Here is a 976,540-nt window from a genome sequence, read left to right as displayed (position 1 = left end):
TGATGAAAGTGAAAGAGGAGAGTGAAAATGTTGGCTTAAATCTCAACATTCAGAAAACTAAGATCATGGCATCCGGTCCCATTACTTCATGGCAAATAGATGGGGAGACAGTGGAAATAGTGGCTGACTTTATTTTTAGGGGCTCCAAAATCACTGCAGATGATGGCTGCAGCCATAAAATTAAAAGACGCTTACTCCTTGGAAGAAAATTTATGACCAACCTAGACAGCATATTAAAAAGCAGAGATGTTACTTTGCCAATAAAGGTCCATTGAGTCAATGCTATGGTTTTTCCAGTGGTCATGTATGGATGGGAGAGTTGGACTATAAAGAAAGCTGAGTACCAAAGAATTGATGATTTTGAATGTGGTGTTGGAGAAGACTCTTGAGAGTCCCTTGGATTGCAAGGAGATCTAATCAGTCCATCCAAAAGGAAATCAGTCCTGAGTATTCATTGGAAGGACTGATACTGAAGCTGAAACTCCAATACTTTGGTCACCTGATGCAAAGAATTGACTCATTGGAAAAGACCCTGGTGCTGGGAAAGATTGAAGGCAGGAGGAAAAGGGAATGACAGAGGATGAGATGGGTGGATAGCATCACCAACTTAATGGACATGAGTTTGGGTAAACTCCAGGAGTTGATGATGGACAGGGAGGCCTAGTGTGCTGCAGTCCCTGGGGTCACAAAGAGTCGGACACGACTGAGTGACTGAACTGAACTGAACTGAACTGCTCAGGGAGGCCTGGATTTTAAGGTCAGCAGTCACCTCCTCTCTAAGTACCGCCCCTTAGCCAAGCTGTAACGCCAGTCAAGGCTGCCCTGTGTTACTGCTCGGCCTTTTATGGTGGTAACTTCTGGAAGGGGTACCCTGTGTCCCTGTGTACTGTCTTTGGGCTACGAGAGTCTCTTCCCCTATCCTCAGTTCTGCTCTCACATATGATTCACATGGAATAATCGGAGAGGAAAACATTTGTTTTTGCCTGAAGAAGTGGATACATTTGGTCCTGGACATGTCACTTCAGTGTATACTGGCTGAAGTGACATGCCCAGGACCAAGAGTGGGGCATGTCATGGGGCATAGGATGGATACAGGGTCAGAAAACCACAGAGACTTGCCCCCAAGGGACTTCAGAAAACCAGGGTGCAGAGGCACTCTCTCTATCCAGTAGGATGAGGATCTAAGTCAGAGGACCACCCCCTGACAAGCTGCTCAGTGTATGTCCCCTGATAAAGCTGCTACCTGTTAAGAGATGATCGCTCAGCGACTTCTGAGACCTGACTTCCTGGAGAGCCTGAATGGTGGTGTCTCCCTTTGACCTTGATGCCCTTAAAGTTCCCCTCCACTTAACTACACTTCAGACAGGTTTCTTCCTGACCATCTTGAAGGTCCATGACTTCCCTTTCCATAGAACACTTACTTTAGAAGACTTTCATCATAAATTCTTTCTCTGCTCTCTTGAACTGTAGATCACCTCCCAGCTTATCACTAGTATTACCACCCAGAAATTCTTTCTCAAGGACCTGAGAGCCATCCCTTTGACATGTGATCATCAAGGAAGACCATGCCCTAGCTCTCTGGGAGGTAGAAGCCTAACTTCAATGAGTGCCAGTTAGCAAACACAGATGGCTCATCACATCAGCTAACATCCCCCAACACCCAGACTCCTCTAGTACCGTTGACCCTTGAACAGCAAGAGTTTGAACTGTGGGGTTCTGTTTATACCTGGAGCTCTGGCCATCCATCTCCATTTGAAGCAGGAAGGAGGTAGAAGTAGATGGCAAAAGTTCTCTTGGTAACATGGCCCAGTGAATCTCATTTATATCCTAATAGTCAGGGTTTACCATCTGACCACCTCCCAGCTTCACAGGAAGCTAGGTAGTTTGAAGGAGGTAGAAGTAGATGGCAAAAGTTCTCTTGGTAACATGGCTCAGTGAATCTCATTTATATCCTAATAGTCAGGGCTTACCATCTGACCACCTCCCAGCTTCACAGGAAGCTAGGTAGTTTTTCTAAGTTAAGCACAATAATGTCACAAGTAAAATCAAAATTGTGTTCATAAGAAATAAGGAAACTAATATTATAAAGCCAACTAACAGTTTCATATGCAAACCTTAGCAGGGGACTCTGTATACAGTAAATGGAGGTATCTAAAACGAGTCATTAAGTGACTCTGCATCATCAGGTCCTGATGGTTTTACCTCATTTGTCCTTTTGAATTAACTATTCCATAATAGCTCACTATTGCCCAACCCAGATCTCATTAGGTCTCACCTGAGTGTCCGCACTGGTTCTTCTGACTCCAGCATCATTTCTCTAGAGTTCACACACCTGCCCAAATAAACTATATAAAACAGTCAAGTCAAGCTGTTTCATCCCTCAGGAAGGGTGAATCACTGCTCATCTCAACCTCCAGGTATAATTCATACCATCTCTGCCCGGCGACTTTGCAATAACTCCCACCAAGGCAGCAGTTTCTCCTCTCTCTTGATGATTTTGTGCTTGGCCACAGGACTTGCTTTGCTAATGGAAAGGGGGTGCCCCTGAGAGTGTATCGCTTCTCCGGTGAGAACTCACCCGCCTGTACTTTCACAGTTTAGGTGGAAAGAGCTAACCTTGGATGGCTGCTGTTGCTTCAGTCTGGGCCCCACACAGAGTCACCCTGCAGCCAGGCGCCCCTCCTCTTGTAGACTCAGATCTGTGTGCAAGAATGTGTGATTGTTAGTAAGCCACGGCGTTTGGGGTATCTTTACTGTGCAGCATGAATGCAATAGGAGATACAACTCTCTTGCGGACATCCCTTCAGTGGCACCTCATTCTCTTTCCACAGGGCAGAGCCACGTTCCTTAGCAGAGCACAGAGGGCTGGCCCAGTCTGGCCTTGGCCCGCCTTGCCTCGTATTTCATACTTATCCAGTGCCAAACTGCCCATCGCCCCCTATGGGCGCTTTCCATACCTCTGTGCCCCACTGATGCTCTTCTCTCAGTGCGTCTCCTGCCTTTCTCCCTGAACAACTCACACTGATTTTTCCCATGGGCACCAGCTTCTCCAGGTCCCTGGCATCAGCCCACACTCTTCAGTGGAAGCAGGAGTGAGTATCCCATCTCACCTCCAGTGCGTACCATAGCTCAGTCCTTGAAACAGAGTATCAACTACAGAATAGTATAGGTAGAGACTCAGACTAACCCAGCTCGATCCTAGTAGAAAGTTTAGCTCCAGCCAGAGTTTAATATTCTATCTTTCATATTGTCTCCAAACCCCACAGACTCCCATCATCCCCTACAGATTCCCTCAGGACCACGGGAGATGCTTGCTATTGAGGACGTTGCTGAATATATTCCACAATGCATTGTCATGACACTGCATCCTCATCCATGAGACTTCTTGGCAACTCATTAGTTTTAATCTTATGGAGACTGAATTATGCAACTGGTAAGCATTCTTCTTTGCACTGGCTGCTGGGAAGTCAGATCCAAATTTGTGGCCCACATTCAGCTACTTCAACAAGACTTAAGGAATATAGTCTGTTGACTAATTCTGACTTCTGTCATTTTTTTTTTCTTTACTTTCAAATTCCCTTCTCCAAATTTCCAAATTTATTTTTTACCTTGTTCTGTATGTTTGTTTGTATATTGTCAGATACATACATCTGTAAACATACACACTTTTTTAAAAAAGGAACAAAAGGGAAAGAGAGGTCTTTTCTTTAGTCATAGACCCTATATGTTTCGTCTCCCATTTACTTTGATGTCTTTTCCCTCTGTCAGCCCTAAACTCTGTCAACAAGGCCTGCTTCCTACTTAAAGTCAGCACTTAATAAAGGAGGGAAACAAGGAGAGAACAAGCCTCCTAGAAGCTTTTGTTCAGAATTTTTTATCCCCTTGGTTTGGAATGTCTCTTCCTTTTGAAAATATTAATTACTGTTTGGCATTTGCTATTATAGAAGTCAAAGGAGTGCTTTGCAGTTTAGAAAACTTTTCAGATTTTTCAAAATTGTTTAAAGGTATGATATTATGGTGCTCAAATGCTGCAAGATGCTCTCAGGTGACAGGTTTATTCACTGATGATGCCAGAGTAAGTAGTGATACTGCATCAACAAGGCTGAGGCTTATCTCATTGTATGTGTGCTGTGTCAAGTAACACAAGCAGCCACTGAAACATCCTATCTTGCTCCCCCAAGGGCCCGTTTCCCAGGCAACATTTCAAAGCTCGATAGAAGTACATCAGACTTTAGCTTTGGTGTCTAATTCTGCATCCAGATCCAGAGAACATGGCTTTGTGTGGAGCTAAGAAACAGCTGAGATTCCCAGCTCTGGTTAGAAACCTCCGAGGGTGGTGGATATTATTGATGGTTGACTCCAAAACATGTTTCTGCCTCAAGCCAATGCGGAAGTGCTTTGCCTTGATCCAGCCCCACAAACAGGACATTTAGGAGCTTGCTGGTTTTTATTGTACTTTGTTCTGCCAAGTACTGAGGCAGAAACTTCCAGGCAAGTGTTAATGTCACTTCCAGAAGCACCCAAGGGAGAGAGGTTCAGTCAACCTGATCGTCAGTGTTGGGATCCCCAGTGTCTCCGGGCTCATGGGAACAGCAGCCCTGCCCCTCACATGCAGTCTCACGGCTGCACCGTGGGGGGGATGAGGCGTGCATCTCAGGGAAGAAAGTGAGAGCAGAGGGTACCTCCGGAGCCCCTATTTTCTGTTGTTTGTAAAGGAAACAGTCATACCCGTTCATGGTCATCCCTGGACCTTTAATGCTGTTGCCACTGTTAACCCTCCTCCCGTCTTTACTCCACAGATTCCCGGCTTTGATTGCATATTAGAATGACCAGGGCTTCTCCCTAAAGATTTTTGATTTGATAAGTCTGGGGTACAGCATACACATTGGTGGTGTTTTTTTTTTTTATAACTCCTCACATGATTCTGTCGTGTAGCCATTTGAAAATTACTGTTAGATGGTGTAGATGGACTAGAAATACAGTACAAACCACAAATACAAGTCACAAATGAAAATGTAAAACTCCTAGTTGTTTAGTCCCTAAGTCATGTCTGCCTCTTTGTGACCCCATGGACTGTAGCCCACCAGGCTCCTTTGTCCATGGGATTCTCGAGGCAAGAATACTGGAGTGGGTTGTCATTTCCTTCTCCAGGGAATATTCCTGACCCAGGGATCGAATCCATGTCTCCTGCATTGGCAGGCAGGTTCTTTACCACTAAACCACTGGGGAAACCTGCAAAGTTTCTAGTAGTTTCTTTTTAAAGTAAAAATAAACAGGTTGATACTAATTTTAATAATAGATATCATTTACCCTAATGTATCCAAAATGTTAGTTCAGTGTGTAATCAACATAAAAATTATGAATGAGATTCTTTGCATTTTTGTAGTAACCTTTCAAGATCTCACATGAGCTTTATGCTTACAGCACATCTCAATTCAGACAAGCCACATTTCAAGTGCTCAATATCCACATGTGACTAGTGGCTTCCAAATTAGACAGCACAGATGTATTCCATTTGGAGGTGGGGGGAGAAGGGAAAGAAAGAGACTGAATAATGTGGTGGACTGAATAATAAGGCCCTCAAAGATATCCTGTACTAATCCCTGAAACCTATGAATGTTACCTTACATGGTAGTAACAGACTGCAGATATGATTGCATTAAGAATCTTGAGATAGGTCAAGCTTATCCCAGTGGGTCCTGCATGCAACCACATATATCCTTATAGAAGGGACATAGGCAGAATTCCCCAACAGGGGAGGAGGGCTATGTAACCACAGTGACTGGGATTGGAATGATGGGGCTGCAAATAAAGGAATGCTGGCGGCCACTAGAATCTGGAGGAGTCGAGAAACAGTCTCTCCCGAGAGCCTCTGGAGGAAACACAGCCCTTCCAACACTTTGATTTCAGCTGCTTAAGACTCATTTCAGATTCCTGGCCTTCTGTGAGAGAATAAATTTCTATTATTTAAAGATGCTAAATCTGTGGCCACAGTAGGAACTAATATGACATGATACCAGTTATAACAGAGCACTTCCTTTTTATCTGTAATATTGTAGTCATCACAGCCTGTCTTCTTTTATAGCTAGTTGAATACCTATTGATATTTTCTTTTTGAGGCAGGGATATGCATACTCATTGATGAACCCTCACCACACTCAGCCAGTAAGGTGGGTGCCGTAGGCATCAGCAAAGGTTGTTCAGATGCACCTGAAGTGCTGTCTCCAGGGTGCCCAGATTGTGTGTGCTCTGGAAAAGCATGAAAGGAAGGCTGCCTCCAAGGGAGATCTCTATCTGATGGAGCAACAACAGATCACAAACATCTAGACATTCACTTGGTCCATTGTAACACCTGCCTGCCCTAGTCTCTTGAAGTGTCTTTGAGAAGCAGTAACCCCAGGAGTAGAGAAAAGGAAGAAAGTGCTAGAAGCAGGAACTGCCTACCAGGTCTGACCTGTGACACAAACTCCAGCAGAACTAGCCCACCCCGGCCTGTCCCAGGGCAGACCCACCCCCACGAGACCAGGAATTTTTTGTCTCTTTGCTCAGCTGCCTGAAATAGACATAGTTAAGAGTCTCACAGGTGAAAATACCTTTTCACATGTCTGCTCAATAAGATAGCTTTCCTCCTAACATGGAGATCAGCTGCTCTGAGGGTGTGTAAGTTTGATTAGGAAGTCTGCTCTTAGGCAGCAGGACAGTCTCCTGGCAGCATCAGTACCACCTGGATGTTGCTTATCATGCCCCCATATAATTTAAAATGATAAATGACAGAGCAAAAATTGAAGTACACGCTGTCCTTCAGAACAGAAGCTTCCAAACTGCTGTGGGCACACTGCACTGGAGAACTCTCATGGGCGAGTACACGGTCTTACTGAATCCACGATGGGACCAGGCGTTTGATTGCCTTTTATATGTGAGTAGTCCAAGGCTCAGGCCAGACTCTCATAGTTAACAGAGTATCATCCGGATGATAGTCTTCATCCAAAGAAAACAGGAGGAGTTTGAAGAGTCTGCAGGTGACTCTCTGGGCCCCAACCTTCCATACAGCCTTCAAAGAATGGCATGGGGTCTTCAGTGGTGCACTGAGTCCCGGGTGTTCAGAAATAGCAGTAGAGCAAGCATAGGATGAGAACAGCCTCTGAAGGTGACATAAAAGGGGTTCTTATGCCTTTGCCACTGGGAAAGAAAACCTAATTGCAGAATATTTTGCAAGGAAGGGAGTTGTAACATTTTTTTGTCTTTTGGTTTGTCTGGTAGCATCTACAGAAGTTGCTAAAGCAGGCTCTTTCCCACAGGGATATTTGCAAAGGATGCTGTCTGCCTCAGCACCACTGTGCTGTTACTAATCCCTGCCCCTTCATGTTGCAGCCTTAATTTCACTGCCCCAGAGATACCATCACTAATCAGGTCATTGGAAGGACCTACTCCTTCATCATGGGTTCATCACCTTATTAGTTTCCTTTATAACACTTTTCATTTGAAATTGTTTCTATTTTGTTTGTTTACTTTCCATTTTTAGCTGGGAAAGGCATATAAGGAGGAAGTATGTTTGTGTTGTGCCTGAGTCATGGTATCTATTCGGAAACTCTTTTTTAGTAACTAGATAAATTGCAGATGTTTAATATTTGCTTATCTACACAGCAAGCCCCTAATCACTCTATGCTTTATAACAGTACAAATCCCCCCAACACTGCAAGGCTGATAGAGTTAGTCTGGGGTGAGGTCCTGGAAATGTATATTCTAAGGCTGCTCCTTGCTAACCCTAATGTGATCAGTCAATGGAACAGCACGCAGGACCCCGTGCCTGCCTCCTCGCACAATTTGTATTTGTTCTCTTTGCAGTGAGAGACATGGCAACAACCTAATTCACACACCCACTTTTGGATCTTGGGGATGTCTGAGTGTATCTTGTGACTCCTATTTGCATATGTAACTTTGTCTAGCCACAAGAAGGCATAAAAATTCAGGGCTAATGTTACCTCCTATACACCATGAGTTAATGCTCCCCAGTAAGAAGGAGAGACAAAGAGCACCAACATGGTAGGAATTGGGGGGAATATTCAGGGCAGCTAAAGAACTCCACTTTCTGGAAAATGTATCCCAAGTTCCTTGGAGCCTCAAAGTGACATACATCTTTTGGGGGTTTGCAAAAGAACCAAAAGGTAGACCACCTAAGGATGGCCACGTGAACCCTATGCAGATTTGAGTGATTGGAGATCAATAATAAATACTCTTTTAGCAATAGATGGGGAATGAGGCTGGAAATGGCAGTGACAGGGAGCAGAGTCCACAGCCACACAGTAGTAACATCAAAAGGAAAAAAAAAAAAAAAGAATTGAGTACCTGAGAAATTAACATCACTCTGGACCTTTACTCTTCGTGGTGTGGTCCGAGGACCAGCAGCATGGTCTTCACCAAAGACCTTGCTAGAAATTCAGAATTGCTGCCCCCCACTCTGGAAGTACTGAATGGGAATCTGCCTTTAGACAAGCTCTCCAGGCAATTTATAAGAACTTCAGAGTTTGAGAAGGGCTGGATTCTTGGCCTATAACTTTAGCCTCCTAGAATGATGTGTGACTATGAAGATCACAAAACTTTAGAAGATGGTGTAGGAATCTGTTATTAATGCTCCTAAATACACTGTGTCATTCTTCATAGGGGTCTTTCCGGAGTTGGAGGTGTGGCGTGTGTTGCTTTAATCTGCATTAAATGACCCAGAGGGAAGGTTACATAAAAGTACAAGAAATCATGAAACCAATTTAGACAGCATCTGAAAACAAAGCGAAAGCAAAACGTGGGTTCTCTGGTTCACTGACTTCCATCTGCTCCCTGGGGCACAAGAAACTCTTAACAGTGTGGTAATATCATTGCCACTCTTTCTCTGCCCGCTGGGGATGGGCACCAACAATAATTCTTACTCTGAGGCCGATATGTCAGATTCTGCAAACATGGCCTCACATCCACTCTCTCTCTTTTGTGGTGACCTGTATGACACCCCAGTGCCCTGACTGCCTATGTCTTGAGGGTTTTTTAAAAATAAATTGTTAAGCAAACAGGCCTGAGATGTATGTGTGTGCACATTTGTGCACACATGTGAGCATGTGTTTGTGTATGTGTGGATTCTTGCCTTTACAGCAACTAGAGAGACTATGGACAGTGAGAGTAGAAAACGTGATTAAAATATATAATTATAATCCAAATAAGCATGGTTATTTTCTCAAAAACTTAAAAAATCTGCACCAGCCAGGATCTCCTATTTGTTCTTTGATGAAACCATGCTCCTACTTATCATATTCTACTTTTCCTAAGAAATAAATGTTTCTACAGGCATATATTTTTAAATTTAGTGTGACTCTTAGCATAGATATAAGGTGTTCAATAAACAGTAGCTGTTAGTTTAATTACTGTAGTATCCAAGAATGACAATTGCACATACTGTGAATGTTTAAATCTCCACTGATTATCTGAACATTAACTTTGAATATTTTAGCATCCAAATCTCATCACCTTTGCTATGAGACAAAGTTCCAATTCTACAATAAAATTTTCAAAGTGTAATTTCTTTCCTGAGATACAAGTTTAATAATCTTATATTGTGATGTATATTAGAATTCATAATCTCTCTGAACCCTCAAAAATTATACAAAAGTTTCTGAAACCAAGGAGAGAAAAGAAGTGAAATGCGTCGAAAGAGCATGTTAAGATTCTAAGCATTCTGTCAGGCCTGTGAGGAAGCCTAGAAAGAATCCAGGAGTCCAGACAGCAATTTGACTAGAGAAAAAGCCTGACCCCTAAAAGCCACCTTGCCACAGGGACATCCCTTTGCAGCTCTGTTACCACACATTTAAAATGAGAATAAAACAAGCATTCATTGTCCTTCCCTGTATTAAAGCAGAGAAAGGAACATGTTTTGAAAAGTGCACACTGCCACACCAAAATGCAGCTTGACTATTTTGTGTGGATAGCACTTATCCCCCGTTTGCTGTATCTCTTTCCAGTCAGCAAAGGTGTTCTCAGGGTTTACTGCTAATGCTGCAGAGGGACTAAAACCTTTAATTGCTTCCATCCCTCTGGAGCTATAAGAATCATCCAGAATATTTATATTCTCATGCTGCGACTAGGAACTTTAAACCCCAGTCAAACTCTAGGCTACACAGCGGAGGAGGTAGACATGGTTTTTCAAATTATACTCATCAGCCCCCTTTCCACTTCTCCACACCCAGTGCCAGAACCTTCATTAGTCCATATGGAAATTTTCTGTGAATTAGTGCATATATATATATATATACATGGGGGGTGTGAAATAAGGAAGTTATAGACACTGAGAAGTCCCAAGATCTGCAGCTGGCAAGCTGGAGACTCAGGAGAGCTGATGGTCTCATTCCAATCTAAATTCATGGTCTGAGAACCAGGAAAGCCGATAGTATAGGTTTCAGTCTGAGTGAAGTCCAAAGTCAGAAGAAGACAGATGTCCCAGCTCAAAAGCAGGCAGAGAGGAAATTTTCCCTTATTCCACCTTTTGTTCTATTCAGGTGTCCAGTGGATTGGATGAGGGCCACTCGTGTTGGCAAGGGCCATCTGCTTGACTGAATCTACCTATTCAGATGTTAATTTCATCCAGAAGCACTCATCCAGACACAGGTAGAATCATGTGTGACCAAATATCTGGGTACACTGTGGCCAAGTCAGGTTGACACCTAAAATTAAGTAAGGTGCATGGTGGACTACAGGCCACATTCCAGCCCCCATCTGCCCGCTAGCTGGGCACAACAGTGTAGAACACAGTCTACGCAAGCACAGGCAGGGACCTGCCCACCGTTTTAACAACTGCTCTAAGAAATGGCCTCCTCTTCTCCAAGTTCAGGAACTTTATAGTGGCTTCCTCAATCCCACCATGTTTCTGGACTGATCATGGTTTAGACTCAGGCCCCTAAGAAGGTACCTCATTTTAGGAGTTGTTCTGATGAAGCCTCTTTTTATGTTAATTTGTATTATTAAGTTTTTACTTATTTATTTGGCAGCACCTGGTCTTGGTTGTGGCGCACAGGATCTTCAGTCTTTAGTTGTGGCATGTGAACTCTTAGTTGCAATATGTGGGATCTAGTTCCCTAACCAGGGATCAAACCCAGGCCCCCTGCACTGGGAGCGCAGAGTCTTAGCCACTGGACCAACACGGAAGTCCCAAAGACTCCTTTTAATTTTTACTAGGGCTACCCAGACAAGAATCTGAGTTACGTGACTTATGTAGGTCAAGGGTACGATGCTGAACCCCTCCTTTCAGTGGGAGAAGCACAGCTTTTCCCTGGACTGGCAGGTTTATGTGACATATTCAATCTCCCCTCAGAAATTGAAGAACAGAGAAAATAAAAAAATTTAAAAAAAACAGGAAGAGGACAAAAACCAAAATGAGTCTACAAAGTAAGGACTCATGTAATTGAACAGGGAAATAAATAGAAAAAACAGCTGCCAAAGCATTCAATGAGCACTGAGTCTCAGAAATGGCATTTGTGCAGAATGGTAGCATACAGAATGACTCACTATTTACCAGTCACACACAAGGTGCTGTCAAGTTCAACACTGTGAGACAATTAGGAATGGAAAGTGTGATGCCAGGAGAGTAGTGGTGTAGGGCTGGCATCAGAAAACACACAAAACCTACCTTTATCACAACCCTAACAGATAGGAGGGTGGTGTGCAAAATTCCCCCACCCAAGGTTCACACATTCAGAATATAAATGTTTCATAAGCAAAGGTTGCAATAAATGGTAGTTTCAAGTGAGGTTTTTTAAAAAATGGTTTAGATGTTGTTAGCTAAAAAATATAAACAACTAGGGAAAACTGGGGAATATAGTTCTTGCTGTGGTGATAGGTTTAGAAACCAAACATGACTCTGATGTGAAAATGCAATTTTTTATGCTGGAAGAATAAGCATAAATTAGTTTGCCTTAAAATACACTTTCATGGTTCATCCCTGAGATCTGAAAACCTGGAAAGGGGTCTCAAACCCAAGGAGGCAGAAGCTTAGAGGGTGGGGTTTTTAGGTGATTTTTCTCCCACAGAGTGTGAAATTCTGGCCTTCTGCCTGCCATGTGAAGATACATTTATAGCCTAGCCTTGTAAAAACTCAGATTAGTCATCATGAGTGAACCTCAGTTCCAGGTCAGCCTGCCCACTAGAAACCAAGGACTAGGCTTCCCCATACCCTTCACAATTGAATCTCCACTCAGAGAACCTGGACCTCAACCTCCTAGGGAAGAAGCATCATCATCTATGTCAGTCTGTGCACCTCCTTGCCAGCATAGCCTGGTGCACTCTCCTTCCAGCAACAGTTGTATGTTCAGTGGTTATCAGCCTAATTCATCCAAACCTGACCTCCTTAGAGTCTTCCAAAACTTATCTCCCTGCAGCCTTCCCCATCTTAGCAAACGATCACTGCATCCTCCCAGTTACACAGACCAAAACCATGGAGTCATCCTTGACTTTCTCTCTCACACCCTCAATCTAATCATCTGTAATTCTGTTGCTCTACCTTCAAACTATATTCAGAATTTGACTGCTTCACACCTCTTGTGAGGTTGTCGCCCTAACCCAAGCCACTACCATCCTTTGCCTGGATTATTGCTGTAGACTCCTATTTATTGCCTCTTCCTTTGTCACCCTGGTTCTGTTCTCAACTGAGGTTAATGTAAGTCAGATCATGTCATTCCAATATGCAAAACTCTACAGTGTCCCCTACCATGAGAGTTGAAGTCCTTAAAAGGACCTAGAAGGCCTTGCACATCTGTTCTCTCTTCCCTCCAGTTGGTATGTCTGTGACTGTTCTCCTTATTCACTCTGCTTCAGCCACATTGACTTTGTCTGCTTCCTTTAACACACCATAGCCAACCTCATGTTAGGACCTTTTCATGTGCTTGTCCTTCTGTTCATAATACTCCTGTCTCAACTGCCTCTCACCCCCTCACTGCCTTGAAGCTTTTGGGTCTCAACTGAAACATCTCCATCAAAGCTTCCCTGGCCTCATTATTTAAAATGTAACCCCATTCTTCACCACTTCCAAACTCCTCCCAATGAGGGTTGGCAGAGGAGGAGGAGGGTGGTCTGTCTCCATATAGCATCAGGGTCCAAGGCTGTTTAATATTGTTGTCCTGTAAGCTGCACAGTCTGGAACATGCGACCTCCTAGGTTCCAGAGAAGGGAAGAGAGAGCTCAGAGGTGGCGCACTGGCCATTATGTGCCTGGACATAGAAATGGCACATGTCATTTTGATGTATATTTCATTAGCCAAAGGGCCAATGCCAAAGGGCCAGGAAGTGTAGCAGTACTCTAAGTGCTCAGGAAGGAAAGGAGGGAAAGACACGGGTGGATTCTACACCATGAACTGCAAGCCGTTTCCCTGGGAATCCCTCAAAGCCTGAGCAGTAGGGATCCTTGCCTCTCCGTTTTATTGCTCTAAGATTCAGCATAGATTGATTCCTTTTCACTCATCCATTCAACAAATAGTCTTTGAGTGTCTCCTACGTGCCAGGCATTGTGGGTGATGCTGAAGATACAAGACAAGGGGTAGTGTTGTATTCCTGGCTGTGGTACCCATGGGAAAGTGTGATAGGCACAGCACAGTACATGACACCAGCTGCCCGCACCCGAAGTCAATGATGTGATGCACATGCTCCCTGGACAGATGTGCAGGATGGATACAACAGTCTTAACCAGGAGTGTTGATGTTCCAAAGGGGTGCTATCAATGTAAGCTTTCCTGAAAGTTCTTGCAGTCTTCTCAGAAACTAATAAATCTACCTTAGACATATGTAGCCACATAACGAACCATGATCTCCTTTATTCAAGAAATAACATGTAAATGTTCATATGATCTTCCCAGAATGATGAATTAATCACAAACATTTATTCTTCTTTGGACTTCACGTCTTCACCATAGAATTTTTTGCAGCAAACTAGAAACAGAAATCTGAACATGCTCACAAGGGTAGAATTTTTTTAATTGCTAATAGTGGAAAATGTAAGATATATGATATTTATGAATACAATTTATGTAAATTAAAAATGCATATACTCAAAACCACAAAACACTATATTCTTCAAGGAAATGTGTATATCAAATATATGTGTGTGTTAAACACACTAGAATGGCACTTATGGAAGAGAAGAGAAATGAAGTGGGGATCAGGATGAAAGAAGAGGAAATAAACAAGAGGGCTTCCAGGCATGGGGCATAGTAATAACATGCCATCAGCTGAGGAATACGATTAACTTGCCAAATATAAAAATTGACTTTCCAAATTCTGTTTCTTTTCTGACGAGGCACTCTGAGAATATTTGTTGAATTGATTAATGAAAAGGTATCAATCTAAAATTAGTATTTAGAGCAATGAGACAGACTGACAGTGCTTCCTTCTGTACTTATATATTCTGATCTAAGCTCAGAGTTAGGCCTATATGTAGATAAAAATAATATATCGTACTATCAGACCTTTTTCTTTTGAATTGACAAGCGTAAAAAGTTGTAACACACCTGGTTAGCCAGGGTGTAGGGAAAACAGCACTTTCAAGTTACTGTTAAGAATGTAAAATGGGGGCTCCCCTGGTGGCTCAGCAGTAAAGGATCCACCTGCCAATGCAGGAAACATGGATCTGATCTCTGATCTGGGAAGATCCCACATGCTGTGGAACAACTAGGCCCGCCCATGCTCCACAACTATTGAGCCCGTGCTCTAGAGCCCAGGAGCTGCAACTACTGCTCTGAAACAAGAGGGGTCATTACAGTGAGAAACCACACCTCACAACAGACTGTACCCCTTGCTCACTGCAACTAGAGAAAAGCCCGTGCAGCAGTGAAGACCCAGCATAGCATTAAAAAATGTGTAAAATGGCACATCTTTCTGAGAAACAATATTTACTAAAAATCCAAAAAATATTTATAGTCTTTCACCAAAAACTTCCACTTTAAGACTCCATCATAATAAAAATAATCTAGGTACAATCATATTTATATAAAATTACTTTGAGGCAATGTTACTTGCAACAACATAATTGCAAATAATGTAAATATTCAGAAACCAGTTCAGTTCAGTCACTCAGTCATGTCCGACTGCGACCCCATGGATCACAGCACACCAGGCCTCCCTGTCCATCACCAACACCTGGAGTTTACTCAAACTCATGTCCATTGAGTCGGTGATGCCATACAACCATCTCATCCTCTGTTGTCCCCTCTCCTCCTGCCTTCAATCTTTCCCAGGATCAGAGTCTTTTCAAATGAGTTAGTTCTTCACATCAGGTGGCCAAAGTATTGGAGTTTCAGCTTTAACGTCAGTCCTTCCAGTGAACACTCAGGACTGATCTCCTTTAGGATGGACTGGTTGGATCTCCTTGCAGTCCAAGGAACTCTCAAGAGTCTTCTCCAACACCACAGTTCAAAAGCATCAATTCTTTGGCGCTCAGCTTTCTTTATAGTCCAAATCTCACATCCATACATGCCTACTGGAAAAACCATAACTTTGACTGAATGGACCTTTGTTGGCAAAGTAATGTCTCTGCTTTTTAATATGCTATCTATATTGATCATAATTTTTCCTCCAAGGAGTAAGCATCTTTTAATTTCATGGCTGCAGTCACCATCTGCAGTGATTTTGGAGCTCCTCAAAATAAAGTCTGACACTGTTTCCACTGTTTCCCCATCTATTTGCCATGAAATGATGGGACTAGATACCATCATTAGTTTTCTGAATGTTGAGCTTTAAGCCAACTTTTTCACTCTCCTCTTTCACTTTCATCAAGAGGCTCTTTAGTTCTTCTTCACTTTCTGTCATAAGGGTGGTGTCATCTGCATATCTGAGGTTATTGGTATTTCTCCCAGCAATCTTGATTCCAGTTTATGCTTCATCCAGCCCAGCATTTCTCATGATGTACTCTGCATATAAGTTAAATAAGCAGGGTGACAATATACAGCCTTGATATACTCCTTTTCCTATTTGGAACCAGTCTGTTGTTCCATGTCCAGTTCTAACTGTTGCTTCCTGACCTGCATATATGTTTCTCATGAGGCAGCTCAAGTGGTCTGGTAGTCCCATCTCTTTCAGAATTTTCCACAGTTTGTGGTGATCCACACAGTCAAAGGCTTTGGCATAGTCAATAAAGCAGAAATAGATGTTTTTCTGGAACTCTCTTGCTCTTTGATTCAGAAACAGAGGACTGTTTAAATAAATTTTGATATAGCTACATGATGGAATTATATTTAATATGCAGTGATATAAGAATATGTTTATAATTTATTAATAAGTAAATATAGCAGTCTAAAATATATCACATAATTCCAATTTTAAAAACAGGAAGACTGTATATTAAAATAATATTAGCTATCTCTGCATTAATAATATATTAATTCAATGAGTACTGAGTGGTGGAATTATGTAAGATTCTTATATTCTTTGTTCTGATCTATAGAGGATATTGTTTTAGTTGGAAAAATACTATAATAACAAACATAAGTGTATATATCAGATTATAATTTCTCCTGTTATACTGTCTCAAATGCATGAAAAAAGATGATCATTTACATCTTAATTTCTTAAAATGAAACACTTCCCTGTGTACAGAATTTTCAAATCTTTGTCACATTTCAAACATTATTCAGTCATACTTAGATGTGTCACCTTGAGCCACTACATCATTCCCATGTTAATAATTAAAGACAGTCATTTTGAGATAAGAATATGGATAAAAAAATATTCCCTGGAATTTTCTAGACCTTAACCAAGAATTCATTGAAACATTTTTTGAAGCTTTTGTTTCTGATTAAAATCAAGAGAATCCTTTTTATCACCAACATGAGTGTTCTTACAGTTAAATCATGTCAAGACAAAAGATAAATGACAAAGCATTATGACCCATTTGAAGCTAAGAGTTCTATTAAAACCCAGGTCAGCTTTTCTTTAATAACAAAGAATAAATGTTATTTAATACTTTTACTCTGAAATATAAAATCATGGAAGGGTGGAGAGATAAGCAAGGGCTGGATGGAGTCAAAATTCAAACACTGATATATTTTCTATTCCTCTATATGTAATTGCTATCTGTATTGTCTTATCACTTTAATAAATAAATCTTCTTGGGGGAGGGGGATAATTAAAAAACACATACATGAAAACAAAACTAACCTGGATCAAGATTTAAATTTCAGAGACCAAATGTTAAATCACATTTTTTAATTCCACTGTAATGAGTACACCTGTAAAAACAAACATGGTATTTTTAGTCTGTTAAGCACAAAAAACTAAAGAAAATGGGGGAAAAAAATAGACCAGCCAGGTATGACTTAAATCCTGTTTGAATTCACAGTAAAGGTAACAAATAGATTCAAGGGACTAGATCTAGTAAACAGTGTGCCTGAAGAACTATGGACAGAGGTCTGTAATATTGTACAGGAGCTAGCGAACCAAATCATCTCAAAGAAAAAGAAAAGCAAGAAGACAAAGTGGTTATCTGAGGAGGCTTTACAAATAGTGGAAGAACAAAAAGAAATAAAAAGCAAGGGAGAGAGGGAAAGTTACACACAGTTAAATGAAGGGTTCCAAAAAATAGCTAGAAGAAACAAGAAGGCCTTCTTCAATGACAATGCTTAATAATAGAAGAAAACAGCAAAAGGGGAAAGATTAGAGATCCCTTCAGGAAAATTGGAAACATCAAGGGAGCATTCTGCCCAAAGATGGGCACAATAAAAGATAAAAATGGCAGAGACCTAGTAGACACTGAAGAGATCAAGAAGAGATGGAAGGAATACACAGAAGAACTGTTTAAAAAGATCTTAATGAAACAAATTACTACAATGGTGTAGTTAGTCCCCCAGAGCCAGACATTCTGGATTGTGAAGTCAAGTGGGGCTTAAGAAGCACCGCTGTTAATAAAGCTAGTGGATGCAATGAAATTCCAGCAGAACTATTCATATCCTTAAAGGAGGATGCCATCAAGGTTTTGCATTCATTATGTCAGCAAATCTGGATGGCCCAGCAGTGGCCACAGGACTGGAAAAGATCAACTCTCATCCCAATTCCCAAGAAGGGTAGTACCAAAGAATGTGCAATCAGACAATTGCACTCATCTCCCATGCTAGTAAGGTCATGTTTAAATCTTGCATGCTAGCCTTCAGCATTATGCAAACCAAGAACTTCCAGATGTCCAAGTTGGGTTTAGAAAAGGAAGAGGAACTAGAGATCAAATTGCCAATATTCACTGGATTATAGAGAAAGCAAGAGAATCAGAAAAACATCTACCTCTGTTTCATTAGCTACATTAAAACCTTTGACTGTGGGGATCATGACAAACTGTGGAAAGCTCTTAGAGAGATGGGAATACCAGACCATCTTACCTGTCTCTTGAGAAACCTGCATGTGGGTCAAGAATTAACAGTTAGAACCCTGTATGGAACAAATGATTGATTCAAGATTGAGAAAGGAGTACGACAGGGTTGTCTGCTGTCACCCTGTTTGTTTAATCTATCTGCTGAGCACATCATGAGAAATGACAGGCTGGATGAGTTACAAGCTGGAATCAAGATAGACAGGAGAAACATCAACAACCTCAGATATGCAGATGATAGCACTCTAATGGCAGAAAGCAAGGAGGAACTAAAGAGCCTCTTGATGAGGGTGAAGGAGGAGGGTGAAAGAGCCGGCTTAAGATTAAACATTAAAAAATCTAAGATCATGGCATCCAGCCACATTACTGCATGGCAAATAGAAGGGGGAAAGGTGGAAGTAGTGACAGATTTCCTCTTCTTGGGCTCCAAAATCAGTGCAGACGGTGACTGCAGCCATGAAACCAGAAGACGATTGCTTCTTGGCAGGAAAGTGATGACAAACCTAGACAGTGTGTTGAAAAGCAGAGACATTACTCTGCAGACAAAGTTCCATATAGTCAAGGCTATGGTCTTCCCAGTGGTCATGTATGGATGTGAGAGCTGGACCATAAAGAAGGCAAAACGCCGGAGAACTGATGACTTCGAATTGTGGTGCTGGAGAAGACTCCTAAAAGTCTCTTGGACAGCAAGGAGATCAAACCAGTCAATCTTAAGGGATATAAACCCTGAATATTCACTGGAAGGACTGATGCTGAAGCTGAGGCTCCAGTATTTTGGTCATCTGGTGCAAACAAACGACTCACTAGAAAAGTCCCTGATGCTGGGAAAGATTGAGGGCAGATGGAGAAGAGGGCATCAGAGGATGAGATATCTGGATGGCATGACTGATGCAATGAACATGAACTTGGGCAAACGTCAGGAGATGGTGAGGAACAAAGAGGCCTGGTGTGCTGCAGTCCACAGGGTCGCAGAGAGCCAGTGAAGAACAACAGCACATACCAATACAAAGATTGAGTCTTGGTAATTACAGGAAGGGTGCCATATTCCAAGGCAAAATGTTTACAGTTAGCATCATCTGATGGATAGTATCTTTTTTTAATGGTTAGTTACTATTTTAGAATGTCACTAAGATTTAGAAAAGTGTATGAGTTTTTGTTAAGTGTACATTTGTAAACCTGTCTGCCACCTGTTACTTTGAACTACTGGCTTCTTTGATATAATTTTTAAACTGCATTATGTAAATGTCTTAAGTTATTATGAACAACCCATAAGATCAGATGTGTTTAAAACTCATAAATGTGGCTACCATGAAAACCATTAATTAAGAAATCAATTTTGATGTCTTGCTTTTTTAAAAATGATAATCCTGGCTAGATAGCTAACTCCTATGATATACCATCCTCCAAACAGGAGATATAAATCTATACTATACTGCTAAGGACTGAATGTATTCTCCCAAAATTCATATGCTGAAGCCCTAGGCACCCCATTCCACATGGCTGTATTTAGAAATGAGGCCTTTAAGGAAGTAATTAAGGCTAAATGAGGTTATAAAGCCAGGGCCCTGATCCCACAGGGCCTTATCACTCTTCCCTAGAGAACACAGAAAAGAGATCATGTAGAAAGAGACTCACAGACTTAGAAAACAAACTTATTTCAGGAGTTTAGAATTGAAATGTACATAGTGCTATATTTAAAATGGATAACCAACAAGGACCTACTGTATAGCCCAGGGAACTCTGCTCAATGTTATGTAACAACCTAATTGGGAAAAGAAATTGAAAAAGAATAGACACATGTATCTGTAAACTGAATCACTTTGCAGTAGACCTGAAACTAACACCACATTTTTAATCAACCACATGTGCGTGCATGTGTGCTAAGTTGCTTCAGTCATATCCAGCTCCTTGCGATCCTATGGACTGTAGCCCACCAGGATCCTCTGTCCATGGAATTCTCCAGGCAAGAATACTGGAGTGAGTTGCCATGCCCTCTTCCAGGGGATCTTCCTGATCCAATGATCGAACCTGCATCTCTTATGTCTTCTGCATTGGCAGGCAGGTTCTTTATCACTGGCACCACCTAATACCATGGAGTAGGTGATTCATACAACAGAAATTTATTTTCTCATAGTCTTGGAGGCTTAGAAGTCCATGATGAAGTTTTGGGCCAGTTCAGTGCCTGTGAGAGCTCTTTCTTATGAATGACTGACTTTTATACACCCATGACCTCTTTTTTAAAAAATATTTTCTAACCTCCAGGACTGTGAGAAATAAATTTCTGTTGTGTGAGCCACCCAGTCTATGGTATTTTGTGATGGAAAGCCCAACCAGATTATTACATAATTATTTCAGGTAATTTATGTATTTGTTTGGTACTTAAATATAAGTTATTGACGGACTGGATTCTACTAATTACAAGCTTTTTTACTATCTGCACTTCAATTCATTCTGCAAATTGGGGGTTATGAATGTGTGGCATCTGTGCCACCATTTTCTGAAAGAGAAAGTCACTCAGTCCTGTCTGACTCTTTGTGACCCCTTGGACCATAGCCTGCCAGGCTCCTCTGTCCAAGGAATTCTCCAGGCCAGAGTATTCAAGTGGCTAGTCATTCCCTTCTCCAGGGGATCATCCCAACCCAGGGATTGAACTCAGGTCTCTTGCATTGCAGGCAGTTTCTTTACCATCTGAGCCACCAGGGAAGCCCATTCTCTACTCCTAAATGAAATGGTAGATATTGCTAATTAATCATGGTATTATTTCCTCCTGAATCTAAAGCAGACTTTATAATCCTTATCAGCAATCCAAGCAGCCTTCATCAGTTAACGAACTAGACATTTAAGGTGAAATCTATCCATCATTCATGGGGTAGACATAAGCACGTTGAGTACTGATATTATCTTATTTCTTCCTTATAACTTATAACCCTTCATGTGATAGAAGCTCAGTAAATACTTATTGAATTAAATAAATTGTATCCTGAATATAAACCTTCTATAAAGAAAGATCCCTATACAAGACCTCTGGGCCTTGAGTCAAGATAAGCTCTACACGAATGCGGGAGAAATAGAGCATCATGTGTACTTTTAACTTTGACTGAATTTTCATCAAGTATGAATAATGAGTCATAATGAGGATCATAAGAATAATTCATAACAATAATACATAATTCATACTAATGAATGGTGCATTATGCATCATTATATGCAAAGTTCAAAGCTGGAAGATACAAGGACATGAAGGAGTAGAAAGCTCAGCTTTGTGCCTTGAAGAACTTCCCATCAAGTTGAGATCTTAGACTTTACACATGAACATCTAACTCACAATATGAACAGAATGTGACAAAGGCAACTGCCAAGTGAATGGTTTTGACAGTAGAAGCACCAGTGTTCAGAGGGAGGGAAAGATGGTTTCAGGTTCCCCAAACAGGTGCCTACTCTCTACAATGCTCCACCCTATGATATGCAAAGCAGATGGAGAGGAATGACTTTCTTCTTTCTTGAGCAGCCTGGGAGATGCTCTGTGTCCTCCCTTTGATGACTCAGTAAAGTCTTGTCATCCTGATTTACGATGTTTGAACTTTCAACAGCAAATCACAGCAACAAATAAGATGTGAGGCTTCAAACCCACCTTTGGGGCCAAAATTCTAACAAATTGGTTCATTTCTTATTCTAAGGCAGTTATTTCTTAGGGCTACATGTAACTTACTAAGTAGAGTGAAAGTGAAAGTAGCTCAGTCATGTCTGACTCTTTGCGACCCCATGGACTAAACAGTCCATAGAATTCTCCAGGCCAGAATACTGGAGTGGATAGCTAGCTGTTCCCTTTTCCAGGGAATCTTCCAGGTCTCCAGCATTGCAGGCGGATTCTTTACCAGCTGAGCCACAAGGGAAGACCGAGTTAAGTAAGGAAAGCAGCATTTAAAATTTCAACTAAGAACAAATTTGGCCTTCCTGGACTAGTGGTAGTGAAACACCACTATCCTCAAAATTAGCAAGAGAATAGCCTCTCACCCAACACATGGTGAGCTGTAGGCAAGTATGTATTAAAACTATTAGCATTTGATTACAGCGAAACTCTAAATTGTTCTGAGTCTGATGATTTTCTGTTTAAGTGGAAACTAGATGAAGAAGGGAACGCATCATTTCCCATGCATGAGCATTCAAAATACTCTTTAAAGACCCTGAAACTTGTACCAAGTGGCGGCCAGAATTTTTAGAGCAGTTCACTCTAGTAGAATCTAAGAATCATGTCCCAGATTACATTTTCCCTGGCAGTCATCCAGTTTATTTATAGAATTCGATAAAAGAAATAGTCCCAGGCTCCATGCTGGGTGCCATAAACAGGCATCCCCTGTTCTCCTCTAAATTAAAAAAAAAAAAAAAAGCAACAAAAACAAAACAAAAAACCGGGAGAATCTTGTTTTCAAGACGTAGAACCACATCCTCCCACCCACGACCTTTTACCTTTAACCCCACTTCCCTAGGACATCTGGATCTCAGGATAAGAGGAACATGGAATCTGGTTGACAGAGCTACATATTTTTAAGATTAAGGGTTAAAATTACCTCATGCTTAAGAGCTGGCAATTGGTAGAGCTTTCTGTGCTTACTAGAGGAAAGTTTTGTGTCACCAAATGAATCATTTTCTCCAGCTGTAAACAAATAATTGAAATAGCACAAAAGACAGAAATACTGAGAAAGGGGACAAAGAGGGGTGAAGGCGGCCACCCTTATTCTTGTTTTTGAGAAGGTAAATGGGCAGAGAACTCTTCCTGGTCTTACCTCTCCCAGACCAACTGTGAAAGAGGGGGAGAAGGGGGGCTGGCAAGAGCGTGCCTCTCCACCTGCTCTCCCTCTCATCACCTGCTCAGTTGTAGAAATCATCGTGTAAGTGGTTTCCTGGCTCTTCTCAAGAGAGAGATCCCCAAAGGAATCCCCAACAAGTGATGAGTTATTTGGCTGGAATCCCAGGATAAGAGGGAAGAAGGAAAAGAAGAGGAAGAAAATCAACATTGTTGAGCTCCTAGTTAATGATAGGCATGTTTAATCTACTTAATTCTAGCAATCAGATATGAGATACTGGATTCAGATGAGACCTAGATTTGAATCCCAACGCTGTCACTTACTAGCTATATAACTAAACCTATCTGAAAGTCCGTAGTCTTGTCTGTAAAGTGGGGTTGCTAATAACACTCTTCTAGGCTTATGGAGATGATCAGGTGAGGTCAAGCATGTGTACTACTTATTGTAATAAATGATAGCAACAACTTATCAAAAATGAGCTCTGCTCTACACGTGAAATATATGACTCCGAGGTTTTGGTAACTTTCCTTCCAAGTGACACCCAAAAGACAGCATATTTCCTCCTGAGATGATGCCTGACTAGTTCTAAATGTTATACAAGTATCTGCATGTCTTTAAAAGGCACGCACATTCTATACATTCAGGAGTTACTTGGTAAAACCCCTTCATAATAATGTGAAACAAAGACCTTTGAAAGTGAGCGTGAGATTGTTTGTGCACATCAGTGCCTGCCCCAGGCCATCCTAGTGGTCAGAGTGAGAACCCAGCTAGTCGAGGGCTCCATGGAGCTCCTTCCGGACAGACCAGGCTCTTCTGTTACCCTCCTCTACCCCTCTGTTGGGTGGGTTCCCTCGCACTTCCTTCCTCAAACTTCAGCCACAGCACCCCTGCCCCACTCCTTCTGATGTGGTTTTTACTCATGTATATTGTGATAGAAACAGAATTCCCACCAAATATTACTTTCTCTCATATATTCCCTGACCCCCTTAAAGCTACAGGGCCATCTGACTAGTTCTAACCAATAAAATGTGTCCAGAAATGACATATATCACTGTTGCACTGCGGAAGTGAAAAGCCCATGTCAGATTCTCCAGTCTTATTTCTCCTGTTGTGGGGCATAAAGTCTGCATGACACAAATGATGCAGAGAATAAAACAGCAGAAACTTGGTTAGCTTGGGTCCCTGAGTAACTGGGTGGGACAGATCATCACACTCTACCACACTGGATACCTTGTATAAGATATCAACTTTCATTTTATTAAAACACTGACTTGGGGCTGTGTGTAATTATAGCACAATTTATCATACTCTAATTTATACAAAATGCAATTCCTGCCTGTAAATTAGACATGAATCTTTTATTCTTGGCTACCTCTCCATGATTCCCATGTTGGTTCTCATTTTGCCTTTTTGATCCTAGTATGCTTTGCAGCAAGTGTAGAACCCGAAGTTCTACTCACCTCCCAGGATAAAATATCTGAATTCCTTCTTCCCCCTTTTACCCTAAATCCTACCTCAACCCACGTTGGTCAGGAGCTGACCCAGCTGGAGATTAAGTCACCAGAATACAGAATGGAACGGGGAGTTTCCAGGTGAAGCAGAGTCACGAGAGCAAGGGAGGTGAAAGAACTGAAACTGAGAGATTAGATGGGGGCTTCAGAAGTCAGAGTCTTGGATCCAAATGCTTCAGGATGGGAAGATAAGGCCAAGGGAAAAGTGAGTCATGATCGAAGTTTGGATGGTCCTGGACACTTCCCTCTAGCTCTGGTTGGTGTACCTCTACTGAATAGGCAGGTGAGTTTTCTGGGGTCAAGAATCCAGCCCAATCCTTGTTGGCGTCAAGGATCAGGTGCCTACCAGAACAGAAGCACCTACCAATCAGCTGTGCTAGGTGGTCTGTTAAATTCTGTTATCCATGCTAATACACTGGGAAGCATGATTTATTCCATGCATCTTGATGCAGGGTCCCTCTTTCTCTCCTAAAGCAGCAATTCATACATATCTTACTAGTGGGCTCCAACCTAACATGCTTAATAACTTGCTTCCTATTCTAAAAGCTTACAATCTTATTCACTTGCATAATGCAATTTCCCCAGAATAAGCACAGAGCCTAATTGAAGAACTTAATGACTAATTTCTCAAGCCAAACAAGATGTTCACATTACCTTTTGACATTCAAGTTTGTGACCAGATTATCTGATTTGGCTATGAAAGCAATAATCACACCTTACACCCCAAATAACATTAAAAACCAATGTGCAATGGAAAAGTTAATTAAGATTATGAAATATTAATTATCCTTTTTTATCTCTTCATTTAAAAAATCCATTCTTCCTTCATTTGCTCTATATTCAAAGCTGAACTGTAGATGATGTATCTCTGAATTTACAAGGTTATACCCAGTGATATTTACAAGATAAATCTTCGTATCACACACTGAATATTTGATGAGAAGCAGCACACTGCCCAGTATCTCCTCTATTATTGATACTCCTCATATTTGGAGAAACTGTAAATCTTTGCATATAGACCAAATTAAGTTTGCGATTAAATGAAAAGTCAAAAAAAAAAATCCATCTACTTCAGGCCTCCAGATATAGTGAGAGGAAATGATGCTATCAATGAACTTTCTAAAATGATCCAGTCTAAACCAAGTCAAATGCTTTTACCAGGAAGGAACACTGAGTTCCCTTGTAGAATGGCTCCCTGGCGGCTCAGACGGTAAAGAATCTGTCTTCAATGCAGGATACCCCGGTTCAATCCCTAGGTTGGGAAGATACCCTGGAAAAGAGAATGGCTACCCACTCCAGTATTCTGGCCTGGAGAATACTATGGACAGAGGAGCCTGGCAGGCTACAGTCCATGGGGTTACAGAGCCAGACACAGCTAAGCGACTTTCATTCACTCACTCCCACATCACTAAATTCCACTTGACTATACTTAAGAACAGATTTCATTCTTCAGTTCTTTTGCCTTTTTCACTTTGTGCATATAGGACCTCATATATTGTATCTTATTCACCTTTCGCCAATGTAATAATCCCCATGTGCCTGCTAACGCTGAAGAAAGCAAGAGTTCATGAAAATATGTGCATTTAAAAACCTGAAATTCTAAGCTATTTTCAAATACTAAACCCCTTTCTTTTATCCAAAGTTGGTGGTACTCAACCTATGAAGGTAGTATCAATTTAACTTTTGTTATGCTTTTCAGACCACATTAAAGTCTTATTTGGTGTTCTTCTCATGTTGGTCAGTATATTACTAAACAGACAAACCAAGATAAAATGGAGTAGCTTACCAGAGACACATACCCTGACCTAGATTTTACAATTGTCATAGATCTCTTGTGAGAAACTTCTGAGGCTTCTGTCCCAAGATGGGAAGTGTGGAGCACCCCAGAACCAGTTAAAGCTGCCAAAATCGTGAAAGGAAGTATGACCGACCCATTGGCCAGGGTACCAGAGCTGGCATCATCACCCCTCCCCCACCTCTGTATTCCAGAGACTTCTTGTAACAGCCTGAGAGAGCTCCTCTGTCACTGAGAGCATACTTGCTACCCTTAGAGCAGGCAAGAGTGCTGAAGAGTTAGAGTCTTCAGGAGAAGCCTCCAACCAATGACTCACAGGTCTGTCTCCGCAGAAACAGTCCATGAGTCTGGCTTTTTGCTAGGAGGGAGACTTCATTCTCTTGGTTCTCCTTCAAGTGGCCCCAGCTCATTGGTCCATCTTTATTGTCCACCACAGTCACAATCTGACAAATAAAACTTCACTGAACTTGGCTTCTGCTTTTTTGCCTCTGTCTTTTAGACTAAGTGTCCCTCCTCTCCTCAGTTTTCTACCTACTGAAATCTTGCATACACTTTAAGACTTATTGAAGATGCCACCTCCTCTTGAAGCCTACCTTTATTGACCCCAGCTAAAATTAACCCTTGCCTCTTTAACTATTAATACAATAGAGATTTTATAGCTCCCTTAGCATTTATGCATTACTTCTTCCAATACTTATTGGTAAACTCATCTTATTTTCATGCATTAGGTCAAGAGGTTGGCCTATATAATTTCTAAATATTCTTACAGTAATTCTCTATTTTGTAACATCTGTAATTTTGTAACTAATATCAACTGTTCACAAACTTAGGGTACATATCTTTTTATTTTTAGAATGGCTATTTCACTACCTCTTATCCTTTTTTTTTCACTAGATTTATTAAGATATAATTGATATATAATATTGTATAAGTTTAAGGTGCAGAATGTTGATTTGATACACTTATATATTGAAAAAAACCACAGTAGTGTTAACTAACACCTCCATCACCTTGCATAATTACTGTGCTTTTTTAGGGGGTGAGAAAATTTAAGATTTACTCTTTTACCAAGCTTCAAGTATACAGCAGAGTGTTATTAGCTATAAGCACCATGTTATATATTAGATTCCTATTGTCAAGAGTTTAGTATATCTTTCTTCCTTGAGATTTCCCCTATCCTTGAACTGCTCAATAATTCTAGGGAGGCACTGTCCAACAGACCTTTCTGCCAGGATGCTTCTCACACGTGATTATTGAACACTTGAAATGTAGTTTGTGCAAATGAAGACCTGAACTTTTCATTCCATTTAATTTTAATTAATTTAGATTAAAATTTAAATAGCCACATGCAGCTAGTGACTACCATATTGTTTAATATAGTTCTGAAAGCTTCCATAGTCCCAAAACATTTACTCCAACCTCTGCACCAAGTTGAGTATCACTGGGTTCAGTAACCATAATAGCTGATGTTCGTCCCACCAAATGTTGTTGCTTATAGAAGTTCAGTGCTACACTGCTTGCTCACAGTCACTGGTCCACTTCTTTGAAGAGGAGGTGACAGAACCCTGTTGTTTCTACTGCAACTCTTTGGGAACATGATCTCACTCCCTTGCACTAACCTTGGCCAAACTGCCCATGCCTGGACTCAGACCCTTTTCATCCATTTATCCCTCCTTAGCTTGCTATTGTTAGGGCAATGAAAAGTGATTTCTCATCACAAGATCACTCCAAGTGTTCAAATGATCTATACCCTCAGGGTCAGTCCCTATCTAAAATTTGGCAGGTCTTGAGGTTAATTCTTAGACACTAGAGGACAGTGGTGACTTCACTGTTTTACTCAAAGCAAACAAAATGGACTACTGTTTCTATGGTGTGATTTCAGGACATTGTTATAATGCTGTGTCCCATTCCCTACCATAAAACTTTGTAAATTGGCCAGTGAAACTAGCTTAAGCAAATAGGAAATGTGTTGGCAGGACTCTAGGGTAGCTCAGAGAATCAGAGAGAGCTTGCCTCCCAGGCTCTTAGCAGGACAGCAAGGGCAGTGCTGAGTATCTTAGAGGAGAACAGATTGCTCATCACCCGGGCTTCCCCAACCCCAGGCACTCCTCATCCTCTGTCTGCAGACAGTCTCTGTCACCAGCTGTGAACATGGCACCGCAGCTGTGTTAGGGGAAGCGCGCTGACTGAAGCCCCCCTGCTGGCCAGGCACTATAGCAACCATTTGCATGAGTTGTTTTATGATAGGAGGTCCTGCTAAGGAACACAGAACTAATAAGCCTCCACCAACCAGAAGAGTTCGGCAAAGGTCAAAAGGAGACACCACATGTCCAGCCACCTCCCAGAATTCTTCTCTCTGGCATCCATCTTGGCCGAACAAGGCGTGCACCACCAGGAAGGACTCTCAGTCAGAATGATTGGCTAAAGACAACCCGGAAACTAATCCCATCACCATAAAACCTGAGACTGCGAGCCATGTGACAGAGCAGTTCTCCTGGGTTCCCCTACCCTCCTGCTCTGCACCCAGGAGCCCTTTCCCAATAAAGTCTCTTGCTTTGTCAGCACAGGCATCTCCTCGGACAATTCATTTCCAAGTGCTAGACAAGAGCCCAGTTTAGGGCCCTGGAAGGGGTCCCCCTTCCTGCAACAGCTGCAAACTTGCATCCTTGTGGTTCTGTCATCAGAGAGGGCAGCTGCCATTTAAGAACTCACAAGGAAGAACTCAGGGGGTATGTCTGGATCCATCACCGTGGTCTGGGAACTAGGCACATGTAAAATGATGACAGTCCTCTTTTAGACTACATGACCAGGGACGGAGGGGAGAGGAGGAGCTTTCCTCAAAAGAAGGGGGCAAGACATGACCACTGGAAAAATTTTTGTGGTCAGCTACCTCACTATGAGTATGGGGCACAGGGAGGACCAAGAACAAGCCTTTGAGGAAAAGAGGGGTGAGTGTTTGCAAAACGATCGCCACAGCAAGTCCCACTGTGCCAGACTACCATCATAACAGGTACAGGAGGCCTGGTGTCAGCCAAGCCATGGCCTTCTCCTACTCAACTCCAGTTTTGTAATCCTAGGGCTACGCTGAAGAGCATGGGGGAAGTGCCTCCAGTTTGCCAAACTCTCCCTTAAAATCCCTCAGTATGGAACTTTTCTGTAAGAAGCACGCTGCCATCTGAAGCAGAGCTAAGCCTCTGTCAGCTTCAGGGTATTTCTCGGGCACACTGTGCTTCTTTCATTTAACAAACACGTTGTCTAGGATTTGAATAATAATAAATGTAAAATGTATCAATGATGGATGACAATATATTTTAAGACACAAATATGCTAAAACTAAGGATGATCCCAAAATGGGAAATCTACCCTAGGGGACAGTCGTCTTGGCTGGAGAAATCACACTCCAATTCACAGTATTCACTGAATAGAGCCCAAGGCATTCCTGACCTTTCTGGCCCCTACAATGGTTTACCACATTCACTCAAATGCAAATATGTGCCTGCAAAGAAAATAAAACTTTCAAAGTCCTTTGGAGAAAAGAGCCTTTTCAGCTGGATCTGCACCTTCCAGAAGCTGCTCTTTTAAGGAGAAGGGGCAGTCCTCTTGTGGGCCACATCAGATAAATCACCCCAGCCTTCTAACAAAGCAATCCCATACATAGACTGCTCACAGCCTGTATGAGCCTTGAATATCATTGCCAACTGCCAGTCTTATGGATATTTCCAGACTGCATGCATGCTAAATCACTTCGGTCTGACTCTTTGCAATGCTATGGACCATAGCCCACCAGTCTCCTCTATCCATGGGACTCTCCAGGCAAGAATACTGGAGTGAGTTGCCATGCCCTCCTCCAGAGGATCTTCCCAACCCAGGAATCGATCTCAAATCTCTTATGTCTCCCGCTCTGGCAGGCGGATTTTTTAGCCACTAGTGCCACCTGGGGCGCCCAGACTGGCCAAATCCAATTTTAAAATGTGGTATAAACTGTGTAAAAATGAAAAGCAAATGCATCATCTCTCTCCGAAATCAGCTTCTCTTCCTGACTTCCATGTAGTTGTCAATGAAAATACTATTCTCTCTATAGCCCAGGCTTTGGACCCCACCTCCTGATACCTTCTCTCTCAGTCCCTGCATGTAGTCACAAAGCCTAGCAGTTCTTCATCCTTGTTTTTTCCTAGCCCATCCTTTGTGCTCCTGCCCCCTGGCACAGCTCTAGTACCATTTGGGCTGAGAGCCAAATCTGGCCCACCACCTGTTTTGGGGAAATAAAACTTTACTGGAACACAGTCATCCTCACATTTCCACATTATCTGGCTGCTTTCATGCTATAATACCAAAGCTGAAGGGTTGAGACAAAGACTGTTGCCTCTCAAAGCCTGAAATATTTACTATGAGGCCCTCAACAGGAAATATTTGCCAACTTCTTGCTCCTCTATATTATTGCAACAGGTCTGCTAAGTCACTTCAGTCATGTCCGACTCTGTGCGACCCCATAGACGGCAGCCCACCAGGCTCCCCTGTCCCTGGGATTCTCCAGGCAAGAACACTGGAGTGGGTTGCCATTTCCTTCTCCAGCGCCTGAAAATGAAAAGTGAAAGTGAAGTCACTTAGTCATGTCTGACTCTTAGCGACCCTGTGGACTGCAGCCCACCAGGCTCCTCTGTCCATGGGATTTTCCAGGCAAGAGTACTGGAGTGGGGTGCCATTGCCTTCTCCAGCAACAGGTCTACCCCACTCTAATTTCTTTCCTGTCCTTTCTACTTTTTCAAGTGTCCCCTAACCAATATCCTGTACTCAACGACTGATGGATTTTATCTCTCTCAGACACACACACACACACACACACTCTGTTTAAAACTTGTAAAAGAGCTTCTCATTACCCTTAGAACAATTCCCAATTCTATGTTCTACACGAGTGTGTGTGGCTTACCTCTCCTACTTGCCTCCCCACTCCATACTCCAAGTCCACTGGCTGTTCTGTTGTCTTCCAGCATCAAGTTCTTCCTGTTCCAGGGCGTTTGCACCTGCTGCTCCCCTTGAGTGGAACCCTCTTTCACATCCACTTTCATCTGAACCACAGCTCTCATCCTTCAGGTCTCTGCATCAATGTCAACGCCCCAGAAATGAGTTCACTCTTCCTGGTGAAGCTTTCTCTCACTCTGATCTCTCCTACACTTCTAGTAGCCTCTCCTTTTCATCCATGGAGAGAAATTAAGCATGTATTTGTTTGCTTATTGTATGGATATTAGCCCATCTCACTGATCATAATGAGCTCCATAAGGCCAATGATTATGTCCATTTTACTTATCATTCCATATCCAGCAGCTGCCAAATCATATTTTTTTATGACTGGATGACCTTCTGTTTATTCTCAAATACTATTCTCTCTTTGGCCTGGTACACTCTGGTTCTTTTCCATTTTCCAGTCCTAGTTGGATGCCTCACTCCAGATGAACTGAGATAACCAGCGTTTCCCACATACACCCTTTATCACTTTCCTCATCCTTCTCCTCCACTGCCTTCTCAATCATTTTTGCTTAGGAAAATCTTTCTCTTCCAGGCTTAATTCAAGCAATTATCTTAGGATACTGTGTAATAATTAAAATAGTTTGAATAATATAAAATCAAAGGCGTATTTCATAAGGATGCTTACTGAAACAATCTTTAATATAGTTTCATACTCTCATGCCAAAGTATACAATTCAACAAAAGAAGCTCTCTGTGGAAAGTCTATGATGAATTCCTGATTCTCTGATAGGCTTCATTTAGGGACAAATTTTAGAGTGTAGATGAATGACTCACATAACCTTCAGGTTGTTTTCCATTAATATTTTTTCTCTCAGCTTCAGTTTGGAAAGTAATCGAGTACTAATGAGTACTGACAGGTACCTTTACTCTGTTTCAGTTAAACTGAGCTGGGGAATAGAATTGACAACTTTGTGTGAAATCTGAGGATCCTGACTGAGACTCATGCCAAAGAACAAAGAAGGCTAACTCACATCCAGTGATAATTTGGTGATAACAAAGTGCACCCTTATGTCAGCCTTGATAAGGTGCTATACTAAGGATATGGCAACCTGTCTACTGAACATTTTTAACTCATCATCATAATATTTTACCATCTGCATAAAAGAGAATGCTTCAGGGTCTATTGCCTATTGTCTACATTCAGCTTTTTAGAAGAGATAGCAAATTATCCCCCCAAAAGTTAAAAAGGAGTGAGGCTACAACACATTTCTGTTGTGAGTATTCTTGTCCCCTCCCTTGTTTCACACATAAAGAGTATAGCTTTCTGTTGCTATTGCTTCTGGACTGTTTACTCATAGTGACCTTATTTTTGGCAAGAATCCAAAGCATTTCTTTTATGTTGCTGCAAATCGACAGCTTTCTGTTACATAAGCAGCTGTAATTGTAGGATTCAAGTATAGGGATGTATACACGAATATGCTGTTGCTAAGTCGCTTCAGTTGTGTCCGACTCTGTGCGACCCCATAGATGGCAGCCCACCCGGCTCCCCCATCCCTGGGATTCTCCAGGCAAGAATACTGGAGTGGGTTGCCATTTCCTTCTCCAATGCCTGAAAGTGAAAAGTGAAAGTGAAGTTGCTCGGTCATGTCTGACTCTTCGCGACCCCATGGACTGCAGCCTACCAGGCTCCTCCATCCACTGGATTTTCCAGGCAAGAGTACTGGAGTGGGGTGCCCTTGCCTTCTCCGATGCACAAATATATGCATACCCAAATTTTATGCACACCCACATTTTGTTCTCCCTCATAGTTTCTTTACGTCAATTGTGAATTTCATAGGTGTAGACTCCATGGCTTTATTCAAGCCATTTATGACTCCCACAATAGCGTCAGCATGCCTGCAGTCTCTTCCAGTGAGATTCACTATGAATCAGTGCCCTAATCGGTGCCTCAACAAGGTCTTTGCCTTCACATCCAGTCCTTTGACATGAAAACATTAGACAAATAATATTGAGCTCCTACTGTGTAGCAGGCATCTTGCTGGGGACTAAAGTTTCAGCAATTTAAAAAGAGAATATTTCTGACCTCCGTTACTAATGGAAGCTTATAAGTGGGCCATAAGCGTTTTCCTTTGGGATGATTTTGTTTGCTGCCTCCTGTACAATATTATGGACCTCTGTCCATAGTTCTTCAGGCACTCTGTTTACTAGATCTAATCCCTTGAATCTATTTGTCACTTCCACTGTATGTTCAGCTGGAAAAGACTCTTGAGATCCCTTGGAAAGCAAGGAGATCAAACCAGCCAATCTTAAAGGGAATCAACCCTGAATACTTTTTGGAAGTACTGGTGCTGAAACTGAAGCTCCAATACTTTGGCCACCTGATGTGAACAGCTGACTCACCAGAAAAAAAAAAACCCTGATGCTGGGAAAGATCAAAGGCAGAAGGAGAAGAGTATGACAGAGGATGAGATGTTGGATGGCATCACTGATTCAATGGATAAGAACTTGGGCAAACTCCAGGAGATGTTGCGGGACAGGGAAGGCTGGCATGCTACAGTCCATTGGGTCGGGAAGAGTTGGACATGACATAGCTACTGAACAATAACAAAAGTCACATTTATAAACATAAATAAACATAAATAAATAACATTTATATACATAAGTAACATTCTTATTGAATCAGCCACTATTTTAAGCGCTTTAACTGTATTGTGTCATTTGATCTTAAAAAAAAACCAAAAATCCCTAAGGAAGGTGATATTATCTATTATTTAAACAGAAGAAAACTGACATTTAAAGAGATTAAGTAATATGCCCAAAGGCACTCCTCTAGAAAGTGGTAGAGGCAGGATTCAAGCCCAGATGCTTCAAAGCTGAAACATTTAACGCTCTTGCTATTTAAGACACCATGTTTGGCCATGCAGTTTGTGCACACTCAGTTCAGTACAGCCTATACAATCCCATACAGCAGCCTGAAGCACACCACCATACTTCCTTGCACTATCCTTTTCTACTGTCCAAGACAAAAATAAACACAAAGATGAAGGGAAATAAAATGGACAAATTCTTAGGAAGACATAAAATACTGAAACCAACAAAAAGAAATAGAAAATCTGAATAGACATAAGGAGATAGAGTCAGTAATTTTTAAATCGTCTACAAAAAGTTCTAAGCCCAATTGTCTTTACTGATAAATTCTACAAAACCTTTGTAGAAGAAAACTAACATGGCATAAAATTTCCAAAGAAGAAGAGAGGACACTTCCAACTCATTCTTTGACACCAAAAGCACAAGCTATAAAAGTGAAAAATAAAATGATTGCAAAGGGCACCATCAAGAAAGTAAAAACATAACCACATAATGGGAAAATATTTGGAAATTAAATAACTGATAAGGAAACTAGTGAGCATAATATAAAAAATCCCTTATAACTCGATAATAAAAAGACAACCCATACTTAGGAGTATATCTACCTAAAGAAACAAAAGGCCTATAGATAGAAAACTATAAAACACTGATGAAAGAAATCAAAGAGGACACAAACAGATGGAGAAATATACCGTGTTCGTGGATTGGAAGAATCAATATTGTGAAAATGAGTATACTCCCCAAAGCAATCTATAGATTCAATGCAATCCCTATCAAGCTACCAATGGTATTTTTCACAGAACTAGAACAAATAATTTCACAATTTGTATGGAAATACAAAAAACCTCGAATAGCCAAAATCATCTTCAGAAAGAAGAATGGAACTGGAGGAATCAACCTGCCTGAGTTCAGACTATACTACAAAGCCACAATCATCAAGACAGTATGGTACTGGCACAAAGACAGAAATATAGATCAATGGAACAGAATAGAAAGCCCAGAGATAAATCCATGAACCTATGGACACCTTATCTTTGACAAAGGAGGCAAGGATATACAATGGAAAAAAGACAACCTCTTTAACAAGTGGTGCTGGGAAAACTGGTCAACCACCTGTAAAAGAATGAAACTAGAACACTTTCTAACACCATACACAAAAATGAACTCAAAATGGATTAAAGAACTAAATGTAAGACCAGAAACTATAAAACTCCTAGAGGAGAACATGGGCAAAACACTCTCTGACATAAATCACAGCAAGATCCTCTATGACCCACATCCCAGAATATTAGAAACAAAAGCAAAAATAAACAAATGAGACCTAATGAAACTTAAAAGCTTTTGCACAATAAAGGAAACTATAAGCAAGGTGAAAAGACAGCCCTCAGATTGGGAGAAAATAATAGCAAATGAAGCAACAGACAACGGATTAATCTCAAAAATATACAAGCAACTCCTGAAGCTCAATCCAGAAAAATAAATGACCCAATCAAAAAATGGGCCAAAGAACTAAACAGACATTTCTCCAAAGAAGACATACAGATGGCGACCAAACACATGAAAAGATGCTCAACATCACTCATTATCAGAGAAATGCAAATCAAAACCACAATGAGGTACCATTACACACCAGTCAGGATGGCTGCTATCCAAAAGTCTACAAGCAATAAATGCTGGAGAGGGTGTGGAGAAAAGGGAACCCTCTTACACTGTTGGTGGGAATGCAAATTAGTACAGCTGCTATGGAGAACAGTGTGGAGATTTCTTTAAAAAACTGGAAATAGAATGCCATATGACCCAGCAATCCCACTTCTGGGCATACACACCAAGGAAACCAGATCTGAAAGAGACACGTGCACCCCATTGTTCATCACAGCACTGTTTATAATAGCCAGGACATGGAAGCAACCTAGATGCCCATCAGCAGACGAATGGATAAGGAAGCTGTGGTACATATACACCATGGAATATTACTCAGCCATTTAAAAGAATTCATTTGAATCAGTTCTAATGAGATGGATGAAACTGGAGCCCATTATACAGAGTGAAGTAAGCCAAAAAGATAAAGACCATTACAGTATACTAACACACATATATAGAATTTAGAAAGATGGTAATGATAACCCTATATGCAAAACAGAAAAAGAGACACAGATGTACAGAACAGACTTTTGGACTCTGTGGGAGAAGGCGAGGGTGGGATGTTTCAAGAGAACAGCATCTAAACATGTATATTATCTAGGGTGAAACAGATCACCAGCCCAGGTTGGATGCATGAGACAAGTGCTTGGGCCTGGTGCACTGGGAAGACCCAGGGGGATCGGCTGGAGAGGGAGGTGGGAGGGGGAATCAGAATGGGGAATACAAGTAAATCCATGGCTGATTCATGTCAATGTATGACAAAAACTACTACAATATTGTAAAGTAATTAGCCTCCAACTAATAAAAATAAATGGAAAAACAAAACAAAACAACAACAAAAAAAAAGACAACCCAATTTTAAAATGGTCAAAGGATTTGAAAAGACATTTCTCCAAAGAAGATATGCCTGAACAGGCAACAGGCATATGAAAAGGTGTTCAACATCATTATTCACAGAGAAATACAAATCAAAACCACAAAGAGATATGACCTCACACCCACTAGGATGGCTATAATAATAAAGACAATAACAACTGCTGATGAGGACGTGGGGTATTTTTTACCCTCATACATTGTGGGAATATAAAATAGTGCAGCCAATTTGGAAAACAGTCTGGCAGTTTCTCAAAGATTAAATATAGAGTTAACTCAGCAATTCCAGTCCTAATTATACACGCAAGAAAAATGAAAGCATACATCTACACACAAACACAGTATTATCCATAATGGCCAGAAAGTAGAAATAACCCAAAAGTTCACCAAGTGATAAATGTATAGATACAACATGGTATATCCTGATGTTGTAATGTTATTTGTTAATACAAAGAAATGAAGTATTGATACATGCTACAACATGGATGAACATTTTAAATATTTTGCTAAAAGGATCAAGGTCTCCCCTATGGCAGGCATATTCTTTACTATCTGAGGGTAGTACCCTATCTATAGGGTAGCCTATCCCTTCTCCAGGGGATCTTCCCGACCCAGGAATTGAACCAACTGAGCTACCAGGGAAGCCCTAAGTTAATGAAGCCAGCCACAAAGGGCCATATATTATATGATTTCACTACATGAAATGCCCAAATTGTAGCTTAGATGGTAAAGAATCTGCCTGCAATGCAGAAGACCTGGGTTTGATTCCTGGCTCAGAATGATCCCCTGGAGAAGGGAATGGCTACCTACTTCAGTATTCTTATCTGGAGAATCCCATGGACAGCGGAACCTGGTGAGCTACAGTCCATGGGGTCACAAAGACTCAGATACGACTGAGTGACTAAAACTTTCATAGTGACAGAAAGTAGACTTGTGATTGCCTAAGGCTGGTGGGATTGAGGGGAAAATAGGCAGTGATTGCCAACAGGTACAGGTTTCTTTTGGGTTTGAAATATTCTAAAATATTCTACATACTTGGACAAAAATATACGAAAATTGATGGTGGTAATGGTTGCACAACTCTGAATATACTAAAAAAAATTGAATTGTACGCTTTAAATGGGTGAATTGTAAAATCTGTGAATTATAATTTAATAGAGTTGTTACTAAAAATTGATGTAGAAAGAGTGGGATGGAGGGAGAAAAGAATGGGGGGGGCAAAATTCTCTTTAAATATGGAACATTAAGTAACATTCACTTCTCTCTCTCCAAATGCCAACAAAATACTGAGAAAAAAAATTTTTTTAAGGCATAATCTCTTTTTTAAAAGACATGACAAATAATATGGGAGAAAAGACTACAGCCAAGGGGAGATGTCAACACAATTTTGAATGCTGGAAAAGTAGATGCATGAGTGTCATCCCAACATAGCAGACTCAAAAAAGCTGAAAACCAAGCTTAAATGGAAAGACAAGATGGAATATTTGCTTGCCAGAAAGCACCAGAAAGTCTCAGAAACTGAATGCATTGGTTACTTCTGAAGACCATGCTATGGGATGAGGCTGATAATAGGAGTGTTGGTTGAAAGTTTACGTAAGGAGGCATTAAGTTCCCTTCCTACACCCATGTAATTAGGCAACACACATCCATCACCACCTCTATGCCCTCCCTGACTCCGCTGCTGCAACGGGAGAAAGACAGGTGGTTTTCCTTTTGCATAGGAAGTGGGTTTCAGACTCTAGGTTCAGGACTTGGGCTCTGGACTCAGAGACCCAAGACATGGATGAAGGAGGATTGAGATGATCAACTAAAAACAGGGGAATGTAATCAAATGCATGGAAAAATAAAGTATAAGAATCTCACATAAAGTAAAACAAAGTGACAAAAAGATGGGAAATAAGAGAGAATATAACATTGGAGGATTAATCCAGATGGTCAAACATTAAGATTATAAGAGTTCTAAGCATGGGTGGGTGAAAAATGAGATCAGGAAAAAAATGGAAGGAAAATTATTTTTAAAAAATAATGCAAGAAATTGTTCTAGAACTTGAATATGCTTCTAAATAGAAAGGATGTGTCAGGTATCCTGCAGAATGCCCATCATTGCAAAATTTCATAATACTAGAATTCTAGAAGAGTGCTTTCTTCAAATTTCTAAGGGAAATTCTGTCCAAGACAGATTTCTATACTTAACAAAATGACTGGTCAAGTGTGAGGGTAGAATGTAGAGCAAGGAAGAAGAATCATGCTATCCACGAGATCAGGATTCAACACAGGAGAGAAACAAAATTCCCAGAATGATGGTGAAGGGAAGCCTCTGGGTAACAGCTGGGCTGCAGGCCTAAAGAACAGTTGGAGCAGATGGAAAAAAAGGGTAGGAGAATTTTGAAAGGCTTATCTCCAAGGGAAGGGAGGGCAAGACATTACTTGAAGTGATGACCTTAGAGAAAGAAGGGCTCAGCCTTCAGGAGTTTAGGGGTGAGCTAAAAAGATAAGAAAAACAGAGCAACTTAATAGCTCTAGAGCAAATGAAAGGTACTATAAGAAAAGAAGAGTAAGTTTAGAGGTTGTTGTTGTACAGTCACTAAGTCATGTCTGACTCTTTGCGACCCCATGGATTGCGGCATGCCAAGCTTCCCTGTCCTTCACTATCTGGTGGTATCTGCTCAAACTCACATCCATTGAGTCGATGATGCCATCCAACCATCTCATCCTCTGTCACCCTCTTCTCCTCCTGCCCTCAATCTTTCCCAGCATCAGGGTCTTTTCCAATAAGTCAGTTCGCATCAGGTGGACAAAATACTGGAGATTCAACATCAGTCCTTCCAATGAATATTCAGGACTGATTTCCTTTAGGATTGACTGGTCTGATCTCCTTGCAGATTTGGAGATACATAGTTATAATTTTGGGGTCCTTCCAAGATACCTGGTAAATCACTTTTCCTCCTCCTCACCTAAGTTTTGAATATTTTGATAAATAAAACTAAGGAATTCAGGGGAAAGATAAAATACCACTTTTATTCTTTATGATAAAAGTTGATTTGGCTAAAGTAGTTTAGTTGGGAGAGCCAAATGGACTGAACCCCAGATTGGGCATATTTTCTCACCCAGCAAGGGCAGTGCTCCAGGGAGTGCTTGTTCCCTGGTAATGAACAGTTTCCAGGGGGGCAGAAGGAAAAATAACTGATCCAAATTAACCAACCAAATCAAGCTAGTCCTTCTCCCTTAGAGAGTAGGAAATGAATAACTGCATTGGGCAGAGAGAACAGAGAAATCCCACCTCAAGGAAGAAAAAGAGAACTGCAATAGCTGGTATGAAAATGAAAAGCCGAGATATGATAGAACGTGTTAAAAGGCCGTGAGTAGCCAAAGGAGAGGAGCAACCCCACGTCCAAGGAGTGGCGGCCGCGCAGACACAGGAGGCCGAGAGGAGCTGCTTCATGCTCAAGGTCAGGAGGGGCAAGAGAAGACTGCACATGGACATCACCAGATGGTCAACACTGAAATCAGACTGATTATATTCTCTGCAGCCAAAGACGGAGAAACTCTATACAGTCAGCAAAAACAAGACCGGGAGCTGACTGTGGCTCAGATCATGAACTCCTTATTGCCAAATTCAGACTGAAATTGAAGAAAGTAGGGAAAACCACTAGACCATTCAGGTATGACCTAAATCAATCCCTTATGATTATACAGTGGAAGTGAGAAATAGATTTAAGGGACTAGATCTGATAGAGTGACTGATGAACTATGGACAGAGGTTCATGACATCGTACAAGAGACAGGGATCAAGACCATCCCCAAGGAAAAGAAATGCAAAAAGGCAAAATGGCTGTCTGAGGAGGCCTTACAAAATAGCTGTGAAAAGAAAAGAAGTGAAAAGCAAAGGAGAAAAGGAAAGATATTCCCATTTGAATGCAGAGTTCCAAAGAATAGCAAGGAGAGATAAGAAAGCCTTCCTCAGTGGTCAGTGCAAAGAAATAGAGGAAAACAACAGAATGGGAAAGACTAGAGATCTCTTCAAGAAAATTAGAGATACCAAGGGAAAATTTCATGCAAAGATGGGTTCGATAAAGGAGAGAAGTGGTATGGACCTAACAGAAGCAGAATATATTAAGAAGAGGTGGCAAGAATACACAGAAGAACTGTACAAAAAAGATCTTCATGACCCAGATAATCACGATGGTGTGATCACTCACCTAGAGCCAGACATCCTGGAATGGGAAGTCTAGTGGGCCTTAGAAAGAGCATCACTATGAACAAAGCTAGTGGAGGTGATGGAATTCCAATTGACCTATTTCAAATCCTGAAAGATGATGCTGTGAAAGTGCTGCACTCAATATGCCAGCAAATTTGAAAAACTCAGCAGTGTTCACAGGACTGGAAAATGTCAGCTTTCATCCCAATCCCAAAGAAAGGCAATGCCAAAGAATGCTCAAACTACCACACAACTGCACTCATCTCACACGCTAGTAAAGTAATGCTCAAAATTCTCCAAACTAAGCTTCAGCAATACGTGAACCGTGAACTTCCAGATGTTCAAACTGGTTTTAGAAAAGGCAGAGGAACAGAGATCAAATTGCCAACATCTGCTGGATCATCAAAAAAGCAAGAGAGTTCCAGAAAAACATCAATTTCTGCTTTATTGACTATGCCAAAGCCTTTGACTGTGTGGATCACAATAAATTGTGGAAAATTCTGAAAGAGATGGGAATACCAGACTACCTGACCTGCCTCTTGAGAAACCTATATGCAGGTCAGGAAGCAACAGATAGAACTGGACATGGAACAACAGACTGGCTCCAAATAGTAAAAGGAGTATGTCAAGGCTGTATATTGTCACCCTGCTTATTTAACTTATATGGAGAGTACATCATGAGAAACGCTGGGCTGGAAGAAGCACAAGCTGGAGTCAAGATTGCCGGGAGAAATATTAGTAACCTCAGATATGCAGATGACTCCACCCTTATGGCAGAAAGTGAAGAGGAACTAAAAAACCTCTTGAAAGTGAAAGAGGAGAGTGAAAAAGTTGGCTTAAAGCTCAACATTCAGAAAACTAAGATCATGGCATCCGGTCCCATCACTTTATGGCAAATAAATGGGGAAACAGTGGAAACAGTGTCAGACTTTATTTTCTTGTGCTCCAAAATCACTGCAGATGGTGACTGCAGCCATGAAATTAAAAGACGCTTACTCCTTGGAAGGAAAGTTATGAGCAACCTAGACAGCATATTAAAAAGCAGAGACATTACTTTGCCAACAAAGGTTCGTCTGGTAAAGGCTATGGTTTTTCCAGTGGTCATGTATGGATGTGAGAGTTGGACTGTGAAGAAAGCTGAGCACCGAAGAATTGATGCTTTTGAACTGTGGTGTTGGAGAAGACTCTTGAGAGTCCCTTGGACTGCAAGGAGATCCAACCAGTTCATCCTAAAGGAGATCAGTCCTGGGTGTTCATTGGAAGGACTGATGCTGAAGCTGAAACTCCAATACTTTGGCCACCTCATGCAAAGAGTTGACTCATTGGAAAAGACCCTGATGCTGGGAGGGATTGAGGGCAGGAGGAGAAGGGGACGACAGAGGATGAGATGGCTGGATGGCATCACCGACTCGATGGACATGAGTTTGAGTAAACTCCGGGAGTTGTTGATGGACAGGGAGGCCTGGTGTGCTGTGATTCATGGGGTCACAAAGAGTTGGACACAACGGAGCGACTGAACTGAACTGAACTGAAGTAGCCAAAGAAATAGGTGAAAACAGCTCTAAGAGTAGAATGTGGCAGCCTTGGAGGAAGGGCTGGGTGAAGAGATGCAGAGCAGAGAACTCTTACTCTTTCAACATGGACTTGTCTGTAATGCTGTTGACCTTTAAGATTTTGGGTTAGGTTGGATCAATGAAATTGTCAATACTTGACTATGTATGACCTTAAAATGGCCATCCCATGTACATGAGCATATGTTTGCATAGTTCAACCTAAAATTTTAACAGAAATTCAATTTTAGAAATTTTCTAATGGAAGGCAAAGGAATGTGATCCTTGGAGAACTTTCTCTGCCCCTCTTTCTCTGGTTTGTGTGCTTTTCCCTGTAACCCCCTCACCCCCATTGATGTACCTATGTGTGTGGTTCTACAGCATTGTCATCATCTGACCCTGTCTCCTCTACACTGGTTGTGACTATTTTGAGAGGATGACTCTTTTTATAAGGGAACCCACACAACAGCAAGCCCAAAGCAGCCACAGTATTTTCTAAATGACATAACCTGTGTTAACAACCTTCATTGGGTCTTGGATCCAAAGCTTCCTTTCCCAGGTGTTTATAATACCTGGGAAATAACTCCTTATAATAACTCCTTATATCTCCTTTATAATAACTCCTTATGGCTTCTTGACCTTCTGGCTAAGATCAAGTGCAGTATGTTCTTAACAATTTAATATAATAACCCCTTAGTAGACTATCATAGGATTTTTCACAGAATCTTCATCAAACTCACTACTTGTAATTTGTAGAATCTACTATAGTCTTTTTCTTAAGGAAAAAAAAATTTTTTTTTTTGTTTTAACAGAAACCTGATCTAGGCTTCCCAGGTTGCTCACAGGAAGAACCCATCTTGCCAAAGCAGGAGACACAGGGGATCTTCCCTGGGTCAGGAAGATCCCCTGGAGGAGGAAATGGCAACCCACTCCAATAGTCTTGCCTGGACAATACCATGGACAGACGAGCCTGGTGGGGTATAGTCCATGGCGTCGCAAAGAATCAGATGTGACTGAGCAAGCACACACACATTTTTCCATTCAGCTTCTCACTACAGTCCATGTTACATATTTGGAAGTTCTCTCAACAGTTGGAGTGATGTGTGTGCACCAGGAGACCTGACCTCCTTTAGGTGCTCTGGAGGCCAAATAACGGAGCGGTTTAGCTCTCAGACTCAGATGGCCAGGGTATAATTTATGTTCCTTCCCTTCCCCTAATTACATGAAACGTAAATAGTTTCACCTTCATAAGTTTATGGTTTCTAATATCTAACCGAGATAGTGCCTAAAACCACAGAGTTATTGTACAAATTCAATGAGATAATACAGGAAGCATTCAGATATGTCACTGATAACTCTCTAACATGGGTTTCCTCCAGTCTGGACTGCTATTTCCCTTTCATTAATGTATGTTCTACAATTTTCAATCCAAAGATCATTCTTTGTTTCCAAAATAATGGTGAAAAAAGAAGGAAAAGCTCTGATTTTTTTTTAAATTATTGGTCTGCACACAAGCAAAACTCCAGCTAACAGGCCCATTTCCCACCTCTGCCTTGTGGAGTTACTCTGAACCTAATTTATGGGGTTTGTTGCCCTGAACATTCCTTACTAGCTCATGGGGACTGAAGTCTCTACAACATTGTTCCCACAGGGCTTGCCTCTCACCCCTGGCTCCAAGTGCTCACTTCCCTCTACAAGTATACTTCTGAAATGACAACTCATCAGAGAGCTCCAGTGTAGCCACCCTGGTTTTTCTAAGCACCCATTTTTACCTCTCACTGGGTGTCCGCATTTGTGCAGATGAAGTACCATGGCTCTGAGAGCTTCTCATCTCTCCAGGTACCTGCTTTTCTCTGAATTCCAGGACCCAGGGACTCAGCCTCACTCAGGTCCAGCTTTCCTCCTGGCTCTCACTGCCTCAGCGAGTCTCACTCACCACTACCCTCTCTTGGCTAGAATTAGATTTCAAGCAGTGATTTTACTACTTACTTTCTAAGTAAGCTGGGAAGTAATAGGTAATCAGAAAAACCCTATTTGTGTGAAGGTGTTTGGGGAAACTTACAGTACAAATGAGTAAGTACCGGTTTTCACTCAAAGAAGCAACTCTAATTCTGAGACTTTCTGACAGCCTATTTAGCCAGCAAAGGAGAGAATGTTTGGTGCCCTGGATAAGTTCTTGGCATCCTTTAAGTCATGATCTTTACCCAAATGGCCACTTCCTCTAAATGAGAACCATCTTGGTGATGAGATGAGAAGATGCAGGTGCTCTGCCATCATCCCTTTCCTCGGAGCCTCTGTTTCTCAGCTGTAACATGAAGGTGCTGAAATGGGTGATCCCAAAGGTCTTATCACTATGAAAGTCTGGGGATTTTAAGTAGACTGGGGTTTAATAGACTGAGGATTTTTCCTGATAGCTAATGTTTGACCTAATCAGACAGTAAAAACTCTGCTTGCAATGCAGGAAACCTGGGTTTGATCCCTGGCTTGGGAAGATCCCCTGGAGAAGGAAATGGCAATCCACTCTAGTACTCTTGCCTGGAAAATCACGTGGACAGAGGAGTCTGGCGGGCCACAGTCCATGGGGTTGCAAAGAGTTGGACATGACTGAGCGACTAACTCTTTCACTTACTTTAAAGAAAATATTATGTCAAGGAAGCATATTAGATTTCCGTATCAAGTAATACATAAACATCCCATCTCTTTCCATATTTCCTTTTATATAGTCATCAAGTTCTCTTTTTCTAAGTATTCATTCTTTTGCACTGAGGCCCTCTGTTTTTCAGGCCAAGCCTGTTTTGCATCTATTGTTCTATTTCCCCAGTAGATGGCAGCCAGTCACAACTTTCAATTACCTTCTGCCTACAAACACAGGGCAGACAATCCAGAAAATAAATGCAGAGTGAAGAGAATGGGGTCGGGGGGAGGGCATTTGTTTATCAAACACAGATAAATAAAAATAAATTTATATTAAGCATGCACCCAAAATATTTATTGAGTTTTCTAAAATTTAAACTAATTAGTTTCTACATACTAATATAAATTATGTCATAAACTAGAGTGTTTGATAGACATTTCAGAATGCTGTATGTTAGAATTGAGTGCAACCCTTCAGAATTATGAAGCTATGGGTTTATGGTTGAGCCAAGTGATGCTGTCACATTGCTATTTTTAAAACATTTAGAAAACCATTTTCTGAAGGATACTCCCAGGATCAGTTTCTAGCCTACATGAGAAAAACAGTCTGAATGCCCCCTTTTTGACAATCCTTCCCCAATAGCATCATCTTCCTTGATAATCCTTAAATTTAAGAGCTGTTTTTAATCCCCTTGGAAAAGTTATTTCGAAATATTTCACACTCAATGAAGTTTGACCATCGACTTTTAATTATTTTGGAAAGAAGAGCACTGAGCATCTTACTACCACATTTTCAGTCCATGTGCTCTGTCTCCCAGCTGGCTGATTTGGCCTTGGTGGGTAGAGCATGGTCCATATTGTAGGAGGGTTTATTCTGGAACTCTGGCAAGCAAAGAAGCCAGATGGAAAAGGCCCCTAGAATTGTGAAACATGAACCTTACAAATCTAGATTTACCTTCTGAGAAATTTAAGATGGTGAGCAAAGATCTCTCCAGCCTGGAGAGAACCAGTTCCTGCTTCAAGCCTGGCAGTGGATTAGGAACCCCAGTGCCATCAGCATAGGCCTTACCAGGACTGGTCTTGCTGCCCTTAGCCTACATGCAGAGCTCCTAAAAAGGACCAGCTACTTGATACCCTTGGAGCCAGAACCATACATAGTCCTTATCTGAAAGTGGAGTGAAAGTGAAAGTTGCTCAGTCTTTGCGAGCCCATAAACTATAGCCCGCCAGGATCCTCTGTCCATGGAATTCTCCAGGCTAGAATACTGGAGTGGGTAGCTGTTCCCTTCTCCAGGGGATCTTCCCAACCCAGGGATCAAACCCAGGTATCCCTCACTGCAGGCGGATTCTTTACCATCTGAGTCCTTATCTGAAGGCATGCCTATTTCCCTACTGGAAGAAAAGCCCTGCCCTGAACTATTTCTCTGTGAATCCATCCCTGGCTCTTTCAACATGGCCAGCCCATGCTGAAAGTGCACAGGCATGTGTGCGTGCTAAGTCACCTTGAATTGTGTCTGACTATTTGCAACCCTAGGGACCACAGCCCGCCAGGCTCCTCTGTCTATGGAATTCTCCAGGCAAGAATACCGGAGTGGGTTGCCTTGCCCTTCTCCAGGGGATCTTCCCAACCCAGGGATCAAAGACAAGCCTGTTACGTCTCCTGCATTGGCAGGTGGGTCCTTTACCACTAGTGCCACCTGGGAAGCCAGAAAGTTCACAAGATGCACAAACACTATCATCCAGCCCAACCAATAGCCCCCACCTCAGACATCACTGACCTGTCCTATCTCCTCATATCTCCTCAGGTATTGTGTTCCCTGACCTTTACATTCCAACTCCCAAAGTCTGCCTGGAGCTCTGCTTACCACGGGCCCCTTCTTTCCCCGCCACTGTCAGCTTCTGTAACTCTCTGGGTTTGGGTTTCCCCAGGTATGAGGTGGGTTCCTCTCCACCCATCCTCGGCCTATGAGCTCCCTATTCTCTGAGAGGAGAAAGGATCCATACCTGGCTCTGATGCCCTCATTTCTCACCACTGAGATCTTAGAGGATAGGGAACATCAACACCTCAGTGGATTATACTCTGAAACCACTGGGTTGAGTTAACACTAAAGGTTGATTGCATGATCTTCTAGACCTCTCGTGACATGAGCAATTATGTTTCCTAGTTGCTTAATCTAGTTTGATTCAAGTTTTCACTAATTGGCTCCTTCAACTCGCTCTGGTGGTTGAAGCCTCACCCACAGGCCACCATGAGATTCACAGCTCTGAAACTCTGCAGGTTTATAGGCGCAGTTTCATGGCTTCCTACAGATGTGAGGATACTCACTGCAGCTAAATGGTGGGAGAACTAGGCCATCTGACTCCCAGGTTAGGTTTCCTTGGGAAAACCTTCACTGACTCTGAATTGCTCTCATTTAAACCTTCAGTGTGTTTTTTCCACAGCCTGAAAATCCTCTGCTATAGGAACTTACAGGTTTGTATAACAATGACAATTCTATCAACATCTTATAACTCTATAGTAATAATCCTAATATTTATTATTTACTATGTGTTTGCCCCTGGTCTTAGCACTCTTCTTTTATTATTTAATAATGTAAACAACTCTAGGGGTTGGTATTATTATTAGCCCCATTTTTAAGAAGAAAAGATTGTCATATAAGCCACAAACCAGAGAGAAAAACAAATATTCCTTTTTCAGATTCATCCACACAAGGTTGTGACTCAAATGAGCTGTTTGGTCCATAAAGAGGCCTCAGGTTTAGCAATGGCCCAGGAAGTTCTTTTGGCAGGAACTACAGAGCCCAAATGAAGAGAAACTAAAGAGCCTCTTGATGAATGTGAAAGGGGAGAGTGAAAAATCTGGTTTAAAACTCAACATTCAAAAAACTAAGATCATGGCATCAGGTTCCACTACTTCATAGCAAAGAGATGGGGAAAAAATGGAAACAGTGGCAGATTTCATTTTCTTGGGCTCCAAAATCACTACAGATGGTGACTGCAGCCACAATATTAAAAGATGCTTGCTCCTTGGAAGAAAAGCCATGACAAATTTAGAGAGCATATTAAAAAGCAGAGACATCACTTTGCCAACAAAAGTCTGTATAGTCAAAGCTATGGTTTTTTCAGTAGTCATGTATGGATGTGTGAGTTGGACCATGAAGAAGGCTGAGCACCGAAGAATTGATGCCTTTGAACTGTGGTGCTATAGAAGACTCTTGAGAGTCCCTTGGACTGCAAGGAGATCAGAGCAATCAATCCTAAGGGAAATCAACACTAAATATTCCCTGGAAGGACTAACGTCGAAGTTGAAGCTCCAATACTTTGTCCAACCTGTTGCGAAGAGTCAACTCATTGGAGAAGACCCTGATGCCGGGAAAGATTGAGGGCAGGAGAAGAAGGAGCTACAGAGGATGCATGCAATGGTTAGATGGCATCACCAACTCAATGGACATGAGTTTAAGCAAACTCCAGGAGATAATAAAAGACAGGAAAGCCGAGAATGCTACAGTTCATGGAGACACAAAGAGTAGGACAGGGCCTAGTGACTGAACAACAACCAAGCCCAAGGGGAGGTACTTGGCCCATGGGGACACTATCACCAAACTGTTCTCAGAGATTTCAAACCAGGACTTTTAGGAGTGACCTTACATGGGTAAGGTTAGCTTCCAAACAGGCTTTGGAACACAGAAGAGAAAGGATCTAAGAATCATATGACATCTGAAATGGGCCTTGTACTGAGGGGTTCCCAGTATATGGAACTTTCAATGCAGATACCAGGAAGATTCCAGGAAAACCAGGAAGAATCACTCTATCTTTCAAAGAAATCCAGCTCTACTTTAATACTACCAGAGACTCCAGGGGCCTCCTGTCTTCCCTCAAAGTTCACAAGACTCCTAATTTCATTGGCTTCCATTTCCCTCCAACACTCAAACAGGGATAGGTCTATATATCAAATTCCATGTCACCTGTTGATGGGTTTCCTAGCTGGTCTTAGTACAAAGGATGAAAATCTCTTGCTTCTTGTCAACAGTAATAAACCTGTGGAACTTATTACCACCACCACACCCCCCTCCACCAACCAAAATAGAACTGGAATAACTTTTTTTTTTAAGTTTGGATACAAAGGAGCTCAGAACATGCTACTACTACAAAATACAGCACTTTGGCATATTGATTATTCTGAGTTAAAGGTTTTGAAAAAGTGTAGATGCAAGAAAGATTCTCTAATCTTTCTTTTTATTCCTGAAAGAAGGAGATAAAATTCCCATGTGAAAGTTGCCCTCCATGTACAAGCAGGAAGATACATTCTAGGGAGTCAGGAATAACTCTCATTTTCCTTTATATTTTGGTTAATTTTCCACAATAGCCACATTTTGTTCAACTTGGAATATAGCACTTAGGCCTAGGCACCACTTTGGATCTTCTTTGTTCTTGTAAGGGCTATGTACATATTAAATATAAATAAAATTTGTATGTTTTTCCCCTGTTAATCTGTCTTATATCAGTCCCAGCTAGAGACCCTAGAAGGGTGGAGGAAAATTTTACCTTCCCCACAAATGAACTAATGAAATTCAGATCTCTAAAGGATTAGAAACATAAAGATGGGTGAAGGAAGGAAGTGATGTCACCCTATGAAAGTCTCACAGGCCTCTATTAGCCAATAAAATTGTAGCCCTGTGGACCGTAGATCTGAGTTAGTATAACAATTATTGTATTCAGCAATTATTACGGGTGTTCGGGGAGAAAACGATGAACAAATAACCCTGACTAACATAAATATATGACTGAAACAGTTCAAAAAAAGAAAACCAATTAGTTATAGCCAAGTGATTTTTTTTAATCCTTTCTTCCATTTTTGCCAAATTTAAAATACAAGGATCAAGAAGAAAGATCATTCCAGTTTACGATTTTCTTATCTTCTTCTGGTACCTTGTCAGACTTCAAATGGCACATCTTCCTGAGGTTCAGTTCAGTTCAGTTCAGTCGCTCAGTCGTATCCGGCTCTTTGCAACCTCATGAATCGCAGCACATCAGGCCTCCCTGTCCATCACCAACTCCCAGAGTTTCCTCAAACTCATGTCCATCAGGTCGGTGATGCCATCCAGCCATCTCATCCTCTGCTGTTAGGTAGGCACAAAAAGTTCTGTCGGATAAGGGACTCACCAAGGATTTGCCTCCTGCTGAGCCAGGACTGGTCATTTAGTAAAGCCTACCACCCAAGTCTCACCCAGCTGCAGTTTCAGACAGTTGCCCTAACCATACTCAAATCCATCCTCCAGCTGCTGAGTTCTGGCTTTGAACTCTGTTTTTAGTCCCCGCCTTTAGCCCCTACAGACATGATACTTAAACCTCTTCCATCATCAGGATTTTAGCTTCAAGACTTTGGCTTGTTCTTTGGGTTCCTGGGATCCTCCACGGGCTTTGATAGGAAATCACAGCCCTAGCCTTGGCCTTGACCCCTCAAAACCTAATCTACTCTCCAGTTACTTAGCTGGGCAACACTGGCCTCTCCTATATGGAGTCAGGCCTGAGATTCAGACAACCTAGAATTTGGTACAAACTCTTTAACCCCATGGGCCTCTGTATTTCCAGATTAAAATAGAGGCAATCCCTGCACTTTTCCCCCTCTTAGGCAACTGGGGACTCCTCAGAACAACTTCATAAACCCATGAGGAAGACTGTTAGGATTCTAAGAACATCATTCTACCCAACATTGCCCTTGACCACATTTAAAAATAGGCCCAATGATTTCCAACTTAAAAAACAAACAAACAAACAAACAAAAATGAAAAACAAAAAACAGATAAGCAAAGCAATCAGAAGGATTTAGGTAAATACTTTGAACAGTTAAAGAAAGGTACTGTCTAAAAGTGATTCCCAATCTATTTGTATTCACATTTCCAGCCTAGAACCAATAAGTAGTGTAACATTAGGAAACCACCAATAAACCTCATTTAGTATAATAAAATGATAGTCATCATCTTTACTCCAAAAGAGAAGACATAGGTAGTGGAGACATTACTGCCTAGCAGATTGCTAAACAGGATTAGTAGAAATCATCCAGGCAATTCCAGTTTTCTAATATCAGTGAAACAATGTCCTTACTCAGCAGTTTCTCCAGAAGCATCTGAGTCAGACTCTCAGTATCGTAGAGGTCTGGTTTTTTAATATTGCTTGAGTTCTCGGGTTCAGAAATATGCTACCTGGTGGAAAGTGTCCTCATCCAAGCAATGAGGTGAACTTTCAGATGAAATACCCTTTGTGTCCTCCAGTGCCTCTTTCATTTGTTCTGTCTCCCTTACATCTCTCTGGGATAAAATTCATTCCATCTTTTAAATAAAATACATCTGCTGAATCCTGCCCCAAAGAAACTTGCACTGTCCTATTTATTTTAATCGCCCTGGGATCTACTAATGAACACCGACAAGCAGAGATTAAACAGGAATCCTCCTCCTAGAAAAGCTGTGCTTTATCCACTAAATACATGTGAATTTATGATGATCTTGCCTCACCTTGTGCCCAATGACTAATCAAGTTTGAGACAGTGGCTGTCAAATGCTGGGAAAGGAATGATTTATGTGAAGGATATTTTTGGTCTCTGATATACCCAGCTTCAGAGGGAATGAAAGAAGGCATTACTGTATCAGGATTGTGATGACCGGCAGTTTCTAACAATGGAATTGCCTTCTTACAATGAGCTAGTCTATTAACTGAAAGCATTACTTCCATTTTTGCTTTCACATCCTGCTCCTGTACAGGTTTGCATTTACATTTGTACATTTTGTATTTGTAGATTTGTATTTACACTTGTAAATACAGATTTGTGTTTACATTTATTTCAGCTGCAACATTTATTCTGTTGCCAGTTATCCTTCCCTGAGATCTTATTGAAGCTGGGAACCATGGAAATAAGTGATAATCTCAGTAAAGAACCAGCTACTGGGCCCAGCAGATGATGTGGATTGTACCAGCTTGCCCCCCTCTCAGAAACAGCAACTCAGGAACATTATGGTCATCGCTGGAGGAAACCCATCCCCTGTCTATCCCATTCTTCTCACTTGGTACTGTAAATGATGGTAGGTGAATAGAAATTTCAGGCTGATGTGTGTGAACCGGGTTTACAATACTGCCTTTTTAGAAAAAAAGGCAGGAGGGGGGATGGGGGAGAGTTGAGTAGGGGAGGCGGGACTGATTTTTAATTGTTTTAATATACCCAAGATGTGTAATTCAGAACTAAAATTATGTCAACCTGTAAGCCTTAGAAATCCCAATAACTTGCTTAATGTTGGCGACTACATATTGGCTTATTTTATCACAGAGATAATTTAATCAACTAGCCAGATCTGAAAGACTGGCATGGATCACAGTGTAAAAAGACTTCTGACTTTTTGTGACCTTGTTTCACTGGATCTTCTGCTACCCCTGGGAGGAGTTGTCTCTCATGGATCTAAGAATCACCATTTTCTATCTCCTCCAAGTTCTGATGCTCTTATGCTATCAATTCTGCCCCAGGCAGCTGACAGAGTACCCTCTAGCCATCCACTCTCCAGTTCCTCAGATGGGCCCCACGCACACATCTCACCATTTCCTACCCTATCTTACTTGTAGACCCAAACATTGACTCCTATAAGTAGATTTTTCTGATAACTTGTTAAATGGATCCTCAGTGATATATTTGGAAATGGAGGCAAAATTCTATCAAGTGTTTAGATTCCCTAGGAGTGAGGAATTCAAAGAGTAGATATTCACATCTCAAGGTAACAGGCGGAAATTGTTTTCATTTTGCCCCCCTCCTCTCACGTTCTACTCCTCCTATCTCCCATCAGGTATCCAGGGCCCTCAAGCTGCCTCCACAGCTCCGCAGCCTCTCTCAATACTGTTTGCTTCCCCATGAAAAGCCCTATTCTTTTCTCTTACCCCAACAACCCTGCTCAAAACATCCACCAGCGAGAATCACAGTGATTAGGCTGTGACACTCAGCTATAACAGGTAAATTTAACACAAAGGGAATTCACATAGATAGGAAGCTCCAGGGCAAATGAATTCCAGGAATAGCTGGATCCAGGGGTTTAGACACTGTTTTCAGAAATCTATCTCCATTGCTCAGCAATTCCTTTTTGGTCTTAACTTCATTTTAAGGTGCTTCCTCCCTGTGTTATAACAAACGGCACTGCCGGCACTCTGTATTTACCTCATCCTTACAGCTAGTGTTCTCAGTAATCCCAATAAAAATCCCAAATTGGGCTCTGCTTGGCCGAGCTTAATTATGTATTATCCCTGAACTATTAACCAAGGTCAAGTGGATTGTATTCTAATTAGTCATCCTGGGGTCACATACCCACCTGAAAGAACTTGTAGTGGGCTCCCCACTGGAAATAGGGGTTTTGTTACCATAAGGAGATAGGTCAAGAGGCAAACTTAGGAAAATACAACTATAGCTATGCTAACAGCCCACTGATGAAATGGATTCATTGAATTAGATTAAGTTAATACTAATTAACATTCCTCAGCCCAGATAAACAGGCCTACAATGGAGAAATCTCCTCCATTAATAACAGGCTAGTAGGAATCAGGGTCTTCTAGAACCATTCTAATCATTTTTCCTGCAATAGGCTATTTGCTGCAGCCATATCTAACTCCCTCAAAAGGGAATTAGAAGTGCAATATGTGGAGTATTCATACTGAAATTGGCCTACTTGGGATCATTGTCTAAAGCAAAAATATTCAAATTTGTTTTTAAGCACCAGGATTTCTTCAAATAAAATTATATGTAAAATTCCAATATATAAAATAGATGAACACGAGCTGCTCCATTTATAGCTAAGAGTTGCAGGTGATGAAGAGGCAGAGGGGCAGACAGTTTCCCTGGGATGTGATATGGGGGCCCAGCCCTCTACCACTTGTTGTCCCAGGGAGGTACATCCTTGGAACCCCTGGGGTTCCTGAGAGAACAATTTGAAAATGATATTTTGGACACCAGTCTTTTGATTATGAATGGGCTCAGGGGGTAAAGAATCTGCCTGCAATGCAGGAGACCTGGGTTTCCTGGGTCAGAAAGATCCCCTGGAGAAGGGAAAGGCTACCCACTCTAGTATTCTGACCTGGAGAATTCCATGGGCTGTATAGTCCATGGGGTTGCAAAGAGTCAGACATGACTGAGTGACTTTCACTAACTAAGCCAGTAAAGAATTCACCTGCCAATGCAGGAGACCCGGGTTTAATCCCTGAATTAGGAAGATCACCTAGAGAGGGAAATGGCAACCCACTCCAGTATTCTTGCCTGGTGACTCCCATGGACAGAGGAACCCGGGGTCATAAAGTGTCGGACACGACTTAGCAACTAAACAACAATTTAGTTTTCTTACCATAACTAACTGTAAAGGAGATCATTTAAAATAAGTAAATAGTAAAATAATAATATATTAAGACACTTATGTTGAAATAACAGTCACCCAAAAGAAAATATCCTACATCACAACCTGAAATTAAATTAATATTTCAGTTTATCTGTGTCAATGTGCTAGGCATTGTCTATATAAATGTTCAATCTTTAATTATTTATAGTATTATTCAACTTTATATTATCATTATACTATGTATATTTTTCCTTCTCCTCTCTCTTCTCCCCCATCACTAAGTAATCACCATTGACAGCCTACTTTTCTATATTTGCATATATTTCTTTAAGCTTGCACAATCATACATAGACATAATCTACACATCTATGGGGAAAAGTAGTTTTTCTTTGGTTTACAAATAGAAAATTAGAATATGTTAGATACTTTGTTACACCTTACATTTCTCCTTATAGAATTCTTTGTAGAAATCCCTTTTGCTCAACTAGTGTAGACCTAACTCATTCTTTAGTATGTGCTGATTCATGGTATTGACATGCAAAAATTTATTCAACTGTTTCCTACCAATAGGTGTTCAGGTTGCTTCTACCTTTTTTACTTTTTGTTTTTATAACATTTTTTATTTATTTTTTTGTGCTTTACTATTACAAACAATGGAGCAATCAAATATGTATGTACATATATCCTTAGCTATCAGTGATTTATTCCCAGATATGAGATAGGTCAAAAGATATGCATATTTTAAAATCTGACATTACTGATTGCTTTTTTTAAGCAGTATTTTAACTCACATTTTCACAGTGATTTAAAATGTTTTTTCTCCATATGCTCACTATCATGTTATCATTATTTTTTTATTTTTTTAAATTAAGACAGTATTGGCAGAATTGTGCCTTAGTTGCGGCACACGGGATCCTTCACTGCAACATGCAGGCTTCTCTAGTTGTGACACGCAAACTTAGTTGCCCTGTGGGATCAAATCAGCTTCCCCTGCATTGCAAGGCAGATTCTTAACCACTGGACTGATAGGAAAGTCTCTGTCATCATTTTTAAGTCTGTATATTTTACACAATTCTTTATAACAGGTATCTTTATAATGGGCACAAATGGTTTTCCATTGTTATTATTTATTGGCATTACCTTTACTGTTAGTAATGTTGAGCATCCTTTTGCTGAGATGGTAGTTTTCATTTCTTCTTCTGTGGATTCCTAATTCATATCCTTTGCCAATGCTACTATTGGGTTGTCTCTTTTTTCAGCCACTTCATGGAAGTATGATTGACATACAAAAAGCTGTAGATAGTTATAATATACACATGATGTGTTTGGAGATAAGTATCCCAAACCCATGAAACTATCATTACAATCAATACCATAAACTTAGCTATCACCTCCAAAGCTTCCTCCTACCTGCTTTGTTGTTTTTTCTTTTTTTGTTTCTTTTGTAGTAAGAGCATTTAACATAAGATCTATCTTCTTAGCAAAAATTTAAATATACAATACAGTATTTTAAATCATATACCCTGTTATATAGTAGACCTCTAGAATTTATCTTTATGACTAAAACTTTGTACCCTTTAGCCAACACCTCCTCTTAACCCTCCCTCTACTAAGCACCTGCCTACCACCATGCTGTTCTCTGCTTCTATGAGAATGACTGTTTTAGATATGAGATTGTGCAGGATTTGTCTTCTGTATCTGGCTTGTTTCGCTTAGCATCACTTTAGATCCATCTCTGTTGTTGCAAATGGCAAATTTTCCTTCTTTTCATGATTGAATAGTATTCCATTGTATGTATGTGCCACATATCTTTATCCATTCATCCTCAAAGGACATTTAAATTGCTTTCATATCTTGGCTATTGTGAGTAAAGCTGCAACTGCCATGGGACTGCAGCTATCTCTTTGAAATTCATATTTCAATTCTTACAGCTATATATCCAGAAATGGGGGTTGCTGAATCAAACAGTGGTTCTATTTCTAATTTTTTAAAAAAATATCCATATTGTTTCCCACAGTGGCTTCATCAATTCACATTTCCACCAACAGTTTACATGGGCTCTTTTTTCTTTACATCCTTGCCAGCATTGTTGTTCTTTCTTTTCTTTATCTTTGGATATTCAGGGCCTTTTGTGGTTTCAAATGAGTTTTAAGGTTTTTTTCTTATTTATGTTAAAAAATGCCACCATGATTTTTATAGAAATATCATTAAATCTATAGTTTACTTTAAGAAATAGGGACATTTTAACAGTTAATACTTCCAATTCATGAACACAATATATCCTGCCCTTCATTTGTGTCTTTTAAATTTGTGTCTTTTAAATTTTCTTTTGTCAACGCTTCATAATCTTTAGTCTATAAGCCTTTCACCTTTTTCATTAAGTTTATTCCTAAGTATTTTATTATTTTGATGCTATTGTAATCAGAACTTCTTTCTTAATTTCCTTTTCAGAGAGATGATTATTATAGAAATGGACCTTGATTTTTGTATGTTGATTTTTTATCCTATGACTTTACCAGATTCACTTACTAGTTGTAACATTTGTGTGTGTGTGTGTGTAGTTGTTAGAGTTTTCAAATATAAGATCAAATCATCTGCAAACAGAGATAGTTTTACTTCTTCCTTTACAATTTGGGATGCCCTTGGTTTTGCCTGATTGCTCTAGCTAGAAATACTAATACTATGCTGAGCAATGAGAATGGGCATTCCTGCTTTGTTCTGGGAAAGGGAAAGCTTTCAACTTTTTACCATTGAGTGTGATGTCAGCCACTTTAAAATAGCCTTTAATGCGTGTTGAAGTAAATTCCTTCTATAATTCCTAATTTGTTAACAGTTTTTATCATGAAATGGTATGTAATTTTGTCAAACCCTTTTTCTGCATCTGTTGAGATAACATGTAGTTTTTATCCTTTATCTGTTAATGTGGTGTATCATATTGATATGTTGAACCATATCCATATTCCAGGGATAAATCCTATTTGATTATGGTTTATGATTCCTTAATGTGTTGTTGTTTCAGTTTACTAGTATTTTGTTGAGGATTTTTACATCTACGTTCATTAAGACTATGGTATTTTTTGGAGGTGTCTTTGTCTGGCTTTGATATCAGGGTGATGTTGACCTGATAGAATGAGTTTGGAAGTATTTCCTCTTTTTTTTGAAAGAGTTTAAGAAAGATTCTTCTTTAAATGTTTGGCAGAATTTACCCACGAAATCATCTAATCCTAGACATTTCTGTGTTGTGAGCTTTGTTTTTATTACTCTTTCAATCTCATTTCTAAAATTTGTGTGTGTTTTCTATTTCTTCTTGATTCTGTTTTGATAGATTGTAAGTTTCTAAGAATTTCTCCATTTCGTCTGGGTTGTCTAATATTTTCGCACTTAACTGTTTATATTGTTCCTAAATATCTGTGGAATCAATTATAATGTCTTTTATTTCACTTTTTATTTGAGTCTTCTTTTTTCTTAGTTAACTAAAGGCTTTTCAATTTTGTTTATTTTTTCAAAGAAACATTGTTTTGTCATTTTAACATTTTTTCTATTATCTATATCACTTATGTCTGCTCTGATCTTTATTATTTCTTTAGATACTCTTAGGTTTAATTTTTTCAAGTTCCTTGAGATGCAAAGTTAGATGATGTATTTGAGATGAACCTTCTATTTTAATGTAGACAAATGTATACATTTATATATATAGACAAATGTATACATTTGTATACATTTGTATATGTAGACATTTATATAATGTATAACAACAAAATGCCTTTGTTGTTATAATCTTCCCTCTTAGCATTGCTTTTCTTGCATTCTATAAGTTGTTGCTTTTTTCCTATTGAAGTATAGTTGATTTATAACACTGCATTAGTTTTAGGTGTATAGCATAGTGATTCAGTATTTTTATAGTTTATCCTCCATTTTAAGTTATTATATGATAATGGCTATAATTCCTGTGCTATACAATACACCCTTGTTGCTTATCTATTTTACACATAGTAGTTTGTATCACCTAAGGCTTTGCCCCTGACTTGTCCCTCCCTCCCTTTCCTCTCCCCACTGGTAACCACTAGTTTGTGTTCTATATTTCTGAATCTGTTTCTCTTTTGCTACACACAGTCATTTTGAAATATATACAGTTGGTTTTTTTAAAAAAAATTCTTTCATTATTTATCTGTATTCTCTTGTAGTTCACTGAATTTCTTTAAGGTGATTATTTTTTTAATTTTTTGCCAAGCAGTTTTTGAGTTTCTATTTCTTTCCAGTCCATTACTGTAGCTTTACTATTTTTATGATGTCATGTTATCTGAGTCTTTGTGATCCTTATATTTCTGCATTGCTGTCTGTACATTTGAAGAAACAGTCACTTCTTCTAGTCTTGAAAGACTGGTTTCAGATAAAGACTTTCACTAGTCAGCCTAGCCAGAGAGTCTAGGCTGGTTAGCTGGCAGGGTTTTGGACCATCTGGTGGTGTCTGTAGGTGACTTTACTCTTGGCACCCATGAGTGAGGCCATCACATCCCTGGACAAGTGGGACTAGAGCCAGATCATGGGGCTGCCTCCATATCTGCACTCAGGTCCACACTTGGTGGGCCTGCTCCTGGGACCATTAGCCCACCTTCTCAAGTCAGCTTTCCTCAATATTGGACTCCACTAGGGTGTCACAGCCTCCTACCTGGATCCTTAAGCTCCTGACAGAGGCACGTTCGTCCATGAATGGTTGCCAAATTCGTGTTTCTATGGGGAACAAGGACTGAAGACAAGGCCTCCTATTCTGCCATCTTGCTAACGTTTCCATTTCTTTCCAGTCCATTACTGTAGCTTTACTAATTTCCTTTTATGATGTCATGTTCTCCAGGCAACAATACTGGAGTGGGTTGCCATATCCTTTTCCAGGGGATCTTCCTGACCCAGGGATCAAGCCCAGGTCACCTGCTTGGCAGCTGGACTCTATCACTGAGCCATCTTTCTGACTTTTGTCAAGATATAATTATCATGCTGCACCAGATGGCTCAGTGGTAAAGGATCCACCTGCCAAGCAGGAAACATGGGTATGATCCTTGGTTTGGGAAGGTCCCCTGGAGAAGGAAATGGCAGCACACTCCAATATTTTTGCCTGGGAAATCCCATGGACAGAGGAGCCTGGAGGGGTATAGTCCATGGGCTCTCAAAGAATTGGATATAACTGAGCAACTAAACAATGATAATTGTATAAGTGTAAGATGTACAGCATTATGATTTGAATTATGTACATCATGAAATGATTATCACAGTAAATTTAGTGAACAGCCAGTATGTCATATAGTTATGAAATTAAAAAAATAGGAAAGACAATTTTTTATGATAAGAAATGTTAGGCTTTACTCTCTTAACTTCATATATATTTATTATGTGGTACTTATTCATCTTATAAGTTCCTAGTCCTGGGACTTCCCTGATGGTCCAGTGGTTAAGAATCCACCTGCCTATGATGGGGACAGTGTTCAGTTCCCGATCTAGGAAGATCCCACACACTGCGGGGCACTTAAGCCTGGGCGCTGCGGCTGCTGAACCCACATGCAGCAACTGCTGAAGCCTGAGTGCCTAGAGCCTGTGCTCCAAGCCAGAGAGGCCGCTGCAGTGAGAAGCCCACACACCGCAAGGAGGAGCCCCTGCTCGCAGCAACTAGAGAAATACCTGGTGCAGAAAAAAAAAAAAAAAAAACTCTAGTATTTATTTATGTTACAGCTGAAAGTTCCTATCTTTTGACTGCCTTCATCCTACATCTCCCTCCCCCTCTCTTCACCTCTGATAATCACAAATCTGATCTCTCTTTTTTTTTTCCTAAGAGTTGTTTCGTATGTTTATTTTTGAAGTATAATTGACAGACCACACTATGTTAGTTGCTATAATGTTAGTTCATTATAGGTTTCTATACATTTCAAAATGACCATCACAAGTCTAATTATTATATGTCACCATATAGAAACTTTACTTATTGACATATCCCCCACGCTATACATTTCATAGCCATAACTCGTTTATTTTGCAACTAGAAGTTTGTACCTCTTAATCTCTCTCATCTATTTCTTTCCTCCCCCAGTTTCCTTTCTTCTGTCAACCACCTCTTTGTTCTCTGCTTCTGTAACTGTTTCTCTTTTGTTACATATGCTCATTAGTTTTGATTTTAAATTCCACATATAAGTGAAATCATACAGCATTTGTCTTTCTCCAACTAACTTCACTTAGCATAATACCCTCTAGGTCCATTCATGCTGTCTTTTTAAAGTCCATTCTGTAGGGTTGCTTTTACATTACATATATATTTTTTTTTTTCTGTACGGTTTTATTTGACTCAAGACTTTATTTACACATCAAAAAAGGATGGATGAGATCAGATACAGTATAAAATGAACTACTTGAACTGTGTACTGCTTATTAAATAATTAAAAACTCAAAATTAGTAAACTAAAGACCATACTATAGTGTGGTTCAGGACTATTGACTCTTAACGGGAAGGGTGCTGATCCATTCTTAAGCACTGCTGAGCGGTAGATAGGTCATTGTCCTAGAACTGATTTCTGGAGACCTGTGCTCATTTCATGCCTCTGCCTCAGGCAGGTACTTTCATCTTTTTCTCAGGAATCAGAGAAAACATGTGAGGAAAAGCTCAGAGAAACTTTGTGACCCAAGGTCCTGCATCAGTAAACTTAGAGGCAATTTGGCTGAGAGCTGGGGCACAGAAAAAGAGAAAACTGAACAATCTTGTTCATCATACAGAAAATGAATGTTCCAGCAAGTCATCAATCTTTCCACAGACATTTTAAGAGACTTTCCAGTAAGTGGAGACATACAGTTGAAACATTCCCTGGAAGCTCAGAAAAATTATTGTCCTTTTTGTCCCCATGTTGTTAAATAATTATTATGTACCAGGTCTCGACCTCAGCCTTTAATTTTTCACCTTACTAATTCTTCTAACAGCCTTGTGAGTTAACAATTATCATATCAACTCAACTGAGAAACTGAGTCTTGGAAAGTTCAAGTTACTTTCCCAGAGTCACACAGTTGGGGATGTAAGTGGTAAAGCTAAATTCTAACCCAGGTCTGCTTATTCTCAAGCCAGTCTTCTTACCTCTATACCATATAAACTCAGAACCTAGGATAGAAAAGTAATTGAAAAGAGCTGACACAAAGTGTCTAATATGAGCCTACCTATTTAAAAACATAAACACATGATTAAGTGAGTGAAAGGGAATATATGAAAGCATTAATAAACTATCCATCTAGGTTGATGAGACTATCATAAATATGCTAATATTAGCTAAAATCTAAGTGCTTACTATATGCCAGGCACATTGCTATGGTTATTATATCATTAATTCATTATCTTATTAAATCCTCATGACAACTATTTGAGGCAGATATGATTATTTTTCTCACTTTACAGAAAAGGAAATGGTAAGTGACTTGCCCAAAGTCACATAGCTTGTGAGTTCTGGGCTCAAACTCAATCTCCTAAGATGTTGCTCTTAACAATATACTGGCAACTGTCACTAATAGTGGACATATGTTTATTTTTTAATCAGATCAAAAAAAACCCACTAAAGATTAAAATGAAATCAGATCTGGAACCAACTTTTATTCAGTGCATGGTTATTCAGCAAGACATGGGAGCTTCCTAGGCTTGGTCCGTTATTAAACCTAAAGGTTAACCTGGGCTGCAAGGCCATTCAGCCTTACCCTGGTCAAGTGCCTACAGGACATGCAACCCTACAGTCACTTTCTCCAGCTGGCACAAACCCTCCTTCACGGTGGCTCAGCTCATGCCCTCTCTGGGAAGGGACACTTGCTAGATGATCTGCTTCAGAACCAGGGTTGTATCACAGAGATCTAACAGCTGTTGGTTTGACCTGCACTTTCTGTGTTTCCAGGCTCTGATGTCTGCCTCCCCTCCATCCCTCTTTTGCTACCAAGTCTCTGGGTCACCTAAAGACAGAACCTACACAGACCACTTGTAGGTAGCCTTAGAAGGATGGACTACAAAGTCCACAAATCATAGACACAGCTTGCAAAATGGTCAGAAAAGAAGGCAAAGTTGCCACTGTAATTTCTCCTTGACCAGCTAGTCAGCTCCTGCCCTCTGAACTGGGGACTGGACTCTGACTGATGTGCCAGCACCGACTGGCTCAGTTGATTTCCCTGGTAATGTGTCTGCTCCAACGGCAGGCAGCTGGGAAGTGTTCCCCAGTACTGCCTCCCCCGTGGCTTGAGCCTTGGCCATAGCAGTCCTCGTGTCTTCAGTTGAACCTTGAGCTAGTGTTGCCTCCCTGACACATTCAATGCTGTCCTTCAAGCTAAGCAACTCAGAGGCCTGAACTTCTGCATCTAAAGGTGGGTGGGGCTGACACCCATGCCGCCAGCCACTCTGTCACCCAGCTCACAACTGCTCCTGACCTGTGGCTTCCTTCTCATGAGAACTGGTCACACTGATCCACCTGGAGCCCCGGTGTGGAGTTCAGGTGTCAGAGGTGGTTGGTCCAGAGCAAGTCTGTGTGAATTCATAGCCTCCTGAGACTCTGATATGTAGTGACTACGGACTCTCTGCAGCTTTTCTCAGGCCGCAGAGTATTACAGCAACTCTCAGTTTTCTTTACAGTAGTGTCCTTTGAGAGGCTGATAATATGTTCCAAGGGGTGGGGGCAGTGTCTGTTATTAAATGAGTTTTCCAAACTCATTACCTCCACTACCTTTATTGGAGATAGTTCACAGTTCGCATTAGAATATCCAAGGATCTGTGACATCCTACCACAAAGAAACCTACTTACATAGGCTGCACCCAGTGTTCCCAGACTTACTTATAAAGCCACAGTTTACCCTTTTGTCCCCCAGAATACCTAAGGAACCCACATTGGACACTGATGTTTTAATGAACACAGCTTGGAAATTTCAGTGGCTTGAAAATGAGTACATGAGGGTAATCATCTAGTTATGCCTCAGTCAGGTTACACAAGCCTCTTCACCTCTCTAGGCCTCAATTTCTTCATCTTTAAAATGGGGCTTTTTGTTGTTGTGTTAGTTACTCAGTCATGCCCAACTCTTTGTGACTCCACGGACTATAGCTCGCCAGGCTCCTCTGTCCATGGAATTTTCCAGGCAAGAATACTGGAGTGGATTGCATTCCCTCCTCCAGGAGATCTTCCTGACCCAGGGATTGAACCCAGGTCTCCTGTGTTGCAGGTGGATTCTTTACAGTCTGAGCCACCAGGAAGCCCATAAAATGGGGTTTAGATTAAGAGTAGTTTGAAACTAATCCCGAGGGAAATTTAAAGAATCTATGGACATACCTTAGGAGCTACCTACCTCAAGGGATGAAGTAGAAGAGAGGTCGGCCTGGAGAGAGTCCTCCAGACCCCTTCCTCCCCACTCTTGGCATAGCTCTGTTGAAAGTTGTTTTGTGTATAATGAAGTGAGCTTATCAGAGAATCTTTAGAAATGCCTTTTGGGAGAGAAGGCAGTGGGGAAGGGACAGACGAAGGGAGGTAGGGTGGGAGGATATAGATTACTGTCTTGTTCCCCTGGTTCCTATATTTCTGCCTCACTCTCCCAGTTTGGACATTGGTTTACCAGCCCCCTCAATTTCTCTGCCATTCAAAGGCTGGATATGACATGGTCAGACACCCCTGTTACCACCAGCAAACCTCTGTTTCTCAAGATGAGGCATACAGAATGGTCATATGCTTATTAAAATGCAGATTCCTGAGCTCTACCTCAGACCTATTGAATCAGAATAAGGGGAGAGCAGAACCTAAGAATCTGCATTTTAACCCCAATTGATTGGTAGAGATTCTGAAGTTTCAGACCCACTGCCAACATCTTGGGAGCTGGTAAGTTTCCATCATGCTAGGCATCGGATCCCCTCCCTCCTGACGAGGGTTACTCCCCTGGCAGGTGCTAGAACTCAGCAACACTCCCACTACAAATGCACCGCGTGGGCCCCAGGTGCATCCCATAAGCCTGGCCAGGGGACACTGAACAGGGGGCCGGGGAATAAAGGTCCAAAATGGGTCGTTAGAAAAAGAAAGTCTGATAAATACATTACTATATATAAAATAACTAATAAGAACTTGCTGTGCAGTATAGGGATCTCTACTCAATACTCTGTAACAGCCTACATGGGAAAATAATCTACAAGAGAGTGGATACATGTGTATGTACAGCAGAATCACTTTGCTGTACCCCTGAAACTAACACAACATTGTAAATAAGTTATACTCCAATAATTTTTTTTTAAAAAGTCTAGAACGCATATAGGAAGTTAAACGATTGTCAAAAACAGGGCTGGCACTGAAGAAGTAAAAAGCAAGCTATGGAAGGTCTGCATGGCCAAAATGAAGGAGAACACCGAGCTGAATCCCAGAGACACAGATCAACGCCCAGCTGGGATTTGTTCTGTCTTTTTAAATTTTTTGTTCTGACTATGCATTTGTGTATTACCAGCTTACGTTTACAGGAGCAGGACAAATCTGTTGAAGAGATGGCAGGAATAAGAAAGAATCACTTTCCTCCCTCCTTCCATTGAATCCTGGCCCTGCTGCTCAAACACTCTGTAGGTTGCTACTGCTGCTAAGTCACTTCAGTCGTGTCCGACTCTGTGCGACCCCATAGACAGAAGCCCACCAGGCTCCCCCATCCCTGGATTCTCCAGGCAAGAACACTGGAGTGGGTTGCCATTTCCTTCTCCAATGCATGAAAGTGAAAAGTGAAAGTGAAGTCGCTCAGTCGTGTCCGACTCTTAGCGATCCCATGGACTGCAGCCCACCAGGCTCCTCCGTCCATGGGATTTTCCAGGCAAGAGTACTGGAGTGGGGTACCATTGCCTCTCCACTCCATAGGTTAGGTACTTGCAAAACTAAGGGTCAGTAAGCTTAGGTAAAGGGCTGGTGAGTGTCCTCATCTGCGCTGGAGATAATGACAGTGCCTGCAACATTAAGGCCATTATGACGAGTCAATAAAGAAATGACTCGGCAGGCCTTAGCACTGGACTCCATACACATTAAATTTTTATTATACGCCTCAGGTTTCCAACAAGGCCTTTACAAATTCTTACAGTAGACAAAGTTCAAAACCTTCCTAGATGGTCAGAAGTTATTGAATTGGTCAGCAGCTACTGAATTGAATTTTGCAAGTAATGAAATACGGAAACTCGGGTTTCTGGTATAAATTGAGGTGAACATGGATTTGAAAGCGATGTAGGTGCCTTTCATACTAGTTCACATACAATTGAGACAGACAAGCGGTTTCTTATTTGTTCTAGGGGAATTGTAACAGAGTAAAACAACCAATAGCACAAATCAACCAATTTTCCTCATAAGCAGGGGAAAAAAACACCGAGTTCCAGGAAGAATACTGGAAGGTACAAACAGGCATCAAAGTTCTGACACGGCACTCACCCTTCCTCAACAGGAATACGCGTCTTTAACTGCTCTCCTCACTCCTGACTTCTTGTCCTGTCAAAGCTCCTTTGCTTTCTGGATCGTGGTTCTAAAAGCTTGATGTACCTCAGAATCACCTGGAGGGTTTGTTAAAACAGAGATTTCTGGGCTTACCCACAGCGTTTCTGATCCAGGGAGTCCTGGACAGGACCTGAGAATTCGCATCTTCACAAGTTCCCAGGGAGGCTCCTGACTGAGTCCTCATTTTAAATGGCACATACTTAATTCCATCCCTTAGGAGTCACTCAACCTGTTTATGCCTCAGGTGCTGCATCTATAAACTGGGGATAAGAACATCTACCTCACTGGGTTCTTGTGAGGATTAAATTAGTTACTCCTCAAAGAGTGCTTAGAACACTTTCTATAACTGTTAAGCCCTCCGTAAATGTGGGCCTTAGTCCAGAGAGAGAGCTGCAGTAAGGAAGCACTCTACTAGTACAATCCTCTTGCTCTATGCAACTCAAATGGTCCCACAAAACAAGCCTCTTTCTCCTTGTGCTCATCACATCAAGCTAAATTAAAAATAACCACACCTAAAATTTATTGAGTACTCACTATGTATTAGGAATGCTAAGCAATTTACATATATTCTTTCTGTCACCTTCACAACAATCCTGGGAGATGGGACTAAAACCCCACTTGTGCAAATAAGGAGAATGAGGCTGTAGGAGCACCTAAATATCTTAAGTATCTTGTGTTGTCTCACAGCCTCTAAGTGGCAAGACTGGGATCTGAACCCCCAAACCCGTGAATGCAAAACCCATGCCCTTCACCAGCCCAGATGAAACAAGTAGGTTTCATTGTCCATCATCTCATCTGCTAAGAGCTGCCTGGGGCACAGGATTCTGAGGCATAAATATCCTGACTTAAGAGGAAGGATTGCTAGAATTGATTAGACATGTCTAGCTGCCATGCAGGCTCGTGGGGGTGGGGAGGAAGCAAAAACATAGACCAGATATTTGCTGCCCCTGCACTTTGCTATGGCAACACAGATGGTGGTAAAGGTTTCCTAATTTTATTGAAGATTATATTTAAATACACACAAATCAGGTGAATGCGCTCAGGAGTTGCTAATGATTTCAGATCTGCAGTCCGGCTCCCCTGCCCACTGTAATTTAGTTCACATGGTATTTCAGTGCATCTCAACAAAGGCAAATAGTTTTTGACTAAACCTCATCTGTAGACGATCCAGAACCATTGTTCTTTGGTTTTATCCAGCAGGGATATGGTGCTTGAAAATTGTCATTAGACTATCTGATGTGATGGATAGATATTCTAGCAAGCTCTTGGATAGTATTCAAGGACTTAAATGGGAAAGAAATATTCTGTTTCAGGTAAAACACAAAAAACCCCCAAAGCTTTAGCCTCCTGAAGCTGACTCCTATTGGTGTTAAGATATTTTCCAATTCCCTTAAGCCCAGGATTCTCAAATTTCAATACATGGGAAAACTGACATCAGGAAGTTTGTTACAAAGAAGATCGCTAGTTCCCTGCCTAGGAGATTCTAATCCAGAGGGTCAGGAATGCAGAGCAGTTGCATGGCAAATAGGTACCACAGGTCCTAGGACAAGACCTGGGAAGCCTTGTCTTAGAGGACAAGGGACAATCCTGCCTGCCTACAGAGGACCATGGGCCAAGGAGGGGAACCCCTGACTTCAGTTTTGATTTCTGACCGTTCTAGCACAGCTGTCCCTTGGTTTGTAGATGTGCCATCACTCACTGGAGAAGGAGAAAAGAAAAATCACCCTCATGGAGCCCTTATGTGACAAGTGCAGATCCACATTAGCTGCTTCACATACAATTCCTTCTTCTATCATCTGCACTAACACAGTCCAAACCCAAATTTGATTAATAAATTCTCATTTTACCATAAAATCAGATATCTCCATCCCTTATATCTCAGTTCCAGTTACTATGTTTTTTAAGGCTAAAGTTCATATTTGTAAGCAATATTGAGCCTGAAAAAGGTGTTGGATATCTACAGTGAGCAAAGCACTATGTTGAGCACCATAAAGAAATCATTAAAAATCAGCTTGGGTTGAATACTAGGGTTCTTGTCATTAAAGAAGTATTCATTTCGATATTTTTGGATGGTTTCTATTCTGTTTGTCAGATTTAAAACTCTTCTTGCCTTTAGAAATGGAGAAGTAGAAAAACAGGATTGTCATTTCTTAATAAAGAGTTACTCGGTTTTAACAGACGTGGTTTAAACAAGATTATGATCCCAATTTCCTTTTGTTTATATGCACATTCATTTTGGCTGGGTTTCCCTGAGAAATCCCTGCCTAGACGGTGGAAGGTGTTGGTCTAAAATTCAAAATTTCCAGAGAAAAATCTATAAAGCACACGTGAGCAAAAAGAAACAAGGGATGTATGTAAAAGACAAAGACAGCACAATGATCAGTAACCAGGAAGTGCTTGCCCGGTGTCTGTCGTTCCTGGACTGTGTCTGTCGTGGCTAGACACGGCGTGTTTGTTTGATATTGTTGTAAATAGTAACAATGAGGACTTGGACTGTGCTAAAAGCCCAAACTTAATAACACAAGAAAAAAGCACTCAGAAAGCTATCTTAATTGACTCAGTTCTGATGGTTTCTGGATAGGCTATGCTCAGATGTAAAACCACCATGCTCATAGATGATTGAGCTGTAGTTCATTAAGAAATGCTTGAAGGGTGATGAGAAAGGAGAAAATGAGAACTCATTGGGAGAAATTTTTTTTTAACACTATTTGTCTTCATGACACCAAGGAGAAGCACAAGGAGATTCAGCAGCTGCATTTAGTTTGTGATGACCTTTCACCTCCGTTGATCTCTGACCCGGCTGTTTCAATCACACAGATGCAGCAGCTCGACAAGGAGATGTTTAAGGAGACAGTTTTCCTTTGTAGTGCAGTGGGAGGAAAAGAAGTTGAGAAGAATATCTCTCCAGCAAAACAAATTGCTTCTGTGCTTTAGCTGACAAAGGGTTAACAGACCATCAGGCCCAGTTTCTGCTCAGCAGTTTAATTGCTGCAGGCCAGGAAATATTGGAGGGAGAGAGGGCTGTTACTGGGGACCTCATTTTTCAAAGACCTGTCAGAAAGCTAGGCCACTGCCTGAGTTTGATATGCAAACCAGGAATTGGGTCTCTCTCCCAAATTCAAATGACTCAGGTCCTCTGAACTTGCCCCTCAGCAGGAATTCTCTAGGTATTGGCCTCCAGGGTCCTTTTTATCTGTTAACAGATCCGTTTCCCCAGAGAGGCACACCAGACAGAGAGTGTGAGGGTGTGTGTGTTTGTGTGTATGTGACTTTAAAGCAGAGTTCCTAAGGTTTAGGATGCTTCAGAACTACCTGGAGGATTTGTTAAAACAGATAGTAGTCAGCCCACACTTCTATATCTGTTTCAGCAGATCCGGGGGTGTGGGGCAGAAATCTGTATCTCTAGTAATTCTGAGGTATGCTGTTGCTGCTGGTCTTGAGAACTCTTTGTGAGAAACAGTGTTCTAAAATACACTTTCCACTATCTTCTTTCTGCCATAATAACTACACTTATACACACACACCCCAAGATAATAAATGTTACATATTATAAGTTATAAAAATGCCAATATTATCATTAATAATAATAGCTACTTTGAGTATGCACTGTGTGCCAGTGCTATTAATTCTCCAAGGCAGATATTATTGCCCATTTTTACCAATTAAGGCCTGACCCAGCCCAAATCCAACTCCTAAACCCATGATTTTAACTTCTTTAACACATATCTAGCAAGCAATAAAACAATGAGTTAAAATTAACCAACATGCACATATTTTTAATCAATGTAATTTCTATATGCTAATAACAAACATGGGTTTCCCTGGTGACTCAGCGCCTGCCAATGCAGAGATGCAGCTTCAATCTGTAAGTCAGAAAGATGCCCTGGAAGAGGAAATGGCAACCCACTCCAGCATTCTTGTTAGAGAATCCCACGGACAGAGAAGCCTGGAGAACTACAACTCAGGGACTAAACAACAACAATAACAACATATCTGTACTTACTCTAAATGGAAGACTATAAACTTCCATATATCACTTAGAGCTAAAAAAAAAAAAAAAGGAATATGCAAAGAATATTGCGAAATCAACCAGGCAACAAATGCGTACGGAGTTCTTCCGGAACTTGAGGACCACAGGACAAGCCAGCTTCCTGATTCAATGGACCTGAAACAAGCAGGGAATAGCCTAAGATTAGTGTAAATGTTGAACATAAGGGTTGCGAGATTTTTTTTTCCTGCCTTGACAAACAGTAGTAAGTGCAAAAGATAACATGGCACCCTAGCAATGTCTTAGAGCAGTGGTTCTCAAGCTTTACCCAGTGTCAGTCTCCCGGAGGGCTTGTTGAAACTCATACAACTGCCTTCCACTTTCAGATTTAACAGGACTTGGAGGCCCAAGAATTTGCATTGCTAACAATTTCTCAAGTGATGCCAAAGTTGCAGGTCCAGGGACCACACTATAAAAAATACTGTTTTAAATGAGGCTTCCTGGATTCTGATCCAACTTTTAGGCATGGATTCAGCAGACACTGCTGGAGTGACTTCCATGTGTAACGCTTCTTTCTAGGTCTGAGAATAACGCTGTAAGCCAAACAGACAAAAATCTCTGCCCTCACTGGGCTATCTAGGAAGGACAACTGACAGGAAATAATAAATTCAAAATGTAACAGGTGATTTGAAAAATGGGCAGATAGAGGACTCTTAGTGTGTTCACCTCTCTGAGGAGATAATATCCATCAGAACAAGCCAGTGTAAGCATCTTGGTGAAGAGAGTTCCAAAGAGGAAGTGCAAAGGCCCTGAGACAGAAATGTGCTCAAAGAAAAAAAGTGAATTCGAAGAAAATTAAGGAGACTAGTGGCAGAAGGGTGTGTGCAAGAGGAGAGTGGTAGATGAAATTCAGATTTAACAGGAATCTACTTTCTAATAAACACCAAGGCTCATAAATGACTTCTCAGATGCAATTTATTACTTCTAAAGCTCATCCAACTTTTTCAGTTTCTCATCAACACTATTTTGGTGTGAGATTTGAGAATAGACATGTCCCCTGGGGCAGAAAACAAAGAATACATCCTCATAGGAAAGGTTTATTAGGCATGCCCGGAGACAGAGCTTTGCATGATTTTTATTGAAAAAAATCATTTCTCTCTCCTAAACAAGAGCCTGAGTCAAGCTTACATATTGAATGTGCAAATGGAGGAAAGAATTGAATCCAAAGAGGAAAGAGAAGCTCTTGGTGACAGACAAGATATGGAGGGCAAAAGAGGGAAAGAATGGATATGCATGGCTATGAATGAGGATTTAGAGAAGGAAAGGAATTTACACAAGGATGACAACGAGTCTGTCTCTGTGAATCTAGTGGAAGTGTGTGTGTATGTGTGTGCACGCGTGCGCGCACGTGTTTGTGTGTGCGTGTGTGTACATACACACTCTGAGAAGCAGGGGAGATACTAAGACTCGGAGAAAAGGTCATGGCTGAACACAAACAGATGACAAATGAAACCCCCTAATTAAATACTTTACCTGAAGCAGTGAGCGTGGAGGGTGGAGAACAGAAGGCGGTGACTCAGCCCTGGTGGGAAGAGATGACCATGGGAGGAAGAAGAGACACAGAATCAACAGCAGAGTACCAAAAACTCACAACAGCCCACCCGCCTATTACCCTAAATTACTGTTTCTGACAGAACTGCAGCAAACACAAATCGGGCAAAGGCCAGTTCTTCTGTCCTTCAAGCATGTGGCTTTGTAAAAGGGAGCTCACATTACGGAAAACACTTTATCCCATAAATAAGTCAGACTCAATTATTTTATATCAAAACAATATCTTGGCTTTTAACGAGCACAACTGCCAATACACAGAGTCACGCATTATGAATTACTATTTGCTCCTTCCTACACTTTCTAATTTCCTGCTAAGGAGACAGGGCTGAATGGGGTCATTAATCTGAATTAGAAATACTGTGACCTGCTCTGCACTTTGCTTGCTAACACTGTGATGGAGCTGAATCTGTGGGGGGGTTTACTTTCCATTCAGTTCTGAGGAAGAGGTGGAACAGAGAGATGGAGGGAAATTCTGAGTGAGTTGTAACTTTTAAGCCCTTTTAAATTCCATATACAATTTGGGCATCTCACTATGGGGCTTTGAAATCATTGCTGTCATTTCAATGCTTTTACTGGAAATGGCATCAAATGACAAACTTCATTCAGCTTTTGTCTGGGTTCTAGAAGGCTCACCTATACAGCCTAAAATAATATGCTGACTTTATTAGAAAAGGGGAAATGTATGTATTTTGCTGGCTGAACTGATGTAACGCAATGGATGATTCACTGGCTCTGCTGTGGAGGGAAGGATCTAAATGAGGTAGTGGCACCTGCAAGGCCTTTGGCTCCATAAGTCTCTCCCACAACTGCCTACTTACTTCAGAGGAAATACAGTGAATGGCCCCTCAAAAAACATAATGGCAAAACCATTGTTGACAGCTTTCAGATAGTTATTTCACTTGTAATAACTACTTGCTGGGTGGGCTGGGAAAAGACACCGAGAGAAGACCCAAGTCTTTTCATTTATCTTCTTATTTAAATCTGGCAAGAATTTTGATGGAATTACCGGGGCTAATGGGAGTTGGGAATTCTCTTCAGAGCTACACACGCCTTGTTCTGTTGAGGCACCTGGAAGAGAGGCACAGGTTATACCAGATACCTAGCGCAGCAACCTGTGGTCGAAAGATGCCCTTCTTGACCTACCCAACCTAGCTCTACCCACTAACTGGTCACAGCCCTTGCTGTTAACAGTACTACAAAGGGAATTCATTAGAAATAGAGTGGGCTTGCAAAGGGTTGGATGGATTCCCAGCAGGTAGGTCTGTTGGGCTTCCCTGGTGGTTCAGATGGTAAAGAATCTGTCTACAATGCAGGAGACCTGGGTTTGGTCTCTGGGTTGGGAAGATCCTCTGGAGAAGGGAATGGCAACCCACTCCAGTATTCTTGCTTGAAAAATTCCATGGACAGAGGAGCCTGGTGGGCTACAGTCCATGGGGTCGCAGAGAGTCGGACATGATTGAGTGACTAACACACACACACACACACCTGTTAGGGTGTGTCTGGAGGTGCAGGCCCAGCCTTCTGAGGTCAACAAGAATGGCTGCACCCCCTCAAGTCACTGCTGGATGTCTCTCCCAGACTCCAAATACAGAACTGAAGGGACTGCAGCTTGAGCTAAGAGTTATTCATTTGTCCCTGTTAATCACTGGGTCCCACCACCCCACTCCAAACTCCCTGGAAGCTGGGAGGATGGGAGCCTCACATTTTCTTTACAGTTTTTGCATGAAAAACATTCCCTTTCTGACTCATCCCCTGACCCCACTCCGCCTCCCGTGGTCCTGGATGGTAGGTCCCTGAAATAGGCCCATCAGCAGCTTCACCCTGACCCTCTTGAGCTGGCCAGCATTCTACTGCCCACTCCACATACCCCACCTCCTCCTGAGAGACCAGAGGTGACTGCAGCCAACTTGCTTTGGAGACTTGGGCTTTGGGGGTTTGTTGTGGTTATTGTTGTTTAGTCGCTCAGTCATATCTAACTCTTGGATCCCATGGACTGTAGCCTGCCAGGCTCCTCTGTTCATGGGATTTCCCAGGCAAGAATAGTGGAGTGGGTTGCCATTTCCTTCTCCACAGGATCTTCCTGACCCAGGGATCAAACCCGCATCTCCTACTGGTCTCTTGAATTGCAGGCAGATTCTTTACCACCAGGCCACCTTGCTCTAGGGCTATGGAAAACTTGAGTAATTTTCTGTGGTCACAACCCCAGGGTCCCCAGTCAGTGTAATTACAAGTCAATCACTTCCCTTCCAATTCTGGTTTCTCTTCCCTGTGGGCAGGTAAAATCACTTCCATGGCTCCCTTCTCCCCGCAATAGGACATTTGTACAGGCCATTTACCTCACATCACATGAATCTTCTCAACTGAATGTTATTTGGGGGTTTGCACTTATTTATTGAACTCAGAGAGTGGAAGGCCTGTCATCCATCTCACCTCCCTCTACAGCCTAGGGCAGTCTTTTCTTTCCCTAAGTGTGAGTGCCAGGCAGACAATCCGTGGATGAAGAAACCACCCTAACACAACCTGCAACCCTCAGTCCCCTACAGCATGACTTGGAGATGCCCCCAGCGTGTACTGAAGCCAGAGGAAGCAATATGCTCTCCACATGGAGCCATGGAGGGCAGGACAGGACAAGAGGAGGCTTTATGTGCACTGGGAAATGTGAGGGAGAACCCCTTCCAAACAGGTCCAGGCCTCCCTCACTACATTAACTAGGGGGAAGAAAGAGAAAGAGAGTGGCAGAAAGGGAGGGCGAGAGAGAAAAGAAAGGAAGGAGGGGAAGAAAGGAGAGAGGGAGGGAAAGAAAGGACAAGAAAGAAAGAAAAGAAATGCCTTCTTGAGTCAGGTAAAGCAGTTCCCAGGTAGTTAGATGGTAAAGAACCGGCCTGCCAATTCAAGAGATTCAGGAAACCCGGTTTCAATCTCTGGGTCAGGAAGATTCCCCTGGAGGAGGAAATGAAAACCCACTCCAATATTCTTGCCTGAAAGTCCCAAGGACAAAGGAGCCTGGTGGGCTACACTCACCATGAGCCCATGGCATCACAAAGAGTCGGGCACAACTGAGCATGCACATATTTATGAGTCAGTTGTGTGGAGCCAGAATCCAGGGGGCTTGGGCAAGTGTCCCTAGAACAGCTCCTAACTGCCCTTCCCCTCTCTGCTTATCAACAATCCCACTAAACAACCCCACAGAAGGTGTCTGTGTTAAAGATTTTCATGAGGTAGGAGTTCTGCTTTGGCCTAAACCAACCCACAGAGCCCAGACCCGGGGAAGCTCTATGCCTGACATGCCTCACCATCTTTGAAATCTTAAAATTCCCTGAGTGATATGCATTTCCAAGGTTCCAGGTTTGTAGTTTCCTTTTTCTGAGAGCATAGATTTTGCAGTCAAACTTGGAGCCAGATTCACTGTCCATTCTTGCCCCAACAGCACATACTTCAGAAGCCTTGTTGCATTTTTAATTATGTCATTTAGCCGCTGTCAGCATTTCCACAATCATTTCTTATGCTCCTTCCCCCAGCATTTTTGAACATAGCAGCAATTCCCCACAGAGGATGTCAATATAGTAGCATAAAGTGGAAAGAGAGTGTGGTCATGGAGTCGGTGGGACCTGAATTCAGATCTCAAGTCAGCAACTTAGTAGCTTCATGGCCTTGGGCAAGTTACCAACCTTTGATTCCAGTGTCTTCATGAAGAAAACAGGGGTGATAATGGCACCTACCTCCTGGAATAGTTGTGAGGATTAAATAAAATAATGACCAAAAACACCTTGGGTCAAGAGCAGCACTGCCCAGTAAGTGTATACTGTGAGCTATGCAATCAATTTTAAATTTTGTAGTAGCTTCATTTTTAAAAAGGGAAGACAGTTGAACTTAATATTATCTATTATAAACAGCATTAATATAAAATATATAAACGAGGTATCTTTAAATCCTTATCATACTAAATCTTTGAAATCTTATATGTATTTTATATATCTCAGTGCAGACTAGCCACATGCCAAGGGCTTGCGTGTCGTGGCTACAATATGTTTCTCTGCCACCGATTAGTTTCACACCAGATTCCCACTAAGGCCCAGTTCAAAAGAATGGGGTGGGCTATGCATGAGGATGTTGGGCGGGGCCAACACACTTCTTCAGAGATGTGGAAGGAAAGGAGCAGCTGCAAGGGAAGATTAAGCTCAGCTGCGCTCCCATCGATCAATAAATCAGTTCATCTTTATCGAGCTCCTCCGCCTGTACATGCTCATTAGCCAGCATGGACCCAAGAGTTGCAGCTCTGAGTCTGGGATTGGTGGGGGAGGAGAGGGCCTCTGGTCAAAATATTTGCACCTCACAAACTTCAGTGGCATCCCCATAGGGTCATTAGCTAGTTCATGCTAAGGTGTTAATGACTTATCAGCTTTCATTCTTTCTAAAGGGACTCTAGCCCAGGGAGTGATCCTCGGTAGGGATCACCGAAAAGGGTAAATGATGGAGAAGTAAATACTAAAGGCAAGTTTTGCCATTTTCCCTAAGGTTTGGGACGTGAATATTAATTAGGGTCAGGACAGAAGGTAGGAGCAAGGTCCTGGTGACAGTACTGCTTTCATTGCCTCGCTCATCCCCTCACCGAATGTGACCTTCAGCTGGTCAATTAGACTCTCAAGCCTCTGCTCCCTGACCAGTACAATGGGAATGTCCACCAAGTAAAGTGGGGAGGATAAAGCACTAGCGAAGTTCTCAGCTTAAAACAAAACAAAAACATGGCGGTTACTTCTATTCATATTGAATTAAACCAAGACTGATAAGACTACAACCTTGGAAAAAGGGGCTGGCTAGTGGATCTTCCTTGGCCTTCCCCTTCCTGTCATCCAGGCCTCATTTGCTGGTCTTTTACAACACTGCCACTTGCAAAACTGTCCAAACTTTTTGATATCCATCCCCTTTCATTTATGTATCCTCTTTAGCTTACTTCTTAATTGCTGAGTCTTGTTAAGTTTATTGCTCTAAAATCTGAAATATCAAAGGGAGCCTCCCCAGCCCAGTGTTCTGGGACTTGGTGACCAAATGGCATTTTCTTTTTCCCTCTGGTTCATAATTTTACAGATTTTGCCTGTGTCTTGTCTCAGGCTTTTCCCTCTGCAGAGCCTGCAGTGTGTCTTTACGCCATAGTCTTGCCTGCTTCCCATTCTCCACTCATTCTTTTAACAGACATTTATTGGATTCCCTCTAAGTGCTGTTAAGAAGGGCAGGACCACAAAGATGGTCCCTTTCCTCATAGTCATTACCTACTAATAGGGAAAGACAAACAAGAAATAAATAAGCAAATGAATAAAATAATTTCAGTGTACTGAAATATAAATAAGTGTGATAGAGAAAAGAAATAAGAGGTGGAGATGAAGACTACTAGATAAAAGGTTGTCCACCTGAGGGAAGAGGTCCTCAGGTGGGGAAGAGGCTAGAGTGAGACCCTGAGAAATTGACTAGGATGAACATGATTAGGGTGGCTACAACCTCATGAGCTTGGGGGACTTGGAAAATCAGTGAGGGTGAAGGGACTGGCTGGAGCCAGATCACCAAGAGCTTTGTAGTCCATCATAAGGAGCCTGAACTTTACTTTAAATTTGGTGAGAAGTTGTTGAAAGGTTTTAACCATGGAAGTAACATAATCTTATGTGTGCTTTGCAAGATTAGCTTTGCCATCAAGTGGAACATGGGTTAAGTTTGAGAAGAAAACATTGTAAATTTGGAGACTGCTGTCTTAATCTCGAGGAGAGATGGTGGTCAGGACCAGTGGAAAAAAGTAGATTGATTCTGAGCACATTTACAAACACAAGAGAGGGCAAGAGAAGAGACTGGGGCATCTTTTATCCTGTGGTTACATCCCTAGGGGGTCCAGGTTCCACAGTGATTTTTCTCAGTGAGTCGATTCAGGAATCATGAGCTATCAGAGAAGAGAAACATTACTTATGATATCCAGGTTTTTCTAGCTTTTATATTTCTCCCATTTTAACTGAAAGGATGCTGCATTGTTTTCCTCTTCTTGTGTGTATAGAATTGACTTCTAGACAAGGTTTAACAAAATTTAAATTTTGAATTTGTAAAATATTTCCAGAGGGTAGTCATTTATAAAGAAGATGATAGTGAACAAGTACTTCAAGCAAAAATCACTACACTATTAAACATTTTGCATACTGTTGTAATGTTTTCCATATAAAGTTAACAAAAATTTGCTAGCTATTTACCTGCCCTCAGCCTAAGGAGAATCAGAGCCGCCAGCATATGCCACACCAGCAACTTTTTTTCTGTTTTAAACTGCACTAGGGTGCTTGAATTTGCATGCTAAAGTAAATGAAACAATTTGATTATATTTGCTCAAACAGCCCATTACTGTGTATCATTTCAGAAGACCACAAAATTTAGCACATGTAATCGAAATGGATTGCCTCCTTCTAACTGTGAGAGCATTGAGGAGAAACCATAAAAACACTGGGTACTGTGATAAATTGAGTTCTCGAAAATAAGACTGGTTAATTTTCTTACCAATTATCTTGCCATTACTTGAATACAGTTTAAATACAAGTGTTAAGTCTTTGAATCTTCTCTATGAATATTTCAGTGTTTCCGTTAGAAGGATTTAACTCTGCATTTATATGTTCATATCTAATCTTCTAAGCCAATTAGATTTCTTTTAGCTTTTGATGCCAAAAGAAGTATTGTTGGATGTGGTATGTTGCTTACTCTATATAAGGAAGATTTCCAGCATGTGACAACTTAAGTTTTAATACAGAAGTTTCTAATGTATCCATTTTCTGGTCAACATACTAACAAAAATGTGTTTTAAAGGAAAGTTTCTTAATCTATCTCTATGGGAGTACTTGTGCTTAAGCAAGCCAGCAAGCTAAAATTAGAAATGTTCTCTGACAACAAAAAGCACACAAACTCTACAAGAGGCCTGGGAATTGACCAGAGTGGGAACACAAGATGAGTCATGATGTGGAAACACTTGGCCTCCTGTCCGCTTTCTGTACAGATGTTCATGTTCACCTTTCTGGGGGCACAAATCCCTTCTGTTCTCCTGGTTTCTATCTGAGGTTTTGGTTGAAAGTGAAAGTGAAAGTCGCTCAGTCCTGTGATCTTAACCTTCTAAGTCCTCAGTCTTTGTGATCCCATGGACTACAGTCCATGGAATTCTCCAGGCCAGAACTCTGGAGTGGGTAGTATTTCCCTTCTCCAGGGGATCTTCCCAACCCAAGGATCGAACTCAGGTCTCCCTCATTGCAGGTGGATTCTTTACCAGCTCAGCCACCAGGGAAGCCCAAGAATACTGGAGTGGGGAGCCTATCCCTTCTCCAGCAGATCTGCCCGACCCAGGAATAGAACCCAGGGGTCTCCTGCGTTGCAGGTGGATTCTATACCAACTGAGTTTTCAGGAGGTTTTGGTTAGGAACTCATAATCTAAATGTTCAGGTGTCTCCACATAATTCTGGGCTTTTTGTTTCAATTTAATCGAGAGTTTTTTTTCACCATCAGAAAAGTAAGATGCATACTGTTCACAAAACAAATACACACAAAAAAAAACCTTAAAGAAATATGTCTCAAAGAACTGTTCTCGCAAATGCTTCTTGACACAGAACACCTTAACAAGAATACCAATCCAATATCAGGCCAAAGATAAAATGATAAAGCAAGGATGTCATGAGAAAGAAAACTGAAGACCTCTGGAAACAAATTGAAAAACTGAAGTAGTATCATGAAAGAGATAAATAAATTAGAAAAGCCAGTAGCAGAATAAGTGCCACTGATAATTAAATTCATACCATAGAATAAAGGCTTAAGATAATTAGGATACATGCATGTATACAAAGATTTTTTAAAGCAGTGAGGAAAAAGACAATTGATATAAAAGACATAGGATAACTGATATTCTTGAGAAAACTTCATATATGGAGTAGTTACATATTAAAAATTATACTATAGGAAAATTTATCTGAATCAATGGAAATTTTAAAAAATTATCTATAGTTGGGCACTTCCCTAGAAGTTCAGTGGCTAAGACTGCGCACCCAGTGTAGGTGGCCCGTGTTTAACCCTGATCAGGGAACTAGGTCCCAACATGCTGCAATGAAGAGTTCGAATGCTGAAATTTAAGATTATGCATGCCACAACTAAGACCCAGTTCAGCCAATAAATAAATAAATACTTTAAAAAATTATCTATAGTTGGAAAGAGGATGTGATCTGAGAAAACTAATACAGGAGTCTACACCAAGGCAGATTCTAGTTAATTTCCTAAATTTCAGGAATAAAACAATTTCAGGCATCTGGACAGAAAGAGCAAATAACATGCAAGGAATTAAAATCAGGCTGCCTTAGAGCAATCAATGCCGTAAGACAATGAAACCACAATTCTGAGGTGAAAATAGCATGATTCTAAAATGTTATATCCAAAATGGCAATCAAGCATAAAAGTATTACGAGCCATAAAAGGACTAAGAAAAGCAGTCTACCCACGAGCCTATCTGAGAAAAACTCAATAATGAAAAACCTGCCAATTTACTTTTAGTCAAAATTTAAAGCTTAGAGAAAAAGAGTTTTTTTAAAAACGGCTAATGATGACCAGTCAATTCATTTAAATATTAAACATATGCAAATTGAAGTTACAGAATAAACCCAAACTAGGTGACAGTAATAACAAAAACATATAAAAATTAAAGGCTAAGAGCAGAGAGATGTGAAGATAGATGATAGTATTACGGCCTTATTCTATCACAGCAGAGAATAAATGTAAAATGTTGAAAATTTAAACATGTAACTTTAAAAATCTTGATTCCAATTTCAATATTTTTCATGTTTTCTTAACTTTAGACAAACTTTTTATGAAATAAAAGAGGAAACATGAGTTGAGATGAAGAAATAGACATGTGAAATTCAGTAGCTCCTCTAGTCTTACTTCTAAGTTCAACTAATATTAAATGTAATGCTTTTTATTTCAAAATAACATTTATAATTTTATAAATATAATGATAAACTACTTTTATTTTTAATAAGACTGAAAGCAGATAAGTCAGATGTTAACAATGGCTCATTTTGAGTGATAGATTATTATAATTTCATCTTTGCTCTTTCCTTTAATTTTTTAAATTAAAAAAAAATTGAAGCACAAATTAGAACTGGACCAGCAGTATATAATAAGAGTTTTTCTCAGATTCTCCCCATTCTAGATAGATTTTTGAAGAATTTTTATCTTAGACTTTCCCTGGTGGTCCAGTGGTTAAGAACCCATGATTCCACTGCAAGGGGCATGGGTTTGATCCCTGTTCAGAGAAGTAAGATCCCATATGCCCCACAGTGTGGAAAAAAAAAAAAAGAATTTTTATCTTAAGCTACTGGGAAACTTACGTAGCTATTTATCTACTACCTATACATATATTTGGGCTTCCCCCATGGCTCAGTGGTAAAGAATCTGCCTGCCAATGGAGGAGACTTGCAGGAGACAAGGGTTTTATCTCTGGGTCAGAAAGATCTCCTGGAGGAGATGGCAACCCACTCCAGTATTCTTGACTGGAAAATTCCATGGACAGAGGAACTTGGTGGGCTAGAGTCCATGGGGTCACAAAGACTCGACTGAGTGTCTGAGCACACACCTGGTGATGGTGGCTTAGTCACTAAAGTCGTGTCTGACTCTTGAGACCCATGGACTGTAGCCAGCCAGGCTCCATGGGATTCTCCAGGCAAGAATACTGAAGAGGGTTGCCATTTCCTTCTCCAGGGGATCTTCCCAACCTGGGAATCGAACCTGGGTCTCCTGCGTTGCAGGCAGATTTTTCACCAACTGAGCTACAAGGGAAGCCCTGAGTAGACACATATTTACGCATATATTATAGTATATATGCATGTTTGTATAAATGTTTTTACTGCTGGAAAGAGAAATAAGTAGCCCTTCCATTTTTTTCATTCTATGTCTACCCCTCTAGCTCTCCCCTCATTAAACCCTGGCTCTCTCTTTCTTTGCTTGTTCAGTAGACTGAAGGAGGCACAGCCTGGTGTCATGAAAAGGTATGTTTCCTGACTCCTCACTTAGCCGCAAGTGAGGGGCTTCTCTTTCCAGGCCTCACTGCTTCATCTATAACACATAATCTCCTGCCTGATGATAGGACTTCAATAAATAACTGAGCAGACACTTGGGTTGGAGCTGAGGAACATGGAAGAGGCCTGAGCCCTAAACAACCAGAGCAGTGTTCCCAGTGGGGCTACCTTTCCAACCAGCCTTCAGGAGGACTGTGGGCAGGGAAGGGTAACTGGTTCATGGCTGGACCAAGATGTTCACCCTTGTCAGATGAAGGCCAATGACATAAACATACTGGTTAGTTGTTTTACTCTTTAAACTTTCCTGTTCTTTTTCACAGACTGTAGGAGGGGGAAGGTGGGAGGAAATGGTACAGGAAGCAAGAGAACATACCCCATAAGTTCATTAGTATGCAAGGAAAAGAGAACTGACGGAGGGACAAAGGTACAAAGCAGCTGTGTGACAGCCCTTTCTATAACATATTTGTGTAGCTTGAGACCTCACACCTGCACCTTCCCTGACCCTCATGACAACAGAAAGTTAAGGAGAAGTAGCATGACCATGGTCGCTTCTTTACACACCACATCAAGGATTTCCCGTCATTAGACTAGTGAATGGGAAGATCATTTTCCCCAAAAGAGGATGCTCTTTCTAGTACCATGGTCTTTCAGATATAAAACCCTCAAAAAAAAAAAAAAAAAAAAAAAAACTATCACAGTCCTAAGTTCTTTTACCAAATAAACAAAGCAGAGAACCTGAAGAAAAACAGAAAAGGGTCAAAAAAAAAAAAGCTCTCCAACTTTCCCAGTCCTATGAAAGGAAATCTCTTACTCCTAATTTGCCCTGGACCTTCTCTGATGACAGCATTCCACCCAAATGCCTGAGCCTCTGCCCAGGCCATGCACAAGGCTCAGCTAGCGCCCTGCAGAGAGAAAGCGGAGTATTGTGTGTGGGAGGCTGCATGTGCCACACAAGAACTTGCTCATGAGGACCTTAGTCCCCAGATCCTTTCATGACTTCATTGATCTGCTTACAGCCTTGTGGGTGCTGCACAATTACTCTTATATTTAAAGAAAAGAATAGTTTTTAGAAAATATTGATACGCTATATATTTCTGAGCCCCTGGGAGACTGCAGTTCTGTCCTTTCAAGCATCCCTTTTGCACAGACTCCAGTGGCTTATTTCCTCACTTACCTTCATTAATGTAATTTTTGGTAGTTTGAATGGAGATTGCAATTAATAATAGTTCACATTTCTTGAGCACTTACAGGCCCTGTGAGAAGAAGGTTGTTGGCATTATCTCAGTTAACAGAATTACAATTTTGGTATTTTAGATGATGGAACTGAGGATCAGAAAGGTTAACTCTTTCTGACCACATAGCTTCTATGTAACAAGCATTAGATCCAAGCTCTGGTCCAGCTGATTCCAGAGCAGTATTCTCCACCACTAGTCTAGCAACCGACGTACTCTGTCGGGTTAGCACCACAGCTGACGAGCACAAAGAATCTCTGTTGAGTGCCTGAATAACCGATTTAGAATAAACAAGGGAAAGCTTTATGGTAGCATGGCATTATGGCTAAAAGTTTGGACTCTGGTGTCAACAAGCCTCAAGTGCAAATCCCAGCTCTGACATCTAGAACCTGACAATATACTGGAGACTCAGCTTCCCTGGTGAAACAGGAAAGCATGACAGCATTAGCATCACAGCATTTTAATGATTAAATGCAATACCTAAAGTAAGCTTAGCTTGACTGTTGTGTTGCAGAAACTCAAGAATGTTACTACTATTCGTATTAAGCTGAAATAGAAGAAACTAGTCCTTCCTGTCCACTTCCATTAGCAACTTAATTGGAGTACAACTAATAAAAGTTTACAAATTTTAAAACTATTGGCTAAACAAATCAACCACCTGGAGATCCCATCTTCTTTAACATTTTAATATTAAAAAGATCCCATCTTTTTTAAACATTTTAATATTTACCTGAAAACAACAATGCAAAGACTGTCCAAGGTAAATTGACCAACTATTATTTATGAAGCATCTAATATTTGCAAAGCATTTCAACATACACCAGCAGGTATAAATTTAAGAGGCTGCCCTCAAAGAGTTTTCAGACCTTGTTATATAAACAGAATGATATGTACATGCTAAGTCACTTCAGTCATGTCAGACTGAAGTCAAGTCATGTCAGTCTTTGGACCCTATGGGCTATAGCCCGCCAGGTTTCTCTGTCCATGGGATTCTCCAGGCAAGAATACTGGAGTGAGTTGCCATGCCCTCCTCCAGGGGATCTTCCAACCTAGGGATCAATCCTGCATATCCTGCAACTACTACATAGTAGGCAGATTCTTTACCACTGACCTACCAGGGAAGCCCAAAATAGAATGATACCTAATCACAATAACAACACAGGAGATAATCCAATATAGGTGACTTTACAGTGCAGTATGTGATTAATCCCTCAGCTAGTAAAGAATCCATCTGCAATGAAGGAGATCCCGGTTCGATTCCTGGGTCAGGAAGATCTGCTGGAGAAGGGATAGACTACCTACTCAGTATTCTGGGGCTTCCCTGGTGACTCAGTAGGTAAAGAATCCGCCTGCAATACGGGAGCCGTGGGTTCAAATCCCTGGGTTGGAAAGATCCCTGGAGAAGGGAATGGCTACCCACTCCAGAGTTCTGGCCTGGAGAATTTCATAGACTGTTCCATAGGGTGGCAAGGAGTTGGACATGATTGAGCAACTTTCACTCTCAGTTTCACTAGAAGGGTGGAGTAGTGACACTCTTAGCACAAAGTAAAGCCTTACGAGGCAGAGAAGTTGTGTAGGGTAAGACAGAAAGAAAGAATTTAAGAAAAGGGCAAAGACAGTGGAAAAGAAAGCACAGTACCTGGTGGTGCAGAGCTGGGGAGGAAAGGGAGAAGGGGAAAGGCAGTTGGCATGTAAGTAACTGTAAAGGGGGTATGTGTGGTCTTGGTGGAGTAGGACAAAAGTAAATAAGCAAGTTCTCCCACCCCTTCAGCTCTTTACTCATGGAGAAAGCTAAAGAGTAGGGAAAACATTAAAGCTTTATCAAAAAGGGAAATTCCTAAAATAACCTTCTTTAGGCAATCTCTGCAGCACTGTCTCTTGGAGAAGTTATAGGGTGATGATCGTTCACCATCTTAAATCTGCTCTGAATTTGGAACCCATCAAAAGAACTAAGATACAAAACTCAAGTAGTCAAAATACAGTATCAGTTCATGTATACATGTGTGTGTATATATATATATATATATATATATATATATATATACACTCACACATATATATGTCTCTAAAGTTTTAGAGTACAGTAAATAACAACTATAAAAACACTTTACCTTCTGCATTTTCCCTAGGAATTTATTATTGAGATTTTGAGACAGTCTGGGACCTGGGACCTTTGCTTCAGTGCTTGTACTTGGACAAATGTCTCCTCAAACAATGAAATACAAAGAAATTACAAGGGACTAAAAATAGCTGTGCATGTGCAGTTGAGGCAAATTATGGACAAGAAGATAAAATAAAACCAAAAACTCACCTGGCACTTCTAAAGAGCTGAGAGCAAAAGCAGGGTACTGCTCATGGCCCCTGAACAGAACACCACCAAAGGGGAGGACAAACCACCTAAGCCACTTCTCCAGCCTGACCCCTGAGCCCGCCCCTACCCTCACCCCATGTAAGCAATCAGCTCACCCCCACCTTGAGTAAGCAAGCAAGGGAACCTGTGACGTATTCTTGTTCCTGCATGCTGTAGCTGCTGCTGCTGCTGCTAAATTGCTTCAGTCGTGTCCGACTCTGTGCGACCCCATAGACGGCAGCCCACCAGGCTTCCCCATCCCTGGAATTCTCCAGGCAAGAACACTGGAGTGGGTTGCCGTTTTCTTCTCCAATGCATGCATGCATGCTAAGTCACTTCAGTTGTGTCCGACTCTGTGTGACCCCATAGACGGCAGCCCACCAGGTTTCCCCGTCCCTGGGATTCTCCAGGCAAGAACACTGGAGTGGGTTGCCATTTCCTTCTCCCATGCATGAAAGTGAAAAGTGAAAGTGAAGTCGCTCAGTCATGTCTGACTTGTAGCGACCCCAAGAACTGCAGCCCACCAGGCTCCTCCGTCCATGGGATTGTCCAGGCAAGAGGACTGGAGTGGGGTGCCATTGCCTTCTCCCATGCTGTAGCAGGGACCCCAATAAATCCTTGCCTGAATTTCTTGTCTGGCCTTTTATCAATTTCTATTGATTAAGGAAGCCAAGAACCCCGGCCAGTAACAGTTTTCTTTGTATCTATTAGTAACTTTTAAAATACCCTTCTGTGTTTTGAGAGCATTGGATCCATTTCTGCTGTTATGAATAAGCATCATAATATCACTTTCTGGGAAAACCAAAGTAAGTAGCATTTCAAGGGCCATTTTGTATGCCTCGGATGTTGTAGACTTGAACATTTTGAACTTACAAGGATACAACATAATTTTTATACTTTATAAAGATTGATTCCGGCTTCCCAGGTGGTGCTAGTTGTAAAGAACCTGCCAGCCAACACATGAGACGTAAGAAACATGGGTTCAATCCCTGGGTAGGGAAGATCTCCTGGAGGAGGACATGGCAATCCACTTCAGTATTCTTGCCTCGAGAATCCCATGGACAGAGGAGTCTTGCCAGCTACAGTCCATAGGGTTACACAGAGTCAGACACAACTGAAGCAGCTTAGCACACACACATGCAAAGATTGATTGGAAAATAAATCATGATGTATTTGAATACTGATAGTATTTGAAGATTCAGAGAAGGCAATGGCAACCCACTCCAGTACTCTTGCCTGGAAAATCCCATGGACAGAGGAGCCTGGTAGGCTGCAGTCCATGGGGTCTCGAAGAGTCGGACACGACTGAGAGACTTCACTTTCACTTTTCACTTTCATGCATTGGAGAAGGAAATGGCAACCCACTCCAGTGTTCTTGCCTGGAGAATCCCAGGGATGGGGGAGCCTGGTGGGCTGCTGACTATGGGATCACACAGAGTCGGACACGACTGAAGCGACTTAGCAGCAGTAGCAGCAGCAGTATTTGAAGATTAGTTTCTAAACTTGAACCAGAAGTTCAAATATCCCTCCCAAAGAACTATAAGAAATGAAAGTTGTCAGTGGAAGCAAGTATATTAATTGTTTTGTTTTTGTTTAGATTTTGTGATGGAAGGCCTGAGAATGTGACTAATTTCAAAAGCTTATGCATTTCTCTTTTCTTTTTCTTTCCTTCTCCCAATCCAATTTGAAATGCCAGTGTCTTAATTACCTTAGGCAAGTGTGGATCTGATGAAAGCAAATGGTATTAAAATAACTGGCTCACAGCCCCAAATACTTCAACATGCATTTATATTAGAAAGATGCACTCTTTCACTCAAATGACTTTGATGTATGGAACATGGGTCGCTGGGCTTAAAGCAAAGTTCTCTCGCAGTCTAGACTGCAGTAGATTCTTCTAGTCACAGATCCTCTAGGAACAATGACTCATTCTTTATAATGTTCCAGTTGCTCAGGTCAGTGCCAGGGCTGGCTAAGGAAGAAGGGACAACAATGCCCCTTTAGGTACAGGCAGTGCAACCTGAAGCCTGGGAAGCAGTGGGAATTTCACATGGTCTGACTCAGGAGAGCTTGAAGCCTCCAAACACAACCTGAGGTATTCAAGCATTTCAGGTGACATTCAGCTATCAAATAAATCACCCATCTTCGAAAAAGGGTAATGATCTAGTATCCAATATCCAGTTGACCTCGGTCTCTAGGTATCCTCAAGAATTCACAGAAGATCATATCCCTGAGTTGGTGAACTCAACATTAGTACTGACATTCCAACTGTGATATTACAGAAAGAACATTCAGGTTCTACACACACATGCACACACACACATACACACACACACGGCAAAACTTCAGGCTAGTTCTTTTTCCCTCAGATAGCCTTTTTCTGCTGGGTAGACCCAATTTCTCTGATGTTACAAACATTATCACCCTAAATCAAACTCCTCCAGCCACATGCATTCTTATCCTCTCTCAAGTAGAGGACATAGTCATCATCTCCCCTAAGTTTTCTCAAACTAAACTCTTTTTTCTTTCCAATATTACCAGATTTTTTTTTTTTACAAATTATCCCCCACATAATTATCCCACCAACTGATTCTGAGCTCCAAAGGCAAGGACTCCAATTAGACAAAATTTTAAACAAAGCACTGCTGCTGCTGCTAAGTCACTTCAGCCGTGTCCGACTCTGTGCAACCCCATAGACAGCAGCCCACCAGGCTTCTCTACCCCTGGGATTCTCCAGGCAAGAACACTGGAGTGGGTTGCCATTTCCTTCTCTTCCTTTGCTAATGTCATGGGAACACTAAAATATGGACTGTTCATCTTCCTAAGCCCTTGTTGGGCACAGATATCCTCAGTCCTGCAGGGTCCAAGTCACTAGTGAAGACCCTTGACGGTATCTTGTGGACTTAAGCGCACAAGCAGCCCAAAAGCAAATAAACCCAACTTTTCCCAGAAAAGGAATATCAAGGAAGTACAATGTACCTGATACTCAAAGGAAACCATCTGACTATTGAGACAAAGCACTAAAACAATATAAAAATAGGGATGTTATTTTGGTATTAAATTGCTGGTATGCTAAATTAATCAACCTCATTGAGAGGTTAACAGACTGCACCAGTCCTTTCTTTTTCCTTTCAAATGCCCCTGGGCTTTACAGCAATTCTCCGGGCCAGCAGTTCAGTCTCTCCTGGGAACTTGTTGAAACACAAATACCTGGTCTCATCTCAGACCCACAGGATAAGAACCTCTGAGACATGGCCCCAGCAATATAAGTCTTAAGGAGCCCTCCAGGGGGTTCTGAGGCCCACTAATGTTCGAAAAGCACTGCTTTAAGGCACTTTTCAAGCTTTCCCCCTCTTCTCTTCATGCTACAGCTAACTCCATCAGTTGACAGTCCTCTTCCCTAACCAAAACTAGGTACTTTCTACTCTTTGGGGAACTCTGGGACCTACAGGTGAGAAATAATAAAAAGGTTTATATTCAGGGCACAGGGCACTGGGTTGTTGTTCAGTTGCTCAGTCATCTCTGACTCTTTGCAATCCCATGGACTGCAGCATGCCAGGCTTCCCTGTCCTTCACTATCTCCTGGAGCTTGCTCAAACTCATGTCCATTGAATTGGTGATGCCATCTAACCATCTTATCCTCTGTCATCCCCTTCTCCTCCTGCTTCAATCTATCCCAGCATCAGGGTCTTTCCCAATAAGTCGGCTCCTCACATCAGGTGGCCAAAGTATTGGAGCTTCAGTTTCAGCATCAGTCCATCCAGTAAACATTTGGAGCTGATTTCCTTCAAGGCACTGGGAACAGGTTTTTATTCCTTTTTATGGATTTTATATATATATATATATATATATACACACACACACACAAAAAAGAATAGGCTCTAAGACTATAATAACAAGTCTCACACCATAGCTTTTGAAGATAAAATATAGATTAGCTTAGACTGATCACAAATATATGATTTTAATAAGTTAAATAATCATTATTTAACTCCTGTTTGGATACCAGGTGAACAAGTGACCCTTGACATTGACTTTAGCATATCTACCACCATGACACAACTAATTAAAATTGCACAATTTTATAAATTCATTTTTTCTTCCAAATATTATTTGAATAGTTAAGAATCTGATCAGTTAACCCTATATGCAAAACAGAAAAAGAGACTCAGATGTACAGAACAGACTTGTGGACTCTGGGGGAGAAGGAGAGGGTGGGATGTTTCAAGAGAACAGCATCGAAACATGTATATCATATAGGGTGAAACAGATCACCAGCCCAGGTTGGATGCATAAGACAAGTGCTCGGGCCTGGTGCACTGGGAAGACCCAGAGGGATCGGGTGGAGAGGGAGGTGGGAGGGGGGACCGGGATGGGGAATACATGTAAATCCATGGCTAATTCATTTCAGTGTATGACAAAAACCACTGCAATGTTGTAAAGTAATTAGCCTCCAACTAATAAAAATAAATGAAAAAAAAAAAGAATCTGATCAGTAAACTCTGTTTCAGGCACGCGTGTGTGCTAAGTCGCTTCAGTTGTGTCCGACTCTTTGAGACTCTATGGACTGTAGGCCACCAGGCTCCTTTGTCTGTGGGATTCTCCATGCAAGAATTCTGGAGTGGGTTGCCATGCCCTCCTCCTCCTGACCCAGGGACCGGACCCGTGTTTCTTTTGTCTCCTACATTGGCAGGCAGATTCTTTACCACTAGCACCACCTGGGAAGCCCAAAGTCTGTTTTACTTACTGTCATTCCCTTCCCTGTACCTTTCCATACCTTGTTTCTGACTTGTGACCAAATCTCTCAGCCAGCAAACTGTCTGATGCCCGCAAACACCAGCAAACACAGAAAGTCCACAATGTTGTCCAATGGTAAAGAAAGGCCAAGTGTAAAAGACGATGAAAACAGAATTAAGAGAGGATGAGGAAAATTCAAACTCTGGAAGGTGAGGAAGAATAAGACAGAGTTCAAAGAAAATCATGAGCCTTCTGCAAGGAAATCTGGGTCCAGATGTAGCCCTTAAACTCAATGAACTGAATTAGCATCATCGCTTAATTGAGCTGAAGACAAGCCTACCTGCCAAAAACTCTGTTCCAAGGCAACTTATAATCATGAGCAAATTGAGACTCTAGATGCTAACAGGTTTCCTTCCCTCTATTTCTCACCTTCCAGGTAACTCATTTTTTTCCAATATATTTTTGAGAATTCTTTTGGCCATTTTCATATAGCGATATTGTTCTATGGGGTCATAACCAAATTTTCTATGAGTGCTTTGAAAGAAAAGGGGCTTGTCCAAAAGGAGGTGTTTGGATTGATTTGGAGAACTTGGACACATAACTGTAATGTTTTGGTCTGGGTGATGACTGAAGAAATCATTTTCTCTGGCACAACAAATGGAGCTTTTCTACCTTTACTGGTTATGGTTTTCAAATGCCAATTGTACATTCAGTTCAGTCGCTCAGTCGTGTCTGACTCTTTGTGACCCCATGGACTGCAGCATGCCAGGCTTCCCTGTCCATCACCAACTCCCAGAGCCTACTCAAACTCATGTCCATCATGTCGGTGATGCCATTGTACATTAGGTAGATAAAAACTAGGCTGATGAACTCTTTATTCTCTTGTGACAAAAAAGAGTATTCTTAATAAAAACCGCAAGTTTTAAAATGTCATGTACTGGGAATACTACATCCTAATAATATAAGATTATGAAACAAACAGTGCATCAAAGTTCCCTACTTCTTTCTTTGTCCTTTCCCAATCTTCCAAATATATATGTTTTTAAAAACTTTCATATTTGTTTTTACCCCCATATAGACCTGAAATGATTCAAGTGTACCTGGTCCATACTCTCCTCTATCCCTCCAAAAGCATAAATGTTGAGAGGAGTTTCCATTAACTTCAGGATGTCAACTTTTGGTCTTCAGTGTTGCAGTATTGCATAGGTGATCCCAAATATGTGTCTCTGATAGAAGAGAAAAGTGGTAGAGAAACACTGCTAGAAGAGTACCCAGTATAAACACAAAGCCAAACAAATCTCTTAATTTCCTCTTTTACTTGACAAGTAAACATTTTACAAAGACAAAAATTATCGTTCCCTTGGATGACATTGGCAAGCTACATATTTAGGGAAGTATGCATTTGTATGACATGTGGTTAGAGGTTAATCAATATTTCATTCCTTTTATGACAAATAAATGCTCACATAGGCCATTTGGTTTTTCTTTGGCATTTTATTAATTATATTATAATAATTTATTCCACAAATATTTAAGTGCTGACTACAGTCCCTGTTACATAGTGGGTACTTAATAGCTCTTTATTGATGCAGAGAATATTTCTTGAGAACTTGCTATAAGCAGACTCAGTACTAAGTTCCCTGGCTGAGATGATTCATAGGCAGACATGGGAATATTTTGCTATCAGAGCTCTGAGTCTATGAATATGAAATCATTTGCAAACCAAGTGAATCTGGCCTCTTCCTTCTTCTCCCCTTAGTCATTCCCACCACTGCTAATGAGACAAGTAATCTAAAAGCTTAAGTAACATGCCTGTAAATCCATCTCTAAGGCTCTGCTCAACAATGTGGCCTCCCTTAGGCCCACTGCAGGAAAACATGCACCATTTGAAACCTGAACCATCCACTGCCATAGAAAAGCACATGAATCAAATGCCCACATTAAAGTCTGATGCTCACTGGCTCACTATTTGTAGTAACTTCAATAAGTGGGATCTCGTTACTTTGCGAAAAAGAAGATACTCATCAAAAGCTACCACCCAGACAGCTCTTGCACTGCTAGGGAGCTTAGAGAGTAAAGTAATCCTACTGCCCTCAGAGTTCTCCTCACGTGGGGGCCTTCCTAACACTCCCACCCCTCTTCTTCAGCAAGAAATCCCTTTGTTCTTTGAGACTACCTCTGCAATTTGAAGAACTCTCCGTGATACAAATGATCACTTTCTACTAAAATTGTTAGTGTGCATGCTTTTTAAGAACAGGCACTCTGGCTGTTCACTTTTAAAACCTTAATACCTACCATTGGTGGTGTTGAATAAATGGTTTTCAAGCAGATTTTCTTTGCTCTTAATGAGTCAGTAAACAAATATCATTCAGCCAGATCCTGAAAGCCATATAAACATTAGAAATATCTATTTAATCTGCTGTGTGTGCACCTAACAGACCTAAAAGTTTCTTGCCATAGTTCATCAGTATATGCAAAACCAAGAAAATACTTTGATTAATTTATTAATGTAAAACTACATACGTTTTGAACAATTGTGATGTCGATGTCATTCAGCTAAAAATGAATGGCAAAGAGAGACTAGAATCCTGTATCCCTGCTTCCTGCTTGGTACTTGGTTTACCAGTTCATGATCTGGATTCTGCTTATTAAAGTTCCATTTCTTGAGCAGTTCATGGAAAGTTCTGTGGAAGGCTCTGGCAGTTGAATTGGATTTAGAAAGAGGGATAAAACCCCTACCAGATGCTCTCTTTTTCTTCCCTGGAGGTGTAAACACTGGTCAGAAGGCTGTCTTAGTGCAGGGAATAAGAAAAGGAAGAAATGATGGAAATCTATATAATATGCAGCTGATGAGATATAACGAGCCCCTGTAGGACAGTCTTAAGGTTGTAATTGAGGGCTGCTCCCTGGTCAGATTGTCTGAAATACATGAACTCCAGAATAGAGCTGTTGGGCCTGCCCTGATCAGAACTGATGTCCCTGACATGGACTTGGAATGTGCATAGCCCATGACCTTAGGGCTTCCCTTTCAGCTCAGCTAGTCAAGAATCTGTCTGCAATACGGGAGACCTGGATTCAATCCCTGGGTTGGGAAGATTCCCTGGAGAAAGAAAAGGCTATCCACTTCAGTATTCTGGCCTGGAAAATTCTGTGGAGCATACAGTCCATGGGGTCACAAAGAGTCAGATACAACTGAGTGACTTTCACTTTCGCTTTAGGAAAAAGTGGGGAAAGGCAACACTTCCTGAAGCTTTCAGCAGGTGGTGCTTCATCCAATAACTCATCAAACCTCCACTGAGCATGTACTAAATACCAAGGAAGGAGCTGGGTACTGCGGCTGCCAAGATGAATGAAAGAATCCCTCCCTGCTCTCAAGATGCTCACATCTCTGATGTCTCCCACCAGGAACTCTTCAGGGGGCCTAAAATATGCCCCCCAACACACACACTTGCCTACTAAATTTATAGGAAACAGGAGTGTCTCTGTCACAACTAAGTATTGGCACCCTGAACCCCCTCTGTCTCATGATTAACACCATTTAGGCTTCTCCATATGTCTTGTCCTATGTCCTTCCTCAAAACAAAAGGCTACTGTGATCAAATTCTGTGAAGGTTTATGGATTATACCAAATGCAAAGGTCAAAATGGACACTGCTTCAGAGCACAAGAGGATTTGAAGAGTAGAAGTGCGTAGGGACGAGAAAGGGCAAATTAATTCCCTTATCAAACCTTCCTTCTCTGAATGAAAGGGATACATTCTCACATAACTGAGAGTTATCGCTTCTCTTCAGGTACCAATCTGTGATTCTAGAAGTACTCACAATTAGCACGATGTTTTCAATAATTGTAGATATAGGTTGAATATTTTACGAGGTTAAGTATTTCATAACACTCTCAAATTTATCTTTTCATAGATCTGGATATAACATGGGCTTCCCTGGTGGATCAGTGGTAAAGAATCTACCTGCCAACGCAGGAGACATCAGTTTAATCCCTTGTCCAGGAAGATACCCTGGAAAAAGAAATGGCAACCTACTCCAGTATTCTTGACTAGAAATCCCATGGACAGAGGAGTCTGGAGGGCTACAGTCCATGGGATCGCTAAGAGTTGAACATGACTTAGTGACTGAAAAGTAAAAATATAATAAATATGAAGAATAATACAAATTCTTTATGCTGACAACCAGATGAACTTTCAACATTAGAACTGTCCAACAGTTTTATATTCATGCTGTGCTGTGCTTAGTCGCTTTCAGTCGTGTCCGACTCTTTGCAACCCTATGGACTGTAGCCTGCCCAGCTCCTCTATCCATGGGACTCTCCAGGCAAGCATACAGGAATGGGTTGCCATGCTCTCCTCCAGGGGATAGTCCCAAACCAGGGATTGAATCTGCATCTCTTACATCTCCTGCATTGACAGGCAAGTTCTTTACCACTAGCGCCACCTGGGAAGCCCTTTACATTCATCAGTTCAGTTCAGTTCAGTTGCTCAGTTATGTCTGACCCTTTGCGACCCCATAAATCGCAGCACGCCAGGCCTCCCTGTCCATCACCAACTCCCGGAGTTTACTCAAACTCATGTCCATCGAGTCAGTGATGCCATCCAGCCATCTCATCCTCTTTCGTCCCCTTCTCCTCCTGCCCCCAATCCCTCCCAGTCTCAGGGTCTTTTCCAATGAGTCAACTCTTCGCATGAGGTAGCCAAAGTACTGGAGTTTCAGCTTCAGCATCTGTCCGTCCAATGAACACCCAGGACTGATCTCCTTTAGGATGGACTGGTTGGATCTCCTTGCAGTCCAAGGGACTCTCAAGAGTCTTCTCCAACACCACAGTTCAAAAGCATCAATTTTTCGGGGCTCAGTTTCTTCACAGTTCAACTCTCACATCCATACATGACCCCTGGAAAAACCATAGCCTTGACCAGATGGACCTTTGTTGGCAAAGTAATGTCTCTGCTTTTTAATATGCTCTCTAGGTTGGTCATAACTTTCCTTCCAAGGAGTAAGCGTCTTTTAATTTCATGGCTGCAGTCACCATCTGCAGTGATTTTGGAGCCCAAAAAAATAAAGTCTGACCCTGTTTCCACTGTCTCCCCATCTATTTCCCATGAGGTGATGGGACCAGATGCCATGATCTTAGTTTTCTGAATGTTAAGCTTTAAGCCAACTTTTTTTTTTCCATTTATTTTTATTAGTTGGGGGCTAAATACTTTACAATATTGTAGTGGTTTTTGCCATACATTGACATGAATCAGCCAAGCTTTAAGCCAACTTTTTCACTCTCCTCTTTCACTTTCATCAAGAGGCTTTTTAGTTCCTCTTCACTCTCTGCAATAAGGGTGGTGTCATCTGCATATCTGAGGTTATTGATATTTCTCCTGGCAATCTTGATTCCAGCTTGTGCTTCTTCCAGTCCAGCATTTCTCATGATGTACTAAAATAGTCAAATCTTAAAAATAAATTTTAAATACTGGCTTTATTTAAAAATTATTTTTGTTGTTGTTTTTCAGTTGTTAAATCATGTCCAACTGTTTGCAACTTCATGAACTGTAGCACACCAGGCTCCTCCATCCAGGAATTTTTCCAGGCAAGCACACTGGAGTGGGTTGCTATTTCCTTCTCCAGGGGATCTTTTGAGATCAGGGATTGAACCCATGTCACCTGCATTGGCAGGAGGATGCTTTACCACTGAGCCTCCAGGGAAACCCTTAAAAATTATTAGAGTCATTAATTATAATTTGTATTTTACCCCTTAATTTTGATAAATCTTGAATATTTTAAGATAAATGTAACTTAAAGCTTATATGATAAACAATTTTAATTTTAAAAATGTTTCCATTTACTCTATATTTTTCCAAAATATAATTAAATTGTATACTTTTGATAGTATATGTACAAATACTCTATTTTTATTGCCAGTTTTCTGTTTTATAAATACATGGCATCGCTCACATTAGTTTTATTTTGTCATTATGGAGGTATAGCTGTCAAAGTGAAAAAAAAAGAATATATTTCATTTAGCAGTTCGTTAGCTTGATTTGGAACTTTTATATCCGTAGACATATGGTTTGTGGGCCTTCATCTGTCCTCTTATCTCAGGTGCTAAAATGTTAGGGGTGGCCAGTGTATGAGTTACTAAAAATTAACGTAAAATGAATGAAGTCCGAAGGTAAGACAGCAGTAGAAAAATAAACCTCTTCAATTTTCTTAAAGTGAGACTTTTTTTCCCCTTGAACAGTCTAAGTCTCAGGTGGAATCCCACAGGTGCACAAGGCCAGGGACATTCCCAGTGCTTCTGACTGGGGCCAGTATCAGAGAAAGACCGATTTGGTTTTGCCAAATGTTCCTGGGATGACTGCTCTGTTTGGATGAATGTAGTATGTACCTCGGAGAAGGCAATGGCACCCCATTCCAGTACTCTTGCCTGGAAAATCCCATGGACAGAGGAGCCTGGTAGATTTTTGTCCACGGGGTCGCTAAGAGTCAGACACAACTTCACTTTCACTTTCACTTTTCACTTTCATGCACTGGAGAAGGAAATGGCAACCCACTCCAGTGTTCTTGCCTTGAGAATCCCAGGGACGGGGAGCCTGGTGGGCTGCCGTCTATGGGGTCGCACAGAGTCAGACACGACTGAAGCGACTTAGCAGCAGCAGCAGCAGCAGTATGTACCTGTATCTAAGGGCTCCATAATGTGCAAAGAATACAAAAGTAACAAAGGGACTTTTCAGATTTGGGGGCCCTGCCCGTAACTGCCATGTCCTGATTAGAATGGGACTAGAAAGTGATCAGCCCTGCAAATACCCTGCTTGGTCACAACTGGATGATCTCTGTGGGTCTGAGTCATTGCAGTGTGTTCTCAGTGGTCTAGAAAGGCTATAGTAAAATAGGATTATTCTAGCTTTAGTTTTCACGGGTGGCTCAGATAGTAAAGACTCTGCCTGCAACGCAGTAGACCTGGGTTCAGTCCCTGGATCATGAAGATCACCTGAAGAAGGAAATGGCAATCCACTCCAGTATATTTGCCTGGAGAATCCCATGGACAGAGGAGACTGGTGTCCTGAGACAGTCCATGGGGTTGCAAAGAGTGGGACACAACTGAGCAACTAACACTCACACAGTGAGCATCCTTGGAGAGGTATGCACTAATCTGTCATTTATACATTAATGTCTTACCCTTTCTTTACCTTCTGTGAAATTTTGTATATGTTTATGTTTTTTGACTTTAGTCACTCTCCTTAAACAAGCTTACTGTTGAATTTTTACCTTATTCCTCATAAAAGTCTGGTAGATTTTCTCTCTGGCAATTTTTACGCAGTTGTTTTGAAACTGGCTAAAATTTCTCTCATTTGATAATGGAGTTGCCTGTGTCTTCACACTTTAAACACCTTTCACATTCTAGAATAAGGTCCTGTACTATCAGGTACCCATTGATCTTAAGAAAATTTAAATAAACAAAATTTGAAGAGAATGACAGCATAAGCAAGAAGGGAACCTGTTTAAATAGCACAGGCACGCCTCCCCCAACAGTATCACCAAATTACCCCATACAGAGACAGCATGCTTAAGTGAGCCAGCGCGGGAAGCTTTGAGTCTGCCATGTCCTGTGCACTGAATATGACTTCAGTATTTAAAGACATATCTTTTTCAAACATTATCCCTAAATGCAAGCCAATTACATGTGAGACTCAACTGCAGGTATAGCATTCTGTCCCAAAGTATGAGGAAAAAACTTTTGAAGACAGTGTGTTTGTCTCCAAAGTGCTGACCTTCTTAGTGATTTGACTAGGTACCATTCTCACCTTATAAACCAACTTTAGAAGTGAAGCTTTAGGTAAGCTATGAATTACAGTTTTACGTTTAGCCCCAGGTAGCGCTAACGGTAAAGAACCCACCTGCCAATGCAGGAGATATAAGAGACTCGGATTGGATCCCTGGGTAGGGAAGATCCCCTGGAGAAGGACATGGCAACCCACTCCAGTATGCTTGCCTGGAGAATTCCATGGACAGAGGAGCCTGGCTGGCTACAAGTCCATGGGGTTGCACCAAGTCAGACATGACTCATGCAACTTAGCACACACGCACGCACCTGCCTATAGGTTCTTAGTGAATAACATCTAGCTTGATTCATCCTTTGAATCCCCTACAGCCCCAAAACAGACAAACTGCTTTGAATGAATGAACAAAAAATAAATATCCATGTATTGAAAAGTGTGTCTCTCGGGGGGCCTCTGTAATCCATGTAATGAAGGGGTCCCCAAGTGGCTGATCCATATTGATACTAGATGCATCTAAGACACAGAGTTTCTTAAAGAGTGGTCACCAGGCCACCTGCTTCAGAGTTAGATATATTAATATTTGGAAGCAAATGCACAGGCCCTATCCCACACCTCTCAATTCAGCATCTCTGGGAGAGAGGCCACAGAGCCTGCATCTCCTCAGACTCTCCAGGTGAGCATGCACTTCAAAATTAGAGCATCAGTGTCCTGGTGGTTCTCAGTAGTTATCTATGCCTTAGAATTGCCTGGGGAGATTTTGTTAACTTAAAAATACCTGACTCAGCCCAGACTGAAAAATCAGAATCTCTGGGATGGGCGTGGCCATCAGCATGTCTTTAAAGCTCCTCAGTCAAAAGGAGAACCTGAGCAGGGACAGCTGAGAACCACTGCATTAGCCAGATGTCTTTTTAGCTCACTCACAATCCGCTATATCAGCTACGTTCAGTGGGCACCAGGAAAGAACTGAAGAAACCCAAGCAAAACAAAAAAAGACAAACGTCAGGATCTATGGAAAAGCTGAAATCTGGTCAAACTGACTCATCACAGTCAGAATGAGTGGCTCTAACCAAGCCAGTAAAAGAGCATCATTGGATGGAGGCATCAAAGGGAAGCTCTTTGCTACTTTACGTGTTGCCTACTATTAATTAAATGGAATTCCTGTCACTATTCCTAGGACTGACTCATGGCATCCCTCTTTGGAATTAGAGGAGGATAAGTTAATCCCATGTTTTAAAGAACTAATACTTGACTGTCTTTCCCATTCTGTTGTTTTCCTCTGTTTCAATAGAAATAGACATCTCTTCAAGAAAATTAGAAATACCAAGGGAACTTTTCATGCAAAGATGGGCTCAATAAAGGACAGAAATATATGGACCTAACAGAAGCAGACGATATTAAGAAGAGGTGGCAAGAATACACAGAAGAACTATACAAAAAAAAAGATCTATATGACCCAGATAATCATGATGGTGCAGTCACTCACCTAGAGACAGACATCCTGGAATGCAAAGTCAAGTGGGCCTCAGGAAGCGTCACTACAAACAAAGCTAGTAGAGGTGATGGAATTCCAGTTGAGATACTTCAAATCTTAAAAGATGATGCTGTGAAAGTGCTGCACTCTATATGCCAGCAAATTTGGAAAACTCGGCAGTGGCCACAGGACTGGAAAAGGTTAGTTTTCATTCCAATCCCAAAGAAAGGCAATGCCAAAGAAGGTTCAAACTACCGCACAATTGCACTCATCTCACACACTAGCAAATTAATGCTCAAAATTCTCCAAGCCAGGCTTTAACAGTACGTGAACCATGAACTTCCAGATGTTCAGCTGGTTTTAGAAAAGGCAGAGGAACCAGAGATCAAATTGGCAACATCTGCTGGATCATTGAAAAAGCAAGAGAGTTCCAGAAAAACATCTACTTCTTCTTTATTGACTATGCCAAAGCCTTTGTGTGGATCATCACAAACTGTGGAAAATTCTTAAAGAGATGGGAATACCAGACCACCTCACCTGCCTCCTGAGAAATCTGTATGCAGGTCAGGAAGCAACAGTTAGAACTGGACATGAAATAACAGACTAGTTCCAAATTGGGAAAGGAGTATGTCAAGGCTGTATATTGTCACCGTGCTTATTTAACTTATATGCAGAGTACATCATGAGAAATGCTGGACTGGATGAAGCACAAACTGGAATCAAGATTTCTGGGAGAAATATCAATAACCTCAGATATGCAGATGACACCACCCTTATGGCAAAAAGCGAAGAAGAGCTAAAGAGCTTCTTGATGAAAGTGAAAGAAAAGAGTGAAAAAGTTGGCTTAAAACTCAACATTCAGTAAACTAAGATCATGGTATCCAGTCCCATCACTTCATGACAAACAGATGGAGAAACATTGGCAACGGTGACAGGCTTTATTTTGGGGGCTTCAAAATCACTGCAGATGGTGACTGCAGCCATGAAATTAAAAGATGCTTGCTCCTAGGAAGAGAAGTTATGACCAACCTAGACGGCATATTAAAAAACAGACACTACTTTGCCAACAAAGGTCCATCTAGTCAAAGCTATGGTTTTTCCAGTGCTCATGTATGGATGTGAGAGTTGGACTGTAAAGAAAGCTGAGCACCAAAGAATTGATGCTTTTGAACTGTGGTATTGGAGAAGACTCTTGAGGGTCCCTTGGACTGCAAGGAGATCCAACCAGTCCATTCTAAAGGAAATCAGTCCTGAATATTCATTGGAAGGACTGATGCTGAAGATGAAACTCTAATACTTTGGCCACCTGATGTGAAGAACTGACTCATTGGAAAATACCCTGATGCTGGGAAAGATTGAAGGCAGGAGAAGGGGATGTCAGAGGATGAGATGGTTGGATGGCATCACCACCTAAACAGACATGAGTTTGAGTAAACTCTAGGAGTTGGTGATAGACAGGGAGGCCTGTCATACTGCAGTTCATGGGGTTGCAAAGAGTTGGACATGACTGAGCAACTGAACTGAACTGATTTGACTGTCTCTGAAAGAAATCATGTCTATTTTGCATATATTGTTTATAAAAATACTGTATGTATCATTTCTTATAAATGATAAGAAGTTATAAACTTCCCAATAGTTATGTACTATAATCAGCAAAAGTATTATTGTCTCCACTTGAGAAACAGTAAATCTGGGTGGAAAAAGCTACAAAGTAGCTTGTCCAGGGTCATTTATTTAGTAAGAACCAAAACATAACCCAAGTCTTCTGAGCCAAATCCATTTTTTTCTCACTCCATTCAAGTTCATCAATACTATCTTTCCTCTAAAAAAAAGAAAAACATTCACATTACATGGATTACCTGTCTGCATCTCTCTTGTGATACTTATTACTTTTTGCTTTATATTGTATAATTATTTACAGAGCTAGATCTCTCTTATTATTCTAGTTAAAGAGGAATGGTATATGTTTGATTCATCTTTACATTGCCTACAATGTCTATCTCTGAAAAATGGTGGGTAGTTAATAAAAATTTCTTGGATACTTAGATTAAAATAATATATGTTTAAATTTTCAAACTGTATATCTTCAACCTGAGAGCAAAAATAATTCTGCTAATCACCATCTTAAAGATGAATGGTATATGAGATGACACTAATGGATAAAACAGAAGAGACAAAGGCACTGCACACAGTAGAATAGGAGGCACAAGAGAAGCCCTAATAAAGGTAGGAGCTCTTACACTATGAAAAGACCCCCAGACCTAGGGACCTGGAAGGGAGCAGACAGTAATACAGCTGACTGAAGAATCTGTGGTCTCACTTTTGAATGGTGCATGGTGAAGAAGGCTTATGCTTCTGATGTCAACAACAACAAAAAAATTAAATGAATGTAGTAATTCCAGGAAAATAAAATGCTGTACAAAAACCATGGCAAAAATAGAAAATATGATAACAAGAAACTTATTGAGTCTAAAAAAAAAGAATCTTGAAATTGGAACTTGATGTATTCTACTTCAAGCAGACTTGATGTAAGAACATAAATTACATCTCCTCTACATTTACACTCTGGGTCTACAATGAATAAAACTGAGCAATATCATAATATTGTAACTAATTTTTATTTCTACTTGGTTTTTAGGATCAATATAAAGATGAAGCATAAAAGACAATTAATAAGTTATCATTCAGGATGAAAATGCTTTAAAGCTTGGAAATGTAAAAATAAGGGTGGAATTGACCAACAGTAGGTGTTGGAGGTGAGGAGGAGAGGTAGGAGAAAGTTTAGAAGTGACCGGCTCCACCACATCTTATACCATGGGAAGTTACCCAGTATGTCTGATGGTGACGGAACAAGAAAATAAAAGCCAAACATATATAGCAAATAGGAGGGCCAAAAGCAAAAAAAAAAAAAAAAAAAAAAAAGGAGGAAGTACAAGGCAAAAGGAAGAGGGGTGGTAGATGTGAGATGAAATTAGCCATTTTTCACAACAAGACAAGAAGTTAAAAGAGAAGCTTGAACTTATATGCCAAGAAGTAGATATTTACAGTTCTATAGAAAATAGATATTTAGAGCTATAGTGATAACCATTGACAGAGTTTTAAAAGCAGAAAATATCATGGGTAGTAGCCTTTTGGGAATAGGGCTTTAGATAATGAAAGGAGACACACTTTTCATCTGGCACTGTTAGCTTTTTATCAGATTTTCTTTTTCCATTGAGGATGTACTTTTAAAGTTCTCATTAGTACACTGAAATATAACATCCCAAGTTTTCCACCTTTCAATGTTCTAACCATCAACAAGGCAATGACTCCATACAATGATCAAAACTTGACAACAGGTTAAATTTCCATGGTCTTCAAGTCTAAAGTCAGTAACCAACTCACTGAAACTCTCTGTCTGAAATATTACCTTCTGGACTGTAGAAGCAGATACTTCTGAACTGTCTCCAACTGTCTGCTTGTTTTTCCTGCTAGGAACACCAGTTTTCTATGAATGTGATCTTACAACCAAACATCATAAATCTCTTAATATGTCTCTTTAGTAAGTTGTGTTGGTTAAGTCCAGGGATGCCTCACTTCTGAACTACTGGAAAAAAGAAGGTTGCCAGAACTGAAATCCTAACAGTAAGACATTTCAGCTTTGAGCTCTGTCCTATACTGTGCTTAGTCACTCAGTTGTGTCCGACTCTTTGCGACCCCATGGACCGTAGCCCACCAGGTTCCTCTGTCCATGGGATTCTCTAGGCAAGAATACTGGAGTGGGTTGCCATGCCCTCCCCCAGGGGATCTTCCCAACCTGGGATAGAACCCTGGTCTCCCACATCGCAGGCAGGTTCTTCGCTCTAAGCCACCAGGGAAGCCCGTGAGCTCCAGCAGAGTGTGTTGATTACACTTCTAGAGCTCTTGAAATCTTTAGAAACTTCTGGATCCCAATGACAGGATGGAAACAGTGGTCATTAAATCCTGGAAATATTTCCTCTGTCTACTTTAAATGCCAAAGCCAAATCCTAGACCAGAGGATGTAATTTAATGCCGTGCAACCTGCTTTTGGAAGACGCAAAGTCACCATACTTTTCCTCCACATTCCAGCTTCATCCCGCCTCTAAGCATACCCCTAACTTTTCTTGACCTTGCTCAGTTTAACATACCTCTTATATCACCTCACTTTGCTCAGTTGAACATGTCTTGGCATCACTTATCTTATTTGGTTTAACACAGGATGTAATACTGACAGAAGAACAAAATGGAAGCTGAAATGATCAAAACTTAAAAGATGAGATATTTGGGTTTGACATTGATTTTTAAAAAGGACAAAGATTTTAAGATTCTAATACAAACCCATTGTAGGGTTTCAAGTTAAAAAATTTGAGTAAGTTGGGTAAGGTCACACAGCTTGCAAATAGTAGAATCTAGCCCAGAATTGTTTTTTTTAAACCAAGCAGGATTAGGCATAAGGAGAGAAGATAATCCTCAAACCTGTAAGTCTACAACAAACTTAATGAACATCACCTGACCTGAAAATTGATGATGGTACAAACTTTTTTCCTACATATTGGCAAATTTCTATAATGGTTTAGTCTAAGACTTGAGGGGATACTTAAATTCAGGGATTAGGCATAAGGAGAGAAGATAATCCTCAAACCTCAAACGATGGAAACATGTTAAGAAGAACATGTTACAAACGTTAAAAAGAAGAACATGACTATATATGTTTGTCACTTCTGTCAGAGGTGCTCAAACCTAGCACATTGTAAAACTCTGAATAGTTTTGTGTTTTTTTTAAATAAAACACAATTTCTTAAGTTGGAATTCTATCATACAAAACCTATACCGAGTCTTCAGAAATTACCAAAATTGTCAGAACTACTCAAGCTACCCCAGAAAGAAGAAGAAAGTGCTGCAATATAAATATCAACTTGTCATTTAGAGTTCTGGAGAGTAAAATCATGGGAATCAAATGACTTGGTAACCTAAGTCCTCTAACTTAACACTGCTGCTGCTGCTGCTAAGTCGCTTCAGTCGTGTCCGACTCTGTGCAACCCCATAGACGGCAGCCCACCAGGCTCCCCTGTCCCTGGGATTCTCCAGGCAAGAACACTGGAGTGGGTTGCCATTATCCTTCTTTAAATCCAGTTTCTTCAGGGATCATTACTGTCCGTAGACTAGAAATACTTTCTTTTAAAAGGACAGTCTAGTAAGAGACCTATGTGTAATTTGTATAAACTTAACATATGATCTAGGAGATAGGCGGAAAAGGGAGGATGAATCTGGGGCAAATAACTATTTGCATTTTTTAAATGCATATATCCTCATCTCAGCAAAAATACATACACCAAATTTCATATAAATTTTGATTTAAATGTGAAGAGTTACATTGTTTGTTTCAAACCTACAGAAAAAAATAAAGGTAAATTTTTACCTGATCTCTGATTAGGGAAAGATTATTTAAGTTTAATGCAATGAAAGTAATGGCAGAGGAAAATATCAAAGATATAGCTATCAAAAATTTTAAAGCATGCATATATTTTAAAGCATCAAAAGCAAAAATTCAGGGGGAAAACTTCAGGTTTAAAAAGAAGTTAAACAAATTGCTTAGGTAGGAATGTTTTGGTTGAGGGGTTGAGTATCCATTCACATGACTTCTTGTGAAAAATGCACAGATTCCTGTGGGGAATCTAGCTGGAATGAAGTACAAGGAGTAGAGCTGACCTCAAAGGAACAGGAAAATGATTGAGCAGTTCCTCTCTCCTGTCTCCATCTCTCCGTCCACGTAGTCTTCCTCCAGCCCTCCACATGTCCCCTCTACTCTCTTCTGAAGGGAACTATGCCTTTTCCTCCTTTATAACTTCAGTTTGCATGTGGTTTTAACTGACCTTGATGCCAAATTTGGCTTCAGAACCCAGTACCATTGTACTGACTCAGTCTTTCAGTGCATTCCCAAATTTCTGGGAGGAAAATATCATAAACCCAACTTGGCCAGGTATCTATACATAGTTCTGCCAGCTATGGCTAGTGGACAAAAGCGTGTCCCATTGACATGGACCTTGTGAGACCTACGTGTTTCCCAGCAGCTCTGGGCACAAGGTGATGGTTTAAAGACAGGGACAGGGAATCAGCAGGCCCCAAACACAGCTACTTCACAGTTGATGGTACTGTGATGGAGATAATAAGTAAGAAAACCCTAGTGAAAAGTTTCATAGTCAAAATTCTCTTCAATATGTGAATAACAAAAACATGGCTATGCAAGCAGTACAAGGATCACTTTTAGTTTTTCTGATTTGTTATACTAGTTTGTTCTTTCCAAAGTTTCCATTACAAATATGCATCATTCTAATAATTAGGAGAGATAAAAGATGAAAAGCCGAAAATGTTGGAAACTAAGTGCCATGTATTCAATTTAGGTTGGATTCTCAGGCCACTTTTGCTGACTGACATGTCCCAACTTTCAATCCCACCACTGCCCTCCACATTCACTACTACACTCCAGACACAGAGACAGACACTTCCCTGAAGACTGACCCACACTCATCAACTGTGCCATTCTTGCGGTCAATTAGAAAATTCTTCCAAGTTTTCTCTGCCTAGTGAAAGCTCCTCCTCCCTCAAGGAATGGATGAAACAGTGAGCCTTCCACAACTGCCACTGTCCCACCAAAACTCCTTCTAACCTGTCTTTTAGCCCTGAGTTTGTAGCTCTACTAGAATCCTCATCCCAACTGTGTTTTCATCAGCTGTACACGTCTCTACTCTCCTAGATACACTTGCAATTTCTCTTGAATGCTACTTCAGCAGCACTAACACAGGACATAAGCAAGAGTAGTTTCTTAATGAATATCTTGCTGAATAAATGTTGGAAGTTTAAGGAATTATTTCTGTATCTGGGTCAGAGACTGCAGATTGTTCTCATTCCAAAAAATTTTTTACTAAGAAAAAGTACAAGATGTTTGTGACACACTAGGGGAAAAAAAAAAAAAACATTTATTTTAGAGCCGAGCAGACAAGTTTTGAATCCTATCTGTTACTCACTAGTTGCGTAAACTATTAAATTTTTCTGAGCTTCAGTTTCCTCATCTTTAAAGTCAGATTGACAACACCTTTCATGCAGAATTTATTCAAGGATTAAAGGTGAAATGCATAAAATGGCTGGTGTATAGTAGGGGTTTAATAATGTTAGCCATTATTTACATAGGATTTATTAACTTGGTTGACGAAATAGGTAGAAAATACTCAGAAAGTTGTGTACTCATGGAAAATGCATAATATTTTAATTATATTTCAAAACATTAAGAAAGATTTCATTTCTAAAAATAATCAGTGTATTTATAAATGTCCAGAAAAACCAGTACTTATAGAATGTACAGGCTGGAAAATTTTATGTGAAATTATAAAAATATTAAGATTTACCACAGCTATCTGATTTTAGCATTCAACCCTCCATTTCAGTTGATGGTAATCTTTTTCTGCTGAAAGGCCATTAATCCATTAAAGCACATTATTTTAAACAAACCTCAGGCTGTCAAACTGCTATTGCAGTGTTCTGGTAAGTGGGGTCAGATTTTTTCTTTATTATTAGCTATGACAAATGTAAAACACAATGGGCTACTTATCCATAAAAACATTATAAGGTGAAAGAACAAGCCAGGCCATAGAAGGCAGAGAAATTCCTCTCCAGGTCCGGTGTATGATGTGCTGAGGAGAGTCACAAAATAAGAAACTCTGGCTCTGGCTCAAATGGAATCCTCCCAAAAGCATGGTTGTGAGGGGCCAGCACTTGCTATGGGTACACATGAGCGGAAATAAGAGTGGGCCATGGAGTCAGCTTGGTTGTGTGCTAAACTTTATGTTTTATTATATTTATGTATATTTAAAATACATATTTATTGAGCACCCACTGTATGGAAGACCCCACATGTGGGGATGGGGGTGGGCAGGTAAAGACAAAGGTGTATCATGCCCCTAGTGGAGTATCCACTCTACCAGGGAAGCATGGACAAACCCACAAACAACTCCAACACCAGGTCATGCAGGATACGTGTCACAATAGGTGTATCTTAAGTGCCCTGCAAATATTATATGGTTTCAAAGGACTCTTGGCATCTTAAAGATTATCGTATAAAAAAAGGGTTCAGAACACTTGAAAGTGAGTTGCTCAGTAATGTCCGACTCTGTGCGACCCCATTGACTCTACAGTTCATGGAATTCTCCAGGCCAGAATACTGGAGTGGTAGCCTATCTCTTCTCCAACAGATCTTCTCAACCCAGGAATCAAACTGGGGTCTCCTGCATTGCAGGCAGATTCTTACCAACTAGAATGCTTACTAAAAAGCTATTCAGTAACAAGCACAGTAGTTTTAGGATTCGATTAGTAAGATTTTTACAGCAAATGCTTCCTGAAACCTATACATGCAGTAAATATTTTCCCCCTACAAAGTAGGTGCATTTAAGGGGCTCTGCAATTACGCCAAAAATGCTATTCACTACTTTGTCTATATTAGTGATTTTTTAATTATAATAGTTACATAACTCCGCTCCTTGGGGTCTTTACTCTTGCCATGTGCTGTGCTTAGTCACTCAGTTGTGTCCAACTCTTTGGGAAGCCATGGACTGCAGCCCACCAGGCTCCTCTGTCCATGGGGATTCTCCAGGCAAGAATACTGGAGAGGGTTGCCATGCCCTTCTCCAGGGGATCTTCCCAACCCAGGGATCAAACCCAGTCTCCTGCATTGCAGGCAGATTCTTTACCATCTGAGCCACCAGGAAGCCCCTTACTCTTGCCATTCCTTCCCCTTAAAGATCTCCCCTAGATTTCCCATGTCCTGCTCCCTCATCCATTCAGGTCTCTGCTCAAATGCCATCTTCTTCAGTTCAGTCAGTCAGTTCAGTTGCTCATTCACGTCCAACCCTGTGTGACCATTTGTGACCCCATGGCCTGCAGCACGTCAGGCCTCCCTATCCATCACCAACTCCCAGAGTTTACTCAAATTCATGCCCATTGAGTTGGTGATGCCATCCAAGCATCTCATCCTCTGTCATCCCCTTCTCTTCTTGCCTTCAATCTTTCCCAGTATCAGGGTCTTTTCTAATGAGTCAGTTCTTCGCATCAAGTGGCCAAAGTATTGGAGTTTCAGCTTCAGCATCAGTCCTTCTAATGAATATTCAGGACTGATTTCCTTTAGGACTGATTAGAGACACTTATTCTCCCATCCCATCACCCCCCCTCCTCTCTGTTTTATTTATTTTTCTGTGGTATATATTATCACTTGACATTTTATTATATATTTGTTTATTTTTCTGTCTCCCATTGCTGAAAGTCAAGAGTACTTCTGCCTAGTTCATTATTATATCCTAATACATAGAATATTACCTGCACCTTATAAACATTTATAACATTATAACATTTGTTCAGTGAGTAAAAAAGAAAATGAAAGAATGGACACTAGATTCCTTTGAATATTTTAAAAAGTGACTGAATTATCATCTAATGGATATGAATTCAAATTTTTGAATTGGCCAAATTCACTTAGCACTTTCTAGTTAATAAGACGAGTGGATGAAGCTGAAGTCATTCACTCATTCACAAATAAAGATCAAGGGCAACTGTGTGCCAGACAATGTTCTAGGTACTAAATTATCCAGTTGGTCCCAAATGAAATGTGACTACTGAGTAAGATGATGGACTTTAGTATGTAATGGTAAACTAAGTCTGAAGATTCCAAAGATACCTCTCACAATAGCATGACAACTGAAACAGAAGCAAAGCTTTTAAAAATGACCACTCGTGACTTGGATGTGGAGGTTCTTGCACATTTGTTTTGAAAAGACAAGTTTCATTCATGATTTCACTAAAATAGGTTCTCTTAGATGCCCATAGTGGGTCTTGTGGAGGTAGGAGGGGTTGTAGTGAGGTTTTCTCTAAATTATTCAGGACACCCCAATATATAACAGTCTCACCTTCCACAGCTATTTGTGGGTGGAAAATGCATAAGCTGGCAACCTGAAGTATACGCGTTTGTGGGGAGTGTTCACTGGTATAGGGAAAATTATTTTAGATGTAAGTAAAACTCCTAAAGACATGCATTCAAATACTGCAAACAAATATATTTTGAGATTTTTTTCCCACCTCAGAGTCCAGAATAGAAATTACTTGGTATGTAATCTGGGTTTATAATAGGGTCCTTTAGAACCAGGGTATCTAAATACAATTTTTCTGGTGTTAAAATGGTGATATTCACTTCAAGGCAAATAGATTGGAATGAAAAGGAAACAGTGGCAGATTTTATTTTCTTGGGCTCCAAAATCACTGTGGATGGTAACTGTAGCCATGAAATTTAAAGACACTTGCTCCATTGAAGAAAAGCTATCACACAAAGCTAGACAGCATATATATATATATATTGGTTTTCTTTTCTTTTTTTTTTCCATTTATTTTTATTAGTTGGAGGCTCATTACTTTACAATATTGTAGTGGGTTTTGTCATACATTGACATGAATCAGCCATGGATTTACATGTATTCCCCATCCCGATCCCCCCCTCCCACCTCCCTCTCCACCCGATTCCTCTGGGTCTTCCCAGTGCAGCAGCCCCGAGCACTTGTCTCATGCATCCAGCCTGGGCTGGTGATCTGTTTCACCCTAGATAATACACATGTTTCGATGCTGTTCTCTCGAAACATCCCACCCTCGCCTTCTCCCACAGAGTCCAAAATTCTGTTCTGTACATCCGTGTCTCTTTTTCTGTTTTGCATATCGGGTTATCGTTACCATCTTTCTAAATTCCATATATATGCGTTAGTATACTGTATTGGTCTTTATCTTTCTGGCTTACTTCACTCTATATGATGGGCTCCAGTTTCATCCATCTCACTAGAACTGATTCAAATGAATTCTTTTTAATGGCTGAGTAATATTCTGTGGCGTATATACCACAGCTTCCTTATCCATTTGTCTGCTGGTGGGCATCTAGGTTGCTTACATGTCCTGGCTATTATAAAGTGACCCAGCATCCCACTTCTGGGCATACACACCGAGGAAACCAGATCTGAAAGAGACACATGCACCCCAGTGTTCATCACAGCACTGTTTATAATAGACAGCATATTAAAAAGCAGAGACATCACTTTGCCGACAAAGGTCTGCATAGTCAAAGCTATGGTTTTTCCAGTAGTCGTGTACAGATGTGAGAGTTGGACCATAAAGAAGGCTGAGCGCCAAAGAACTGATGCTTTCAAACTGTGGTGCTGGAGAATATTCTTGAGAGTCCCTTGGACTGTAAGGAGATCATGCCAGTCAATTCTAAAGGAAATCAATCCTGAATATTCATTGGAAGTACTGATGCTGAAGCTGAAGCTCCAATACTTTGTCCACCCGATGCAAAGAGTTGACTCACTGAAAAAGACCCTGATGAGCGCAGGAGAAGAAGGGTAGCGACAGAGGATGAGATGGTTGGATGCTATCACCAACTCAATGGACATGACTTTGAGCAAACTCAGGGAGATAGTGAAGGACAGGGAAACCTGGCATGCTGCAGTTTCTGTGGTTGCAGAGTCAGACACGACTGAGTGACTGAACAACAACAAAGCACTTGTCTACATCTAAGTGCTGGAAAGTTCTAATCTATTGTATATGCATTATATTCTATAGCCTAAACAAGTCAGCATTTATCAATAAAATACTGTAAGTCAGAAAGAGAAAAACATGTTAATTATGTGGAATCTAGAAAAATGGTATGGATGAATCTATTTGCAAAATAGAAATAGAAACACAGACGTAGAGAATAAGCATATGGACACCAAGGGGGGAAGGGTAGGTGGGATAAAGTGGGGGATTAAGATTGATATATGTATATATACTATTGATAATACATATGAAATAGATAATGAGAACCTACTGTGGGGTTCAGAAAACTCAGTGCTCTGTGGTGACCTAAATGGGAAGGAAATCCAAAAAAAGAGAGAATATACGGATACGTATGGCAGATTCGCATTACTGTACAGCAGAAAATAACACAACATTGTAAAGCAACTATGCTCCTATAAAAGTTTAAAAAAGAAAGAAATTGTGATGTGCCAGATTTTGTTTTGCCTTTCTCCAAACAACTATCTTTGAGGGGCCTTCCTTCTCAGCAAAAATTTGTGTTTAGGAAAAATTTTTCCCAAAGCTCTACAGGTAGCCTTCTGGTAGGAACTGTTTCTGGTGTCTCCCCCCTGCTTCAATAGCCCTTTGAGCACAACAGATTCTAGAGTTGGATGTCCAAATTAAAATCGTTAAATCCATGTGGGTGCAAGACCAATACAGCTGTGGCTTCTGTCAACTCTTCAATAAAATATTAGATGTGCGTCTATTGTATGGGAGCTGTCCACAGTCCCTTGTTCAGCTGGCAGGGGTTAAAGGGTATGTAGATTACTTGGCCAGCTGTTTGGTAATTGTCACAGTCAGTTACTTGGTAACCCATAGAATAGCATTCTCTCGAGGTAGAGGCTTTGTTGCTAAGCAATAAATTCAGGTAAAATAACTGTTTCCTGGCTCTTATCGGTCAGGTTTATAACACAGGTTATAGGTTGGATTCTCTCCCCAACACCTCTTTTGTTTATCTATCCAAGCCATGAAGTACATACTGATAACTTGGACAGCTCTTGATTTTGGGGACTTGTCTGCTGCTGACACAGGCTGGAGACCAAATAAATGACTGGGGAGCAGGCTTTATTGGGGCATAATCTTACATTTCCACTATCATAATGCACCTTCTGGCTCTGTGTTTTGGGACTGGTCAATCTATCAGTCAGATGGACACAAAGAAGACCAAAAGCAATGACAGGGATTTAATGGAAAGGAAGGAGAATGTATGCCTGATGATGGTTTGTCTACATTATTATCAACTCTATAATTATCATCAACATTATTATTTGTTACATCTTGAAATAGCTCCTTGCCTTCAATACTTGCATAAATGCTTTTTAAGTAAATAACACTGTGTTACAGAGACCAAGAACACTGGGAAGGAAGGGACTCAAGCAGGAAAACATGAACTCAGTTCCTGTGCATGTGTCCTAAGTCGCTGAGTTGTATTCCACTCTTTGCAACCCTATGAAGTGCAGCCCGCCAGGCTCCTCCGGCCATGGGATTCTCCAGGCAAGAATACTGGAATGGGTTGCCATTTCCTTCTCCAGGGGATCTTTCTGAATCAGGGATCGAATCTGTGCCTCCTGTGTCTCCTGCATTTCAGGTGGATTCTTTAGTCACTGGGGAAGCACTCAGTTCCTATAGGACAAGTTTAAACCAGCTTCCTCCTTTAAGGGGCTGACTGCAAACAAGTTAGTCAATCCACTTCACGACTATACTTTTTCCTAGTTCGAATTTTTTGTAAAGATCAGGAAATGATGTTACAAACGAATATTCACTCACTAATTTTTTAGTGTCACCTGGCAGTGTTTGATTAGAAGAGAATTAAGAGTCGTATTTTGGTTCTCTTCAAAAAGTCTATAAATAACATGTTGGCAAGGATGTAGAGAAGAGTTCCCTTGTACACTATTGGTAGGAATGTATATTGGTATAGCCACTGTGGAACACAGTATGAGGATTCTTCAAAAACTAAAAATAGAACTACCATCTGACCCAGCAATTCCATTCCTAGGCCTATCTCAAAAAAAACTAAAAGTATTACTTTGAAAAGGTACATACACCTCAATCTTCATAGCGGCATTATTTATAATTGCCAAAACAAAGAAATAACCTAAGTGTCTATCAGAGATGAATGGGTAAAGAAGATGTGCCCCTCCACACACTCACACTGGAATACTACTCAACCATAAAAAATAAAGTCTGCCATTTGCAACAACATGAATGGGCTTGGAGAACATCATGCTAAGTGAAATAAGTCAGATGGAGAAAGATAAATATTGTATGATATCTCTTATATGTGGAATCTAAAAAATACAATCTAGTGAATATAACCAAAAGAAGCAGACAGATATAGAGAACAAGCTAATGGTAACCAGTGGGGTGGGGAAAGGCTATACAGAGGTTGGGAGGTGGGAAGTACAAACTATTGGTGTAAAATAGGCTAACGGATGCATTGCACAGCATGGGAAATATACCCAATATTTTCTAATAACTTTAAATGGAATATAATCTATAAAAATATTGCATCATCATGTTGTACACCTGAGACTAAGGTGTACAACATATGATTTACAATGTAATATTGTAAATAAACTATAATTTTAAAAAAAGAAAGGACAAAATAAACTTTTTAATAATAATAATTTTTTTAAAAAAGAAAACCTGTGAATTCAACTGAGCATACCTGCCATTTGTCATGGACAGTCACTATTGCTCAGCAGTGTTTGAACGCTGCCTGGGATTCCCATTTGCTGGGGCCTGCCCCTGTCACTTCTTTGGGTGAGCCTCGTCTTAGGCAAACCCCATCCAGGAATGTCCAGGACTACCCTAACAGGTAATTTAATAGGTAAACACTTTCATATCTAAAAGTTAAATTCATGTTCAAAAGGGCTCATGCGCACACACACACACAAATTCCTTCTAATGGTAATAATCTCCACTAGCAGATTTAAATGTTTCCTTTTTTTTTTTTCATGGTGACTCAAAGTATACCCATAAGGTAAAAAAACTGTGGAATGTAACATGCTTCAGGGCCAGCACAGAAGCCATTTCCTGGTCATAACCTCTCTCAAAAGACTCCCAGCTGGAATCTAGGGGCCTCAGCCAGCCAGCCTGGCCATCTCTGCTCCCTTACAGGAGCAGGGGTTAAGAGCAGCAGGAGTCTGAAACCTGATTCCCCAGTTTAGTAACTGGTCAGCCTCAGGCAATTCACTTGACCTCTCTCCACCGCAATTTCCTCATCTTTAAAATGGGCATAAAATAAGATTATTTAGAAACAGGATTGTTGTGAAAATTATATGACAATGCATTTAAACCCCTCACTACGTGATAATCCTTAGTTTTGATTAGTTATCTCTCCATTTGGGTCCATAGGGTCTCAAATTGTCATAAAGTGCATAGGCAAGGCTCTGTGCTGGTCACTTAAATCTTGTTACAGCTAATGAGGATAAAAGGGTATTAATGGCCTAATGTAGTTATATGACTTTTCTAGAGAAACAACCTATAGAGAATACAAAAGAGAGACACAGCCAAAGCCTCATCAAGGGAGAGACGGAAGGGACCCGCCTCTGCTGGGCAGCAGCCTGGACATGGAGTGTTTACTGGGTGAGGTCCTTGTGCTGGGTTACAGCACCAGCATATATCTTGGAAGCCTCCCCTCGTTCCAGTAAACCCTGGTCCCCAAGAAGTGTTCAATAAACATTTGTTCAAGTTGTTGGATTGGGAAAGGTTGAGAGAGAGAAAAAAAGTCAGGTTCAAAGCATTTCCTATCACTTTTGTTATCTTCTTGTCTGTTTCCCTTTTAAATCTAAAGGTCCTTTGTGGACACTTTCACCATGCAGGTAGGTAGAGAGGCATCTTACTCTCCTTAGAGAGACTGCTGAGAGAACACACATCTAAATTGGAGTTCAAAATAATAACAGCCACATAAACGAAACAATACAACAAAACCTTAATTTGGACAAAATTCCAGGCAGGCCTCCCTCCTTCCACATCTTCATTCAAAGAGGTTCTCTTGAAATGGCAAGTTAGATAAACCAGTACTTCTATGCAAAAAGAGATGTTCAGAGTCCTTCAATAAAAGGAACTTCACAATAAGAAGAAAGAGCTACGTTATTATGTGCACAGAAGGGCCACACACCTAGATGGGCTGCCCCAGCTCCCACGGACACGTCCCTTGCGGCTTTGCTCCACAGCATCTTCTGTTGGGCAGACCCCATCATAAACATGAACCAAGCACCAAGGGCCACAACGTCAACTGACATACACAAAGAGCAAAAAGAAATCCCCAGCACGGCTTCTGTGAGGGCAGAGGAGAAATCCCGAGGTAACCTCTGAGGTTACTGACAGCTTAACTTAATAGACTCTTTCTATTGTGCAGAGTAAATATTTTGGGTTAGGAGAAATTCTTCTAAACCTTAAAAGTAAGTTAAAGAAGCCCTTACTACTTCTCATCTGAAATTTGTGCATGGTATGTTTGTTAGTTGATGGCTCTAAGTGAAATCCAAAAGAAAATTTCCTGTCACCTGTGGAGCATGCTGAATTGTGTGTTCCTAAGCTTCAACCTTTGTTAGCTTGATAATCAAATGTCATATAAGTTTCAACATTGAAATTGGGCTTTTTACAGTCATTTCACACCTTATACTTTCTCTGTAACCTTCTGATAATGATTTCCTCGTTGAAACAACCTCTTGTTTGTTGGAATGATCCTTTGGATCAGATAACCTCATAAAGAAGTCATTTTGATATTTCAGAAATAAAAGCCCTTTGGACTGAGTCCAAGAGTCACTATCACTTTAAAACAAATTAGTTTTTGTGACAAGTCACATATTAAGAGTCTTGGGTGTTTTAACTTAGGTTCTGAAGAACACTCTATCTCTGTTACTCAAATGTCAGAATCCTAAACTAAGACCAATTCACTTTTTTGGCTCTGTCCTGTCTCTAGTATGAAAAGACACAATATTTTGACAGCTGAGGCACATTCTATATTTATACTTCACACAAACAAGGTACCCTTGCACATTTTATTACCACACAAAATAAACCTTGAAAAACATCTTCCTATTCCATACATGTCACTTGGCCATGAGGCATTATTCTTGTCTCCTTATTCTTATTGTTAGAACAAGTTGTATTTTAACTAAACTTTCTTTTTTTCCTGGTTTAACAGTGATTCATTAGATGTCTTCTTGCCCTGCACAATGAGAGAGCATCTCCCTTTCTGTATGCCGCTCCTAATTCCTGCACCCAGAGCTCTTCACAACCAGGAACAATTTTTTTTTTTTTAATTTTGAGACAGAGTATACTGGAAGAACATGCAAACAGATAGGAAAGGGCCTTCCCCAAAGTATGCTCTTTTTGGAACACATTTATTGTTAGGATGGTACAAACCTGCCTGATAATTTTTTATCTAGACTGAACTCCAGTGAGGATTTTGTTTTATTTGGTTTGGTCTGTCTTTTTTTTTATTATTATTCTTTTTCTTTTTCTGTCTCACAAAAACCAAGTGTTCTCCAGCAATGAGGCAACGGAAAAAATCAATACTTGCCATGTACCATGTAACCAATAGAATAAGGGGAATGATTTATGTATGGATGGATGCAGCCTGAATCAGCTGGGGCCTCGCACAGAGAGCCAGAAAGAGAGAGAGGGAGAGACAGAAAGAGAGAGAGAGAGAACAGAGGGAGGTGGGGGGAGATCTGAACTGCGGTGATTATTTGTACAGTGTGGCCAGATTTTTTTTTTTTTCCTGCAGCAATAATCCCCTTCTCCAGCACTGCAGGACAGAGGGAAAGCCTGCAATCTGTGGACTATATGATAGCTCAGCTCTCCCTCCTTTCCTCATAGTCCCGATGCCTTATTCATACTAAGGTACAGTGAGAAGGGAAAGATGATGTATGATGGCCTTCAGCCCTTCAACCTTCCAGTCAACTCCACCCTAAGAAAGGCTAGTGATGGGTCGACAAGCACTAGTTGACAGAGAGTCAAATTATCAACAGGATTAAAAAAAAAAAAATGTTCCAGCACCGCTTTCCAAGAAGACCAGCAAGAAGGGCTTACAGAGAAGAACTGCTCTACACTCCAGGAGTTTCTGCTGGAAATATAGTTTGGTTAACTGGAAATCCAGGGTGCCGCAGCATTTAAAGGTATTTAATCTTGAAGGTAACTTTTAGGGTAACTGATACTGTTGCTCAAGGCTTAGCTATTAACTGTACTTATGTGCTTGTGGTGTGAAGGTGCAAATACACGGCACCAAATTCAGCGACTTCCCAGATGGATACATGGTACTATTGTATATGGAACTCTGGTGGTTGGGACTTTCAGCTGGGTTAATAATTTGCTTTAGAATGATATAATATATAGTTTAAAATGACATGCTTTATTAAAATTCTACTCCCTGCTTCAAACTCAGGATGAACCATGTAAGACTTTGTTAAAGGCATATATGACCATTTCTTGGGAATATCTTTGTTTTTTGAGATGCATTTAAATAGATCAAAATGTGTTTTTGTGAGTTACTTTCCTTCTACATTGTGCTTGAAACTATGGAGAGCTTAACAGCATTATATTTCTATCAGTCTGTTGAAAAAGGCTGAATTATGTCCTTTTATAAGGAACATTGATGCCATATAATTTTTAACAATGTTTTTTGCATCCTTTAACTCAAATCCAGTGTAAAAATCACAATTAGGCAACCCCCTATATTTATATACAATCCATTACACTGCACATAATACTTGGAAAGATATTTTAAATACTGAACAGAGCAGAATAATGTAATGCCATTAATGTATGCTTAATTTGGAGCTGGTAATATTAACACCCATATACCGTTAAAATTGACTTTTCCCCTCTTCAGTTGAAAGTATCCATTCAACCCCAAATTATTGTAAACTCTGCACACAAAATGTCATGGTGTTTGTTTAAAATATGTATGTTCTCTAAAAATTATCTTAAACTCTCATAACAAAACTCCATGTTGTTTTTTAAATGTGTATATTCAAAGTGCATTGAATGGCAATTTTCAGAATTTTTCCATGTATATTTGATATCTAATTTTTTATTTCATTTATTGCATATTTAACCTTTTGTTTCTGGAATATTGAATTTAGTCCCTCATTTACACTGCATAGCCTGTACATTTATTTAGTAGTTGTATGCATACATAGGATTAAGAATTGTAAGCAAAGAGTTGATAACTAAAAAAATACATAGGACTATTCTCTGTAGTCCTCATCTTTTAAATGACTCTTCATACTTGAATATCATTTTTATGGCTGATATTGAAGAGCAGTTAAGTTGAAGCACTATTAGTTATAAACTAATAAATACTCTCATGTCTTCATTTAAATACCTTGTCATTGAGAAATCTGATTTACCCCGATCTTTGCAAAATTATTCTGGGAAGATTTTCATGTAAATTAAATAAATACATATGATGTCTTTCCTTTAAACAAAATTAGAGCAATAAAAATGTACTCTACAAGTAAATGATATATAGTAAAATAGCTTTCAGTAATTTTAATATAGAAGTGATTACCCAAATCAGCAGAAACTACACATAATCACTCTGAATGGAGGAGACCGAGACTGAGCGAATATCTGCTGCTTTCCCCTAAGGACAGATGAGACTTAATGTTTACATTTTGATCTGTATCATCACTCTCTATTTCACTCTTCTATTGGCCCAAACAGGTAAAACAACAGAAACTCCTTACCATCTTCACATTTGGTTCCACTGCCTCAGTCAAGCCATCCAGCTGCAGGTTAATAAACAGAAAATCTGGAGATGGTCCAAATATAGTAAGGACCTTGAAGACCAAGCTCAATGCTGCAGGTACCACAGCCAGAAGAAATATACTAGTGCCCTACAAGCAGGTATGGGCTCCCCCCAAAACTAAAGGAGGTGGGAATGAAGAAGCACGATCACAAGAAAGGTGCTGCTGAACTATAAGGTAAGCACAAGCAAGACTGTGTTGCAGGTTTATTTTTAGAGATGTGTTGCTGCCACTTAAGAAAAACTGTTATCTATAGCAAAGAAAAAGATTAAAAGTCTGCCAAAGGCCACAGAGTTTGTTTAACCAGTCTAGCCACGTCTACTATATTATTTGAGATGGGCCTAACAGCCCCGGGTACCTGGAGTGTCAGCAAATGGAGAATTCTGGCCCTAACAATAGGAGGAACACACAGAATGAGTGATAAACTAACTGCAGGCAGGAGATAAGTAAACAGGAAGCTCAAGAATTGAATTTCATTGTTAGTTAACAGAGTGCCAACAGCATTCTTTTGTTTTAAAAGTTTATGTGTATTAAACATAACTCTCCAAGTTCTAATGAAAACTGAATAAGGCTTCTCTCCAATATGAGATTAATCTCCTATAAATATCTGGAGTTAAAATGCATAAATGAAATTCATGTTGCCATCTCATGCCATAACCAAAAAAAAGCAGATCTCATTGTGAAAGGGGTCTTCAGTAAACACCTGCTACAGTTTTCTCTCCTTTATTGGTGGTTAGAATTTCACTGATGAAATACCCATTAAAAAGAAAATCAATATCTGAGCTTAACCGCCTGCTTTGTTTTAGTACCTCAAATTATTTTTAAAACTGATTAACATAAATAACTCACTATTTAGGAAATACAACAAATGAGTGTTTCACATTGCTATTCTAGCATCTACAAAGAAAAAGGAAAATAAAAGAGGTAATATCCAATTCTTATCTACTTAACAATGCACTAATCTACTTAATAAAAATAAATGAAAAAACTAATAAAAATCTCCACATTTTTGCTTTCTAAAAGTCTGATTTAATCCTTGTATTAACATAAAATAAAAATGAAAAATAAATGAAAATATTCTAATGTGAAAAATCAATATTATTGCTTCTAAATAAGTCTGATAATACCTGAGAGATAATTCACAGGCTCTTCTTAAAAGAACTGTCTCTGACTCACTTGGCTTCTTTTTCCTTCAATTAGCCCATATCAGCCAGAGTGTCTTGGGCTCGTCTAGTTTAATCTGAACATAATTGGGTGGCAAGTTTCTATTTTCTAATCTAAATGAATTCACCTTAAAAACACATAGAAGTTAGAGTCTATTTAACACAAAGGTTAAGTAAGGATGACAAAATGAGACACTGCAATTCTGTTCACTGATATAGTATTAAATATGATCTCCTATATCTTCCAGACCTTGCTCAGGCATAGAAGTACAGGCAACATCAGATGAACATATTCAAAGACAGATGCCCAAATCTGCACTTCAACCAATTTTTCTGGTAGTGTGAGGTTTTGAAGCCCTCATCCTGACTGTTTGCATTTGCATCTGTGTAAGTTATGTGAACATGTAGATCCTCTCAGAAAACTGTCTAGTTCTAGCCACAACTTGTGGTTTTACTGTATGGGTTGCTTCATTCATTCGAGCAGAATTTTCCTCTTGTAAGATCTAAATGAGAGCACATCCTCCTGACTCTCCAGGGAATAATCCAAAAGATGGGAGGTTTTTAATAAAACCATTAATTGTGATAAATTTCTGATTTTTGCTCCTTCGTCCAGGGCTATTTCCATGGCAACATCCTCTCATCCTATTGTTGGGCTGTTCTTCATTCACACAGCAGGTTAAGCCCAGGGCAGTGAGGGCAGGCCGATGGTCAGCCTTTATTTTCTCTGGCCCTTCAACAAAGGTTAGTTGAGGTCACCAGAAGTCAAAGGGTAATTACTTTTCCTCCGCAGGGTTAAAGGTACATAGATTGCTATTGGGACCACTGTATGGATGACCTTCAGCTTTTAATGCTCAATCTTCTTTTCTTTCATCAGAGTGAATAAGAATGATAGAACGGTGGTGATGCACCCCCATGCCTGAAACTCAGAATAGAAAGCCAAACATCTTTTTATTTTGTAAAGCTACTATTAGCATAATATACTCTTGGAATCAATTGGAAAACCCAATGCATAAAAGGTTTCCTATCTCTTAAATAGGAAAGCAAAACAAAACAAAACAAAAACCTCTGGCAGAAAATTGCAGCTGTTCACTGGTTTCCTTATTTACTTAATTTGATATTCATAATTTCCCAGCCTTCAGTAATTTTCCTGAAGGTGTGTTCTTTAAGGATGAGAAGTAAATGGAAGCTTTCCTCTTTCCATGAAGCATCTGGAGCTCAATTTTTCCCCCTCAAACACCAATTGTGACTTTGTCTCTCTAAACTGACTAAGAGTAAGTCAGACTGAAATGAATTTTCTCTTTACTTCTCTATTCTCAAATAAAGACAGTCTCTAAATCAATTTGAAGGGCTATGGGGGAAGATCTTTCGAAAATGATTAATTAACATAGTTTGCCCACTTATTTGAAGAGTCACTTTGAGATTTTGGCTTGTTGTTTCAATCTGGAATTTTTGTTAAAATGATTATTATCATTTTGGGGGCTCCAAAAACAGAGCCAGCCACCAACCTGCTGGGTGCATTTGCCCTGGTTCTACCAACAGGCAAAGGTACTTTTGGTTCCCTGGACAAGATGGCTCTGCTAATGGTTCATCTCAACAGACCACAGAAGGGAGCCTGAGCCCCTTCATAGGGTCAGGCTAAGATCACCTGAAAGAGTCACTTGACCCATCTGTAGCCCTAACCAGGGGTAACCATCCCCCAGGTCTCATCACCTTTGTCCAAGGACTAGCCTTGATAAAAGAGCGCAGAGAGATCTGAGAATAGACACCCCCACTCCCAGTTTAAGAGGGAAGTAGAAATACTGTTTCTGTCTGTTTCTCAGATTCACCCTCCTATGACCTGAGAGTAACCAGCCGCTTCATACCCTGTAGTTCTCTGTCTCTTCTGTCAGCACTGGGCTAACTGCCTCTCCAGCCCCTCCTTCACACTCTTCATATTGAGTCATCCTGCTCAGGAGCTCCCTAGGAACCTCCAGACCCATCTCCGGCGGGTGCCACCCTGGTTGCTTCATCAGCTGATCCCTCCATTTGACCTCCTCCCCTTGGCCACTCTACCTTAGTTAAGCAGCCTGTAGACTCTCGCTGGCGACTCTACCCTCCCTGGGCTTACGCCATCCTTTTACGCTTTTCCCTTTCTCTCTTCAGTTCCTGCTTCTTTGAAACACTGGCTTAAAATTTAATTCCTTCAGGAATTCCTCCATATTTTATCCCCTGCTACAACTAAATAAATACATTAAAAATATTATATATATTATATATAACATATCATACACATAATTATATAATTAAGCCATAGAAAATGCATCTAAATATCAAATCTTATTAAATAGCAACTTTTAAAAACCAAAAGCCTTAAATCACCATCATTTACAATTACATGAGTCTCTTACAACACTACTGTTTTACATGAGACAGTTTATCATCATAGTTGCCGTATTTATCTTGGCAAGTTCTATTTTTTTCACTTTATTTTCTATTGTCCTTTCTACATCTCTACAAAGTCCTGTCACTCTGGAGAGTGAAACACTTTGGTATTATATCACAATCTCCCCAAATAACCTCCTTATTGTCAAAGAGCATAACTGAAATCTGCTATTATTAATTGATGGTTAAGTGGATAACAGAAAGTAAAACCAAGTATAACCACACCCAAGGATATTTTATTTTAGAAGGGACTCCTGAAGTCCTCAAAACCCATAGAACATAGTTCTGCATGTGGAATGGTCAGCAGTAGAGATAATATTTGGTAAAGGAGATAGAAAACCTAAGGAAGCATGCATCAGGACCTGGCATGTGACCTGCAAGCCTGTAACCAGATGAAAGAAGGGAGGGGAGTATCCAACACTGCCCACACTGACAGCACTGCCTGTGCTTACAGCAGTGCCCCTCACTGGTAAAGAAACTGCTCTTTACTCAGTTACAGACCAAAGCCAAAAGGACCAGCTATGTTCTCTGGTCAGGGCTCCCTGACCAGGAGCATTTAATGCATCTTAAACTGGGAACTCCTAAAGCTGGCTCTAGGCAGGTTAGCGGGTTAGCTCAAAGAAATGTTAGGGAGAATGATGGCTTCACACAAGATAAACTTTAGGAAAGTTACTCTTTCCCTTTCTGCATCATTTCTCTCCTTTCTCATTCCTTCTGCATCATCCCCAGATGCCTCAGATCCCCAGAGTCCCAACTCACATGGGGGTTTTAACATCAGTAGGCCATATTTTCCCCAGATCTGTTAAGAAAGATACCTGGGTGGAATATTTAGCCATAAACAAGGCATCTCTAATGATGACATTTCAGGCATTTTGAGTTTTGATGAGGGAGATATGTAGCAGTATCACCTTCTGAGATGCTACCAGGTAACCCTTTGAGTATTCTCTGGACCAGTGACAAATTGAAAGCACCTGGGACACGTTAGATCAAATCTTCCAGTAACACAACAAATCACTCACTTTTACCCATTCCAAAATAGATGTGAACATTCTCCCTCTTTAGGCAATATTTTTAAAACCTCTTTTATTTTTTCTTGAAATACAGAGCTACTGGGTTCTCTGTCTTATAGTGGGCATCTCTCTTTCCCACTTTGTAGAGAAAGTGTTACTAAAAGGTTAAACTTAGAGGATCGTTCACAGTCACAATCAGTTCTTCCTCATGTGCCAGAAATAGATGTGACTTGTCATCTCCTCTTATTGGTATCTTCTGATGTGGGATGTAAGGATGACAGAACCTGCTGCAGAACCTGCTGCAGAAATGTCTCTAGCAGTTGAGTAGTAACAGAGAGTGATAGGAAAGTGCCACAGTCCAGGGCATCACCCTCAGTGCCAAATGAGTGATGAGTGCTCTGAGGTTCAGCACTGACTGCCTGGCATCTCAGGGTGATGTGCTGTCCTAAAGCTTGGAGCACTGCCAGAGCTGACATGAGATGGAATCTGGGGAAAAGACTGTAACACAGTGCTACTCAAATTGTAATATGATAAGAAGCACAGATTTCTGGATCTCACTTCTTGAGAAACTGATTCAGTAGGCCCCCAGATCTGCATTTCTAATAAGATGCCAGGTGATAAAGATGCTCTCCAGCTGCGGCCCCACCTGGAGGGGTACTGAGGTAGATTTCCCTCCTCAGGATTTCACTCCTTGTACCTCTAAAATGTACCACCACCTTTCCACTAGGCAAAGGGTTTCTCACTTGTTCATAAATGCTTATGATTTCTAGACACACTTTCATCTTCCTGTTCTCTGCTCTGGTGCTCACTTCATTTTGACAAAGCCTTCTAGTTTGTATGGATTCTATGGGTCCTTAAGAATAGCACTTTTCTTATTTTATTTGACTACAAGTCAGCTCCAGTTTCCTGCTATTAAGGAGGAAAATATCTTGCCCTTCACGATCATCCTCTATAACCAGAGAAGCTCTATCCACAAATTCCAAATCCTCAGCTCTCTGCCAGCACTTAGGTGGTCTTTCACCTCTCTGATCTTAGGTAAGCTAAGAGACTGCCAAGACATACAAGTAGACATAATCCCTTTCCCAGGAAGCTTGCACTGTTGGGTGACTATTTAGTCTAGTGGTGAAGTGCATGGGCCCAAGTGCCAGAGAGACAGGTTCAGGGCCCAACTATATGCCTTTTTTAAGCTGTGACCTCAGACAAATAACAGCCTTTCTAAGCCTCAATTTGGGTTGCCTGGTGGCTCAGACAGTAAAAAATCCACCTGCAATGTGGGAGACCTGGTTTCAATCCCTGAGTTGGGAAGATCCCCTGGAGGAGGGCATAGCAACCCACTCCAGTATTCTTGCCTGGGGAATCCCCATGGGCAGAGGAGCCTGGCGGGCTACAGTCTATGGAGTCTCAAAGAGTCGGACATGACTGGGTGACTAAGCACAGCAAGCTTCAATTTACTTTTCTGCAAAGTGGGAATAATATAATAATCCATACATACCACATAGAGTTTTGATAATATTTGAATAATATAATGCATGTAAAGAACTTAGACACAGTGCCTGGAACACAGGTGCCTGGAATGGAATCCTGAGTGGTCCACAAATGTGAGTGGGATGCTGACTGTCTAGGAGCTGGCCTCACCTACATTCTAGCGTGCTATCATACTGTTCCTTGGCACAGACAGGCAGGACAGGGATTCACCTCTCCCAGGCCCTGGAGCCCTGGGCCAGCTGTCTTTCCTGAGCCTCCAGGGAACAGAAGAGGATGGAAGGCCCCACTGGGCCCCTTTATAGGTGTGCACTGTTATCACACCCTCTCTGTGGCTGACCTCCTTGTCCAGCCAGGGTCCCCTATGCAGGCTGCCAGGGGGTGCTTCCCTGCCCTTTAATTATTTCCTAGCACCCCCCAGCCTCCTAACATCTCTCCCCTCAGGTGGTCAAGCATGTTGCAGGTCGATGCTCATTATGTGCAAGACATTTTCCTGGTTATGATTCCCCTTTTGTGGATTCAGGGGTACATAAACTGAGGTCTGAGAAGTCTGGAGGCTCCTCCGAAGGACCAGGAAGGAGCCCCTCATTGCTTTGTGTGTGAATCCCTGACCTGGGTAGAAACAACAGAAAACAAATGTCTCTAGTAGACAACAGTGAGGCTGCATAAGCAGAACTTCTCTCTGCTGTCAAAAGCTAAACAATAATTTGTTCCATGTCAATTTAGTGGATGGCTAGCGAGTACCCTAGATGCTGTGCTGGAATACAAGTATGGAGAAATGTAAACTCTGCTCTCAAGGCAACAGGTTACAATTTATTTCTTCCTACAGCCAAGGGAGAACTTTGCATGATTTTCATCCAGTGTGCAAAAAGACCCAGTCCAGCAAGTGTGAGGTAAATGCCTCAGGAGAATGAGACAAGGCAGACATGGGGGTACATTTGGTGTGAATAGCTCTCAGAGAATTTATCCAATTTAATCTACATGTAAGGACACATTTTCCACAGTTCTTTCTGAGAGGCTCTTCCTTCTCCCTGAAGATATCTGACTTTCTCCCACCTGATACCTGAGAGATTTTGAAGATTTTTCTTCATTTTAAAATGTTCATCAGAAGCAAATCCTGCAGACTGAATAAACAGAAGACAGTAAACATGTTCTAGTCCTGGCTCAGCTGCGGAGCAAATGAATGCCTGGAGCAAGTCACTTCACTTCTCCAGACCTCAGTATCCTTATCTGCAAAAGCGAGCCCATTGAACTAACTGTACCAGTGCACACAGCATCATCTGTGTGCAGACCCTCAGGTCACTTCACACATGCACCAACTCCTCACAACAACTCTGTGAGATAGGGAACGTTTTTTCATCACCACTTTACAGACGAGGAAACTGAGGCATGGGGTGGTTAAAATAATCTTGCTCAAAATCAGGTAACTGAGAAGCAGAGATGAGATTTGGACACGTTCAATCTGTTTCCAGCATCTGTACTCTTTATTAGTTGGAGACTAATTACTTTACAATATTGTAGTGGGTTTTGTCATACATTGACATAAATCAGCCATGGATTTACATGCGCATCTGTACTCTTAATCTCTATGATGGTCTGCCTTTCAGCAGATGAGGAGAACTAGACAGTACTAAAGTCCCGTCTAATGTTTACATTCAATTGATCTATGAGTTTAAAATGACTCCTAAAGGCTCAGATTCTGCATTTGCTCAGGCCAATGGAGCAAACAGCTCATGAAAAAAAAGTTAATTTATTAATCAAAACTACCAGTTCATATTACATTAGAAATAAAAATTTTCAAAGTGCTTTCATAAATATTCCTCTTAGATCCTAATTGGATCTTGACATAGAGAAGGCAATAGCACCATCCATGAGGCCAGGAAAAGGAAGTCCAGAGAGGTCAGGACTTGATTATGGTACCCAAGAAAACCAGGGGAGGAGTGCTACTGCCTTAGCATAATCAGGGGCCTCCATTCAACCTGCATCACACATTTCCTCTAGGACTTCATCTTGGATTCAGAGAGACCCACTGAATTCTGAGTAGTACAGAGAAAAGAGAGCCTGTCTCTCTGAAACTCTCCCCCATGGCCATTCAGTGTTGGGTCTCTCACACAGATACCAAGATGTTTGGGCCTGCAATCAAGGGGGTGCACTCACACAACCCTGCAGAATTGAGATGCATGTGGTGTTGCTGCAGAGTAAGCTGTTCTGACCTTGAATTCCACGCCAGGCCTTCTAAAGAGCTGTCTAAGCTTGAAGCCCCTGCTACCTCCGCTCTTCCTTCCTCCACATTTACAAGGTAGCTCTGCCCTCCGCAGAGGACACTGTGCTCTCAAATGTCACATCTAACTTCCTAGTCCAAGAAGCAGCTGCTTGTTCCCTTAACACACCTGGTGTTTTCCCAGTGACAAGCTTTGCTCACCTCCACCCTCCCCCTGGAACATGCTTCCCACCATCTTGCCTTTAAACACTTTCCTTGTTTGCAGGCCTACCTCACATGTCACTTCTGCAGGGAGCTTCTCCTAGCCCTTCCAGTCTCGTGTAATCTATTCTTCTTTGGTCATCCATTCTTGTATGCTCTTATGACATGCTCAAATTCTGCTTTTTTGTCGCAGCTGGGTTTATACTTTCTTATCTTCGTTACACTCAGACTGCTTTTTACTTCCTGGCAATGTTGGCAGTAGTGTCTGGCACTTGATAAATATCTGCTTGACCACTCTCTCATTCTGTAGAATGATTCACTCTGCAAAAATATATGGCAAAGAAGAACGATCATTAGATTCTAATGTCATTTCCAAATTTTACTGATTGCTTTTTTTGTTATTTCCTGACTGACAGAGCTCAGCCTCAGAGGTGAGAGCTTTCAAAAAACTTCCAGGTAGGCTGTATCCAAAGAGGTTTCTGGATGTGAACGTGTCAGCCCAAGACTCTGTTAACTGGACCTTCAGCTGCTCAAGGTCTACACTGCACAGCTGCAGTTTTACTCCAGAAACAGAGGACCAGAAATGATGTAACCAAAGGAACCAGATTAGGAAAATGTCCTCGGTCTTCCGGGGCACTTAGTTTTCACTGAGACTCTTTGTACTTACAGAGGGAGAAGGTGGGACCAAGGAAAGAGCAGCTAGTGGGTTCCTTCACCATTTCCCACCTCTCCACCCCCAACCATAGTAACACAATAGAGAAGAGGGATGGTTATTTAGAATGCTGACGTTTACAAAGAGTTTAAGTTTAAATTGTTCTGGTGAAAAAGAAAAACCTTAGTCCTCTCCTCTAAACACAGTAAAACCGGCCAGCATAAAAATGCTCCCAAGATTTTCAAGTCTTTCAGAGTTGCTCATCACAATTAACTCTATATATGCTATTCTACATAGTAGTGCATAACTCTGCAACTAGTATTTGACTAGTTTTTCAGCCCCTGTCTCCTGGAGCTGGAGAACTAGAACCAGAGAATAACATGTAAGGGCCAATACTTTGGGGATTAGGCTTCTCCCTCTGCCCACATCGAGGCAAACTTGGGGTCCCTGTGGGACTTAGACACCATGAACCAGCATATGGGTATCCAGAGTCTACTTGATCAAATCAAGTGCTTTGGAAAGTTTGAGAAAAAAGGCAAAAGGACCCAATTTCTTCCCCACAAAGCCATGTGTCTTAATCTTTTTTTTTTTTTTTCATTATATCCCCTCTAATCGATCTTCTTAGTTTTTTTCCTAACTGCATCTCCTTGACATCTTAATGCCACTGATACACTGCTGATCTGTATACCATGGCCCTTAGGAGGCGACAAGCCACTGTAATGCCTCAGATTTCTGTATCCTTCAAACACTGATCCCTCCCACTGGATGGGATACCCATCCCCTTAAGAATGCAAGTCACAGACCTGCCCCCAAGAGTAAAGAAGCAACTGGAAACTTGCCAGGCATCACTCCTGGCATTTATTTTTCATCTTTTTCTCTCACTTTCCTTCAGACTCAGTATGTGCCTTGCAGGCACAGAGCTAGTAGGTGACTCGAGGTGACTGGGGAACTGCTCTTTGGAATGTCATGGCAACATGAAAGCATCAGAGCAGAGAGACTGACAACAAATCTGGAGCAATGGTGTGTTTCACTCAGTGCAATCTTAGGTTCCACGGTAACAAGTGTTGTACTAATAACTACAAGACATAGATTAATGGGGAAACTTTTTGCAACAAACTTATCCAAAGAATAGCATTACAGAGTTTAGAAATTGGTTATTCCACCCCCTCCCCCACTCTTTTACTAGCAAAAGGGTGTGAAATTGGATTTTTCCTTCTGGCTAATTCATTTTTCCAACATTATAATTAACTTGAAAAATAGACTTCAACTTCTGCACCTTCCCTTTTGCCTACACACTTTACAGGCACAACATAATGATTCTAGTTATTAGCTCACTTTAGGCCAAAAATAAGAAGCCTAACAATACATTAACATTTCCATTATCAATCAGAAAACTGCAGGTCAGCTCCTTGAATGATATGTTGCTCAGCATATTAAAATCCCTGATCTCAGCAAAAATGTATAAATACTTTTACTCCTGAAATTATGGTTTAAGAGAGACATGTAGCGGAGTAAATGGAAGATGAGGAGGATAATCAATTTAGATTGGTCTAAATGGAAGAGCAATGGATTGCTTTTTTTTTTTCCTTTATCTAATACAGAAATTGAATGCCTATGGTACCCATTTTCATATTCATTTGATACTCATTTTAGTATCAAAGAGGTGGCAATGAGCAATTTATCAAAAATAAACTTCTCAGCCGTTGGTTTTGTGCTTGCACTTAACCATCTGGTCAATACACATCACCCTGGTAGAGCGCCAATGGATGTTTACCAACTGATATCACTAAACGAGGTTATTCTCCTCTCACCTGGGCACCAGAACACCTGACTATTCTGTCTGAAGCCAGGGCCAACTCTGTGTAACTGCAGATTACACAGTTTATTACTAACTTTCTCCTAAACATTTGTTACTGCCAACGTTTTGAGATCCCAGTAGTGTTTCCAGGTGAATCTCCTCTGTAACATTATCTTTCTCCATTGCTGCTGCTGTTTAGTTGCTTAGTTGTGTCCAAGTGTTTGTGACCCCATGGTCTGTAGCCCACCAGGCTCCTCTGTCCATGGGATTTCCCAGGCTAGAGTACTGGAGTGGGTTGCCATTTCCTTCTCCAGGAGATCTTCTCCACCAAGCAATTGAACCTAGGTCTCTTGTTTGGCAGGTGGACTCTCTACCACTGAGCCAGCTGGGAAGCCCCTTAAAAAAGGGTCTACATTAAAAAAAAAAAATCTTTTAAAAAATAAGTGATTGTCCTCACCTGTGCAGAAGTGTATTTGCAACTAAATTTTTGATGACATCAATATACTCACTAAACATACTCATCTTTATTAAATATCTACTATTAAATATATTCAGCAATTAAGCATCTACTAAATAGTTCTAAGACACAAAGCTACAAAAGACATGGCCTTGCTATCAAAGAACTTAAAATCTGGTAGAGATGCCAAGATCCACAGATTCCCCAAATTCTATTTGATTTAAAAAAATTTCAATAAGTTGAACATACAGAGGTAAGGAAACCTTCATACTTGAGTTGAATGATGACTTAATTGTCATAACTTGAACAGTATAAAAAAGCCAACTTGCATATATCCCTTGAAAGTTTCTTTCCTTCCCAGGTACCATAGTGACTAAAATTCTACTATAGTTTAGAAATTCATTCCTTTAGGTTAATTTCCTTCCAGTACCAGTGAGCTATTATTTAGACTTTTCCTAGGTATTTTTAAGTACTGGTGTTTTAGATATAAGAACTGCTTAAATAAATTACCACAATAGATTACCTTTATTTTTTTCTGGTGATCTCACTTAAGATGAAAATGCCCTTAGATGACTTAACATGTTGTCATGTTACTTATCAGATCACTTTCCACTATAAGAAACAGGACCTCAGCCCTATGAAGGCACTGGGAAATTTGTGCAAAGGATAATTAAAAGGGAGACGATATACATGAAAGGAGGGATCCTACAAAATAAGCTCCTTACGACCTATCAAGACTAACAGTCTATAAGAAGTTAATGTTTCCAAGAAAATCAAGCCTCAGAAACTAAGAGAAAGGTGGTCTTCTTAGTTACCCCCACACTTTCTTGAAATCAGAGTCAATAGTCACATTGAATGGGATGATGGTGATAAAGGGAAAAGAGAAAAAAGTGATTTCCCATAAATTCTGCGTTATTGATGACTGACCACACAGAAGCTAATATCCACAACAATAATGAGCACTTATAAACTCATGCATTAAAGCACTATCCCGTTCTAATGCAAAAAAAAAAAAAAAAAAAAAACCCTCTGTTAAGATTTTTAATGCCTTGATCATAGAAAGAACCACATGAAATTATTGACAAAGCCTGAAGCAAAACGTAAGGTACTAAAATCATAACATTGTTGTAGGGAATTCAACAGCATTATTATTCATTAATAAACACTAAACACCATATCAAAGCAGCAGATTTCAATAAACCTTTTTCAACTGACATTGCATGTAAATAGGACTTGGTTAAATGACAATAATAATTTGCCAATCCAGCGACAGCTATTAATAATAAGTCTGACCCAAACCTTAGCAATACATATTTTGTTTTCTATTTTATGTATTTACATATATTTGACTTACTACATGTTATAATACATAATCTTCTTTCTGAGATTATTTTTCTATTTTTTTCTTGGTGTATGTGTGTTTAGTTCTATGAATCTTTGTCACATGTAAAAATTTATTTCCCCAGATGGCTCAGTGATAAAGAATCAACCTGCAATGCAGGAGACTCACGAGACAAGGGTTCGATCCCTGGGTCAGGAAGATCTCCTGGAGAAGGAAACGGCAACCCACTCCAGTGTTCTTGCCTGGAGAATCCCATGGACAGAGGAGTCTGGTGGGGTTATGGTCCATGGTGTCACAAAAAGTCAGACATGACTTAGCAACTAAACAGCAACAAAACATTTGGATAACTAGCACCACAATCAAGATCTGGAAATGATTCATCACCACAAAGCGTTCTCTTTATAGTCACCCTGTTCCTAATACCTGGCAACCACTGATCTTGTGTCTATTTCTATAGTGTTGTCAGTTTGAAAGTATTATATAAATGGAATAATACAGGATGATTTTTGTTTGAAGATTCATCTATTTTTAAAGTACATATATGGCTCATACACACACACACACACACACACACACACACACACACACAATCACATACCTATGTTTACTTTGTATAACCTTGCTTCAAATTTTGTAAGAGTGTTTTTTAATTCGACATGATGCAATCTATAACAAGACATTAGAGACAGCCCTTCAGGGTGGACTGAAGGGTGAATCATCCCAGGACAAAGAATAGAGCCTTGTGCTCTTCCAAAGGCTCAATCGTCCTGAGAGCTGGATTCTATGATGAAGTGCCAAAGCACGTAATACAGGAGTATTCGGAGCAAATCTCCATAGCCTAGAGCTCTGTCTTTGGAAGGTTTCACTGGAGAGAATGCACTAGAGGAAAAAGGAAAAAGCAAAGCTTTGCTTTCCAAGTGCAGTGTCCATCCTGCCTTCACTCAGATTTTCTAGCAACACAAAAGCCCCATGAGTGATTTTGCTGAACGAGGTAAAGATAAAGAGTTAATGACTTCTAACCAGGCCATAAATTAACCTATTTTTTACAAATCTGAAGGAAGAGGTGCTCAGAAGGACTAATGAACACACACATCTAAAAATAACTCCCATTTAATTAACTGCACACTACACAGTCGCTCTAATTAAAACTGCTGGCTGGGCTGAGAACTATCAGTTCCCCTATCTTTCCATGCTTCTCACCTTAGGCTCCCTTAAACACTGAAATTATTTGAACTTTATGGGGAAATAGCAGGCAGGTAGCCTAGGAGAATGATGCCAGAGGGAGAAATTAATTTCATTTTAAGCAAGAAAGCCATCAATAGACTGGAAATCAAGCTATGCAGAAGGTCAGGATGAGAAAGGAGGGACCAGTGATGAAGCCGGAGTGGCAAAATCTCTAGTTCCAAGCAATTTCCTCAAATGGTCTGTGCAGCAGGGAGGTCACCTGACACAGGAAGTATCCTCCTCCACCTTTGAGAAGCCAAGCACAGCCCACCTGGAGGAAGAATAGAGCAGGAAACTGTCCAAAATGGAAGAGTTTAGAAAGCCTACCCTAAATAACAGCAACAGTTAACATTTACTGAGGGCTTATTTTGTGCCAGGAATGGCACCAACTGCACTAACACACATTACCTCATATAATACAACAAAGCAGTTTATAGATACAAAACTGAGACTTAGGAAAGTTATCTTGCTTGCCCAAAGTACAGAGCAAGTCAGTGGAGGAGCTGGGAAATAGATCCTGGCAGATTGAGACCCCCAGTACTTCCTTACTAAACGGGGACCGTTCCTACTTCCAGGACTTCTGTGACAACTCAAGAGGGCCTGGCATTTCCTAGGGGCTTAAGGGTTTCCCTTCAGATCTCTCCTAAAGACCTATGTCAGACCCTAGAGAAACCAACCAATGAATTTTGTTCCCTTTGAGTAAGACTTGGCATCTGTAACAGTACTCAAAAACAAACAAACACAGGTAGTATATATTACATGCAGACTATGTCCCAGAAAACTTCTACCAGCTTTGAAAAAGGAAAAATGGAACAATAAACTTATATGCTCTAAGGATAATTCCACTCTCTGAAAGCTAAAATATTAAAAGATACACCTCTTCTTTTAGACCTGGTATTTGATATCTTTCCTACATTTGACACATGATCTTGAAGTTTCCAGCCTAAACATCAGTGAGTGGCTGAATCAACCTGACAAGTATTACAATGAGTAACTTCAAACCTTAAATATCAGCATTAGCATTTTCATTATCTCCATAACAATCTAAATGGAAAAAATCAAAGTTAGACAAAGATTTATACATCACTCAAATACTGATATAAGAAAATACAGTGATAAAGTTTAAACTGGCAGTATATTGGCTTGAAATATTTATCATCTTAATTCACCACGAAAAATGCAGTTCATGTATACTGACTTTTAATATACAGGGAACATGGGAAAGTTGTATATTTCATTAATTCACTCTACCAATTACTACCTTTGAGTAAGGTAGTAAATGACTATAGGAATCAGGTAGGAATGCAAATAATAAAGCAGGCTAGGTATAAGACTCTAGGGATGAGTAGAGACTGTGGCAAACTTGGGTAGCACCTACCTGTCTGAAGAGAACAGCTGGTCGCTGCCATTAGGAAGGGTAGGCCCAAAGACACATACTATTTCTGACTTGTATGTGAAATTTCCTAATTGTTAAAACTCAGTAACTGCAGTAACTAATGATTTTTTTTCCAAAAAATTAAACACTGTACCAGCTAAAGAAAGTACTTCTTAGGCTAGATCCAACCTGTAGAACAGAATCCTACTTCCTCTAAGTGAAAAGTATGTAAGGATAAATTTTGATTGGTTGAAAAGGAAGAAAAGGGTTTAGGGAGTAAGAACCTGGATTGGGCAGAGAGGTTGGTGCAAGAGACCTAGGAGTGTGATCCCCCCCTAACTTCAAACCTCTCTAAAAAAGAGCAGAGGAGGCAGGAGTAGAAGGTAAAAAAAAAAAAACAAAGGCTGATGACAACCACAGCAGACAATGTTTCTGGGCATCATTATGTCCAGCTCCATGCTATGTGCTTTACAGGGATTATCATACACTTAATCCTGACAACAAAATCAAGTGGTTATTATTATTTCCCCCACTTTTCAGATAAGGAAACTGAGGGTTAGAGACATTAAGTAACTTGCCCAAGGTCATAAAATTGGTAAAAGGCAGAACTCACATTGAAAAGCCAGGACTGTCTAATTCCAGTGGCTGAGCTCTCAACCACTATCCAGTGTTGTCTCTCTTGCTGGGCTTGAAATGAGGGCAGAAGATAGAAGAATAAGTCCTGCTGAAATGTTGCATGTACTCAACCTTCCAGGAGCTGAAAAATCTACAGAGAGAGCTAAGGAAGCCCATGTTCCCTGTTCTGGACCATGGTATTTCATGAGTGGCAAAGTGAGATGGTGATGAGAGCAGTGTACCAATATACCCACATCCATTTGCTCTCCACTGCCATTTCTGAACTGTGTGACACAGGCTGGGTCACTGGAGCTCTCTGAAGCTCTCTAGGATTTCATTCTTCATCTGTATAATGAGAACAATACTGTTCTAGCTGCTGAAGAAGGAAGGTCCAAGAAGTTCTCAAAGACCATCCTAAGACTAATGCCAGCATTGCCCACTTTTGCATCATCCTTCTGGTACTCTTTAATGCCCCAGAGAGTTCAATGCAATGTGCTGATTCTCAGGTTCCTACAGATCCCAACACATTCAAGAGCTCATATCCCAATCAGTAATCACCTCTGATCTGTAAGTTTCAGATTTGCCTGTTTTTAACCAGAGGAATGGTAGACAATTCTACAGAGAATGTAAAATTCCCCCAAAGCTATGATCCCTAACTTAAAAGATAAAGGTGAAGGTGGTTCAGATGGTAAAGAATCTGCCTGCAGTGTGGGAGACCAGGGTTTGATCCCTGGGTTGGGAAGATCCCTGGAGAAGGGAATAGTTACCCACTCTAGTATTCTTGCCTGGACAATTCCTTGGACAGAGGAGCCTGACAGGCTACAGTCCATGAGGTCGCAAAATTTTGGACACAACTGAGCAACTAACACTTTTTCATTCTTTTCAACCAGAGGAATGGTTAGAAAATTCTACAGAAAACATAAAATTCTAAGGTCCATGACCCCTAACCTAAAGATAAAGTGAAAGTGAAAGTCTCTCAGTCATGTCCGACTCTTTGTGACCTCATGGACTATACAGTCCATGGAATTTTCCAGGTCAGAATACTGGAGTGGGTAGCCATTCCGCTTCTCCAGTGGATCTTCCCAACCCAGAGATCGAACCCAGGTCTCCCACATTGCAGGCAGATTCTTTACCAGCAGAGCCACCAGAGAAGCCCAACCTAAAGATAAAGGTGAATGATAAAGACATGAGCATAAAATTGATTTTAAAAAATTATTAACATTTTTTTTGTTAACACACCAACTCACACCAAAATGTATACTTACTCAGTCTCTCTTGAGGTAAGGAAATGAGATTTTCAGAGAAATCACTCTTAAAACTTCACAACTAAAAACCTCTATGGTAATCAAGTACAGTGACAAACCTGAGTATCCAAAAGTAGTAGAATCTTAATAAGTATATGCTGATGGTGCTTAGGATAACTAGCTCTAAAGTTTAATTACTATTAATATGCATGCATGCATGTTCAGTCACTAAGTCGTGTCTGACTCTTTGTGACTTCATGGACTGTAGCCCACCAGGCTCCTTTGTCCATGGAATTCTCCAGGGAATAATACTGGCATGGGTTGCCATTTCCTCCTCCAGGGGGTCTTCAGGCCCAGAGATGGAACCAATGTCTCCTGCATCTCTTGCATTGCATGCAGATTCTTTACCACTGAGGCATCTCACCTGGGAAGCCCCAATATTAACATAGCAGGTTGCATTTAACCTTGATTTGAGTGAAAGCTGTTAAGGGAAATTAGAGAAGCTGCTATGGAAGGACCCACCCTAGTCCATCTATACTGTTTTGCATTTGAAAACTCCCCCATGCTGCTGGCACCTCCCTCTAGCCACAAGATTATAAAGTGAGATTGTGCTGCTGAGTTTAGGAATGGATTTCTTTGACTTTCACCTTTTGAAATTCTGGCTTATTCAACAGCACCAGTAGTTTTTGATAACCAAATGTATTCAGTGCTGAAATTTAAAATCTGACTTTGTCTTGGATTCTTCAACAAACTTATTGAGAAGAAAAAAAGAGAAAGGGGAAGGGAAACCTATATTTTAAGAAAAAAACTTTCATAAACATATCAGGTTACAATGTAGAAGCCTTATTTCCATACTAATCTCAATAAATTATCATCTTGAAAAATTATGAGATAAGGAAATTTAAATATTGCCTGAATGTTTAATATTATTAAGGAACTATTGTTAATTTTTAAATGGAATAATCATATTGTGCTTATGTTTTTAAAATAATGTTTTAGAGATACATGCCACAATATTTATGGATTTAGCAATATAATATCTGAGATTTGCTTCAGAATAGTCCCCCAAGAGAAGAAATGGGTGGGACTGGTTTAAATATAGCAAATTTGGACGTGAGTTGAAAATTGGTAAAGTGAGGCAGTAGTAAGTGGTAGTTCTTTACATTATTCTCTCTCTTTTGTATATGTTTTAATTTTTCCATAGTAAAAGAAGAAGAAAAAAAAGAAACAGTGCAGGTATCAATTTTTGCCATTTGAAAGAAACATCTGGGAGTGGGAAATTCTTATAAAAGGGATGCTCATACATTCCAGTTAACCCACGGCTGATTTCAGTAATCGAAGAATATGTTCATTTTTTCCTAAAAGTGACTTTAAGGTACAGATTGTCCCTTTGAGCAGCCAACCTCCTACTTATCTGACCCACAGATATTCTTCCAGTGGCCTCTGTGCTTCTCCACCTGAAGGCTGATCTGAAGGCAGAGTAAGTTCATGTCTTAAAAAAATCAACTTTATTATTCATATTTTTTCAACCAAACCTATTTCCTTATTCCTTATCATAGTACTACAAGCACTATTTCCATCAGTAGCTCTAAACCATAAACCTAATAGTTATTTTCAGTGTCTCCTTCTCCCTCCTGCTCACACCCACTTGTCATGTCCAGTCAACTCTAGATCAGAAAAGGCACAGCAGCAATGAACTGGCCTGTGCTCTGAGAGATGCAGAACTGAAGGAGAAGACAAAGGTCCTGGTCAGCTATTTGCATCTAAACAGCTCAGGGAAGTGTATTCAGCTGTAAGGACAGGTACCCACAGGGAAAAGCAGTAGTGATGAGAAACCTGCCAATTTGAGTGAGAGTACTGCTAACCTCTCTGAGGGCCCTGATACTCTAAGAGCACGTTGGGTATAGCTCCCCATCTACAGGGAACTCAAAGCACATGATGATAGTTTGAATTGCTCAGAGAGAAACAAAAAAATAAAAAAATAACCTATCCCAAAATAGGACTCAGCCACAACCTGAAGATTATAAATAGAAGAAGGAGAAATGCTGAGTTGTTCTAATGGCAAAAGGAAACATTGATAAAAATTAAAATAGCAAGAATAATAGTCAGAACTTAACTGCTGTCTACAAATAGCATTTGAATCTATGTGCCAATGATACCCACAATTCATCTCCAGAAGTCAAACTTGGAGCCAAATGAGCAAAAGAAAACAAATGACATTTGACAGGAAAGACACTTTCCACACATTTAATTTTGCATAAGGAATGTAAATTTCCCAAGGATATGACCCAAAGCATTAAGCCAGTCCATATATTGTTCTAATCAATTAAGGCTTCCTGCATCAGCACTTTTGGAGTACAAACAAATAAAGCCAATATGTTGTTTAATCAGGAGAAAAATATTCATACAGATTAGTATATTTCCCCTATTTTTTAAGTTATATTTCTTGAAAAAATAGAGAATAACCTGAGAATCTCTGTAAGTGAAAAGGATAAGTTATCATTAAATTATACCCATTTGAAAGGAAGAAATGCCTAGATACTACTTAGTGCTTGTCTTGGGGCTTTTTAACATTTTGAGATTTTAAAATGTGGGTTTCCATATGTGAGAGATATCATTTAGAATTTTCCAAGACAAAAAAAAAAAAAAAAACCAAATGGAGCCTTTAAAAATTTCCTGGTACCTATTGCCTTAGATTTATCAAAATTACAAAATGTACATTTTATGGGCTTCCCAGTGGCTCAGTGGTAAAGAATCCACCTGCCAATGCAGGAGACACAGGTGTGGGTTCGATTCTTGAGTTGAAAAGATCCCCTGGAAGAGGAAATGGCAACCCACTCCAGTATTCTTGCCTGAAAAATCCCATGGACAGAGGAGCCAGGTGGGCTACAATCCATGAGGTCACAAGCAGTCGGACATGACTGAGCAGGCATGCATGTACACTTTATAGCTGGGATGAGCTTAGAGGAAAGCTGTTCCATCCTTTTCAACCTCCCTTTGAAAATGTAGCAACCTCTGTGGTAGGATCTTTATTAGTACAGAAAATAATAGTAATCAAACATTTATTGAATACTTATTTACTATGTGCCAGGTGGTATGCAAAGCTCTTTATATACTTTATCTCATTATATTCTCACTAAATCCTATTAGATTATCACAATTACTAACTCCATTTCACAGATGGTAGGACTGAGACTACTAATCAGTGGACACTCAGTGGACTCCTTAGGTAGACACGAGATTTTAAGAGCAATAAATAAATGCCCCTACACAAAATCTTCAGAAAATTACTTTATTCCTTAATGGAACAATAACTTTCAAGTTTCCACCTCTGATATCCTCAGAAAGTATCATCATGAGGAACAAAGTTTACATTCAAATATTTCCCCAAAAAACTTCAATTATATTACCCTCAGATTTATTCAGTATCTTCTTCAGTGTTTAGGTCATTTCACTGTTCTTAGACTTCCCAGAATATAAAGATAGAAATCCAGGTAATGTTTAAAGGGTCTACTGTGTGCTATGGGAAATCATGAAAGACTATCTTTCATATTCTGCAGATGTAAACCCAGAGCAAAGATACAAATAGCTGGTAAGCTTGTGACTGGGATTTAGATATGGGTCTTCTAATTCCTAAAGGAGGGTAAGCGACTGGACTCAGGCTTGCAACTGTGGGGAAGAAGAATTATTTCACAACAAAAATAAATTGAAACAAAGAGCCAAACTAAAGAAAGCTTATTGAAGGGTTTTAATTATTTATCCAATTCCTGGATCTGCATAGCAGTACATAGAGTGTTGTCCTACTCCCAAGCTTCTTTTGACAATTTCAACATGGATCACATGGGAAGTAAATTTTAAGTTGATAGCCCCAAGTTCTTGCTTTCTGCAACAAGCCCTCTTATATCCATATAGATCATCATCAGGAGACATTAAAAATAGGACCTCAGATTTACACAAAGATAAAAGGGAAATGGAAAAGCATACTTACCAGGAACAATCACAAATACAATGATTATTTTTCATCTGGGACTGTGCCCAATACTATCATCATGAACTTGCAACTCAACCAATGAAGTCAGTAATGCTAGGTGACCTACTGTTGACATTTGCCAGCAAATGAATTCAGAATTCTGCTATTCTAATAGGAGCAGCAACGAATACTTGAAAATGCATAGCATGAGTATATTCACTACCATCTTCTCATTCTGAAACCCCTGAATTGATCTTCCATTTTCAGAAAGTATCCCTGAACCCCAAATACTAGATAAACCACACAACGTAGATCAATAGATTTTTCAAGTGCAATAATTGTTTCTCTCTGGGAGATTCCCATCAGTCCCACAAGGACGGACACTCTGATTGACCTCAAGGAACACAGCAGATGTGGTTAAGCTGTGTGTGCTTCCGACCTTATCAGAAGAAAACCAGGCCTTGAAAATCACAGAGGAACACCATGGGTATGTGTATGTTGGCTATGGGAAACCAAACAGCTGGTCAAGCATATACTGTCTTTAAAAGCCAACCTAACCAAAGAAGGCAGACTACAGGAAGGGAAATTAGAAAAAAAGAAATGTGTGCATTAACAATATTTCTTTATGTTTAAAAACATTGCCAGGAAATAATAAAATGAATGGAAACAGATGAGGTATGCTGTAAGCATTCAGATTTCTTAATGTACTAGTTAGCAGAAAAGATTTTCTACATAAAATCCTGATGGCCCACTTGCTTAAGCTCCTGGTGACAGAGAAGTTTGCTGTTACTTTGAACACTACATTTCTTATTCAGCTACAGCCAAATAAGATGGCAGGAAGAGGGTGCACAACCAGCAAAGCTGACTTTTCATTTTTAAGGAGGGAGGAAGGGGAATCTAGGAGACACTCAAGGAAGTCTTGACTTCGAAATGGGAAGAGTTTTTAGCTCCACTAAACCACTACCCAATGCTAATAAGGCCAGACTGGGGCAAATGCAATCCCTGGTTCCCTACCAGGAACCAGAACAAGAAATGGAGCTTATTGTTACTACAGAAGAATTACAAGCAGCTGCACCCTGACATCTCTGAGGAAGCAGCATGTGATCCTGGGCAAAGCACAATGGTGAGAGCTCATGAAGCAGGTTTTTACAATTTCAGGTTAAAATTATTCCAACTCTGCAGCAAAACCAATGCACTAGTGAACAAACAGAATGGGTGCAGAGACGTGAAAGTAAGCCCTGCTCTATGTGCCAGGAGAGAACCTAAAGGAAGCCCAGAGGTGCCTTCTAAGGACTCACAGCAGATGTTGCCTAACAGAAAATTTAAAACTTCAACATCCCTCTTATAAACTCCTCAGAAATCAGTTCAAGATCTATAATAATTTTCATTCATTCATTCATTCAGCTAGTGTTTAAGACAGGCCTACTATGTGTCAAGTACTGTACTAGGTACTAGAGATATAAGAACAAATGAGACAAGGATCCTTCCCTTTGGAGCTCACAGCTCAACAGAGCGGAAAACCGTGGCAGTAATTCACTACATTCCAGTGTACTGGGTAGACGGTGGTTAAAGAAAGAGTTAAGGTGATGGAATTGAAGAGTGGGTAGATGAAAAAGCAAAGGTCAGGAGATGGAAAGGGGTGATCCTGACACCTTCAGGTAGCTACAAAGAGTTAATTTAAACTCTATTAAACTCTGATTTTGGATACCTCTAAGTAAACGATGCACATTCCCCAACGAGCCCAGAACACACCACTCCCTGTTGCCTAACACTGGGCCAGAGGATCACATTTATGTTACCTGGCTAGCCTCTGGCTCCACTGGCATTTGAGTGTATGATTCCTGAGTTAGGTCAAGACCAGGGACATACTACCTACTCCTACAGGTCGATTGCTAACATGTGAGGAGTTTTTGACTGTCAAAATAATTGGGAGGTGCTACTAGAAGTTGTGACCCAGGAACTGGAATGTTCCACATCCTGCAATGCCTGGGACTTTGCTCCCAAAGAAGACACGCCTATCCCAAACACCCATCTTTGAGAGACCTTGGGCCAGATCGTGTCATGCTATAACATTTGCACTTTAATAATCATTGCCAGGCTCTACTTGAATTATTAACTTTTCTAAGTGACTGACAGTAAGAAAACACACACAAACACACAAAGAAAAGAATTCCACATAGAATCTTTGTTTATAATTGATGCTGAGAAAGAGACATTTGAAAGAAAGGCAATATTTTCTTCCCTGAACTAGTAGCAGTATCTGGCTTCATAACAAAGAGAGTCTTTGTAAAACCAAGATGTTCCTTCCCAGTGTGACTTCATACCAGCACTCTCATTAGAGAAGCCAAAAGGAAAGCTAACCAAAACCATTTTAGAGAGGTTAGCTTTCACATGTGAGATTTCTGGCATCACCCTCCTTTTTTTAAAATGTAAATTTATTTATTTTAATTGGAGGCTAATTACTTTACAATATTGTAGTGGTTTTGCATACATTGACATGAATCCACCACTGGTGTACATGTGTTCCCCATCCTGAACCCCTCTCCCACCTCCCCATCACCCTCCTTTTGATGGTAGCAAATGTTGTACTGGGGATGAGGGGTTACCATTGGACAAATACATCAGAACGATGTTGTGGAAACACTTCTGGTTAACCACACAGGACACAGACCACAATGGGGACGGTTCAGAGCCACTAAAGTTGACTCTCACTATTTCTATGGTCTTTCTCCCAGTGCAAATTCCAAGAAAAGTGTTAGTTGCTGAGTTGTGTCCAACTCTTTGAGACCCATGGACCATAGCCTGCCAGGCTCCTCTGTCCATGGAATTCTCCAGGCAAGAACACTGGAGTGGGTAGCCATTCCCTTACCCAGGGGATCTCCCTGACTCAGGGATCAAAGCCAGGTCTCCTGCATTGCAGGCAGATTCTCTACTGTCCGAGCCACCAGGGGGACCCAAATTTCAGGGAAATTATGATTGTAATACTGCATGCAACTTCCAGGAGTGTGTAGAAAAGGACGGATGATGTGCATCCTGAAATTCCAAGGCAAGCTGTGAATACTTTATACAGACTTCCCAACTCTACAGAAAGTGATGAGGGAAGGTCTGCTCCCCCAGGGATGATCCTAGGCAGTGACTGCCGAGGAGTATAGTCTTTGTGAAATGCATGAAACCAGACAACAATTCTGTGACCAAACCATTGTTTTGCTTTTTCAGCAGGTTAAATAGGCAGGGAAATGAGACAGAAATGGGTCTTCACATACCTGTAATCATTAAAGAGCTGCAAGGGGGAATTTTTAAGTTGCAATGGTACAAGTTTTCCACTAGGATTTCTGACTAAAGCATAAAATCACTACTGCTGTGTATCATCCCCTGCTACCTTCACTATCAATATTTTGAAAATTTGTTGTTATTCAGTTGTGTCCAACACTTTGCAACCCCATGGACTGTAGCCCACCAGGCTCCTCTGTCCATGGAATTTCCCACACAAAAATACTGGATATGGTTGCCATTTCCTCTTCCAGGGCATCTTCCCAGACCAGGGACTGAACCTGCGTCTCCCGCAGGTAGATTCTTTACTTACCACTAAGACACCAGGGAAGCTCTTTCAAAATCTAGCCCATTCTTAATGCTTTCCCTGCCCCCTCCCTGCCCCCCCCCCCCCCCACCCACCGGCTCTTATTCCCACTCTCATTAGTCTTGCTTCTGCTACTGGGAGGATTCGCATACTACATTCACTAAGGAGACAACTTGCAGCCCAGCGGCCCCTTTCATTCTCACTGTACCTGATGCTTTGTTTTTTTTCAAATTCATTCATTCATGTAGGGTTTATTGAGATACCACTAGATGTAGGCATTATTTCATACCTGGGTGAAAACAGCAATGGACAAGACAGGCAAGGTTCCAGCTCTCATGGAACTTAGAGTCTAATGAGGTGGAAGGGAGATAAAGAACAGGATCTAATCAACTAGCAAAAAATCTACAAAGACAGTCAGACAGGGTACTAGGCTAGAGATTGACAAAGGAGGAGGCTATGAAAGATAAAGGAGCTTCTGGGTACTGGGGCCAGATAACCTGAATTCATATCCTGGCTCTGCCACTAATTAGCCATGTGATCTTAGAGTTGTGTCACTTCTTTGCCCCAATTTCCTGGCCTATGAAATGAAAATAGTAACACTACATGTCTTAGGGGGTTTTCTTGAGGGTTAATGAATTAGTAAGTGCTTTCTAAAGTGCATAGAACAGTGCCTGCCATTAATTGAGAGCTCAGTAACTGTTAACTACTGATTCATTACTTATATTACTATTCTAATTATTATATTGGGTGGCGAAAAAAGGCCCATCTGAGGAGGTGGCATCTGAGCTAAAACCTAAATTATGAGTAGAAACTAGCAGGAAAGATTCGGGGGAAGATCATTCCAGGCTAAAGGAAAACTAAGTTGGAGAATAGCTTGAGAAGTTCCCAGGAAAAGTAGAAAGGATAGTGTGATGGGAACATGGTAGATGATGGGAAAAGTGAGGAGAAATGAAGTCAAAAGTGGTAAGCAGGGCTAAGTCTAGTGGGGCCTTATAAGTCAGAGAATGCCTCTCTGTTTTGCCAGGAACTGAAAAATTTGCCCATCCACATGGACTGTGGTCCTCATAGAGGCAACCAATAACAGAACATAATCAGCAGCATTCAAGTAGAGCTTTGTGTCTTACTGACAATCACAAAATGTTAGACAGGTGGTCAAAGGACTTGATGTGATCCTTACTGGTTAAGTAACAAAAGTGACTTAACTTGTATATATTTGTTTCACAATCTGCAAAATAAAATAGATTGAATTATATGATCTCTAAATTTCTGTCTAATCTGTGATTTTACATCTCCTTTCTTGACTTCCCACTAGATATGAAAACAGATCTAGGCTGGTAGAGGTATTGCATACTTTGTAGAAAGTCTTGTTCTGTCTTTACTTATCCTACTAATGGGTCTGTTGATTAGGACATATTAACCTTCTCAAGCTATATTATTATATGAAAGTAAAAATAACAACCAAACTCTGCCTCCTCTAAAACTGTGATTTTGCAAGAAAATCTTATCTTCTGACAAGAGATCCCAACCCAGAGGCTTCTCACTCCTTCCTGTGTGAGATTAATAGCAAACACCTTGTCATAAACATTTTTTGAAAGGTCAGAGATGGCAACAATTTTGCTAAGGAGGTAAATAGTCAAATAAAGCACTGCCTTAGTAATTCCATGGAGAAGGCAATGGCAACCCACTCCAGTGTTCTTGCCTGGAGAATCCCAGGGACAGCGGAGCCTGGTGGGCTGCCGTCTAAGGGGTCTCACAGAGTCGGACACGACTGAAGAGACTTAGCAGCAGCAGCAGCAGTAATTCCAGGGCTTCAAAAAATTGCATAAGTCTGATCAATAATGAAGCACTCAAAAGGGATTGTGGGATAAAGGGCGGTCCTTTTGAGGTGTTAAAAACTTGCCTAAGTCATTTTTTTCCCTGACACATTTTGCATCGCAGCCAACACTGGAAACTTAACAGTAGATTCATACCTACAATGTTAGAAAAATAATATTCTGACTATGAAGCAAAAGATTATTCTAGGTTAAAGAAGTAAATACTAGTAGGAATAAGGAGTTTTGCAAAAGTCAAGGTAAGAACATTTTCCCTCTGCAATAAATCAACTATGATTATTAAGCTCAAATTTTGAATGTCATTTTAGGTTGTTTGTATTATTGACATTTAATCTTTATCCTAGCACAAACTACAGGAGTTCAAAGGAAACTAACTTATTCCTAAAATGTATATGTTTGTATTTTAGATGTACCTTAGAAATAATATGTTTTATTCATATGTTCTTATCTATTGCTCTTAAGAGTAAATTTAACATTTTGTCCTTTGAAGAAATAGGTTTCTCTTTCTGAAATTTTCATTGTAAATATTAATTTTTTAATGAAAGCATTTTCAGTCCTTATGGCAGAATTCACATTTCTGGCAAAAGTATTTTATCATTTAAACTGCATTATACATTATCTATTATCTGCTCATACTAAGAAAATTCTATCGTTTGTTGTGGCCAGTCACTTAGTCCAGTCTGACTCTTTGCGACCCCATGGACTGTAGCCTGCCAGGCTCTTCTGTCCATGGAATTTTCCAGGCAAGAACACTGGAGTGGGTTTCCATTTCCTTCTCCACTATTGTCTGTTAGTGTTGACTAAACAATCAATAGAATCTAAATGAAATCAGAATAAACTGAAACAAATAAGCAGGTTGAAATTCAGAGAAAATTGAGACCATGTTCACTTTCAAAGTGTTGCCTTTATGAGAACTTGTTTCTGCCTAAAAGATCTAATTTATCTTTTTTAAGGCCATCAAAGTTAATAATGGATGACATGTCTTATAGCTTCAGTGATGCAGAAACTTGTCGATAACACAGAGAATTTAGAAACCAATTCATCAATTCATAATTTTTAATTGGACCATGGATGTTTAATTTTAAGTCATTAGACTCTGCAGTAACAAAACCCTACAAATAGAGAGCTAATTAATACAGAAATGGGTAACTGTCCCCCTTTCTCTTCAATGGACAACTCAGAATTTCTGTTCTGCCTCATAACAGGTGGTGGTACTTTTCACTTTGAGTCCTTTTGGGGGCAGTGGGGCTAAGGTGTGTGGAATGGGAGAAAGTAAAGTAAAAAAAAAAAAAGAAGAATAGGGTCTATATGTAATACATATTATTATATGTATAGTTATATAATTATAGGCCTACATGAAGATTGCCTGGATAAAGGCATGGCAACCCACTCCAGTATTCTTGCCTGGAGAGTCCCTTGAACAGAGAAGCCTGGCGGGCTACAGTCCATGGGGTCACAAAGAGTCCGACACGACTGAGCAACTAACCGCAGCACAGCACATATATAAGTTTATATCATTGTACATGTATAGTTATGAAATATTTATACTTGTATTTCTACATTTAACATTTTTATATATCTCTTTATATTCTGTTATACATGTGTATATGTTACAGATACCTCTCTCCCAATACCTACAATGAATCCAATATGCTCTGGGCAAACAGGAAGGAATGCAGCTTTCCCTTCTTTCCTTATTCAGAGAGGAGCTAGGGTGATTAAAGGATTTCTCCACATCTCAGTTTTGCAGGTACTGGTAATGTTGCACCACTGCCCACATGTTTGCATATAGATATTCTATTGTTTATTGGATGTCCACACTGGAAGGGATCTTAGTGATTATCTGGTGTACCTCACCCACTTCATAACTGGGATACCAGAGGCTCCGGGACATTGAGAGACCTGTCCAAAGGCACACAGCCCATTAGAGACAGTCTGTCAGCTTCCTGACTCCCACACCCAGCATCAGTCCACTCCAGCAAGCTTCTCTAGTCTCCCCTGCCCAAGAGAACACATCTTCTGACATTCACAATAGAGAAATTAATGAGTCTGCAAGTTAAAGATTCTTTTTAAACAAATTGGTTCATTATTATTTAATTGAGAAGGCTTCAGAGCAATAAAGGGCTTGCTTACCAAAACTAGATAAGCAGCTCATGCAACACTGAGCTTGAAAAATGCTGAAACTGTCACAAGTCAATAAGGGTTGCCTTTCTGTTTGATAAATGCCACCCAATAGCTTCAGAAGTATCAGAAACTAATGGTGTCCCAGCACTCTGTAGGCATACATTAATGGGATCAGGAGCATAAAATATAAACAATAATGTACATATTGATTGTTCCAGACACTTGAAGCCCAACAAACATTTGAAAGGTCAGTCATTTTACTTGCATCAGATTACAGATAAGTCATTTGCTTAAAGCTGGAAACTTGGCTCTCCATGTACATTTTGCTTATGACCTATAAACTAAGTCAGCCATACCTCTTTTAGCTTCCTTAGGTTGTCTAGCATGAAAAATAGTCCATAAGTGCCTAACTCCATAAAGCGTATACAAATAAGTGACAACATACACATTGCCAGGAAGGCTATTGTGTGGGAGAAATATATTCGGTAGGCTGAATAAATAGCAAGAAACAGCATTTTATTCTGACAGAATGTATTGAAAGTTTTCTGTAAGTCAATTGCTATATGAGCTTACAAATGAGTATGTATGCTTTCAGGATTTTTCAAGAATGCACAAGATGAGGAAGTACAATGTCATAATTACTTTTACATAAAAACTAAAATTTGGTTTGACCAGTTCACACTAGAGTTCACCACCCCCCCAGTCCCGCCTTTTTTTGGGCAATGAAGGATTTATTCCTTCATTTTAAAATTTTAGAATTTTAAAATTTGAATGTTGTGTGGATATCCATGTAGCAGAGATGTCCCTTTACTGGCACTTTCTCACCCAAAGGTAACTTCCTCCAGCGTCAGGCTTTTATCTAGCAGGCCCTCTGGTCCTCTATGTCTGGATAAACTGGATGGTAGAAGACAGTGCCCAATCCCACAGTCCCAGTTCCTTCCCTGAAGTGATAGGTCCGTCTTTAGAGTCAATATCCCACTGTTGACTTTAAAAAAATGGCAAGAGGTACTTTGAAAGAATGAAAGAAAGACTTGTGATTTATGCCCCCTTTAGAAGCAGAGGCAAGACTTGGAAGTATGCCACCTCCCCTTTAACAAAGCCTCCAATTATCCTAATCTTGGAGAGCTCCTTCATTCTCTGCTAAGGAAGATTGTCAGGGTAAGGAAGAAGCTCCCAGTGAATAGAGGGATTGGGTGGTGGTGGGGGAGGGGGCAAACCTGGACATTGTCCTCTATAAGAGGACTTGCAAAATTACTAGAATTTCCTCTGAAAGAAGATAGTTCTCTATTTGTGAAACAGTGAAAATATGCCTGCCTTTAGGCTGACAGTTTTAATCCGAATTATTTTCATCTCTTTCTTTTGAGTTAGATGTCCAGATTTCCTTTTTCTGAATTTTGCATTATATAGATCTTTTACACTGATCTGTCCATAATTCTACAATAGCCAAAACCAGCCATTTTGGAAATCAGATTTCCTTACTCATGGATCATACTAGTTTTAAAAACACTTTTTAAACTCATATGATACTCATTAGTAACTGATAGCCAGTATAAAATTACATTTTTAAGTTATATTAAAAGACTTTAATTCTGATAATACAGTAGAATTTAAAATCTCAAAGGAAAATAATGGTGATTTATTTGGTAGCCAAATGACCCTGATTTTAATGTCAAAGACATCATTTTATAGTTTTCTAATAATTATTCATAGAAGATAATATTTTATTTTCAAATATATATAAAACCTTAAGTGAACCAAAGGAATTAATAAATATCAGTTTACCCAAAACTCAATTATTTAGTTGATCAAGAAGGGAAGAACATTTCAAAGACAGACCTCTTGCTTCATGCTTTAGGCAGATTCACTGTGAATGCAGTTCCTAGATGTAAATTGTGTTCCATTAAATAAAATAAATAAGTTTGGATTGCTGATTTTTCCTGCTATTTAGATTTGAAAAGTTTCCAAAAACCTAAATAGCTCTGACATCTTTTATCACAATCAAAGCTCAGTTAAGTCAATCATATTAATATTTGAGTGAAGAAAATTCAGGGCCTAAACAGTGATTACACTTCTGATAAATAAGTTATATTCTGAAATCCAGGCTGTAACTTCATTTTGTTTCATCTAAACTTCATTTAAAACTACTAGGATGGAGGATGTTCATGAAAAAGAAAGCAGTCTTTAAGTGTAAACACTATCTCTTGGCATACCAAAATTGTATCTTTTAGTAAGTTCATGTTTAATTACATAAAATCTGCTGGTTAAGCATCCCCTGAAAAGTATTTCTCTCTATTTCAAAAACAATTTTCAACATTTTAAATTTTAAACTGAGACATTTTTAAATGATCAATGAAAAAGAAGAAAAACTTTTAATTTGAGACAAAAGAATACTACTTCCCCACTGCTTACAATAAATACAAAAAATGATGAAAGTTGTGTCTTTATTATATCAAAAACTATTCACACACCCAAAATGCAGGCTTATAAAACAGTTATATAGTTAATAATTATCAAGACAGAGCCACTCGCACTATCAACTTGAGGTAACTGCGCAGTTCTACCAAGGAGGTCTTCAGAGCAAAAATAAAAGTACATGTATCATATTCTATTGTGGAATCTTCCTTAAAAGATACACTGATCTTTCAAAGTTCAGGTCTAAGACACAGACTATTTTTCCTCCAATCCCAGCCCAGGATTCCTTCTTCTTGATCACGTAGCATGCAACTCTCTGGGCAAGAACTGCACAGGGCCCGAGGGCCATGTACCTCCAAGTACTGCTCATTACATTTCAGTTTTAGAAAAATTAAACTTGGCTATCTATGTCACATGAATTTCAAAGGACCATTCTCTGCCACAGTACCTAAACTCAAAGGACTTCCTCTTGACATGAGGCTCATGGTGATGTGAAAAGGGAAATGAGAGTCCCTACTGGGATTCTGAACATCCTCACATTTGTGAGGCCAACTGCCACACTCCGGGCTTTTCTTGTTTCCTGACAAGGCTTGTTCCAGCACTCTCCTGGGAAGCTTTTGACAGTGATTGCAAACAACAGAAGCCAGCAGGGATGTGTAAGAACAGGTGCTGGAGCCTCCAGGGGCAGCCTGCATGCAGAGAAAGGGCCTCTGCAGAGCAGCGCTGGGACATCCCACTTTGGAGGTGCCCTCTTGCCCTCAGTCATTGCAGGATCTTGCTTCTTTTCATGTAGCAGATGCTTGGAAAGATTTGTAACAATGCTTTATGCTTCCAAGTTGGTGCTGGCAGATTTTCTTGATCAGCTTTTAAGGGAAGTTTGGTGAAATCTCCAACAATATAAAACAAGGATGGAAAAGGTCATTTCATGGCTTTATGATCAGGTAAGGAAATGATGAATGAAAGAATGAAAGGCTAGGACTTTCCCTATTACTCCATTATTTCAGGTTATTGCTTTATGCTTCCTACCATACCTCAGGAAAGGGGACATTCCTAGGTTCAAGGGATAGGGGCTCGCCAGCATTCAAGAAGAAACAGCAGATAACATCTTCCACAAACCAGTTCAGTTCAGTCCCTTAGTCTTGTCCAACTCTTTACGACCCCATGGACTGCAGCACGCCAAGCCTCCCTATCCATCACCAACTCCCAGAGCTTGCTCAAACTCATGTCCATCAAGTCGGTGATGCCATCCAACCATCTCATCCTTTGTCACCCCTTCTCCTCCAGCCTTCAGTCTTGCCCAGCATCAGGGTCTTTTCCAATGAGTCCATTCTTCACATCATGTGGCCAAAGTGTTGGAGTTTCAGCTTCCACAAATAGGTGCGGAATATTCACATACTATATAGCCTAGTAGACCCCACTTCAGGAGCATCTGGCTAGCTACTATTAATCCTTACTCTTTTCACTTATTGAAACTGCTCCATGAGCAGGGTGCTCTGTACCATGGGAACAATCATCTGTGTGAATGAATGACCACTTGGAGTGGCTGCTATCGCCAGCTTCTCAAGGTGGGACCCATGTGGGCCATGGCCCCAGCAGCATTAGGCATTGCCTGGGAGCTTGTAGGAAATGTAAAACTCCCAGGCTACCTCAGACCTATTAAAACAGAATTTAACAGAATTCCCAGATGATTCACATACAGATTCAAGTCTGAGACATACTGTACTACAGCTTCTTAGGGCAGCTCAGTGTTCAGGTTCCAGAGCAAGACACTACCCTACACCAGAGCTTTGATTAGCATTGCTCCAGGAGCACCTGCATGCATTATCTAAGCCTCAGACTCCCCAGAGAACAGGGGCAAAAACCAGTGGATCCATGGTGCAGTCGGGAGGCCAAAGTCAACCAATACATGACTGGGGGACAGGACTTGAACTCCGAACTTCCAAATTCTAGACTTCATTTTGTTTTCAAGATTTTGGATCATTTTTGTTATCATTATTCTAAATTCTTTTTCAGGTAGATTCCCTATCTCCTCCTCTTTTGTTTGGCTTGGTGGACATTTTTCATGTTCCTTTACCTGCTGGGTACTTCTCTGCCTTTTCATCTTATTTAGATTGCTGTGTTTGGGGTGACCTTTCTGTATTCTGGTAGTCTGTGGTTCCTTTTTATTGTGGAGGTTTCTCCCAGTGGGTGGGGTTGGACGATTGGCTTGTCAAGGTTTCCTGGTTAGGGAAACTTGCATCGGTGTTCTGGTGGGTGGAGGTGGGAGGGGGATTCAGGATGGGGAATACATGTAAATCCATGGCTGATTCATGTCACTATATGGCAAAAACCACTACAATATTGTAAAGTAATTAGCCTCAAACTAATAAAAATAAAGGAAAAAAAGAAAATTAGACTTCAGCCTTCTTGCTGCTTCAACTGGTCCCTAAGGAATGACTAGCTCTTTCACATCTGAGCCTTGAGAATTTTTTTCCCATTGGCATCATTGGTATAGTAGGAAGAGGACGCCAAATCTTGGTTCTGTCATTGCTCATCCTCATGATCTTCAATAAATCATTTCTTTAAAAAAAAAAAAAGATTGGAAGCCCAACAAAACAGGGCATTTCTAAAATAAAATTAATAAAATAAAAATTAAAAATTAGCATGCTGATTTAGCAATAAATAGCAAATATTACAAAATTTTCAAGTTCTAATTTTTGAAATGTATCCTAAGAAAATATTCTCAAAGAAGAAAATGTTATAGGTATCAAAATGGTTGCTAGATTATTATTTATGATAGAAAAATACTGAAAGCAACCAAAATACACTATGATCAGGATATAGCTAATTATGGGACATTTATTCATTTATATTCACCAAGGCTTGGCAGTAATATGAAAAATTCTGGTAAAATGTCAAGAGAAAAAGCAGGTTATAAAATTGCGATACATGATGATTCCAACTAAGTATAGATAGGTACACTTCTAGGAAAAAAAATAAGGAAAATATTTATATTTTATAAATATATTTTATAAAATATATAAGGAAATATGTGAAAGTTATCATACTCTAAGTATAAACAGGATATAGATGATAATTTTCCAAAATTTTAGTAGTTATTAAATTGTTTTTATTATTTCTTTAAAAGAAAATAAATATTATGAAAAGGAAATGAAAACAAATATAGTAACCACAAGCCCTCAAACAGTTACTATGAAAGTGAAAGTGAAAGTCGTCTGTCATGTCCAGTTCTTTGCAACCCCATGGAATTTGCAGTCCATGGAATTCTCCAGGCCAGAATACTAGAGTGAGAAGTCTTTCCCTTCTCCAGGGGACCTTCACAACCCAGGTTTCCCGCATTGCAGGTGGATTCTTTACCAGCTGAGCCACAAGGAAAGCCCAAGAATATTGGAATGGGTAACCTATCCTTTCTCCAGCGGATCTTCCCAACACAGGAATCCGACTGGGGTCTCCTGCATTGCTGGCGGTCTTTACCAACTGAGCTATCAGGGAATAATTTATCATTAAATCTGGCTCTAAACTCCATAGATGATGATAATAACAAAAAGGGACAAGTACTGAGCTCTGTGCTCAGCCCTGTGCTAAAGGCTGATTGCTCATCATCATCAGATTGCTCACGAAATCCTCTGAGGTCAGTAATATTATCATCTCCAATTTTATAGATGAGAAAACCAGAACACACAGCGCTCAGCCTCTTTGAAACTCAGTTTCTTCTTCTGTGAAACAGAGAGAGTAATAATATTCACCTTGCAGTTTTCTTTTGAGGATTAAAAATATATTGGCTTTCTAATCTGTATGATCTGTATAGATGTCATCAAGAGAGTAGAAACTAAATGGTTGTAGAGGAGGGGGGAACACTCCACTTTTCTGTCAAGGTGGGGACAGAAATAGCTCTCTGAATGTGCTGGCCTTTACAGACTGTCACCATGCAAGGCTGCCTGCTTTGCAGAAGGGCACAGGTTTAGGTGGCATTCTCCAACACTCCTGAAGCAATATTATTTTCAATGCCTACATGCCAAGTAGCAGACATCCAGGCTGCATTTGAAGGTGGGATAGTTTCGCTAGTAATACCTGACCTAGGAATCAGGAGAAATGGACTCTGAACCTAGCCATGTCATTTCTCAGGCCTCAGCTGCCCCATCTGTACAATGGGAACATGTGTTGGTTTTGCTCACTCAGTAAGTTTGGCTCACTGGTCAGCCCCTCCAGTCAAGGTTCCACTCTTGCCCAGTCAATTCTTTACCCACATGGCTACCAAAGTGGTCATCTCAGAACCAAATCTTATTGCATTACCACACTGCTATGCTGCTTCAAACAATCCACTTGCTTCCGCAGCTTTTAGAACAATCCCAACCACCTCAAGCACAGCCCTCACGGCCCTGTGAGGCCTGGCCTGCCCTGGGACCCTCCCTGTCGTCTCCGACACCGCCCTCACCCCAGGTCCCTTTCACTGGCTCGTGTGTCCTCTGCCTCTGCCCACGCTGTCCCCTTGGCCTGGGCATCTCTCTCCTCTGCCCTTCCCCAGAGCACCGCAGCTCAGTCAGTTTTCTCAGGGAGCTTCTCTGACAGGAAAAGCTCACCCTGTGGTACTCACTCATAGCTTCACATCTCCTTCCCTCATGCCACTTAGGGCACTTGTAATTTTATAACATTTGCATGATTCTATAATTAACGTCCCTGTTTGTCCTGTTGTCACCTCACCTGCTAAAACACAGCTTCCCTGAATGTAGGGCCTTTTTTGTCTCCCCTACTCTTAGCACATAACAAATCCTTGAGAAATCTTTGTTGAATGACTGAGTGAATATTGTCTTCCCTGTCTCCCTCCCCCACAAATTATCAAGGAGCTGTGTACCCTAGCAGATGCCAAAAAAATCCAGTAGGTGTGAGATGACCACAGAAATAACAATATACATGACACCTAGACTCCACTCCTTCACAAAAAAAATGAAATAAAAGGAAACGAAAAAAGAAAAGAAAAGCTACTATGCCAGATCAGCTAGTAAGAAGTGAGTGAAGTGAAGCCAGTCAGTCATGTCTGACTCTTTGGCGACCCCAAGGACTACATCCCACCAGGCTCCTCAGTCCATGGAATTTTCCAGGCAAGAATACTGGAGTGAGTTGACGAAAGTCAATGCAAAAAGCATTTCACAAACTCTAAACTTGAGTGTGGGACTTCCCTGGTGGTGCTAGGATAAAGAACCTACCTGCTAATGCAGGAGGATTAAGACATGTGGATTTGATCCCTGGGTTGGGAAAATCCCCTGGAGGAGGGCATGTCAACCCACTCCAGTACTCTTGCCTAGAGAATTCCATGGAAGGAGGAGCCTGGTGGGCTACACACCATAGGGTCGCAGTCAGACATGACTACAGCGACTCAGCGCACAGGCAAACTTCAGTATAAATGTAAGTTCTTGCCTCTATACTTTTTAGGAACAGCTACAGTATAAATACATACATATTGTGTGTGTGTGTGTATATATATGCATATATATATATACAGTATAAATATATACAATAAACTATAAAATATAGGATATAATTGTTACTGACAGACTATACAGCAAATCATTAAGTTAAAGTCTCTGAAGGATTTAAGCACAGTCAAATCCCATTGAAACATAGCTTTTTTTAAAAACCAAGGTTTGGATAAACCACAGGGTAGAACTGTCGGGGTCTCAGTTTCTTCATCTTTGTGATAAACGGTTGCATTAAATATTCCTTAAGTAAGTAAGTGAAGTCAGTCAGTCGTGTCTGACTCTTTGCGACCCCATGGACTGTAGCCTATCAGGCTCCTCCATCCATGGGATTTTCCAGGCAAGAATACTGGAGTGGGTTGCCATTTCCTTCTCCAGGAGATCTTCCCCACCCAGGGATCCAACCCGGGTCTCCCGCATTGTAGACAGACGCTTTACCATCTGAGCCACCAGGGAAGTCTAAATGTTCCTTAACATCCCTTAAACTCTGAGATTCTGATATTAGACAATGAGCACCTATCAGTGAAGACAAGAAAGGATACATGTACATGATGCAAAGCTATGCTACCCTGTGGACACTGACCAGCCTGCCTAGGTGAAACCCTGAGGATGCCCAGGTTTGCCTCACCTGTCCACACCCCTTCTTCATCGGAAGGTGCCTCCTTTCTTCCTCACCTTTGCTTCTCTTTGCTCTTAGAATAACTGTCAGCAAAAGTAATTTAAAGCCATGTGCTCTCTTTCCCTCAGGGCCTTTGCCTTTGAATCTTCTCTCTCAGTATGGTGAGAGTTGTTTCTTGCCCCAGGAGAAAGGATTTCAGGCATTAAGACACTGGTTTTTACCAAGTTTACCAAGTAGGGACTCAATCCACCAGCAAAGGCAGATTCTTTCCCCAGCCTCTGAATGAGATCAGCTCTCCAATGCAGGACAAGTGAGGAAAGCTCAGAGAAGGGGCAAAGAAAGCCCCAATCAAATGTCACCTATTCACACTTTATTCAAATACATTTGGGTATATGTTCACTATCATATATGTGGCTGAAGTGTCTTGCAAAACTGATGCACAAAAAATTCAATCTTGTAATGTTAGAAACTGTTATTAATTAACTAGTTTTGACATTGCAAGATTTTCTTGATCACTTTAACAAAATCACTCTCTGGGCATGCAACTTATTTAAAATATTTTATATACAGCATTTCAAGCATTTGTATGTAATGGTTCTCAAATCTCTATAAAAAATACATATGACACATTGAGCAAAATGTAAAATGTAAAAGTACACATTTGTGTAAATATAACCACTAATTAATTAAAGTATGTGTTCACAATGTCTTATTGATGATGTAATTATACATTAAGTGATGAATAAATACTTGCTATAGTATATTACATCTAGTACACAGAGTTTATATAGGATTATCATGACATAATATCTTAAATAACTACTTTTTAGAATTTGTGAAGATTAGAAGAAAACTTAGATAAAACAAAGAATAAGTTTAAAGAATAAAGCATAAAATTTAACTAAAAATTAAAACTTGGAATAATTCTACTAAAGACCTCACTTTCTTCTACTCCTAATTTCTAAAATTCTAGTATGATTCTGTGTTTATGGGAACTTGTTCTAAATTGCTGAGTGAACTGTGTGTGCTAGAAATGGCATTCTAAATTTAAAGATTTTAAATAGATACATAAAATTATCTATTAAATATACAAAAATTTTAAGTGCAATGCAAAATAACTCTGTACTTCAAAAATAAGTAGCATTTTGGTAGCACTTAATCACAAGCAATGTCATTTCTAACTCCTTTATGTTATCAATAGAGATTCTGTCTTCTATATGAGTGCAGCATGAACTATAACACCATGCTTGGTTTAATTGATTACACTATAATAAGGCTTGTTAATTTTTTAGAATTTATTATGCTAGAGAGAGGGGAAGACAGTGTGTTCTGAATGGGATTTCTTTTTATGAAGAGTTTAACTCAGCAAAATCTTTACTTTTGGAAAGAAGCAGCAAATGTGTTTTTGTATGTGTTTAATTAGATGACATTGAGGAAAAACAAAGAATCCTGAGGGTTAAGAACTTTCTAAACCATTTATCATTTGAACCAGGGTTGTCCAAACCATAGCAAATGATGTACAATTTCCTTATTTTGTAGCATTTGTTGCTGAAGTGTAATTCTGGAGCTCCTCAACACACACTCTCTTCTGTTGCTAACCATTAAGAAAGAACATAGTATACCTAATTCAGTTCACTCAAATTTGGTAGATTGCAGAGTGAATTTCTCACCCCAACATTACTGTTACCATGCACATAAGTTTAACTGTAGCTAGTGACTTTCATTCATCGCTTTTTAGCATCTTATAGTAAAGGCGTGGAAAAGGAGGAGGGACTCAAGCTTTGACAGATGGTACTCAGCGTTTGACTCCTGCTGAGCTCAGCAGGACCTGCGGTTTCCAAGGTTAAGGCTGTCAAAATGACTGTGTCTATCAAGTGAATAACAAAGTGTAGACTGCCCGTCCGTTTCCTATACAAAACTTAGATTTCATGTGCCATTATTGTTGGTCTTTCTGCTGATTCAATAACTTCTGAGAAGAACTGAGGATTCTGATGCAACCTCACTATTTATGAAACTACTTGGAGAGGGAATTCTCAAGGGCTGAAAGAGGTAGGCTAAGATCTGATCTCTTTAGTTTTTCTCTCAGGTTTCTTGACTTGAAAAGGATTCAAAAGCCACCAAAGGTTCCCTTTTGGCTAAAAGCTAAATGTGAATCTTTCAAAATGAACTTAATGATGTCTCTCTCTCTCTCAAAAGGGTAAAAATATTTTTATTGAGAATCCTTGAGGTGGTGGGTACTTGTTCAACTAGAAATATTGAGAATGAAAAGGAAAATGTTTCTGTTATGAAATACATTGCTGTGTTTAGATGCGCTTTTCGGGGCCTATTTCTCACCTTTCATAGCTCTTAATATTAAAACCACCCCCTGTTTCCCCCCACCTTTGTCTAGAGTCCAGATAGTCAGGGAAAGTCTCTAGTGCTGAAAGATAAGAGAGCTGAATAATGTCATCAAAATTTTTATTTTGTCTTGTGCTGTTACAGCTATTTTTCTTGGTAAGTCATGTTTTTCTTTATGTGTATTTTGTGATCTCAAGATTGTTGTTGAGCTTGTGGGATTCAAATAAAAGGCCTATTGTCGGATTCATAAACCCAAACTTTTTATTAAGATAACACGGAAAGGAGGATTGTGGTAGTGCCTCTGAGTAAGCTAATAATTGTACTTCAATGTTTAATTTATAACATTTAAGGTAAAACTTCTGATTGTTATTTTAAAAGGACAAAATAAAATTAAAATGTGGCCCTTTGAAAGTAACAGAGTTGGACACATTTTAATCTTGTCCTGCTACTAAGCATTTTCTTTACTATTTTTGACAAGCTGAAAAAAGAAGTACATATCTTATCTCTTTTATGACTCTGGCTTAAGCAGATACATTCACCCATGTGGTGACTATTCCCTACTAGCTATTTGAAAGAAGACTTTCTTGCTACAATATAGTTGAAGAATTTTCTTCAGCAAATATTTAGTTTATATAAGTCCCTTGGTCATAATGAAAATGTTACTTGAAAGAATAGCTATTATTATTTCCAGTACATTTACTTCAAATGTTAAAAAAAAATGTTTTGAAGTATTTTTCTTCTTCTAATACTTAAAAAACCTCCAATCCAGCAGTCACTTCTCAGAGACACTGTATAGCAGATATTCAGTAAATGTTACTGAATGGAATTTAAAAGGATATTAAATACTGAATGAAAGGGATCTTTGAATTGAAATAAAAAGGAAACAACTTTTACATCTGATTGTTATAAGAAATCATCAAATGCCAATTTAGCATAAACCCTTTTTCAGTTGCACTTGCTTTTTTATCCTGGAAATATATGTTGTTTTTAACATCTCTGTAGATGATAACAGTAATTAAACAGAAATCTGGAAAAGAAAATTCCAAACCAAGATGAATTTTCTTCTTTTTCTCTCTCTACCTTTTCTCTTACTTTGTTCAATAAGGCAGTTTCTAAGCTTCTTTCTAACAGCCTAGACCATCCCCCAAAGGAGGTTTTGTTAATGGCAAACTTGCTGCATCAAATTTGCTTTTCATGTGTTTGCATTTTTTTTGAAGAGTCTCTGTGGGGTTTCGACATGTGTCTGTGAGAAAAGTGTGCTTCTGTAATTTCATCCGAGTCCATAAACTATAAGTCCCTGGAAATTAAGTCCATCCTCGGCTGGAAATCAGCAATCTTAGAGGAAAGAAACAGAACTAAAACAGACACGATGTTCAAGAACTGCCACTGCATTCTTAGCCATCCAGAAAAACCTAACCCAACCCACAGCATGGGCCCAGAATTCTGGGACCAAGAAGTCAAAACTTCCAGATTAACTAATATAACTAATATCCTCCAACTGCACTAGACCCTTTAATTTTATTTAATCTTTAAGAGTTTTAAGTTGTAATAAAATACACACAGCATAAAATTTACCATCTTAACTATTTTTAAATATGCAGTGAGCAGTTAAATACATTCACATGTATTGTGAAATTGGTTGTGCAACCAATTTCCAGAATTCTTTTCATCTTGCAAAACTGAAACTATGTATTCATTTTTTAAAATTCCCCATTATTTCTTCTCCTCACTCCCTACCAGTCACCTCTCTACTCTCTTTTTTAATTTGACTACTTGAGATTATTCATGTAAGTGGAATTATACAGTATTTACATTTTAGTGGCTGGCTTATTTCACTTAATATAATGTCCTCAAAATTCATCCATGTGTAGCATGTGTCAGAATTTCCTCCCTTTTTAAAGCTGAATAGTAGTCCAGTGTATGTATATATCACATTTTATTTATCCATTCATCCATGGATAGACATAATTGGAATTAAAAGCAAATTGGGTTGCTTCCACTTTTTGGCTATTGTGAATAATGCTGCTATGAACATGGGGATACGAGCTTCATTTGTTTTAGAATGTGATTACTTTGTGCCATAGAGTAAATAAAGACCACAACACACATTGTGTGAAGAATGGTAGAAAATGACAATAAAAAAAAAAAAAAACACCCAGTGTTGATTAAGTGCTTACTATGCGCCAGACACTGTGCCATGCACATCATTGGGATTAACTCTGTGAGAGATGCACTATTGATGTTTTCACTTCCTAGAAGTGGAAACTAAAGCACAGAGAATTTGGTTAACTAGTTTAAAGTCACTCAGCTATTACGTCACTGGAATGCAAAGCTGAGAAATAGGGGTGAGGGTCTCTGTACCTAGAGGAAGAAAGAAATCACAGACTTCATATTTATGGAGCCACAGTCAAGTAGTAAAGAACTCCTTGACCACTGAGTAGGGTATGACCTAGTGGAATAGAAGCCTAGTCAGACAGAAGCCAGAAAAACACAAAGATTTCTCTAAACATCTTGCTGCAGAACCCTCAGCAAGCAACTACCCTCTCTCTCCCTGCTCAGTGCCGCAAAACAGGAGGCAGAATTGGGTATATTATGGTCTGTGATTTTTTGACAATTCCTCATTCCAAATGATATTTACTATCTAATATTTTATTACTTGGAGTATTATTTCACCTACTTGGAGATAAAGACATAATTAAAAATCTTTAAATGCATGCTTAAATCTCCAAATTTCAATAATAAATAGTCTTCTGATTCCCATTTCACTATATTCAAATTGTTCCTGGTAACCTGCTAACAAAACTATAAAGTAAGAATACAGTGACACAGTACAACAGGAACGTGTAAGGTAAAATGAGCTTTCTCTTTCAGAGGGTCCCTAAGTGTGCCTACCCAACATAAAAGTAAAGTGGAGAATTGTCAACAGTGCTCATTTAATATATATTTACATAATTCAGATCATATAGTCTCCCAAACTCCTGCCACTGAAGGAAAGAAGAGGGGTCAGTCTGAATGAATCCACGTTTTCTTCTTTGCAATAAAAATTTACCATTCCATAGTGTATCCAGAAACAAAACCTATACATAAGTACTCTCATCATTATAAACAGTTTCATCAGCTCTTTGCTTCTGTGATTATGAGTTCAGTCACAGAGCTTTCTGTATTCATTTTCATTTTCAATGCCTAGCCTGAACTCTTGCTTTAGTGATTGAATTGTACTCAAGGAAACAAAGACAATTTTTTTTAAGTTTTTGAAAAATTCTAAGGTCCTGGGGAAGAACATCTGAATATTACTAATCTAATAATGTACAAGAGAGTGCACATTTGAAGACCCATGAAGACCCCTTCCCAGAAAAACCCTTGCAAAGAGAAACTCTTACAAGGCTAAAGAGAAGCCTTGAGTTGCAGTATTGTTTGAATTCTATGCCGATTAAGTGACAAATACTTACTTTACCAAAGTCCAGGTATTTCAAATAGAGTTCAGACAAATGATTGATCAGGATTGCATTTTTTCAGTTCTATCGGCAGGTAAAGTTCAATATTAACTTAGAAGAATGTTTTTGTTTACTATCAGCCAGAAATTTTAACAGGGTTGATTATTTATTTTAAACCAAATTATTACAATGGAAGCATCCTCCATATCCCAATTCATGAATTTGCTATTATGACAGTAACTACCTTCAGCCAAGCTAGAGAATTCTGTGATTATATACTTTACCTTCCAACTGTGGTTTCAGAAGATGGGAGTTCTGCAAACCAGACAGAAGAGGGAGCTACCCATCTGGAAATTAACTCATCCTTTCAAAAACATCAAATAAATATAGAAGGAAATCCTAATATGATCAAGCCTTATCTTATTTGGTCTAATATTTTATAGGAATATTATAAATTTTCTATAAGTTAAAAACAATAAAAAATACTACCAGCAAAGGCAAAAACAATGAGCTAAATAAATTAATGAAGAGACAGAATATACAAACCATTAAAAGGCTAATTATAAATACACTCACACTTTGTGGTCTGATCTCATATTTCATAACAAAATATAAAATTAGAATACATTCTCAAGAGGCTGAAAAAATTTATTACTGCCATACACATCACTAATTATACCTTCCCATACCTTACCATTTTTCTTGATCATAAAATGGAGCTCTGACTTTAAAACTGATAACATCTGGAAACAATGGCAAAATAGAAAACTGTTGGGCTGCATCTGTCTTGAAAATGCTATGTAATAAGATTTACTTAATATATTTGAAAGAAAAAAATGTTTTGTTCCCTAATTTGTTGCAACATCTGAAAGTTCATGAGGTTATGACCCCTCTTTAAGAAAGCATCTCCCACCACCTGCAAATACCCCAGGAAAAGCAGTTGGAAACAATAAAACACGTGCTAGTTAACTGTTACCAGGGAAACGGTTCTGGTTCACCAATCCCAGCGCCTGCGCTTCCCAGTGGCTTTGTCTGAGGGAGACATGCGCCAGCTGTTAGTGAATAACCATTGTTGTAGATCATCAGGAAATCACAGTCAGCAGGCAACCCAGCCCCACTGGAAGTTTATTTCTCATATTTGTTCATCACCAGGGCAATCCTCCACCTTTAAAACATCCCCTTAGGCTGTGCTAACTAAATAACGCCCTGCACTAACAGGATCACTTAAAGGAGGCAAGTTGCAAAATGGTCTTTTCTCGCAGTTGAACCGATTGCTAACTTTGATTCCAGTTGCATCACCTTCCTGCCCTTTTCATTTTTCAGGACAAATATCTGAAGCCAGTGCTTCTTTGGGTGCTCCCTTCTTGCTGACTGGCTGCTCAGATACATACAGGCACCCACACACACCCAACAACCACCACCACTAAGAGTTTTCAGCAATAGTTGCCTTACCCCATCCTGGAGAGAGCAGCACCCCTGATAAATGAGAGATTCTGCAGAGGAAGTTGGGGTTGCCATCAGCAGAGGGTCTGAGAGGATAAAACTCTAGATTCCTGCCTCTCCAATACACACATTTAAAACCAGAACAGTCCCCACTTTTCCAGTTTTATATTTTTAAATAAATTTGTGGATGTTCTTTGAAACAAGATGGTAGTTTTTTGTTTTTTTTTGTTTTTTAAGTTTAAAAGCTAATGAGCTCAAAACCCATGCAAGCATCAGACTCATCCTGAAAAAGAGAGACCTCAGACTTCTGGTTCCTCATTTGGCATGTAAGGAGCTCAGAAGTGAAGTCACCATCCTAACAGTAAATCAAAACTGAGTAAACTGAAAGATCCACAAGTGTTTTTAGATTCCTCAGAGAAAAGAGTTCAGAGCACAATGCACTCTCCCCAAATTGGATAGACAAGTGAATTCAGAGAGTCACAACTTTCTGGAGCAGAAACCCATGAGAGAAACCTCCATGGGAACCAGTGCCAATGTAGAAAAACCTAAAATGCAACTGATGAATTGTAGTGACTGAGTGTGTCCAAGTCTGAGAGGAAAGCTCTAGAAGGACTCAGTCATAGAAGGGCCCCCACACTTTTGTGAGATTTATCTCCAGGATAAATCAAGTCCCAACAGTATATACTGGAGAAAAATCTTGTGGCTACAACAGGGCCACGGTAAAAAATATCATTTTCAAATATGCCAGAGCATTCTGTTCTTCCGAACAAGGCCTGCCCTCAGGCAAAACTCTTTATCAGAGCCTAACCTATAGGGGTTTTGTCAGAGCCCAACTGGCTTAGGGGAAGGGAGATACCCAACTCCAGCTCCTTCTAGCCATCTTGCCCCACTTAAGGTGTGAGGGCTGGGAGACAGAAACATTGGTGAAATTCACAGTTCACAGGAACAGGTTCATCAACAACTGAGACACACTTTCTCTCAATTATCCCCATGTTACTAAAGATCTATTTACCACAGTTTCTGAGTACATCATACCTACCTTTCAACAAAAAAATGACAAAGTTACTAAACAGCAAAAAAACATAGTTTGAAATTATCATACCACAAACTTGAGAAAAAGAAAAACCATGATAAGGTCTTTACTAGAAAAAGTAGACAATGTGCAGGAACAGATGGTTAAAATAAGCAGAGAGATGGGAGTTAAGAAAGATCAAGAAGAAATTCTAGAGGTCAAAAAAATACTGTAACAGAAATGAAGAATGTCTTTGATAGGTTAATTAGTAGACTGGACACAAAAGAGGAAAGAATCTCTCAGAGCTTGAGAATATGACAATAGAAACTTCCAAAACTGAAAAACAAAGAGAAAAGTGACTGAAAAAAACCCCAGAACATCTAAGAGTATGGGATGACTACAAAAGATGTAATGTATGTGTAACAGGAGTACCAAATGTAGAAGAAAGGAACAGGGCAATATTTGAGGATATGATCATGGAATATTTCCCCAAAATTATTATAAGACATCAAAACAAAGATGCAGGAAACTCAGAGAACATTAAGCAGGACAAATGCAAAATAAAACTACTAGGAATATCATATTCAAAATTCAGAAAATCAATGATAATCTCAGAAAAAGTCAAAAGAAAAATATCATCTTACCTATGAAAAAAAAAGCAAGGGCAATAATTACATTAGGCTTATCTATAAGCCTTGCAAGCAAGAAGAGAATGGACTGAAATGTTTACAGTGTTGAGAGTGAAAAAAAAAAAAACACCAACCTGGAATTCTACACCTTTTGAAATTATCTTTCAAAAGTTAAGGAGAAATAAGACCTTCTCAGACAGACAAAAACTGAGTATATTTGTTGCCAGTATATGCCTTAAATGTTAAAAATTCTTCAGAGAGAAGGAAATGGATACAAGCCAGAAACTATGATCTAAATAAAGAAAAAGAAAGCATCAGAAAATGGATAAGGTAAATAAAATATTTTTTTATTTTTCTTAATTGATCTAACAGATAAAATTTCAAAATAATAACAACATATTAAATTATATATGTATATGTGTGATATATATTTAGATAGGTATAGCTATATGCTTATGATGCTTATGTATAAGTGAAATGAATTACAACAATGATACAAGGGTTTCCCTGATAGCTCAGTTGTTAAAGAATCCTCCTGCAATGCAGGAGACCCCAGTTCGATTCCTGGGTCTGGAAGATCCGCTGGAGAAGGGATAGGCTACCCACTCCAGTATTCTTGGGCTTCCCTTGTGGCTCAACTGGTAAAGAATCTGGCTGCAATGCAGAAGCCCTGTGTTTGATCCCTGGGATGGGAAGATCCCCTGGAGAAGGGAAAGGCTTCCCATTCCAGTATTCTGGTCTAGAGAATTCCACAGACTGTATAGCCCATGGGGTCACAAAGAGTCGGACACAACTGAGCGACTTTCACACACATACACATACAATGGATAGTATGGACGAACTAGGGATATTTTGTTATTACAGAGTACTTACACTACCTGTGAAATGGAATAGTGTTATTTAAAAGTAAACTTGGATTAGTTGTAAATATATATTGCAAACTCTAGGGAAACTATGAAAAAAAATGTTTAAAGTATAATCAATATGCTAGGAAAGGAGAAATAAAGGAATTATGTAAAATGCTGAACTGAATCTAAAAAATGCAGAAAAATTATGAAAGACAAAAACAGGAGGAGCAAAGGCAACAAATGAAAAACAATAGCAAATATGGTAGATATTAATCCATCAATAATCACTTTAAAGGTCAATGTTCTAAATACACCAATTAAAAGACAGACTATCAGAGTGTATCAAAAAATAAGACCCAACTCCATATTATCTATAAGAAATCCACTTTTAAAAAACTTTTATTTTGTATTGGGGTATAACCAGTTAACAATGTTGTGATGGTTTCAGGTAAACAGCAAAAAAAAAAAGAAAAAAAGGGACTCTGCCATATATATGCATGCATTCATTCTCCCCCAAACTCCCCTCCCATCCAGGCTGCCACATAACATTGAGCAGAATTTCATCTGCTTTATTAGATCCTTGTTGTATATTTAAAGAAATACACTTTAATATAAAAATACTAAAAGTTAAGGGATGGAAGAAAGCACACCATGCTAACACTAACCAAAAGAAAGTGGAACTAACTATATTAATTTCAGACAGAGCAGACTTGAGAGCAAGGAAAGTTATTAGGGTTAAAGAGGGATGTTATATAAGGATAAGGAGTTTAAATCTCTAAGTAGACATAACAATCCTTAACATGTGTGCACCTAATAACAGAGTATTAAAATATATGAGCAGAAACTGATAGAACTGCATGGAGCAATTGATGAATCCACAGTTTTAGTTGGAGATGTTAATGTTAATCTGTCCAGAAATGTACAGATCCAGTAGCCAGAAAAATAAGTTAGAACATAGTTGAACATAATAGCACCATCAATGAACTGTAAATAGTTGCCATCTAGAAGCTACCACAACTACACATTCTTCTCAAGCTCACATTCACCTAGACAAACCATATCATGAGCCATAAAATACACCTAACAGATTTAAAACAATAGAAATATGCTCTTAGACCACAGTGGAATTAAACTAAAAATCAGTAACAGATAACTGGAAAAATTACAGAATACATGGAAATTAACACACTTCTTGATAACATATGGGTCAAAGAAGAAATCTCAAGAAATTTTAACTTTGAACTAAACTTATCAAAATGTGTGGGATGCAGTGAAAGCAGTTCTTACAGAGAAATCTATAGCATTGAATGCATATATTATAGAAGGAGAAAGCTCTAAATTCAATCATCTAAGTTTCCACCACAGGAAACTTAATTGAGAAGAACAAATTAAGTCCAAAATAAGCAGAAGAATAGAAATAATTAAAAAATTAGAGCAGAAATGAACAAAATTGAAAACAAGAAATCAAATAAAAAGTCAACAAAACCAAAAGCTTATTCTTTGAAAAGATCAATAAAATCAATAATCTTCTAAGAAGGCTAACAAAGAAACAAAAGAGAGAAAAGACACAAATTATTATTATCAGAAATGAAAGAAGGGATACTGTATGAACATTAAAAGGATAATAAAAGAATGCTGTGAACAACTCTATGCCAACAAATTTGATAACCCCTAGATGAAATGGACCAATTCCTTAAAAGATATAAGCTACAAAAACTCACACAAGATTAAATAGACAATCTGAATGGCCTAATCTATTAAAGAAATTGGGAACATTTTCTACTTCAATCCACAAGGCCAGCATTACTTTAATACCAAAACCAGACAAAGAAAATAAAATAGATCAATATCTCTTACCAATATGAGTGCAAAAATCTCACCAAAATATAAGAAGATCAAATGAACAATATATAAAAGGAGTTGTATGCCATGACCAAATGGGATTTATCCTAGCTATGTAAGGCTAGTTCAACATTCAAAAAACAATGTCATTCATCATATCAACAAACTAAAGAAAAAAAAATCACGATTATATACTAAAGAAAAAAAAATCACATGATTATATTAATTAATGCAGAAAAGTATTTGATAAAGTCTAATCCCTGTTCATGATAAAAATTCTAGCAAACTAGGAATAGAGAGGAGTTTCAACTCAATTTTTTAAAATCTATAAAAAACCTACAGCTACATTATACTTAATGGTGATGAATTTGAAGTCTTCATGCTAAGTTCAAAAATAGGACAAGGATGTCCCCTTTCACTACTCTTTTCAACACTGTATTGGAAGTTCTAGCCGATTCAATAAGGCAAGGAAAAGAAAGAAGTACACAGAGTGGGAAGGAAGAAATAAAAATATTTGTTTGCATATGACACAATTGTTTACATAGAAAACCTGAAAGAACTGACAAAATAACCCCTAGAACTAATAAACAATTCCAACAAGATTGAAGGATACAAGATTAATATGAAAAGTCATGTTCCTATACACCAGCAATGAACAAGTTGCATTCAAAATTAAAAACACATTGTCATTTACATTAGAACCCCCCAAATGTGAAATACTTACATATAAATCAAGAAAAGATGTACAAAAACTGATGAGAAAAACTACAAAACTCTGATGAAAGATTCCAAGAAAGATTTATTAATATTGTCAAGATGTTTTGCCTTCCCAACTTGACCTGTAAATTCAACACAGTACCATTCAAATCCCAGCAGATACTGAAAACAGATTCAAAAATTTATATGAAGAGGCAAAAGACTCAGATTAGTCAAGTCCATATTGAAGAAGAACAATGTCAGGGGACTGACACTACCTAACTCCAAGACTTACTATAAAGCTACAGTAATCAATACAGTGTGGTATTGGTGAAAAGGGAGACAATAGAAAAATGGAATAGAGAGCCCAGAAATAGACTCACTTAAATACAGTCAACTGATCTTTGACAAAGGATTAAAGGCAATACAATGCAGTAAAGAAAGTCTTTTCCACAAATGGTGCTGGAAAAACTGGACATCCACGTACCAAACAGACTAATCTAGATAGAGAACTTACACCCCTCACAAAAATTGACAGAAAATGGACCACAGACCTAAATGTAAAATGTATAACTATAAAAGTCCTAGCAGGTAACATAATAAAAAACCTAGGTGACCTTGAGAATCACAGTGACTTTTAAGACAAAACACCAAAGTCATAATCCATGAAAGAAATAATGGATGAATTTGACTTTGTTAAAATTAAAAACATCTGCTCTTCAACAGACAATGTCAAGGGAATGAGAAGACAAACCACAGACTGGGAGGAAATATTTGTAGAAGATACATCGGATAAAGGAATGTTATTCAAAGTATGCAAAGGACTCTTGAAACAGTAAGAAAACAACCAGATTTAAAAAACGGTAAGAGACTTGAACAGACACCTCACCAAGGAGGAAGATATACAAATGGAAAGTATGCATATGAAAAGTTGTTCACCATCATATGTCATTAGGCGATTGAAATTAAAATGAGAGACCTGTATGTACCTATCAGAATGGCTGGAATCCAAAGTGCGGCAACCCTAAATACTGATAAGGATGTGTAGCAACAGGAACATTGTGGGAATGCAAAATGGCATATCCACTTTGGAAGACAATTTGGCAGTTTCTTAGAAAACTGAATTACTCCTACCATATAGCCCAGCAGTCAAGATCCTCTCTATTTGCCAAAATTAATTGGAAGCTTTTATTCACACAAAACCGTGTATGTGGTTTATAGGAGCTTTATAGTTGTCAAAACTTGGAAGCAAACCTTCAGTAGGTGTATGGATAAATTGTGGTACATCCTAACACTGGGATATTAGTCAGTGCCAGAAAGAAATGAGCTATCAGGCCATGAAAAGACATGGAGGAGACGTAAAGACAGATTATATTAAGCAGGGAAACAAGCAAATCTGCAAAGGTTACATACTGTTTCCAACCTTATGACTTTCTGGAAAAGACAAAACTATGGAGATAATGGAAAGATCAGAGGTTGGAGAGAGGGAGGGATAAGCAGTCAGTACATAGGCAGTAAAAATATTCTGTGTAATACTATAGTGGTGGATATAGTGGTGGATATATGTCGTCAAATAGTTGCCAAAACCCATAGAACACTAAGAATGACCCCCTAATGTAAACCATAAACTTTGCTCAATAGTGATGTGTCAGTGTCAGCTCATTGATTGTAACAAATGTATCACTACAGTGTATGATGTCCATAGTAGGTGAGGTTGTGGGTATATGGGAATAGGGAGTATATGGGAGCTCTCTGTACTTTTCATTCAAGTTTGTTATGAACCTAAAATGTCTCTTAAAATAAAGTCTGTTAATTTGTTTAAAATAGAGTCTTTTCAAATTCACATCTTGGAAGTTCAGGTTCAGGGTTGGGTATGGAAATCTGTTTCATAAATTCCAGAATGATTCTGATGTACAGTTAGGGTTGAAAACCACTGGGTAGATCTTGGCTTCCTGATCTTTCAGAATGTAACTGTACTGTTCAATTTTTTCAGACCTTTAATCTCTGATAGGCTTAGTCTTATAAATTCATCTGTACTGATATGTTAATATCAGAAGGAAAAGGGTACCCACTACGGTATTCTTGGGCTTCCCTTGTGGCTCAGCTGGTTAAAGAATCACCTGCAATGCGGGAGACCTGGGTTTGATCCTGGGTTGGGAAGATCCCCTGGAGAAGGGTAAGGCTACCCACTCCACATGTCAAATGTTTGCATTTATAAAGGGTCTCCCTCTGTGTAAATGCTGAAACTAATGGGAGCCCTGTATTATAGGCTGGCTGTCTTAAAAGAGCCTAATCATTGAGCTAAAATGATGTTGCTTTTCCACAGCTCTGTTCCATCCATGCCTTTCCATGGAGCAAAGAAACAAACAAGATATCAACAGTCAGGGGCATGGCAACTATGAGTCCATCATTCACAAGCTCAATTTCCTTCAAAAGAACAAGTGATACTGTTAACCAGGCCCTGCAAGCACATATAAAACAAACAGCATGATTGGAAAAGAGAAAATGAAAAATGGTCTAAGAAACCTTATCTCTCTCCCATAACCAAGTATACTAGTCCCACCCTTTGGAGCTCAGATGAACAGAATGAAGATCATGGAGTTCCTAATACTAGCCCTTTTCTGTCTACATAACCCAGAATGATGTAGCCCTCTATTTAAAAGGCAGTAAAAAGGATGCAAATGTTCTCCCTTGAAGCCCAGATGTTTTCTATCTTTCTAAGCTCCAATTATTTCACCACATTATTTAGCTGCACTCACATCAGATCAAGGCCACCTGTTACATCCTCTGAACACTTGTGATTTAATGTTAAGTTTGCATGTATGGTTTATCTAGAACAGTCAGAATGCAATTGAGAGGATGCTTTTAAAGTCATCTTGGGGCCAAAGGATGTGTATATGGCAGATTAACAGATGATTAAGACACTGTGTTATGGAGTGTAAACAAAATCAAACCTAATTTTGTGATTCATTATTATGTAAATTTGGATATAATCCAGGACTAGAAAACTCATCATCTGAAATAAAACTACATGCCAAAAAGGTATAATACAACATCATTAGACCATAAGGAAACTGATTTTTAAAGTTCCATTATAAAATATTTTATTAGAGAAATGTTCTTTATTACCAAGATAGGTTTTTCATATTTAAATATTCTATTTTTGTCTTGTCTAAAATTAAATAAGTTCACTCTGATATAAATACAATATGTGACTCAATGTATATATTACTGCCTTTCTAATGATACATAAGAACCTGCAAACACACAAAAAATCCTAATTAATGTCCATTCAGTATATAAGTGTTTATTGAGTACCTATCATGTGCCAGGAACTGTTCTCTGTGCTAGGATACTATAGGGAACAAAATATACAAAGTCCCTACTGTACTCAAATATTGAAATAAACTTCCAGCTAACTCTGGGAAGAAAGTATGTTCTCAAAAATAAACCAAAAAACCAACACTGTAGAGTTAATGATATCATGATATCACAGATTATTCTTGAGCTTCTGGAGTAGTAGTTCAGTTGGTAAAGAATTTGCCTGCAATGCAGGAGGCCTGGGTTCAACCCCCAGGTTGGGAAAATCCCCTGGAGAAGGGAATGGCAACCCACTCCAGTATTCTTGACTGGAGGGTCTCATGGACTCTCCAGTCTCATGAGCCTGGCAGGCTGCAGTCTGTGGGGTCACAAAGAGTTGGACACAACTGATCAACTAACAAACACACACACGTATTATTCCATCATTTTAAAAGTTAGTAGCAGGTGATGTTATTTATTATAAGACAGCTACTAAATAGTAGAAAAATGGGGAAAATAAAAGAAACACACCTCCTGATTCTACTCATCTCTCTTGTGATTAGACATAAGTGTCAATTAAGATAGACTGAAAACCCAATTGCAGAGTCTAATCGTTAGATAAAATTGCTTGAAACTCAAGGGTATTTACTTGGATTGACCATAAGGCTTTCGGTGTGGCTAAAACACAGTTACAAATTAAATTGGCTGTGGTTTGGGGAAGCTTTACTTTCTCCATTTTTTTTTTTTCAGTCTCTGGGGAGATGTGTGGCAGAATCAGAGTGTCCATTCTCATTTACTCTCTTATCTGAACCCCAACCATAACTCCTTTTTCCCATTCAGTTTTAAGCTTGGATAAATATAGTTTTAAAATGTAGCAGTCCTGGAAAGATCACTGTAGAAAGAAGGCAACTTTTTTCCATCTTAAATACAACTTCAAAGTGGCAGACTGGAAAATCTCTGCAGGCAAATGTGATGTCACTAAAGAAATCACACACTTACCCGTAGAGATTCTACAGTCTGACATCTTTAAACATCAAACCATTTCATCCACCATACTTTTCTGTATGCAGTTCTTTGACTTGAAATAAATCTGGATTGGCCAAATAACCAAACTGTAGCTAACTTACTAAACTTTGGATTCTTCCAAACCAAGGGGACATATATATCTCAGGATGGTTGAATCCCACCAACTTAAATTGTAAGGTAAGACAGTTAACATGACTTAAAGCTGTTGCCAGATTCCCCTGCCTAGCAGCATCAGCATCACCCGGGAACCTATAAGTAATGCAAGTTCTCATGCCTACCCCAGACCTCCTAATTAGAAACTCTGAGAATGAGCTCCAGAAATCTGTGGTTTAAGAAGCCTTTCAGGTGATTCTGATTCACACTGAAGTTTGAGAAGCACTGGCTTAAAGAAAACAAAGATTATTGCTGGACTGAATAAGATTTTGATAACAAAAATAAGATTATTGCTACACTGAACTCAGAGATCTTCTGATGTTACATAATGTATATCAGACAATATATGTTCATAAAGTATTATTATCTTATGTTTATTCTTTTCTAAATTGATTATCTTAATAATAAACATAAGCATTAATAATAGAATGAAATATCTTCCTTTAACTCTTACTTTGCCAAAGAAATTACAGAGCTCTGCTTATTTCCTTAGAAATAAAGAGTTAAGAAATCTTATTTAGGAGGAGAAAACGTTTTCATGTTTGGGAGGATTAAAAGGGTACTGACATCATTCAAGTCATGAGCCATAATTCTTATTAGATTTTATTGCTACATTCTTCACACAGCTTTGGAAAGTTATTCCTAAGAGCACAAAATATGCACTTAGACTGCACACAGAGAAGGAAAATGCTCTCACAATGAAATTATTTTAACCTGACCCAATGATATTTGAAAGACTCAAGACTTGTTCTCTATGTAACACATCTTTTCAAAATAAGAGATGACTTGTATAAATTTGTCTTTTTCAATATCCTTTGCAATTTTCCCTCTTAACAGTTAAATTTGGCTATAAAAGATCTAATTCTGTATACTTAAAAAGTTAGTTTCCTTTCCCCTCTGATATTATAAAATTGAACGTCTGAAAGGGTAAAAAAAGAAAACACACACAAAAATATATTAAAAATTATAACTGAACTTGACTTTTAGTGACAATGAATAAAATGCACAATTTAGTTCTTGTATATCAGCATGTAGTGTCTGTTAATCAGTAACTTCTGGTAGCTTCCCTGGTAGCTCAACTGGTAAAGAATCTACATGCAGTGCAGGAGACCCCAGTTCGATCCCTGGATCAAGAAGATCTCCTGGAAGTGGGATAGGCTCCCACTCCCATATTCTTGGGTCTCCCTTGTGGCTCAGACAGTAAAGAATCTGCCTGCAATGCAGGAGACCTGGGTTCTATCCCTATGTTGGGAAGATCCATTGGAGGAAGGCATGGCAACCCACTCCAGTATTCTTGCCTGGAGAATCCCCATGGACAGAGGAGCCTGGCAGGCTACAGTCCATGAGGTGTCAAAGAGTCAGACATGACCGAGTGACTAAGCACAGCATGTTAAAAATTTATCTTCAGCTTCATTCATACTGAATTCATTCTTATTATTTCTGGACCACAGCAATTTCTCATGATATGATGGAAAAATGGTAACATTCAAAAATTGAATCAGATCACACACAAAACACCAACTCACTCAGACAATAATAACAAGATTTTCATTGAAAAGTGAGAGCCCAACTATGTCCAGAATCTGCAAAGACAGTGCTGGAGATCAGCAAGATGTCTTAGACACCTCAAACAACCTGAAGGAAGTACATTTCCTTGGACGAGGATGAAGAGGCTCTTTAAATATCGGGTTCTTTGCTTTTATTGGGGCTAAATCAATTTAGTATTGATGCAATTACTGATCAGGGAATCCAAGGCCATTGATAATAATAAAAATATTATTAACCAATAAGGGCTTGCCTGGTGGCTCAGACAGAAAGAATCTGCCTGTGATGCAGGAGACCCGGGTTTGATTCCTGGGACAAGAAGATCCCTTGGAGAAGAGAAAGACATCCCACTCCAGCATTCTTGCCTGGAGAATTCATGACAGAGGAGCCTGGAAGGCTACAGTCCATGCAATCACAGAGTTAGACATGACTGAGCAACTAACATGGACACAACTGAGCAACTAACACACATACACACACACACACACACACACACATGCAGTTTGATATTCAAAATCTTTCAAAACACGGGGCTCAATGAAGGATAAAATAAAAAATGATGCTAGGAATTTAGCATCCTCCCAAGGGGAGCTACTGATTGCAACAACTGATAGTAACTACAGCCTGAAGCACTCTATACACATTATTTAATTTAGTCCTCACATAAACCTGGTAAAGAAGGTATCGTGAACAGTACCATTTTATGAATGAAGTACTGAGGCTTAAAAAGACATACATGGAAAGAAAAGAAATTATCTGAATCTGCACAACTGTACATCTGGGACAAATTAGTAGGGAGGAACAAGGTTGGAACTATAGGTCAAGAAACCTGGATCATGAATATTTGACTCCTCTTATGGCCTCTCTGTGTTCCAATTTCCTCATCTTTAAAACAAAGTATCTTCTTTCATGTTTACTTCCTCTGACTGGGAAACTACTTATTAAGATAAAGAGCTGAGAAGATGTAGGATGTTGTCATTATAGGATATAGGATGTTGAGGTGAATTAGGCAAGTTTGGGGAAGGGCCTGGTCTCTTGCTACTTCCCCACATCATCGATGTGGAAACTGCAAGAGAAAGAATGCTGATGAAAGCACTGATTTGCCCATAATTATCCCCTCCAAAGGCCCCTCCATCAGACTGGCCTGATGTCTTTGATTGTCCTCCTCATCAGGCCTAGTCATGTTCCTTTGTCCCACTCTAGTTATCTCAAGGCCACTCATCTTTAGGGCAAGCAAACCGCTTCTCTTGAAGGACTATACAAAATGAGTTCACATAGTTTTTCTTCTTCTGACAGGGTAGCAGATTTCCCCTTCTTTCAAGTGATGTCAAGGTTTTCAATCAACGTGTAACTAAAATACACCCATTCCTGAGGGCCTGTGCAGAAATAAACTTGCTTATAGTGTGCCCCGATGGCCCAGTTGTAAAGAATCCACCTGCAATTCAGGAGACACAGGAAACACAGGTTCAGTCCCTGGGTCAGGAAGATTTCCCTGGAGGAGGAAATGGCAACCCACTCCACTATTCTTGCCTGAAAAATCCCATGGACAGAGGAGCCTGGCAGGCTATGGTACAAACGGGTGCAAAGAGTCAGACACAACAGAGAGGCTGAGCACATAAGGTGTCACCCCTTCCAAATCTGAAATTCCTAACTGGATACGATCCTAACATACTTCAGAAGCTCAGTCATTCACAGAAACTTAACATTTTAGATCTGGAAAAGAAAATAGTGACTTACTCTAAATCTATTATTTATTGAGCACTGACTGCATGCTAGGCATTTTACACTTATTGTCCCATTTAACTCCTCTACAATCTTATATGAAGTTGACCTACTAATGGTCCTGTTGTACAGATGAGAAAATGAAGCACCTAGAATTTTAATAAGGACTTTGAGCCAGTTCTGTTGGATCCCAAAGCCCATCATCTAAACTAGTATACAATTTTAAGGCCCAGAGGCTAAGTGACCACAGATCATACAACTGATCAGTGGTAAACCTGAAACTAGATTTCAGTTTTCTTTGCATCATATGACACTTCAGTTCAGTTCAGTTCAGTTCAGTCACTCAGTCGTGTCCGACTCTTTGTGACCCCATGAATCGCAGCACACCAGGCCTCCCTGTCCATCACCAACTCCTGGAGTTTACTCAAACTCATGTCCATCGAGTCAGTGATGCCATCCAGCCATCTCATCCTCTGTCGTCCCCTTCTTCTCTTGCCCCAAATCTCTCCCAGCATCAGGGTCTTTTCCAATGAGTCAACTCTTCGCATGAGGTGGCCAAAGTATTGGCCAAGGTATTTCAGCTTCAGCATGAGTCCTTCCAATGAACACCCAGGACTGATCTCCTTTAGGATGGACTGGTTGGATCTCCTTGCAGTCCAAGGGACTCTCTCAGGAGTCTTCTCCAACACCACAATTCAAAAGCATCAATTTTTCCACACTCAGCTTTCTTTATAGTCCAACTTTCACATCCATACATAACCACTGGAAAAACCATAGCCTTGACTAGATGGACCTTTGTCGGCAAAGTAATGTCTCTGCTTTTTAATATGCCATCTAGGTTGGTCATAACTTTCCTTCCAAGAGTAAGGGTCTTTTAATTTCATGGCTACAATTACCATCTACAGTGATTTTGGAGCCCAAAAAAATAAAGTCTGACACTGTTTCCCCATCTATTTCCCATGAAGTGATGGGACCAGATGCCATGATCTTAGTTTCTGAATGTTGAGCTTTAAGCCAACTTTTTTACTCTCCTCTTTCACTTTCATCAAGATGCTTTTTAGTTCCTCTTCACTTTCTGCCATCAGGGAGCAACAGTTAGAACTGGACATGGAACAACAGACTGGTTATGACACTTATTCCTGTGTAAACAGTCTATATTCTTGTAAAAGTGCCCTAAAGAATTATTCAATCTGTGATGTAAGCCAAATGGCAGACTCAGTATCAAAGCTGTTATAATCTACTCCTTAACAAGGAAGAAAAGTTCTTATGAATTCTGCAACTATTTATACTTTAACACCAATGAGTAAATGCTAAAATTGTGCTATTTTATAATAATAAATGCTATTGCTATAATAATAATAAATACTATTGCTGAGGACATGACAAGCCATCAGATTCACAAATCATTATGAAACAGATCTCATCCTTCCCTAATTTCTGCTGGCAACCTAAAAATCAAGGCAAAACAAATCAAGTGGCACAGTAGTAAAGAATCTGCCTGCAATGCAGGAGACACAAAAGACGTGGGTTTGATCCCTGGGTTGGAAAGATCCCCTTAAGGAGGAAATGGCAACCCACTTCAGTATTCATGCCTGGAAAATTCCATGAACAGAGGAGCTTTGTGGACTACAGTCCATGGGGCCACAAAGAGTAGGACATGACTGAGTGTGCACTTGAGTCAAGCATAGCAAAAATAATTCTGTGGTTTTGTAAGACCAGGCTTGAATTAGCACTCATAAATAGGTAAACATTACCAAATTCATTACACATTGTCAAATGTACACATTGTCAACTCTGTCTTCTATGAAGTTCCAACTGAAGGACCCATTAAGGATATTACAATGTGCAAAAAATATTTTTTCCACTCGAAAAATGGCTTTCAATTTTCTCTCTTGGTAGTAACCCACCACGGTGGCTGCCATGGAGAACTTCCTTCAGCTCATAATTGATTACCTACCAAAATAAATATGGCACATAATGAAATGTGATCTAATCAGAGGTGTGGTTAATTGCTATGCTAAGTTGTAATATTACTTCCTTGAAGCAAAAGAAAACAACAAAGAGACCTTTCCAGTGTAGCTTTAACTCAGCATTAGCTCTCTCTTTGTATACTTTTGTTCCTCATTGTCTCACTTCTTATTTTGTTTCCCTCCTTCTATCCTCTGCCTCATCTCTACAAAACTCAGAACTGTGTTTGGTTGTGGGGAAGAGTTCAGGTAAAGAGCAAAATCATTTCAACTGGTGTGTGAAATAACATCATCACTAGTTCACACAGATTATTCATTCCCCTGAGGCTCCAAACAGGAGCTTCCAAAGAACTAAAAGTCATGTTTCTTTGCACAGGTTATTGTTTAGGGAAACCAGGGATCACTGTATGTTATACGAAAAAGGTAACTTATCATCATTATCATTATTGACAAATATTTGCTGAGCACACCATGTGCTTGGAACAGTGCTGAATGCTGTATGTTCTTGACGGCTTTAAGCAAAAATGATCAGGCATTTATTTTTTAGTAGGAACTCCCCTTTGAAACCCAATTTTCAATGCCCTAATAAATTTTGGGGGGCTTCCCTTGTAGCTTAGTTGGTAAAAATCTGTGTGCAATGTAGGAGACCTGGATTCAATTCGTGGGTGGGGAAGATCCCCGGCAAAGGAAACAGCAACCCACTCCAGTATTCTTGCCTGGAGAATCCCATAGACAGAGGAACCTGGCAGGCTACAGTCCATGGGGTCGCAAGAGTCAGACACGACTTAGCGACTAAACCTCCAATGAGTTTTGGAGGCACATAAAATTTTCCCTTATTTCAGGACTTAATTATGATTTTAAAATCAGGATTTTATTCAGATTTTAATATCTCACATTTAGGGAATGTTATGGATCTATAAAAAGTGTTTCCTTAACTCATTTTTAGTACAAGCCCTTTTTTCTCATTTGATATGTGAAACATTTTAACTGACCACATTTGACTTTAAATATATACATGGAAGGATATAAATTCATTTAAGAAACTAAGCATGTAAAAACCATGAATAGAAAATGTTTGTAAAGATGGTAATATCCTCTTTCTTGACCTGGGTGGTAGTTCCATGGGTGTGTTCCCTTTGTTATCATTCATCAAGCTGTACAACAGTGATATGTGCACTTTTCTGTAAGTGTATTTACCTCAGTAAAATGGCTTTTTCACACAAGTGTGTATATGAAGAGTCCTGATATCCCCTCCCCCAAACACCTGCATGCCCACAATCAGAATATCTGATTCCATGAAGCAGTATTTAGTTTCCCTCTCCTGAAATCCTCAGTTCTTGCCCTAGGGACCTTCATGTTCCAACCTCAATTCTAAGAGATTATTTATAGGGTCTCCCTCCCATTAGATATTCTCCCTTTAGACTTTTTTTCCTTGGGCTTTCTTCTGTAGACTGAGCCCCTATATTCTGATCCTGATCTTTTCTTAATATCTCAGAAATGGTGTAAAAATGTCTTCTGCATTTTTTTCCTCTCAGTACTATCTATAGCCATGTTTGTGGCTGCCCAAAACCCTCCAGGTACCATTTTCCAAGTGCTGGCTCAGTGGCTTTCTCAAGCTTCTCTTTAAGAGGGGTGCATCTGATTAGAAAATGACTAAACTTTCCCTGTCTCTCCTTTTCTCACTGTACCTCTGGAACCTATTTCTAGAAAACAAATCCCTGTGTCCTTGCAACTCCATGGAAAATTACTGCTATTGGACATTCTCTCATGTTTAGCTTGACTTCTATAGATACCTTCCAGATAGGGTTGTAATCAACATAAAATACTTATTAGTGTAAGTCTAGGCCAGTAAATGGCAGCTTCTGTTATGGTTATTAATAGTAATATTATTAGCTAAGGTTGTTTTTTGTCTGTTATGACAGTAAAGCCAACTCAAATTCTTTTTTTCTTTCAGTTTCATTGAGTTATATTTATGCACAGCATAAATTTAAGGTGTACAGCCTAATGATTTGAGTTATGTATTATATACATCATGAAATGATTACCACAATAAATTTAGTGAACATCTGTCATTTCATAGAGATAAATAAAATTTTTTAACGTGTGCAAATTACTGCAATTCTGAGGGAACAAAAAATAGCAGCTATCATTAAGTGTTCTATATCAAACATTGTTAGGCACTTTATATAAATAGTCTTATTTAAGCCCCTAGCAATCCAATGAAACAGATAATGGGATTCCACTTCAAAATTTAAAAGCTCAGTTTTCTAGGAGTCACATCATTTTCCTGGGTTATTAGCCAATTAATCTGATCATGGGGGTGCACATGCTTCTGAAATAACTACCTTCCTACAGGATATGCATCCTGTGAGATTGTGTCATGACACCCAAATCCTCAATAGGAAGCCCTTGGACCCCAATCAGGCACTGTGAAAAGAAATCTCAAACCAGACCCCAGCCTCTAAGGAACAGACAGTAGGTAAGTCAACTCTGTTCCAACTTTGCCCACCATTTTGTCATTGAGACCTAAAACTTTCCAAGCTTCAGGTACCTAGTCATCTTCCACTCTTCCACTTATTGCTTTCAGCATCTCCTCTATCATACCAAACCAAGTATCATCTTAAGAAACTGTGCCAAATTTAGAGATGAAAGTTTCTTCTCTGTTGCAAGAATCTTCAGAGGTCTGGGATTCTAGACACTCACTCCTAAAAATTTCAGGGATAAACTTTCCTCCTTTGTTTACTGCAGGTGTACTCTACAAAAGAAGGAAAGTTTAAGCTGATTTGGCCTACTATGTCTACAGTCCTGTTGAGCCATAATCAATGTCTCCTGTCACTGAAGCTAGTTATTGCTGTTTCTCTGGCCTCCAGAAAGATGACCTTCCAAATATTCTTTCTTTTTTAAAAAAGGGAAGGTGGCATATGCCAGGTCTTAAGGGTTACAATCCCATTATACATAGGCAAACTCTAATGGCTATTTTTAAAGCAATTACTTCATTTATTTCTCTCCAATTACTCATGTCAATATCATTATCCAATCTGCTAATGGTTTTCCTTGAAGAGATTATTTATTCATCTTCTTGGCTGGAGTTATGAAAGATATATTGTGTCCCTTGAAGTACAGTTGGCTTCTTTTTAAACCTTTATAGAAGTCAGAACTAGTGAAGGAAAAGCCGTTGTTAATGGGAGCCATCTTTTACATCAATTACGCTTCTTCTCTGTCGTTAATTGTGACTACCTATTCAAGAATGTCTCCACCATTCAGAATGTGGAAAACAAGCCAATGGGAAGCTCAGCTCACTGGCAGTTCTGGCTTCAGCCTTGGGCTGGACACCCACTTATGCACAGTATGACTCAGACTTCCTTCTCGTAACGCCTTATCTCTAGACACCATTCTCCATGAATCCCTTTCTCTATTCGTAATCACTTCTAATCCTCATGCTCCGCTGTCTGACCTTCTCTTCCCACAAAAATCCAGAAAGTATGCACTTAATAAACAAACAAATCCATTGACAAAGATAGATGTATTCAGGGCAGCTTTACCAAAATTCAGCTTCAAACTGGTATTTAACAAAATTCCAGCCAAAATGCTCATTTGTAACTCCAGCCAACTATTTTATTGAAACCAATTTGAAGCCAAACATTTTCTGAATGCCTACAAGGCTACAAAAATAATAAATAATGTTTGGCTATCTTTCAAACCTTGGGGGATTCAGAGTCCCAATTCCAGAAAGAATAAGAAGACAAGGTTAAAAGGGAAGCAGACCTGAAAAAGGTTATTGCTTGGAGAGTGACTCCTGCCCAGAAATCAAAGAGAGGAAATTCATGTGAGGAAACTTCAGGTGGTCACCACAACTGCCAGGAAATTGGGGCATAGAAGAGAATCATACTGAATGGGTTCTTACAAGTCCTCTCACCTAGCAGCAGCTTTTCAGTTGTTGTTGTTTTTAAAATAGATTTTCTTCATTATTTTGAATAAATTTCTAAAAGGAGGATTGCAAAAGACACCCAAATATGACAAAATTAATATTACTCCAGTTTCAGTGTGAACCAGAGTACCCAAAGATCAGGCATGTTTCAGAATTTAGACTTGAAGGCTGAAGGAGGACTAGATTTCTAAACAGTATGTCTCAAATGATAGAGTGTTCATGTCCATAAAGAAGAGAAAATTGAATTATAAATATAGCTTATATCAACTCTAGATACCATGGGGTCTTAAGAAACTACAAACATCATGTTAACCCAGAAGCCCCTCAATGTAGAAATAGAAACACCTCCCGATAGATGTAGTAGACACCCTAGTCTACTCTGGTACACCAGTAATAAATCAGTAACTTAAGCAAGTACAGAAGTAGATATGTACTTTCTAGGAAGAAGGAAAATAACAAAGACAACACAAGCATAAAAAATAAGAGTGGAATTTTAGTATCTTTTCTAAAATCTAAAGGTTAGACATTTAAAAAAAATAGAAAAAATAATTGTTAACCAAAACACCTGGTACTAAAATTAAACCAAATAAAATTAGAGTTAATTAGGTATATAGGTATCAGATTCTGTACTCAGTAGACATTTCCACAGATATTATCACATTTGGCTCTAAAAATCTCATGCACAAGTATTAAATGCAGAAACCAAGGTTCAAAGACACAAAATAATTTGCCTTTAAAGCCCACAGCTAGTAAGTGTAGAACCAGGAATCACGTCCAGTTCTTCCTCAGTCAAAGCTTGTGTGCTTCCCAATGCCTTATGTTATCTTCTAAAATCAAGCCTGCAGTAAGAAAGAGAATCCCGCCAAGTTTTCAGGAGATATATAAATAATTCCAGCTTTGAGTAAATATTGCTGGTCTTGGACTTCCCTGGTGGTCCAGTGGTTAGGAATCCGCCTGACAATGCAGGAAACACATGTTCAATCCCTGCTGTGGAAGGATTCCACATGCCTCAGGGCAGCTGGGTCCATGTGCCACAGTTACTGAGCCTGTGATCTGGGTCCTGTGAGCCACAACTACTGAGCCCACATGCCCTAGAGCCTGTGCTCTGCAACAAGAGAAGCCACTGCAATGAGAAGCCGTGTTCCACAACCAAGAGCAGCCCCCGTTTGCTGCAGCTCGAGAAAGCCCAATTGCAACAGTGAAGACCCAGCACAAAGTAATAAATAAAATTAATAAATTAATTAAAAAATAATAAAGGACCCCTGGTAAAGAATTTGCTTGCCAATGCAGGAGACACAGGTTTGATCCCTGTGTTGGGAAGATCCCCTAGAGAAGGAAATGGCAGCCCACTCCAGTATTCTTGCCTGGAAAATTCCATGGACAGAGGAGCCTGGTGGGCTACAGTCCATGGGGTTGGAGTCAGACACAGCTGAGTAACTGAGCACACACAAGATACTTAAAAAAAAAAAGTCACTGGCTTTCAGGAAAATATTAAAATTGCCACTATCTGAAGAGATCCAGGCTTCCCCAGTGACTTAGCAGTAAAGAATCCACCTGCAATGCAGGAAATCCAGGTTTGATCACTGGGTTGGAAAGATCCCCTGGAGGGGAGCATGGCAACCCACTCCAGTATTCTTGCCTGGAAAATCCCATGGACAGAGGAGGCTGGCAGGTTACAGTCCATAAGGTCACAAAGAATCTGACACGACTGAAGCGACTGAGCATGCGAACAAATCCAATGACCTGATAGGAATCTCTTTGTTACTTCCTAATACAAATCTACAGAAAACCTCCAATAGAACTGAAATCACAAATGCATACATTACAATGCTTCCGGAAGTACCTGTAGAAACACCCTACTGTGGATTTAGAGGCTCCTTTTCTTTGGTGATATCCCGTAAATCTCTCAACAGGATGAATAGGTACCTTTCAGTCAGTTCAGTTCAGTTCAGTTCAGTCGATCAGTCGTGTCCGACTCTTTGAGACCCCATGAATCGCAGCACGCCAGGCCTTCCTGTCCATCACCAACTCCCGGAGTTTACTCAAACTCATGACCATCGAGTTGGTGATGCCATCCAGCCATCTCATCCTCTGCCACCCCCTTCTCCTCCTGCCCCCAAGCCCTCCCAGCATCAGGGTCTTTTCCAATGAGTCAACTCTTCGCATCAGGTGGCCAAAGTAGTGGAGTTTCAGTTTCAGCATGAGTCCTTCCAATGAACACCCAGGACTGCTCTCCTTTAGGATGGACTGGTTGGATCTCCTTGCAGTCCAAGGGACTCTCAACAGTCTTCTCCAACACCATAGTTCAAAAGCATCAATTTTTCGGCACTCAGCTCTCTTCACAGTCCAACTCTCACATCCATACATGACCACTGGAAAAATCATAACCTTGACCAGATGGACCTTTGTTGGCAAAGTAGTGTCTCTGCTTTTGAATATGCTCTCTAGGTTGGTCATAACTTTCCTTCCAAGGAGTAAGCGTCTTTTAATTTCATGGCTGCAGTCACCATCTGCAGTGATACCTTTAGATACTTTAGAAATAGCTTAATCCTTGATACTTTACTCTGCTTTTTTTTTTTTCCAATTTACTTAGCCTTTGGACTATCTAGCCACATCTGCATAGTTTTGTTACCAAAACCACTTTCTACCAGTTTCCTTCTTTTTATTTTTAAATGCTTGTCACAGCAAGTCAGTAAGGTGGGTTAAGTAGCAAACTGTGTGTTGTGTTCTCCCTTCAGAATCCTCCCCACTGCAGTTGTTGGCATTCCCTGCCAACATTCCCTGTCTTGGGTTCACCCACAACTATCTCATCTTCCTCATCAATATACGGTATTTCCATTTATGATCTTTTTCTAATGGTTTCCAGTAGAAGGAAGAAAAGCTACAACTTTACTCTTACTATCGCTTTACAATCATTTTAAGTGTTAAAACTTCTAGCGAGAAAGGAAAATCAAATCTAAGTTTAATAGGAAAGGGAAAAAAATGAACCATCATGCATACTGCTTTGAAGTTAGGTCTGGTTCATCCTAACCCCTCAATAGAAAAGATATAAGAAATGACAGTCCCTTGTTTTTTGATTAGTATAAAATTTTCTATTTATTTTTGATCCTGAGCAATTTGATTCCAGAAGGTAAACTTAGAATTATATTTTGAATGTTAAATTCCAATGAGTGGACATTTTTATTTTTCAAAAAGTAGGAGTTTATATGAAAAACAAGATGCTACTCGCTTGTTCTTTCCTCTAGTTTCCTAACTCTATATCTGATTTTTTCCCTAAAAAGCCATTTTTGTAACTCAGCAAATTATCACTATTTTCATTATCTCAAATGTCAGTTACCTAAGAACAAATTATGAGCTGGAATGCTTCAACAAACATTTGATTTAGGTCAACAGTGTTTTGTTGAGTACCTCCTAAGTACTAGGTGCTATCCTGAGAATCATATGACTGAGAATATAAAGATGGTCCCACATTTAGAAATTCATAGTCTAATAGGGAGACAATATGAATATAAAAAAGCACCACTGTGTATAACAGCTGCCAGAATAGAGAGACTACAAGTCAAAAGGGATCACAGAAAAGGGAGACTACAGAGACTGTTGACTGAAAAAAGGTGCATAACTTGAGAGTTGTGAGTTAAGTTTTATTGGGGCAAAATGAGGAATATAGCCAAGAGACAGCATTTCCAATACCTCTGAGAAGCTATTCCAAAGAGGTGGGAGAGAACTCATTGCTATATATGATCTTAGTGAGGGGGGCTGCATGCAGTCAAGCACATATTTTGGCAGAGGTTTGTTGCTAGTCATGAGCAGCTGATGTCACCATTAATGATTTTAGTGCTTTCCTAAATATGGGGAAATAAGCAGAGATCAAATTAGCAACATCCGCTGGATCATCGAAAAAGCAGGAGAGGTCCAGAAAAACATCTATTTCTGCTTTATTGACTATGTCAAAGCCTTTGACTGTGTGGATCACAATAAACTGTGGAAAATTCTACAAGAGATGGGAATACCAGACCACCTGACCTGCCTCTTGAGAAACCTGTATGCAGGTCAGGAAGCAACAGTTAGAACTGGACATGGAACAACAGACTGGTTCCAAACAGGAAAAGGAGTATATCAAGGCTGTATATTGTCACCTGCTTATTTAACTTCTATGCAGAGTACATGATGAGAAATCCTGGGCTAGATGAAGCACAAGCTGGAGTCAAGATTGCCGGGAGAAATATCAATAATGTCAGATATGCAGATGACACCACCCTTATGGAAGAAAGTGAAGAAGAACTAAAGAGCCTCTTGATGAATGTGAAAGAGGAGAGTGAAAAAGTTGGCTTAAAGCTCAACATTCAGAAAACTAAGATCATGGCATCTGGTCCCATCACTTCATGTCAAATAGATGGGGAAACAGTGGAAACAGTGGCAGACTTTATTTTTGGGGGTTCCAAAATCACTGCAGATGGTGACTGCAGCCATGAAATTAAAAGATGCTTACTCCTTGGAAGGAAAGTTATGACCAACCTAGATAGCATATTAAAAAGCAGAGACATTACTTTGCCAACAAAGGTCCGTCTAGTCAAGGCTATGGTTTTTCCAGTGGTCATGTATGGATGTGAGAGTTGGACTATAAAGAAAGCTGAGCACTGAAGAATTGATGCTTTTGAACTGTGGTGTTGAAGACTCTTGAGAGTTCCATGGACTGCAAGGAGATCCAACCAGTCCATCCTGAAGGAGATCAGTCCTGGGTGTTCCTTGAAAGGACTGATGTTGAAGCTGAAACTCCAATACTCTGGTCACCTGATGTGAAGAGCTGACTCATTTGAAAAGACCCTGATGTTAGGGAAGATTGAAGGCGGGAGGAGAAGGGAACGATGGAGGATGAGATGATTGGATGGCATCACTGACTCAATGGATATGAGTTTGATTAAACTCCGGGAGCTGGTGATGGACAGGGAGGCCTGGCATGCTGCAGTTTATGGGGTTGCAAAGAGTCAGACACAATTAAGCAACTGAACTGAACTGAAATATGGGGAAGTGCAAAAATTAGGCTCATAAAATCTTCTCATGAAATTATCTATCTGAAGACCTGTTCTGCCAGTTTCTCCCAGAGCACAGAGTGCCTCACTCCTGACCTCTACCCTGAACTCCTTTCAGGGGGTGCTGAAGGCCAGCAGCGGTGCAGCAGCTCAGGATTTAGTCCTTGTAGAGGTAGAGATAGATGGCAGATGACAATTTGTAGTCGGCAAGAGAGATCGATGTCTAATGTTGGCTTTAGATTAAGCAACTCTATGTTATCCACACAAAATGTGTGCGTGTGTGTATGTCTGTGTGTCTGTATTCAAGGAGGGAGAGAAGAAGAAGCCATTCTGAATAGGAGCAAAGGCATAATACAACTCACTGGATTCTTGGAACTTCAAGCAGTTGGAGTTGGAGTCTACAATTCAGGGGAAGAAATGGTCTAGGATGAAATGAAATGAAACTAAAGAGCAAGGTGGGGCAAATCCCTGCCAAGTGATAAATCCCAGCCCCAAACCAGTCCTATAAAATCAAAATCCACACAGGAGTCTGGGGGGTCTACACTTGTAACAAGTGCCTCTGGGTACTTCTCATGCTTTTTACACACTCTGAAGCCTAGAATCTCTGAAGCAGGTGGTGGAGAACCTCTGTGGGTGTCTCCTCCTCCCTCCTTTCTTGATCATTATCCTAACCAATGATTAGCTCCTTCAGTGAACTGAAGGGGCTGAGGCTCAATACACAATCCAATTTAGCCATAATAAAGCAGCACAAGCAAAAGCGAAAGAAATGGAAACTCTCATCTAATAAAAGTAAGACCTGGACCCCCATTGTCACACCTGCCCCCTTGGTGAGTATACGGTCATCACTTTTTTCACTATCACAACTGTTGGTTTTCTTGCCTGAGGAACTATTTTAGAGTGCTTAGTTTGGTATTCCCAAAATCTTGTAAAATTTTGTTTATAAGTGGGTTTTGAGGGATCAGTTTTATACCTACCTATCTTCCTACTTGATTGTGTTTCTTATTATTTAAGGATTAAATAGTATAAATCCTTTCTAAATGCAAAGATTATGCTTTTATGACATTACATGCAATGTTCCATATGCCGGAAATGTGTGAAAATAAGGTTTAAACTCAACAAGGGAAGTAACTTGACAATGTTTCAACAACAACAACAAAAAAATCAGGGATACACAAAACTTCAAACGTGTCTTCAGCTGGTACACAGTGAACAAAGCCATGATTCTACCCAAGGCACCTGCGTGATCTTCTTGTTGCAGGTCTAACCTGGATGGCTGTGAGTTGGCTTAATCTCAGCTGGCAACTGTGAGATGTTCATACAGTCCTCCACAGTGGTCTCTGGGATTATGCTAAACAGAGCAATCTCCTTGCCCTCATGGATCAAAAGACTTGCATGGCAACCAAAATTAGAATACCAAATTTCTATTTCATGACCAAAAAAACCTGTTATGCTGATAGTTTTGTGTCCTTTTTTGAAGTCCTTTTATATTGCAAAGGCAACTGGAAAGGTCTTCATTGAATTCATGGGCTATTTATATAGCATGTCTTCAGTGCTTGCTACTTGTTTCTTTTAAAAAGCTGCAATCAAGGGGGTCTATGTGTCGTAAGAAGCTGAACCTAAAGTGTTTTCCTTCTGAAAACTCCTCCCACTCTTTTTCTGGGTGCTATTCTGTCACATTCGAAACAGTTCAAAAGGGTATATGATCTCCTGCCAGGCCCTCCTCAAACTTCAAGCGCCAGATTATCACACCGAAGGGTCCTTCCTCATTCCTTCTGTGAATGTTTTGCTTTCAACTATCCTAATTGATATTGAAATTTAGAATCCACTGTGGCTCAGTCTAAGGTTTCCAAAAGACTTTTGAGTTGTACCTAATTCCAATTCTTGGTGACCCCTGGAAACAGACAGAAAAACATATTCTACAAAATGATTGAGTACAAATGTAATTCCTTAGGATAAAATATGACCACTTTTCTTCCTCATTCACCCAGCAACACAAAGCAAATTAGATGGAGCAAATTTATAATTAAGTGTTAATATAAGTAAATTTATAATTAAAGATTAAATTAAACAGCATAAATTATTAAAGATGCTATTTCTTGGGTCTTAACTGGCACATAGCTCCTTGTGTATCCTCGGGAAGAGAAGGCTGTGCTGCTTGATTAAATTACATTTCTGTTATTGAGGCAGGTCAGTATGATCTGTTAGGTTTTCTTGCCAGAAATTGATGTTAGGAGTAGGAGGTCAGTTTGAGGACCAGTTATTCCCAGGCTAACAGAACAAATGCGTTCAGAAAAGCCAGAAAATAACTTACCTCTCATGAGGAGCCTGGTGGGCTACAGTCCATGGGGTCACAAAGAGTCAGACACGACTGAGCGAGTTCACTTTCACTTACTTGTAAGAATGTGTGTGTGCTCAGTCATGTCTGACCCTTTTCGAGCCCAGGGACTGTAGCCTACCAGGATCCTCTGTCCATGGGATTATCATGGCAAGAATACTGGAATCAGTGGCCATTGCCTCCCCCAGGGGATTTTTCCTAACCCAGGGATCTAACCTATGTTTCTTGCAGCTCCTGTACTGGCAGGCAAATTCTTAACCACTGAACCACCTGGGACTTCCTTGAAAAGGGCTTCATAGTAATTCTCAGGGCTCATTAGGACCTTTTAAAGCTGTGAAACTCTCCAAGTGTCTGTATCTTCCTATTAGTTGAAATAACCATTTCTCCCCCACCAAACATTAAAAAAATCCCAATTCCAATTCTTGATGACAATTTTTCGAGACGGACAGAAAATTCTTTTCTTCAAAAGGAAAGAGACAAATGTAATTCAATAGAGTAAGAAGCGATTTTTAAATAGTTGAGCACCAACCACACGTCAAGCACTCTTTGTTGCCATGTTGCACATGCAGTAAGCACTTTATTGCTATCTATAGATCCTTGCATGAGATGGTTGGATGGCATCATCAATTCAGTGGCCATGCGTCTGAGCAAACTCCAGGAGATAGTGAAGGACAGGGAAGCCTGGCGTGCTCTAGTCCTGGGGTCACAAAGAGTCAGACACAACTGAGTGACTGAACAACAACAATATAAATATTTGCAATACTGTCTGCCATACAGGTACCCTGGGAACTTTTAGAAATGCCAATGGCAAAGGATCCACCACAAACTAATTAAATCACAATGATCAGGGGTGGGCTTGACATGCCTATTTAAGAGTTACGCAGTGGATTCTAACGTGCAGTCAGAGGTGAGAATCACTGGTTTTGAGCCCAACAAGAAGGCTGTAGATGGAGTGGAGTGAGAGGAAAAACCTGGTAGGAAATGGGGTTGGAGCACTAATGGGGTGGGCCAATCTAAGGATATGAGGTTTTAATGCAAATGACTTGAGAAGCAAGTGGAGAGTTTACTCAGAGAAGTGGCATGACATGTCTACAGGTAACATAGCTCAAAAAGGATTTTCTCCAAATCAAATCATTTATAAACTTTCTCTTAAAAAAAAATTGTTATAGATTCCAAGAAATGGCTTTGCAAATAAATGTTTGGAATATAGATAGTAGGATTAGCAATTCTCACCAAAAGGAGAGATAGGATGAAAAAGCAAAACAGAAAATATTAATACCTGAGGAATCAGGTGCCCCAACTCCTGTCAACTAATAGCTGTGTTACTGTTTTAAGAAAAAAAATCAACTATCTTTTCAGCCATATAGAATCTGACCATTTTATTTTCTTAACTTTAAAATTCTAAATAGAATTGCATGCCAATAGTAATTAGCATCAAAATAAAGGGAGGATTTGGCATGTCTACCAATGAAGCATTCAGAATATTGCTATTGTTCAGTCACTCAGTCATGCTGGACTCTTTGTGACTCCATGGACTGCAGCATGCAAGGCTTCCCTATCCTTCACCATCTCCTGGAGCTTGCTCAAATTCATGTCCAATGAGTCGGTGATGTCATCCAACCATCTCGTTCTCCTGCCTTCAATCTTTCCCAGAATCAGGGTCTTTTCCAATGAGTCTGTTCTTCGCATCAGGTGGCCAAAGTATTGGAGCTTCACTTTAGCGTCAGTCCTTCCAATGTATATACAGTGTTAATTTCCTTTAGGATTGGCTGGTTTTTATCTCCTTGGGTCCAAGGGACTCTCAAGGGTCTTCTCCAGCACCACAGTTTGAAGGCATCAGTGCTTCACCACTCAGCCTTTTTTATTGTCCAACTCTCACATCCGTACATGACTGCTGGAAAAACCATAATTTGACTATATGGATCTTAGTAGGCAAAGTAATGTCTCTGTTTTTTAATATGCTGTCTAGGTTTCTCATTGTTTTTCTTCCAAAAAGCAAGTGTCTTTTAATTTCATGGCTGCAGTTACTGTCCACAGTAATTTTGGAGCCCAAAGTCTGTTACTGTTTCCACTGTTTCCCCATTTGTTTGTCATGAAGTGATGGAACCAGATGCCATGATCTTAGTTTTTTGAATGTTGAATTTTAAGTCAGCTTTTTCACTCTCCTGTTTCACTTTCATCAAGAGGCTCTTTAATTCCTCTTTGCTTTCTGCCATGGTTCAGTTGAGTTCAGTTCAGTTGTTCAGTCGTGTCCAACTCTTTGAGACCCCAAGAACTGCAGCATGCCAGGCCTCCCTGTCCATTACCAACTGCCAGAGTCCACCCAAACCCAAGTCCATTGAGTCGGTGATGCCATCCACCATCTCCTCCTCTGTCAATCCCTTCTCCCCCTGCCCTCAATCTTTCCCAGCGTCAGGGTCTTTTCAAATGAGTCAGCTCTCTGCCATAAAGTGGTGTCATCTGTATATCTGAAATTATTGATATTTCTCTCCCCAATCTTGATTCCAGCTTGATTCATCCAGCCTGGCATTTTGCATGATATACTCTGCATATGTTAAATAAGCAGGGTGACAATATACAACCCTGACATACTCCTTTCTAAATTTTGAACCAGTCCATTGTTCGATGTCTGGTTCTAACTGTTGCTTCTTGACTGCATACAGGTTTCATAGGAGACAGGTAAGGTGGTCTGGTATTCCCATCTCTTTAAGAATTTTCCGCAGTTTGTTGTGATCTACACAGTCAAAGGCTTTAGCACAGTCAGTGAAGCAGAAGTAGATGTTTTTCTGGAATTCTCCTTTCCTGTGATCCTTTTTCTCTTTTTACATAGCGTTTTCTATGATCCAGTGGATTTTGGCAACTTGATCTCTGGTTCAAAGGTTCTGCCTTTTCTAAATTCAGTTTGTACATCTGGAAGTTCTTGGTTCACATACTGTTGCAGCCTAGCTTGAAGTATTTTGAGAATTACTTTGCTAGCATGTGAAATGAGTGCAATTGCACAGTAGTTTGAACATTCTTTGACATTGGTTTTCTTTGGATCTGGAATGCAAATTGACCTTGTCCAGTCCTGTGGCCACTGCTGAGTTTTCCAAATTTGCTGGCATATTGAGTGAAGCACTTTAATAGCATCATCTTTTAGGATTTGAAACAGCTCAGCTGGAATTCTATCACCTCCACTAGCCTTGTTCATAGTGATGCTTCCTAAGGCCCACTTGACTTTGCATTCCAGAATGTCTGGCTCTAGGGAGTGATCACACCATCATGATTATCTGGGTCATGAAGATCTTGTTTGTATAGTTCTTCTGTGTATTCTTGCCACCTCTTCTTAATATCTTCCACTTTCGTTATGTCCATAACATTTCTGCTGTTTATTGTTCCCATTTTTGCATGAAATGTTCCCTTGGTATCTCTAATTTTCTTGAAGAGATCTCTAGTCTTTCCCATTATCTTTTCCATTCTGTTGTTTCCCTGTTTCTTTGCATTGTTAACTAAAAAGCTTTCTTATCTCTCCTAGCTATTCTCTGGAACTCTGCATTCAGATGGGTGTATCTTTCCTTTTCTCCTTTGCCTTTCACTTCTCTTGTTTTCTCAGCTATTTGTAAGGCCTCCTCAGACAACCATTTTGCTTTTTCTCATTTCTTTTTCTTGGGGATGATTTTGATCACTGCCTCCTTGTACAATGTTACAAACCTCTGCCCATAGTTCTTCAGGCCCTCTGTCTATCAGATCTAATACCTTGAATCTATTTGTCACTTCCACTGTATAACTACAAGGGATTGGATTTGGGTCATACCTGAATGGAAAGTGATTTTTCCTACTTCCTTCAATTTAAGTCTGAATTTTGCATTAAAGAATTCATGATCTGAGCCATGGTCAGATGCTGGTCTTGTTTTTGCTGACTGTATAGAGCTTCTCCATCTTCAGCTGCCAAGAATATAATCAATATAATTTCAGTACTGACCATTTGGTGATGTCCATGTGTAGAGTCATCTCTTATGTTGTTGGAAGAGGGTGTTTGCTATAACCAAAGCATTCTCTTGTTAGCCTCTGTTTTGCTTCATTTTGTACTCCAAGGCCAAACTTGCCTGTTATTCCAGGTATCTCTTAACTTCCCACTTTTGCATTCCAGTCCCTTATGATGAAAAGGACATTTTTTTTTTTTTGGTGTTAGTTCTAGTAGGTCTTGTAGTTCTTCATAGAATTGTTTAACTTCAGCTTCTTCAGCATTAATGGTTGGGACATAGACTTGGATTACTATGATACTGAATGGTTTGCCTTGGAAATGAACTGAGATCATTCTCTCGTTTTTGAGACTGCACCCAAGTACTGCATTTTGGACTCTTTTGTTGACTATGAGGGCTACTCCATTTCTTCTAAGGGATTCTTGCCCACAGTAGTAGATAGTCATCTGAATTAAATTTGCCTATTCCCATCCATTTTATTTCATGGATTTCTAAAATGTCAATGTTCATTCTTGCCATCTCCTGTTTGATCACTTCCAATTTACCTTGATTCATGGACCTAAAATTCCAGGTTGCTATGCAATATTTTTCTTTACAGCTTTGGATTTTACTTTCACCACCAGACACATCCACAACTGGGCATTGTTTCCACTTTGGCTCAGCCTCTTCATTTCTCCTGGAGCTATTTCTCCACTCTTCTCCAATAGCATATTGGGTACCTACTGACCTGGGGAGTTCATCTTTCAGTGTCATATAATTTTGCCTTTTCAAACTGTTTATGGGGTTCTCAAGGCAAGAATGCTGAAGTTGTCTGCCATTGCCTTCTCCAGTGAACCATGTTTTATCAGAACTCTCCACCATGACCCGTCTGTCTTGGGTGACCCTACACGGCATGGCTCATAGTTTCATTGAGTTAGGCAAGGTTGTTAGATGGGGTTAATTTATGCTTGTCCTAACTGAAAATGGAGTACAACAGACTCACTACCTGAGACTTTGTTAGGGTGCCTGGGAGCTAAGTCCTTGCCTCAGTCACTGGCACTAACACCATGGCTTGTTACTGCACCACGAAGACTTGTAAGTCAAAACAGAAGCAGCTGTTCTCTGAGAGCAAGTGAGAAGACTGAGTCTCCAAGCCTGCACCTTTGACTTGTGCTGCATATGTGATCCTGAGCTATAGCTATAAACCTGAATTCTATTTCTGCCCAGCACAGGTGGCCATGGTCTATTCATCTTCCAGCTTGTGTGTTCCTGTCTGACCACAGATTCCAGCTCACTGAGGCTCTGACCTCACCTCTAGACCTGGGCTTGGCTCTGCCCTTAGGAGCCATGGTGACTGTGTGCCTCCTATTTCCCTTAACTATTTGAGGCCCCAGTACAACTTTTTAAACGCTGTCTGAGTTTGCTCTGACCAGATGTCCTGGCATGTACTGTACATTAACCTGTGTTACCCAAAGCTTGTACTGAATGTTCTCTAAGCATCTCTGGCTTTCTCCCCAGGTGTAGACTTGTAGTCCCACAGGTCCTACCACCACCCAGCCCCAGTGCCTATCACAGCGGCATAAGTCCAGAGGTCAAATAATTTCTCTACTGATTTCCTGGTTTTCCTTACTATCTGACAGTTCCCTAAGAAAAGGACTCCTCCTGAGCTCATTCCCATGGATAATTCTTGATTGAGCCTCCTTAGTGCTAGAAATCTCAGTGTTGGCCGTAAAAGTTAAGATTTCCATTAGAAATCCATTTCTATGAGACAGCCAGGCTCAGGAGGCTGACCTAACTCTTCCATTGCTGGAGGAAGCCTTTTGTTGCAAGGAAACCTCAACTTGAGAGCAGGTTTTACTCTATTACTCAAAACAACAGCTAGATGGCCACCCTTATTCCGTCAAATAACTTTATTATCCTCTGCACCCAAATGGATGTGCTAAGAAGTGTGGAAAGGCTCAAATCAGGCCAATAAAAATTTCATATGCCACCAAGAAGGCCTATGAAGTCACTGAGAGTCAAAATAACCAGAGACATACTAGCAGCACCCCCAATAAATAGTAGCCCCAGGCTCACAATTGGCTGTCTTCTGTGGATGTCCAGATTAGAATTTTCTGTGACCCTTCCCAGGCAACACTACTGAAAGATGAAGAACTGCCAGAAAGTGCCACCTTTGTCTTCCTTTGGCACCACTCCCAGAAAAATATGTATCAAAACCAAAACAAGATAAAGTTAAATTAAAATGGCTATGTTTTCAGTGATCATTTCAAAGTTTCCTTGAATTCTGAAGGTGGCCATTGTATCCAAGTCAGAGCTGTCTTCCATTAAGGTAGAGCAGGATTAAAGATGGGCTTCCCTGGTGGCTCACCGGTAAAGAATCTGCCTGCAGTGCAGGAGATGTGAGCTAACCCCTGGCTTGGGAAGATCCCCTGGAGAAGGAAATGGCAACCCATTCCAGTATTGCTTGGAAAATCCCATAGACAGAGAAGCCTGGTGGCCTATAGTCCATGAGATCACAAAAGAGTCAGTCATGACTTGGTGACTAACCAACGACAAGAAGAAACAAACAAACAAAAAAAGCCCTTCCTGGTTACAGGCTCATTCTCAGATGGAGCCCATCAAGATTGATAACCCTGCTGCTGCTAAGTCACTTCAGTCGTCTCCGACTCTGTGCGACCTCATGGATGGCAGCCCACCAGGCTCCCCAGTCCCTGGGATTCTCCAGGCAAGAGTACTGGAGTGGGTTGCCATTTCCTTCTCCAGTTGATAACCCTACCAGGTACCAAATTTGGTCCTAGCTAGCACATTCTTCAGGCTTTCCTGGTAGCTCAGCTGGTAAAGAATCTGCCAGCAATGCAGGAGACCCTGGTTTGATTCCTGGGTTGGGAAGTTCCCCTGAAGAAGGGAAAGGGTACCCACTTCAGTATTCATGGGCTTCCCTGGTAGCTCAGATGTAAAGAATCAGCCTGCAATGCAGAAGACCTGGGTTCGATCCCTGGGATCTTGGGAAGATCCCCTGGAGGAGGGCATGGCAACTCACTCCAGTATTCTTGCCTGGAGAATCCCCATGGACAGAGGAGCCTGGAGAGCTACAGTCAATGGTGTCTCAAAGAGTTGGACATGACTAAGCAACTAAGCACAGCACAGTACATTCTTCTGAGTAGTCCTCAAAGTTGAAACTTCTAAACACACACACACATACACACACACACACGCACTCTCTCTCTCCCCTTTGGGGATTATGGCATGATTTAATTCATATTCTCAAACTTAATGCACTTGTGACCCACACTTCACTAACAGCAAACATGGTGGTCTGGAGAGGGTAAATATGGGGACAGTGCTAATAAGCTCAGCCAACATGCTTGATCAGGAAGAAACTCTAGCTTCAAGTTCTGCTCCCCATCAAATATAGCCACTTCTTATTTTACAAGTTCTTAATGCCAGGGAGGAACCAGGTTCTGTTTTGGAAATGGAAACTTAAGCAAATCATCCTGGCCTCAGTCTAGTGGAGGAGTTGGTTGTTCAGTCAATCATGTAAATATCTCCCTTGTAATTACAGATGGTTAACTCCTATAAGCAAAGGATGAGGATACCTCATCTAGACTGGAGGTGAGGTCGAGAATTGAAAAATGAATAGGAATTGTAGGAACAGCATGGTGAAAACCTTAGGAGAAAGGAGGAGTTGATCAACTCTAGGAATGGATATGGCTGTCCCTTCACTATCTGACAATCTGTTAGCTGGAACGGACCAACCAAGAGGATCTCTCTAGAATAACTTCTAGGGGATAACTATGGAAAGGGTGACTCTGCTTTTTAAATCTGTTACAGACACCTCAATTCCTGGAAGATGATCTTAGCCTTTACAGTACTCCAAAGGTTGCTCAAAACCGTGACTTGGATTTTAAGATTCTCATGTTTTACAATGGCCTTATCTCTGAGTTTTCTTTCCTTACTATCATTCTGCATAGTTCACAGGCATACAAGCTATATTTCCAAACTCAACCCCAAGAACTGTAGAGTTTCTAGTCTATGATTTTCTGGGGGTGAAAGTAAAGGTAAACAGGAAGTTTCAAATGTACTGAAAGATGTGTACTGATATAACAAAGAACATTTCCTGAAACCAGTAATTACTAAAACTTGGAACTTCTGTAGATGCTTAGTTTTGGCCTTTTTCCTTCTAAATCATCATGCTCACTTATTGCTGTAGTACTTAAGATCACCTGTTTCCAATAGCCCACATAGATCAGGCTAAGAGCAGTGGTTCTCAAATTATAGGCCCTGGATTACATCACCAGGGAACTTTTAAAAATGCCGATTCTTGGACCCCATTTCAGATCTTCCAAATCAGACAGGAAGTGTGTGTCTTAGCACACAGTATTTTAACAAGCCCCATGGATAATTCTGCTGCATGCTTGTTTGATAACCACTGGCCTAAATAGGACCTTTCAACATCTCCATGAATTCCTCTTTCCCCACCCCATTTCTTATAGCACTTTGCAATGAAAGAAGATGTACCTTTATCTAACCATCCCAGCCACCATATCCAGTCCTCAGAGCTTTCAAAACTTGCAGTCTTAGACTAGGCACTCCAAACATTAGAAGGCTAGAAGCATGACATGTCAGCAATTGGACTCCTACCCAGTTACTTTTGATAAATGACTCTACATAGAGAAGATCACTCAGTACATATTTACAACAATCAAACCTTGAGGGACCTTGTTATTCACCTACTTTTATTTTATCACATTCCTCCTAGTTTGAAAAATGACACAATAGCAATTTCTCAATTACTACTGGAGTTGTTAACTCAGTTCCCTAATCTGTCAAATTTAGTTGCAAGACAGAAAACTATACTTACCATGAGAGTTACAGAGGACTACCATGAGGGACTGACTTTTAGGATTCTTCTCCTAGAGTTCCTTCTCCAACAGATATCTTAAAGTCCCCAGTACCATTCTGCTTACAACTCCTTTGGGTTTACAGAAATATTCTCTATGAAAAGCATATAAACCTTAAGGAAATGTCTGTTAAGCAATTAAAATAGTATACTTGATCACTGGTAAGAACCCTCGAAAAAAGATACAAATAAGCTGGAAATTATGGTCCTAGAATATGCTAATATATTCCAAAATTTCACCATCTATAAAATAAAAATATGATGAAAACTTAGCTCTGAGGCCTACTTGGGATTCAGATGAATAAAGACAGAACAAGTAGCAATCAGTGAACTCTTTAGTCTCCATTCTATGATCTCCACCTCTAAACTCTACCTTTATTCTACTTCAAAATCCTGTGCCAATTATCTCCAAGACTTTATGTCCAAAATAGCCCATGTAAATTAGAAGTTCCATTGGATAGAAGGATAGATTTGCTGAGTAACACTAGAGGCTTTCATTTATTCTATATTTTGGGGGAATTCTTGAGGACTAGTTAGAAATTCCTAATGAGATCATTAAAAGCTGACTTGTAACATCAATAAGAAACCAGTAACATTCTTGGGGTCATATGCTTGGCCACAACATTCTTCTTGGTGTCATGTGCCTCCTGTATCTATAACTCTAATTCTAATCATACCACTTCAGTGAGCTAGAATTCTAGAATGGTGAAGATATAACAAACTCATTTTGAAAATGTACATGCAGTTTATCTTAATCAATGAATCTAAAATTAAATGATCATTGTGTTGTATGTATGTTGTTAGTCGCTCAGTTGTGTCTGACTCTTTGCAACCCCATGGACCATACCCCACCAGGCTCCTCCATCCATGGAATTTTCCATGTAAGAATACTGGTGTGGGTTGCCATTTCTTGCCCCAGAGGATCTTCTTGACCCTGGGATCGAACCCCAGTCTCCCGCATCGCAGGCAGACTTTTTACCATCTGAGACACCAGGGAAGATGTTAGACTCTTATTCAAAGTCACCTCATTTTTTAATAAAAAATAATCATTAAAAATAAGAATTAGTGGCATAAGGATAGCTATTTTTAAAATATCCTCTCTAAAAAAATACTCATTTATGCTGGTCTGCCATGAAATAAATGATTGTGCTAAGTGAGTCTCACACATACTGCCTTTACAATATCTTTCCTGGTAAATGGGAAAATTACTCATTAGCATGAATTTGTATTGATTTATCATGTGAAATGTTAAAAAGAGTTACTTAATTGCAAATTTCATATGTGGAAAAAATTTGCTGTTTTCAGAAATAAATGATACTGAATATAATTAACACAGAGTTTTTGATGTCGCAGATACTGCATCAGGAACTGATTGGATAAGAATCAGTCACCATCAGTTCCTCATGCATTGCCTTCAGCATCTAAACAAGCATCAGTAAACATCCTAAATTAGATTTGCTGTGATGTAGTTATGGTTATACGATAAAATAAGTACTCTTACTGAAACCCTAAAGAGAAATGTTTCTGAGAGAGGTGGTCCTAAAACACCATGCTAAAATACCAATCATTAGCCTACCATTCTTAAAGATTTATTCATGGAACCAGAGAAGTTAACCTAGTTCCATGTTTATACCAATAATACACTTCTACCTTTCTTGCTAAATATATTAGCATGAAACAAAACAACCTAAAAGTTGCTGATTGTTTCTATAACTTGTGAAAAAAGTAAGTAGATATATTTTGTTTGTTATCTTTGCTTATTTTATTTTAACTTAGGAGTTTATGGAGTTTAAATAGGTATTGCTATTTGAATAGAGATTATTTCTCATCATTATCACTGAAGTAAATATTATAAGAAAAAATGCTATAGAGCAAATACTATGAAAGATAAAATGTTATAACTAATTATACTTTTAACTAGCCTAAATTCATTTGCATTTCCAGCATTTTCTAGCATTAAGGGTTAAGATGGTTTGACAAGCAAGCTCATTTTGCTTCACTTATGAATTCACCTATCAGTCATTTAAAATTTATTGAACACCTACTATGTGCCAGTTACTTTTCTAGGACCTGTGATATAGCAATGAGAAGAGTCACTACCTTAATGAAGCATACATACTAGCAAAGGGAGCAGACTGAAAACCAATTTATAATACTTTGTGTAACATGAAGAGTTTTCAGTAGAGTCACAGTCCTAGAAATAGATTTAACATGCATTTAACATTATTGTATACAAACAATAATAAAACCTTTTGTGGATAATTGTAAAATAAATTCAATAAGCAATTTAATATTACATACCATATACTGTATGCTACACATGTACTATATATTTTTCCATAAGCTCAGCTGAATATGTTCCTCAAAGAAAAAAAAGGCTACTATGCAGGATCTCTGAAAAGTCATTCCCGCAGATAATGTGAGACATACATTTAATGTTTATTAAATTTAAATTTAACCCAAATGTGTGCCACAAGGTCCAGTTCCAGTGTACTGTTACATTAAAAGAAAAACAGGCCAATGACCATAAGTAATTGTAAAAATAATCCCCACTTCTTGTCATATCTGCCAAAGAACATTAAAGGAAAAACCATCCATGTTAAGAAATTAAGTTAAGAAAGTTAAGAAATTCATAACTTTCAGCAATACTTCTAGAAATCCTCTCTCCTGTTCTTAATAGCCCCACAGTTGCTCCAGAGCCCCTCAATCTCAATTCTCTAAACTTTGCCAATAAAAGCCCCAGCCTACTTGACTTTCTCCACCTCTTTTTCCACCTCCTTTTCTCCCACCTTCCCAATTCCCTCTCTCCCTCGGTGTCCTGCTCTGATCCTCTTCTTCTCTCTCCTCGCTCCTCCCTCTTCTCAAGAATCAGCCCCCTAACCTCCCTTTCTGCAGTTCCTTCCATTCCTCCTTACTAGACATACCCAACTCCACTCCACTCTCCAAACATCACATAGCTCACTCTCTCACCTCAAGTCTCTATTCCTTTTCAGAAACACCTCCTCCAACGGCTCTGCTTAACGTAGCTCCTCTAGTCTATCACTCTATATCCCCTTTCCTGGTTCTTTCTTCACAGTACCTATCACTACTTGACATTGGCTATATACATTTTTGGTTTTTTTAATTGTCTGTCTTCCTCACCAGAATGTAGGTAGTTTGAGGGTTGGGGCTCTGTGGTGTTCACTGTGGTATTCCTAGCACCTAGATTTCCTGGCACATAGTAGGTTGTTATAATTGTTTAAAATAAATGAGTTGGTTATACCAGAAAATAGTATTTTAATTCTTCTTTTCAGAGCAATAGTACATACCTAAAATATGAAATAGTGCATTTCTAAATATGAAAGTTTAGCAAATTTCCTAGTTAGGTCCTCAGGCTGTTTCTCTATCTGTAGTCTCTCCCTGCCCCCATCTTCTGGCTCCCTACCAGGAATTAACCCTGTATGTCCTGAGGAAACTATAATGGCCTTCACTGAGATCGTTTCCATGCAAGACAAAGCTGTCTCCTTGGGACCTCCCCCTCCTGCATGCTCAGTCATGCCCAACTCTTTGTGACCCTATGAACTGTAGCCTGCCCACCAGACTCCTCTGTCCATGGAATTCTCCAGGCAAGAATACTGGAATGGATTGCCATTTCCTCCTCCAGAGGATCTTCCCAACCCAGGGATCCAACCTGTGTCTCTTGCATGTCCTGCATTGGCAGGCAGATTCTTTACCACTGAGCCACTAGGAAAGCCCCTCTTTGCTTCTAGATCTGTTCTGGATCTATGTGCTCAGTCACTTCAGTTGTATCCGACTCTTTATGACCCTACAGACTATAGTCTGCCAGGCTCCTCTGTCTGTCCATGGGATTTTTCAGGCAAGAATACTGGAGTGGGTTGCCATGTCCTCCTCCAGGGAATCTTCCCAACCCAGGGATTGAACTCGCATCTCCTGCATTGCATGTGGATTCTTCACCTCTGAGCCACTGAAGAAGCCATTCTAGATCTACAACTAGACACAAGTGCCAACAGGCCCCTAAAGGTGAGGTACAAAATGTGACCCATAAAGAGTTGCTTTAGACTCTAAAAGAATAGTTGAGTCTTCTAACTTACATGATCAGAAATCTGGAGAATATGTGTGCAAATGGATAATAAGAGTGAGGGATAATGATAGAAGAAACATAAAGTCGAGTCAGACTGAATTTATTGATCTGGGCTCACTAAGTAAAGAGTCTCCATGTATTGCTGCAGCTAAGGGAGTTAGAAAAAGCTCTAACAGTCTGATTCATTGGTTGCCTGAAACATGGACCAAAAGGTTGTTCACAGTTAGTTTAATGTAGAGGAAGGGATTTGAAGACTTAGGGAGACTGGAATGTTAGAGGGGATTTGTCATTTAAAACCTACTCACTCAGCCTGGGAGGGTCCAGAGACATACCTTTCACCATGACTGTGAGAAATGAATTCATGAGGGAACCCTGCATCCTTGAAGAGCTCTTATCTGTATGCCAGACCTGACAGTGGAACTATAGTACTGAATTGGCAAACCTAAATGTGATGGGAGTAATTGAATCCCCAGGTGGCAGGGGCCAAGTGGCAGCATTCAACCAACAAAGGCAGGGTGGGCATGGTTACCATAATGGATAGTAAAGTGGCATTCAGGACAGCCTGACTGCTGCAGGCCTATGATGTTGGCTAATTAATCATGGCAGTCCTAGAAATGAAATAAATAGAATAGATAGGAAGCTTACTAACTTCCCACTTACCTGTATAGACAGAAAAGATCTAAGTCAAGTGAACAAAAATATGACATGCATGATAAAAACAGAGTCACGACCCTCAATCAGTTCCCAGCCTTGAGCTAGTTTACAGACCAAGAACCCCATTTTTAGTTCCCAAAAAAGAAAGGAAGGAAGGATCCCCTTGAGGAAGGACCCCAGTATACTGTCAAAAATTTATGCTGTTAATCTTTCTCCCAGCCATACCCAAAGGGACCTATAGCCTTTTACCAGAGTAACTGTGTATTGGTGAAAGGTAATCACCAGAGCTTTAGAGACTGATGGACACTGGCTTTGAACTAACACTAATTCCTAAAGAACCAAAATGTCACTGTGGCCCACCAGTCAGAATAGAGACTAGAAGTCACGAGATCAATAGAGTTTTAGCTCAGGTCTGTCTCAGAATAGGCCCAGTAAGTATCTGGGCCCATCCTGTGGTTATTTTTTCAGTTCCAGAATGCATAATTGGGATAGATGTACTCAGCAACTGGCAGAATTCCTACATTGTTTCCCTGACTATAACCGGTCTTACGGTGGGAAGGACTGAGAAGAAGCCACTAGAACTGCCTCTACCTTGGAAAATAATAAACAGAAATCAATGCCTCATGTCTGGAGGGATTTCAGAGACTAATGCCTTTGTGAAGGACTTAAAATAAGCAAGAATGAGGATTCCCACCACATCACCGTACAACTCACTACTTGGCCTATGACCAGCTACAAAAGAATAACCTCCAGTTTCACAGAATTATGACTTGTGTTCCCTGGTAGTGGTGTCCCCTCCTGAACACTAGCATCTCCAAAATCCATACAGCCCAAGGTTTAAGGAGAAGAAACAGCTCCTTCAGTGGATCATATGTTAAAATGGTGATAGAGGCAATTTCCACCTCCACTGTTCAAACATGAAGAGCATAATGCCTAATGGAGAAACAGCCTGCTCTGGAATGTTCTTTCCTCAATTTTGACATGGTTGGCTTCTTATATACAGATTCCGCTCACATGCAACCTCCTCAAAGAGATCTTACATGACCACCTATTGTCTAAAGTAATGCATTCTCCCCACGCCTACAATCACTCTATCTCAGTCATGTTTTACTTCCTTCCTAGCATTTCATATGTTCTAAAATAAATTTTCAGCCTGTGATTTTGTCTTATCTCTTCACTACCTAGAATAGGGTCTATGTATAGAAAATGCTCCAAAAAGTACTTTTGAATAGCATAAGGATTGTTGGCCTCCAAGGAAATAGGCAAGAGGGAACCATTTGCCAAAGTTCAAGTATGAGCTAGAAGCTTTCTAGAGAAGAAATCTGTTCTCTGCAAGAGGGAACTCAAAAGTATATTTCTGGAACTGACAAGAGCATTTTCAATGCTCTGTAATGATTTGTACTATTAAAGTGAGAACAGTGGTCTGTGGATTCAGAAGAGATTTTTTAAGCCTAGTACTTTGATTTAATTATGGGGACAAAATGGAAATATTGATTTTTTGACAGAAAGAACACTAAAGTGATCTGTACTGGTGCTAGTATGCTGCTGCTAAGTCGCTTTAGTCGTGTCTGACTCTGTGCAACCCCATAGGTGGCAGCCCACCAGGCCCCTCCGTCCCTGGGATTCTCCAGGCAACAACACTGGAGTGGGTTGCCATTTCCCTTTCCAATGCATGAAAGTGAAAAGTGAAAGTGAAGTCGCTCAGTCATGTCTGACTCTTAGCGACCCCATGGACTACAGCCTACCAGGCTCCTCCATCCAATAACCCTCTTTAAAAAAGGCAAAATATACTTTGAATATGCAGTTTGAAAAGGACTTGCTTGCACTGTGAGGACTGTGAAGAAATCTGTGAGATCTGTGAGAAGGACTGTGCCTTATTCCTCCACATCATGTCATCACCCGGCAAAGCTCTGGCAATAAGGATAGGAGGTAGAAGGGCTGGAAGAGCTTTGTGAAATGTTTTAGCATCCACAACACAGAAGTGAAGTCAGGCCACACCCAGAAATAAACTGCCACCATGGAAAATGCACCATGCTTTTCCATAGTGCCTTGTTTTCCTAGGAGAAAAGTGACAAACCACCATGCTGTAACTTCTCACCCATTTCCCCCAAACAATCTCGATCCTGTTGTATTTATCTGAGGTATAGAGTGGACATGTCTGTTCCCCATTACTAACTCACTAATCTGGACTCAGGAAATATTTGGGAACAGGGATTGTGGTCCACATCACATCAGTCACAGATAACAAACCACACACAAGTAACCTAGTTTATAAATAATAGGCTCTCCAAGAACCCACATGACATCCCAAGTGCTGGATGGTACTTCTAAAAGCTCCCAGAGAGCCGAAAATCACACACAGACAAGCAAGTCCCTGCGGAATACACATCTAAGGAGCCGTGGATGCATTGTTTATTTCAGCAACTCTATGGAATAAATTACACACAACAAATGAGTTTCATATGGTAGGATATGAATAGCTGATGTGCAGTATAAAGGAAAGTGAACTCCCACTTTTGACCTAACTGCTTCCCATCTCAAGCATCTCAGACTCAGAATACAGATGCAATCCAGTTTTGAAAATGCCATGGAGATCAGAAAGTTGATAAGAGGTGAAGATTAGAGATTTCAAAAAGCAACTTATGAGCACTATTAACTCATTATATTGTCCTATGATCTTTGGTTGTTGATATACGTGGAAACCATGAGTAAAATTAAATCCATCCTTCCTTCTTCCCTTCATTACCACACAATCAAAAATAATTTTTTTTCTGATATTTTCTACCTGTACAGAAATTTCATAATAGATTCAACCCAACACACATTTAAAATTTTCACTGCATAACACAGTGGGACAATCATTTATGTTCCTGAAAGAGACATGATGTCTCTTCCTCCTCATTATTCTTTTTTTTTTAATTAACATTGTAAAATTAACATCTTTTGGTGTACAGTTCTATGAATTTTTTACTACATGTGTAGTCATAGAAAGATCAGTGCAATCAGGGTTACAGAACAATTTTCACACCCCCAAATTCTCTGGTGCTACTACTTTATAATCCCCCACCTACCATAAACTATTGGTCTCCATATCACCATGGTTTTATCCTTTTAAGAATGTAAAAAATATAACCCTTTTCATGTAACTTTTCACTCAGTAAAATGCCTTTGAGATTCATCTAGATTGTTGCTTAATAGTTTGTTGCTTTTCACTGCTGAGTAGTATTCTGTTATGTGAATGTGTCAGTTTATCCATTGAATACTTAAGTTATTTCAGTTTGTGGCAATTATGAATAGAGCTGCTATAAACATTTGTGTATAAATTCTCTTGGGAATGTAAATTTTCATTTCTCTTAGGTAAAAATCTAGGAGTGGAATTACTGGGTCATATTGTACATGGATGTTTATCTGTATAAGAAACTGCCAAACTTTTCCCAGATGGCGATATATAATTTTTTTTCATAAAAACCACTAAAAGTGACCCATTGGTAGTTTAATCACTCATATTGAGGTGATTCCAATAATGTTATTCACCATGAGAAAACATTATCCCTAAAATAATCAGAAGTATTTGATTTCATTTTTTCTTTTTACTTTTAAAACTTAATCAAGTCTTTAATATTTTAACATGGTTTTTAAAACAAAGTTAGATGCTTGAAACTGTAGAAATGTAAATGAGGTGACTTTAACAAGAGAGAAAGAACCAGGGAAAGTTTTTATCACAGCTAAGTTTGAGCAATTTAGCCCAGTGTCAAATGCATCAAGTCCAATTTTCAATTCATAAATTAGCCTCCCCCTCCCTTCCTCCGAAAAACTTCCACCCCAAGGCTAATTACAGAAGAAAAGGGAACATGAGCACCAGCCAGAAAAGATTCACAGTTGCCACTCTTCAGTTGCTACTTTAATAGGAAACATATGGGCAAGATACCACCCAGGAGACAACTGACCAGTGTGTTCTGAAAAAAGGAACATCACCAGAAAATGAGCCACAGGAGATGGCTTACTCTTTTGGACAGGCTGAGACCAGAAAGAGGGTTGATAGCGTTTTTATTCTTATATAAATATGTGCTTGTCCAAGGATAAGACGCTAGGACAGAAAAATAATCTGTAATGATAATGTTGAAGGCAATGATGTGAATTAGCCCTCACTAGTTATCACCTCATCTACATGCCCTGCAATCAGCTTACAATCATATTTGGGAAGTTCTTAGCAAAGTTAACAAAAGAAGAAACAACACGACGGATTTGGAAGAAAGGGCATAGTGATAACTGTAATTGTAATACTAAATAATAATGCTAAAATTCATTAGCTGCCTCCTACTACAGGGAGCCAACACTGTTCTGAGTGCTGTACACACAGTATCTCATTGTATCCCTAATTTATAGGGTGAGGATTAACTCCACTGTGCTAGCTCAGGTTGTCACAACAAAACAGATCAGATAGCTTAAACACTAAGAATCTATTTCTCACAGTTCTAAAGAAGGAGATCAAGGTGCCAACCAATTAGGTTCTTGGTTAGGGCTCTCTTCCTGGCTTGCAGAGGCCGCTTTCAAGCTGCGTGCTCACATGGTGGAGAGAGAGAGAAGAAGCAAGCTCTCTGGTTTCCTCTTGGAAGGAGACCAATCCCATTGTGAGGCCCCCACCCTCATGACCTCATCAAAACCTAATTTCCTTCCAAAGCCCTGTCTCCAACTACCATACTTTGGGGGTTATGCCTTCAAGATAAGAATGTGGGGGAACACAATTCAGACAGTAGCATCCACTTTACAAACAAATGATGTTTTTGAGAGGTTATGACGTTTACAATCGATCATTCAGTCAGCAGAGCTTGACCTTGAACTTGAGTCCATGTCTGACTCTAGGGAATAATATCTAGTATTTTTTGACTGCCCATAAGGGCTGGGTGCATCTACACAGTATCTCTAATCCTCACAGAAAACTTTCCAAGTCAAAATTCTTCCCTTTTATAGATGTGGAATCTCTGGCCCAACTCTGGAACCATCTGAATCTAATTTTTTGCACCTAATGTATCCTAGTGGTTCTAAAAGTATGGTCCTCAGACCAGCATCATCACCATCTTTGCCTGAAAACTTGCTAGAAATGCAAATTCTTGAGCCTAGCTGCAGACCTACTGAATTAGAAACTCTAGGGGTGGTGTCCACAGTCCACACTTAACAAGCCTCTAGGTGATTGATTCTGATCCATGCTAAAGCTTGAGAACTGTTTGTTCCATAAATTTATTGGAATCATTAATGTTCAAAATTAAAATACAGGTCTGTTTGGCGCCAAACCTGTGGATTTCTGCTGTGCTATACTTCCCCATCTCAACTTTACCAGGGAAGGTATTGGAGATGGAGCCTATTTTAAATGAACTGTGATTATAGAGCATGATTCTGAATTCTGTTTGGCCACTATAATGATGATCAGTTCTCCTACCTACAATAATGTCACACTGTCCAAAGAACAGTTTCTAAGAATTGCCAATGGTGCTTTCCCCTGATCAAAAAATACCTGTGATATGAATCTGAAAACCAAGCTTAGTGAAATTGTTATTGAGGCTGACAACTTTGTATCCCATTTAGTGAAAATGAGAAATAATCTAGTATAGAACAAAGCAGTTCTTTAAAAAGTGAATTTCATTCCCCTTATTTTTTTTATTTGTTTTTATTAGTTGGAGGCTAATTACAATATTGTAGTGGTTTTTGTCATACATTGACATGAATCAGCCATGGATTTACATGTATTCCCCATCCCAATCCCACCTCCCACCTCCCTCTCTACCCGATCCCTCTGGGTCTTCCCAGTGCACCAGGCCCGAGCACTTGTCTTATGCATCCAACCTGGACTGGTGATCTGTTTCACCATAGATAATACACATGTTTCGATGCTGTTCTCTCGAAACATCCCACCCTCGCCTTCTCCCACAGAGTCCAAAAGTCTGTTCTGTCTCTTTTTCTGTTTTGCATATAGGGTTATCATTACCCTCTTTCTAAATTCAATATATATGTGTTAGTATACATTCCCCTTATTTTTAAAAATTATGTTTAATTAATCTAATCAATCACTGCTTTATCTACTGATATGTAGAGTTGCTATATATATGTGTGTGTGCTCAGTTATGTCCAAATCTTTGTGACCCCATGGACTGTAGCCCCCTGGTTCCTCTGTCCATAGAATTCTCCGTACAAGAATACTGGAGTGGGGTGCCATTTCTTACTCCAGGGGATCTTCCCAACCCAGGGAGCGAACCCACATCTCTTAACGTCTCCTGCATTGGCAGATGGATTCTTTACCACCGCACCACCAGTTGCTATATAGTTACACCATTTTCCACCTCCAAGGAACAAGACCATATCGCACATTGCATCCCATTGTGGAAGTCTGGACAATTTATAGAAAAGGATCGAAGTCTGTGCAAAATGGAAATGGCTAATTTTTGGAGAGTGGTGAGTGAAGGTGCTTGATCTCATACCAAGGGCCTTTTAAAATCATTTGCAAAATCAAAGCACTTCAAAAAGGGTTATTTCCAATACAAGTATGATGATCTGCTTGTGATCAATATCACCTCTAAAACCTTTTATTAATATTAACAATATTAATGATCATGGGCCAGTCACTGCTCTAAGCATTTTACATGTGGTAAAACTTGTTTAATCATCACAGACATGTGAGGTAGGTTCTAGGATTATTCCCATATCACAGATGAGGAAATTGAGACTCAGAAAGGTCAAGTAATTAGCCAGAACTCCTTCAGTGAGGAAATACTGTACTCTAGAGTAAACATGAACCCTTGGCCCTGCATGGATGGATTCAGTGTTGCTCTGCATCTGGATTAATTCCAAAGGTCCATCTGTGAGCCTGCCTGACCCTTGGTCTTGCCACTCCATCTGGATAGGATAAAGGATAGCAGCAAAGTGATAATGCGGTAGATCTGAGAGTGCCCTCCATTTACTGCGAGACAGAGATCAAAGTGATAGAGGGACAGAGTGAGAACTGTACTTCTATTTGCCTGTTTGTTTTCCACTTGGTTCTTGAAAACAGACCCATTAATCATTTAGTTTGTGGTTTTGTTAATTTCACTGATTTCTAACACATTTGAGTCAATGAGGCAAGGATGGCAAAGTCTGGGCACATTCAAACATCTCATGTGGAGGAGGCATTAAAATCCTTTCTTATCTCCTGCTCTATCTCTACATATTCCCCTCTCTCATTCTTTTATCCCTTCTTTCTTCTTTCTCTTCACACACATCTCCACCCCTTCCATCCAATTAGATTCTATTCACTGACATCTTAAAAGACACTATTAGGAAAGGAGGCAAAGCTTTTATAACATGTGGAGGCTTTTAGTGCAGTAACTAAGATCCTATATTGGCCTGGCTAGACTTGTCTTGTCAGATGTCATGTCCAACTCTCCAAAACTGTGTAGATTGAGAACCGCCTGGATTCATTGACTATGCTGGGAGTTTCAGATAGAGCAGACACTTAGTCTCTACCCTGGAGGAGCTCAGGCTTGCCTGGGAGGTCAAGTATAGAGTGGGTAGTAGATTTGTGAGTAATAAAGTTCTCCCCGGTTAATCTGGACCCAAGCTGACTCATTTAGGAGGCAGTTACCCTTAAATTCCCTTTTGAAAGAGATCCTGTCAGGCATCAAATTCACACCAAATCTCCCTTTGTCAAGGATGGAAAGCTTTCTGGTATAACAGTGAGTTTTGAAATCAGATCCACTTAAGTCCAAATCTAACTCTGCCTTGGACAAGTGAATCTCATAAAGTCTCAGTTCTCTCTACTGCAAAATGAGAATAAAACCCTCTCAAGAGTCTGTCTGAGGATTAAATTGAGAAAATGTCATATAAAGCATCTGGTATAATTCCCGGTACACAGGAAGTGCTCAATAGAAGTTTGCTTCCCTTTTTTCCTCCTCCCTTCCCAGGCCTTACAGGAAGAGGCTGTGACCTTCTAAAGGGAGGACATGAAAGAAGCTTTAAAATATTAAACACTTCAATATCACCCACTACTATCCCAAGCACTATTGTAGGCACTTTATTTATTTTAATTTATTTGATTCTTCCCCAAAACCCTATGAGATGAGTACTATTACCATCACCTCCAATTCATAGATGAGGAAAATAAGGGACAGAGATGCCAAGTATAATTACTTGCCAAGTTCTCATAGGTAGTATGTGATGGGGCTGTGATTTCTTCCTAGGTTATCTAGCTCTTGTTCATTATCCAATAAGAGGCAAATCAAGAAAGAAGCATTAACCTCTGCTGGAACCAGAGTATACAAACTACAGTCCTTAGCCAAGCTCTGCTTGGTTTGCATGGTGGTGTAAAAATTGGGAAGCTTCACATTTAAGCCTGTTTTTCTGATTTCTCTTGAAAAAAGTTTGAAGGTCTGGCAATAAACAGCCCATAAAACAAGCTGCAGACTGGTGGCTACGCTCTGGACCGAGCACATGCTATCCAATTCACCACAGCTACATTAGGTAGACCCTCCTTTGCTTCTGACCTGCACATGCATTTGAGCTTGTGATCTAGAATTAGGCAATGTTCTAAGCACAGTCTTGTCCATAAAGACAGAAGACCTGCATTCAGTAATGTACACTCAATCACTGACGTTTGAATGACAGGAAAGAACAAAGGCATGCAGGAAAGAGGTCTGACGAAAAAGGAATCAGCAACCAGGTTCAAAACACAGCCACTTTGCTGGGCTGAGATAAGCCTTTGAATCATATACACAGAAATCATCAACACCTGCCATTCTTCTCCACATCCCCATACCTAAACAAAAAGACAAAAAACGTTTTCTTATAGGTCCTAGGTTTAAGACCCATTTGCCTTTATTATTAGAAAAATTCTTCTTTGCTTGGCATAGCTAGAAGAGGTAGTTTAAATTTTCATATACCGCTTATAATAGCAACTAAACTTTTTTTTCTTCTTTTAACTCTTTAGACCTTTCTGATTGGCATGATCTTGGAGACAGACAGACAGTAAAACATGGAGCATGGAGCCTTCGCTGGATAAGCCTTATGTGTGTGTGTGTTTGTGTGTGTATGTGGCGGGGGGGTGGGGGGGGGGTTCAGTCATGTCCTACTCTTTGTGACCCCATGTACTATAGCCTGCCAGGCTCCCTTTGTCCGTGGAATTTTCCAGGCAGGAATACTAGAATAGGTTGCCATTTCCTACTCCAAGCCTTATGAGAGAATAGAAATTATTTCAATTTACAAGTAAAAAAACAGGCTAAAAAATTATCCAAGACCATAGAGCCAACTGCCCAGCATACTCTGAACCCAGTCTGTGTTCTCTTAAAAAAAAAAAGAAGTAATCTATGGTATCACTACTTGTACCAAAATGATATCACACACCTTATAAGATAACAGATATATCTTTGGTCAGGAGGAACTCTAATATTACATATCAATGAAACTTCCTTTGTAACATATGTATTGTTTTCTGTTTTACCTTTTCAGTTTTATCAAACTGAAATCTGAAAAAGCCTCATGTTTTTAACAGTTTATGATCATTTTATTTTATTATGAACCTGCAGTAATGCTTACTATATTTACAAATCTCCAAGTGAAATTTTTAAAACCATTTTCCTCCTCTAATCTCTCCCATCCTGCCTTCTTAGAAGTACACAAAGCATTTCAACCACTCCCAAATTCCCTCTTGTAATACCCTTAATGATTCTGAAATATTTTGTTATTCCCCAAACACCGCCCTAAAGACAAATCACTGGACTCCAGGCTCTTTGCCCTGCCAAGTTGAATAGAGTTCAAATGTTCTATCTAACCAAACTCTAACTTACAACAAAGACACATATAGTAGATGATGTGTAAGACATTCTGAAAATATCAAGGCAACAGGAAAAAAATCCGTGACATCAAGAGGTCCTTCCAGAACTTCCTGTAATCTGGAATAAGCATTTTTATCAAGATCCTGTAACCTGATCATTACACACATGTGCATTTTCATATAACAAGTCAGCTTTCATTTTAGCAATGTACACCTTAAGATTTCTCACATCCAAAACAATTAATATTTCAAAATTTATGATTGTTTATATGTCTTTAAATGTCAGAGCACGCACAAGAATTTGAGGAAAAAACAAAAAAAAGCAAAACAATCTTAGTCTGATAAAACAAATTTTTTTTTAATTCTAAATTATTTAAAACATAGTCTTTCTTTTTAAATTAACCATTCCAAAGCATGAGATGAAACCGAGCACAAACAAGGCAGTTTCCAAAAACATATAGGCCCTATTTGGACTTCATTTCATGTTTTAAAAAAAGAAAAGGCCTATGGAAGAACATTTTTCAAAATGACTAAAGCATACATAGCCAGGCATGTCTTCCACTACAAGCTTCACCAGAAGCCACACTGCCTTGACTTTGAAGTTTTGATTCCAGACCCAGTTCTTGCCCAAGTTTACTGGGAGTCTTGCTCTGCTTCAAGCCTATCCCATCTAGAAGATCTTTGGAGACAATCAAAATTTAAGGTAAGTTCCCCTTGTTATTTTCAGAATCATAAGAACATAAAAGCGAACTGTAAATAAAGCCACATTAAAATGAATGAAGTTAATTTTGTTCAAATTATAAGCACCTCAAAGACAAGGATTCTTCTTTTCTCTATTAATATTGCACTACTTGCACTGGAATGATGCACAACGCACAGCAGATAGTTAATAAATTCAATACCTGTATGAATGGGACAGTTCTACAAATATCCCTATGGCCCCGCAATGTTCAATGGTTCAAAGGAATCACACAATTCCTCTAATAGCTCTTCAGTTCACTAATCATAAAGCCACATAACCAGAAAGGAAAGAAAACCAAGAGACAAAAAGTAATTGACCTGTCCATCAGCCCACTTATTTATAGAGTTTTAGAGCTAAAAGGGATATAGAAAGTTGCTTTGAACTCTCTGATTTTACACTGGGAGAAACTGAAATTTAAGCTGTTAAGTGGTTTAGCTTTGATTATCTAGCTGAGAGGTATCAAACTCCTTCCGCTTGTTTCTTATATCAGTCTCTGCTGTTAATTCCCACCATCCTCCCTCCCTGCCACCAAGTATTTATAGACTGGAGGATATCATCTTAAAATTCTTCCAGAAATCTCATGTGACTTCCCTTGGGGTGTGGTTGAAAAACGACAAAATTTTAATATAATGTACCAATAGCCAGGAGCTTTGTTCAACTGAAAAGTGTGTGTTGACTGACTTGCAGGGTTTAATTGTGGTTGCCGTTGGGTAGGGGTTGGGGGGGCAGTCTTTTGAGCCCACCTGAAAACTTGAAATGTTTTGTTGGTCTTACATTATTTCATGTATAACTCAGTGGGTGGGAGTAGCATGGGGTGAAATAACATTGCTTCCTGTAAGTATAGAGGCAGAGGCAAAAAACCTCCATTTCAGCCACAAGAGGGCAGCTACAGCATTTCCTCCTTGATCTTTGCAGTCCTAAACCTTGCCGATCTGGGCATCTCAGTGCTCCAGCAGCCATGCGGTGGTGGTGGTGTAGTCGAGTCGGACTCTTGAATCCCGTGGACTTTAGCCCATCACTGATGGCACCTTTTGACCGAATTCCCAACGTATCACAATTCTCTCACGGTGTTCCTTGGGCCTTTTTTTGTTTTGTTTTTAAACAATTATTTTCCAACTTCTTTCCAGATCTAGAGAGTCCTCTTTTAGAATTCCATGCCAAGATTACCATCTACCAAGATCTTTGGAGACCAATAAATCGTTAGGCTAATTTGGAAACCCACAGAAAATGTTTTAATTATGTTTGACCCTAGATAAAAATAAAAACAGTAATGATCATCTGATTCCACCACACTTAATAAAGCTTGTTCTAAGTGCTTTACAGGATTTGCCAAATATTTGCTCATCTCATAGCCTTCATTCGTCATTCCCATTTTCGTGATATCCTGAAAACTTTCAAGTCAAAATTTATTGTGGAGTTTTATCACTGAGCTAAACAGTGGGAGGTCTCCAAACAAAAAAGCAGGGATTAGTGATAGCTAAATGTCATATTTTTTACAGTTCTACAAAAATGAAAAATCAAATTTATTTTATTTTCTCAGTGAATAGAGTTGAGAGTTAATTTGAAAAATAAATACTAGGTTTTGTGTGTGTGTGTGTGTGTGTGTGTGTGTGTGTAGTCACTAATAATTATTGATAACTAGTTTTCATGTTTATTGATTTTCTTTTTATTTTGTTGTTTTTGAAAAATAGTATTTCCTTCAAGCTTTTCTTGGAGCCTTCCTTAATCATCCTATTTTAAATTGCAACCCCATCCCCATTCCAGCATTTCCTGTCTCCATTGTCTGCTGTATTTTTCCTTTATGGTATTTATCAACATTTGACATACTTTCTATTTTACTTGGTTTCTGTTAGTCTCCTGCACAAACAAACCCTCTTCAGCTAGACCAAAAGCTATATGACAAAGGGAATTTTGTCTATTGTATTTATCACCATGTTCTTAAAACTTAGAATCTGACGATTAGCACATTGTCAGAATTCAATTAAGCAACATGGTGAAATCACAAAAATTGAAGCATTTTTAACAGAAACTGATATTTTTGACATCTCTAATTGCTAATTAGAGATAGGTATTGCTAATTTATGTTAGAAATTTAAGGAAATATCCTTAAAATAGAGAATGTGCTAAGTCGTCTCAATCATGTCCGGCTCTGCGATCCTATGGATTGTAGCCCTCCAGGCTCTTCTGTCCATGGGATTCTCCAGGCAAGAATACTGGAGTGGGTTGCCATTTCCTTCTCCAGGTAAGATAGATAATAACCCTCTTAATTCAAATTGAAGCATATTTCTTAAAGCAAGTATCTTAAACAATACTTGGGTTCATGATTATTGCTGAGAGTACCCTCCTGAATGCTCAGACCAGTGAGGTCCTGTTTTCCAGCAGTCAATCAAATCTGGACTGAATTCTCAGTGAATATGGTCCTCCAAGAGTTTGGTCACAGCATTACATGAGCAAAGCAGCGGCATAAGGTAAATAGCGGTGATTTAGCTATAAGGAGCTTATTGTTTTAGTTCTGTCTCAGCTGCTAGTAACTAGAAGTGAGATGATCCATTTAAACTCTTAGTGCCTTAATGTGCTTATCCATAATATGGGTATACCTCCCTGGCCTATATTGGAGACTTTGGGGATCCTATGAAATAGTGAAATGTGAAAATATTTTGGTAAGCATGGAATATTTTTCAAGTGCAGGCTGTTATTAAAATCAATGTTTCTTGTTCTCTGCAGTGCCATTTGGTGCAGTCAGTCAACTATATTTAATGGTTTAATGGACAGTTGTAGGCTAGATGTGGTTTGGTCAGTTATGGGAGGTTTGTCAGGCCCTCATTGGTACCCAGACCCCAGACCTTCTTTTCACCACAGCTGAGTTTATTTGGCTCTGAAAACATTGCCCCATCCTATCTCTAGGATAAATCCTGATTAGAAACAGAAGGCATTTAAGGATGCTGTAGCCCCATAACAAAGAATTCACAGCATGCCCCAGTATTAAGTCCAGCCCTGGTCATGTGCCCCAATACTGGTAACTAGGCTCTTTCTTCTTTTCCTACTGATAATCAGATAAAGAATTCACCTTCTCTTGGGAGGATTTTCACATAAGTATTTACTTTAGCCCTCACAGGGTGCTATAACAAAATACTTTAGGTGGCTCATAAACAACAAAAATTCATTTCTTATAGTTCTGCAAGCTGGGAACTCCAAGATCAAAGTGCTAGCTGATTTAGTATTTGATGGAGACCCACTTCCTGGCTCATAGATGGCTGTCTTTTAACTGTGTCCTCAGATGGGGTCTCTTTTATAAGGACACTAATCCCATTCATGAGGCTCCATACTCATGACTTAAGTACTTCTGAAATCTTCTACCTGCAAATACTGCTGCATTGGGGATTAGGTTTTAATATATTAATTTGGGGTACACAAGTATTCAGTCTATAGCAATACAGTAAGTCCCCTAAATACAAACCTTTTGAAGATGCAAACATGTGTTTGCATACCCAATCAAATAAGTTACTTCACCTGTCTGGTGTACATTGTCATATGCATGCATCCTCTACAACTGGTTGTGCTTTTGTGTACTTTACGGTAGTGTGGCAGTAAGAATCTGCTTGCAGTGCAGGAGATGTGAGCTCGATCCCTGGGTCAGGAAGATCCCCTGGAGACGGAAATGGCAACCCACTCCAGTATTCTTGCCTGGGAAATCCCATGGATAGAGGAGATGATTAAGCACGCGCACACACACACAAACTGTAGAGAGCACACTAGTTGCTGTTGCTATTTTAGTCGATTAAGTCATGTCCGACTCTTTGCCACCCCATGGACTGTAGCCCACCAAGCTCCTCTGTCCATGGGATTTCCCAGACAAGAATACTGGAGTGGGTTGCCATTTATGTCTCCAGGGGATCTTCCCACCCCAATGATCAAACCTGTGTCTCCTGCTTGGCAGGCCAATTCTTTACCACTGAGCCACCTGGGAAGAAGAGTACGGTAGTTCAGTATCTTTATTTCAAGCCTAGAACATCTAAAAGCAAGCATAAAAGCAGCAGTGATATATCTGGTGTTGCTCAGAAGAGATTCACGACACAGGAAATGGCAGGGGATTTTATTTGAGGAGGCATTGCTCATTTTTGAGGCACAGGACCTGAACAGAGACCAAAGGTTACAGCAGCCATTCAGAATGCAATCCAGGATTTTCCTGGTGGTCTACTGGTTAACAGTCCACAGGCTAATGCACAGGACACGGGTTTGATCCTTTGTCATGTGGGGAAGATTCCACATGACACGGGGCAACTAAATCCATGTGCCACAACTACTGAAGCCCAAGCTTTAAAGCTGATGTTCCTCAACAAGAGAAGCCACCATAATGAGGAGCCCATGCATCGAAACCAGAAAGCATTCCCCCACTTTCTGCAACTTGAGAAAGCCTGGGCACAGCAACAAAGACCCAGTACAGTCAAAAATAAATAAATAAATAAGTAGATAGATTTTTTAAAAATTTAAGAAAAGAATGCAACCCAGTGCTACTGTGTTATTGTCTAAGACAAGAAAAAAAGAGCTACTACCCATATGTCACTGGGTCATTTTTTCAAGAGGGCAGACAAATTGAATCCAGCAAGGAACCAGAACCTGTGCCATCAATGTCAGGCATGAATGAGACTGCAGCTTGCCCTCTATCTCCTATTGTTGACAATCCTTCAACTCTACCATTTCTAAGTCCTCTCCTCCTCCAGTCAGTAACTTTTCCTGCCTGTTCACTCAATGCCAGCCCCTGTATACCAACTGTTGCATTGTACTACTGTACTTTTCAAGGTACTGTACTGTAAGGTTTAAAATGTTTTCTTTAATTTTTATGTTCATTTTTTATGTATTATTTGTGTGAAAAGTATTATAAACCTATTTTAGTACGTCATTACATAGCCAATTGAGTTTGTTGGGTACCAAGGCTAATGTTGTTGAACTTAGGGAAAATTTGGCCTTATTAATAGGAACTTGCTCTCAGAATGGAACTTGTTTGTATGTAGGGGACATACTGTATTCCATAAATATTTGCAGAACAACTGAATGACAAAAGGCCAGTTTTGAAGCTTCTCCCCCTAGTTTTGAAGCTTTGCTAGGCCTTTGCCACTGTATCCTTCACATACATACCACTTACCTGCTGACAGATTCCCTAATTCTGGTTGACGAACCAGCATCAGCAGCCTACACTGCTGAGGATCACCTCTTCCTCAGTTCTTACTGCTACAGTTGACCCTTACACAATATGGGAATGATAGCGGCACTGACCCTCCACGCAATCCGAAATTCATGTATAACTTTATAGTCACCCCTCTCCAACCATCTGCTATATATCCATTCCAAATTCAAATATTCAACCAACCTCGAATTATGTAGTACTGCAGTACTATTTGGTATCCAAAAAAAAAAATCACAAATAAATGGACCTGCACAGTTCAGATCCACGTTTGTCAAGGGTCAATTGTGTGTTCAACCACTCTGGGGACTTCTCACTTACTCCGTTAGACTCTAAAGTCAGCTGCTTGCCTGATCTGTTCTTGGTTGCCCTACCCAGTGGCTATCATGGCCTACCTGCCTCTCCATTTTCCTCAAGACATCTACAGCGGGTCTGTATCTTCAGAGGGTGCCCCACTTTTGTTCCTTTTCCACCTCGTGGCTTATCCGAACTGCACTCCCTTTACTGTGGTTGACTAATGCTGTTTAGCAAAGCCCTGAAAGCACACAAAACCGTGCAAGAAACTCCCAACCTCAAAAATTGTTATGTTTCAAAAGTTTGTCTGTAAATAGGTTCTCTAGCACTTGGGAATATGTCCCAAGCCATCACAAACAACTCATCTATTTTAATTGTCTTTCCTTCAAAAATATTCATGAGTATCTCCCTGCTGTGTACCTAGTCACTGTTCTTGACATAGGGGAAACAAAGAGGAATGAGACTCTCCTCCAGGAGTTCACAGAATAACAAAGAGACAGTGGCCAAAGCAAATAATATTTGTATACAAAGCAACATGTGTAAAAATAGAAGACTGTCCATAGTACTGCAAGGACACGAAAGAAGAGGTGATCTCTCTGCCTGGGTGGATCAGGAAGGTTCCATAAAGAGACATTCCTGCTGAGGAATGAGGAAGTATGCACCAGGCAGATGAGTGGAAAAGGGTGTTCCTGGAATGTGATTGGCAGGCTTCCAGACCAACACCCAGGTGTCAATTTAACCCCTGCAGCACTGACAGAGCAGAAAGGGAATATGTTTTTTGCAGGCTGACCTTTCTGTTGGGAGATTAGTTCTAAAACCTTCAGTAAGACAGAACTGGCCCTGAGCTCATGCACAAGCACACACATGTGCATGCATCCTCACACACATATAGACTACCACCACCTCTACCACTACCACCACTCATCTTCCAGGGCAAATAAGAAAAGCAATTCAATGACAGGAGTAGCAATTCTTGGGCTTTTGCTTTCTTGCAAAACATTAGCTGATCCTGTGAATGCAAGGTCATGAGTAAGCTTGTTAGGGATTGAACATCCTAGACAAGTCCACACCCTGAGGAGCTTAACAACTAGCTGTATAGGCAAGGCTGGTGCATATAAAGCAACAAAGAGCCCAAGGCAAGAGCTGCCAAAAGAATGACACATGCTATAAGCACTATACTCCTAGCCATTGCTGCTTGTTTCAGAGGATAATTCAGTCTAGTTCAACAAGTGTTTTACATTAAATGCCCACTACAGGTCTGTTGATTATGTAAGGCTTCATTGTGAATTTCACAGGGCAGCATCCACCAAATTCTGTAAACGCACATAAGTTTTCCTCCCAAAGGTATTAAGTCAACTCTGGAAAGACTCTGGGGGGGGAGGGTGCCTAATTAATAGGAATTCTGTTTTATTCAATACGGGAAACACATCAACACTGAATACGTATGAGAAAGAATTTCCCACCAGTGGGAACTGTTCGAATTAGAATGAACTGCCTTGGGAGGTAATAAGTTTCCCGTCAGGCTAGATAATTACTTGGCAGTGACTTTGCAGGGGTGACTCAAGCATTCAAAGACCAGTAGGCTCCCTTCCAATCCTGTGATTGTGTGAGGTTCTGCAGCTCCCACTTGATAGCACAACAGACGAATTTGGGAACCCACACTGCAGAATTGTCACAATGTTGCAGATTAGCCATGACTTAGGCTCATTCAGGTACCAGGCTGTCAGATCCGTGATGAGGAAACAGACAGAACAAGAATACATAACTTATATCAAAATCCTGACTCCTGGGGTCAGAGTGTCTGTGATAGTCTCAGAATGCCAGAAATCATTAGTTGTCAAAGGGGATCATGTCTATGAAACAAGGAGCACCCAGAGACAAAGACTGACCAAAGAGCTAAAAATGTAAGCCCTTGAAGAAGAGCTATGAAGGATTCTAGAATATTTTGAAAGGTTTACCTGATGAGGGCTCTACAGGTCCCCACATTGAGGACATTAAAATTCCTAGGAACCACCACGCAAAGGTGTTATCAAAGATATGTTCAAGAAAAGAGCATCTCCACAGTGAAGGAAGTAGGGAGTGGACACAGCAATGTTACACAGGCTCCTGAGTAAATATGTAGTTGCAGGATGGTGGTCATAAAAGAGAAGCACCAGCATGAGGGTCCTGGACACCAAAGAACAACTGTTTAAAATCCTAGTGTCACATGGCACATTGGGACAAACTGCAAAAGGGTTTGTCAGGAAAGCTGAGCTCCAGGTTTCCTGTTTCTAAAATAAGGCAACTGCATCGATACAGGCATGTTGGCTAACGTACTATCAAGTAAACGAAAGAACCATGTTTGGGTCCTTATTTAACCAATTCTGGGCTCTGTAACTGAAACAGAGGAGTAGGGGATTGAATTAGAAACTTTTCATAAGATCCCTTCCAACTCTAAGATTTAGAATCCCAGTGGACAAAGGAGAACGTATTATGACAGAAGAATATGATAGAAGAAACAGGTCATCACAAAATGTGCTGGAAGAAACAGAATTAAAGCAAAAAAAAAAAAAAAATCTTGATTCCTGAATTTTCATCTGTGATTTCTTTTTTTTTTTTCCTTTTTGGATGACATTGTGGTTTAAATAGTTAAGCCAAATGAATGGAAGTGAAACCAACATACCACACACCAGCAGCATTCTTATTTTTGTGGGGAAAGAAAGCAAATATGTGCTATTTGATCATGTAGGAAAACTGAACCTACAAAGCCTCCCCAGACAAGTTTCATTAAATCAATAGGGGTTCTGCCCAGTGCCCAGGGAAACCCACCAAGAGGAGCCAAAACATTTCTTTTTTTCAAAAAGCTATCAACCGAACATTACAAATCATTTGCTATTCTCAAGAGAATTGCCTCGTATTGCAAAACTTGATAATTACTGATTCATGACTGATTTAGGAAAAACATCGGCTTAAGTAATCAGGCCAGAGTACTGCTGCTGACCGCAACGCTGGCAGAAAACCTATCCTTTCTTTCATCATTCCTTTCATGAATGTTTAACATTCTACAAAATTTAGCTTTTAGCATATTAATAGTGGTTTGATTTTTTCAAAAGTTTGGAATACAGAACATAATACTAGGTGCTATCAAGCACCTATATTTTATCTGATTTTTATTCAAGTGTCACTAACCAGAAACCCAGAGGGTTATGAGAAAATGATTCCAGAAATCAGACTGGGTAAGACATGGATTGTTTTCTGAAACATATCAGATCTCAGACTCTTTGAAAGAACTCTACAAACATATAAATATCTCTTCTATAAACTGACAGTATGTTCTGTATAAACTAGCGGGAAGAATTTAATTAATGTTTTGAGCTGACCCACATACCACTAACAACACATACCTACATTAGGATAATGCACACTTCTCTCATAGAAGCTTTGCTAAACAAGCACTTCATTTGGCAAGCAGATAAGAAACACATCAGATATGCTCATCTGTACATGCCTCTGGGAAGATGTTTTCTATAAGGATAAGTGAATCTCATATCTGCAGATAGAAAGTTATTCTCTCTCTGTTGGAACTGTTTTTCTGCTTAAAATTAATAAATTAAGAATATTTTCTTTTCTGTAGAGGAATTACAGAGAAATTCAAGCCAAGATACTGTCCTACAGTTTCAAAGAAACTGCTTCTAAAACCATATCAAATTTTCTTTTCAGATCTTTCCTTTTTCTAAGATTCTCCTTGCCAAGTAAACATGCTTTTGTTAGTGAAAGACAAACCCTTGTCATCAATTTAATTTCTACTATCAGTCCCTAAATGCACGTATCACTAGAAAATCTGAATTGTAAGTTTATTCACTAAGATACATTATTGGTGTTATTAGATGAAAAAAGTCAAGTATTTAAAGAGCAGTAAATTTAAGTAAACACTTTAGCAGGGCTGTGGTAAATTAGTACCCTTTATAGATTGCTGGTGTACAAGTTGGTAGAACTCTGTCACAAGAAACTTGACAATATATATTAAGGTTTTAAATGTTTATAGCCTGGATCCAAAAAAGCCCATTTTGGGAAATGTATCATTTTTTTAAAATTGAGACTAAAATAAAGCTTCATGCATAAAGATATTTACTATCATTTTATAACAGAAAAACACAGAAGCAACTTTTATGTCAAACATAGGAAAATGGTTAAGGAAAAATTAATATAATCTCTCAACAGAATACTATGCAAGCTATAAATACTTATAAGGATGGGTATCATGAAAATGCTTATAATATTAAATTTTAAAAAGAGAAGACAAACATATATTATACATACACAGATATATATATGTATGTATGTATGTATGTGTCTATATTAAGCATTTGCTTTTAGCTCTGCTTGTAAAAATAAACAGTAAATCCCTACAGGTAACAAAAGGTGAAAGGAAACACTGCGCAAATTTATATCTCTCTTCTCCTTTTATATTCTTTTCAAATTTTCTTCAATGACCTCACTAAGGAAGCATTTTAAATAAAATAAGAGAAATTTTAAACAGACAGATTCTAACTGCTGCTCAGCACTCCAGTATTCATGGGCTTCTCTGGTGGCTCAGGCAGTAAAGAACCCGCCTGCAATGTAAGAGACCTGGGTTCGATCCCAGGGTTGGGAAGATTCCCTGGAGGAAGGAATGGCAACCCATTCCAATATTCTTGCCTGGAGAATCCCCGCGGACAAAAGGAGACTTGCAGGCTATAGTCTACGGGGTCACAAAGAGCTGGACACAACTGAGTGACTAAGCACACTCACATTCCTGACCAAAATTAGGTTTGACCTGAGGAAGGTGAAAGTGAAACTCATTCAGTCCTGTCTGACTCTTTGCAACCCCATGGACTATACAGTCCACGGTATTCTCCAGGCAAGAATACTGAAGTGGGTAGCCTTTCTCTTCTCCAGGGGATCTTCCCAACCCAGGGATCGAACCCAGGTCTCCTGTATTGCAGGCAGATCCTTTACCGGCTAAACCACCAGGGAAGCCCAAAAGTACTGGAGTGGGTAGTCTATCCCTTCTCCAGCAGATCTTCTCCAGCCAGGAATCGAACTTGGTACTCCTGCATTGGAGGCGGATTCTTTACCAACTGAGCTATCAGGAAATCCCAACTGGAGGAAGGTCAAATGTAAAGAAGGAATTTTGATGGCACTAATACACTTTGAATTAATTCATAATTAATTCACTCAGTGACTAGTTATATAAATTGACTGTGGGAGGAAGGAAGAAATCATAGAAGTTATAGTTAAACCAAAAGAATCATCTCATCCACACTGTGCTGCAGCAGGAAGGATGAACCCCGGGGAGACCAAGATGTAATTTAAGAACTGGAATAACAGAACAGCAGAGAATTCATAGGAAGAGAAACTTTCAACAAGGCAGAGAAAATCAGAAATGTTGATGATGTAGAGATGCAAGTGAGGTCAAGAAAAACGAGGGGTGGGGAGAGGAAGCTCTGGAAAATTCAACAAGTTAAAGACTAATTGAGAAACTGAGGAGAGAAATCAAGTCCCAGAGGATGAGTGGTGAGGAAATGGAGGCAGTGGCGCAAAGGGAGATGAGAAGGGGCAGCAGGTTAGACACAGGGCCATTCGTTTTGTCCTTCACACAATAGGGGACACCCGTTTGAGTCTGCAGGCAAGGTGGGGAAAGGCTGACCACGAGAGACAGAAGATTCAAAGCACGGAAATAGCCCAGACCCACCCTGTCCCTGGTCTGCCCTCACTGGCCAGAGGCTGCCTACAGATCTGCCTCTGGCACAGAGGAGCACCTCACACTGGTTCTGAGTACTTTGGGACCCAGTCTATAAACCATCTCTTGACACAAATCATCTCTTCTAATCGACCCATGCTTGTGCGGCTCTGCACCTGTGCTCACATGGCTTTCTCCACTTTGTATCTGTTTTTCTGTTTTCTCAGAAGGACACCAGTCACTGGACTAGGGCCCATTCTAATCCAGTGTGGCTCATCTTAACTAATTACATCTGCAAAGGTTCTATTTCCAAATAAAGTTACATTCTGGACTTCTGCGCTGACATGAATTTAAGGTGGGATACTACTCAACCTTATACAATCCTCATCCATTCCTCAGAAGGGTGGCCACTCCAGTGTGCTCTCATCTGCCTCCAATCCATCACTCATTGCTCAAGATTCTAAAATCTGTATCTCCAACCTCAGTCTCGGCCTCACTCTCCAGACCGGATGTGGCTAAGCGTGAATTCACAGACCCTTGAAACAAAGTGTGTTGACTCCCAAGAGAACCCATGCTGCCCCCAGTGGTTTCTGTTTTAATTCATGATAATCCATCTGATTCCCCAGCTGAAAAGCACGGAATTCTCCTCAACTTTCTCTTCTTCCTAATCACTTCCTACTACACCTAATCAGACAATAGACCCTACGGATTCCATCTCACAACCCTCACTCATATTTGATTTCTTTTTTACCTTCTCTTCTTAAGGCCTTAGATTGGGCTCTCAACCTTTCCTTGGACTATTCAGGTAACAAAAAATCTCAACTCAGTACAAGATTATAGAGCACAGGGCTTTGGTGGTACTAGGGGTAAAGAACACCCCTGCCAATGCAGGGGACGCAAGAGATGCGGGTTCTATCCCTGGATCAGGAAGATCCCCTGGAGGAGGGCATGGCAACCTACTCTGGTATTCTTGTCTGGAGAATCCTATGGACAGAGGAGCCGGGCAGGCTACAGTCTACAGGGTCACAAAGAGTAGGACACAACTAAAGCGACTTAGCATGCACCATGTGATAGTGCTGAGTATACCAAGAGGGATTAAACATAACCTTTCTCTTGTGTAGCTTTCAATCTCAGCTGGTCCCTCTGCCACCAAGCTTAATGCATTTCCTTGTAAGAAACCAAATCTGATAATGTCATGCTGTGGCTTACAACTCTGTCTTCACTCCTCTTTTCATTCAAGTTGAAATGCAAGTCCGTCCAGAGTCTTAAAAGGCATTTCGTAATCTGCTTTCCCATGTGCCATGCTCTCACCCCCAGCCCTTTGTCACTGACTTTGTGCTTTCTTGCTCTTTCCAGATCTGTGTCTAGAAGTGCTTTCTCTGATCTAATGTACCTTTCTTCCTTCTGTGCCTGCAAGCCGCTACCTACCATTAAAAGTAAAAGTGAAAGTCATTCAGTCGTGTCCAACTCTTTGGGACCCCTTAGGTAGTCCATGGAATTCTCCAGGCCAGAATACTAGAGTGGGTAGCCTATCCCTTCTCCAGTGGATCTTCCTGACCCAGGAATCGAACCAGGGTCTCCTGCATTGCAGGCAGATTCTTTACCAACTGAGCTATCAGGGGAGCCCCTCCTATAATTAAAGTGTAGTCCAAACGATACCTCCTTTCTTACATCACAATCCAACAGTCCTTATGCCCACACAGGACTTTGTTTCAACCCCTACATGAGCACATGTACCACAATGTGTTGAAATTTATCTGTTTGCCTGTCTGTCTTCATCACCAAACTGTGAGCTCACAGAAAACCAGTACCAGGTACTACTCATTTATCTCAATGAATGAATGTAATTATGAACACACACTGCCCTCCTCTTATCTGACCTGTACCCAAGGTTCTGGGCTTGACTCAATCCCAGCCCTTTGCCCAGACTTTTTCAGGCCACCAACTCCAGGCCAGGAGTATCTCCTTCCTCTGAACAGCCTCACCACTTATCTTCTGTATCACCAGTTTGACATTTACAACATGATGCTTTGAGCTATTAAATGTCCCTGTTTTCCTTTCTGATGCACTTCAAAGTCTCTTTCCCAAAGTTTAGCTCAGTAGTTTGCCTTATAGTAGGTGTTCCTTAATATTTTCTGATTGACGACTTTTTTAGTAAATTTAATCTTAGAGAAAATGAGAAGGAATAAAATCCAGGACAGGTGGTGATTTTAGCTTATAGAAAGAGATTTTAGCTTCATGAAACTAGAAGGATTAAAAAGAAAATATAGGAAAATGATATAGGGAATAGAAACGTCCTCAATAATCATGAAACAATAATATACTAAACTAGGTATGCACACAAATGTAAAATGCAGCCAAATAAAAACAATTCAGAATTCACCATCTAAGAGTAGAGACTCGGCAAGAATTTTAATGAATTATATACAATGGAACACATCATATACACTTTAAACTTAAGCAAAGTTGCCTCTACAGGTTTAATAGAAAGGAGAGAATTAGAGAAAAAGAATTATAAAGTGTGGAAAATTCTGTCCACTATTTCATTAAGTTAGGAGCAAAAACTGCCAAGTCAGTCAGACCCCACTTCCCATTGTCCCCTCATCATATAAGCAGCTCATGATGCTGAGCCTGATTGTTGGGTTTGAAGTTAAACTTGAGGCAGTTTTCCAGTGATCCGTTTGTATAATAAAGGAAATACTAAATGTTCATAACTTTCTAAGAAGGAGAGAATGTGTCAGTATTCAGTGAAGCAAGTGTTTGTGACTATGTATACTGAAATCTACAGGTGATTTTAGAGAGCTGGATTTTGACTTCACATACATTTTACATTGTGTGTTAACTTTGGCACCTAATTCCTAAGTATGATGTGAGTCCTCTGGTTAAGCCAAATATTCTCTACTGATAATTCACCTCCACCAGGAGTTCTTATAGTACCTGCTGTTTACACTGCTTATTTTGATGTATAGTCATATGCTATCTTATGCCACCATTTAATTGCCGGACTTCAGATGTAAATATGATCACCTCATCTAGACTGTGAATAAGCTGGTAAGAGTAATCACATCTCAAAGCTTTTACACCACACAATGCATGTGGCACAGTATTAAAGACAAAACAAAAGTGCTTAATTATTGAAAAGCCATTTAATCAATGTTACTTTTTCTATAATCAAACTCCAAGCCTCAAAGGAGTAACTCAACTAAATGTTGAGTTTCCTGCTCACATTATTGTGCTTTCTAGGTTGCACTGACAACTGTAAGATGACTGCCAGAAGGAGGAAGGCCCTTGTTTGCCCCCAAATTATTCATTAAACTATTTGACTGTTATATATTCAATTGAGAAGGCTTGGCAAGTCTGGTATAAAGGGTAATAAAGAAAAATATTGTCATCAGCATTTTTCTAGAACGATAATAAAAAAGTCATTTTGGGGAGAGGCCTGCCTTTATTAGTGGCCTGGGAGGGAACATCAAATTAAGCTAAGACCCAACCACTCCTTTAGAGAAAACAGAAAACAACAAACAAAACTCCCAGGATTAATCAGCAAAATATAGATATATGGAAAGATTATCAAGATTTCACCAAGTTTAACTAAATTATCATGTATCATGTTTAATTTAAAAATAACATTTTAAAGTAAAATGAGTTTTTTGCTGCCGATTTCTGACATACCATTTTTTAAAATCCTTTCATTTTATTAATAGAGCTCTGTCCACAAGGCAGCAGGGATTCAATGAAGATTGAGCAATTACCCAATGTCATGGGATTATAAAGATAAGCTATTTGGATAATTTAAACTAAAAAAAAAAAAAACATTCACCTTTATCTCCAGGGATGGTTTGGGGGCCTGGGATATTCAGACAGTTTGGCTGACTTACATTTCATAGTACCAGAGTAGACATTCTAAATGTGCCTGCTAACACTAGAAAAGTTCAAACTGTTTTCAACTTGTCCTGTGATGAAGAGATGTAGGGTAAATATAATTTCAGTTAAAAAGTAAGTTTGTGGCTATTTTTATTGGATTGGTCAGCAAACTCCTTTCAACTCTTGGGTCAAAGATTTTTTACATTAAAGCAAATAAATTCATTCTGTTTGTTCAAGCATAAATGATATGCAATAAGCCTCAGAGAACAGAGGTTACTCATTCTGGTTATGTTTTAATTTTTGGAAACACACACTCAGGCTCCACTGAACTGCCTCCAAGTGATTTTTAAATATTAAAGGTGAACACAGCCCTCTTTTTTCAAAGATATTTTGGGCAACTGTTTTAAAACAAAATGCAAATCATTTTTAAAAAACTGATGTTACATAAAAAAGCGCTAGTCAAGAATCACCCAAAGTTTAAGTTCACATAAAAACAAACTAAAATTAATGATGGGTAAGCACCTCATAACGTTGAACAGGAAAAACATTCAGAACTCTTGACAACAGGTTCAAATTTCCCTGACCTGCTGGACAACCTTCTCTTTCCACATCTTTCCTAGATTCCATCAGGTCCTGTTTTCCTCGCTACAATAAACTGTCATTTATTTAGAATGCAGTGACCAGAAAGCTAAAATAAACTGAATAATGTTTTCCTATGCTCCTTTTTCTGTTAGTTTACAGGTGTTTGTTGCACGCTTACTACGTTCCTAACACTGTTTTGCTTGCTGTGGGCATATGAAATGAGTCACAGATATTGCTTAGAATTGTGTAGCTTCTCCTTTATGAGGAAAAATAACAAGTAAACAAGTTTTCAGAAATGTAGCCCATAAAGCAACTTTCAACACATCAAAAAGGTAGTTCTGATTCCATCTGTAACTGCCTTATTCATCTATAATCACCAGGCAATAATAGTAAATGTTCTGACAGCAAGAGGAAAACACTAAAATCTGAAATCTCCAGAGTCAAGTCTTTTCCATATACTTTTAGTTTCAAATGTATATTTGTTATTTGATTTAAAAATGTGACTAGTAATTCATATGTTCTATTAATAAAAATAACCTATTCTCTCACATTATAAATATATGGAGATTGAAGTCTCTTCTTATGCTAAGCAAGACCCAGCAGGAGATTTCAAGAGGTCAGCCAACCACTGCTGAATGATTGAGATTGTGTCCATAACATACATCTGTAGACACGTGAGCTAAAGGTACAATTAGAAGTTTAATTTTACTTCTCTAGTTTGCACAGAAATGATTCTACAGATACAGGGAAGTTTGACTAGAAAGCATGATCTAATCTATGAAGAAGAGCCTAATACTCTTCCACAGAGGTTATCCATGAAACACTTGCCCTACCTTCTTGGTCCACATCCCTGGGAAAATAAGAGAATCCATTTTTCCCTTCCAAATTAATGTCTCACCTTCCAATTCTCTACAAGGCCACCAATAATTGTGTCACAATGGGGAAATGAATACATGCAAGTTTCTGACTTTAGAAAAACAGAAAGAATATACACGAGGACAGAAAAATGTTTAGCTCCCCAGAATTTCCTGTTTTAATGCCTTATTTTAGAGTATCCTGGGAATTTTTGAGGAAAAAAGATATCTTATATGGTAGACACTGGCAAATAAAACCAAAGAATTAAAAGTCCTCCTCTTTCCAAGAATATAAAGGAAATTAAGATACTTTAAAAAAATTAATTTTCATTATTGGTTTTCCATATTATGCAGCTAATAATTTGATCATAGTATGATTACAATTTCTTTTCAAACACAACTTCTATTCATTGGCAATAACAACTTCAGTTTTCATTATTTCACATTTCTATTTTTTGACAAATTACCTAGATATTGGGATAAGTTAACTATTTGAGAAAAAATAAAATTAATTTCTATTCTCATGTTGCATCAAGATAAATTATAAATGAATTATATATTTGAAACATAATAAAATTACAATGAATGTGAATATTTGAATTTTAAAGAAAAGACATATTCAAAATTATGAATAAGTAAGATTATAAAAATGGGAAGGGCTTTAAAAAATGAAATATTACTTCTAGTAATGAAAACAATAAAAATTAAGATTAGAAACTCAATTGTCAGCTTAATCATTAGACAGAGGTGAAGAGAGAAGTTGTGAGCCAGAAGCTAAAACTGAATCTATATGCAGCAAAGAAAATCAAAAATTAACATATAAAAGAGAAGTCAAAAGACTTGGAAGGAAGAGAGAGCTGTTTAATAAGACAGCCAAAAGAGATAAAAAAGAGTATGAGGAAATGCTAGAGAATTGTGAAAAGGCATAAACCCTCAGATTCAGGCATCACAATGATGCCAAGAAGGACAAATGAAAACAAACCCTTACTTACACACATCATGAGAAACTGAATGAAGCATGCCTGAATTAAAGAAATCTTAAAAGACACCAGATAGAAAAGTGAGATTACTGACAAATGAACAATTTAAATTACTGCTGACATCTTGAGAGTAACCACGGAAGCCAGAAGGTTATGGAACAATACCTTCATTACGCCAAATGACAATGATAAAACTCTGTCTGGAATTGTATACCAGCAAAATTACCTTTCAAGATAAGCATGACGAAGCTATTTCAGAAAAACAAAAAAAGGAGAGAGCTTACCACCAACAGATGCTTCCTAAAGAAACTTCTAAAGGTAGCACTCTAGGACAAGTCACCAAAGAAAAATAAGAAATGGAAGAGGAAATACTAAGTGAAAACATAGTAAACATTGGCAAATTCCATAAACACTGACTGCCACGATGCTGTGTTGTGTGTGCTTCGTGGCTGAGTTGCGTGCAACTCTTTGCAACCCCATGTACTGTAGCTTGCCAGGTTTCTCAGTCCATGGGGATTCTCTAGGCAAGAATACTGCAGTGGGTTGCCATGCCCTGCTCCAGGGGATCTTCCCAGCCCAGGGGTCAAACTCAGGTGTTCCACACTGTAGGTGGATTCTTTACCATCTGAGTCACCAGGGACGCCCAAGAATACTGGAGTGGGTAGCCTATCCCTTCTCCAGGAGAACTTCGCTGCCCAGAGATTGAACCAGGGTCTTCTGTGTTGCAAGAGGAAGCCTGAGCACCATGATAATAACGTGTAATTTGTGGCATTTTAAAAAGGTAGAGCAGACAAAAATAATACTACAGAATATGGTTGTTAATGTGTTCTAAGGTCCTTTTATTGTTCCAGAGGATGAAAAGACTTTAAAACTGTTAAGTTAAATGTGTATGCTAAAAATTTTAAGGTTACCACAAAATTAATAGAATTACTAAGTACAATTAAAAAAATAAAGGAAAAAGTAGAATAAAAATTAGACTAATTACAATCCAATCCAAAAGAAAGTCAAAAGAGAGAAAAAAGGAACATAGTAAAAATTAGAGAAGGAGAAAATGAAAGTTAAGATGGTAGAGATAAATTCAAAAGCAATAATAGTTACTATCAATGAAAAATTGCTAATACAAAGAAAACCAAAAGACTAGAGAGATTACTATATAATGATAAGAGAGACGATTAGTTTTCATATAGAAAAAAATATGAAATTGAATTGGCACCTGTAAAAGTTAACTCTGTCACAGAACATAGTACCTCAAACTCAGTGGCTTAAAACAGGAATGGTTTACTATCACTGGTACGTCTGTGAGTCATCTGGGATTCAGCTGAAATCGACTGGACTCAACTCATGAAGCTTGACTAAAGTAGCTCCCCTCCACTTGGGATTAGTAGACTAGCCCAGACATGCTCATCATAGAAGTGGAAGAAGCAGGAACACTCAAAGCCTCCTAAGGCCTAGACTTGGAACTGACATGTCTTCTGCACATTCTGTTGGCCAAAACAAGCCACACGACTAATTCCAAATCAAGAGCTGGGGAAATACCATCTGACTTTGTGTGAGGAACTTGAAGCCACATACCAACGAGGGTACAGGGAGGAGGAAAGAATGGGCCCAGTAATGCAGCCTCCCACGTGTAACAGGAAAAGGGAAAGTCATGCAGTCCTGTCTGATTCTTGGCGACCCCATGGACTGTACAGCAAGAGAGCAACAGAAAAACATCTATTTCTGTTTTATTGACAACGCCAAAGTCTTTGTGTGGATCATCACAAACTGTGGAAATTTCTCAAAGAGATGGGAATACCAGACCACCTGACCTGCCTCTTGAGAAACCTGTATGCAGGTCAGGAAGCAACAGTTAGAACTGGACACGGAACAACAGACTGGTTCCAAATAGGAAAAGGAGTACATCAAGGCTGTATATGGACACCCTGCTTATTTAACTTATATGCAGAGTATGTCATGAGAAATGCTGGGTTGGATGAAGCACAAGCTGGAATCAAGATTGCGAGGAGAAATATCAATAACCTCAGATATGCAGATGATACCACCCTTATGGCAGAAAGTGAAGAAGAACTAAAGAGCCTCTTGATGAAAGTGAAAGAGGAAAGTGAAAAAGTTGGCTTAAAGCTCAACGTTCAGAAAACTAAGATCATGGCATCTGGTCCCATCACTTCATGGCAAATAGATAGGGAAACAGTGGAAAAGGTGGCAGACTTTATTTTGAGGAGCTCCAAAATCACTGTCGATGGTGCCTGTAGTCATGAAATTAAACGATGCTTACTCCTTGGAAGGAAAGTTATGACCAACCTAGACAGCATATTAAAAAGCAGAGACATTACTTTGCCAACAAAGGTCCATCTAGTCAAGGCTATGGTTTTTCCAGTAGTCATGTATGGATGTGAGAGTTGGACTATAAAGAAAGCTGAGAACCGAAGAATTGATGCTTTTGAACTGTGGTGTTAGAGAAGACTCTTGAGAGTCTCTTGGACTGCAAGGAGACCCAACCAGACCATCCTAAAGGAAGTCAGTCTTGAATAGTCAATGGAAGGACTGATGTTGAAGCTCAAGCTCCAATACTTTGGCCACCTGATGCAAAAAACTGACTCTTTGAAAAGGCCCTGATTCTGGGATAGATGGAAGGCAGTAGGAGAAGGGGACGACAGAGGATAAGATGGTTGGATGACATCACCGACTCAATGGCCATGGGTTTGAGTAAACTCCAGGAGTTGGTGATGGACGGGGAGACCTGGCGTGCTGCAGTCCGTGGGGTTGCAAAGAGTCAGACACGACTGAGTGACTGAACTGAACTGAACTGGAAATACAGTCCATGGAATTCTCCAGGCCAGAATAGGTAGCCTTTCCCATTTCCAGGGGATCTTCCCAACCCAAAGATCAAACCCAGGTCTCCCACATTGCAGGTGGATTCTTTACCAACTGAGCCAAAACGGAAGCCCTCATTCACAAAAATTAATTTCAGATGTTGCCATAAAGAGAAGCAGGGAGGAGTCACAGATGGAGAGAAGGCATTTTCACACATAAAATCAATCTAAATATCCAGAATATATAAAGAACCACCTTGGAATGAAAAAACATAGGGGGATAAAAAGGAAGAAAGAGGGAAGACAGAAGTATGAGAGGAAAGAAAGGAAGGGAGGAAAAGAAAGAAGAAAGTAAAGGAATAATGAAAAGATAGACAACCCAATAAAAGAATGGTCAAAAGACATGACAAGGCATTCCTCAGAGGAACATCAACAAATGACCAGTAATCTTACAAAAAAGATGCTCACCTAATTAGTAATCAGAGAAATGCAAATGAAAATCTCAATGAGATAACATTTTACTGCCACCAGTAGTTTTAAAAAAACTGATACTATCAAATGTTAATAATAATCTGGAACAATATAAACTCTTGAACACTATGGGTTGGAGGATAAAATGGTCCAAATCCTTTGAAAAGCATTTGGCATTTTTTAGGCAGAAAATATGATTGCCCTATAACGCAGCAATTCTAAGAACACTTTTTTTTTTTTTGCACATAAGCACCAGGAGATATGTACAAGGTTTATGGAGGCATTTTTTTGTAATATCAAAAACTGGAAACAACAGAGGAATAAATAAATTGTGATATGGCCTTACAACAGAATACCATACATGCACTAAAATGGAAGCATCAACACTGATTATTCTAAATGAATATTTAGTATTTTTAAAGGAAGCTACAAAAGAATTCACAGACTATGATTCTAGTTCTAAATCATTCCAAAAATATGCAAAGTTAAATAATATATTATTTAGGGATTCTCTGTATTTGATACAAATATAAAGAAAATAACAAAATTAAGGAAATCAGTAGTCTCCAGAGAGAAATGGAAATATGATAGGAGCTCATACAAACTTTAAAGATTTTAGAAATGTATTATTCTTAAACTGGGATGTAGGTGCACAATTACTTGTTTTATTTTTATTATTCTTCAAACAGTATATGTATGGTATTTACATGTTCATTTGTATGAATGATATATTTAATTTTTAAAATAAAAGTTAACAATTTAAACTGTATATCAAAAATACCACAAACATTAAAAGGCAAATGACAAAGCAGAAAGTCTTCTATTTAATAGACAAAAGTTATTACATTTTAAGTCCTACAAATAGATTTAATACAAAAATAGGCTAAACACTGAAACAATCCATTAAAAAATTATAGCTAACACATAAATACATTAAAAAGGCATTTCAATCTCACTAGTAATTAATGAAATAGAAATCAGAGCAACCACGTGATGCTATTTCCAACTGTGAAAACATCAAATATTAAAAAGAAAAGGATAGTAAGGGATAAAAGATCATTCATATTCAAAGGAGGAATTATGTATTGATGTATTATTTAGGGGAAACAATTTGGCAACAGATATCAAAAGCCTTAATGTGTTCATATCCTTTAACCTAGAATTATGCCTTTAGAAGTTCTTCCTAAGAAAATAAACAATTAGTTGCACAAGATTTATGTATAAGAATTTATGATTAGTAAACTCTTCATAGAGGCTTCCCACATGGCACTAATGGTAAAGAACCTACCTACAATGCAGATTTGATAAGAGTTTCGAACTCTGGGTTGGGAAGATCCCCTGGAGGAGGGCAAGGCAACCCACTCCAGTATTCTTGCCTGGAGAATCCCATGGACAGAGGAGCCTGGAAGGCAACAGTCCATAGGGTCGCAAAGAGTCAAACACGACTGAAGCAGCATAGCGCAGCACAAACTTTTTATAATAATATAAACTTGGAAACAATTTAAATGTCCAATAATTAGAGATTGGCTAAAAAATTATAGCAATCTACACAACATCACCTTAAGCAACCATTAAATGATACCATGGACAACCTATCATAAACAGGAAAATCTATTGCTATTAATACTGAATGGGGGTAAAACAAGGGGATTGAATCCAGGTTTCCTGCATTGCAGGCAGATTCTTTACTGCCTGAGCCACCAGAGAGGCCCAAGAATACTGGAGTGGGTGGCCTATCCCTTCTCTAGGGGAACTTCCCAACCCAGGAATTGAACTGAGGTCTCCTGCATTGCAGGCATATTCTTTACCAGCTGCGCTACCTGGGAAGCCCAAACAAGTAGGCATAGTATGATCCCATTTTATACACATATCATATACTTATTAATATATATGTATTTATGCATAAATATAGATATATTTATATCTCTATATAAATAAAGGCTCCTCTGTCCATGGGATTCTCCAGGCAAGAATATTGGAGTGGGTTGCCATTCCCTTCTCCAGAGGATCTTCCCGACTCAGGGATCGAACCCAGGTTTCCTGCATTACAGGCAGATACTTTACTGTCTGAGCCACAGGGAAGTCAATATATATGTATATATGTATAAATATAGAGATAGTAAAAAATATCCATCAGAAAGAAAATGTTAACACTTGTCACCTCTGAGTGGTAGGATGTGAAGTAATTTTTTATCTATTTGCTTGTCATTATTTCTGCAATATGCATATATAATGAATTATACATTTGAACTTTTAAAACAATTCAAATGTATTAATTAGAAAAAGTATATTGTGTGTAATTAATAACAGAGATAATACAACTTTTTTAAACTTCACCTTTTGTTTTGTGGTGAATCTGAAACTTTTCAAAGAAAAGATGCTGAGACTCAAGAGGAAATACTGTGGAATCCAACCAAGACTGTTCAAACTACAGAATACAATAGTAGTCTCTAGTGAAGTGATTTTTAAGTGTCCTACTGTAATGTGGACACAATTTAATACAACAAAGTAAGGAAATCATAATAATTAAAATCAAATATCAGGGAAAACATTAGGAAAGCTGCAGAAATTTGACAAAGTTTTAAAATAGTTATCCAGAGTTTGGTGATGATATACATTAAATATAGAACCCTACACACAGAACAAGAAATCTTCCAGGTTATAAGTTGTTTATACATTGTACTTCCATTATGGGAGTTTGATGTATCCCCTGACACTACATAGTTAATAATGTAATGAGAAGAAAATTGAAAGGAACCTAAGAGACCATGGGGATTAGTAATAGGACCTAGGGACTTTCACCTCTAGTTCATTGTTTGGACTTAAGCCTACAACAACAAATGACTAAGAATTATAACCTATACTTCATTCCCAGTGGTTACAAGGTCCCTCTTGCCTGGAGGAAAGCATTCAAGAGGAACCCACGGAGATGGCACTTCTACTAGGACTTTGCAAACACTGTAGAAATTAAAACTTAGTCCTGATTCTTACTTATTCTCTAAATAATTATACAGGTATTAAAAGAGGCCATGAGAAAGTGAAAAAAAAAGTTAAGATGCAACTGACTTAAATTCCAAATGAAATCATCCAGTCTAACTTTCACAAAAGTTTTGGAAAGTTTTTATTAACACTAAACCATGCTATAATTAGAAGACAAACATGGTCAGTCCAAAAATATTTTAGATTTCACTTCAAATGTGATGCTCTAGCATCAAAAGTCCAAGATTTTAGTTATATTTAAAGCATGGTTTAAACCTCCCAATGAGCGTCTCCCAGTAAGTACCCTGAACTCATTTATTTTATATTTTCATAGCAAAATATTTACCCAATAGGGCTAAAAGTTTTCTATCGGATAATGAAGAATTATGTTGCAACTTGCTAACAAATGTTCCTTACTGTGAAGACCCAATTAGTTGTGTCTGTTTGACTCACACTGGCTTTCATTCAGAAACTGAATTTATGTGGCGAGACCTGTTCTTTTGAGAGATATGACTGGTGATTGAATAATGCTAAGTATACATGGCTAAAATCCCAAAATCTGACAAATTGGATTACTGCTTGTAGATTTAAATTCCAGTTGAGAGCATCTCACAGTTCCCAAGGGCCATCGCAAACTGTAACCATAAATGTTATTTATTCATGACTAAAGAAGACAAAATTAGTAGGTAGGGGGTTTGAGGGGCAGAGGTGGGAGGTTATTGGAAGGATAAATCTGTCAGCTATTTAGGTTAAATATAACATTCAGAAGCAGTTCTTTCAGATATAAAATGATTTGGCAAATTTCTAACAGGAGATTTTTTTTTTTTTTTGGTAATTCTTACCAAATAGATGTTAAAAATCATTTTACAGTAACATTATAGAGTGATAGCCCTAAAAATTTCACTTGTTTCCAATCTCAACTTCTGAAAAAAATGTTACTATCAGAAAAGAATAGGAAAAAAGACAAAATCAAATAGAGCTGCTTAAAAGAAATGTTACTGAAGCTAAATAGATGCTTCCTGATTCCAGCTGTTGGCTTTTTATTTTTTCTAAAAATCATATTTCAGATTAGAAACGTGAAAATCAGCTATGCTCAGAGTACCAGGTGCTCTTTAAACATAAAATATTGCTGGAGTATTGGGGAGTAAGGGAGGCCTTAATAGCCTGGGAAAAGCCAGTAATAAACAACTAAACCCTTTCCAGACTTCTAGAAATCCTGAAGACCAGGAACCAGCTTGAAAACAGAATCACCACAGGAGGAATCAATTAAACATACTCTAGGTTCTATGGAATTACATGACCCTATTTGGGTAATATAAATGCTTTGACAGTTGTGGGGGAAGAAAAAGATCTATTCTTCAGCTACTCATAGATGGCTTTAGAATAGATGAGATTCCTGACTCTGGTTATGTCTAACCACAAACCTGTGCACGCTGAGTATTTTAGTGACAAATAAATTTTAAGTTGTTTGCATGACAACAGGTACCTGGGTCATATAAGAAACTAATGAAGGGAATTTTTATTGAATGCTTTTATTGAACATTTCTTTTTTCCCATGTCCATAGTTAATTTACACTCATGTCTTTGATTTTGTGATGAGACTGTAGCTTTACCCTTCCTTTCTTAAAAGGTCAATTTTCTGATAGCAATTCAAATGTTCTAGTAAGATCCAAATTATGGACTTTTTGAGTGGTTTAATGCTCTCCTGAGATGGAAAAGCAATAAAATACCTTAGGTAGAACAGCCAGGTGGTGCTAGTGGTAAAGAACCCACCTTCCAATGCAGAAGACATGAGAGACACAGGTTCAATCCCTGGGTCAGGAAGATCCCCTGCTGGAAGGCATAGCAAGCCACTCCAGTACTTTTCCCTGGAGAATCCCATGGACAGAGGAGCCTGGCAGGCTATGATCCACAGGGTCACAAAGAGTTGGATACGACTGAATCAACTTAGCATAGCACAGCACAGAAATAGAAAAGCAATAAAATATCTTAGGTAGAAGAGCTATCTAAAATACACCAAGGTACTGATCCATTATCTGTATATGCTAATAATAGCACAGATAAGACTCACTGTTGAAGAGACATGTGCTTGGAATTCTGTTTTCTGAGCCAGCCATGGCCTCTTATGCTCAAAGGCATTTGTCTTTAGATATATTCTCCTGTGAAGAGTTAAGTTTGTTCAGGTATCAAACAGATAAACTTGACCACTTGAACAGTGTGTGTGGACCATTTGAACAATGCACAGAAAGCTAAGCACATCCTTAATAAGCAGAACCAGATTAGTCTCAGGTCTTGAGGACTCAGCTTCCTCATCCATAGACAGTAGGGGGTCTTCATTGCTGAGATTGATTCATGCCTCACACACAGTTCAGTTCAGCTCAGTTCAGCTGCTCAGTTGTGTCCAACTCTTTGCAACCCCATGGACTGCAGCACGCCATGCTTCCCTGTCCATCACCAACTCCTAGAGCTTGCTCAAACTCATGTCTATCGAGGTCTCACACACAGTAAGCCTCAAAACTCATGTCCTCTTTCTAGATCATAAAGCCACACAAAAGAAAATAAAATTACTTAGTTGTAGGAACTTTTTCACTTTGTTGGTTTTCAAGAATATTCTTGATTCATTATCATTTGTTTAAAATTTAAGTGTGTGTGTTTCTCCCTTCAGGAGCCTACTTCTCCAGTTTTCTTGATAAAGTTCAAAGTAGAAGCTTTAAATACATTGAGGTTCTTTATCTAGGAATAATCTATTACAGAGAAATCAGGGCAGACTCAGATTTTTTTGGTTTGAAATGTATACAATTTGGGGATGCTCTTTATGAAAAAGAATAATTATGAATATAAAGTTAGGTGTAAGGTCTTAGAAATTTGAGATAGAAATGAATATAGGGCTGCACAAGCGAGGGGGCTCTGAAGTTTCATAAACTTCAAGGTAAATCCACCTCTGATAGCAGTTTTAACATCAAAAGCATCATCTACTAGTTTCATTTTTAATGCTTCAGCCTGAAAAAATTGGATTGGTCAAAAAGTTCATTTGGTTTTAAGTAAAACTATAAAGATGCATTTTTTATTTTTACCAAGAACTTTATTGAACAACATATTCACTAACCGAATGAACTTCTTGTCCAAACCAATAATTTGTGAAAAGAAGGCAACATAGTACTGTATAATATTATGAAAGCAGAATTTTTCTTACTCAGATAATTTTACATGTATAAAAGAGCCAAAGAAATCCTAGAGCCAATGTCTCTAATAAGTCAAGAATTCTTTATTCTCAAAAATTAATTCTTGTAGCTTGCTTTGTTTATAGCAGTAACTACAATTTTAAGTGTAGACAGAACTTTGTAGGAACTTATCAGATCTAAAATATACCACAATTCTTCAGAAGACATTAGTCTTGATCATAAAGAGACTCTTCTTTTTAGAGGAAACAGTTTTACACCCCTAACATTATTTTCTTCAAAAACTTTTGGAAAATAAAATTACCATACATCAAGAGAGGTATATGATATTAATAGTAAATCTAGTATCTGTTATTGTAGCCAATCTATAATTCCAGACTAATCCTATACATTTAATGACATACAAACTGTAAATGTTTCATAAATCAAAATAACTTCCTGACAATAGCCACTGTCTCTACTTATTTTTCACTCTCATTATTTTTTACTCAGTCTTCAACCTGCTGCAATCTGGTTTTCACTCCCACACCTCCAACTAAACTTCTCTCTTCAAGGTCAAATACAGCCTTGTTTCTAAATCCAGTTGACATTTCTCAATGCTTGAAATCCACTTACATAGCATCATGCAGCCCAGGTTGTCTAATGTGGCAAACAAGGCCTCTAAATCCAACCCCAGCTTATCCCTCCAGCTTCAACTTTCTTTTCCTCCACTACTTGATCTCTCAACCCCATTTATATTACATTGCTTACAGCTCTTCTGGAGGCTCTCTAAGCCTTAGTGAAGGGTCGTTTCCTCCCTTGTCAGTGACTAGTTTGACTTATCCTCCAAGACTGCCTTAAATGTCCTCCTTTTGGGAAACAACTCTTCCTTGGCCTTCCAAAATGAGGTGAATTGCCTCTTCCTGTGGTCTCTGTACCGCCCCTTTGCATTGCTTAAACTTTTGACACCTCTCCAGACTATAATATCTTTAGGGGCATGGTGGTAAACCCAATGCTTAGTACATAGTATGTGTTCTACAGATATTTGTAGAAAAAGTAAGGGACCAATAAAAAATTTTAAAAACAATTTGTAAAATAAATAACACACATCCAGCCACAAAAACCATCCAGATGATATTACATAGATATTTGATGAAGTTTTACTTTCTGTTCATAGGATTCAATTATAGCAACCAAATACATTTAAAAATTTCAAATAAAGTGCAATACCAGTTAATCAGCACACAATCACTTAATTAAATCTAAATAGCAAATTAAATACTGATATTTCTGTATGACAGTAAAAACAAAAATAAATTAGTTACTACATTGCTGCCCATAAATAGTTTGACTATTAGGTTTACATTTCACAGAATGTACTGATTTAACAGGCTACTTGAAGAGCATATAGTCATTGACTTCACAGTGATTTTATAATTTAGGAATAGTCTATTAATCAGTTTCAAATAAATGATTAAAAGCTTTCTCACATAAACATTACAAACTAGAAGTTAGACTCAGTGCATCACCACTTAACAACAACAGAAACGCATGTTCACTTCTATTGGCAAAGGACTTTTGTGTTTGGTTGTATCTTAAACATTGTATGAGTTTAAAAATCTCACTGTTGTCCAAATAGTGAAGCAAAAGAATAAGACACAAATCCTCACTTTTACAAATTTGCACTTTAAGAAATCTAGTTGGAAACACTAAAACATACACAAATTAACTCTACTGTGTTTCCAAGATCCATTAAGCAAGCAGTCTCTTTAGGTCTGTCAATAGTCCAAAGAAAATGGTAGCAAAACAGAGTCACAAAGAGAAGATGATAAACATTTATCGAAGCCAATCACTCTTGACCAGAGGGTAAGAGGAAGAGAAGAAGAGAGACATATTCTTGATAATATTCGTCAGTGTGCCATGAGATTCTTCAACTAAACCAGAGCTTCCAAGAAAAAAACTAATCATTCAATAAGCCATCCACACATTTTTCTTGAGAATTTCATGCCATGTGCTAACACAGAGGTGGATAGCCCCTGCCTTGTGTAGCTTAGACTTAGATATAATGAATGTTTGAAAGTAGTTTATAACTGGGGGAAAACAAGAATCTCTTAACTCCCACCTTAATAATATGCCTTTATAACTTTACTCTGTTATTATAAACCACTTCCTAGATGTGGTAACTATCTTACAACCATGTAGAATGAGTCTCAAGAAATACCTGTGATTCCTCCAGAAAGGATTAAGCATAACCTGTCTCCCCTACCACAGAGAAAATCAAAGGTAAGCTTTACAAAATATTACAAAATATGAAGAAATGTTTGAAATTAAATGTTAAGAAAGAATAAAACAACATGCAACATCTTGTATATACATTAATATAATGTACATGCTCAAAAATAACAATCCTGTCTGCATGTGTGAGTGCATGCACAACTAAATCACTTCAGTCGTGTCTGACTCTGTGATCCCACAGACTGTAGCCCACCAGGCTCCTCTGTCCATGGGATTCTCAGGCAAGAATTTTGGAGTGGGTTGCTACACCCTCCTTCAGCGGATCTTCCCAGCCCAGGGATCGAATCCATGTCTCTTAAGTCTCCTGTATTAACAGGTGGGCTCTTTACCACAAGTACCACCTGGGAAGTCTAATACTGTCTACATTTACATATAAGCTTAGAATAAATATGGGGCAAAGAGAGAAACAGAGAGCAAGGGAGCATATGGAAAAGGCTGGAAAGAAATACAACCAAATGTTAACAGCAGTTTTCTCTTAGAATGATAATGTTTAAGTCATTTTCATTGTAGATGATTTTAAGGAGAAGAGGGTGACAGAGGATAAGATGGTTGGATGGCATCACTGACTCAATGGACGTGAGTTTGAGCAAACTCCAGGAGACAGTGAAGGACAGGGAAGTCTGGTGTGCTGCAGTCAATGGGGACACAAAGAGTCAGACACGACTGAGTCACTGAACAACAACAATTTTTACAAACTTCTACACTGAGCAAATATTACTTTTAAAAATTAAAAAAAAAAGACAAATACTGTTGTCAAAAAGAGTCATTAGGAAGAAGGAAGCTTGAGAATGCTTAGAAACATGATAAATTCATTTTTAACTGCTAGCAAACTACTAAAAATAAGCTTCTAGCCAATTAAAATGTTAAAACCCATTGTCCATATTCCTTTAATATACTTTAATGTACTTCTTCTTAAAAAAATAAGTGCTATTTTGTCTAAAGTAAAGCTGATTCATCCATTATTTTTAAGTTGCTAGTTATTAGTGAACTCCGGCCAAGAATTTCTGAAAGTTTTTGAAAGAAGACTAAGTGATAGAAACTCAGCATGTGTACACAGCCGAACCCCATTTCCTCCAGTGGTTGGATATTTCCTCAGAGAGAAGAGAAAATAACTCCTTAATATAGCAAAACTTATATGCAAACTAAGTCTTCACAATACACAGTGAAGGAAAATAATAACCAGATATTCATAGAATTTGCCAGATGTTTAAACTAGCTATTTGGAGATTCAAGAATGAGAATAGGTTTCATTTTTATGTATCTGAATGTGATCATTTGAACCATAAACCATTTTGCATTGCACCTTCCCTCCAAGCCAAACATTCAATAAAAGATGAGGATGACAACAAAGACCACACTACGTAATGTCTTTACTGCTCATTCCACAAACATCTGATGAGTATCTACCAAGTGTAAGGCTATCCTCATTTCTTCAGCAATACAAAGATAAAACTACTTTCAGCTCCAGGTGGGTGGGAGCTCGGCTCCAGCACAGGCTATGGGCAGTATCTTGGGAGCTTGCAGTAAGGCAATATACAGTATATACATATACTGTATATACAATATACAGTAAGGCAGATACAAGGGTCACTTGACCAAAGACTACAGAGCATAGTGCTAAGCAGAAATAATATTAATACAAAAGGTAATCTCCAGGAGAAACACCAAAATCAAAGTCAGGTTAACCAAGTGAATTGTCAGCCCAAAGGAGGATACAGGGACTCCTAATAAGAGGCAACAGGTAGAAATCAAGATAGACAGACAGATTCATCGGCTAGGGACCGGCAGAGGATTTTCCTACGGCAGAGGACATTCTGCATAAAACTTCGTAGAGCATGTTCTGCAATGCGGCCCGGAAGGGAGGCAGACAAACAGTCCCTGACTTCAAGAAAATCAGAGCCTGGCAGAAGGGATGAGATCCATGTCATCCTGCACACTTACATGTCAGCTCCACCCAACAGCTCCTTAAGCCTTGAAACATGCCTCAGTCAAATGCTCAACTTGTGTTGTGTGAATAGATGATAATAATGATGGTGATGTCAAAGAGACAAAGGAGGCTGTAGATAAAGAGATTGGACAGGGAGGTGGAATGCTCCAAAGACAAGGTGTCAAGACACCTAGTTCTAGTCCTTCGCTCTACAACTAACAAGGGTTAAGCTGGATAAGTCATCTAAGTTCCAATTTCCTCATGAGAATTAGAGCAGACGGCTGCTAAGATCCACTTTTTCTTCTTTTTCCTTTTCTCCATAAAAGGAATTCATCTTAGATCAGATTGGAAAGTCCTTTTTGATCCTGCCATTCTTCCAACTGTATTGAATAAATTCAAGTATTTTATAACTCTTGTCCTTTTTCAAAATTAACTGCAACTGAATCATCTGCTTGAACAGAGTTATTTAAAAAAAAAAAAAAAAAACTTAAATCCAAGCAATATCTTTGTGATATCTCCCTTGTGGATATATAAACTTTTAGCCTCTTACCTTGAATACAGTTTCCATATTTGCCCTATTTAATCAACGATAAAAGTCAGATATTTCATTCCTTATACTTTTTCCGTTAGCAGCATACTATAAATTCCAAGAAGAAAGGGATTTTTTTTCCCTTTCCACATTCTACAGTGAGAAAGAAGTTAATGCTAGTTTATCAAAATAATTTATGCCTTAAAATTCATCCAAGGGCAGAGAGAAAATAATAATGTCCATTCCATTTTAGGCTTTGGTCTCAGCAGTTCCATTGGTATAGGATAAGACATACTAAAGAGGGAAAATCATAAATCAGTTTTAGTAATTCTATTACACCTTTTAAAAAACATTTTCAAAGAGATTTTGAAACCTGCTTTGCTATCTTTAATCAGTATCAAGATACAAGATTAAGTATTCACAAAAGGACAGATAAGGGAGATTTTCTATTCAAATAAAAATTCACAACAAAAGGGAAAAAGACTTCAAATAAAGTAAACAAAATTGGAAAGTAAAACACAGAAAATTCTAAAAGTCAACAGAATATTACGGAAAGATTCCAAACTCACAAAAGTGTCGGAGAGTGATGACCCATTTCAATAAATTACATATTGAAATAAAATTACTGATTTTCAGAGGACGTTATTTCTAATTTCATGCTCCACAGTGCAGCCATCTCAAAATCTCATCAGCCTTGATTAGTTAAATGAAGCTTCCGGAAAAGCTAATTTTGAAAACAGAGAGGGAGGAACTTGTTGCTGAAAACAAAATAAAGCTTCACATCTGTGTCCACATCTGAAGTTGCTTTGTAAGATCTGATAACTTGTTAGAAAGCAACTTTGGTTTTTTTGGGTTTTTTTTTTTTTGCCAGGCCATGGATTTACATCATACATTTTTTCTCTCCAAGGAAATTCTAATTACTGGTTCCAATCATTTCTGATTGATTTGCTTTTTATTCATCCAAGGTATTCTCTGCTCTATGATGAAATCAAGCCTTCAATAAAATTCCAAAAATTTCAGAACAATTTACAAGCTCCAGATGACTGAAAGTTTTCTCATGTCCGTTTGGCATTTAGAAGAAGAATTTCACCAAGTATATTCTGAAGAAGAATACATCTGGCATTCACTAAAACAAAGAACTCACCAATGACATAATTGAGGCAAATTAATATCACATAAAAGCAAATTTGCCAATATTCTTTGAGGCCAAAGCTGCAATCCAACTTCCATGTATTTCAACAAGTCTTCTTCTAAAGCACAGGCCACCAATCACATAGGTTAATGGTTTGGTGGTGTTTCAGCAATCAATTTCATAAACACACATTATCTTCTGTGGAGTGTGTGTGTGTGTGCGTGTGTGTGTGTGTGTATTTGAAAAGACTCAGGTGTGTGCTGAAAACCCTCTTAAAATTCATATTTTCTCTTGGCCTGATGCTGACTTCAATTCAGCGACAAAAGATAAGATTAAAATAAAAGAAACTTAGCACTAAAAAGACTATTAAAGATTGTTTAATAAAGGCAAGTATATCAGAAATTCATATGTGTATTCACCACAAGAAAATTTTCTTGGATAATAATGGTAAACTTAGTTATTTAAAAAATGCTGATTTTTAAGCATCAATATGAAAGCAGCCCAAGAAAATAAATAAGTGAATCAACATTATTCTTGCAAGATGATGTTACAGGGGCTATCAGTAGCCAGTAATCAAATTTTATCATGATACTAAGAAACCTAGTGTTTAACAAAAAAGCTCTTTTTATGGAAGGCAAAGGCTTGTACAGGCAAATCTGATCCCAACATTGGCTTCTCTTTCAACAGATTCATAAGGGCATATACTTTCACAAACCAACTGCACCCAAATATAGTCTGATTTGGTTATATGGCCAAAAGTGATAGTTATAACTATAACTTTTAAAGTTATAACACATTTCTGCTATTCATGTGTTGGTCTCTAGAATACCAGGGGTTCCCAAAGCGGGACACAGCGTGCACCTTAATCAGCCACTCCTAGAACTGAGCTACACTCACAGGCATCTTTGTTTTAGATGTAAATGGAGACTTAAAGCACACTGTGTAGTCATCAACATCTGTGAATTCCTTCTAAACTGTGATTGCTATCCCCACCCGCCCCAACCAAACAGATCTTCAAATCTTTAACATTTCAGACTCCTAAGGGCTCAGAGCAATTTAACAAGGTGAATTTATTGCAGTTTCCAATTACAGTCTGCTCAACCTACATATCAGTTTGAATCTCTGTAGTGGCACCACAATGCTTCTGTTCGATCCCTGAAATCCTAAATTCTGTTGATAGTGGGGAAGGAGTAACAGAGATGAACATTCAGAACAAGGGCCCTGGCACCAAACAGCCTGCTTTTTTTTTTTTCATCTCTCCCTCCATCCTAGTTTGTTTTTGTTTTTGTTTTTTTCATTTATTTTTATTAGTTAGAGGCTAATTACTTTACAATATTGTAGTGGTTTTTGCCATACATTGACATGAATCAGCCATGGATTTACATGTGTTCCCCATCCTGAACCCCCCTCCCACCTCCCTCCCCATCCCATCCCTCTGGGTCATCCCAGTGCACCAGCCCCAAGCACTTGTCTTAGGCATCCAACCTGGACTGGCGATCTGTTTCACACTTGATAATATACATGTTTTGATGCTGTTCTCTCAGATCATCCCACCCTCGCCTTCTCCCATAGAGTCCAAAAGTCGGTTCTAGACATCTGTGTCTCTTTTTCTGTCTTGCCTGCTTTTGAATCCCCACTTTGCTGCTCACTACTGTATGAAGAAAGCAAGTTACTAAACTGCTTGGTGACTCAATTTCTTTTTTAGTAAAACAGCCACAATAATAGTTCTGTTACACATGGTGTAATGACTATGAAAATGGTAACTACTGCTATTTACTACCAGTAAAAAAGTATAATTTCATAAGCCACTTGAAATCCAAGGAATTAGATATCTCAGATCCATTTATTCAAAAAATACTATTGTCTGAGGACATTGTTCAGAGTGGGGCCACAGATTTCTATGATCCAGTCATCAAACTGCAGCAGACTAAGTGTCCAGACCCTGATTCTTCTAAATATCCCATAAATTAGAGAGAGTTACACACAAAAATATGAAAAAATTTTTTAACCTTAATGACCTTTTTCATTCAATCATTCAGTTAATCTGATTACCTGACTTAAGTCACCGTGATCAGTAATAACAACTACAGCACTAGCTATGTGCAAAGAACTGTACTAAAGCCTTTATGTGCATTTTCTTATTTAATACTCATAAAAACTCTATGAGTTAGGAATTATAATTATTCCCATCTCACATATGAGGAACTGAGGTCCCAAAAGAGTTAAGTAACTTTCCCAAGTTCACACAATGAGTAAGTGGCACAGCAGGACTTGAACCCAGGCTCTCTGGACCCAAGCCCTACACTACACTAACTCCTCATTGGGGGTTATCTTAGGGTATGTCCATTATTTCTGAACCAACTACTGTATCTATAGATTTGATATTGATTGGCACAGTCTGAGCCACATGATCACCCAAAAAGTCAGAGGAAAAATAAGTTCTCTACAAACTATTTGAAGTGGAAATTCTCAAGACCAGATGGTGGTGTCTGGATTGAAGAACCACAAGAATAAGCAGGCAAAGGATACAGCAGTTCCCAGTTATCCGTGGTTTTGCTTCCCACAGTTTCAGTCACCCAAGATCAACTATGGTCTGAAAATATTATATTGAAAATTCCATAAATAAACAACTCAAGTTTTAAATTGCACCATTCTGAGTGTCATGATGAAATCTGGAGCTGTCCTGCTCCATCTTTCCTGAGATCCTAACCATCGACATCATCTGCCTACACCCAGTCAAAGACATCATCATGGTCCAATGACCCAGGATCACCAGAAGCAGATGATACTCCTTCTGGCTTATTGTCAGAACATCAATAGCAGCCTAATGTTAAGTCACAATTTCTGTTGTCATTCACCTCATTCATCTCATCACGTGAGCATTTTATCACCTCACATCATCACAAGAAGTGTGAGTAGAGTATAATAAGATATTTTTAGAGAGACTATATAACTTTTATCACAGTATATTATTATAATTGTTCCATTTTATTATTAGTTACTGTTGTTATCTCTTGTGAAAGTGAAAGTGTTAGTCACTCAATCGTGTCCGACTCTTTGCGACCCCCATGGACTGTAGCCTACCAGACTCCTCTGTCCATGGAATTCTCCAGGTAAGAATACTGAAGTGGGCTGCCATTTCCTTCTCCAGGGGATCTTCCCGATCCAGGGATTAAACCCAGGTCTCCCGCATTGCAGGCAGACTCTTTACTGACTGAACCACCAGGGAAGAGCTGTTATCTCTTACTGTGCCTAATTTATAAGTTAAACTTTATAAGTATGTATGCCTAAGAAAAATATAGTATATATAAACCAGTACTTTCCATAGTTTCAGCATCCACTGGAGGCCTTGGAATGCACACTCTCTGGATAGAGGGGGATGACAGTGTAAATGAAAATAAAAGTTCAAGGTAAATGCCCCAGGTCCTGGCCTGCCTTGTAGCTCAGAGTTCAGTTCAGTTCAGTCGGTCAGTTGTGCCTGACTCTTTGCAGCCCCATGGACTGCAGCACACCCGGCTTTCTTGTCCATCAACAACTCCCGGAGCTTGCTCAAACTCAAGTCCATCAAGTCGGTGATGCCATCCAACCATCTCATCCTCTGTCATCCCCTTCTCCTCCCGCCTTCAATTTTTTTTCAGCATCAGGGTCTTTTCCAATGAGTCAGTTCTTCACATCAGGTGGCCAAAGGATTGCAGTTTCAGATTCAGTATCAGTCCTTCCAATGAATATTTTTCAGGACTGATTTCCTTTAGGATTGACTGGTTGGATCTCCTTGCAGTCCAAGGGGCTCTCAAGAGTCTTCTCCAACACCACAGTTCAAAAAGATCAATGCTTCGATGCTCATCTTTCTTTATAGTCCAACTCTCACATCCATACATGACCACTGGAAAAACCATAGCTTTAACTAGATAGGACCTTTGTTGGAAAACTGATGTTTCTGCTTTTTAATATGTTGTCTAGGTTTGTCATAGCTTTTCTTCCAAGGAGCAAGCGTCTTTTAATTTCATGGCTGCAGTCACCAACTGCGGTGCTTTTGGAGCCCCCCAAAAATAGTCTCTCACTGTTTCCGCTGTTTCCCCATCTATTTGCTATGAAGTAATTAGACCAGATGCCATGATATTAGTTTTCTGAATGCTGAGTTTTAAGCTAACTTATTCACTGTCCTCTTTCACTTTCACCAAGAGGCTCTTTAGTTATTCTTCACTTTCTGCCATAAGCGTGGTGCCACCTGCATATCTGAGGTTATTGATATTTCTCCCGGCAATCTTGATTCCAGCTTGTGCTTCATCCAGCCCAGCATTTCACATGATGCACTCTGCATATAAGTTAAATAAGCAGGGTGACAATATGCAGCCTTGACACACTCCTTTCCCAATTTGGAACTAGTCTGTTGTTCCATGTCCAGTTCTAACTGTTGCTTCTTGACCTGCATACAGATTTCTCAGGAGGCAGGTAAGGTGGTCTGGTATTCCCATCTCTTGAAGAATTTTCCACAGTTTGTTGTGAACCACACAGTCAAAGGCTTTGGCCTAGTCAATAAAGCAGAAGTAGATGTTCTTCTGGAATGATCTTGCTATTTCAATGATATAATGATGCTGGCAATTTGATCTTTGGTCCTTCTGCCTTTTCTAAAACCAGCTTGAACATCTGGAAGTTCACAGTTCATGTACTGTTGAAGCCTCCCTTGGAGAATTTTGACATTACTTTGCTAGCGTGTGAGATGAGTGCAATTGTGTGGTAGTTTGAGCATTCTTTGGCATTGCCTTTCCTTGGGATTGGAATGAAAACTGACCTTTTCCAGTCCTGTGGCCACTGCTTAGTTTTCCAAATTTGCTGACGTATTGAGTGCAGCACTTTCACAGCATCATCTTTTAGGATTTAAAATAGCTCAACTGGAATTCCATCACCTCCACTAGCTTTGTTTGGAGTGAGACTTTCTAAGGCCCACTTGACTTCACATTCCAGAATGTCTGCCTCTAGGTGAGTGATCACACTATTATGGTTATCTGGGTCATGAAGATCTTTTTTATATAGTTCTTCTGTGTATTCTTGCCACCTCTTCTTAATATCTTCTGCTTCTGTTAGGTCCATACCATTTCCGTCCTTTATTGTGCCCATCTTTGCATGGAATACTCCCTTGGTATCTCTAATTTTCTTGAAGAGATTTCTAGCCTTTCCCATTCTATTGCTTTCCTCTATTTCTTTGCACTGATCACTGAGGAAGGCTTTCTTATCTCTCCTTGCTATTCTTTGGAACTCTGCACTCCATGGGTATATCTTTTCTCCTTTGCCTTTAGCTTCTCTTCTTTTCTCAGTTATTTGTAAGGCCTCCTCAAATAACCATTTTACCTTTTTTGCATTTCTTTTTCTTGGGGATTATCTCGATCACTGCCTCGTGTACAATGTCATGAAGCTCCGTCCATAGTTCTTCAGGCACTCTGCCTATCAGATCTAATCCCTTGAATCTATTGGTCACTTCTACTGTATAATCACAAGGGATTTTATTTAGATCATACCTGGTTGGTCTAGTAGCTTTCCCCACTTTCTTCAATTAAGTCTGAATTTGGCAACAAGGAGTTCATGATCTGAGCCACAGTTAGCTTCCGGTCTTTTTTTTGCTGACTGTATAGAGCTTCTCCATCTTTGGCTGCAAAGAATATAATTAATATGATTTCAGTACTGACCATCTGGTGATGTCCACGTGTAGAGTCTTCTCTTGTGTTGTTGGAAGAGGGCATTTGCTATGACTAGTGCATTCTCTTGGCAAAACTCTGTCAGCCTTTGCCCTGCTTCATTTTTTAGTCCAAGGCCAACTTTGCCTGTTACTCAAAGTATCTGTTGACTTCCTACTTTTGCATTCCAGTCCCCTATAATGAAAAGACATCTTTTCTTGGTGTTAGTTCTAGAAGGTCTTGTGGGTCTTCATAGAACCGTTGAAATTTAGCTTCTTCAGCATTACTGGTTGGGGCATAGACTTGGATTGCTGTGATCCTGAATGTGGCTTGCAGAGGCAAACCTAAATCTGGAAGTCCTGACAGCTCATGTAGAGTGAGTTGCCTTCCAGTCAGAGAAACCTGGAGTCATGGGCCCAGTGTTCTTGTCCTAGGCTCACCAGCACACAGAGACAACTTAAACCACTAGAGAAGACAGTACTTCTGCCATCTCACCAGACCTAACAGCCAGTTTCTGGACTTTGACATTCTTCTTTTACTGGCACTAGAGAAGACAATACTTCTGCCACAACTTACCAGACCTAACAGCCAGGTTTTAGACTTTGATATTCTTCTCCTACTAGCACTGAGTCATTTCCCCTTATGTTTTGGACATAGGAAATTTTCCTTTGTGTACTTAGGGGGCATTCTATGAGCAAGACTGCTCATGGCCCACCACTGTAAGGAAAGAAACGACGAACAGGCAAAAGCAATGTGAGAAATACAGGTAAGTAGAATGTGACAACAACAGGTAGGTTCAATATAATAACTACAAATAAATGTTGTTACCCAGGTCAGTGCTTGTGTAAAACTGACACAAAGAAATTGAGCAACTGCTATGATTATCCAGCTAAAGCACAGCAAAAGTCCAGGCAAGAACTCCTGGGTCCTTTCATATTTTCTTTCTACCACACCTTTTCTCTACACTTTTTTTTGTTTTGGCCGCACCACACAGTTTTCAGGATCTTAGTTCCCATACCAGGCATCAAATCCAGATCTCAGCAGTGAAAGCTCAGAGTCCTAACCACTGGCTTGCCAAGGAATCCCTTTCCTATACCTTTAAGTTTGCCTGGGATTGAGGGCTTTCCAAAGATATTGAACTTCCAGTGCAAAAACTGGAAAAGTCCTAGGAAAACTGGGATGAGTCAATCACCCTGCCATTAATCCCTACATAATTGTTCCATCTTCACTGCCTTCTTAACTGAATTCATTTTTTTCACAGATTTTACTTTCCAGTTACCCACACACTAGTGAATATTATTAATCAGGTTTTAACCACAAGATTTGTGGCTCCACGCCTCAATTAAAGCTTGTGGGTGCTTGAGACTTCTAATTATTTTCAGGGAATTTTTTTTTTTTAAGGGGAAAAAAAAAAGTGAAGTCAGTCATTTCCGACTCCTTGTGACCCCATGTACTGGGCTCCTCTGGACTCCTACCAGGCTCCTCTGTCCATGGGATTTTCCAGGAAAGAGTACTGGAGTGGGCTGCCATTTCCTTCTCCATTTAAAAAGGGAGAAATAGTAAAAATTTTCTTTGTGATACATATAGTATAATAGTTGGCAAACTAGAAAAGAGAGGGCTCCCTTATCACTGGTCATTTTTCAAATCCTATGAAGAGAAGCCAGAGTTGTCTTCCAGAGGCAGTGACTATTAAAGGAAGATCTCAATTCTTAAACCTTTGAAAATCACAAACACACACACAAAGGTAAGAGGATGGAGGGGGACCCAGAAGCTGATCCATGCAGAAGTGGTCGGAACACTCAACTTGCCCCAGGACAGAAAGCCTGGGAAGCTCTCCCAATAGACTCTCCTAAGAAACAGCCAAGGCCTGGCACTCCGGAGTGCAGGACACAGGTACAACACTTCACAGGAACCAGAGCTCCCAGAGTGGGATTCTTCCTCATGTTAACAGCAAGATGTTTTCTGTTTCAAGTAACTGAACACCTGACTCAAACTGGCTTGAGCCTTAAGGAAATATATTACCTCACAAAACAGGGGTGCAGAGTGAGGGCAGAGTTCAAGTTTGGCTAATTTGGAAGCTCAACAATCAGGGCCACATTATGACTTTCTGGTCCCTGGGCAGTTTTACCTTCTTGGGCCCTTTTCTCCATAAAAATTATATTTTACAACTGCAATAGTATAGGGACAAATATAATCCAGACTGGATGATATTTATTTATTCCTTCTGCCTTTAAAAATTAAAATATTGTGGAGAGGACTTCCCTAGTGATTCAGTGGTTAAGAATCCACCTGCTGTTACAGGACACATGAATTCAATCCCTTCTCTGGGAAGATTCCACATTCTATGGGGCAACTAAGCCCAGGCATCAGAACTACTGAGCTCACCTACAGCCTGTGCTCCACAACAAGAGCGGTCACCACAATGAGAAGCCCATGCACCACAACTAGAGAGCAGCCCCTTACTCACCAACTAGAGACAGCCCTCAAGCAGTAACGAAGACCCACCACAGCCAAACATTAATTAATTAATTAATTTTAAAAAACACTGTGGAGGACCCCTAAAAGTATCATGAGTTCTAGGGTCAGTTGGCCCTCTGAACAATCCATCAAGATCCAGGTTCTCTCTGTGTGGCTGGCCACACAGCATGTATGACCTTTTTATGCTCAGGCTGACTTACCTCTGGGCTGTGTTACGGCTGCCAGTGGCAATGGAGGCAAAGGGCTCCACTGTTCTCCAGTGTGGGCTTAGGAGACCTTTCACCTAGGAAAGAAATCCGTTCCCTCAGGTCTGATTGGTTGAGGTGGGACAATGGGCTATCCTGAAACAACAGCCAGAGAATGCCATTGCTGATTTCATTACCTTAGACCCGTCAGGAGATGCCCTATTGTAAGGAATATCTAAAGAATCCTGGGTTAAGTTAAGATGGAGGAACAGTCTACTATAGCCTATCACACTATATATTCTAATATCTCAAAATAATCATTCACCTGTATTTGATATTTACCATGAGTTTCTTACCTAGTCCCCACAACCTTAAGAAAGAAAGTGTGTTATCCTTCCCATTTTATAGAAGCAGGAACTGAGGCTTATAGCGCTTACAAGATTTCCCAAAGGTAAGATTTTGTAAATAGTAAATAGAGGTCAAAACATAAAAGAAAAAATTGCTAGACTTCATCAAAAATAAAAATGTTTGCTCTGAAAAAAACAGCTTTAAGAGAATGAAAAGGAAAAACAAAGACTGAGAGAACAGATTCAAAAATCTGACAAAGAACTTGCAGGGAGACTATATTTTTTAAAAAGCTCTTACTATTAATAAGACAAAAAAAAAAACAAAAATAAATAAACGAAAGATTTGAATGGGGTCTTCACAAAAGAAAACACATTGGTGGATAATGAGCATATAAAAAAGTTCAATATCATTAGATATCAGAGAAATGTAATACACAACCATGATGAGCTACCACTTACACACCTGCCATAAAATGGCTAGCATTATAAATTGCTGACAATATCACAAAGAGTTTCACATACTGCTGGTAGGAATGTAAAGTGGTATGGCTACTTTGGGAAACATTTTGGCACTTTCTTATAAAGTTAAACATACCTATACCATATGACCCAGAAATTCCACTCCTAAGTATTTATCTAAATGAAGGGAAAATATATGTTCACACAAAGATTTCTACATTAAATGTCCATGATGGCTTTATTCACAAACAATCCAAATACCCACCAATACCCATGAACAGATAAACAAACCAGGGTATATCCACACAGTGGAACGATACTCATTAATTTAAAAGGAGTGAACTTCTGATATACCTAACAGCAAGGATGCATCTCAAAAGTATGCTGAGTGAAGGAAGCCAGATGCAAAAATGTACATGTTCTAGGATTCCATTTACATGAACTTCTGTTGGAAAATGACAGCAGGGGAGCGAGGGTGTAACTAAGGAGAAAGATGAGGAAGCTAAAATAGTTTGTGTGGAAGATGGTGGTGTCAGAGGCCAGTATGGTCATGAAAGAAGTGATGAGAAATTGTTCAGTTCTGGATACATTTTAAAGATGGAGCCAACAGAGTTTTCTGAAGAACTGAATGCAGGGTGTGTGAGAAAAAAGTGAAATCAAGGATGACTCTGTGACCTTGGGTCTAAACAAACGGAAAGATGAAACTGCTGTTCATTAAGATGGTGAAGCAGGTGGGCAGAGAAGGCTGGGACGGAGTGAAAGTCAGCAGACTGTTCAGTCTGAAATGTCCACTAGGTGCACAAATGAAGATGGCAGATCAGGAGTTGAATGTACAGGAACAATTCCTGGCTGGAGATAGAAATTTGGGGTTTTTAACCCCTTTTTTCCTGGGGAAAGGGCTAAAGATAGGTAAAAAGAACTCAAAAAGTAGAAGAAAATGTCTAGACAGATCTTCTTACTGTACAAAAGCAAAGATACAATTTACTAAACTTTGGAGGTCACTAATGACTGGGGAAACAAACATTGGAATTCTGGCACCAAAATCTTCAATACTATTAACAAAACCCCATACACTAAAATAACTGTGGTGAAGCTCCTCTAATCTTGTCCACTGTTGTGTGGCTTGCAACCAAACTGGCAAGGCTGGCAACCTACTACATACCCCAGAGATAAGGACAGAGGCTTCCCCCTGGCAGCCTCTCTCTCTCTCTTGCATTCCCTATCATTTGATGCCCTTTGGTCCGCAGGGAAAGAGAAGGAGCTGTTGGGCAGAGCCTCTGCCCCTGCTGAGGGGGTGCTGAACCAACAACTTCAACTTGCACATTGTCTCATTCATGAAACTGTATTTTCTTCAGAAGTCATAACTGCCTTGGAGGCAAACTATTAATCTGACTTTAGAGCTGGAGCTTTCAAAGATAACCACAATCTGTGTGGTATGACTTGAAGAAGCCAGAAAAAAAATTTTTTTTCTCTCCAAATTCCTGAAATTCCACGATTAGTATGAAAGGTGAGAGCAAAATATCCAACTTGGAATGACCAAGGTTGGGGACTCCCACAAATGAACCAGTGGAGAGAGGAAAAGCAGTAGGTGATAAAAGGAAGGGGGGCGGGGGGGAGTGTGTTTGAGAGACCAAAACCAAAGCAACCTCAAAATTTTGTGTGAGTTCTACTTGGCCTAGTCCCAACACCTCGCACACAGTAAGTCACAAATATTTGTTGAATGAATGCTCTTTTTTCTATATTTGAGGAAGTAGACACTCCCCATCCCCCCCCCCCCAAAAGTATCTTAAAGTAAAGGCGAAAGAACTAGTCCTATAAATGGGGTTAATTCACTCTCCTGGGATTCACTTATTGTTAAAAAAAAAAAAAAAGGCAATTTCTCAGGACGCTCGCAAGCTCTCTGGGAGAGCAGTTTTCCACTCCGCGGGGCAAGAGAAATTTCCCGGGAGGCTGGAGCATCACCAAGGCCTATTCAAATCCCAAACATCACATGCCAAACGTGCCATCTTCTGCCTAGAGCTCCGGCACGTCTGGGAACTAAGGTTGAGGGGCCGGGAGGGGCGGGCAGGCGGCCCCGGGAGGAAGGGGCGCAGACCCAGCTGCGCGGCTCGCCCTCCCTCCGGGTTTGCAGCGCTCAGCTCAGCCCTTGCGCCTCCCTCAGCTCTCTCCTCCGCCCCCCCTTCGCCCTCCCCTTTCCCTCCTTTTCTCCTCCTCCTCCTGCCGCCGCGGCCGCTGCCAGACCTCGCCAGTTCAGACCCACGGGGCTGCCCTCCCCTGCGCTCTCCCCTCGCTGCCCGGGCCCGGAGCGCAGCGCGGCCGCGCAGGTAGGAGCCCCGGAGCGGGGGTCACACCAGCGCACCCAGTGCCCGCGGGGCCGCGCGCCGAGGAGTAAGTGGGGTGACCTGAGGGGTGCAGTGAACCTGAGAACTGCCCCCATACAGTGCAGGATCTCTCGGGCAGAGCGGGAGGTGGAGGTGTGAGGTCTCGGAATGCGATCTGTCAGGATGTGCGAGCGCTAGGTGACATCTGTTTGGATGGGCATGTGTGTGCGTGCCGACAATCAGCCGACAGGGCTTTGCCCGCAAATGAGGTTTTGAAAATTTCAGGGGGGCCAATGTGTGAGGTTCAAGCCGCACCTGGATTCCACCGGAACTGGTTAGAAGCTGGAGCACTGGGCAGCTCCCCAGAGACAGCCGCCTGTTAACATACTGTTAAGAAAGGGGACCTCGCCTCCCTGGGGACGCCTGGCCGGCCGCCCTGAAACTGGTACTTCGGGCTGCGGCGTGGCTCCCCAGTTCCGGCCCCAGGCAGACCCGATCCTGAAGGTAGCATTTCGGGGACCGAGACACCCGTAAGGCACGAGGGTCCTAGACGCTTGGGCTGCTCCTCTACACCACCTGGGGCTTTTAAACAAAGCTGCTCGCAGAGAACGCGTGGAAATGCCACTTGGGAGAGTTTGCGCTGGGGAATGTGAGAAGTTCTGAAGGGCAGGTATTTTACTATGGGAGGAGATTGCTCCGGAGTTTCGCTGTGGTATTTTGTTTTGTCTTTTTTTTTTTTTAAAGTTTGAAGCCAAGGTAATTCATATTGGTTCACAAGTTTTTCTGCTGAACTTTGCAAGGAACTTAACTGGAGGTGAGCTTATAGGGAAAGAACCTTCAAAGGAATATGAGATTTGCTGCCCCACTTCCACCCTCGGAAAAAAAAAAAATGCAGCGTCACCTTTGAAATTAATTACCCTGTATTCTTTCTCTTTCACCCCCTTTCTCGAGCCTATTGTAGGTGCAGTGTAAAATGCGTACCTTACAGCTTTTGTGTATATTCATCGTAGCCGGACAGTGTAAATCTAAATGTAATTCTGCAGCCGTCTTCAGCCTTTGGTGTCCCGTTTGGCCAAAGGAAAGTTGAAGAGGGGGTGGGGAGATGAGAAGTAGATTAGAAGTTGTGTATGACGGAGCCTCAGCCTTCTCCACCTTCTCTACCTTGCTCGTTACTTTACAGCTGAAGTTTTATTTTCCTCCGCTGCAGATGCTAAGCATCGGTTTGTACTGTGTTTTATTTGAGATTCACGATGTTGAAAGCCCTTTTCCTAACTATGCTGACTCTGGCGTTGGTCAAGTCCCAGGACACTGAGGAAACCATCACGTACACGGTAAGGGGGAATGGAATTTGAGATAAGTGCGGTTCAGTGGGATTCTGTGGCACAAGGGAGACTTTATCCAGTCCTGCCAGTCTATGTGGGCTATTCTCTGTGGAGGGTAATAAATTAAACCAGCGTTAGCAAGGTTCACGTTTAAGATACGTTGTAAATAGCCAGTCATTTCAAAAGTTCACTTAGATCGCCATTTGAGATAGGGAGCAAAATGTAAGGATTTATGCAAGGCCAAAAAGGGAAACTCCTTTAAAACAAAAATCAAAGTAAGCTACATGTTTGTGAAACATTCAGCATATTAATGAATATAAGTAATTGGAAAATATGAATTACTATATACATGCAGATAAAACCAGAACTCAAAGAGTAAGATTCAAATAGGAAGGTTAAATATCACAAAAGCCCATCACCTCATTTGTGCATGTGACTTATGTTCTCATGTAAGTGGATTTTCTCGACTTTATAAAGGCTATTATTCACTTACAATCTAACTGATAGCTCATATAAATGCCACTCAGATAGACATGTGTTACCAGGATGCAATATTTGGTAAAATGCATTGTGTGAAATTTGGTTTTGTATTTTCTGATTAGCATATCTGATATTTCCAAGTAATTTTTATTAATTAGCTAATTGTATGAGTACAACCAACATTGAATAAAGTATTGAAAATATCATCATCTAACCACCCTTCCCCACCACTGCCCAGAATGGACACGGTGAGAACAGAGGGCAGTGCTTACCTCACTTCTGGTGAGTTCGTTTGCCCTCTGTTTTGTGTTTTCTAGTCTTTAATCAGTGTTGTGAGGCAAATGACATTTGTCCTGGATCAGAATATAAAAAACATATTTTTCTACTTGCTCCCAACTTAAAATTAAGTAATCTTACTCAAAAGAATGTGGAAAATTTTTGAAAATAAAACTCTTAAAAGTGAGCTAATGTTAATTACTGATAATAAACATTATCTCACTTTTTTGATATCGTATTATCCCTAGAATGTTAGTATTCATCTGGCAAATGTTCCTTGTTGTCCAGATCAACTATAAATCAAATGGGGCTTAGTATAAATATTTTGTTAACTTAATGGTAAATGTAGTTGCTTCCTCTGCTGAAGATAAATAAAGCAAGAGAAATGAATACATGTGTTGTTTATCTTCAGATGAAATTGTTTTGTTCTTCAGGCTAAACTTACTACCTTCTTAGGGAGTTAAAATTAAATTAGCTCCCCCCTTTTATATTCATGTAATAATAGATTTTATTGCTTTTACAACTGCTTATCTTGTACTCCCTTCCCTTTGCTAATCACCTAAACCTTACTCATCTTTAGCAGAGAAAGTTCCCTGTGGTTTAGACACTGTAGTTTTAAGACCACTAACTAGGGTTCACCATTAGTATAACAGGTTTCCCAGATATGACACCCTTTCTGTGCCAAGATTAAATCTATTCTCTTTTAAACTGTATATGGCTATTAGTTCATGGTTGAAGGACAAGATGTAACTTTTTTTTTTAGTAACTCCCTATGGAGACACTATCTCTTCATCCTCATAGCAAAGTATGAGCTAAATGGCATGCTCTTACTTCTACTAACAGTAGAACTGAAGATCAGAGAGGTATCTAAATTAAGACTACACAGCCAATAAGTGGTGAAACTAAATTCAGTCCAGGCTTGTTTAATAGTGATCCATACTGAATGTCCTAGAACTAAAAACCTAAAACAAACTTCAAGTCTCCTCTATTTAGCATACAAATTTATCCAGTGAACTGCCATTTTGCCTGGCTTGAATGATACTTTTCAGAAGGATTAGATCATATCCACAAGACAGCCTCATATTCTCCTTTCATATTAAAGATAGGATCCAGTCAGTTATGTATTCATCATGTACCTGCCCTATGCATAAGCAATTCTCATCACTATCAAAAGAATTCAAGCTTATTTGTTTACTAAAAAATTTCAGAACTTAACCTTGGGGAATTTACCTTGAGAAAAGTACTGTTGAAAAGTACAAAGAATTATGCAGCTTATACATGTTGGTAAAGAAATACAAAAGCAGAGAGGTAATTAATGTTAATACTGGCAACCCACTCCATTATCCTTGCCTGGAGAATCCCACCGACAGAGGAGCCTGGTGGGCTACTGTCCACAGAGTTGCAAAGGTTTGGATACAACTGAAGCGACTTAGCACATGCTGCCTTCAATGAGCGACTGGCTTATTGAAGAAGTTAGAACTTGCTGCTACTTCTTGAAGGAAGTGAGGACTTTGGATTATTCTGGAAAGGTTGAAGAGGCACCTGAATCGGAAAAGGTGGCATAATCAAAGGCTAGAAGGGAACATAGCCAAGTCAAGATCGGGAGGTGACAAGAATTTGGGTGCTGTGAGGGAGAACCTAAAGATGGTAATAGTGGAAGATGAGGGGTCCATAGGCCCCTGTGAGCTCTTAGATGGAGGAGCAGTATAACCAAGAGAGCAAAGAAAGGTTATTATAGAGGCTTGTGTGCAGAATGCAGTGATATGGAGACCAGCTAAGGAGATTTGTCTTCTCATGAGGTCGGGAAGGCTTACACCAACATGGGAGATATGAAAATGGACGCAAAAACAGCAGAGCTTGAAGGAAAATAATGGAAAAGTTGATGTTAAAATTGTTATCCTGGTTCCTGAGAAATGTGGTAGTGCCTTGGACAGTGTTGGTAAAACTAGAAGCATTAGTTTGGGAGAGAAAATGAGTTTAGTTTTCACCTTATTAAGTCTTGGAAGTCAGTAAAATATCTAAACTCATCTCTGTCTCCATTCAGCTATTTATTTGCCAAGCATCTGTTGTTTGCCAAGCAACTCGTGGCTCTTATGAAAGAATTTAAGTTTATTTGTTTGTTTACTCTGCTTTTGCTTAATCCTTCCTGAAACCTCTTCCTCAAATCTGCGTGTGATCAGATGTTTTCTTGAGCTTAAGAATTCTTCAGAGGCCTCATCACTTAGACCAGCATGTCTCAAGAAGTAGCCCATAGATAACTTGTATCAGAATCACCTGAGATGCTTGTTAGGAATTCAGATTCCATGCCCTCTACCTGACCTACAAAGTCAGAGCCTTTGGTTAGTCCCAAGAATCTCATTTTAACAAGCTGATTTAACTGATTCTTAAGCATAATAAAGCTTGAGATTCACTGACCTTCAAGGTTGAATTCAGTTCCCACTTGGCCTGTCCAGGGAAAGGCTTCCCAGGTTTGGCCCTGCCTACCTCTCTTACCTCACTCCATCCACCCAGGACTACTGGTAGCTCCTTCTAGCTTTGCACCTTTGCTTATGTGGTCCCTCATCCTAGACTTAGCACATCTCCCTGGAAAAAAAGTCCAACTCACTTATAGCTTCTCCCATAAAGCCTTCCCTTCCACCCTGTCATGTCTACCCACAGTCCTGAGCAGAGTCCATCACTCCTTCCACAGGTGAACTTGTGTCACGACACCTGACATCTTGGTCCAACTAATCTACCTGTCTCCTCGTCAGGCCTGCAAGCTGCCTGAGAATAGGAACAAGGTCTTAATCATCTTTGCTTTCCCAGGGACTAGGATGGTGCCTGGTGTGAAAGGGTACTTGATAGATGGTTCTGTCAGTAAGTGAACTAGAGAGGACCTTTAGAAGCTGAAGCTGGGAGGCAGGCCATGGTATGAGAGGACGGATCAGGACTTGACTGAATAGGAATGATAAGGAAAGTCAGGTGCTGGAATGTTCTAAGAGGATTTAGAGAGAGAGGGAATAGTCAAGGGCTGAATAAAAGAACTCAGTTGGATTTTTTTTTTTTTTTTTTTTGGTAAAATTTATAATGTGGAAGAAGGGTCAAGTAAAGCGAAAAAAGCTGTTAGAGAGATTACAGAATCTTGGTATCAAGACAGAATGGAATTCCAAGATGGTTATGGGCAACTGGATCCAATAGAAATGCAACAAAAGAGTTGAGACAGGTGGTGATTGAGAAGAGATCCCTGAAGCAGTCCAGTGCACAGGTGTGTCTTTTTTAAAAAGCTGTAGAGTGTTAAACTACCCATCTCATCATCTATGTGGGACTCTAGTACCAAGACTGTTGCCATAAATATGAAGCTTTTAGAGTGACTTCTTAGAGAGTGGATACTCAATTAACTGTCTCCTGGCCCCTCTTCACAGCAATGCACAGATGGATATGAGTGGGATCCTGTAAGACAGCAGTGCAAAGGTGAGTCAGCTTCAAAGACTTCCTATCTGATCATAGCTCTCTGTCCCCATCTAGTATGTCCTTCATGCCCCACCTGTATTACACCCAAAAGGTATAACCATGTGATTACATGTTCGGTTCCCCCTGTAAGAAGATTCCTGACTTATTCTATTACTCACCACAGATATTGATGAATGTGACATTGTCCCAGACGCTTGCAAAGGTGGAATGAAATGTGTCAACCACTATGGAGGATACCTCTGCCTTCCTAAAACAGCCCAGATTATTGTCAACAATGAGCAACCTCAGCAAGAAACACCAGCAGCCGAAGGTGTGGGTGCAGCTGCAAATGCAGCCGCGGCCTCTAGTACAGGCACTGGGGGTGTAGCAGCCAGCGGCATGGCTGCCAGTGGAGTGGTGCCTGGGGGTGGTTTTGTCGCCAGTGCTGCTGCTGAAGTGCAGACTGGCCGAAATAACTTCGTCATCCGGCGGAACCCAGCTGACCCTCAGCGCATTCCTGCCAACCCTTCTCACCGGATCCAGTGTGCAACAGGCTATGAGCAGAGTGAGCATAACGTGTGCCAAGGTAAGCATGACTTTCTATGCTAATGAGAAAGTTCTTGCCCAGTGCACCTTGTGGTGAGAAAGACAACAGCTCTCATTTATTGAGAGCTTCCCCCTCACCATTCTTTGTGCTAAGTGCTTTGCCTGCATTATCATATTCAATCATCACAAAAATCACAAAAGGTAGTTGCTGCCAGTGTCGTCATCATTTTACAAATGAGGACACTGTGTCTCAGAGAGGTCACCAGTGGTTCTCAACCTTAGCTGCACATATTTAGAGTCACTTGGGAGCCTTTAAAACTTCTCCATGTCCAAACCACACACTAGCCCAATTAAATAACACTCTCTGGGGGTGGGTTCCAGGAATCAGTATTTTTTTAAGCTCCCCAAGTGGTTCCAGTGTGCAGCCAAGTTTAAGAGCCAGGGGTCACACAGGTGGTGAGTGCAGAGCCAGCCTTCAAACCCAGACAGATGGGGCTAGAGTCAGAGCTGTCAAAAGGAGCAGTCAAATTATTCATTTGGAATTTGAAATTGTGCTGTCAAGCTACTCCACAAATGCCCCCCTTTAAGGTCTCAAGCTTTTTCTTTTTTTTTTTTTTAATTGAACTTGCCAGTGACTTGTTTTCCTCATTGAGGAATAAAGAAATGGGACTTCTGCTTCTCATTACCTTTGAAGGAGTCTTCCCCCACTCACACTTATATCTATTTTTAAGCTCTCATTTGAGCACATTTCGCTTATATCACTTGCACCATGGCACCATCTGCCTGGGTTTTTCTGTTTATTCTCACAAAGAATACACATCCGGTAGACTTATGCTAGCAAACTGATAAGAATCTTGGGCTTTGAAGACGTGTAGCATATGAACTAACTGGACTGTGCTAAGGGATTTTGTTCCTCTTTGCCTACTTAGCAAACCCTTTTATATCTGCCTGATGTGGCCATAGAAGCTTCAGACTACTTTTTCACTGCCAGGCACTGGCTGGGTACACCCCATATACACCATAAGGGCCTCGTACACACTGGCCAATAGGAAGGGCCCAGGAGTTCTTACCTTCTACTTACATAAGTGAAGAAGAGAGCACCTTCCACCCTCAACTCAGAAAGGTTCAACTGGGATCACCTAGCTGCTGTATTAAGTGAAAGAAGCACCTTTTGGTCTTCTAGGATGCTGCCCCTTATTCATGAGTGTTGAGTTTTATCTTCTGTATAAAAATAGTAGATTTTAAATGGTTTGTAGATGAAGTAAGGAAACCTATCAGGCTCTGACTTTTATTATTTTATATTTTGCATTCAAATTTTCAGTATCCCACATCAAGAGCTAACCCATGCTGTGATGGTGTCACTTTTCAGAGTGCCTATCTTATTAGCATCTGTTTTGTGTTACTGTTATGAGTCAGAATTCCAATATTGATGATGAATTCTTCAGCATCTGCTTGATATTCAGATATTTAATTTAAGGATTATGTCAAAGAGCCTCATGAGGTTATTTATGTATATATATATATATGTATGGTGTGTGTATTTAAGTGAATATTGGTTTTAAAATACCTTGAATTTATTTAAGGTACCAACTTTTAATTGTGTTATTTAAATATATAATTATATTGGAAGGTTTGGTGGTATTTTTCCTGAAACTGAAAAGATTTGGTGAGTTTTAAAGTATTGACTTTTACATATTGAATTATTTTTTATACTTTGGACATATGTTTGAATGGTACTTAGGAGGGAAAAAAAACAGGTAAATGAAAGGATCATTTATCAGAAACTCAAAGTAGTTTATGGTCCATCATTGACAGTTGTCATTGAAAGCAAGAAGAATGCCTAGAATCGAATGAAGCTCTAGAATAAAACATATTCAGGATTTACAATATGCACTGGTTACAGTAAAAACTGTATAATAAAAAGTGAACAATAAAAATGAAATCCTATTTAATCTTTCTTAAACAAGATTTAGACTACTTTACAAAGTAAGGTCTTTTCTTCTTTGGGAATTTCTTTTTCAGTTATAAGCTAAAACTCTTAAATGCTTATGATAGATGCTAAATACATATTCATTAATTGTGTGCACATGGGGCATTTCCAACCCAAACTGTTTTGCATAATTCAACCAATTTCTACAATTTGAGATTGGGGGTCTGTATCATTAAAAGCAGGGTTAAAAGTTTTTTTGGATGACTTAAGGCTTAAGTTGGATTTCTTCCCATCACACACTTTTGCAAAGTGCCCATAAATGTGGATTTACTTAATTGTTGATAAAAGGGGGTTATTTCATATGATAACAACAGGATAATCTGTCTACGGAATCTGACTAACATAAGTCGAGTCACACTTGTGCCCGTTTATTATTGAGCTGATCAGACATGCAGTCCAGCTTCTTCTAATTGCCTACAGATGTATGACATTCTCATTCCAGGCCAGCAGCACAAAATAATGTTTTATAACCAATGTGAAAGTGTAGGGACTTCTGCTTAAAACAATTATGTGCTCCAAGGACCTATATTACTGACATCATTGTAGAGTTTGAGGAACTTTCTGTTTTAATAAAGATCTCCATTCTCCTTTTAAATGTTGCGTACTTATGACCAGTAATCCAAACACATTTACCATGATTGCTGGATCAGAATAAATGAATGCCTTAGATGAGTCACATTTTTGTCATAAAATTATTTTTTTTTCCACATATATTTTTCAACAGGTACAGTTGATCGTTATATAACTTAAAACTGAGGACATTTTTAATGTTATGACTGAAATCTGAACTGTATTTCAGTGTTAGTCAATTGTGCCTTTGCATGCACTATTATCAATCACAGTTGGCACTTAAGCATTTAAATACCACTAGATATTTTTAAATATTTTCTATTTTAGGCACTTCGCTCGTGGTCCAGTTAAGACTCTGCATTTCCAATGCAGAGGGACAAGAGTTCAATCCCTGGTCAAGGAACTAAGATACCTCATGCCACGTGTAGTGTGGCCAAAAATAAAAAGTAAATGAATAAATGTATTCTATTTTATAAATATATTTTTAACTAGCTTTCCATGTTTTAACATTTAGTGAAAACATGATTCTTTAACCTTTATTCATCTATTTGTCCAGGTTTTTCCAATTTTATGCAAAACCAAGGGGTTTAAAACATAACATCCAAATATCAATTCACAGTAAGCATTTTTTTCCAGGTAATTTTTACCAAATGAGCATGATACTGGGGAAGTCATTCACATTGAGAATATCGAATGACAGGTGGCATCTTTGGCAGCTATCAAATTTCATGAAGATCATTTCGGTGTCACATACCTGGAGTCATGTAAAAATTAAGCTTTAGAAATTAATTCTTTTTCCATGAAATATCATCCACCTCAAAGACAATGGATACTCATCTTGTTCCAAAAGGAAGTTGGATCTTTAGTGCATAGTCACTATGTAATCTTCAAGGGATATGGAGTTGGAAAACACTAGTTCAAGTTGAGAATGAATTTTTTTTTACCATATATAATGTTCTAAGAGCCCCATTCTTGTAGGGGAAAAAATAAGAGAAATAAGAAAATCAATTGCCCAATTGAAAGGAATTTGTCCACTTGTAATTTGTAATTAAATTTGTAATTGAACTTACAAAAATTAAATGTAGAATATTTTGAATGGCTGGTAATTAAATCATTACTAAACTCAGCCAGGGTTTGCAAGTATCATTACTTACTTGCTAAAGAAACCATGCCATTAGAAAATGAACTTGATACAAATGTCTATTAAAGCTGATTGTGGAGTCAAATCCAGAGTGCAGTTCCTGGCTTGTGTTATATAAGGTATAACTGAAAGATGTGAAAACATATCCTAGAATTTCCAACCATCTCTGTCTACCCAAGACTATCTTGATATGAAAACTAAATGTCCCACTTCCCTGGAAATGCCTCAGTCCTGGAGAAATGGCATTGTTGAGCACCTCAGCAAACTCCCAATAACCAAATGTCCTGCACACCACAGCCAACAGTGGGAAAGCTTCAGTGTTAAAGCCACTTTTCCAGGTTAAGGCATTGTTTGTCTGGTAACACTGTTTTTTCCATTTGTTTAAAACTTTGAAAAACTATATTTCATTGATCTTTATGTATCTAGACAGAGCCTTTCTTTGCAGTTGTTAGCATTCTGCCCGTTTGTCAATTTCCACATTGTTCTAGATTGCATGTGTAGGATACCTAGACATTAGGACCTACATACTTGGATACATGTCATACCATAGTTAGTACATCTTTCCTCATTTCCACTGGGAAAAATTTTACCACTCAGCTAAATTAAAAACCATACTTCAACTACAAACTTTTGTTTGCCAAATTTCTTTTTTCAGTTTTAGCTATATTTTCAATTATTTTATTTGGTTTCTGTTATTATTACCTGTGATGCAGGAGCAACTAAAAAGCTAAAAAGAGAAATATACTGCCTTTTGTAAAGCCTAAAGGAATTAAAAAATTATACTTAGGGTTAAAAAGCTCTACACTCTTGGAGACCATATATTATCCTCCACACATTTCTTTATAAACATAACTAAAGTACTATTTTGAAAAGGAAAAAAGTTATTATCTTTACAACTACTTTAAAAAAGAGAAATTTGAACTAACACATAGAGATTCTTAGATGTTAGGGACATCTCTTGTTGGCTTCTTTCATTTGAAACTTAAATGATATCATATCCAAAAGAGGATTTATAAATTACAGTGTAATCAAGTAGCCTAGCATACTTGGCATTGTCATCACCAAGCAACTTTCAAATACTAGCCTTTCCTTGATCCTCTCTACTGTCATTAGGGTCTCTGGTTGTTCCGGTTAGTTTTGTGAAGAAGTGCCTAATTTTTGTTATATATAATTATACAGCCCACCAAAGAGCTTTGATCTCAGAAAATAGATATCTTGCAAAAAGAAGACTATAATTGAGTAAATTATTATATTAACAGAAAAGAAATATTTCAAGCAGAATATAAAATGGGTATTTCACCTACTAATAGTTATTGTATTTAGCTATTAATTATCTTTGAGTATCTTAAAATTCTCTAAGGCCTTGTAAATGCATAGGAGTTGAGTTTATAGGGAAAACTTAATTCCTTTTTAAATAAGCTGATGCCATATAATTGCATTGATTTCCTCCTGAAAAATCTAGCATTATTTCATGATTTACATCTCCAAACGCTATAGTCATCAAATTTCAGTTAAGACCCATTTTAATACACATTTGTAAATAATATGTAAATCTATGTGATTCTTGCATAATTAGAAAATTCCTTCATAAAAATTGAATGATAGTTACTTGAGGTAGAAGGATGGAAGATATTGATATGACCACACTTCTGCCACAAAAGACTAAGTTATATAACTATTTAACTCAATGATTCTCTAAATGTGGTTTCCAGAGCAGAAACATTAGCATCATCCAGTAACTTATTAGAAATGCAAAATCATGGGCCCGATCAGATACTGAATTGGAAACTCTAAGGATGGGGCTCAGCAATCTGTGTCTTAACAATCCTATGATTTTGATCCCTACTCAAGTATGAGAACCAATGACCTAACATAAATTTAACCTCAGGAAGTTGTATTCAGGTGTAAAAATCAAAGGGCGGGGTCAGAATACTTTATGTGCGATGTGGGAAGTAATGAGGAGAAAATATCAAAAATACTTTCTGCTTATGGGACAAAATAATATGTCTACTTCTCTCACCATTCTTATTGTCATCACCAGTGCCCTCATCCCTGAATATGATTGGCCATGAGTCCTGGTTAGGACTGTATTCCTGAACCAAGAACATATATGTGCAATCTAGAGGAAACGGGGGCATCTTAACAAGAAAACAAGAGGTCTTTTACCTCTCGATAAAGACTGCAAGTGTGAAATACCATGCTGTTGTCCTGTGCTCGGTCGCTCAGTTGTGTCTGACTCTTTGTGACCCCATGGATTTTAGCCCACCAGGCTCCTCTGTCCATGGAATTTTCCAGGCAAGAATACTGGAGTGGGTTGCCATGTCCTACTCCAGGGGATCTTTCCAACCTGGGATCAAATCTGCATCTCTTGTGTCTACTTCATTGGCAGGTGGATTCTTTACCACTGCATCTGGGAAGCCCTGTGAAATACTATAAATGCCCTTAAATTGTCAGTAGGTAAAACTCACAGTTATGTTTTGGCTATGATAATGATTGGTGCTAAGTGATACCCGTACCTTCTAAAGGCATCCCCCTTACACTCAAGTCACAAATGTGTGGAGGTTCAGTTCATGTAGAGTTGCAAAAGAGGAAGAGGTTGATTCTGATTTTGGCCTTAAAAATGTGCTTTATTTACCAAACTGATGGGAGATCCTTTCAATACCAGATAGATGGCTGAATTGACATCCCCTTTAGATTCTGTGAATATCATCAAATATTAGAATGCTATTCATATAAGTATCTTCTGTTCAATTAAAACTTTATCAAAGATTTACTTCCCATCAAAGACAAGATTCTTAAAACTAGTTAACACAATCTGCAGAATGACTTTTCCTTGCCCCATAGAAGCAAAAAGCAGCAGATTAGAGTCTAATTGCAAGCCTGGGTAACCAGGATTGTGCACTGGGTACTCATTATCTCTTTCTCCAGAAGAAAATTTCAAACTAGAGTCTCTGAAATCAACAAATTGCCCCACTGGTAAAGATTGCCTTTGCACTTGTTGAATTATTGGCACAATTCTGTTCTTTGAAACCAAAGAGTAAACAAAATTTGTCCCAAATGTGTTTGATTTTGCACGAATGTACAAATAAGTAATCCGTGCCACATCTGAAATTCATTAGCATGCTTCTTTTTCCAGGAGGTAACTGCAAATTGCACACTCAAATATAAAACTGATCAAGAAAACTGCATTCAAATATTGGCAGAAGAAAACAGCTCTCATTGTAAGCATTTAGCCACAATTGCAGACTTGTAGCTTGAACCTAAATGATTGGTAAACATTTAATAAAGATGAAGTGAAGGAATGACATGAAAGGAAGGCTGAGTGCCAGGATACTGGCAGCAGCATGGGTAGCTTATTGCTGTCAATTTTGTATAACCACAGATTAAAAGGAGGGACAGAGTGTGAATTAATGTTATATAAATATATGCTAAATAGACTTAAAAACTTAAGATATTTGGCTAACTCAATTCTAAAACTTTAACTACCTTTAAAATAATTGTATGTTTATACTAGTCAAGGGTAACCAAGCAATATCACGAGTGAAATTGATCAAACAGAATGCAAAACCATTTAGTTAATGTTCAGCAATTCCATCAAAATTTAAGACTCACTTTTTGTTGTTCAGGCACTTCGGTAGAATCAAAGTAGGAGTGGACATTGTCCTTTGGGAATTTGCCATCATTAACTCATGAATTATCAAATAATGATAAAAGAAACAAAATACAACTCTGGAAAATAACTCATGGGACATCACGAGAAGTACATAATGAATTGCCAGAAGTAGTAGCAAAATCAATATGTGATACAGGTATCCTTACAATTTACTAAAACCCACATTTGGACAGAAAAAAAGAACATGTCCCCAGATATATGGTGAAGAACAAAAGCCTGGTTCCTTCCTAGAATGGAACATTTAGAAGAGAATAATGAGGGGAAGTTGAGAGTTCTGAAGCAGAAATTAAGATCCAAACAGCGAGGGAAGTAAGCATCATGTAGACAAGTCAGAACAAGGGAAAAACAGCTTTGTGTTCATGTCCCTCCTACTCAAGAGTGGTTTCCCAGGAGACTCCCCCAGAAGCAGGGTGCTGCTGATAGGAATGCTAACAAGGTTAGGGGTGGGGGTATGTGGAGGAATACAAAATTAGGCAGTACCCATGATGCTGAAGCACTGCAGAGCAAACATTTATGACTGGTTCCATCCTCAGTAACTCTCCCCAACAAAATACTAATGTGGTCCTCCAGTTCTGTCTCAGTATCTTCCCAAGTTATGTCCCATTTTACTTATTATTGAAATGGCACTAAGCAAATGTTTTGTGTTTGTGTATGTGTGTGTGTGTTGTTTAAATAAATGAATGGTTTTTAATCATTAGAGAATTCATGCTTAAAGTTTACTTGAGTTCTAAAACCATCCTTGAAAATGAGCTATTATGTATACCATATATGTATAAATTATGTTTCCCAACTCTGTATGTATCAAACTTTTTATTAACAGTGGAGGTCTTAGATATCTAGTACCTATCTTAAGCTTAAGACATTTGAAAGAAGAAACTATGAAATCTATTCTTTATATTATGGATTGTTAGGTTTTTAATAAACATTGGCAAATAAATAAGTTGCTGTTATTCCTAAAGCAAGACTAATAATAAGAAACACTATAATTATTTTAACTTTCTGACAAGCCATTTAACCAGTGATTGCATCTCTGTATCAGAAATATAATGGTGAATAATGAAAATACAGTTGGCTCTGGGAAATGTTAATATTTATGATATTTGAAGTGAAATAATCACAAGGCTGGAAAAATGTAAGCTCTCCAATATTGTGGAGGAAGTCAGGGCACTGGGTAAAACTCTGTAAAAATAGGAGCAAAAAAGGAGAAAGGGATCAGAGCAATCTATCTTGGTCCTTTCCCTTGACTGCAAACCAGAAACTATCTGTAGTTTTTATGTTGTTGTTTTTTGGTTATGTAATTTTTTTAAAAATTGAAATATAATTGACTTACAATATTGTGTTAACTTTAAAAGTACAGTAAACTGATTCAGCTATATTTTTAAGATTTCCATTATCAGCTATCATAAAATATTGAATATAGTTCCCTGTGCATGTAAGCCCAGTCGTTTAGTCACGTCCAACCCTTTGCGACCCCAAGAACAGCCCGCCAGGCTCCTCTGCCCATGGAACTTTTCAGGCAAGAATACTGGAGTGGCTTGCCATTTCCTTCTCCAGGGAATCTTCCCAACCCAAGAACTGAACCCACGTCTCTTGTGTCTTCTGCATTGACAGTCGGATTCTTTACCACTGAGCCAACTGGGAAGCACATGGTTCCCTGTGCTATACAGAAAATCCTTGTTGCTTTTCTATTTTATGTATAGTAGCTTGTATATGTTAATCCCATGCTCCTAATTTATCCCTTCTCCCCCCTCCATAAGTTTGTTTTCTACGTCTGTGAATCTTTTTCTGTTTTGTATATAGATTCATTTGTATTATTTTTTAGATTCCTCATGTAAGTGATACCATAAAACATTTGTCTTTTACTGCTTCACTTAGTATGATAATCTCTACGTCCATCTATGTTGCAGCAAATGACATATTTTATTCTTTTTTATGACATATTCCATTGTATATATGTATATATGTGTGTGTGTGTATGTTTGTTGTTTTCAGTTGCTAAGTTGTGTCCAACTCTTAGTGACCTCATGGACGTCAGCGTACCTGGTTCCTCTGTCCTTCACTATCACCCAGAGTTTGCTCAAACTCATGTCCATTGGGTTGGTGATGCTATCTAACCATCTCATCCTCTGCCACCCACTTCTCCTGTTGCCTCCAGTCATTCCCAGCATTGGGATTTTTTCCAATGAGTCAGCTGTTTGCATCAGGTACCCAAAGTATTGTAGCTTCAGCTTCAGCAGCAGGCCTTCTAATGGATATTCAGGACTGATGTCCTTTAGGATTGACTGGTTTGATATTCTTGCTGTCCAAGGGACTCTCAAGAATCTTCTCCAGCACCATAGTTCAAAAGCATCAATTCTTTGGCACTCAGCCTTCTTTATGGTCCAACTCTCACATCTGTACCTGACTACTGGAAAAACCATAGCTTTGACTATACAGACTTTTGTTAGCAAAGTGATGTCTCTGCTTTTTAATATGCTGTCTAGGTTTGTCATAGCTTTTCTTCCAAGGACCAAGCATCTTGTAATTTCATGGCTGCAGCCACTGTCTGCAGTGATTTTGGAGCCCAAGAAAATAAAATCTGTTACTGCTTCCACTTTTTCATCTTCTATTTCCCATGAAGTGATGGGACCAGATGCCATGATATTCATTTTTTGAATGTCAACTTTCAAGCCAGCTTTTTCACTCTTCTCTTTCACCCTCATCAAGAGGCTCTTAAGTTCCTCTTCACTTTCTGCCTTTAGAGTGGTATTATCTGCATATCTGAGGTTGTTGATATTTCCTCTGGCAATCTTAAGTCCAGTTTGTGATTCATCCAGCCCGGCATTTCGCATGATGTACTCTGCATATAAGTTAAATAAGCAGGGTGACAACATACAGCCTTGACGTACTCCTTTCCCATTTTGGAACCAGTCCATTGTTTCATGTCTGATTCTAACTTTTGCTTCTTGACCTGTATACAGGTTTCTCAGGAGACAGGTACAGTGGTCTCATTTTCTCATTTCTTTAAGAATTTTCGCATTTGTTTTCCCTGGGCAGTCCTGTGAGCCAGGTAATCCACCAGCTTTTAGGAAGTTTACAAGTAATTGCAGATTTCCTTTTTCTTCCTGTTTTGTTTTTTTTTTTTTAACAAATTTTATACTATGTCTTGTTTAAAGTCCTATGAATGTATGTGTCTGCTATTAAAATGGCTTTTTCCCAGTTTAAAAAAAAAAAGAATTTTCCATAGTTTTTTGTGATTCCATAGTTTGTTGTGATTTCCATTGTGTAGTCAATGAAGCAGAAGTAGATGTTTTTCTGGAATTCCCTTGCTTTCTCTCTGATCCAGTGAATGTTGGCAATTTGATCTCTAGTTCCTCTGCCTTTTCTAAACCCAACTGGTACATCTGGAAGTTCTTGGTTCACATACTCCTGAAGCCTAGCTTGAAGAATTTTGAGCATAATCTTACTAGCATGTGAAATAAGCACAACTGTATGGTAGTTTGAACTTTCTTTGGCATACTACATCTTCTTAAACCAATTGTCTGTTGATGTGCACTTCGACTGTTTCCATATATTGGCTATCATAAATTGTGCTGCTATAAACATTGGAGTGCATATATCTTTTCAAATTAGTTTTCTTCTTTTCTGGATATATGCCCAGGAGAGGGATTCCTGGATCATGTGGTAGCTCTATTTTTAGTTTTTTAAAGGAACTTCCATGTTGTTTTCCATTGTGACTGTACCAGTTTACATTCCCACCAATAGTGTAAGAGAGTTCACTTTTCTTCACACTCTCTCCAGCATTTTACAACCTGTAAACTTTTTGATGATAGCCATTCTGACTGATATAAGGTGATAACTCATTGTGATTTTGATTTGCATTTCACTAATAATTAGTGATGTTGAACACTTTTTCATGTGTTTGTTGGCTATCTGTATGTCTTCTTTGGAGAACTGTCTGTTTAGGTCTTCTGCCCATTTTTTGATTTTTTTTTTTAAATATTGAGCTATATGAGCTGTTTGTATATTTTGGATACTAACCCCTTGTCTGTTGCATCATTTGCAAAAATTTTCTCCCATTCTGTAGGTTATCTTTTCGTTTGATAATGGTTTCCTTTGCTGTGCAAAAGGTTTTAAGTTTGCTTGGCCCTGTTTGTTTATTTTTTATTTTATTTCTATTGCTTTGGGAGCATGATCTAAGAAAATATTGCTGCAATTTATGTCAGAGAATATTTTACCTATGTTCTAAGAGTTTTATGGTGTAATGTCTTGTGTTTAGGTCTTTAAACCATTTTGAATTTATTTTTGTATATAGTGTGAGAGAGTGTTCTAGTGTCATTGATTTACATGTAGCTGTACAGCTTTCCCAGCACTACTTGTTGAAGAGATTGTCTTTTTCTCCATTGTATATTCTTGCCTCCTTTGTCATAGATTAACTGACTGTAGGTATGTGGGTTATTTCTGGGCTCTCTATTCTGTTCCATTGATCCATGTGTCTGTTTTTGTGCCAATACCATGCTATTTTGATTATTATAACTTTGCAGTATCACCTGAAGTGTGGAAGGGTTATGCCTCCAGCTTTGTTATTTTTCCCCAGAATTGCTTTGGCAATTATAGATCTTTTGTGGTTCCATATAAATTTTAGGGTTATTTGTTCTAGTTCTGTGAAAACTGTCATGGGTATTTTGATAGGGATCATATTAAATCTGTAGATTGTTTTGGGTAGTATGGCCACTTTAACAATGTTAATTCTTCCAATCCAAGAGCATGGGATATTGTTCCATTTCCTTGAACCACCACCAATTTCCTTATTCAGTGTTTTATATAATTTTCAGTGTATAGGTCTTTTACCTCCTTGGTTAAGTTTATTCCTAAGTATTTTTGTGTGATTTTAAATGGGACTTTTTTTTTTTTTTACTTTCACTTTCTGGTATTTCATTGTTAGTATAAAGAAATGCAGCAGATTTATATATATTAATTTTTTGTCCTGCTGTTCTTGCTGAATTCATTTATTTAGTTCTAAAAGTGTTTGCTGGAGTCTTTAAGGTTCTCTGTATAGAGTATCAAGTTATCTGCAAATAGTTTTACCTCTTCCATTCCAATTTAGATACCTTTTATTTATTTTTCTTGTCTGATTGCTGTGGCTAGGAATGAAACCATTCTTTTAAAATCTATCCTGTTAAAATGCTAAAGGGTAGAATCCAGGAAAGTTACTTAGTTGCTTGTAGGTAACTTAAAGAAGCAGAGTTATGATCTGGTCCCAAGGTAGGAAGAACTGAATTTCTAGAGAAGTAAGAAAGAAATCCATAGATCTGAGAGTCCCAGGAAGAAAGAATGTAGAATACTGAGGGGACCCTGGGAGCTAATAGCTAGCTTGTACTTAACTGTATGTGAATTAGGGGTGTGGAGGAAACAACAGAACTAGAGACAACCATGAAAGCTGTGTGTTTTGCTTTAAGTATGCCCAGCTAAAGTGAGAATCATGATGGAAACCACAACTTCCTTTGTGCATATAAAAATCTCAAAAAGCTCTAGGGACTGTAGTGAAATAAGTTTTGCACTCTAAACAGCTGTGCGTGCTGCAGAGAATCTAATCCTACTCCCTTGAGTGGACAGTGGAACACAATCTAAAATAGGAAACAATTCAGGGGTTCCCACTCATTGTCCAACCTGGAGACCAGATCTGTCACATGTGGATCAGACAATTTTTGTTTGGTGGTGATTAATTAGACTTCACTGTTTTGCCATAAGGCCCTCCTCTTATATATACATTCACAAAATGTCATTAAATTGTTGTTGTCATATTCACAAATTGTCATTAAATTGTTACTGTTTACTAAAAAAATTAAGTATCTCAATATTTTTAATATGCCAGAATTATGCAGAGCAGTATAAGTCTGCTTTCCAGAGTCTGTTATTCAGTCCTTTGAATTTGTTTATTTGAAGAAGCTTCTTAAAGAATTAGTTCAAAATAAATCATTCTCCTAAAATATGTGAGCAATTTATGTATCTGGCATCATTCAAAACCCACCAGTAAGCTTTTTTCCTAATCACTGTTTTTCATCATTTGAGGCCTAAAGAGATAATGTTGTGTAAAATGGTTTTCTCTGCTTATCCATGTTCTGTCCTGAGAAATTTGTGATATCAGAAGGTATCTCATCTAAAAAAGGAAAGGATATCCAAAAGAAGTTTTTAAAAGACACCTTAGAGACCTGCCTACACAGCCTAAACGCCCCCCTTCCTTGCCTGGATTTAGTTTGTTCCAGCTATTTACATTCACACATGTGCACAAACATGTAATACACCATTTTTTTTTTACAGGAAAGTAACATGTATGAAAATTAAACTGTTTAAAGTGCTTATAGTGCAGGTAGAAAATAAAAAAGAAAATTGAGATGATCAAAGCTGATAATGCTTCTAAAATGATTCTCTCATTATTCTTGTAAAATCAACTCTAGAAACTGCTTTGTAAATTCATATTTTTAACCTATCACAAGACAACACGGCACCTTGGACAGCTACTACATGATTCAAGCAACAAAAAAAATGTGTTGGATGGAGTAAAGAAAGAGTCAACAAAATAGAAATAAAAATGTTAAGACATAACCTCTAAGATTGTATTCTCTTACACTTCTGCAGCATCCTGGCCATGTCTTGACTAATCTTTCTTAGAGATTTAACTGGATTCCATCTTGACCTGTCTTTGTGTTAGAAAATAAGAAAATGAGCAACTGAATTTTTAACAAAATAAACTTTTTAGATAGACCATCATAGAATGAATTAGAAAATAACATATCTGGGACTATTATTGAATTGCCATACTCTTTTATTCTTCAGTTCAGTTCAGTCACTCAGTCATGTCCAGCTCTTTGCAACCCTATGGACTGCAGCATGCCAGGATTCCCTGTCCATGACCAGCTCCTACAGCCTGCTCAAACTCACATCCATCAAGTTGGTGATGCCATCCAACCATCTCACCCTCTGCTGTACCCTTCTCCTCTTGCCTTCAGGGTCTTTTCCAAGGAGTCAGTTCTTCGCATCAGGTGGCCAAAGTATTGGAGCTTCAGCTTCAGCATCAGTCCTTCCAATGAATATTCAGGACTGATCTCCTTTAGGATGGACTGGTTGGATCTCCTTGCAGTCCAAGGGACTCTCAAGAGTCTTCTCCAACACCACAGTTCAAAAGTATCAATTCTTTGGCACTCAGCTTTCTTTATAGTCCAGCTCTCACATCCATACATGACTACTGGAAAAACCACAGCTTTGACTAGACAGACTCTGGTGAATTGTAGTCAGGATGTAGCCCAGAATAAAAGTTCACTCAACAGGCAAGGCAGAAAATTCCAGTCATTCTCAATTAATTAAACTTCCCAATAAAAGTTATGGGCCCTTTTTGTTCATGACCTGGCATATAAGAAGAACCCTAATCCAAGGAGGAAGGTAGCCAGAGAAAAAAGTTATCCCACACAAGCTGGTAAAAATGCTGGGCTTTGTTCTAAACTTCAATTGCAAGGCCTCCCTTCTTTAGTGATGGGGGTGTAGGGGTGCTAATGATAAAAAAGAACCTAAATGAAAGAAGGAAATTTAATTGTGGTGCAATCTATACAGCTAATGATAATTCTGAAAAGCCAGGAAAAATTATTTGGTGACTAGTTCATTTTGAAGTGAAGTGAAGTGAAAGTTGCTCTGTCATGTCCGACTCTTTGCAACCCCATGGACTATACAGTCCATGAAATTCTGTAGGCCAGGACACTGGAGTAAGTAGCCTTTTTCTTATCCTGGGGATCTTCCCAACCCAGGGATCATACCCAAGTTTCCCACATTGCAGGCAGATTCTATACCAGTTGAGCCACAAGGGAAACACAAGAATACTGGGGTAGGTAGCCTATCCCTTCTCCAGCAGATCCTCCCGACCCAGGAATCCAACCAGGGTCTCCTGCATTGCAGGCCGATTGTTTACCAACTAAGCTATCAGGGAAGCCCCTAGTTCATTTTTTAAAAATGTTAAATAGAAAAACCATTGTAAACTGGAGTTCAACTCTAAGTAAACTTAAAAAATCTTCTCATTGATTTTTCAATTTAAGCAGAAAAATAGATTGTGTAAGCATGCCAGAACAAGTTTTCAATAAACAACGCTATCACTAATGGTTAATACCCAAATAGAATATTACTCTTAGAAAAAGAGCTTGGGCTATTTAGTTGTCATTGAAAAACCCAACCCCAAACAGTATTAGGATTCTAATAGGGTTTTAAAAGAATTATTGGAAAAACTGATATAATGTCAAAGTCAGGAGTAGACAGAATTACACATTCCCCAAAGCATTATCAATCATAACAAAATTGTTATAACTTTTTCTTGGTAAAATACACTGTTTCTGGTCTCATATTAAAAGGAATAATATATATGGATAAAGAATAGAGAAGACATCAGTAAGGAAAATTGAATGAGTTATTTGATTAAATATGAATGATGTTTTGTATTTTCTCAAGAACTTAAAACATCAAGTAGAAGTCCTGAGAAGTGGGTAAAACCAACTGCAAGCAACCGCCTATTCCTCAGTATAAATCTCACATTAGAAAAAGAAGAATCAGTGCAAAGTCAAGTCAGCCTTTGCAGTTGACTTGGAGACATTTTAAAATCAGTTTAATAGATGACACACTCTATGTTATGTCAACTCTATTACTCAGCAAAAAAGAAAACACCACTTTCCCTTAAAGGAGAAGAGATACTTTCTCTTCTCTGTTACTGTTAGGTGAATCTCTTAATGACAAAGATCATAATTGGGTAATTACTGATGCTGAAAATTCATGACTTAAGTGTTGCTTGTGCATTGATCAATTTTAAATACAAAAGTCCCCACTTATCTGCAAATACATTTCAAGACCTCCAGTGGATGCCTGAAACCATGGAGAGTACTGAACTCTATATATACTGTTTTTTCCTATATATACATATACATGCCTATGATAAAGTTTAATTTATAAATTAGGCACAGTGAGAGATAAGCAACAATAACTAACAATGATATAAAATAATTATAACAATATACTGTAATTAAAAGTTATGTGAGTGTGATCTCATTCTTAAAATATCTTTTTGTATAAATTTAATGCCTTTTCCACTTTACCTTAGCACTTATTGCACACTGACCACGGCTTTTACAGTTTGAATTTTGATAGCGAAACTAGCACAATTTTTTTTTTTCCTTCCTCACATTAAGAAGATTCCTTCTTAATGTAGATCTTAGTAGCCTCAGGGTACAAATTTTATTTCCTTCCCTTATTAAGTCAAGAAATTCCACCTTTTCACTTAAAAGGAAGCACTTTATAGTTTCTCTGCAGCATACCCTAATTGCTGGGATCACAATTCTTGAGCTTTGGGACCAGTATTATGTGAAATATGGGTCACCTGAACACAAGCACTGCAATACCCAAAAGAGTGGATCTGAAAGCAAGAGGTTGCTAATCGGTTGCTGGGCAGGATATGCTAGACGAAGGGATGATTCATGTCCCGGACAGCATGGAGTGGGATGGCAAGGTATTTCATCATGCTGTTTAGAATGGTGGGCAGTCTAAAACTTATGAATTATTTATGGAATTTTTCATATAATATTTTTAGACCATAGTTGACCATGTGGGTAGCTGAAACTTCCAGAAAGTGAAACCAGAGATAAGAGGGGCAACAATATAAGCCACAAATTAAGATGAAACCGTGATGCCAGTTATGAAAATTTCCCTGGCTCCTCTGCTGAGTGACTCAAACTAACAGTAACACTGTCCCCCCAACACCCAGCTACTATCCCCACACACCACTTAGTATGAAAATTAGTCATCTAAAGAAAAAGCAAAAATGCAGTGAACACCTGTGAGGGTAGAGGCCAGTACAATATTCACACTTTCGTGGAGGAAAAAAGCAAAATAAACGGTTGAACTGTATCCTTCTCTTTCAGGAACCTCCCCTTGCCCTGGGAGATGAGCAGCGGTAAGAGGAATGAGAGGCAGAAAAGGAGATGTTGAATGAAACTGTGAGAGAGAGAAAAATAGAGCAAGGTAGAAGAGTACAGGACAATGAGCAAGTGTAAGACTGTTCTCATCAAAAATGGGTTGTACTGGTGTCTTATAAAATAGTATTACAAGGACCACTTTTTACCTATGTATATAGTAGGTATAAATGTATATTTTCCTCAACAGACTGATGAAGGTAAAAATGAAAAGGTAACAACTAAGTAAATCAGTTTTGCTGTTTTTATGAAATTGTCTAAGGGATTCTTTAAATTTAGGATTCAATTTTCTAATATGTTTCTGAGAAACTTCTATATGCTATGTGTGATAGGCCAGCACTTCTCAGATTTTAATATACATATGAATTCCCTGGGATCCTATTAAAATGAAGGTTCTGATTTATTATGTGTGGGATGAGACCCAAGATTCACACTTCTAACAAGCTCCCAGATTTTGTTGATATAGACAGAGCCTATCTTCCAGTAGCTGGCAATTTGTGCTTCCCTCCAAGAAACTGGTATGTCTAGTGATTCTTCATTTTCTATTTTCTGCAGTTATCAAAGTGGGTATACTTTGGATAAAATTAGATCTGCATGTGGTGGGGTTTTTTTTTTTTTTTCGCAAAAAGATATTCTTCCCTGATTAGATACTCAATGTCTACAATATAAATTCCATTGTAACAGTTACAGCTATAATACATAGATATTTCCTTTGCTTACTAATTAATAGAATTTTCTCCTATAGTGGAATGTTTTCATGCTTGAATGCTCAGGAGGATACAGAAAGTAGTTTGGCAGGAAAAGAGTGGCAGAAATTCCATGAAACTTAGTAAAAGAAAAAGATTCCCATCTGAATCTTCCTCAAGTGACTGACTGTATTAAACCAGTTAACCTCTCTGAAACTCAGCTTTCTCAGCTGTCAAAATTAAGAGTTGTCTCTTCCAGCTCTCATTCAAAATAATTTTAACAGGACGAGAAAGAGAGATAGAGAAAGTGTACTTTGTCTAGCTACAAGCTTTGGAAGTGTGGTCACTATATGGTTCTTGAACTATTTCTATTGATAGGAACTCTTTGCCTTTCAGTTTGCATTTTTTTATAAGGAAAAGCATACTAGAGCAAGTTAAAATCTGCCCTGAGAAGAATGCAGGTGTATTCTGTGATTATAATAAAATTAATGACTCAGAAGCAAAAAAACAGACATTTCTAATGATTTGAAGCTTTACTGACAAAACAGTTCACACCTAGTACTTGTTGTTTGCTAAAAGTCTGGACCAAACCACTGAAGCTTTAAAAGCTAGATCACTGCAGTCTTCCCCCCAGGCACTGACATGGGTAATTATTGTAGTTCATGCCACAGCCAAGGATTCCATTTCAATCCTAGCTTGGAAAGGAGTTGGGTTGGCTGATGTGTGTGTGTGTGTGTGTGCATGCAGGGTAAATATACTTTCTTGCATGTATTATATCAGTTCAGTTCAGTTCAGTCACTCAGTCGTGTCCAACTCTTTGCGACCCCATGGACTGCAGCACGCCAGGCCTCCCTGTCCATCACCAACTCCCGGAATTTACCCAAACTCATGTCCATCGAGTCGGTGATGCCATCCAGCCATCTCATCCTCTGTTGTACCTTTCTCTTGTCTTCAACCTTTCCCAGCATCAGGTTCTTTTCCAAGGAGTCAGTTCTTCGCATCAGGTGGCCAAAGTACTGGAGCTTCAGCTTCAGCACCAGTCCTTCCAATGAATATTCAAGACTGATTTCCTTTAGGATTGACTGGTTGGATCTCCTTGCAATCCAAGGGCCTCTCAAGAGTCTTCTCCAATACCACAGTTCAAAAGCATCAATTCTTCAATGCTCAGCCTTCTTTATGGTCCAACTCTCACATCAATACATGACTACTGGAAAAACCATAGCTTTGACTAGATAGGCCTTTGTCAGCAAAGTAATGTCTCTGCTTTTTAATATGCTATCTAGGTTGGTCATAGCTTTTCTTCCAAGGAGCAAGCATCCTTTAATTTCATGACTGTAGTCACCATCTGCAGTGAGTTTGAAACCCAAGAGAATAAAGTCTGTCACTGTTTCCATTGTTTCCCCTTCTATTTGCCATGAAGTGATGGGACCAGATGCCATCATCTTAGTTTTGTGAATGTTAAGTTTTAAGTCAACTTTTTCACTCTCTTTCACTTTCATCAAAAGGCTCTTTAGTTCCTCTTCACTTTCTGCCATAAAGGTGGTGTTATCTGCATATCTGAGGTTATTGCTGTTTCTCCTCACAGCCTTGATTCCAGCTTGTGCTTCATCCAGTCCGGCATTTCACTTGATATATTCTGCATATAAGTTAAATAAGCATGGTGACAATATACAGCCTTGATGTACTCCTTTCCCAATTTGAAACCTGTCAATTGTTCAATGTCTGGTTCTAACTGTTGCTTCTTGACCTGAAGAGATACCTCAAGAGGCAGTATTACTATATTACTATAGTAATATTAGTATATAGTATATACTATATAGTATAATATAGTACACTAGTAGTGTACTATAGTATAGTATAGTATAGTATAGTATAATATATATGTTTATGTATTTTATGTATTTAAGTAGCTTAGGTATTACTATAAACTCATTTAAAATGTAAAGGTGCCAACATTAAATGTTACAGGTTCTTTATTATTTTCTTTTTCTCTTTCTTTTTTCTTGATTTTGAGTTAAGATTTTCTGTCTTCACTATGGGACATGAATAGCTTTCAGCAATGAACAACGTGTTAAAAGTCTACAGGTTTGTTCATTTCACATTTCAAGACTTTTTCAGCCTCAGACTCAAACTAGGCTTACAAACAAAGGTTTTTCCTGACTGTGTGCATTATTATCTGTTACACAAGAACCATAATGAAGTCTATGAGTTATCTCTTGCCACATGACAAATTGACCTAAACATAGCAGCTTGAAACAACAAAAATTCATTATCTCACAGTTTCTCTAGGTCAGGAATCAAACTATGGTTTAGCTGGGTCTTTAGGCTCTGGGTCTTTTACAACCTGCAGTTGTCTCAAGGCCTGACTGGAAAGAATCCCCTTCCCAGCTCACTCAGCTAGAGTTTGTTGGTAGGACTGACCTCCTGCCTCCATTCCTCATGAGTTCTTCTTCCTTCAACCCCTAACCACATATACCTCTCCATAGAGCATCTCACAGCACAGCAGCCTTCTTCATCAGAGTAAGCAAGAGAAAAGGCAAGAGGTGTCAGCAAAAGAGAGAGTACTAATAAGACTAAAGTCACAGCCTTTTATAAGTCAATCACTGAAGTGACAGTCCAGAACTTTTACCACATTTTGTTCATTAGAAACAAGCCACTAGATCAGCCCACAGTCAAGGGTGTGAATGCCAGGAGTCTAGGATCATTGAGAGCCATGTCAGAAGCCTACCACAATCTGTAATTAAAATTCCCCCTGAAATGATACCATCTAAACCTTTAGAGTTAAATCTATAATTTTAAATGGTTTCAAAAGGCAAAATATGGGTCAAAAAGCAAAATGCACCCACCTCCTCAGGAGTTCAGGAGAGTGGATGACTCATTCAGATACACATCCTGATGGGTGCGGTCCAAAGAGGCGAAGTACTGTTCAAAAGAAGAACCTCATAGCTTCTAACAGCTCCTTTTGAGTGAATGTACCCTTCTCTTCTTCATGGACATGGAACTTCTAGAATGCTATCAATTTTCTCCAAAACCACTCCTAAATAATTATAAATATATTCTCTGATTTTCAAGTGTTTTAGTTAAAATCCTGCTTTACTCCACTCTACAAATAAACAATATCCACGAAACAAGAACTTTATGAGCAAACACAAAAACTCCCTTTATTTTTGCAGATCAGCATGTATCCACATGCTTGTTATATAAAAGAAATTTAATAAACACAGTTCTTACTTCAACTTGAACTTTTGTCCTAGACATCTGTGATATTTGTGTGTTTGTTAGAGGATCATGGAAAATGTTCTCCATCTCTCTAATAGAAATCGCTGTTCTGTTTTTGTCACATTTTTCTTCCTACAACCTACTCAAAAGCCTGCTCCTAGAGTTGTCATTTTTGTGTTTAAATATGTTTACATCTTTTCTTTTGCCTCAAATTTCTACTAGGAGACATGTGATGAATATAACCTAAGGTTACAATAAATAAGTTGTGTAAGACTTAAAAATTCAGCGGCCATAAAATCCAACATGAACTTTCTTAGGATTTAAGGAGCAAGTGTCTTGATAGGAGACAGAATAATGGTTTGTTTTTCAACAAGAAGGCAATAATGAGGTAGAATAGCACTCTAAGGGAAAAGAAAAAGAGAAAGGGTATATGAGCAAAAATAGAAAATCACCATGATGGGAGATACTAAGAATCGAACAACTTATAAAATCAGATGGTGACATGTAGGAAAGGCCATCAGCCATATCCAATCTCCCTAACAGAATATTCTGGTAGCCAGATTGTAACTTAACCAGAGCGAAAGAACCTAAAAAAGGCTAATGCAGCTATTAAAAGGAGTAACCAAAATCCAAAGGAAAGGGTTTTTTTTTCCCTAAAAGAAAATGGAAATGAACCAAATGTTCTTAAATTGCTTTTTAAAGTACATAATACAGCTCTGTATGGAGAGCAGTACATTTTCTCCTTGGTTCACTCTTCCCCAGAATTAGTTTCCAGGTTTTCTCAGGTGTTTCTGATGCCAATAATAAAAGGCTCTATAGACCTGATGACTGGGTAGTAGGATAATAGGTGCCTCAGCATCCAGGTAGCAGCCAGCCTCTGGCCTTGTGCCTGGAGCATTCCCAGGAAGCTGGACTGGTTCAAGAAGCAGGCAGTGGCTGGACTGGTTCAAGAAGCAGGCAGTGAGAGCTGGGGCAGCTCTCATAGGGCTCTCAGTCAGATCTGGTTCCCTTTACCATGAAATACAGGGCGGTGTGTGTGGGGGGGACGCATTATGCTCATAATATCTCTTCATATTCAGCCATCCATTTGCTAATACATTCCCTTGACATAAGTAGCCTCACTAAATTCCTCTTTCCTCATCACTAACTCTAAAATGACAGTGTAAGGATTATCCTTTCTGCCACTTAACCATGAAACAGCTCCAGACCAGTTTGTTGCCGGCTCTTCTGAGCTTAACCACATAGCTCACAACTGAGTGGATAATCAATCATTCTATGACTAAATCCATCTGGAACAAATTTGAAGTGGCCATGTAGGTTTCTTTTGAAAAAAAAAAAATTAAACTGAAACCAGAGTTGATCTTTTCAAAGGTTCAGGAAAAATATATATATATAACTTAGCAATGACTTTTCCCTCCAGAATTTGTGCATGCCCTCTTAATAAGATTGGTTTTGTCCTGGACCCATTTTGCATTTCATTTAATCTTTGAGAGAAGTGGTCCTCAAATGCTTTTGGAGGAGAGTCCACTTTCCAGAGAATGAGGTCATGATCCCTCCATGGAGAGAAGGAAAAGGGGACATTGTATGGCCAGGTAGTCACCATAACTTCATGCTGATCTTAAATTCCTAAACACACAGGACTCAACAGAGAGATTATGGAACTAAAAGAGCTCATTTCTGGCTATTCTTTCTGGACTCACTACTTTTTTGCCCTGCAGACATCAAAGGATAATTTAAATATCAAGAGTCCTGGCTTTTAAGAACTCTCCCTTTCTTTTCCTCAGGAGACTCCAAATTGTTAGTGTAAACTTGGGATGTATTTTTTCCATGTGTACTCTGAAATTCATACCATTCATACATTCATTTGTTCAATTTTTAGTCACTTATTCATCAATTTTTGCATCAATGCATTCAGTTAATATGTGTTCAAACTATACTAGATGTTTAGACACACCACCTTTCCTGCAAGGACTTTTCAGTCTATCTGAAGAGGTTTGTTGTTGTTCTTCAGTCAGTTGTATCCGACTCATTGTGACCCCATGAACTGCAACACGTCAGGCTTCCCTGTCCTTCACAGTTTCCTGGAATTTGTTCAAACTCTGTATAGTCCATGGGGTGCAAAGAGTCGGACATGACTGAGCAATTTTCACACTTTCCTATGTCCATTAAAATAGGTGATGTCATCCAACCATCTCATTCTCTGTCTCCCCTTTTCCTCCTACCCTCAATCTTTCCCAGCATCTTGGTTTTTTCCAATGAGTCAGCTCTTTTCACCAGGTGGTCAAAGTATTGGAGCTTCAGCATCAGTCCTTTCAATGAATATTCAGGGTTGATTTCCTTTAGGATTGACTGGTTGGATCTCCTTGCTGTCCAAGGGACTCTCGAGTCTTCTCCAGCACCACAGTTCAAAAGCATCAATTCTTCAGCACTCAGCCTTCTTTATGGTCCAACTCTCACATTCATACATGTCAGATTTTTAAAATGAAATGAAAGATAGATAGAACACATCAGCGGTTGCCAGAGGTAGGTGGTGGAGGGTGGGTGAAATGAGTGAAAGGAATCAAAAGGTACAAACTTTCAGCTATAAAATAGATAAGTCATGGGGATATAACATAGAAAGCATGGCAACTATAGTTAATAACACTGTATTGTATATTTGAAAGTTGCTAAGAGAGTACATCTTAAAAGTTCTCATCACAAGAAAAAGGATGTTAACCAGATTTATTGTGGTGATCACAATATACACAAATATCAAATTGTTTTATCCCTGAAGCTAATATAATGTTGTATATCAATTATACATAAATAAAAAAGAAAATTAACCAAATAATTCAGTTCAACAATTCAAGTCAACAAAACCCTAGTTAAAGGCCATAGTCCCTATGTAGTAAATGGTAAATGATGGTTACCAAGAAGCATTGGAGGGGGATGAACCTAGAGTCTGTCATACAGAGTGAAGTAAGTCAGGAAAAGGAAAACAAATACTGTATATTAATACATATATATGGAATCTAGAAAGAATGATACTGATGAACCTATCTGCAGGGCAAGAATAGAGACACAGATGTAGAGAATGGACTTATGGACACAGCAGGGTAAAGAGAGGGTGGGATAAATTGAGAGAGTAGCACTGACATATATACACTACCATGTGCAAAATAGATAGCTAATGGAAAGCTGCTATATAACACAGGGAGCTCAGCTTGGTGCTCTGGGATGACCTAGAGGGGTGGGATGGGGAAACTGGAAGGAAGGGTCAAGATGGAGGGGTATATATATATATATATATATATATATAGCCAATTCATGATGTTGTACAACAGAAACTAACACATTGTAAAGCAATTATTCTCCAATTAAAAATCAATTGGTGCACTGGGAAGACCCAGAGGGATCGGGTAGAGAGGGAGGTGGGAGAGGGGATCGGGATGGGGAATACATGTAAATCCATGGCTGATTCATGTCAATGTATGACAAAAACCACTAAAATATTGTAAAGTAATTAGCCTCCAACTAATAAAAATAAATGAAAAAAAATAAAATAAAAATTAACTAATTGATTAATTTAACAAAAAGAACTGGAAGGGTCCAAAGGAGGGATTGGTTGCTGCAACCAAGGGCCAGTTAAGAGTTTTGTGTAGGGAGCAGATGTTTTACAGATGTGAATAAACCTGAGAAGAAAAAGAGCAGGCTCTGCTAGATGGACCTGAGTAATGGTAACAGTACTGTATTAGTGTTCAGGGTGATGGAAAGAGGGCCTACTATAGGGGAAGCAAGAAACACGATATGGAAGTCACTGGAGGAAATTTATATAGAACCTTGAATTCTTGTTAAGCTATTTAGATTTAGTACTGTCAAAACTAGTAAAATGTTTTGAGCAAGGAGTGATCTAATAAAAATGCTTCCTTCAGATAGTTGTAAGGTGAGGGGGAGAAATAAGCATACACATATGGCTAAATGTGTTAAATCACCCCAATAGGACTTGGGTGGGGAACTGAAACCAGAGGGCATATGTTAGTCTGATTTGCTTAAAATTGAGTTTTTCAAGAAAGAATTGTACATAACTTTCAAGTTAGTACATACAGTAATGATGCTAATAATAGGTATAAAAAAGTTTGCTCCATAAGGGCTATTTTCAGAATCATAATAATAATTTAATACTTTGTTAAAAACTATTTCCAATAGACACATTCATTATTTTTGCATGCAAGTGCTTCTCCTGAGTCAAATGATGATTCTAAACAAGTTCTAATTCAAGTAGGGTAAACTGTTAATAATATTGTTTAGCAATACATTTATTCATAGGTTTTACAAAAGTAAACATGAAATTTGAAATTAATAACATTCTGGTGTAATTCAGCTCCTGTACCCAATGAAATAGCCAATTAGGAGCTAAGTAAGCCCTTAACTGATCTTCTGAACAATCAGCCTTTGTGCTTCGTGCCCACATCCATTAAACTGTAGAATGTTCATTAGTTATACTGTATGACTGAAGGAATATGGAGCAAGTCTCTAACCATAAACTGTCTAAACATAGACTGTTAACAACAGTTTCTCTTATTTTAACATATTTAAGACTGTGACACTGCAATATGCAATGAATACAGCTGAAGTAGAGTCATACCCTAATTAAGTAAGGGTCTTGCAGTTATAGAAAATTATGGCAAGAGGCAATTATCCATAGGCCCAGTCTCCCCTGTGAATCTCCTATCATCCATTTTGTAAATAAGCATAAACTAAAGGAGTAATCTGACTATAAACAGAGGATAGCAACAAGTTCTCATGATATGTCATGAGAATATGCATGGGAAATGCATTTTCCAGTTAAAAATGATCTTCGCTTAAAAATACAAAACGGGAAACAGAAATTTTAGCATGGGAGTGAGGCTAGATTGCTAAACTAATACAGCAAGAACTTAAAACCATAAGACTATATAGTTTAGCCTATAGAGTAATCCAGAGGAATTTTAACTAGATTTAGAGATCACTAAGTCTCGATACTATTTGGTTGGGGGTGGTTGTTTTGTTTTGGTTTTGGTTTTTTTGAAGATCTACTCACAGCTAGAATTTTGCAAAGACAAAACACCTGACTTGTCTATTTATTGATAAGTGTCCATTCTGGAACACTTCATAAACAACAGTCATGCTTATGCTTTTCAAGAGTGAGTCTCCTGGAGATGAAATGTTAGTTGTCTATATTTGCTTTTTAATTATATTGGATTTTGGAATAATAAGATGGGAGGTAGAAATAGTTTGACATTTGCTTTGTTACTTATAGTTTGGGAGATGGCACAAGACCACAGAGGTATCCTATAGCTGGATCCCTAAGCATAATTTCAAAGTGTGAGATTATTCAACAAGCCTGAGTTGAGTAACTACTGTGTGCAAAGCATAGTAGGTGTTGAGAATACAAGGATGAAAGCTTATGGTGTCTGCCCACAAAGAGCTCACAGTCTGAAGACAGTAATAGCAATGTGACATTTTGAGTTCCATTTCAGAAACTTCCCAGAGAATGTACCACCAGTCCTCAGTCTTAGGAAGTTGTGGGGATTAGCCTTTAATGAACTAGGGGAAGGGATGGAGGGAAAGAGAAAAAATGTTCTATGCAGAAGGAACAGCAGTTGCTAGTCATTAAGTAGAATACAGAAGAGATAAGTGCTCTGTATAGTTCAGTGAGCATTTAAGATGATAAGTAAGTCAAATCAGGAAGGGGCATGAACGTCCTGTTAAAAAGTTTGGATTTCATCCTGAAGATAGGTGGGAGGTGACATAATCAGGTTTGTTTACAGAAAAGGCAAACACATCATTTGCTTTTAAAGCTTATTTCTATATTATAAATTTGTTAACCTGGTGAGATAATTTTATTGTAGCTAATTAGAACTGGTTTAATTCTTCATTTCATACCAGTGCTACAAAGGCAAATTAAGTATGAAGTTCGTTATAAACATGGCACAGACCTGTTTATAAGTTTCAGTCTTTATCAAACATAACACAGTGGGAAAAATATCTTAGCTCAAGGAAAAGCTTATAAAGTCAAATCCAGCCTTAAAATTCCACTCAGCATTTAGTCATTGTTCCAGGCCATTATGATTTTATCCACACAGAATATAACTGTAAACTCTTAAAAGATTTTTACTACTTGAGATCTGTTCCATCTTAAAATTTGTACTAAAACTTACTGGAAAACTAGTTTGAAAATAAAATTGTAACTCAACGTCTCTGTAACTTTGCAGAAGCTACAAGAGTTTCCACACATTCACCTTATTTGGCATAGCATCCCTAGCCTTATAAAAAAAATTGTTGTAGTGACAATATAATTGTATAAATGCTATGGAAGTATCGAGTGTAATTTATCTTAAGTGTTTTGCCACTTTATAATATAATAGTGCTAGAATCTACACATCAAATCTAATGGAGAGCTCAATTGGTACCTTCAACAAATTGAGGCTATAAAATTATATAGGACACTGATGTGTGCCTATGGTTATTCAGCTGCCAGTTTTTCCTAATGGAGTGTGCCAGAATTCAGTAGTCAGAGAAAAACTTATTTAGGACCCTAAGCCAGACAAAGTGCTAGAGGCACTCCTTCATCCTTAAGGTGAGTCTAGTTAAGCAGGAGGGGATAGGGGCAGCTGTCACCAAGAACTCTCCAAGACAGTTAATTTTACAGAGGTAGCAAGTATACTGCTATTCCTGTTTCTTAACAAGGATAATTTGTGGATATAGCAGTCCCAGAGCTCAACTGGACAGGTTACTTTCTGCAATCATCTTACATTGGGCAAAGGAACCTGGGAAAAGAAGCTTCAGGAAGGTGGATATGGACTGGATAGAAGGAAAATCTATCCTGTTAAGGTAGAAGGGTTGGGGAGAAGCTCGTGGGCAAACACAGACAAGTGGCAACATGTGTTTGCACCATGGAAATATGTAGCCTGGCTGATATTGAGGGTCATACAAGATGATATTGATGAAAAGACTAGTTTTTATATGAAATTACCTGTTATATTATAGTGAGGTTCATACAGTTATACAGACCTTCTGCATTTTATTGACATCTGTGTGCGTTTGCATTAGTCACAGGATTGTTGCTGGTGTTGGGATTCTGGGGGCCTGGGTAGCAGCAGATCACCTCACTGAAGAGATGGAGATGGCAGGGACAGACTGCTGAGGCCCTGAGGGGTGCACTGGCGAGTCACAGGCCTGGGCCAGGGAAACAGCACTCACAAACCATTGCTAAAGCAACAGTGCCCAAGGCCTGCACTAGTAGGAGATCCTCACACTACCCTTGGATGTGGCATCAATCACAATTCTCAAGGTAAAAGAATGGTCTGCCTGACTGAGGTGAAATTAAGAAAGGGCAAATACAAGATCAACTACAAATGCAAGCTGGAATCAAGATCACCGGGGGAAATATCAATAACCTCAGATATGCAGATTATACCACCCTTATGACAGAAAGCAAAGAGGAAAAGAGCCTCTTGATGAAAGTGAAAGAGGAGAATGAAAAAATGGGCCTAAAACTCAACATTCAAAAAATGAAGATCATGGCATCCGGTCCCATCACTTCATAGAAAATAGATGAGGAAATAATAGAAACAGTGAGAGACTTTCTTTTCTTGGGCTCTAAAATCACTGCAGATGGTGACTGCAGTCATGAAATTAAAAGATGCTTGCTCCTTGGAAGAAAAGCTATGACAAACCTAGACGGCATATTAAAAAGGAGAAACATTACTTTGCTGGCAAAGGTCTATATAGTCAAAGCTATGGTTTTTCCATATGAGAGTTGGGCCATAAAGAAAGCTGAGTGCCGAAATATTGATGTTTTTGAACTGTGGTACTGGAGAAGATTCTTGAGAATCCCTTGGACTGCAAGGAGATCCAACCAGTCAATCCTAAAGGAAATCAGTCCTGAATATTCATTGGAAGGACTAATGCTGAAGCTGAAGCTCCAATACTTTGGCCACCTGATGGGAAGAACTGACTCATTGGAAAAGACCTTGATGCTGGGAAAGATTGAAGGCAGGAGGAGAGGGTACAACAGAGGATGAGAGGGTTGGATGGCATCACCGACTCAATGGCCATGAGTTTGAGCAGGCTCTGGGAGTTGGTGATGAACCAGGAAGCCTGGTGTGCTGCAGTACGTGGGTTCGCAAAGAGTCGGACACGACTGCGCAACTGAACTGAACTGAAATGCAAGATTGAACACTGAAATAGGAAGAGTCAGAAATGCAGATGGGAAAAGGTGGGATAATAAGACAACAGAGAAGGAAGTCAGCCTTGTCACTTGCTGATTTGTCACACTGCCACCGTAAGCATAGTGTTTACCCTCATGGTTTAAATTCTTTAATTTTTCCTATTAATTTTCTATGTTTTACTTTTAATATGAGAACAAGAATTTATCATATGCACCTATATAATTTATATATGGATATAGTGAAAGCATTTGGAGGTCATTTGGTATCCAAAGGAACCAAAATTAATTTTCCCCAGTTTATTTTTCTCATATACCATGTATTTTTGCTTTATTAATAGCATAACTTTTTTTTTAAATTTTTATTAGTTGGAGGCTAATTACTTTACATCATTACAGTAGTTTTTGTTATACATTGATATGAATTAGCCATGGATAATAGCATAACTTTTAACCAACAAAAATTGGCTCCAGATCAAACATTCCCGTGTGATATGATTGAATGGATGTTTCATTAACTATAAACGATATAGATCACCATTATATCTTGTGGAGATTTCTCAAATCTCCTCATTTGAGAAGTTAAGCACCTGATGCTTTCATCTTAAAATGTAATGCTGAGCATTGTCCCTAATGAACAAACACCCAGAAATATTTGTCATGACTTTACATGTAGCTTTTCCCACATGTTTGAAAAAATTCCCCATCTGTTCTCTAGTTCTGATTTATAATTTCATTGACACCTTGAGAAATGATGACCATATCCTTGACATGTGCTGTGCTTAGTCATTCAGTTATGCCTGAATCTTTGCGACCCATGGACTGTAGCCCTCCAGGCTCCGCTATCCATGGGGATTCTCCAGGCAAGGACACTGGAGTAGGTTGCCATGCCCTCCTCCAGGGAATCTTCCTAACCTGGGAATCTTCCTGACCCAGGTATCAAACCCAGGTCTCCCATAAATATAATAATAAAAATTGCTTCTAAAATTTGTATTTTTCACAGTTTTTTCAAATCTCTCATAATTACACATAGGTTCTAATTAGAGTGCCAATTAAAGCTATGTTTGCTAAACATTAATAAACATTAATACTTCATAAACATTAATACTCCATTTCTGTGGATGGGTCCTATTGCCACCAACTGTCCTTTCATATCTCAAAATATGAAATGCAAATAATGTAGACTCTTTCTGTTTTGCCAGATCACATTTGTGTGAATGTTTTCAATTTCCCTAATGAGAAATAACTTTAAGAAAGAAAGGGTGATTTTGCCTATTCTTGGATCCATGTATCTGGAATATGCCAAAGGAAGGGAAGTCATTCGATGCTATGGTTGTTCCTCCTAATTGAATTTCAGTCATGACCACCGCATTCAAAATATGACACTGAGCAAGGAAACCAAGATAGGATGTATAATTATATACCAGGACATCTGCAGTTTTCTTGCTTCCTTCCACTTGTCTATAACAGAAGTACCACCCTGATGTACAACAACATATAAAAACCTCACAGTGTTAAATACAATTTATTGAGCCCTTAGTGTCAATGAGGCGCCATTTGAGATGTGTATTACTTCAGTCCATCCTCACAAGAACCTAATGAAATGCATATTATCCTTACTTGACAGACATGGCAGTGAGACTTGGAAAAGTTAAATGATTCTCCCCTGACATATACCAAAAACATGGTGATGCTTGGATTTGAATTGAGACTTGTTTGACTCCAAATCCCAAGATCTTACCGACTCTTCTATCTCAATCATATTTCATATCTTTCTGTCAGGGAGGTGCACAGGGAAAAAATGTATTATGTGGTTCTCAGACTTTCTAAAAAGATTGAGTCCTCCCAGAAACTCTTAATTCTTGGTATAATAAGGCTAGGAAAAAATCTAGCACAAACAACTAAAGAAAGAAACAATCTCAAGTAAAATAATTTAAAACTTAAAAATACTATGTAGTGAGAAAATAGTATGGCTATTCAAATTCCAAAAGCCATGGACAGAGATCAGTAGTTGAAGGTCACTAATAGGGGACCTCCTTACACCTATCTGGCAGCTTCACAGTCATCCGCATTGACCACATATGTGCCTGAAGTCAAAGGTTTTCATTTAAAGGTTTCCATAAACAACTTGTTATATTTCTAGGGAGAAATAATTCTAGGCTAATTTTAAAATTAACAATATGAATTACTCAATTTTTCCATTTTTCTTCTAAAATGAAAACTTGGAATGTGATAGACTCTATGGATGTGCTCCATGCGGTAACCATTTTAAGTGTATATAACAGATCTAAGAACATAGAGTTTTTTTTTTTAATCTGTGTTTATTCATGCCAAGAAATTCTCTTAAAGACTAAGTTTGGCACCTACCTTTAACACATAACTGGCACAGGTTCACCTTCCTTTGTAGTCTACAGACAGAAACTGTGTACAGGGCATGTTTCCCCACAAGATTTTTTTTCAGAGTTTTAGGCTGGCAATCAAGCATTAAGCTTCTCTAAATTTTGGGCAGGTATGTAACTTGACAGGGATACAGTACTGCCTAAACATTGAAGAGAACTTTCTATGCATCCCCTCTGTTAACAGAGCCATTTAATCCTATTCAGGAAGATGAGTCCATTTTAAATGCTCCTTTGATTCTACAGATTAGGAGGAGGGGAAAATGAAAAACAAGGGACGAAGAAACAGGCATGGCCCTCAAGAAGCAAGACCATGTTTTTCAGGTTTTCCAGGATCAAATATTGTGTTAGAAAGGGTAGAAGCGATAAGAGCTGGAAAATGAATCCGTTTTACAACAACATTCAGGAATTCAGCAAAGTGAGCTTTAATTTCAGATTTTTAAAACTGAAAGAGATTTCAGAGAATATATAGTATTTTTGCTTCTAATGGAAATGGAGGGTAAAATGCCCCAAACTCATTTAAAAAGTCCAAAGACTATTTATATGCTAGCTTGAGAAATCTTTAGCATCAAAACTCACCAGGTCATAGCTTTAGGGAACAGTATTCCAATCCCTAAGAAAGGCAATCCCAAAGAATGCTCAAACTACCGCACAATTGCACTCATCTCACATGCTAATAAAGTAATGCTCAACATTCTCCAAGCCAGGCTTCAGCAATATGTGAACCGAGAACTTCCAGATGTTCAAGCTGGTTTTAGAAAAGGCAGAGGAACCAGAGATCAAATTGCCAATATCCGCTGGATCACTGAAAAAGCAAGAGAGTTCCAGAAAAACATCTATTTCTGCTTTATTGACTATGCCAAAGCCTTTGACTGTGTGGATCATAATAAACTGTGGAAAATTCTGAAAGAGATGGGAATACCAGACTACCTGACCTGCCTCTTGAGAAACCTGTATGCAGGTCAGGAAGCAACAGTTAGAACTGGGCATGGAACAACAAACTGGTTCCAAATAGGAAAAGGAGTACGTCGAGGCTGTATATTGTCACCCTGCTTATATGCTTATTTGCTTATATGCTTATATGCATATATGCTTATATGCAGAGTGCATCATGAGAAACGCTGGGCTGGAAGAAGCACAAGCTGGAATCAAGATTGCTGGGAGAAGTATCAATAACCTCAGATATGCAGATGACGCCACCTTTATGGCAGAAAGTGAAGAGAACTAAAAAACCTCTTGATGAAAGTGAAAGAGGAGAGTGAAAAAGTTGGCTTAATGCGCAACATTCAGAAAACTAAGATCATGGCATCTGGTCCCATCACTTCATGGCAAATAGATGGGGAGACAGTGGAAACTGTGTCAGACTTTATTTTTCTGGGCTCCAAAATCACTGCAGATGGTGACTGCAGCCATGAAATTAAAAGACCCTTACTCCTTGGAAGGAAAGTTATGACCAACCTAGATAGCATATTAAAAGGCAGAGACGTTACTTTGCCAACAAAGGTCGTCTGGTCAAGGCTATGGTTGTTCCACTGGTCATGTATGGATGTGAGAGTTGGACTGTGAAGAAAGCTGAGTGCCGAAAAATTGATGCTTTTGAACTGTGGTGCTGGAGAAGACTGTTGAGAGTCCCTTGGACTGCAAGGAGATCCAACCAGTCCATCCTGAAGGAGATCAGTCCTGGGTGTTCATTGGAAGGACTGATGCTGAAGCTGAAACTCCAGTACTTTGGCAACCTCATGAGAACAGTTGACTCATTGGAAAAGACCCTGATGCTGGGAGGGATTGGGGGTAGGAGGAGAAGGGGACGACAGAGGATGAGATGGCTGGATGGCATCACCAACTCGATGGGCATGAGTTTGATAAACTCCGGGAGTTTGTGATGGACAGGGAGGCCTGGTGTGCTGTGATTCATGGGATCGCAAAGAGTCGGACACGACTGAGCGACTGAACTGAACTGAACTTTCTTTTGTCCCTTATTGCCTTTAGGTACTCTTTGAACTAATAATCAGGAGTTATTTGAATGCTATTGCTTCACATCACTAAAAGTGTTTTAACACTGGGTAAGGGGATATCCCATAGTTTATGTAAGTCAAACACAATTTATCAGCAAATTAACTTCAAGTATGCATGATAATTCATGAATAACTTGGAGGAAATGGTAACTACAGTATCAGTTTGGAACAAAACAAAAAAGTCAAATCTTACTTGGTATGATGGCACATGAAACATTTGGGCACAAGCTGATAGTTGCTTGCATTTAACATTTTGAACACTGAATAATCTTCTGCCTTAATATGATAAAGCCTGCAGAGTCTTCCTTCCTGAAAAATTCTTTAAAACTAACAAGGAATTTGTTAGTATACTGTATATATTTTGTTAATATTTGTTAGTAAACTATATATACTATATATAGTATATTATATAGTATAGTACAGTATAACATATAGTATATATTAGTATAATAACAAGTCTAGGATTTAACTACTTCTTTGCTCAAGGAAGAAAGAATGAAAAATAAAACACTTAAGATGAGATCTTTCCTTGTTATATTTTGTCATAGAACAAGTTTTTCAGATGTTAGAGGAAAAATTATAAAAGTATAAAAGTAAACATCACAATATATATTGTGTATATACAAAGATATATGTATGTACACCATATGTCAAAGAGAGAAAGTATAGATATTCAATCTTTTTGAATCCTCACAACTTTCTACACTGGGGTATGCAGCACCTATTTTTCAGTGTTTTTTATCAAAATTTTCAAATTTAAAGTTGAATGTATGATACAATGAACATTGATCACCCACCATCCAGATTCAGAAACTGTTACTATTTGCATGCAATACCTTAACACCAACTTTAAACACAGATAACTGGTCAAATCCCACCCCTGCCCCTGCCACACATATACACACACACAACTGGGATTAAAGTTACACAAGTTGCATATTTCCAGTGATAGGAACCTCGTTATCTCTTAATACCTTAAAATGTTCAATGACCACAACATTTTTTTCTTTCACTGAACTAAAATCTGCCTTCCTCAGATTTCTGCCTGTTTGTTCTAGTTCTGCTCTTTGGAAAGACATGATCAAGATCTTTTCCTTCTTCTTTAAGCAGCCCTTCAAAATCCTCAAGTCACTCTCACAGCAGACTAGCTCAGATACAAATCTGATCTTGTAAACTGGGTACAGTGTGGGGGGAAGATAAGGATGATGTAAGGAGAGGAGGGGCTATAGTCCTTTTTAAAGGCTGGCATTTTCCCCCCCTCAGGCTTTGATAAGTAACATTTTCATTTTCACTTAGTTTGAAATAGTCTTAAATTTCAACTTTGTTATTGTCTTTAAATCATGAACTCTTTTGAAGTGTATGTCTTCTTTTCCAAAAGAGAGTGATTTTTCTGGTGTTGTCATCATTATTATTGCTGTTTCTATCTTACTTGCCTTGCAGTTAGAGAATATATTGCAATTTTTGTAGTTTATTTAGACTTAAGACCAGTATATACTTATTTTCCATTAATGTTTTCTCAATATTGGAAAAGACTATATATTCTGTACAGTGCTCTATATATGTCAATTCAAAGTTTTTATCCATGTTATTCATATTTTCTATTCATTTTTGCAAATGTGTGTTTATTCTTTTAGTTACTGGGAAAGATTGTTAAAATCTTTTACTGTATATAGACATTTGCCCTTTAGTTTGATTCATGTTTGCTTTATCTATATTGAGGCTATGTGATTATATGCAGTTACATTTAGAATTTCTACATTTTTCTGGTAAACTAAACTTTTATCATTCAGTTCAGTTCAGTTCAGTCGCTCAGTCGTGTCCGACTCTTTGCGACCCCATGAATCACAGCACGCCAGGCCTCCCTGTCCATCACAAACTCCCGGAGTTTAATCAAACTCATGCCCATCGAGTTGGTGATGCCATCCAGCCATCTCATCCTCTGTCGTCCCCTTCTCCTCCTACCCCCAATCCCTCCCAGCATCAGGGTCTTTTCCAATGAGTCAACTGTTCTCATGAGGTTGCCAAAGTACTGGAGTTTCAGCTTCAGCATCAGTCCTTCCAATGAACACCCAGGACTGATCTCCTTCAGGATGGACTGGTTGGATCTCCTTGCAGTCCAAGGGACTCTCAACAGTCTTCTCCAGCACCACAGTTCAAAAGCATCAATTTTTCGGCACTCAGCTTTCTTCACAGTCCAACTCTCACATCCATACATGACCAGTGGAACAACCATAGCCTTGACCAGACGAACCTTTGTTGGCAAAGTAACGTCTCTGCCTTTTAATATGCTATCTAGGTTGGTCATAACTTTCCTTCCAAGGAGTAAGGGTCTTTTAATTTCATGGCTGCAGTCACCATCTGCAGTGATTTTGGAGCCCAGAAAAATAAAGTCTGACACAGTTTCCACTGTCTCCCCATCTATTTGACATGAACTGATGGGACCAGATGCCATGATCTTAGTTTTCTGAATGTTGCGCATTAAGCCAACTTTTTCACTCTCCTCTTTCACTTTCATCAAGAGGTTTTTTAGTTCTCTTCACTTTCTGCCATAAAGGTGGCGTCATCTGCATATCTGAGGTTATTGATACTTCTCCCAGCAATCTTGATTCCAGCTTGTGCTTCTTCCAGCCCAGCGTTTCTCATGATGCACTCTGCATATAAGCATATATGCATATAAGCATATAAGCAAATAAGCATATAAGCAGGGTGACAATATACAGCCTCGACGTACTCCTTTTCCTATTTGGAACCAGTTTGTTGTTCCATGTCCAGTTCTAACTGTTGCTTCCTGACCTGCATATAGGTTTCTCAAGAGGCAGGTCAGGTAGTCTGGTATTCCCATCTCTTTCAGAATTTTCCACAGTTTATTGTGATCCACACAGTCAAAGGCTTTGGCATAGTCAATAAAGCAGAAATAGATGTTTTTCTGGAACTCTCTTGCTTTTTCAGTGATCCAGCAGATGTTGGCAATTTGATCTCTGTTCCTCTGACCTTTCTAAAACCAGCTTGAACATCTGGAAATTCTCGCTTCACATGTTGCTGAAGCCTGGCTTGGAGAATTTTGAGCATTACTTTACTAGTGTATAAGATGAGTGCAATATTATTTTTTATCCTTTCTAATCTTTTTTTCCTTAAAGTCAACTTTGTCTTATATTAATATTGCAAAGCCAACTTTTTTTGGTTAGTGTTTACATAGTATATTTTCCATCTTTTTCTTTAATCTACCTGTGTCCTTATATTTAAATCACTTCTCTTGAAACAGCATATTTGGGTTTTGTTTTAAAAACTTTTGGTTTTCATAAGAGCATTTAATTCACTTACCTTTAATGCAATTATTGATAAGTTTAGGTTTAAGCTACCATTTTACTATTTGCCCTTTTTTTCACTCTGCATATTATTGTTTGTTTCTCTTTCCTTTCTTTTTTGCTTTCTAACTACAGTGATGGACTATTTTGTATTATTCCATTCTCCCCTGTATTAGATTTGAGTTTTATACTCTTTTACTATTCCTTTAGTCCTTTCCCCAGGGAATACTTTAACATGTACCCTTGACTTATCGAAGTCCAGAACAAATTGGTTTTATTTGTTTTACCTCTTCCCAGACTATAGCAGGACTTTAAAATACTTAAACTCCATTTATATTCCTGCCAGCATATGCACTTTATTCCCATATATTTTAATTCTAATTTTTTATAAATCACAAAAGACTTTACTATTATTGTTTTATAAAGTCAGTATTCATTAAGATTTACACACATATTTATCCTTTCACTGCTTTTCATTGTGCTGAATTTTGAATGAAAAACAAAAGGAAATTTAGTACAAATTTGGTGTCACACCCCTCACTCACTTCATCCTACCTATCCATTTTGAATTCAGAAAACTGTAAGGGCATTCAGGCATTCAGGCATATGGGGAAACATTATGCAGAAGCATCATAAGTACAGTGTAATGAAATGGGTAGGAAAGTACACACAAGAACGGAACATGTTCTGAAGGCAAGAGGCACAAAGATATACTTTATTTTCAAAGTCTTAGGCAGTTAATGATTTGGAGAAGTATTGCCAAGTTACATTCAGCAAATTTAGTAGTATGCCTCAATTTAGTGGGCACGAAAGCTGTTTATTGTTAAATGAACAACAAGTATAATGTAATTGGCCTCATACAATTAGGAGGTCTTCAATCCATGCTTGTTATAATTGGCATTGCCATAGCCAGCGGCTTATGTGACCTCAAGTGATGACTGGGCTGAAGGAGTAAGCCAGGAATGTGTGTGCCTTGGGCTAGAGAGGCTGACTAATCTGGCCGTTAAGGCCTCAAGGATTGGGGCCAGGAGTCAACTCACAGTGCTCAGGGAAGGCATGGTGGACTCCTTTGAATGTACTCAGTCTCCAATCAGTTCATCACTCTCCAGTGGTGTGATCTGGAGCTGGAAATAGGAGGGAGGTGGGAGGGGCAAGATGAAGTAGTGAGGCACCAGAAAACACAATTCAAATATAAGTGCAAGTGTGGTGAAAATCTCTCAGTCACGTCCAACTCTTTGTGACCCCATGGACATTGCCCACCAAACTCCTCTGTCCATGGAATTCTCCAGGCAAGATTACTGGAGTGGGTTGCCATTCCCTTCTCAGTCAAGGCAAAGGCATCCCCTAATAAGATGGGATCACAACTCCTCTGAAGGCCATTCAGTGTGAAGTAGGTTCTTGACATGTATGGGATGGGCTTGAACTTTCACACAGAATCCTTTATTCCTGGTACTGAGCCACCCTAGAACAAAGACTGACGGTGCTGCTTGTTTCAAAATACAGTTTTACCTCCACTGTATTAATGATTGATTATAGATTAATGATTGATTGTAATACCGTTCAAATACCAGGGTCATCTTTTCTCAAATATTTTTTTAATGGATTATTAAGTTTAAGAAGAAAAAAGAGAGTTTACCTGGATATGACATATTCACAGAGATTCCAGAGAACACTCCTGACAATTAACAACCATTTATCGGTAGAAAATATATTTCCCTTAAGATTCTAAAAGCAATAAGCTTCACTTTGAAAGTGTGCAAAAAGAGCTAAAGAATGAGGATTAAGGTCTTTGAGTCCTTGCTTGCTGCCTTGTTTTGGCCTGATTGGTCCATTTGGTTTGTTTGTAGCAGAGATGAGTCACAAGTTGATCATTTATGTTTACAGTTGATTTTCTCCCCCACAGTCATGAATGTTAGATATGAATTCATGAGGTTAGGCATGAACCTCATGTCTAATCTCATCCAACATCTTGCAAATGAACACTTCTAGACAGAGGAAGCTAGGTGAGAGAAGGTCATCTGGAGTGCAAATCTGCTATCGGGGCTGACAAGGCAACTCCAAGTACACGTACCATGACTTTTCCACACGGTAATAGCACATTTCAAGGTTCTGTTAGAACACAGTGCAGTACCAAGGACTTCCAGTACAGTTGATTCACTACTCTTCTAAAACGAACAAATGAACTATCTGGGAAGCTGATATTTCTTGATTTTGGTGATATTTTTGTTTATCATTTAAAGCACACTAAACTATTAACAATCTGTCTTGCCAGAACAGATAAGAATCTAGAACTATAAATCTACTGCTGGCCATCAACAAAGACAGTCCTCTTTTGTTACTAAATGTCAGTATTTATTTTCCCTACTAGAACTGCTTAGCTTGGGTGAATTCTAGCTGATAATTTCAGAAGGGTGAAAAGCTAACTAGAACTGGGCATCTGTCCCAGATAAATCTGATTCCAGTACTATTAAAGAAGCAGCAAGGGAAATAGAAAGTCTTTGACAAAAATTGTTGATAATTGGCTAAGAACTGGGGAGGGAAACGGAAGACTTGGAGAGCTATGAATGTTACTCTGATGGAGCAGAAAAATGCAAAGGAGGAATCAATGCCCTAATGATTAACAACCCTCTCTTTTATTCTAAGAAAAATTATATATTTATATTATATATAAGAAATATATATTTTTATATATGTATATATATACAGTAGAACTTCTACTATCCAGAACTCTTAAGAAATAAGTTTTTCTAGATACCTAAATTACAGAAGCAAAAGAGAAATCTTTCTTGACTCTAAGACTTCTCTGTTCTGTGTTACCTTGAGCAGGTCACTTACCAACCTATGTTTCAGTGGCATCCTCCTGCCTCATCCAAAATTGTGAATAATGAGACCATTATTCCACAGGATCGTTATTAGGATGAAATCAGAGGCTTGTAGGTCTGTTTCCTAAACAAATAATAGATGTTTAAATACTATTAAATATTTACCTATTTTTACACCAGTTAATTTTAGAATTTTAACAAATTTGTATATGAAGTCATATAAAATATTACACATCTTATCTTTAATCAGATTTCAGGCAACATAATATAATGCCTTGATTACTCAGGCTATCACTATCAATAGCCATTAATGGATGAAACAGCAATAAAATAGCAATGCCTCAGCACTTGCTGAAATAGATGCTACCTTCCAGGACTGTATTGAAAAATAAGATTAATATCCAAAATAACTATAAGATCTTCACCCAATGAATCTCTTTTCTTCAAACAGTTTCATAGATTAAGTAGAAAGTGTACTTTGCTGGGAACTAATTTATTATCCTGTCACTATAGAAAAAAAAGAAAGAAAAAAGTAGAAAAGAAAGAAAGGGGGAGGGAGGGAGGGACGAAAGCAGCCAGGAGTAAAGTAACTCCTCCTTACAGCAAATATGAATCTTGACCTTTTTCTCCTACCTCACTCCATATATGAGGTTAAATTAGTATTGTCGGGGAAGACATAATAAGGTTTTAGATCCACAAAGATCAAGAAATAGCAGCAACTTGAATTTAACCATTACCTTTTCTTTGCTATCAAATAATATTTACAGTGGCCCACTCAGAACTAGTAAAGATCTGGTTATTTTACTCTAAGGATTTATGGTCTGGAATTAAAAAGATGTATTTTGAAAATTCTGAACTTTTAAAAATCTTTGCATATCTTCAAGGACAGACAGTCCATTTTACAGACAGAGAAATAGAAAAGGAATTGATGTCATGGCCCTAGATCACAGAGGCAGTGACAGAATAATAATTTCAGTCCCCTTATTCCTATTTCAGTGTATTCTCATCAAATACAACATCTGGTGAATGGTGGTTTATTCCAAAGTAGTTCTAAATTATTCCCTTAATGTAAAGCAGCACAAGAAAAGTATAAGTGGTAATATAGAACATTTAAGGTACACAAAGTCTTTGCCCATGAAAACACACTGAAGTAACTCCATGTCGTGGTAAGTTATCAAATTATGGAAAGAACATTGCAAAGATTAAAATGTTGCATAAGAGAGAGAAAGCAGCATGAGTCAGGGGTTTGGGAAATATGAGTCATACTGAAGGGCAGGAGCCAAAAACATAGAGAATGAGGGCCTAAGCAGGGACTTAATGGACACCACAGAGACGTGGACACAGTTGCCTCTACTAACTCTGACAGAAAACCAAATATGCAGTTCCATAGACTGGGGATCAGTGCGATAAAGAGGCTAGGAGTGAGAGCTGAGCGAAGATCAGCTGGATTATTTAATGCAGTGATGATGCCAAAGTCAGCAAGAGAGAGACCTACAATGGTATAAATCACTAGAAGGGAGAGTGTGGGCACATTTTTGAAAAATGAGGGAATCACCAAATATTGCCATTAGCTATTCTTAATACATTAGAATGATGAAATGTGAGTTGATTTATGTGTCGTGATATTTTAGGAAGCACATTCTATTATTTTGTACTTTGGTAATGTTTACATTAGGCTGTGTCTACATAGTTCAGAGCTGCTTCCTGTGGTGTTCAGTCTAAACTCTGATCACACCTTTGCTCTGTGCTCTGTGCCGTGCTCAGTCGTGTCCAACTCTTTGCAGCCCCATGGAATGTAGCCCACCAGGCTCCTCTGTCCATGGGATTTTCCAGGCAAGAATACTGGAGTGGGTTGCCATTTCCTCCTCCAGGATATCTTCCCAAGCCAAGGATTGAACCCACGTCTCTTGCATCTCCTGCATTGGCAGGTGGATTCTTTACCACTGTACCACCTGGGGAGCCCAATCACACCTTTAAGGCCTTGAATTTTGCTCATGAGTTGAGTTACCATTTTATGAGCGCCTTTAATCAGGCACTGCACCAAACTCCTCATACACAGTACCTCCAGCCATGCTGACTCCAGCTGTTTGCCATTCTTCTCATGCAAACCACTTCTATCATATCAGCATTTTCTAATGTGATCTCCCTTCTGCTTAGAAATAGCCTCCTATTTCTTTTTCTTTTTAAATTTTTTTTTCACATGTGTTGTTTCATTTATTTTTGGCTGTGCTGGGTCTTCACTGCAGCACAGGCTTCTCTCTAGTTGCAGTGTGTGGGCTTCTCATTGCAGTGGCTTCATTTGTTGTGGAGCACAGGCTTCAGGGTGTGTGAGCTTCAGTAGTCTGCAGCTTCTGGGCTCTAGAGCACAGGCTCAGTAGTTGTGGCACATGGGCTTATTTGCTCCATGGCATGTGAGATCTTCCCCTGACCAGGGATCGAAACCATATATCTCCTGAGTTGGCAGGCAGATTCTTTACCACTGAGCCACCAAGAAAACTCCTAGCCTCCTATTTCTGCCAGTCCACATACCTTACCTTTTTCAAAATGCAGCTCAAAATTCACCTCCTTGGGCCAGCCTTCCACCTCTGATGCTGCCTTTTTCTTTTCTAGCTTCTGTATTTCTCTACTCCATTGCTTTATAGCCATTTCCAGTTGCTGACATTTTGGTGTGTTTCTTACATTTTGCCTGTTACTCTGTCTTGTAAATGTTTAGTTCTGTGAGATTAAACACTGACCCTACTTTCTTTAAACTATAGGCATCCATTCTTAGCAAACAACCTTGGTTCATCCTTCCATTTATTGTACAATTATGCTTTGAAAACCCATCATGTTTCATGGACTCTGTAAGGTTCTAGGAATACATAAAAAAAAGTAATACATAGACCTTGTCCTCAAAGAACTTGGTTTCAAGGCCCAAGAAACATGATAACTGTCTACCTAAAGAACCTAGTGAGCTGAACTGTCAAAAATAACTTACAAATCATTTAAAAACAACACAAAAACTCCTCTTCCCAGAGTACTGTTTCCTAGATTATCAGGGAAACTGTGGCTGACCTGAGTATTTTCCCTTATGAATAAAGAATTGCTTTTGTGAGTAAGGTATTCCCACCACAGAGGACTTTTATAAACATACCTGGGAAAGCCAGGTCTGCTGGTGCATCTGCACAGAGATGGATAGTCTGCTTTGAGTTTCTAGCATAGTAGTATATTTTAGATGCATACAAGTAGAAAAGATAAGCATAAAAGAGTTTAACAATGTAAAATGATTTTTGCATGATTTTGTGTACATGTGTGAATAAACAATAACAAGATCTCAAAGAACAACTTTCAAATTAATAAAACCATGTTATTTAAATAAACCAACAAATTTACAGTCTTATTGAAGATAGTTCAGAGAAATCTGGTTTATATACACATCCTTCAGCATTACATAACTTGCAAAAAGAAAAGGAGATAAATATTCTAAACCCAAGTCAGAAAAGCCATAAATGAAAATGTAGTCTGTTCATTTACTAGCAGATGCAGCTCAAAGTATAAGATGAAGCATCCATTCAACTCCTTTGGAACAATTTCTTAAAGGGGATTTCATGCAATTGTGTTTTATTGAATTTCAGGGAGTTTTCCCATCTGAAAGAATTAAAACTAAAAGAGAATCCAGCTAAGTAGAAAGTACATTAAAAATATCACCAGTCAATCCTAGGTGAGGGAAATCCTGTTTCAGTTTTGTTTGTTATTGACAGAGAAAAGAATATAGTGGCAGTAGAGATGGTGGCATTTTATTTGCTTTTTGGGTTCTTTTTTTTATTGAATTACTTTAATTCACCTAATACTTTTATTAAATTATCCTTCTTAGAAGGTAAACAAACCTGGCTCTTAAAAAGGAACTGGTCCAGGGAGCATGACTTTTATATATGAAACCTATTTAATGATATATTAATTCCACTGGAAATGTTAGCCTATTTATCAAAGAGAACTGAAGGGGACAGAAAAAAAAAGAATAGGAAGGAAATCACATCAGGAATGCGATGGGGTGGAGGCAGTTTGCAAAGGGATGTCTCAGAAAGAAAAGCCACAGTCACTGGTGAGGCCTCCTTTAGAAAATGCAGCAGCCAACCCAAGCCCTTGATCTTCTGCCAGCATGTACTGAGGAAACTTGCCACATCTGAATCTCACATTGCTGTATCTCTCAGGGCTGTTATCACTGCAAATGCTGGCAAATGTTCTTGACATAAAACAATAGGAATTCTGCTGTCATTTCTGTATTAGCGAGTCATAAAGCTCTGAAGAAACCCCAGTAGACATGTTTTCATCAAGTGCATATGAGAAAATAATAAAAGACACACCAAAAAAAGCAGATAATTTCAAAGAAAGATTGCTGTACCTTTGCATAGTACCTAGAAGGGACAGAATTGTAATCACTGATTTGAAAATAGTAATAAAAATTTTCAAAACAGACATAAAAATAATAACAAAAATTTTGCCAGAACTTTAAACCCGGATAATAAGAATTATGTAAGTAGATGCTTTTACAGGTTATTATCCAATAAACAGCCAGGCACCCCTAGGGGATTCTTTATCTCCCCTCCCTCTTTCTCTTGGAAAGAATCCCTCTTGTCTTTTCCACACCCAGCTAACCAAAGCCGATATCTGAAGACAACTCTCTTATAACCTGAGCTTCCTACATTAATATACTGAGTAGTGAAAGTGCAGCAATTATGCTTGAAAATAAAGGAAGATGAAAGGCAATACACCTGGGGCAACTCTCTGAGCCTCTTAAAGGGAAGGCAGGATTTAGGAATAAATTCTAATTATTGATGGTTCATTTTCAGTACTGATTTTTGGCCCACTATTTCCTCCAAAGCAACTCCATGGGTCTACCACAGTGATGATTCAGATACCCCAAAACCTCTCTGTTTTTATGCAAAATCTGTCATCCAGGAATTACAAATTTTAGATATTTTTAAATGAAGCTAAGAGTCTTCAGTTGTTGAAGAATGCCAAAATTTCATAATCTTTTCATCTGTGCTATTTAACCTCATAAATATGAGTGATTCAAATGAACGCAAAGGTGATGTGGTGAAGGCAGAACTAAATTTCACTTATAAATTATTCCAATACGAGTGCACACACACAAATCCACATCATATTTTTCCCCAGACTTTAAACTTTTTATTTTGTATTGGGGTAGAGCTGATTAACAATGTTGTGGTAGTTTCAGGTAAACAATGAAGGGACTCTGCCATGCATATACATGTTGATCTCAAACTGAACATTTTTTTACTTTTCTAGAACTAAATCTACCTACTCCTTAAGGTACATTTAGTAAATTATTTCAAAACGTGAAATGCTTTGGTAAAATATGTATTTTAAACTACACCAGCCTATCTCTCCTAGAGGAATATGATTAAATTTAATCCCTTTTATTTTGAACTCTGCAATGAAAAGTTTATTCATCCATGTTATGCTAAAGTTGACACACACCAAAAAAAAACAGCAACAAGCAATGCATAATATTAAAGCTTGATTTTTACCAAGGTATTAGGCAGACTTTTAGAGACTGGTCTAATAATTTTTAGAAATAATTAGAATACTTTATTATTATTTTATTTTTATTATTATATATTATATTATATATGTTGAATTATATTATATATTAATATATACAATATATTATTAAATATATTATTATATATTTTATTATTTTTTAGAATGATTTTTAGAAATTACTTCAAATGTGATATATTGGGTGAAAAAGCAAGTATCATACAATTTAACATTTCAAAACACCCAAAACAATACCATATATGCTAATGGGTGCAAATATGTTCAATGAAAGTATAAAAAAAAAATCTCAAGGAAGGATTCACACTTACCAGGATGGTAGTAGGTGGGTGGATAAAGGGATGAGAATAGACTAAAGCTTTGGTTACACCTCCAGTGTTTCATTTCTTAACAAAACAAAGTGAACTAAGGCATGCATGGCAGAATGTAGTATTTGTTAAATCTATTAATAAGTGATATACAGTGGCATCTATGAAATTACTTTCTGAACACTTGAAATAATTTATCATTTTAAGCATTTCCGATAAAAGAGTATTACAGAGTAATGTTTTGAGAATAGAGTGAAAACTTGGTTTCTTTAAGAAAAGTATGTCAAAAAAGATGGAGGAAATACCAACATCTCCACAGTCAACTCAAACTCTTTCTGTGCTCTTGTCTTTATCAGACATAGATGAATGCACTGCAGGGACACACAACTGTAGGGCCGATCAAGTGTGCATCAATTTACGAGGTTCCTTCACCTGTCAATGCCCTCCTGGGTATCAGAAGCGAGGAGAGCAATGTGTAGGTAAGTACAACAGTGCAGTGAGCCAAGTCCTGTCTGGAGCATCTTAATTGTTTAACCCTCAGGCCTTCAAGTCAAAGCACTCATCTTTATTTGCAGAATGATAATGCTTATTCTTTCATTGACTACCAACCCATTTTCCATATTAACGAGAAAAAAACAACTTTATAGGTTAAGCATATTCTGGATATCAAAGTGTCAGTTACATCTTAGACTAAGCAAAAGCAGAAACTTAGGGTATGAGTGAGACCACAAAAGCAAAGAGGAAAATCATTTAAACTAGTTATTTGGTGTCCTCGCTCTAAAACACTGATGCTATGGGCTTCGTTCACTAGGCTTTAGTGTAACATAGCTCACAGAGCAAGTGTGTGCTGTGTGTGTGCCCCGTCACTCAGTCATGTCCAACTCTTTGTGGCCCCACAAACTGTAGCCCACCAGGCTTCTCTGTCCATGGGATTTTCCAAGCAGGAATACTGGAGCGGGTTGCCATTTCCTACTCCAGGGGATCTTCCCGACCCAGGGATAGAACCTGCATCTCTTGCATCTCCTTTATTGGCAGGTGGATTCTTTACCACTGAGTCACGTGGGAAGCTCTATAGAGCGAATAGTAAGGTTCAAATCCCAGCTCCATCCCTAACTCACTTTGAGTTACTTAAATCCTCTGTGTCTCACTTCTTTCCTTTGTACTGTGGAAATAAAACCAGCCCCTATCTCAAGAGCTCATGTGCAGGAGTGCTTAGAATGGTGCCTGGTCCTGGGTTGAATAGTTGTGTGCCATCATTATGTAATGAGTTAACAGACTTGTACTAAACATTCTTTATGTTACAAGTGGCTCCAGTACTAGAACCTCAACACGTGAGTCCTTCTTGAGAGCTCCAGTTGAGTTCTCTGAGGGCAGGAGCCAGGTCTGGTTTGTGTCATTGTTGTCTCCCCAGTCCCTGAAGTCTGCCAGCCAAGTAGATGCTCAATGCATGCATACTGAATGACTGAGAGAACACAATATGGGGAGGCTGGCAAATAAGAAGTCAACTAAAGTGTTCTGGGTGCAATCTTGAGGCCCAGTACTAGGATGAAACTCTGTAATTGACTCCCTTTGTCCACTGACTTACATACTTCCTCATACCATTAGATCAGTGAAGAATCCTTATTTTCTCTCAGGAACAGAGGATAAAAATCTCTGGGGACAGGTAACGCCACATTCAATTTTCACCAGTGAATGTGAACTGTTGGTGTCAGGGTGTCCACTCTGAGCTCTCATAGGCCCTGGCCCTGCTCTCTCTGCCATGGGGCTCTGCTAGGTGCTGGGGCTAGTGTCTAGTCTCTGATGAAGGACCAGGAATTTGCAGTGACTGAAGCTGTGATTTAGGAGAAAATTGTTTGGAAAAATTCATAGGCACCAAAGTTTTGCCCATTGTATTAGTCAGGAAAATAAACAACTGAGGGTATAATAAGTATAGAAGAAGAACAAACCCAGCCTACTATGGGAAGAATCAAAGCAAATAGAACATATGGTTAGAGCTCTTTATGATATGGTAGGAGATGTCCTTAAATTCATATCTAATCATGTGACTTCCCTGCTGTTCCCCTCACCCCCAGAATTAACACTGCATTCCTCAACAGCATATAAGGTCTTACCCATCTGATCCTTGCCCAACTCTCTTGTAACAACACCCTTCTCCTGCCAAAACAATTACACTTTAGCTTTGTCCCATGAGTTATAGTTCCCCAATACATCACACAGTGTCACTCTTTGCTACCTCTGTATAAGCTTTCAGTACCAGAGACATGCACTCCTGACAAACTCCTATTCAAATCTTAAATTCCAGGTCAAGGTCACTTCCTCTGGGAAGTATTCCATGATCTCCCCAAATATAGTCACTCCCTCCTCTATGCCAGTAATTCTCAAACTTTGGTGGATTGTTTTTGTAAATTTCTAGCCTGTTATAGATGAATACTTCTGTAGAGTACAATAAGAATGTTGCAGTAACACCAAATTGCTATTCCTAAACACATGTTCCCAATTTCTATACTTATTCATTGTGGACTGGTCCAAATAGACCAGCAGTGGTCAGCAAGTCACACTTTGAGTGGAATGGTGCTCCCTTTATCTCTTGTACACTTTTCTATTCTTGATCTTATAATTCCATGCAATAATTTGTTTTCATGCCTGTTTTCCATACAAGATGGAGTAGAATATACATATGATTATCATCATATGTTTAGCAGTATAAACCTACATTGCCAACCACAATGCTAACAAATAACAAAGGTTCAGTGAATGTTTACTTGTTGAAAAGACATACACCATTTATTCATCAAATATTTATTGATGGCTTACTGTGTGCTAGGTGCTGGACCACTGTGGTAAACAAACAGATTTTACAGAATCACGGCCCTCATGGAGCTATTAGAAAGTACCAATTACATAACTTAGCTATTGACATTGTCACCTGGCTATGATACTAGGTACTAGAAGGACTGTGCCACAGCTGCTCTTAATTAATATGAACTTTCCATTCATTCAACTAATGTTTATTGAGCACCTACCGTGCCAAACCCTATTCTAGGTATTAAGCACACAACAGACAAAAAATACTTTATCTCTACCTCAAGGGGAGAAAATGGATCTTATTTGCCATGCATTATAGTGAGGAAGACAGACAAGAAGCAAATAAACACATAACACAATGGCAGGGAGTGTCACTGGCTTCAAAGAAATATAAAGCAGGATTAGGGGTAGATGGAGCAGAAGTTATTTTATATGGATGGACAGAAATGGCCTCCCTGACATAAAATCTGATCAGACAGCTAAATAAGTTAGGAGGGAAGCTATGTGAACATTGTTATTGTTTATTTAATATTCAAGTTAAATCACATATATTTGCAGCTTATTCATAATAGCTTCCATTTGTTTTTACCTATTTTGTGCAAGGAAGTTTGCCTATATCATTTCATGTTATCCCCCCAACAACCCTACCACATTGTTGTATTATTACTCACAAAAGAGGAAATGGAAACTCTGAGAGGTTAAGACCAAGCTAGTAAATGCCAGAACAAAGACTTAAACTCAGGTTACCTTGTGGTATACTACCTACTTGAGCACACTGCCTCCCACACTTATAGTTATTAAAATACCAGAAGAGTTCAGCATAAAGTTATGTTTTATTTTCAGTTTTCCCATAAGATAGTATCATTGCATTGATAGTATATAACTATTATTTTAAATTACACATGCCATATTTGAGTTGTCACAAAGTGTACACTTGTGAATTAATGAAATTCTATTATGTTTCTAAAATATTAATTCTATTCTGCAAGTTCTCAACTGAGCATTTTATAGTTGGAAATATTTATATGAGAAGGACACAGGCTGGAACACTTGATCAGTGTATCAGAAAGGCACTCTCAAAAAGTAACTTGTTTAGTATCCCATTCCTTCCACAGCATTCTTTCACTTGATTCTCACAGAAACTTCATGAGATACACATAGTAAGCTTTACTGTCTACATTTTATGGAAGAAAAAACAAACTACTGAACATTTGAGTGACTTCACCAAGGTCACCAACGGAGCACCAGCCTCCTTTCTTAGTTTTATACTGTATCTCAATTCTTCCATAGTTCTTTTCTACTTCTAAAATTATAAATAAGCTTTTATATTCCCAGCCTGACATTCTCACTTATATGTGAAATAGTTTTAATTACTTTTCCCTCTTTAAATCTCAACCCATCCAGCCAGGTTTATGAAGTCTTTGTTCTTAACATCTCATTTAGCTACAGAGGGCATACAAAAGTTATATTTAAAGCACATATACCCTAATTTTTTAAAAAGAAAAATAATTACTTTTAAAATGAGGTCTCCAGGTTTTCTAGATAATGTTCTGCTGAGAACTTGAGATTAAACAGATCAATAATAGTAATTTGGATAGTCGGTAATTTGGTTCTCTTTGCATGTGTGCTTAATAACCTAGATATAGACGAATGCGCCATCCCTCCATATTGCCACCAAAGATGTGTGAACACGCCAGGATCATTTTATTGCCAGTGCAGTCCTGGCTTTCAGTTGGCAGCAAACAACTATACCTGTGTAGGTAAGTCTTCTGGAAACAGCCAACCAATTTCTGTCTTTCCAGGAGTATCTCCAGTTTTCTATATTCATGGTTTCCATCAACTTCCCCACATAAAGCTGAAAAGACAATAACCAGTCTGGTTTCTAAAAACACATCAAGATGTAAATGGTAAAAATTTTTAACTTTTGTTTTAGTTCTCCATTGTGACAGTATCAAAAAAAAAAGGTTTTAACTATAGATCAATTGATATACACACACCAGTTAGTCAACAGTGTGTGATACAAACACTGAAGGTGCCAAAGTGTTTACTACAAGTTCAGATACATAAACTTTCTGCTGAGAGTGCATCTGATTTTCACATGCTTCTGCTACCCTTTCAGAATGCAATGTCACAGCACACAATTTTAAGATTGGCATGACATGGAAAAAATCTAGTGCAGGAAAAATGCCTTTTCACAATATTTTCAGTGCCTTAGAGCATTGCAAAACTCTGTATGGGTCTCAAAGGCTTATGTTATAATTGTAATGGAATTTAACAGGACCCATTTAAAAAGTAATAAATAGCACAGATAAATCTTCACTACAGCATGCTGAGAGACCATATCAGTATGTGTCTTATATCAATTATTTATAGACTTGGCATTTTGCATTTGAACAATAAAAGAAAATAGATACTGGAATGTATATTTATTAGAATCATTAAATTCTTTTGGAAAGATTCATCAAACACCAAACTAACCGTCATTCCCAGGAAAAAAAATATTCTGGTATTTCTAAAAGAAGTACATGACAGATGTTTGAAGTTGTTCCAATAAATATGAGACCTGAATGGATGTTCTCCAGTGAGCTTCTGCAAGGCAAAGAATCCAGCTAGGGAATTACTCACTTATCATCCGATGACATAGGTACAAAAGAGCAAGGCTATGTTTAAAGTCATAAATATATAAGTGTGTATGACCTTGCCTTTCAGATATAAATGAATGTGATGCCAGCAATCAATGTGCTCAGCAATGCTACAACATTCTTGGTTCATTCATCTGTCAGTGCAATCAAGGATATGAGCTAAGCAGTGACAGGCTCAACTGTGAAGGTAAAATATCATCCAAATAATTGGTAGTAATAGCACAGTTCCTGTTTTTGCTGTTGCTTTATCCGAGTATATACCTGTCTAAGAAAGCAAATTTTTATTATGTTCTAAAATCCAGTTAACTTAGTTCACTTATAACACTGTCTTTTTAGTATGTTATCAAAAGAAAGGAGAAAAAATAATTGAAATACTAGATGTAGGCTGGGTCTTATAATTAGCAAGGGTACTCTAGTGTCTTGCTTCTCAAGTGTGATGGGCCAGCAGAATAGGCACCTCCTAGGGGCCTGTGAAATTGTAGACTCTCACGCCCCAGCCCAGACCTACTGAATCAAATTCTGTGTCTAATGAGAATTCCAGGGGACTAGTGGCATATTTAAGTTCAAAAGTAGCTGATTGCATGTCAGGAACATTAGAATAGAAACCAAAAGATCTGGCCCCTAGGCATCCCTGCCACTGCATGCTCGGGGCACATTTCTTAAGGTGCCTTCGTTTCACTCTCCACATGATCAAGAAGAGGGCCATTTAACTAGAGGGATCACCATCAGAGTCCACTGCACATGCTCGCTCCACTGTGTACTTCAAATGGCCTAAGACATCCTGAGGGGGATGCCATTGACACTTCACACTCTTGACTTTCTCACAAACTGTCCCAGCTTTACTTGGGGCCACAAAGATCACACCCTACACAGAGAGGCCTCCCATCATGCCTCTGCACTCAAAACCAAAAGGGGGTTGGCTCTGGATGGCTGCCTCTGCCCTTCTGAGCAAACTGTAAGAACAGCACCATTAAGAAATGCAAATCCTTTCTGCCAGGGCATCAACCTCTAGAAGCTTGCACAGGGTTGGAACTTGGGAGTTCAAAACTCAGATGAACTTGGAAGCAGAGCCACCTAATTTCTGAGAAGGCAAATATGAATCTGCATCAAGGGTGGGTCTGCCAAGCACAACACGAGGATCATCAACCACAAACCACTTCTTTCAGTCTGCTCAGCTAGGATGGTTAGTTCCAGGATTTGCCAAAGTGTCAGCAGTAATTGAGTAAAACTGATGGTAAGAAAATTCTCTGCTCTGTGAAGTTCCATGAGAAATAAGCTGATATTGTTAGAACTTGCATTTGAGCCTCTTATAAAGTATTGCATTTCTGTTTCAGAGATTGCAATGTTTTTTAAAAAATTACCAAAATAATGACATGTAAGTGTTCAACTCTATGTTGTTGCTTTTGTCTGGTTCAACAGACATTGATGAATGCAGAACTTCGAGCTACCTGTGTCAGTATCAGTGTGTAAACGAACCTGGGAAATTCTCGTGTATGTGCCCCCAAGGATACCAGGTGGTGAGAGGTAGAACATGTCAGGGTAAGTTTATCGTTTTCAGATCTGTTAAGTTTTAACCAAGAAAAGCAGGGAGGAAGTATTGGAATCTCCACCACAGACTCTTGTTTTTTACAATTTGAGCTCTTTTTTCCCCTGTTGATCATGAGACATGCACACCTCATAAAGAGGATATTCAATGTTATCTTTCTTTGAAATATTTAAAGTAATAATTTTTTCTTAAAATAGAAATAATTTTAATAAAATATTAATATGCATTCTAAATAGCCTACATAATTCCTATGATATACATCCTCTAATCATCCACCAAAAATGATTCAATTATTAAAATATTTCACCATGAATTCAGTGTAGAACATAAGCTTAATGTGTGGTTAGGTGTACCTCAAAAAGATCACAACTCTCTAAAACATTAGGATTATAAACTGGATAGTAATACATGTTGACAAAATCAGCATCATGTGTATTAAAATGTGCCTGAATTCTTCAGTCAAAAAAAGAAACTATTAATCCAAAAATAGCTAATGTCTTTTGATCCAGTTTTAAAATAAATATTTAGGTGATCTTCATAGTGACATATAGGTAGAAGATGCAGCTCCCTACATAGGATGATTTCAGAATTTCTCTGAAAGATTTGAAAATCCTGGAAAATTTGGTACAAACATGTTTATATAAATAAGTGAAAAAAAATGACTGAATTTGAAGACACAAAATCTGTTGAAGACCCAACTATAAGACATTCTATCTATACAATTTTAACAAATTATTAGATTTCTCTGAGCCTGAACTTTCTCATTTGGAAAAGGGAGTTGAGGGAATGAAATGGAATAATACACAGAAAAACTATAAACTATAAAGCCTGGAAAATTCAAGATGTTTTTATGAAATTTACCTAGCAATATAAATGACCTAGCAAATTTTTTCTAGAAGGACAGTAAAATTTTGCTAAGAAAAGAAAATATCTAGGAAAGGAGATAAGATTCTTAATCTGCATCATGATTTTGCAGGGAAATATTAACTCACAGGAACATCTATTACTTGATACTTTATAGCATGCATGTGATTATTCAACTAGAATCTAACCACAAAACATGAGCATAATCAGAATGTAGTTCATTACGCAAGTAACATCTTTCTACCCCTTTCAAGGTTACTAGAGACTCTGTAATGTTAATTGTGAAAAAACATTGCATTCCAAAGGTTTTATTTTCTGAACTCTAATTGAGACTTTTAACATGAATATTACATGCAGGAAAATGTTAGCCAGAGGGTTATCTTAACCAATTTCCCTGGAGCCTTTCAAACAAATATCTATGTGTTTTTTAAATCAAAAAATGGACTTGATACCCAGCAAAAGACAGAAACAAGTTAACACTCAGTTACCTGCCTACTTTATTAATATGGAAACATTTGTATCTGTTATGATGAAAGGTGAAATGCAGTGGAATTGCAAATAAGAGATTCATCAGTGTTATATCTTGAAGAATATTTGTTAAACTAAAACATTTTTTTGTGACAGAGACCATTCTTTTAAGATATAAAACAACTGGTTTACCCCACTGAAAGCATCCCTTCCCAACAGTCCACAGGTTAAATTAATACCAAAAGAGTTTCGATTCTCACCTTCCCCTAAAAAGTTTATTTGGGGGATGAAGTAACTGTTCTCATTTCCACAGTCTTGCAAAAATGAAAACTCTCTGTGTATGTGCTTGTTGGTGTGGGGAGGGAAAGGGACAGTGGTGAGGAAGAGAAACAGAGAGAGAGAATACTCAGATACACAGACACACTCATGAAATATTTTAATACTATTAATCATTTCTGAAAAACCTTCCAAAATGATTAAGGAGCTGATTAAGCTAGGCTGTAAATTACTGGAAGTAACAAATAAAATTACTACATAAAGCTTCCTTTTGCCACTTTTGAACTCCATATAAAAAACCAGTCCTGTAGTTAAGCAGCATCTTTATTTTTCAAAAAAGTGAAAAATATTGAAAGGACAAGTCAGCTGTGATTTCTTCTGAGGAATCTAAGTTCTTTCTTTAGCCATAGCCAGTCCAAAAGAAGATACTTTTTGTAACTGACTCTTGGAAACTGCATGGCTTTTCCAGTCTCCTCTTGGGTTCCAGATAGCTCTTGCCAGTTTGGAAGCTAAAAGAAAAATTTTTTTCTCCAAAGACAAAGAATGGAATTATTCTCATTTAGAGGATGCAGTACCTTATGGTGGAAAGATGCCTGTCACTATTTGTATACACTTGGATGAGACACTTAACCCTTATTTGTTTTTCCTTCATGTCAAATAGAGATATCTTTCTCACAATCTCCACATGTGTGTGAAGAACAACTTAGTTCAGTTTCAGTCAGTCAGTCAGTTCAGTCGCTCAGTCGTGTCCAACTCTTTGCGACCCCATGAACCACAGCATGCCAGGCCTCCCTGTCCATCACCAACTCCCTGAGTTTACCCAAAATCATGTCCATTGAGTCAGTGATACCATCCAACCATCTCATCCTCTGTCATCCCCTTCTCCTCCTGCCCTCAATCTTTCCCAGCATCAGGATCTTTTCAAATGAGTCAGCTTTTCACATCAGGTGGCCAAAATATTGGAGTTTCAGCTTCAACATCAGTCCTTCCAATGAACACCCAGGACTGATCTTTAGGATGGACTGGTTGGATCTCCTTGCAATCCAAGGGACTCTCAAGAGTCTTCTCCAACACCACAGTTCAAAAGCATCAATTCTTTGGTGCTCAGCTTTCTTTACAGTCCAACTCTCACATTCAGTTTAATATTTGCTAAAATCCAGGTGCCTCCAGTGCATTCATGCTATGTGAAAAGGGATAAAAAGATGTGCACGATGGCGCTTACCCTCCAGGAGGTTACAAGCTAATAGAAGGATTGAAACAAACATGCAGATTTCAATAATGCAAAGCAGAAACCAATAAAGGCCCCAAAAGAGGAAAAATGAGATATAAGAATTCAGAGAGAAGAAAGAGATCACATCCCAGCAACTAGGCTATGACTGCCTTGTTAACAAGAATTCAGTAAATTATTTATGGAATAAGTAAATTAATGAATGAAAATATCTGATTGTGTGGAAGGAATGATTCAGAAAAGATTTATATTGGATAAAATCTTATCATTATTCAAGTGTAAAGAGAGGCACACATAAGGATGTGCATATTAATGTAATTTTTATCATTGTTGTAAATATAATGGTTCTCTGGAGAAACTGTTCTCTCAGATATCATCTGGGAACTCTTGATTCCCAAATCTAAACTCAGTCTTTGTCCAGTCTGACCTTTCCACAATCCTCCTTCCTGAGACTCTCTCCTGTTCTGACCTCCTTGAACAGCATTTTCCTGGGTTGCTTCTCACTGCTGACAGCCCCTTCCTTAATTCCTCTTCTTCCCCATGATCTTTAAATAGCCACATTCTATGGGCTTCCCTGGTAGCTCAGCTGATAAAGAATCTGCCTGCAATGCAGGAGACCCCGGTTTGATTTCTTGTTCAGGAAGATCTGCTGGAGAAGGGATAGGCCACCCACTCTAGTATTCTTGGGCTTCCCTTGTGGCTCAGCTGGTAAAGAATCTTCCCACAATGTGGGAGACCTGGGTTCAATCCCTGAGTTGGGGAGCTCCCTTGGAGAAGGGAACAGCTACCCACTCCAGTACTCTGGCCTGCAGAATTCCATGGATTGCATAGTCCATGGGGTTGCAAAGTCAGACACAACCGAGCGACTTTCACTTTCGCATACTGGAATGCTTCATAGCTTCATTTCTGCTCCTGTAAACAGCTTCTTAAGGGCAGTGTAACCCACTCCCAAAGCACCAACTATCCAGCAGCATGCTACAACTTACTGAAACCACATTCTAGCTTTTCCCTCTCTTCAAGCTCCTGAGCCTGACAACAAACTTCTATCTCCAGTTTTTGTTTGCTGCTTTCTCACACTGGAAGGCCCTCCCCACCTCCATGATAAAAATCCTATCTAACCACCACCTTTTCTAGGCCAAGTTGAGAGGGCTCCTCCTTCCTTCAGCCTTCCCTAATCCCCCAAGAAGTGGTGTCTTTCACTTATATTTAAGCAGTCAATGGCCTAGCATTTGGCTTTGAATTCAACAGACGAATAATAGATGCTTGATAAAATATGATGAAATGACACATATTAATCTGTCGAGAATGGTTTCACTACGTCTGTTCTGAATTAAATGCAATGAATTCAGGTCCCACCAAGTTTTAGGTCTAAATCAAATTAAATAGTCCAGATTCTCATATACCTCCTTCTGGTGGCAAACTGGCATCTGCCACTTAGGCAATTTACTTATATCAGTAAACTCTTTGACTCTGCATCTCTACAGATATAAATGAGTGTGAGACCACAAATGAATGTCGGGAAGATGAAATGTGTTGGAATTATCATGGCGGCTTCCGTTGTTACCCACGAAATCCTTGTCAAGATCCCTATGTTCTAACATCAGAGAAGTAAGAAAAACCAGAACTTTTGAAACTGAGAATCTTCTGATTTTACCAAGCCTAACAGTGAATACTTTTGTCTCTGCAGCCGATGTGTTTGCCCAGTTTCAAACGCAATGTGCAGAGAACTTCCTCAATCCATCATCTACAAATACATGAGCATTCGATCTGATAGGTCTGTACCATCAGACATCTTCCAAATACAGGCCACAACCATTTATGCCAACACTATCAACACTTTTCGGATTAAATCTGGAAATGAAAATGGAGAGTTCTACCTAAGAGTAAGTATCCTGAGGGCAACCTTAGCTGTTGAGAATGGTTCAAGTTTGTTGTTGTTTGATAGTAATTCACTTGGAAAGAAAGCCAACATAAGAGTTTTTATGTGCAGGCATTGTGTAAGGCCTTCCTGTATGCATTATCTCATAATCCTCTTGATAATATTGATATTTGGTAAGATTAATATTTATCTCCATATTTTACAGAAAACTGAGACCCAGGGAGATGAAATAGCTTCTCTAAATTCACTCAGATAAAAATTATAGACTATAACAGAGTTATATGTGACCACCAAAATACAAGCCCGCCTGCGTGCGCGCGCACACACACACACACACACACACACACTAAATAGACACTACAAATCAGTGATAGCTATTTAATTGGACATAGAAAAAATAATTCCTACAGAACTTTTCAAAAACCCTGAATTCCTTATTGTTACATTCACAATATTATTTACATTTGCACCAAAACTAAGACCCAGAAGTATCTGAGAAGTGACCTCAACCTCCCACCCTTGTACCATGTATACAACCAATAAGTTGTACCATTCTTGCAAATTTCCAGGAAGGCAATGTGAGGTCACCTTTATGTTTTCCTTTTCTTTCATTGCCTATATGAAATCTTTCTCTGAATTCTGTCATTTCTCCCTTCACAGTGTCCCCTGTGTTATCTTTGCCTCCTCATGTCCCTGACTCTCTTCCTTTAAACTGGCTCTTAGCTCCTCTCTAATCCCTCCAGGGGTTTCCCAGCACATCTTCCTGACTCCAATGTCTCAGCAGTCCAGTCCCCCTGCAAAATCTTAGCAAGTTCATTTTAGGTTAAAATTTTGACATTTTAAATATGGCTCACCACTTCATGTGAAAATGATGGCACCCCACCAACCAGTTTGCAGGGTTACGGTAACTGTTTCATGCTAAGGATGTTATTCATCCAGTTACAATTTTCTCAAAACTCCTTTGGGCACTCTTCACTTTTAATCGAATTTTAAGGTCAATATTTCATTTTGAGAATATGAAAAGTAAATTGGGAAATTCATCCTTGTGGTAGAGTTTACAGATTTTTAATGTTTACACGTTTATCCTGTTCTTTGATATATTAAGTTCCCTTCCAGCTCCAGAATTATGTGATTCTGTTTCTTTGCCAGTAAATTAGAAATGATTAATTTCTCATGACCAACTTCTGAAGAGAAAAACCCAACCCAAATACAATCTGTTACTATTCTTTTTTCTAATAACTAAAAATAAACTTATTTAACATTTGATGCTTTAAATTTGAGATACACTAGATATTTTTAAGAAATTTACTTTAAAGGAACTTCACACAGTTCAGATAATAACAATTTAATAATTTTATCCCAAAGAAATCACATTATTTGTAACCCATGGCAACAAAATAGGTTCATCTTAAAATCTGCTTTAAAAATAATTTTCCATTTGGAACTCTTAGGTATAATTTAAGAAAAAAAATTTCCTAGGAGTATCAACAAATAGTTATGCAAAGTTCCTTAGGTATAATTTAAGAAAAAAAATTTCCTAGGAGTATCAACAAATAGTTATGCAAAGTTCCTGCATGTTTTTTTAATAAACATGGCACTATTAAAGCTTTATGATTCATATCAATGCACTTGTCAACTTGATATTATCAAATATAAATACAGTATTTTTCTCAAGTAAAATCCCTTTTAATGAATGATATAAAATATTGTCAACTTTTATAATCCCAGAATTAAATACTATTTGAAAACCAAAAAGAAGCATTTAAAATAAAAAGGTATTTCAAGACTACTTCTTATCACATAATTCAAAAAGTCATTGTATCAAATCATACAAAATGTCTTCACTGAAATTCCACTTGTGCTGAGGCCATTTACAATCAGCAGGCATTAGTTAAACATTTATTATATGCTCAGTTCCATTCTAGGTGTATGTAATACACAGTTCCTTATATCAAAGAGCTTTAAATATTACTTTGTGGCATAGTTAACACCTATGAAAACAGCAGCAGTGTTTAATTGTGTTTAATTCCATGGTACAAGACATCAAAGAATTAGGAGTCAAAGACAATTTCTTGATAAGGATGAGACTGGACCTTATCCTTGAAAGAATCTGAGGGATATAGGATTTTATTTATATTCCTTTTGGGAGAATACTGAGAAAATCTTCCTTAGATAAGTGAACACATTAGAAAGAAGTAAAACATGAAATTGAAGGTAGAATACCATCCTTCACCCACACCAACCAATATCTGTCCTCCCTTACTGAGACTTATTTTTGTTCATAACCCCTAGCACCACCTTCCATAATATTTATTTGTCTGTGTCACCTACTACAGTGTGAGGACAATGAGCAGAGACATTGTCTATCTGTTCACTTTTCCATGTACAGCACATAGAATGAATGGTACCTGGCATTTTACAGGTGCTCAAAAATATTTTTAAATGAATGAATTAATTCAATCAACACCTTCACTGTTACCTATAAGAGGCAAGTACCATGCTAAGTTCTAGAGATAGAGCAGTGATATAACCAAACCAGTTTTGGCCCCAGTAGGGCTTATGGTCAAGCATTGAACAACTGTTCGCAAGTGTGCTGAATGTTTCAACTGAACATGGCAAATTCCTCATGAATACACTAAATGTCAACCCCAACCAAGATAGCAGTGGTCTGGGAGCTTCCTGGAAGTAGATTTAAACTGAAGACTAGCAGTTAGAGACTAGCAAATGGAAGGAATAAAAAACAGACAAATTGATCTACAACTCCAGGTGCTATAGTCAGAGTGATTTGAAAGAAGCTTAGAGAGATGAGCAGGGCCTATATCACATAATGCATGACAGACCATACTAAGGGTTTCAAAAGAGGAGTTGCTATCAGATTTTCATTAAAAAAAGAAAGAAAGAAACCCTGGCTACACTGTAGAGCCTGGGTTGAAGTGGAGCAAAAATGGAAATGGAGAGACCAGTAATTCAAAAGATGGGGGTCTAGGGTGGTAGCAGTGTGTCCAAAAGAAGTGGACAGATTTATGATAATATACGAAGAGCTACATGACTTGGTAAGCCATTTTTTATGGGGAGGTGAAGGAGAATGAAACATCATGGATAACCTCCAAGTTTCTGTCTTGAGCAACAGTAGATGGTGGGACCATTTACTGAGATAAGGAAGGAGTTAGTGTGGAGAGGAAGCCAAGGAGTTCAGTTTGGACACATGGAGTACTGGTTGCCTTGAGACTTCCAAGTAAATCTGAGTAGAGTATTAGATATGTGGGCTTGGAATTCATGGTATAGACTTTAAAGTCACTGGCAGATTTGTCATGCTTGAAGCCATGGCTATGGATGAGCTCACTCAGGGAGAGTGTGTAGGGAGTAGGTGAGATTCAGTTCACTCAGAATTGGGCACCATTATAGTCATCCAGACCTTAGCCTACAAATGACATGGGGGCCATGTCATCTCCCATGAACTTCAGCTTCATGTCACTCTGCCATAGCCCATGATGGACACCCCATAGCCACATGATGGACACTTTTATCATTCAGAACAGTTCCACACTGGAAGCTTAAGTCTCCAGTGATCCCCTCAGGGATTGATTCTCCTCTTTCATGCCCTCACTTTACCCTCAAAGTGATGTTAGTCCTCTGACCCCTCATCCCCCATTTTCTTACAGCCTATAACTTCTTGGTGGACCCTTGAACTACTGTCATCAGCACCTCCACTCCTTATCCAGCAACCCTAGATCAATCACATAATCCATATCTATTTTCATACCCACCTCGTCAGCACAGATTGGTAACATTTTAAATCTTCAGATGTGTCCTCAGTATGCTCAACAATCCTCTTACTTCCTTTGTTCCTTTTTGTTCCTTCTCTTCAGTCGCTGATTGCAAATGTCCCCATACTCTTTAAGTACTTCAGTTCAGTTGCTCAGTCATGTCCGGCTCTTTGCAACCCCATGGACTGCAGCATGCCAGGTCTCCCGGTCCATCACCAACTCCTGGAGCTTGCTCAAATTCATGTCCATGGAGTCACCCTTTATTTTCAGTAGGTGAACTCACCTCCTACTCTTCTGAAACCACTGAAACCAACAGTCATGAATTATTTGAACTTATCATCCTATCCCTGGCAAATTTAATTCCATGTGTCCCCCTTCTATCCTTCTTGGCCAACTCACCCCTGTATTCTTCATTCCATTTCCTTTGGGAACTTACCCTATTAAATTCTAATATACCTCCTACATATCCAACTTGTTTTCCCTCTAGATGTTGCCTCCTCTCTCTGTTCTCCCTTCCTAGCCAAGGTTCTTAAAGCATAGTCTGTAATCACAGTCTCTACTTTCTCACTTCCTAGTTACTCTTCTGCCTTCTATTCCCACTACCTTACTGAAATTGCTCTGGAAAAAAGCCACCAACAGCATCCAAACTGCTATATTCAGAGGCATTTTTCAGTTCTAGTCACCCTCATCCTCCCCTGCTCTATTGGGCACTTCCTGCTGTTCATCTGTTTTTTACTTAATTATCTATTTCTTCTCAGTTTCCTTCGATGGTTTCTCTTCTGCCCATCCTTAAATGTTGGCTTCTCCTGGACCCATCATTATCATGTGTACATTTTCTCCCTTGGTTTAACGTCCATGTGTTGAAGTGACTGTGTTCCCCAGGTAGTGCTAGTATTAAAGAACCCACCTGCCAATTCAAGAGACATAAGAGACTCGGGTTCCATCCCTGGGTCGGGAAGATACCCTGGAGGAAGGCATGGCAACCCACTCCAGTGTGCTTGCCCGGAGAATCCCATGGACAGAAGAGCCTGGCAGGCTACAGTCCATAAGGTCACAAGGGCCGGACACAACTGAAGCAACTTAGCACGCACACAGTTGAAGTGACAGCGAAAGTCCTAACCCATTGTTTCTATCCCTGCCCTCCTCTTGGCATCCAGATCCACACATCTACCTGCCTGCCTGTCCAAACTGATCTCTCTGGAGTCTCCAGTACCATCATATTGTCCATCAAAATGAAACTGCATCCATTTCTCTAGAACATCCTTCTTTACAAAACTCCCAATTATTCTGAGTGACTGTCCTCAAGCAATCAAAGGCCTTCCCTTAACGCTTCAGACTCCCTCTCTTTTTCCCTGTGTGTATACACCTCTATATGGACTTCCCTGGTGGCTCAAATGGTAAAGAATCTGCCTGCAATGCGAGAGACCCAAGTTTAATCCCTGGGTCTGAAAGATCCCCTAGAGAAGGGAATAGCAACCCACTGCAGTATTCTTGCCTGCAAAATTCCATGGACAGAGGAGCCTATCAGACTGCAGCCCATGGGGTCAGATACGATTGAGCAACTAACACATACACATACACATACATATGCCTCTATGTATCTCCATGTAACCCTGCATATCCCCGCATATCTTAGCGTTTGCCACATTCTATTGAAACTAACTATTTATATATTTCTTCACCTATGAGAATATAAACAGATCCACAATGGTGAGAAGTGAAAGGTGACAACCTTTTTTATCAGTCCAAAAAATATCAGATTCTCACATAAACTGCAGTCTCTATAATGAGTCATTCTCACTTGAATTGCAGTCTCTTATTGATATAAAGTGAAGTCGCTCAGTCATGTCTGACTCTTTGAGACCCCATGAACTGTAGCCTACTAGGCTTCTCCGTCCATGGGATTTTCCAGGCAAGAGTACTGGAGTAGGTTGCCATTTCCTTCTCCAAAATATTTCTTTGAACCCTTTTTTGGGGGGGTGGCAAGAATACTGGAGTGGGTTGCCATTCCCTTCTCCAGGAGATCTTCCTGACCCAGGGATTGAACCCAGGTCTCCCACATTGTAGGCAGACGCTTTACCCCATCTGAGCCACCAGGGAAGTCTTACTGATATAACTACTCAATATAAGTGAAGAGAAAAATTAACACAGAGAGATGAAAGAAAACAAAGAACTATCAAAAGAACATGTCCCTATATCTGAAACTAATGACTGTGTGGACAAGAGACAAGATTCAAGAAGGATTATAACCAAGAATGGACTAAGTAGTGACTTTAATCCTACCTCAGAATTCTTCCCCTAATTCTTATAAGGAAGTGTATTCACAAATAATAGAAACTCCAATAGAGGAAAAATTATTCTCTCACTCCCTCATTTTTCTTTCATTTTAGCAAACAAGTCCTGTAAGTGCAATGCTTGTGCTGGTGAAGTCGCTATCAGGACCAAGAGAATATATAGTGGACCTGGAGATGCTGACAGTCAACAGTATAGGAACCTTCCGCACTAGTTCAGTGTTAAGATTGACAATAATAGTGGGGCCATTTTCATTTTAGTGTTTTTAAAGAGTCCACTGTAGGCATTTAAATCAGCCAAAGAATATTGTTATCTTAAAGCACTATTTTATTTATAGACATATCTAGTTCATCTACATCTATATACTGTACACTCATGAATAATTCAAACAATTACACCATGGTATAAAGTGGGCATTTAATCTGTAAAGATTCAAAGGTTGTCTTTCTTACTGTATGTAAATTAGACATTAATCCACTAAACTGGTCTTCTTCAAGAGAGCTAAGCATACTCTTCCTAGTGAAACTTGGATTCTTTTCTGGAAAAGTGGGACCACGCAATGATTGTCTTCTGTGGTGCTTAAGGAAACTTACCACAGCTCCACTGACAGTCTCATAAGGAGACAGCCACCATAACATTGAACAGCATGCAAGTTCAAGAATGAGATTTTAACTGCTTTGTAAGAAAATAGAAAAAGTCAATAAAGATATATTTCTTTAGAAAATGAGAATATTTGTGTTGGTTTTTACTTTTAAGATCAGTCTAAATGTAGTTGTTTATTACATAGTAATAAATCACTATCACATAGTATAGTAGTTTCTATATTTTACATTTTTTCAGAAATTTTTGTTATGATTATAAACAAAAACAGTAAGCAAAATTCCCACAATGAATAAGATATCCCCTAGAAAATTATTATATTGAGAAATCTATGGGGAGGAGATGAGAAAACAAATTCATTTCTAAACCACTTTGGAGTTGACCAGAAGAAGCACACTTGGTGTGCTAGTCAGTTTAAGTTGCTATAACAAAGTACTATAGACTAACCGAGTGGCTTATAAACAACATAAATTTATTTTCACAGTCTGGAGGCTGGAAGTCCAAGATCAGGGTGCCAGCATGGTCAGGTTCTGGTGACATGCATAAGTCCTGACCTTCTACCCCCACCTCTAAAATATATATAATTATAGAAGTACATATAATCTATGTGTTAAAATGTGTGCTCAGTTGCTCAGTTGTATCTAATTCTTTGTGACCCCATGGAATGTAAGCCACCAGGCTTCTCTGTCCATGGAATTTTTCAGGCAAGAATACTGGAATGGGTTGCCATTTCCTACCCCAGGGGATCTTCCCGGCCCGAGGACCGAACTCACATCTCTTGCGCCTCTTGCATTGTGCCACCTGGGAAGCCCCTGCATAGGTTATATATACTTCTGGCTTCCCTGGTAGCTCAGCTGGTAAAGAATCCACCTGCAAGGCAGGAGACCCTGGTTCAATTTCTGGGTGAGGAAGATTCTCTGGAGAATGGATAGGCTACCCACCCCAGTATTCCCTGGTGGCTCAGTCAGTAAAAGAATCCCCCTGCAATGTGGGAGGCCTGGGTTGGGAAGACCCCCTGGAGGAGGGCATGGCAACCCAATCTAGTATGCCTGGATAATCCCCATGGACAGAGGAGCCTGGCAGGCTGCAATCCATGGAGTTGCAAAGAGTCGGACACAACTGAGTGACTAAGCACACACAATAATATATTCTACAAATATTTTATACATTATAATTTATATATTTATATAATTTAAATATAATCTATGATAAAATAATAATATATTTTGTGTATATATATTTTTTGGACCTACAGAAGCCATTAACTGCAAACAAGATGGTTTCCCTTTCATCCCAACACCTAGTCCTATTCACAAATCATAAACGCATGAAAAGGGTTGATAAAGTGTCACTGATGCAATCCCTTTTCTTCTTTTTAATAGTAAAATACAGATAAAACGCACCATTTTGGAGTGTACAATTCAGTGGCGTTTAGTATATTACAATATTATGCAAATATCACTAGTACCTAGTTTTGTAACATGTCCATCACTCAAAAATAAAGTCCATACCCATTAGCAGTCACTCATTATTCCCCCTTCCCACAAGCTTTGGTGGGAGTTACCACCTGTCTACTTTCTATCTCTCCAAATTTGCCTATTCTAGATGATTCATCCAACTAGAATCATACAATAGATTTCTGTTTGTGTCTGGCTTCTTTCACTTAGCATAATGTCCTCAAAGTTCAGCCATGTTGTAACATATGTAAGTATTTCACTCCTTTTTATGACTGAGTGATATTCCATTGTATAAATATACCACATTTGTTTATCCATTCATCAGTTGATAGACTATAGTTGATAGGTTGTTTTCACCTGCAGTTTCTTTGTATATGGAGTATCCAAAAGGAAACTGATTACAGTCTAAATCACCCATTTTTAGTTTCATTTTTAACTAAAAGGAAGAGCAAGTGAAAAATAAATTTTATTCACATAAGCAAAATCCTGAAAGAAACTAACACATGAGTCATTTTACGGGTACAATTGTCCTCAGTAAACATAAAAATCTTGTGCTCTCTTCAAACATAATTTGAAATTCAAAATAAAGTAAATATCATCACTGAAAACAAACCAAAGCAGTAAGGCAAAGCTTTGTTTTCAAACTACACATGACTCCCACCTTCCCTCCTCCACGAGAATCACTGATTTAAACCAGCTCCCATGGATAAGAATTATGAAAATAATTCATCATCAGAGTCATTATTATTCAGCAGCAAACATTAATTGAGCAGCTTCTATGGTGGTCTCTTCCAGCATCTAACAGTGTGATGGAACATAGACGAACCAGGGTTTGAGTCTCAATTCGAACATTAACGAGTTATGAGACTTAGCTTCTTGGCACCTTGGTTTCTTTATACATGAAACTAGGATATTGAAACAAGGTGGTTTTTTTTTTCATCTTTAAAAACTATAACTATTCCTTATACCTGAGCTGCACTGAGAGAAAAGGTGGCTTTATTTGCCAAACTTTTTACAACACTTGAGTCTTCTTTGTATGCAGTGGCTGTTGGGAAGCACTGCTGCTGCTGCTGCTGCTGCTAAATCGCTTCAGTCGTGTCTGACTCTGTGCGACCCCAGAGACGGCAGCCCACCAGGCTCCCCCGTCCCTGGGATTCTCCAGGCAAGAACACTGGCGTGGGTTGCCATTTCCTTCTCCAACGCATGAAAGTGAAAAGTGAAAGTGAAGTCGCTTAGTTGCGTCTGACTCTTAGCGACCCCGTGGACTGCAGCCCACCAGGCTCCTCCGTCCATGGGATTTTCCAGGCAAGAGTACTGGAGTGGGTTGCCATTGCCTTCTCCCTTGGGAAGCACTGGACATTGGTAAAAAAGAAAACTAATAGCTCCTACCCCAAAACATGTCTTCAAAATGAGAGTTCATTGCCAGGGACAAGGACATGAGAAATAATCCAGTTTAGCTGTAAATTTTTAAATTACAATTCAAAATAACTTTTTTTGGTTTTCACTGTTAAATTATGCATGTTTTGCTCATTTCTACTGATTCTAACTGAAATATTATTTCTCATGTTAAACTTAAAATGATTTTACTTTGTTTTGCCAGCAAAAAATTCAAGTCATAGGTTCCCACACTTCCAAACATGCTTCCAGAAAAACCACATGTTCTTACTCAGTAAGCCTCAATAATGAAAACTGAACTAGTAATTTCCATCACCAGTCCAATGCCCATACCTAGGTTCTGAAACTTCCATGCTCTCTGACTGGACAGAGGTATTTTCTGATAGCAGTTAGAAAAGACCTCTTGGTTGCTAAGACATCTCAAAAGGAGAATAACTTCCCTTCAAGCTGCCAAATTTCCCTCTTAAAATAGTTTTTTTGACAATAGGCAGACTTCATCTCTTTTAAACATAAAATCTCCCATTACCTACACTTCTTTTTAATAATAATAGGGTTCTAAACTTAGATGCCACCTGGTGAAACCAAGTTATTAACACTTGCTCAACCTACTCTGTGCTTTATGGTGACCTAAATGTGATTCACTTTGCTGTACAATAGAGACTAATACAACACTGTAAAGCAACTATACTCCAATCATAAATAAACAAAACTTTTTTAAAAAGACTTTCAAGGTCACAGTTTATTGAGCAAGAGCACTGTGCCTTGAATGAATGTCTTATGACTTAGATTAGGGCTCTTTTTGTTGGCTATACTCCAAGTTTCAACACCAACAAGCAATCACTTTCCTTCCAAGCTTCTTCCTGCAGTATCCACCCCAAACTGTGGACCAGCTTTGCTGATTACCACAAACAGTTGTCACCACTGCTGTTAACTGCAAAAGGATTGAAATAGCACAGGTACTAACCTGATTCTGATTTACTCTGTTAAACTTTGCTCATTTGTTCTCTAAAAAACCTTCAATGAGGCGAAAAGAATTGTTACACAAAATACTTCTGAACTCTAGAAACTGAAACTCAAGGACCAATCATGTAGACCTTACTATACTTGAGAGCTTAGAAATTTCTAAAAGGAAAAAAGAAAGCCTATTCCTAAAGGTACAAACAGAACTCTCTGCATGGGGGAGCTTTGAGAGCGACAGTAAGGGTGGAAAGGGGTTAGCATTCTCCTCATTCAGAAACTAGACCAAAAGACAATAAGTCCTTCCTCCCATAAGATCAGTGGAAGGTAAGGGGTTAATGAAAGATTACTGCCAGTCCTGATATCAGTTAACATTCATTGGGTGTTTATTGAAGGAGCAAACAACGAACATCATCACCTCATCACCTAAAGCATTCTTGCTTTAGACGTTTGAAATAACATAAGAGATACCATATTTTATTAACAACTCAGCCGACTGTGGGACTTTTGGTTCTTTCACAATGTTTAAGTTGAAATGATCTCCCTGGAGCTTCCTTGGTGGTCCAGTGGTTAAGAATCCACCTTCCAATGCAAGGGACATGGGTTTGATCCCTTGTTCAAGAACTAAGATCCCACATGCTGTGGGGCAACTAAGTCTGTGCACCACAACTGTTAAAGCCCACACACCCTAGAGCCCGTGCTCCACAAGAGAAGCCATCACTATGATGCAGTGCAGAAGCCTCTGCACTGCAACTAGAGAATAAACCCCTACTCACTGCAACTAGAGAAAGCCCAAGGGCACCAACAAAGAGCCCATATGCTGCATTGAGGACCCAGTGCAGCCAAAATAAATACTATGATGACATCACTTACTTACTTAATTCACCTCATCCTCAATTTGAAAAATGACCCTCCCCCCAAAAAAAGTTAGGACTTTTTACTGTGATTTAAAATATATAGAGGGTGGAAATAAGCTAGAAATCAATCCCCATTTTTATCTAAAGAATATAGTTATCTCTACCACTCTGCCTCTACAAGGATGTTGTTTTACTAAATGCAAAGGATGGAAATAGAAAGATTGTTCAATACCCTAAGACCATCTGAACATGACCCAGTGGGATTATTATTTGGGGGGAAGCTTCACAAATACAAGTTTATTGTTGAAACTTGTTTCCATGATTGCAAGCAGTTGCTTATGTTTTGAATGGCCATGTATGCCTCTAACTTTCTAGTTCTTCTTTTAAAATATAGAACAGCTGCTGGCCTACTCATATGTTACACATAAGAAGCCCACAAGGGACAAAGCCTTCCATTAATATGTTGAATTATTTTTAACATATTTGTATTTCTATCCTGACTCATCATCTCAGAGAGAGGGCAAGTTTCCATCTTCCCAGCTGGGGGGAGCACCTGCAAAATACAAATGCAAACTGTGACACATCTGGTACCAAAAAGCCAATCTTGTTTCATCTGGCCAGCAGACTAAAATATCAGGATTGTTGAACAGAAACAAGGCAAAAAGTTAACTGCCATTTATATGTAGTCAACACAGATGTCTATTTAAGCTGTTTATATTATAAGCACATGTGTATGTTAACAGAGCACAGACTCCTTTAATAAGCCAGAGTTGGATTATAAACGCAAGAGAATTTTAAAGCCCTGAATGCAATAATTTGGTTCTTTTTTATCTTCCCACAGAAACTAAATTAATTTCATCAGAATCTCAGCATCCTTTTTAAACAGACACATTTAACACAAATAAGTAATTTTGTTGAATACCAAATTATTTATTTCCTTTAAAAACTGTATTCCATGTTTTTTATTTTAGTGTTTATGTTTCTTAAAGTGACTTAAATCAGGTATCTTGGTTTCTGTGCCCCAGAAGAAGACCCTATCACAGAAATGAGTGTGGGAAGTTTGACAAGTTAACTTAGGAAGCACAGGTGAGAAACTGGGGAAAGTGAGTCAGGGAAGGGAGAGATGCTAATAACTGAGGGTGTAAATGAGTGGGTCTCTTCTATGAGCAAATTAGTACTTAGTTTCTCTGGGGATCCTCTGAGATACAGTGTGGAACTCTCCTCAAAAGCCTCCCACCAGAAGCTGGCTAGACAGACTCCCATCCCTGTGGGAGGGTTGCCCCCAGGGCCCTAATGCCACACACACCCAGTTACAACTACCTGCAGTGGGGTGAGCTCTCTGGAACTGGAGAAAGCCCTCAGGTAGAGGAGGAGAGAGACTAAGGCTTAACACGGGACGTTGTCAGGGAGCCAGGAAACTTCTACTTCAAACCTCAGTAAGCTCTTGCTGCTGAAGCACTGTCTGCCAGGCAGCAGTACCCACACTGCTTGGATTCTGACCACAGAAGTACATGGCCTGATGGTTTCATACCACATAAGCCTTTCCCGAACCTTTTTCTGTTGGGTCTTCATCTTTCTTCCCCCTCTCTTCCTTTCTCTGGCAAAAACTCAAGTTTTCTTCTCCTCTGTGTATCACCCATTTAGCAAATCAGGCCCCAAACATGTTCATTCGATGCAAAGACATGCAAGATATTATGTACAGTGGTATTATACACTTAACACCATGAGCCTGATTGCAGAGTACAAGTCCAACTATAGAGTTTTAGATAAAATTAGTTGCCATTCAAGGATGAATTTTCATGGAAGCTAGTAAAGCTAAAGCTTCAAGGCCTTTCCCTTGCATCATCCTTTCCAAGGCTCTGAAGCTAGAATGTGTCCATGTTATCATATTATTTTTGTAAAATTTTAAAAGTAATACATTTTAGCCAAATGGGTTAGGACTGATCATTCCTCTTCGGTGCCCCCTTTCACACTTCTTGTGTTAGGTAGCACTGGGATGGTCATAAGGATTTTGGGGAATCCAGCTCAGGAAATTGAGTTAGGAAAGTACAGTTAACTTCACCTTAGAGAAATATACCTATATAGTTCACAATCGCTTCTATGTATGTTTAAGTCCAGTTCTTGTCTGGCATAGGAATATCTTCTAAAAATATTCCTACCACCCACCCTCCATGTTGATTTTACCTAACAGCATGCACAGAGATTCAAGGCTAGGGGTCTTATCACAGGTTAATGTGTCCTACGAGAGTCAAACACAACTGAGCAACCAACACTTTCACACAGTATTCAGCACCAGAGTAGGCAGCAGAAGAAAAACAAGTTTTCAAAGAGCCAGAAGCTAATCTATGAAAAATTATCCCAATCATCAGAGATGTAAAATGAAAACCAAAAGATTTGGTTTTTATGCGATACCTTTTCAGGAATATATTTAGTTATGTAACAAGTTGTTGTTCAGCTTCCCAGTCATGTCCAGCTCTTCACAACCCCATGAACTGCAGCATGCCAGGCCTCTCTGTTCCTCACCATCTCCCCAAGTTTGCCCAAGTTCATATCCATTGCATTGGTGATGCCATCCAGCCATCTCATCCTCTGACACCCTCTTCTCCTTCTGCCCTCAATCTTTCCCAGCCTCGGGGACTTTTGCAGAGTCAGCTGTTCGTATCAGATGACCAAAATACTGGAGTTTCAGTTTTAGCATCAGTCCTTCCAACCAGGATTCAGGGTTGATTTCCCTTAAGATTGACTGGTTTGATCTTCTTGCTGTCTAAGAGACTTTCAGGAGTCTTCTCCAGCACCACAGTTTGAAAGAGTCAATTCTTCGGTGTTTCACCTTCTTTACCGTCCAGCTCTCACAACCATACCCGACCACTGGAAAGGCCATAGCCTTGACTGTGCGGACCTTTGTTGTTAGAGTAATGTCTCTGCTTTTCAACACATTGTCTAGGTTTGTCATAGCCTTCTTGCCAAGAAACAACCATTTGATTTCATGGCTCTAGTCACCATCCACAGTGATTTTAGAGCCCAAGAAGAGGAAATCTATAACTACTTGCACCTTTTCCCCTTCTATTCGCCATGAAGTAATGGGGCTGGATGCCATGATCTTAGTTTTTTTAATATTTAGTCTTAAACCAGCTCTTTCACTCTCCTCCTTCACCCTTATCAAGAGGCTCTCTAGTTCCTCTTCATTTTCTGCCATTAGAGTGGTATCATCTGCATATCTGAGGTTGTTGATGTTTCTCCCACCTATCTTGATTCCAGCTTGTAACGCATCCAGCCTGGCATTTCTTATGATGTGTTCAGCATATAGATTAAAAACAGGGTGACAGCAGACAACACTATCATACTCCTTTCTCAATCTTGAACCAATCAGTTGTTTAATATAGGGTTTTAACTACTGCTTCTTGACCCACATACAAACCTTCTCAGGAGACAGGTAGTAAGATGGTCTGGTATCCCCATCTCTTTAAGAGCTTTCCATTTATTATGATCCAAACAGTCAAAGGCTTTGATGTAGTCGATGAAACAGAGGTAGATGTTTTTATGGAATTCCCTAGCTCTCTCTATGATCCAGCAAGTGTTGGTGATTTGATCTCTGGTTCCTCTTCCTTTTCTAAATCAAGCTTGGACATCTGGAAATTCTTAGTTCACATAATGCTGAAGTCTAAGCACGCAAGATTTTAAGCATGACCTTACTAGCATAGGAGATGAGTGCAATTGTCCATTGATTAGCATATTCTTTAGTACTACCCTTCTTGGGAATTGGGATGAGGATTGACCTTTTCCAATCCTGTAGCCAGGTCTTCCAGATTTGCTGACAAATTGAATGCAACACTTTGATGGTATCATCCTTTAGGGTTTTGAATACACTGTTCTTCAATGAACAGTGTGTGTAGCATGTGCAATTATAAATGCACCATATCATGAAAATATTTTTCATATATTTCTATAAGAACTCAATAGAAATTATTCTGACAATGAGAATTGAATTATAATCCCCCCAAATCTATAGTCCCCCCAAAACTGTAATTCGAAATGAAGAAATAAATTTCGAGTAGAAATAATGAACAGATGCTTACATTGATCAAATTAATAAAAAGGAATGAGTCAGGTGAACATGCTGGGATGGAATTTAAGGGTCCTGCTACTTTGATATGGAACACTAACATCAGTAAAGAAAATATAAAATTGATCATTTTACCACCACAACAAGGTCATTGACAACTCATTAGTAAGTGAATGTGGCCATTTCACAGGGTGTTTAACATTAGTTCTTCCACAAGAAAACTAGGAGGGATTTACAGTTGTATATATCTTATATAATAGAAGCTTTCTAGAGGTTTCCAAATTTGACAACAATTTCAAAAATTTGTATGACATTGCCAAGATGGCTCTTGAAACTAAAGAAATTTTTTGTAAACTGTCAATTTAAAATTGTTCTCAACCATTCTAGAAGATTGTGTTATCTTTCTATTCTTTCTATAAGAAAGGACCTACTTGTAGAGTACAGGGAATTCTACTCAGTAGCCTGTAATAACCTAAATTGGAAAGAAATTTTAAAAAGAATAAATACATGTATATTTATAACTGAGTCACTTTGCTGCACACCTGAAACTAACACAACACTGTTAATCAATATATAATAATAACTCCAATATAAAATAATAATAATATATATATAATAATAACTCCAATATAAAATAAAAATTTCAAGAAAAAGAAATGAAGTTACAAAGTTGTGGCCATAGGCAATCAAAAGGTATGTATCCAAAATGTAGGAGGACAAGTATTCCCAAGGATTTCCTGGTAGCTAATTAATAAAAAATATTATTTCCCTAGACTTTGTGATGTTTACTGTCAGCTATTAAATCTCATGATTTGTGATTTGTTATTTTAAATAAGAATTCCCTTTTGTGTCTAATTTTGCATTTATAATTTGTATTCTTTCCCTTAACGTGAGCCTCTAAATAAGTAGGCTTTGCTCAAAGCCTGGATGCATCCCTCATCACATGAAGTAGTCCTGCACCTAGCAGTTATGGGGCTTTTGTGAAAATAGAAAACAGCATTTAATCTGAGCCTTAGAATATTTGCATAAGCAGGGAAAAAAAGGTATAGGAAATAACCCTTTATTTCAAATTTAGCAGCACAATGCATAGGCATCAATTAATCTTGTTAATAGCAACTGTGTATTTAAAAGTTGCTAATTTCTGATTCAGGCTCAAAAGTTGAAAAGTCTCTTTCAACCTCTGGCCTCTATTATGTGTGTTCTTACACTTTGTCTCTTAGAGGTGATTGTCTGCTTTTATTTCCTCCTAAGATCTGTTGATTAGCCATTAAGAGTTTTCCTTGTGGCTCAGCTGGTAAAGAATCCGCCTGCAATGCAGGAGACCTGGGTTCGATCCCTGGGTTGGGAAGATCCCCTGGAGAAGGGAAAGGCTACCCACTCCAGTATTCTGGCCTGGAGAATTCCATGGACTGTATAGTCCATGGGGTGGCAAAGAGTCGGATGTGACTGAGCAACTTTCACTTCAACTTTCACAAAGACCTCAAAGAGATAAACTTCCAAGCCCCTAGTTACATCCCAGCTCCAGGCCTTATATAATAATTCCAGTGTAATTCACTTCAGTAAACATTCACTGGACATCCACTATACACAGGGCACTGTGCTAAGTACTAAGAGAGCAAAGGTAAATATGACATAGTCCTTGGCCTCAAAGAACTTACAACATAATTAGAAAATAAAACACAATAATATTAGTTCAATTTTTTAAAATAGTCACTATTTATTGAGCTTTCAGTCCATTACCTCATTCCTCATATTCATCCAATGAAGAAGGAGTTCCATTTTAAACAATGAAGTTTAGTTCCATTTTACTGATGAAGAAGCAGATTTAATGACTTGTTTAGGGCCAGATGTCAAGCAGGAGCAGGACCAAGACTGGAAACAAGACCTATCTTTCTCTAGAGCCTTAATATGATCTACTGGGAACACAACTGAGAGCATTTAACCCTGACTGGGCGACATCAGAGAAAGCAGAGCTGGTCTGAAAGGTGGAATGAGTTTGTCCCAGTAAAGAAAGGTTATTCCTGCAGAGGGGAATTTACACACAAAGGCAAGGAAGTAAAACACAACAAGGGACGTGTCAAGAAACCTCATAAACCTTGTACTTCCTAAGTTAACCAAGATCCTGACTCCTAATACTGAATAATGTGGTGACAAATCTCACTCCATCCACCAGTTTTTTCATTTTCCCAACCTTTCTTTACATCTCTCCTTATTTTAATCTTTCCACAAGCATGGATACAAAGGCTTTTTAAATACTCTTCCTATTTTTTAGTAAATTTACTAATTGAAGGAAACAAATAATCAAATAATCCCACAAACAAATGTAAAATTGCAACTATGACAGATTCTACCAAAAAGGCAGGTGGTGCTCCAAGAGTCTATAATGGGGGAAATCAAATGACCTACCCAGGCATCCCTTGAAAAATGTTTCCAGAGTTGAGCTATTGGAAATGAGAAGGAGATAACTGAATAAAAAGGGAGGGAAGGGTGTTCAGAAAAGGACCTACGTACACAAGGGCCCTGGGGAGGGAAGAAGTATTTTGTGGGACAGAGTCCAAGGGACTGGAATACCAGTGTAGGTGAAGCTGAAAACATAAGAGGATAGGAGATAAAGCTAGACAGGGTACCACTGAAGAATTTGTGCCTTTATTCTTAGGGCAATGGAAAGCTACTTAAATATTTTAAGCAGGTAAGTAATGTCATCATATTTGCACTTTGGAAAAACTCCCTTTGATCTTCAGTTAAACTGGAAAGGAGTCAGAATGGATTTTTTTACACACTACCATGTGCTTACTCCTTGGAAGTAAAGCTATAACAAACCAAGAGAGCATATTAAAAAGCAGAGACATCACTTCACTAACAAAGGTCTGCATAGTCGAAGCTATGGTTTTTCCAGCAGTCATGTGAGAGTTGGACCATAAAAAAAGTTTGAGCGCCAAAGAGCTGGTGCTTTTAAACTGTGGTCGTGGAGAAGACTCTTGAGAGTCCCATGGACTGCAAGGAGATCAAACTAGTCAATCCTACAGGAAATCAACCCTGAATATTCATTGGAAGGACTGATGCTGAAGTGGAAGCTCTAATACTTTGGCCACCTGATGGGAAGAGCTGACTCACTGGAAAAGACCCAGAGTCTGGGAAAGATTGAGGGCATGAGGAGAAGGGGGCGACAGAGGATGAGATGGTTGGATGGTATCACCGATTCAATGGACATGAGTTTGAGCAAACTCAAGGAGATAGTGAAGGGCAGCAAAGCCTGGTGTGCTGCAGGGCATGGGGTGGCAAAGAGTCAGACACAACTGAGTGACTGAACAACAACAACAATGTGAAAAATAGATAGCTAGTGGGAACTTGCTGTATAGTACAGGGAGCTCGGCTTGGTGCTCTGACAACCTAGATGGGTGGGGAGGGGTGGGAGAGGGGAGGGAGGCCTACAAGGGAGGGTAGATATATACACACACACATATATATGTATATATATACACATACAGCTGATACCCTTCACTGTACAGCAGAAAGTAACATTATGAAGCAATTATACTCCAATTTTTTTAAAAATAGAACTAAAGAAAAAAAAAGAAGAAGACTATACAAGCAGCCCAGAAAAAAATGATATGCTAACTTGGACAAAATAATTGGTGGAGAGCATGAAGAGAAATGAACAGATTGTACATGGGAGACAAAATTAAGGACTTAATGATAGGTTGGATGTGGAGACGAAGGGAGAAGGACTTGTTGGAAATAAGCCTAGGTTTCTGGTAGCCCAATAGGCAGATAATTGTTTCTAAGAGGAGATTCAGGAATCAAGCTTCTTCCATTTGGGGGCTCTGCTGCCTGCAACTGATGGCTTCCAAGGTCCCTGAGGTCATCTACATCAAGAGGTAGATCAATAGCAGATTGAAAATGAGAACTTTTTATGGAGCAGGACTGGAAATGGCTTACACCACTCTGCTATATTCCTTTGGCCACACTTGTGAGGAAAGTTGGGAAGTAGTCTATCTAGCTGTGCATACAGAAAGAAGAGCGAAGGGGTTTTGTCACTAGCTAGCAGTCTCTGCCTCAGTGCAGAAATTAGAAAATGAGTACAGTTGACCATTGAACAAATCGATTAGGGGTACGAGCTCTTTGACCAGTCAAAAACCCATTTGACCCTCCTTCTACTCTGGTTTGGGTGGACTCCAGGAGCTGGTGATGGACAGGGAGGCCTGGCATGCTGCGGGTCATGGGGTCGCAAAGAGTCAGACATGACTGAGCAACTGAACTGAACTGAACTGATACTCTTTATCTGAGGTTCCACATCCATGGATTCAAGCAACTGTGAACTGTGTAGTACTGTTTAATTTACTACCAAAAAATGTGCATATAAAAGGACCCAATAAGTAAAAACTCTTATTGTTCAAAGGCCAACTATACATTCTTTAAGGCAATGGAAGTGTTCCATTAGGGCAGAGTACAGTTTTCTAACTCCTGGAATCTTTTTCAGTTTCATTTGTTTTTCTCTATATCCCTTCTCTTTACCATACTGTTTGTGTTCAAGAATAAGTAGGAACATTACTTAATTCCACATCCATATGTATTCATTTTTAATGAGAGCAAATCACCTTTTCAATACCTATCCATTCAGTGGATATTTAAGGGTCTACAATTGTCTCAGTCTACTTGTTTACTTCTTATCCAGGGAAGGCAGAAAGAAAGAAAACTATTCTTTTACTGTTAAAAAGAAAAAAGGTTATCAGTACTCTAAATGTATAAGAAAAACGTTCATGTGCAAATACAATTACTCTGGGCTTCTCTCATGGCTCAAACAGTAAAGAATCTGCCTACAATGCAGGAGACCTAAGTTCCATCCCTGGATCAGGATGATTCGCTGGAGAAGGGAATGGCCACCCACTCCAGTATTCCTGGCTGGAGAATTCCATAGAGGAGTCTGATGGGCTTGAGGTCAAAGAGTCAGACATGACTGAGCGACTAACACACACACATGATTACTTTAATGTTATTTTTAGTAACCAAACAAATGAAAACATTTTAAACAGTACAATAATGGGGGCATTTAAATTATGGCACACCTATACAATGGAATATTATGCAGTGATTAAAATGTTTAGAAAGAGATTTTTATGGAGTGGAGAATATTTATGACATAGTGTTAAGTGGGCAATGCATAAAGGACTATCTCAATTACATAAATATATGTATGGAGAGAAGAAGCACACCAAATATTAACTATAGTAATTTCTGAGATAGGCTCTAAAGAACATTGTAGTCTCCTCTCTGTGCTTCCTTATATCTGTAATTTATTTTTTTTTAAATTATATTCATATCAAATTAAAAGTTTTCTTTTTAAAAATTAAAGCAAATTCAAAGAAGCCACAGAAATTTTGAAAATATGATAGGTAATCACAGATGGAAAACTCAGCAGTGGCTACAGAACTGGAAAAAGTCAGTTTTCATTCCAATCCCAAAGAAAGGCAATGCCAAAGAATGCTCAAACTACTGCACAGTTGCACTCATCTCACACGCTAATAAAGTAATGCTCAAAATTCTCCAAGCCAGGCTTCAGCGATACATGAACCATGAACTTCCAGATGTTCAAGCTGGTTTTAGAAAAGGCAGAGGAACCAGAGACCAAATTGCCAATATCTGCTGGATCATCGAAAAAGCAAGAGTTCCAGAAAAACATCTATTTCTGCTTTATTGACTATGCCAAAGTCTTTGACTCTGTGGATCACAATAAACTGTGGAAAATTCTTCAAGAGATGGGAGTACCAGACCATCTGACCTGCTTCTTGAGAAACCTGTATGCAGGTCAGGAAGCAACAGTCAGAACTGGACATGGAACAACAGACTGGTTCCAAATACGAAAAGGAGTACATCAAGGCTGTTTGTTGCCACCCTGCTTATTGAACTTATATGCAGAGTACATCATGAAAAATGCTGGGCTGGAAGAAGCACAAGCTGGAATCAAGATTGCCGGGAGAAATATCAATAACCTCAGATATGCAGATGACACCACCCTTATGGCAGAAAGTGAAGAAGAACTAAAGAGCCTCTTAATGAAAGTGAAAGAGGAGAGTTAAAAAGTTGGCTTAAATCTCAACATTCAAAAAACAAAGATTATGGTATCTGGTCCCATCATCTCATGGCATATAGATGGGGAAGCAGTGGGAACAGTGGCTGACTTTATTTTGGGGGGCTCCAAAACCACTGCAGATGGTGATTGCAGCCATGAAATTAAAAGATGCTTACTCCTTGGAAGGAAAGTTATGATCAACCTAGACAGCATATTAAAAAGCAGAGACATTACTTTGCCAACAAAGGTCCATCTAGTCAATGTCATGGTTTTTCCAGTAGTCATGTATGGATGTGAGAGTTGGACTATAAAGAAAGCTGAGTGCCAAAGAATTGATGCTTTTGAACTGTGGTGTTGGAGAAGACTCTTGAGAGTCCCTTAGACTGCAAGGACATCCAACCAGTCCATCCTAAAGGAGATCAGTCCTGAGTGTTCATTGGAAGGACTGATATTGAAGCTGAAACGCCAATACTTTGGACCACCTGATGTGAAGAGTGACTCACTGGAAAAGACCCTGATGCTAGGAAAGATTGAGGGCAGGAGGAAAAGGGGATGACAGAGGATTAGAAGGTTGGATGGCATCTCCAACTCAATGGACATGAGTTTGGGTAGACTCCAGGAGTTGGTGATAGACAGGGAGGCCTGGCGTACTGCAGCCCATGGGGTCCCAAAGAGTCAGACACAGCTGAGGGACTGAATTGAACTGAACTGAACTGAATCACAGTCAAGCTATATAAACCTACCTAAGCAAAAACTGGACAGTGAAACTGAAGGTTCAGTCTAAAATTTTGGAGGTGGTTACCACAGTCTTCCATATGAGTGCCTGTTCAATAGTAGTAAGAGCCTACCAGTCCTATTAATTGAGGACTATAACATCTTAAAAAGCAGAGACATTACTTTACCAACAAAGGTCCATCTAGTCAAAGCTATGGTTTTTCCAGTGGTCATGTATGGGTATGAGAGTTGGACTATAAAGAAAGCTGAGCACAGAAGAATTGATGCTTTTGAACTGTGGTGTTGGAGAAGACTCTTGAGAGTCTCTTGGAATGTAAGGAGATCCAACTAGTCAATCCTAAAGGAAATCAGTCCTAAATATTCATTGGAAGGACTGATGCTGAAGCTGAAACTCCAATACTCTGGCCACCTGATGTGAAGAACCGACTCATTAGAAAAGACTCTGATGCTGGGAAAGATTGAAGGCGGGAGGAGAAGGGGATGACAGAGGATGAGATGGTTGGATGGCATCACCAACTCGATAGACATGAGTTTGTGTAGGCTCTGGGAGTTGGTGATGGAAAGGGAAGCCTGGCGTGCTGCGGCCCATGGGGTCGCAAAGAATCAGACACGACTGAGAGACTGAACTGATAACATCTTGGTGACCTACATGCTTCAAACATTACTTTCACCACCAGACACATCCACAACTGAGCATCACTGTGGATGTGTCAGGTCCATCAGTGCTGGTAAGGGAAAGACAAAAGGCTGTCCTGAGGCCAGAAAATCAGACCTCGGTAGATGATTGGCATAACAAAGCCAAACCTACTAGTAAAAGAGAATTTGGGGAAAGGCTGGACTTTGGCTACACAAAAGCAAAGCAAGAGGTCCAGGCTTTGAACAAGTTGATATAAAAGGCAAAGTTAAAAAAAAAATAAAAGGCAAAGTTGCAGGAGCAGTTTGGATTTAAAAGTGTTATGTGAGGGTCAGGAGCAAGGATTCAGGTGCCAGGAGTTCACATTAATCTCCTAGGATGGAATTTCGTGCCTCAGGTGAAAATCTAAGGCATGCCTGCAAACATCTTAACAAACAAACATCATAGCTTACTGTTACCAAATTTTTCCAAGAAAGTTACTTTTTAATTCCTCGATATTTCAATAGTAATGATGATAACATTTCCTGAGCACCTTATTGTATACTTTTGACTGTGGCCCTTACTGCACTAAATGCTTTATATGCTTGCAGATATTATCTCATTTTATGACATGAGCATTTCTATCCCATTTGAAAGATGAAGAGACTGAATCTTGGAGAGGGAAACTGTCCAAGTCACAAAGGTAGAAAGTGGTGGTACCAGGTCTGCAACCCAAGTCAGTCTGACACGAATGCTCACATGCCTAACCACTTCATTACAGGTCAGTGGTTAGTTCCCTGTGGCTATGGATATTTTCTGTGCTTCTTTTTTTAAACATATCAGTAAACCAAAAATCCTATCTACCGGGGATGAGGCTAATAGAAACCATAGGTGAGTAAAGAACATTAAGATCTTCGGTGCCTGTTATTAAATACATATATGTGTGTGTGTGTGTGTGTGTGTGTGTGTGTGTGTGTGTGTGTGTATTTATGAGAGTTAATTTGGAAAATAAGGAAGTCTCCTCAGCATTCCTAACATTACATCATAAGCTCTGAAGTTGACTCTTCTTTATCTCTAGCCAAGGTAAATAAGGAAGAAATGAAAAGTTTATACTAGAGATGGCTAAGAAACCATGAAAATTAGCCCAGATTCAGGAAGGATCTAAATGGAATAAGTAAGGTATTAAGCAATTAAGATTTCTGTTTGAAAACACAATGTACAGCTCTTATGTAATTCTTCTTTGGATCACTGAATTGTACCTTCTTTAGACCAAACATCCAAAGAACAGTAAAATATGAATATAAAAAAGCCTTTACAGTACAGCAAACATTTCTGTGGACTGAAGCATAAAATCAATTGGGCAAAGCTGAACAATGAATAAAAGAGTAAATACGCTCTTCTTTGCTTCTCAGAGATTTATGTAGCACTGTTGAATATCAGTTGCAACTTAATAACATGCTTAGTTTTTTTCGGTTTTTTTTTAATGTGTCAAGATTTGACATGTTTTCTTCTGTTAAGTGAAAGTTCATGCAATTAGCTGTGCAGAAAGCTACAAACATGGTCAGACCACTTTACCTTAGCAGAGGTAATTGTTTGCAAATCATCAGAGTGTATACACTCCAAGTGTTGGTCAAATCTAGCAGACCATTCCAAAAATAACCATGGGCTTCAGTAAGTATAATTTACTTCCTCCTGTTCAAAAAAAAAGAAAGAAAGCTTAACCCTTTAGCAGCAATTCTCATCCTTTTCCCAAGAGATGCTTTAAATACTCTGGGATGAAACTTAAGTAAAATGAAGTCAAGTAAAGTGAAGTGAAGTGAAAGTCGCTCAGTAGTGTCTGACTCTTTGCGACCCCACAGACTGTAACCCGCCAGGCTCCTCTGGTGGGAATTCTCTAGGCAAGAATGGAATTCTCTCCATGGAACTCTCCAGGCAAGAATACTGGAGTGGCTTGCAATTTCCTTCTCCAAGGGATCTTCCCAACCCAAGGATTGAACCTGGGTCTCCTGCACTGCAGGCAGACTCTTTACCATCTGAACTACTAGGGAAGCCCATGATCATCTTGGAGGAGAGTCAAAATCAAACATCTACTCAACAACAGCAAAGAAATTTTGGATTTGTTTTGTTTTTTTAATGATTTGAGTGCCAATCTGAAGATTTCATTTTGAATTCACTGCACTGATATCAAGATACACTTTATATTCTATGAGTGTGCTTAAAGGAGGGTGGGTTAAGTTTGATGTCAAATAAACTGAACTAGAGGATAAATAAAAAACAACAAATGCAAAATTATGTAACACAAAGTTTTTCAGCTCTGCCAGATACTTCTGTAGCAAAGAAGGTATCCCAGCAAGTCAAATGCATGCCCTGTTATCTTCACAATAGCTTCAATAATGAGCTATTTGGTGTGGAAGCAAGCTTGGGCCCTGGCTCTTGACAGTTTTATAGCCCTTGGTCAAAGTTTTCAACAGCATTTGGGCAGGCATGACTAGGCAGCTAGATTACACATACTTCCACTTGCAGATACACAGTATTTACTTTACAGGGTGAGCCAGTAAATCAGCTGACCAATTAGGCCACAGATTCTTTGTGCCTCATGAAAGTTAAGCAAAGACTGAATATAAAAATCTCAGAAACGCATGTAGACTGGACTTTCCTTTAATGTGTCTTCATATAATCTCCATGAAAAAGAATGTCAATGACCAATAATCTTCAGAACCACTTCAGTGTAAAAAAGAGAGTGTCTCTCAAGTGAAGAACTCTAGCTCTTTGGGTTTATGGAGACCCACATTCAGACAGTAGATAGGATCAAACTTCAGAAAAGAAGGCAATTTTATAAGAAATCTCCAGAACTCCTCTAAACCCCACTGCTATTTGGCCTGTCATTCAAGTACCTCCACAATCAATTTTCCAACTTTTTTACCAATATTTCTATCAATCAATTCTCTCTTCTAGCCAAATTGATCTTCCCATGGTCCCCTGAACATGTGATATGCACTGCTATCTTGCTGCCCCATCTTGAACCGTTGAACACCACTTAGAACATCATCATCCTTGCCCAGCTAACTGTAGGTCACTTCTACTCAAGTGGCTGCCATACTGCAAATTCAACAAATCTAGTCTACCATCAAGACTATATTTTTATTGAACTTCCATCACCAACACCAGCATTCTTATATATCAATGAGGCTCAAAACCTTGGACTCACTTTTGAGTCTCCTTCTTCTTCCATATATCCATATTTACTCTTCCAAGAGCCCCACAGCCTGTGGATTCTAGCATTGTTATATTTCTTGCAAATAACCACCTGCCTTTTTCAATTCCACTGCCAACACCCTTGTTCAGGCCTATTTGCTCACCTGGGCCATTTAAAAACTTTCCCACTGTCCTCCCTGTCTCCAGCTTCTCTCCCTTTAATCCAATCTAGTTACCTCAGCCAGATTAATCTTCCTAATTTCAGCTCAAAGTCACATCACTTCTCTGTTAAATACCTTCAATGGCATCTCATGGCCTTATAAAGTTTAATTTAGGAGTTGACCCCGAGAGCATTCCCCAATAAACTTTCTATACTGAAATCTTTATCTCAGAATTTATGTTCAGGGAACCCAACCTAAGATACCCAAAGTGAAAGAAAGTGAAGTCGCTCAGTTGTGTCTGACTCTTTGCGACCCTGTGGACTGTAGCCTACCAGGCTCCTCCGTCCATGGGATACTCTAGGCAAGAATACTGGAGTGGGTTACCATTTCCTTTCTCCAGGGGATCTTCCCGACTCAGGGATCAAACCTGGGTCTCCCGCATTGGAGGCAGATGCTTTAACCTCTGAGCCACCAGGGAAGCCCTCAAACACCTTTCATATCTTTCACTTCTGTCCTTCATATAATGCCTACATTCCAGTCAAACCAGGGCATCTGCCATCCTTAAAGACATCCCATGCATTATCACTAACCAATTCATTCACAAAGTATCTACTGAATATCTAAAATATCCCATGCTCTAGAAGAGGTTTTGACAAATCTAAATGGATACAGACAAGTGAACAGGCCATGAGAATTCAGTATGAACACTGATTTTCCAGCTGAGAACAGAGGAAGAGCAAGGGAGAAGAGTGTGCTATCTCAGGAACATTGTGCACAAAGTCCTGAAGATGGGAGAACTCATCTGGGGAGTCCACAAACTGCAAGAGCACTTCAAAATGACTGAAGCTCAGGGAGCTTAAGTGGTGGTAGCAAGACATGAGGCAAGAAAGGCCGGCAGGACCAGAACAAGAAAGAACAGTAGCCTTATTTGGGGATCTTGACACTGTCCTTATGGCAGAAGAGAGCTATTAGAGAGCTTTAAAGTAAGAAAAAAATGATCACATTTTTGCTTTAGAAATATTTCTCTGCCTACATTGTAAAGGAAAAATTAGCTGGAAGAAATATTGAAGGCAGGTGGTTACTGTAGTCATTCAAGTAGAAGATAATGGAGAGCTGGCCCAAGGAGGTAACAGTGGAGACCAAGAGACATAGACAAATTCAGGAGATATTCAGAAACTAATATAAAAGGCGTGATGATTTATCATATGGAGGGTATTAGGGAAGGAGGAGTCAAAGATTAAATCATGTTTCTGACTTAAATAACTAGATGTATATTATTCACTGAAAAAGGAAACACTAAGGAAGATACATAACTAGGAAGAAAAACAAGGAGTTCAGTTTTGGCCATGCTAGATTTAAGGTACTTAAGTAACAGTTGGATATGTGGGTGTGTACAAAAGACAGTTAGTTATATAGGTCTGACTTGAGAACGCAGTCTGGCTAGAGGCACAGGTGAGGCATCATCAGCCTACATTTGGTCATAGAACCTGGGGGTGAGACTGAAAAGAGCTGTCAGAAAAGCAGAGAGAAACTCAGCGGAGTGTGGTGTCATGAAACCAAGAGAATATTTCAAGATAAAGCCAAAGGTCAACAGTATCAAATAGGCAAATAAAGTCAGGACCAAAAAGATTGCCCCCTGACTATAAACACCTCTGTGCCTTTGCTCAAACTGTTCTACAACTAGAAACCATATTTCTTTCAAGGATAGTCTCAAATCGCCTCACATTTGCGTGGTGATTTACTGAACATCACCACATGTTACCTCATTTACTGACTAAGATTTCGAGGGTTAAAACCACCTCTTATGTATCTTGGCATCCCTCTAAGCTCATTAAAATGTGAATGCAGTAGGTTCAGAAAAGGAACCAAATTTGCAGTGAAAGCTCCATGAAAAGAGGAGAATCTATGCATGGGAAGAGCTGGTCCACAGGCCAGAACTATTGCTTGTCCCTGTCAGCAAGACGGCACAGCTAAGACAAGTCTGTGTCCACACAGACAAGTCATGAAGCTTTGCCCTTGATTGTTTAGAAAAAGATATGGTCATTATCCTTATATGCAAACTTACTGAATGAAATGATGGTGACAAGCTCATCCTGCCTTTTCACCATGACAATAACCTCATGGACCAGGTTAGTGACAGATCTGGAGCAAAATATCCACAACCTCCAGAACCTAACTGACCTCACTCACCCCAAAAGGGAGGCCATGTGTAGACAAGGATAGGGAGGCATTTGTCTTCTGACTGTTCTTTTTCCCGGAGGGCAAATATCTACAAAGGAAAACCTATTTGAATAGGTGCAACTGCCAGCTTCACTTACCCCTTCATAGTTAATGAGCCTATTTTGTTTTATAGGTGCTTCAAAAGAGCTGACAGAGAGGAGACAGCTCTGAATGGAAAACACGAAGCAACTTGCTGAGCTCTCATTGTGAGGTCAACTGCCTGCCTTCTTGTGCCCTCGAAGACCTACATTTAAATGATTCCCTTTTCAAACACAGAGCAAAACCCAAAGGAGAAAAGAATTCTCATGTTTCAGGTGTCAACAAGGCAGCTTGAGGGAGATGCAGCCACCAACACAGTAACAGTTAGAGCAATAGTGATGTGGCACATGTTTTTAAGACATTCAGCCTAAACTTCCAAAACTTGCGGCTCAGCAAGTTGCCCTCCCCCATCCCTGCCTACGCAACATTCCTCTTAAGTTCTCAAGAGGCCCTGGCATTTAGAACACTGGCAAATATTTATTCAATACCCAGAAAAGTACTTTAAAAAACAGTGGGTCCTTGATAGTGGTAACATTCTACACTGGTAACAAATAACCCTTTACGCAGTACCTTTTTATAAATGGAGAAGACAAGAGTAGTGAAGATAAAAGTTAAAGGTGAAAAATTCCCAGCAGTTTCTGTCTGGAATATGTTGCCTAAAGAAAGTTCAGCTCAGTAAGACGTTAGTCAATGCCTATTAGTATTCAGCACCACAGGAGTTTGGGTGGTCCCTTTTTTTAATCAAGTCATGTTGTCATTCAGCACTGCCTCTATATTAATATTGCACATAATATTGCAAACTTCACTTCTGGATGTCTGTACCCCTTATCCTGTGGTTTCCATTGACATCCCTGAGTGGCTTAAAAATAGACGATCCACCCAGCCTATAGGTGTCCAAGCAGGCATGGCATCATTAACGTGGGACCAGCCATGTAAGGAGAGAATTTCAGACAGAAGAAAGAGTACTACGAATCTGAAGCTTAAGAAGGAAATTAAGGATTTAATCCAATGCCAGCATTTTACATGACTTGAAACATTTTTAAACAAGCCAAGACATGAGACATGGTATTTCACCAAGGTCACGTAGTTACAAGTATCTTCTCAAAATTAGTTATTCTCTTGTGCCGCCACTGTTTTAATACCTGTAATACTAGATTCCTATCACAACATAATAGCTTCCCTGGTGGCTCAGTGGTAAAGAATCTGCCTGCCAATACAGGAGACATGGGTTCAATCCCAGGGATGGGAAGAGCCCCTAGAGAAGAAAATGGCAACCCACTGCAGTATTCTTGCCTGAGAAATCCCATGAGCAGAGGAGTCTGGTGGGCTATAATCCATTGGGTCGCAAAAGAGTTAGACACGACTTAGCAACTAGACAATAACCACATAATAATATGAGTAGCTACCTTTATAATCTTAATAACCACACAGAGCCAACAGTTAACTAACAGGCCTTCCGGAGTAACACACATAGAGGGATTAAGAATAATTTAGGCAGAAAAGAATATTCTCCAAAGACAACTAAATGTTAAGTTGTAAAGAAGGTTATTTGTAATAGGCCAGAAATGTTTCACCTGTAGCTAGAAAAATAATAACAAAAAGAGGTGGAATTTTTTAGGTATATTAACACATCTAACTCTGACAATAATCCTACGGAGCAGAATTATTATTACTCCCATTTTAGAAGTGAGGAAACCAGGGCTCAAAAAGGTTAAGTAATTTTCCCAATTGTTTCCAGGTTCTATAGCTAATCAATGAGAAATCAAAGAGTTAGATCTAAGCTGTCAAGCTTCAGAGATGGTCCTCTTAACAATTATGCTGTACTGACTAGACTTAATATCAATCAGTTCAGTTGCTCAGTCATGTCTGACTCTTTGCAATCCCATGGACTGCAGCATTCCAGGCTTCCTTGTCCATCACCAACTCCCAGAGCTTGCTCAAACTCATGTCCATCGAGTCGGTGATGCCATCTGACCACCTTATCCTCTGTCGTCCCCTTCTCCTCCTGCCTTCAATCTTTCCCAGCATCAGGGTCTTTTCCAAGGAGTCAGTTCTTCACATCAGGTGGCCAAAGTATTAGAGTTTCATCTTCAGCATCAGTCCTTCCAATGAATATTCAGAACTGACTTCCTTTAGGATTGACTCGTTGGATCTCCTTGCAGTCCAAGGGACTCTCAAGAGTCTTCTCCAACACCGCAGTTCAAAAGCATCAATTCTTCAGCCCTCAGCTTTCCTTATAGTCGAACTCTCACATCCATACATGAACACTGGGAAAACCATAACATTGACTAGACAGACCTTTGTCAGAAAAGTAATCTTTCTGCTTTTTAATATGAAATCTAGGTTAGTCACAGCTTTTCTTCCAAAGAGCAAGCATCTCTTAATTTCATGACTGCAGTCACCATCAGTAAGACTTAATATACACAACCAGAAACAACATGCATAAGATTGATTTAATTTTTTAAAGTTTTATTCTATATACAAAATTTAAGATTCTTCTACTTTTATATAGATCTTAGAACTGTTGATCTAAGACAGTAGAATAATACAATATCCCACAGTTTTCAAGCTGTCCTCTCCACTGATGTGTTGCATTTCATTTCACTAGCTAATGTTTATAACTAATTAATATAAGACTGCATTCAGTTTAAGAACTAAAGGTATGGACTTATTTTAACATTTCTCAAGAAGGCAGACTTTTTCTCTAAAAGATTGCCTTTTTTTAAACTAGAGATTTAGCACCTCTATCTTTTGGTCATCATTCCTAAATTGTCCCAGTCCTCATAATTTATTAGTGGAAATTATGCTTGGTTTTAGAATAACCCATTGCAGATTGTAAATGCTATTACTTTTCACTAAGGGTAAATAAAAGATGTCAATTGTTACTACATATTTTATCAATAAGAAATTAACTGTAACTACTAGTGAGCCCACTTTTTGAAACAAAAAGCCTTAATTTTTTTAATGATCAAAATAGGAGATGGCTTCTCTGTCAAATATTTATCACGTACATTTAAGCTGATCAGAATTATCCAAAATGTCAAATTATAAATCACTGTCAAAAAACAACAAATTAATTAATTTTCAATTTACAAAATAATCTGAGTAATTACAATTCAATAGAATTTGTTGAATATAATGTGACTGGTCAGTACCAGTAACAAACAAGCATCCATGTTATTTATAGGCAGAAATAAAAGGGTTACTTATTGATTAAATGTAGAAGATCAACTTCTTTTTAGCTCTTCTTCTCTAAGTAGCCCATGGGTCTCAACAGTTCATTTTTTCTCTCACTTTTCAAATAAGATAAAGTAAAAATCTGATTTCAAAAAAAATTATAAATTAAGCATACCAAGCATGGCATCTTACTTTAGTAAGATAAACATGATGAACAAGACAACATAATAGATGCTCATGAGCTATACCTAAAAATTAAAAAAAATAGGTCTAAAATAATTCTGCACCACTAGTTTAACTACATTTTTAATGGAGAAAGACACAGTGTAGTAAATTTCACTAAATCATTATAATTCTTTAACCAAGTTTCTACATAAACTTGTAGTATTTCTAATTTTTTTATTTTATTTTTACTTTCTATACTATTTTCATTGTGATTACTTCTTTTGGGGGTAAGTTTTGCAATGAAGCTTATATCATTTATGAAATTTCTATATACATCAAATGTTACTGATTATACCTTCAGTCATTCCAAATTTTCTTTTCGAGACCATCTTTTTCACACCAAGTAAAAATTTTACCATCTAAATTTTGTCAGTATTTTATTCTTCTGTTAAATTTTGTAAATAACACATTTTATAATGTGAAGTTTTAATAACTGTCATTGTTATTTATTATTGATTCTTTACATATATAATATTCATTATGATCTTGATTAAAAAATAACTGATTGCTTTGTTGGTTCATGATAATGAATAATTTCTCTCAGATAATCCAGTATTGACCTAATTATTAACAGTCAGCCAGCTGTATGGTTTGTATACTTCTAATCACCTTTGTATTCCAAGAGCTAATTGTCTACATCCTACATCATTGACTGAATTATCTTGATCAATTTGTTTAACCTGATGACCTGGCTGTTTCTGTTTTCTAATTTATAAAATCAAAGTTATAATAGTGTATTCCTTATAAATTGCTATGAGAAAATACATGCAAACCACCTACAACAAAGTCTGACACCTAGAAATCAATAAACACAGCTATCATACTTTTCACTTTTGTTATTAGTGTTAAGTAAAAAGCAGAAGGGTCAAAATGCTGTTGATATCAATGTCATGGAGTCAAAATGGTAAGATCAAACAGGAAAATCAAAACATGGGATCAAAATATTCTGTTTTATTTACACCTAGTACCTAACTATCTTTGAAAGAAAGAAGAAACTTTCATTATTATATTCTCTACATAATTTAGCAACCATTTAACTGTCTTAGGAATGACCATATTTAGTTCATTTAAGTAAAAAATAAAATACAACACTATGTAATTCATAGCAAAGACTGCTACCTCCTAGTAACTTCTTTTTGGCTATAACAACTGCTCACATTTCCTAAAAATTACAATATGTGTATTAATTCACTTCCCTGATATATATAGAGGCAAACATCCTCAGTGAAATACTAACAAAACAGAATCCAATAACACATTAAAAGAATGATACAATATGACCAGGTGGGATTTATCCCTGGGATGCAAGAGTGGTTCAGTATGCTGTTACTGTTGTTGTTGTCGTTCAGTCACTAAGTCGTGCCCAACTCTTTGCAACCCCATGGGCTGCAGCACACCAGGCTTCCCTGTCCTCCACTATCTCCTGGAGTTCAGTATAAGAGAATCAATTAATGTGATACCCTACATCAACAGAACAAAGAATTTAAGTCACGAGATTGTCTCAGTAGATGCAGAAAAAAAGTGTTTGACAACAATCAACATTCTTACATAATAAAAACTCTCAACAAACTAGGAATAAAGGGAAATACCTTTACATAATAAAGACTATGTATGAAAATTCCATAGCTAACATCATACTCAATGGTGAAGAAATGAAAATTCTTCCTCTAAAATCAAGAATAAGACAAGGATGCTCACTCTTACTACTTCTATTTAACATGGTACCAGAAGTTCCAGAGCAACTAGATAAGAAAAAAAATAAAACACATGCAAATTGCAAAGGAAGAATTAAAATTACCCCTGTTTTCAGATATCATGATCTCATATACAGAAAACTCCAGACATTTAAAAAAAAATGTTAGAACTGATAAAGGAGTTCAGTAAAACTGCAGGATACAAAATAAATGTACAAAAAACCAGTGGCTTTTTTTTTTCATTTATTTTTATTAGTTGGAGGCTAATTACTTCACAACATTGCAGTGGGTTTTGTCATACATTGACATGAATCAGCCATGCAGTTACATGTATTCCCCATCCCGATCCCCCCTCCCACCTCCCTCTCCACCCGATTCCTCTGGGTTTTCCCAGTGCACCAGGCCCGAGCACTTGTCTCATGCATCCAGCTTGGGCTGGTGATCTGTTTCACCCTAGATAATATACATGCTGTTCTTTCAAAACATCCCACCCTCGCCTTCTCCCACAGAGTCCAAAAGTCTGTTCTGTACATCTGTGTCTCTTTTTCTGTTTTGCATATAGGGTTATCATTACCATCTTTCTAAATTCCATATATATGTGTTAGTATGTTGTAGTGTTCTTTATCTTTCTGGCTTACTTCACTCTGTATAATGGGCTCATTTCATCCATCTCATTAGAACTGATTCAAATGAATTCTTTTTAATGGCTGAGTAATATTCCATGGTGTATATGTACCACAGCTTCCTTATCCATTCGTCTGCTGATGGGCATCTAGGTGGCTTCCATGTCCTATCTATTGTAAACAGTGCTGTGATGAACATTGGGGTGCACGTGTCTCTTTCAGATCTGGTTTCCTCAGTGTGTATGCCCAGAAGTGGTATTGCTGGGTCATATGGCAGTTCTATTTCCAGCTTTTTAAGAAATCTCCACACTGTTTTCCATAGCGGCTGTAGTAGTTTGCATTCCCACCAACAGTGTAAGAGGGTTCCCTTTTCTCCACACCCTCTCCAGCATTTATTGCTTGGAGACTTTTGGATAGCAGCCATCCTGACTGGCGTGTAATGGTACCTCATTGTGGTTTTGATTTGCATTTCTCTGATAATGAGTGATGTTGAGCATCTTTTCATGTGTTTGTTAGCCATCTGTATGTCTTGTTTGGAGAAATGTCTGTTTAGTTCTTTGGCCCATTTTTTGATTGGGTCATTTATTTTTCTGGAATTGAGCTTCAGGAGTTGCTTGTATATTTTTGAGATTAATCCTTTGTCTGTTGCTTCATTTGCTATTATTTTCTCCCAATCTGAGGGCTGTCTTTTCACCTTACTTATAGTTTCCTTTGTTGTGCAAAAGTTTTTAAGTTTCATTAGGTCCCATTTGTTTATTTTTGCTTTTATTTCCAATATTCTGGGATGTGGGTCATAGAGGATCCTGCTGTGATTTATGTCAGAGAGTGTTTTGCCTATGTTCTCCTCTAGGAGTTTTATAGTTTCTGGTCTTACATTTAGATCTTTAATCCATTTTGAGTTTATTTTTGTGTACGGTGTTAGAAAGTGTTCTAGTCTCATTATTTTACAAGTGGTTGACCAGTTCTCCCAGCACCACCAGTGGCATTCTTATACACTAATAGTGAACTACCTAGAAAGGAAATTAGGAAAACAATCACATTTTCATTTATACCAAAAGAAATAAAATATTTAAGGATAAATTTACCTAAGGAAGCCAAAGATTTATATACTAAAAACTGTAACACATTGATGAAGAAAATTAAGAAAGGCAAAAACAATGGAAAGACACCCATATTCGTGTATTGGAACCTTAACACTGCTAAAATATCTGTACCCAAAGTGATCTACAGATTCAATGCAATCCTTATCAAAATCCCAAAGACAATTTTTATAGAAATATAAGATACAATGCTACAATTTATATGGAACCACCAAAGGTCACAAATAGCCAAGTCAATTCTGACTAAGAACAAAGGTTGAGGAATGACTTTTCTGATTTCAAAATAGATTATGAAGCTATAGCAATCAAAAAAGTATGGTATGAATATGAAGACAAACAGACCAATGGAACAGAATAAGGTCCAGAAATAAAATTACACAGATATAGTCAACTGATCTTCAATAAAGATTTTAAGAACACACAATGTGGAAAGGATAGTCTTTTCAACGAATGACTTTGGGAAACTGACTGTTCACATTCAAAAGAATGAAACTGGACCTTTCTCTTACACCATTTAAAAAAAAAAAACAACTGAAATAGAAACCCCAGAACCGTAAAACTCTTAGAAGAAACATAGGGGAAAATCTTCATGACATTGGTTTTGGCAATGATTTCATGAATATGACACCAACTGCACAGGCAACAAAAGCAAAATTAAAAAGTGGGCCTCATCAAATTAAAAGACTTCTGTTCAGCAAAGGCAACAATCAACAGAGTGAAAGGCAATCTATGGATTGGGAGAAAATATTTGCAAATCAAATATCTGATAAAGAGTTCATCTTCAATAGACACAAGAAAATCCTACAATTCAATAACAACAACAAACCCACTAATAATTTGATTTCAAAAATGGGCTTAGCCCATTTTTAAAACATTGTAAAAAAAAATTATGTTTTATAGTAAATGTCACCTGTCCAATGGAGGCCTGGCATGCTTTGGTTCATGGGGTCGCAAAGAGTCAGACACGACTGAGCGATTGAACTGAAGTGAACTGAACACCTGTCCAAAAAAAAAAATATGGGTGAAGGACTTGAGTAGACATTTCTTCAAAGACATAAAAACGGTCAACAGGTATACAGAAAAAGTGAGTGTTCATCATCACTGATCACCCAGGAAATGTAAATCAAAACCACGAGATATTATCTGATACCTCTCAGAATGACTATTATGATAAAAGACAATAAGAATTGGTGAGGATATAGAGAAACTGGAACAGTTGAACACTGTTGGTGGGAATGTAAAATGGTGTAGTCACTGTGGAAAATATTATGAAAGTTTCTCAAAACCTTAAAAATAGAATTACTGTTATGATTCAGGAATCCCATTTCTGGGTATACATCCAAAAGAACTGAAATTAGGATCTCAAAAAGGTATTAGAACTTCCATATTCATTGCAACACTATTCACAATAGCAGAGGTAGAAATAACCTAAATGCCCATTGACAGAGAATGGATTTTTTAAATGTGGTATACACTTACAATGGAATACTCTTCAGCCTTTTAAAAAAAGGAAATTCTGCAATATTTGACAACATTGTGGGCCCTTAGGACATTATGCTTAAATAATCCAGGTACAGAAAGACTAAAGGGAGTAGGAAATGGCAGCCCACTAGAGCATTCTTGCCTAGAAAATCCCATGGACAGAGCCTAGAGGACCACACTCCATAGGGTCACAAAGAGTTGGACACAGCTGAGCAACTGAGCATAGAAAGACAAATTTTGCATGATTCTACTTATATGAGATATTTAAAATAGTCAAATTCATAAAATCAGAGACTAGAATGGTGGTTACCAGGGGTTAAGAGAAGAAGAAAATGAGGAGTTTTTAATCAACAGCCATAAAATGTTAGCTAAGATGAATATGTTCTAGAGATCTGCTGTATAATATTTGTGTCTATAGCCAACAATAATGTATTGTAAACTGAAAATGTGTTAAGATGGTAGATCTCATGTTAAGTGTTCTTCCATTAATAAAATAAAACAGAAAACATATCTCAGTTTTAAATGCTTGAGGGCTTCCAATAATTCACAGGGTGGTTATTCTAATAACAAAATAAGTATTTTTGACATGAAAGTCTGATCACCTTTCCAACCCTCTCCCCAAAGCATTTTGATGGCTCCCCATTGTGGCTCAGATGGAAAAAAAATCTGCCTGCAATGCAGGAGACCTGGGTTCGATCCCTGGGTTGGGAAGATCCCCTGGAGGAGGGCATGGCAACCCACTCCAATATTCTTGCCTGGAGAATCCTCATGAACAGAGAAGCCTGGCAGGCTGCAGTCCACGGCACTGCAAAGAGTCGGACAAGACTGAGTGACTAAGCAGAGCCAGAGCCCCATTGTTCTTAGAATTAAAGAACATGGCCTTTGAGCCTCTGGATGATCTGGGCTCGGCTGCCCATCTTCATATTAGCCCTTCCTGCTGCCTCATCCTCACTCTATTCCAGATTCCCTGTCCCTCTCTTTCCCTGTCCCCTGTCACAGAACTTTGGTACTTGGCCACAACCTCTAGGCAATGGCTCACCCAACTCTTCAACCAAGTAACTCCACTTCTTCAGATCTCCTCCCACCTCACAACTATGTCAAACCCACCTATTTTATGCTCTAATAGCTCCATGTACTTCCACTTTTTAACTCTTACTACTGATATCATTTTGAATATATTTGTGTGATTATGTGATCATCTGTCTTTCCCACTGGATTTTAAACTCCATACCTGGTTTTACTCACCATTGTTCACCACTGTTAAGTGTGCCTGGAACAGAGTAGGTGCACTGTGAAACAAATACACAAATGAACTGCCTTGACAAAATAAGCAGATTTTAATTGATATTTATCAATTGTGATAAATAAATATGTAGTCTCCCAATATGTAGTTCCCATTTGGGACACATTCCCATAGAGGAAGCAGGTTTTTCACCCTGAATAAAGCCCTAACCACAGGAATCTAAGGGGAGAGCACGAAGAACTTCAGAGATCAATGACCTCTAGTTCCCCTGGGAGGGATTAACGTTACCATACAGGTGGGGAAAGCCAGGAGGTGCTACAGCAAGACATGTTAACTGCATTAGGAGTTATTCTTGCCACAGCTACTCTCCTTTCTGATAGTTCCTCTCTTCTCATGTATTATAAGGGTTTCTGACCATCTGACAATATTGATCTTTTGACCTCTCTGAAAAGAGCCAAAATTTTTTATGGCTTGGAAATTGTTTCATCTGTTTTTCAGCTCACCATAACCTAATTTCAAACTATAATATTTGAAGGAGAATCTAAACATGCAAAAAAAAAAAAAAAAAAAGTTTACATGATACACAAGTCTCAAGAGTTTCTTTTCATGGAATCATGGTGTCCCAAGAGTGGAATGGACCTACAAGAGGTCATAACCCATCACCTTTCACACCTGTAACCATGAGTCACTCCAAGCTTCTTTCCTGAGTGTTCCCTTAAGCTAGGGCAATCTGTCCCACATAGTTTAAGGAGATTTGGCATAGAACTTCATGCAAGTTCTGTGATAAAAGAGCAAAGAAGGTTATATCTCTCTACAAAGATGTAGAGAAATAGGAAGAGATGGAGCAGAAAAGGGAGGATATGTGGAAACAGGAGCTGGGAAATGAATAACAGGAAAAAAAAAAAGAATTGGGGGAAAACTGAAAATTAAAAAAAATTCTGGAAACTTGCACAAATTGAGATAGCCCAGGATATGAGTCAGAGAGACTTGATTTTTTAAAAAAAGACAACCAAAGAAAAATAAGATAAAGATGGCTTTGCTGTTTTTGTTGTTGTTGTTCTTTTAACATAAGTTTACAGTTACTAAATGAGGCAAAATTAGAATTGTAATAATGTGCTATATGTGAGGGAACTCAAATTTTTGAGGTAAAAAATGCAATCAGCCAAGGCTATGTGCAAATCAGAAGAAAAGATTCAAGATGTAAGATGCAAAATAAACATACGTTACATCTGCTTTTTTTTTTAAAGAAATCACATTGAACAGCTAAGATTCCTTTCAAAATGTTTAATATTCCTTCTCTTTACCAGCTTCCTAACAGTGTGTTCAGCCACATATCCCAATGTTAGTAGCACATAAACCTTTCATAAAAATCAGAAATAAATATATATATATGAACACAGGAGGTTCCTGATATTGGCAAGACTCCAATTCAAATATACTCTTAGGCGAGACCCACTAACATTAAGAAGCCAATTTGGTCTTAGTTCAGTAATGGAGAAAGTTCTACTAGCCTTGGTTTCCACGTACTAGGGTACTCTCTATAAGGAGCAAGATGTCTCCAACAGATCTTCAGAATTCTTTTATGCGATATTGCTGCAAGGTATGTAAACTCTTTCTACCAGTCTACAACAAGGCAGTAACTGAAGTATCAGAAGATGGTGAAAATTTGGTTCACTGTATTTTTTACCAATAGCAGTGTAAGAGCTTAAGAAAGAATATACTATTCATGAGTGTGAAATCTACAGCAGGGAAGCCATCTCTTAGGACAAGGCACTTGCATGCCGTCAAGGACATGCAGCTCCTCAGGAAGACCTAGTGCTGATCAACAATAAAGCAAATAAGGGCTCTGTCAAAACAAACAAACAAACACTCTTTGAAAGGGACAAGGTGCAGATCATATAGAATAATCTTAGCTGAAAAATGTCAAGGAGGCACAGTAACTCCCTTTCTGCCAAAGGCTGACTCCCAGGGAGGGACTCCCAGAGCAGTCTTCAAGTCTGTTGACTTGTTTTTTCAAGCTATTAATGCAACTAGCAGCTACATTGGTTTGTTTTGTTGTTGTGACATGGTCTCCATAGATGTGCATTGAAATTGTGCCCAGCTGCACTGAAGCCAAGAACCATGCAATCTGGAGGTTGTGCAAGCAAGATTACAAGGCTCCAAGGTATCCAGTGCCTGCGCTGCTCATCTCTTCCACTTACCTCGAAGCTTGGCTTGTCCAGCCTGGGCAAGGGAATGCTGCACTGGGACCAGATCCAAGTGCTTTAGGAAAGTGGCTACATTTACAGGGAAGGAAGAGAGTTTTATCTTCACATCAGGGCTTTATTTGCATGCCTAAGGAATGGTCAGTTTAACCAGGATCAGTTTAGTGCCTGTTTGTTTTTAGTTGTCCTTCTTCCTTTTTGTACAGAGCCCAACGTTCTTATCTTTAGTCCTCTCAGGAGTCCATTACCCTTATGTTTTCTTCATCCTCTGGCCATCTCAGGAAATGTATTTGCAAGAAATAACTTGATCAATTCATTTATACCAAACTTAGAAAATAAAAACACAGGCAGAAAAATACAGGGCATCCAGGTAAATTTGAATTTCACATAAACAATAATTATTTTTTAGTGCAACCATGTCTCATCCAACATTTGGGACCTATTTATATTAAGATTATTTACCATTTATTTGAATTTCAAACTTAACATCTGTCCTATACACTAAGTAAGTAAATGACCACATGAAAGAGTAAATGGCTTATAATGTTTTTACCTCTCCCACGGCTATTGTCTGAATTTTAACTTAGGGTTAAAGTCCTCATAGCTCTAACTAAATTTGTAATTAGGAGACCTTAGCAACAAGCTAAAAGAAAACCATATTGTACCAGGTAAGCAATCACTTATTATGCCCAGCCATAAGGAGTCACATTTTCTAAAATTAAAAGATTACAACCTAGAGGCAGAAAGCATCACTTGATTTTTTACCTGCTGGTACTTAAGGCTACTTATCAATGTTTATTTCAAATCAGACAATGTGATTGTTCACATTAATTGGTATTTTATTCTTCTAGATGAAGAGAACACAATTTAAAGATGCAAACCTCTGCACCAAAATATCTGTTCTCACACTGTCTTCCAAGAACTGGAGACACACATGGTATTAGCTGAACATCCTAGCCTTAGCTCATATCTTATCAACAAAGACATTACATGCCATGCTGCTGCTGCTGCTAAGTTGCTTCAGTCGGGTCCAACTCCGTGTGACCCCATAGACGCCAGCCTCTTCCATGGGATTCTCCAGGCAAGAACACTGGAGTGGGTTGCCATTTCTTTCTCCAGTGCATGAAAGTGAAAAGTGAAAGTGAAGTCTCTCAGTCATGTCCGACTCTTCACAACCCCAGGGACCACCAGGCTCCTCTGTCCATGGGATTTTCCAGGCAAGAGTACTGGAGTGGGGTGCCATTGCCTTCTCCAGTTACATGCCATATCTATCAACAAAGCCAAGCATGAATACACATGCTTCAAGTTCTCAGAAAACCTATAGTTAGGGTCAGAGAAAAGGAAGATATATGAAATTGATGGTAATCAAAGAGAAAATAGGAAGGAGAATTGATAAAAGAAAGGAAATTAAAAATACAAATACCGAAAATGTAAAGGGAGTGAAGAAGACTCTTGGACCAACCCCAATTATCTAGAATAGCTGGCTACCTCCTGGTGTGAGTTAAGTTCTGGGAAGAACCCTGTGGAAAATACTAGAGATAACCTCATTTAACATCTGTTCCAATCTCCTTCTGCAATGCCTTCCTATGTATTACAGAGGCTAATAAACAAAACTGCCTTTTTCCACACTTTCTTGTAACTAGGGTTCTAGATATGATATAGGCTCCATTATTAGATTCACTTTCGGAATGGGAATTCAGACCCTGTAAAGCAAGGAGAGACTGGACATGAGGTATCATTCTGCTGCTGCAGATGGAGTATCAACTCCCCAGTTTAGCAGAAGTGGTTTCCCGACCACAGCTTCTCCCTTTGACAGGCACCATCCAGATCAAGACAAGTACAGCAGTTTCTATGACGATTCAGTTGTGATGTGGCCTCAGGATTTGTTTCTGGAAGCTCACCAGCCTAGATTCTATTTCTTCTACCCACAGACCAGTTCTGTAGACCATTGAATACCCTGTCATTAATACATTTCAGCTTAAGCCAACTAAAGTGGGGTCTGTTCTCTGCAGCTGAGCACTAACTGAGACAAGCTGCTACTACCAAAATAGCTACCTCACTAGCCTAATGGTTCTCAACTTGGCAATGTCTGGAGACATTTTGGGGTCACGTATAAAAGGAAGATTACTCTTGGCATCTAGTGAATAGAGACCAGATACTACTAAACATTCTACAATGCACAGAACAATCCCCACAACAAAGAACTGTCCAGTCCAAAATGTCAATAGTGCCAAGATTGAGAAACCCTTCCCTAGCCTAGAATCAAATTTGAAAGTTTATCATTTAAAATATAGTATTTGCCTCTTTCTTCCATCTTTCCATGCTGCCATAATGGTGTGCATGAATGTGCTGGGTGATACTCTCAAAAGTATCAGCAATGCTGAAAAGAGAGGCAAACACCAGGTGCTTATAAGGCTGTGCTCCAAAGTCATCATCAGGTTTCTAATTGTGAGGATGAAGCATGGTTACATTGGCGAATTTTAAATCATCGGTGATCACAGGGTTGGGAAAATTATTGTAAACATACAGGCAGAATAAATAAGTGTGGAGTGATCAGCCTCAGATTTGATGTGAGACTCAAAGATCTAGAAAAATGGCAGAATAACCTGCTCCCACCCCATCAGTTTGGCTTCATTGTACTGAAAACCTGAGCTGGCATGTGGACCATAAAGCAGCAAGACAAAACACAATAGGGAAAACACTTGGATTCTTTTTCTAGGGATGTTATACAAATAAAATGCCTCAGAGGACAAAAAAAAAAATACAGTATTTGCAATATGTTGGTTTAACAAGAACTCTTTTACAATGCAAATGGTCCTCAAAAAATTACAGGTAAAGTTTTTGTTCTCTGCCAATGTAGTAGTGAAAACCACATTCTCTTTCACACTGTGATATTTCTGCAATCATGTCATGACCTAAAAGGTATGCTTTTAATGTAGTGATTTTTTTTCCTATCAACAGAGTTGGCTATTTGTAGTCTCAACCCTAGCTCCTCAACACAATCAATGCAGTGCTTTTCATTGGTTTAAGCGTGAGGTCCAGACATCAATATTTCTTCAATGCTCCTTGCAGTCAGGGTCAAGAACCACTAATTCAGAGCATTTTAAAGAATTTGGACCCCTGAAGATAGAGAAAAGGAAATAAAAGGGATGCCACTAGGAAAGATAAGCAAAAGTGACAGCAGACAACCAGACAGACTTCAGAACCTCACTCTTCCACCCAGAGTGAGGTGGAAGATTGTAACCTTGTTACAATCACCAGAAAATGTGCCAACACTCCAGCCTTATAGTTCTTGAGTAACTTTCACAAGCTCTCTGGGACCCAAAGAAAATAACATGTGGAGAACTGAACAAATAATTGATCCTGACAAAAAGAAATGGAAGATGCTTTCATCTACTTCAAACTCAGTACGTATTTTTTTCAGCACATATGTCGAAGCAAGCTGTATCCTACAAATATATTTCCTATAATTTGTAAACATCTCATTCCCCTGTAAAGTCTAGCTCCTCCCTTGAATGAAGAGGTGCTCTATAAACATTGGCTAAATTGAATTAAATATACTCCCTAAACGTGCTTCTGACTTAAAATATATAGGGAAGAGATATTAGCCCTCTTTAAAGGAGAGAGCAAAAATTTAAAAGAAAATAGTAAAAGGAGACAAAGGAACTAGCCCACTCCAATTATCTCTTTCTCCAGCAGTGGAAGAGATCTACACAGGTCCAAACAAATGCTGCCTCAAAAATTTGCTACTACTCCAACTTAATAACCCTACTACTTCATTGTTAATTTTTTTTAAGTCAAAATTGACACAGTAAATTCTACAGTGTCCCCACCTGCCTCAAAACCCAGATAATAGACTTCTAAAGCCAGATCTTGGATAAGATTTTGAAACGATGCTCTGCTATGCACAAAAGGTCTGTTTAGGTGACAGTCCGTAATTTTGCAAAGGACTGAGTCTCAAGCAGTAAGTAGAGTCTGAAGCCTAAATCCATCTTTTTAGAAACAATCACTTTCATCATTACAGCATAGTCAGTTTTCCTTTGATTTACATTTATTTATTCAGAGACTTCTAAATATAAGCTGCTCTGTTGAAACAGCCTCTGGACCCAAGTACAATAAAAACATTAATTAAAATATATGATTAAAAACACCCAGCAGCAAGGCTGGAACAGTATCAAATCAGCTCTCCCATTTAAGTGTCAGTCATAGAGGATAAATCCACCTGCCGGTGACCAGTACCATGCTCCCCCCACCCCCACCCCACCCCTGGCCTTTGCCATGGATTCCGACCAGCTGATGCTGCAGTGGGTGCTCTCTGCAGATGGAAGGGCACACTCAAATATTCCATTGCTTTCCCCACCCTTGATTTGGCTTCCCTGGTGGCTCAGATGGTAAAGAATCCGCCTGCAAAGCAGGAGACATGGGTTTGTATTCCTGGGTCGATAAGATCTCCTAGAGAAGGGAATGGCAACCCACTGCAGTATTCTTGCCTGGAGAATTCCAAGAACAGAGGAGATCCATGGGGTCGCAAAGAATCGGGCACAACTGAGCAACTAACAGCTTCTTTTTTTTTTTTTTCATGTTCCTCTCCTTTCATTCAGCAATAGGCTAAAGAGAAATTCACAGAACCCCCAAATCTGGGAGACACCCGGACACCGGAATTTTACATGATATTTTGGTTTTGGCAGATCAGGAATGAAGAGTTGGAAGACCTCGACTGAAAAGGACCCTGTACTCTGTGGGCAGCATTATTCTTCCTGAGATGTTCTACCCTTGGTTCTGGCTCCAAACACTTCTGAATGCAGAGGTAGCAGCATAAGTAATGTGGAATACACAATGTAGAGTCAAGGGAACACCACAGGGAACAGCATGGATTTCAGACAATGTAGACATTTCACATTTGGGGGTGGGGGTTCCCATCCATAAAATAGAAACTTCTACAAAATTACCATCTACATAATAGGTTATAAACTTTCACTCCCTTGTGACACAGAAAATTCCTTAAATTCCAAATGTGTTTACACAGCTAATTAGGCATGAAAATTTTAAATCTAGCACAGGCCTGTTAAGAAGGTCTTGTTATATGCAGACATGTTCTGTCAAGGGTGTGTATCTAGTGAGAGATGCCATCAATGGCTAATATGATTTTGCTATAAGTTCTATCCTTTTCTTAAAAGTTCACAAGTAAAAAAAAAGCAAAAGATCTTGGCTTTCTTCTTTTATGCATGATTTTCCCACAAATCTCCCACCATAGGAAAATAAGAAAAGAAATTTGAAAGAAAAGAATAGTAGATCAATACTAGGTAGGAATAGTATTTCAAAAGTGGTGAAAGTGAAAAGTGAAAGTGAAGTCACTCAGTTGTGTCTGACTCTATGTGACACTGTGGACTGTAACCTACAAGGCTCCTCTGCCCATGGGATTTTCCAGGCAAGAGTACTGGAGTGGGTTGCCATTTCCTTCTCCAGTGGATCTTCCTGACCCAGAGACTGAGTGGGAACATGTTATTTTATGTTCCTCTGTATTCCGTATTATTCATTCCTCTTTTTTTTCCCTTTAATGACAAATGTGCCCATATCTTATTACAAAGAGGCTACCACCAAAGAAGATAAAAATGCCTTTTATCATGCATCTGGCCAAAATTATATTTCTAGAACTCCTTTTCAATCAGCCATGGTGTTTTTCATAATTTTTTGATTTTGTCAAATTGGCTGAATCTCACGAGCTGCCTGCTACTACATTCTGAAGTGCCAGACTGGTATCTAAGAAAAAAGAATAACATTTTCCTTCACTCTTAACCCACAATCTGACTTCTTATGCTGAATTCAATCCCCAGCTAATTAGTTCAAGAGTAAGCAACTTTAACCAAGATTTGGTATTACTTTCCTGTTTCTGAGAGCTGGACTTTCCCCAGATGTAGCTCTCTTATTACCCTTTGCATTTTAAATAAGTCATTTTGGAACATGGTCTTGCTTTTTCTTTAATATATGCACCCCTTGGGGCTGTACTGAAGCTTGTGATGGCTCTTCGCCAGCAGTCAGGGCAACAGAATATCTACAAGATCCAGCTTTGTCCTACAGTTGGCATTCATTGTGCAGCCCCAGTTGAACAGAGAGATTGCAAGTCAATTTTCTCAGAAATTCAGGGTCCCTAATATTCTAGCATAGAATCTCCCTTCACTTCCTCCATCTTGTTTGTTTTAAATACGCAGTAACATTTCCCTTATTGATAGTTTCTGGAATAAAGTATTCCTTAGAAGGCTACCTTACAGAAAATTGAAGACTTGCTAAAGTAAGAGTTTGATTTAAAAAAAAAAAAACTTTCTAAAACGTTAAATAGTTCTGGTGGGTCTCAAACAAGGTATGCCCAAAGTATTTTGACTCTTTCTTGATGAGTTAGGGTCATCTTTAAACCATCAGTTATTTTACAATGGAGTATACCCTGGCAGCTCAGATGGTAAAGAATCCACCTGCCATTCAGGAGACCCAGGTTCAATCCCTGGGTCAGGAAGATCCCTGGAGAAGGGAATGGCAACCCACTCCAGTATTCTTACCTGGAGAATTCCACGGACAGAGAAGCCTGGCAGGCTATAGATCATGAGGTCGCAAAGAGTCAGGCACGACCAAGCAACTCACACTTTCACTTTCATAAAAAATAAAAATAACCAGTGTATAAAATTATTTGCCCCTACATTCAGTAGTTACCAAATTTTCTTGGTTACTTTGGCAAATTTTTATATTTTTATTTCTGTCCCTTTCCATACTATCAAACTATTTCAAACTGTGTTCACTTTGCATTGATGTTTATATGTCAGTTTGTAGAAGCAAACTTTGGGTTCATTGCTTTCAGCTTGCAGATGGCTGGAAACCCAAATAAATTTGCTGTAACAATATCTACATGAAAATTAAATCAGTTTTGGATGGTATTCTGAAGCTCAGCCTTCTGATCTAAATGCATAAGCATCAGGATATGAATGTGTAGCTGCTATCCTGATTACTCAAAGCCATTTGAGCTCTTCATCTGTATCACACAGAAGAAGAGGACCAGGTACTTGTCCTTTGGTAGTATTGCACACTCAAGTTCAGCAATTTGTTCACTCTCAGTGTTCTCCTCTTTCCTTCTTGTTCTTGTCTTCTCTTCATCCCTCTGGTTCTTTCTTTGAGCAATTCCCATAAGCATTAAATCATCTATTGTGATAAGGAAAGAAATCATAAAGGAAAGAGTAAAACATTTTAATCAATGCAAACTGAATCTTGATTTTTGGGAGGCAGTGGGCAGTGGTTAAATGATTGGCAGGAGAAGGATAAAAGTACACCAAAATGGAAGATTTACTTTTTAAAATTGCCTCTCATCAAAATGGAAGCATTAAGTTTGGCTATGCTCACAAAAGCCTCTGACACTCATAAGTGGTCATCTCCCCAGGTTATAAAATCTCAGCCTCTTTAACTAAAATCCCAACAGCTATTGGAAATGCCTGTCCTAGGCAAAGATGACCCAGGCAAAGTTGACTTGGAGTGTCAAAAAAATCTCATCAAAAAAAGATAAAAGTTCTTACCAAACCCTACACTTTACTATGTTGGCATTGGTTGGGGATAGGGTGACCAACTCATCCTGACTTGCCAAGGACCGTCCTAATTTTGAAACCAAAACTCCCATGTCTAGGGAACCTACTTAGTCTCAGGCAAATTGGGACATTTGGTCATCCTGATGGGAGATGATACATCAAAGGTCTCTCATGCTTCCCCCAGCAGATCATTTTTACCTTCAAAGCAGAACTTTTCATTTTTACACTTAAAATTTCTAAGAATTCAAAGAGTCCTCCTTTTTTCCTTTTGGTCAGTCAGTCTCAAGAATTATTTCTTAGTAACACCACTCGCATCAATTTCCTCTTTATTATTGCCACCAACTTGGACTTTATCCCCTGATCCTGCACTATTGTAAAACTTCCACGAAGTCTTCCTGTCTTTACTAGTTTGTGCATGCCCTTCTCAGATTAATCTTTTCAAAATCCTGTTTTGCACAAGGTTCAGCTGAAGTCCCATCTCTTCCATGAAGCCTTATATCTTCCCTGGCAGGAGGGGAAACAGGGTGGGAGAAAGAAGTGGCAGAAGGTAGGCTTAGGAAAGGTAGGGGTACTATGAGGCCAATGCAGGCTGCCACCTCACAGAAGCTGCTAAAGAACAAAATCAAGACAGGCTGAAGGGAGAGACAGGCAAAGCACAGAGTCAGTAATCCAGAAAAGGTGGTCTGAAACAACCACCAAACCAAGGAGGTTGAGCCACAGACACAAATCTGCAGGGTCCATGTGGATATCCAAGAGCCGGGATGCAGTGTTCTCAACACACTAGATGCAAGAGGGTCACATCAAGCAAATCCCTCTGAGAGCAGACTACCCAACAGCTAGTTCCAGGCAGGGCTGGTCACCTGATAAGGGAAAGGAAACTGCAGTAGGAAGAACTGCCTGTCCCACCCTTTCCACAGCCAGCAGGTTCTAATTTGGAAAGTTGTTAATATATTAATGTATGCATCCCTTAAATGCAAAGACAATATCTTATAACTCTCTAAAATTCCCCACACCTAGCACAATATGTAGTCAATAAACATTTGATTTATATAGTATAAAGTGTGCTCCCATGTTCTAAAGGCCATGTGCATGGGAAACCACGAGAAGCACACAGCAACTCCACTTCTTTTTGCGAAGTGTGGAAGTCATCTGCCTGGTTGGGGTTTCAGATGCACTAATCAGCAAATAGAGTGAACACAAATTCTCCCTTTCCTTTTTTTTAAAACTTCAGAGTAAGCCATTAACTCTCCTATTTCTTTTCGTATCCTAGTTCAAATCCTAAGCGCAAGAAAAATAATAACAAAACAAACTATCTTTCACCAAGAATCAGATCCAAATCAGCCTTATGTTTTCAAGCTACAGTGCTTATTAGTACTTGAAGTTCAACCAAAGAGAAAGAAAAATTGATCTAGTTCAGTTTCTTAACTTCAGAATTTTCAACACACATGCTAAATCACTTCTTGAGCAAATGTTGTGGTGTGTCCAGGCTGAGAATCCCTTTAAAATGATAAAGTCTTAAAAAGACTTTGCTAAGAATGTATTTTTCATTCAGTAACACTTAGGGGGGAAAGATCCAAGTTAAAATGAAGGACTATTATGTTAGCTTTATAAATGTAATCACCTTTCTTTATTCATTGATTTATGAAGTCCCTTGAGTATTCGGCAGAGGTGGGGGGCGGGCAATAGTTAAGATTTACAAATAATATGCTATTGGAAATGCCTCAAATGAGGGTCTTGTTTCAAGTGCCAAAGTAAACACCTGCAACTACTAATATAAAAGAAAACCACTTTGTTTTCTATAAAAAGCAAATGTCAGATGTAATTTTGGAATCTCTGGAGAAAAAAAGGAAGGTTACAAATGAATCTCTGATAACAGCACGGCATGCATAATGCTAGAAGTATTATTAATCTAAAGAAAGTGACTACCTTAAACTTTGTAAATGGTCTAAATCAGGATTTTGAATACTGTCATGAAGAGTCAAGCACTGGACATTTTGTACCAAATAATTCTTTGTTTTGAGTGACCTGTTTATGGTAGTATACAGATGCAGTGGGCTTGCCTAGTGGTTCAGTGGTAAAGAGTCCACCTGCCAATGCAGAAGATGTGGGTTTGATCTCTGGGTCGGGAAGACCCTCTGGAGAAGGAAATGGCAACCCACTTCAGTATTATTTGTCTGGGAAATCCCATGGACAGAGGAGCCTGGCGGGCTACAGTCCATGGGGTTGCAAAGAGTCTGACACAACTTAGCTAACAAACAACAACAAATGCCAGGCACAGCCCCCAACCCCCACCAGTCGTGAAAAACAAAAATGTCTCCAGACATTGCCAAATGTTCCCTGGAAGGCAAAACCACCCCCCAGTTGAGCACCACTGATGAAACGAGAGAAACTTTTTTTAAAGTGAAGGCTCTTAAGACAGCAGACTTAGGACACAGCAAAGAATCAGTGGTGTCAAGAAGTCAAAGGAATGCTACACTAAGACAATCAGCTTAGACGAACACAGAAACAATGCACAAGACTCAACATAACTGGAAAATGGAACCATAAACCTAACCAGCAAGAACAAAGGTATACTGAAGACAATGAGAATGGCCAGCATCACTTGAAAACCATTTTTCTTAAATTTTTATCTGAAAAAACATCAGTCTGAATAAGAAAGTCAAAGAAAGTCAAACAGTTTCACTCAGATACATACTACAAAGAATGACAGTTCCCTTCCCTGCCCCCTCAAAACACAAACCTCTGCTTGCCAAGTATTGGTAAGTTTATACATGAATCTGTGAATGTGAAGGGTGGCTTAGAACTCTCTGTATCTCCCACACCTAGCAGTATAGGTACTCAATAAATATTTTATTTAAATGATAATAAAAACATGCTTTCACGTTCTAAAAGGTTTTAAAGAAGACATATCAAAGAGTGGGGAAATGAATGATTTTGTATGTCTCACTTGGAAATAAGAAGCTAAAGGAAAAACCCAGACAAAGCTCAGCCGAAATACTAGAGTGGGAAAAGCAAAGGTCAAAGAGTTGAAAAGAAGAGGGTGTGGAGAAAAGGGAACCCTCTTACACTGTTGGTGGGAATGCAAACTAGAACAGCCACTATGGAAAACAGTGTGGAGATTTCTTAAAAAACTGGAAATAGAACTGCCATATGACCCAGCAATCCCACTCCTGGGCATACACACCAAGGAAACCAGATCTGAAAGAGACACGTGTACCCCAATGTTCATCACAGCACTGTTTATAATTGCCAGGACATGGAAGCAACCTAGATGCCCATCAGCAGACGAATGGATAAGAAAGTTGTGGTACACAATGGAATATTACTCAGCCATTAAAAAGAATTCATTTGAATCAGTTCTAGTGAGATGGATAAAACTGGAGCCCATTATACAGAGTGAAGTAAGCCAGAAAGATAAACACCAATACAGTATACTAATGCATATACATGGAATTTAAAAAGATGGTAACGATAACCCTATATGCAAGACAGAAAAAGAGACACAGATGTATAGAACAGACTTTGGGACTCTGTGGAAGAAGGCGAGGGTGGGATGTTCTGAGAGAATAGCACTGAAACAAGTATACTATCAAGGGTGAAACAGATCACCAGAACCAGGTTGGATGCATGAGACAAGTGCTCGGGGCTGGTGCACTGGGAAGACCCAGAGGGGTGGGATGGGGAGGGAGGTGGGAGGGGGGATCGGGATGGGGAACACGTGTAAATCCATGGCTGATTCATGTCAATGTATGGCAAAAACCACTACAATATTGTAAAGTAATTAGCCTCCAACTAATAAAAATAAATGAAAAAAAAAGAAAAGAAAAGACTTGAGTTAAATCCCAGCTGCATTGGTCCTAGATATGTGAATTTGGTTCCATTTACTCTATTGTACCCTATAGAATGAGTACAATAGTCCTACCTCAAGAGACAGTTAGGATAATGACTAAGATGAAGTACACTAGTAAGGGGAAAAAAAAAAAAAACAGCTCTCTTGAACTCCCTCTCCAAGATTAGTGGGTTTCTAACCATAAGTGCAGTATCTACCCAAGTTAATTTTCTCTTTGAAGTCAGAAAGAGAAAAATCTCAAATCATTGTGGACCTAAAACTAAGTGTTAACAAAGTCCCACACCAACAATAATAATTCAAAAAATCATCAAGGAATACAAAAAAAGAAGACAGACCCTTGAGAATAAGTGGATACAATATTAGTAGAATACTATCAATACAAAGTCAACTTGGTAATCTTTTGAGGAAACTCTAAGGAATGAAGAGAAAATTAGAGCCAAACAATAAATAATGTCTTCTCTCTTCTATAAAGTATTTAAAAGTTCACTTAGTTAATTGCAGCATTTTTATTAATTGAAAAACTTTTTTTTTTTTTTAATTTTTATTAGTTGGAGGCTAATTACTTTACATTATTACAGTAGTTTTTGTTATACATTGATATGAATTAGCCCTGGATTTACATTTATTCCCCATCCCAGTCCCCCCTCCCACCTCCCTCTCCACCTGATCCCTCTGGGTCTTCCCAGTGCACCAGGCCCGAGCACTTGTCTCATGTACCCAACCTGAGCTGGTTATCCGTTTCACCCTAGATAATATACATGTTTCAATGCTGTTCTCCTGAAACATCCCACCCTCTCCTTCTCCCAGAGTCCACAAGTCTGTTCCATACATCTGAGTCTCTTTTTCTGTTTTGCATATAGGGTTATCGTTACCATCTTTCTAAAGTCCATATATATGTGTTAGTATATTGTAATGGTCTTTATCTTTCTGGCTTACTTCGCTCTGTATAATGGGCTCCAGTTTCATCCATCTCATTAGAACTGATTCAAATGAATTCTTTTTAATGGCTGAGTAGTATTCCATGGTGTATATGTACCACAGCTTCCTCATCCATTCGTCTGCTGATGGGCATCTGGGTTGCTTCCATGTCCTGGCTATTATAAACAGTGCTGCGATGAACATTGGGGTGCACGTGTCTCTTTCAGATCTGGTTTCCTTGGTGTGTATGCCCAGAAGTGGGATTGCTGGGTCATATGGCAGTTCTATTTCCAGCTTTTTAAGAAATCTCCACACTGTTTTCCATAGTGGCTGTACTAATTTGCATTCCCACCAACAGTGTAAGAGGGTTCCCTTAAAACTTTTTTAATATCTATGCTAATGTTTTTTTTAAAAAAAGAAGATAGATTAAGCTGAATATGATTAGAATCTTCTTTCAACATCTAAAAGCTTTTAAATTGAAGGTTATTTTTGGGGTCATGGATATATACTATTATTTCACAATTGGGTTTTGATTAAACAGATGTATCCATTTGTCAGAACTCACTAATTGTTCATTTAAGACATTGCATTTCAGTGTATGTGAAAAATGTTACATAAATATATACATATGCACAGATATATATTTATGTGTGTATATATATGTAAGTGTACATATATACATTTGTATATATTTGTATATATGTACTTGTGTACATATTTGTATATACAAATATATGTATATATATATTTATTTTTAAAACTTTAAGAATTTTTAAAATATAGCTGTATAATTTATGTGATCCAGATCTTTTTCCTCCCCCTCAAACTGGTCCATTTTTATAAATCAATTTTAATTGTCAAAGAAAAAATAAATAATTTTTAAAAGAAAGAAAATTAGTTAGTTCACACAAACCATATAAAGAAAAAAGGAAAGTAAAAATGAGCTCAAAAACTTTAACTCCAAATACCATACTAAGACATAAGATATCTCTTTTGCTGGGTTTTTTTTTTTTTTTGTCATTTTTGCTATTTTATTTCTAATTGTCTTCTGCAAGAGACACATATCCAAGTTACATTAGCAGTGGTTCTTACATATTTGGGAGTTAGACTAGGGATCCTTTGAATCAGAGTAGGAAATACAGATAGGCATACAGAAAGAAAGATATTTGGAATATAATTCCAAATACCTTATAGGTCAAGTTAGAAACATTTCAACTAAAAGTTACCAAATGGTCAAAGGCCTGTCATATCTGTATGATTATAAGAGAAACATAGGTTATTATCCTAGTAGTCAATAAAGGTGATTTCTTAGTACATATTAAATAAATAATCAAGGGAATGAGTGAATTAAGAGATTTTAGTCATATTTTAAAATTAAATTTAAGCTGATGCTAATATATTTTCCTTTCAAAAGCTTTAGAAAAGAAACAAACTTACACAAATTTTCAAAGGGAAATATTAAAATCTCAAGGATAAAAATAAACAAAATGGAAAAAGGACAGAATTGAAAAGACCAATAATTGGTCTTGGAAACAACCTTTTGTGATGCTTCTCAGGTTACAACAACCTCAGTGCCTGCTTCTCCAGTCAAACCAAGGTACCAGAAAGACTGAACTCTAATGCTCACTCTTAACGATGAATGAATAGCCAAGGTTGCCAGATATTTAAAGAAAAATTATAACAAATAAAGTCCCAGACAAACTCTGAGGAAAAATAGTTTTCAACATCAAACTGTGTGAGGTAAAATAAAGTCATTTCCAGACATAGATATCCTCCACAAAGTCCTAGGCACTCTTTTTCTAAAAGCTACTGGGGAATGTGCTCCTCTAAAGTGATGGCATAAATCAAGAGAAAGGCAGATTCAGCACAGTAGAGAAAAAATTCTCAAGATGGTGTCAAAATGAATACTTCATAAACAGATGTGTCACAAATTTTAGAAGAAATCAACCCTGATTGAAAAGGGAAGATAAAATATAACAGGATGGATTTCCTTAGGAAGGAAATAAAAGAGAAGTTGCAGATTATCCCACAGACTTTATCATGTGGAAAGCTGTATTGAGAGTCATTTTACAGAAGAGAATCAGCCATAGATTCAAAAAGTTAAAAAGCTAAGCAAATGAAATTAAAAACACTTATTAACTCCAAGACAACTTAGAAATTGTGTAAGATGCAATTTTCATATAAACTATATATATGCTGATACATATATAAACATATATAAAACATGTTTTAGTGTGTTTAATCTCAACATAATGTATATTATATTATTTACAGTATAATCTATATATTGTAAAAACTATATATATATTTGACTAAATACTATAAGTATATAAAATATAAACTATATGTACAATATATAGTATAAACTATATATATGTATATATGTGTATATATATATGTGTGTACAAACTATATACAGTATACATAGTGTGCATGTGTCCATGCTAAGTCACATCAGTCGTGTCCAACTCTTTGCAACCCTATGGACTGTAACCCATCAGGCTCCTCTGTCCATGGGATTCTCCAGGCAAGAATACTGGAGTGAGTTGCCATGCCCTCCTCCAGGGCATCTTCCCGACCCAGGGATTGAACCTACCTATCTTACCTCTCCTGCTCTGGTAGGCAGGTTCTTTAACACTAGCGCTACCTGGGAAGCCCATACATAGTGTAACTATTAATAATATACACAGTATAAACTACATATATCTCATATATATACACAAATTATATAAATACACAACTATATAACAGTTATAATAAATCACTGAATATGAATTCAACCAAAAATTGTGACTCTGCTATCTTGGAAGGAATGGGATGAGGAAAGGAAGTATAAGAGAGCCAAAATAAATAATGTCTAAAAATGTTTAATCAAATAATAGCAGTATATGCATAGTATTTTGATATGAAAAGCAAACACTGAATTAAATAGCTGAAGAATTTGAAAATGGTTACCTAGGGGAGTTGGGGACGGCCAGAAGGACGAGAGGCAATGTAGTAAAGAGGCATTAAAAGAATATTGGATTTTGCCTAAACCTGTTAGCATTATTTGATTTTAAGACTAAGTGCCCATATTACTTTGAAGAAAAGAAGATAATAATTTTTTATAAAAAGAAAGAAAGGAAAGGAGACAAGTGAAGCTTTCCCCTTTAAAATAGATTTATATACATGTGCGTGCTAAGTCGCTTCAGTTGTGTCTGACTCTTTTGCGATTGCCTGTAGCCCGCCAGGCTCCTCTATCCATGGGATTCTACAGACAAGATTAGAGTGAGTTACCCATGCCCTCCTCCAGGGAATCTTCCTGACCCAGGGATTGAACCCACATCTCTTATGTCTCCTGCATTGGCAGGGGTTCTTTACCACTACAGCCACCTGGACCAAAGTAAATAATGTCTAAAAATGTTAAATCAAATAATAGTATGCTATTGTTTGCATGCTATTATAAACATGTATAATAAACATATTATACAACCACAGTTCTATGATAAAAAAGCAACTGCTTGCAACTTTTCAGTTTGTAAAAAATTCACCCTTAGAGTTCAGGTATTCAAGTTCAAGCTCAATCTAAGTAATCGTATTAGGTCCAAAAACAATGGGTGAGGAATTAATAGGAACTCCAGCCTTTGAGGTTTCATTTACAACCACTTCCTCAAACCCAGCTTGTGTGCTTCATGAGGGTTTGGATTACCACTTCCACAAGGACTGAGGACCTAGAACACAGCTCCTTCTCCTTTGGCAGTTCTCACATTACAGTAGATAATATATAGTAAATAGTTCAAAACTTTAATTATTGGAACAGGAGGTACAGGAGGACAAATTTACCTAATTTATGGGGAGAGGAAAATGGAAATTAGTATCTTATTCATAGTAATATGAATACAATGGACGAAAAGCTATCATTCATAAAATAACATCACTGTAAGCATTCCCAAGACTAAGTATGCCATTGTAAGCATTCCCAAGACTCATACTCACTTGGTATGCATGCTCACTACCAAGTAATTCAGGAGCAAAACAAACCCTCCATTATATAACTCTTATTTTACTTTTCTTAATCTTTGAGTAATTAACATTGAATAAAGTTGTTTTCTGGGCCACTCCACAAATAGTTTTCCAGGAGAGAAAAGCAAATAGGCCTAAGCATGTGATAGGCTTGGAAAGCAATGAATCTTAGCAAATTTGCAGTTGAATTACTGAACTGTTAAGATTGTGGAGTAAAGAGAAATGACTTGGATTAATAAGTGAGGTTTTGTTACCTTTGTTTCTTTGCTAATTTTGTTTGGTGCAGCTGCTTGTTGCCATGAGCGCCAAAAGTTGAGATGCTGCAATTCACACCGAATATTTTTATTTGGAAAATAAGGTCTCACATAATTGAGGTTTATCAATCACATGAACTGCGAGTGGGAGATTTACATGTACCATAAATTTATTTGCTAAACTATTGATCTTGTTTATTTTAGATGAACTACAAAATGGTGCTTCTTCCATTTAGAGAACAAGAAACTTTTCACTTATTCATTCAACAAATACTTGCTGAGTACCTACTATGAACTACTATATACTGTGTGCTCTAGGATCTGTGCTAGGTGCTAAAAAATACAGCAGTGCAAACAGAGAATTTACAATCTAGTGGGGTAGCTAGATAATTAAGCAATTAAACAAGCAATTATAATAGGATGATTTAAGTGCTTGGAACACATATAATAAAACATTCAACATACCCTAGGGCTCACAGGTGAGGAGGGCTTAGTCAGCTAAGTTTCCTAAAGGAAGTAACATTGAGTGGAACTGCAAGGAGATCAAACCAGTCAATCCTAAAGGAAATTAGTCCTAGATATTCATTGGAAGGACTGATGCTGAAGCTGAAACTCCAATACTTTGGCCACCTGATGCGAAGGACTGATTCACTGGAAAAGACCCTGATGCTGGGAAAGACTGAAGGCAGGAGGAGAAGGGGACAACAGAGAATGAGAAGGTTGGATGGCATCACTGACGATGGACATGAGTTTGAACAAGTTCTGGGAGTTGGTGATGGACAGGGAAGCTTGGCATGCTGCAGTCCATGGGGTCACGAAGAGCTGGACACAACTAAGCGACTGAACTGAACTGAACTGAACTGAGAGATGATTGGAAGTTATCTACGAAGAGTAGGATGAAGATGAGACAAAGAGCCTAAAGAAGGCCAGGGGTCAAAAAAAGCGATAAGGAAGCCACTGCAATAACAGAGGGAGAGGTAACAGTGGCCTGAACCTGGGAAATAGCAATGTTAGAGAAAAGGAGATGGATCTGAAAGCTAGTAGGAAGATAGAATCTCATAACTTATGAGATGTGAGAGATGAGGAAGAATGAGGAATGAAACATAGCTGGTTTCTGGCTTGAACAACTGGGTACATTGTGGGTGTTCACTATGCTAAGGGCATGTAGGAAAGGCAGGCTGAGGAGGAAGACAAAGAATTCAATTCTGAAAATGTTGAGTTTGAGGTACATAGCAGATAGTCAGCGGGAGATTTCTAGCAGGCAGTTAGAATATAGGGTCTGGGCTACAGATACAAAGTCGTTGTCTCAGAGCAGACAGTTGAAGCCTCTGGTTGAGGTTATATCATCCAGAGGAAGTCTACAGAGTGGGAAAAGCAGGCCTTTAGGGAACTAGTCAAGGAAGGGAAGCAAGAAAGTAGCCAAAGAAAGAATAGAAAAGAGAGAATGATAAAGTATCAGATGCCACAGAGAGGTCAGTTCAATAAATATTTATTAAGCACAAATATCTGTGTGCCAGGGACATGCTACTGGGTAATGAGGATAGAGCAGTGAAAAGCAAACACCCAGTCACTATCATCAAAAAGAGAAAAAGCAGCCACAGGATTTGGGATTATAAAACTATATGGCTTTGTCAATAGCTGTTTACTGGAGAGAGAAGTTGAATTAGAGTAGATTGAGGAAAGACTGAGAGCTGAGTAAGCTTTAATGGCAAACGGAGACAACTCTTTAAAGTGGGGTGACCATGAAGAGAGGCAAGAATGAAGAACAGTAATCAAAGCAGACAGAGGGTTAAGGATAAGGGGTTACTTTTCTGGTTTCATTTCTTTGGTTTTTAATTATATGAGAGGTCTGAACATGCTTACATGCAAAAGAAAAATGTGCCATAGAAAACAAGAAGTTAAACTATCCCATCATTGTTAATCAATTATTTTCCAATATAAATTTAAAGTTTTTCAAAAAAAGAAAAGGTTAGTAGTACCAAAAAAAAAAAAAAAAGGTGGAGGTTTCAGGGGTGGATGAAGATGGTCCCTGAGGGAAAAACAGGAAATGGGAGGACTCTGTAGTTCATCTTGCAGTCTTATGGGTATCATCTCCTGCTGTGTCCAAGGCACATGTCAGCTCTGAAGGGAGCATCCAGCTATGTAATGACTGCCCCACTTTACTTCCAGAATCATTAACCAAAAGCCTTAAATATCCAAACCAGTGGGATTTGGAAACAGGTGGTAGAACTCTTATGCCTCAAAGGCAAATACTCAGGCACTTCAATGGTGCTATCAATAGCAAAACTTCTTTGCCACCCTCACCAATCCCTAAACTATAAGGAGACCAGATCATCTATGTACCTGCTTCAGCCTAGCTTTGTCCACATCCCCAGGGCCCTAGTACGAAGAGCAAGTGGGTCAAGAAGGTGAGGAGACAATCCTGCCTTCTATCTCAGGTACCTGATTAGGTGCATACACACACACATGTAAACCTGTGCCTTGGGTCTGGAACTTCTCCTACTCCCTGCCCTATTTTTAAACAAGCTTTCAAGCACAACCCACCTTTGCCTATTTCCCTTACCATTGCTATTCTGTAATTTAAAATCATCCCCTATAGCAGTCCCCACAAAAGAAACTCCTTTTGAGCCTCCAGTGTCTGCTGAGAACTAGACTAAAATTTCCTGACTCCTATTTGACCTTCATTCAACTTTCCTCTAACTTCATCCTCGGCTCTCACTCCCCTGGATTCCCAACATGCCTGAAGGTCAGGGCTGTGTCACACCTCCAGTGGGATTCCAGAGCTGATAACGAAGTTTGCAAGGCCTCGACTCTGAAGTTAAAACATAGAATCAGGCTCAAGTGAAATCATTTCCTTTTACTAGCCTAAAATTTGGATTATTAAATACTGTCTATGTTGGTAGTGAGGTGGGACTTGACTAATTCTTGACTGGTATAAAAGAACACTGAGTCAACCACAGCTCAGGTTTCCACTTGCATTTTATTAGTTCTGTGAGTCTTGGCAAATTGCTCAAGTTCTCTGAGTCTTACTTGTCTAATCTACAAAATGGGGATGATTAATGCCAGCATTTGTATATTTATGGCATTCTAAACACTGTGAGTGACCTCACGTAATTCTCACAACAACCTCATAAGGCAAGTTCTATTTTTAACCATTAGTACTTGATGAGCAAAGTTCAAACCAGAGCCTTATTTCAGAGCCTGCCCCGTTAACCACTGCACTCTAGTGAGCAGTGCACTCTGGCAGAGCACGGACGCTAGTGAGTGGTGTTCCCTCATACTTCCAGGGCTATAGAGAAGAGCCTGAGATATAAAACAACAGGTGAGAAAACACTTGGTAGATTATCATTTAAAGGATAGAGAGTTTCACTGTCACGAGGTGAGAAGAGTTATAGAGCTAGATGGTGGTGATAGTCGCACAGAAATGTGAATGAACTTAATACTACCAAATTATACACCTGAAAATGATTGAGATGGTTAGTGTTATGTAATGTGCTTTTACCACATATTTTTTAATTTTTAAAGAAGAAAACAGTAGATTATAAAGTTCCACACATATGAAAACTATTAATGATGTTTTTTATTCTTTTTAATTTCTAAATCGGCAAGTTCCAGAAGAGGATTTTTTTTCCATTTATTTTTATTAGTTGGAGGCTAATTACTTTACAATATTGTAGTGGTTTTTGCCATACATTGACATGAATCAGCCATGGATTTACATGTGTTCCCCATCCTGAACCCCCTCCCACCTCCCTCCCCATCCCATCCCTCTGGGTCATCCCAATGCACCAGCCCCGAGCACTTGTCTCATGCATCCAACCTGGACTGGCGATCTGTTTCACACTTGATAAAGCTGTTCTCTCAGATCATCCCACCCTCGCCTTCTGCCATACAGTCCAAAAGTCTGTTCTATACATCTGTGTCTCTTTTTCTGTCTTGCATATAGGGTTATCATTACCATCTTTTTAAATTCCATGTATATGCATTAGTATACTGTATTGGTCTTTATCTTTCTGGCTTACTTCACTCTGTATAATGGGCTCCAGTTTCATCCATCTCATTAGAACTGATTCAAATGAATTCTTTTTAATGGCTGAGTAATATTCCATGGTGTATGTGTACCACGGCTTCCTTATCCATTCGTCTGCTGATGGGCATCTAGGTTGCTTCCATGTCCTGGCAATTATAAGCAGCGCTGCGATGAACACTGGGGTACACGTGTCTCTTTCAGATCTGGTTTCCTCGGTGTGTATGCCCAGGAGTGGGATTGCTGGGTCATATGGCAGTTCTATTTCCAGTTTTTTAAGGAATCTCCACATTGTTCTCCAAAGTGGCTGTACTAGTTTGCATTCCCACCAACAGTGTAAGAGGGTTCCCTTTTCTCCACACCCTCTATTGCTTATAGACTTTTGGATAGCAGCCATTCTGACTGGCGTGTAATGGTACCTCATTGAGGTTTTGATTTGCATTTCTCTGATAATGAGTGATGTTGAGCATCTTTTCATGTGTTTGTTAGCCATCTGTATGTCTTGTTTGGAGAAATATCTGTTTAGATCTTTGGCCCATTTTTTGATTGGGTCATTTATTTTTCTGGCATTGAGCTGCAGGAGTTGCTTGTATATTTTTGAGATTAATCCTTTGTCTGTTTCTTCATTTGCTATTATTTTCTCCCATTCTGAAGGCTGTCTTTTCACCTTGCTTATAGTTTCCTTTGTTGTGCAAAAGCTTTTAAGTTTAATTAGGACCTAATTAAACAGAAGAGGATTTTATATGACTCACTTTTAGTTTTCTCTGAATATCTAGAATAAATGATGAAAATAGGGGAGGCCTAGTGTAAAATCATAGTATCTTTACTTCAGTAGTCCTAATGGTGGAATAGAAATGAGGAGGGGAAAAAGTGGGTCCAGGTTGGTTTTCACAGAACAATCAGAAGGTTCAAAGCCTGACTGCATACACCTTCTCTGGCCACTTTCTGCATTGTCCAATGGAGGCTAGAATATGCTTTCAAGAGTTAAAGCCATCTTCCAAAGCCCCTCTCCAAAATGAGTCTCAGGAGCTCACATCAGTGTAAGGGGTGGGGTTCAAATCTGCTCTTTCACATCCACTGCTCTTCAGGCTGAGGCTGAGAGCCCCCAAAGATTGCCAGCATCAAAGGTGCATGATTCCCAGCAGGGTGCACATTTCCTACCCTCGCCTTGACCACGATGGATCCTTCTGTCATTTATTATACTTATGCCATTATAATACCTTCCCTTTCTTCTAAAAATACTTTTTTTCTTTCTAAAAAGGACATGTTCATTATTTTAAAATTTAGAAAATACAAAGATGTTCTTGGCTAAGTAAGAAATTGGCCCAGTAGCTCCAAAATTGTTTTCTGATTCTCTCTAGAGAATAAAAAAGCAAAGTCCAATCTTATTTTGTAGGTGAATTAAGTTCTGAAATTTTCCTTGCAAGTTTATTATCTGGCACTCTGGTTGCACTCCTCCTTTCAAACAATATCATGAAAGGCCAACAGATTTCTAGATAAGCCCACGAAACCCTACCTAAAAACAAAACTGAACTGCAGCATGGGTATGGCTCTAACACCAAGCCACTAGATTCCAAGCTCCTTCCAGGAGGCAGGGACTTTGCTATCCATTTCTGAACCCCCAGAACTGGCACACATTGGGCATGAAGCAATGGTGATTTCTAACTTTAACTTTACAAAGAGAGGGCAACCAGTTTTGTAGGCATCTCCTCCCCCAAGCAGCATTAAGAGCGTCCAAAGTTTCCATAGCTGGAAGGAAGATGAAACCATCTGGTTAAAGAAAAGGACTTTAGTGTGTAAAGGTCACTGGTAGATTGAATGTTCTCGAACTGGGAGCCTGCTTACTAGAATGGTCTCATCATATCCTACTTTATTGGTGACACATACAATCAGCAGCCAGTCATATTTATCAGATAGCATCCTTTTATTTGTTAACTAACATGCTGGTTCTTGGAAGGAACACAAAACTACTTCTGAAGGCAACACATCACCTGACTACATAAATTTTCTCCTTTCTGGACCTACAACAGTAGGCACAAAAGGACTGAGAATAATAAATGTAAAAAGCAGTACTATTTAATATAAGAATAATTTAAGTAACTCACTGTTTGTAATCTGTTGATTTCTTGCAAGTTTGTCTCTCATTCATAGTACATTTCCTTTTTTTTAAAATTTATCCAATAAATATTTATCTGCAGTTTCTGTGCACCAAGTGCTGGACAAGATTCTATGAAGACACCTGTCATCCCAGCCCCTCACAAAGTGTCAGACTGGTAAAGTCAGGAGATTTAGTAAATATTGGCAGGGAGTGAATATCAAACAAATAAATATATATTTCCAATCTGTAACACATGCTGTGATAGCGAATAATAGGAGGGACCTACTGAAAGGAGGTAGGAGTAAAAAGCATTGCAGGTAAAGGAATCTACCTGTATGGATACTCAATGAACTGAGAGAAAAACAACGTGGCTGAACAAGAAAGCAAAGGGGCAAGCGGCATTAAACAAGGCTACAAGACCTCACAGGAGTCTGAATTCCTCTCTAAGTCCAGGAGAAGCCACTGAAGGCCAAAGCCAGGGGAACATGAGCCAGTTTATGTTTTAGAAAAATCACTTTGATTTCTGGGTGAAGGGCAGATTTAAAGAGGTTTAAGAGTACAAGCCAGGAAACCAAATGGAAGCTGTTACCTTTAGAGGAACCAAGTTTCCTTGAAAAACAGAGTCATAAATGATAAACACATCCTGTCAAACTATGTCTAGACACTGGGGAAAAGAGGGCTTCTTCATATTACTTATTGTGGTTTGACATTATACATTTATTAATTTTATAATCGTGTATCTCTTCAGTGTCTGTCTCTCCCATTAGAAAGTAAGCTTGGACTTCCCTGGCGGTCCAGTGGTTAAGAATCTGCCTGCCAATGCAGGGGACATGGATTCAAACCCTGGTCAGGGAAAATTCTACATGCCACAGAGCAACTAAGCCTATGGGGCACAACTACTGAGCCCCTGCTCTAGAGCCTGCAAACTGCAACTACTGAGCTCGCACACCCTACAGTCCCTGATCCACAAAAGAAGCCACTGCAATGAGAAGCCCTCAGAATGCAACAAAGAGTGACCCCTGCTCACCACAACTAGAGAAAGTCCGCAGGCAGCAACCAAGATGCAATGCTGCCAAAATAAATAAATAAAAAGAATCTGCCTGCCAATGCAGGGGACACGATTCGACCTCTGGCCCAGGGAAGATCCCACTTGCCTGGGGGCAACTAAACCCATGTGCCACAACTACTGAGCCTGAACTCTAGAGCCTGTGGTTTGCAACAAGAGAAGCCACTGTAATGACAAGACCGCACAACAAAGAGTAACCCTCACTTACAACAACTAGAGAGCACCCATGTACAGCAGTGAAGAAACAACACAGTCAAAAATAAACATATTAATATAAAAAAAAAAAGGAAAGTAAGCGTGGTGAGGGTAGGAAGGTTGCCTTGTTAACTCCTGTAGTCCCAGTGAAAAGAACATTGTCTGCCATAGAGATTCTCAATAACCATTCACTAAATGAATGAATGAACTGTGTATTTAATCCTTTTATGAAGCAAAGGGCCCTTTGGTAAAGCAAACCATCATCCTCTTTCTCATCCATTTTGAAAGTCTGGATCTTTGTATATCAACTGAGAAGAACTTGAAGGAAGAGTAAACCAAGTCAAATAAAGTTTATTGTACAGAATGGAATGACCTCATAAAATGTAGATTTCAGGAAAATGGAGACCTGGGATATGCCTATTATATATTTTAGTGAATAAATTAATAAAACCAGAGCTCAGAGCACTTGTCTGTGGTTTCCAGAATTGTGCTCTTCTAACAAATAAGAAACAACTTTGCATTTTAAGATGGTATTTTAGCTATTTAAGGTCATCTGATTTGACAGTTCTCATAGCAAACTGATTGCCATTAGTCACAGAATAAAAGGTTTCCATCTATATCATGGGAAATAAAAAAATAACAGTAACATAACATGGTCTGCAATGAAACTGACAGAATGATCCATCCATTCATCCATGTCAAAGCTCTCTGTTACCTTGGTACCAGAAACCCAGACTTCAGGAGTGAATTGTCATCACTGAACATCAACAGACTTCAGGAGGTCATCACTGGATACTAAGGTCAGCAAGAGAGTCAGCTTCTGCACCCCTTCAATTCAAAATTGCTTCTTGAGGCAAGTTCCATAAGGCTGCATTAGTTTTTATTGCTGTTGTACAAACTACTACAAACTTGGTGGCTTAAAAGAACAGATATTTACTCTCTCACAGTTCTAGAGGTCAGAAGCCCAAAGTCAAGGTGTGGCAAGATTTGGTTCCTTCTGGAGGTTCTGAGGGAGAATTCCACTCCATACCTCTCCCCCAGCTTCTGGTGGCCTCTTACAAACTTGGCATGTAGACCTAGCCCTCCAATCTCTGCCTCTTTCTTTATATTGCCTTCCTATTTGTGTCCTCTTCTCTGTGTATCTTCTCTTCTAAGAACACGTGGCATTAGATTTAGGGCTCATACTATTCCAAGATGATCTCATCCCAAGATCCTCAACTTAACTGCATCTACAAAGACTTTTTTTCTAATAAGGTTCTAGACAGACATATGTTTTAGGAGGCCACCATTCAACACACTATAAGGAATAAAGCAGGGTTAAAGTTTAAAAATTTGTGCAATTCCAATGAGGTAGCTATCTGAATCAATACAACCAGAATAGATGTTTGCAGCAGCATAACTCTTTTTTTTTTCCTTTTTGGCTGTACTGGGTCCTCATTGCTGCACATCTATTTGCAGCAAGTGAGGGCATTTCTCTAACTAAAATGTGAAGGCTTCTTGTTGCAGTGGCTTCTTATTGTTTTGGAACACAGACTCTAGGGGGCTTCCCAGGTGGTGCAGTGGTAAAGACCACCTGCCAATGCAGGAGACACAGGAGACACTGGTTGATCCCTGAGTCAGGAAGATGCCCTGGAGGAGGAAATAGCAACCCACTCCAGTGCTCTTTCCTGGGAAATCCCACGGACAGAGGAGCCTAGTAGGCTACAGTCCATAGAGTTGCAAAGAGTCAGACACAATTTGAATGATTGAGCACGGATGCACCAGTTCTAGCGCTCATGGGCTTCACTGGTTGCAGCACTCAGGCTCAGTGGTTGAGGTGCACAGGCTTAGCTTCCCCATGCATGTAGAATCTTCCCAGACGAGGGATCGAACCCATGTCCCTGAAACCACCAGAGAAGTCTCCCCTTTTTTAATAAATAGAAAAAGAGGAAAAGTAGATGCATAATTATTTAGTTAATTCTGATGAATTGATATCGGAGTCCCTTAAAGGAGCACTCAAGGGTAAGGGCCTAACCATGAACATGGGTAGGTGGGGGAAGGGCATTACTAGGTATCTTAGGGGACCTTTGGGCGTGTCAGGTGCATCAGCTCTGCACTACATTGCTTTCTCTGTCCTCATCTCTCTAAACTACTTTGGAAAGGCTTCTCCAAACCTTGAGCATTCCTCTAGATCCTAAGACACCAAACTAGCAACCCAAATCTGACTCTGGATGTTAACCTCTTGTCTAACTACTTGATTTTCAGGGCTTGATGTTGAACTGCACCCCTACTGGGATGAACCCACTCTAGCAGCTCAAGGTGAAAGACCTGACCCCTTTTCCCTTATCACAACACTCAAGCTCCATCGTTTCTCTTTGATGTGTAGAAGTGATAGGTCGTCCCAAATTCAACAAATGCTTGTGCATTGTCCAGGACCCCTTCCTTTACACACTCCCTGGTGATCTGGTGTGAAAGAAATGGCCAGCCTTGGCTGACACATTGGGCAACATTACAAGGCACATGAGGCAGGAAGAAGCACAGCCAAGATTTCGTTTCTGTTTTTGCTGATCTCTACTGTGGTTTCCAATGAAGAGAACACCTTTAAGAAGGTAAAGTTGGCAGGGCCACACTGTGTCAATGGGCTACTTTCAGCTTTGAAGAGCGTAGCTTTTTTTCTTTTTCTTGGGATACAGTCCTCTGGAAGATTGGAATTCATTTCTGGCATAGTACTTCACTAGAATCAATTGTGCATGCTTAAAATTGTACTTTTAATGTTATTTTAAGTACCTATTTTATAATTTCAATAAAATACTCTCAAGCATGATGTAATTCTGATTAATGACACTTCTCTGGTAGACCAAGAGCTCTCAGTTCTGCCTTGTGCCTCAGTGCTCACCTGAGGCATCCCATTAATCATTGTTATGCTACAGTCTGTCCTATCATATTGCTTAATTACCTTTTCTGTTACTCATTCATCTACTCTATTAATCCCCACAGAACAAATTCATCAAACCCTGAAGCCCTGAAGCAATGGTGTTCCTGATCCTGCCAGAACCTAGCCCTTATCCATAAAAGATGGAAGGATCCCAAAACTCTCAATACTCAAGAAAAACAACCCTAACACATATTGTCTACACAAGGGACTCTTGTCTCTCTCTATTCATTGCAAACCCAAACCTTACCCACCTTTCAAGGCTCAGCTAAATCCTAGTAACCCACATGAATTCCTCCCTAGTTAAGGTTCTTATTGCCAATGTCACAATCTATGTCATTCAACTTCATTATTTTGTTCCACTCTTTGTGGTCTTGTATATGAATATTAATTCAATTGAGTCATGAATTTCCTTAGGACAGGCTTCATGTTTAATACTCTTTAATAATAATGAAGAATAATTATAAATAATAATAATATCATCTACTGACTACTATGTACCAAGCACTGGGGTCAATGGTTTACAAAGGTTAGCTCAATTAATTATATCAGCAATATTGGATGGAAGTACTTTTATTGTCATCTTTGCAACACAGAGGTGAAAGTACCTATGTTCACACAACCAGTAAAACAAGCATATAAAGCCAGGTAGCCTGAGTCGAAAATCTAAGCACTAGACCACTAAGTAGCACTGCCTCTTCTCATAACCTTCACAGAGACTGGCAGTATACTTACACACTCATAACTAGCTTAATTGCTTAATTAATTAACTGTTTAGCTGGATTAAAATCCCTATTTTTCAGAATGAAAAGAAGAAAAATTGGTCCAGATTAGAATAAAGATAAGAGAGAGGAAAAATCTAAAACTGAAAGAAAAAAAATGATAGGTAGGTATTTGAAATGGGAGAAAAGTACTTGAAAAATCAGATGCATAGAATTTTATGTTCCATGAAAGGTATTTCATGGTATTTCATATAAAAGGTATTTCATATAAAAGCTTAAATAAAGTTTTAAAATTTAATAGGGGTACGGTGAAGCCATAACGTAGTTTCATGACATCAAACTGGGTTCTAAGAGACACAATAGTGACTGGACCAATAGACTAGTTAGGTGTTTCTAGTCACTTTTTCACTGACTCATACCCAACATTTTCTAAACTTTCCCCCTCATACAGTCAACAGGAACCATACTCACAATCTCTCCTAATAGAATTGTTGTTCATGTCTGTTCTCTCTTACCAAAAACTGTGCAGTAAGATGTACCAAAATAGAATAGACTTTCTAATCCTGATAAATTATTTTTCAATATGAGAATCATCAGAAATAATCCTTTGCATTTCAAAATATTTAAAAGACAGATATATCATTAAATCACAGAGGATAATTGGATACAGTGGATTTTAAGTTACTGAACCCATTACATAAGGTGTCTTACTAGTAGACAAAGCGAATTACATAGTTGTCAGAATAGGCTACCGGCTGAAGAGCTTCAGTTTCACCACAATACTTCACATCTCATTTTTGTGCATGTGTATGCATGTATATATGATAGGGAAGAATTTTCTCCAAAGAGTTTTTAGTGGTTATCTTTGGATTGTAGAATTTGGGATATGCTTATTTACACCATTTGAATTTTTATAGCGACCATGTGTACATTTTTACAAAAATAGTATTTCTAATTAACTTCCTACCTTTGGCTAGGAAGGTGGTTGATAATGGTTAAAATGGAAAACTGGATTTCAGAAATAATTGAGGCTAGTATCAGTCACATACATCCTATTTTGAAGGTTGAGAGAGTAAATTTTGTCAGAATTACAGAAAGAGAATAAGAAGATTTTCACTGCTTGGGAGTAAGGTGAGGTTAGGGATGTCACCCAAATGAAAAATGACCCACCATTTTGAGTCCGAAATCACCAACAATTAGCTTTGCCTGTTTCATATTATTACATAAACCTGGAAACTGACATTGTTGGAGAAAATGAATTTAACAAATTCAAGCTCTGATTAAGATTCCAATACTCACGTAAAATCAAAAAATTTTGAAAGTGACAGACAGTGAACCAAAGAGCACACACCAAGGAACTTCCCTGGTGGTCCGGTGGTGAAGACTCCGTCCGTGCCCCCTGTAGTAGGGGCACGGGTTTGATCCCTGGTTGGGGAACTAAGATCCCACATGACACACAGCAAGGTCAAAGACACATAAAAACAAATAGCACAGTCTAGATGAATACTACAGGAATATTTTATCATCTCTTTCCTCAGTTCAACACATTTTCATCTATTTGGTGTATAAAATGGCTATTTGCATATGCTCACAGCAGAATTAATTGTTCACATATCACAGTGTTTTGGTTTATAGTACCTCTTCTTTTTTTTTTTTTTTTTTCTCCTTAGCTGAATATTATCTTCAGCTGAATTAGATTTCAAGAGAGAGCAGATTTTCCTAGGATTCCTCACACTGGCTACAAGAGTGTTAGTCAACATAAGACACAATAGGTAAATAGCATTTTTCCTTGCTATCTTAGCAAAGATGTTTATAACCCCTCCAGGGATAAAAATGAGAAGAAAATCAAGTGGGAAAATTCAACTCCACAAATAATTGCTGTATCCCTAACAAGGGCAAAGCATTGTGCTGCAGCACCATCCTATAGTTATACGTAAAATACCAGATTTCCAGACATAATCATAAAGGTCTTCAGAAAACCATGGTGAGGTTAGCAAATGCCATGAGGATCCACAATAAGTAGTATAATTCTAATAGAAAACTTTTCCTGAATATTTGAGAGCTCATGGAAAACTGAGACTTCTTATCTCCCAGATTTCTATTCTATCCACTTCAGAAAGTCTTCTCCAATTCTAATTCTTATCCCAAAATCTGTCCCAAAACACTTATTACCAGTGACTCCCAACATTAGCAGAGTTAGAGAACTCCTGGAAAAACTCCTAAACATTAGCTTCCTATACATAAAGACTAATTCAGAAGATGGACTCTTAATGCAGGGAAACTTTGCTGGTAACTTTACTTTGTTTAAATTATTATTCAATGCTAACATTTTTCATAATCTTTCTTGAACTTCTGCAATTATTGGAGCTACAAAACAGCTTTGGATTAGCTAACTTGTGCCATCTAAAGGCTATAGTGAGAACATCTTTGATGAAGAAAAATAAATAATAAATGATAAATAAAAGTAATTAATTAAAATATTCCTATCAGGCTCTCTGCAAAATGAATTGAACAAAACTGTTCTCTGTGATGCTAAAATGTAAAAAAGATAATCAGGGCTTGGACAGATTCTATTGATTGATATTATGTCAAATTAAAATAAAGGAGAAAATCAAGAAACCTTTAAGCTATAGTCTTAGTTCTGTTGTACATAAGCTGTGGGACCTTAGGCAAGTTACTTAATCTCTCTGGGTGTCATATTTCTCATCTATAAAATAAAACATTGCATATGATTTTGGAAGAAATTTGACAATACAATTTTTTAATTTATTATATAAAAAACAAATCTATAAATATTTACATGAAGTTCAAGAAAATGGATAGGTTTAAAGAAGGGTCAGTGAATGAAGAGAGAAATGGAGTAAGGCGTTCACAGTCCTTCCCCTTTTTTCAACTATTTCCTCTTTTTCCTGGGCATCCATGATGGTCTTTTTCCAGGCTACCTCACAGTTAGGTTTTGACCAAGTAAATGAGTTCTAGTCAAAGGAATACTTTGGCCACCTGATGCAAAGGGCCAACTCATTGGAAAAGACCCTGATACTGGGAAAGATTAACAGCAAGAGGAGAACAGGGTGACAGAGAATGAGATGTTTGGTTGGCATCATTGACTCAGTGGACATGAGGTTTGGGCAAACTCCAGGAGATAGTGAAGGACAGGAAAGCCTGGTGTGCTGCAGTCCTTGGGATCACAAAGAGTCAGACACAACTGAGTGACTGAATGACAACAACAAAGGAATGCCATAGAATGATAGGTTTCTCTTCCATGTCTAGCCCATAAAACTACCACATGTGTGACACCCTCCACGCTCTTTCCCTTCTACCAACTTGATGTGGACACGTCAACCACCTTGAGAGGAAATGGGCATATGTATTAACACTTAGAAGAGACCCACTTATTTACTAGAAATACCCATTTGGCATTTTATACAAGCAAGAAGCAAACTTATTCATGCTTTAGACATTACACATCATCATGTTTTAACCATTAAATATCATTGTTTGATCAGACAGCTATACTCTAACTGGTACAATAATTTTTCATTCAAATTGACCAAGGACAGATTTGTGTTCCTTCTTTCTGGAATCTCTTAAAAAATAACAAATCAAAAATCATTTTAGACATATGACTTTCTAGTTTTGTTTGTGCTGTGAACTTAAATAAGAATTGCAGGGACCTTCCTGTTGGTCCAGTGGTTAAGAATCTGCCTCGCAATGCAAGAGACTCCAGTTTGATCCCTGGTCAGAGAACTAAGATCCCACATGCCACAAGCACCTAAGCACAAGTGACACAAACTAGAGAGTCCGTGTGCCACAGCAAAAGATCCCCCATGACACAACAAACATCCCAACTTCTACAACTAAGACCTGATGCAGCCAAATAACAAATAAATTAAAAGAATCTCAAACTTTGGTTGTTACCTCAAGAAAACAAAAAGTGAAGAAAGAACCATGAGCCATGATAAATAGGATGACATGATTAGAGCTGAAAAAGAAGATAGAGACAGCTTCCAAATGTGGTTGAGTGCCCAATACAATGTCGTCTTGCACAAAACTGATGCTCAGTTTCTTCAATGAAACAATGAGTGAATGATTGAACAAACCACAAATCTAATCATTTTTAAAGCAGAGCATGAAAAAAAAAGAGATTTATTGCCCATGCCATGGGATGTCTAGATTTAACTCATTCATGTTATCAGAAGTGTCTTCAGTGCAAAAGAAAAATTCTAATCATAATGTGTACTCTACTGATTAGGTTCACCAAGACATGGGAAATCTGGAATTCATTCAAAATCAGACTAGGCATCTACCATAAGCCTGGTTCTGTGTCTTCCCCCAAGAGGCACATATGCTCTTCATAGTTTCTCACCTGGGACCTAAAGATTTTTCATGTGACCTCAGTAGACTCCCAGTTTCCTTTGGCTTTTTCAGCACTGTCACCCTCATTCATAGAATAGGGTGAGCACAATGGTGAAGATCACAGAAGTTCCAAAGAATAGCATGGAGAGATAAGAAAGCCTTCCTCAGTGATCAATGAAAAGAAATTCAGGAAAACAATAGAATGGGAAAGGCTAGAGATCTCTTCAAGAAAATTAGAGATACCAAGGGAACATTTCATGCAAAGATGGCACAATAAAGGACACAAATGGTATGGACCTAACAGAAGCAGAAGATATTAAGAAGAGGTGGCAAGAATACACAGAAGAGCTATACAAAAAACATCTTCAAAAAAAAATAAAAAATAAAAATAAAAAAGATCTTCAGGACCCAGATAACCACAATGGTGTGATCACTCACCTAGAGCCAGACATCCTGGAATGTGAAGTCAAGTGGGCCTTAGGAAGCATCACTACAAACAAAGCTAGTAGAGGTGATAGAATTCCAATTGAGCTATTTGAAATCTTAAAAGATGATGCTGTGAAAGTGCTGCACTCAATATGCCAGCAAATTTGGAAAACTCAGTAGTGGCCAAAGAACTGGAAAAGATCAGTTTTCATTCCAATACCAAAGAAAGGCAATGGCAAAGAATGTCCAAACTACTGCACAATTGCACTCATCTCACATGCTAACAAAGTAATGCTAAAAATTCTCTAAGCTAGGCTTTAACAGTACATGAACAATGAACTTCCAGATGTTCAAGCTGGATTTAGAAAAGGCAGAGGAACCAGAGATTAAATTGCCAACATCTGTTGAATCTCGAAAAAGCAAGAGAGGTCCAGAAAAACATCTATTTCTGCTTCATTGACTATGCCAAAGCCTTTGACTGTGTGGGTCACAAAAAACTGTGGAAAATTCTTCAACAGATGGGAATACCAGACCACCTGACCTGCCTCTTGAGAAATCTGTATGCAGGTCAAGAAGCAACAGTTATAATCAGACATGGAACAACAAACTGGTTCCAAATTGAGAAAGGAGCACGTCAAGGCTGTATATTGTCACCCTGCTTATTTAACTTATATGCAGAGTACATCATGAGAAATGCCAGGCTGGATGAAGCACAAGCTAGAATCAAGACTGCTGGGAGAAATATCAATAACCTCAGACATGTAGGTGACACCACCCTTATGGAAGAAAGTGAAGAAGAACTAAAGAGCCTCTTGATGAAAGTGAAAGAGGAGAGTGAAAAAGTTGGCTTAAAGCTCAACATTTAGAAAACTAAGATCATGGCATCCAGTCCCATCACTTCATGGCAAATAGATGGGGAAACAGTGGAAACAGTGAAAGACTATTTTCTTGTGCTCCAAAATCACTGCAGATGGTGACTGTAGTCGTGAAATTAAAAGATGCTTGCTCCTTGGAAGAAAAGCTATGACCAACCTAGACAGCATATTTAAATGCAGAGACACTACTTTGCCAACAAAAGTCCGTCTAGTAAAAGCTATGGTTTTTCCAGTAGTCATGTATGGATGTGAGAGTTGGACTATAAAGAAAGCTGAGTGCCGAAGAATTGATGCTTTTGAACTGTGGTGCTGGAGAAGACTCTTGAGAGTCCCTTGAACTGCAACGAGATCCAACCAGTCAATCCTAAAGGAAATCGGTCCTGAATATTCATTGGAAGGACTGGTGATGAAACTGAAACTCCAATACTTTGGCCACCTGATGTGAAGAACTGACTCCTTGGAAAAGACCTTGATGCTGGGAAAGATGGAAGGCAGGAGGAGAAGGGGATGACAGAGGATGAGATGGTTGTACATGAGTTTGTGTAAGCTCCAGGAGTTGGTGATGGACAGGGAAGCCTGGCATGCTGCAGTTCATGGGATCACAAAGAGTCGGACACAACTGAGTGACCGAACTTAACTGAAGACCACAATCGGTAGAGTCAGAATGCCTGGGTGAGAACCGGCCTCTGAAATTTTTAGTCTTGGGAATTTGGGAAAGTTACTCAAGCTCTCCTCCTCTCTACACAAGAGTACTAACAGTACTCACTCCTTCAGCTGTTTTAAGGAGACATTGAGAAGCTCCAAGTTTAGAACACTGCTTGATGAACACTAGGTTAATTCTCAATAAATTTTAGATATTATAATTTCTCCTCATTAAGGATATACAGTCTTAAGATGGCAGGCACCAGTGCAAAAAAAATCAGACAGGATGTCAAAATTCCTAGATTGTAAGTTCTTAGATGGTACTGATGATATTTTCTGCAGGTCAGCAATGGAGACACAAACATAGAGTACAAACTTACGGACTCAGAGGTGCGGGAGGAGGAAGGAGAGGGTGAGATGTATGGAGACAGTAACATGGAAACTTACATTAACATGTGTAAAAGAGATAGCCAATGGGAATTTGCTGCATGACTCAGGGAACTCAAACAGGTGCTCTGAAATAACCTAGAGTGGTGGGATAGGGAGGGAAAAGGGAGGGAGGTTCAGGTCTGTTGCTAAATAGATATTTTAATGTGAACACATCACAACGTTTCTGAGTCTCAATTTTCTTATCTTTCAAATGAGAGGGGTGGCCATATGATTTGTATTTCCCCTTCCACTCTATGACTCTATGTCTTATGTCTTATTCAGTTCTCTGTAATCTCACTCTTGTACTTTGTTCAGCACATAAAGCACAGACAGACAATTCCATAACCTCCTCCTGACACCTATTCCAATTGTTTTAAGACAAGAGTTCACTCCTGGCATCTTTGCCATATGGTAAAGTGTGTAATAGCAAAGGCAGGTGGAGCCAAACAGGACTCAGAAGCCCTATCAAACACCCTGAGGGCAGATGTTATGGCCGAGAGTGTGGGATCCATAGAAACATCTCATCTGCACAGAACATCCATAACTTACTTATCTCCCAGCAAAGCACCTCAGGGATAAATAACACAATTCTAAACACAGAAGGCATTCAAAAATATCTGTTGCTTTTTTTATTTATGTAGAACACTCATTTCCTGATTCTAAAAGACTGTATTTGGACAGACAAAAAATATATATTTCTTGCTTCAGGCAAGGAATTATATATTTTGATTCCTAGAGTTAAGTAGTAGATTCTAAATATATCTATGTTTGGTTAATGAAATTAATATAGATCTTCTAGTTCTATGGTTAAATACAGGTTGTTAGAAACTTGTAAATTAATTTTTATACTTTCTCCTAATGCAGCATACATATGGCATGTGATTATAACAATGGCCCCAAGGACTCACTTCTCCCTCTTGCCTATGCCCCTTTTGCAATGTTACATTATTGCTTCCCCAATAAGAGGTGGGGGGCTCTTTCTTCACCCATTTGAATTCAGGCTGGCCTGGTAACTTGCTTTGACCTTTAGAAAGTAACAGAAGTAACACTGTGAAATGTTCACAGATCTTCAGAGCTTAGATCTAAAGATTCCTTGTAGCTTCCATCTGTGCCCTCTTAGGGCTCAATTCAGTTCAGTCCAATCGGTCAGTCATTTACAACTCTTTGCAACCCTATGAATCGCAGCACGCCAGGCCTCCCTGTCCATCACAAACTCTCGGAGTCTACCCAAACCCATGCCCATCGAGTCAGTGATGCCATCCTGCCATCTCATCCTCTGTCGTCCCCTTCTCCTCCTGCCCCCAATCCCTCCCAGCATCAGGGTCTTTTCCAATGAGTCAACTCTTCGCATCAGGTGGCCAAAGTATTGGGGTTTCAGCTTCAGCATCAGTCCTTCCAATGAATACCCAAGACTGATCTTCTTTAGGATGGACTGGTTGGATCTCCTTGCAGTCCAAAGGACTCTCAACAGTCTTATCCAACACCTCAGTTCAAAAGCATCAATTTTTCGGTGCTCAGCTTCTTCACGGTCCAACTCTCACATCCATACATGACCACTGGAAAAACCATAGCCTTGACCAGATGAACCTTTGTTGGCAAAGTAATGTCTCTGCTTTTTAATATGCTGTCTAGGTTGGTCATAACTTTCCTTCCAAGGAGTAAGGGTCTTTTAATTTCATGGCTGCAGTCACCATCTGCAGTGATTTTGGAGCACAAGAAAATAAAGTCTGACACTGTTTCTACTGTCTCCCCATCTATTTCCCATGAGGTGATGGGACCAGATGCCATGATCTTAGTTTTCTAAATGTTGAGCTTTAAGCCAACTTTTTCACTCTCCTCTTTCACTTTCATCAAGAGGCTCTTTAGTTCCTCTTCACTTTCTGCCATAAGGGTGGTGTCATCTGCGTATCTGAGGTTAGTGATATTTCTCCCGGCAGTCTTAATTCCAGCTTGTGCTTCATACAGCCCAGTGTTTCTCATGATGTACTCTGCATATAAGTTAAATAAACAGGGTGACAATATACAGCCTTGACGTACTCCTTTTCCTATTTGGAACCAGTCTGTTGCTCCATGTCCAGTTCTAACTGTTGCTTCTTGACCTGCATACAGGTTTCTCAAGGGGCAGGTCAGGTGGTCTGGTATTCCCATCTCTTTCAGAATTTTCCACAGTTTATTGTGACCTTAGGGTTCAGCCAACATCAAAAAAAAAAAAAAAAAAAAAGCTTGGGTCCAAATACTGATGAGGACCATGTAGAGAGAGGGGCCCCAGGTTTCCAATCCTTCCTGCCAAGGTCCCAAATACTAGGTGAGATCCTCAAGACTCCACCTCTAGCAGATCCACCAGATTAATGCAGCTCCATGAGGGAGACTAGGCAAGACCATCAGAAGAACTGTCCAGCCAAGCCACAAAATCATGAAAAACAGAAACTTTGTTTTAAAACATTGACTTTGGGGATGGTTTGTTACCCAGCAACAGATTATTGCTGGAAAACTATTGCTGGGTCAGAATCAGAATAGGAGTTTCGTGAAAATAGATCAGCAGTTCTATCAGAGGGGTGAGAGGAAAAAATTTAAATATAACATATATGATCAAGGATAAAATCTCAGATTTTTTCAATATGCAAATTATGCAGGAAATGCAATGCAGGGATTAATTGCCACATAAAATCTATTCATTCATTGGTTTGGGGCCCTACAGAAAATAGTTTTCAAAGAGTTTTCTAGAACTAACTATTCATTAGTTGTCATTCATTACATCAGTTAGCTATTTTCGTACCTAAAGTCACCCAAAAGCTTAGTAGCTAAAAGAACAAATAGTATTTATTATTCTCACAGTTTCTGTGGCGCATGTATATAGGAGAAGCTTGACTGAAGAGTTGTGATTTGGAATCTCTCTTGAGATTGCAGTTGAGGTGTCGGCTGGGGTTGCAGTCATATAAAACTTTGTTTGAGCCTGGAGAATTCACTTCCATGACTGGAAAGTGTATTCCTCTCCACTTGGGCTACTTCTTGTAGCTCCTTGTGTGCCTTCATGCCTCAGCAGCTGGTTTCCCCCAGACCAAAAATCCAAAAAACCAAAGCAGAAGCTAAAATGTCTTTTATGGCCTGGCCTCAGAAATCACACACCATGCTGTTGCCCATTTTCTGTATGCACACAGAGAGTAGCTCTGAGTTAATACAGGAGACTACACAAGGACAAAAACTATTGCAGGCCCTCTTCTTGTCACATTCTTATTGCCACAAAAATTGAGAGCTTATAGTAAAAATACATATGCAACAGGTTTATTAAATATAATGTTAGAAAATGAAACCAGAAACCATAGAGGCAAGAAGGAAGCTAATTCCATCGGGGTCTTCAGGTAAGATATTTATTACAAGTCCACTAGTCCGTTAACAGAAACCCTTAAGGCCAGATAAGTTTTAGAATTCAAAATTTTTTAAATTTTATAAAGGTAAGGAGTTACATATACCAGATACTACACAATATACCAAACAACTTAAAATCAACTACATTGTTATTTAAGAAAAAAATAGTGTGAATTTTCAAACTAAGTTGGATAAAGACTAAATAGTTATATGCAACTATTTAGGTAAGGTTTTGATAACAAAATTTTTTAAAGTCTAGGCCTTTACAGTTTTGGTATTTCAGAATTGCAGGTAAAGTGTTATGAATCTATAGAAGTTACAAGTTCACAAGATCAGAACCTGTGGCTATAGTTTCCCCTAGAGTGTGTGAATCTAATTTCATTCTCAGGCCTTGGCCCCCCATCAACTCCCCAGGACTGCTGATCAAATTTGTCCCCAAAACTCAGATACTGAGAGCTTCCTTACTCATACTTGAGGTCTCCTGTTTTTCTGCCTTGTATTTTGAGTCAGGGGCTAAGTTTTCATATTTACTCAGCTATACTCAGCGTCTGTTTTCAGGTGTAGAGCTACCATTTTATCACTGATACCTTGCAGTAACAATCATATAGCCTAAGAAATAGGATAGTTACCATACTTGAAATATAGATTTAGTTATTTCCTGACAAAGTGAAAAGCATTAAAGTTTTTTGAGAGAAGCCATTATTTTCCTTATGTCAAATTCTGATAGATATTTAGTCAAATGTACTATTTAAAAAGGACATACCTTTAACCTGATAGTGGAGACATCTAAAACAATACACAACAACCCAGAAGTCAGATTAAGAGATATTTAGTTTGTCTAAAATAAAAATACAAAATTTCTAAACAGGGTTAAAAGACAAGTGACAGACTGGCAACTTTGCAACATATAAAGCAGAGACAAGATTAATAAGAGCTCCTACAAACTAAAAACAAAAAGGCAAAAAAGCACATTAATAGCAAATTCACAGAATACATATTTAAACATCAAGAAAATAAATGAAAAGATCCCTCACATCACTAGAAATGAGGAACATACAATTTTTTAAGTGAGACACTATTTTTACCCATTCGATGAGCAAAATTTTTAAAGTTTGATAATATCAAATTTTTACAAAACAGTATATGAGAGTGCTATAGAGAATATGGATAGAGGTTCACAACATTAAACAGGAGGCAGTAACCAAAACCATCCCAAATCAAAAGAAATGCAATAAGGCAAAGTGGTTACCTGAGGGGCTTGACAAATAACTGAGGAAAGAAGAGAAGTGAAAAGCAAGGAAGAAAGGGGAAGATATACCCAAACCCAACAGAATACAAAGACCTAAAGAATAGCGAGAGAGATAAGAAGGTCTTATTAAGTGAACAATGTAAAGAAATAGAGGAAAACAATAGAATGGAAAGACTAGAGATCTCTTCAAGAAAATTGGATATATCAAGGGAACATTTCATGAAAGAGTGGGCACAATAAAGGACAGAAATGGTAGGGACCTAACAGAAGCAGAAGAGATTAAGAAGAGGTGGCAAGAACACACAAAAGAACTATACAAAAAAGGTCTTAATGACCCAGATAACTAAGATGCAGTGGTCACTCACCTAGAGCCAGAAATGCTGGAGTGTGAAGTCAAGTGGGCCTTAAGCATTACTGCAAACAAAGCTAGTGGAGGTAATGGAATTCCAGTTGAGCTGTTTGAAATCCTAAAAGATGATCCTGTAAAAGTGCTGCATTCAATAATGCCAGCAAATTTGGAAAACTCAGCAGTGGCCACAATCTGGAAAAGGTCAGTTTTCATTCCAATTCCAAAGAATAACAGTATTAAAAATGTTCAAACTACCATACAATTGCATTCACTTCACATGCTAGTAAGGTTATGTTCAAAATTCTTCAAGCTAGGCTTCAGCAGCACATGAACTGAGAACTTTCAGATTACAAACTGGATTTAGAAAAAGCAGAGGAACCAGATATCAAATTGCCAATATTTATTGGATCATAGAGAAAGCAAGGGAATTTCAGAAAAACATCTACTTCTACTTCACTGACTTGGCTAAAGCCTTTGACTGTGTGGATCACAACAAACTGTGGGAAATTTTTAAAGAGATAGGAATACCAGACCATCTTACCTGTTTCCTGAGAAATCTGTCTGCAAGTCAAGAAGTAACAGTTAGAACCATACATGGAACAACTGACTGGTTCAAAATTGGGAAAGGAGTATGACAAAACTGTATATTCTCACCAAGTTTATTTAACCTCTGTGCAGAGTACATCATGCGAAATGCCAGGCTGAATGAGGCACAAGCTGGAATCAAGACTGCCGGGGAGAAATATCAACAACCTCAGATATGCAGATGACACCACCCTTATGGCAGAAAGTGACCTCTTGATGAGGGTGAGAGAAGAGAGTGAAAAAGCTGGCTTAAAACTCAACATTCAAAAAACAAAGATCATGGCATCTAGTCCCATCACTTCATGGCAAACAGAAGGGGAAAAAGTGGAAGCAATGACAGATTTTATTTTCTTGGGCTCCAAAAGCACTGCAGATGGTGACTGCTGCCATGAAATTAAAAGACACTTGCTCCTTGGAAGAAAAGCTATGACAAACATAAAGTGAAGTGAAGTGAAGTCACTCATTCGTGTCCGACTCTTCACAACCCCACGGGCTATAGCCTACCATGCTCCTCTGTCCATGGGATTTTCCAGGCAAGAGTACTGGAGTGGGCTGCCACTTCCTTCTCCAGAGCATCTTCCCAACCCAGAGATCAAACCGGGTCTCCAGCATTGCAGAAAGACACTTTACCGTCTGAGCCACCAGGGAAGCCATGACAAACATAGAGAGCATATTAAAAAGCAGAGACATCACTTTGCTGACAAAGGTGTGTATAGTCAAAGCGTGGTTTTTCAGTCAAATTGTGGTGTTGGAGAAGGCTTTTGATGCAAAAAGAGTCTGGACTGCAAGGAGATCAAACCAGTGAATCCTAACGGAAATCAACCCTGAATATTCACTGGAAAGTCTGATGCTAAAACTGAAACTTCAGTTCTTTGGCCACTTAATGCGAAGAGCTGACTCGCTGGAAAAGACCCTGGCTGATGCAGGGAAAGACTGAAGGCAAAAGGAGTAGATGGTGGCAGAGGATGGTTAGACAGAATCACCGGCTCAGTGGACATGAATTTGAGCAAACTCCAGGAGATAGCAAAGGACAGGGGATTCTGGCATACTGTAGCCCATGAGGTTACAAAGAGTTGGACGCAACTTAGCAACTGAACAACGATACTATGAATGGTAATGGCAGTACTATGAAATGTAAGTGGTACAGCTTTAACAGAGGGTATCTGACATATCTGTCCCAACGTTAAATGCAAATACACTTTAAAGATTGATTTCATTTCTAGGATTCAACTGGCACAAGTGAACAGATATGTGAGTAGTAGGATTCCATTTGTTTGTTTCTCTTTTTTTTTATTGAAGTATAGTTGGTTTACACAATTTTGCTGATTACTGCTGTACAGTAAACTGATTCAGCTATACATACATATATATATATATATATATTCTATTTCATATTCTTTTCCATTATGGTTTATCACTAGTTATGGAATATAGTTCCCTGTGCTGTAGGACCTTATTGTTTATCCATTCTATATATACCAGTTTACATCTGCTAATCCCGAATTCCCAATTCATCCCTCTCTCACCCCCTACACCTTGGCAACCAATAGTCTATTCTCTATGTCCCTAATTCCGTTTCTTTTTCATAGACAGATTCATTTGTATCATATTTTAGACTCTATGTATAAGTGATATTATATGGTATTTGTCTTTCTCTTTCTGACTCACTTCATTTAGTATGACAATCTCTAGTTGCATCCATGTGACTGCAAATAGCATTATCCATTTATCTGCCAATGGACACTTAGGATGTTTCTATGTCTTGGCTATTGTGAATAGTGCTGCTATAAATACAGGGGTGCACATATCTTTCTGAATTATATTTCTGTCTGAATGTATGCCCAGGAGAGGGATTACTGTATTACATGGTAAATATACTTTTAGCTTTTCGAGGAACCTCTGTACCATTTTCCACAGTGGCCGCACCAACCTAAATTCCCACCAATAGTGTAGACGTTTACCTTTTGTCTACATTCTCTTCAGCATTTGTTATTTGCAGACTTTTTAATGACAGCCATTCTGACTGATGTGAGGTGGTACCTCATTGTAGTTTTGATTTGCATTTCTCTAATAATTAGTGACGCTGAGCATCTTTTCGTGTGAGTAGTAGAATTTTTAATTGCAGCGTTATTTGAAATAGTGAAAAATGAAAAAACCTGTCTATTAATAGGGAACTGTTTAAGAAAAAAATAACTATGGTATAGTACAGGAATTTGCTATCTATGGGTCCCTGGATCTCAGTCTGTTTTTGTACTGCCTGCAAGCTAAGAATTGTTTCTACAGTTTTAGAGAATTAAGGAAGACAAACAAGAGTAGACAGAGAAGGAAAAAGAGAATGTGCCACAGAGACTTTGTATGATCCAGAAAAGCTAAAATATTTACTATCTGGCCCCTTGGAGCAAAAGTTTGATACAACCAAATCATAGAACACTTGTCAGACCATCAGAAGATGAGAAACAAGGGCAGCAAGGGTTGGAGCCAAGCAGTGAAACTGACAAATTTACCCTATTCCTCTCATCTCTCAGGCCTCTCTGCCAATAGCACTTGAAGATACAAAGTTCCCAATGTCCCTTTGAAATTTCAAGAGGCGCACAGACCATTTAAAAAAACAAACACTAATTCCAAGTGACTGTCTAAACTGATCATCACTGGCAAGTGGTTCTCTACTTCTCTCAACTGACAAATGTTGACATTACAAAATCATAGCTTCATGGGATTGAGAGAATCCAAAAGACAGTAGAGGATTAAGTAAAGTAAATGGTAGTGGGAAAATCCTAAATTATGTCATCGTATCTCACGAGAAAACTCAGGCTGACATTTTCTTATTCAGTAATGGCACCTTGACTATAAATAGTACTTTACAACTGACAAAGTGCAGACAAAGCCAGCAGCTGAATCTTTGTTTTCACACGTGGAAACCAGGGTCAGCTCTAGAACCCCAATCTCCTGATTACAAGGAGAGCTCTCTCCATTATTTCCACCTGCAGACTTCAACTAAGAGATCCTGGATTGCTGTGAATAAGAACATAAAGACTTGTAGGGGAAGAAAACTTCAAAATCACAGCTATTGTTGCACTGAAAAGAGCATAAATTTGGAAGAAAGACAATCCTGGTATTGAATACCGACTTCCCCACTCTTAGTCACCTTAAATACTTGTAGAATTCTCTGAGTACCCATTTTATCTATAAAATGAAGAGTATAATACCTCCCTCATGTGGTGGTTAGCAGAATTAAATAATATACAAAAAGTGTAAAAACACAGTGGACACTCAGTCAATGCTAAATCCTTTAGTAATCTCAGCATTCAAGAAATTCTACCTTATTTTGTGATCAAATCTTTCCTGCTACATTTTATTTTTTATTTATTTTCACACTGCGGAAATATATCTATACATCTATATACATATGCACATATTTATAAAATATTATAAGATAGAATTTACATTTGATGATTAGATGATTTTGCTCAACTGCAGACTAACATTAGTGTTCTGAGCACGTTTAAAGTAGGCTAGGCTAAACTATGATGTTCCATAGGTTAGGTGTATCAAATGCATTTCAACTTAAGATATTTTCAATTTACGATGGGTTTCTCAGGACATAAACCTTAACTCTTAGAGAAAAATGTCTCTCAATCAGCACAATTATCAGAACCTCAAAGTATCATGTCAGTTGTCCCACCCGATTATCTCGAGTAGACAGGAAGAAAATCCCATTTCCGTAGCTGAGGAAAGAGATTACACTCTGAAAACCAAGAGACATAGGGGGCCTGAATCATTTGGTTAAATAGGAAAATAATGTCTTCTTTGTTTTTACAACTGTAGCAGAAGAAAAATGGTTGAAGAATTCTCATGCATGCAACCTAATTTGCATTATGTATGGCATTGCTTTAACTCTGAAACAGGGGAATGCATCTGCTCAGATTTCCCATGATAGTGGTGAATAAAAAAAACAGGACTTGACTCTCACAAAATTTTTTCCTTAAAACCTTTGCAAAGGACCCTAAGGGTGTTCAAAGACCAGACTTGACTTTTTAAAAGCAAAATGATTTTGCAAAGGCCAAGTCTGCATTTGTTAAAATTCTCACAGCCAAATGAAAAACTTCATTCACCTTTTAGCAGTTAAAGTAGCAGCATAGCAGCACACTAAGAAAACGGCAAGGCTATGTTAAATCTACTTACACTGGGAAAATATGACAGTTCATATTTGAAGGCATTCAGAGTAAAGCTTTATACTCAAATAGAGGCTCGTTAAGCACATAGTGTACTAACCACAGTGTACCCTACTGGGATAAATTCAGAACTCTTGGCATATGAGATGTTAGGCCTGGAGCAGCTCTGAACTCCTTTTATAAAAGCATGAAAAACATGAGAAGCATGTCTCTGAACCTGAGCCAACTCATAAGGCTGCCATGCCCTCCTGTTTTGGCAAGTATTTGAAAAACGCCTAACCTTCCAGTGGTTATCTGTCCTCATCATATTATTTTAATCTGTAATATTCTGAAGTCAGAAAATTCAAGATAAAACTCAAGAAAACAAGATTAGTCACTATGGGTAAGGAAGACTCTATAGCTAAATCCAGGTTCAAATTACCAACTATTTATTATTATTTTGATTTCTCTTACCTCACCAAGTAACAGACTTGAACAAGTACTATAGACTTATTGCCAAACGACTGGTTGCATAGCCTGCTCTAAGGGAAATACTGTATTTGAGGAACCGATGATATAATGCAACAATACTTGGAAAAATAAGAGGACAAACTAAGGAAGCTAAAAAACTAAAACAACATGAGTGATGAAATCATACAGTGATAAAATCCATAAATCAGGATTAGGACATGCATATACAGAAAAAATTAAAGTCAGAAGACATAGACAAGAAGTAGACATAAGAAAAGGGAAAAAATGAAGAAGAAAGGAGAAAAGGGCATAAGAAAACATTGTGAGAGGAAATGAGGATGAGGGCTCACAGGGTGAGAACACACATGTGACCATTTCAAAGAGTCCCTGCATACTGGCATAAAGTGATCCTGGAAAATGTTTGCCTCTGTGATGTTTTACATTTGCATTATCTGGGCCTATATTAATTGTAGAGGATAGTGTATCTTTAACTGTGTTTGCACTAGGCAGTTAAGTCAGAGCTTTTAAACTATCAATGTATAATTTTGTCTCAAATTTTCCCCCAATGAGTATATAAGAAAATAGGCAAAGTCAATATAAAGTTACTATGATGCGAAAATAAGATAATTGTTGAGATGTCCTGTTGGGGATAAATGTACATGATGGGACACAAACACCTAAGATCCCCTTTAGAGAAATGCGAGTAATTTCAAATAGAGGAGAACACAGTCTAACTGTCAAGCAAGCTTAATATCTTGGCTTTATGCATGATAGAATCGAAATTAGACTCATACCTGAGTAATTCTTTACAGTGTAATTCTTTAGTTATAGCATTATCTAAAGCTATTTTAGCCACAGAAATTCTAAATAGATAAACAGAGAGACTGTAGCCTGCAGTCTGAACAGATAAAAACATATCACAATTTCTTATGATGCCTTCCCAATGCAAATTGTGAAGCCAGTATTTTTTTCCTTCTTTAACTTCTAAAACACTGTGGTAGAATTTTGACATCCATGATCTTTGCCCCCTGGTATTACTTCTGTAGTTAGGTTGCACTGCATGGGAAAAGGATATTGCAAATGTAATCAGGATTACTAATCATATGATTAAGGAGATAGCCTAATCATAAAAAAGGGAGATTATTCTGGATTATCCAAAAGAACCCAATGTAATCACATGAGCCCCTAAAATCAGAAGAGGAAGTAAGAGAGATTCAGAGCATGAGAAGGATTTGATATGATGTTATGGTTTGAAGGCAGAGCGGCCACATGGAAGACATGAAAAGGAACTGGTCTCTGCCAACAACCTGAATAAGCTTGTTTTGAAATATAGGCTTTATTATTATTTAAGTAAGGTAAGGACAACAGATGAGGAGACCATGACCACTGAAAAGATAATCTGTTACTCACAGTCGCCAAGAGGAGGGTCATGCTACACCACACAGGGCCACATAGGGAAGCACCAGCATCACTCAGGAGGCAGAGAGTGGAGACAATGTAGGCAGTTGTCTTACATTGTAGTTTAGTTGGGAAAGAGGTCAAGGCAGGGTAAACAGGCTTGGCACTGGCTATTTTTAATACTTTCATCAGGTTCTACGGCACAGAGGCTGTCCTTAGTTGCCTGGTACCTGGGAGTGATTTGATTAGAGCAGAGGAATATTGGCCCTGCTTGTGACAGCCTGTTACAGGACGAATGAGGGTATGAGCTCTGGACTGGTTAGTTTACACACAAAAGGCACCCTCATAAGTCATTATGGTCTTCAGGAATTGGCTAGCCCTGGGAAGGGCAGCCTCTTCAGGGCCAGCAAAGTCCAGGATGGGCCAAGCAAAGCATCAGAAATATAGGAAATAAGAAGGCATAATTAATGCAGCTTGCATATTAATTCTTCCCAATAGCTTCCAGAAAGGAATGCAGTCCAGATTTTGGCTTTGTGAGACCCTGAGCAGAGAATTCAAATATGCCATGCCAGACTTCTGTTCCACAGATCTATGAGATAACAAGTGGATATTGTTTTGTTTTGTTTTTTAATGGATATTGTTTTAAGCTGTTACATTTGTGGTAATCTGTTACAGCATCAATAGAAAACTAATACATATGTCAAATCCTCCTTGGTAGCATGTTTCTAACTAATTCTCTGGGCATGCTATATTCTACATAACCTTCCACCACTTTCACAATTACAGTACAGAAAAAGGCTAATTAGAAAAGCTTTCTTCAATGGCTATATTTGGCAGGCTTCCATCAAGCAAAATATAACATGAAATTTTTAATGCTATCCACCAATAGAGCATGGAGGAAAATTAAGTCAAGATGTGCTTAGGAAATTAGTTTGAGTTTATAGAACTCAAATTCTTAAATCTTTAAAGAATTTGGCTGTGTAAGAGAGCATAAGAACTGATAACTGCAGCACACCCTCTCCATCCCTATTAGGCAAATGACTAACTGTATCACTTGGCCACAACTTTAGATCACGATGTTGTAAATGCATGCTTTGAGCCACTCTCCATCCCAAAGAAGATCAGAGCAATGAAAGATTAAAAGTAAAAGAAGCACCATGGAATATTACTCAGCCATTAAAAAGAATTCATTTGAATCAGTTCTAATGAGATGGATGAAACTGGAGCCCATTATACAGAGTGAAGTAAGCCAGAAAGATAAAGACCATTACAGTATACTAACACATATATATGGAATTTAGAAAGATGGTAACGATAACCCTATATGCAAAACAGAAAAAGAGACTCAGATGTATAGAACAGACTTGTGGACTCTGTGGGAGAAGGCAAGGGTGGGATGTTTCAAGAGAACAGCATTGAAACATGTATATTATCTAGGGTGAAACAGATCACCAGCCCAGGTTGGATGCATGAGACAAATGCTCGGGCCTGGTACACTGGGAAGACCCATAGGGATGGGGTGGAGAGGGAGGTGGGAGGGGGGACCGAGATGGGGAATACATGTAAATCCATGGCTAATTCATTTCAATGTATGACAAAAACCACTGCAATGTTGTAAAGTAATTAGCCTCCAACTAATAAAAATAAATGGAAAAAAAAACAAAAATAAAATAAAAAATAAAAATAAAACATGAAAAAATAAAATAAAATAAAAGTATGTGGTCAAATGCTTAAAACAAAAAAAAAGAAAATGAGGTTTTAAGAGATTTCCCCATGCTTTCCTAGTTAAAATGCTTATTATAAACCCATGCCTAGTTCCCATCAATTTCCCCCTTAAAATTGTATTATTTCACTTAAGAAATCTTAGCTCAATTCCATTACTTGGCATTGTTGCTTTGAGGGTCTCATCTTCCATGTGAAGAAACAAGTCCATTATAACCAAGGCCCTGGGAAGCTTTGGAAGGTTTGTTTTTTCTTTTTGGCTACAGCATCTAGGCTCGACAAGATTGTCTTAGTCAAGGGCCCAAGTAAAAATATTTTTAATTGATTATCATTATAGAAAATTCAACCAATAAAGACTTTTAGGACAAGTCTTCCCGGGCTTGTAAATCACTCATTAACAATCTTAAGCAACAACAGACTTCATTTAAGAAATAATACTATAGTTCTTAGCCAGAGGAACATGTTTCCTCCTAGTTGCAGATTTTCAGTTTAGGACTTCTGATTCTTATACTGTTATAGGTGCTGCTTCTTCCCTTTGAACCATCATTCTCTCACCTTCTTATTTTCATAGCCATTATCCTTCCAAATCCCGTTTCTGAATGACATCATTATTGAGTTCTTTGACACTTAACCTTGATACTAAAGTGTAACATCTCAAATGTGTGTTGCATCTTGGAGTATAATGAGACATCATGTTCATGATCTTATTTCTGAGGAAGTAGGTGAGGTAGGAAGGATCATAAATAGAGTCTGACACTGAGGAGCAGAACAGCTATTTATAACTCAGTATCACATAGTGATACTAAGTGACAGAGCGAAGACTAGCATCCAGTCTTCAACTTCCTCATCCAGTTCTTCCATTCACTCTGCATTTCCATGCTCACTTTTGAAATGGGTACTTTTGCTCCGTCAACTAGGAAGGTGTTTGAAGTGACTCATGTGAGAGAGAATTCTCTCCCAGTCAGACATGTCTCCAAATTGAATTATTAACATTGGTGAAAGTTTAAGAAGCTACTAAGGCACAGAAAAATGTCATTTTGAAATAAGCAATTTACATTATGTTACTCTCGACAATTAGGTCATTTACCAAAACCATAATATTCAATGCCACTCACTGCAAATCTAACACAAAGCCATTCTCAAAAGCTGAACAAATGACAAATGTTTCCAGAGGTATCCTTGGCCTGAATTATGTGGTTCCCATAGGGAATTTTATGAATCCAGGTACAGGATGTCATAACAGTGTCTGCTTGAATCAGACAGCCTTGCTCCTCGATTTACAGGACATTTGGCTTGTATTCTTTGTTCCTTAATCTCGTCAGTTATTTCTAAGGAGACCTACCATGCCTCCGTCTTAGAAAATGGTCTTCAGGGTAAGTGAAGGATGAATGTTGGTGGCAAAAATCCAGTTTTTCTCCTCTGTTCTTCCAATTCCTGCTTCATTTTAGCCCCTTTGCTCCATCTGTAGCCATGAGACTCAGCCGAGCACAACTACAAAAACAAGGTCGAGTAAGCACACCTAGAGCCTAAAAAATTAAACCAGACTCTGTAGGTGACGGTGTAAGTACCTGGAAGCTTAGAAAACCACGTATACCTGTATTTTCTCTTGATTGTTTTTCTATTTTTCTTAGCCATCTGTGTGGAATAGATATTCTGAGTTTATTCACTAGAGGAAAAAAAAATGTAAAACCTTCTCTTATTTTAAGAAGTAATTTGCTAAGTCAAGTATCCATTCAGTAACTACTAACTGAGAGCTTGTTTTGAGAGACAGTAATTCTGTGATAAGTGCTGGGGATATAACATGAACCAGACAAGTTCCGTCTTGCCTCCATGAAGCTTACAATCTGATGGAAATGTACAAAAGTGAAAAAAAAAATAGTAAGCATACAACAGTGAGACTATAAAATTCTATGAGAAAATTTAGAACAAAGCATTCCCATGGGCATATCTGAGATTGAATGCAATCCACTGTATATCTGGTTTAACTCAATTCAAACTTTCTCCTACTCATAAGAAATTACATAGAAATGTAAATAAATAAGGGTGATATTTTCATAAGGATAACCTTGTGCTTGCTATACCACAGAGAAAAATGTAGATCATTCTTAAACTTGAATCTACTAATAAATTTTTATTAACTGCAACATGGTGTCTTATAATGCTATGTGATGTCATCTTTCTAAATATGAAGAAATTATTTTGAACATTAAAGTAAAATAAAAAGAAAAAAAATAAAATGTTCAGTGTCACTATTTTTTAAATGCATTTTAAAACCATGATGAAATACCACTACTCACTCATCAGATGAGAAAAAATGTAAAAGTCTGACAATATCAACTATCGGTCAAATTTTGGAACATCAGGAATTTTAATAATGTGAATTGTGTATATTGGTATAAATTCTTTGAAAACCTGTTGTATTGTTTAGTCAAGTTGAAGACATGCCTATCCTATGGCTCTGCAATTCTCCCAAATCTTTACCCTGGAGATACATTTATAGGAGCCTGGCAGGCTACAGTTCATACAATCACAAAGCCTCAGACACAACTGAAGTGACTTAGCATGCATGCATACCTTTATAATTATCACAATATATAAATAAAAACATTCCTAGAAGCACTGTTTAAAAATACCAAAAAGTGTAAAGAATTCAAATAAAATGAATAAATTGTAGAGTTTTTTTTTTCAAGGAAGAGGGAAATTGTCTACTTGAATGGCCTAAATAAATACAGCTTAATTCTTCATGGAAAAAAATAATCTTTTCAAAATCATAGATTCATAACTGTAAACTATGGATGCTACTACAGTTTCTATGGGCTTCTCTGGTGGCTCAGAATTGTAGTTTTAATCAGCAGTGAGAATGAACAATCCATAGCTGCAAACAGCAAAATGAATAATTCTTAAAATAATGTCAAGACCAAAAAGCCAAGTCACACACAAAAAGCATACAATAATGATTTCATCTATATAAAAATCAAAAACCAAGAAACAATTTGTTGTTCAGGAAGTATATCCAAGTGGTAAGATTATCAAGAAAAGTAAGGAAATACTTCTATAAAAGTCAAGGTAATGATTATCCTGAAGGGAAGGAAAGGAGCTTGGGATTGAGAGAGAATAATTAGGAAGACATACACAAGAGGCTTTCTGTGTACCAGTACTCTTCTATTTTCTGACCTGGGTGATAGTTACAGGGATGTTTAAAAATATTTGTTAAACTATACATAAATTTTAAAGTCCATGTGGTCTGGAGGAGAGTGAGAAGTCAGTTACATAGTCAAGGCCCTTAGAATATAAGAATTTAGTAAGGAGACTATAGTTTTTGAAAAGAGATCCTTCTAGGAGCCACAAATAGATACAACACTGAAGACCTTTTGAATAGGGAATTAACAATGTCAGAGCTCAGCTGGCAACAGTATGGAAAACAGTTGACAGCAAGAAAACTATAAGGGGGCATGAGAGCTCAAAATTGCATCTGTTGGAACAAAATGGAAATGGTGGTATGGAAGTTAACCATGTACAACTTAGCATCTGGTCAACAAAGCAAAGAAAAAGACAGAGAGAAAAGTCAAATATGGCTCCAAGGTCTCAGTTCTGGGCAACTTCTATGGATGGTTTTATTAAATGCAAAAAAAGAAGTATGAGAGGCAAGGGAGATTTAAGCATATGCATGACAAGTTCCATTCTGTACATAATGACACTGAGGTACCAGAAAATATCCCACTGTGGGACTTCCCTGGTGGTCCAGTGGCTAAAATTCCAATACAAGGGTCCTGGGTTCGATTCCTGGCCAGGGAACTAGATCCCACATACCACAACTAGGAGCTGGCCCTGCCAAATAAATAAATAAAATTTTAAAAAGAAAGGAAAATATTCCACTGCTGATATTTAGCTAACCATTGGATTTAGACCTGTTAGATACTCTATAAATATGAATTAAGGGCTGAATGTTTCTGTCTCCCCAAAACTCATATGTTAAGCCCTAACCCAAATGTTATGATATGTGGAAGTAGGGCCTTTGGGTGATAATTAGGTTTAGATGAGGCCATGAGGGTAAAGCCTCATGATAGGATTAGTGTCATCATAAGAGGAAGAGAGACCAGTTTTCTCTCTCCATTATGTGAAGACACAGCCAAAAGACAGCTGACTATAAGCCAGGATGTGATCCCCTAGAGAGGAACCAAATTGGCTGGCCCCTGATCTTGGACTTCCCGGCCTCCAGAACTGTGACTAATAAATTCCAGTTGTTTAAGCCACCAGTCTACAGTGTTTTGTTATTACAGCCTGAGGTGACTAATACAATATGGGAAGAAATGAGGGAGGAAAAGTCATGTAGTTGAGAAAGTAGAGGTATAGATAAAGATTGAGACGTCAGCCACACATCCCAAGAGACTGGACAAGTCTAAAAATGAACAAAAATGAAAAAAGAGATGCTAAGATCAGACCGTGAGGAACAACTAAAGTTATAGAAAAATGATGAGACAGAAAAGGAACTTGCAGAAAGGTGGGAAAACCAGGAGAATATAATGTAAAGAAGTCAAAAGAGGAAAGAGTTCCTGTTTCTAACAGTGGGTTAGAAGGTTGACAGAAAGTGATTGTGCTCAGTGACGGACCAGTTTTAACCATCTTAAAGAGAGTGATTTTAGCACATTTCTGAGGACAGAAGTCAGGCTACAAACAATTATGGAATTTATGAATCATTCTAAAGCAGAGGAAGCAAACGTGATACTTTCAAAACTTTTGGTAGTGAAAACATGAAGTAAAGGAAGGAAACAGGGAGTGATAAAGTCAAAAGAAAAGGGCCTTTTCGTTAGACAAAGACTACTACAATGAAGATGCAGAACGGTAGTCAGAGTAGGTAAACGAAGGAATGATGTTCTAAAAACCATAAGAGCACAAGTGCAAGAGTTAGTCTTTGAAAGGAGGTCCTCACACCCTGTCTGAGGCAGAAGAATCTTTGTTATTAAAATGTTGAACTTGAAAGGAAAACTCAGAGATAAAAGTGTTTATAAAGAAAAGAGAAGAAAACCCTTGTGCACTGTGGTAGGAATGTAACTTGGTGCAGTCACTATGGAAAACAGTATGGAGGTCCCTCAAAAAATTGAAAACAGAGCTACTATATGATCCAACAGTTCCTTCTTGAGTATTTATATAAAGAAAATGAAAACACTAACTTGAAAGGATATATGTACCCTCATGTATATAGTAGTATTATTTCTAATATCCAAGATATGGGAATAACCTAAGTGTTCATTGACAGAAGAGTGGATAAAGAAAATGTGATATAATGAGTGATATATATAAATTAGTCATCCATAAATAATAATGAAATATTACCATTTATAACAACATGGACTATACCTTGAGGGCATTATGCTAAATGAAATGTCAGAAACACACAAAACCACATGATCTCACTTATATGTGGAATTAGCATAGTAACAAAGAACTAGTTGGTGGTTACTAGAGGGGGCAAGGTGCAAAATGGGTGACAAACTTCCACTTATACAATAAATACCTGGGAGGATATACAGCATGGTGAGCATAGTTAATAATATTGTACTGCATAATTGAAAGTTGTTAAGAAGATAGATTTTGTAAAACAGAAGGAAAAGAAGTGTTTTTACAGCTAATGCCTTGTAGTGGTGCTGTTTTGTTGTTGTTTAGTTTCTAAGTCACATCTGACTCTTTTGTAACCCCACTGGGCTTTCCAGGTGGTGCTAGTGGTAAAGAACTCACCTGCCAATACAGGAGATATAAGAGACACAGGTTCGATCCCTGGGTTGGGAAGATCCCATGGGGGAGGGCATGGTTATTCACTCCAGTACTCTTGCCTGGAGAATCCCCATGGACAGAGGAGCCTGGCAGGCTACAGTCCACAGGGTCGCAAAGAGTTGGACACAACGAAGCACCCACGCAGACTATTGCCCACCAGGCTCCTCTGTCCATGGGATTTCCCAGGCAAGAATACTGGAGTGGATTGCCATTTCCTACTGCAGGGAATCTTCTGACTCAGGCATCAAACTCAAGCCTCCTGCTTGGCAAGCAGATTCTTTACCAGTGATTCACCCGAGAAGCCCCTTGTAATGGAGTCCAGTCACCAAAAGAACTTACTCCGAACAAAGAATATTTCATGCATGCCTAGTTGCTCAGTCATGTCCGACTCTTTGAGACCTCATGGACTGTAGCCTACCAGGCTCCTCTGTCCATGGGATTCTTCAGGTAAGAATACTGGAGTGGGTTGCCATTTCCTTCTCCAAAGAATTTTCCCGACCCAGGGATCAAACCTGCAAGTGCCATGTCTCCTGCATTGCAGGTGGTTTCTTTACCCGCTCAGCCACCAGGGAAACCCTAAACAAAGAATATAGAATGTATCTGCAGGGGCAGGGGAGGAGAAGAAGCAAGGTTACCAAGATAACAGTAACTCTGTTTAAGCAGCCATTTCCGCACATGGTTACCATGTGGGCAAGGATGGCCACCTACATGTACATGACAGAAGTCGGAAGTAAATTTATTTTCATCAGGAGTTCCTCAGAAAGAATTCAGGCTTCATTATTTGGGGGTTCATGTTAGACAAAGTGTTCCTGCATTTTGTTTGCTTTTACTGTGGTTTGTGATATGCTATTTGTGTTGCTCTCAAATTTACAGTCATCTGCAGTCAGTGAGTTTTTCTGTCTGTATAAAGTGTGGACCTTTAAAAAAACATAAAATGCTTGAAATGGACAATGTAGGAAACATGAGGAGTCAGTTGTATGTGATGTGTGCATAGAAATGGAATCATAGCATTAACACTAAAATAAATAGTTTTCATACTTTCGGATATGGTATCTTTGACTATCTTTATTTTGGTCTTTGCCAGGCTCTCTGCTCTAAGAAAGAAAAAAAAAAGTGCAAAATATGTCTTTTTTAAATTTCTAAAATAAAGTAGAAGTACTATAAAAGTTATCCAATAGTAGAGACCTTTATATTAAACAGACATTTAAAAAAATATTTCCAATAACTTCCTAGTTTCTAATTTAGTCAAGATCTCACTTAGAATGAGATAAACTAATCTGAGGAACTATTAAAATGAATGTACTTATTTAATCATAGAAGTTATTAAAATAATGAAAATTCCTAAACCTCTTGCTAATATCAAATCACATTGCCAAGCTGCTCTAGAAATGAAGTTTAAATATAGCTTGAAGACAAGAATAAAAGGGTAGAAAAACACTTTATTAGTCTTCTATCACATTTTAATCATTCCAAATAATAGTAAAATATAAATATGGTAAAATAGCCAAATGAAGTTAATCAATTTATATAAAAACAAGAAAGCCATGGAAAATGTCTTTCTATAAAACTATGGTACTAGTTTTAAAATGATTCATTTCTGGTTTTAATTAACTTTCAATTTGCAGAATAGCAATCTGAATATATACTCTAGGAAAAATCATAATTAGACAATGCCCATTTTCTTAAAGTTATCCATTTTAGAGTTGAATGTGAAGAGTTGTCAGAAATAATCTTGAGGCAGCTGTTTCCAATTATACTTATTTTGACAACTGAAAATGAGTAAACAAACCAAAAATAGTTTAATATTTTGATCAATGTAACTTCTTAATAGTAAACAAAATAATTATGCTTTATATTAATATACAATTTAAGAAGCACATTTTAATGTTTAAACAGGAGGGAATTATTTTCTTAAATTCTGCAGAAGTTAATTACTATGCAAATTCAAGTATACAGTATATGACGTATGTTTTTGTAAAAACAAAAATTCCAAAGAAGGCATGCCTAGTCTATAAGTCAGACTTGGATTCTTTCAACCAAGCTTCATTCATAAAAGGTTTCCAGCATATTCAATATTGAGGGATATCATATACAGTATCAACACCAATAGTAGTTTTTTAATCCTGAATTTTTTTTTCTTTTTCCTGCATTGGGTCTTAGTTGCAGCATGTGGGATCTTCACTGTGGTGTGCAGGATCTTTCGTTGCAGCAAGTAGGTTTCTCTCTAGTTGCAGCCCACGGGCTTAGTTGCCCCATGGCATATGGGATCTTAGTTCCCTGACCAGGGATCAACCACATTCCCTGCATTGGAAGGTGGATTGTCAACCACTGGACCACCAGGGAAGTCCCCCAATAGTAATTTAAATGTGACTAGGATCTTCTAAATACTTTCCATTCTGCCAAAAGTACAATTATGCCTTTATTCTTAAAAAAATAATAATAATAACAACAAGAACTTTATAGGCACTTCAAATACTTGAAAGGAATTTTTTTATATGGAAACAAAAGTATTAATAATACCGATGAGGCAGAAAGGAGAGGAAACATGAACAAGAGTTATCAAGCATACAGAAGTCTTAGAATTATATAGCAAAAACATTATAGGTATCTATATTTTTCCCATCCAGACTGCTGTGAAACACTGGGGACATAATTTAATCTTTGCATTTTGGGATTAAAACATCCTTCCCTCATTACAAATCTGCATTTTTTTCTTTGCAGTTTTCATTAAGACCTTTCAGTGGCAGTTATAGGAATTTTTCTCAATGCAAAACAAATGAAAATTCAAAGGCAGTTTTGATCTTATGCATACGATCCTATAGAAAACACTAGAGCCTGCCTGTCCCTAGACACCTGTTCAATTAGCCTGACATCATCTGAAATTTCCATTAATTTTTTATATTAGACTGTCTTTGGACATAGGGAATTAATTCTGAAAGATCTATATTGCTAAAACACAAAATGTTATATTAATACTAATACTTTTCCAACCAGCTAGCCAGTTGTACATGTACATGTGTGTGTGTCAGTCATTTAGTCATATCCAACTCTTTGCGGTCCCATGGACTGTGAACTGCCAGGCTACTCTGTCCATGGAATTCTCCAGGCAAGAATACTAGAGTGGATTGCCATTCCCTTCTCCAGGGGATCTTCCCAACCCTGGGTCTCCCACATTGCAGGCAGATTCTTTACCATCTGAGCCACCAGGGAAGCCCAGTTGTACATAGTTGGGAACAAATGTATTTAAAGGAAGGGGACACTAAATTATTTCAAACCAGTGGATATCCATCTTTATTGTGGATGGTAAGGGTGAAGAAAATATCCAGAGAATGATGTATGACCTAAAGGCAAATTTCTGGGGGCTCCGAGTGTGGGGTCCTTAAATAAAGCCATGGGGGAAAAGCCATGTTATAACAGATACTTGGGAATAGTAGGAGAACTAAAGAACCATATATTTCTACTTTACTATTTGACCCCCTAAATATTTTCCATTGCCAGGGGTAAATAAATTCATAGTAATAATAGCAAGTTGAACACACCAGAAGAAAGCAGCATGTTTCAGTACTGTAAGATTTATGCCTTTCCACATTTGGTAAAGGGCTGTTTCTTCATCTATACTGTGCTCTGCTTTCTGTCTTCAAATATGAATTCTTCTTACCTCTAATTCTTCATCTGCCTAGTTCTGCAGCAGACAAGGCCTAAAATAGAATACCAGCCAGGACTACTTCACCTTGTTGTTGTTCAGTCATTAAGTTGTGTCCGATTCTTCATGACCCCATGGACTGCAGCACACCTGGCTTCCCTGTCTTTCACCATTTCCCAGAGCTTATTCAAACATATGTCCATTGAGTCAGTGATGTCATCCAACCATCTCACCCTCCGTCAATCCCCTTCTCCTCCTGCCTTCAATCTTTCTCAGCATCAGGGTCTTTACTAATGAGCCAGCTCTTCGCATCAGGTGGCCAAAGTATTGGAGCTTCAGCTTCAGCATCAGTCCTTCCAATGAATGTTCAGGGTTGATCTCCTTTAGGATGGACTGGTTTGATTTCCTTGCAGTCCAAAGGACTCTCAAGAGTCTTCTCCAACACCACAGTTCAAAAGCATCACTTCTTTGGTGCTCGGCTTTCTTTATGGTCCAACTCTCACATCCATACATGACCACTGGGAAAACCAGACTTTGACTAGACGGACCTTTGTTGGCAAAGTAATGTCTGCTTTTTAATATGTTGCCTAAGTTTGTCATAATTTTTCTTCCTTAACATTAAACAATTCTCCTCCAAGGACAGGAGGGAGCCATCCTTGTGAATTTCTAGAATGAAATGCCATGACTTCCCTTACTGGAAGTGTCGAGCCATCCCATGGTTTCCCTTAGTATCAAAACCAGATGATTATCCTTTTTAAAGATTACCCTGTTTTTCCTAGTTAGTTTAAAAAACAAAATCTAATTTTTATCTTGAAAAAAAATCTCTTTAAAGTAAATATTTCCCCCAAAGAAAACCTCTATAATTCACTTGGGTAGAGGGGAGGAGAGGGACAGAAAAGGGAAAAAAGAATAAACTGAGATTTGCATGGGGCATATGTAATTTGAACTCTGAACATGGACATGGATCTTTACCATTAGTAATTGTTCTGCTATTCTGGGGGAGAGGAAGGATGAAGCTAGGGTTGAAAACAATTCAGGACTGACCAGAGATGAAAGCACTCATTCCAGTGGGGGTGGAGGATAGGATTCAGAAATACTGGAAAGCTTTGTTTTCCTCACCCTGTGTCTTGGAACCGCCAGATCAGAAGTTGGCAACTCTAGATTAAACATCATAACAGCTGGGATGAGGAAACTCTTCACAGAAGGGCCACCCCAAAAGTCAGGAATGAAAAAATGCTAGAGGAATAAACACAACAAAATCCCTCAGGAAAACATATCTGGCCACTGGGTGGGTATCAGTCTTGTGTCATACTTGGTAGTTTTTCTTCCTTTAAAATAAAGACTTTTTTCTCCTCTCAGAAAGTTGTCTGGTTTTTAGGTATTCACCCATCTTTCACAGAGAATTTCAACTCTAAGTATATATTGCTCATAATACTGAATTTTTAGGGGAAATATTAACCCAATCCTTTGAGATATGGTTTAAAAACATTACCTGTAACAGTCAGTGGATGGGAAGAAAGAAAGGAAATGTTAAACAATTTCTCCCCTTGGGAGAAGCAAGTTGGTTTTCTAAATGTTATTTTCCCTGAAAGTTTAAACAAGACTATTGTCAAGTCATAGGATGTATCTTGGTAGAAGCACAATAGTTACCCTACCTTCATTCTGCATTAGGTTTCTATGTCGCAGTCCTTAAACTCCTTCACCTGATGCCTCAGCATCTAACGCCCTATAATCTTTCCATGAAAATGTTAGCCTTTTTTAACCACAGAAAAGCTGTTTCTTCACAAGAGAAACTACCTTAAATGTGGCCCTCCATGTTTCTACCTTTGCCTTCACATTATTTATTGACCCTCTTCCCACTTTCTCATGACTTATGTCCATCAGATGGTGGGAAAATGAGCAGCATTTTAAAACTACAAGGTAGGAGCCTAATCCATGACCAGGAAGTCAGAAGGCCCTGGAAAATAATGTTAAAAAAGGATCAAAGTCAAAAGTCAAGGGCAGAAAGAGTATCCAGACAGACAACAAAAGAATCGGTTCTTTAACTAAGCTTTATAACATTAAAGAGAAATCCAGAAAAGCAAAGTGCTCATAGATAATGTGTTTTTTCCCCCACTGAAAAAAGAATTATCTTAATAAATGTAAGAGAAAATACTGGAATATATAGACTTTAGGTTGCCACTTGGATAGATATATTTTCTTCCCTATACTAAGGAAAAAACAGAGTTCAAGTCCAATAGACGAAATTTGTGTTAGATTATTTTTTTCTGACTTAACTTCAGGTGAACAAATCACTGGAATATGGCACCAAAAGACCTCCCCTGGAAATCTGAAAGAACCTAAGCCAGTTATTGGACAGGGCTTCCTGGAAAACTAGATGAGAACTCCTTAAAGCTGGAGACAGGCTGTAAAGGGTAATATATCTGAATGCTAACTTGGCAGTCAAGCATACTCTGGGCTTGAATTCAGCTTCACAAGTCACCATATTGGTGATCACAGGCAAGTTACATAGCCTTTATAAGCCCTGGTTTCTCACCTATAAAAGTGGAGATAATACTAATAATCTCTTCAACAAGGTTGTTACTAGAATTAAATGAAGTAATGTAAATTAGTTATGGCACATGAAAAGCAAATAATAATAACAGTAATAACAGCTAAACTGTATCTAGTGACTACCAAGTGCCAGACACTATTTACATGCATTACTTAATCTTCACAGCAATCCTATGAATGACATGCTATTTGTAGCACCATTTTACAGATGAGGAAACTGAGGTTAAGTAATTTGCTTGTGGTCTGTCAGTTAGGAAGTGGTAGAGACAAGAGTCAAATCTAAGTACTCTTACTCAATATGCAACTTATTGTTACTAGTACTGCTATTTCCATTCATTATTCATCAATATACATCCAGTACCTAGCATGATACCTAGCATAATAAGTGTTTGATACATATTTCTAAAATTTAATTTCTCACATTACTTAGACTCAGACAAGCAAGGAATGAATAATCTAGTCAACAAAAAAAATCATATTCATATTCACAGTTTCTATCAAAAAGCATGGCTGTCATTTTTCATTCAATTAACTTGCTTTTATCAGTTTTAGTTAAATAAAAGGTGATGCTGTCAAAGTGCTTCACTCAATATGCCAGCAAATTTGGAAAACTCAGCAGTGGCCACAGGACTGGAAATGGTCAGTTTTCATTCCAATCCCAAAGAAGGGCAATGCCAAAGAATGTTCAAACTATCACACAACTGTACTTATTTCACATGCTAGCAAAGTAATGCTCAAAATTCTCCGAACTAGACTTCAACAGTATGTGAACTGAGAACACCCAAATGTACAAGCTGGATTTAGAAAAGGCAGAGGAACCAGAGATCAAATTGCCAATATCCGTTGGATCATAGAAAAAGCTAGAGAATTCCAGAAAAACATCTACTTCTGCTTCATTGACTATGTTAAAGCCTTTGACTGTGTGGATCGCAACAAACTGTGGAAAATTCTTAAAGAGATGGGAATACCAGACCACCTTACTTGCCTTCTGAGAAATCTGTATGCAGGTCAAGAAGCAACAGTTAGAACCAGACATGGAATCACAGACTGGTTCCAAATTGGGAAAGGAGTACGTCAAGGCTGCATATTGTCATCTTGCTTATTTAACTTACACGCAGAGTACATCATGAGAAATGCTGGGCTAAATGAAGCACAAGCTGGAATCAAGATTGTAGGGAGAAATATCAATAACCTCAGATATGCAGATGAGACACCACCCTTATGGCAGAAAGCAAAGAGGAACTAAAGAATCTCTTGATGAAAGTGAAAGAGGAGAGTGAAAAAGCTGGCTTAAAACTCAACATTTAAAAAACAAAGATTATGGTATCTGGTCCCATCATTTCATGGCATATAGATGGGGAAGCAGTGAAAACAGTGAGAGACTTTACTTTCTTGGGCTCCAAAATCACTGCAGACGGTGACTGCAGCCATGAAATTAAAAGACGCTTGCTCCTTGGAAGGAAAGCTATGACAAACCTAGACAGCATGTTAAAAAGCAGAGATATTACTTTGCCGACAATGGTCCATCTAGTCAAAGTTCTGTTTTTTCCAGTAGTCATGTATGGATGTGAGAGTTGGATCATAAGAATTGATGCTTTTGAACTGTGGTGTTAGAGAAGACTGTTGAGAGTCCCTTGAACTGCAAGGAGGTCCAACCAGTCCATCCTAAAGGAGATCAGTCCTGGGTGTTCATTGGAAGGACTGATGTTGAAGCTGAAACTCCAATACTTTGGCCACCTGATGTGAAGAGCCAGCTCATTAGAAAAGACCCTGATGCTGAGAAAGATTGAAGCAGGAGGAAAAGGGGATGATAGAGGATGAGATGGCTGGATGACATCACTGGCTCGATGGACATGTGTTTGAGCAAGCTCTGGGAGATGGTAAAAGACAGCGAAGTCTGGCGTGTTGCAGTCCATGGGGTCGCAAAGAGTCAGACATGACTGAGTGACTGAACAACAACTAAGTGAACCAAATGGGAAGAGTACACTCTAATATTCATGACTGTCATCAGAAGATAAAACCACAGACCAGTATCACTTATAAGTATATTGGGTTGGCCATAAGATCTTATGGAAAAACCTGAAAAAACTTTTTGGACAACCCATAGATGCAAATATCCTCAACAAAATACTAGTCAACCAAATACAGCAACATATAAAAAGAATTATACACTTTGGTCATCTGGGATTTATCCCAGGAATGAAAAGTTATTTAATGGCTGAAAATCAATGTGATCATCATAAGTGGCCTTGAAGATGTAACATTTTGTCATTTTACTAAGAAGCAAATTTGAACCACATGCAATGAGAGACTAGTATGTGAAGACCAATCATGAAGATATGCTTGGTATGTGCACCAAAAGGGGGCCTGCTGAGAAGGCAAACTGGCCCTTTTCTAGACCATTACCTTTGAAGTAACTCCTATAAAGTTGTGGAGGAAAAGGAGTCTCTGTGGAAAGTGGGCTCAAAAAGTCAGTCAGCAAACAAAACTATAGTAGTATTCATGAATTTGAGGATTCAAAAAGGACTTGGGACAAATCTCTAGCTGATATCAAGGATACACCATGTAGAATGTGATAAGTGTGAAAACTAAAATCAGATCACATCAAAGCTACCCAGCTGAACAGTCAAATTCTCAGAAATTCAGCAAAAAATTCTGCTAACTTTTAAACTCCAGTTTATTCTATCATTTTCCTAAGTTGTGATTTGTTCATGATTTCCTGTTTCCTTTTTCTTCAGAAACAAAAAAAAAGTTTACAACATTTTCACACTTTCCAAAACAGTGCAAACAATCGAAAGTCAAGCCTACCATAATAAAATGATTCAAAATGTACATGAAGAAAATATGAAATTGCTTTAATTTTAATATTAGCTTAACCACATTGTGGTTACATAATATTGAATATTTATGCTCTTTTAACATCATAAGCATAAACTAATGGCTCAGAAACAAAATGTGTGATTTGACTAAATTAGTGTTACTATGGAAACTTGATATTTTCGATTTCCTGACTCTCAAGGTTGATTTCAATACTGCAATATGCTGTATTTTCCATTTTGCTGCTAGAGTTCAGTATAATAGAAAGCATACTGCAGATAGGTTATTAAAGACTCTAAAACTATGAAATAAAACTATGAAAAACTATATTCTCCTTTTTAAAAGTTCATTCATATGTCATCTATGGTTCATTCCATAACCCAAGTCCTCATCTGGCTTGTCTTTATTTTTCCCAACAGTTTGTTGGCAGATTCACAAATTCAAAATAAATAGAATTTTTCCACTATCTAATTCTGAATTTGGCAGGGAAACTCAATGATGAATCTATTCCTACCTCAAAAAATGTTTTCTTTTATACATTTCACTCACCCATATTCACTCAAGTCTGTAGACCAGAGAAATAACAACCTTATTTTTTGAGGGGTATGGGTATTTCCATCATGTTTCTCAGGAATAAGTCAAATACAAATTCAGCTGTAATATCTGAAATTTCAAATAGGAATAATCAATTTCTCCACCACTTTCCATCTTGGATTCCTTCCAGGCCATCCGAGGAGAAATCCCATAGGTTTTCTATGAAGAGCATATTCTTTCACACCCTGAACTAGTAAAGGGTCCTCACAATAGCAGGTGATGCTGCAGAGTCAGTGCTTTACTTACCCTTCAAGTGAATTGATTCTTTTTTAAAAAACAAATGTTTTACAACCTACACAAACCTTTAACCAATTAATATGTCTAGGACTTACAATAGAAAAATAATTTAAACAGTGGATTCTCAGTTGTGTCCATCTCTTTGTGGCCCCATAGACTGTAACCTGCCAGGCTCCTCTGTCCATGAGATTTCCCAGGCAAGAATACTGGAGTGGTTTGCCATTTCCTACTACAAAGGATCTTCCTAACCCAGGGGTCGAACCTGCATCTCCTGCACTGGCAAGTAGATTCTTTACCACTTAGCCATCTGAGAAGCCCCAATTTAAACAATAATTTTTATCACTTCCTTCACCATGCACAGATAAGTGAAGGGTTATTGTTATCTAAAATGCTTTCTCTACTAATTTTTTTCTTGCTTTTTCAAGTTAAACTTAGTTCTAGTCATTCTCTACCTACCAAGTCAATCTCTACTACAAACCTTTTCAAAAAAGCCTTAAAAGCTCATTCATTCTATTTGGAATTAATGCCAGGGAAGTAACACAACATGAACCACCCTATTTGTCTCATGTAAGTACCTAGAAACAACTTATAATTTCTATTTGGAAAGAGACAAACCTGGGTTACACATGTACTTTTACTGTGGAATCTGTTAGTATTTCTTTTCAAGTATCACTTTCAGTTTATGTGAGGAAACTTGTCCCCAGGGCATTACTTTAAGGGAATTTGTGAATTTAAACTGCATAATATCTTCAAATTAATTTCACCAAAGCAATTTTAATCATGTCACTACCTTACTCAAAACCCCTCAATGATTTTCTTTCTCCATTGCCTACAGTCTAAAGTTCTAAAAGTTCCTCAACAATCTGGCAGCAGTTAGTAAGAGTGCCCTCACTTCCTACCCTCTCTACCCAGACTCTCTCTTCCAACCGGGACAAGAAAAACTTAAAAACTCCTATCCAATGGGATATGATATGTACTGTGGACCAGGGGAAACTATGTATTGTACTCTAACCACTCTTACTAATGGGGAGTTTTATTGAAATTATTCTGTTCTTTTCCCACAATTCCATATTGGTTGTTTTGTTTGGAAGTGGAGCTCATATATCATTAAACTGTAAAGAGCTGTGTCCACACCTGATGGAGAGGAAGGAAAAACATTTAGAGATCCTGGACTTGGAACTTGAATTAGACTTGGATTATCTTCCTTTAGAGAGAGTTTGTAAATGCATGTAACAGTGTATGGGCAGGAAAAAAGGATATGGACAGATGCTGAGCCAGAAACAGATTTGGAGGACTCTGTGAGTGCCTCCCCCAATTATCTGCTCCTTTTGAAGAAAAACCATGCTGTCTGAGTGGCAGCAAACCACATCTCCAGCTCCGCTGCTGCTGCTGCTGCTAAGTCGCTTCAGTCGTGTCTGACTCTGTGCGACCCCATAGATGGCAGCCCACCAGGCTCCCCCATCCATGGGATTCTCCAGGCAAGAATACTGGAGTGGGTTGCCATTTCCTTCTCCAGTGCAGCTCTAGGTGGACACTAATTTCTCTAGGCCAATCATTGTCATTTTATCTCCCTTGAAACAAACATTAGCTCAGTAACCCAGTATCAAGTCATTCAGTAGCTGTTATTCTACCAGCCACTGTGACTGGCTTAAGGAGGGTACAATCAGAACAAATCTGACAATTTTTGTTCATGGCTAAAATAAAAAAAGCAACTCATTTTTGAATATGAACAAGGAAATCACATAGGCCAGATATGGTAGCCAGACTCCAAAATGAACCCCAATGATTACAGCTTCCTGATATGCATATCTTAGTATAATCCCACTCTCACGATGTACCAGGGTTTGTCTGTATGGCCAATAGGGCAGAAGTGATGGTATGCCATGTCTGAGATTACATAATAACAGACTGGGTTCTCTCTCCTCTCCTCGATCTCTCTTTATTTGCTCTGGAGGAAGCTAACTGCCATGTCATGAGACACTGAAATAGAGGCCCATGTGACAAGGAATTGAAGCCTCTGGCCAGCAGCCACATGAACGTACTTGGAAGCAGGTTCTCCAGCCCCCAGTGAAGCCTAAAATGACTAACCCCCAGGTGACATCTTGATTACCTCCTTGTGAGAGATTCAGATAGAGCTATTCAGCAAAACTGTGTTTAGATTTCTGTCACACAGAAACAGTTTCTGTGTGACAATGTTGATTGCTTAATTTGCAGAAGTTTTGGGGAAATTCTGTTATGCAGCAATAGATAACTCATGCATGTGATAGCTCAGTTGGTAAAGAATCCTCCTGCACAATGAGATCATACTTATCAATAATTACCTTAAATGTAAATGGGTTGAATACCCCAAGCAAAAGACAAAGACTGACTGAATGGATACAAAAATAAGACCCCTATATATGCTGTCTACAAGAGACCCACCTCAAAACAAGGGACACAAACAGACTGAAAGTGAAGGGCTGAAAAAAGATATTTCATGCAAATGAAGACCAAAAGAAAGCAGGAGTAGCAATACTCATATCAGATAAAACAGACTTTGAAATAAAGGCCGTGAAAAGAGACAAAGAAGGACACTGCATAATGATCAAAGGATCAATTCAAGAAGAAGATATAGTAATTATAAATATATATGCACCCAACACAGGAGCACTGCAATATGTAAGGCAAATGCTGACAAGTATCAAAGGGGAAATTAACAGTAACACAATAATAGTGGGAGACTTTAATACCCCACTCACACCTACAGATAGATCAAACCAAATAGAAAATTAGCACGGAAACACAAACTTTAAATAATACAATGGACAAGTTAGACCTAATTGATATCTATAGGACATTTCACCCCCAAGCAATGAATTTCACCTTTTTCTCAAGTGCACATGGAACATTCTCCAGGATAGATCACATCCTGGCCCATAAACCTAGCCTTGATAAATTCAAAAAAAATTGAAATCATTTCAAGCATCTTTTCTGATCACAGTGTGGTAAGATTAGACGTCAACTACAGGAATAAAAATGATTAAAAATACAAACACGGAGGCTAAACAACATGCTTCTGAATAACCAAGTCACAGAAGAAATCAAAAAAGAAAATAGAATATGCATAGAAACAAATGAAAATGAAAACACAACAACCCAAAGCCTATGGAATTCAGTAAAAGTACTGTTAAAGGGAAGGTTCATAGCAAAACAAGCTTACCTCAAGAAACAAGATAAAAATCAAATAAATAATCTAACTTTACACCTAAAGCAACTAGAAAAAGAAGAAATGAAGAACCCCAGGGTTAGTAGAAGGAAAGAAATCATAAAAATTAAGGCAGAAATAAATGAAAAAGAAACAAAGGAGACCATAGCAAAAATCAACAAAACTAAAAGCTGGTTCTTTGAGAAGATAAATAAAATGGAAAAACCATTAGCCAGATTCATCAAGAAAAAAAGGGAGAAGAATCAAATCAACAAAATTAGAAATGAAAATGGAGAAATCACAACAGACAACAGAAATACAAAGGATCATAAGAGATTACTATCAGCAACTACATGCCAATGAAACAGACAACTTGGAGGAAATGGATGAATTCTTAGAAAAGTATAACCTTCCAAAACTGAACCAGGAAGAAGCAGAAAATCTTAACAGACCCATCACAAGCACAGAAATCAACTCTGTAATAAAAAATCTTCCAACAAACAAAGGCCCAGGACCAGATGGCTTCACAGGTGAATTCTACCAAAAATTTAGAGAAGAGCTAACACCTATCCTACTCAAACTCTTTCAGAAAGTTACAGAGGAAGGTAAACTGCCCAACTCATTCTATGACGCCACCATCACCCTAATACCAAAACCAGACAAAGAAACCATAAAAAAAGAAAACTACAGGCCAATATCACTGATGAATATAGATGCAAAAACTCTCAACAAAATTGTAGCAAGCACAATCCAAAAACATGTTCAAAAGATCATACATCATGACCAAGAGGGCTTTATCCCAGGAATGCAAGGATTCTTCAATATTCACAAATCGATCAGCATGATACACCACACTAACAAATTGAAAGATAAAAGCCATATTGTTATCTCAGTAGATGAAGAGAAAGCCTTTGACAAAATTCAACATCCATTTATGATAAAAACTCTCCAGAAAGCAGGCATAGAAGGAACATACCTCAACATAATAAAAAGCTATATATGATAAACCCACAACAAACATTATCCTCAATGGTGAAAAATTGAAAGCATTTCCCCTAAAGTCAGGAACAACAAAAGAGTGCTCACTCTCACCACTACTATTCAACATAGTTTTGGAAGTTTTGGCCACAGCAATCAGAGAAGAAAAAGAAATAAAAGGAATCCAGATTGAAAAGAAGTAAAACTCTCACTGTTTGCAGATGACATGATCCTCTACATAGAAAACCCTAAAGAAACTACCAGAAAATTACTAGCTAGTCAATGAATATAGTAAAGTTGCAGGATGTAAAATTAACACACAGAAATCCCTTGCATTCCTATACACTAACAATGAAAAAATAGAAAGAGAAATTAAGGAAACAATTCCATTCACCATTGTGACGAAAAGAATAAAATACCTAAGAATAAATCTACCTAAAGAAGCAAAAGACCTATATACAGAAAACTATAAAACACTGAGGAAAGAAATCAAAGATGACACAAATAGATGGATAAATATACCATGTTCACGGATCAGAAGAATTAATATAGTGAAAAAGAGTATACTACCCAAAGCAATCTATAGATTCAATGCAATCCCTATCAAGCTACCAATGGTAGTTTTCACAGAACTAGAACAAATAATTTCACAATTTATATGGAAATACAAAAAACCTCAAATAGCCAAAGCAATCTTGAGAAAGAAGAATAGAACTGGAGGAATCAATCAGTCTGACTTCAGACTATACTACAAAGCTACAGTCATCAAGACAGCATGGTCCTGGCACAAAGACAGAAATATAGATCAATGGAACAAAACAGAAAGTTCAGAAATAAGTCCATGCACCTATGGACACCTTATCTTTGACAAAGGAGGCAAGAATATACAATGGAGAAAAGACTATCTCTTTAACAAGTGGTGCTGGGAAAACAGGCCAACTACCTGTAAAAGAATGAAACTAGAACACTTTCTAACACCATACACAAAAATAAACTCAAAATGGATTAAAGATCTAAATGCAAGACCAGAAAATAAAATTCCTAGAGGAAAACATAGGCAAAACACTCTCTGAAATAAATCACAGAAGGATACTCTATGACCCACTTCCCAGAGTAATGGAAATAAAAGCAAAAGTAAACAAATGGGACCTAATTAAACTTAAAAGCTTTTGCACAACAAAGGAAACTATAAGCAAGGTGAAAAGACAGGCTTCAAAATGGGAGAAAATAATAATAAACAAAGCAACTATGAAAGAATTAATCTCAAAAATATACAAGCAGATCCTACAGCTCAATACCAGAAAAATAAATGACGCAATCAAAAAATGGGCCAAAGAACTAAACAGACATTTCCCCAAAGATGACATACAGATGGCTAACAAACACATATGAAAAGATGCTCAACATCAGCCATTATCAGAGAAATGCAAATCAAAACTACAATGAGGTACCATCTCACGCCGGTCAGAATGACTGCTATCTAAAAGTTTACAAACAATAAATGCTGGAGAGGGTGCAGAGAAAATGGAACCCTCTTACACTGTTGGAGGGAATGCAAACTTGTACAGCCACTATGGAGAACAGTGTAGAGATTCCTTAAAAAATGGGAAATAGAACTGCCATACGACCTAGCAATCCCACTTGTGGGCATACACACTGAGGAAACCAGAATTGAATGAGATATGTGTACCCCAATGTTCACTGCAGCACTGTTTACAATAGCCAGGACATGGAAACAACCTAGATGTTCACCGGCAGACAAATGGATGAGAAAGCTGTGGTACATATACACAATGGAAAGTACTTAGCTGTTAAAAAAAATGCATTTGAATCAGTTCTAATGAGGTGGATGAAACTGGAGCCTATTATCTAGAGTGAAGTAAGTCAGAAAGAAAAACACCAATACAGTATATTAACACATGTATATGGAATTTAGAAAGATGGTAACGATGACCCTATATGTGAGACAGCAAAAGAGACAGATATAAAGAACAGACTTTTGGACTCTGTGGGAGAAGGCAAGGGTGGGATGATTTGAGAGAATAGCATTGAAATGTGTATATCACCATATGTGAAATAGATGACCAGTTCAAGATCGATGCATGAAACAGGGCACTTAAAGCTGGTGCACTGGGACAACCCTGAGGGATGGGATGGGGAGGGAGGTGGGAGGGGGGTTCAGGATGGGTGACACATGTACACCCATGGCTGATTCATGTCAACATATGGCAAAAACCACTACAATATTGTAAAGTAATTTACAATTAAATTAATTAATTAAAATAAACAAATTATTTTTTAAAAAAAGAATCCACCTGCAATGCAGGAGACCCCAGTTTGATTCCTGGGTCAGGAAGATCTGCTGGAGAAAGCATAGGTTACTCATGCCAGTAGTCTTGGACTTCCCTTGTGGCTCAGCTGGTAAAGAACCCACCTGCAATGCGGAAGACCTGGGTTCAATCCCTGGGTTGGGAAGATCCCCTGGAGAAAGGAAAGTGGGTAACTCCAGTATTCTGGCCTGCAGAATTCCATGGACTGTACAGTCCATGGGATCACGAAGAGTCAGACACGACTGAGTAGACTTTCACTTCACTTCACTGGGGTAATTTTCTTATGCAGCAATAGATAACTCATACAGCTGAGGAATCATTCTAGAAACTAAGAACACTAAGCAAAAGGTAAAAGGGCTATGAGGATCATAAAGAATAGAGCTACAGCCCTAATTAATGCACACCTAAAGGCCACCTTACCTCTAATTGTCTTCAATTACTTAAGCCGACAAATAAATGCCTTTTATTTTTTAAACAAGTTTGATTTACATTTTCCAGTACTCGTAAAGAAAAGTAGGCTGATGCAGAATTTGTTTGGGAGGCACTCATTGCCTCTAAATATGACTTCCAAACTACCCTGATCTCTTCCCATTTGCTCATGAAGAATCCCTTTAGTCTCTGCCCACTTTTGTTGTTGTTTAGTTGCCAAGTCGTATCTGACTCTTGCAACCCTACGGACTGTAGCCCACCAGGCTCCTCTGTCCATGGGATTTCCCAGGCAAGAATACTGAAGTGGGTTGCCATTTCCTCCTCCAGTGGACCTTCCAGACCCAGGGACTGAACTCCTATTTCCTGCATTGGCAGGCAGACTCTTTACCACTGAGCCATCCATTCTTCATCCATTCTTCATGGTTCAAGCCTTCACTTTTTCTGATCTAATGACCACTGCAAGAGGGTATCTGTGCGTGCGTGCTCAGTCATGTACAACTCTTTGGGACCCCATGGACTGTAGCCCACCAGGCTCCTCTGTCCGTGGAAATCTCCAGGCAAGAATACTGGAGTGGGTTGCCATTTCCTCCTCCAGGAGATCTTCCCAACCCAGGGACTGAACCTGTGTCTCCTGGTTTCCTTGCATTGTCAGGATCATTCTTTACCATTTGAGCAACCTGGGAAGCCCAAGAGGATATCTAGGTAATCTAAATTCATACAGTACTTTAACTGTCATTTCCATTCATTTGGCACCTGTTGTACACTATTGTGTACAATAGTATTGTATCCTATCTTTGATAAGTATATAGTATATATTTATCTATATTGTAACCTTCTTGAAAGTAGGGACCATTTTTGTATATTTCTAATCTCTACAGTATTGTCATGGAAGGCAAACATTAACTAATGACTGTTTAGTTAGGTCTATGTGTCAGGAATTCTTAATGCAAAAGTGTTCTACCTGGCTTGGAATCATACATTTTCATTCTGGCAGGTCAAATGCCAAAATATCTGCTGTGGCAAAAAGAAAAATTAAAAGAGGAAGAGGGCTGCCTTTTTGGCTGAGCCACATTTTCTCAATTTCATCCCTTGGATGTGCAATAATGATGGATTTTAAAGATACTTCTCAATTCCTGATAACATCATCCCATAAAACTTTCCGCATATTTGAAAAGGATGCAGAGCCGTCCAAGTAAGCTATGGCTATTACATATATTTTTGAAGCATATTTAATATCCATTCTAAACAGCCTGAATTTTTTCCAATTATTACTTTAATGCTGTCTGCTGAATCTTCTTTTCTTATCCTTTAACAACATTCTGGGCAGCTCCTACAGCTTTGAAATGATGATGTTATTAAGAAGTTCAATCTTAAAGCTTCCTTTTAGCTTGTCCCTTCCTGCAGCTCAGACATCTGTGGCCAGAGCCTGAGAAATGGAGAAAAGGCTTGGTCTCCTCCTTCACTTCTCCTCTCTTACCTCCGGAGTAGTGAGCTTGGGGGTTGGAGCTTATCACGGAAGCAGAGATGGGGAGGAACAAGCATCTGTTTCAGTACAGCCTGTAGCCTTCTCTAGGCTGATGCTGCTTATTGGCATCTGTGTGACAGACATCCTAGCACTGGTTCCGCCATGTGAGGAATCTTTAGGGATTTTTGGGAGGGGTCTCCCCAGGGCACAGTCTTCACCTTGCTCTTCTAATATCCCCTCAGTTGCTACCTCTGGCATTACCCCCACAGCCTCTTATGTAGGGTACAGGCAAGTCAGCTCAAGTCTGGCTACTTTCCCTAGGGGCTTCTTGACCCCTACGAAACACACATCAGTGCATGCTGTAAGGTGGGGACAGCTGTTCCATTGCTTCACTTACCTCTGCCCACTAATTTCACTTCGATTCTCTGTTCTGTTTCTTGCACAGGCAATGTGCAAGGAGTCAGATAATCTGGTTTGATGACTAAGAAATAAGGTATTATTTTCCTCTTTTAGTGCCCTTCTCTGTAGGTGGTCCTCAGAGGACCCCCTAGGGTTTCAAAGGAGGAGCTATAGTACTTTCCACCAGGCTGAAGACTTACAACTCTAACAGCATGTCCATCTCCCCTTGCCTAGTCTAAAGTTTAAGTGGGCTGGGCATGAGGAGGGGTTCAGTCTCAGAGGATGATGGGGAGTGGGGCATGCAGCGAGATGCAGAGTTAGTTTGTCTGACTCATTAAATCCTAAAGGTGATACTGGTCTTCAATATTCAGAATGTAGGGTACTTGATACCTCTTTTCCTGAGCTCTGGCTCCTAATTGCCAATTGCCTACTGAACACTTTGATACCTGTGGCAGAGAAAGGAAACCTGGTCTATTGGGGAGAACTGGATTCTTGCCTTTGCTTGTCAGCATTTGTTGTTGTTGTTTAGTCACTAAGTTGTGTCTGACTCTTTGTGACCCCATGGACTGTAGCCTGCCAGGTTTCTTTGGCCATGGGACTTCCCAGGCAAGAATACTGGAATGGTTGCCATTTCATTATCTAGGGGATATTCCTGACCCAGTGGCTGAACCCATGTCTTCTGCTTGGCAGGTGGCTTCTTTACCACTGAGTCACCAGGGAAGCCCAAAGTGAGCATCAGCTAGCATAATACTACGATGGGAGTATCAATCCTCCATATTTTCTCATCTGTAAAATGAGAATATTATTTACTTGATTAATAAGCTTCATTCATATACAGTCTAAAAACATAGAAGCACTTTAATTTTATTCAGTATTTAGGTTGCATCTATAGAACATTCAATTAAAAAAATAGGTTAGTGTACCAGTTTCTTAGCACTGATTTATAATCCCAATTTGTTGCCATTATGTATGAGATTACAGGACAATTGTGAGAATTAAATTTATCACACCTGAGGAGGGCCTGGCATAGACTAATTGCTCAATTAATATCATTCATTATTATTACTACTTTTTCTGGCCTTACACAAGTCATTTAAGCTCTCTGAGTCTCCATTTCCTCGTGTTTAATTAAGTATAATAATAAAATTCTAAAGAAAGAGTCTAAGATTCATGCTCAAATATTCTATGAAATTGTATTATCTGGTGGCAATTATAAATTTCTTTGTAAATGTTAGATGTTATCTATAAAACAAGGACATTGAATCTTTAAACTATTTTCCTCTTCTAAAGCTACCCTCCCAGCAAAGCCAGCAGTGCATCAGTCTCACAAAGTATTTCCTCTTCTAAAATGCCATGAATTTACCATTATGAAGAAAGAAAAGAAATTTTCACTTTTCAACAGAGTATACTGGAAACATTAATAAAATCAGCAAACACTGCCTCATTCTATCTGTGAACTCATAATTTTCAGTGTGTAAAAGACTGCTCTTCCCTTTCATTACACTCAATTCTCATCTGTTCTCCAGAATGCTTTCCTTCTCAAGTACCTTCACATAACACAACACAGAAAGGAAATGACTTAAGATGCAATAGAAAACTTCCAGAGAATCAGCCAATAAAATTTAGTCATAGGAGTTACTTATTCCAATTCCTTACAGCTAAGATAAAGGACGCTAAAGTCTTTTTGACTGTGTGGATCACAACAAACTGTGGAAAATTCTTCAAGAGATGGGAATACCAGACCACCTTACCTGCCTCCTGAGAAATCTGTATGCATGTCAAGAAGCAACAGTTAGAACTGGACATGGAACAACGGACTGGTTCCAAACTGGGAAAAAAGTACGTCAAGGCTGCATATTGTCACCTTGCTTATTTAACTTATATACAGAGTACATCATGAGAAATGCTGGGCTGGATGAAGCACAAGCTGGAATCAAGGTTGTAAGGAGAAATATCTATAACCTCAGATATGCAGATGAGACACTACCCTTATGGCAGAAAGCAAAGAGGAACTAAAGAGCCTCTTGATGAAAGTGAAAGAGGAGAGTGATAAAGCTGGCTTAAAATACAACATTCAAAACATGAAGATCATGGCATCTAGTCCCATCACTTCATGGCAAGTAGATGGAGAAACAATGGAAACAGTGAGAGAATTCATTTTCTTGGGCTCCAAAATCACTGCAGATGGTGACTGCAGCCATGAAATAAAAAGACGCTTGCTCCTTGGAAGAAAATCTATGACAAACCTAGATAGCATATTTAAAAGTAGAGACATTACTTTTCCAACAAAGGTCCATCTAGTCAAAGTTAGTAGTCAGGTATGGATGTAAGAGTCAGACCATAAAGAAGGCTGAGTGCTAAAGAATTGATGCTTTTGAACTATGGTGTTAGAGAAAACTCTTGAGAGTCCCTTAGATTGCAAGATCAAACCAGTCAATCCTAAAGGAAATCAGTCCTGAATATTTATTGGAAGGACTGATGCTGAAGCTGAACTCCAATACTTTGGCCACCTGATGCAAAGAACTGACTCATTGGAAACAACCCTGATGCTGGAAAAGATTGAAGGCAGGAGGAGAAGAGGACAACAGAGGATGAGATGGTTGGATGGCATCACCAACTCAATGGACACTGAATTTGAGCAAGCTCCAGGGACTGGTGATTGACAGAGAAGCCTGGCGTGCATGGGGTAACAAAAAGTCGGACACGACTGAGCGACTGAACAGAACTGAAGATAATGGTGGAATGTTTTCTTCTATACTGCCTTCAAATATGAATGCTAATCATACCACAGGAATATTCATTCCATTTTGAAAATTCCAAGCCTTCCCATATTCCTTGCTTGCTGAATAATTTCATAAGCATATTCAAAAACTACTGCTGTGTTTTTTTTCAAATAATCTATTTAATTTACATTCATTGGGCAGTCTGCCAAAAATATCTGGACCACATTAGTCAACTAAAATTTGAAAGAAACAGAAATCTAAGCTTATGTTGTCACAATATACCTAAGTATTTATTACAATCTTTAAATACAAAATTGAACCTAATTCTACTGTAATTGCCCTTAAGAAATAAAGGGCAGTTATAGTAGTTAGTGTTTTTGGCTATAATTTGGCTACAATTATTCTAATCATTAAGTTTTGAAACAGGAGATTCTCTTAGGGACAAATTCAATCTCAAGTTTGAATATTGGAGACTTGCTGCAAATCTGCAAGTGGCTCTATTTATCAAACAAGAAAAATGTCTTTTGAAAAGTCAGTCACATATTAATATGGTCCTTTACACTTTAAGACATGTTTGTCATATACATTGCTTTATTTGGTGCATGAGATTCCCTGGAAGAGGAGCACAGGAGATAAGGAAAATGAGGCTCAGTGGTGGTTAGCGACTTGCTCAGGATGACAGGACTGGCAGAGCAGAAAGGAAAACTCAAGTCTCTTGATTTCCAGCCCAGGATCCTCCCACCATAACAGACTGCTGCAGAAATCTATAAAGTTCCCTGAAATGCTGACAACATCTCATCTATCACCCTGCCATCAACCAGTTAAAATCATGCCAGATAAAAATCAGTTATTCAAAATCATGTTCAGTATGGAAGAATGCTTACAATATATTTCAATTACACATTCATTCATTCATTCAATTTATTTGTTGAGAACATACTATGTCCGGCATTGTGCTGGCATTTGGGATGTAGTCATGAGTAAACCAGAAATGGTTCCTACTACCCTGGAGCTTACAGTTAAGTCATGGAGATAGATACTACTCACAAAATCACACAAGTAAATCTATCAGTACAAATCAGGAATAACACTGTCCAGAATGACTACAACACACTTTGAAAGTGTCTAACAGAGAGACCTAATCTCATCTGAAACACCAGGAATGGCTAGGATAGGGGCAAGGGGTGGGGAAATAAGGAGCATCCCAGGTCATGGAAGGACATGCCAGGCCAAGAGAATCACATTTATAGAAGCCCTAAGGCAGGAAGGAAAATGGAACACACTTTATGATAGTAATTTTGTGTAAGCAAAGGTGGGGGAATCTAGCAGGAAATACACCAAAATATTAATGATGTTTTCTTTTAGAGAATAATTAGTGATGTTATTTTTCTCATTTATGCTTTACTGAATGTTCCAAATTTTCTACGATGAAAAAAAAAAGCTTTTTGATCTGCAGGGAAAGTCAGCCTAAAGAAGTGGGAAAGAACTGACTAGAAAATTGGGCCCAAAAGGAAGAGGGGAAACAGAACTCTCCCAGTCACTCCTGGCCAGAAATCCAAAAGCTGAACTGGGAAGCTGGAAGTTAGCAGTATAAAAACAGAATTAATTTTGATGAGTTAAAAGATCCTGGAGTACTTAAATGTATAAAGCTGTGAATGAAAAGGAACTAATATATTTTGAGCCCTATTATGTGTCAAGCACTATTCTACACTATAGAATTTCCTGGAACAGTAGTATACAGATAATGTGCTTTATTTCCACAGTTTACCCTCTGACTGCATTCCTTTCTCTACACTAGTTCTACCAGATGGGTATTATATCCCCATTTTTAAAAAGAAAATGAGATTTAAAGAGAGGTCAAGTAAGTTACTCAAAATAAGACATCTATTAGATGGAAGAGCTGGGATTAAAAGAATGGGTCTGTCTGATTCCAAAGAAGATCCTAGGACTCCTGTTGATACTGACCAGAGTTCTTGGCCTTCCCCAAGCAATAGAAATTGGAAAGAAGCCAGTCAAGAAATTCAGGCAAGCCTTTATTGGGGCTCCTGCTGCAGCATGAGGGAATGAAAACAAGTAACAGTTTCCCTTGCTGACTCCCTTGGTTGGGTAGGGGCAAGCTGGTTCCTATATGGAGTGAGGGTAAGTAGTATGTCCATGAGTCAGGCCGGAGGGGTGGCTTAGGTTGTTTGCCCAACTCTTTGGTGGTGGGGCATGCACAGTAACCTACTTTTTCTTCCAACACCCAGCTTTTTGCTCCCAGATCTTCAAAAGTGATAGCTGAGTTTTTCTGGTCTTTTTGTATCTTGTTGTCTAGAACTTGCCCCAACTGTGCATGCACACAGTTGCTTTTAGTCTCTTACAATTTCTCTGTATTTTGTTGTTCAGGGAGCCACTTGTCTCAGTGCAAGCACTGCAGCAAAGGGTCCCAGGTCCCAGCCTATGTCACCGTCACCAATGTAAATGTGATAAATATTGCTTATATTAAGATTTTCCTAGGGTGGGATGTTTCAAGAGAACAGCATCGAAACATGTATATTATCTAGGGTGAAACAGATCACCAGTCCAGGCTGGATGCATGAGACAAATGTTCGGGCCTGGTGCACTGGGAAGACCCAGAGGGATCGGGTGGAGAGGGAGGTGGGAGGGGGATCGGGATGGGGAATACATGTAAATCCATGGCTAATTCATGTCAATGTATGACAAAAACCACTACAATATTGTAAAGTAATTAGCCTCCAACTAATAAAAATAAATTTTTTTAAAAAAAAGAAAGGAAAAAAAAAGATTTTCCTGTAAAAATTGGGGATATAGGGACTCTGTTGCTTTTTGGCAGACCAAAGATGATAGGATTGTATTGTCAGGATGGTAAGTGACTTCTGCCAAATGCAGTATTTTTAAACTCTTAAATATTAGTAGGGACTGTTCTAAATGAATTAGAAATCTTATCTAATTTAATCCTCATAACAATCCTATAAGTACTGTTATTATCTGCAGTTTGCAGATAAGGAAACTGAGTTACAGAGAGGTAAAATAACATGCCCAATATCATACAGAGCTGTTATTTGAAGCAGGCAAAATGGATCCAGAATCTGTAGACCTAACCACCAAGCTTTATATTATTTCAAACTTTCAACTGACTCTCTTCGTCCCCTTTATACATGAGAGATCTACTTCCAAACTTTCCTTCCATGGCACCCCCGCTTAGATCAGTGAAAACAAGTTCCCTTAGAAGCTTGAAGATGTTAGAAAACCACTCGATACTGACTACCATTTGCCTAAGAGTCTGAGACCTAGCCTGGAACGAAGTCTGCTTCTGATTCTCAGGGTAGGGCTACACAATAATACTGAAGCTCTGATTGCCCAAATGCAGCGCACACCTTGTGAAAACAGTGTCTAGCCTAGTGGTTCTCAAATGGTAGTATACATCAGAATCACCTAGAAAACTTGTTAAAACATATACTCCTGGGGCCCACCCCAAAAGTTCTGATTCAGTAGATCCTGCAGGAGGGGGGTGAAGCGTGGAGAACCATTGGCATTGCCTAATGGAAGGCATGACATTCTAGGAAGCAGGACTCATAGGAATGTCAGCAGGGTTCTGGCACCAGAACCCTTGAAACAGAGTTCCTTTCAACCTGCTCTAACTCTGCCCTCACAATCTGGTTTCACAGAAGGTGGCTAAGATGGAGAAGGAAATCTGCTCTCAAATAAGCAATGAACCAGCGCTGGAAGTGTTTGTTGAAAAACAAAAGCAATGGATTTTAGGTAGTGGGAACTTGATTTTTTTTTCTTTTTATTCTTTTCAGGGGTGGTGGTGATAGTAATAGGTTCTGATTAATGTGTCATCTGGGTAATTATTTTAATCTGACAGGAAAAACAAGATATAGTCCAGTTGCAAAACACTGGAGTTACATTTATCCCAAAATCTCAAACTAAGTTCACCTACAAGTACAAAACAATAAAAATTCCATTTTACATTTTGAGTTACAAAGGTCTGGAAACCGAAAGCGATAATTTAAGTAACACCTGAGCGCCCTCTGGTGGGAACCGAATTCTCCACTGCCCAAGTGAAAGTGTTCCCTGTGCTAAGCAACCATTAGAGAAACTTTCATTTCTATTCCAACGCTTTGAAATTGGTGAATGTTTTATGAGAACAAATATAAAGGAAAAGATTACTGGGGAAGAGAGATTTTGGAGTGCACTGTTATGAAAATATCTAAATTTTAGATCAAACATATGGATCTAAATCAAACCTGTTCCTTTTCAAATTTTTACCCACTAGTCTTAGCTTCACTGATGATTCTTGCCTGAATCAATTACTATGATGATGACAGACAAATATTTTTATTAATATTATATATTCCAAAGCACTTGAACAATAGTTAATTTACAAACCTAGGATCCTAGTAAACTCTTGAAATTATCTCAAGTTATAAATATTCTGCTGGTCTCACTTGAAAATACCCATGTCTTTTGTTTAAGTCACCATTTACTCGACATTTTGTAAAGCCCTCTTTTGTGTTTTGCAAAGTATACTGACTGGCTGTATATATCTCTTTGAATCCACAGCACACACCTACAGGTTCGGAATCAGGACTAAGGGATTCAGCTCAGAACATCTTTAAATTAGTAATTAAGTCTAAGAGGTAATCTCTTGCACTTGCTCAGTTGCTAGTAACCACCAGTTGGAATATTATTACATGAGACTGATATCTTCTTACCAACCTTCAATCCATCTAGAAGAGCTGATGAAAATTTTGAATGGACTATATTTTAACATAGTAACTGACATATTTAGCAGTATTTCCTTCCTTTTAGGATTTTAATAATAACACTTAGCACTTAATGACTGCTGTAGCTATTCACTGCAACCTTATGTGATGAGCACTCTTGCTGTTGCCATTACAGATCAGGAACTCAGATTTACAGTGGTTGGAGCACTCTCCCAAGTACAGCTCATTAAGAGCAGAATAGAGATTTAAACCCAAGAAGCCTTAACTATACTCTTAACAGTATGGCACACTATCTCCCTTTTTATTGTTTCTTTTTATCTCTTTGCTTTTAAGAAAGAAAAAGACAAGTGAGGACATAGGTAGTCTTCTATTTGAAGGTGCCCCTGGTACTTCTAGCACATATTACCTCTATAAACCTGTTTCTCTATTATATTCCTTTCTTTCTATAAAAGTTCAGAAGCATTGATGCCTTTGAACTGTGGTGTTGGAGAAGACACGAGAGCACCTTGGACTGCAAGGAGATCCAACCGGTCCATCCTAAAGGAGATCAGTCCTGGGTGTTCACTGGAAGGAGTGATGTTGAAGCTGAAACTCCAATACTTTGGCCACCTGATGCCAAGAGCTGACTCACTGGAAAAGACCCTGATACTTGGAAAGATTGAGGGCAGGAGGAGAAGGGGACGACACAGAATGAGATGGCTGGATGGCATCACCGACTCGAGGGACATGGGCTTGGGTAGACTCCGGGAGTTGGTGATGGACAGGGAGGCCTGGCGTGCTGCAGTGGGACTACCATACAATTGCGCTAGCAAGGTTATGTTCAAAATCCTTCAAGCTAGGCTTCAGCAGTACATGAACTGAGAACTTCCAGACGTACAAGCTGGATTTAGAAAAGGCAGAGGAACCAGAGATCAAATCATCAATATTTGTTGGATCATGGAGAAAACAAAGGAATTAAAGAAAAACATCTACTTCTGTTTCATTGACCATGCTAAAACCTTTAAGTGGATCACAACAAACCACGGAAAATTCTTAAAGAGATGGGAATACCAGACAACCTTACTTGTCTCCTGAGAAATCTGTATGCAAGTCAAGAAGCAACAGTTAGAACTGGACATGGAACAACAGACTGGCTCCAAATTTGGAAATGAGAACAACAAAGCTGTATATTGTCACCCTGTTTATTTAACTTCTATGCAGAGTACATCATGAGAAATGCTGGACTGGGTGAATCACATGCTGCATTCAAGAGTGCCAGGAGAAATATCAACAACCTCAGGTATGGAGATGATACCACTCTAGTGGCAGAAAGTGAAGAACTAAAGAGCCTCTGATAAGGGTAAAGGAGGGGAGTGAAAAGGCTAGCTTAAAACTCAACATTCAAAAAAACTAAGATCATGGCACCTAGTACCAACATTCAAAAAACTTCATGGCAAACAGAAGAGGAAAAAGTGGAAGCAGTGACAGATTTGAATTTATTGGGCTTTAAAATCACTACAAACAGTGACTGCAGCCATAAAATAACAGATGCTTGCTCCTTGGAAGGAAAGCTATGACCAACCTAGGCAGCATATAAAAAAGCAGAGATCACTTTGCCAACAAAGCTGCATATAGTCATAGCTATGGTTTTTCCAATAGTCATGTACAGATATGAAAGTTGGACCATGAAGAAGAATTAGTGCTTTTAAATTGTGGTTCTGGAGAAGACTCTTGAGAGTCTCTTGGACTGCAAGGAGATCAAATCAGTCAATCCTAAATGAAATCAACTCTGAAAATTCATTGGAAGGACTGATGCTGAAGCTGAACTCCAATACTTTGGCCATCTTATGTGAAGAACTAACTCACTGGAAAAGACTCTGATGCTGGGAATGACTGAAGGCAAAAAGAGAAGGGAATGACAGAGGATGAGATGGTTAGATAGCATCACCAGCTTAACGGATATGAATCTGAGCAAACTCTGAGGGAAAGTAAAGAACAGGGAAGCCTGGTGTGCAGCAGTTCATGGGGTCACAAGGAATCAGACATGACTTGGCAACTGAACAACAATTAGCTGTGCCAGCAGTAGCCTCTGGCATCCCCAGCCACACTTCTGCACCTGATGAAGTCATATCTGTTATTCTGGTTCAGTTTGAAATTCATCTTTCCCAGAAAGTTTCTCTGGAATTCTTCAGTAGTCTGTGCACATGGATTCTAGTGTAGCATGTTGCCATATTTTTTTTTAATCATCTGGTTATGTGTTTGCCTCTCCCATTAACAGACTTGAAGGTGAAGACCACGATTTACTCATCTTTGTAGCTCCAACCCAGTGTTTCATACATTCAATAAACACTGGTTAAACTGAAATGTTATATTCATGCCATCTTGCTGTCAGGATTGTGGTTTGCTAGAGAGGAGGAATTCTGGCTTCTAGTACATATCTTTCCATTCTCTATACTCATCCTACACAAAGCTGACTATCAGAATCTGAGGAGTTTTAAGTACAGTTTCCGAGAAATAGGTATATTACAAAGGTGACCTTTCATAGTACCAGGCGGTGAGGGGAAGGATAGCAATTATTTCTCCAGGAGTGCTACTTTTTATCATATCCAGAAAATATTCTGTGATCAATAGTTTAATCATTTGATTGTGACAGGGAGATAATGCTGAGTAAGTAGAGAAAATATGTATAAAGCATAGGACACAGAGCCACCTTGCTAGGAAGACTAACCTCTCTGTTGGCATGTCCAATATTTATTTACCTGGGCATAACATTTGCTATTATATTTACTTTTGGTGTTTGTGAGTTATGCTACAAGAAAAATTGCCAGGTCAAGGCTTAAGATTAAAGTGGTATGAGGCTCTGGAGTGAGTGGAATGTAAAGAAAATGAAGCAGATTGCTTTGTTTTGTCTATTTTAATATAATTTATTATTTTTAGTGTTTAATAACTCAGTACATTTATATTCAAAATTCCTGTATTATTGAAATCCCTGCAGCAAAAAATAACTTGGTTATTGCCAATCTAAAACTCTCTAACCCCTGATTTCCTTTTTCTACTGAAACAATTGTTTTGATAACATACTTACATAGTGAGAAGTATCTCAGGAATGATACTATTCAGTTATAGCAGAAAGAATTATATTAAAAATGGCATTGGGACAACTGGCTGATCAAATGGAGCTTACAGACTAAAGAAGAAAAAATATCATTAAACATCAACATGACAAAACCAGAACTCATATTTTTCCCCAAATCTGGCCTTCTTCCCACTTCTCTAGGAGAGACATGTGTTCTCATACCGCTCTAAGACAGGCATACCTGACACATTTGACTCTCTTCATGCCCTCTCCCCAACATCCAATGTATCACCTAGTTTTATAGATGCTACCTCCTAAGTATCTTGTGAATCTGTCTACTTTTCTCCAGTGAACTTCCAACATCCCAATTTAGACCTCTATCATCTCATATCTGGACTTCTGAAATAGCTTTGTCATGGGAATCCCTCCATGCTTCTTTATACTTTTCCAATTCATTCTTACAAACCACAACCAGTTTTTCTAAAAAACAAATCTAATAAGTTCATTCTCCTGTTTATAACTTTTCAATGGCTCCCCACTTACAGAAGACTAAAGGGCACACCCATTAAGATAACTGAAAGAATGCTGCATTTTCTGGCCCCTACTCTAGCCTCATCTCTTGCCACTTTCTCCCTCAGACATCCTTATCCAGACACAATGAATTTATTTCATTCCTCTCTCATTTCTGGCTTCCAAATGTATGTTGCATTTGTATTAACCACTTTTTCTATCTCTTGACCACTTTTCTACCTATCTAGAAGCTTATTTGATACCTCCTCCTCCATAACCAGTTTATGTTGGATTCTAATCTCTCTGTACTATGCCCATCATTGATGCTACCTTACTAAATTGTGCTTATCTATTTAATTGTCTATTTTTCCCATCAGACTATAAACTGACTGAAGGTAGAGATTTTGCCTATAACGTTCACTCCCAAATCTCTGGGCTTAACACAATACTCAGTACATGGTAGTACAATTCAGTAGTTAATTGGTCAAATGGATGGATGGAAAAGTAAATGAACTAATGAATAGGCTATATGATAAGTGTGATATATTTATCATAAAATTATCATAGGTATTAAGACCACCTTAAGGTTCCATGATTCACTAGAAGGACTCAAAAGACACAACGTGTGTTATACTCACAGAATATACTCACAGAATGTGTGTTATGATTTGTTACAGAAAAATAAAGATTAAAATCAGCAAGGAAAAGGTGCATCAAACAGTCCAGGAGAAACTAAATACAAGCTTCCAAGTATGCTCTCTCAGAGGAGTCTCACTGACAGCACTTAATTCTTCCAACAAAGATGTGTGAGAACACATGCAAAGTGTTGCCAACCAGGGAAACCCACCTGAGCTTTGATTCCAGAATTTTTATTGGGGCAGTCAGTCACAAAGGCATAAAGTGCCTGCATGACTGAGTCTAGTTACTCAGTATCCTGTTCCCAACCTAAAGATAAAACTGATACAGGATAACCCAAAGCCCAATGAATGAAAAAACAGGCATTCACCACAAATCACACTGTGAGTATAAACCATTGTTTTCCCCAGATAGGCAAAAATAAAGTATGTCTATGAAAACTTTCATAAGCCAAATGGTATAAAGTGAAGAAGCAATCACCTTAGGAAACACCTTGCTAACAGATGTACAAAATAAATCAAAATAAAGCCAGTTCAAAACTATGGCAGCTGGATGCTGAGACGCTAAGTGTAGTTCTCTGGGAAAGCTTTGTGGTGCCACTCCTGCTGCTGGGAGTGCCCCTACCTCTATAACTGCTCACTATAGAACAAACACTGAACACTATTTTCTCTTTTTTCATAAAAGTGAAAATCCTCTTCAGATTTCTTTTGGTTAGCAAACACAAGAACTAACACAGGTCTTTTGTGAAAGTGAAGTGGTGTAAAGAGAACTTTGAAAAGTCCTGAGAAAACTGTATCTGGCACAGTACAAAGTCTCAGTTAGATAAAGATACTCTTGTCAATAAGGATTATTTCAAGGGCTCAGAGGTTATATGCCAGGAGGTCGTTCATCAAGGGCCCGTCCTCAAGACCTTTACAATGTGCAGGGTTTGGGCAACCCAGGCCTGCTGAATTAATCCCTCTCAGTTTACAGAAACTCAGTAGACTGAAGTGGGCTAAGGAGGACCTCTTAATACATACAACATTTGAGCTGCATATTAAAAGAGAAGAATCAGCCAGAAATACAGATGAAAGAGCAATCGTAGAAGTATGAGCAAAATCATCAAGGCATATGTGAGTACGGCTCTTTAAGGGAATGAAGTAGCTCTCATGGATGATGTCACCTCTACTCACAGATCCTCAAGCTTCCATGATGTTTCTATTGCCACTCTTTTCCCACCTGTATTTATCTACTCATTAGAGATCTTTTCACAAGCTGGAAAAATGATTACTATATCATATTGTATTCTTTCTAATCTATGCTTTATGGTATGCAGAAATTTTTGCCCAAAGTCTCACAGATAATTTATTTCAAAGTATTGTCTGCATCCATTTTCAAACTCATAAACTAAGTATCTATCATCTTCTCTCTTTTGTATAACCTTTCCCAGAGACAGTGAGAATATTATACCCAAGTTACTTCCTGAGTGAGGGAAAATGGTAAGACAGCAGAAAATACTAGAAAAGATGAATAAGTATCTGAAAATATATTTTCCCTATACTTGTATGTCTCCTTGCAAATGTCTCACGAGGGACAATCTTCTGTATCATTTGAATTCCCTGTAGCTAGTGAATTTATAGTAAGCCAAGTCTGCATGGCTATGCTCCCCTATTCCCTAAAATTAGATAAAATAATAAATGATTGTTGAAACAACCCTCATACTTTAAGTACCTTTTCCAAATTTAAGTAAAATAATAAATGTGAAAACAGTATAATGCCTATATCCAACATACTCAATAAATTATTGTTGAAACTGAACTCTAACATTGTGTGGGTGTGTGCATGTACATGCTCAGTCGCTCAGTAACATTTGACTCTTCACTCCCTCACAGACTCCTCTGTCAATGAGGTTTTCCCATCAAGAATACTGGAGTGGGTTGCCATTTCTACTCTATAGGATCTTCTTAACTCAAGGATCATGCCCAGGTTTACTGCATCTCCTGCATTGGCAGGCAGATTCTTTAACACTGAGCCACCTGGGAATCCCTAATACTTTAAGTACCTTTTCCAAATTTACCTCTTCATAAAAAGGAAAGATAATTGAAATGTATACTGAAATCACGGAGAAGGCAATGGCAACCCACTCCAGTGCTCTTGCCTGGAAAATCCCATGGACAGAGGAGCCTGGTAGGCTGCAGTCCCTGGGGTCGCTGAGAGTCGGACACGACTGAGGGGCTTTGCTTTCACTTTTCACTTTCATGCATTGGAGAAGGAAATGGCAACCCACTCCAGTGTTCTCACCTGGAGAATCCCAGGGACAGGGGAGCCTGGTGGGCTGCCGTCTATGGGGTCGCACAGAGTCGGACACGACTGAAGCGACTTAGCAGCAGCAGCAGCATACTGAAATCAAGGCTTGAATGAAGTGTACTTTCTTAACAGTCAAAGCTATAAAACTTTATGAAAGATAAAAATTGAAGTTTTCCATAAGAAAATATTGGAGGGGGGGAGGAATGAAACTTTTATGGGAAGAGTGAAACATACCAGCCATGGATAATTAAACTAAGCTATGTATCTAATGCCAAAACCAAATTAAAGGAGGCTTAATGAGAGCTAGGCAGCAGCCTGAAAGAAATCTCATTTGCCCTCTTCACCCTGGAATTGCCTTGTTGGACTCCATGAGAGTCTGTATTTAAGAAACAAAAATGTGCAGGCATTTGCTACAGAAATTGCTCTGGTTTCTCATGCAATGGTGTGGGGTCCATAGATGTTTAATGGAAATAAGAATGATCAATATTAGAAATAGGAAAACAGATATACCAATTGTTTAAAGGAAAATAAAGATGCACAAATGGAATTCTTATATGCCTATTGATTTTTGAAAGCTATATGAAAGACTGAAAAGGACAACAAAATATGAAAGCTAATATTGCTACTCAACTTCAAAGCTTCTTCTCTCATAAGACTGATGCATGTGTACAACCACAAGAGAAGCTTTATTTTAGATGTAAGCACTTCAAGGAATAGTGTGTGACCTTAGACACCATCTCTTTAAAAAAGAACAAGCTGTGAGAAGCTAAAGGCTTGTGATTTTAATGTGGGTTAACGATGATAATACAAAGCTACTTTGCACACTACAGTCCACTTATTAGCAACAGCTCATACCTGTTTGCAGAGCCACCTATTTCACATCCAAGACACATTAAGTGTATTTTAATACAAAACCTTAAGTTTCTCCAAGACATTCCAAATTTGTATCAACATTATCATCTTACCCAATCAGCCAAAACTCCAATGTGTGGATTGCTTCTCTCCTGATCAGACTTCTGTGTGAATTGTCAAAGGGGAAAGGAGAAAATTGTGCAAAAGATGGCTCTGTGTTGTTCCTGTCTAAACATTAATGTCAGCCTATTCCAAAATCAGATCAAAGATATAATTATTCTGTTAAGAAGACACAGAACAAACATAAGAAGCAAGAGAAAATTTTAATATGGTCTGAAATTTCCACTAGCACTACCAAAAAATAGCTCCAAAAATCTCCAAATTTTAATCTATGTTAATTAAAAATGACAAACACAGTTACTATAAGCCATCGTGGCCTGAACTAATTTGTGCATGCAATGCAGTGTTGGCAAGGTCAGGCTTTTGAGCTCAATTATTGTTCCTTCATGCGGACTTCAAAGAAACTGTTTTGTGAGAAGGAACAATGATTCCACTATCCAAAGAATAACTAACATAAAATTTAAATAACAATCCAGTGGAGGTTGCAATTAGCTAGAATTCAAAAGACACACAAACACATGCAAAAATCTATTTGTAAATTGATTTTATTCATTAAAATTGTATAAAACTTTTTCCTAGACAGTAACAATGAGTGAATGCATCGGGAGTGTAATCAGTATAGGAAAATCCATCCAATAGGAAAAGTGACAATGACAAGTGGTAGGATAAGTAACAAATAATCATAATGGTAATTGACGGTATCAGGACACAGGAATACCCCTGAGACTGAGGATCTGGATATAGAACCTAAGCTGTTTTAAGGTATGGGAAAATTAAGGTGATACGTTCACTGGGGCAGACCTCTTTCTGATTCTTCTTTTATTGGGATGGAGGGAAATTTCAGTACAAGACAGAGAAGTGGAAGGGATTTTTACTATCCCTTATTCTCCTCCCATGTGGCACTAGTGGTAAAGAACCCACCTGCCGATGGCTGCTATCCAAAAGTCTACAAGCAATAAATTCTGGAGAGGGTGTGGAGAAAAGGGAACCCTCTTACACTGTTGGTGGGAACGCAAATTAGTACAGCCACTATGGAAAACAGTGTGGAGATTTCTTAAAAAGCTGGAAATAGAACTGCCATATGACCCAGCAATCCCACTTCTGGGCATACACATCAAGGAAACCAGATCTGAAAGAGACACGTGCACCCCAATGTTCATTGCAGCACTGTTTATAATAGCCAGGACATGGAAGCAACCTAGATGCCCATCAGAAGACGAATGGATGAGGAAGCTGTGGTACATATACACCAAGGAATATTACTCAGCCATTAAAAAGAATTCATTTGAATCAGTTCTAATGACATGGATGAAACTGGAGCCCATTATACAGAGCGAAGTAAGCCAGAAAGATAAAGACCATTATAGTATACTAACACATATATATGGAATTTAGAAAGATGGTAACAATAACCCTATATGCAAAACAGAAAAAGAGACTCAGATGTATAGAACAGACTTACGGACTCTGGGAGAAGGCGAGGGTGGGATGTTTCAAGAGAACAGCATTGAAACATGTATATTATCTAGGGTGAAACAGATCACCAGCCCAGGTTGGGTGCATGAGACAAGTGCTCGGGCCTGGTGCACTGGGAAGACCCAGAGGGATCGGGTGGAGAGGGAGGTGGGAGGGGGGACCGGGATGGGGAATACATGTAAATCCATGGCTAATTCATTTCAATGTATGACAAAAACTACTGTAATGATGTAAAGTAATTAGCCTCCAACTAATAAAAATAAATGGAAAAAAATAAAAAAGAAGAACCCACCTGCCAATGACTTGAGTTTGATCCTTGCCAATGACCCTCCTGCCAATGACTTGAGTTTGATCCCTGGGTTTGGAAGATTCCCTGGCAAAGGGCATGGCAACCCACTTGATTATTCTTGCCTGGAGAATCCCATGGAGAGAGACGCTTGGCAGGATACAGTCCATAGGGTCGCACGATTGAGTTGGGCATGACTGAAGTGATTTAGCACGCATTCTCCTCCCAAAAATAGCAGCAAGTATTATCTCTGTGTTACCTTACTAGTCCTACCCTCTGCCATAAGGTGGGAATTTTTAGTTATCTAAATGATTCAAAGCCCTAAAACTGCTCAGTTCACTTGGTTCCTGGGGAAGATTTCGAAGAGATATCTGCTACCTCGTGTATTAGAAAGGCTGAGTGACTATTCCAAAGGAGGAAAATTTCCTAATCCCCATTATTGCTTTCCTCACAGCAGAAAATGTGGGACAGTGGTGATATCCAGTCACAGCTTTCTTAATAATCCATGACAAGGAGGAACAGATGCTTTTTAAACTTTTCCTCTACCCTCTTAGGTTAAGTGAGGTCTATAAATTAAACTGACAAAAGAAGTATTCATAAAAGAAAGTGAAAGTGAAGTCGCTCAGTTATGTCTGACTCTTTACGACCCCATAGACTGTAGCCTACCAGGAAACTCAGTCCATGGGATCTTCCAGGCAAGAATACTAGAGTGGGTTGCCATTTCCTTCTTGAGGGGATCTTCCCAACCCAGGGATCAAACCCAGGTCTCCCACATTGTAGGCAGACGCTTTACCATCTGAGCTACCAGGGAAGCCCTGTATTCATAAAAGAAAATGTATATAAATTTTACTGATGCTAATATTTACACATACACAGAGGCTTCAAAGGAAACAAGTGAAAACCCAAAGCATTTAGACCCAGGGGCTGTACCATTTTAACAAAGTGTGATAAATTGCAGAAAAGTAACTAGACAAAGGAAAGGGAGGTTTAAGCTTCTATAGTGATCAATTGAGGGAAACCAGTGGAAAATGAGAGCTATTTTAGTAAGGTTTTGTTTATTCAGATTTATCTCAGTTCCAGCTTTCCATTTCCAGTGATAAAATCCATTCTCCTCATCCTGATACACCACAAGGGATAGAGGGGAATTTATGCCACCTTTGCAAAGGGAAATGTATGCCCTATTTCTGTGCAGATAAGGGGAGAGCAGAGAATCTTTCTTATATTTGTTGGTTCTTAATTTACTTCAGCTCAAAATAAACCTTATTCCCCAAACAGCTGACTTTGCTAGAAAAAAAATTCACCCAAATGAATAGATTGGTTTCCCTTGAAATACATGATCACAAATCTCTAAGGGCACATAGCCATGCAACCCCAGTGTCTGGCAATCCCATCATACTTCCTGAGAAGATTCCATTTTTTTCCCCCAAAATAACTTCTTCCTAAACTTCATATGTCTTCTCTCCCCCACAACCCTCTTTCCTCAGCTCTCAGCTACTGGCTTTATCTAAAACTTCATTAAAGGTACTGAAGTAAAACAAATTTCCTTAATTTTCCTTTATGCAAGTCTTCAAACTCACCTGCATTTGCTCCTATCTCTACCTTCTCCCTTATTTCAGTGAAGGAAAATTTCCTCCGAGTATGTGTAAAACAGGGTATTAAATGAGGACTTTTCCTACTGTACCAGACGTTGGGTTAACGCTCCAAAAATAAAAATAATTAGTGATAATTACCCCCAACATTCTACAAGATACAAGACAGCAGAACCAGTCCATAACTGTCAACTCCCAATGTCCATTCCAGCCAAAACAGAGGACACTAACAACTTGGAACTTGAATTAAGAAGAGCCATGTAGGTAAAGGTTTGCCAGCCTAATGAGGAATGATATGGCATTTTCCTGCCCTTTCCATGGAGGAAGACAGAGTCTTCCCCACCCTTTCCACCTCGACCAAACTAAGCAATGGGAACTCAAGAGAACCACTGAATGAGGACAAGAAAAATATTATTTTCTTCCACAACTAAACATTCATTAAGCTATAGAATAGCTGTGTGATGCCATGAAATAGGAGCAAATACAGTGAGAGAGTTCTCAGGAAGGCCTGATATATGTCACCTACAGCTGGAGGACTGGAATAAAGAATTTGAATCCATCGTGTTTTAGTTTGATTGATGATAACTTGTAACCCTCAATATCCCTCTTCTTGTGCCTTACATCTGGGCACCCTGATAAGAAAGTTTGAGCACTTGTTCTTTTCACACCAGTGGAAAATTCAAAGCACACCAGCCTCTGGCCACCCACACATAAGGACACTCACCCCAGCACCACCTCACAGCCACAGAGAAAACTCTAAGCCAGTCTTCTTTCCCTGCTCTCTCAAACCATTTTCAAAGTCAAGTCAGCTTGTCGAACTTCCCTGGTGGTCCCATGGTTAAGAATCTGCCTGCCGATGCAGGGGACATGGGTTCGATCCCTGGTCTAGAAAGATCCCACATGCCTCAGGGCAACTAAACCTGTGAGCCACAACTAATGAGCCTGAATGCCGTAGAGCCTGTGCTCTGTAGCAAGAGAAGCCGCCACAATGAGAAGCCCACGTGCCACAGCTAGAGTAGCCCCTGCTCGCTGCAACTAGAGAAAGCTGGCATGCAGCAATGAAGACCCAACGCAGCCAAAAATAAAATAAATTAACAAATAACATTTTTTTAAAATATCAGTTTGTGAAGTCTGTCTTGCTCCTCTCAAAAGCCTCATTAGGTAACTAATACACTTTTTCATACTCAATTTGGTATGTAGGTGGAGGAGAGGTACGGGTGTGACATCAGTCTGACATCCAACCAAATTCTGAGAGCCCATCTTAATCCTACAAAGTGGTCATACAGGGATATTTGAGAATATAGACTCCAGGGACCTCCCTGGTGGGTCCAGTGGTTAAGAATCTGCCTTGGGATGCAGCGGACACAGGTTCGACCTCTGGTCAGGAAACTAGGATCCTATATGCCACAGAGCAACTAAGCCTGAGTGCTGCAACTACTTAGCCATGTACCACAACTAGAGAGTCCATGGGCCACAATGAAAGATCCCACGTGACTCAACAAAGCTCCTGCATGATGCAACTAAGACCTGATGATGCCCAGGAAGAAAGAAAACAGACTCTAGTGCCTGCTTTTCACTTGAGAGAATCTGGGGGCCAGAGACTGACTGGAGCCACCTGCAAAGGAGGGTAAGAAAAGAGGTCAGTGGCTGAAATGAGGCAGTGCTACCAGTTTAGGGGGCAAGGATGTGTGACTTTATGGGCCAAGAGAACCCAAGGAAGCTATTTCAATAGTACTTTACCCAAGAGGGCTAAAAGCCAAGGCAAGAGGGTCTCAGCAGTAAGAAGCTGCGCAACAGGAGACCAGGAGCAGAAGCTGGGAAGGTCACAAAATGTCATCCAGAGAGTATCCACATTAGGAAACTATGCGGTTTGGTGGTCTCAGCAGAGGTGGTCCCACACGTACACCCCATATCATAGCCAGCTTTTGGATGTCTGCAGTAATGGCGGACATCTGGAAAGAGCATCCCATCCTTTTAACAGTAACAATAACATCAGACAATCTGGAGATTCACAGCTCTCCTAGAACCCATTAGAGCGCTAAAATGAAAGAGTAACCAAATAATCTGAAACCTAAAGAAAGATTAGAGCCTCCAAAGAGAGACAGGACATGAACCCTTGCTTACCTGGCACAGTCATCAAAAGACACTGGCAAGTAGAATTCAACTATAATTTTTAAATAATTACTAGAGGCTACCTAGAGACTATAGAACCCCTGGAGGCTGCAGATACAAGAGGAATTCACAACCACTCACAGCCTCTTCTCTGCAGACCTCACTTGCTGCTGCTGCTAAGTCACTTGAGTCGTATCCGACTCTGTGCAACCCCATAGATGGCAGCCCACCAGGCTCCCCCATCCCTGGGATTCTCCAGGCAAGAACACTGGAGTGGGTTGCCATTTCCTTCTCCAATGCATGAAAGGAAAAGTGAAAGTGAAGTTGCTCAGTTGTGTCCGACTCTTAGCGACCCCATGAACTGCAGCCTACCAGGCTCCTCCATCCATGGGATTTTCTAGGCAAGAGTACTGGAGTGGGGTGCCATTGCCTTCTCCAGGACCTCACTTGGGCACTCAACAAAAAAAGCCTGGATAAGAGTAAGAGTGGGCTTCCCTGGTGGCTCAGGGGTAAAGAATCTGACTGCAATTCAGGAAACACAGGTTTGATCCCTGGATTGGGAAGATCCTCTAGGGGAGGAAATGGCAGCCCACTCCAATATTCCTGCCTAAAAAATCCCAGGGACAGAGGAGCCTGGTGTGCTATGGTCCATAGGGGTCACAAAGAGTTGGACACAATGGAACACAGAGCAAGAGTCCTGATAAGTGTCCTTCCTAGTGCAGGCCTGGGAAGGAGCACAGCAGTCACTGCAGGAAAGGCAGAAGTCCCACCGGATCCTTCTCCCCTACCTCCCCTAGGAAGGGGGAGGTACCTTACCCATTATGGGAAGGTAAATGCTGTCACCTAAGGCACTGTGAAAAATCCACTGCAGGTGGGAGAAGTAACAGAACATAACCCTTTACCCCTGGGGAAGGGACAGAATACATGTTGGGAATTATAGAATTACAGCTGGAAGAGGGACTTCAGCACTGAGAATGCTTCTCACACCCAAGATCCAGGGAGATAATCCTTCCTAAGACTGAGGATTAATCAGAACAGCATACCTCTCATCTCCCACCTACAAGTAACAGTGTTCTACTGATGAGATGCAAAGAATGAAGAAAGCCCCTCCAAGGAAGCAGGAAACAGAGGGGATACTCAGAGGAGTTCTGAAGAGAATTTAATGAAAGGACTATTTATAGAGGGGAAAGTGATTCTGGAACTAACAGTGAGGAATGCTGAGGTACTGAAAGATGGGCAGCAATAGAAAACCTTTAAGGCCTGATGTAGCAAGGAGAAGAAACAGTGCAATTGGAATGATAGCCAGAGTTAAGTCAGCAGGGCCACAGGTGGAAGCAGTCATTGCCACACCATGGCAAATTCAGGTTCTGTGTTTTTAAATTCTCTCTCCTCCAACCCTCTGATTTCCTGCTGGTGTCTCCCACTGGCTGACCCAACCGTAAGTCAGAGGGCCAGGGAGGTAGAGAGTTACAACCCATAAATCAGCCCCTTGGGGTACACGGCAGAGCTAAGAAGAGTAGAAAGTGGAAGTAGCAGATGCAGATGGAAAATACCTAGCCTAATATATCCTAGCATTCCTCCTGCATTAAGGTTGGTTCCATCTCCATAGACTTAGCAGCTTCTCCCACCTTAGGGCACAGATCCAGGCCTTCTCTTTTCTTTCTAACCTCTCTCTAGGAGATATCATGCATTTTGGTGGCTTGTGATATTGTTGGTATGCTTATTAATCTTATATTTATATTACTCTAGTCCTCTCCTTGAGTCAGGTCCACATTGTGACAGCATCTCAGGTGTCTCAGACACTCCATTCCTAATCCATCTAAGACTATTGATAGTTGTAATTCTCCCCTTCCTGAATCCAATTCAATCCAAATCCTACCAATCTCAACACTAAAATATATTCCAAATCCATCCATCCTTTCTTGTCGCACTAGTCCCCATATTACTCCTGATCTCTATACCACTCTCTCATCCACCTCCAATCCATTCTGAACTCAGCAGCCAGAGGGACCATCTTAAAATGTAGATTATACCATGACTTTTAAAACTTTCCCATTCCTTTCTCTCCTTCCTCATCTCTACCACACTCTTCTTTACCACGCTCTAGCCACATTGGCTTTTCTGTATGTCCTCATAGAAGTCAAACTCTTTCATGACTTCAGGGTAACCATCCCCCTACAAGTAGCTTTTCCCACCTGGCCCCATGTCTCAGAAACTGTCTCCTTCTTATCATTCAGGCTGGCTTAAATGTCTCTTCCTCAGGAAGTCCTTTCCTGGCCACCTTATTTGATGCAAATTATGCCTTCATCTCACTATTGTCTACCTTCATACCTAGTTTATTTTTTTCTTAGCATTGCATGCTAAGTTGCTTCAGTTGTGTCCAACTTTTTGCAACCCTATGGACTGCAGTTCACCAGGGTCCTCTGTCCATGGAATTCTCTAGCAAGGATACTAGAGTGGGTTGCCATGCCCTTCTCCAGGGGATCTTCCCAACCCAGGGATCAAACTCAAGTGTCTTATGTCTCCTGCATTGGCAGGCGAGTTCTTTGCCACTAGCACCACCTGGGAAGCCCCTCACACTCTGGTTTTTCTGTTTGTTTGGCTGTGTCTTTGTTAAATCTCCATACTGGAATCTCCATAAAGCAGTGATTTTTATGCCCTAATGACTATCTTGACACCTTATATCCTCTGAGCCTAGCATATAGCACCTGACATGAAGCAGGTATTCAACAAGTATTATAGCACCCTATTACATTTTCCATGTGCTAGGGTCTATGATTAGCTCCATAAAAATAAGACTGCATTTAAATCACATAACAATCCTGAGAGGTAGATATTATTTTCATTCTCATTTTACAAACAAGGTAACTGAAGAATAGAAAGGGTAAGTGACTTAACAAGAGTCATATGTTTAACAGGTGACAGAGGTGAGATTCAAACCTAGACAATATGAGGCCAGAATCAGTGCTTTTATTCACTGCTGCTGCTGCTGCTAAGTCATTTCAGTCGTGTCCGACTCTGTGTGACCCCATAGATGGTAGCCCACCAGGCTACCCCGTCCCTGGGATTTTCCAGGCAAGAACACTGGAGTGGGTTGCCATTTCCTTCTCCACTACGCAATACTTATTCCCACATTCATTTCCATGAATCAAATAATGACTATATGAATTAATAAAGTGTGAGGACAGACATAGATGTACCCATAAGTCAGATTGGGGGGGGGTGTCAGAGTAGATAGTATTGAAGCTGAAACCAGAAGACTAAGTTTGCAAGACTGACACACACGAGGGGATGTATGTAAAGCCCAGAGGATCATACATGCAAAGGAACAGAGGCAGAAGAGAGAGTGGTATGTTAAAGAACAAGAAGTAGCTCAATTTACATGGAATATAAAATGAGAGGGGGACTTACCTGGTGGTCCAGTTGCTAAGACTCCACACTTCCACTGCAGGGGCCACGGGTTCAGTCTCTGGTCAGGAAACTAAGAACACAAGTGTTTCATGGCCAAAAATATAAAAATAAAATGAGGAGAGGGAGATAAGGAAGGATAGTAAGTCAAAATTGATAAGGCTGAATAGGAAAAATTCACAGTCCACACAAAGCAGTTAAATTTTATTGTGTAGATTAAGGATTTAGAAAGGCATTGAAGAAGTTTAATCAAGGTGCAGACACAGTTAGATTTGTGATTTAGAAAGATTCCTCTGGCAATGGTATTGAGCAGACTTTCTTAAAGTTGAATCAGCTACATTCTTTCAAGAAAAAAATATTTTTTCATCAATTCCTTCAGTATCTTAAAACTGTTTTTATTATGTTGCTTAAATAGGAATATATATATATATATATATATATATACACACACACACACACACACACAAACCATAAGCTCCTTATTCTGGTATCTTAGTCATAAACTATACTAAATAAATACATAAGTATGTATATATACACACATATATTTACACATATTGATTTCCCTGGTGGCTTTGTGGCAAAGAATCCACCTGCCAATGCAGCAGACATGGGTTTGATTCCTGGCTTGGGAGAATCCTGTGGAAAAGAAAATGGCAACCCACTCCAGTATTCTTGCCTGGGAAATCCTATGAACAGAGGAGCCTGGCAGGCCACAGTCCACAGGGTCACAAAGAGTAGGACAAAACTTAGAAACTAAACAACAACAAATATTTATATGTGTGTGTGTGTGTGTGTACATATATATATATATATGGTTTAAACCAAGCTACAAACCAAATTAAATTTTAATTAGCAATCATTTAATGCAATGGTGTTTTACTTAAATGAAATTGCTGCTCAGAGGGTGCAGTGGTCTTAACTGTTTTGATGCAGGTTCACTGGAGTTTGAAGAAAACAGAGAAGGAACAGAGAAACATTGAGAAACATTGCTTGTGGATTTAAACTGGATCACCTTTAATGTGCTTCAAGGTAAAGAAGTTGAGTTTAAATTATATTTTGGCTGTTGAACTAGACTTGGCAGAACTGTACCTCCAGAATGTGACATTTCAGATTGAACCTCATGGATCACAGCTTCGGTAGCTGCAATCACAAGAATGTAAACCTCATATGTTTTTAAGTCAATCTTAAAATACTTCATATGAACATAGTCTGGATCATCTGGATGACTACTTGATAACAAAGCTCTGCCACAAGATCTCAACATCCACATTTGCATTTCAGTTTCTGATCCAATTACTACCATTTCAATTATTTTGCATTGGTGGGAGGAAATAGATGGGTTCAATGTGCGAATTCTGTTTTCTAGCATTTCCAACTGGATGAAAACTAACTGAACCATGGTTTCTGAAGAAAAGAAGGTTGTTCAGTATTTCAAACAGAGAAAACTAGAGGGAAAATCAAGAAAAGACTGAATCAAAGCTGAATCTATCATCCATTGGGTTGCTGTATGCAGAGTACACCATGCAAAATGCCAGTCTGGATGAAGCACAAACTGAAATCAAGATTGCCGGGAGAAATATCAATAACCTCAGATGTGCAGATGACACCACCCTTATGGCAGAAAGTGAAGAGGAACTAAAGATCCTCTTGATGAAGGTGAAAGCGGAGAGAGAAAAAGGTGGCTTAAAACTCAACATTCAAAAAACAAAGATCATGGCATCTAGTCCCATCACTTCATGGCAAATAGATGGGGAGACAAAACAGTCAGAGACTTTATATTCTTGGGCTCCAAAATCACTGCAGATGGTGACTGCAGCCATGAAATTAAAAGACGCTTACTCCTTGGAAGAAGATCTATGACAAACCTAGACAGCATATTAAACAGCAGAGATGTTACTTTGCCAACACAGGTCCATCTGGTCAAAGCTATGGTTTTTCCAGTAGTCATGTATGGATGTGAGAGAGAGTTGGACTATAAAGAAGGTTGAGTCAAAGAACTGATGCTTTTGAACTGTGGTATTGGGGAGAAGGCTCTTGAGAGTCCCTTGGGCAGAAAGATCAAACCAGACAATCCTAAAGGAGATCAGTCCTGAATACTCATTGGAAGGACTGATGCTAAAGCTGAACTCTACTACTTTGGCCACCTGATGCAAAGAACTTACCCTTTGGAAACAACCCTGATGCTGGGAATGACTGAAGGCAGGAGGAGAAAGGGACAACAGAGGATGAGATGGTTGGACAGCATCACTGACTCAATGGACAGGAGTTTGAGCAAGCTCCTGGAGTTGGTGATGGACAGGGAAGCCTGGCATGCTGCAGTCCACGGAGTCACAAAGAGTTGGACACAACTGAGAGACTGAATTGAACTGGACTGACATTGTGCCAGGTACTGTAAACACCCTACACCCTCCATCACATTTAATCTTAAATTAAAAAAAAAAGTCCTATGAGATTTGTATTATTATCCATTTCTATAGATGAGAAAACTAAGGCTCAGAGAGATAGGGTCAGACAACTACGAAATGGCAAAGCCAAGACTAGGACCACTCAAGCCTAACTTTGTTACTGATCTCCAATGGGTTGGAGATCTCTCAATTGGTCAATGGGTCTTTTGCTTGGAGTTGAAAATGTCAATCAAATGAAACCAGGTTCTGTGTGGTACAGCAGAAACTTTATTCATTCATCAAGGAATGGAGAAAGGAGATATTTTGTCACCCATACCAGCCCCTGAGAACTAATGGATCCTTGCCTTGATTTATCTCTATTGGTTTCAAAATCATCTGGTATTTGACAGAGTTGTTTTGCTGCTGTGCCAAGAGATATGTAGTGGTCAACTGCCCTGAACTTGTTCTGACTTTACTACAGGAAATCAACACAGACAAGACTTGGCAGGGGGGGGGGGGGGGGGCGGTGATTTGTACTATGCTAGGCATACCAGGCATACTTCCTGCCTTCTGCAAAGAAGCATGAAAGACTACATATGCCCCAGCCACTGGCAATCTCCACTCCTTTCCTAGAGCCCTGATGACTTATCTGCCTCCTACCCCTTAAAATTCCTTTATTCCCCCTCCCTTTGGGGAGAAGGTGTTTTTGAAGTACAAGTTCTCCTTTTTCCATTCCCTGATCTATAAATAAAGCTTCTGCTGTACTATACCAAACTTGGCTTCATTTGAGTGGCATTTGCAACTCCAGGCAAAGGACCAATTGAGGGGTCACTGACTCTTTGGGGATTGGTAACAATTTCAACTCTATGCTCTAAACTATTAGGCCTAAATGAAAAGGATTATACAGTACTTAGGTCCTTTACCAAAAGGTGATTTAATATTCTTAATTTATGAAACTAAAATCATGTTGAATTGTGGCAGGTAGATCCCGATAGATTTGTCCTTATGACAGGTTTCAGTGGGTTGGTCTTGAAAACACTGGTGATACAAGGTAAAGAAAAAGGTAGAAAAGAGGCAAAAACTACATTAACATTAAATACCTATAAACAGAGTTATCTGTAATCCCTTCTATTGACATGGAAATTCCAAATAAGTGATTGGAATTGCTCTTGGGAGCAATCTGTTGTTTGGATTTCTTTGGGGGACAAGGTTATGACCGTAAAAGAGAAATATGATCCTCAGAAGAATAATTATTTGATTTATTCCAGGAACCATATAAAGATTTCTCCAACAGACTGGATTAAGAGGGATGGGAGAAATTAATCCACCCCCTAGAAATTTATCAAATCAAATTCCAAAAACTTTTTTTTCATTTTCCAAAACTTTTAAAAAAATAGTGGCAAGGTTTTTGCATTTAAGAGTTGTTTTAGAAAGTACTAACTCTTCACGTCCATCCTAAATGAGATCAACCCTGGCTGTTCATTGGAAGGACTGATGCTGAAGCTGAAACTCCAATACTTTGGCCACCTCATGCGAAGAGTTGCCTCATTGGAAAAGACCCTGATGCTGGAGGGATTGGGGGCAGGAGGAGAAGGGGACTACAGAGGATGAGATGGCTAGCTGGCATCACTGATTCCATGAACATGAGTCTGAGTAAACTCCGGGAGTTAGTGATGGACAGAGAGGCCTGGCGTGCTGCGATTCATAGGGTCGCAAAGAGACGGACACAACTGAGCAACTGAACTGAACGCTCGACCAAAATAGGAAGAGAAGTTAACTGCTAAATACTAAAACAGAAATGAACCCAAAATTATCATAATGATATATAAAATGATAACATAGGTCAACCAGAGGTGAAATTAACTTACTAGAAATAAGTTGGGCTCCTATGGTGGCCCTTGGTACTCCCTTGGTAAAGTAGTAATATATTTGTTGCTTGAAATTTATAAAATAAACGCCAGGGGGGAGGATGGAAGAAAGAAAGGTCTCTTTCCATGGCCCACTACGCAAATTCTCCTAGTTCTCAGCTGGCAGAAGACAGATAACAACAATGTGTTTTCTGATTACTTCTATTACTGCAGTACTCCTGTAAATGCTTGTGCTATTTTAGATTCTCTTTTAAACTACGATAGAAAAACGAAAAACAAACCAAAAAACTCACATTATTTTTCCAATTGTTGTTGATTGGCTAATACAGAAAGGACGAGTTGGCTCAATTGCGTTCAGATAGTTTTGACCCTCTCTACGCTTCGTAGAAAGCAGCCAGGTATCCGCTTCCCCTGCGTTCCCCCTGGTACCGCGGAAACGAAACTGCATCAGGCTCCGCCCCACTATCTGCTGAGTAAGCCAATCAGGGCGCGGCCCGGGCTGATCGCGTGCTAGGTGTCATGGCGGCCTGCAGGCATTGCTGCTCGTGCCTCCGGCTGCGGCCTCTGGGCGATGGTCCCCTCCGTCTGCCAGGGCGGGATAGGACACTCACCCAGTTACAGGTGCGAGCACTATGGGGTGGCACCGGACAGCGATCCGTGGCCGTGGATTTGGGCAGCAGGTAAGGAACCGTGTGTGTTCTCTGTCCTTTCACAAGGCGGGTCCGAGTACATTCACTTTCTAGAGTACGAATCCAGCAACCCAGGTCTCTTTACCCTAAACCTAAGTTACAAATTCCCCTTTCCGTGTTTGGAATCTGTTTCTTGGCAACCCCATCCCCATCCCCCTACTTCTCTTGCTGTCTCAGTGCCCTTTGCTGCTGCTTCCTCCCTCCCTCCCTGTTCCGAGCTTCTTTTCCCCAACTGAGTCTGCCCACCTGATTTCCCTTCTCTTTACTTTTGGTGATTCCCCGGCTATGAAATGAAAAGATAACCCGTTAACAATTGATGCTTACGTCCTTCAATCCAGTTTATTGCATATAAAGCTTGGCCCGTATGACTCTGGGTAGGAAGGCGAGGACAAAGTCAGTTTGTTGATACTGGTTATATGATACTCTGTTAAAGCCTGTGGAAGTGTTAGTCACTTAGTCCTGTCCGACTCTTGCGACCCCAGCCAGGCTCTTCTGTCCATGGAATTCTCCAGGCAAATTACTGGAGTAGGTTGCCATTCCTTTCTGCAAGGGATCTTCCTAACCCAGGGATGGAACCCGGGTCTCCTGAATTGCAGGCAAATTCTTTACTGTCTTAGCCACCTGGGAAGCCTGTAGTAAAAGTACTATTACTCTCATTTTATAGTTAAAGCAACAGGGGCTCAGAGAAGTTTAGGTAACTTTCTCAGGGTCAGTCAAAGCTACTCCTATGAGACTAGGTGGATTTTGTACTTGTGTTTCAAATTGATACTTTCTCTTGGGGTCTGTTTGCCAGAATTCATGTCTTAAATCACTTTTATAAAACTAGTATGGAGTCCAAAAGTCTGTTCTATACACCTGTGTTTCTTTTTCTGTCTTGTATATAGGGTTATCGAGGGTGGGATGATCTGAGAGAATAGCATTGAAACATATATATTATCAAGTGTGAAACAGATCGCCAGTCCAAGTTAGATGCATGAGACAAGTGCTCAGGGCTGGTACACTGGGATGACCCAGAGGGATGGGATGGGGACAGAGGTGGGAGGGGGGTTCAGGATGGGGAACACATGTAAATCCATGGCTGATTCATGTCAATGTATGGCAAAAACCACTACAATATTGTAAAGTAATTAGCCTCCAACTAATAAAAATAAATGAAAAAAAACTAGTATGGGATTCGTTTTTAGAATAAATGGAACTGCTAATACTTTATATATATACTTTTCACATGTATTTTTTATAAAACGTTGACCCTAGTTCATACAAAAGTCAGAAAATCTGGCTTTGAATCCAGCACTTCCTCCCTGACTTACTGAATGATCTTTGAACAAGTTGTCACCACTCCTTCCACTCCCCTGAATGAGGAGACTGTTATTAGATCAAGAGTCAGCAAACTTTTTCTGTAAATATTTTAGGCCAAGTCATAAAGGTGGGTGTTTCGGTTTTGCCTACTGCATGTCAGTCACATAATCATATGCATTTACATACCCTCTAAAAATGTAAAAAGAAAAAAAAAGTTGTTAGGTTAAAGACTATAAAAAGAAGAGTTGTAGTTTGTTGACTGCTAGACTAGATGATCTCTAAGGTCTTTCTTTCCACCTCTTGCATTCTTTGATTCTGATTTTTGAGGGAAAAGATATCTCTTCCATTCTTCAAGGACTGAAAATTTATTCTTCTCTGAAGAAATGCCCCAGAACATTTCATTACACAGACATCTACTCTTTGTTAAGCACTAGGGACTCAAAACAACAAGGTTAGGTTTGCCCTCCAAATTTTTCATAATCTACTTTGAATCTCATTTATTAGTCAACTGGGAATTTTTTTTTTTTTTGGTAACCTCTTTTTAAACCTGTGTCATGTGTCGTAGCAGTGAGATTCATAAATATCTTAACCTGCTGGGTAAATTATTTTCTTTGTCATAAGTTTGCAACAGACTTTTTTGGGTGACTGCTTTGTACCATCAACTTGATACTTGTTATGTGTATTCTTTACAGTGTCCTAGAAGGTTGTATACTATTGTGGTAAATGTCTTTACTACTCACAGTAAACTTTGTAGTAATTTTCATTTCAGCAAGTTATTGAGCATTTACTATATTGAGTTCCAAGGCAACTAGAAATAGTCTGATGAGGAAGAACACAGATTCAGTGCTGAGAAAATCAGTGTGGGAAAGGTATGAATAGGGTGCTGAAGGAGCACAAAGGGGTGTTTATCCCACTGTAAAGCTTGATGTTGAAGGTGAATCCTAAAACGCAAAAAGGAATGAGCAAGGAGAAAGTAGCAGAGAAAATGGCAAGTGCAATTGCAGAGAAGTGAGAAAGTGTATTGACTAGCTCCAAATAACTCACTGTGGATGGAGTGAAAAGTGAAATATGAGTTTGCAGCAAAGGCAAGGCCAAATCATAAACTGGGTATTTGTTTTATTTTTGCGGGAGTAGGGGTAGGGTAGCATGAGTTTTGAACTACTGAATTTTTCTTGGAGGAAGGTGGTTACATTCCATACCATTTTGCAAGTTTTTCCAAACATACTTGCATCTCTCTCTCCCTGGAGTTCTACTTCCTGTGGCAGATAGCTCCTCTTCCCTTCTCTCTTCCTAAGCTATCTCCTCCCACTCTTTTGCCCACCAGTAGGACCTCCCTGCTCATCTTATCCTTTTTATTATTTTTTTCAAAAGTATATTTTGATTAGGTATTCACTCACATTGTTCAATATTTAAAAAGCTCCAAAGTCTTCTCATACAGTTCCATAGCCACCCAGTTCCAATTCCAGAAGCCACTGATTTGTTAACAATCTTTCATATATATTTGGAGGTATTTTATACATTAAAATTAAAATATTGGCAAGTAAATTCATGAGGTAAAATCACCATAAAATACAAAACTAATAACATATTTGCATCAAAAACAACTAAAAGTGCATTTACAGGAAATAATTACATGTATCAGTTAGACACTAGCTGAGATCATGAGACATAATGGAAGGTAATCACCTAGGGGGAGAAAAGTTTAAATTAGGTCAGTCACCAAGGCAGAGCTATCTGGTAAGTGGTCTGGGACCCCTAAAGGAGACACTGTGTCGATCAACAGAAAGAACAAAGAAGTGGGAGGATTTGGTATTTGACTATTAATCCAAGCCTGTGTTTGAGAACATCTGGGGTACTTCTGTGTTTTACCTTTTGAGGAATTGCCAGATTATTTCCCAAAGCAGGTGCACCATTTTACATTTCAGTCAGCAGTGTATGAGACTGCCAATTTCTCCACACGCCCATCAACACATACCCATCATAACCATCCTAGCAGATGTGAATAGTATCTCACTGTGGTTTCGATTTGCATTTCCCTAGCAGCTAATGATGTTGAGCATATATGCAGTACTGTTGATCTTCCTTGAAGAGCCATTGATTGAAATCCTTTGCCAGTTTATAAAATTGGGTTTCTTGTTATTTTTGAGTTATAAGAATTCTTTACATATTCTAGATACAAGTCCCTTATCAGGTATATGATTTCCAAATCCTTTCTGCTATTCTGTAGGTTTTCTTTCACTTTGTTGATGATATCCTTTGTAGCATGAAAGTTTTTAATTTTGATAAAGTCAGATTTATCTATTTTTTTCTTTTGTTATTCATGCTTTTGATGTCATCTATAGCAAGATGTTGTCTAACCCAGGTTTATGAAGATTTACTCCTGTGTTTTTTTCTTAGAGTATTATAGTTTTAATTTTTACATTTATGTCGATAATCCATTTTGAGTTAATTTTTATTTATAATATGAGGAAAGGGTCCAACTTGTATTAACTTTTTTGCATGTGGATATCCAATTGGCCCAGCACCATTGGTTGAAAAGACTATTTCTTTCCCCCACTGACTTATCTTGGCACTGTTGTAGAACATGAAAGTGTATGTTTGGCAATTTTGGAGTTTATATTTTAAAGGCAGTGAGGGAGATTTTAAAGGAAGTAAGGAGAGAAATGATAAAGTTTGTGTGTTAAAAGGCTACTTTAGTCAACAAGGCAAGGGTGGTAAGACAAGAGACAGAAGATGTGATAAGTGGGAAATTAACCTTTAGAAAGGAGCTTCTCTTCAGAAATATTCTGTCATTCAGATTACTCCTGTGCCTTGGTTTCTGTATTTTTCCTCAAGGAGATCTTAAAACTGCCCTTGAATCTTTGGTAATTATAGTGAGCTCTGTCCCTGTTTTATTTATTTGTTTTTTGCTAGTTGGGGGCCAATGGGACCTTTAATTCTTTAGAATCTTTGATTGATTATTCTAAGTTAGGAATTGTAATAATGACCTAAGTCCTTTTGTATTGAATTCTTATTTTGAACAGAAAATTAGAAATATCCTCTGGAAAACTGGCCAGATTTGCAGATGGCTCTGCTGTGGTACAGGTAAAAAGTCCAAGTTGTTAAATTTTCATCCTAAAAATGGTTATGGAGACTGGTACTGAATATCTTTATAACATCATGTAACTTCTTAGAATTCTGGTACTGGAAATTAATTCAGACTATTTCTAGTGTCAGAATCATTCCAGACAACAGGGGAGTCATAGGACTAGGTATACTAAGTGACCTTTAAGGTCTCTTCCAAACTTGGGGTTCTATTTTATTCTCTTAATAAATTCTGTAATGCTTTTCTAGAGAAAGTAATTTTAGGTTTCTTCAATAGTAGGTTTTTCTTTATTTATAGCCTAAATTTCCTAATAAGAAGTAGAAAATATGATTGGATGTGACTAAGCTATCAGTGAGCCTTTTTCACTTTTAGTTCTGTTACTTTTGAAAAACTTAGTGACTATTCTAATATAGATTATGGTTGGGCAGAAGGGATTAAGATTGGACTGCTTGTGAATAATTATTTTCATAGTCACAGTGTCACAGAATAACAATTCTCTTCCCTTGGGTTTACTAAGGGAGGATTCAGTCTTATATGAATAACTGCTTATATGTTTATATCTAATTTTAAAGGAATTTACCAGTGTTGTTTATGTTTAAGTCAGGTGACACTGCAGTGATGGTCACAGCAGTCAGTAAAACAAAACCTTCACCTTCCCAATTCATGCCTTTGGTGGTAAGTATTTGCTGATTTTTCTGAACTGTAATATAGAATAAATACAGAATTTGTAATATTTTTGTCCAATGTCTAGTGAGTACAAATTGTAAACTTTGCACAATAAAGGATTTTCCTTTATTGTTTGATATTGAGTCATTAAAAGAATTTAAACTGATTGCTTTATAACCAGTTCTTATATCAGAGGTTATCATACTTTTTTAAAGATCTAGGTTTATCAAGTTGACAGAAACAGTGGAAGTGCATAAGTACTTTGATATTTAGTAAGCAAAGAATTCATTGTTTTCATAGATTTCCCTTTGTATGGGTCTACAAGTATATTTTTGGTGAAGATAGTACTTTATGGCTTCTTTTATTATGATAAGGGGAATGCAGTTATATCTAAGAGTTAACACAAAAAAAAGTCTGTGTTGAACTTGACCAGGATAAGCTACTGTGGGAAGTATTGAGTCTACACAGTCATCTAACTGGGTAGTGGAAGGCTTTTTAAAAAAATCAGTTTACTGACTATTGCTGTCACTCTTTCTCTAAGAGATACAAAACACTAAAAGTAAGCAAAATATTCACTCTTAGTCTGGAATATGTTGTTGGCAACCTCAGGACAATTGTATCTCCACTGTAATTTCTTGGGGAAAATTTGCTACTACAAAAAGCAGTCAAATGAACAGCATTTTTTTTTTTCTTTCATCACTCCTTCAGGTTGACTATAGACAGAAGGCTGCTGCAGCAGGTAGAATTCCCACAAACTATCTCAGAAGAGAGATTGGATCTTCTGATAAAGAAATTCTTACAAGTCGAGTAATAGGTAAGATATTAAGGTCTCTGATATACCTGTGTTAGTATCTCTTCTCTTCCATCTATGTTCTATAATAGCTCTTAGATTTTCTTCATTACATTAACACCACCTAAGATTATTTACTTTCGGTATCCCCCGATTCAAATGTGGGCTTCATGAGAAAAAACTTTTTTTTTAATACTGAATCCCCTATACCTAGCATACTACCTGGCACAAAACAGGCATTCAGCAAATATCTGTTGACGAAATGAATGAATCTGTATTAATCATATAAATTCTGGGCCCCACACCTCTACTCTGTTGAACCTGTCCTAAGGATTTTTCATTTGTATGTTCAGCATAGTAATTCCTAAAAGCATTATAGTCATCAACTACTGAAATATGTTTATGATTTTTCAGATCTTTGATATCCTTAAATATTGTGGGATCATTTGTAGTTTGCAGTTGTTCTAACCAAAATTTCTACTTTATATATGTTTATATGCACTAGTCAGACACAGAATTCCAAGGAAGGGTTTTATTTTGGTGTGCTGTTGGTCTTAAGCCTCTTTCCTCTGCTTAAATAAATAAATAACAATTAAGCAATGAATTTTGATATCTGTGGAACCAGAATGAAAAGTTGCTCCCCAATTTTACACTTGTGTGCTCCTGTCCTTCTGGTTTTTCATCTTTAGGACCTGGTGTATGTCAATATTTATCTGTGTCCCTGTGAGTAAATTAGTCCAAGGGTTTTGCTTTTGCTGTTATTGCTTTGTTTTATTAAATGGTTAGTTACATTATTTTTTAGCTTGGTTTTTTGTTTTGTTTTGTTTTAAATAAAAAGTAATGATTTTTATTTTATTTTCATTTTAAGAAGTGGCATATTTGTGATGATTTCTCTCCTCAATGTGAAATTTGTGGCTAAGATGGCAATATTTCTACATTTATTTGAGGGGATTCAAAATCATACCTAATGAATTTAGCTGCTGTTCAATCTTTGAGACTTAGAGTGAATTCTCAGGGGGGAGAATGTGGTAATAGAGGAATTAAAAATTGATGATAAGTAAAGTTTAGTTTAAGGATTTTAAAGGTAGAATGGAGGTGGAGCCGCTAGACTGGTAAAATGATGGTTGGAAAATACTTAAATTCTGCACTGGATACATGAACTGTGTTCTGTACATTTGTTATAGAATACTCATCCTTCAACTATACTACTTCCTTTTTCCTTTTAGGGTTTTAGTGTAGAAACTTTGGTAATCATCAGGGAAACAAAATTTACATAACTGCACATCTCTCATATCAATGTTGAGATAAGTGGGAGAAAATATAGTGAGGAAATGGCCTGTGAGTCTATTTTCACATTAAAATACTTAGGAAACTTAAACTTGCAGTTGTTGTGTACTAGCAGTGTGATGGCACCCCACTCCAGTCCTCTTGCCTGGAAAATCCCATGGACGGAGGAGGCTGGTAGGCTGCAGTCCATGGGGTCACTAAGAGTTGGACACAACTGAGCGACTTCACTTTCACTTTTCACTTTCATGCACTGGAGAAGGAAATGGCAACCCACTCCAGTGTTCTTGCCTGAAGAATCCCAGGGACTGGAGCCTGGTGGGCTGCCATCTATGGGGTCGCACAGAGTCGGACACGACTTAAATGACTTAGCAGCAGCAGCAGCAGCAGTGTGATACTACTGGTAACAAAACTGTGATAGAAGTATAGTATCTAGACACGAGATGAAAAAGCTTTCCTTCTAGAACATGTCTTCAGTTCAGTTCAGTCGCTCAGTCGTGTCCGACTCTTTGCGACCCCATGAGTCGCAGCACGCCAGGCCTCCCTGTCCATCACCAACTCCCAGAGTTTACTCAAACTCATGTTCATGGAGTCGGTGATGCCATCTAGCCATCTCATCCTCTGTCGTCCCCTTCTCCTCCTGCTCCTCATGGGGGAAAGTTTTGAATTGTGAAGCAACTTCTGTTAGTAACTATTTAATCTTTTTTTTTCTTTCGGCAGATCGTTCAATTAGACCTCTCTTTCCAGCTGGCTACTTTTATGATACACAGGTATGTTCTGTCTTAGGTTTATTTGTTTCCAGGTCAGTGAAAAAAAAAAAGATGTAATCTCTATTTAATACTTCCTAGGCCAAACATAAACAGTATAAAATAAGAATTTTTGGTGATGCCGCTAGTTTACATTAATTTTTAAAATCTAACATTTATTTGGTATCAGTATGAGCTGATACCTGCATTATGAGTAGGAATTACCAGTGTGGGAGTAGAGGAAGATGGAACAGGAAGCACAGAACCCTTGGGCAGGAAAGAAAGTGGTAGATGTGGGAAAGGCTGGAGTAATTGAGGTGGGTGGGGGCTGTTCAGACTGGGCCGCCAAGGTCCTGTTAGTAACAGGCAAGGACTGTCAACATAGTCTTTATTACCTATTTTTTTATCACTGGGTTCTCTAAACCTCTACTTTGTTATATTTTGTTACTTTCTGAATATTACCTTCTTTGTAACAATGACCCATATATATACTTTAATTAACTATTTTATGTGTTTGAAAAAATAAATATGCCTTGCAAATATTCCTTTGTCAGAATGTCACTGCCTCTAGAAGTTATGTTCCTAAGTACCTGACATAAGCTTATTATTACAATGTAATTTGTTTATGCTTAACAAACCTGAGACAATATTTTTATGTAACATTTACTAACATAGCTAACTAACATTAACTGCTCAGTACTGTAAATAATTTATACACAGTATTTCCTATAATTTTCCTAAGAACTTTTTAGGAAGATACCATTATTTTTCCCTTTTAAAAATGAGGAAACTTTTGAGGCTTAATTTAAGTAATTTTTTTCTATGGTCAAGCATGTAGTTAAATGATAGCCAGAAGTAAAGGGTTTGACTACAAAGCGTTTGCTTTGAACCATATCATATAGTTTTCCTATATTTTAGGCCAAGATGTTATTCCAAATGATAATCCTCCCAAATCAAGTAGATTTTTTTTAAAGTGCTTTGCATTTTTTCCCTTGCACCAGATCCTTTGTAATCTGTTAGCAGTAGATGGTGTTAATGAACCTGATGTCCTAGCAATTAATGGTGGTAAGTATAAAAATAAATTTTAAAATTATTACTGTTGATTTTCTTTTTTAAGCAATGAAATATTTTTATTTCAGCTCTTATTTTTTCTTTTTTAAAGCTTCTGTAGCCCTCTCATTATCAGATATTCCTTGGAATGGACCTATTGGTAAGTTAGGATTTGAAAATAAAACATTTTTTCTATCACTTCTCACATTTTTAGCTAAGATCATTGAAGAAACATATTTTTTTCAGAAAATCGGAGTGAGCATGCTATAGCAAGGGCATAAGATTTATTAACTTTGATTTACTATTTCTTGCGGAGTCTGATTAGATGACATTCTAAGAAGAGTCCTTTCAGATCTTTAAGACACTTTAATCTTTGCTTTGGGTTTTGTTTCTTATAGCAATATGTTTTGTGTTGGAGATTATTTTATGTTCTCAGATACTGTGACTTCTTAGTTGCCTCTTCTGTTTGAAGAATTTCTCTATTTTTAGACTGAGAAATTGTCAGGGTACACACTCTTTCAAGATAATATTGAGATATAAACTTGTTTGTAACTTACAGCTCATGTAAGTTGTATTCATGCAATTTACAAATGATTTCTCAGATAAATAATTACTGAGTGTCCTAAATGCCCAATACTGGACTTAACAATGAAAGAACAGTTTTCATTCCAATCCCAAAAAAAGGCAATGTCAAAGAATGCTCAAACTACCATACAATTGCATTCATCTCACATGCTAGTAAAGTAATGCTTAAAATTCTCCAAGCCAGGCTTCAGCAATACATGAACTGTGAGCTTCCAGATGTTCAAGCTGGCTTTAGAAAAGGCAGAGGAAACAGAGATCAAATTGCCAACATCCGCTGGATCATCAAAAAAGCAAGAGAGTTCCAGAAAAATCTCTATTTCTGCTTTATTGACTATGCCAAAGCATTTGATTGTGTGGATCACAATAAACTGTGGAAAATTCTTAAAGAGATGGGAATACCAGACCACGTGACCTGCCTCTTGAGAAACCTGTATGCAGGTCAGGAAGCAACACTTAGAACTGGACATGGAACAGACTGGTTCCAAACAGGAAAAGGAGTACGTCAAGGCTGTATATTGTCACCCTGCTTGTTTAACTTATATGCAGAGTGCATCATGAGAAATGCTGGTCTGGAGGAAGCACAAGCTGGAATCAAGATTGCTGGGAGAAATATCAGTAACCTCAGATATACAGATTATACCACCCTTATGGCAGAAAGTGAAGAAGAACTAAAGAGCCTCTTGATGAAAGTGAAAGAGGAGAGTGAAAGAGCTGGCTTAAAGCTCAACATTCAGAAAACTAAGATCATGGCATCTGGTCCCATCACTTCATGGCAAATAGATGGGGAAACAGTGGCTGACTTTATTTTTTTGGGCTCCAAAATCACTGCAGATGGTGACTGCAGCCATGAAATTAAAAGACGCTTACTCCTTGGAAGGAAAGTTATGACCAACTTAGATAGCATATTAAAAAGCAGAGACATTACTTTGCCAACAAAGGTCCATCTAGTCAAGGCTATGATTTTTCCAGTGGTCATGTATGGATGTGAGAGTTGGATTATAAAGAAAGCTGAGCGCAGAAGAATTGATGCTTTTGAACTGTGGTGTTGGAGAAGACTCTTGAGAGTCCCTTTGACTGCAAGGAGATCCAACCAGTCTATCCTAAAGGAGATCAGTCCTGGGTGTTCATTGGAAGGACTGATGTTGAAGCTGAAACTCCAGTACTTTGGCCACCTGATGTGAAGAGCTGACTTATTGGAAAAGACCCTGATACTGGAAAAGATTGAGGGCAGGAGGAGAAGGGGACAACAGAGGATGAGATGGTTGGATGGCATCACCAACTCGATGGACATGGGTTTGGGTGGACTCCAGGAGCTGGTGATGGACAGGGAGGCCTGGTGTGCTGCAGTTCATAGGGTCGCAGAGAGTCGGACACGACTGAGTGACTGAACTAAACTGAACTGAATGAAAGAACTAAGGCAGACTAGGTATCAGCAGTACAAAGATGAATGAGACAGTTCTTGGTTTCAGCATGAGTGAAACAATTTTTTATAAACAATACTATAAAAGTATAGTCAGAGTGTTAAGAAAAGGATAGAGAAGGCAGGTTTTGTATTTGTGTGGTTAGGTGTCAGAGAGGGTTTCTCAAGAGTCACTGACATTTATGCTGTACCTTAGTAGGATCAGAAGGTAAGCACTTGTCTTAAGAGAAAATACAGTCAAGACTAGGAAAAGACCATGAGCATAATCACAGAGATGAATGCTGAACTTGAGTCTCCCAGTGAGGCCAGAAGATAGGGTGAGGTAGTATAATCAATGGTCTTTAAATACCACGATAGAAATATGGATTTTATTGTGGTCACAATTGAAGATAGGGATCGAAGCCATTACTGGAATGTCTTGAAAACTGAGTTTTTATTAAACAATTGCCAATATTTCAATATATTTTAGGGGCAGTACGAATAGGAATGATTGATGGAGAATGTGTAGTTAACCCAACACGAAAAGAAATGGCTAACAGCACTTTAAATTTAGTGGTTACTGGAGCACCTAAAAGTCAGATTGGTAAGTAGCTTATGTAGTAGATTTGTCCTGGGTTTTAGGTATAGGCTTTGGCTTCTAAAATGTGTGTGTGTTTTGTTCATCACCCACAAACATGTTTGTTTTGTTTTATTGCTGCCCCATTTTGGTAGTGCTCTTGCTTAGGTCAGACAATACCTAGAATTATAGAATGTTCCATAACTAATTGAAATATAAAAATTTTTATTAAGATAATTTTAATAATTATTTTTAGACTGATAAGCTAGTCTAAAATTGGAAGTTTTAAATCTGGTAGTAAATAAATTGTTTTATAAGTTTAAATATGTTAATTTAGCTAATGCAGTCATTCTAAGCCTGTTGTCCTCTGAGAAAGAGGTATCATATTTCCTTATAGGAAACTAGGGATAAAGATATGCACTGGACAATGGGTCACCTTTACTCCTTCCAACTAAAATGCCATAATCAACTAAAATGCCATAATCAACAAAAATTAGAGGCTGGTTCTGTTGAAGGGGAATCGCCTTTAACAGTCAAAATGACTTGGGTTTGAAACCCAGCATCTGCCATAGTTAACCATGCAATCTTGGACAAATAAATTAAGGTCTCTTAGTTTATCCTGCTACCTGATATTTGTTGTCTGGAACTTTTTGACACAGAATCTTCTGATGTAGGAACATTTTGATGAAACGTAAACTTATTAAACTTTTAGTGCTTTTTTGTTCAGTTAACATGTGAAATACCTCATTTCTAGCTGCTGCTTTTGGAATGTTCATAATGACTTAGAACTAGATGATAGACAAAACACATGAAAGAGGAATTGTGTATTATTTACATGTTAGTTAGGAATTGTGTGGTTAAACTAAATAACAAGGCTTAAACAAGATGAGAACTTATTTTCTCTAAAGTAACAAAAATTCAGAGATAATGAGTCCAGGACAGTTATAGCAGCATCCCTAATGTCTTAAGAAATCTAGATTGTTTTATAGCTTTCTACTCAGCTGTCCTCAGGGTGTTGCCTACATCTTCATGCTTACGTACTAGCTACCAGTGGTGGTGTAATCGCCAAGTCATGTACAACTCTTGCAATCCCATGGACTGTAGCCTGTCAGGCTTCTCTGACCATGGGATTCCAGAGCTCTGGCTAACAGAACTCTGGCCAACTTATCTTACTTACAGGCAGGAGGGGAAAAAAGAGGCGGGGCAAGGGACCAGGAGGAATAGTAAAACGATATGTGCCCACTGAGTAAGTCACCCTCCCTTTTAAAGTGAAGGTGGGTAACTATCACAATACAGAGAAGATTCTAAAGATTTTGGGAGGCTGTGAATAATGAATGACCCCTACATTATATTTGAGCATCTCAAAAAGGGCCCTGAGTTGAGTGTTGGTTTGCTATTTGAAGGTCACTTGGTCTGTATCTGAAATTTTTCTGCTGAAAGTTAGTAACTTTCAGCAAAATTATTTAAAAAGAAAGAAAGAAATTTACTGATTTATCAATTAGTAAATTGATTTGGCTACTTTTGGCCATTATGAAGATCAGAGTCGAGGTTTGTAGAGTACCCAACATAGTACCTAGAACCTAGTAAGCAAATGGTTAATATTACTGTTAAGATGCAAAATAAACAGTCTCCTAAATGGTCATATACCTTTATCTGCCTTTGTGTCTGAACCACTTTAATTTTAAAGAAATACTAGAGGAATGAACTAAGGATCTTTACTATATCTGCAGAATGCCACAGAAACCCAATAGGCAGCCTTCCAGCTGTTGTTCTGTCCTGTTCCTATGCTCTTTTTTAATTTAATTTATTGAGGTACAGTTTACATACATTAAATGCATGTTTTTAAATCTCCAGTTCTGTGAAAGGGAGAGGAGATGTCATGGGAACACAGATAAGAGAAAAGATATAACCATCTCCATATCATAGTATCAGAGAAAGCTTCTTTGTGCCTCAAGTGAACAATTGAAACCTAACCTCCCTTCATTCTGCCCCATGTATATTTGTTTAATATTTCTCTACATTTAGAACCACAACAGGGAAGTGTTACAATTTTTGCTTCAGCCATCAAACAGTTTAGAAAATTCCATACAAGTATTCCAGTGTGTTGTATTTACCCATATTTCTACTTTAATATGTTCCTAACATGGTTTCTTCCTTTATTGTTTTCTTTCTGTTTAGAGACCTTCCTTTAGCCATTTCAGGGTGACACATTTTCTTCGTTCTCCTACATCTAAGAATTTTGATTTCTCCTTCACTCTTAAATACTTTCACTAGGAATAGGATTCTGGGTTGACAGTTCTTCTCTTTCAGCACCTGAAAGATATTATGCCTCTTCTTCTGGCCTCCATGGTTTCTGATGATAAATCTGCTATTGTTTGAATTGCTTTTCCCATATGGGTATGGTGTCATTTTTCTCTAGCTGGTTTCAAGATTTTTTTCCTTTGTCTTTGGTTATCAGAAGTTTAATTATGATATGTCTTTCTTTGGGTTAGCTTATGTAGGATTTATTCAGCTTCTTGAATATGCAGGTTTATGTTTCCGCCAAATTTTGGAAATTTCCAGCTATTTTTCCCCCAGTACTTTTCAGCCCTGCCATCTTTCTCCTCTCTTTCCAAGACAGCAGTTACACAAATGTTAGATCTTCAGTTACAGTTTCACAGATCTGCTTCAGATGACTGATAGAATTCCAACATATAAAGCATATAAGATTTTTTTTTTCCATTCTTTATCATGCTTCGAAGTCTTAGAAGTGACTTTTTAGAAGTAATTCATTATGACTTTTTAGCCATAATAAATCTTAATGACAACATAATGTGGTTAAACACACTAGTTTGATGGTAGCTATGCATGACATGATCTTAAACTTTGGACAAGTTGAGAGATGCCAGAAATGGCACACAGGTTGGCAAGAGTCTATTCAGCCTTATAGAAACCAAAGCTAAAATGCTAGAAGCCTTACTTTGGAGCTTCCCTGCTTTCCACAGGAGTTATACTTTACAAAGCTAAAAACAACCATTTTATGGTAGTAGCTTGGGTCCTCTAGTTGGCTAACTTGAAACAGTATCATTGCAAAGATTTCCCGACCCAAGCAAGAATTAGAAAATGTGACAAAGACCAAATTAAGTGAGAGGTCATATCAAATAATTGTTAAGCAGGAAATGTTATTGGACACCTACTGTGCTGATATTTTAAATTTTCAATTTAAATACATTTTAAAAATAGATGCAGTTGTATATGTTAAAGGATGGAATTTTATGATATTTGAATTATATCTTATAGAGCTGTTACAAAAAATTGTGTGCATATTTCATCTTGTTTCATTTTTTTAATGAGAAATTCCTCAATAAATTTATGAAGAATATATACTTAACTTCAAATATCAAGGTTTCTTTATTCATTTACTACTGTCTATACTTTGGAATTGTGTTAATTCTTAGGAAAGAAATCAAAAAGGTAGAACACTGATCTGTAGTATTTGTCATGTTATGGTCTTTGAAAATGGTAAAATTGAAATTTGAAAATTCAAATTTGAAACATTTGAAAATTGGTAAAAGTTTCAATAGCAGTCTTTTGTTTTTTGTTTTTTTCTTTTTAGTCATGTTGGAAGCCTCTGCAGAGAATATTTTACAGCAGGACTTTTGTCATGCTATCAAAGTGGGAGTAAAACATACACAACAAATAATTCAGGGCATCCAGCAGTTGGTAAAAGAAAATGGTGTTACCAAGAGGACACCTCAGAAGTTATTTGTCCCTTCGCCAGAGATTGTCAAACACGCTCATAAGTAAGAACATCTGTACAAAAGAAAATATGAAAGTATCACAAGATTTAATTTCCTCTCAGAAATAATGTCTCATGGAAGCACTGTCCATGTATTACTTCCTAAATACCAGCATTCTATTTTAAGAGTCACTGCCATAAATAGCAGTCTAATGCTTTTAAAAGGATAAACCTACATCTCTTCAAGGACCTAAGTTTAAATCTCAAAGGAAAGGGGAGAGTGAGTGTCCTTGTCAAAATTAAGATAATTCTCCTCTCTCTCTGTCAGGGAAAAAGAGTATAAAGCATAAGATACTTGAATATCTAAGGAAACTGTTGAGGTTCTCAAAAAGAAATACAACCTCCACAATATGCCCAGTCCTTATAATAGTGCCTGTATGTAAAGTACTCAGTAAATTTTGAATGAATGACCAGAGAATTATTTCATTTGAAACAAACTGAAAAAGTTAATATTTCTCTTAGTATGAGTCTCACAGCCATTACTTAGAGATTAGAGTTTTAACACTACCCAATCAAAGGATTACCTGCAATAACAGCCAAAATGCATAAGAAAAAAAAAAAAAAGGCAGCTGGTTCCATGACAGTGAGCGAAGAGAGAAAAATCTAAGATGAAATTAATTGAACAATTACGGGAAGGTATGTGTGAGTGATTCCCCTAATATGTGAGGAGAAAGAAATTTGTGTTCTCCTTTTCTTGTGACTCAGCTGGTAAAGAATCAGCCTGCAATGCAGGAGACCTGGGTTCAATCCCTGGGTTGGGAAGATCCCCTGGAGAAGAGAACAGCTACCCACTCCAGTATTCTGGCCTGGAGAATTCCATGGACTGTTAGTCCATGGGGTTGCAAAGAGTCGGACACAACTGAGTGACTTTCACTTCATCATAAATAGTAAACATTAACAGTGTTAGAGAGCAATAAATACATATTTTTAATTATGAAATGTTAAGTATTTTATCCTGTTAAATATTTCAGTCTTGTTTATAATAAACACTGCCTAATGTTTCTACATATTATGCTGACCTTTACTTTTTGCTTAAAATAGACTCACCATGGAAAAACTCTACACAGTTTTTACAGATCATGAACATGATAAAGTAGGTATACCTGAATTTTGTTTATATAATTGTCCTGGAATTCTTTTTTGTCATAGCTCACACAATTTTGTTTATGAATATGTCATATTTTTATGACAAGGGGAGTATGTGAATACATGAATTAAACAGGTAATATTTTGTACAAATCAATAACCAGTTGCAATCTTTTAAAGACTATTACCATTAGGGAAATCTGATTAATATTACAATGTGTTAATTGTGTAGTAATTTAAAAAATATAAATGTTTAATACAAATGCCATATGTAACAGCTGAACTTCAACTTTCTTTTAGATTTCCAGAGATGAAGCTGTTAACAAGATTAGATTAGATACAGAGGAACAACTAAAAGGTAAATTTTATTTATTTTTTTTTTTAGTTTAAAAAAATAAAGGAAATAATAGATTTTAAAATTTCAGTTGTTAAGAGATCAGTTATTCTTGTTACTCCTTAGTTTTATCTTTAGTAAACTTGTGATAATGATACATCCTGAAGTTACTGTTAAACTGACTTCTATGAATGGATAAGAACTGCACCTGACCCAAAGTGAGCACCAATAAATGCTGAGTATGAGGTGTTCCTAATCTTTTCTAGATCAAACTCTTATACTCCAAAATGGGTACCCTTGTATCCTGTCCTATGAAAACCTAAAAGATACTCTTTAAAATTCTTTAATTTATAAAATTGCAATATTAACATAGTTTGTGAGGATTGAATGAATAAACCATTTACATCTGTGCCTGGCACATAGCAGGTGTTCAGTAAACAACTGATGTTATTAACATGTGGAATTATAAAATTTAGATTTTAGAGAATCTTTCTCTCTAAAAATTATTAAACAAAAGGATTTTATTGCTAAATAGCAGTCACACAAACTGATGTGTACCACGCATGACATACAGTTCTTGTTAATTTTTCTGCTAATAGACAAACATCCTCTTAGCTGCATATCTCAAGACAAAAATTTTGCTGCTAGCATCAATATTAAAGCCATTATGTATTTCTTTAATTATCTATATCCATTATCTATATCTGTAATTGCCACTGATAAAGTTTGGTTTTTTCTCACTCTGTTTCATCCTATTAAGGATTAGAAGTAAGTCAAATAGAGAAGGAGAAATAACATATGACATCCCTTATATGTGGAATCTGAAAAGAAATGATACAAATGAACTTATTTGTAAAACAGAAAGAGACTCACAGACTTAGAGGATGAACTTATGGTTGCCAGCGGGGAAGGAAGGAGGGAAAGGATAGTTAGGAAGTTTGGTTTGGACATGTACACACTGCTGTATTTAAAATGGATAACCCACTACAGTATTGTAAAGTAATTAGCCTCCAACTAATAAAAATAAATAAATAAATAAAATGGATAACCAACAAGGACCTACTGAATAGCACATGGAACTCAGCTCAGTGTTATGTGGCAGCCTGGATGGGACGGGAGTTTGGGGGAGAATGGATACATATACGCATAGCTGAGTCCCTTCACAGTTCACCTGAAACTATCACAACATTGCTAACCAGCTGCACCCCAATACAAAATAAAAAGTTGGGGAGGGGGGTAATGCCAAAAAAAAATGAGTAGAAGTTGTATAACACCAGCTGCCTTATTTAAAAAGAAAGTGATTTTAATAATACATAGTCTTGGGGCTTCCCAAGTGGCGCTGGTGGTAAAGAACCTGCCTGCCAAAGTATAAGACCTAAGAGATGTGGGTTCAATTCCTGGGTCAGGAAGATCCCTTGGAGGAGGGCATGGCAACCCACTCCAGTTAAAAAAAGAAAAGTAGTAATAATAATACAGAGTCGAATACCTTCATGACTATCTGGGTTCATAGGATAATATTTTAAATGTTTTGTTACTAATTATTTTTCTAAATGCAACCTAAAGTATAAAAATTAATATTAAAAATTATTCCTGTCTGAAAAAGACACAATATAATCTCTCTGTGGCCATTTCTTATGTTCTGGCCACTTTCAAGTTATATTTAATAAACCAAATGCTTAGGAGAACAGTGCTTAGAACTTGGTATGAATTAACTACTAAGGTAATAGATAAAGTAGCTTAACATTTAAAAGCATAAGCCTAGGCAGACATCTTTATTCAGGTCACAGCTGTCAGTTACTACCTGGGTGATCTCAGGCAACTTGCTTCTCTTCAGGCCTGTTTTTTCTTCTGTAAGACAGAGATAACAATAATAGCATTTATCTCACAGATTCCTATAAAGATTAAAGGTATTTAAATAAAAACATGTAAAATACCTGGGTTATGAAAGAACTTGATAAATGGTAACTAAAAACTAGTCAGCAGGGGGCTTTCCTCACTGATAAAAGAATCTGCCTGCCAATGCAGGGTACATGGGTTCGACCCCTGATCGGGGAAGATCCCACATACTGTGAAGCAACTAGGCCCATGCACCACAACTACTGAGCCTGTACTCTAGAGCTCAGAGGCCACAACTGCTGAAGCACTCACTCCCTAGAGCCCATGCTTCACAACAAGAGAAACCACCACAACTAAAGAGTAGGCCCTGCTCGCCACAACTGGAGGAAAGCTCATGCAGCAACAAAGACCAAGCACAGCCAAAAATGAAGAAAGAAACGAAAATCTATTAAAAAAACAAAAACTAGTCAGTGGGGATTCGTAATGTATAAAGAAAATTATTCCTTTATTTGTGGACTAAAATAAAAGTTCCTAAGGCAAAACAGTGGAGGAGACTACTCTTAAAAATATCACTTAAATCTTCTCATAAAATGGTTGGCTCGATATGTCAGATAACAATGAAATAGCTGATTTTAAAGCACTATTGCTCTGGTGGAAAGCAAACTCAGTTCACTTCAGTCACTAAGTCATGTCCAACTCTTTGCGACCCCATGAATCTCAGCATGCAAGGCCTCCCTGTCCATCACCAACTCCCAGAGTTTACTCAAACTCATGTCCATTGAGTTGGTGATGCCATCCAGCCATCTCATCCTCTGTCATCCCCTTCTCCTCCTGCCCCCAGTCCCTCCCAGCATCAGGGTCTTTTCCAGTGAGTCAACTCTTCTCATCAGGTGGCCAAAGTATTGGAGTTTTAGCTTCAGCATCAGTCCGTCCAGTGAACACCCAGGACTGATCTCCTTTAGGATAGACTGGTTGGATCTCCTTGCAGTCCAAGGGACTCTCAAGAGTCTTCTCCAGCACCACAGTTCAAAAAAATCAATTTTTTGGCACTCAGCTTTCTTCACAGTCCAACTCTCACATCCATACATGACCACTGGAAAAAACCATAGCCTTGACTAGATGGACCTTTGTTGGCAAAGTAATGTCTCTGCTTTTTAATATGCTATCTAGGTTGGTCATAACTTTCCTTCCAAGGAGTAAGCGTCTTTTAATTTCATGGCTGCAGTCACCATCTGCAGTGATTTTGGAGCCCAAAAAAATAAAGTCAGCCACTGTTTCCCCATCTATTTGCCATGAAGTGATGGGACCAGATGCCATGATCTTAGTTTTCTGAATGTTGAGGCTTAAGCCAACTTTTTCACTCTCCTCTTTCATCAAGAAGCTTTTTAGTTCCTCTTCACTTTCTGCCATAAGGGTGGTGTCATCTGCATATCTGAGGTTAGTGATATTTCTCCTGGCAGTCTTGATTCCAGCTTGTGCTTCTTCCAGCCCAGCGTTTCTCATGATGTACTGTGCATATAAGTTAAATAAGCAGGGTGACAATATACAGCCTTGATGTACTCCTTTTCCTATTTGGAACCAGTCTGTTGTTCCATGTCCAGTTCTAACTGTTGCTTCCTCACCTGCATATAGGTTTCTCAAGAGCAAACTAGGTTCCCATTAATGGTACATTTAAGGTATAATAGTTGTGTCTCTCCTACTTAAAAACTTTTGCTTAGAGGACTGTTCAGTCAGCTCCTTTGGCTCAATTCCATAGTTAATTGATTTGACACTGTGAACTTAAAGAGAAATTTTATCTTCCAAAAAGAGAACATCTTTGTTTTGGTTTGTCTTTCTTCTACAGAAAAATTTCCAGAGGCTGATTCCTATGAAATAATAGAATCCTTCAATGTTGCTACAAAGGATGTTTTTAGAAGTATTATTTTGAATGAGTACAAAAGGTAAACATATCCTTTTTTTTTTTTAACATATCCTTTTTTGATGGAATTGAAGCACGTACTCTCTGCAAATTTCCTTGAAAGTGACAACTAGCTGAAAGCTAGAAACTAGGATTTTTTCCTTCAAATAACAGGAAGCCATTATAATGTTTATTTTATAAATGGATACCTGTTGACGAGTGTGTGAATTCTGTCGATATGTTTTGACTGTCTCTCTGTAGGCTTCATGTGTAGAGCATTGCTTCAGAGCCATGACTGCATGTCAGAGTTACCTGCATAACTTTTTAACAAGGGTATGGGTCACAACCCCTGAGATTCTAATTCAGTGGGACTTAGGATGGGGCCAGGTATCTATATTATTTTTTAAACTTATGCAGGTGGTTATGATATGCAGTTCAAGTAGAGAACGTTGTGGTAGTGATCAAGAGATAATATGTGATTTTTCTGACTTACAACACTGCTTTAAATAAGTATTTCCTTTATTACTATAGGTGTGACGGTCGAGATTTGACTTCACTTAGGAATATAAATTGTGAGGTAGATATGTTTAAGATTCTTCACGGATCGTCATTATTTCAGAGGGGACAGACACAGGTAATATATGTAAAAAGCTACAATTATTTGCTAATACATGATTGTTTAGTTCTAATAGAAGTACATTTATGTAGGTTTTTATCATATGGAATATATTATCTATTCAGAATAAGATCTGATTTTTTTAAAATATGTTTAAAGATAATGAACATATCAGTTGCCCCAAAGAATTTCCTTGTTGCTGTCTGGTCTCTTGTTCCTGCTCCCCTCCCTTTCCTTAGGCAACTTTCATCACTGCGAATTTGTTGCATTTCTAGAATTATCTGGTAGTTTTATTACATTTTTCTTTTAATCTTAGGTATACGAAATTAAGTCACTCATCTCTCTCTTTAGTCACTAAGTCAGTCACTCATCTCTCTTTTTCTCTTTAGTCGCTAAGTCATGCCCAACTCTTGCAACCCCATGGACTATAGCCTGCCAGGCTCCTCTGTCCGTGGGATTCTCCAGGCAAGAACACTGGAGTGGGCTGCCATTTCCTTCTCCAGGGGATCTTCCTGACCCAGGTCTCCTGCACTGCAGGCAGATTCTTTACCAACTGAGCTAAGAGGGAAGCCCAACATTTTTTTTGGCTGTACCATGTGGCATGTAGGATCTTAATTCCCTGACCAGGGATTGAGCCCCTGTCCTCTTCATTGGCAGTGTGGAGTCTTAACCACTGGACCACCAGGGAAGTCCCAAGTCACTCATACTCCTCAGTTTATGATATAGTCACTGTTGGTCTATTCCAGGCTCTCACTTGTTTTCTCCATTTAGCCTGAACCCAGTCCTATTCTTTTCCTTTACATAAGCACCTGTTCTCTTACATTTAACATATATTTGTATGCATTGTTTCATGTATGGTGAAATGCTTTAATTATGTAAATCACTAATTTTGCCCACCTAATGGGTACAAAGTGGTATGTCATTGCTTTCATTTGTATTTCCTGATGAAGAATGAATGAATCTCTCTTTATATGATAGCCAATTAACATGATAACTGTATAAACCATACCCTGCGGGGTGCATACCTCCAGGGCACTCCTATAGATAGTGTCTCAACACCATAGATAGAGTTCAGCAAAGTGGTAGCCCTAGTTTAGGTTTGCTCTTTCATGAGTTATCTGCTTATATCCTTTGACCAATTTTTTTTCTTTTTTTTTAAAAATATGGTTTACTGTCTTTTTCATGCTATTTTTTAGTGAATTCTTATGTGTTTTAAATATGAATCCTTTTCAGCAACCATAATTTGTATGTATCATCTCCTTCTTTGCCATAAGCCTTCTAGCTTTATTTGTGGTAGCCTACTAGAGGCATACCTTGGATATACTGCAAGTTCAGCTTCAAACCACCATGATAAATATCACAGCAAAGCAAATCACACAAATTTTTTGGTTTCCCAGCACGTATAAAACTTAAATTTTAAACTATCTGTAGTCTGTCGTACATAGTATGATAGCATATGTTTTAAATAACTGTACAAACCTTAATTTAAAAATACTGCTAAAAAAACACTAACCATCATCTGAGCCTTCAACAAGTCACAATCTTTTTGCTGGTGGAGGTTTTGAAAATTTCAAGCATTAACTACAATGTGACACAAAGGTAAGAAGGGAGTAAATGCTGTTGGAAAAATGGTGCTGATATACCTTCTTGACACAGGTTTACCACAAACCTTCAGCTTGCTTTTAAAAAAATCATTATTGGCAAATAATTAAAAAGTTAAACACAATACAGTGAAGTACAGTAAAATGAGACATGCCTATATATGTCTACAGTGAGCCTAAAATCTTTAGTTTTGAGATCTTCTTTAAGAAATCCTTACTCCAAAGGCATAGAATTATGCACCTACTATTAACTTTCTAGTTTTAGCTATATCTGTCTTGGAGTTTATTCCTATACATGGTGTGAGGTAAAAACCCTCCAGAATGAGTCAGTTTTGCAACAGTGTTTACTAAAAATTCATTTTTTCCCATTAATTTGTAGTCACCTTATCATATTGAAAATGTACATTTTAAATACATAATTGTTTAAAATAACAGTTGTTTAAATTGTTATTGTTTAACAGTTGTTTAAAATAACAATTGTTTAAATTGTTATTGTTTAACAGTTGTTTAAAATAACAATTATGGATTTAAAGAAAAAAAAAGATAGACTTTTATATTGACCCACATATTTGACATTTCTGATGGGTTTTATTTCTTCCTGAAGACCCAGGTTTCTTTTTGGTGTTATTTTCCTTCAATCTGACAAGACTTCCTTTAGTATTGTCCTTTGCATCTCATGATAACAAATTCCTATTTTTCATTTATCTGAAAATGTCTTTATTTTTTTTTTTTTTTTTTTTTTACAAAGAATCTTTTTGCCAGAATATAGATTCTGGGTTGATATCTTTTAGCACTCAAAGAAATGGCCTGTTCCTCTGTTTTCCTTTTTCTGATGAGAAGTCAGGATTCATTCATTTATCATTATCCCTGTAATTTATTGTTTTATCCAGGTGCTTTCAAGGTTTTCCTTGTCTTTGGTTTTCAGCAGCATGACTATGACAAGTGTGGTTTTCTTTTATTTATCCTACTAAGAGTTTCCTGAGCTTTAAACCTGTAAATTTGAATCTTTCATCAAATTTGAGAAATTTCAGCTGTAATTTCTTCAAATATTTTTTCTATCTCATTCTCACTTTTCTCTCATTCTGGGATTGCCAGTACATATGTTTAGGCCTTTTGATATTGTCCCACATGTCCTGGAGGTTGTGTTCTTTTTTCCCCACCTTTTTGTTCTATAAGTTGGACAGTTTCTTCTAATCCTTGTTCATATTCACTGACTCTTGCATTATCTTATTTTTCAGTTCTAGAATTTCTATTGGTTCTTTTTTATGTCCTTGAATATAATTATAGTAGCTATTGAAAATCTTTTGTCTTTTAATCCAACACCTGAATCCGCTCAGGATCTGTCTCTATTCATTGTCTTTTCTTTTAAGAATGGGACCCTATTTTCTGTTTTCTTATAGGTTGTATCCTGGATGTTGTAAATGATACATTGTAGGGTCTCTGGACTATATTATATCCCTTCAGTCTTCTTAGATTGGCTTTTTTTTCTTTTTTCCAGTTTTAAGCAGGAAGTTAGTTTTATTGGCTGAACTTTTATTGAGGATTCCTTTATGGGCAGGTTTATAAATACTCTTCTTCTTGTCCTCCTCCCCCAGCACTCCTAATAGCTTTTGTATGTAGTCTGTGTGTGATATTTGACATCTGGGTTTTTTAGATTTACATATAATGTTTATATGTAAATTATATAATTTCTGATGTTTACTGTACCTTGAATAAATGTTTATTGTACCTTGGCAAGCTTTGAATAGAATGTACTTATTTCTTTAAAAGCTAAATGAGTTTTTCACATGTTTTTCATTTTCATCTTTGTTGTTAGTAAATTAAAGCCTGAAGAATTTCATTTTTCTTTTTTAGGTGCTTTGCACTGTTACATTTGATTCATTAGAATCCAATTTTAAGTCAGACCGAATTATAACAGCTATAAAGTAAGTTATGTTTCCTGGTTATGATGTTACAATATATAATTCATGTGGCATATTATCATTATTTCTTAAAACCATATCTCTATACTTAATTTTTCTGTTTATTATAGTAGTGATTGCAAGGGTTTTTTTGTGCTATATTTGTCTCATCACTTACTTATTCAAACAAAGTATTTAATTCTCTAGCATGGGTTCATTTAGTTTATTCTCTTATCTCTAGAATCATTACTCTGGATAGATTTTTCTATTAACAATAAGTAAGAATCCAAGTTCCCCAAAAGAATCTGGAAGTTGAAAAAAAAAAAAAAAAAGAATCTGGAAGTTGTTAAATTAAAAAAAATTATTTAATTCTAAGGTACATTTGAACTTATGTTTTAAAAAACACTTGGTTCTCCTCCTCTGTTCCTAAAAAGTCAGCAGTAAAATCATGTTGATCAATTTTATATGATCAGAATCTATATTACAGTCCTCACCAACATTTCTGCAGCAGAGTTCTGAACTTAACAGCCACAAATTTTCCTCAGTGCCTAACAGGGTTGCTTCCCTTTCCTTTATTAAGGGTCTCAAATGACCAAAGGACTACCTCCCATTTCCTGCTTCCCAACTGATGAAGATAATCCCTAGTACCTTCAAGATTGTTGTTGCTTAGTCACCATGTTGTGTCCAACTCTTTGGTGATCCCATGAACTATAGTCCACTGGGCTCCTTTGTCCATGGGATTTCCCAGGCAAGAATATTGGAGTAGGTTGCTATTTCCTTCTCCAGGGGATCTTCTTGACCCAGGGATCGAACGCATATGTCTTTGTGTCTCCTGCCTTGGCAGGCAGGTTTGTTTTTTTACCACTGAGCCACCAGGGATGCCCATCTTTAAGACAGCATCACTAATTATTTTTCATGTACCTAATAAAAATAACAATGCAGCTGTATGTATATGTATTAGACTTGAATGTTCATCATAATCATGATTCTTTGTGGCAGGGGAGCTCTTAAACTTCTGTATTTTAAATTCCCACCTAGGCCAAAACTTGGTTGCCCTGCTCTTCTTCATGCTGACTCCCTTCTTCTAGGAGGCAACACATCTTCATAAGTGTGTGTACTGGGTTTGGCCAGGGTACCTCTCTATGTTCTAGTCCCAGGTCTATAACCTCTGTAAGTGAGGTGGTACATATCACACATCTATGCTGGTCTTTTGTCTTCTCGCCTTATAAAGTGCAGGTACTTGGCTAATGGTCCCTAGGCTCCTCTCTAGCCCCCTAAATCTATGATTCCTTTAGTCTTCTGGAGGTGTCTTGTTTTCAAGTTTCTTTCCAAAAGGCTGTAATTTATGGTTGTGCAGATCCAGCCCTGGCTTAAGACTTTCTAAATAGTCTGTACAGAGAAGTGCCTTTTGTAATCCCACTCAAAGGAAACACTGTTTGTGCCAAGAACCTGTGTATGCCTGTCTTTTCCTCAATTAAAAAAAATTTGGTTTCCTGCTTCCAGGAATTTTTTCTTCTCATCTTTATTCTCCCCAATGTTGTACATTCAGCAACAGTTCTCTTCTTAATCTTTTCAAACCCTGAAAAAAATCTTTGCCTGTCAGATCCTCTGATTGTTCTGTCATTTCAGTTATTGATTTTCATTTCACATTTGTCTTAGAAGATCATAACAGAGATTTAAATGATATATATATAACATTTAGAATTCTCACTAGTTACTAATGCTTTAAAATGTGTCTGTTGTCTTAGTATTTAAGTCTGGATATCTAAGTCTTTATTTGAAGCAAAATTGTTTTCTTAATCTGTGTAGAATTCATTCAAAAGCCCCGACCCTGGGGGCGGGGGGGGGGCACAACTGTCTCTTGACATTCATCCTTCTAATTCTTCTGGTATTTAATTTCAGACCAATTTTCCTTAATAACCAGTTGTTTTTTTAAATTCCCTTACATCTTTTTTCATTGTTTATTGAATAAGTTTATATCTGCATGATATCTTTAATATTATGCTTTTTGTTTGCAGTGGGATAAAAGATAAAAATTTCATGCTGCACTATGAGGTAAGGTGAATTTTTCCCCAGTATTTTATTTTGAAAGATTTTTACAGTAGATAACCTGTATATCCACTACCTAGGTTCCTGCCATTAACATTTTACTATGCCAGTTTTATCATATATCTGTTAAGGTTTAGGCACTTATTTTAATGCTTATAGAGGGATCTAGAGAGTAGAGAGACAAGTAATACCTTTCCAACCAACAACATCCTGTTCTGAGTCAACTATAAAGGCTAAAGTATAGTAGACAATATTGTATTAGTCAAGAAAGAGTTGTAACTGTTCACATGTATGTCCAACAAGTGGGGCTTTTCAAATACTTCAACTGGCAAATCACCATCTCCCTTTAGTTCATTTAAATGTTCATATTTTTACTCATTTGCTTAGCAGCAAAAGAACTGAGGTATTTAATGTTAAATTATTTTATGTATGACATCAGTACATGCAGTGAGTTTTCAATTAGCTTTTCTAAGGGACCAGACATGACACAACCATATAGCACTCTAATATTAGTATTTGAAGCACACAGTTTGGGAGACTAGTGTGCAGCAGCAGGCCTTCTGAGTGGCTGCTGTTGGCTGCCCAGAATCCCAGCATCTCAATTTTGTTGAATCTGCTATAGCTAATAGAGAATATTTCATGTAGAAAATATATGCTAGAGAATATCTAAACCTGGAGATTCTCACAGGTTTTAAATCCCTAATATCCTGTTTGGGATATATACAGATGCTAGAGAAGCCAGAGAGGAAATTATAATTGATAAGGCAAATCTTAGGTCAAGAACTAAAGAGCACATGGCAGTCTTTAAAAAAAAATATAAAGTCTTTAAAAAGGGCACCTGCAAAAAATACAGCTCTAGCTGATAATTGGGAAAAGAGGCAGGAGAAAGATATGGGCTGTATTGCTATTTTATTTCATTTTTTTTTTTAATCTTTTTATCATAAAATACAGATACTGAAAACCATATAAGATAAAGGATGACTTAATGAGTTTTCATAAGACAGACATCCTTGTAACTACCACCAAAGTCATAGAATAGAAGGTGTCCAGTCAGTCCTTCCATGTTTTTCATCCCAGTCTTAAAAACCTTTCCCTAAAAGTAACTACTATTCTAAGTTTTATATTAATAGTAATCACTTCCTTGGGTTTCTGTCACACATCCCTAAATACAACAGTGTAGTCTCATCCTTTTTTTTTTTAATTTGATATTCTTTAAGTCTCTTTTAATCTATAGGTCTCTCCTCCATCATATTCTTTTCTTTACAGTCTTTCTGTTGAACTCCCAGAGCCATCTGACCTGTAATATTCCCCACAGCCTGGGGGCTGATTGCACTCATGGTACAGTTCAGTGGTCTATCTCCTACAGATTGACCACTAGATCTAGAGGCTTTATCAGATTCATGTTCCATCTCTCTTTTTAAAAAATATTTAGTTAAAGTAAGTGGAATTCCAGATTTTTACAGGAATTTTTCAGTTTTTTAAATAACTGCATCTAGTTTACATTCTTTTAAGACAGTATATCAATCAAATAAAATAATTTGCAACTCTTGGCTAAAGTAATACCTTTATTGGAAAAGATCTGTTTCCTTAATGTGCATTTTTTTTAATGTATATTTCTTGTATTATAAAAATATAGTATTTTGTTATTGTTAACAATTTAAATATTACAGAAGTTTGAGTTGTAAATCCTCATAACCATCCATTTCCTACTCCAGGTCATATGAACACTAGAAATAGCTACTTTTAGCAGTTTGTTATATGTCTTAGGGTCCAGACATTTTCTGTGTGTATGAATGTACTTTTTTCATTTTTTTAACAAATATGGGATTCTATTTATATTTGTAACTTATTTATATATATGGGATATCTTTCCATGTCAATTGTATATGTACGTGCTTTTTGTTTGTTTTTTTAAGTTTCCTCCCTATGCAACTAATGAAATTGGCAAAGTCACTGGTGTAAATAGAAGAGAACTGGGGCATGGTAAGTACAAATCTCTGTATGTACATGATTTTATTAAAGAGACTTAACTTTTTTCTTTTTTTGCTCATTATTTTCTGTTCTGATTTAGGTGCTCTTGCTGAGAGAGCTCTGTATCCTGTTGTTCCTAAAGATTTTCCTTTCACCATAAGAGTCACGTCGGAAGTACTAGAGTCAAATGGTATGGTTTTGAAATATTTTTCCTACTGAAGAAGAATGGACTCCTTGTTAGAGTTTTAGCTTTTCATAAGTAATGTTTCATTATGTTTATTACTGTAGTACCCAAAACCACTGCAAGAGAAAAATATGTTTAATCATATACTTGTCTGAATCTCTGTTCTTACCTAATGATATGCTTTGAAAACAATATAATATAAAAAAATGTTTATCTTTGTATCTCTTTTACAGTAGATCCAGTTTTGGTTATTTGTTTTCTTATTTTTATAAACAAACCATAGAGCAAGGCCAGCTTGGAAAGAGGAAGGGGGAAAAATATAGTGAACCGTTAAGCAGGGGACACTTGTCATATATCACAGATATAAGAATATATTACAGAGAAAGGCTGGGTTTAAAAAGCCAAATTTATTTTTTTATTTTTTCAAAAGAAATTAGCTTTTTTTTTCTTTTTTGCCATGCCATGCAACTTGTGGGATTTTAGTTCTTTTAGATCCCCAACCAGGGATTTAACCTAGGCCTTCGGCAGTGAAAGCACAGAGTCCTAACCACTGAGTACTGCCTGGAAATTCCCAACAGTCAAATTTAAACTGAACCTCGGTCGCAGGTCAAGGGAAGGCAGCATAATCATTAAAGGCAGAAAGGGCACAGGATTCTCAAACATGTAGCCTACCTAGATCAGATGGTTATAGATATTTTGTAACAAATACCAAAGCTCAAAATTTAAACTAGGACTTCCAGTTCTTTACTGGGTGTGATTAGGCTATAGCTTATGGCCCAGTGAGAGAGCTAGAGCCCTGTATTTTTAACTGCCTCCTAGTTAAGCAACAAAAGAGGCATGCTGGTTTTTCTGGTAGTTTCCTAGAAGCAGAATCTCTAGTACTGCTGTCCAATAGAACTTTCTGTGGTGACAGAAATTCTCTATCTGTGCTGTGCTAAATTCAGCTAAGGGACTGAATTTATTTCAGATAATTTAAATTTAGCCACACGTTGTTAATGGCTGTCACACTGTGCAGCTCTGTAGTCTGTGATTTAGGAGAGCTTGCCTTAAGTGCTTTTAAAAAGAAGGAAAGAAAGAATATTGAATATTTAAATTATAAATGAGTAATTGTAAGGAAATAACTAACAGTAGCAATTTTCTACATTTAACAAAAATCCATATTAAAGCAAGTATTTTCCTTTGTTTTTATAGGATCATCTTCTATGGCATCTGCATGTGGTGGAAGTTTAGCATTAATGGATGCAGGTAAAAGAATTATGTCTCAAAACTACCAAAGTTATTTATATAATATAGACTTAATCAGTAATAAAATATAGGATTTTTTTAAAACTGTATTTTAGCAAGACTTGAAGAAGTCAGATTACCAAACCAGGCCAGAAGAAAGATAATTAAAAAGCACAGTTTCAACTACAGATATCTGCTGAAATTCTTATTCTTGGCTAAAAGTAATAAATTGAAATTATTTATTTGGTGACCCCTTGGGCTTTTGAGAGCTCTGCAATTGATACCATTTACTAAGGAAGGTTGGCTTAGCAAGCACAAGTATTAGGACCCATAAAAGAAAATGATTTATGTAATCTTTCAGTCGTTTAAGCAAACCCTGGGAAGAATGCCACTCATAGAAGAGTACACAGAACTTTAGGAAGGAAGACTGCAAGTGGTTCAGTATAATCTCTGGATCTGAAACACCAAAAAGGAAAGAGGTAGCATGTTAAGAGACTCTGAAAACAGTATCTGCCAGTTACCAGTGATGCTATTGAAGAAGAAAGAGAAGAGGAACCTAAAGACACTCAAAGAGGCCACACACAGAGTTCCCTATAAGTTCTCACATTTATAGTACAGAAAAGGAGAAAGAAGAAAGGATGATATAATGAAGAATGAAATGAAAGAATGGTATAAATGTATAATGTGTGTTCAATCACTCAGTCATGTCCGACTCTGCAACCCCATGAATCGTATGTAGCCCACCACGCTCCTCTGTCCATGGAATTTTCCCAGCAAGAATACTGGAGTGGATTGCCATTTCCTTCTCCAGGGGATCTTCCTGACCCAGGGATTGAACCCACGTCTCCTGCATTGGCAGGCGGATTCTTTACCACTGACCCACCATGATACTACTATCTAAAAACCTTAAAACAAGGCAAAGTAAAAAAAGCTAAAGGCACTTTTCTACTTCTGTTCAGTGGAAGGAAAATATAACCTGATATTTAAGGTAGCTGGTTAAAATATCATTTCTGTTTTCACCTTCATATATTAATTCAACAAATCTTTATTATATGCTAACTCTGTGCCAAGCACTGATCTAAACTCTTGGGACTTGGTGGTGAACAAAAGAAATTCTCTGTCTCATGCAGTTTGCATTCATTACTCTTACAGTCTCATATTGGAAAACACAGAACAAATCCTGAAAAAGGTGAACTGACAGATAAAAGATCTGCTCTAAATGAATTCAGATCTTCAGGTCTAGACAGAAACATCCTAAGTAATGAGAATTTCAGGATAAGATAACTGAACCAGTTTGGCAGTATTAGAGAAATCATGGAGGTTAGTATACCAAAGAAACAAAGAATTCTTACTTTTGAAAGATATATGTATTTCCTGTTAAGTGTAATAACCCAGTGAACTTGACAGTGACCCTAGTGTATTTTAATAAGGAGGTAGAGGAGAGTCATTCCAAGTAAGCCATGCCATAGAGCAGAGGAAAGATGCTGCTTGTACAGTGTATCTAGAGCTCAGCTTAGCAGTTTGTGACCTTGGCAGAAAAGGATGCAGAAATTGATAATGGGTGATAAGTATACCATTTATAATACTTGAAGGGTGAGCAGCGGGACTAGATAATCTGATCAGTAGGTTGGAGAGAGTTCTGAAGTGGAGCTTGAAGATGCTCCATCCTAAACCTTGTCCTTAAAAACTGACTAAAAATGTTATTGAATTGACTAAGAACACTGGTCTGCCAATAAAAAAGATACTGATAAAAAGTAGTATGTGACTAATGTGTTAAATGACAGTTTTGATCTCTTTAAAAAAATGTTAACATTAAAAAATAAGGAGCCAAATAGAAAAAGAAATTGACAAGAATGAATGTCAGATTCTGTGGGAAGAGCCAAATGGTATTCAATTCAAATACATGAGTGCTTGCAATGTCTTACATCAGACTCTACAGGGGTACTGAGTTTTTTAGAAGTTTACAGGAACAAAAACAAACATAAAGATACTAACACATCAAAGAGATAATACAAATATGTACAAGGCACAGATATGTACTATATGGATGAAGAACTAGGTTGAACATAATTGGCTTCATAGAGACAGCTACATTTCATTTGAATTTAAAGGTTGAGAGGTTGTTGACCAGGCATATTAGCAATAAGGCCCATCTTTCATGTGAAAGGAGCATGTGCAAAGTTATGAAACAGTATAGTGTGTTTCTGAAATATATTTGAAAGGTGTGATGATGTAATACACTGGGACCATATTTCAAAGATCATTATTATACTAAGGAGTTTGAAATTTTCCCAACTCAGTATTCTGTGAAAAAGAGTACCACAGGATGTTGATTATTATATACTATGGAAAAAAATGTTTACATGGGATTAAACAAGTTTGTTTAATATGGTTTAAATAAGCTTAAATAGCTTAATGTGAATATTGAATCTCTAGGAACAGGATATTTCCCAAATTTTTTTGACCACAGAACTCACATAAAAAAATTCCTGAAAGCAAGTAATGGGGAACTTGAAGGATTTTATAGAGAAAAGTAGCATGATGTGAATCTGCTATTCTTTAGGGGGTAGTTATTCCTAGCTTACATGATAGACCTAGGCGATGACATAGGAGAAAACAGGAGCTGGGGTAGGGGTAGGGGCGCTAAAAATCTGAAAACTGGACAAGGAAACTCTTGCCAGGGGAAGAAATAGTGTGGACTTGGACTAAAGAAGTAGCAATGGATATTTCAGTATTCGGAGGAAAGGACAGATTTTCTACAAAAAATATTTAGAGGATGAACCTCTAATCAGATTTTTGTGACTTGATTAAGATGAAGGAAGGGAGGAAGGAAGTGTTGATTCTAATATGTCATTGCTTTCAAGCAAGACGGAATGCAGGAGAAAAGGGATTTATCAAGGGTGATTAAATTTTGAAATTTAAATTTTTCTATTTATTTACATATTTAAGATACATTAGGGACATTTAGCTGGAGATATCCAGCAGGCATATGGGTTGTACAGATCTAGGTTTATCAGAGAGAACTAGGTAGGAGGGGTAGATTTTAAGTCATCAACATTATAGGTGATAGTTAAAACTGTGGGCATAAAGAATATGAAATGAGGTCTCTACCACATTCCTTTATGCCAAATAGGTTTCAAGTGATCAAAACTTTAAATTTCCTTTTAAAAAATTAAACAAGATTTTATGAAACTCTTGGACAGAAAAAAATAAAGCCTTTCTAGGGAATTCCCTGGCCATCCAGGGGCCATTCAGTGCTTTCACTACAGTGGCCTGGATTCAACCCCTGGTTGGGGAACTAAGATCCCACAATCCATGAAGTGCAGCCAAAAAAAATTTAAAAAAAAAAAAAAAACCTTTCTAAGCAAAATCCAGGAACTATGATTACATAGAAAATCCTATACAGGAAAAAACACAAGAAAATCAACAGACCAAAAAATAATATTTTATCGTGTATTTCATATTTGTATTTTATTTACTGTAACAGACTATATATTTAACAAAGATCTGTCCATATTAAAAACTCTTACAAATCAATAACAAAAGACTAACAACCATGTAAGAAAACGGCTGAAGGCCATGAAGAGCCAGTTCACAGAAAAAGAAATATAGATGGTTTAAAAACATTTTTTAAAAGTTCAACTTCACTCATAAAAACAAATCAAGTTAAAAAGAGTAATTACCATCTTTATCATTCAGATGGCAAAGGTCAAAAGATTTAACAAAAATTAACAAGAATGTAGAATAGCAGGGAGCATCATACACTGCTGGTAAAAGTATAAAATACTGCACACTGTGGAAGACAGTTTGACATTATAAGAAATGTAAATCCACACCCGCTTCAACTCAGTAACCCCACTTCTTATAAACACATACAGGGAGTACTCTGCAGCTATTCAAAAGAATAAGATAAAGAAAAGATTAGACTCACATTTAGATTCCCTGGGTATATTTTTGGGAGGATCCACAAAACCTAATGGTGCTGTCATGGGGAAGTGGACTTGAAGGACTCAGGCTAAAAAGATTTATCAAATACATGATTATTTTTCAAAAAGAAAAAGAAGGCTCCAAAAGCAAAGCACAAAGAAATGGATTAGTTTAAAAGTTAAGTTTGCCATTATTAGAGAAGTTTTTGTTGAGAACAAAGAATTATGTTAAAGGACTTTTATTATATATTTAAGAAGAAATGAGGCAGGCAGATGATTTATTAAGGCTTCCATGGCAGCTCAGCTGGTAAAGGATCTGCCTGCAATGTGGGAGACCTGGGTTTGATCCCTGGGTTGGGAAGATCCCTGGAGAAGGGAAAGGGTACCCACTTCAGTATTCTGGCCTGGAGAATTCCGTGAACTGTATAGTCCATAGGGTCGCAAAGAGTCGGACAATTGTCAATATAGAACACCATCCAGTTATATTAAAATAAAGGTCAACAGAACGATGAATAACCTATGTTTGGCTGATACATACACATTGTACACAAGTTCTTTTTCTCAATTATAGGAGTTCCAATTTCATCTGCTGTGGCAGGTGTGGCAATAGGATTGGTCACCAAAAATAATCCTGACAAAGGTGAAATAGAAGACTATCGTTTGCTGACAGATATTCTGGCAAGTATATTCACATTTTCTAATGTTTAATGGTGAAGATTATACACACTTTGTAAACAAAGTGCTTAGAAGAATGCTAGTGCTAGAAAAATAGAAGTCCGTGTTCTTACTTTCCTCCTCCATATCTGCCTTGGATTTTATAGGATGTGAGTTAAAAACAAATATTACAGTATGAGTATTCATATTAGCTCACTTTAGGATGATTATAAATTAGTCCTTATACATTTATGGGACATTATGTAAAAATACACTGATTTTCTGATGAAATATATGTAACTTAAAACACCATATTTTTTTGTATTTAATACATGAGTTTATTTTATTAATATGTGAAATATACATGTTCTAAAGGACATAGTTTACTTATAAAGCTATTTTTAAAAATTCCTCTACAGTGACTATGGGTGAATTTCACTTTTGTTTAAAACTATTACTATATCATAATTTTTTAAATTGTTTAAGGGGATTGAAGATTACCATGGTGACATGGATTTCAAAATAGCTGGCACTTCTAAAGGAATAACTGCATTGCAGGTATTTTAGAACCTATTTTATTTTTAAATACTTAATTATATCAGAAATCAATATTTATATAATTTTTTTACTTTTCCGTATTAGGCTGACATCAAATTACCTGGAATACCAATAAAAATTGTAATGGAAGCCATTCAGCAAGCCTCAGGTACACCAAGCCAGTATGCCTGATTCTTCTTTCATCACTATGTGTTAAATGTGAATTATAATTCCCTATTATTTAAAATAGGCTTATTCTAAAATACTGCTTTAGAAAATGAAATTCAACATAATAACCTAAGTCAAGAAGTATTAAGTTACTAGGAACATGACTATCACCAAAGTGGCTGACCAGTGAAAATTCAGTTTTTACAAATTGACTCCCCAAGATAGGATTTATGGAGAGGGGAATACAAGTAGAATTTTTAAGGTAATTGAGATGCAAAGAACTTTGATTATTATGTTTTTATTTCTTCTAGTGGCAAAAAAGGAGATATTACAGATAATGAACAAAACTATTTCAAAACCTCGAGCATCTAGAAAAGAAAATGGACCTGTTGTAGGTAATACATTAAAATTATTGATTTGATAAGGTAAACATTATTATATGGAAGTACACTGCTATGTAAAATTTTTTTTTAATTCATACACAAACAAAACAATTTAAATGCTTTTATAGTTAAAATACTTTAAATTTGAGGGGATAATCTGAAACATAAGAACTTTTTTAGTCACATAGTAAACTGTTTTTCTGTTTCATACTACAATATTTCTACGTGTGTCTTATTGAAGTCTTGACTGACCAGTACATTTCTAGGTTCATACATGCATATATACATAATATATATTCATGAATGAATGAATGTGAATTATTTCTATTTTTGTCTATGCTACATTTCAGAAACTGTTCAGGTTCCATTATCAAAACGAGCAAAATTTGTTGGACCAGGTGGATATCATTTAAAAAAACTTCAGGCTGAAACAGGTAAGAGTTGTGTGAAGTTTGGGATTTTTTATTTAGGTCATGTAAGTTTGCCATTATATCTCTACTGTGTTTCTCCAAAAATATGTTTGAGAAGTGTAACGTTGACATTTCAATGGGATGAGAAAAGGATGTAACATCGACATGTCTTTATTTCTGTGTATGCCTCTTAATTAGTAAACAATCATCTTTAATTATATTCAAGAAGGGTGACTTAGAATTAATCCGTTCTTCCTCAACACTTAAAAATCAGACATTTAGAAAAACTACTTTTTCACGTTAGAAGAGTTTTCTTTAATTTTTCTTATTATGAGTTCTATTTTTCACTTAGTCTTATTTATTTAGACTCTTATTTCTTTAGAGAATATGTGTAGAAGTAGTATGCTTTACTTTGCTTTTTTTTCTGGAATCAATCTTTTGGAATACCTAGTCACTTACCAGCTTTGAGGTTACAGAAGGAGCATAAGAAGTCAAGTAACCTTAGGCAGTTCTCAATCCCTCATCCATCCGACGACCACTCTAAAAGAGGGAAAAAGAAGAAATGGTGAGGAATTAAAAGCACAGAACCAAAATTAGAACTTAAATGTTTTCTCCCACCAAGAAAGTAGGGACACTGGTTCACTATTGTATCCCCAGGGCCTGGCACAGTGTTAAGTCTTTTCTCCACTGGAATGAGCAAGTTAACTTCAATATGTAATAAATTATCTTTTTAAAAGGAGTCACTATCAGCCAGGTAGATGAAGAAACATTTTCTATCTTTGCACCGACACCTAGTGCCATGCATGAAGCAAGAGACTTCATTACTGATATCTGCAAAGATGATGTAAGTATTGAGCTTTTGACAGTTACTTTTTTTTTCTACCTTTTGTTACTGTTTTCTTTATGAGTCTTATGGTTTATTTTGTACTTACAGCAAGAGCAGCAATTAGAATTTGGAGCAGTGTACACCGCCACAATAACTGAAATCAGGTAATATCAACTAAAATGCTGTGCTACTTTTTGTGTAAGATTTTATATTATAACCTCATATTAACTTCACATTTGCATTATTTATTTTGCAAGTATAAGGTGTTTAGATTATGTGTCAATTACCATATAATCATTATTCTTAAGATAAAATTTATTTTCTACACCAGTTTGTAGATTCTCATGAACATGGTTCTGTGATGATTATTATACTAATAGATTTTTCTGACTGAATTGCTTTCTTTAACCAAAGTTCCCACTGTTTTAATCTTCCAATAAACATATTTCCTTTCTCTTTGTACTTTTTTTCTTTTTGGTAGTTTCTTGTTGACTTGTTTTAAAGTTAGTATTAAATGCCTAAGTAGTACAATTTTTTAAATGCCAGTTTCAACCTCAACTCATTTTTTTTTAACTAGCTAAAAAGCCTGAATTTTCTGAAGCAGAAAATTACCTTTTTGGGACTTCCCTTGTGGTCCAGTGGTTAAGACTACAGGCTTTCACTGCAGGGGGTGTGGGTTCAATCCCTGGTCAGGCAACTATGATCCCACATCCCCTCCCTCCCACCTCCCCACCAGAAGAAAGAAAATTCACTTAATAAGAAAAAGGAAAAAAGAAATTATCAGATGCAACATAATGTTCAGAACTAATTGAAATGAATTATAAAAGACAGTGGAATAGTGTGTTTAATATCACAAGTGAAAACTAAGAAATTGCTGGCTTATTTTAGTAGGCTAAAGGGAAAAAGATATATTTTTTAATAAAATAGGTACCCCATTTTATCTAACCCGCCTCCTTAAATTTGGGCTTCCCTGATAGCTTAGTTGGTAAAGAATCCGCCTGCAATGCAGGAGACCCCAGTTCAATTCCTGGGCTGAGAAGATCCACTGGAGAAGGCATAGGCCACCCACTCCAGTATTCTTGGGCTTTCCTTGTGGTTCAGCTGGTAAAGAATTCGCCTGCAATGCGGGAGACCTGGGCTCGATCCCTGGTTTGGGAAGATCCTCTGGAGAAGGGAAAGGCTACTCCAGTATTCTGGCCTGGAGAATTCCATGGACTATATAGTCCATGGGGTCGGAAGGAGTCAGACACGACTGAGCAACTTTGACTCGCTTTCACTTTACTTCCTCAAATCACTACTTAACAGGTTGCTGATAATTCTACACTTACTTTAAAATATTTAAGGCCATTTCAAAAGTTTTTGGAAAATATTATGAAGAGAAATATAAAAGAATATATATTTCAAAAGCTTTTCCCTACCTATTTTTCCTTTATCTTTTTTCTGTCCTTTGATCCATAAGTATTTAAATATATATTTTCTGTTAGAAAAATAAGTATCCCACTTAGATAATCCTACTTTTTATAGTTCTAAAAAACATGTACTAGAGAGTGGTTTTTATATGTTATTTTACTTTGTTCTCCTGTGAAAACATAACCACAGTTTAATTATCTGTAGATAATAAAGTTCCTTATTATTCTAATCAGGCTTATTTCCTTGCTATAGAGACACTGGAGTAATGGTTAAACTCTATCCAAATATGACTGCAGTACTACTCCACAACACACAACTTGATCAACGAAAGGTAAAAACAAGAAAGGCAGATTTGATTATTTTTTAACTGCCTTAAAATAACCATAGTGAAATTACCTAGGTTGATAAGGACTGTACACTTTGTCCACTACTAGACTAAATACAAAAACAAAACAAACAAGACAGAAATACTGCTTGACAAAAGGGTTTACACTTTTTACCAGATAATGTTTCTCCTTCGATGATGGGAGTATAAACATTCTTGAATGTTTTGAGGTGGAACAGTTCTAGAGTTAACACATAGCAATTTCTAAAAATATCTAGCTATAGCTCTGTTTTCCCAATTTTCCTGACTAGCCAGTCATGGAAAGATAATTCTTAGGATGTCCTTAATCTTTATTATAGTCTATATTTGGAAGACTTAAGAATATGAAACCACTTGAGAATACTATGGGGCAGAGAAATAATAGGTGTTTTACCAAATATTAAAATATTATATAAAGCAATACAGGATAAAACAATGGATTACTGGCCCAGAAATGGCCAACAAAAATCAGAAATAAACCCAGTTATATGCATAAGAATATAATACATACTAAAAGTTGCCTTTTTAGTTGAGAAACAAAGATTATTCAATAAATCATATTGGAATAGCCTGTTTTCATAAAACAAGATCTTTCCTCTTTTTATACCAAAGTCCTATTTGGATCAAGGAGTTAAATATAAAAAAGAAAAAAATGTTTAAGGCAGTGAGGGCAGAAAAAGAAAACCTGGACATCAGGAATGGTAAGGGTTGAGGCAGAACACTAGATGAAAATACAGATATTTTATTAATCTTGGAAATGGAAGAATCTTTTTCAGCATGATATCAAAGCCAAAAATGTAAATAAAGTGATAACATTTGACCCCATCATTTTTTAAAATTTTGGCAAAATAATAGTAAGTTTGAAAGACAAGCAACAATTTAAGGGAAAAAAACACTTTAACATATGACAGAGGCTTCATATATTGAGGGCTTATATAGACCAGCAAGAAAGATGAGTATCAATAGGAAAAATGAGCAAAGAACATGGAAAAATTGTTTTTTAAGCTGACCTTGGTATTCAGTATCAATAGCAATTTTTTTAAATGCAAGTAAAGCCAAGTTCCCATTTTTCAGCTTTTCAGATAGTTGAAAATTCCCAGTGTGCATCAGAGTGTAAAGATAAAAATGGACTTACAGGAATGTAAATTAGGGCAAACTTTTTGGAGAGTGTCTAATAAAGGTACAAGTACCTTTGGACCTACAAGTCCCATCACATATAGGACATTGTTCTGAAAAGATAAGAGTACATGAATATATAATCATTGTAAGACTGCAATTTATTTTTCCTCCGCATTTTATTTTGAAAATTTTTAAACCTACAGAAAAGTTGAAAAAATAATAGACCAAATATTTATATACCTTGCCCCTAGATTCATAGATTAAACCAATAAAACTATTTTCCACTTGGAAAAAAATGTGTACTACCATAGATAGTAGGTAGTTATGCATGACAACTAATAGATTAACATGTTGTCTTTCAGATTAAACATCCCAGTGCTTTAGGATTAGAAGTTGGCCAAGAAATTCAGGTACTTGTATTCATCTTTTTAGCCTTAAAGTTGCAAATTATACTTTAAGTTTCAATTATTTGTTTAATCAAATAAGCTGAAAGAATCAAATCTACATTTGTGGTTTATGTTATTTATATGCTGTCTTCTTTTTTAACTTCTTCCTTAAAACAGACTCATTAGGGATTTAGATACAATTCTTACCCTCAAAGAGCTTACAGGTTAGTTAGGGCAATAGTCCCCCTTTAAAGCTTTTAAAAATACCTGAGCAACTCAGCGATGGAGTGTAGAATCAGTGATTCAGAGACAGGACATGAGAAACATGATAAGTAACTTTGAGGAGTTAAGACTTGAATTGCTTCGGTATATACTGGTTGAGGCTGAAAGTTTTTAAGTTTGATGAAAGCCATGATGTCAGTTCTGGAATTTTGATAACAAAATTGACCTTTGTAATAGTCATTATGAATAGATGAAAGAAGTGGTTGCCAGTCTGTTTTTTGGTTTTTGTTTTTTTTTTTTTGGCTACACTACATTCTATTCCAGTAGTACCTAATACCTATGACCTGAGTAAAAACTAGACGTAAGTTTATTCCCAATCTGTCATTCCATTATCCACAAAGCCTCCAGGGAAAGGTAAGAACTACAACATAATCTCTCTGTATAAGATTTTTTTTTTTTTAACATCGGAAGGAACTTAAAACTTAGCACATCTCCCCCTGACTTTCAGTGTCTAAGGTCAAGCCGAATAACCTTCAGCATGATAGATGGTCCTTTGAGTGTTAGTCTGAGTGACCTAAGCATAATCCTATATAGATTGTAGCACCGTTAGGGTCAAGAAGCTCCTGTCTAGATTCATTCACCATGGTTTTTACTGTTCTTCCATAATAGGGACAAACAAAAAGGCACAGATAAGTCTAACAGAAGATTATAATTGGGCAACTAAATATCTGTCTCTTTTCTCTTTTTATAATCACTACTTAAAAATAAATACATACATAATCACTACTTAACCAAGTATTTATTAGCATATACCTCCAATTAGCACTGAGGTATGGTTTCAGTGAACAAGTGAAAACTTTAATCATTGTCTTTTTGGACCAAGTATCTTTTAATTTGGGTATCAGTCAATGTGCTATAACTTATAAAGTATGTTGTTCAGTCACTCAGTCACGTCCAACTCTTTGCAACCCATGGACTGCAGCACACCAGTATATTTAAAGTATATTTGTTTCTTTAAAACAGGTGAAATACTTTGGACGTGATCCAGCTGATGGAAGAATGAGGCTTTCTCGTAAAGTGCTCCAGTCTCCAGCTACAACTGTTGTCAAAACTTTAAATGACAGAAGTAGTATTGTAATGGGAGAATCTGTTTCACAGTCATCATCTAATTCTTCCCGGTGATTTTTTTTAAGAATTCTAGAGTGATATTCTGTATTCTATAGAGCAAAATTTCAGTAGCATCTTCTAATGTGTAGATTTATATATAATATAAATATATTCTAATGATTTGTATGAAAATGCTCATTTTATGTGTTCCATTTTTTAAATTCCGAGTTACCTGTATTATTTAGATTATAAATCAATACATATTTATTATTAAAAGTAAATCATTTATACATATAAGACTCCCAGCTGCTAATAATTTGGAAAAATAAAACTAGTTCTTAACCTCTAGAGACCAATGGAGAAGGAAATGGCAACCCACTCCAGTATTCTTGCCTAGAGAATCCTGTGGACAGAGGAGCCTGGTGGGCTGCTGTCCATAGGGTCACATAGAGTCAGACATGACTGAAGCGACCTTGCATGCATGCATGTGTTGCAGAAGGAAATGGCACCCCACTCCAGTGTTCCTGCCTGGAGAATCCCAGGGACGGAGGAGCCTGGTGGGCTGCCATCTATGGGCTCGCACAGAGTTGGATGACTGAAGTGACTTAGCTGTAGCAGCAGCAGTGCCACAAAGTGAAAATATAGGTCACTAACTACAAACCACCAAAGGGTTCCATTTCCACTTAAACCAAGGTCATACAGGTTATGTCTGAACTTTTTTTATTTTTGTCTTCATTCATATCTTGGTAGTTTTCCCTGCTTTCCATTAAGTTCTTCTACAAGGGCTATTATATGCTAAGATCTCTAATTTATAATGACTCAAATTGACTACCCATCTTTGGTAGTAATGCAGTATAGGTACTCACAAGATTTGTTCCTTTATAATCTTTGTTACTAACACTTCCCTGCCCATAAATCACAGTTTTTTAAATACAATAATTTTTTTTCCTTTTCTTATAGAATACCTTGAATTTCTGGATCTAACATTATCTTTCTTACTTCAGTTCAGCCAAGCATAGCATTCATTTATTCAATACTTACTATGTGCCAAGTTCTAGAATGTATACAGGAGGTATATCAGCAAACAAAACAAAGTTCCAATGCTCACATTCTAGTGGATGGAAACAATAACTATACAAGTCAGATAGTGGTAAGTTCTTTAAAGAAAAACTGGGTAAGGGGGATAGGGTGATTTCTTTTTTTTTTGATTAAAAAAAAAAAAATGGTACTGTTGTAGATAAAATGATCCAGAATAGCATCTCTGAATACATAACATTTGAGCAGAGACCTAAATGAAGTGGAGGAAGATACACAGCAATTTTGGAAAGAAGATTCTGGATAGAGGGACTAACAACTTTATTAGTATGCTATGTGTAGAATATACAGCAGCCTTTCTATTCTAGGAACCAATGTCACATAGTCCTTTTACCCCTTAGTCTTGGGCCTGTTCTTCACCAAAATTAGCAAATTTTATAAAAGAATATAAAACAGGAGATATAATCAGCACAAGGTGATAATTTGGAAAGCATAAGAAAAGAATAATGTTTGCTTACTTGTAAGAAGAGGAAAGATATGAAGGTCGTGTAAGTTTAAATGACCTTTACAAAATTTCAGGCTCATGAGAGACTAGGGTGGTAGGCAGCGAAAATGGAAAAGAGAATCTTATCTTGGTATCAAGGGTCAGAACCAATCTAAATTAAGCTAAAACTAAGAGGGAATTTTATCACAGGGCCATGAATTTATTTCACAGAAAGTAAGTCATAATCCCTATGGTGGAATGGAACCAGGATTGTCAGGTAATTATTAGGAACTAAGACAGTTCTCCCCTACCTGTGGAGTCTCATGACCTCTCATTTGTGCTTCTTTCCATATAACAGCTTTTTTCTTCTAAGTCAATATATTTTCATAGCATGGGGCAAAAGATGGCTGTCCACAGGAAGTTACTTGTCTCTGAGTTCAACTTCTGGAGGAGAAAAGGACAGGCTTAACTTGAGAAAGGTGTCAAACCTGATCAGGATTGCCAGATAAAGTAACAGAATGCCAAATGAAACTGAAATTACAGGTAAACAAATGTTCAGTATGGTATGGCCTCTACAATATTTGGGATATACTTATATTTTAAAAAAATTATTCCTCGTCTATTTGAAATTCACATTTAACTGGGTTTTATGTATTTTTGTTTGCTAAATCTGATAACCCTAAACCTGGTGCAAGCAAGTCAGTCAAGGAATTCTTAAGGGCTCATTTCTGGGAGAGGAAAATGTACAGAAAAAATGGACTGAGCCTATACCCAAGATACTGCAGAACAAACAATAAAAAGAAAATGGATAGACTTTGATTAACTCAGATAGTAGGGGATGCAGGTGAGAAAAGAAAAGGCAGATTTCAGCTGAGGGTTGTGAAGACAGGCAGACCTATGACATGAATAGTAAACCTGGAGGGGTAAATAGTTTTAAAGAAAAAAGTGTTTGATTTATTAAATATGAGCATGAAATCACCAACCAACATATTGGTTGGATATTCACCTGAACATCTGAAAAAGCAACTGAGGCATAAATGACTTTGCAGAGATAATATTTTAAAACAATCTTAGTTTTACCATCTCAAGCATATCTCAAATCACTGCAACAGGTTTCAAATTAAATTCTGAAATTTACAAAATGAAAGGTAATTAAAACTACCTATTATGAGCACAGTACTAAGTTATGGAATAGTTTGTTTCCTTCTGAGATTTACATATAGAGTCAGTAATTTATGAAAAGCTGATTGATGAGCAGTCTAGTAAAGGTTTTTAAAAGTCATAAAAAGATAGGGGAAAGAATAGGTTAATTCTAATCAGAAGAAAAAGTGAAAGTTTCTAAGAAGTGGGATTTGAATAGGACATCATTAGGGAAAGGTAACATTTGAGTTGGGCTTTTAAGAATGATTATAAAGGGAAAGGCTGCCTGTGGAATGGAACAGTTTTATCAGTGGATGAAGAAGGCAGTAAGTAGAGGTCAGATTGTAGAGGCGTTTAGGATAGTACACTTAGGACTCTGAACTTGATTCTGCATATACTGAGAAACATTAAAGAATACCCATTGTTTCATGAAAACCAAAATTGCAATCGGCTATAGTTTTGATATTGTGACCATAAAATTTAATGCAATTGCCAAGGACTCAGAAGAGACGATATTTTTAAAAACACTAAAATGTGTAGGCCATTATCATCTGTGAAAACAGATAAATAATTTTAATAAAATATTGGCAATAGCTATTAGGATCAAATAGTCTACAGGAATGCAAGGATGGGTAGGCATATAATCTCTATAGTGAATTATAGAGAAAAACCATATGATAACCAGATGCGAGAGAGGCAGTTTATAAGATTCAATGTACATTTCCGAGAGAATTTAGAATATCAGTATTTGTCCTCAACTTGGTAAGTGGTATCTGTCAGCAATGAAGAACATGTATATAACACTGAAGATGTTGCCATGAAAGTCAGGAACAAAACAAGAATCACCACTATTTGATTCATCAGTGTTGAATGATGAATGATGAACATAACACACCATCAGTGTTCTGAGGTCCTAATCAGTGTGATGAGATTAAAAACAGGTGGAAAAGAAAAAACATTTGCAGATGATTATCTAAAACACACTTTAAATTGTTATAAAACAGGCCACATATACCTGCCAAAATAAATAGCAGTTCGCTGCTGTTATGGTATGAGCTCATTTCCACTTCTCTCAATTTTTCCAGGTTTCAAAGAGCTACACCAGCAGTGAGTTTGCCCCATCCCCTAGGGTCCTGACCAGGATTAAATCTTCTGTCCCAAAGTCAGTGAAATATTGATTATCCAGTCTTAGCCTCCAGTCCCCTTGATCAAGAACCCTCAAAATTCAATCCCAAGTGTACTCTGGTTCCTGTTAGTACATGTTAGTTTATTATTTCAGTTCCTTTGATGTATAATCTCCTCCCTTATCAGGCAAAGCAGTCCCCAGGCATATTACAACTAGATTTTACCCTAGTTACCACAGCCTCTCAGCCAGAAGAAATGGAAGCAACTATAGAAGAGATATTTCTACAAGGGGGCAAGTGTCATCTCTTTCTAGGAGTTATAAGCCACTTCTGCAATCCCCGAGGATACAGGGATGTTTACAAAGCCAAAATCCTCAGGGGCACCCACCCCATGTTTCAAAGCTTTAGGCTTTCTCAATCAGGGCCCTAGCTGTATAGCAAACCTCCCTAGGCTGAAGATCCAAGTATCTTCATAGCTCTTGTAACTGTCTAATCCCATGTCAGTTTTTTCACTGTAGGAAATAAGGGCCTCTTTATGAAGCCCAAAGAGCCCCCTCTGGCTCACACTTAACTTTTTGTTTTTCCAAACTTAGTTTTTAACTGTGCATTAAGCATTAAGTGCCCTCAACTCATTATCCCTCTTCATGGAAGCAGTATAATTGGCCAGCTCTGCTCTCATAAGCATTGTTTCCCCCATATCTTTCAAATCCTGAATTGCTGAATAGATGACAGCATTTACCGCTTCTAGGATGTTTTACTAGGTCACTATTGGTGAAATCAGTAGTCAGATGGCCATGTTGTGCCAGGGATTGAGTAAACTATTTCCCAAACCACATCTTACTGTCTGATTTCTGACACCACTCCCTGTATTGCCTATTGTCAGTCCTGATCCTCAGAAAAGCACATGCAAGATAGTGATTGGGAGAAATGTCTGTGAAGGATAAAAAAGGTGGGCTCAGGATTGACAGGGAGAACCTACAGACCATGGTGCCAAGTCTGACCCCTGTAAAAGGAAGAAGGGAGGAAAATAGAGTGGAACTTCAGACTAGTGTAATTCCAAGAAAGTCTCATCCTGGCTGATAAGTTCCCCAAGCCAAAGTTGTCCATTAGAGGAGTTCTGTGGATAAGAAAGGACAAGTCACCCAAAGGGGTCACTTGCTATCGAATAACTGTTCTCCAGAGTACAATATCTTTAAGGAAATCAGAATGGTGCATGTATATGGCCACCACACACATCAAAAATCAAAACAAACTAAACCTACAGCAATTAATTGTCGTACTAGAGTTGGCCAAATAAAACAATGCAAAAAGTGAATGCAGACTCAAATCTAGATATATGTCTGTGAATTTAATAAAGAATATAATTTAAATAGCATTTCAAATAATTTCATCTGTAAATGTTGACAGTTGACTCTCCCATTTGAAAATTTTAAATTGACATCCTATTTCATATATACAAAAGGTTTCAAGTGAATTAGAAAACTAAACATTAAAAAATGTTAAACATTAAAAAATTAAAAAACGATAAAAGTATGACAGTACCTTGGTTAAACATGGAAAATAACACAGTTAAGTAATTTTTTTAAAAGTAGAGTCCAAAGGGCAAACAAAAGACAATAGCAGAGATGAGATTTTAACAAATGTTGGTTGCATGACAAGCAAATAGAAAAGCAGTGGTAAATTTAGCAGAACAGAGGAAGTCACAATCTAGATGACCCACAGAGGTGATGAGGCAGAAGAGCACAAATGATCTCCACCAAAAAAAGGATCAGGGCTGAGAATTTGAGGGCGGGTTTAAAGTCTATACAGAGACATGCCTGACTCCCAATTCCACATAACCAAAGGACTACCATTACCCACAAACACACTCATACCCATACATGCTCTTGTAAAAGTGCCACGACCATCTCAGAATGAGATCCTAGCTACCAGAGATGCAATGGTGAGAAAAACATAGCTCCTCAGACTCATGAAAATTTTTTATCTACATGTGGAGACAATTATTAATCAAAACCCATACAAATAAAGGTAAGGATTCAGCCTGAGGATAGATGAGGCAGAGGAGAAAGTAGAATCAAGAGGAAGGAAATCAAATTCTCATTGATACTCAAGTCAATCAAATCAACACAGGTTCATCTTATCTTCAGACTTTCTATTCACATGAGCCAATGAGTTCTCTTATAATTTAAACTAAAGTGAATTAAGTTTTCTGGTACATTCCAAGGGGATATGGAAGGAAGTCAAGGAAGGCTCCTCTACATAAATGATAATGGTAGTGACATCTGAAGGATAAAGCAGGAATCAGCATGAGATGATTGGAAAGAAGGAAGTTCAGACAATGTCAATTTTAATCAAGTAAAACAGGTTGAAAGATGTTTGTGAGCATTATCTACATAGAGATCTTTAGTGAGTTTAACAGAGCTTTTTGGTGAGGGCTGAGTGACGGAAACCAGAATATGCGTATGTATACATATGCGTGCATGCTCAAGTCATTTCAGTTGTGTCCGACTTTTTGTGACCCTATGGACTGTAGCCCACCAGGATCCTCTGTCCATGGGATTTTCCAGGCAAAAATATTGGAGTGGGTTACTGTGCCCTCCTCCAGGGAGTCTTCCCCACCCAGGGAGCAAATCCGAGTCTCATGCATTGCAGGTAGATTTTCTACTTCTGAGCCACTGGTGAAGCCCAGAAACCAGAATAGGTAATTTCAATTAAGGACTGAATGGTGAGATGAGGAAATGAAATTGAGTATAAAACAACTTCAACCCTTGGAGAGTTTGGCTGAAAAGAAGCAAAGAAATCAGAATATCAGTGAAGAAGATACAGGTTATCAGTTTTGATGACTTTTTAAATGGGGATAGCCTTAAAGATTATTCACCTTGAGGAAAAACTAATTATACAGCAAAAAATCTCTCATAAAAGTTTTTTCATAAAAATATCCGAAGAAGGCAATGGCAACCCGCTCCAGTACTCTTGCCTGGAAATCCCATGGACGGAGGAGCCTTGTAGGCTGCAGTCCATGGGGTCGTGAAGAGTCAGACACGACTGAAGCGACGCAGCAGCAGCATAAAAATATCAAACAAGTGCTCGCTTCAGCAGCATATATACTAAAATTGGAACGATACAGAGAAGATTAGCATGGCCCCTGCGCAAGGATGACACGCAAATTCGTGAAGCGTTCCATATTTTAAAAAAAATAAAAATAAATTAAAAAGAAAAATATCAAACAATTAGGAAGGGTGAAAACAGAAAGCCTCACATTTCAAGGACATGACTTTCACTTTCATGCACTGGAGAAGGAAATGGCAACCCACTCCAGTGTTCTTGCCTGGAGAATCCCAGGGACGGCGGAGCCTGGTGGGCTGCCGTCTCTGGGTTCGCACAGAGTCGGACACGACTGAAGCGACTTAGCAGCAGCAGCAGACAGCATAAAATTATCAAACAATTAGGAAGAGTGAAAACAGAAAGCCTCACATTTCAAGGACATGAGGCAATAAGATTGAGAACCCAGTTTACTCTGTAGAGAGAACTGTTTTTAATCCTTAAGAATTAAAAAGTGTAATGTACTCTCAAGAGACATTTGGCAAGGATGAGAGATAATTCCGATGATCACAACAGGAGGATGAGGTGCAACACTACTAGCATCTGGTGGGTAGAAGCAAAGAATGCTGCTAAACATCCTGTGATGCCCAGGACAGCCTCTCACAACATAGAATCATCCAGCCCAAAATGTCAGTGGTGCCAAAGTTAAGCCCTGCTCTAGGAATTTAACCTACACATGTGTTGACACACATAAAACTACTTCTGTACAACCATTTATTGTTTGAAATTAAAAAGTACTGGCAATGACATAGGTATATATAGAAGGTTTAAACAAACTAAGGTACACTAGAACACCAGTACATATGATATTCCATTATTTGTGTTTAAAAAAAAGAGTGGTAGAAGTAAATGTTACATATATAGATAAAGATACCTATCTATCTTAGCCTTTGGGGTTGAATCTTCCTGAAAAAAAATTTTGCTGGGAAAAAACACAGTGTTGCAGTGCATTACTGCCCTCAGTATATTTTAAAGAATCTTGCTCTGGCCCTCTGTCCATGCTTCTCTCCATGGGATGAGAAATCAATGAAACCAACGGATGTGTCCAGCTGGAATCCACTCTTTCCCTTCCAGATCATGCTCTGGGCACCCTGGAATTCCTTGTCCCAAAGGCCAAGCCTGCTCCCAGGGTCTTCACAGTCCTCTTCCCAAATTCTGTCCTCTTGAGGAGCAGCCAAGGGTGACTACATTCAGGGAGTGCAAACATAGAATCTGGCCAAAAGGTTAGGGTATCCTATTTGTGCACATGAGAACTGTCAAAAGTGCAGGACAGAGCTGAAGTGTGAGAGAGAAGGCAGGCTAAGGACTTCAAGGGCCAAAGGGAGAAGGTGGAACTCTGAAGAGTTCAAGAATTCTAGATTTGAATTTATTCCAGACCACATGATTATGTATTTCTCAAGGTATGCCAAAGGTAGGAAAAGAAAATATATTTTATTTAATAGATTGATTTAAAAAGTTAAAATCTTCAGACATATAGTATACAGTCTTCCATTTGTATGCTTGTCCTGGATCTTACCAATGTTAGAGGTCGGCCCTTTGCAGAAGATAGAGAGAACCCCTGTGACCTAGAACAAGAAAGAAAGAAAACCTGGGCCAGAGGATCCAGCAAGGGGCAAGATGAGTCCCAAGGATTTAACTCTGTTCCCTATTTCTCTCTGTTCCTTTATTTCAGATATTGGGGAGTATAGCAGAAAAGGGATACTATAGGGAAGATGGAAGCGATGCTTTGAAACACTGCTCAGATCATTTCATTCCTTAGTTCAAAACTCCCCAGTGAATTTGCAGCTCTTCAAAGTAAAGTCTGAGGCCCCAAAACAGCCTCTCTCTCACTCTCAACTTTACTTCCCACCATTTCCCCCCTTTCTCACTCCATTCCAACCACACTTGTTTCCTTACTATCCCTCTCACTCACTCAGCATGCTACAGCCTCAAGGCTTTGTACTTGCAGTTGCTGTTTTCTGGCTCTCTCTGCCCCCAAGGAAATGCATAGCAGACCCTCAGAAGCCTCCCTGAATGAACATTACCCTTCCCAAACTCACTCTGTCTGCTAATCTATTTTTTTTTTCCCTTTGGTCATAACATTTACCAGTATCTAGCATAGATTTGTTTATTGTCTTCCTACACTAGAATGTGGGCTTCCCTTGTAGCTCAGTGGTGAAGAATCCACCTGCAATGCAGGAGACTCGGGTTTGATCCCTGGTTCAGTAAGATCTCCTGGTGAAGGAAATGGCATCCTACTCCAGTATTCTTGCCTAGGAACTCCCACGGACAGAGGAACCTGGCGGGCTACAGTCGATGGAGTTGCAAAGAGTTGGACACAACTGAGGGACTAAATAACACCACTAGAATGGAAGCGTCATGAAAAGAGGAATTTTTCTATTTATTCACTGAATAGAACAGTGTCTAGCACACAGTATACACTCAATGAGTGTTTGTTGAATAACTGAATAAATACAGGAAATGACTCCTGTGATTTCAATTTTTTCCAGTTAGATCTTCTTTATAAGATAGTAAGCTCTTAACATATGGTGTCAAAATGACTCCTATATAGTTCTCATTCTCTTAATATTAATAACTTGCTCATAGATTCTTTTAGGCCAGTAACACATTATGACTTTGTTCACCTGGTCCCCACAGCCTTACACACCTTTCAAACCAAACTTCCACTCAGGGATCCTCTAACATCAGGTCCAAAAGTTACCGGTGTGAAGCCTTCTCTGACCTGAGATAGAGATGTTATTTTCTCTGGGCTCAAAATGCATTTTGTGCACATTAGTCACAGCAATTAATGTGCTCTATTGCTACATATATTGCACGCATCTCTTTCATGGGGTCGCAAAGAGTCGGACACGACTGAGCGACTAAACTGAACTGTGCTCAGTCACTAAGTCATTTCAGACTCTTCTGTGACCCCATGGACTGTAGAAGATCAGGCTTCTCTCTTCCTGGGGTTTTCCCGGGCAAGAATACTAGAGTGGGTTGCCATTTCCTTCTCCACAGTATCTTCCCCACCCAGGAATCAAACCTGCATCCCGTCTCCCGCAATTCTTTACCCCTGCGCCACCTAGGAAATTCCCAACATACATAACTACTTAAATTTAAGTGTATTTTCTTAGGTTCTCTTTAGATTAAAAAGAAAACCCTACGTGGCCAGATTTTGAAAGGAGAATATATTTTTCATCAGGAGCCTATTCTGTGTAAGCATGTCACGTGTCAGTTCGTATGCTGGGTGTACGCATAAGATTTGGTCAAGAGAAGCACGTTTTGACAACACCATTGGTAAGGAATGACTACAACTCCCAAGATGCGCCGCAGGGTAAAATGTGTCGATCTCGCTTGATTTTCACCCTTCAGACTGAAGGGCTGTCAAGAGAGCTGGCGGCAGAACAAGGTGAAACTGTCTTTAAAAACGACCAAAAAGAATCTACCAAGAACGAACAGCGACAAACAATACAGCGCATGGCTCTTATCAACCGCGCAGTGTCAGACAATATGATGTGTGACAACCGACGTGAACGTCCAGAGAATTGCTCCCTCACTTACTCAGTGCGGAAGACCTCCCGAGAGAGAACGCTAAAAATGCCAGCAGGAGACACTCAAAGATATGGAAACAGTGCTCTTAGATGTGTTAGGAAGGCAGTTCCCCGCCACTTGCCTAAACTTATCTGAAGACTTATGTTCCGAGGTTACCAACGCAGGAAGGACACTGTATTCAAGAAGCGGAAAGTATGCCAGCCACAAAAAGCCTGACGGTAAAACGCCTGAACGAGAAATAAATTGTCAATGCACTTTTGTACGATGTTATAATCTCCTGGAGATCCACAGAACAATTCCTGAGGAGATGCTTAACTGTAGCAGAGTCCTTAGCGAGTTTTAGTGGGTTTCGGGTCGCATTAAAGGGCTAACGTCTTCACAAAAAGAGGTTTAAACTATTTTTCTCTCACAGGCTGAAAGGGCGAGCTTCCATTATGGAGTGCGAGCACATTTTCTTCCCTTCTGCTCAGGGTGAGTCCCGTCCAAGGATGCGTACCTCCCAAGCTTGCTTCGTTTTTTCCACAGAGCTGGATCCCACGGCTCCTCACACGCCGGGGGCAGCCCCAACAAACCGCACGAAGCCGAAACCACAACTCCCCTCTCGCCACCAGTCCAGAAAAGAGTCTCGCAGCACTAGCGGAGACCCGGAACTCGCGAGAACCGCCCACCGAGCCGAGAGCCCACGCCTGCGGGCGGAGCCAAGAGAGGAGGAAGTCGCACTTAGACCCACCCACCTCGCTCCACTACCCCGCCTCGCGAGAATACTGAGCACGGCCGACCAGGGTAGCGCGTGCAGAAATGGAGGCGTCACACGTTGGACTCGTCGGCCGCCGTAGCCCCTGCGAGGACAGCCCGTGCGAACCTGCTGGAGGAGGAAGAGAAAGGCAGGGAGAATCAGGTTACAAGATGGCGGGTCTTTAGTAGTTACCGCGGTGGTGGCGGCGGCGGCGGGAGAGCGAGCGAGCTCTGGGGGGTAAAGGGTGGGGAGGGTGGGTGCGTTCGGGGGTGAAGTGAGAAGTAACTGGGAATCTGGGCGGCAAGGTCTCAGTGGCTACTGTTGCCCTTTCCCGCGGCTGAACCTGGGAGCCATGGTGAACTCGGGCCTCTCCGGAGCCGCCGCCGCCGCCGTTGCTGCCGCCACCGCCGCTACCGTCTCTCAAGAGTGAGGGGCGTAAAGGAGGTGAGCCAGGAGGCGGCGGCTGGAACAGTGGGGACAGCAGTCACCATGTCGGATACGCGGCGGCGAGTGAAGGTCTATACCCTGAACGAAGACCGGCAATGGGACGACCGAGGCACAGGGCACGTCTCCTCTACCTATGTGGAGGAGCTCAAGGGGATGTCGCTGCTGGTTCGGGCAGAGTCCGACGGTAAGGTTATTGGAACCGTAGGATAGGGGACAATGCCTCCGGTTTGGGCACAGCCTGGGGTTTAGGCCCTGAGTCGAGTACTGTTACTGCCAGCCGCTTGGAACAGCGCCTTGCTTTTGTGTCTTCACTTCAGTAAGGTAAAAACAAACTACTTTGTCGGGATTTACCCTCAGTTGGACGCCGAGCCTCTGTTTCTCCTCTTGCCAGCCTTATTAAACACGAGCTCTTTCTCTGCAGTCCGGCCTCTTACCGAAGCGGGGAGAGTGTGGGAGGGAAGGGAGGAAGTAATGAAAAACAATTTAGTGCTCTCCTTCTGACCCTCCCCGTCCCCCTTTATTTTCTTACACATTATATCTCTGGTACAAAAAATTTAGTGAAACTTTACTTTCTTTTTTTTAAAACTAATTTTACTAACAAGCTCCAGTTGCTACAGTCGACAGGTGCTAGGGAAAACCAAAAGACGCCTTTTTCCTGGGGTTATTGCAGATTGTTGCCGCGATACATGCAGTCACAAGCACAGACGTCTTCAGTCTGGGATCCCTCCAGGCTATCTTTGTAGAGGGTGCTGTGAACAAGTGAATACTTTACAACTTAAACAAGTTAGGACAGCAGACCAGACTGTAAACTTGTATTCCTTGATTTATTGTACGAGTCTTATGTGAAATATTTTTAAATGATAAAATGTACAGCCTTAATGAAAACACCTTCCTCACTGTAATCTGATCACTGGATTTGAGCAGCTGATAACGTGCAGATAAAAGAATAATAGTCTTCGGTTTATTTTCGACACATCTTGTACTCCTGCACCTTTTTTTTAAAGTAATCATAGACATTTATTTTTACATGAGGTGGCCTTTTTTTCTTAAAGAAAAAAGGATAAATGCAGTTCTGTAATTTGTGTGCAAAGTATTTAGATCCCTGTTGTGATACTTTGTAATTTATTTGTTAAACTGGAAACTCAATAAAAATAACTTTGTTAAAAAGAGTTTGGTTTCAGGTGGTCATTTAGACCTTAAAATTTTTCCTTTCAATAAAACTATAAGTCATCTAGTCTCTGTATATTCTTGGTCTGAATTCTGGTCTTAGATGTATTTTTTTCCCTTAAGAGTATTATGGGGATAGAATGATATGTTCTCATGCAAAGTCCAGATCTTGAGAGAAAAATGTAAACTGGAATAAATTTGATTACTTCAGATGTCTTGCTGGGGGAAGAAAAAAAGTTTTTTTAATGTGTATTCTGATGTTTTATTCAGGGTTTTATAAGTTGAAACTTATAAATATTATTTTTTTAACTTTCAGGATCACTACTCTTGGAATCAAAGATAAATCCAAATACTGCATATCAAAAACAGCAGGCAAGTAGTTGTTTATCTTTAATTTGAAAGACTTCATCTGTGATCAAGGAAGTATTAATCAGACAAAGAATGGGAAAGCTTTCCTGACAAGAAAAAAAAAACATTTGTTTGGTAAACAAAGTTACATACTCTGTGTATTTTCCTTGCAGATTAAAAGTTTCAAACTGAAAAGTGAAAGCTTTTGTACTGGCAGTAATTTATTATCTTTGAATTGAGCCACTGTTAGTTTTTAGTAGAATACAATGTGTTCATTAGTCTGCAGCTAGCCAGGTATCTTGTATACACTGTACACTAAGCTTTTTATTCTCAATCACAGTTAAAGGAAATGGCATAAAAGAAAATTCATAGGGGTACTCTTTAAAGCAAGGAAAGCCTGTGTGTGGTGTGAAAGTAGATCCTTTGACTCATACAGAGGTAAACCTTTTGAAGTAGAAGCACTAACATCCTGTTCTTTAATTGTTGTATATTTTTAATATAATAACCAATGGAATTTTATGAAAGTGTACACTACTTATTATGTAATGTTTTCTGTTAATATTTATTGTCTTATCTGGGAAAAGAAAATCTGTGTTGTGTATTAGTGTGCCTAATTAATCTGGAAATGGCAGCAGTGATTCAACCTTTCCTTTATTCTGTGAATGTTTTTTTTTATTATGAAAAATTTCAAAATTGAAAAGTACAGAGAATAATATAATGAGCGTCTGTGTAACACCTCCAAATTTAACAGTGTTAACATTTTACCATATCTGTTTCAAATCTTTGTAGTGTTGAACACTGTGGATAGAATTAAAACTCTTTGTACCCATTTCATTCTATCCATTCTCCATCCTCCCTATGGGTAACCACTATTCTGAAATTGATGTGTATTATTTCTGTACATGCTTTTATACCTTTCCTGCATATGTATGTATCCATAAATAATCTGTAGTCTTTTGTTTGTTTTAAACTTTGCACAATTGATCTTCTATTCTTACATGTACTCTGCAGCTTTCATTTTTCACCCAGCACTATTTTGAAGATTTGTTGATGTTAACAATGCAGATCTAGTTGGGCTTTTTTAAAAACACTGTATGATATATACCTGTTGTTAGAAATTTGGATTATTACTAACTTTTAGTGTGTTTGATGTGTCAAGTGAATATGGCAGAGATTTTTGGAGGAAAAGATAATTTACCAGTGTATTTTATGTGTGTGTGCAGTGTGTAAAGTGAATATGGCAGAGGTTTTTAAAGGAAAAAATAAATAACTTGAAGGAAAAGATCATTATATTTATATCATCAGTGCCTACTCTGTTCAAGATCAGTGAAAATTTTGATGCTCAGAAACAAATACTTTACAGTTGGAGAAATGAAATTATATGTCTATTGCACAGTTGTTAGTAAAAGTCTTACTGTTAAACAATTATTTTGTGTATACAATATATTCTTAAAAGTAATAGCATTTTTTCCTGCTTATAAAATAAGGTGTGTTTTTTTGATACAGAATCAAACATTTGTTCTGTGTTGAACCCTGAAGATATTTCAAGTCAGCTATTCAGATGGTTATTCCCCGTCTTTATACTGACTTATACCAGATAGCCACTTTGAGTTTGTTTTGTTCTTTGCTTCCTTCGTGGGGAAATACATACTAATATTTTGTGACCATTTTCTTTTCCACCTGCATAAATATAAAATTCTCAGGAACTGTTTTCTTAAGTATGACTCCCTACAAATTAGTTATATTATGGAGTCTTCTCAAATTGTATACGAAATCCTTTAGTTGTTTTAACTGGAAAGATCCCCTTATGGTGGAGGTTTGTGTATAAAATAGTCCATCATCATTAGTTCCAAATTACACAGTGGTTCTGTGAATATTTTTAGAAACTTTGGGACATAATTTTGTGAGTCCTGTTACTCTGCTAAAAAATTTAAATAATGCAGGAGAGAGATCTTAAAAAAAATTTTTTAATGCCATTATGGGAGTAGTTTTTGTAATTAATCACACTTAAATATATAATTAGGACTTTTTAAAAAACATTTTCCCTCATTGAAAATTTAATAATTTTACTAAATAACATTAAAGTACTAATAATTTAGTACTTTTACTAATAAAGCTTACGAACTCTTCAGCAGTTAGAATACTCTGGAAAAGCTTTGTTTATAAGACTGAAAAACCTATGTAGGTGGGGTCAGTTGTTTAATTATATTTGTTTAACTATACTTTTCTAATAGAAATCAAAGAACTATATGAGGGTTATGTTATGTATGTTTGTTTCACCAGATCTTGTTTTGTTTGCCTTTTTACCAAGTTACACAAATTGGAATTTCCAAGCACGTTAATATTTTTCTATGTTCATTAGAATTATCTTTTTTTTTTAATGTTATCATTTGAGTATTCAATAAATTAGCCTAGAAAATTGTGTGCTTGCTAAGTTGCTTCAGTCGTGTCCGACTCTGCAACCCCATGGACTGTAGCCTGCCCGGCTTCTCTGTCCGTTGGATTCTCCAGGCAAAAATACTGGAGTGGGTTGCTGTGCCCTCCAGGGAATCTTCCTGACCCAGGGATCGAACCCATATCTCTTAATATCTCCTGCATTGGCAGGCGGGCTCTTTACCTCTACCACCACGTGGGAAGCCCCTTATTTCCAAAATTTATATGAAATATATTGATCACTTGTGGGAATTTTTGGTATTTTTATGTTTTTGGCTATGCTTTATGGCATGTGGGATCTTAGTTCTCCGACCAGGGATCAAACCCATGCTCCCTGTATTAGAAGTGTGGAATTTTAACCACAAGACCACCAGGGAAGTCCTCCATTAGTGGATTTTTTAATTAAAAGAGAAATACCTTCAGTGAGTTAATGAGACATTCATAGTTATAGGATATTTTGCTACATTAAAGTACATTGATTAAATACAGAAAGGAATATTTAACATTCTTCTTTGAACATTACAGTTCTAAAATGAGCTAAGTACTGAATTATGGGCTCAAAAGGAGTTAGAATGAGTTGAGTTTAATGTCAAAAGACTCAATAAGAAATCACTGATTCATGTCACTTTCTTTGCTTATTATGGGCAATATTGAAGTAATTAATGGGAAGAAGATATACTTAACCTTAAGTAGCACATAAACTTGTGAAGTGTTTAAACACATTAGAAGGAAATGACAGTGATTATACAGCATGACACAAAATAGAGTGCCTGATACCTGTGTCAAAATTATAAGTTATTTAGAATCAGTTTCACTTGATCTTGACTAAATCAGAAGCAGACTTACAGGGTGTATACTTTGTATATAGAACATAATTTTGTGTTAATTGAGTTTAGGAGAGATGTATAAAGAAGTCTTCATCCTGGGTCTTACTGGGAGACAAGACACAACAGTGAAACAATTACAGAATTAAATAAAATAGCTAATAAAATGTTTTAACCTAGTCCTCCTTGAGAACCCATGAAAGCATTTCACAGATAAGGCAACTAAGGCACAGAAAGTTTAAGTTTTTTAACTGAGGTTATACAGCAGGTATGCACCAACACAAAATACTATGAAAAGTAACTTTATTCCAGAAACTTAAGCTATAGAAAATAAGAGGAAGGAGAGACTGATTTGAGCCAGAATCATTGAGAAAGTCTTCACTCCTTGGTGGTATCTGCTGAAAGCAGATAGGGAAGGAAAGAGTACACCTGACACAAAAGGTATTATTAAGCTCTTTGCAGCAGAGGTTTCTTATTTGAGAGCTTGGTTTGCTAAACAAAAGGGAGCCATTATAGGTTCTTGAGTAGGAGCCTAACATGAAAGTAACCCTCTGTTAGGAACCCAGCGTGGCGATGTTTGAATATTGGATTGGGGGTAGGGAGGAAAACAGAAGAGCTTTAGGTAGCAAGACCTTTGCAGTAATTAAGATCAAGAAAATGAAAGTCTGTTCAAGTGTAGTAAGTGAGTTGGAAAAGAAGAAACAACTTCAATATATTTTCAAGAAAGTGCTGGAAAATGTGAGTAATGATTAAATATGGAAGAGAACTGATTCACATTTTTGTACAGCAGAAATCAGCACAACATTTTAAAGTAATTATCCGCTAATTAAAAAATTTTTAGCACAAAAAAAAATTTTTTTTAAGGGAATCAAAGATTACTAGTAGTGTTGAGTTTTGGGGCTGTGAAAATGATGGTTCTTTCCAGAAACTGGGAAGTTGAGAAGAAAGCAGGTTTACATTTTTCATATGTTTATGTGCTTTTTTTTTAATGTTTTTTAATTTGAATAGATAATACATTCATGTTGTTAAAAATAAGAAAGTATCTGTAAAGTCTCTCCTACTCTGGATTCTAGCCATACAGTTTCGTTTACTAGAGGCCACCAGTGTTACCAGTTTCTTGTATATCTTGCTAGAGGTTTTATGCATATGTAAACAAATATGCATGCAATCATCTACATAAAATTCTCCCTTTTATTGGCATGAGTGGTAGCAAACTGCATTTTGTTTTGTGCCTTATTTTCATTTAGGCTTTGACATGAGTAAGATGAATAGGTCTGAAAATTGAACACCTGAGACTAGAGAGAGAGTGAGAGTTTGGTGTAGGAAGATTCTGATTAGCAAATCATTGAATGTTATTTTTAGCTACAAGAGGAGATTGCCTTTGAGAGAGCAGGTATAGAGAAAAGAACAGAACTTAAGGCTATAAGTCTTGCTAAACTGTCTACATTTACTCATTCATCCAATAATACTTGTCTGAGAGCTATTTGTGGTTTGGTTACTATCAGTAATTTGGATTTTTAAAGTGCGGTTGAAAGCTTTTGAAGAGTTTTCAGCATAGAAATGACATGATCCAAAATAGTAACCTCAGTCTGTAGAATTGAAGACAAGCAATAAATTGGAGACTGATTGAGAGAGCCCAACAGAGTCTAGTAAGCCAGAGAGAACGGTGAATCCAGTTAGGGTAATGGAGTAGAGATGGGAAGAGGAGGGTTGATTAGATGTGAGATACATGTGAAGATAGAATTGACAGAGCATACTGCAGGATTAGATGTTTGGTAATCAGGAATAAGGAAGATACAGTGAAGAAGAAAGAATAAGCAACTGGAAAGAACAGAGCATCAGGAAAATACGTTGTCTTCAAACCAAGGGAAAATATAACTGGTAAGGAAAGAAGGGCCAATCAGGAATCAAATGCTGTTTCATATCGTTTCAAGAGAAAGACCGAGGATATTCTACATTTTGGTTAGAAGAATGTCCACTGAAATGAAGATAGAAATGAAAATAATCTTATTGTATCAATCTCTGAATTGGCAAAATAATCCAATAAAATTGAGGATGTTGAGGTTTAGCCTAAGAACCATTATGAGGAATGGACTAATGAGTATGTGAGAGGGAAAGAGGTTGATAAAATTTTGAATGCTGCATTATAATAGCTGCATGAATTGGTAATGAGTAGAATCCAGTCTGCACTTTGAACTGTCAATCAAGTGCATAAGTAGAGGGCATGAGTTATTAGGTACGAAACATGAGGCAGAGTGATTAGGTAGTGGTCTGGAATGGAAACAAGGAGGAATCGATATCACATGGAGAGGTCTTTCTTATTTAGGGTCCTTTTTATTTCTTTTATTTCCTTTCTTCACTGGTGGCTCAAAGAAACTGCTGGCAATGCCAGATATACAGGTTCAATCCCTGGTTTGGGAAGATCCTCTGGAGAAGGAAATGGCAACCCACTCCAGTATTCTTCCCTGGAGAATTCGGTGGACAGAGGAGCCTGGCAGTCCCCAGTTCCTGGGGTCACAGAGAGTCGGACACAACTGAGCAACTAGCACTTTCACTTCACTTGTTTCTGATAATGCCACAGGAGAGATGATTGGGAAGCAAGTTTATTTTGCCGTCTTTTAGAATTTGTTCACATTTCTCGTGGGGCATAGTGATAGAGACATGGGTTTAGAGTTTCATGGATACTCTTTAACTGTTTTTAATTCCATTATTTCTATCTTTATGATTTTGAGCAAATTTTCTCTGAACCTCAATTTTTAAATGGAGATACTTCCTGACTCATGTAATAGTTTTGAATTGATATATGAAAATTGCTTTAGCACAGTAAGCACACATAAGCACAGTAAGATAACTGTATTCATGGTCATCTTATAATAATCCTTATGTAGGCTGCATTTTCCTCTTTTCCAGTAAAGAAAGACAATCAAAAAAGTTAAATACTTTGCTGAAAGTCATCAAAATAGTAGACAGTGAAACTGTGGGTGGTGCTGCCAGGTCCTCGATCTAGTTCAGGGTTATTCCCATTGTACCCAAATATATCAGATTTTGAGACAATAAGACAGTACTACTGTAAGTAGTGTCATCATGTCTGTCTTGGACTATATGTTACACCATACTATATGTAATACTATGCATAGATTTAAAAATCTATCTCAGAAAGCATTTAGGCCAACTATTGTTACAAACTGCAGGGGCTTCCTGGGTGACTCAGTGGTTAAGAATCCACCAGCCATAGCAAGGATGCAGGTTCAATCCCTGGGTCAGGAAGATCCCCTGGAGAAGGAAATGGCAGCCCACTCCAGTATTTTTGCCTGGAAATCCTGCACAGAGGAGCCAGACTAGTCCATGGAGTCACAAAAGAGTTGGACAGGAATTAGTGACTAAACAACAACAGAGAGTTACATGCTGCATTTTCTGGTTAATCTCACTGATTTCAGGCTTCACATTGATTTTGAACCTGTAAATTGAATTCTGTAAATCTAATAATCTGTTTTCCTTTTTAAGAAAAAATTAATATTCCTTTTCAAAAACTTTGGCTCCTCCTGTATCGATTTTGTCAAAGTCATTGGGAGCAAAGATAGGGTTAGTCTGGCAAGCAGTAGGATCTCAAATATTTTGAGTAGATTTTATTCATGTTAATGAAGTGAATCAGTACCAAGGAAGAGAACTGAAACATAATTCATTGGTTTGTTAGACCCTTTAAAAATGTGTCATGGATTTCTTGGCAAATATATAAAAATTGGAGACCCTTTCCCCAAAAAAGATGTTATGTATCAGGTTTTAGATAAAATTTTAAAGTGTCTGTAGACTCTGGATTAAGAACCTCTGATTTAAACAGTATTTGGCTCAAGAATGTGTTTTTAATATATAAGATTGAAAATAACTATTTCTCATAATAAAACTACATTGTGAAAACCTGATTTAGCAGCGGCTGAATTGTCAGGTTTCTCTCACTCATGTCTTACTCCCCTGCTGGGCTTGAACATAATCATCTTTATTTTTTCTTCTTCTTTCTTTTTACACAATCAGACCAGATATAATTTTAAAGCTCATTTTAAATCTGGCTTCCATAGGGATATAGTGGTGATTAAGTGTTTTAGTTAATAGAGGAAAACTATGCTTTCCTTGATTTAAACAGAGACATTAATAACATCCCAAAGATACATGTGCCACACACTGATTAGGAAAAAAATGAAAGATCACAAAGGACAGTAATTGAAAACAAACTTTGCTATGAAAAATTGGGCTTGACTCAATTTAGGCTTTTTGGTATGTAAGAAACTGTGCCATTTGACACTTCATTCTGGTATAAATATTCTTGTGCCAGCTTTCTATATATGTTCCCTTACCTAGCAACTTTGACCCTTGGAACAAACAATTCTAAACAGTCCTGCTTAACGGGTACTTTTTAACTGAGACAGTAAGATATGGAGGAGAGAGAAGGAAAAATGGATTTTGTCATTTGACTGAATAACAACATAGAGATGGAAGGTGTCTACTCTGACAGCATTTCCCTTTTCTCTATTAACCAACTCGTGATATACTTAGGTTATGTTCTCAAATTTGGCTTATCCAAAGAATTACCTGAGATCCTTGTTAAAAATAAGGATTCTTGGACTTACTCCAGACCTGTATCCAGGGGAGAAGCATGGGAATCTATATTTTTTACCATTTCCAGAGGTCAATCCCCTTTGCATTGAAAACAATTCTGAATATAAATCCTATTTAGTTTCTGGGATTTTGATTGGCTTATGGATAAGAGTTTACTGTTAAGGATGGGAAAGAAAGAAGAAAAGAAAATGGCTAAGAAGAAAGATACTGCATCATTTTAATTCAGACTTTGCTGCTTGCTTGGATAGATTGGAACCAAAATGGAAGGGGCATTGAATACCTCGATAAAGAAAGGATTTTGAATTTCATTCATTCTGCTATACTAGTGATCTCCAAAATGGAATGCACAGTATGAATCATTGGAGAAGAAACCTGTTTATCAAAAGTTGAATTTTGCTAATATTTAATGAAGTCACATGGTGAAGAATCAAAAATAAGCATGGTATTCTGAAGAAGGGGATTCCCTGGTAGCTCAACTTCTAAAGAATCCACCAGGAGCCCGCTGTTCAATTCCTGGGTCAGGAAGATCCGCTGGAGAAGGGATAGACTCCCCACTCCAGCATTCTTGGGTTCCCCTGGTGGCTCAGCTGGTAAAGAGTCCGCCTGCAATGCAGGACACCTGGGTTTGATCCCTGGGCTGAGAAGATCTCCTGGAGAAGGGAAAGGCTACCCACTCCAGTATTCTGGCCTGGAGAATGGGTTCGCAGAGTCAGACATGATTGTGCAATTTTCACTTTTCTGAGAGAAGAGTAACATTTCCATGAAGACTGTTCCCCACCTATTATGAGTTGCTATGGCCTGTATATGCAGATAAATATTTACAGATATTTTTCAACTAACATAATCCTAACAAATGTGTGTGTGCCTTAAAATGGGTTGAAGACAGTAACGACAGTGCAAGTGAACAAGATAGTAGTCAAACTGATTTACACTCTTAGTGTAATCTGTCTGTTGGCCAAATGACAAAGCCAAAACAATGATTAAAATAGATAGTATAAAAAGTTATCCCTCCCCCCCAAATTCAGAATTACTAAAAGGATGGCATTAAATATGGATTTGTATCTCCTGTCATTTGTGGATATACTATGCCCTAACTATATTGGGTCTTAAAATTCTTAGTAATAATAATATGGAGCCATTACAGTTTAAATATTTTTAAAATATGACTTATCTTTTTAAGCTTTATGTAATCCTTTTAATTTCTGTTTTAGTATGAAATTAATGTTTTATAAAGTATGTATGGCTCTACTAATATTATATTCCTTAAATAATATGTAAGTAATTTGAGGCACACAGTTTTTAAGTTTGGAGATCACTATTTCTGAAGCTGTTTTTCTGTTGCGCTCTAAGAAACTCAGGAACAGAGGAAAGAACATGGACCCTCTGCAGGTGCCCTAGTGCTTTAACCAGAATAGCTTTGTTTTTATCATTTTTTTTAATGGAGATTCTTAGTAAAATTTTGATTATAAAACGAGCTCTCTTGATTTTTTAAAAAGATTTCAAAACCTCTTCTGTACATGGGAGCAACTAAAGGTTTTTAAATCAAAGAGTGGCCTGCTCAAATAAAGGGGCTTTCCAGGTGGTGCTAACGGTAAAGAACTCTTGTGCCAGTGCAGGAGACAAAAGAGACAGGGGTTCAGTCCCTGGGTCGGGAAGATCCTTTGAAGGAGGCATGGCAACCCACTCCAGTGTTCTTGCCTGGAGAATCCCATGGACAGAGGAACCTGGTGGGCTATAGGTCCCATGGACAGAGGAGCCTGATGGGCAAAGAGTTGGACATGACTGAAGCAACTTAGCACACAAGCACAATGGAAAAGAATCCCTTCCAAGAAGCATGGCCAATAAGAAGCCAGAACACAGATTTTCAGTGTTCTTTTTACCTGGTTATACAACAAATAAGTGTTAATCTGAGTCCTAGATTTATTAAAAGATATTTTTTACTTTCTTGTAAGAGCTACCAAAGTACTGAAATGTTTTCATTTTGAAAATTTTGTCTTTATTAATTTGGGGCTCACTTTTAGTTTTATATTTTTTAATATCAGGCCATAATATTTATAAATACTGGTTAACTGAATAATTAATAAATATGTTTTCATAAATTATAGTTTTGATAATTGGAATAGGCTCAAGTTGCATTTTTTTGAAATTCAAAGTTTTAGCCATATTAAACTTCCATTATTATGTATCCTTCAAAAGCCCATTTCATTTAGGTTCTCATAATGATTTTAGTGTTTATGCTTGTGTTTTAATTTAAAACCAAACTTTAGTTTTTAATAAGGGAGTTGATAGTTTTTCCCCAAAAGCATAACCTTTGGGAGAGAGATAATTAAAGACATCTGAATGTGTATACTATACTTTGGCCAAGAGTGCTAGACTTTTGATTAAATGTTATCTTGGTCACATGAGCCTGCTAACATCTTAATACTTTTTGTGTCAGAAAATTGCTCACTGACACTTTCAGTGTCAAAGCTATGATTTCTTTGCCAGTATAATACTAAAGTTACAAAGGATAACAAAATTCAGTTATATGGTATCAGTTGAGTGCACATTAATTGCACTTATCTGAGGGCGTTGCTTTGCTGTTTCCTGTCCACTTGATTTTTATTTATACTTTGTAGTTATTCTGGTGTGATGACACAGAAATCTTTATTTTTAAACAGGATACATTAATTGTTTGGTCAGAAGCTGAAAACTACGATCTGGCGCTAAGTTTCCAGGAAAAAGCTGGCTGTGATGAAATCTGGGAAAAAATTTGTCAGGTAAGGTTATTTTAATAATATTCAACTTGCATGCATTCTTGATTTTTTTTTTCATTTTATCTAAAAGAGGTATGTTAGAATGTGGAGAGATAAAACAGAAAACAAACATATAAGAAGGCTGACTGCCCTTGTGGCTGACTCTAGTTTCCAGTGCTCCCAGATGTTGAACTGATACTGTGTGACCCAAGATCTCCACCATAAACCTTACAGTTAGCCACACATGTATGTGCATGATATGTCTGGCGTAGCACAAGGCCCCCAAGTAAACAAAACCACTCCTAATAGAAAGGGTATTCAGAGTGCTTAGGGGTTACATCTCGGGAACTAGACAAGGTCCACACCTTTCTTGAGGCAACAGTAGTCCTTTACTGCAAAGATCACCCTTTGGCCCTTGGCTGAGACTCTTACAGCAAAATGATCATATATGCCTTAGCATCTGCGTTTAGTGTAGCATATATGTGACAGAGCAGTAGTATCAGTATGAATATGCCTAACATTTGGAGAGCCAGTCTGGGCTAGGGATAGATGTAAAGAAGAAACTATTCTGTCCTATAAAGCCATGGTTTACTTTTTTGCACTATTTTGACTGGTCATTTCCCTCCTTCATCTACTGTAATTTGTTTTAATACCTTATGGTCGACTCTTACAGAACTCTTTAGTATAGAGATTAGCTGATAGTTAACAGCTAGTAAGTCCATTTATTCTTCATGTCAGTCATTTTCTATTGACGTTACATGCTAAGGAGCTTTACTTCAATTTTCCAATACATTTGATCACCAATATCAGTATTATCATAAGGCTTATGTACTTAAGGTAGTTGGATCAACAGTAGCAGTGTTGTACCATGTGTGGTAGTAGATACAATCTGAAAAGTAAGAGTCCAAGTGGATACTGGCATATTACTGTTGGGTTGGCCAAGTTATTTCTGTTTTTTTCCAGAAGATGTTACAGAAAGAACAAGCTTCTTTGGCCAAACCAGTAGAATCCCACTCAGTCATTAATAATTAGTCCAGTTAATCATATTGTATGGCAATGTCTCCCAGAGTGGTGTCAATTCTGTCTGGTTGACCTACAGACCTCCATTCAACTTTTTTGAGTCCCAGGAGCAGTGGTAGACTTGGTAAATATATAGCTTCAGCCTTCCAGGCATCTGTTATAATTGAGCTAAGAGAATACCATCTCTTACTCTGAGCTTTTTTTAAGGCATCCATGTTAATACTTGATTTCTCTCATTACATTACCTATTTATTCATTACTTTGCCCTCTGTTATCATTTCTCCTCCCTATTTGTCATTGATTTTTACCCAGACTTTTCCACCTTTGAAAGGAATGTTATGTTTGGCCACTCTGCTGGTCTCCCAAGGTTAATTTTTTACTACACAACTCAGTACTGTACTTTTAAGATCTATCCGTGTTTCTGAGTATACATTTAGTTTATTGCTCCCAGCTACTCTGTGGTATTCTACAGAACCATACATTATGTTTTCGTTCTGGGAGGTCATTCCTGACTTTGAAAGGACAATTTCGATAAAAAACACATTTCTTGGTCATTTCTTAACTCCTTATAATAAGAAAATAGAATTCCTCTCTGAAAATGATTGATAGCTCAAGGAGCACTAAGTATCTTAAGGGTAATGATAAATGATAGAACAGAAGGAATCATTGGGAAGAAATTATAAAAACCCAGAGCTCAGATAATTGATAATATATTGAGCTCTTGGAAAGCATGGTCAGAAGTACATATGAACTTTTAACCTTAGAAAATGATAGGGACATTTTCTTTGAAACAGATGAAGGAAGTGAATGAAGATGTAAGTTGTGAGATGAAAAAGAAGAATGTTGGAAGAAGTTGAATACTCAGTGGGCTCTCGGAGAAAAAGATCTCCTTTGTGAGACTTAAAGGAGAAATAGGGTTTGACAGATGAAAAGGAAAAAAATTTAAAGCAGTAACTATAAGGCACTGATCACTGTGATTGGTGTGTGGGAAATATAAATTTTCACTGAGAACCCTATTGATAATGTGGACCTACCGTGAACCTTTTCAGCATAAAGTTGACTGACTGTAAGAATGTTAAGGACAGTTTATGTTGCAATAACAAAATCATGAAATTTCAGTGGCTTATCACAGCAAAAGCTTGGTTTTTTTTCCTTAATGCTGTTTGACCAATATCGGAGAGGAAGGAACTTTGCTTACCAGAGTCACTCGGGGACCCAAGTTGATAAGAGAATTCACTTTAATATTTCCAAAGTTATTGCAAAGTGGGAAAGAAAAGTGACGAACCAGGGGCACTGGTTTTTAAAATCTCTTTCCAAAAGTTACACATGGCACTTTTGTTCACATTTTATTGGCCAAAGCAAATCGCATAGCTCCGTGTAACTTCACTGAATCAATGAACTCATGTGCCACAAGAGACAGAACCAAAAATACCTGGTGGGCAGCCCTGTGTGTGTTAGTCACTCAGTCATGTCTGACTCTGCAAACCAATGGACTGTAGCCCACCAGGCTGTTCTGTGCATGGGATTCTCCAGGCAAGAATGCTGGAGTGGGTTGCCATTTCCTTCTCCAGGGGATCTTCCTGACCCAGGGATCGAACCCAGGTCTCCTGCATTGCAAGCAGATGCTTTACCACCTGTCCTACTAGGGAAGCCCAGTGGACAGCACTATTGACATCCAAATAGACGCTTGGGTTTGTGTGCAATTGACAGATCAGAGTTATGTTTAGAAGAGCATTGAGGAAGCTTGTCAGGGTTAATACTAGATAACAAAGAAATGAACTTGCTATAACCAAGTTAATGGTTCCAGAGCTGTGCTTTTATTCTTAAACTTATACAAACCATGTTCATTTGAAGTGTAAGTTAACTCCTCTGGTGTCCTCTTTTTTGTTCTTTGTAACCTCTGTTTCTTCTTCCTTCCCCTCAAGCTTCTTCTCTCTTTTCTCTGGTTACTTACTGTTAGAGTCTTCTGGCCTTAACCATTACCTTAATACCAGATATCTATCTTCTGTCATATTTTTCCAGAGTAGTAGGCATGGGCTTCCCACATGGTTCAATTATTAAGAATCCGCTTGCCAAGCAGGAGACGCAGGTTCAGTCACTGGGTCATGAAGATCCCCTGAAGAAGGAAATGGCAACCCACTCCAGTATTGTTGCCTGGAAAATCCCATGGACAGAGGAGCTTGGCGGGCTACAGTCCATGGGGTCGCAAAAGAGACAGACATGACTTAGTAACTAAACAACAACAGTAGACCCACAGGTTTAGTTGTCAGCTGGATATTCAAACACCTCAAACTCAAATCAGTTTGTTAAAGAAGCCATGATCTTCCTGATGACAAGTTTAAAACTGCAGGGTCATTGCAATTCCTTTTCTTTTTTGTAGCTATTCCTCATCTGCCCCAACATCACAGTCCAAATTCAGTTGTTCGTTTAGCCTTTGGAATAACCTATTTTACCTGTTTTTTCAAATTTATCTCATATAGCTGATGCCAGGTCAACTTTCTAAAGTGCTGCACATTCACTTCCTTGAACAATACAGTTGTTTTAGTTTGACTTTCCATGATCTGGTTTCATTCACTCTGCATTTCCAGTTTTGCTGTTTGCCATGTGCATGTCCTGTACTTTGATTTCTCTGGCTCTGTGCTCTTTCCCCTTGCACTTTGAGTACCTTTTTCTCCCTCTGAATCTTACATGTCTTTGAAGGTCTACTTAAAATCTCAAATGCCGTGGCTTTTATGATCCCTTCCTTATATTCTTTGCTCACCCCCACCCCAAGAGCTGGAAGGAATTTTCCTTCCTCTGAGTTTCCAAGACATTTTATCTGAACTGTTCTTATGACCTTGTTGCTTATAGTGTCTCTTAAATTTATGTGTCATCCTCCTTAGGCCCAGATATTCTGTTGAAAACTCAGAAGTAAAAGAAATACTGTCATTCCTCCAGGGAAAAAAATACACAGGCCTTAGTATATCCATCTGCTTTTTTCTCTTTAAGTTCTTGGATCTTTTTTCATGTGTTGCTTTGGTGAATTTGGAGATTTGTGGAACTTTGTTTAGGATATTCAGGATGTTTTAAGGTAGAGAATAGAGGATTATTGCACGATTGGATTAGGAATTAGAAAAATTTATGAAAAGTCAAATTCTAAACTTTTTCTTTTAGAGTAATTCATTAGAAAATTTGTTAGCCTTGCTTTTATTCAATCATAAAGCAGTCAACCTGAATCATACAGCAGTTCTTTATTCATTATGGTGTAATTTTTATCTAGATGTTAGTACCTTTGGAGGTTTTATCACAGATGTTAAATGAATGCCAGTTTTTAAAATAATAGTTTTTTTTTTTTTATTTGTCTGTTTATTAGTTTCAGACTCAGAGCAAAAGCAAATGTTTTTCCAAAAGTATTTTGAGGAAATCTTATTTTCTTATTCTTAAATAGACAAGGAGTTGGGTTTTAATTTGGTTTGAACTCAATAGTGTCCTTGTTAAGCCAGTGTGGTGGTGCTTTGTTATACATAATAATTTGGGAGACTGAGAGAAGAGTTAATTTCTGCAAAGTTCACTCCGCATTATCTGAAACATTCAGGTTATTAGGTATCAGAATTAACCTCAAGTTATAAGTTGGGAAATTTAGAAGTGAAATCATCTGCAGTCAGTAACTGAAGACTCAAATAACTGACTATAAGCTAGTAGTATTTCCCCCTCTACACTTTACTTTTAATTAACAATTAGGATTAATTAATTAGGATTAATTCCTTAAAAGGTATGTTTACTTAAATTCAGTGGTGAGTGATTTGGTTTCCGAAATTTTGAATTCTTTTGTATTTTAAGGTAACCAGCTGTACCTGTATATTTTTAGGTTCAAGGTAAGGATCCATCAGTGGAAGTCACACAGGACCTTATTGATGAATCAGAAGAAGAACGATTTGAAGAAATGCCTGAAACCAGTCATCTGATTGACCTACCCACATGTGAACTCAATAAACTTGAAGAGATTGCTGACTTAGTTACCTCAGTTCTCTCCTCACCTATCCGTAGGGAAAAGCTGGCTCTGGCCTTGGAAAATGAAGGCTATATTAAAAAACTACTGCAGCTATTCCAAGCTTGTGAGAACCTGGAAAACACTGAAGGCTTACACCATTTGTATGAAATTATTAGAGGAATCTTATTCCTAAATAAGGCAACTCTGTTTGAGGTTATGTTTTCTGATGAGTGTATCATGGATGTCGTGGGATGTCTTGAATATGACCCTGCTTTGGCCCAGCCAAAAAGGCACCGAGAATTCTTGACCAAGACTGCGAAGTTTAAGGAGGTTATACCAATAACAGACTCTGAACTAAGGCAAAAAATACATCAGACTTACAGGGTACAGTACATTCAGGACATCATTTTGCCTACACCATCAGTTTTTGAAGAGAATTTTCTTTCTACTCTTACGTCTTTTATTTTCTTCAACAAAGTTGAAATAGTCAGCATGTTGCAAGTAAGTAAACTAAGGTGTTCGTCACAATTCTGTTTTCAAATATGTAGTCACCTTAATAGTTAAGCTGGTATTTGTTCCTTCTTTTTGAAATATTTATTTTGTTTACTTTAAATGTACTATCAAACATAGAAAACGGGGCTTTATCTCATAGTTTTCTGAAGAATCATTTCTTAATGTGATATTTTATATTTCTGAATCTCCTGTCATGCAGCTGGGTTGTTTTTTTTTAACTTTTCATTTTTTGCATTTAAAACATTGTCGTACAGTATATGTGACATAAAATTCAGAATTTTAATAATTTTTAAGTGTACAGTTCATAGCAATGAGTACATTGACAGTGCTATGCAGCCATCACCACTGTCCATTTCCTGAACTTTTTCATCTTAAACAGAAGCAGCTTATTTTTTAAAATACCTTTTATGCCATTTTGTGAGACCTAATTATTATTGTGGGTATGTGTGAGTGTGTGTGCTTAAAGCTTCCCCGATAATACAGATGTGCAGCCAGGACTGAGACTGACTGATTTTATTCTGTTTCTTTGAATTGTATAACAGAAGTTTTGTACCTCTAATGGTGAATGAGCCCTGGGTTTGGCATTTTGGTTTTGTGCGTGTGCCCATTTTTATATCATTGCAGAGAAAAAAGTTTGATTTCAGACTTTATAGGAGCAGCTCCTCTTTTCCCCTTTGTTTTGTTACCTAAAGTAGTAGACATGCACAGTTTGACTTAGATAATTACGATTTATTAAAAGCTCTTAAAGTGAAATGGTAAAGAAAAACTGAGATGATCTAAGGAAACTAGTTTAATTATTAATACTTAAAGCAGCAGGAATTTAGGGGGAGATTTCCCAGCTGTATTTATGATAGGCTTTAAGCTGTCAATCAGTAGCTCCCTTAGTACCTATATCAGAGCAGAGTGCTTTTGTAGAATATTATCAAGAATAACAGGGGCTTCCCTGGTGGTCCAGTGGGTAAAACTCTGTACTCCCAATGTAGGGGACCCGAATTCGATCCCTGGTCGGGGAGCTAGATCCCACAAGTCACAATTAAGAGTGCTCATGCCACAACTAAGACCCAGCGCAACCAAATAAAGAAGAAAAAAAAAAATTTCTTTTTTAAAGAGTAATAGAGATTAGGGGGGAAAATGCTAGGAATCAGAAAGCATTCTCCCAGCAGACTGTAGTACTTGAAATTGCTTCTCTAATCGTTCTGGAGTTTTAGCTGTCAGCACACAAATAATGAATCCTATAAGAAGAATTTAAATGGGAAATTGCATTTATCAAAGAACTGGAACTATTTTCCAATGAAAACATTCTGAAAATAGTTAAAAATCTTTAGACAGGAAAGAAGGATTTAATCTGGGAGCGATGCAGGAAGAGAAAAATTTATAAAAGGTGTTAAGTTGAGATAAATGTGTACTTATTCACTAAAATCTAAAATATTGAGACAAATAAATGATTTGAAGCATATGTGATTTATACAGTTAAATTCTCTCAGAAGGTGGATGATTCAGACCTCCATACGCAAGATCTGAAGAAAATCAACAAAATAACAAAAGGAACACTTCTGAGTCAGTGAAAGGGGTTATTTGTCAGTGTGTCTTTGAGTAGCACCAAAGGATATTTATTGGGAGAGCATATTATATTTTCCATAGTCATACCTAGTGCTTTTCATTCATTTTTTCATATATGCTCTACCTTGTTTCAGAAAGGCTTTAAGGGATTGATACCTCTTCATGGGGGATTCACAGTAAGAAAAGGGGCAGGTATATTAGCTAGTGGTAAAGAACCTACCAGCAAGTGGAGGAGACATAAAAGACCCGGGTTCAATCCCTGAGTCTGAAGATACCCTGGAGGAGGGCATGGCAGACCACTTCAGTATTGTTGCCTGGAGAATTCAATGGACAAAGGAGTCTGGCAGGCCCAGGTTCATGCAGTCACAAAGAGTCAAACACACTGAAGTGACTTGTACGCAACATACTAGCTATATCCTTAATATGTCATTGTTTGATTTTTAGTGTCAACCATGCAGTTACCACTATTACAGATATTTTTAGGTTATGTTCTTTTAATTAAAATTATTTGAATTATATTTCATAAAAGTGAATTTTAAAGATTACTAAAGCTTAAAGCATAACTTTCAGCAGATTTTGATGAAAATTTTCTCTAAAGTGAATTTCAATATTCATGTCAGTTTTTTCTTTGTAATTTAATTGTTCATACTTATTCCAGAAAATTGGAAAATACAGATGAACAAAGAAGAAAATCACTCAAAATCCATCACCAAAAGTTAATCACTGTTAGCATTTATAATCTTACCACTATCAGATTTCAGTGTTCTTTATTGCCAAATTTGTAACTCCCATTATTCTAATCCACTATGGACTAATAATGAAATCTTCAAACTTGTTTGAATTATGTTTAAATTAAGCATAAATAAACAGACCCTGAACAGGAGCTAGAGAGGCACTCAGTTAAGGTAAATAGAGTTTTCATGCATGTCCTTTAGAACATCAAATTTTTGTTTTTCAGAAAGTTCTTTAGGGGTTTCTGATTAAATGTAAATGAGGTAGTAATACATGTCTAGCTAATATTGAAAGGTATTGTCAAGTTTTGAACCTTATAACATGAATATACTGGAATTTTAAGTTTATCTGAAACTGCTAGGAGGTTTTCATATACTTTTATTGTTATTTGTAAAATCAGATAAGTGAGTATAACTTTATACTTTTGTTAATATTTCATATAATATTTCTTCTCATGTAGGAAGATGAAAAATTTTTGTCTGAAGTGTTTGCACAATTAACAGATGAGGCCACGGATGATGATAAACGACGTGAATTGGTAAGTTATTATTGAAATTCACACCCTTAAAGAGCACTTACTTTTTTGGCATACATAGCTTTTAACATTGAGCTTGTTAATTTAAGAGGAAGATGCTTATAATTAGTACGAAAGGAACAGATGACCCTTGAGCAACACACATTTGAACTATACGAGTCCATCTAGACACAGATTTTTTTTTCAATAGTAAATACTACAGTCTACACGGTCCAAGGTTGGATGTGAAGCAATAGATATGGAGGACCTGCTATAAAGTTACATGCAGGTGTTTGACTTAGTGGAGAGTGGGTTCCCCAAACCCTGTATTGTCAAGGGTCAACTATATTTAAATTATACTATAAAATGATTATTCTCAAAATTTCTTAAACTTATTATTTATCTTAGAAGTTTTTAGAGATATTTAGTTTTTCCCCCCATTGAGGGAATATGTGCCTTATAAAGTCAAGCATGTGGATTGTGTTAGGACAGAACTACGAATTCATATATTTTTGTGGTTGTAGAAACATTATTGAGATGCCAGGTAGAATCCTGGCAGAAACCAACACAATATTGTAAAGCACTTATCCTTTAATTAAAAAGAAGTAAATTTTTAAAATAATAAGGGAGAATCCTTGAGTAATGAATGATAAATAATTTGACTCTTAGAGATGCTTGTATTTCAAGTGTTGATAGTTAGGTTTTTGAGATATAAACCATGCTTAGGGGAAAGAGAATGGTTACTGCTGTTCACCAACAGTTTACCATTTTTTTAAACTTTATAGTCAGATGCTAAAGAAGTCCTGAAAGAAAATCAGATGTTTCCTGGTGTAAAGGGATAATTTTATAAATGAGAAAACTAAATATGCCATTAATAAATACCTATACCAAAGATGAATTGGCTGATTTGAAGTCAGGATATCCTGGCTCCTCATAACCTAAAGAACATAGAAACCATGCTATAAAAAATGGTAACTGGGTTTTCAGGTCCTTGAGAAGGTTTAATTCCACACTGGTAGTTCATATTACAGTTTGCCCCCAAGATTTCTTTTAATGTGTGTCGGCTTCTCACTGTACTTCCTAACATTACAGGTTAATTTTTTCAAGGAATTTTGTGCGTTTTCTCAGACATTACAACCTCAAAACAGAGACGCATTTTTCAAAACTCTGGCAAAGTTGGGGATTCTTCCTGCTCTTGAAATTGTAATGGTAATTATATAGTTTCACTTCATGTTTTTTAAAAAATTGCAAATTTGTAATAGTTTTATATTAATGGATGGGAAATAATTTATTATAATAATGCATGTTGAATGTTTTAATTTAAGTTGTAATTCACTTGGTGAGTCATCTTCAGATTTTTATTAACTTAAATTTATAATATTAATGTGTGATTCATATACTATGACTTCAAGTGAGTAAAAATCCCACATGTTTTTACAAGACTATTATCTCTTCTATAACAAAGTTAAGTCTGTTTCATAGAAACTAATAAAGTTCCTTTCCTTTTTAGACCAGTGAGTAGGGGAGGGAAGATGACCAAGGGGGCTTGTGCTGCAATATGGGGTAGAGGGAGTGATTTTCACACTTCTGTTTATATGAACTATCCAATGGCATTTATTGTATGAGAAATTAACAAAAGATTTTTAAGTATTAACTCATTTAATAATAACCCATTATAGTTAACATAAATAACTTTTATGAACAAATAATTTTTCCAAAACAAAAAATTTTGGTGAGACAAGTGGCATTGTTTCACTTTTTTTTTGCCAGTCTCTGATGTCTGGCCTAATAGACGATAGGTAGATTCTCATAGCAGCTTCTGCATTTAATCTGTTACGATATAACACCTTATAGCCTCTGGAAAACTCCACTAGACTTCTCAGAGACTGGGAGTGAAAAGAGCCAATAATGCCTTAATACTTCTTTTCTTAAGTATTATGAAAATAGTTCCACTCTAGTGCACTTTTCAAAAAGGTGTTATAACCCCCTTTTGGAGTTGTTGGACCCCTCCCCAGGATTCCCTGGGCCACACTTTGAGAATTGCAAACTTAGGGAATGTTTTCAGAAAAACGTGGAGATTTCTAACTTATGAATCATATGTCCTTTAGGTACTACTTAATGGGGAGACCCATCATTCAGGATCACTCCCTTAGAAAACTAAGTTATGGAAAAGAATGAAAATACCCAGATTGTATCAAAAGCATCCTCTGTTAAGAGAGTAAAAGAGAGACTCAGTTACTCAGGTGTAAACTGGAAAATCCAGGGCTAAATACAGATTCTAGAAAGTTTTGAAGCCTTATCTGAGAGACATCATTCACATTTTTGCATTTATTTACATCAAGAATCCTCCTTCCCACCCCCCAAATTTTTTGCAGCATTTATAAAGCAGTGCTTTATAATCTTGTGCTTATTCTTTTATTTGAATTCTATGAATGTTTATCTTTGTGGTGGTTAAAAAACACACACACACATACCGGGTCGACACTAATCATTAAAGTTTTTAGTTAAGTTTTTAGTATTTGTAAAAGAAAATGATGAGAGAGGTATGTATTTTGATTCTAGTACCATGTCTAAATCCAAAAATATGTTTGACATAGACCTGGGAGAAAAGAGGGGTCAACATTCTCCAAGTAATCTGATTCTCCTTTTATCAGGGCATGGACGATTTGCAAGTCAGGTCAGCTGCAACAGATATATTTTCTTATCTAGTAGAGTTTAGTCCATCCATGGTCCGAGAATTTGTAATGCAAGAAGCCCAGCAGAGTGATGACGTAAGTGGTACTGTTTTGGTTCTGTGTGAATTACCTATAGAATAATGTCTGCAGACTGTTGAGAGAAAAGGAATATAACCAAAATTTTAATCTTTTATAAAGAATAATTGGATTTCTAATTAGTTGTGACTTTGGCAAGCCCAGAATATATAGCAGTTGATGTGTTTATTGTTTAAAAAAAAAATTCAAACTAGTATTGAGATAGATTTAGTGAATCTAGTGAAAGGTAACTCTAAACACTTAGGTCAAGCACTTTTCTAGTATAACTTAGAAGTTGCTTTTGCTTGTTCAGATGTGTCTGTTATTTTAGTGGGGATGAACATTTAATAATGAAACCTATGTTGTGTTTTCCACTACAAAAATACTAAACTTTCCCCTTAAACTATTTTAAAGACAAAATGAACATATATTCATAATGAAGTACCCTTATATTAAATATATGTTAGTGTTAAGTAGAAAATAACTAAAATATCATTATGTTTCTTCTTAAAGAAGGTCTAGATTCCCAATGCTAATTTGATTCATTTATGTTTTGGTTACTGTTGAATTAAACTATAGTTTTTTATGTTTTATTTTTAATTTCTTAATGTCTGTTTAGATTTTTGCATTCATTTTTGTTGGATATTTCCAATTTTTTTAAGGCAGTTTTTAGAATCAGGACTAATGCTATTGTTCAGGTGGTAGGAAAGAAATAGAAGAAATGTTTTGTATTAAGTATATTTTAAAGTTTAAATGATGCTAAATCTGACTAAAGAAATAGTTTGTTAATCGGTTTACCATGTCACTGTTGATATCATCTTAGTGTCATTTTCACAGAAGATAACTTTGAAACAAACACATCTGTTACTTCATCCTCAGTGATGCATGGGATTATGAGCATTCATCATAAAATCTCTCAAACCTAGTAACTTAGAATTATTAACTTTTAAATCTTTTATTTATGTTTTCATTAGAAATATTTCCTTGTTTACATTTAACTGATGCATGAGGCATGGGGAAGCAGTTACTCATTTTTAACAATGAAAAGTCCCTTTTTAATTTCTCTTTTTCTTGTAGTCACAGTCTTCAAAGTCTTTCATTTCCCTGAATTTTCTGAGGTCTTACAATTTTCCAATTTAAAATTTCTGTTTACATCAAAATAAGTTAGCCCACAAATGAAGATAAATTATTTTTTCTTTAATTTCCAGAATTAAGGAGTCTAAATGTTGAATTCTATATTAAATTGGTGGTAACATTGAAGAAATAACTTACCTCTGTATTCAGTGTGCTCTCTCAAAACAAACACACAACATTCAAACTTTTCTTTCTAGTACTATAGAGCAGATTTGGTTTTAGCAACATGGATTGCAGGATTAAAATGTGTTAAGACACAAGGTAATGTTAACATTTTTCCTATAGTCATTATTTCTATATACAGATTTCTGCACAGATTCTAATATTTTCTTGACCTTATCAGAAAGTGTCAGTGCAAATCTGTTATTTAACTTTGTCATGGTTGCCACTTGACTAACAGTGACTGTAAAAAGCTGTAGATGATATATCTCAGCATCTAGAAGTTAAAAAGTTTTTAAGAAACCTTGGAAGCAATGAAATAAAGTATGTTCTTTGTTCCCCAATCAGAAAATAGGGAGGCCAGCCAGTTATCTGGATAATACCTAATTCCATATGTAGATACCTAGAACTTTCCTTCTGTTGCTAATTATTTTCCTCTGTGGCTAATTATTTAAGAATTGAAAAATTCTTAAACCCACTTAAATGTACTTTAAAAACAAAAATGTGTGTTTCTAAGAATACTATGACGTTGGAATGTGATAAAACCAACAGAAGTATTGTTCCTCTAAAACCTGATTTAGAAACTATTATACCAAGGCTTTGAAGTATCTCCCAGAAGCTATAATTAATATCACTCATGGCTATTTAGATGAAGGACGGCAGACTTTTCTTAAAGGGCCAAAAGGTAAATAAGATTTGGTGGGTCCTTTAGTCTCTGTCGCAGCTACTCAACTCTTCCTCTTTAGTATGAACCATTTATAGATGGTTTGAAAATGAATAGGTGTGGCTGTGTTCCAGTAAATGTTCTATTGTAAAACTATTTACAAAGTGAACAACCAGCCAGGTAGTTTGGTAGTTGAATGACCCCTGGCTTAGTCTCCAGAATATTGCAAGTAAGTAGTGGTGACATTTGGAGGCTGGTTCTGAATTGAAGGTTCTAATTGCAAAGCTTCTCTGATAATACAAAGAGACGTAAAACTCAGAAACCATGGTAGTAAAGCAACATTAATGGGATAGGAGTTACTAGGCTTCTCCTAAGACTACCTATTTAAGAGAGTATTCTCAAGAATAGATTTTGGTGACCTAGCGCTGGAAAAATGTCACTGTGGTTACTCTATAATGGCTTATTTTTCAGATCAAGTCATAGTGTGACATCCAAAGAAGCAATTTTCCTGTCATTTGTCTTAAATCTCCATTATTTTGCTATATGTTGCTTGATCATGAGTTTTCTAGTGTGATGAGTGCCATTGTTGGAGAAGCAGATTAAGGAAAATTAGATTTGTTTTCATGCCAGAAAAGAACTTTACCATGCAGTTAAAAATGCTGGCTTGAATTTTGAGAGTGGTCTGACTTTAATGACTGCTGAATTTTAGTTCCATTGGAGAAAAGAGCATGGAAGAGTTAAAATAAGGCTGCTTACCTAGCTAGTTATTAGCTGTACTGCCATTAGAGGCTTGGTCCTTTAATTTAGCTGTTCCTCCTGTTTATCAAGTTTGCTAAGAAAATGAAGCCTGTTTTACAGACAGTGAAAGTGAAAGTCACTCAGTCGTGTCCAACTCTTTGCAACCCCATGGACTGTATAGTCCACGGAATTCTCTAGGCCAGAACTGGAATGGGTAGCCTCTCCCTTCTCCAGGGGATCTTCCCAACCCAGGGATGGCACCCAGATCTCCCGCATTGAAGGCGGATTCTTCACCAGCTGAGCCACAAGGGAAGCCTGTTTTACAGACAACTAACTCAGAATGCTTGTAATTCTTTTAGCTCATTGATGAATGTTAAATCATTCATTATATTAGGAATTATTTGTTCATTGTCTCAGCACATTGTTACTTTGAAGTGGGTTTAGTCATGCATTATAGGTAGACTAATTTTAATTGTTTGCTGAGGTGAGTGTACTTCTGGGATAAGACCATTTTGCTATTCCATGCTACTCTCCACAACATAATCTCTAGCCACAAGGTTAATGCCAGTTTTTTTAGAAGTGATTTTTACTTAGTTTGCAGAATCCAGTAATTAATACTAATAATAATACCTAACATATATTATAGGGCTCATCTCATTTGTTACCCATCTCTTAGTGTCTTTCATTGTCTGGTGTCTTCTATATTACCAGTTGTAGTTTCATATATTTTGTCAGTGTTATTTTAGTTACCAAGATTGAGAATATGTTAGCGAATAAGAATTTCTGGTAAATGATTTTGCTTTCCATTGCCTATAAGGATGATATTGTAAGCTATTGTGTGCTCTGATTTTTGTTTGGTTTTGAGTGGGTTTCTTTTTACTCTAGTATGTTTATAGAACTTTGAAGACATGAGGATTAAAAAGTTTAAATAATTTCATCCATTCTTTTTTTCTTCCTGTATGATTCTGATTTTGTTCTTTCAGCCGGTGTGTTTGTCTTATATCCAAACCAGGTCTCATATAAACCTGTTTTCTTTCAGGATATCCTTCTTATCAATGTCATAATTGAACAAATGATCTGTGACACTGATCCTGAGCTAGGAGGTGCTGTTCAGTTAATGGGACTTCTTCGTACTCTAATTGATCCAGAGAACATGCTGGCTACAACCAATGTAAGAAATTACTCTGCAATAGAAACATTTTGGTCTAGTCAGTTTTAGATGATTTTGTATATACTAAGTTGTATATAAATATATAAATTATATGTAAATATTTAAATTTTGAAAATTTGTACAATTTTGAAAAGCATTCAAGCATTTGTACACTCAGTATTCAAGTAGCAGTAATATTCCTCTAGCAGTTATTTTTGCAGCAAAATACAAGATTGTAATCTGCTGAAATCTTGGTAAAATGCTAGCACTTCTATTTTTGTTTCTTGGCCTCTGTATGTTAGCATCTTAAAAATTAAAACAGCAATGTGAATATAATTAACACTACTGAACTATATATAAAATGGTTAATATGGTAAATTCTATATGTTTTTTATCACAGTAAAAAAGAAACAGTATGTATCAGATTATCTTAATTGCATGGTGAAAGGAGTCATTACACAAAAAGGACTTAAGGAAATATCACAAAATATTATTAGTGGTTATCTCAAAATGTTTGAATACTTCTCCTTTATAGAATTCCCTCATATTTAGAGAAAAATTATGTTTTCAAATCATTACACGTTTATAGAGCCAATTATATAAAAAATAATGGTAAAAAAACCAAAAGGCACTATTTTCCAAATTTCCAAGTAACAGATTCTTAAAACTTTTTAAGAAATATCGAAAATCTATACCATTTCTAGTGGCCTGATAAATAAACTTGGTATTTGTTCAAATTTGGATACATTGTGAAATCTGAGCTTTCAAATTTTAAGCAGTTAAGTTGTTCTTACATTGATAGATTTTCCATTGCATTTCAAATCATACTCGTGAAAGAAATTATTTTGAATAATTTTCCTTGGAGAAACCTTTTATAATGCTTTTTTTCATTTAATACATAATATGAAATATGTTTGTCAGTTCTTCAGAAATAAGATTAAGGTGAATATGATAACTTTGTTGAGTTAGGATACTTTCACAGTATCCTAAAGTATCTCTTGTTTGTGTATGACTTGCACTGCTAATTCTTGAAGATGTTCTATTAATTATAAAGATAATAAAGTTTTTATTTTAATTCTGTATATTTCAGAAAACTGAAAAAAGTGAATTTCTAAATTTCTTCTACAACCATTGTATGCATGTCCTCACAGCACCACTTTTGACCAATACTTCAGAAGACAGACGTGAAAAGGGTAGGGCCTCTTACTTACCTGCTTATGATTTCTGTTTTAAAAGATCAAGATAAGTATTAAAGCTAACAGGCTCTTTACTTGATGCTTTTTATGACAGGGAAATTATTACCTAAAATTTTAACCTGAAATATAAAATCATGGTTTCCCATGTTTTAGAGTGTCTGTGGTAGAGAAGTGTGTACAAAATGTGGGAGAAAGTATTACACCTTGAGGAAGAGAAATGTAAACACTTAGCAAAAGAAGATTGTTCCCAGAGTCTTAAGAGTTAATATCAAAAAATAAAAGTAAAAATAAAGTTAATATCAGAGTGAGTAAGTATAGAGAGTATATTACCTACATTAGAAAATCCAAGGGAACCATCATTTTAGAGTTGGCAATACAGTAAAAAAATGCTTTAATTTTTGAACATAAGCGTCAGAAGTTTAAAGGTTGGTTAAAGCAGAGAATAATAATTTTTAAAAATAAACGTTTACTTTACATGCTGACTCTTACTGATAGTTCGAATAGTGTCAAGTCTTTTTTTGTTTTTTTTTTTCTTTGTGTGCGTGTGTGTGCATGTGCATGTGTGTGTTAGTCGCGCAGTCGTGTCCGACTGTTTGTGACCGAATGGACTGTAGCCCACCAGGTTTCTCTGTCCATGGAATTCTCCAGGCAAGAATACTGGAGTGGATTGCCATTCCTTTCTCCAGAGGAACTTCCCAACCCAGGGATCAAACTCTGGGCTCCTGTATTGCAGGCAGATTCTTTACTGTTTAAGCTCCTGGGAAGTCTGTTTTTTGTATATGGGTTTTCTTTAATTGTGGTGGCTCAGACGGTAAAGAATCTGCCTGCAATGCAGGAGAACTGGGTTCAGTCCCTAGGTTGGGAAGATCCTCTGGAGAAAGGAGTGGCTACCTACTGCATATTCTTGCTTGGAGAATTCTGTGGACAGAGGAGCCTGGCAGGCTACAGTCCATGGGGTTGCAAAGAGTTGGACACAACTGAGCACCTAACATTGTCACTTTCACTTTCTTTTCTTTAATTTTATTTCCATATTGCATTCTTACATAAACAGCACCATAATTTATCAGCTACAATTTCCAGTTTCAGTTTATTAAAATGGAGTGAAAACTGAGACATATTTTTTAAGCAATCTGAGTGTAGAATTCTGCTGTGGTTTTAAGTACTTTCCCTTTAAGTGTTTAAGTATTCATAATTTTGTGCATATAAGTTGAGTTCTGCTGTATTTAACTTAGCCATTGATAAAATGTCACAGAACTGTAATAATCTATCTACAGTGTTTATGTGATCATGTGCCAAATATAAATAGCTAAAAGGACTGACTCTGAGAAGTATACAGCTCAACTGGTAAAATGAGAAATGTTGGGGGACATAAGCTCAGAAAATGATGGTTTATCTGTTAAATCAGTTAAGAGGAAGTCAGTTAAAATCTTTGTTAAACTAATAAAAATTGTACACCCTAGATAATACTATCAGCTCCATTTCTGAATTTATATCTTAGGGAGCATTTATGCATACACATGACAGATATAAGAATGTTGTTGCATTGTTCACTGTAGGAAATGAACATGTATATTTGTACAGTGGAATACTAATTAGCAGTCAAATAACTGAATTTTGATCTGTCAACTGATTAGTTCTCAAAAATATAAAATTGAATGGGTAAAAACAGCATGTCACAATGTTTTCTTTCAGAAAGTTTCCATTTATATAAATTAAATGCATTTTTAGCTTTCATTTCATTTTTTTCCCCATTTATTTTTATTAGTTGGAGGCTAATTACTTTACAATATTGTAGTGGTTTTTGCCATACACTGACATGAATCAGCCACGGATTTACATAGCTTTCATTTTAAAGTAAAACGTTTCCAGCATACAGAAATATTTAGATAATAGCATCACAGATACATATTTCCCATTGGCTTTGTCAATACTGACTTGTGCTTTTTCAGTTTTAAAAAAATAAATTATACATAGTTTCTAATGCATTCCCATTTTACCCCATCCCCATCCCTCAAGAAATGCCAAATTTGGAGTTTATCACTCCTGTTTTTTATATTACTATGACATGTATAATGTGTGGTTTTTCATAGTAACTTGTTTCTAGCTTTCTGCTGTTAACAGACAATGCTCTGGTATACATTATTATGTTTCCTTACATAAATATGCTCTAAGATGTGAGCCTAGGAATCGAAACTTTTAATATTCTTAATTTTTTTAATTCAAAGCGTAAGTGACTAATTGTTAAAATTTGTGTTAAATTAATAGAATATTTGATACCATATTTTAATAACTGTTCATCTGCACCCAAGTCTCTAAAAAAATTGCAGATCGAGATATAATATTTGACTGAAGCTACTAATTTTAATGGCTATTATGCCAGTAAAATGAGGTTATGATCAAAGATGTGCTTTGTATGTTGTAAAGTGCTAAGGAAGTGTGAGTTATTACTACTGAAGTCACTGATTTTAATTTTTTTTTTAGATAATATAGTTGGATCTAACAAAAGCAGCACGATTTGTCCTGGTAAGTATAAATTCTTATTTTATGAACTAATGCAAATTATGTTTTTCCTATTCAAAATATAATGTACTTAGACAAAACTAGGAAAGGTTTATTTTTATCCAAAAATCCAAAACTAGATTTTTTTTTAAAAGAAAAAAATTCAACTCTAATATCAAAGATGGAAAATCCATTTGAAACTTTTTTTTTTCTGTAAATTTAGAGCTTATGTCCTGCATTTTTTTTTTTTAGAAGACCTCTAAAAGTTGAGGATTAGTTCCTTCTTATTTTTTAAATACAGTATAACTAAGGCAAATCAGTTAGGAAGTAGTCTTCATAACAGTCTTTGCATACATAGATGTCTCATGATACTGAGTATAAGCACTGTTATTTCTACTTGGAACCTATGTATCAGGTATTGACCTGGTAATATGGAAAATATGCTGTGTGTACCTAAGCATCCTGTCTTTTCTACCAGGCTCATCAGAGTTCTAGGGAAGCCAGTTTCAAATAAGGAAGCAGTTCAGAGGTTGAATTATTAGATATATTGTGAGTGATTTCACATCCTAATTTGGGAAAGTGAAAACAAGGCATTTAATTTAACACTACAGACTGCTGTTGCAAAATCTTAAAATTTGGGAATTGAGAAATTAAAGAGAATTGTTTTTAATGGTAAGAAACTAGTTCAAATATTGACTGTGGTGTTGGCTGTTATACTAATTAGTCTGGAGCAGGTAAAACTCTTTACTTAGATTTGTAGTAGAAAAGATCTTTGAGTATCAGAATTGTATTTTCTATATTTGATGGTCATTCTTTTATTAAAAAGAACGCTGAAATTTCTTCCTGATAACATCATGTGATGTTCCACAAAATATTTATGTGAAAAATAAAATAGTTGGACTAGATGATGTCAGTTTTTTTTCCTATTCTCTAAGGCTTTGATTCCATAATTTCTTCATAGCTTAATGTTTTCTTGCTTAAAATATTTACAGTAGGTATGGGTAATTATATATTCAGTCTTGATGTTCAAGAAGCAATTGTAAATCATTCCATGGTATGTAAACAAAAGCCTCTTGAGGAAGAAAAAGCTGGAATATTTTAGTAGGCCTGTCATCGATATCATGATTTGATGTTAAAAAGATTATTATCTTAAAATCTTGATATAATATTTTTCACTTGATATTCAAACAGCCAGAAATGTCCTTTTCTTAAAGATGTCTTTAAAGAAAGCATATTAATTTTTCTTGAGAAATTTGTGTTGTACCACTTTAGGCAAAAAGTTTAAGATATTTCCTCTTTACTATGGGGTAGATCCTTTTATAGACCCATTAATGTTAATAATGATAGCACATATTACAAAATCATTACTAAGAACATCTCAGTGCAGTGAGGGTCTTATTATCATGTTTGTAGATTTTTATTTAACATACTTAAATATTTTATATTAGAGCCTTAGAAAGTATTTAGTAGGTAAAACTACTAATACTTCTGGAGTGTCTACCTAATGAAAAAATAAAAATCTGTAGCTTCTTTAATTGATATAAAAATTAGGAAAAAACACAGTTTTACTTTTCTAAAATAAAGGATTTATACTTAGTATTCTCTTTGTCTAGATGTGTTGCAGTGTGTATTTTCATACAATGATTTTCTTTGCAGATAATTATCAAACAGCACAGCTGCTTGCCTTAATTTTAGAACTACTCACATTTTGTGTGGAACATCACACGTATCACATAAAAAACTATATTATGAACAAGGACTTGCTAAGAAGAGTCTTGGTCTTGATGAATTCAAAGCACACTTTCCTGGCCTTGTGTAAGTAACAGTTTTAATGAACATTCTTGTAAAATGTCTTATGGAACAACATTTTTAATAGTTTTAGTCTTTTATTTAAAGGACAGGAGGAATAGGTCATAAGTGCTTCTCCCACCTACATATTGCTCACATTTAGATTCAGTTGTGATATAATACCATGTGCAATGATATCACTAACAGAACCTCTCCTGCCATCTTTTACATCTGTTTCATCAAACTGTCATTTAGTAGTGACTCTTATTTTTGAGATACCGGCCTTATGTGTTTTTGTGTAACTCAGGTTATTTAAACTTGTAAAATTAAGTTATGGGTAGCCCTTTAGTAGACCACTTGGACCAATAAAAATCAAACTTTAATGCTGATGTTTGCTCAAATGTGGATTTTTGGCATATTCCTTCTTTTCTTCCTCATAATTTCACCTGCAGATAAAGGTAAAGAAACCTTCTCTCTCAAATAAGAGCTTTGTGGATTTTTTTCTGAGCATGAAAATCATAGTTAAAATGTAAACATTTAAAGTATAGAGAAAAGGTTAATCTATACCTTAATTTTTAAGGCCTTAATAAAGCCAGTGTTAACTGCCTGCACTACTTATTTTCCATTCCTTTTTCCATACCTGTGCAAATTTACATAAACATTCACACATGTATAGGTTTTCATGTTTTATTTTTATAGAAACATGATCATGCTAACACACATCTCAGCCCCTTCATGTTACTCTAGCTCATTGGATATGGCGTGAACAATATTTTTCCTAAACATAGCTGAGTAACAGTTCATAAAGTGGCTCTTCCACAACTTATTCTATCATTCTCCACTACATGGATTACAAGATTGTTTGGGTATTTTGCCATTCCAAATAATAATGTAGTAATTAGCCTAGTACATAAATCTTTACTGGTTCATTTCCATAGGGTAGATCCCCAGTATTGGTATTGCCAGGGCAAAATGTTACTATATTTTTAATATATCCTTTTTTGATTTTAATTTAACATAATAGCCTCCAGATTACTTTCTCAAAAGGTCGAGGCATCTGACATGAAAAATGCATTCATTGAACAGCACTCAATGTGACTGCTTTTTTAAATGTTATCCAGCTGATGATGGAAAATGTATTGTTTGTGTTTCAATTTATATTTTCCTTGATACCATCTTTTCACATTTTAGTGCTTTTGTATGTTATCTGCTATAAGTTGCCTATTATCCTTTTCTTAGAGCTCTTATATATTAGAGATATTGGCAGTTTATCACATTTTGGGGAACAAAATGTCCCATCTCATTTGTCTTTACCTTGACTTGTGGCATTGTTTTCCATATAATTGCTATAAAATTCTTTATGACAACAAATGTCTTTATGGGTTTTTTGGTCTTGCTTAAAGTCTTCTGTGTCCTAAGTTTATACAAATATATTCCTCGATTTTCTTCTTTGTCTGTTTTTTCTTTTCTTTTTTTTTGCCACGCCTCTTTAGTATATGGGATCTTAGTTCTCTGGCCAGGGATAGTCCCCTGCATTGGGAGCATCGAGTTTTGTTTTGTTTTTAATAATTTGATTGGGGTGGGGGGGCTGTACTGGGTCTTCATTGTTGCAGGCGATTTTCTCTAATTGCAGGGAGTGGCAGCTACTCTCTAGTTGCCTTGTGCAGGCCTCTCATTGCCATAGCTTCTCTTACTGTGGAGCGTAGGCTCCAGGACCCACCCTACTGAAAGACTTCAGTAGTTGTGACATATGGGCTCAGTAGTCCGGTTCCCGGGCTCTGGAGCACAGGCTCCATAGTTGTGGCACACAGGCTTAGTTGCTCCAGGGCACATGGAATCTTCCCCATCAGGGATCAAATCGGAGTCTCCTGCACACATGCTCAGTTGTGTCCAACTCTTTGCAACCCCGGGATGGTAGTCCACCAGGCTCCTCTGTTCATGGGACTTTCCAGGCAAAAATACTGGAATGAGTTGCCATTTCCTTCTCCAGAAAATCTCTCCAACCTAGGGATCAAACCCATGTCTCCTGCCTTGCAGGCAGATCCTTTACCATCTGAGCCACCAGGGAAGCCCAGGAATATGGAATCGTAAGCACTAAACCACCAGCAAAGTCCCCTAGCTTTTCTATTGGATGGATAACCAATTGTACTAACACCTTACTAAATAAACTATATTTTCTTTACTGAATTAAAATACTTGATACATAATAATTTACCATATACATTTGTCTTATGTCTGAATCATCTGTGCTTTCATTTCACAAGATAAAATGAATGAGAATGTTTATTTTGTCATTATAATATCTCTGGTATAAAGTTTAATATCTGCCTAGCACCTCTTCTGTTTCCTTTTTCATAATTTTCTTGGTTCTTAGAGTTGTTCTTCCACAGCAACTTAAAAATAACTTTATCCAGTTCATCCTGATTAGATTTACATTAAACCTTTATATTTTGAAAGAATTAATGTTCTCATGCTAGATTTTCCTGTATGGCTTTCTATAAATAGTCCCTTCTGAAGTGACTGCTTATTGGTCCTATTTAAATGGACATATCATAATTGAATGAATATCCAGTATTTAAATGTTTGTATTGTTTAAGATTTAAATTATTATAAACAATGCTGTTTTAACTATAGCTTTGTGTGCATGTTCATTCACCAGCAACATAATGAAATTGCCTGTTTTCTCAGGTCTTTGCCAGTATTTCAGTCTTTTTAATCCTAAATAAACTAGTTCTTACCCTACTATAAAAAGAAGTGATGTTTTCAGTCTAGCACTTCTGTCCACACCTGTTTTAAGTGTTACAGTGATCACACATTCATACCTTATGTGGCCTATTTCTGTTTAATATTTAGAACCTCTTTCGATAGACACAACTTCTTCTTTTAGTAACTTCCATCTGTGAATGAGGGTTTGTAATGAAACTAACAGAAAATCAGAAGCTTTGTGTTTTAAAGGATGTGGCTTAGTGGTATCTATAGAATAAATTACGCTATCTAGGAGAGAGGTCACAAGTTAAAAGATAAACATAAAAATAAGGGATTGAAATTAGTTTGTGTTTCATCAAAGTTTTAGTAATATTGCTAAATTTGTTTAGCTTTATTTAACTAGGGAAAAGACTAGTTAAAGGGAAATTTTCATTTCAATATTCTAAAATGTGAAAAGCCAAATTATACTGCTTATTCATTGCTCTGTCACTCTTTTACAAATACAATCTGATCTGCCATAGTACATGTTTGCCAAAGGTTAAACAGCTTATTATAATCTGGAGGTAGTGTTGGTTCACAGATGATTTTCCAAAGGCAAAGAAAACTGGAATAGCCTTCACCAGAAAAGTAAAGCAACCCCTTAGCTCTCCTGTATACAGGTAGCAGGAGCACCTTTGGCTGTATTTTCAGAAAATTTAAAAGAAGCACCTACTTCCAAAGCTCCCCCCACTCCCTTCTCCCCTATGTCCCCCACAGAGTTAATGAAGTCTTGGCTCTTGGCAGGCTGCACCATTCTTGTTCCTTTCCTAATGACAGCTCCTGCTGATTCTACGCTGCCTTCACTATATTGTCTCATGTCTACCAGAACTGCTTTAAATAGTGCCAGCATTTGTATTGTGTGGGTTTTGTGTATTTTCTAATCTCTCTGCCTTGTAGCTCTCTGCCTACCAGTTGTTGGAATTTTGTTAGCTCCCTACATAAGTTTTACAAGTTTTCAGTGGTCTTTCTTTAATTCTATTTTTCTCAAAACCCAATTATTTTTAATGTAGTTTTGCTTTTTACTTTAGATGAACATATACATTTCTTTATGTAGAAATACCTGTACAATAATTAATATTAGTAAGATTATCCACTTATTCCCTGTATTTTTTTTAATTAGGTGCTCTTCGTTTTATGAGGCGAATAATTGGCCTTAAAGATGAATTTTACAATCGTTACATCACCAAGGGAAATCTTTTTGAGCCAGTTGTAAATGCTCTTCTGGATAATGGAACTCGGTACAATCTATTGAATTCAGCTGTTATTGAGTTATTTGAATTTATAAGAGTGGTAAGTTTATATTAAAAGATTCTTTTTAAAAAAAAAGATATGTTTAGTGATGTTAATATTTTACATTGTGAAATTATCATAGTATTTTAAATCATGTTTATATTCTTCTCAGTTCCTTTTTTTTGGCTAAATGGCTCAGGATATTTAGCATATGTGGATGTTTCATTCTGGCATGCCATTGATATGATCTCTGATCTATTGTAAGGGTAGTGGTAAAAATGAATAGTAAAGTTGAAGATAATTCCTTTGGTAGGCATTGATACAAGATGCATAAAAGGTAGAATGTTATGATGGAATTTTAAGTTGAAGAGACTGTTAGGTGAACTATTCCAACTGCCTTATTTTATTGATGAGGGCTTGAGACACCCAAAGTGATTAGCTGACCTATTCAAATGCATTCATTTGTTTAGGAGCACAGTCAGGGCTTGAAGATATGGTGCAGCTCAGTCTCGGGCAACAAAAGAATTGTCATAAAAGATCTAGAGAAAGCTCTATGTGACTAGCAGGGATAAGATGAAAACTGAAGAACTGGTACAGTAAATTTACCCTGTCCCACACACTGAAATGATTCCACTGGCAGTCACGGCCACATGATCAGAAAGAACTTGACAAAAGAAAATCAAAGCTAGAAATTCATTCTCTACTTTTGTTTCTTGCAAGTCAAATTTGAACTGATGACACACTATTCTCATGTCAACATTATTTGGCAGACTGTTTTTCTCAGAGTAGTCATTTTCTATGAGTACGGTTTGCAAAAAGGATGAAGAAGATAGAAAGAAGTACTAGCCTTAGAAAAAAGGGAAAATAGTTAACTGGCTCACCAACTTTCTGAACCCAGGTTCACAGCACACTGTTCTGTGAATTAGAGATTAATTTTTATATTTTTTTCCTTTAAAATTTTTGTTGAGATTCAGATCAAATGAAGTGTATGGTTCATAACACCATCCTTATTCCTATGATTGAATTTGTTTCTCTGAAAATAATTTTGAATGGTTGATAAATAGCCTTTGAAGCCCAAGACTTACCTTTTTTTCCTTTCAATATGTAACAACCATTTTACCTTGGGTTCTAATTTTTCTCCTTTGCATATTTTTTGATTCAGATATTCAGGGGAACTAACTTAAAGACTTAAAAATTCTGAAAGTTCAGATTATGGTTTATTTTTAAAGAAATAGGATGTATACTTTAGTCCTGGATCACAACCTGTTTTTAATAATGAGCCTGCTTTTCACCATGCATTTGCACTGATTACTTGAAATCATTCATTAAGAATTTAGAATTTATTACTATTGGTCTAGAGAACTTGAAATACACAGGAGGAAGTCAAGTTGTTTTATCAGATATGTGTATGTGATATAGTTGGAGGAATCTTGTTTATTTTTTAGTTAGTAAGACTTATCTTGCTTTGATAGTTAAACAAGGAGTCATTAAGCAATATCTTCAGTGTTTTTTCAAAATATAATTTCAAAATCTGCTTTCTAACTAGATGTGCACTCTTGATCAGGCTATCCAGTCTCTCATAGCCTCAATTTTCCCTTTCTTTAAAATAAGGATAATAAAGTCTATTTCATAGAATTGTTATGAGAGTCAAGTGAAATTGTATGTGAAAGTGCTTATTTTAAGTTGTAAAGTACTATTATGTAAATGCAAAAAATAAATAGGTGACATAAAATAAATACATTTATGTTTCAAATGTTCTGTATAGTCTCCCAGAAGGGCTTCAGGGAATTGCTTCTTTTTTTTTCCCAAGTTTTCTTTGGAGTCCTGCCTCATGTATAAAGAAACTAGGACATTTATTTTTGGAAGGTGATTTGAAAAACCTTTATTTTGATCAGTTTTGGAACTATAAAAAAATTTTAAGTTTTTCTTCTAGCAAGTATTGTATTATATTTGAAATATAAATTTTGTGCTTATACAGGAAGATATCAAGTCTCTTACTGCACATATAGTTGAAAACTTTTATAAAGCACTTGAATCAATTGAATATGTTCAGACATTCAAAGGATTGAAGACTAAATATGAGCAAGAAAAAGACAGACAAAATCAGAAACTGAACAGGTATTTTTTAAGTATATTACATTTATAACCTATAAAATTATGTCCAAGCCGTATGTAGTTTGATCTTACATACAAAATTTACCCAGGAGTTTTCTTTCTACCATTAGAAAATACAGGGTTGTATAGGAGGGTAGGCTGTTCTCCTTGTCCTGAATCCTTTATATAAAAAATTACTGCTCCATATCTTAACTCAAGATAAATTTTTAGGTTAGTGTACAAACATCCTTGGAGTGTTCTCTGGTTACATCTTCTTTCACAACTGGTTATAAGTTATACTCAGTTAAAATTATTTCACCTCCTCTTGGTTATACATATTTATTCTCATATAAACTGGTCAGGAATTTTAAGTCATTACTCAATACTTGTGATATATTTCTTACAGTGTACCATCTATATTACGTAGTAACAGATTTCGCAGAGATGCAAAGGCCTTGGAAGAGGATGAAGAAATGTGGTTTAATGAAGATGATGAGGAGGAAGGAAAAACAGTTGTGGCACCAGTGGAAAAATCTAAGACAGAAGATGATTTTCCAGATAGTTATGAAAAATTCATGGAGACTAAAAAAGGTATTAAAGTGTTGAATTTTTGATTAGCTCATTCTCTTATTTAGTATAGAAATTATATAGTTGCTTGTGAGGTTGTGATCACAGTTTATAAAGCATGAAAGACATGAATTTTATGCTAAATAAAAACCTTTTAAAATAAAATTATCACTTTTTTAAAATCTGATTTTTCAAAACATTTCTCATGTTTAAAATATTTTTCTTGAAACTTGTTTTGTGATGCTCTTCATTTGCTATTTAGAAATTGCATTGTCTATTTATACTTTGCCTTCTGTGAACAGTTATGGCTTTATTTTTATACTGAAGTCTCCAATAATGATAGAGATCACAGAGATCCATAGAAACTTCCCAGTGCACTCTGTCATTTACAGCTGAGGAAACTAAGCTTAAAGAGAGAAGTACTTTACTCTTTGAAATGTTTTAATTGTTAATAAAGCTTTCATAAAGATAAAATGTCAAGAGGAAAAGTAATAGTAAAATTTCCTGTCTTTCAAATATGTTTAACTTGTCTGTAAAACTAAGATCTTACTAGTGTTTTTCAAAAGAAAAAATCACTTTTAATTCTATGACTTGAGCAATTACCACTATTGGAGAGTACCATACTGTATATATCATTTAAATGTTTCAAAAAAATTTTTTTTATCTTGAAGGGCAAAAGCACTTCCTAGACTTTATGTAAGTTTGTGATTTTGAGTGTTAGATTTTTCTTAAGGCAGTTCTCACAAGTTAGTGTTTCATGAATTTCTTACTACATTTTCCTTGAAACTCTTGTTACCTGCCTCACTCATTTTCTCCTCACTGCTGCCATAAGTTCTATTTACTTCAGCCTCGGGCAGCAAGTAACCTGTGAAAATGTCCTAAGAAACAGGTATCTTTTGGTAGCCAAATTATTTTTTTACTTATTATACCCACTGCCCTGACTACTGTCAAAAGAGGCAGTGAGGCAATACCTGAAGTACTGCAAACAGTTAAGAATCATATATAAAAATAGTATGAGCCAGATGTTAAGAGATAGTGGACACCCTTGTCATAAAGGAAACAGATAAAGGAACCTGGAATATTTGGAAAATAAGTAAGCATGATCATAATCATTTTCTTTAGGCATTTGGAATATTATTGACTTGCGAGAGAGATTATTAGGTTTTCATGAGTATGGAAGTATAGAATCAGTGAGTGGACGCTTTAGAGAGACAATTAAAAAAAAGAGAGAGACAGCAAGTGAGACCTTGGAAGGGTCCTAGATAGAGCAGTGGAGAATTCTAGGGTAGGGTGGCTGATCAGTTACCTGATTCTTAAGGTTCTTTCTAACCCTGGGATTTCTAAGATGACAGCTAATGAAGATGGATCACTGTACTCATCATGCTGTGCCCTCTTAGTTCTTACAAAAAAAGCAAAAGTTTTAAATTACTGTTCTTTTCAGATGCTTTGACTTAGCAGTATTTACCAACAAAGATTCAAATATTTATGTTTCCTTTAGCAAAGGAAAGTGAAGATAAGGAAAACCTTCCGAAAAGGACATCTTCTGGTGGCTTCAAATTTACTTTCTCCCACTCCACCAGTGCTGCTAATGGAACAAACAGTACAAACAGCAAATCTGTAGTGGCTCAGACACCACCAGCAAGTTCTAATGGATCCTCTTCCAAAACTACAAACTTGGCCACATCTGTAACAGCCACCAAGGTATGTGAAACTGCTCTACACACAAACAAACTTTGCTGTTTTCATCTGTAAAATTATTTCATGTTTCCTGAAGAAAAATTGGATAATAAAAATAATTTCAAAGAAGATAAAAAGTTGCACACATTGTCATAAGAAAATGACTGCTAACATCTGACTGATTGTTCTTTAGGTGTGTGGGTTTATCTGACACAGTTATGCTCTTTGTACAAGCACAGTTTTGTATCCTGCTTTTATTTGTTATAAGAATTTTTCTATGTTATTAAAACATTGTTGATGATTAGAATTTCATTTTATTTAGCTGTATAATAGTATTTGTAAGCATCCCCTCTCCCCACCAGTACGTTGGAGCACATAAGTTGATTCTGATATTTCACTGACTACTGCTGCTGTTGCATTTTAAATTATTTTCTTGGATGGATGAGTAAAAATGTTTTTCAACATATTGTCAAATTCCGCTCCAGAAAGACTACCAGTTAGTTACCATAACCATTGTATGAGTGTGCTTCGCTCACTGCCACTTTGGCAGTGTTATTATAATGATTTTTAATCTTTACTCACTCAGTAGTGGAAACAGTATTAAAATATATCTCATTCCCCAGTTACTGTCTTTTGTTACTAGTGAAGTTGAATATTAGCTCTTTTGATTTGTTCTTCTGTTGATTGTCTATTCATAGTCTTGCCTTTTTAAAATTGGTTTGTTATTTTAGTGAGTGAGTCTTTAAGAATATTATTAATAATCTTTTTGTCATTCACAGAGCAAATGTATTTCCCAGTGGTTACCTTTTTTATGTAAAATAGTTTAAATTGTATATAAAATGTTTTTATTTCCTTTACAGTATCATTATATGTAAAATATCCTTTTCCCCAAAAAGGAGTGGCTTAAAAATGAAAAGGCATAAATATAGGACAACTTTAGTATAAGGGTAGAAGGACAAGAGAAGGCCATAGTCAAACACCTAACTGAAGTCAAGCTTGTTTTAAACATAAAATACAAGTCTGAGTTTATTCTTTTTTTTTTTTTTTTTACAGAAATGTAGAATCTTTCTTAAGTGTTTGTAGCAAGGTGGGTTCTTGAAGAAATAGCATTTTCAATGGGATTCTTCTGTTTTGTAAAACACAGTTTATGTTATGGAACAAGAATTTTTAAGTTTTCATTTTTTTGATAGGATAATTGAGTGTAATATTGTGACACTATATTAAGAATATTATATTATTTGGGTTCAGATCTTGACTCTGCCTCTTTTTAGCTGTTTAATCTCTCCACGCTTTAGTTTTCTCATTTTAAATAGGGATAAATCAGTACCTCCTTTATCAGTTTGTTGTGAAAATTAAATTATTTAATAAATGTAAAGAGCTTAGAACACTATTTGACACAACTCAATATATACTAGCTTTTTTTTTTTAATCAAAGTAATATATATACTTGCTTTTAAAAGGCAAATAGTATTAAAATTATGGGGGAAAAAAGTCCTCTTTTCCTCTCCACAGAGAAAGCTTGGATCTCTTCTGTTTCTTCTATTTCTAAACAGTGTGCTAATACTGATACATTGTTTTACCACTCCTTACCACATCCTCACCCTTATTACTCCCTGTATCACAATTTTTGGTTAAAATAATATTTGATAATCTTACAGCTATAACAATGTAAAAATTTTTATTCATTTTTTCCTGCTCTTTTTTCCTATAGTATATTTTGCTTTGTAACTTTTTATTAAATAATTTAATTGTGACCATTTTTTCATTTGTTGCAACAGTTACATGCCTCTCACTCATTCTTTCAGTACCTCTCAAGTTAGTTTCCAGATAGTCTGTTCCTTGGAGGTGTCTCTCTTGAAGACCACCATCTTGCCCCAGCCAGAATCGCTCGCTCTCTGGACTCGCTGCACAGCCATTGTCTTAAGGCCGTTCTGCCATCACCCTAACACTTCCTTTGCCTTTCTTTTTTTCTTCCATTGACTGTTTCCTAGATCTCGAATCTGTTCTCTTTCTTGATTTTCCATTTCATTTTATTGGAGCATACCCTCTCTGTTTCCTGAGAAAAGGATTTCATGAGAGAGAAAGTATAAGACCTGGCATGTAGGAAGATGTCATTATTGTATCCCCATATTTGATTGACAGTTTAACTGAATGTAGAAGGAACCAAATTAGAAATAATTTTCTTCCAAAAATGTGAAGTTATTCCTTCCAAGAAATCCAGAGACATTCTTATTCCTAAATCTTTGTGTGTGAATTTAATTTGTCTTTCTTGGAAGCATTTGGAGTTTTATCCCTGTATTCTGTAACTTAAAAATGAAATACTTTCAGCTTTCTCAATTAAAAGTCATGACCTTTAGTTTTGGGACACTTTATATTCTTTCACTATAGCTTTCTGTTTGGATATTGTGCCTTGTTAATTTATCTTATAATATTCATAATTTTTCTCTCCTTTTACTCATTTTTTTTAATGGTTTTATTTGCTTAGTTGTCTCCCTGAGTTTTCGGTTTATTATCCTTCTAGATAATTTTTTATTTATGAACAAGCAAAATCACGTGCAAACACCCAAATGCTTATTTCACCCTTATGACACTAACAGCAGATTGCCAAATACATTTGATCTATACTTTGGGGGGGAACAAGTAGAAAAATAGCAGTTGTTCTTGGAAAACAAATTAATTGTGCAGTCACTCAAGACTATCACAAAAATTTGATATTAAGCAATATAGGAGCTCACAGAGTAAAGCACTAGTTATATTGGCTCTCAACCTTTTTTCAAGAAACTGATCACATTTCTGAGTGAAGGCAGGTTCTTTATCACCAATGGTCCTTTAACCATTTTCACCATCATTGTTTTTCAGGTGTTCAGAAAATTGATTCAGAGATAGATAAGTTCTTTTTTAGATTGTTTTCCATTACAGGTTATTACAAGATATTGAATATACTCCCTGTGCTATACAGCAGGTCCTTCTTGGTTATGTTTTACATATGGTATTGTGTATATGTTAATCCCAAACTCCTCTAATTTATCCTCTCCCTCCTCCCTTTCCCCTTTGGTAATCATAATTTTCTATGTCTGTGAGTCTGTTTCTAAATAAGTTCATTTATGATCGTTCTTTCTAGATTCCATGTATAAGCAATACCATGTTTGTTTTTCTGATTTACTTCATATGATTATCTCTAGGTCTATCCATGTTGCTGCAAATGGCATTATTTCATTCTTTTTCTTTTTTTTTCTTTTTTTTTTAATTTCATTCTTTTTCATAGCTGATTAATATACCACTGTGTATGTATACCACATCTTCTTTATCCAGTCATCCATTGATGAATACTTAGGTTGCTTCCATGTCTTGCCTATTGTAAATTGTGCTGCTGTGAACATTGGGATGCAAGGCTCTTTTTGAATTATAGTTTTGTCAGAATATATGCCCAGGAGTGAGATCACTGTATCATATGGTAACTCTAGTTTTTTAAGGAACCCCTTTGCACTGTTCTCCATAGTGGCTGCACCAGTTTACATTACCACCAATACCATAAGTGAGTTTCTTTTTCTCCTCGCCCTCTCCAGCATTTATTATGTGTAGACTTTTTTTGATGATGGCCATTCTGACCAGAGGAGGTAATACCTCGTTATAGTTTTGATTTGCATTTCTCTAATAATTAGCAACACTGAGCATCTTTTCATGTGCCTGTTGGCCATCTGTATGTCATCTTTGAGGAAGTGTCTATTCAGATCTTCTGCCCAGTTTTTAAAAGGGTTTTTTTTTTTTATGTTGACTTGAACAGTTTATTAATTTTGAATTTTAACCCCTTACTGGTCATATCATTTACAAATATTTTCTCCCATTCAATAAGTTGTTTTTTCATCTTTGCTTTGCAAAAGCTTTTAAGTTTAATTAGGCCCCATTTGTCTATTTTTGCTTAGTTTTAGGAAACTGATCCAAAAAAATAATGTCATAGAGTCTTCTGCCTTTGTTTTTATCTAGGAGTTTTATAGTATTTGGCCTTACATTCAGGTCTTTAATCCATTTCAAGTTTATTTTTGTATATGGTATTAGAAAACATTCTGATTTCATTTAAGACATGTTTATATAGACAGATTTATTTGTCCCTTTTCACCCTGGCACCTTATCCTGCCTGCCCTTCTCTGTGTCCAAAGTCCTGAAATGCAGAACCTTTGTGGTTCCTCTTCCTTATGGTGGTTGTTGGTGGGAGAGCTCCTGGTGGGGGTGGGCATGCAGTAGGGGAATGTATTACAGAATTGAGGACTCAGTTGTCTATTTCACTGACTCCACCATTAACTGTCTTCCCTGCTTTCCCTAGTATTTTGGTGCTCTTTCTTTCTCTGTTTGCTAGGATTAAGACCAATCAGTTTGCTTCCTTCTCATTTCTATATTCTCCTGAAAATACTTTCTTGACTTTGTTCTCCATTAAAAATGAGTTGTTTTGCCTCTCTGATTTCTTCTTCCAAAAATGCCTTGACATCTTTCCTCTGCTATTTTCTCATTTCCTTTTTGGTCTTTGTTGATACATTGTCAGAAACAAAAAAATTTTAAAAAGAGTATAATCCCTGGGAAAGCAATCCAACAAGGAATTTAACTTTGGTGATGTATCCGCACCATGGAATACTAGAGTTTAAAAGAATGATAGAGAACTTTGTTTACTAACATCAAAAGCTGATATTTATTTAAAAACAACATTTATAGTTGTATATGAAAAGTCAATCAAATTCTTCACAATATGCATCTGTGGATTTATAGTCCTTTTACTTCCAATATTTCTTATTTTGTATTTTTATTCTTTCTGTATGCTAAACATCATTTTTAAATGTACAATGAGTTTATGGTGTGTATATGTGTAGATAATAGAGATAAAATTGAAAAATTGTGTAGCTGAGTGTTTCAGACAATATTTATTGATCTTACGCCAAAAATTATTTTTAATTGTTAACCTTTTGGAACTGAAATGTGTGTGCCTTGTGATATGTAGGATTAAAAGCAGAATTAAAACTTTCATTTGCTGTCATTCCTGTGACTGTCAGACTGGTGCCTTTTTACTGTAATTGTCTTCTACCTCTTACCTCCACTCGTCCAACTTGTTTGACTGGAAACCAAATAACAATGATGATTATGGTGGTAGTAGTAGTTAATATCAATTAGCAAATAGTAACTACATACTAAGCACTGTACCAAGGGCTTTATAAGTTTTAAATTTAGCCACACTGCTTCTTGCTTATCCAAATTAAGATATGTGTGTTATCAAACTGAGAAAGAAGCAGAAAGATGCTCACGTAAGTTTTATCTGGTTCACAGACTTTCCGATAACTGCTTCTAGCTGCTCAGAGCCCTTTGTTGATTAATATCGAAGTGCTTCAATTATATTCTGGTAAAGTGTTAATGCCAGATGCCTGGATTCTTTAGGTATGAAGCTACTTAGGTTTGAATTATGACTTGACTTCTATTGTATTTGCTTATCCTATAGAGATCCTAAGGGCTTGAACTAGATGTAGTGTATAAATTTCATGGGATTGGCTCATATTAATGCATACCTGAGGACATATAATTTTCTGGGTAAAGTATCCAGAGCTTTAATAGAATTTTCAAAGGGGTCCATTACTCATGAAAGATCCAACACCTGAAATAACCGCATCCTTTTCTTTTGGATAGAGAGAGCTAGCCCTCAAAGTTTTAGTCATTAGTTTTTAGAAACCATTTCATGTGTTTATTATGTCAGCCATTTAAAAATATTTTTCAAAAGCAGAACAAAAACAATGATGTGTACTTAGTGATGAAATACATACATGAGGAACAGAGACTAACAGGAGACTCTCTGTCACTGGCTGGCTATCCTCTCTAGTTTAAGATTAGAGATGTGAACTAGTTTACCTCCAAGGTCTTTGCAGCTCCAAATGTCATGATTCTTTCTGAGTCCTACTGTTTGGAGATAGTTATTTTCCACAGTGAAATTTTGCTGGATTATCCTGAGCCAAGTAAAGAAGTTGAGGGTAATTTAAGAATGCCACCAATTGTATTACTAAGTACTTATATCATCAAGCAGTTCCTTTATCAAACTCAGAAATAATCTGTTTCAGATATAATAATATGTGATTAGTTTAGAAAACTGATTTTTAGTTACATATGTTAAAAAATTTTTTTTATTCTTCACTAGGGAAGTTTGGTTGGTTTAGTGGATTATCCAGATGATGAAGAGGAAGAAGAAGAGGAAGAAACATCTCCCAGGAAAAGACCTCGTCTTGGCTCATAAAATATTTACTGGGGGCCCTCAACATGTCGTTGAACAAAAATGCTGCAACTGTTCAATGAGCTGAAAATCCGAATCAGAAAGCTTTCTCACTTGAACTTATAAGTATACAAGGAATAGCAAAAGACACTCAGTATATCAGCTTGGAGAGTTTAGTTCTGTAAAAAAAAAAAACACAAAAACAGGCTTCCCAGGAACTTGATTGCTTGCTAGTAATTAAGAGATTTGCCCTTCAGGATGTTAAAAAAAAAAAGTAACCTGGGAGGTAGCTTCTCAGCAAGGAAACTCTCAGGTTTGGGGATGGTTTAGGGAAGGGATAACGTTGGTAAGGTATTATTAATGCAGGGTTGCTCCAGGGGGGTTTCTGATCTAGAAACAATTACAAAACTTCAGTTGCAAACCCAATAACATTACTTGTATAATGGTGCTGGCCATGTTGTTCTTTTAATCAGTTGCCTCTAACTTTTATGCAAAACATTCAACTATCATTAAAAAAATGAAGTTAAGCAGTTGGGACCATTTCTTTGAAGATCTAACAGAAATTCAGCCTTATTGGTAGTTGGAGGGAAATAACACCCCGTGTTACAGCACATGTTGAGTTCTCTCCATCAGGAAATTTCAGTGTGTATTTTGATGAAAACAAACTGGATTAAAAATGGATGGTTTTGTTACTATAACTTTAAAATCAGCACTTTTAGAGATAACAGATGCCAAGAGTCAGTACAGTAGTATTCCAAAGTGATTTTCTCTAGAAACGGGAGTATATTGAACAGAACGTTTGCAGCTGTCTACCAGTACAATCTTTTGTGGAAGATACTTTAAAGTCACTTTCTACTTCATTAGTAAAGTTTTCTCTGCAAAGCTGCAGGCAAGTTTTAAGGTGTAATTTATAAAGACTAACATACAAAGAATAGTGCTGAATTAAGTGGCATTTAATATCTACAGGTCATTTTGGTCCAAGAAGTTACTTCAGTGTCAGTCAGTATGCAGCACCTGAAGCTTTTCATAATAAAGGGTGTAATTTGAAAGCTGCTTTTTTTTTTTAAAGAATAAAAGCACATTCCATGTACGAAAATGAATTTAAAATAATAAACTGAGGCAAACAGTTAAGAGGTTTTATTTTTAGAACAGTGAGTTAACTAAATATTTTAATGTTAGTTTGCTGATCTGAGATCATGCTGAAGTGAGAAAAACATCCCCCAAACTATAATACATTGGGGGGGAAAAAAAGACTAAAATGAGTAATTCCAGCTACAGTCTTCAGATCACCCTTGTAATGTGTTATGGGTCCATTTTTCCTGGAATAGCTTAAACTGAAGCAGTTTCCCCTGTTTTGGAGATTTTGTAGTTAATTTTAATTTTGGCTATTGTTTGGAGGATGGGCTGTTGTGTAGATATGAAGTATAGTTTTTCCATAAAACAGATGTTTATTTTGTATTAAAAATACCACTGTACTTGTTTTACACCATTTGTATACATGTGGTGATATTAATGCTGACCTGTAAAATTCAGGAATTAAAATGTGACCCTGTAATTCTATGGTTGTTGCTTTTGTTTGGTTTGTTGTAAATATAAGTAAATTCCATTTTGAGTTATGTCTATTTTACAGTATTTTTTAAAAGCCAGTATGTTTTCCATAGATATTTATTATAGACCACTGTGTCGTAACACCAATCTGAATGAAAGAATTCTAAATAAACAAAGGCCAACCTCACATGAAATATAACTGATACTAAGAGAAGGTATGCCTTGGGTCCTAAAGTCCTAGCACCAAAGGATCACAGCATGGGGCAGTAGCTCCTCTTTCATTATAGGTGCACATAATGGAAACTTTCCACCTCATAACAGTCCAGTGACTCAGGACAACTTAAAGATCAGTAAAGTTACTACAGGAAAACATTCTCTTTCAAGCAAGTTTTATCAAGCCCCTTCCCTCTTCTTCATTCTTATTAAATTTCCTCTTAGAACCTAAGAAGCCCAGCCTTAAAACATTTCCCTTTCTACTCTTGACTCTTCCTAGTAAAGTAACTTTTGAGTTCCAGCAGGAAGTCTTATCTTTATCTTTTTTAGTAAGTTTTTCTTTCTGAAGAACTGCCACAGGTGAAATGTGAAGCAGCATTATCATAGGAACCTTTTTTATAGCATAATTGTGAATATTTTGTTGAATTACAGGAAAATACTTTCCATGGCACAGATGCTCAGCCACAGTGAAATGAGAGCAAGCAAAAATATCGCTTGAAAGAATAACTTAAGATGACATATGTTAGCTGCTGTCCCAAATGACTACCCTCAGGCAGACAGATCAAGATTTTTTATCTTTATCTTCACTCAGTGAAGCAAGCCACAGCCCACATTTGTATGCCTGAGGTTCTCTTAAAATAGTTATCTGTAAACATGTATGCAATATAAAACCTATTTTTAATAAAAAGCTTCATGAAATAAATTTCTGTGTTTCAATCACTAGTTTTCCACTTGTCCATGTAAGCAATGAAAATGTGACAAATATAAAGTAAGGCTGGGTTTTCTCTGCATGTTGAAGGTTGGAACTAAGGTAATTTCAGTATCCTGTTTGGGGTGTTGTTTTTTTCTTTGCCATGCCTTTGGGCGTGTGGGATTTTACTTTGTTCCCTGACCGGGGATGGAACTCACACCCCCTGCATTGGAAGCGTGGAGTCTTTCCAGTGGACCACCAGGGAAGTGTTAGAATCCCTTTTTAAAAGCTTATAACTATAGATATAAGGAGATAAAATGGAATTATAAATTAAACCTTGGGAGTGGCCTGTAACCAGAAAAAGAGGTGCTTATGGATGACACAGTTTCTGAAAGGAAGGTTTCTCCTACTATTTTGTGTGACCTTTTAGCAAATGGACTACACACCACCCCAGGATCACTTCAAACTCAGAAGACCGTGTATACCCATGGCAGAATTCCCCCTCAAAGAGGCTCAAGCAATTGTTCCTTTGTCTGTTTTAATGTTGCTTTTCTAAAAAGTGTAACTGGATATTTTGAACATCCCCTACATCTATTTTTGAAGTCCTGTTGCTCCTGCCTCAATGTAGGGTGCTAAATTCTGCCCCAGAGAACCACTATTACATTACATTGATTATGCTATACCTGTTCACCCGCACCTACTCTTAAACTCACCCAATCACCACACAGCAACTACACATCTTTTTTAAATGGACATTTTGATCATGAAACTTCCCTGCTTTAAAATTTCCATGACTTCCCACTGCCATTATAAAATCTGTAAAACTCTCACATTCCTACAGGCCTTGCAAATCAGTACCCCACCTATCTCCAATTCCATATGCTAACCTTCTCTTATTGTCTGCAGGGTCCTGTTTATAACACTGCACTCTTCCCATCTAACACTGGCCACATGAAAGCAGGGACCCTGCCGATCTACTTGATCACTGTATCCTTAGCATGCAGCACAATGCTTATTAGCACAATAAATGAATGAATGAATGCACTATTACTTAGCTTTCTATACCTTCTCTCCACAAGAGAATATTATTCAGAAATTTGTATTGAACTGGTCTGCATAAGTAACTGCCCACTGCCCTATACCTGAAGAGTTTAATAAAAGTAATCAGCTTATCTTTGCATTTATAAACACAAGTCTCTGAAACTAAACAGGCTCAGTTTAAGGATTAAATAATTTATTTTTAAGAAATTTTGAACTGCTTGCTAAATTGTTCTTAAATTTACTTATTAATAACTTCTTCTTTAAGTTTCTCTGCAAGCAATCTCCTCTTTAGTAATGTTTGCTTCTCCTCTGCTGTCATTTCTGGTTTCTCTGTCATTTCCTTAGAAAACAAAAACAAAAGAAAAATATTGGCTACAGCACAAGATGGGTTCATTTGTCTAAAATTCCTAGCATACTGCCTGGAACAAATAGAGCATTCAGTGAACTAAAGAAAAAAAAAGCCACACATGGGCTGAGTTCCCTAAATTTCTTCTTTGAAAAATCTCTTAGGGAAGCCTTTTAGAGGTGGTGGCTAGGGTACTGATGCTGTTCTATGACAAAGTATTTCAAAAGGCTTAGGTCAAATAGACAGCTGACCCTTCAGTGCTCAAAGCAGGGCAAGTAAAGAACCATAAAATTGCTATCATTTCTACCTCACAAAATCCTATCAACCCTTTTACTGCTGAGGAAAGACTGACTTTTCTCAGTGTAGGAGTGCTACACTGACGGAGACTGTTACGAATGCATCTAAAGAGCATATACTCTGAGAACCCCACCCACAGGTGTGCCAATTTTCACATACTAGAGCTGGTCATACCTCCATCTCCCTAGCAGGTTTTCCCTTCTGCTCCGAAGTTTGATTCTGCTTCGTCTTCATGTCCTTCCTCATGGCCATCAACTTATCTCTCTTCTGTTTTAGATAGTGTTCTCGCTGGCGGAGCTCTTCTGTTCCAAGTGTTGATAAATTCTGGGTCAAATGAGAGCAGGAACTATTTAAATTCAAGACTGCATAATAAGTGGCACAAATACACCCACTGACTGATCAAATTAGAAGTTTGAGTCCAAGACCATAACAAAAGCTGGATGTCTATGGCTATTTACAATGTTTCTAGTACTTTGTCATTTGCTCATAGTTCTTAAAAAATAATGTTTTAACTTACTGCTATTGGTCCCTCCATGCTTGCATGTTCGAAGCCAGGAATCTTCAGGCCTTTTTGTGGGAGGGAGGAAGTTTCAGGCAACATTTCCAGCTTTCTTGTCGAAGGCTGGACTGATTGATTAGCAAAATGCACTTTAACTTCTGGCAGTAATTAGAGAGACCAAATAGAATATTATAAGAAATATTAAGTTACGCTAGATTTACCAAAATGAGCTAATGTTAATAATACTTCAGTTTTTTCTCTCATTCATTCACAAGCATTGGTTCAGTGCCTCTGCTGTGCTAGGCACTGGGTGGAAACAAATGAACATGGTCTCGGGCCTAAGGAGCTTTAACCATGGTTTCTGGTGAACAGGCATTTTGACAAATACCAAGCTCCTGCTGTTTGGTACTATAGCTACAAAAAGATATAATTCTTGTCTAAAGATTAGAACTACTGTATAATGTAATACAAGGTTGCCATACAAGCCAGGTAAAGAATCCACCTCCCAATACAGGAGATGCGGGGTTTGATCCCTAGTCCAGGAAGATCCCCTGGAGAAAGAAATGGCATTCCAGTATTCCTGCCTGGGAAATATCATGAACAGAGGAGCCTGGCGAGCTACAGTCCATGGGATTGCAAAGAGTCAGAAACAACCTACCAGCTAAACAACAACATATAAGCCAAATAAAGTGCACTAAAATCCCTTACTATCAGTGTTACTGTCTTTCAAACTTTTGTCTGCAGGCAAAAACTGTTAAGTGACCTTATAGTTGCAGAGCAATTAATATAAAGCTACAATTTTTTGTACTGGAAATCAGTGCCAGTAGTATCAATAATGTTAAGTACATCCTAAAGATAACTATAAACCTACTAACATATTAAGAAAATGTAAAGATTTTAAAGTAAGTAGAATTTGGAAGCAGATATAACATGAGCACTCAACACCTTCCAATTATCTGGTAACTGTGCCAAGAGACTGGATTAACATGCTAATTGCTTTTCTGAGCCATTTTTTATTACTGGGTGGAGATTTTAAAAGACAAACATTTTCATTATAATACATGAACTATGAAAGACAGCAAGTGAGAACAAAGACTCACATAAAAATGATGCCAAGAACTATAGGCATGATGGGAGAACATGATATACATGTCTCTAAATGATTAAAAATCTTGCCAGCACAGTAAAACCAGAAATAGAACTTTGCATGAGCAAGAAATTTGCCCAAGGACCACTGCTCTAGCATGGGGAGAGCGGACTGACTGCAGGGCCAAGGAGGTTGGAGGAAAAGTTCTTTGGGCTCTTGGACTGAAAGGGAAGTTTCCATGGAAGAGATGAGGCTGCCGTTAACACTCCAACCAACCTATACAGGAAGATACAGGACTAACTATAACAGAAATGAAGGTGAGCTTCATTCAACAAGGTGGTCAAAATATGCAAAGTTAAAATGCCATTCATATGATGGTGACTTTAAGCAGAGGTAAACTTGAACCACAGGGCTGGGCATGCGGGGTGGGGTGGAGTGGATTCCGGACACATAAGCATTTATATTCGTGTACTTGTTCTGGACAGTTCCTACCTTCAGTTTGTTGTCATGAACATCTTTTATATTCTAACTTGAACCTAGAGAGAAAAGTGCCTAAGGCCAAAATACTTAGCTTGTCTGATGTCTATGAATGGAGACTCAAAAAGTCAGCTAGCTTAAAGGAAGATCACCTGATCACTGGCAACCCTGAATCTACCGAAAAACAGAAGTTACCCATTTATAGCAGGAACCAAGGAAAGATGTGGGCAATGGGATAAGCAGGAAGCCAAACACCTTTATGATTCCTCCCACGTTAGGCATTTCTCGGGTTCCTATTGCTTTGTATGATGTGACTGCCTGGAATATCAGATATATTCATTTTTTTAAAAGAGAACAATTTTTAAAACATAAAGTCATTACTTTTAAAATTACTTTCCATTGTTTCTCTGTTAATGTGCATAACTGAGTTACAAATGGTTTGAAATTAAGTTTTCTATAGCTTAATAGTCTGATAGGCAAATATATTCAAATTATGTCAGAAATGAGATTTGAACAGTACAGGTACTTGTGTGTGTTAGTCGCTCAGTCATGTCCGACTCTTTGCAACCCTATGGACTGTAGCTCACCAGGCTCCTCTGTCTATGGAATTCTCCAGGCAAGAGTACTGCAGTGGGTTGTCATTCCCTTCTCCAAGGGATCTTCCTGACCCAGGGATCAAACCCAGGTCTCCCACATTGCAGAAGATTCTTTACCATCTGAGTCACCAGGGAAGCCCCTACATGTACTTAGGTCTACATAAGAAAAAAAGTTAAATTTGGACCAGCAAATCTTAAAAGCACTCAAACAAATCTAAAGAAGGCACTTTTACAGACATAATTCAAACGAGGTTATCCTACTCAGGGCGTGCAAACAAAAGAAATTATTAAATTTGCTAAGAATCAAAAAGCAAGATAACTTGATAAACCTGCTTCGGTTTCACATGCCCATTATTTTATCAACTAAGAATACAGTTTATTAAAATAGTTGATATACGTCAAACCTATCTATCACAATTATAAAACTTCTGCAAAGTGCAGAAAAACAGAAGACTTGAAGTTAGAAGACCAAGGGAAGTCACAGTCTCACTATTTAAGAGCTCAGTTACTTTGGATATCACTAAACTTCCTTGAATTTCTTGTTTAAAAAAATAAAATAAAAGTAAGGATCATAATATCTACCTCATGGAGTTACAGGGTTTTTTAAATTGAGAAAAGGACATTTATCTAAAAAATGTAGAAATATAAAATAAAAATTAGCTAAATGCATCATCATATTCAAGTTCTGCTTCAGAATTACCTGTCTTCTTAAACAACAAATCAGAATACATATACTGAAAAGGGTTTCCCAAATACTGAACAAGATCATCCACTAACATTTCCCACAAGGAGTCTCCTCAATTTTAGTTTCAATGACAATTTAAGACTAAATTTCTAAACAAACTGGATACCTTTTATTTACTGTGTTTTAATTCACTAGGAAAATAAGTTAATATTATCTTTCCATGTTTAGCTTCTAACTTCCACACATCATCTGATGGTGATAAAGGAAGAAAGTACCAAATGTTACGTGACCATACCGTGAATGCTGTAGTCATGGCCTACAGGCTGGGGGCTCCCCCAAGGAATTCTGCTCATTGCTCTGGGTTCCAAGCTTCATTTAGAAATTTAGGGGCTACACCCTTTCTGTCAGCTGAATATCTCCTACAGGCAATCTCTTTAGCTAAATTCACAAAGAGCATTAAATACCAATGGCCACTGAACACTCCCTCACAGGGTTTTTGAAGCTGAAGCATGTATAAGAAAACAACACACTCTTCACAATGTTTAAGTATTCATATTACTCAGAAATTTCAGTATACTTCAACCATACCTGAGGTTGGGTGTGCAAAATGTTCACCATCTCCTTGGGAATTATTCATTTTTGCTGTTTCATTGGCCTGCATTGAAGGCTCTTCTGTTTTAGCCACTGATAACTTCAGGTATCAACAACACAATTTAGAAAATATTTTAGATTAATTTTGAATAATTCAGTATTTAACAGATTCAAACATATTAGTTTCAAAAATTACTGTCTACTAAAAAGATTGAGCACCACAGAATTGATGCTTTAACTTAAAATGATCTAAAAAATACAATAATAATAATACCAGTACTATGATATGCCTGAAGCAGCCACAAATTGGTTTACAGCATACCTAATTTTATTGCACTTCAACTTACTATCTTTACTAGATACTGTGTTTTTTTGTTTTTCTTTTTTACAAACTGAAGGTTTGTGGCAACTCTGCATCAAGCAAGTCTATACGCACCATTTTTCCAACAGAATTTGCTCACTGTGTCTCTGTGTCACATTTTGGTAATTCTTGCAATATTTCCAACTTTTTCATTATCAAATTTATTATCCTATCACCAGGGATCAGTGACTTCTGCTGTTACTATTGTGCCTGTTTTGGGGCACCACAAATCGCAACCTTATATATGAGACAGTGAACTTAACAGACGAAAGCTGTGTGTGCTCTGACTGCTCCATTAACCGGCTGTTCCCTTACTTCTCTCCCTCTCCTCAGACCTTCCTATTCCTTGAGACACAAAAATGTTGAAATGAGGCCAATTAATAACCCTACAGGAGCCTCAAAGTGTTCAAGTGAAAAGAAAAGTCACAGGTCTCTCACTTTAAATCAAAAGCTAGAAAAGATTATGTTTAGTGAGGAGGTGTGTCTAAAGCTAAAACAGATCAAAGGCTAGGCCTCTTGCACCAAACAGTTAACCAAGTTGTGAATGCAAAGGGAATGCTCTTGAGGAAATTAAAACTGCTACTCCAGTGAACACGACTGACAAGAAAGTGAAACAGCCTTACTGCTGATATGGAGAAAGTCTTAGTGGTCTGGATAGAAGAACAAGCCAGCCACAACATTCCTTTAAGCCAAAGCTTAATCCAGAGCAAGTTTCTATAAAGGCTGAGGGGGTGAGGAAGTTGCAGAAGAAAAGTGTGAAGCTAGCAGAGGGTGGTTCATGAGATTGAAGGAAAGAAGCTGCCTCTGTAACACACAAGCACAGGGTGAGGCAGCAAGTGCTAATGGGGAAGCTGCAGCAAGCTATCCAGAAGATCTCACTAACAAAATTAATGAAGGTGGCTCAGTGGCAAAGAATCTGTCAGCCAACGCAAGAGACACAGGTTCAATCCCTGGATCAGGAAGATCCCCTGGAGAAGGAAATGGCAAACCACTCCAGTATTCTTGCCTGGGAAATCCCATGGACAGAGGAAACTGTTGGGCTACAGTCCAAGGGGTTGCAAGAGAGTCGGACACAACTTAGTGATTAAAACAACAACTCTACCAGCAGATTTTTAAGGTAGATGAAACAGCCTACTACTGGAAGAAGATACTATCTCAAACTTTCATAGCAAGTAAGGATAAGTCAATACCTGGCTTAAAAGCTTCAAAGGACATACTGTCTTATTAGAGGCTACTGCATAATAAGGCCCTTAAGTTCAGTTCAGTCACTTAGTCATGTCCGACTCTTTGAGACCCCATGGACCGCAGCAAGCCAGGCCTCTCTGTCCATCGTCAACTCCCGGAGTTTATTCAAACTCATGTCCACTGAGTTGGTGATGCCATCCAGCCATCTCATCTTCTATCGTCCCCTTCTCCTCCTGTCCCCAATCCCTCCTAGCATCAGGGACTTTTCCAATGAGTCAACTCTTCTCATGAGGTGTCCAAAGTACTGGAGTTTCAGCTTCAGCATCAGTCCTTCCAATGAACACCCAGGACTGATCTTCAGGATGGACTGGTTAGGTCTCCTTGCAGTCCAAGGGACTCTCAAGAGTCTTCTCCAACACCACAGTTCAAAAGCATCAAATTTTTTGAAACTCAGCTTTCTTCACAGTCCAACTCTCACATCCATACATGACCACTGGAACAACCATAGCCTTGACTAGACAGACCTTTGTTGGCAAATAATGTCTCTGCTTTTTAATATGCTATCTAGGTTGGTCATAACTTTCCTTCCAAGGAGTAAGCATCTTTTAATCTCATGGCTGCAGTCACCATCTGCAGTGATTTTGGAGCCCAAAAAAATAGTCTGACACCGTTTCCACTGTCTCCCCATCTATTTGCCATGAAGTGATGGGACCAGGTGCCATGATCTTAGTTTTCTGAATGTTGAGCTTTAAGCCAACTTTTCCACTCTCCTCTTTCACTTTCATCAAAAGGTTTTTCAGTTTTGCTTCACTTTCTGCCATAAAGGTGGTGTCATCTGCATATCTGAGGTTATTGATATTTCTCCTGGCAATCTTGATTCCAGCTTGTGCTTCTTCCAGGCCAGCGTTTCTCATGATGCACTCTGCATATAAGTTAAACAAGCAGGGTGACAATATACAGCCTTGACATACTCCTTTTCCTATTTGGAAGCAGTCTGTTGTTCCATGTCCAGTTCTAACTGTTGCTTCCTGACCTACATACAGGTTTCTCAAGGCCCTTAAGAACTATGGGAAATCTACTCTCCCTGTGCTTTATCAGTGGAACAACAAAGCCTGGATGATAACACATCTGTTAACAACATGGTTTACTGAGTACCTGAAGCCCACTGTTGAGACCTACTCCTCCAAAACATAAAAAAAGATTCTATACATAATATTATTACTCATTGACAGTGCACCTGAACATCCAAGAGGTCTGATGGAGAGGTACAAGATTCAAGTTGTTTTCATGCCTGCTACACAGCTCATGATGCCAAAGCTGAACCTCTAATACTTTGGCCACCTGAGGCGAAGAGCCAACTCATTGGAAAAAAACCTGATGCTAGGAAAGATTGGAGACAGGAGGAGAAGGGGATGACAGAGGATGAGACAGCTGGATGGCATCACCAACTCAAAGGATGTGAGTTTGGGCAAGCTCTGGGAGATGGTGAAGGACAGGAAGACCTGGTGTGCTGCAGTCCACAGAGTCGTGAAGAGTCAGACAAGACTGAGCAACTGAACAACTACAACACACAGCTCATGGATCAAGGAGAAATTTCAACTTTCAAGTCTTATTCTTTAAGAAATGTATTTCATAAGGCTATCTAGGCCATAGATAGTGATTCCTCTCATGGATCTGAGCAAAGGCAATTGCAAGCCTTCAGGAGAGAATTTACCAGTTTAGATGCCATTAACAACCTCTGTGATTCATGGGAAGAGGTAGAAATAACATTAACAGGAGTTTGGAAGAAGTTGATTCTACCCCTCATGGATGACTTAAGAGGGGTCCAAGACTTCAGTGCAGGAAGTAATTGCAGATGTGGAGGAAACAGCAAGAGAACCAGAATTAGAATTGAAGGCTGAAGATGTGCCTGAATAGAGGTAATTTCATGACAAAATGTTAATGGGTCAGGGAGTTCCTTCTTATGTATAAGTAAAGAAAATGGTTGCTTGAGGCAATTTGCTCCCAGGGAAGATGCTGTTGACATGACAACAAAGGATTTAGAACACTACACAAATTTAGTTGATAAAGCAGCAGCCAGGTTTGAGAAGACTGACTCCAATACTGAAAGAAGTTCTACTGTGGGTAAAATACCATCAAACAGCACTTCATGCTACAGTGAGATTGTTCACCAAAGGAAGAGTTAAATAATGCAGCAAACTTCACTGTTGTCTTATTTTAAGAAAAATTAAAAAAACCTCAAATAGCCAAAATAATCCTGAGAAAGAAGAATGGAACTGGAGGAATCAATCTGCCTGACTTCAGACTCTACTACAAAGCCACAGTCATCAAGACTACTAGTATGGTACTGGCACAAAGACAGAAATATAGATCAATGGAACAGAATAGAAAGCCCAGAGATAAGTCCACAAACCTATGGTCACCTTATCTTCGACAAAGGAGGCAAGGATATACAATGGAAAAAAGATAACCTCTTTAACAAGTGGTGCTGGGAAAACTGGTCAACCACCTGTAAAAGAATGAAACTAGAACACTTTCTAACACCATACACAAAAATAAACTCAAAATGGATTAAAGATCTAAATGTAAGACCAGAAACTATCAAACTCCTAGAGGAGAACATAGGCAAAACACTCTCCGACATAAATCACAGCAGGATCCTCTATGACCCACATCCCAGAATTTCAGAAATAAAAGCAAAAATAAACAAATGGGACCTAATGAAACTTAAAAGCTTTTGCACAACAAAGGAAACTATAAGCAAGGTGAAAAGACAGCCCTCAGATTGGGAGAAAATAATAGCAAACGAAGCAACAGACAAAGGATTAATCTCAAAAATATATAAGCAACTCCTCCAGCTCAACTCCAGAAAAATAAATGACCCAATCAAAAAATGGGCCAAAGAACTCAACAGACATTTCTCCAAGGAAGACATACAGATGGCTAACAAACACATGAAAAGATGCTCAACATCACTCATTATCAGAGAAATGCAAATCAAAACCACAATGAGGTACCATTATACACCAGTCAGGATAGCTGCTATCCAAAAGTCTACAAGCAATAAATGCTGGAGAGGGTGTGGAGAAAAGGGAACCCTCTTACACTGTTGGTGGGAATGCAAATTAGTACAGCCACTATGGAAAACAGTGTGGAGATTTCCTTAAAAAGCTGGAAATAGAACTGCCATATGACCCAGCAATCCCACTTCTGGGCATACACACCAAGGAAACCAGATCTGAAAGAGACACGTGCACCCCAATGTTCATCGCAGCACTGTTTATAATAGCCAGGACATGGAAGCAACCCAGATGCCCATCAGCAGACGAATGGATGAGGAAGCTGTGGTACATATACACCATGGAATATTACTCAGCCATTAAAAAGAATTCATTTGAATCAGTTCTAATGAGATGGATGAAACTGGAGCCCATTATACAGAGTGAAGTAAGCCAGAAAGATAAAGACCATTACAGTATACTAACACATATATATGGAATTTAGAAAGATGGTAATGATAACCCTATATGCAAAACAGAAAAAGAGACTCAGATGTATAGAACAGACTTGTGGACTCTGGGAGAAGGCGAGGGTGGGATGTTTCAAGAGAACAGCATTGAAACATGTATATTATCTAGGGTGAAACAGATCACCAGCCCAGGTTGGGTGCATGAGACAAGTGCTCGGGCCTGGTGCACTGGGAAGACCCAGAGGGATCGGGTGGAGAGGGAGGTGGGAGGGGGCACCGGGATGGGGAATACATGTAAATCCATGGCTGATTCATTTCAATGTATGACAAAAACTACTGTAATGATGTAAAGTAATTAGCCTCCAACTAATAAAAATAAATGGAAAAAAAAAATGGAAAAAAAAAAAAAAGAAAGAAACTGCCACAGCCATTCCAGCCTTCAGCAGCCACCACCCTGGTCAGTCAGCAGCCATCAGCATAGAGGCAGGACCTTCCACCAGCAAAAGAGTTACAACTTGCCAAAGGCTCAGATGATGGTCAGCATTTTTTAACAATAAAATAATTTTTAATAAAGATATGTACATAATTTTCAGACATAATGCCATTGCACAATTAAAAGACTACAGTTTAGTATAAACTAACTTTTATATGTGCTCAGAAACCAAAATACATTTGTGATTTATTGTATTGTTATCTTCACTTTATTGTAGTAGTCTAGAACCAAACTCACATCTCTCAGGTATGCCTATACTTCCATTTCTAAAGTAAGATGCTGCATTTAAACCAAAGAAATCACTTAAATCTTGGAAATAATTAAGGAAAATAATTCATTTTTCCATAAAAATAGGAAAATCCAATCACATGTAACTTTTTAGGTAATTCATGGATACCCACGTCATAAGTCTCTATATATGCCGAGTGATGGAAACACGAGGACTTGAAATTATTATCAGCTCTACCTTTGTGTGTTTGAAAACTTCCATTTTAAAAAGTCTAAAATAAAAATCATATGCCCCTAAAATATATTATGATTCAAGAATCCTGATACAGTTTATTTATCAATCAAAAAGTTAAGACTGTCTTCTTTTTTTTTGGCCACATCACGCAGCTTATGGGATCTTAGGTCCCTGACCAGGGATCAAACCTAGTCCCAGAGCAGTGAAAGCATTAAGTTCAAATCACTGGATCACCAGGGAATTCCCAGTACTACTGACTACTGACACCAGTTTTGAATAGTTTCTGTTCTATATTCTTATATTTAAAAATAGTATTATCTATGAATTTCACCTCCACTTACTGAAAGGATAGTTAGTCAAAGAGAAATAAATCCCCTGTAAATTCTAAAAATCTCTCTTCTGCTCTTCATTTGGTACCTTGGAGTAAAATAGGTTTTTTCAAAGACAATAAATGATACAAGCATGAATCACAGTGATTGAGGGAAAAAAAGGAAAATGACTATCAAGTGACTGAGAATTAGTTTATATTAGGTTTCCCTCTCCCTTCGGGGAGATTTGGTAAAATGTGGAAAGAGAGGCAGCTAGAAAAGCGGGGAGGAAAAAATAAACATCAGCTTCCCTCACCTCAACCAGATATATGTTTAATTTTTCCTTAGGAAAAATTAGGCACTTTAGGGAAACAGTTTTTAATGAAAGAATAGTACACCAGGAAATGTGAAACTGAGTCATTCTGCTTCAAGTTGGCAACGTTAACTACAGGGGACCCTCAGTGGTAACTGCAGCTGCTGTTTCAAAACAGTAAAGCAATCAAGGCAAGTGGGGGAGTCAAATATTTTCTTAATCTTCTTTTATTCATAAAATTAAGAGGAATTTCTATTAAAAATTCCCCCAAATATGAATAGTATTACAGTTTTTTTTGGAGTGAATAATCTCATTCTTTACTGAGAATTTAAAGGCAGGTCGTTGGATGAATTATAAAGTGAATAAAAAAGCATAAACGCTCAAAACTGCCAAGAAAATATGAATACTCTGAGGAACTGTGTCATTTCACCTAAGCTTAAACTTTAACAGAAATCCTAGGTGTGAACTTAAGGGATAATAGCAATGAAATACTTCTATTATATAGGTATGTTTTATAGGTACCTGCTTTTTTCTCTTCCTTTCTTCCTCCTGGTCATACTCCTCTTTTGATTTTCTGAAATACACAAAAACAAAGTAGAAAAGTAAACTTTCTCTTTTGTCAAAGAACAAATATTCAATAAGCAACATGCTAACCAAAGCTTAGAATATGTGCAAGGAATTTTGGAAACAAAGATGGAAACAATCAGGCTTCACATAAAGCAGCTTACAATCAACTGAGGAAGACATGCATAGACAAGAACAGCATAATGTGGTAAGCGACGTAAAACACAGGTTTGCCCATATCCTGGGTGAAGGACTCCTAGCTGAACAAAAACCAACGGGTTTGAAATTCTAAACCCAAATCCGAATGGCAAATTCCATGGACTCTGATCTCTCATTTTAGACAGATCAGTTAGTTACATGTCCCCTGATAAGATCCATTTCTCTCCTCATTCTAGTTTCTCCATGGCAGATGAGCTATCACAAAGCTCTCCTGATGCCCTTACACCAAAGCCCTATCAGCTTTGTAAACTGCTCACGAAGGCAGTCTGATTTAGGAAAATAGCCAAGTCAGCTCTCTTGCATGTCCATAATTAAGTTCCACTGTTTATACAGTAGCACACCCCCACCAAAAGCCTACAGAAAATAAAATCTTAAAGTATAATACTGATCAGTTTTTAAACCATCAATCAACCAACAGAAGCAACCAATATAAGTCAAAACTACCAGTCTTCTAAACCAACTACCAAATATCCTGAACTCTTCCAATTTGTAAACTCAAAGCTCTCTGTGTTGTCTCAGGCTCCTATATACCCTCACCTGGCACAGAGGAAAGGAGGACCTGGCAGGAAAGGCCTGGGTTCACCCCCACATTTGCCTCCCTCCCCACACTCACTGAAATCCCCTGAAATGAAGAACTAAATCCTAGAGCTCCTTCCATAAACTCCCACTAGGCCCATCCTTCTAACCACCATTCTGCCTATCCTCCCTCCTGCTTTGGAACTGCGGACAAGTTGGGAAGGTGGGAGGACCACAGGATACTAGAGGATTGTCATGTATGTGGTTAGAATGGAGAGCTTGGGCCCCTAAAGGCCAAGGCTCCACTCTGCAGGAGACACAGCAGTTGTAGGAATCCTTTTGCCTTAAACCAATACATCCCCATAGACTTAAATATTACATGTTGCAATTGGCCCTCCCTTCTCAAACTCCCATAGGAGTCAAGGGACAACAGACTTTAAGGGGAAAAAAAAAATCCCCTTTACTGGACTGCACATTCCATGCCAGGCATTTGTCTGACAATCACATAATAGATAAGAAAGTGAAAGTCGCTCAGTCGTGTCCAACTCTTTGCGACCCTATGGATTGTAGAGTCCATGGAATTCTCCAGGCCAGAATACTGGAGTGAGTAGCCTTTCTCTTCTCCAGGGGATCTTCCCAACCCAGGGATCGAACCCAGGTCTCCCACACTGCAGGCAGATTCTTTGCCAGCTGAGCCACAAGGGAAGCCCATAGATAAGAGGTCAGCAAATAGTCAGCTATTTGGTCTGTGGAGCCTGGATATCCAGTCTCCTCCCATGAGACACCTGGCATCAGCCTCCTCTAATACCAAGATCCAGAAGCCATGCAGTCTCCTGCTCAGCTCAGGCCACAACAGCCATTCCAAGCATCAGGCTGCATCTACTGAACCTTATTTCCACTGATGGCTAGTTTCCTAGGCCCATGATGGGAGTGGAGGAAGACCCTCCCATTTGGGCTGATATGTCCATTAAGAAATGTAATACAAACATAGTTATAAGCAAATAAAGTGATAAATCATGTTCATGGTCTTTAGGAAAGAATTTAGATATTTTACTACTTCACAGGATTTTTTGGATAAAAAGTTTATGTACAGATCATATTGCAATGTTATTAATGATCCATTCAAATAATTAAAGAGGATACCTAAGAACTTCTTTCAGGATTTTCATCTCTTCCTGTTCAAGGTCACTGACCACATCAGAACCATCTGTTAAGCAGTCAGGTAGTACACCTGTACAAAACCAGAGATCACACAGGAGAGTATCAACTCAACTGAAAACATTTTATTTCTCACTATTCTAGTTCATCAAGAAGTACAAAATAGTTTATTGAGATCTATCACTTTAAAAAAATGTTTTATGCTATTTTGTTTTTATTATCTTTTTAACTATGGTCTTTTAAACTTTTTCTTCTTTCAAGGAATCAGCTCCACAAAAAAAAAGAAAAAAGAAAGAAAACCCACAATTTCACCTAGAAATGACTCTTGGTAACCATGTATTTTGTGTTTAAAATAACAATAATATATGATAATAGAAATTAATATAATCTATGTCTTCCATAATCATATACTACACAGGACATACCAATGAAATTAACAAGCTCCTAATAATGAAACTATGCTCTCAGAAGTATTATTTAAAAGGGAAAAGAGTTTACAAAGCAAAATATAAAATACTTCGTTAATTGAAACAGCATGTTAACACTCTTTATTCATACTACAACATATGCTACCAAAAGAGCTCTGCTTACTACATGCAAAAAAGCATGGTGCTAAGCACTTAAGGGGAATATAAAGATGAATAAAACAATCTCTGCTCTCAGATCATCTATTCAGATATTGGGCTAATAACTATAAACTAGGGCAGTACCAACTTTGGCCCAAGGCAAAGAGTAATTCATGGCAAGTAATTTTAAGTATTGGTTTAATTTACTTTATTACCTATATCTTCCTGATAAGCAGGTAGATGGCAATAAGTGTTCTGCTTTTATCCATAATTAGTATATTCCCAAAACATTAACAGTATATCCCCTAATATTTACCTTTCGTATTCATATATGATGATGGGATTTTGTATCTGCTCTAAATTAAAGTAGCGTTATTACTCTAATGCCCTTGATATTTAAGTGCATTTTAAATTAAACTTTTCATTTTGAAATAATTGCAGATTCACATGCAGTTGTAAGAAATAACACAGAGATGCTATGCACTCTTTACCCAGTTTCCCTCAATGAAACATCTTTCAAAACTGTAGTATAAGTATCACAACCAGAAAACTGACTTCTATATAACCCACTGATCTTAAGTGCATTTTTGCTTAGTCAAAAGCTATATAAATAGTATTCTCTTATTGATCTAAGGAAAATCTTAAAAACTAAGGAAAGAATAAAACAACAGTATGCAATACTTCAAAATCATCAAAATATTGCTCTGATTTGCACTTGCCCAAAATTCTTTGATAAGATACAACCAGAATTCCGAGAGCCTTTGAATTTTTCTCACACAAACAGTCTGCAGTTTTGAGTACAATCAACTTTGTTCTAAGGTACTTTCCCCTCGATTTATGTTAAATGAGATACTTAAATACAAGTGTCAAAAGTTCTGTGGCAGAAACTAAGTATTAGTTTATGTTTAAATGTAAGCAAACTGTCCCACCCTGTGGTTTGACTGCAGCATTATTTCACATCATTTCCCTGGTCCTCCCTTGCTAATAGAAGCCATCTGTGTGCAGCTACCAAGCAGCCAAGTACTTAGAGGCAGGGCCCAACCCCACCCCAAAAAAGTGAGTCATGATTTAAGCCAATCACCATGGTCTCAATTCACCCTGCCAGAGGGTTTAGAAAGCCATGTGAATCCAATCCTGACCAATAGGCCCTGAGAGGAAAATTCCTAAGGGGCTTCCATGAATGTGTTGTCTTGCTTATAAAAGGAGATGTACAGGAAGAAGCCCGCTTTTCTTCATGAGATATTGTTGAGTGTGCACTCAATGAAGCTCGAGTGCAATCATAAGAGAAGATCCTAAGAATGGCAGAGTAAAAGTGGAAAAGTATTGGGGCTCTTGAAAACATCACTGAGCCACCAAATGAACCAAGCCTGGACCTGTCTGTCTTCCTTCCCTTCCTCTACTTCTGGTTCTGTGAGATGATCATTTCTTATTGCTTAGGCCATATTCTCTGAGGTATTCTGCTAATGGAGACTTGAGGTTCCCAGCTGATACAAGCTATGGTTACCTGTTCTCTTTTCATTAAAATCTTGTTTCCAGTTAAATTCTAAAAACTGCAGAGTGCCATTATCAAGTTCCCTATTTCTTTTATCAAAAGATCCCCTAAAGCAATGTGAAATAACATAAAAGTAATTATTCAGATTCTCTATCCTATAGGTCAGAATAAAAAGCACAGTTACAGGAAAACACAAGAGAAAAGGATCTTATGAAGCAAACCATGGTAGAGAAACGAAAAGAAAGAGACGGTTTTCCAAACTTTACACAAAAACAGTTTTGTGTCATGCATTGTTCAGGGTTAGGGTGGTTTTATCTCCACATCACGGACAACAGCTCTTTCCTGCTGTGAAATGCATTTGAGAGAATAGGATATGATGGTAGTTGGCTCTAAGAGTATGGTCTTTACTCACCTCAGACAAATGAGAGGAGAACCCACAACAGTCTAACCCACAAGAGACCCTCCAACAGTCTAATGTTTGCCACGTAACAACAGAAGCCTTATTGCTGCATATTCCAGACCCTTAAAAGCAAATAGTACAACTAAACTATAGCTCTAATATGCTCAAGAAACAAGCAAAGACCCGGCTGCCAAACCATCAGACAGTATATAGGCATGATAAGGAACATCCGTGGCAATCTATTAAGCAAAGGAATACACAGGTATTAAGATCACTAGAGTCCGAAATGGGAAACTTAGATATGCATCTGGGTTGAAAAAGAGATAGTACAGTAACAAGAAGTATGGTTAGAGTGTGATGTTTTGAATCAAGATGTCAAGTAGAGTTCAAGTACACAGGAAGGGAAGAAAAGCAGGAAGAGCTAGGAAAAAACTGAGTTCAGGTAGAGAATTAAGGAAAAGATAAAGCGAAAGGCAGCCACCAGGACCTTGAGCTCTGCTTTCTCTTCCACCTGACGGCAGCACAATGCTGTCCGCCCATGCCCTAGTTCTCAGCGCTACCCCAAGACCAGCAGCTTCAGTCACAGCTAGGAACACCTTAAAAATACAAAGTACTAGACCCCACTCCAGACCTACTGAGTCAGAAACAGGCACAGGCATGTGTTTCAACAAGCCCTCAACTGCTTCTAATTGCTCACTAAAACTTGAGAACCACTGTCTTCTATAAGCCAGAAGGGAAAAAGTAACTGTACACTCAACAATAACTGAAAGTGTGACCACTCAAAAATACTGACTTCCATAAACACTATGGCTGAGCAGAAAAACTGAACTCTCTGAAACCTGAAATGTTAAATCAAACTCTGGTCTGCTTTCTTTGAGATGTCAATGAATCAGTTATCTGGAAGTTTAAACTCTAGTATCTCTTAAGTGTCAGCCCTAGATTTTCAAACTTGAAATAAATTTATACAAAGCAGCAACGTTAAGATCATATTAGTTAAAACTAACACCAAAACAAAATGCACTTAGCACTTAGATTTCTAAATTCAACCTTTTACCATTTCTCTCTTGAATTATTCGAATGGCTTGCAGCTGCATTTCAGTATTTTTCTGGACCATCATGGCTTTAAAGATAGTAAAATCTTCTGCTGCCAATACAGGTTGCAAAATGGCCTGTGGAAAGAAGTCAGGAAGTTACAGAACTATTTCCCACACACCCAAATCATTTCCACTGCAAAGGTGCATTAATTCAAGAATGCTGCCTTATTATTTATGACTAGATGACTCAAAAGGACAATTTTAAGATTTTTTTCTAAAAGCCTTTAAAGTAGGCTTCTTAAGAGGCTGATCTTCTAACCCCTCCCACCCCCACAAGGCTAAGGCACACAGTGACACATTTTCCAAATGAGCCAGTGCTGAGCAACTCTGATAAACAACACTGGAATTAGTCTCACTCTTTTAAAGTTACCACTTCAGTATACAAATCTGTTTTTCAGTCAAAATAATGATAACTATTTGGTTTAGATTCTGTCGATCTGAAATTTGGGGCTTCTCTGTTGGCTCAGTGGTAAAGAATCCTCCTGCCAATGCAGGAGACGTGGGTTCAATCCCTGGGTCAGGAAGATCCCCTGGAGGAGGAAATGGCAACCCACTCCAGTATTCTTGCCTGGAAAATCCCATGGACAGAAGAGCCTGGTGGCTACAATCCATGGGTCGCAAAAGAATTGGACACAACTTAGTGACTAAACAACAACCAACCGAAATTTACTGTTCAGTGATAAAGCAGTAACTACAAATAATCCTTTAATTAATAAAATTGCCAAATTAAATAAGAACAAATGCCAAAATTCACTTCATGGCAAATAGATGGGGAAACAATGGAAACAGTGAAAGAGTTCATTTTCTTGGGCTCCAAAGTCACTGAAGATGGTGACTACAGTCATGAAATTAAAAGACGTTTGCTCCTTGGAAGAAAAGCTGACCAACTGAGACAGCAAATATTAAAAAGCAGAGACATTACTTTACCAACAAAGGTCCATCTAATCAAAGTTATGGTTTTTCCAATAGTCATGTATGGATGTGAGAGTTGGACTACGAAGAAAGTTGAGTGCTGAAAAAATGATGCTTTTGAACTGTGGTGTTGGAGCAAGACTCTTGAGAGTCCCTTGGACTGCAAGGAGAGCAAACCAATCAATCCTAAAAGAAATCAGTCCTGAATACTCATTGGAAGGACAGATGCTGAAGCTGAAGCTCCAGTACTTTGGCCACCTGATGCAAAGAGCTGACACTGGAAAAGACCCTGATGCTGGGAAAGATTGAAGGCACAAGGAGAAGGGGATGAGAGAGAATGAGATGGTCAGATGTCATCACCGACTCAATAGGCATGAGTTTGAGCAAGCTCCAGGAGTTGGTGATGGACAGGGAAGCCTGGCATGCTGCAGTCCATGGGGTCACAAAGAGTCAGACACGACTGAGAGACTGAACTGAGTGAAATGCCAAAAAAATGGAGTCTGGAAAATAAGCCTAACATGATAGGAATGATGTAAGAACACAACAGTAGTAGTCCTATAGGCAAAAAGTTTCATGGAAGAGACAGAAATTATGATGTGAAATCTTTTTCTAGATGACACTGAAGTGTAATAAATTAATAAACAATAATAACAGTAGCTATCCTGCACTGTTCTGTGCTTAGTCACTCAGTCATATCCAACTGTTTGCAACCCCACAGGCTGTAGCCCGCCAGGCTCCTCTGTCCATGGGGATTCTCCAGGCAAGAATACTGGAGTGGGTTGCCATGCCCTCCTCATCTACCCTGCCGCTGCTGCTGCTAAGTCGCTTCAGTCATGTCCGACTCTGTGCGACCCCATAGATGGCAGCCCACCACGCTCCACCGTCCCTGGGATTCTTCAGGCAAGAACACTGGAGTGGGTTGCCATTTCCTTCTCCAAATGCATGAAAGTGAAAAGTGAAAGTGAAGTTGCTCAGTCGTGTCTGACTCTGTGTGACCCCATGGACTGCAGCAATGATAATGTCAAAGACACACCTCAACAAATGTTCCATCCAAGAGTGCTGAGCAAAGAGGAAGGAGTCCCTCCAGCAGCAACCAGCTCACATTCCACACAAAAACAAAACAGTCAAGCAAAAGAAAGTGCAAAAGTAGTGACATTTACAAGGAGTCAACTGTAGGAAAAAAAAGAAAGTTCCTTGTCCTTTAAATTCACATATACTGTTCAAAAGGCCGAGGGCAGAGGACGGCAAATAGGCTGCATTGGTATTTACCTGAAAGTTACAGCCCATAGAGCACTATTAAAGACAAGTGCTGTATCAGATAGATCACTAATAAGAAACTACTGCACAGCACAGGGAACGCTGCGGTGACCTAGATGGGAAGGAAATCCAGAAGAAGAGGGGATACATGTGCGTGTACGTTACGGCTGATTCACTTCACTGTACAGCAGAAACTGTCACAGCCATGTAAAGTAACTAACCCCAATTTAAAAAATAATTTTTAAATTTCCTTTAAAATAAAAAAATATTTAAATAAATAAAGACAACTATAGCCAGCCTCTGTCATAGAGTAGTATATCTGATCTGCCAGGGCACCTTTGTGGGATTACACAACCACATAACATTGTTCTTGGTCTTCTTAGACTTATTAATAATATCAAGTTCTCTATCCTCATCACTAATAAACACTTGAAGGGTGCTGCTCCTAATGGCATTGTGTCAGCTAGAGCTATCAGCAAGTCTGCATTTGAGCTGATCCTTAAACATATAATGCAGGGCTTCTCAAAGGGTATTTTTAACCCTTCTAAGAAATGCAGGAAAGAAGGATTGTTAAATGCATATTCCTGAGCCCTACCCTAGACATAATTAATCTAAATTTCTGGACCATGTATCTCCCTGGATAATTCTTATAACACTTAAATTTGAGAACTATTGATACAATGGGGGGAAAAATAAGCCCTTGATATCAAAGGCTACTTTGAGCTTAACCATATGTTAGCTGTTTGATTCTGTATCCATCATTTAGGCTTCTGGGCATTAGTTTCTTCACCTGCAAGTTAGCATAATAATAACAACAATAATAATATTAATACAGTATTTTGTCAATTCTAAGACTCAATAGATCAGCAAAATAAACCATTATTTCATATACCAATAAGAAAAGGAAAAAACCCTATCGATTAAATTATAACATGCCATCAATTACAAAATGCATTCTCATTGAAAAGATATTTATGATAGAAAATTTTCATTTGAGAATGAAGGAAAAATAGTAACTTTCTGGCTGGATGTTAGAATTAAGTAGTGCAAGAAAGCATTTTTTTAAACTAAAAAGTCCTATAAAAGTAATTGTTCTGGGCCTTTTGATTAAATATCAAACTGGTGTGCTAAACCTAACAACTGTACAGCAATTGGGCTATTCTGGTCCAAGGAAATGGATCACCCTTTGCCTAAGAGCTTCCAATAAGAGTAATTAGAGGAACTAAACACAAGAGTTACTCCAAAAAGCTAGCAAGTGGTTTAAAAACAACAACAATCTTAAGTATCCTTTAAATTAATTGAAATGCCAAACTACTTTGAAAGAAGACTATGAAATAAATGGTATAAATAAATAAATGTGGTGAACAGCACCTTCAGTCAACTAGATCAAACTGACATTTTTCCAACAGAAAAATACATTCTTTTCAAGTTCACATGGAACATTCACCAAAATAGACAACATTCTAGGCCATAAAACACACCTTAATAAACTTAAAAGAACAGGAGTCATATAGAGGAAACACTCAGACCCAACAGAATTAAACTAGAAAACAGTAACAGAACAATAGCTAGAAAAAGCTAAAATACTTGGGAGATTAAGAAACACACTTTAAAACAGCACATGGATAAAAGAAGTAGTCTTAGGAGAACCTCTAAAAATATTCTAAATGAAATATTTCAAAATATTTCTAAATGAAACCACAACTTATCAAAATGTGTGGGGTGTAGCAAAAGTTAGTGCTTAGAGGGAAATTTAAAGCACTGAAGCATGTATTAGGAAAGAAGAAATAACCAACATCAACAATCAAAGCTTCCACCTTAGGAACTAAAAAAAGAGCTAATTAAATCCAAAGAAAGGAAACAATAGAAATTAGAGAAGAAATCAATGAAATTGGAAAACAGAAAAGCAATGGAGAAAATCAACAAAACTAAAAGCTAATTATTTAAAAAATAAATAAAACTAAGAAACCTCTGGGCAGGTTAAGTTTCAAAAAAAAAGGCGGGGGTTGGGGGGTGTGGAATTCCCTGGTTGTCCAGTAGTTCAGACTTTGTGCTTCCATTGCAGGGGGCATTGGTTCAGTCCGTGGTTAGGGAGGTTCCACATGCCAGGACATGAGACACACAAAAAAAGACATAAATTAATATCAGAAATGCAAAAGGGGACACTACTACAGATCCCATGGACACTAAAAAGGTAACAAGGAAATTTTATGAACATTCTTATGACCACAAGTTTGATAATCCAGGTGAAATGGACCAATTTCTTAAAAAGCACAACCTGCTAAAACTCACACAAGAAACAGACAATCTGAATAAGTCTATATCTATTAAAGAAATGGAATAAATAATTAGTAATCTTCCAAAACAAGAAGCACCAGGCCCAGCCGGGGTCAATGATGAATTCTATCAAACACTTAAAAGAATTTTATATAATTCTTACAATTCTATACAAGTAAAGATAGAACTTCAAAGAAAAGCTATAGATTGCTTTTACTTCTCAAAAGAATGATTATTATTTATTTGCAGAAATTCAATAGCATAGCCTATAGAAATGATGTGAAAGCCTTTCTATTGATTCAAAGGACTAAGGGGGGGAAAAGTATAACTATGAAATCTAGTCCCAACACTTCATGGCATATTGATGGGGAAACAAAGGAAACAGTGAAACAGTTTATTTTCTTGGGCTCCAAAATCACTGCAGATGGTGACTGCAGGCATGAAATTAAAGGATGCTTGCTCCTTGGAAGAAAAGCTATGACCAACCAAGACAACATAAATTAAAAAGCAGAGACATTACTTTGCTGACAAAGGTCTTTGTAGTCAAAGCTGTGGTTTTTCCAGTAGTCATGTATGGATGCGAGAGTGGACCATAAAGAAGTGTGAGTGCTGAAGAATTGACGCTTTCAAACAGTGGTGTTGGAGAAGACTCTTGAGAGTCTCTTGGATAGCAAAGAGATCAAACCAGTCAATTCTAAAGGAAATAACCCCTGAATATTCACTGGAATGACTGATGCTGAAGCTGAAGCTCCAATACTTTGGCCACCTGATGCTGAGAAAGATTGAAGGCATGAGAAGGGAATGACAGAGGATGAGATGGTTGGATGGCATCACTGACGCAATGGACATGAGTTTGAGCAGGCTCCGGGATGTGGTGATGGACAGGGAACCCTGGCTTGCTGCAGTCCATTGGGTCACAAAGAGTCAGACATGGCTGAGAAACTAAACAACAACAACAAAGCAATTAACAATTGGAATTTGAAATAAAAAACACAATACAATTTACATTTAGCACTACAAAAAAGTACTTAGGAATAAATGTAACAAAATATGCATAAGATCTATATGAGGAAAACTAAAAAATTCTTATGAAAGAAATCAGAGATGATCTAAATAAATGGGAGAGCTATTTCATGTTAATAAATAAGAAGACTCAACATTGTTAACATGTCACTTCTCCCAGATTTGATCTATAGATTCATGCAACCCCAATCAGAATCCCAGCAAATGTGGATACCAACAAACTGATTTTTAAATTTATATGGAAAGGTAAAAGACTCAGAACAGTCACACAAAATTGATAAAGATCAAAGTCAGAGGACTGACACTACATGACTTCAAGATATACTATAAACTGCAATAATCAAGACAGTATGACATTGGTGAAAGAACAGACAAAGGATTAATGGAACCGAACAGAACCTGAAAACTGACCAACAAAGACATAGTCAACTGATTTTTGACAAAGGAACAAAGGCAATCCAGTGAAGAAAGGATCATCTTTCTAGAAAATGCTGCTAGAACAACTGACATCTACATGGAAAAAAAAGAAGGAATCTAAACTCTGACCTTATACCTTTCACAAAAATTAACTTAAAATGGATCATAGATTTAAACGTAAAAACAAAACTTTGAAACATAGCATAGAGAAAATCTAGCTAACCTTGGCTTTTGGCAATGACTTCTTAAGATAAAATATCAAAATCATAAACAATGAAAGAATCACTACATCAGACTTCACTAAAATAAAAAAGACTTCTGCTTTGTGAAAGACATTGTTAACAGAATGAAGAGAAAAGCCACAGGAGAATATTCTGTGAAATATTTGCAAAACAGATCTGATAAAGATTTGTATCAAAAATATACAAAAAAACGCTTACAACCCAACAATTAAAAAATAAATAACTCAATTTAAAAATGGGCAGAAGAAAACAATGATATCACGACATATCTATTAGAATGGCTAAAATCCAAAAACCTGACAATATCATGTGTTACTGAAGACATGGAGCAACAGAAGCTCCCATTCATTGCTGGTAAAAATGTAAAATGATATAGCTACTTTAGAAGAGAGTCTGGCAGTTTCTTACAAAGTTAAAGTGAATCTTAACATATGATCTAGCAGTCTTGCTCCTAGGTATTTACGCAAATGAGATGAAAAATTTACACCCACATAAAAGCCTGAATATGAATAGCTATAGTGACTTTATTCAAAATTGCCAAAGACTGGAATGCACCAAAATATCCTTCAAAAGGTTATATACCACCTTCAAAATGTGGTACACCCATAAAATGGAATATTATTCAGCAATAAAAAGAAAAGAACTATCAAAAATGAAAATACTTAAATTCATATTGCTTAGTGAAAGAAGCCAGTCTGAAAAAGCTACATACTGTGTGACTTCAATTACATAATATTCTGGAAAAAGCAAAACTATACAGACAGTAAAATGAACAGCAGTTGCCAGAGGTTTGGTGTAAAGATAGAAAAGATGAATATGTAGAACATATGAGATTTTTAAGGCAGTGAAACTATTTTGTATGATACTGTAATGATGGATATATGACATTATGTATTTGTCAAAATCCACAGAACTGTACAACACAAAGAGTGAACCTTAATATAAACTATGGACTTAAATCATATATCAATACTGGCTCATCAACAAATATACTACACTAATGAAAGACTTTAATAAAAAAAAAAGACACATTAACTGCTCAACTTTCTGTAAACATAAAACTGCTCTAGAAAAAAGTCTATTAATTTTAAAAAATCTTATAAGCAATCACACAAAATATTATTAATTATCCAGTATGTGTTTTTAGAAAATGAAAGTTATACCATACATATAGTCATTTTAGTGATACAAGTTCTTGGGGAAAAAAAGAATAATTTTCCCAAATTAACATTAGAAGACAAATGTTTCTGAAAGCGTTAATTTCTATTCTACAAAAGGCAAAGTAAATCAAGTGAAAAGCAAAAACAAAAACAAAAAATACTTTATAGTCATCCCTGGCTCCTGCTATACATAGAAATCAGTGATGAGCTCTATCTTCACCAAAAAAAATCACAAGCAATGAAAAAAGCCACTTTTGCCTATTTCAGTTGAAAACAACATAAAATTACAAAATCAACTGAACACAACTGAAATAATATCTCAATATGCATTCTATTATCATATATTCCTGAACTTTTTAGAAAGGTATCTTAATTTATGAGCATTTTTTGAGAAGCTACACATGTATGACAGGAAAACATGCTCTTAAAAAGTCTGTTGTTGGAAAAAAAAAAAGAAAAGTCTGTTGTTGAGACTTCCCTGGCAGGCCAATAGTGAAGACTGTGCTTCCACCAGATAGGGCCCGGGTTTGATCCCTAGTGGGAGAACTAAAATCCCACAAGCTGTATGGAGAAGAAAGAGAAGGAGAGGAGAGTTGAGAGGATAGGAGAGGAAGGACGGAAAGGATGGAAGGGGTGGAAAGGGGAGGGGAGGAGAAGAGAAGAGACAAAAGGAGAGGAAGAGAAAGGAAGGAAAGAAGGAAGGAAGGAAAAAAAAGGTTGTTTTTTTTTAAAACCAGACATCTTCATCTGATGTACTCCTTACAACTCCTGCTAATTTTAATATACAAGAATGCCAGGACCAGTGGTCTAGGACTAATGGTGACCAAACCAATTGAAAAGAATTTTGCAAGTCATCTTTAGCAGTACAGTTCAATGAGAGGGGAGCGAGCAACTGCTTATAAAAATCAAAAGCAAACCAAACAGACCAAAACAAAAGAAAAAGTACCTCCTAAACTACCCTTAACTAACAATTGGTTTCTTGAATTCCTTATAGGCACTCTAAATCAGCATAATGGAATCAGCATTCTGATCTTTATTTACAAAGATTAGAGTATTGCTGCAAAGCAGTATCTAGCAGGCTTTAGGCTGTTTTTCTGGTTATTGGAGATGGCCTTGTGCTTATTCAGTCATACTGCCCTTAGCATCTGGGGCTAAGTTTGCTCCAGAAGAGAATAAAGCTAACTAGTCCACATGGGGATTGAATACATGACCCTGGCCTAATTAGCACCCTGCTAATCAACCACCAAAATAGCTGCCATTACTTACAAGGTGTTTCCATTTATAGACCACCTTATATGTGTCAGGTATTGTGCTAAATGTTTAATGAACATTTTTGCTCAAATCTCACAAAAACCTTTCAAAGTAGATACTATCCCTGTTTTACAGATGTTCAAACTGAGAATCGGAATAGACAAGACAGAAAAGCTGTAAAACAACTTTGTCCGTGATAAATGAAAGTAATCGAAAGATCTAAGTTCAAATCCAAGTCTGTCTGTGTCAGAAGGTTTCCATGCTTGTATATAACAAGACTGTACTACGAATCAACTCCAAATCAAAAGGTGTTATGTAACAGAACAAAGCAGAAAGATGTTACTCTTGATCTGAAAACAGTATTTTAAAATTCTGAATGTCTTCATTCACAAGTTATCCTATGATGAAAACAAAAGATGGATGTGATTACTATTACTATGAACATCTTTTTTCACAAAGTATTTCAGATTCATTCATAATAGCTTAACTAAGAGGTTGACAAATATTAACCAAAGAAGAAAATATTCTGGAAATACAAGGAAAATAAAAACAAATACCAATGCCTTAAAAGAAATCTAAATACTAATTAATAATTTTCAATAAATTCTTCAAGGTAAGTAGACTTGTAAAAAACTTTAATTCAAGGCAATTAAACTGAATTGAAAATGTAAAAGTGCTCAGCGGGGCAGAATGAGTACTGGTCTGACTAGAGATATAAGGAAAGTTGCATTGCAGCATCTCATTGATGATGAGATGGGTTTCTCTGGGTAAAGAAAGGATGAGTGGTGAGAAGGTGGGGGCTGAGCATTCCCGCTTAAGGGACCACTGTGAGCAAAGCCCGGTGCACCAATGCTTACAAAAACAAGTAGCCAGAATTATTATAGTATGTAATGTACTATGGAATGACAGCAGGACGTTGAAAATGATAATTTGAGATCACATCCTAGATAATCCTATCATTTCACTAAGGAATTATAGTTAATTTGGTAAAAGATGAAAAGCTAAAGTAACTCTTTGAGAAGGCTATTTGGGTAGTAATAACATATCTCTAAACTCAATCTCGGAGCCTGAGCTGATATTCTGGCTTTGTTACTTTAGTTGTAGACTGTGCACCAGTTCCTTAATATATATGTGCAATAGTTTTCTCAATTCTAACAAAATAAAATAAATAGTACCAATTTCTTAAGGACTGTTAGGAAGATTCAGTGAAATAACACATGTCAAGTGCTTAAAACAGCAGCTAGCATGAACCCCCAGTAAGTATTAGTTACAAATATACCCAAAACCTACTTCAATTCAGCACTGCAGAACCAATGAGACAATAAAATTAGTTCTAACAGAAGGAAGCCCCAAGAACCGTGTACTGTGTATCTAAGATTAAAGAGGGGGCAACTGCAAAACCATTAGAAACCTATATAATAAGTTTTTTTTTGTATAAAGCCTATGATCTATTATAGTTCTGACAGGAAGTTCTTTTTTAATCACATCAGTTTATTAATGCCTCAAATTATCTTTTCTCAAGGTAGTTATAAAGAAAGAATCCATATGTGTTAAATTGGCTTTTCATTCTTACAGTCTCTGGAATATTATACTTTGACAATCAAACATAGCAAATCTAAGTGGAATCCTGGGCATTTTTGTTAAAATTATATATTAGCAGAAAAACACAAAAACCTGTGATGTACGGGTCTTTGCAAGAGGAGAAGTACATGCTTCTTGAAATTGATCTTCATTAATTCCAATTTCTTTAAGGTACGTTTCTAACAGCTTTTCAACCTAAAAAAAGAGTTTAACTTTTACAATTTACATTGAAAGATTCCAAATGAGTTTTTATATTGAGTTTAGAAAAGTATAATCAAATGCTTGCTTGCAATTATCAATCTACATAAAATTATATTATATGGCAGTGACAATCTTTTTCACCAAAAAAAAAACCCAAACAACTAAAAGTGAAAATCTTTGCAGAGAATCAAATGAAATTTCCTCTACCAGAAATAACTGGTCAGGATTATGAAGTTTGATTTGGTATAATCCTTGTGCTACCCAGGCATTTCTTAAAATCTCAAGACAACAGGGCGAAATTAATAATGAACACTTCCCTGGATATACCAGCAGAAGAATAGGAATAAAATTTAAAGATCAGATGCAAGATCCCTTAAAATAGTTGTCCTAAATCTATTCCTTACATTCTAGAGTCTTATGGAGGAAATGCACAGAGAACTCCTGGAGTCACATGCAACTGATAGCACTACTAGGGTAGACTGGAATTTTTTAAGGAATTTAAATGGACAAGTCTATTTTTTAAATTTAGAACAGACTGAATTAATATTATTCAAATTATATTTAAAATCAGTTTTAAAATACTCACTAGTTCTTTGTATTCCTGATGAATCTCTGTATAAGTCAATTTGCTTTCTTCTTCATCATCAAAAACTAAATTTAAAAGAAAATATTGCATAGTGTAAAAAATTTCATTAAATATGAAAGTCAGCTCCACCAATAGAACTTACAAATAGAACAATCATTCTTGTAAACTGGCTCTTCCACTTTAAAATTTCTGGGATTAAAAAAATAATAAATTGTAAACAAGTTTTTTTTCTATACCTAAGAGCTACTTCATATGGGAGAGGAACACTAATTTGCTACTTTTCAATCAATAATACAAGGCAACAATTTCTTTACAAATTTTAAATGGAACATTATTGGTAAGTTTCTAAATAATTCCTTTCACAACAGGTTCCAGATTAATTCACCATATTGGAACTTTGCTGATCCAAAGTCTACTGAAACTGACTCTTTCTTTATTACATATAAATCAATAATGAAACAAAAATGAATAAAAACAAATGTTTACTCAATGATTGTATGTGTGAAACAATGCAGATTAGAAAGATACATATTCCTTCAAAAAGCTACAATGTGATCAAGGAAAAGACAAATTCATGAACTGTAAACCATAAGCCACCTTTAAAAAAAACTCCCCCATTCTTTCTAAAATACAAAATTAACATCGGTAATTTTCTATTCAAAACTCTTCAATTAAAAACTCTTCAGTTCTTTGCCTAGAGAATAAATGTAAAATACTTAGAATCCCAGACAAAACCCTCCAAGACTGGATCCCAAGTCTCATCTCCCACCACTCCAAAACCCACACTTTGCCCTCATAACAGTATACAATTACTTGCGAATGTGGACAAATGTAAAAACATAGAAGGTGCTTCAAAGCCCCAGGTCTTTGCTCAAGCCCTTCGTGGATCTCTTTGCCTTTACCCAGTACCTCTTCTCCCAACCATTCTTCAAAATACTGCAAGAGGCACATTCTCCATGATCTGCTACCCACTCCCAACTCCCTTGGCTATTTAGATTCCTTCCTCAGAACTATTTGAATACACAGCACCATATGTCTACCTTTATCATAACATCTGGTCACTTTACATTTAAAATTCCATTTACCTGCTTGTCTTCCCCATCAAATTATAAACTTCTCAAGCACAAAGATTTGTTTTATTAACTTTTCTATCCTCAACTTCTGGCTCAAAGACACTCAATAAATGTTGAAATAAATGCTGACATTTACAAAGTTAAACAAAACTAATTTTTAAATTACCTAAGGTGAAGAATAGCACATTGACAACCCAAAGTCAGTGAAATACAAACACTATTATTTCAAGTGCCACTGAAATGTTATTTCCATTTCTCTTGGCATCTATTCTACATAGCACTGGGCATACATGCAATATAGCAGCTAATAAACCTGTTTTCAGATAACTTTGAAGCCAAATTACTACATTACATGTTTACAAGTCTGAAGATTACTATTTCCCTATAAAATTATGCAATCAGGTGTGTTATAACTGAGATGCAGCCACTTTTAACGTTTGGGGATAAAAATAACTTTTTTTTTTTTTGCCGCTTCAGCATTTAGGTTCAGGTTCAGTGGCATAAGTGGAATCAAAAGGTGACATAATTTCTTTTTTCTCCTAAAGGAGATCAGAACACTACATGCTTCCTCAGTCTCATAATAGCGTTTAAAATTCTTTAATGGAGCAGAAATAAAAGTTATTTTGAACTTCTTTTAAAAATTACCTGAAAGAACAATACCTAGTAAATACTATTTGAATGTTGCTCATGGCAATGAGAATGTAATGAGAAGATTCAGTGGTCAAAGTAAACTTCATCTTTACCAGATTCATGGAAACTTAGGGTTGAAAGGACTCTTAACAGATCATTCATGATAACCAACCATTTGACAGTTGAATTCTCCTCTGTAATAACTCCATTAAGGTGCTATCAGATTCATTCAAACACTGCTAAGGCTTGGGGAACTCATTACCTTCTGAGACAGGCGAATTTATCCAGGATACTCTCTGTTATGAAGCACTTCCTCCACAGAAAATTGTTTACCTCTAGTTTGTACCCACGGACGCTAGCTGTAGCCCATTGAACCTTAAAAAAAACAAGTCTAATCCCTCCAACATACGACAGACGTTCGAACGATTAATGGATATTACTACCCTTAAGGTCTTGGCCAGATAAACAACCACGACAACAGCCTGAAATTATTCTTATGACATCGCTTCTGGTTCCTTTTCCATAAATGGGCTCCAAATTATCTTCAAGAATTGAATACAGAGCTCCAAAGCGTGAACTGATAAGAACCTGGAGGTACTCTTTCCTCACAGGGAACGTTATGCCACGTTTACATGCCTCATTCGTTGGAATATACCCTCCATTTTTGGTTTAACCGAGAAAGAGCGCTCAAAAAAGGGAATACAGGCCACCGAGATTACAGGCTCTGGGCCTACCGGAGTAATCACAATACCCCACGCTCACCCACTTTTTGGCCAACAGTTGGAATCAGAAGGAACTCAGAAGCAAATGACATCTCTCCTCTCAAGTCACTGGGGAAGCTGAGAAAGGAAGAAACCCACACAGTCACCCGCCCAAGGCAGAAAGGTGCAGGATGGGGTGAGAGACTCAACACAGGATTAAAGTCTAATGTTTTTCGAATGTGTGCTTGGGCCCAGGGCGGAGAGGTATCTCGTCCCCCTTTTCATTAGCGTGGGAAAGACAGGCGCGGTGACAGCAACACATCCTAAAAATCCAGCTCTAAACCTGGTCGACAGGAGTGGAGATCGAGGAGATGAGAGGCGGTTTGTGGAGAGGTTGTTGGTGTGAGAGAGGTGAGCAAGGACCGACGACTCGAGATTCGGATTTTACCTTCACATTTCTGCTCCACGAAGTCCAAGATGGGGATGGACCAGTCCGGGCCCCGCAGGAACCCCGCGATGCTCTCCACCACCCATTCCACCTCGTCCTCTTCTTCCGCGGCCATTCCGCCCCCGCGGGGCGCCGCGGAAGCCTAGGCCAGATCGCCGGATCCTAGAAGGCCTTTCGGCCGCAGAGAACCGAGAGGAAACAGGGGAACGAAGTGCCCCCGCAGTCTCCGCAGTCACCTGGCTAAAAGCTACAAACCACTTAACGTAAAATGGTCGCTATGGCAACAAGCGGAGCCGCCTCCGGCAGCCGCCCGGAAATGAAGCCAGCTTCCTCGGAGCCTGCGCAGCTTAGAAAGAGGCATATGAAGAACGTTTCCGATTGGCTGGGAAGGGAAAGATAGCCTTCCGCCCATTGGCCCGACCTGCTGGTAGCGCTGACTTGTAGCCATTGGCTGGAAATCCAGGAATCTCAACGTTCCCACAGAAGTGCGTGGGACCAAGGATTAGAAATGGCGCCACGAAGGCCCGTCTCACCTGGTCTCTGACTGAAAAGGTTTTAAAGGCTTCAGTTCACGGCTGTATCCCCAAGGCTCACTCCCGACCATTTTCCGACCCGCTGAGCCAGAAACGTTTGTAATTGAAAAGTTGTTTGTTTGAAAATACAAACCCGAGGAAAGTAGCTCTGTTAAGATTTGCTGATTGTCCTAGCGTCAGTTTGCATCCCGTAGCTGGCGGCGAGTCTTTATGGCGTAGATAGAAATAACTAGAATTAGGAATTTTTCAGGAGTAAAATCAGTCAGTGTTCCTTTAAATAAATGTCTAAGTAATCAACTCTTAATGTTAAATAATACTAACTACTTTTAGCTTGGAGTCCTTTAGCGGAATCTTTCTTCAAAGATCTCTGCCAGGGTACTTGGCATCCCAAAATATTTTCAAACAACTTTGTATGTATTTACATACATGGGATCATATGTACAGTTAGGAAACTTTGTTCACTTAGTATAGTCATCTGTACATGTAAACATAAAATTGTCGTTTCTTTACAGCTACATGATATTCTATAAGCTAGCGTTTTTAAATTCATATTTCATATATATATACGAACAGTGGACTCCCCTGGTGGCTCAGTGGTTAAGAATCCGCTTGCCAATGCAGGAGACGTGGGTTCAATCCCTGGGTAGGGAAGATCCCCTGGAGATGGCAATCCACTCCAGTATTCTTGCTGGGAAATCCTATAGGTAGAGGAGCCTGGAGGACGACAGGGTCACATAAGAGTCAGACTCAAGTTAGATTAAACAATAACAAGTATACACACAGTATCTTACTTGGATGCATAGATGTGATTAGTGTGCCGTTTTTTTCTCCCTCCATAGTGTGGATGTATGTACCATGCCATTTTTCCCTTCTATAAACAGCTGAAATGAACATCTTTGTGTCTCTAAGAACTGTTGGTTTTATTGACTATTCCAAGGGATACAGCCTAGCAGAATTGCTAAGTAAGAGAGTATATATACCTTGGTTTATGTGACCAATCCTCAATTGCTAGATTCATTTCTTCAGTTTCTTAAATAACAATTCTGTAATGAAAACACATATACATATTTTTCAACTCTAGTCTCATTGTTTACTTTGGATAAATTCCCAAAGGAAAGATTTCTGAACCTGTTTTTAAAAACCTTTTTGAAAAATACCTTTACCAATCTACTAGGTTAAAGATGATACATAATTTGCATTTTCAAATTTGAACATCAGCTTTATTTCATGTTGATTAGTCTTTGGTTTCTTCCTGTGTTATTTTTCATATCTTTTGACCATTTCTTATTGGGATTTATTTTTCTCATTGATTACAAGAATTTTAACTTTTCATCACATGTTGCAGTGACACATTGTCATTTGTCTTTTAGTTCACTGTGTCTTCTGCCATATAGAAGTTTCATATTTTTTATGTAGACTTTAAATAGTAGCCAGTAAGTTATTAATAGTTATTTTCCTTAATGGATAGCCATGTTCCAAATATCACTTACTAGAAATGGGTGTGGTAAATTGTGGTGATTTTTTAATACTGAGAAGAGGTAAAAGGAAAGAAGGACATCATTTTTGGGGAGCCAATATATTGTGACACCATCAGTGGATTACTATGGTTTATTGCTCTCCTTTTCTGTCTTCTAAAGCAGCTTAAAAGAGAAAGCCCACTTCTATTTGCCAATTTCTTCCTTTCATGAAAAAGTTACTTGTAAGATTTCTAATGAGCCTGAAGGCCACAAAATTCTGTCCAACTGAACTCAGCATTACCTGGCATTAGGGTCTTTAGTCTCAAGTGCTTTCAAGTTCCACTCAAAGCAGATAATAACTGGAATGTACAAACTCTCCTTTCACTTATTTTCTCAGCATCATTCTTATTTTTTTTTTTAATATTTATTATTTGTTTTATTTGGCTGCATCAGGTCCCAGTTGGGACAGGCGGGATCCTGTGTCCTGGCTGGCTGGCTTTTCTCTAGTTGTGACAGGCAGGCTTAACGGCCCCAAACCATGTGGGATCTTAGTTCCCTGATCAGAGGCAGAACCCCAGTCCCCTGCCCTGGAGGGTGGATTCTCAGCCACTGAGCCACCAGGGAAGTTTCTTAGTGTCTTTCTTGAATGTGGCCAATGTGAATTCCCTCAGGCCTGCAAGCTTTCTCATTTATTTCAAAACATTGTATTAATGCAATTTTCTCCTCAAAATGTAAAGATTTCCTTTTTATTCAGTCCTTGGGACTTTTATAAGCAGGATATTTAATGTAATATATTCAATATGCTTATCGTGAAATAAACACAAACTCCAAAGAACAGTGCTCATACTCTTAGGGCAATGCAGGTGGATGCCCTGAAGTAAGAAAGTAAAGGAAAGGTGGTGTGTGTTGTGCATTTTATCATATATCACTTTGTTCAGCCAAGTAGTGTTTTTCATGTTTTGCAGTTCTGCACAGCATAGTCTCTCTTGATAAAAATCACAACTTCTCATTTTGGCAATTTGGTCTGCTACAGATGAACAAATTTTCATATTGAATTTGTGTTTTGTTTTTGTTTTTTTGTTATTTTATTTTATTTTTTCCCAATTATTTTTATTAGTTTTAGGCTAATTACAATATTGTAGTGGTTTTTGCCATACATTTACATGAATCAGCCATGGATTTACATGTGTTCCCCATCCTGAACCCCTCTCCCGCCTTGCTCCCCATCCCATCCCTCTGGGTCATCCCAGTGCACCAGCCCCGAGCAGTTGTCTCATGCATCCAACCTGGACTGGTGATCTGTTTCACACTTGATAATATACATGTTTCGATGCTGTTCTCTCAGATCATCCCACCCTCGCCTTCTCCCATAGAGTCCAAAAGTCTGTTCTATACATCTGTATCTCTTTTTCTGTCTTGCATATAGGGTTATCGTTACCATCTTTCTAAATTCCATATATATGCGTTAATATACTGTATTGGTGTTTATCTTTCTGGCTTACTTCACTCTGTATAATGGGTTCCAGTTTCATCCATCTCATTAGAACTGATTCAAATGCATTCTTTTTAATGGCTGAGTAATATTCCATTGTGTATATGTACCACAGCTTTCTTATCCATCCGTCTGCTGATGGGCATCTAGGTTGCTTCCTGAAGTTGTGTTTTGTAATGGAAAAGACCAAAATAGGTAATAAGCATACCCATGTAAGTATACACACACACATACACATATATTTACAGTACCTTTACATGGAGTTGATGAGGTTTAATTAGAGAACACTTGGGACCATGTGTTGGTAAGTTAGGAAATGCTCGATATATGTTAGCTATTATTGTTATATGTAAGTTGCATCTTCTTTAACATCTTGCATTCTCCTTGTCTCCACTGACTAGTCAGTTGTGATCTTTACTGCAGTCTTACTGAAATCTCTTGGTTCTCTCCATCCCTTTGTGGGAACTGAACCTCTCCCTTACCAAAGGGTTATAAAGTTCAGTCTTACAGAGAAGGAGAAATATCATATGACATCCCTTATATGTGGAATCTAAAAAGAAATGATACAAATGAACTTAAAAACAGAAAGACACTCACAGACTTCAAGAAGGAGCTTAGGAGTGCCTAAGGGAAGGGATAGTTAGGGAGTTTGGGATGAACATGTGTACACTGCTATATTTAAAACAGATAACCAACAAGGAGCTACTGTATAGTACTGGAAGTTCTGTTCAGTGTTATGTTGCAACCTGGATAGGAGGGGAGTTTGGGGGAGAATAGATACATGTATATGTATGGCTGAGTCCCTTTGAGTTCACCTGAAACTACCATAACATTGTTAATTGGCTACAGCTCAATACAAAATAAAAAGTTTAAAATTTGAAAATAGGAATTCTGATGAAAGAAAAAATAACAGATAAACCAAAGCACAGCATTTATGTTCTCATTTTTATCACTAGTTAATTGATTATTATTATTAAATAATTTTCTTTAAAATTAAAAAAAAATGATCAAAACTCCCCCAAAAAGTTCCATCTTAACAAGATAATTTTTTTTTGTTAAGATTGTTGTTTAGTTGCTAAGTCGTGTCTGACTTCTTTTTTAAATTTTTTTTTAATTGAAGGATAATTGCTTTACAGAATTTTGTTGTGTTCTGTCAAACATTAACATGAATCAGAAGCATTTCTATATATTTAATTTTATTTATTTTGTTTTTGGCTGTGCTGGATCTTGGTTGCTCTGCAGGCTTTTTCTCGAGGTGCGGAGAGCAGAGGCTACTCTCTAGTTGTGGTACTGGGGGCTTCTCACTATGGTGGCTTCCTTTGTTGCTCAGCATGGGCTCTGGGGCAAGCAGGCTTCAGTAGCTGCAGCTCAGTAGTTGCGGTTCCCGGGGCCCTAGAGCACAGGCTCAGTAGTTGTGGCACAAGGGCTTAGTTGCTCAGAGGCAGGTGGGATCTTCCCAGACCAGGGATTGAACCTGTATCTCCTGCATTGGCAGGCAGGTTCTTTACCACTGAGCCACCATTCCTCCAGGTTTCTCAGGGACCCTGTACTAACAACTACTTACATTTGTATAGTACCTCATAGTCTACAAAGGAATTTATGTCTGTTTGACTCAGGACAACCTTAAGAGCTAAGTGAAGATGGTATTAAGATTCGCCTTACAGATGATGTGTATTTTGCTCAGACAGCTGTAGCAAAGTACCACATTCTGGGTGGCTTTGTCAAAGGTTAAGAAATACCCAAAATAAAACCAGTGAATCACGAAAGTAGTAATTAGTTAAAGTTTTTTGTGCATACATCAAAAAGACAGTTTGCAGAGGAGGAGCTCTTCAGCCAAAACATGGGCTGAGGCCCGGGGGTATGTTGTCATAAAGCAACTTATGTAGTAAGAAAGCAGTGAGTGACTCTTTATTCTTTACAGTGATTGGTTATTAGAATTTTCTTAAATGATAGGGAATTTGTCAGTAATTATCTCATATCAATCTTGGGGAACAGTTCCAGTTTTGCTTATGATTTCCAGAGGTGTAAACAAGAAATGACCCAGGTCAAGTAGGTCTCACAAAGTAAGCTAAATTAAGCCTTGTTTATATGAGTAAACTGGTGTTATCTGCTGAGGGAATTTTCAAAGCCATTCTCCCTTTGTTTCTAATTTTAACAGCTTAAACAACACAGTTTTATTCCCTCATAGATCTGTAGACTGGAAAGCTGACCTTGCGGTGTCAGCAGGGTTGGTTTCTTCTAAGGCCTCTCTCCTTGGTGTCTGGATGCCACCTTCTCACTGTGTCCACTTGGTCTTCCCTCTTTACTCATTTGTGTCCAGATCTCCTCTTCTCATAAGGACATCAGTTGAAGGGGTTTAGAATGTGGCACTCTGAAATATGCCACTTTGGCATGTTGATTATTTTGAGCTGAAGTCAGCTGAGAAACAGCAGATGCAGAAACAGCTCTCTACTCTCCTCCATCTGTGTAAAATGGGGCATAAATTTCCCATGAGAAACCTACTAGGCAGAGACAAGGCGAGCACCCTCATCACTAGGGATGAGAAGTCAGTGCTGGAATGAGTCTACATAACAGACTCTACTAAAATGACCCTTGTCTTCCACTGGAAGATTTCTTAACCACCTCCTCCCCATATATTTCCAAGTCACTTCTGCACAGTTTGTCAGCCCTAGAAGCCCAAGCCCTATTTTCTTTGTGTAGTCCCTTTTCCAGTTTATCACCCTTTGTTAAAATGGTATGTAAACCCCCAAATCTGTCTGCCCTTTGATTTTTTCACTTCTTTTTTGGTGAGGCCCCATGCATATACAATTTTAAATATTAATAAAATGGTAGCCTCTTCTGTCAGTCTGTCTTTTGTCAGTTTTAATTCACCAGCCCCAATAACTAAACCCGAAAGAGTAGAGGAAAAGTTTTCTCTTTCCCTACATAATCATATTGCACTAGCCCCCCCAACCCCCCACCCATGACCTCATTTTAACTTAATAACCCCTTGAAAGGACCTCCAAATGCAGTCAAAGTTTTAGGTACTGTGGGTTAGAAATTCAATGTATGAATCTGGGGGACATGATCCAGCCCATAACGGGTAGAAGAACTGAAATTATGAGGTCAAGTTTCTTGCCCAGTGTCAGCACAGAGTCAGGGCCTGCATTTCCCTGTACTTGATGCTTAAGCAACAATGTAACTTCCCATATTCCTTTTCTAGTATATCACAGAAGTTTTTCCCTGTCTACATGATCCCTTTGAAGGAAACCTATTGTCTTAGTTTGGGCTGCTGATAGAATAACTGGGGGGCTTATAAACAGGAATTTCTTTTTCACAGTTCTGGAGTCTGGGCAATCCAGGATCATAGCATCAGCAGGTCTGGTGAGAGCCCAATTCCTGGTTTACAAATCACTGTCCTCCTGCTGTGTCCCCACAAGTGGTAGGCGTCAGGGAACCCACCAGGGTCTCTTTGTAAGGGCACTAATTCTGTTAACGAAGGCTCTGCCCTCATGACCTAGTCACCTACCAAAGGCCCCCACTTCCTAATATCACTTTTGGGGTTAGGGTTTCAACATATGAATTTCAGGAGTACATAAACAATTCAGCCTATACCAACCACCTACTTTTCCATTGTGTGGCTGTAATACAATTTATTTAAACAATTCCATATTTACCTAGGCTATTTCTTACACTATTTTAAAAACAAATGCATCCTTGCAACTAAATCTTGGCACCTAAATCTTTTATCATTTTGTGAAAATGTATTCCTGAAAGTGGAATTGCTAAATCATACAGCAAGCAGTTTTTAAAGACCTGTGTACCTAAGGGTTTCAGTTTTAAGTAGAAACATTGTGCATTCTTCAGTAATCATGGTTATGCACAGATATATCTCAGATACTTGGAAGATTGCTAATTTAATCAGGGGAGAACTAGAGAAATGATTATAAATTCCAAAGGAAGTAAACTATTTAGTTATTTATTTGACTGCATCAGGTCCGAGTTGCTGCACGCAGGATCTTCACTGCATCATGCCAAATCTTTCATTGCAACTCACAGACTCTCTAGGTGTGGCACACTGGCTCAGTAGCTGTGGTTTGTGGGCCTAGTTGCTCCAAGGCATGTGGAATCTTACTTCCCCAGCCAGGAATCAAACCCATGTCCTTTGCATTGTAAGGCAGAATCTGAACCTCTGGACCAGCAGAGAAGTTCAGAGAATTAAACTCTTTATTTTCATCAATATATCTCCAAGTCCAACACAATGCTTCACCCTAAGAGATCCACAATGAATATTTGATGAATATATGAATGGCGACTGGAGTACATAGTACCTCATATTTGCCTAAAAAGAATCCATTTCGATTTTCTGCTTCTGGGGAAGAGAGTAAAGGTGTAACTACCAGCAGAGCAGAGTTTTTTTTTTTAACAAAACATGGTTGCATTCTAGATCAGATGGCTTAAAGTTATTTTTAGCAATAGGCTTAAAAATACCAATGCAACAGAAGTGTCATTTTCATATATAATTTACAGAACATATAAAACATCACTAATGAACTACCTAATTGCTATTCCAAATGGTATGAATTCAGCTTTCAAGTAAAGAAAGAAAAAAGGTCTCTGCTTTAATCCTCCCAATCGCTTTTTTTCCTGGCTGTAGAAAGACTTTTTAGAAGTTCTAAATTATAGGTTCTTACCAAATATTCACGATTATTTGGTTTATATAGCAGCAAAGGGATGGAGGAGGTTTCCATGGGTTGGCAAATAAATAATTACCTGCCATATCTTCAAATTCTCCAGCAAACCCTAAGATTTTTATTGCATTTGCAGATGTAGCATCACAGAATTTCCATTGTCATTTCATTGCCTTTTGTTTTGTGTTCCTCATAATCTATAAAATATTCAACAACTTGATTTAAAACAACAGCAAGGAAATAAAAATGCAGTGACTTCTCAAATTGGACTTAGCGCATTCATTTGGTGTGAAATGGCATAGTTTAGAATCCTTACTTTACTCATTAAGTGCACACTATGTGCCAAGCACCATGCTAGGCACTAAGAATAAAAAGCTCCAAATATGGTAAATTCTCAGTTCCAACTGTATGATGGTTTGCTTATTTTCATTTACCTCTAAATGTTCAGGATCCGTGTGTGAATTATTCTTTCTCTTTGACCTCCCTTTCTTTCGTCATAAGGTTTTTTTTTCCTTGTTTTATTTGTGTATGTGTAGATAATTTTCATGTTTTACTTTCTTCTCTTCCCTTCTACCTTTTATTACCTACTAAGTTGACTCTTGCATTTGTCTTCTATTGTGTTATCTATTTTCTATTTTTATTTTAACTTTTCGTTATTTTAGTGACTTTGGGGACAATGACTAATTTATAGAACATGTTTTATGTACCTTAAATCTGTCTTTAGCTCTCTGAAAAGCAGCTATAGCCTAAATTAATGGTTTCTAAATTTTTTGATGAGCTACTCTATCAGTAAAATAAAATGTCCAAATGCCACTTAATATTTGAATATATATTTACTAATGACTTGCAGACATGTACATATACATACATAAATATAAACAACTGTGTAATATAATTTAAAAGACAAAAGTTGAAAATTGAAATTGACAAAAGATGAGATTAAAAATAATATAAGTTGAAATTCTAATACTTTTTCCCTGAGTGCCAATGCATAATCTTGTGGACCCATTGTGGAGGCCACTACTTTGGGCTTGATAAACTTGATAGTTTGGACTTATGGCATAGTAAGCAAACCACTGAGTGTCCTATTTGCTTTAGTCCCATTTTGAATATCTGGAAAAAATGATAAAGAAAGTTTCAAGATTCACATTTGGAGCCCAGAACATTGAGATCAAGACTCTCAAACAAAAGGATGACAGAAGCCTCTTCCACCCTTACAAGAAGTAGAACTGGATTTACTGACTGGGAACCATCTGATAAGGGAAGCAGTAGGAAATTGGAGTTGATAATGGAGCATTTTTTAAGGATGGGTGGGAAACTTTATTTTATTTATTCATTTAAAATTTTTATCTTTATTACTGGACTTTCCTGGTGGTTCAGTGTTATAGAACTCACCTGCCCATGCAGGAAATGTAGGTTCAATTCCTGGGTCAGGAAGATCCCCCTGGAGAAGGAAATGGCAGTCCACTCCAGTATTCTTGCCTGGAAAGTCCCACTGACAGAGGAGCCTAGCGAGCTATAGTCCGTAGGGTCGCAGAAAAGTTGAACATGACTTAGCAACTAAACAGCAACGACAATATTTATTACTTCTTCTGTTGGAAAAGTCATGCAGTCAATCCTTCATATCCATGGGTTCTGCATCCTCAAATTCAACCAAACATGGCTTGAAAGTACTTGAAAAAAAATTCCAGAAATTTCCAAGAAGCAAAACTTGAATTTGCCACACAATGGCAACTATTTTCATAGCATTTACATTGTATTAGGTATTATGAGTGTTCTGGAGATTATTTAAAATAAATAGAAAGATATATATATATACAGATACTATGCAATTTTACATAATGGGATTTGAGCATCCATTTTGATATCCACAGGGGTCCTGGAACCAATCCCCCATGGATAATAAAGAATGATTATCTTATGTATATTGAAAAAAACCTCAAATGGTGTAGAACTACACAATGAAGAAAGTGAAAGTCTTCTATTTTTCCTACCACCTAAAATAAAAAACCCACTGTAATTGTGTAGTTATTGGGCTCCCAATTTTTTTTAATGTACCTATTGACATATATTATTTCCTTATTTAACCAAAATGAAGCCAGTCTCATTTATCTAACTTGCTTTCACTTTATTTTCCAAAGATATTTCAATATTAATACAAAGAAACTTCTTTCAAATGAATGCATGGTATTCTATTATGTAGAGGTATCTTTTTTAAATGAATATTTTATTCATGCTCATTCATAATATTTTGCTCTTATAAACACTGATACATTAAATACCAGTGTACACGTATTTTTGCATTCTTCCAAATCATTTCATAAAAGAATTAGAATTCTGGGTGTAAGGATATGAAATATTTTGGGAACAATAAAATTTTCCATCAGTATTAACAAATTGCCTTCCAAAAGGCAGTACAAGCTGATACCAAAAGATTGTGTTTACATTTCCACACCTTTTCAGCATCAGAAACTATTAGTGTCAATGATTTTTTTTCATCTGAAAGGTAAAAAAAATTTTTTTGTTTTAATTTACCTATGAAAGTAACAAAAGAGCCTCTTGATGAAAGTGAAAGAGGTGAGTGAAAAAGCTGGCTTAAAACTTAACATTCAAAAAACAAAGATTGTGGTATCTGGTCCCATCACTTCATGGCAAATAGGTGGGGGAAAAGTGGAAACAGTGACAGACTATTTTCTTGAGCTCCAAAATCACTGCAGATGATGACCACAGCCACCAAATTAGAAGGTGCTTGCTCTTGGGAAGAAAAGCTGTGACCAACCTAGACAGCATATTAAAAAGCATAGACATTACTTTGCTGACAAAGGTCCATCTAGTCAAAGCTGTGGTTTTTTCCAGTAGTCATGTATGGATGTGAGAGTTGGACCATAAAGAAAGCCAAGTGCCAAAGAATTGATGCTTTTTAACTGTGGTGTTGGAGAAGACTCTTGAGAGTCCCTTGGACTGCAAGGAGATCCAACCAGTCCATCCTAAAGGAATCAGTCCTGAATATTCATTGGAGAGACTGATGCTGAAGCTGAAACTCCAATCCTTTGGCCACCTGATGTGAAGAACTGACTCACTGAGAAAGATCCTGATGCTGAGAGAGATTGAAGGCAGGAGGAGAAGGGGATGACAGAAGAAGAGATGGTTGGATGGCATCAGCAACTCAATGGACATGAGTTTGAGCATGCTCTGGGAGATGAAGGACAGGGAAGCCTGACATGCTGCAGTCCACCGGGTTGCAAAGAGTCAGACACGACTGAGTGACTGAACCAAATGAAAGTGAAGTGTTGGCCGCTCAGTTGTGTCCAACTCTTTGCAACCTGTGGACTGTAGCCCATCAGGCTCCTCTGTCCATGGAATTCTCCAGGCAGTAATATTGGAGTGGGTAGCCATTCCCTTCTCCAGGGGATCTCCCCAACCCAGGGATCAAACCCAAGTCTCCCCCATTTCAGGCAGATTCTTTACTGCCTGAGTCACCAGGGAAGCCTAATTCACCTATGTTTAATTGTTAATGAGATTGAGGATTTTTTCATATATTAATTGGCCATTTATATTTGTGAGAACAATAATTTTTGTTTCTTTTTTACCTATTGGATAAATTTGCACACATACACAAAAGAAACACTATGCTTCAACAGTTACCAACATTTTTGCCAAACCCATCATGTCATTTCATATGGGAGTTCTTTTACCAAAGGTTGGAAGCTGTCATTTAGGGCACTTTGACTCAGGCACTCAGCTCTAATTCTTTGGTTAGCTAGATGGAATGTAAACTAAAGGGTACCAACCAAACCTAGATATGTCGCAGCACGTAGTTGCAGATTGAGGTCACCAGATGGCAGACCACAGGGCAAAAGAAAAAGAAGAAATCCATACCTACCAAGACCCAGCTTCAGGATGGTCCAGAGGGTTTAGGGAACTTTATTTCATATTAGTAGTAGGGGGAAGGGGAGATTAGTCAAACACATTGTTTAAAACAATAATAATGTGTTTAATTATTTGATAGTAATGTCATTTATTATCTTATGTTTTTTTTCCGTTTTTTTCCTATGAATATTTAGGCTTCCAAAAATAACTTTTGTTTTTCATTTATTTATTTGCATACACCAGGTCTTAGTTGCTTCTTAAGGAATCTTTAATCTTGGTTGTGGCCTGCTGGTACTTTAGTTGTGGCATGCAAGAGCTTTTCCCTGTGGCATGCAGAATCTCTAGTTGCAGTACTTGAACTCTTGGTTGTGATATGTGGGATCTAGTTCCCTAACCAGGGATCGAACCTGGGTTCGTTGCATTGAGAGCATGGAGTCTTAATCACTGGATCACCAGCAAAGTCCCCCCAAATAATATTTTTATTGGAATTGCATCAGAACTACAAGTTAACTTGAAAAAATAAATATCCTACACTATTGGTATCTTTGAATAAGGATTGCAATTCCCCTTCTAAAGATCATGCACATCACTCACTAAAAATTTTACTTGGGAACAAACTCATTGCATATATTGTAACTGGATTTTGATGATTTCTTGGACATATACTGATTTTTGTAGGGTTAGTGTTTATTCTCTGTATTCTTTTATCAAGAAATAGCCCTGAGTTAGTTCTTTTTAATTTTCCTACTATGGAATTACTTAATCTGAAAATATCATAAAATTCTTACGCTTGCCTTTCTAGTATTTATTTCTCTTATTTCTGTTTTATTCTTCATTGCATTAGCTAAAAATGTCATAAAATTATGAAATATTTACTAATTATAAGTAGCATATCTTTAGTATGTATGTGCATACTCAGTCACGTCTGACTCTTTGGTACCCAATGGACTGTAGCCCCCAGGCTCCTCTCTCCATGGGGATTCTCCAGGCAAGAATACTGGAGTGGTTTGCCATTTCCTCCTCCAGAGCATCTTCCCAACCCAGGGATTGAACCCAGGTCTCCTGCAGCTCCTGCATTGGCAGGCAATTCTTTACAACTGAGCCACTGGGAAGCCCTTTAGTATGTATAATTGAATTTTTATTTGGAGTAGACACTCATCATGTTTATTTTAATTTTATATAGTAGTGTATTTTTATAAGAATATAAATGGGTGTTGAATTTCAGTGGTGGCCTTTTAGCATCTACTGAGATCATCATATAATTTTTTTAGTTAATCAATTGATATGGTTATTTTATTAACGCTTCCTCATATTTTCAGCTTTCCAGTCTAAGGTAAATTCTTCTTGATTTCATGAGTTAAAGTTTTAGTGTATTTTGAACTAGAATTGCTATCATTTCATTTGTTTTGTGTCTAATCTTCATAAGTTAGATTTGTCTAAAATTTTTTGGCATGAGACATCTTTATTAGGTTATAGTGTTGGAACCATGTTTAGTTTATGAAAGAATTGGATAACATCCAATCATTTTCTCTGTTTTATGTTCCAGAATAAATAGGTAATGATTTTTATCTATTGCATTATTATTATGTGTCTAAGGCTGTTCTGAAAGAAATGCTGTTTTTAATTTTTAAATGAAAGTAAATAAAGGCTTGTATTAGAGGTGTTTTATAATTCAAAACCTTAAAGAACTGTTTAAAAGTTATTTCCCCCACTCCAAAATGTTAAAGAAATGCCTGCCAAACTGATTATAAAAGATTATCTCTGTCTGGGTGTGCTCTGGGTTACTATTACATAAAGCAGACAGAATCCTTTATTTTTCTCAGCTGTTCTGCTCAATCATGGAGAGAAAATTATGCCTAGTGATTCAGCGTCTGAAATGGTATACCAAGTCGAAAGTAAGTTGCTGCCTGTATATTTTTCACAATAAGCTATTGCATTGCTTAGGTGCTGGTGTGTGTGTGTGTAGTCGCTCAGTCATGTCCAACTCTGTGGCCCCGTGGACTGTTAGCCTGCTAGGTTCCTCTGTCCATGGAATTTTCCAGGCAGAAATATTAGAGTGGATTGCCTTTTCCTACTCCAGGGGAGCTTCCCAACCCAAGGATCAAACCCATCTCTCTTGCATCTCCTGCATTGGCAGGCAAGTTCTTTACCACTAGCACCGGGGAAACCCAGGTATAATACTGTTCCAAGGAAGTGTATTTCATAGGGGGCAAAAAATGGCTGTAAAGAATTTTGGTTCTTGTTTTATCTAGTTGTATATCTTGCCTGTTGAAGTCGCTCATGGCAGGTAGCTATGGTAAACTTCCAGATGAATAATATTGATAAACTTCCGAAAGATCACAGATTTGTTCAACAGAACTTTCTGCCATGTTCAGTTCAGTTCAGTTCAGTTCAGTCGCTCAGTCATGTCTGACCCTTTGCGACCCCATGAATCGCAGCACGCCATGGTTCCCTGTCCATCACCAACTCCCGGAATTTACTCAAACTCATGTCCATTGAGTCGGTGATGCCATCCAGCCATCTCATCCTCTGTCGTCCCCTTCTCCTCTTGCCCCCAGTTCCTCCCAGCATCAGAGTCTTTTCCAATGAGTCACCTCTTCTCATGAGGTGGCCAAAGTATTGAAGTTTCAGCTTCAGCATCAGTCCTTCAATGAACACCCAGGGCTGATCTCCTTTAGGATGGACTGGTTGGATCTCCTTGCAGTCCAAGGGACTCTCAAGAGTCTTCTCCGACACCACAGTTCAAAAGCATCATATTTTCAGCCCTCAGCTTTCTTCACAGTCCAACTCTCACATCCATACACGACCACTGGAAAAAACATAGCCTTGACTAGACAGACCTTTGTTGGCAAAGTAATGTCCCTGCTTTTTAATATGCTATCTAGGTTGGTCATAACTTTCCTTCCAAGGAGTAAGCATCTTTTAATTTCATGGCTGCAGTCACCATCTGCAGTGATTTTGGAGCCCAAAAAAATAAAGCCTGACACTGCTTCCACTGTTTCCCCATCTATTTGCCATGAGGTGATGGGACCAGATGCCATGATCTTAGTTTTCTAAATGTTGAGCTTCAAGCCAACCTTTTCACTCTCCTCTTTCACTTTCATCAAGAGGCTTTTTAGTTCCTCTTCACTTTCTGCCATAAGGGTGGTGTCATCTGCATATCTGAGATTATTAATATTTCTCCCAGCAACCTTGATTCCAGCTTGTGCTTCTTCCAGCTCAGCGTTTCTCATGATGTACTCTGCATATAAGTTAAATAAATGTTTTATTTCTCTGTCCAGTATCTGCTGTGACTCTAAGGACTTGAAATGTGGCTAGTGCAAATAAGGAACTAAATTTTTATTTTTACTTATTTTTAATTAAATTTAAATAGCCCCTTGTAGCTAGTGACCACCAGGTTGAACAGCTCAACTTTTAAGGTGCAAAATTGAATTGGTAGCGTTACATTAAAAAACCCAGGATGTTTTCACCACTAAACATTTCCTTATTATGGCATAAGTAAATTTCACTTGCCAGTGTTTTGACAACTGAGAATCAAAATCAGCCTCTGCTCACTTCTCTAAAATTATTTATATTTTTATTTTAAAAACTTGATTTAATACTTACCTCCTCTTATCTGATCCACCTTCTTTTGCCATTCTGAGACATGTTCTGTTTTTCCTGTCATTAAGTATTTGCTGCTGTTATGGTTCCCCTTTGTTTACATGCTTTTAGTTCTGCCATTAGGTATCTTTGTAATTTTGTATCCAAACCGAGTTTTTGTCTCTTCCTTAAAAAAGTGATTTGGTTTAAAAATTGAACGTGAACATTTCGCCATGTATTATGATGGATAATAATATCAGAATTATATCAATAAAATGGTCATGGGTAAAAAATAATCAAGAAGAATTTGCAAAAAAATTTTAATGAGAATTTATAAGAACAGAATTGGCACTTTAGTAAGGAAATTGCAGCTGTATCATTGAACTGCTTTTCAAAGATGAAGTCATTTTGCTTAATCCCTTACTATAATTATACTTTAAACTTTCTGAGAATATACACTCCAGTATATACCAGTTTTATATGTAGTCTCAGCATCCAACTCCAGTATTATTAAAATTTTAAGATTTGGTGGTTATGTTTTTATAACAATCCTACATGTGCTACTGCTTGTATTTCTGTAGCAGCAATCTGAATGTATACTAGGAAGGTTTTGTTATTTCAAATGATCTAATAAGATGCAGGAATTATTTCCGTTAATTATCTTTTGATTAACAGATTGCAGAGTACTATTTTAGAGAGATCAGAATAACCATTCATTTGAAGCTAAACCTTCATCATTTAGTAGTTGAGAATTATGTTCACTACCTATTTTTTTAAAAAACTAATTTTAAATGAAATTATCTGTGACTGGAATTCAGATATTGAAAACATTGAAATATTGGGCTGGCTGGATACTAAAAGAACTCAAGTTTCTATTAAGATGCCGAGTCTGGTGGTTGAAGTCATTCTAATAGGGATGAGGGAGGTAACTCACAAACTCTTCAGAAAAGAGTTTCACCCACATCAGTAACAGAAGATTAGTCTAGCTTCTTGATAAAATGTAATCGTATTACCTTGGTCCCCACTAGCTCACAATTTATGATATAAAATGTAAGTTTGCACTGCTTCTTAGGAAAACATTTTGCTATCAAAACAATAATGTGAACAAAGGAAATAACATAAAAACATGAGATTGTCCTTTATATTACTCTATTTTTCTGTGACTGCCTCATTAAAGTTACGTAATAGAAGATCATTTTTTGTACTGGCTCAAGATATTAACTATTTTTACCTGTTTTTATTTTTTGGCTTTCTTGGCCACTCTGTGTGGTTTGTGAAATCTTAGTCCCCCGACCAGGGATCAAATCTGGACTCCCTGCAGTGCAAGCACAGAATCCTAACCACTACACCCCCAGGGAATTCCCTACCTGTTATTTTTTCAGGTACATTTCAGAATTATTTTATCAAGTTCTTTGAAAGTATTTCAAATTAGGATTTTGCCACATTGCTTTAAGTGTAATAATTAATTGGTAGGAGAGTGGCATTATTAAAATATTAGTCTTAAATATGGTACTTCTTTTCTTGCACTTAGTATCTTTCAAGAAAATCTTCTGGTTTTCTTCATATTAATGATCTATTTCCCATTGAGAGTCATTTACATATCTGCTGCTATTACAAGTTAAATTCCTTTTTAATTACGTATATCAAACAGTATGATTGGTACATATGAATGTTATTTCAATTTTATATATTTACCTTATTTCCAAACATTTTTCTGAACTCTTTATTCTATATTCTTCTCTGAAAATAGAAATTTCTTTTGTTATCTATTTTCTTAATCAAAAATAACATCTATTCATTTTGTGCATATAATGTTCATTAAAGTTCAAGACTCGGTAGGGTTGAGAGCACTGATCTATCATATAGAGAAAGGGCTCTTGCCTGCAGAGTAGAATAACATAGGCAAATTATACTCCGGAATACCAACAAATCAATTTAGAAATAGCAGTTTCTGCTTAGACATTCAAGGGTGCATGGGGAGGATTTCGTTAAAGGAAAGATCACCTTCAGGGCATTTGAAACTTGTTGCCCTAAACTTCTGAAGCTTTGAAGAGGTTATTGTTATGTTGGTGTGTTGGCAATCAATAAAAAGGCATTTATTTAATATTAATTAAGTGAATGAATACATGTAGCACTTACTGTACTCTGAAGGTTTACTGATGAGAAAAAGAGATCTCAAGGGTAGATGGACATTAAATAAAGACTCACTCTGATTAATACATCATTTGTTCCTGGAGTGGAGAATTTGAGGAGCCCAGAAATCATGGCAGCCAGAGATCCCTCTCCAGTGTGACCTTAACTTCCCACAGGAAATCCAACCCTAATTGATACCATTCCCTTTGGAGTTGCCCATCCCAAATCCCTGATTTTTGAAACAAGGATTCAAAATAGACTGAGAGGGTCCTACTGGACACATTTGTCAAACAGATGAAAAACTGGGTAGAACAGACCTAAACTACCACTCCACCTTCAGTTAGGTGCCTAAACCTTTTATTGCCTGACCAGTTTCCTTCCCCACTTGCAAATTACTAAATATTCTCAATGAATTTTCAAGGAACTACCAGAGCCTGAGACCTCAATATGGACTATCTGAGAGCAGGTAAACCTAGCTGTTTGTATTCCCCACAGGCCAAGCACTTTAGGTGATGCCTATAGCCAATGTTCAGGGTACTGAAACTGCACACTAGGTATCTCATTTGTACCCCCAAAAGAGGACTCAGTCAGACTCCACGATCCATTTCACTTGGGTGGACTCTCATATGTCCTGAAGACTAAGAACTTTGTAAACTTGCCTAATATGAGTTTGTGGGGAGCAGTGGTTTCCAGGGAAATGTTCCACTATGTTGACTTATGAACATTGAAGTTTCCCAAAGCTCTGGTAGTTTAGGAAATAATTTGGTCTATAATCAGTTTAGTCAATCGAGTCAGGAATATAGAAACCACTGTATATAGTTGAAACAGAAAGGGACTTAATTCTAGGAAATGGTTACAAAGGTGTTGAGAGGGCTAGAGGAAAAAGGAGGAGAAAAGGAGTGTTACCCAGAAGTCAGAAAGCTGCTATCACAAGGCATCAGCTGGAGTCCTGTTGTGTTTGCTGCTGGAAGTTCCTGAGTGGCCAGTACAGGAACCCTGCCTCCACAGAAGGGGCCTGCTGTGGCCAGTGCTGAATCTACTGTTGTTCGGTTCAGCTGCTCAGTCGTGTCTGACTTTTGCGACCCCATGGACTGCAGCACACCAGGCCTCCCTGTCCATCACTAACTCCCAGAGCCTACTCAAACTCATGTCCATTGCGTTGGTGATGCCATCCAACCATCTCATCCTCTGTCATCCCCTTCTCCTCCTGCCTTCAATCTTTCCTAGCATGCGGGTCTTTTCCAATGAGTCAGTTCTTCACATCAGGTGGCCAAAGTATTGGAGTTTCAGCTTCAGCATCAATCCTTCCAATGAATATTCCGGACTGATTTCCTTTAGCATTGACTTGTTGGATCTCCTTGCAGTCCAAGGGACTCTCAAGGGTCTTCTCCAACACCACAGTTCAAAAGCATCATTCTTTGGTGCTCAGCTTTCTTTATAGTCCAACTCTCACATCCATACATGACTATTGGAAAAACCATAGCTTTGACTAGACGGACCTTTGTTGGCAAAGTAATGTCTCTGCTTTTTAATATGCTGTCTAGGTTGGCCATAGCTTTTCTTCCAAGGAGCAAGCATCTTAATTTCATGGCTGCAGTCACTATCTGCAGTGATTTTGCAACCCAAAAAGTTCAAACTGGATTGAGAAAAGGCCGAGGAGCCAGAGATCAAATTACCAACATTCGCTGGATCACTGAAAAAGCAAGAGAATTCCAGAAAAACATCTACTTTTGCTTTATTGACTACGCCAAAGCCTTTGACTGTGTGGTTCACAACAAACTGTGGAAAATTCTTAAAGAGATGGGAATACCAGACCACCTGACCTGCCTCCTGAAAAAATCTGTATGCAGGTCAAGAAGCAACAGTTAGAACTGGACGTGGAACAACAGACTGGTTCCAAATCGTGAAAGGAGTACATCAAGGCTGTATATTGTCACTCTGCCTATTTAACTTATATACAGAGTACATCATGGGAAATGCCAGGCTGGATAAAGGACAAGCTGGAATTAAGATTGCCAGGAGAAATATCAATAACCTCAGATATGCAGATGACACCACCCTTATGGCGAAGGTGAAGAAGAACTAAAGAGCCTCTTGATGAAAGTGAAAAAGGAGAGTGAAAAAGTTGGCTTAAAACTCAACATTCAGAAAACTAAGATCATGGCATCTGGTCCCATCACTTCATGGCAAATAGACGGGGAAACAATGGAAACAGTGAGCGACTTTATTTTGGGGGGCTCCAAAATCTGCTGTTGAGATCCCTCTATCACTGGTACCAGGTTTAAAATGGCTTCCTCTTTCTTGCACCAGTGACTCCCATTGGCCAAGCCTGGCTGAAAACCAGTTGATAAAGGATTCTGGGGAATAGAGTTACAGGCTTATAGCCGCTACAGTTACGGGATACGGAAGGGGGAGTGTGGCATTGTGCCAACAGAAAAATAATTGGCACAGTAATGTTCTCAGGTAGATCTTTAATCATTTTGATCAGTTAGATAGAAAATTACCTCTGAATGGATAGATAAGTGTATAATAATAATTACTTTCTTTCCCATGATTTCTTGGGAAATCTTGCTTTTGAGACTTATTAAGAAGGTAGTAGCACAAGTCAGAGATAGAGAGTCAAGGATGGTTGAAAAGATGGAGAATGGACAGCGCAGACGTGGATAATAAACTTGATAAAACATGGGTTTTGAAAAAGACTTCATCTTTCTAATTAAAAAATATTTTGTCTCTAAAATTCAGGGTGGAGGTAGGGCAATAACAATAAAAAACCTTTCTTTTCTATTTTTTAAATTTATTTTTTAATTGAAGGATAATTGCTTTACAGAATTTTGCTGTTTTCTGTCAAACCTCAACATGAATCAGCCATAGGTATACATATATCCCCTTCCTCTTGCACCTTCCTCCCATTCCACCCCTCTAGATTGACACAGAGCCCCTGTTTGAGTTTCCTGAGACATACAGCAAATTCCTGTTGCCTATCTGTTTTACATATGGTAACGTAAGTTTCCCTGTTACTGTCTCCATACATTTCACCCTCTCCTCCCCTCTCCCCATGTCTTTAAGTCTGTTCTCTACGTCTGGCTCTCCATTGCTGCCCTTCAAATAGATTCTTTGGTACCATCTTTCTAGGAGGAGAAGGGGATGACAGAGGATGAGCTGGTTAGATGGCCTCACTGACTCGATGGACATGAGTTTGAGCAAGCTTCAGGAGTTGGTGATGGACAGGGAAGCCTGGCATGCTGCAGTCCATGGAGCCACAAGGAGTTGGACACAACTGAGTGGCTGAACTGAACTGAACAATATTTATCTTTCTCTTTCTGACTTACTTCACTCTATATAATAGGCTCTAGGTTCATCCACCTTATTAGAAGTGACTCAAATGCATTTCTTTTTATAGCTGAGTAATAACTACATTGTGAATATGTACCACAACTTCTTTATCCATTCATCTGTTGATGGACATCTAGGTTGCTTCCATGTTCTAGCTATTGTAAATAGTGCTGCAATGAACATTGGGGTACCTGTGTCTTTTTTAAGTTTTGAAAGCCTTTCTTTTTGTCTGAGTAGCAAGAACCAGTGATCAAATTGCCAACTTGGATCATCGAAAAAGCAAGAGAGTTCCAGAAAATCATCTACTTCTGCTTTATTGACTATGCCAAAGCCCTTGACTGTGTGGATCACAACAAACTGTGGAAAATTCTTAAAGAGATGGGAATACCAGACCACCTGACCTGCCTCCTGAGAAATCTGCAGGTCAGGAAGCAAGTTAGAACTGGACATGGAACAACAGACTTGTTCCAAATCGGGAAAGGAGTACATCAAGGCTGTCTATTGTCACCCTGCTTATTTAACTTATATGCAGAGTACATCATGAGAAACGCTGAGCTGGATGAAGCACAAGCTGGAATCAAGATTGCCAGGAGAAATATCAATAACCTCAGATACACAGGTGACACCACCCTTATGACAGAAAGCAAAGAAGAACTAAATGGCCTCTTGATAAAAGTGAAAGAGGAGAGTGAAAAAGTTGGCTTAAACTCAACATTCAGAAAACTAAGATCATGGCATCTGGTCCCATCACTTCATGGCAAATAGATGGGGAAACAGTGACAACAGTGACAGACTTTATATTTTGGGCTCCAGAATCACTGCATATGGTGAAATTGATGCAATTAATTCAGCCATGAAATTAGAAAGCACTTGCTCCTTGGAAGGAAAATTATGACCAACCTAGAAAGTATTTTAAAAAGCAGAGACATTACTTTGCCAACAAAGGTCTATCTAGTCAAAGCTATAGTTTTCCCAGTAGTCATGTATGAATGTGAGAGTTGGACCATAAAGAAAGCTGAGCACCAAAGAATTGATGCTTTTGAACTGTGGTGTTGGAGAAGACTCTTGAGAGTCCTTTGGACTGCAAGGAGATCCAACCAGTTCATCCTAAAGGATATCAGTCCTGAATATTCACTGGAGGGACTGATGATGAAGCTGAAACTCCAATACTACTTTGGCCACCTGATGTGAAGAACTGACTCATTTGAAAAGACCCGCATGCTGGGAAAGATTGAAAGCAGGAGGAGAAGGGGATGACAGAGGAAGAGATGGTTGGATGGCATCACCGACTCAATGGACATGAGTTTGAGTAAACTCCAAGAGTTGGTGATGGACAGGGAGACCTGGCTTGCTGCAGTCCATAGGGTCGCAAAGAGTCAGACATGACTAAGCGACTGAACTGAGCAAGAGCCATTGAGTTTTATAAGAGGAGCGTGGTGGAATCTAGGTCACTAATTATATGCAAAATCTGCTTTATAATGAAAGAAAAGTGAGTCAACAGAAATAAACAAAACTACATAAATTAACACCTTCACTGTCTTCAGAGAGAGTGAAACAGCTGATAGAGTTGTCCCCAAAGAACCTTCCTTTCATCTCCCGCCCAGGCATATCCACTAGCCTTTGTAAAAGGCTCACATCACCATCAGTTGATACCTGATGTGGGATTTTTTTTTAACTTTCATTATATTTCTCCCATTTTCACTCTACTTCACAAAATGCTTTATTAGAGTTCACGGGGGCATTGTGGCTTATATGACTCAGAAGTGAGTTAATTCCTGTTTGTTAGGTGGCATGAAAACATCCAGTGAGCGATACTGAGAAGGATGATTACTCTATGGATAAACATGTATAGATCATTTTAAAGATTGTTTTGAAAATTCTACTTTGTAGTAAAGCACATTTAATTTTTTAAATATTGTAAGTGCATTACATTAGCTTTTAAAATGAACTTTGTTCCTTGCCAGGAACATATATATGTATATATTTATATATAACATAAATACATATGTTCCATATAATATATATGACTATATTTTGTGGGGTACCGCTCTCCAATGATGTTCCAGAGACTTCCTTCAGAATTATGAAATGTGTAAGGATGATAAAATTGAAATATCCTTTTAGAATTTCATTTTTAAAGCTGCCACTTGCTGTCATCATGAAATGTATACTATATGTTCATTGTAAAGTAATATGGAAATAATAAATTCATATAAATATATCTATATTTTCACATGATGAAAAGGAGTATTTCTGTCAGATGCTTTTCTTAACCTTGTTTACAGTTCTCCACCCAGTTCTCCTGTGTCTAAAGTAAGTGAATCCTTTTCAGAGTTAATCCTCCTAGGAAAATACTGGAAAGGTGAAAGCAGTGGATCAAGTTATATTGGTGTAACTTAATCTTTTCACCTCTTGGAGATAAAAGGGTGAACATTCAAGCCACAGTTATAGAGAACTGCATAGAGACCCCAGAGGAGTCATTTCACAGATGGCCTGTATTTATTCCATTTGGGCAGTCTGCACAGGTGGGCTGTGCTATGTCTTCAAATAACAAGAATTTCCCATACCTGTGGTGGTAGAAAAAATGATGGTCCCCAAGTTGTCCATTTCCTATATATCCAAAACCTGGCATCTTACATGGCAAAAAAAAGGGGTTTTTCAGGTGTGATTAAGAATGTTGAAAAAGGAGATTATTCTGGATTATCCAGTGGGCTCAGTCTAACCACATAGCTCTTTAAGAGTGGACTTTTTCTCAGCTGTGATTAGGGTGAGATGTGACCATGCAAGAAGAGCGAGGGGGAGGTGTAATATTGATGACTTTGAAGGTAGAGAAAGGGGCCAGAAATCGAGGGATGTAGGCAGCCTCTGTAAGCTGGAAAAGTCAAGGAAACAGATTCTCTTGGAGCCTGCAGAAAGAAGGATAACTGTGAAAACACCTTGATTTCAGGTCAGTGAGACCTGTGCCTAATTTCTGACCTACAGAACTGTAAGATAATAAGTTTGTGTTATTTTACCCCTAGGTTTATGGCAACTTGTTACTGCAAAAATAGAAAACAAACATACCTACAAAGCCATTGCCCCACGCCCACTGCTTCGTCAGCCACCCTGAGCGTCCTCTTGGGATTCTCAATCCATAAACAAACAGGTAACCCCTGGCCTGGCAAAGTTCCCTGGGGCCCTGTCCCAACACAGCACAGCTTTAGTTCTGACAGGACCACACCCAACTTAACCAGTTGTGAAATATTTTGAACTTTACTTTCAATTTCAGGGACCTAAACCAGTGACTTTCAACCTTTTTTGACTCCACCCTACCTATAGTAAGATACACATTTTTATTTCAAACTAGGACATAAGACATATTCCCACACATACAAATTATATAACTGAAAGTAAGGTTTCATGAAACTGTGTTTAACTTTACTGCTTGCATTGCACTGTGATATTTTCAATTCTATTGTCTTCTATTTTGTTAGTGTAAATTTCAACCCACTAAACTGATTTCATGATTCAGTAGCAGGTTTCAAGCTTCAAACTAAAAAACACTGACCTTGATCATGACAACTCTATGGTCAAGATGTAGAGTTTTTGATGGAGAATATATTGTTTCTTTTTATTATTTTTTAATTTATTTATTTTTTGGCCACACTTCACAGCATGTGGAATCTTAGTTCCTCCACCAAAGATCAAACCTGCAGTGGAGTCACCAGGTCTTAACCGCTGGACTGCCAGGGAAGTAGCAATTCTGTATCATTTTTAAAGGAAGTTGACTTTGTTCGGAATTTAAATAATTTCTATATGTAACTTTAATTCATTGTTATTAAATGTTATTTATGGATGTACTGGAAATGAACATCAAAGTGAACATCAAACCTAGGACAGTTTGTAAATTAAGCCCGACAGTACGAGAGAGGCACCACAACAGGGAGAGAGAGCATTTTAGGAACAATTTTTAAATGAATAGACATAGTCATAGGGCACATGTATTTAGTATTCTGCTTTTTGTTGCTCAATTTTTTCATTTCTGCTTTTATGTTTAATATTTCCCTTTTTGTGCTTTTAAAATGTTACCTATTTCCTTTTCTAGATTTGTTGTGTTAATTTGTGGCATTTTTTTCCCCTTATTACTATTTATAGCTGCAGTATCATTTCAGGCACTTATACTTTGTTTTAGTAGCCTCTTAATTTGAGGTCCTGATGGAGTTTAAATGTGAGTTTCAAATTATGTTTATTATAACTCAGTTAGCTTTTCTAGGTACTGACAGCAAAAAATGTTTGACAGTTATACTGTGTATGCCTTCACTAGTTTATATTGTGGAACAAATCATCTCCCTAATCCTTGTGGCTTACAACGTGCATGCTTGCTCAGTCGCTTCAGTTGTGTCCGACTCTGCAACTGTGTGGACTGTAGCCCACCAGGTTCCTCAGTCCATGGGATTCTCCAGGCAAGACTACTGGAGTGGGTTGCCATTTCCCTCCTCCAGGGGATCTTCCTGACCCAGGGATTGAACCTGGGTCTCCTGTATTCTAGGCGATTCTTCACCACGGAGTCACCGGGCAGTCCCTGGCTTACAACAGCAGTGGTCTCGTGCTCCTCTACTGCACCTGTTTGCTACAGCTCTGTTCCAGGATCTTTATTCCAGGATGTAACGGAAGGAACAGCCCTACGTGAGACATGCTGGTCCATGGCTGAATCACAAGATGTCTCTCAAAGCATCTGCTCAGATGTGGAGCATCCCTCACTTCTGCGTGCATTCCTTAGGTTCATGCAAGTCATAAGGCTAAACCTGATGGCATAATCCTCTCATAGACAGGGCAGTAAGTAATAGGGAAACAATAGTAGAATCTACCCTCATGTTATCCCCTCTAATGCTGCAACACAAAAGCTTTATCCATGCATCTCTGTCAGTTCAAAACTCTATTTAATTGTTGGATTATATCTGAGATTTACTATTAAAGCATTTACATTTACATTTTCAGATGTATCTTTAATCATGATAAAATACTATTTGTCTCCCTTAATGCTTTTGCTATAAAATTAGCTATGCTCATCATGTTTTTACAGGCCATGCCAGGCTGTGGCTACTATGAGTTATAATAACATTAGGAAAGCAGCATTTTTCTACCTTAACCTATACCCACAGCAATGCCAGACCTGATTGCTCAAAATTCACCAGCTATTGCATGAGCTTTTTCAAGGAGCCCTGTGATTCCCAGGAGGATCCTTCTTGGTACCTCTCTAGACTGGGTCCCCAGTATGCCAAGAGATGAGCAATATTTCCTCTATAAACCTCCATACGTCTCTCTGCGGAGCAGTGTTTGCACATCTCGCACCTTCAGAGGTTCTGGGGAGTTGACTCTTCCTAAATTAATAGTCATCTTTCCCCAGAGCTTTGGCTCAAGTTCCTAAGATAAAACTGGATAGTGAATGATATGATTAATATACTGTACCATACTCAAAATTACCCCAAACCTTTCATTTCAGTTCAATTACAGCCAAATCTTTCATTTCAGTAAGCTGATTTCCCTCTCCCTCCGTCCTCCCTGCTTTCCTCCCTGCTTCCCCTCCCCATCTCCAGCATCCCTTCTCCCCTCTCCCTCTACATGAGGCTCCTCTGCTGTTCCTGCTAGTGTAACCTATAATAAACCAATCCCACCCTGGAATCTTTGTGAAACTAATATAATTTAAACACCAGGTTTTTATTGTGCTTGTACAGACAGGCACTATGAATTGTAGGCCATTCTTGCTTTATTGCTATGCTTAGTCGCTCAGTCGTGTCTGACTCTGCGACCCCATAGACTGTAGTCTGCCAGGTTCCTCTGTCCATGGGGATTCTCCAGGCAACAATACTGGAATGGGTTGTCATGCCCTCCTCCAGGGGATCTTCCTGACTCAGGGATCGAACCCAGGTCTCCTGCATTACAGGCAGATTCTTTGCTGTCTGAGCCACTTGCTTTATTAAAATATTATTTAAGAACATTTTTTATCATAGTAATCACATATGGAAAAAGCAATGTACTAGGGCTTATGATGAAACCATAGTCTACTGCCCTATCTCCCCTTCCCCTAATTCAATTTCCCAGGAGGAATCACTTTTGTTTCTGTTTCAAGGATTTTTGATGGTTATTTCCCTAATTCTAAAAAATGAGCCTTTACTACTATTTCTTGATTTACTGGTAAATCACTGTATTGAAATTGTTCCCCTCTTCTTCCATGTGTTCTCAGTTTCTTCCTCCTGCTTTCTGTACTTGTACCTTTACTTTTAAATTACAAAGGTTGGCATTTTCTCTGAAGTGAAGTGAAAGTCACTCCGTTGTGTCTGACTCTTTGCTACCCTATGGACTGTGGTCCCCATGGAATTCTTCAGGCCAGAATACTGGAGTGGGTAACCTTTCCTTTCTCCAGGTGACCTTCCCAACCCAGGGATTGAACCCAGGTCTCCCGTAATACAGGGAGATTCTTTACCATCTGAGCCACAAGGAAAGCCCATATTTTCTCTAGTACCATAATTAGCTTTTCCCTGAACTAATTCATAGGCTGCTTCTAAAAATTGAAAACTGCTGACACCATTGACAGAACTGTGTAAGTATTGTTGATAGGAAAATTAGATAGTAAGTTTTCATTTTCCTCTCTACAGGGGCTCTACAGATCATATAACAGACTGTTCAGATTTAAGATTACAAAGTTTTCACTAGGCTGATTTGATTTTCTATTTCCATCTCTTTTTACTTATGCTGAAATTTCTTGGTTCTGATGACAATACATATTAGTATTTAAAGGGTTATGTTACTCTTTACCTCACAAAGTTTTATTTTTTAAAATATCAACTAGAAAAAGTTGAAAGAATAGTATAATAAATACCTGTTTACCATTGATCTAGTTTCACAGATGATTAGATTTTTTGCCACATTCGCTTTCTCTTTTTTGTTTTTGCTGAGTCATTTGGAAACAAGTTACAGACAGCATGGCTATTCATCATTTGCATGTTTCTCCTGGAACAAGGACATTTTCTTATAAAACCACAATCCTATGATCAGACCCAAGAAATTTAATATTGATTCTATAATACCTATGACTTAACCCATATCCAAATTTCCCCCATTATCACCCAAAATATCCTTTATAGCTTTTCTTCTAGCCAAATTTCAATCAGGGCTCACTCATTATACATAATAGAAATATGTCTTTAGTCTTCTTGATTGTCCTTTAGTTTTCATTTGTTTGGTCTTTCATGACATTTGACAATTTTTTTCTTAATGATTTAATTTATTTATTGGCTGCACTGGATCTTTGTTGCTGTGCAGACTCCTCTAGTTGTGGTAACAGGAGCTACTCTAGTTGCGGTGCGTGGGCTTCTCATTGCTGTAGCTTCTCTTGTCACAGAGCACAGGCTGTAGGGCACACAGACTTCAGTATCTGTGGCTCCTGGGCTCTAGAGCACAGGCTCAATATTTGTGGCACAAGGGTTTGGTTGTTCCTCGGCATGTGAGATCTTCCTGGATCAGGGATGGAACCTGTGTCTCCTGCATTGGCAGGTGGATCTTTATCACTGAGTCACCAGGGAAACCCTGACACTGACAATTTTGAAGAGCCCAGAAAATTACTTTGTAGAATGTCCTACATTCTAAATTTATTCCACTGCTTCATCATGATTAGATTCAGGTTAAACATTGTTTTTAAAAATGTCATAGGAAAAGTGTGCCCTTCCCATCACATCACATCATGATTCTAGTTTGTCTCACTCTTAATGATGCTAAAAACTTTTTGACAGAGATGGTGTCAGATTTCTCCAATGCAAAGGTACCGCTCCCTTTTTATTTTATTTTTTTCCCCATTCCCCTTTTAATTAGTAATCTGTGGGATGATTTTTCAAGACAAATCAGCTATTTCCTAATCACCTTCCACTCAATAGTTTTGACATCCACTGATGCCTATTTTCATACTGTTCCTGGGGTTCTCAAGGCAAGAATACTGAAGTGGCTTGCCATTCCCTTCTCCAGGGGACCACGTTTTGTCAGAACTCTCCACCATGACCCGTCTGACTTGGGTGGCCCTACAGGGCATGGCTCATAGTTTCATTGAGTTAGACAAGGCTGTGGTTCATGTGAATGGGAAAGACTAGAGATCTCTTCAAGAAAATTAGAGATACCAACGGAACATTTCATGCAAAGATGGGCACAATAAAGGACAGAAATGGTATGGACCTAACAGAAGCAGAAGATATTAAGAAGAGGTGGCAAGAATACACAGAACTGTACAAAAAAGATCTTCATGATCCAGATAATCAACGATGGTGTGATCAGTCACCTAGAACCAGATATCCTGGAATACGAAGTCAAGTGGGCCTCAGGAAGCATCACTACGAACAAAGCTACTGGAGGTGATGGAATTCCGGTTGAGCTATTTCAAATCCTGAAAGATGACACTGTGAAAGTGCTGCACTCAGTATGCCAACAAATTTGGAAAACTCAGCAGTGGCCACAGGACTGGAAAAGATCAGTTTTCATTTCAATCCCAAAGAAAGGCAATGCCAAAGAATGCTCAAACTACCGCACAATTTGCACTCATGTCACACGCTAGCAAAGTAATGTTCAAAATTCTCCAAGCCAGGCTTCAACAATACGTGAACCGTGAACTTCCAGATGTTCAAACTGGTTTTAGAAAAAGCAGGGGAGCCAGAGATCAAGTTCCAAACATTCGCTGGATCATCGAAAAAGCAAGAGAGTTCCAGAAAAACATCTTCCGCTTTATTGACTATTCCAAAGCCTTTGACTGTGTGGATCACAACAAACTGTGGAAAATTCTGAAAGAGACGAGAATACCAGACCATCAGAACTGCCTCTTGAGAAACCTGTATGCAGGTTAGGAAACAACAGTTAGAACCGGACATGAAACAACAGACTGGTTCCAAATAGGAAAAGGAGCACATCAAGGCTGTCTATTGTCACCCTGCTTATTTAACTTATATGCAGAGTACATCATGAGAAATGCTGGGCTGGATGAAGCACAAGCTGGAATCAAGATTGCTGGGAGAAATATCAATAACCTCAGATATGCAGATGACACCGCCCTTATGGCAGAAAGCGAAGAAGAACTAAAGGGCCTCTTGATGAAAGAGGAGAGTGAAAACTCTGGCTTAAAACTCAACATTCAAAAAACTAAGATCATGGCATCTGGTTCCATCACTTCATGGCAAATAGATGGAGAAACAGTGGAAACAGTAATAGACTTTATATTTTGGAGTCCAAAATTACTGCAGATGGTGACTGCAGCCATGAAATTAAAAAACACTTGCTCCTTGGAGGGAAAGTTATGACCAACCTAGACAGCATATTAAAAAGCAGAGACATTACTTTGCCAACAAAGGTCTGTCTAGTCAAAGCTATGGTTTTTCCAGTAGTCATGTATGGATGTGAGAGTTGGACTGTAAAGAAAGCTGAGCACTGAATAATTGATGCTTTTGAACTGTGGTGTTGAAGACGCTTGAGAGTCCCTTGGACTGCAAGGTGGTCCAACCAGTCCATCCTAAAGGAAATCAGTCATGAATATTCATTGGAAGGACTGATGCTGAAGCTGAAACTCCAATACTTTGGCCACCTAATGCAAAGAACTGAATCATTTGAAAAGATGCTGGGAAAGATTGAAGGCAGGAGGACAAGGCAACGACAGAGGATGAGATGGTTGGATGGCATCACCGACTCAATGGACATGAGTTCGAGTAGACTTCGGGAGTTGGTGATGGACAGGGAGGCCTGGCATGCTGCAGTCCACGGGGTCGCAAAGAGTCGGACATGACTGAGAGATTGAAATGAACTGAACTTATGCCTCTTGCCTAAATCAGTTACACTGAGGTTTTTAAATGGTGGTTTTCTAAGTCATTCTTTTGTAATGGCTGCATAGTATACCAGCCTTTAGAGTTGTATCATAATTTATTCATTAAGTTCCCTGTCAGTGGATTTAGATTGTTTTCAGTCTTTTGCTGTTATAAACAATACTGCACAGCTATAGCTGTTAGATGAATCCCAGGGAGTAAAATTGCTATGTCAAAAGCATTTAACATTTTGATAGTTATGTCAAGATTGCCTCCCAAAAGAGATAATACCAATTTGCATCCCCACTATCAGAACATAAAACTGCCTATTTACCCAATTCCCTTATTTTTTTGATCACGTATTTTGGCTTTGTGTCTACCACCGCCTCCTGTTTCCCAGCTTTCTCCTGCTATACCTTGACTCCCACAGTTCTTCCACTCCTTCTGAAACGTAAAGGTCACAGTCTCCTTTTCACTGCTCATTATTCCCCCTCATTTTGTCTAGTTTCTACTTACCCAGCTTAAATCCTATGATTCATCATTATAGTTACTCTTTTGCATACACCCTCAAATCCCTTACTCTGATCTCCCTCCACTGTACTTTCTGTCCAAACTCCAGCCCCACTTAAAACCAACTCACTTCCTGTGTCACACCCAGCAGCTAAATGTGACTGTAGAAAAACCAACAACTACTCATTGCAAATTCATGGCCCCAACCTCAAACAGGCCTTTAATGAATTCCCACTATGTTCCCTAATCCATTGGCTCTCTGGATTTCCTAGAGAGTGATTTCATTCCTTTTCCTCTCTCCTCAACTCTTCAACGTCTCCTGACCCCTCTGGTAACGATTTTGCTTCCTACTTTGCAGAGAAGAGAACATCCACAGCTACCACCACAGCTACTGGCCTGCCAGCACCAGTGCTCAAATATCTGTTTCCTTTCTTGGAACTCTGAATATATTGTTGGTCCTCCTGTAGCTCAGATGGTGAAGAATCTGCCTGCAATGCAGGAGACTCAGGTTTGATCCCTGGGTCAGGAAGATCCCTTGGAGAAGGGAATGGCAACCCACTCCAGTATACTTGCCTGGAGAATCCCATGGACAGAGGAGCCTGGCATGCTGCTGTCTGTGGGTTGCAGAGTTGAACACAACTGAGCAACTAACACACCGACCCACACACACATACACCCCTCCTGTCTAAAGCCACCCCCTGAAGTTGTGCACTGGATTGCTTCCCCGTCCATGTACTCAAGGTCCTCCAGCAATTTTCTTTTTCTCTCCTGCATTATTTCTCCCCAGTAATCATTCCCATTAGTATCAAACATACTATAACATCTCCCATTTGGGAAAAAAAAAATCATCACCTCCAGTATTCTTGCCTGGAGAATCCCCATGGACAGAGGAGCCTGGTGGGCTGCAGTCCATAGGGTTGCAAAGAGTCAGACACAACTGAGCATACACACAGGCCACAAAAGCAGCTTTGGTCAAAGTCCCTGGTGACCTCCGTGTTACCATATCCAAAGATCAGTTCTCAGTCTTCACCTTGCATTTAACCTATATACAGTATGTGACATAGTTGGTCATTTCTTGCTTAAAACACTTTATTCTAAACTCAAATGTTACTTCATCAGAGAGCCCTTTCCTGAGCACTCTGAATTAAATAGCCAGCCAACTAACTAGCCCTTTCTACTCTGTATTATTTACCCCCTACTCTGCAGTATTAATTACCACCTGACATATTTTATATTTGTTTATTGACTTTATCCTTTATTTCAACCCCAACTTGAGCAAAGTAGCTGTAAAACGGTATCTTTATGACAACTAGGGATTTTTTAATATAGACCAATTATCAAATGATATTAAACAATAATTTTGTTAGGCATGGTGGTAATTTGGGGGAAAATATTTATCAGTTAGAGGATGTATAATGAAGTATCTGTGAGTTAATTGACATAATGTCCAAACTTTTTCTTTAAAGTACTCAAGAATGAGTTCAAGATTTCTGGGTTGAGCAACTGGGAAGTGAGGCTGTTATTTGCTGCGATATTTGAAGACTGCAGGTGAAGGCAGTTTTGCAGGGGGAATGGGGCTTGATTTGACACTGCCAAGTTTAAGATATGTGTTGCTAACTAACTAGTGTATAGATAATCAAGTAGAGATGTTGACCGTCTAGATGGACCAGTATCTAAATGTACCAGTCAGGAGTTCAGGGAAATAGATGAGGCTGGAGATACATATCTGTGAATCATCGAAGTCTACATGGTATTTAAAGTCATGAGTCTGGATGGAAATATTTAGGAAATGATAATCATATTTTTTTCAAAAAAGGAATAAAAGAGGTCTGAGAACTAAGCCCTACAGCATTAGAAAATTCTCAGGCTAGATATGAGAAGTCATCAGAGGAGACCAGAAAGGAGAGGCCAGTGAGGAGAACAGATCAGTAGCCTGAGAGGCAAATGGCTAGTGTCCCGCAACCCAGGGTTCCAAAACTGACAGTGCCACTAAAGTTTTAACAAGTGAGTGTAACACAATACTTATAACACAGTAGTTTATTTCAGCATGTCCACTGACTGAATGCCAGAACTTTCATAGTACCGTGATACTCCATTAGAATTTTTAAATAGCCATTATTGTGCAAATTATGGATTAAAGTTTAGCTAAACCTAAAGTGTTATTCGCTCAGTTGTGTCCTACTCTGCGATCCCATGGACTGTAGTCCACCAGGCTTCTCTGTCTGAGGGGATTCTCCAGGCAAGAATACTGGAGTGGGTAGCCATTCCCTTCTCCAGGGGATTTTCCCAACGCAGGGATCGAAACTGGGTCTCCCACATTGCAGGCAGATTATTTACTGTCTGATCCACCAGGGAAGCCCAAAGATTAGCTAAGTGTCACTAATAATCTCAACACTTAATTCTGTTTAATACCACACTGCATTGTGCTGAATACTGTTGTGCTCCAACCAGAGCTCTTCAGGGCCGGCACTCTCACCCCCGAGCTGCTGGGCGTATGGACTATAGTTGGTCACTGCCACCTCTCTGGCTGGGAACCCCTGTTGGCTGCAGGGACCTGCCTCTCCCAAAGTTATACCCCTAATAGGAGGCAGCCTGTATCAAATGAATGTTAAGTCTGGCCCCTTGTCTCAATTTGGGACAACTCTGAAGGGTGGATGACTGAGGCCTCAGCTGAAACCTCACTGGGGTCAGCTTCTCCACTGTTCAGCCCTGCCTTCCTTACCAGACCTTACCAGAGGTCTCTATCTAATAAATTTCTGCATACAGCTCTCCACCCTCGAACCTTCATATAGGGAACTCACCCTGAAACCATGTCTACCGGAGGTGCCATTGTCCTCTAACGTAATTGTGCCATTTACAATGTGTGGTAGTTACACAGTTTGTTATTTGTTGAAAAATCCAAGTCATTTGTTCCGTAGAATTTTCCATGTTCTAGATTTGGCTGATAGTATCCCTATGAGTAGTTTTATTCTGATACTTTCTGTGAATCATTAGTAATACTAAAGGCTCAAGTTCAACTCCATCCATTTAAACATGGTATTCTGAAACCTTTTTTAACTTCTCTTTTTCTGCCCTGTGAAATGTAAACATTGCTTATCTGATGCTAAGAAGAGATGAAAATCAAAGCTCCCCAGGATCAGGAGAGCTCATTTATAATTGTATCTCCTTCCCCTAACCCCACATCGCCACACACTTGGTGTATACAACATAAAGGCCTTTCAGATGCTAAAACCCAAAGACTGGAGAATGTTTACTTAGGTTTAAGGCCTTAAACAATAAATACCTTCCTCCCAAAGCAGAGTCTGATTATCTTATTCTCTTCTAGGAAGAGAACCAAAGACAGCAACACCATCTCTGAACTATTTGCATGTAGAATTCCACATTGTTACTAATTTTAAAAGCCATCCTGGCTTTCTTCTGTCAAATGGTTTGATTGTGGATCACTTTCTTTCACCGACAGCTGGTGTATTCTAAGTCAATTAATCAACATGCATTTATCAAGCACCTGCTGTGTGATCAACGTAATTCTTAGAGAATTCGTGCTGATTAAATTCTCTGTAAAACAATTAGAAGGCTGTATCTTGTTCCTGCTCTGCCCCATCCCCACCCCCAGTTCACACAAATGCATTCCAAAATCAAATAGATGCTCTTTTTGTATCAATTTACTGTTTTGAATTTTCTACATCCTGCTCCGTTCTGTTGAGAGTTGATAACATCCTGGACAATTATGATTTTTCTGAGGTATTCAAAGCAGTTTTGCATAAATGTATACCCTTCTGTACTCTTATGCATCTCCTTTTAAAGAAATTTGTTATGAGTTTTGTTCATTTTATTTTTTTATTAATGTCATTACAAGTAATAGAAACCAGCCTGAGCTGACTCAAGGGAAAATAAAAACTTATTGGTAATAATATATTAGACTCTCTCACAGAATCCAAAGAACTGAACCACCAGTTCAGTTCCTTCTGGCCTCTGGAAGGGCAGAAGACAGGGAACCTCTGGGGGCCCTAACAACAGCTGCTCACAAACGTGCCTCTTGGAATTCTGCCATTAACATGACTCAGAGCCAAACTTCTGTCTCTGTTTCTCAGTTCAAAACTCAAAATTCTTGGGAGTGAGAATCCGATTGGCTGAACTGTGGTAAGAAGGCTGCTGATGCTCCAATCAAGTATGACCAAGAGACTGGGTCACGTGTCCAATATATCCACACTGTCACATATCCACACTGTCTAGTACAGAAGCTACTGGCCACCACGTGGCTGTGGAGCACTTGAAATGTGGCTAGTACTTTGAGGAACTGAATTTTGATTTTATTTGTTATTAACTTAAATTTTAAAACTGAAGCAATGTAAAATATTTTCCCATTACTTACAACTCTATTATTTTGGTAGAGCTTCATTTCAATTTAACTGTTAAAATTTACAATCTGAATTGAGATATGCTGCCAGCATAAAATATTCATTGAATTTTGAAAGTGAAAGTGAAGTCGCTCAGTCGTGTCCGACTCTTTGCCACCCCATGGACTGTAGCCTACCACACTTTATATATATAAAATAACTGCATACTACTATTTTTAAGCACTTACTGTATATCATTTACCTGTGACCATCTGTATTAGTTTGCTAGGGCTGCTGTAACTATATACCACAGACTGAATGGCTTGAGCAGAAATTAATTTCCTCACAGTTTGGGAGGATAGCAGTCCAAGATCAAGGTGTCAGCAGGTTTGGTTTCTTTTGAGGCCTGTCTGGTTGTCTTGCAGATGGTGGCCTTCTTATTCTGTCTTCATGTGGTTTTTCCTCTGTGCACACTCAGCCCCGGTGTCTCTTCGTGTCTCCATATTTCTTCTTCTTCTAAGGATACCAGTCAGATTGGATTAGGGTCCACCCCAATGACCTTGTTCTAGCTCAATCACCTCTTTAAAGACTTCCATCTCAGAATACAGTCACCTTCTGAGGTCCACTTCATGGGAAATAGATGGGGAAACAGTGGAAACAGTGGCTGACTTTGTTTTTTGGGCTCCAAAATCACTGCAGATGGTGACTGCAGCCATGAAATTAAAAGACCCTTACTCCTTGGAAGGAAAGTTATGACCAACCTAGATAGCATATTAAAAAGCAGGGACATTACTTTGCCAACAAAGGTCCATCTAGTCAAGGCTATGGTTTTTCCAGTGGTCATGTATGGATGTGAGAGTTGGACTGTGAAGAAAGCTGAGCGCCGAAGAATTGATGCTTTTGAACTGTGGTGTTGGAGAAGACTCTTGAGAGTCCCTTGGACTGCAAGGAGATCCAACCAGTCCATCCTAAGGGAGATCAGTCCAGGGTGTGCTTTGGAATGACTGATGCTGAAGCTGAAACCCAAATACTTTGGCCACCTGATGCGAAGAGTTGACTCATTGGAAAAGACCCTGATGCTGGAAGGAATTGGGGGCAGGAGGAGAAGGGGACGACAGAGGATGAGATGGCTGGATGGCATCACTGACTCGATGGACATAGGTTTGAGTAAACTCCGGGAGTTGGTGATGGACAGGGAGGCCTAGCGTGCTGCAATTCATGGGGATGCAAAGAGTTGGACACGAATGAGCAACAACTGAACTGAACTGAGGTCCAGGGGGTTCGGGTTTCAACATATTCATCCTAGGAGGATGCAGTTCAGCCCATAACACTGCCATTTACCTATGAAGAAAAAAAGTTGAATTAGATGCTGTTCCTAAAAGTGGGACATTGTGAGAAGTGCTATCGTAGAATTATGTAAAAGTAAGACCACAGAGGAAAGAATGCAGATTCTTCCTTGATGCCGGGGCTGGGAGCAATTGGAAGACTTCACAGAGGAGGTCATATGTGAGGTGGTGTCAGAGGACAATTAAACATTGCCTACTTTGTGTCAGCATCTGTGGCAGCTGTGCCTAAAATATAAAGACACCAATAAATTATTCAGTATTCTATGGGTGAGCAAGTGATTGGGAAGCAGTAAGGCACTATTTCAGCTTTCCTTTTTAAAAAATTAATTAGCAATATTACTATATCCCTTATCCCTGCAGAAAACAAGTTGATCAGTAAAAATCTAAATACTTAATATCTTCATTAGCTTTCTTCATTTATAGAATAATACTTGGCAAAATAATTTTGTTGTTTCTGGATTTTTTTTCATGTGTCTTCGCTTAGATAAGTCTTAAATTTTTTTTCTGGGGTAGAGGAAACTTCTACAGAAATTTTATGTGTCATCCTGTAATTGATGACAGCATCTGAAGCTATTAACTGTGGTAGGAGCAAGATGGAATAACACTTAGCAAAATTCTATGTTTCTTTTGGATTGAAGAAGTCCTTGAACTGACTTCAAGTAGAATTCTTTATAGCTCTTTGTTATAATACCCACAAATCTCTTATAATGAAAGACACATAGTCTTAAAAAAAAATTTTAATGAGTCTTTTTTTCTTTTAGTCACACCATGTGGCATTCGAGATCTTAGTTCCCTAACCAGGGATCAAACCCATGCCCCCTTCAGTGGAAGTGCAGAATCCTAACCCTTAGAGCACCAGGGAATTTCCTGTAATTTTTTAAAAACAAACCCTGCATCAAGATAACTTCTATTGATCTAAAAACAGCTTTATTTAAAAATGCAAGGAATTCCAGTGGTTAGGACTGCACTTCCATTGCAGGGAGCACAGTTTTGATCCCTGATCAGGGAATTAAGATCCCACAAGCCACTTGGGACTGGTTGGAGGGAGGGAGCGGTAGGTGGGAAGCCAGGTAACCTTCAGATTCCCCCAAATTACTCCAGATATTTCTCCTAAAGAGAGCTTTCTTTTCCTAGAGAGAACTTTTGGGTTGTTGGCAAGTATTTGTCCTCCTAAAGAAGTTGATTTGGCAAGAATCTCGACCTGTGGTCTTTTGCGGTTTCTGTGGCTTAGACTGTGATGATTGGATCAGACCTGTAATGTTTTCATAAATTATACTCCCACTACCTTTACAGCATGTCACTGGAATAAAATTCAAACTCTATTAATTACATTAGGAAGAATGAAACTGTTTTCTCCTAGAAGTTAGAATGCTTCGAATTTTCGTGTACTTCTCTTACCTCTCACTGCTGTGGAAACTAGAGAATGTATGAAACTGTGTATAGCTAAAACATGCCAAACAAATAGAGACTCTTTACTAGAGGATCTCATAATCACAGCACAAGTGACATCTTGACAACTTGTGTTGTTTTGCTAATGGATAGTTTATCTTAAATATTAAAATGCCACATTCTTCACAATTGTCACAGCTTAACTGGAAATGACTTGGAAAAGAATTCATTTTAAAAGTTAGCAGATTAAATGCAATGTGCTTCTCCTGGATTGGATCCTGGAATAGAAAAGAACATTAGTGGGAAACTGATGAAATCCATATACATTCTGGGGTTTAATGAATAATAATGTATCAATGTTAATTTCCCAGTTTTGACAAATATATGCTGGCTAGGGAAGATGTTAATGTTAAGAAACAGTGGATGAAGCATATAAAGGAACTCTCAGTTCTTCTTTTCAACTTTGCTCTAAGTCTAAAGTTACTCTGAAATTTAAAGATTTGTTGTTGTTTTTTTTAAAGTTAGCAGAGTGTTGAAGTTATATTTTCCAGTCTGTCTCCATGAGTAAAGGGGCCAGCTCCAATTCCAGGGATCTGGATTGGACTTGAGGCTACTGGGGAAGACAAGACAGAACCAAGATGCAAAACCAAAAAGGATGGAACAAGAAGAGCTTCTGGGTGAGGAGATTCAAAACTGGTAAAAGGAGAGGAAATCTCCAGGTGGCCACTAAATGTTAACATTAATCTAGAAATGAGATTTTAATAACAGTGTAATAAAATCAAAACATGTATGTAGATTAGAAGGATGGACAGAATACTCACTGATGCACCTTTTAAAAGTACTTCTGAAATTTAAACTCTACCTGTCAAAAATTTGGAAGCTGCCAGTTGACAAAAGCTAAGGAAACTGCTGAATATTTACAGGATTGGCTCTTGCATTTCTGATGGTGTGAAGACAAGACTGGGTGACACTGTGTTCTTTGTTTTTGTTGTTCTCTGTTTCTGACTCCTTCTCATTCTGTTTGAGATCACCTTGCAATTTTTAAGCATGAGGGTGTGATCCTAAGAAACTTTCCTCCTCATATATTTTCAGTTTTAGATTTCATGATTTTCATATGAAGCCCTAAATTCCGTTAGGAATTTTAAAGATACAAGGTAACTGGTAGTCTACCTCAGCATTCCCATTTCTTTTCCCTTTTTCCAGGAGACCCCATCTAGTTGGACGTGGACACATGACCCAGGCCCAATCAAACTTGGTACCCCATTTATCTGGATGTACTGACAAACTGGGATGATGCCAAAGTGGAGATGCTAGAAGAATCCTGTTAAGCAAAGAGGAAAGGATGAGCTTGAATTCAAGCTCACTTACCTGAAAGCAGAAAGGCAAAAACATATTGGGAGGCCCTTTCTGCCTCTGACCAGCAATCCAGGACCACTAATGGTCAAATGATAATTTTTCTTACTGATTTGAAAAAGCTGAAATCTATGCTCCAATCTAAAAGTGTTGCAAAGAAAGGAGGCAGGAATCACACCAGAAACACGGTGAAAATTAGAAAACCCTGTTTCCCTTGTCTCTTTCTCTTAAACAACTGTGCTGTTCCCTGCCAAATATAATTAATAATCATGCTCATGGGAAAACACTACCCACCGTGTTACAGCCCAGGGACAGGGTGCCATAATGGGAGACAGTTGAAAATCCATAAGATGTGCAAAGCTGAGATCTGTTGCTAAGAGTAACTGCAAGGGCAGGATACGATTTCTGGTGTTGGTGCCTAGCTTATGGAATCCCCAGGTATAAAATTGGCAAAACACCAGCTGAGATCTGAAGGGAGTTGTACTGCCAGAAAAACCCAACTTGGAAACAAGCCTGTGAATGTTCAAAGCCTAAGGCAATGCACAGGCTCCATAATGAGGTCAGTAGGTAGTTGGCGGCTGAAGTAGTGCCATCCAGGAACATGTTGGTTGAGGGAGACTAGCTTCTCATAGGGGAGACTCAAGGGCAGCAAGATTGGATCACTAAAGAACTCCTCCAGATCTTCCCTGGTGGTCCAGTGGCTAAGACTCCAAGCTCCCGATTCAGGGGGCCCAGATTTGATCCTTGCTCAGGGAACTAGATCCCACTTGCCACGGCTAAGAATTTGAATGCCGCAGTGGAGATAGAAGATCCCTGCCTGATATCTTTCTGAATTTTGGCTGGCCATCACACAATCTCTCCCAATACTAGGACATCTCTTCTGGAACAGACATGAGCATACATCACCAGCCCACCCAATCTTAGTACCCCATTCCCCAGACATCATGATTATATAGGGGTGGGCATGCAGCCCAAGCAGGCCTATAAGAGTTCTCTGGAACTGATATGTAGATGTTGGGGGAGAGAGGTCTCTTTCCACCGAGACTCCTAAAGGAGATGATGTAAGCTGAGAGCTGTGGGCAACCTAATTCTCTGGCAACTTGGAATGTGGAAGAAAATGAGGTCACCACACAGAGGAGGCTGGGCTGAGCAATTAGGAGGAGGGAGGAAGAGAGAGACCTGATGATATCATTTCCATGCGGGCCTGAAGCCAAGTCCTTCCACTGAACTTCTCTTTCCATATTTCTCACCCTCCCCTCAACTCCTCTCCCTCTTTAGTTTAATTGGAGTTGTGTTTCTGTCCATTTCTACTGAAATAGTTTCTATTTTGAATATTTTTCTAAATATAACTGTAATATGTACTCACTGTAAAAGAAATTTGAAAAATATAGATAAGTAGAAAGAAAAAAGAAAATGATCTATTCTTTCAGGCTTCAAGTATAATGAGGTTAGCATTTTAGATTTCTTGCAGTACAAAAATGTTTTTTTTTACATAGTTGTGATCATAATAAATATTCAAGCTTAATCTACTCCTTTTCCTATGTAACATATTCCTATATTCTTTAAACACCTCTGGTGGCTCATACAGTGAAGAATCTGCCTGCATTGCAGGAGACCAGGTTCAATCCCTGAGTTGGAAAGATCCCCTGGAGAAAGGGAATGGCAACCCACTCCAGTATTCTTGCCTTCAGAATTCCATGGACAGAGGAGCCTGTTTGGGGCTACAGTCCATGGGGTTGAAATGAGTCAGACATGATTGAACAACTAACACTTATATTCTTAAAACAGCTTGTAAACATAAACTAATACTCTTAAATATTCTCTACTATTGAGTAATTTTGCAGTATTATAACCATTTGGTTTATAGCATTTATTTTCAGAAATATAATTACTAGCCCCAAATATTAGGACATTTTAAAGTCTCATTTTATGTTTGAGATATTATTCCTTATTTAAATACATGCAAATAAGAACTTTGTCCTTCATGGACAATCAGGATTAAATGAATCAAATATATTAATATAAGGTTAAGTAAGAAAAAAAAACTGAAAGATCATTAGGCTTTCAATGAATAATTCTTTTTAGAGACAGAACGATCCTGAATTAATCCGGTTCAAAACTTAAGCCACATCCAATTACAGGCATTAAGAGAAATAAAAATACTGATATTCAACCATGATGTCAGATATGCTTTCTCCCTAACTGACAGTCCTTTAAACATATTATTTTAGCTTTTTTCCACTTTGAAAATAATATGTAAAGAACACATGATACTATTGATGCATTTTTTTAAATGATAATGGCTGTTGTTGAAGATGTAGATGTAATGCTGAGAAGGTTGAGAATTAATATAAACCTTTAGAGACAATTGACAGCAATTTAATTTTTGTGCAAATGAATAAATAACCAGTCATTTAAATTGTTCTATGATACTCAATTACATGCATATATTTACTTAACCAATACTCTATTTTAAAACATGTAGATTGCCTCCAGTGGTTTACTATTACAGTAATACTATATTGTATTATTTTATAATAAGTCTTGAGGAAAAACGTTCCTCTCACTTCCTTGGGAGAGTCAAGGGGTAAGCATGTGACCTAACTAGAACAACTGTACTCTCTGTCATAGAACTTTTTTAAAAAGAATTTAATAAACTTTATTCCAGCATACACAAAAGTAAAAGGGATGGTATAATGAATCTCCTTGAACTCACACTCATTCTCAACCATGACCAATTCATGGCCAATCTGAACTGTGTATACATTTCTCCATTTCCTCCAGTCCCCAGGTTTTATTGAATCTAATCTTAGAGATATAATATCAAGAAATATTTTTTCCAGTATTACTAATATACGCCATTAGACTCCTTTAAGTTAGTTTGATAAAAGTATTGCTTTGTGCTGTAAATGATGCTTTCTTAGAGTCCTTTCAGAGCCCAGTACTGAAACTGACAAGGCCTGAAAAAAAATATTTTCCTCATTGGAAGTATGAAGAAATGTCAGGGTCTCATCATCTTCTGTTTTTCTGACTTTTTGTCAACCTATCTTTGTTACCTCCAAAGTAAAACACAGTTGTATCAACTTTATTTAACTTGAAAACATTTGTTTACTTCCATATATTATCATGTGTCATTTAATCCCTAGAAAGATTTATGCTTCATTGCTCTAAAATTGCCTTCCTGAAAATTTTCAGTATTTGACTGTATTCAGACTATTTTTTATTTTTTGTTTATTGTGGGAAAATATATATAACATAAAATTTGCCATTTTAACTATTTTTTAGTGCACAACTCAGTGGCATAATGTACATTCACAATGTCATGCAATCAGGAACTTAGTATACTGAGCAGTGTGACCTAAGGAAAGAAGGAAAGTGTTCACTCCTTGAAGCATGAATATCCAAACAAGACCAACCAGGGATCCCTACTACTGAAACCTTCAGGAACTGTTTCATTCCAAGCTGGGTGTTCAGCCTCCTTTCTATCCTAAAGGCTCCTGCAGCCCCGTTAAAATGATCAGCGTCAACTGTTTCTCTACCAGAGAACCCTAAATGACACAGAATGTGAAAGATTTGAAGCAAAAAAGTGACATGATCAGCTCAACTGATAGAGAAAAAAAAACCCTTTGACGAAATCCAACACCCTTTCACTATAAAAACGCTGAATAAACTAAAAGTAGAAGGGAACTGGAGCTTCCCTGGTGGCTCAGTGGTGATGAATCCACCTGCCGATGAAGGAGATGCGGGTTCGATCCCTGGGTTGGGAAGATCTCCTGGAGAAGGAAATGGCAACCCACTTCAGTGTTCTTGCCTGGGAAATCCCATGGATAGAGGAGCCTGGTGGGCTATAGTCCACGGGGTCACAAACGAGTTGGTCATGACTTATCAACTAAACAACAACAACATAAAAGGGAACTTCCTTGACAAGCTAAAGAGCATTTAAGAAAAACTCTCAGCTAATATCATACTCGGTGATGAAAGATTGAAGTCTTTTTCCTTACATCAGGATCAAAACAAGGATGCCCACCCTTGCCACTTCAATTCAACATTGTACTGAAAAGGTCTAGGCAGAGAAATTAGGCAAAAAAGGCTGGGGGTAGGGATGGGGGAATCCAAACAGGAAAGGTTTGCAGCTTTGTGTTTTGGGAAAGTCACTTGGACTGTGGTATAGAAGTTGTTATGGACTGAATTGTGTCCCCGCCAAATTTCAGTGTTGAAGTTCTAACCCTCAAGATGACAGAATTCGGAGATAAGGCTTTTAGGGAAGGAATTAAGGTTAAATGAGGTCATAGAGTGGAACTTTAATCCTTTAGGACTGGTGTAACTGTCCAGAGAACTGATAGTAACTCTATTTTTAGTTTCTTAAGGAACCTCCATTCTGTTCTCCATAGTTGCTTGTACAATATATTTTGAATAACACTCATTTCACTATTTTAAAAAATCTGTTATCTGGCTGTTAATGTTAAATCATTGTCCCTTGGATATAGATTAATGTACACACACATATACATCAAACTAGAGTATTTTCAAGCAAATTCCAGACAAAATATCACATACCTTTCAGTTCAGCTCAGTCGCTCAGTCGTGTCTGACTCTTTGCGACCCCATGAATTGCAGCACGCCAGGCCTCCCTGTCCATCACCAACTCCCAGAGTTTACTCAAACCCATGTCCATCGTGTCGGTGATGCCATCCAACCATCTCATCCTCTGTCATCCCCTTCTCCTCCTGCCCTCAATCCATCCCAGCATCAGGGTCTTTTCCAATGAGTCAACTCTTCTCATGAGGTGGCCAAAGTATTGGAGTTTCAGCTTCAGCATCAGTCCTTCCAATGAACACCCAGGACTGATCTCCTTTAGGGTTAGTTGAACAGTGTTTAAAATGAATTTTGTTTCCCACAGTTTTTTTTTCTCCTCGGGGTGAAAGTGACATTAATTTTAAAAATAATTGCCATGACTCAGATGCAGTGTAATATGCCTTACTATTAGTCAAGGGGCAGAAATCCTACTCAAATTGATTTAAACAAAGAATTTAGTGGATCATGGTCCTGGTGAGAATGGAGAAGGATCTGACCATAGACACTCTGGACTTAGGGACTGAAAAGGATATTGAAAACTCTTCTCACTCTTTGTCTCTCTTTCTTTTCCTTGGCTTTGGGTTTCTTCCTTGCAGGTCTTTTCCTCTATTTTAGCTTCTTTTCTATTTCTGATAAGACTTTACACCAGGCACTTGACTTTCCACCAGGTACTTGACTTTGGTCTAGGTCCGTTAATTGAAGGAGAGTTTGGAGACCATTTCTCCTGTGGGCCTGGATCCTTGGTAAGGGTGCAAAAGAGAATCTAAGGTCTTACTCATTGCAAGAAAGTATATTAGCAATAAGGAAAGACAGATCACAAAGAGTTGGGTGCAACTGAGCACACACAAAGAAAGAACAGAGACAACACCTCAAGAGAGAGGTGGGCCACACCAAGGGAGGCACATGGCCCTGGAAGGCTAGGGTACAGAGTTTTTAAGGCAAGGTCATTTGCATAATCCAGGGGGGTCATTGATTGACAGTCTTAATTGATAACTGCAGGTTATATTACAAGATGCTCTGCCATGCATGTCCTTCCCATAATTCAGTCTGTTGTAATTAGATGTATGCATTAATGAAATATTTATGAGCAGATAATGAGTCCAATATGCGCCAAAAGTTAGTTTAGTATAGCACAGTGTGAGGTATTCACATGTGCTAGAGGATGGAGAGTCCCACCAGTCTGCAGGTGGGGGATTTTTGTGGCCCCCCTGACTATTTTTGGAGCACTAGTGGGAGTTTGGGGTGGGGCTCGTAAATTCCTTGGTGGGATTGGGTGGCTATCGGACAGCCGGGCAGGGGCCACCTCTCTTTGCTCTCAGCTAACTTCCTGCCTATCAGCGTCAAGCCCCTTTAGCACCCAGTGGAGAAAGCCTTGGATTATCTCCATTGCTGTCACCTTTCACCTGGATAAATCTCTGGTGGGAGGTTGGGGTGCTCTAAGTCTGGGGGGCTTGCCCTGTGCTTTGTGGGTGGGAGAAGACAGCAAAAGAAGAGGTTGAGCCAAATTGCCCCAAACTACAGAGGCCATGCCTCCCCCACCCTCCCTTTTGCCCTATCCCTATTTTTCTTTGGCTCCTCTGTGTTAAAATGGATGTTATGAAAAACAAGAAGAATTAAAACTTTCCATGTCTTAAGATTTTTGAAGCATGTAAACTTTGATCCACTTCCTATTTTCAGTAGGAAAGACCATGTAGAACTGGCTTAAGAACTTTCTGGGATTTACTGCCGCCGCCCCCCCAACACCTCCACCACCACCACCACCAAGTGATACCATTAAAATTGAAATCTAAAAGTTTTTATAAGCAGATGTGGGCTAACATTGATCTGAAAAAAAAAAAAGTGCCAATGTGCCCTAGCAGTGAATATCATAACCAAAATTAATTTCCTTAATCATTGAAATTAATTGAATGTGGGACTAGAAAAAACAGCCTGTTTACACATTTAATCATTGTCTATAGGTAAGAAGCTCCTGGACTTTCCAGGTAAATGATGCTCCTGATAAATATTTCTCTGTCTTGTGGACAATGAAGTGACTCAACAAATGCCATATGTAGTGTTTAGCTCTCAAGGAGACCTGCAGCCTAGTTGGAACACATCCTATTTACTGTGCCTACTGGAGGGTGGAATGAACAGATTGCTGGTAATAGCTCACTCCACATACTGTCTGTCAGACATAAAGTGCCAGGTCAACAACTGACCACATGCAATGTGGACACCATTATTTTTCCATTTCTCTCAGTTACTAAGAAGCTTCAAAAAGGAAAAAAGAGAACAAGTTGTGAGAACACTCTCCAGACAACAAATGGTGATATGATTATCTGACCATTGTATTGTAATCGGTTTATAACATTGTTGATTAAAAATGGACAAATAGTACCAGTTCTGATTTTAAGTTTTAACAGAAACACTTTGATGTAATGATTAGCAACTTTCTGGCATGAAATTTTATTATTGAATATAGTCTGAAGGGGAGTGCCATTGTAGCAAAAACCATATTACCATTAATATTTATATATGGAAGATAGTACCCTCATGTAGATGAATAAGACCAAAATAAAGATGAAAGAGTGAATGATAATGTCTAAGCTCTGCTATTTAGGACCTAGTTGTTTGCTGAGAATTACACTGCGGATACTGAAAATACATACTGTTGCAAGTACATGACTAATATATTATTAATGCCTTAATCCTTATACTGTGGTATATGGACATGCAGCATCAGCATCACCTGGGATCTTCTTTAAAATGCAAATTATTTGGCTATACCCTAGACCTACTGATTCAGAAATTCTGGGAGTTGAGCCAGCTGTCTGTGTTTTACAAGCCCTCCACATGCTTCTGGGGCACCCTAACTTTTGAGAAGTACCACCTTCTCCTGGTGGCTTGTGCCAAGCCCCAGGGATAGGACTTGACAGCATGGATGAATGTCATACACAGGTCTCTTTTTCAGCAGTTAAACCAACTTAGTAGACCTCCAGTGTTGCAATGAATTCTTTCACCTAATCCTCAAACCCACACATTAGGTAGGTTGAAAGTTTCAATTTTTTAAGGTCATCAACAGGAACTTTTCAGGTTACTTTTACTTCTAGAGTTCTATCTTCTGTTGTCTTTAATCAATGCCATGTAATATACCAATACTGTGTTAATAGTCAACACAACTAAGACATTTCGTCTCTTTAACATACATTCTTTAAACACTTATTTTTCCTTTTAACTATTTTTTTTTCCACAAGACTGGAAGGCTTGAATTTTCTTATGTCACTTTGTACTAGGATAAACTCCTTTCATGCGTGTGTACTAGCCAAAGCAGCATAATTCACTCCTTACTATTCATATATTAATTACAAATTAAATTGTAAAAAGATACTTTTGGAACAAGTGGTCAATCAGCATCAACAAATATTTATATTATGTATATTTTTACAGTCAATATGTTTTCTAAGAGCAGATGTGTGTGTGTGTAAGATATATAGTTGGTCTAAGACACCATCATCATTTAACATCTGGTTAAGAAAAAAACTTGAAAATGTTAGTGACAATATCACATGATGATATAAGAGATATATCTAGGCCTTTTATGATTAATTGTAAAATAAATGGAAAAATCAGTAAAAAGGAAGAGATCACTGGGTCAAACCTGTCTGAGATGACTTCACTCAAGTTTCCCTCATGAACCCAGGTTGAGGAACTACTTGTTCCAAGAAGGGCCTTGTGCAGGTGCTGGAAAGGATATGGAACCTGAGATAAGTTTCTGGGAAAAGCAATCCAAATGACAGGAACAGCACAAGCATACGTACGGTGTGAGGAGTTAATGCAGTAGGTCTGGTGACCTCTCCTCGCATATCCCCAAGGAAGCCCGGACCACGACTGACCATTGCCCATACCTGGGCATGTGGTCCTTCGAAGGCTATGTTAATTGGGGTTATTCTGTTCTATTTACTTGGAGCAATGGGCCATGATTTACCTGCTTGTCGCATTGCTTTGCATAATCATTAAGATGGCTGAGGGAATTCCCTGGTGGTCCAGTGGTTAGGACTCCGCGCTTCTACAGCCAAGACCAGGGTTTAATCCCTGGTCAGGGAAATAAGATCCCGCAAGAGTCATACAGAATTGTGAGAGCCCTGAGTTTCAGTTGGCATGAATTGGTCATGTATCAGAATATGCCTATGCAACCAGACCTGCATAAAAGCCTTGGACCCTAAGACTCGAACTAACTCCCTTAAATGGAGACATTCCGCATATGTCCTAGGCCTACAGAGAGAGTGTGTCTTATATGAGCCTTGCTGGGGAGGGACTTGAGAGCCTGTCTCTGACCTCTCTGGATTCTGCGCCGTGTCTGTCTTTCTTTGCCAGCTGTTTTTGCTCTGCACTCTTTGCTGTAACAAACTGCAGCCATGAGTATAACCTGATTTGAGTCCTAGAAATCCTCTAGCACATCACCAAACTTGAAGCAGTCACGGTACCCCTGAAACACACGGCATTCAACAAGATCCAAAATGCATGTAAATGCCTTTGGATAGAGACGATAAAAATTTAGATCTGGTGGGAAAATCCAACTGTTGATTGCTGAACATAGATAAAGGGTATGTGGGTATTTGGAGACTTCCCAGGTGGCTCAGTGGTAAAGAATCCACCTCCTGATGCAGGAGAAGCAGGAGATGTAGGTTCGATCCATGGGTCTGGAGAATTCCCTTGAGGAGGAAATGACAACTAACTCCAGTGTTCTTGCCTGGAAAATCCCATGGACAGAGGAGCCTGGCAGGCTACAGTCCATGGGGTCACAAAGAGTCTGACACGACTGAGTGAACTGAACATACACACGCACAAATATGGGTGTTCTGTGTACTATTTTTTAAAGTTTCCTGTCTGTTTTAAACATTTCAAAATATAAACTTGTAAAAAAAATCAATAGTATTGAGCAAACATTAGTACTTATATTAGTAGAAATGTAAGCAATTGAAAACCTTAATTATACATGTGTATACAGAATCATAGAATTATACGTTGTCTTGAATAATAGACGTTTTACATGTCACTATTCAGATCTAATCATCTTTGCTTGTTTATTCATATATGTATTTTCCATTACTTTTGGTCTAATCTCCTGTCTTGGACAGATGGGGGCCTGAGAGGCATGGGAGAGCCCTGAGTTCCTGGGCTGGAAGTGGGCATGAGGCTGTGGCAAGTGGAGCCAAGAGGATAATTACCAGGTCAGTTTCCTATGGAGTTACTGGGTTAGGTGTGCCAAGACCAATAGTCTAGGGTCAGGATGCCAAATTCAGACAGGACAATAAAAAGAGGAAGCTTTAATTTTGCCTGTCTGACAGAGAATGCAGTACAAAAGGAGTTCAAGCAGAGAGGAAAGCAGACAAGCCAAGAATGATCCCTGAGAAAAAATACATAGAGCTACAAATTCTTTTTTAACCTGGTTCCTGCCACAGCCAAATGAGGGGGTATATCCTGAAGTGACTGATACAACTGGGTGCTGGGAACTTGTGAGGTCACAGAATTCTATCTCATCCAAGTACTGGATAAATATTCATTTACATTTTCTTCTTTTTTTATTTGAGATTTTTACATGTGATATTTTAATTGCTATGTTAGATTGTTGTATCCATACATATGAATGAGATTGGTTTATATTGTGCTAACTTCCTCAGGTTTTATAAGTAAGATATGCATAGCTGTCAAAAACATGAATTCTAGAGTTAATCCCTTGGGTCTAAATCTTTGCTGTAACACCTAATAAATAATTAGCAATATTACTTATTTCTTGATATTGCATTCTCTCCTTCTATAAAATTCAGGTAAAAATATTACCTACCACAGGATTGTCATGAACATTAAATGAGGTATTTATATAAGGCATTCAGCACAGTTCTAATAGAAGTACTCAGTATGTTTTTAGTATTTTATTAGTATTTGCAGTATCAAAGAAGGAATAATGTATAAGAAAAGGAGGAAGGCTAGAATGACTTCTATGATGTTGGAATGGAATGAAAGCACCAGGGAAAGATGGTAGAAAAGGAGTTTTCTACCATCATTCTACCACAAAACATCAACTTTGGCAATCACCCACAGATGAGGGTACCCTTGTAGGAGTCCGTGAGTCCAGGGGAGAAGTTCCAGCACATTTTGAGGCAAAAAAATCTGAGAACAGACACAATGAAGAGCATAGTAACAGTTTCGCTTTACTTGCAGAAGTTCTGGGGATCTATTGTACAGCACAGTGACTATAATTAATAAAATTGTATTGCATACTTGAAATTTGCTAAGTGAGTAAGCATTCTCATGATACATACACAAAAGAGGTAATGTATGTGTTAACTGGTGTAATTGTGGTAATCATTTCACAGTGTAAACATACACTAATCCATGTTGTACACTTTAAATATACACAGCTTTTTCAGTGACACTTCAGTAAAACTGGGGGGAAAGTACCAATATGATCTATTGGTTTTGGATAAACATAGAAATATAGAAACAGAGGTGTGCGCATATGTATATATACATATAGATAGATATTAATTTATGTATATATACATGTATTCCCCAGCTCTATCTGATAAGAGGGCCTATAAGAAATGACACCCTAGTAGCAACAACCTCACTCAGTGCCCAGATTTTGTTCTGTAAGTATAATTTTCAAAAAAAGGAAAAAGATAAAGTTCCTTAGAGAGATGGTTACCTCCAAGGTTGGAACAGGGAGAGACCAAGAAGAGCCTGGAACATTTTGCAGTGCCAAAAGTAAGTGATGAAAAAATGATGAGAGTGGGACTGCCCTGACCATTCTGTGGTTAAGGCCCTGTGCTCCCAGTGCAGGGGGCATGTGTTCAATCCCTGGTCAGGGAACTAAGGTCCCACATGCTCCAAGGTGCAGCCAAAAAAAAATAATAATAATAATAGGGGCATGTTGAAAGAACATTATAACCAATGTGATGGGTTCCCAGTAGCCAAATTTGGGACAGTTTAAGCAACCAAATAAATGAGAGTAGCATATTATAATCCAATAATAAAATCAGTGTCCACAAGACCATATGATAAAAAATCAAATCAATCAAAAAATCAAATAATCAGTGGGATAGGGAAAGCTCTCTGGAACAGCAGAATTTCAAGCATTAGATGTTGAAGAAGTGATAGAAATAGGAAATCACCATTTGCCCAAGAGTATAGTAAGAATTGTTTTAGGAGAGAATCATTAGATCTAAAATTGTTGGAACAAAAATGGAAAAATGTAATTTTTTACATAAAGTCAAAGTATCCCCCCAGAAGATACTTAGTCATGGGAAAGAGAAAAAGTATCAAGGTCTCAAAAGACAAAGGAAGATTGAGAAACTGTCCCAGATTAAAGATTAAAGAAACAAACTAAATACATTGTGTAATCCTGGATTGTTCCATCCTGGTCCAGGAAAAGTATGACATTTAGTGGATCAGTTGGCAGAATTTGAATATGGCCAATAGATTAATTAGTGGCATTTATTGGTGGTACTTTCTCGATTTTGGCCATTTTAATGAGGGTTATGTTACATTCAACATTTGGGGAAATTGAGTTAAGGGCATACAAAAATTCTTTATACTATTTTTACAACTCTTTTGTAAGTCTGAAATTATATCATAATGAAAATTTAAAAATTAAAAAGTTTTTTTGACATATAGCTGACTCATTTTGTTGTACAGTAGAAACTAACACAACAATTAAAGGCAACTATACTCCAATAAAAATTAATTTTAAAAGTGAATAAATAAAAAATATTTTTCCTACTCACTGATGTCTTTCTTGACTTTTCTAACATAACTGTTAGCAACAAACACATATTTGTGTATAGATACTTTTGTTCTATTTTACTGAAATGAGATTGCATTATACATGGCTCTTTTTGGTTTCCACTCAGCAATTATATTAAGTTCTTTTGGGGTACTGGCTTATCTTATAATGACCTAGATAACTTCATTCTCCACACTATGGGCCCCAGACAACCCTATTTCTGTTTACATGACTTCATTCCTTGGTCACAGATGATGAGACCATGGGTAGAGTTCTTACTTAAACTGAGATCATCAGATTCTTTCTACTAGGAAATTGAAATTGGGACCATAATATTCTTATTTAGACTGAGCTACTATTTTGAGTGAAGGAAATTTTAAAGCATTGAAGCTGGGATACAGGTCAACCTGGCGTGTGAACTGAGTAGCAGAAACAGTTGCTAGGCAGAACAATGAAAATTAAACAGAGAAACAGGACAAGACACTAGAAGGCATTTCCTGGGTTCCTGGTTGCTAACCATTGTACTATCCCATGCTCTTTCTGAGATACTACTGCCCTTAGATTCCACAAAGCCTTACCAGTAATACAAACAGCTAACTAACACACAGTTGTATATGACATGTATACCTATTGATTTTATGCATTCATGACATACCTTTGGATTGATTTTTTTGGGTAGTTCTATGCTGTGCGGTTCATCTGTGCAGCTTTCAGTTTGTCGCAGCTCTCAAAAAAAACTGATGATGTATTTACTGAAAAAATCTCCATACAGGTGGACCAGTGCAGTTCAGAGCTGTGTTGTTCAAGAGTCAACTGTATAGGCCAAATACTGTTGTTCAAAGTTCCCTAGGTTAGTTTTTGACTTTCCCCTTTCAGTAAGATTATGTCATTCATTTGTAATATAGTACTTAAGTTCATTTGTTACTATATTTAATTCCATTTTGGGTGTCTCTTGCAAAGTGGTTGAATTAAATTACTCCTTTTTGAGTATGTGAAACATTAATATTGTTCTAAAAGTCAGGACTATGCCTAAAAATTTACTGTCGAAAGTATCAGTATCCTCTCAATTCTTCTATCCTGATCCCACTCCTCCATTCTTTCCACTTTACTCCTACCCACCCACTGTAGGTGCCAGCATCATTAGTTTCTGGGTTCTTCCCATTAGTTTCTGGGTTCACCATTCTTCCCTCCTGACTTTCCTCTCCCCTGCCCTTCCTTCCCTTCCCCTCCACCCTCACCTTCTCTTCATTTCTTTTCTGTCCCTGTTCCTCCTCCCCCTCCTCCTCCTCCTCCTCCTCCTTTTTATCCCACAAATAAGCAGATATAGATATATTTTATTTTCCCTTTGTTTTTACATAAACATAAATATTATTTTTCATTTTCCTTTTAACACTTAGAAATGTATCCTGAAATAGTCCACACTAGTTTATAGTCCACACTAGTTCCTCAAGCTTTAATACAACTGTACAATAAGCCTTTGTACTGCTGTATAATAATTTATTCAATTATCCTAGTGGGAGTTATTTTTATTACAAAAAATTATTTTTAAAAAACATTTTTTTAGAAATAGACACAGCTCAATGGTTTTTCACACACTGAACACACAAGAGTAACCTGTACCAGGTCAAGAAACAGATCATTGTTAGTACCCCAAAAGCCCCCCTGTGCTTCCTTCCTGCTACTGTCCATCCCTCCCCTGTTCCTATGGTAACTAACCACTATCCTACTTCTAAGAGTAAAGATTAGTTTCACCTATTTTTGTTCTTAATATCAATGAAATTTTTTTATACATTATTCATTCAGTTCTGTCTGCCTCTCACTCAACATTATATTGTGAGAATCATCTATGTTGTTCTGTGTACACCATGCTTATTGATATATAGTATTCTATTTATTTATTCATTTTACTCTTGATGTGCAATTGAGTAGTTCCCAGTTTGGGACTATTATAGACAGTGTTGCAAGAACATTCCAACACATGTCTTTGTTATACACAGACATACATTTCTGTTGGATATTTACTTATGAGTGAAATTACTGTATTAATAGGAGATATATATATATTTGGTTTTAGTATGTGTTACCATTTCTCCAAAATATCAGTTTATGTTCTCACCAGAAAATTATGAGCTCCAATTGTTCACATCCTCACCCACACTTGGTAATTTCATTTTAGCCTTTCAGGTGGGTGTGTAGTGATATACCACTGTGATTTCATTTTGGATTCCCCTGGTGACTAATGAAGTGGATTACTTTTCATATGTTATTGATCATTTGTATTTGCTCTTTTATGGAATATCTGCTCAATATCTGCTTTTATTTCTTATTAGATAGCTTGCATTTTCTTATTTTTTGAAGAGGTTCTTTTTTTCTTAATATTCTGGATACAAGTTGTTTCTTGATGTCTTAGTTTGGGTTCCCCAGAAGGAAGTCCTGAGGATAGTTTTCTAGTCAAGTGATTTATTGATACAGTGCTCCCTGGAAAAAGTAATAAGGGAGTGTGAGAATCAGCATGAGGAAGAGGAAGAAGTTAAGCAAAGGTGTGAGTTCAGGTAAAGTCCTGCTGAGGGTAGTTTCAGCCTTATGCCTTATGCCTCTGTGATGTTCTTATACCTTAGACTTTGTCCCAGATTGAGAAAAGGAAGCTTGATTTTCATATTCCTGATACATAATTCTGATAGCTGCTACAACATGGATAAACTTCAAAGACATTATGCTCAGTGAAACAAGTCAGAACAAAGGGACAAATGTTGTATGATTCCATTTATATGAGGTACCTAGACTAGTCAACTTCATAGAGACAGGAAGTAGAATAGTGGTTACCTGTGGCCAGGGTAGGTGGGACTGAGATTTATTACATAATGAGTACAGAGTTTCCATTTGGGATGATGAGAAAGTTCTGGAGATGGATGATGGGACTGTTGTACAACAGTCTGAATGTACTTAATGCCACTGAACTGTACACTTAAAAATGAATTAATTGGTGTGTGTGTGTATGTGTGTTTTAGTTGCTCAGTCATGTCTGACTATTTGCGACCCCATGGACAGTAGCCCACCAGGCTCCTCTGTCCATGGAATTCTCCAGGCAAGAATATTGGAATGGGTTGCCATTTCCTTCTGCAGGGGACCTTCCTGACCCAGGGATTGAACCTGGGTCTTCTGCATTGCAGGCAGATTCTTTACCATCTGAACTACTGAATATAGAAATAAATATAGAAAATGCATTCCTCAAAATTCAACATTTTTTAGTGACAAAACTGTCAACAAATTAGGTGTAGAGGGAACACCCTCAATATAATAATGGCTTTGTAAGACAGACTGCAACTAACACCATACTAAATGGTGAAAGGTTGAAAGCTTTTCTGGAAGATAAGGATGCTCCACTCTCATCACTTTTATTCAACATAGTACTAGAGGTTTTAGTCAGAGCAGTTAGGCAAGAAAAACAAATAAAAAGCATTGAAATCACAAAGGAAGAAATAAAATTTGTCTCTATTTGAAAGGGTTTCCCTGATAGCTCAGTTGGTAAAGAATTGCCTGCAATACAGGAGGCCCCGGTTTGATTCCTTTGTCAGGAAGATCTGCTGAAGAAGGGACAGGCTACCTACTCCAGTATTCTTGGGCTTCCTTTGTGGCTCAACTGGTAAAGAATCTTGCTGCAATGTGGGAGACCTGGGTTTGATCCCTGGGTTAGGAAGATTCCTGAAGAAGGGAAAGGCTGTTTGAAAACCCTGAAAACTCCACCAAAAACCCTTTACAACTAATAAACAAATTCAGTAAAGTCATAGGATACAAAATAAACATAAAATTTAGCTGTCCTATACACTAAAAAAAAAGTGGTCTTCCCTGGTGCCTCAGATGGTAAAGCATCTGCCTACAATGCAGGAGACCCGGGTTCGATCCCTGGGTGAGGAAGATCCCCTGGAGAAGGAAATAGCAACCCACTCCAGTACTCTTGCCTGGAAAATCCCATGGATGGAGGAGCACAGTAGGCTACAGTCCATGAGGTTGCAAAGAGAAACTTTCCAAGGAAGACATACAAATAGTTAACAGGTACATGAAAGAGTGCTCAACACCACTAATTATCAGGGAAATGCAAATCAAAATCACAATGATAGATCCCCTTAAAACTCTTTGGACGGCTATTCTTAAAAATACAAGCTATAAGTGTTAATGGGGCTATAAAGAAAAGGGACTCCTTGTGCACTCTTAGTGGGAATGTAAATTGGTACAGCCAATGGAAAACAGTATGGAGATTCCCTAGAAAATAAAAAATAAAACTGCCATATGATCTGGCAATCCCTCTGCTGGGTACAGGAATGAAATCAGGATCTTAAAAAGAAATATCTGCACTTCCATGTTCACTGCAGCATTCAAATTATTTAAGCTCATGGAAACAACCTAAGTGTCCATCAACAACACATTAATTTTAAAAAGTGTGATACACACAAACACATGCACACTGAAAGATTATCAAGCCATAAAAACCCAGAAATCTTGTCTTTTTTGACAACATGAATGGATGTTAGGGAAATTATGCTAAATGAGAAAAGTCGAACAAAAAAAGATATATCATGTGTTCTCACTTATATGTGGAATTTAAAAATCTCTTGGAAATAGATAGAATTGGTGGTTGCCAAGGGCTGGTGGCTGGGGGAAATGAAGAGATTTTTTGATCAAGGGATAGAGACTTCTGGCTATAAGATGGATAAGTTCTAGGGATCTAATGTACAGCAGAGTGAGGGAATAGAGGTATTATCTAACCTCACTGTAAATCATTTTGTTATTTACATATGTATCAAAGCAACACATTGTATACCTTTAACTTACATATAAGTCAGTAATATCTGAAAACAGGAAAAAAATTTAATTTTTTTTCTGCTTCAAATTATATTCTAAAAAGTTTTTATTGATGTGTAAATATCATCTTGGTGTATTGTTAAGTGGGGAAAAAAGAGTACTATACATTGTCTATTGTTTGATCCCACAGGTGTGTGATTATGTGTGTGTGTGTGAGTGTGTGTATGACCATTTGAAAGCATCTAAGTAGATGGGATTATGGGTGGAATTTTTCCAATTTCTTTCTTTTATTTTTCTTTTCTCATTTTTATCTTTTTTATATTTATCTATAAGATCTGATTTTTCTACAGTGAAGACATACTCTACAGGTCAACTTATATAAATATGAGTTATAGATTTTATTACTGTGATTAATGCTGAATATATTAAGATATATAATTATAATAGTATTCAGGACACAGATATGAATTACCTGTATTTATCATAGAGCATTTTGTATAATATATATTCTTACTATACATTTAGATCACCACATTAGTGGTATCTTAATTTTATTTCTATTATCATGTTATGAACATCCTGAGATTCTTTTTTGTATCCTTTATTCTTAGCACGGTTAACTGGCACTTGGTTGCAATGAAATTCATGAATAACTTGAATTTCAAAGAAGGAGAAATCTTGTTTGTAGTTGTGGTTTAATAGTGTATGGAGGATGATTCAAAACCTCAATGATAGCATACACATATATTTGTAATGTAATGCTGGCATTTTTTTATTGTGGTATAGTCAATTTATGGTATATAAATTTGAAGTGTACAAACAGTGATTCACAATTTTTAAAGATTATACTCCATTTACAGTTACTATAAAATATTGGCTATATTCTCTTGCTGTGCAATATATCCTTTTAGCTTATTTATTTTATACATAATTTGTGCCTCTTAGTCCCCAACCATATCTTGCTCCTCTTCCCTTCCCTCTTCCCATGGTTCTTTGTATCTGTGTGTATCTTCCCATGTTCATTGTATCTGTGAGTCTGTTTCTTTTTTGTTATATTCACTAGTTTGTTCTACTTTTTAGATTCGACATAAAAGTGAAAACTTACAGTATTTGTCCTCCTCTGTCTTACTTCACTAAACATAATGCTCTCCATATCCATTCATGTTGTTGCAAATGGAAATTTTTCATATTTTTATGGTTGAGTGGTATTCCATCGTGTGTGTGCCTGTGTGTGTGTGTTTGTATCTCATCTTGTTTATCCATTCCACTGTTGTTTTATCCATTCAACTGTTGATGGACACTTAGGTTGCTTTCATAATCTTGGCTATTGTAAATATCGCTGCTATAAACATTGCAGTACGTGCATCTTTTCGAATTAGTGTTTTTATTTTCTTCAGATATATACCCTGGAGTGGCATGTATTTTTATACCACCAAACAGAACAAACATTATTTCAGGGAAATCTAAATTCCACCAGCAAATGAATCTGAAACAATGCCCCAGGCAGTAATTTCTCTTCCTTTCTGCCAAGAGGGCAATAAGAACAAGCTGCTTGATGGGTGGTAGTGTTCATAGCCTCCTGTCTGTCGGCAAAGGTCAAGACAGTCAGTGTTGAACTTGCAACAAATGAAAGCAGTGTGTATTGAATCTATAAAACTTTAGTAGGAGGAATTCCTGTCTGGTTCCTCTGCCTGCAGCCTCACCTCTTTCCAATCCCCCCACTATCGTACTACTAGAATTTTCTTTTTAAAAAAGAAATCTGATACCATTCACTTTTTTTTTTAAGCTTTAATTGACCAATTCTTGAGTCAATTGACTCAAAAAGTCAATTGACCAGTTCTTGAGTATGATATTTTGGTTTCTTCACAGTATGACTTCAACTTTCATTTCCCACTCGTCTCCACCCCTGGGAAACTACGTTCTTGCTCTACAGAAAGCTATTCATGACGCCCAAACACACCATGCTCTCTGGTACTTTGATATGTTGCTTCTGTTTTTCTTCTACCTGAAATGCCCCGGACTTTCCCTTCCCACTGAACATCTACTTTTCATTTGAGGCCTGGATAAAAGGTCATCTCTCTGTGCAGCCTTTCTTTGCTTTCCACTAAAACTGAACCTTGTTTCTTCCTCAAATACTACCCATCACACATTGCACTGTTTAAGAATAATCAGTTTGTATTTCCTAGCTGACTGTAAGGTCCGTGAGGGTTCATGTGTCATAAGGAAACATCTTATTCACCTCTGTATCCTCACTGCTGGCTCATAATAATTACTGAAAATGCACGTTCACTGAATAGACAAAAGAAAAGGGACTGAAAAGAAAGTTCTCATAGTGGACAAAACCTGTTGGACAAAATTTTAGACTGACATTATAGCTGAGGCATGTGGGTGGTGCTTTCCGTGAGTTCAGGAAGCATCTGATGTTACTAAAAGATTATTTTTGAAATATACAGGGATTTTTTGGTGAATTTTAATTTCTCCACCGCTTCTTAGTGGCCAGTTTCTTGTTTTGTTATTTTGTTTGTGGTATTTGTCCAGGTGGGGGTCCTTTAGTGTAGAAATACAGGGATATTGTGTTACAGTTTGGAGAAACCCTGGAAGCATCAGGTCACTTGATTTCTAGACCAGGTGGAATTCTACTTTTTTGCTTCTCAGGAGCCAAGGGTGATCTACAATCTGTGTGTACTTTGCCGACTCAGTCACTGATTTCGGTCTCATTGACGCCTTGATGCTGAGATCAGCATTCAGGAGTGCAATGAAGGGAAAGCAAGCATTCCTTTCGTGGTTCTACCTCAGACTTGAGCACCAGAGTATGTTAAAAAACACATGATATATATACTGGTAAGTAGACACAGATGATGTTTTGTAGAGGTGGTCATTGCTATACCATCTGCCAGGTCCTGCAGTTGGTTAAAAAAAAAAGAAAAGAAATTAGTTTGGCAGGATTTGCTCTTCACAAAATCATGTTGAGTTTTGCCAATTCTATGTAATTTGATATGCTCTTGCAAAATGAGTAACAGCAAAGTGTTTTCACATCGAGCTACAGGAAAAATATGGCCATTGTTCTTATGACCTTAGTTTAAAAAAATTTAAGTATGAGTAAGACAGGGCCATGGTAAATAAAAGATAAAATGAAGGAGAAGCAGACAGATGGGTAACTAATTCAGAACTACCAAAACTCAAAAATTGTCCGTAGCTGTAATGTAATTGATATACTTTTACCATGTCTCAAACTAAAAAGAAGGGGCATGAAATCTAAAGCCTTCTGGGATCAAAATATGCTCAATTCAGGACTAGAAAATTTATTTTTCCAGACTTACATTAGTAAATTTCTACAGAACATGTATATGAATTTGTGAAAAGTAATAGTTGCATACAAATAATTTCTTCCTAATTTAGAGTCAAAGACTTCATAGGATTAATGTATTAACTATAGGAACTCTAGTTGGTATTATCTACTAACATTATTTCAGTCATTACCATGTTGATTTCACAAAGAATTTGGAAGATGCTAATTAAACTTTGTCAGATATGAGTAAAGGGTATAACTCTGATTTGTTGTTATCCATTTTGCTCTTATTAAACAGAATGATGACTAAATGATTTCAAATGAGGATTCATTCTAAATGTTGAATGTATAGGTTTTAGTGCAAGTTGGTCTGTGTGTGTGTAGTACTTCTGCTTCTTACTGTGAGTAAAGGGCGAAGATAAGAGAAACACCAGTGCCAGCACCCCATTGTCACATTAATCTTGCTATTTTCTTTTAAAATAACATCTCCTAATAAATTACATTTCCTGCTACATAAAAGTCAAGTTCTTTATATGAAAGTTATGAAAAATTAATTATCTTAACAAATTTATTCATCCAACTAATATAAAGTACATACTATGCGCAAGACACTGCAGGACACTGATACTATATATTTGTTAGTCTAAAAAAAGAGATTCGGTTTATACTTTGCATTAACAGATCTTATATATCGAATGACATGCCACACATTTTATGGCATTTTATTCTTAACATCTTAACGTATTTATTCACTCCTCGTGTTTCATCATGGCATGGCACCAAAGATTCAAGCTTATTTTCATTTGATAAGAATTGCCAACTTGTATGGCTATCAAAGAATCTAAAGACACGGTTCCAGGTGTTATCCACATTTTCCACATGCAGCTCTATGCCAGAGCCATATCACCTGGGTTCTCTTGCTTTTTGCTTCTTGTGGGGTTCAGCAGTGGGGATCATTGGCCAGCAACATAAGTGAGAAAGACAGAGGTTGGGATATTCTTTCCCATTTCCTCTTCTGCAGCGTGATGATGTCAGTAGCTCCATTCTCTATGGACACAGTTCTTGTCCAGCGGTTCCTCTTCCAAGACGACAGTCTTTCGGGGTTCCAGAAGCACAATTTCCTCCTCCCCAAGCCCTTTGGCGGAGGGATAGAAGCCCTCCTGGTACTCCTCTTCCCTCAGTGCTTCTCCATCCTCTGGTGGCTCACTTAACTCTCCACACCCTCCAAGCCGTCCCTTCATTAAATTCCCCTTTCAGCCACTTCAAGGGTAACTCCTCTTTCCTGTTGAGACTCAAGAGAATGCCCCCCAAATATTTTTATATCCAGGGGATTGGTTTCCAGTGGTAACATGATGAGAGATAGAAAACCGTTTGAACTATATCTGAGGCACTAGAATAATGGAATTCTGTTTCCAAGCAACTTGTAGACAAACTCTTCCACACTTCCAGAATATATATGCAATAGAGTTGATTATTTAGAAAGTTAATGACTTGACTGAAGAAATTCAACCCTGTTTTTTGTTTTCTTTGCATCCAATATAAATACAGTGACTGCTAGTTTAGAGGTGACAAACTATGGCCTGACAAAACCAAGCCTTTATTTTCCACAAATAAAGTTTTACTACAGTGCAGCAACACTTATTTCTTTTCCATAGTCTATAAGTGCTTTGTGCAGCCGTGGCAGTGGGGGATCTTGCAACAGAGACCTTATGGCCCACAAAGCCTAGGATATTTACTATCTGGCCTTTTACAGAAAAACTTTGCTGACCTTTGAACTAATTGATTGAATGATATGTTTATCATTTTATTTATTTTGGCCTCATTTGGATACTTCTCTGAATCTTATAGTCTATATGCTATCTCACACATACAGTAGCTCAATCCATGTTGATTAAAAAAGAAAGTTAGAATGCACTGACCAATATAGAACTCAATCTCAGTTTGGCTTTAAACCCAAATAATTCATTTTTATTCTTTTACAAGATTTATTAGCCAAGTTTTAGATATGGTTATGGAAATTTGGGGGTTGATGTTTTAAAAATTGGTAACCTGGTAGTTTTATACACTTAACACATGGTGAATATCATTATTAAAAATTTGTTTGAATTCCATTTATTGAATAATTTAAACTGAGATGCATGTTCAGATTTTGATCATAGTTATATTTCCTAGTGGTGTTTTGAGAGTGGTACCGTTTTTTAAAATAATATGAATTATATGCAGAAATGTATTAACTTCTGAGTGGTAGAATTATAGGCTTGGTTTTTTTTTTTTGTTTCATTTTTGTGTGTTGTTGATTTTTCCAAATAGGACAATGAAATGTATTATTGATAATTTTTAAATATGGAATATGTTTAGTTTCACATAACTGAATATTTCATACTGCTCTTTTGGTTTGAGAAACAAAAAATCTTTGCAAAATTCATGGAATAAAATTAACTCTGATTTTCAACCTAGATGCCCAACAGCAGATGAATGGATAAGGAAGCTGTGGTACATATACACTATGGAATATTACTCAGCCATTAAAAAGAATTCATTTGAATCAGTTCTAATGAGATGGATGAAACTGGAACCCATTATACAGAGTGAAGTAAGCCAGAAAGATAAAGACCAATACAGTATACTAATGCATATATATGGAATTTAAAAAGATGGCAACGATAACCCTATATGCAAAACAGAAAAAGAGACACAGATGTACAGAACAGACTTTTAGACTCTGTGGGAGAAGGCGAGGGTGGGATGTTCTGAGAGAACAGCATTGAAACAAGTATACTATCAAGGGTGAAACAGATCACCAGTCCAGGTTGGATGCATGAGACAAGTGCTCAGGGCTGGTGCACTGGGAAGACCCAGAGGGATGGGATGGAGAGGGAGGCGGGAGGGGGGTTCAGGATGGGGAACACATGTAAATCCATGGCTGATTCATGTCAATGTATGGCAAAAACCACTACAATATTGTAAAGTAATTAGCCTCCAACTAATAAAAATAAATGGAAAAAAAAGAGAAAATATTCAACTGGCATATCTCAATTGAAAATTAGAAAATAAAAATATTCACATTAAAATTTTTAAAAGTTTTGCATGATTTTAACTTTAAGCAGAACATAAAATACATAGTCCCTTATATTTGCATATGCATTTTTAACACATCTTCCCACTGTCATTTGACAGAAGGAAATAAAATGCTTTCATATTTCCTCATTTGCAATGTTCATCATTTGTAATTCATATTTTTATATGAAAACAGACCTACATTTTTTCTATGATTAGAAGTATTTGTTTTAGCCCTCATTTATTTTCAGTGGCCTCAGAGCACCACTGGTACCTTGTGTAGAACTGACTTGCTGATTTACCCCAAAGGGAATGCTCTGTGACAAATTCAAATGATTCCCTAAAATGGTATTATTATACCCAAGAATAGCCAGTTTGTGTTTCTTTTATCAGAAGGTCTTGAGCTTTTGTGTCACGGTATATAATTTATCAGTTGTATTTCTGTGTTCTTCCTTCACTGTGAGGGTACTTCCTGCCACATGGAAGTTTTGTCTGTTTTATTAATGCTCCATCATTTGCTCTGACATAGATAAGTTCTTTCTTAACTAGGCATTGTTAATGTTTGCCTCTAAGATCATAAAGGTTTACCGTCAGAATATGAGAGTGATTTTTTACCACCTTTTAAAAGTCCATTTTTATAAAATTTGTCCTTTTCTATACATGCTTTTATTTTCTCCTCTATTTATCAAGTTTCTATTTGTTTGCCGTCTTTCCATCAGCAGCGTCTCAAGAAGGAATGAGTCATCACCAACTATAGCACAGATTTAAGGAATTAAGGGATGGGGAGGAAATCATACAAATAAAAGGAACTGAACACATGATATGACAGCCATACCCTGGAAATACCTGACAACTGACCATTAACTTAGAAGATTATTTCATGTCAGACCACAGCCAAAACATTACACACTTCTTTTAGGCACATCACAAATTCATAGACTTTACTCATAGGAGAGTCCATCAGGTTCTCACTCAAAAATTATTACTTCTTTCAGACTGTTTTCACAATCTGTGAATTTCCTGCAGATAAAAAATTAGTAGCTGCAGATTTGAATGGGGACACTTGATAGATTCTCAGCAACAAAAATGAAGAGCCAGGAGAGAAGATAAGAAAACTCTCCAAAGTAAAAACTCAAAACATAGTTGTCCGGGACCTGTGAGGACAGGTCAAACACCCTCACACTTCTAAAGAGCCTCTGAATATATTATTATATTAAAAGTATAACACAATCTTTTAGGTCAATTGCAGTGACATATTTCTTTAATGACGTGTCCATTTCTGTTCAATAAAGCTTAGACAATAATAACACCTTTCTACAAGATTTCATAAAATAATAACAAATGGAAAACAGTTTGGGTATTGAAGACATGTCATCGTATGCTGTCTGAGAAATGAAAGATTACATCATATTTATGTATACCTCTATGCTTTTCCTTGAGGGAAAAAAATTATAGACTTTGGCAAAATCTGTCTTGAAAGCCATGTGTTTTATAATCTGTGTCTTTTTAGTTCTTCACATTCACTGGCAAGTGGTATCTTCAGCTAATGCTTCCTCTAGGTCATTAGTTAACTAGAATAGTTCTTGGAAGTTGCTCATCTGTGATCTCTTGGCAATTGTCAGGAATTTAAACTGGTCACCATGGTTGAAGGAAGACTCTAGCACACTGACCAAGAGTTCCCATAAGAGCAAGGCACAGTGCTAAATGCCAGGGATACACAGATTAATAAAATGAGGTCACTCTTCAGGATTTCCCCATCTATCCAGAATAACATGTCAGCAAATACATGCCATTCAGGGTATGTTATAGAAACAAATGGAGATTAGAACATCTGCAGGCACCACTTATCCCGTGGAAGAGGAATGCTTCAGAGAAAATGACCCTGGAATCCTGAAGGTTGGGAATTCATTTTGTTAGAAATGAGGACTCAGCATTTCAGGGGATGGTCACGTGGAATTAAAAGATGCTTGCACCTTGGAAGAAAAGCTATGACAAACGTAGATGACATATCAAAAAGTAGAGACATTACTTTGCCAACAAAAGCCCATATAGTCAAAGCTATGGTTTTTGTAGTAGTTATGTATGGATTTGAGAGTTTGACCATAAAGAAGGCTGAGCACCGAAGAACTGATGCTTTCCAACTGTAATGTTGGAGAAGACTCTTGAGAGTCCCTTGGACTGCAAGGAGATCAAACCAGTCAATCCTAAAGGAAATCAATCCTGAATATTCATTGGAAAGACTGATGCTGAAGCTCCAATACTTGTGGCCACCTGATACGAAGAGCTGACTCACTGGAAAAGACCCTGATGCTGGGGAAGATTGAAGGCAGGAGGAGAATGGGACAACAGAGGGTGAGATGGTTGGATGGCATCACCGACTAGATGGACATGAGTTTGAGCAAGCTCTGGGAGATGGTGAAGGACAGGGAAGCCTGGCGAGCTGTAGTCCATGGAGTTGCAGAGTCAGACGTGACTGAACAGCAACAAGCGTGGAACGTAATGATGAATTTGTGATGGTTCACCTTGTTCAGAATACAGCATTAGGGCACTTGAGAGGAATCATTGTAGAAAGGGCGTCCCTTGTGGCTCAGCTGGTAAAGAATGCATCTGCAATATGGGAGACCTGGGTTCGATACCTAGGTTGGGAAGATCCCCTGGAGAAGGGAAAGGCTACCTACTCCAGTATTCTGGCCTGGAGAATTCCACAGACTGTATAGTTCATGAGGTCACAAAGAGTCGAACATGAGTGAGCGACTTTCACTTTACTGATGACCAGGCTAACAGGATTCCTTTCTCTGCTCTGTCAACTCTTCCAACTTTACTTTCCTCTGCCCATTTGAGATATAGAACAGAACTACAAGTGCACTAATTAGATGTCCTTAGGGAATGAAACCACTATCCCATTTTACAGCTGAGGAAATACATGCTCAAAGAAATTAGGTAAAATAACTTCTCTTTGTCATCGTATTATGTTTCTCTTAAAACTATGCTTGATAATTAAAACATATATCTTCTATATTCTAAGGTGAATTTAAAATCTTACTCTTTACATCAAGAGGACTTAGAGACCCTTTTGAGAAATCTTTGAGAGATCGGATTTCTTGATGACCTGGCATTCCTTTTTAAATATTCATGAAGCAATGATGCCATTCCCTTTTTTAAGAACTAATTGAAAATTCAGCCATTTTAGGTGTCCAATTCAGTGATTATTGTATATTCACAGTATTGTGTATCCATCACAACAGTCATTGAGTATTTTCTCAAAAAGAAACCCACACCCCTAAATCATGAATCCCATTTCCTCCCAACCACTCCAGACCTAAACAAACACAAATCTACTTTCTGTCTCTATACACTTGTTTCTTCTGGACATTTCATATAAATGGTATCATACAATATGTGACAGGCCTTTGTGACAGACTTCTTTAGCTTAGCATAATGTTTTCAAGGTTCATCCATACTGTAGCATGTGTTAATACTTCATTGTTTTTTATTGCCAAATAATACTCCATTTTATAGATATACCACATTTAATTTATTCAATTATCAGCCAGTGGGCATTTGGGTTATTTTCATTTTCAGCTATTTTAAACAACAGTGCCATTCTGCTACTGTATTTATGTCATTTATTATACTAGCTTATGGATGTGATTAGTTTTGCAAATATTTGTCACCAAGGAGCCTGGTTCCAAGTGAGTTTATCACTTCCTGTAGTGTAAATCAAGATGGAAGTAAACATGGGTGCTTTTAGTACACAGGTCGTGTTATGTATGTGTAACCTGCAGGGGAAGCCTCAATTATAATACACAGAAAGAATCTTTCTCTAGTGATTCCTAAATTGATCCTAGTCCATTCCAATCATTTAATTTCTGACTAGAAGAGGGTGGAGCTTTAGACCCTAGCCAGATGGATATGATTTTTCCGAAGTCCTTTCCTGGGGATTTAATGTTCTAAGAGGGAATGAATTCAGGACACATAGTTACAAAGCACACACAAAAAAATACCTTGAAGAAATCTTGAGAAATCTCTTCCTAAGCGAAAGGAGGATAGGGAGAACTTTTGGATTTATTCTTACAGGATGTTGCAATTCAAAGACCATTAAGTTGTATATAATGTGCAATCCTCTTTTGCCAGACAGAGAAGTTTCCTGATTGTACTCTTGAGATATTATAAAGCATTTCTAAGGCTGCTGTTAAACTAGAGAATTGTGAATTGGTAGGTTTTCAAATAAGTTACTCCAGACCTCCGTCTGGTCTAAAGCTTCCTGCTTTTACAATTAACTCCTCATGTTTCTTTGTTGCGTGTGTGTGTGTGTGTTAAACCTAAAGACAGACCAGGAAGCATCTGGGGCCATCTGGTTCTAAAGGGGAATCCAGATTTCTATAAGGGCTAGGTACTAACTGTAAAGAGGATAAACAATTCTATCTTAATTTTCAACTTCTGTGCTAACCTTCAGTCATTACCATCCAAAATGCCCTTAACTCAGCACTGGTGTTAAACTTCATGGTGTTTTCCTTTATGAATGAAGCAGGTTGGTCTGTCTTAACACAAACCACAGTACAGGCATGAACACTTCCATGTTGTTTTTAGCCAGGCTTCTGAGAGATTACAAAGAAAAGTGGACAAGTTAGGCAAAGGGCAATTCTTCCTTCTTGGTGTCTGTTCACTCTTGGTCTGTGTTTCCAAATAAAGGATTGTGATTAAGAAAGAGTCATCAAGAGCAAAGGGAAAAGATTGCTAACAACCGGGATGACCCAGGGCTTGTGTACTGGCCAGGGCAATGCAAGATTCCACTCTGTATATCACTTAGCAAAGTGCCACATGAATGCATCCTAATTTTAATTAAGATAATTTGGGAGGTGCATTTCTCTGCTCTTCAAAGCAAGATTCTTTCTCTTGCAACTGAAGTAAGGCAGGTTACATTTCATTTTTTCCCTCAAGATTCTTAATTTGAGAGGAATAATAATGAAAACAACACCAGTAATATGTATAAAGCCCTTACTCTAGGTTGCCATTTAACTCTATTAAGTTAACCCTGTTTAACACGTGAAGAAAGTAAAGTGCAGAGAGGTTCAGAGACTTGCCTAGGCTTACACAGCTGGTAAGTATTACAGCCTGGATTTGAATTCGGCAGAAGACTCTAGAACCCAGGCTCTCAACAACCTAAATAAGAAATTGTGCTGTTCTTAATTCAGTGTTATGACAAAAACATTTTTACTGCTAATTAAAAATATCATGTAAGTACTCAAAGTAGATATTTATGTAAATGTAAACACACACTGAAGAACTATACTACTATATTTTCTAAAAAAAATGTTTTTGCATGCCATTTTGTCCCAGGGAAAAGCCTTATTTTCCTACAAAATGAAGAGGAATAACATTTGATTTTGTGGGGGAACTGTTAAAATTACTTTGATGGTTCCAGTCGTGCACAGCATTAAGCTTTATGACAAATATGTAATCTGGTTATTTGTCACCCAACTTGGATGACTTCCAAATGTTTCCTCTTAGTAGCTCTTGATTTTTGTTTGGATTTTTTTCAATCACCAAATAGTCAAACAACAATGTCTGAATCACGTTTGCTCCAGTTAGAAAATACCAGCATGTTGAAAGGCAGCTTTGGTTATTTAAAACCCTACTATATTCACGTGCAACTTTGAAGAGCATGCATGCTTTCATGGACTGGATTTTTAAAGAAGAAGCAAAAAGAGGAAAAAACCCCTAAAACAAACAAGTTTGCGGCTCAAGTCTCTTCTTTGCTATTTACTGCAGTGAATTTTCCTACTCCGTTTTGCTGGCGAAAGCACGCTCAACAGATCAAACTGTCCGAAAAAGGCCGTCTGCATCCCTCATGTTTAGAAGAGAGGGATTTCGTACTCTTTCCTTCACACATCAAAGAAAGCACTCGGGGAGGAAATAAACCATAATTAGGCATGAGCAAGCGAGCAGAGCGACCCCTTCCTCTCCCTTCCCCATCCCCGCCCCCCAGGCCCTGGCAACCATCCTGGGCGCGAGCGAGGAACCGGCCACCGCAGCAGCTGCAGCGAGCGCGCGTCCACGCCGCGCCCGCCGCTAGGATCTGGGCGGCGGCGGGGCCGGCCCGGGGTCGCGCGTTCTCGGGAGCGCGCTCATGCAGCGGTTTTCTTCTCCCACAATCCAGAGGCTTGCGGCGCGGGAGGGGCGGGGAGTCGGCGGAAGGATATGGCCGCGGAGGGAGCTGCACGCTCCCTTTGACGGCTGGCTGGAGGCTCTAGTTGAGCGGCGAGGAGCGGGGTGTGATGCGGCACTGCGGTTCTGAGGCCGTTACTCCGGCTCCTCTAGAGAGGGCGGAGGAAGAGGCTGGAGCGCGGCGGTGATTTTGTGCCAGGGCTTCCCAGAGGCGCACTGAAAAGGCTGGCGGGGCTAGGGAAGCTGGGGGGTTAGAGACACTCATTCAAGCCCCCACACCCCGGGAGGGGAAGGGGGCAGGCGGCGAGGCTCGAAGGCGGCTGAGAGATGGTGTGTGCTCGGGGGGAAGGAGCGAGCGCTGCCTGTCGTTGGTGAGGGGCTGCAGGCAGGGAAAGCTCCGCGGGTCAAAGCTGCTCCATGCCCACTGGTGGGTGGAACGTGTTGAGCGGAACACTGAGGTCTAGCCTGGTGGCCGCTCGGAGCCCTTAACGTGGTTTCTAACGTGGGATTTCATTTAGCCCACGGTGGGATTAATTCGTTGGGGGCAGCCTCGCTGGTCTGGCTCCTCCAGGAGCTGGGCAACCTTGACGGGCTTTTTGTCTTGCTGCTCCAGCCCCTTCTCCCTTCCTCCTCCTCCAGATGCCTTTTCTCTGCCCCTCCTCGCCCGGTACAGACATTTCCAGCGCAGGCTGCCGCTCGTGGCTGCTGTCGAAGCCACTTTTCGGGATTTCGATTCGTTTCCCTCTAGGGTGTTTTTTGAGGAGGGAGAGTTTTTCTCCCCTCCACGATGGGATTTTCTTCCCGTGCCAAAATGGACTTTCATTGATTTCTACTTACTTCTTCAACGTTTAGTGACCAATTCTCTAGGCGTTTTTTTTTTTTTTTTTTTTTTGTGGTAGTTCCTTTTTTTTTTTTTTTTTTTCAAGTACATTCTCTGTAAAATGGAGAACGAGGTTTTTACTCCCCTTCTGGAGCAGTTCATGACCAGCCCCTTGGTCACTTGGGTAAGTGGGGTGTTATTTGTTGCATATTTTGCTGCATTATTTGTGGCTGCAGAGATGGAGGTGGGCGTTCGTGTCGTAATGATCATTCTGTTCTAGGTTAAAACGTTTGGACCTCTGGCTGCAGGAAATGGGACCAACCTGGATGAATATGTGGCTTTGGTGGATGGGGTATTCTTGAACCAAGTCATGCTTCAAATGTAAGTGCTCTGTTTTTTCTTTCTAGGCAGCTTTTTTTTTTTTTTTTCCCCAAATTGCATACTGTGAACTTAGAGACTATGTTTTAAGATCTTTGGTCAGAAAAATTCAGGTGGTTTAAGAACTGCACCTTGAAAGGTGATAATCTTACATGCCAACCCCATTTATCATAAGCCAGTAATTTTACCTGTTAAAATTGTGAAACTTTAATTTTTCATTCTGCAAATCATGTATTGTCACTTACTGTCTTCAGTGCTGAAATCCAAACCACATTGTGTCCTTTTTGATAATTTGGTAAAATGAGGAGGTGAATTACAATAGTTTCCTGAGGTGGGAGGTTAGGGGGGGAGTGTTTACTGTAAAGTTATGTGCATTTGGTACAGAATGTTTCTTATTAACCTTTGTGTCTAAAAATAAATGGCTCAAATTTTCAAACTGGTGAAGTAATAACAGATTTCAGAGAAAAGAATTTCAAACAGCAGTTCTGATTGGTGAAGACTGTTGCTGTAGGAAGTAATTTAAATGCATATAATAACTAAAGTCTGATTAGATGATTGTGTGAATTATTTGATTAATATTTGGGGAATCATTTTAAGGTGTTCTTAGAGCTTATTTTGAAATGCAAGTGATTGAAATCTTGATGACAATTAGATAATGATTTAGTAGGCAGATCTTTGTCTTTTATGTTTATAATGTTGGCTTTAAGTAGAAAAGTTTTTTTGAGGTGGCAGTTGAATATTGAAACCACATTGGTAGCTGGATCAATGAAATAAAAACTGTTTTTATCATAGGTATTGTAGCATTAGGTGCATTCTTAGCACATCAGTGTACTGAGTGTTACAGCTGTGCTCAAAATTGTGTATTAGCCTTATTTCTCTTGAATACTACCCGATTACAAGAGTCGTTTGAAACTTTCCATTTTAAGATATTCTTTGTGTTACATATGTGGGAATTTAGTGCATTATTAGTAAATGTTACCAGGGAATAAGTCTACTGTTAATAGACTAATACCCTAACATAAAAATGATCAATTCTGTATATTTTGGGTATTAGTTTTTTCTTTAGATTTTTCTACTTAAAAGAAGGTATAGTAAAATCCATAAATAACTGTTCCACTTGTAACTTCAGTCTGTGTCCTCAGAGTCTTGTAGTCTGTATGCTCAAAGAGACTTTTGTGCTCTTTTTCATATATGTGTTGATCCTACAGCAAAGTATTATACTACTACGTGTTTCCAAAAGTGTTGTTTTTTTTTTTTGTATAGGCACCCAAAGAAATATGTTATCTGAAATGTATTTTTTTTCTCTTAAGAAAGGAAAAGGGAATGTGTACCTTAATTATTTCCGGGGATAATAAATATATTTGGGGCAGCTTTCCCAAGGAAGTATCTTTAATCTTGGAAATTTCCCTCTATTTCCCAAGCAAAATGGTAGAATAATTAAACCAACTTCTATTTTAGGGAACACAAATGACAGGAAGGGTAGCCATTACAGTAGATACTTAGAACTTGTTCCCCTATGTCTCTTTTATTATTTGTTTTTAGACAGAAGATTTTGAGTTTGTATGTTGGGCCCTAAAAAAAAGGTGGGCTCATAAATATAGGAAAATACATTAGTTTTCCCCTTTAATGGTTTTTATTTGAATGATTCTTTTTCCAAAAAATATTTAGTACATTTTTTTTGAAGCCAGAATAGTTAGCTGAGGTGCTAAAAACAGACACTTTAGCTTGTTTCCACTTTGGGTACAGTTTTATACTTAAAATATATATGTGTGTGTATATTTTGAAAGTAATGGTGTTCCAAAATAGTGGTTGCCAGGTTGTTTTTTTGGGAAGACTAGCTCCATTCCAAACCTCAAATCTGCTTCTGTTTTTAATTCCACCTTTTAGTTTCTTTAAAAGTTTTTTCAGTGTCCTAATTCTGTTCTGAATGACCTGTGTAAATTAAAGGAAAATAAAATTAAGGAAAAAAGAAAGACATATGTTTTAGTTTTTTAAAAAGTGTCTTATGAGATCAACACAAATTTATTGTAATTTATTACCTAATTATTTACCTAATAGGGCAACAAAATACACATTGTTTCAAAAGCTATATTTTGCTAATTTTGAAATCATTAAGATTTCTACTGAGCACTTTGCTCAAATTAACTTTTGATTTATTATATTAAATTGTCAGTTGAAATTGTACCTAGTAAGTTAACCTAAAAATAATTTCTAGATTAAGTTTGGTTATAGAATTTGTGGGTGAGAACCCTTTGTAAATGCAGCATATGGATTTTTTTTCTTTTGTCACATTTCTTGTGCTTGGAGTTCATTGAGCTTCCTGGATCTGTGGTTTTATAGTTTTTATCAAATTTGGAAAAAATCTGGCCATTATTTCTTAAGTATATATGTATATATGTCTTTTCTTTGCTCCCTTTCCTCCTCTTGGAAGTCCAGTTACATGTATATCAGGCTACTTGATGTTTGTTGATACACTATTTAGTTTTCTTCTCAGTCTTTTTCTCTGTTTCACTTTGGATAATCTTGCTAAATTCATTAATCCTTTTTTTCTGTGATGTTTTAATCTGCTGTTATTCCCATCCAGTGTGTTTTTCATTTTAGATACTGTATTTCCATCTCTAAAAATTCAGTCTTTTTTATATCTTCCATGTCTATAGATTTCATGTTTTGTCTTTTCTGTAGCTTCTTGAACATAGAGAATACAGTAATAACTGGCTTAATGTTCATGTCTTCTAATAACTGTCTGTGCCGTTTCTTGGTTGGTTTTGATTGATTTTTCTTCTCACTCTGGATTGTGCTTCCTTGCTTTTTGCATACCTGGTAATTTTTTATTAGATGCCAGACATTTGAAATTTTACTTTGTTGTTGGGTGCGGGATTTTTTTGCATCTCATTAAAAATATTTTTGAGCTTTGTTTTGGAATGCAGTGAAGTTACTTGGAAACAGTGGTCTTTTCAGATCTTGCTTTTAAGTTGTGTTAGGCAGTACCACTTTGCTTTGTTGCACTGTTGAGGCAAAACCCTTTTGAGTACTCTGGCGGTGGGAACGGGAACTGTTCTGGACTTCTGTGTGCTCTGGGTGGTGTCCCTCTAATCCTTTTTGGTGGTTCTTCCACTGTCCGTGGATGGTTTTCTTCACACATATGTAGTGCTAAGTACTCAGCTAAAGACTCTCGGGATACCCTCTGCAGGTCTCTGGATCTTTCTGAGCGGCTCTCTCTTAAGTGCTCTGCTGTGTATATGAAGGTCACCTTGCCGTCCCCAGACTAAGTTCTGTCTCCTGGATTCAGGGAGACCACTGTGCTCCGCCTCCGTTCCCCATTCCTGTTCTGTGGCCTAGAAACTCTTTCAGGGCAATAAACTGGTACAGAGGAGGGCTTATTTTGTATGTTTCCCATCTATGAAGGATCTACTGTTCTTTGTTGCCTGATGTCCATTGTTTCGAAAAATGCTTCGTATGTTTTGTGTCCTTCCCGATCCCCCTCAGTTGTTTCAGGCAGGAGGGTAAATTTGGTTCCTTTAATTTCATCTCGGCCAGATGTGAAAATCTGTTTATATACTTAAAACCTGTCTTGTATTCCCGCTTTCAGATGTGACAGAATTTTGTTACAGGATCCTTATGGTAGAATTTCTTTTTCATCTAAAGAGTAAGAATATTAATTAATTTAGTGACTTCTGGATTTGCCATTTTTGACCCAGAATTTGAAAGTAAAGAGTGGACCTCTGCATTCTAGTTTATGACTCTGCCTTATAATTTTGGAGTCTGTTCTCTGATTTGGGATTCACTGTATTCAGAGATGAATCCTGAATTTCATTGAGTAGCTCGTTGAATCAAAGAATCTCTGTAAGAGCCTGTGACAAGGCATCAGTCCTCTAACTAATGGGAAGAGGAAGCTATTTAGAGATCTGTAATGATGGCCAGCTCTTCTGCATGCTGCAGGGCATTTTCCTACTTCAACCAGATGAAATCTTTTTTTCTTCAGTGCTAGTTATCAGACACAGGGCTTGGTGACAGTGAAGTGGAAATAATCATTTTCCTGTTTGAGATGGCATGCAGTTTTGCAACCAATTTAGGATATTACTTGCTGTGAATTTTTAAGGTATTTGTGACGTTGTAGTTGATTTCATAATTTTAGTCATACTACCTAAGCAGTTGAAAATATGGTTATGTTAGGGTTTTAAGTACTGAAAAGTTGTTAATAGTATCAAAACCATATTTGGAAATTCTGTGATTCAACCCCATTAGATAGACCCCTACAGAAATCTGTTCTTGAATTATGTAGTAATTATGATATACTTGTTTATGGCATTTCTTCTTTTAGAAATCTTGAATTTTAAGGGATTTTAGAAATCATCTACCATGAAAATCATTCTTACATGACACATGGTCATCCAACTTCTGCTTAAGTATTTCCCGAGAAGCAGCTTCATGAAGTATACCTAAAGAAGGCATTTAATAGAGGAAGTTGACTGAGAAATCTTCCTTCATTCTACTAGTGCTTAAGATTCAAAACTACACTGTGCTAACTTCATGACTAAGTAACTGTCAAATGTCTAATAAAATGTTTTCTTACCAAGTATGACATTGACACTGAATTTTGGTATGGTCCCTCATACGGCTTTTGTTCAGCTTTGTTTTTGTTTTGACTTCTTTAAGAACACACTCATGATACAGTCAGAGTTGTTGTCTTACTACCTGGTTTTTGGTTTACCCCCCCAATGTTTCTCAGATGTGTCCCTGACTCGGGTTAATGAAATAGCCCCTGACTGGTTTTCTTACCTTTGGCTTGCCCCCCTTCAAGTTGTCTCCTCATCTGTAATCATGGGAAATTTTTCAACAGGCAGATTTTATCATGTTACTCCTCTCTTTTAAGATGGTTCAGCAGCCTCCTCCTGCCTTCAGAGTAAACATAATACTTGAATGTCTAGACTGCTTTGAGATCTGGCTGCTGCCCGATTCTCTGTTTTCATCTTTGCATAGTACTGGTCCTCAGTGCATACCCTGAGACTGAGCAGACTTAGAGTTCCCAAAGACAAGCTGTGTACTCATAAGTCTCTGTGCCTTTCGATACACATTTCCCTTCCTTAGAACACGCTCCACCTCCTTACTAATGCTTTCTTTAACTTTGCAGCCATTCCTTGGCCCATCTGAGGCTTAGCACTCCTTGTGCTTCCGTAGGACCCTATATATACCTTGGTGATAGCAGTTTTTGAGATGCTAGACTCTACTGACTAACCTATGTGTGTCTTGGTACCAAAGACTATATCTTTTATATCTTTGTTCCTAACACAGTGCTTTGATACACAGTAGGTTCTTGATACACTTATCTTGAATGAATGAGTAACAGAGAGGCTCTGTGGTAAAGTGGAGTGAATTTGGGCTTTGCATCAGATGGACTTGGTTTCCTGTCACCATGCCTGCCTGTTCATGTTTCCTCAAACAAGTCATGATCTTTCACAGCTCGGTTTTGTATGATCTCTATTGGTGTCATGTCCCTCAACTTCTCAGTTTTCTCATTTATAAACAGCATAAAAAGAGAATCATAGTGTTATTATGAGAATCAAATAGGATGGTTTGTGCACAATGCTTAGCATATAGCGAGTGGTCAGTAAATGTTAGCTACTGAAATCTTTTATTTTTATTATAATAATACCTGTCTTCTAGACTTCCTCCCCCGCCCCCTTTTTTGTGCCAGCAAATTCCTAGTCGTCCTTTTAACACGCTGAGAAGCCCCTTGGCAGAGCTAATTGCCCTCTCCTGTATGATTCCTCAGCTACCTTAACTAAATTGTTAAATTGTTGTTACTACTAGAGAGTTAGCATTTGGAGGCTAGAGATTTAGTGTTACAAATCACCAGCACTTAGCATCATGCCTGGCATGTATCACCAGCATGTAGCATAGATTGGTACATCTAAGTTTTCAGTGAATGTCAAGGGAATGAATGCACATTTTGTAATTTTATTAATTTTCAAAATTTTGAGGACGCTCTCTAGTTTTAGTGTTGTACAATTTTGTTTTACTTTTTAGTTTGTCTCCCTTTTTCCCCTAAATTAAAAAAAAAAAAAATTGTTTTTGGCCATGCTAGGTCTTCATCGCTGCACTGGTTTTTCTTGAGTTGTGGAGAGTGGGGGCTAGTCTTTAGTTGTGGTGCATGGGCTTCTTACTGCAGTGTTTCTCTTCTGGCAGAGCACAGACTCTAGGGTATGCCAGCTTCAGTAGTCGCGGTTCCTGGGCTCTTGAGCACAGGCTCAGTAGTCGTGCTTCCCCAATTCTTTACCACTGAGTCACCAGGAAAGCCCTTTAGTTTGGCTTCCGTTTCTCCTTGCTTTTGTTTTCCCTCTGTCCCTTTACTTATTTCAATTACCTTTATTGGAGCTTTTCCCCACCTATGTTATGTCTTGCTGCGGTGAGGTGGTAAGAACAAGTCATAGTTGGTGGTTTTGTATGGTATTAGAACACATAGAGCCTTCAGTTTGCATTCTAGTGACTTTCTTGTTGATGTTCAACATACTGAGATTTTTTTGTCCACAGCCCAACAGTAAAAATTCAAATTAATAACTTGTGGAATTTAGAATTCATAAACTCACACTTTTGTATCTGAAGAGGTGAATCCCAACCTCCTGTCACTATCCCTGACTCTGGCACCACAAAGAGGTCTTCTGTGCATGCCTGTGGACATCTTGCTTGTACCTGAGGTCCAGGCTCTCGTACTCCCTCTTCCAAACAGCTACTCCTTGGCCCAAGGATGTACACATCTGTAGCATTGAACACATCCTCAGAGCAGATTGGAAAAGAGGCCTGTGCAGGTGCTGAAATTGGGTTCGAGGTATTTTAATAATAAATTCCACAGTTCCAGATAAGTAGAGTGTCATCAAGAAGTGGTAGTGTAGGGGTTTGTCCTCTTGTTTTCATGGACTTCTTGCCCAATGGTGAGGGGCGTGTCCTGAGGAGGGCCAGAGTGCCACTCTGGACAGAGACCTCTTTCACCAGGATCTATAAAATAGTACTTAGCAAGATAAAAGGGATGGTTCATTCCGAGATCAGTTCATTCATTTAATAGCAAAGTCTGTATTACAAACTGTCTGATAGGTGTTCGGGATGTGATGCTGAGTAAGATAAGTCTTTTGCCCACTAGTAACGGAGGCGACATGTAAACAAATTGCAGTGTGGCATACGTGCTATGTAGTGGAATTACGTTCTTGGTAGTGTGTTGGCACAGAAATGTAATCATTTACACTGAGTAGGAGCAGTCAAGTGAATAGAAGTCACAAATAGTGGCAGTAGGAGGGAGGACGTTTTAAGTAAAGAAAATAACATGAAAAGAAACATGAAAATGTGACGAAACATGGTGGAATTGGGGAACTGTAGGATATTTTATGTGGCCAGAGCAGAGATTGTATGCTTCTTGCACATGGGAAATGAATTTGAAGAGGTGGAGAGTGGCAAGCTTTAAGAAACCTTAAGGAACCACATTGAGAAGATCGAGTTTTTTCCTGGAGAGATGAATATTTGTTCAGGTCCTCTCCAGAGAAACGGAACTGACAAGACTGTATCTGTGTGAGTGTGTCTGTGTGTGTATGTGTGTACATGGGTGTGGAGAGAGAGAAAGAGATGTATGAATAGATTTATTTTAAAAGAATTGGCTCAGGAAATTGTGGAGGCTTAGTCTGAAATCTAATGGAATGGGCCTGCGTGAACTCAGGGAAGAAATGCACTGAGTTCAAAGGCAGTTTTCTAGCAGGAAGTTCTGTTTGTTCCATTAAGGTCTTCAAATGGTTGGACAATGCCCATCCACATTATGGAGGATAATCTGCTCTACTTAAAATTGGTTGACTTAACATGTTAATCTTGTCCAGAAAACACCCTCACAAAACATGCAGAATATTTGGCCAAATATCTGGGCACTATGTGTTCCAGCCAAGTTAACATGTATAATTAGCCATCGTAACTAGTGTTTCTTTAACTGGGTCCACAGGTATTCTTGGGAATCTTTAGAAATTCTAACTTTTTTGTTTTCATGTCAGTAATTTAAATTATTTTTCAAGTGGTAATAATAAAACATTTCTTTTGCAGTAGTAATTCCCTATTGAAAGTTTTTTTTTTTTTTAATCATAGATTTAAAATTAGTTTCTTAAGCGACTTTTTTCAGACAGGCGCCTTGGACTCTTAGGATGTCTGTGGACAGATCCTCAGAGATTCTTGATAATTTGCTTCTTTAAAATGTGTCACTCACTACTTTACTCCATCTTGAAAAGCATTAATATAAACTAAAGAACATTGGAGTAATTAAGCAGATAGCATTTGCATTTTAGAAGGACTGAGTCTGAGGCCAGAACAGAGATAGGAACCATGTTGATGTAGAAATGATATGGAAGAGAGAGAATGCTGATGTGATGGGACTGGGCTACCAATTTGGTCTGGAGAATGAGAAAGGGATGTGTTTTAAGATGATTATCAAGTTTTTTACTTGGGTGGAGAATGGATGGTAGAGGGACTTCCCTGGTGGTCCTGTGTTAAGAATTCGTCTTGCAGTGCAGGGAATGTGGGTTTGACCCAGAGATCCAAGATCTCATATGCAACTAAGTCTACATGCCATAATAAGACCCGATGCAGCTATATAGATAGATATTTTTTTAAAAACAGAATGGATGATAGTGGTAGTGCCTTTTGTAAGTAAGGCATTATGAAAAGTTAAGGGGAGGGGAAGTGTGGAAAATAATTTTATTTTGGAATGTCTGGTGAACTGTGAGAAATATCTTATAGGCAGATGGATATACATAGGTTTGTGCTCAGGAGAAAGGCTTAGAATAGAGATAGAAATACGGGAATTAGCTTTTAAGTTTGTAATAGAAATTAAGGACATGAATGTCAAAAAATAAAAGGGCCAATGACATATCCTAGGAAGCAGCAACATTAAAAGGCTGGAAGTTAGAGGAAAGTGGAAAATTTCACAAGGCTACTGGGAGGAAATCACAAAGGGAGTCAGTTAAAAATGAATACAAGTATTGTCTTGCAGGGTTGATGGCTTATTTGATATTTGGAAACCACACATTTTAGCAGAGCCAGTCAGCATGGTTGAGTTCAGTGATGCCTAGCACTCAGAAACTGACCAAGATCTGTGGAGTTTATTCAAAATTAGGGATTGATTCAGAGATGTGGAGTGGGAACATTTTCTGGTGAGAAGTGAAATGAATAGAATGTGAACATCAAAGTGAGGAGGGAAGTGTCATCAGGGGAGGGTGATAGACTAGAGTTTGCAGTAATGAGTTGGTTTAGAAGGAGTGAAGAAATGAGACAGAGTGGTGTGTAATGTTGAGGTCAGAGGGGACTTGGAATTTGAGATTTTGGAGGTTGCAATTCTGAGTGGTCATTTAGAGCCAAACTTACACCATGGTAATGGGTGAATAAAAATAAAATAGAGTGAAGGTAACTAAAGTTGAGAAGAAAAAAAAAATAAAGTTGAGAAGGAACTTATTTCCTTATTCTTTATGAAGTGTTGGTCTCTTGATCACCGTTAGAGGTAGGCAAAAGTATTTTGAATTAAAAAGGAAAGCTGGATAATAAATAGCTCATTTTAACGATGTTATAATTAAAATTTTAATAGTAGGGAAAGAAGGCCAGTAACTGGAACTTTTTATTGGCATAATCCTTGTATTAAAAATCAAACTTAGCTATTCCACAAATAGTTTTTTGGGAAGTTTTTTTAAAATGATGTATTCTTAATGTGACTTACTTTCCTAGTGATAGCCAGAAAAAAAATTGAACTTCACATTACCATTGACAACATGACTGTTGCCTTTCCCTAGCGTGGTAAAGGACCAAGGATGATGGCTTAAGTTTTAGGTGTTGGGTTTTAGTCCTTGAGTAAGACGTGGATTATTTATAACAAAGTGGTAGTGGATAAGAAGTGAAGAAAGACCAGTGGAGGCAATACACCAATCCTTCTTTTTTTTTTGGTAAGATTAAGCAAAATTTTATTTTCCATTATTTCTGAAAGTGTATTTTTTTAAGTATAATTGATTAACATTATATTAGTTTCAGGTATGCAGTGTAATGATTCAGTATTTGCATATACTGTAAAATGATCACAGAAGTCCAATGAACATTTATCACCATTCCAGTCCATTTTTGCTGAGACTGGTTATGAAAGGGTAAATCACAGTAAAATCCTAGTTGATGTGAATGTTCAGTGAAAATGGAGTGTTGTTTACTTATAATTGCTAATTTCATTTTCTCCAACTCTTTGTTTAAAATCTTTGCAAAGGAAATAAACTGTATTTCTACCTCTGTAAATGTATTTTATATGTGATGATTCAGAGTCTTGCAGTATCTCATTTTATTGTTTTAAAGTTAAGTATTTGTGTTAAGTATTGAATGTATATAACTGACCTAGATGAATGATCCCAAGCATGTATTTGAAAACAAATCTCTGAATAGTAGCTTTTCTTTTTTTCTTTAGTTTTCATGAGTTTTATGTTTCTTTTCAGTGAGAGAGTGTGTGTGTCGGGGTGTGTGTGTGTGTGTGTGTGTGTGTGTGTGTGTGTGTGTGTGTGTGTATTAGCAGGTTTGGATTAGGAACAAACCTAAAAGAGTAGGGAACCCTGCTGTTTCTATAAGTTAGAAGTTTGGTTTAGCATCTTGGGTTATGGATAGTCAGGGAAACCTAAATAGGGAGAAAGCTAGATTTGATTCACATCAAATTCAGAATGATTGGACTTGATAGCCATAGATGAGAGGAGGGTGTCTTAAAGTAGGGAAGCAGCTTGAGGGAAAAGTATATTATGTATATTTATTAATTGGGAGATGGTGAGGGGACTAGCCTTAGCAGAGAATCCAATTTGGGGAACCATAGTAGGCCAGATTATAGAAAACCTGAAAGTTCACTAATTATGAGTTAGACTGCATATACAGGCATTGGAGAACCATTTAAAATTCCTCATTAGGGGATTAAAAGTAATATATTAGGAAAATCACTTTGGCATTAATTGGCAGCACAGATTGAGGAAGGAATTCATTTGTTTATTCAGTTTATTGAGCATATACTATTTATAGTATTACAAGTACTGAGAATTAACACCAGTGAATTAATGGAACTTAACATTCTATTAATAATAGTGTTTGAGGAATAGGTAAGGAAGATAGATGGGTAGTAATGATGTCATTTATGCTTTTTTTGTTTGTTTGTTTTGGGGGGGTTATTTTTTTTTTTCCATTTATTTTTATTAGTTGGAGTCTAATTTCATTTATGCTTTTGGTGTTGAAGTCCTTGACCAGGGTGAGGTGTATGACTGGAGAAGAAGGAGCAAATTCAAGAATTACTGCAAAAGAATTAATGGAATCCTAGATACATACAGTGTGTGTAAAGGAAGAATGAAAGATAATGCCAAGATTAAAGTTGAGCAGACAGACTATATTTAAAATTATGTGCTTATAAGAAAAATGATGTGAAGTTTGAATACTAAATTTTGCTGAAGAAATAAAGATATTTTCTTTTTATTTTTCATAGCTTGCAACTACATTTAAATGTGTGAGATAGCTGTGTGTTTTGACAGTGAGGCCTAATTTTGTATGAGAAATATTTCAATTGCTATGTGTCTGTGCTCTTGTTTAAATTCTCATTACTATCATTTAGTGCTTATTTTGTTTATGAATTTATTTTGTAAAATATTTTTAGGATGTGTTGTTACAGTTCTGTGGGTTTTTTTTCAGTTGTGCTGTGCACCTTTCATGACCAAGAAACTCTCCTCTTGCAGTTTAACTATTTAGAATTTAGCTATCTTTATGGTATACATCTGGTAATTGTAAGGATTTAAAGTTTTGTCTGTGCTAATAGAGGTTAAAACAGTGTTTCAGAGTTTAGGTAATGCTGTCTTCAAATTTTTCTGTTATCTGAGAATATTCATATATTACACATTATTCTGAAGACATAGGCTATTACATAGTTATTTACTCTGGTCTTCTTTGCATAGTTCTCCGGAGGGTTTTTGTTCTTTTTTTTTTTTTTTAGGTTTTTTGTTCTTAATTCTATTTTAAAAATGAAATTCTTAAATTTATAGAGAAATTAAATTCAGTATTTATTGAATATTGCATGTTTTTCCTCTGAACATCCCGTTATCCATCAACTTTGCTGTTCCCAGGCACTTTTAAAATATTCTGAAATCTTACATCATATGTTCCTCTATTAAAAACTAGTGATCCATGTTTATGAAATTGGAGGTCCCTGGAACAGTTCACTCCTCCCATTTGTAGACCATCTCACCTACTAATACTTTCTTGCCTCCTTATTTGTGCTTTTCTTCTTACTTGGTTTTCAATTGATCACATCTTCTTCAGTACTACACTTGTTATATGTGTGGCTATTTTTTCCCCTTCTGTTTTCCTTTTTACTGTATTTTTTCTTTCATTTCAGTCTGTCCTTACCAGTGCCTTTTTGATAGACATCTATTGTTTTGCCTTTAATTGGTGGACTTATAATGAAGTTAGCTTGTGATTCTTTTGGATCACTTTTATGGTATACTGAAAAGGGCATATTAAACCAGTATCATTTAATAGAATTCTGCTCTTAATAGAATTCATATTCTTAGAGTTATCCCTAGAGTTATGGGAACTATTTTTGTTTAATATTAGATGATGAAAAAGCATTTTCTTATCAAATTTGAAAACTTCTTACTTGAGACAAGTTTCTCTGACTGTGTATTTTAGTTCATTAAGTAGAATAGATTGTACTTTGGAAAATACTTTTAAAAGTTTTTCCTTATTTTAGAGGGCTTTATTCTCAAAAATGACAATGATACATGTCATTGATAATTAATCAAATGAACTATTTAAATTACTGTAGGAGGATTTATGGACTTCAGCTTAAGTATCTTCAGTGAATTGATAGTGTGGGAGTGAAAGCCATTCTAGTTAATAAGTTGGTCACTGATTGAGGAAAATACCTAACTACACGTCAACTCAGTTTGAGATTTCTTGAGTCTCTAGGGTAACTGGATCTGGAGCATATACTACCCTAGAATACTGATTTAGACAGACTTCTGTGACCCTTTCTTAAGGCTTAAGGGCAGTGGATGAAAGTTCCACCACTGGTTGGTGATGCCCCTTGGTACTATATAAACGGTTTTTGTTTCAGTGACTTGCCATGTGGTTGATCACTGAGTACATGAAGATTCTGTTACTTTATGAAGACACTGATTAGCATAATACTAAGTCCTCAGCGTTCCGCAGTCAAGAACAGGAGTTGATTAGCCTAACACAGTGGTCTCAAAGTGAGACCAGCAGATAGCTGGCAGTCTGTCTGATTGTCTCTCAAGTCAGAATTATTTTCATAATATTAAGATGTCATTTGCCTTTCTTGCCTGTGTTGCAAAAGCAATAATGGTAGAAGAGCAAAAGTGGGTAAAACTGCTCACATCTTAGCATAAATAGTGGAGTAGCACCAGATTGTACTGGTAGTCTTTGTATTTTTCACACTATATGCTTATATATAGACTTATATTCTTCACACTATGTTCTTGCAGTTAAAAAGAAATCCAGCTTTACTTTAAGATGTCTTCATAAAGTAAAATTTACCTTGTTTAGTCTTGACTCTTGAGTGTGTGTCTTTTTTACACTCTGAAGGACAAAATGGGAAGTATGCCTAAAACACTTCTGTTATATAATGGGGTATGATGATTATCTCAAGAAAAAATACTCATGATTTTTTGAGTTGCAAGGTGGAGCAAGTCTCTATTTTGTGGAACACTGTTTTTACTTGAGAGAACGACTAATGGGCAAACTATAGTTATTCAAGCTTGAGTTCTTTGCAGACACTTTCCTAAAAATGAATAAAGTGAGCCTATCACATCCAGGAAGATAACTGATACTATGTGTTGTCGGTGATAAGACTGAATTACAGAAATCATGAACTTGGTAGCTTCTCAATATTTAAAGGCTTTTCTGGTGAGATTGGAGGTGATAATAATGTAATTTTAAAATACTGAATAATAAAATGTGCAATGTTTGGAAGATCTGTGTAACTCAGTGAAACAGTATTTTCAAAATGACCAGTGCTTGGTAAGAAATCATGCATATGTAAATGATCCATTCAACGTGTCAGATAAACCAGTAGATTTTAGTGTTATAACAGCAAGACAAGTTCACTGATAAGGGCTTCGAATTCCAGATTGTGTTCAACCTTTAAAAAAAAAAAGTGGCTCACTTCAGCCTCCGGCCTTCTATCTCTTTGAGACCTAATACCATGCCTTCAATTAAGCTGCAGAGTTCTGATGGAGAGATATTTGAAGTTGATGTTGAAATTGCAAAACAGTCTGTGACCATCAAGACTATGTTGGAAGATTTAGGAATGGATGATGAAGGAGATGATGATCCAGTCCCCTTGCCAATGTTAATGCAGCAATATTGAAAAAGGTCATTCAGTGGTGCACCCACCACAAGGATGATCCTCTTCTTTCCGAGGATGATGAGAACAAAGAAAAACGAACAGATGATATACCTGTTTGGGATCAAGAATTTCTGAAAGTTGACCAAGGGACACTCTTTGAGCTTATATTGGCAGCAAACTACTTAGACATCAAAGGTTTGCTTGATGTTACCTGCAAGACTGTTGCTAATATGATCAAGGGGAAAACTCCTGAGGAGATTCGAAAGACATTCAATATCAAAAATTATTTTACTGAGGAAGAGGAAGCCCAGGTACGCAAAGAGAACCAGTGGTGTGAGGAGAAGTGAAATTTCGTGTCTAACGCTGTAACACTGTAAGGATTATTCCAAATACTAGTTGCACTGCTTTGTTTATAATTGTTAATATTAGAAAAACAGTCAACAAATGCAGCAGCAAGTCAATTGTATTAGCAGAATGTTGTCCTCATTGCATGTGTAGTTTCAGTACAGTTCCCAAACTTAACGGCCCGGTTTCTTCTAGTATGATTGAAAGTTTCTCTTCTTTGCTCTGAATAAAATTGAACTGTGGGTTCCCTATAGAAAGTGGCATTTTGGACTTTCCCTTTTTGTAAAGCAATTTCTGCCTAGTTTATTGTCCACTTAATTTTAGTTCAGTGACTTTTAAAGTTGGCATTGTAAATAAAGCAACTTGCAAAAATCCTTCTGAAAAAAAAAAAGTGCATTTCACTGAGTTTTGATAGTATCAAAGAAGAATAGCAGTAATTATCTGAAAGGGCTATTAAAGTACTCTTCCTTTTTCTGATTGCATGTTTGTGTAAGGTCAACTTTTTTCATATACTTAGAGCAAAATAATATATCACAACACATTGAATGTACAAGTGGATTTAAGAATTCAGATGTCTTCTACTAAGCCAAATATTAAAGAGATTTGAAATTTACAAAGTTATGAAAGAATGTCATTCCTACTAAAATTTTTTTTACTGTTTTTTAAAGAATAACTACTTGTCATAAAAATGCTCTTTATGATAGCATACAGTGAGTTTGTTATTTTTAGATAGACTAACAAATTATTTTTTACTTCTTAATTTTAATGTCTAATATAGTAAAATATAGATAGATATAACACGTAAATAAAAGCTCCTTAGAGTTATCAGTAATTTTTAGGAGTGGAAAAGAAGTCTTCAGACCGAAAAGTTAGAAAACTGCTAACCTAATATTTGAAGAGCTTATGTTGTCTCCTTCTAATAAGTAAAGGCTGTATCTTTAGTCATTTTATCCAATTCAGATAAAACCAGAGTTAAGTGTATTGTAGTTTTATTCTCTTTGGGTCCATTTGCAATTTTTAAATCAGAGCAGTAATTCTGTTTGTTAAGGGAAGATTGTGCTGTACTTCTAGCTCAGTCTTGGGCTAATTAGAAAATGTCAGATATTTCTTCAGCTTTTGAATCTTAAATTCTCTTATCTTAAATGATGAGTGTTTTAACACATGAAGATGGCTGGGGCTGTGTCCATAATCTCAGTGAGGTAATTGTGTGTCATATACCTCTCCAAGAATGACTGTTTAGTCATTGTGAAGATCAAATTAGTTAAAAGGTGAAAATTTTTTTATAGATATATAAAAGATTACATTAATGCTATATTTTATTATTGGCCATAATGCATTATGATTGAGTTTGTGAGAAGGGGGAGATGCTAAGGTGAAGGGATACTTTTTGTTTAAAACCACTTAGTTCACTGATACCTTACTACTTGGATAACCCTAAATGTAATGATATTTTTCCAGTTAATATTTCATAAAGCTATCATTCTGGTATATGTACATTTGAAATTAGATATGCAAATTAGCTATTCCAGAATGTTTCAAGATGACATGTAAATACTATTCATTTATGTTTTATGTGCAATATCTCAAAATTTAAAAAAAAGAAAGCCTTGTGTACAACTAGCTTTAAATTAGAATGGCATTGTCAAAAACATGAGCACATGTAGTTGTTAGGCACCAGCACTAAACAGATGGTCCAAGAGGATGCATAACAGGTTTGCAGTCTGCGTAGAAGAGCATAAAGCCATTAAAACTATCAGATTTCTCTTTTTCATAGATATTAGTCAATGAATAAATAAAGATAAAATCCTTCATTACATAAAGACCAAATCTTAGAATATTAGTTGCAGAATTGTTAACTTTTCCTTCCTCTTTTACTCTAATTTAAAAATTACTGTATGCAGTGACAGATAATACTATAGCCTATTTACTAAAATTAATGTATCTTGTCATAAGTAGGTCATTTATAAATGTGAAATTGCTTGAGGCAGTCTTTTACTGCCATGTTGCATTTAACTTGTGGCTGGACAGATTTGAGCTATATTTATATTGCTAGGCTATTTGCCTCTCTCAATTTTCATCTTATAAGAAGAAATGGACTGTTTGAAATTATGTTGACTTAGAGATAGCTGTGTATGGTTAGAAAGGTACTTCCTCACATATTATGTGTGTATCATTCAATAGCTCATCTTTTATTTTAGAAAAAGGTTTTTTCAAAGATAGTCTTTTTTTTTTAAGGTGTGCCTTCAAAAACTTAAAACTTCATTAATTATGACTTTTTCTGAATTAATCTTTGTTTAGTATTTTAAGTATTAAACATGAAAGAAAAATAGGATTTTAGAATACTGAATAGACTCCAGTTTCTTTTTAGAGATTTCTGGACTTAATACTAAGTATGTTTAAATTGCTACACTGTATCCTGTAAAGAAATAAACCTTAAAATATACAGTGGGAGTGGAGTCCTTTCTGTCTTTCATAGAATGCATACTTTTTACAGAAGAAATGTTTTATATTGTTTTATTCTCTAATGTTTATGCATAGTATCACACATCTTGTGACTCTGAATCTCTAGCATTGAGTGCCATATCTATGACCTCATATTTTTTCCTAAAAGTAAATAAACACGCTTCATGAAACAGCATTTTTTTTGTGTCTTTTCCCTCTTTAAAAGAGTGTTCTACATGGTTAAAAGAATTAGTTAATACCAAAAGGTTCACAGTGAAAAACTACAATCTCTGCCCTAACTTAGTCACATTTAATTTCTGTTCCCCAGAATAAAACTTTTAATTTTTTTAAAAAAGTAGTTTCCTTTGTCGCTTAACCCCAGATGTAGTAAGAATATACTTACTCTAGTATTTCTCTTTATTTTACTTTTTACCCTAGTATTTCTTGATTTATCCCTTTCAGACATTATCTACTAACTTCCTGATAATGGTAGGTGAGATTTTAGCTTTTTTTAATGTCCCATCTGTTTATTTTCTTACACTATCCTTCTAATTTATGCAAGTTAAATCAGTAATCAATATTCATATGTAATGTTTCCTTCAGAACCAGGTAGCATATCCTTATTATATTTTTCTTTTTTTAAAAAAATAACTACTTTTCCTAAAGTTACTGATTTTCTTAAATTGCATTATTTTCAGTAGATCCATCCTTAAATGTTCAATAGCTTTTCACGAGAATTGAGATTAAGACTTTTCAGGCAGTTTCACCTAAGAGAAGTCCTCTCACATAAAGAGTTGACGTTCTTGGGGTCAAAAGGCCTGTTTTCAGGGTCCTAACATATGTCAGTATGACCCTAATTCAAATTAAGCATGAATCAAATGGGAAACCCAAGCCTTGTAATTGAAAGTTTATTGCTTTCACTCCATGCCTAGAGTGCTTAGCAGTTACCTCCGTCTCCAGTTCAGAACGTTATGGGTGGACTGTGATGCAATATCCAATGATTCTAAATCAGTAGGAACTTGATTGATTACTAAAACAACTCCCCAGAGGTATAGTGTAGACTAGAAACTGAAATTGAGGTCTTGGGTACCTAGGTATCAGCCAGTTCTTACCAAAGAATTGCACTATTCTATTGAAATTGCTCATGAGTCAACTAGATCTACTTATTCTAGTATCTTGTAGGATCTACTAATTGTCTAGAAACCTCCTCAGATCCCATGTTAATCATAGCAAATATCTATAAACATAAAGCCACTAGAAAACTTTCATTCCCCTGTCTTTTAAGACCCCTGTTGAAAGTGAGGTTAACTTTAGGTTTTGAAGTACTTTCTGTAAATTTTTCAAAATACTCTCTCTAACATATCTTAATTGCATATTTCCTATTTTCCTAGATTTCTAAAATAGTTTCATTTTCTATACTTAGTGTATAAAAAATGGGCAGTTCCTGTTCTTTATATTCAGAATTGTTTTAATTGTTATAACACAGTCTTTCTCAGAAGCTGAAGAAATGATACAGAACTTCCATATTTTTTTCTGCAAAAATTTATTAAACAAATTTGAGCAAACCAAAATTCTAAATTCTTAAAACTTGCTAATTCTTAGAGAAGAGCTTTATGCAAAGGAGACTATAGGCCTTACTGGTAGTTTACTAAATTTTGAAATATCATATGAGTAATGTTGGACATAAAATTTTAACACAGACTTTAAGACTTAAGTTTAAAAAGCACTTTAAGAATACAGAGAAACTTGGTAACAACTCTGTGAAGGCAAAGATAATATTTATATTATAAAATTAGTTAAAGTGGGAATGAAATCACATGTGTTTATTGGAATATTATGCATCTATTCCACAGTACAATCTGAATTGTGTATTGTCATGTAACAGTGGGCTTGTACTGTAAATTTGTGGGATTTTTGGTTTACATACCTCTTCAGTAGTACTGCTGCTGCTGCTAAGTCGCTTCAGTCGTGTCCGACTCTGTGCGACCCCAGAGACAGCAACCCACCAGGCTCCCCCATCCCTGGGATTCTCCAGGTAAGAACACTGGAGTCGGTTGCCACTTCCTTCTCCAGTGCATGAAGGTGAAAAGTGAAAGTGAAGTCGCTCAGTCATGTCTGACTCTTAGCGACCCCATGGACTACAGCCTACCAGGCTCCTTCGTCCATGGGATTTTCCAGGCAAGAGTACTGGAGTGGGTTGCCATTGCCTTCTCCCTTCAGTAGTACTAGTAAAATAAAATTTCTGAAATATTTTTCATCTGAATTAAATACCTAGGTTTTTAAATAAAATAGTACTGTAATGAACTGGAGAGGGGAAGGAAATGAATCTTCTTTAGTTAATCACTATGAAAACAATTAGGAATATTCACAAACAAAAAAAGCAATGATTTATTGTACACATGGATTTTATAGATGACATTGCCAAAACCATCTTCTATTGGTATTGTCTTTGTTTTCTTGAATAAGAGAAAAGATTGAAAGAGAGTAAAGGGAAGAATCTGTGAGCGCCTAGGCAAATTACTACTTTGGACTTCAATTTTCTGATTTATAGTGAAACTAGATAATCTCTAAAGTATTTTTTGGGTCTAAATGTTATCATTTAGGACATAAAGTGAGAGGTAATTTAATAGAATTCAAATACAGAATAAGGAAAACAGAAGTAAAACATGGAAGAAGACTAGAGAGAAAAGGTTCTTATTGAATGTCTGTGATTACAAAGGAAATTTGTGTATCTGTAGTATACCTAACATTTTTACTAGAGTTATTCCTACTGTCTTTTCCCAATTACAAATGTACTTTTCTCCACAGTGATAGCTTGACTAAACTAAGCTCTTATATAGCTACAGTATGTATGTACAGTATGTAACTTACTGACAGAAAGGATACCAAGTTAGTTGCATAAAACAGGAATTTCCCTTCAGCTGTCTGAATTTTTTTTGACCTGACCTTACTGCTGTTTATCTTTTGTCTGCCGTGATACGTGATCTGACTTCTGATATATAGTCTCCTTATTTTTGTGGGTGAGTAGTTCTGGTTGGTACCTTTACCTAAGAGACGTACTTTTCCACTTATACACCCATTTGCTTTGGGCTATTCATTGTTCATTATTTGCTTTAAGTATAAGTCAGTCACAAGTCAGATTTAACTTAGGTTTCTATTATTCTTGCTTGTTCTATGTCTCAAATTGTGGTTTAGAACTCTGTTATTCAACTGATCTTTGGGACACAAACCTTAGTAGGGAGTGTCTACTTGAGTCTGCCAAATGACTTTAGCTTGGAGAATGTCATCTCATAACTCTTTAATAGTAAGCAACAATTTTTAAAACTCTTTGCTTGGTCTCAGATCATTTATTCTTTTTATCTACTCAAACATTTGCTTCGGATGTATGCTGATTTTAGAGAATAATAAGATAAGGTCCCTACTGTCAGGGAGCTTACATTCTGGTGAGAGAGTGAAAGGCACAAAGGCGATTAGTATTGGAAGGCCTGTGAGAGAATGATGTACCAACACAGGAATAGTAGTTACATATGGGGGGCTGAAGGAGTAATAGTCTGGGGTTGTGAGGACAGTTCAGTGTTAAAGATGTAACAATGTAATATTCACTACATTAACACATTAAATGAGAAGAATCACATGGGAGTAGATGTTTGAGAAATTCACCAATTAAGATATTAAATAGGATTAGGAGGGAACTTAACTTGAAGGAGGAGGTTGATCAGAAAATTACAGTGAACATTATGTAGTTATGGCAAAACATTAAAAGCAGTCTCATGAAATTTGAGAACAAAATAAGGATTGCTCTTATCTCCATTATTATTTTTTAATACAGTAAGTAAAAAACAAATGAGATGTATGATTGGAAAGGAGATAAATTGTCATTTACTTCATTTTTTCACCTAGAAAATCCAAGAAAATGAACTGAATAAACTAACTTTTAAAAGGTGGTTAAGCAGAAGTGTAATATACAAAAACTACAGTTTTCCTATTACACACTAGCAGTAACCAAGAAGATGGTGTGATAGAAAACAAATCCATTTCACAAAAAACCCAAGGAAAAAAATAAAGCCTACTTAAATGTAAATACCATTGTGCATAGATTTTAAAATTTTACTAATGTGAATGTATCAAATTAGTTTTATCAAATTAGTTTATTAATAAAATCCTCATAAATCTCAACAAGTATTTTCATAGAATCTTAATAAATATCCTAAAACTCACAGAAAAGAGCAGCAAGTGTGACCAAGCAGGACAATTTACGAAACAAAAGCAAAGGAGAAGGACTTGCTCTAATAGAAGCAAGATCGCAGTAAAGCCATAGTGATATTTAAAGGGTTTTAATGACACAGGAATAGACAGATGGGTTAAAGAAACAGAATAGATGCCAAAAGTATAGCCACACTTACATGCACAGTTATATGGAAATCTGGTATAATCATAGAGATCAGTGGAAAACAATAAACTCTTTAGTAATTGGTGTTGGGATAATTGATTATGGAAAAACTATAAATTACATTCTAGAGAACCTGTAAGAGCACCAACAAACAGGATTTCTAAAGATAAGAGAAATAAACAAAAATTGACTGTATTTACTTAGTAGTAATCTACTAGCAAATATATTTTAAAAAATTACATTCACACTAACAGCAAAAACTGGAAGGAATTTGAATATAGCTAATAAAAGCCCTTCCTAGAGAAAAAAAGTGGTTTTGTAGTAAAAGTTTTTAGTAAAAATTAAAAGTGGATCATATCAATGGATATGATCCCCAAGCACAGCAACAAAAGCAAAAATAGGCAATTAGGACTACATTAAGCTAAAAAATTTATGCGCAATTAAAGAAACAGTCAAGAAAATGGAAAGGCAATCTATGATAGTTATAAAATAAATTATATATTAATAGATTATGATCACTGATAATTATGAGGAATCATAAGTGTATACTGATGTAAACAAATACATAAATTGAAGATAGATGTAAATCAGATTATTGACATAGTTTCAAAGTATGTCTTCACAAAATAATTTCAAAAGGAAAATAGTGACTGTCATGGAGAAAACTGGCAGATACCAATTTAATCAAGTGATAAACGTGAATATTATCAGTAATGGGATAAAGTGAAATCATGTACCTCCTCTTAGCGTGCACTGAGAAGATCAGAGCATCTCTTCTATATTTCCCCTGTCAAAGATATGTAACCTGAACTTAATTACGAGCAGTATACAATTTAATCAGAGAAACCCAGTTGAAGGACATCCTATAAAAAATTGGCCTATGACTGGCCTATAACCTTTTAAAGTACATAGGTCATGAATTTCAAGGAAAGATAGAAACTCTTCCAACTGAAAGAGACTAAAGATTGTAATTCAGAATACTGAATGCAAAGTGTGGTTTTGAGCTAGATCCTTTTCCTATAAATCCATTCATTAATTGGAGCAAACTTGAATGGATTCTAAAGATTGGATGATAGTAATTATATGATTGTTAATTTCCCAATTTTGATAGTTACATGTGTTTGTACAAGGTAAGTACTAAAGTATGCGTGGACTCTTGGGTATGAGGTCAGCAGTTTATTCTCAAGTGGTTTAGGAAAAAAACTGTACTGTCCATGCAACTTTTTTGTTAATCTGTTGGCCTTAGCTCCTTTAGTCTCCTTTGTTCATTTCAGGTGTTTGTTTTTTTTTTTCCCTGTGTTTTTTGAGATTTTTTTTTTTCTGTATCTTCAAATTCACTGATCTTTTGTAATAGTTTCTTATATCTTCTATTACACACATGTAATAAATTTTTCATTCCAGATATTATATTTTTTAGCCTTAGAAGTTTCATTTGAGTTTTTAAAAAGTTAACTTTTTTTCACATAATGTTTATTTTTTAAAAGTTCTTTAGTATATTCATAGTAGCTCTTTTGAAATCCTTGTTTGCTGTTTCCTTGGTCTCTTAATTTCTGGGTCTGTTTCTGTTAACTGTTTCCATTTTCTTTCCTGTTCACAAATCACATTATTTATTTATTTGTTTTGCTTCCTTGCATGTCTAGTAATTTTTTACTTTATGTTGGACATTGTGATTATTAATGGTGGTGTCTAGATCTTGTTCTTTAAACAGTGATGAAGTTTGTTTTGGCAGATTTTCAAGTTACTTGCAATCAACTTGATCCTTTCTTTTCTCTTCTTTTTCTTGCCACACCACATGGCATGCGGGATCTGAGTTCCCTAACCAGGGTTCAGTCCTTTGTCCCCTGTAGTGGAAGTGCAGATTCCTAACCACTGGACTGCCAGAGAATTCCCAGCTTGAGCCTTTCAATGCTTGTTTGCAAAGCTTTCTAAGGAGCTTCTGGAATAGCTTTTACTCAACTGCTAGTTTAGTTGCAAGAGATGATTCTCCTAAGGACTCTACTGATGCTCTAGGTATTTATTCTGACTGGTCAGAACTTAAATTTGTCTTTGCACTCTGTGAGCTTTTGGTGTTATCTAGGTTCCAGCTTTGCTGTACTTGTCCTCTGTTCAGCCTCCTGGAGTTTTAGGGTACATATGTACAACTTAGTATTTAGTCAAAATCTTAAGGGCATATTTTGGGAGCTCTTTGTTTGTATAGCTTCCTTGTCTCTGGTTTTCTTTTCTGAAAATGTCAGTTTTTTAATTCCCTTAAACTCCAAACTTTGTCTCCTCGAGTTCAGTGAGACGTGGGCTACCCTTCCTTATGTCTCATTCTGGAAGGTACTTACTGTTTCATTAGAGCTTTGCTAGAGGTTATAGTCTTGTATTATTTGCTGTTCAAAGTCTGAAATTAGTTATTTTGTATGTTTTGTCCAGTTTCTAATTCTTGGCCTAATTTCTATGGCAGAGGGCAGGTTCGGTGCTAACGGTTCCTCCCTGTATGATGTTTTACCTGAGTGTTGGTTCTGTTATTTTCTCACCTAGTACTATGGGCAGTCTCAGTGTGCACAGCTGAGCTGATCCAGTATCAGGGATTGACAGTGTGAGTGTGATCCAAGAACAGAAGGATTAGTGTTGAGAGTGCTGGCAAGAGAATAGTTGAAGTAAAGCAGTAGTTCTCACAGTGGTGTTTGAGGGTCCTTTCAGAGAGTCCATAGGCTCTGTCTACTTTTAATTAAATGTCTGTGTGAGGCTGATTTCTTTATATATATATATTTTTTTTTAATTGATTTATTTTTGGCTGTGCTGGGTCTTTGGTGCTGCTTGGACTTTTCTCTAGTTGCAGTGAGCAACTGCAACTCGTGGTGTGTGGGCTTCTTACTGTCTCGGTTCCTCTTGTTGCAGAGCATGGGCTCTAGGCGCACGAGCTCAGTAGTTGCAATTCCAGGGCTCTAGAGTACAAGCTCAGTAGTTGTGGCACATGGGCTTAGTTGCTTTGCAGCATGTGGGATCTTCCCATACCAGGGATCGAACCCATGTCTGCTGCTTTGACAGGTGAATTCTTTACCACTGAGCCACTGGGGAAGCCCCTTATTTCTTCATATAAATGAACCAAAATAACACAAACAGTAGATGGAATGCAGAAGCGAAGATGAACATCAGCCCTCCCCTTTTTTTAACGTTAAGCTAGGTATTAAAGAGATTTGTAAAAATAGTAAAACAGTGCCAGTCTTCTCAATAAATTTTTTTTGGTTTGCTGTTTATAAGTATATAATCAGTTTATTATTTTTTTAATGAGTCAATAAGTAAACAAATGTGAAATTTTGTTTTATTTTCTGATATGGTAAATATTGATAAATGTAACCCACAAAAGAATTGCTGAAATAAAGCACCATAGAATGCTGCCTAGGGAAGGAACTGAAGGCATCAGGAGTACAACAGTCTGTTAAAAAGGGAGGGATTAAGGAGTGAGAAGTGTCCGTTCAGTTCCTGTTCTCTGTCAGGTAAGCGTCAGTCTTCTCTGCATTCTCGTGTGGAGGTGCCTGCACTTCGTCTGTAATCATGGGTTAGTACTCTGTCCCAGCAGCTTGTTAGATTCCTGCTTTATGATGATACTCAGCCCTTGCATAGGGACATTTCACCTGGCAATGTCTTTTTCTAGCTTGACCTCCTTGTCCTAATGAGGAACTAGATCTTCGCTAATGTTCCGGCATTAACTTACACCCTTCCATTCTAATGTCACCCCTTTTACTTAAATTTCCTATTCTTTAAAAAAAAACAACTGTAATTAAAAATTTTTATTTTCTTCACCTTTATTGACATATAGTTGACAAAATTATAATTATTTAAAGTGTTATGTATATGTACATGTGAATGGATTCCCACCATCTAATTAATTAATACATCCCTCACCTCACATTTTTAACTGTGTGTCAGAACATTTAAGTTTTAACTGTGTGTCAGAACATTTAAGTTCCACACTCTTAGCAAATTTCAATTATTTAATACAGTGGTTACCATGTTTTTCATTACATCTTCAGGCCTTATTCATCTTATAGCTGAAATTTTATACCCTTTTACCAGCCTCTCCCTCTTTATACCCAATTCTCCCATCCCCAGATGCTGGCAAGTGTTTTTCTACTGTTTCTATGAATTTGACATTCTTTTAAAAATTATTTATTTTAATTGGAGGATAATTACTTTACAGTATTGTGAAGGTTTTTGCCACACATCGACATGGGTAAGCCACGGTGTACACGTGTCCCCCCATCCTGAACCCTGCTCGAGCCTCCCTCCCCGCCCTGTCCCTGCAGGTTTTCCCAGAGCACTGGCTTGGGTGCCCTGCTTCATGCATCGAACTTGGCACTGGTCATCTATTTTACATATGGTAATATACACATTCCAGTGTTACCCTCTCAAATCATCCCGCCCTCGCCTTCTCCCACAGAGTCCAAAAGTCTGTTCTTTACATCTGTGTCTCTTTTGCTGCCCGGCATGTAGGATCATTGTTACTGTCTTTCTAAATTTCATATATATGTCGATTTGTGTTTCTCTTTCTGACTTACTTCACTCTGTATGAGTTTGACTTTTTTTTAATATTTAACATATAAAGAAGAATATACAGTATTTTTCTGTCTCTTTCTAGGTTATTTCACTTAGCATGGCCCCCTCAGGTTTCATCCATATTTTCACAAATGGCAGGATTTCCTTCTTTCTCATGTCTGAATAATATGCTATCTGTGTGCATGCGAAGTCACCTCAGTCTCGTCCGATTCTTTTCGACCACGTGGACCATAGTCCGCCAGGCTCCTCTGTCCATGGGATTCTCCTGGCAAGAATACTGGAGTGGGATGCCGTGTCCTCCTCCAGGGGATCTTCCTGACCCATGGATTGAACCTGTGTCTCTTAAGTCTCCTGCATTGGCAGGGAGGCTCTTTACCACTAGTACCACCTGGGAAGTCCCTCTATCTGTGTATGTACCTGTGTGTGTCTGGGTGTGTATTTCATATGTTTTTAATCCACTTATCTGTTGTAGGATGTTTGGGTTGTTTCTGTATCTTGGCTATTGTAAATAATGCTGCAGTGAATATGGGAGCACCATTATCTCTTTGAGATCTTGTTTTTATTCCTTTGGTTTTTATACGCAAAAATGGGATTGCTGGATCATATGGTAGTTCTGTTTTTAAGTTTTTGAGGAACTTTCATAGTGGTTGCACCAATGTATTCGCAACAGCAGTGCACAAGGGGTCATTTTCTCCACATCCTCACCTACCCTTATCGCTTGTCTTTTAGGGACTGTGATTCCAACAGGTATGAGGTAATACTTCTTTGTAGTTCTAATTTGCATTTTCCTGATTCTTGTGATGTTGAGCACCTTTTCATATAGCCATTGACCATCTGTATGGTGTTTGTTTTTTTTTTTTTGAAAAATGCCTATTCAGTTCCTCTACCTATTTTAAAATCATTTTCACTAGTGAGGTGTATGAGTACTTTGTATATTTTGAACATTAACCCCATTAAATAAATGATTTGTACATATTTTCTCCCATTCAGTTATTTACCTTATCATTTTTTACTGTATCCTTTACTGTCCAGAAGCGTTTTAGTATGATGTAGTCACGCCTGTTTATTTTTGCTTTTATTGCCTTTGCTTTTGGTGTCATTGAATTTCTTTCTTAACCATGTCCTACCTTTTATTCTTTTTCAGCTTATGCTACTTCACAATCTTTCAATCCTTTGCTTTTATTAAATCTACAAAGTTTATCCAAGATGAAAGTGATATCTTGTGTCCTCACTTCACTCTTTAATTTCTCTGGGACATTGCCCGCTCAAGTATAGTCCTCATTTTCCAGTGAGAAGATACAACATTTATTGATTATTAGTCCAAATTTAGATTATTGATTTAAATAGATTTATATTGGGTGGTGGAAGTATATATATTCAAAGGAAATAAAATGTTATTCATTTCAGGAAAGATGAAGAGACAAAATGAGAATGAAGTGCAACATCTGACATATTTTACCACTGTCTGTGAAATATCAGATGCTTTTATATTAATTAAAACCACAAAATACATGTCAAAATAATCCTGTGTCCTTTTGGATCATCTGCCAATGAAGATGAATACACAGTTTGTTTATAGAAAAAATGTATTATATGATTATTTTTTGTTGTCTATAAATTGATAGGTATATTTCAATATAATTTTTAAAGTATTCCTTTTTTTATTTCTTACAGTAATCCTAAATCAGAGAGTCAGAGAGTAAATAAAAAAGTCAACAATGATGCTTCACTTAGAATTCATAATCTGTCCATTTTGGTGAGACAGATAAAATTTTATTACCAGGTGAGTAGTTCTTTTTTTAATCTAATATTTTAATAACTGCTTGCATATTCACATTTTTGTGTTGTTTAGTATTAGTCACCTAATATATACTAAAGGCTTATTATATGCCAGGTGTTGGTCTATTTGTTGGAGGTAGAGTAGTCATAACACAGTTTGTTTCTTATGCGGTGTTAAAGATACAAACATGTACTTCATAATTATCAAATTTACAAATAATTATTGTTTTATGATTTTTTAAATTTCCTGATAATTTGTATAATGAAACACTTCAGCTGCAAATGAGTTTAGCATTGTTTCATAATTCTGGAGAAATTATACCATTTATAATTGTTTCTACATGTTTTTCTGTCTACTGGTTTAAAATTTTTCACCCTACTTCGGTTTTTTGGGGAAACTGCTCTTGAAATTGTACCTTTTATTCTTCTCAGAGCAAAGGCCAAAAGTAATCAGTAGCTTACTCTTTTTATGCAATAGTATTATGACCGTAGTTCAGTTCAGTTCAGTAGCTCAGTTGTGTCCGATTCTTTGCAACTCCCTGAACCGAAGCATGCCAGGCCTCCCTGTCCATCACCAACTCCCCAAGTCCACCCAAACCCATATCCATTGACTTCGGTGATGAAATCCAACCATCTCATCCTCTGTCGTCCCCTTCTCCTCCTGCCCTCAATCTTTCCCAACATCAGGGTCTTTTCAAATGAGTCAGCTCTTCGCATCAGGTGGCCAAAGTATTGGAGTTTCAGCTTCAACATCAGTCCTTCCAATGAATATTCAGAACTGATCTCCTTTAGGATGGACTGGTTGGGTCTCCTTGCAGTCCAAGGGACTCTCAGGAGTCTTCTCCAACACCACAGTTAAAAAGCATCAATTCTTCGGTGCTCAGCTTTCCTCACAGTCCAACTCTCACATCCATAGCCTTCATGAGACAGACCTTTGTGGACAAAGTAATGTCTCTGCTTTTTAATATGCTGTCTAGGTTGGTCATAACTTTTCTTCCCAGGAGTAAGCGTCTTTTAATTTCATGGCTGCAGTCATCATCTGCAGTGATTTTGGAGCCCCCCAAAATAAAGTCAGACACTGTTTCCACTGTTTCCTCGTCTATTTGCCATGAAGTGATGGGACCGTATGCCATGATCTTAGTTTTCCGAATGTTGAGCTTTACGCCAGCTTTTTCACTCTCCTCTTTGACTTTCATCAAGAGGCTCTATAGTTCTTCTTCACTTTCTGCCATAAGGGTGGTGTCATCTGCACATCTGAGGTTATTGATATTTCTCCCGGCAATCTTGATTCCAGCTTGTGCTTCCTCCAGCCCAGTGTTTCTCATGATGCACTCTACATATAAGTTAAACAAGCAGAGTGACAATCTACAGCCTTGATGTATTCCTTTTCCTATTTGGAACCAGTCTGTTGTTCCATGTCCAGTTCTAACTGTTGCTTCCTGACCTGCATACAGGTTTCTCAAGAGGCAGGTCAGGTGGTCTGATATTCCCATCTCTTTCAGAATTTTCCAGTTTATTGTGATCCACACAGTCAAATGCTTTGGCATAGTCAGCAAAGCAGAAATAGATGTTTTTCTGGAACTCTCTTGCTTTTTCGATGATCCAGCAGATGTTGGCAATTTAATCTCTGGTTCCTCTGCCTTTTCTAAAACCAGTTTGAACATCTGGAAGTTCACGGTTCATGTATTGCTGAAGCCTGGCTTGGAGAATTTTGAGCATTACTTTACTAACATGTGAGATGAGTGCAATTGTGCGGTAGTTTGAGCATCCTTTGGCATTGCCTTTCTTTGGGATTGGAATGAAAACTCACCTTTTTTCACTCCTGTGGCCACTGCTGAGTTTTCCAAATTTGCTGGCATATTGAGTGCAACACTTGCACAGCGTCATCTTTCAGGATTTGAAATAGCTCAACTGGAATTCCATCACCTCCACTAGCTTTGTTTGTACTGATTCTTTCTAAGGCCCACTTGACTTCACATTCCATGATGTCTTGCTCTAGATGAGTGATCACACCATCGTGACTATCTGGGTCGTGAAGATCTTTTTTGTACAGTTTCTGTGTATTCTCTTCTTAATATCTTCTGTTAGGTCCCTGCCATTTCTGTCCTTAATTGAGCCCATCTTTGCATGAAATGTTCCCTTGGTATCTCTAATTTTCTTGAAGAGATCTCTAGTCTTGCCTTTTCTGTTGTTTTCCTCTCTTTCTTTGCATTGATCACTGAGGAAGGCTTTCTTATCTCTACTTGCTATTCTTTGGAACTCTGCATTCAAATGGGTATATCTTTCCTTTTCTTCTTTGCTTTTTGCGTCTCTTTTCACAGCTATTTGTCAGGCCTCCTCAGACAGCCATTTTGCTTCTTTGCATTTCTTTTTCTTGGGGTTGGTCTTGATCCCTATCTCCTGTACGAAGTCATGAACCTCCATCCATAGTTCATCAGGCTCTCTGTCTATCAGATCTAGTCCCTTAAATCTATTTCTCACTTCCACTGTATAGTCATAAGGGATTTGATTTAGGTCATACCTGAATGGTCTAGTGGTTTTCCTCACTTTATTCAATTTAAGTCTGAATTTGGCAATAAGGAGTTCATGATCTGAGCCACAGTCTGCTCCCGGTCTTGTTTTAGCTGACTGTATAGAGCTTCTCCATATTTGGCTGCAAAGAACATAATCAGTCTGATTTTGATGTTGACCATTTGGTGATGTCCATGTGTAGAGTCTTCTCTTGTGTTGCTGGAAGAGGGTGTTTGCTTTGACCAGTGCGTTCTCTTGGCAGAACTCTATTAGCCTTATCCCTGATTCATTCTGTACTCCAAGGCCAAATTTGCCTGTTACTCCAGGTGTTTTCTTGACTTCCTACTTTTGCATTCCAGTCCCCTGTAATGAAAAGGACAGTCTTTTTTGGGTGTTACTTTTAGAAGATCTTGTCGGTCTTCATAAAACCATTCAACTTCAGCTTTTCAGTGTTACTGGTCAGGGCATAGACTTGGATTACCGTGATATTGAATGGTTTGCCTTGGAAATGAGCAAAGATCATTTCTGTCGTTTTTGAGATTGCATCCAAGTACTGCATTGCAGACTCTTTTGATGACTGTAATGGCTACCCCATTTCTTCTAAGGGATTCCTGCCCACAGTAGTAGATATAATGGTCATCTGAGTTAAATTCACCCATTCCAGTCCATCTTAGTTCGCTGATTCCTAGAATGTCGGTGTTCCGTCTTGCCATCTCCTGTTTGACCACTTCCAATTTGCCTTATTTTAGCCATTCCCTGTTAGTTTTTTTTTTTCCTGTTACAGTTTTTAAGCTCTTCTTGTCTTGTATTTTAGTTCTCTTTTTAAGCCCCATTAATTAAATATTGAGCATACTGTTAAATAAATCAGTGTTCTTGTAGATCAAGTCCCGTATTTTCCTTTTTTTCCTCTACATGGTTTTCTGTTGTATCTCAGATCTGCCTTTGATACTACTTTCTTACTGAAGTACATCCTTTAGTTGTTTTGTGCGGAAAAGGCTTGTTGATAGTAATGTTTATCAGTGTTTGTCTGAAAATGCCTTTATTTCATCCTTGTTCTTAAAAGATAGTTTTGCTGGGTATGTAGTTATAGGTTAATGATTACTTTTCTCTCAGTGTTTTGCAGATTTTTACCTTCTCTCTCTAAAAGAACAAAAAGGATTCTAGAACTACATACTCAACAAAATCATAAAAAATGAGATAAAAATGAGAACAAGGAAACTAAAAATTACAATTAATTTGACATTTATTAAAGTTCATTTAGCTGTTACATACTTGGCTGTAGCATATTTTATCTTGAAATACCTTGCTTTTAACTTGAAAATTCACTTATTAAATATTCCCAAACTCAGTATCATCTGTTGGAGTAAGTGATTGTAGCAGTTTTTGACACTTATTTTTAATATTATTAACAATATTTACATAATATTTTTAACTGTATTCTTTATTGTGTTCAGCATATGCTAAATGTTTACCTTTCTTTAAATGTGTGCATGTTTTTGGTGTTAGTTTTTTTAAGAACTAGTGAATATAGTACTGAAGAACATTTTTTATAACTTTCTAATACATATCTGTAACAAATTATAGATAAAAGATCAATTCTAACTAGCCTCTGGGATCATGCTATTCTCCCGCTATAAGAAAACACGTGTAGATTTAGAATCGCACAGTTTTTTAAAATCAATACAGGTTAGGTTTTCATGGTTATTTGCTTGTTTGTCGTAGTGTTAAAGTAAAGAATGATTCAGAAAGGAATAACAAAAAATTATTCCTTAGCAGCTAGTATGTCTGAAGGTGTAGTGAAAGCCCAATAGTTAAGCACTTATTAACATTTAATATTGCAGAGATCCAGTGTTACCACATTACAGTGATCGATCTGTAGTCTCTTTCTTCCAGGCCCTTTGTACTGTGTCATTGTTGGTGCTTATAATGATAGACATGGTGTGTTCCTTCATGTGCTCAAAGAACAGAAGATGCCTCCTGGGTGTATAAATAAAATGAGTTGTTGGGAAGCATTCAGTTCTTTCTGAATCATTCTCTGCCATAAAAATTTGTATATATTCTTGTCACAAAAGGTTTGACAGAAGTCAAAGGGAGTGAAACGTCTGTTTTTCATAGGAGATAAATAATGATTCACTGAGGAAGAATCATTCACTTTTATGAAAATGATCGTAAGATAGAATTTTTAATGAACTAACTAGCTTTCTTAATTTTACTATCGGTTGATTTTTTTAGTTCTCTTAGAAGTAGTGAAAAACAAAACAACAAAAAGCATACATACTTGAATTTCTATTGAAGAAGCTTGTTTAGTTATCTAATACCTAAAGTTCAGTTCAACTTGGACATCTTTGTTTTATGGACATCTTATACTTTTAGTTATTTAAGTCATTAACTTATCGTTACAAAAGATTTAAGACTTTGGTTACCTTTTTTTCACATTTTGTAAGCTTTTCAATTGCAGTATACCAGTGTAGGTATCGGAGAAGGCAATGGCAAACCACTCCAGTGCTCTTGCCAGGAAAATCCCATGGACAGAGGAGCCTGGTAGGCTGCAGTCCATGGGGTCGCTAAGAGTCGGACGCATCTGAGCAGCTTCACTTTCACTTTTCACTTTCATGCATTGGAGAAGGAAATGGCACAATACTCCAGTGTTCTTGCTTGGAGAATCCCAGGGATGGGGAGCCTGGTGGGCTGCCGTCTCTGGGGTCACACAGAGTCGGACACGACTGAAGCGACTTAGCAGCAGCAGTGTAGGTATAGCATGCCTAAGAGATGTGCAAATAGTAAGTTATAGCTTGTTGAGTAATTACCCTGTCAGCTTACCCATACAGCAATCTTTGTGTATCTTTTTATAGGAGACTTTGCAGCAGTTGGTCATGATGTCATTGCCAAATGTCTTAATCATTGGCAAAAATCCCTTTTCTGGTAAGTATTAGCATACTTTGATAATAAATATAATATCATCTTTATGTAATATCGTAATGCTTACTAAGATCTTGTTTATTTCCATTAACACACTACGTTTTTCGTCAGTCTGTAGGGAAAGTTGGAGGTGATAATCCATTCTATAGAGAAAATGAACAGAATATTTGTAAGTTGTAGCGGAATCAGACAAACATCACTAAGTCCAGTGTTTTTCTGAGTCTACCAAATTTTTACTTTTCTGTGATGATTTTTAGTGCCTTAAAGATAAGTATGGAAGATAAGTACAGTAGTTAAAAGCTTAGAAAAATGGAAGCTTTGAAAAGAAGTGATTTTGAAATGACTTCTAGGATTCTGTTCACTCTGTTCAGGTGTTTGCTTTGGGCTTCCCAGGTGGCGTTGGTGGTAAGGAACATGCCTGTCAATGCTGGAGATGTAAGAGATGAGGGTTTAATCACTGGGTGGGAAAGATGCCCTGGAGAAGGAAAGGTAGCACACACTGATATTCTTGTCTGGAGGATCCCATGGACAGAGGAGCCTGGTGGACTACAGTCCATAGAGTTGCAAAGTTGAATGGGACTTATTAGCACACATGCACCGTTGCCAGAGTTGTTTGAATCTAAGGTTTTACTGATTGATTCCCAAGTGGTGCTGGTAGTAAAGAATCCACCTGCCGAAGCAAGAGAACAGTTCTATCCCTGGGTTGGGAAGGTCCCCTGGAAGAGGAAATGGTAACCCACTCCAGTATTCTTGCCTGGAAAATCCCATGGACAGAGGAGCCTGGCAGGCTATAGTCCACGGGGCCACAAAGAGTTGGACATGACTGAGCATGCACACACATTTTCTAGTTTAATTAAACTACTTTTGAGTGGAAAAAAGATGAGAAATAGTTTCTTAGATCATTTAAATTATTTTCTTCAAAGTTTCTGCCCTTTACCAGATTTAATTGTGATATGTTCAGGGTTTTAAGTTTTGAACAATTGGGAAAATTAATAGCTACCTAACAGTTTCAACAAAGGATCTAATTCTTACAGGCTACATGTAACCCAAATCAAGTACATCTTCTCCAATTCCCACCTTTAGTCAAAACAAAGATAAAACCAAAATAAAAACTAAATCCAAGCAGCTGGTTTTGTTGAGGAAACTCCCAACTACATGGGGTTGAATTAGGAGGTTAGGTGCTTTTTCGAGACATTCTGGAATGTTTGAATATACAAATAAAAAATGAAAAAGTGTTGTGTATAGAGTGGAATTGTTTTCAATTCCATATATATTTAGGATTTACTTACCAAGTTAGAGGGACCAGGAATATAAAGAAAATGGTTTATATTCTGGAGGATCTTGTGTTTTGGTGGGTGATAAACAGATTACTGGGTCATGTAATAATTAATGCAAAATAGATGTAAAAATGTTAAAGCTTATAAAATATGGAGCTATTGATTAAAGTTGGCAAATTAGTGAGGGCTGGAGACCACTGGTATTTGGGTCAAGGAAGACTATACAGAGATGTAAGAGCTGTGCATATTATTGTGATTAGATTAGTAAGTAGTTCATCAGAGGAAAGAGGGGTAGCAAAGAAGGACAGACAGAGCAGGTAACAGAAGTTATGGCAGTGGCATGTGTATGTATGTATATTTGGGGAAAGGTGATCAGTGTAGCTAGGAAGGTTTCATGGAGAGTAGGAGGAATTATTTGAAAAGAGAATTTGGACTTATTTGAAGACAGATTGGCTTGATGGTGAATTTCTGGAGTGACTCTTGTTTTAAGAACATTTGGATTGAATACTATTGAACAGTGCATATACTTTCCAGCTCTGTTACAGACCATTAATTTTATCCTGCTTGTTATATACCTTTATTTCACCAGCCTCACTGTAACTGACATTTAAACTTTTGATTCTTATGACTCTACATAGTGGAAAGCCATTTGAATTTTATAGGTAGATGAATCATGTAAGATATGTGTTTTAGAAAAAAAAACACCAATAGGCCTAAAAGAAGCTGGACTTATTCGGGACCATTTTGGCTGACTCTGGCATGTCTCTATAGCAGCAGTTCTTAATTTGGTATCCTGTTGTAATATAATGATTTATGGAGAAGTGGTGGATTTATAGTTAGCATCCTTTATCACATAGAGCTTTGAAAGCTATTTTATCTGTACTACAGCCTTTCAAAATTGAGATCCTTGCACATTTCTTCTGCTGTTACCACATTGTGCACATAAAGAGCTGCTCTTTTGAATTCACTGTACTTAGAAACTTAATTCCTTGGTCAAGTTGTGAATACCATCTCTAGAGTTCTACCACTATCACAGTTGAACTAAAGTAAAATGTTGTACCTAGTAGTAATTCTTTTTATTTCAGAACAAGGCACAGAAGAAGTTAAAAAGTTGCTTTTGCTTTTACTGGGTTGTGCAGTTCAGGTAAGTTAAAATACTTCATATTTTTATTTTAATAAATTTTTGTAAATTTTTGAGGCTCTAGTTTCTGAAAGACTTAAAAGGATGGGCCTTTGCTGTTCAGAGTCCATGTTAGAAATTTTAACATAGCTGTATAACCTAAGGAGATTCTGAAGAAAAACACTTTTTTTTTTCATTTATTTTTATTAGTTGGAGGCTAATTACTTTACAATATTGTAGTGGTTTTTGTCATACATTGACCTGAATCAGCCATGGATTTACATGTATTCCCCATCCCGATCCCCCCTCCCACCTTCCTCTCCGCCCGATCCCTCTGGCTCTTCCCAGTGCACTAGGTCCGAGCACTTGTCTCATGCATCCAACCTGGGCTGGTGATCTGTTTCACCCTAGATAATATACATGTTTCGATGCTGTTCTCTTGAAACATCCCACCCTCGCCTTCTCCCACAGAGTCCACAAGTCTGTTCTATACAACTGTGTCTCTTTTTCTGTTTTGCACATAGGGTTATCGTTACCATCTTTCTAAATTCCATATATATGTGTTAGTATACTGTAATGGTCTTTATCTTTCTGGCTTACTTCACTCTGTATAATGGGCTCCTGTTTCATCCATCTCATTAGAACTGATTCAAATGAATTCTTTTTAATGGCTGAGTAATATTCCATGGTGTATATGTACCACAGCTTCCTTATCCATTGGTCTGCTGATGGGCATCTAGGTTGCTTCCATGTCCTGGCTATTATAAACAGTGCTGCGATGAACATTGGGGTGCACGTGTCTCTTTCAGATCTGGTTTCCTCGGTGTGTATGCCCAGAAGTGGGATTGCTGGGTCATATGGCAGTTCTATTTCCAGTTTTTTAAAGAAATCTCCACACTGTTTTCCATAGCGGCTGTACTAGTTTGCGTTCCCACCAACAGTGTAAGAGGAGAAAAACACTTTTTGTTATTTTGTTTCAGTTGTTTATGTTAATTTAATTCTTTTTAATTTAGTTAAAATTAATTCTTTTTTTAAAAAATACTGAGGCTTTTAAAGACCCCAAGCTTTTCAAGTTCCCTAGAGGTACCCTGAAAACCTCTCCCAAAATATCCGTATGACTTACGTGTGTATGTGTTATTGAAGGGAAGAGGAATGATGATAAAAAGGCAGAAATTATGAAGTCTCAATCATCTGCTGGCTTAGAAGTCAGTTACTGTAATAGAATTAGAAATCTCTTCAGTGCCCATAACACTTTAAGAACTGTATATAAAGATAAAAGAGCTTAATTTTAAGTGGAAAAAGTTTTCTAATGCTTATTTAGTCTTCATTTGAGTCTTTATAATTGGAAGTAAAACTATTTGTAGTTCTGTTTTTAACACCAGACTGTCGTTATGCTCTAGAGCTGGACTGTCAATAGAATAGCCACTAGCCACATATTGCTGTTTAAGCTTAAATTAATTACAATTAAATAAAATTATAATCTCAGTTGCTCATTTGCACTAGTTACATTTCAATACTCAGCCATAGGTAACTTCTGAGTACTGTGTAGGAAAACACTGATATTCTGATTTTTCAATTTCAAAATTTGTGTCTTCTCATTCTCTTTCCATCTTGGTACTCTCTCTTTTCTAGCCTTCAAGAACCTATCAACTTTATTCTGTGTTCTTTAAGAAAGTCTAGCCTGTTTATTCTTTAAGAAAGTCTAGCCTTCTTAAAACTTCTAAAGTTTGAATAGAGGTGAGATTTAGTACAAATTGTAGGTATTTGAAGGGTAAAGGAAGAATTCTCATTGATTTGTGTTGAGATTATGTTAAAGGGTGAGCTTTTAAAGATAGTGTAAATATAAACAGTGGCTCAAGGACTTAGAAAAGGGAACTGTAGTATATGTTTAATTTAAACCAAAGGTATGGCAGTTGAATTATCACTCTTCGTTGAGTCATAGTTATTAATAACCCTGCCATTTAATGTATGTTCATTGGTTCAAACTATTTCTTGGGCAGCACTTTTGGAAGCATAAAATTTAAAAATTGGGATTACCATACCTAAAAAGTTATTTTATATATGCTACAAAGGTTCCCTCACTATGCCTGTTAATTGTTCTCACTATGCCTGTCAGATACGCCTGTCAGTAGACCAAAAATCTTGGTTTTAAGCCTGGTAACTTTTATCACATATTCCCCAAAACTCTGACTTCCTCGTTAAAACTGAAAACTTTATGTTTCTTGTAATTTAATTTTAAATATTTTTGTATTATCCTAATAATTTTGTTTTTATAGGATGAGGAACTTTCTGCACTGATAGAAATGTGCTTATTTAAGTTAAATTGTGTGACAGTAGAAATAGAATATTATAATGTAGAGTATAAATCATAACCTTACTAAGTTTCTTATTGACCAAAGATCCAATTTTTCTTTTTTGAGTTTAGTGCCTTCACTAGGAGTTCAGTAATTGGCCCAAAAGATGCAACTAAGCTAGTAAGGCAGTGCTGTCTATTTTGTATGCACTTCTCATTTGATAGCTGTAAAAATACAGTTATACAAGCAGTTGGATTGCAGTATAAGAGATGTAGGGGGAAGACAGAGTAAAACAGTAAGATGCATGTTAAGCTCTTATTCAGTACTGACTGGAAAGGAAAAGATAAGGTTTGCATTGTAACATTTTTAGTTTATATCAAGTTTTTTTTAATGTACACAATGAAGAATTGCTGCCTTTATTCCACTTGCTATATGTGTACTTGTATATACATTCTTAAATTTTGCCCATGGTAACTTTGTGTTAGAAACAAATCAAATATTTATTGTATTATCTTATATGTGTTGAACTGGGCCACAAAAAGAGATTTCTTTCATTGAGATTGATAGGATAAAGATGTGAGAATGAATTGTAAGCTTGAAGTAAAAATTGCTTAGAATTTTTTTTTCCAAGAAGAAAGGCTGTGTTGTTTGATGACAGCCAAAGACTGACTGAGCATTTTGGCTATATTCCGAATTCTGCCACTGACTCACTGTGTTTTTTGGCAAGTAACTTATCCTCCCTGAAACAAGTTCTTGATTCTTTACTTCTCTGTTTGTAAAGTTAGCATAATAATATTGTACTGACCTCACATGAATTGTGTAATGATTACCTGCTTTAGAACTTTTCAGCATACAAGTAATATGAATTTTCAGTATCTTACTTTTTAAATAAATATTTCTAAATTTTAATCTTTTTATTAGGTGAGTATATTAGAGGGATCATTTAAATGCAAAACAAAACCCTCATTGTGCTGTTTAAACCCTAATTATAGCCAAGCTTTTTAGCCTAATGAGTTTTTACTTATTTACAACATATTAACAACTATACCCTATAAAGTATGAGTGATTGTTCTATTCATTTCCCTTAGTGCCAGAAAAAAGAAGAATTTATTGAAAGAATTCAAGGTTTAGATTTTGATACGAAAGCAGCAGTTGCCGCACATATTCAAGAGGTAATAATCTGTATAAAATGTTTATGTGTTTTTTATGAAACTCGTCATACATTATATTTGTATATCTCCCCAAATACTTAAAGTCATAACTTAAGCAAGAATAAATAAAAGTTAAATATAGATGCACTCTGCTTTTAGGCAAATCGTCCTCTTTTCTTTAGACATAGCTTCTTAAGTGAATCATCTGTAATGTCACAGTGCTGACTACAGATGTACTGTTGACTTTATCCATAGGGATATAAGCAGAAAGTGCTATCTGAGGAATGTATATTTCTTTGTTAGCATAGCATGCATGATATAGTGAATGGAAACAGCATAAAGTGGATCACTGCCTGTAATTCAAATTAAAGTGAGCTAAGGTAATGTATTATGTCACTCCAGTGATTTTGTTTTAATGAATGGGCACAGCAGAATGTCTGTTGAAGACATTGCTTGAATTATAAATACATTAGTGATTTGTAACATCCATGTAAAACCTAAATATAGGGCAAAATGTGCAATGTCAAATAATTGAAGTTAATATTTGTTAAGTTTTTTTTAAAAGCTGCCATTTCTGCATCTGTCTAGTCTTGGGCTTTTAATCTTGTGTACTTATTAGTTTTTAGAACTACAGTGTGTTAAATTTTACACAGTGATTGGAGAGAACTAAGGAAACGGAAGGGGGAAGAGCTGTATTTAAATATTCTCTATTTAAATCACTTTGTGTTCCATATGTCATCTTTTCTGTTAGTTAATGTTCATAGAGCTCTGCTTTCTTGTCAGTAATATTGTCAACAGTAGGCATATTAGTATGCAACAAGATAGAGTTTTGTTGGTAGTTTCCACTTATATGTATGTTTCCATTAGCTTTGTGATTTATATTTTATTTTTAATAAATCTTAAGTTACTGAATTTGCCACCATTCTTGAAAGTGTTATTTTTCTGTTTATTGTGAAAGTTAAAGCAAAATATCAGAATCACAGTGAGAAATGGAAAACGAGAAATAAGTATTTCACTTATATAACTTCTCCATTCTTTTGCAAATTTTTATTAGGAGTCCTTTTCTCCTAAGGTGCTGTGATAGTGTCACCTCAGAATCTGTAAAAACTTTGCTTTTCGAGAATGAAAGTGCAATGGGATTAGAAAAAACTTTTGCTTTTGATTTCAGTTACAATTAATTTAGTCTTATCTAAGGAAATGATCAATTGATTCTATTAAAGCAGTTGTCAGAAATAACAGTATTACCTTTCCTTAGGAATGCCTTGAATTAAATCTTATTTTTTAGTTAGAAGATAAAAATAAATTCATTTAGATTATATTTAGCGAAAATAATTTTTAGTAGAAGCTTTTTCAGCATTCATTAATTTCAAATGTTCTTTAGACATATTTACTTTTCATATTTTTATTATATGGAATACATAATATTTAACTTAATGCACTAAAATTTATTTTTAAATACTAGCTATTTATTTATTTTGGTTTCTTTCTAAAGGTAACCCATAATCAGGAAAATGTGTTTGATCTACAATGGATGGAAGTGACTGATATGTCTCAGGAGGAAATAGAACCACTCTTGAAAAATATGGTATTGCATCTAAAAAGGCTTATAGATGAGAGAGATGAACATTCAGAGGTTTGTAAATTTCTTTTAGTATATTATGAAAATTTCCTTTCCAAAAAACTTAAGAGAGTTTTGAGAATTGATAGTTTGTTTCTTAGGGACAGTTAATATGGTACTATGTGTTTTGTGTAACACAGGAACCAGAAAGGATGCATAAGAGCCCCAAAGTAAACATATTGCAATTTGATTTTCTTTTCCCCTTCCTTTTAAATTACTCTGATTTTGTTCTGTGTTTTTTAAAAAACTCATCCCTATAGTTCTGGCAACAAGTATAAAACCAGAGTTCTGGCAACAGTATAAAACTAAAAATATCATTGATGTAAGTGGAAAAACCATTGCTTTTTCAAGGTTTAAGAATTTGATTAAGGTTAATTTTGCAGTTTCATTGCCACATTTTGAGACTGTAAAAAATGTGTTAATAAAAGGAGAATAACAGGTGTTCTGAATAAAATGTCCCACAAAAGGTCTCAAATTTTTGTAGCAGTATAATGAGGTGTGATTTTTAAAAAAGAATTATTATAAGCTCTTTTAAGAAAGCACTTTGCTTTTAAAAGGAGTAAAATTGCACCAGACTTTTTGGTTGCATTCTTTGAGAGCAGTTTATAATTTTTAGAGAAGTCTAGACGTTAGTGCATGTGGTGGTGAGTAATATTTTCTTAATAGCAGACCAAAATACTGTGTCATTCTGGAGATTGTGAAACTTCGATCAGTTGTTCAATTTACATGAGAGAGACAGATTTGAGTTTATTTATGGAGAATTTGATTAGTCTTGGGACTAATGAAAGACTATATAGGAGAAATTTCTAGAGATGTTTTTGGAATAAAAAGCTTTCTCATTGCTCTATAAAATATATTCATTTCTGATGGGAATTTTTAGCTTTTCTTATGGTTTTAAAAGAGAAGAACATATAGGAAATAAAGAAATGTTTTTTAAAGCAACAGCTAAATTTTTTAAAAATTTAAAACAGTGAGACCAAAGGAAGAAAAGAATGAGTTTCAAAACATTCCTAGTATATATGAAACCTACCCTGAGATACTCAGATCACTTCATTTTCAGTCAGTCTTGAACCATATGCTGTATCTACATTTTTATATTAGTATCTTTTTACTGTTTTAGTAAAAACACTTTCAAGTATGTATCCTGGCGGGCAGTAGTACTCACACTGGGAGTTCAAGTGGGTATCCTAGCACTCAAATCCTCCATTTGTTGGCATGGCCAGAATTGGGCAGCCAGAGGCTATCCACAGGGGGTGCTTCCCCTTGTCAGAACAGAGAGCCCTTTTCTCTGTTTTTATTGATCTTTTGTCATCATTGTTTCACTTTGATCTAGAAAGTATAATTTGGTCACATTGTTTTTAATTATACTTTTTTTTTTTTCTTAATGCTATGAAACAAGAATCTCTTCCTTCAGTCATCTCCTTTTGAAAGTAAAAGTGGCTCAGTCATGTCAGACTCTGTAATTTTATGGACTGTAGCCTGCCAGGCTCCTCTGTCCATGGAATTCTCCAGACCAGAATACTGGAGTGGGTAGCTGTTCCCTTCTCCAAGGGATATTCCCAACCCAGGGTTTGAACCTGGGTCACCTGCATTGCAGGCGGATTCTTTACCATCTGAGCCTCCAGGGAAGCCCAAGAACACTGGAGTGGGTAGCATGTTCTCCAGCAGGATCTTCCCAGGCCAGGATCTTTTACTAAATTCCAGCAGGATGTTCTCCTTTTACTAAAAACTAAATATTTATTGTCACTGTTTAGGCCAAGCCTTGTTTTTAAATTTATTGTGTACTTAATTTTAGTACATCTGCACAATAAACTCATTTTATAGATGAAGATTCTAAAGTTCAGAGAAGTTAGGTGACTTGCCCATTCTAACTCCAACACTTGTGATCCTAACCTTTATAATACCTTTGCCTAAATCTCTGCTGTGAAACTTTTCCTTAATGATGAATTCTGAAATTATTGTCACCTGGAATTTTTAGCCTTGTTGTATCATATGTTCATTCTTCAACATATATTGATAAATATCTGCTTTTTGTAAGAACTTTTACTAGAGTATGTGAGAGCAACAGACTTTCAAAGAACCAAAGATGGTTACAATCTAATAGGGAAATTATTTTAATAAGTGAGTTAACTGTAATAAAAGTTGGTGACAAGTACCAAAAAAAGAGACATGTATCTAAATGTTGTATTATATTTGTGAGTTAGTTGCTCAGTTGTGTCCAACTCTTTTCGACCCCATGGACTGTATCCCGTCAGGCTTCTCTGTCCATTGAATTCTCCAGGCAAGAATTCTAGAGTGGGTTGCCATTTCCTTCTCTGAAATGCTGTACTATAGGAATTCGAAGAAGAAAGATTTACTTGCAACTGATAGTGGAATACCTAAGATTGGAATGATCAGAGAAAGCTTTTCAGAAATTAAAAGTATGCCTTAATAACATTTCCTATCAGACTTTTTGAAAATGTTTGGAGTTCTTGAGCTCAAGAAACTACCATTATTAGAGAAAAGGCAAAATGGAAAGTACCTCTGGGTACTCTCTTAATTCTTAATACTAGGTTTCTTTCTTTTTATTTTATTTTTTTACTCTGTTTATTTTAGTTGGAGGCTAATTACTTTACAATATTGTAGTGGTTTTTGCCATACATTGATATGAATCAGCCATGGGTTTACATGTGTTCCCCATCTTGAATCCCCCTTCGATCTCCCTCCCCATGGTTTCTTTCTTTTTAAAAAATATTTTGCATCCATAGATCTTTTGTGCTGTTTGTTTACAACTGGAAATTGTTGATATACTTTAAGTTTACCACCTGCTAATTTCAAATGTAATATGTATCTTCAGTACTTTTCTTGAGTTTTCTGTTTTGTGAATAATTCAGTTAAATATTTTTGAGCAGCTTTTTGTGTTCACTACTATGCTGGATAACATCAGGGGTACAAAGGAAGTATAAGGAAGGTTGTATCTGATTTATTTTCATAAAGCACATTGTAAATGAAAAATAAGATGGCATGTAATTAAGTTCTAGTTTGTGTGTGAAACAGATATTTAGTAATACTATATGCAGGTACTGATGGTTCACAGGTAAAGAATTTGCCTGCAAATGCTGGAGACACAGGAGACGCAAGTTCAGTCACTGGGTCAGAAAGATCCCCTGGAGGAGGAAATGGCAACCCACTCCAGTATTCTTGACTGAAAAATCCCATGAACAGAGGAGCCTAGCAAGCTACAGTCCAAAGAGTCATAAAGAATCAGACATGACTGAGCACAGGCACACACACATGTATGCAGGTGCTTTTGTTAAAGACAAGAGATGTTACAAGGCAATATTAAAGATAATTGAGACAGTAAGAAAAGAGGCAAATAAAAGCTAACTCGTGAAGTTTGAGCTTGGGCTGCTGTGGAAATTAGTAACGCTGTTCACAGAGACAGTGGAGTTGGACTGGACATACTAAGTAGATAGACAAGATGAAGTAGTGTCAGTGAGAAAGCCATCCTTCAAAATGTAACATTGAGGGAGAAATAGAAGGATAAGAAAGGGGAAAATGTGATTCTCCCCCACCCCCAGATAGTAGAAACTTGTATGTCTTTGAAGAACAAGGAGAAAAAAGCAATAGGAAGAGAGAAACTGAAAATGTTATAGAAGTAAGGAATATGTTTTGGGAATAAGAGATACATAAAAATGGAGGAATTTATTGCAGGTAGTTCTGTTTCTTTGACAAATTGAAGGAGAGTTCATTTGTTGGAAATCATGATAGCAGTTTGTAGTTGGGGGCTTATGTAGAGGAAAGGGAATATATTTACATCTGCCTTTATGGGAAAATTTTGCCAGGAAATCATCAAGATTTTCAGTGAAAGAATTGATGGGCATTGGAAAGAGCTTATTTAAAAGTGGATGACAACTTCTGTAGTAGGGCTGTATTTTATTTGTTTTGTATTTTTTAGAGTTCTTTATCACCTTAGAACAGGAATAGAAAAATTGATGGTAGGTAAGGGAAATGACATGGCATTTTAAGTCAGACTTTAATTTGTGTTATATTCGTGTGTGACTTTAAGTTATTTAATCTATATGTGCCTCAGTTTCTTTATGTATAAAATAGATTAAAGCCTTTATTGCCAATTATAGTATTGGATGGGATCTTGTTGGAAAATTCTCTAGCTAGGAGTTCTATAAATATTTGTTTCCTTTTGTTTTTTCCCGAAGAGTGAATGAACCATAGTCAAAGAATGACATAGTAGTGTTAAATTAGAAAGTAAGGGTGACATTTAACAGGCTAATTGCAGTTTCAGGCCAAGTAGGAACTCTAGGATAGTCAAGAATAATCCATTTGACTGGGCAGAAGGGGAGAGTTGAGTGATTGGAGGTTCAGGCATACGAATGGTGATATAGGAGTAATACTCTAGTAAAGGAGGCTAAGGAACTGTTATTTTTAATTTTTTAAACTTGAAATTAGCCTCTTGTGCTATTGGTTACTGTGTTGGACAGAACAGTTACAGACATACTAATCTTAATTCCTTTACTGTGTCAACAAATCTTCTATGCCTTTCCAACAGTTGCTATTTGTTCTATGTATTTTACCACAATTTATTAATTTTTGTTAAAACAATGGGAAAGGAAAAAAATATTGTCTTGTTCTTGTGTTATCTACTAAATAACTCAACCATGTACTGTTGAATGAAATTTTTAAAAAAATGACAGCTAAATCTGTCAAAGTTAAGGGACTTACCTGGCGGTGCTGTCTTTAAATCACCATGCAAGGGGTGTGGGTTTGATCCCTGGTTGGGGAACTAAGATCCCACATGCTGTGTGGCAGTAAAAAAACAAAAAGTTCACCATTAGTGATAAAGATATTAAATAAATAAGACATTTTTGAGCAATGGATTCTTTCTGATATTGTGGTATAATACTTAGACTTAGTGACTAGTGTTGTATATTTGATTCTCTGATACGTAAAATACTAAAAGTGCTTCTGTGATTTCTGTTTCCTTAGACTATTGTAGAACTCTCCGAAGAGCGGGATGGTCTTCATTTTCTACCCCATGCCTCTTCATCTGCACAGTCACCTTGTGGTTCTCCAGGCATGAAGCGAACAGAAAGTCGACAACATCTGTCAGTGGAGCTGGCAGATGCTAAGGCCAAGATAAGAAGGCTTAGGCAGGAATTGTAAGTTGCTGCTTTTCAAGGCTCATTGAATTTATATGGTTGCAAAAGTGACCTAAATGCAGTGTTTTTAGGCTTATGAAATATAGATGCGTGGTTCCCAATTGCTAGGCTGTGTCAGTTTTCAGCATTTGTCAAAATGAAGACACTATCATAAAGTTTTCTTAATGCTAAGTCTTATCAACTTAAAGGATGCCCTTTATCCTGTATCTGTGTACTTCCTATTCTTCTAGTGTTAGGATGTCCTTTCTTTTATAAAATAATGTTTTTCCTTGGCAAACTGAGGTCTGCTTAATTTTTTTATTTTTTCATTCCATGAAATCCAAAATACTGACAACCACTGATACAGATTGTTAAGTTTAGCTTTTTTAAAATTAATGTAAAATGAATTTTGGTGTACAGTATTACAGAAAAATAATTTTGTGTATCTTCTGCATGGAGTAATTGAAATGCCTGAGTCATATACTTAAAAATGGTAAATATTCAGATTGGTTAGTGCTGATAAAATTAATATTTATTTAACTTTCAAAAACCATTACAGGAAAATCAATATAAATGTCACATTGGTGAATAACTTGTAAAGACACAACCAGTCTCTGCTGGAGATTTTTTTATATTGCACTTTAAAAAACAAAGAAGTTGTGTGTTATAGGCTTTTTCTTTCCTTTTTTCCCCCCTTTTTTGGGGGGGGTTGTTTTCTTGGAATTTAGGCTTTGGGGTATAGATTTTAAATTTAAAACCACCATATAGCAATTAAGTTTATTTATTGATTGTTTAAAGCAGTTAGTTTTAAGAAAGTGGTTGAATGTGCAAGGTAGAAAAAATATACAGTCCATAGGAAAATTTGAAAACAAGAAAATACAGCTTTCATTGTGAATGTCTGCAGTATTATGTATCTGTTGAAGTGAATACGCCCAAGATATTCTATAAACAGCTGCACCATGAAAATTAGGGAAGAGATTGCTGTTATTAGTTTGACTGGCAGTTAATGGATAGCCTAAACAGTGAACACTAGTTCGTTCCATATAATTTAGCACAATCTTCTTCAGTCTTTAGATAAAGCATGCAATTAGAACTGCAGTGATGGCTGTGAATTCATTTAACATTTTGCACTATATTAGAATTTGATTTTAAAATAAAATTTACTTGAGCATAGTGTTATTAAAATTCCAGACAACTTAAAGAGATTAGTAAAATTTGGTCTTAATGCTGACTGGAAAATATAAATGAATATTTTTAATGAATAAATAAATATGCCAGACATAGCAAGTTTTCTCAGTAACTAACATTACATCAAATACTATCTATATCTTTTGTTGTCCTTTGAAAATGTGTTCCTTCATGGGTTTCTTCTGTTAACATCTGTTTTAAGTGTTTTTTGTTGGGATAGATCTTTACCAAAGTGATGGAAGTGTGGAATGACTAGATAGATAAAAATAGTTTAGGTTGCCTTATACCTAATGGAAATAAATAATTGTAATAAGAACATGCAGACTGATAGCATACTTGTGGGTGGTACATCATGATATAATTGCTTTCAATTTATTGACATACAGAGTAAAAGTGTAATTTGCAGTTTGGATGCAGGAAGTAATTCCTTATAAATTTCACTTTTATGCAATAGTTAACACTATCAAATGCTTCCTTTAATAATTCTCTTTGTCTCCATGGATCCCATGGTTCCAAAGAGTTTTTCTCTCACGCAAAATTTTTTTTTTTAGGGAAAAAAAAGGTTTTATTGAAATATAATTCATATATCAGAAAATCGAACCTTTTAAAGTGTGCAATTCAGTGATTTTTAGTTTATTCTTAGAGTTTTGCAATCATCCCATGCCATCTAATATGAAGACATTTTCATCACCCCAGAAAGAAACTGCATACCCGTCAACAGTCACTGCATCACCTTTGGTCTTTGGCTCCTCAAAACCACTAATATACTTCCTATTTCTATAGATTTGTGTATTCTAGACATTTCATATATATAAATGGAATCATACATTATGTGACCTTTTATTTCTGGCTTCTTTCACTTACCATAATGTTGTCAAGATTCGTGCATGTTGTACCATACAGCAGTACTTCGTTCTTTTTGATGGTTGAATAATACTCTCTTTTATGGACATTCTACATTTTGATGCTCATTTATGAGTTGATGGACGTTTGGATTGTGTTCTACTTTTTGGCTATTTATTTATTTTACTTTTTGGCTATTTAAATAATGCTCCTATGAACATTCATGTGTGTATTTTTGTATAGAAATATATTTTCATTTCTCTTGGGTATTTACTGAATTGTGGAAATTCTGGGTCATATAGTAACTCTGTGTTTAACCTTTTGAGGAACTGTCAAACTGGGCTGTACCATTTTACATCACCACCAGCATAGTATGAGGCCTCTAGTGTCTCTGCATCCTCAGCAATACCTGTTCTTATACACCCTTTTATTAGAACTATAGATTTGACTTGCATTTCTGTCATGACTAATAATGTTGAGTCTCTTTTCATGTGCTTACTGGCCATTTGTATATCTTCTTCGGAGAAATGTTTATTCAGTTCCTTTGACCATTTTTAAGTTGAATTTTGAGACAAACTTTTGATCAGTTCAGTTCAGTCACTCAGTCATGTCCGACTCTTTGCGACCCCATGGACCACAACACACCAGACCTCCCTGTCCGTCATGAAATTACATGAAAACTGGAGGTGTGTTAGAAATCTTTGTACCCCCACAGTTGAGAGTAAGTGAATTTTATTCACTTTTGACTTGGGGAAGAAAAGGGAGTGGTGTCAGGAAGAGTTCATAGAGATAGTAATATTTCACCTGATGTTAGGCAATTAAGTAAGTTAAGGCTCAGATGGGTATTATAAGCAGAAGAAACAGCAGCAATAGAACATAAAGAGGGACATGGGGAAATGAAGTTGAAAATGATGGAGTGGATAAGTAGAATGTCATGTATGCAATGCTGAGAAATTTGAATATTAAACAGTGGAGGCCAACTGAAGATTTTTATTTTGTATAGGAGAGCAGTTTAAAAACAGATTTCTGTTTTAATAAAGAGGTATCAACCTAGTAGCTGACCTTTAGTGAGTATTCAAATTGGAAAAATAAGTTCTGGTGTCATTGTAAAGATAGATTGAAGGACAGTCCAGGCAAGAAGTGGTGTAGGCCTGATCCAGGGTTTTAATGATGAGGTTGAAGGGGAGATGTTAAGGAAGAAAGTAGGGTCTTCAGAATAATTCCTAGTTTCCTAGAAGTAGTGTCTGTCTGGATGGTGATGCCGTTCGTTCAGACAGGGAACATAAGAGAGGAATACTATTAAGGTAAAAGACAAGTTTAGTTTTGACATATTTCGTTTGAGGTGCCTTTGAAATATTTCTGTGGCGATGATCAATTGGATAGTTGACTATCTGGCCCATGATGCAGAGTAGAGATTTCGGATCATTATATACTCATGCAGAATAATAATATATGCAGCAGCATGTAAGTCGTAAATGAAACCTTTGGAATGGATCAGACTGCCCATGAGCATGAAGAATGTGAAGGATATAATCTGAAGAATACAAAGATTAGAAAGGTGTTTAGGTGGTTAAAGGTAGATGTGCCACCATTTATTACCCACATTACTCAGTTTCTTCATATACAAAATGACAGGTAGAGCAAATAATTAAGTGCATGAGCTTTAGAGGCAATCTAAAATGTGAATCCTGACTCTCAACACTTCCTAACTGAGTGACTGTGGCCAAGTTACTGAAACTCTAAGGCTATTCAGTTTCCTAGACTGTTAAATGGGAATAATATTAGTGCTTGCTTGTAGGGTTGTTGTGTGAGGTAAATATGTAAGTAAACAGTGTGTATTACATAAGCGGTCAACAAATGTAAGCTGCAGTCATGAGCTACTACTTCATTAGAGTTCTTGTGAGGATTAAATGCTTGGCAGAGTGTAAAATGCATAGCACAAGTGTGTGGCACAGATAATGAGAACTTGATAATTGTTAGCCAAAAGATAGGCACAAAACACGAGATCAGCAAAAGAATCAGAGAATTAATATATTGAGAGCTAGAAAATCCTAAGAGTGTAGAGTCATGGAAACCAAAGGAGAAGCATATTAAGAAGAGTGGCATGAACTACATTAAGTTTCTCAAAGATCTGAAAATAATGTGTTGGATTCGGCAATAAGTGACTGACTGACTGTGATAAATAGTGTCAGTGGGAAGATGTGAATGGAAGCCTCATCACTGTAGATAGAATGGTCAAATGGGTGCAAAAAGGGATTATTTTGTCAGTAAGTGTAGATCCTCCTGGGTAACTCTTTCGGAAATTCCAGTAATTAAATTCATACTTCACATACGCCAAAGTGAATTTCAAGTGGATTAAAGAGCTAAATGTAAAAAAAACAAAATCATGATGAAGAAACTAGTCTAGATGCTGCTGCTGCTGCTAAGTCACTTCAGTCGTGTCCAACTCTGTGTGACCCCATAGACAGCAGCCCACCAGGCTCCCCCGTCCCTGGGATTCTCCAGGCAAGAACACTGGAGTGGGTTGCCATTTCTTTCTCCAATGCATGAAACTGAAAAGTGAAAGTGAAGTCGCTCAGTTGTGTCCGACTCTTAGCGACCCCATGGACTGCAGGCCACCAGGCTCCTCCGTCCATGGGATTTTCCAGGCAAGAGTACTGGAGTGGGGTGCCATTGCCTTCTCCGAGTTTAGATGAGTATGTGTTAATATACTCTTGGTGGGGAAGAATTTTGCACAAAAGTGGTTGCTCTGTTTGTATTTAAAAAATATTAAATATGTAAACATACAGAAAAAAATAAGTGTATTAAAAGTGTTAGAATATTCCTCAAAAAGTTAAATATAGAATTTTTATATAATCTAGCAGTTCCACACATATGTATATCCCACTAAAATTGAAAACAGGAACTCAAACATATACTGGCATGCCATTGTTCACTGAAGCGTTATTCTCAACAGCTAAAGAGTAGAAACAACCCGATGGCCGTGAACAAATGTGCTTGTGGGCACACAGTGGATTATTATTCAACCATAAAAAATGAAATTTTCATATGCTGCTGCAACATGAATGAGCCATGGAATGAGCCATGAGATGAGCCATCTCAGCTTGCTAAGTGAGATAAGCCAGATAAAAGGATAAATTTTAATAATTACACTTAAATATCTTTTATGGGCAAATTGAGAGAGATAGAAAATAAATTGGAGAGTTATTGCTTAAAGAGTGTAAAATTTCTCAACAGGGTGACGAAAAAGTTTTGGGAGTATGTAGTGGTGATAGTTTAACATTATAAATGTAATTAGTACTTCTGAAATGTACATTTAAAATTAACCATTTTAAAATGGTTAAAATTTCAATTTTATGTTACATATATATATATGTCACCACAATAAAAAAATTGTTTTTAATTTTTAAAAAAGCATTTAACAGGGAATTTCCTGCCAGTCCAGTGGTTAGGACTCCACGCTTTCACTCCTTAGGGCCTGGGTTCAGTCTCTGTTCAGGGAACTAAGATCCCACAGGCCATGAGGTGCAGTCCCCCACCCTCAAAAAAAGGCATTTAGCTTTTTGCAAAGAAGTATCTGTAAGAGTATACTAACACATATATATGGAATTTAGAAAGATGGTAACGATAACCCTATATGCAAAACAGAAAAAGAGACTCAGATGTATAGAACAGACTTGTGGACTCTGGGGGAGAAGGCGAGGGTGGGATGTTCCAAGAGAACAGCATCGAAACATGTATATTATCTAGGATGAAACAGATCACCAGCCCAGGTTGGATGCATGAGACAAGTGCTCGGGCCTGGTGCACTGGGAAGACCCAGAGGGATCGGGTGAAGAGGGAGGTGGGAGGGGGGACCGGGATGGGGAATACATGTAAATCCATGGCTAATTCATTTCAATGTATGACAAAAACCACTGCAATGTTGTAAAGTAATTAGCCTCCAACTAATAAAAATAAATGGAAAAAAAAAGTATCTGTAAGAAATATCTTATATATTACAAAATTGTAGTAACTTTTCATCAGAAGAAATTTTAATGGCACAATAAGAAAACTAGCCTTTCATAATATTCAAATAAATTTAAATTAGAACAATAATGGCATTTTTCAGTTGTTAAATTGTTTCACATACAGTCACTTTTATCCTCTGCTAGTTGCATTATGAATTGATAGTGACCTGTCTGCAGGACAATTTGACAGTAAATATCAAGAACCTTTAAACATGTAATACTTTTAGAAATCTATCCTAAAATATACAGGGTTTTATTTATAATGATTTTATTTGCCAAAACATCATTCATTACAGTGAAAATTGGAATCCATTTAATGAGTAAATTATGATTCCTCTGTCAATGGGAGTATTCTTCCATTAAAAATGGGTTTCTAAAAAAAAAAAAAAAATAAGCCAGGGCTTCCCTGGGGGCTCATTGGTAAAGAATCCACATGCCAGTGCAGAAGACACAGGTTTGGTCTGTGATCCAGGAGCATCCCACATGCTGTGGAGCAACTAAGCGCATGTACCACAACTACGCAGAGCCTGTGCTCTAGAGCCCGGGAGCTGCAACTCCCAAGCCCATGTGTTGCCACTGCTGAAGCCCGAGTGCCCTAGAGCCCGTGCTTCACAGGAGAAGCCACTGCAACGAGAGCTTGCGCATCTCAACTGAAGAGTAGTGCCTGCAGCTGAAGAGCTCCTGCCCGTGGCTGCTAGCGGAAAAAAGCCTGTGCAGCAGCAGAGACCCAGCGCAGCCGAAAATAAATGAGTAAATAGATAATAACAACAGAAGTAAGCATGTGCATGTGTCTTTTCAAATTAGTGTTTTGCTTTTTTTTTTTTTCCCAGATATATACCCAGGAGTGGAATTGGCTAGGTCATATGGTAGTTCTGATTTTAGTTTTTTGAAAAACTGCCATGCTGTTTTCCACAGTAGCTATACCAATTTACATTCCAACGAAGACTGTACAAGGATTCCCTATTCTCCACATCCTCACCAGTGTTTGTTATTTGTGTTCTTTTTGATGACAGTCCTTTGACTCCTGTAAGGTGATATATTAATGTGTTTTTGACTTTCATTTCCCTGATGATTAGTGATTTTGAGCATCTTTTCATGTGCCTTTTGGTCATCTGCATATCCTCTTTGGGAAAAATGTCTACTCAGATCTGCTCATTTTTTAATTGGGTTGTGTGTTTTTTTGATATTGAGTTATATGAACTGTTTATATATGTTGGATATTAACTCCTTATCAGTCATATCATTTGCAAATATTTTCTCCCTTTCAGTAAGTTATCTTTTCCTTTTTGCTGTGCAAACACTTTTAAGTTTAATTAGATACCGTTTGTTTATTTTTGCTTTTATTTCCTTCTCTTTAGAAGACTGATCCCAAAAGAATATTGCTGCAATTTATGTCAAAAAGTATCTGCCTGCATTTTCTTCTGGGAGTTTTATGGTTTCCAGTCTTGAATTTAGGTCTTTAATCCATTTTGAGTTTATTTTTGTATATGTTGTTAGAGAATGTTCTTATTTCATTCTGTTACATGTAGCTGTCCACAGTTTTTCCATTATCACTTATTAAAGAGACTGTCTTTCTTAATGAAGAAAGACATATTCTTGCCTCCTTTGTTGTAGATTAATTGAGCTTAAGTGCATGGGCTTTTTTCTGGGCTTCCTATTGTGTTCCACTGATCTATGTGTCTGTTTCTAGGCCAGTACCATACTGTATTTGATGACTGGAGCTTTGTAGTACAACCTCAACGATATGATTGAAGCACATGATTCCTTCATCTCTGTTCTTCTTTCTCACAAATGTCTTGGCTGTTTGGATCTTTTGTGTTTCCATACAAGTTTTAAGATTATTTGTTCTAGTTCTGTGAAAAATGCCATTGGTATTTTGATAGGGTTTGCATTGAATCTGTAGATTGCCTTGGATAGTATGGCCATTTTAACAGTATGAATTCTTCTAATCCAAGAACACGGTGTATCTTTTCTTCTGTTTGTGTCATTGTCAGTTTCTTTCATCAGCATATTATAGTTTTCTGAGTATAGGTCCTTTGCCTGTTTAGGTAGATTTATTCCTTGGTATCTTATTCTTTTTAATGTGAAGATAAATAGGATTATTCCCTTAATTTCTCTTCTAATAGTTCATTGTTAGTGTGTAGAAATGCAACAGATTTTTCTGTATGTTGATTTAGTATCCTTCAGCTTTACCAAATTTGTTGATGAACTCCAACAATAGTTTTCTGGTTGCATCTTTTGGATTTTCTGTCTTTGTTGCTGAGCTTAGGTTTGATGCTCAAAAGTCAATACTTAGAGAGAACTATTGCTTGGAAAAGAAAGGTTGCTTTATTTAGGAGGCCAGCAACCTAGAGGGAAGGCGGACTTGTGTCCAAAAACCAACTCTGAAGCTGTGCTTCAGGCTGAGCACATTCTTCGAGCACCATTCTCCACCTCAGTTGGAGGCCTTAGTTCCTGCAGAAAAGCTCAAAGATATTGTTACATATATTCCTTGAGGAAGAACCAGTACCCTGCTTTATTGCTGGACTGTTGTTCCTCAGCTACTCCTCCTTTGTTTTTGGCATTCCCTTCCTTCTGTGAGTAGCAGCTGTTTGAATCTGCCCTTTAAATCTCAGGGAGTCAGAATGCTGAATGAAGTCTATTTCTTACAAACAAGAAATGGGGGACAAAAAAGATTTGTACCTGGAAGGACCTGACAGAGTCTTGCTCAGTTGCATCATCTGTAGTATGTCATCTGCAGATAGTGACAGTTTTTATTCCTCCTTCAAATTTGGATTCCTTTTTTTTTTCTTGTCTAATTGCTGTGGCTGGGACTATGTTGAATAAAAGTGGCAGGAGTGGGCATTGTTTTTTGTTCCTGATCTTAATGGAAATGTGTTCAGCTTTTCACTGTTGAGTCTGATGTTAGTTCTGGGTTTGTCATATATAGAGTTTATTATTCTCTGTGCCCACTTTCTGCAGAGTTTTTTTTTTTTTTTAATCATAAACAGGTATTGAGTTTTGTAAAAAGCTTTTTCTGCACCTACTGAGATGATCATATGGTTTTTATTCATCAGTTTGTTAATGTGGTGTTCAGAAAGATGCATGTACCTCAGTGTTTATGGTAGCATTATTTATACTTGCCATGATATGGAAGCAACCTAAGTGTCCATCAACAGATGATTAGATTAAGAAGATGTATAGAGAATATATATATATGTGTGTGTATATATATATATATATAGAGAGAGAGAGAGAGAGAATGGTATGCTACTCAGTCATAAAAAGGATAAAATTTGCTATTTTAAAAACATGGGACTTCCCTGGTGGTCCAGTTGTTAAGAATCTACCTTGAAATCTAGAGGACACAGGTTTGATCCCTGGTTGGGGAACTAAGATCCCACATGCCACAGAGCAGCTAAGCCCGTGCACTGCAGAGCCCTCAGGCCACAACTGGAGAGCCTGCGTGATGGAATGAAGATCCCCCGTGCAGCAACCAAGACTCGACACAGCCAAATAAATAAAACAACATCGATGGACTGGGAGGGTGTTACCCTGGGTAAAATAAGTCAAAGACAAAGACAAATGCTGTATGATGCCAATTATATGTGGAATCTAAAAAATAAAACTAGTGAATGTAACAAGAAAAACAGATTTATAGATACAGGAAGCAGGTGATTACTGGTGGGAAGAGGGAGTGGAGAGGGGCAATATAGACGTAGGGGATTAAAGGTACAAACTTATGTATAAAATAAACTACAAGGATATATTGTACAATGCAAGGAATATAGCTAATATTTCATGGAGTATAAGTTTTAAAAATTGTGAATCACAGTAACTTGTAGCTTATATAACATTGTGTATCAGCTATACTTCAATAAAAATTTTCTCTGGTGAAAAAACTTAAATATAAGCACATATGAGATGTCAAAAGCAGATTGTTCTACATAATGAACATTTATTTTTTATTATTTAAGAACAGAAGGTGGATAGTAGAGACAATGAGTGGAGACTTAATTTGAGGAGCTTGGCTCTAAAGGAGAGATAGAAAATGGGAGTTAGAAAGAACACAGTGTAAAAAGAAAAAAGTGTATTAGGAGAAATACAGAAGTGTCCAGACTTCAAGGTAGAAATGAATAGAGATTCAAAGATTTTACATATCTGTGTGGCACTGCATTATTTTCTTTAGGTCATTGTAAATACCGAAAATAGTTTGGAGACCCTTAAAGTCTCAGACCCAGCTAGTATTGCCTTGCTTAAGAACTCTTCTAGCTAATTTGTCTGTGACTGTACAGAGAGACAGAGAGTAAGGAGATGGGAATCAGGAAATGACAGAAGAAATGAAGAAAAAGAAACTACATTATGAACTATGAGGACATTAGTCATTGAGGTTATTAGCATTTGGAGAACTTTAAGGGTGAGTCTGATGACATCCAACCATATAAATTCCTAATACCAATTTCTTTGTCTTTTTCCCCAGCTTGAGGTCATGACCAATATTATGTTAAATTAGATATTTAATAATGATAATATTCAGATGATCATAGTTTTCAAAGCACAAAGTTTTTTATTTAATAAATTTTTTTTCCATTTAAGGGAGGAAAAGACTGAACAATTGTTGGACTGTAAACAAGAACTAGAGCAAATGGAAATAGAGCTAAAAAGGCTGCAGCAAGAGGTTTGTACCTGGAACTTTCATTATATAAGATCAATTGGAAATTGAGTTTTCTTATAATTTACAACATTTGCTTTACTGCTTACTGAGGTTTAATGAAATGTAATGACTTTTTCAGTGTTTCTGTCTTCAGAAATGCCAGAGCCAAACTAGAAATCAAAGCTGGAAAGAACTTTGGAGTTTTCTTTTTTCTCTATCAGTGTGCTATTCAAACCTTGCTAAGATTCCAGGGAACCTCTTAGGACTAGGACAGTTCCAGGTTTCCCTTTTTTATGTATTGGCTTCTGTGGACTTGACAGCTGGAACACCTCTACTGCTAAACTGTGCTGCTTATGTATATTTCCCTCGATCTCTGCTCTCTTATTGTGCTTTATGTTAACTTCCATAGAATAGAATGCATTTTAATTTTTCACTTTTTCTACCATGTAGGTTCAGAGTTTATACTTTTTAAAATGTCTTTATTTTTTCTGAAGCTTTGTGTTTTTTCATCATGAACTAAGACTGTTTAAGAATTCGCTTCTTTTAATTACTCTGTAATGTTTTGTTTTCATTTGAAGGTAGTGCAAGAGGTCTTCTTTAAGCCATAAATGATGAAGATTGGGATAAGGCTGGAAAATTTCTTTCTTCTTACTTTCCCTAACCTGCCATTTTAAATTCCAGGGTTGCTTCACTTGTGGGATCATAAATCTGGGACCTTCCTAGGTGAATGAATCTAGAGATCATAGCCTTTAGCTTTAGATATGCTGTGGCTGCTGTCCCGCTGCTCGGTAGCAGGGTTGTTTGTGTTCCATCTAAAACAGTGATTCTCAATCTTCTTTTGTCTCAGGACCCTTCTTTACTCTTAAAAATTAATGAGGATTATTTAATGTGAATTCCCTTTACTGGAATTTACTATATTTGAAATTTAAACTAGTAATTTAAGAATATTTATTAATTCATTTGAAAATAATACTCAACTCATTCCATGTTAACATAAAAATTATATGGTTTCTAAATAACCATTATTTTCCAAAAAAACAAAAAAATTAGAATAATAGTAATCTTTTATATTTTTGCAAATCTCTTTATTTAATGCCTGCCTTAATTGAAGACTACCAGATTCTCATTTCTGTTTCTGCATTCAGTCTGTTAAGTTAATAACATGTCATCTGTGTAGCCTCTGGAAAGTTCCACTGTATTCTCATGAGAGGATGAGAGTGAAAACAGCAACTACTGTCTTATTATTAATTATGAAAATAGTTTTGAGCTGATGAACTCCCCAGAAGACTTTCAGGGACCCACACGTGTCTCTGGATCATGCTTTCAATTACTGTTATTCAAAGGATTGCAGGAGGACTTTTTAAAGTTCAAACTTTAACATTTATTTCAAATGATGTAGAGACGTATACTAATTACATGCAAGTTATCATTCATGTGGAAGTATTAAAAAACTCGGCAGGATTTTGGTGACATATCTGGATAGAAACATTTCTCTAACTAATGATCAACTTTTGTAGTAGTTTGCCTCATCTGTATTTTTACTATCTTGTATTTTGAAGTTAGCTTTTTACCTTAAATTCATTGCAAACAGTTATGTTAAGAGATTTACTTATTTTAAAATGTCCTGAATATTTTTTACAATCTTAGTAGTGAACATTATACATAAAAACTTGTATGTATGCATGTGTTTTTATATTTGTATAGAAGTGTATATTTTAAAAATACTTCTTACTCTTGGTTTAAAAAAAAAAGACTTTATATATCCCCATTAAAACAATTACTTAAGGTATAATATTTATAACAGAAAATTCACACTTTTAGCAGTCTGTCACCTTAATCACTCAGCTTCCTCGTCCCACAAAAATTCACACTTTAAAGTACAGAAGTCATTGGGGTTTTTTTGTAAATTCATCAGATTGCACAACCTAAGCATTATCAATTTGAAAATAGAGAGTAATATTTTAAATATTAGTATGTGTTTATATTTAGAACATGAATTTGCTTTCGGATGCTCGTTCTGCAAGAATGTATCGAGATGAATTAGATGCACTTCGGGAGAAGGCCGTCAGAGTTGATAAGCTTGAAAGTGAAGTCAGCAGATATAAAGAGAGACTACATGATATTGAATTTTATAAGGCAAGAGTTGAGGTATGTTGCATAATTTAAACAATTCACAAATTTTTTCTTTAAAAGTGTTACAATATTTTCAAAATGCATTTAAAATGCACCTTAATAAATGTAAAGAACTCTTGAAACATTGCGCAAACTGTAATACCATCAGGTGTTTATTTTATGGTAGATCAGCATATTGTTTAGACTTGTAAAAAGGGATTTTCGGACGCTATTCGTTGGAGGTTTTATTTCATTCCTTTGTTTAATTATAGGTAGGGAAGACTTTGAAGTTAAAGTATATATGCCTCTCCTAATTTTAAACCCATGCCTAGAAGTGAATGCAAAGCATACTTCTGATTACTGCTCAACTCAGAATACTCAATTAGGATCAATGAAAGCAAAATCAGTATCTGTCTTCCTCTTCTCCTCTCTCTTCCTTCACCTCCCCAATGCCATTTATCTCTTTATATAAACAAGTTAGAAGAAAACAAATTTTTCTTTTTTAATGGTCACAATTCTATGTTACATAAAGTTGAGTTTGATAGCAAGAATTTGAAAATCTTTGCTTCTTGCATTCTTTTTTCGTTTCTCAGTGATTTCTTCTTTGTCTGTAAATAGAGATTTTCATCAGTTTCAGTATGGGATAAGAAAGAAGTTTTACAATATCAAGTGAAAACATTGTAAGAGAAGGTTAAAACTTAGCCTGAATGTTACCAGAAAATAGACCCAATAGAGTGCAAGGATAAGCTGCTTGTTAATTCTTTTATACTTTTTTTTTTTTCATTTATTTTTATTAGTTGGAGGCTAATTACTTTACAGCATTTCAGTGGGTTTTGTCATACATTGACATGAATCAGCTATGGAGTTACATGTATTCCCCATCCTGATCCCCCCTCCCACCTCCCTCTCCACCCGATTCCTCTGGGTCTTCCCAGTGCACCAGGCCCGAGCACTTGTCTCATGCCTCCCACCTGGGCTGGTGATCTGTTTCACTATAGATAATATACATGCTGTTCTCTCGAAACATCCCACCCTTGCCTTCTGCCACAGAGTCCAAAAGTCTGTTCTGTACATCTGTGTCTCTTTTTCTGTTTTGCATATAGGGTTATCATTACCATCTTTCTAAATTCCATATATATGTGTTAGTATGCTGTAATGATCTTTATATTTCTGGCTTACTTCACTCTGTATAATGGGCTCCAGTTTCATCCACTTAATGTATCTTAAATATAGAAGCCTACTTATACTGAGTTCCTTATCCTTGTGATTTAGGAATTTAAATATACCCTGACAATTTCATGTGAAATTATAGTAGTATTACTCATCCTAATATAAGTAATGAGTATTTGTTTACATAATTTTTAAAATTAATTTATTTTTTATTGAAGGATAATTGCTTTACAGAATTTTGCTGTTTTCTGTCAAACCTCAACATGAATCAGCCATAGGTATACATATATCCCCTCCCTTTTGAAACTCCCTCCCATATCCCTTCACTGTTTACATAATAATTTAAATTCTGGGAAATAAAATAAAACCAACTGAGTTGGACTATAAAGAAAGCTGAGCACCGAAGAATTGATGCTTTTGAACTGTGATGTTGGAGAAGACTCTTGAGAGTCTCTTGACTGCAAGGAGATCTAGCCAGTCCATCCTAAAGGAGATCAGTCCTGAATGTTCATTGGAAGGACTGATGTTGAAGCTGAAACTCTAGTACTTTGGCCACCTAATGCAAAGAGCTGACTCATTTGAAATAAGACCCTGATGCTGGGAAAGGTTGAGGGCAGGAGGAGAAGGGGACGACAGAGGTTGAGATGGTTGGATGGCATCACCAACTTGATGGACATGGGTTTGGGTGGACTCCAGGAGTTGGTGATGGACAGGGAGGCCTAGCGTGCTGCGGTTCATGGAGTTGCAAAGAGTTGGACACGACTGAGCGACTGAACTGAACTGATCTATATTTGTTACTCAATACCTTTACTCTTGCATAGACCTGTTGATAAAGATAGCTTAATGTCTTATTTTTCAACAAAGAATTTTTGTGTTTCAGAACTTTACAAATTATCATATTAACATATTTGTGACCAATAAAGCTTACTTGAAATGTTTATAGGAATTAAAAGAAGACAATCAAGTCTTACTGGAAACAAAAACCATGTTGGAAGACCAATTAGAAGGAACTCGAGCTCGTTCTGATAAATTACATGAATTAGAAAAAGAGAATTTACAACTGAAGGCTAAACTGCATGATATGGAAATGGTAAGTGTATACGGTAGATCCATTACGTAGCTTCTCAGTAGGAATTCTAGGATTCATGTGATTTCCCTGTAGTGATAAGGATGGCTAGTGTCCTTAAGGTCTTTTTTTTTTTAATTTTCTTTTTTTTTTTTTCCATTTATTTTTATTAGCTGGAGGCTAATTACTTTACATCATTGCAGTGGTTTTTGTCATACATTGAAATGAATTAGCCATGGATTTACATGTATTCCCCATCCCGTTCCCCCCTCCCACCTCCCTCTCCACCTGATCCCTCAGGGTCTTCCCAGTGCACCAGGCCCGAGCACTTGTCTCATGCGCCCAGTCTGGGCTGGTGATCTGTTTCACCCTAGATAATATACATGTTTCGATGCTGTTCTCTTGAAACATCCCACCCTCGCCTTCTCCCAGATGCAAAACAGAGAAAGAGACTCAGATGTATAGAACAGACTTGTGGACTCCTTAAGGTCTTAACAGAAAAGTGAGAACTAAATAAATTAGATGCTCCTGATTTTATGTAAGTTCAGGAGTAGTAGAAATTTCTGCCTTTATTACAAAGGGGTGTTATTTATTAATTTTCTATTTCTTTTCAGAAAACCCTAATAAGCTATTGTGTAAACATTTCTTTAGACTGTAGAAATACAACTATTTCTAAAATTTAGCGTTGGATCAGAAGTCATTTGTTATGTGACTAAAACAATATAATGACTATGAAGAAGTGTTTTCAGTGTCCCCAGAAATCACTTTAGAAGTAGGTCAGACAGCTGATCAGTTTAATGACCAGCAGTAATAATTATAATTGATTATTATCAAGACCTTCAAATTGTGAAAATTTTAAGGAACTCAAAATTTAACTCATACAGTTTCTGATAATTGAAAGTTATAAAGTAATATGATATGAGCTTGAAATTGTACTGTTTCTTAGCTTTCTTTTCTCTCCCTACTCTGCTAATAAAAAAGGAACGTGATATGGATAGAAAAAAGATTGAAGAATTAATGGAAGAAAATATGACTTTGGAAATGGCACAGAAGCAAAGTATGGACGAATCATTACATCTTGGCTGGGAACTGGAACAAATATCCAGAACTAGTGAACTTTCTGAAGGTATTTCTGGTACTGTTTTATTTAAATGATTGAATGAATAAATGACATTGTATTTATGCTTACATTTCTGGATATTTTCATACTGTTCTTTATTTTCCTTGACTGGAAATGTCTCAAAGGCCAGATATCTCCCTAGATAGGATTTCACAGAAGAATATATTAATTTCCACAATCCTGGGTTCGATCCTTATCTCTTTGTCTTACAGCTCAACTTTGAGTGCAGTAAGATATTCGACCCATTGTTTAGGCACTATTTCATGTTAATATCCCAAGAAGCGGGGGTATCAGTTTACTCATGTATTTTGAGAGATATAACCATCTATTAAATAGAACAGAAAAGTCATATTTACTGGTCAACATGTTCTTTGACTGTAGACAAACCTAAATAGGACATCAGAATGTAATGGGAATATTCTTTGGTGAATATGTAGCTAGAATAAAGCAACTTAAGGATCTTTATGGTTACTTTCATCCATATGTGTCATCGCCATTTTAGGATTATACCTAAAATACCTAAAAATGTAGCTCAAGTCCACTTATACCTGGGAGGTAACAAAAGACCTCAGATAAAGATTTAACTTTTGGCTCTATGTCTCTGCCTCCACATTAACTTGTCCTCTTTATTAAAGCTGGACACACACATGCAATGTGGCCTTTTGTGTTAAAACTTTGAGTTTGCTAATACTGATATACTTTATTGAAATTATACCTCAATTACATTTATTTGAATTAGACTGGTTCCCTAATTCCTCAGTTACCAAGTATTTATATTATTATACCTGTTTTCTTCCTTCAGCAGATACTTATTAAGCACCTATCATGTGTAAAACATTGTATCGGGCTCTGAGGGTATAGTGATAAGGTAGACATAAGCTCTAAAAGAGCTTACAGCCTGGTGCTTAAAAAATGGTAACTTCTGCAGATGACTTGTCATATTTATTACTATTAGGCTTTTGCTAATTTTACACTTGGGAACCTAATTCCAAGTTCTGGGACCTCATGTAAATTGACTTCATAGTAAGTGATGATATTCAGCCAATGAACTTGCCAAGAGGTGTTACATAAAACATTTGTGGAACTTTTTAATTGTATTCCATGTGAATTGAGTTACAAAGAAAACAATTCAAATTTAAATGTTTTCTACTACTGAAGTAGTTAAAATTACACTGTTAGGAGTTTTCTCAGCTGTTAGGTGGGGACAGTAACAGTAATAGTAAGGACTATCTGGTAGGGTTGTTGTGAGGGTTGATTTTGTTAATGAGGCTCTTTAGAACACCTTGTAAATAGCATTTGAGTGTTTTATTATTATTATTATATCAGTTGTTTTGCTGGAGTCATAGAACAGAGTATTAGTATAATTAGTTTTTTTAACTATACAAGGACCTTTCTAGAAAATTTGTTGAGTGTGAAAAATACAAAGAAGGAAATCAAAGTCACTGATAATTTTTTGCATTTTACATTTCACAAAATTTGCTTCTAGAATTTTTCTACACACACATTTATTTTATATATCATCGTCACTGTGTATATATAATCAGGGTTCCTTTATTTCATCCAAAATATAACACAGACATTCTTCCATGTTAAAAATGTGTGGTATGCATTCTATTAAATTCATTGTAGGCTGGCTTGAAGTTTCTCTGAAGCACATAGTATTGAAAGTTTTGTTAAGGCATATCATGTTTTGTAGCCTAATCTTGTTTAATTGAAATGAGTTTTACTTAAGAAGACATGGACAACTAATAAAATTTATGAAGTCAGTGACTATCTATGATACCAGCTTTTAATAAAAGACTCAGTGTGCTGACTAGAACAAAAACTTGAAATAAGAATTGAGGCTTTCTTAAAACCTAGGAGATAGTTTACTCTACCTGATTTTTAAAAAAGAACGTATGACTTGTGGGGATACGTGGTTTGTGTGTGTGTGTGTGTGTGTGTGTGTGTGTGTTTGGTTTTTATGATGGAGGATTTCAAACATACACAAAGTAGACAGACCTAGAAATGCCCTCCTGTATTTCTGTTCATTTCCTTTCCTGAAATCTAGGATTTCAAAATAAATTCTAAGTGTCACATTTCATTTGTGAATCCTAATATTTTTATATCTTCAAAATATTTAATGAGTCTGTTATACAGTTATTAGAAAATAATTATTTTTGGCTTACTGGAAAACATTTCTAGGAGTTGAAACTGAGTTTTCTTATTTTAAAAAATATAATTCAAAAAAAATAAAAAATATAATTCCAAAAGCTGCTTAGAAAGATGATTTCCATTGGCAAAATGGACTGCATGTTGCTCTTTATACTTAATTAGCTAGATTCTTCATTTAGAGAAAGACTTTTTTGAAGTGACCTATCTTGCCTTTCTCAGAATCAGATTAGGATTTTTTCCCCCTTCAGACTGTTTTTCTTTTTTAATCTTTGAAGGTATGGCATAGAATATGCTTTATACTATTTATTTGAGTCACACAGTGACTCTGTTAGATACACAGGGTAGTAGCTATATTTTGTCCACGTAACCTAAGATTTATTGAGGTTAAAGTTGCTTTCTCATGGAATTAGGACTAAAAGTCTAGTTACTTCAGTCTAAATTTTGTACTTTTTTTCCCACTAGAATGCTTGTGGATATGTACATGTGTGTGTGTGCTAAGTCGCTTCAGTTGTGTCTGAGTCTTTGCGACCCTATGGACTGTAGCCAGGCTCCTCTGTTCATGGGATTCTCCAGGCAAGAATACTGGAGTGGGTTGCCATTTCCTTCTCCAGGGCATCTTCCCGACCCAGGGATTGAACCCTCATCTCCTGCAGCTCCTGCATTGCAGGCGGGTTCTTTACCACTGAGCCACCAGGAAAATACCTGCTTGTGAATGCATTAGAATTGAAAGATTTGCCTGTATTTTATCTCTCTTTTTTTATTGTGTCTATCTTGTATAACTTCATTAATTTTTTATAAAGTTAAGGATCAGATGATTTAGTGTATTTACACTAAATATTTTAAATAGTGAAGAGTAAGCATAGTCTTACCAGTGTCATATTTTTCAATATTACAGCACCACAGAAATCCTTGGGCCATGAGGTGAATGAATTGACATCAAGTAGATTGTTGAAGTTGGAGATGGAAAATCAGAGTTTGACAAAAACTGTAGAAGAGCTTCGGAGTACAATGGATTCTGCTGAAGGCACCACCTCCAAAATCCTGAAAATTGAAAAAGAAAATCAAAGACTAAGTAAGAAGGTATAAAAATTAATGTTTAAGATAATACAAAGAAGGTACATGTAAAAGTATAAATATATAGTGTTTAGATAGAACATTTATTTTCCAACTTTTTTGTACCCTCAGTTTTATTTTTACTGATTATATAGATTTCAAACTTATATAAATAGAAGTGAATGCACTCTTGGACTCATTCAGCTTCAACAGTTATTAACTTACAACCAGTCTTACTTCTGTCCTTGATACTGTCCACGCAACCACCAGATAATTTTGAAGTAAGTCCTAGACATGGTAATGTTTTACCAATAAATACTCAGTATAAATCTCTAAACAGTAAGGAATTTAAAAAAAGAACAGTGATGATATCACACTTAAAAAATTATAGTTTTTGATCAGCATTTCAGTTTCTGAAATCTATTATGATTTTTTTAAAAAAATACATATTTTTGAATATAAGTATATTCAAATATTTTTTTAATATAAATCCAAATAAGATTGGTATGTTTAATCAGTTGATGTGTCCCTTAAGTCTTTTTTAGTCTGTAGATTTACTCTTCTTTCCTAGTAGTTTTTCTGTTGAAGAAACTTAAAACAGGTGGTACATGTCTGGTTGTCTCTCTCTGTGAATTTGTAGTCATGGAAAATCATTGGTTTAGATCCCTTAATTAATCAGAGGGTGCAAAATCCTGATATTATATCATCCGTTCTTAATTTGGAAGCTAGAGTGTTTCTGTAAGGAAAACCTTAAAAAAAAAATACTGGGTTAAGATATAAACCACTGTTAGTTACTCTGAGGAACAACTCTTAGGGTGGGTAAAGTAGGATGAATGTTTGATTCTTGTCCTTTATTTACCGGTTTCCTAGTAATAAATTGGTTCTCTCATATCCTCCTGAGATAATTATTGAGTTTGTTGTGGTGTCATAATAAACTCACGTATTTTAAAGTACTTGAAGTATTTGAGTACACTGTTTTTCTTACCCTCTCAACTCTTTTAAGCTGCTACCTGAATCCTAATGACGACCTAAGCACTCCTGGAGAGCTTCCTTGCTTTCTGCTGTGACAGAGTGTTCTAGGTTCCGCTGAAACATTTCCTGCTTGAGACCTGGACACAGCCATTTCTCTAAAAAGCCCTTCTTTTCTTTTAGTGGACAATGGTATTTCGAGGCCACAGTTTAGGGATTATGAAACCTGAATTTAAGTAGACTCTGAAAAGAAATAAAAAGCATCCCTTATTTTATTGCATAGTACTTGATTGTACTTCACAGATGATTGCTGCTGCTGCTACTGTTTTTTCTTTCAACTTGAAAGTTTGAGGCAACCCTGCTTCAAACAAGTCTCTCAGCACTATTTTTCTAATAGCATTTGCTTACTTCGTGTCTCTGTGTCACATTTTGGTGATTCTCACAATGTTTCAAACTCTTTCATTGTTACTGTATTTGTTATGGTGACCTCTGTCAGTGATTGTTGATGTTCGTATTGTAATTGTGTTGGGGTGGCATAGACTGCACCCATATAAGATAGTGAACTTAATCAAGTGATGTGGTGTTCCAGCTTCTCCACTGGCTGGTGATTTCCCCTCCTCTCAGCCTCTCCGTGTACCTCCCTATCCCCTGAGACACTACAGTATTGAAATTAGGCAACTAATAACCCTAGAGCGGCCTGTATGTGTTCAACTGAAAGTAAGAGCTGCACATCTGTCTCTCTCACAGTCAAGTCAAAAGCTAGAAATGATTCAGAATAGTGAGGAACGAGTGTTGAAAGCTGAGATAGACTAAAAGGTAGGTCTCCTACAAGTTAGCCCAAGATGTGCATGCAAGGAAGTTCTTGAATTAAAAGTACTTTCAGTGAACTTTGAATGATAAGAAAGTGAAAGCATTATTGCTGACATGGAGAAAGTCTTAGTGGTTTGGATAGAATACATGCCAGCCACAACATTCCTTTAAGCCAAAGCCTAATCCAGAGCTGTGAAGGCTGAGAGAGGTGAGGAAGCTTAGAAGAAAACTTAATCTTTAGAGGTTGGTTTGTGAGGTTGAAGGAGAGATGTTTCCGTAACATAAAAGTACAACATGTACTAATGTAGAAGCTGTATTTAGTTTTCCAGAAGATATAATTAATCTACACTAAACTAGATTTTTGGTGTAGACAAACAACCTTCTATTGGAACAAGATTCCATCTAGGACTTCAATAGCTGAAAGAGTTTAATTAATGCCTAGGATCGAAGCTTCAAAGGACAGGTTTCTTCCCTGGCGGTCCCAGTGGCTAAGACTCCACACTACCAATGCAGGGGGCCTAGACTTGATCCCTGGTCAGGGAACTAGATCCCACATGTCACAACTAAAGATCCTGCATGCCACAACTAAGACCTGGCGCAGCCAAATGAATAATTTTTTTTTTTTTCAAGGACAGGCTGACTCTCTTGTTAGAGGCTAATGAAGCATGTCACAACTAAGACCTGGCGCAGCCAAATAAATAATTTTTTTTTTCCAAGGACAGGCTGACTCTCTTATTAGAGGCTAATGAAGCTGGTGACTTGAAGTCAGTGCTCATTTACAATTTCAAAAATCCTAGGGCCCTTAAGAATTCTGCATAATCTGTTCTCTCTGTACTTATTTTCCCTGTACTTTCTTGATGGAACAACAAAGCCTGGATGACAGCATATCTGTTTACAGTGTGGTTTACTGACTATTCTAAGCCCACTTTTGAGATCTACTGCTCAAACAAAAATTTCTTTCAAAATATGACTGCTCATTGACAGTGCACCTGATCCCCAAGAGCTTTGTTAGAGACTTAGGATTGAGATTCATGTTGTTTCCATGCTTACTAACACAGTATCCATTCTGCGGCCCATAGATCAAAGACTAAGTTGACTTTGAAGTCTTACTCTTTATTTTGTAAGGCTATAGCTGCCATCAAAAGTGATTCCTCTGATGGATCTGGCAAAGTCAATTAAAAACCTTCTGGAAAGAACTTACCAGTCTAGATGCCATTAAGAACATTCGTGATTCATGGGAAGAGGTAAAAATAACGTTAACCAGGGGTTTGGAAGAAGTTGATTGTACCCCTCATGGATGACTTAGAGGTTTCAATGGAGGAAGTAATTGCAGATATGGAGGAATTAGCAAGAGAACCAGAATTAGAATTGGAGCCTGAAGATGTGATTGATTTGTTGCAATCTCATGATACAGCTATAATGGATTAGGAGTTACTTCTTATGCATGAGTAAAGAAAGTTTCTTGAGACAGAGCCTGCTGTTGAAGATGTTGTGAAGTTGGTTGAAATATCAACAGAGGACTTAGAATATTACATAAAGTTGATAAAACAGTGGCTGTGTTTGAGAAGTGACTCCAATTTTGAAAAAAAAGTTTTTGTAGCTTTGCATGCTACAGAAACATTGTTCATGAAAGGAACGGTCAACTGACAGAGCAGACTTTATTGTTTTATTTTAAGAAATTACATAGCCACCCCAACCTTCAGCAGCCACTACCCTGATCAGTCAGCAGCCATCAGCATCTAGGCAAGACACTTCCCCAGCACGATTAAAACTTGCTGAAGGCTCAGATGATGGTTAACATTTTTAGCAGTAAAGTATTGTTTAATGAAGGTATGTACATTGTTTTTTTAGACATAATGGTATGGTACACTTAATAGTCCACAGTGTGGGGTAAACGTAGCTTTTAGAATATTCACTTGACTCATTTAATTGCGATACTTTATTGCAGTGGTCTGGATCCAAACTGGCAATATCTCTGAGATACTCTGTTTTCCTGTTGTGGGACAGTTAGACCAAGTAATTTATTTGTGCATATCTTTGTGCCTACACAACCATACACCACAGTATACTTAAATAGAAATCGTATTATCAAGATGTTCATGATATTTTTATCATGAATACCCTCCATCATGTATACCCTTCAAAATGTGCTTTCACTTTTGTTTCCAGTTCTTGGTCACTGAAAAATATACTGTAATAAATATTCTTCTACATGTGTCAGCTATGTCTAGTTTTTCTTCTGGATACTCGGTTTCTAGTTTGGTTATGAAAATCTGCCTAGTTTTTAGACCAATAGCTTTGAATAGGTAGGTATCCATCACAGTAACCTTCAGCACTTGTTAAGATATGGATTGCTGAGCCGCATGCCTAGAGTTTCTAATGTGGTAGGGCTGGGGTGCGATAAGAATTCTCACTTCCAAGAAGTTCCTAGGTGAGGAGACTCATCCTGCTATTGTGGAACCATGCCATGAGAACCAGTGCCTTAGATGATGCAGATAGACACTTTGATATTCTTGAAAGATTTTTTCCCTTTTAAAACATTATTTGCATCATCATTAATTCGTTAACCAAATAAGCATTTCACAATAAATATAGTGTTAAAATAGAAGTGGCCATTTAGAACTTGGAATGGTTTTATTTTTGTTGCCACTATAAATCTGGAATTTTGATTTTAAAGTTAACTTTAAAGTCTAATTAGTAAATTAGTGATTCCAGCAATTTTTGATTAATTCTTTGCATATCTTTTGTAAACTGAATGTTTCACTTGAATTCCATTAATACAGCAAATGAGTTTAAATAAATACTTCCCATATATTTCAGTATTTAATGTGAGAACCAGATTAGTTATTAATAGCTTAAAGGTTCCTGATTGTGTAAACTTAATGTGAATTATTGAATAAGATTTGCAGCTTTATGCTTTTGAGCTATTAATATTACTTCTTAGAGTTTCTTACTGTTGTTACAAGGATTTAGGTAATATTTAAATGTGAAGTGGAATATTTTATATGCCTAAATTTTTTTTTGGGTTACCGGGTTTGAATATGTTATATAATAATGGGGAAATCACTAGTTTGGCATGTTTTGAAGTTGAATTTGCTTTTTCATACTTGTTAACCTCATACTTTTCTAGAGTTTTGCCCAAATCTTTTTTTCTCTAGTAGTCTCCTTTTTTTCTCTTTTTAATCCAAGTTCCTTCTTGTCTCCTCATTTTCTCATCTTTTCCTCCTTGTGCCCTAAATTCCGTGACGAATTAAATTTTCATTTTACAAATCCATTCAAGCCAAGAGAGTTTTTTTTAGTAAGTTTTGTGTATTCTTCATGTGGCATGTGTGTAGTATGCAGTTGTGTTTGTGTTTAGAAGTGGAAATTTGCCTTCAAAGATGCAGAGGACAAGAAAGATAATCATGTCTGTGTATTTTAGATAGCTGCTAAAAGTACCTTGAAATACTATGAATGAATTTTTCTATGAAATTCTTAAATTGCACTATTTGAGTATTAAAACTGTCTTCTATCCTTTATTCAGTGATTAGTTTTTGTTTTTACATGCTTCCACTATTTTGAAATACTAATGATATATTGTTTTGTAATTTCATTTTCACCAGGTTGAAATCCTTGAAAATGAGATTATTCAAGAAAAGCAAAGTCTTCAGAATTGTCAGAATTTAAGCAAGGATCTAATGAAGGAAAAAGCTCAGCTTGAAAAAACAATTGAAACACTTCGAGAAAATTCAGAGAGACAGGTTTCATAAATTTTTTTATTAAGCAACATATCTTAAAACTTATTAACAAAAGTTATTTTAAAGTTTGTGCAAGTAAAATCTTCATAATAACATTAAATGAAATATTTTAGAAATTTTTAGATTTTAAAATAACTATAGTTTTACCTCATTTTCTATCCCATGCATTTTTGAAAAGTTGAAGAGAAAACTTAGAATTTTTTTAATTGACAGTGTCCCTAATAATTATCAGATATAAAATTTCATGGTACCTGTGCATGAATTGCTTTTCAAGTGTCAGTGGAATGAGATGGCAGATACTGAAGGCCCCGAATGAAATTGGGATGAAGTGCAGCTCTACTCTGTTCCCACTGAAGTGGTAGCAGCAACTGTTCTGTATATTTTCATACTTACTCTCTCAAGTTTTATTGGTCATTCACATGTTATGCTTGAAGAAACGGAGAATCAAATAGATTAAATAACTGGCTGTTTTAAAATTTCTAATTTTTAGAAGTAAAATGATTTGTATTATCGAGCTATAGTCCTCAAAATGAAAGTGTTAGTTGCTCAGTCACGTCCAACTCTTTGTGACCCCGTAGACTGTAGCCTGCCAGGTTCCTCCGTCCATGGGATTTTCCAGGCAAGAATACTGGAGTGGGTTGCCATTTACCTCTCCAGGGAATCTTCCTGACCCAGGGATTGAATCATGTCTCCTGCATTACAGGGGAGACTCTTTACCATCTGAACCACCAGGGTTAGTCCTTAGGTCACCTGTAAAAATACGCATTTCTATGGAACTGTGGAACCAAAATTCTGGAGCTAAGCATGAATCTCTGTTTTTACAAGTTTCTCAGGAAATTGATTGTTTAACACACTGAATTTTAAGAACCATTACCATCATAGTAGACCATACTATAAATTGGATGTTTTTGTTTTTAAATGTACCAGGGATATTGTTATTTAGATGTTTCCAAATTAGAATTCTTTTAGGAAATGAGTACACACAAATACACACATACCCATACACACACACACACACACATCTATGCATGTAATAGAGCAAATACTGTATTTACTGAGGTCTTCCTGTATATATGCATTGTGAAATTTTTTAAATGAATGTAAAAGCATGTATCTTCAAGAAGATATGTGTATACATTTCATCTAGACTCATATTTGAATTTGAAACATATCACCAGTATATAATCTGAAGATCATTTTGGTTAATATTCATCTCTCTTAACCATTCCTGTATATTTCGGAGTCCCTAAAGATATGAAATTTAAAGATCTGGCAGTACATGTACATGGTGATCTTTCTGTGAATATTTGTCAGAATTAAAATTAAAATAGACAATTTTAGCACCTTTTTATGATCTGATTTCCCTGCTAATTTTTGGAGGAGGAAAACTGGAATTTTAGTTCATGTTCCATTAAGTTTTAAATTTTCTCCCTTTTTTTTTTTTTTACTAAATTAGATTAAAATATTAGAACAGGAAAATGAACATCTGAATCAAACCGTGTCCTCCTTAAGGCAGCGCTCCCAGATAAGTGCTGAAGCAAGGGTGAAAGACATTGAAAAAGAAAACAAAATTCTCCATGAATCTATCAAAGAAACAAGTAGCAAGCTAAGCAAGATTGAATTTGAAAAAAGGCAAATCAGAAAAGAATTGGAACATTATAAAGAAAAAGGAGAAAGAGCAGAAGAACTTGAAAATGAGTTGCATCATCTTGAGAAAGAAAATGAATTGTTACAGAAAAAGATAACCAATTTAAAAATTACTTGTGAAAAAATTGAGGCCTTAGAACAAGAAAATTCAGAGCTAGAAAGAGAAAATAGGAAGTTTAAAAAAACATTGGATAGCTTTAAAAACCTCACTTTTCAGTTAGAATCCCTGGAAAAAGAGAATTCCCAGCTTGATGAGGAAAACTTAGAACTTCGAAGGAGTGTGGAATCTTTGAAGTGTGCAAGCATGAAGATGGCTCAGCTACAACTAGAGAATAAAGAACTGGAAAGTGAAAAAGAACAACTTAAGAAAGGTTTAGAGCTCATGAAAGCATCTTTCAAGAAAACAGAACGCTTAGAAGTTAGTTATCAGGGTTTAGATACAGAAAATCAAAGGCTACAGAAAGCTCTTGAAAACAGCAATAAAAAAATCCAACAATTGGAAAGTGAACTACAGGACTTAGAGATGGAAAATCAAACATTGCAGAAAAACCTAGAAGAGTTAAAAATATCTAGCAAAAGACTAGAACAGCTGGAAAAAGAAAATAAATCATTAGAGCAAGAGACTTCTCAACTGGAAAAGGATAAAAAACAACTGGAGAAGGAAAATAAGAGACTCCGGCAACAAGCAGAAATAAAAGATACCACATTAGAAGAAAATAATGTTAAAATTGGAAATTTGGAAAAAGAAAACAAAACCCTTTTCAAAGAGATTGGTATTTATAAAGAATCCTGCATTCGTCTGAAAGAATTAGAGAAAGAAAATAAAGAGCTTGTGAAAAGAGCAACTATTGATATAAAAACTTTGGTTACATTACGAGAAGTAAGTATAGTTTACTTAAATTTCACACAAATTTTTAAATTTTTTTAACTTAGAACTTCTTTAAGCTTTATTATGGTAATTTCTATCATCTATTTATGGTTCAAAGTAGAAATTTAGAATTAAAAAGTTTCCAGCTTCTGTTAAACTAAGAAGTGAGTGCAAATTGTATTTTTTAAGAAATTATAGTAATAAGTTATCCATGTAGTATCTGACTTATTTCTTATAATTTTACACTTTTGTTTCAAAGTAATATTAAAATATATGATCAAAACTTACTGAATGTGATGACTACTAGTTACTGAATACTAGCTATGTGCCAAATACTAGATAATTTTTACAACCAATCCTTTATTTCTGTTATATCCATTAGATTAGAAAACTGAGGTTCAGAGACATTAAGTAACTTATTTAAGAACAAAATGGTAGATTTGGATTTCTGGATTCAAATCTTAGATCTTTCAGATTCCAAAGTCCCTTGAATTTTGACTGAGAGAATATAAGCAAGAGAATGCAAATCATGTCAACACCAAACAATTGGTAGTTGGTTGGATGTGTGTATCATGAAAAATGCTAAAATTTATAGGAGTAGATTGGCAATAGATGGTCGGTGTAGCTCAGAAGAAAGCAAATAGTGTTTATTTGCTATCCCTATGCTCTACTATATATGATAACCTTTTAAGTTCAGTTAAAAAAAAACAGCATTCTGGCAGATGCTTGCACTGGGAAATCTGCCTTTCTGCTAAAGAGACATTGAAAAGGGATCACTATTATCCTTTTTCTTTTTCCTTTCTGTTGTTCTATAATCTTACACACATGGACAATAGGTTCCTGGTCCCTGCATCTCTAAGAATTCCCCTTAGTTATTCAGATCAATGTCTTAGGCCTCTTCCACTGGGAGAGGGGTGCTTGTATTGGGAGAAGGGTGTTGTATCCAACATGAAAGAAATATGCACTGAAGTTCTAGTTCAGGATGAAAAGTTAATGGATATGTTTTGTTTCCCCCACACTTTTCAAACCTAAGGTGTGTAATCACAAGTACGATTTTCTCCTTTTAGTTTTTAACATTAAAAAGTTAAAAAGTATTAGCAAAATAGAAGAAGGAAAACATTACTCTTTGAACTAGGTTATAATTTTTTTTTGCTTAACTGTTTTTTTATTGATAAAAAGTTCAGCAACAGCCTGTCTTTACTGGTTTAAATTATGTGTATTCCTGGATGAAATCTTGGCTGAATTTCTTTTATGTTTATGTTCACAACACTTATGTGAGTTTTGCATTACTTTTAAAATAAGGATTTGGTGAGTGAAAAATTGAAGACTCAACAAATGAATAATGATCTTGAAAAATTAACTCATGAGCTTGAGAAGATAGGGTTAAATAAAGAGCGACTGTTACATGATGAGCAAAGTACTGATGACCGGTGAGTATTAAGTCTATCTGAGAAACAGTGGAAATCATTTATTTTGCTGAAGCATTAATTTTGAGACTGCGGAGCAATTAAGGCAGAAAAATAATGTAGAAAACTAGGACTTAACAAACAGAATAAAAAATTAACTTATATACACTTTAATTTGAAAATATTCAGTACAGGTTTGAAGAGAATTTCTATTCTCCCATGGTAAATACAGTCTATCAGTTAATTAGATTTTCAAGTAGTCTGCTGTTTAGCATTCAGTTGGCCACATGATTCCAGCTGGAATAGAAGTGTGTATTGTTAAGAATATTGTTATACACTAGATTTTATTTCATTAGAATTTTCGTAATTATATAATTTGAATTTTGTTGCCTATCCATCATTACTGTTCTAGTAAGTATTTATATTTTATAATAAATAAATGTATGTGGGAAAAATTAATGCAGACTGTATTTATTGGCAAGAATTTATTCTTACCATTGTGGAATACATAGTCTAATTGTGGAATTGAATATATCAATGTAGCAAAGTGAATTTAGTGGTAGAGCTGAAAACAGTGCCATGTAATCACTCTTGTCTTTCTCTTTTCAACAGTTCTTTGTTCTATGCCTTCTCTTTCAATATAGTTTCCTAGAGTTAGGTTCTTAGGCCTCTTATCCATTCCACAACCATTCTATCCATCATCTCAGCTGACATGCATATTATTCCCTGCTTACTGAACATCTCTACCTGGACAGTCAAAACTCAGGCATCACAAATTTAATACATTCAGAGTCATACACATTACATGCTTTAAAATTGTTCATTGATTGAAGCCAATATCAAAGTGAGATTTTTTTTCTCTTTTGTCAATGAACTTAAAATCTAATTGGGCAGAAAATACATGCACACAAATTAATTACAATAAGAGGCAGAGTATGATAGAATTTCTCATATTCATACTAAAGGTTTTTATTTGGTTTAGTCATCAAGGTTCTCAGGTGTAAGAAATAGTTTAATCTGTAATTCCTAGTCTGTGGTTCCCTCTCAGAGTATGTTCATGGATGTCCTTTTTATAAAGAAAAAAAATCTTTAAATATTCATGAACCCATCAATCAGAAAGATAACTGAAATATTAACACTCAAGCCTATCTGCCCCTTCCTGTTCTATTACCAGTATCTTGGCTCTTTACTATGTTGTCCCCCCTCTTTATTTTTAATATTCTGAAAGTTCTCTATGCCCTGAAGGTAGTCTTCAGGGTGCTTTAAGTCTTAGCTATTCATATGTACTTGTGTGAATATATTATATATTAATATCATAGACAAATGCTTAATAATGTGATTAATCCATCCACTTACTCTTCCTGTAGATTCTGTTCTTATGAAACTAAAAGAAATATTTTGAGACTTAAGATCTTCCAGATACCTTTTTTTAGCATTAATTTTTGCTTTTGACAGCCTAGACTATAATCTGGAGCTGTATACTCAGGGCTTTTTTGTTGTTTTCTCATTACCAGGCATAGTTAAAAAGGGAGAGTAGGCAGGAAGAACAGAATAATTTGCTGCTTTTTTAAAAAGACCATTTTATAAGGCTTATTTATGTATCAGTATCTAATCATAAATTATCTTTAAAATAATTTTCTGACCTCCAGTAATGAACTATATTCTTTTTATACTTGGATAATAGATATAAACTTTTGGAATCAAAATTAGAATCGACTCTAAAGAAGTCCCTTGAAATAAAAGAAGAAAAAATTGCTGCTTTAGAAGCTCGACTAGAAGAGTCCACAAATTACAACCAGCAGTTGCGCCAAGAACTAAAAACAGTAAGTGATTTTCTTGGAAAGAATTCTGATTGTCAACTTTTTCTCTTTTTTGCACTGCTCAGCTTGTGGGATCTTAGTTTACTGACCAGGGATTGAACCTGGGACCCATCAGTGAAAGCACCGAGTCCTAACCACTGTACTGCCAGGGAATTCCTTGTCAGATATTTGGACAGAAAAGTATAAAGTAGAAAATGAAACATAAATTTTTATTACTGTTTTGTCAATTTCTTTTTCTTAAACTTGAGATTATTCTTAAACAGATCTTTGTTATGTAGTTTATAACAAACTATCTTGTCTATACACTATAATTTATTCAATCTTATTTTGTGTATGAATGTCCCTCAATATGTACGAAGACACATACTGGAATTGTGAGAGTGGAATGGGGAAGAGGCAGACTTATTTCATTAGGAAAAGCTCTCAATGTGATTTTGACACTTCACTGTCACTCTTTGCCTATTGAGAGTCCAGGTAAAAGTTTGATTAAAAAAAACATATGGGTGTGAGGATAGCAAGTAGAGGGAAGCAGTATGTGTGATATAAGAGAGCCCTTGATCTCAAAAATTTGAGGTCTTTTCTAAATATTTTTATTGTGTTACTTGGAATTATTCCGTGAAATATGTGAGGTAGGGACTACTGTCTGTTTTCCCTATGTGAATGAATTGAAATTGAAAGGACTTGTCCATTCTATAGGGTTAGTGTTTGGTAGATTGGTAGAATCATGTTCTGCCTTTTATTCCCTTTTATTAGCTCTATAGTCATACATGGAGTGGTTTTACAGTCAACCAAACATTCAGGCTGACAAGCTTATTATAGGCCACATTTAGAACTGTTCAGTTCAGAGCACTATAGGAAGTATAAGCTAATAATAGGGCACAATCTGGTGTTCCTCTTCACACATTTGTCTGAGAGTCATCTTCTCACTAGATGATAGTTCAGATGCAAGAAGACAAGATTCACATTGAGTATGTGTGAAAGTTGCTCTGGCTTTGGGACGTCATGCTTAATACCAGTCATCATCTCTTGCAACATCTCCAAATGCATGGATTTAAGATCTTCACAGTCTTCAGATTTAAGAGTTCCTACACTCAGAGAAGTGCAAAGATGTAGCTTCTTATTAGGTATTTGGAGTTCTTGTAGTACAAATACAATTTACCAATCAGAAGTCATTTTTCTTGGTAACATGGAACATTGTAGTTTTATCAGGTTTCCAGAGAAAGTTACCCAAAAATTGATTTCCCATACAGGAGAGGAAAAGGACTGGTTCCTCATTTGCCCATACCATCATTGCTGGTGTTTGTCTCAGACATTAACACAGAACGTTTTTTGTTACAGAAGAAATTTTAGAACTTTGTTTAGTCAGCATAAAGTGTTGTCCAAAAAAATGAAGTAAAACTTGTTACCACATTTGATTAATCATCTTTCTTTTTCTGAATTTTTGCCCTTTATGCAGTATTACTATATTGCAAATAAAGTCAATTTCATGAAGCTACTAAGCCAGAAAATAATGGGTTTGAGCATGGGTTGGTATATTATGTGTTTCAAGTCTAAAAGTTAGAGATTGTCTTCCACTTTCAGCCATTTGTAAGTGCAAGATTTCCAAATTATTATTATTGGACTAGTTTTCTGCCATAAACATGCATTCAACTGAAATTATGCTGTTCTAGTTTTTAATATATGATTGATTAATTATACCATGCTAGTTTTTTCATAGTTAAAATAGACTATGAAAGCTAAATATGAGTAATAAGTATAAAGTAACCACTAAAATAGTATGACAAAGAAATAAAACTAAAATGCCAGCAAAGGAGATTACATAGAATAAAAAAATCCAAACAAAGGCAGAAAAAGAACAAACTTCAGATTGGACAAATGGAAAATAAATAGCAACATAGCAATTTTAAACCAAACCATGTCAGTCATCACATTAAATGTAAATGGTCTGTACATCCCAATTAAAAGACATTTAATTTATTTAAATTAATAAATTAGATAAGAAGGCAGCACCCACTTGTACACTGCCTCTGAAAAACCCTGATGGAAAATGTCGTTTTCAATATGAACATAAATAAATGATTTTCATTAATGATACAGACAGTAAAGGATCATTTTTGAAACTTACAGAACAGTGGACTGAAAGTGAGAAGTTCTGAGTTTTATTCTCATGTCCCCTTCTTAATAATGACATATGTCCATAGCTCTTACAAGCCTTGAAAAAAGAGCCTGTGAGAAATTAATATAAAATAGGCTGGAAATTATGTTATCCATCTATATTATTTAGGATGTCAGAAAGTATTTTTTTAAAAAGTGGAAAATCAGGATCTTAGAACATCTGTTTGATCATTTGCCAAGATTTAAGTGACACTCTATCTTGGCATCTTATTTTCTATAATCTCACATCATTGTCTAACTCCATAGTAATAGCAAAGTTTGAGCCATAAAGCTTTCTTGAGGTTGCATTAGACATTGAATTATTTTAAAGATCTGTATCCTTGTCTTATGGAAAGTTTGGGTTTAAGTTAGAAATTTATGATAATCATTTCCTAGGAGAAACTAGTAATTTAGTATAACAATAATTTAAATTGAAGAGACAATTTAGTTTATCATTAATTTTGGATGATGACCAAATTGTTAGTTTTGAGTTTGCTCTGTTAAAGTAGGATTTGGTTATAATCATACCAGAAAACCCTGGATAAGATATATCCTTGGATTGCTCACTCCTTATAAATTGAATAATAGTAATTTTATGTGGGTCAGTATCCATATAAAGAAGTCATTTATTTAGTAACAGGTCATTCTGGGCAACATAATCCTTTTTAAAAGACCATACATAAATAGATACTTCCTCAGCTTCAGTTATTCTTTTTAAGGGGACTTAACACATGTGTCAAGTTTTTGTTCTTGACATGGGGATCTCTGAAATCTCTAAACCAATTATAAATGGCTCTAAAAACAATTGTTAGTACTTCGCAACAAGTCTGTATTCATCTGTTATTCTTCAGTGATATTTTCATCATAAGCAACAGGATCTGAAATTACAAAATAATCGCAACATGACACTTATGCAGGGTATATTAATATTTCTAGAGGAAACATTTGCACTTCACAATGCATAAATTGTGATCATGATAATAATGGTAATTGTATATATTATTATATTTTTAAATAAACTGTCTCTCACATTCACCAGGCTGTTGTGGAGTTTAATTATGATAAATATAATCTTGGTGGTATGTTTTCTCCCTTTTTAAATAAATGAAAACAATATTATAAATCAACTATACTTCAATTTTAAAAGATATTTTAAAATAAAATTTTAGGTGAAAAAGAATTATGAGGCTCTCAAACAGAGACAGGATGAGGAAAGAATGGTTCAGAGCTCTCCTCCAGCTGCTGGTGAAGACAACAAATGGGAGCGAGAAAGTCAAGAAACAACTAGAGAACTTCTGAAAGTTAAAGACAGATTAATTGAAGTTGAAAGAAATGTAAGTATTTTAGAAGGAATAAAGTTTTTTAGAAGTAAAGGATCACTGAATATATAACACTAATATATAAAACTAATCTGGTTTTGTAGTTTTGTTCACTTTCTACTTTCTTGATCAGTTTATCATATTAAGACAAGAACCATTTAATATTCTTTTCTTCATCATCGTCATGTAAGCCCATCAGCAAGCTTTGTCAACTCTGTCATGTAAATAGAATGCAAACTCATGTATTTCTCTGTCTCTGGTGCTAACACTGTAGCCTAAGTTACCCTTATGCCTCATCTGGACTGTTATAAGTGTCATCCTAACCGGCCTGTCCCTTTAACTTGTCACCCAAACTGCCCCATTCTCAGTGTAGTAACCTAGAGTTCTTCTAATAATTTGTGAGGTTTTTTATTTATTTATTTTTGGCCGCACTAGATCTTTGTTGCTGCTCATGGGCTTTCTCTAGTTGCAGAGTGGGAGCTGCTCTCTCGATGCGGTATGTGTGCTTCTCACTGCAGTGGAGTCCCTTGTGGAGCATGGGCTCCAGGGCTTGCAGGCTTCAGCAGTTGCTGCACGTGGGCTTGGTAGCTGCAGCTCTTGGGCTTAGTTGCCCCATGGCGTGTGGGAACTTCCCAAACCAGGGATCAAACCAGTGTCCCCTGCGTTGCAAGGTGGACTTTTAACCACTGGACCACCAAGGAAACCCTAGAGTTATTTTTAAAACATAATCCAGGTCATGTCATTTTCCTGCTTAAAATCTTCAGTGGTTTCCCATTTTGTTAATAATGAAATCCCTGGTGACTCAGAGGTAAAGAATCGGCCTGCAGTACAGGAGACGTGGGTTCAATCCCTGGGTTGGGAAGATCCCCTGGGGAAGGGAAATGACTACCAACTTCATGGACAGAGGAGCCTGGCAGGCTCCATACAATCCATGGGATCTCGAAGTTGGACACAAATGAACTAACACTTACTCTTTCACTTCCATACTTTTTACTATATCCATAAGATCCTATTTGACATTGCCCTGCCTGTATCTCTGGCCTTATGCCATATTAGTCTTCTACCTACTTTATTTATTAATCTGAGGATAATATTAGTATCTGTTAATATGTGGAAAACAGAACAGTGACTGGCACTTAATAAGCAAATTAATTCTAGTCATATTGGCGTTTTCTGTTTATTCCTCTTTCAGGGCCTGTTTGCTTGCCCTAGCTGGAACACGTGACAGGCTTCTGTCACCATTCAGGTCTCACATCACATGTCATCTATAGGGGGTTTTTCCTAACCCCTTCTCCACTGAAGCAGTTGTTCCCAGCCTAAAACCATTTACTTTCACACCACTGCCTTGCTTAGTTTCTTCATGGAACTTTTTACCAATTAATTTTTTTTATTCATTGATTTACTATTTGACTACTATAAAAAAGCTCCCTGAAAGCAGGTAACTTGTCTTTCTTTTACATCACTGTGCCTTCTCTGTTTAAAACAATGCTTGGTAGATAGCAGATTCTTAGTAAATATGCACTGAGTGAGTTTATTAAATATTTACTGTAGAAAATAATTCAGCAGGCATTTATTTTTCAAAGATGAATGAGCCTAAAGAACTTAACATGCTAACAAGTAAAAGAGTTGTGGTTCAGTTCAGTTCAGTCACTCAGTTGTGTCCGACTCTTCACCGCATGGCCCACAGCACGCCAGGCCTCCCTGTCCATCACCAACTCCTGGAGTTTACTCAAACCCATGTCCATGGAGTCGGTGATGCCATCCAACCATCTCAACCTCTGTCGTCCCCTTCTCCTCCTGCCTTCAATCTGTCCCAGCATCAGGGTCTTTTCCAATGAGTCAGCTCTTCGCATCAGGTGGCCAAAGTATTGGAGTTTCAGCTTCAACATCAGTCCTTCTGATGAACACTCAGGACTGATCTCCTTTAGGATGGACTGATTGGATCTCCTTGCAGTCCAGGGGACTCTCAAGAGTCTTCTCCAACACCACAGTTCAAAAGCTTCAATTCTTCTGCACTCAGCTTTCTTTATAGTCCAACTCTCACATCCATACATAACTACTGGAAAAACCATAGCCTTGAGTAGCTGGACTTTGTTGACAGAGTAATGTCTCTGCTTTTTAATATGCTGTCTAGGTTGGTCATAACTTTCCTTCCAAGGAGTAAGCGTCTTTTAATTTCATGGCTGCAGTCACCATCTGCAGTGATTTTGGAGAAAAAAAGTCTTCCACTGTTTCCCCGTCTATTTGCCATGAAGTGATGGGACCAGATGCCATGATTTTAGTTTTCTGAATGTTGAGCTTTAAGCCAACTTTGGTTTTATTGTTTTCTAATTTGTTTGTTGAAAACTAAGCCATGAAGACAGAAGTTAATCTCTTACACTACTGATTTCTACTTTTTCATCCAAAAATAGTCACTGAAAACTGTTTTATATTTCCAGAAAAATGTTTGTGAGGTATCTGTTTATAGTTTTATTTCTTTTACATATTTACATTTTTGAGACCTTATTTCCATTTTGGAATTATTTTAGCTTAGATCTATTTTAGCACATACGGAGCTATATCATTTTATTTAATGACCACATACTATTCCATTGTGTATATATTACCATAATTTATTTAAATAAGTTCCACATCAGTGGATATTTAAGTTATTTTTCAGATTTTGGTGCTGTGAAAATCCATGTTATAACATGTTTCTGCATCCTGATTTTCTTCTATTGTGTCCAACTCTTTGCAACCCTATGGACCGTATCCTGCCGAATACTGGAGTGGGTTGTCATTTCCTCCTTCAGGGGAGTCCCTTGCTGATCCAGGGATTGAATCCGCATCTCTTAAGTCTCCTACATTGGCAGGCGGTTTCTTTACCACTGGCTCCACCTGGAAAGCCCTAATGTGTTATGCATGCTAAGTTGCTTCAGCTGAGTCTGACTTTGCGACCCTATGGACTACAGCCCTCCAGGCTCCTCTGTCTGTTGGATTCACCAGGCAAGAATACTGGAGGGGGTTGCCATTCCCTCCTTCAGAGGATCTTCCGGACCAAGGGATCAAACCCGAGTCTCTTAATATATCTCTTGCATTGGCAGGCGGGTTCTTTACCACTGCCACCACCTTGGAAACCCTAACTTTTTTGGACCCACAGCATGTAAGGTCTTAGTTCCCCAACCAGGGATCGAACATGCACCCCCCTACATTGGGCTGGCAGAGTCTTAACCACTGGACCACCAGGGAAGTTCCTAGGGTAGTAAATTACTGACAGTAGAACTGATAGGCCAAAGAGCATATATATAGAGATATTTCTGTATGTGTATTTAACTTTAATTGATACTGTTGTAAAAGCTTTTCAAAAAAGTGAATTTTCAGTTCCACTAATAGAATATCTGTTATTCCAGATTGACATTGGATATTAGCAACCTTGTAATTTCTATTTAAGTGATAGGAGAAAATATTTTAATTTGTGTGTTTTAAATTATTAGTGAACTCTTTTATATTTTTTAATGTATTTTTCAGCTACATATGAAAATTCATGTTTCATTATTTAGTCATATATAATTATATATCAATCACCTGAATTAAAAATTACATTTCAGAAAACTTGGTGTGTTATATTCTATAAGATGAATCTCTTTTCCCACTTATTTCATCTATAAATTTCCATTGGGGAGGAATTGGTTGACATATTTCACTCATTTAGATGAGGGTTTATAAAGATGGCTACCCTATATTAGACTGGTAATTTTTGCTGATTTGCTAGTACATATGTTTGTTAACTTCATCCTTTTCCATTGTAAACCTTTTCTTGTTCTGATATACCTTGTCTACTCTCAGTTATCTCTTCTATTCATTATAGACTGTAGGAGTTTTTCTTATTAAGGATACCCAGACTCGTTAGAGCTTTACATTTTGGTTTCTGAAGAGCTGAACTGTAACAGTATAAGTGAATAAACGTATATATCTCACATATATAAGTGGAAAATGGTGCACCTTTTTGTTATATCAGGATCGTATATAAAGATATTAGTATTCCATATTATTTTTCTAGTGTAAATTTTTTTTACCCTTTGTGATCAGATGAACAAAAGAAAAGTACAATGTCAACATTCATTTTAAAGCATTTTTCTTTCTCACCTTTGGTTTTATAGTATAATATCAGTTAAATCATGATTTAACTTTTATACTGTGACATGTAGTATATATAGCTTGAAAGCCTATAAAGTGAATGTTGGCATTGTCCACTAATATAAAATAATGATAAAGATGATCTGTTGTGATTCAGTTGTAACCTTTTTTTGCATGTTGCAATTATATATAAATTTTGGCCTTGTATATTAAAGTTTTATTTTGATTTTCTAGAGGATTCTTTATACTTTTTTTTTTCCTTTGTACTTTTGGATGCTCATTTTTAAATGAGTTTTTACTTAGAAATAATCCTGAAAATATAATATTTATAACAAACATCACATTTTAAATATAATGATTTGCATGGTAATTCAACCATTTAATTATAAAATTGAAATATGATCCTATATATTAGAAAGATTGAAAGTAGTATGTTTTATTTGGATTCATTCCAGAAGTCATATAGCTAAAATAGTTGTAGTAAAATGTGTTATACCATGAAAAAAAAACACTGGAGAAAAATATGTAACATCTGTTAGGTCTATTATGTACTAAACTTTTTTTAAACAGATGGTTAAGATTGTTCCTGCTTCTCTTCTAAATAAATAAAATACTTAATTTTGCTGCTACCCCAGGGACCACTACATATATCTATATGTGTATATGGGTATTTGCCTCTGCGGAATTAGAAAAAGGTACATTGTCTCTTGGCTAGACACAGCCCTATGTGCTCTGGGCCCTTTTGAATAGCATAAAAATCACAGAACTGACAATTTCATTCTAGTTTGTTATGTTAATAAATTTATAATGGAATATGTTGTTCTTTGGACATTTATAAAACAGGCAGAACACAGACACAATAGTATTAAGGTTTTAGTATTGCTTTCTTTCCTAGATTAAGTATCTTTTTTACAGTTTGGGTTACAGGGGAAATGTTTTGTCTTTTTCTCTTTTAAGGTTGTTGAGATTTTTTGGATTATCATGGTAATGAACTCTTGTATAACATTCTAGTATCTGTTAAACAGAAATATGTTTGATGCTGCTTTTATTTTTAATATGTATTTTCTTTATTCAGAATGCTACACTGCAAGCAGAGAAGCAAGCATTGAAAACTCAACTGAAGCAACTTGAAACACAGAACAATAATTTGCAGGCTCAGATTCTTGCACTTCAGAGGCAGACAGTATCATTACAGGAGCAGAATACCACTCTTCAAACACAGAATGCCAAGCTTCAGGTTGTAATGTAATATTGTGGGGATATGCAACAAAACTCTTGAATTATGCTTTAAAATAAGGATGAATAGACATAAATAACATTGTTTCTTAGTGAGTGAATTTAACAATTAGTTGAAGATAAAGTATTTTTATATAGTACTATGCCAAATTATATCAGCATTTTTAAAATGTCAGAGTGTGTAAACTAATTCTATTTACATTGACTTTATGGCCTTTCACTCATTTCAACTAGTTAATTATAATTAATCAGGTAGAAACCCTTGTTTTAAAGTATTATTGCAACATATCAGTTAGGTTATTGGAAAATAACAACATGAGAATTTTGTCTTTAGACTTACCCTTAATTCAGAGGATCCATCTTGCAATTAATACTACCAATGTCTTTTCAAATAGAGCAGTCAGGTGGGGGAAAGTACAACTTTCTGAAACCTCTTAAAAAGTGGAGTTGTCCCCCTCTGAATCCAAAAGTTCTTTCTATAACTTTTCCAAATGAAAAAGAAAATACTGGTTTGATTTAGTTTTTCAGTTGCTAAGTCGTGTGTGACTCTTTGTGACCCCCACGGACTGTAGCCTACCAGGCGCCTCTGTCCATGGGCAAGAATGCTGCGGTGGGTTGCCATTTCCTTTTCCAAGGGATCTACTGAACACAGGGAGTGAACCCATGTCTCCTGCATCTCTTACGTTGGCAGGTGGATACTTTACCACTGAGCCACCTGGAAAGCCCCGGTTTAATTTAGACTTGAGAAAATTACCAGTTGAGTTTCACAAGTAGTTTTTCAGCTCTATCAACTGTCAACTTCTAGAAAATGATAAACTGGCATTTTAATTTTTTTACTTTTATGGAATTGTTGCTAATCACCTTCATTTAAAATAATTCAACTCAAAAAATATGTGTGATACATACCTCATAATATGTAACACCTACCAAAAATAAAAATTAAATGGTAGCTACTTTTTGGGCTCTAAAATCCAAATTTTCTTGGTATAATATGAATATATCTGTTGTGATTTATTTAGTGCTTCCTAAAGTTAACATTCTTTTATTTTAAAAGAATTATAAATAAAATAAACTATTTTTCTGATGTCTGATACAGTATACATTCTTGTAGGTTGAAAATTCCACCCTTAATTCCCAAAGTACCTCACTTATGAACCAGAATGCACAACTCCTAATCCAGCAGTCTTCTTTAGAAAATGAAAATGAATCTGTAATCAAAGAGCGAGAAGATCTGAAATCTCTCTATGATTCTCTGGTCAAAGATCATGAAAAGCTGGAACTTCTACATGAACGGCAGGCTTCAGAGTATGAGACTCTCATTGCTAAACATGGAACTCTAAAGTCTGCCCACAAAAATCTTGAGGTGGAACATAAAGACCTTGAAGATCGGTAATTTATAATCTTTTCTTGTGTTGTTACCTTAAAACCAATTTAAGAAAACAATTTGAATGGAATAATGTAATAAATTTTACATGTTAAACAGATCTGAGATAATTTATATAGGAAGTGTTTATAAACTTACATGCTTTATGTGATATTTATTAAATTAACTCATTTCCATTATTTCTAAATCATTTTTTCCTGAGGAAATATTATAAACCAAATGCATAACATTTTTTTTTCCAGTTACAATCAGTTACTAAAGCAGAAAGGACAGTTGGAAGATTTGGAAAAAACATTGAAAGTAGAACAAGAAAAAATGCTGCTTAAAAACAAAAACCATGAGACTGTAGCTGCAGAATTCAAGAAGCTTTGTGGTGAAAATGATAGGTAATAAATATGTATATATATATAATTATGTATTTATTCATTATATCCAACGGGTATGTTACCCCTTTACAGTACTACCTATAATTTAGAATTTTTAAAAAAGACCCCAGGGTAATACGTAAATTACCCAACAGCATCATTTAGCTAGTTATACGAGTGATTCAGACAAGAACGTGGGTCTTGAACTTTCTATGATTGTTTCTCTTGATTTATTCAACTACTTAAGTTTTTAAGCCACAACATATAACAAAATTTCTGTATGTTGATTGCATTTGCATACTTGATTGAGACAGAATGTAGCAAAACCTGATTCTTTATATCTTTCTTTCTACTAGTCTGGTATCACAATTCTTGTCTTTCAGAGTTGCTACAAGTGAGTGGCCTTGTCATTTTCTGGCTAACTGGTTTTGTAGTCTTATTTTTGACTGTCTTACATATTAATGGGCTCATATTACCATGGGGCAATTTTTTAATTTGAAGCCTTGGCAAAATCAAAACTTGTCAACTGGTAATCAGCCTACTTCATAAGGGTACATTTTCAAAAAATTTTTAGAAGCCTTTGAAAAATTTAAACTATCTGAACATTTGTTTATTGTATTTACATTACCCTAGTGAAAGTGCTAAAAGCACACATAATTCAAATGGGGATCATTCAGTATTTATCCTATTATGAATTTAATGCAGTTGATTTTTAAAATTAAACATCTGTTTCGTTTCTTTTATTAAAAAAAAATCCCTAAGCTTCTGGAGCCATTTTCATACTCAGTAGTTTTTAATTTAGTTGTTAACAAAGAGAAATTCTGTACTGATGGATTTTAACTTTAATAATCTTAACACCAAGCTAGAATCAAGGAGCATGTATTTGTACAGTATAAACAGTGGAAGACCAAATTGTGACAAGTTATAGGACACAAGGACACAGTTGTTGTTATTACATGTAGAACACTGGGGAATGCATTTACTGTGGAAATCCCATCTTGAACCTAACCTTTTTACTTGTTGGAATTCAAACCAAACTGGGGCAGTTTGTGAACTTGAGTAGACCTTCCAGAATCTAATCATATACATAAATGATGAGTCTCCAGAGAAAGAAATCAACCTAACTGATAAGAAGAAATTGAGCTTGATGAACTTGATTGCAGTTCACCCAGTATGCAGTCTTGGAGGGGAAGAGTGGGCCTGAGTAGAGTATTTTCTGTCTCTCAGTACTTTGGTTTCTTACCCAGCTTTTGTGCACTCATGCCTGTGTTCTCAGGAAAGAAAATGCTTTAAGTAAAACCTGGAAGAATTCTTTCACAAATAAAAGATATTTGTGGAGACTTAATCTAAAGAACAATAGTTTATTCATTTCTCTAAATCACCTAAGTTTTAATCTTAGATAATGCTAAGACAAGAAAGCTGCTTACACATACTAGGTTATCTTGGCGTCTTTGGAATTATGTTCTCTGAATTGCATTTCAGTGTTAATGTTCTCAGCTTTGAGAGACAGTGTAAAAAAAACTCTCTTCAAGAGCTGATTTTAGTATCTGCCTTTGGGATGATATTCAGGACACTGTATATTGTCTTTATATCTCTGCCTCCTTAAAGCATTAAGTAGTCATCTGTATGCCTCTGTGAGGTTTACACAGCTGTTACACACATGGTATGCATTCATACATGGATTCAGCCTGCTGATGGAGTGTTTATTGGATGTTTCTGGTGTTGCCATTTTACTTTTTTACCAAGTTTTTTTTTTATGTATTATTTTGTTATTTGTAATTATTATAAATGGACTCAAATCCTTTAGGAAATGAGTTGAAATAAATTATTAGATGGTTGTGAGCAAATATCTTGGTGAGCAAAAGTTTGTTTTGTTTGGCTTTCTCTACCTTGTATGAGTTCCAGATCTTAATGCCATAAGATCAAGGTTGGTAAACTACAGCTAACTTAGCAGGCCATATCTAGCTTGCAGCCTGCTTTGTACAGCTCCCAAACAAAGAACACTCTTTAACACCTTAAAATGTGATGGGGAACAAAAAAGAAGAGCATGCTATAGATAGCATGCAACCCATAAAGCCTAAGGTATTTATTACTCTGTGGTCCTTTACAGAAAGAATTTGCTGATCTCTCTTTTAGAGGTCAGTGGACCTTGTTCTAAAGGTGTAATAGTAGAAAGGACAGATAAGGCTATAGTTTGATTTTTTTAAAAAATCCCAAATTTGTCATTAGTAATTGAGGACTGCATAATTATGAATAATTTGCAGAAATAATAACTAGAATTTTGATTTTAGTATGTATATCTTAGTAATCTGGCAATAGATTGATAGGTTACCATGTCTCGTACTGGATTGATTATTCGTTTGATCTGATTTTTCTTTATTTTTCATATTGAATTATAAAATCTTTTAATTCTCTAGGTTAATTAATACTGGATTGGTTATTTTCTCCTTTGTCCTTTAAGTGAAATATTTTCTGATTAATGATTAAAAATTTTTTAATTTAGTTTTTACAGACTTGGAACTGATTCTAGATGAGTTTAGTCACTGGCAAGAGAATCTTTTCTGTTCTTTAAAGTATGTCTAAATGCGATTTATAGCAGTTTCACATTGTGTAAATTATAATGAAAGCTATGGAGAGAATCTGTTTCTATCATTTCCAATTATAGGTTGAATCATACATATAATCAGCTTTTAAAAGAGACTGAAGTTTTGCAAACTGACCATAAAAACTTGAAAAGTCTTTTAAATAATTCGAAACTGGAACAAACAAGATTAGAAGCGGAATTTTCAAAGTTAAAAGAACAATACCAACAATTGGACATCACATCCACCAAGCTAAATAACCAGTGTGAGGTGAGTTTAACAAATTTAATTGCTGTTTCCTTTCTTTAGGCATTAAGACTTGCCTAAAAAGGTAAACCATCATAATGACAATAGCAGTATGTTTAATGTTTCATGAGGTATTTCTAAAAAATTTGGTCAGGGATTACTTAAATTCACAAATAATTCAGAAAAACCTCCTTCTTCTTTAATTTCAACAATTTTTACATCTTAGTTTAAACTTAGATGTTCAGATACTTTGAGAAATTAAACCCTTGTTTAATGAAAAAATGTTTACTGACCACTTGGCATGTATTAGTAACCCAAAAAGGGAAAAATCTCTTCCTTTGTGGAATTTATATTCTGGTGGAAGGAAGTAGACAATAAATATAATACACAGTGAAAATATATAGTGTTTCAGTGTTTTGTTACATATGGCTATATAACAATTTACTCGAAAATACAGTAGTGTAAAACAGTCATTTATTATCTCTCATAGCCTGTGGGTCAGCATTTGGACAGGGACAATGGGGCCAGTTTGTCTCCTCCACTTACATGTGGGCCCTCAGCTGAAAGATTTGAAAGGCTAATTGCATGTTTGGTGGTTGATGCTGGCCATCAGCTGAAAGTGTCAGTCTCCTCCTCTTGTGATCTCTCCCCATGGACTGGTTTGGGCTTTCCCACACTGTGGTGAGAACCAGACCGAAGGCATCTGTGTATTAATGATCGGGCCCCAGAAGACGTGCAGCATCATTTCCCCTGCATTCTAGTCACTGAGGCAGAGTCCCACCCAGGTTCAAGGGAAAGAGAGACTCAGCCTCTTGATGGTGAATGGCAAGATTCTGGAAGAGCACCTGGACTGGAAATACTGCTGTAACCATTCTGAAAATTAATCTGCAACACATATAGTATGTTACAAGATAAAAGTTATGTACAAGTAAAAATGGAGAGAGGTAACCGGGGATAAGGACTGCCAGAGTAGATGAGGAATACAAATTGAAACTTGAGATTAGTGTGTTGTTATGTGGATATTGAGGAAGGAACCTTCCAGGCAGTCAGCCCACACAGTTAATCTAGGCCAGAAGAATCCTGGTATGTTTGAGGAACACTCAAAAGAAGCTAGTGTGGCTGGAGCGGAATGAGCAAATGAGAAGAGTGGTAGGAGATGAGCTCGGAGATTGCCTGGGCCAGATACGTTGCCTTATGTGTGTGGTGCTCTCAGTTTTGTCCAACTCTTTGCAACCCCTTGGACTGTAGCCCACCAGTCTCCTTTACCTGTGAAATTTTCCATGCAAGAATACTGGGGTGGGTTGCCATCTCCTACTCCAAGGGATATTCCTGACCCAGGGATCATACCTGCATCTCTTGCATCCCCTACATAGGCAGGCAGATTCTTTACCACCACTGCACCACAGGGGAAGCCCATGTTGCCTTGTAGGCCATTGTAAAATACTTTTCTGAATAAAACAGGGGAGCTATTGGGAAGTTTAGAACAGAAGTGACATCTGCCTTATGTATACAGTTGTGCTTTTAACATGATTCTCTGCTTCTTCCCATGATGAGTTGATAATGTGATAGAAGTTTTGAAATAGAAAAAAGAATGCTGAAAGCCTTAAATATTACAATTCTTATATTTTGTGATTGGTCTTTAAATCGTTAAAAGTTGAGTATAGCTTACCATCTGAATTTCTTGAAACTTAGAAAATCAGCACTTAAGCAAAACCCTTAAATGAAATTAGGAATCAGTTCAGTTCAGTCGCTCAGTCATGTCCAACTCTTTGCGACCCCATGAATCGCAGCACGCCAGGCCTCCCTGTCCATCACCAACTCCTGGAGTTTACTCAAACTCATGCCCATCGAGTCGGTGATGCCATCCAGCCATCTCATCCTCTGTCATCCCCTTCTCCTTCTGCCCTCAATGCCTGCCAGCATCAGGGTCTTTTCCAATGAGTCAACTCTTCACATGAGGTGGCCAAAGTGTTGGAGTTTCAGCTTCAGCATCAGTCGTAAAAAGGGAGAGACTGTAGCAGAAGGTAATACTTAAAAGCTTTTTGTCTGAAATCACAAACTAATGGAAGGAAAAATTAGTTTGATATCATATATATTTAATTATGCAACAAAGTTCAGAAATTATGGAACCTTCATTCTGCTTGTCATTTATAAATCTAAATAAAATATAATAGAGGTAATAGACTTACAGAAAGTGAAATGAAGTCACTCAGTCGTATCCAACTCTTTGCGGCCCCATGGACTGTATCTTACCAGGCTCCTCCGTCCATGGGATTTTTCCAGGCAGAGCACTGGAGTGGGTTGCCTTTTCCTTCTTCAGGGGATCTTCCCAACCCAGAATCAAACCCGGGTCTCCCACATTGTAGGCAGATGCTTTACCATCTGAGCCACCAGGGAAGTCCAGACTTACAGAAGAACATGACAAATGAGGACTGAGATCCTGCATGCTGCACAACATGGCCAGAAAGAAAAAAGGAACATGACAAGTCAACTTTCCTGGAAACAACAGAATTGGAAAAAAATATAAAACAACCACTTTTAGGACTCTGAGACATACAACAAATTGAGAAGAATTAAAGAAAAACTTCTCAGCTTTTGGTAGGAATTACAGTTTATTATGTGACTTCTCCCATTCTGAGTCTCCTCCTCCCCTTTCTCCATAACTGGGAGTTCAGTCAAGAGGCATGCCGTGAAACCAGCAGCTTTGCTACTGGAGGGTTGTCAAAGGTAGCCTGAAACACTGGACAGGGCAAATCACAGAAGAACAAACTACTCAGAAATTTAACATGGGAGATCCAGAGAATGAGACAGCTAGCCATAATTGGTCTTGGTAAGATCCTGCATCTCACTGGTGGTCTCAAAGACTGCTCAAGAAAAATCAGAAAAGGGCCCTGACTACCTTAATGATTGTCCCAACAATCAGCCCGCCCTTGGCTAGGGATTAAGTCATATAATAACGTGTTTGAAGGGAATGGAAAAATGAATCCATAGTGTTGGAGACTTCTCTGTGGGAAGTGTGCTAATTGGAAGAGCACTCAACAGATGTTTCTGGAATACAGTTGATGTGCTGTTTCTTGATCTGAGTACTGGTTCGCTCATGAGTTCACTTTATGACCATTCACTGAGTTGTATGTACACTTAAAAATTTGTTCTTTTTTCTGTATATGTTTTATGAGTTGTCTGCTAATGCAGTAATGCTGTGTAAGAAACACAGAACCTCAGTGGTAAGGGACTGTAAACATTTACTTTTGCCCTTGAGTGTGTGGATCAGCTGAGCAGATGTGCTGATCTGCACTGATGTGTGGACCAAGATGAGTAGACCTTAGTAGGACTTGCTCGGGCATCTGCAGTTAGCCAGCATGCACCCTGCGAGCTGGCTGGTCTAAGGTGGCCCCAGCTGGTGTAGCTTTTCTGTGCCGTGTGGACTCTTATCCTTCAAGGGGATTCCAGGAACCTGAGTGGAAACACATAAGCCTCTTGAGGCCTGGGCTTGGAACTCTCACACCATCGCTTCTGCCTCCTTCCCTTAGCCAAAGGGATTCCCAGGTCAAGAAGAGAGGAAGTAGTAATAGATTCCGCTTCTTGATAGGAAAAGTGAGAAGTCACAGCACAAGAGGGCACAGGGATGAAAACTGCATTCAGTTTTGCAGTGAATCTCTCACATGTGTTACGTTTCAGTTTAACAGCATATAAATAAATAAAACATACAGCACAGTATTGACAGTTGTTACATCTAGATGGCTAGTTATGCATATTCATAGTACTATACTATTTGCTTTTTTACCTTCTGAGCAAGTTTTTGTCTTTTTTTTTTTTGAGAAGGGGTTGTTGTTGGCTTAAAAAAAAAAAAGTACAGAACTCTAAAAAAAAAATCCAAACTTGCTGAATTCTAATGCTGGAACCCAGAAATCTTTATTTTAAAAATGTATTCTACAAGTGATATTAAATTTTGACAGTCAGTGCTTTGGGCTTTCTGACTTCTGCTGGAACCTCTGGCCTAACTGAAGCATATTTCTAGTTTCTGCTAACAACAGAGAAGCAGCTGAAATCATGCTGGCAGCCTAACTGCCAGTAATAATCAGTAATATGACCACCAATTTACAGTATTACCTGATTCCCTTGGTTCAAGCCAAAAAATTATACACAAACTTTTGAGGTTTCTTGACAACAATGGTTAGAGGAAGAATGAGGTATATAAAGTACCTACTGTGTGCCATAGGCATGACACCAGCTACTTTACATATATTATTTAATCCTTGCAACAGTCTTGGGGGATGAGAGTTGTGATCTTCAGTTTATAGATGGGTGGAGTCGTTAAGATTTAGAGAATTACTAATTTGTTTAGCATTTTATAGCTATTTAAACAGAAGGCCAGAGATATATATCTAGCTTTGAACTCTAAGTCAAAACGGTTGAAAGACAGCAGTGGTTTTGGAAGTAGATAGCTTAGTATATGTTAAACCCAGTGTTTCTGAGAATTAAGAAAACATAAATGTCTTGCACATAACCCAGTAGTTTAGATGTCATTATTACTAAAATAATCACTAATTCTAATCAAAGGACAACCATCTGATTGTTTACTGGCAGAAGATAGAAACTTTGTGAAATACTTTATATTTTTCATATGCTTTAGGGGATTTGTGTCAAATGTAAATGTTGATATTTTAAAAATAAATGTTTGTGTTTAAAACAGTTACTGAGCCAACTGAAAGGAAATTTAGAAGAAGAAAATCGACATCTACTAGATCAAATTCAGACATTAATGCTACAGAACAGAACACTATTGGAGCAGAATATGGAAAGCAAGGATCTTTTCCATGTTGAACAAAGACAGTACATGTAGGTACCAAAAAACTTTTCACTCTGAAATATTACTCTGGTGGCAGAGAAAATGCAATGCTAATTTTTCCTAATTTTCAATGTTATTTCAGTATTTTTTTTAATGGTTATGTTCTGGGCAGTATGCTAATAACTAGAAATACTAAAATGAAAACATATAGATCCAGCTCTTAATGATCTATTAATATAAAACAAGAAGTAAAAATAATTTCTATAATGAAGGTATGTTATAGGAAGTCATAGAAATACAGCAAATAGAGGGGCAGAAGTACCTTAGCTTACAAGAGAAGCTGGACTTTAAAGATGATTGAGCTGAGACTTGCCTGAGGAGGCGTAACAGGCCAAGAGAGCAGCAAATGCGGAGACAAAGAGGTGTAATGAAACTGTATTATGATTATGATATATGGTCTAAAAATTAATTGCTCATACTGGAGCAAAATTGTGGAAGGAGGCATAGCAGAGAAGTGACTAAACACTCAGGAGCCACTTCACAAAAGTTTTTCTTTGCTGTACAGAGAACTTGCTGAAAAATTTGAGCAGGGCAGTAATATGATCAGATTCGTGCTGTTTGTTTAAATCACTGATGACATTATAGATTGGAGGTTCTAAGAATTAGAGACAAGGAATAAGTTTTAAGATTGTTGCAATAATCTAGTGAAAAGTAATTCACAAGCAGTGGTAGTTAAGATCAAGTACAAGAGAGATGTGAAAGATAGAATCGACAGCTTGATTATTAGTAAATTGTGGTGAATCTAGTGTATTTATGCATATAATGTTGTTTAATAACTGTAGAAAGATGTTGAGAGAATTCTTTTGTCATGATAATGTTGTAATATAGGCGATTTCCTTCAGACAAATCCTGTTGAAAATTGAGATTCTAAGTCCTATGTCATTTTATTTAAGTAAGTTGTAAATTAAAAGACAACGAAAAACTTGAAAACAGTTCTGTTGTTACTGCCTATTAAATTCTTAGTTGTCAACTATGGTATTTGTATTTCTTTGTGTTTTGGGGAGAAGTTAGATTTTAGAATCCAAATAATATTCATAACTGTACAAAATATGACGTCCTAAATGTAACTTTATTTTTATAGTGATAAGTTAAATGAATTAAGACGACAAAAGGAGAAATTAGAAGAGAAAATTATGGATCAATACAAATTTTATGACCCATCTCCTCCTAGAAGGTACTATTATCCAGTTGGGGTTTTTTTTTTTTTTTTCATTTTTATTTTGGGGAAAAAAAGATTTTGAGGGGGATTTGTATGCTGAATTTTAAACTGATAAGACTTTTAAAAATTATGTTATTAGGAGAGGCAACTGGATTACTCTAAAAATGAGAAAATTGATAAAGTCTAAGAAAGACGTTAATCGGGAACGCCAGAAATCACTAACTTTAACACCAACCCGCTCAGACTCCAGTGAAGGATTTCTTCAACTCCCCCATCAAGATAGTCAAGATAGTTCTTCAGTAGGTTCAAACTCTTTAGAAGATGGCCAAACTTTGGGGACCAAGAAAAGCAGCAGTGAGTGCTTAAACTCTTTAAACATTTGTGATCTCTAGAATTGATTTAGTTCCTTACTAAAGATTTCTTTTAAATAGCTTCCACAGTCCTTTGGGATAATGTCTGATGAATGCATTTCTTTTTAACTCCATATGATTTTAAAATTGATTGCATACTGCAGTACTGCATAGCCATGTGATTTTCTTTATTGTGTATTTAGAGAATTACAAAGAGATACCATCATTTGACCAGGAAGGTAAAATAGTATAGAAAGAACAGTGAAATGAGAGCCAGAATACCTCTGCCACTTGCTAGTTCTGTTAATATGGGCAAGACGTTTACTTTTGCATCCTACTTCACAGGGAGATTATGAGGAGCAATTGAGAAATATTTATAAGATGTCATTTTCATAATTATTTGTAACTAAATAGAGTAATAAGTCTTTTTAGAATGAGGTTTTAATCATACTTTGATGGTATCAAATTGGAAAAAAGTTATATTGAGGGGGAGGAAGCAAAGAAAAATTGCTATGAATTGGAAGAGAATGTCTTTCAATGATTTAGAAATAATTGAAGGTTATAAAAGTTATTGAGGGATTGCTTGGTAAAGGTTCAGTTAGATTTGGAGATACAAGTTTTTGTACAAACTTGTGATTTAATTTTTTAAATTTCAAATGCTGAAGTGTAATATCATAATGTGACCTCTACAGTTAACTCTCTTGATTTCATTACTAGTGTGCTTAGCTAAACATTAAGAGCAAAGTAAAAGCCTAAGGAAGAATATTTTAAGAGAAAGAAAAGAATCTGGTGGTAGGCCTTTTGAAGTTATAGGAGAATGTGACTACTAGCAATGTTCTTATAACATATGTAAACAGGATAGTTTGAATCCACTCACACCCTCACCAGAATCACTAAATTTAAAAGCATATATAGTGTGTATGTTTATACATAAGACATAGGTACAAGATAGATACTATATATATGTGTGCATTTGTATGTATTAATATATACATTTCAATATTAGTCTTTAGAAGTAAATAGCAGGCAAAAGCAGCCACTACTTCCCCCAGGGATAGACTTTGTATGGGCAGCTCTAAAAACACTCAAAAAACTGTATAGACATGGTTTTGTCCTCAGGGGAATTATCTCTGAAAAGACAGTGTTTTAGAGTGTAAGAGATTAGACATTCATTATAGGCTATATTTAAGAATGCAACTGTAGCACCCTAAGAACTAGAATCCACAAGTAAGCAACAAAAAAAAATCAGATACACGCACATGAGTACCATATTCATATATACACACATACGAGTATGTTTGTGTATAAGAAGGTGGTTTAGTTCTATCTGTTCTCATAAGGTTAGTCTTGTTAGCCAGACCTACATGAAACCTCCAAGTATTGTAGAGAGATTATCAAGTTTTCCTTAAAAAGGTGCCAGATGATTCAATTTTATCTACTATCTTTGGATATAAAATATCTGGCATCTGATTTAATGAGAAATGGTCATGGGTAGATATAATTTTTTCAATTAAAGGAAGATAATTCAAGTAGGAAAATAACACAAGAAAGGTACAACAGTCTTTTTTAAGGTCATCTTGTTTTAAATTGTCAGTCTATCATTCCTTCATACTCTGTGCTGGAAAGATCCAGAGTAAAAATCAGAAGGAAGTAATACTCTTCTTCCCAGCAGTTATTCAGCTTTAGAATTTTAAAAATAAGCAGAAAACCCTACCATTCTAATATTCCCATAATTTCAATATAGTTTGGGAAGCAAACATTGTATGTCTACAAACTAATTGCCATAAGAACGATCACTTTCCACCAGTGGCAAATATAAAACTCCTTTTATCCTTTCCATTTTGGAAGAATGTCTGTCTGTCAGTAAAGCAGTCTATGGAAAACAGTTGAAAACAGAAAAAGTATCTAAACAAGACATGTGCATGCTGCAACCATTCAGCTTTGTTTTAGCTAAGTGTCCATTTTTACATTGCTTTCAGTTCATTTCTTTTTAATCATTGAAAACAGCTGTGTTTTCCGACCTAGAAACAAAAAGTTTAAATGAGTCATGACTATTCTTAATAGCAATCAAATAAGTAAGTTAAAAAGCTGTATGCCTTTGCATTCTCCTTAATGAGTGATACTTGTCAGTTTGTGAAAAGAGCTTTTTATTATTTATAAGATAAGAGCAAACCCTAAGAAAGAGCATAGCTATTAAGGCTGTATGCAATACGCTTTTAAATCTCAATGTGAGTTTTTTCCCTGCCTCTTAAATTGCATCTCCAAAGAGGTATAATAATATAATTTCCATTAAAATCTTATTAAAGTATAGCTTAAGAATGTTACTCTAAGTGAACACTTAAATTTTTATGTTAATGACTCCCACTGTAGTTATAATCCTAATTTTCATTCATATATTGATAATTTCCCTGTGTCATGCTGTGATTTTTTAAATAAACTGACTCCCAAAGCCCTTCAAAATATCTAAAAATGTTATAAATACATAATTTTCTATCATTTTTGCTTGCTTTTTAGGATGCCTCCTTATTTTTTAGGCTTATCAGAGCTTAAAAGCTTCTATCAAAATACTTTTGTTTTTTCTTCCAGCCAACCTTTTGCAGAATGAAATTAACATAGTTGCTCATGCCATCTTTTGAAAGACTTGTCTTAGAAGAACATATATTTCTGTGGTGCATCTAAATAATGCATCAGATTTCTTTAGGTTATTTTAAACATCCTGGAACACGTTAGTTTTTGTTGAGGTATTTTACTAAAATACAGGATGTACATTTTCCTAAATTATTTTTTTCTAAAATAAAACCTTATAATTTAAAAAGTTAAGGAAAATAGGGACTTCCTGGTGGTCCAGTGGTTAAGCCTCCATGTGCTTCCACTGTAGGTGGCACAGGTGCAGTCCCTGGTTGGGGAATGAAGATCCCACATGCCACTTGGCATGACAAAAACAAAGTTAAAACAGAGGAGTGAAGAGCCCTCTACATTTTTGTCACGTACGCTCCCTGGTCCACCAAGAGTGGCCCTAGTGATATAGGTCTATCTATCTTTACAGCTTTACTAGAAAAATTATTCCTTCAGTAAGTAGTTCTTATCATTTCCTGTATTTATAGGACTTTAGTTAGTCCAGGTTTTCTAAGTATATGTTTTTCATCATTGTCTTCAGTGCTTCTCCAAGTATTTTAAAGTATCAAAGTACATACTTCATATTTCATAATCACTTGGCAGCACGAGAATAATAGCCTTAGTGTAGCTTACATAGCTGAAACTCAGACATTCATTTCTGTCCTTAATTTCAACATTTAACTCCCATCTGTTCTTCTCCCTTTCTTCTTTCATTTTTCTGTTTCTGTTTTTTCTCATGCTCTGACATTAAAGTGGTTGCACTGAAAAGACTGCCCTTTTTGAGGAACAGACCGAAGGATAAAGACAAAATGAAGGCCTGCTACCGTCGTTCCATGTGTAAGACTTTATGACAGTTCAGCTTCTTTCAAATGACTACACTGGCTTCCATTACTAATTTTCACTAACCATTCTCTGGACTGTGCCAATTTTCTTATTTTGCAAAGTGCAGTCTTCCTGTAACCCATGGAGCTGGAAGAATTTTTTTTTTCCAAAACTGGCACTGAATCTGCATTATATGTATGTTCATTTATACATATACATGCATATGTTTAGTCATACATGTAATATACTTACAAATTTCCAGTGCTTTCTAAAAGTTGGCAGAAAAAAAACTTTAATTTTATATGCCATAAAGATTTTTTCCCAAGGAAATTTGCTTAAAGAAAATATAACAAAACCTTTAGCATTAGGTATTTATTTTCTTAATGAACTAGGATTAAATAAATAAATAAAATGGCCTGTAATCCTTGAAAATGTTTGTCATTCTTTATATACTGATACTCTGGTTTTTCTTTTTTTAAGTGGAATGGGTAATTGATCACATTAAATGTCTGTCACTGGATATCCTCTCTTTCAGGTTTTTATTGAGTGGTATACTTATTTGATTCATAAAATGAATAATTTCTCCAGTAACCTGCTCTGACCAAGGACTCTTTATCATTTTCAATAGTGATGTTGTAAAAAAACTGCTCTCCATCTTACCTTTATTCATTCCATTTTTGTCACCACAAAACCACATTTTGAAGGCTTCTAATTATATTGCACATCACTGCTCAAAAGGCAGTTGTACAGAGTAAAATTCCTTTTCCTACCTTTAAAGGGGGTGGAGGGTGATAAAATTATTTACTGAAGTTTATCAAGCTTTGGCCTCCTCATTTCATACAGCTAAATGCATGTCATAATTCAAATGACCTTGTGGTTAGTTTTTTATTTCACTTGCATTAATCCATAGACAATAATCAGAACCTTTATAATACAAAATAGAAATAAGAGCAAGTACATTAACCATGCTGATTCATTTGCTTTCATTTGCATCCCAGCCATGAATGACCTGGTGCAGTCCATGGTCCTAGCAGGAGGACAGTGGACAGGTAGTACTGAGAATTTGGAGGTTCCTGATGATATTTCAACGGGTAAAAGGAGAAAAGAATTGGGAGCTATGGCCTTCTCTACTACAGCCATCAACTTTTCAACTGTCAACTCTTCTACAGGCTTCAGATCCAAGCAGTTGGTTAATAATAAAGGTATAGGCCGTCTGCTATTTGCACTGTGGTGTAACTGTTGGCAACAGGAATTTTTATTTGACTTTTCAGTGTTTACTTTTTTTGACAGCAGCAACCTGAAATAATTATCAAAACAATCTGGATTTAATCTGAGAGCATTTTCAAATCATTTCAAAAAGTTAAAACATCATACAGATAACTACATCTTTCCTAGGTCTTCCATAATAAACAGCTAATGAACTAACAAGAAATGGAAAAGTAAACCAAGTAAAAGACAGAAAAGGAGAGAGTGATAGAAGCTTTAAAAAAACAAACAAACAAAAACCTAGGAACACGCCATCAGAGAACCACATAGAACAGCCCAGGCTTTGCTTTGCTTCGTGGGGTCACAGGGAGATGGTTTCACTGCTTCTGGTATTTTCCTTAAGCAAGTCAACTCACATCAGAGTTATTCTGTTTTTTACTCCTGTTCCAGCTTCTGATTGAGTGTATGAAATATGTTAAAACAAGATGTACTGTACGTGATTAAAAAAGAATTTCCATATTCTGCATAAATAAGATTTTATCTTTTTTTTTGTTTGTTTTTGTTTAAAAATTTTTATATCCATTCTACTATTTTACATAGATACTACATCCTTTGAAGACGTAAGTCCACAAGGTATTAGTGATGATTCTAGTACGGGATCAAGAGTTCATGGTAAGATATGAACTTTATTTAGCAAGTACATATTACATACAGAATGAGAATGCTAAGACTCTTGCATTGACCTCATGAATGTGGCATTGCCAGCAGGCATGTTTTCTCTAACCTGCATCTCATAGCTACTTCTGCCATTTCTTCAAACCTAATACTCCCTTTTTTCCTTTTATAAGGTTATTACTTCATCTAAATAGTCCTTAGTCAAGGTCATATATAAAGTATGTCTGCACAATGCTTAAGGCTAATTTTGTTGCCATTTTGGCATAAAGTTATTAGAGATACATTTCATATTTGGTTTTAAAAATAACTCTGGTAAAGAACAAACTCTAAGAAACCACATTTTCTGCAGTGTTGAGCATTTCAGTTTTTAGTTTCTGACTGGAAAGTCTTCTCTTACCAAACTAAATTATTAACAAAAAAAAAAAAATGGAAAAGGAATGAGTTCAATATGTAAAGGAATACATTAAAGAAATTTCATATGTGCGCAGGATTTTAGGAAGCAGGGTGGGGGCATGTTAACAGTGCAGTTGTTTCCCTTGTATGGATAGGAATACAGGACATTAACTCTGCAGATGCTCATATTCCTCCTGTTCGTGGCATCTCTGCAATGTGCAGGGTTCCTTGTCTGATCTTTTGTGACCTAATCACTAGCTTTTTTTTTTTCTTTTGGGCACATGTCATTCTGTTCAACTACAACAGTCCTGGTATCCATCTAGAAATCCATTTCCAAATCTGATTATTCACTTTCTTTTGTTTGAATCTCAGCTGTTGTCTCAGAAGTGTCCTGTTTTCAATTGTTTAACTGAACAATCTGGAAATGCCTTTTCTTGCTAATCTATAAGACTCAACTCTCTGTGGGCATGCTCAGTCTGTGAAAGTATGCATGATTGCTTCCTCAAAGCATTCTGTAATCAGAATGTAAAGTTCAGTGTCTTCAGCTGCAAGTTTTATCACTGTCTCCTGATTTTTTCATTTAGCTTCGAGACCAGCCAGCCTTGATAGTGGCAGAACATCCACTAGCAATAGCAATAATAATGCTTCACTCCATGAAGTCAAAGGTATGCTGTAGGTAAATTTACTAATATGCTCCATCCATTTCCAGATTTGTGAAAAAATGGGAAATTAAGTTTCTGGGGTAAAATGAAATCCAAATCATCTGTGTTTGGAACATAGTTCCTTGGAATATTTTATGCTTTTCACATTGTAATACAAATGTATTTCAATGTGTACAAATGTAAAAACAGGAGCAGTTATTTTAGTTTCCATTTTTCATCTTCACAGGTAAAATCTTTTTCTTGTTATCTTTCTATTTCGAAAGTATCTGTAAGTTCTTATTTTCTTACATTCTGTCCTTGTCATGAAAATGGTTGGCCTTAATTTTCTCATGATACATGTACACTGAACTCATAGAAAGTGTTTTAGAAATACTTCTAGCTTTGTTTATCCACGAAATGAGGAATATATTTTTTTAATTTGAGAAGACAGTTGTGTTTGTGTAACAAGTGCCAAATGGATGCATATATCTATATAAAGAATTAGTTCAAGATACCTTTTTCCTCAGTTTATTAATGTGGATTCTAAGCTGAAATTTTATGTGAATGTCTGGAAGTATCAACTGATACCTTTTTTCTTAAAGGTACACTGCCTACTCAAATTCTGGAATTATTTAATAGATTATAAAAGTTTGTTAAAGTAGTTATTTTCTACAGAACAGAATTGTTAAATTATAATGAGTGCATTTGTTCTCCTGCTTTTCTGTATTATAGAATAATTTTGTCTCGGTTATAATTTTAGTATTTGTTGCACTGATCTGAAAAATCTGATTTCGAGTGATTGTTTTTTCATGTTTATAATCATGTTCTTATATCCTTTAGAAAAATATTACCTGAAGTGTGAAGAATCCTTTTCTGATTTGAAATTTTAAGAAAATCTTTTTCCTACAAAATGTTACATAGTTTGAGCCAAAATCTTTCATGACCCACTTTATTCTCTGTGATTAGGAAACCATGGAAAGTTGCATTTTCCATTTTGATGCTTCTACACAGTTTGCGATGATTAAAATGAATAAGCACTCTTAAGGAATAGCATAAAATTTGGGGAGCTTTTTTCCAGATCTAGTAATTTGCATTCTTTATCATTGTTCAGCCTCAACTGAGTCTTTTAAAACCTATCATACTGACAGTTGAAAGCAGGGAGAATCAGATTGTTCAGACATTAAATAAAGAATGAAATACTACATACTTGATTTTTACTGGAATTTTCTAAGTTAATTATATCATGTCTCCATTTGACTTTCCTTAGATGCTTGCTATGTAAATTTTTTAAAAATTTCTTAAGATTATTTCTTTTACTTATTTTTTATTTATTGTTAATTGGAGGGTAATTGCTTTACAGTGTTGTGTTGGTTTCTGCCACACATCAGCATGAATCAGCCCTAGACAGACATATGTTCCCTTCCTCTTGAACCTCCCTTCCACCTTCCACCCCTCTAGGTTATCACACCCTTTTTTTTTTTACATCAGTATTTAATCAAAATAATTTCCTTTTGACTTTTTTTTCCATTTATTTTTATTAGTTGGAGGCTAATTACTTTACAGTATTGTAGTGGTTTTTGCCATACATTGACATGAATCAGCCATGGATTTACATGTGTTCCCCATCCTGATCCCCCCTCCCGCCTCCCTTCCCATCCCATCCCTCTGGGTCTTCCCAGTGCACCAGCCCTGAGCACTTGTCTCATGCATCCCTCTAGGTTATCACACTCTTTAAGGTTATTTGTTTAGGATGAACAGAGAAGCCTTCAAATAAGGAACATAGACTTCATAGAAAGTCAAAGAATTAGAATTATTGGAGTGTTTGGTTTTAACATTCTCAATTTAAAATTCATATAATCATATTTTGGGCTTCCCTGGTGGCTCAGTGGTAAAGAATCCGCCTGCCAATACAGGAGATCTAAGAGTCAGGAAGATCCCCTAGAGAAGGAAATGGCAGCCCACTTCAGAATTATTGCCTGGGAAACCCCATGGAGAGACGAACCTGGTGGGCTACAGTCCATGGGGTCACAAAAGAGTCAGACATGACTTCGTGACTAAAACAACAACAAATTTTTTTTTTAATTATAAGGTATTTTATAGTTTTTTAACCTGAGTTTTTAATAATGTATTATTTCCTTGTTTATTCATTCATTTACTCATCAAATGTATTGAGTGCCTGATGTATATGTTGAGGTTCTGGGTCTGATGGTGAAGGCAAGTGTTTGCCCTTTGGAGCTTACAGTATTTGTCATACTGACAAATAAGGAAGCATGCTATGGTAGACAGTTATTAGACTGATGAAAGATTAACATGGTTTATTTACTAAGTATTTCTGAATAAAGCTTTGAAAGTCAGTTTGGCTATTCATAAGAATCCAGTCAATAAATTGTCAGTACTTACATAGTGTTAATCTTCTGTCTATTATTGACCTTTTAACACACCATTTACTCCTAAAGCAGGTGCAGTTAATATCCAGAGCAGGCCACAAAGCCACAGCAGTGGAGAATTTAGCCTGCTTCATGAGCATGAGGCGTGGTCCAGCAGTGGTAGCAGTCCAATCCAGTACTTGAAAAGACAGACCAGATCAAGTCCAGTGCTCCAGCACAGAACACTAGAGAGTCGGGCACATCACAAGATCAAAACTGGTTCCCCTGGAAGTGAAGTTGTTACTCTACAACAGTTTTTGGAAGAAAGCAACAAGCTTACCTCAATGCAGGTTGGTTTTATCTATGGTTACCTTAACTTAGATGGACACTATAAGTTAAATTTCTATGGTTGAACTTTAGAGCCTTTTCTTTTCTTTTTTAAGTTAAGGAGTGTTTAGAGACATTAGCAATTTTTTATAGTCTACCATTATCAGGAAAGCAAAAGTATGGCTGTATTCACTAATCTGCTTTGAATTTTTTTTTTTTTTTTAAACAGCTAAAGCCCTCAAGTCAAGAGAATCTTTTAGATGAAGTAATGAAAAGTTTGTCGGTCTCTTCTGACTTTTTGGGAAAAAACAAACCAGTTAGCTGTGGTCTGGCCAGGTCAGTAAGTGGAAAAACTCCAGGAGACTTCCATGATAGACGGACAACTAAGCCTGAACAGTTTGTGAGACCTGGTCCTCAAAAGGCTGAAGATACCTGTTTCATGAGTTCTTCAGGAAAGCCTACACGAGGCACTCAAGGAAAGATAAAATTAATAAAAGAAACTTCTCTGTCACGACAATCAAAAGATAGTAATCCCTATGCCACTTTACCTCGTGCAAGCAGTGTTATCTCTACTGCCGAAGGAACTACTCGAAGGACAAGCATCCATGATTTTTTGACCAAGGACAGTAGACTACCTATGTCAGTTGATTCACCACCAGCTACTGCTGATAGCAGCGTCCCTGCGACATCTAGTGAGTACTGTTTACACCAGTGGTCCTCTCATACACTTCATAATAGTCCAACATCTGCTCTAGGTTCTCAAGCACAAAATGACTTAGCTACAGACAAGCCCCAGTCTCCACATACCCAGGCCAGAAACTCAAGAACTGAAAGGTCACATTTTCTAAATCAAACTTTTGCCATGATTCATATGTCTAATGATGCATTTGGAAGATCAGCTACAGATAGCTTAGAGTCCTTTACTGTGGCTCATCTAGCCCAGCCATTTTTATCCCTGAATACAGAATTAGTTAGTAACATAAGTGGGTTACCTCCCAGACCAGTCACCAGAGTAACTGACCAGGCTTCTGCTTCTTTGGAAAAAACTGCTCAGAAAGATAATGAGCAGTTTTCTGGCCGTCAGAGCCACAGTAGCATTAATCCACAGTCCTCTGTAGATAATAATCTCACCACTCCTGCATGCCTCTATCCTGATGACACAGAAGCTGCATTGTTGGTTTCTGAGGATAATCAAACGGTTTGGTATGAATATGGTTGTGTATGATCAAAACTGCACAATATAATACTGATGTCATTTGATACACACTATGCTTCTCTAATCTGATTTGAAGAGCTGTTGAAAAGAATCATTTGACTAGGTTTATATTTTTATTTTTAAGTTGTGGCATAGTGTTCAAGTGTACATTGTGGCATGTATATAAACATGATTATGTAACAACAGCAAAGCCTGCATGAACTGTTATTAACTGCATTGTACATTTTCTGCATGACTTCAAGAACCTTAACAATACATTCTCCTCTTTCACATTTTATATAAGAGATTGTTACTTTGATACCTGGAAGCATGTTAAAATGGTTGCATGCTATAATTACTAAGAAGGCATTTCCAAGTCATATTTGTTGATTCCAAAAAAGAATGCTCATTGTCCCTTTTGCTCCCCTTTCCCTCTCTCCCTACCTCTTGTCCTTTCCTTTTTTTCCCCAAAATGTGCACTTCATATTGCACATGTACAGTATTAGTAAGGAAAATATGTTAAAAAGATGTCATTTTCTTTTGCCATTTAATTTTGCCTTCTGCCCTGCTGTTTTATTTTCAAATAGTTTATAAGTCAACACCTTACATAGTAAATATTAACTACTGCCCATATTTATAAAATTGTTCAGATTTAAAATGCTGTAATACTCATAAATTTAGTGTAATTAAAAAAAAACATTGAATTTAAATGTGACTTATACAGTGACTAGGAGCACTTATATTCTATTTCTTCCCTGCACTTTTCTTCACTTGACAAACATAAGAGTTCAAGTACTATCTTTCTTTCAGGATGACTTTTTTTACTTGGAATCAGTTAACACAGTAGTTTTTTCAGGGTTTTTTAAAATGTAGAATCAAAGAGAAATAAAGCAAATCATACTCAGTGTGTGGGAAATTTGCATTTTTACTTCTCTTTTAAAAGGGTAGCAAGTTTACTGAATGGTGAAGATTGTTACTTAAATAATTCTATAATTTATTGCTAAGTTACATATGTCCTAAAAACGTAATTTTCTAAAATGAGTATTGTGCTAAAATAAAATGTAAAATTAGTGTTTATAACCATATAAACAAACAGACATGTTTCTAGTAGAACAAATTTTAAAACTAAGAATAATTGGAACCTCTTAGCTAAAAGATAATCATCAAAGAGAGAGAAAATATTTGCTAACTCTGATTCATGTCATAAACTTTAAAATTATCATCCTGTGGTCATAGCATTTTAAAACAGAATCAGCCAAAATTGAGTTTCTAACTTCCAGAATAAAACAACAAGAAAGCAAGCCCCAAGGAAACCCATGACCCTGACTCACTCACTCCTGGACAAGTATACCTTAGCTCTATCTCTGAAATGTTTTTGCTGTTTTGATTCAGCCTAAATATCACAATGCAGCCTGGCATCTAGAAGAAATGATTTGAAATGTAACTTGATAAACAAGGAGGAAGTTATTATTTTACATGTGTTGTTATAGTAAATTATTATTGTTATTCATTGGGCCAGAGAAAACAAAATTTCTAAAGAATCTTTGCTTAGTGAAATGTGTGACCTGGGAATTCACTGGCAGTCCAGTGGTTAGGACTCTGCAGTTTCGCTGCTGAGGGCCTGTGTTCGATCCCTGGTCACAGAACTAAGATCCTGCAAGCCACACAGCACGGGCAAAAATTTAAAAAAAAACAAAAAAAGGAAACAAAAAGAACGAAATTTGTATTCCTTTGTAAATTACCCTATTCTCTTTTACTTACACAAGATCATTTCAAGCCTAGGCCCCTTCTGTTTATATCTTTGACCATACTTCTTTTCTCATAGCCAGCTCTTACTAAAAATGCTCCCAATGTGTTGGTTTCACTTCAGATTGAATAAATCTTCTGCCTTTTACTTAAAAAAAAAAAAATGCTTCCAGTGTAGGTCATCAAACAATCAGAAATTTTCTTATTTTTAGTACCACTTAATATATTTTATCTACATGAAAACATCAATCCATTTGTCACTTATTTCACAATTAGTCCTAAATGTTTTTGGTGTCCCTTTTCTTTCTTCATAACCTGTAGTTTAAGATTAAATTTATTTATTAAAATACATTGAGAAATCATATGCTACTATATGGTAAACACTGTTATTTTTACAATGTTGTAAACACTGTTATTTTTACAATGTTAGACTTACAGGAAATAAGCATTTCTAACCCAGATGACTATAGTACCATACACTGCATGTTTTCCAAAAGAACGTACACATTGTGCATGTAAGACAGAAAGATACATACCATGTCCATGTGTCTTGAGGACTGTCAGAGAATTTAGGTGATATTTCCTCCAGAAACTGTCACCGGCTGTAAGGTCATAAAATTCCCTTAAAACTATTTTACCAGTGTTTCTTGATAGCACTTGAAATCACATTTTTAGCAGTGATAAGAGCCTTAGAAATCGTACAGAGCTAGTGTTTCCCAAACTCTTAAAAAAAAATCAACGTAATACCTTCTATAAATGAAATCTTACAAGATGCCCCAATTTTAAAAAAACAATTATTTTCTGATCAAAGTGAAGCAGCTCTGACTTAGTTGAATAACTGTGCTTTTTTTGAGACATCTCCATAAATATTCTACAACTTCACAGAGGATTACAGGCATACCTCGTTTTATTGTGCTTTCTTGTACTTCACAAATACTGTGGGGTTTTTTCCCAACAGACTGAAGGTTTCTGGCAATTCTCTGTCAGACAAGCCTATCAGTGCCATTATTCCAACAGCATTTGCTCACTTCATGTCTGTCACATTTTGGGAGTTCTCAGAGTATTTCTAACTTTCTCATCACTGTTAATATTTGTTGTGATCGGTGATCCATGATCTTTGATGTTACTATTGCAAAAAAAAAAGTATGACTCGCTAAAGCCTCAGATAATGGATAGCTCTTTTTAGCAATAAAGTATTTTTTAATTAAGATATGTACATTGTTATTTACATGCATTGGGAAACTAAAAATTCATGTGACTCGCTTTATTGCAAAATTCACTTTAATATAGTGGTCTGGAACCAAACCTGCAATTATCTCCGAGGTATGCCTGTATTAGTACTCTAATTTTAGATGAAATTGAATAGCTTTCATATTCCTGGCTTAGGTTTCTAGAAATGATACCTTTATTATTTGTGGTAAATTCATGTTAGGCTTTCAGTCCCCTGTGACCAAAGTAGTTTTAACTGTAACAGTGTAAGCAGATATATTTTCCTACGAAGTAAGCCTCAAGGCCTGGTTTTCTTAGTAAACAATACAAATATTTCATTGTGGATGTTTCTGCTGCTGCATGCAAGATTATTTTTTATTTTAAAACTATATGTGACCATATAGTAAATAAACATAATAAACCTATCAGACACCAAGAGGACATTATTATTTATAGCTTTTAAAACATGTAAATCAGTCTTTAAGTAGAGATGTCTATCAGATTAATAACATTTCCAGAGTTAGATTCCTTCTCTTTGCCCAACACAGTGAGAGCTCTATAGTTTCTTATCTTCATGAATTGTATTATGTTTAGCTTTTCATTAAATAACATGAAATGCTTTTCTCCTGCAGATGTGGACAAAGTACAAGAAAACAGAAATTCAAAAAGCAGGTCTAGGGAGCAACAAAGCTCCTAATTCTATAACCCCACTACATGACATGTGGGCCAAGTGGTGAGTTTCTTGCTTAAAATGTAAATGAGATTAATCTCATTTATACACACTAACTGCATTAATTATAAGAACAAGTGCACATTGCATTAACAGATGTAAATACTGCTTGCTTTACTCATGATTTCTGTCTGTCTGATTAGTAAGTCAAAATCACCTGATTCCTCAAAGCTTTTGGCCGTCAGTGCACGCTCAGTCGTGTCCGACTATTTGCGACCCCATGGACTGTAGCCCACCAGGCTACTCTGTCCATGGAATTTTCCACGCAAGAATACTGGAGTGGGTTGCCATGCCCTTCTCCAGGGGATCGTCCCAACATAGGGATCAAACCCGGGTCTCCCGCATTGCAGGCAGATTCTTTACCATTTGAGCTACCTGGGAAGCCCCTTAGTGCAGGAAAACAATCCTTAAAAATATTTTTTCCCTTCAATTTAAATTTGATTTTACTAATGAATAATGTTTTAGAAATTACTTTTTCAGTTTAAAATCTTTCTGGTAGGAATATAACTTCTGTGCAATGTTCTTGGTAATTGAGAATAAATTAGATGTCTTTTCTACGAAGAGCTGCTTAGACAAATTCTGACTCTCTCTCACTCTTATCCCTGTAAAAGTACCTGGTGCATGCTGTTCTTTTAGTGGTTGCTCTGTATTTTATATCTCTTATCTTCAAACTTTTCTTATATTTTCTTTCTTTCTACTTTCCAACTAAATACAGAGAGAAAAGTGTCCTTCAGTTTCTCAGTGTGAAGCCTTTATTTCTGAAGTAACAAGACACCCAACTATAGGAATCACTTTTTAAAATCTTTAAGGAGACTTAACAATCCTTCGTGACTAGAGCAGGAAAGAAATACAAACCTTCATTCCTTCCTTGAATCAAGGAGCACTACTGGAGTCAACTGCCAAAATTTTTAGAAGGTTTTTGTGACTTATTATGTACATTGTACTGTTAAGATCTACTGAATAAAGCATGTTCTCTCGCTAAGGACCAAGTGTTTTAAGGGTTCAAGAAGTACTCCAAGAACAATATACTTCTTTCATCATTTGTTTATGAATTTATCCATGTTTGCTTAATGCTTCTGCTAAGTATTAGCCTAAGTCTAGCCACTTATATTTAGTTGTGTAAACCTAAATTAAATGCTGTAGTATGCTGTGGAATGTACTATATATCAAGATACAGAGAACATTGTTTAGGCATGTCAGAGCCTTATTTGGTTAGCAGACTGCATGTGTTGGTATTCTCTTATTTTTAAGCCAATTATTTTGATGCACTGCAAAAGAAACTCAGTTTATGAAATAACTGAAAAATCCATGATAGGAGTTATAAAAAAAATCTACAGTGATATTAATATTTCCATATTCCCTGCTAAGGAACACTAAGTAATTCATTCACACATGGATCCAAGGTAATTAGAATGTGTTTTTCTGAAATGTTTTTTTTAGTAAGGTGGTTTTCTAGAAAAAGACATTCCCAAGATAAAGCTATTGTGTTTGAACTCATTTCCCTTCTTTAGTGTTGGGTTATGTATGTATGTTTTTTTTAACTTGAGAGCTGACTGTTGCTTAAGAAGTTTTCTTATGGCAAAAATAATGTAAATAATTTACTATGATCCGCATTTTGCCAGGAACTCATTTATTATTAAGGTTATCACTTATTAATAAGAATTTTTGGTTTTGTCCTTTATAAGACTACATTAAAGTTGGTAACTGTTATCAGTACTTTTGAAATATTTGTATGCATTTGTTTTACATTTGAAAGAAGCACAAAAAAGTAAATTTAGTTAACCCAGGGAAACATCAATTTTTTTGTAGTTCCAATTTTCTATCACAGTTTTATTTTCTTATGAAATCAAAAATTGCATTGATACATATTAATGCAAATTCATTATTTAACATAAATATATGAATAATCTTAAAGGTCTGAAATGAGAAAGATACTGACTTTTTAATTTTAACAATGTACTTCTTAGGCTCTCACTACCAGCTCTAAAAATCTTTTTGGAATAATTCCATAGTGTGTGGTTTATGAACTGTGTGTTTCATCACTAACCTAGTAGCCATGAGAAATGTGTCTCTCTCCCTCCCTCCTTCCTCATGCCCTTCTCTTTTTTTCCCCTCTCTTTTTGATAGGCCAGTAAGAGTGTTGTGTTCATAGTCTACTTTCAGAAAGACCATTAATGAAAAGAAATACGGCCATGTATAGTTGGAAAGAAACTGAAATGGAAGTTAGGTTTTGCCACCAAATAATGCTGTAAAGTTAAATCACTTTTAAAATCTTGGATGAAAGGTGCTATGTAAATATAAATACAAAGGATTCTTACTAAGATACAAATATTGCACAACAGACATATTTAAAACCTATTCTCTAGACTGTGAAACATGTCTCCATCATGATTTCCTAGATTGAAGTATCAGATTGATAATGGGCATCATGGCAGTCTAGAGACGTCTGCATGTAAAAACTGTAAATTCATTTTTAGGTGGATAAATTGAGAGTAAATATAGAAATTATGTTTTAGCTAAATACAATAAGTGGGTAACTTAGATTTATATTAACTAGCATCTAATTTGCACAACTAGGACACATCCCAGGACATTTGCTTCAAGTTGAAATTTAATGAGTAGGAGGTAGTCCAGCGAGGGTGTGTGATACCACAGCTTGATCTCTCCAGGACACTAATATCCTAAAACAGAGACCCTGCTGACTGAAGCAACACATTATTGCTTCAATTAGAAAATGCTTAAGGGTAGCCTGTAAAGGGCTGACTCTGAGGAAATGCAGCAAGACAACCAAGAGAAAGAGACTGCAAAAAGTAGGCATATTCTCAAATCACATTCATCACCTTTTTCATACCATTTCAAGAAAGGACTAGATAACCACATGAGTATTTTACCATTTCCAAAAGGTAGCATCAGAAGCAAACTTAGTAGGAAGTCATGCTTTTCCCTTAGATAAACTACTTCTGCCAAACAAAACTGTGTTACCAACTAGAAAGTACAATAGCTGGGGCCACTTTCCTGACTGGCGCCTGACATGATTTTAATTATCCGGCTCTACTCCCCCTTGGAAACTAAAGAATTTATATACAGGGTAATAGCTTCGGCCCAGAGCTCCGATTAAGTGCTTCAGATCTGGCAATGTGGAAATGTTCGGTCCAAGTTTTTGAACTGGTGGTTACCAAAGAGTTCACGGAACAGGTTTGTATGTAGCACCTTTCATGCAAGGCATGGTAAGAGCCTATTTAAAAATCACTGTGCATATTACAGAATTGCAGCCACCTCACAAATGAAGTATTACAGCCTGTACTGTCTTAACAGTTTATGTCAGGAAGTGAAAAAGATATTGTACCAAATCTGGAATTACAATGAGGAGTAATAATGTATGCTAAATAACTTTTGTACTTTAAGTTACTTTTTATGAGAAAAGTGAAGTTTTGTGTTTTTTTTTCTGCTACTCTTAGTCCTGAGATATGTTTTTTTCCTTAAGCCTTGAATGAATAATACAGACGGAGCCCATTTTATAATATAAACCTTGATGTACAAGTTATTTGGACAACAGTGAAAATGCCTTAAAAGGAATGCTTATGGATAAAGTTGCACTTATAACACCCTTTAACAAAACCTGATTTTAAATTGTCTTTCTTTTCTAAGGGTTCTCTCTTTCAATGTTTGCCATTGTACTTATAACTGTTATTAAATACCAAATCAAATAATACAAGAGCTGTAACATTTCCTTTAAATTAATGCTACTGAGAAATCTGGAGTTAAATGGCAAAATGTTTGTTACTTGGCTATATTAAAGCCACAGTTGATAACAAAAAATCCAGTTCATAACAAAAAAGACACCATCATTTGGCTGATCTTTTTTCAAAAACATTTTTCATTTTAGTTTTTAACTTTTATTTCTCCTAAAAAAATTAAGTTGGTTTAACATTCACTTGTCAAACTGTTATGATTTTTATAATAAGTGGTTAGCAATCATAACATATAATTTAACCAAGTATTATTCTTTCCTTTCTCTGCCCTAGAAAACCAGTTTTCAGACATAATCTTGTTTATCTCTGTTCTAATCACTTTGGGATGAGTATTAGAGGTTTTGGGAGAAAGAGAAGAGTCTATTAGTTTTGTCAATCCCAGAAGTGTCATTACAATAAAATAGATTATACACATCAGTCTCTTTTCATTTTCACATAGACTTTGGGAGGCATAATGTTAAGAGATGGCAACTTGCCTTGTGTCATTGGGCAGGTCAGTCTTTCTGGGCCTATTTTCACTCTAAGGTGAGGACAGTTAGACCAGTTTCCTGATGTCCTCAGTGTCTTTGATTCTATTCAGTAAACCTTCATTTTATATTCAAAGCAACCTAAATTTCCTTTCTTAGAGACATAGTACCAAGTAGGCAAAAACCAGTGTAGCATCTCAGAATGTTATCACTGATGGAAGATATTTCTTACTGACTCACCTAACTTACTCATCTATATTTTATAAAAATTCTGCCATCAGTAGACTTGTAGTCTCTAACCACATATATTGAAAAATGACAAGTTTTTACCTTTGCCTTTCAGTAATGCAGATTGGTACAAATTAAATACAATTTCTCTATCAGAAGAAATTATTGCGTGTTCAACCTTAGGAAAAAACGCTTCTCTCTCAAATACCCGATTGTACTAGCGGAAATGATAATTTTCCTAAGTCCTCTAGGCTGTTTTGTAGCCTACTCAGACCCTCAATTAGGGTCTTATTTGAGTTTAAGAGCGGTGAAAAAGTATATTAATTTTCCTGTCTTTGAACTAGCTTCTCTATGGCAACTGACAATACCTAATCCTGGCTTCTTACACATTTTTGTTTATATGTGTATAAAATTTATCTTCCTTTTTAGATGCATAGTTGAAAAATGAGTAAATTTAATATAGCGTAGAAGACAGAAGAAACTTGTTCAAGCATGTTCAAATTTCTAACCTCTGAACAAAGACTAAACAAATCCTTCTTAATGGCCTCTGTATGTTCTGCTCCTGAGTTTTAAAATGTAATTTCATTAGTATAATGATTATGGCATATTTTCTACCCCTACTTTGAGGGTTTTTCTAGATTAAGATATTCCAAAGATAGAATTTTATTTAAAAAATTAGCTTATTTTTCACTGGGGGGAAAAAAAGCATTGGTTTAAAAACAAACAGTAACAGAAAGGTTTTCCCTTGCCCCCTTGTTTAATTATACTGTTGGAAATTCTTATTCCTTAATCCTCATTCCCTCGGGATAACCACTATTTACAATTTAATGTCTTCCCATATTATTTTTCCCCCATATGTACACTATCATATGTATAATTTTACATATGCTATTTTAGAAACTTGCAAGTATAATAAATAAGATGTAAGACAGTTAATCTTAGATAAATAATCTTAGTTTTGATGTGAATTTTTTTTTGGCCACCCTGCAGCGTGCAGGCATCTCAGTTCCCGTGACCAGGCACTGAACCTGGGCCAGGCAGTGAATCCCTGATTCCTAACCAGAAGGCAACCAGGGAACTCCTGATGTTAATGAAGGCATTCTTGTAACAAGTAATCATCATGGGGATGGGGACGGTGGAACCTCTGACCTGACTAAAGCTACCTCAATAGATCTTAAAAAAAAAAAAAAAAAACTTTAAGATGAAATAGTCTTTCTCAAATAGTTCAGGTCACCAAACTGAGTGCTAGATACATCTTCCCATTTTTAATGCTTTTTATAATTACAAGTAAGAAAAACAGCTTTCAGAAATAAATACTCTGAACTTAAGCCCTATTAGTTTTTATCAAAGTTTAGTATTATGGGATCATGTCCTGTGTTCTTCACAAATGTGAGAAAGTCTTCAGGGCTCAGTCCCATGGTTGCAGCATTGGTCATTGGATGAAAGTACACCTTTTCATATCCACCTTCCAAAAAGGCAGAATCCAGGACAAACTTCACATCTCCATCATCACAGAAGAGTGCCAATGGTGTGGCACAACCTTGGCCAACTTTCAGTTTTTCTAGCATGGCTGCTTCATCAGCAAACCGCAGGTTTCCACTCCCGACACCTAACTGCTTGGCGAGATCATTTAAATTAATTTGTCTATCATGAAGAACTGTCACCAGCCAATAGCCTTTTTTCTTTTTGTCCTTAAGAAATAAGTTCTTACTGTGTGCGCCTTTCAAATGCTGGATATGAGGCATCATTTCTTCAACTGTAAACACCTGTAAAATACCACATGAGAAGTTTAAAAATAACATGCATGTACACTGCAAACATACAGTTATATATACGTTGCTTGCTGGGTCTAAACTGTGAGGTTAGGGAGTACTTGGTACCCTGGATTTCACTGGTAGTAACCCATTCCCACCCTGTTATCAAATAATTATATTTCAGGACCTCAAGTAGTTTCTCTTGGGCCAGTTCTCCATTCCGATATGCTGGCTAAGCCTTCACATTTCTAAAGTGCTATTTTTGTCTTTCCTTTAGACTTTTTGTCGCGTTTATAGCAGCCCTCACAACACTGTAAATCAACTATACTCAAATAAAAATGGGGGAAAAAGGTTTACAGCAGCCCAGAATCCTATTCCTTGGCATTCCATCCAGACTATAATACAACCCTCACTCTATAAAACGTAACTACAGAGGGAGTGAAGGCAGGGAATGAGAGCCTGGGCTAATATAAAAAGAACAGAAAAGCTGGCAATATGCCCAGTAAAAAGGGGGAGAGTATCAACTATAAGGAGGCAAAAGGGTCAAAGAAAATACTAGTTTTGATGAATTTCTCTACCCTTTGAAGATTATCACTGTATCGAGCTAGTTATCACGAGCTGTTACTCAAGCGTTAGGCAAAAACTATGTCCTCGCAACACCCAGGTTATATACTGGCTTATATATAATGGTGAGATACTTGCAAAAACAAAAAATCTTTCCATCAATCAACTGAATCATGTTAAAAAATACCAAACTCTAACCTTGGTGTCCCGCATGCATCATAGCCTCTGCAGAAACGTTTTACTGCTTGGCAACTTACATACCCAGGCCAGTTTGAGATGCACAAGTTCTCAATATGTTACGCTAGTTCCCAAAACTAAAAAAAAAAAATCACTCCAAAAGGAAAACAGGTTTTTTCACAATAACAGCAAGAGTCCCAAGAGGAGATGCACTCGGTGGTGCAGTCAGATCCCTCTCTACTCTGGATTCCGGGAAATGCCTTAGAACGGACTTTTTCTGTGGTACAGTGACCCCCCCACCACCACTCCGGGAAGTCTACTTTCAGTGGCTTCCCCTCGCAGACGCTGCAGTAGAGCCCACTCCCTCCCGGGGTAGTACTAGCGGGAGCGTCTCACCTCCGGGTGCTCCACGACCTCTGTGCGAATGGCCAGGGCGGCGAGCCGCTGCTCCAGCGCCGCCCGCAACTCAGAGCCTGCCATGCTGTCCTCGTGGCGGCGGCTACAGAGCCGGTCGAGGGACGGGGCGTGGCTTCCCGCGGGCCGCCCACTGCAGGCTGAGGCGGAAGTTCCTAGAGGGACAGGGGCGGTGCCGGAAGTCCAGAGCCGGCGTTTGCCGGAGGTGGCGTCGGACCTTGTTCGCTCGACATCCACCGTTTGTTCCTGAGGTTCGTTCGAGTCCTCAAGGACATCCTTCCCCAGACATGCAGTGTCCTTAACCCGCGTCCCATGGGTGGGAGGCGCCTGCATTCTCACAGCCCTTTCCTATCCTGCCACAGGTTTCCTAGATCCAGCATGTCTTCCATTTAAATAGATTTAAACCTAGCAACTCAACTTAAGGAATGTTGAGGGAGTGATTCATTGTATGTGGTCTCGGGTTTACCCAGGAAGCAGACTGAGGCAGAGTCTCCTTATCCCTTCTGCCCTTGGAATGTACATTCTATCCACTGTTCCTAAGCTAGGTGCTGCTTGAAGGATGCAGCCTGAGAGAGTAATGTGTCATTGAAACCTTGATTTTTTAGGTAAGGGAGCCCCCCCTCTCCCCATAAGGTCTCTATATAAATTAAGATGCTGGCAAGTGGGTGCCCAATACAAACCACCAGTGTAAGTTCCTTTGATTACTAATTTTTAAAACTGCCACCTACCAATGAGGAATGCCCTGCCTCTTCAGTCTTTCCTTGCCCTTCTGGGTTGGGAGGTGGGGTCTCTGGGTGTGCGCGCGCGCGCGCGGTTTCACCTGGGGAACTTCACGAGGTTGTGGACCAACAAGGAGAAAAGGGCCACAATCTCTACCCTATTGACAACCTTTTCCAGAGGCATTTTTGCTGCCTCTTGGTGGGGTGTTTTCCACTACCCTGCAAAACCCTCACTCTCCACCTTGAATGAGGCCTGAAATTCCACTAGAGTTTCATTTAGTTTAGATTAAGCTTCCAATTGTTACCAAAACTGTTGCCCCAGTCGGGGAGTTTGGAATGGACATGTACACACTGCTGTGTTTAAAATGGATAACCAATAAGGACCTACTGTATAGCACAGGGAACTCTGCTGGGTGTTGTGTGGCAGCCTAGGTGAGGGGAGTTTGGGTGATAATGGGTACATGTATATGTATGTCTGAGTCCCTTTACCTTTCGCCTGAAATTATCATAACATTGTTTGTTAATCGGCTATACCCCAATACAAAATAAAGTTTTTTAAAAAAAATATGCTGTTGCTGCTGCCAAGTCACTTCAGTCGTATCCAACTCTTTGCAACCCCATATTCGGTAGCCCACCAGGCTCCCCCGTCCCTGGGATTCTCCAGGCAAGAACACTGGAGTGGGTTGCCATTTCCTTCTCCAATGTGTAAGTGAAGTCGCTCAGTCGAGTCTGACCCTCAGCAACCCCATGGACCGCAGCCTTCCAGGCTCCTCCATCCATAGGATTTTCTAGGCAAGAGTACTGGAGTGGGGTGCCATTGCCTTCTCCAAAAGAAATATGAGTCATGTACAAAAGTAAGGAAACAATTAACCAAGAATAAGGTCTGCATGACAGCTACAAAAGAGAAACTCAAAGAGGAAATGATAATGCCATCCAGCACATTGTCTAGGCAAGGAGGGTGTTCTGACCTGGAAATCTCTTTAGAAATGAACTGCCATCCATCAGTTAGGCAAGGTGTGAAGCCCTCCCCCCACCCCACTGACAGTCCATCATAATTCAGTTTCTTAAATCCTACTCTAACCTCTTCCATCACTCTAACCTAAACTACTATCATCTCTCCTGGTCTACACTAATGTTCTCTTAATTATAGTCTGTGCTGTGTGCTGTGCTTAGTCACTCAGTGATGTCTGACTCTTGGCAACCCCATGGGCTGTAGCCCGCCAGGCTCCTCTGTTCATGAGATTTTTCCAGGCAAGAATACTGGGATAGATTGCAATACCCTTCTCCAGGGAATCGAACCCAGGTCTTCTGCATTGCAGACAGATTCTTTACTGTCTGAACCAGCGGGGAAGCCCTAATTACAGTCTACTTGTGGTGTGATGACTAGGTATCCTGCTCCAAACAAGTCTTACAACCAAAGATCTTTATTATAAAATTGAGTTAAATCTGTCTATGGTAAAAGAACCTTATATCACTGTTTAGAAACTATCTTGACCCAAGTTCATGCATATTTATTTGTCAAACATACATGTCAGCATTGTATTAAATAGAAAAGAAATGCTATCCTTTGCATGGTCTCTTGTTCTTAAAGCAAATACAGTCTCAAATTTACATTGGAAAGAACATGAGACATTAAAATTATCAACATGAACTTGAGCTAGATGTCTAGTCAGAGAACTTGAATATTAAATGTCATGATGCTGGGAGAGGGGTGTAGTCGCTAAGTCGTGTCCAACTTTTTGTGACCCCATGGACTGTAGCCTGCCAGGGTCCTCTGTTCATGGGATTTTCCAGGCAAGAATACTGGAGTGGGTTGCCATTTCCTTCTCCAGGGGATCTTCCCAACCCAGGGATCAAACCCATGGCTGCTGCATTGGCAGGTGGATTCTTTGCCATTGAGCCACCAGGGAAGCCCAGGAGAGGGTAGCATCTGATAAATGCAGGTGACTGAATTATTTTACAAACAGGGAAAAATTTATAAAGAATTCTTTTTAGGGAACTCCCTGGTGATCCAGTGGTTGGGACTCAGCTTTCACTGCAGGGGCATTGGGTTTGATCCGTGGCTTGGAAGCTAAGATCCCGCAAGTTGAGTGTCACAACCGAAAATTTTTCAAAATTGTTTTTTCAAATAAATTTTAATTTGCAAAGATAGTAGGTAGTTCCTGAATGTCCTTCACTCAGTTTCCTCTAATGTTAACATATTATTGTGATAAGTTTGTGAGAATTAAGCAGTTAACACTGGGGTATTACAATTAACTAAACTACAGATTTTATTTAGATTTCACAAGTTTTTCCACTAGTGTGCTTTTGTGTTCCTGGACTCTATACAGGATCCCACATTGTATTCAGTCATCATGTTTCCTTATTCTTCAGATCTGTGGTAGTTTCCTTGTCTTTTGTTGTTTTTCATGACCTTGACAACTTTGAAATTTTCTGCTCAGATATTTTGTAGAATGCTCTTTAATTTGGGTTGTCTGATGTTTCCCCCATGATTGTAATAGGGTTGTGGGTTTTGGGGGCAAATATTACAGAGATGTAATGTCCTTATCACATCATTTCAGGGGGTTATTGATGTCAACATGACATTACTGGTGTTTTCCTTGATAGGTTGGTTAAGGTGGTGTCTGCCAGATTTCTCCGTTATGAAGGTACTATTTTTCCCTTTCCATATTTCTGTTCTTTGGAAGCAAGTCATTAAGTCCAGTCCACACCCAAGGGATTGGAGGTGGGGACTCAGCTTTAACTCAGAGTAGAAGTTAATAAACATTTATTATGTGTAATTATTCTATAAGGAGGATTTCTCCCTGTCCCTCATTTGTTATTTTGAATTATTATCTAACACTCCATTATTTTGTTGTTCAGAAGTTTCCAGCTTTGACTTTTTCAAGTTGGTGCCTATTTAACTGCCCTCATTCTATTTCCTTCCTTACTTCCTTCCTTGCTCCCTCCACTTTCTATGTTTTGGTGTATTGCTTGAATTTTCCACATTAGTATGTGTATCTTCATGATCAGAAATGTATTGGTTATTTTCACTTTAATATTGGGGAGAATGGTATGACCATTACTTTGATGGTCTACAATCAATTTCTGCTTCTTAACTATTTGGCAAAGCAGAGAGAGCAAAGAATTTCTCACAGAAATTCAGTGAGTGTGAAAAGTAAGTAAAATGATAGCAAACTGAAACGCTTCAGTAGTTTTCCATTTCAGTTGAAACTTCAGTAGTTTTCAAGAGTGTTAGGTTCATTAAAAAGATTTCCTGGACAGAGGTTTCCAATCATTCAGCAACACTGCCTACACATCTTTGTGGTGACACTGGGGAGACAAACATGAAAAAAGGGGATGGGGCATGAGTTAGGAGTCCACACTAGGGAGGGAGAAAGCAGATAACAGTAAGAAACTCTTCATTAGCCTAGGGTAGTGTTAGACCTTGAGGACAGAAATAAAACAATACTTAAGACTCCTGAGAATAGTGGCGGTTGAGGGCAAGGTGACAAGCCAGAAGACAACGTCCAATCAAGATGTGGAAATGTTCTGGGAGGACGCTAATAATAACAACAGCAAACCCTTATGAACCAGCTACTTTATGAACTTTGCTGCTACTGCTATCCTATTAAGCAGCTACTATTATTTCAGAGGAGCCTGGCAGGCTACAGTCCGTGGGGTTGCAAGAGTTGGACACGACTCAGGGACAAAACCACTACCATAACCAGGGCTTCCCTGGTGGCTTAGTCGGTAAAGAATCTGTCTGCAATGCAGGAGACCCAGGTTCGATCTCTGGGTCAGAAAGATCCCTTTAAGGAGGGAATGGATGGCTACCCACTGCAGTATTATTACCATATTGCACAACTGCAGCACAGGGAGTTTACATAAGGTCCCTGAATAGACAACTGGGAATGAGCTGGGATTGGAACCCACTCGAGCTTTACTACTTCAAATGCCACCCACAGGAGGCGACTTTTAAAAGAGAAAGCGCTCCTCCCTCATCACTACTATCACTGCGTTCCCTTGCATTTCTCCCTTTTTGGAAGTATGTGTTTTAGGGACTTATTTCTCCCACATTTCCCCATTTAACTTTCCCTTGAGCTTATGCATGGAGGCCACTCACGGCCCCAGAGCAGCAGTAATTTACTTTCTAGGAAGGGAAGGGATCTGTAAAAGCGATTATTCATCCACGCACAGCAACACGAGTACAGCGTCAACAAAGGTTACAGCTCCTGTTCCGAAGTAAGGACTTCCGAATTCCGGGTAGAGCCGCTTCCGGCGGCAACGGAAGCCGGAGAGGGACCGTTTCGGGGACGGACTGGCTGATTGTCCTGTCGGTCCGGAAGGTGATGTCCGCCCCCGTCAGAATCCTGAAGTCCTGGGTCCTAGGTAGGAGCTAGGTGAGGGGCCAGGGGGTGGGTCCCTTAGCCGGGTCTTCCTGGGTGGTGTGTATTGTATTCTTTGTCCTAAAGTGTCAGCGGCACAGATGATAAACATTGCACATTCAGGAGCATTTCCATGATGCACCTAATCCGTACGTGCTCCTGCTTTAGGCATGATGACGGAGTTATCCAGCCGGAAGCAGCGGGCTGCTTCCTTTCCCTGAGCCCCGCGGCAGGTGGTCCCGCGTCCCCCGCCTCCGCTATATTCAAGGCTTATTGGACTCGGGTTCCAGGTGAAGCTAACTTAGATCTGTCATTCTTGTATAGTGACTTCTTTTTACCTTACACATAACTTCCAAGGTTTTCAATTGTTTCACTCAGATGTTTGAACCAACGCAACTACATTATTTCCAACATCTTTTTTTTTTTTCAGGTTCCATAATAAGAATATCCTAGTGGCAAAGGAACACCGGAGTTGGGAGTCAGAAAGCCTGGGTTCTAATCCTGACTGTCAGTAACTAGCAGTATAACTTTGGAGAAGGCTTTTTGAGCTCTCTGGACTCCATTTTCCTTTTGTATAAAACGAGAGGCTTGGAATAAGTGGCAAGTTTTCCTTCCAGTTTGGGTATTTGGTTTATTGCCCCCCTCCCCATGTGTTTTTTCGAATATCTGCCTCAGTGAAATATCTGTGCTTTGGTTAATCTCCATGAAGGACTTTTCCTACCACTGCATTAGTTCGTGTCCTTGTTAAATCTGGTTTTAAACGCATTAAAAAAAGAATCCCTCCCCCGCAAGGAATTCTCTGCTTCCTGAGGACTCTACTTCATCCTTCAGGGAAATGTACCCAAATAAGATTGTTTAAATGTGCCATTCTTGAGGTGTTTTAAGAATCATTATACTGGAACATTTTAGAGATGGTGAACTCCAAAGGAAGTAACTGTGGCTTATTAAACTTTGAATCAACAACCTCAAATGCAGTCCCTTGAAGATGGTGCTAAGGAAATGTTTGCCAAGGAGAAAAGTAGTACTTCTTGTGTTCTTTTAGTTGCTCCTTCCTTTAAACACTGAAAAGCAAAGCTGTAGAACTGCAGTCTTGTGATCAGAAGAGATAGAAGACTCAAGGAGGAAAAGACTCTACTACTGAGTTCTGAGCTATCCTGTTGAGTTCTATTGTGAGTTTCTCAATAAACTCTTCTTTCTTCTGAAGAGTAATATTCAGGGGCTTCCTTGTTGGTTTTGTGGTTAAGAATCCTACTGCCACTGCAGGAGACACAGGTTTGATCCCAGGTCCGGGAAGATTCCACATGCCAAGGAGCAGCTAGGCCCATGCATTACAACTACTGGGCCAGTGTTCTAGAGCTCTCTAGTCACAACTATAGATCTCACGTGGTGCAGCTACTGAAACCCTTGTGCCTAGAGGCTGTGCTCTGCAATAAGAGAACCTATCAACAATGAGAAGCCTGTGCACCTCAACTAGAGAGTAGCCCCCACTCACTACAGCTAGAGACAGCCCATGAGCAGCAACTAAGGCCAGCACAGGCAGAAATAAATAAATCTTAAAACAAGAGTAATCAAAAAATGTTATTCAATGGGTATTTATTGGGTGCCTTCTTCCCACTCTTACATCCTTTTTTGGGAAAAAGCTGTGGAAAAAGGGCAAATGTTAGGGTTGAAAGACACTTCCAAGTAGAGGAAGCATATGCAAAGGCTCAAAGATTAGATGACGACCATCAGAGATTATATGTGGGACAGAGCAACAAAAATATGGGAGGTAGGCATGAGGGAACTATAAGATTGTAAGAGATGAAGTGAGAGATTGACAGAAGACAGATAATGAGCCTTATATAGCATGTTTTGAAGTTGTATATTAAACTAGGGATAATCCCCTTCTAGCTGCCACAAAGGATGTTTAGCAAAGAGTTGATGAGTTCAAATTTGTGTTAAATATCACTCTAGTTGTGATTTGGTCAGTTGATGTTTCAAGAAAAAAGAGCCCTTATAAGGTATTGTATGTCAGAATCGTAGGAACATTAACAACAGTAATAGTTAATATCTAGAGAATACTTGGTATGACATCCCATCTCTGTGACTGGACTGTGAGCTCTCTCACGGTGGAAACCCAGTTTTACTCATTGTTGAAACACTAGCTACACTTTTCATGCGGTACATATCCTATTAATGTTTCCTAACTTGATTTCTGGAGAAGGAAATGGCAACCCACTCCAGTGTTCTTGCCTGGAGAATCCCAGGGACAGGGGAGCCTGGTGGGCTGCCGTCTATGGGGTTGCACAGAGTCGGACACGACTCAAGCGACTTGGCAGCAGCAGCAGCAACTTGATTTCAATATTGACCACAATATTTTTTAAAACTTTGTTTCCTAGGAGAAACATGAACCGGAAGGTACTGAAGTTGGAGAACTTGCTACGATTTCACACTATCTGTAGGCAGCTGCACAGCCTGTGTCAGAGAAGAATGTTGGCACAGTGGAGGCCTGTGTTTTCAGCTGCTTATGCAGCGCAGACAGCTCAGCTGTACACCCGGCCCTGGCAGACAGATGCACTCATTAGGACTGCATTATCTCAACGTAGGCTTCTGGTGACAAAGAAGGTACTTAGAGATTTCTCTGTTATTTGGTCTGAGATGAAAGTTCCTAGACTGATGAGTAGAAGTCCATTTTGAGTATTTTGTCATTTATGAAATCTTTATGCCTTAATGCTTTACTCCAGGCAATAAGTCTTTGTGAGGAAGGGAGGTTCTAGTTAGTTGTGTGGTAATATTGATGAATGTGATGACTTATATCAGTATATAACAGTGAATTAAGAATGCAAGATTTTAAATTTTAGTCTTGAGGTTTAACTACTTATGGGAGAGTTGGTAGAAATAGGAGCCATGACTGTGGTATATATACCAGAATAAATCTCAAAGTTTTTTCTTCCTTATTTATGCATTCTGAATATTTAATAGGAAAAAAGATCACAGAAATCTCCATTACCTTCAACAAAATCTAAAAAGGAGGTGGAGGTGTGGCTTGGAATGACTGTTGAGGAGTTGGCCAGAGCAATGGAAAAAGACATAGGTGAGCCAGATAATTTTATAATGAAAAGTAGGGAAACATTTTCCTATAAATATGGAATACCTGGTATTTTATTTGCAGTGAGATTGAGGTATTTAAGGATGAAAATTAGACTGGTGGTTTAAAAAGATGTTAAGTAATTTCAATATTTTTCACTTTAGGTGACAGTTCCTAATTAGTTTCTTGGCTCTTTGGCAAATATAGTTCTCCAAGATTTTGTTTTAATAAAAGTGGGAAAGATTTTTTTTAAATTTGAATGAAACTTTCTCAGAAGTCTTGTGGGCTATTAGAATAAATCCAAAGGATGTTTTTGGACTGAGACTGTGTTTCTATTCATTTACTTTCCCTTTGTTTACCTGTAATTCTCAAATTTTCTTCTTGCACTCATTTTGACAATATTTGTAGTGTAGTGCAGGCAAAAAAATATTTGTAGTCATGACTATAGAATACAATAACAATTACAATACAGTGTAGTAACAGTGCAGTTTAAAAAAAAAATTATTTATTTGGCTGCTCCAGGTCTTGGTTATGGCATGCAGGATCTTTAGTTGCAGCATCTGGGATTTTTTTTTTTTTAGTTGTGTTTAATTCATGATCCTAAAAGGTTTTATCTTGTTTCACCTAGACTCTGTATATGAATCTTTAATGAACACTGCTATTGACATAGATTCACTAGAAACACACTCACATTTAGATGAAGTCTGGATCAAAGAAGTGATAAAGAAGTCAGGAATGAAGTTAAAGTGGAGCAAATTAAAACAAGACAAAGTCAGGGAAAATAAAGATGCTGTAAAAAGGTAAAATTTTATTGTGTAAATTGGGGGAAGGAGACAACATTGGTTTTTTGTTTTTTTTTTCCCCTGATACTTTTTAATGGAAAGATTTGACTTAAAATTTCTTTTGCAATTAAAATGATCTGTGAGTATATGTTAAACTTTTCTTCAAAGTACTTAAAGCATCAAAAAGTGTATTTTCAGGTTATTATAAACCTCTAAGGGTTATTTTTCTTAGTTTGCTGATTTGTGTATACTGATCCTAAATTTTAAAATTTCATTCAGTTCTGCTCATTGTTATTAAGATGCCAACAGCAGTGGGCAGTCATTGTATATATCATCGTAAGTCACTGGTATGCATAGAAGAGGAAAATAGTCATATCTAATCAGAGCTGAATTTTGGGTTTTGTTGTTAAAGGTAGTGCACAGAGGTAACTGCAGATCAGTTCATAGGCTATAAAGTGTTTCTGATATTTAAGAAATGAAACTCCTTTGCTGTTAATTGTAGGCCCCAGGCAGATCCAGCTTTATTAATCCCAAGGTCCCCAGTTGTTACTATAATGGGCCATGTTGATCATGGGAAAACGACGTTACTTGACAAACTGCGAAAAACTCAAGTGGCAGCAATGGAAGCTGGAGGCATCACTCAGCACATTGGTGCCTTTCTTGGTATGAACACAAATCACCTTACAATGTGCTTGGGAACCCCACATATTATTTTCTTAAACCAGGTGTCATAGTATGAGTATACAAATTTAAAGTAAAAGAAAGGTTAAAGCTTAAAGCCATTAGATCAAATGTAAAGCAGGTGGCTGGTAAAGGTTATTTTGTATGTAGTTTAAGACAAAATTATACCTTTTTTATTCTAGCCCATTCTTAGTTTGGTTCAGTGAGCCTAAGACTCTTCAATACTAGGTTGTGATAGTGTTACCATTCGTAATTAAATAACAGCTGTCATTTGCTGAACACCTAGCATGTGCCCATCTCTATTCTGAGAACGTTGTATGCTTTATCTTTTTTATCTTCACAGCAGCATCATGAGGTAGGTATTAGTAGTCCTATATACATGTAAAGAGGCTGAGACTTGTTTAGGTTAAGCTACTTGCTTCAAAGTACACAGCTAGTAAGTGGCAAAGCCAGGATTTAAACCCCACGCTATTGGACTCAAATCCTGAGCTTCTAACTGTGTACTAAATTGCATTTGTTGCTCACAGCAGTTGTGCAGCTGGTGTTTGCTAATGTGGGAGTGGCTGCCTATACAACTATCAGTCTGCTTTTTCCTCTAGATTTCAATTGGTATTTTATTATAATATATACATTTATATGTATACTGTTGTACGTTTATATTATAGTCTAGAAATAGGAAAAATTTTAGTTTGAAATGATTACATAAAAAGAAACTGTAAAGGTCTCACTGGTATGTTATCACTTCATTGTGGATTGATGATCTATATTGTTCTAATTCAGATTAATGGAAAGAATAAAATTATTTTGAAGAATTATTAATTGTGTTGATAAGGTGATGTGTGTTCTTGTTTGAGTCCTTAGTGATCTTGTATTTCTGTTTCTACAGTCTCTTTGCCCTCTGGGGAAAAGATAACCTTTCTTGATACTCCAGGACATGCTGCTTTTTCAGCAATGCGAGCCAGAGGCGCTCGGGTCACTGACATTGTTATATTGGTGGTAGCTGCAGATGATGGAGTGATGAAACAAACTGTGGAATCCATTCAGCATGCCAAAGATGCTCACGGTACTGTGTGGCTGACTTCCATGTATCAAGAAGGAAGTTGCTTTTTTCTTTAAAGGATCTACTAAATAGAGTTACTGTTTTTACATGTTGCTCATTTAATTTTCCTGGGAACCCCAGGATTATTATACCTGTTTAACAGGTAAAGCTCAAAGAAAGTTGAATTGTTTGCTAAAGACATTATCTACTAAGAAGAGTGTAGCAGGATTCAACTTGGGACTTGTGACCACAGATATAGTCCTTGCTCTACTGTTTACTTGGCATGGTGTAACAATTTTAACAGTTTCAAATGACTTGAAAACATTTTTATCAATGAAATTTAAAACAGATGTAAAAAATAAGCCTAGAATAATGAACCCCTATGTACCCATTGCCTAAATTCATTAGGAGTTCCAAAGCAGTGATATTCTAATTGTTACTCCTTATTCGTTTATTATCTAGAATTCTTCTCTAAAAAGAGACTTTTCCTTCATCTCCTTTAAATAAGTTTTTATTTGGTCAAAGGTATAAAATTGAAACTTTCGGAAATCACTTGGCTAACTTCTTTTTTTTCTCTTGCTTTTTCTCCATTTAAAAATTGTAATGTGGAGAAGGAAATGGCAGCCCACTCCAGTATTGTTGCCTGGAGAATCCCAGGGACAGGGGAGCCTGGTGCGCTGCCGTCTGCGGGGTCGCACAGAGTCGGACACGACTGAAGCGACGCAGCAGCAGCAGCAGCACCTCTTGCTGGAAGCCTGGGATGCTGGAATCAGGCCACTTCCTGTCTGTCTTTACATTTATAATAAATAAAAAAAAATTGTAATGGTAAACACTACACGTATATTTTGTACATTCATTCTTTTTCTGATATGACCTTACACTCACTGAGAAAATACTGTTGTCTTGAGAAAATGTAACTGACGGAGTACGTCATGTTCCCTTAGGTTTGTTGGCAAGTTAAAAAAGAAAGGTTGACAGTTCTTTGATCTAGTCCAGTGTTTTTTTTTTTTTAATCTCATAAACAGGAAAACTAAGACCTAGACAGTAGTAGGAATGTCCCCCAATTACAGTTAATTTGCAGCATGTCTGTGTTTGGAATCCAGTCTTCTGGCTTCTGTGTTCCTCTCTTTAATTTTTAATTTCTCAAAGTTGCCTTTGTGGAATGGGCTATGTTCTTAATGATCCTAAGGAATATAACAAATATGAGTGAGAAATCTGTCAGGGATCCTGTAACAAAGCAGTTGGTTGAGACAAGATAAACTCCTTATACCAGGCTTCCTGTACCTGTTCTCTTGGTGTCTGTTAAGTAACAGCTTGTCGATATAGAATGTACTTTTTCCTAAAGTAGGTTGTGGATTGCATAGCTCTTTTGTGTCTGATTTCAATATCTGTTCCTTTGATACCTGAGAACATTGTAGACTTGGTGAAACCTAACTAGAGAATTATCTGTATTTTGTGTGAGTTCTCTGAGAGAGTATGTTTGGTAATGACAAGTAGATGATAAGATTATTTGATTCATTCATTAAGTACATGTTTATTGAGACTCTATTATATGTGTCAGTCTCTGAGCTAAGTGCATGAAGAAGGAGTTGCTGTAAATCCTAAAAGGAAGTTTACAGTAATGACACTTAGCCCTTGGTGAGATGCTGGGTTTTAACAGTGAGTTCAAAGCTTCTGAAAAGAAGAGGCAGATGATCTCGTGGTGGTGGTGGTTGTTTGCCAAGTTGTATTCAACTCTTTGCGACCCCATAGACTAGCATGCCAGGACTCCCTGTTCCTCACCATTTCCCAGAGTTTGTCCAAGTTCATGTCCCTTGAATCAGTGATGCCATCCAACCATCTCATCCTCTGTCGCCCTCTTCTGTCTTCAGTCTTCCCTAGCATCAGGGTCTTTTCCAATGAGTTGGCCGTTTGTATCAGTTGGCCAAAGTATTGGAGCTTCAGCTTCAGCATTAGTCCTTCCAGTGAGTATTCAGGGTTGATTTCCTTTAGGATTGACTGGTTGGATCTCCTTGCTGTCCAAGGGACTCTCAAGAGTCTTCTCCAGCAGCACAGTTCAAAAGCGTCAGTTCTTCGGCACTCTGCTGTCTTTATGGTCCGACTCTCACATCCATACATGACCACTGGAAAGACCATTGTCTTGACTATACAGAGCTCTGTTGGTAAAGTGCTATCTTTACTTTTTAATACACTGTGTAGGTTTGTGATAGCTTTCCTGCCAAGAAGCAATCATTTTCTAACTTCATAGCTGCAGTCACCATCTGCAGTGACTTTAGAGCCTACGAAGAGGAAATCTCACTGCATCCACATTTTCCCCTTTCTATTTGCCATGAAGTGATGGGACTGGATGACATTATTTTAGTTTTTTGAATGTTGAGTTTTAAACCAGCTTTTTCACTTGCTTCTTTCAACTTCATTAAGACATCTTCACTTTCTGCCATTAGGATGGTATCATCTGCATGTCTGAGGCTGTTGATACTTCTAGCAATCTTGATTCCAGCTTGTAACTCATCCAGCTCGGCATTTCTCATGATGTACTCTGCATACAAGTTAAATAAACAGGGTGGCAATATACAGCCATATACTTCTTTCTCAATTTTGAACCAGTCAGTTGTTCCAAATAAGGTTCTAACGGTTGCTCCCTGACCCGCATACAGTTTTCTCAGAAGACAGGTCAAGTGTGTGTTAGTCACTCAGTCATGTCCTATTCTTTGTGACCCCATGGACTGTAGCCCACCAGTCTCCTGTCCATGGACTTCTCCAGGCAAGAATACTGGAGTGGCTTGCCATTTCCTTCTCCAGAGATAGGTAAGGTGGTCTGTTATTCCCATCTCCTTAAGAGTTTTCCATAGTTTGTTGTGATCCACACTGTCAGAGGCTTTAGCATAGTCAATGAAACAAAGGTAGATGTTTTTCTGGAATTCCCTTGCTTTCTATGATCCAGCAAATGTTGGTAATTTGATCTCTGGTTCCTCTGCCTTTTCTAAACCCACCTTGAACATCTGGAAGTTCTTGGTTCACATACTGCTGAAACATAGCTTGAAGGGTTTCGAGCATAACCTTACCAGCATGGGAGATGTGTACAATTGTCCGATGGTTTGAACATTCTTTGGTGCTGCCCTTCTTGGGAACTGGGATGAACATTGACCTTTTCCAGTTGTGTGGCTATTGCTGGGTTTTCCAAATTTGCTAACATTTTGAGTGCAGCACCTTAATAGCATCATCTTTAGGATTTGAAATGGCTTTGCTGAAATTCCATCACCTCCACTAGCTTTATTGGCAGCAGTGCTTCCTAAGGCCCACTTGACTTCACACTCCAGAATGTCTGGCTCTGGGTGAGTGACCACACCATCTTGGTTATCCAGTTCATTAAGAACTTTTGTACAGTTCTGTGTATTCTTGCCATCTCTTCTTGATCTCTTCTGCTTCTATTAGGTCTTTACCATTTCTGTCCTTTCTTATACCCATCTTGGATGAAATGTTCCTTTGATATTTCCAATTTTCTTGAAGAGATCTCTAGTCTTTCCCCTTCTCTTGTTTTCCTCTTGTTTCTTTGCATTGTTCACTGAAGAAGCCCTTTGTCTATCCTTGTTATTTTTTGAAACTGTGCATTTAATTGGGTGTACCTTTCCCTTTCTCTCTCGCTTTTTGCTTATTTCCTCAACTATTTGTAATGCCTCCTCAGACAATCACTTTGCCTCCTTGCATTTCTTTTCCTTTGGAATGGTTTTGTTCACTGCCTCCTGTACAGTATTGCAAACCTTTGTCCATAGTTCTTCAGGCACTCTCGTTACTAGATCTAATCCCTTGAATCTATTCATTACCTCCACTATATATTCACAGAAGATTTGATTTAGGTTTTACTTGACTGGCCTAGTGGTTTTCCCTGCTTTCTTTAGTTTAAGTCTGAATTTTGCTCTGAGGAGCTGATGATCTGAGCCACAGTCAGGTCCAGGTCTTGTTTTGCTGACTGTTTAAAGCTTCTCTGTCTTCATCTACAAAGAATGTCATCAGTCTGATTTCCGTACTGACCATTTACTGATGTCTGTATGTAAAGACGTCTCTAGTGTTGTTGAAAAAGAATGTTTGTTATAACCAGTGCATTCTTTTGTTAGAATTCTGTTAGCCTTTCCCCTGGTTCATTTTGTACTCCAAGGCCAAACTTGCCTGTTACTCCAGGTGTCTGTTGACAGCCTACTTTTGCATTACAATTTTTATGATAAATAAGACACCTTTTTTTGGTGTTAGTTCTAGGAGATCTTGTAGGTCTTCATAGAACTGCTCAACTTCAGCTCTTTTGGCATAGGTGGTTGGGGCCTAGATTTGGATTACTGTGATGTTGACTGGTTTGCCTCAGAAATAAAACAAGATCATTCTGTCATTTTTGAGATTGCACCCAAGTACTGCATTTCAGATTCTTGTTGATTATGAGGGCTACTCCATTTCTTCTATGGGCTTCTTGCCCACAGTAGTAGATTTAATGGTCATCTGAATTAAATTGTTCATTCCCGTCCATTTTAGTTCACTGATTCCTCAGACACCAGTGTTTACTCTTACCATCTCCTGCTTGACCACCTCCAATTTACCTTGATTCATGGACCTAACATTCCAGGTTCCTATGCAGTACTGTTCTTTACAGCATCAGATTTTACTTTTATCGCCAGACACATCCATAACTGAGAGTTATTTCTGCTCTGGCCCAGCCGCTTCATTCTTTCTGGAGTAATTGTCCTCCGCTCTTCCTCAGTAGCACATTGGGCACCTTCTGTTCTGGGAGCGCACTTTCGGTGTCATATCCTTTTGCCTTTTCATACTGTTCATGGGGTTCTCTAGGCAAGAATACTGCAGTGGTTTTCCATTCCCTCCTCCAGTGGACCATGTTTTGTCGGCACACTCCACTGTGACCTGTCCATCTTGGGTGGCCCTGCATAGCTTCATTGAGTTACACAAGATGGTGACCAATGAAAGGGTGATCTAGTGGTATTAGAGTTGAATTAGAGTCTTCTCTTGATCTTTTTTTCTGGAAATTATCTTTAGTATAGTTTCTGATCCTGCTTTCAGGTTAAGGATAGGCCTTTCTCTGCCCTCAACACTGTTGTGGTTTTGTTTTTTAATCATCATAATTGTCTAGTCTTAATTCAGAATCTTATACTTGCTGTTTTGACATCTCTTATCTGGAATCCTCCATGTGTAGAAAGTAGGGTAGGGTGGGTCTAAAGTGGGTCTTTTGTTAGATAAACACAGTCACTGAGTTAAGAGAAAGCCAGAAAATTTTGCGTTTTGTTGTGAATACCTGGAGTTGAAGTGCCATCATTTGCACTCTTAACCCTGTTTCTTTCAGTTCCTATTGTCCTTGCCATAAACAAATGTGACAAAGCTGAGGCGGATCCTGAGAAAGTGAAGAAAGAACTGCTAGCCTATGATGTGGTGTGTGAGGATTATGGAGGCGACGTTCAAGCAGTGCACGTCTCTGCACTCACGGTAAGTACAGGTGTGTTCAGATAAGAGTGCTGCATGAAAGGCACAGGGTGCCTTGTAGCTCCAGAACATTTTGACCCACAGAATTTCTGTCCCCATTTAAAAATTCTCTCAGTACTCAGCAAAGCTGGTATCTTTATCCTGGTTTGGCAGATTAGAAATTAGTCTCAGAAAGGTCAGTCACCAGTCCAGGAGAATCAGGTTTAAACTGTGCTTTACTTACTATGAGATACTTAGAATGAGGAGGATAAGTAATAAATGTCGTAGGGATAGATAGGATAATAGTAGGCTAAAGACTATTTTAAGCAGAAATGAAATTTGGTTGGTAGTAAAAAGTGCCTGTTTTTAAGTGAAAAGCTGTAGAATAGGTCTTAGGGCACCTAAGACAGATTTAAACAAATAAAACTTTTTACTAATACGGTGTTGTAACATTTGGGTTCTTTCTGTTATTGATTGACCCAATGCTTCTGTGAAACTTAAATTACTATAAGTTTTACAGTGTTATTTGTGATGAATTCCATTTTCTTTTCATTACCTATTCTTTTTAAAATAGTTTTATTTACCTGTTTATTGTATTTTTGCTGCGCTGGGTCTTCGTTGCTGCTCATGCCTTTCTCTAGTTTTGGCAAGCGGAGGTTGCTCTCTAGTTGCGATGTGAAGGCTTCTCACTGCAGTGACTTCTCTAGTTGCTGTTCCCGGGCTCTGGAGCACAGGTTCAGTAGTTAGGACGCGTGGGTTTAGTTGCTTCTTGGCGTGTGAGATCTTCCTGATCAGATATCGAACCCCTGTCTCCTGCATTGGCAGGCAGATACTTTACCAATGAGCCACCAGGGAAGCCCATTAAATTACCAGTTATTCTTTTCTGGATAAAAAACACCAAAGAAACTCATTACCTGTTTTGTGACAGCACTTTCCAATTCTCTTGTCCTCTGCAGGTAGCTTACTAAATAACAATTTCATTTTTGTTCATTCTGACCATATTCCATGGTTTACTCATAATATGGACTTTTTTTCCTTCTGATCATTCACTAGAGAAATTTTACTTTATTTGGCCACCTTCCTCCAATTAAGTCTCATTTTATCTTTACTTTTCCTAAATTTGTTCCTCCAAGATGATTAGAAGTTTTGCCTCCATTAATAATAAAACTCTGCCTCTTTTTTTCTGAAACTCATAATATGCCACCTTACTTTTTTATCTTTCTATTGTACCTTGATTTTTACTACACTCTGAAAACTGGATGGCAAGAGTAGAACATTTGAAGACATGACTGCTTTTTCTGCCTAGATACCATCAGATGAGTGCATAGATAGATGTGATTCTGCTTACATAAATTTGAAGGCATGGCAGATATGATTCCTGGGGAGTAGAGGTAAGAGAGTAGCAGGGAAGTAAGATGAGGCCTTCTTTTCCAAGAAGGAATCGGGGACTTTACATGCAAAGAAACAACCCCAACTCTGCTTTTCAGAGCAGTATTTTGTAAATTGAAATAAATACTAGGGATTAAGTAGATGGGTAAGCAGAGTGTTTAGTTAGTTTTGTTAAGGTTGTCTCTATTGTTTTATACTTTGTAACAACTGTGAGCAGTCTCAGCTAACATGGACAATGGAAAACTCTCTTGCTCATCAATTCCAGTTGCATCACGAGTTAATCAGCTACGTGATCTTGGAGCCTTAGAAAGCACAATAAACAGAGATCATTAAAGGTGAAAGAGTCATCTAATCTAGCTCCTTCAGTTTACAGTTGAGGAAAGGAAATTCAGAGAGTGGAGGAGGAAATGTACACCCACTCCAGTGTTCTTGCCTGGAGTATCCCATGGACAGAGGAGCCTGGTGGGCTGCAGTCCATAGGGTCACAAAGAATTGGACACGAATGCATGACTGAACAACAACAACGAATGCAGAGAGGTGAAGTGATTTTCCAAGATTGCACAGCTGAGTAGTTAGAGTGTAGCTTATAGCCTGGGTCTAGTCAGTGCTTTGTCTCCTCATTTATTTAATGAGAATAGTAGTATTTCATTGAATTCTTGAGTGATCAAAATGAAATCAGTGAAAGCTTATTTAATTGGCTAGAACTTCAAATGTAAAGTAGCATTGTAAAGAAAGTGAGGGGAAAAAAACTCATCTATAGAAACACATTAAGGAATGAGGGTGAAAGAAGCATATGTTTATAAAAGGGTATTGACAAGCACTAGTACCTATTCTTTGAAAAATAATACAGGCACTGTTCCTTGCAAGATCTGTCCCAGGGTCAGATTTTTCTTGCTTCTCTCTTTTCTTCCTTCCTTTCCTCCCTCCCTCCCTTCCATCCTTCTTATAGGTTATTTCCTGTTTTTTATGCTTAAAGAGGAAAGTATTGCTGTCAAGGGTTGTTTGACTTTCTAATCCTGGTATTTACATTTACCGATAATATTTATTAATGTATATTAACAACTCTTTTTTTGTTTGTTTTTAAGGGTGAAAACATGATGGGTTTGGCAGAGGCAACTATTGCTCTTGCAGAAATGTTGGAATTGAAAGCAGACCCTACTGGTGCAGTTGAAGGAACAGTAATAGAATCTTTCACAGACAAAGGAAGAGGGTAGGTCTGTTAAAATGCATATTTTCTAATAATTTTATTTCATTGTTTTTGTGACCTGATTATATAACCATATATTATATGTATTACATATTATTGTTAACACATGAACAGTATTTTCAAAGCATTTGTTTTTAAAAGTTTTTTATTTAAAAAAAAAGTTTTTTATTGCACTGGCACACAGAACCCAACATGCAGTTATCAAGAGACCATAGCAACTATGTGTATACATTTAATAGTCCTGTTTAGGTGACTTAGTAGTTCAGTTTGTTTGATTTTTGTTTTTTTCCCCACTGATTTAGCTGAATTGGTAAAATCTTATAGGCTAACATAAATTAGAATGAAATAGCAATTGTTGCATTTTTGGGTTTCTAAATCCTTTATGTCCTTACCCATTAATATATGGTAAGATTGTTGGAATAGTGTTCTTATCTTTAATTTCCCTCCTTATTAGCAGAAGAGGTCTTTTCACTGCTTAACCTATTAGTTATAGAAAGAGGATTAGGATTTTGTCAAAATACTCAACTATCTGCACCCTTCACCACCATAACCTTACAAGAAATATTTTTTGTGTGTTTTCTTCTTTTTTTAAATTGTGGTAAAAGATACATAATATTAAATCACCATCTTAACTATTTTTAAACATACAGTTCAGTAGTCTTAAGTATATTCATATTGTTGTGCAACAGATCTCTAGAACTTTTTCATCTTGCAAAACAAACTATTCCCATAAAGTGTTAATTTCCCCTTTCCCTCCCCCCACCTGTTGGCAACATCTTTCAGTAGTGTTTCTGTGATTTTCAGTGCTTCAGATACTTTGTATGAGTGGAATCATATAATATTGTCCTTTTTGACTAACTTATTTCACTTAGTATAATGTTCATTTAGGAGGTTCATCCATATTCTAGCATGTGACAGGATTTTTTTTCTTTTTTAAGATTATATAATACTGCATTATATGTATATATTGCATGTTCTTTATTGATTCTTCCATTAATGGACACTTAGGTTACAGTTATGAAAAATGTTTTTATAGTATGAAAATTGAATAGATTGAAGGCAGGAGGAGAAGGGAACGACAAGGATGAGATGGTTGGGTGGCATCACTGACTCAGTGGACATGAGCTTGAGGAAACTGGGAGATGGTGAAGGAAGGGGAAGCCTGGCGTGCTGCAATCCATGGGGTCGAAAAGAGTTGGACACGAATGAGCAACTGAACAGCAAATAGTATGAAAAATTATTTGAGAAGTTAAGAAGTGGTGGAATTAACCTTGTTTGTTCATATTAATAAATATTTTGTAATCTCTTAAAGGTATCTTTACTTGAGAAAGTGCTATTACATCCTGATTATGACATTAAAAAAATATGCTTTTATTTTCATATTAGTCCTGTTACTACAGCTATAATTCAAAGAGGAACTTTGAGAAAAGGCTCCATTCTGGTTGCTGGGAAGAGTTGGGCAAAAGTACGCTCAATGTTTGATGAAAATGGCAGAGCAGTCGATGAGGCCTATCCTAGCATGCCAGTGGGAATCATAGGCTGGAGAGACCTCCCTTCTGCAGGAGATGAAATTCTTGAAGTAGAATCTGAGGTATATTAAGCTTAATTCCTATAACATAGAATATGATATAGTGATTTAAAATATCAGTTTATAATGTTACAATACAAAATAAGTAATGTTAATAAATAATCCAGTACTATAACATGTGTGAGTGGCCAGTGATGTCATTTTAGAGTTTGGCTGTAGAATTTTTAGCAATTTGAGATTGGATTTTTAAATAATTTCAAATTTACACACAGCCTCCATATTAAAGTTTTAATTAGTGATTTCGCATATGAGTTAAACTTATTTTACAGTGGAGGAAAAAAACAGCATTTATTGGTTTCTGTTAAGTAATTCCCTTTCTCCTCCTATAAAGCCAAGGGCACGTGAAGTTGTTGACTGGAGAAAGTATGAGCAAGAACAGGAGAAAAATAAAGAGGATTTAAAATTAATAGAAGAAAAGCGAAAGGAACACCAAGAAGCACATCGGAAAGACCGCGAGAAGTATGGCACTTTGCACTGGAAGGAGAGATCATATATAAAGTACAAAGAGAAAAGACAGCAGCAACCCTTAAAGCTGAAAGAAAAACTAGAAAGAGATTCAAATGTACTTCCAATAATTGTTAAAGGTGACTTTTAAAAGATTTTACTTTACAACTCATTTTTTGGTCATTTTTTCATATTTTGTCATTCTCACATTAATTTGGGCCGTAAGCTGAAATGATTTCAGTGTTTTGGAAGGGAATTTTTAAAAGTTGAGATATAATTGACATGTAACATTTTCATAATGATTCAGTATTTGTATATATGGTGAAATGACTACCATAGTAAATCTAGTTAGCATCTCTCACTAACACAGAGTTATAAAATTTTTCTTGAACACTTTTAAGATTTGCTCTGTTAGCAGCTTTCAAATAAGCAATGCAGTATTATTAACTATAGTCACTATGCTGTATATTACATCCCCATTACATATTTATTTTATAGCTAGAATTTTATACCTTTTGACCCTCTTTACCCTTTTTGCCCACCTCCACTGGGGGAGATTTCTTTAAACAATTTTCTTGTGAGTTTTGCTGTAAATGTATATCTGGTTCATTATACTTTGTTCGGCTAAGAAGGTGTTTATCATGCTAAACCTAAATAAGAATATATTCCGTGATAAATGCCATTCTTATTACTTCTTTAAATAGATTATTATAATTTTTGAGTCTGTTAATTCCTAACTCCTAACATCAATACTTTTAAACTTTTGCTGCATTTAGGTGATGTTGATGGTTCTGTTGAAGCCATTTTGAACATTATGGATACCTATGATGCTTCACATGAGTGTGAACTAGAATTGGTACATTTTGGTGTGGGTGATATTAGTGAAAATGATGTCAACCTTGCTGAAACATTTCATGGTAAGTTTTCCATTTCCTATTTAACTGTGTTCCCTAGACGACACTCTGAACCTTTCACTTTTGTCTTTTGTTGCTGGGCTGCTGACACCTGACATTTACTCCCCATCTGCATTCCCCTTCCTGTTGGCAGTCTAGTCCCAGCTAGCGATTGCATACTGCACAGGATGTGCAGTATTGCAGGCTCAGCCCCACTTGTCATTGTTGTACTGAAATCTTGGGGAACTATTTCAAGCCACAGTAGTGTTTCTTGATTTTTTTTTCCCAGTGTACCGTTACTGCCACCTCATCTTGCCCAGATCCTGAACCAAACCCAAGCTTGGTTCTCTCTTTCACTTAGACTTTTGAATGCCCCTATCTGCAGTTAGCCTATTCAGTGTTTTCTTTTGTCTTTTGCTTTTGACTGCCTACTTTTGTTCACTTATAATTTTATAAATTATATTTTTCTTAGATCAAAAGCTCCTTTTAGCTTTAAATACCTCGAAGGCAAGGGGACTGTTTATAAGTCAAACTTAACGTTACACAGAACGGGGACTCATCACTGCTTGACCGTCACTTTGACTGGGTTTAACAGCTAGGCAAAGCACTAATTTTATTGAATTAGTGAATCATTTAGGAAGGAGGTACTTCATGACCTAACTTGATTAGAATTAGTTGTTACCTCTACCACAGAGATGCTGTCTTCCGTAATGCTGGGCATTTCAGAGTACTTTATGGACACTGACTGTACTGTTAATGTGGATAGTGTGGTGTGTTGAACGATTTCTTAATGACAAGATTTTCAAGGTGGTTATGTTTTTCTCCTGACTAAGCCATTTGCTTTAATTTTTTCACTTGTTTAAGGAAAGTGTTTTGCTTTTGCTTCCCCCATTTGTTCTTTGTTAAAATGGTCAGCTCCATGGTACTTCTTTCATTTCTTAAATAACTCTCGAACTTATCTAATTAAGTAACTACAGTTGATACTTGAACAGCATGGTTTTGAACTGTGGGTCCACTTACACATGGATTTTTTTCAGTAGTAAGTATTATAGTACTACAAGATCTGAGGTTGGCTTACTCCTTGGATGTGGAGGAATCACATATGGAGGGCCAACTATAAGTTACTCTTGAATTTTCAACTGTCTGGAGGATCAGCATCCCTAACACCTGTGTTGCTCAAGGGTCATGTGTTTTTGAACATCTTTTGGTCAGCTGAATACTTCAGAGCAAACCACAAAAGTTGTAGGCTATAAGATTGCAATTAATAACAATTATTAAAATAATGTAATATTTTAGCTATAATCATTTTTTTTTCTTATTTCCCTGGTGTAAAAATTAACATTTACCATATCACCCTGCACATTTTGGGCACTTAAAATGTTTCCTAAATGAACATTAAACATCATAAAGAACACTTAAAAATCAAAGAAATTTTCCTTTTTTAGTAAGCCATAACAGAATTTATAAAATATTTTTATTAATTTGAAAACTGACTTTCATGAGAAAATGTTACAGAATTTATCTCTCCTACTTGCTTTTAACTTACATAGAAGCAAAAACTTTAGATTTGAATTTTTGCTTGAAAGACTGTTTAATGCAATATTTGTGCTACTTTATTCTATTTGTGCTTTCCAGGTGTTATATACGGCTTCAATGTGAATGCAGGCAATGTTATCCAGCAGTTGGCTGCAAAAAAGGGAGTAAAAATTAAACTTCACAAAGTCATTTACCGTCTCATTGAAGATTTGCAGGAAGAACTGAGCAGCAGATTGCCCTGCATTGTGGAAGAGCACCCAGTAGGTGAGTGTTCACTGAATGGTACTCTAAACATTCATACCTTACCTGCTGTGAGTAACACTTGAAAGCAAAGTTTAAGGGGAAATGTATTTCACTGTTTAAATGTGTTCACTGTTCCAACACATATCCTGTGTTCTAGAAAAAATGACTACTCTAGATAAGGGTTCAGCATAATTTGATCTGAATTATAAATACCTGGCCTCTGTAAGGTTTTATGCTTTGGCTGTGAGGCTATTAAGGCAGTAAGGCAGTAAGAACGTTTCCTCTAGTTAGACATAAACAACTCATTATAATACAAAGTAGACTGGATGGAGGCATAAATGCTATTAACAGTGTTGTGGAAGGAGCCATTGATTGTGTCCTGCAACTGGCAGAGAAATCCACCATAAGAAAACTCACATTAAAAATTCAACATTTAAAATTATTTTTTCTAACATATCCTTTGGCCAGATTAAAGGCTAAATTTATTTAAGATGGACTGAATCATCTCGTTTTTTCCTCCCCACATCCAGATTTTCTTGGTTAACTTTTAATTTTGATGATAGTTTTAAGTTTCCTGAAAATTTACTGGAAAAGTGTAAGGAACTCACTTCCAGTTTACCAGTTGTTTACATTTTGCCCCATTTGCTTTAGCCCACCCCCTTCCTCCATACACACACACAGTTTGTTTTTTTTTTTTTCTGGGCTTACTTAATTGTAAATTTGAGGTATTGTGTTCATTTGCCCCTAAATACCAGGTTGACCAAAAGTTCGTATGTAAAAATACCAATGAACATTTTGGCCTACCCAATATTTGTATTTTCTAAACACAAGGATGTTCTTTTATAAAACCACAGAATATAAAAATTAGGAAACTGAACATTAATACTCTAACAGTCCATGTTCATTATTTCTATAATGTACTTTTATTTTTCCCTTGATCCAGGATGACAGATTGTTTTTTTAAAAAAAATACTTATTTGGCTGCACCAGGTCTTAGTTGCAGCATGCAGGATCTAGCTCCCCGACCAAGGATTATACTGAGCCCCTGGCATTGGGAGCATGGGAGTCTTAGCCACTGGACCACCAGGGAAGTCCCTGTTCTTGTCTTTTTTGACCTTGACATTTTTGAAGTGCTACAGGCCAGTGACTTTGTTGAATGTACTTTGTTTCCTCATGATGAGACTCAGTATTTGCATTTTTGGTCCACAATGCGGATTTATTTTATTCTGATCTGCTAAACATGATCATAGAGATTTGTTATGTTCTTGTGCTAAGAGCAATTTGGAAAAGTCATATGAGGATTTCTAGGAGTAAGTGAACACCAAATAGCACTAACCCTAGAAAACTAGTACATTCTAGTGTGTGATACCATGTTGTATTGGAATGTTTCAAATTTCAGTCAGTAAAAAAATTGAGGAGTCAGAGATTTAGTACCTTAAGTGTGTATAATCTACCAGAGGTGAGCTTAATATGATCCAGTTGAGAAACTATTGAAGGATGACTGAGAACTAGCTTTTCATGAAGTAGACAGAAATTATGCTCATTTTACAATCAGCTATTAGCATCTTCTACTGCATTTTATTCAGCCAAAACAGTAAACATGTTTCTTTTGTTCTTTCTTTTGGTAAGTACATTTCCAAGAATACCCAAGGATTTTTATGCTTTTATTTCTAACACTGGCCAGGAAAATAGAGTGGTGGAGTCAGAGAAAATCAGGACTTCTTTACCAGAGTTTGTATTTTTTCCTCATGCCTTTAATTTTTGCTGTGCGGAATGTCAGAAACTATGTATTTGTCAGAATTTGTTTTCAGTATAATGTTCTCTTCTTCCTAAAGGTGAGGCTTCTATACTAGCTACCTTCTTTATAACAGAAGGGAAGAAAAAAGTTCCTGTGGCTGGCTGCAGAGTCCAAAAGGGACAGATAGAAAAGCAAAAAAAATTTAAGTTAATCCGCAATGGACATGTTATTTGGAAGGGTAAGCAACATAAAACTGTTCTATCATATCCAGTCACTAAAAACCTGATTGTGGGTTACTATCTGAGGTATAGCCTTAGCTCAGGTCACCTCTTGCTAACTCCTTATCTGGCCTCCAGGCCCAGTGATTCCCATAGGATTGTTAGTTCCCCAGTCTGATTTTCTAAGGTTCTAAAAATTGACCCCAAACTACCTTTCCAGCGTGTGCTAAGTTGCTTCAGTTTGTGTCGGGCTCTTTGTGGCCCTGCAGACTAAGGCCCACCAGGCTCTGTCCAGCTTTTCAGCAAGAATACTCGAGTGGGTTGCCATGCCCCTCTCCAGGGGATCTTCTAGACCCAGGGACTGAACCCGTGTCTTGTATCCTGCACCAGGCAAGCAGGTTCTTTACCACTAGGGCCACCTGGGAAGCACTTGCCAGCCGTCTCCTTATTTCCATCCTCCAACCACCTTTGCCTGCACCGTCACCCTGGTTTAGCTCATCCAAGTCCTGAGAACCATCCCATCCCTTGCAGTGTTAACCTTTAAAAAGGAAGATCACTACAACCACGTAACTTTCTTCCCTTTCCTTGGTATTTAGCCCCATCATGTAACATGGAAGAAGTGTGAAACCTGTAACAATCTCGGTGTAATTTTCCTTGTAGTCTGCTGTTGTAGCAGACACCAGCACTTGCTGGACACTTATCTGTTGACTATATGAACCCTGTATTTTCTTTTTCCCCTAAAGGCTCGTTAATCTCACTGAAACACCATAAAGATGATACTTCAGTTGTCAAAACTGGAATGGACTGTGGTCTTAGTTTGGATGAAGAAAAGATAGAATTTAAAGTGGGAGATGCTGTTGTTTGTTACGAAGAAAAACAAGTTCCAGCCAAGACTTCTTGGGATCCAGGATTTTAAAATTATTTAAAAAAATATAAATGATTAAATGTTTTTGTCTTATTATAGAGCAACTAGTTTTGTTTTACTACTGGTGTAAAAGCTCTACCAAGCTTTAACTGGTATTTAACTGTTAAAAATACTACAGTCCTAGGAAACCTTATTTAAGGATGCCTACAACTAGAAATCCTGGTATGGGAAAATAAGGCTAAAGAAAACTATTATTGGTATATCACTGAATCTTAATCATCAGTTTAAAACATTTCAGGTGCTTTAGTTCAGTGATCCTGAACTGTGCTCTAGAGGCAAAACTATGAAACCATGTTTTTTAACATCAACACTACCAGTAAGTAAACATTAGAATTTACACACATAGCATTGAATAGCAGCATTTACCCTTTGTATTGCAAACAGCAAATTTTGAGACAAACCATCCAGACTTGGGATGAATTAATTGGCAACTCAGGAGCTCAGCCTTTAAACTTCATTTGTAGGAAACAAGTATATTGTAGCTTTTTAAGGCAAGGTTGTAATACCAATTCACACAAACCAGTGTTTCCCAATCTGCAGGGGTGAGGAAGGGCATAGTTCTTCACCACCCTGAGGGGTCATCTGGCAATGTCTAGATACTTTTGGCTGTGGGGAGGGAATAGAATAGTATGCTCATGGCATCAAGTGGGCAGAGGCCAGGAATGCTGTTCATTATCCTTCTGATGCACAGGAAGGCCCCTATAACCAAGAATTATCAGTCTAAATGTCAATACTGCTGAGGTCAAAATTAACTGGCTTAAATCTAAACAATTGATACTAAATATAACATAATTCTGTGAAGTACAGGTTACTTTAGAAAATTTGATGCTTAAAGTCCACTTTTAAAAGCAGTGGAATAAAACCCAACATTTAAATGTTAGCTCATATCTTTATTAGCCAATATACAATTACTTGTCTTCTGGTTTGTTGAAACAATAGGTCAGACAACATTTGCCACAGTAATGTCTGTCGAAGTGACTGGCCATAAAAACTCCAGCACCACATTCATCTGAGGGACACTCCCGGCGAAGGCGACTGATTTTGCCATTCTCATCCACCTAAAAAGCAGAAACTTGCTATTAAGATAATCTTGCAACATATTCTGAGATCTGGTTTATAAGTGACTCAAAATATTTACCCTTTAAATTACACAACGATAGTTTTTAGTATTTACAAACCAAAGCATCCCAAATTCTCACCAGTAATTAGTACAAGAAGTTGAGTTTTTAAAGTCCAGCCATGCAAGTGATGGACAGAGTTAAGACCTGAACCCAAACTGACATTAGAATCCCAAGCTTAGCTGAAATGAAATAGCTACAGGTAATCCCCATTACATAAAGCCCAAACACCAAAACAGGAAGAAAAAAAAAAAAAAAAAAAAAACACCAAACTTCTTTAATAAAAGAGTTTGAAACCAGAAATGCAAACAAAATTATTAATCTATAGACAAAAAACTTATTTGGCCCACCTTATAGTATTTCAGAACAGCCAATTTAACCTTCTTTCTCTTATGCTTGTTCTTCTTGGGAGTGGTGTAAGACTTCTTCTTCCTTTTCTTAGCACCACCACGAAGTCTCAACACTAGATGAAGAGTGGACTCCTGTTATTGAACAGAGAATGAAACAGGCTTTAAAAATGGCTACATTAATGCTAGTGTCCAGAGAATGGACAACCAGCATCATGCACCTTCTAACTGGATGTCAAGCACACCCACAGATGATGGAATGTTGGGGGGCAGGGTGGGGATCTCAGTCTTATATAAACTACTATAGAAAGGTTAAAGAACATCATGGGATGCAATGTGCAAAATCCAAAATTTAGGGGACTGTAGCAGCACTTCTCAAATGCTGATAAAGGAATCACCTGGGATACTATTGCTAATTGAATGCTATTCTCCCTACTTTTGAATACTGGTCAAAATTCCCAGTTGTGACATATATTTATACTTAAAGGGCTGCTTTCCTCCAAACAGACCTTTTGAATGTTGTAGTCAGACAAGGTACGTCCATCTTCCAGTTGCTTGCCAGCAAAGATCAGTCTTTGCTGGTCAGGAGGAATTCCTAATGGGAAACAAGTTGAATACATAAGTTAAGTGATGGTAAATTAAGCATATCTGCTCATGATTTACAATCCTGAATCAAGTAAATGGTACTGACAGTCATCAGTGAGTTCTCACTATAGGCAAGGTGTAACTGTAAATGTTTACGCATTTTAATCTCATTTACTCTTAATATACATTAACATAGCCACTTGACAGAAGACGTTGAGTTTAAATTAGCTAGCTCCTTCGAATTCACAGACATGAAACCTAACTGTAGTTTGGCTCCATGCTGATAAACGTTTGCCTACTCTGTTATTCCAAAAGCATTTTCGTAAAACTCGTTTCATTCAGACCTTTTCCCACCCCACAGAGCGAGCAGGTATGTCTAGCGCCTGACAAGAGCCTCTACAGATCAGTTTTTCTGAATCAGAAAATACCAACTTGCCTTCCTTATCCTGGATCTTGGCCTTTACATTTTCTATTGTATCCGAGGGTTCGACCTATGAGTTTTAAAACGCAAACATATCGGTAACAGAGTAAGAACTTGAAAGTTACCAAGGAACCGAGCCGGTGGGGGCCGAAACCCACCTAGGAGAGCCCCAGACGGCGCGGCCGGGCCACACGTGCTCGCGCCCACCTACAAGAGCACCTCCCTCCCACCGCGCGACGCCGGCTCCGGCTACCCTGTCGGAACGCCTAGAAGTGACACACTCGGACTTCAGGCATAGAAAACGCGCCCTAGGCCACGGCTCAACAAACAACGCTTATTTCAAGGTCAGATTTTAGAAGTCCGGCTCACAAACGCGTTGTACGGCGGAAAGCAGCGCCAGTGCCGAGACCCGCCTCAGGCCCTCCCTCCATCAGGCCGCGGCTTCTCCCCGGCCTGGCCCGTACCTCGAGAGTGATGGTCTTCCCCGTCAGGGTCTTCACGAAAATCTGCATCTTGGCGGCGGTTCCACCTGAGGGTGAGGAAAAGGAGGAGACAGATGAGACCCGGAAAAACAGGAGGTGCGATGGCAGGTTACGGGACAGAGCTCGGCCGCATGCACACACTCACCGCAGATGGCGGATCCGAAAGGAAGGCCCCACCCTGGTCCACGAGCTTTCCGGGCGCTCCTGGAGGCCCCGCCTCCTAGGCGGCCACACCAAGTGCCTGAGCACTGTCTCAGCGGCTGTCCAGCCACATGCCAGACCAGGTCGTGACCTCATTTCTCCTCCCTCTAGCTTAGCTTATTTCTTACTTTATCCTCCAGAACTTTCTGGAAATAATAGATTTAAGCAACTTAAAAATGTCTTTAAAAGGCTTTACCCCTGTAGTTGACGTGGCTAAGAGATCCTTTGGGGGTGGGGGGGTGGGGGGTGGAGTTAAAGGGCCTTCATGAGAAAAAGAGAGGAAACGGCAGTGTCTTCTGGGAATTGTAGTTTCCACTGCTTTCTTTTGGCAGGACTACTTGTCCCAAGATGCAGTTCCATACCTCACGGCTCCCTAGTTACTATCGCCTAGCGGTGGGTTTCGAGAAAGGCATTAAGGTGAGGAGGAAGAGGCAAGCGCAGTAATGGTTTCTGGGAGATGGAAACGGGTCAGAAGTGACTAGGAGGGAAGGTTAAGAGGCTGGAGAAGAGCAGGGGGAACCAAAAGTGTCGTCACCCACTAACAGAGGCGGTGAGGGGCTGAGAATCAGCGATCTACTACCAGAAGCTCCCAGGGCCTTCAAGGGAAGGGCCAGCTCCAGGCAACCGGAATAATAGGTGGTGTCCTCAACCCCTTGGGCTCTCCTGGTTTGAGGAAGAGCCTGTATTGTATGTCACTACGCAGTGTGAAAAGGTTTAATATGTTAAAAAGCCTCAGGAGTTTTCAGATTTTCAAATGAAGTCTTATGGGAAAGAAACCCGATGGAAGTTTATTTACTGCAGAATTAACAAGTTTGGACGTTGGGAGTTGTGAAAATCCTAAGAGGATGTTTTTGGAGTATGTGTAGGGTGCTCTCCTGGCAAGGCAGGCGGGTGAGCGAGCTAAACCTTTGCTATGCGTTTGTGTTTAGTCCTGTCCCGGCTCTTTGCGACCCCATATGCTAAGCCGGCCAGGGCCGTCTAACCATGGAATTTTTCAGGTCAAAAATACTAGAATGGGTTGCCATTTCCTTCTCCAGGGGATCTTCCCACCCAGGGATCAAACCCAGGTCTCCTGCAGTGCAGGTAATTTCTTTACCTGCTGAGCCACATGGGAAGCCATGGCCTTTTGCCATATGTACCCTACTAATGTCTTTATCTCTCTGCCGTTCTCTGCTTCCCCATCCCCAAATTCAGGCTTCTTAATTTTCTCTGTCTCCAGTCGTCTGCTAACCCACCTTCACTTTTGCCGCCAAAGTATTCTAAAAAGTAAAAATGATTATGTCATTATGCTATTTCACCTTCAAGATAAAACCCAAATTCCTTAGCGTGATAGTGAACCTCTGCCTTCCTTAGAGCCTAATCTGCCGAAGCCATTTCTCGCTTTGCACTTTATTAACATTGAACTAATTGAAGTTCCTGACATGTCTTTCCTACTTTGGCACTTCTGAAGAATCCATTTCTTCTCTCTGGTACACTCTTCATCCCATATTCTGCCAATTAATCTCCACTTTTACGACAAAACTCCTTGAAAGTTGTTTATACTCATTGTCCCTTTGATTCTTTTCCTTCCATTGACTGAACCCACTTCTGGGGACAGGCTTTTTGTCTCCCCTCCTATTCCAACTGAATAACTGTGGGAATAACCTCCGTGTTGCTAAATTCAATATCCACTTAATCTTCTTTGACCTGTCAGCAGCGTTTGACACAGTGGATCATGCCTTTCCTCTTTGAAGCACTTTCTTCACCTGATTGACTTCCATCCCCGTAGACCCTCTTTTCCAGGCTGTTTTGCTGCTTCCTTCTTATCTACCAGACCTCTAAGCTTTGAAGTGCCCCCAAGGCCCCATCCTTGGATATCTGCTTTGCTTACATTTCCCAGATCTTTTTCCATTCTGTCTCATAACTTTTAAATATCATTTATATGCAGATGACTTATAAACTTCTTTCTCACTTGGACTACTCACTTGAATTCCAGCTTCACAAACTGTCGATTCATCATCTCTAATAGGTGGGCCCAAATGCCTGATTTTATGAAATTGATTGTCCCATCTCATAGAAGGCAATTCCATCTTTTCAGTTGCTGAAGCCAGAAACTTTATGGTCATCCTTGATTATTTTCTCATACCCACATCGCATCCCTCAACAAATCTTTTTGGTTTTATTTTTGATGTATGTGCCGAACACTTCTCACAGCTCTGCTGTTACCACTATTTCAAGCCACCATTATCTTATGCCTGGGCTCTTGTCGTAGCTTCCCAGTAATTCTGTCTTCAACCCTTGTCTTCACGGGGCAGCAGGAGCAATTCTTTGAAAATGTAAGTCAGCTGTCAGTCTTCTGCACACAGTCCTCCAGTAGCTTCCTGTCTCAGTCAGAGTTAAGCCTAAGTTCCTATAAACAAGGCTATCACTCCCACACCAGAATGACTGGAGGCCACAATATTTGACCTTGTTTGTTTTATCAGGATACTTTCAAACTAGTTTTCCCACATGAAGCAAACTAAATGCTAATTAAACTTCTGTTAGAAAATATTAAGTTAAACAAACCATTCGATCTTAAGATACAATTGCTTCTTTAGTAAGAAAAGAGCTTTTTATTGTCTGGTGTTTGGTATTTCTATCCCAGAGGTATAGTATAGCACATGACAGTAGAATTAATTAGACCTGTTCACTCATAGGTCGAAATATTTATGTCATGAGATCCATGAGAGTTTTTTTTTCTGAAACATTTTATTTAGATCCATATTTGACCTAATTTATGTAACGCTTTAGGTTAATTGATTTTTTTTTTCTTTCAGGCTTATCAAAGTTTTGGCTTTGTTGCAAAAGCAAATCAAGACTTAAATTTTCTCTGGCGAACAAGTGTATAGATTGTGACGTATGTCCGTCCAAGAAATAAATAAGCATGCAGTTCTCCCTCCTATCATTAGTAGAAGTGACAAGGAATTTTTGGAAAGAATGCAAAGATACATAATTACAGAAACTGAAAGAGTGTGCTGTAATGAGGAAGGACCTGCTGATGAATATTACATCATATACCGAAATGTTTTTGATAAGGTATCGTAATCCTCTAAGACAGTGGAGTTTTTATGTGGTAGAAATGGTTCATCCTGACAATAATATTCATACCTTAGTAACACCACTGCTTGTTTGACTACTTCATTTATCGGTTTTGGAAAGTTTGTCCAATTTATCAGAAAGGGATGAATGTGAAAAATGCTATGCTGGATTTATATTACTAGACAGTTAACGAGTGTTTTAGTTATCATAGCTTAAGTGCAGGCTATCAGTTTTTGAGCTACAACCTACCTGTGCCTTCAAACATCATTTTGACCTTCCATCTTAAATTATTATCCAATTTGTTAGGAATTGGGCTGTAGCCAGAACCTGGTGATTCTTCTTCGTTTGGGGGTGGTTTGCGGTGTCATTAAAATCTTGGTTTCAATTTGATCTATAATATTGGATTGAGACCCCTCGTGGATTAGAGGTCTAGATAGGGCAGTAAGCAGGCGGCTGGTGCATGCAGGCTCAGTTGCTTCACTCGTGTCCAACTCTTGGTGACCCCGTGGACTGTAGTCCGACAGGCTGCTCTGTCTACAGAATTATCCTGGCAAGAATACTGGAGTGGGTTGCCATTTCCTCCCCCAGAGGATCTTCCAGACCTGAAAAACAGAGGTCAGAAAATGCTGCAGTTTTAGCTTTTGATTTTGCTTTTTAAGATTTTAGAAAAACCATCTTTTCTTTATAAACGATTGCATTATGGCCACCGATCCTCATTTTTTTTAACCTCACTTTTTCTTTTTCACCTATCTTTGAAGATGCCCTGACAGTAAAATAGTGAAATTAGCATCCTTTCCTCCTTACCTGGAAGAAATAATTACTTATGTTAAGACTTCTGTAAACTATTTGTCTCTGAGTTAAACAGCCTTAGGCAAAATAGAACTCTGTTTTTTTTTTTTTTAATTTTTAAGCATTATAACACTGAGTCTTGTTTCTCCTCTAAAATAAAAATAAAATGCCTCACTCTAAGGAAAAATGAGCATAAAGTAGTCATAGATACCTAAGAGTGGAATTAAGAAAATTGATGCCTATCCACTGGGCTTCCCCAATAGCTCAGTTGGTAAAGAATCTGCTTGCGATGCAGGAGACCCTGGTTAGATTCCTGGGTTGGGAAGATTCGTTGGGGGATGGGCTACCTAATCCAGTATTCCTGGGCTTCCCTTGTGGCTCAGCTTAGTCCGTGGGGTCACAAAGAGTCGGACACAACTGAGCGACTTTTACCTCACTTCACTTCACTTCACTTACATATCCATAAAAGTATAAAATGGAAAAGAGAGTCTTTTCTTCCTTTAAAGTCATATAGAAAATCTGTCTTTTAAGAACTGGTACATTGGCAGGTTAGCTTCATTTTATAAGTTGTTATGATCAATGAAATTGTTTTGGTGTTTTAGTCATTAAGGAATGTATTAGGTGAATGTTTAAAGGTAGTGTATTGAATAGATTTTATAAATATCAGAAATCATGCTGAGACTCTACGTGCGTGAAATCAACAAGGGACAGTTATAACTAACATACTTATTTTTGCATATCCAAATGCTAACACTTGTCACAAGTTTTTACACATGAAGAGCTCTCTGCTTTAAATTAGTATAGTTATGGTGAAGTCATTTTGGAGGAGGTGTTGGTAAAATTAATTCAAAGAAAAAAGACAGGAGATTAAATAAAAGGTGATTTCTGTATCTTTAGCCCTTTTCTCCCTACCCCCCCAAGATTTCCATTCGAACTATTTGTACATTATACAGTTATACATTGTATATTGTGAAGAATCCTATTCTTCAAAAGTAAGAGGGGATCTGAAATAGAAATCCTGTGGTATTTAGAGAAACCTTTCTTCTAGCTTCTCAATAAAATAATCTGCATTTCCATTTTCATGTTATTCTAGCACATTTGGTTGTTAATAAACTATTAATGTCTGCCTTCTCTAATCTTCCCTCTCTCTTGGAAGGGTCTAGTTTGGCAAAAGATGAAAGTACCAACTTGCATCTCTGAGTGCTTAGCACCAGAGAACAAGTACCAAATTCCGTTTAAAATCAGAGGTAGAGGATTTGGCTTAGACAACCATGCCTGAATCAAAGCAAGGAGACCTGAGGCTTGTGTAACAAGAATTGAGGGTAGGTTGCAGAGAGAGCCGAGGACTTAATACGCAAAGAAGATCAAGGCTAGGAAGAGTGCGTTTCAGGAGATATGGGTGAATTCTCGAGGCAGCTGGACTCTGGAAAGTGACTGGCCTTTTGTGTTCCTCATGTGTTTTGTGCAAATAGTGTATGTCCCGTGTGTAGGAGCTGAGGTGGAGTGAGTGCTGTTCCTTTTCTCCCTCATGGCTCTGTACCTGGGAAATACGGCACTGTTTTGAAGGAGTTAAGGGAAGCCATAATATGGAGACTGAAACTTGAATGCCTACAGGTCAGGAAGGTCATATGAGAGTTAAGTGGATTGGCTTTAAGAGAATAAGAAAAAAAAAAAAGAGAGAATAAGGAATCATGGGGACTGTGGTGAAATGAAGAAAGAATCCAATTTAAAGCGCCAGCTGACTACTGTCATTAAAGGAATGGGAGTTCCATGTTGGTAGATTCTTCAGAGTTTTCAGGAGAAGCTAAAAATATGGGCTTTGGGTGAAATTTCCTAAATTTTAAAATATTTTGCTGGTCAACCAAAACTATTCTACCTCTAGCATACCAGCTTGCCTCCTTTACTCTAATTCATTTTCTATGCATTCTTAAAAATTCATGAGTGTCTTTCTGAAATCAGTTTCTTCTAGTAAACCCATGGGAGCTGATCATGATGTTATAACAAGTCTGTTTTCGATCCATTAAGATATCTGAGTTGTCTTGGATTGTTGCAGCACATCATAGAGGCTTGTGGAGTGGAGGATAGCAGGGAACAGTGAAATGTTTAGTTTGAAAGACCAGAAATTAATGGTCTCCATTTTACTGAAAATTGCTGGGCAGCAGTCTTGATTTTGGTGGATAGGTAGTTTGGTCATGTCAGAAAGATGACCAGTATCTCCCACTCAGAAATCCTTTAATGGTGCTTGGCATTGATCAATTATCTCCTTATACCAAATTTTTTTTTTTTGCCATACCAGTTTTTTTGCGATCTCAGTTCCCCTCCCCAGAACTGAACCTGGGCCACAGCAGTGAAAGCACAAGTCCTAACCACTGAGCCAGTGGGGAACTCCCCTCCTTATACCATTTCTTGATAGACAGATGTCTTTCTGCATTATTTTTTTCTAGGTATTTTCTAGCTATAGTGGAGTATACTATAAGCTAGATATGTAGCAGGGGTAGAAAGCATAATTGTATCTTTCAGAGGAAATTGTGGATTGGTCACATTTATTCCTTACATCATTTGACACCTTCTGAAATTCTCATGAGTTGGCAACCATAGATTATTTTTAATGTTTTTGTTTTTTAACCTTTTTAAAGTGTTTATTAGTTATTATTGCTTTTTCATTTGGGTAATGCCTACACAAGGTTAACCAGAGAAAAAGAAAGAAAAATAAAGTAAAAAACCAATAAGCAGAGTATACAATGAAGTCAGGTCCTTCTCATTTTAGAATCTACTTACCCTTTCTTTCTCCATAGTTTTCTTCTTCCCTCCTCTGTAGGTTTCTATTTTCTTCCATTATTGTTCCAGAGATATTATGTACATAAACGTCATTTTAAACCATGAATATAAGATGTGAAGGGTTTTCTACAATTGTACTTGACATCTTGGGGATAGAAATGCAGTTTGGTAATTGAGATTATTGATCAACAGGAGCAGATGGGTTAGAACAGGGAGATGAAGGGAGTCCAGGATTTTAAGGTCTGAATGAAGTCAGAGACTAGATTTGGAGATAGTGAGGGATGATATGTAATTGTATTTAAGAGATCCAGAGTTGGGATAGTTAGACCTGGTATTGGTTTTAACTGACTTCATATAATGTATGTGTTAATTCCTGAGTAGAGCAAAAAAAATTTTTTCTCATATTTAAGCTCACAGAATTGTAATGGCTCACAAAGATCATATATTCAGTAACCGTGAACTGTCTTTAATATCCAGGCAATATTACATGTAAGTGCAAGCTCAAATTGTCTAATTGCCCATCATTTCATTAAAAAAAATTATAATGCTATTTGCAAGGCTTTTGATCTATATAGTCTTCTAGAAAAAAATTCAGTACCATAGACAGAAAAAATCATGTTTCAGGTAATAGAATATGTCACTGCATACAAATCCATTCTTACTTCAATCAAAAAAGAATATGACACGTTTATTGAGACAATAAAGAAAGGCCAAAGAACTGCATTTTATCTTCATGGAAAACTTAGAGTTTTGGCAGGAGAGCCCACAGCATTGGTATATCACAGGAAGAGAATAGCCCAACTTCAAGCAAAGTAAGTATATTCGTAAGTAGCCCTAAAGGTGATAACTGCTACTTGGTTTTATTAACTAGCCATTGTAACTATAACCAGTGATTCTTAGTCATCTTCAACTTTGATTTTATTTTAAAGCCATGTTTTTATGTTACCCTTTCTATTGAAGTTACTGTCTTTTTACTTGAAAAATAGTATTAATTCAGTTTGAGAATTTTATAATGTCTCAGGATAATTGGAGGCACATTGTAGTTTTGTAAAATGAAGGATGCAGATAATTGCTCCAGGTAATTTCTTTCGTGGAAGGTTTAATAGTATAATTCCATGATTACCATCTGAAATAGATCACTTACTCTTGTGATGCACAAAAGTAAGTAACCTACTGGGAGAGGATAAAACTCACTCTCGATGAACAGTCTCAGACTTTCAGTGTTCCATTTGGTGATTGATGGGTAAATTATTCTTATAGATAATTTCAAGTCAGCCAGGAAAATTATGTGAAATTTGACCTCCATTTTTGGTTATGTAGCTGGCAAGAGGTTGGGATCACTTCTTGTTGGGACAAAATGCTACATAAAATAGTAAAATAAATTTTTTTTTTTTTGCAAAAGGGACAGGAGGCTGATAAGATAGTAACAGAAATATTAGGGCAAAATCAGAAAACGAAAGATAGAGGAGCACTAAAGCTTCTTTAACCCTGAAAGCATTTATTAAAACTTGTGACCATGAGCTTTAGTTTTTACTGTGGCACAGAGGTATAAAAGATAGAGCCTGGCATCTGTCTGCCCAATGGATGTAGTCTACTGGGAAGTCTTCCCCATGTAAAGCTGAGATGATTAAGGGCTACACCCTGAAGAGTGAACAAGAGGTAAATTGCTCCACTTTTGGGGACTGCATGGAAAATTGCCTTCTGCTTATCAGACTGCTAACAGATTCAGGGCCTATTTTTGGAGTGATGAAGTGTTCAGGAACTAAAAATGGTAGTATTTTCACAGCACTTTGAATATGCTAAAATTTACTGAATTGAACACTTTAAAAGGATGAATTTTAAGGTATACAAACTATATATCAATAAAGCTACTATAAAAAAAGTCTTGGAGGATAGAGTGAGAAAGTTATTATGTCTAATCATAACTCAAAGAGGAGAATATGAGACAGACACTGTTTGAAAAAAAAAATGGCTGAGAGTTTTCTAGATTTAGTGAAAGATACCAATTCACAGATTCTGGAAGACCAAAGAATCCCATTGTAAGTAATAAATACTCAGCTAGATTAATTGTACTGAAATTGTCAAGGATAAGGAGATCATAAAAGTAGCTATGGAAAGGAAAACTGGGTACCTTCTAATCTGTGTTATAGCATGTATTGGAGCTTAATTCCTTTTTATGGCTGAATAATATTCCACTGTATGTATATACCATATTTCATCTACTTATCTGTTGATGGGTACTTGAATTTTTTCCACCATAGGCTATTGTGACTTGTGCCACCATGAGCATTCTTGTACAAGAGTCTGTTGAGTCCCTGCTTTCAATTTTTTTGAAAGTCCATTGACTTTTAACATGTCTTTCTTACTAAAGCACAACTATTAATATTTGGATGAAAACCAGGGACATTTTATCTCCACAGCCCCTCTTTCATAAATACTTCAGGCTCTTACTCTGAGCTGTCTGTAGTTACCAAGAATTCTGTATAATACTGAGACTGGATAGCAGTTATCTACTGACAAACTTGTTTTTATTGTATGAGCAACCAGGGAAGCCCTGACAAACTTGTTTTTAATTGCCAAAAACCCTGTAACACTTATGTATCTAGCCGATTTTAATCTATTATTTCTTTCCTGGGCCAAAGTATTGGTGATAAACCAGGAAGTAAATTTCAAATAATGGTTTAAAGAAGTTTTTATCTATTTCCTGGTTTTTAAAATTACCATTTGTGGATGAACTCAGTTTTATCTCAGAGTGCTGTCATTCCTCTAGCTCTAGGATCAAAATTAATGGAGTAGGCTAAATAATGGTCCCCAAAGAAATAGGTTCTAGTCCTGAGAACCTGGACATGTTACTTTATTTATAAAAAGGGTCTTTGCAGATATGATTACATTATGATTACATTAATGTAATTAAGGATTACATCAAGGATCTTGCCCCAAGGAAATTATATTGGATTAGCCGGGTGGACCCTAAATCCCATCGCAGGTGTCCTTATAACAGAGTGGTAAGAGGGAGCATTGTCACAGACACACTTGGGGAGAAGGTGTCATGACCTCGGAGGTAGAGACTGAAGTATGCAGCCACTGAAGGCCGGTTGCCTGCCCTCAAAAGTTGGAAGAGGCAAAGAATTGATTCTCCCCTAGAGCTTCTAGAGGAAGCATGAACTCAAAATAACAAATTTTGACCCAGTAATACTATTAAAAGTGAAAGTGAAGTCACTCAGTCATGTCTGACTCTTTGCGACCCCATGGACTGTAGCCCACCAGGCTCCTCCGTCCATGGGATTCTCCAGGCAAAAATACTGGAGTGGGTTGCCATTTCCTTCTCTAGGGATCTTCCTGACCCAGGGATCGAACCCAGGTCTCCCGCATTGCAGGCAAACACTTTACCCTCTGAGCCACCATTAGGTTGGTGCAAAAGTAACTGTTGTTTTTGCATTGTTGAAATTTGCTGTTTGATATTGGAATACATTCTTAAATAAATGTGGTTATGTTACACATCATTTTAATGTGCATTTCTCACTTTGTGTTTTTTTGCTAATGACATTGCTTGCTGTTTATTTTATATTTATTTTAGACTATGGAAAGCTAATGACATTGCTTGCTGTTTATTTTATATTTATTTTAGACTATGGAAATGATTTTAGACTAAAAATTCAGGTGATTTTCTTACTTGAGTTCAAAATTGGCTGTAAAACAGTGCAGACAACTCACAGCATCAACAGTGCTTTTGGCCCAGGATGTACTAACAAACATACAGTGCAGTGGTGGTTCAAGAAGTTTTTGCAAAGGAAATGAGAGCCTTGAAGGTGAGGAGCATGGTGGCCGGCCATTGGAAGTTGACCAGGATCACTTGAGAGCCTTCTTTAAAGCTGACCACATGAACAGCTGCATGAGAAGTTGCCAAAGAACTCAACGTTGACCATTCTATGGTTGTTGGGCATTTGAAGCAAATTGGAAAGGTGAAAAAACTTGATAAGTGGGTGCCTCATGAGCTGACCGTAAATCAAAAAAATTGTCGTTTTGAAGTGTCTTCTTTTATTTTCTACTACAACAATGGACCATTTTTTGATTGGATTGTGATGTGTGACAAAAAGTGGATTTTACTAATATACGACACGTGGCAATGACCAGCTCAGTGGTCGGACGAGAAACTCCAAAGCACTTGCCAAAGCCAAACTTGCACCAAAAAATGTCATGATCACTGGTGGTCTGCTGCCTGTCAGACCCACTACAGCTTTCTGAATCCCAGCGAAACCATTACATCTGAGAAGTATGCTCAGTAAATTCATGAGATGCACCAAGAACGGCTGAAGCCAGCATTGGTCAACAGAAAAGGACTGATTCTTCTCCACAACCATGTCTGACTGTACATCACACAACCAGCACTTCAAAAGTTAAAGGAATTGGGCTACAAAATTTTGCCTCATCCGCCATATTCACCTGACCTCTCACCAACCAACTACCACTTCTTTAAGCATCTCAACAACCTTTTGCAGGGAAAATGCTTCCACAACCAGTAGGATGCAGAAAATGCTTTCCAAAAGTTCATTGAATCCCAAAACACAGATTTTTACACTACAGAAATAAACGAACATTTCTCATTGACAAAAATGTGTTGATTGTAATTGGTTCCTATTTTGATTAAGAAATGTGTTTGAGCCTAGTTGTAATGATTTAAAATTCATGGTCTGAAACAGCAATTACATTTGCACCAACCTAATAATATTGGACTTCTGGGCTCCAGAACTATGAAAGAACAGATTTCTGTTGTTTTAAGCCACCAAGTTTGTGGTATTTTGTGATAGCAGCCACAGGAAACTAATATGATTACTTAACAAAAATGATTTTTAAATTGCAAAGGTAATTTTTAACTAAATGGAATGGACTTAGTACTTTGTGGCCAGATTATTCTATTTAACATTTACAAATTTCCAGTGAGGTTACAAATCATGGTCAGTATAAGATTTTATTGATGCTTTGAAAGAGAATGGTTTCTCACTTATGAAGTTAGTTAACTTCTTAGGCATTGTTTTGTAAACTTTCACCCACATTGATAATGGTACAAAATGATAATTAGCTAAATTAAAGTAATAATTTAACCTGTTTTACTTTGAATGGTATAATTAAATAGTTGAAAGAAACATATTAAAAAAGCCTTTCTGATTTTCAGGATGGGACTTATTGAAAATAATTCCTCAAAGATTCAATTGCAGATAAATGAAATGAAACAAGTCAGGGCAAAGTATGACACAAAAGAAGAACAACATTGTACTTGCTACAAAGAGCCTTTAAAACCTATCCCAGGTACAGTATTTTGTTTAAAATATTTGTGAGAAATTCCAGTTGTTAGCATGTGGAATCTTCCCAGACCAGAGATCAAACCTGTGTCCCCTACATTTGCTGGCAGATTCTTAACCATTGGACCACCAGCAAAGTCCCTTCATTAAGTCTTCAGTGATGATTTGTTTAAAACTTCCAGCCATTTAGAAATGTGTGCTAATGTTCAGTAATCTACAAGTTCGTGCTGCCATTTAATTATTTCTTAACACAGACAACCATCTGACCTGTTTTATTAATACTAAGACTTGCCCTTTGAGCACAGGCGTCCTGCATACGGCTTGTCTTGTTTGATTTGTTCCCTTTCCCTTAGGCATGACTCTCCAAGAATCCGTCAGTTTGGATGCTCTCACTAAATACTTGAAACATCTTGAAGGTAAATACGCAGAAATTGAAGAACTTATGTCCAAAAAATATGTACCCATTCAGAGGAAGGCAGATTTAGATGAGGAAATGACTGTGGTATTAGAACGGCGAGATTCAACTGAAAATTTGAACAATGAATTACAGTTTAGGTATGAAAGTTGCATCTATGTTTTAAAAGTTTGAAGCTTTTATTTGTGTTGATTTTAATATTCCACTATTTGATTTTAGGTTCAGTATGTCATTAATGTTTTTTTTATCTTTATAGTCATCAAAGACTGCAGGTTATTTCACAAGCACTTACTTTGTGGGTAAAATCTGATAGGAGCAGATCATTTCAAGACATCGTGGAGAACATTCAGAAAAGTAAAGATTTACACGGTAGATGATCTGTATTTTTTAAGTATCATAAATAATGGAAAACATTTTGTTTCCCCTTGAAAACTGAAGAATGGGGATTTTCCTAGGCTGAGTTTTAAAAATGTACTTACTTTTGTTAGGGCTCTGTTACCCTATGGGCTTCTTCCTTCAGCAGTTGGCAGATAATCTGTAAAGAGTAAACTTGGTTAGCCAGGGAGAGAATATCTGAAAATCTACCTGAAAATAAGGAAGCAAGAGATGGGGAGGCCATTCAGTTTAGGAAGAGGTTGATACTGTTAGAACTATAGCATTAGATTGTTGGTATTAAACATTTATGTTTGTTGTTTTTATTGATTGATAACCTTAAGTATCATGATGCTGTTAATATTTACAGATAAACAAGGCATTGTTGAAGAACTACTTGAAGAAGACCCAAGCAAGGCAAAAGAAACTGAAATTTTGCTGTACTTCATTGAAAGGCAAATATTTTAAAAGCTTTGATCTTCCTTAAGCTATTATAGCATTTATTTAATACTTAAATGCTTACTCAATATTTAGCATTTTTTAGCATCTTTTTGAGCTGTAGTCTCTAGTTTTTGTATTTTTTAAATGCAACTCTAGTAGACAAATTAGAAAATAAACTAGAATTTTTAGAATATAGATTCTTTATGAAAATATATACCAGATTGATGGTCTCAGATTTTATGGGAGGTACAGCTGGACTATAGTGTTAAGTTTTATTTATGTTTTTCTTGTATTCCCTAACCATTGACCTGATCTTACAGAATGTTTTTGAGAGCATCTTCTTCTATTTGTCTGTTTATTTCTGCCTGCATCAGTTGGGTGTTTGTCGCCGTGTGTGGGCTTCCTCTAGTTGCAGAGAGCTGGGGCTGCTCTTCGTCGTGGTGCGTGGGCTTCTCATTCCCGTGGCTTCTCCTGCTGTGCAGACAGGCCCTAGGGCACGTGGGCTTTGCGCACTCGCACTGCAGCAGTTGTGGTGTGTGGGCCTCGTTGGCCCTCGACATGTTGGATCCTCCTAGATCAGGGATCGAACTCATGTCCCCTGCGTTAACAGGTGGATTCTTAACCACTGGACCACCAGGGAAGCCCAGGAACATCTTCTTGAATCAGATTATCCAAGCCAATTTAATCCTTCTTTTCCTCATTTGTATCCTATGACATATTAGGAAGGCATATTTCTCTCTAATATGTGTTAAATTATTATATAGTGTATAGTAAATGCTTAAAGAGGTCTGACTTTATTCTTTTTAAAAAATTTTTTAAATTGGAGGATAATTGCTTTACAATGTTGTGTTGGTTTCTGCCATAAAACAGCATGAATCAGCCATAAATATATGTTTGTCCCCTCCCTCTTGAATCTCCTTCCCACCCCCATAAGTCTTTAAGAGGTTAATTCATAGGCTATGAGGCCAATCTGTAATGAATATATGTAAAATTCCTAGTCTTCTATGTTAAACAGTTTTCTCTTGTTGATTTGCCTGTTGATATGATATAAAGACGGGGTAAAGATCATTTTGAGGGGCCCCAAAGCCTGGATTGTTTTCTCATGCTCTATGCTTCTCTAAGTCTCCCAGCTTCAGATGTGAGAGAAAAACCCCGAGGATAAAAGTTTTATGTATTTTGCTTAATATTACTTTGGTGTTTTTCCTCTTCTGAGGTTCCACATTCATTTGCAACACTCTTTAAATCCTATTTGGCATAATTTTATTAATAGTCAGGTAAGGGTTGAGCTGGAGACATTTTGCCCTAGGAAGAGGAGTAGAAGCTTAAGCTCTCTGAACTATTATCTTTTCTTCTTTCATTCAGTCTCACATTCAGTCAGGAGTCTGATTACTGGTGGAACAACTTATGCTTCTGAATACCAAGGACTCCTCTTGATTTTCCGCTTTGGCAGCCTTTAAATTCAATTAATATTTACTCTACATTGAGCCTCTAAGCAGATTGCCCTTCTTTCCCCTGGTTCCCCTCTTCTGGAGATGATATGAGAGGAAAAAAAAAAATCTGAGCTCATTATAAATTCAGTGAAGTTCTTTCCATTTCCTATGGATTGTTCTAAGTACTATAAGAATAAGGTACATAATCAGGTTCAAGTCACCTGGCAGGTAAGAATCTTCTTCTGAAGCTACAAAAAATAATATTAGGGAAGGGAGTGAAAGAATATCTTATAGAGTAAATGGATCTAGTTGTAGTTTATCAGAGGTGCTTTTTTTGTATTACTATACTACTATGTTTAATTTGTATCAGACATTTCTAATCAGTTTTCTTTACTTTTTTTGTATACTATTATATAATGAAATGCATGACTGTAGGTTCAATGAATTAATCTCACTTGGGGAATATGAAAAGGCAGTTTATTTTGCAGTGAATGGTCCTAGAAGAATTCTTCACAACATTGGGACAGTGAATAAATTTAAGGGTAAGCATTTCTCTCTGAATCTTACATATATATGCTAATTATATTTTTTTTCCCCCTGATAGAATGGTATGAGTATTGAACTGGGAAATAAGATGTAGGCTCCAGCCCTATATCTATCATTTATTCAGTTTCCTTACCTATAACATTAAGGAGTTTGATTAGATTTTCCAAATTAAGTTATGAAATGTTTCAAGTGTACAGAAAAGTATGAATAACAGCAAGGATTGAGGGCAAGAGGAGAAGAGGGCAGCAGAGGGTGAGATGGTTGGATGGCATCACCGACTCAATGGACATGAGTTTGAGCAAACTCTCGGGAATAGCGAAGGACAGGGAAGCCTGGTGTGCTGCAGTTCATGGGGTCCCAAAGAGTCAGAAACAGCTTAACAACTGAACAATAACAATTCACTATCAAGCTTAAAAATGTTAATATTTTGTCAGGTTTGCTCCACTTCCTTTAAAAGCAGCTTTGTTGTACCGAGTCAACATACATTCAATAAATTGTACATTGTTAAAGTGTACAGTTTGTTAGCTTTTGACATATGTATCCTCCAGAAGTTCCCTCTTTGTCCTCAGTGATCCCTCTCTAAATCATATCCCTTAACGATTATACAGTGGAAGTGACAAATATATTCAAGGGATTAGATATGATAGAGTGCCTGTAGAAGTATGGATGGAGGTTCGTGACATTGTACAGGAGGCAGTGATCAAGATCATCCCCAAGAAAAGAAACGCAAAAAAGCAAAATGGTTGTCTGAGGAGGCCTTACAAATAGCTGAGAAAAGAAGAGAAGCTAAAGGCAAAGGAGAAAAGGAAAGATATACCCATTTGAATGCAGAGTTCCAAAGAATAGCAAGGAGAGATAAGAAAGCCTTCCTCAGCAATCAATGCAAATAGAGGAAAACAATAGAATGGGAAAGACTAGAGATCTCTTCAAGAAAATTAGAGATACCAAGGGAACATTTCATGCAAAGATGGGCACAATAAAGGACAGAAGTGTTATGGACCTAACAGAAGCAGAAGATATTAAGAAGAGGTGACAAGAATACACAGAAGAGCTATACAAAAAAGATCACACTCACCTAGAGCCAGACATCCTGGAATGTGAAGTCAAGTGGGCCTTAGGAAGCATCACTACGAACAAAGCTAGTGGAGGTGATGTAATCCTATTTCAAATCCTAAAAGATGATGCTGTTGAAAGTGTTGCACTCAATATGCCAGCAAATTTGGAAAACTCAGCAGTGGCCACAGGACTGGAAAAGGTCAGTTTTCATTCCAATCCCTAAGAAAGGCAATGACAAAGAATGTTCAAACTACCGCACAATTGCACTCATCTCACACACACTAGCAAAGTAATGCTCAAAATTCTCCAAGCCAGGCTTTAACAGTACGTGAACCATGAGTTTCCAGATGTTCAAGCTGGATTTGGAAAAGGCAGAGGAACCAGAGATCAAATTCCCAACATCCATTGGATCATTGAAAAAGCAAGAGAGTTCCAGAAAAACACCTACTTCTGCCTTATTGACTATGCCAAAACCTTTGACTGTGTGGATCACAATAAACTGCGGAAAATTCTCAAAGAGATGGGAATACCAGACCACCTGACCTGCCTCCTGAGAAATCTGTATGCAGGTCAAGAAGCAACAGTTAGAACTGGACATGGAACAACAGACTGATTCCAAATTGGGAAAGGGGTAGGTCAAGGCTGTATATTGTCATCCTGCTTATTTAACTTATGTGCAGAGTACATCGTGGGAAATGCCGGGCTGGATGAAGTAAAAGCTGGAAACAAGATTGCCGGGAGAAATATCAATAACCTCAAGTATGCAGATGACACCACCCTTATGGCAGAAAGTGAAGAAGAACTAAAGAGCCTCTTGATGAAAGAGGAGAGTGAAAAATCTGGCCTAAAACTCAGCATTCAAAAAACTAAGATCATGGCATCTGGTCCCATCACTTCATGGCAAATCAATGGGGAGACAATGGAAACAGTGAGAAACATTATTTTTGGGGGCTCCAAAATCACTGCAGATGGTGACCACAGCCATGAAATTAAAAGACACTTGCTCTTTGGAAGAAAAGTTATGACCAACTTAGATAGCATGTTAAAAAGCAGAGACATTACTTTGCCAACAAAGGTCCATCTAGTCAAAGCTTTGGTTTGTCCAGTGGCCCTGTGTGGATGTGAGAGTTGGACCATAAAGAAAGGTAAGCATCGAAGAAATGAACTGTGGTGTTGGAGAAGACTCTTGAGAATCCCTTGGACTACAAGGAGATCCAACCAGTCCATCCTAAAAGAAATCAGTCCTGAATATTCATTGGAAGGACTGATGCTGAAGCTGAAATTCCAATACTTTGGTCACCTGTTGCAAAAAACTGACTCACTGGAAAAAACCCTGAAGCTGGGAAAGATTGAAGGCGAGAGGAGAAGGGGATGACAGAGGATGAGGTGGTTGGATGGCATCACCGACTCAATGGACATGAGTTTGAGCAAGCTCCAGGAGTTGGTGAAGGACAGGGAAGCATGGTGTGCTGCAGTCCATGGGGTTGCGAAGAGTTGGACATGACTGAGCAACTGAACTGAACTGAACTGATACCTCTTTCCCACTACTCCCCTCCCCGTCACTGGTCTCTCTCACATGGCTTCTCTCCAGTCCCCAGGCAACTACTTATCTGCTATCAATCACCAAAGATTAGTTTGCATTTTCTAGAATTTCATATAAATGAGTTATAATGTAGGTATCCTTTTTTTTTTTTAATCTACTAAACTCCACAAACAGGAACTGCTTATCTAACTGGAATAACCAGTCTTAGTTCAGTTCTTTACAACAGACTTCTAATATTCCTAGAAATAAGATGTTCTAATGATCAATTTTAAAATTACTTATTACACAGTATACCACAAACCATAATCTGAAATCACAGAGCAACATAAAAATAAAGACTGAAAAACAAAAAAACAAAACAAAAAAGTTTAGGTGTAAAATTCTTTTGTTTATATTTTCTAGTTTATTTCAGAAACAGTAAGAAAATTAATTTCTGTTGTTTTTTTAAAGGCACCCAGTATGTGGTGATTTGTTACAGGAAGTCTAGGAAACTAATACAGTGTATGTATGTGCAGTGTGTATGTGTGTATGGGGGGTGCATGTAGCTTCCACAGATGCTTCCAGAGATATTCATCTTGCTCTTTTCACTCCACACTTGGGACCTTTCCTGCATAAGTATGCAGTTATCTTTGGAGATGGCTATTGTAATAGTATTCATGCACTCTCCAGATTCAATTGAAAATAGAGGCTACAAATTTACTGTTCCCTTGGGCAGGAGAAATTGTCTTGAAATTATTGACAGCCTTTTTAGGGCGGTGGTCCACTATCGTTTTTCTTCACTTTTGCCCTATTCTATAAGACAGCCAAATGCACTACAAGAAATTTAGTAGGTATGCTTTTTTGACTGATTTCTTTTTTTTTCCATTTATTTTTATTAGTTGGAGGCTAATTACTTTACAGTATTGTAGTGGTTTTTGCCATACACTGACATGAATCAGCCATGGATTTACATGTGTTCCCCATCCTGAACCCCCCTCTCACCTCCCTCTCCATCCCATCCCCCTGGTTCATCCCAGTGCACCAGCCCCTAGCACTTGTCTCATGCTTGACTGATTTCTTGCACTGAGCATAATTATTTTGGAATTCATCCATGTTATTGCATCTATCAATAATTTATTCTTTTTCATTGCTGAGTAGTGTTCTATTCCGTGAATAGAAATGCTTTATCAGATATTTTCTACCAATTTGTGGCTTGTCATTTTCTTAACAGTGTCTTTCTTAGAGTAGAAGTTGTTCATTATGTTGAAATCTAATTTATGATTTTTTTTTTACGGATTAAGAATTTAGTGTAGCACCTAAGAAATCTATGTCTACTCTGCAGGGATTTTTCTTCTATTTTTCCCCCTAAGGATTTTATAATTTTAGGTTTACATTTAGGTCTATGATCCAGTTTGCGTTAAGTTTTATGTATGATGAGAGGTATGGGTTAAAGTTTTTTTTTCAAAGTTTATTTTTTTGCTGATAGCTATCTAGTTATTCCGGGATAATTTATTTAAAAAGACTTTCTCTGCTCATTTACCTTTGTACCTTTGTGACAATCAACTGATTGTCTATTCTGTTTCATTGATCTGTTTATCTTGAAGCTTGTACTACACTGTCTTGATTAATGTAACTTTATAGTAAGTCTGGAAATTAGATTGTGTTAGTCTTCAAACTCTATTCTTCTTTATCAAATTTGGTTTGGCTATTTTAGGTCTTTTATATATTTCTGTTTAAATTTTTGAAGTCAGCTTGTAAATTTCTAAGAAAAAAAAATCTACTAGAAATTGCATTGAATCTATAGTTCAACATGGGGAGAATAGACAGTGAACAATACTGAATTTTATGACCCAGTGAATCCATAAACATGGTCTATCTCTCCATTTTTGTTTTTAGGTTTTTAAAAAAATTTAACAGTGTTTTATAGGTTTTAGTGTTTTGTTTTTTTTTTAACATTGAAATGTTCAATTTTTACTCAGAAATTTTGAGACATCTTACAAGTAACTAGGAACACTTTCTTTGGATGTGCTCTCAACTTAGTATAAGTTAAAAGTGATAAAATTTTTAAGTGATATTGGTATATTCCTGAGTTTCTTTCTCTTCTCCCTTTGTCTTGGTCTACTCAAATTATAGATTGCAAGTTTCAGTAAAAATCAGTGCTTGCAATTAATGCTTAAATAGTATAATTACCAGTGAAATTGAAAAACAGCCAACTTTTACTCATTTACTAGGTATGTGGATCTTACTCTAAGAAATTCACCAAAACTAGATTGGTGATAACTTACTGAGTGTTTCGTAGAATCACAAAATATTAAGTAAGACATTAAGTGAGATCCTAGTTCCCTGACCAGGGATTGAACCTGGGCCCACAGCAGTGAGAGCACTGAGACCTAACCACTGGACCACTAGGGAATTCCCATCTCTCACCTCCTTCTGGAGGCTCTGAATAGATTTCCATTCCATGCTGCTCTCATAACTTTTAAGTCAGCAATCTTTGGCATTCCTTGACTTGTAGACCCATCTCTCTAATCTCTGCCTTGGTTTTCACATAGCATATGCTATTTAGTTGTTGTTGTTGTTTTTCAGTTGCTAAGTCATATCCAACTCTTTGTAACCCCATGGACTGCAGCACACCTGACTTCCCTGTCCATTTTCCAAAATATAAAGTTTAATCCACAAGCATTAGTTAAAAATTACAAATGTTAATATATAACTTTAGATTAAAATTTTTAGAAAATGATATGAGATGAAAATAAGAATGTGAAGTAAGAAAAGTAAATTATTACTTAAAAGTATTTGACTGAAAACCTTTTCTTCTCTTTGTAGCTATTGGAAAAATTAGAGGAAAACCTTCCCCGTTACTCTTATTTTTTGAGTCTGTCTTTAGCATAAGTCATGCTTTTAGACATCCTGTTGATGCAGTGCTAACTCTGGAAGGAATCAAGTGTGGATTGTCTGAAAAACGTTTAGACTTAGTCATCAACTGGGTCACCCAGGAAAGGTAAGCAAAGTTATGCTTTTAACTTAATTTTGAAATTTGCTTGATAAAGCATTTATCAAGCATTTGCTTGATAAAGCATAAAAAGTTCTCAAAATTTTAATGGTTTTCTTATCAGTACATTATTTGAACATTTATTTCAGATCTCTATTGCAATTTATCGAAAAGTATTTACTAAGCATTCATGGATGGAGTAATAAGGCCTAGTCACAATGAGCTCAGGCCAGGAGTTGCCTCAGGGCAATTGACAAGATGATTTGTGACCAGTTATTGGAGTATGGAAGTTGATCAGTAAGGATAGAAAAGGGTTGATCATATCATGCTGCCCAGAGGGATAACTTTATTTCAGACAGGCTGTGGATACATGTAAAGGATAAGCCCAAGAGAAAACTTACAAGCAGGAGGGATGTGAACCAAGGTAACATTTGAAAGAACATACAGCAAGCACAGGCAGGAGGTAGCTTGGAGTTGAGTCTTGGCACAAATTGGCAGACTTGTACCAGGGTTCCCTTGGATTGGGTTCCCTGGAACCAAAGCCTAAGACAGGAATTTGGGTGTTTGTGAAGGATGACTTCTCAAGAAAAACCTGTAAGGGACTGAGTGAAGCAGAATAGGGAAATGCAAAGAGCCAAGCAAGGATGTGACCTCAGGCAAGTATTGAGCTCATTGTGGAGGGATGCCTCTGAAGCATCAAGCACATCACAGAGCTGTTCTCACTTGCGGGAAGGGGCCAGGCTTCCCTGCTTCTCCATCAGTTAGTCAAGGGCTGTGGACTGCCTGGATAGCGTGAGAATACATAACTTTCTGGGCATGGTGGCTCCCACTAGCCCTGGGTAATCCCTTATGGAAGGCAAGCACCTGTGAGCCACTGGCAGCCAATACCCAGAGCAGCTGGGGAAGGATATGCTGACTCAGTAAGGAGGATTTGGGCAGGACACCAAAACAGCATCTGCCTTAGTCAACCATTTGTATAATACAGATCTATTTGCTTTTCACATTAAGTTTGCTCCATCCAGGCACAGCTCCTCTAGGATTCTGTGCTGATAATTCTTGGGGAAACTTATAAGAGGAGGGTGAGCAGGATGAATTATAGCCCTTGTTATTAGTTCCTAGGGCTGTAATTTGCATTTTTACAGCTTTATTGAGATATAGTTTATATATAATAACCTATATGTATTTAAAGTGTACAATTTGATGAGTTGTTTAAAAACAGCATTATGGAGATATAATTGATACACAGTAGGCTGCTCATGTTTAAGGTGGGTAATTTGACAAGTATTGACATACGTATTGTTGTTGTTGTTTAGTCACTCATTCGTGTCTGACTTTGTGATTTCATAGACTGTAGCCCGCCAGGCTCCTCTGTCCATGGGATTTCCCAGGCAAGAATACTAGAGTGAGTTGCCATTTTCTTCTCTAGGGGATCTTCCCAACTTAGGGATCAAACCTGAGTCTCCTGCATTGCAGGCAGATTCTTTACTGCTGAGCCACCAGAGAAACCCTGTTTTGTCATATGCATGCATGCTTGAAATTATCAGCACAATCAAGATACTAAATATATCCACGACTCTCAAATGTTTCCTTTTGTCCCTTTGTAATGCCTCTTCTTTCCTTCTACCACATCATTTTACCCTCCTTCCCATCTCTAGATAACCACTGATCTACTTTATATTATCCTAGTTTTGTTTTCATTTCCTAAAATTATATATATATATATATATACATACATATATATATATATATATTTTGAAATCACACATTGTATATTCTTTTTTTCCCTTGGTCTGGCTTCTTTCACTTATAATTACTTTGAGATTCATCCATATTAATTGATACTGGTTATTTTTCTTCTCTATCACCCATTTTAGAGTCTTCTTACTTGTATTTCTTTTGGTCTTGATGGCTTGTCTGGTAGAGTGACTGTGGTTACATGCCTTTATCAAACTATGTTTTTTTTAATTATTTTATGTTGGAGTACAACTGATTAACAATGTTGTGTTAGTTTCAGGTGTACAGCAAAGTGATTCAGCTATACATATACATGAATCTATTCTTTTTCAAATTGTTTTCTCGTTTAGAAACCATAGTTCTTGATTTACCCTCTAACTGTGTTCAGTTGGCATGGGACTACCCAGAGATATAATAGTAGATCACCTGTCACTTGTAACAGACAACATTTGTATAACAAATGTATAGCATTTGAAAAACAGCTATTGGGTTCTGCTAAAGATGGAGTATTTACCCATGGAGTATCAAAGACTGTAACTAGAAATGCTCATCATGAAACTGTATTCTGACAGACTCACCAAGTCACAAGGTCAGATGGGCTCAGAAGAGTCCATCCAAAATCAAGTATGACCAAGATCGTGCTCAGTCAGGCCCAGAGCACCCAAGTAAGCTTCATGAATAAGTGGCCCAGGCCCATGTCAATTCCCACCGTCTTATGGGTACTGATACTGCTTCTACAGCTTGTGACTAAGGGCTCATGCAAGGGTGGGGTTACCTAAGACAGCAGAAAGGAGAAGGAAAAAAACCCAAACTTTGTTCCTGGAAGGTTAAGATGGTGTCTAGGTGATGCCCCAGGTAAATAGCAGGGAGGGAACACAGCTCCACCCATCAAGATAAAATTGGATTAAAGATTTACTGAGCATGGCCCTGCCCATCAGAACAAGACCCAGTATCCCCCTCAGTCAGTCTATCCCTTCAGGAAGCTTTCATAAGCCTCTTATCCTTTTCCATCAGAGGGCAGACAGAATGAAAACCACAATCACAGAAAACCAATCTAATCACATGGACCACAGCCTTGTCTAACTCAGTGAAACTAAGAGCCATGCCATGTAGGGCCACCTAAGATGGACATGTCATGGTGGAGAGTTCTAACTCCAAAATGTGGTCCACTGGAGAAGGGAATGGCAAACCATTTTAGTATTCCTGCCTTGAGAACCCCATGAACAGTATGAAAAGGCAAAAAGATAGGACACTGAAAGATGAACTCCCCAGATCAGTAGGTGCCCAATATGCTACTAGAGATCAGTGGAGAAATGACTCCAGAAAGAGTGAAGAGATGGAGCCAAAACAAATGTGACTGGTGATGGAAGCAAGGTCTGATGCTTTAGGAGCAATACTGCATAGGAACATGGAATGTCAGGTAAATGAATCAAGTAAATTGGAAGTGGTCAAACAGGAGATGGCAAGAGTGAACATCGACATTTTAGGAATCAGCAAACTAAAATGGACTGGAATGGGTGAATTTAACTCAGATGACCATTATATCTACTACTGTGCACAAGAATCCCTTAGAAGAAATGGAGTAGCCATCATAGTCAACAGAAGAGTCTGGAATGTAGTACTTGGGTGCAATCTCAAAAACTACAGAATGATCTCTGTTTGTTTCCAAGGCAAACCATTCAATATCAGTAATCCAAGTCTATGCCCTGACCAGTAATGCTGAAGAAACTGAAGTTGAATTGGTCTATGAAGACCTACAAGACCTTCTAGAAGTAATACCAAAAAAGATGTCCTTTTCATTATAGGGAACTGGAATGCAAAAGAAGGAAGTCAAGAAACACCTGGAGTAACAGGCAAATTTGGCCTTGGAGTATGGAATGAAGCAGGGCAAAGGCTAATAGAGTTCTGCCAAGAGAATGTACTGGTCATAGCAAACACCCTATTCCAACAACACAAGAGAAGACTCTACACATGGACATCACCAGATGGTCCACACCAAAAAGAGATCGATTATATTCTTTGCAGCCAAAGATGGAGAAGCTCTATACAGTCAGCAAAAACAAGACCAGAGGCTGACTATGGCTCAGATCATGAATTCCTTCTTGCCAAATTCAGACTTAAGTTGAAGAAAGTAGGGAAAAACCACTAGACCATTCAGGTATGACATAAATCAAATCTCTAATGATTATACAGTGGAAGTGAGAAATAGATTTAAGGGACTAGATCTGATAGACAGAGTGCCTGAAGAACTATGGATGGAGGTTCGTGACATTTTACAGGAGACAGTGATCAAGACCATCCCCAAGAAAAATGCAAAAAGGCAAAATGGCTGTCTGAGGAGGCCTTACAAATAGCTGTGAAAAGAGAATCGAAAAGCAAAGGAGAAAAGGAAAGATATACCCATTTGAATGCAGAGTTCCAAAGAATAGCAAGGAGAGATAAGAAAGCCTTCCTCAGCAATCCGTGCAAAGAAATAGAGGAAAACAATAGAATGGGAAAGACTAGAGATCTCTTCAAGAAAATTAGAGATACCAAGGGAACATTTCATGCAAAGATTTTGGCACAATAAAGGACAGAAATATTATGGACCTAACAGAAACAGAAGATATTAAGAAAAGGTGGCAAGAATACACAGAATAACTGTACAAAAAAGATCTTCATGACCCAGATAATCACGGTGGTGTGATCACTCACACTCACCTAGAGCCAGACATCCTGGAATGTGAAGTCAAGTGGGCCTTAGGAAGCATCACTACGAACAAAGCTAGTGGAGGTGATGGAATTCCACTTGAGCTATTTCAAATCCGGAAAGATGACGCTGTGAAAGTGCTGCACTCAATATGCCAGCAAATTTGGAAAACTCAGCAGTGGCCACAGGACTGGAAAAGGTCAGTTTTCATTCCAATCCCTAAGAAAGGCAATGACAAAGAATGTTCAAACTACCACACAATTGCAGTCGTCTCACACCCTAGCAAAGTAATGCTCAAAATTCTCCAAGCCAGACTTTAACAGTACGTGAACCGTGAACTTCCAGATGTTCAAGCTGGATTTGGAAAAGGCAGAGGAACCAGAGGTCAAATTCCCAACATCCATTGGATCATCAAAAAGCAAGAGAGTTCTAGAAAAACACCTACTTCTGCTCTGTTGACTATGCCGAAACCTTTGACTCTGTGGATCACAACAAACTGTGGAAAACTCTCAAAGAGATGGGAATACCAGACCATCTGACCTGCCTCCTGAGAAATCTGTATGCAGGTCAAGAAGCAACAGTTAGAACTGGACATGGAACAACGGACTGGTTCCAGATTGGGGAAGGGTGTAGGTCAAGGCTGTATATTGTCACCCTGCTTATTTAACTTATATGCAGAGTACATTGTGGGAAATGCCGGGCTGGATGAAGCACAAGCTGGAAACAAGATTGCCGGGAGAAATATCATTAACCTCAGATATGCAGATGACACCACCCTTATGGCAGAAAGTGAAAAAGAACTAAAGAGCCTCTTGATGAAAGAGGAGAGTGAAAAATCTGGCTTAAAAAAAAAATCCGGCTTAAAACTCAACATTCAAGAAACTAAGATCATGGCATCTGGTCCCATCACTTCATGGCAAATCGATGGAGAAACAATGGAAACAGTGAGAAACTTTATTTTTGGGGGCTCCAAAATCACTGCAGATGGTGACTGTAGTCATGAAATTAAAAGATGCTTGCTCCTTGGAAGAAAAGCTATGACCAACCTAGATAGCATATTAAAAAGCAGAGACATTACTTTGCCGACAAAGGTCCATCTAGGCAAAGCTATGATTTTTCCAGTAGTCATGTATGGATGTGAGAGTTGGACTATAAAGAAAGCTGAGTGCCAAAGAATAGATGATTTTGAACTGTGGAGTTGGAGAAGACTCTTGAGAGTCCCTTGGAGTGCAAGGAGATCCAACCAGCCCATCCTAAAGGAAATCAACCCTGAATGTTCATTGGAAGGAATGATGTTGAAGCTAAAACTCCAATACTTTGGCCACCTGATGTGAAGAGCTGACTCATTGAAAAAGACCCTGATGCTGGGAAAAATTGAAGGCAAGGGGAGAAGGGGATGACAGAGGATGAGATGGTTGGATGGCATCACCGACTCAATGGACATGAGTTTGAGTAAACTCTGGGAAATGGTGATGGACAGGGCAGCCTGGCGTGCTGTAGTCCATGGGGTCGCAAAGAGGCGGACACGACTGAGCGACTGAACTGAACTGATGTGATGCCAACTTATCTCGTCATCTTTCAGCATGATGGGTGCTCTTTAAACTAATGATCATTATATGGTACTATATTCTCAATAGGTAGAATACTTGGATCTGGGAAATAAAGAGTGGCCCTAATCAACTATCACTCCCAGGAGCCTGCTTGGAGAGTGTGTTAGTCAGGGTTCTCCAGAAACACAGAAAGTATAAGATAAGAAATGGACTCATGATTGTGGAGGCTGAGAAGTCCCCACATCTGCAGTTGTCCATCTGGAGACCGAAGATGATCAGTGGTTTAAGTTCCAATCTGAAAACTGGCAACCTTGAGACCCAAAGGCAGGAGAAGACGGTTTCCCAGCTAGTCAGGCAGGAAGAGTTCCCTTTTACCTGAGTGGGAGTCATCCTTTTTGTACAATTCAGACCTTCAACTGAATAGTTGAGGGCCTCCCACATTGTGGAGAGCAATCTGCTTTACTCAGACTGCCAATTAATGTGTTACTCTCTTTAAATACATTCTCACAGACACACCCCAAATAATATTTGACCAAATACCTGGGCCCTCTGTGTCCCAGTCAACTTGACACATAAAATTAGCCTTCAGCACAGGGAGTTTGTGCTTCCCATGCCTGCAGCTTTAGGCTCTGTGAGTCTGGAAGTCCTAATTGATTATCGTGAGAAGGTAGGACTGTTGCTGGACAACAGGGAAAAGGGGAATAGGCTTGGCAGTCAGGCTCTGTATGCCCTTGAAGAGAGCATGATATCTCGATTTGGGTGTGTCATTTACTACATGGGAAATTTTTTTAAAACTTTTAATTTCGTGTTAGAGTCTGGCTGATTAACCATGTTGTGGTAGTTTAGATGGACAGCAAAGGGACTCAGCCAGACATACACAACTACGTGGGGCATTTGTAAGAAAAGGAGTGAGATACGATAGGGAAGGGGAAGGACCAAGCAAGGATGTGAACTCAGGTAAAGTCTAGGATTAGCCAGTATTGTAGGGATAGAGCTATGGAGCACAAGGCATAATGCAAAGCTGACTATTGGACTGGCTTTTTGTGTCCTTTACTGGTCAGTCATCAGCTTTAGATTACAGGGTGTTGAAAAACAGGCTAATTTTCTGGGTCAGGTGGTTCCAGTTTTGAAGGCAATTTGGAGAAGGAGGCAGCTATGAGCTGTCAATAGTCAGCTGGAGACGAGGCACTGACACAATAAAGGGGGCCTGAGTGAGGCACCAAAACTGTGTCCACCAGTTTATGAAGATCAGTCTGGAAATAGATACCAGCTCCTTTTGTGGTGTCTGTGTGGGCAGGGCTTGAGCTGTGAGTATTGAAAGGGAGAATGACAAAAGGTCTCCCTGTCATCTCTCTAGGAGCCATAGCCTGCTTATTTTGCAGCCTAGGGGCTATGCTTTCTTGGCTCTAAATGCATAGGGGCAGAATACATATTGGAGAGTAGTTATAATTCTTTTATTTAAGAAGGATATAATAAGGGAGTAGATGGACACATGTAAGCCCTCCCTAAATAACAAATCCATGACTTAGAAATGTCCCAAACATAAAAAATGGCAAGTTTGCATATTACTACCTACTGCTACCTGTTTCAAATTCACATGTCCCTGCACAACTGTGGACAGTCATAAATCTGTCCTGGATTGATCACACTATTGTTTCCCATTGCGAAGTACCTTCTTCTCACCCCATCATATTATGCCTTCAGTTACTTTTCAGATAATAATTATTCACATAATAACTATGTTCACATAATCCCTGTTTTAGAAGTCTTCTTCATACATGTACGCTTCTTTGCCTTTTTTCTTTGTTTGCCTGGTTACACTTCTGCATTCTCCAGAAAAAGTGCTTGTCGGGGAGCGCTGGTGCAGGTGCATCAAACAGTGCGTGTTCCAGATGTACAGAACAGACTTGTGGACTCTGTGGGAGAAGGCGAGGGTGGGATGTTTCGAGAGAACAGCATTGAAACATGTATATTATCTATGGTAAAACAGATCACCAGCCCAGGTTGGATGCATGAGACAAGTGCTCGGGCCTGGTGCACTGGGAAGAACCAGAGGGATCGGGTGGAGAGGGAGGTGGGAGGGGGGATCGGGATGGGGAACACATGTAAATCCATGGCTGATTCATGTCAATGCGTGACAAAAACCACTACAATATTGTAAAGTAATTAGCCTCCAACTAATAAAAATAAATGGAAAAAAAAAAGAATGAGCATATAGCTCAATAAGAGAATTTTAAAAAACAAGTGCGTGTTCATTTCTCACATCTGTCACCTGGTGCAGAGACACTTCCGACAGGACTGGTTTCCTTACATGTACTTGGCCCACTCTCCCTCTTAGTTGTAAGAACTTAAACTCTTATGCAGTTCCCTGAGTCCATAAAGTGGGAAAATACCACTACTTTTTTTCCCCAAAGTATTCATATTTATATTTCTGTATTTTCTGGGCATACTATTGAGCATAAATGTCTTTATTCTAAATAGGACAATTTGATTTAACTCTAGAGCACTCAACTCTAGAGCACTTATAAGCTAATTAACATTGTTTGGATTTTCCATGTTTGGGGTTTCTTCTATTTAGATACCTTAGTTTAGACACTATAAAAATCATTACAACTTTACTTCATACCATATATGGATATGAGAGTTGGACTATAAAGAAAGCTGAGTGCAGAAGAATTGATGCTTTTGAACTGTGGTGTTGAAGACGCTTGAGAGTCCCTTGGACTGCAAGGAGATCCAACCAGTCCATCCTAAAGGAGATCAGTCCTGGGTGTTCATTGGAAGGACTGATGTTGAAGCTGAAACTCCAATACTTTGGCCACCTGATGTGGAGAGCTGATTCATTTGAAAAGACCCTGATGCTGGAAAAGATTGAGGGCAGGAGGAGAAGGGGACGACAGAGGATAAGATGGTTGGATGGCATCACCAACACAACGGACATGGGTTTGGGTGGACTCCGGCAGTTGGTGATGGACAGGGAAGCCTGGTATACTGTGGTTCATGGGGTCACAAAGAGTCAGACGTGACTGAGTGACTGAACTGAACTGATATTCGCAACAATTGATTTTAAAATGTTAGATTTCGGTCTTCTGGCAGTATTTTTATTTTTTCTTAAGCTTTGATGGAACTATGTGGTAAAAGTATGCACTAAAATTAGAAGACTGTGGATAACTATGGATTAAACCTATTCATACATTCCAAGTCTCCATTATGAACTCATAGAAACAAAAATCTGAACTTTTTCCCAAAAAATGATTGGATGAATTACTACTGAAAATATGCTACAAATTGAAAATAAGGCAAAACCTTTTAAGAGTATGAACTCAATATACTAGTTTATAGAAAAAGCCTTTAGATTATTTATAAAGCATCATAAATGATGTACATACTTATGAAACATACTATATAGAAAGAAGGATTCCCAATGATTTTTAATGAATTAATCATTAAAAATGTGTGAAGATAAGCTGCACTTTATTTAATCTACATTTTTTCTTAATCTCTATTTAGATAGAATACTGTTTTTTATATATTAGAATGTTTCCTTTTTCCTTTTTTTTTTTTTTTTTGGATCCAGAGATGATAGAAAAGAATACTCAAGGCAAATCACACTTTTTATTCTTACCCTCTGTCCTCTGATCTCTGACTCTGATGACCTGGCCTTTACCACACAGCTGCCTTTAAAAGTGCTTCATTTCTTTTCCTGAAGCTCAGCACAGAGCCAGCCCTAGAGCAACCTAGGTTATAGACTAAACTTGGCTCTCTTAGTCATTCCTACTGGGAAAAGTCTAATCACTTGACCCACAAAGCCTAAATTTAAGAAATGGTTCTTTGTTGGTGTTAATGTCTCCGAATTGCAGATGTTGCCCCTGGAAAGGAAAAATACCTCTAAAATACTAACTTTACAAACCCAATCCTGTAAGATAACAATAAATGAATATCATGCATAGATTTGGTGATTATATATTACCTTTATTTTGACTTCTGAAAAATTTACAGCACTGGAGTGGGTAGTCTCTCCCTTCTCCAGGGGATCTTCCTGACCCAGGAATCAAACCAGGGCCTTCTGCATTGCAGGTGGATTCTTTACCAACAGAGTTATCAGGGAAGCCCACAGTCTGGCTTATAATAAGTATACCTTAGTTTACCTGTGGAGTTAAACATATATTATTTATTAGTCATTTGTATTCCCCAGAGCTAGTCTGGTTTCAGGTCCACTTTCAGAAGTCTTTGAAAGAGGCACCTTTAGAGTTGGAAGCTGAGGTTGGAAGAGCCAAGAAGGGGCTTTGTGTTAGTTGCTCTGTCATGTCTGACTCTTTGCAGCCCTTTGGACTGCAGCCTGTCAGGCTCCTCTGTCCACGGGATTTTTCAGGCAAGAATACTGAAGTGGGTTGTCACGATGAGGTAATTAGGGGGAGAAGAGGGGGAGGGAGGTTCCCAGGCTCATTTCTCAGCCTGGTCCAGGGTGCCTCTCTTACCCCCAGGGCTAGCATCCTTACTTTTCTTCCCCTCCTTTTCCTTCAGGGCCAATCCCATTCTTTTGGGGCTTGATCCTCCTCCTCCTCCCTTTGGATAATTTTCTTTTTAATCATGCTCTTTGCTTCTCATCATCCTTTTGGAAAGTGACAAGCGAAGACAGAACAGTCTTAGTCTCAACTCTGGCCTTCTCTCAGGTGGGACAGCATCGTGAGGGTGACCACTGGAAATAATGTAATAATAGTATTAATAAGAGAAATAAATACTAAAGTACTTATATTTTCATGTTGCTTCAGTAATGTAGTCACTAAAAACAACTGAAATAATGACTTGTTCAGCCTCAGGAAATGCTGTGACTGTAGCTACCAAAACCCGTATTTTGGTATTGAAATGTGGAAGTCGGGGAATTCCTTACTACGTGATTAATTTGTACTCAGAACCTGCCTTTGGATTTTAGACCCACCTCTCTGCTGTCCCCACCAGCAAACACAGAGGGCTTTATCTATTTAATTTTCAATAAAGAGACATTTTGTAGGGGTTTCAGAATTTCCTTTTATTATTATTGGTGTTTTATTACATATATGCAGACACTAATATTATGTGATTAATATTATATGATATTCTGTAGCTATTAAATAAAAATTTAATTAAAGCACAATTTCAGTACAGCCAGTAATTAGAAGTGGTTTCTTTAGTCATGTCCAAATCTTTTTTGGCTTATGCTTATAGTTTCTATCTTCCCTGGTGGCTTAGATGATAAAGAATCTGCCTGCAACTCAGGAGACCCGGGTTCGATCCCTGGGTCAGGAAGATCCCCTGGAGAAGGAAATGACAGCCCACTCCAGTGTTCTTGCCTGGAGTTACTGTGTAGTACATATGATTTTCTTTAGTTGTGTATGAAGATGGTGCACTATAATTGATGGAAAGTGAAATCTATTTAGTCGAACCATCTCAAAAGAACTGCTTTTTTAGTCTCTCCTAATAGACACAGTTACGTTCATTTATGCCCCTCCACATTGTTCCTCCAAATCTATAACAATAAAAAACAAAACACTGCTGTCATACTTTCTATTTCGCTTTTAGTACTATATAGCGCTTGCAAGATGTGATGCTAATTTCAAGCTAAAAACTTTGTCACTGTCTTTAACCAACACTTAATAAGTTCTTACATTCTACAGGGTTTTGGAAACTATATAACAGCTAAGAACATTGAGAGCCTCAATTAGGAGAGAATTTTTGTTTACCTTGAAAATTTAAACCCCACCAGTCTTTTCAGGAGAGTTTTAACCTTGTTTATAGATTTTTTTAAAAGTTGAGCTCAATTTCACCAAAATGACTTCCCCCAAAGGAAGACATGCTGATTGTTTTTGTTCTTGTGATTACATCTTAAATATGTTTAATTCTATCAATTGCCTAACTTGGGATTCTTACAGACCATAGAAAATCCAGTTCTGCTGTGCTGAATTTTCAAATATTTCATTCTCATCCATTCATTAAGAACTCACTAATGTGTGCCCTATTGATCTGCTTGCTCTAGGCTGACATTTTCTGAGGAGGCTGGGGATGTGATTTTTGATTATGGGGAGCAGGATACTTATAACAAGGCCAAATGTCTGGCTTTAGCTCAGATTATCTACAGTGAATGTGGCTTGCACAAGAAGGCTCTTCTTTGCCTATGTAAACAGGGTCAGATTCATGGGGCCATGGAATACATACAACAATTCAAGGATTTTACTTCTGGTAAGTGAAAAAGCCTATTATTTGTATATGTTCAGATTCTGGACTTCAATTGTAAGATCACCCACGATATTAGGCAATATTTTGGACTTACATATATACTGGTAAGTAGATTTTTTTAGTAATTTTTAGTGAAAACAGATAAGCTGGAACTGATTGAGTTTGATGCCAGACTTTCAGATACATTATATATTTCCTCAATACATAGACATTTAGTAAACTTTAGATATTTGGACCATGCTATTTAAGAATTTAAAAAAACTTATAATTTCTGAACTATAATATAAGCATTAGAATTAGTGAAATAATGTTGATTTTTAAAAGTTTAAAACACCTAGGTTGCAGCTAAACAATGATCTGAGAGAATTGAGGACCTTAGAGTGACCCTAGTTGAATGAGCTGACCTCTTACTATAGTCTAGTTCAGCATTAACCTTAATGTACAGGCAGTCCTGAGAAATCCCCATACCCCAGGCCTGTGTCAATCCTGATTTTGCAAGCTGTTTACTCCAGTTCTAAGAAATCACAAAATGGAACAAAATATAGCACTTTTAGGTTACATTTTTTCCAGGCAAACAATCTTTTATGGTTGTTGAATCTAATCATTTTTTAAGAAAAAATTAACTTTTACTTAGGTTTTTAAAGTTATTAGTTTTTTTCATGCATTATGTAACAGCATGCCTGATACAGTTAGTGTAATAATAGCTTAGTCCACCTTTTTACACCCCTGTCTCACTTAAGCCTTATGTTAACTCTATGAACTAGGTTTTGTTATTACCCCTATTTTATAGATGAAAAATAACTCTGTGTTCACAGAGAGGCTAAGGCACAGAGAGGTAAGTAATTCGCCTGTATACATGCAGCAACGGATCAGAATCTAGCAAGAGTAGTTATGACATAATATTTGTTGAATGAGTAATTATTTTACTATTTAAATTATACAGATTCAGTTTCTGTTTTATTGTTTTTCCTTAGAATTATTTTAGTCAAGTTTTAAACATGGAATGTAAGTTTTCATTACTCTTGGAATTTTTATTGAATGAAACGTGAAGCTTCTTTTTTTGCTTGCAAAATTTGCCTCACATGAGTACATAGAAATGCGATTGACTCACTATCATATTATCCTGTTCTTCTAGTAACACATTACACTAGAAAATAATTAAATTCACAGTCAGCTCTCCATATTCATGGGTTTCACATCTGTGGATTCAAAGAACTCTAGATTGAAAATATTTGAGGGGAAAAAAATTCTAGAAAGTTCCACAAAGCAGAACTTGTATTTGCCGTGCATCAGCAATTATTTACATAACATTTACATTGTATTTACAACTATTTATGTAGTATTTACTTTGTGTTAGGTAACCCAGAGATGATTTAAAGTATGTGGAAGGATGTGTGTAGGTTATATGCAAATACTATGCCGTTTTGTATAAGAGACTTTTTATATGAGACTTGAGTGTCTTCAGATTTTGGTATCTGTAAGGGGTCCTGCAACCAATACCCCATGGACACCAAGGGACAACTGTATATTGTACTAATTTAAGAAATAATAATACTCCTATATAATTAGAATCTTGATACTTATCCTCAGAATTTATTTAGCACAGCATCATAAGATAATAATAACCTGAGGAAAATTAAGCTTAGAAGGTAGAAACAATGTTTGAAAGATTACTTTGCTTATTTTACATTTTAGTGACAAACAGCCACAGCTTTCCAAAGTATCATCCTTGGCCTTTGGGGCATTTGTTGCTGTTGTTCAGTCACTCAGTCATGTCCAACTCTTTGCGACCTCGTGGACTGCAGCACGCCAGGCTTCCCTGTCCATCACCAGCTCCTAGAGCTTGCTCAAACTCATGTCCATTCAGTTGGTGATGCTATCTAACCATCTCATCCTCTGTCCTCCCCTTCTCCTCCTGCCTTCAGTCTTCCCCAGCATCAGGGTCTTTTCTAATAAGTCGGCTCTTCGCATCTTGGCCAAAGTAATGGAGCTTCGCCTTCAGCATCAGTTCCCCCAATGAACATTCAGAACTGATTTCCTTTAGGATTGACTGGTTTGGTCTTGCAGTCCGAGGGACTCTAAAGAGTCTTCTCAAATACCACAATTCAAAAGGATCAATTCTTCGCCTAACCCTAACCCTTCTTTATGGTCCAACTCTCACATCCATACATACTACTGGAAAAACTATAGCTGTGACTATATGGACCTTTGTCAGCAAAACAGTGTCTCTGCTTTTTAATATGCTGTCTAGGTTTGTTATAACTTTTCTTCCAAGGAGCAAGCTTCTTTTAATTTCAAGGCTGCAGTCACCATCTGCAGTAATTTTGGAGCCCCAAATAATAGTCTGTCACTGTTTCCATTGTTTCCCCATCTATCTATTTGCCAAAAAGTGATGGAACCAGATGCCATGATCTTAGTTTTTTGAATGTTGAGTTTTAAGCCAGCTTTTTCCACTCTCCTCTTTCACCTTTGTCTAGAGTCTCTTTAGTTCTTTTTCACTTTCTGTCATAAGGGGACATTCTCAGTTTGTTAATACTTTCTGGTTTGAGAAGAAAAATGGTCTCTCTCAGATTTAGACTGTCAGCTTTCCATTTACATTTACAAATCAAAGAAAACAAAAGCAATAGTTACAAAAAAAAGTCTTTTCTTCCAAAAGGGAAATCTGACTCATAGTGCATCTGTTTTAGAAGGAAAAATTCTTTTTGTCCTGCTCCTCTACCCACTTCCCATCAATGATTTCTAGAATAAAACTGAGATCCAAAAGATTTAAGTGACTGATCAAGCTATGATTAAAATTCAGGTTTCTTGATTGTCAACCTGGTCTTTTTTTTAATACCACATTTCTTTTCATGACAATTTTTTGATAAATTTTTGCTTGTACTCTTTGTTTAGGTAGTTTTCCTTTGTTTTTTCTATACTGAGTAGGATTTTTTTTTTTTTATTGGAAATAGTAATGTTGAATTCATTGAGAGCTTTGGAAGGATTGGAAACTGAAGAGTTGATTGGCAAAGATAAACATTAACTAGTCCCACATCATATTAGGATATTGAGATACAGTTTTTCATTTTGCTTTTAGATGACCTGAAGCAGCTAATAAAGTTATGTCCCAACATTGAATTGATTCAGTGTCTCACTAAAGAATGGAATGGGAAACCACCATATTTATCTTTTGGTCTTGCTGTACTTCACCTGTTCTCTGTAGACATGAAAAAAGTTGGGATTAAGCTACTTCAAGAAATAAGTAAAGGTGGGAAAGGTAAGTGAAGTAAAATTTTGTTGTAGAAGAAATAGTAGTGAGTTATTTAAGGAAAGGTTCAAGATTATTATGTTTGAGTTAACTCTGTCTTCCTCAGAGTTCTTTCTTGGCATGTTGCTGCTGCTGCTGCTAAGTCACTTCAGTCGTGTCTGACTCTGTGTGACCCCATAGACGGCAGCCCACCAGGCTCCGCTGTCCCTGGGATTCTCCAGGCAAGAGCACTGGAGTGGGCTGCCATTTCCTTCTCCAATGCATGAAAGGGAGAAGTGAAAGTGAAGCCACTCAGTCGTGTCTGACTCTTAGTGACCCCATGGACCGCAGCCCACCAGGCTCCTCCGTCCATGGGGTTTTCCAGGCAAGAGGACTGGAGTGGGGTGCCAGTGCCTTCTCCGTCTTGGCACGTTAGGTGTTTATAAAGATTACCACGTCAATAATACTCTGTTGGCAATAGTGTATATTTATTGAGAGGATTAGAATGAAGAGAGATTCTTTATGAAGCTTGAGGAGAACATCATAATAATTATAAGTGCTATGACTACTCTAAAAACTTTATATATGTTAACATGCATATATTTAATAATTTTTATATATATTTTAGATGTTATTTAGACAAACTGTTTCTTATTCCCAAACTAAATATATATGGAAACATTATTTACATATATCATTTACTTTGAATCTCACTCTGCAGTGCAATCAAGAATAATTAGATCTCAATTTTTTTCTTTCCTTTCTCTAATTTAATATAGAAATTTGAGCAGATACCTTGATTTTAAATTATTACGTGGGGCCAAAGAATGAAGAGTAAATTACATGAAAACATATTTGGGGAGATAATTTAGAAATTATCATTATAGATATCACCTAAAATATTTTGTTTGATAGAAAAATAGTAATCATGGTAGGAATAAAATAACAGTGATTACAATATCCTGAATAGAAATCCTCATTCATCAAACATCATAAGTAATGAAGGTAATAGATGAATGAGTTCCATAAATAGTCCCAAAGAGGGTGACTATAAATGATTTTTAAAAGTAATTATGAAAATAATTTCTTTTTTTATAAATAATATCATTAGTTTTCCTTAATAAACTAAATCCTTCTTTTATTTCCTTTAGAAAAGCATTTGTTATAGAAGCCTCATCATTAAAAGGTCTCTGTCTAGAGGCTGGATGGAGGTTTTACCAGAGATTTTTTTTTTAAATCCTTAGGTTAGCACTATTAGGGCATTTATGAAAGTGAAGGATCATGAAAAGTTGACCATCAGATTTGTTAGCTAGTTCCTAGTGCTACCTTAGAGACTGTGAATGAGGCTGGTCCCACAGTCTTCACTTTCTGAGTTCCCTCCATCTCAACCTTCAGCATCTGCTGACATTACCAAGAAGGAGATGAGTGGAAGAATAGGGAATGTGAGAAATGGTGGAGGATTGAATTGAGGCATAGAAAGTTAATGAAAAAGGAGGAGAAAGAACTAACACTTGGGTACTTACTATGAGCTCAACTGGAAACTCCACATGACACTTAAAGGAATTGGATCTAACAGGAATGGAGTTGAAATGATATTTCTTTATTTTTGAAGAATTGTTAAGTATAAATTATAATATGAGTGCTGTACTATAATATTGGATTTTATTTCCTCAGATGCAGTTGAACATCTTATGATAAATGATCCGTTTTGCTCCCTAGAAAAGTGGCAAGAAGTAGCAAATGTATGTTTACAGAATGGCTTTGACCAATTATCTAATGACATCATGTCTGTTCTTCGATCTCAAGCTGGGGTTACAGAAATTTCTGAAGAGGATGATACAGTCAACTTAATGCAGCATGTTTTTTGGTAGTTCTACATCTTAGCCAGTTGAGGGAGCCTGTATAACATTTTATGTATATTGGTTGGGCAAACTGGTTTTGATATAACTTGTAAATAAATCTGGAGTGTGAAGGTCTCAGAAATAAATCATGCTTCTTTTATTATGATGATGTTTAGATTTGTCCTTGAAATATTTATACCTTTGCTTTCTTTTTTTAATATGGTCCTTTTGTATATTGAATCTTTTTAAAAAATTCCTATTTTTTCCTTTAAAAATGTTTTAATTTTTATTTTCTATTGAAGTATAGTTGATTTACATCATTGTGTTAGTTTCAAGTATACAGCAAAGTGATTCACTTATACATGTATCTATTCTTTTTCAGATTCTTTTCCCATATAGGTTATTATAGAATATTGAGTATAATCCCCTGTGCTATATAGTATGTTCTTATTGATTATTTTATATATAATAGTGGATATATGCTAGTGTCAAACTCCTAATTTATCCCTCTCATATATTGACTGGATAAAAATCTAAGAGCATAAGTCTATAAATCTCGGTTTAGGTATTACTAAGGGCCTAAGTTAATATCTAAACTCCATTCTGGTGATCTGATTTAACATCAAGAACTGAGGAAGGTGTGAGGAGTATCTGGTCTGTAGGTGATTTCCCAAATATTAAATGCATAAGCCTGACTTTAAAGGCAGGATGTCAATTCAAGGTTTTCACTGTTGAAAACCTCGAATATAGTAATTTTGTACTACTGACTCAAAGATGTGCTTCAAGCTCTGGTGTTTATAAATGGCAATGTTAAGCTTCTACTATAAAATGAGAGTTTCAGCATGTCTTATTTAGAGAAAGAATAGCCAAATTTTGCAAATAGATAGACCTGGGATACCTGTAGGCATGGAAAATGGCATTCAAAGCAGTTTTGGGTAATTTCAAGTCTCTAAGTATTTGATTGAAAACTCAGAGTTCTGTGTCTTGGACAGGTGTTGATATTCAAAATATTTCATGATCAGCATGGCTTAGGCATCAGTCAAAACAGAACGGATACCTAACTATTGAGAAGAGCTTTCAGCGCTTATGCCATACCGGAGCATAATAGCTGAATGTCAGCCTTGATCATGGAACATGGTAAACGTGAGCTGCTATTAGATAGAATAAAAGAGCATAAGTATTTCCCTCCTAAATTATTGAATGTATACATTTTATTTTATGGGCTTCCCTGGTGGCTCAGATGGTAAAAAAAAAAAAAATCAGCCTGTAATGCAGGAGACCTGGGTTCGATCTCTGGGTTGGGAAGACCTCCTGGAAAAGGGAATGGCAAACTTGAAATCAGATAGCTTCATACTCAAGTTTTTCCTCTTCCTCTTTGTAAAATATGGGCTATTTACCTCCCCTAAAGGTTTAGTGACATGTATGTGTAGTATATTATGTAGTAAAAGAATCAGTAGAAGATAACCCTTGATGTAATAGATCCCAGAAACACATATTCCTCTGGTTTATACTTACTAAATCCCACATACCTGTCCATTTATACTTGTATGATTATCCCTCTTTGGAGTATTTTATATAACACACCTTACTGCCTATACTAAGCTATCTGTTTACACTAATATGAAGGTTGTTGGGCTTACCTTATAAATCCAGAAGAGTATTGACTGAGTTCTCAATTTTCCATACATTGGTAAGCACAGTACTGGAGAATTATAATTCAGTTTTCTAAAATGTAATATTTTTAAAAGTAATACATATGCACAATTTAAAAACCAACATAAGTGCTAAAAGAATAATAATGTCTAATAATATTTTTATTTCTGTCCTTCATGTTAGCTATGATTTTTGAAAATAAAACATGAAGGATGGAAAAAAGGAAGGGGAGGAGAGAGGGTATTTCAGCAGCATTGATTCTTTATATACTATGGCTTCACACCTTTTTTTCTTTGAGGCATATATGATTGATGGAAAGGTACTATGTATTCATTGACAGACTTGGGAAAAAATGTATACATGAAAGCCAGTAGCATGGATTAGGTACAGAAATCTGGAAAAAACTTGAAAGAGCAACCGTTGTTGTTATTACTGTTAATTTTCTTTGATTTTAACCAACATATTTTTCCTCCACTCATTCTTCTTCTTCTTTGTTAGCATTACTTTTGGCAGTTTTCCCAAGGAAAGTGAAATTTGTCAAGTGAATCTAAATTAAAACACCTAGAGATGGAGCTAGGTGGAAGAACAAGAATATAAAGTCAAGTGGGGGAAGGACAAAGAGTTGAGCTGTGAACTGTAAAGGACTGGAAGCTGTGGGACCCTCCCTATAAGCTGAACTGGAAGAGGTATAACATGAATCTCATGGCATAGGAGCCCACGTTGTAGACCGGCTCTGCCATGATCTAGCTTTGTGTCATTTTCCTCCTGAATTTATTTTGACTAGATAATTCCTTTTGTCATTTACAACTCAAAACTTCAGTCATTCCATAAAGGAGTAATGATTTTCCTGTGCTTTTGACCTGCCTAAATTGTAAGTATCAAGAGTCAACATCACTATCAATAACACATTCTGAATACCTATTTTATGTATGGTCTCTGTTGTCAAGATTACAGCCTCAGTGGGAAGAGACAGCACATTGTAAAAATAGCAATAATTCCTTAGTATTATCTAATATCCAGTCTATATTCAGATTTTACCAGTTGCTTAATGTGACAGTTGAGCTGTTCCAATTAGGATCTAAACAAGGTTCATGCATTCTATTGTTGCGTCTCTGCATATATTCTTCCTCCCTCTCTTTTTTCCTCTCTTGCCATTGACTGATTAGACTGGCTTGTTTGTCATTGGCAATGTTCCACATTCTAGATTTGTCTGATTACTTCCTTTTGGTATTATTTAACTTGATTTTCTTTTTCCCATATTTCATATAAATGGAAGTTAGCTGTAAAGACTTAACTAGATTTAGGTTCAGTTACATTGGCAAGGATGCTTCATAGGTGATGCTGCTAGTGCTAGTGCTATAGTGCTTTCAGTCGTGTCCGACTCTTCGCGACCCCATGGACTGTAGCCCACCAGGCTCCTATATCCATGGGATTCTCCAGGCAAGAACACTGGAGTGGGTTGCGATTTCCTTCTCCAGGGGATCTTCCTGACCTGGGAATTGAACCCGTGGCTCTTACGTCTCCTGCATTGGCAGGCGGGTTCTTTACCACGCCACCTGGGAAGCCCTCCAGGCTCCTCTGCCCATGGGATTCTCCAGGCAAGAATGCTGGCGTGGGTTGCCATTCTGTTCTCCAGGGGATCTTCCCAACCCAGGGATAGAACCCAGGTCTTCTGCATTGTGCGCGGATTCTTTTACCGTCTGAGCCACCGGGGAATCCTGTTCTTGTAAGGGGCTTGAAAATGTGCTGCTGCTTCTACCTGGAAGGCTCATCCCTTTCTTTTCTACCTAGTTAAGAATTTCTTTTAATTCAGGTCTTACCTTGGTTAAAAATTCCTCAGGGAAGCCTTTTATGACTTCCTTAATTATGCCATGTTTCTTTTTTCTAGGCTGTCCTTTATTGCCATTATCATGGTTACAGTCAGGGATAGTACTTTTTATTGATGGCAAGGACAGTGCATTTTGAGGGTGTGGAAAATGGGGGAAGGATACTGTATTAGTTTTCTAGAGTTGCTGAAACAAAGTACCATGAACTGAATGACTTAACCACACAGATTTATTGCTCACAGTACTGGAGGCCAGAAGTCTGGGATAAGGTGTTGGCAGGGTTGGTTCCTTTAGAGGACTGTAAGGGAATGATTGGCCCTAGGACTTTGCCTCTCTCTGTGGCTTATAGGTGACCACCTTCTCTATATTTCTAATGTCATCTTCCCTCTGTGTCCAAATTTCCTTATATATACACCAGTCATATGAGATTAGGGCCCACCCTAATGACCTCATTTTAACTCTGTAAAGACCCTATCTCCAAATAAGGTCACATCTTAAGGTACTGGGATTAAGGCTGCAACATAATTTTGGGAGGACACATATGATTCAACCCATAACAGTTACCATTATATCACCAAATCAAACACAGTATTGGGTACAAAGAAAATTTCAATAAGTAGTTCAATGAATAAATTTCAGGCTGGACCTGGAATCTTTCATATTTAATGCCAATCTTGTGAATTAGTTTTACTCTTGCTTTATTTTATTGGTAAATTTGATTGATAAATAAATAAAAAGTGCACAGTTATGACTGTAGAGCACAGTGATTTTTCCTGAAGTCGGCACATTTGTGTTGCCAACTCCCAGATGAAGAAGCAGCTCTCCTGGAATCCTCGGAGCCCCCTTTCCGTCACTACTGTCTGCCTCCCAGAGACAGCCATACCTGACTTCTCATGCCTCAGATGAGTTTTGCCTGTTATTGACTATTAGGTAAGTGAAATCAAAGTGTATTTATTTTTATGGTATTCATTCATGTCATATAAATTTGTTTATTCTCATCGCTCTTTATTATTCCATTATATAAGTATACCACAGTTCTACCTAGATGGGCATTTACATTGTTTTTAGTATGGGACATACACATAGTACTTTCATAAACATTTTTGTACATGTCTTGTACATGAACACATGTGTGCATTTATGTTGGATTCCTGCTTTGTTTTTTAGGTTGTGTATTAATAGGTATTAGGTCATATTAGTAGCTATAGTTTTTTGGGTCAGCACTGCATTAATGTTAGATTTATGACATTGTTCTCTGACAGCTGTAGTGAAATAGCTATAATAGAAATTCTTCATTGGGTTAGAAATAGCCAAAATCCGTCATATTTTTCTAAACACATGACTTTAAAAAGTAGATTTTATTTTTTTTGCAGTTGTAGGTTCAGAGCAATATTGAGCAGAACATATAGAGATTTCCCATATACTCCCTTTCCCTACATATGAACAGCCTCTCTTGTTATCAATACCCCCTCATACCAGAGTGGTACATTTGTTACAATTGATGAGCCTGCATTTCTATATCATTATCACCCAAACTCCATAGTTTACATTAGGGTTCACTCTTGGTGTTGTACATACTGTGGGTTTGGACAAGTTTATAATGACATGTATCTACCATTATAGTATCAAACACAATAGTTTCACTGCCCTAAATTTCCTCTTTGCTTTACCTATTCACCTCCCATGGCATTTTAATTTTTATCCAAGGCATCTCTGCCTACCGTGTTTGAAGAGAAATATTTTTAACGTGTTCTCTGTGTGCCAGACACTGTGCTAGTAACAAATTCCATCCACTCTCATTTATGTGAGAATGTCTTAGTTTCTCCCTCACTGTATTTTAATTTCTTCCTCACTCTTGAAGGACAGTTTTTCTGGATCTAGAATTCTTGCTTGACAGTTTTTGTTTGTTTGTTTGTTTGTTTTAGCATTTTGAATAGCACTGCCTCTGAGCTCCAATGCTTGTTTCTGATGAGAAATCTTATAATCAAATTGAAGTTCCCTTATATTTGATGAATCACTTCTTTCTTGCTGTTTTCAAGATTTTTTGTTTTTGTCTTTTGAAATTTTGATTATAATGTCTCAGTGTGTGTTTCTTTGAATTCATTTGTTTGGAGGTCTTTAGCTTTTTGGATGTTTATTTCATGTCTTTCATCAAATTTGGGGAGTTTTCAACCATTATTTCATCTGATGTTCTCTCTGCTCTTTTCTCTCTCTCTTCTTTTGGGACTTCCACAATGCATATTTTGGTCCCCTTAATGGTGTCCCATAGGTCCCATTGGCTCTGTTTTTTCCTTCTTTGGTTTTTTTTTCTTTCTTTCTTTTTCTCAGATTCAGTATTTCCATTGTTCTATCTGCAGCTAAAATCTGCCTTTGAATCCTTTTAGTGAATTTTTCATTTCAATTATTGTACTTTTCAGCTCCAGAATTTATTTTTGGTTTATTTTTAGGTTTTCTCTTTATTGGCATTTTCGTTTTGCTCAGCCATCATTTTCTTGTCTTTCTTTACCTCTCCCTTTAGTGCTTTTTGCACATTTAAGACAGTTGTTTTAAAGTTTTTGTCTATTAGATATAATATCAGTTCTTTTTCAAGGGTAGTTTCTCTTGACTTTTTTCTTCCTTTGAATGGGCAATACTTTTCTATTTCTTTTATATACCTTGTGGGGCTTTTTTTTGAAAACTGGATATTAGAATCTAATAATTTGGTGGCTTGAAATCAGCTTCTCTCTGGTCCCCAGGGTTTTCTGTTTTAATTGTAGTCCATCTCTGTGCCAGAGATCTGTTTGAAGTGTAAACTTACAGTCTTCTCACATCTTTTCTGAGCCCATGCTTTCCTCTAAGTGTGCACAATGACTTCCTAACTTCCATTATATATGGAGTTGCTTTTGAATGTCCCACTCTTTTGTAACTGTCCTTCAAAAAAGGAAAAAGAAAAAAATGGAAGGAGGAAAAGAATGAGTTTTGGGCCTTTAAATCCCCTGGAAGTCCCTTCAGCTGGAGCAGGGAGGGACTTGCAACAATGGAGGGAGGTGAAACAATAATAGTCAAAGGCCTCTTTGTTGAGCTTAATTAGTGAGCAGCAATCAGAGTTCAGAGCACCCTGTATTTGGAAGACAGGATCCTTCTTGCCCACCCTGGCTTCTGCAAGCTATCTGCAGGTGCTCCAGGAACAGGTGCACAGCTGCCTGCCATGGGGCCAGGAGTGTGGGATGGGTAGCTGCTACTGTACTAAGAGCTAAAATTGACTGAAATCAATTGCACTTTACTGTCCAAGCCTTCCCCTGGAAATTGTAAGCCTTCAGTAGACTCCAGAGTCCCAGAATAGTTATGTCAGACAGGTTCTGCAATTGTCATCTAGGTGGGGAGACAGAATCCTCGTGTTTCCTGGTCAGTCAGCTTTCCAGAAGCCTCCTTGAGGACTGTTCTCAGGGCATTCGTATTCTTAAGGAGATGGCCTTTTAAAAAAAATTCATTCTACATTAAAATGTTTTAAATTCTAGCACTTTTTCTCTTTTGAACTTTTCAGTTGAAGTAGGGATGAGAGTGGGATGAGTGGGGTGAGTTCGGGCCTGGAGTTGAGGGCTTTATTTTCTAGACATAAGATTGCTTTTCAAGGCATTTCAAAGGCAGTATTGTAGTGGGATCCTGCCCATCATGCAGTGATCCCACACTGTCATATGCCTGACCAGGCCCTTCTAGCCTGGCTGGCTTTCCTGTTTCTGCTTTTGCATGTTGAAGCACAGGCTGCTTGCAGAGTTGTTGCTTATACCATAATTTTAGCTTTGAAAAATTCTGGCATACTAGTCTTTTCTTCAGAAAAGTAAGAAATGTATATGCAAAAATATCCCAGGCTGGTCAATTTACTACCAGATTGTAGAAAGTCTGTTTTCTTAAAATCACTGAAGTGGTTTCAAAACCAACTGAAGAGAGTACCTGGCTATTCTGCTTACACCATATTCAATCCTTGATTCAGAGTCTGGGGATGAGATTATGACAGAGTTGAAAACAAGAGGCATGTCTTTGTGCCAGTAAACAAAACCCTGATCTAGGCAGTAATTATAAGAACTCCTTGTTATTTTCTTATCAGCCCTCCTGCTCATGTGTGCTGTGCTGTGCTGCACTCAGTCACTCAGTCGTGTCCGACTCTTTGCGACCCTTTGGACTGTAGCCCACCAGGCTCCTCTGTTCATGGGATTCTCCAGGCGAGATTACTGAAATGGCCATGCCCTCCTCCAGGGGATCTTCTGACCCAGGGATCAAACCCGCATTTCTTACATCTCCTGCATTGGCAGGTGGGTTCTTCACCACTAGCTCCAGTCCTTCTGCTTACAGATTCCCACACATAAAGTATATAATTGCTTTTGAAGGGAACCCATGAACCAAGGTCAGCTTGCTTTCACTTCACATTTGGATTTCACTTGTCTTTGTTCCTCAGCTCTGTCTCCATCAAAAATAAGACAGTGCATTGTCAGTCAAGCAGCTTGTAATTTCCCCAGGCCCACTGAGTATGAAGAGTAGGAAAATCAGCAATGCTTGAAGCTTCCTGAAGACGTGAGTACATGGACATGAAATTATTTGTAAGTCAGACTTTCTCAATCGCAGCACTGTAACATTTTGGGCAAGTGCTTCCCTGTGGCTCAGTGGTAAAGAATCCACCTGCCAATGCATTAGACTTGGGTTCAATCCCTGGTCTGGGAAGATCCTACATACCACGGAGCAGGTAAGCCTTAGCACCACAACTACTTGGCCCACAAACTAGCGTCTGTGCTCTGCAACAGGAGAAGCCACCGCAGTGAGAAGCCCGTGCACCACAACTAGAGAATAACCTCCCGCTCACCACAACCAGAGAAAAGCCTGTGCAGCTATGAAAACCCAGCACAGCCCAAACCAAACCAAAAAACATTTTAGACAGATAATTCTTTGTTGTGTGAGGCTGCCCTTGCCCTGTAGGGTGCTTAGCGGCATTCTGGCCTTTATCCACTAGATGGCGGTAGCGCGCCCTGCTCCCCCAACCCCCCGCACCACAACTAGCGGGGTTAAGCAGACATGTCTCCGGGCCTTGCCACGTCATTAGAACCACTGTTGTAAATTTTCTTAATTAGTGTAAAAACCCTACCAATCCACAGTTAAACATAATAATTATTCTGTGGGTCAAAGATAGCCAAATAATTGAATGTGCTTCCTTTATTTCTCTCCCCTACTTAAATCGTTATTTTACCACACAGATCCAGGAAACATCCTGAGATAAGTGCAGGAAAACGAGCAAATAAAATAGGGCTTATCTCACTTTCAGTTCATAACTCAGAAATATAAATATTTCAAGGATTCTTGGCAAGAAATAACTGATGTGCCTAGATTTCTCTCAGAGGCAGAAGCATATAACCTGAGCTGCCTGCCTCTGGCAAGTTCTGCAGAATACCACCCTACTTCAGTTATGGGGGGGGGGGGGGCGCACAGTAGCTTCTCTGTTCTTGGGAATTGTGCAGCCTGAAGTTTATCTATTTTGTTTCCCACCTCTTCAGTTAGAAGCCCTGTTATATTTTCAGGCTGTGGGAATGCTGACTTTGAAGCGTAGAAACCAAGGACAGTGCCCTTGTTGACTTGTTGATGGTGCCTTATTATTTTGCTGTTTGCCATGCAGGATGATAAAGCTAACTCTAATAGAAGAGAAATGGACAAAACCATTGAATTGACCAAGATTTGAGAGAGATTTCTTTATGACTGTTAGCGAAAGCCACAGACATGATGACAGGATGGAAAGTATAACCATTTGCAAAAAGAAAAAAATGTGGGAATGGGATTGTTCACCTTGAAGAAGAGATTGAAGATGAATCATGAATTGTCACTAAACAAGCTTATGTTTTCTACCTCTGCCTAAGAGAGCAAAAAGAAATCAAAACCTACAGGGTGTGAGGAATTTAAATTTATTGTAGGGGAACATTTCTGATAGTTAATTAAGGTTTCTCAGCTTTACATGGGGTGCCAGCTCCAAGAGTGGTTTTGGAATCTTCTTTAAAGGTGTTTAAGAATTGCCTGAACTTGATTCTGTCTGGTTGGCTCAGGTAGGGTGTGGCCATGCAAGGGACGGAACAGCCTGTTCTGTCTTACTGCTCTGGCATTTGAATGGTGGTGAAGTGACAACCACAAGCCCTGAAAATATAACCAGGGCTTCCCTGGTGGCTCAGACGGTAAAGCATCTGCCTGCAATGTGGGAGACCTGGGTTCGATCCTTGGGTCGGGAAGATCCCCTGGACAAGGAAATGGCAACCCACTCCAGTACTCTTGCCTGGAAAATTCCATGGATGGAGGAGCCTGGTAGGCTACAGTCCATGGGATTGCAAAGAGTCAGACACAACTGAGCAACTTCACTGACTGACTGACTGACAGGTGACAACTTGTCACCTAGACAGCCTTAACTGCATCTCCAAATCCACATGCTTTCACAGGTGGGAGTTACTTAGCCAACTTCACAGAGTTTTATCTCTGCCTTCAGTGGAACCCTGTGTGTTTTACTTAGATATGCAGCGTTGCCATTTGGGTTCCCTCAGGTTGATTCTGGGGGCTTCTCTAGTGCCTCAGATGGTAAAGAGTCTGCCTGCAATGTAGGAGCTGCACGAGGGGTGGGTTCAATCCCTGGGTCGGGAGGATCCCCTGGAGAAGGAAATGGCAATCCACTCCAGTATTGCCTGGAAAATCCCATGGACAGAGAGGAGCCTGGCAGGCTACAGTCCATGGGGTCACAAAGAGTGGGATATGACTCAGCTACTTAGCATACAAGCTGATTCTGAGATGAAGATTTGTGTGCAGGCTGTTTTCTAGAGGGCGCTCTTGGTATCAGTGCTGTGGAAGGGAAGGGGGGAAAGTAGGATCAGGCTGAGGGAGAAGGTAAGCTTTCGAAGCAACCCCAACAGAGAACTCAGCTGACCACATGGAAAGCTCTGAGGTTGCGCTGGCCCCTCTCAGGTGTCTCCAGTCGGGGCAAGAGGGTTGGGCCACTGAAGAAGTGGCAGCCACTGAAGGAAAAACATGACCTTGGGCAGAGCAGCTTCCTTTAGCTCAGGCATTCCCCAAAGGAGGCTGACAGCTGGGGGTCTCCTTCCAGCAGCATTCCCGCCACATGAGGGAATAAACCCTCCATTCAGGAAAGGGGACCTAGGGGTGCATCCCCATGTTAACCACAGGCAGCTTTCCCTACCTTCTACTCACATTTAAGATTCCTTTTGCCCTTTACTTATTATATAAGAAGCATTTTCCCTCCTGCAGGAACATATTTCCCTTACTCTTGTTCCTATCCAACCCTTGTCACCCTAGTTAGTACACAGAGTCACAGATTCTGTTGATTCTGAAATGTATTCTTTCCTCTCTCCACCCCTCCCTCCTTCCTGCTCTTCCTCACTTCCCTCCTTCAGCTCTCATCAGGCAGATCCACCTGCTTCCAATTTGAGCCTCGTGACAGCCAGCTTGGATGACAAGCTGAGTATCAGCTGATTTCTTCCTCCTCGGAGTTTTTCCATTATTCCCCTAATGGCCACACATTCTACCTCTACCCTCTGCCAATACCTTGTGCGTGAATTCCCAGGGCAGTAGTGCAGCTGGCCTGGAGCCTGGGTCAGCTCAGCCCTTAGCTTGTGGGACTTTGATCACAGCCTGTTTTCTCGATTAGCTGTCTGAAATGAGGACAGACCACTGGACCAAGTGATCCCCATCTTTTTTCACGTCCAACATTCAATGACTTCTTGATTTGAAGGGTTTTTCACAAAGGAAAAGGGATTACTAGATTCCCTAGTCTTCACTTCCTATCCCACCCACATAGAAGACTGGTGCCTCCTTTCCCAAATAAATGCAAGATGTGTGATTAGTTATGGCATAACCTGAAGTGTCTGGGAGAGTAAAAGCTTAGAATCCCCAGATAATTTTGGAAAGCAGCCTGAACTGAAACCAGAAAATTCTTAGCAGCCCCTCTTCTGGCCGTCCTTAACCTCTGTGAGGCTCTCCTGTGAGGCCAGTGAAGGTGAATCAGGACTTGAGTTGCATCTGAAATGCTCAGGGAGTCCACATTTTACTCTACTGTTTCCCAACCCCTCCCCACACTGCCCCTTACCCTTTTCTTAATCTTAGTGGAGTCGATATTTTCTGCAGTCTTTGTCTTTTGTTGGTTTTTTTGCATGAGACTGGGCCAGAGTAACTACTGGCCCCTGAAGGGAACCCAGGCACCTGGGGGCCAGGTAAAGGCCCTTCAAATCGTCCTTTCTTTTTGAGGTTGGCTGTCTCATTCAGTAATGAGAGACTGTGATAAATGGGTTGCATAGCGTAAGTAACAGCACAGAATGTGGAAGCTGGAGAGAAAAGGCTAGTGGAAATGTGAACCTGGCTGTTCAAGAGCAGAGCTGAGCTTATTTGCATAGTAGCAGGTGTGGTTACTTATTTATGAAGCACATTTCCTCTGAGGTGTGGAAAATGGGCTAGCTGTAAACCTGATCCCGGCCCTAGAACGCTCACAGTGAGGCGGCAGAGCCCAGTCTGACCCCCGCAGCTCTCCCCCTCTGGTGCTCCTGGTAATTCCCCGAGCCTCCCTTGTCTTCCCTCTTGCTAGACTAAGAGGTCCTGGAGGGCAGGGACAGTGTTTGGTCACCATTGTTTTCCTGTGCCCAGAGTCTCCCTGCCTATAGGCCGGCCTTCAGCAAATACATATATCATGAGTGAATTTGGCAGACAAGCTTGCAACTACCCGGAAGTTGGAGGGAGGTAAATACAGAAGAGGAGGCGAGGCCTTGGGGCTCCCAAACTAGACACCCACCCTGAAACAAGAGGAGGAAGTAATGTTAGAAACAGATGGACAGAAGAAGCACCATCTGAAGAAAGGGTCAGCTGTGGACCTCCTGTAGGATAAAATCCCAAAACAAACTTGACATTCCCCCAAGTGCGTGATTTGACTCCTCCATTACAAGAAAAACAAAACAACCCTACGTAATCCACCCCTCCCCCCAATAAAAACGCCTACCCCAAACAGCAATTGCTCCAGACTCATAGTGGTGCCCTAGTTACACAGCGGAAAGAACAAAGAAGTGATTTAAGCATGATTTAAGTTGAAATAGCAATTGCCAAACACCAGAGGATCAGCAGAATCATTAGATTCCAGAAAATGCAGAACCTCTGAGGCCTTTGTATTCTTCCATTCTGATGTCAGATTACTGGCAGCCCACGCTGAGCTGCCTTATAAGAAAGTGCAGCTAGGCCACTAGAAAGAAGCAGAGGAAGGAGGGGCCAGCTGGCCTTGCTGGGTGTTTGGAAGCTCTGCGCTGCGGATTCTGTTAACCAACACTGGACGCTGCCTTCCCCTACCCTCAGTGACCAGTGAGGCCAAGGCGGGCCATTTCAGCTGACTAGACACAGATGTAGATGTCTCTAAGTTTATCAGTCAGGGGCCTGCCAGGAAAACAGAATTTATCCCAGGTGGTTCAAATAGAAAGACTAATAAAAGGATCAACAGCAGTGGGCATGAGGGGAACAGATAGGGAGTATTGCGGTACCTGAAGACTTGCATCAGGGGGCGCCATTACTTCTGTAAGGGCAAAGAGCAGGAGGAAGTCTCGGCGCCTGACCTAGCAGGACTGCGGGCTACGCAGAAGGGCTTTCAGAGACAGGGCCCCAGAACAGGGAGGGAGTGGGGAAGAAATCCCTGCCCATTTCTCCTGCTTCCTGTTGGCAAAACCAGAAGCCAGCCAGCGGGGGTGCTCACAATGGCACCTTCCTCAAGGGTCAGCTCTTGGGGCTGAGAATACGTGGAGGTGAGTCAAATGGAAAAAACCTAGCACAATGACAACTAACCTGGTTACCACCTGGCTATGTTACCTGTAGTTTCTTACATGTTATCTCACTTCATCTTCAAAATTACTCTAAAGCAGGCAGAGCCTGGGGCTCTTCAGAATACCAGGACTTGTGGGCACAGTACACTTGCATGCCCGATGGCACGTCTGGGCTGGTGAGCCAACAGGAGGGAAGCAGGTTGACGCCCATCAGGAGCTTGAAGCCAAAGAGATTCTCAAGGTCAATTAGGAAGGAATCCCTGGGACAGTGCCTGTGAACAATCTTCCCTCCTTCTTCAGACTTTGTAACCTATGTTTTTTACCCTGAATGTTTCCCAACAATAAGAAGGTTGTATTCTCACTAGGCAGCCCTTTCGGGGAGAGGATCTTGTGGGTTGCTGCAGGCAGCGCGAGTGATTTGCAGAAAGGTCAGGCCAATTCCAAGAGAGGAAAAGGAAAGGCCAGAACTGGCAGGTCTTAAGCGGGTGGGTGTCCAGGGTCCAGAGGTGCAAGGCCTGCGCTCTGTCTCTTACTCCTCAGAGCCAGGAATCTTCCTCCTAGTGGTTCTGCCTCCCTGCCAGAGGGTTGAGGTGGGGAGCAATTCTCCGTGCAAGCTGGAGTGGGTGACCTTCCAGCACATGGGGGCAGCAGACACTGACACTGTGTCTACTTTAAGGTAATCTGGCTGTGTGGCGCTAGAGCGACTTTGTGGAGATACCCCATATCCAAGGGCAAAGAAGAAGCCCCAGCAAGAGGGTAGGAGGGGCTAAATCACATTTGGAATCAAACCCCATACCCACTAGAGATGCTCAGAGTGCTCAAACAAACCTTGTGCACACCAGGACCTAGAGACCCCACAGAGACTGAGACAGAACTGTGTTTGAGTTTCTCCTGCAGAGGTACAGGTCAGCAGTGGACTGCTGCAGGGGCAGGGACTCTTGGTGCAGTAGGCCTGGGTATGACTAAGCCCTCTTAGAGGAGGTTGCTGTTAACCAACGATAGAGCTGCCAGAACTTACACAGGACTGGGAAACAGACTCTTGGAGGGCACAAACAAAACCTCGTGTGCACCAGGATCCAGGAGAAAGGAGCAGTGACCCCACAAGAGACTGACCCAGACTTGCCCACGAGTGTCCAGGAGTCTCCAGAAGTGGCGGCATGAGTCAGCAGTGGCCTGCTGCAGGGTTGGGGGGTTGAGTGTAGCAGTGCATGCATGGGACCTTTTGAAGGAGATTGCCATTATCTTCATTACCTCCACCATAGTTTGGCCTCAGGTCAAATAACAGGGAGGGAACACAGCCACACCCATCAACAGAAAATTGGATTAAAGATATATGGAGCATGGCCCCACCCATCAGAACAAGATCCAGTTTCCCCCTCAGTCAGTCTCTCCCATCAGGAAGCTTCCATAAGCCTCTTATCCTTCTCCATCAGAGGGCAGACATAATGAAAACCACAATCACAGAAAACTAACCAAACTGATTACATGGACCACAGCCTTGTCTAACTCAGTGAAACTATGAGCCATGCCATGTAGGGCCACCCAATGGTAGGTCCTGGAGAGGTCTGACAAAAACGTGGTCCACTGGAGAAACAAGGTCCACTTCAGTATTCTTGCCTTGAGAACCCCATGAACAGTATGAAAAGGCAAAAAGATAGGACACTGAAAGATGAACTCCCCAGGTTGGTAGGTGCCCAATATGCTACTGGAGATCAGTGGAGAAATCACTCCAGAAAGAGTGAAGAGATGGAGCCAAAGCAAAAACAACACCCAGTTGTGGATGTGACTGGTGATGGAAGCAAGGTCTGATGCTTTAGGAGCAATACTGCATAGGAACATGGAATGTTAGGTAAATGAATCAGGTAAACTGGAAGTGGTCAAACAGGAGATGGCAAGAGTGAACATCGACATTTTAGGAATCAGCAAACTAAAATGGACTGGAATGGGTGAATTTAACTCAGATGACCATTATATCTACTACTGTGTGCAAGAATTCCTTAGAAGAAATGGAGTAGCCATCATAGTCAACAGAAGAGTCTGAAACGCAGTACTTGGATGCAATCTCAATGACAGAATGATCTCGTTCGTTTCCAAGGCAAACCATTCAGTATCACAGTAATCCAAATCTATGTCCTGACCAGTAATGCTGAAGAAGTTGAACGGGTCTATGAAGACCTACAAGACCTTCTAGAACTAATACCCCAAAAAGATGTCCTTTTCATTATAGGGGACTGGAATGCAAAAGATGGAAGTCAGGAAACACCTGGAGTAACAGGCAAATTTGGCCTAGGAGTACAGAATGAAGCAGTGCAAAGGCTAATAGGGTTCTGCTAAGAAAATGTACTGGTCATAGCAAACACCCTATTCCAACAACACGAGAAGACTCTACACATGGACATCACCAGATGGTCAATACCAAAATCAGATTGATTATATTCTTTGAAGCCAAATATGGAGATGCTCTATACAGTCAGCAAAAACAAGACTGGAGGCTGATTGTGTCTCAGATCATGAACTCCTTATTGCCAAATTCAGGCTTAAATTGAAGAATGTAGGGAAAACCGCTAGACCATTCAGGTATAACCTAAATCAAATCCCTTACGATTATACAGTGGAAGTGACAAATAGTTTCAAGGGATTAGATCTGATAGAGTGCCTGAAGAACTATGGATGGAGGTTCATGACATTGTACAGGAGGCAGTGATCAAGACCATCCCCAAGAAAAAGAAATGCAAAAAGGCAAAATGGTTGTCTGAGGAGGCCTTACAAATAGCTGAGAAAGAAGAGAAGCTGAAGGCAAAGGAGAAAGGGAAAGATATACCCATTTGAGCACACAGTTCCAAAGAATAGCAAGGAGAGATAAGAAAGCCTTCCTCAGCAATCAATGCAAATAGAGGAAAACAATAGAATGGGAAAGACTAGAGATCTCTTCAAGAAAATTAGAGATACCAAGGGAACATTTCATGCAAAGATGGTCACAGTAAAGGACAGAAATGGTATGGACCTAACAGAAGCAGAAGATATTAAGAAGAGGTGGCAAGAATGCACAGAAGAGCTATACAAAAAAGAAATTCACAACCCAGATAATCACGATGGTGTGATCAACAACCTAGAGCCAGACATCCTGTAATGCACAGTCAAGTCAGCCTTAGGAAGCATCACTATGAACAAAGCTAGTGGAGGTGATGGAATTCCAGTTGAGCTATTTCAAATCCTAAAAGATGATGCTGTGAAAGTGCTACACTCAATATGCCAGCAAATTTGGAAAACTCAGCAGTGGCCACAGGACTGGAAAAGGTCAGTTTTCATTCCAATCCCAAAGAAAGGCAATGCCAAAGAATGTTCAAACTGCCACGCAGTTGCACTCATCTTGCACGCTAGCGAAGTAATGCTCAAAATTCTCCAAGCCAGGCTTCAACAGTATGTGAACTGTGAACTTTCAGATGTCCAAGCTGGTTTTAGAAAAGGCAGAGGAAGCAGAGATCAAATTCCCAATATCTGTTGGATCATTGAAAAAGCAAGAGAGTTCCAGAAAAACATCTACTTTTGCTTTATTGACTATGCCAAAGCTTTTGACTCTGTGGATCACAACAAACTGTGGAAAATTCTCAAAGAGATGGGAATACCAGACCATCTGACCTGCCTCCTGAGAAATCTGTATGCAGGTCAAGAAGCAACAGTTAGAACTGGACATGGTTCCAAATTGGGAAAGGAATACGTCAAGACTGTATATTGTCACCATGCTTTTAACTTATATGCAGAGTACATCGTGAGAAATGCTCGACTGGATGAAGCACAAGCTTTAATCAAGATTACTGGGAGCAAGATCAATAACCTCAGATGTGCAGATGACACCACCCTTATGGCAGAAAGTGAAGAAGAACTAAAGAGCCTCTTGATGAAAGTGGAAGAGGAGAGTGAAAAAGTTGGCTTAAAGCTCAACATTCAGAAAACAAAGATCATGGCATCCAGTTCCATCCCTTCATGACAAATAGATGGGTAAACAATGGAAACAGTGAAAAACTTTATTTTTTGGGGCTCCAAAATCACTGCAGATGGTGACTGCAGCCATGAAATTAAGACACTTGCCCCTTGGAAGAAAAGTTATGGCCAACCTAGACAGCATATTGAAAAGCAGAGACATTACTTTGCCAACAAAGGTCCATCTAGGCAAAGGTATGATTTTTCCAGTAGTCATGTATGGATGTGAGAGTTGGACTATAAAGAATGCTGACTGCTGAAGAATTAATGCTTTTGAGCTGTGGTGTTGGAGAAGACTCTTGAGAGTCCCTTGGACTGCAAGGAGATCCAACCAGTCCATCCTAAAGGAAATCAGTCCTAAATGTTCATTGGAAGGACTGATGCTGAAGCTGAAACTCCAGTACTGTGGCCACCTGATGCAAAGAACTGACTCATGAAAAGACCCTGATGCTGGGAAAGATTGAAGGTGGGAGGATAAGGGGATGACAGAGGATGAGATGTTTGCATGGCATCGATGGACATGAGTTTAAGTAATCTCCAGGAGTTGGTGATGGACAGGGAAGCCTGGCATACTGCAGTCCATGTGGTCATAAAGAGTTGGACATGACTAAGAAACTGAACTGAACGCAGGCAAGAGTCGCCATTTGATATGAAGGGCATGGTCCTATCACCAAATAAATATTTCATTGTTTGAGGCCCCAGGGAGTGGAGGCATGGACTCCATGGAGGCATGAAGGAGGGCTTTGGGCACACCTGAGTCCCCAGCAGCCCCTCAGGTGTTCAGTGGCTCCTGCTGGGGCCAGGGATGGGGAAGGGCCTGTGGCTGAGACTTTACAGGAGGTGGGAGAGGGCTTCCCCTCCAAGACCTCCGCCCGAGTGCTGAGTTGCTCAGCCAGGGAAACTCTCCATGCCTTCCTTTTCTCAACTGCAAAATGGAAATCATTTCTCAGCCCAGTTCTAGTGCCATTTCTTGTTGTAGAGACCAAGTGTGATAACACAGGAAAGCATTTTGGAAGGCAGAAAATGACACATCAAGCACACCAATTATTAATATCAACCATGTCTTTTCAGAAAGTGGCCCTTAAGAGGCCTATGCCATACTCGAGCTGCTTGTATTTGTTCTTTTATACATTAAACAGATATTTAGAGTTCCCAGGGGCTTGTTTTCTGTCTTACGGATTGGCAGGTGCCTTGTATGCTCATCTCCTTTCACCGGTCCTGCCCTCTAGAACTTTTATTTTAACCCCTAGTGACCAGGGTTGATAGGGTGTATAGAAGTCGAATGCTTGGTGGGGTTGACTGAAATGAGATTTCAATGGCTCTGCTCATTATCTTAAGGGCATTCTGCCTTTTTGCCTAAGGAGCTGCAGGCTGGGTGTGAGGGAGCAGCTGAGTGGCCCTCCAGGGCACCATGGCAACCACAAGGGACTGCCACCAGGGCAGCTTTAATGTCATGTTTTGCCTTGAGACTCAACAGCTGTGGGCTCAGCCAAAAAGAAACCTTTCCTCATTCTGGGAGGTAGAGAAAAGGGAAAGAGAGGCAGGTGTGATGGAGGGCGATGTCAGCATCTGATGAGTGTGATGATATTCATCTGAGGGATTTTTTTCACTTTCAGAGGAAACTCTGCTTGCTGGGAACTCGGGAGGCCAGGCCCCAGCATGGGGAAAGGCACAAATGGAGCTTGGTTAGTAAATCCTGGGATGTCTTCTAGGACATTAGCCTCTGAGCAAGAAGCATGGGGGTGGGGTAGAGATAAATTAACTTGCAATTAACATAAATACTACTATATATAAAATAGGTAAACAACAAGGACCTACTCTACAGCACAGGAACTCTACTCAGTATCTTGTTGTTGTTCAGTTGCTCAGTTGTGTCTAACTCTTTGCAACTCCACAGACTGCGACACACCAGGCTTCCCTGTCCTTCACCATCTCCCAGAGTTTGCTCAAACTCATGTCCACTCATGTCAGTGATGCCATCCAACCATCTCATCCTCTGTTGACCCATTCTGCTCCTGCCCTCAATCTTTTCCAGCATTAGGGTTTTTTCCAATGAGTCAGCTCTTTGAATCAGGTGGCCAAAGTACTGGAGCTTCAGCATCGGTCCTTCCAATGAATATTCAGGACTTACTTCCTTTAGGATGGACTGGTTGGATCTCCTTGCAGTCCAAGAGTCTCTCAAGAGTATTCTCCAGCACCACAGTTCAAAGGCTATGGTGCTCAGCCCTTTTTATTGTCCAACTCTCATATCCATACATGACCTGGAAAAACCATAGCTTTTGACTATACGAACCTTTGTTGGCAAAGTAATATCTCTAGTTTTTAATATGCTGTCTAGTTTGGTCATAGCTTTTCTTCCAAGGAGCAAATGTCTTTTAATTTCATGGCTGCAGTCACTGTCCACAGTGATTTTGGAACCCAAGAAAGGAAAGTCTGTCACTGTTTCCACTGTTACCTCATCTGTTTGCCATGAGATGATGGGATCTGATGTCATGATTTTTGTTTTTTGAATGTTGAGTTTTAAGACAGCTTTTTCACTCTCCTCTTTCACCGTCATCAAGAGGCTCTTTAGTTGCTCTTCATTTTCTGCCATAAGGGTGGTGTCATCTGCGTATCTGGGGTTACTGATATTTCTCCTGGCAATCTTGATTCCAGTTTGTGTTTCACCCAGCCTGGCATTTCACATAATGTACTCTGCATACAATAAGCAGGGTGACACTATACAATATACAGCTCTTAGAATATCTTGTAATATCCTATAATGGAAAATAATCTGAAAATATATATGTATAACTGAATCACTTTGTATATTTGAAACTAACACATTATAAATTAACTTTCAATAAATAAAATTCCTAGAAAAAAATAAAGAAGCATAGGAGTAGAGGGGCTCCCACATGCTGGTGAAGTTCAGGATTCACTGTCTGTCTTAAGGTGAATCCTTCTGAGTTAGCCCTGCCTCCCTGTCCGGGGGGCCCACTGCCTCTGGGTGTATGGTATTTTGCTGTTCCTTTGTTTACTTAATGCATCAACCCTCTTACACCATTCATTTCCTAGTAGGACATGTTGGTGGGCACTCTGTAGATGCCTGAATTATCTGGTAAAACCATCCTTTGTTCAGAAGAAAACTGTCTTCAAAGTCTCACGAAGCAAGCACAAAATACTGTTCTTGTTGAACTAGGAAAGGAAATAAATGTGGGACAGAGTCTTGGGAACTTGGTGCCCCTTGGTACTTTAAAAAATCTGCTGTAATTCAAAGATCCTGGTGTTGGTAGGGAACAGGTGAGAAAGACCTTGCCTTGGTCTACCCATCCACTCATGTTTCTGGCAGCATCAGCTGAGTCTCAAATAGTTGGTAGTAGGCTTTGTCTGCTAGGAATTTGTGCTTCTGTCTCTCTCTTTATCTTGCTTTCTTGTTGTCCCCACACTGACCTCTTTAAGCAAATTTAGCCTCCTCTTTTTGCCTCATCAAACCTGCAGGCAGGTCCAGAGACTGAGCAGGAGCTGATTCCAGTGGTGAAGGTGGGCCTTGATGAGGAGGGGAAGAAGGGGAGGAGAAAGATGAGGGGGGAGGAGGGGGAGAAGGATGGGAGAGGGAAAAGATGATGGTGAGGATGAGGAGATGGTGAGGAGGATGGGGGAGGGAGAAGATGATGGTGATGATGGTGGTGATGATGAAGGGGATGATGGTGAGGAGGATGAGGGGGATGACACCGCCTCCTCGTCACTATCATGAGTTAATAGGAGCATAATGATGATGGGGGGGCGGGGAATGACAGCCCTTCAGCAGGTTTGTCTTATTTTAGTTTCTCTTTGCAGAGGTGCTTTAGGCCTTTATAAAATACCCTTCCCTGAGCTTTGGCATTTGTCTTTCATTGTTTCTCAAACCCAGGATACTATTTTGGTTTAAAAAGTTCTCCTGTTTGTGCTGCCCCAGGTAGCAGCTGCCATCTCTCGGGAGGAGAAGACCTAACGGTTGTCTGTTTTCAGAGGCGCTGCATTGGCTGCCTGTTTAAGATTGATTTTTTATATTGTTCCCTGTAATCATGCTGCATTATGCTGCCCTGGCCCAGGGCCTGTGCAGAGGTTTTGACTTGAAATGTCTTGCTTTGTTCTCTGGAAGCTGCTGACATTCACTCCTCCAGCTGCGGCCCTCACCTAGTCACTGATGTCCTCCATAGCGAGCCGAGAGGCCTGAGAGGAGAGAGCGTCCACGCTCTGCATTTGCTGGCCAAGCAGTTTAGCTTCTGCTCTTGATGTTGCTTCAGTCCTGGAATGTCTGGTAGGAGAGGCTGAGCCAAAAGAAGTTCTTAAAGAAAGATAACACATTAACATCAGAAATCTGCAGAATAAGAATTTGAAAACACCCTGAGAGAAGACATACACTCTATTCAGAAGTGGAGACAAGGGTTAGCCTACCAAATTTTTCTTTGCAAAATTAGCACTTCTTGTGTGCTGTTGGGAGCATTAGGTGGAAAGCCCAATTTAGGTGATGATTAAGGAAAGGGGTTGCCCTGAAGTGCTGTTCCTCTTACCACATAAGCCCAAACAACGTGTGGTTCTTCCCTTTGTGCTCCTCCCCAGTGCAACTTGTGCCGGCATCTTGAGAAACAGATTTGTTAAGGTCTCAGAAAGTTCTGGGTCTGTAGTGAATGTGATATACCTGCTTGGCAGATAAAATATCCGATAGAACTAAGGGCTAGAAATGCTGGAAAGACACACATGAATACGCAGCTGGGGTAGAGTGAAATGTTTTGGGCTTCAGGGAGAAATGTATCTGATACAGAACAAGATATTTGAGGGGCTGAGGCCACGGGATTCAGAATATTTGCTGGTAGAAGGGGACAATGGCTGCTAGTCAAGTGCCAATCCAGGGTGCTGGATTCTTCACCCACAGTTACCATAGTATTCTATGGTGGTGTTGCTGTCACTCTTTTCCAGATGAGGAAATTGCCCAGGGTCACACAGCAAGGGACTGCTTTTTCCTTTCAGGGGTAGAGGACACACGTGGGCCTCTTGGCCTCTGGACACTTTGCTAAGGGAAGGGGCACAGCCTCAACCCACATGCTTCCCCAGTGGCCTCAGGCCAGGCTGTGGGAAGTGGAGCCTCTTTCCCATGGAGGTGGAAGAGGGGCCAGGCCCATGATCCTGCTGTAGCCTGAGCTCAGGGACTGAGACCACCCCCTCACTGGAGCCCAGGAGTCCCCAAAGTGGGGACACCAGTTCTCTACAGCTGCCTCCAACTCATTCTTCCTCCCTCCAGGGACCTGTTGGCTCAAGGCCCAGGCTCTACTGATGGAGAACTGATTTCCTAAAATAGGAAGCCCTGTCACTCACCTGTTTTCTCCCTTTGGCTAGCCGGGTGGGGCCTCCTGAGGAGAAATCTCTTTATAGATGTGTTTTAGTAGAAGCAGCTTTGGCATAAAGGAGTAAGGCTGATCTCATGCCTTTGGTGGAGGGCCAGTTCATGGCCACCAAAAGTCTGTTGAGCCCAGGGGCTGCACTGGAATAATAGGGCTGGCTGGGAGCTGGCCAGAAGTCTGTGCTCTCACTTCCTGTTTAGAAGGGGTGAAAAAAGCCCAAGGGACCTCACCAACTACTCAGCTGAGTTCCTTCCCTTCCAGCACAGGCCCCAGGGCCCCCCAGCCTGTGCAGGGAGCTCTAAACTTGGCATTAGAACAGCCAAATTCAAGTTCTGGTTATCTTATTTTTCTTTTAGAAGACCTGGAACAAATCTTTCTGGGACTTGGTTTTCTCATCTATGTAATAATGAATTCCGCAGCCCCTGTGCTCCCTACCCACGGGGTTCTAGTCCCAATCCTGAGCAGTCTCCATGTGCATCAAGTGCTGGGTCAGCACTGTCCCCCGATAAGAGACCAGCTTGTGTTTGCTCAGAGATAACGCCCAGGGCCCGGAACAGGAAAGGTGAGTCCCAAACACCTGTCTGCTCAGGGAGCTGCTTCTCTGAGGCTGTGACCCAGTTCACCTCTCTTTTCCGTAGTCCTGCCTCTTTCTTGTTGGTTATGAAAATAACCACGCGCCTCCCCCATTTTGCCGTTTGGGTTTTGCTTGGCTGCTTTAAGTCACTCTTTTGTAACATGGGCTTTTTTCTCTTTCTAGACTCAGTTGATTTGAAATCAGGTTTCACTGAATGGAGCAGAACTTTCCATTCATTTATTTATAAGGGATTTGGATCTTGTTTTTACTGCTCGGAATTCCCCTGATACACTTAGTTTTCCAACTTTGCATGTGGTTAGAGGGAGAGGCGTCATGATACTAAAATTTCCCATAGGTGATTCTGTCTTGAAAAACAGTAAGGAGAGAGATGGGGCAGGCCCAGGCTCAATTATGCTCAGACCATGTCCATTCTTGGTGCACTTGGCAGTGGAAAGTTAGGGAGGACTTGGGTGGGGCCATAAACATGGACCTGGGGTGATTCTGCTAATGACTGTGAGAAGGATCATGAGGAGACAGTCCCCTACCTTCAATGCTAATAGAGGTCTGGGGAAAGCCCTATTGGAGGCAGATGGGGTAGTGGGGGACTGCTCCCCTCTTGGCATAGCTGTCTTTGTGTGTTTTGGGTAGGATGGAGAATGAGGCAACTGTGGGAAACTAAGCAAAGGCAGAGTGTCTGAACTCACAAGGGTGTCCCAGCCGCCCTTGCTTAACTGGAGCAGAGTCTTGCCCAGAGCCCCCTGTGAGCAGTGCAGTGAGACCCCACGCTTGAGGCTGGAACTAGCACCTGTTTCCTCAGAGATAGGAATCTCTTTTTCCACAGAGATTGTGTTTGCTCAGAGATAACACAGGGTCTGGAACAGGAAAGGTGAATTCCAGCCACCTGGGATAGATACAAAAAAGAGAGTTGAAGTCCCTGCGCTTGAGAAAGTCAAAACCTTCCAAAGAGATTAAAGCAATCCCCCAAGCATGAAAGAAGTGGCAGTTATTAAAGACAAGTGGATGTAAGGGTGGTGGATACCTGGGCTCGCTCTGGCCTTCTGAACTGGCCGAGGGGAGTGGACCAACAATCCGCTTGTCTTCCTTCTGCCCTCTCTGCTTCCTTTCCTTCCTGCTGTGTGTATAGCACTGTGCTAGATCCCAGGTGAGGATGGAAATATTCTAATAAGGGATCAGCAGTTCCTACTGGGCAGTGTCAGTGTGGAGGACTGGGGAGGACTGCTTTAAGGGCCAGGTCATCCTGCCTGAAGGGGCAGGACCTGGACTTTCAACATCAGTATCATGGCCGACAAGCCTTGTCCTAGGGCATCCTTCTGGACAGACCACATCCTAACCTCAGCTTCTGTACCCATTCTGTTCCTTCACTTTTGCCTTTGAGTCTGAGTCACTTGCATAGATTCCACCTCCAGGTAAGCATCTTTCATTTGCTATCCCAGTGTCTGATTTGGAAAGACCCCAGACATCACCCCTGAGGCAAACGTTTGGCCCTGGACCCCCTTTCTCACCTGGTTTTGGTTCTAGAAAATTGCTTCAGTCCAGATGGAGCTTACAGGACTTCAGATTAACTGTGGAGACAACTCGTAGATCCAAAATAATTGGGGGGAAAAAGTGCTACGTTAATTATGAGATTTCAGAGGGCTTGATTTCGGTCCCTAGGGACAGTCAGAATTTGCATAAATGGGAAAGAGTAGAGAGTGCATTCTTGGCAGGAGGCAAGGCTTCATCGAGAGCTCAGAGATGGGAATGTGCTGCAGGGAGCAATGAACAGACCAGTTTGCTGAAAATACTTATCAAGTGCCTCCTGTGTGTGAGGCACGGAGAAGACACAAAGGAAGGGTGACGAGTGACCCCTGTCCTCAAGGATTCTGCAGGGTTCGGATTCTGAAATGCCCCATCAGAGCAGAAAGGCCTGGGGAAAAGCTGAGGAGTGAAGGCAGAGGCGGGAACTGAGGGTGCAGGAAGGCATCGGCTCTCTTAGCACAGATACAGATGACGAAAAAATGTGTGCTCAGGACATAATCTTAGTAAAGCTGCAGATTACGTTTAAAACAAACATTTACAAAGAGGATTGGCAGGAGGAATGTTGGGGGAGAGGGAGCAGTTCCGTGTCTCAGAGCTTCTGAACTACTGCCATAAATTTAGCAAAAGTGGAGGGAGGATACCAGGGGCTGAGCCCAGATGGATTTTAACAGCAAGCTCTCCAGCCAGCTGATGCCCTGATGTTTGTTATGTTGCTATTGTGTCGGTGACTGTGGCAGCAAAGTCGTCCAGGCCTGTGGAGAGACCTTCCTAGGTTGTGAGCTTCTTTGGCTTTTTGAACTTGTGGCAAGAAGTTGCTTTGGTTTCCTCTCCCTGACTACAGAGGAATGCCTGTGGTCTCTGAAGTATAGTAATAGAGGACGGAACTCTGTGTCAAATCAGCAGAAAAATTTACTGATCAGATAGGTGACTGGATCCTTGCATTTGCTCTTCTGAATCTAGCTACATTCCAATGGTTCTAAAGGAACTTAATTTGAATATCATTTCTAAAGGACTGGTACATCATCACTTCAGATACAGTTAAAAATAGCAAGATACGAAATAAGAGTATAGGTTAACAAGAAAAGGAACATTCATTCATTCAGCAGACATTTTTGTCCGGTATTATAGTTAAGTCACTTTGCTACATGCAAAGCCAGTTGCCTATTTATAAGTGCCTCCCTTGTACTATGCTCTTAAATGCATAAGGTCAGGACACTACCCAACTAAGTGAACAGAGAATTCCAGATTCAAGTTCTTCCAGTGGAAAACCATCTAATAGAGGGAGATGAGAGAAGGGATTTCTTCTTGGTCTCTCGTAGCCATTTGGTCTCACCCTCTCTGAACTTTGTGAGGCTACCAAGTTTCATAAGGAAAGGCCCTTGTCCAGGGCTGTGTATGCAGGAGGCCATTAGACCATGAGAGGTGGGAGAATAATCTAACTAGCAGGAAAAAAAAACGCAAGGCCAAATCCTGCAGAGTGGTGGAAGCGGACTCCCCTGATGAAGCTGGTTCCTTATACAACAGCAAGCAGGGGCCCTGCAGGGTCTCAGCTCAGGCTCAGTGAACTGAGTCCGAATTAGCCTACTGGGTGGAAAGGTGTGTGCTCAAGAACTGGCCAGGGGAGCCTGAAAGCCAAAATCTGAGGATAGGCAGGTGCCCAGCATGGACATGGTCTTGTGGTTGACTCCAGAAGGCCCTCGGGAGGAGGTGTGCTGTGGGTTCTCTGTCTCTAATCCTGCTCAACTCCTTTGAGAACCAGACACAATCAAGAGAGGAAGAGTTGGCACAGAATGGGGTTGGAGCCCAGCCTGGGGCTTCTGCATGTGAACTTCCTGGTGGCTTCAAACATGGTGCTCTCCATTGTAGGACTAATCTTTTTTTTTTTTTTAATTGGGATTTCTACCAAGATGAATCGTTCATTAGAACAGTTCAGGTCCAGAAAGAGTGTGCACTGGGATGCCCCTGGGTTTCTGTTTGGGTAGTGCTTCTGACTCAGAGAATCGGGTCATCTTGCGTACCTCAGTTTCTCCTACCCACGTAAACAGGATGCAACTTGCCAGCTGCAGATCACAAGGCTGTGGGAAACTTACTTAATGAAAGTAAAGAGTGTGTTCATACTTGTGATACCTTTGAGGGGGGCAGGGTTTCTATAGGAGAGATGCATGGCAGTCTGAAAAGTCTTCTTTACAAATGAAGCCCATTTCATTGTTTGTGTCAACGTCTCTTTTCTCCCCTCCCCACTTCAAATCATCCCCGTGTAGTCATACACTCCCAAGGATAATATATTAGTAATAATAATAGCTATTATTTATTGACCATAAGGGCTTCCCTTGTGGCTCAGCTGGTAAAGAATCCACCTGCAAGTGGGAGACCTGGGTTCAATCCCTGGGTTGGGAAGATCCCCTGGAGAAGGGAAAGGCTACCCACTCCAGTATTCTGGCCTGGAGAATTGCATGCACTGTACTGCCCATGGAGTCACAAAGAGTCAGACATGACTAAGCGACTTTCATTTTCATTGACCAACTCTGTGCCATCACTTTGCTATATGTTATCTTGAATTCTTAAAACAGACATGAAAGATAAGTATTATTAACCCCGCTTTATATTTGTGGAAGCTGAGGCCTAGGGAGGTGAATGGAAAGGGAAGAAGTGTCCCAGCAATTACGTAAGTAGTGAGCCAGGATTGCGACTCAGGTTCACCCAGCTCCAAGGCCATACACTCTCCACGACACCCCACCAGCTCCGAGCCACCCTTCTCAAATTGCTGAGGGCAGATGAATGGAATCTGCGCAGAGGAGGCAGCTCCTAGTAGAAAGGCGACCGCAGAGTACACAGTGTCCAGCACAACGTCGGCAGTGCCCACACTCAACCCGCGGATGAAGCCGAGGCTGCTGGTGGTGGCCCCAGTGCAGTGTCTTTTCCTTGGTCTTTGGCAGAAATGCCATCTGAGACTGATCCCATCCTTTCTTGTGTAAAAGCCTGCATGTTCCTAGTTCCCGGCTGTGTGGAGGAGCTCAGGAAAGGAATGAATTATTTCCTGGGTCAGGCTCATCCCACATCCAGGTCCCCCCACCTTCCAGTACTTTGGGGATCCAGCAAGCCCCCTACATGCCCACCTGATTGTTTGTTCAGAGAGAGGAAGGCAGGTTGGTGACATAGGGCACCAGGGATTGGGCCTCTGTCCTGCTGCTTCTTGAAGGCCCAGCTTTCTGGCACTGTAGCTTACCTGGAAGTTGTTAACTCTGCCCTAGTTCATTTTATTGCAAGCGTATTTATCCTTTCTGTGATGGCTTTCAGACAATAGGCGTGGTGGCTGATGTGTTGAAACCCGTCTGAATTATGCACCGAAGCAGACTTAAGAAGTGTTATTACTTGCTTAATGATAACAGCTTGCAAAACAGTTTCCAAGGCTCTCAGCATAGCCAGGCCCTAATGGACATACATCTGCTCCTGAAAGGGATTTGCCATTTGGAAATGCAAGTACTTGGCTCTGACAAATGGCACCCTGACACAATCATTCGAGTGCTCAATGTCCTCTGATTGTCTTTGTCTAATGATTGGTATTGATTTTGGTAGCTCTTTCAGAGGCTGGGCTGTCAGCAACCCCTGTGGGGGGGTGATCATAGCCTTTGATTCCTGGGGAGTTGCTGCTGGTTTTATTGATGCTTTGTTAGAACCAGAATTCCCTAGGGTCTATCATTAGCTCTCCAGGGGAGTTTTTATATACACCAGCCAGAATACTTGTGAAATTTCTATACTATGTAATCACCATCAATGTTGTATAAGACTTTCTTTTTCCTACTTGCACTGATCACCAACTTAATACTTAGTTACTTAGGTAAGGATGCATGAAAAGGCAGAAATTTAGAGCTCATTCTTATATACAAGTAATATTCTATTTTTCCAACTTTCTAGCCTTCTCCTGCAATGATGTATTCCAAATAACATTGTTTCTTTCCTGGTATCTTAAATTTACCTCTTTAAGTAAAAAAATTAATTTTTAAACGTTTAAAAATTAGCTGTTAAGCTTTTATAGTCTTGGTTTCTTAAATATTACATATTTAATGTAATTTTTAATTGAGTGACTGGAGACATTCACTGCCAGAGATTGTGCAGTACTCCTGTCAGTCAATGATAGTCTGAGGGCAACTGAAACACGTGGGGTTGGCCCTTTGTTCCCCGATAGTCAGAGTGTCTGAGCTCTTGTTTCTCTGAATCTTTCTCCTCTTCCACTCTCATTTCTCCCTGCTGCCACACGTTCTGTTGCTTATAATCCACAGCCTCATTTCTCAGACAGGAGCCAGGACTCGGCAATAGCTCTTCTCTCCTGGAGGAGTTCAGCAAATGGGCTTTGTGACTGCAGCCTCCTGCTCACAGGTTCTCTGCCTTTATTTCAGAATTCACAGCTTTGCTGTTGATGGAGGGGGCGCAGGGTAGGAGGAGGCCGAGCCCAGCTCTCCAGTGGCCTCAACACTGAGCAGAGCTGCCGTTTGGGGAAATGCATCCCAGCCTGTCTGGGGACCTGACAGGTTAGAGATCCATGGTATGATTGGCCATGTGGATTTATTTTCTGGCCTGACTTTGACAGAGCCAGTGCTCTCATTTCTGTTGGTCTCACAGCTGATGGTTCGTGGAGCAATGTAAGCTTTCCCCCTCCAGTCTCTATTTTGGCCCTTGTATGCCACCCCTTGGATGGGTGGTAGATGCCAGTATCATAGCAAAGAACTGGCTGCCCAACTTCTGAGCACTTCTGAGGACCCTTTGTTAACCCAGTCTCTGAACTTCCGTCTGTCATTTAAAAAAAAAAAAATTTTTTTTAAATTTATTTATTTGGCTGCACCAGGTCTTAGTTGCAGTTTTCAGAATCTTCCATCTTTGTTGCAGCATGCAGGATCTTTTTAGTGGCATGCGAACTCTTAGTTGTGGCATGCAGTTGCAGCAAGCACTTGGGGCATGTGGAATCTAGTTACTTGACTAGGATTCGAACCTGGGTCCCCTGAATTGGGAGCTGAGTCTTAGCCACTGGACCACCAGGGAAGTCCCGTCTTGCCTGTCTTTAGAGGACAGAATCATCTATCTGTACAGTATCCACCTCATTTTCTAACTTGTTTACACTGCCATTTCTCTCTTTTCACACTGGGAGTTTTTTCTGTGAGATAGCTGTAGGCTGGGCCAGATAGGTATGTGATATCTGCCCACTTTGATTGCCTCTTTTCCACTCTCGTTTTTTCACACTGTTGTTTTCCTCTTCAGCCAAGTGTTTCAGTTTTCTTCACATGCACTTTCCTGCCTTCCCAGTTCCCAGGCCTCCATCTCCTTTCCCTTCCACACACCCCACTGCCTGTCTGAACATGTATGGCCCAGGCAAGAGTCTGTTCACCTTCCCTACTACTCACCTTTTCCTGCATACTGACTACCCCATGGTCATTCACTTGTGAGCTTTGCATTTTCCAAGAGGAGAGTGAATTATTTGATACATGTATTTGCTTGTCAAACATGTACCTTCTATGAGCAAAGTGTTGTGAAAGGCACCACAGAGGAGTAATATTTTGAAGATACACCTTTCCAGAAACTCAGAACAGACTGTTGGCAGTTATTTTTTTCTGAGAATCTCCTGAAACTTTCTGGGGAAAAAAAATAGAAGAATTTTGGGACTTAAATTGAGCTCTTATATTGTGAGCAACTCACTTATGTTCATAATTATAAATTAAGAGAGGAGACATCTCATGGGCAATCCTAACACCCTTAGGTGGAGAAGGAACTTACTGAGGGATAGGAGAAAAGTTACATTCTTATCCACCCTGACATTGGACTTTAGCTCTTGGTTGGTAGGAGTGATGCATGGGAGGTAGCATTCAACACTCTCTTGTCTACCTCTGGGAATGCTTTGCTTACCCGCAGATGGAACTGTATATGAAGAATATCAGGTTTCCTTGGGAGGTGGGAGGAGTCTTATAGGAAAGAGCAACTGTTATCACTGGTGAAGAAAGGAGCTTTCCCTTCTGCGAAGAGAGCCAGGAGAAAAAACCGTGAGAGCAGACCCGTGGTGAGCACTGGCCCAGGCAGGGGCAGGGCCCTGGTCTCCTGCTGCCAGTGGCGGTGAGCCCCAGGCCTCCTCCTCCACCCATGGTGGCAGTGAAGGGTTACAGAGAAGGGCCATTGTCCTGGTGGGCCGTGGAGTCAAGGGGCATGTTTGGGAATGGTGGGAACCCATGGGGATCTTAGACTCCCAGCAGCAGGTGGAGAATCAGGACTTAAAGGCATTACAGTTGTGCCCTTAATTGTTTTCCGAGTCATGGTGAATAGAGAAAACTACAATTAGGTAAAGAAGAACAAACTATGTCACTGGTCCTCAAAGAGAATGACTCTGTGTTGGGTGGTTAGGGAAACAGACACATTCACACACAATATAGGGGACTGGACAGAGCTGGGGTGATGGGGTTGATGAGCTGAGTGTGGGGTTGGCCAACCTTTGTGATCTGAATGGGAAGAGCCATGTTGAGGCTTCCTTGGAAATCCCTTAAAGTGATCAATAGTGTTTGTTCCTCTTCGTGACATAAATGCTTTCGATACTGCTGATGAGGAGATGAGGATTGAACCTTCCTCATTCACTCTAGCCAGATGAGATCATTAGTATCCTAGAGTATTTTCTTGCTAGTTAATATGGAAACGTTCCCATCTGGTTTTCTCTGGCCAGCACAGAGATAAATGCTAATGACACCAGGGACTTAAACTTAGCAGGGTTCAGGTAAAACCAGCTGTCTGGGGGGACAGTGCCGTGACCACTAGTCAGGGTGCTCTCATTCCATATAATTGGCATCTGCTAGGTGGTACAGAGTCTAGAAGACCAGTGACGGTGGGGATTATACAGATAACCAGATATGACTTCCATTCTCTCTCACATGAAGAATTTGAGGTCTAGTGAAGATAAAGTGAAAGTGTTAGTAGTTCAGTTGTATCTGACTCTTTGCAACCCCATGGACTGTAGCTTACCAGGCTCCTCTGTCCATGGAATTCCCCAGACAAGAATACTGGTGTGGGTTGCCATTCCTTTCTCCAGGGGATCTTCCCAACACAGGGATCAAACCTGGGTTTCCTGCATTGCAGGCAGATTCTTAACCATAAAATCTTGCACAAAGTCAGGGTTGCAGAACCAAGGAAAAAACTTAGGTCCTACAGTTCCTGGGTCACTTTTTCACCTCTACTGCGGCGTAGCCTTAGAATACAATGTTCCACAGTTAGACTGGGCTATAGCGCTTGACTCAAGTGGAGCCTTGATAGAATATAGAATGAAGTCATGCATTCAGCTTCAATCATCAATAATACTTTAGAGCAGAGAGTGATAGCTTTCTCTTACATCAACCAGGCATAGGATAGGGTTTAAGACTAACTTGCTCCCACCCCTCCTACTGGTAGAAAACCTTCCCCCTTCTTTCCTCCTGCTCTGCCCTAAAGCACATGCCCACCTTGGTTAGGGCAGCATCTTTTTTAGTGTTGAGCCTAGAAGAACACTGTGCTAATGCTCCTCTTTGGACCATGTCGGGATTTCCTAAACAAGACATGTCTTTGAGCCTTTTCTGTATTTTTCTAATTGCCATTTCTGTGATGGAAGTGAAACTCAAGATGTTTCAGATTAAATCTCATAATCCCTTATTTCTCTTCATACCTAAGAAATCAAGAATAGAGAGGGAAAAACTATAATGTATTCCTCTGCCAGCTAATGGGGTCACTATGACTAACATGGTCAGTGTCTCCAGAAAAATGCATTTGGACAAGTCCTACCCTATAGCACAGGGAACTATATACAATATCCTAAAATAAGCTGTAATGGAAAAGAATATAAAAAAGAATATATATATATATATGTATAACTAAATCACTTTGCTGTATAACAGAAATGATCACAACATGGTAAATCAACTATGTTGTTGTTCAGTTGCTCATGTCCAACTCTTTGAGACCCCACAGACTGCAGCTTACCAGGCTTCCCTGTCCTTCACTATCTCTCAGAGTTTGTGCAAACTCATGTCCATTGAGTCGGTGATGCCATCCAACCATCTCATCCTCTGTCGTCCCCTTCTTCTCCTGCCTTCAATCTTTGCCAGCATCAGAGTCTTTTCCAGTGAGTCAACTCTTCACATCAGGCAGCCAAAGTATTGGAGCTTCATCACCAGTCCTTCCAATAAATATTCAAGGTTGATTCCCTTTAGGAATGACTGGTTTGATCTCCTTGCTGCTTAAAAAAAAAAAAAAGAAAATGAATTTGAGAAGTTAAAAACTCCATGCTAGAGCTTTATAAATGATATGGTTTATCTGGTAACTTAAAGAACTTTTGATGTTCCTTTGTTCTCCTGTGAGGAACACAGGTCATGTGGTTCATCCTCCTTAGTCCCTGTTGCCAGATGGGTGAAAAATGAGATGCTTTGAATCAGATCTCACCACTGAACATATATTCACTCCTTAAGCCAATTCCTTTTCCCACAAATTCCTTCCCTTACACATCTTCTCACAGAATTATTGGCTCTTCAAACTGGTCAAAAAAGGCAGTAAGCACACAGCTCTGATCACCTCACTTCCCCATTCAAAGCAGTTATCAGCTGCTGTTGACTATAGCAGTTGTTCCCAAAGAGTGGTCCCTGGATCAGCAGCATCAGCATTGGCATCAGCTGGGAGCTTGTTAGAAATGCAGTCTTGGGCCCACCACAGACCCACTGAGTCAGGAACTCTGCAGAGGGGACCGGAAAGCTGAGCTTTAACAAGCCCTCCAGCTGATTTTGATACACATCTGACAAGCACTGGACCCCAGCATGAAGTGTTCCCTGGAGCTTGCTGTCAGCGGGACACCCTATTATGGCCCCCAGGCCAACTGTTCAGCCTCCTGTGTGTGCGCCCCTGTGCGCACTCTGTTACAGAGAAGAGGCTCTTCGTTTTCATGCCTTCCTGGCTTTACTCAGGTGGCTCCTTTGCCTGGAATGTTCTCCCCTGCCTTACGCTGTATCTCCCTACCCGGTGCTTTACCTAAATGCTTTGCCTGGCTTAAATACTGGAAGGCGTGTTTCTGATGAGGGATGTTCTTTGTTTTTAGAAGCAAAGATGGTCATCTCCAGTTATTCCCAGGCCTTTAATTACTCTAATAGAACCCCAGCAACACGGAGGGTTTTTCCAGGTGACAGTGCGTGCACATCCTCTAATCCTCACACAGGTTAGCTAACATGTGCACATTGTTTTCCTTCCAGAAGCCTCCACAGGTATTGTGACAGAAGAGGGGGTGATTCAGTCCAGACCCGATGGGCATACAGGATACAAAATCCAGTGCTGCCAATGGGAGCTGTGAATGATAATGACAACCTGTGTGTAGATGGCATGAGCCTTAATAATCATCTCTTGCAGTGTCTAGCCTCCTAATCTGAATGTGTCCTCAGGATGTGAAACTCATCCTGATAACTGAAACACTGGCAAACGCTGGTAGTTTTGTAAAAATTATATGCTGTAAATACATGATGTTCTGAGCAATGCACTCACTTCTGCCATGTTTTGTGTGCCAAAATGGCTACGTCCATTACAAAAATCGTGAACAAATTTTAATAGATAACCCTGAACTCTTAGCTAGTCTCTGTAGGACATGGATCAAAACGGTATCTATCAAGGTGATCCCTCCTGTCTTGGAGTGTCACTCAGTAGGTCTGTTGCCATCTGGGGAACCGGGCAACCTCTTCCTATACCAATGTCTGATAATGACTAGCATGTGTAACAGGGTTGTTGTGAAGATTAACTGGATCATAGATTTCCCTGTAAATGGCAAAGTTAGTGTAAATATTAGCTAATATTATTATTTTGACCCCCCCACTCACTCCCTGCTGCCTCCTCCAAAACCAGAGATCTTACAATTTCACTTCGCAAACTAAAAAGTCATTGTTATAGTTATGTCATAAATATTCAGTTAGTCCTGGACTATGACCATAGGTGACTAGGGCTTGGTTGGAAAGAGCCACTAGCTCTTAGTGAGATGTTGTGATTAGGATGTGGATAGAGTTAGAGCATTAATATTTGGTGCAAAGTGCTGATTTTCCTATGTGATCTCAGGCTGATCTCTTTGCTCACAGAATTGTGGGCTCTTTGAATTGGAGGGTGCTGTGGAGGTGAGCTAGTTTAACATTCATACTTTTCAGAAATCCATGCCAGAGCATCCCTGCTGTCATTTGCTCTTGCTTGGAGCAAGAAGTGAGTGGGCTCATTATCTCGAAAGTCCCTTCCTTTGTTAGATTCCAGTTGTTGGAACTTTCTTTCAACCTTTGAACCAAAATTGGCTTTCATTTTACTTCTATTGTTATACATTCTTAAGTCTGGCAGAACACACAGAATGCTGCTCTCCTCAATATGGCAGGGCTTTTTGAATATAATGCGCAGCTAGCCATCTTCTTTTCTTTGAACTAAGCACCACCTGGTCTTGTAAATTTCCTTTATTGTTGATGTAGTTGCCAGAACTGCCTCACAATTCTGGTTCCCTTGTCTGGATGAGGAGCGTACATTTTTATAATGTACGCTGGGGTAATAATAGCCTGGCAGGAAGCAACTGTCTTTGATGGTCTTACAATAAGTCAAACTTTCCCCTTTACCCGCATCTTTACTGCAGTACACAACTATAGGAATTCAAAAAGAACCCAATGGTAACTGACTCTCCAATCTTCCAAGTCTCTAAGGGCCCAAACAGTGCATTGGCCTATCAGGCAGCCTGATACTACCAGTTACGTGGATTCAATTGTGGTGGTTCCTATTGATCATCTCTTTATCCAAAGTTATAAAATTCTCCTCAGTAATCCTATGGAAATGTTTAAGCAGCAGACAGAGCAGGAAGCTGGATATAGTGATTTCATGCATACGCAGACAGATCTACTTTCAAATAGGGCTCTTCTACTTCAGCAATTTACATCTCTGAGCCTCTGTTTTCTCATGTGTAAAATCAGGATGATTATTCCTACCTCATAAAGTGAAGGCTAAATGTATTGATATTTATAAAACAGTGCCTGGCTCAAAGGAGGGGCTTCTGTGTACACTCTGATGTTCTTAGCACATGGACATCTCTTGAGGTTTTGATCCTCCTCCCTCCAAAGCATCCCAGGTAAAAATGTTTAAAGATATTCTGGTGTAGTGCTAAGAGTGCCGATAACTCTGAAGCAAGGGGTGGCAAAATTCTCTTTGTGAAAGCCCAGATTCCCAGGTGGCTCAGTTGGTAAAGAATCTGCCTGCATTGCAGGAGACTTATGTTTGATCCCTGGTTCGGAAAGACCCCCTGGAGAAGGAAATGGCTACCCACTCCAGTATTCTTTGCTGGGAAATGCCATGGACAGAGGAGGAGGTGGGCTACAGTCCACAGGGTCACAAAATGTCAGACATGACTGAGCGAGTAAACCACTGCCACCAGAAGTAATTAGTTTAAATTTGCATTTAAATAGTCACATGTGTCCAGTGACCAGTAGCAAGCTAGAAGCTTGTGAATTAGAATTGTGGCAAAAAGAAAAGGCTAAGCCGTCAGTGGATTGAGGGACAGATTAATGAGCAGGACAGAAAAGATTCAAGTTTTCCTGTAGGAGAATAGCAAGAACAGAAATGTGGAGAATCTGAAGACAGCCAACAGCTGAACCCTTGTACACGGTGGTCATTTTAGCCTTTGTAGGTCATGCACCCTCTGGTACAGCCACTCAGCTCTGCTGCTGTGGTGCCAATGAACCACAGATAATGTGTAAATGAAATGTGGCTGGGATGCAACAAAGCTTTATGTACAGAAACAGGTGGCAGGCTGGGTTTGACTGTAGGCCACAGGTGGTCAACTCCTGATCTAAAGTTCTATCTTTCTCTTCTGTTTCCTCTCCTTCCGTGTTATTTCCTTTCCTTTTCTTTTCCTCTTCTTTAATTTCTATCTTCCTTCCTTTCTGTCTCTCTGTAAGAACATTTAGCATAAGATCTACCCTCTTTAACAAACTGTGAAGTGCGCAGCACAGTCCTGTCAACTATAGTCACAGTGTTGAACATCAGATCTCTACAACTTTGCAAGTTATGCATCTTGCATAACTGAAAGTTTATACCTGTAGAACAGCAACTCCGTTTCTCCCTCCTCCTAGCCCCTGGCAGCCACCATACGACTCTCTTCTCTGAATCTGGCTATTTTATGTATCTCATTTAACTGGAATCATGCAATATTTGTTCTGTGACCATCTTATTTCTCTTAATATAATGTCTTCAAGGTTTATCCATGTTGTCAACAACTGAAAGTCAAGTTTTTCTTTTGGCATATAGCAGGATTTCCTTCTTTTTGGAGGCGGAAAAATATTCCATTGTATGTACCACATTTTCTTTTTCTTTTTTTTTTTTTTTTTTTACAGTGTTAGAAGAATTTATAGCTGTCCCAGGAGCAGATTGGAAAAGCCTGTAAGTCTTTTTTTTTTTTTTTCCATTTATTTTTATTAGTTGGAGGCTAATTACTTTACATCATTACAGTAGTTTTTGTCATACATTGAAATGAATTAGCCATGGATTTACATGTATTCCCCATCCCGGTCCCCCCTCCCACCTCCCTCTCCACCCAATCCCTCTGGGTCTTCCCAGTGCACCAGGCCCAAGCACTTGTCTCATGCACCCAACCTGGGCTGGTGATCTGTTTCACCCTAGATAATATACATGTTTCAATGCTGTTCTCTTGAAACATCCCACCCTCGCCTTCTCCCAGAGTCCACAAGTCTGTTCTATACATCTGAGTCTCTTTTTCTGTTTTGCATATAGGGTTATCGTTACCATCTTTCTAAATTCCATATATATGTGTTAGTATACTGTAATGGTCTTTATCTTTCTGGCTTACTTCGCTCTGTATAATGGGCTCCAGTTTCATCCATCTCATTAGAACTGATTCAAATGAATTCTTTTTAATGGCTGAGTAATATTCCATGGTGTATATGTACCACAGCTTCCTCATCCATTCGGTCTGCTGATGGGCATCTAGGTTGCTTCCATGTCCTGGCTATTATAAACAGTGCTGCGATGAACATTGGGGTGCACGTGTCTCTTTCAGATCTGGTTTCCTCGGTGTGTATGCCCAGAAGTGGGATTGCTGGGTCATATGGCAGTTCTATTTCCAGCTTTTTAAGAAATCTCCACACTGTTTTCCATAGTGACTGTACTAATTTGCATTCCCACCAACAGTGTAAGAGGGTTCCCTTTTCTCCACACCCTCTCCAGCATTTATTGCTTGTAGACTTTTGGATAGCAGCCATCCTGACTGGCGTGTAATGGTACCTCATTGGTACCACATTTTCTTTATGCAGTCATCCATTGGTGGTTATTTCCATAACCATAACCATAAAGATATGGTTATTTCCATATCTTTAGCATAATGCTGCAGTGAACGTGGAAGTACAAACCTCTCTCTGAGATCCTGACTTTGATGCTTTTGTATGAATACCCAGAGGTGGAATTGCTGGATCATATGGTGGTTCTATTTGTAATTTTGTGGGGAAGCTCCTATATTGTTTTATATTTTATACCATTTTATATTCCCTCCAAAAATGTGCAAGAGTTCCAGTTTCTTCACATCCTTGCCAACATTTGTTCTTTTGCTTTTTTGGTAATAGACTCTAGGTGGTTAGAGTCTTATTTTCTCATCTCAGCTCCTGGGACCTGTTTCTATTGCTTTCATCTTTCCAAGGACATCCCTCTCCTGTCCTCTGGGCCTCTAGGATTCCCTTTGGGCTTACTGGGCATACACTTTCACAACCTGTTGGAAGATGTGCTTCAAATACTTGTAAGTCCTAGAGGGGCAAGGATCTCTATCCTTGAGAAAGGAGAGGGAGTATATATAAAACCTTCAGAGTAGACTCGTTGGACATTTCATCATCACTGGGGGCAAAGTACCTATTTCCTTTATTTCCATCCATATCATCTCTTAGGTATGCAAGTGCCTTGTGTATGATTCCTCAACAGTCCATGCTCTTGCTTTGTACCACTTAGCTCAACTACAATTACTTGTGTGATAGTCAGTTTACCATCTCCTCTCCTCCATCTCTATAAAGGAAGGGCCATGTCTGAATTTCTGTCCCTGCTATATCCTTGATACCCAATAGAGTGACCCATACAAGGTACACACTCAACAAATACCTACCCCTCAACCGATCCATAGACCTTTTTCAGACCACATTTGCCAGACTTCCTCTTCCTAGCACTGTAGAGAAAAGTTGGGCTTTCAACTGTTAATTTATAAATGAACTCCAAGCCTAAAAATAAGATCTAAAGACATGTTATTGGAGAAGGAAATGGCAACCCACTCCAGTATTCTTGCTTGGAGAATTCCCATTGACAGAGGAGCCTGTGGGCTACAGTCCACAGGGTAACAAAGAGTCGGACACGACCTAAGTGACTTAACATGCACACACACATGCAAGGATGTGTTATAGGCGTGGCCTTGACTAAAGGCCTGCCATCTCAGACTCAGACGCTTTATTGGTAGCTATCACTGACACATCTTCTCTATCTATTTACACACTGTAGGGATTTCTTGGAGGGAAACTTAAGGAACTGTTCCTTTGAAACTTGGGTATGATGGTTCACTCAGTATTTTCTTCCTGGGAGAAAGGATCTTTTAGAATTTTTGTACATGGTGTACCTTTTTCTGGTCCTTAAATTGGGGTTTTGTGCTCTAAGTTTTGGAGGGCTTTTCCTTTGGTAAACATGAACAGCAGCAGAAGACAGTTAGGTGCTAAATCTGTGCTCACAAACTGGGCATGAAAGTGTGGTCATCTGAGCAGCCTCTCGGTGTGTGACAGAGCCGACTGACTTTCACAAGGAAGGCAGGCAAAGTTCATTAACAGGCTTCTTGGAAAGTTTCCAGAGCTCAGCCCAGGATGCCACCCTGCTTAAACCCCCAGGGAAGTAAAAAGATTCATAGGTTACCCAGTGGGGGGTAAGTGAAGCAGGAGGAAGAGGGTGGGTAAGTGGGAGCAAGGGATGGACAAGGAGGTTCTTTGCCAGTTACTCTGTTGTTTTGGCCTCAGTGGAGGGCACCCTTCTTCCCTAGTGCAGCCATGCTGGACGTCCATTCAGTACTCCACAGCCCTTTTTACCATAATTTAGCTGAATAACACCCCTCCCTACTTTGCCCCATGAATTCTTGCAGGTTTCCACAGAGGTTCATTGTGGGTTCCTCCTCGTCTCCCTTTCCCTTTGTTTAGGTGCTCATCTGCCTTTCCCTTTGTCATGGATTGAATAGGGGTCACCCCCAAAGATGTGTCCCTGAAGCCTGCAGAGTTGACTTCATTGGAAAAAAGATCTTTGCAGATACAAAGATCCACGATCATTTTGGACTTAGAGTGGGTGCTAGGTCCACTGACAGGTGTCCTCAAAAGAGAGGAGGACACAGACTCAAGAAGGAAAAGCTTGTATGGACTCAGAGGCAGGAATTAGAGCCATAGAGCCCCAAGTCAAGCAGTGCCATCGAGTGCCCCCGGTGGAGACGAGGAATGGATTTTCCTCCAGAGCCTCCAGCAGGAACCAACCCTCTCCACACCTTGACTTTGAATTCTGGCCTCCACAAGTGTGAGATAATACATTTCTGTAGTTTTAAGCCACCCAGGTTGTGGTAATTTGTTATGCGCCCTAGGAAGCTCTCACAAGTAATGATGCGAGTGTGGTTTGGAAAAGACCTGAACATATCAACCCCACCTTGTTATCTTTTCAGCAGCATTGTCCAGGGCAGCCAGGGCTTAGAAGTGTTGAGGAAAATAGTGCTGGGTCATGTGCTATTACCCACCAGTGCTACGGCTGTCCTCTCCTAAAGCTGGGGGTGTCTGTGGCAGATAGCACCTCCCTTATCCTTATCAACTGGAAAAATGAGAAAATAACTATAGAGCTGTGTGACCACCCAGCTGGCTGGGGAAGGTAGGAAGGGCAGTCTGGTCATGAGCCTTTCATATCTCTCTCTGTTCCTCCTTTGCTTCTTCGGATATAAGTGGGAAAAACACAAGGCCCCCATCCACAGCAGCTGCCCTCACTGAAACTGCAAGCACAGTTCATTTTCTAAATGATGGACTTCTCCATAAAGGGGCAAAGTAAAGCAACACCCAGAGTTAGAGAAAAAAAGTTCTCTCATCCTCAGCACTGTTTGGTCTTTGCCTCTCCCAGGCACCAGCCCTTTGGCCCGACGTCAGATCAGTGTGACTAGAAGCATAAACTGGGCGAAGGAGAGTGAGTACCAGGCACGTGCTACTGAGATAATCTGGGGAACCACAAAGGGGCCGAGGTAGGGGATGGCTTGCTTTGGCTTTCCATCATTTAAAAATGTCGGGAGTTCCTTCTGACGTTGATGTGCAAGAATTTTCATTTGTCCTACTGGCTAAAAAAAGAAGTCTCATTTAACAAAATATTTTTGGTAGTCACTAAATGATCTAGTGCTGTCGCCTCAACTAAGGCATTTCTATGTAACTATAAATATTTATGCCATTTATAGTTACTTTCACGTTCATTTCATTTGAGTCTCCCATTAGCCCAGGAGATGAGTAGAGCAAGGATTATTGAGAAAACATGAGGTTCATGCGGTGGAGATGATATAGAAGGACAGCGAGGGAATAGTAAGGAATTCCAAGGCTGGGGAGGAGTGTGGGTGGGGGGATGAGTGTGAAGGGACCTGAGCTGTGAAGACATCTTCCTGGCTGCAGAGTAGGACATGTGGACGAATGACACAGCTGAAGGCACTGCCACTAGAAGACGCTTCTGGCATGGCCTGGGTGATTAGAAATACCAACCAAGTGGGGAAAAAAGTCAGGGAGGCCTGTAGTTTATGAGCAGAGATCCCCTCTGGAGCTTGAATGTTCAACAAGTGGTGGATTTTGGTAAGACTGTTTCCTCACCCCAGCTGGTGATTCCCCAGCTTAAAGAGTTTCATGATAATACAACCCATGAACTCTGTCCTCTGCAATATACAGGAGAGGCTGCCACAGTGGTGAGTGGTTGCACGCTGTGTCTGGCTGTTAAATGGGTCCTCTTGCATGAGGTGGCATTTGGGCAAGTTGGCTCTTTCAGGAACTGGGAGGTCTGGCTGGTTCATGTGACCATTGGGTTGTTATCCGGCTGGGCCCAACCTTGAGAGGAGGGACTTGGCACCTCCACGATCCCCAGCAGGAGGCCCATCCTCAGCTAGTCTGACACATCACATTTGCTTTTTGATTTACACACATAAAATGAATCTCCCCAATGACCCTCTCCCCAGAGCCTCATCAATTAGAACTGCTTTTGTCCTTAACCTCCTTTTGTTGATCAGCTTGGAAATTCGTTAGGAGGGAAAAGAAAGAGAAGTTGTCTTTGTGGGCAGTGGTGCTGGAGAGCTGGTTTCTAATGAAGGAGCCCTGAATGGTGCAATTGTGTGGCTGTTTATATAGTTTTTATTTTAATTTGCATCCGTACCAGGCTCGGATCCCGAGAGCCACTTGGCTGTGTTTGGAGCTTTTATCTCCTCCCATAGAGCCAGACCTGCCAGCTTATCATTTGCCTCAAGGAAATTAATGTGGGTCCCCCCTCCCCTTGCTTTTATCATGTGCTGTGGAATTGTTTATACATTCGCGGAGAGAAAGAAAGGCTGTGCAGAACCGTAGAAGGTTTCTTTCCTCATGTTCATGGATCATCTGAGACTTGAAAGGCTTCTAAAGCCAAAAGACTCAGGGAGCAGGCCTGGATTGAGGCAAAGAGATGGAGGATAGTGGGTGGGAATGTAGCATCAAGGAGCTGACCTGAGTGTCTTAAAGTAAGAAGTGAGAGGAACCGTGCTCTATTTGACCTCATCCTCTGTGTGGATATACATATCCTTACAGTAAGGATATTCCTTACTTTTCCCTCTACTTTTCCTGAATGTGTCAGCTAAATATGACTCAAGAACCAACTCCAGCTCAGTTTCCCCTTTTGAATTAAATTGCAGCTCTTGAGTGTGGCATTTAAGACTCCACATAACTCAGTCCTATGCCGTTCCTGCCACTGGCTATTGAGAATTTTCACTTCCAGCCTATGGACTTCCTGTGCCAGGGTTCTCTCCTGTTGTGAGCTTGCCTCTGTCCCACGTCCCTGTTCAGGCTGCCCTCCCCGGATGCCCTCCTGCTTCGTCCAGTCCCCCTCTCCTTCAGTTCTGTGGGTGGAGCCTTCCCGGCTCACGTGGTTCTCTTCATTACTAAGGTCCTGGCTGTTCAAAGTGGGGCCCAGACCCACAGCTGGGGCCTCCGCTGGGAACCTGTGAGAAAGGCAGCATCTTGAGCCCCAGAACTACTGGATCAGAATCTGCTTTTGGGAATTGCAAATGCACAGAAAAGTTTGGAAGCCCTGTTCAGACACCTGTGACATTGATTTACTGGGCCTCCTCACCTGGGGATGGGTTGATCCTCAAATGTCCTCCTGAGTGTGGACCTTGCTTCCTAGTATGAGTGATAATATTTGGAGACAAGGGCGGACAACTTAGGTTCACTTGTGGCATCATTTACAGCTTGAGGACGACCTGATGACATTGTAGGAGCTCAATAAATATTCAGTTAATTTCACGCAGACTTGACCTGTAAATCACATTGTTTGTTGCTCTTTTTAAAACAGTGGATATCCAATGTTTCGTTGTCCTTTCTACGTATGCTTATTCTATCATAGTCACCTTAATTACTAACGTGTTAATGGCAGGGACCTCTGGTTGTCTTTTCTTGTCTCCATACAAGTTTTTCCCCTTTGACAAAATAAGCCTTCCCAGGACTTTGCAGAGTAGAGAATGGAGAGATGGCCTCTGACCCTCTTTCCATGTTGTGTTGGGTCAGAAATTCTGTTGCCTGGAGTGTTGCCTTGGGGCTCTGCCCTCATCTCTGCTTTCCCAAGGCAATTACTGCCAGCACCAGGTTATTCTCATATCTGTTTCCAGCAAGCCAGTTCCAGAAACAAAAGATTTAGACATTGCCCTCAAGAAGTGAGTTTAGTGAGCATGAAAGAGGTTAGAGCTGCACAGTGTGCCTTGGATCCAGGGGTCGGGAGGCCTCAGGATAAGGAGCCTAAACCCTACCTGGAAGGAGGAGGGTTTTGTGTTCAGTCTGGGGTGAAGTCATGTGACAAGGCCCTCACGCCAAGAGATCTTGGAGATGGAAAGCCGGGGCTCTGTTGTAGTGTGCGGGTGTGTGTGAGTACGTATATGTGTGTGTACACGAACATGTGTGTACATATGTGTATTTGTGCATGTGGGTAGGTGGGCCCAGCTTGCCCAGGGCTTCATGAACATTTAAGGAAGTGAGATTTCATCTTACAGGTGGTAGAAAGCCACAAGGGGAACTGCTAGGAGACAGTTGTGGAGTTTAAATCTCTCTGTACCAGCAGTGGGGTGGGTGGTCTCGACAGGGTGAGAGGGACACCTTTGGGGAGCGCTGTAGCAGAATCTAGGCAGGAGAGGATGGTTTCCACCCCAGAGCCCAGCTGCAGGGGACCCCAGGGTGGTGCTTTTCTGCGGGCCTCACATTGGGCTAGTTGCTAATTCGTGTTCAATCAGCTTCTGAACTCTCCAGAACTTGGTCCTTGTTGTCTGTTCCCACTGGCACTGCCCAAGTAGTCATCACTCCTGCTTTCTTCCCCCACCCTGGGGTTTTTCTAAATTGCCTTCTGGCCTAGCTGTCTTCCCTAGCTTGTGAGTATCACTGCCTGGAGGACAAGGAGCAGCCCCTCCCCATGGCAGAGCAGACCCTTCATTCTGACTGCCAACCCCTCTCCTGCCTGTGCTCTCACCACCTTCATCTCATGCCCTCCTCTCTGTCCAGGGTTCCCAGTCCATGGCACTGGCCCTGCTCCGGGGAATTTCAGAGCTTTCTCTTGTACTTAGAAACTCCTCCCCCTACTCTGGTTCATGAATTCTCTCCCTCCAAGACCTGGTGCCAGTGTCATCTCCTGGGGAAACCTTCCCAGACTCCCCAGACACAGGTGCCTCCTCCTCTGCATCACCCGAGCCTTTATGCAGCTCTTTCTGGCTTCCAGTGTTGAATCCAAGGTGACCATTTATGCATCTGCTTCCCTACTCCATGCCCCATCGCCAGTGCCTTGAGGCAGTCCCTGCAAAGGCTGGGAGGGCACAGAGCAGTGATGTATTCAGGGTCCCCCTCTCCCTGGGCCCATCACCTCTCTGCTCTGGCTCCACACCTGGCCCAGGGCCCCAGTTGGTTGAATTAAATACAATTAAGCAAGCAGTTGGCCCAAGCCAGGAAAACAGAGGGCTGAGAAGAGAATCTAGGTGTGCCCTGTCCAATAGAAATACAACATGAGCACATTTTACATTTCGTAGTTGATGTATTTAAAAAAAGTAAAAGTTAAAAACATAAACAAATGGTCGGTAGCTACTTTATCTGCGCTGTGCTCAGTCACTCGGTTATGTCAGACTCTTTGTGGCCCTATGGATTGTAGCCTGCCAGGTTCCTCTGCCCATGGAATTTTCCAGGCAAGAATATTGGAATGGGTGCCATTTCCTACTCCAGGGGAACTTTCCAACCCAGGAATCGAACCCTAGTCTCTAGTGTCTCCTGAATTGGCAGGTGGATTCTTTACCACTAGCACCACCTGGGAAGACCACTTTATCTGGAATAGCACCCAATTAGAACCAACCCCAATGTCCAACAGGCGAATGGATAAAGAAACAAACAAAAAACTATGATAGATTTATATAACGAAATACTACTTAGCAATGTGAAAAAATGAACTCCTGATATATGCAACAATGTGAATGAATCTCACAATAATTATGCTGAGTGAAAGCAGTAAAAAATTCTGTATGTTATCTGGTTCCACTTACATAAAATTCTAGAAAATGCAAACTATCCTATAGAGACAGAATGAATATCAGTAATTATCTTAGGATGAGGGGTGGGAAGGCAGGACAACAAAGGGGCATGAGAAAACCTTTCGGGGGGTGATGGACATGTTCATTATATTGATGTAATGATGGCTTCCCAGTGTATACATGTCAAATTGGACTCTTTAAATAACACTTTAAATACATGTAGTTGATTGTATGCCAGGTATGTTTCAGTAAAGTGATAGAAATGAAACAGAATAACTTACATAATATGTTTTAACCCCATATATCCAAAATACTGAAATGGCAACCCATTCCAGTATTCTTGTCTGGAGAATTCCATGGACAAAGGAGCCTGGCAGGCTACTTTCCATGGAGTCATAGAGTTGGACATGACTGAGCAACAGTCACTCATCATTTTAACATATCAACATAAAAATTATTAATGAGATCTTTTTACATTCTTATTTTTGTACCATTTTTTAAATCTGGTGTGCATTTTACAGTGACTGACATCTTACTCGGGACTGGATATTTCAAGTGTTCAGTTGCCACGTGTGACCTGTGCTGGACAACACAGATCTAGACCCTCCAGTGAAACCCCCTCCCCTCGGCTCAGATTGGGTGAATTCTGGATCAACAGCTCAAATCTGCAGCTGAATAGTTTTGAGCTGGCCCTTTTGTGGCCCTGAAGATCTTGGGTCCTGTGGGGCTCTGGGTCTGAGAATGGATCTCATGAATCTAGATCATAAACCTAGGATTTTGTGTGAATTCCCATCTGCCATCCCACCCTCTGTTTAAGCCTGGTAAGTAGCATAAGTGTTTGCTTTAAGAGAACACATTCTTACTTTCCCTTTTGCGTGAAATTGCAAATTTACTTCACTGACTGCATGCAGGGGGTGGATGTGGGGTAGGAAGAGGGGCTGTGGGAGCTAAGGAGAGCACCCACTGGGTGGGCATCAGCCCCTGAGAGATGGAGTGAGTATGGGGCTGCAGCTGGGGAGAGAGCTGGTGCAGAGTGGCCTTGCAGCTCACCCAGGCCGTCTCTCAGTCTGGGATCTGCCCTCTCATGCCCCCAGCTTCTGTCCAGAAGTCAGAAGGGTGGGGGGAATGGGCAGTGCTGTGACAGAAACAATGGGGGCTTCCCCAGCCCTGTGGTTGGGCTTGGGTAACTCCTTGAAAGTTACCCAGCAAAGTTTGCCTTAAAGATTGTGAGAGATTTTTATAATTTTGCCACTAACTAGCTCAGGGATACTGACCAATTTACCTTCTCCTCAGGGTGTCAGTTTTCCCATCTGTACAATGAAGGAATCAGAGTAGGCAGCTTCAAAGGTCTCTTCTGGGCTCGTGTGAGGAACAATGATTCTAACCGCATTAAATGGAGCACATACCAGTGCTGGGCAGTGTCCTGCATAGGGAAGTTTTGTTGTCTGGGATTAGTTGCTCAGTCCCGTCTGATTCTTTGCGAGCCCATGGACTGTACCCCATCAGGCTTCTCTGTCCATGGGATTCTCCAGGCAAGAATACTGGAGTGGGTTGCCATTTCCTTCTCCAGGGGATCTTCCAGGCCCAGGGATTGAACCCACATCTCCTGCATTGGAAGGCAGATTCTTTACCACTGAGCCACCAGGAAGGTGACAAGAAACACATGACATAGTTCTTACTTGTATTAATGAAAAGTGGATTTACAGTGCTTGTATTGCTTGACATTTTTATAAGAATATATTACTTTTGTAAGTGAAAAAAGGCAGAAAAAGGAAAACAAAAAAGATATCTATGTGTGGTGAGAAACTAAAGATCTCAGTTTTAAATTTTTTAAAGTCTTCAAACATACCCAAAAGTGTAGGATAATGAGACCCATGTACCCACCACCTGGCTTCAACAATGAACATACTGACATTTTTGTTTCATTCCCTCCTCCCACCACTACTTTGTTTTGTTGGCGGTTTTTAAAGCAAATTCCTAATGTCATATCATTCTATGGCTAAATATTAAATAAGTATTTCTAACAGGTAAAGACTTCTGAAAGAACAAAATAATACCATTAGCATACCCAACACAATTAACAGTAGCTTAAAAAATATTAGATAATGATGTGTTCAGTTTTCCTGATTGATTTAATCTTTTTTTCCATTGGTTTGTTTGAATCAGTAAAAGAATAGTTGGAGCTATACAAAATATTTTAAAAAACACTTTAAAAACTGCTGTCTTGATTGTGGTCTGTGAGCTGTCTGCTTGCAGGTTATTTCCTGTTGTCCTGCATGGCGCTCACTGGCTTGTGGGCGACTGGTGGATGCTGGGCCAGATGCCACAAGTGACAGTGTGGTTCCCAGCCAGTTTCCCTGAGGGGCCCACACAGGAACCCAGAGGCCCCAAGGAGCCAAGGGAATTGGTGTCCCCAACACTCCAGATTCTTACGGGAATGGGCTGCTTCAGACATCCAGGTGTCACTGGGCTTTTACTCCTCAAGAGCAGTGTGGGGTGTGCTCTTCACCTCTAGTTTCTGCACCCCGTTCTCCACTGTCCCTCATGCAGGAACACTACCTCGAGCACTTCTGCCATGCAATCCTAAGAGGAGGAAGCTGGGTCATCTGTAGCCCAGGAGAGCTAGGGATGCGCTTAGGGATTAGAGGAGACCCTGGGCAGCTGGTGAGGCAGGTGGAGCCTGTATATTTGAAGACGAGAAATCTAATGTTCTGTGCCCTGCGCAGGGGCAGACTGTGATAGAAGGGCTATGGATCACATGCATCAGGGTGTGTGGGTGAGGGGAAGCATTGGCTTCCTGTGTGAAAACCTGCAGACTGAAGAACAAGACCTGTCAATCCAGTGTGTACATTGCACGTCAATCCTGTGTGTGTTTTTATCCTATTTCCATAAAAGATCCAGGTGGGTAATAGGTACGTCTTTAGAATGGGTTAAAGACTTGACACATGGGCCATCCTTTGCACACACTCAGCAGGATTTCTCAACATATATGTCTATGTTAAAGGATCTACACATTTATTAATATGTACCTCCTACTTTTAAGTCATATAACACCTCAAATTAGAGTAAGGATTAAAATAAACAAACACCAAGTACAAGTTTAAATAATGTGCTTAGCTATTATAAGCTTTCTTATCTGAATACTTTCCTTTTGGAGAAACAATTTTATGAACTGTTTCACAATCCAAAAGGTATTAAATTGTCCTTTCTACCTTTTGTAGAGACAATTATATAATAAATATTGTTGTACTGCTCACCCAGCTTAAGAATTAGTATGGTATGAATACACATGGAAGCCTTTTAAACGGCTTCTCATCCAGCCCCCTTCCCTCCACGGGTGTTTCTCTCCTGCATGTCTTTATACTTGTTTGTATTAAAAAGTAATATATATCAATAACAAATAATAGTAAATATTAATAATAAATAGTAAATATTTGCATGTTTTGAAACATGCTAAATTTAGCACCATACAATATGTAGAGAATTAAATACTTGATTTTCTTTATACAATGAAGGAGCCCAGGACTTTTGTGTGGCACCTGGACATCTTTTTCAACCTGCTATTCCGAAGAATGGCATTAATTACCTTCTTGACACCTCTCAGTTGTTGCTCTTATTTTTCTCTGTCCTGGCTGAGTGTTTTGAGTCTTTGTAAACCACCTCCCCTCTTGGTGGCTCTGGAATCTGCCGGACCTAGATTGAAACCTTTCTGTGTTACTTGACAGCTCTATAACCTTTGGCAAATTACTTGACCTCTCTGAGCTTTCAAGTTCCTCTGCATTGTACAATTTTTGTATAATATCTTCAATTTCATCTATAAACCAACTTATATTGGTACTTGTAAAACAGAATATTGGTACTCACCCCAGACTTGTGAGGTTTAAAGAAGACAGTGCGGGTTAGGCGCTTAGCGCTGGTGCTAGGTCTATCTGAATTATTTCCTCATTTTTGCAACCTGACATCTTTGAAGGAATCAGCATTGAGATGAATGCTCACTTAGCTCCAGATTCCCCAAGACATGGTGTACTTCCCAGACTCCCCTTTAGAACTGAGGTGTTCATTCCTCCAGCTGCTGCCCATAGCTGGCTCTCTCCCAGAATTGGCCCCTCAGCTGAAGTGGGCTGCTTTTGCCAAAGTTGCACTTCTTCCCAGAGGCAGCCCACGTCCAGTGACTGGTCTGTGAAGAAGGAGGTGCAAAGGCCCAGCCCCCTTCCTCCATGCTGGGACACCTCTGAAGAGCCCTCTGGCTCCAGAGCTCCTTCTGGGTCTGCTCAGGCCTTTGTTGTGACTTCATCACAGCCCAGCCTCTCCCTCTGCTCAGTCCTGTCTTCTTTCCCAGGGGTGTAGTTCCCAAGAGCTCTTCTCAGTAAACCTCTTGCATGCAGATGTCTCAGAGTCTGTTTCTCAAGGGACCTGACCTGAGACACAGTGGAAAGTAGAATCACCAAGTCGGGGGACTCACTGGCACGTGGGTGGGGCTGGCACTGCCTTTCTCTACTCCACCCCCATCTCCAGACCCTGGTCAGGCTATGTGGACCCCCAGAGGGAAGGCCGACCTAATGGATTTTATAGGTCTGCTCTTCAGCAACCCTGGGCCTATGCTAGTTCCTTTCTATTTTAAAATTGCAAGAGTAATATATGAATACATACTTTTTTGTAAAAATGTCAACCAGCAGAACAGCCAGAGCAAGAGCCTCTCCACTGGGCTATCCAGAGACAAACCCACTCTGCTCCCTAGAGACAACTTTCCAGATGTATTTCTATCCATTGATGCAGACATGTATGAAATATAAAAATGGGTGTTTCACAGGGTCACGTGTTTAAAATAGAAATAGATTACACCATGCATATTGATAAGCAGCTCACTGTTTTCACTTCCTGTGTCTTGGAAACCTTTCCACGTCAGTGCTCAGCATATCATCTTCATTTATCCTTTCTAATGGCTGTGTGACATTCCCTGCAATGACTATCCCCTGCCTTATTAGGCCACGCCTTTACTAGAGGACATTTAGGTTATTCCCAGTGGTATGCTTTAATAAACAGTGTTGTGATTAACATTTCTGTCTGTGCTTCTCTATTTGTAAGTGCATACATTTCTCTAGGTTAACTGTTAGAATGCTGAGTCAAGGAGCACAGCATATTTTAAAATTTGAAGCGACATAACTGCCCTCCTAAGTCCCAATACTGGAAATTTTCTTTCTCTTTTCTTCTGTTTTTATTGAGATATAATTGATGTATAATATTCTGTAAGTTTAAGGTATACAAATGATGATCTGATACACAAAGATTGTGAAATTGTTATCACAGTAAGGTTAGTTAGCACAACTATCACCTCACATAATTACTATTTTGTTATTGTTGTTATGGTGAGAACATCTAAGATTTACTCTTAGCAACTTACAAGTATGTAATACAGTATTGTTAACTATGGTCACCATGCTGTACATTAGAGCCCCAGAATTTAGTCCTCTTATAACTGATAGTTTATACTCTGACCAAAATCTCCTCATTTTCCCCCTCTGTAAGCCCCTGGAACCACCAATCTACTTTGTTTCAATGAGTTTGGCTTTTTTAGGTTCCACATGTAAGTGAGATAATATATTATTTGTCTTATCACCTGTCTTTTTGACCATTCTAACAGATGTAAATGATATCTCACAGTAGTTTTGATTTGCATTTCCCTAATGATTGACTACATTTTCATGTACTACTTGGCCATTTATATATCTTCTTTGGAATTCTATTCAGGTCAATTATTTGGGAGAGTTTGAGAAGGACTGGAATTCACCAGTGGAGCCATCTAGTCCTGAACTTTTCTTTGTTGGGAAGTTTTAAATTATTGATTTAATTTCCTTATTCATTATTGGCCAGTTCAGATTTTCTAATTCTTCATGAGTCAGTGTTGATAGGTTGTATATTTATCAATTTATTCCAGGTTGTCCAATTTGCTGGGCTATAATGTGGCGCTGTGGTAAAGAGACTGCCTGCCAATGCAAGAGACGTGGTCTCGATCTCTGGGTTGGGAAGATCCCCTGGAATAGGAAATGGCAACCTGTTCCAGTATTCTTGCCTGGGAAATTCCATGGACAGAGAAGCCTGGTAGGCTACAGTCCATGGGCCACAAAGAGCCAGACATGACTGAGCGACTGAACATAGCACAGCTGTTCATAGTAGTCTCTTTGGATCCTTTGTATTTCTGTGGTATCAGTTGTAATGTCTCCTCTTTCCTTCATAATTTTATTTATTTGAGTCCTCTCTCTTCTTTTTTTCTTGGTAGGTCAAATTGAAATTCCAACACTGGATATTATCTGTATATATATATATATATTTTTAATCTGTCTTTTTAATGTTTGCTAATTTGATGAATGATAACATTTTAGTATTTTAATTGTATTTTTGTTTACAGTGAGAAATGGAATAGTTTCTTTTGCTGTTTTCCATTTCTATTTCTTTTGCTATGAAGCACCTCTTTATATTCTTTCCCCATTTTTATTAAATGGTTTGCTTTATTAATGAATTGTAAGAATTGTTGACATACTGAATATTAGCCCTAGCCTGTTTTACACGCTGCAGACATTTAAATGTTATTTTAACTTTGTGATTTTTTTATGGCTCCAAATTTTGGATGGTTATGTGGCCCAGGTTTTTAATCTTTTTTCTTTGTGGCTTTGGTGTTTTTGTACCTTCAGTAGGCCTTCCTCACCCCATGGCTATAAACAAATGAAAACATTTGTTAAAGTTGCAGTGAGCTGTAGGCCAGCATTTCCTTGGGTGTAGACACTTAGGAGAGAAGCCCAGGTGGGATTGGCCCTGCCTGGAGTCCAACAGTTCCACACTTCCTTCATCCAGGGCAAAGAAAAGAGGCCACGGCTTGTGCATGGTCACCACCACCATGAGGCAAGTCTAGACAGAGCTCTTCAAGCTGCTGCTGCTGTCCACTCCATCCTGGGAGGGTGCAGAAAGTTTGAGGCCACTGGGAAGACTGAGTCATGGAGAGTGCCATCCCTTTCTGCACAAAGCCCCTGACATGCTCAGCAGTCCCAGAACAGTGCAGGCGAGTTTAACAAGAGAGGTACTTTGAGGATGCGCTGTCATTTAGTAGAAAAAGCCGACACAGAGTTGTGGTTCTGATGCTAAATGTGAATATAACATCTGTTGTCACAAGGTCTCACTCAAGCATCCACATTTTTTTTTTAATTTTTATCATTTAATAGCATTTTAAAAAATTTATTTATTTTAATTGGAAGCTAATTACTTTACAATATTGTAGCAGTTTTTGCCATACATTGACATGAATCAGCCATGGGTGTATATATGTTCCCCATCCCGAACCCCCCTCCCACCTCCTTCGCCATCCCATCCCTCTGGGTCATCCCAGTGCACCAGCCCTGAACACTTGTCTCATTCATTGAACCTGGACTGGTGATCTATTTCACATACAATAATATACATGTTTCAATGTTCTTCTCTCAAATCATCCCACCCTCACCTTCTCCCACAGAGTCCAACAGTCTGTTCTTTACATTTGTGTCTCTTTCACTGTATCACATATAGGGTCATCATTACCATCTTTCTAAATTCCATATATGTGGGTTAATATACTGTATTGATGTTTTTCTTTCTGATTTACTCCCCTCTGTATAATAGGCTCCAGTTTCATCCACCTCATCAGAACTGATTCAAATGCACTCTTTTTAATAGCTGAGTGATATTCCATGGTGTATATGTACCACAGCTTTCTTATCCATTCGTCTGCTGATGGGCATCTAGGTTGCTTCCATGTCCTGGCTATTATAAACAGTGCTGCGATGAACATTGGGGTACATGTGTCTCTTTCAATTCTGGTTTCCTCAGTGTGTATGCCCAGCAGTGGGTTTGCTGGGTCATTTGGCAGTTCTATTTCCAGTTTTTTTAGGAATCTCCACACTGTTCTCCGAAGTGGCTGTACTAGTTTGCAGTCCCACCAACGTGTAAGAGGGTTCCTTTTTCTCCACACCCTCTCCAGCATTTATTGTTTGTAGACTTTTTGATAGCATCCATTCTGACTGGCATGAGATGATACCTCATTGTGGTTTTGATTTGCATTTCTCTGATAATGACTGATGTTGAGCATCTTTTCATGTGTTTGTTATCCATCTGTGTGTCTTCTTCGGAGAAATGTCTGTTTAGTTCTTTGGCCCATTTTTTTGATTGGGTCGCTTATTTTTCTGGAATTGAGCAGCAGGAGTTGCTTGTCTATTTTTGAAATTAATTCTTTGTCATTAAGCATCCACATTTGTAATGCACTGTGCTAGACAGTGTGCAGAAGGAGTGAGCCTACCCTGGTAGAGATGGCCCCCTCCCCAAAGGTGCTGTGATCAGAGCCATTCAGGTCTGTGACTAGGCTCTTTAGCAGCTGTGGAGCTATGGGCAAACCAGTGACCTTCTAGGGTCTTGATCATCTCCTCTGTAAAATGGGCATTATCCTGGCTTGGGGGGCAGTAAGTGCTGTGAGGGTTGATGAGTTAATAGGTGAGAAAGTGAATTGTTAGTGTTCTAGAAACAACAGCATTGTTTTTATACGTGGAGCCTCAGGGACACGTGAAGGAGATGACATGGTCTCTGTCCTCAAGGAGCTTGTGATGAACAAGCTCCTTGGAAACAGAAACAGAAAACAGCTCAGGGCAGGAAATGATTAAGTTTCGAAACTGTACAGTAGTAGAAATTTGAGAAGGATTCAGGGGGCCTGAGTAACAATCCTGTGTGTGGTTGTGTTGTTAACGAAAGTTGCCAGAGTGGTTTGTATGAAGTGAAATGAAGCAATCCAAAGGTGATCACCTTGTTAGTAGAATCTTGTTGTCCCACCTTGTTCCAAAGGACAGTGGAGCATCACCCGGGGCAGCTTCTGTCCCAGACTCCTCCCCACTCGTAGGATGACAGTCTTTTCCTTTGACTCAGCCTCAAGTGCCTGCAGGGCTTTCCTCCACTGCCAGGACTCCGCTGACAGTCTTGGTGAAGTGACGCTGTGTCAGCTTCTGTGTATCTAACAGGAATAACCGAATAGGATTTAGAGGGAAAGGCTGAGAAACTGGCTGTTGGGGTCTGAATAATGAAAAGGTTACATATCCCATGCTGAGTCTTCTCAGTGGAACTTCAGTCTTACTTCACGGTGTGTCCCCAGAGAAATGCAGATATTCATCAGAGAAGGACAAAACACTGAAGGAGAGGGAGGCTGGGGCGATGCTTTCAGTCATAGCTAGCTGCAGAGCTTGTGTATGAGGGCTGGCGATTCTACCGTGGTAACAGAGAAGAGGCCTATGACTGGCCTGTGCGTTATCTTGCTTTTGCTCAGCTGTGGGCTTGTGTAATCAGCACACAAGGTCCCCAGTCCATCTCTAAATGGGCCATTTTGCTTCCCGAGACCAGCTGCCTAAGAGCTAGTAAATTGGTCTTCTCTACAAAGGGTGGTGGTGGCTGGATCACCTCTAGAAAATGATCCAGGGTAGGGCTGGCTACATAATTTGCAGGACCCAGTGCAAAATGAAAATGTGAGACCCTTGTCTAAAAAGTAGGGAAGAAAAGTGCTATTAAAGGTACTAAAATATAAAACTTTTTCTTTTAAAAGGATCTTGTTACTTATAAACATAATAGGCATAATAATGTCACATAAATAACAGAATAAAAACCTACAAATGCAAAAATACACTTTTAGTGTCATATAATACAGTAAATAACATTTTATAATGCAATAACTTGATCATATACTTTACTGGTTTGCTTTTTTGCAAATTCATCTCTTAGGTCATCAAAAGTTGTACTTTTAGCAACTTCATTTTCAATTGATATAATTGAAGGTGACCTTAGTCACTCTTGGCAAATGCAAGATATTAAATAAATTTTAATAATTGCTAGTTTTGAGAAGGATCCTTCTCATGGTACAACTGTTACTGGAAAGGTTAGGTGTATTTTAGAGATTGAAACAACACAATAAATTATTACAAAGAAGAAATTTTAGTACATCTAGAGCTGAAGGTCAGCTTCATGTTAAGTCTGAATTTAGTTTTAAATATAAATTTATACAATGGCATTTTAATGTCTCTCTAGTATTTCTGGTAATTTGCAGAGGTTGTACAAGAAATTAAAAGCAGTTTCATGATTTGTATATGATTTAAAATGCTTATTTATGCATTCTATTGCTTTATCTTCCATTATAATAAAAATTCTAAGTTGTCTTTCTTGTTAATAATTGGCTAATCTGAAGCATTGTATGAAAATAATGTCCTTTCTGTTGAATGCAGTGGTCTTTAAATTTACTTTCTAAGTCTGTGGATATTTGCTTTGTAGTGCCGTTATATTTTTTAAAACTAGAGATCCTGAACTATTTAAAGAACTCTAATAACTTCCTGATAGGTTTTATTGCAATGTCCATGTGCACAATTTTATTTCGTAATAATTTACTGTCATAGTTTGTTGCTTGAGCAATGGAACTTCCCATCCCAGAGCTCAGACTGAATGGGCTCTAGGGGTGGTGGTTTCACTAGATTCCCACTGCTCCCACGAGGAGCTTCTCCCTTTTCTGGGGCTGTGGCCAGTGCCACCATCAACGCTTCTGCTATTGCCACCACCACTGTCACTAACCTGAGCTTAGATCTGGGCCTGGCTGTCCCTTCAGCACATTGCCTGCTATGTCCACAGACTGGACTGTGTGTGTGCGTGCGTGTGTGTGCACTCTGCTGCTAGAGTCATCAGACTTTGCTTACAAAACACAAATTCAAAGATAACTTTATGAGATATTTCAAGAGAGTAGCCACAACCAAATCTGAGAGTCGGGCCCTCTATGACTGCACAACTCACACACCCACGGAGTCAGCCCTGATTCAGGGGATGGGAGCAAACCCTGGTGGAGAAGCAAGCCAGAAAGCACTCCAAGTTGGGAACCCATAAATACCAGGACTGTGTTCTAAAAATGGAGACCCAGCACATCCCAAGTTGTAAAGTAGGGCTTCCATACTGATAATCAGCTTGAAAGACTTACTTTCCAAAGGAGAGAGGAAACCACAATAAGCGATTGATGGTACTTACTCTCCCCACCCCTCCCCCAAGAGCTGGTGGCCTAGGTCTAGTGAGAGGCCTTAAGTGTCCTAAGGCCTTGCCCAGCCTGGGAGGAGAATGTTCACTGGATGCAGAAACAAGGGACAGAAACAGACATGGTCTTATGTCTAGGCAAGAAGACTGGTACTTGTTTTGAGCCAGTGTAAGTGCTTTCTTCAGGATGATACTCAAGTTATCCAAAGATGGAAGTGGGATTTCACTCTTCATCCAGGATTCTCCAAATAAGACATGTTCAATAGTGAAGCTGGTACCTTAGAAAGTTTTTGCAACTTTATTTTCTTTTTAAAGATTTTTATTTTTTGAGTGAACTATAGTTGACTTACATTGTTAATTTCTGTTGTACAGAAAAGTGATTCTGTTATACATATACATTCAGTTATATAATATGTACATTCTTTTTAAAAATATTCTTTACCATTATGGTTTGTCATAGGGTTTTTTATATATACAATTTTATTTATTTATCTTTGACTGTGCTGGTCTTCATTGCTGTGGGTGCTTTCTCTATCTGTGGTGAGCGGGGGCTACTCTCTAGTTGTGATACACAGGCTTCTCATTGCCGTGGCTCCTCTTATTGTGGAGCACAAACTCTAGGATGTGCAGGCTTCAATAGTTGCTTAGTTTCCCCCCAGCATGTGGGATGTTCCCAGATCAGGGATCCAACCTGTGTCTCCTACCTTGGCAGGTGGATTCTTTACCACTGAGCCACCAGGGCAGCCCTAAATTTTTGAATTATAGTTTTATCTGAATATATGCCCAGGAGTGGGATTGCTGGATTATGTGGTAATTCTGATTTTAGTTTTCTGAGGGACCTCTACACTGTTTTCCACAGTGTACACTGCTTTCCACTGCATCAGCCTACATTCCCACCAACAGTGTAGGAGGGTTCCCTTGTCTCCACACCCTCTCCAGCATTTGTTTTTTGTACAGTTTTTAATGATGGCCATCCTGACTGGTGTGATGGGAATGACACTCATTGTAGTTTTTTATTTTGTTTTATTTTTTATTTTGTTTTATTTTTAATGACCTTGTCTGTTGTAGTTTTGATTTGCATTTCTCTAATAAATAGCAGTGCTGAGCATCTTTTCATGTGCCTGTAGGTCATTTGTATTTCCTAGCGAAGTTGACTAACTTTACCTAAATTTAGTGGCCATTTAAATTTCTTCTTTTGTGAATTGCCTTTCTGTTTCCTTTTCTTCTCTTTCTACTGGGACTTACTTTTTATTAATGTGGAAATTATTATGTATTCCGTGTTCTAATATTTTGTGAAGCTAGTATGTTACAAATCTCTTACCCTAATTTGGTTTTTTATTTTATTTTAAAATTTCTTTTGCTGTTTATGGTGTCATTTGATATATAGAAGTTTTAATTTTTATTGTAGTTAAATGTGTGAATCTTTTTTAAAATATGGCTTGTGCTTTTTACTTATCTAGGAAAATTTCCCCTAGTTTGAAATCATAAATATAAGACTCCTATATTATGATTTGAAAGTTTGAAGGTTTCACTTTTTATACCTTTTTATACACCAGCTTCCTTGGTGGCTCAGAGATTAAAGAATCTGCCTGCAGTGCAGGAGACCCAGGTTCAATCCCTGGATTGGGAAGATCCCCTGGAGAAGGGAATGGCCCCTCACTCCAGTATTCTTGCCTAGAGATTTCCATGGAGAGAGGAGCCTGGTGAGCTACAGTTTATGGGGTTGCAATGAGTCAGACATGACTGAGAGACTAACACACTTTTAATCCATCTGGAATTTGCTTGGTGTGTGGTGCAAGGTAAGAACTGAATTTATTATTTTCTATCCAGAACACCAAGTCCAACACCATTTACTACAAGTTTTTCCTTTCCCAATTGATTTATCATTAATTAATTAAGTAATCCATTCATGCATTCAATGAATATTTGTTGAGGTTCTGCTACATGCCAGGCACTTGAAAACAGTAGGGGGAAAAAAAACGGGGCGGGGGGGGGGGGGGAATAAACCTCTGTCCTAAAGAGGTATACATTCTTGCAGAGGAGACAGACAATAAACAAAGTATACAGTGTGCCAGAGAGTGGTACCATCTGTGAAGAAAAATGAAGCAGAGCAGGAGGACAAGGATTGTGGAGGAAGCATTGGTACTGCAAATGGAGTGGCTGGGGAAGGCCGCTTACAAACTGGTATTGTTAACACCTGAGCAGAGACTTGAAGGAAGTGAGAGAGTGAGGATGTGAATATATGAAGGAAGAAAGTGCCAGGCAGAGAGAGTGATGAGTACAAAGAGTGTGCTTCGTGTGTTCAGGAAGACAACCAGGAGACATGTGGTTGACACAGAGATTAGCCGGAGAGGAAGTCAGAGAGGTAATGAGGAGCTGAATCGCAGAGGGCCTTGAGGGCATCATCGGGACTTCAGCTTTTAGTCCGAGGAAGCTGGGGAACATCACCGGGTTTTGAACAGGAGAGGACATCATCTGACTTACACTTTATTTTTTAAAGATTTTTTTTAATGTGGATCATTTAAATTTTATTTATAAAATTTATTGCTTTTTGATGTGGACCATATTTAAAGTCTTTATTGAATTTGTTACAATATTGCTTCTGCTTCTTATGTTTTGTTTTTTTGGCCCGGAGGCATCTGGAATCTTAGCTTCCTGATCAGGGATCGAGCCCGCACCCCCTGCATTGGAAGGCAAAGTCTTAACCACTGGACAACCAGGGAAGCCCTGAAGTTACATTTTAAAAGGTTCACCCTGGTTGCTGTGGCAGAGGAAGTTGATGAAACTTCTTATCACCTCATTTTTTCTGTCTGTGTTTGAGGATGTCTTAATGGATCCTCTGCTCTTAGTTGATATGAGGCTGCTTATGTGTTGCTGCAAAGGGCTGGACCTTCCTTGGGGGAAGGCCCCTGGTGGTTAGTATTGTCAGGGAAGGAGGGAGTATAATGGAACATGATAATAGCATGGTGACTATAATGACCTCAGTGGATAAAGGGTTCTGTCGTGCTTCCCCGGAGAATTCTGGATACTTGGATGGATACTGTATGATTATAATTATTTATTCCCAAAGCTTTATGTTCAAGTGACTGGCAATGAGATAGAACAGGCGCCAGATGGGTAGATATGAGCCAAAAGTTTAATTAGCTGAAGAAAGCGAGAAAGCAGTGACAGCCTTAGGCTGACATCTCTTGAGACCTTAATAGCTAGAACTTCACAGTATCTCTTAGTGACAGCTTCCTCATCAAGGCAATTGTGGTCAATTTACATTCCCCTACTGTTGTGCTCTTGGCTCCTTGAAGCTCCTCTATCAAAACACTCATCACATAATGACCAGCTTAATTGCAGACCATAAACTTTGGTTTCTTCCAGACTGTAAACTCTGTTGCCTTGTCCCCACTCTACTCCTTGTTCCATGTACAGTATCTACTAGAGAAGGTGCCCAATAAGTAGTTGGTGAATGAATGAGAAACTGTCTTGGGATACGGAGCTATTATGTGGGATTTGCAGCTAGTTCTGGGGTCCTGCATTTCGTCAGCTAAGGAAGGTGCCACATGTTGCACTTTTCCAGTGGGGGTGTTCAGCTGGGTTGCCCCACAGGAATTCTCCCAGCTGTCCTAGTTGGCCTCCTGGGTTTTCTTGTTGGTTGAATCATCCTTGAGTGGAGACCCTGGGGGCCCCTGCAGTTGGATGCTGTGTCTGGAGCAGCCACTGCTTCAGCCACGTGGGTGTGAGCTGGAGACCAAGCTCCTCTTAATCTCTGCATCAAGCTGCTGACAATAAACAAGCTTTCCACCCAGCAGCTGCTGACAGTCACCTCCCACACAGCCCACCAGAGCCCTGCCCTGAGGTGGCATGCCTCCCTCCCAGTTGGTCTAATAATAACAACACTGTATTCTTAGCCAGGGCCACAGGCTTTCACTCACACAGACACTTTTCACTTGTCTTAGAATGGGAGTCAGAGGAACATAGAAATACAGGGAAGTCATTTGGACATTTGTTTAGCCATCTACAACTTAATCTGTTTGGGTTCAGGTTCTCTGACTCCCTTGCTCCTCTCCTGGCTCTGGACAGCGGGGAGGGGACAAGCAGAGCTGAGGAACAATGAGAGGCTGGTTTTTGGTCAGTTCCAGGCCATGGGGAGGGCCCCTGGGGAGACCTGGTCCTAGGCTCTTGTTCCCCGCGGGCTGCCAGGGGCCTGGCGGCAGTTTGCGCCTGTGTGTGCCTGGGTCCTGAACCTGGGACGGGGACGGCCTATTAGGAGCAGCAGCCTCTGAGGACAAGAAGGCTTGCTCTCCTTCTAAGAACCTTCTGTTTGCTTCTGCCTGGGCCTCTGCTCTTCAGAGAGGCGCGGTGGTGCTGCAGCCCTGCTCACGTGCTGCCGGGCCCGGGCAGGCGCCCAGAATGGGTGTGGGACTCGTCCGTCACCCCGCTCTCAGCCGCCTGGCCTGGACGTAGACACACAGCCCATGGCCGTGGGCTTGCATTTGCCCGCACTGCGCTGACCGCATGTTTTCCAGCTCCTGAGAAGCCAGGGGAGAGGCACTGCCGGAATCGCATCCATGTCCTTCCGCCTCTCAGGCTAGCCAGCGGCTGAGAGGAGGAGAAATACGAAGCCAACTAGTCAATGGACCAATTCCTCCGCCCCTGTATAATTATGGGTTGGCCACAAGTTCCGTCTCATTTTCTCAAACAGCCCTTTGACAGGAGGGAGGAGGAGACAGCTGATGAAACCATAAGCCCTGGATCTTAGTAGGGTTCCACCTGCCTAGGAGCAAGGCTGCCCTGGGACATCCCTGGGAAGGTATTTACTTCTCTCCTTAGTTTTGTTTTTGTTTTTGTTTTTTTTTTGCTCCCTGTAATACTTCCAAAATTTCCGCTATAGCATTCCAAGGTGATCTGGTCACTGCACAGAGAATATGGTATTACACTGTAACTAGGAAATGCCTGAGGTCCTGTGAAGGAAAATGTCCTGTACATCCAAGGCATCATTGTATTTATTTTCACTTTAAGGTTTTTATACTCACATCTGGTGAGCCTGGGCCCCTTAGCTGAGGGATGAAGGCTTCAGCTATCACATGTTCTTGAATAGACTCAAGGCTTTGCTCTAAGCTTTTCAGATAGATTCATTTAAAACTGCAGCTTGAAAAAAATAAATAAATAAAAATAAAACTGCAGCTTGCCTATCACTTTAAGAAATTCCTCATATCCACCTGCAGCCTGATACTATTGAATATATTACTATTATGCATGGAGTCACAAATGATAGCTTCCAGAGTAGAAACTAAAACTCTGTATTGGATAATCGCAGAAAACTTGACTGCAATTCACTAAGAATGTGTTTTGGTGAATAAGGAGACAACATTTTGAAAAGTAGGTCAGGGAGTTTTTAGGGAACCCAAAAAAGCCTCAAGGATTCTCTGCAGGTGCGATAATTGGGGGGACCAGCAGCTTCCCGCCTCCGTCCCCCTTCCCTTGTATTTCTTTTCCGGACCTTGTATTTCTTTTCTGTGACAGCTCAGGAAGGGGCCCCAGGCAGCCGTCCTCCGAATCCTTCCCTCCGACATCTCCTCTCTGCCTTCTCCCCACACACACCGGCCGCACTAGCACCTCAGCTTCCAATTTTAGCTTCTGTTTTGCATTTTCATAGCAGACAAGGAAATATAATGCAGAATGTAGATAGGAGAGAAGTCAGGCTGTTTTCTTCCTGATAAATTGGCCGCCATCCATATTTGATGGCTGCTGGCTGATAGCGGTCGGTAGGATAGGGAACAGGTTGTGCCCTTGCTGTGTCAGAGAGCAGTCTCTTCTCAGGATCCCAGGAGCTAGAACCTTTCTGTCCGTTTTCCTTGGCACTCATGGCTGGTTGCACAGCTTCAAACACCACTACACTTACTTTTGGAGAAGTTCAAATGGACACAGAGCATTGATTGTGTTGAGAGTGAAAGAGAGAGTGTGTGTGTGTACTGGGGGCAGATTACTTCCATTAAGAACACTGAATTAGGTTCAATAATCTGTCAAGACTAGAAGCTACACTGATCTGCATTAACGATCAGGTAGAGGACTGTATCTTACAGCCTGCATCACGAGGACTGTCTCCTTGGGTGTCTTCTAAAGGATGGGCCAAACCTTGGGTACAGACTAGGTGAGTGCTGTTCAGAGTGCTACATCGGCATCATCTGGAAGCTCGTTAGGAATTCAGAATCTTGGGCCTAAGACTCCGTACCTGCTGAATCCTGATCCCTGGAGGGTGAAGCCCAGGTATCTAGGTTTTAACTTGCTGTCTAGGCAACTCTTACGCATGCTAAAGTTTAAAAATTAATGAGCTAGAGTATCTTTTAAAGTCTCTCCCGTCCAACTAGAAGTTAATTGTTCCTATAGCTTTTTCTATGTTTACTCAGGTGGGGTTGATGCAAATTTCGTTAGTGAAACTAAACCAAACCTAACCTTTGTTACTGCCAAATAACACACAGCAAAGTGCAGAGATGAACTATATCAAGGGAACTCTGTAAAACTAGATGAATTATTGTAAAAGTAGCCCTCAGTTACTTCACCTTGGTCAGGAAATAGAACCTTGCTAGAATCCTAAAAGGCTCCTTCTCAGGAGAATTCCAAACCCTTTCTCCACTCCAAAAGGAGCCACTCTCCTGACTTCTGTGGTAATCACTTCTCTCCTTCATATTTTTACAATCTAAAACTGTAGCCCAAAATAGCACAGAGTAGTCTCGCCTATTTTTGACCTTTATCTAAATGGAATTACAAAGTACCTACTCCTGGGTGTCTGGTTTCTTTTGTTCAACATTTGTCTGTGAAATTTCATTAAGTTTTCAACACAGTGATTTTTGTCTTTTGTAAAGCTGCCGCACCTTCTCATTGTTTGAATCCAGGGCAGCATCTTGGAGATGCGCAGCTTTTCCTTTAAAATCACAGCACATTAACATTAACTTGGTTAGTGAGAATTTCACGGTGCTCCTTGAGCCAGTCCTGGATTCCCCAGGATGCTGCTGAATGAGGGTGGGATTACTGCTCCAGGGCTCCTGCTGTGTCTTCTCTGTGCCAGGGAGAGGACCGAGGAGGTGGTTAGGAGGCCCTTCAGGGAGGGGGCACTCCACCTCCAGAGAAAGGAAATGCTCGGAGCTCCCAGGAGCCTCGAAACCCAACATTCAACCAGTGTGTGACATTGGACTGGGTACGGGATGACCCAGGACTATTTCAAGGCAACACACATCTGTCTTCCTGCTCACTTCATCAAGTTTTCTGATCTATCACACACAACACCTGTACTTAGAGCACATGCTGGAAAGAGTTGAAGAGACGAGATACCTGAGGCATGGTTACTGTCAGCTTTCCCCCCAAGCTCTTCTCCCCACAGAGGTTTAGAACAAGGCCTTTGAGTCAGACCAACCTGAGTTCTGATCCTGGCTCTGCTCAGGTGACCAAGTAGGTGACCTTGGCTCATCTTCATCTTAAAAATGCAGATTATAATAATAGTACATATCTCATGGGGCTATTTTGGTGATTAATTAGGAAATCTTAAAAATACCCTTAGCATAGCGTCTGGTTAATAATAATTACAACTAATAGTGAATGCTTCCAGGGTGCCAGCTTCTGCAAACCTATATGATTAGTTCTGTTATTACCCTTAGTTTCAGATGAAGACACTGAGGCCCAGAGAGGTTAAGAAACTTGCCCAGGATCCCACAGATAGTAAGTGGCGGAGAGAGCCTAACACCAGAGCCTTTGCTCTTAACCACTGTGTGTATGGTTCAGTAAGTCTTAGTTATTTTTATCATCTAATTGGTACTCTTGGTGTATTTTTCTCATTGTCTGTTTCACACCTCTCATGTGATCTCTAGCACAACCAGGGTCCTGTCAGCTGCCTGTCCACATCAACCTCATGAAACAAACAAGCCCAGCTTTGTATTTTGAGGATAGTCCATCTCCTTGTTATGTGGTCCTCTTTTGAGGGTTGTCTCTCACGACAGAAGCTGGTGATGACAATGGTAGCCGTGGTAGATGCATCCCAGAAGGTCTCAGCTATCCCTTTTAGAAGCACTAGCTTGCCCCAAAGCATCATGCCTCATTGAACTGGGATTCTGCAAGCAATGAGCTGTCAAAATGGGTCAAAGGTTGGAAAATGGTCCTGAAAGGACAGCTTAAATGAATTGGCGGTCATTTGGTAGATTCATATTGGTGACTCTAACTTTGAACAAGATATGAAAGTTGACAGTTTCCCCTGCCCACATGTAGTGAGAGGACAAGCAACTGCTGAAAGGCATGAGCTTGGCAGAATGTTCTCTTTCTGTTGATGACAAAGTCTCAGTGCCCTGGAGTGGACTGTTGAGGGCTGCTGGGAACAAGCTGCCTTCCTAGGCAGTAACATTGGTGGCTCGAGACAGTGGGGAGAACTTCTTCCCTTCTTTTCCCACAGTTTTGTGCTTAAGGACATTTTTCCCTTTATTCTCAAATTTCTAGAGACTGTCCACAGTATTGTAGGTAGAATCATACCCTCTGCCCACCCCAAATATGTCCATAGGCCAATCCCTGGACGCTGTTTGTATGGGTGGGTCCCCAAGTTTCTTCTAAGAAGAGGGAGCGGGAAAACCAGTTTTAGGGAGATGTGCTGTGAGAAAGACTCAAGCAGCCATTGATGGCTTTTTAAAAAAATAATTGTTATTAATTTATTTGTTTTTGGCTGTGCTGGGTCTTCATTGCTGTGCAGACTTTTATCTAGTTGCGGTGAGCAGGGGCTACCCTCTAGCTGCAGTGAGTGGGCTTCTCATTGCAGTGGCTTCTCTTTTTGTGGAGCACAGGCTCTAGGGTGTTTGGACTTAATAACTGTGGCACGTGGGCTTCAGTAGTTGTGGCTGTGGGGCTCCAGAGCACAGGCTCAATAGTTGTGGCTCATGAGCTTAGCTGCTCCATGGTGTGTGGGATCTTCCTGGACCAGGGATTGAACCCACGCTTCCTGCACTGGCAGATAGATTCTTTACCACTGAGCCGCCAGGGCAGCCCCCACTGATGGCTTTGAAGAGGAAAGAGAGGACCGTGAGTTAAGGAATGTGGAAAAGGCAAGGAAGTCCTCTTCCTTGTCCTCTGAAGCTCCCAGAAGGGAACATGGAACTGCCAGCATCTTGACTTTAGCCCAGTGAGACCTCTGTCAGGTTTCTGACCTACAGATTTGTAAGATAATAAATGTATGTTCTTTCACATCACTTATGTTTGTGGTAGGTTGTTACATAAGCTGTAGAAAACAAATGCACACAGTTTAACCATGTGGCAAGAGTATAAGTGGTGGATGGAGGGGGGAATTTTTAATTTTCTCTCACAATCCTGGCTTCTATATCCCAAGTTCATGACACTCATAGGCCCAGATGGAAGTGTTAGTGCTGTAACAGTAACAGTATGTACCTCTATTTTTCAAGCTATCTTTAATGGCACCTGTCAGCTGATATACCTTCTGGTGTTCCCTGCTATTGACATGGAGAGGAGATGGGGACTGCTATTCTCTATGTTCTCACCACCCCTGATTATCGTACCCAGAGAAGCTTCAGAGGAGGGCACAGTAGGACCACTTGTCAAAGGCAGCATGATGGGTGCGGGACCTTCTCTGGAGTTACTTGTCAATCATAGCATCTCTGTGACCTGGTTTGGAGCTTCCTGTCCCCTTCCAGCTCCAGCCCCTGCTTGGAGAAGGGACTTTTCTCCCTGTGCTGACTCATGTCTCAGGCTGCACCATGGAACTGCAGACTCATTCACGGCAGCAGCAGGAAGAACAAACCAGGATCAATAAGAGCAAAAGATACTCCAGGCTCCAGAATGAAGAAGTGACATCACGAAATGTTCCAACTGCGCCTGCCATATTATAGATTCATGGAAGGATAATCGATTCCAAACTGCTGACTGGGAAAAATAGAAGCCTAGCTTGATTTTTCTATAAATGGAATATTGAGCATTTTAAAAGGAAAGCAAATGTCAACAAATACAAAGAAAATCAAGTTTTAAGTCAAATGTGGTTTCCCGAAGCAAGTTTTGTAAGGCCATTGCAGGGACCAAGAGGCAAACATAAAAGTGTTTCTTTCCCAACCCGGCCTACTTGATGTTCTGGTTTTGGCTGGGGAGAAGTGACCAAGAATGCTCCCAGGCAGAGAAGTTCCTGCATTGGGCACCAGACTGTTGGGCCTGGGGCTCCTTGGCTTCTGGTCCCCTGTCACTTTGGACTGGAGGTCACCTCTCCCTCATCTTCCTACAAGGGCAGTAAGTGTTTCTGCAACCCCTACGTGCATGGGGTTGGGAGGCCATATGCAGGAGGAAACCAAGCTGATGAGCTTGTTACCACAGGCTGGGTGAGAGGTCACCTGATGAAGGGAAGTCTGTATATTGTCCAATTGCAACAAGGGCCATTGCGGCAGCCTCTCCCTCTCAGAGCAGCTGCCACCATCACCCTGTCTCCTCTCCCTGCTGTGGATGGACTGACAGAAGGTTCCTAGGAGGGCTGAGCAGCGAGATGCTATTGAGGAGGAAGGCAGCCACAGCCCCGCCTGAGGTCCTACTCATCAGTCAGGGGATATCCGTGAGCCTTGAGTTCACTTCCGTACTGGCCTGTGTGTCCCCGGACTGTAGAAACCCCAACAGTGGAACTCTGGGGGGTCCTCTTCTGTAGGTAGGCGGTGCCCCCCTCCAACAAGGACAGGAACACACCTTCCTCCATCCTAGGGAGCCATGGCCCAGCCCCTTCCCCTCCTCCCAGAAGAAAGGGGGAGTCTCTTGGTCCTGAGTCTTTCTATTTTTCTGGCAGCAGCACAGGACAGACCTTTCCCTCCCTGTTGGGTCGCCGTCTTCCTCCTCCTCATGCCAGCCCTGGGTTTTCACCTGGCCCAGGAATCACAGTGTGACCCGGCCTGCTCTCTCTGGACCTTCCTCTGTGCTCCTGTCTGCTCATGTTCTGGTCACATGCTTTTATTCTACAGTGTGTTCTTCAGAAAGCAAATTCCCCATCTTTGTAAGCACCAGAGTCTTGCCACTTCCCCTTTCCCTTCTCACTCTGAGCTATTTTGTGGCCCCACAAACTCCAGTGGAATGGAGGGTTTGCGGAAGAAATCAAACAAGGAAGCCAGAGTCATGAGCGGCTCTGATGAAACCTGTAGCAGAGGAGAACCCTGATTCTAGGGTTAGATGAGGGTTGGAGGTCATCTGTTATAATTATCCTTGCCCCATCAACACCTACCTACTCTGTTATAGGAGTGCAGGCCTTCCCCGAAACTTCAGCGTTTATCCATTTGGAAACCTGTTTTCATGAGACAGCACCCAACCTGTAAGGCTGGGCTGGGAGCCAGTAACAGCAGGGATGCCGTGCCCTGCAGGGTCAGGCTCCAGAGGAGCCTCTGAGAGCCTCTGCAGACAAAGCAGAGGCAGCCTGGCTCCACGTTCACTGAGGGCGCAGTGCCTGGGAGGTGCTACTCTGTATAAAGCTCACAGGCCAATTGGGGGTTCCTAGCCTCCCTCTGGCTGTGCTTACTTAGGTTTAGGGGTGGATAGTGTAGCTTCTGGAAAATCAGGAGTGTTGATGGTGTTGGGAGCCTGGACTCCTAACCCCCAGGTCTGGGCTCCAGTCCTGCTTAATCACCGGTTGACTGTAAGCTCTGTGACCCCAGTTTGCATCTGTAAAATGAGGATTTTGCTATCTACCTTCCAAGGTTGCTATGAGGGGTAAATGAGGCTATGCCAAATGTTTAGCAAACAATATGCACTCAGCCTGTAGCACATTTATTAGTAGTGCTGTATGTCGTCATCATGGTCATCAGCATCACCCAATATCGTGAGCTGGAGAGGCAGGCCAGGTATAGTCCTAAGCAAGCTCGTCCACAGGAGCCTCTGAGCACTCCCCAAGGCTCAGGTGCCCATCCCCTGATGTCAGCAGTGCTGAATTGGAAGGTTCTGCCTGAGAGCCCGCTTCCTTTTGATTGTTATCCTTGGAGCAGCGTCCCCAGAGGCCCATGGCAGTCAGCTGCCTCGTAGTTACAGCAGTTTTTAGAGCTGAGCGTGCCCGCAAGGCAGACTTCAGCTCGCTGAGTCATGCTGCAGGGTCTGCCCCAGCCAGCCACCAAGTCAAAAGGCAGCAGCAGTCGGGAAGACAAATGACCATGGTGCACACAGCAGTTTTCACAGGGGTTTTAGTAAATACTTCTTTTTAATGTGTCTGGATGAAGGACGGGGGTGGGTAGATGATATTATTTATTAAACACTTACCACCCACCAGGCCCCCACAACTGAATTTTGCTTTCATTGAGCTTGACCCAAACTGCCCAGTGGGGACTCTCTCCTCTCACACAGCCTGCCACCCTCCTGAGTGAGGGGTCCCTGGGGTCTAGACCCTGACACCCAGCAGAGGGTGGGAGGTAGCTGTGATGGGAAAATCACTAGCATGGTCCTGGAGTGGGGACAATACTCTGCTCCCCTTGCTCCATCCATACACACAGCCTTTGAAATAGGGTTTTGGGGACAAGAGAGGAAAGCACTGATTTCCCTCTGAGGTCATCACAAAAGGAGGTGACTTGCAATTCGGACTATGAATTCTACAGTTGCTGTGGATATTTAGTTGTTTCTGTTGATACCACTGTTTATTTGGGCCTAGGATATGAGGATGTCTCTAAAAAATGCTTTGTCACTGTCCCTATACTTACTCTACTTTCTGTTTGGAAATAACAAGAGAGTGAGGTTAAAATGAAGTGGCTTGTTTCCTGTAGGTATTCCAATGTTCTCTCAGAAATTACTGAAAAATAAAAAACAACTTTGTAACTAGCAGATTTTCCAAGTTTTGCAAGCAAATGAGTAAAAAGAAAGACAATGTATTATTTTTTATAACCTGTATTTTTTTCTGATTTGAGTTTGACTTTTATTTCTGGAGCAAGCACATTTGTTACTTAAAGGAGACCAAAAAAAAAAAAAAAGATCCAATGGATATATTTTTCTCTTAAGATAGTTTGACACTGGTCTGCATTATTGATAAAGAATCAGGAAAGGCTGTTTGGGAACATTTGTTTTCTTCATCAGCAAGAATTTTTCCAACTTTTATTGGCTCTGATATATCACAAGGTATTCTTTTTTTTTTTTTTAAACATAATCCTCTTTTTTTTTCTTTTTTATTGGAAGATAATTGCTTTACAGAATTTTGTTGATATTTGCCAAACATCAACATGAATCACCCATAGGTATACATATGTATGTAGTCTTGATTGTTTTGCTTCTTTTAAAAAAATTTTTTATTGAAGTATTTTTATTTATCTATTTATTTATTTTTTATTGAGGTATTTTTGTTTTTTTGATGTGCCACACAGCATGTGGGATCTTATTCGTTCCCTGACCAGGGACTGAACCTGTTCTCCCTGCCATAGAAGCGCAGAGTCCTAACCACAGGACCACCAGGGGATTCCAAGCTTCTTTTGATTTTACTATAACCTTGAATAAATATCCATCATCATGAGAAAATGGAAGGTGAGAAGGGGTTCTGAGGGATCATCTGGTCTGTTCCCCTGCTTCATTTACAGCCACAATTATACTTCCTACTGATAAGGGAGACCCTCTGAAATTGAGATTCCAGAACTTTCTTTTGATAATTTGTTCCACTATTTAACATTCCCTCTTTACCCAAAATTTTCTCTTCCTGCTTTTGAGTCTAAGCCAAATGTCTCACTCTTCAGTGTAGAGGCAAACTGTTGTTCCCTGGGGAGTAAATAATACCCCCCACAGGTCTGAGGATTTATTTGACTGAGTCCTCAGTCTCCTCTTGCCTTAACTGAGTGATTCTCCTTCTCAAATAGAGGCTATTTACTCTGCCTGAAGATGCCGCATGCTGCAGGGCACCAAGGCCATCCCATGCTCTGAGTCACTGTGGCTTTTTCCCTGACGAACCCCTGACAGGGTGCTTACACAATGACACCCTCTTGCTCGAGGGCATAAGAGCAAATATCCATTCTGCTCAAGTTTTCTTTTCTAGAAGGTATTTCAGCAGAAAGATTGGTGAATAGGAAGTAAATATCCATAATGAAAAATTTCAAGAGTCAGAAATCCCGGGGACGAATATTCTCAGTAAAGCTGTGTATCCCTTTTCTAGGGCTTCGCAGGTGGTGCAGTAGTAAAGAATCTGCCTGCCAGTGCAGGAGAGCCAAGAGACAAGGGTTCGATCTCTGGGTCAGGAAGATCCCCTAGAGAAGGGAATGGCTACCCACTCCAGTATTCTTGCCTGGAGAATTCCATGGACAGAGGAGCTGGGCAGGCTACAGTCCGTGGGGTTGCAGACAGTTGGACATGACTGAGCATGCACACATCCCTTTTCTATTCAGGACCCACCTAACTAACGTGGCACTGTCTGTTTGATCCTTCTGTAGCACAGGGGAAATAAAAGCACTTGTCTTTTGTAAGCACAGATAATACCAAAAGTGACACTAACTGTTGGTCCTTCTGTAGCACAAAAGAAATAAAAAGGACTTGTCTTTTGTAAGCACAGATAATACTAGGAGTGATCAGTAATACCAAGAGTGATTAATAGTTGTGTTGGAATCACCCTTAGTGGTTAATCATTAGTGTTGATACCTGCTCAACTTTGCTTCTATTATTGAAGGGCTCAGGCTGTTTGGAGACCTTCTCCCATACAGGCATTCACTTGTCAGACTCTGCATTATGGCTTTTGATTTTGGATATTTGCTGCATTTTTAAAAGAATTCAGCATTCTTTTCATATATAGCTGGGTTTTTTTAAAATTAAATTTCAGGATTTTAGGAGTTTATGGTTTATCAATCTTTGAAGAGTTGTGACTGAAACATTTCACATGTGGGTGCGTTTAAAAATAATAGCTCAATCTGTAGATTTAAAATAGCTCTGCTTCTTATTTTTCAGAAATGGTACTTGGAGCAGTTGCCAGCTGAGCCTGAGGTCACTAGAAAAGGCAGAGGACTTGAAAAACTTCCGGCCTTGACCTTCTCTTTGCCATTTTCTTAGCTCCTGGAATTATTCTCTAGGAATAGAATTGTTAAGAGTCCTTGTAGAGCCTCCGCTCTTACTATTTTCTGGATTTTAGTCATAGGATTTGTTCTCCTATTTATTTCTTTGGGGTGATCAGAGTAATAAGAGAGGAGAGGTAAGTAAGAATAGAAGCAAGGCCTAGTGGTTTTTTATTTCCAAATCCAGCATGGTTGATTTTTATTAGTATCCCTTCCCCAGTTTCTCCACTGGAGCCACTCTTGCTGACTCTTCCCATCAAAATACAGTGAAAACAACAAAAGAAACAACAAAAAACTCCCACCCATTCTTGTATGGCCAGGGACTCCTGCTCCTAATAAATCCTGGTTCTCTATATCTACCTTCCTCCCCAACTCTCTCTTTCTCCCACCGCCCCCCCCACCCCTGCTCCCTCCCTCTCTCCTTCTCTCTCTCTCTCTCTCTCTCTCTCTCTCTGTCACACACGTACACCCCCCTACCTTCCACAAAACACATAAAACACCCGTGGAATTCCAGGCCCATCCTCCACCCTGGAGCCCCTCCACCTGTTCCCTTCCCACCCTGGCAGGAAATAGGCACTCAAGTTGCTGAGTGCTTTGAAATAGCTTAGAATTTGTAGAATTACAATGGAAATAGTCCAATATTTTAGAATGCTTAATCATACTTCCCTAAAGCTATATATGGGTGTGTGTGTGTGCGTGTGTGTGTATTAAAAAAAAAAACAAACTGAATTTAATAGGATAAGAAAAGTGACATATAGTTAAGTCCTGTCTCTAAGATTGCAGAGGGTATGGTGCAATTTTTCAGAATCTAGGCTACGTTGATTTCCATGCCTGGCACACGGCCTTTCCTGAGTCATCCTCAGTATCTCCCAATCTCTGCTTTCGTAATTATACTTGGTCAAGGGTGAAAAATCCTGTCTCGGGGTCCCTGTTTGTCCGGGAGTGGCAGGAACATTCTTGATGCTCACAGGTACGAGGTCTCTGGGTACCCAGAGGGCTTCCATCTACCCAGAGCCTGACTGACAGTTCTGCTCCCTTTTGTATCTGCTGAGCCCAGAGTGCGAGACCTTGTTCTATAAATACCAGCCTTGTTTAACTAAGAGCTGCCTTGGACCTGTGGCCCCCACAAAGCCCCCAGATGCACCAGGCGGGCAGCTCCCTCCTGGCTGTGAGCTTTGATCCGCCCTTCCTCAGAGAGGGGGCTGAGGCGCAGGGACAGGGCCTCTAGCTGCCATCACTCACCTTTCTTTCCTCCATCGTGGGAGGCCCTGGTGAGGCCTTTGGGGGATACAAAGATGAATGCAACTCAGTCTCAGCTCTCCAGGAGCTCACAGCGTGGTGCGATAGGAGAGAGCTGTGCAGATAATTATAATAGAGAGAGAAGAACCATGGGGAGGAGGGGGGAAGGGGGTGCAGGAACTGAGGGGAGAGTGACTCTCTCCCAGGTGGGGGATCCCCAAAGCCTTTCTGCATGTGCGTTTGAGCTGAGATTGAAGGCTCGGCAGGATTTGAATATAGGAAAATAGGGAGCTATTTAGAAAAGTATTACTTTGGATCCCTAGCTTACACATCAAACTAAATTCCAAGTCCTAACAGTGTAATAAGAAATGAAACTCCTGGGAATTCCCTGGTGAGCCAGTGGTTGGGACTCCATGCTCTCACAGGCAAGAGCCCAGATTGAACTCTTGATTGGGGAGCTAAGATTCTGTAAGCTTCACACTGCTGCCAAAAAGGAAAAAAAAAGCAACTCTCCAAATGGTAGGAAATATAATCAAAGGTTTATGTGATCTTGAAATGGTGAAGTTTATTTTAAGCATTAAAAAAAATGAAAGACTGGTGACTCAGATGGTAAAGAATTTGCCTGCAGTGCAGGAGACCCGCGTTCAATCCTTGGGTCGGGAAGATGCCCTGGAGAAGGGAATGGCTACCCATTCCAGTATTCTTGCCTGGAGAATTCCATGGACAGAAGAGCCTAGAGGGCTACAGTCCATGGGGTCGGAGGTAGTATTCCATTGTATTTATACCGCATATTCTTTATCCAGTCATCTGTTGATGGACATTTAGGCTGCCTCAATGCCTTGGCTATTGTAAATAGTGTTTCTATGAACATCAGGATGCATGTATCTGTTGGATTTAGAGCTTTATCTGGATATATGCCCAGGAGTGGGATTGCTGGATCATATGGTAACTCTGTTTTTAGTTTTTAAGGAAACTCCATACTGTTTTCCACGGTGGCTACACCAATCTACATTCCTATCAACAGTGTAGGAAAGCTCCCTTTTCTCCACACCCTCTCCAGCATTAATTATTCATAGACTTTTTAATGGTAGCCATCATGACTGGTGTGAGGTGATAGCTCATTGTAGCTTTGATTTGCATTTCTCTAATAATTTTGAGCATCTTTTCACGTGCCTGTTAGCCGTTTTATGCTTCTTTGGAGAAATTTTTGAGGTCTATTTAGGTCTTCTACCCCCCACCCCCCTTTTTTGATTGGGTTATTGATTTGATTTTATTTGATTATTGTATGATAATTTTGTATATTTTGGAAATTAAGCTCTTGCTGGTTGCATCATTTACAAATATTTTCCCCCAGTCTGTAGATTGTGAAAAGACTGCTTTTGAATAAAAAGATGAACTATCATAAATACCCTACAGTAAAGAAGAAAGCTAGGGAGAATGGGGAAGTATTTGTTACCAATAGTAGTAGGTAAAGAGTTCATGTGAATATAAACAGCTTGCATAAACTAAATTAGAAAAATAAATATCTTAACAGAAAAATGGGTAGAAGACAATGAGCAATTCACCAGAAAAGAAAAATAAATGGCATATGAACATGGAAAAATATCATATGAGTAGTAATCAAAAAGACATAAATGAAAACAACAGAGAGCTGCTATTTCTCACCTATTAATACAACCAGAGTTTCATTTTTTGTTTATAACCATTATTCTCCAATGTCCAGCAAGAACACCAGCAAAGAATGGATAGCTCTTTCGTTCAGAGATGCCTTTAAAAACTGTTTCTTTAAATGTTTTCTTAAGTTGGCTTCAAAATGTACTTCATGTTAGTAAATTCTTAGATTAATAAAGAGGCTTAAAGTTACTTTTAATAAAGTAATAATATGAAGTTTTGTTTTACACATTTCTTGTATTCCTTCCACTACTTCCCACCCCACCTCCCCATTTCCCCCGTGGATTCCAGGAAAGAGAAGTAGCAGGTTCTAAGCATCAAATGCTGGCCTGGAGTGAAGGCCAGTAACCTATAGCCATGGGTCTAGCCATTCACCCCAGAGATAATCCCTATTAACAATTTGGGCTATCCTTCTTCAAATTTTTTTCTATGCATATGCCAACATGTATAATAATTATTGTTTTACTAAAATATGACTCACCTATACAGTTTTGAAACTGTTTTTATTTTCCTCTCAGAAATACATTTCTGTGTCAACACCTAAAGATCTACTTTATTATTTTATTATTTTTAGTGACAATAGTTTCCATTATATAAATCTATCATCATTTATCCACAGATAAATGGACACTTCATCTGTTGACACTTCCCTGTTGACAAATATTTGAATTACAGTGGTTGTTTTTAAAGTGCTTTAAATGCTATATCATCTTGATGACAAATAGCTACTTAAAAAATCCTGAGTTCTGTCAACACACACACACACACCAAAACAAAGAGTAAAACGAGTAAATTTTTATTTAAACAGTGATAGACCTTGGTGTATCCTGGGAATTTCTGGCCAGAGTCTTGCAGACAACATGGTAGCTTGCAGACAACTTTAGGTAGCTGATGCAATGACAGTGCAATTATATGTCAGTGATGCAAGGAGGTAAAATTGCAAGCAAATGCCTTTGTTGAAGGAGCCATGCATGGCATGAGCATTTTAGACACTGTCCATGTTAGGGCTTTCTCTGGCTTTCAGTGGAGAGAGGTGGTTGGAACCTTTGTTGGGAACTAGTGGACCACCAGGGAAACAACCTCTGGGCTGCTGCTTCTCTTGGCAGCAGTCCTGAATCTTTTAACCCCTCAAACCTGAAGAAAGAGCTGTGTTGCAAACAGTTGAATGGATAGATATTTGATAATATGGATGGGCTTCCAGACAGGACCAGTGTTAGGGTTTATGTGACCTGAGTATGTCTTACAACTCCACCAGTTTGATTAGAAACGGAGCTGGAGGCCTTTGGGGAATGCCACCCCTCATGGCTCCCTGCGCTGCATTAGAAGAGACCAGACAGATGTGGCTTGGCAGTGACCCAGTGCAAAATAAGACCTTATCTCCCTGGTTGGGCCACTCCCAGCCAGGCTCCTGACAATTTACGCCTTTACAGGTGAGTTGGGTACATGAGACAAGTGCTCGGGCCTGGTGCACTGGGAAGACCCAGAGGGATCGGATGGAGAGGGAGGTGGGAGGGGGGACTGGGATGGGGAGTACATGTAAATCCATGGCTAATTCATATCAATGTATAACAAAAACTACTGTAATGATGTAAAGTAATTAGCCTCCAACTAATAAAAATTAAAAAAAAAAAAGCAGGAAGTATGCTGGTGCTTGGGGGCTGTATGAATGCTATTAGCTTTGTTGAATTTGGATTCCCTTAACAGAAATGTTCTAATACGTGTGAGTGTTACATCATTTAGAGCTGCACTTGTGGGATAAAGGTTGCTGATGGAGCTTTAGAATCCTTAAAAAAAAAATCAATGCGTCAATAGTTATGAATAAAGTCTGTGTCACGTACCAGATGACCCACCGTGGGAGCAGGCCACAATGACAAGGCTAAAAAGAGAATATAACAATATTAATAGCCAACCCTTATACAAGTCCTGTGTGTCAGCTTAATTCTAAGCACTTTACAGGAATTACCACATTTAAATCTCACCAGGATCTTATGAATCTCACCAGGATCTTCCTTATTTTATAACTGAGGGAGCTAAACTACAGATAAGTTGATAAACTGGACCAATGTCACACACCTAATAAGTGGTAGAGCAGTGATTCAAACCCAGGAGCCTCTGATGCCTGTCTGTCTATCTCTGGAGCCTGCACTGTTAGCTACTGGCATGTCTGAGAAATTTAAAACTCTGAAGTCAATGTCAAGTCAACCTAAGGGCAGTGAGCACCCCCAGAGCCTGGATGGAGGTCCGGAAATACCCTCTTCCATTTAAAGGAGCAAGGATGTAAAAATAATTAAAAAATAAAAATAAATGTAGAAAGTAAAAAATTAAAAAACAAAGCAAATGGCAAAAATAAAAAAGGAGCCAGGCTGATTCAAAGTGAACAAGAGAAACTTGAAGCATCTTGTCATATAAATGACAAGGAAGATTTTGAAGACCACTAGCATCATTCCAAAAGGACTCCAGAGCCAACCTAAAGAGTTTCCCATTAGCCAAAGATGTGAGAATTTTTGCAGCAATAGGAATAGCAACAGCAGAAGATCGAAGCAGCTGAATATGTTTAAATATGTTTAATTATGAGTTCCTTAGTGATGCTCAAAAAATTCATCACATTTGAATGATAATTGAGAAGCAATTTATTAGCATTTCACCTTTCTGAAACTCCTAAACAGCTAATGGATCCAGACATTGAGCATTACTGATTACTGTGCTTAGTTACTCAGTTGTGTCCGACTCTTTGCGACCCCATGGACTGTAGCCCGCCAGGCTTCTCTGTCCATGGGGATTCTCCAGGCAAGAACACTAGAGTGGATTGCCATGCCCTCCTCCAGGGGATCCTCCCAACCCAGGAATCGAAGCCATGTCTCCCGCATTACAGGTAGATTCTTCACAGTCTGAGACACCAGAGACGCCCCCTAACATAACATAAAGAGAGACAACCAAATATTATTTACCTCTTGGTGGAAGAAGGAAGAAGATACCACTACCCCATGAAAAAGTCCTGTCCCAAAATCTGAATCTCAGCAAGTTTCTCATTCCAACTACCAATTTCAGAAGATACAGAGGACAGAGAAGCATTTATACTACACTGTGGAAATACCAACAGCAGAGACTCAGAAATGCTACAGAGACTAGGAAATGCTACAGGACAAATGACTTGATTTTGTCAGTAAATAAATAAGTGGAGTTACTCAGTCATGTCTGACTCTTTGCGACCCCATGGACTGTAGCCTACCAGGCTCTTCCGTCCATGGGATTTTCCAGGTAAGAGTACTGGAGTGGGGTGCCATTTTCTTCTCCATGTCAATAAATAATTTACAAGAAAAAATAAGAGAGGGGGAAGCTTACAGGTTAAAAGAGACTTAAAGGGCATATCAACCATTTGCAATGTGTGGACCTTATTTATTTATTTATTTTTAATTGTAAAAAATTCTGTTTATGATGAATTGATAATTCAAATAATGACTGAATATTTGATGTTAAGGAAATATTGTTGATTATTTTAGGTGTAATAATGATATTACAACTGTATTTTAAAAAGTCTTCTCTTTTACTGATGAAGAATATGTTCTATGAAATTTGCTTCAAAATAACATGCAAGGAAATGGGGGGTACACACTATTTCTGATCAAAGAATGCGTGAGTAATTTGGCCCAAAACAATTTAGATACTAATATGAAATGAAACTTATCGCTTGTGATTTTAATGTGTGCCCCTTCTATGCAATGCAGTGGTATGAAAAAGATAAATTTGAGTAACTCATGGTAAAATAAAACGTGAGAACTCTGAGCTAGAAATAGGAAGACAAAAACCAGATGGTAGTGTGTCAAGACATATCAAAGGCAATAATGTATAATGGTTTCGTAGCTGTCATTTCAGTAGACTCATTTACAACTCAACACTAGAATTTTAGGTCCAAATTAATGAACTCTCCCTAAATCTTTACCACAATGTCACCAACAGATATTGAGCACCTACTCTGTGCTAGATACTTGGAACTGACAGGCTTTTGCCTCTAACAGGAAGAAAAGGGAAATAGGACATTGCCAGCCCTAATCCAAAATGACTGGAGATATGACACTTAGTATAGTGCTGGGGTCCACTCTGTCTGGGGTGGTGAGAGCTGGAGAGACAGTCTTTGGTGCGATTCCATTAGGCAGAGAAAGGGATTGGGAGAAGGGCTGTCTCACAGAAGGAAAGGACTGGAGACTGAGGATGATAGGGAGAGCCCTGAGTGCTGGAGGCCCCGCCCCTGTGTGGTCCTTGGTTCCACAGACCCCACCCCTTCCCTAGGGAATCTCATTTTTCAAGTTCTAATCTACATGCTAATGATTCAGAAATTCTTGTGTCCAGCTTTGACCTTTCTCCTGAACGATATATCCAAATGCCTGCTCTTCTTTATGGATTTCACCTCAAATTCAACACGTCCAAAAATTGAACTCATTACCTTTCTCCCCAAACATACCCTCCCTCTCCTACTCCTGATGACTGTGCAGGTGTCCAAGATACAAACGTTCCAGACTCAGGTGCCCTCACGTCCTACACCTCCACCTTCTAAAGGTCTCCTGAAGCCACCACCTCCTCCTTTTCCCACTACACTTGCCTCGGTTCAAGCCTAGCGTCTCTTGGACAATAGCAAATGTCTTCTAACTGCTCCTTCTATCCAGTTTCTTCTCATTCAGATCCATTTTCCATCCTGCGATCAGAGTATCAGTGTTTCAAGCTTCCCTCATCAGGAATAGTCAAAGTGCTTGTTACAAATGCAGATTACCAGGCCTTTGTTTGGACATCCTGGGTCTGTGGGTCTGGGTTGAGGCCTAGGAATCTGTTTTTATAACATGGGCCCTTAATTAGTATTATCACTGGGGAAATTTGAGCACACATCGCTGTTACCATACTTGTAACAGTACCATGCTTGTATCTATAGCAGTGTTTTAAAGAACTTACTTAAAGGTGATTTTCAGTAAGAAGTAGAGTTTATGTGGCAAACCAGCACATGCAAATATTTGTGTGCAGTCAGAGAAACTCAATGTCCAAAAAACTAGTTTTTTTCCTCCTCTATTCTCTTTCACTCTAAAATAATGATAGTCAGGGCACACTAAATGGATTTTAAGATCCACAGCTTGAAAACAGTGTCCTGTGGATTAATATCCAAGTTCTTTAGCTTGTTTTGTCACCATCTAGCTCTTATTCATGTTTTGCAAATACTTGCATGTTGCTTCACAGTCGTGGCTTCCTCTGCCTAGAACTTCTCCTGACCTCTTGGTGAACTTTTCTTGCTTCCAGTCTCTGCGCTGGTACCCCTTCCCCTGTGTAGTCTCCCCTGGAGACACTGAGGAACTTTGGCTTAGATGCTCCCTTTGCAATTTGTACACATCCAAGTTAACACCTAGCACATCTACCCCACAGGCCTGCAATTACCTGTTTCCAAGGCTTATCACTCTAACCTCCCTACACTTCGTGAGTGTAGGAAACACTTTCTCAGCAGTTTCTGTATTCCAGGGCCAAGAGGGATGACCATTACAGGACAGAAACTTGGTTAACAGTAACCCACACAGCATTCACGAAGGGATGAGCACGGTGTGAGTGATGAGTGCTGGCACCAAACCCAGAGCTCAAGAAGTTGAAATAAAAAAGTAGCTTATGACCAGTAGCCTACATGTGATGTGGGAAAACTTGGACTTTATTTTCCAATGAAAACAAAGAGCTTTTTTTTGTTTTGGGTTTTTGTTTTTTTCTCCTAAGTGAGATTATTTGACTAGAGAAACGCTATGACTAGAGCTTGTCTTAGAAAGACAGCTTTGATGGTGTGATGGAGAATGCTGAGGAGGAATTAGACTGGGACTTGAGGCTGTAGGGCTGATGTGAATGAGAAGTTGGGTCTGGGACTATATTAGGTGAAACCCAATGGCTGGTAGGATGCCAGGGGTGAGAGAGTGAATAATCAAAAATGACTGGGAACTTCAGCCAAGGCATAGAAGTCAACATCAGTGATGAGTCACATTGGTCATATGTCCCTTTTTTATGGTGTGATAAGAACAGCACTTTCCCTCAGTGGTCTTTTATCCAATAACTCATCACTTTAGTCTAATTATGAGAAAAACATCAGATGAATCCCAATGGAGAGACATTCTACAAGACACCTGGCAGTCCTCAAAACTGTCAAGGTCATTAAAAACAAGGAGTGCTTCAGAAACTGTTACTGCCAAGAGGAGGAGTCCAAGGAGACATGACTGAGTGCAATGTGATACCCTGGATCGGATTCTAGAACAGAAAAATGACATGATAAATCTGAATAAAGTATTGACTTTATTTAATAATATCACATCATTGGTTTGTTAACTGTAACAGATGTACCCCCACTAATCTAATAAAACTGACTTGGAGGTGGGTAATGCTGTAATTAACATCATGATATTGCATGGCTGTTACATATTATGGATGGTGGGTGAGGTGTAGGAAATATGGGGGAGGAGTCTTGTGGAGTAGCAGGTAATTCTAAGACCATTGTTGTTTCACTGATATTCAAAATCTGAAGTTTCTTATGTAAATATTCTTACCATGTATCTCTTACTGCCACTTCTGGATAGTAATACTCAAGTCTATCTCAAGTCTGCTTCATTCTTTGCCTGTCCTAACTCAGTTAACTCTAAGGTCATACATACATCAGTCCAGTGCTAACATATTGTTTTCCTGTCACTGGAACTGTATTCCAGCAGACTGTCTAGTGGCTGGCTCTTCCTTATCATTCAGCTCAAATGGTCCCTCCCCAGAAAGCCTCCTTTGACTATCTGATCTCAAGAAGCCCCGCCCCAGTCATTCTGCTTTGCATTGCCCTGCTGTGTTTTCTTCACAGCTCTTACCACTACCTAAGATTTTCTTGTTTGTTTTGTTTATTGTTGGTGGTAGATCTCCCCACTGGAATCCAAGTCCCACCAAGAAGGCAGAACCTCATCTGCTTTGTCGTTGCTCTGTCCACAGCAATACCTGGACCTGGAGATGCTCAGAAAATATCTGCTAAATGAATTCATGTAAATCACTGTTTTAGCTCAGGCTGCCATGACAAACCCCCATAGACTGGGTGGCTTAAACAACAGATTCTTCTGCCTCACAGTTCTGAATACTGGGCAGGTCCAAGATCAAGGTGCTAGCAGATTTGGTTCCTGGTGAAAACTCTCTTCTTGGCTTGCAGATGGTTTTCTTCTTGCTGTGTCCTCACATGGCAGAGAGAGAGAGGAAGATTATAGAGCCATTCATTATGGCTCCATCTCCCCTGCCACACAGGTACATTAATGTAGGACGCTGGTGACTGCAGGAAAACTGGCTCTTGTATTTCCAAGTCCTGCTCATACTCCCTTTTTAAAAAGACTGAATAGAAGAAAATGTTTCTCTTTATAATTTCTTCTCCAATTCTTTTTCTCTTTAGACAAAGCAAAGCATGCAGATAGCAGAAGCATATTTAAATGAAATGTACCTTTTCCTTGGCACATCTTAGAGGGGAATTAAGTAAAGGACCCTGCTGGGATCAGGGGACAGCAGAATTGGCCACATTTACCCTATTACCCTTTTCTTCTTACCACATTTTCTTTCCCTCCTTCTTTCTTTATCTTTGATTCTCTTCTAATTCCCCTGGTCTGCTGGGGGTGAGTTGTGGGTGTGCTTGCACGCTCCAGTGAGATACAGGCCTTGCTCAGGGAGAAACGTCTCCTTTAAGGTGGGCTGGGGTACCCTTTAGGGGTTATGGGGCCAGGACCTCCCTCAAGTACAAGAAATACCTTTCTGGCCTAGCAGGAGAAAGAAAAACACTTTCTTCAGGCCCAGGATCTTATTGCTTAATTTATATGTAAATATTTGGGGCTTACCCAGTGACGCAGGTACAGGAGATGCAGGTTCAATCCCAGGTCAGGAAGGTCCCCTGGAGGAGGAAATGGCAACCCACTCCAGTACTCTTGCCTGCGAAATCCCATGGACAGAGGAGCCTGGTGGGCTACAGTCCATGGTGTCACAAAGAGTTGGATACAACTTAATGACTAAACAACAAATATATATATATATATATAACATTAAATTTGTACCTGTGTTTTCAGCCACTTAGAAGTTGATGGAAGTCCAAATGTATTTTTGAGTACTTCAGCCACAGAATCTGTTGAACTAGGTTGTTTACAGGTATTTACTAAGAACAAATAAAAATTTTGTATTACATAAAAAAAAAATGAGCCTGTGTAAACTTCATTCACTACAATAGCTGTTACTATAATCTGTAGCCTCATGAATGTGCATCATCAACCCTCAGAAGCCCTTTCAGCCAACCAGAACAAGGCAAGTCCCCCATCATGTGCAGTTTACACACTCACATGCTCATACACAGGCACACGATTATTTATGTTAGTTTTCAGGATCCTGTGGAGAAGGAAATGGCAACCCACTCCAGTATTCTTGCCTGGAGAATCCCATGGACAGGGGAGCCTGGCAGGCTACAGCCCATGGGGTCACAAAGAGTTGGACATGACTGAGCGACTAAGTACACATCAGGATCCTATGCAACATTGAATGATAAGTAAAAAAGTGAATTTTTTTAGACATTAACTGTGGTTAGTGACTAAGAGTCAAACACATATGTTTTGCCCTTTGAGAAAAGGTCTGAAGAAAAATGTAGTGGCAAGAGTAGAACATTTCAACAAAGTTACAGAAAGAGACAAAGCAAGTACTTGGAAAGAAAGAAGTTTTCTTTGTGTGGGAATTTTCCTCCCACCCCTGCTAGCTCTAGCAAGGCCTTTCCCAGGGGAGCCCCCAGAGCATCCACAGGTAGCTGTGGTCCATTTCATCTGACAGGGAAACAGTTAAATGACAAAACTTAGATGAGTGAGGCCGTTAGCAGATGCCACAGTTTAGGATGGCTTTTGGTGGAGGGAAAGCAGACAAAAAGTGTAACTGAGATGTGTTCTTTCGCACATGGAGGCTGTTCTGTGCCTGGTGCTATTCTAGGAGTTGGAGGTAAGAATCTCTCCCTTCAGCCGGCTCATATTCTCCTTAATGGGGAGAGAAAGATGAAAAATATGTAGTCAAACAACAAATATGTGTCATCAGGAAATAAAACAAGGTAAAAGGTAGAGTGACAAGTGAGCAGGTTTGGGGATTGCGGCAGCTAAGCAAGAATTTATGGGAAAAGCATTCTAGGCAGAAGAATAACAAGTACAAGGCTCCAAGGGAAGAAGCACCCGTGTGTGTGTGTGTCTGTGTGTCTGTGTCTGTGTCTGTGTCTCTGCTTCCTTTCTGCCTTTCACCAAATCCAAGTGGTCATTTTTAACCTGTTTTGCTTACCAGGCCCTTTTGCGGAAAGCTGTAAACCTCACCCAAGAAAAATGTGTGTAAAACAGTAATTGTCAAGGTTCCTAAACTCTATCCACAGAGCCCAGGTTAAGGACTCTCCCCTGAGGGGCGATGAGATGGTTGAAAAAAGTGGGGAGGGAGTTAGGAGCTCGGGATTATGATTGTGAACTATTGCTTCTTTGGAGAAGGAGATGGCAACCTTTTCCAGTATTCTTGCCTGGGAAATCCCATGGACCGGATAGCCTGGCAGGCTACATGGGGTCACAAAGAGTCGAACATGGCTGAGCCACTGAGCACCATTGCTCCTTCGGCGGAGCAGTGGCCCTGCTGTGGGAAGGCATGGTCTGGCCTCACTGCAGAGTCCTGGCAACCCTACTGTAAACATGGCAAGCCTTCCTGTTCCCTCTTCCGTAAAATGAGGTGTCTGGGTGAAATGATTTCTGTAGGTACTTTCTGACTTCAATTCCTTGTTTGTCTCTCCCCGCCAGCCCCATATCATGTGCTATTAGTTATTAGATCCAAGGAGTGCCCTGCTCAGAACATGTTCCAATATATATTCCTCCTGAGAGAATATATGAGAAAATAATGTATAATAAAAGGTTTTGATGTGCCATTAGTCCAAGTCAAAAGCTATTTATATTAAAGAGTATTACCAAGTCACCTGACAGCTAATCCAAAAGAATGCATGTGTGGTTTGCATTTTGATTTGTTTTTTATTTTTAAAAATTTACTTATTATTTTTGGCTGCACGGATTCTTCGTGGCCGTGCACAGGCTTTCTCTAGGGACAGCGAGTGGGGTTTCTGTCTAGTTGCAGTACTCCCTAGCTTCTCATTGCGCTGGCTTCTCTTGTTGTAGAGCACGGGCTCTAGGTGCATGTGGTTAGTTACTCCACAGCATGTGGGCTCTTCCCGGACCAGGGATCTAACCCATGTCCCCTGCATTGGCAGGCAGGTTCTTAATCACTGGACCACCAGGGAAGTCTAGCATTTTAAAATTAACTTTACATGTTCCCCACAGACTCTAAGCTGTGATGAAGACCAAGCAGGGAAAAAGTGGTCATTTCCACGTTCCCTTCCTTTCCCTATGTCCTTGAACATGGATCAAGTCCCCTCTGTGGACTGGGCCCTCGGGATGCCAAACTGTTCCTAGAGTTGGTCTCTGCCTCCCAGCAGCTCATAGTGCAGCTCATAGCTGGACGAAGATAACATAAACCACTAAGTGCATTGAGAGAACTGCTCTAGCTGGACACAAGAAGCCAAGAGGGAACATTCCCCAACCTAGGCTCTTGAGACATCTGCTTGTACCGTCAGGCAGATTCCTGGGCCCTACTTAGATGAAGAGCCCTGAGGTTTTAGAACCACAGCTCTGGGGGCACGGAGAGGGGGAATGAGGCTGTCTTTTTCTTTGTGAGTGTTCATACGTGCATGCGTGCATGCTAAGTTGCTTCAGTCATGTCCGACTCTTTGCGACCCCATGGACTGTAGCCCACCAGGCTCCTCTGTCCATGGGAGTCTCCAGGCAAGAATACTGGAGTGGGTTGCCATGCCCTTCTCCATTTGTAAGTGTATGTATTTATAAATTATTTGGAAAATTTAAGAGAGCTATTAAGAATATTACATACCCATCTTTTTGACAAACGTTTAAAAACCTGACCATACAAATGATCTGCAGCAAGGACACACTTGAAATCAGCTGGTAGCAGTATAAGTTGACTACTTTAGAAAACAATTTTGGCAATATCTGGTATAATTGGAGACATGCATATACCATAATTCAACCATTTCTCTCTAGAGAAATTCTCGTGTAAAGGTACAAAGATACATACACGAGTAAGAACAGTCTTTGCATCATTTATCATTGTGGGAAAATGGGAGCAATCACATCAACAGAATTCAGATTTGTAAAATCAGAATGTTTTATAGCAGTGAAATAAAATATATTGGACTATTTTTTATCAAATAAGTAAATCTCAAAAACTAACTTGTATTTTCAGCATACCATTTATAGGAACTTTTTATAAATGGAAACCAAAGTTATGTATTGTAGATCCATATGTTGTAAAATTAGAATGTTGAGAAGATAACCATAGCAGATGCTAATGAGTATGTGGGACATCTGGAAGGAAACCTCATCAGTTGCTAGTGGTGTGTAGACTAGTACAACCACTGCTGTTTGGCAGTTTCCAGTCAAATCGAATACGTGCAGATGTGTGCAGAAATTTCACCTCTGGGTATATACTAAACAGAAATACATAGATGGGCCATGAATCATGCGTAAGAATGTTCACAGCAGCACTGTTCACAGCATTCCCAAACTGGAAAAAAAAAAACACCAAATTGTCGCCTGGATGAACAAATTGTGTTACATTTATACAATGAAATACATAACAGCAACAGGACTAAACAAAGTGGTGGATTAATCTCACAGACATAATGTAGAGTAGAGGAGGCCAGACACAAAAAAGCACATTCAGTAGGACTCCATTTATATAAAGGTGCAAACCAGGCAAAATTGGTTGATGGAGATAGACATCTGGATGGTGGTAGCCTTCGGGGGAAAGGTGGTGGCTGCAAAGGCTCCCTACGGGGCTTCAGAGATGCCAGTTAATTCCGTTTCTTGGTTTCAGTAGCAGTTACATGGGAGTATTCATTTTGTGAAAATTTGTTGAGCTGTAAATTTATAATTTGGGTAGCATGTTATATGTTAATCTAAATTACAACAAAAACAAGCTCACATGTGTTTGTAGACAGTCAATTCCTGAACTTGGTCTACAGCTTTATATTCCTGTCCTGTCTAATAAGACAGGCACCTTAATCTTTGTTTCCAATTTTGATGAATGGGAAATTGAATTCAATTAAAATAGCTGCTGTCCTTGAGGGCCAATGACACTTCTGTGTGTGGCATGTATTTGGTAGCAAGGGCTTGAAGTTGGAAGTCTTGACTTTTCTGAATTCTGTCATCTATTAACTCTGCAATCTTGGACATGTCATAATATTCTCTCTAGCATTAGGTTTGACTCAATGAGGACTACAATAATGGCTTATTGTGAAGATCACACAAGATATATCTATGAATATATGTTTTAAACCTTAGAGCTACAAATTTGATTTATTATGATCCAAAAAATGTATAGTGAGATGATACTCATGTCCCATAAGGTCTGACGTCAGACAGAAGCTGGGGTCTTTAATGATGTGCATCTAAGGATGAAATAAGCCTGGACAGGATCTGAAACACAAATTCATCTTTTTCTATGTAGATGGGGGAATGATCATGCAATGGTTAATTTTATAATGTCAGCTTGGTTGAGTGTGGTGCCTAGTTGCTTGATCAAACATGTCTATGAGGTATTTTTTTAGATGAGACTAACATCTCTATCAGTAGATTTTGAGTAAAGCAGATTAGCCTTTGTTATATGAATACACATTGCCAGTCAGTGGAAGGCCTTAAGAGAAAATACTAAGACATCTTCATGAGGAAGAAATTCTGCCTCCATGTAGCCTTCAGATCAAAGGCTGCCAGGTCAGCTTCCTGCCAGGCATATTTCTTTCTTGCCAACCCCACAATTGCATGAGCCATTTCTTTAGATTAAATCTCTATATATTTCTCTCTATATATATATCCTTTGACTTTGTTTCTATGGAGAATCCTGACTAACACAAGTTAGGTGAGGAAAGGTTGACCATGGGTTAAGAGGGAAATTTTTATGGCTGTTAGAGAAAAGAAGATCCAAAGCCCTTTTAAAAAGTGAATTCTGTAGGCTGGGGTGAACTGTTTTCTCTGGATTACTTTTGAAAGTGCAGTGTTTTCTCTTACAATTCTCCTTAATTTTGTATTATTTGAGTGAACATTTCTGGGTGTGTGCTTCATCTCTCAGTTGTTTCTGATTGTTTGCGATCCCGTGGACTGTAGCCCATCAGGCTCCTCTGCCCATGGGATTTCCAGGCAAGAATACTGGAGTGAGTTGCCATTTCTTTCTTCAGGGGATCTTACTGACCCAGGGATTGAACCTGTGTCTCCTAGGCCTCCTGCATTGCGGTCGATTCTTTACCCACTGAGCCAGCGGGGAAGGTTTCCCTATTTTAAAAAAACAAGTATTTTTCCTTCTAATATATATGTGTTTTTATGTGTGTGTGTGTCTTTAAACATAGTTTAGATCATTCTGTGTGTACACATTCACATCCTGCTTTCTCTTGTTCTTTAGTCACCAAGTTGTGTCTGAATTTTTTGCGACCCCATGGACTGTAGGCCACCAGGTTCCTCTGTCTATGGGATTTCCCAGGTAAGAATACTGGCTGCTGCTGCTGCTAAGTCGCTTCAGTCATGTCCAACTCTGTGCGACCCCATAGACAGCAGTCTACAAGGCTCCTCTGTCCCTGGGATTCTCCAGGCAAGAACACTGGAGTCGGTTGCCATTTCCTTCCCCAATGCATGAAAGTGAAAGTGAAGTCGCTCAGTCGTGTCTGACTCTTCGGAACCCCACGGACTGCAGCCTACCAGGCTCCTCTGTCCATGGGATTTTCTGGGCAAGAGTACTGGAGTGGGTTGCATTTCCTTCTCTAGGGGGATCTTCTGACCCAGGGATCAAACCTGTCTCTTCTGCATTGGCAGGCTGATTCTTTACCACTGAGCCACCAGAGAAGTCCCCATCCTGCTTTTACATTATGTAAATGCTTAAATGTGAGCATTTTTGTGTGTGTGACAAACTGTCAAAAGTATCGCTTTTAATGACTGCATATCCTACTTAATGTTACTAATTATTCATTCAGTACCTTTGGTTATTGATGCATTGATTATTGTTACTACTGTTTTAAATCATAATGCAGCAAAGTTTAGTGGGTAAAGCACAAACTTTGGAGACTTTAAACCTGAGCCTGAATTTCAGAAATGCTACTTAGCTGTATAATTCAGGGCAAGTTACTCAACTGTTTCAGTGTGAGATGAGGCTGCTACTACTTTACTTTATAATGATTAGCTGAGAAAACATGTAAGATGCCTAGTGAAATACCTGGCACATGGTAGGCATTCAGTAAATGATAAATATAAAATTTCCCGTCAACGGTAAAGTCCCCAAGAGCAAGCAATGATTTTATTATTTCCAACACCTAATCTGGTTTATGGTACATCATACTCAGTACAATATGTATTTGTTGAACTATTGACTGCTTTAGTGAGCTTTGCAGATATGTAGGATTATTTTCTTAAGTGGAATTACTAGGTCAAAGGAAGGCCTTTTAAACATATTATAGATTGATCTCCTAAAAGGTTTGACTCAATTTAAGTGCTGTTATACAAACAGGAAATGTATTTATGAGTGAAAGCAGCAGGCCTCATCTGCTATGAGTCATGACCGTAGTCACAACCAGGGGCTTGGCTTTGAGTCCCACTGCCACAAAGTTTCCTGTCCTCTAGGGAAGGGAACAAACCAGGGCCACCAGGCCATGGGCAGGTAAAACTGGCTAGTCACCATGATTGGCTTGCTAGAGCAACCTACCATGGGATTGCCTGTTTTAGGAACTTATTTGGGAGTGTGGTGGTGTAGTTCTGGGGGCTGCTTCTGATCTGGGTGTTCTTGAGTCCTTGATATGGAGGGGCTAAATGCATCTCCAGTAACATTTTAGTTGTGACATAAGTTCTGACTGTGTAGAAAACAATGATGAGGTGATTATTTACTGTTGCTTTTATGGAAAACCAAAATATCAGGTGAACGAGCCTTGGTTCCTATATTAACAAGCACCCTGGACACAGCTCAGTCAGCCTGATCTGAGCTCCAATCCAGGACATGATACAGCCAGTAAGAAACAGTCTCTATAGTTTCAGAAATTACAATCTTAATGGAGACAGTTTGCATATTTATGCCTAGAGATTGCATCAAAGACTGAAATTCACTTTGGGCCTTCTACTAAGAAAAATGCCCACCTGCTGGGAAGAATAGAATTGCAGTAGTATTACAAGTCAGCATGAGGATAAGGAATAGAATTTTTCTGTGTTCAGGCCTCCTTTCCCCCACACTTGGTAAGAATGAATTAACAATCTTGATAAGCAGAAAGGAAGGACATTCCATTTTTTTCTATCACTAAGATGAAATAAGCTCTTTGGATTTGCAATTAGTGCAATAATCAAAAACGTTTAATATTCAAAATGTTCATTTATACACATATAATTCTGTGTTGCAAATAGACAAAGAATGAGTTTGGGGTTCCTCTTCTTGTGGGTAAGTATCTTAAGAGAAGGGGAAGGCCATGTACCCTTTTGAGAGATCTAAATGTGGAAAAAAAAAAAAGTATCACTTCACCACTCCCTTTTGAAAGAAATTTTTTTCTTTTTCATTTTTAAGACCAAAAGATTTTTTAAAGATAAAGCATATCTATTCTCTACCCAGTGTAAAGTAAATTATTTAAAATCAATTTAATTAAATCTCACTAAAGAGATATCATCAAAAGCATAGTTTGTGCTATGCATCATGCATATAAATGTGCAAAAACACTGTAGTTTATTGGATACAAATAAAAGAGAAAGGACCATGTGCCCTATGCATTAGGAAAGCTAGAATACTTTAAAAGATGGAAACTCTTCTTAGTAGAAAGGTGGTTTCAATCTACTCAATTTTTCCTATCCTTTCTTCAGTTCCCTTTGCTTTCAGTAGAGATTTGTCATTGAAATTCTCTCAAAGAAGAGTTTGAAGCATAACCATGTTTGAAATGAAACAAGTTCTATTCTCGATATGAGTAACTGAGGAATGTGGTACTAAGGCCTTAAAAGAGGATGTGAAAGTTATGAGTCTGACACAGGATGTGGAGAGAAATACCATGATGGAGATGAAATATGACAACAGAATCATGGTAACTGATATGAATGTGCTCTTTGTCACTCAGATACAAGGATTCACGTTTCTTTTTTTATATAAAATTAAATTTGACTCAGTACCTCCACCCAACCAGGATAATTGGAAATCCACTCAGTGTGGAACCACTCCCTACACTCATAAGTTAGGGCCCCTTCATTTTCCCTTGAAATTAAACAAAAATATGGTTGTCCTTTAGTATCCACAGGAGATTTCAGAACCCCCAGTGGATATCAAATTCTGTGAATTTTCACCTCCCTTGGCCAGCCGGCCGTATGCATGGGATCCACATCTGTTGATAGGGAAGGCCGACTCTAATTTAAGCTACATAGAACTCACCCTGTACCAGGCCTTGTTCTAACATACTAATTCATTTTAGTATCACAACTCTCTAAGGCATGGCATACTCACTTTTTAATTGAATAAACTCTGGTTTAGAGAGTAGCCTGCATTAGATCACCTGGCTAGTAAGGGGCCAGGATTTGGACTGAGGCAATCTGTGACTTGGGAATCTGTTCTCTTAATGATGATACCAATTTCAGAGCTTATGCATTTCAGGAACATTGGGACAGGACTCTTTGTCCCTTTAATCCTAGGTACTATCTTTCTGTAGGAGAGTTCAGGTCTGTTGGTCCATGATCTGACGCCCAAAGTCAGAAAACTGGCGGCCTGAGATCAGATCTGACAGCAGACAAGTTTTGTTCAATGAGTGTAGTACCTTTCAACACTCTGAATTAATTACCAACATTCAAAATATAGAGAATTCATTACAAAGTCAAAATTTCTAGCTTTTATTGAAAGATCACAAAGTCTGGCCGTACCGCCAACGTTCACACTGGAACAGAGGCTGGAACTCACTGTCTTCTGCCTGTTTACACAAGAACTTGTGACCTACTTGGTCTTCCTGGTTTTATCCTCAGCTTCTTTGTTCATCTAGCTTACCTGACAGATTCAGTAGTTCAGACTTGGAAAACAAAACAAAACCAAACCTTACCTACCCCTCCTTTGAGACAAGGAAGCTTTACCTCCAGGACACAAAGATATGTCTGCCCTCCCAAGAGGAGAGAGAAGAAATATGACTTGTTCCTTCATGATACGTCAACCACCCAGACACAATTCATTTCTTACTAGCACTGGTATAATTTGTTGCTTTTATAAAGGCCAAGAGCCTTTGGGTTTCCCCACCATCTTTCCAGGCACTGAGATTTGAAATCTTGGCAACCTTTTTGGTTGTTCCCTTGTTTTTGCCTAAAAGATCAATCAGTTGCCAAACCCCAGATTCCACCACAAAAACTTTTGTGTCCACAGCGTCCTCTATATTTTCTTTACCCTCCTTCAAGATGCCAGCTTAACAAAGGCTCTCCTACCCTATGCCTGGACCATCATAATCCATAACCTCTTGCTGGTCTACAGGCTCCAGTTTATCTTTTTTACTTTATTTCCATTTCTCAATGCTCATCCTTGTCCCGAGTGCTCAGATGAACTCAACCTCTTTTTTTCCCAGTACCTGCCCTGGGTTTTTCTACTTCTGCTATCATTCCATTCTTTCAATCTAAAAAGTCCCTTCTTCCCCTTCTGTTTATTCAAATTCAACTCTCCTCTACCCACTCCAATGTTCTTGCCTGGAGAATCCCAGGGATGGGGGAGCCTGGTGGGCTGCCAACTATGGGGTCACACAGAGTCGGACACGACTGAAGCGACTTAGCAGCAGCAGCATAGCCTTAAATTTTACTTTCTCCTTGAATGTTAGTGTGATCTTACCTGGAAGTAATTACTGCCCCCCACCCAAATTCCCACAGCACTTTACATGCACCCCTTCTAAAGTACTCCCACTTTCACCCTGTATTTCCAAAGGGTCCCTACTTGACGGGAAAGCTTTTGAAAGTATAGTTCTTTTTTTTTTTTAACCATTCAGAATGCTCATTTTGTTTTATATTGCCCACAACTCCAAGAATGGTATCTTATAAATATTTTCAGAAGGTTTTCAATATTTGTTGATGTAAGGGAAAAAAAGTAAGGGAGGCTAATGTTTCCTACAAAGCAAAGAAGTATTTAGTAATAGGAAATTGTTTATTTTTTGCTACTGTTCCTTCGCCTCTACAATATTAAAGAAGAATTGGAATATCATTATCTATTTGGCTTAAGAATAATATGGTAAAACTATTATTTCTAGCTTGATGTTTCCTTATTTTATGACACTCCTGTATGAGCTAGCTTTAGAGTTACTATCAACTTCTACAACATCCTGCAAAGCAGGTGAATTACTGAAGCACATCACCTTCATGAATGTGAGTGTCTGAGAGAAGACTGGAAACTGATGTCAAGGATGGATTGTGTTAATATCACCAGCTAATTTCATTGATTGGATTAGGCATGTGAGTAGCTTTGGGGGTATACTGTAGCTTTGACTTAGACTTACAAATGTAACCTGGTGATGCGACTGGGGCAGGTGGCCCTAAGAGAATGTGGGAGACTGGGGCTCAGGTCCTGGCACTGTCACTTACCAATGAGTGATCCAGACAAGTTTATCACTCTCTTTCTTGGCCTTGAAGTGAAGAAAGTTGTGCTTTCCCTCTAAAGTCCTTTTTCGTTCTCAATATCTGTGAATCACACAGTGAGATTGTGATTTTCAGTAAGTGAATCAGCAAATTTTTTCAGAAAGCCATTGATGTGAGCAGTCTGGAAATTCTAGAGATTGTATTTTTAAGTGGTACCTAATAGCTCCCTGCAATTTTTGTATACATTGACACCAAGATACAGCTACATATAGATGTTACATGTTAGAATTTTGTTGTAATTCCCCAAATTCTTCCCAGAAGATGTTGGGGCAGTCATTAACCCATAATTTGCTGTCCTATTCCCCTTTCTCCTTTGCTCTTAGCCCTGTAGACAGCACGTGAGAATTGAACTACTGCAACTGTTTCTTCTAATGATCACGACTAAAAGTTATGCTACTGCATATTTATGTTTTATATAAAGTTGTTCTTGGACAATGCCATTAACAGTAAACTATGATGAGATGCACACTGGATTATGAAACTGATACCCTTGGTTATTTGATATTTGTGGAGAGAAATGAATAATGAGATTGAGCTAAAGGTTATCCCCAGTTGGAAAGATAAAGGTCATCTAGGTGCATGTGTAGCAAGTAAGTCCATTTAAAAGTGGTTTCTTTGGGAAATAGGACGAGTTAGAATTGTCTTGTTTTTCTGTTGTATGGTGTGTACTATAAAACTTTTCTCTATGATTTATTTTAAAATATGTGAAGTCCAGCCTAATCTCTTAATAGCATTGCCCAATGAAACTGCAGAAATAGATAATTATATTGGGGGATGGAAACTAGAAGAGGCAATTGAATAACAGAAAAGATGATGAAGCACAGCAAATAAAAAAGCTCGTTTCAGGGGGTAGATTTACAGAAAGAACACCAACAATATATCTTTTGATTCTTTGAATGAAATATGGCACATTTAAGGAAGTATAAAGCACAAATGGTAACTCTGAAAAAGACAAATAACAGCTATATTTGTGATCTTTATATTTAGAGATTTCCAAATTTGAAGATCATATAAACTTTCCTTTGGACAATTTCAAAATTAGAATGACTATCAAGTCTCATTAGGCATGTGCTCAAGTGCTAAGTGGTGGACATATATCTAGAACACCAAGATGGCACCATGATAATTAAAGAAAAGAACTTCCTCAGAAAACTTATTCTCAGAAATGAAAGCTTTAAAAATTTGTGCGCCCTTTGATCCAGAAACTTCATGATCAAGCATGCATCCCAATCCCTTTTGGATTCTAAAGTCCTTAAACTAACTCACTGTAACACTGCTATGTCACAGTTATTTATGTTTATCTCTCCTGACTGTTATGATTCTCCCCTTCCTTCAGTAATACATCCACAGAATCTCTCAAAAGATTTTGTGGTCTTGTTTGTTTGGCTCTTTCATTACAACTGCAGCATGGCTGCAATGCTGGGATTATGATAAAGGCTTGAGTTACTGTTTGCTAAGAAGAGATGATCTAGAAATTCAGCATTTGAAGTCAGTGAGTGCCTGGAGTATTTTTCATAGAATCAGACCACATTTGTTCTCTGCACAGTAGTAGCAAATGACTGATATTTTTAGTGGCAAACAGTCCCACTCCTACAGGGGTAAGACCAAGCATATGCAGTTAAAAGAAGAAAAGGTCACGAAACAGTTTGAGGCTGCTTGTCCTTAATGGGTTTCAGTTTTTGCAAAGAACATGACTTAATTACATATGAGTATATTTTCCCTTAACTTTTTGAAGCACTTTTACATCTCCTATCATCATATCCTTATAATCTCCTGTACAGAAGGTAGGTGATGTACTATTGCAGCCATATGTGAAATGATGAAACCAAGACACAGGGATTTAATTTTAGAGCAGTAGTAGAGGACCCAAGGTGACTGACTCTGAGCAGGACATTTTCTCTTGTAGAATACCCTGGGAACCAGTAAATTATTACTATAGAAGCGAGGTAGGTTGTGAAACTGTTCCCAGGGACCCAGCTTGGGCTTACAGTTCTGTAGTTACATTAAAAAAAAAAAAAATCAGAGCAGCTGTTTGCCCTTGAAAGGAATGAAGGGTTTTCTCTGCTGAGGTAATGATACATCTAGACCAGTGGTTTTTAACCCGGGACCATGTTGTTTCCTCCTCACAACCTCTCCCCAAGGACATGTAGCAGTGCCTGGAGACATTTTCCGTTGTCTTAACTGGGAGGAAGTATTACTGGCATCTCGTGGGTAGCAGCTAGGCCTCCTGCTAAATATCCTACAAGACGCAGGACAGTCGCACAGCAAAGAGTTATCCTATTTGTAACGTAACCAGTGCTGAGACTTGCGGAACTCTGCTCTAGATGTCTCTTTGCTTTGGTTGATGGTGATCGGCATGCTCTCCATTAGTCGCATGTTCAGTCTCTGCCATCAGAATTATATAAACTAATGATAGGCAAAACTTTTAAATAGAGAGTTCAGAAATGTGTTCTCTTTCCACTCCATATGGTGCTTCCTCTTAATTCTTCACCCCCTCTCTCAGTTCTTGCTCCCCAGTAGTCATCCTCCCCACCTCCCCAGCTTAATACATATTTCCTTGTTTCTCCCTATGCTTCTCCTCTTTGACATCAAACTGATGTGGGACCACTCTGCTCTCACCGCTTTCACTTGCTCTCTGAGTGAGCACATGGTCTGGGAAGAGACTAGGTAATGGGTGAAACGTCAGGCCCTTGGAGGCATCACCAGGAATGTTGACTGGCCTCTCTGGGAACTGCCTATCTCAGAGCTTCTGCTATTATTTTTGAAAGAATGGTTGGGTGAGGGAGTGCCTTAAAGAAAACCCACAGGCTAACTTTCCTAAAAGTAGAATAAACTTTTATGCTTCTCTTGGGACGAGGGTAAACAGCTCCATTCCACACTCCACTGCACATTGTAACCCCATCTGCTTAATATTAGTGAACCATGTATACATAGGTAGTCTCTGGCTATTCAAATATTTGTATCTGGCTCTTAGACAATGGCAGAATTGAATGTACTAGGTAAGAGGAGCGATTGGAGTATTAAAGAGAGTTTCTGATGTGGGGGAGGGAAGGAGATAATTATTTTGGTATTTTATTTTCCAAAAGAATGCTGACATGGATGAGAAACATTATCCACATTTCGGTAATAAAGATTAGAACTACATATCCTAAAGAATTGATTTCTTGAACATGATTGGAATACCATGACTATTTTAATTAGTCTCAACAGGGTCACCTCTGAACCAGGTGAAATGTGTCGATTTCTTCAGTTGAACTTTTACCTAGCTCAGCAGTTCTCAAAATGTGACCTCCACATCCCTGGGGCCTCATGAGATTCTTTCAGAGTCAGAAAGGTCCGACAGTTTTTCATAATTATATTAAGAAGCAATTTGCTTTTCTTTTTTCTGTACCACTCTTCTCACTCATGTTGCAAAGGAAGGGTGATGAGAACCTGCAACCTAACCCTCACCCAGCCCTGGTGCCTTGGCACAAGTCAAAGCGGTGGCTCTCAAGTGTACTAGTTGCCACCGTCTTCCTCACCTCCATGCACTCACAGTAAAAGGAAAATTCAGTTTCACTAAAGACTTTACTTAACATCCCGTTGAAGCAGTAGAAATTGTTAATTTTGTCAAATCCTGATGCTTGAATATCATATTTTTAACGTTCTGGGTGACAAAGTGGGAAGTATGCATGAAACACTGTGGCTTCATACTGAAATACAAAAGCGCAGTGATTGTCTTGAGAAGAAGTCTCACGCAATTGTTCGTGTTGCAAGCTGAACTAGCCACTTTTTTCCATGGCACATCATGTTTACTTGGAAGAACTACTGAAATATAAATTATGGTTATTCGAACTTGGGTGTTTGGCAGGACGTTTCAGAAAAATAAATGGGGTGGATTCATCATTTCAAGGGAAAAAATAACCCAAACAATAATATTTTCTAAAGTTAAAATTTGAGTTTTTAAGCAAAAATCAGAATGTTTGAAAACTTGTCTCCACCACTGTGAGTTTGACAGTTTCTGAATATTTAAAGACTTCTAATGAAATGAGTGGTGATATTAATTAATGTGATTATTTAGTATTGTATAAGGAAATATGTCAACACTGGGAAGACCTGAATAAATATGTGTACTGATATATTTTTGATTTGACCAATGAATAATGTTACCAAATCATGCGTGGGTGGAAGATTCATTCAAAGTGCAACATAGATCAGTGAATTTTAATGTAACAGAGTAGAAGTTCATTGTTGTGAACTTCTAAGATAATTAATTTTTGACCATGCTGGGTCTTGGCAATGGCACCCCAGTCCAGTCCTCTTGCCTGGAAAATCCCATGGACGGAGGAGCCTGGTGGGCTGCAGTCCACGGGGTCGCTAAGAGTCGGACACGACTGAGCGACTTCACTTTCACTTTTCACTCTCATGCATTGGAGAAGGAAATGGCAACCCACTCCAGTGTTCTTGCCTGGAGAATCCCAGGGATGGGGGAGCCTGGTGGGCTGCCGTCTGTGGGGTCGCACAGGGTCGGACACGACTGGAGCGACTTAGCAGCAGCAGCAGCAGGGTCTTGGTTGCTGTGTGTGGGCTTTCTCTAGCTGTGGCAGGTATGGGCTGCGCCTGTTGCCCTGCGCGAGCATCTCATTGTGGAGGCGTCTGCCGTAGAGCGCTAATTCTGGAGCGTGGGCTCAGCGGTTGTGGTGCACGGGTTTAGCTGCTCCATAGCACGTGGGATCTTCCTGGACCAGGGATCGAACCCACGTCTCCCGCACTGGCAGGCGGATTCTCTACTACTGAACCACCAGGCCTATCCCTGTTGTGAACAACTTTTTGTTCACAAAAAAGCAATGAACCAAACTTGTGGGTTTCAGATGCAGATTGCAAATAACCTTTAAAAAAAACACCAAAAAATAAAATAAAATAAAATAAAAAACCACCACTTACTGGGTTTTGATATGGTATAAAAGTCATACTAACAATTGTCTGAAAAGGCTATTAATATAGTCATTTTTTTGGTCCAATGATGTATCTATGAAAGGCCAAGTTTTCTTCATGTACTTCAACCAAAACATGTTGCAACAGATGGGATGCAGAAGTAGATGTGAGAATCCAACTGTCTTGTATTAAGCTATATATGAAAGAACTCTGCAAAATGTAAAATAGTATCTCTCTTCTCACTAATTATTTTTTGTTTTAGAGAAAAATAGCTCTTTCTCACAAAACTTAGTTAACATGTAACGAATGGGTGTATTAATCTTATTTTAAAATAACTATTTAAAACTTTCTGTTTCAGTTTACAGTAAATGTAGATAGCTAAAATCCACATCACAAAGAGTATAAAGGGGTCCTGAGAATAAAGACTTGGGAACCACTGATCTAAGCTACCATAAATTGCAGTATGGGCACTGCAAACTTCATCTCTTCAAAGCAAATATGGACTATATCTTTCCTCATTTAAAACAATAATGATTAAATTTGAATTTTTTTTGTACTTTTAAAGTGCTTTTATATGGATCAACAAATTACCCTTTTGAGTAATTTTATAGGTGAGGCATTGTTTTCTCTATATATGAGACTGACGTGCTGCCTACTGCGCTAAGGAGGCAGATGTTTGTTTTCTCTATATATGAAAAAAAAAAAATAGGTCCAAAGCAATCCAGCAGCTTACCTTAGGTCAGAGAGCCAGGTAAAGAATAAGATATGACCCCAGATTTTCCAATTTCCAATCTCATCATATCTCTGAAATACTACCATATTGGTTCAGAAATGGTTGGAAATTATTAGTATGTGAACAATTCCAATTATAATCAATTTGAAAAAAGTGGTTATTAAATTACGTTCAGGTGACCAGTATTAAACTCAAATATATATTCAAATCATATCAGGTTTGAGTTATGCTCTTTATGTTGATATTCAAATTATTTCAGATTCTGAATTAGTAATATCTAAATGAATGTTTTTTATAACCTCTTTATAGAGGTTTGTGGTATGAGATTTGTGAGAAACTGTTGATATTTTCATTTTTTGACTTATAAAAATGACTTCATGTGGCTCAACTTAATGCAATTTTGAAAACACAGAAGATTTATGAAATCTTTGACATAAGGTTAAAAATATAAAAAATATCAAAAAGTATTGGGAAGAAAAAAAAACAGTCTACTTGAAAACCCTAACTCCTAGTTCCACACCCCAACATTCTGAGATAACTACTGGCAACAATTTCCTGTATATCCTTTTACAAATTGTCCATGTATATACAATCATACACGCACAAATGGAATCATACTGAACAAACTACTCAGCATGTTGCTTTTTTTGCTTGATATGTTTGGATATCATTTCATTTGATTCATATAGTTCTATTCCTTTTTAAAGTTCTGCTAGTATATTGGATGATGTACAATAATTGACTACTGAATTTAAAAAATAACAATATCCACATACTAAAATGTACTAATCTTAAGGTTTATTTTCTATTTGTACAGTCTCTACATGTGTATGTATACCTGTGTAACCACCATCTAGATAAAAGTATAGAATATTCCCAACATTCCAGAAAGCTCCATCAAGTTGTTTTTGTTGGGAAGGAAGAAATGTTCCCCTATCCTTCTAGGTTCATCTGGATGACCTAAAAATTAAATTAACATGAAACAAATTAACAGGAGAAAAATCACAAAAAAGTTTAATAACATGTTTACAAGGGAGAGACCCAGAAAAACAGCGTAACTCTCCAAAATGGCTGAAGCCCTCATTTTAAATACCATCTTCAGCTAAAGACAAAAGAGGATGTTGGAAGCAGTTGTTTGTGACTTCAAGGGGGTAGCATGCGAAGTATAGCAAGATGGAAAAGCAGATGTCTGGTAAATAAATGTTTGCTGGGCCATACAGAGACAATGGGACACAGAGAGAAGTTCTGACAAGCAGATTTTTCTGAGTTCCTCCTATCTACACTAGGGCTTCTCTTAGTTCATAATATAGTTATCTATGGTGATTGATCCCTTCCTAGAATAGGTCCTCTATCTATATTCTTTTAGGCAACTGGGGGAAGGTCAAAGTTTCTTCCTGAGTCTTTTGGGCCTCGATTGTTTTCAACTCAAAATAATCCACATGCTGGGGACATTGTGGGGTGGCACCTTTGATCCCCAGCAGTTCCCAGCCAGTAACATCACCCCAACCCCAACCCCCATTGTTCTGATTTTTACCAACATATGTTGATTTTGTCTGTTCTTAAACTTCATATAAATAATCATATTATATATTCTTGGTTTATGAATGCCTGGTTTCTTTTACTCAACATCAGTTCTCAGACTGATCCACATTATTGTGTGTAGCAGTAGTTTATTTTTATTGCTATACAGTTATTCCATTGCATGAATTTTTTTCATTAGACAGACATCTAGTTTTTTATTTTTAAAGTTTTAGATATTATTAATAAAACTTTCATGAGTATTCTTTATATGTCTTTTAGTGGACATGTCTATTCATTTTATTTTGGTATGTTTTACAAAACGATAGATTATAGCAAATAGAATATTCTATAATTAACATTTAAAATATTTAAAAGGTTGACACTGAAGTTCTTAAATCATCAAAGAATTCAGTTTATTCTTTGATTTAGGAACTTTTGTGTTAATCTTTAGATATTAATGATTTTTGCAAAAGTGCTACAGATTGACTAAACTTGGGATGACTCTGGAAATTTCTTTAAAAAATTTTTGCTATCATGTGTTTTCGTAACATTTGAAAGCTTAAATTAATTTTTTTAAATCAATATTTTACCTAATTCAGATCTTTTAAATAAAATATTATTACTTCAGCAGCATGTCATAAGCAAAACAAACAAAAATTAAGAGTACTACTTCACTTCATTTTTACCAAAATGACACTAAATAGTAATTTTTAGCAAATTATTATTTTGGTTTAGTTTTTTTAATTTATTTTTTAATTGAAGGATAATTGCTTTACAAAATTTTGTTGGTTTCTGCCAAACGTCAACAGGAATCAGCCATATGTATATATATGTCCCCTCCTCTTGAGCCTCCCTCCCATCTCCCTCCACATCCTACCTTCTAGGTTGTTACAGAGCCCCTTCTTGAGTTCCCTGAGTCATAAGCAAATTCCTGTTGGCTGTCTATTTTACCTATGTAATGTGACTTTCCATGTTACTCTTTCCATACATCTCACCCTCTCCTTCCTCCCCTCTCCCCATGTCCATAAGTCTGTTCTCTATGTCTATGTCTCCATCGTTGCCCTGCAGATAATTTCATCAGTACCATCTTTCTAGATTCCATATATATATGTGTTAGCATACGATATTTCTCTCTCTCTTTCTGACTTCCTTCACTCTGTATAATAGGTTCTAGGTTCATCCACTTCATTAGAACTGACTCAAATGCATTTCTTTTTATGACTGAGTAATATTCCATTGTACATGTGTACCACAGCTTCTTTATTCATTCATCTGTTGATGGACATCTCTGTTTGGGGTTAGTTTATTATTACTGTTTATTTGTTTTCTTTTGGGCTGTGCAGAATCTTTGTTTCTGTTGTGCAGGCTTTCTCTTGTTGAAGCAATTAGGGGCTACTCTTTGTTGTGGTGTGCTGGCTTTTGTAGCAGGGCACAGGCTCTGAGCAGGCAGGCTTCAGTAGGTGCAACCCACGGGCTCAACAGTTACAGTGTGGAGGCTTAGTTGCCCCTCCGCATGTGGAATCTTCCCAGACCAGGAACTGAATCCATGTCCCCTGCATTGATAGGCAGATTCTTAACCACCAGACCACCAGGGAAGCCCTGTTTTGGTGTAATTTTTTTAAAAAACTGCAGTAGAATATGTTCTTAACACTTAGAACAATGTGTTCCTAAACATTAACATGGTTCTGGTTATTCACTGCTTAAAACCACTATTATTAATAAATTATTATTACTGTAAATAGATTTATTAGTATGGCTTCTTTCTTTTGATTAAATCCTGAGCAACCAAAGTATATTTTAAAAATAAAGTATCATCTATGGTAATTTATGGATGGGGAGTTTTTAAAAACACTGGAAACCATACATTTCTCTCATGCTCTAGATGTTTAAATTGTCTACTTGTCACCTATGCTTCATTATCTGGAATTCAACATGTCTAAAATGGAATCCTGACTGCCTACCCCTTTCGAATGTGCTTTACATTTCACCCATCAGTGAGTTCTGACATTTCTCCCTTATAACCATCTCTCACTTGTTCTCTCCTTCCCTTCCTCAGTGCAGCCACAGAAACCCAAGCCTCTAGCTCGTCTTGCCCAGACCTCCATAACAGCTTCTTTTCTGTTGATGGTGCTTTCACTTTTGACATCCTCTGTCTGTTCCACACAGAGCAGTCAGGATAATTTTTAACAACATAAATCAGTTTTGTTCTCCTGCTTACAACTCTTATCATTGCACTTGGGAAAAACTTCAACTCATTCCCATGGCCTACTAGTCCAGAGTAATGCGGCACCTACTCACTTGTCCCACCCCATCTGGTGCCTTTAAGCTCTAGCTAAAGGACCTCCTTTTAATTACTTAAGCTTGCCAGACAAGTCCTTTCCCACGTCGTCACTATCTACATGTAGGTTCCTCTTCTTAGGATGCTGCCTACCATCTCGCATGGTTTGCTCCTTCTCAACATTTCACTCTCAACTTAAATGTTACCTCCTTGTAGTGGCCCTTCCTCATCACCTGATCTAAATAGCCCAGAATCTTCTATTCTTCCTACTCTCTTTTTAAGGTAGATTTACCAAAAATTTAAAACAAATGTATATGTTTTCTTATTTATTGTCTTCTTTGTTGCATCAGATAAGATTTAGTTCAACTGCTAAAAACCAAAGTACAATGGCTGGAAAAGACAGCAGTTCATTTTTCTCTCATATAAACAAAGTTTAGAGGTATACAGATGAATATTGGTATGATAGCTCTATGATCCTTAGAGACCTGGGCTCCTTCTATCTAGCTGCTTCACTAAATTCATCATGTGGCTTCCACCTCACAGCTAAGAGTGGTTACTCACTTTTATTCCATCCATCAGGAATCAGGAAGGTAAATTTGGTCTTTATTCAAAGTGTGTAAAAATCGTTAGCTCTTATTTAAAATATTTATTTACCACAACTCTTAGTTGTGGCGTGCAGTATCTTCAGTCTTTGTTGCAGCATGTGGGATCTTTAGTTGTGGCATGCGAACTCTTAGTTGCGGCATGTGGGATCCAGTTCCCCAATCAGGGATCAAACCTGGGCCCCCTGCATTAGGAGTTCAGAGTCTTAGCCGCTGGACCACCAGGGAAGTCCCTAACTTCCAGTTTTATAGGAACTACACGGAAAAGAGAAAGATACCAAATGACACCCTGAGGAAGCAATCTGATAGACTGAGAACTTGGGACAGTTGTCACTGTCTCTTTTTAATATTTCAGTATCATGAATATAGGGACTGACTTGTTTTAAGGAGGCTAAGGGAATATAACAACCAGATGTGATGTGTGTTTCTCAATTGGATCCTAGTTTGGACTAACTATCTGTACAGGGCATTGTGTAGACAACTGGAGAAGTGTCAGTATGAATGAGTATTAAAATGACATACTGTTAAGGAATTATTAATATTGTCAGCTGTGATTATGTTATTTTGGCTATACAGGAAAATGTTCTCAGTTTAAAGGATGCATATTAAAATTTAGGGAAAGAATGATGACTGTTATTACAATTCTTCAACATAAATTTGAGTTCTATTTTTCAAGAAGAAGAGATAATGGATACTGGGGGCCCACAAGAAGTCTTTGGCATACTCCACCCCTAGACTGTAAGCCGTATGAGAGAAGGGGCTATGCCCACTTTGCTTCCCACTCCATAACCAGTGCCTAACATATGGCCCAGTATGGAGGCCCTTCAGATATCTTTGTTAATTGAAGAAGTAAATGAATATGGGATAGAAATGTAGAAATTACTCATGACTTCTACTGACACTGACAATTCAGCAGACATCATTTAAGAGATCATGGTACTTGAAAATAAGTACAACTGAAACATTAACCATGTGCTAAAATTGTGATTAAAAAGATAAGAAAAACTATGAAGAAAATGAAAACCCCAAATGTAGAAAACATTGAAATAGTAAAATAATGAGCAGGATACTATTAATTTTCCTGCCCTGTAACTATTTCTTTCAGAGTCTAGAACATTGAACTGGCATTTTGTAATAAAAGAAAACTAGCTTAATATGCTCAAACTACCGCACAATTGCACTCATCTCACACACTAGCAAAATAATGCTCAAAATTCTCCAAGCCAGGCTTCAACAGTACATGAACTGCAAACTTCCAGATATTCAAGCTGGATTTAAAAAGGCAGAGGAACCAGAAATCAAATTGCCAATATTCATTGGATCATCAAAAAAGCAAGAGAGAGAGTTCCAGAAAAACATCTACTTCTGTTTTACTGACTATGCCAAAGCCTTTGACTGTGGATCACAACAAACTGTGAAAAATTCTTAAAGAGATGGGAATTCTAGACCACCTGAACTGTCTCCTGAGAAATCTGTATGCAGGTCAGGAAGCAAGAGTTAGAACTGGACATGGAACAACAGACTGGTTCCAAATCGGGAAAGGAGTATGTCAAGGCTGTAAAGTTGTCACCCTGCTTATTTAACTTATATGCAGAGTACATCATGAGAAATACTGGACTGGATGAAGCACAAGCTGGAATCAAGACTGCCAGGAGAAATATCAATAACCTCAGCTATGCAGATGACACCACCCTTATGGCAGAAAGTGAAGAACAACTAAAGAGCCTCTTGATGAAAGTGAAAGAGGAGAGTGAAAAAGTTGGCTTAAAACTCAACATTCAGAAAACTAAGATCACGGAATCCAGTCCCATCACTTCATGGCAAATAGATGGGGAAACAATGGAAACGGTAAGAGACTATTTTTGGGGGCTCCAAAATCACTGCAGATGGTGACTGCAGACATGAAATTAAGAGATACTTTCTCCTTGGAAGAAAAGCTATGAAAAACCTAGATAGCATATTAAAAAGCAGAGACATTACTTTGCCAACAAAGGTCCATCTAGTCAAAGCTCTGGTTTTTCCAGTAGTCATGAATGGATGTGAGAGTTGGACTATAAAGAAAGCTGAGCGCCAAAGAATTGGTGCTTTTCAACTGTGGTGTTGGAGGAGACTGTTGAGAGTCCCTTGGATAGCAATGAGATCCAACCAGTCAGTTCTAAGGGAAATCAACCCTGAATATTCATTGGCAGGACTGATGTTGAAGCTAAAACTCCAATACTTCGGCCACCTGATGCGAAGAGCTGACTCATTTGAAAAGACCCTGATGCTGGGGAAGATTGAAGGCAGGAGGAGAAGGAGACGACAGAGGATGAGATGGTTGGATGGCATGACCGACTCAATGGACATGAGTTTGAGTAAACGCCGGGAGTTGGTAATGGACAGGGAGGCCTGGCGTGCTGCAGTCGATGGGGTCACAAAGAGTCAGACACGACTGAGTGACTGAACTGAACTGAACAGAACTGACTGAGCCAAATATGAAAAATTAAATTCCATGTGTTATACAGAAGATTGTTAGAAATTCAAGTATATATATTTTTCTCCTACTTGCTCCCCAGCTTCTCTCTTCCTCCCAAGCCTGCAATAGTAAGATAGTTAGACATCCATTGAAACTGAGCAAGACCCTTCAGGGTCTTCCAGGGGCCCCTGTTTCCCCTGCCTCTTGTTTGTAAAAAAAGCTTTAGGTGTCCTAGGCCTTCCCTGAATTCCAAATAGCAGATTTAATCAAGGAAGTTCAAAAAAAGAAAGAAACAAAAACCAGCAAACACCTGCAGAAACAAAGGAAAACAGTCAAGCAAGACAAAATAATAATAGTTTAGCCATAAAATGAAGTCAAGAATCCTTAGTTCCTCCTCAGGGGCTATATACATAACATCCTGAGCCATACCCTTGAGTCGTTTTGCAGGTACTGAAACCCCCAGCAGGTGTAGGAATCTAACTGTACGGTGACTATGAGCGTGTAGTCCCTAGATACTGGAGCCTGAAAGTTGATAACACTGACCCTGTAACGTCACCTTGTTACCTCACCATCAGCCCACCAGAAGAATGTCCACAAGCTGATCAGGCACTCCATGACCCTCTTCCTCGCCTTGCCTTTAAAAATCCTTCCTGGAGAGCCTTTGGGGAGTTTTGAGCAGTAGTCACCAATTTCCCTCGCTTGGCCTTGCAGTAAACTGCACTTTCCTTTACCACAACCTGATATCAGTAGATATGCTTTACTGGGCTTTGGGCTGGTGGACCCAGTTTGGTTCAGTAATTCCGTTTGCTGGCTGTACCTTCTACTGATTAGCCAACTGCATTAGAGGAGAGTTTTTTCCTTGCCAGCATCTTTAATTGAAAAGTAATAATTAAATTTTTACTATGTTTGAATAAATTTTTTAAAAAAGAAGAATAAAGTGTAAGTCTAAATCACATATCTTATTCCTGGGGAGTCAGGATCAACACAGGGAAAACAAAAGTAAAAAAACTCCAAAAATATTTTTCCCTGGTGCTTTATATTCACCAAGAGCTTTGATAATAATATTCTATTTTTTCCTGAAATGATACCTTACTGCAGGCTAAGTCAAAAGAGATTAGTTGACTTGCTCAAGGTCCTCTCTGTAGTTAGAGGTAAATCTGATATCAGAAGCCTTGTCATCTGACTCTTGTCCCATATCCTTGAGCATGGCATTACCTTCTGAAAGCCAGAACTTGAGACCAGCATTGCATCTTTAACTCTGCAGTGTGCCAAGGATAACTAATGGAACTATCTAATGACTGAAGTACATTTGGACTTAAAGGTGATTTCTAAAACTCTGTCCATTCTGTGGGATTTCACCCCCCCCCCCACTCATTCTTTTTAGCAACCAAGAAAATACCACTTTATCTTCCCTCTTCTCCCTGCTGAGCTCCTGTAGCTGCACCCAATCCCATCATCCAGAGACTACTGTGAATTGTGCTTTACCCAATAAGAAAACATTGTGCATTCTACTAGAACTTCGGCTAAAATTTCATCCACACAGCAAAGCTGTGAAATGCATACCAGCTGAAAGTGGCTGTTAGTTGGCATGTATGCCATAGTAATCTCTTAGGAGTAAAAAAGAATCTGTGATTTTGAGTGCTGCATTTAACATTATCACCACCTACACATTCAGTTAAAAGCTGTTCATGGCTGAGGAGAAACCCCTGATTCCCTCCTACATCGTATCTCAGCTTCATTTTGGTGTGAGCTGTGGGTGGCTTCATCAGGAATGTTTGTACCCTTTACCAGAACAAACATTCCCGTAGTGCAACACTTGTAGGATCCATAAAATAGAAAATCAATTTAGTAATATTTAATAATAAGTAAATAATACAAAAATTCCCCTTCATGGATCACAGCCTTGTCGTAAAGAGGCTTGTGTAACTCAATGGGGCAGGGTCATGCTCTGCAGGGCCACCCAAGACAGACTGGTCATAGTGTAGAGTTCTGACAAAACACAGTCCCCTGGAGGAGGAAAGAGCAACCCACTCCAGTATTCTTGCCGTGAGAACCCCATTAACAGGATGAAAAGGCAAACATATATGACACCAGAAGATGAGCCCCCCAGGTCAGAGGGTGTTCAGTATGCTACTGGGGAGGGGTGGAGGGCAATTACCAATAGCTGCAGAAGGGGAGAGGCAGCTGGGCCAAAGCAGAAATGACGCTCAGCTGTGGATGTGTCCGGCGACGAAAGTAAAGTCTGAGGCTGTAAAGAACAATATTGCATAGGAACCTGGAATGTCAGCTCTGTGAATCAGGTAAATTGGAGGTGGTCAAGCAGGAGATGGCAAGAGTGAACATCGATATCTTAGGAATCATGAACCAAAATGGACAGGAAAGGGCAGATCTAATTCAGATGACCATTTTATCTACTACCGAGGGCAAGAATCCCTTAGAAGAAATGGAGTAGCTCTCATAGTCAACAGAAGAGTCTGAAATGCAGTATTTGGGTACAACCTCAAACATGACAGAATGATCTCAGTTGCTTTCCAAGGCAAATTATTCAACATCACAGTATTCCAAGCCTGTGCCCCAACCACTAATGCCGAAGAAGCGGAAGTTGACCAGTTCAATGAAGAGCTATAGGACCTTCTAGAACTAACACCAAACAAGTTCTTTTCCAGCTCAAACATACAATAACTTGTAAAGTCTGAGCTGCTCTGACATTCCAGGTCCTCTAGAATATGGTCTCACCTTATCTAGTGATCTTACCTTGCTCTCCAAATAATATTAATGACAATAATTGCTATTAACTAGTACACAAATCCCAGGCTGTGTGGGAGGTGCTGTCCACTTCCAGTTTTCTAACGCAAACTCTTGTTCCAGCCGGTCCTGTGTCTTTATGTTTCCCATGTAGGCTTTGCTTCTTTTCTATACTACTCTCTATTTCTATATATTCTATGTCCCCAAATTCTACTAATAATTTGATACTGAGATAACTTTTTCAGCTCCTCTAAAAACCCCCTCAAATTATTCAGCACTATTGATCTTTTCCAGTCTACTTTTTCATACTCTTTCTATACCACACACTAAGATGTTTAATGCCACTGTATGATTATTTAGTCATTTCAGGGATGTAAATTTACCTCCAGTTAAATTGTCATCTATTGGCAGCCACTGATGGGCTGTAAAGGGTGCATGAGCCATTTAAGATGATATTTTTAAAATATTTATCTATGTTTGGCTGTGCCGGGTCTTTGTCGCTGCACTGGCTTTTCTCTAGTTGTGGCGAGTGGGGGCTGTCCTCTTGTTGAGGAGCACTGGCTTGTCTTTTCAGTGGCTTCTCTTGTGGAGCACAGGCTATAGGCTTGTGGGTTTCGGTAGTTGTGGCTGTCAGGCTTGAGAGCACAGGCTCCGTCGTCCTGGTGCACAGGTGGCGTGTGGGATCCTCCCGGATAAGGGATCGAACCTTTGTTCCCTGCACTGGGCTGGAGGATTCTTTACCACTGGGCCACCAGGGCAGCCGAAAGTAGTATATTTTGCACTTGTGCATTTTTCCTAGGTCAGGAGATCCCACAGCATCCCAGAGAGGTCCATGAAGAGGGTTGAGTTACTCTGGATACCAATTCATGCTTTTAGTCATTCCTACTTAAACAGAGGAAATGCATTTCTTATTGCATACCCTCTGATTCTCCATTGTAGAAAAGTTTCTAGCTGAGGTACATGGGCCTGAGTCTTAAAATTCTGATCTTTTTTTTTTTCTGTACTAAATGAGATGTCCTGAATTTTAATGTCGATGCTATTATCACTATATGCACAACTTATTTCAACAATAATTTTTAAATTAAATATTTTTTGAATTGGTAATACAGTTAGACAATTTGAAGGTCAAAACTACATAAAAAGGCTAACCAGAGAAGTCTACTCCCATCTGTCTTTTATTGATAATTATCATTAAAAATATTTTAATACCATAGATAGTACAATAATGTCTGTGGCTTCATTCATCAAGGCTCTTTTGGTTGCACGTAACAGAAATTTATTCCATACCAATGTAAACAACAACAATAAAAGAAATTTCTTTCAAGAATGGAATATCTCAAGGAAGGCATAAAATACAGCCAGGTTTCAGGAATGATTGGAACCAGGACTTGGCAATCCATCAGAAACACAGCAGCCAATTTCTCTCTGATTTATTATGCTCATTGTCTTCAGTTATCTCTCTTTTTCAAATTGACTTGGTTGCTTTGGTTGCATGGAGAAGGCAATGGCACCCCACTCCAGTACTCTTGCCTGGAAAATCCCAGTGGATGGAGGAGCCTGGTGGGCTGCCGTCCATGGGGTCGCTAAGAGTCAGACATGACTGAGCGACTTCACTTTCACTTTTCACTTTCATGCACTGGGGAGGGAAATGGCAGCCCACTCCAGTGTTCTTGCCTGGAGAATCCCTGGGACGGGGGAGCCTGGTGGGCTGAGTCACACAGAGTTGGACAGACTGAAGCGACTTAGCAGCAGCAGCAGCTTTGGCTGCATAAGGCCAAACATAGCCACCCCCTTGTTCCTGAGTATACTTAGCCTCAGTTCAAGTGACCAGCCCAGCCTCTTATCTCTTAGGGCTCATTCTTAGACAGACAGAGACAGAGATATTGAGGTGACCAGGGTCATGTGCATGTCCTTGATTGATCAGCTCTGGACATGGGAGCAGGGAAACAGTACAAGCATGGATGCCAGGGATTCAGCCCCGGGTAAGGAAGTCCTTAAAGCAAAGAGGTGTGGACCAGCCTAATATCCCCCGCGGTGCCCTAAAGCGGGCTTGCTGACTGTAGTCAACTAGCTATTAATTTTTATGGCCCTGAGGCCACCTTTGTTCCAGGTAGGTGCCCAGTGCTGATGATCTTTTTTCCTTTCAGTGGGAAAAAACCCAGAGTGTGAATAACATACTCTCCTGAGACCTGGAGAACTGCTTATCCTATTTTTATTTAAAGTTGTTAAAAGTTTCCCTGGGTCAGTCTATGTCAACTACTCTTCTCCCAACCTAAAGATCGAACTGGATCTCTTGCCCTGGAGGCAGATTCTTTACCGGCTGCTACTGCTACTGCTAAGTCACTTCAGTCTGACTCTGTGTGACCCCGTCCCTGGGATTCTCCAGGCAAGAACACTGGAGTGGGTTGCCATTTCCTTCTCCAATGCATGAAAGTGAAAAGTGAACATGAAGTCACTCAGTCGTGTCCGACTCTTCGCGACCCCATGGACTGCAGCCTACCAGGCTCCTCCGTCCATGGGATTTTCCAGGCAAGAGTACTGGAGTGGAGTGCCATTGCCTTCTCCATTCTCTCACTAGCTGATGCTTATCACCTCTGGTTACCTCCTGGATATCTCCTAGTCAGGAACAAGGACCACTGCCTATTACCAAGTATAACAGAGCAGAGAAAGGTGTTGCTCATACCAGATCCTTCCTTCCATCTCTGTTTTGAATGCTTCTAGGAAAAACAAGTATTGCTTAAGTAACAATAGCAAATTTTAATATATAAAGAATATGGCTCTAATGCATTTACATTTCATAATGGTGCTAAAGGAACTTCATGGATGTTATATCTTATCGACACTCTACTTATCCACGAACTGATCCATGGTATTAGTAGAAGCTATTTGAGAAAAGCAAAAGAGATAGTGTCTTTTTAGGTGAGATTTTCCAGCAGAACAAATATTCGTCTTCCATTGATCTTTCCTCCCTTCCATCCTTCCGACCTTCCTTCTAAATATAGCAGCATCTTCTCAGAACTTCCTAAGATTTGGATTGTATGAAAATTTTTCACACTCTATAAAATAACCAGGCTCCTCCGGCCATGGGATTCTCCAGGCAAGAATACTGGAGTGGGTTGCCATTTCCTTCTCCAGGGGATCTTCCCGACCCAGGGATTGAACCCAGGTCTCCCACACTACGGGCAGACACTTTAACCTCTGAGCCACCAGGTGTGTCTAATATAAAATAACCTAAGTAGTGTTTATGAATAAAAACTAAACTGAATAGTGTACTTCTGTGTGCCAGCCACTGTTAGAAGTATTTTATGATTAGTTAACTAATCCTTGAAACCACTCTATGAGTTGGCCATGATTATTATCCCTATTTTTCAGATGACGAATGAGGCACAGAGAAAACAATTGCTCAAAATCACAAACCTAGTAACAGTGGACATGGAAAAAAAAACAAACCTATCACACCCTTGTTCAATATTTTCATAAAAAGTTGTCTTATGAAAATATTCTATTAGAAAATTTCATCATAAAACTATGAAATAAATGATTGCTGCTCTCAAGTTCTTCCTTTGAGACTCAAATGGCTTAGTAACAACAAATGCTGTAACTTGGCTACCAATTTAGAAATAGTTCCCTGTAGCTGTTTTCTGAGTTTTTATCACTTGAGTAGGCTGTCTTGCCTCTCTCAAAGATATTGTGTTATTTCTTCTTGGAAAAATATGCCTTTTTCTTATCAGCTTCTTTTCCCTTTTGTTGTTTTTCAGTCACTAAGTTGTGTCCAACTCTTTGTGACTCCATGGACTGTAGGCCGCCAGGCCCCTCTGTCCTTGGGATTTCCAGGCAAGAATACTGGAGAGGGTTGCCATTTCCTTCTCCAGCGGATCTTCCCAACCCAGGGATTGAACCCTCATCGCCTGCACTGGCAAGCAGATTCTTTATTCTTTATTGATGAGCCACCAGGGAAGCCCCCTTAGTTTCCTTACATAACACAACATTTAAAAAGCAATGTTTCAAAGAGCTTTATGTAAAGATTATAAGGCTTCATGCATTATTTTAACTAATTACTCAAGTTCACACTGATTATATTAGATTTTTTGAAATCCAATAATTTGTCAAAAATAAGGGTTGTCTTTTTGTGTGTGCCCACTTGCGTGCACACATAAAACATTTGTCTATATGTTTGTGTTCGTTTCCTAGGGCTGCTGTAACCACACACCACAAACTGGAAGGTTTGGAACAATAGAAATGTATTCTCTCTCTGTTGTACTAGATGTAGAAAGTTAACGTGTTGACTACGCCATGCTCCCTCCAAAGCCTCTAGGATCCTTCTTTGCCTCTCCCAGATTCTGGAAGCTTCCTTGGCTTCTGCCTGTCTTCACGTGGCTGTCTACCCTATGCCTCTCTGTCTTCTACTTTTCTTAAGAGGACACCAGTCTTTTTGGATTAAGGGTCTACACTAGTCCAATATGACCTCATCTTTACTAACTATATATGCGATGACTGTATTTTCAAATAAAGTCTAGTCTAAAGTACTGGGGTTTGGACTTCAATATATCTTTCAGGAGGACATGATTCAACCCACAGTAATATATAGTTTCTAAGAAATCCATTGTAAGCTCTTTAGGAATGTGGGTATATTCATTTAAAAGCATAATGTCAACTTTGCTGTTTGAAATGGAGAAGAGAAACAAATGAAGGAATATACTATTAAAATATTCAGTGATAAAATTTTGAATGTTGACCAGGCTTTTATGGAAAATCTTCATTTTTCACTTGAACAGAAGCTCTTTAGGCAATATTTTTAATATTTTTGATTAAGCTATTTGGCTGAATCACTGACTTTAATACAGTTTTCTTGAATGTATTTCTAAGCCTATTCTGTTTTCTACATAGTTTTCATATTTGCTTTTAGAAACGAGAAAGATAAAGTTAGAAGCTCACCTAAGATAAACACACTATGTGACTATCCTCTTTATCTTCTTATTTTGAAACATATAAAGGGAAAACTGTCTTCTTTCAAAAAAGGCTAGAAAGAATCTTGCTTTAATTCAGACCATTGTTGCAGCTTTCCTATCATAAAATGCATCTTTCTGAGCGGCTTATCCCAATATTTGACATTGGCACTAGACAGAAATTAAAGGTTAAAATTAAGCAATAAAAAATGATCTTGAATGTAGATCAGAGTGAGGGAGTTGTTAGGTGTGATCCTCTGATTCACAGATGAGGGTACTGGGACCCAGAGATTCCTGAAGGTCACCAAGCTGGGGCTGGCAAAGCTAGATCCAGAATCATGCTTTACTGCATCCCATTGCCTTTTCTTCCATATCTTACTCAAAACTTGTACAAAAGGTAAGGAATAGCTGGCACTGAGTTGTACACTTTAAATGCATAAATTGTATGGTACAGGAATTGTATCTCAGTAAAACTGTTTAAAAAGAGATGAATGGCTGGATTTCAGAGGTACAGCAATGAAAATACAAATACACTTAGGAAATATTCATTTTAAATAATAGTTTCTTTTTTAAAAATTGCACAGTAGAGTCAGCTGAAAACAGCAACTAGCCCCAATTTTAAGATTTAAATAACAACTTAAGCTAGACTTGGTTTTATTTACAGCACTAATTTCATAGAGATAGAAGGCAACGTAGAGAAGGAAAGTTGTATAACATATAGTCTTAAGACATTTACTGATGCAGCCCAAAGACTGTGCACATTTATAAGGTTAAGTTAAAATGAAAACTCAAAAAATGCTCAGTCATGGAGTTTGAAAAACCATATTGCAGGTTCACCTTTCTAGAGGACAAATTGGATTAACGGGACACTTTGTGTTTTTTTGTTCTTTCCTTCTGGATCTCTTATTAGTGATTCATAGGCCTCCCAAATTTATCTTCTAGCTTTTTTATCCTTTGTCTTCTGTATTGTATCTTTGTCTTTTTAAAGAAAAATAATCAGCTTTACTGCAATATAATTTTTATACAAAATACATTTATTTTAATCATACAGTTCAATGAGTTCTGACAATGCATATAGTTGTGTAACCATCAACACTGTCACTTCAAGAAGTTCCCTTGTCCTCTCTTTGATAACTCCCTCCCCTCCCCCTGCCCCTGGCCGTTTTGCCTTCTCAGGAATCACATAAACAGAATTATAGGTTATGGAGGCTTTTGTGTCTTGCTTCTTTCACTTAATATAATCCTTTTCAGTTTCCTCCATGCTGTTTCTATCAATAGTTTGTTCTTTTCTGATTGCTGAGTAGGATTCCAATATGCTTGTCCATTCATTAGTTGATGGATATTTGGATTATTTCCAGCTTTCATTTCTTTTGGATAAATATCTAGGAGTAAAGTTGCTAAGTCATATCCTTAGGTATGTTTAACCTTGTGAGAAATTACCAAATCATTTTCCAAAATGGTATTACCATTTTATACTTCCAACAGCATTCATTATGTAGTCTTGCCACATTTTAGTTTTGACTTTTCTATTTATGTCTAGGTTCATTTTGGATTATTTATTTTTGGCACATGGATATCCAATTGTTCCAGCACAATTTGTTGAAAAAGATTATGTTTTCTCCATTGAAATATTAATACTTTGACACCTGTGTGTAAAAAATTGACTATATGTATGTGGGTCTATGAGTCTTTTTGGACTCCATTCTGTTCCACTGATCTACTTGTCCACTTTTATGCCATTACCACATTGTCTTAATTATTGAGCTTTAAATCTTCAAATCAAGTTGAAGTCCTAGTTTCTTTAATTTCTCTAGCAATGTTGACAATGTTATGGTCTTGGGAACATTTTGTTAAATCCATCATTAAATAATTCATGTAAATTCATGTAAAATTAGGAAATAATAATTTTAAAAATTAACTTATTGCCATTTATTTACTTATTTATTTATTTTTGGTTGCACTAGGTCTTTGTTGTTGCACATGGGCTTTCTTTAGTTCCCGCTGGGTGGGGTGGGAGGGTGCTCCTCTTTGCTGTGGTGTACCAACTTCTCATTGCAGTGGTTTCTCTTATTACAGAACATGGCTCTAGGCGCATAGGCTTCACTGGTTGCAGCTCATGGACTCTAGAGCACAGGCTCAGTAATTGTGGCACACAGGCTTAGTTGCTCCAAGGCATGTGGAATCTTCCTGGACCAGGGATCTAACCCATGTCCCTTGCTTTACACACACACACACACACACACACACACACACACACAACCACTTCAACTTCCATTTGTTTGTTGCTAAAACATCTTTTTTTTTTCTATTTCCCTGGGAGGTTTTACAGGGCTTCCCTGGTGGCTCAGATGGTAAAGAATCTGCCTGCAATGCAGGAGACTGGGGTTTGTTCCCTGGGTTGGGAGGATCCCCTGGAGAAGGCAATGGCTATGCGCTCCAGTATTCTTGCCTGGAGAATTCGATGGACAGAGAAGGTTTTATGAATGTATCTTCCAACACTTCAATTTTTTAAAGTTGCAATTAAAATCATTTTTATATAGTAAAATGAAATTTACCATTATAACTATTTTTAAGTGAGCAGTTCAGTGGTATTAAATGCATTCACATTGTTGTGTGAGCATCACCACTATCCATCTCCAGAACTTATCCCATAATGAAACCCTGTATATACTAAATATTCTCTAAATATGAACTCCCCATTTCCACCTTCCCATCACCATGGTACCTACTGTTTTACTTTCTGTTTCTATGTATTTGACTATTCTAGGTACCTCATACAGGTGGAATCATACATTACTTGTCCCTTTGTGTCTGGTTTATTTCACTTAGCATAACATCTTCAAGGTTCAACTATGTTGTAGCATGTATCAGAATTTCATTCATTTTCAGAGCCTGAATAATATTCCATTGTATGTATATACCACATTTTATTTTTCCATTCATTCATTAATAGATTCTGGAGGGAGGTGGGAGGGGGTTCAGGATGGGGAACACATGTACACTCATGGCTGACTCATGTCAGTGTATGGCAAAAACCACTACAGTATCGTGATTAGCCTCCAAAAAAAAAAAAAGATTCTGGGTTATTTCTATCTTTTGGCCATTGTAAATAATGCTGCTATGAACATGAAATTGGTTTTACTTTGTGAACTCTTTCATGTTCTTTAGTTTTTTCACTTATTATTTCTGTCTTTGTTTTATGGAGTGATATATTCTGTTATCTCCCTGTAAATATTATAGTTTCTATGATATTTTCTTCTCTCCTTGTATGCCTGTTCCCTCCTCAAGTTTCTTTTATTTTCATTTTTAGCTTCCATTCAAGACTTTCATTAAACATCTGGTGTTTCATATGTTTTAATAGTAGAGAATTTTTTTAAAAAAATGGACGGAAGCTTTGTGGGGAGAAGGGGGCAGGTGGGATTCATCAGGTCTTTTTACTGGGGTACTTCAAATATTTGGATATGCCAATATACTGGGTTACGCCAATACTTTGAGAAATTTTCCCTGGAACTGTTGTGTTTCTCCACAAATGAATTTCCAACTTCCTGTCTGGAGGAGAACGAGGTATAAGGCACAGCAGGGATCGTGGGAGCAGTGACGGTGGGGCAACGGTGACATGCTTAAGCCTTGCTGCGGCTTTCTGAGTATAGAACGGGGACATAGGGGCTGAGGATTCCTCTTTCACTTAGTCCACTTGTTTTCAGTTCTATCACCTCCAAGGGCTGAGTGCCTCAAGGATTCTATTGCACAAAACGATGTACTTCTAGTTGGTAATGCCCCTTGAGAGGTATTTAGGTTGTAACTGCTAAATCAGTAATTGCTCCTCTATCTGCTTTGTCTTCCAAAAACATGTTGATATATTTTATCCACTGTTGTCTCTGCTCTTATTCTCTTTGTCCTTGCCGGTTAATACCATTTTTATTGCTTTACTGACATTTTAACCGGGTTTTAGGTGGGAGAGGAAATGAACACATGATGAACCATATTTAACTCATTAAATAGTATTTATCATTCAAAAATGATTTACATTTCTTTTACCACCTGATAGGAAAAACTTCCACTCAGGACAATAAATAAAACTCAGATAAAATGGAAATACTAGATCACAATAAGTTTGTAGTAGTGAAAGGAAAAAGAATTTCAAAAAGAAACATATGTAAGGCAATATACTTCCAGTGATGAATTACTTCCAGTGATGAATGTGTTTCTCAGTTCTCAGGAAAGTAGCAAAAAGGTTGAATATGAGTGATATAAGTCTATTGATTTAAAAGGAAATCATATACCTCATAAATACAAGTAGTATATAAAAGAATCATTTATTCTAATTCATGGCATTTGCTTAATTTCTTATTGCTTTTCTTTCAGCCATTTCCTTCTCTTTAGCATTTTCATTAGTGGCTGGTTAGTTACATAAAGAGGCAACGGTCCACCAGGCAATTCTTCCACTTATTATTGGCTAAGAGGCTGATATTACTAGTTTTTTTTAAAAAATTATAGTTTTAATCAATTGCTTTACAGTATTGGTCTGATTTTTGCCATACATCAACATATATTAGACATAGCTGTACATATGTCCCATCCCGCTTGAACCTCTCTCCCACCTCCCACCCTTTCCCACCCCTCTAGGTCGTTACAGAGCCCCAGTGTGAGCTCCTTTAGTGAGCAAATTGCCATTGGCTATCTATTTTCCGTGTGTATATGCTTCCGTGCCACTCTCTCCAATCATCCCATTCTCTCCTTCATTCCCGCTGCCCTTGGCCATAAGTCTGTTCTCTGTGTCTCTGTAGGAGTCACTAGTTTAATGAGGATTTGAGAAGTCTCTGAGGCTTAAATTATTGGCACTATCCCTATTACTATAGATGGTGTGTATGTTAGTCGCTTAGTTGTGTGTGACTCTTTGAGACCCCATGGACTGTAGCCTGTCAGGCTCTTCTGTCCATGGGGATTCTCCAGGCAAGAATTACTTGGTGTTAAATATAATTGATTGAGTGCTTATTGGAATATTATTTTGAGTTCTGAGTTTAAGTTGGATGGAGAAAATAAAATGAGCACCTGTTTAAAAACCAGACCTGTGAAGAAAGGTCTTCCCTGGTGGCTCAGAGGGTAAAGAATCTGCCTGCAGTGCAGGAGACCTGGGTTCATTCCCTGGGTTGGGAAGCTCCCCTGGAGAAGGGAATGACAACCCACTGCAGTATTTCTGCCTAGAGAATTCCACAGACAGAGGAGCCTGGCAAGCTATAGTCCATGGAGTCACAAAGAGTCGGACATGATACAGCAACTAACATGAAGAAAAACTAAAAGAAGCTCTTTTGTTTTGATATGTATTTTCTAGGAAAAGAAAAGGATCAGAGGAAATAACACTCTTCAAATATGTCAAGATGCTTTACCTGATGTTTCCCAGGGCTCTATTTTAGGCCTTTTCCTCCCATGGGCATTAGATGGTATCCATCAACCTGCTTGGCCATCCCCTCCCTTACCCACCACTTTCCTCAAATATTTACCCATGAAACCTAACCCACAGATTTAGTTACCTGCTCTCCAGACTAGATCTAAGATCCAGCCCTAGGTTTTCAGCTGCCTTCGGATTATTTCTAGTCCAGTCTTCTGCAGGCAAATCAAGTTTAATGGATCTAAAAACTTAGGTCATTAAATTTTCCCAGCATTACTCACCCATCTGTGCTCCTCGCCTGACTTCTTTTCTTTAATAATGGCAACACCTATTTACCTTGTCAACTAGGCTTAAGTCTTAGAATCAGTTTTTCTTTCTTCAGCCCCTCCATCCTATTAGTCACTAAATTCAATGAATTCAATTTAAATCTTTTTGAAATTTATCTTCTGTTTACTATGCTATTAGTTGAGGCTCACATCAACTTCTGCATGAACTATAAGAAGTGGTTATCTTTCACTTAAACCAGTCTGTCTCCTTCTATTTTTTTTTTTTTAATCATATACATATGTTGTTGTCTAGTCACTAAGCTGTGTCTCTTTAGAAGCCTCATGGACTGTAGCCCACCAGACTGCTTTGTCCATGGGACTTTCCCAGGCAAGAATACTGGAGTGGGTTGCCATTTCCTTCTCCAGGGGATCTTCCTGACTCAGGGATCAAACCCTCCCCTCCTGGCAGGCAGATTCTTTACCACTGTGTCACCTTTTGTCGTTGTTCAGTCACTGAGTCATCTCTGACTCTTTGTGACTCCATGGACTGCAGCATTCCAGGCTTTCCTCTCTCTTTCCTTCACTTTCTCCCGGAGTTTGCTTAAATGCATGTCCATTGAGTTGATGATGCCATCCAGCCATCTCATTCTCTGTTGACCCCTTCTCCTGCCCTCAATCTTTCCCAGCATCAGGGTCTTTACTGATGAGTAAAGTTCTTCACATCAGGTGGCCAAAAGTATTGGAGTTTTAGCTTCAGCATCAGTCCTTCCAATGAATATTCAGGGTTGACTTCCCTTAGGATTGACTGGTTTGATCTCCTTGCTGTCCAAGGGACTCTCAAGAGTCTTCTCCCAATGCCAGTTTGAAAGCATCAGTTCTTCAGTACTCGGCCTTTATGGTCCAACTCAGACATCCATATGTGACTACTGGAAAAACCATAGCATTGACTATATGAACCTTTGTCAGCAAAGTAATGTCTCTGTTTTTTAATATGCTGTCTAGGTTTTTCATAGCTTTTCTTCCAAGGAGCAAGTGTCTTTAAATTTCATGGCTGCTGTCACCATCTGCAGTGATTCTTGGAGCCCAAGAAAATAAAGTCTGTCACTGTTTCAGTTTTTTCCCCCATCTATTTGCCGTGAAGTGATGGGACCAGATGCCATGACCTTAGTTTTTTGAATGTTGAGCTTTAAGCCAGCTTTTTCACTCTCCTCTTTCACTTTCATCAAGAGGCTCTTTAGTTCCTCTTCACTTTCTGCCATAAGGGTAGTATTATTTGCATATCTGAGATTATTGATATTTCTCCCAGCAATCTTGATTCCAGCTTCTGTTTCATCCAACCATGCATTTTGTATGATGTACTCTGCACATAAGCTAAATAAGCAGGGAGATAATATACAGCCTAATATACAGATGTACTCCTTTTCCAATTTTGAACCAGTTCTTTGCTCCATGTATGTATGGAAGTGAAAGTCCCTCTGCCATGTCTGACTCTTTGCAACCACATGGACTATACAGTCCATGAAATTCTCCAGGCTAGAATACTGGAGTGGGTAGCCTTTCCCTCCTTCAGGGGATCTTCCCAACTGTGTATGTCTATATACACACATATGTATATACCTATGTATCCTTATGTAAACTAGACTATATGTTCCTTGATGTTAGGAATTGTGTTTTACTTTTTATCACCAAACCCCAAATGCTCAATAGATTTTAGTTGAAGAAATGAATGTTTAAAGATAGTAACCACCTGGTTTCTGTTTCTACTTACAATAAAATGACATTTATATTTCAATGTTTAGGTATTAGGAAGAGTGGGATACATACTAGAATGAGTTTTTTATAACCCAGGTAATTTTGTAAACTCTTCTTTGTAGTTCTTTTTTCTTATGCAGACAGATTTATGTGTCTAAGATGGTTTAGGAATTTCTTTGCTTGGATTTGTGGTGCTTAGACCAATTGATTTTCTGCTGGATCAAAAATAGTTTTTTTTGCCAGATCAAAATACATTTCACCAGAGAAACGATGCTTATTGAACTAGGGAGGAAATGCAGTACTAATGCAGAGGACCTTCTTGGACCTTATGACTTTCACTTGCATGTTGTATCATTTCTCTTTGAAATTTTAATTTTAGGTCCAACACTAATTGACAGTGCATTGCCAGTGTTGATCTTATACTATTTATATATCTATTCTTATTATGATAAATTTAGATGTAAGATGTTAACCAGAACCATGAACTGCATTACATAAAATGATACATTTCAGAAGATCTAAAATGCCAGCAAAATGGTAGGGACAATGACATAGCTAGTTGTTAATTTTTCCCTGAAGAGTGCCAAAATGATGTTACAGTCTTTTTTTATTTTTTTTATTTTTTATTTATTTTTTTACAGTCTTTTTTTAATACAATGGTTGAATGTAATTCATTGGTGCTCTTGAACACAAGCAAGTCATTCTCATAGGCAAAAAAGCTGTGATGCCCAACTTCTTGAAACAGATCTGTCAGGAACCTACCTCTCATCTTTCTCCCATGGTTATTGAACTTACTGTCTAGTTTACCTCCTGCAGTATGTAGATAAGAGTACACCAATCCAACACTTTTAACTCTCTCAAGGAGCATACGTGATGCAGGGACAATTAACCTGTTCCATATATGTATACCAGATTAGGTGTCAATTCAACACTCTCCAATAAGGTATAGGTAAAGCAAAGCGTTACTTGCTGTCATGTCCAACTCTTTGTGAGCCCATGGACTGTAGCCCACCAGGCTCCTCTGTCCATGGGATTCTCCAGGCAAAAATACTGGAGTGAGTTGCCATTCCCTTCTCCAAGGAATCTTACTGACCCAGGGACCAAATCCAGGTCTCCTGCAATGCAGGCAGATTTTTACCATTTGAGCCACCAAGGAAGCCCCGATAAGGCATACTATTACAGAAATGGACTGGGCTATTTCCCTAAGTAGTGATTCTCCCTCTACTGAAAATGTTCATGCACATTTGTGTCTGATATGTTCAGTGCCATGGTTCAGTCTTGACCAGTGCTTCGTGCACAGTAAACACTATATATGTATATGTAGTGTGTGTATGCATATATATGTGTGTGTGTGTGTGAATGAATGAATGAACACATAATGGAGGCACAAAATGGCTGATGTTTAAGTTAGCTTTTGCTGTGTAATGAACCATGCCAAAAGGTGGCAGTTTAAAACAGTGATTCATTATTTTTCATGATTCTGTTGGCTGAACAGTCTGAGATGGTCTCATATTTCTGGGACATGAGCTCTTTGGCTGGGACAATTAAAGTCTTTCTCTCCAGGTCTCTCAGCATTCTGAGAGAGTGAGAGTGGGAGCTGTAATACCTCTGCTGGTTAGGCTTGGGAACTCATTTCCAGTGTATTTTATTGGACAAAAAAGTCACAAGCCCAGATCCAGAGATGAGGAAATCGACCCGACCTCTTGATGAATGTTGTTGTTGCAGATTTTGTAGCCATTTTTAATCTACCATAGATGGCCAAGTTTAAAATACCATTTGTATGGAATTCTTGTAATGGGAGAAAGATTGGTCAAGCTGATCTCCCAGAGTCCCTCCAACTCTGAGATTCCACCAGCCTGAATGGATCTCTTATGTTCTAATAGAGAACAGTTACTAACCCATTGTAATCGGAAACTTCAATCTCCTACATCTGGTAAGATAATTTCAAAGATAATTCATTGAATAATTATTACTATGATCTAGAATTTATAGTTTTCTTTTGCTGCTGCTGCTAAGTCACTTCAGTCGTGTCCAACTCTGTGCGACCCCATAGATGGCAGCCCACCAGGCTCCCCCGTCCCTGGGATTCTCCAGGCAAGAACACTGGAGTGGGTTGCCATTTCCTTCTCCAATGCATGAAAGTGAAAAGTGAAAGTGAAGTCGCTCAGTCATGTCTGACTCTTAGCGACCCCATGGACTGCAGCCTACCAGGCTCCTCAGTCCATGGGATTTTCCAGGCAAGAGTACTGGAGTGGGGTGCCATCGCCTTCTCCGATAGTCTTCCTTTAGCCATTTCAAATACCTACCAGAATGCTCTTGTTAATGAGAGTGGTATTTACAACTAATAGGCACTAACTCTACTTTGAATTCTGGTGTTTACTAGCAACATTCTCCTTTTCTTATGCTCTGTTGACCATTCTATGAAAACTGGATAAATCCTTTATTTTTTTTCATCCATCAAATATTTAATGTTTTAGAAGTCACTGAGATAATATAAAATTCTTATTTTTCTTCTGCATCAGAAGTGATGCAGAAGATCAGAGTGCTTATATTATTGCCTTGATATTTAATGTTATTAACTATTAAAGTTGTAGATCTACCACTTTTCTGTAATGATTCTTTTACGGCAATTTTAATAAACTACAGATATTCCTTTGTGATTATTTTAGTAATAGCAGATACACAGATATATGAATGCAGAAATATCACATAGATAACTTATAATTAATAAATAAAAACCCTGTGGAACTTTCCATTAAGGTGTTTCAGAACAATCACAGTAGGGAAAAATAGTATTGTGGAGACTGAACTGATGGCTAAATTGTGATTTAATAGAAAACTTCACACCAAAGAATTGTGCCAGTGTATTTTTGTATGTGTATGTACTTAGCTGAAAAATCATGTATGTTTTTGACAATTTTTGACAAATATTTGACAAATACTTAAAATATGTTTAGTTATTATTGAGGAATCTGTTTTAAAATTTTTAGTCCGGCATTAAATCTCCTGTCCCCAAATTCTACACTAATATCTCTCTCTTCCTACTCTTCCCAATTCTTCTAAAAACAAACAAACTCCAATCAACTCACAACAGGTTTCTAAAAATAAAGCTAAAGTTCATCTCTGTGGGACTATTAAGTTAGGTCTTCAATGTACTGTTGATAACTAACCTGATCAGGTAACAACGCCAGGAAATCTTGTTCTACCTTTGCTTTTTTTAAAAATTAAACTTTCTTTGTTTCCCATTTACAGAAAAGAGAGTTATTATACACTCCCATGTCTACCTCCCAACCAGTTTCTCCTATAACTAACATCTTGCATTGGTGTGGTAGGCTTGTTACATCTGATGAACCAATATTGGTTATATTACTCACTGAAGCCCACAGTTTACATTAGGATTCCCTCTTTGAACAGTTCTGAGTTTTGTCAAATGTATGCCATGTATCCATCATGACAGTGTCATACACAATAGTTTCACTACCCTAAAAATCTGTGTTCCCCCTGTGT

General features: G+C 38.5%; 9 protein-coding genes, 2 long non-coding RNA genes, 1 other non-coding gene and 1 pseudogene across 37 annotated transcripts; 8 read left to right on the top strand and 5 right to left on the bottom strand.

The window, feature by feature from the left end:
• Positions 1–69,801: 69,801 nt before the first annotated feature.
• On the bottom strand, positions 69,802–515,515 carry LOC110147518 (uncharacterized). Of its 2 annotated transcripts, XR_011492090.1 has the most exons (14): positions 515,433–515,515; positions 514,395–514,763; positions 505,310–505,442; positions 498,505–498,585; positions 480,490–480,536; positions 457,069–457,138; positions 359,056–359,099; positions 357,239–357,327; positions 313,938–314,040; positions 303,524–303,634; positions 127,244–127,494; positions 72,658–72,719; positions 71,574–71,622; positions 69,802–70,217 (listed from the first exon to the last, which is right to left on the bottom strand). It is a non-coding gene; the product is annotated as an uncharacterized lncRNA (long non-coding RNA). The 2 variants fall into 2 exon arrangements; XR_002316879.2 differs by lacking the exons at positions 357,239–357,327; positions 359,056–359,099.
• On the top strand, positions 257,366–327,877 carry EFEMP1 (EGF containing fibulin extracellular matrix protein 1). 2 transcript variants are annotated; one of them, XM_020909028.2, is made up of 11 exons: positions 257,366–257,475; positions 258,716–258,803; positions 262,952–263,000; positions 263,164–263,565; positions 309,737–309,859; positions 313,826–313,945; positions 314,895–315,014; positions 316,247–316,366; positions 320,694–320,817; positions 320,897–321,092; positions 327,246–327,877. In XM_020909028.2, exons 2-11 carry the CDS (start codon positions 258,723–258,725, stop codon positions 327,405–327,407), a joined length of 1,497 nt encoding a protein of 498 aa, XP_020764687.2. In that variant the 5' UTR covers positions 257,366–257,475; positions 258,716–258,722; the 3' UTR covers positions 327,408–327,877. The 2 variants fall into 2 exon arrangements, with proteins under 2 accessions (XP_020764687.2, XP_020764688.2); XM_020909029.2 differs by having other exon boundaries at positions 257,373–257,539.
• PNPT1 (polyribonucleotide nucleotidyltransferase 1) lies at positions 461,821–503,671 on the top strand. 2 transcript variants are annotated; one of them, XM_020909026.2, is made up of 28 exons: positions 461,821–462,000; positions 466,332–466,392; positions 466,994–467,068; positions 467,768–467,873; positions 469,854–469,903; positions 470,881–470,944; positions 471,042–471,089; positions 473,404–473,517; positions 477,086–477,272; positions 478,310–478,361; positions 478,655–478,712; positions 482,368–482,464; positions 482,953–483,055; positions 486,493–486,563; positions 488,558–488,594; positions 490,505–490,571; positions 490,660–490,749; positions 491,935–491,988; positions 496,465–496,571; positions 497,034–497,105; positions 497,190–497,253; positions 497,564–497,647; positions 497,986–498,069; positions 498,783–498,889; positions 498,980–499,035; positions 500,534–500,612; positions 502,127–502,174; positions 503,396–503,671. In XM_020909026.2, exons 1-28 carry the CDS (start codon positions 461,840–461,842, stop codon positions 503,552–503,554), a joined length of 2,355 nt encoding a protein of 784 aa, XP_020764685.2. In that variant the 5' UTR covers positions 461,821–461,839; the 3' UTR covers positions 503,555–503,671. The 2 variants fall into 2 exon arrangements, with proteins under 2 accessions (XP_020764685.2, XP_020764686.2); XM_020909027.2 differs by having other exon boundaries at positions 461,865–462,000; positions 466,998–467,068.
• LOC139031548 (U6 spliceosomal RNA) lies at positions 510,346–510,452 on the top strand. The gene has a single exon (XR_011484048.1). It is a non-coding gene; the product is annotated as a U6 spliceosomal RNA (small nuclear RNA).
• Positions 514,668–563,753, top strand: PPP4R3B (protein phosphatase 4 regulatory subunit 3B). Of its 6 annotated transcripts, XR_002316873.2 has the most exons (17): positions 514,884–515,265; positions 516,565–516,620; positions 527,125–527,223; positions 532,067–532,690; positions 535,455–535,532; positions 536,601–536,717; positions 538,163–538,279; positions 541,993–542,124; positions 543,194–543,296; positions 545,781–545,822; positions 547,455–547,613; positions 551,452–551,621; positions 553,540–553,679; positions 554,062–554,246; positions 555,721–555,923; positions 561,210–561,317; positions 562,066–562,095. XR_002316873.2 is itself a non-coding variant. In XM_020909023.2 (16 exons), exons 1-16 carry the CDS (start codon positions 514,697–514,699, stop codon positions 562,159–562,161), a joined length of 2,421 nt encoding a protein of 806 aa, XP_020764682.1. In that variant the 5' UTR covers positions 514,668–514,696; the 3' UTR covers positions 562,162–563,753. The 6 variants fall into 6 exon arrangements, 5 of the variants coding, with proteins under 5 accessions (XP_020764682.1, XP_070334558.1, XP_020764680.1 ...); XM_020909023.2 differs by lacking the exons at positions 514,884–515,265; positions 561,210–561,317 and adding an exon at positions 514,668–514,796 and having other exon boundaries at positions 562,066–563,753; XM_070478457.1 differs by lacking the exon at positions 561,210–561,317 and having other exon boundaries at positions 536,601–536,711; positions 562,066–563,753.
• A 2,049-nt stretch (positions 563,754–565,802) lies between these two features.
• Positions 565,803–596,885, bottom strand: CFAP36 (cilia and flagella associated protein 36). Of its 2 annotated transcripts, none has more exons than XM_020909033.2 (10): positions 596,569–596,885; positions 593,717–593,781; positions 593,023–593,124; positions 582,770–582,884; positions 579,243–579,330; positions 577,323–577,374; positions 570,206–570,308; positions 566,791–566,900; positions 566,448–566,597; positions 565,803–565,970 (listed from the first exon to the last, which is right to left on the bottom strand). In XM_020909033.2, the coding sequence occupies exons 1-10, from the start codon at positions 596,681–596,683 to the stop codon at positions 565,869–565,871; spliced, it is 1,002 nt and encodes a 333-aa protein (XP_020764692.1). In that variant the 5' UTR covers positions 596,684–596,885; the 3' UTR covers positions 565,803–565,868. The 2 variants fall into 2 exon arrangements, with proteins under 2 accessions (XP_020764692.1, XP_020764691.1); XM_020909032.2 differs by having other exon boundaries at positions 566,791–566,930; positions 596,569–596,883.
• Positions 596,886–666,085: 69,200 nt separating this feature from the next.
• CCDC88A (coiled-coil domain containing 88A) lies at positions 666,086–778,411 on the top strand. 4 transcript variants are annotated; one of them, XM_070478446.1, is made up of 33 exons: positions 666,086–667,040; positions 667,137–667,237; positions 695,008–695,116; positions 700,476–700,545; positions 702,905–702,963; positions 706,322–706,405; positions 707,877–708,017; positions 712,986–713,158; positions 723,754–723,835; positions 725,801–725,959; positions 728,037–728,183; positions 729,141–729,285; positions 732,329–732,513; positions 737,868–738,005; positions 739,459–740,529; positions 741,820–741,947; positions 743,608–743,746; positions 747,067–747,231; positions 752,408–752,569; positions 753,680–753,957; positions 754,195–754,338; positions 756,983–757,169; positions 761,839–761,984; positions 763,076–763,168; positions 763,293–763,507; positions 766,873–766,956; positions 767,940–768,143; positions 768,748–768,819; positions 769,800–769,880; positions 772,316–772,572; positions 772,779–773,241; positions 777,332–777,432; positions 778,145–778,411. In XM_070478446.1, the coding sequence occupies exons 1-32, from the start codon at positions 666,978–666,980 to the stop codon at positions 777,394–777,396; spliced, it is 5,610 nt and encodes a 1,869-aa protein (XP_070334547.1). In that variant the 5' UTR covers positions 666,086–666,977; the 3' UTR covers positions 777,397–777,432; positions 778,145–778,411. The 4 variants fall into 4 exon arrangements, with proteins under 4 accessions (XP_070334547.1, XP_070334544.1, XP_070334551.1 ...); XM_070478443.1 differs by having other exon boundaries at positions 772,313–772,572; XM_070478450.1 differs by lacking the exon at positions 766,873–766,956 and having other exon boundaries at positions 772,313–772,572.
• LOC110147512 (S-phase kinase-associated protein 1 pseudogene) lies at positions 681,407–682,331 on the top strand (annotated as a pseudogene).
• Positions 758,749–761,843, bottom strand: LOC139038978 (uncharacterized). The gene is made up of 2 exons (XR_011492075.1): positions 759,335–761,843; positions 758,749–759,204 (listed from the first exon to the last, which is right to left on the bottom strand). It is a non-coding gene; the product is annotated as an uncharacterized lncRNA (long non-coding RNA).
• Positions 778,412–783,119: 4,708 nt separating the features above from the next.
• Positions 783,120–784,922, bottom strand: LOC110151700 (prolyl-tRNA synthetase associated domain-containing protein 1). The gene is made up of 2 exons (XM_020915121.2): positions 784,768–784,922; positions 783,120–783,642 (listed from the first exon to the last, which is right to left on the bottom strand). The coding sequence occupies exons 1-2, from the start codon at positions 784,849–784,851 to the stop codon at positions 783,211–783,213; spliced, it is 516 nt and encodes a 171-aa protein (XP_020770780.2). The 5' UTR covers positions 784,852–784,922; the 3' UTR covers positions 783,120–783,210.
• Positions 784,923–789,772: 4,850 nt separating this feature from the next.
• MTIF2 (mitochondrial translational initiation factor 2) lies at positions 789,773–811,122 on the top strand. Of its 8 annotated transcripts, XM_070478399.1 has the most exons (16): positions 789,776–789,875; positions 790,040–790,161; positions 790,302–791,040; positions 792,250–792,475; positions 792,833–792,944; positions 793,567–793,738; positions 794,223–794,383; positions 795,288–795,464; positions 800,782–800,921; positions 803,372–803,496; positions 804,880–805,084; positions 805,413–805,665; positions 806,302–806,442; positions 808,054–808,218; positions 810,033–810,173; positions 810,897–811,122. In XM_070478399.1, exons 4-16 carry the CDS (start codon positions 792,257–792,259, stop codon positions 811,067–811,069), a joined length of 2,184 nt encoding a protein of 727 aa, XP_070334500.1. In that variant the 5' UTR covers positions 789,776–789,875; positions 790,040–790,161; positions 790,302–791,040; positions 792,250–792,256; the 3' UTR covers positions 811,070–811,122. The 8 variants fall into 8 exon arrangements, with proteins under 8 accessions (XP_070334509.1, XP_070334503.1, XP_070334497.1 ...); XM_070478402.1 differs by lacking the exon at positions 790,040–790,161 and having other exon boundaries at positions 789,774–789,875; positions 790,302–790,471; XM_070478396.1 differs by lacking the exon at positions 790,040–790,161 and having other exon boundaries at positions 789,774–789,875.
• An 831-nt stretch (positions 811,123–811,953) lies between these two features.
• RPS27A (ribosomal protein S27a) lies at positions 811,954–814,201 on the bottom strand. The gene is made up of 6 exons (XM_020915112.2): positions 814,177–814,201; positions 814,014–814,078; positions 813,565–813,619; positions 813,053–813,138; positions 812,547–812,678; positions 811,954–812,136 (listed from the first exon to the last, which is right to left on the bottom strand). Exons 2-6 carry the CDS (start codon positions 814,059–814,061, stop codon positions 811,987–811,989), a joined length of 471 nt encoding a protein of 156 aa, XP_020770771.1. The 5' UTR covers positions 814,062–814,078; positions 814,177–814,201; the 3' UTR covers positions 811,954–811,986.
• Positions 814,202–814,235: 34 nt separating this feature from the next.
• On the top strand, positions 814,236–852,349 carry CLHC1 (clathrin heavy chain linker domain containing 1). Of its 7 annotated transcripts, none has more exons than XM_020915106.2 (12): positions 814,236–814,315; positions 817,028–817,286; positions 821,481–821,668; positions 826,030–826,163; positions 826,510–826,711; positions 826,828–826,940; positions 827,314–827,398; positions 829,250–829,356; positions 834,765–834,939; positions 846,917–847,119; positions 850,193–850,372; positions 852,017–852,349. In XM_020915106.2, the coding sequence occupies exons 2-12, from the start codon at positions 817,110–817,112 to the stop codon at positions 852,211–852,213; spliced, it is 1,761 nt and encodes a 586-aa protein (XP_020770765.1). In that variant the 5' UTR covers positions 814,236–814,315; positions 817,028–817,109; the 3' UTR covers positions 852,214–852,349. The 7 variants fall into 7 exon arrangements, with proteins under 7 accessions (XP_020770765.1, XP_020770768.1, XP_020770764.1 ...); XM_020915105.2 differs by lacking the exon at positions 814,236–814,315 and adding an exon at positions 814,560–814,649; XM_020915107.2 differs by lacking the exon at positions 814,236–814,315 and adding an exon at positions 814,672–815,123.
• The last annotated feature ends 124,191 nt before the right edge of the window (positions 852,350–976,540 follow it).

This window comes from Odocoileus virginianus, chromosome 2 (assembly GCF_023699985.2).
Source record: "Odocoileus virginianus isolate 20LAN1187 ecotype Illinois chromosome 2, Ovbor_1.2, whole genome shotgun sequence".
NCBI classification, from domain to species: domain Eukaryota; kingdom Metazoa; phylum Chordata; class Mammalia; order Artiodactyla; family Cervidae; genus Odocoileus; species Odocoileus virginianus.
Note: the sequence above shows the minus strand (reverse complement) of the source record. Positions and strands in the feature narration are given on the sequence as shown.

Coding starts and splice junctions, on each gene's coding strand:
- CCDC88A (XM_070478443.1), top strand. CDS start 666,978: ATGGAGAACGAGGTTTTTACTCCCCTTCTGGAGCAGTTCATGACCAGC. Junction 713,159..723,753: donor AGAAGGCTTAGGCAGGAATT/GTAAGTTGCTGC, acceptor TTTCCATTTAAG/GGAGGAAAAGACTGAACAAT. Junction 741,948..743,607: donor GAGCAAAGTACTGATGACCG/GTGAGTATTAAG, acceptor CTTGGATAATAG/ATATAAACTTTTGGAATCAA.
- RPS27A (XM_020915112.2), bottom strand. CDS start 814,061: ATGCAGATTTTCGTGAAGACCCTGACGGGGAAGACCATCACTCTCGAG. Junction 813,139..813,564: donor CAAGATCCAGGATAAGGAAG/GCAAGTTGGTAT, acceptor GTTTCCCATTAG/GAATTCCTCCTGACCAGCAA. Junction 812,137..812,546: donor CTGTTCTGAAATACTATAAG/GTGGGCCAAATA, acceptor TCTGCTTTTTAG/GTGGATGAGAATGGCAAAAT.
- PNPT1 (XM_020909026.2), top strand. CDS start 461,840: ATGGCGGCCTGCAGGCATTGCTGCTCGTGCCTCCGGCTGCGGCCTCTG. Junction 467,874..469,853: donor TCTTACAAGTCGAGTAATAG/GTAAGATATTAA, acceptor TTCTTTCGGCAG/ATCGTTCAATTAGACCTCTC. Junction 490,750..491,934: donor GGAAGTACTAGAGTCAAATG/GTATGGTTTTGA, acceptor TTGTTTTTATAG/GATCATCTTCTATGGCATCT.
- MTIF2 (XM_070478402.1), top strand. CDS start 792,257: ATGAACCGGAAGGTACTGAAGTTGGAGAACTTGCTACGATTTCACACT. Junction 792,945..793,566: donor AGCAATGGAAAAAGACATAG/GTGAGCCAGATA, acceptor TGTTTCACCTAG/ACTCTGTATATGAATCTTTA. Junction 800,922..803,371: donor TGCACGTCTCTGCACTCACG/GTAAGTACAGGT, acceptor TTTGTTTTTAAG/GGTGAAAACATGATGGGTTT.
- PPP4R3B (XM_020909020.2), top strand. CDS start 515,124: ATGTCGGATACGCGGCGGCGAGTGAAGGTCTATACCCTGAACGAAGAC. Junction 543,297..545,780: donor AGAAGACAGACGTGAAAAGG/GTAGGGCCTCTT, acceptor TTTTTTTTTTAG/ATAATATAGTTGGATCTAAC. Junction 545,823..547,454: donor AAGCAGCACGATTTGTCCTG/GTAAGTATAAAT, acceptor TTTTCTTTGCAG/ATAATTATCAAACAGCACAG.
- LOC110151700 (XM_020915121.2), bottom strand. CDS start 784,851: ATGGCAGGCTCTGAGTTGCGGGCGGCGCTGGAGCAGCGGCTCGCCGCC. Junction 783,643..784,767: donor AGGTCGTGGAGCACCCGGAG/GTGAGACGCTCC, acceptor GGTATTTTACAG/GTGTTTACAGTTGAAGAAAT.
- CLHC1 (XM_020915106.2), top strand. CDS start 817,110: ATGTCCGTCCAAGAAATAAATAAGCATGCAGTTCTCCCTCCTATCATT. Junction 826,164..826,509: donor GCCTTTAAAACCTATCCCAG/GTACAGTATTTT, acceptor CCTTTCCCTTAG/GCATGACTCTCCAAGAATCC. Junction 826,712..826,827: donor AACAATGAATTACAGTTTAG/GTATGAAAGTTG, acceptor TTATCTTTATAG/TCATCAAAGACTGCAGGTTA.
- EFEMP1 (XM_020909028.2), top strand. CDS start 258,723: ATGTTGAAAGCCCTTTTCCTAACTATGCTGACTCTGGCGTTGGTCAAG. Junction 263,001..263,163: donor TGTAAGACAGCAGTGCAAAG/GTGAGTCAGCTT, acceptor TACTCACCACAG/ATATTGATGAATGTGACATT. Junction 263,566..309,736: donor TGAGCATAACGTGTGCCAAG/GTAAGCATGACT, acceptor TGTCTTTATCAG/ACATAGATGAATGCACTGCA.
- CFAP36 (XM_020909032.2), bottom strand. CDS start 596,683: ATGGCCGCGGAAGAAGAGGACGAGGTGGAATGGGTGGTGGAGAGCATC. Junction 577,375..579,242: donor ATCCTGAAAGAAGTTCTTAG/GTATCCTCTTTA, acceptor TGTGTATTTCAG/AAAATCAAAAGAGGAGTATG. Junction 570,309..577,322: donor AAAGGAAGAGAAAAAAGCAG/GTACCTATAAAA, acceptor TGATACCTGAAG/TTATCAGTGGCTAAAACAGA.